This window comes from Neopsephotus bourkii, unplaced genomic scaffold (genome assembly GCF_033783945.1).
Source record: "Neopsephotus bourkii isolate Nb327-2 ecotype Australia unplaced genomic scaffold, CSIRO-AGI_Nbou_v1 NB_333, whole genome shotgun sequence".
Taxonomy (NCBI): Eukaryota; Metazoa; Chordata; class Aves; order Psittaciformes; family Psittacidae; genus Neopsephotus; species Neopsephotus bourkii.
Window position 1 is genome coordinate 1,035,854 of NW_026900839.1, and position 1,128,059 is coordinate 2,163,912.

General features: G+C 45.5%; 28 protein-coding genes and 3 long non-coding RNA genes across 78 annotated transcripts; 18 read left to right on the plus strand and 13 right to left on the minus strand.

Annotated features, from left to right (window-relative positions):
- Positions 1-547: 547 nt before the first annotated feature.
- On the plus strand, positions 548-23,486 carry SLC25A33 (solute carrier family 25 member 33). Of its 3 annotated transcripts, XR_009724655.1 has the most exons (8): positions 5,070-5,141; positions 13,842-14,021; positions 17,946-18,023; positions 19,337-19,437; positions 20,525-20,591; positions 21,899-22,182; positions 22,835-23,188; positions 23,379-23,486. XR_009724655.1 is itself a non-coding variant. In XM_061347890.1 (7 exons), the coding sequence occupies exons 1-7, from the start codon at positions 647-649 to the stop codon at positions 23,035-23,037; spliced, it is 933 nt and encodes a 310-aa protein (XP_061203874.1). In that variant the 5' UTR covers positions 548-646; the 3' UTR covers positions 23,038-23,281. The 3 variants fall into 3 exon arrangements, 2 of the variants coding, with proteins under 2 accessions (XP_061203874.1, XP_061203873.1); XM_061347890.1 differs by lacking the exons at positions 5,070-5,141; positions 23,379-23,486 and adding an exon at positions 548-666 and having other exon boundaries at positions 22,835-23,281; XM_061347889.1 differs by lacking the exon at positions 23,379-23,486 and having other exon boundaries at positions 5,066-5,141; positions 22,835-23,281.
- A 4,507-nt stretch (positions 23,487-27,993) lies between these two features.
- TMEM201 (transmembrane protein 201) lies at positions 27,994-56,815 on the plus strand. The gene is made up of 11 exons (XM_061347892.1): positions 27,994-28,216; positions 34,008-34,128; positions 34,731-34,925; positions 36,734-36,910; positions 37,311-37,702; positions 38,124-38,327; positions 48,538-48,755; positions 50,198-50,269; positions 51,260-51,550; positions 52,036-52,167; positions 52,611-56,815. The coding sequence occupies exons 1-11, from the start codon at positions 28,113-28,115 to the stop codon at positions 52,706-52,708; spliced, it is 2,004 nt and encodes a 667-aa protein (XP_061203876.1). The 5' UTR covers positions 27,994-28,112; the 3' UTR covers positions 52,709-56,815.
- A 10,297-nt stretch (positions 56,816-67,112) lies between these two features.
- On the plus strand, positions 67,113-107,199 carry PIK3CD (phosphatidylinositol-4,5-bisphosphate 3-kinase catalytic subunit delta). 4 transcript variants are annotated; one of them, XM_061347910.1, is made up of 24 exons: positions 67,113-67,349; positions 89,442-89,515; positions 89,856-90,019; positions 91,079-91,307; positions 91,786-92,015; positions 93,286-93,465; positions 94,107-94,256; positions 94,565-94,654; positions 95,317-95,538; positions 98,113-98,209; positions 98,592-98,722; positions 99,496-99,558; positions 99,774-99,941; positions 100,655-100,776; positions 100,927-101,070; positions 101,651-101,750; positions 102,306-102,484; positions 102,679-102,788; positions 103,381-103,459; positions 103,701-103,868; positions 104,621-104,744; positions 106,016-106,161; positions 106,393-106,525; positions 107,061-107,199. In XM_061347910.1, exons 3-24 carry the CDS (start codon positions 89,879-89,881, stop codon positions 107,196-107,198), a joined length of 3,144 nt encoding a protein of 1,047 aa, XP_061203894.1. In that variant the 5' UTR covers positions 67,113-67,349; positions 89,442-89,515; positions 89,856-89,878; the 3' UTR covers position 107,199. The 4 variants fall into 4 exon arrangements, with proteins under 4 accessions (XP_061203894.1, XP_061203893.1, XP_061203895.1 ...); XM_061347909.1 differs by lacking the exon at positions 67,113-67,349 and adding an exon at positions 82,339-82,454; XM_061347911.1 differs by lacking the exon at positions 67,113-67,349 and adding an exon at positions 82,339-82,454 and having other exon boundaries at positions 99,496-99,529; positions 99,748-99,941.
- A 5,762-nt stretch (positions 107,200-112,961) lies between these two features.
- CLSTN1 (calsyntenin 1) lies at positions 112,962-149,036 on the minus strand. Of its 4 annotated transcripts, XM_061347930.1 has the most exons (19): positions 148,706-149,035; positions 140,947-141,069; positions 134,214-134,243; positions 132,607-132,802; positions 130,236-130,444; positions 129,131-129,280; positions 128,848-129,033; positions 127,373-127,621; positions 125,575-125,696; positions 123,735-123,897; positions 121,560-121,610; positions 119,677-119,834; positions 118,869-119,017; positions 118,146-118,372; positions 117,556-117,726; positions 116,855-117,000; positions 115,268-115,403; positions 114,436-114,620; positions 112,962-113,788 (listed from the first exon to the last, which is right to left on the minus strand). In XM_061347930.1, exons 1-19 carry the CDS (start codon positions 148,806-148,808, stop codon positions 113,594-113,596), a joined length of 2,949 nt encoding a protein of 982 aa, XP_061203914.1. In that variant the 5' UTR covers positions 148,809-149,035; the 3' UTR covers positions 112,962-113,593. The 4 variants fall into 4 exon arrangements, with proteins under 4 accessions (XP_061203914.1, XP_061203917.1, XP_061203916.1 ...); XM_061347933.1 differs by lacking the exon at positions 121,560-121,610 and having other exon boundaries at positions 148,706-149,036; XM_061347932.1 differs by lacking the exon at positions 134,214-134,243 and having other exon boundaries at positions 148,706-149,034.
- Positions 149,037-166,729: 17,693 nt separating this feature from the next.
- Positions 166,730-199,259, minus strand: CTNNBIP1 (catenin beta interacting protein 1). 2 transcript variants are annotated; one of them, XM_061347935.1, is made up of 5 exons: positions 199,101-199,259; positions 182,864-182,949; positions 179,988-180,109; positions 179,405-179,495; positions 166,730-168,356 (listed from the first exon to the last, which is right to left on the minus strand). In XM_061347935.1, exons 3-5 carry the CDS (start codon positions 180,081-180,083, stop codon positions 168,298-168,300), a joined length of 246 nt encoding a protein of 81 aa, XP_061203919.1. In that variant the 5' UTR covers positions 180,084-180,109; positions 182,864-182,949; positions 199,101-199,259; the 3' UTR covers positions 166,730-168,297. The 2 variants fall into 2 exon arrangements, with proteins under 2 accessions (XP_061203919.1, XP_061203920.1); XM_061347936.1 differs by lacking the exon at positions 199,101-199,259 and adding an exon at positions 193,418-193,568.
- Positions 199,260-204,097: 4,838 nt separating this feature from the next.
- LZIC (leucine zipper and CTNNBIP1 domain containing) lies at positions 204,098-227,888 on the minus strand. 3 transcript variants are annotated; one of them, XM_061347940.1, is made up of 8 exons: positions 227,841-227,888; positions 217,907-218,005; positions 212,861-213,004; positions 211,791-211,926; positions 210,661-210,759; positions 210,276-210,371; positions 208,460-208,541; positions 204,098-207,308 (listed from the first exon to the last, which is right to left on the minus strand). In XM_061347940.1, the coding sequence occupies exons 3-8, from the start codon at positions 212,959-212,961 to the stop codon at positions 207,250-207,252; spliced, it is 573 nt and encodes a 190-aa protein (XP_061203924.1). In that variant the 5' UTR covers positions 212,962-213,004; positions 217,907-218,005; positions 227,841-227,888; the 3' UTR covers positions 204,098-207,249. The 3 variants fall into 3 exon arrangements, with proteins under 3 accessions (XP_061203924.1, XP_061203923.1, XP_061203925.1); XM_061347939.1 differs by lacking the exons at positions 217,907-218,005; positions 227,841-227,888 and adding an exon at positions 213,736-213,881; XM_061347941.1 differs by lacking the exons at positions 217,907-218,005; positions 227,841-227,888 and adding an exon at positions 213,736-213,878 and having other exon boundaries at positions 212,861-212,964.
- Positions 213,866-221,336, plus strand: NMNAT1 (nicotinamide nucleotide adenylyltransferase 1). Of its 2 annotated transcripts, none has more exons than XM_061347937.1 (5): positions 213,866-213,971; positions 216,689-216,863; positions 217,253-217,436; positions 218,102-218,247; positions 218,655-221,336. In XM_061347937.1, exons 2-5 carry the CDS (start codon positions 216,746-216,748, stop codon positions 219,053-219,055), a joined length of 849 nt encoding a protein of 282 aa, XP_061203921.1. In that variant the 5' UTR covers positions 213,866-213,971; positions 216,689-216,745; the 3' UTR covers positions 219,056-221,336. The 2 variants fall into 2 exon arrangements, with proteins under 2 accessions (XP_061203921.1, XP_061203922.1); XM_061347938.1 differs by lacking the exon at positions 213,866-213,971 and adding an exon at positions 214,024-214,131.
- RBP7 (retinol binding protein 7) lies at positions 223,913-227,533 on the plus strand. The gene is made up of 4 exons (XM_061347876.1): positions 223,913-224,057; positions 226,426-226,604; positions 226,874-226,975; positions 227,292-227,533. The coding sequence occupies exons 1-4, from the start codon at positions 223,985-223,987 to the stop codon at positions 227,340-227,342; spliced, it is 405 nt and encodes a 134-aa protein (XP_061203860.1). The 5' UTR covers positions 223,913-223,984; the 3' UTR covers positions 227,343-227,533.
- A 2,447-nt stretch (positions 227,889-230,335) lies between the features above and the next one.
- Positions 230,336-268,974, plus strand: UBE4B (ubiquitination factor E4B). 5 transcript variants are annotated; one of them, XM_061347944.1, is made up of 29 exons: positions 230,336-230,526; positions 236,049-236,235; positions 240,927-241,062; positions 241,604-241,691; positions 243,453-243,597; positions 244,287-244,515; positions 244,978-245,388; positions 246,259-246,372; positions 249,193-249,334; positions 249,838-249,938; positions 251,110-251,224; positions 252,729-252,812; positions 254,294-254,350; positions 254,710-254,826; positions 254,933-255,031; positions 255,479-255,592; positions 256,498-256,696; positions 256,916-257,054; positions 259,180-259,279; positions 259,983-260,110; positions 260,484-260,582; positions 260,849-261,084; positions 261,780-261,906; positions 262,175-262,319; positions 263,352-263,486; positions 263,829-264,020; positions 266,223-266,397; positions 266,915-267,061; positions 267,849-268,974. In XM_061347944.1, the coding sequence occupies exons 1-29, from the start codon at positions 230,503-230,505 to the stop codon at positions 267,908-267,910; spliced, it is 4,047 nt and encodes a 1,348-aa protein (XP_061203928.1). In that variant the 5' UTR covers positions 230,336-230,502; the 3' UTR covers positions 267,911-268,974. The 5 variants fall into 5 exon arrangements, with proteins under 5 accessions (XP_061203928.1, XP_061203930.1, XP_061203931.1 ...); XM_061347946.1 differs by lacking the exon at positions 246,259-246,372; XM_061347947.1 differs by lacking the exons at positions 244,978-245,388; positions 246,259-246,372.
- Positions 268,975-270,234: 1,260 nt separating this feature from the next.
- LOC133209345 (uncharacterized) lies at positions 270,235-272,882 on the minus strand. The gene is made up of 3 exons (XR_009724659.1): positions 272,688-272,882; positions 272,169-272,402; positions 270,235-270,363 (listed from the first exon to the last, which is right to left on the minus strand). It is a non-coding gene; the product is annotated as an uncharacterized LOC133209345 (long non-coding RNA).
- Positions 272,883-273,717: 835 nt separating this feature from the next.
- On the plus strand, positions 273,718-367,146 carry KIF1B (kinesin family member 1B). Of its 10 annotated transcripts, none has more exons than XM_061347959.1 (49): positions 273,720-274,049; positions 279,258-279,444; positions 295,713-295,789; positions 298,032-298,211; positions 300,176-300,241; positions 301,985-302,163; positions 302,929-303,040; positions 304,018-304,095; positions 304,334-304,399; positions 305,125-305,142; positions 306,412-306,487; positions 306,762-306,840; positions 307,386-307,528; positions 308,673-308,714; positions 311,056-311,267; positions 312,636-312,715; positions 313,264-313,339; positions 316,115-316,194; positions 317,574-317,680; positions 318,142-318,225; positions 319,774-319,954; positions 320,359-320,431; positions 332,592-332,685; positions 333,461-333,609; positions 334,215-334,393; positions 335,395-335,532; positions 336,301-336,549; positions 341,624-341,742; positions 343,492-343,577; positions 343,712-343,841; positions 344,197-344,356; positions 344,908-344,998; positions 345,492-345,610; positions 346,529-346,584; positions 349,197-349,305; positions 349,894-349,960; positions 351,144-351,228; positions 351,483-351,588; positions 355,497-355,611; positions 356,191-356,324; positions 356,833-356,894; positions 357,591-357,736; positions 358,083-358,322; positions 358,679-358,750; positions 359,338-359,459; positions 360,193-360,342; positions 360,816-361,008; positions 361,613-361,731; positions 362,483-367,146. In XM_061347959.1, the coding sequence occupies exons 2-49, from the start codon at positions 279,339-279,341 to the stop codon at positions 362,523-362,525; spliced, it is 5,448 nt and encodes a 1,815-aa protein (XP_061203943.1). In that variant the 5' UTR covers positions 273,720-274,049; positions 279,258-279,338; the 3' UTR covers positions 362,526-367,146. The 10 variants fall into 10 exon arrangements, with proteins under 10 accessions (XP_061203953.1, XP_061203943.1, XP_061203946.1 ...); XM_061347962.1 differs by having other exon boundaries at positions 311,134-311,267; XM_061347961.1 differs by lacking the exon at positions 308,673-308,714.
- A 1,570-nt stretch (positions 367,147-368,716) lies between these two features.
- On the plus strand, positions 368,717-379,812 carry PGD (phosphogluconate dehydrogenase). Its single transcript, XM_061347970.1, has 13 exons — positions 368,717-368,779; positions 369,500-369,575; positions 369,975-370,154; positions 370,282-370,347; positions 371,454-371,572; positions 372,771-372,840; positions 373,172-373,306; positions 373,453-373,642; positions 376,188-376,318; positions 376,810-376,943; positions 377,290-377,389; positions 378,862-378,984; positions 379,510-379,812. The coding sequence occupies exons 1-13, from the start codon at positions 368,772-368,774 to the stop codon at positions 379,627-379,629; spliced, it is 1,452 nt and encodes a 483-aa protein (XP_061203954.1). The 5' UTR covers positions 368,717-368,771; the 3' UTR covers positions 379,630-379,812.
- An 886-nt stretch (positions 379,813-380,698) lies between these two features.
- CENPS (centromere protein S) lies at positions 380,699-384,238 on the plus strand. The gene is made up of 5 exons (XM_061347972.1): positions 380,699-380,819; positions 381,360-381,483; positions 381,839-381,872; positions 382,493-382,559; positions 383,640-384,238. The coding sequence occupies exons 1-5, from the start codon at positions 380,709-380,711 to the stop codon at positions 383,793-383,795; spliced, it is 492 nt and encodes a 163-aa protein (XP_061203956.1). The 5' UTR covers positions 380,699-380,708; the 3' UTR covers positions 383,796-384,238.
- Positions 384,239-385,161: 923 nt separating this feature from the next.
- DFFA (DNA fragmentation factor subunit alpha) lies at positions 385,162-389,065 on the minus strand. Its single transcript, XM_061347971.1, has 6 exons — positions 388,936-389,065; positions 388,339-388,500; positions 388,093-388,223; positions 387,332-387,521; positions 386,817-386,971; positions 385,162-386,104 (listed from the first exon to the last, which is right to left on the minus strand). The coding sequence occupies exons 1-6, from the start codon at positions 389,030-389,032 to the stop codon at positions 385,901-385,903; spliced, it is 939 nt and encodes a 312-aa protein (XP_061203955.1). The 5' UTR covers positions 389,033-389,065; the 3' UTR covers positions 385,162-385,900.
- A 424-nt stretch (positions 389,066-389,489) lies between these two features.
- PEX14 (peroxisomal biogenesis factor 14) lies at positions 389,490-465,924 on the plus strand. Of its 2 annotated transcripts, XM_061347948.1 has the most exons (9): positions 389,490-389,631; positions 396,524-396,571; positions 426,081-426,165; positions 448,976-449,098; positions 455,904-455,989; positions 458,202-458,304; positions 459,556-459,653; positions 461,846-461,937; positions 464,136-465,924. In XM_061347948.1, exons 1-9 carry the CDS (start codon positions 389,596-389,598, stop codon positions 464,599-464,601), a joined length of 1,137 nt encoding a protein of 378 aa, XP_061203932.1. In that variant the 5' UTR covers positions 389,490-389,595; the 3' UTR covers positions 464,602-465,924. The 2 variants fall into 2 exon arrangements, with proteins under 2 accessions (XP_061203932.1, XP_061203933.1); XM_061347949.1 differs by lacking the exons at positions 389,490-389,631; positions 396,524-396,571 and adding an exon at positions 425,821-425,968.
- A 1,440-nt stretch (positions 465,925-467,364) lies between these two features.
- LOC133209347 (uncharacterized) lies at positions 467,365-471,794 on the plus strand. Its single transcript, XR_009724660.1, has 3 exons — positions 467,365-467,727; positions 469,336-469,483; positions 470,682-471,794. It is a non-coding gene; the product is annotated as an uncharacterized LOC133209347 (long non-coding RNA).
- An 8,079-nt stretch (positions 471,795-479,873) lies between these two features.
- Positions 479,874-760,153, minus strand: CASZ1 (castor zinc finger 1). Of its 8 annotated transcripts, XM_061347954.1 has the most exons (23): positions 759,863-760,153; positions 734,862-734,942; positions 642,167-642,310; positions 583,587-583,672; positions 545,599-545,758; positions 527,371-527,931; positions 519,178-520,018; positions 516,356-516,424; positions 511,355-511,445; positions 509,145-509,309; positions 506,448-506,620; positions 504,821-505,686; positions 502,802-502,943; positions 501,615-501,678; positions 498,881-499,041; positions 495,410-495,532; positions 494,217-494,552; positions 492,341-492,539; positions 491,656-491,827; positions 488,688-488,836; positions 487,252-487,486; positions 485,692-485,985; positions 479,874-482,370 (listed from the first exon to the last, which is right to left on the minus strand). In XM_061347954.1, the coding sequence occupies exons 5-23, from the start codon at positions 545,615-545,617 to the stop codon at positions 481,121-481,123; spliced, it is 5,910 nt and encodes a 1,969-aa protein (XP_061203938.1). In that variant the 5' UTR covers positions 545,618-545,758; positions 583,587-583,672; positions 642,167-642,310; positions 734,862-734,942; positions 759,863-760,153; the 3' UTR covers positions 479,874-481,120. The 8 variants fall into 8 exon arrangements, with proteins under 8 accessions (XP_061203938.1, XP_061203936.1, XP_061203935.1 ...); XM_061347952.1 differs by lacking the exons at positions 734,862-734,942; positions 759,863-760,153 and adding an exon at positions 676,585-676,768 and having other exon boundaries at positions 583,613-583,672; XM_061347951.1 differs by lacking the exons at positions 734,862-734,942; positions 759,863-760,153 and adding an exon at positions 676,585-676,768.
- Positions 760,154-773,542: 13,389 nt separating this feature from the next.
- Positions 773,543-779,054, plus strand: TARDBP (TAR DNA binding protein). Of its 2 annotated transcripts, none has more exons than XM_061347974.1 (6): positions 773,543-773,630; positions 774,034-774,286; positions 774,755-774,918; positions 775,816-775,956; positions 776,588-776,758; positions 777,136-779,054. In XM_061347974.1, the coding sequence occupies exons 2-6, from the start codon at positions 774,049-774,051 to the stop codon at positions 777,664-777,666; spliced, it is 1,245 nt and encodes a 414-aa protein (XP_061203958.1). In that variant the 5' UTR covers positions 773,543-773,630; positions 774,034-774,048; the 3' UTR covers positions 777,667-779,054. The 2 variants fall into 2 exon arrangements, with proteins under 2 accessions (XP_061203958.1, XP_061203959.1); XM_061347975.1 differs by lacking the exon at positions 773,543-773,630 and adding an exon at positions 773,817-773,927.
- A 3,003-nt stretch (positions 779,055-782,057) lies between these two features.
- Positions 782,058-792,445, minus strand: MASP2 (MBL associated serine protease 2). Of its 4 annotated transcripts, none has more exons than XM_061347978.1 (5): positions 792,351-792,445; positions 791,839-792,058; positions 790,671-790,848; positions 790,311-790,442; positions 782,058-782,742 (listed from the first exon to the last, which is right to left on the minus strand). In XM_061347978.1, exons 1-5 carry the CDS (start codon positions 792,356-792,358, stop codon positions 782,621-782,623), a joined length of 660 nt encoding a protein of 219 aa, XP_061203962.1. In that variant the 5' UTR covers positions 792,359-792,445; the 3' UTR covers positions 782,058-782,620. The 4 variants fall into 4 exon arrangements, with proteins under 4 accessions (XP_061203962.1, XP_061203963.1, XP_061203961.1 ...); XM_061347977.1 differs by lacking the exon at positions 782,058-782,742 and adding an exon at positions 782,750-783,952; XM_061347980.1 differs by lacking the exon at positions 782,058-782,742 and adding an exon at positions 788,627-788,836.
- A 16,469-nt stretch (positions 792,446-808,914) lies between these two features.
- Positions 808,915-820,658, minus strand: CORT (cortistatin). Of its 6 annotated transcripts, none has more exons than XM_061347985.1 (4): positions 820,522-820,645; positions 813,592-813,739; positions 812,288-812,408; positions 808,915-809,259 (listed from the first exon to the last, which is right to left on the minus strand). In XM_061347985.1, the coding sequence occupies exons 3-4, from the start codon at positions 812,387-812,389 to the stop codon at positions 809,041-809,043; spliced, it is 321 nt and encodes a 106-aa protein (XP_061203969.1). In that variant the 5' UTR covers positions 812,390-812,408; positions 813,592-813,739; positions 820,522-820,645; the 3' UTR covers positions 808,915-809,040. The 6 variants fall into 6 exon arrangements, with proteins under 6 accessions (XP_061203969.1, XP_061203966.1, XP_061203965.1 ...); XM_061347982.1 differs by lacking the exon at positions 820,522-820,645 and adding an exon at positions 815,790-816,539 and having other exon boundaries at positions 812,288-812,383; positions 813,592-813,735; XM_061347981.1 differs by lacking the exon at positions 820,522-820,645 and adding an exon at positions 815,790-816,526 and having other exon boundaries at positions 812,288-812,413; positions 813,592-813,735.
- Positions 819,621-825,976, minus strand: SRM (spermidine synthase). Its single transcript, XM_061347976.1, has 8 exons — positions 825,716-825,976; positions 825,433-825,553; positions 825,032-825,124; positions 823,729-823,882; positions 822,840-822,923; positions 822,370-822,515; positions 821,330-821,452; positions 819,621-820,778 (listed from the first exon to the last, which is right to left on the minus strand). The coding sequence occupies exons 1-8, from the start codon at positions 825,889-825,891 to the stop codon at positions 820,761-820,763; spliced, it is 915 nt and encodes a 304-aa protein (XP_061203960.1). The 5' UTR covers positions 825,892-825,976; the 3' UTR covers positions 819,621-820,760.
- A 2,222-nt stretch (positions 825,977-828,198) lies between these two features.
- EXOSC10 (exosome component 10) lies at positions 828,199-842,737 on the minus strand. The gene is made up of 25 exons (XM_061347991.1): positions 842,540-842,737; positions 841,727-841,863; positions 841,160-841,283; positions 840,493-840,597; positions 840,007-840,172; positions 839,162-839,273; positions 838,808-838,883; positions 838,573-838,683; positions 838,141-838,284; positions 837,618-837,808; positions 836,756-836,912; positions 835,955-836,103; positions 835,642-835,692; positions 834,877-834,988; positions 834,196-834,237; positions 833,590-833,668; positions 833,313-833,416; positions 832,914-833,006; positions 832,259-832,333; positions 831,711-831,798; positions 831,407-831,480; positions 830,707-830,881; positions 830,180-830,241; positions 828,935-829,008; positions 828,199-828,370 (listed from the first exon to the last, which is right to left on the minus strand). Exons 1-25 carry the CDS (start codon positions 842,720-842,722, stop codon positions 828,340-828,342), a joined length of 2,715 nt encoding a protein of 904 aa, XP_061203975.1. The 5' UTR covers positions 842,723-842,737; the 3' UTR covers positions 828,199-828,339.
- Positions 842,738-843,423: 686 nt separating this feature from the next.
- Positions 843,424-907,438, minus strand: MTOR (mechanistic target of rapamycin kinase). Of its 3 annotated transcripts, XM_061347988.1 has the most exons (59): positions 907,310-907,438; positions 905,992-906,154; positions 905,505-905,613; positions 903,998-904,230; positions 903,438-903,638; positions 902,578-902,712; positions 901,859-902,134; positions 901,424-901,532; positions 900,418-900,604; positions 900,098-900,226; positions 899,067-899,311; positions 898,680-898,895; positions 897,860-898,065; positions 897,218-897,340; positions 896,778-896,867; positions 896,596-896,688; positions 895,945-896,079; positions 895,484-895,613; positions 895,034-895,284; positions 894,129-894,170; positions 893,016-893,102; positions 892,301-892,468; positions 891,958-892,070; positions 891,403-891,565; positions 891,059-891,151; positions 890,215-890,361; positions 889,264-889,406; positions 888,877-889,039; positions 888,591-888,736; positions 872,982-873,057; positions 870,925-871,064; positions 868,488-868,588; positions 867,533-867,648; positions 866,111-866,188; positions 865,745-865,852; positions 863,564-863,689; positions 862,798-862,929; positions 859,147-859,262; positions 857,751-857,868; positions 856,789-856,995; positions 856,098-856,198; positions 855,746-855,842; positions 855,186-855,284; positions 854,746-854,868; positions 853,973-854,155; positions 853,164-853,298; positions 852,693-852,867; positions 852,339-852,474; positions 851,510-851,657; positions 850,516-850,638; positions 849,962-850,044; positions 848,398-848,470; positions 847,809-847,883; positions 847,170-847,305; positions 846,721-846,786; positions 845,961-846,041; positions 845,593-845,673; positions 844,896-845,001; positions 843,424-844,410 (listed from the first exon to the last, which is right to left on the minus strand). In XM_061347988.1, exons 2-59 carry the CDS (start codon positions 906,109-906,111, stop codon positions 844,395-844,397), a joined length of 7,608 nt encoding a protein of 2,535 aa, XP_061203972.1. In that variant the 5' UTR covers positions 906,112-906,154; positions 907,310-907,438; the 3' UTR covers positions 843,424-844,394. The 3 variants fall into 3 exon arrangements, with proteins under 3 accessions (XP_061203972.1, XP_061203973.1, XP_061203974.1); XM_061347989.1 differs by lacking the exon at positions 894,129-894,170; XM_061347990.1 differs by lacking the exons at positions 843,424-844,410; positions 844,896-845,001; positions 845,593-845,673; ... (3 more) ...; positions 847,809-847,883; positions 848,398-848,470 and adding an exon at positions 848,477-848,716.
- On the plus strand, positions 878,842-887,780 carry ANGPTL7 (angiopoietin like 7). Of its 2 annotated transcripts, none has more exons than XM_061347992.1 (5): positions 878,842-882,029; positions 883,649-883,752; positions 884,091-884,285; positions 885,144-885,342; positions 886,326-887,780. In XM_061347992.1, the coding sequence occupies exons 1-5, from the start codon at positions 881,651-881,653 to the stop codon at positions 886,493-886,495; spliced, it is 1,047 nt and encodes a 348-aa protein (XP_061203976.1). In that variant the 5' UTR covers positions 878,842-881,650; the 3' UTR covers positions 886,496-887,780. The 2 variants fall into 2 exon arrangements, with proteins under 2 accessions (XP_061203976.1, XP_061203977.1); XM_061347993.1 differs by having other exon boundaries at positions 878,843-882,029; positions 883,652-883,752.
- A 612-nt stretch (positions 907,439-908,050) lies between the features above and the next one.
- UBIAD1 (UbiA prenyltransferase domain containing 1) lies at positions 908,051-913,559 on the plus strand. Its single transcript, XM_061347998.1, has 2 exons — positions 908,051-908,650; positions 909,518-913,559. Exons 1-2 carry the CDS (start codon positions 908,128-908,130, stop codon positions 910,003-910,005), a joined length of 1,011 nt encoding a protein of 336 aa, XP_061203982.1. The 5' UTR covers positions 908,051-908,127; the 3' UTR covers positions 910,006-913,559.
- Positions 913,560-998,563: 85,004 nt separating this feature from the next.
- On the plus strand, positions 998,564-1,041,545 carry DISP3 (dispatched RND transporter family member 3). Of its 3 annotated transcripts, XM_061347995.1 has the most exons (22): positions 998,564-998,758; positions 1,000,953-1,001,046; positions 1,023,924-1,024,860; positions 1,026,079-1,026,298; positions 1,027,683-1,027,819; positions 1,028,235-1,028,369; positions 1,028,576-1,028,736; positions 1,029,100-1,029,239; positions 1,029,998-1,030,143; positions 1,031,598-1,031,759; positions 1,032,150-1,032,311; positions 1,032,712-1,032,834; positions 1,033,448-1,033,584; positions 1,034,256-1,034,437; positions 1,034,861-1,034,991; positions 1,035,101-1,035,276; positions 1,036,269-1,036,395; positions 1,037,545-1,037,690; positions 1,038,013-1,038,172; positions 1,038,557-1,038,670; positions 1,039,628-1,039,794; positions 1,040,035-1,041,545. In XM_061347995.1, the coding sequence occupies exons 2-22, from the start codon at positions 1,001,044-1,001,046 to the stop codon at positions 1,040,395-1,040,397; spliced, it is 4,029 nt and encodes a 1,342-aa protein (XP_061203979.1). In that variant the 5' UTR covers positions 998,564-998,758; positions 1,000,953-1,001,043; the 3' UTR covers positions 1,040,398-1,041,545. The 3 variants fall into 3 exon arrangements, with proteins under 3 accessions (XP_061203979.1, XP_061203978.1, XP_061203981.1); XM_061347994.1 differs by lacking the exon at positions 998,564-998,758 and having other exon boundaries at positions 1,000,240-1,001,046; XM_061347997.1 differs by lacking the exons at positions 998,564-998,758; positions 1,000,953-1,001,046 and adding an exon at positions 1,005,587-1,005,820.
- Positions 1,041,546-1,047,445: 5,900 nt separating this feature from the next.
- LOC133209366 (uncharacterized) lies at positions 1,047,446-1,100,370 on the plus strand. Its single transcript, XR_009724661.1, has 3 exons — positions 1,047,446-1,047,589; positions 1,050,547-1,050,677; positions 1,100,258-1,100,370. It is a non-coding gene; the product is annotated as an uncharacterized LOC133209366 (long non-coding RNA).
- LOC133209363 (F-box only protein 2-like) lies at positions 1,095,776-1,101,863 on the minus strand. Its single transcript, XM_061347999.1, has 6 exons — positions 1,101,827-1,101,863; positions 1,100,212-1,100,487; positions 1,098,812-1,098,938; positions 1,098,619-1,098,714; positions 1,098,162-1,098,297; positions 1,095,776-1,097,289 (listed from the first exon to the last, which is right to left on the minus strand). The coding sequence occupies exons 2-6, from the start codon at positions 1,100,459-1,100,461 to the stop codon at positions 1,097,155-1,097,157; spliced, it is 744 nt and encodes a 247-aa protein (XP_061203983.1). The 5' UTR covers positions 1,100,462-1,100,487; positions 1,101,827-1,101,863; the 3' UTR covers positions 1,095,776-1,097,154.
- Positions 1,101,864-1,102,115: 252 nt separating this feature from the next.
- LOC133209365 (F-box only protein 6-like) lies at positions 1,102,116-1,106,398 on the plus strand. Its single transcript, XM_061348001.1, has 5 exons — positions 1,102,116-1,102,399; positions 1,103,005-1,103,131; positions 1,103,342-1,103,437; positions 1,103,760-1,103,895; positions 1,104,544-1,106,398. Exons 1-5 carry the CDS (start codon positions 1,102,141-1,102,143, stop codon positions 1,104,688-1,104,690), a joined length of 765 nt encoding a protein of 254 aa, XP_061203985.1. The 5' UTR covers positions 1,102,116-1,102,140; the 3' UTR covers positions 1,104,691-1,106,398.
- MAD2L2 (mitotic arrest deficient 2 like 2) lies at positions 1,105,906-1,113,028 on the minus strand. Its single transcript, XM_061348000.1, has 9 exons — positions 1,112,948-1,113,028; positions 1,111,157-1,111,208; positions 1,110,859-1,110,977; positions 1,110,216-1,110,287; positions 1,109,190-1,109,290; positions 1,108,980-1,109,074; positions 1,108,794-1,108,867; positions 1,106,677-1,106,769; positions 1,105,906-1,106,396 (listed from the first exon to the last, which is right to left on the minus strand). The coding sequence occupies exons 1-9, from the start codon at positions 1,112,996-1,112,998 to the stop codon at positions 1,106,355-1,106,357; spliced, it is 699 nt and encodes a 232-aa protein (XP_061203984.1). The 5' UTR covers positions 1,112,999-1,113,028; the 3' UTR covers positions 1,105,906-1,106,354.
- Positions 1,113,029-1,113,401: 373 nt separating this feature from the next.
- On the plus strand, positions 1,113,402-1,125,293 carry DRAXIN (dorsal inhibitory axon guidance protein). The gene is made up of 7 exons (XM_061348002.1): positions 1,113,402-1,113,646; positions 1,118,894-1,119,372; positions 1,120,725-1,120,912; positions 1,121,429-1,121,540; positions 1,121,882-1,121,971; positions 1,122,215-1,122,304; positions 1,124,318-1,125,293. The coding sequence occupies exons 2-7, from the start codon at positions 1,118,916-1,118,918 to the stop codon at positions 1,124,428-1,124,430; spliced, it is 1,050 nt and encodes a 349-aa protein (XP_061203986.1). The 5' UTR covers positions 1,113,402-1,113,646; positions 1,118,894-1,118,915; the 3' UTR covers positions 1,124,431-1,125,293.
- The last annotated feature ends 2,766 nt before the right edge of the window (positions 1,125,294-1,128,059 follow it).

Sequence of the window (1,128,059 nt, forward strand, 5' to 3'; positions counted from 1 at the left end):
AATGAGGGGTAGAGGCAAGCATAGCTGCAAGTAGCCTTTAGCGTAGAAGACAGATGACCACCGCAGGCTAAGTAACAGTGTACAAATTCAGCTTCTGCATTGCTCCAGTAAACGCATACAAACCAGTGTTTGTACTGATGGGCCAGAGGACGCTGTATACATTCTGCTCCAGGAGTAAGTTTCTAGCCAATGCATAAATGTCTGGAGCCAGCAGTCTGTTGCTGTTCTGTTGCCCCAGGCAAACAGGCCTGTCATGCAGCTTGGAGCACATTCAGGCTGCTCTGTCAAGACACCCAACTGGAAACACCTATAACGGACTCCTTAGTGAGCTTGGCAAGAAAGATTAGAGTCTTTCACTGCTTCCACACTGCTGCTGGCCATGGTAAATAAGGGAAAAGGTAATTCTCCCCGCGATAATTGATCTCCTAGCAAAAAATAGAAAGCCATATCCTGCTGATCACCTAGCAAAGGCCGTGTCAACCTCAGATTTCGTGATGGAAAAGCACTTTTGTCACCTTAATGTATGTAATTATTTCAGAATGGGGGCCTGATAGAGAAAACCCATCACCTCCCTTTGCTCCCAGGGGTATTTCCACCAGAGGGCACTGCGGACAGACCTTCACGTTCAGAGCTGCCCCTAGTATAGATGAGCTTTCAGCTGAAAAGGTAGTTTTAATCAAAATCGTGGTTCCAACCGATATGGTTTTATGGTATGGCAGAGTCCCCCCCTTTAATTAGTATTCTTTAGAGGCAGTGCTGACCATAAATTGCCTATAGCTACTTTACTGACATTGTATAAACTCTCAATAGCTTGCAACTTGTTCCTGAACATTCTTAGTGGGGATAAATTGGGATATGTGGTCTTATACCCTACAACAAGTAAACTAAACAGCAGTGTTCATAGTTAGACTTGGTATTTCCCTAAAGAACCTACATGAGCTGCTACAATGTACTGAATTTAACTGAAAACTATGAACATTTAAATTGCTCTGCTGGGCTGTAGGTGTCAGTTCTGTCAGTTCTGCTGCCTGCAGCAAGACATCCCCTAAGTTGCTTGCACATAAATGATGAGAGCTCAAATACCAAACTTCAGTGGTTTCTACATGTCTGTTTGGCAGTACCAAGAGCATAATGTGAGTGAAGATGCTTCTGTAAGAGCTTAGTATTTGAAGAAGTCACCAGAAGCCTGGTAAATGTCATATGGGGTGGACAGGGAGCTGCAGAGCTGCAGTCTGCCCTTATGGCTATTTTCTATTGCTGCACGTCCTTGCTTTTGTGAGGGGCCACTGCATGCAGAGTGCACACTAGGCCAAAGATCCAAACAGTATGAAGTTTGCTGACCTTCATCTGTCCTGCCTGCACACAGCCCACATGGAAACAGAGAAAGCAGAAATCACACCCTACAGCTTCAGCACTGAAAGCTGTAACACGACCTCCCACCTACACACATAACCCTGCCAGGCCAGGCAGTGAACCGGCTCCAAATAGCCTCGTTTAAAAACAACAGCTCTGAACACATCCTTCCCGGGTCTCCTCTCACAGGCAGTGCTGCTTCCATCCCTTGTGCAGAGGCTTTTCTAGGAAGCCGTTTGATGAGTGGCTGCCTGGAGCCTACGCCTCCCGCACACCCCGCTCTGGCTGAGGGCCTGGCTCTTCCCTCCAGCCTGGCAGCAGCTCTTGTTCCTCACAGCAAAGCCCACTGCAGTGACCAACTGGTAGCTGCAGGAGATCCTTCAGTGTGCACAGCATAAGGAGAGCAAAGCAGACTGGAGCGACCACCGGAGAGGTTGCATTCAAATGGACTTTTAGGTATGAAATCGAGGAGCGACAGCGATGATGGTGGCACCGTTGCAAAGCTGACTGTGTGCTGAACATTCCCAGCACCAACTTTCCCTCCTGGCTCTTCGGCTGTGGGAGCAGAGGCCAGACGTTCGTGCTTTATTCACTATGCTGCTGGGCAGCAAAGGAATGGCAACAGGATGAAACAAACCAAGGAAAAGGACACCCATCCCATGTGCCCATTCTGAAGGACTTTATATGCTCCAGTTAAAGGTTTTCCCTCCTCTTTTGTGCCGAGAAGGCACAGCCTTTTCTCTCCTCATTCACCCTTGCCATAGCAACTTCCCATCCTTTTTCATACAGCTTGCACAACTCTGGCCTGTCAGGATCAGCTTCCCTCATGTCTTTGTGCCCTAAACCAGCTGACCAGTATCTTTCCTGATTAAACATCTCATCTTCTTTCTTGCCCTCCCATGTCACAGTCACCCCATTCGCTGCTGGCGAGGAAGGCCAATTTTATCCTCCTTCCCTCTGCCTCCTGCTTGAAGCAGATCTTCAGTCACTCAGGTCAAGCTTCTTGTTTCCACACTGTAAAGGACAGCTGGGCACCTCCCCAGGTAACACAAACCCATCTGATCAAGGAAATGTTTTCCTTAGTTTGCTGGTGGGCTAGAAATAGCCTACTCCTGCTGCATCTCATCTTGGGTTTGTGCACGTTGTTGCCCTGTGAGAGGCTGCTTTGCCTCTGTGGAACTGGGAGCATAAAGACTGAGCCTTGAAACTGGGTCTGATGTAAGGGCAGCTTTTCTTTGGACACATGGGAAAACACATGGCTAAGCCCCATTGAACTATGTGTGTGTATGTGACAGGGCTATGTGTGTGGATACAGAAGGCTTGTAGTCCTGTTGGTGTGCATTTGTAGTTTAGGTACGTGTGTAAATGAGAATCTTTGGCCCAGCTTTCACTGTGTATATATTTGTATTAATGTGAATCCTTACAGATTTGCAGTGTGCCACTACTGTGTTTAGCTGAAGCCTTGGTAAAGGGGTCTCTAAAGCCAGTTTGGTTGTGCTGATGTTATCAGGTGATGTAGATGTGTTTTTCTCAATGTTTATACCTACCTGGAAGTTTTTATCATTGTGGTATGATGGGTATGTTTTTGGCTGGTGAGAGGCACTATAAACAAGGTGGGCCTCCAAAGATCACATGGTGGTGGAATCAGTACCTTGAGCAAACAAAAGAGATATGTTAATAGAGTCATCTACATTCTGACAGCTCTTCAATGGTACCAGCTCTTCTCTGAGTCACCTCCTCTCCAGATTGTTTTATTCTTAGATTCATTTGCATGACCTGATGGGATTACACTTTAAAGCAAACTCTTCCTTTATCTCACCACTTGACACTTCCAGCATCCTTGATGTATTTACAATGAGCAAATACATGTTGCTGCCTGGATCTCTGCTACATATTCTGATATCATTAAAAAGAGTAACTTTATAGAATCTCGATGACAGTGTGGTGTCCCCAACATCCCAGGATGTGTGGGGACCAGGTAGTCAGAACTATAACTTTGCCTCAGATCCTATTTGCAACAACGCTGATTTCCTTTGTTTCAGCTACCTCTGTAGATAAGGGATCCTGTCACCCTTGTCCATTAGACTGATTCTGCTTCAGTCACCACACATGATCACTTAGGGGCAACAGTTCTTTATAGCACCATCACCTCAGAAAGAAACAGGAAGGTCTAGAAGGCCTGTGCTTTGAGACTGAGGACCCAAGGACAGGCACATCCAAACAGCATGACCGTAGTGTAGACCCAGGTATGGCTTCATCCCTTGGGTTTTACCTTCAAGCCATTTGTTCCTCTGAGTAGGCTGAAGTCTAAATGCTGGAAATGTGCACAATCAGTTTTCAAACTCCAGCACCTGGCAACATTAGGATAGGGAAGTTTGGTTTGTGCCATAAGGCAGGAGTAAAGTTCATGTGTGGCTGTGAATTGAAGCTAGGAGGCTGTTTGTTCAAGCATGTTGTCAAGGACAATAGAAAACATGGAAAATATGCAGACCTAGAGTCATCTCATAGATTTTAATGTTTTCCTCAGGACTCTAACTGTCACGTTGAAAGGCTGACATCTGTAAATGTCCTGCCTGTGCAATTAACCCACAGCATGTAAACTGATGGCATCTGTCCTATAGGTGAGTGTAAATCACTGCACCAGGTTGAACATCTTCCACTGACTTTAGGGGAGTGTAAGTTTTAAAAGCCTCATGTCATGTGTCCCTCCAGTTCAAACGCTTCCATGGGTCACTGTTGAGCATCTCTGAGATCACTTACTCAACAGTGCAGATGTCTGAGCTTTCCCCCAGGGCATGCAAAGGATTCTGAATATGTAAACAGCACTTCTGGTATTTTTTCTGTTGGATTAGTCAAATAACTGAGATATTTCCTCTGTGCTTAGTATTACTGTAAAAACAGAAGAGCCATCTGCATAAACAAGAGCTTGACATTTTTGGAATCCCTGGGGAGTAGGGAAGGAGAAGGACCATTTCCATACTGCTCGCTGGATGTCCAATGTCCATGGCTACAACACAGCATGGTTTCCAGATGTTTCTCTGTCCCCAGGTCATTGGCCTATTTGGCACATCTATGCTCTTCATGCAGGGCTTAGTTTAAATCATCTGCCTAACCCATCCACCCTTGCCACGTAGGAATCAAGAACGTATTGTGAAAGGACGTCTTATCCGCAGTGAGATGTTGCTGCCACAGCAGATGGGATTTACAGTGATGGAGCCGTGTCCCACACCACAACTTAAGCTTTCCCTGTGCCAGTTTACATCCATCCCTGAGTGCAGGTGTACACCTGAGACCATGGGCCCAAAGCAAAGAGGGGAGATTGAGAAGCTGTGGCTGCCCCATCCTTGGCAGTGCTCAAGGCCATGTTGGATGGGGCTTGGAGCAACCTGCTCTCGTGGAGTACCAGTCTGCTGGGTATTCACAACGCCATCTTGCCTCTCACCGCCGGACCCGAGGGGCTGAACCGGCAGCTCCCCAGCCCCAGCGGGACCCTTACCGGGACCCTTACCGGTCCCCCTGCATACCTAGCTCCTGCACCCCACCCGCTCGCCGCCCGGCTCCGCTGTGGCACAGCGCCGGTAGGGGCGTGGCCGCCGCGGTGACGTCAGGCGCAGGCGGTTGACGCATCACGTGCGCGCCGAGGCCCGGCCTCCGTGTGCAGCTGCCGCCGGGGGAGCCGGAGCCTGAGCCGGCAGCATCAGCAGCAGCAGCGGCGGCAGCAGTATCAGCAGCAGTATCATGGCGGGCACCCAGCAGGAGAACACGCTGCTGCACCTCTTCGCCGGGGGGTGAGTGAGCCCGCCGCGGCGGAGGGACGGGCCAGACCGGGCGCGGGGTCCCGTCCGCCGGGGGAGGCCCCACGGAGAGGGACGCGGTGTCCCCGCCGGCGTGCCCGGCCGCTGCCTGTGCTGAGGGGCGGCCGGGCGGTGGAGGGGCCTGCGGCGCGGCCCCAGTCCTGTCACCTCCCGGCCCCGCGGCCCAAGGGCCGGTAGCAGGGAAACTGCTCGGCTGTGGTGGCCGAGCGCAGCCCGCCCTTCTTCGCTGGCCCCCTCAGGAGCCTGTGCGCTCTCAGAACACCTCAGGAAGCGCCGGGCTTTCTCCCTGTGCCCGTGCAGAGGAGCCGGGCAAGTGGTGCTCTTCCATAATTAGCAAATACATCCTTAGCAAGCCAGGCAGGAAGGGCAAGGAAAGATCATGGTGCGACTTGAGGTCATCGCTGGGCAGTCGCTCGGGCTGCTCTGACATTTATATATAATTACAAAATCTTACAGAGCTACCCAGCTCTGTTCAATGAAACACTTTTAAGTCCAGATCCTGAAATAAGCAGGAGCTGAGGGTTGTCATTCAAAAAGCATTGTCCAGACAGAAGACTTTGTGTTTTGATATCTTGATCTTGCAAAGGAACGTACTTGTGCAACACTTCAATAAGTGCTGTGTAGGTGATAGTTAACAGTGGAGGCGCTGGATAGTGGGGGCTGTGTAACTGCCTGATCCATGTAATTAGATTGAAAGGCAAGTGCTCCAAAAAGGGAAAAGGAGTAGGGGGATAAGAGAGTTCAAGAAGGTCCTGGTACTGCAGAGCAGGTGACCTGGCCAGGCCACTTCTCATAAGTGCTTGCAAGGCCTTGTAAACTTCTTATTTTTGTTGTGTTAAAAGCTTAAGCCACCCCATCCACCCCAACCCACAAACCACCAAGCAGAACGCCTTTGGAATTAACTTGTTAGGGTAAATTTAATAGTAATCCAGTAATACCGTTTTAAGATGTAAATTAGCTATTTAAAAATCACCGTTATGCAGATAGGAAGTGCTGGTTTTGATGTTTGCACTTCTGTCATCAGAAATCTTATTTTAATACTTTATTAATGGCTTAAACTATCTTGTAGAGTATCTTGGAGTGCTTGTCAGCTGAGAAGAGTTAGGAAGCCAACATGAAATCTGTTGTTAGTTTCAATCTGTTTAATAGTAGACTGTAGTTTCCTGTTGTTAAACAGGAGACTTCAGTCTCCTCTGACATGTCGCTGGAGCCATAGGTTCATTTAATATAATATTAAACCCAGCAGAGACACTGCTCTTCTTCTGCTGATTTACGTAGACGTTAAATCCTCTCTTCCCCCTTGCCTCGCCCACTTGTATTGGCACAGTACCTGGAGCCTGGGACAGAAATCGGGCTTGAACATACGCGTGCAACTTGTTTGGATAGCAACAATATTTATCCAGAGCTCTGGGTGTCCTCACATAGCTCATCAGACTATAAATAAATAGGAATTTGAAACTCATCAGTATTTTAATCTAGCACTGAGTGATCAGCATCTTCCTTACTCATTTAATGTATCCTCCACGTTCTCTAAGGATCCCAGTAAACATTTTCTGCCGCAGGCCCAGGAAGCCACTGGTTCTGATCTGGCTTTGAGGGGGCATGGAGGGAAAGAATGGAACATCAGCAGGGAATATACCCCTGGTCGCTCTGGTATGATAAGATTGTTCTGTTTCTAAAGCAGCAATGGAAATACAGCACAGAAGGATGGCCTTTTAAGGTATATGGGCCTTTAAAGGTTCGTTGCTGGACCCAATTCTTGTTCTGCATATCTTGTTATTTAAAGGCACACAGAAAAGTGGTCAGTCATTTATCTTACTGTGGTGTTACAGAAAGGAAAATGAGACAGCAAATTCTGTCTTCATGCACCGGCTGATGTTTAAGTGTTTGGTCCACCATACCCCAACCCACGCAAGCATCCAAACAGTTGATTTCAGAGCAGTTCCCTGTTCAAGACCATCAACTTCCATATCCTGTGTGGCACATTTCTACTAATGCCACTCTCTCTGCTTTTCAAGTGAGAAATGCACATGTCTTGGGGCTTGCTGGATGGGACAAGAAATTGAACATGATTTTTGAGCTGTTACCAAGATATTAAAGACATTTCTGTACAAGTAAGAAATGTAGGGGATAGGTGATGTGTTTGGAGGGATGCTGGACCAGCCAGCTGATAGGTAAGCTGGAAACCCAGGCTGTAATAGATGTGAAGCTTAGTGCCATGTCTGCCGTATTAACTTCTGTTTTGAGTAGCAGCAGTGATAAAGGATGTCTGCTCAATAAAATCTGATTAAAGGAGCTCAGCTGTGATAATATTTTGCCACTTAGCTCATCAAAGGGATACTGGAAAGAATTGTTAGTGTGTTAGTGCTTGGGTAATAGTCTCTGTGGAGGTCCTTTCACAGTCCTTCAAATACCTTTACACTTTATTTCAGAGAGGTCTTCCATAATAACTGGGTTGTGTTGTGACTTCAAGCTGTTTGCAGAACCAGGGCCTTGAATAAAATTACCCTTCCAGCAGAAGAAAGTGTTGGAAGGTCAGAATACTTTCTAAGTTGTGGAAGATGTTAATCTTTGTTGAATTGTAAAGCAAGAGCAACTCATTCACTCGAAAGAATTTTGATAGAGACATTATTGGGGTAGCTTCCTGCGAAGGCGAGGATGAGGTGCAGTGTCAGCTTAAGAAGATCTAATACAGTCTGTGCACAAGAAAAGCAGCCCCAGATAATGAGAATAGAAGTGTTTACTGCGTCAGATGCCAGGAGTGATGAAATGCACTGGAATACTCAGAAGTGTTCTCCACTTGTTGAAAGAGATGGCTTCTATTAGCTGATTATAGGCAGGCAGACTCATTGGCTTCCTTTTGTTTCTCAGTTCCTTTTAAGGCTTACAATAGGGACAGCAAACTAAAGGGGCTTGGCATTTTGGTGGGAACATGACTCTGAGGGCAGGGAAGATTTCAGAAGGAACAGAACCATCCATGCCTAAGTTGCACAACAGATGTGAGCATGTTTACACATCTGTGTTCCTGCTTCCCTGCTGAAGTCAGTGCAGTTGTTGCTTATTTTTGTTTGGGAAAAACTTTGGACTAGGCTGCAGCAGAGGTTACGCAGTGTTCTCTTCCCAGGTGGAGTAATAGTGATTACTACAGGGATTTCCTAAGAACCTGTATTTAGAGGCTGCAGTGCCCTTCATAGAACTGGCAAAGAGCAGAAACTAGGAACAAACTTTATCTTCATTTCATATAGATATAGTGTGGTAATAGCAGTTTGAACCAAATTGGGGGGCTGTTTGAATAAAATCATGTCTGTGACTTTTTCTGTCTTGATATTGAGGCCTAAGACCGTAATTCCCTTGCTCCTATGGCTCTGAAAAGCAACTTTAGATACCAAACCTTCCTTGAGCCACCTGCAAAAGAGTTGGAAGCATACTTTAGGAAGATTGGTGACATCAGGCTGCTTTGCACTGAGGTGACATCCATACCCATCTCCATGGGCACAGGTTGTCTCAGTTGCATTGGGAAGTGTTTGATGCACTGGGTTGCTGAGAGCCTTGTTTAAAATGTTGAATTTGACCTGAGTGTCTAGTACAGGTCACAGAACCAATGCAGTTATTCACTGAATTAGTAACCAAATGAGTTGTGGGGAGGAGGACTGGAACACTGCTCCCACGCATGTTAATTGTTAAGCGATGTGCTAATGCAGATAAGTCTTTTGGGAAATGATGTTTCTGTTCGTAAACTGTAGGGAAGCAGTCTTCACCTGAAGTATGTGTCTGCTCTACTGTGTGTGCTCCAGGACAGCTAAAGGGGATGATGAGATCGACTGTTTCTGGCCCTCTGCCTAGTTTAGGTTTTTGGGTGCAGAAGGTAATTCACCAGCAGCGTACCAGCTCAAGGAACACAATAGGTGCCTACAGGAGCATCTGTACCTGGTGATAACATTATTAGCTGGAAACTTACTGAATGCTTAACAACTCAAAATTAAGGCATGAGGAACAGTCTCTATTGGTTTAGTACTTAGTTTCCTTATGGCATCTGAGTATGCAGCAGCTTGTTTTGTTCCCAGTCTTGACAATGCAGTAATGAAATATCAAAGCTAGAATCTGCTTTGCTCTTTGTCATGCTGGAGCGTGTGGCATGTTTTAGAACAACAGAATGAAATTCCTATTGCAAATACAGTCTGGTTTAAAACTTGTCACACTTGCTGTGAATATACTGCTCACTTTGGGATTTGCTTATCTGCCTTCATGGGCATGACTCTATGTCAGCAACCAGAAAAGCAAATAATGCTCTGCACTGTTAGCGCCGTGGGTTGAGCTGTATCCCTGGCTGTGCCACTGCGTTCATTCAGTGGGACAATCTTGGAGGTGTGTCTGGGGAGCTCTACAGGCTTCTGAATCTATCAGAGGAGTCCAGTCTGTAGTGCCAGATGATTTCCCAAGGTGTATTTTCACATTTAAAGCAGTATGTGGTGCCATCCATGAAGAGTGAATTAACACATACTTCCCAGTGTGGTTCTTAAAGCGGCTCATTAAACACAGTTGTCAGACTGTTTGCGCTAATGCTTCTCTTCCAGTGTTTCACTTGAATCCTGTCAAAAATTCACTGTTGAATGTTGAGTGTAGTTGCTTCCTTTGGGAAGAAAGAGGCAATTTCAGATGCTCACACAGTCAAATGTGCTAGGCTAAGTCATGGCTGCTCTCACCAAGCAGCTCATCACTGTTGCTTATGGCCTTGGTAAGGTCAGTGGTGCTCTACTGAAAGATCTGGTTTTGTTGCTCTGCAGAACTTCCTTTTACATTCAGCAGTCTATTGTTACTTGAAGGATATCACAGGTGACGAAATCCAGGACAGATGAAGTCATTAAGAATCTTAATTAAGATTCTTGCCATCTATATTAATTGTGCTAATGGGTGCTGAGAGTTTGTTTCAAATGCCAGTCATTGGTATATTGGGGTAGACTTTGTCAAGATAGAAAGCTGGCAGCAAGAGGAAAATGGGAATTGGATTCTGACATTTGCATCCTTGTCATGTCTTTGAAAGTGTTTCTTTTTATGGAAGTAAATATTTTTCCTGCAGCTGTTAAATTACAGTATGTTGTGTATCTCCATAGACACAAAATATATTTCATTAGTTTCAGACCTGGAGTTTCCTTAGTTCCTTTGGACACCACAAAGCAGAGAAGTGTATTTTCCTGCTTTGGTGGTACATGCCTGGCCCATCATGTAATTAGAGGGGGCATTCAAAGCTGGAAGTACAAATACTGTGTTTCTGGCATTAAGTGACAGGCCAAAGCAGATGAATTGTTGGGGGTCTTACATTGAAGAGATCTTTGTATCTACAATGCGGAGCATAGCTGGGAACCTCTTGTGCCCTATTTGCCTTAGTGTTTTGTTTCTAGGGAGGCTTCCGTCCTTTGACTAAGGATGGATTTAGACATCGTTTGGGGTTTTTGCAAGAGGATAATGCAGTGAACACTGCTTAAACAGTTCTGGAACTGGAGTTCTGTACTGATGCATTAGAAAAACCCAACAGACTCAAAGCATTTATGAAGGTTTGGAGGTTTTGCCTTTGCTGCAGCATAAGATTTTCCCAAGTCACATTTATCTGCTGCATATCCATGGCCTGAACCTTTCAGGGTTCACAGCTGTTTATGTAGCTGAGGAAAGATGCTTGTTTCTCCTTGTTTCCCAGAGGTAGGTATCTGGAACACCCTACAAAGTGTTTCTTTTATGCACAGTGTGTTACTTTTCATCCATCTTTACAGGGAATAGATCAACACCAGGGTATGATGCATAGAATTCCCATCTGGAGGAAGATCAGCTCATCTGAAAAAACTGCCCAGTACATCAAAGTCCTTACTTGAACTATCTGCTGCATGTTTGTATTTGGGACATAATGTATGCACCCTGCTGACATTCTGCCTATTGCTCTGTTAGAGAGTGCTTTGTTATGAAATGTCACACTGACAACATAAACTCTGAGTTGTCAAAACTCGTGATGCAGATATTAACTCGTGTTGAACAGCAGAGGATTGCATATGCCTCACCAGAAGTACTTAAATAGTAAAGGCTGCATAAATGAACAGGATTATCAGACTAAAAGGATGAAAGGGAAGGAGTGGGCTAGAGAGGCAAGAAGAAACAGCAGATGGAGTTTTAGTGTCCTGAATGTATGAATTGTTCCTGTGAAAGTACTGTTTCAGTGTTCATAAATGTGAAATAAATAAGGGCTGAAGACAGTACACAGTAGTGGAGCATTGGCAGAGAAATGTACTGGGAATGCAGACAATCAAATTGTTTTCATGGAGTTGCCACAGACTTACAATTTCTGTTGAGTATGCTGATTTGTCAGGGGTTAATTGTACAGACTTGTGTCTCTATTGGATATACATAGCAAGAAGTGTGGTAGTGGGATCTGCAAGGGGGCTCCTCAAAACTCTCCCTGCCCTGAGCTGTGGGAACAGGAGAGGTTTTGCTGGAGAATCCATTCCTGACCTGTCTCTTTTCCCCCGAGATCTAATTTTGGAGAAATGGGAGCAACATGAGATGCATCTGACAAAACAAAGAAGGAGAAACTGAAGCGATGTCCTCCTGAGTAGTATTGACACAGTAGAAGGCTGGTGTCCAAGCCCCCGTTTGGTACACAAAATAATCAGAGTTCTGTACAAACTAATCAGAGGCATGGTAAGGTCTCTGTGAACACTGTCATTTTTGAGCCAAATGACACAACTTCAGCTGCTGTGTACCTAGTTCCATGAACAGTGATTTAATTCAGTGGTCATATATAAGTGTTTTAAAAGGGATGAAGACAAAGCTCTTTCTTATGGTTGGATGTATAGATGGTCCTTAGTTTAGGCTTTTTCCCCTTTCAGCTGGGAAGAGGAATAAGCAAAAGCTTAGAGGAGAAACTCATTGCAGCATGCTGTTAAATCATATCGCTGGTCTCATGAAAACTGTTTCTTCTGTTGCATGTGTTTGCATCAGAAAAACATGGTGTTTGGGATCATGTCCTTGGACAGACTCTTGTAGAACATGAAAACCATAGTGAGGAGGTTGTATTCCCTAACCATGTGGCCTGGGTGTCCTTTTGAACCTTACAAAGGACCTCAGTGTTTGTGGTTGTACAGCCAGGGTGGGCAGGCTTCAGGGGTTTGGCAATGAATGGTTACTGTCTGATGTAAGACAGACTGTTTCAACAAGCAAAATAAGCTGTACCAGATAGGTATCCACAGCCTGGATTTTTCTGCTATTCTTTTAATTGTCCTTTTCCTTGTGGTTAAAAAAAGATCCTGCTAGTAAAATAGTTCATGTATATATGGGGCTTTAAAACATGCATTAGTACCTTTATTAATAGCCTTATATGGATCTCTGTTCCCAAATTAGTGCATGCAAGCTTCTCCTGACTCTAGCAAGCAATGCTGCTTTTTTTATGTGCAAGACTAATGATAGGATTTTGCTTTTAATTAAATCTCCTTTTCATGGAAAACTACTTATATTACAATTTCACACTCATATTTCAAGTGAGTTCAGTTGTTGGCTCATGGTGGTTTAGAAGGAAAATTGCAAACACAGGTTTTTAAAGGAATTACATGCTTTGATACCTGTGCAAGCAAAGAAACTATTTCCTATTCAATGGGTTCAGTTGTAGTAGCTGAAATCTTCAGTTAAGTCTTCCTAAAGCCCAAGCTGTTTTATTAATAATGTTTAGAATTGTACCTTTTAGACAGCCTTAGCATCCTGTTTAATTGTGAAGTTGGACAGAAGGGACAGTCAGCAGAGAGGAACAGCAGCAGAATGAGGAATACTTTGACCAGTCACTTTCCAGATCACTGATGAAAATGACAATTAGGACTCATGCACCTTCTATTCTTGGTCCAGTGTGCTTTTTGTGATGCTTAGTCAGATGATGAACTGATATATTAAGATGAATGCATGCTGATTGTAGACTCATTTATTTCTCATATCATTTTTTATATGTATGAGTACGTATAATATTTCTGTTATCAGACTATAGGAATTCTGTTCTTTAGTAGTCTTTCTGTCCTGTGATTCTGTTTTACCACCATCCTTGCAGCTTCCTTCCCTCACCACCCCAAAAAAGTTAATGTCCATTGTTTTTCAGAGGGCTTAGCTTAGTGTAGTTACAATATTTCTCTAGGCAGCTGTTTAAATCATAAGCACTGAAATGGGGAAGAGTTGTGTTGCTGTGTTTTCAGTCTATAGTGTCCTAATCCCCAGTGGCTTGTTCTCATCTGCCAGCTTCCTGCTTCCCATAAAAAAGAGTCCATTTAAGGGCAGGTCTGTTTTAGGACAACTTGTGAAACATGGATGCCTCTGAAGTTTTTACAGGTAGAATTCCAAGACCTGGCAGAACATGCAACCAGCAGATGGTCAGGCGAGAATCCTTTGTTAGCATCATCTGGGTATCCTCTTTGTGTTTACCAGCCTCATCACTGCACATGATCATTGTACCAGTTTCTCAACCTTCTCTTACCTCCCTCAGGGCTTGGGAACAGTCACCTTTGCCTACTGCCCTGCTTCCTAATAATTAATCCACAATGCAGAGCAACAGGAGACAAATCTTCAGGTTTTATTTGTACTCCATGCTGTGTTTTGACACATCTGTGCTGCTGTTTTCCTGACTTTGTCTTCTGTTTAAATTGTGTTTTCCAGATGCGGAGGAACAGTTGGTGCTATCTTTACCTGTCCCTTAGAGGTAATAAAGACTCGGCTCCAATCTTCAAAGCTAGCTTTCCGGGCTGTTTACTACCCACAAGTCCAGCTGGGGACCATCAGTGGTGAAGGAATGGTCAGGCCAACATCAGTATCACCTGGGCTCTTTAGTGTTCTCAAGTGAGTACCGCTCCTCCTCTCATTCAATGCTGCTTGACACCGGTGAGCTGAGTTCCAATTCCGCTATGCAACACTGAATGTAAATTTTGCTCCAGACTTGCACTGGAAGGATTTATGTCAGTTGGATTTCTGCCTTCAGCAGTAGAAAGATGAATTACTCTTATAAAAACACATACATAGTCAGGGCTCCTGAGTGTTCCTTTGAACTTCCACAGAAATTTGCTTCCACCACTTCGAAACTTTCCAAAATAAATCGATTTGAATAAGTGCTTGGAGGGATTTGGTTTTAAGTTGTCTGCTCACATTGAGGCTTTTTGGCAGGTAGGAGTTTGTAAGGATCAATACACAGGACATGCTGGGAACTCTTGATAAGCTCTTGCTTGAGGGAACTATCACAGAAAATACTCTGGAGGAAAGAGTTTTCTCTTTTTCAACACTGGGAAGTGTTGTCTTTGTCTCATATTGGGAATAATCATGTTTGCACTCTCCTTTGAGCACTGGAACATGTAGTCCTTACTAGCTAGGGCCAGTTCTTCACAAATGGTTGAAGGCCTGAATAAGCCATATATGCTGTGTTTTCTTTTTCCTGGAGTCACTCCCAATTTGCTTTAAGTAGGTAGTAGAGATACTTGTGCTTTTGCTGCCCATGCTGTTTACCTGTTTGATGGAGGAAAGCTTTAATGCCTGTCTTGAAGTGTTCTCTCCTTGAAGCATCATATAAAAGCTGTATCCTTCACCAGCATTGTACCAGGTTTTTGATTCTCTGCACGTAGTGATGCATGTCAGCCCCTGATCTCTCTCTGCATCTGGCCCTGCTTTGAGCGTGAGTCTGAATCAGATGACCTCCAGAATTCGGTGTTCCCATACGTTTTGAGTTACGCTTGTCTGCACTCTGATGTGGATGATCTGTAACTGAAATTTATGGGAGTAGTGGAAGGACACTGCAAAAGCAGTCTCACTGAGATAGAATGGCTAATGGGGTCTTGGAAGCTTGGGTCGTTTCCTCTGCAATAGCTGCCTTATTGAGCTCTCCTCTGCTATTAGATATTGTCTTTACCAATTATTATGTGTCAGGCCTTTCTCACCTGTATTACATATGATCTCTGTTAAAAGCCTTCTGTGTGGTTCAGACTGCAGCAGTTGATGCTCCAGCTGTTCCCTTTTCAGATGTGCATTCATAAAGAAGAGGAAATGAGCAATCTTCTAGCTTAAAACTGCTGAAGAGTTTTACCAGCAGCTCTGAAGTCCACATCTCCAGTGCTGCATTTCATATCAAAGCACCATGAACTCACTTTTCAGGTCTCATGCAAATGGACTGAGGTGATTTGAATCACTGGGCACCCCAGGGTGATGCTGAGAGGTCCTGTTTAGATCAGGTAGCTGAAATGGCAAGGAAAATAATGACTAGCAGAGCAAGCTGAATGGTTTTACGTAAGGCCAGCAGCTTGGCAGGCTGCCTGGGGAGAAGCTGCACAGTTATATAACAGCAGAGTGCTAATTCACATTCTCTGCAGAACTATCTGGCTAGAGTCATTCAGGGACTTGAGTTTCTATATTGTAAATAGTGCTGCTTTCCCCTGCCAAACATTGCTTTGTCTTTTCAGAGGTGAGTCTAGAACAATTCGTGACTGAAAATAGTGCCAGTTGCCTTTGATTTTTCATCTCCTTTCCCTTGCTATTATTTCACCTTGCAGCATTGGACTGTAGGCAGCTGTAACTAAAAGAAGTGAAAACTTCAAGGCACAGAGCTCTTAATTCATCCCCTGAGCCCATCTTTTTCTGGGGTTGTCTTTTTTTCTTCAAGGGAGAGAGGAAATGGTGTAAAATTGGAGCAGCCTTTTAATATCGTTATTCATAAGCTCATTAAATTTGATTACTATGATCTTGACTTCATTTAACTTCAGGAATTACTCAGCTGTCTGTACCACCAAGTTTTCCACCTGCTTAATTCAGAGGATTAAGAAGTGAGAACAAAATAGTGATGCTTTCATTCCCTTGCATCTGTGAAGAACAGATAATGCTATTGATCATGATCTTTCTACTAAAATATAAATGTATGAAGAAAAAAAGACATTAGATCCCTTGCTTTTACTTTTCTATCCCTTTCTTCATCCTGGGTATGCATGCATTGCCAAACTGGATATGACTTGGTCCTTCTGGTTTGGAAAATGATGTGGCCAAAAGAAGCAGCAATTAGAGCCCTACATATAAAATTGCTCTGTAAGAGTTAAAGGTGTTGAGTATGAAAGCCCCTTATCTGCTGTAAATAGCAAGTAAGTAGGTACTCAGGAGGGCAGGTTAAGCCTGCTGCTGAGCAGAAAGCACTCCACAAGGACACGCTGTTTTTGTCTAATCCATTTAAGATTCTGATGAGTTACCCCAGCTGGAATCTGCAGTCGTGACTGTTAAGTGACAAAGAACAAGTAGTTGGTGGATCTGTCTCCGTGGAGACACTGAGCCCTGAAGTTTACACAGCAAGTTCAACTCTGCTGCAGAAAAAGGGTTGCAGAGGCTCCTGTGTCATCATCTGCCTTATGAGCTTGGTGCTGGAATCTCATGGGGAATGTTCTCAACAGTGCTAATGATCTAGAAAGTTCCAGCAGGTGTATGTGAACTTCCCCTGGAGCCTGGTGTTACCTGATTTCCTTGCATGGGTTTCATATGGTGAGTTCAGCTAAAAGAGGTGCTGTCTAGCTGATTGTACACTGAAATCCCAGTGACTGTTGGACTGTGCTTGGCTTTCACTGGTTAATACTTAGCTGTTGACCAGAGTTGAGCTGTTGCTTTAGTCCTTGTAAATATGCCTGCTGATAGTAGTACAAGGAATTGGTAAGATAATGCTTTTTTAATGAGGCACTCCAGCAAGGTGTTGTAGAGAACTTGGCAGCTGCTGGGGAAGCTGTCCAGTCAGTTTATCTTCTTCACAGAAGTCCTAGTCCAGTGTGCCTTCTAAGATGCGAGGGGATGTGGGTGGAAATGGCTTTTGCAGAGCTGCAGGAAAGCATCATTTGATCACGATCTTGCTTTAGACCTGAGCATGAGGATGCTGGAGAGGGACTCTTCGTCAGGGACTGTAGTGATAGGACAAGGGGTGATGGGTTCAAACTAAAACAGAGGAGGTTCAGGTTAGATACAAGGAAGAAGTTCTTTCCTGTGAGGGTGGTGAGGCACTGGAATGGGTTGCCCAGAGAAGTGGTAAATGGCAGTGTTCAAGGCCAGGTTGGGCAGAGCCTTGGGGAACATGGTCTAGGGTGAGGCGTCCCTGTCCCCATGGCAGGGGGTTGAACTGGATGATCTTAAGGCTCTTTGCAAACCATTCTATGATTCTGTGAGGTCCATTCCTGGCAGTGATGGACAGCAGTACCTCTGTACCTGGAGTTTACTTTGGAAAGGTGATGTAAACTCTTTTGAATGCCCTCAAAACTAGATACCCTGAGCTACCAGGGGAATCACAGCTTGTAGTAGGGCTGCCACATTCAACTTTCACTCTGGGATAAAGACTCATCACTAGGTAATTGTGAAGGGGGAAAAAGCTTTATCTTTGTGTGTCTTTACAAAGGAAGCAAACTGTTGAATTGCTCAGATACAGAGAATGGTGAAAATATCCCTTGTTCATCAGTCAACTCTTACTGGGTTCTCCATGAAACTAATACAATTCCTGACAGCTTCTGAAGAAAGGAAATTGTAACCTGGTGCCATATGACAACCTATGGCCTTTAATGATGAAGTTTTATGGTACAGTGTCTTTTATTCAGCAGTGTATAATTGTGCTGATTTTCAAGCATATTATATAGCTTACAAGCTAATAGCTTCACAATTAATACTCATTGCTTATGTACAGTTCTTTTGACTGTCTGAACAGAACAAGAAGTATAATTTTTAACCCAAATACTTTTGTTTTTTTCTGTTTGTTTTTATTTTAAGGTCAATTCTGGAAAAAGAAGGACCAAGGTCACTCTTCCGAGGGCTGGGTCCAAACTTGGTTGGGGTTGCACCATCAAGGTAAATAGTTAAACTGTTGCTAAAAGCCACCTTTAAGATACCAACCCAAATGTTGCTGTGCATTTCAGAATACAAGGTCATGAAGTTATCCCATCTGTAAACTGAAATTTGTGCCTCTATCTGTGCACTGTGCTACCAAAAACTATACATCTGCTTTACAGTTGTATAACACTGAAAGGTGCAGATTGAACAAGGCACTTGAATTCCTAGTCAAGTGCAAGAGCCACATATGATACACATGAGAAAAGAGGAAGCAGAGCAGAAAAATCTGTAGGATTAATATTTGCATTTTTCTAATGTGATCTGCTACTTCTGTGCAAATACATAAAGGAGTTGCCAAACACTGAGCAGGAGCTGGATGCCAGGGGAGAAGAGGTATCCGTCTGGTCCTGGACTGCCTAAATTGATTCTTCTCAGATCAAAAACTGAAGCTGATGGGGAAAGATTTGCGTTGTCCACTTCTTGGCAGGGTGAAGATCTTTGTGCCTAGCAAATGTTAGAACTGGTTAGCAGTCAGGGAATTGGCAGCTCTTTTCTGCTTGAGGTTGAACCAGTTAAAAAGGAACTTGAAGAGTGGTGTACTCCCTGTTTGGCCTTCTGCCTAGTAGGTAGGATGTTTGCCCTCGGAAGTGGGAATCCTGTTTCTGCACAGGGATCTGAAATCAGGTCTGCCTACTTTAAGCAGCTCATGCTGTTGTTTGTGTTCCTTCATATTCTGCCATAAGATTGGAATAAGGTGCTTTATGGAAATTCTCAAACTGGAGTCATCATTATCTACCTTTTCCTAGCAGTTCAGGGAGGTGTGATCTGAACACACTTGGTTCAGACAGCTTCTTACTCATATAAACTGCTGCATTTCAGCTGAGCTCCCTCTGTTCCTCAGCGTTATGGAGGGATTTGAGAGGTCTAAAACTTTTTCAGTCCAGGGTTGTGTTTAAAACACAAAGTGCTGCTACCACAGTGCTGCACAGATTTATGGAAAACATAGGCTCCAGGTGGGAAAGGAACATTCCCAAGTTCACAGTGTGTTTAATGCTAGAGCTGCTGTAGGGCAGACCCATCTCACAGTTGGTGTGAAAGTAAAATATTGCTACCCTATGGGTGTCAAGTCAGGTGGTGGCACTGTAGTGTAAGGGGAAAAAAAAACCAAACCAACAACAGCCCTGAGTCCTTGTAGGAACAGGTCATGTGGAGTTCTCTCTGGAGAGAAAACCTTGTGTTGTGGGGGGAAGACTAGTAATGTGTCTGCTTGGACATTGTGTGCATTACATGCCTTCTCTCTTTTATTTGTTTCTTTTTCTTCTTTCCCACAGAGCTGTCTATTTTGCATGCTACTCCAAAGCTAAAGAACAATTTAATGGCATTTTTGTGCCCAACAGCAACGTTGTGCACATCTGTTCTGCAGGTTCTGCAGGTATGTATTTGCAATCCCTCTTCATATGGTCTGCAGCAATACCCCGGTGTCCGGGAGGGGCAATATCTGCATGGCCTCCGAAATGCACCTTAATTCTTTAAAGTATTGCAAGCTGTTGTTGCTACAAGACTTCTTACATCCCTCTCAATAGTCAGGAAAAAGATAGAATGAAGTATAAGGTGAGGGGTGAACTTTGAGTCTGTCTGTACAGGGCCTAGGCTAACACACCAGGCTTGGCTTTCAGCTCTGCATAGTTGTGGTATATGGATGAGTACAGAGGTCACTATGTGGTGCATTCTGAACATGTACACTTAGTGTGAGGTTGTATATGCCAGAAAACAGGAGTTTACTGGCTCCTGACTTACTTTGCCTACAGAAGAACTATTTTCCTGTTCAACACTTTGAAGTATTTCTAGATGGTTATTCACTAACTTGGCACGATCTGTTTTCCAGCTGTGATGCTGTGGTACTGTGCCTGGATATAAGACAGATATAGTAGACACCAGCAAACTTTGATGCTGCTTTAGCCATATTGTTTTAGGACATTGTATTTTTTCCTACCAGGATGGGAAAACAGTTTGTTCCTATTGGAAAAATACTGCTAGTTCAAGGGTCAGTCACCCAAGTGACCATTAAAAACAATCTTTCCCAGTTCATTAGGATTGGGTTCTCTTAATGAGGTGGCTCAATGGCACCATCTAGAGCCATGGGGAAAACAAAATGCTAATACATGCTTGTGTTCCCCACAGGTTTCCTTTTATCTGTCATTCTAAAACCCAGTCAGTAAGTAAAGGATCATGTCTGCAGCAGTCTTTAGAGCATGAAGTACATACTAAAGTAGGAGCAAAAAGGAAGGATCCTTTGAGAAATTCCAAGGGTATTAGTCATTGCCTCCTGAAGTTTAACATGAGATGGTTCTTTGGCAAGGGAGAGGTTGTAAGCTACTTAGCTGCATCTCTTTTGAAACATCTAGATAGAGCTGGTAACTAGAACTGTCACACTACACAGTGTGTAAAGCTCATGTTTGCCATGGCAGTACACTGGCCTGGATTTAACTGTACTTCTGGTGTTCTTGTCTCTTTTTCAGCCTTTATCACAAATTCCCTCATGAATCCTATATGGATGGTGAAAACCAGAATGCAACTTGAAAGGAAGTAAGTAACTGATGGAGGGAGATTGGATACTACTGAGTGCCTAAGGGAGCCTCTGGAAAACTGAACTTTCATGGTTTTATTTGTGGCTCTTTGATAGATCTTGCCTGGTGGTTTCCCTGACTTGCAGTTCTACCTTTCAAGCCACCATGCTTCTGCCTATTGAAACTAAAGGTTAAGGTTGTGTGTGTCCTACTTCAGATTGATGCACTGTTACTATTGAGAAGGCTGTGGAAGTTGCCTTGAGTGCTGAGTTAGGTTCAGTTTCTGATTTCACTGTAAATATTAAGTAAAGCTGGGCACAACATTATTTTTTCTCTCAGATTCCTGCTTACAGTCTTCTGTGCTTCAGGGGTTGATGTTAAGGATAAGTATATCAAGGGTTGAAATGTTTTGATACAGCAATAAGAGGCTATGGAAAGGTCAGGAGAGCTCACGTGGGAGGCTGAGTGTGAGGTTGCAGGCTGTCCCATTTGGCAACCTCAGTTGTACTGATCCTAGATCACACAGGCTGTGTGTTACTGCAGCAACCTGAGGTTCCTGGTACATGACTGTAAACAGAAAGGTGATGTTTTTAAACTGTAATGAAGCCACTTAAGTTACATAAAACATTCTAGAGACAGTAAGAACTTGCTGCAGTGATTTACTGTTCTTCCTTCAGCACTGCACTGCCGTTAAGAGTACCTGCTGGGGATAGAGGGGATTTGACAGTAATCTTTTAGCTGAGTGATTCACAGTCACTGGTGGATATTGAAGCAATGAGGGACTCTGCCAATACCGTGACTGCTTAGAATGGAAGTTCCTGCAAGGACAAGCCTAGGTCAAATGAGAAGGATCCTTTAAGGCACCACAACTTACAAACAATTTATAAGACTTAATTCCAGAACTTCACAGGGTGGCACCTCTTAAGGGGTGCTGCCTCTAAAAGTAAAGGATCATTTCTCATGTAGGAGGCCTCTGTAGCTTGGCCTGCTGAAGGTGGCTTTAAATGGAAGTCTCCATTTAACACAAAGCAGCGTGTCTTCAGTGCTTACTGTCTAAAAACATTGGTGTGAAGTGTGACAAACTCGATAGAACTCAGCTGAAAGAATTATTACATGTACTGGTGAATAAGCAGAGCCAAATGTGCACTGTCAACATGATAGTCAATAAGCTGCTCTGTGCAGCTTTCCTAGAAGATTTTTGGAGTCAAACTTAGTAGAGAAGCATTTCTGTAGTTATAAAATGTATTAAAAGCTATGGGCTTTTTAACTCTAACATTAATTCTTTTCCTGGGCTCATTATATGCTTTGTTCTGTTTTGTTTTTTAGAGTCAGGGGTTCCAAACCAATGAATGCTTTGCAGTGTGCTAGATATGTTTACCAGACAGAAGGTGTCCGCGGCTTTTATAGGGGCCTGACTGCTTCCTATGCTGGGATTTCCGAGACCATTATCTGCTTTGCTATTTATGAAAGTTTAAAAAAGCACTTAAAGGAAGTGCAACTGCCCCCTTCTCCTCCTAACGGGACCGAAAGGAACTCAACCAACTTCTTTGGACTGATGTTTGCTGCTGCTGTTTCCAAGGGCTGTGCTTCTTGTATTGCTTATCCACATGGTATGTTAACTTTTCCATTTATGAATCCAGTAGAGCAGCTGTTGCCTGTAATCCAAGACAAATGATGGGGCTTAGGGCTGTAAAATCCTTAGTCGTTTGAATGGCCAAATGCATGTTACAGTGGCATGTGCGTATACATTGGCATGTTCAGCACTGGGCCCACCATTAGGTGGTGATTGGGAATTCCTGTTTTAAAAGCAACACCAAAAAATGCCAAAAAGAAACCAAATGCCTGATGCTTCTGTTCTAACTCGTAGCAGTACTCATCTAGCTGAGTACTCAGCCTCTGCGATTCTGTGATCAAGTGGTGAGAAACACTTGTGGGCTGAGCAGTGCTATTCGTTTTGGATGGATGTGAATGTAATCATGGTTACATAGAGCAATATTGATGATGTGTCTCAGTGAAGCATTTAGTTTAGTAGTAGCTTGAATGAGCAAATAATCTGTTTACTCCACATGAAAGAGAGCCCATCCTTAACTTTGCTTCTTCCAAATGTGTACAGGATTCCATGGCTGAAAGTACTGGCAGGCAATTGGTACAGGGAGGTTTTCATGTCCCTGGGTTTTGCATGTGCTCTCATGGTGATGGGATGTTTCTCAGTGGGAAGGTTGAAGTCTTGTTAACTTGGGGCTCTGTTTTACTTCCCTGCAGAGGTCATACGGACACGGCTGCGAGAAGAAGGCACTAAGTACAAGACCTTCATTCAGACAGCACGCCTGGTAGCACGTGAAGAAGGCTATTCTGCCTTCTACAGAGGACTCTTTGCCCAGCTCATCCGGCAGATACCAAACACAGCCATTGTGTTGTCCACCTATGAGTTAATTGTGTATCTGTTAGAAGACCATGCAAAGTAGCAGAGCCAAGACTCCCGTTACAGACTGTAGACCAATTTCTTCATTGAACAAATAGTCCTTTAAGAGACTGGTGCACGTGGCAGTGCTGGTGGAAGAACAAGTCTGTGACCACCTGCTGGATACTTCCTTTTGGATTCATGCTTTCTGAAAGGTCTTGAGTCATTAATGTTAACAGTTAATTATAACTTTTTTTAACTTAATGATAGTTAAACTGTTACTAAATTAAATTACTCTATTTAATTTATGTTTGTCCTTTTCCTTAAGCACAGCCATATGTGGTCAAGGAATGTACCTCATCAAGTGATCTCGGACTGATGTTCATTAAAACTGTATTAAAACAGGAGAAGAACTGGTTTGGAAATGTGCAACTCTGTTGTCTTCCCACTGGAGTCATGTCAGTTCAGCACTGTAATAGCCTAATGCCCAGACAAGTTTGAGAGTCCTTCTGGGATATTCAAGGTGCATCATTTGTTGCTGTGTGAGCATCCTGGAGTGTTCAAGCAGGACATTCATAGTATGTTTATCTGCTTTGAGAGTAGGAGATATGCACACCAGAATGTCTTAGGTAATTAGCAATATTAGCAATACTGCTGGAATATGACTGTGGGAGGCTTCTAGCAAAAAACAATTACAGTGCTGTGTGCACCACTGCATTTGGGATACATGCTTATGGTAGTGTGTGGGAATAGATCTGTCATGACTTGGCTTGCAGACCTTGCTTTTGTGTAAGGACAGTCCGTGGCTGTGGCCTGGCTGCCCTGCCCTGTGGAAGGCAAATCCATGGGATTCAGTAACTTGGTTGTGTATCCTAACCTCAGCTATGGGGCTTTTTGGGTGACATTTTCCTTTTATTTAAATACTAGGGCTGTGGAGATTGGAAGAGAGGATAAGATAGGTCCCAAATACTCTAGATTATAAATGCAGTTCTGGATTCTGCTTTACAATATGATAAATATGTCCCTCTTGATCTGATGTCTTTATAGAGCAGTGCTTCTGATGGGCACGAGATGCTGTGTTATCTCATGGCAAGTCACTGGAGTTAACACCAAAAAAATCCACATTTAAACAGATTCTTTATGTCATTACTTGATTTACTTACTGAAGGAAATAAGGATTTGCCAGCTTAGTGCATCTTGTTGACAGTTCTCATATTTCATATAGATATCTGCCTTCCCCTTCAAAGACACCATATCCAAGGGGTATTCTTCAACAGTAGTCATGGTGCAGTCCTAACTATCAGTTATAAATCAAATATAGGACAAGGGGTAATGGGTTAAAACTTCAACAGGGAAGTTTATATTGGATATAAGGAGGAAATTCTTTCCTGTTAGGGTGGTGAGGCACTGGAATGGGTTGCCCAGGGAGGCTGTGAATGCTCCATCCCTGGCAGTGTTCAAGACCAGGTTGGACGAGGCCTTGGGTGATATGGTTTAGTGTGAGGTGTCCCTGCCCATGGCAGGGGGGTTGGAACTTGGTGATCTTAAGGTCCCTTCCAGCCCTAACTATTCTGTGATTCTATGAAATACCCTGCATAGTCATTTCATAAATATTGGAGTATGCTTTTAACTTCAGTACTCTCTTTACCACTCATATTGCAGCAGTACCTTGTGATTAAAGTATATGAATAACTACTGCAAGTGCAGGACAAACTGTCTGAGAACTCAGATGCAGATTTGTGTTTTGCTTTGACCATACTATGCTCCCCTGTTCATTACTGTCATTTGCTTTGGCAGCTGAGACAAACACTGCAGCTTCAGCCTTCCCTCCTGTTCAACTGAACAATGAGCTTCTCATGATCTGAGCAGGTGTTGAGTTCTTGAGCATAAACCAGAGTTTACAGACATCTTTGACTTCAAGGACCACATCCAGCAGACTTTGGACTTGGAAGGATCATGCAACCCAATAAGAAACAGCCTGGTAGTGAGTCCTTTATAAGATCAAGTTTTCAGGCTAGTATTTTGTTGCAGGGATATAATGGGTTCCGTAATTGGATTCAAACCCTCACGACTGTTCTGTTTCGGACCTAGCTGATGACTGGTACTTGAGGTCACATTTGACATCAGTGTGCTGGAAGAGCATAGAGCAAACAGCGTACAATGCCTGTATACCTCATTATGAGGCAAAACTGCAAAAATAACTGATTTCTATTATGTCTTACTGAAAAGAATGTATCACATTACCCCTAAGCTAAAATAGGAAGCAGTTGAGTAACTAAAAACTGGCATGGCTTTATTTCTGGCGACGGTGAGCAGCAAAAGCTGTATCTTTGGAGGAGGCAAAACTGTCCTACAGAGCTGCTTCTATTTTTGAGAACTGGGGCACTTGTGTTGCTACTTTGAAACATTTTCTGAGATTTGCTTTCTTAAATTAGCATTCCTCTGTAGTTAGGGTGCAGGAGCTCACTCCTAAAATCTCAGTCAAATGTGTAGGCTGCTGATCTCTTTTGAGAATGAGGGGAGGGAACGCAAACCGTTTTGGGGAGTTTGGGACTTGGGAAGAGAGGAATCAAAAGAGAAAGTGAACAAATTTCTGTTCTGCTTCAATGTGATGGCATATCAGGAATTCTGCTGGGTTTTTTGTTTTCTTCTTTGAGCTTTGCTACCAGCCCTGACAGAATTAGTCTTAATTTGACTGAAGGTTAATAAGCTCTATTGGGAGCTAATAGAATTTCTGAATGAGTATAATTGAATCCTTGTTCCTTCCTTCCTCTGAGATGTTTTAAGAGCTCACTAACCCTTGCTTCCTTAACTCCATCAAGAGTTAACATTTTTAGGTGATGCTCTGTGAGCAAGCCCATTGATGTCACTGAGCATGGAATTAAGCCTATTACCAGAGGGAAGAATTTGAAGTGTTTTTTTTTCCAAAGGGATAGCTGGATTTAAAAATAACCAACCTTTCTCTGGTCGTGAAAGAAAAACCAAAACCTTTTTCCCCTGTTCATTCCACTCCAACTCCTGCAGCAAGCCAGTTTCATGGAAGGTAGGTAACCATTTGTTACGGGTTAGCATTTCCTGGGCTGTTTCTCTCCAGATTTAGGGTTCATTACTAGACCCTTTGTAGCTTCATTATCAGTAAAGTTATGAAACTATGGTTGTTTCTGAAGTGACCACAAAGTTTCTACTATCAGGACTGAGTCTATTCGCATTCATAAATTCACAGTTAAATTGAAATTACCAACACACTGTTGCTGCAATAGTATGAGCTACTCATGTTGGTTAGTTTAGCTTTGGAAACTAAATTTCATGGGCATTTAAAAGATGGCTCAGGTCTATCTTGTCACTACAAGATTTACTGCCTCCCTTTAGGTACCCACCGTTCCCTTGAATTCCCTCAACATTATTCACATTTACTGATGGTTGTCATACACACTTGCATTGTGATTGTACCCCTCACCATGATTTATAGCTGTTCTGCTCAAGTTCCTCATTAGCTCCTTTAAGGAGGAAACTTCTAGTAAACAATGCATCTGTGGATAGACTGATACTACAGATAGGAAGGAGGGACTGCAGGAAAAACGGACAAGCTCACAAGTGTAGCAGGTCTCAGAGGACTTGCAGAAGGGCCTGATGTGCTAAATGAGTTGTTCTTCCTCCTTTCCCTATCTTTTGGTCTCATAAAACAATCCCTAAATAATCAAATAATGGAAGAGAGATGGAAAAAATCCACTTGCGTTTATCAAGAGGAAATTGTCACTGTTATTACACAGAATTCGTTTCCATGGTTAAATCTGTTGAGAGAGAAATGGAACTGTTAAGACCCCAACTACAGTTAAGCTTAGATGTACAGCTCACTTTCAGTACAAGTATTTATCCATGATCAGCTTTTCCATTTGTGGCTTTTTAAAAACATGATGATGGCACAACTCGGTTCTCCTGAATTTTAACCAGTTGTGGCTATTATGCTGAGAAACTTTGTTTTAACCAGGAAAAGAGCTGTGCAATTGGAGTCAGGGTCAGTCATGTATTTTGGAGAGGTTTTACATTTTACCTTCCCAGGGCACAACTGTCAAACCATCAACTGCCTCCAGTTCTGCAGAACCAGCAAATCCCACCCCTGCGTGCTGAGAGGGGCAGAGCATGCATGGGTGTTCCTTTGCTTTCTAGAGACCAGATCTGAACTGACTTGGGACCTACTCCCCACAGAGACCTGAGGGCTTCCTGCGGAGCTGTGCTTATCTAGAGGGGGCCAGTGCAGAGCTGCAGGCTCCAGCTTCTGGCTCACAGGTAACAACCTGCCCACAGAGCGCTGTGCTTCACTTCCAGCTCCTCTTGCCATACTGTCCCCTGGCTAATGGGAGCTGTTATTGCAGTGATTGACTGGGTAACTTGATCAGAGACTACACAAGGGAGCTCTGAAATCAGTGGGGAGGGTACAGCGGTGTAACTGGAGGGATTGGCCATTCTCCCCAAGCAGCTCCTGGCAGAGCATCTCTTCTCTTGGAACTGCCTCTTCTTCCTCTGCCCGTTCTGTTTCCACAATTCTCTGCCCAGCTATCCTTTGTCCTCAGCAATCAGAATCATAAAGTGATGGTGTGGTTACATATAAGTTAGATTTAATTGCCTTGCAGCAGACTCCGTTGTTTCTGGTTTCATTTGTGCAAATCCCCTCGGTGCAGCTGTGGGTTTAACCCCCTTTCCCCAGGCTTAGGCCTGTGCCAGCGCCACTCCGGCCGCTGCAGCCGCCCCTGGCCTGGGTTCCTGGCTCCATCCCCGGCAGGGCCGGCACCCGGAGGCGCTGGAGCCGCTTCGGTCACGCATCACGTCTAAATATAGCAGCACGCAAGGAGCGCGGCGCGGGGCCAGGCACGCCGGGGCTCCCCCCCCGGAACGGCTCCGGGCCCGCCGGCCGCCCCCGCGGCCACGATCTCGGCCTTTGCGGCGCTGACTCACGGCGCCGCCGCACGACTCCGTCCTTTCACGCCGCGGCCCCTCCCGCCCCTCGCCGTGACTCACGGCGCCCGCCTCCGCCGCGGCGGACCGGAGGGGCGGAGCGGGCCGGACTCGGCGCGTACAAAGCGGCGCCGCCGCCGTCGAGGTCACAGCGGTGGCCCGCGTGTGTGTGCGGGGGGGAGCGGCATGGAGGGAGCCGGGGCGCTGCTGGCCCGAGGCCCCGCCACCGGGCTGGGCGTCACCGTGTGCGCCGCCGCCGCCGGGCTGCTGCTGTACCGCATGGCGCGGAGGTAGGGCCGCCAAGGGCGGGAGGCGGGCGGTGGCCGGGCGGATGCGGGCCGCGCCGGCGGGGAGGCTCCAAGCGGGGCTGGCGGGGCCGGCTCGGGTTTGCCCCTGTGCCTGTGCGCGGGGCTGTTCGGGGAGGGACCCTCTCGAATCGGCCGCGGCAACAAAAACGTGTATGGGAACGGCTGGGCGCGTTTTAACGTGTCCCCTTGGGATGGCTGCGTGCCTTTGTGTGCCGGAGCGGCGCACCGAGGGTTTGTCGTCCCCCCGGCGGGACTCGGAGCGTTTCCCCTCGCCATCCGCGGTGTGCGGGGTTTGCCTCTGGTTTTCCGGCGTGTTGGAGGCAGGAAAGCAGAGCGCTTTGGTGCTTGCGGTGGTTGGTGTGGAGGTGAAAGCGTGAGTGCGGTGGGGACGGTGGGAGAGGGCCATGGAGATGACAGTTACTGCAGTTCAGCGGCAAAACTTGGGAGGATGGTAGAGCCAGAGATGACAGGAGTCAGAGTTATCACAGACCAGAAGCCTTGGGCTATTTCTTAGTTGCACGGCAAGTTTCTGACCTTAGAACAAATTTAAACAGACCAATTGAGAATCAGGTTTGAGAAGCATTAGGAGAGGAGTCAGCATGCAGATTTCATTAAAGGAGTAAAGCTTAATTTGAACGGCTTTAATCCAGCATAGCTTGAAAGGTGTGTAGGAATATATGGAATCGGAGGCACTACAGCCTTTATAACAACAGACCTGAGCAATCTGTTCATTTCATGAGTGTTTCTGTAGAAGAAAAAGGCAGTCCCAAGGGCTCACTGCGTTAAGGTTCACTTCAGGTTTACACACTGAGGTAGAGGCGTGTTTCTACATCCACAATAAAATACTTGAGGTTTGCTGTAAAGCATTCGCTGTTCGTGTAAGCATCTAAATGCTCAGTGCTGCATTAGCCTATCTTGGCATTTCTATGGCATATTTAGGGCAGCTAGGAAATACTGGTGGCCTAAAGCAATCCTCAGTGAAGCAGGCAGTGTTTCTTTGACCCAGATGAGGCTAAGATGCCTTTTGAGGGAAGAGATTGGATTTGTTTTGCTTAGGTTCATCAAGGTCTCTGGAATGGAAAGCATTTCTTCCCAAGTCCTTGAAGGCTGCCAGGGAGCTGCAAATGTTTTCAGGAGATGACCTTGATAATTCTTTGGGGCAGCATATTTGTGTTTCTCAATGTTCTGATATTACCTGATTCCTTACTTGGCCTCACTTAAATGAACCTTCCATCTGCCCCATTTTCTGCATGAGTGCACTTACAGATCTAGCAAAGATGCCTTTGCACCCCCTGGAGAAGGGGGAACAAAATATATCAGAGCAGCCTAGAGAGAGGTGGTTCTGGGATAGCTGTCAATGTGTGGAGTTACACTTCAGTAACTGCCTGCACCTAACTGTGCTTTTGTATCCGGGAAATCAAGATTTGATGTCCAGGTGCACACAGGAACTCTTTAAGCCTCGTGAGTTTGGACCAGATAGGAAAATTGATGTGTTTTGTGATCTGTCTTCAAGATCACAGCTTGATTACTTGTTATCTATAGTTGGAAGTCCCGTTGCTGAGTCCAGACTAGCAGCTGTAGCCACGTTTCCTTCATCTTTTGTGCCCCTCCTGATTTTTAGCTACTGACCTGTCAGAACCAGTATACAGTAACCCAAGAGCATCTCATTCTTAGGGTTCTTTGGGTCAGTGATGGCAAAAGATGCTCCTACAAGTCAAGATAACTCGCACTAAGGCCAGTAGGAGCTGTTTGTTTAGTTGAGAGCCTCTCAGGGATGCAGAGATAGCAAAAAGAGGCACCTTTCTGGAGGATCCTGTCTTGATGGACTGTATTCTTCAGATACTAAAAGATGCTAAAGCTGCAGTTACATGAAGACAGTTTTTGGGAGAGACAGCACAGGAGGTGTTTATGACTGTGGGTCTGTGTCCCTGCCTCAGCCCACTGGGCACCTTTTTCCCTGTTAGAAGACACAAAGTCTGGTTCTTGGGCTGCATTGTAACCTGTTAAATACTTGCTAGGAATCTGGTTCTGTGGTTCAATCTTCAGCCCTGTCCGCAACTGCTAGTTCTGAGCTAATGCATCTCTCATACCCTTTGCCTGCTGCTATCTGGACAGCTGTGATGTGTTTCTCCTGTTGGAAAATGGGGTTTAGCATCAGGGCTTTGCTGGCAAACCCCTTTATTGGCAGGTGATGGATATGGGCACAACCTGGAATTACAGCAGCTCAGGGAGCTGCCACCCAGGAGCTTCCCTGTGTATGAGCTTCTTAACTCAGCCATGCTGACAGTACTGTGCCACGGGCTGGGTCTATACCTTGGTTATGTGAAACTGCCATCAGGTGATGTTCTGATCAAAACTGATCTCTGCAAAAGAGCTTATTTTCCTAGTGTGTGTGTGGGGTTTATTCAGATTTGCTGGCATAGCTGTTTGTATAATTGCTTTTAATGCAGTTGTGTGTTGCTTTAGATGCTTTTCATGGAGAATTGTTTTTTCTTTTAATCCTTGGCAGAGGATGAGGGTAACCCAGTGAAGAGCTGCACATCCACTTGAGAATATGGAAACCCAAACATCTTAATCTGATGATTTAGAAAATCAGAATGAGGGGGGGGAATAGATGTAAATAAAACTATTTAGCAATCCAGATTAATAATAATAATTAATAATAGACTTGCATTTACCAGGGAGAGTGTTGTTCTGGCAATCCATTAGAAATGTGGACTTAAGCATGACCCTAAAGGCATGTGTAAGTGGCAGTAGTGGAGAGTGTTGGGAGCTGTAATATAAGAAGGAACTTGTCTTCCTTCCAAGAGAGGCACAGACTAGTTGCTAACCAGTGTTTGTCAATGGCTATACCTGCAGTCTGATTTTTGTTACCAAACTAAAGGAGTCTGATAGTCTCTCACAAAGGAGTGTTTTATATCGGACATTTAAGTATTGATCTCGTAACTGAATTCACTCCAGGTATTCCCCTCCAGTGTTGTCTTGAGCAAAGATCTACCTGCAAAACAGTGTTCCCAAACCTGGGAATGTTTTCTCACTCCTTTGGGTGTGCAGGCCACATCCTGAGCTAGTGCAGCAAGTCAGCTCTGAGTGGAATCTTTCTACATGGGAATTCAATCACTTCCTGTTGCTCAGGTTTTGTTTTGAGGGGTGCTTCTTTGCCCAGTAAAGCTGGTTCAGGTTTATACAGTGTTAAGAGTCTAAACTCCTTTGGGATGATTTGCCTGGTGGTGTGCAGGGGTAAATGCTTAGTTTTGCATTGTCTATCTGACATCAGCAGCAGCGTGTGCTCTAACTTACCATGTTCAACCGCTGCCCAAATTCCGTCAAGGTATATACAGTTCCATAGTCATTAAATCTGTGTTTGAGAGTCTTTCCAACTTGGTTTTTGTTTTTAGAGTCATGCCCAGTTACTGTAAAATTAGCACCCTACCTACATATTCTTGCCTGAAATGACCTTTGTTGGTTCTTTCCCATCTTGATGCACACAACAGGTTGGGAACTTCTGATTTTTTTGCACCTATTTCTGTGGCAACGGATTATAAGTTCACAAAAGGAAAGGCTTATTGCTTTTTATCCTAAATAATCCAGGACTTAGAAGTTTCTTTTGTATACATTGTGAGAATGAAGGGCTGCTGTTTAACCCTCGGTAGCACTTCAGCAGCAGCAAGAGAGAAATGGAATCCTCTTTGGAAAAGATGGAAAGGTCTCAAGTATACCAAGGATTTGGTCTCTGATATTAGCAAGTTCTCAGACAGTGTCTGAGAGTGACATTGCTTTATAGCATGCATGCTTTGCTATGTTCTTTGGTGTGTGCTTTCCTCTTCTGTGTTACCCTTGAAAGTAGTGCTTCTGCGTACTTTACATGGAAGTCAGAGGTCCCAGGTAGGGAGTGAAGTGGTGTCAGTCTTATTTCCATGGGTGCCAGAGGGTGGTGTCACATGAAGGTGACACCTTCAAGGACCTGTGCAATAACCTAGACCGGAGGATGGAGTTTAGGTTGTGTTTGCTATCACAGTCTATGCTCACAGTGCAGTAGGGTTTGTATTTTGGTGGTCAACATACTGAAACCTGTGTTTTCATAGCTTTTACACTTATGATAGTGAGATAAAACCAGTACCAACAGGAATTGTAGGTGTCCATGTTTCATATGGCTGTGGACAGGAGTAGCTCCTGGATAACTTGGACTAGCAGCCTTGATTTGTCTGCTTTAAACTTCCTCTTCTTTTGGCTGTTAGCTTCAGTACTGGTATTTTTAACTCGGATCACTTACTGGTTTGAGCCCTCTTGGCAATGAAGAAAGTTGAGCAGTGAATATTCATTTTAAGAGGGGATGTGGGTGTGTGCATCTATTTTGAGATGAAAATCTGTCACCCTCGTAGCTCCAGCCATTTTCTCTCAGCATCTGGCAGGGAATCCACTCTGCACTCTGGCTTCTTAGGCTTCAGTTCAAGCTTATCCTCATCGCTAATACTGAAACAGGAGGCATAAGCATCACCTGAGGGTTTGGTGGTTTATGAACCAGGTTTCAAGACGTGGTCTATGGAAATGGGAGTGGGGTTGTAGGCATCCAGCTACAGAGGTGGTGGCTGAGAGAGAAGCTAGCTTAACGTAAGCAGAGACCCACGTGCCCATTTAGTTGCAGGGTGCAGGCAGCATCTCTGCAGCATTGAGATGTTTCTCTGGAGAATAGTGTAGCAGCAGAGCACATTTCCTAGAGCAGGAAGCACTTTGGCTACCATGACTTGCTTTCCAGGCCCTCAGTGAGCCTGCTCTTTGCTTTTCCTGCCACTTCAGAAGCTTGGTGGAGTTAGGCAGCAAAGGGTGGTAGCAGCTGGGTCCATCTGTCTGCATAGCTGCCATAGCAAATCCCTGCCTGGGCTTTGCCTGAGCAGCTGCCCTCCCTTGGAGTTGTGGTTGGGTTTGTTCTGATAAACCCAGACAACTGGGCTGTGTTGCCTTAACCTGCCAGGAAGCTTCCTTTTGGATGTTGCACTGAGTTTCAAGACAATTCAGACCTTCTTTAGCAGGTGAGCTCAAGGGTCAGGCCACTGAAGTTCTGTGCTCAAACATCTGTTGCAATGGGGCCAAGTCACAGCTGGTTCTCTTGTGACTGTTATTTTAACAGGATTCTTTTCAAAAACAAGGGGCTTACTTATGGATCCAGGTCATTAGATTTTCATTTCTTCCAGTGCATAAAAACTGGGTTAGATGTGTTCATTACTCAATTCCTTGTATATCTAAAGAGCTGAAGAAACGGCTATTTACAGTGCCTGAACCTTAAGATAATTTGGCATCCTTATTTCTAACAGGCAGGATGGATAGAACTGTAACCATGAGCCCATTTCCTAGGTTTCTGCATCATACACAGTTCTTGTGCATCCCAACTTCCACTTCCCAGAATCCTGTGTATTAAGCAGCACCTCTACTGCGCCCTTTATGTATATGAACAGTGCTGGTTATGGAGAGGACTTGCACCCCCAAATATGCCTCTGGAAAACAGTGAAGTGGATTATTCACAAGGTTGTTATTAAAGGTCTGGCATGTCCATGGTGCTGGCACAGAGATGAGCATCAGGCAGAACTGATTTCTACTTTCACAGTCCATCTTTTCATTGCTAAGTGACTGCTCTGAGTCATAGCATCAAACATGCTGAATGGGAAGATTGATTGTTATTCCAGGCTCTCTTGCATTTCCCTGTTTGAAAGCCATCACTTTCCCTTACATCAGCTGAAACCAGTGTTCATGCCTGACATGTTTCCTTTCCTAACAGGAAGAAGCCCACACACGTGACAGTGAACTGCTGGTTCTGCAATCAGGACACGGTAGTGCCATATGGGAATCGCAACTGCTGGGATTGCCCCAACTGTGAACAGTACAACGGGTTCCAAGAGGTATGGGGACAAATTGATTGATGGGTGGCTAGGAAGGTGTGTGCCCTGTAGAATGGGCCTTGCAGGGAAAACCCTGCTCCTCATTGAAGGTGATCCAGGCCCAATACAGGTGAATATCCAGGGTTTTGACGGTGGTAGATCTGTGCAGAGCATTTGTGAACTGATCACTTGATAAAATTTACAAAGAATCTTCTGTATTGGGATGTGCTGGTGTAGAATGAGAAAGACAAATTCTTCTCTCTTGCTTCGAAGGGCAAAAAGTGCCTTAAGAATTTTTCTTTTAAAGCCTGGAACAATTATTCCCTGGGTTTGCAGTTAGAACAGCTGAATTCCTGTATTTAGGGTATTAAATAACAAAGCTGGTCTTAAGCCAAAATCCACCCCCACCAGCTGCTTGCAATAAGTGTACAGAACACTGGAGGAGGGAGAAGATTTGAAGCATTTTGTCTATTTAACTTCTTTTGTTACAGAGGTGAATGCATGGAGCATAAAGCTCCTGACAGAGCTTAAGCATTCTTGTTATCAACCAGAGGATACCGAGCTTTGATTTTGTGATCTCATATTTGCTTTCCCTCCTGCCTCCCCCTTTGTTTTTTTGCCAGAATGGAGACTACAACAAGCCCATCCCTGCTCAGTACATGGAACACCTTAACCATGTTGTGTCGGGTGCTATGACTTTCTGTGATCCTACCAAGCCACAGCAGTGGGTGAGCAGCCAAATTCTGCTTTGCAAGAAATGCAACAACCATCAAACCACAAAGATCAAACAACTGGCTTCATTCTCACCAAGGGAAGAGGTAAGTGTTCCTTAGAGGCTGGTGGCACAGGAGAACGTTTGTCCAAGGCATTCCAATGCATTTATCTGCTGTTCCTGCTCTGTTTAGTTCCATGCTGCAGCCTAGTAAGCAGGAGAGATAGGAATTTCTCAGTGTGCTGTGGAATGATGCTCTGGGCGTCTTCAGAAGCACTATGTGGCACTCCAGTGCAGAGAAGGTTACTGACTGGTGTTGCAGTCTAATCCTGCTCTAAAGCCAGAATGTAATGACCTGTTCTAGATAGACGGTGGAAGTTGAAGCTTGAGCCCAAAACTAAACCCTCACATTGCTGAGATCAGCTTACACCTCCAGTACTTAACCTAGCTGAGCTTGCAGGATCTGGGAGGCACAACAGCCTGCTAATCACTTTGAAGCCTTAGTAGATTGAGTAGATTTTTCCTGAGGCCTTGGCTGTGCTGCTCTGCTTTTACTAGTGGGGTGAGAGAGGAATCCTGTGGAGCCACATCGTGTCCCTGGTTAGGCATGTGTGCCTAGGAGGGCAAAGGGATTTCACAGTTACACAGCAGGATTTCCTGCTGAGCAACTTCTTGGCCTTCCCACTACTTAATATGTGTGGAGGATACTGGGGTTTCTCCTTCACAGTTTCATGCCTCCCAGGGTTTCATGCGCTGAATTCAATGCTGCAGTCCTTCACTTTCAACTATGGTAAAGCCTTGGGGTTATAAGCCTGTGCAATAGTGGGATACATTCATCCTCTGGCTTGCCTAATCCAGTCTGCTTTGTGTAATTGGAATGAGTTTAATCAGCATGACTCAGGGAACAGATTCAAATTTGATCATGCCTAATGAGAACACCATTGGCTGGTTGCCTTTTCTCAGCTTTATCTCTAGTCCCTGTCCCTTGCCAGACCTATTCACTTGCTCAGGTAACGCCAGCCGTTGGCCCTTTTTCAGTCATTCAGTGAGCTGCAGTGTCTGTGCCAGCTCAGAAACAGGACTGTGCTGTCCAACGTGGTTAGAGAGGTTTGTCGGTGACAGCAGTGGCCCCTCAGCGTTGCTGGCCTGTCCAATAAGGGGTAAATCTGCTGCTACTGGTCTCACCCATGTGATTCCTGCTCGGTTCCAGCAGATGGAGCCTGTGAAGCTGCTGCAGCAAGTCCAAAGGCCGCTTGCGATGCATCTTTATACTTCCCTCTCCCAAAGAAGCTGCATGCTTTCAGCTGTATGCTTTTGGTACAAGGGTCTTGAGAGAGGCTGGGGTGGAGATGGAAAAGTCTTACAAGCATCTGTGATAAAGAGATGTGTCCATTATAGTGACACTGAAAAATGTACCTTTGACCCAACTCACTGTTTTTACAAGTGCTGTTAATGATTTATGCAGCTCATATCACCAAGGCCTTCAGACAGTGACAGCCTTTGAGCCTGGGGCTGAGATTTGGAAGGAGGTTGTTCTTTTCTCCAGCACAGTGCTGTAAAGGGGCAACACATCTTTTGTATCCCCTCATTTGAGGAGGAGAAGAGCGATGCTAGTATTTGCTCTCACCTTCTGTATTGAGTTCATGAGGTCTTAATACCAGGCCACAGAAATTCAGCATCCTGAAACTGGATCAGAGCAGACTTCTCCAAGGGCTGTTTTCTGTTCTGGGACGTGGAGCTGTATGCAGAGTTGGTTTTATGCTGGCTTGCATCTTGGTCACTGTTCAGGACTGGTTTCAAGTGGCTGTTCCTCTGGAACTGGAAACTGGAAGCATTCCTTGCTCTCATGCCAGTAGCAAGTGGTCAAGGGACCTGCAGTTCTCACCTACTTTTCCTCTCCTGTTCTCTCACCAGAACAAATATGATGAGGAGATTGAGGTGTACAAGCACCACCTGGAGCAGACCTACAAGCTGTGCCGGCCGTGCCAGGCTGCTGTGGAGTATTACATCAAACATCAGAACCGGCAGCTCCGGGCACTGCTGCTCAGCCACCACTTCAAACGCCGTGAGACAGACAAGACCTATAGTCAGGTACGTATACGTATGGGAGAGATGAAGGAATTTAGGGGGGTAGTGAAGAGAACTGGAAGGAAAATAGTGGAACAGGCAGAAAAGGGGAAGTAGGAAAGCCAATTTATGAGTACAGTGCAGGAAACTATAGATTACAAGACAAGTAAGAACAATGGGAAGTGAATTATGACCACCTCCTTCCCTCGCTGCCCTGCCTGAGCTTGGCCTCTGCTCATAGCTCTGTTGTTCCTCTTTGCTAGTCTGCAACATACCTTGGTGGTGTCAGTACAGAGACTTAAAAAGACTTGAGCAAAACTGTCCGGTAAACGCTATAGTCTGGAAGTGTTTCATAAAGCACCATTTCAGACCCTTACTAGAGTTCATTCAGCTTCTGATGAGCTGTTTCTCCCTTTCTTTGCAGAATGTATGTTCATCCACCTCTTCTGCTTCCATAACCACACCAGCTCAGGTGATACTTCTGCGGTTCTTGGCCTTCCTCAGCTGTGCATTCCTGGTTCTGATGGCCTTGTATGGGTCAGGCAACCCCTTCTCACCCAGCACAGCAATCCCTGCTCCTGCCTCCTCTGGTCCCGCATCCACTCCAAACAGGACTGGCACAAGCTCACATGCAGACTTGGAAAATGACACTTCCATGGCGGTGGTCCGCTGGCGGGAGCTGCTCCGGCTGCTCCCAGAGCAGATGGTGGAGAACCTGAGTGCAGCATGGGCTTACGGGAAGAACCACCAGGTTGCAGTCGCTGTCCTTGGGCTCTTCACCTGCCTGCTGGCCATGTTCTTAGCTGGGCGGATCAGGTGCGTGGACTCTTCTCTGCTGGTTCACTTAAAGAACAACTGCATTATGTTGGAGGTCTTGTCTTGACCCAGTGAGCCAGGGGGTGAACATTGCCAGAATGGCACACGTAGTACTGGGTGGCACCGTTCTCCTTGTTATTCTTTGGGTTGCTGGATGGCAACAGCAGAGCTTGTTTTGGATCTGTGCCTTGGTTTGTTCAATTTAATCTTGAATTACCATGAATGAAAAACTCCCAGTGCAGCTCTAAACTGGTAGAAAATGGAGCTGACCTTTCAGGTGGCAAAACCATAGTAAGAGATCCTACACAACCTCCTCAATCTGGGTACCCTCCCCACCTTTTCCCCATCTTCCCTTCTTCAGCCCCAAGGGATTCATTGGTGTTTAAACTCTTACCTTGTGTCTTGTTTTTTGGCATTGCAGGCTCCGGAGAATTGATGCGTTTGCTTCAGTCTTGTGGTTCGTAGTGATGAGTCTGCATTTAGCTGAGAGATACCTGAAGACAGAAACACCCAGCTGGCTGGACACAGCCAAATTTGGCACCACATCCTTGTGCTGCTTGGTGGGCTTCACTGCAGCAGTGGCCACGCGGAAGTCAACGGGCCATCGGAGATACCGGCCCCGAAGGTCAGAGCCAGAGCAGTGACGCTGGGGGAAGGAGGAAAAAAGCCTTGTGAACTCTTTGCGACTGGTGCTTCTCTCTCCTCTTTTGATTTCCCCTTCCTCTGTTTCTTCTTTTTGCTGTTGTTTTTTTTTACTTAGATAAGCAGTGAAGATCTTTTCTTCCTTTTTAGATATGATTTTGTTTCCCATCCTTGCTTCCCACTGTGCTGGCTGCTTGGAGCACTTCCGCTGCTGGTGCTAGCCATGGAAGCTACTCCTGCTGCCTCCATTCTCCCTTCTTCCTGAATCCTGCGTCAGCAGCACAAATATCCAACTTCCCCAAAGCCAATTCTTCCAGCAGCTGCTTCACAAACTGCTCCATAAATGCAGCCTCCTTCCCATTCTGCTCCTCCAGCCAAAGAGATTCTGGCTTCTCCTCTCCTTCTGGTTCTTCTCACTGCCTGTCCATCCTTAGCCAGTCACAGAGGAATCCTCTGCCTTGATCCACCATGGGGCCCAGGCCACCTTCAGCTTTCTAATGGTGCTGGTCATTTTAATATTGAACTGATGGGAACTTGCCTCTGGATTCCAAGTCCTCGTAACGTGTGCTGTAGTAACACTGCATGGTGTGCAGGCATGCGAGGGGGGCGGTCCATAACCTGGTGGTTCTTGCCTTCTACTGTGTAGCATCACTTAACTGCATGCTTTCTCTCTGCCATTCTCCTGTGACTCCTGTTTTAAGTGGAGAGGCATCCTTAAGTGCTTTTAACTGAAACTTCAATGACTTATGTGAAAGGATGCTTTAAAAGGTTCTGTAGCTCAGGGTGTCTTGATTCAATATCTGAGAGTGTTCAGGTGGTTTAGGCTAAAATTTCAAATCAATGGCTGTTGATTTGCATTTCAAATTCAGTGGCTGTTGCTCTCACTGCTGGTTTTCTTTGGGATTTTAACCCACCCCCTGAGGAGCATCTGTGTAAAAGCACAACGGGATAAAAATGAGAATGTTCCTCCACTCCTGTAGCCTTAGAAGGAGATGAAATATGGGACTGACAACCTCATAGTATGTGGTCAGCTTTCATTGTACATCACTGTTGCGTAGTTGAGAACACAGATTAGGAGGATGTGCTATATAGGAAGGGGTGGGAGCCTCTGCTACAGGGCTACATGGCAATAGAGATGGAGTTTTCTTGTTACTTGGAGGGGTTCTTATTTGAAGACTGGCATTGGTGCTAATGCTGCTGAACAAAGGGGTCTGGAGATCGGGACTTGGAGTTGAGTGCGTGCTCCACTGAAAGCTGGGATGAGTGGTTGTTACCGTGTGGGGAGGAAGGAGCTTTCAGCTGCTTGGGTGTTTGTAGGATTAACTCGTTGGAGCCTCTTAGGTTAAGCAGTCTGATTACTCTGCAGTGGTTTTTGCAAGGCACTCCATGAGTTTCTCATGCAGGTTTAGGTCTTTCAAGAGGAAACAGCATTGTTACAGGAGATGTGCTATTTTCTGGTCAGAACAGCACAAGTGGAACTTGCCACGCTAACAGTCTGACAGAAGTACATTGGGTGGCTTGATTTTCCTATGTATAAACTCTAAAGTAGGAATTCTCACTCAGAAAAAGCATCTCCTTCTGAACAGTTCAGACACTACTGGGTGCTGCAGATGCTGGTAAAATTCCAGAACCTTTTTTAAAGGAAACGAAAGAGATTTTACAGCTCTTCATTGTTCATGTTCTTCAAACCGGTATCATTGTGAAAGCAGAAAGGTAGCACTGCCCCAAAGCTCTATAGAGACTCATTAACACTCAGCCAAGTTGAGGGTGTCATGGAAGGTTCAGCTCCCAGGTGAGGGTCCATGTGCCTCTAACTTAACATGGGAAGGGGGCACACAATCCTCCTTCCCACCTGTGCTGTCCTTTGGAACTTGTTCCAGTGCCTTCAGACAACTGCAATACCCACCTCCAAGCAAAGAGAACACCTTTCTCCATTCTGGTGCTTGTCAATGGTGCTGCTCTGTGCGTTGTTTACTTACTTATCCACAACAGGAACCCAGCATCTGCAAAGTCTGGTTCCACTCCTCTGTGTTCCCATCATGTATCAATCCTGACCCAAAAGGTTTGTCTTCAGCTCACAGTCACACATTGTTTCTTGTTCCAGTCTTAGACTTCCAAAATGCTAAATTAGAACCATTATGTCCCATTTTCCACTAGGACACTTGAATTTAGAGAAGTGCTTCAAAGTAAATACTGTTAAGAAGCCATATGACTTTACTAAAACAGGAAAAAAAAGCCAGCAGAAGCGTGCAGGGTCCTCAGTGCCAGGTTAGACCTTCACAGTCACTCTGGTGCCTCTTTCCTGCACCCCATTAGGAGACTTAATAGGAAGCAGTCCTTAAAAATCCAGTCTTTTTTCTATACCTGTTAGCCTGTTGGAGCAGGGAGCAATGTTAAGACAGCAGTAAGCTGGGGAACAGACAGGAAGACACATGCTATTTTGTGTATGGATGAGCCATCCCTGTCTACTCAGCTTTCCTTTCAGCACAGTGATGGCTCTGATGTTTTCACCCCGGAGAACTACCAGCAGCCCTTCCAACACCATTGTTCTGTAGCCCAATTAGTGGACAAAGCCACCTAATGTAGCGGGCAGTGGAACCAAATCCAGTGCCAGTTCTGCTGCTCTCTAAACAAGCTGCACAGAAGACCCAGGAAACCTTGCCCATTAAGTGAAATAAGACATCTAGTCTTTTTTCCCCTCCCTCTTTCTCCCTTCTTCCTGCTTCAGTGCTTTCAAGTTGTCGCCATAAACATAGGAAAAGACTGATGTTTCTATTTAGCTGGGATTGTCTTGTGCATTGCAGGCTGAACTGGAAGTTCCTGCTAACTTCTAGCACATGAACATACCTGGTATGGCAGAGGTGAGCAGTCCCTCTTGCTGCTGTCAGGTATGTCCAAGTGATGGAAGGACTCATGTTTAGAAGGATATATTGAGACTGCTAGAGGGAGGAGAGGGATGAGCAGCAGACAAACTATTATGATGTGTGGATGGTCATGGTAATGTCATGCCTGATTTTTCACGGCAATATCCTCTTTTTAAGGAGAATAAAATGAATCTGTCCAAATTTTCTCGCCCAGTAGCAAAGGAAACTCTCTTCCTCTAAAGATGCTCATCAGGCTCTGTGCATGTTTTGCTTTCAGAAGCTGAAAGTCAAGGCTTTCAGTATTAAGTTTCACTTTATCCTGTTTCATGTGGCCTCCTGTCTCTTCTGAGCAGCTATTTTCCTCCCTTCTTTTTAGCAGCACGTTTTGGGGTTTTTTCCTTTCCATTTAAACCTGCCTCATGTTTGAGCTCTCTGGGGTCTGGCGCCTTTTACCCTGTTGTGCTGTTAAGTGCTACCTTGTTTTCCTGTGCCTCATCTCTTCTCTTGTTTTCCTGTGCAGTACTGGGATGGGGAGGATGGACACTAGGCAGCAGGAACAGGCAGGTGATAGAACTGTGGGATTTACACTGTGAAACCTGACTAATATTGTTAAGAAAAGGTTTAGCTCTGTTTACACAGCAAGTGCAGATCTGTGTCCCCTTTAAAATCTTTTCCTCTGGGAGATCTGTTACTTGTGGCATGCAAGCAAGAAATGCATTTGTCTTCAAACAAAAGTCTTTGTGCAGATTAATACAAATGATGTATTTTTACAAGTTAACCTAATTTTATATGTCAGAACATCAGAAAAGGACCTTGTTTCATGGCCAACGTGTACAACTGATGCCCTGGTCTCTGTGGTGCTTTGTCCACAACTTTTGGACTCATAATTGGAAAGACTGCTAACAAAATAACAAAGCACATTGAAATGTGGTTCAATTCTAATGCCAAAGAAGCTTTTGTCTTTGCTCAGGTGTCACCTTATTTTCCCACTTCTTGGTGCCTCGTGTCTGTGCTGCTGCTTCTGAAAGCAACTAAAAACCTCAGAGCTGCAAAAGCAAACTTGCAGTGATTGTATTTGTGGTCTTTTAGAGACTCTGATGCTGACAGTCTCCTCTCTTTCTGCTGTTCTCACATGCTTTGTCTCGCATGCTCTTGCTGATGGAAGAGAATGATTGATCTTTGGTAAGAAAAAAGGAGTAGAAGGGCGTTTTCTTTCTATAACCTGCTAGCATTCCATCTGTACCCATTGCATCTCCTTAGACAGTTAGGCCTGAAGGTCAGTTACAAGTTGGCAGCATTGCACTGTTAACTGTTTCTGGAGGAAAAAAGGTTAAAGCACCCTCGAATCACAGAAGGGTTTGGGTTGAAAGGAACCTTAAAGATCACCCAAGTCCACCCCCCTGCCACAAGCTGTTCCTGCAGTACACTATTTCAATGCCAGATAGACTGTTCTAAACCCTATGCCAGTCTGTAGGGTCTGTATGGAAGGTGCTCTACTAACTGCATTTTTTACTTGAGGTTCAGGTAGCAAATAACTCCGTGGTGAGCTCTGTCACCTAACCCTGCCTGGTTGCTTCCCCCAGTGAGTTCAGCAGAAGAAAATGTATGCTTCCAGCTCAGGTATTTTGGTGCCAGTTCAGCACCTGAGCACAGTGCTCCCAGCCTCCTGCAGCTGAGGTGCTATTTTGTATGACACGAGTACACATTTCCTGCTGCTGAGGGGGTAGTAGCTAAAAAGAGCTTGTAACTTTCTAACATGGCTGATACAAAACTCATGAGGAACCGATATGCTGTGAGCTCAGTGCTTTGAGCTTCTTGTTTTCACTTCGATGGACTCCTCTTTCAGGCCATAAAGGAATGTATAACCTTTGGTCACCAGATACAGCTTTGTTGCCTGAGGATTCTCCCATCCATGCAGGCCAGAACATGCAAACATCTTAACACGAGTAGAGGTTTTTAGCCCAAAAGCCTCTAATTTCAGGTGCTACTTTTTCACACTGGCCACATGCTGTGTGTCTGGAGCAGAGGATGGTACTGCAGAATGGAGCTGAGGTGGGGAGGGTTTGTGTGTCACTAGATCAGGTGTGCTCCAGCCCAGAGTGGCTGTGGCTCATCTGCCAACTCAGAAGCATCTTGTGCCCTGCCCAACAGAGCTGGATATATAAAAGGGCCGATGGGAGTTCATTAAGTGCCTTTCCCTGGACATGGTTTTTGACAACACTGTGTGGCTCTGCTTCAGTGGGGCTGTTGCAGCTGCAGCTTGGGACAGCAGTGCCTGTACGTCTGCCAGGCTGGTGCTTCTGTCCTTTGAGTGCCACCAGTGAGTGTGGCAGTGAACAGGACACTTGGGCTGCACTCTTCAGTTTCTGAGCAGCTCTGCAGACTACAGGGGGGTTGAGGGAGAACCCAGAGCAACCAAGCGAGCATCTCTGCTGCTGCTGCTTCTGGTCTTCCTGAAGCCCTCACTGACGTCACTGCATGCAAACTGACGCCTTTGTGGCCCTTTATGACTCTAAATGCTCTATATTTATATCCCAGTCTTTCCTTTGTATTAACTCCTCCTTGCCTGCATCTGTGCTTTGCATGCCCTGGTGAGCTGAGCTTGGGTGTGTCAAAAGCTGAGGGCAAGATGGGACTATAAAACTGGTGTAGTGGTGTTTTATTTTGCCTTTATGACTTATTTTTCCAGTACGCTGAGATGATGTGAAGCTAATAATCATGCTTAGATACTATAGAAAGTATGTATTCATGTATTGTGGATAAATTATTTATACTCTTATGAAAATTAATATAATTAATAGCTACATGATTGCTCGAGATTGACTCCACTCCTGAAAGCAGGGAGCTGTGGTATTTGGCTTTGCTTTGGTTTTTAAAGAGATGCTTTTGAACTTATGTGCTGTCACATATAACCTACTGGTTCATTCCTGGTGTGTTGTCACCTGCAAGTACCTTGGGGCCTCTGAACCATAGCAGATGCTCTCATATGAAAGGGGCAGTACTCAGTCCTGAAGTCATCCCCTGTAAAGCCTCATTTGGGACCAAAGCTATCCAGTGCCCAGGCAGGGAAGAGATCCTCTGAACGCTTTTGTCATGCCAGCAAGTCTGGAGTGTTGTAGACATGGGATGTGCATACACACAGACACCCCCCTCTATCTTTGTGCCACCAGCTAGGAGCAAAGGCAAAACTGATGACAAACATCTGTGTCTACTCTAGGAGTTATTAGTGCAGGACCTGGCATCTGGAGCATTTTCATCTCTAATTCACCCCTCCTTTTGCATCCAAAGCTGGACAGTGTGTAGGAGAAAAGAACTCTTAGTCTTGGCAGCTAAAGTTTATAGCTAAGTCACCTTAATGTGTCTGAGACCTGTGCCCCTTTTTTAGCATGATCCTTCCCTCTCCCTGTTTTTTATTCACTATATTGCTCTTCACCCCTGGTTATGTCAGCATATGGAGGCACAGCTTATGGCCCTGACAGATGTGATGCAGCACACCAGACAAGTGACTGCAGGTCAGCTCGCACAAATGTGCTTATCTCTGCTAGCACTAGGTGAGCTGCTTCCGCAGGCAGGGCAGCAGCACCCATGCTGCTTGGAGAAAGTGGTGCAGTCATACATGGGTAACTCATAGCTAAATTATGATGGGACCTTAAGTCCAGAGCAAATATTATAGCCCATGACTGACCCATAGCTCCCTAGCTGCCTGCAGGCAGATGAACCTGAGCACATACAGCACATACAGCAAGCTGCCTGGCTGTGACTGTCTTACCTTCTTACTTCATGTGCTGAATTATCCCATAGTAGGAGTGGGTCCAGCTACAGCCCTGTAGTCTGACCTGAACCGTGCTCTCCCATGTCTGTATCCCAGGGGTAATGCAGCATCTCTCATTACAATGTGAATTCAAAAGGCTCTCCCATGTCTCTATCCCATAGATGATGCAGCATCTCTGGTTAAAATGTGAATTCAGAAGGCACACACGTGTGGTGGTGTCTGTGGATAAGAGGGAGGTATTGGGACAAGAGGAGGGGAGGCTCTGCTGGGAGGAGGCTTTTCTTCAGGACAGTGTACGGTCCCAATACCATGTAATACTCTTCTTTAACCTTCTATTTATTTTTGAAGTATCTGTGTAGCAGAGTTGTGCCCAACTGTAGTAACGCTGTGACCATTGTAACCTCTGACTGAGATACCCCAGTTTTGATGTTCACAATACCAACTTCTGAAATAAACGGCTTCCGGGCCCTATTTCCACAAACTGTGACTCCAGAGCCTTTTTTTTTTTTACCCCTTCCTTTTTTTGTGACTTTTCCCCCCTCTTGTTACCAGACCCATTATTATCATCACGTGCACAAACGGCTTGGAGCAAGGCAGTAGTGTGAGAGCAAAGACACAGCTGCACTGCTCCATTCCAGCGTGATGTGGCTGCGTCCTGCTTTATGGTCCTCTTCATCCCTTCACCTTTTTCATCTGCTTCTCAAAGAAGTTTTGGTTGAGCTCATCATTCTTGGGCATGAAGTGCATTCCCATGGGAGCACCCTGCTTCTTAGCAGCATCTGCCCCTCTTGACATGACAGTGGTGGACACTAAAGTACACAGGACTTTCCACATGGTGCAGGAATTTACTCTGTTCAGAGCAGATTCTCTGGTCAGCACTCAGTCCCTAAGTCATGAATATGTTATGCTTAAAACTCTTCAGCTGTTCTTTGCTAACCAGAAATAGGCCTTTTCTGGATGGCGCCATCAGCTGCCCAGAGGATCTGGCTGCATTTGTGAAGTGGGGCTGGTGAGCAGCAGAGCCCATGGAACTCTGATCCTAAAAAGTTAAAATCCCAGGAAGAAGATAGTGGTTATGAGTGATAAATGACTGTAATATCTTCCAGCCCAGTCAGTGAAAAACTGTCAATGAGCCAGAGAAGGTATTTTCCACTGCAGCAAGGAGCTGTCTGAGGTTTGTCCTTTAGCCCAAAGACACAAAGAATGCAAAGATAGGAAAAAAGAGCTGTGCCGTCCCCAGGCCGTGCTCTGCTTTGCCCTTTGCAGACATGCCCCAGTGAGTGGTAGGTATCACTCTTTCTGATACCATGCACATCATAGTCCTGAGCTGCACTTCCCATTTCCTTTCCCCTTCATTTCCTCTTACAAAGCTGAGATGCACATGTACCTCTGCTGTTTACATCTGTATGTGTGGTGGGGCAAATGTGTCTATGTCTGTGCACTAAAGACCTCTGCACGTTTGCGAAGCATGACACCCTTCCCATGGAACCTGAAGAGGTTGGGCAGTTTCTGCTGCAAGACTGAGGAGTTCCTTGCTGCTGTTAAAGGCATGTCCTGCTTGCAAGCACCAGGAAGCTGGTTGGCTCAGATGTTGCTCAGCCTGATTAAGCTGGTCGGGATTGTTGATGTCTGCCTCGTACTAGCAGATAAGTAGTTCCATAAGATACTTGAAACGTAATCTTAACTCTAGACTGCTGCTTCTGGACGTGCTAGCACTGCATAATCTTGCTGCATCACCTCTTTAATCTCCCAGAGAGAATGGCATATGCATAAATCACCTCACAGCTCAAGGTTGAGATATATGTATTCCTTCACACTCTCCTTTACTGCTGGCTTTCCTCTGACAGAAGAGAAGCCACGTTACTGCTCTCATCTGTCTCTGTTTTCATCAAGTGAGATTAACCCTCCAAATGCTTCAGCTTGATTGTATGCTGCAAAGCCCGATCTATTGTAAATTATATATGCTTCATACTTGGTTAGTACTTCATCATGACTTATTTGACAAGTGTATGACCTATTTCTAACTAAACAAAAGCTTACAGGAGATCCCTGGGAGATCTTGTTCATATTCTAGACTTTCCTTCCTGTACTTTGTTAAACTGTGCAAAAAATACAAAATTCCTATATTTTCAGCCTTCTTTGAATGCTCATTTTGATGGTATATGGACACAAGTGAGACTGCAAAGCTGACCCCTCAGTTCTGATGCAATACAGTCAGCTAAGCCTTACGTACAGACTAAGATCAGTACATGATTACAAGGTGGAATGTAAAGAAGGTAAAAATAGGAGTGTTTGACAGATTGTTTAGCTTAGGTTGATCTTTAAATCTTAAACCATTGCAAAAGTCGTTGAGGAAATGGGGTATCAGACACCAATTGCATGGTTTATTTACATATAGTAACTGAATGTGAAATACTGTGAGGACTTTCAAATACAAAGTCCTTTCACTCAGTGGAACAGAAACCAATTTGTCTCTGTAGCACTTCAAAATCAAGCTCGCTGGTAGAGACACCCTGAGTACATTCTGTCCTCTCAGGTCGTGTGTTCTCAAGTAGGATGTGCTGTTCTACAGCTCCAGTCTGGCACTTGGAAAGAGCCCATTGAAAACAACTCACAGACCTAGAAATACAATGGCCATTACTATTGCCAATTGACATTTTCTCCAGTTATTGTAATAGAGATTGGTTTTTACTCACTAAAAGGAAGACAATTCCTCTATTATATGCTACAGGAGCACAGTTCCCTGTGAATGGCTGTGCTAGTACATACTTGGGGCTAATTATGATATGAGAAAGGAAAATGTAATGCTTTAAGTATCAATTTAGGGTTGGAAAACCCACGTTTGTGTCTGTCTTCTAGCATAGGAGTTTTATGTGACTCTCAACAAGTCACTTAGCTTCCTTTTGCTTCTCTTTCCTATCTAAAATGAGGGCAGTGAGTCTTCATTACCTCAGGAAGTATAATAAAAGCAAATGTATTGAAGAGGCTTGAATGTTAGTTTTAAAACAGAGCTCTTGTGTCTACAGCTTTATCTAGGTACACATAAACATACTTTTCTCTAGACTGGCATCAGAGGTAAGATGTCAGTTCTGGTTTCTAAAGACAAAAAGGCTTGTAGATAGCCACTTGCTTCCCAGTCATGACATTTCTAAGCATGTTGTTTGCATGTGCACACAACAAAAGGTGTACTCCATCATTAGTCCTGTGTGTATCTGGACTTTGTAAAGCATTCTGGTGGGCTCTGGGTAATTTCCTCATGCAGGGAGAGAACCAAGGTCCTATGTCTGTTTGCACCTGAGTTCTTAAACTCTTCCACCATTTTTCACACCCTCTCTTGTGGGGCAGGCTGGTGCACAGTGACTTCAGTAAGGTTGAGCAGTTCTTCCTTCCCTGGCTTCAGAAGTGTAGGAACATTCCCATAAACTCCTGAGCATTCTGCATCTTGCACTCCTGCACTGAAAAATGAGTCCAAACCTGATAATGCAAGAAGTACAACTGAGAGAGGGGTTACTGGAAGGTTCTCATTGCTAAACGTCTGTCATACGTGTCATTTGCAGGTACCTTTCTGGGGATTCCATTACTCTCTTCCCCAGCGGCACTGGGACTGGCTTCACTTCCCCTGCTACATCTCTCTTTGTCCCAACGCCACCCAGTATTCTCCAGCTGACAAACCAGCAGCTCTTCAGGTCCCCACGCAGATCTTCTCCTTCCTCTCTTCCTGGTCGTCTCAACAGGGCACTCTCACTGGGTACCATCCCCTCCCTGGCCAGAGCAGGTAAGTGTGTGCCTAATGGTGCAACACTGCAGAAGGAAGCAGGCTGGGAGGTATCCATATAGAATCATAGAATAGTTTGGGTTGGAAAGGACCTACAAAGGTCTAGTCCAAGCTCTCTGCAATGAGCAGGGACATCATGTTAAAACCCTGTTTAGGGATTGCTGCTCCGGTGGCACAGAGCACTGGTAATCTGGGTTTTGGCATTAAGATACTATGCAGCCTACTCTTGCCACCCTGGTGAAACAGTCTCAGAGAGCGTTTGCCTGTTGTGTGCTTACTGAAACCCAGAGGCTTCTGCAGGCATTTGTGGTGGTACAGCACCAGCTACAGTGTGTGGGAAAGAGACAGAAGGAGCAGTTAGAAGTGAGAATGGAAAAGAGCAGTGTTAGGAGGTGACTGGGAGCATGAGGGTAACTGATCTGGCAAGAGTGGTTTCTCCTCCCTTAGATGCTTTGTGTAGCTTGCTGAAGGAAGCAGAGCTAAAGGCAGGCTCTTCATAAAGTCTGTATTTTACATGCATTAGCACAACTATTGAAACTGCTGTAGAGACCCCATTTCCTCCTGTTTGTAAGGGCTCTGTGTGATCTAGGAATGATTTCTAGGCCTAAGGAAAGACTCAGTATCTCAGTAAGCCCTCAGTTTTGCTGTGTTAAAACTAACAGACGGAAAACAGCATTCAAGTGCTAAGCTTTCCTGTGTCTCTAACTGATGCATGGAATCAGACTCTGTAGCTCAAGGAGAGTTATAAAGCAGGTAACTGATTGGCTCCTGCTGCTGGCAGTTTTGCCAGCTCCTCTAAAAGAGCAAGAGAAAGACGAGCCAGGCAGCCCAGCAGCTTTGGGCACAGCCTGCACCCTCCTAGTTCCCAAACTGGCATAGGAAGGGCAGGTGTGAATGCACCAGATGGCTGGGATCCCTCCTGCCTGTAGAGCCACGCTTGTGAGGTCTGTGCCTGCTTTTGCTCACTGCAAAGCCAGACAGACTGGAGAGAGCTGCTGGGGCTGAGTGTCAAAGGATACAACCATATCTTCACCTTCTTCCTTCCCAAGCAGAGGCACCCCAGCTGTGATACAGTCACAGGGTAGATAATGTGAACTTAATGTGGTATTCAGGAGTCATCTAGCAGCTTTGCTAGGAGCAGGTGAAGAAGCACCTTTGGAAGGTGCTCCATCCTTCTGTTGCTGCTTTCACAGCAACTAAATGGTGTGTATATTTGTCATCTACTCCTGTGCAACATTAGGTAAATTATTATAAGCCAGTTCTGTGGCAGCTGGGAAAAGTGGATTATCCTGGTGCTGGCATGTAGCTTACCCAGGAAAACAGGGATGTTTTTCCTGCCTGCATTTACCTCCCCTTCTGAGACAGATGACAAGCTGGTGCAGTTACATTGAGGGGGGGAGGCTGAGCCAGCTGGGTTCAAACTGTTTCATTTTGCACTTTAGATTCTGGCTACTTGTTCAGTGGAAGTCGCCCAGCCTCACAGTCATCTCAGTCCAAGGAATCTCCTACATCAGGTAATGCACGAGGCCTTCCAGAGCAACTCTGCAGGATTTGTAGGGAGTGGGTTGAAACACATGATCCAAGTTTAATTCTTTCCTCCCTGCTCACATCCCAGTGCAAATGTCAGGTTTGCTGTTAGAAGTGCTGCAGGGGGGGTTCCAGCTAAGAGTGGGATTGCATTGAAATAAGGTGCTGGATGTGTTGGAAGTCCTGGGAGAGCTCACACTGAACCCAGTGAGACAAAGCCAGGATCCCTTCCCTGCTCTACAGCTGAGTTGAGACTGCTTTGGCAGGAGACTAAACTGTTCCCAGGGCAGCTCTTCTGTTGCACTTTCCCAGCCAGAGGAGCTGCTGCCCTGTCTGCTCTGCCCTTTTGCTCCCGTGTCCTCCAGTGACCTGTCTGTTGCCCTCTTGACCCCAGGTGGATCCTTTGGCTGTTTGTGCTGCCTAAGCATTTGCTGCTGGAAATACAGGCACAGCCTGAGCTAATGCAAACCTTCTCACATCCTGATGCTCTTTCCTAACAGCCTTTAAAGGACATGCCAGAACAGTTCATTTACCTGCAAAACAGGCTCTACTGAGCGGACACAACTGAGCAGAGAGAAAGCTCACTCAGGTCCTGGTAAACCCTTCTCTAGTCTAAGTCATTCTTGAGTTACCAAAGTGCATGTGGAATTTCTCCATGTTTTGCTATGTGGGAATTCAAATGAGTAAAGAATCTTAGTGCAAGATATGTTGGACATTTGCAACTCCCATTCCCTTTTCTTATGGAATCATAGAATCCCAGGCTGGTTTGGGTTGGAAGGGACCTTAAAGCTCATCCAGTTCCAACCCCCTGCCACGGGCAGGGACACCTTCCACTAGAGCAGCTTGCTCCAAGCCCCATCCAACGTGCTTTGAACACTGTGAGGGATGGGGCATCTTGTAGAATTGTTAAAAGAAACAGTGCCTGTTGTGTGGCATTATCATCTCATCATTTTCTCTTCGTGCTGTTTCTATTCCAGACCACTTCTCCTTGCTGTCAAGCAGCTGTGCTCCCTCCCGCATCCCTTCCCCAGCACCATCAGTGGCTGGCTCTGTGACCTCCAGCTCGGGTTCCCTGCGGTACCGCCGGCCGCTCATCAGCCCTGCCCGCCTCAACCTGAAAGGCCAGAAGCTGCTGCTCTTCCCATCTCAGAATGATGCTCAGCTCACTCCATCTAGCTCAGAGGAGCACACCCACTCAGACAGCAACATCTTTGCCACCGAGCTGGCCTCCTTCCCAAAGAGGAACCTCAGCGAGCAGGGGATTCATGGTATGCTGGCAGCTTCCTGCTGTCTCGGAAACGCATTTGTAGGAAGGAGCTGGCTTCCAAGCAGAGCCACACATCATCTAGGTGACACAATAGGTGGGAAACCTTCAGGAAAAACCTAGATGGTGATGACTGCTGGGCTACCAAAGCTCCCTTAAGAATCCACTGGCCTGGAGAGCCTCAGATGTCCTTTTCTCACTTAGTGGTGCCCCAGGGGTACTACTGCCACTGTTTTCACCCTTGTTTGGATAACTCCTTTAACCATAGGTGTGGTGATACTGATATGGACAGTGTATGAGACAAGCATGCAGGCAGCTTCTGCTGCACAGCAGTGAAATTAGCCTTTTGCTTCCAGCCCCTGTCCTCAGTCCTTTCATGACTCTTACCAGGCAGCCATTCATTACTCATGTTCTAGCTTTATCCTGGTAACTTCTGCTTTTCTTGGTTTCTGATAGTGCCTTGTGAATTTCCACCTTTTTTCCTTGCAGATGTGAGATCTGCTATGGAAGGAGGGAGCATTTGCAGTGATAATTCCATCAAAAAGGAGGATCGTTCATCACACTCATCTACCTGTGTGGTTGACACAACAACCAAAGGAGAAGATTTGTCAGGCTGGAGAGGTAGGTGCAAGTCACTTGAGTGCTTCATATACATGTGAGCATTTCGGGGGGGGGTAACTGAGGTATTTCCTATGCTGCAGTAGTGATCTGATCTTCAGATCAAATAAACAAGTAGCAAAATGGATCTTCTGACTGCTATTCTATGGCCTTAATAAGGCTATTCCTGCTCCTTGGACTGTCTGAAGAATACTGGCAGAGGACTGAACTGAGACAGGAGAGGGGTGGGGATGTGGGTGTTGAGAAGAGCAACAAGATGAAAATGGAACCAAAGAGAGCAGTGGAATCTGTCCTGACAGAAGAGTTTCAGCAATTTCTGTTTATGGTGAAAATGCTGGGCAAAGAGAGAAAAAGAGCACAAGCAATGTTTGCTGTTATTTGTCTCATCAAGTCTTTAATAACTCTTTCTACTATTCCTTTTCTTTGTGTTGTCCTCTTCTACTAAGGTCATTTTGGTAACTCTGCTCTCCGAGGCCTGCTAGCCCTGAGTCTGACTCTCAATGCTATCTTCACATCAGCCTATGTCTACCGGAGCCTGCGTTGATTTGTGCCAACACTCCCCTTCTTTCTGGTTCCACCTGCTTCGGAGGAGACAAGAAGGATTCAACCATGGCTTCACGTCTAATAGCCATGCCACTGGTGCATGCTGGTTTTTAGTGAACTACTGTCTACTCACTTCTCATGACAAGGAACCCAGTTGCTGCTGCCATCACTTCCAGGTAGAACATAGCCCAGGATTGTCCCTGGAAGTGGCAGGATGCCCAGAGAGCTCCAGTTCAAAGTGAGAGGCCTGTCAAATGGCCCTTGTGCTTTCTGTCAAAGGAACTGACCTGAGAGACAAGCCTGAACATGTGTAAGCTGTGTTTATAGGAACCTATCCCCAGCTCTTCTTTCTGACACACGAACCTCATGCTGATGGTGCTGGTAAAATGAGGAGAACTGGAACAAAGGACCTGGAGAAGAGGGGTTGCTTAGTAGCTGGTGCTGGGCTTTGGCTACTGTAGCAGCATTCCCAGCTTCTTTGCCCAATGATTCCTCTTCTCTCTTCCCCTTGGCACTCTCCTCTAAATTATCAGTGAATTTTCTTTAGTTGCCTTAAGCTTGCCTAAGCCCATGGGTGACCTTGGCTGCTGTGGCATATTCTAGCTTCTTCTCTGTTCATGTGCTTCCAGCTGGGCTGTGCCCTGAGGCCACTTTCACCAGTTGCCATTCTGGTCGTGCTGGTTCTCACAAACTGCGCATCCCTCCAGCCAGCACCCTCGCTGCAGGAGTGCACAAAACCCCAGGCAGGCATCCGTTTGTGATTTGCATTAGGAGGAGGAAGCCCGTGCTTTGCTTTACCCAGGAGGCATTAATTCTGTTACAGTGAATTCTGTAGTGAGGAAGGATCCCTCTGTGATTTGCACCATGGTCAGAGGGCTTCAGCTCACAGCTCTGCTGGTGCTTTCACTGGAGCAGCTTGTTCTTGCTGTACACCGCACAAATCTATTCTATCAGAAGGTACATGAGGAGCTGTCTGATTGTGGACATTTATCCATAAACCTTCAGTCTGATACTGGGATTTGCTAAGTAACCATTGAAGATATTTCTTACTTAGTTCAATGCCAAGGTGCTCTCAGCTGGGAATGCCAAACCTGCTCCTGGACAATCCAGCCTTCTGGATAGATTCTTCTTTCCTAACCCGAAGGAAGTGGCCCTAGATTTCAAAAGCAGTTTGTCATCTGGGCACTTCTGCTTTTGGGTGAGACTTCAGCATTGCTTAGGATTCAGGGGCCATTTAAAGTATAGTGCTGAGTACTCATAATCATATAGTGCATCTTAGGAACAAAGAAGGTGTTGGTGTTTTGATGCTTAAATCCCAAGTGCAGAGAGCAGATCCACCAATGTGTCAAGGACATGTGGTGAAGAGAGAAAGCCAACTGCCATTAGCTGTGTGTTTCCTGAAGCAGGGCTGACTCTATTAAGATAGGGTTTTATTGTCCTTTCCTTTGGGCTCCTTTACCTCAAACTCCTGTTTCCTCTCCCTCACTGTTCTGTTTTTGCATCTTGAATTACAGTGTTACAGTGTCTTTTCCTCCCTTTCAGTACTGCTGCTGTTCTCTCTATTGTACTCTTGCATGTGCACAGAAGCAAAGTGTATCTGCTGGTAATTCTCTGTTCTGAATTCACACCTCAGAGTGATGATCACCCTTTCTTTCACTTCATTGTTTCTCTTGCATGTTTTGAGTTCCTAACACAGTACATCACGGGAGTGATAGCCAGACTCTGCTCAGCACGCTGTTTGACACATTAAATGGGGCTTTACTGCTGGTAAGTCAAGCACTGACAAATCTCCCTGTCTCTTCCATTTCTTCCTGCTATCTTTTAGCAGCCACTTCCAGGTGCTGCTCCCCATCCTCCCTAGTGAGGCCTGCTGATCTCCTGCTCTGCATCTTACAGGCAGAGGACAGACCTCTGCCCACTCGTGCTGATCTGAGACACTGTGGAGGTGTCACTTCTGACCCTGCACCTTTTTCTTGGCCTCTTTAGAGTGTTGGTAAAGGGCCACGCAGCCACCACCTCCTGTACAAAGGCCTAGATCCAGGATAGAGACCTGCAGCAGAAAGATGTGCTGCAGGTTGATGATGAGTTCTTTTGTAACCTGCATGAATTGTTGTAGCTAAACTGGACCCATAACCTTGCAGTTTAGAGATTTTTGTCCCCTTTATAGACTTCTGCGGGCTCACTTGAGCATGTGTATAGGCAAGATGCTAGCAACCAACTTAAAAGCTTCTATTTAGACTTCTGCTGTTTGAGTTCCATGATGCCCCGGTGCAGTGTGCAACATCCCATTCATGGATCCTTGTCCTGACTTCCAGCATACCAGGGGCCTCCTATGCAGAGACAAGCCTGCTGTGGGTTTGCTTGTCTTTATTACACCAACGGAAGTGCACTGTGACTTCATGTATGCAAACTTTCCACCTCCACCTCCCAGTCTGCGCTGAGCCTCACCATCGCACTCGCCTGGAGTCCACATTGGTCTCTGTCTCTACTGGATTGCAATACAAATGTTCTCCTCCTTTCCAGCAACCAAGGAGCTGCAGCCTCACAACACACCTCTTCTTGCTTGTATTCCAGAACTGGAACACTTTAACCTGTCACTGCACTTCTGGACCTGCTCGCTGAAACTGTTCTCGGAAGGGTGACTTTGTCCAAAGCAATATAAGGACTTTGGATTTTATTGCTGAAGAGGGAAGACAACCAACTATATTTCATTCTGGTGCTAGAACACTCTCCAGTGGTGCTTTCACGGTTGTGAAGCCTTTGCTTGAGCAGCACACACGAATACATGTGTGTATGTGTGTGTGTGTGTGTGTGTGTGCACGTGTGCATGCATGTGTATGGAAACACTTGGAGGGTTTCATCGTTTCAGAAGATCTGAGCCCATGTTTGTCTTACATTGTTGGCCTTAATCTAGCTCTTAGATACTGTGTCTATCTTGCTGCTGTTTTCTATGTGAAGCTGGTTTGGAGGGAACTGAAGTTTATGTGGCCCCCCTGTAAACGTCTGTGCCTGATGATGCTGATCTTCAGACAGGATTGGGCAGGGGTGAGATTTTATTTTTCTAATGTCTTTCCTACTGTAAAAACTGCTGGAGTGTATGGAATGGAAAAGATCCTGACAAAACGGTCTGATAGATCTGAGCATTACTTAATAGCAACAGTTAATGATTGTGTGGGATATAAATATGCTCCATTTCCAGACCTTTTCCATTACCTACCTCCCTTAAAAACATCCAGGTACTTTGCTTATGAACTTGTTGGGCACGTTCTGAGACCTTGCAGAGACTGTTGATGGTTTTGCTCTTTGGAATAGGAAGAATTTGGATTCTAGAGTCTGGTTCCAGTGCCGCAATGGGAGCAGTTTGGCAGATGCAACAAACACAATGCACACATCCCTTTGATGGGACAGAGAGGACTGGCAGAACAAGTTGCTGATTTCTGAAGGTTATCATATGTTTTTACATTAATTTTTAACATGCCATTGGTCACTGTGGCAATGTGGAAATCCCTCATTGCTGGCATATGTAGGCCAGATTCACTGGCTTTTCGGCTGTGAGTTGGCCTGTGAATGTTTTATTCCCACCCCCTCTTCTTGGGTGCTGGAAACACCTGTAAAACACTGCTGAACTTGACTGGGTTCCTTAAACAGGGCAGCTGGAATGAAGGGCTTGCGTTGCCTGTGGATGCTGCTAGATTTTTTTCTTCCAAGCACCATTCCTGGAAATAACCATGGTCTTAACCTCTCTCACAGACACTTGTTAGAACATTAGAAAGGGACAGTTTGGCCAATCCTACTTTTCTTTAATAGGCTTTGATTCCAGAAATTGCCATCACTGTGACCTGTGGTGGGACAAAGGGACAGAGTACTTGGGGATGGATTGGGGAGCTAGAGAGGGTGAGGAGGTCAACTCTGAGTCCTAAACCTGATTTCCTGTGAAAGACAAACTGTGTGTCAATGTGTGTCTGCTTGTGTGGGGAGCTCTGACACTGTACAGTTTAGTTCAATGCGCTCCAGGGGGGGCGGAACTGTTCCTCGGAGGTTTTTAGTTGATGCTTTGTGTTCAAAGAGGAATATTTTTCTTTAGAAAATAAAACCAGATGAGTTTTCACCTCGGTGTGATTCTGTTTCTGGGGAGCTGAATTTTTGGGGGGGGGGGAAGTGAGACATGATTTGTGCTTGTGTGTGTGTGTCTGGTCCAATTGACTTTGATCTCTTCACTCTTCTAAACCTGGCACAGACTAAGAGAAAGCACAAAGCTTGGTGAGCTTTGAAGGAGCTCATGACCGTGATTCAGAGATGGAAGGGGAAGTACATGGTTATGCTTTGAGAGCTTTCCATCAATGAAAAGGGAAATCAGCTACTGCCATTAACTGATGTTCTGAACTTCAGACTGTAGGATTTGTGCTCATTTGGCACTTCAGGGATATTTTTCCTCTGGGAAATGGAAAGTCTTTCCAAGATTTTGCTTTTATGTTGTTTTATGGTCTCTAATTTATGGTTTTATTTTGTAATGTAAATTAAGATGGGTGGCATAAGCTTTTAGACACGGGCTTCAAAGGCTGTTTGCCTCCATTTCTGCTTTTATGACTTATGCTTTACTTTGTTAGAATGTGCTGCTAGTTTGTTTTAGAACCTGGCAGTGTGTTCAGTCTTCTTAAATACCTGGAGAAGTTCTGTGTATTGCTGTGCAGGAGGGGATACACTTCACTCCTCCTTTCTCCCCCTGGTCCTTTAGTGCTAGAGACCAGTTTGGGCCTGGATCTGCTTTTATTTTCAACACTGGTGTTGTATGTAATTCCTTTCCCAGAAACCCAAACGGTGGTCATACAGGTGAGTCTTCCTGTGCTCCAGCAAAGAGCTTCCTTCTGCTGTAACAACCAGTAGGGATGTTTCATTCTTAATCATTTAATTGTTTCCATCTAGAGTGGAAGTTGTCTATCCAAAGTATTTTGATTTAAACCAGGAGACCTGGCAGCGTTGTTTGACCCTGAGCTACTGTTGGTAGCTTTGGTAATCTGAGAACAGCAGCCTGATAGTCACGGATGGTCTTCTGTACAGCCTTTGGAAAAGAGGAGCTGATTCCTTCCAGCCTAGTGAGTCACTTCTTTTCATTAAGGGTTGCTGGTGGGGTTTGGTTTTGATGAATTCATTAAGGGTGATCAAAGAAACACTTTTCCAAGGAGGACCTGTGTTTTAATGACGTTACTGGCATCATCCCACTAACAGTTCTTTCCACAAGGATGTATTTTGAACTATTTTGGGACAGTTTGGGATAGTCTTTTGAACTATCTGGGGACAAGTTTTTTCTTCTGTGAGTTCACGTATGTCTTGCCACGAGTGTCTTTACCAGGGGTATTTACTGACCTGTTAACTATACTGGTATAGGCACAAGGTGTGTAATGACAGGACAAGGGGGAATGAATGGCTTTAAACTGACAGAGGAAAGGTTGAGATCAGGAAGAAGCCACAGAGAAGCTGTGGCTGCCCCATCCCTGGCAGTGCTCAAGGCCAGGTTGGACACAGGGGCTTGGAGCAAGCTGCTCCAGTGGAAGGGGTCCCTGCCCGTGGCAGTGGGTTGGAAGTGGATGAGCTTTAAGGTTCCTTCAACCCAAACCTGTCTGGGATTCTGCGATTCTATTTGGGGAATAGCAGTGCTCTGCTCCCCACCTCCACCTTCCCTTCGGTACCTGCTGGGATGCAGCGCGGTGCCCATGGGGCAGGAGCATCCCGTGTAGGTCTCAGCAGAGCTCCTCACCCCACGGGAAGGGTAGGCAGCCATCCCCTCGGCCGGGTTTCTTGCAGGTGCAGCCCCAGCAGCGCGGGGATGCCCTCTCCCTGCCCCAGGAGCGGGCGGGGCCGGTGTCTGTGTGTCCCCCCCCCTCCTCCTGCGCCGCCCGTGTCCCGCTCCTCGGTGTTTGGGTTTGCGGAGCCGAAGCGACGGCGTGACCCGCCCGCGACCCCGAGCGGGCCGGGGGGTGGCGGGTGGCGGAGGGTTTATTGGGGCAGCGGCGGGGCCGGGGAGCACCGGGGCGCACCGACCATGGGGGAAGCGGAGCGCAGGGGGGCGGCCGGCCAGGACTTAGGGGAGATCCCGCAGAAGCCGCCGTACACGTACGTGGCGCTGATCACCATGGCCATCCGTGCCAGCCCCGAGCAGCGCCTGCCCCTCAGCGGCATCTACGCCTACATCGCTGGGCGCTTCCCCTACTACCGCTGCTGCCCCAAGGGCTGGAAGAACAGCGTCCGGCACAACCTCAGCCTCCACCCCTGCTTCCGCCGCCTGCCCCGCTGCCCCGGCCCCAACGGCCCCGGCCGCGGCGGTTACTGGGCGCTGGACCCGGCCTTCCAGGACATGTTCCCGGAGGGTGACTACCGCCGCCGCCGCCGCCACCGCCACCTGCAGCCGAGCCCCCCGCTCCCCTCTCTGCCTCCGCCGCCGCCGCCGCCCGCTCCCGCTGCCCCGTCCTGGCCGGTGCTGCCGCCGCTCCCCGCCTGCCCGCACCGTCCCTGCGCGTCGCTGGCGCTGCCCCGCGGCTGCCGCTGCCCGGAGCCGTCCGCCTGGAGCCCGCCCGGCTTCCCGGGGCTGCCCGCTTGGGCCATGCCCGACCTCGCGGAGCCGCAGTGCGGGGTCAGCAGCGAGCGGGGCGCGAAGCCGCACAGCGCCTTCAAGTGAGGACCGACACCCCCCCCCCCGCCCCGGCAGAGCTGGAGCCCGCATCGCGGCTCTGGCTGAGCCCTGAAACCTCTCCGCTGCTGGAAATGCACGAAGAAGATTGTCCTGGGAAGCCCCGGCTGCAGTGACTGAGCTGTGCCCCCTTGTTTCACCCCTCTGTGCTCTGGGGAGCGTGAATGGCGCTCTGTCAGGTTGGACTTGGGGGGTGTATTATGACTGTGTCGTTTGAGCTTTGAGGCGAGCCCGAAAGGCAGCTGCAGAACTTGGGCAGGATGCTTCAGCAGCGTCTTGGCTGTTCTCGAACCTGAAGTACCTGAAGGGTCCTGCAAATGCTCAGCCTCAAACGGGTCGTGCAGGGGAGTTATCTTTTCAAGTGCCCTTAAACTCATTTTGGGGCTTTTCTTTAAAGGGTTATGAAACAACAATCTGTGGATTTCTTGCTTAGGGGGGGACACGGGACAAACAACACCAAACCCCAAACATCGTTGGAGTAATACTGGGAATCTTGTGGGTTTGTGTTTGAAGTGAATCTGTCGGGGATTTTTCATGCAGTATTTTGTATTGTTGGTTGTTGTATACGTTTACATATGTATTCATTGTTAACCTGTTTCTTATAAACGATGTTATAATTACTATGTAAAGGTTTTTCCCCCTTCTGATTTCAGAGGGAGTAGTTTCTATGATTTTTCCTCAAGGGTTCAGAGGCAGAATAGTTTTCTAACAAGAACCATGTTCTGAGTTTGAGAGAAGAGTCCAAATACTGTTATGGGAAGAGCAGCACTTGCCCTGTGTTCTGTTTTATGACTTGTTTATTAAATAGAACTCCCTAAGAGCTGTGGCTTCAGAAAGTATGCAAACCATTTTGATGCTTTCTTGATCATTCCTGACAGAAAGCGTGTCTTAAAGCCACTTTTCCAGTTGTTATTTTATACTCACAAAGTGGTTCTGAATGTCATCTTTGAGCTCTAGTGATATGATGTAAATAATGCTGGAAATGCTGTTAGATTTAGCTGGGACAACAACTTTATGGTGGGATGCCAATGTATTAAAGATCCTGTGGTTTTATGGTTTTTCAGGTTGCTTTTTGTTCTCTTTTTGTGTCATTTTTGCTGTAGCTCCTGATAATCTTGAACACCAAACCACTTACTATGCTTTGAAAAGCTCCCTTTGGACTCTGGTTGTCAAATCAGTTCAGTCACCACAATGGAACATTAGCCCATAAAGAACTGTTGCATTTTGTAGTTGGTGGTGAGCGTGTAATAAATTCTTCCCCGGTTTTTGTTACAAATAAAACATTTCTGTTGTGTTTTGGCACAGTTTTTAAGTCCATGCTGCAGTTTAGAGTGTGGATGAATAGCACATGTGTGAAACTGCAGCTGCTGGATCTGGGGTATTAGGTTTGATCTCTGCACTCCCATTAATTCCACTGTGTGCAGAATTGGGGAAATAGGAATTGTTTGGGAAGGTCTTTCTGTGTGCTGCCCAGGTTGTTTCACCAGCTGAGCACCGAGTGCAGGTTATTGAGTGTGATGATGTTTCAGCTGGTGTCTGTAAAACAGGCCTTGCTCTTTGGAGCTTGGAAGAGCAGTAACTGTTTTCTTCTAAAGGACTCCTGTTTTAATCTAAAACAATAGGAAGATCAAATCAGTTTCTTGGATAACTGCTGTGGTTCAAACAGAACTGCCTACAGGACATGGCATGGCTGGTGTTAGTACAAACAGACCCAGATTTTCTCCTTGTGATGTTTCTTTATCCTACTCCATTGTAGGTGATGTGTGAAGAGTAGGGACCTCCACAGTCACACATGCACTCATTGTGCATTAACTGATTGTGTGCCCAGTTGTTAAATGATGTTTTGCACATGCATAAACTGACTTTGCCCTCATGCATGAACCAGTTGTGTGGTTGTGCGTGAGCTTTTAGCTCATGTTGGGCTCAGTATGCCCTCAGGTATAAGGTAATGGTGCCATCCTGCTTTCAGTGTGGTGTAGTTGGTCTTAGATGGACTTGGACCCTGACCTTCTGCTCTATTGTGTAGATACCATGTGAAGGGGGAAAGTGTCTGCTTTTTGCATGTGTGTGCACTTTCATACATGGATCTCTAGAGCTAAAAGTAGAAAGAAACCAAGTCTTGGGGGAGACTTGCTCAGGGTTTCCTCGATGGCTCCATCACATCCCATTCCTATTCCCCAGGTCCAACACATGGGTTTTCCTCAGAACCCTGTGGTGGGCCATGGCCCTGGGGGCAAATCAGTCTTGACTCAGGGAACTTTAACTCATAGCCAGTAACTGCAACTTGTGCTTGCTGATTTACGTACCGGGGAAAGAAGCCCACAAAGACTTAGGGAGATGCCTTTCCTCCCTAAGCTCAGTTTAAACTGAACCCTTATGCTTCTTCCTAGTCCCAATTTCCCTTGTTGCTAAGAGGTGTGCTCAACCCATCCCAATTCCTTTGAGGAAGGAACAAGAGGTGCAGGAGGCTGGTTACATGCATAGGGATTTCTGGGTGCTTCTTACTGGGTTGAAGCCCTGTTGGCCTGCAGGTGCCTGGCTCCCCTTCATTGTGCTAATTGTGCCCTCCTGTGGAAATGCAGCTCCAGCTGCAAAGCGAGACCCAAGAGGGAGGTTTTTTGGTTGGTTTTATGTTGAAAACCATCTCCTGGAGGGGGGCAGCAGCTCCAGGGAGGAGCTGCCAATAGCTCCTAAGGGGCCGGTGATGGTTTCTCGCCGGTTACCACCGGGTGCGGCGCCCTCCCCTCAGCACCGCACGCAGCTGCAGCCGCTCTGCGCTGATGGGCCCAGAACCTTCTCTGAGGCGCTGTGGTGCGGCTGAGGGCAGAGCGCTGGGTATGGGCGCTGCTGGCGCTGCGAGATGCGGCCCTTGGTGTGGAAAACGGGCCTCAAACAGGGATTGCTTTTGGAACAAAGCCGTCTGCGACCCCCGGAGGTGCCTGGCAGGAGATGGCTGAGGTAAGGGGTGGCGGATTTTACCTCATAATGGCTGATGGTACGGCCTCAAGCCGCGTTGTGTGAGGGGCGCTCCTGCGTTGCCCCTTGTGGGTGTTCTCTTGTGTGCACCCACACCAAATGCATGGGTAAAGCTACTTTTATGCGAATTTAAGTGAAGATTGCTCCTGTCCCTGTTGTTATCCCTGAAATTAAGGCGTTATGAGTGTATGAAGTGAATGCTGTAGGCTGAAGGAAGAGGCCCAGGGGAGGCTGTGCCTCATGAGGTGCTCGCAGTGTTGGCTTTGGGGGTGTAGAGGGAGGAAGGTGTTACTGGTTTCTCCTTGGTGTACACTGTGGTGGCCTCGGGCCTGGGCTGGGACCCAGCTGAGACAGGACAAAATAGGGTTGATATTTATTTGTATTTACAGCTGTTTAAAACAACTCAGCAAGGCCTCTGCTGTATGCATTGTCCAGCTCATGTAATGCTGCATGGAGCCAGAAACAGGCCTGGTGTACTTAAGAGTGGACCTTGCCGTTGGGGTTTTGTGGCTTTGTTTGGGTTGTTCTGTCCTGGTTTAACTCTCAGATGACTCTGGTGTCCAAGGCACTGCTCACAAGATGAGCACTTTTGCTCCATCTGGTCCAAGGCTTTCAAAGCTAACAGTTTGGGTCGTGGGCACATGATTTTTGGATCTAAAAGTGTTTCAGTTTGGGCTTTTACAGCTGCACTTGAGTTTGGGGCAGCTGATGTGTTATTAATCCCCTGGTTTTGCTGCTTTAGTAGCTGGAAGTGTTCTGTATGTCTGAAGTCCTTCAAAGACTGGCTTAGCCTCCATCGCTGTGTGAGCAAATAAATGGTCTTCCCCATTAAATCTGGCTTTTCAAGGGTTGGGGGAAGGAGGTGTTCTCGGTGTTTAATCTGTTTGGTTTGGGTTTTTTTTTTAATGCTTCAATATTGCCTGAAGCCATTATAGTGTTTTATTATTATGGTTGTATTTAGCTATAACTGCAGGTTACCAGCAGGCCTCTGTGTACCAATCTTCGCACCTACAGCATTCATGCAGTGGCATTTCCATCCCAAGCAATGTTTACTGCTTAGAAAAGGAGATTGTGGTCTAAACCTTTGCTTTATTCAACAACTGCACTACCGACTCTAGGGATTGCGTTTCGAGCTTTATGTAATTGCAAATACATGGTGTGAGCTCTGTTTATGTGTCAGGTTGCTGAAGAATGGGATGGGGATGGGGTGAAATCCTGAAGAACAGTACTGTGTATTAGAAGCTGGAATTCCAAGTCCTAACATTAATTTGCTTTCCTGAGCTTTGAGCACCACTTCTTGTTGAAAAGAGATTTCTTGGGATTAAGCAGCAAGCAGTGAGATAGCCTTAATCTGAAGGGATAGCAGCAGTGCTAAAGAAAAGGCTGTCCCAATCCAGTGCCTGGTGTGTGTTTACCCAAGTAGCAGGGAAATGTATATGTGGCTGCTTATACATACAAGCTGCTCCTGCAGCTGCACAGAGAAACAAATGGAGTCAATTAAACTATCCCTTTCATAAGGGTAAAGCTACTCTGGTGGTAGAGTAGCTGTGCTGTAGGATAAGGGATAATGCAGGCAGAACTAAGTAGTGTGATAGTGCCTTTGTGCAATGGATAGCAAGCTCTGTGTGGTGCATGAGATGGTGAATGTCTTGTAGGCAGTTGAGACTGTGAAACAATGCAGTATTTATGGCAAAGCATAAGGAAGGAGGCTCAAGTTTCCTGTTAAATCCTGTCTTAAGAGGAACATTGTGAATAAATGGGCCCAGGAGTTCTGTGCATCAAAAAATACTAATAATGTTAAATTACATGAGGTAACTATAGATGCAGGAGTTTTATGTTGGTTCAGCTCTTGATTTTTGTTCATCTCTTAAATGTACAGGTGCATCAAGCTTTTGAGGACACGTGAAAGAGTCAAGAGCTTTGTGTTCTGTCCTGTGGGTTCATGTGTCATGTTAGCAGCCTATTGAAATTGGTATGAGGGATTTATTTGCCAGCACTTTTTTGGTTCCACAGCTTTTCCCTTTGTGGTTGCCACTAGATGGTGTGTTTGTACCAGCGTACCAGCGGTAGGGACCGTTATTAACGAGGCTGAAATGGATCTCGAGCGAAAGACCTTGGCATCTTCATCTCCTGGGGAAAATGAAACAATAAATACGTGTTAGAGCAATGTCAAAGGGGAATTCTAAAGTTCTGGAAATGGAGATCATAGATTCACAGAGTGTTTTGTGTTGGAAAGGGCCTGAAAGCTCCTCCAGCTCCAACCCCTGCCACGGGCAGTGACACCTTCCACTGGAGCAGCTTGCTCCAAGCGCCTGCATCCAACCTGGCCTTGAACACTGCCAGGGATGGGGCAGCCACAGCTTCTCTGGGCACCCTGTGCCAGCGCCTCAGCACTGGGAGTTGGGAATATGAGTTCAATTGCCTTTTCACCTACTGTGATTTCTCCTGCGTGCCCCTTCCCAGCATCATGCTGGGCTTGGTTAATTCTTCTTAAGGTGATGGGGACCTATAGGCAGGTCCAGTCAAATACAGCTGGAATATACTGTAGTCTTTGTAAGAATAGTAAGAGGATGCACATGGCTGAATGGTTGGATTATCTGTGAAGTGATTGGATTGCAAGACCACGTTGTAAGGGGTCTTGTTCTTCTTCGTATGCTCCTTATTGCAACTGCTTTGTCCTTTTCCTGAGCAGGTTTGGATAATGAACCATAGTGTCAATAACAGTTAATATCTCTGGCATGGGTATCTTGATGTGAATGCAACAGAAGTTAATCATCTCTTCTAGCTGTCTGCCTTTTCCAGAGGGTCTTACAATTGTCTCTTCCAAAGAATGATTCAGAGCATTTAGATAAAGGTCCTGCTCTGAATCACTGCTTGTAGGAGCACTTATCTTCATCAGATGTTTAAAAAGACAAAACAAATAACCTAAAAGCCTGGGAAGCCTCACTGGCCAGCTCTGCCAACCAAGGGAGGTGCTGGGAATCCCCCTCGGTCTCATCCATGCACCCTCACACATGTCCCCTGCTCCCCATCTTCTGTGGCTGGGATAGAAAACTGCAGTGTTGGCTCCATTTAAACCAGGGGGATCGCTCATGGTTTGTGTGGCTTTTTTAGCAGCTCAGAAGCACCGGGACTTCTCCTGTGTTTTGCATCCCTCTCACAGCAGAGGGGTTTACTGTAAGCCTCTTTCTCTTGGGTTTGTGACTGCATTCGGAAAACTTGACCTCTGCTTATTTTTCTTCAAGTTATAGCCCTAGGTCAACATTCTTATAGGTTTTATAAATAAACCTCAGTGCAGCATATCCCTCTGCAAGCAGCACAGAGGCTTTGAAAATGCCTAAGAAAATACTGCATTCCCCTTTCCCACCAGTAGATATCAGACTGTTTAATTCTTTTCCGTTGTTGCCTCACATCTGTCTTCACTCCTTCCCCCTTTGGTTTTAGCGAGTAAAATAATGGGTTTATGTGTTGTTAACAGCCAAAAAGGCCAGTTTGCATGTCCATGGTGTGGAGTTAGATGTAAAGGACTTTTGGCAAAATCCAAGCTAAGAATGGTGTAGGGAGATGGCTTGTAATTGATCCTGAGCTGTTACAATGGGATGTGCTAGGTCATTTTGCTGCTTCATGTAGTGAAGAGTTACCCACTATGGCTCAGGTTATGCATGCTTATCCCACCTGCATTCACTTTAAACCTTGAGTACTGGTCTCCAGAAGCACTAACCAGGCTGTGTTTTGTGTTTAGCTTTTCCCCTTGTTTTCAGCATCACCAGGATTCCTGTGACATTGCCTCTTTTCCTTTTGTTTTATCCAGTTACTTGGTTCACATAAACACGGATGTGACTACCTGCAGGTACAAAGTTGGAATTACTTTATATGAGATGGAACCCAGGGTCCTTTCTTGTTTGTCAGTGGTTTGCTGGGACTTTCTGTCCCCTGCTAGTGTTTTTGCCCATAACTGTTGTTTCCTTATCTCCAGCCTTTTAATGTCTCAGCCTAATGTAGAAGACTGCAAAGATAAGGGTGAGAGCAATGAAGACTCCTGCAAAATAGAAACCTTTCTGTCAGAAGTTGCCAACAGACTATGAATTGGGAGAGCTGTGAATGCTGAGAGCTGTAGGCAAGCTCTTCAATAGAGACTCAGAATCCTTATTCTTTAACCAGGTTATATATGGGTGTAAAAATGATGCTAAGAGCTGTTTTGATGCAGGAGGTCACAGACGAAGCTCGAACAGTTTGTAGAATGGTCCTCAGTAGGTATTTGAAGCTACAAATCTGAACTCGAAGTGGTGGCTAACGGTGGTGGAAAGGCCAGCAATGGGTTAGTAACTTGGGAGAAGGGGAGGCAAGGAGCAGTCCCAGTTCTCAGAGAGGAGCAAGACTCTAAGAGGGAAATGTATGGGAAATGATGCTTCAGGCATTGTCTGGAGGGAGGTAAGGAACAGGTCCTATTACCCCAGATGTGCACTGCACCCTTTCCAGTGTGTTTTCCCCTCCCTGATGTCCCTTAGTTGTCATTGTATTGGAAGGCAGATGCTGGCTCCAGTCGGTTTGACATCTTTGTGAGCGTGGCAGGGAGGCGGCAGACCCCACACATATCTGGAACGGGCCCTTTCCCACTGCGTGGTCCCCATCAGCACAGCATCCTAAAGCAGAGATGGCAATAATGGGAGCTCTTCACGCTCAGTCCTGCCTTTTCCACCCCACACAAGCAGGCAGCGTGTGCTAGGACTTGTGCTGGTAGCAGAGTATAGCAGGCACTCCAGGAACCGCTAATACCTGTGCGTTCAGTCTGGCCCTCGTAACATCAACCGCACTCCCACCTCTTCCCCCTCCGCCTCCAAGACCAGCGGAGTCGAGCGAGATGCATTTCCCTTCATGCTGCTGGGTTTCCCCTCCCTCGGTGGCTCTCTGGCCATGCAGCTCCGTAAGCAGTTTCCCATCAGAGCACTCAGAGCGTTTCTCACCGAGGAGGTGGCCTGTGGTAAGGGGGTGGGAAGGGATGAGGGCGTGGGGTGCGTGCTGGGGGAGCTGCTGGTGCTGCAGCAGCTCCGTGCCTCAGTCTGTATTCTCTCTCTTCTCTGCATGGCTTCCTGTTTTTTCACACCGCTGCTCTTTGAAACAGCAAGCTGCAAGCAGCAAGGAGGGTAGTGGGCTGGAAGAAGCCTCTGCCATCACTTGCTACGGGTCCGGGTGCAGGCTCTGGGGAAGATGCTTGTCTATTCCTGCCTTGTGATCCTGTCTTTGTGTACTACAGAAGTGGCTCTGAGGAGGCGGTGCTGTGGTGTGCGTGTGCTCCTTGCTGCAGGATTGCAGCAGGGCTGTCCTTCAGTTTTCCTATTTGGCAGTTGTCTCCCCAGCTGCTCTTGAATGCGCACAAGAGTTTCTCCTATACTTAGACAATCTTGTGATAGTCAGATGTAGTCAGTGCCAGGATGATGCTGAAGGATGAAGCACCAGTGCTGACTGCTGCAGAAGGCTGAACTGCTCAGGGATGTGATTCCCAAACTCTCAGCCAAGAGCTAACAGCTTGCGAAGAACTGAGGAATCTTGAGATGCGATTTCTGTTTTTTAGGTGCCTGACGGCAGTCATAGAAAACAAAGAAACTGCATTAGGAACTCTGTTGTCAGTGGAAGTCCTGTATTTTCTGCTGGTTTTCTCCTCTCTGTTTTGAGAGGGGGAAATGGTCTGTTTGCTCATCAGTAAAAGGCAAAATGTGAAGAAAGTGATGTCTGGGATATCACTGGGATGAGGAAACTGCACCATGAGGTGTCGGCTTGAGTCAAACCTGTTAGCAGAGCCCTCTCCTGAGCAGGACTTGTTAATGCTGCTGTTTGAAGACATTTTTCCAGTCTCCCACAGACTTACCATGAGTGAGTGTATGCAGGTTAAATCTGTAACTCACCTTTGGTAGATCAATAACTTGCAGGGTTGAGGAAGCTGTTCTGCCATATAGGATCAGTATCGTGTTCGCTTTAGCATCTGATCTGTGTTCTTGTTCAACAACATGTGCTTTAGACAGAGGCAGAAGCTCTGTGCTCCAGTCAGCACGACTGCTGCAGAATGGAAGATGATTTTTAATCAGAAATCACTCTTACTGCCTTCTCTGCCAGTAAGATACATTCTCTCAAAGCAAATATTTGAGGAATGGAGCTGGATGAATGCAGATAACTGTGGTTCAAGGCACGAGACAAATGGGTGTTTCAGAGATGCTGTTTTTATTGGTGACATCAGAGCCTTGGTTTGCTGAATAACTTCAAAAGCTGCTCCTCTGGATAACAGTTGCAGGGTCCAGAGGAAGGTAAATAGAGGATTAGGTTGCAATGTCTTGTTCTGGCAATGGTCCCTCTCCGCAGGAGGCGGATGGGCAGCCAACTGAGCACAGCTGCTCCTGGAGCTCCTTCTTGCCAGACAGTGCTGTAGGAAGGAGATGAAAAATGGGAAAGATTGCATCAATTATTAAGCCTTGTAAAAATAATTAGCAAGACAACAGCAGGCAAATGGGCAGGGAGGAGAAGAAAAACAGCTGTCAAAGCGTGGAGGGATAGGGCTTCAGTAGAGACAGGAAAGGAAGAGGAATTGGGTAAAGCACCCCTTTATTCAGTGGCTGGGGAGAGATATGAAAAATTAATGTATGAGCTTTGCACATGCACATTAGGGCAAGGAGGGAGGGGACATCTCCTCACTGAAGTTGCCCAGTCTTGGCTTCCACCAAAGGCTCCTATAGTTTAAATGCCATTTTTGTGGCTTTTCCACAGATGTTCCCAGTGGTACCAGGTATGCCCAGTGGTACAAGGAGAGGCAAGAACAGCCTGTGCAAATGTTTATGGAGAAGGATTGCCTGGGTTTTTTTTTTCCAGGATATGAATTGGTACCAGGGCTGTAAAGGAACTGGCTGGAATGCTGCTCAGTCCAAGTTCCCAAAAGGCAGGAACAGGCTTCCATTAGGATTCAGTTTTCTCCTTCATTTTACAGTTCCCATCCAGAGCCACCAGCAAGCACATGAATGATTTTTGCACTGTAATGCTGTGGTCTCTGATCTGTGGGCAGAGCTGTCTGCTGCCATACAAGGATGTAGTGAATAAGATTGAATGGTGAGGCTCTGCTGCGTGCCCAGTTTCACAGTGATGCCTGTTCCTGTCTTCTGGATTAATTCCTAGGGTCATTATTCTCCTGGATTTGTTTCCCATGACAAGTCTGCAGGCACCTCTGTCTAGGATATAGTAGATGCTCTCTCCTTGCTTTAGGCAGCCAGCTGAAAAGGGGAGGAAAGCACTGCAGGGAGGAGCCCCTCACAGCCAGATGACTTCTGAGCACTTGCAAGCTGTAGAACTGCTGATGTGCTCCTTTCCTTCAGGGAGAGTCAGATACTCATGTGTAGTAGAGGGTGATTCAGTCACCCATGATAAGATCTAACAGATCAGAACTGAAGTAAATAAACAAGTATCATCATAAGCCTCTAATGGGTGTCTTTACTAGAGCCCAGTTGCCTCTGTGTAGTGGAAAGTTTCAGGGAAACTTTGGGGGAATTTGCACACATGCAATCAGGGCTGCTGACTCCTCATTCAGAGCAAAGGAAAACATGGTTTTCGGCATCACTTATTGCTGCCTCTTTTTATGGCCTCTTCCTCTGTTTTTCATAGCATACGAGCAGCAGTGTGACTGGTTTCAATTTTCTGCCACAAGCCTGATCCCGAGGGAGTAAGTGGGGAGTACCACTGGGCAATTCACACTTGGTGTCTTCTCCTGGTGCTGCCAGCATGGAGGAAGACGATTTCCCCTGGACCCAGATGGTGGGAGCACTGTTCACTGGGCTCGTTTAGTCCAGGACATGCCAGCTTGTAGCTACAAGGTCTCCGAAGTACAGCCAAGTAGCAGGCACAACCATCTGGCCATGAGGTGGGAACACTGGTCATAAGAAGGTGATACAAAATTAATCAAGGTTTGATTGTGCTGTGGCTGGTCATTTGCTATGTGAAGTGCCTGGAGGGGATGACTTTGTTCTGTGGCCTATCCCCAGTGCCAGGTGAACTGTTATCACCAAACATGCTGGGGGTCCTTATCAGAGATAAAGTTTCAGTAGAGATAGCAGCCATATGGGCCAGGAGGTCCTCATTTTGGGAACGAGATCAGATGTATGTACTTGTGCATCTCCCTTGGCAAAATACCTTTCAAATCTTAGTGGACTCTTGCTGGTGCAATGAAGAAAGATGAGGTGTGGGTTCTAAGGGATTGGTTGGTTTGGGTTTTTATCATTTGTTAATGAGGGAGCAACTCCAGTCCTCAAGCTTGCTGTGTGGGTCTTTATGTGGCCACAGGGGAAAGACTCTGGTGTTGCAGGAAGCAGTTGGTAACCTCCCTTCCCCTGCTGCTGCATCTGACCTCCCGACACAGGGAATGCGCAAGCAGGGTTCAAGAGAGTAAGCAGCAGCAATCAATAAAGCATTGAAGGAAGAGAAGAATGGTAAATAAATAATGTGCATGGAGGAATAGTCAGGGCATGACCTGCTAGCACTGAATGGCCTGTAAGTGGGTGCTGTGGCTGGGGTTGTAATGGCATGACATTAAAAGCCCATATGGCATCATCAGGAGCTCTGTGTTGTGAGAGGGCATTCGTCTGGTTCCAGCGTGTGCGTTAGTAAAAGAGACCAGTGTGACAGGCTGGGAAATGGCACAGAAAGAGAAATGCTTCTGTTAAAGAAGTCTGAGGAAGAAGGATATATTTTTAGTGCTAAAGGGCTTGTGAATTGCTTTTGCCACTGAAGGAATCACACATGCAGTAGATAGGTATGTTTTTGCTGGGGGCTTTTGGGATGGGGAGGAAACGTCTTTAGAGGCCCCTTTTCTTCAGAGAGTTGAGTGAGCATCTCTGTTCCCCAGAGGGTCCCAAAGGTGCCTGACACGAGCAGGTGAGTGGTGTGTGGTGGCTACTGAAGCAGGCAGGAAACGCTGCCATTAGGTGCTCACTGGGGTGAACCTTGTTGGGCACCTCGCTAGTGAGCCACGCATCTAGCAAGCAGATAACCACAACAGAGGCACTGTCAGTCCTGTTGTGCTTTTGCTCCCCGTTTCTCCAGCCTGCACAGCTCAGAACAGTTTCTGATGCAGTTTGCAGTTGTGTGAGCCATGTGCATCTGCACCCCAGTGACAGTGCTGGGATTGCCCAGCTGCAGAGCAGAACCCTGTCCGTGCTACAGACAGCTCTGTGCTGTAAGCTATTTGGACAGTGTTGAAGTCAGTGCTTCGCAGCAAAACATCTACCACAAGGCTTGGCATCTCTGAGCTCTCAGCAAAGCAAGCAATGGTTCCTGCTGCTCTCTGTCATGGGAGAGCTGCTCTTTGGCTCTTGGTTTGAAATGGGGTGGTAAAGAGAGACTCTTCGCTGACACTAATGGAATACCTCCCTTTTCTGGTCCCTTGTTTCTTGTTGCTAATTCTTTCAAACCTTCTCTTTCTAGAAGCAAGGGGTTTATGGTCAGGTCATTGGGAACAAGCTACATGCCCTCATGTGGTGCTTTAGCAAATGGCTGTATTCAGTTTACGTTTTCAAGTGGTTTCTGTGTTTCTTGGTATCTCCAATGGGAACTCCAGATCATTTTGTTCTCTTAACTTGTGCAAAGCAGCATGGCTTGGCAACGTGCTTTGGCAATATTACTGTACATCACAGCACATCCAGTGAAGCTGGTGCTTATGGAAGGAGGCGGCACAGATTTCACTCAGTTTTTCCATTACATTTCCAAGCCTAATTCTGAAAGCATCACCTTGCCAAAGTTGTGCGTGAGCTCTGTGGCACAATCAGTCTCCTTTTGACAGCAGTGTGTGCTTGGTTTCTTCCTGTAGGCATCCAGGAATCGTGCTTCTTGCTGCCTGGGAGCACTGCTAACTCTGTGCCTGTTACTGTCCTCTCTTCACCCCTGTCCTTTTATCCAGGGGACTTTGCTCCGTGTCTTTCTGCCCATGGCCTTTAGAAGACCAGGTTGAAAATCTGGCTCCTGACTGTAGCTAATTTAGATCAGTCACTCAAAACACTAAACAGAAAGTGGGTAGGAGGAAGGAAATGAGTGGTTGAGTTTTTTCCTGTTGCAGGTAGCATGGAGATAAAATAGGAAATTCAATGCAAAGTTGTTATCTTGCTGAGCCCCCAGCAGCACCACAGGCAGCAGGCAACTTAGGGTCGCTTTTGATGGTTTATTCCTGTTAGTGTCAGGTTAAGGCTGGACTTAAGGCCTTCGTGATGGTGCAGAACAGGCCTATAGCATTTAGAAAAGGGGCGCCAGGCAGTCTGGGGAAGAGTGACATGTTTCTTGTGTAGAAGAGTTAGGGGTGTGAGTTGCTGTGTGCTTTTCGTTAATACAGAAGCTGGCTATTGAGGACCAAGTGGAAATAAAGTTGCATCAAATTCGGGCTGAAATCCTCACAGTTCTCCATCTGAGTGACTGAGCAGTTGTACATGCAGAGGTGTGTAATTCGTGTCCTATGCGTGTAATTCATGTCTTATCGCTCTCCTTCTGTTAAAATGGAAAAATCACTTAGGTGAAGCCTCATTACTCAGGGCTGTAAAATGTACAAATGTGAAGATAGAGTGCAGACTCTTCTGGTAAGCAACTGAGAGTCTGCATGTGGAAACTGCTGTCATTTGATTTAATAATTGAATTGATATTCGGTGGTGTTTACCAGTGTGGACAGTTTTATCTGTGCAGCAGCAGGTGACTTGTTTCAGTGCTAGACTCAGGTAAACCACCAGTTATATGAGTGGAATCCCTTTTCCCGCCTTAATTTTCAAGCAGTCAAGTGTTTTCCTTGAAATAAGCCTGGAAAATGAGCAGAGTGGTCTTCCTGGAAATTTGAAGGAAAAAAGATGTTTCGTTTTTCCATGGGTGTAGAGGGAAAGTGAGTTACCAGGAATGCTGTGCTTTGGCTTGGAAAGGCAGCCACTGGGATGAGGACCTGGATCTGCTCAGCAAAAAGTGGCATGTCCTGTATGTGCAGACTCCAGGCTGCAAACCATAATGACATCCAACCTGTGCAGAAGTCAAGCAGCAAACTCTGCAACTACGGATAAAGATTCCAGATAACCCAAAAGGACATGGTACAAGATACACACATGGGAGTGAGCTGGGGTTTCTGTCAATAGCTCGCTATTATAATATCATATTAATATCTTTATATGTATGTATATTATATATATAATGTATATATAGCCATATAATATCTTCAGTGTGCCTTCTGTGTGTCTTGCTTTGCTGTTTTGCATGTAGTTCACCTCTTACTTTGTATGTGCATGCAAGGTGTCGTGTGTGCTCATAGGCAGCACCTCTCCACTGTGTGTGACAGTGTCAGGCTGATGGCTGGCTACCATAGAAGTGTCCCATTCACCCAAGTAAGAGAGTGGATGTGGAGGGTGATGCCACTGCTAAGCATCCTGATAGGAAGAAGGTTTATTCCTAGGGGTGTGTCCACACTCAGCTGGGCTTGCAGAGCTCCTGTGGTTTGCTGGAGATGTCCATTCCTGCCCTTGTAAAACCTATCAGGCTACTGGACCCCAGCCTGGCACTGAGCAGCTCTTCCCAACCAAACCATGTGCTAGGGGACTTATCCCAAGGAAATTGTTCCTCACGCTGTAATTTATTGCCAGTATCCACTGTGGGATGGTTTTGGGCTGGTGGAGAACTTTCCTGAAGGCTCTTCCCCACCAGAGTCCCCTGTATCTCTGAGTTTAGGTGACTGACTGTAAAGACTTTGCTAGTTTGTGGTACTCTGGTTTTCCCCTTTTTGATAGCAGAAAAAACAGCAGTGAAGACAGGGAGGCACAAAACTCTTCTCTGAAGTGACCCAATACTAAACATTACTGTTCCACTGCCCTGAAAGGGAATCAAAGGCAGTGAGTGTAGCATGGAAAGGGCCAGGGAGAGACCTGCAAGACTCCTTTGAGGCAGACAGTGTAACTGCTTAAGTGCATCCTGCTGATGTAAGGGGAGACCTGACCTTGCTCGAATCCTGGCTGGTGCCACATTTGAAATGATGATACTGCAATAATAAACAGTGAAGCCTTTTGTTTTATTTTGCGAGGCACACTCGCCCTTGCAGCATGTCATGTAAGTACTTAGAAGAGTTCATACTTGTCTGGTACAGTTTCCCAGTCCTAGTTCTGTTTAGGCTGGCTGGACTGTTTGCTTCTGTGAAATACATCTTGCTCTTCTTTGTGAGAACTTTCCAAGGCTTAATGAAAACAAACATTATCTATTTCTGGCCCCAAATTTGAGGACAAAAACTTTGCACTTTGCTGCTACCAAAAAGAGTTTGTTTTTCCTTCAGCGCTGTTCCCAGGGTAGAAGCTGTAGCTTTACCTCCCGCTATGTAAATGAATCTTCATTGCTCTGCCTCAGGTGGAAATTCCCCTGGTCACAGATGGAAATTTTACTCTGCTAACAGTAAACCCAATCATTTTCTTTTCAGCCCAAAGCCCTCTCTCATTTGAGTACAAAAGAAACAAACTCTTCACATTCCTTTTCTCCTTGTTGTCACTGATGACTCATGCCATGGCCTTTGCTGCTTATTTCTGACTCTTAAGTGATTTTTCAGGTGGCTGCTAAAAAATTCTTCAGACATTTGTCACTGGCATCTGCCTCATTTTGTAACGTGACACAATCTGGGGGTCTTTATGTGTATTTGTTTGGGTTCTGAATGTTGTTTAGATTGGAATATCCACTTTAAACATCAAACACAGCAAAACAAACAAAACCCACCCAAATATAACAAACCCATGAGGCTGTGCTAAATACTTAGTGGAGGAAGGCACCTGCATCTGGCTGTGTATTCAGGGTGCAGACAGCCACCCATACTGCAGTTGGTGATATCAGGGCTTACTGGAAACGGTCAATAGGGACCCCCAAAATTCCCAACTTGGATGCAGGGCTTTGTTTTACTGCTCTGACTTTGAGCTCTGGGGTTATATTTCTTGGGAGCCCAGCACTCATGAACTTGAGCAGTGCTTCTCGGTGTGGGAGAACTGGTGCTGCTCTTCTTCTGGTAGCAAAGGATCCAGAATCCCCTAATAGTAATTTCAAGATGAAACAGGGTGTTTTGGTTGAGCAGGCAGTTACAGCTCATAATGGGAGTCTGTGGGTTTATAGATCGCTCAGTTTCTGCAGAAAGGACTCCCAAGAAATGGTTTTGTGACACAACAGAGGAAAGTTGTTTGTCCCTCCTGAAGGAGCAATAGGAAAGGGATGCAGCTTCTGTCCATTTGTGTTTGACATTCTTTGGGTTTGTATCCAAAACCTATCTTCAACAGAAGTGAGGTTCTGAGAGGCGTTCCTTGTGTGTGTGGACAAATGCTGTAAGTGTGCAATTATGTTTTGGAGTGATAAGTCAATGATATTATGTGTTGAGACATGGATGCTTTGAACCCTTGTAGCACCAACAAAGGCACAAAGAGCAGAGCTTCAAAGAATGCCCTGTAGAACACAGAAAAGCAGGTGAAACAGCTTGCTAAAAGCTGTGGCATCAGTGCCAGTATGAGCAGTTTAGCATGAGTACCATACTCCAGGTCCTGTCCTTGAAAGCATCTGGTTTTCAAAGCAGGATGTGTAATTTTGGTGGGGATTTTTATTAGTGTTGGTTTGGTTTTGTGTGGTTTTCCCCAAACCATTTTATCTTGCATTTTTGCAGTCAGTAACTCGAACTGTATCCCTGATATAGCTGTGGGCTCACGTATCTCACAGAACTGGGTCAGTAGCATCTCCTCCTATCAAGCATTTGACTCTGTTCTCTGGGATGTTGTGCTGCTTGCAACACCAACAAGTAAGAGAACTTGCTTTTTCCTTAACACCATATTTTGGCACAGGCAGAGGTTGTAACATTGAAATTCTGATGGAGAAACAGCCAAAGAGGTATCAAGTGAAGGCTCCTTGTTCATTTTGATAACCTCCAAAAGAGAACTGCCTCCAGGGATTTTTCTCCTTCAGAAATCCTTGATCCTGCTGATCAAGACAGGAATCTGAGCTGCTTGCTTCAGCTAACTCAGGTCAGCTCTTGCTGCTTGTTTTTCCTCTGCAAACACTGATGGGGAAGTCATAGATGAATTCTTTGTTCTCAAGTCCGCAATAGTCTTCCTTCAAATGTGTACTCGCACAAATAAACAGGTATTTTTGTCTGGGCAAGGACACCAAATGATGCCATTCTGGCCTTCAGCAAGAGAGCAGAGTATCTTTGTCATCGTTTTTCCTTCTGTCATTCAGGGTGCCCAGGCTTGAAACTATTTTAGAAGCTCTTTGAACAAACAGGCTGCTCAGGTCCTTGAATCCCACCTGAATCATCAGGTAATGAATAATTCACCATCACCTCCTATACAGTTCATGGGGTTTCACCTGGGAGTCTTTTGTTTGAATGCGTGTCCGTCAAAGAAAGAGAAAACATGCTGGGGCTTTGTCATGGTTTTCTTCTCTGGACTCTCTCTTGTGGCAGTGTCACCAAGCAAACTGTGGCCTTGTTCTTGACAGAAAAACCATTATGTTCTCAGCACCGAGCATTCAGCTGTCCCCAAGTCCAAGCTATGGAATTACTGCTGCATTTTTCTTTGGAGAAAGATCCTTCTCCTGGGAAGGTTGCTTGAGGATAGGTGAAAACAGGAGAAAACCAGCATCTGTTTCAGAGTTGATGACAGATGTGTGCTTCAGGATGTGACAAGTTAGCAGTGCATGGAGATGGGATTCCCTTCCTCAACCCTGGCAGGAGCCAGCATTACCATAGGAACTGTGGGATCAACTTCCTTGCAGCTCTTCCCTGTATGGTCATGGTCCATTATATCTTTACATTTCCACCGGACATGGGTCCCACTGCACTTGATGGCCTTTTCTCAGTCACCTCTCAAACTGCTCGAGTTTTTCTGAACCTAATTGCTTTTTTAAGTCCCTATTTCCTCCACTTCTTTCTCCTTCTCCTCACTAAATGTTTAGATGTTCAACAAGTAAATTCATATTATCCTAATAAAACAAATCCTTTAACAAAGACACCAGAGGTTTAACCTGATTTTTCCATTATTCCCCCATTCAACTTTTGCCCAATTAATCTGAACAAACAGGCTGCTTGGATCCTTGAATCCCACCCCCTAATAATTCTCCATCACCTGTACAGCTCATACACTATGTAAGTCTGGCTAGTTGAGAAGTTTATGTGTTCTCTAACATCCTACCACACTGTTGACATAGTGTGAATAATCGTATGGGGCTTGACATTAAAATTGGAAGTCATATCTGAATTTCCCCAGGAAAATTTAGCAGGTTTTGGATATGCAGCTGGTTTAGGTTAATCAATACTTTCCTTAGAGCACTAGCACTGATTTTTCAAAGAGACGAAGCTCTTCCCCTCATCTTTTATGTTGTGTCCTATTTGAATAAACATCTATAAAATAGAGCAGTATTCACCTGTTTGTGACGTTCATTATAATTGATAAGGCTGTGGTAGCTCTGCCTATTTGAAGATGGAGAATTAGAAAGTTCAAAATAGGAAAATGAACGTGGGCAACAGTTGGAGGCTGTAAGGTGCAGTTAAAATACTTCATACAGTTTATCCTGATACCCTAACTTCCCTTCAGTGTGCACACTTGCTTTGCAAGAGAGCTTGGGTTCCCCAAGTGTGTGTATATATGTGTGTGTGTGTGTGTTTAAAGCAACCCCAACTGAGAATGAAAAGCCTGTAGCAGTGCAGCATTATGCTGTAGCATAAAGACTCTTTGTGTAAGATGCAAAAAGAAACCGTGATCTTCAAATCTTGAAGCAGTGTTTGGTTTGGCCACAGGCATTTCTCAGCAAGGGATGTATCCTGTGGCTGTGCTTGCATGGGTGAGCTCTGCTGCTCACCTCTGGTAGCTAGCACAGATCAGTGTTGTACACTCCGTGCAGCTATTTCAGAGCTTGTTGCCAAAAAAACCCTCTTTTGACTTTAAAATAAGAGCAAGTTACCAGCTGTAACTGCATAGCTGAAGCAGAAACATGGTTTCCCACCTGTTGGGGACTGTTAACCACATGGAGCAAATAGTTTCAGCTCTCCTAAAACTGCTTTGGCTTCCTGTTTGTTTTGTGGTGCAATTCAATGTGGTGAGTTTGGGGTTTTGTTTGTTTGTTTACCCCATACCCCTGTAAGTGCAGGGTAAGTGAGGCTGCTTCTAGCTTTGTCTGTAGAAGTGATGGATACAGCTTTGTAAGCGTTGCTATGTACTAAGGTTGCCAACATCTTTGTGGCTTAGGACGCAGAGGTCCTGAGGTATGGTGGTTTGCTCTCCAGGTGCTCCACTGGCAGTTGAAAACGTTCTTGCTGGGCAGTCCTGTAAATACCAAGGCACTGTGGTTACACTTGCTTGTTGTCATCCTCGTCTTTCTCCCCTTGCTCCTTTCTCCTCCAAAAGCTGGCCAGATGTCTCATCTAGGCTGTGAACGTTAGCTGCATTTCTCATGCAGCAAACTGGTGTAGAGAAGGGCTTTGGAAGGGAGATGGTTAGGAGCTGCACTGCCAGTGTTTCTAGCCATGCCTACTGTGTATACGGATGCTGAGGTGGTGAGCTGATGTACCAGAATGGTGTACCTGGAGCAGTGAAGAGAGGAAACAACCTGAAAAAAAGAGGTGAGGATAAATGCCAAGGGGTGGGTTATGAAAGACTCATAATTCAGAAAAAGGGCTTAAAAGTGGCTTTTGTTGAAGAAAAGGGGTGTAAAAAGAAAGTTTTATGTGAGTACTCATTGTAACTGGGTGCAGCCATAAGATGGGAAGAAAATGGCACTTTAGATTTGGCTTTAAGAAATATATAATGGACAGCAGCCCTTAGCCCTAGCCAAGCCCTGCAGGGTATGTATTCCCATCCCTAGGGATGTCTCCCTCTTTCCCGAGAGCTCTGGGCACTCCTTATCCTGCAAAGACTTGTACCCTGAGCAGGGAGTTGTGTAATGCAGAATGTTTGAAAACTCAGCCTCCCTTTCCTCCTGTCCATTTGTCTTTGTGCTCTCTGCAGCTTTATGTTAACCCTGGGCAGTTCCCAGCGCAGTAATACGCTACGCAGGGTTGTAATGCAGTCTGAGAGAACATCTCTTCTTGCTTTCAAATGCATTCATTTAACCATGGTAAATGCTTTTTAAATGAAAGGCAGTCTGTGTTACCCAGCAGCTATGTCCATATCTGTTTTAGGTACTCAGTTGTCTTTGCCTGGTGCTTACTTGGAGTCAAGCTGTAGTTTTTGCACTTTGCCTTATCTTTTGTTATTGGAGGGCTCTGAACTGGGGACAGAGCTGCCATGTCCCTGTGGCAGAGATTAGAGGCAGTCCCTATTGCCCATCAGTTATGCAGAAAGTGGCCATTCTTTGTCCTTTGCACTGTCCTAATAACCGAGTTCTGTGTAAAACTCAGATCATGGTGCAGCAGTTGGGAGCGCTAGGCTGGACTCTGCATCATTTGCCAAGCAGGACAAGCCTCATTGCTGGCTCAGCAGGAACATGGAATTGCATTTCTGGCAAATTCACTGGGATAAGTGACATGGAGCCCATGCCCACAGCGTGGCAGGAGAACTCAAGAGCTGAGAATGCAAAACTGACCTGACAGAGTGTTATGAACTACTGTGAGTAAATTTATACCTGATTGGCATGGTGCGGTGATGGTCTCTTTGAACTGGCATGCCCAGCCCAGTATTGGATGCACTTGGAAAAACACCACATCATGCCACTGGCTGCCTTAGCAGTGTTTTCTTCAAATGCATTGGCACTGTTTTATTGTCAGTAAGAGAGGAAAAACAATTGACTGAGCTCTCCTTCTGTTCCTCCTGGAGATCTCGAATCTTTAACCTAGCAGGTAGCAACTATTTTTCTGACTTATAGTTCCTTTTCCCCTTCCTTATGGTTTCTGCTGTCCAGCTTCTCACAGGCCGGGTGGGCAAATGTCCTGTCAGGGTTCGGTACAGCCCTGTATGTGGAACGTGGAAATGAATAGAAAAGCTGTTAAAAAGGAGAAAAAAACCTAGCAGAACAGAAACCAGAATTCCTGTAAACAGTCTGTTTAAAAATATCATCAGCACATGTCAGGGCTGATGATTTAAAATAGACAGTTTGAGCTTTAAAAGGTCACGTTAAGAAATGATAGTAGAATCAAATGGAGTTGAAGAATGAATGTTTCAGTAGTCACACTTTGTACTGAAGGCAAGATGTCTGTGTTGCCAAGTAGTAATGTTCAAGGATGTAAAAGTGAGTCAGATTGCAGGAATAATGAGCTTTTATTTGGATTATAACATGGGAAAAAATGGAGTTTATACCTTAATCACTTGCCTTCAGCAGGAGAAACTTTAGGGAAAATGATAATTTGGGGGGGGCAGGGGGGGCAATGTGCTAACATTAACTGTGTCCTGTACCAAGGTCGGTTGTTTCCATGTGCAGGAGTGAAATACTTAAAAGCACAAACCCAGGTTCACAGTTTCTAATTATTTGAGACCCAAAGTACAGCGGGCACTTCTCAAGTGCAAGAGGAGATGTGTGAAAAGAGAGATCTTTTCAAGTGAGCTTTCAGATGCTCTTTGGGTACCTAATTGCTGCTGAAAATTTAATGAGACAGAGGAGAGGCTGTCTTTGAACCCTGGAAACGTTTCTTATCCCCATCTGCTGCTGCTTTGGGGAATCGCCACTGATTGCCCGTGACGAGTCAGAGGGATGCTCTGTGCAGAAGGGTGACACACTGAGAAGTGGCCGACCCTTGGGGCACTGGTGGGGTGGACCCCTCTGCCATGTGTTGGTGCCTGGGTGCTGGGTTTGGGGGTTCCCTACAGCCAAGGAGCCTGTACATCAGGTTGGAGGAGAAAAAAATGAGGTTCAACTGTCTGTGTCTCCTGTGTATGCCAGCAGATGAAGCTGTGCTGGGTTCCTCTCTGCTGTGGTGCTAGTGAGAACACCAGGAGTGTTACAACCTAGTGCTACCCTGCTTCTACCTTGGGCCCTGTGGGCACCTCACCTGCCTTGGAGGTGTTTCTCCTTGTCCCCCAGATCACTTGACTCTCCTTGACTTGGGATCTTCCCTGTCAGAGAATGGTTTGGAAAGAAGGGACTTTAAAGCTTACCCATTTCCAACCCCCTGCCACGGGCAGGGACCCCTTCCACTGGAGCAGCTTGCTCCAAGCCCCTGTGTCCAACCTGGCCTTAGACACTGCCAGGGATGGGGCAGCCACAGCTTCTCTGGGCACCCTGTGCCAGCGCCTCAGCACCCTCACAGGGAAGAGCTTCTGCCTAAGAGCTCAGCTCAGTCTCCCCTCGGGCAGTCTAAAGAGGGTATTTATTGCACAAAACTTCCCAGATGAATTAAAAACAAATTGCGTGGTCGAGGTTGTCAAAGGAGCCCTTTCCAGGGAAGGAGTGAATCCTAAACCGTTTTAAATCCCCTGTGTGTTTAGGTTTATACATATGTATGTATTTAGGGCCTGCCTTCAACACGGTGTCCTATAGCTAGACCTGCAACTGTGGTAATAATGGAACTGTTGTCTGGTGCTGCCGGCAGAGTGTCCGTGATACAGCCACAATGTCAGCTGCACCAGGATGGTGGCAGCTTTGGCCATTTTCTGTGCTTGACTGCCAGGCAAATTCTGCTGGGGCTGTTGCATTGCTCTGGGCTGCTTAAACCAGTGCTGCACAGGTTGCCGGTGTGCAGCGCATAGCTGGAGTGACCTGTGTGCGACAATGACAGAGGGTCACTGCTGTGCAGTGCTGCAGTGCTGGAGCACGGTGCCACGTCCCTGCTGCAGGGTTACTGTATGGTTATTGGGGCCCGGGACAGAACGACCGGTGCGGGGCCAGCAGTGCGTGGCGCACAGCCGGTGCGGGGTCAGTGGTTCGCGGTCGGTGCAGGGGCTCCATGTGTGCAGTGCGGGGCTGATGCGGGCTCAGCGGTGCGCGGCGCGGGGTACCCGGTGCGCGGGAACCGGCGGGGCGGGCGCGCTCGCCGGGTGGCGGGGGGGGCGGTGCGCGCTCCCGCGGCCCATTGCAGACGGTGCCGGGGCGGTGCCGCCCGCACCAGCGGCAGCGGGGCCGGGCCGGAGCGGGGGAGACGCCGCGAGCGAGCAGGGAGGTGAGCGCCGGGCAGGGGCCGGGGGGGGAGCCCTCAGCCGTGGGGAGGAAGAGGAGGAGGAGCAGGGCCCGGCAGGAGCGGCCGCCGGTCCCCACGCCGGGCCGGGGCACATCGCACCCCATTGCCGCAGCCCCGGGAGCCGCTGCCCGGCACCGGCCGGGTCCCCGCGGCTGGCGCGGTTCGCGCTGTGCTCCCCGTCTCGCCGCTACGTGTGTGTCTGTGCTGTTTGCGGCGGCGAACCGCGGTGAGTGCCCCGGCTCCTTTAACAAACTGCGTGCCGCGGGAGGAGCAGCGCTGCTGTGGGAGTGCGGCGCGTTTGGAGACTCGGGGGGAGGTTTTAGCTGCTTTGGGGTCAGTCCTTGAAGCCGTGTCCGTCCCTCCTCCCCCCCCCCCCGCAGGAACAGATGCTTGCAGCAGCGCTCCTCTCCGTTTCCAAGGTGGGTGGATGGCGTTGGTTTGTCTGGGTTTGGCCAGGAATTGGATGGTGACCACTTGTGTCACCCTGCTGACTGACCCCATGGGCTGCTGGGGGGGGTCTTGTCCTGATTGGGCTTCCTGCCTGGTCTTTACCTGAAGGGTTTGGCACTTGTCAGTGCAATGAGGAGTCACCCAGGGGTTTGGCTTGCCTGGCCACATCTGGCCATCATCGTACCTGCTGTGACATTGCAGTTGTGCTGCCTGGGTCGGTCGCGAACGGAGGTGTGTGTATCTGCTGTGGGATAGGTTTGGATTGTCTGTTTTGGCAGGGCCTGAGGAAGACTTAAGAGCTCTCCAAAGAGAGTCTCTAAGTGTGGTGTGTTGTACATGCTTGAGGTGGAAACCTGAAGTGAAGTTGAATGTAGCAGTGGAAGGTCGTTAGAAACAGTTTATCTTCTGTTTTCATCAGCAAGAGGCACTTGGGTTTCTGGTCTTGTCCACGCATGAGAGCAGTTGAAGGAGACAAATTTCAGTGACCTCTTCAGCTAGAAGCTTTCATTTATCACAACTTCCTCCAACTCCCAGCCCCTGCCTGTCTTAGCAGTAACAGCACAAGTGCAGAGATCCCAAGTCACCTTGCCAGAACTGAAGACTTGCAGCATCCTTTGTGAAATATACTTGTGCATATGAGAAAACAGAACTGCGGTTGTTGTTTGAAGTCGTGCATCCAACAGTTGTCAGTGTTAGCAATGGAACCTTGCAAGTTGTCAGTTACAAGCTCTTGCTTTAACCACTAAGTATGCTGTTTTCCACTAGGTGCTTCCTCAGCCAACACTGAAAGCAGTTGATTGACTGGTAAACTCGCCTAAAAGCCTGCCTGAGTTTCCACCAAGCAAGGCTCTTTAGGCCTCCCTCCCATCAGATGCTTTTCTTACTCCCTGAGGTTCCTCTGCCCTTCTTTAGTGATACTGTTGTGCTTCCAGAATGAGGTATGGCTTTGCGTTTCCATTTCTCTTGAGCTGCTTTTGCCTGAGCTCTTCTTTCCCTCTCTCTGGCTATTACTTGTGGTTCCTGCTGAGCTTGGATGATGTTGTATCGTTCTGATGCTCTTTCTCTAGTCGCTCTGGAGCCAGGAGCCCCACAGCCTGGTTTTATCACAACGTGTACGTTCTGCTTTCCTATCTCTTCCCTTGCTGACAACCCCTTTCATCATCAGCCCTGCACACAAACAAGGTTAGCTCCAGTTCAGATTACATTAGAGTACTTCTGCTTCCCATTACTTTTCTCTGTGAGCCTGTTTTGTGGGGTCTGCATGTGTAAGGCAGGCATTGAGCAGCATAAATGCTCAAAGTAAAGGAACCTTTATTTCATAAAGGGAAAAGCAAAAGCCAAGGGATTCTTTGGATTCAGTGGCTGTTCAAAGCCTGATCTTTGTAGTCTCCATATAGCTAGAGCGATTCCTTAGGAGGTGAAAAATCCATGGTTCCTCACTGACATCTTGATGCAGGGAAGATGCTCATTTTGGTGTGTGAATACTGGTTTGTATCAGCCCCTCTGGTAGGGCAGAGGATGCTCTGTAGTGTAGTGCTTTAGAGGCCTGCAGTTGGCTGTGTTTTCATCCCTCACCCAGTTATCCTGGGCACATTCCATTGTATGTCTACTTCAGTCTAATGGTTTGTATAAGCAAAGTAGGGAATAAAGGTGACTAATGGAGGGCTTAGAAATCTCTACTAAAAGGTCTTATCAAAGTAATGTAACTCTGTCTATTATGTAGAGTTGGATAAACATCAAACTACTGTGACTGAATGAACCAGTGCGGCAGGATATGAGAGATCAACATACAGAATAGAAGCTGTTAATATGCAAAAACCTTTATTTGATTGTTGTATTTGGTAGAAGTCTTATTATGCTAAACCAAGCAAAGGAGATTAGAGTATTCTAAACTAGGGCTTGAGGAAATGAAGCCTCAAGATACAAGCTATAGAATCATAGAATAGTTAGGGTTGGAAAGGACCTTAAGATAATCCAGTTCCACCCCCCCTGCCATGGGCAGGGACACCTCACACTAAACCATGGCACCCAACATACTGATTTTGGGGGTTGTTCAGTACTTGAATGCTTCTCCACACCTTTTCAAGAGGTCTTACTCTTTTCCTACCAACCCTTATGCTTGTCGTGTATGCATTGAAGGAGGAACCAGAGACAATCAGAGCTCTGCTGCAACTCGGCCTATGCTGAAGGTGCAGCACTGTCACAGGAGCTGGGCGAGAGCAGTGATGGCCCAGCAGCACAGTTGAGACACTGGTCTGTATTTTACAGAAGGCTTTCCAGCCTGTTCTTGGAAGTCAGTTTTACAGCCTGTGAGTGCTCCAATGCCCTAGCATACAGTGGACCTCTTTTGTGCCATGAGCAAGTTTAAAACCCTTTTAGAACACTCATTGAGATAGGACTGCACCTACAAAAGCTGAGGGTTGATCTAGATCTAAATGTGTACCAGCTGTGTGCTTCAGACAGGTCAGGCACGTGTACAGCAGAATTCCTGTGGTCTCCTCCCCCGGCTAAGTTGATGCCTGGAATGAGGGTGACTTCCTGCTGTCTCCCACACAGCACACATCACCTGTGAGCTCCCTGCCCCTCGTTTCTTACCAGCTTGAAAGGTGTTTTGTACTCCTGGGTTTAGTAATTGTGTAATGTGCTTGTGAGTGTTGGAGCTTCCGTGTGTGCCTGATGCTGCAGCCTCACAGAGGTTTGCGGAGCGCTGCTCCGTGTGTGATCGTGCTACCTTGCTGCTTAGCTCTGTCCTTATTCCCCTCAAGAAGCTGCGTGTTGTAAACACCAGAGCTGCGGTTGATAACTCTGTAAGGGGAGAATGGTGTTAGTGTGGTTTATGTCAGCTGCTGGCTTGATAAATACTGACTGGGTAATTTCAAACGTGTCTCTTACACTCTGCATAAATTTGCCTTTCTGCGCAATTATTTATTCCTCAGGGTGTGTGAACTCAAAGCATATGGTACATCCTATTACTGGTGGTGTGCCTGTATTTGTTATATGGCATCCAGGAACAGTTTACGTGCTCTCCTGGCAGGCTGGTGCAGGGACTAGTCCCATGTGTATATCAACTCTGCCTTGGCTATCTCTTCCCTTTACTAAAGATGCTCATTTAATAACTTCACACTAATTAATGCCAGGGGAAACCTTAGGGAGAACAAAGCAGTCTGTAACTTTCCTGCAGAATAACGTATAGAGGCAAAGGAGGGAGAGGAAGTTGAGGATTTGCCTTCATCTGAAAGCTGGAATTTTGCCTCATGGTCATTTTCTTCCACCTCTTTTGCTGCCCTGCGATGAACAGGTCTGAGCATTGTAAGATGGGTTCATTGTCCATACAGCTCTCAGTAAGGAAGTGATTAGTACCAATGGACTCATCTTTCCTGATGGTCCCTCTAGGATATGACTCCATATCCCAGAATAACTGAGGGAACAGTCACCCACTACCAGGAGGTTCTGCTCCTGTAGCAGAGGCAGGGTCAGTGTGGAATGGGTCCATGTGTATTTTTTTCCTAGCTCCCTGAAAAAGTGTGTAGTACACAGATTTTTATGTTCCCCTTACAAAAACATCCCACAGAACAGAAATACAGGTGGAAAGGAGAATACACTTGGATTCTCTGGGTATTGTGGGGAGCAGCTTTGTGTTTGGACCCATGGAAATCTGTTGTTGGGTGCGTGCTTTCTGCTTTGGGACCTGCGTGATGTGACAGCATGATTTCTCTTCCTTGTGTGCTCAGAGAAGTCCAAAGCAGCACTGTGCTCTGCAGTTGGAGAGCTGGTTTGTCTGCAAGCTGAAAGCAGCAGCTGTAGTGGCCCCACACAGACCTCAGTCACAGCCCATCCTGTGCATCAGCCAGTCCGCATGCTGCTTGTCCTGCTGCTGGGCGCTCCCACTGGGTTGGGGCTGGTCACTCCTAACATTTTCTTAGCAGGATCTGAGGTTCCCATCATGTGTGCTTGCTGCTTATGGGAACAGAGCTTTCATTACTGCCTCCCTCTGGGATGGGAAGAGTGGTTCTCTCTTTAGGGCAGCTGGGGCCCTGCCTATCCAGAGGGACAGAGGAAACTGCGTCTTGTGTTCAAGTGCTCAGCTACACCAGCAGCACTGTCCACAAGACACTGCCCCTGCAACTCCTGCCTGGTAATTCCCTTTCCTGGAGTCAGCACGATCGCATGGCGTGTAGCCAGCCTTTACAGCACATGATCTTGAGTGTCCTGCCCGAGCAAGTACATACCACGGGGCAGTTTTGGGGTCAGGCTTGTATACAAGCAGACCCAGAGGAAAACTGCTGCATGAGATGAACAAGAAGCTATTTGAGGCCCTGTGGTTTCCTCAAATGTGCTGGTCATACCTCCAGTTTAGGGCTAAGTGAAGTTCACAACATACTTGGCCTTCACAAGGGCCAGGTCTTTAGCTTGGCTGTACTCATTGTTATGACTTGGGCCACCCAGTCTTGAGGTCCATCTCTCTTGGATGGAGTGTATGTATGTGCTGTAGAGCAAGAGCTTTGTGTGTTCTTGTTGTTTGTTCTGATGCTCAGCCCCTTCTACACTGCCTGGCATCCTTGGAATTGGAACTCAGCAGTATTCCTGCCTTGCACTGGGAGTGAGTAGCTGAGGCTTGTGGAGGAGGAAGAAATATTATAGGAAGTCATGGGGGGGGGGGATGTGGAAGTATTCCAGCAAGAATACTTTGTAGTATATTGCAGTAGGATGAGTGAGGGGTGTCTTGTAGAGAATGGGTGGCCTGGTGTTGATAAGCAGGGGCCTTTGATAGCATGTGTACCTGCTTGAGGCTGGCTCTGTGGGTTTGCATCCCACTGAAACCAAAGCTGCTGTCTCTCCCTTGCTTTGAGAGATCTGCAGGTTGTGCAGTAAACGGATTTCTGTTAATTCGGGGTTGATTAACTTGAACCTCAGGGTGACAGCCCTACAGGTGCCTACCACAGTCTGGGACTTTCAGTATTAAGCGATCTACTCACCAGGATGAAAGGCTGAGAGGATGCTGGGGCCTTTAAAAATTGGCAGCATCCTGAATTTAGTAATGGGAAGGGGGAAAGCGTGGTAACCAAAGCATCAGAGACCATGCAAGTCCAGAGTTGTCCTTCCTGTGGCATATTCCCTCCAGGTTCTGTTGGAAAAATCCCTCAAGAGGTAATCAGTGAGTCTGGAAAAACACGGTATTGAACAACCTGACCATGACATTGTAGTGCTAATAGCTTAGATAGGCACTTTATATCTGGTGGGGTGTGACACCAGGTAGAAGAGCTCAGCAGAAGGAAGCAGTTCAGTCACTGTTATGTGTCCATCTCTGCTGCTTTTATGCCATTGGGTAAGGCTGAGGGAGCAGATCTCTAAAAACTTGCTGGGTTTGTTATTGAGCAGAAGCAGCTTGTTTTGCTTTATTCAAACTTGTAAACCCTGCCTCCTCCCCTTTTTACTTCCCTCCTTCTTAAGGCACATGGGTGGTTTTGTGGTCCCTGTATCCGGTCTCTGTGTGATACAGCATGTGCGCTGAGGAAGCGGGACAGATAAAACACAGCTCAGAGTTCTGGGAATCCTCACCTCAGTGCTGATGGGGAAGTGCTGCACTCCCAGGCACTAGCAGATAAGATGCTGGGCTTCTTGTCGTACTGAGGCATAGGGGCTGGCTCACGAGGGGCTGCCAGCAGGGCTTCATGATTTGGGAGACCCAAACCTTCAGCAGCATCTTGCTTTATTGCTGCCTAAGTTTGTACACGGGCAGCTGCAAAGCCATGTTTTGAATTGTGAATGGGCAAATTCGGTCCTGCTTTCACGGGGTGAGGAGCAGTGACACGGAACTGCTTGGGGCACATGCAGGGCTGCATTTAGACCCAGCAGAGTCAGGCTGGCAGGAGGCTGAAGCCTTGCTTTCCACAGCAGCTATCACCAGGGCTCTGTAAGCACCCTCCAGGCTGTTTCTGTACTGACCTGGGGAAAAGCTGGTAAGTGAGAGGGAATTTGGGTGAGCTGGCTCCTCTGCTGGCATGGTTGAAGGGAATTAGTTACAGCATTTACCTGTCTCTTGCTAGGGGCTAATGCTAACAGTTCCAAGCTCTTCCTGCGTATGGGGACACCACACTCTGCTGCTTGTTATCAGTTAGAGGAGTTTTATACAGCTGTAGTGGGCAGATGGGTAAAGCATGAGGGTTTCTCTGACTGTGGTGCTACATGTCTTTAAACAAGCAAATATACAGTGGGTTTTTGTTCAATACCTTTTGTTTTAGCTGTGCACGTATGCAATTATCCTGTCTTTGAAACCAAGTCTATACCTAATAGCATTCAGGTTCTTTTTCTCTTCTTTGAGTTCTTTGGTTGCACTAAGATTAAATTGTAGAGCCCTGCCAAGGAAAGGGTGCAAATGGAATTAACAAACCTATTTTGACTGCCTCAGCCTCACGTATTTTTGCTGTACTTGTAGAGGGGGGACGTGCAGTGGAATATTATTTGTGTGTATAAAAACGCACCCTCAGAACCAGCAACATCTCTTTCTCCCTCTTGCAGACTGGAACTGAGCTCTGGAAAAACAAAGTGGAGCTTGGAGCATGTGGCCTGAGGACTGCCCTACCAAGCGAGGGGTAGGGACTTACTGTTTGTGTTGGCTGCTGGGTTGTAGATGAGCTTACTGGGACAAGTGCCTTTGTTCTCAGCTGAAAATACTTTTTTAATTTCTCTGTCAGATGCAGGTGTTAATCCCAGTCTAGAAAGGGTTGCACTGGGGCAGAAGGGAATGCTATAGCAAGAACACCTCTGTAGCTTAAAGGCACTGAACTGGAAGGTTGACTGAAGGTGCATGTTTTCCTGAACTGAACTTTCCTTTCTTTGGGTTCTTTTGCACATTAACTTTCGACAGAGCCCAGCACAGATCTGAGGAGTTATCATGTCAACAGCTACAGACCTTGTTCCCTTTTCTTGCAGGTGGTAGCTAAGAAGTGAGCAGGATGCCCCCGGGCATTTACTGCCCTATGGAATTCTGGTCCAAGGGGGAGAACCAAAACATCCAGGTGGACTTTCTGCTGCCCACAGGCATATATTTAAACCTCTCTGTGTCCTGCAATGCCAGCTTGGGCACCATCAAGCAGGTAACAGCCTTGTTTCACAGTCTTATCTGCAGTAGTCTCCAGATAGTCAAATACAGATGCTGGACTGACTCAAAGTGTTCAGGATGCTAGCTCACAGAAAATGAATACTGAAAATTGGGAATGGGAATCATAGGGAGGATTTTACTTAGTGTTTCTTTGAGGAATAAAAAGCTGTAGTGAAAGCATGTGTAAATGAAATGTAGCTGCTTCCTTGTTTCCATGGGCTGTGTTAGGGGAGAGTGAAGGAAAACAGTGGGAAAGGTTTTGTCTGCAGCAGCAGGCTGGCCTGGATGAGTCACAGATCACAAGGGACGGAAGCACAGTGCCAGATTATTCCAGGTTTTCTTGTGCTGCAGTTTTCAGGTAAAAAAAAAAACAACCTAAAACCAGCCTAAAAGCCTAAAACCCCATAACTGGAGCTGACTGGTTCCAGCTGTTAAGTTACTGGTCTGTGTTACACATCCAGAATAGGCACTGGGCCAGAACAGAGGCCGTCTACTCTGGAGTTCTGTCTCCTATAGCAGGCATTTAGGGTGAGAGTGAAGAAATGGAGTGTGTGGTGTGGAAGTGCCATCCCCTAGGAGTGAAGGATGAAGGGTTCTTGGGTCTTGTCATAGATTTCATGTTACTGGGGGCAAATTAGTTAACTGAGTTTTGCTTCCAGTGGGAGCAGTACCTCTGGTTCACAAGGCCAGCAGTCAGCCAGTACTTACAGTGAGATATTCAGGTGGGGGATACTGAAATACTGGGGTTGAAGGATTTACTTTGCCTGAAACGAATGGCAAGCATCGAAAGAAGTCAGTTAAAGGCACTTGCAAATAAATCTACCCAGCACTTCAGCATGAGTTGAAGCCACCAGACTTGGCTGAAAAGCAGCTACAGGAATGCTGTGGCAAAGTTTGGCTGTGCATTGCCTTCACCAAATGGTGTATCTCGAGGGAATGAGGTTGTGGGACGATCAGAATCATTGAGGTTGGAAAAGACCCTTAGGATGAGGAGGAGGATGGTGATGTTATGGCAGTGCAGCAGTAGTTTCACCCTGCTGTTGCTCTGGCCCAGGTGGTGTGGAAGCATGCTCAGTATGAGCCGCTGTACCATATGCTCAGTGATCCTGAGGCCTATGTCTTCACGTGCATCAACCAGACAGCAGAGCAGCAGGAGCTGGAGGATGAGCAGCGGCGGCTTTGTGACATCCAACCCTTCCTGCCGGTGCTGCGGCTCGTGGCTCGGGAAGGAGACAGAGTCAAGAAGGTTATTAACTCCCAGATCAGCCTGCTCATTGGGAAAGGTCAGTTCCCCATCACCAGGAGTGTGGCGGGGGTGTTGGAACACGGTTCTGTCCCAGACACCCTTGCTACATGTGGAATACTGATGGAGAATAGTGTGTGCGTGCTGACCCAAGAAGGGTGGCAGAGCCCTGGCACAGGCTGCCCAGGGAGGTTGTAGTCTTCCTCTCTGGAGACATCCCAAACCCACCCAGACACGTTCCTGTGTAACCTGCTCTGGGTGGCCCTGCCTTGGCAGGGGGTTGGCCTGGATGGTCTCCAGAGGTCCCTTCCAACAGTAGTGATCCTGTGATGTGTCCTGCTGGCAGAGGGCTATAGCAGTTGGGTACGTTTGTGCATAGTAAATAAGCAATTGCTCATAGCTTGGCTGACTTCTTTTGGCCAAACTTTGAGCACGTGCTCAGGAAGACTCTGTCACAGACACTTGATCACCATTGGGTGCAGGTGCTTATTTTGCCTTTCTCTCTACTCTCCACGTAGGTTTGCATGAGTTTGACTCGGTGCAGGATCCAGAGGTGAATGATTTCCGTGCCAAAATGTGCCAGTTCTGCGAGGAGAGAGCAGCGAAGCGGCAGCAGCTCAGCTGGGCAGCTTGGATGGAGTACAACTTCCCCTTGCAGCTGGAGCCCATGGCCAAAGGCCCTGGCACTGGCCCTCTCCATATCCCCACCAAGAACATTTTTGTCAATGTCAAGTTCCAGTCTGGAGGGGTAAAGCACGGTCTTTTCTATGACCATGTTTAACTGGTTTGTGCCTTCCTTTTGGGCATTTGGAGGCAGAATAATGCGTGCATGGACATTGCTTCCATGTGGTCAGCGTTCATCTTCATTCTCCTGTGGAGATGGTTGGGAGGGAGACTCTTGAGCCTACAGCCAAGGGAGCTGTTCCCCTTCACTGGGTGTACTGGTGAGCTGGTAGCTGAGGTTGCTGCATGTGCATGTGGTGGAAAGTCTTTAGGGTAGGAAGGGAGCATAGAACCCCATAGATGCCTTTGCTTTTGAACCCGAGAGTCTGCTCAGCTCATAGAATCATAGAATAGTTAGGGTTGGAAAGGACCTTAAGATCATCAAGTTCCAACCCCCTGCCATGGGCAAGGACACCTCACACTAAACCATATCACCCAAGGCCTCGTCCAACCTGGCCTTGAACACTGCCAGGGATGGAGCATTCACAACCTCCCTGGGCAACCCATTCCAGTGCCTCACCACCCTAACAGGAAAGAATTTCCTCCTTATATCCAATCTAAACTTCCCCTGTTTAAATTTTAACCCATTACCCCTTGTCCTATCACTACAGTCCCTAATGAAGAGTCCCTCCCCAGCATCCCTGTAGGCCCCCTTCAGATACTGGAAAGCTGCTCTGAGGTCTCCATGCAGCCTTCTCTTCTCCAGGCGGAACAGTCCCAACTTTCTCAGCCTATCTTCATATGGGAGGTGCTCCAGTCCCCTGATCATTCTCGTGGCCCTCCTCTGGACTTGTTCCAACAGTTCTGTGTCATGATCAGCATATGCTGCTTGCAGGCATCAGTCCCTGTTCTTGCCTGCTACCCTTGGGTTAGTGTTGTTCCTGCATGTTGTGCCTGGGTGTTAAGCAGGAGTCACCCCCATGGGAGAAGGGCTTTCCAGAGCAGTGTGTTTGAGCATGGTGACCTCAGCCACCCTCTGCCTTTGCTGGTGGAATGGCAGTGGGATGATTTGTAACGACTGGCAACCACATGAACTGGTGATGCTGCTTAAACTGGACTTGAAGCTCCTGATTTCCAGTCTTGTGGTTGCGCTGCTCACAGATGCTCCTCCCCAGTTAGACAAATATCCCTACTCATTTGCTGATTGTGTGTGGGTAATTCTGCCTTCCTATCCTTCTCTTTATTGTCAGTACCAGGAATGTTGTTATCTAGCTGCTGAGCTACTGCTGCTCCTTGAGCTGGTTTCAGCCCTTTGCTGGTGTTTGACAGTGTATGCTGTGCTGTTGGTATTGCAGGAGAGCTTCACTTTCCAGATCTCCCCAAATGAGTTCCCCATCACATTAATGAGCTATGCTATCAAGAAGCAGGCCACTGTCTTCCGCCATGAGACAGTGGAGAAGCCAGAGGACTACACCCTGCAGGTGAATGGGAAATGTGAATACCTCTATGGGAACTACCCCCTGTACCAGTTCCAGGTGAGCCTCGTGTCTTGCTTTGTTAATGAGTCTGTTCCTGTTGCTGGGAGGGTGGATTGAGACCTGGTATCCCCCAACCCAAGGAGACAGTGCTGTTTACAGGAATGCAGCACAACAATGGCAGGACTTGGATGCTATTTAAGGCAAGGGGTACTTCTAACAGCCTAGCAGACCCTTGTGCTTTCGGGGGCTAATGATCTAATCCTGTCCCTGGGTACCAAGTGCTGTGTAAATGCATTTATAGGCTGTGGTTCTAGAAATGTCTGTTTGCTTGCTTGGTGAGCTGGGGTTCTCTTTCTGAAAGCTGGGCAAGTAATGCTATATCCTGTGTTCCCCTGGCAAGGCAAACTGCTGTTGGGAGTGCTGAATCCTCCTCAGTGTTTTCCCTTAATGCAGCCATTTGAGTCAGTTGATGAAATGCCAGCTATAAAAGGCACTTCATATTCTCAGTTCTGGCAACATGAGTCCAGTGAGTTGCAGGTTTATGAAGCCAAGAGGAGATAAATTAAAACTGATTTTTGGTTATTGCTGTGTCCTTTCCGTACTCCTTCCACCTGCTTTGTGCTCCAGCCAGTTCTGATTTGCTGCCTGCTTTTGCCTGGCTCCGTTTCATCCCTGCTGACTCTGTCCTCTCTTTGCAGTACATTCGCAGCTGCCTGCACCGAGGCCTGACGCCCCATCTGACCATGGTACACTCCTCCACTATCATTGCCATGAGAGATGAGCAAACCAACTGTATCACCAGCCCCCCCAAGACTGCTGCCAAGCCCCCCCCGCTCCCCAAGAAGAAGGTAAAAGGGGGCATCCTCAACTCATCCCCTGATGGAGATGCTGATCTTGTGTGGGAACAGCAGCTGGTTCTCCCTGCCCTCCTCTGGACAGGTTCCTAACTAGGGTCTAAGAGCCAGGGATTCCCAATCACCCTTCCACCTCCCTCCACAGCTTCCCTGAGTGTCATAGACCCCATGCTGCCCACCTGCAATGCAGTGCTCTTTTCTGTTGGAGCAAAGAGCATGTGATGGGAGATGAGGTCTGGTGCTGGCTTGAGAACACTTTATTGTACTAAATCCTGACTGGGGGAACCTTTTTCTCTTCCCAGCCGAACTATGGTTCTCTGTGGTCCTTGGAGCAGTCATTCTACATCCAGCTGGTGCAAGGCAGCAAAGTCAATGCAGATGAGGGGATGAAGGTAGGTACCCGCTCACCTTGGAGTTTTGTTTTTTTTGCCCTGGCTTTCCCAGCTGCATCCCTTGTTTGTGTGGTGAGGAAAGCAGGGGCCCACAGCTTGGTTTCACGTGATCCTCCCTTATGCTTCATTCAGCCTTTGGGCAGTTTCTAAACCGCAGCACAACAGGAAGGGGAAGGGAAGCTGCGAGCCAGCAGCCCAGCAGTGCATTCTTAGGAACACTCCCCTGCCAAAAGGGGAGTAGCAAACAGGGCTGCTGCTCTGTGGGAGCGTTGGTTGACAGTGGCATGGAGGGGCAGGGAGGTCTGCAAAAAGCAGGGGAGGGGAAGTTCAGCTCCGAGAGAATGATGGGAGAGGTTCTCATAGGGGACGTTAAGGTGGAAGGCATGAGGCAGTAAAGTGCTGGGATTTGCAGGATGTCTGCCATGAGGGGGAAGCAGGTGAATGAGAAGGGGAAGGGAATGGCTGCCCATAGGGAAAGGAAGGAAACAGGGCAAGAATATCTGACATGTGCAGGGCAAGGCTTTGTAAAGAAACAGGCAATCAAATAGTCATTTCTTCTGCCCGGTGCCCCATCGTTTTGCAGCTCTTCTAATCGTGTGTATTCAGCAAACAAGTCAAGTCCCTGTGTATTCATGGTGTTCTCATCTTTCTCCTTCCCTCAGCTGGTAGTGCAAGCAGGGCTCTTTCATGGCAATGAGATGCTGTGCAAGACGGTGTCAAGCTCTGAAGTGAACGTGTGCTCAGAGCCCGTGTGGCAGCAGAGGCTGGATTTTGACATCAACATCTGTGACCTTCCCCGCATGGCTCGGCTCTGCTTTGCCCTGTACGCTGTCATTGAGAAGGCAAAGAAGGCACGTTCCACCAAGAAGAAGTCCAAGAAAGCTGTAAGTAAAAGCCAGCATGGGGCTGAGCCAGGTTTGCCAGTGCTGGAGGGCACCATTCTGAACCAGATGCCTTCTGCTTTCAGAATAAGACTTCATTAATAAAAGGCCTTATGCAGTGATTGCCAATAACTTCTTCAACAAGAACAGGAAACTGAGGAGTGGCTGCTTGTAGGAAGGGTTGTTTAAATGTAGTTTCTTGTCCAGAAAGACCATTAAGAAACATACCCAGCATCTGAATGCACATAAAGAGGAATCATTTGTGTTAGTGTCTCTGTTGCTGTTCCGCAACTTCCTTGTTTTGTAGTTAGTTTAAACCATCTTCTGTGTTGCATCTTCTTTCTAGTAAGGTCTTTCATCCATCCACATCCACGTTCCCCGTGGAGTAAGTTAGCCGTTAAGAAAGGGGAAGAAAATGAGGAATGTAGAAAGTGGTTACAGCGCAGCTTTTAGGAGAGGTAGAATGAAAGTGCATCTAACCTTGAATTTTCAAAGTTACAGCAGCAAGATGCTGCAAACTGAGGCCAGAAAGTGTTAAATCACTTTGGAAGCTCTTGTTTTGAGCTTCTGAATCAGAGATGTAGTGATATTTCTCACTTTCCTCGTCTCTCTTCCAAAACTTGTAGTTCATTAATAATTCAGTAACGAAAAGTAGATCTAAGCGTAGCCTGTAACTGAATCACTGGTTTCCCAGTGTTAAGCATGATGCCTTGAAGAGTTTTCTCCAAGAGCAATAAATCCATTTGTTCCTTTAAAATTCTTGGTTTTGCAGCCACAAAACCACTGTTTCCATGCTTTAAAGAGGGGGTTAGTCATGCCATCCTTACTAGAGTGCAGAGAAATGAGGCACTGACAAATGCAAACACAGCTTTTCAGTCTCAGTTCTGCTAGCTGAAGGGTTCACTGAGCTTTGTTGTGCTCACATCAATAGGGTTCTCAGGGTTACAGTGCATTAATGTCTGGGGAGCAACAGGCAACCCACGAGTCCTGCTTGTGTGAACCGATTGCTGGGTTGGAGACTTCAGACTGGGAAACATTCTGAGGCCAGCACCAGGATCAACCCTTTTACTGTTGTTTTCTCCCTTCAGAATAGCAGAGCCCCAGCTCCTGCTGGCGGCTTTTGTTGAACAGAATATGTGATTCATCCAGAGCCTGCGTTTCTGTGGTCACACTGGAACCATTTCCAGGTTTGAAGCAGTCAGAAGGAAATCTTGCTGTTCTGATTGACAAAACACAGCCGGCCTGGTTAGCTGGGTTGTGATGAGGGTTTGCTCACGTGGGTTCTGGTACTGGGGAAAGATGGATGAAATCTAGTGAGCTCTTCATATAAAATCACAGTATTTGCTGTGATTTTTGCACATGGGCAGCTGCAGCAATGGGTGAGGTGCCAGATCCCATTTGAAATGGTTGGTGAGAGGAGGTTGCAGCCAGAGCACACCCTGATTCTTGTGTTTGATGAATAATCTCTTTGCTTGCTTTGCTTACAGAACCCAGGGTTTGTTACATGCATGTTGTTTGTGTGTGTGTGGAGCAGATAGGTGGGACTAAATCATTTACTACCACAACAGCCCCACTTGCAGGCTGACTGGGATGAGTCAGAGGGTTAATGTCACCCAGAGGGTTGGCTCAGTGTTTCTGTAAGTCATGCAGGAGATATTTCTGTCCTTACAGTGCTGAATCGTTGCTTTGCTGGACTTTATCCACCAGAAATCTTGCCTTGTGTTTTGGCAGGCTCTGTGCTGTGGTTTGATGTCACTTGCTCTGTGAGAAAAGGTTATTGCTGGTGGTGTTTTGTTTGGCTTTTCCCTATGATCTAGAGGCTGATATGTCAAATGGGATTTCACTATCGCATCAACTCAGAGGCTTGTGAGAGGCTGCTGGGCAGGGATTAATTCTGTTGCATTAGAGGGGAACGCTGACTTTGCTACCTCCACCAAGTTCTTTGGTGAACCTTTGGGGCAAGCACGATGTGGAATGTCTCTGGAACAAAAGGATGTGTCACTGGGGTTCCCTTCAAATATTCCCCTCTTTGGGGGTGCCTCTTGCTACAGTTTTGCCTCACAAACTCTTTGCAAGCCAGTTTCTGCGCTCAGGTCTGCTTAAGCCTTGGTGTTTTCTGAGCAGCTGAGTGAATTGCTGGTGTTGTTGAAACTTCCATGAAGTAAACCCTTATATGAAGTAAACTGTTCCATTTGGGGAGCCTGGCTGCAGGAAACCTTAGGTCATTTGTGGAACAGATCTGTCTGCCCTGATGGCAGGGAGACAGGCTCTTCTCAGCCATGTCCTGGTCACTTGCTGGAGTCTTTGGGTTGTATAGATGGTGTTTATTACTGTACAAAGTAGCCAAGGCTGTTCTTCCCATTATCAGATGTATCTGGTGTTCCTTGCCTAGTTTTCTGAAGTCATGCGAACACTCTGTTCCCTGCTTCAAAATTAAGGTTGTTCTCCCTTCAAACTGTGAAATATATGAAGTATATGCCATAGCTCCTTCAAATATCATGGAGCGTAGAGCTGCAAGGCTTTACAGGCAACTTAGATACTCTTCAGCTACACAAATGAGCTTTCTTTGCTCTGCAGGACTGCCCTATCGCCTGGGTGAATGTCATGCTCTTTGACTATAAGGACCAGCTGAAAACAGGAGAGTGCTGCTTGCACATGTGGTCCTCTTTTCCAGGTATGTCAAGCAATATAGCTACTGTTGGTTTATGTCTTTAGCCTCCGTCACAAGATCAGGAGATGCCCTCTATCCTGTATTGCTGTCCAGCTGTAGGAGGCCCCATAACAGTTTGCACTAGCAGACCCAGTACAATTGCTGCTCTATATTGTGATGACATCTAGAGCCCTGCCAACTTGAAGGCCTTGTTTGCTTGGTATTGCATGTATAAGAGGTTGCTCCTGTCCTAAAGATGTCACGTACACTTCACTTGTGAGAGGTCAAGTGAGCTGCTCAGGGCCAGGCAATGCCCATAACAGAGTTGGGAACAGTCTGTGCTCTACTTTCTGCACCAGAGCTTCAGAAGATTTGGGTTCATGTGCTTGTGCACTTTGCTTTCCAGATGAGAAAGGGGAACTTCTGAACCCCATGGGCACGGTACAGTGCAACCCCAACACGGAAAGTGCAGCAGCCTTGGTCATCTGCTTCCCCAGCGTTGCATCACATCCTGTGTATTACCCATCGTTTGAGCAGGTAAGGGACATGTTTTTTTGGGAGGCACAGAAATTCACCAGCTTTGCTGTGAATTCCTCATCATAGCTGAGCCTTTCTTCAAAAAATGCCCTTAACTGAGCTGCCTTTACACTGCAGACAGCACTAGGCTCTGCAGGAAGGAAAGGAATAAAGGGGAAACGAGTGAAAGTAGAGAGCTCCCTCCCTTTCAGCACAGGGTGACAACATGCTGTGTGGCTATGGGGATTTTCCATCTGTCACTGCCACTGGCTGGACACTTAAAGTGGAAGAAGAAATTTGCTTGGTACAAGAAAGGAAGGAGATTTGCTGTGCCAAGGACATAGATGCTCCCCTGTGATGCATGTTCTGGCTCAGATGCTTTAATAGATTGTGCCCATGTGCAGGGTGGCTTTGGCTGTGCTGGCTGCTTGGCAAACACATGCCTGTTCTAGGAATGTGGAACAACTCCTGTTAGCTGGGAGCTCAGTGACCCAGAGCCCCTGTGCACAAACCATGCATATGTGTGTGCAGGTCCCTGTCCCCTTTGGGAAAAGGACTCATCCTTTCCTCCTCGTTACTACCAGGGAAGGGGGTCTATGGGCAGCTAGGTTACACATCAGAGCAGAGGGGTCCTGCTGAGCACATCACCTGCACTTGGGCTCTGAGGTGCAATTCCCTTCTCCAGAGGTGGCAAGTGGCCGATCTCTAATACACCATAAATGCTTGAAGTGATGGTGAGCTAAAAGTACAGAGGAAATGAGGAGCCTTTCTCAGACTCTTTGTTTGTGTCCCAGCTGCTGGAGTTGGGGAGGAATGGAGAGCAACCCCGTGGTGCTGCAGCAGAAGATCCTGAGGAGGTGAGTCTTCTGGCATCAGTTTTTCAGCCATGTGCAGGTTATGTGCAAGTATGGTTTCACAGATCAAGTTATACATTTCCACCTTAACCCCAACCAGGGCTTTTTTTCACCAAACTGGGTCATGCCCCAGCTCTATAGGGGTCTCTAGGCTGATCAAGTCCTATGGGTTGAGGCTGAGCCCCATGTAAGCTCTTTCCTATGATTCTCATGAACAGAAACTGCAACTGAAGGAGATCCTGGAGCGAAGGAGCCACACTGAACTATATGAGCATGAGAAAGACCTGGTGTGGAAGATGAGGTACGATATCCGCGACCAGTACCCCCAAGCTTTGGCAAAGCTGCTCATCATCACCAAATGGAACAAGCATGAGGATGTTGCCCAGGTGAAGATGCTGGGGTTGGCAGCCTTTTTGGTCCATCTTTCAGTGTCTGCATTGCTCTGTTGTGTTTGGGAGGCCACCTTAGCAGGGGATGTTTTGCAGTGCCCTGTGCGGGTAGGTTTGGCATCACTGAGGATGAGGAAGAAGAACGTTTTCTCAACCACTGTGAGTGTATGCTGAGTGGTACCCAGCTGAGTTGAGGGTTGGCTCTGCACCATCCCCTCTAGAAACTGGAAGCGAGAAAAGATCTGCTTAATTCAGAGCAGAAATAGGGTCTGGATGAGACATTCTTAACTGATAGTGAGAGAGCAGCACTGAGAGCCCAGGGGGGTCTGTGAATCTCTTCCACCAAGAGCATCAGACATCAGCTGGGGATGGTGTCTGTGCTGCTCATCCCTCCTTGCTTTCACAGGGCCTTCTAAAGATCCCTTTCTAGTCTACATTATTATGCTGCAGAAAAGTGCTTTTTCCCAAAGAGCTTATATTCCACCAACTGCTACAGCAAATGTAACCCTGCTGTGGACTTTGATGGCTCTTCCTGCCAGCCTTGCTAGGAAGTTTGGAGGGTTTTGACCTGGTGTCTGCAAACTTGCTCCGAGGCATCTATAAATAGTGACCTCCCCTGCAGAGGTGCTGCTCTTCCAGCAGTAGAATCTTAGATGTCTGTCTATTACCTTAAAAACTTTGTTCCTTTTGTGCTGTTATTCCCCTTGCAGATGATATCCCTGCTTCAGACCTGGCCAGAGCTGCCTGTCTTGAATGCCTTGGAGCTGCTGGATTTCAGCTTTCCTGACCGTTATGTTGGCTCCTTTGCTGTCAACTCATTAAAGAAGCTGACGTAAGCGTTATCCACAAGGGATATGCAGAGCCCTTTCTATTTCTGTGCAGGGCTGCAGAGGGGGACTGTGAACAAGGCTGACAGCCTTGTCTTTACAGTTCTTGCAAGTACACGTGTTGATAAGGTTCTCTTTTTCCTTTCTCTCCCCAGAGATCACGATGTGTTCCAATACCTGCTACAGCTTGTCCAGGTGCTCAAGTATGAATCCTACCTAGACTGTGAATTAACCAAGTTCCTGCTGGACAGGGCGTTATCCAACCGCAAGATTGGCCACTTCCTCTTCTGGCATCTGAGGTAAAGGCTTTTCCTCAGGGATCAAGTGAAACCAGCATTTACTGGTTTGCTTATGGCTCTGGGAAGGGGGACAGCAAGCAGGGCTGGATATATAGATGAAAACATATGTATTTAAAGGCTGTTGGCTGTCCTTTAGCTATTGTCTTTCACCAGAGCATTGATGGGAGCTCCTTGCTGTCATTACCAAAATATATATGTATATATGTGTGTGTATATGTATTTGTGTATATATATATATATACACACAGGTATGTGCATACAGGTGCCTGTGTGTTGAAATTTACTGTGGCCATCTGTGGCCACCTGCCAGTTCTGAGCCATATGCTCCAAACTGTCCTTGAGTAATGCTCTCAAAGGAGGGGTTAGCAATGTAGTCATCCAGAATGATGTCTCATCACTTCAAGCAATGGTTTTTCTACTGGGGTGGGTTCGTTATTTTCTCTCCCCAGTACACAGAATCTAAACAGCAGCTAACGCTCTGCACCCTTCTCTCCCCCTGCTCTTTGTGCTGGCATGAATGGAAGAATTAGTCACTCACTGCAGTGAGTCAGAATTGCTCTACTCTCCTTTCTTTCTCTAGGTCAGAAATGCATGTTCCTGCAGTTGCCTTGAGGTTTGGCCTCATCCTGGAAGCATACTGCAGAGGCAGCACCCACCACATGAAAATCCTGATGAAACAGGTAAAAACTTGCTTTTAGCCATGAGGCTGACTTCCCTTTTCCAATTTAATGGTATCAGCAGTACAAAAAAATCCTTATAACTGCTGTATTGGGTTTGCCATATCCTGTTAAGAGCGTGGTGCTCCCCATCACATGTGACTTTACTCAGCTTCTGTCTGCATGTGTCCCAAACTACACTATGTGTCTAAAATGGTTTGAAATGGCACTTTTGCATAACCAGAACTACCCAAAAGCACTGAAGGGCAGGGACTCATCCTCCCTTTTCTAGCCAGTGCTAGTCCTTTGGTGCTTGATAACGTCCATTTTCCCTGGTGCAGTCATTGCCTTGCAATGCATTTATGCCCAGCAGAGTATTAATCAATGCATTATTGATTATGGACTATCGAGCAGATACTACTAAATCTGTTTTGTTGCAATGTGTGAAATTGCCCCAAGTTGAAGAGGAGGCAAGCGATAGACCCAAGGCTTGTATTTCACAGTAGACTTTAATAGTTTTTAAGCTTTCTCCAGGAATTTGCTCTTTGTTACCCCTGTTCCTTCCCTCCCCTGTTTCAGGGAGAAGCCCTCAACAAGATGAAAGCTCTGAATGACTTTGTTAAAGCGAGTTCTCTGAAGGCCACCAAGCCTCAAACCAAGGAGATGATGCACGTGTGCATGAAGCAGGAAACTTACCTTGAAGCACTTTCCCACCTCCAGTCCCCCCTGAACCCCAACATTATCCTCGCTGAAGTTTGGTAAGGAAGTTACTGCATCTCTCCATTTGTGCTGCAGGCTTTGTTCAGCACCAGGGCTGGGCTTCTTGTCCCCCAAGGTCCCCTTTTCTCATGGAAGGCCCCAGTCTGTGAGCATTTGTTGTTGCATTTGCAGCTTAGATGGCTGCTTGTTTAATAGATGGCGGCTCCAGTGGTGATGTTTCTGTTTGCTCTAGTGTGGATCAGTGCACCTTTATGGACTCCAAAATGAAGCCTTTATGGATTGTGTTTAATAATGAAGAGACAGGTGGAGGTGGAGTGGGAATTATTTTCAAAAATGGAGATGGTGAGTCTGTGTTCCAGATAGTCCCAAGTATTTACTGGGGTGAGTGGGCCTCGCTATGGACCATTACGGTGTTGTGCAAATGAGGACCATGGACGTGGCTGAATGTTGACAGTGAGCTGGAGAGATAAAAACTCATTTGCTGCCCTTCTCTTTAAGATTTTAGCCCAGCAGTACCTGGATACCTTTGCACAGTAAAAGGAAACCTGATGCAGGATGTGAAAGAGCTGCTGCATTGCAAGCTGTGTAGGGCTGGAGTATCTGCTGCTCACTGTTGTGTCCAGACAGACGTTTTCTAAAGTGGTACACTGACTATGGGGAGAGCTTTGGCAAAGTGAAGTAGTGTTTACGTGCATTAGTAGAATTATGTCTGAGTTAAGGCGTCTAGAGTGGTGCCTTTATGCTATTACTGCTGTAGTAGACATTGCTGGCTGCTGCTGTTCTTTCATAGCCAGACCTAGCAAGTGGCAAACGCAGCAAAGACCCATCCAGCAGCCTGCTTCAGGGGCAGAACAAGTGCCACTTTTAAGAGCATTAAGAGGAGGGGATAACAGGAGGTGCTCATGACCCTTTTATCCCTTGTAATGCTGCACAGATCTTCGACAGGACATGCTGACTCTGCAGATGATCCAGTTGATGGACATCCTGTGGAAGCAGGAGGGCCTGGATCTGAGGTGAGTGATGTGCACACAGTTGTCCTATTGCAGTGATATAGCATATGTGGTAAGGCCATTTGGTCTACAAACTCTTTTTGTCCCTAATGAGTCTGTTTAGCATTCTGGGAGTAGCTAGTCAGGTTTTGGGTGAGGGGCAGAGATGTAGGGTAGGTATGGCAGACAAGGGAAAGTTTATACAGGACAACACAACCCCATTGTGGGCAAGATTTCAGTGGAGGGGTTTCTTTCATCTCTGCAGGATGACCCCTTATGGCTGCCTCTCCACAGGAGACAAGACTGGGCTCATAGAAGTAGTCATGCAGTCAGACACCATCGCCAACATCCAGCTGAACAAGAGCAATATGGTGGCCACAGCAGCCTTCAACAAGGATGCACTGCTGAACTGGCTGAAATCCAAGAACCCGGGGTAGGTGGGCTTACCTTGCACTGCTTCCTTCCAGCTTGAGACACTTCCTGCTTTGCTCACTTTTCTCTTTCAGTTATGCTTATTTCCAAGCTGCCCTACACTATCCAGCTGCTGCACTGCCTGGCACATCAGAAGGCATCATGTACAAGCAGATATGGAAGCAATTGGGTTACTGTTTGCAAGCTTTTTTGGTCTTTGATAGCTTAAGGTACTGTCTAGAGACTGATTCAAATCCAAATGCTGATCATGGCATTGGTCCTGTGACCTTATCCAGAAATAGTCAATGTGGTGGGAGCTGGAAAAGGGGCAGAAGGAGTAATGCCAAAACTGGGAGGTGAAAAAAGCAAGCAGCACAAGAGCGGTGTAGGTTGGGGGTTTACTGGAGACAGACGTAGGCAGTAGCAGTACCTCAGTGCTATTCCCAGGTAACAAGGCACCAACAGGAATCATACTGGTAGCCCACTTTGTCTTTTGGATCTGTAGAGATCTAGAAATGAGTTAACTGAGTTGAAACAAAACCGTTTTCTGTTGAGGATTTGGATACAATCTTATCTGGACCCCTCCAATTAGACACCACTACTGAAGCTTTTGTAAAGCAGGGGTGGGAGTTCTGCCTCTGGAGAGCCCTATGGAAATTCAAACATGATTCCTGTTGCAGGTTTGCATGGGGGAAGCTGTAAAAACAGCGTTCCCAGGGGTGAAGCACTGGGGCTCAAAGTACAATTCCTATTCAGCCTTTCTGTCCTCTTTAGAGATGCACTGGAACAAGCCATAGAGGAGTTCACTCTGTCCTGCGCTGGGTACTGCGTGGCAACGTACGTGCTGGGTATCGGTGATCGGCACAGTGACAACATCATGATCCGGGAAACGGGACAGGTATGGGGGCTGGGGGCTGCTGTGGAAGTACTGGAAGAGGGGCAGGGATGCTGCTTAGCAATAGGATTGCACTGGGATCTATCTGTCCATTACTAAGGGAATACCTCACCTTCCAGCAGAGAGGCAGACTGGACAAATGTTCTCAGTAGAGGGTAAATACAGCTTTATAGTTTGGATTGCAGTTCTGTAAGCACTGCTGCCATCAGCTGCTGCTGTTAACACTCACCCTGAAACTACATAGAGACCTGTGTGCAGATGCAGGCTCAAGCACTGCACTTTCCAATCTGAAGACTTACTTGGCTTCAGCTGAGTCACAAATTGCTTGTAGCTGCTAGGTAAGATCCTCAGTTACTTACCTGAGCTGATATAGTTGTAGTCTTCCTCCTAGGAAAATACTACTTTGTTTTTTAAATGACTGCAAGTGCTCAGCATGGTTTCAATTTCACACTGACACCTGCACTGATCCCTTCTCTGTTCCACAAGAAGAGCCACCAGTTTTGATCTTCTTGTAGTTTGGAAGACAAAGGGCAAAACCAGGAAAAATAAAACGAAAATGCCTTTATTAAAAGGACATGTACTAAGCTGCATCACTGATAGTTTGGTAAAGGGGAATGTCTAAGCCATCTTTCTTGCTTAACTGGGAATTACACAAAGCCTAAAGGACTGCCTCCTCTCTCCATTCAAACATGCTTGGCAGGGCAGTTACAGACTCACTTATTATCCACTTGGGGGAGCTGATGCCCTACAGTGCTCAGCTTTGGGTTTTGTTACCTGGAGCTTGCAGTTGCTCCCCAAAATTGCCTTAATGTGCAGCGTTCTGCAGTGGATCCTCCTTCCCATCACTGCACTGGTGCTGCAATGGCTTCACTGTGCTTGGTATTTACAGGATGAAAACAGGGGAAGAAGCCTTATGTGAGCAAGTGCTATTTTGTAGTAAGTTCTTTTCCAACATGCTGTGCTGCTCGTCTAAGTTCTTTTGCTTCTACTCGTGCCACACTAAGGCTTTAGAAAACCCAGACATCGCTTCAGATATACCGAAGTATTGAAGAAATGAGGCTTTTCTGTCCTATCCAACATCTAATTACACTAGCAAACAGCTTGGCAAGTAAATACTGCATCTTTTCCCAAAGGAGTGCCATGGGGGAGGTCATTTTTCTGCCTCCCCAAATCCCATGGTATCTTTTGAATAGAGTAACTGTGAAGAGATTTCAACACTGATCATCTAAACCAGATGCTATTCTGAAAACAGTTCTTTTCTTCCTTACTTACAGCTGTTCCACATTGATTTTGGTCACTTTTTGGGGAACTTCAAGACTAAATTTGGTATTAACAGAGAACGAGTTCCTTTCATCTTAACCTACGACTTTGTGCATGTCATCCAGCAAGGCAAAACTAACAACAATGAGAAGTTTGAGAGGTAAGTGGTAGCAGTTAAACTTTAGCTTTTAAAGCCCTTCCACCTGTTCTGTGTACCCCATAGCTGTCTGTACACATGGAAGGACATAAATTATTTACCCATTAGAGAGGGTGGAAGAGCTTGGCAGCCATCCGTGCAGACAGCAAGGTTCATACTAACACACAGTATTGCTTTATGAAATGGGAGAGCTTGCAGTGTTCACCCCTGTCCCTCACCTTCCTTTCTGAACAGGTTCAGGGGTTATTGTGAAAAAGCCTACATGATCCTGAGGCGCCACGGGCTTCTCTTCCTGCACTTGTTTGCACTGATGAAAGCTGCTGGCCTGCCAGAACTCAGCTGCTCTAAAGACATTCAGTATCTAAAGGTAAGAGAAGCAGAGCCCCAGTACAGTTAAAACTGAATACCTGATGCTGTAGCTCAGTGAGGAGCTCAGTGTGAAAGGACATACTCTGAGAAGCAAATGAGCTGCAGAAATGGTGAGCAGACATCCACCATCCCTGTGCAGCACATCAGAAATGCCAGATACCGGCGCTGAGGATGTAACCTCAGATCTCACAGCACAAAGGCAGCGGGTACCTTGTAGAACCAGCTTGAAGGGAAGGGGGCAGAGCTCTCTGGTTGGTTGTGTAGCCTTTTCTGTTCCTAGCTTGCCTCTTAAAATGATAACATCCTAGCTCTGGCCAGCTGAGACAGGAGCTCTGTACAATGTGCTAAGTGTGGGATGCATGTATTTATTTACCATGTTACTACAGTAACTATTAAAAACAATTAACAGCTACTCATTTCCTACACAGCGCTCCTTTCAATGGAGTAATGTCTTAGTGAGTAAGCATTTTAGTAGTTAACTGTTCAGCTGCACTTCCAGTGAGGCCACACTGATTTGTGCCTCTTCCCTTCAGGATTCCCTAGCTCTTGGGAAAACAGACGAGGAGGCACTGAAGCACTTCAGACTAAAGTTTAATGAAGCCCTACGGGAGAGCTGGAAAACCAAAGTGAACTGGCTGGCACACAACGTGTCCAAAAACAACAGACAGTAGAGCAGCATGCTCCAAGAGAATGTAATCCTGCACTGAGGCCAGCAACTGCAGGCAGGTTTCTTAAGGACTGATGGATGTTGAAGATCCTGGACCTGCGCTCCCCAACATCAGCCATTGCTGCATGACTGAAAACGTGTTGGACTTTCACCAGCCACATCATCGTGTCTGCTGTAGGTCTTTGGGGAGAAGGGAGAAACGTGAGGCAATAAAATCACTGCATACAGTGAAAGGTAGGTAGAGGTACTGTACACTTCAGAACTCATTAAGCTTCAAATACATCTTCTAATGGAAGAGTTCAGGCATTGTAACATCCTTCCACCCTGTTAATGTGTATATTTGTTTCCTAAGAAAATTAGCTGAACACTGAGAATCTATTATCCCTGTAGCTCTTATACTATAGCCCCTCTTTTCAGAGGCATTAACTTTCAGTGTACCCCAAGGTAGGTCAGCTTAAATCATCCCTGCTGCTGACTGGGAGCAGTTGATTTATTCTGCATTGTGACAGCGTAAAAATGTCCATGTTGTTGTATTACCTTCTCTCTGCTACAGAGGCCAAAGTGTCCTGAAACTGAACTGGAACTCACCTATTGCTGTCAAAAAGCTGATGCCACCAGCACAGGCTTGTGCTGGCCAAGGGGTTAGGTATTTTTGTTTGCTTTCCTATGTTGAGCCTCAGTTCCAGGGTTTCTGCACTGATTCTGGTTAAGATTGAATTATCAACTTGGAATGTAGTATTGGTTGCCGCATGTACCTCCTGTTGGGGTACACTAGAGCTAGTTGGCCATCTGGTTTCCCAGTAATACAGGCATGCAGGCACCGGCCTACACCTCTAGGATCCCTGGGATATAATACTGTCATTCCAGTGTCAGCTGGGCCAGATGCTACCACTCTCTTCCCCAGTTACTTGGCCAGGCTGCCCTCCTGTGTCAGGACAGAGGGTGCCAGATGAGTGGGTTTAACACTGAACACTTACATGAAGTTCCATCGCAACAAATGTTCTCATCTTCTTACAAATGTATTCCCTATTCCTTCCACACTCTTCCTCCTCTCAACCACAGCTCACAACTCCTTTTATTAGACTGGCTCTGGGTTCATCCAGAGAGCATCCTGTGCTGGTATCTGAATCAGGACAGGCCATCTACCCCAGCCTCCTCCTGTTCCCACCACTGCCTCTGTCTCCCTCCCAAGCAGAGTCTGTCCCATCTCCCAACAAGGTGCTGTAACCAATCGTGTGTTTCTACTCATGTGTCATGTTTGTCTCCAGCTACTGTCCTCACCTGAGCAGTTCTGAGCGCTGGTGTTAAGCAGGGACAGATGAAAGGAGCCACTGCTGCCTCACACAGGTACAGCGAGGGGCATCAAGCAGGCTGCAGCCTACAGGTCATGCTGGAAGACAGGTGGAGTAGCTGGTTAGTACCTGCTTCCTTCTGCAGCACCTGGGGGGGTCCTTCCTTCCCTCTCCCAACTTCCCCAACATCAGGTCGAATGGAGGTGCTTGTTCCTCTCTTTTAAGGAATAGTCTCATTTTCAGGGAAAGCTGAAGCCTCTGTTTTATTTATACTCCCTTAACCAGGCTGAGCAATTTCCTTTTACTCACACAACTGTTTAACTCTTATACAGGGTAAAAAGCCACCAGGCACTTCAGAGCCCGTTTCTCAAGTGCCAAGAGGTGCATGTACTGTCTAATGATGGACTGACTACTCCCTCCTGTAAATCTAGCTTCATGTCTGGCTTAGAAGTCCCATAATACCAGCAAGTTTAGGACAGAGACTGACCAGGTCTGTTCCCTGCTCCGGATGAAATCTGATTTGATGGTGTTTCTGCATCCAGCACACAGCTGTAACTCGTTCCTGACTTTCAGCTCTTTATAATACTTCAAATTAGGTACCCCTGTACTGTAAAAGACAAGGTCAGGTACCTGAGCTGTGCAGCTGATGAAGAGCAAGTGAACACTGCCTTAAAGTAACTTCTATCTTAAGTAGAAACAAACAGTAGTAATGCTAGATTTGGTCAGTGAATGGAATATGAAACACCTTTAACAAACCCTTCCCTCATTACCTTTACATACAGGTACCAGCAGATTCCCACAGTGCTATTTAAATCCTGATTTCAATTGCTTACAGTTTCTTTCCATAGCAAACTAATGTTTTCCTACACCTTTCGAATGATGCCATTTGTCGCAGGGACGTGGCCAGGACATTTCAACACCCACAGTATGTACCCTGCCAAGTGATCCAAGTTACTTACAGCCACATTCTGTAACAGTTCTTAGCATACTGTTTAACAGTGCTGAGGTATGGCTGCAGTAAGTAATGGGGTTTGCTGCACTTGTGTTTCAGACCCCACTTTGTCAGCTAGAACTGAGGTAGCTTCACATCTCCTGTGACTACGCATTTAAGCTTAACACTAGGGAAACAGCGGTGGGTAAATGTGTACCAACTGTCTGGCAGGAAACACAGCATTTACTTAAAGTACTAGTATGAAACTGAACTGGCAACACATTATGAGAGGAAACCATCAGATCTACTGTTTGTTTGTAGCTGTTTGCTAGCATCATCTTCTTTCCCTGTGCCAGGTTATACAGGCCCAGAGGGTGCTGTAAATTGAATTAGGAGGAGGAAGATGCTTCTATCTCTTAGACAATCCATTACCAAGTGCAGAAGTTTCCATCCATCCAACAGAGTCTGGTGCTGTTGTGCACACTGGGCTTTTTAAAAGCCAGATTTGTGGAGACCCAAACTTAATGGAATAGATAGAACATTACAATTTGCCACAACTATGGAATAAAGGAAGGGGTGTGGGATCCTCCTGAAATACTAGAGAATGGAAAAAGGAAAAAACGAGCCCACCACTCAGGTCCTGCCAGGAGTTTTGATATTAGAAAATACTGCAGTGGTTAGAGCTCTTGCCATGCTGAGCAGGGACAGAACAGCACAGCACCTGCCTGAATCACCCCTGCCCCAGCAGGGAGGTGACCTCCTCCTCCTGTCCCTCCCCTGGGGGGGTGTGCCCAGCCTCTCTGCTTGCAGACTTCTGTCACCACACAGCTTTGCTCCATCTTGGACAATACGTAAGTAAGTGTTGCCATTTCCTTCCTTACTAACCTGATTTACAGAGCAAGTAGCATGCACCAGTACCAGGCTGCCTGCAAGCTGGGATGCACTGAAACCATAACCACCTTACCCGTGGTTGGTAGATGCTTGTGGGAGGGAAGAAACAATTGTGTAAATGTGGCAACCTAAGGGAATTGCTCTTACAAATGAGTACAAGGCTCGTGCCTGTGGCAGCGCAGCAAGACAGACCCAGCCAGCAGGCTCCTTGGTTATCCTTGGTACAGCTGCTGTTTTGGTCCTGTTTCCAGCCACCTCAGGCCCTTACATAGTTCTACAGCGGTACAAAGCAGCAGTGGCTCTTGGCATCTGTCCTTCCAGTTTAGAAGTGCAATAAACCAAGGTTCTAGCAGTGTAAATGGCAAAACCTGAGCAATTCCAAAGGTGTTTCTCAATCCAGCACAGTTTTACAGAGGGTACTCAGTCTAGAAACGGACCTACCTGCAAGAAGTGAACACACGGTGAGGTGTCAGGAGGCCCTTCCTCATCCACCACTGGAGCAGCTCCTGCCCGATGCACTGATGGCTACGCCGGGTCAGCAGAGAGCCTCTGACTCCAAAGGTACAAAGCAGCAGCTCCCCTGATAGTTGAATTGTACTGAGGATTAAAAACTTCAATCACTTTCCAAACTATGACATTTCACTATAAATAAGTAGCTTCTGGTTTTATAAACCTGCTCCCAAGGACCCCCTTTCCAGTTCTATTTATTTAGAGATGGTTCCGTGTTATTTTTGTTAACTCTGTACGAACTGATTGTGCTCATTCTGTTGCCTTTGACAAAAAGAAGTATTTTTTTAAGCCAACCTGTGGTTCTGTCGAAGAGAAAGTTTACACGTTCAGCCTTCAGTTGCTTTAGGTACATGTTTTGTAAGTCAAGAAATAAAAGAGATGATTGATAAATTGTACACACGTGGCCAAAGTCTTTCTATGCTTAAGAGCTCAACACGAAACTCTTCTACTGCCACGAGGGAACCAAATTACCACACGCTTGATGTGACTTGATGCAACATTATACCATTCAATGAGAAATAAATGCAAACAACCATTAGAACCAGAAATTTATTGTAGCTTATAGACTTTCCAAACTGACCTGTTACCAATATACACATCTGAAAAGTTATACCCACAGTGGCTACAAACTGCATCAGGACGTTTACAACCTTTCAGCATTACCATTAAGTCATGATCAGTTTTGGTCTAAAATACAGCAGCTACAGCAACAGTATATGGAAGGATAAGTCTTCTACACATTAACACAGGACAACTGTCAGACATAAGTTAAAAGGTTCCCAGGTTACTTCAAACTAGCAGTTATTTACCACGGAAGGAGTCAAAACCATTTCCCCATTTTAGAAATCTAAAATTTTACATTAAAAAATAACCAAACAAAACAAAACCAACCCCCAACCCCAGTAAGCTCCTGGTGTGGGTTCATCCTCCCTGCTTCCAGGTCCACCTACTATCGCAAAAGGCACTCCGCAGTCAAGCGTTACCCCAGCTAAAACCCGCCGGTAGATCCCGTCTGCTCTGAACATCCAAACTATGGATCTGGATCCATCATTATGACCCTCTGTACCCCACCCCTTGGCTTCTTGTTGCTCCTCCAGCACAATGAACGGCCCTGCCTGGCCTGCTGAGACACACAGGGGCTGTGCACCACGGACAAAGGCAGACTACAGACAAGAGCAAGAACTGGAATGTTGCTTACCGTGCTGAGGAGCGAGTGGAGTCCTAGTCCCCTGTCACAAGCAAAACAAGTTACTCTTTTTAATCCACCTCCAAACGTAAAACTCAAATAAGCAGGTATTTGTTATTCAAGGCTCTGCGTAAGACCTAATAAAGTTAAAGAAACAAGCCCTGCCTTGCAAAAACCACCAGCACTCTCCACCACGGGGCCACAACCTCCTTTTCGTACCTTTCAGCTATTTAGAAAAGTCCTTTGCAATTCCAAGTTGGAACTTTTGATCGGAAACAACCAAAATCACCCGCACTTGGAATAATATTAACATGATTCCCAAGGTTTTTGGGTGGATAATTTATGCTATAGTTTTTCACCAGCAGGAAAACACAATTACTAAGTGTAAACAAAGGCTTAACACACCGACAGTCCCAGTTACTGTACAAGGGGCTACAGGGAATGAGCAGGAGTGTGTTTGATCAACTGGTATCAGCTATGCCCCAAAGCAGGCAGCTGAGCAGACACAGCCATGGTGCACAGGTCTCACACTTCCCACCTTCAGGTACCAACATACCCACAACTGAACAACTAACCTCCCTGCCCACAGTACAAGCAGACCATCTCAGTACTGCAGGCAGCATCCTGTATCCACAGCAACCACACACTGCTTTGCCTCCATCCAAGTAGTGTTTTTACCCCAATAACTTAAACACCCTCGTGCCAAGAGTTAACTGGAGAAGAAAGAAAAGAAAAACCAAAGTGTATTGCACAGGGCAGCTGAAGCCTTTACAGTTCCTCACCAGCTTCTGTTCCCTCTGCTAAAATAAAGGAGGTTAAAGAAAAGGAAAGAAAAACTAAAGACCAGAGCGGGGCATGAGCGAACATGGCAGTCAAGGCCAATGACACTGTGTTACTGAAACATCTACACTAGATCACGGTGCCCGTGCTCCTGCTGCAGTAGAACAAGACTTGTAATATTTCATGCTGCATGATTGCTTTACTTGAGCATGTTTGAAACCCCAAATCCCTGTTTTCACTACCACAAATGACATAATTACATAATTCCAAGATATTTACAAAATATTAAAAAGTCTGTTAATCTTCTACATATTATCCTCATTCTGCCACTTTACACATGCACTAATTTGGGGGAAAGAAAACAAATGAAGAGGCTGAACGGAGCAGCTTTACCCTTTGTCGACAAGCAATCTTTGCATCTTTTAGAAAGAGAAAATAAGGAAACAAAGCCAAGTTCGTTTCACTGAGCAAAAAAAACAGTTCAGAAATTCATGTGCAATGGCTACAGACCTGTCGAGTCAGCCAGCTGAGATGACATGAAGAGAAAAGTGCAAGGTGGTTCCTCACATAGCGGTAAAACAAATCCAGTCACTGAGGCATGGCTGAAGGAGGAGAGGGGCTAACTACAGCTCTAGGAACAGCATCAGGAACTAGCTGACAGAACACAAACACGGGGATGTGTGGGGCTCGAATCTACTGGCCAGAATGAATTTTGTTTTGTTTAAACACCATGAATCCTTGGTAACAATGGAGTGTGTTACAGTGGAGTCTTCTAGAGCAGAAACATAAAGACAAAGGGACAGCTAGAATCAGTAACTGAGGGTAGAGTCATCCCATTCCAGCTGTTGCTGTCTATTAACATTCTGTTGGTCCTCCTCCTGCTCTCCCTCTTCCTCCTCGCTGCTTTCAGACTCTGCACTAGTGATGTCATCTTCTTCTCCATCTTCACTTTCTTCTTCCTCTTCCTCCTCCTCCTCTTCACTGCTGTGTTGATCCTCATAAGTCTGTTAAGACAGAAATTACTGTTGATTTAATGGCTAAAATTCTTTCCATTCTTCTGAACTCAGGCACAAGGCCCCATATTGAGAAAGAGCTGCTACAGCTTCATTACTGGGTTTAGAGTTCAGCAGCAATTAGAGACAATCAGGAAAGAAAAAGGAAGGAGAGCTCTCTAAAAGAGCTTTGTAACACTGCTACCAACCCTGCCACACTGAGCAAACTAATTCTGAAGTGCAAGCCAGTTGTTCCAATGCTAATGGAAAAGATCTTCCAGTAGGGTCACACACAGAGCAGAGGCTGCACATCTTGTTCCTCATTTCCTAAATTCAGATACCAACCACAGGAGAAACAAACATCATGTACACGGATGTTTCAACAGTAAAGCCTTGCGGCTGAAGAAAAGCAGAGTGTGGTTAATGCAGCACAATGAACACCAGAGTTGGACACCGGCCTGTAAACCCAATTAGGCATCATGAAGCTGTAACCCCTGCAAGATCCCAAACACTGCTCCTGGCATTTGTCACTTCATTAAAAACTCACAGTTCATGTCTCTACTCTGGGTTCAGCACTTGGTTTCACTCCACTGTGTCCATCACACCCAATACAGCTGCAAAAGAGCATTTTCTGTTAGGTGCTGAGGCACCAGCGTTACCTCCATGGGGTTCACAGTGATGGTCAAAGCAGAGTCATCCCAGTCCATCTCGTTTTCCTTCCCAGTGTCCTGGTCACGCATCGTTCTCTGATGTGCAGCTCGGATTCGGAACACTCCCAGAATAATCATGAAAACCAGGAAGCTGACACACACCACAATCACAACAGTGGCTGTGCTTGGAACGACTGCAACAAGAAAATAAAAGGAGTTTCTTAGCTGATGCTCATAAGTAACTCTTACACAATGCCAGTAACTAGTCCTCTGCTCCTGCAAGAGGGAAATGGCATTATACAAACAGATGTAGCTGCACAGAGGCAGTTTGGCTGAGGCCTCTTAAAAAGGCAGCTGGAGCCTTGAGAACTAAAACCTAGTTCCTTAAGTATAATTACATCAATCTGAAGGGCTGACAACACATGGAAAGCAGATGCTACCACACACACACAGACTCCTCTCTAAAATGCCTGGTTTTCTTCCTCTCATATCCCATACCCACGCCAAATTAACATAATTAAGCCAGAAAGGACAGATACCATCAAGGGAATAGCACTGCATGTCTTTGCTCATGCTATCCAGAACAAATACTGCCACAGGTCTCAGAGTGCCCTCCAGATTGGTACACCTCCCATCTGCCAAGGAAGGAACTGTATTTCATAGACCTCTACTAATCCCCTCCCTACCTGGACAACAGCAGAACAGGACTGAGTAGCTGGCTTAGATTATTAGTGCAGCACAGTGGTTTAAACTCTGGGTACACCTCTCTGCAGGCAGAAGCCTTGGTACCGTTTTAACACCAGAAAACTACAGCTGAACTGCAGAGACTGAGCCTTCTTACCTGAAAATGGGTGAGGATTAGCCAAGTTGTGACCAGAGAGATCAACAAACGTGTGGTGCACCGGATGCACGAACTGCGGCTGTGCGGCTATGTGATTGGCGTGCTCAACCGGGTTAGCGGTGTGGATGACGTTCACCTAGGAACAGAAAGAAAACACTAAGCTCCAGAAATGAAACAGTTCACTTCTGAAGAGAGAAAGAAAGAATATACAGAATATAATACACAGAATATAAATAAATATTTATTTCCCAGAGCAGGCATCCAATTCTCCTTCAGCACAACAACGGCTTGTCTCAGGGGACAACCATCCCTAGCAGTAGCTCCTCATGTTACAATTCCTTGTCACAAACCCCTCCAGTTTCACAGCTCTCCAATCTGTTTTGTGTACAGACACCAGTACTTCAGCATAAAACAGATAAAGCCATTTTATAATCAAATTTGATAGCCAGCCATTTTAATCCTGAACTAAGAGCATCTAGAAGGATCTGTAACACATCGATTACATTTTCTTCACTCCCATCTTATTTGCTGTGTATCTTTCACTAACAGCAAAGAAAATACCCTTACTATGGTCAAAGGGTTAAGAAGAATAAAACCATTCTTTCCAGTTTAACCCACACTGGCTTTTAGGAACAACTGCAAGCTCATCATATGCACCACACATTTCACATTTCCTTTCCAAACAAGCAGAGCTAAATATACCCTCCTGCAGTGGAACACTGTGACACCGGGTACCTGAGCAGCTGCACAACAGGAAGAGAGCACATTTACTACGGGACAAGGAAAGCATTTGCAGCTCAACAGTTTGCTAAGATCCCAACTTCAGCTCGCAGAATTTCCTCAGGAAACAAACCCACGTTCCTTAACACAAGGATTTCCATTCTGCAGCTCAGGAGGCTCCCCAGCCCACCACAATCACCCAACTAGCTGTAAATACTATTAACTTCACTGCCAGCCCTTTGGTCAGCCTTAAGGTGTAGAAATTCAAGCTCATAGCTGAAAGATGCAGAGATCTGTGACAGTTCTGCTCCATATAAGTGACCTTACATTCCAGCACCTGAAATTTTGGTGCCCTTTATGTTATCTTCTGCTGGACTTCCATATATTTGATATAAGCATATTAAGTAACAATTAGCCTGTACTTTACTGCAGAGGAAATGTAATGTTAGCCTGTGTCCTTACATAAACCCTTATTATCAGTAATTTAAGCACCCCACAGGCTAAACAGTGAAGGGCGTAGTAATTCCATATCCCAGCAGTTACACATTAAGGCCATGCAAGTCTCTGATAGCACCACTCTTTGTTTGCTAGTTCTTTGCTGAATTATTGCCCTGTGTTTCCTTTTCACACTTCCATTAGCCATACCAGCCAAACCCCTGTTTAGGCAGCCTTATTTAAAGCTGAAATGCAGGATTAAGAACGTGGTTATATTTAAGATGCAGCCTGAAATGCAATCACTGGTTAATATTTATTTACAGGGCAAAAATCCAAGTCAATAAATGATCAGTTATCCATCAGTTGAGGCAACAACTTCCCTTTTGGCCATCCACACTCTACAACTTCTCAGTGATCACTTAGTTCACATACCTCCACTTTAAACTCGTTGCTGACATAGCGCCCATTAAGCTCAGAACACACTAACTTGAACTTTCTGTCAAAGAGGGAAGCAGTGTGCCAGTTTCTGTAGTGTATCAAGTGCAAAACTTCTTCATAACTGGCCATAGTATCAACCCCTGGGGAGAGAGATGGACAAGTACAACAGTTACTTTGCAAAAGACTAGCACAACATCATATACTCCACAAATATTACTCCCTTTCTTTAAGTAAGTTTTCTTGGCTGACATGTATGTTAGCTCCACTGGAATTCTATGGATTGATTCTGGGATAAAATCCTAGACCTACTTAGACTTTGAAGGGATTTTGGAAGCCTTTCTTTTGAGTACATCAGCATATTCTGAATATAAAATAGAAAGGAATAATGCATGCTCCTCAGCACTGGATTATTTGTGCAAGGAAAAAAGCATTTTCTGGGGCCAAATGCACTTCATTTCTACAGTCCAGAGATAACCTGCAATTTGGGACATGAGAGAAGAACAGAAAGGAGGGTCTAGAATTATGTATTTTCTAGAATCTAGCTTTCCACAAAATAGTTAGAACACATCTGAGCTTGAAACTGGTCAAACCAAAGTATTTTGAGTAAGGTGTTATAAATCACCTCTAGCACATCGTTCCCATTATCACTGTCTTCAGACCCTTCCTAGAAACAGACCAGAAGCAGGAACCCCTACCTGTGATTATCATGCCCAGGTTGGAACTACTCATCTCGATGCCCTTCTGCTGTAATCGTGTCATATCAATCTCCAGGCTTTCCTGTTCCTGATTCAGCTCCTCTCCTAGCACTGTCACCTCACACGTATCCAGGTTATGCATGATCTCTTCAGATACCAACGACTCTTGGACTGAAAAGCAGAGAAAGACAGAGGTAAGAGAAACAAAGGTGAAGTAGAGAAGAGCCCAGGGGCTATCAAAACTCAATCCTCCTTCCAGAACAAACATTAAGATCTGGGCCTCAAGTTAGGGGAGCACATATACATTAAATAATGATTAAAAAAATTATACCAAAGATATATATATACATATACAAATATAGGATATTTACATGAAGATAATGGCCTGGGCTTACTACTATTTCCAGGAAGACTTCTGTCAGCCCAGAGCAGAGCATCTAAACCTTCTCACAAGAGACCTACAGCTTCTTTTCCCCTACTAGGCTGTATTAAAAGAGAAACCCATGCCTCCTTGCAAGATGAAGATCCCTCAACATGATCACTGAATGGGGTGAGAGTAGGCAACAGTCCTAAGCAGAAAAGGATGTTACCTGTAGGATCTTCATCTCCATCTCCCTCTGGCTCCACCTCCCGTGTAATGGTGCTTATGATGCGAAGCTCAGGGAAGAGGGCAACACCCTCGGAACTCTCAAACTCTGAAGCAGAGCGGGCAAAATGGTTGATGCCACTAAGGCTGATTTTCGGTTCCTCTGGTTGCAAGACCATTACATACCCCTCCACAGGAGGAATGGAGACACAGGCATCTTCATTGAAACATCTATGAGACAGAGGAGCAGTTTTGCACAGTTAAGGAGGCTATTTCAAAGGGAGGCACAATTATGCAGAGTAATTGCTTTATGAATTTTTGAAGAGCTCTGTCTCAGACCCAAGAGTCTGAGAGAAATTCATCAACTGTGTTGGAAAGCAGGAGTTCCCCACCAAGGGAGCAATCTTTCAATTACCTTTTACTTACAGTTAACATTTGGCCCATTTTCTAATGCTGTGACTAACAGCCATAGATAATACCTTTAATGAAGACTCTGATACTGGAGACATACAGCACAGCATTGCTTAAGCTCCTCCTTATCTTACACACTCCTTATTACATTCTCAGGGAGAAAACAAGGGTGCTGGTGCAGAAAACATTTGTTGTATCCAAATGTGTGATAGTTACACACAAGACTCCCTCATGTATCTCAACTGATATACATCCCCATCGTTCAGGCTGCAGTTATCACTGTACGGTGACACGTTATTTCAGCAGCAGGACATACTTGACAACACTGGTGATTTTCAGCCTCCGAATCCCAGGTGTTGGGAACTGGCGGGAATTCAGATAGGAAATGTGCTGCATGGCCTTGTCAACTCTGTCAATGTCATCCCCTTCCACAGTCAGCGTTGACTGACTTGGGTTCATGTGGATCTGAAATAACAGAGAAAGAACCTAAGAGAATGCCCCAACAGTAACAGGATCTAACAATTAAGAGTGGAAGTTCAGCACTGCTTAGCCTGGCAAACACAAGGATAATTACACCTATATTCAAAGCAGTAAGGCCATTACTTACTGGCTCTGCAGTACAGTTTAACCTCTCTATTCACTTCCTTATTTCAGTGGAATATATTTAGTGCTTCATTCTTTAATATCTAGACACTTAGCAGAGTTCTGACATGGAGATTATAGTAATAGTGATATGAAGAGAGACAGCTAATATAAAGGAGAAATTCAGCTCTGTTCACACATCCTTGCTACCAAAAAAGGCATGCAAGGTAAGTCTCATTCTAAGCTGCTTGTTAAGAATATCTTTTGTTAGTCAAACTGGTATAGCTGCTGAAACAGAGAGGCTTACAAATACGGATTTTCTCTTCAAGACTTGAAGAGAACACACTAACTTCCATCCTTAAACTCCACTAAGCCCATGTCTACGCAAGAAAGATTTCCTAGTTTTCATGTGATTTTACTGCAGAATGTCACAATGGATTAGCTTGTTTTAGTTGGGACACCCCTACCAGCTCTGCCAGCAAAACTTGTAACTGTTATCAGCAAAGCAACACACACTCTCCTTTATTCACATGCAATTTTACCTTCACGCCTTTGCCAACACCATCAGCCATCTGCAAATCCAGTCCCTCCTTGCACGTGTACAGGCAATCTATCACCTTCTTGTTCTCCAGTTTACCAGAACGGATCATCAAACCTGCCAGGTTGCCTCGGAAAAACTGAGCCATGCGGAGTTCACCACCTTCATAGAGGGAGGAAGGAAAAACCCTTACATGGTTTGATTCTTTCAGCTCCTTTTGCAATACAACGAAAATGCCTTCTGGGACCACAGAAGCATTATACACATGCAGGTTAGTTTTTATCCATACTGGGTGTTAACCTTGTGATTATGTTCAAGCATAAAGAAAGAATTCAACAGTTCCCCATGCATATGGCCTTCAAAACACGTGGGGCCATCTCGAACTGTGAAACTCAGGCTTAGTATTTCTGTAACAAACGCTTCAAACGACATCGCCCATACAGCGAGGTGGTGTTCTTCAGAAAGGACAGACAACCAATGAGATGAACCATGAAACCTGGATCTTCATGTTCAGGTAATGCTGCCTGATAGTTGCTTCTCTACAAGAAGGGCAATGCCCATCGGGATAAAAAAGAAGAGCATCCTTCCTCTAGATGTTATCTACATCTAAACTGGCCAACACAGACTCTCTTTAGACTCGAAGGATAGAAATACACTTCACAAAGTGATTCTGCTCATTCTCAAAAAGGTGTCTAAGAGTTAACTGCTCCCCAAAAAAGATGCCACCTTCTCTCCATGGACTAAAGCAAGCAGTTTAAGCTCAGGTAACTCATTTTTAGATAGTTAAGTCTAAATGAACCACAACCCAATAAGCTCCTCACTGCTTAGATTTCTTGAAGATGAGATCCAGATGGCCACTGAGTCCATCCTGCTAAACAACAGGGGCCACAGACCACCACCCAGCAACTGGATTTCAAGGTCATCACTTGCTAAGCTACCAGAGATTTAGAAAGATGTCTGAGCTCCTTTTAAGATTCTAAGTGATAGAAGATCCCTGCCATAACTCGATACAATTTTCAGTAGCGAACTGTGCTGTGACAAATGATGTATTTTCCAGTTTAGATTTACAGAGCTCCAGCTTCTGTTGCCTCCTTGCCAAATTATAATGTGATGCACAGCTAGAAACCTATTCTCAACTACATCTGGACCATTCAACTTCACAGAACAAGTAGGATTTCAAATACACTTTGAGAAACACACACTAATTTTAAATGCCTCAAGTCAAGGCACAAAATCCACTGAACTATCAGTAAAACTTTCTAAGAAAATACAGTTCTGCAGCCAACCTGAAACACCTGGGAGCCAAAGCTTTGATGCCCATTCACTGTCATTAGAACTTTATATCAATTTCTTATCATTTGATTCTAGGTCTCTGAGTTACATATGAGCAATCTAATCTACATATGAAATTGGTCTTGCTTTGAGTGGGGAGCAGTTACCTGACTTCCACAGGTTTTTCCCAACCTACTGAATAATTCTATGATCACACATACCTACATGTATCTGTATCTATACAGGATGAGGTGCAGATATGTTTTAACAGAACTGCCTGAAAGACATTATAGCTGCTATTTTACATCAACGACTTATTTTTACACCACTTCACTGCAGTCACAATGGTTGCAGAATTGTACATGGATGTTCCATTTGGGTGCAACCAAAAAAAACAACCAAAACCACCAAAAGAATAAAAAGAAAGCAAAAAAAAATATAAATCAGCTGATGAAGCTCTGGAAATAGAAGCATGATGAAGAAACAAGCCTAGGAGAGGATTATGTGAAGGTCAATGGCCCAAATGCAATGCCTGCATTTCATGCTGTGTGCGAGATGAAGCGAATGTCTTGGCTTAAAAATGAAACAAAACAGTAGGGAAAAAACTCCAGCAACCTGCAGAGGTCTCAGGCACAGTTTCATTGTCATTTTCATTTCCTGTATATTCTGTAGAAAAGCAAGACAAAGAACAGGACAACAGGGAAAAGGCCAAGTAGTTACAATTCGGCAAACTCTCTTATCACAGAAATACAAAGCAGTACTTCCCCCCCCAAAGCCTGCTCATACTTGACCCAGCTTCTCAAGGATTACAAGTTGTTTGCAACATGAATAGCTGCAACGCAGGGAAGAAGCATTACTATGTCATTATAAGAACATAACATTCATGACAAGACAACCTGAAGAGCCCCATACACAAGCTGCAGGAAAAGCAGTCCCATTGGGGAACACCTTACCCACAGATACCCGATCTCACACAAGCCCCTATTAATGATGAGATAGAGGCCAATCAACTGGCTCAATTGATTTTCTTCTCTCCCAACTACTAAAGGGGAACATAAGGTGAAATCCAGCCTGTATCAGCAAATCACCACAAGGCATTAAACGCTGATCAAAACCAGCCATCACCAACAGAGAATTTTTATCATAATAATAGTATTATCATTATTAAGCAGTCAATTTGTCAGATGAAAGCGTCTCAGGGGAGAAACACTGGAAGTGGAAAACAGCATTTAATCTTTTAACAGAAATGTCAAAAGAACTTTTTCAAAAGCATAAAATCTCTCTCTCCTTAGAGGTGAGCTGTGTTTGTAACTTAGAGCAGCCTGAGTTATTTTCAGATCTTGGTAAGACAAAGAGGATGGCCTTAAGCAGTAACTTCACTCCTCTGGCATTCTTTTTCCCACCCCTTTGTGTTCTAATCCCCTAAAAATCATGTTTTTAGTGGAATTTTTAAAAGATAGCACCTCAAGTTCTTGTATTCCAGAATTTTAATGCTCCTACTTCAGTATGCTGTCACTAAAGAGAAAATTCATGTCAGAAGAAATTAAAGAACCATATAATTGTGCCAACATGAAAGCACAGGGTTTAAAGTAAATGTATATGCTTTTGTTAGGATGCAGAACATATACGGAAGCCATTACATGATCCACACACTCAGCTGGAACAGAGGTTCCAAGCTCCAGTTTCTTGAAAACCAGCCACTATAGCTTCCCTTTGAGTTAGAAGAGAGAGTTGGAAAGTCACAAGTAGAATGAGATGAATGATGGGGAAAATAACTGACTCAGAGGAAGGGACAACAGAATGAGTTTAGCACCGAGATACCATTAATACTGAAAGATAGTGAACTTGTCACAAAACAGTAGATTTGACAGAGAGGTTATTTTGGTAATTCAACCTTCATTCACTCTTGAAAGGCTTAAAACTCTTAAAAGAGAAAACATACATTATAATACCAAAGACTTAATTAGGTTATATCTCAAAGCTTTCCATTTCTCATTAGTTTACAAGCTACTTCTACACATTACTGCAGACTGCAACTACAGCCTATATTCTGAACTACAGTAAATCATGAATGATTTAACACTGCTTTATCTCTGACCAAAAAGATCAGCTTTATACCGGCTAGGGTGTAATTTAATCAGTAAGCAAACATTTCAGTTCAGGACTGTGACACAAGACCTTTGTCACAAAGATCTCTGATAATCAGCATCCAAGTTCAGATGCATTCTCCTCCTTTTTCTCAAGCTTGGAAGAGTAGGTTTCACAAGGATCAGGGCACATGAACTGGTATCCGACAGTTTGTAGAATATTGTGTTTTAAGCTATAGTGTGCATACAATAAAGCAGATGCTTTCTACGTTTGTTTTTATAAGCAGAAATGGCAAAATATCACTGTGCTGCTCAGCTGAATTGTCTGCAGGTCCTGCCTCCATTTACGAGAACACTTTCTACCGCATGCTTTTCAACCTACTTGAAATCAAGTGTTCTGCTTAGTAACCTGAAGTATTATGATGTACTTTTAAAACTGTTATTAAAAATAAGCCATCTTTACTCCCATGGTTACCATAAAAATCACTTTGATGGGATGTGCTTGGTGAATAGCTTCTTATTTCACATGCACCTGTGGCCAACGAGCGAGAACACGCTCATGGAAAAAATAACTAACAGAGGAAATATATCACAATAACTAGTCAGAAAAATAATCTGCAAAAGACAAAACAAGTACTCCCAGGCTGACCACAAAGACTGCGTTTCTAAAAAGCTAAAAGTATTAGCAGTTGTGAATAGTTACCTTGCCAACACGCTCCAACGACTAGCTGCGTCTCTATCTTTGAGGGATGAAGTGGGTAATCCTCAGTCACTGGGAAAGGATCATAGGAAACCCCGTCCACATAGAGAGTTACCACTGGGAATTCCACACTGACAACATAATGATGCCACTCCTTGTCACACACCTGAGTGAAGACAATTTTAAACATTCTACTTTAATTTTGGTTTCTAATCACACTTGATTAACTGATCTGATACTCATTGTGCACATGCACCAATGACCTCTGAGCCTGTCTCACACACATGGCATACATCTGACAAGCAAACCAGATGTTAGGTGTCTATAAATTGTTTCTTTTCTTCTATTGCCAATGTTGGAAGCTGTGTGCAGTTCTGTTCCTTTAATAACAGCATATTTCCATGTAAAAATATGTATCTACATGCAAGAACCTTCTGAAATAGTTATAATACAACTTCACTAGATAAAGGATCTGTGTTGGCTATGAGGGAGTGTTTATAGAGAAAAATGTGATTATTTTGAATAGAAAAAAAGCCTTCCATAATAGAATTACAGTGAGAGCTGATTAGTTTTGGAAAGCAACAATCTTCCCATAAGGGCATATATGGGCATTTTACCATTGAAACAGTAAACATTGTCCTGCACAGAAAATAGAAAAGCCTTAAATATGTTAGAAAGTAACCCATCACTTAGGTAACTTGCAAAACTGACCTGTAACAGTAACCTACAGCAATCACAAGAGCCTTTATCAATTTATAGATATACAGTGTTATTTATCACTGGGATCCAGAGAGTTAGAAAAGCACACAGTTCCTTCTATTTCACTCTTCACGATCATAATGAATTCATAGAACTAAGTTCTGCAGCATTTAACAGGACAAAAGTGAAGATTAATTAATAAACCCTTCATACTCACATCTAAAATGATTAAATATATATATGACTGAAAGAATACAAACAGACAATCTCTTTCTCAACAGGAAGCAGAAAGTACCTGCATCCCTCAGAGGCCTATTAATTCTTTGTGGGGTAAAACCTGATTAAGAAGCCTGATTTGTAGCTACTGCTCACAATGTGTAAAGAGTCACAAGTTTTATTTCAGTGTGTAAAAGGATTAAGAAGGTAAGTTATTCTGTTATCCTATTTTAATGCTATAAACTGGACTACTTCCTGCTTTCTCATGCACACTACCTTATAGCATATTTAGTGAAGATAACTGCCATCACAGCTAAGAGACTATTTTCACATGTAAACCCACATTTCCCTGCCTTTCAAGACAATGACTTGTACTTTGATTTGTGAGTTTCACTGGGTTTAGTACAACCACTACAGTAGCATTTTATGTTCAAGATGAAAAGGTGAAACTGAATCTCTGACACCTGATCACCAATAAAATAAGTATTGTAGTGTCCTATAAAATATGACATCAGGAGTCTGGAGCTGCTAAAAGCACTTATTAATTATTATACTATCAGGTAGTTTGGTCTCCAATGGCTTTCACTACATTCTAACATCACAGAATCATAGAATAGTTAGGGTTGAAAAGGACCTCAAGATCATCAAGTTCCAAACCCCCTGCCACGGGCAGGGACACCTCACACTAAACCGTGTCACTCAAGGCCTCGTCCAACCTGGCCTTGAACACTGCCAGGGATGGAGCATTCACAGTCTCCCTGGGCAACCCATTCCAGTGCCTCACCACCCTAACAGGAAAGAATTTCCTCCTTATATCCAATCTGAACTTCCCCTGTTTAAGTTTTAACCCATTACCCCTTGTCCTATCACTGCAGTCCCTAATGAAGAGTCCCTCCCCAGCATCCCTATAGGCCCCCTTCAAACTTACTTGGTTGAGTTTCCAGTGAAACTCAGCAGGTTTGTATGTTTTTTCCTCCGAAGGATCTTGGCGGAAGAGGAAAACAAGTCGGCAGTTGTGCACGTAGAGCGTGTAATGGTGCCGGTTCATATCTGCATGAGGGGTTCAATTAAGCATTATTATTTTCTGTAAAGTTTAAGGACTCCACAAAATTCACCTGTTCTGCAATTTCATACATAAATTCCCAAGTAGCTGATAGGAAGAAACAAATGTAGAAGTAAATCAGACATGTTAAAAGGAACACAAAACATCTGTAATGGTAGTTAGGGTGAGCACCTTTAAAGAACCTATGAGTAATCCACTGTACAACAGACATGTCACAGATGAGCCTGTGAGCAGGAGAAAAAGAGGAACAGCTCTGTTTGCAAACAGAAGAGCTTTTTTGTTACAAGTGAGTAGCTTCTATCACATCTAGTTACTGTTTAGAAACATGTACACCATGGCAAGTAGACATGCTTTCCTAAGAGGAAACTATGTAGTTGTGGCTGTGAAGGATTGATCATTTTAAATAAACACAAAGGTGAAATGCTAGAGAAAGAGGTAAGAAAAAGGAAAAGAAACATTTTAGCTACACCATCCATTCCACGGCATGGAGGAGTCAAGCAAGGAGGGAATGAAAAAACCCACCAAAATCATGTCAATCTTTCAGACTGACCACATTAAATCTGACTGTGCTGTTCAGTGCAATTTAGTCAAAACTGCCTCCCTGTAGCAAACCTAGTTCCAGTCTTTCAATGTGGCATCATATACCATTGAAACAAAGGCAAGTATCTGTACTACCAGAAACTACCTGTTACCAAAATTATACAGTAAGGTCAAACCAAGGAATAGGAAAGGAAAACTTGTTTTGGAGGTCTGCTTCCATGTACTTTGAAACAGGAAAAGCTGTATTTACATTTGCCTTTTTTCTCCAGTTCATTCACTTCCATGAATTCAAAAAGTGTGGATTTTGGCTAATAAGCATAGGCGAATGCAGGGAGAAGAGGAGACTATCTGTACCTAGTTCTGCATGACAGTCACTTTTCTCCTGTTCAAAGAAATGCTTTTAGGATATTACAAATACTGTTAAATCTTTCTTATTTTCAAATAAAATTTAAAATCTATTCAATGTAGTTTCCTTTGAAAAACACAGCAGCATTTTAAATGAAATATCTTTCTAACACACTGAACAAATCCACTGCTCCAGCTTTTTTAATTCACTGCTTGGCTTTTTTAAGCCAAGAATTCTTTTACCCCCATTAGCCAGCAATTAGGGAAACAGGGTTATCAGATTTGCTTCTTACTAACAGCATCTCTAAAATAATTGTGTCTGCAGCATTCACAGAGACTGAGATTATGCACAGGGTGAAAAATTTCATCCCTGGACAGAGAGAAATTATCACCTCTTAGAAAAAAAGATACAGCAACAAATGCTGTCACTAAACCTGAAATATGTATTTAAATGATTTTAGGCAGTATCAAGAAAAAGGCTATTTTTGGAGATGCAAATCAAGACTGCACTGCAAGGATAAGTCATCTACCACAGCAAAGAAATGTATGATGTAAACTGAAATAGAACTAGAAAAACAAGCCTGCCTAATCTGAAGCTAGACAATCTCAGGCCATGACTCTAGGTAAGCACAAGAAAAAGTGACTTTCACAATCCATTTCACTTACAAGAAAAATCTAACCTAGAGAAAAATCCTAAGGATCTCACAGATGCTATCACAGCATATAAATCCAAGCAAACCCAACAGCGAGATCATTTACAGTTGAAGTATTGACAAACCTGTCTTGTCTGAATTGCACAGAATTGTTTCTTTCTCTTTGGTTCCAGGCCCATGCCTCATCCATACTGAAATCATGAAGGGCTCTTTTAGATTGACTGTGACAACACCATCTGGGATCTTCACAGCTTGTGTGCCATTGAATTCAAAGACTTGGTCACTGTCATGACCATTATCTGTAGGAAGTCCTATTGTCCAGTTAGCAGCACTACTCGGAGGTGGAAGTAGCTCAGCTGTGCCAGAAGCAGCACCTACAATAAAAACACTCAAATGAAAAAAAGGTAGAAACTAAAGTAGCCACTGCTGGTTTCAAACCAAACTGGTTTGCTGAGCACTAACTGTTCAGCACCATCAGGATCATGCACTACCACCACCCATCAGGCAATTCTCCCTTTAAATAACGTGGCATTAATAAGAAACATGTAATAATCACAATGACTTCTATAAATTTAACTTCTGGGTAGACATCTCATTAGAATTGTTTTGCTTACTATCTCTGCAGCTGTAGAGCCTTGTTTGGACTCTCTCACAAGAACCACTACATGAATACCACTTGTCCCTCAGGCCCATGCACATGCTGCCTTTCTCTTAACGGTGCACCAGTTGTAAGACTAATAACCATCCAGTTGAAGAAGGCTGCATAAGCATCCCATCCCAGATCACTGTCCAAGAATATCACAGGCAGGAGCAATGATACCCAGCAGGTACTCAGACTGCTGGTTTTTCAAGCCTAAATCATTAATGTCCCAGTGACATCATTAGGGAATAGCCTGGGTCTCTAAGGTTACATCATATTCATACTTTCAACTAACTTCAACTGAATTTGAAGACACAGATCATTAATGCTAATTCATCTTATCTCAATTCTTCCATGTTGGCTACAAAGGATTCATGAACTTTTCACAGGATCTTTAACTGCAGCGTATGTGGATACCAAGGTGTCCTTAATTCCCAGGAGAAGCACAGTACGGATGTAACTGATGCAAGTAACCTCTTCTTTCCAAAGCACACTTTCCTGGTTTTCCATCTGCTTTTTCACCATGTCTTTCTTAACTGCATCCTTCACATCCATCATTGTCCCTGCCCAGGCCAGGTGGGCTGGAACTAAATCATCTTTAAGGTCCCTTCTGACTCAAACCCTTGTAAGATTCCATCATCATGACCCAGGAAAAACAGAGAGGTTTTAATGGCTAAACCCTTCCTTGTAAATAAAATTATTTCAGCTCTTGGAACATGAATCTCAAGTGAGGGAAATTATTAGTCTATATAAACCAGCGGAGAGGCAGAAGAAATTGATTCTTTACTGCATTTGAGAATTACTTTGTCACCTCCAGCCAATTTCATGCTTTTCACTGCATGCTAGAAAACTACATGCCAATGAAGACCATATCTACTTAACTGATTTGTGGTCAAACAGAATAGTCAAAGAAAAACTACTAAGACAGAGGTGACTTGATCTGAACAAAAGCATTCTTACCACAAAGTCTGTGAATGGATTTCTCAGAATAGGTGTCTCTGTCACAGCCTTTACCAATATGGTTAGTTTCTAGCTCCACCGTTGCTTGAATTGAGGTTACTGGCTCATCACATGTCTCCAAATGCATACCAGGGAAGAGAGCTAATGCACCAGTACCAGGCTCGTATTCTATTCTTTTGCTCCAGCCTGCGTATTTATACAAAGAACAATATTAACAGTCTCTCATGTTTAACTGAATGTACCAGCAAATGCTAAAAGCAGACAGGGAGAAGATGAAACTAACCTTGCCAGCCAGGCTTGCATGTAGGCTTAATGCTAATTTTAACCAACACATCCTCAGCAGCTCTCTTCTTCCCACAGTCATATGCTGTTACTGTCAGTTTATACTGATGTTCTTTACCATAGTTTAACTTTTCTGTGTTTTTTATATAACCTGATACAAGAAAAAAAAGAGCAATAATCAAGACATCAATTTCTATTCATTTCTCAAGGTCACTGCAACATTAAATATACCCAGATACCACCTCTGTACTTCATACAGGTCCCAAGACTTTAAGACACAACTGGAGTGAATTAGCCCTTCACTATTTGACTTTTCAATGCCTGAGATCAGGTGCAGATCCTTAAAAATTACATAAATCCAGAGATGAGCACAGATACACAGAACAGCAGGCAGATACTTATCAGACTCTTAATAGCGTATTACCCAAAATGAAACTGTTCAGAGGTGGTAACTGATACATAAATTACCAATCTGCACACCCATGACAATTACCCATCGGCAATTCCCCAAAATTATCCATTGGATTCCTGAAAAACTCAAACTAAAGCCCACTAAAAACTGGTTTGCTGTGATTAATCAGCTTGCTTGAACACCTAGAAGTAGTTCTATAGATCTTGAAGGGTCCACAGATCACCAGTGGAAAGGAACAACCTAAGCAAATCACTGCACTTCAAAACCAGTAACCATGACACTGTAATCTCCAGAGCCACATCAGGAGCATCTCAAATGAGACAAGCACACACATGGAATCCCGTTTTTAAAAGCTATACTAAAATGGAATAAAAAACTATAGGGCTGGGGGAAAAAAAAGCCTATCAGGAGCTGGTTTGAAACATAATACAGCTACCTCTATTTTGAAAAGCACTTTACAAGAAACAACAAACATGCAACACACCATCTGCTCCTGACAGCAGCACATGGTGTTGGCACTGAAAGACATCTTATTTCTCATTATCAAACTGCTGAAGTGAACACCTCCATTTAACTATGTTGTAGGAAAGGGTTACACCAGGGCTGCTGTAGTTTTAAGCTGAACTGTCTGAAGTCCTGTTCTTAGGGTGGCAACTATTAGTAATTTCCACTCCGTTTCACATGATTTTCTTACCATCTTTGTCAATAGCAAAAGGTACATCTGGAGTTACAATTTCGTAAGTGCAAATCTGGCTGAACTGGGGTGAGCAGTCTGCATCCACTGCTTCCACTTTGAGGATGTTGTCATACCTCTTCCCTTCAATAACTGTTGCCTTGTATGACTTCTCTTTGAACACAGGGGCGTACTCATTAACATCGTTCACCTGAATATGTACTGTGGCTCTGGAAATAAAACACAAAGGTCAGTTGCTACATATCATAAACTCCTATTCATGCAAGGAAGGACAGAACTTTACAATCTTCACAAGCTCCCTCTTGTACAGATGAAGCTATCCCTTCAGAATTCCAGTTCGGAGAACCAACTGACCAGTGACTAATAAAACTACCAGTCTCAACCACTTAACTAGGAAAGCAGCGGATGTTTTCCTGGTGTGTTGCTATAGAATTCAGTGTAGTTCCAGGTTATTGCTTACTACTGTTTATTTGCAAATAAAATCCAAATCTTTGTATTGCAACCATTAAATTGTCACTGTCTTACAGAAATACAACAAACCACAGCTGTGACAAAACAGGCTCTTACTTCTGTTAAAACACTACAATCTTTCTAGTTCTTTCCTGCTGTCAGAGTACTTGATATAAACACCCAGTTCTCATTTCATGTGAACAAGAATGGCAGTTAAGACTGGTCTTAGACTCAGAGCTCAGTCAAGTGCATTTAATTAGCTTGCTTTGGCTAATGAAGTACTGAGCTGGCTAAGTCAGTGAAAACTGGCTTACTTCTTGGAGGTAGGAATGAAATTTAAATGGAAGAATCACGTAAGTGAAAGAAACACTTTAACACATCATATAGCCAAGCCAGATTATCCTAAACAGCTTGAATTACATCATTTCACACTTGTCATTGATTGCTGGTATATATAGAACATGAAAATAATGCAGTTTCTGCCAATGTGCAAGAAGAAAAGGTGAATGATGGAATGTAAACTAATACAGAATTTAATCACTACAGCCCTTCCATTAAAGTAAAAGTCTTTAAGGTTTTATTTTATCCTATGTGCTCAATAAATGTCACCAAAAAAAAAACAGCCTTCTGTACAAAACAGCTTTAAGCTCCTGACTTTAAAAGCTAAATTCAAGCTAAACTTTCAAGGCCAGGCTGGACAGGGCTTGGAACTGGACGAGCTTTAAGGTCCCTTCCAACTGAAACCAGTCCGTGATCCTATGAACCCTAAGATGCTTAAAAGCCACAAAAAACCCCACACAGACAGCACTGGACAAGGGAAATTTCCACAGTGGTTTGTAGGTGCAGGTCTCAGAAACCCAGCATTCCTGCTGTGGGTAAAGAAGAGTTGCAGAGCATGCTGCCAGATCTGCACTGCTTCATTACGCAGCCATGAATTTGGATAACCATCTCAACCAGCACAGGCAGAAAAATACAGGTTAAGTTCTACAGTGCAGAGAAGGAACTGTACGCTATCAAACTGAAGAATACAATTCCAGCCAACCCAACAAAACATGTAATGCCTTATTTCTCCTTGACATCTTTCTTCAAAAGTCAAATTGAATATCACATGGTTTTCTGTAATTCTTAAGGAGATAACTTTCTGCTATTTGAAGCATACAGCTATAGAGTAACAAGGTCATATTTGTCACCAAGATGACTGCTGCTGTCTATTCCTCATCTTATTTATGCCCTTCTTTTCTTCACACAGATGGTAATCTTCCACATGCTCTACAGATGTTTACACCAGGGTGTTAAAACTGTTACTGTCAAGTGGATTTTCTAAAGAGCATTTTATACTGTGGTTTTTTCTTTAGATAAAGAGTAGCTGAAGATTGCTTTGTTCTCATTCTTTAATCTAGGCAGAGATGAAATGTATGCTATTGATCCAGCTTTTTTCAGCAAGGCTGTCTGGAAACGACAGCAACATGTTTTCATTTCCATTTTGGTTAAGTTTAATATAGATTGACCTCTCAAACCAGTTTGTTTTAGAAACTCAATACTGGAACAATAAATGACTTGGAATCCCATGCAAACTCTTTATATCAACTCTAGATGGATTTTAACTATATCATCAGTTTTCTTGCTTCTATCCCCACACTACTTTCTAATGCAAATTCAGACACATCAAAGGATAAAGCAGTTATCAGGAGCCAAATGAGCTTTATGCTCCAACCCTAACCATTCTGTATGATCATTGAGAACACAGCTAAAGAGGTGTCAAAACAGCTCATGTTCATTTTGCTGCTATTTGTATTACCCTTAAAGCCCTCAGTAGTAACACTTGGTTTACATTTACTCTAAATACACAGACCATAAATCACCATGAGCAGGAGACCTCTTGAAACCAAACTTCCCCTCAGCCTACCACAGATTTACTTACTTGTGGGATTTCTTTGCATTTGCTCCATCTGGTCCCTTGCCACAGTCATAGGCCTGTATGGTGAATGTGTAGTCCTTCTGTAGCTCACAGTCAAGCTTTTCTTTAGAGCGTATTATTCCCTCCCCAGTGGATTTATCCACTACCACTGCTTCAAAGGGAACATTTTGCCCATGAATTTTAAATCCACAAATCTCACCTACAGATTCAAAGTAAGAGAGGTTAGAACTGGTTAAAACTATTACACTTTCATTTTGTTTCTTAAATAAATGACCAAATATTTTGCAGCCAAGGGTTTGTGAGGGTCTGTGGACAAAGCAAGAGCACTGTGCTTTAAAATGGGTGATATTTGGGAACTTTAGTAAAAAGAAGCATACGTCTGCCTTCCAAGCAACTGGTTTACTTTGCATCCATTCATGCAGGAATACAAAAGAGAAAAAGAGAAATGTAGACAGGCATTTCACAGGAGTACTTGATATAGCTCTAGGGTAAGAGATCTTATGAGAGCATACAGCCAAGGCCACTGGTAATACCTTCTATGCCAAGCTACTGGGAATAGCTGGGCAGCTTGTTCATTTTGACCAGAGCAAAAGGTTAAAATGCACAGTTACAAGTCAAGGGATGAAAAAGCTTCAAGTACAGGTTCAGCACCATAATTACAGAAATTCTGTCAACAGATCAAGGAACAAAGTCTTCCTGTGCAATGTACCTGGCTAAAATTAGGGAATCAAAATAAACTACTGAATGAGAAAGGTAGAAATACCAACTTCTCAGGCATCCATTTCAACAGCTATCTACTAACACACACAAAATCTGTTAGTCAAGGAAGCTCTCACATGGAATGATTTAGTAGGCTTTCCCTTCTATTCAGACTCTTCATCTTAACAAACTTGCAAGAGAAGTGCTTAATACATCATTTTAAACCATATCTAAACCTAATACGACACTACAAAACCTCTTGCTGGCACCACTAGGTCCATCTGTCAGCCCATTATGGGGAGTGAGCTTAGCACACCTAGCTGTGCTGACAAAAGGCACTCAACAAACATTTTGATCACCTATACTTTGTTTTCACCTGTGTAACTTCTGTCTTGAAGGTGATCTTCTTGCACCAACATATAACACTATTTTGCTATTCTAGTTGCAGTGGTATCTCAGTACCAAGGATACAAACATGGCCAGAGGTATTCAATAAAACGTATTTGATTCCATATTTTAAGCTACTGAAGTACCCTGCAGGGAAGGTGTTCCAATGCTTCAGCAGTTATATATTACTTTCCAAAGCATATGAAAAAAGCTGTCCCAAAGAAGTAAGCTATCAGTGGAAATATCAGAAAACACTAATTTGCCCCAAAACAACTTCTTCAGTGTCCATATAGTGCTCAATAATCCCAAGTGGTTCAAATGGATGTCTGATTTACAGATATTTCTAACCAAGGGTTTGGTTACATACAGATTTTATCAATATATTTGAAAATAGAAAAAAACTGGGAGAATAAATGGGACAAAAGAGCATGACAGGATCTTCTGTTTAAGTGCTGATTCCCCATTTCATAACCAAAGTTAGTAGGTTAATGTTCATAAAAGGCATAGAAAGAACCCTTCATCACCTTCTTTGGTGACTGTCACCTCAAAACTCTCTAAAGGGAGAAAAGATAAACCCAAGTCAGTCACAGGAAAAGTTGAAAGGGAGCAAATAAGGAAAAGGCAAAGATGCACACATTACACAGAAAAGCTTTGGAAAAATTGTCCTTTCAAATTCCAGTGGAGATTTGCTGTAACTGTTACAATTTTAGAGTTTTAGTTTTGTTAAACAAGAGTCAATGTTTTAACTCCAGGTTGCCATTTATACAATTTTGAAGGATTTAAGTTTATCAAAAGGCTTTTTTTCTTTTTCCCTTTGTTTTAAATACCAACTGCTAAAGATATTTTCAAAATTCCATGTTGATGAAGAACTAGAAAGCAGAATTTATCAGAATGCATTATACTATTCTATGTAAAGACGACACATTAAATAACTTAAACAAGCTTTTATCTGTTATACTGAAACCACCACGTTTCTACAAATAAAACCTTCATATCCCCCTTTTGAGCTCCAGGAAAAATACTAATAAATTAAGTAGTCATGAGATTTTTGTGTTTCCACATACATTTTTAGCAGTTTAGGTTGTGTAATACTTCACGTTTGTCAAATGTAAATTCTACACGAAACTTGACAGTATTGACATAATTCATGATTTAAAAATACACACTAAATTGTCAGCCTGCTCAACGTAAAAGCTGTAATGTAAGAAATGGGGAGTTAGAGGAGGAAGCTATATATTTTCCTAGCAGCATGTCACTTTTCCAGGTTAAACAAGCAAACCAAGCTTCTATCGTTTTATTCTACTGCTGAAATAGTGTAATGCTGGACAGAAGAGATTTAGGTACTCAAATATATTCAACTATCAGTGCTGAGGATGCCCCAAAGTAGTCTGCTTTGCCCTTCCAGCCATTCCAGGAAAGTACAGCCTTGCAGTGTCCTGGATCTTCCACACTTATGAGGAGATCTCAGATATAACTGAGTTTTACAACAGTATTAGATGACTGACAGGCACCTGGAATGGTTTCACAGATTTAATGAAGAGTTATCCCTATTCTTCACTCCCCTGGAAATCATAATTTGTTAAACCCTCAAACTACCACCTTTTATGTATCACTCAGCATATCAAATATCATCATCATCATCTTTGACCTGAATTCCAGTACAGCAGAGCAGACCTGTACCCTTAAAATCTCTTCTCCCACATCTCCTGGTAATTCCTTCACCTTTCAACTTGCAGTAACACAGTTAATTCAAGTCTCCATTCTAGAGCGGCCTTAGGAAAGAGACGAGGCACTACAGTTACAGAGAAGCATTTTTCTTAGAAAGGCAAATTTACAGCTTAAAAGTGAAGCAGAAATATAATTAAGGCAAGTTACCTTACAATGTATGATGGCCTTCATTTTAAAAGGAGCCAGATTCTAAATAGCTCTCAGAAGGTTCTCCCTGAAACTCCCTTCAGGTAATCCTTAGATTTAAATCAACCCTTGATTTTAATGCACTCCTGTGGCACCCACATAATTTATTTCAGTCTATTCTTAGCCAGGATATAAATATAATCCCAGATTTTAATGTATTTTGGCAATAGGCTCACCCAAGTAAGTTTTACACTGTTTAAATTCACAGCTGACACCACTGATTAGCCAGAAGTGACATTCCAACTGCAGGCTTTTAAATACTGCGTATCTCTTGACTCCTCTACACCCACCTCCCTGCTCCCTTCCAGTAACTCTGGGAGTCAAACACTGTGTGTGAACATGAAGATTACAAGAAGAAAAATAATGTAAGGGAACATTGAAGCAGAAAGCCTGATAATGGGGGGAAGAGGGAGAAGTAGATGAATGCAGCAATTACCTATTTGAAGAAGGGAAGGCTGTTAAAAACTGGTCAGTTCTTTTATCACCTGAAGTGACCTTTAACTCTGGCATCAACCCCAATGTGGCTGCTAGGAAGTTCAGGTATTACAGTTTTGGCTTCTAAGCATAAGACATAAAGAAGCTCTCTGGTAAGGATCTGTCTCCAGATGCTTTATAAGGGGTAAAGCTTTGGCTTGCCCTGTACTGTATAGCTCAGCTCCTGCCAGATGTTTCTCAGAATAATAACTCACCCAACACAATCATATTTTCTACTTCATACACAAGCAAGATTAACAAAAAGCCCTTTTACGACTACACTGACAAGGTTCTTGTGACTGGAAAAGTTAGCATGCATGAAAACTTTGGTGTTACTTATAAGTGCTCTAAATAAGCAAATGCAGAGCTCCCAACCTAACAGGCTTTTTGAGCTCCCTTCTTCAAAGTGTTTCTGCAATGAAAAGAAGCAAAAAGGAGTAATTCTCTGAAGTACAAAATATTTCCAGAATTAAAGCTCCCTTCCTTTCTCAAAAATACATTATAGACTGTTAGAGAGCTCCTGCAAGACAAAGATGACAATCTACAGACTAATATTCCCATACATGGGTATTCATTTTCATCTCACTTATGAAATGCATATTTTGATATAGGACAGGTAAGGCTCTTCTGTGACTACAGAATTCTTGGCAGTGAACTTTTACTGCCATTAAGTAAGCTTAGTCCCATACCATGCTCCCTAAGGTTTCACGCTATGCCGTATGTGCTTAATGCTTTTCCTCATTTCATTCTGAACTTGAGATATATTACTGAAATAAATTTTTACCTGTCCTGATCTTAGAGCAGAATAATGATCAATCTATAAATTATTTTATGCTTGATATACTGGGAACCGTTCAGCTGAATATACTGTGACTAGGAGAGCACTTCACAGTGCTTCACTCAGTTGTAACTGCAGTTGAAAAACACATTTCATTTTATAGGTAACACAGGTTTGTGGAACTTATATTAGCCAGAAAGCATACAGTAGTCCTCTGTCCTAAAGATATTTGGCATTTCTTCTTTCTAGTGTAGCACAGTCAAATGACAGTGAAGATCTGGTAGAATTTTAAGGTTTTAATCACTTTTTCTGCTTTATCTCTCTCTGTACTGTTACAATATAACGATGTAAAATCCTGAATTGTATTATAAAGAAGGTACATAAGGTATTAAACTGGACATACAGTGTTTGACTAGATACTCTTTAAACTCTGGAGTCAGCTACATCACTGCATCTCCACACCACAGAAGGAGAGGAAGGGTGTTCTGCCAGCCCTAACCAAGCAGCAGTCTGCATGAGGGTCATGGAAAGCCTTCAGGAAAGTCCTCCTATTCCAGTATGTGTAGAACATCTCCTAAAAAACTGTTTTTCTTAGTATCATACAAAGCTGTTAAAAAGCAAAGCAATTTCAAATCTCACATTTAGTGGTAACTCCATTTCAGTCCGTGTACCACGAGAGCTACAAAACAAAATGCCACTTCATGCATGCCTTCAATTTGGTGCAAAAATGGCTGAAATACTATTGCAACAAATTTCCTCTGAGGTTTGCCAACCAGCTATGCACCTGAATCCCTCGCTGGATGGGATGAGATCAAAACCTGTATCTGTCTGATGACACAGTCTCATTCATCCTCTCTACATTTCATTTCTTCATAGCCACCACCCAGCTGAGCGCTGCATTACACAGGGGCTGACTGCAGACAGGACATCAGCACAGTCCCTGCCCTGGGCAAACAGGGGCTGGTGGTATAGCAGAGACACAGCATCAGTGCTTGCCCCCTACACATGTGAACCCCACATGCTTCTGGGTGGATTTTGGGGGTTCATTTTAAAGAATGAATAGAGATTCTGCAAGATCACTTGCAAAGCTCTATGCATATTCATGCCGTAAGTCAAAAAATTCCTAACCCCCACAAAAATACTTCTTGCATCCCAGATTCGTAAGGGGAAAATAAAGTATTGTGGCTGAGAAGTGGTTTTCACTAGGGGTGAGCTGGGGGAACAGGGATTCAAACCCTATTACAGGCACATCAAACCAACAGGGAAGCATTTCAAACACCTTGCTAGCGAGACCCTGTGTTATGCTCTTGTAACATTCTTTCATGTGAAGGCATCCAGAATGCAATACAAATTCAGTTCCTTTTTGCACATTAAAGGGGAAATCCATACTGAGAGCTTCAGACATCAAATCGATTTTAGGTATGAACTACTCTAACATACAATACGAAATGTAGCTGTCCTTTACGTTTTCAGCAAAACCATTTAGGATCAAATTCCAACATGACTCAATTTGTAATGTAGAAAAGGTTCACTGAGGAATGAGAATGGTCACTGTCTTCTCAAGCGGATCTGTAATGCTGATGGTACAAAAGACTGACTCCATAGGCTCTCTACACGTTGGGCAGTATGGTGAGGCATCCTGCCATGACTATATTCAAACTCCATTTTCAGAAGTGTCATTCCACATTTAAACCCATCTATATTAGCCTAGAAATGTCCTTATAACCCTACTTATTTTTGTATGCCTGAATTTTAGGATCCTACCCACAGCACAGTGAGCAAAGCAATAAAATACTACTTTTGCTTGCCCCACAGTTCATCTACTACAAAGCATTTAAATGGCCTAGTTTCAGGATGTTTCAACATCTCAAAACTGAAATAAAGCAAAAAGCTCTATTTAAAGTATCTGAAATATCCAGACAGCTCAGAAGCTTCACAGCTCAGCTGGGGGGTACAGTTAATTAAATACCAACCTTTTGAAGCCTGAATAAATTTGATTTGTAAGTAGGAATATACCAGTTAGGGCTGAAACAGCCACTTAATCTCCAAACTGCTTTGTTTTGCTGTGAAAACATGTCACTGATCTAATGGGCTTCTCACACTTCCACACCCACATAGATGCTGCTGGACAAGGACAATGCTGTTCTCCGCTCCAGGCCATGACTACAGCACCACCAGCCAGAACTGATAACGCTGATTCAACACATCTCCCACATCTGGTCTCCTTAAAGACAGATTCAAGTATTGTTCCATTTAACGGGAGACAAACACTTTTATAGTTTCCCACAGCACAGTCATTCAAAATTGATGCAATTCAAATCCAACAGTCATATCGAGAAAACTTCTTCACAAAGTTACAGTTCTGGATTTATAATTTCCCTATTTTAAAGCTGTTGTTCTGTTGCTGCCTAAGAATTGTTACTTTTTGAAAGCCAAGCCACATAATCTTTATACAAACGTTTAACAAAAACAACTTCCAGTTGGTAAAAGTGTTCATTTTTATGTTCATCATTAAATATGTGTCCCTCATTAAATAAAGCAGGTTTGTATAATTTACATCAACACAATGGAAAAGCATCTCTCATTTGAAGGGGTGTTTTGATATTGGATTTTCCTCTGCAAATCTGATAGTATATTTGGGGATAGTCTGCCAGTACTTCCTCAAAGCTTCACAATATCCAGCACTCAATAAGCCTTTGCTATCCACCAAGAGGTATAAAACTGCCATTTTCAAAATCTGATCCATGCTGCCAAACTCCCAGCGCCTACATTTAAATCACTTGGGAACTGTAAGTGATGATTCACATTCCCCTAATCTCCAAGACGCGACTCAACCTTCTTAGACCTCTTTTTACAAACACATTTCCCAGCACAAGCTTCTTCATTTTGAGACTTCTCATTTCCTAGAGAGCAGTTTTATTTCTAGTTAGGATTACTTAACCTCTGCTATGTGTACCCAACACCTGAGAAAGTCTGATTTTCAGAGCTTTACCATTAGCTTTCTGAATTTATAAAGCAGCCTTGGAGATAATTACAGACTCAAAACTGTTACTTTAAGTACCACTTTAACAACTTGTGACTGAGCTGCCATAATACTGTAGCACACCATGCAGTCAGGATGCTGAACATGTTAAATGGCTGTTCACTCAATCATCCTCTTGTTCTATCACTTCCTCCTTGAAGCCAGGCTAAGCAATGTTCCCCAAAACAGCTGCTGTCACATCCTCTAAGTATTTTACTGGGATTCTTAACTCTAAAACTCTACTTAACCAACTAAGTTTCTGCAAGTATCTAACCTAAGCTTGTGTTGTTCAGTACCACCAACACCTGCAGATGACCAATGGTATTTAGAGTTTTCTAATACTTTGTCAAACCAAAAGAGTGTCTTCCATAAGACTGCATTTTTAATACAGTTTACAGAAGACAAAACTACTGCATAAGTCTGTAAGAAAACTCTCATTTGTCAGTCATATGTTGAAACAGAACAATCACCCTACATTTTGCAAATCTCTCATTTATCATTCTCTATATTCGTTGCTAGAGGAGAAAAAAAACCCTTTTCTTCAGTAGAAGAAAATGTCCCACATGCATAAATACTCCAAACTGCTAAGCCAACTGACCACAGAAATGCAACCTTAATTCTGTTCATTATTGTCTTCAATCTGTTAAGACACAAATCAAAACCACTAAGAAAAGCAAAAACTCTCTTCAGAATGGTAAGAAAAGAATTATTTCAGAACTCCTAGACTGAATGCTGTGAAATGTGGAATCCAGGCGATGGAGGAAAAGACGCTAATGCAAAAAAAAACCCTGAAAACCAATGTAACTCCCCCAAAAGCAGAACTCACACAAGCACATGACATTGAAAGAAACACGGAATACCTGCAATATAGAATGCTCTCTGGTTTGGACATTTAGCTACAGGTATAAATATGAAACAAAACTCTGGTCCATGCACAAACATCCCCTAGGGTTTAAAAGCTTGGAAGCATTATGCTGCTGTTAGGGAAAACACAGTAAGTAACACACAGCATTTGTCCTCAAGAAAGCATTTCCAGTTCTTAGGAAAGAAATGCAGATGAATTCTTTACCTGCAAAACGCAGAGGTGCATCTTTGTCCAGGGCTATCAAAGGGGGGTCCAGGAGCACTGTGTTGTCATTTTCTGTAACTATACCATGATAGGTTGTTTCAATCCATGGCTTATGCTTGTTAACTGAAAGGAAAACAAAGTCAAAACGTTTGAAACTGAAAACTTTAGAAAATGTTTTATAATACTGATTTCAGTATTTTCCTCTTTCATTTTTCTAAATCTGAATTTGCGTTTTACTAAATTAAAACCTTTGAGACAAAATCCTGGCCACATATATTCAGAAGAGTTCAGTGTCCCTGCAGGCTTCCCAAAAGTAACTCAGAGAATCTAAATTAGTCTCTTAACTATGCTGGGATTTAAGATGTCCCTGAAATACAACTCAAAAACCTTCTAACAGTGATGGGGAGTCACTGCCATCAGTGCCAAGTGTGACACCAGGAAAACCTATACTCAGCACCAGATGAAAAATGACTGGCCAACATGAAACACAAGGACTTGTTTACTGCTCTCCAACAAGGAAAACCTGGGATGCAGCTGGTGGGCTGTTCTTCAGGGAGTTAAACTAAATGGTGACAAAATGACACTTAAGCAAATGATTAAAAATGACAGAACTCTCACAGGAAACCATAATACTCTCCCAATACGCTTTCATCTGCAATCTTTTACTTGTTACTAGCAACAAACTGCTAGACAGGATATAATATCTTCATACATAATAATGCAGCAAGAGAGAACTCACAACAAACTATTTTAATGCAAATAGTGCTTAATTACCACCGTGTGGTTTTACTCAGTATGGCAACACTATCTTTACTGCCTCAATTGCCTCACATGGGCATGCTTTCAATATTCAGCATACCAAACAGCCAGCTCAATGTCAACCACACGGTTCTGTTTACCCAGAGAAGTACACTGCTGCAGCACCCTCCAAGGAACGTGGTGTTTTAAAAGGAACTCTGCCATGCTCAGAGGCTCTAACGCATCATCGTTCCTTTCTTGGAAGGAAGGCACCGATAACAACATCAAACAGCTCAGACCCCCTTCATTCATTCATCTTCTTTGCAAGGACCTAGTATAAAATCCTAAAAAAGATCTCTGCCAAACCCCTCTCCATCTCCATTCTAATGCTTCTCAATGCAGATGACAAATTAATTGGTTTTAAGCACTGAGAAACCTTCTCCTGATTTAGCAACCCACAGTAAATCCCACTACTGAAGGGTAAGGAAGTACTATAAAAGCTTGAAGCACTGCAACCACATATGAACAGAATTATGAGTATGTTAAGCATCTGCAGAGTCTAGTGAACCTTCAAACAACAGGCTCAGTTAAAAGCAAAGTCATGTCCTTTTATTGTGCTGCAGACAATAAAATCATAAAGCTTAAACCCCTTTGTGTTTAGGAAGGCTAAAACATCACCAGATTTTAAAACATAAAGCTTAAATCCCTCAGTGTTTATGAAGGCTAACCATCACCGGATTTGAGAACACCAAACTTACTGCTGAATATCCAGGAAAAGCCCGTTATCCATATTAGTGATCTCCTGACTCCAGCGTAACTACACACTGTAAGAAATTCTCCAGCTAGCATTTGAAATATGAGGCACAACTTATGAGTGATACACTACCACTGCCCCTGAACCAACCATGAAATTGAACCAAGTATTATTCTGATCTTGGTTGGCTTAAATATTGCTAAATGTTGGATTGAAAACCATCCTTTCCCATTTTCTACCTTTCTAATTGTCACAAAACTCCTAAAATCTAGAGGAAGTTGTTCAAATAAACTGTTAATTTCAAACCAAAAGTCCACCCATTCCAAGCTTGACACTAACAAAGTCCCTGAGCTGTTAATCTCTTGCCATTTAACTGGGATAAACTACACTGGTTTCCTTGAAACACGATATTCACACTATTTGTAAGCGCCTCAACTGGAATCTGTTGTAAATCCCAACTAGCATTTAATCTAGTCAAGTGGGGGAAGCTACCCTGGCACAACACAGCAAGCTGACTTCTACTTAGCTTTTAGTGGCCAAAAAATACTTTAAAGCCAGCTGAGCATCCCTCTTTTTCCAAGTTGCCCACTGAATTGTAACAGCTCATGCTAGCGCCTTTACTGCTGCCAAGCAATGGCTGAACACATCTGCAAGGTGAGCACGAGCCACCTAAGCAGGGTTATCTAAAGATAACTGCTGCTAAACTACATAGGAGGAAAGGAAACTGGTACCTGACGTGATGTATGCCTTGAACACAGCTTTTTAAAGTACTCTAGGTAAATCCGTTCAGTTTCCCATGAATGAACAGACCAGCTTTTACTAACAATGACTGGAACTGCAGAAAAAGGAAAGCACCTCAAAGAAAGGATGCTTCACCAAAAGTAATGCAGAATACACATCAGATCAACCAGCAGCAACTTTCCCTTGCTGCTTAAAACAATTAATGAAAGTAAACTAATATATAGGCAGAGCAGGGGGGGTTAGGGCTAGTATGGAAATGTTAATCAAAAGCTATGATCTTCAAACAAATCAGAATTAATCCTGTTCTATTATTTGAATGTGAACATATTAAAGTTAAATGTACTTATCAGAGTCCTTTCCAAGGACTTCCTTTATCTTCTTACAAGTGGTCAGAACACTAATTTGACTTAAATGGGATCTGGCACCTACATAAGTGAAGATTTAGACACACCTCAACCAGAAAGGGCTGTAATGGAATATACTTTTTCTTCTGGGTATCTACTTTAATGTACAGCATTGTTTAGCCCATGCTACCTTTAGAAACAGATGAAGATGATGTAACAAGTGCTAGAGTTTGAAAGCTAGGTGTTCAACCCAGTGACAATTAAGACACTCATTTGTAAAATCCACCTTTGAGACTTCATGAAAAACCCAGAGATTGCATACCAAGAATTATATTCTCTGTCAATTCAAATGAACTGCACTCAATAAACTAAGCAGAATCATTCTCTACTCCTGTCCTGAAGGTCTGACAATAATTGATCGCTGTACATCCTTTTAATTGTGTTTCTCTTGATGTAAAAGAGGCAAGTATGCCTTTCAGAGACAATAAAAACTCTCAAGTATGTCTTACCCTGACAATTCATAGTTTAGTTTTGTTCTGATGAAATTCCATGCAATATCATTAAAGCAACAAGTTTGAGTAGTACAGAACCACAGAAAAATATAGCTCAGCCAAGGAGTAAAGATCTACACAATAAAATAATGCCTCCTCCACCCTGAAAGTAAAGTTTAATAACAAAGGGTGTAGCACAGCCTGATTATAATGTGTGTTCTGCTCCTGCCCTAAGCTCAGCCAACCTGCAATGCAGAGCTGTTCCTCTTGTGAGAAAAAGGTGAGGATTAATTTTGCATATAAACAACTTGAACTATCTCAGTGGTTCTGAAAAGATCTATTGTATTTGTTCATTAAATGGGGTCTTCTCATACCTCAAATTTTACCAAAAAACATTGTTTTACAACCAGGTACAAACCATGGGCTAAAACTGCACACAAGTTTTGCTCAAATGCAGAGTTTCTTGATAGCATGGCACTTTTCTCTGGTATGGGTTTCCAAGACAAACTAATTCCCATTACTGGGACATGAAAGCTGTAGGCAGTAATAGATTATACAGAGATGAATCTGCACAAGGAAAGGGATTATTAGGTAAGGGCAGGGGCAGCCACAACATTAACCTCTACGGTTCCTAGCTGAAGGAAAATCAGGTAGTTGAAATTCACCCCACAATTTCAGATCTCTATCTTGGATTCTTTGACACATGAGATTCTTTTACCTTGCGGGAGCACAAGGTAATGCTTATAAATTGTCGGTTTCAGCCAGCACAGTTAACAGTAATTCTCCATCCACCATATTCAAGCTAACGGCTGTAGAAATATAACGCGTTTTATTAAATTATAGTTTGCCTAAGGAACAATCTCTGGTTTATCACCACTTACAGAGAGTTTCTTGTTGTACACTGAACCAGTGGCCTAAATCTGAATTTATTTCTACAAAGATACATGGAAGTTTTGCCATGAGCTTGAAACTAAGCTACATGCAAACCACGCACAAACTAGTCACAGCTTTTAGCATCCACAGCTGCAGCAGAAGAAACGCTCAGAGCACCAAAGATCACAGACAGAGGACCTACTGACCAAATTTCTACTGGGCTAAAAGCCTGGCAGGGAAAACAGCAAACCAGAAATATTCCAGCACAGAACAGCCTAAACAGGATTAGGGCATCAAAGCCCTACTTTTTTTAAGTGAAATTTAACATGTTTTAAGCTAAAGCAGAACACTGAAATAGAAAACTATGAGCATTTAATAAATTCTCTTTTAAATGTGGCTAATTCTAGTGCAAGAATGGAAATCACTTTCTAACTGCTCTCATATTTATAAACTTCACTCCTTGAAAGGGAATCTTATTTATGAATACAGCAACCATCATCTCAGTCTAGCTGGCACTCCTGGCTCTATTTGTTGATCCCATTTAAAAACAAGGAAACCAACTGGGAGCTGCAGCAGCAACTTGCTTTCAGCCCGAATACAAAGCAAGTGAGATGAGACCTAACACTATAAACAAAAGACAGACAGACAGTTCTTCAAAGGTGCTCAGGTTTCTAATAATCCTTTCTAAAGGCTCCTAAGGAGGTTTAGTCCCTGTTGAAGCCACCATGAGTCAATCAGTATGAATCGAATGAATTAGAGGGCAAAATAAGATTTTAGACCAAGGTTTCTGACTTCCTGAATGCTCCTATGTTGTGAGGTATCACTATGCCCCTTAATATCACAAAATCTGAGAGACATTCTCTGAATGCAGCTACAGACAATGAGATATGGCTCAGGAAAATGGTAAAGCGCTTTTGTTCAGAGAACATCAATGACTACACAAGCTTTTTCTCCTCTGAAGAACAGTTTCATAGACACAAAGCTATCAGATACATAGATTTTCACAGCAGAAAATGCTGCTTTACCCAAATTCTAATTTAATCTGTTTGAGATAAGGTCCTGTGGCTTGGTCTGGGTTTAACTCCAAGCCATGAGAAATGGAAATCCATGAGCCCAGCTTCTGTCCTGCTCCTAAAAAACCCCAATCATCGCCTTTGCAATTTGGTGATTCCAAACATGCAGAAACGTTATCTATCTACAAGTCTAGAAATGTTGCTGTTGATACATTTCCCTGATAACTTGGCACAGGCAGCTCAACCTGCAGTCTGATAACATGGGAGAAGTCAACTGGCACAAGAGTATTCCAAACACACAAAGTAAACCATGCTTGCCCTCCATTTCCTCAGCACTGTATTATTTTATATAATATGTACAGGAAAAGAGATTAAAATAGTTTCCCTAAACAGATGGCTGTATATTATGCTTTTGCATGCATTATGCATCATAGAAAGGTCTAGCACTGGTTAATTCTGTCTTTTCTCAGTGTTCTCTTGCTTTTATAAATCCTTAGAGGGAAAAAACCCACCAGAAATAGCCAAATTGTCTTTCAGATAGTCTTAAATTGCCTTGCCTCTAGAAAGGAGATAGAAACTAACCACCAGCCCCATATAATGAAGGTTGTTCCTGTGTCAAAGAAACATCTGCAGTAAGACCGTGGTAGTGACAAAGTGGTTTGTGGTTTAGATTTAAAACATTCATAGCACCAGATAACTTCCTGAAATAATCACAGATCAGCAAAGCTTCATCAAGGTAGCATTATTTTGATCAATACCCTTCCCTAAATGACCATAGTTTGGAAGGGACTCAAGGCAACAGAGGTATATCCCTCTACCTGGTCAGTAAGCCCAGAAGCAGCAGCCATTAACTGCACTGTCTTCTCGTCAGAAAAGTCATTCCATTCCGATTCCCCATTCAGCTCTGTCGATAAACATCCAATTGCTTCACTCTGACAAGCACTATGTGAATGCACCACTAGCTACAGCTTTTCTACTGCAACGTTAGTCCAGCAAGCTTTGCAATATTGAGGTCAACTTGACCAATCACACGATAAATCCAGTGAAATTGAGATTTGTACATCAGCTGAACAAGAATTCACCTCTTTAGAACCTGAACCCAACCAGCTCGAAAGTCACAGGTGAAAAATATCTCAGGTGAACTTGAAAGGAAAACGGCGCTGAAAACACAGCCCAAACCTGGAAGTTTACCACAAATGCCTCCAAACAATTGTTTCTCCTAACAACAGGGAAATGAGTTACCTGAGCAGCTTTCCAGGTGCTCTCCAGAGCTTACTTGTTAAATGCATCCTCATGTAACACTATTTACAGGCCTCCCTGCAGTAGCCAAAAAGCCTCCAGGACTAATGCACATACTGAGCCAAAGCAGATATCAAACAGTAATGTGTGATTAAGTTTAACAGCTCAGGACCTGCAGTCCAACAGCTCTGTAGATGAGACGAAGACGAGCAGAGCCTTCCACAAACTGCACAAGAGCTGTCAGAGCTGCCTAAATTTGCCATTTATTTCCAAGCACATGTTAGCTACTTTGAAAACAGGTTTTAGTCTTAGTTCTATGCATGACTTAGAATGATAGAAAAGCCACCTGGCTGTATTAGTGGGTTGAGCATTAAATGTCATGGTTCCAGGAACGCTAGTGAATAGGTTGAACTTAAAGAGATCTCCCACAGGTAAATCATAGCCGCTATCTAAACAGCTGGCTGCTGACTTACAGCAGCAGCTTCTTGGTCCTATGTAGGGAAACTGCAGCAAGATGTGCCCTTAATGACTTGTTTCTGTTCAAGAACATCCCTCCAATATATCTGCAAGGCATTTTGCAGCCACGCTTCTGATCTATGTTCAAATTAAACACACGATCTCAAATCCCATCGTATGATCAAGTAAATCTTGCAGAAACGGCCCTCTCAATTCGAGAGGTAACCTTCAGGTAAGGAAACGTTTGCAAGCCTCTCATGGAAATCTGCTCAGGAGGAGACCTGCAATGCGTATACTTTTACTCCACAAGATCAATCAATAGCCACCAGGCCAACGTTTAGAACCGCCGTACCGCTCCATGCTCCGCAAACCTCCCTCCTCTCGCTCACCACCGCCGGGTGCTCTCCACCTCAGCCCCAAGGCTCGGCTCCCCACGGGCTCCCCGAGGGGGTTTTATTCCCCCTTCCCACCCCGCCGGCCACCGCGGCTCTCCCCCAGGCAAGCCCAAGCCCGTCACGGCTCTGCCGTGGCGCCTTTCCAAGCGCTGCCGCTCGATTGCAGCGCCCGGGCCGCTCCGCACCGGGCAGCAGCGGCTCCCGGGGGCCTTCGCCAGCGGAACCCCCCCTCAACAAGTGCGGACCCCGCCTGAGGGAGCCGTTATGTAACAGGCGGGCGGGCGGCCGGCACCCAGCGCCGCCGCGCATCCCCCCGCAGCCGGGCCGGGCCCCGCGGCCGAGGCCTGACCTTCGCGGTCGGAAGGGGCTCGGGGGACGCAGGTGAGCACCCCCCCCATCCCACCTGCCCTCCCCTTGGTGCCGCAGGTGCAACAGCCGCGGGCCCCCAGCGAGCCCCGGGGAGGGGCGGCCAGCGCCCTCCTTCCCGACCGCACCGCCGCGATGTCCTCTCCGCGCTCCCCCCCAACCTCAAAGGGCGAACTGAGCCAAGGGCACCGGCCCCCCGCCCGGCGGGTCCGCCGGCGGCACAGCCCCACAGGGCGCCCGGGGAGCGGTAGGCGCAAGCCGATGATGGTGAGCTCGACCTGCCACCCCCCCCCACTCCCCCCTGCCGGTGCCGAGCATCCTCCCACACCCGCGCCCCGGCTCTGTTTACCTCGAGCGGCCGCCGCTCCTCCGCAGAGCAGCGCGGCGAGCAGCAGGCAGGCGGCGGGGGCCGGCAGCAGCGAACGCGGCATGCCCGGGCGGCGCGGCGGCATGGCAGCGCGGAGCGGTGCAGGGCAGCGCGCACCCCCGGCTGCCGGGGCGGCTGTGGCGCCCCCGCTGGTCCGCGCTCCGCTCTGCGCCGGGCGGAGGGCACGGCTCGGCCCCGAAGAGGAGGAGGAGGAAGAGGAGGGAGGAGAAGCGCTGCCCCGCTCCGCTCACCGGTCCTCCCCTCCCTCCCCCGCCAGCGGCACCTAAAATGGCGGCGGCGAGCGCGGCCGGTCCCCCCGCGCCCGTTCCCAGGCGGGGGAGGGAGCGAACCAACGAGCGCGGGGGATGCGGGAGAGCCCATGTACGCGGCGGGGAGGGACGGGGGAGAGCGCCGCCTGCTGGCGGTCGGGGCCCGGCCCCGCAGCCTGCGGCTCCGGCCCGCGGTTTTGGGGTGGTTTGATGGGTTTCTGGGTTTATTTGCAGCAGCTGAACCTCCCGCGGCAGCTGCGGGCACTTGGGAATCAGGGCTGAGGTGCTGCCCGCTGGAACCGGACCCAGCTGGTTAATGAAAGGTTGATTGAACCCCCAACGATGCAGAAAGTTCAGGTCTCAGACCTATTTCAGTGCTTTCACCTCAGCATTCACAGATCTCTTCGGCAAAAAGCTGTTTTTTAACCCAATCCAATACTGATGCCAAGTCCACCATAGTGGGATGCACAGCCCCAGGTCATCTGCTGCGCTCTGACCCCCTCCAGGACAGGTCAAACCACCAACACCTGCCCACAGCACGCAATGAAACACATCAATGCTTTCTTGCAGTGTTTTCAAAGCTCTAAAATGGTAATGCTGTGCAGGTGTGTCTGCTTCAAAGATGCACACACCTTTAAGCACCTTCATGGCTCTCCCAGCTGGTGCTTGTAGACCCAAAGGGTTTCTTTGCAGCATGAGCACCAAGGAAAGTCCTGGGATGCAGCATTAAGCCTGCCCAAAAGAAGGAATAGCAATACTCACAGTTCAAGCAAATACTCTGCCGAGTGAGAAACCTTTATTAGTGCAGTTTTACTGACTTTTATCAAGGCAAAAGTCTATTAGTTCTGCTTGGAAAAATCTCACAAGTCCTACCTAAATCAATAAGTTTCATATGAATAATTAAGTTGCACAGAACCTATCCTATAACAAAAACTTAACTTGCTCTTTGGTCAAAAACTTCCAGTAGAAAATGCTTCGATAGAAGATGATCAGAGTTTTGACAACTAAAATGCAACCAACTTGTTTTATAATTAGATATGACTACTCATGCTTGGTACCTATTAGCCATTCCCCTCCCACAGGGAAATAAAAATAAAGTCCAGAATGTTCAAGATCCCAGAGCTGTGTTATTTCTTTATTTTAAAACACTATGCAATTTAAATGCCAAGATGGATCTGTTCTGGGAAAGCCTCCTCCTCCCTCCTGCCCAAGGCAAGCCCAATGTGTTACCTGACTTTGCAAGCTCGCTACCTGTTTGCCCCTACCCAAGGCAAGAAACCAGTCTATTCACAGCCCTCGACGAGGCACTGAGGTCTCAGTTGGCAGAAACTGGTCTATGGCATTTGGATATTCAAAGGCAAGCTGTTCTGCCCACCCATCCTCAAGCCCAACCAGCTTTACTTGCTGTTTCTTAAGCACATTTGTTAATATGAGTGTGTGCAAAGCAAAAAAGAAAAGGATTTTGAAGAGAACCAATGCGATGAACAACACCACAGCTGTTTTCCTGTGCTGTGGATAACCTTAACCAAGTTACTCCACATTTACTCCTCTGACTGTGCTGTAGGCCACCTCTATCAAAAGCTAAGACGTATTTCTTTTTTTAAACAAAGCCTCAGTCTAAACCCCCTTGATTTTTCAGGCGGTCTAACATATGCTGGATGGCAGATCATGTCAGAAGAAGCCTGTAGCCCATCTGTTGCCAGCTAGCTGAGTCTTTACATTCTGCCAACTTAGCTTCAGCTGACAGTATGCTACATTAGGTATTTTTCTTTTGTATGGAGAGTAGTAGGGCTGTCCAGCTCAGTATGACTCTCAAACTAATTTAGTACATGAGTAAGAACCAGCCCGTTAATAAGGATTTGCAAGGCAATATATTATTCGTTGAAAGAAGATTGCCCATTGATGAATACATGATGCAATACAAATTTATTTGCCCAAATACTGGATTTTGATTAGGAATATAACTATGCACAGATCTTGAATGTAATATAAAGTATCTGAAGAGGGCTTGTAAGTCAGTGGCCAGCTCACATGCAAATATATTCATATGTACTCTAAAACACTATCTGCAAAATAAATTATTACCTTTAAACTGAAGAATAATCTGGGTTCATGAAGTGTTGCTGAAAAGACAGTTTAAAGAGCAAAATCTGCTCTGCAGTCCACTTGGGCTGTGTCGTGCATTGCAGCAGGGGAAAGCACGCTACCATCGACTCATTAAGAAGGGGTCTTCAGTGATACCATTGCGACTCCTTTAAATGATTCTGAATCTGCAAAATTAGGAAGGAGAGACATTTTTAAATGAAGAAATGTTATGTCCAGGTAAACCTTATTTATTGCACAACCACACTACCAGCTCAGATGAACTAATCAGCTGAATCAGTCATGATGAAACCGAGAAACTTCCAAGGAAGGAAAAAGCACCGATTGCATTTCACTCTCTAAGCAAAACTCCTCCGACTCAGTTGTGACTAAGGCACTGATTCAGTAAAGCCAAGAATTAGCCTGTATTTTAAGATCAGTTGGATGATTTTGTTTAGTTAGATGACTAAGTGGTTTGCAGGGGCAGTTTCATAGTTGAGGATACAGATATTATGGGTACTCCACCTGTGGTGGAGATACCAAAATGCAATTCTGATCCATAGCAGACTGATGCTCCATTGGCATTTACTCTAAAAGTACGGCAAATACAACACCCTCTCGAATACCTTTTGTTTCACAAAGCTAAATCTAATTTAAACAGCCCAGTGTGAGACCTGCTATGCACCAGTGCTGTTTGCTGTTAAACAATAGCTATCTTGTTTGCCAAAGGTAACTGTATTTCACAGGTTGACAGAGATACTCGCTTTATATGAAATGCCACATGCCATTATTGCAGAGAAACTGAGAGAACCAACTTCAGCACCTTCATTTTTCCCACTTATCTCCCTCCTACTCTTTGACCTGCTTCTCGAGCACAAAAAAAATCCCAACAAATAAAAAACCCACCATTGATTTGTATTTTATTGGTAAGCAACAAAACTGGAACAAATGGCTCCTGGCAGAACATGTTTTCCGTTACAGCTGAAAACCTATTGGACTGATGTCCTTGAAATGCACAGTGTGACTAATGCCCAGCTTGCAAGGACCCAGGAGAACACATTTATTGCACTTGTCAGAATGGAGCTGAGCAGCCAGAAATACAAAGATAAGGTGATAGGTAAAAATGAATGCCTTTGCTTGCTACTTAAAGGAAGCCAGTGCATGCCATAAATAAAGAGAGAAGCGAGATGTGCTCAGTTCAGTCACAGCAGATCTGGACCTGATCGTTACAGCTCAGGATCATAAGAGATTCTGGATATATGTGGAATATGCACCGGTCCTTCTAGATGTTAGATTTTGGCCCTTGTTCAAAAGGGGAAGCATGGAGAAAGGGTCTAGAACTCAGTCTAGAATTAGGTTGAGAAAATGGCCCAGTCTTTAAATAAAGAGGCTAGAACTGGTTGTGGGCTTATTTTCATCTCAGTACAATAAATGGCTGCATACTAGTTTGTTCCCAGATTATGACTGCTTTTAATGGGAAGATAGAACTCAGAACCTAGCTTTATCTCCTCCACTGAGCATTTGGTTTATCACAGCTGCCCTGAAACCACTTCTGAAAGGAAACCAATTGCCATAGAGACTATGTAGTAATCAAGCTCATGAGAGAGCTGCATGCACAGCCAAGCAAAATATTAGATGAAGGCAACAACAGACCAGTTTCTGAGGAGGTGTATTACAGCCCCACTCCAGCTCCTCCCCTTCTCACTCGAAAAAGCAATAGGAGAATCCCCAAGTATCTGGGGAATTTGAACTGGAGTATTTTTTGCTTGTGATATGGCTTTATCTGTCTAAGCCAAGCAGGAAGAATGAACAATAATGACACTAAGAAGTAGATCATTCAAGGTGAAGATAAAAAGTTAATCCTGCACAATGAGGTCTATGAAACCACAGAGTACTCTTGTAAGGCAACAGGCAGAATTGGCATCTTTTGGGTCACTCAAAAGGAAACTCCACAACAAAAGGCTACGGCAATGTGAGAGTTTGAAGAGAAAACATACATAGATGACCTGTTACATCTTTTCTAGCCTTGCTGTCCTTAATATACACAGTTGCAATCCTTTGAATGCAAAGAGGCATAAAATTCATGTGGTTTTAGATTCAGTGGATGAAGATCTTTGTTTTTAATGCTTTGGAACCTGACTGCATATATTAAGAGGAGAAGGAATTAGAGGCCTGATTTTCCCCACACTTGAAAATTTCCAGAGCTGCTTTGATCATGTGTGAGAATTGATTTAGGGGATGCAAATGAAGGCCTTGGCAATCTGAAGAAGAAAATCTTCTCCCTTGACATTTCTGAGTGTTCAGAGAATTCTGAACAAGCTATTGAAGTACGGGTTCATTGGAGAGACAATAAGAAATGAGAAATAAGCAAAGTAGTGCATAAAAACAACTAGGTATCTCACAAGAAAACTAGCAGCATTAGCAATCTACTTTGTTTAATCCCGTTTCCCCCCTTTTTAGACTTACCTTCTATTGCAAAATACGCATCTAGAAACAGGAAAGCAACGAAGGGAAGATGCAAGGTTTGCCTTACAAAGAGCCTGAATATTCTGCAGCATCATTATAATATTTTACAACTCATTAGCACCTTCCATCCGAGGATCTCCAAGAATGTCACAAGCTTTAATGAATGCACTCTCATAATAGTTCTGTAAAGGAGATAGGCAGGTGTCTCGGTATTGTGATGACAGGTACACGACAATTGAATAAGACAGAATTTCTAGGCTTTTCATTTGCATATTTAGGAAAGCAGGGCACAAAAGGTTGGGAAAATCAAGTACTGCAATACCTTGAAATACCTTGAATTAAAAAATACTGTAATGCTTTGAAATGCCATCAAGAGACGGGCTTTCAATTGCTTAGTAACAAGTAATACTTGACTTAAGGACCTCAGTAAAAGTTAGGCTTTATTAATGCAAGTGTTTGTATCTAATACCACAATGGCTATTTTAAAATGTGTTTTATAAATAGAAGTGGAGTCTGAAAGAACCTGGAACTGTTCCTTAAAAAATTATTTCCTTATTTGAAGGGAGTACTGAGGTCTCCTTGAAACCACTGAGCCTCTGAAAAGCATTTAATACATTACTTGGAAAGCATGGTAAGAGACCACTAAAGACAAAGAGTGGGAGAGTACAGAAAGTGAAACAGCATCAGGTGTTCTCCTCTAAGCTCAATAAAATGAGAATTGCAGTCAGGTGCTCTGGGTGGGCCTTTGTACAATGTGTGTCCACAAAAACTAAACCCAAGACCTCCAGTGGTTCTACCTTGTTTCTTCATGTTTTGTACTTACTTATTCTCAAAAGCCAGCATAGTGGGCCATGGCCACACATTAAGAATTGCTTTAAGTCCCTAATTAATATAGAAAACTGAACTAGTGATTTATGCCGGGGATGAGAAAGGGGGGGAAAAAGGAAGGTGAAGAATTATGGATTATTCTTTCCACTTCTGTCACAGATGTTTCTTTGGGTCAGTGACTAGCCCCTACCCTACCTATTTCCCTATCCAACAACATAAGACCATAACATACCATGTATAAAAGAACGGATAAACCAACCCAAATATCCAGTGAACATCTGGTCATACAATGAAGTTTTCCTCTTCTCTCTGCCTGCCTTCCTGCAAGGGAGAAGACAAGAATCACATGCATGAGTATTCCCCTCCCTAAGAGCCATATGGGAATGTAAAGGCATTCTCTGAATTCATTACCCTGCCCCACAATATGATTCCCTCTTTGTATGGGCAAGAAAATGGATGTTAATTTATTCCTTATTGCTAATTTGAAAAGGAGCACACACACAACAGTTCCATTGCAGACTTCTACCAAGGGTGTAGTTTAAGTCCAATTATGTGCTATTAGTACATTTGCTCTTTGTTCCTGTGGCATATTAATTACATGTCTGGTATTCTGGTAATTAACACAATTATAGTCTTTATTTTCCCCTTTCGTTAGACAAATTCTTACATTTTATTCAGATAAGTCATTTTCCGTAGGTAAAAGGAGCCAAATTTTTACATATTAATAAAACCAAGCAATGGGGCTTTAAGTAAGCTTCGACAGAGAAATTCCAGCAGTGTTCTTCAGCAATAAAAAAGCAGATGCTCTCCTGTTGGACTGCAGTGTATCTCAGAGACTTCCAACAGGAAACCAAATTACAAGGCTCCAGTTGTGTATCCAGCATTACAATCACTGGCTGCAGCAGCAGGGCCATAAGGACTATACTAGTACTGCTGCACACAGCTCTTCCAGCAATGTCATTGCTGCTGTTCAGAGGCTCACTGTTAACAAGATCTTTCCTCTCCCGCTGACATCTGTGAAACTCAGTGGCATTGAACCCAAATAAGTTACAAAGGGTCAAGCAAGATGGTTTGCAATTGCACAGATCATCCTCAAACGAACAATTGCCAGTATTCAGTAGCAAGACAGAACAAAACAAGTACAGTAAGGTGGATGGATCTGACTAAATTAAGCAGGTATCGATGTACTCCACAATACAGTTTTGAATGGTTGACTAGTAGATTAAAATTACCTAAGGGCTCTCTGAAGACTGGGTTTTTCTTACATCATTATTATTTCCCATACAGTCCAAAAACCACAACAACCCCCAAAACTGATCCTGGAGCCCAATTGTACTGTCCCTATTCAGAGAGCCCAGAGCTCTTGTCCTAAGTATTTGCAAAGGTAAGATGTTGAGTCAGGACAAGGCTGCTGTATTCTCTTCCTCACGACACAACTGACATTCTACCCACAGACAAGCCCCTTAATCTCTCTATGCCTCATTTATCCTCTCAATTAAATGCAACTTGCCTGTTCCACAAGGATGTAGTAAGATTTCATTAACTGTTTCTAAAGTACTTTAAGATCCTGGGATGAAAGCCTCTATAGAAACGCAGAGTATTAGTTTCAATTAAAAGGCAGCGTTTATAAATTCCCTGTTATTAAATGATCATCTGTATCATAAACGGGCAGGCCCAAATTTCCAAACAAATCTTACGAAGCAGTCTAATACTATTTGAAATCCACTATGCAGTAAGAAATATTCAGAACCAAGAGTATTATGCAAGAGCACAAACACATTATCATGATCCCTATTTGACTTCCAGTTAATATCCTGTTTAGTCTGGATTTTCTAGAGAACTCATTTTAAGTGAAGATTGTAAACTCTTCACACTGCAGCCTAGAATAAAGCTTGTGTTGAACTTCTTTGGCATTTATGGCCTCATTATTAAACTGTATTAAAAACATTATAAAGATGCAGCAAAGCTGCTTTTGTCTTTCCTGCCTTTTTTTTCCTGGAAGTGTGCAACACTTGTCAGAGCAATCACCCATCTGCATGGAATGTTTAGCCTTCAGACTTGTGCTAGAGTACCTTTAGAACCTATGTAGGATATGAAGACCTCTGAACAGTGGAATGCCAGAAAAGCAGATAACTCAATATCTGATTCTTTCTTCAGTACTACTCCGTTCAGTACTTGTAACCAGTCTAGGAAGCTTAAGTTACACCACTATGCTGCCATATTCACATGAGAGAAGACTTGCATCTCCTCTTTTCCTTTGAGTGCTGTTAGCAGACCAAATCTAATCATGCCTAAGTCAGGCAGACACAACACCACTACAGGAGACAACCAGTTAAAACTCATTCTACTGATATTCTCATGAAGGACACTGGAAGAAAGGTCAGCACAGAAAATACATTATGAAAGACACTGAAGAGAAGCCTGTTTGGGTTAATTGTAGGCTGTTCATAGGTTAATGAAATAGCAGTATCCTGAAGCAACTGAGAGACTCGGAACCAAATGGCTCGAAAGACAGAGGATCTGCACTCATTTTCTTCACCCACGTTCCCCAATACACTCTAGACCTCAGCCTTTTTAAAACAAGGCATTTTTAAACATTTTCTCTCTCTTTTAATAACAGCCTTAAATAAAGGTCACTATGTTCATTAACTGTCTATACAGAAAGCTTTTAGAGTAAAGGCTCTTTATTGCCCATGCAATTCTATTAACCAGATTGACACTACGATCCTGCTGTGCAATGCATGCCATGCAGTAGGCCTGTAAAGAGCATCACGTTCTGTCTCTCTGAGGTTGGCTTGCTGAGTCAGAGTTCCAGGCAGAGGGACTGATATAAAGGCATAAGAATCTAGGTTCAAATTCCCAACCCACTGGAAACAGCTCTGAATTCTTTCTTGTTTATCCTTCTCTAATGTACAACTATGAGACTACTGAAGTGTTGTGGTTTAACCCCAGTTAATCCATAGGTTGCTCGGCTTGTATATGCTTTAACTACTGAAGTCCTTTTGGTTGTGATTAGACTCTAAAAACAACTTCTTTCCCATAATTGTGCAGTGTGCTCAATGGATGCTCAGTGAGAGTGAACAATAGGTGCCAATGCTGCAGCCAGAGCCCATGGAACAAGTCTCCCTGTCTGCACAGCCTGTTAAATTAGTTGGTATCAGTGAATTGATTTCCAGGATCTGGACCACGGATTATAAGTTTCTCTTATCTCCTTGGATCTGGAGGGTATAATTTGAATTTTCATCATGCAATATTAGATTTCATATCATTACATCCAAGTGCCTCCTACTCCTGAGAAAGCACTGAGCTGCTTGGTGCTGTAAGTGGGCCCAACTGTGCAGTCTCTGAAGCTAATGTGAACACTACTATTTATACGTGGAAAAATGGGATCAATTTTACTAAGCTGTTCCTCCGAGACAGAGTTCTAGATGCCTTATTTTCCATCACATAGGGGTTTTAAAGACAACAAAAATAAGCTAAAAATCCATGCCCTTGTTTGTCTTGAAATTGACTTCAAGCAAACTGCTGTTCTTCCTCTACGTGTAGTATTTGACATGCACTCCACTCCTGGCCTGCTCAAATTCATCACATCTGGCAGCAGTCTGCAGCTTTGCTAGACATTTCCCACATATCTTCAAAGCCTTTCCCATGTTGGTATGTCAAAAGCTTCACAAACCTCTGCAATGCACCGTCAATATCTTCACTGTCTGCTGAAGAGAATGATGAAGTTCCTGTGCATCAGTCACAGAAAGGGTCTGAGACTAAATTTTGAGTCCTGGTTTCTGAGGCCATGTTGTAGCTACAGAAACCATGTGTAGTGCTTTAAAAAGCCCTTTTCAAAACTGCGTGGGTCCAGGAGGAAACCTCCCTTTTACATTTCAGTTGTGGTTTTTGGGTTGGTTGGTTTGGTTTATCCTTTCTCTAGAATTTCAGTGCTCCTAAGCTTCTTCCCAGCATTGCCTTGGCTATTGAAGTTAGTCTCACCAGACAAGAGTGCAGTGAAAGCCTTTGTCATTTCAAGTATTTATTCCTATTGTGAGAGACAGTGCTTGTGACCCTCCCTTGCGGCAAGCCCCTGCCCTCCTGCCCTTCACTCTAACTGCAGATTTGCTAATCACGTTTTGACCACCCACCCATCTCATCACTGCAAGCCACAGAGCCGGCCCTATTTCCAGTGAAGAGCAGCACGACACACAAATAGGACGCTTGTGTTCTCCTCCGTATGGAAGGGATCAGAGGATTAAGAGGAACAGTCAGCCCTGATTAATGCTGCTGAGCAAGAGCTCCTTGCCAACAGCAGGGGCCGGTTGCCTCCCCGTGGGGAGCTCCAAGGCAGACAGTCTCCCTACAAGGACAAGTCTGTCTTGTGTTTTTAAAGCTAGATGACGCTTTCCATTGCTACTCTGCAATAGAAAGGAGGTTAAATGCTGAGAGCAGGCTGTCCTGGGGTGGGATGGTTGTGTTAAAGAAGTGGAATGCTGTTCTGGGGACAAGCTGAAGATAAACAGAGGTTTGTTTCTGTCACTGACTCAGCCACTGACCTGCCACCAGTAGGGAAACAGCAGAATCCTATTCAGAGGCTTTTGTACAGGCTGAATAGGTGCTATTATGAACACAGAAACCTTAAAAGGGAGCCAGCAAAGAGCTGTATTGTCTTAAAGCAGGACACAAATATACACTCAGAGCTCAGGCTCACATACTCAGCAGAGCCAACCTCACCGCAGTTTGTACTGAGCACAAAGGATGTTCCCCTCACGCCCAACCAACCCAATATATGTAAGTGAATCTGAGTGATTTAGAATAATTTCCCCATCCCAAAACATACTTCTTTAATGTATTTATTAGATTGTTAACTCAAACTTTTCCTCTACTTGGTGAGGGAAGATAAAACTTTTCTTTTTCTAGAGGTTATGTGCCCACTTCTTCCATGGGATCAACTTCTGTTGGATCCAACATGATCTCAAGGACCATCCCAGCACCTCGACATTCAGCAGCCTTGAATTTCCACCCCACCTGTACCTTTTAACATCTCAGCTTTTCCCTTGTTTATAATGAACTTCTGATGTAAGACTTATCATTCCTCCTTCTGGTCTATCCACTATTCTGTGTCAAAAGTGGACCAGTTGAATAAGTGGAAGGACAGAGTGTCTTCTGCAAAGGAAGCAGAGGGGGGGCTTTAAATCCCATGGTGTGTTAAATGACTTAAGCACAGTGCTTGCACTGCATTCTAACAGCACCCATTTCTCCATGTTTACTGCTGCTTCAACGACACATTGCCCACTGAGTGTAAGTAAAAAGATTATGAGATGAGACAGGCATATCATCCTGTCTGAAGCCCAGCTTACACTGGCAGCTTCGTGCAGCATGAGGAAGAGCCTGTGGGAATGCTGCTGTCTGTGTAATGTTACATTAAAATACAGCCCGTGACAGGTCAAGTATTTATTCACCTGATCTAAAAATGAGTCCAAGGGCCCAGTTTTCACCAAGGTGAATAGGAGGTATATGCTGACAGCTAAAATTCCAGAGGATCTGCAGTGACTGAGTCCTCCTCAAACTAAGCAAGATGCACAGGAGCCAGACTTGCTGCCACAGAGTAAACAGGATAAATGGAACAACATGACACCTTCTCCATTTGTTAAAGCCATGATTTATGTACAAGATTATTATATGCCATTCTACAGTCCTAACCCTAGCCCCTGAAGTAACAGCACAGATTAGTGGTTTTTGACCATTTTCTGAAGTAATGTCACTGGTAACCACTGTGACATCTCAGACAGAGAAGATATTTGATCAGTGAAGGGGAAAAAACCCCTAAGTATGTGTAGAATAGCTATTTTCTTCAGTGAAAGGCATACAAAGCCACACATCATATGCTAGATATGCACTAAAGAGTTTGGCATTAGAACGCCTTTATACCCTTTTCCCTCAAGCATCTTGGCTCCCTTTGCTGCCCGGCTCTCATTCTGCCTGACAGCTCCTTAATCACAGTATCTCTGTCAAATGCATAAAATATTATTTAACCTGCAGCACAGAGGAAAATGCATTTATAACCTACTAGGTTTTCCCCTTTAATTTTTGTCTTTCTGCCCTTACTGCTCCCCCTCTCTTTTTAGCAGCCCTAAGCAAGAATGGTGCTAAAAACCTTCATGAAGATTTATTCAGGTCCAGACAGGAATCAACTCTGCTCACTCTGTCAAGACAGGAGACTGAAGAGAGAACACACATGGCCTCTTCTTTCTACCGAGGTGGCAGAACACACTATCCATCAGGCCACAACAGCAGTTACAGAACTAATGTAATTGTGGCTGAAGCTCAACCAGTATAAGGCGGTACCCAGTCCTGCAGACTGAACATTGCTGATGATCCCTAAGTCATATCTCATAGCACTTGTGTTTCAGAGGTATTTTTGTGGCTTTTGTGGCAATCTGACACAGTTCCTTCTGAATGAGCTGAATTCAAAGTGGTGACTTTAAGCTACTGCCAGGTCTAGGATCTTGCTATGTTGAAAACCTAATTCTCTGTGATCCATCTCACATGGTGCTTTTCCTGACAAATTCTCCATTTAAACCTCTAAGGACAGAAGGAAGGATGTTCCCTGTAGGATAGGAGCTGTGGATCTTTGCACACATAGCACTGGTACCATGCTGGTCAACTGTTTACCAGAGCAGGTTCCTATCTAAGCTCTGCTGGTTTTGATGTCTGCAAAACCCTTAGAAACCTGTTCTTGTTTGTTACTGGTATGTAGTTAACCTAAGCACTTCTCAGCTACCAGAGTCCTGCCTTCTTTTGACAACGGCACTGAAAGTGAAAAGACTGCATCCAATTCCCTGCTCCAATCCTCTGACATTCAGACCTTGCTACATTTAGAGAAGAGGAAAAAAAAATCAAGTCAAAATGATCATGTAGCTAACACTTCAATCCAAACATCCCATTTAGTTTCAGAAGACTGTGACCTGAAGGTCAAGGTCAGACTAAAACAAAAGGCTCTACTGAACGCCTGTATGGTATGAGCAGCTAAGCATGCTACAGAGCCAGCGTGCAGCACAGCTCCTTTTAGAGGGAGGCTCTGAAGTCTGGTGCTGCTGGCGAGGCAAGTCAAAAGCTTAAGATTCTGTCTAGTTTAATTATCATCTTCCTCCAGGCTCAAAGCAGCTTATGAGAATACAACAGTGAGGCAGAATCTGCCTCTTCTGCTTCCACCTACAGGAATTCATCCCTTCCTGACCTGCCCCTATCTTCCTCCTCACACACACCCCAGAGATTCAGCAGCATCTATCCATTAAAAAAATTAAACAACACAATAGAGTACAGACTATGCTGTGGACTATTTGTACTTGCACAAGAGAAGTCCATGCCTAGCTGTGAGCAGTGTCAGGCACACACCTGAGGCATTAACTGCAGACATCGATCAGGCAACACATAGTTAATGTCTGTCTGCTCCTGGCACTTGAAGTACATGACAAAAGACTGAAGGAAAATACTTGGCTACCACTGTCCATTCCAATCACATTTAATGCAATTTACACTGTGCCCTCTGGTTAGGAGGTTACAAGTAAAGCTGAAAAAGGATTACAGTTCATTCTCAGCAGCAACATGGGCTTCTACATCATTCCATGATCAAGTAACCTTATGCATTCTTCTACTTCATGGGACAAATGTATGTTCGTAATAAGTAAGATCCAAAGCTGCTCTCTTCCTGAAGCAGCATCCTTCCTCTGAAATGATGGAAACTTTCCATTCCTTCACACAGTTAAGAACCATCAGTAACAAAGTAGGGAGACCATCACCATCTTACCCCACACTATAATGACAGCAATAAGTTCCAGTGCCATCCTTCCTTGCTCCTGTTGGCAAACTGGACATGATAAAGCTGTTCCAGTTCCAGCCCCGAGCTGCTCTGCAGCTCTGAACCACAATTATGTATTTAGCTTCTCTAAGGAACAGATAAAGGGGCAGAGGAAAAAAGCAACTTGTGCAGTTTAAAACAAAACCCATGGATAGCACAGCTAGAGAGCAAGGTTTTAGAGCTACATTCTTGTTCTGGTGTATTTCTAAATCAAGCCTTGATGTAAACTTACATTATCCATGTTCATGTCACAAAATTTCCCCCATTTGGGGAAAGATATTTTTAGAACAATCACCCTTGTTTCTTCCATTAATTGGAACTCTGCATGCATCAGGAGAGCACTGAGTTATGCCAAATCCAAGAGCTGTAAAATTACTTTCACCCCACTGCAAAATGGGAATGTGTTTTATGTGACAACATGTGGGTTACAGCGTCAGCAGCAAACCCTGCATGCTTGCATAACTTCATTATGATTCCTGTCTTCCAATTTGAAATTAGCTATACAAAAGTGGTGTAGAGTGCAAGTAAAATGAGGGAATTAACTCTTTGCTTGGGGCTACAACCCACAGTTAAGCCAAGAACACTACTGAATACCTATTCGGACATAAATCTAGCTAAATGGATCCCTAAATATTGTCAGAGACCTTAGAATTCAGCTCAACCAACTTAAAAGTGATAAGGTTACCTTAAGTAAAAAATGAGTTATTAGCCAGCTGTATTACAGTGGGTAAAAGGCCTTTTACTTTGGGGGGGTCCAAAGAGCTCATGTGTAGCCATGACAAGCACAACACAGGGAGAAAGCTTTTTGCCATGCATTGAGTTTCATGTCTCCAGCTGCCCCTCTCACAGGTACAGACAGGATCACATTCTGACCCTGTAGGGATTGCTGAATTGAAACTGCATCAGAAAAGAGCAGCAATAATCATCTCAGTTGAAAACTAAAGAAAACTACAGATGCCTCAGTCCACACCTGGGTTGGAGTTAGTACTGCGATCATTAAATAAAGACTGAAAGTCTTATTTTCTGGGTTTTACAGGCCTCTGGTCACACACAGATCAGCATTCAGTAGCAAGGAGTGTTAACCTGGAACACACCAAGACAGCAAAAAGCTCTGTGCACATAACTACTTCATGCTGATACACGAGGCAGCTTGTAAGCGGGCCAGGTTATAAAGCTTCAAATAATTTCTTTTTCCCCTCTTTTCCAGAATAAACAATCCCCCAAATTGAAGTGCTTCAGGCTACAGAGGAAACTAGCCAGGTTGTTGATAACAAACTGCAGGAATTCTGCTTAGGGCAAACCAGCTGCAGAGAAAATGAAAGCAGAGGTAGGTGATTTCTGTTCTTTGTATGGGAACCTACTACAGCCTGAAAGGGAATGGATCCAAGCTCCTCTCTTACCTTGTAATAACAGTAACAATACTCCCTGTTATACAGCATTTCTAGATTTGTCAAACTGTGAAAAATATCAGCAACAAGGAGGTTTAAGGGAAGCTGTAGTGCAAAGGGTCTGTATAGACCTGATGTTATTTGCACAGCAGGTCTAAGGCAGATCTGGAAGCACCACAGTAATCCAGTGACCTATTTACTGCAGCTGAACCCAGGACAAAGTCACAGATATAAAACCTGCAGGATGCACTACAGCAAGCTGATCATGGTAAAATCTGACACATTTTAACACCTTCAAAAGTTGTATTTGTGCAAGACCATTCATTCTGCCTAAGCTTACTGAAATAACTCATCCGGGCCCAACTGACAGGATTCTTAATGCTGCTCTTTGGCTGAAGGTGAAATAAAACAAATGGAAACATTCCACTTAAAAGAAATTAAACAATCAATTGTATTTCCCATTGATGCTGTGAACAAGGAAGGATCTGCCCTGCATACAACACATGCCTCTGGCTGCAGCACTGAGTAACCAAGAGGTCCAGTTTCATTCCAGTGTTGAACAGGTCGATGCTGAGGCTAGATGTATACAAGATTACTGTCAGGCGAGCTAAAAGCTGACTGTGCCTAGCAAATATCCCACCAGGCAGCAACACTTCAGTGCTCCTGTTACACCTAAACCAACTACTCTGCAGCTTTAACAAAGCTTCTTAAAAGCTCTTTATTAACAATTAAGCTTTGGAACACTCTGATACTGATGAGTAACAGTGGGGAAGAGATGCTTACTCACTATGGGCTCTTTCTTTTGTTGAGACTAAATACAACTGAAGATTTCTCAAACCTCCAGAAATTGTTCTTACTGCACTGCTGGTTTCTGCTGGTTCCTGTGCCCTGCAGCCTTTTTTGCTGTCAGCTCTGCCACAGTCCTTTAGGAGGCAAGAGACCAAAAAGAAAGCTGAAGGACTGATCTTTAAGTAATCCCAAATCATACATTCCCCTCATTGCCCAGGCATTCAGTATGTCTTTCATTAAATCATTTCTATCAGACATTAAATAGATTCAAACCTTTCAACTTTTGGCCTTTTTTCCCCTCTTGCTTTATAAACCACTGATAACTTCAGACTTCTTGTAACAGATTCTCAATAGCTATAGAAATTTATACTGTATATGACCCTGAAGTCTTATTTAGGATGATCTCTTCTATACGTGACAGGGTCTTTGAATTTCATCAGCCATTTAATCTTTAGCCTTCACCAGAACTATTTAGGCTGCTGGTGAAATGGAAATACAGACCTTATGGAACTGAAACAAATTTAATGGTAAAGCATTATAAATTTCCACACAGGTCACTGAGCAGTCAAGAAGAGAGAACTTACAGTAACTACTTACCTTAGATAGGAATAGGAACAAAAACCAGAAGAGTCAATTTTATTTTATTAGTGGTCCAGCTTCTTTAAGGCAACAGCTCCTTCCAAAGTGTCCGTCTGTAACTCCAGGGTTTATTTTAGAACCTGGGAGAATCAATCTAAAGACCTATGTGAATGGTGGAGTCTCTTTTCATTTACCACAGGCGATGCGCAGACACCATGACTCACCAATAACTACAGCAATTGCTACTCATCCTGAGAGAGATGAGAGGAGTATTTGACTCAGCTCTAAATCTTCTCCTCAAGCGCTGGCAAACACTGTGTGTTAGATGATAAGCTTGGGGAGAGAAGTACAAGAGCCCATTTTGAGCATCTAAAGGAACATGACTCCCCAAAAGACCACCTATAGGATGTGTGCTGTTTTTGGAAGACACATCCAAAGCTTTTACACATCCTTAATGAATGCCTTAAGCACTATTTGGTTGGTAGTTGAACTACATAGCCTTTTCTATTTACAAATGTATTTCAGTTTTAATATATCTATACTCACCTCTGACCTTTAAAACACTGGATTTCTTATTCTTCTTAGCCATGGTTTGCTTGAAAAGGCAAAAGCACAAAGGTAAAGCTAGAGAAATTTCTATGTACAGTAAACAAGGCCACCATTGCTGATGGACTCTGTGCAGGTTTCTCTACCTCCCAGCTAATTCAGGCTCCACATTGGTCAGAGGGGTTTAGTTTTCATACCAAGAAGATAAATCCTTAGCAATATAATTCAAGGGGAATATTGGAAATCCTGTTTCCCACTGCTTCCTCCCTGATTTATATATGGATTCTTTATTATAAATCTTCCAGCCCTGGTTTCAAGTTAAGAAACCACCAGCGAGGAGGGGAGAGCACACAGATAACGACACAAGCACAGGTATTATTCTCAAAAGACGATTTCTCCTCCAGCTTCTGAATCTCATATACAACACCCTTTCTCAATATATGGTTCTCAACATGCTACTCAAAACTCCACGTCCAGAGTCTCCATCGAAGTCTTCCACACAGGTGAAACAAGTATTTTCCATCTGACAGCTTAACAGTGTAATAAATCAATAAGAAACAAGAGTAGCTATTAAAAACTGTATTATTCCCCCCCCAAGTTACATTTTTTATTGAAAAGATTAAACCACATAAACACTTCACTTTTCTCCTTGAAAAGATTTAACAGCTCAGAAATGCCATAGATAACACATGGAGGATGCATGTCAGCTTGACAACAACAGGCCACCACAATCCAGCCCCTATATTCCAGCCAGCAGCCAGAAAAACACATATCCCCCTAAATTAACCCTTTAAGGGCTGCCCCCCTTTGCACCAGAGTTAGAATTAAAGTGTCTTTTAGGCAACCAGGTCAAAATGTAAAGAAACTTTTGGACTCATTCCTGGTTTAATGAAGAAATTTCTTATCTGGCCCCAACAAACAGGGGTAAAAGATTGATTTTCACACTGAATAAAGCTGCAACTGAATCACAAGGATCTTTTCCATAAACAATGCACAGTTGTTCTCATTGCACATTTGCTCAAGATCACTTCCCTCCTTGTGCTCACGAGTCCATTCTTCCTTCTGCATATACTCCGTGGTTTCTCTTAAGTTTTCTCCCCATTTTGAGACCATAACAGCATCATGTTGTTACTTCTTCCCATGAAAACAGCCATATTGTCACAGTCAAGATTCCGCAAGTGTCACTTCCAATAATTAACAACCATACAAAAGCAACCAGGAACCAGGAGTTCTGCTTTAATAGGTTTTGAAACAAGTCAGTGCAACCCACAGGAACATACAGAAGTGTTGTAAAAATGACCTGCACATAGGAGAGCAAATGAAGTGCTAGGCTTCAGGCAGCAGTGCTAGAGATTTCATGTGCGGTTCCTGAACAGTCAGTGCACTTTGGGAATTTCACTGCAGGGTGTTCAGTTTGTAGATGTGCATGTGTGTGTGTGTTTTAAGGCCCTGCAACTACCAGGAGAGTAAACCTGAGAGTGTCACTTGTACACTCACTATTGGGCAGCTTAATGCAGCGCGCTACTGCCTCCTGGAACAGTGCCTAAAGAGAATGGTATTACCTTAGGATCCAGATGATTTCTACACCACTGAACAGTTGCAAGGAGCCAAACCAATACAGTTTTTCAAGTGACTAAAAACTTAAGTTTATTAAAGCCCAGTGCAAGCTGGATTTAAGTTAATGACCATTAATTTTACTTTATGTGAGAGCTACTCTCGTGCAGCAGTTAAAGGGTTAAAGTGGAACCATATGTAGGATTTTTAAACAGGTTCACATATTCTCTATACAAATTTGGCAAATTCATGTCACAGCCATAGATCTCATTCTTGCAATTCCTGCAAAATATCTACAGCTCCTCTGTCAGAAGCAAAGAGAGAAGCCACCTGAAGCCAGGAGTTCACGGCACAGCCCACACAGCAGCACAGAATGGCTGGTGATCTCCATGTTCCAGCTTCAACAGGTAGACTTATTGAACTAAACGCGCTTTCGACACATGCTCCCAAAAGAGCTTGAGGCCACAGAGCAGACGAGTATGGAAAAACTGATTGCATCGGAAACACTGCAGCCAACAGGAAATCAAACCATGATTTCAAAGCCCATCAAAGTAAAAACAAAACAAACCCCCAAAAGCAAGCATTTATATGTGTGTAGATGTAATAAATATTGCAAAGCACATTTGTCTTCTTTCCCCCCGAGTCAGTAAGTATAAAGAAATAACCAATGCACCAAAACATCAGCTTTCTGCAATGAAAATGTTGAAGTCAGCGAAATACCTGCAAGCCAACTGAAGAGAAAACATTTGCATTGTCAACCAACCACAAGTTGCTTCCAGTTCTATGCAGCCAAATCAAACCCTCTTCAAATTCACAAGTTTGACCTAAATAAGCACCACAGCATGAAAAGCTTCTTTAGAAGTAGGATGTCAAGAGACTTCCTTTAAAATGTAAAGTAAAACATGAGATAAAAGGTTTTCATTGGTCAAGTTTGAAAAACCATCTTCCTTTAGGTAACCACAGCCTGTCCCTTTGAGCCAATCAAAAATACACCTTTAGGTTTGTCCTTAATTAACACAGCCCGGCTGAATAGCAGAAACTTATAGGAATAGATGGCTGTGAGATGCATTCTGAGGGCTGGGCAAAGGGAAACAGAATTACAAAGGAGAAGGAATACCAAGGAACAATTAGGGTGGGCAAAGGAACTTATTAATGCTCAGCCATCCTCCTCTATCTTCAGGAATCTCACTGTCCTCTCCAGTTCTGTGTTGTTCAGGTATCCTGCGGTTACTGTCTTCTGTCTTCTGTCTCTGATCTGGAAAATGCCATCACAACATCCTCAGCACCTGTAGTAATAACGGATACAGGAAAACATGTGCCATAATTACTTCCTTTAAAGAACAGTGGAAAGATGCAGTACCCAAACTGTCATTCTATACATCCATAACAAAAATAAGACAGGAGAAAGAGAACAGAAAGAAGAGAAAGTTGTGTTTTCTTGTTTTTCTGGGACTGGAATTTGAAGTGGTCTAAACATTTCAACAGCAGATTCAAAACGCCCCTCTGCAAGGCTAAAGAAATCAGTTTCTTTGTAAAGACAACCAAGAATTCCTTGCTGTCACATATTTCTAAGAAGCAAGTCTTGAAAACCCCCAAACAAACATGGGATTGTCACCACAGGCATGCAGAGATAATTATTTTCTGCCCCTGTAGGCTCTGGCACAGCCTTGGAGACTGAGCCTCCCTGAAGCATGAGGAAATCCACCATTCAATAAAACTTGTACTGCCCTATGCATCACAATGCCCTTTTAAAGTGGTATTTAGATATTCTTTATGTCTCTATATCTTGATATTCATTACTCTCTGATTTTAAGAACAAAAATTTAATAGGCCAACTGACAGGTTTTTGATTCCTCTCCCCCCAACACCCTTTATAAACCGACATGTCTCGAACACGTTCCATTCTCTAATGAAGTGCAGCATCTTCTTTCAGACTGAAGGCTTCCATTTGCCCATGGAACAGATAAAGCTTTGGTAAGTAATGCTGTTATCCCTAGCCTGAAGAATGTCTTTTCCAGAAGAATTCAGTGTGTGGACTCTCTCAGTTATTGGATTTCTTTTTCCAACTGAGGCTCTCAACTGTGTGTAATTACCATCAAAACTTATATACCTGAAGCACAGAGAGATGCTCATTACACCTCTATAACCTTCTCCAAACTTGTGTTGTCTTTTGAGTGGGCATTTTATAGTACAAAGATCTGAGTGGCTTGAGATATGTGTGTGATAAAGGCTTCTAAAGAGAACTCTGTGCTAAGCACTCATCCTTCAGAGATATCTTGAGATCTTCATTAAAAAAACCCACTCTCTGCACCTCCTAACTACAGAGCGTGGCATAACAAGAACAACAAGAGAAATGTCTTCAGGACAATATGGAAATAAGTACCATACACTAGTGTCAAAGCGATTGATAGCTCCAGTCTAGCCAAGAGCTGGAAAACAACCCTGAAGGGCCGAGGGCAGTAATCTTTATTTCTTGTAAAAATGTTATCCCCTAGAAAGTCAGATGAAAGTAAATGCCTTCTTTCATCTGCACATCCTCCAACAGCATTTATCTGTCTGATTGGAAAATATGATGAATCCTCCAGTCACTGGCTATATAATGCCTAAAAATCATCTCCTCCATTCAAATGCTGGTGTTTAAGTGCAAAAGATGACTCACAATGAACATTTTGACCTTCATTCATGATTTCGGTCTGCCTGGGATCATTTTGCTTAACAAGCTTTGCTTCAAAGCTTCTATTAAAGGATTAGACAACAAAGTTGGAAATGCCAAAAGCAACACTGACTGCCTGTCCCATGCAGGTAACTGATCAGCTTTATAGGATTCTCCTCCTGGGGTTTAGAAAGTTCAAATTCAACTTGGATGGAGCATCAGAATGTTAAAAATTCTCCATCTTGCACTTGGAGCATATCAAGAAGACTGCAGCTTTGTGCCCCAAGCAACTTCTGCTTATGCACCTGCATACAAAAAGAGGGCTGATAAAAATGCCTCATCTGTTCTCATTATATGAATTCCATTTCTCAGTTATCTAATTTGCTCTTTGCAATACAGAAGGGAAAGCGGCCAAAAAATGGGGGAGAAGGTTGTAAATTCCCCTTACTAATACTCTGAAAAGTATTAAATCAGTCTATATCAATGCTTATGAAATGCAGCTTCATTTCTTTTTATACACTGCATAGTTTATTTGTTAGATACGCTCAAAGGACGAAACATTAAGGACCAAGCAGTAGTTTGTTTTTCATATGCAGGACCCTGTCTTCTAGAACTACATCAGAACCAGCTCTGATGCACCCCCTCCTGCCAACACTCAGAAGCCCTGCAGTCATCTCCCTTTTCATCTCTTCCACAAGCTGTTTCTTCCCTGATCAAAACAGAAATGATATATAGCACCAGGATCCAGCTCTGAATTAACAAGTTGCCGTGCTGATTTTTTTGTTTTTAAATGCATAAGAATTACGAGTCTCTATAAAAAGGATTTGATTTGCAAGGATTCTGTGCTAAAAAGAGGAGGGAGAAATGACACTTGGAAGCGTTAAAGCAAGTGCACATATAGCACAACCTATGTCACCGTGTTTTACATGCATCCCCCTTTAAAGAGAGGAGGCTTTGCTATGCAATTCCAGCTGGAGTAGCCTGGCAACCACAAAATCACAGATGACGTCGCATTAGCACAAGGGATGAGCTGGATTACTTAACAGATGTTGACTGTTTTCCAGGGATCTCCCCCTTCTCCAGGCTAAACACAAAACATTTCTTACAAGCACCCTTACAAGCTTCACATCGAAAAGGAAATTTCATTCCAGATCATCATGCAAACACACGTCAGTGTTTCTGCCTCCTGTACTCAGCACCCAGGCACTTAAAACACAGGATGAGCAGAAATAGCTTTGGGCACAAAGGATGGTGGGAATTCTGCAGTTCGTTTTGGCTTTCACAATCACAGCAGCTATCGCCACAGAGCAGGTTCATACTCAGACGGCTCCTGTTCTAATTTATAGGCCCACCTGGCACTGCTTCAATACCAGTGTCACTGTCAGTATGAACTGATAACTTGCTATTTGCCTGGACTTGGAATAGGAAAAGGGGAGGGAGAACAAGAAATAAATACAGCTTGTCGATATGACCAGAAAACAGAAAAAGCCAGCTTAAAACAGTGTTTCATCTGGAGGAAAAAGCAAGAGTACAATAAAGAATACAGTGTAAATGTGTGGAAAATGCTTGAATACACATAGCATTACTGAAATATTATTATGTTCATCCTAAAGGAAGAAGCAGAACAGCAGATGAAGAATGTGTCTAGAATTCTGTTAAGGACATGTAGTGACAGGACAAAGGGAATGGCTTTAAGCTGAAAGAGGTGTTAGATATAGCGAAGAAGCTCTTCCCTGTGAGGGTGCTGAGGCGCTGGCACAGGGTGCCCAGAGAAGCTGTGGCTGCCCCATCCCTGGCAGTGCTCAAAGCCAGGTTGGACACAGGGGCTTGGAGCAAGCTGCTCCAGTGGAAGGGGTCCCTGACCATGGCAGGGGTTGGAGCTGGATGAGCTTTAAGGTCCCTTCCAACACAAACCATTCTAGGATTTTATGATTCAGGTTTCAGCCCTTCACAGCCAAAGCTAACTGCACAGTCAGTGTGCAGTAACCTTGTTTTACCACCAGTGTAATGACAATATACTACAGTTTTAAAGTTACCTGAATACATAAACAAATCGTGTATTGCCAACCCTAACTATATACGATTCTATTTTTTTTTAATCTTATAACAAAAAGCATGCTCCCTCTCTGATGTTCTTTAGCTCTTTATAATACATAATTTCCCATATGGTACTTTTTAATTAAGATGGACAATCAGTGCAAGAACCAAGATGGGTAAACAACTGCTTAAGACGATGAATTGTGTTTGAAAGGATAGTAATCATTGGGCTGAAAAGGAGATTACAACTGTGCTTGCTCAACAGTTGGCCTTTGCACCAATTTTACTTAATACTTTTATAAATGATACTGGAAATGTAATCATACTTATGAAATGTGACGGCAATGCAAAGTTAGAAAGTTCTGCCAAAACACCAGGGAGCAGCAAAACAATGAACAGGAATGAACAGGAGAGCAGTGGAGAGCAAAGGTGCCAAAAGGCCTCTAGTTTTTCCTTTTAGAAATGAAAGAAGGAGATAAATATTGGAAGTGATACGTTTCTATGTCTCAAGGCAGAGTTTTAAACAAGATTAGCAAAGGATACACTTTATACATAGTTCTGAACAGGTTTATTTCCTGCTCCCCCAGTTCCTTTTGCTATTTGGTAGAACCACTGATGTTTTCACTTGAAGGAATTACATGCAACCCAGCATTTGCAAAAGCCTCAGGCAATTGCCTTTAAAAAGACAATTTGATCTATCAGAGATAATAATACATTCCAGGTAGACAAGTGGGTGGGTAACCTGAAGGCACAACACCCAACAGAACAACATCTTGCAGTATCAAGCCTGTGCTGATTTCTTTCACTCCCACATTAAAGATCCAATTTTATCCTTAGTGAAGTGATACCTTATTACAAAGTGGAGTCATCCTTTGTCCAAACAACAGCAGCCACATTGAAAGCTCTTGCTGGCTATCAAATCTGGTGCTAGCACAAACAAGACCTTCTACTTGACATCAAAACCAATGGTTCCAAGACAGTATCAGCCCAATCACTTTCAAAACACGCATCATGTGGGTACTGCACCTCCTGGTGCTTGTGTTCACTAACATAAGAGACAGTTCATTATTCAGCACTTCTCCGTTCTTCATGAGCATCATGGCTCTTGATTGGGATATAACAGCCTATTGTATTTCCCAAATCCAGAACCAGTTTGCTCAGGGAACTTGCAAAAAGGGAAGACACCTTCACGTCTGTTAATCTGAGCAGTTAGTTATAACAACCTCTTGAAGAGCAGGAAGTCCCACCAGTTTTAGCTGAGCATGTCAATGATCTCAATGGAAAACTCCTCTGCTGAACTGGGGTAAAGGTACAAACACAGTAGGCAAATGAAAGAGATACACTCATCAGTGCTCTCAACCTTCCAGAAGCCACTTACGGAGCATGATTATTTCTGATGATGTCCTAATAAAGAAGGCTAATACTCACTCAGAAAAAGGTTATTCAGATCCACATTTCTCAGCACAAAAGCAGGTTTTGTTCAGGTCCAGTCCTACAACCCAAACTATCCAGAGCTAAATGAAGCCAATCTAACAAGTCTGCTCCTTAAGCAATTCTACAGCTGCCTATGCTCCTGTCCAAACACAAACACTTCCAGAGAATAGCACAGAGGTTTTTATGTGGTCAAAGGAAAACAGTACTAGTGAACAGAGCTTCTGCTATAGTCCCACTTGGCTCCTCCAGCGGATGTTTTCTTTCTAATCATGTAAAAATAAAACTACAAAAAGCAGAGCACAGGGTGTAAAGTTAATCTGCACGTTGCCAAAAGCCAGCAACTGAGACAATGGGATGGTGAACCAAGTTTACTTTTAGCACATCCTTCACTGAGCTTTGCACTTCCAGTAATTAATGTATAGAACAATGAAAAAGGCATGCTTACACCTCACCTTCATTCTATACATACAAGTTCTCTCTCCAAAGGTGTCCCTTTTCTGGGCATGCACTGCAGCACTGATACAGAGACTTAAATATACCTAACAAAATAGTCCCCAACACCTTTCCTGAGCAAAGCCTTAATTGCCACCGACTTTCAGACATGCAAATATGTCTTCCACTTCTTCTGCTTTACACTTTACCACCCTCATCCTTCCTAGAAATACACAGGAATTAACTGGTAGGCCCATGGTCTATCTTAAAAAGCAATAGTGACAGTCTTACCCTGTTAACTTCTGAAACTATTCTGCTGCAATTGTGTTCTAGTGGCAATTGTTTGGATTGCTGCATGTAGTAGCTCTTCTACAGCACTTCCACTTCAGCCTTAGCAAGCCAAGATGATCTGAAGGTCAAATGACTTTACAGCACAGCAGTACAGACTGTAGGCAGCCACTGAGCTCACTACATGCAACTGCTCATCAGTTCACCTGAGGATCAGAGAATTTCACCTACATGACTGAAGCTAATGCTTTCCACAGCAAGTACTCAGCTACAGTGACATCAAGCCAGGAGGGTACAAGCTGGATTAAAACCACACTACCTTAGCACAAAGGAAGATGTTGACACATACAACAGATGGTATTTGCAAGTGCTCTTTGAATGATGAATACATACACCTGATTTGTTTGTAGTTACCTGCAGAATTAAACCCAAAATGCCTTTCTAGATCAGAAGGTTAAGCTTGTCATGAATGTCAGAAGGCTGCCTCAAGACCTTTGCTTACACACACTTCATCAATCACCTCCCAGCAACTACCTTCTAAACATTAACTTTTCTTTGCAGTTCCCAGTGTCAGCATCCTAGTCTGGCATTCTAAAAATACAACATACCCTGCTCAGGGGAGGAGAACATTAAAACAAGCACTGTGCTCAACGGAACAAAACCACACTGAGAAGAGCTCCATTTCTCCACCACTATCTGATATTTCATAAGTGTGATCCCTTCCTAACTCCACGAGCAGTCCGGGCTCATTTTTAACACCCTACCACCCAGAGAATGTGTCTAACCCAGCCAAGGCATGTGTCTGCATCGCAGCTTTGCCCTCCCCAAGAGACCAGCTTGCTTCAAGAACCAGCACGACACCCCTGTTGCTATAGGAACAACAGAGCAGTAATCACCAAGGTCTTAGTATAATTCACATATCATCCTTACTAGCTGCACAGCTTCCATTTGCAGATTTGCCAGAGCAGCGACTTCAGAAAGCCAAGTGCTAGCCTACCATTTAAAATGTAAGTAACTGGGACACAGGAAACAGGGTTTTTTATGCAGGAGATGCTTCAGTGTATATAACTTCCTGAGAGGCATTTTGCTTGTCTTAAAAATAAGCGAGAAAGCCTTAATTCCATCCTTTCAAGCTCAAGAAACCTAATGAGCCCGAGCTGTGTTAGGGCTTGCTGCAATGCAGGGCGCACAAGTAGTATGTTGATATCTCAAAACAGCTCATGATTACATCCACTCACCAGCATTATACACTGGTTGAACAGAGATGCCTTTGGGTTCTTCAGCTATTCTTGGAGCCACAAAAACAAAGCAACAAGCAACCCACAGATGTTAGCTAAAAAGCTCCTTGAGTAAACAAAAATGCCCTGTATTTTGCACTTTCATCTAGGCGTTACCAACATTACAGCAATGATGGAAACAGAAAATGGATATAAAAAATGTGAGCATGACATTAAGGTTTATTCTCTTAATACTAAATGTATGTATTAAATCCTTCAGCTTAGAGGTTTATAACTGTTACTCATGCTTTCCTGAGATACTGAAATCTCAGCCCCTTTGCTGGCAGCCCACCTTTCAATGGATAAGTAAGTATTCTTAATGCACCAGATAAGCCTCATAACTGTCATGGATGCTTCTGCTGAGGAAGAGAACTGGTAACAGATCAAAGTGTTAACAAAACCAGCTAAAATATCAAACTAAAAACAGAATTCAGATGTTGGACCTATCTGAACATTCCTTGCTCTTCCCATCTTGGCTCTTTTACAGATCTGTTGCTCTAATATATGCTGTACCTTATGAATGTTAAGACTTTAGAACACATACTAGAAAGATCTGCACTGATTTCAATTTGATATTTGCTACAGCACATTAGAGAGCCCTGGACACGTCATTACTACATGATTTATACAGATACTCAGTAATGCAATCACAGTAAGTTTGAGTTTCCTTGTACAATGTAGACACTTCAAAGGTGAAGGTGTTCCAAACGTATGTTTCAAATGTAAAAGGACATCTATCAACAATCCCAAAAACCTAGGGACTTTGTATGGCTGAACTGTTGAATTCCCTTTGAAAACAAGACGGGAAATAAGAAGATAAAGAGCTGAAATTTCTCCTTTTACTGTAATGATATGCATAAACTAAAGGGGAGTCTTGGACTTTAGGCTTGCTTGAAAATTACAGAGCTATTCCAACATACTTCTTGCTCACAGTGAACTTCTGTTGCTGAACCCTAAGCCAGTAAGTGGATTATCAGGGAGAAACTTTAAATGTCAGAGGTACTGTTATGAATATTGGCTCACTGAAGGTTTATGGCACAAGCACTTGAATTCAGCAGGGACAAGTGTAAACTTCTTTCTTCAATGCACTGTCACAAGGCTGCACATATTATCTTGGACACATAGGTTGCAGTGACTCCCTGTGGTCAAACAGACTCAAAAAGGAAGCTGACAGATCTTTATGAGAAGCTCTAGGAGGGAGCACCATACAGTGCTAAACCCTGCAGTCCTACCTCAGGTCAGTACTACGAGGCCACCAGCCAGCTCTTCTAAGGCAGTATTTTATGGATGCACAACAAAACAGAAGCATAACAATGGTAATAGAGGCTGCGATCCCTAGAAAATTCTAGGCCATCCATTCTCTATATTTCTTTCAAAATATAACAGAAAAAGAAACAAAATGACCTTTCTGTAAGTCTGGAGCCAGACTACAGCATTTTTAAGTGACTCACAAAAACCTGCAGGTCTCTAACAAAGCTTTTGGAGTGCTGAGGCCAAGAATGTCATTCCCTTTTTTGGAATGAAATGGGGGTATGAAATCAGCTTTCTGTCTTCTGCATGCCTGCTGGTGGAAAATGACTCTAAAGATAGGTCTGGGACAAGCTGGGCTGAAAACAATCCGTCCTACTACTGCAAGAAAAGTTTGTGAAATCCACTAACGTACTACCAGCTTTTTGTAAGTTACCCCTTAAATAACGCACCTTTTGGTTGCTGTGCAAGGCAAGTTCCATAAAGGGGAATTAAAGAAAATCCTCCAGAGGAGATGAAATGACAACAACATAAAAGCAGGGAAGAAAATTCCTTTAAGCAATCTTGAAGGACACAGAACATTTAAGTACTTTAGTGTGTGGACTTGGGATGGGTTTTTCAGCGCAAGATAATGCCATCTAGTGGCAATGAATCCCTCTTTAGATGGAAAACTTGACACCTGTCCAGTCTGTATTCTCTACTCCCAATACTTTCCTGATCCGACCCTACGGGAAGGTACAGACAGCAGTGACCACTGCTGCATGAGCCACCACACCTGAGAGCAGAATTATCATATCTGACTGTTAGGAAGCAGAAGAGATTTCTAAGGAAATCAAAGTCCTGAGCAATAAATTATAGTTGCTTACATCTATACAGCACACAAAGCCTCACCTTTCTCCAAAAGCTACCTGGGTGGGTTTCCTGATTTCCATTTGTTCTGCATGCTATTCATGTCTTCACAGGGAGAAATGGCGTATCTGAATATGAAAAGAACCAACATCCTTTCCCTTGTCTCTAAATAGTTATCTATTGTCTTTTTTTGGTCTTTATTCCCCTACCAAGAAAAACCTTAATGGTCAGACCAGCAGATGAAGGTAGATTGTGGAGTCAAACCCAGGCCATACAGCAGTGTCAGATCAGATCACAGCAGGCATCGGCAGTGAGGAGGACTTCACCGCCCTGGGACACACGTTTAAGAATCTTCAAGGAGTTTAAGAAAACAACAACAGACAAATCAGCATCTCTTTAAACATGGGACAAAGACAACTTTCTGAACAATATATAAGCCCTTACATTTCCTGTATTGCATGGTTAGTGAGTGTACAAGCAGACCAAGTAACTGCTGGCCTCCCTTTTGATTACATTTTTAAGTTATGTCAAAATTCATTTTTTTGACTCTCCAAAGCCCTCGGCAAAGTGGGAAAATCTAATTTTACAGATAATAAAAGCAGACAGTTTAGACAAGAAAGATCAAGCTGTGCAGGAGCACAGCTGTGCACAGCACATGGGTCCCCTGGCTGGACTTCTGCTTTTATTATCTCTTCTTTGCCAAAGTGCAGGTAATTCAGTGTGCACTTTCATTGTGAGAAATGGAACTATGTTAGGGACAACGCTAAAAATGCCAACTGCAAGTCAGTCAGTCTGTCTTCACTGAACATGTCTACATGAGAAACAGGCAAATCTTCACTTTAGCCTGGCAGGAAAGTATAAGAATTCTGAGCCAAAATATACAAGTATCTCTATCTCCATCAATCCCCCAGCTATGTGAGGAATGAACACAGGCTTAAAGCTGAAAAGCAAGTTTGTGCAAGTTGTGTTTCTAATGGGGTTTTTTAATGTCTTAGATGTATATTAAATTTCTGCTCAACTCAGTTCTTTCTGGCATGCAAGTCTTACAATTTCCCTTGAATTCTACATAATGTATGTGATCTGGCACAAGGCCTGTGAAGGGGAGAAAAAGAATTCAGATAGAAATGTTCAGGTTCAGAAGAGACGAGTGGATTCGGAGCAGCATCACACAATTGTTTACCAAGACCTCTGCAAAGAATTCACAAAAGCAGCATGTATTTCAGCCTCCTAATGAGCATCTAAACAAACCAAAGCAGATTTGTAAACTTATGTCTACTATCCCTGTCCTGGAATGAATTACCTTGTGCAAACTGAAGAAATGCAAAAGGAAACAAATTCCTCCTACGGCTAAACTTTCCCTCTTTCTCTGCTGAAACAATAACACTGCACTTTACATTCATGGAAATGTGAAGAACAAAAGATGCTGTCAGATGATTCCATTTTCTTTTGTGAGAAGAGTGTTATCAAGCAACTACAGTCATAAGTACTAAATCATCACATGCATAAAACTGCTTTTGCACCTTAGAAATCTGTATCTACTTTACATTTTGTTTTCTTCTAGAACTCCCAGTTTGAAGCCTACAAAGAACATGTTTGCCACCTCCAGTCTTGTTTCTAAGCACAGATGTCCAGTTTAAGAATAAAACATGAAATTTAGATGAAAGTCATCTTATGCAAAGGGATCCACACTGAATACAGCAAGATGCATGCAGAACTAGAGGACCTATGTATACCTGAATTTAACTTCACCTATAGCAAAAAGTCAACCAGGTTAAACATTATTTCTACTTAATGAATTACATAGAGTAGGAAGCTATATACATGCATTGAGCTCATGGGACTTTGGCCATCAATGTTAGGAGTTATCATGGAGAATAAGATGTTTAACAATGCTCTTCATCCCAATGAAATCTTAGGTATAGCAAAGAGTGATTTTACCTGTTGAACAGTACACCGTAGTTCTCTTCCAAAGATTATAGCAGGCAATACTCCAGATCACAGGATGGGTTTAAGTATGTGGCATATCATTGCAGAAATACAGGAACCTCAATTTGGTATTTTCTGAGACTGTTCTCACAGATTAAGTAAACACAAGGCAAACAAATCCAGTACTCACCCTGATCAATTGAGTGTTGAGGAAGCTGGCTAAGTTGGCTATTCACTACACCCGCATATGTGCGCAAGAACTCCTCTTCACTAGCAGTGAGCTGGAAAGGTACAGAGAGTCAGTCAGCGAAAAGGAAAATGAAGAAAGACTGAAGATACCTCCCACTTCCCAACAAGAAATGTCAGAATTGCCTCTATTCTATTCTTCAACAGTTTAACCAACTGCTATTTGTGCAAGCTATATCATCAGCAAGGACACAGCAGCAAAGTGGTACATTATGCGTTCATGAAGAGATTCACAGTTGCCTTACAACAGTTGCTTTATTTTGCTGGTGTTCCGATAATGAAAAGCTCTGCTATATATAGAGAAATGAATGGAAGCTCGGATTTAGTTTATGGCATCACAAGCCTCATGGTATTTAAGCAAACCGAAACTGTGTTTAACTGCAGATAATGGTTAAATCAATGATGGCTTAAACAATTCAACGATAAAACCAGACCATCACCTGCTCTTTTCAGTAAGCACTATGGAAGTTACTACAAAACTGTCTGGAAAGCTACAAAATCTGAATGGCTATGAAGGTGCATCTTACATTTGATCCCATCTTCCTCAGCATGAGTAGGACTCGCACTTTCTGCTGAATATACATCTCCTCCGGACTCTTTCCGGGGACGCCCTCACGGTTCATTCCCCTCCTGCCAGCTCCTGGATTTCCTGAAGGGAGAAGATCAGAAAAGGACAAACTACAGTAGGTAACGGGGCATAACAGGAATAAGAGGCAAAGCTTAACTGCCAAAGTGCCCATTTTTCACCACTGGGCAGAGCACTTAATAGCCTGGAGAATTAAGGAATCACATGCTTCATCAGAGGAACCCTTAAAAATGTTAACAGCTAAATTGGGCCTTACATATGGAACTCAAAGAAGCCGATGTTCGCATCCCTACGAGCTCACTGTCTGTTGTTACACCTACTCTGTGCAAGTAGAAGAAGATAATTCTAACAACTACATGAAAGAAGCACCCTGAGAGGAGCCTGTGGTTTTGGGTTTTTCCCATAAATAAGCACAACCAGCATGAGAACAGGATGGCTGAATGCCCAGATATCAAGACTGCAACAGCTAAATAAATGCTGATAGAATCAAATAAGTCTTTCTCCTCTTTTTTTCTTTTTATATCACATAAAAAAGGTCACTGCACTTTTGTAGAAGTTGCTAAAATGGATTAAGTGGTTTTGGAGAGAAAGAAGAGCTGAGAGGAGCAGGGACGGAGTACTTTATCATCCTTCTTGTATCACTGAAAAGATGAAGTTTTGGTTTTCATTTTAATAGAAAGTAATTACATTATGACATAAACAGACTATGCTATCTAAATTCTATAGCACAGAATACGATTACACTCTGCTGTCTGAGCATCTGGTTAATTATTTAAGTTCTACAATAAGGTGTTTACCAAGGCAAAATAAAAAAGTTCAGGCATTCTCTTCAGCTACTATGGAAAACCAGTATGGAACATGTTCATTTAAGTTAAAAACAGTAAAAAACCTAGCTTCAAATTCAGAAAATAATGGTGCTTCAAATGATCCATTAGTACAGCAGTGTAACAAACTGAATTCACCTCTTAGAAGTAATGTGTGTTGGCAGAAATGCAACCCTGCTGAGGAATCTGCTGATGGAGGTATAAGCCAGCCACCCTTCCACCATGCACAGCTCAGAGAAGTGGCTCCAGAAAAGGTCTCCTATTAGTTTTCATTCACAGACCTGCTCCTATATTAAGCTATAAATCTGCTTTCCTGAACCTCAGTAAGGTAAATAAGGAATACACTACATGAGGCATGCTTAGTGAAGACTATCACAGTAGGCTCAAACACACTCATGTTACCCATGTAATATTTTCCTGTAGTCATTAACAACCTCTCCCCTCACTTTATTTTCATTATTACTTTTAAAGGAAAGTCATATGGGTGTGGAAACAGTTTAAAATTACACATAGGCCCTCCTGAGTGAGTCACAAGTAATGCAAACTTCAGTAGCAGCTGCTGGGATAGGCTTTGCCACCCACATTACTTAGCATGAAGATAACAGAAGCAAGAAGTGGAGAAAGATGTATCACCAGTCCTCCTCAAGTAAGTTTCCAGTGGGAAGATCTGAATTATGCTGATTTGCTACAGATGGCTCTGCTTGGAAACTTGCAGCCTGTAAATGTGCAAGGTGGTCATATTATTTTTGCTACGATCAGCAAACTGCTTTCTGAAGGGGGAATAAAACGATCCCATATTTTTGTGCAGTGTCAACTCAAATAAGTGGACTGGATTATGTTACTAAGCATATACTCCACAGTGCAATTTACTGAGTGCTATTGACAAGTGATGTTAATAGTAAGAACAAAATAAGACAGCAAGCAAGAGATTAAAGTTACGTGCATCCGGTGAGTGAAAAAGCAATAAATGTCTATCAAGATTCCAAGTTAAGTCTGAAAGGTCTGACAGGTTCTTAATATTATACTTTTTCCCTTAATTTAATTTCTCTATATAGTGCCTTGAAGAGGGTAAGTGCTGCACTAGTAGCCAAAGAAACCAGTTTAGACAAGAAAAAGCACAACAGCAAAAACCATGAAATTTGATAATTCACCTATTATTCAAAAATGGAACAAATTATACGGGCTATCTATCAATAGGTGGCACCAAACACAAGCACCAAGAAAATGCCATGGCTACCCCATGCCAGCATTCGTACACAGCTATTACAAGAGATTTGTAGTTTATACATGCCATTATTCATTGTTTCCCATCAGAATAGTCTTCCTGTTTATTAATCCTATTAATAATCCCATCTAGCCTGGTTCTTCTAAAGCAGCTGAGATGGATTTATCATTATTTAACAGGAAGGCTAAAAATACTAAAGCCTGCCCATTCAGCAAATGCTTCACAAAGTGAGTAAGCAACTAACTTTGGAGGGGAAAAAGTCTTCAATACAGCTCAAGAGCTATCAAAATATATGTGTAAAGAGGTTAATTTAGGATTACAGAGCAACAGCACTTCGCTCTTCATTCACTTCACAATTATTCTGGCCAACAGCCTCAGCTACCACAGCTTTCCCTACTTGGTGACATTAAAGTAGAAAGACAAAATTCTTAAGACAGTACAGAGACCCCAGCATGAAAAGCTTCAATGTATCTCTGCTCCTTTTACATAAAACCTGGTTTAGGATGATACCGCCACCCATCACTAACTTTCCAAGGCTACCCTATGCCCAGGAGACAGCACAGTCCCCCTTGACAAATGAAGGACTGAGAAATCTTATCAAAGAACTTATCGATTTTGCCTTCTCAAGACAGCAACATGTATACACTATATATGATGAAATGTGAATTAAGCAGTATTTCCCTAACCCTACAATTCTTACTGGCACATAGATGAATCATTCTTCCCCCACCCCCAACCAATAAACTGTCCATTTCCCTACTGACATACCTGCTTCTAAAAACCACAGCAGATCAGATAAGCCCCGTGTTCAGTCCTGATTAATGATCCCAGCTGGAAGAAACGAGGAAACTGCCCTGTGAAAACAAATGAGCAAAGCGTTACAGAAACACACAAAGCTGCAACCCAGAAAGACCCTTCTTCATTCAATCCGCTTTGATTCACAGTCTCCTTTAGAGCAGGGTCTAGCCACAATTCATTACACTGGAGGCTTGTCTGGACTTTGCAGACCCTTTTTACTTTTAAAGAATAAGTTTTTTAGAGGTTAAGTCATTCTTCATCTGCAAGATTTACACCCTGACCATACCAATGACATCCCCAATCGCTTGAGAACTGAATGCAGTCAAGCTTTGCATTCTTTACAAAGCTTTCAGCATAAAACCCCACTCCCTGGAAAAAGGAGTAAATGTTGTGACATGTAATGTCTTCTAGTACAAAATAATTCAAAAGATAGGCGCAGCTCACCAAAGATTTGAGGCAAACGAGGCAGAAATGTAAAGCATGCTGAGTTTGACCAAAATTGCTGGTTTCAACTATGCGTATGTTATCTGAAGACAGCAATTACCAAGCCTGGCACTTGAAAGCTGGGTTGGAAAACCCTTTGTGCCGAATCTTTCAGACCAATCTCACTGTTCAGTCCCCAATAGCTAAAAGGTATAGACTTCATCTGGTTTAGACTCATTTCAGAACATACTTCACAACTGACACTGGGTATCAGGGCAAGGTAAGAATTCCTAACTCTTCCTATTCATCACATGAGCCTCTAAGACAAGCAGCCCCATCTCACAAATGAAGTAACAGTTCCAACCCTCTGGAATGTGCAATGAAATACCAAGTGCCTGCTACTTAGGACAGCATCACAGCTAGAACCATATCATTAATAGTCTAAGTTGCTGTACTTAATTGTTTCTGATTAGGGAATATATATATATAGACACATACACCTGCATCATTTGTTAATGAAGTCCAGCTGAAATTTACTAAACATCCTCTCGACTGGGTCAACAAGAGACGGTAGATACAGACTAACACAATTTCTTTCATGGCTGTTTATCGCCCTATGCAGATGTCATTACTAGCAGGGAAACAAGACAGGAGTAGCTGGAGCTACTCAGCTGTTCTGTACATAGGTTCATCAGAGAAATGCTGAATCCAAAATACCCGCTGGCTTCACCCATAGGCACTCTACAGTGTCTCTTACTAACAAGTGCTGGAAGCAGCTGAGCTTTATCAGTGGCTTAAAGGCATCATTTCACCTCTCCAGGGGGGAAAAACCTGCCTACTCTGGAAGGAATTATTTAAGCCCTACCCCACTAATTGGTTCCCACTGTTCTTGCCCTCTAAACATGCAATGTAGACCCAAGAAAAATCATCTACAGCACTGACATCAGGACCATTTGCAGTAACTAATTGCTGTTCTCATTTCTATGGACTTCAAAGACACCAACCACCACCACCACTGTACAAATACCACACAACTGCATGAACTCCTTCCTAACAAAAAGGACCAGGGCATGGGAAGTATCCACTTCTGAGATGCATTTCTGTCCTACTGACAGTTAAAAGTCCCCATGCATACCCCAAATTGCAAATAGAAGCAATCTATGCAGTTATTATATTTAACACCAAATACAAAGGAAAACGGGAAGATCAAATGTTTTCCTAACACTGCGAATTCAGAGGGATCCAGCTGAGAACTGAACCAGCCACCACAAGCCATTTTCCAGCCAGAAGGCTTCTACCAGGGACAATTCCACTCCCAAGCAAAGCCTAGTCCCTCTACAAGGCAGCAGCAGCACTCAGAACACTCTTTGTCCCACCCATGTGGTTGCCTCCAGCTCAGCCCTCCTCACCACTGCTACAGCAAATCCATGGGTAGAACATCAAGCTTGCACACCAGCGCTTCTCTGCTTAACCATAGGGCACATCCTCTGAGTAACAAGTGCCTCTGCTGCTAAAAGCTTCAAAAAATGACTGGAGTAAATACATAAATAATCAGGTTTCATTACTTTTTCGTAAAAGTAGAAGAGCAAAATCAGAGCTGGTGGCCAGGCCAAAGCCACACAAAGGTTCTCCTACCAACTTGAACCTAAACAGGTTCACACTTCCCACATTTTCAACTACACATCGACATTTCCACATTCATCTCTAACAAATCCCAAGAAATAATATCTAAAAATATTTTGCAACTGTCTATTTTGGGGTGGGAGGGAAGAGGTGCAAAATATGAGAAACAGTTCAGCAAGACAGCTGAGGAGCAGCTAAATCACAACTAGCACAAGTTCTGCTCGGTCTTAGACTTAGACTGCTCAGTCACAGGCAGTTCTGTGGCTGCCCCATCCCTGGCAGTGCTCAAGGCCAGGTTGGACACAGGGGCTTGGAGCAAGCTGCTCTAGTGGAAGGGGTCCCTATCCGTGGCAGGGGCTGGAACTGGATGAGCTTTAAGGCCCCTTCCAACACAAGAATCCAAATAGACCCATGACACAATGATCCATCCTTAAAGCATTTTCCAGGTCAGATAATTGCTTGCTTCACTTGCAATCACCAGCTCTGAATTCTGCTCCTTTCCTCACCTATATCCAGATTCTATTTCGGCAAGGTCAGAATGCTGTTTATCTTATGTTCAGATCCAGTTCTTGTCTCAGTCTCAACCATTGGTGACTGCTTTGGTTAGTCTATAAACACTGCAGGGCTCAGGTCACTTCAGTTATCACTTCATCCTCACACAAGCCTCACCACACATCCTCACCACACCAACCAGCACTTCCACCATGGAAAGCAACATTCAGATTTCCCCCTGGTCATGAGGTCCTGTCACAGCTTAACTCATACCATGTGCTCGCACGAGGAGGGTAAAAAATAACTAGAGACTTTTCAACCTAAGTGCCACTAAAATACAACAACATAAAAACTTTTCTCAAACTTACAATCAAAACTCTTCTCGTCCCAATGGGCTTGAATTCCCAGCCAGGATTTAAATTAGTCTAAGCACAAAGCCTGCAGTTTCAAATCCATCCTTAACCTTCTTTCCTAAGTAATTCTACTTCATTATAAGGGTTCATATTTAGGTCAGACATTGCTACAAAGATTATATTTTAACATACAGAAAAACTTAAAGCAGTGAAGTAATATTAGCGAGGTCAGAGATGTCCACATTTGAGATGGAAAAAGGTCAAAGCCTTAACTTTAGGATCTATCACTTAAGAGATCAAGCTGCTTCCCCAAACATGGCTCAGTTAATTGAAAGCTAAAATGTAAGGCACACAAATTGAAAAGAAACATTTAAACTGAAGGACAGTAGACTTAGTTTGGATATAAAGCAGAAACTCTTCCCTGTGAGGGTGCTGAGGCGCTGGCACAGGGTGCCCAGAGAAGCTGTGGCTGCCCCATCCCTGGCAGTGCTCAAGGCCAGGTTGGACACAGGGGCTTGGAGCAAGCTGCTCCAGTGGAAGGGGTCCCTGCCCGTGGCAGGGGCTGGAACTGGGTGAGCTTTAAGGTCCCTTCCAACAGAAACCAGGCTGGGATTCGGTGATATGTTTTTAAAGTGTAACTGAATTACAACAGCATAAGGAAACTGAACCAGCATCAGGATGCAACACGCCAAGTGCAGGATGCTGCAGTTGATGTCAGCTGATGAGCAAAGATAAAAACAAATTCTGCACATCCCACATACATCACAAACAAACTTTTACCAACAGCACTAATGAACCCAGTGTTTCTAGTTAAAACACAGTTAATTAATGCACCTGTTCTTGCCAGGTGTATTATATTGCATACGAGAAAAAACATTCCCTGAAAGGGAACATTTCAACTTGTATTTTTCAGCACAAAACACCACACAGGGAGACAGAAAACCAAGAACCACCATGTACTGGACTGAAGGGATCCCTACAGCTTTAACAGACCTAACTGGAAAGCTGTTCATCCAGAAGAACAAGTAGCCAAAGCCACTCAAAAGCCCAGTTACACGTTCACTAAGCATAGAAATACCTGAGTCTCAGTTGAATTTCTGGTAATCATCACCAGCACTAAAGGAAGAGATGCCAAAGGCTGATGAAACCATACAGAATACCCTGTTCTCTCAGGTCTGGAACTGGTCTCTCCAGGTAAGGATAAGGCAGATGTGCAAAGCCAACAGGAAAGTTAGGGCTGCCAACACCTTATCTATTTGGTAGCTCAGCATGGTTCTACTCTGCAATGCCATTATTCAACTCCTTTCTCATGAAAAAGCCTATTCTGTGCATCTCAAAAGCTGTGCTTTTTGACTGAAATGATCACGTTCTTCACTAAACTGTATTAAGAGACTAAATCCTGCAAGCTTGTCCTGCTGCATCCCACACGCTGCAAATGGACATAACTGGGTCACCTAATTTTCCCTGTTTGGCAGGAATAAGAAATTAAATTTAGTTCTCATTAATTTTTAATATGATTCACAAGACAGAATTATAAATGAGGAAGATCTATGTATTACAGCCGAAACAGCCAGCCCAGCCTTACCAAAGCAGTAAATTTGAGTTTAAAAACATTCCCTCCCTTTCCCAAGCAGTAAACTTGGGAAGCTGGTCAGTAAACAAATGGGAAAGCTGTCCTGTCCTACAGCACTTGGTGCCCCTGCGGCTGCAGAAGGGCTGGTGAGGATCACAGGAATGCCTTCTGCTTTGCAAGGCCCAACATGTGGACTGGGCAGAGCCAAGCATGCCTCACATTCCCATCCCCATCCCTGTTTGTCTGCTTACCAACCCATCTCCTTAGCTGCAGAAAGAGTATGTGAAATCCTGTCCTCTTGGAACAGAAAATGGAAGTACCACCTTCATGCAAAACACTGCAGACTGAAATTACTTTCTAGCAAGGTTTTAAGTTATTTTGGTTCCAAAACCACATCAACACTGACAAACCAAAGTAGAACGGGATGAAGTATTTTTACCTTTTCCACTAGCATTAAGAGATGCTTCCCTACCTCTCCATACTGTTCTGGTCCTGAAAATTTCATCATGAAAATTCAATATAATCCTTCCTAAAAACCAATCTAAAAGACCATACCATCTTTCTCTTCAATTATTGACCCTGGATACAACAGTATGTAATGAAAAAATACTGCTTTGGCAGTCATCTCCCCTCCCCTTTGTTTTCCTGATTCAATTTAGAACATTGGCTAATGTGTTTTGACATTAAAGAAAACCCAGACAGGATAAATCTCTGCTCAGACTCAGTTTACCTCATCTGTTTCACACGCAGATGGAAACAACTCCTAAGGAAACTCAAGTTCACCAGCAAGAACTCTTCTGACTGAATGCTTTCAGCAGAGGAGGCTTACAACACACCACAACTGAAATGACAGATTTGTAACTATGTATTTACTTCACTTCCACCTATACTTTTATGAATTCAAAACCTGGAAGAGCTCCTCTGCTGGACAATGCCACAGATGGGTTCATTATAAGGAGCTTCTAAATTACTCTGACTCCCCCGCATCATCCCTTTAAAACAAAGCAACAAAACCCTCAAAACCCAACAAAACCCACAAAAATGCCACATCCCAGGAGAAGAAGAAGAAAAGACACATTAAAAAATAGTATGTTTGTGCATTTTGCATAAGGGAAACTACTTAAGCATCCCACTGAATGTTAAAGACATGCTTATTTAATGCAATGAGAGAACAACACAAGCTTTTCTTCCTTCAGATTACATACTCCCAACACTCTGTATCAGTGAAATTCCTAACACCCCCATTTTACTGGTATGGGGAAAAAAACAAAGGGAAGCTGAGGAATTCACACAGTGTAAATTAAGGGGGGAAGGAGTAAGATGTCAGTAAATGTAATATTTTACATATTCAATCTTAATAATTTGGGGTACTTCGGGCAGCCATCTGGCAAGCTCTTTAAAATCTAAGTCACAGCTGACTACCACTTTAATATCTTGTATCATTTCCAGTTATAGCCAAAAGAAATCCAACAGGAGTTAGTCCAGCTTCCTTTTTTTTTCCCCTTTAATCTGCCTAGTTCTATATGAGGCAGCTAAAAACCTCAATTAATGGGATAGGATTATAAAAGCTCAGATAAGGAGTTATGGTGAATAAAACCAATCGCTGCAGGTTTCCTTTGCACTACACAAATGGAGTTAACAGCCAGCATGAAAACGTCCCTTTGACTCTATGATATCATTATTCAAGGTTAAGCTATTAGCCTCCACAGTTACATTATTGAGTACTTCAGTGGTTAAAGCACGGTCATACTGGGAAGCTTGTAAGTGCAAGGGGATGCTGCACCTTTAAGCCTTGTTAATTTTCAAATGATACTACAGAGAACAGCCAGAGCCCTCAAAACCTTCCAGGCTGGAGCCTGAATCCTGAAGGCAGGAACCAGAGCCTGCAAAATCCTGCTGCAAAGTTTCCTCTAATTCAGTCTGACTCATGACCTCCAGTCACAGGCAGCTGGAGACTGGATTAATTCCCATCTCCAGAGAGATATGACAATGAAGAATTCTTCACAGCTACCCATTTATAGGTGAAGAGTAAGAGCCGAACTATTAAACCACTGATTTTTTCCTTTGTTTCCATATTCAGTGCTGCCTTTCAGCTGACTTGAGAATGTGAACCTCAGGGTGGGATTTTGGTGCATTTACAGCAGGAATTCCAGTGATAGGTTCACATCTCTTACATGTTAGATTTAGATTGTTAACAAAAGGAGTACAGTCCTTCCTCTTGAGGAGGGTCAGGAAACAGCCCCAAACTTGCCACTTAGACATAAAAATCTATAAAAACAAACAAAGGGTGTTTTTTTTCCAGTGCTGGATCACCTTTCAGAGCTTCAAAGAGGCCTTAAAAAGCAGTAATGAAGTGCATTAAAAAAAGATTCCCAATATATTAAAACAGTTCTTAAGCTACCTGTAAAAAAAAACCACCCAAATCCTACCATTATAATCACAATTTTTATGCCTTCTGACCTTCAGGCACACACAAACCAGTTTTGTTTGGGGTTTGGTTTTTTTTGCTGTACCACAGCAGCAGCCTCTCAAAGGAAAGACATCTACCACATCTCAGAGTTAAAAGAGGCAGCAAAGGTTTTCAGGTAGTTCATGTCAGTCAGCTTGAAGGCGCTGAAATTAGATGTAGCAACAGCTATAAAACCTTAAAAAAAGACTTTCATTTCACAAAAGGTACTCACACTTCAAAGCTGAATTTGTCAGAAAACCTTCAAACAGTGACAACAATGAACTACAGCAGTTTATACACAAATTCTATCCCAGTCAAAGAAACGATTCTAGAAGAGACTACAACAGAATAATGTTACTTTACTCAAGATGGTCCTCAGGAGCTGGACTGATGAGTGCTGCTCTCGTCCCGGTCACCAGGATCTTTCAAGGAAGCTCATGCACCTCTTTCCCTATTTATAATAAAGCCACAAATCTAACCAGGAAAGCAGGCACTAATGATAGATAGCCAATGGTTTTAATACCAGGTAACCCACATGAAAGAATTACAGCTGTAAAATGAGGTGTTACGCATCCCTCAGCAAAACAGAAGTGTACGGCAATGCTTTCTGTGATATTCTATAAATATCTTTTCAGAAGCAAACATAAACTTGAGGTGCTTTTACTTGTTCTTCAGAAATGAGCTCTATTTTCATAGTTTGATTTGAACTTGAAGAGTAAACCAGTGAAAAAATGGAGCAACAGTAAGGGTTATTTTATCACCAGCTTACAAGAATCAAAGCCTTTTCAATATACCTATCCCATTTTATATGGTATGTTACACGCATTGTACAAACATGTACCTATATAACACCTCCACCTATGTAGTATCATATTTTTGGACTATTAATTATTGACATCAATGACAGAGCCTCCTGCAGCACGTCTGTTCTATGATCATTTCAGAAACTGAAGCAAGGCCAATGCACAAACATGCAAGAGGAAGATCGAGACCATTAATTGTGGTCACTTCGTCTTCTTGTGATGTCAATCAGCTTTATGATCATGTTTTTTCAAAGAAGCTCTGCAAGAAGTGGTAACGCTGGGCCATAATCCCCTGAAGATTTACAGATTATCAGCATTAACAGGGTTTTACTGGAGATTGCCATTTATATTACAGAAACCGAACTCAACAGGCTAAAAAACAACTTAACACATTGGACATAAACACCCTACACTCATGAAGCATCAACACTGATAAAAATTAGCTGACTGTAGAAGCAAGAAATTGGCTCAGTCTTCATAATGAACCTAAAATAAGCCTACCATGCCCACACAACAGAGTACAAGGTCAAAACTGATGAAAGTACGTGGATATGCCCAAGGTGCAGGATGTTTTTTCTGCTGCCTTCAGTAATTCTCAAGCAGCTTGAAATGGAACAGAAAGATGCATGGACAAGCAGAAACCCAGAATTACCAGCAGCAGTAATGGAGAAGCACATCAACGTTTGGTATGTTTCCAACTAAATAGTTTCATTAATACTATTAATGAAATAGTATTTCATCTGTATTCAGGATTTTGAAATTAACCCGTTTTGATATTAAACTACATCTATAGTGCAAAATCTGATGTTTCAATCAACTTTAACAGGGCAAGAGACACTATTAACCTATCATAAACCATTACAGAACAGAAAATCCAAAATCCAAACAGGCAGAATTCCAGTAAGTATCTGCAAGTTGTTAAGACAACAATAACATTCAATTTAAACTCAAAAGCAAGCAGCAAAAGCCTCCAAAAGCCCAGCAGCTCCATACTTGGGGCCTGTGATCTAGTGACCAACTTCTCAGCAGCTCAAGCACACTGCATTGTTCCATTTATCCAGAGGTGGCAGAGCAATGCCTACCAAAAGGACTTCTTTCCACTATGCCACTCACTGGAGCACCATCACATATACCTTTACAAAGCTCTCCTTGGTACTCATCAGCACGGTATCTTTCTACAGATGCCTGACATATTAGACACAGCTTTCAATTTAAAACGTGATCTACGCTGCCCTGTAATTTATCCTGACATCTGAACATCATTAATGTCAGATTACATGCATTTTACACTGGAAATGCCTACAGATCTTTTATACTTGAGAGATTATGGCTAGCTAAGGGTTTTTAAGCAATTAAAACGTGAGCTGTTATTAGGCTGGTGACTACTTAGCATTTTAATGTTTTGCAATACTGTATCAAAGTAGAGTGTTAGGACCAGAGACTCTTAGATTAATAGTTCTTGACTACCAAAATTGCCCAACCACTGGACAACAACATGAAATATTGTTCTGGCCTATACATCAATAAAATTTGCAGTACATGTGATACATACATCCCTTGTGACACCTACTTATCTTGCCTCTTTAGGCAAACAGTAATAAGAATTCTCCTGGGCTAGTTTGCCCAAGGATGCTCTGCATAAGCAAGAACGCAGAGAAGTGGGTTTGGGTTTGAATCAATGTATGGTTTAGTTTTCAAACCATTTGAAGAGGTATTTTATTAACAGCTCTTGCTGAAAGTTGAACTAAGAATTACTGGCTATTTGTCTAATATATTCCTTGATCATCTTTTCTGCACTAACCACAACTCAAACCCTTCTGATTTGTCAGCATCACTAATACTACAGAGGCAAGAGGCCCCTGCTCCTAGGACCTTCTCCTACTATCCAAGTAGTATCCAAGGCTACTACTCCTTGGGAACTTTCCTCAACAGCACTTCACAAACTGGTCCTAAATAGCTGTTTTAATCACATGTGCAAAACGATGCCAGCTCCTCTCTTCAATGAAGGACTTATTAAAACCAAAAAGCACAAGAAGTGTTGGTACTTTTTTTAGGTCATCAGCCAAGATCATGCTGCAAAGATATCTGATGGGGACAGGAGGAAGGAAAAAGAAATCCTTGTCAGTTTTAAGAGAAGACCTTTAATGTTCACAAGTTTAAAACAAATTCCTAATTACACGCCAGTTTTACCACAGATATTTTGATTTACCAGAGATTTTTTTTGTTAAAGTGGGATTACAGGGAAGGAAATCTTGCCTTCAAGAGGCTTCCTATTTCTCAGGAAAAGGGATGCAATTTCCTTCCTCCCTAACCACAATTCGGAATGTTACCTTAATTATATTAGCCTTGAACTGTGACATAAACCTGTACGAGGTCATTAGTTTGACAGCAGAAATCTCCCCTTAGCACTATTGTACAAACACATACACATGGCCCAGAGGGCAAGAAACTACCTAAGACAGGGAATTTTTAGGGGTTATATCAAGTCCCAGTCAGTGCTGGGACTCATTCATCTCAGAGTATGCTGAAAACTGGAAGAATCACAGGCAAGACTGTGATTCAGCACACACACGTTAAAGGCAACCAAGCTGAGCTGCATGGAAAACCATGTGGAATTGTGTGGCAAGTTTGATTTATTCAGAGATCAACACTAATGAAGTTAAATACTTAAAACTGATTGTTTCAAGACCTCCTATATACACAAAATTGGATGCATTTACAGGAAAAATGGCAATTACTCCCCTAAGAATGGGAGCATCATGCAGATGAAACAATATGTATTTTGATTAAATAAAGCCCAATATATACCAATAACAACAAGGGGTGTTAAGCCCAGAGACCATCAACAACGCTCAGCACAAGGCTGATCCATCCACAAGTTAGAACTACTGCAGGAGTCCAGACCACTTCAGAAAGTTTCCATGAGCAGGACTGCATGCAATCACCACCAACTGAAGGCAGAATGGAAAGAGAATTACTGGGGCTGCAGACAGATTTCTGCACTTCCCAAACCATGAGTACATTTACAGTACAACTTTATTGTATTTCGTTTCTCAACAAAACAGATTTTATAGTAGTTAGGTCACAAAGTGCAGCTACCAGGAAAAGAACAATGAAATGGGCATACTAAAAACAAGGTGCCAAAACTGTATTTCCCCTCCATGCCTAAGTACACATACAGAAAGTTATTTTATGTTTAAAACAGTTTGTAAGAGGTAGAGAACTATGACTCATGACAGCAAAACCTTAAGAAACCCATTGCAACCAGTTTTATGTCATAGTGAAAGGTTTATTTTGCAGAGTTCCCTGAAGCTGCTGACCAAATTTTCAGTGATAGAAGTTCTGTTTAAAAATCCTGATGTTTCTGACCTTTGAAGTTTGGCAACCTTTCACAAATCCCACGTAAACCAATGAGTATTATTTGGCATCTACAGACATTCCTGAAAAAGGCAACTAAGCAGATCTGAATGCTCCTATTTTTCTCCATTTGGCTTCAACTCTTAAGGCTACCTATATTTTAAGTGTGCTATGGCTGATCATTTTTGCATAAACATTCAGTTAACTGTGTTTACCTTGAAGTCTGATATTGCCTCCCCTAACCAACCAAGGAAGCTGTCAGTTTTCCATATAAAATCCAGCATACTCAAACTTAGGAAACTGTTAAAATTACATTAGTTTGGCGACAGGCACCAAAGATCACCACAATTACACGAACCCCTTCCATCAGTAGATTACCTTCAACTCTTTCAGTATTTCTGCTGCTTATTTACAGAAACTCTGCTGCCAAAATGTAGGTCACACTTCCTTTAAGGCAACACGGTTTAATACATACGTACTTATTTAAAGCTCAATGAAATTAATTAAAAGCTCCTCACTGACTTCAATGCGTATTGAATCAGGACCTGGATGAGTTCAGAGGCAAACCAATTACACTTTAATTAAACATCTTCACATTCTTGTGAAGCAGTCAACTAATTTTATAGAAGGATAAACTGAGTCAGAAAGTTTCACAGCTTGGTCATGATCATAAACAGAGTTCTCTAGTGGAAGGTGTCCATGCCTGTGACAGGGGTCTGGAGCTAGATGATCTTTAAGGTGCCTTCCAAGCCAAGCCATTCCATGATTCTACGACTGATTACATAAGTTGCTTCTGTGTTTGTTATCTACCTTTGTAATATAGAGAAAATAGACTTTCTGAAATTCTTGGTCTGCATATTGCAGCAAATAAAATCAGAGCATCCCGAGACAAACGCAATGGCTGTACCAATCTATGGGCTCCCCAGTCAGCAGCTGATTTGAGCCAGTCACAGGAATTCCAATAATGCAAAGAGTTTAAATGTTTAGGGTTTTCTTCATGGCAGTTTATGTCCGGATGAGATTTTTATGCTGGAGAGGGACAGGGGAGTGGGTGTGGGGGTTTGTTTGCTTTTAAAATAGCATTAATAACTACGATATATCTATCTTCTTCTATTTTTTAAATAGGCTTGGCAGATTTGATATTCTATAAAACCTTGAAAACACAGATTAATACCCAAGAAGTCTGATTACACTTCCTAAATTCAGACTGACATTTAAACCATCCATGAGCACTAGCACATTCTGTCACAGCACCAGTAGGCAGCAGAAACAAGCAATTACCTTTCCTCTTCTTTTTCCCTTACATAATGCTTTCCCAACACCAAGTCTGAAAATAAACACTAGAGTCAGAAGTGTTCTCCTTATTCAATTACCAGCTAACGTTTTTGGCTTGTTTTGCTGATCTTTGGTTTCTTCTCACCTATTAACACTCCGCCGTGTTGCCCATTCTGGTCTATCTGCTCTCCTATGCCAACTGAAGTTCATGGACAGGCCATGGCTCTTTAAAGGGAAAAAGAACTGTAAGTCTCATCCATTCTCACAGATGTAACAGCAGCAGCAACTAAATTAAATGAAGTTTGGTTGTACAAAGTTTTTAGTAATTTAAAACCTATTTATATATCATTTCAGTCACATACTCAGAAGGATGTGGAGTAGGTGACAAAATGTTTTCATTGCAAAACCTGACTTTTTGGTGTAAATCAGCATCAAAACATAAACATCTTCTGGGACTATTCACATACTTGTTGGCATGCTATAGCTTTAGTGGTATTGAATTCGTAGATATTATACTGGTGGTTCATTAATAGATACTATACTACATCATACTGGTGGGATACTCTATAAGTACCACGCTGGTAGTTTAAATGAAGAGTATGATTGCCCATCTTTACCATCGTGGCTATTAACATGCTTGGAAACATAACAGAAAAAGTAATTTACTCTCACTTTCTGGAAATGGGATTATAACCACCTTCTAGAACACCAACATTTGGTGTATTCATTAGGATTACAACTTTTCCAATTAAAACCCATAACATCAGGTTCAAACCCTTCTACACTGTGTACCCAGTGCTTTTGCAGCTGCATTTCAGCAAGAAATCCTACCCGATGACAGCCTGCAATAAAAAGAAATGTAGTTTTGCATCTGCAAGTATAGAAATATTTCTGAATATAGCAAATCCTTCTTCTCTAGGAAAAGCTCTACTGGAAGTTTCTCCAAGCATATTCTGCAACAGCCTCCAAAAGCCTCTCTGCATGCACAGCACTTGGACATATTATTGATGCTTAGAACTAGGTCAGATCCTCAGGAAGGATGCTTTGTAGTCAACAAACTTATAAATTGAGTACTTACTAAAAATCATAAATGTTTATGTTAGTTACAGACAACAAACATTCTGGAGAAGAAAAAACTCATATTAAACTACTAAAAATAGATCCACTTCACACAAGTTGTTTCCTAGGCAGAGCATCAACTTTTAACATCAGATTCACTGTACCAGCCACATTCAGATGTGTAATAAAGCTTTAATTTGCCCATATGCAATTGCAGGATGCTTTTAGCAATAGATGTCTATCACAGTCAATGCCTGCAATTACAAAACCTAGGTTTTGTTCCAGCTCATTTCTGGTTCTACTCAAAAAATGACACAAATTGTTTTGGAACCTCTCTCTCCTCTTGCAAAGTAAACTGCTCTAAAACCCTAGATGGGGAAGGAGGAAAAAGGCAGAGGATGGACAGGAGTAGAAACATTAGAGCATGTATCAATAGGACAAGGGGGAATGGCTTTAACCTGCCAGAGGGGAGACTGAGCTGAGCTCTTAGGCAGAAGCTCTTCCCTGTGAGGGTGCTGAGGCACTGGAACAGGGTGCCAAGAGAAGCTGTGGCTGCCCCATCCCTGGCAGTGTTCAAGGCCAGGTTGGACACAGGGGCTTGGAGCAAGCTGCACTAGTGGAAAGGGTCCCTGCCCATGGCAAGGGGTTGGAATCGGATGAGTTTTAATGGTCCCTTCCAACCAAAACCATTCAATGATTTATAAAACTGATACAACTATAGATTCCCCATAAAACTGGAATTCAGAACATGGTTTCTGCACAGTCCTAATACTCACCATTACTATGTTGTATCGTCTGGTGAAATGTATGAGTATCAACCAATTCCTATTATGACAACAGGCAGAAGCTTCAATTCTTACTGTGAGCAAATCTTCTTTCCCCACAGTCCTACACCTCTTGTGCAGCACATGGAGCTTCTGTACTCAACTGCAACCAGGCATTCAGGCAAAGGACAACCAGGGTCCCTCCAGCACCTATTTATTACAATGACTTATCAGGCTATGGGAAGATTTTCCTGGTGAAGATTTCAGTATCTTCCCACTTGGATATCAAAGAGTCCTGCACTTTTTTATGTCCTCTATAACCTGTCGTAACTATGGTCACAATGCTTAAAACAAACTAAGAGAACAACTGCTGCTTTGAAGCGATTTTGGGCGAGCTGTAAAACTTCAGCCAACCAATTCTCAGTTAACTTGCTCAAAACAGCCTTCGCTCTTGCATTCATTCAATCCCATGTGCTTCCTTGCAGACTTACACTGTTCTGATGCATGCATCAACTAAGAGCAAGCAAACCCATTTAACAATCAACACTTGTAGAACATGCTGAAGCAACGGGGTTATTTCTACCAAGATGCCAGAAGCACAGTAAGATGACGCTTATTCAGCTAATGGCAGAGGAGCAACTCCAGTGTACCTGAAGTACACCTGCCACCATCTGCCAGCCGAATCTGTCAAGGGAAACAACAGCTTTTGGACTGATAAGAAAATAGGCTTGCATTTAAAAATAGTGATGTACTGCTTTCTGTATGCCCCCCCACCTTGAATACCTGCAGGTACGAAATGAATCCCCTGAAGTACATCATCCAGCCTCACTTTTCACTGTTTAGGTAGCATTTCTCCTTCAGCAAGCTATTTCAGACCATACATCAGCTCCAAAAATACTGGGGGCAAAAGACATTGACAGCTTGCAAGATCAGCAGCCAACCAAAACTATTCATAAAATCTTAACTTTGTAAATGTATTTAAATATTATGGTCTTAAAATACTCCATGGACATGCTTACCACCATGCTGTAGCCAACTCAGATCAGAAAACCCAACAAGCATACCTATCTTGCCTCCAATGCCTGTTGCTTTTAGAGTCTGGTGGTTTTTTCTAAACCACCACATCTGCAGAATGTCTTGCTCTCGTCTCGCAGAGCATCAAAGCAGATTTTGTTCAATGTGCCAAGATGAAGAACAGTCAAATAAAAGATGATATACACCAGAGCAAAGCATTCTCTTCTTGAGGAGAAGGCAAATTCAAGTCTGAAAGTCAAAAGTACCCTGATAAATTACATCTGGATGTTAAGCAGGAACTAGGATCATCTCTGGTCTACTTCTGGAGTACCAATGTATTCTATTTGGAAAATGATGCTGTTCCTCTCTCCTGTATCTTTTCGAGAGAAACCTAACTATAGTGTGCCAACAAATGCTGTCCCTCTTTACACTAAACCATGGAGCCCTGCTTCAGAGGCTCTAGAAGCACAGCTTTTAGCCAAGGTGGGGATTACCCCCAGTGAAGCCCTCTGCTCAATACCGGCCGAGATGCATTTCTCGCACGCAGCACCACACACTTTCCGTACCACAACCCAGTGCTGCCCTGAGCCGGGGCGTCCCGATATTGTGTTTTATTGCCTGCGGACGTGACACCTGCCCTCCCGACGGCTCCAGCGCACCTTAAGCAGCTTTAACGTGGGGATGACTTCACCTGCCACAAAAATGCAGCCATTGCTGGGGTGGGACACGGCTGCCGTGGAGCAGGGTGCCACATGACGTAAGAGATGATGCCAGAAAATTAACCAGACACCTCCTGTACCTGTGCTGCGAGGTCACGGCCTGCCAGCGACCACGGCCGACGGGCCCCGGGGAGGTCAGGGGCCGCGGCCCCGACCCGTACAGCGGAGGGGCCTCGAGAGCCGGCCCCGGCGGGGCGGCAGAGGACAGGCGGGGAGGCCCGGGGCCGGCGGAGCGGCGCCCCGGCCAGGGCGAGCGCCTTTGTTCCCGGCTGGGTGCCGCGCACAAAGGGCAGCCGCACTCACCTGCGTGCGGGGCCGGGGCCGGCCCCGGCGGTCCTGCGGCACGGGCGGCGGCAGCAGCCGGGCGCTCTGAACGCGGGCGGGCGAGCGAGCGGAGCGGAGCGGCCGCCTCCTCCGTCGTGACTCACCGCGGCGGCCCGAGGCGGGACGGAGGGCGGGCGGGCGGAGGGAGGGAAGGAGGTGCCTGGGCGGCTCCAGGGGAGGGATCCGCCGCGTCCCGGCGCCCAGGGCAGCGGCAGCACCACAGGCACCACCCGCCGCCGGCCGGGAGGAAGGGGCGGGGCGGTGGCTCCCGGGGAGGCGGTAACTCAGCGCCAAGGGGCGGGGCCAGGCGGGGAAGGGGCGGGGCCTGCACGCAGTCCTTAGACGCCGAGGGGCCGGGCGTGCCGAGCCCAGGCGAGAGCCCGGTGCCATCCAGGGTGCTGGCGGGGGGCACGCAGCCCCGTTCCGGTGCTAGCCATGCGCTTACCTGAAGAACCATCCCTTGGATCGGGCTCTGAGTGACGCTCACGCTCCCCCTCCAGCCGTCCTGGTCCACGGGCAAGGCCAGGGAGTGCAACCGCTCCTGTAGTGCCGTGTGTGATAAATCACAGCATCGTTAACAGGGTTACACCTCCACTTTGCAATGATAATATGCTAAGAAAGTTAAAGAGACTGCGAAATCCAGTGCATCTTAACTCAGACTAAGTCAGCAAACACTGAAAATACCATCTTGTGAGGACCCCCAACTAGGTTGAGTGTCCATCTGGGCATTCAAGCACGCTAATCCTTCCCCTAGGTAGCCTGAAGCAGAGTAAAGTTAGAGCAAACATAGAGAGGAATTAAGAAAATGAAGCCAGCAAAGGTCCATCACCCCCTGCTCCATCACTTACCTGCATTTTGGTTTCCCAACTAGGCTTAACAGTTAACAGTGCTCAGTAACAGTGCATTGGTGGGTGAGCAAGGCAGGTATAAAATTCCTGAAGATAAAAACGCTTTGTGTACTGTTATTTAGTAAAATGCATCTGTTTTCCACTCAGTATTTAACTTAATTGCATAAAACAAGTCACAGTAATGCAGTAGGTGGCACTTCCTTTAACAGCTTGCTGCTTAATGACATCAAAGCTGTGTGCCACTGAAATCCACACCCCACTGCCAGCTAATGAGGGTCTTAACATGAAAGCCTCTGCAAAGAGCAAACCCAAGCTGCCAACAGGAACAGGAATGGTGCAAATGTGCTGGGATCCGAGATCACTAGCACATACCCACAGCACAGCAGGCAGTAATGATTATTAATTATTTAAGAAAAGAACATCAGAGCACAAGCAGAAGCTGAAAAAAAATATGCAGAAGTGTTGCTCTGGGATCCTCCAGTTGGATTACTGTTAATTAGCACAGTACATGAGTCTGAGGGAAAGATCTAAAAGCATCTTATGCTAGTAGGAACATATAATTAAGCCAGCATTCGCATCTTTGCAATAGTATGAGTTTTCTTACTGATAACATCATGGGCAAAACTCCATTTTATGACTAAATACTGTCTAGTTCTTCTGCTCTCATTTAGCTGTCTGCACAGCAGTGTGATGCAATCTTACACAGCATCAATTTAACATCCTGCATTTATTTAGAAAGGGGTTTAGCAGAGAGAGATATTAAAAGCTTCCTTTCTCAAAACACTGAGTCTAAATCAACTTCTGCCTCAGCATAGTCTGGTACATGAAGTTTACCAAGATGTTTAGCCATCAATCAAGATAACATCTGGCCGTTACAGCAGTCACTTGTACCATTGTAAGACGTGATGGATGTGCAAGAGACCTCATAATTCCTAGTTCCACAACTGATCTAGAATATTGTTTGTGCCTCATGGGATGCACAGACCTTCACAAAATAAACAGAAGATACAAGTGCACTGCACTTGATCAAATCTACTCTCTTACTAATACACTACTTGCCTCAACCACAAAATGGGAAGAATACAGCTTATCAGCCGGGGAATGTTAGCAAGCATAATTCTCTAAAGGTTTAGTCTTTCTAAGGTTTTTACAAATATTGCATAAAGATTGGGTATTATTTTACACAAGTTTACCAGATTAAATGGATTTTTCTTTTCAATCTTCTGTTTATTGAGGCTGCTGGCTGTTCTAGTAAGCCAAAACTTCCAAAACCTCCTCTGAAATCACTGCTTCACTTACAAAAGTTCTCTCAACTCACTTGTCCTTCTCTGATCCCCAATTCTTTACCAGCTCTGAAATTCATGTAGGATTCCTCCACAGTACAGCTGCTTCCATTCTCCAAGTCCCTCTCTATATTTGTTGGCATCTCTCTCTCATTAAGGGCCTCCAGCCACATCTGCAGGCAGAGGCTCTGCTTTCATTATCCATCTGATTTAACTGCTCTCAATGAAAACTCTTTCCCTGGAAGATGCGTTTGGTACCCAATGAGGGAAGTGGTTCTAGTTTGGAATCTTTTATGTTTCAGACTTAGCCTGACAATTCCAATCTATCAAAATGACGCTTTTATGCCAAAACAGCACAGCGTTGCCTGAAAATTAAATTCAGTTCAACCAACAGACTCTTTGCATACTTGGCACTACAATAAATGATGGAGGGTTAAGAGAGCCAGCTGAAATTTCCATGACTGTTGGTGAGCACAACTTGCACAGATTACAAAGCATAGTAGAACAGTAAAGCTGCCTTAGTTATGATATTTAGTGTTTCTACAGACTGTGCAGTGAGGAGGTATGCAGAGATATTTTAGAGGGACGGACAAAAAAGCTCTTTAGTGTAAAAAAAAAGGCTATGACAATCTCTTTTTTGTTAATCCAAGCTTAGTTATGCAGTAACAAACCTTCTGAGCTGCAGATTTTATTCAAAACCAGAAGTGCTCCTAGATTAAATTTGGTATTAATGAAGTTGCAAAGCACAAGCTTTTACAACAGCATTACAGAACTTCATTTCAATCTCCACCTTACAGGGATATTAACTGGACAATCAAAAGAAAAGCTATTTACCCAGACATTAGCACTTCTGTCCACAGGATCTGCAGGTGGTTCTGTCTGATGGTTTCCAGTACATCTGCGATTATTACTGACCCAGTTTTGGAGGTATGTTGAGACATGATCCTAAACATTATCAAGCAGGACACTATTCTGATAGCAAGACAAAAAGAGATGTCCAGGATTAGAGCTTGTTTTAAAAATAAATGTGCCATTAAGTATATAATTATTAGCACATTACTGTGTTAAATTACAGCAGTTATTTCAGTGCATGATACCGCAATGCCTTAACATTATGTCTGTATTTCCTCTTTAAAGACCTTATTTTAGAGACAAGTTATGCTGAAACGTTCTTATTTATCCTGTCAGATAGTGTCAGATACTTTAGGTCCCCTTTTCAGATGCTGTGAACATCAGGGCATCATCCACTTGACTGAGATAGGAAGGTCAGATGCTTAAGAGTTATGGGAGAGAAATCTTGGGCAACATAAACTCCAGCAACTCTCCCCACTCCCTCACAGGCACAAAACCCCATTGAAGTTAAAATCCCTACAACCTCACAGCAAGACAAGGTGTCAAATTTTCCATGACTCCTAAAGAAAAATTCCACTATGAGCACTTCTGTTCCTCTCTCTTGGGTAGCTAAGCTAAGACACAATTGAAATAAGAGTCTGTTTCCCTAATAGAAAAGACTTCTCCAGAACCCAGCAATAATTTAAAAATGATGGAAGTTGTGAAACTAAAAGATGCCTGCAGGCTGGCTTTGCTTTCTTTACAATGCAAAAAACTCTATTTGTCCTTATATAGGAAGTGAATGGCCCTACTGGAAACAAAACCAAATGGTTCTATTTTAATTTGCTTACCATTTCAGCCACTAATGATACAGCCTTAAATGCCTGGTCAGCAGGGAATCATTAGTAGAGACTTCTGTATCAAAATGAACTTGATTTTAACAGGCAGGGTAACATGATGAACTAAGGGATCTCTTAAGATATCTTGTATTTTTCCTTTAAGACAGAGATAACTTGCTACTTTCCATTCAAGATCAAAGCAGGGAAATAATACAAGGAGACAAAGACAGAAGAAGAGAGACAGAGCATCTGAAGCTTCAATTTTCTCTCTAACACATTTTCTTTTAGATCAGTACAATCATTGGATTCACCCTATAGAGAAGGAAGATTAAAAAAAGGAAGCTTATATATGGCAGAGAAGAACGCTGGGCAACTTTGCTGACATGTTTAAAGCTACTGTACTTTACAGTTCTTATTTCAGAAGTAAAATGATAAACAAAAAACAAGGCACTTTTAATCTTCAAAGCAATGCATGATCAATAACAACTTCATAGCACTCGATAGTCAAGTATCGTAATCTCTATTTTACTCCAGGAGAGAAAGATGTGTAGGGAAGTGATCTGCCTGGGTCTAAGTGGGGATGGAACTCAAACATCACAAGCTTTTACGTTAAATGACAAAATCATGCTTTCGTTAAGGAATTATTCTTTTGTTACCAGTTTTTATTTGAAGAAATCATTATTATAGTAAAGGAATTAAGGAATTATTCTTTTGTTACCAGTTTTTATTTGAAGAAATCATTATTATAGTAAAGGAATTATGGACCTTTTTTCCCCAGCCCCTCCAGAAGCACTGGAGATCCTAGTGGAGGTAAATCCCAGGATTATTTGGCTAATATTTAGCACAGCACACCAGTTATTTACAATGCTTCTGATATTAATCTAACCACTTCGAGTGAGTTACTGAAGTAACTATTTGCTAAGGTCAGCACATGAATAGCTTCATATTGGCAACAACTTCCTTGTTAAATTACCTTCACAGTCAGGGCATTGTGCAGGACACATCCAGGCTCTGGGCTGGAGCTTTCTGACCCTTCACAACTTTTGAGAAGGGAAGTCTGGCCTGCCATACTGAATCTTGAAATAGTACTGGTCATTGATCTCAATCTCATCTCTGTCCATCTAAATCACAAGAGATCTTTTAAAGAACAGAAGGAGCACAACGTTACAAAGATATTCAGTCAAAGATGTATTTAATAGGAATTTTACAACCGCCTGCAGTACAGAAAATGCAAAAATCCTGAAATATTAGCAAATCAATAAAAAGAGTTTCTCCTGGAAATGTACGCCTCTCAGACTACAAGGGAAAAGATTTCCATATCATTGTACTGTAAACTTACTGTGATCTGTGGGAGAGATTCTGATGATCTGAGAGATTTCATTTACATACTAATGCCACAAGCAAGCTGGGGGGTGTGGGGAGAGAAGAGTTACTTAGCACCAGTAATGAGCAGAAAGGAAAAGAAGGCAGCTACAGTCCCCAGGGACTGTTTTGTTTTCAGTAATTTTAGACTGTCTAATAATGCCTTTTAATAAGCTGCTCTCAGCTATAAAGCTGCAATCAGCCCTTGTCAAAGAACATAATGCTGCCCCAGACAGCAAAACAGTTTTGATATAATGGACAAAGGACCCCATTTAAATAAAAGCTTCTTAAAAAAGAAATGAGGAAAAAGTTCCATCAGTGTTCAGACAAATTATGTTGTCTATACTGTGTATCCTTTCATTTCTAACACACTAGATTTCAAGATCTTTATTAAAGCGAAATGCATTCTAAACCCCGCATTTTCTAGTTCACTCCAGTCCTAGTTTATAAGTAGACCAACTTGCTTATTTACTGGGTGTTTATGCCCCATAGTGCAATCTAAGTTATGACTGATCCTGTTAATTTTCTGGTTTTAGTCTATGCTACTCACTTAGTCTCTAAGTGACTCCTGTATGACACAGATTAACACTGCAATAATCTATCCACATTTAAGACTATTTCCACTTAATTTGAAGCAGTTCTCACTGAAGCTCAAGTCTAGCTGTAAGAGTTAAATATATATATATGATAGGTGAAACATGGATGTTCTACCCCATTAAACACAGGATTCCTCAAAACAGTGGGTCACCTTCACTGCTGACAAATGCAAATCCAACTCCAGCATTGCCAAGAGCCGTGCCACCATAAACTGGAACTGAATCTACCCAAACTTTGGGTTTAGAAGTCAGTTTATAAACCATTACTAATTAAAAAATAATTCAGTATCATCCATTTAGTACACGTATTTCTTATCATTCAAAGCACTAACAAGATGGGAAGAAGATCACTTTTTTCCTCTAGGAATTCTGATCTTTACAGTATTATCACCATCCTTTTCTTTCCAGGAACAGACTTACTGTGATGGCAGCTAGCACATTTTACAGCTCAGTTCAGAAATGCCTAAGATTTAAGACACATTGCCAGTAAAATACCCAAAATACCCCAAAATCACTCAAACCAGCACAAAATCTGTTTGCCCTGAAGATACACCATTCACCTTAGTGATATAGGTAGAGATCTCTTTAAACTCTTTTCAGCGTCAGTTTTACATGTTGAAGAATCAGCACAAATCACTGTGGCATTTGGTTATTGCACTTTGTGCTTATTTAAGGAAAAATAAATTTACCATTTAGAAAGAACAAATTAAGCAGCAAAATGGCAGCTTTTTCATCTCAACACATTTCTGCTCCACCTTATGGGAAGGGGAACTGGCTGTACCTGTGCCTGGCAAGTCCCATTTTCTCTGAGGGGTGCCAGATAACAATAGCACATCAACACAAGCACAGCCAAATCTCCTTTTGCCAATGACATTTCATAATGTTCCCTCCACTTGTGAAGCTCTCCAGAGAAAGGAAGTGCAAACATCCAGCCCAAAGGACCCAAAACTGTCTAGTGTTTGAATTCCTTTTGCACAGAAATAGAGGAAAATTGCTTTTATTTGCATGAAGTTACTTTTGCATTTTCCCCCCATTTATTTACAGCTAAAAGCTGTGTACTTTACCTAGTGGTAAGTAAGGGTAATAGGTATGAAATGCAATTAAGCCATCTTCTTTCTTTTCTTTTGGTTGCCAGGATCATCAGATCAGTGCCTGAATATATACCAAGGGAGATCTGAAATGCATGTTTCTCAAGCTGATAATCCCAATGAAATAAAACCTCAAACCAAATGCTAAGTACTAAATTAAAGTGTGAAGCAAACAGTACTTCAAGAAAAAGATTCCCAACATCGATTCACAAAACATAGTTTAGCAGGAAGTTAAACCACACATTTAGAGTGCCAGGTAGCTTCTCCACACTCAAGAGTTAAAGATTCAACAAGAGTAGATTGAAAATCCTCCTACATATTGAGACTTAGGATTCTAATTGCTCTGTGGAGGCACATTCCCCTCTCCAGAGCACTGCCCCCTGATAAACACACTGAGCAAACTTGTACCAATCACATAATGAGAGTCCCCCCCATCACCTTTTAATCTTGTTTCTATTGCAAGCTATTTCATGCTATCTCAAAAATACTGGGAAATAACAGTAGCATGTAGTTCTCCACCCGGAGCTGAAGTAAGAGGTCATAGAAAAGGCTTCTCATTGCCATTTCCAAGCAATTCCCTGTCATTTCAATACACAAGGTTAAATTACTCCAGAAGACTCCCTACAGGGCTCCCATTGTGTGTCAGTCAAGGCTAGGACACAATGGAGCTCATTCATGTGCACAGCAAACAAGCAGCTCAGGGCTCACCATCAGCATACAGTCTCATTTTGGTTCTTCTGCAAACAGTTTGTAGAAAGATGGCATTTCAAATAAACTATGTCAATTTTTCCAAGCTTCAATGCATTCCCAGTACGAACTACTTAGTAGTGAGTCTGGGCAAAAATTAAGACAGTTTGAGAGCAATGTGAAGAATCACCCCAAAAACCACTTACTCATTAGGACTGCTCCTGAAAAACATCTGCTTGCTACAACCACATGCAAAAAAGATTATGTTTTAATAGTTAGAGAAATACACATTCAGAGAAGGTCACAAGAGCTGATTCTTCCCAAAGACAGTCATACCATGCTTTTGTTTCCGGAGTACCACTAAGTGTTCAGCCTCAGAACTTGTACAAGTATGGGGTACAGACACCAGAGTTCCAAAGTGCACTTAAGGCTGTTTACTTCATATCTTCTAGTTAAGAACCCAAGAGGAGGTTTAGGGTCTGGGGTTTTGTTTTGCTTTTCTTTTCAACATGTTAGAAATAGAAAAACCAAATGCAATATGACAGAAGTCCAATGCTGATGATAACTGGAGAGACACAAGCCTCACGCACCTCTTCATTGTTTCGCCTTTTCTACTTCAAAACTTGCTAGAGCAAAGACTTTGTCTCCTGATCCTATGAAAGGGGGAAAAACATTTTCAGTAGTATTAGTTGAAATTGTATATAAGGAAATTCACGATTTCTATTAAGCAAAATATGCGAGATCAAAAGAAATCAAACCTGTATTTTGAAAAGCAGAACACCTGAACTAATTTAAAATAGAGAGAGACATGGTGGCTTGACAGGCCTAAAACCAGACACATTAAATTAATGGTTAACTGGGATGGAGTTAACCATCAGTGGGGCTGATAACCCCACTGATGCTTTGGCTACTGCTGAGCAGTGCTGGCACAGCACTAAGGCAGTCTCACCCCCAAAAGCCAATAGGCTGGGGATGGCAAAGAGAATAAATCTTTTGATTTTCCTTTGCTTCTGTGCACAGTCTTTGCTTTTCTTCACTATCCTGCATTTACATTAACCCATAAGGTTTTATTCCTGGTTTCTCCCCGTCCTGCTGAAAAGGGGGAATCAGAATGCAGCTTGGTGAACAGCCAAGGTGAGCCCACCACACAGAGCGCTTCTAACAAAGCACCCTTTTGAACAAAAGGGTTCTCACCTTGCTTTAGGCTGTCAGGAAGAGAAGTACTTAAAGGTAGGTCACAAAGACAGTGATTTTGTACCCTGACCTAGTGTGGCACTTTCCTGTCATTCATCATTCTTTCATCACTGTTCTAACTGCAATGCTAGAATGAATTGTGCTTACTTAGTGCATATAACAACTGAATTTTCAGTCTCGTCAGTATGATTAGAGTTATGACAATCATGGCAAGAGGAGTAAAACTCTATTCTGAAAATGTGCCTGTAATTCTAGTCATCTTGCTGATTTCTCTTCATCAAGCAAAGGAAAATGCTTTCCTGAAGTCATTAAGGCAACAAAGATCTGTGTAAGAGAGCATCTCTGCTCGAGACAGACCATTCACGCCTTCAGCATTACAGGCAGCACCTAGCATTTTATGGACATTTGGCACTGGATTTATTTGCTGCATTACCTTTTCTGCAGGGATAGTGTATCAGAGTTTCATAGTTAATAAAACAAAAATGGACATCAAAATTTATTGGCATGATCTTCTGTTCATGTTTTCTCTTTCATTGGGGAATCACAGGTATTGCTATTAATCAGTGTTTGATGAGGCAAAGAAATGGGAGCTGTGGGAATAAAAACTTACCAAGGTCAGTGGAGACTTTCTCAAACTGGCTCAGGGCTGCACCAGCATTTGCTGACAAGAATGTCTCGTCATCTGGAGTGAGCTAAATCAAAAAAGGCCACAGCTGTGAACTTGGTACCTTAACTGTGCATATTCCCACCGCTGCAAATCCCACCATCTACATGATTCATATACATGAACTACCACAGGTTAGAGCAATTGTCAGTTGGCAGGTTTTTAAATGACAGTGTTATCAAACATATTAAAAGCCAAAGTAAAAAATATAAACTACTTCCCCTACCACTGAACGTCTTCTCTATGGTGCCTGTCAGCACAGGAAGGAGAGCATATGCAACACCAGACACACCTCTACATGCTCCACTGTTTCGAGATGATCTCCAGTAATAATTTTTGGTTAAAAGTTTTGTTAAAACTCTGCCCCAAAACTACCCAAAGGATGTCAATTACTTTTGTGTCATGTGGTCAATACAGGAATGAGCTAAGATCTAAGCTCACTTCATACCATGTACTGAGGAAAGCCAAACTGCAGCCACCACCAGCTTTGACCGTGTTAAGAGTCCATGACCTAGAAATGGTTCTCTTCCTTTCAAGTGACATTTGCACATGCATATTTTGCTTTTATGTATGTGCTCAATGCCTCGTGACAAGATGCCCATAAAATATTTACAGTAATGAAGTAGTAACCTACATTTGGCAGGTTCAGATATTCTAAGTTAAATGAAGGAGTTTTAAGTAGTGTCAGAGATATATCCTTATTCAAGCAAAGGACAAGTGTGTCAACCTGTTCACAAGCGTATGTATGTCAGTTTGTTTAGGAAAAATATAGAAATCAGGTACAGGCATTCAGAACGATGTTGGAATGAAGAGAAAAGCACCAGCTCCCTGCCTCTGCTGGGCTTTGAAAGCAAGCTTCAAACTACTTAACATTTTCCAGGCTTGTGCAGACAAACATGTCACATTTACCATCATTTGTCACATACAAACAGATATGGAACCCCTATCCTAGCAAGTCCTCTGTGAAGTAGGTTACTGATAGTTTCAAAAGATACAGAGGTTGTGTCAAAGCATGGTGAAGTGGCTTATCTGAAGCAATCCAAGAAACCCATACCAAGAGGATTAGGTATCTTCACACATTCAGTTCACAATCTTAACTAGCCTTTTAACCTATTTGCTAGTATCACCTACTTGGAATACAGCTCCTTTACATACTGCACTTGATCTTTTCCATTACATTCCCTCATTTCCTACAAAAGTTTTAAGTACGGACATGTACAGCAACCTGTTTTCCTCACATACCAGCAACAAAACCAAGTAACAACTCTTCCCCCCTCTAGTGGTAACAACCAGGGATTGTTCTGCCACCGAGGTACTCATTGGGGAAGCAGTCAGTTCATCACTCACCTTTCCAATTTATTTACCTTACACCAACGCAAAATTAAGCTCAATGTATGTCAAAAGTCTCATATAGTGCCTGCCAGGTGGATAGGTGGCAGTTAGTCAGTAAAACACTTGTTTTGTCTTTTATGAATACCATCAACATGTACCAGCTTCCATGTGGTTCACTCATATGACCCACCAAAGAAAGCATTTTTAAGTACAAACAGCCTTATATAAATGTACAGTACTCTGTGATACCTGTTCAGCAGTGAGTGCTTCAGAAAGCCTAGCATTAAAATGGAAGATTTATATACCACAGAAACTGCATTTTTTCATTTGCTCATGAACAGAACTCATGATTTCTTATTTTAATGATTTCAAATTCCTCTTCAACATATATCTAGACATCTCTATTCACCTAACTCTACCACAAGCTTACCTTCTCACCAAGCTTTCTGAGAGCAGTCAGGATTTCCACTTTCTGCTGTGTGTACAGGTCTCGTCCCAACTTTCCAACCATTAAATCCCTGTCCATCTGTATACCAGGGCAAGGAAATAAGTCAAATTACATGAGCATCCCCCTGTTCCACTCAAGGCAACAGCATGAGAAATGCACCAGCCTGTAAGGTCATCAGTATGCATGGTACCCACATTGTTGTCCCTGTTACCTCAATAAATATTTAAAACTGAATACATTCTGAAAGAGAAGCTCTCTTCTGATGCTGTGACCAAGTTTTCTAACACACTTGGTGCTCTTCATGCAATCAGTATATATTTAAATCAGTTAGTCTAGCTCAAAGAAACAGTAAAGCAGAAACATTCACCTCTGCCAACCTTGTCCTCAATTGCCTTGGTTGCTTCTTTGCAAACATTCTAATTACTTCTGGAGTTTTAAATGCTTGGCTGATGGCTGCCTGTATAGCCTGCAAGGGAAAGAGCAAGACTGATCAGTACTAATAAGTCACAAGCTACAGTTGCATGATGATGACAGGAAAGCATCATTAGTATCCTCTGCAACATTCAACACAGAGAGTTCTTCTTTTTCATAATCATGGAAATGAGATGAAAAATAAATATGTGACCTTTATGCAGGGCTTGAAAAATGCACTAATTAGTGCAACTATACTGAGAAGGAGCTGTGAAACTTTTCATTACAGACCAGGTTCTAATTTCTAATCATTTCAAACATCTTCCTGATATTAGCACATCATAAGAGGATGTGCTACGCTATCTTTAGCAGTTTTAATGCTCACACTGATGATTACAGCTCTTCTAAGGGTAAGCAGAATGTAAATGATGAGGCAAATCTCCCACTGTGACTCAAAACCCTCTGCAGAGAGTTATGTTTGGACAAATCATGATCTCTCTGGAAACAAAACCCTAAAACACAGGGCTCAGAAGGAACAAATAGTGTTCTAATTAAACATTCCAAAGGAGAGAAAATAGATCAAAAGTTTGGAAAGTCACATAAAAGAAAATCAATTCACTGAAAAAAAAATTAAAGTCACAGAGTCACTCCTACAGCCTTTACATTTGGACTGGTGCAGATCTGAAACAAATCAGCAGTAAAAGCACAGGTAATGCTGTCTCTATGCTTTCTAACAAGCAGGCATGAACTTTGTTTCTCATGATGTAATTTGTCCTGGGTTGTCCCTCACACCTTTAATATTAATTTGTACTATTTTATGTTATTTTCTAATATTAAGGGTTGGATATATTTAGTTCCTGCCATTTCACATTTTTTTCTATAGTGTTATGGTTATAATTCTACATTTTTTTCTTTTTAAAATGAAGAGACCTTTCAAAGTTTTAATATGTACACATATATTAAATAACAAAAACATTAGATACCTAGATCTAATTCTCACATGTGCCTCTCTAGTAATTATAATGAACTTGCATCTATATTGTGTTTCACTGAGTCCAGGCAGAAGATGGAAGACATCATCCTTACCAGTTGCATCCCACTGAGCTCATCCACCAAAGTCATATCTCCAGACATAATCTTCTTCAGGGAGTCATTGATCTCACTCAGCTGTTCCAAAGTTTCTTTTTTGGTCTCTTCATACTCATCTGCATCCAGCTCCTCTCTAAAGAGGATCCAACAAGGCACATTTATTCATAGGATTAAACCCGAGATGTAACGTGGAGAAAAGGACAGCAGGGAATACCATGGAGCTTGCTTCCTCAGACAACAATGAAAACATTTACATCACTTCAGATCATCCTGCTCCAGCCCTCTTAGGTATTATTTAGCTAATGCATATGTAGTTTTCTTGGTTGTCCACCACCTCCCAGCCACCCATGCACATGTATTGTTTGCATGAAGTCATTGAGAACTACAAGATGCTCAACGCTTGGTGCAGTATTTAAAAGGGTTTTTTGGATCTCAACAAAAATACGCAGTGAGTCTGTCTTGCTCAAAGCTATAGTGAATGCACCTCCTCAACCCAAGCCCATCAAGTTATTCAGGAATAAGAGATCCTTCTGTCTAAACCTTGCCCAAAAGAACGGCACTACCAACCCTTAGCAGTTATAATTATCATGGAAAAAACAGGTACTGCTTGGACACAAATCACATGAAAATGTTAGACCAAAAAACCCACACAAACCCAGATTGGAGCACCCATAATTATAAGATTAAAAAAAAAATAAAAAAGACACAAGAGCTATTTATTAACTGCTATTAAAAAAGCCCATATGAAAACTAAATTCTGTGAACACCTATTATAAGTTAAAACGTCACACTGAATCCCAATGAAAACAGTAACGAGCATTTCCGCCCGCACTTCCCTCAAGAAGATGTTAAACAGAATAATCTTAGTAATAAAAAAGGGGCTTTAAATTTATTTTTACTACCCAACACAAACATTTTTAAATGTTTACCTCATTTTAAAAATATAAAGCCACAGCAAAACAGAAAATAAAATAAAACCCCACAAGTTTTGAAAGGTACCAATTTCTGCTGCCAACCACATAAAGAGAAATATTACCACGTAAGAGGAAAGAATCTGGTTTTCTTACCTACATTCCTCCAGATCTTGAAGCTGCTGCATTAACCTATCCAACTGCTCTTCCAAGTTCTGTTTGAGCTTACTCGTCTCTGTTGCTCCTCTTGAAGCCATCTTCTGTTTTCAGGTGAAAATTCCAAGCTGTTACATGACACTCCTAGGAGAAAGAACATTCTATTGTTGTGTACCAACAACTCAAACCTTATTTTGATGGAATGTCTAATCAATACACTTAGAAGATTCTTGCAGTGGAAATACAAGGGTGTTAGGCTGGGTCTACGGGTCTGTTATCTCAGTAGTAAGAGTCAAATAACCACAGTGCATAAAACCAAACCTGTTTCAAACCAAGCATCACTTACTGAAATGCAGAGGCCCCACTCTATGAACAACAGATTTTACTGTTCAGCAGCCCCTTGGGAAACTGTTTAAGAGACAACAACCCAGATGCAGGTGTCTGAAAAGGGCAAACACCTTTGAATCACAGGCTGTGGAAAAATGGAGCGCTCTAGATAAGATCTATGTTTCTATGTTTCTTTGGGTATCAAACAGGAGCAGTCCCCACGGGACACCTGTCGTGGTCCTTGGTCCAGCGAGTTCTGAGGGTCTCCACCAAGGCCAGCGGCGCCTCTAGCCACACAAGAGGGGAGCGGACAGGGCTGGGGGTGTAGGACCGAGAAGCAGGAATAGACGCGCTACCCGATCCCTGCCCGCCTACCCTCAAGGCCACGCTCCCGCCCGGCTCTTCCTCTTTCGCGCCTGGCAGTCGCGGGGACGAGTCCGCGCCGGACTCGCTCCTGCGGTCAGAGCCACGGGCCCAGGAAGGAGGCCGCCACCGGCCACGTCGAAGCCACAGAACCCCTAACCACCCCCGGGCCCACCGCGCCTCACCTGGGGCAGGCCGCGGCAGGCGGGACCGACAGCACGGGCTCAACGCAAACCCCGGCGGAGCGGGCCGCGTCTGACAAGCGCCGCTTCCGGAGCGGCGGGGCCAATCGGAACGCGCCGCCGTCGCACTCGAGCCAATCGGAACGCGCCTCTGTCGCACTCGAGCCAATCGGAGCGCGCCGCTACCGCACCGCCCGGTGCGGCCCCTCTCCGCGGAGCTGCCGGCGCGGCCGCGGGCGGTAAGCGGGGACAGCGGGGACGGCGGCGGGGTCGGGGCAGTACCGCGTGTAAGCCGCTGGCGGCGCGGAGCTGTGGGGAGGAGGTTACCGGAACGGACGGAAAGCGGGAGTGGTTGGCGTGGAGAGCTTCCAGCAGCAGCCTGCGTGCTGCTAAGTCAACGTGCTTAAATTCTACAGCCATATAAGCATGTTAAATAACGATTTACCTCCGAAATATCAAGGAGATTGTCCAAAGCAGGCTTATAATTGGCTGCTTATCCTCAAAAGCCAGCAGGCTGGGGTTCTGAACTATCCCCAAACCTACTGCTGGATGGTTTACTTGGATGGGTTTTAGGGCAAATAGTTGTCCAGCCTAGCTAAGCACCAGTAGGACTGCAAGTGGTACACAGATAAGCATGATGAGATAGTATATAAGCACATATGTAAAGGTGCATCACAGGGCACCTCGTTTTTCCTTCTGAAGAAGGGAAAATGACCCGGGATGCCCCACATGCATGGACAATCAGCAAAGACCACTTTCATTTAGTATGTGGCATAAGATAAGACTGTTCTCAGCTGTGGCACTAAATGCCTATACAGATCTCTGTATAGCAGAAACTGGACTGCTAGTTTGAATCTTGTAGTCAAACTGATAATTAGATTTGTGTCAGGCAGTGCCAAATTACACTTAATTCATCAAAACTACTCGTGTTACTATACAATAAGAAGAGTCATAGCTTCAGGCAGTGGCTGGGACTCAGTCACCACTGGAACGTTGTCCTTTTCTCCCAGGGAATGTGCAAATTGCATAGCTTTTCCCCAAAAGTTAGAGCTACATGAAGGTTATTCCGCAGAAAGCAGATCGCAGCTCTGATGGAGCTGTATTGGTTATGAGGATGATACTGTGAAACAAGTGCTGAACAGAGGAGGTCACTGTGAATGGGGAGACTGGAGGCTGTGGGCAAGCTACTAACTCATACTCTTCTATGTAGATACGAAGCTCTACGAGGTGAGTTCATGATACGATAATTGCCTGTTTCTGAAGAATCTGTAGCAGCATCAAAACGGACACCTGGCTGATGCCAGAAAAGGCACTACCGATTTCCAGCTTAAATTTTCTACTCTTTTTGCCCTTACTTTTTTAAGGAAAAAAACCAACCCTCTTCAGATTTGCAGCATGAGTGACTTTCTTTAGAAAGTGGGGCTTTAGACAAAGCAAGGCTAACTCCTTTCCCTGTCTGTTCCCATAGTAACACTCCTAGCCCATGCCCCACGAAGGCTGCACTCCAAGGAACGCCAACACTTCAAATTCCAAACTACTCTGCAGTAATAAAGAATATTTCTAAAGTCTGTAAAACTTGAAAGCCCAGAAAAGTACTAACACCTGCAAAACATGAAGCCTTGAACGACTCTTTCATGCAAGGGCTGTTTGATGTTGGTTCATAGTAGCTGGTACAAGGTTAGCTGTGATGATATCTTAGCGGTGTGGTGGCTGTGAACATCACTCAGTCTCTTTGTAAAGGATACAGAATGTGAGGGTGACCTTGTGGGATTTTTCCAGGCTGTGGTGTTGCTTTAGAAACAACAGGAGACTATTCCTGCACAACACAGACGTCTTGGACATCTCACAGACACAGCAGGAGGATGGCCTGTAATATATTCCAGTTTTCATTTGTTCAGGGCCAAGCTAAGGGAAGCTCTCTGGACAAGCCAGAATATACTCATGAAAGAACACCGAGAAGCAAAAATCCATGTTGTGTGAGGAGAAATGGAAAAGTAGTGAAATTTTCTTATTTTCACCAATTCTTAAGCAGCTTTTTGAAGGCAAAGTTCAAAATTGGATCAGTGCTGTTGTAGTTAAAAAACAGGAAAGAAAAGTTGGTATTTAACTGCAGCTTTTACTAAACTTCTTAAAATTCAGTGGTTTTTATCATCTGTTCCACTGGTACACCTGCCACTTACTTCCTGGAACACAAAGTAGATTGGATGTTTCCATGTTTAGGCCAGAGCACTCTCTCCCTACATACCATGAACATGTAATATCTAAATGAATCCCAAATGAAGACATGCTAACCCTCCTCTCCTCTGCAATTTAATGTTACATTTACAGATTTTGCTGGAAAGACTCACTGCAGTTTAGAATAGAAGCCCTGGGAACTGTGACAGGTTGTTCTTCCCCCTCCTCTTCCCCCTAAGCACTAGAAGTAATGAAGTTGATTGGCATTGGCATCGTAAATAACCAGCAAAGTTCTAATCAAGTTTGGCCTGCAATCAGGACAAATTATTTCTACTCATGAAGGTTTTGTGCATGAGCTGCTCTTCTGCTGTCCTCTCTTTAGGCAAGCAGCCTGTTTTCAGTAATTTCAGTTTTAAGATGTTTCCTTTTGCATATAGGAGGGAATTGCAGCTACAAGTACACACGTCTTCTTCCTAGCACACTCACTTTCCTCTACATTCTTGATTTCTAAAGTCCCGCAGAAGAATTATCCTCCTTTCAGCAACACAGTGCCACTGTTATCTCAGCTCCTTGCTTTGTAGCTCTATCCTGGGATAACCAGAGAGAACTAGAAGCCATGGTTTTAGTCTCAAAAACTGGATCATGCAGTATCACACAAACAATCACAGGCCAAATGTTGATGGAAGGAAAAGACAGTGTTCAATCTGATCTTGAACTCTTATGCTTATTGGCAGCACAAATAAGTACAAATAACTTTTTAAAATCCCATCTCTTCTCGTAGCGGCTGGAAACTAGCACTAGCATTCCCCACTTGACTCTGCAGCTGTGAGAAATAGCTATGGGAGACCCAGAGAAGAAGTCTGAAGTAGTACTGCTGGCCTGCGGGTCCTTCAACCCCATTACCAACATGCACCTACGGCTATTTGAGCTGGCTAAAGACTACTTCCATGAAACAGGTAGGATGGTAATTTAGCATTCAGAACAGCTGTAGTAACTATTTTTGGAAACAATTAGATATTGAAGCTAGTATGTGTGTATGTATCATACAAAATCATGTAGGCCAAATACATGAGACAGCCTTATAGATCTGTTGCTTATTAATTTAATGAATTTTATAGTTTTTTCTTTATTAAAATATATCCTTCTAATATATTTTACTATATATTTAATTGTGCTGCCTTGAACACTGGCAGAAGTGTATTGTACTTTTCCACTGGACTAACTCTCAGAGCTGGCCCTGGTGTTTTTTAGAGGTTGCAGGGAGTAATAGTTTACATACAATACAGTGGAAGTAACATCTGCTCAACCACTTTTCATGTTCTAATGTTATGTGTTTTTTCCACAGGAAAATACAAAGTCATCAAAGGAATAATCTCACCAGTCGGTGATGCGTATAAGAAGAAAGGTCTGATCAGTGCAGATCACCGAGTAGCTATGGCAAAACTAGCTACAAAAAACTCGGATTGGGTGGAAGTTGATGATTGGGAAAGCAGCCAGAGTGAGTGGCTGGAAACACTAAAAGTTTTAAGGTATTCTTCAGCCAAACCCTAAAAAGTCTCAAGAACCTATAGAAGGAAAAGCAATGGTGTTAGCTTTAAGTTAGAATAATAGCAGGCTAAGCCCAAATCATATGAATAGACTCAGGAAATTCAGAAGTACTATTTATATGACCATTGTAAATGAAAGATTACACCATTAGCCCTAAACATACAGAAAATGAACCTGTCATAGTATTTTAAGATACATTGTTTCTTCGGCTTAAATCAGTTTTTCTGCTGAAAAGGTATTCACAAGGAAGGATAAAAGACTAGAATGGGGTAGACACATGCTATGCAAGCTTCCCTCGTTTGATTCTGATTGTGCTCTGCTGCCCATTTCTGTATTTCAGGGCTGGCATGAGAACTGAAGGAATATCTTTTTTGAGTTGGAAGTTTTTTACTCTTTCAGTCACTGAGGTTTTTTTGAAAATGAACTGTTATTAAAAAAGGAAATAACCAACCTTGCAGTTGTTGCTTTGAAATCTTTCCACTTTGACCATCTTATGATCCAGTTCTCACAAGTCCCTGTTTCAGTAGATAGGTTCTTGGATGTGAAAGTTCTGCAGGAGGAAGCAGTGATAGATCATTGAGTAGATCATACTCTTGCCTTTATTCTCCTGCATCTTTAAAATACCTAAAATACATCTGTTTTGCAGGTACCATCAACAGAAGCTTTTATCTCCTGATCCCACAAATAGCCTGCAGAATGCTATACCTGTAACAAAGGCAGGACGGAAGAGGAAGCAAGAACCAAATAGGCATGAGCCCATTAAAAAGAAAAATCAGAGTCCAGATATAAAAAGTTAAGTCTGTTTGGAAATTAAATGCTTAACAATACTTGCTATTTCAAGGGAGTTGTGCTGATGAGTAGCTTTTTTTAATGCTAGTTGTTGGTTCTGATTTCTCTTTGATCCTACAACATAAAGCAGGAAGCTTTGTAAGAAGACAACTTTAACAGTAAAATGTATAGCACTTTCAGAGGCTATTTTCCAGTCCTTTTGGATGAAGGGACTCCCATAACTTTTTTTCCCCTAGAAAAATCCTGTATTAAGGCTACTCGTTATATACTCAGGAGTCTTTTTATTTCATTCCATTCTCTCATATTAACCAAAGATTAAAGGTAGCCTAGAAATTAAATGTCCCCATCATGTTAGCTAAAATCTGGTGGCCTAAACAAAGCCCCATTTCTCACTTATTTTTCTCTTTAAGGTGCCCCACAGCTTAAACTGCTTTGTGGAAGTGACATGCTGGAGTCTTTCGGGATCCCCAATCTGTGGAAGTTGGAGGACATCACTGAAATTGTGGAAAATCATGGCCTGGTATGCATCAGTAGAGCTGGAAGCAATGTTCAGAAGTTCATCTACGAGTCTGATATTTTGTGGAGACATAAGAATAACATTCATCTTGTAGAAGAATGGATCACAAATGACATTTCCTCCACCAAGATTAGGAGAGCACTGCGGAGGGGCCAGAGCATTCGTTACCTAGTGCCTGATGCAGTTCAAGCATACATAGAAAAGCATAACCTGTATAGTCCAGAAAGTGAAGACAAGAATGCTGGGGTTGTCTTGGCTCCCTTACAGAAGAATACAAGGGTTTCCAAGAACTAACAACTAATAGGCACTATACAACTTTCTGCTGTGAAAAAAAAGCTACAGTTTGGTACAGGAAAGTATGTCTTTTAAGGGTTAGGTTTTTTGGTTGTTTTTTTAAAAGTAAAGAGCAGGCTAATTCTGTGGCTTTAGTATATATGTAGTTGCTGTTGAGGTTTGGTGCACTCAATAATTGGACCTACGCAATCTTTTTTAAATCCAGTCAGATTTTCACATATAACATGTCACAGTGCAGTGAACTAAATACAAGAATTCACAATTACAGATTAACAAACAAACCAAAGGAGAATGTTTTGATTGGTTTTAACTCAGACCACTCTGAGTCTAATTCTTAACAACTTCCCCTGTCTTAACAGACAAAGCCGTTTTTATTTCAAAATGTACTACTTACTGTCAGGAAATCTGTTTAATTTTTTAAGACATTGCCAACATGTACACCTCAAAGAAACTATTCAGCTCAATGCTGGAAGGAGAAAAGTTACTCCTGGCTGAAGTGGTGCTAGATATACTATGCTTTGAGCTGCCTGCCTTTCAGATACACAGCCTGTTTGTCTGCTGTTGTGCAATTTGCTCCCAGAAATGCCTTGTGCTTTACTTCATTCATGTTTCCAAAGCTGTACTTTAAGCTCAGCAATGTTCTCATGGATGGACAGACCTACTTGAGAAATTGGTTTGTGGCCATTGATTTAATGGCTAGAAATTAGCAATAGTGTCATTGCACTGATTCTCAGACATTCTCCATTTATTTCAAGTAATAAATGAGCTTTCACTTTTGAGCCAAATGTATATAGCCAGAATTTCTGTAACTGGAGTTGAAAAGAAATGGTAGAATATTAAGACTGTGAATAAATGAAATGGTTTTTTATTGCTGGAAATCTGGTTTTGAATCTATTGGTATATTGTCTGTATTATGTGAATATAAACTAGAGAAGCACTGTGAATGTCATGGTCATAGAATTCTAACTCCCTTTATTTGCTGTCATCCCTTTTGTGTTTTGATTATGTGTCTTATAAAAGGTTTCCAAGATGCTTCCTAATGGGTCAACAGCTTTTTCATACAATCTCTACAAGATGACTGTTCACATTTTTCAGATCACCAAATCCAATAGAATGGGAGATTCTTGGGGCAGGAAACCTAGAACCAGGGACATGTTCTACGAACATAACTGTGACAACCTGTAGTCCTCTTCCCCTGGGCAGAGGATCCTCAAAGAACTGAGGGAGCAGTCTAGGCATCTCTAGGAGCTTAGTGGGAATGTGGAAGCCAGAAGCAAAACACAGAACATCACAGGCAGTCCTGGGTCCTGTGAGGCTCTCATAAAACCCAGAAGGGGAGCCAAGACACTATTGGGAAAACCTGTAACCCCTAGTGAAGCTAGCAGTGGGCACGCAGACCTGGAGCCCCACATGAAATTCTGCACAATTACCATACACTAGAACATATGTGTTCTAGCTCTGGCCTGTAGAGATGGCTATCTACAGAGAATTAGCAGGGAGACTGGTGTAAGCTCACAACTTAGAAGTGCACCTGTAACAGCACTGTGACAGAAAATACCATCAAGGATTATTTTGTTTTGTTTTTCTTGATGATTCCTGCATTAAATGTGCTCAGTCTGCCATTTGTCCCCTAGAGTTGAGGCAAGCTTGCACTGTCCTTTGATAATGAGGCTGGGTTTGTTTATCATCAATAGTAATAAAGGTACTGAAAGGTAAATTATGCCCCCTGCAGCACCTTAGCAATCAAACTGCCATAATTGAAGATAACTACATTATTGATGGTGTGCAGGAAAGCATGAGATCCACTTTTCTCTCTTGCTTGCTGTCTGTCTTTATGACTGACAAGAATAGAGGGCAAGAAAGATTTATTTTCAGCACTCAAGTCAACCAGTGTGCTTCTGAATAACTTCAGAGCACATCTTTCTAATAAGAAAGCACCCTATTGATGTGGTCACTTTTCAGAGTAAAACTGCACTTTAAGTCTAGGTTTATTCTCCTAAATAATGATGTTGTTGTGTGTTGGTGCACTTTGTGTAATTCTAGAGAAACTGCAAATTTAGTAGGATGCTTTATAAAGCTTGGGTCTTCAAGCAATTACATTTCACTGGGTTTTAATGTAGTTACGTGTGATGGGTCTTAAAATAAATTGCATGTAACATGCTAATTTTAGTCATGCTGTTATTAACCAAATCTGATGTCTGATGACTACGTGATTTTTAAGTAGGTAGAATGGTGTCAGTGGACTTTTGTATATACAAAATAGAACATTGTTCAAAAATTACACTGACTGCTGAATATTGAGCTTTTATTTTACTCGTGGGATCCAGAAACCTGCCTGTTAACTACTAGAAGTAACCTCACACTGTGTTCAGTTATTAAAATCAGCATCACAGTGATCTGGCATATCTGAAAATGTTAGCTATGACTTTAAAGAGTGGACTAGATCTATAAGAGAATCTATATACTTGAAAACGTCAAGTTTGTGAACAGTCCACTGAACTTCCTTATAAAAGAGTTATAATGCAAAGTATATTATAAATACTGCAATAGTATTTATAAATACTTCATCTACTTCTGAAATAAGGGCACAACCGTAATGGACTGCGTTAGATGCTCAATGCTGCACAGCAATAAAGGTGGAAAAAAATACTTTCCACAAACTGAGAACTGGGGACTTTAATGGAGAAAGAAATGAACCATCCTGTGACACAACCAGAGCATGTGTCAGTTCTTATGAAACATTCCATAGGCAATTCGCTGGCTGAGCCTTGAAATAGTAACCCTGGTAGCCTTTGTAAGTCTTAGTTTGAGATTAAGTACTGATCCCCAGAAAGAAGCACCATATGCCAGACAATCTGCATCATTTTAACTTTCAATTAAAATGTTACACCCAGGCTTTTACACAGGCTTCATTCAAGGACTGACTTCTCTTTACTTGGAAGAGTCATTACAACAGTGCTTTACTACCATGCTACTATTACACGTAGCATTTGTAATAACAAATTATGGGTGAAATGTTACTATTTGAGTCCAGGAAAACAGTAATTTTCATTTTTCTGCACTATTCCTAGCTTAGTATAGGATAGAGAACAATGTCCATCTGCAAACAGGAAACAAGCGTTGACGTCCTAATTTCCTACTAGCGTGATCTGTGAGTCATATAGGTCAAACTGTCAGCCCCAAAAATGTAGCTAAAGTTCAGGGAAATGTAATTTTCTCTGTAAAATGTTACCTTTTTATTCAGCCTAACATGAATCAGTAAACATATAAATGTTGTAGCTATAGGTGAGTTTCTTCATTCAAGATTCAGAATAGGAAATTCCCTTTTACTATGGTAGCAATACAGTTATGCTTTCCCTTGCCCGTCAATTTTGGAGTTTTATTTTAATGTAGCCTTCACTGTGGTGCTCATTGTTGTTCCATGTGACCACTTAAAACATGGGATTAAGCCAACGCTCAGAGCATACGTATGACTTGAGGAATTATTCTTTTCTCCATCTTACCAATGAGGAAACTGAGCTATGAAGTCATCTACCCGTTCTGTACTTGGTAAGTTTGGAGTGCCTACTTGTTCAGCATTATGAAATTCATGTCTCTCGGTAGGTTGTAACAATAAGGCATATGGCTTGCAAAATAACTACAGATTATTTGCAGAAGGAACTGCAAGAGATTGGAAAATCATGTATCTTCTCAAGGAGAAAAAAATCTCCCCTCCAAATTTCTTATATATCCTTTCTGTTTGAAGTCAAGCATTCTTTATTCACTTTTCCAAACACTTTGCTGGGTCATCACTTAGGAGATTTCTTTCACTTCTTTGCTGAAGATAGAAGTCCAACAACGAAGCTTACCTGCTGCATCCTGTGCTCTACTCTCTGTATGTGATATAGGATCTAATAATGCACCAGTGGGAATAACTTCTGTATCATCTTTCCTTTACTGTGTGTTTCAAGAATAAAAAGCAAAGGGGGGAGGTACATTTTCGATATACACGAGAGTAACTTTTGAATTTGCTATTGTTATTGGTTATTTTTAGGAATAGAAAGTGGATTGCATGAAGAAGTATCTGTCCTCTTTCCCATCTAGGAAAACATAAATACAAAGCTGCAGAACTGGAAACAGGTCAGGCCTCTGGATCTGCTCTCTCATGCTTAACTGTTACACGAACTTTCTGCCTGGTAAAGCATCTCAGAAAATAAAGAATTTTTAATGTATACATTCAACTAGCATATAGCCAACAGCATTAAAGAAATCAGAACACAAATAAGTAAACCGTGGCATAGCAGAGTGGTGTTGAGAGTCACATCAGAGAATAACATACACAAACAGGATTTGTCTGTCACTTTTCTGTTATAACCACTAAATAGTGATGCTGCCTACTATTCACCCCAGACATAAACCAACAAGATAAAATGCTTGTCTCCATTACTCTGTCAGAGGTACTTTAAAATTTGCTGAGGCAATACCACTCAGAGCTAAACAGTCAATTTCTGTCTGTTCAAATACAAAATACAGCATGTATTTCTGTGGCTAGATGACCTTTTCAACATGTATGCATATATCAGATCATAAAGCCTAATATACATACAGGGACTTTTAGTAATGGCAAAATCTGGCCATGTTTCCCTTTACAGTATGAAAGAGGGACCAGTTCTCAAACCAGTTCTTGGTTTGTACTGCAACTCTTGGGCTATTAACATTTGCTCCACAGAAGGATTTCAGTAACTGTGAACTTTTCCCTCCAACGCAGCTACAGTTGATGTACACCCTCTTGCCTATTGGCTCAGCAAAAGACCCTTCCCCTCCATCAGTAAGGCTCCAGGATGTAATCCCACCCACAGTGTTCCCTATATAAGGCCTGGTTGGAAAACTATTTCTTCATTTTTGATTTTTGGCCAGAGGTTGACTGCATCTTCCTTCCACAGTCTGGCAATGCCTGTGGATTTCAATGGGACCTGGAACCTTGTCAGCAATGACAACTTTGAAGGTTATATGGTGGCCTTAGGTAGGTGCAAATACCTGATTCTATTCTTCCTGTAAGGGTCCTCTTGAATTTTAGCAGTCTGAATTCTTCTAAAACCTAGATATTGCTGAAGCTTTTTTCTCTGATAACCAATGGAAGGAACATGATATGGAATGATAAAGAGACAGCATTAACTATACTTTATAACCTGCCACGCAAGTGTCAGGGATTTCTCAGCCTAATACTTGTTAAAAGTAGAATGTTTTCATAGGTTTCATCAGAGACAGGGAAGAGCTTGCCCTATCCACTCACCTTCTCTTGCCTTGAAGCACAAACTTACAGAACCTATGTCTAGGGTTAATTGTTAAGTAACAAAAAAAAAGTTCTTGGGTATTTGCCACTTCCAGGCAGTTGTTTAGTTTAGTATCATTTAAACAGCTTACAAAATCCTCATCTCATTACTGTGACTTGTTGATGAGTCTAACTGTCCCTTTTCTGAAGTGCTTGAAGCTAACCTCTCAGCTTGCTCAGATCTCTTACAGAGATTAACAGCACTTTAACAGGGAACTAAAGTTGTTGGTACTTTATTAACTTTCTTGTACAAAGCGTATTACAGACAGTGACAGCAGGGAACCTTGAGTGCTGCCTTCCCTTTTCCCGGCCTCTCCCACCCCTTTCTGCCTTTTTGACTTGTGTAAACTGATGACCAGCAGTGTTCCTTGTTGGTTACTGTATACACAACTAGAATGAAATCTATTCTGTGGCTGTATCTATGCTGGGTGACATACTTAAGCAGGCTAGTTTGTATCTTTAACATGGTGAAAGAACTATTCTCTGATTCTAATCCTTCTAATCAACAAGAAAGGTTGCTCTTACAATGAGAATTTATTCCTCAGTTTGAACACTAAGTAATATACTCCTAATGCTTTAATGTCTTCAAATGGAATAGGGATTGTCTGTTCCTTGATAATAAGCATTGTGGAGGTAAGTAAAGGGCTTCTTAAAATTAAATGTAACTAGCAATCTTGTGAAAAGTGCAATTTGTTTTCAGGATGTAATTGAAGAAACTTACTTAAAAGTAAAGGCAAAGAATCCTGTTGATGATTTACAACCTATCTTTAATTACTCCTGCTTGGCTGCCAGTATACTGAATAAAACAAAGGCTGAAACCAGTATTGTAGAGCTTGAATGAAAAGCTTTTCTGAAAGGGTAAGTAAGAGTCAAGAGGCTAATATCAAATCAGCTGAGAAACTAGAAAGTCAAGCCTAGCCCTACCTTCAATTTAATACCTACCTCTAACATTTGTTAGAGGTAAGAGTAGATTTGTAAGCAGTTTGTACAGACACATTCTTACACCAATGTTAAGGCTTCCTGAGTGTGGCTGTTGCCAATACTGAATTCAAACCCCTCTATGCTAAAAATAAACTGGTAACCATGTGAAAATATGACTGACAGATTCTGGCACTTCTATAATGCATACAGCAATCAAGCCCCACTCAAACACAGACTGCATAAGGAGCCATGTGGCTCAACACATGGTAGCTGAACCCACCCTGTCAAGATCACAACCCCATCCTGCATAAAGTAAGAAACTTCTAATGGTCCTATAAAACAAAAGTTTTAATCTAGGTGATGAAAACAACTAAATTAATATACATTTTACCATCCCCTTCCTGAGAACCTGACTTGGAGCATGCTATTCGCATGCAATGTAATGCAGCTGCCTGACAACTAGATGGCTGTTTCTCTAAAGAAATAAACATTCACTGGAGAAACAGAAAGAAGTTCAGAAGCACTGCTTTAAACTCAGTATTACCAAGGACATCAGGACCATTACAGATAACTAGGAAATCTTTTGACAAATGTGATGTTTTCCAGTTGCACTTAAAAAGGGTTAGTAGCAAATAGCATGTTCTGAAAACAAGCCTGAGTAATTAATTTTAGGACGGTCCTTCATTTTACCCTATTTAAGGTACAGGGTGAGAAGATGTCTTGTTAATTTACTTAATGCCTTTCCTGTCTCAAAGAATGGGAGTAGGAATTAACTACTCCCTTAATCTAAGCAGCTGGTAAGCATGACACCAAGTTTAGGGTGACTGTGTGGGAAACTAACTCACCCCAACTCCTAAAAGGCCTCCTTGAAGTCCTAGAAATCTTGCATAGGAATTGCGCAACAACCAAGTAAACTGGTTTCCAAAGAGCAAAATGTACAAGAACATGACTTGAACTGTGTTAAGGCACAGTTTAAAACCATAAAACCTCAAACAAGAACAATCAAACCACAAAACCTTGCATAGCAGTAAGGTAAAACTATCTAAGAAATGCTTCTAGTAGTAATAAAGCCATTTTGAGTGGCTGTCAAAATGGCTGCTGATAAATACAGCTCTGACCTTTTTGCCTCCTGCCTAAGGTATCGACTTTGCAACACGCAAGATAGCAAAAATGCTGAAGCCTCAGAAAGTTATCAAACAAGAGGGTGATTCGTTTTATATCCATACCACTAGCACATTCAGAGATTATGTGCTTCAGTTCAAAGTTGGAGAAGAGTTTGAAGAAGACAATAAAGGCCTGGATAATAGAAAATGCAAGGTAAGACTGAATATATAAAATCAAGAGGCCATCACAAAATTAAGATGACATGATCAATCCAGCTATTTGAGCGGAAATTGTTTCAAGAATACTAATTGTAATGCAGTACAGAGATGGGAGCCCAAGTTACAGGCACAGAGTTTCACTGTCCATTAGGAGTCATATTTAGGTCCCCTTTTATCCAGGGAAAAAAAGGACATTGTCTGCGAGTATATTGCAGAAGTGAGACAAAGTAGTACAGAAACACTTTTTTGTTTCCTCTTCCACAGACCCTAGTTACCTGGGAAAATGACAAACTTGTCTGTGTCCAGACTGGTGAGAAGAAGAATAGGGGCTGGACTCACTGGCTTGAAGGAGATGACCTCCACCTGGTATTTACTTCATATTTCTACCTATTCTGTCTCTATATGACAAAAATAAGATCTATAATGTGGCAGGGTGTGCAGAAGTCTACTTCTAACTCTGCAGTATTTGTAATGTATGGTGCATAGAAAATACATTCTGCTTCGATTTTAGTTTAGGTGGAACAACATTGTTTCAGTGTAAAGTGAATTCAGAATGTTAATCATAACTTATTAGCATGGCAGCAGAGTGGTGGTCAGTAGTCATGGCAAAGGTTTTATAGTCACTTTTAGAATAAGTTCCTTTGATTACTATGTACATCTATAATTTGGGCTTTGTTTGTAGGAGCTTCGTTGTGAGAATCAAGTATGTAGACAGGTCTTCAAGAGAGCCTGAACACATATACTTGCTCCTATGTGGAGAGACAGCTACGTACAGGAGACTGCATTCTTGTGTCCAGCAGTGGTTTTATGGAGAAGAACTGATTCCTTGTACCTGTTAAATAAATGTTGTGATGTCTCTGGCTCAGGAAGTAAGTCAGTAAGTTGCCAGTGTCTGATTTTTGCTAATAAATGTCTAAAACCAAACCAATCTTCACTACCTGACTTCTGAACATGTTTTCGGAGGAAAAACCAAAACCAATCCAAAATGTATGTGATATGGCTTGAGTCTCTAGTTAATTCAAAGTGTAAATCAAAACAAGAAAACCTGTCTATTCTAAAGGTGTGTGCCAATATCAAACAAAACAGGGATGATACAGATTTATTATTCAAAATGTTTATCTTCAAGATTCATTGTAGTTAACTCCACTTGTTTGTATCTTAAAAGTGTAATGTAAGGTCCTGTATTGTTCTCTAGCTGCTTTGTTCTCAAAAACAATTAAGTTCAGCTTACCAGAGGAAACCAGCCTGTGATGAGATCTCAGAACAATGAAGATAGGTCTGAGTAATCCACACAGATTCCAGCCTGCAAAATAATTGAACTCTATAAGCACGTACATGGCGTGAAAACAATGCTGCTTTAGTCAAGATTTATCTGCATACATCTGTTCAATTAGGTTAAATGGTTTTCTTTTTGACCTTGTGTAATGCTGCATAGAGAAGTAGGCTTTCTTCGCCTCATGTAAACACATGTAAGCGATCAGATCAAAGTTACATGTGAAATGAGTTGCTGCATATTGTTCCTAACACTAACACTGCAGGGATTTTATCTCTAATCAGGAGAGTTTGATTAAATCTAGCTTAATCTTAGCTTAATTACTTTCTATTACAAAAACCTCTGAAGTAATTCCTGACATTTAAAAATATAAGTAGTACCACCTTTCTGATAATCCTTGTCATTCCAAATTCTTAAAGCTACCACCAGAGGCAGATGACAACGTCTGATGAAGCATGCAGGCCTTTTGGTTAGACTGACAAACACCCCCCCCGATTATTAGAGCCCTATGTAAATGTAATCTAGCTTCCAAAACACGGAGAAAAGAGCTAATACTCTTTATACAGTTAGGGAAATTTGGGGAACCAGGCATAAAACGCCTGGTGTTTATTCTATAGGTCCTAACAGTGCTTTCCTTCTGAAACTGAGGAGTTTTCATTTATCTGAAAATGAAACTGCTGTTCCCATGCTATTCTAATATAGATAAGAAATTCATGCAGCAGACCTACTGTGTCACACTATCAACGATACACGGCACCAGTAACGCACACTTGGCTACCCCACTAGATGGCACCTCTGGAACGTATCGAGTCCTTATTTAAGTTGTAGAGGTTCCTAACAGCAGTATTTTAAGCGTTAAATATTGCAAATCCCCTCAAACCCCACAGCTTTTAAGACACGCATGAAAAGCAATACAGGAAGGCAACGATGACCTTAGGAACTCAGTACAAAGAGAGACTCCAAGTAAACATCAGAAAAATGAAGCCTTAGAAACCTGTGTGACTGGAAGTGCAATAATTCATTAGTAAGGCTGCTATTAGGAACTCTTTACAGTTAGAAATCCAGAAAAGTTATTATTAGCAGTGATACTACTTTCCTTCCTGCATTAAACTGATTTGAAAGCAGGCAATGCTATGCAGAGCTTGCTTGAGGATGCTTTGGGGATCTTGAGGATGAGAGAAGGTCCTACAGCTACAAAACTGCTTACCCTGATTTCATTTCTATGCAAACGAATTCACATGCGTTCACCAAATACAAATTAAACACGTTCAAATGCCAGGTAAAACAAGTAAGGGAGCAATCACATGCTCTAGACATGGGGGGAAAGAAAAGACGTTAAGTTAGCCTTTGCCAAGGTACGCACTTCAGCTATAGAACTGAAGGACAAGAACAAACCTCCCCAGAGGAGCACTTGAAGGGCTCTCCTCGCTCCAATTATCTTACAATATTGCTTTGATGGGGAATCTTTTCCGTCACCACTGCTGACCATGGATATTCTGATTTTAAGGTATGCCAGCTGCATGTTTAAGTACTTTATAGAGGTGAACAGAAACGCTGCTTTCTAGATTCTACAATCAAAAGAGATAATGGAAAACCAAAAGCAGTCGACACATATTATAATGGATCAGACAAGCAGAACTGGAAGCAAGTATCCAATTAAAGCCAACGCAGACCTCATTTTATTCTCTAGAGCAGTTTCATTTCAAAGGAGAGAGAAAAGAGAAGGAAAAATTAATATATCTCACAAAAACGTAACTCTGTGGTATAATGAAAGAACCAGGCGCAGAAAAGCTTGTGTTTTTACAGAAGACAAGACAGAAAATACCTCAGGTTCAGACTACACTTGGCCGAGGCCCACTGGAAGCTTGAGTGCACATTACACGGATTGTAGTAATTCGACAAAAAAAAACTACTATCCCAATCGCTCCTCACCCAGGCGCGTTCCAACGCCTTAAAGCAGCGGAGAACGTACCGACCCGTTAAGAAGGGCCGACCGCAACCCCAAACCCCACCTCAGCTCCCACCGCCCCTCCCTGCGGCCTCCTTCCCGCCCTTTTTCCCCCCTCAGCACCGCCCTCGCGCCCGTTGCCATGGTGCCATCAGGCCACGCCCCCCGCCCCCTCAACGAACGAGCAGCTGGCGCCCGGCCCCTCCCTCCCTCCCGCGCGCCGCCTCCCCGCGCTGCCATTGGCTGGGCACCTAGCGCGGGGATCCGGCATGCCCGGCTCCCTCCGCGGCGCCGCGCAGTCTCACGTGATCCCGCCCCAAGATGGCCGTCGCTGCCCTCTTGTTTTGATGAATAATCCCCGCGCGGGGCAGGGGCCGCGGTGCGGGCGGGGGCTGAGGCTGAGCCCGGGGGGTGCGGACTGGCGGGGGCAGCGGGGCTGCGGCTCCCCTGAGGCCGCGGCGGCAGCAGCCGAGGCGCGGAGGGCAGGCGGGGAGCGGGCCGGGGGCGGCGGTGGGGTCGGAGCCGGCTGTTGGTGGGTGAGGCGCGGCACGGCTGCCCCGGAGATGCCCTTGTGAGGCTACCCGGAGGTGCAGAGGCGACAGGAGAGCGCTTCCTCGGAGCGGCGGGGCAGAGGAAAGCGCCCTCCCTCCGTTCACCATTAAGAGGAAGGCGATGGAGGAGCTGAGTGCGGATGAGGTGAGTCTGAGGGGCCCGGGGCCTCAGGGGGCGGCCGGGCCCTGGGGATGAGGGCGGTGGGCTGTTCCTGGGCCCTTTTCCTGGCCCCAGGTTTAAATCTGTGTGAAGGAAGGGGTGTTACTGGGGTGTCTGCCATCGCCCGCTGTCTGTGCTCCGTATTTCCCGTGTCCACCCTTTCTCTGCGCTCCCTGACCTGCGACCCCCGGCTGGTCGATGGGGTTGTATTGCTTCTCCCCTTGTTAATTGTTCCCTTCGCCCATCAGCTATACCTGGCTTTTGTCTGGAGGATGTCTCCTTTCTGTGGCCAACACTCAGCGTTTTATGTGTTCTTTGTGTGCGACTTAAAAAAAATCCCTACTTTTTAATACTGGATAACTTAAAATCTTGCTTCCTCTGAGTCCTTGCTGAGAAGCAAGTGGATGTGTGTGTGGTCTTATATTTAATATCATTTCTTCTTGAAGATGTTGTTTGAAACAAGCTGGCCAGTTTTCTGATGCTTCTTTTGGTTCTATGTGTTCTATTGTAATGGACAAGGAATTCTGCTGTGGAATGATGTGAACTGTTCCTTGTTTCTTCTTTTTCAAGGGTGGTGTTTTCCTATTTAAATGTAGACTAATGTAGACTAAGGTCTTATGTTTTGCTCATGTATTGGAGGACTCTCAAATGAATTCTCTTATGGTACTGATAAGGATATAGGGAGTTTCCCACTCTCCCAATGTAATGCCCAAATCATGTACAATTTGAAAATTTATCTCTTTAAAGTCATATTTTCATGTTAAAGTGTATTGTATACATATAAGATGTATTATGCTGGACCATCTGCAACACAGGCTCATTGTACTTAGACTCAATGAGGATCCAAAGATCTGATTTTTGTCCTATATTGTATCTTATGGTGGGATTATAGGGCAAGGTTGCAGCTATTGTCACTCAGATTTGTATCCTTAAAAGTTAGGATGGGTTTGATTACATTGTGTATGACAATTTAGCAGTCCTATTACACTGCAGCAGAAATTAGGGTGAAATATTTCATGTTATTTAGTTGATGAAGGTCCTCATGCTCCGTGGAAGCGTTCAGGAGTATAATTCCCATTGAGGAGAGTGGAACAGGATGCTGCTGTTGTAACTCCTCCTGTGAAAAGGGATCTCTAATTTTGCAGGTGTATTTCATGAACGCTTTGTTGACATGCAGTTCTGGTTGTTAACCTGCATCTGATTGTGAGGTGTTTTATGATTAATTTCAGAATCATTTAACCTATGTAAGCTGGGTTGTGTCACTGCTTCAGTGAATTACTGACATCATCCAAAACACTGCATCATGGATCTGAGGCTGCAGAAAATGTGTTCCCCAGTAGGGACCTCATCTACCTTTTCTGGCAAAAGATCTTAAGTTCCTTTCCAGTGCTAACCATTCTGTGATTGTATGACTCAAGTTCTTCCTGGTATAGTTTAGCTAGGACCAAAGCTGAGCAAGTCTTTTAAGTGACTGCTAGAGACAAACTTCATCTTGCATCATTTAAAGAGAGTCGTGCTGTCACCTTTTATTGTTAATGGACCCATCACTGAAAAGTCAGAGCCAAATCTATTTTAATATTCCTCCACATCTCCACTTCACTGTTGGTACAATGGGTGCTGGATCAGAGCTGGACTCTATGGAAAAAATAGCCTTCTAAAGCATGTGATTTCTACCCGATTTAAACTGCCAGTCTCGCAGTACCCAAAGGTGACAAGTCACTCATATTGGAAAACAGTGACAAGCCTCTTTTAGTTTATATTATCTTCTTATATGCAGTATAATTAAGTATAACATTAACAGATGTAACTTAAAAAGAAGAGAGACATACAATCAATAATGGCTTTGGGATTATAGGATGTATTTTACCTTCAATTTTCACAGTATTTACTGTGTTAAAGCACTGGAAGGTGGCATTCACTACAGAGCACACTAAAATCCTTAGGAGGGGAGAAAATTCCTGTTTAGTGTGTGAATTTGAGCATGAGTGGTAGCTCAAGATGAGAAGAGGGACTGCATAGAAAAAGGCAGAATCAAGCCAAATGTGGCATAAAGTTCCAAATAATGAAGTAAATGTGCGATCTTCTAACGCTTACATGATTTTTCGTAGTGTTTCTGAGTATAGGGAGTGACCAGTGTCACCAGAAAATGAAGCATTTCTTAAACCAATTTAACATGCTCTAATGAATACAAGAAAAATAAGCCTCTCCATTCAAATTACCCTTTATTGTATAGATTTGGAACTCTTCAATGATTATGGTAGGATAAAAAATGTCCTTAGTTTCACTAAATAGTTGCCAGTAAAGCAGATGAGCACACATGAGCCTGAGGGATCAGTCTTCCTGGTTGCGCCATTATTGGTCTGATGCAAAATTAAGTTATCAGTTAACTGTCTTTAATAGGGTGTTGTTTTTACACTGCTTGTTGTAGTGTGTCCAGTAACAGCTTTGAAGAAGTCCAGTAAGATCAAAAACATAGATCTGAAAACTACTATGCAAAGACATAGGCCAGATGTGTCCAGCAATAGTTGTACTAAACAAAACCTCTTCCATTGAACCAGTTTTTTTAATGCATCTTTTAAGCTCTATATTATGGAGTTGTGCTGTGTAGGGAAGATGGGCATTGTTCTGTAGCCTATGTAATAATTAGTAGGAAATCACTTGTTGCTGTTGGGTAATAAACAATACATAAAAGCTTTGTCATGTCACCACTGCAGGTACTTATTGCTGAAATCAGGGGTTAGGTATTATTGAGGTATCCTAACCTTTCCTAAGAAAATATTTCAAACCCCCCAGTTATGTGTTTCTTCATGGTCATTTGGAGAGTCAGTTTGAAATGAGGACAGGTTGCTTCCAACTCATATTATTCGTGTTATGTGAAGGCAACAGTCTGGGGCCTCATTTGTGCCTAGTATTGTGCAAACAAGCTACATGGTCTGAGTCCCCTTTCAGTGCTGTTTAAATCTGAAGGCATGAGGGGGTTACCTGGATAGAATGTGTCTGCCAGTTTTATAGTGTATTCCCAAACTTTTCTTTCATCTCGCACCTTTGTCTTTTAAGCATAATATCTTTGTTTCTCCCTTTTTCCTTCTCTTACTTAGAACTTTCTAATCTTGAGATCAAATTCCAGATTTCTATGACAATTTTATGTAAACCTAGAAGAATATGATATCTCGGGGTATCCAAGAATCAAATCTGGTCTTTTAGCAATTGCTAAATGTACCCTCTGTTGTGAAAGCTGTCTCTTTCAGTGGAAAAAGGATTCAGAGTTTATTTATATTTTAAGGTTAATTTGTTCAGCAGTAAGGAAGACAAGTATAATTTGCCTATCATCCTTAAAGGGGCAGGGAAAAACCCTGTGTTAGTTTTAATCGTAATGTCTTACCTAAAGGCAGCTGTGTGCAGATTTCTTTGTTCCGTGCCCTTTCCAGAAATTTCAGGGCAGGTTTCACTCTAGGGACTGGTCCCTAAGAAAGATGGGTGCTTGGGGGATTAAGTGACAAGCAAAAGCAGAAAGTTTATCTTGGTGCCCTCCCATTTGAACAGTGGTAGTTTTGGTGTAATTGGAGATTGATCTTGCCTAGCACTGTAGGTGGAACGCTGAGTGGCACAAGGAGCCTCCATTATCTACTTGAAACTGGGAGATGATGAAGAGAGGTTTTGTGCAAGTCATACCTTCTGAGGGACATGACCTTGTTTGAGTAAGCGATGTTTGACTGTATTTGATAAATATATTGATTATCTATGCATTTTTCCTCTCACGATATCAGATTTGGAGCTAGCTAACAAGAATGAATATGAACAGACGTGGAAAAGTTTCACATTACCTTTATTTTCCTTGCCTTTTACATAATTAATCTGCATCTTTGTCCCTCAGACACTGCTGCATATACGGGCTGTTTGTATGTGTGTTTGTATTTTTTATCCTCTGTTCCTCCCTGCATTCCTTTATCTGAAAAACATGGTCACAGAGCAGTTGAATGGTAAGGAAACAGCTTCTGAAACTTCCATTCAATCCCCCTAATTCAAATGTACATTTTAACTGGATGGTTTTATTGATAATAATTTTGGTACAGCTTGGTAAGCTAGGAACACTTCATTTGGGTTCACCAGTAGGGAAAGCGGATATGGGAACGTGTAGCTGCCACGGCGTTCTCGGGTATGCCTCTGAGGGGTGAGGTGGTTCTGTCATGTTTTCAGATAAACAACTGAAAACATAAGACGTGAGATACAAGTGGAGAAAAATGAAAGTATTCAAAAAGCATCTTAGAGCCCCTAATATGTAAATACAACTTCTGCTTACAGTAAAGCTGAACTATTTATCTATGCAATGAGTGCCCCTATTTTGCTTGACAAGGAGGAGTGATTAAGCCATTCTATTCTTTTTATCTTAAGAACACACACACACACAAGAAGAATTTGTTTTCTTCCTGTGGTGACGCCTGTCATGGAGGGAGATGTGGTTCCAGACAGCGTTTTCCCCGCTGTTCTTGAAGTCTCATTTCATTTGGTCTGGTCTTCTTCCTGTTGGAGTAGGTTTCACCGGCCATTGAATGACTGCAGCGCAGTAGTGCAGACGTTGACTTGACACAAGTCTTTTGTTCGCTCTTTCCCTTGCTTGGCAGTTCTTTAGGATTATGAGCAGCAATGGAAACTGATGCATTGCAAACGATGCTTGAGTATCTTAATACAAAGAGGGAATTACATGGATTGCTTATTTTTGCAGGGAGTGGACACCCTCAAGCATGCTACTTGTATTTTGTGCTGGGCCTATTTTGAGCTGAAGATGTAAGCTTTAGGAACAGATCTTCTCAGGCAGCCTGATGATAAATGATTTCTGTTTTTCATTTGTGCTTCCAGTTTCAACTGAAGAACTTAAAATGATGAGTTTATAAGTTTTCTTTAGTGTATTTCTCATGTATGATATTAGTGTTATGCAGTCAAAGGCAGATGCTTCGCTGTCTTACCAGTAATATAAAAACCCTGTTGTTTCAAATTGTGTGCTGAAATGTCTCTAGATGATGAAAGGATGTTGTTTACTGTCTGTCTTCTCAAGATGCCTCTGTCCAGCAGATGACTAGCACGGGTGACTAGTATCATGTGGTGTGAAATTAAGGCAAAGGTCACGTTCAGATCGTCCCTTTTATCGAATTAATGCCAAAATAAATGGGGAGGAGTGTTACAGGGTTGGAAGTTGCTGAGCAGTAAATATTACACTTGTCTTACACAACCCTTCGAGGGACAAACACAGTGTTCTCCAGTGCACGTGGTTTTCCAAGGCAGCAAACACATACTTAAAACCTAAACATGAAGGGTGTTGTAGTATTGTCACACAGAGAAACAGCAGTCTGAGTCACCTGAGTTCAGCAGGTTATCAAGGAAAGCTTCTATAGTTGCAGCTTCACAGGAGTAAATTCCCCACCATGTAGAAGGGCCAAAGGGCAACCTTGGGGTGCATGTGCATACGTACAATCAAACTTACTTGTTGTCATTTCACTTGCCTTGTGCAGATCCGTCGGCGGCGCCTGGCTCGGCTGGCCGGGGGACCATCTTCCCAACCTACTACACCACTTACATCACCGCAGAGAGAGACCCCGCCTGGAGCTCCTGTAGTAGCACCAGGCCCAGGACCATCCCATAGCCTAGGCCTGAATGTCCATAGCATGACCCCAGCTACCTCTCCAATTGGGGCATCAGGTAGGGTGGCGTGTTGGTGACAATTATTACTGTTGTCTGTCTAATGAAAGTTGTTAGGCATCTCCTGATGTGTAGAACACAAGCACTACTGTTTATGTTGTTTCTGCTTTGCTAAAAATAATGTTCAGAAAGAAACATTCCAAAATGGTGAATGAAGGTACTTCGGGTTTCATTTTCCAACTAATAAATGCTTAGATACAATTGTTTGCCAGGTATAAGTAAACTGATGGCATTTAATATATGGGTTACAAAAGTAGATTGTAATACAGTTTAATATTATGGATTATCACAGAAGAGAAAACCAAACTGTCAAGGAGACAGGGGAAAAACCCTTCTCAGTCTTGCAACACAGTTTTTATTGATCGGTTTCTATGTATGCTTTAGCAATCAGTCCCAAGTTCATTTTTGATCTTTAATTACTAATGTTCGGCACAGTTAAAAATAGTAGGCACTGACTGTGCATTGTCAGTGTAAGAATAAAGGTATTTGCTTTCTCCTTTGTATTGCTTTGCCAATTCCACTCTTTACTGGATCGAACACAAGTAGGATATTTACAGGGGGTATTTATTTCAGAAGATAATACCTGATCTGTTAAAATCAGGCAAAGGCAGAAAGCAGAAGGTTGCACTTTAGCGAGGTAAAGACGATATTCTTGCACATAATACTACTTTTGACCTAAAAAACACCAAAAATACTCCCTGAATTTTGATTTCAAAATTTGTCTTGGAAATCAAACCAAATTGACATTATTTCCAGTATTGTGATCTTTATCTGGAAGCTTACACTGTTTTGCATGTTATGTTACTATGTGAAGAGGTTCACAAAACCATCTCTAAACAAGTGTCATAATTGTTTTGAACAGGTTTTCAATGGCATTTCCAGTAATTTGATAGAAATGGTATTTTTCCTAATGGTCCTTGATAAACATGCAGAATTCTTCATCTATTTACCTGTTTCCTTTCTGAAAATGTGGGTTTCTTTCCTTTGACAAGTACAGTAATGTAGAAGCCTAAATCCTGTAATTTAATTACAGCGCTGTTCTGAAATGCCTAGAAATGACTCCTTCCTGCTGATTTTGTTGACTTGTATCCAAAGCAGGAGAGAGAAAAGCTATCAAAAGCATTTCCTGAGAGAAGCTCATTGCAGGTGGAATTCAACACTGCGTATTGTCCCCATGATTATAGACAGCAACCCAGAAGCAAAGGTGACTTTTTAAGAGCAGTGCAGAGTTCACTTACTGTGTTCACTCAGCCTCATGACTATTTTAATCCACTTTAGGTCTGACTGTTGCCAAAAGGAGTGCTTCTCACTCTCTCCCTCTGCTGTCCATAGCAGCTCTGTGGTGAGGTGGATCATGGGCTTAATCCAGGTGAAAACTAACCCAAGGGAAATAAATAGTTTTCAACTACATGAGGTCGTGATCCATCTTCCTGCACAACTCTATGACTGCTAATGCCAACAGAGCAGGAGGTGTGGAAACATCTACCTGAAGGTACAAATGTGTGTGCATTTGCAGACAGGTTTATCATGGTTTGAAGTGGTCAAATAGCCAAGACCTCAGAGACTTCTGGTTTAAGAATACATGTTTCTGCACTGTACTATACAGACCAGATTGTTAGACAAGAGACAGAAGTTACCTAGTCAGGGTAGTGTTTGCTTCCTACAGTGCTGTTCATTGCAGCAACTGGATAATGCATGTCTCTGACACCAGGGTAAGAGATATGGTTAAATTGTGGAATAGACCAGGAAAATAAGAGTTCATAACTCATCATCTGCTGTACTTGTTTAGCATAAATGAAGACTCAGCCAATGCTGTGTGGTTTGCAGGAGTTCCTTTGAGCAGTAGACTAAAGTGATTGCAGAGGGTTTTAATTCATTTGGGCATACAGAGAGCAGCCACAGCAGAATAGTGTCCTTGTAAGCATCTATTTTTGTAAGAAGCTGCATGTCATGGTGGGATCCCACTTCCACATCGATTTCATGGAAAATATGATCATTATTTTGTATGCATCTGGAAAATACTTTGGAGAGCCTAAAACCAGTGTAGCAAGGACAGCCACACATAGAGGGCATGTGGTCTTCATAAGTTTTGCACGTCTCTGGTGTTGTCTTTATTTAAGGAAAATGGAACTGTATTGTATAGCTGAGCCAGTGAAGTAAATGTGGTGAAAAGGTGGTAGGTAGAACAGTTTGTTTCAAGAAGCCTGTTGGTGAGTGCTGCAGTATGACTGTTGAAGTACGTTTTCCTGGCAAGGGGAGTAAAATGTAGAGCAGTGCAGTTCTTCACCCTTGTAAGCCCTATTTGCTCTGATCTCTTTATCCACTCCAATTGGTAGCTTTTCCTTTGGGAAGACTGAGGAAAGAGGGAGGCCTCAAGGTAGACCATCCCTTTCCAACTGATGTACTGAAGGAAGACAAGGCTGTAACTGGCATATCTGAAATCAGCAGCATGCTGGAATGCCCTTCTGAAGTTAGCCTTCCCTTGCCATGGACAGCATATATCTGCTGGGTGTTATCTTTAGCTGTATCATTGAAGTTCTGCTTTGGAAAGGTTCTCCTATTCAACCTGACTGAGCAGCTTTGTTCAGTTCAGACACCATACTTGATATTTATATCCTTTTGTTTTGTGGGGAAACTGTCCTTGGCTTTGGGCTTGTGTCTCGTGCATGCACTGTCAGTGTCAAAGCTGTAATAGGTATCACAAAAGTTCCAGGACTGGAGGAAATAGCTATTTAGAACTGAAATAAGAGTTTTTCTTGATATTTTCCTCATTCATGGGTGAAATCTTATGCAGACATTTAATACTGGCAGATAGGTGTTGAAGTGAAATCTAACTTCTTGGAGGATCTTGGTTCCTATCTCTGTTCTTCTTCTCATACTGAAAACCTAATGGGCTCAGGAATGTTGTCTGAATGTTGTTAATGAATAACAACCAGCTACAGCCCTGAAGGTACTGACCAAAGCACAGAAGCTTTGAACAAAACTGAGTAAAGCTTAGGTTTAGCAAGTACTTTGTGAAATGTGCAACTTGCATATGCATTCTGTGTTGTCCTGTTATACATTAGAGTGCTTTTATATGTCTTTAGTTATAAATATAACTATATATATTTCTATATATATAAGTTGGACAATCTGCTTGGTAAATTACTTTCTGGATACCAATGCAAATTAATTTTACTTCACACATCTTTTCCACTTCTGATTTGAAGATCTGAGCGTTTTCTGAGTCCTGACTGATTTCCAGCCTAATTTACGGCGTTAAATTGTTCTATACCCAGGGAAGTAAAACAGGAGCTGGAAAGCAGTAGAATGAAGCAACTTTTCCTACCTCCCATGCTGAACATCTAGCTGTTCTTCAACAAGCTGTCTTCTAAATGGGATCTTTCTGCTTTCTTCAGTTTTGTTCCTGTAAAACGAATTGTCTCAAAACCATGAGAAGCTTTGGGAAGGGTGTTTGAAAACAAACAGCTTGTGTCAAAGAGCACAGTCGTGACTTGCGCTGGTTTGCTACCCCCACTGTACCTCAGAATGTGTTGCTGCTGTAAATGTGAGCGAAGCTTGCACGTTTCAGTAGTAACACTACTGGAGTTTAAAAATAGGTTGTCAAGCTGGTTTTGCACTGCTCACCTGAAACCTAATACTGTTTGGGGAATGTCTTGTAAGCTGCAGGTGAAAGAACCCAAAGGAGTGAGAGGCACTGCTGCTTTCTCTTTAAACAGACAGATGAATAGTACCTTTTCTTCTCCTCCTTCAAGGAGTTTGCTTACTAACATGCAAATACCTGCTATTGATAATGTACAGTTGCAGCTTGCAGTTAATGCTACTTTACTATAAATCATGACTTCCAACAGTGTCACTAGGCACAGTTTTTAGGAATGGACTACACTTAATAGCCCTGTCATTTAGATGTTTGTAGAAGTCATTCAGTTTGTGTTGTTATTGAAGGAAAGGCTTTTTCTGCCTTATTTGAAATTATGGATGTAACTTTCCTCCTACCGTGCTAGTATCTAACACTTCCCTGAAGAAGTCTTAATTGTAAAGTGAATCCTATTCATACCCTGATGTTCATCAGCCTTGTACCAAGCCATCATATTGCTCCCAGTTTGCTGGTGTTCCACCACTGGAATGTTAAGACCTCTTGGATGCCTATTAGGATGTTGTTAGGACCTCTTGGATGCCTATTTCCTTCTTGTGGAGAAGAAAAGGTACCAATAATTTCCTAGGTTTTGTGGGAAGGCTATCAGAACTCAGATTAGTTATGTCCTGTCTCCTGACCCAAGTTAAGTCCATTGTAGTGACCCAGAGTGAAGTCCTGTTCTGATAGGACAGACTTTAGGTGGGCTTTCACAAGATTTTAAGGTAGTATACAGAGCAATCTGGCAAGCAATCGGATTGCTGGTGCTTGTATTTTGTATGGGAGTGAATCTCTGAGCACTTAATAGATGCAAATTTAGTTTTCCTCTCTGTGTTGTAATGCAGATAAGCATATGTATATTGCTGCAGCAAGTGGAGGTAGAAAATGTGGTTATCTGTAGTCAAATGTGAATATTATTAACATTTAATTCCTAATGCATTACTAAATGCTTAAGAGCTGGATGGAGAAACAGTATTTCCTCTCCTGTTCCATCCAGATAACTGTGTAGTACCTTCTCTTCTCCCTAGTAGTAATCTTGGTGGTGCCTTTTCTCTAGGAGTAGCCCACCGAAGCCAGAGCAGCGAAGGAGTGAGTTCCCTCAGCAGTTCTCCATCTAACAGCCTTGAAACACAATCTCAGTCTCTCTCTCGGTCTCAGAGCATGGATATTGATAGTGTCTCCTGTGAGAAAAGGTAAAAAATGCAGCTTGTCTAAGCCAGAAAATAACTATGCAATGCTCATCATCAACACCACTTACACAGGAAAATGTTCTGCCATTTCTCACTTCCAGCTGTGTTAATGCTATAGAGTTTAATGCTTAAAAATGACACGCTGTTTAGACCACTGTAATGCTTTCTCTAGTCTGATTTTAATGGGAATTCCTGACCTAAAGTGGTGAAAGTCAAAGCATTATCTTAAACAGTGAGTGATGAGCATGTCTGATGGGGATAATTCAGCTATTCCATGTAAAAAAGAAAAGGTTATGGGATTTCATAGCTGTGTAGTTTGTATTGCCAGCTTTAGAAATGTGCTTCTTGAGCTCAAAATAAATGTAATATGAGAAGCATTTATCAGCTAGTGATTTTAATTGCTACTAGTGCGTATGGATGTTCCTGTTGCATGGGTTTTTCTTTGGCACTTCTACTTAAGGTGACACTCCTTCAGTCAGCATCTTACAGAGGACTGTCTGTGGCTTTCTGTGAGTTAATGGGCTTCTCTTATTTCCACTTACAGTATGTCCCAGGTAGATGTGGATTCAGGAATTGAAAACATGGAGGTGGATGAGAATGATCGCAGAGAGAAAAGGAGCCTGACGGATAAGGTTAGTCTGGTTTATGTTGGTTGGATGGAGATGTGATGCAGAGTTTTGGCTTGCAGGGAGTTCACTTACCTCTATATATTGAATATGTGCTTTCGAGAGGATGGAACTAGCCCTCCGATGTCATCTGTGAAGAATTTCTTCATTAAAATTTGTGGGAAGGAAGAAAAAGTCAAAACTTTCTATATCAAAGCTTCATTTTTGTCTCAAACTGGTTTATGAATGATAGTTGAAAACTCTGAGGAAAATGTATTTGTTATATATCCTACAACAAAATGACCTGTTAAGGTTTAGACAAGTGGTAGGCCCCCTCAAAGTAGAAAAAGAAAGCAAGTACAAAACTCAAGTTCACTAAAATTGTCCTCGCTGTCATTTGATTTTAAGGTCCATATGAAATGAAGCCATAAATAAATGGGACATCACTGTAGTGGAGAGAAGTTTCTACAACAGTTCTTGCAGTGCTCATTAGATGTCTGTCTTTATTCCTGCACTGTCAGTAATAAGGTCAGTTGGTGAAAGCCTGGCTTAAAGCCATGTAGCAATAACGCTGCTGCAGAATCCTTTCCAGTCAATTCCTAGCTGCAAATTGGGCAGTTGGAGAGCTTGCCTTGTGCTACTGTGAAATAAATAGCTGGAAATCAAGGGCAGTCTTGAAGCAGGGGGAGCAGTGGAAAATAAAATAGAGCTTTACAAACTTAATGCAATTCCTCTTACTCATTTGGAGATACCAGAAAGTTAAGCGGATAGGAGATGGCGTAGTCCTTATTTATGAGCAGAAAACCTTGTCTGGTTATCAGCATTGGAAATGATGTCAATAATCAAGTCTTCTTTGCAGAAACAGGCAGGAGAAGTACTTGAAACCAGTAAAATACCAATGGAACAATTAAGCCAATAAAAATGAATTAATGTGCCACAATTTATGGTGTATTAAGTAGTTTGAGGGAAAGCTTTTGAAAAGGGTCCAGTGCTGGTAGTAACTGGAAATCTCAGATAAATCAAGGCTTACCTGGTGACCATTACAAAGTCTCAGATTGAAAGGGGAAAAAGGGAGTTTCTGAGTGGCAACCTTGTTTTTTTCAGTCTGCATTTTGCTCTTCCTCAGGGACTTGTTTGTTTCTAGAAGAAAAGAATACTGCTGTCTCCGGTATGATACACAACAGTACAACGTGTGCATCTTTTACTCAAAGATCATCAGTTTTGTGTTGGGCTAGTAAATATCTACAACTCCTGCAGAAAAATGGCCTCCAAACTAAAACTTTTCAGTCTTTAAATCCTGTGTAGCTGAATTGCTTTGTGTGTTATGTTGCTTTTACAGTGTTGGTAGAAGAGTGGAGGGAGGGCACATGTTGCTGGTTTGTTATGTATGCTTTGGACATGTTTTAAGTGCTACCCCTCATGACATTGCAGGGATAATGCCTTGAGGTTTATTTCTTTGTATTCCACCATTTTTTCAGCTGCCTTAGGATTGCAGGAGCACTCCAATTGAAGCTCTGCTGGCCACTAGATAGTACCATTCTCTTTAGAGAAACTAGTTTTTCATTCTGAGCACGATTTACATGACCTTCCTTTTCTTGGAAGAAAGGGGAAGGAGGCAAACTCTTGAGTCTCCTGTCCTGACTTCATTCAAGTGGAAGATGTCTTTATCTGGGCAAAGATTTGAAAGCGGGGAAGGACTTGGAGAAGCTTATTCCTTCCTGTGCTGCCTGTGACTTGATTAATGCAATTACAAACAAACCGATGTCTTTTTTTACTCTCCCAACCAAGGAACCTCTCTCTGGGTCTGAAGTGTCTGAGGAACAAGCTTTACAGCTGGTCTGTAAGATCTTCAGAGTCTCTTGGAAGGACCGAGACAGAGATGTTATCTTCCTCAATTCCCTCTCTGCCCAGTTTAAGCAGAACCCGAAGGAAGGTGGGTATCTGAACCGCTCTCATTGTTAGGGTTGTTTCAGTTGAGTGCTGTGTTCTCTGTTCTTTATTCTGAGCTTTTTCTCCCTTGGCTTCAACGCCAAAGCCACCTCCTTGTGGTCTTTGCTTGATTTAGCAGCAGATGTAGCAGGAAATGGATTCCCTCCCCATAAAAGGAACATGGGACCAATTGGACATAGCTCCTGTGTTAGTCCGTTGCTATGCTCTCGTTGGTTAGGTTTTCTCTTGTTAAACTGGTGTCCTGATGTTGCAGTGTTGCTGGATTCATTTTTTCCCCCAGAAACCTTTTAGTGAATGAATGGCTTGTCCTGCATTGTAATTAACTTTTAGCAGTTAATTTGCTAAGCTAAGTATTCCTGACTGTTTTCTATATCAAATTGTATTTTTTTTCTATCAGCACTAAGGTGACCAAATTCCAAATTGTTATTTTATGTGTGAGCATATGGGGGGTGTGCGTGTGTTTTTCTTTATGACATAACTTTCCCAATTCAACAGCAGGGTGGGGAAGTCTGAGAGGGACAGACAAGCCAACTTTAATAATCAACAGTAACAGCATCAGGTCATCTGTGATCTGTTGTGCTTTCCATAAGAGTTATGTTTTTGTGGAGCTGTAATTCCAGAACCTAGTTAATATAAAGTAGTGGTTGATGCCAACTCTCTTATTCTCAACAGTGTTTTCAGACTTTAAGGACTTGATCGGGCAGATTCTGATGGAAGTGCTGATGATGTCCACACAGTCGAGGGATGAAAACCCATTTGCCAGCCTGACAGCTACTTCCCAACCCATCGCTGCAGCTGCCCGCTCTCCTGACAGAAGCCTGATTCTAAACATGGGTTCTAACCCAGGAAGCAGCCCCATGTTCTGTAATGTGGGCTCCTTTGGTTCCAGTTCATTGTCCAGGTGACTTCTGATTATAACTGAATACAGATTTCACTTGAATATTGATTGTTAGACTGGAAGAAAGAGAGGGGCATAGAAGTGTCCTGAGAACAGTAAATAGAACAGATTTTTAAAGTTCATCACACTTTTCATGTCAATGTCCCAGCACTTCACTGTTTTTGATTACGTTGCCATGGCTAGAAGCGTATTTGATAGGTTAGAGCCATGTAGCTGGTTCCTTCTGAGGAGTATCCCTGACCTGTATCAGTGGAGGCTGTGACTTTTAACTTAAAAATGTGTAGATTGTGGCTTAGTTTTCACCATTAACAAAAAGGAATAATGTGTGTCAGCTGCAGAATTACAGCTGAAGAGTCATCACAAGGGCAAGGGTTTCTCTTGCTCATTTTATCTTTTTCACCCTTTTTCTGCATATCCTAAATCATTGCTTTTTGTTTTTTTCTTCTTCCCTTGTAACTGGTTTAGTCTCTATGGGACTAGTCCAGCTCCTACTACCAATTTCACAAGCTATGTACCAATGACTGGTTCATCTCTTACCCCACCAGCCAGTTCAGTTGCCACTACATCTGTGCCTTCCATTACTGTCAGCTCTCACCTCACAGCAACAAGCCCTTCTTGGATGCAGCCTTCTTCTCCGAGGTACCGGCCCTACACTGTTACCCATCCTGGTGGCTTTTCAGCTTCTTCCATCCCACGTTCCTCGAGTATTTCCATCCCATCTAGCTCACCAGGTCCTCCAGCCATGGCTGCTAGCCCTCCAGCCATGCCAGTCACCCCATCCAGACAGAGACCCACAACAATGGGTCCACCTTTGTTTACTGCTTCACCCAGTACCTTGCGCAGGCGTTCTTCTTTACTGAACAGGATTCCTTCTAGGTATTTCACAAGCACAAAAGAGTGTGTTTAATGTGTGCTGTGCAGGGTGTGTCATAATCATGCAGTTTGGAAGAACTTAATGTTTGTGCTGAGCTCACCCTACTTATCCCGAGTTGATTTCAGTGCTTTGGATTGTGCTAATACATTGACTTGCTAACAAGCCATCTTTGCCAGTGTGTTAAACCTGCTTCTTTGAGTGTTTGAGGTGTAATGTAATTGCTTTAAAGGTACCAATATTGTTTTAGTTTCCTACTTTTCTTGCATCCATTCCAGTTAAACTCCCGGCTTTCTGTTCAGTTGCTCCTGCTGGATGGTAAACCAAAGAGACCTCCTGATTTGAAATCAGTTTTCTCAGTAGGGCTTTAGTTAATTTGTTGAAAGCTGTTACTTGCTGGAATGTGTTGGATTTGATTCCCTGGTGCATAGATTTAAATTACAGATTAGCCTATTTCAGTATGTCAGGCCAAGTACTCCTGCATTTTCTCTGTTGCCTGGCCCTGGAATCCCCAGTCCCTGCAGGAGGGAGAGATGAGCACGCAAGGATTTGAGACCACTGCTGTAAAGATCAGTAGCTTGGAACTGTAATACTGTGTGTTTGGTTGTGTCTAAACATTCCCACTTAAGAGCTAATTTTTATCAGGTCCCAAAAACTCTGCTGAAGTTTTTGGTTTGTGATCGTGTGATGGTTTGATATGTGGATAACTTGTAGTAGTGCAATAGAGCATGTTAGTGTAGTCTTGGTTTTACTAACAGGAAGTTATCCAGTGTTTGCATGTTTAGAGAAGATTATTTTTGGCAGACTTATGAAGAGCTGCCATTTACTTCTGGCTTAAAAAAATCTGATGGCCTTTTCCATTTCTGTCATGGTAGTATATACGACAACCCTTTCTCCCTCCTCCTTCTTGCCGTTTCTGATGTGTCTGAGGACAGTAGTGATGAAGAAAATGAAGATGATGATTTTTCTTGTATCCAGTTTGGGTCCAGGTATTGGAGAAAGAGAATGTAACCTGCATGTTTGGTTGGTTAGGAACTAACAAGCCCGCATAGGGTCAAGTGGTCTTTAAAGTTACCTGGGAAATGACTAAAGCCAAGGATGTGACTTGGATGGGTTTTTAGGATGGTGTATAAACATGTATAATGAGTGCTAGTGAGTCAGCTCTTTTTGAAGAGATGACTAAGATGACGGCAATGTTACTCATACTGCCTTTTAGGTTTAATGAGCATAGTTTCTGAAATGATGCTTGAGTGGAACTCCTCATTGACTGTATGAGTAGAAGGAATATTATTCACCCATGGTTGTAATTTTAAAACCAGTGGTACATCATGCATATGTTTTCCTATGAAAAACTGGAAAATGAGGACAAAGGTACACATGTAGGAAAAGACACAGTGGCAAACAGCCAGCTGATGCAAATGGTGGGATTTCATTGAGGCCTCATTGCTGCTTGACAGCTGAGGGTCACTCCTCTGGCCTGTAAAGAAAATACACCTGAAAGTTTAAATGGATGCTTTGACATAGGAGTAGAAGCTGATACAGTTGGAACAACCCAAGAACGGAGCAGCAAGAGTGGTATATGTCACTGTTGAACAGACTTACATAGCAAAGCCCTTTAATTTGTGTGGCATGACAATATACACAACCAAAATGAGAAATGATATTAGTGAGTTCTGTTTTGAATAGCCAGATAGCTGTACAAAAACCTGCAGAATGCTGGGTATGCCAAGAAATAAAACAGCTTTTGGAAATGTAAATGCAGAGTAGGAGCTTCTCTTGTCTTACATTGTATTGCAGAGTAATGCTGCAGTGTCTTGGCTGATACAGAAGTAAAATGCCCCATTCTTTTGTATCAGCACAAGTTGGAGAAAGGAATAAAGCTCACTACTGCTCAGGTCAGGCTGTTAACTAGAAGACTTCCCAACAGCATCTCCTTTTTTCCAGTCTAATTTCAAGACAGTGGACTCGATAACACAGGTTATCAAGTTACCAAGTTAGGGGGTTTTGCAATTGTGGAATATAGGATAATTCTTCCCCACTGTTTTATCCTGTTGGCAATTTAATCCAAATGTTGGATTGAGTTGTAAAGCCTTTGGGAAGGATTCCTGATGCTTCTGGAGTCTTAGTTTGCATATTATATCCTGGCATCCTGCAGACAGCAGTAAAATGTTAGTTAAATTACAAACACAGTGACTGTACAATTATGCAACAACTTGTATTCTGGAAATACCAAGGCATTCAATATGTGTACAAAGGATGCGTGAGCTTTGCATTAGAATAATTTCAGTTACTGCTGCAGTGAAATCATTAACAGAATGAATAACTATAGAAGTAGTAGGGGTTTTAAACAGAATCTGTGTTCTTAAAAGGGTCATTTTTAACCTGAATGTAAGAAGTGAAGAGGTTTAAATGGGAGGCTACAGCAAAGAAATGACTTTGTGGTTACTGAGTACTATTTTAACAGAGCATGGTTTACATGGATTAGGTTTAATTGAATAACTGAAAACAAATTCTCTCTCTGCAAAAAGAGATGGCTGCTATTAGAAGGTCTGTTCCTTAACATGCTGAGCTACCAGCTGCTTAGCAGCAATAACCTTTCCCTGATTTACTGGTTGGACTCTAAATCTTGCACAATAGTTTTGTACAGCTTGATTATTAGAATGCAATGATTTTACAGTTTAAAGGAAATTCCAGGTCCGGCAGTTTGTAGCTTTAAATGTGCTTTTACAAAAGCTGCATTAAAGGAAACAAATACTCTAATTCTCCAGTTTGAGATCTGGGGCTTATAAATCAGCTCTTCATTTCCACCCACCCTGCCTGTATACAGCCAGTTCTTTGAGGAATAGCCATAGAGCATGCACATAATTGCTTTTTTTCTTAATTCCATTTACATAAGTGGATATATCTTGTCTTAATTCCCTTCTGTAAGATGAGGCTTTTGGTTTTAATTAGCTTTGCCAAGCTGTTCTGTAGAGCAGAATTCTGTTGAGATAACAAGTCTGAGATGGAGAGTCACAGGGTGTGTTCTCACTCTTGTATTTGATTTCTCTCTGGGCTCAAGCATGGTTTTGGGGTATAGTTTTTGTGTTTACAGTATCAGTGTTTTCTTTCCCCTATACCTAAGGCCGTGCTATTTAAAGAAATGGTATCTTTTACTGTGAGGGAATTGAACTGAGTTGAAATCAAATGATCTTTAACGTAGGAGTTCTAAAAGGAACAGTTGCTTTGATGTATCTCCTCCTGCTTTGTTTGTTCTCCTTCCTTAGAATATAAAAAGTGATTGTAGCCCTATCTGTTGTCTAAGGTCTCTTGTCTGCAGTGGGAGGATCTTGCCTTCCATGAGTTGCTGGTGTTGACAGAGCTTGTGAGGTCTCTGTCTCCCATTTTGAATGCTATACACAGACATGATGCAAAGGTTGCATCATGGCATGGAAGTGTTGTGATGTCCTGAGCCTCCCAACAGTTTTGACGTTGGGTACAAATTAAAGGCTGTTCATTATTGGTGTTGCCACGTGAGAATAAGATTTATGGATTCCCATCATGCACCTTATTGCTGTCTCTCAGATACATAATCATTTACTAGATAATTGATTCTTCAGTCACGTTACAGTAGAGCTGAACTTCCAGAGTTGGACAAGCTGTTCAATGGAGAGCTCCTTATAGATCACAGATATTATCTTAATTATTGAGCTGTGTGTGATAGGATGGAATCCGCAGAAAGTTGACAGAGCAAGGCAAGAGCTTATGAATTACTTGATTGTGCACAAGTGTACCTAACACTTTGTTTCTTCTTTTTGTGTGTTTTGAAGCATTGGAGGCTCTGGCAGCTCAAGTGTTTCCGATTCCTGCAGTGACCACTTCACCATTGAAAATTGTAAGGAGACAGAGATGCTGAACTACCTCATTGAGTGTTTTGACAGAGTTGGAATAGAGGAGAGAAAAGCACCAAAGGTATATTTCAGATGAGTGAAGTTATATCAGTGCTGTCACAGACACTCCTCTTACTCCACTTTACTGGGAAAATTGGTAGTTCTTTTTTGATGATTTTATTATAGGAATAGATTGACAGAATTTATAAGGTCCCTTTTGACTCTTATTAATTCATCATATTTGAATTACGTGTATGTTTTCCACCTCTAAAATAAGCACTGGGTTAGAAACTGTTCTTCCCCTTTTCATCTGCTGCACTTTATCTGGGTTTATTCCATGTAAAACATACTTTTGCAAGGCCAGCTCCCTGTCAGTGTTCTATATTCTGCTTTAAGCTCTTGCTTCTTGGGGAAAAAAAACCCACACTTTATATATAGAATCTGAAAGGCTTTTAGCTGGAGTAGCACTACTCTTAGTTTCCCTATTACATTCATATTGCATGAATAAAGAAATATATCATATTTCCTGTCTGCTGTGTCTCTGAATAAGTCTAGTTTGTATTAAAATAACTTTATTTTTATCAGATGTGTAGCCAGCCAACAGTTAGCCAGTTACTGAGCAACATCCGATCCCAGTGCATTTCACATGCTGCTTTGGTGCTGCAGGGATCCTTGACACAACCAAGGTAAATAGAGCTGAGGTTAATCGTGCAAATGGACTGTTGTGGGACGTCTTGTTTTCTTCTGAGGATTAGATAAGAAAACTGAGATCAGTTGTTGGAGTAGGATGCATTTATGTGCCAGAGGAGTAGTTTATTGCTTTACCATTCTAGACTATGTTGTTCCCACTAATACGTTGGAGGAGAGCAGCTCAAGTGTTTTCTAACTGTGTTTGGGTAAAATCACTTTTGATTTGAACAGTTTAAATGGGGGATCTGAGTTAACCAAGGTGGTTTTTTGCCTTACCTCATGCAAGACCTATTTTACCTGCAGATTATAGGGGCACTAATCATGTGAAAGTCACTAACCATTTGAGCTACACCTGAGCAACAGTCTTATCAAAATGTATAGCAAAAACTATGTGCCATAGCGCTTGTTCACTTCAGAATGCTTCCCAGAACAGATTTGGTAGTGGAAACCTGTGTGTAGGCATTCTGCACTAGATCCCAACTCTGAGGTTTCAAGGGCAGTCTCTTTAGCTGGAACAGTGAAAAGGGTTTTAAGATAGGATATGTGATTTTGACTAAAATCTGCATAATTCTGTGTTTGTATTTCCAGACAATACTGATATAATCTTTAAAGGTGCACCAGTTATCCACTGTGCTTTGAGGTTAGTTTTGTCTCTATGTGCACCAGTGTTGACATTAGAATGAGTTTTATATATGTAATGAGGAAAAAAACCTCACTTTGTTAATAATTGCTAGGGAGCAGTTTAGTGACTGTATTAATTCAGAACAGAGTAATGTTGCACTCATTTCTCAATCTGGAAAAGCAAACGTCAAGAACTGTTGTTGCTTCACTGGTTTAACTTAACAAAGGGGGGGGTTTCATTATAGAAAAGGTGTTTTTTCATTAAAGAGGAGTAGAAGGGAGACCCAGTTACCACACAGGAGCTGTTGTTTGCATCCAGCCCCCTTAAATTCAAGAGTAATGTTGGCAGCAGCATCTGGTTCAGAATACCCTTCCCACAAGTAACTTGAAAAGACAAGGTTAGTTTTGAAAGGAGTAGGTGTGTCTCCATGTTGATAATCTGCTCTCTGGCACATCCGTAGAGGTGATTACTCTGAATTGCTGCAAATACTACTGCAAATAATCAGTAGTTCTGGCTTCATTTCTTTTTCTTTTATACAAATCAAGGTCATTGCAGCAGCAGTCTTTGCTGGTCCCATATATGCTGTGTAGGAATCTCCCATTTGGCTTCATCCAAGAATTGGTAAGAACAACTTACCAGGATGAAGAGGTGTTCAAACAGGTAAGGCCATAGGTAAAAACCAAATAATTATATGATTCTAGTATTTGCAGTATACAAGAGAGTGCATTTCCAAAGGTTTATTCCACATCTCACATTACTTCAGGGGCTGGTGACCTGTTAAGCACTTGGAGTTTGGTTTTGTTCATTTTTAACTCAATTAGCATTTTGTGAATAAGACTGACTTTCATTATTTACTGGCTCTAATTGTATTTGTTAATAAGCACTGGAGGGCCTACTAATTAAGATACAAACCTAACAAACTTCTAGCCCATATAATGTTAAAGTAGATCAGTAAGGTTGTAGTTGTGTCTGCTTAGTGCCCCTTTAGTATTATGTGACTTAGCTGTAAAGGGGCCTTCAGAATGGCATTTGAGCCTTCCTATCTTGAAGAAGAGGTTACAATAGCCAATTTTTATGTGTTGTGCAAGTACCTTTTAATAACATCTCTTTCTGGACACCTTTAGTAGAGGTTCGTGCAGTTGAAAGTACATTTAAACACCATCTGCCCTGGAGAAGAGAACCATTCCTCCAGCTGAAGGAGACAATAACCTCTTTAAAGTAATTTTCTGTAATACAATTGAATACTGATTTTTGTGTCTTCATAGGAAGAGCACAATATACTTAGATTTAAAATCCAGTGGGACCTCTTGTAATTGTTGCAAATCAAGAGTGTATTTTATGAGGGTATAGATGTCAGAGCTGTGTGATTGGGACTTACTAATGGGGTATAATTACTTTTGATTCATGAGTTCCTGTCAGGTCACTTCCTCTTTCATAACAATCCTTGTCTGCTGCTCATTATCTTTTACCACAGCTAAAACTTACCAGCACAAAACCAACTTGCAACGTTAAAAGCTATATTGACATGCAAATTTAAAGCTATATTATTACCCCAAGTGTAATAGGCAAATACATTATTACACATTTGGGCAATCAGATTGTTGGAGACCTCTAAAGACCTTGTGCTCTTGCTTGTGTGTATAATGTACATGCTTGCACACATGCATATGGTATCTGCAGTAATCCTGTATGAAATGTATGTAGGCTTCCCCATGCAGAGAACTTTGATGGAACACCTGATTTTGGCAGTGTGCTGGTATGACTGTCAGCTTCAGCTCCTATCTGTTAGCTTTGGGTCCATATCTAGATGTACATGATGCTGTTTGATTTTGTTTGCAAAGTAAATGTTTGGAAACAAGTTAGAACATGATCAGGAATAATACATACAAGTGCTGGGAAAGTAGTTCTTATGGATAAGTTGTTATGCCCAGGCATTAAGTCGATACCTCATTTGCACTATATGAAGCAAATTGGTTTTTAGCTTTGAATCATCTCTTAAGTGTTCAGGCTTAACTGCTGCACATTTAGAGAAGAGATCTTAATTTTCCTTTTGTGTAACTTGCAGTACTGGAGGAATGAGCAGGCATTTCATGCTGTGTGCTGCAGTAGTGTCATCTGATTGCTTCCTGTTCTTGAATGAAGTAATCTGCTTCTGCTTTTACAGATCTTTATTCCCATCCTACAAGGCCTGGCTGTAGCTTCCAAAGAGTGCTCCCTTGATAGTGACAATTTCAAATACCCCCTTATGGTAAGGACTGTGCATTTCTAGAAGCACTTTCTTTATGGTTATTGATAACTTCTGCAGATTCTATACAACATAATATACTTCAGTATTTTGGGCTAGTGGATTACTGTTAAACTCTGTTGGAAACTGAATGTTGTAGGAGATGTCTTCAAGACCATTAAAATCTAGTAGAGTCTGAGGCCAATAGTAAGCTTAATGTACAGCATTTGCATAGTGGGTTATTCAAATGCTTATATGTATTGCTTAATGTAGGATTAATCACATGCATGGATTTCATCACAGATACTAGTTATAATACTGCAAGTCTGGGAAACAAGGCCTGATATCCATACCAGTGTGTGTGTTTGGACTCACTTTTCTTTGTGGGAAACTCAAATCTATTGTATTAAACCCAAAGTTATTGAAATTGGTGACTGTTTAATGTCAGAAAAGGTCATAATAGTCCCTGGCTGAAAAGTTGGGAGGTTTATTTTTAGGTTTCTCTAAGTGCATACTTTAGTCCTAGGTCTGCCTCCCTCTTACTGCTTTTATTGACAAAGCAGAAAGGTCTTTTGCAAAGCATGCTTGGCCACAAAGGAGCAAGAGGAATTCTTGGCTAAGCTGAGCTTTGTCAGCAACACCTTCAGTTTTTAGGATCTTCAATCTATGATACAAAAAGGGCTGTTAGATCTCAGATTTCACTTGTGCTTCAGGGCATTAGCTGGTCTGGGGTGCTGCAAAACAAATCCACTAAACAGCTCTAGGACTTTTGCTGTTTCTTTGTTATTCCTCCCAATTTAAATTGCAAACTGTGGCAAATCTGGCTGTTAGCTACAAGAAAGGGCTGCTTGAAAGTGATATTCCATTTTGATCATACCTAGCTGGGACGTGCAGCAAAAGGATGGAATAGTAGTTACTAAGTGTAGTACAGTTGAAGAATGAGAACATGTAATAGAGGAGAAGCGGGACATGTGGAAGCCTTCAGTATGTGTTTTCAGGATCATCTGTTATACTTGCTTTCTTTTTTCTGTGCTGCAGTTGAAAGTGAGTTAGAGATCTTGGCTAGGATTCTTTGTTTCTGGCTTCTGTGTTCATCGGACATTTTTCCACTCTGATTCCAAAGACAAAGCCCTTGGTGTATGTATAGAACAACTGCTCTATTAATTACTGTTACCAACTCTTCCGTGGCAGTTCAGGAGTCCAGCAGAGGCATTGTTGTGTCCTGGGCAAACAAACGAGTTGCACAGCTAATTTTTGCAATAAGTGCAATCCTTTATTATCCTGTGAGACATGTTTAGCTTTTTTGGGACAACTTGGAACAGATGTAAAAGCTAAAATGGGAGCAGGGTGCGCTCTAGCTCTTTTTTATATGTCTTCAGCATCGTAGAAGGTGAAAGTTTTCCACTGATTGAGGTTTGGCTCTTTACCATGTTAAGCTTGTTGCTTTCAGACAGGTTGCTTAGGAATTACATATGAATGGAATTTTTCTTGGCATTTCCTTATAGGCACTATGTGAACTTTGTGAAATCAAGTTTGGGAAAACACACCCTATGTGCAGTCTGGTAAGCGTGTTACCTCTGGGGTTTTTCAAGTTAAAGGAACCATGTAAATCGTGTTGGTTTTGGTGTTGTACAATCCACATTGGTAGTGTTCTCCTGAACTCTAAACAGGGGCTGCATGCTGGATAGTAGTTTAAACTGGTAAAGGGAATCCTTTTCCCAAAGGATTTAGAAAAACTAGGACGACAAAAGACCTGCTTTGATTGCTGAAATCCTGAGGAGATGTTTCCATTTAGCTGTTGGCATGACTGAATGTTAAAGCATCGAGGGCATGTGGCAAACACTGAAAGGTGACAGCACAGATAAAGCAGTGTGGCTGACGTGGCACCTTTGATTAACTTGCTGGTTCTCCTGTTTTCTAGGTTGTCTCTTTGCCCTTGTGGTTGCCTAAATCTTTAAGCACGGGTGCAGGAAGAGAGCTGCAGAGACTTTCCTATCTCGGAGCCTTCTTCAGTCTCTCTGTCTTTGCTGAAGATGATGTAAGTGTTAGAGAAGGATGTTGATAGTTGCATGGTGGAGCTGCTTTGTTTGCTTCCCCTTACCCATTATGTTTGATACATTTGCCAATCTTCATTTTGTTTTCAGAACAAAGTAGTTGAAAAGTACTTCTCAGGGCCTGCCATTACTCTTGAAAACACCCGGGTTGTTAGCCAGTCTTTGCAGCATTACCTGGAATTAGCAAGGGTAAGTCATCTCATGTTTAAAGAATAGGCTAAATATTGTGGGGTTTTGGTCTTGACATAGATGAAGAATATAATATTAGAACAATAACTTGTTAAACTACAAGTTTTTGTTGACTGGAGGGAATTAGGGTTAAAAATCAGTGCTACAAATACTTCTCCAAGGTTGTAAGCCAATTCAGAAGATAGCAGAACAGTTAGTCATGGGTTGTAGTTCCCATTAAAGGATGAGTAAAAACATACAGACTGGATTAGTAGGGTGTGTGTTGTACTAGTCTGTACAGAAATCTTTTCTGCAGCTAATGTCATAACTAATACATGCAGATAAAATTGACAGGAAGACCATAACAGAAGTTGTAGTTAGTTTTGTGGCATCTGTAGAATGTAGGAAGCAGGAATGCGATGGTGAGAAGTATGTGCAACCTGACAGAATGTTTACTTGACATTGCAGCAAGAGCTGTTCAAGATTCTACACAGTATTTTGCTGAATGGGGAAACTCGAGAAGCAGCTCTCAATTACATGGCAGCTGTTGTCAATGCCAACATGAAAAAGGCACAAATGCAGGTAAATAAAGGGGAACACTTCATGTGGTTTGTAGATGCAGTTAATGCACAAATAGCAGTTGCTGGCTCATGCACCGATGGCACTTGAATGGAGGACAAAAGAGTTTTGAGGCAAGAAGCTCTCTCCTCAGTCTTTTCTCTCTTTTAATACATTTCAGTTTCTGAAATGATTCTGTTTTACCCGTTTGAGCAGCTTATTTCCTCTCTTAGGACTGACATACAACTTCATTAACAGAGTTTCTATACGTTTAAACCTTTGAATTCCCCCAGCCACATGTATGGGGGCTTCCTTCCAATTGGCTGTGTTTAAAAACCTTGTTTCCTAGATAGGAAATTGCTCAGCTTGTATGGTTCCTGTAAAAGGAGTAATGCAGATAGGAACTGGTGGTGAAACAACAAGCAGGGATGTTGTTTTGCCATTGTTGAATTAATGCATTGCACACATTTCCTGTGATAAATCCTCAGCAACTGAAGTTTGCATTAGTGATGTCTTCAAGTCCCCATTTCAAAAGCAAACATTTGGAACCCTTACTAGGGAAATTTCAGTGAAAAAGTAATAAAAAATTCAGACTTAAATAAAACTTATGAAACTCAGCAACTATCTGAAACTCTGTATCTGTAGCAAACCATTCGTGAAAGAGGCCCTTTTAATTTCTTAGGTCATCTTCTATTACTTTTTATATGTTTCATGTTCTTGAGAATGACTACTTGAGCCATAAAGTTAGTATGTTGGTTAGTAAGTGACCTTCCCATGGTCACAAAGGTCTCCTTACAGATCCACGTTCTTCACCATTTCTCCCTTTTCTTGAACATGCATAATTAATTTATATCAAATACTGTTAAAGCAGCAGAAAACACCCTCATGCCTCTAAGCTTGTCTTCATCTATTCACTTTCTTACCCACAGACAGATGATCGTTTGGTATCTACAGATGGCTTTATGCTCAACTTCCTATGGGTACTACAGCAACTAAGTACAAAGATCAAGCTGGAAACGGTTGATCCCATGTACATATTCCATCCCAGGTGTCGTATTGACCTCCCAACAGATGAGACCAGAGTGAAAGCAACAATGGAGGATGTTGCAGCCTGGATCACTGAACTTTGTGAGTACTCTGACTGAGACACATTAAACACTTACCTACCTATATATAACTTACTTGCCTTCTGGTTTTGATACTGCAAATAACTGCCCAGTTTGTAAGTGCTTTTTCTTGATGCTGTCAGCTCTCATTTGCCTTAAAAGGCAAGTGGAGTTCAAGGTCTTGCTTCTAGACAATTTTATTTTTCAGTTTATTCACCTATACACTCGGTTTGTTTTCCAGACAGGGATCCGTCTCCATTTTCTGAGCCGAAATTCCCAACAGAATGTTTCTTCCTAACCCTGCATGCCCATCATCTCTCAATCCTGCCAAGCTGCCGCCGGTACATACGCAGGCTGCGGGCCATCCGGGAGCTCAACAGGTTAGAACATGCTAATGCTGGAGTCCCAGCAGCATCTTCTTGCTGTGACAGCAAGTCCTGTAAACTAAATGAAATCAGAACGACAGTTTGGGTAGAACTGTGGCTGAGATCATCTTAGCTATTTGTTGATCTGCTGCTCATGGAGTTTTTGCTCACCTTGAGGGGCTGTGGCTTGAAATGGGAATTCAGGTAATAGTAGGATGGGAGATACTGGTTGCACAAGGCAGCTCTAATTGGTGAGAAGACCATTCTATTTAAAAGATAATTCAATTCTCTTCAGAGCATTTTACTTAACGCTGTTTATCATAACTTAGTCTATGGTGTGGTTGCTAATGTGTGGACATAGTGCCTCGGGCTCAGCACAGTGTAGGAGTGCATTTAGTTACCTGTCTGATCATCAAATCATTGTAGATGACTTGTGCTTTCAGAAGCAAGAACTTGTTAGTTATTCCTGAGCTGTTTTGTATGTCCCAGAAGATAATTCCTTGGCTTCTTTAAGTGGGGTAATGTGTCGTACTCTCAGGGCAGAGGGAGGGAGGGAACCCTTCAAGAATAAACTCTTGATGTTGTCGATGTACAGGTACTTCAGCATGTGGCTTACCATTTTAAAGTGAAGTTGTTGACAAGAAGGTCCTGCTGGTTTCTGTTTCTCTTGGCATAAATTCAAATAGACTTTTATAGTTGCTAAACCTCGAAGAAAACTCGGTTAAAATTAGAGCACATTTTTGATCACCACTATTTTCCATTGTTTATAAATGCACTCACTGCATTTTGGTAAATGTCCCTTGGCACTAATACCATGAGTTCATTACAGGAGTTTTGGACTGCACTTGTTATGATTTCATTTTTAGCTTTTAAAGCACAAGCAGGGCAAAAACTGGGGAAGCTGCAGGGACCAGAGCAGGAAAAGTCAGTATATTCTAAAGAAAACAGGATTTTCATATAAACAGCCTGTGGATTACTTGTAAATAAGCCATACATTTGGTTTGAGAAAGGAATTGCTGCTTTGTCCTTATTTAGAATTGCTGCAAAGGAGTTGCTTATGCAGCAGTCTCCATCTGATGGGGTGGGGTGAAGAGCTCTTGGCTTTTACTGACATCAGTAGGAGCTCAGTGTTCAGTGTTTTCCATGAATTGCAGCGCTGGGCAAGGTAATTAGATGTTAGTAATAAAGAAATGACACTGGATGTTTTTCTGCTCTAGGCAGAGATTGATGTGGAAAAGAATCTGTGTTTAGAGGAGGAATGAAAAAGGATCATTTTCATATGGTTCAGTATAATGAGTTTTGTTCTAATCAGCTGCCCTTTCTAAAAAGATTAAGATACAGGAATACATTGAGTTTTTTTTAATGTAAATGGTGTGTGTAAATATGCATTTAAGTTCCCTTATGTGGGGCAGAGTGGGAAGATGGAAAAAGGAGGAAAGGTGATACCAGCCACCTTGATTTACTGGTCCTGATGCTGCCAGGGAGACTACAGACTGCTCATGTATTGTACTGCTCTGCAGACCTGAATGTTGTGGGGAGTGGAGCATGACAAGGGTAGAACAAACCTGCAAAATAGCATTTACAACAGTGAGAAGATAACATAGGGTGCAGACTTGGACCTTTGGGAAGGGGAAGGTGTTCCTAACAAGTCCTGTTGTCAGCCACCTTTTTCTTCCTTGGCTGATTTTGTTTTCCTTTTTTCTTTTCTGATACTAGAAAATAAATGAGACCTCTATAAATAGCTCATTGGGTTTGGGTTAATTTTACACAGTACCTTTTTTGTGTTAGGGTTAATTTTAATGACTTCCTTTAGCGTGACTGTAGACTCCAATGGGGATAAAATAAGGTTTTCAGGCAGGATAAATAGATCCCTTCTGTGCTTCATCCCTTTTTTATCTTTTTGTACTGCTCTGCTTTGTCTGACAGGGGTGTATGTTGGACCTAGTGCATGCAGTGCCTTCAGATGCACTGTGCAGATGTTCAGTCTGCATTTACTAAAGCAGTGTATTTTTCTTGCTATGATGGTAGCTGATTTCTCTGTATTTCCTCGATATTTAGCAGATAAGTAGGTTAAATGCCTTGTAGATGGCACTACATATCCTCTCTGTCAGGATAACCAATTGCTGCATGTGGTTTTCAGGACTGTTGAAGATTTGAAGAACAATGAAAGTCAATGGAAGGATTCTCCTCTGGCTACCAGGCATCGAGAAATGCTGAAACGTTGCAAGACACAGCTTAAGGTTTGTAAGTGATTCAGTTCTCAGCTAAATGCCTTTGTCAGCCTGTCTGTCTGGTGGGTCCTGGTGTTTAAATGCATCTTGAAATGATGGTTTTGAATCTATGAACCCTGTGAGTACTGCACCAGATGGTGGCTGTGATACAATATCATTAATGGGGAATTTAAAATTCAGAGTAACAAAAGAGAGAAGAAGATACCGTTTTTATTGGAGAGAGAACAAGCAAAGGGATTGTGGTTTGTTCAGGGGTAGTTGTGTGTGCACAATGCATGCCTGAGATGGGGATGGAACTCTCGAGCGCCTTACTTCCTGTAGGATTCTTGCAAAGACTGAGGATGCTGGAGTCCTCTTTTGAAGTTCTGACCTGCTTAAATCTTTCTGGTATAAACTGATGTAAGTTTTCTGAGCTGTATCATCAGAATGACTTTTAACTGCACATTTTCCCACTTTGATACCGCTCTTACTTCTTTCATTGTTCTCATAAAGCTTGTAAAAGGCTCCTCTGTCCCTGCAACTCTGAATTATGAGTGTGGTTTCGATATGTTGGCACTTAATATGCCTTGTTTTCTTCAAGTGAGAGCATACTTTACGAAGAGACTGTTGTATAGTTGTCAGAACTCACAGATACATTGATTAGCTTGGATAGGCTTGACCTCCCTTTTACGTTGTCTTACCCTGTCTTAGCTTCTGTATGTGTGTTCTGCAGAAACTGGTGAGGTGCAAGGCTTGTGCAGATGCTGGTTTGCTGGATGAAAACTTCCTCAGGAGATGTCTGAATTTCTATGGCATGGTGATTCAGCTGATGCTTCGCATTCTTGACCCTGCCTATCCCAAGTGAGTGTCGGGATTATCTCTGTAAGTTGTATCCAAGAGACTTCAGATTGTGTTAGATCCTTTACATTCTAAAATGTTACTACTTGGTTTTGCAGTGTCTGCATTCATACGTGACTGTTACTTTATTCATGTCAGTGATACACATTCTTGCATGGGATATATGCCTTATTTATAGTTCAGGGTTCGGCTGGAGGGCATGGGGAGCAACCCTTGGGTATGTTTAGTACCCTTGAAGTACTGACATGGAGTTGTAAAAGTTAATATCAGAACTCTTGTCAAGTGTTCCCATAGGAGAATTCCATAGAGATCTCATGACACTTTTGACTTAACCCTGCAGTTTTATGTCTTGTTTGTTGTCTCTCTTATTCCACAGCATAAAACTGCCTTTAACTCCTGAAGTTCCGAAGGTATTTGCAGCATTGCCAGAGTTTTACGTGGAAGATGTTGCTGAGTTTTTATTTTTTATTGTACAGTAAGTAAAGTTCTATCTAAAGGGACTTTGTACCCCCAGCTACCCCTGACACAGGTGGTGTGCACAGAAGTTTAGGGTTTCAAAGTAGTTTTCTAGCTATTTTGTGGTTAATATTCTGGTTTTTAACAACAGCTGTAAGATTATGCCATTAGCTTTGCTGAGGTGAGCTCAGCATCCCCACTCTCAAGAGTAATCTGAACTTGATAACTATAGACAATACAGTGTTGGGGCTTTCCACTTTGTTTTCCTTATCTTCCTCTTTTCAGATATGCTCCTCAGGTGCTTTATGAGCCCTGTACTCAGGACGTAGTGATGTTCCTTGTAGTGATGCTCTGCAACCAGAACTACATCCGAAATCCTTATTTAGTAGCCAAGCTGGTGGAAGTGATGTTCATGACAAATCCAGCTGTTCAGCCCCGGACCCAAAAGTTCTTTGAAATGATTGAGAATCATCCTCTCTCCACCAAATTGTTAGTCCCCTCCTTGATGAAGTTTTACACAGGTAAGTCTATAGTTGACCCAGTGTACTGTAAGCAAGGGAGTGTTACAAGGCAAAAGGCTATGTTAGTAGTAACCCTTAAAGCCACAACACAAAACCAAAAGCCAGGTAGATCTTAAGTCTTGTAAAGATGAGGCTTTGTTGCTCAGGAATTGGGGGAAATAGCATTGGGTGGAACCTCGAGAATTCTAGTCCTACAGTCTGCACGTGCACTGACAGCTAGCGCTGTAGATGGATGTCACAGTTGGTTTTGGGGTGTTTAGGTGGGAAACTGGAAGCTTTTTGTTTGCTTTATAAAGGAGGATTGGGATTTTAAAATCTGTGACTGTCATTTTGCTACTCATGCTTTAGAGAAGGGTTTTGCACCTGTAGAAATAGCTGGTTTTGCAGTGTTCCCAGTTTTATTAGGGAAATTTTAGACTGAGGTAAATAGCAGAGAGGAGTTGAATAGAACAGAAGTTCTGGTTTCTGAGGGTTTTTCTTAAGAAACAGGTTGGTTCTGGATTAGAAAACAGGCAGTGCTGCTGCTTTTAGTGGGGATTAAGATGGAGAACTTCTTGAATGTGAATTCAATTTCATTTATTAAAGCTTGGTGCTTTAAGCTCATTGGAGGCAGCAGGGGAGAGAGGTAGCATGTTGTAGGTGAATCCTGGGAGGAAAGTGTTGATTTCAGTTCTGGGCTCTGCTTTCTTGCTCAGATGTTGAACATACTGGAGCCACGAGCGAGTTCTATGACAAGTTTACAATCCGCTACCACATCAGTACCATTTTCAAGAGCCTCTGGCAGAATATAGCCCACCATGGTACCTTTATGGAAGAGTTCAAGTAAGACATGTCTAATACTGTTTACTGTCATGCAAGATACTCAGGCAATGACCTGAGGAGATCCTTACCATTGGGAATGGGTGATGTTGTGTTCCATTGTGTTTTAAATGGTAACCCCTTCCAGTGGAACTGGAGTGTTTCTAAACTGAGCTCTGGACACCACAATCAACTTAGCTTGGGGAATGGGATCATTGTTTGAAATCAGGGGTTGCAGGCTGGCTGCACACCCATCTACTCTGCTGTGATAACCCTGTTTCAATGCTTGCAGCTCTGGGAAGCAGTTTGTTCGCTACATCAACATGCTGATAAATGACACAACTTTCTTGCTGGATGAGAGTCTGGAGTCCCTAAAACGTATCCATGAAGTGCAAGAGGAGATGAAGAATAAAGAACAATGGGACCTGCTGCCCAGGGTGAGCAGAGATGTGTTTCCAAGTGCTCTTTACTTATAATTTTTTAGTGTAAGACCATTAAAAAACCCTTTTTAATAAGGGGCAGCACCAAAGGTCTGCTCGTGGGAAGCAGCTCTCAATGATTTTTCTTGCTGCCACTATTGCTGTGGTCACTCTGGATGGCTTTCTGTGAAAACCCCTCATGCTACGTAGTTAGGTTGTGGGTGGCAAAGAGTGTGGTGTGAAGTAGAGATAATGTGAAGTTTTAAGTTACTCTACACTTAATTCTAAGTGGAGAAACTGAGACTTTAACCTTCTTGAAGGAACTTTTGGAAGATGCTCGCCAGTGGAATTGGCTTCAAGGAATAGAAGCTTTTATTTTGTTAATGCATTGATCTGGGGTAGGTTTGATGCAGACCATTAGAGCCCTTTACCTCTGATCAAACAATAATTGTGTGTTGATCCACCAATGCCAGGCATTTCTATTTTAAGGTTATTGATTTTAAAAAAGAATTTCAAAAGAAAAAGCTATCCAGATCTTGTTTGTTAAAGTGATTCTGGTATGCTCTTCTTGTTTATGCCTCCTAGCAAGGTAAAGCCATTACTTTAGTGACAAAATCCACTGCTTCATACCTACAGATTGTCCCAGTGTGGAGGGTTTATTACTTATGGTGGGGCATAAATTAGAGAGAACCTCACCTGACTCTCAGGTCCCAAGTTGATCTTGAGGCTTTTGGATGGAAAGGATGCATAACACAGGTCTGCAACTGTGAGGAGCAGTTACAGGATGTGAACAGGCTCAGTGACCCCTGGGTCTTGTGATACCATGCACACTGATGTTATAGTGCTGCAGGAATCTGGAAGATTGGTACAGGCTTTAGCAGCGCGTAGTAGAAGTGAGCTGTACCTTAAACTAACCCATGTATCACAGCTGTATTTGAACTGCCATCTGCTCGTCTGTCTGTCTGGACCATGTTAGCACTATGACTTTTTTGAGGGCTGATGATGTAGGGAATTCCATGGGCTTGTAACCACTGAAGGTTTCTTTTCTAGGAGCAGCAGCAGGCTCGGCAGTCCCAGCTGGCTCAGGATGAGCGTGTATCTCGTTCCTATCTTGCCCTGGCAACGGAAACTGTGGATATGTTCCACATCCTTACCAAGCAGGTTCAGAAGCCTTTTCTCAGACCTGTAAGTCCTGTTCAGACTTATCTTGGTTTTTGGCTTCTGTAACATCCCTGCTGTTGGATAATAACCTGGAAATGTTTGGTAGCCCTTTGTCTCCATTTTCCTCCCTTTCTCCAACTCATTGAAATCTAATTGCTGTTGAAGTTATTTGATGTTGAATCAGTGAGATGATGTGATCCTTCTAGACAGAAGTTGTTTGCATTCATTTTTTTAAGTGGAAATTATGCATAAAGATACTTCCTCCAGTCTACAAAAGGATGATTTTATTAGTTAATAATTCCTGATCTTGCTGTATGCAGATCCAGTGATGATAATCTTTATTGCTCTTTTACTTTGGCCTTGTAGGAACTCGGACCACGACTGGCTGCTATGTTGAACTTTAACTTGCAGCAGCTGTGTGGGCCTAAGTGCCGTGACCTGAAAGTTGAAAACCCTGAGAAATACGGGTTTGAACCAAAGAAGCTGTTGGACCAACTGACTGACATTTACCTGCAGCTTGACTGTGCTCGCTTCGCTAAAGCAATTGCTGATGATCAGGTGAGCTCCAGAGACATGAGCGGGGAGGACAAAAGCAAAAAGCACTGTAGAGGAAGAGGACTTTGCAGAATCCTCTAGAAGAGTTTCATCTTCCTGCCACCCAGTTCCATCATACGTGCTTGCAGTTTGTTTTCTTTCAGCACATCAGCCCTGTCCGTATTCTGTCTGCTCTTTGTGGATGGGTAGCGTTTTGCAAACCTACAGATGCACATAAACATCTGTAGCACTTCACACGTGTAGGGAATTTCCTGAGCATTAGTCACTTATGAGCTACACACACCCTTGGTGTAAAGTACCAGAAGTACTTGGTTCTAATTTTTCCAAGTGGGAAAACAGAACCACACAAAGAGTTTTAACTCCTTTCCTGCTTCCTCATCAAGAACACATGAAACGGAGCTGAGACTAAGAGCCTCATTTAGCAATCCAAAGTTCTTTCTCTAGACTAACAGTTTCCAAATTGTATTCCCTTTTCTATCACTTCATTAAATGGCTCTGCAATAAACTGACAAAGCACAGTGGATGTGAGACAGTTAAAGGCGTCCTTGAACTCCTCATGGGAGTCTTCAGAGCAGACCATTAGTTCTGATGATAGATGAGCTGTCCCTCACTTCTGTAAACCTATCAGACAACGGACTTGCATCTCTCCACACCTGTGTCTTATAATACAAACTTCTCAAGATCTAGGGGGAAAAATTCTAGTGGCAGCTGTTTCACAGCACATGAAGCTGTATTTGCATGCTGAGCGGATCAGAGGTGTTGGAGTAACTTATGATCCCTTTTCTGTAATTAGTGAAGTCCTGATAATTGCAGATAACATCAGTAACACTTGTGAAACAGACCTTGTGTGTTTGCATGTGTATAATGAGCACCCAGGGAGTGTTTTGTGCTGTTCAGTACACGTGAAAGTGAGAATTTTACCCATCATTCATTCATCTATGCCACAGCAAAATGCACATGACAGAGGGATTAAAGAGAAAGCAGCTTGCTGGTGTGGGAACTGGAATAAAGCTTAATTAACAAAGTGGCCCTTCATTAAAAAAAAAGGGGTGGGCTGACCAGTATCTTAGAAACTGTCAATGACAGGAAAGAAACACCGAGGAAATGCCCAGTAATGGCTGCTGGTATTAGGAGAGGAAAAACAAAACAAAACAAAAAGTTGCTTGATCATGGCAGGGTTTCTTTAAAGCATTTTGATACACTTCCCATTTGCAAATCCTAGCACGATCAGAAGGGATCTGAAAACACTTCTAAAACCCTGGGCGTGTTGCCATAGCTCTGTTCATGGGCTAGAAAGGAGTTTGGGTGGGCACTGCATGGCCCAAGTAGTGAATGGTATTTTTTGATGCGATGCAGTGTCGATGAAAGGAGGAAGGCTGTGCTGAACATTTTAAAACCCCCAAGGAAAACAGAAATCTGTGAGGCTTAGTGTGGTTTTGTTTTGTCATTTAATTCAACCTTGCATGGCACTGTAAATAACAATTTTATTAAAAGGCTTATATCAAAACATGGCATTGTGAACTGAGAAGAAAATGGTGTCTTTAGAACATAAGCAGCTTTCAAAAGCCCTTGCCTAACTTTCTGTTTTTACATGAGAGCAATGCTCACCCCAGTAGAAACTATAGGATATGCAGTTGGTCCCTTTGAATGTTGTACTGTGCAGCTGTACAGCTCTGATTGCACCACCTGGCAAGTTCCCAACCAGCATTAGCTCCCTCTTAGTTGTTTTACTATTTCTGTAACATCATGGGGTGGGGTTTTTGTTTGGATTAGGAGAAACAATCACTTCTTTCCCATTGCTGCCTTGCACACTATCAGAGAAGTTAAAGAATCAAAACCACTTCTCTTCTTATGCAGTGTTTTCAGCCAAGACTTGTGAGAATGAGAATACAGACAGGAGTGGCAGGATGGGTGTGTTGTCAGAGGGACAGTGCCAATAATTATAGTCTCTCTGAATGTCTTGGTCGTTTTGATTAGGTGATGTTGCCTTTTTTGTTGGTCTGAACAGTTCTGTAACAGTGAAGACCAGTCAAAAAAAGCCCAAGTCCACCCCAAAGATAAACTGGGTGAAATGTTTTCTACCTGATGTGATGCTGAGATTTCATTGATTTCTCTTTCTTAACCTTAAAAGAATGCATTAAAATCTTTATGGCATATTAGGATGATACTGCTCATCAAAGAGGTCTTTTTATGCTTTGCTTGTAGAGGTCCTACAGTAAAGAGCTCTTTGAGGAGGTGATCTCCAAGATGAGGAAGGCTGGAATCAAGTCAACCATAGCAATAGAGAAATTCAAACTTCTGGCAGAGAAAGTGGAGGAGATTGTTGCCAAGAATGCCCGTGCAGAAATTGATTACAGCGATGCTCCGGATGAATTCAGAGGCAAGTTGGGATTCTTAAATACTGGCTTGTTAGGAGAACAGGGATTTGGTTTGTTACTTTGATGTATCTTAATAGAAACTTAGTTTTGTTTAAGAAGCCTTGCATCCTGCTCTGTTTCAATTTAATAAGTAAATAGAGAGAGCTAAGAGTGTCTTTTTGCTTTCCCTGGGATTGGACTAGATGATCTTTTGAGGTCCCTTCCAATCTCTAACATACTGTGATACTGTGACTGTCCAATTCTATCCATGTTTTGCTTACATGTACTTTAGCACAGTTAAAATAATAATTTGAAAATCGAGTTAAAATAGCTAATGCTTTGCCCCAGATCAGGAAGGGAAAATAATATGGAATAAAGAGAATAAAGGCTCAAATCCACTGCTTGTACTAACCCTTTTCTGTATCTCCAGCAACGCACTTGACTGGGGACCCTGAATAATCAGTTCTGCACTGTGGTTTTGTGTGCAGATAAAATTTGTAGCTATTGTCTCCAATTTAATGAGATCCTTTGTGCCCCCAGATCCACTTATGGACACCCTGATGACTGATCCTGTGAGGCTGCCCTCTGGCACTATTATGGACAGGTCAATCATCCTGAGGCATCTGCTGAACTCTTCCACTGACCCTTTCAATCGTCAGACACTGACAGAAAATATGCTGGAACCAGGTATCAGTTTAACATTCACCAGTGGAACTGCTATAGACTGGGGGAAGCAATTTCCATGCAGTGTGTTCTCGTAGAATCATCGAATAATGGTTTGGGTTTGAAGGGGCCTTAAAGTTCCAACCCCTTGCCATGGGCAGGGACACCTTCTACTAGAGCAGGTCGCTCCAAGCTCCATCAACCTGACCTTGAATACTGCATGGGGCAGCCACAGCTTCTCTGGATAACCTGTGCCAGCACCTCAGCACCCTCACAGGGAAGAACTTCCTAAGATCGCATCCCAGTCTCTTCTCTTTCAGTTTAAATCCATTCCCCTTTGTCCTGTCCCTACATGCTTTTGTAAAAGGTCCCTCTCCAGACTTCTTGGAAGCCTCCTTTAGGTACTGGAAGACTGTTACAAGGTCTCCCCTGAGCCTTCTCAAGGCCTGTCATCACAGGAGAGGTGCTCTAGCCCTGTTCTGTATACTGTCAGAAGACAGCATTGAAACCTCAGTGGAGGTAATGGTTCCTTCACCTCAATGCGCACAGAAAGGTTAGTTCCTTCTGCTTTTCCTTTTTCTGGGAAAGAAATCCCATGTCCTTGACTTCATAACTACCAGGCCAAAGGATATTATTGTGGTAGGGAAATGAGTCATTTACTCAAAGCTGTGCAGAAAATACATTGATAGAGAAGACATTCCTGATTAGGTTTCTGGAAAAGAAATCAGTCATGAGGAGCTTCCTTACAGTAGAATACATATAATTTAACTGCAGATTAATAATTCTTCTTTTTTCTCCTTTACATTACTAGTGCCAGAACTTAAAGAGCAAATCCAAGCCTGGATGAGAGACAAGCAGAACGCTGACCATTAAGAATTCCCTTGCAGTGCACGCCGACACCAGTGGGAAGAGCAGGGCGTGGGCTGTTCGGGTGGTAGTGGAGCAGATACCCTTTGCAAGCTGTTGATGGGATTAGCACACCCACTGGCACTGGCTTCCAGTGGTGACCAGAAGCATGTGGACAAGGAGGAAAGCAGCTTAATTCTTGTACATATATTTAAGTGATAAGGATGGTCAATAACATGGAGGACAAGCTAGGAAGTTGCTTATGTTACAAAACTGTCCTTCAGTATGTCACGTTTTGGAGTTTTTACAGCTGAATTATTTTAGCAGAGATGAATGGATCAGGGCAGCATCCCTTCAACCTTATTTTTTACAGCCAGATATCCGTTAATTTGATTGTGGTTAGAACCTTGGACATTTTGCTGCTAAAGTAACTTTTTCCTCTTTCCCTCCTTTTTTTTTTTCCTCTTCCGTCAAACCTGCACTGCTGTCCTATTTTTCTTTTTGTAATGCAAAAACAAAAATCCCTGTGAAAATCAAAATCATTCCCCTGCCCTCAAAAGAACATATTCCATGGGATAACTGTGCCTGCAACAAAGTGTTAATCTTGGGATCGTATTTTTCTATTATGCATATTTGCATTTCTGGTTTTTAATTGGTGTTAGACACAAGGATAACTTCAAAAAAGGAACGATTTCACACATGGATTTTCATTTCCGTTCTTTGAACTGTCCCTTCTCTTTCTGTTGATGTAGATGCTCTGGTATTTTTGAAAAGCCTTGAGATAGAAACATGTTGAAACAGCTGCTGTGGATGCGATGCTCGGGAATACCAGGATTTCAGTGACTTTTAAAGAAACAAACTCCATTCTTTCAATGCTGCAGATCTGATATATGCTAAATGACAGTTCTGAGCCATTAGAGCTTGTCTGCAGAGAGCAGATCCTTTTAGTCTCGGAGGTTGCAGTTTGGGGCAGGGGGTCATTTTTTATGTTGCGTACCAATTTATATCCATGGCTTGGCCTTACCAAAGCAGAAAGGGTGCAGGAAATGTAGACTTACATTTTTAAATAAAAAAATAATAAAAAAAAAAAGGATTCACAGACATTTTTGTATTTACTGCCCCCTGCATCTGATACTTGAATTTCCTTTTTAAAAAGGATTTGAAACCACGGTGTTTTAAAATTAAGTCTGAAAAAAAAAAAAAGGTTGTTTTTCTTCTGGTTTTTTTTTTTTTTCGCTGTGTCTTCTGTTAATTCCTGACTCTCTTGAACTACAATAAATGATACACACTCACACAAAGGGGTGCCTTTGCCTTTTCTTTAAGTGTGCCAGTGAAAGAGTAACACTAATGATTGGGTTAGTTTGCTCAGGTTTGCTGATGGGGATTTAGGATCTGGAGAGAACTTAAGTGAATTATGTGGGACATTTCTGTGCACACAGATATCAGTAGTACTTCAAACTAATGAATGTTCCCAAGTGGGTGACTCTTATACCTATTCATAGCTACATGACAGTTGGTGACAGGCTCCAGGGGGAGTTTTGGTCAGGTTATATATAATCCAGTGCTGACCTTTAAGATGTGCAAGTGATTCTGAATTAAAACATGTAGTGGGGTTTGGATTTGTTTTTCTGGTGCGGGGTTTCTTCTGTTCTTTCCCCATAGTGTGTGTGTGGTTAGTTTTCCCCAGGGGTGGGAGGAGGACTCCAAAGTTGGTGTCTGCATGGACTGCTGGAACAGAGAAGCTTGTGGACTGGTTTTATAGTTCTGTAAAACTGCTTTCTTCCACAAATCCAAATTCCTCCCCTCTTCAAAAGTCACACAACAAAGTCTGCTATGCTTTTATGTGCAAGCTCTCGTTCAGCATCCAAATCCATCCTGGTTTCTGAATGTCTTGTAAGGGTGTGCAGTGAGCGATGAATTTCATAGAATAGTTGGGGTTGAAAAGGACCTTATGTTGTCTCATTCCAACCCCCTGCCATGGACAGGGACAAAATGAGTTTTCTTTTTCAGTAAAGATGTAATTATTTTTTTACATTACAGAAGCCCTTTTAAATGTTCCACTGTCACCTCATCATTAAGGATTATAGCATGAAATCTCTAGAAACAGCCCAAAGTTTATATATTATTTGATGGAGGACAACTCAACAATACAAATTTGCTTTTACTGGAGTATGCTTCACATCATGACTTTTTTTTGTAAGTTAATAGCTTTTATCGACAGCTTTCCAGTATACTGCAAAGGTGGAAGAAAGATGTTCTTCTCATTTTCTTCAGCTATAATAACCCAGACACACCACCACCTTTTGTGAATAAGGAATAGGTTATGCATTTAAATACTTTACCAAAAAAAATCAGTATGCAATTAGCTGTTTTTAATGCAAGTATAAAATGAGAATCCTGTATTTTTTGTATTCATTTATTCCATTGTACCACCTGAAAGGCTTCTTTGAACAAATTCAGGGCGTTTCTCTTAACCTTGCCTCACAGGAGGAAATAGAAATATTTACATTTGGTATGAGATGTATTAAGACAATGGTTTTCAGAATCTGTATTTATTCTTCCATCATATCTGACTTTAACCTGAGGCATATAAATAGCAACATGCATTACTGAACTATTTTGTCTAATTATGGCATACATTTATCAGTTGAAAGTGTATCAATGCAGAGATTACAGAAGACAGGAAGGCTAACATGAAGTGGCTAAAACAATTTTATCTGGAGAACTAGTATCAGGTATTTCAAACATGTGAATTGAGACAAACACTCCCCCAAATTCAGCATTCTTAGACAGAATAATGAAATGTATTTTTAATACAAGCAACCAGAACTACCACTAGGTTGCTGGCTTCTGGGCACGAAAGTGACTCAAAGGCCTGTCCTTTAGTGGGAAGTGGGCACCTGAGTGAAGTCAGCAGTAGATTAAATTTCCCACAAATGTGTGGAAGTGTGTGACAGTTCTCAGTTTAACTCATTTACTACTACCTGCAGGTTTCTGTGATTTCCCTCCCCCTACTGACACATCACTGACCTTTTTCAATCTGACTGTAATCTTATTACAATACAGAGACTTTATATTAGAGATCACAGAAACTACCAGTTGATCAAATTACCTCTGATGTTTACATGTATCTGATAGCTGTGTGCTGGGAACGGCTCATCCCAGGAATGGCGAACTTGCATCACTGTTGCAAAGGTGCTTCTCTCGGACAACCAGAGGTTACAAGATTGTATTGCTGGTCTCTACTTGCCCTAGAGCAATTCCTAAGGCAAGGAATTTTGCAACTAGAGAAATTCCTGGGGCAGGCTCTGCAGTACAACTCAGTCCAATCGATTCTATTATACCACAATTTACGCCTATGCAATAGCACAATTTACAACAGTCGGCTGTTCACTGCTGGCAGCAAGGACAGCTTAACGCTGGTATAGAGCAGGATGACCACTGCTTCAGACAGCAACAGACTGGCTCCCAACAATTCCCAGAGCTTGGCACTACACTGTAGCTGTCTTCATTACCACTCAGCTAGGAGCTTAAATCTTCCCTTTTTTCCTGCATTTAGAGAGGCTTCCTAATTTTTGGGAGCATATCTTAGTGATTTGAGAAAGGAGCTGTATTTGCTTTTACTAATAAGCACAAATTCTTCACAGTACTGTTGCTCTTACTTCTCTGGTATAATACTGCTCAAGAACATGTTTCTTGAGCTGGGGACATTCATTATGTGAATGTTTTCTTGGAAAGGAATGTCTAAATTCTGGCTATAAACATGCACATGTTTACAGGGACTTGGATCTACTTCTGGTGGTTTGCAGAGAATGTGGTATTGGTCAGAAACATAAAAGGAGTAAAAATGATCCCTTTCCTATAAGGGAATGGACACTTTTTAAAGCAGGATTCACAGGTAAAACCCTGCAGTAGGATTACATTTACAATAAGTTAATTCTAAGTTACCCAAGGAGACCTTACTTTCAAAATCAATACTGAGGTGGCTGGTTTAATTAAGATAAAATACCCAAATTCTGTAACTAAAAAGGCATCACAAACTGCTAGATGAGGATTGCCTTAATCCTTGACCACCTTTCGCCTCCATACTTGCGTGTTTAAAGAGTTTTCTTCTTGTTGCCCTTTGCAGTGGGTGACCTCCCAGATGCTACATGTGCCATTTGCCTTTCACCCTCTTTCTCAACCAGTTACTAGACTTTCTCTGACCGTTTCCAGCAGATTTTTCAGCACTCTGTAAGCAACCAACTGACTTAACGTACTGGAACTGTTCTACGCGAGTACTCACCAAACTTAGGCATAAGGCAGTGATGCAGAAACTACTGTTCCTAGGAGACACTACACAAACTTTGCTGAAGTAACATTAATCATGTTGTCTCTTACCACGGAGGACCACAGCACACACCCAGTATTCTGAAGGGTTCAGAGGGATTTGAAACAGGTTTTGGTGGTTTGTTTTTCTGATGTGTGGTGGTGGTTTCTTTCCCCAGAGAAATCAGAGCTGACCTAATTCTGCAGAGCCCTAGATAGCAGGTAGCACAGTTACATCACATTGAAAACACTCAATCATATGTCCTGGCAATAGGAAGTCTTCCAAAGTTCAAATAATGGTATTTCCTTAGCGTATGAAAGCCACCTACTATTTGCTTTGCTGGTTCTGTGGCAGTGTTTGCCTACAACCCGCTGCACAGCCCTGTGTTGTTAAGCTGCTGTGTTCATAGGCGTAGCTGCAGCTGATACCCACACCCAGTGAGACTGGGAAGAGGGAAAAGGCATTTTTCACCAAACAAAGTAACAAGTAAGTTACCTGAGCCTCACGGGCAACACGAGACACAGCCAAGATCCAATGTCCTTAACAGCCAGGCCTGTGAATTAAAACAAACCCTGTCCTGAAACTAGAAATCTCAGGTCCCAAAGGTTCTTACCAGCTTAAATCCAGTTCATGTATGACGGTGTGCATGTGGTAAATATGTAATTCAGGTATTTAATATAGTATTACTTTCTTAAACACAAGCCTCTTGATTAGAATTCTAATTGAAAGGAGGAACTTTACAGTTGAAGTTATTGCCACAAAAATAAGTTTTTATTGTTTCTATTGTTTACTAAGTTGAATTATTTAAAGTATAGGAGTTAACACAGCACGACTGACTAGAACAATCACAGAAAACTGTGCGATCTACGACAATAACTCAGGCTGCTCCAAAAAAACATTTTAAAGGCGGGGGAAAGGAAAATTAATCCCTTGTCTCTGAACTACCACCAAATTAGACCCAAATTCCTACCGGATCTCTCTGAACCCGGCTGGGAGTTCTCCAATTCCCTATTTCAACCACTATTTGTGGGCAGGCAGGCGCTGCCCCCAGCCAACCGCACACATTTGGAAGGCTCATTTTAGCGCCCAGTTTCTGCTCACATCTCTGGTAACGACCCCGGCCGGCCGCGCAGCTGGGCTCACCACAGCCTGAGGGGGCGCGAACGCACACACCGCGGCTGGGCGGTGATACGGCCGGAGGGCGCTCTCGCCGCTCGCTATAGGTTAACAGAGAGAAAACGCGGCTTCCATCCCGAGTTCTGATTGGCTGGGGATGGAGACGAGACGATTCCCCGTGTCCGCGAGGCTCGGCGGAGGGATTGACTCAAAGGAAGGACTGGGGATGGTCATTGCGGGAGGTCATTCCAGAACTGTGATTGGTTCAGAGCTGTGTCAGCCTGTGATTGGCACTGCGGGAGGCGGGAATACGCGGATTCTTCGCCTGACGATTGGTGGGCTGGAGGGAGGAGGGAGAGACGGCGCGCTGCTATTGGCGGAGCTGACATTCCGCCCCTTGCGGAGGCGGGCCCGGAGCCCCGTGAGCCTGTCAGTGTGGGAGCGGCGCTGAGGGGAGCTCGTCGGTGCGGTCGTTCCTCCCGGCGCGGCCTTTCTCTTTTGTCCCTCCCCCTTTCTCCCCTTCTCCTTCCCTCCCTCGCCCTTCCCGCTTCCTTCCTGGCGGCGGGAGGGGGGTCTCCCAGCCTCGGTGGAGGCAGCGAAGCGTGATGGAGAGGTCCGGCCTCTTCGCTCTCCTCCGCCCCGAGCTGCGCTGTTTCACCGGCTCCGCCGCCCTCCTCAGCTGCTGACAACGCCGGCGGCCCCCACTGCCCGCGTCCTGCGGACACCCCCGCCTGTCCCCAGGTGAGGCGCTGAGAGAGCTCGGCCCGCAGGGAAACGGCTTGGTGCCGGGGAGGGGGATGGATGCTGTAATGCGGTGGGGGAGGCGGGTTTAGGCAGTTGTTCGATGAGGGGAATAGGGGGACCGACCCGCCATGGGTGGGATGGGGCCTGAGAGGTGGAGGGGCGGGATGGGGTGTACTGGCAGGACAGGCTGCCCCGGAGCTGTCAGGGCAGCGGCACAAGGGCGTGGGGCCTCACTCGGCCTTTCTTCCCCTACGTTTGAGTGATGCGTGTATTTGTCCCCTGGGATGCTGCCTTCCCCTTTCCCCCAGGCGCCCCAAGCCATGGCGGTCCGACCGCTTCGCGTCCTTTTCCTTGTGTGATTCCCGTCCGCTGTGTGGGTCGCGAATACCGCCGCGTTTCGTCGTCCTTTTTTCTCCTTTGTAGCTCGGATGTGGTGGCGGCGATGATTGCTGGTTCGGGAGGGAGGCGTAGTCCCTCAGCCAGCTGAACGATGCCAGAATGTAAAAGGATTGTGGTTTTCAGGGTGTGTTTTGTGGACCTGTAGGTAGTGGATCTGTCCCTGGATTCCGAACAGCACAATTCCTGAGGCAGCCATATTGGGATGATGATCTGACAATCCTCTGTGAGCCAAGTCAGGAGGCAGGCGTCAGGAGACGGGCTGACAGGCCTGCTACTTTTGGGGTCATTGGCAGAATATGGGTATGAAATGGAGGTTGGAGAACTAGAATTCACCAGAAGAGGACAGTGAATTTGTATCTGTCCTTTGAAACGTAGACTATGATCATAGCGAATTTTAAAGTATATTTCTCTTCACTTCCAGCTCCTTTTTAGCTCAGTTCTTTTTGCTATTGCACAATCCAGTACATTGGTGTGTTGATAAATAGCTATATGTTGATACGAGTGGATTTTCAGTGCGGTGCCAAGTTCTGCACCACTGTTTTATCTGGCATCTTCCCTCAGTACAAAGATAGCAATCCGCAGTGTATGAGTTCAGCTGATATATCACACTGTCATCACTACCTGATCCTTAGTGGAGGCCCTAAAATAGGATTCACTCCGGACCTCTTGTTCATAAACCACTGCTGCTCTGAACAGCTGTTTTGCTAACTTTCCATATGCTCATCTCTTTCCTAGTTAATTTTCTTTCTTTAGAGCTCTTGTACTGATTAAGTTACAAGCAATTTTTTTGTCTAAAAGTGAGCACATTCCCTGGCACACATACCTGTGCTAATATCCACAATGGCTGGCTGCGTTAAATAAAAGTGGTGTTTCTTCATTTGTGGTGTCTGGTGGGATTTGATTGGTTTTTTATTTGAATGTAGAGATGCAGATTCTGAATTTTTTTTTTTTTGTAACCACTTTGAACTTGTTGCAAACTTCTCTGAGTATAGAAATAATAATTTGACTAAATCCCTATCCTTCTTACAACTTTGTTTCAAAAATTATGTCCTGTATTTTGACACTGGATAAAAACTGGTTTGTCAGAACTTGCAAATACATCCAAGGGTCCATGTCTTAATGAACAGCTTGCGTCTTTAAACATCTGTGGAAGTCCAGATCTAGTTACAAGTGCTTTGAGACCATGAACAGTGGTTGACCAACGTCATTGGGTTTGTCAGCTTGAATGACAGAAAGCAAACAAGTTATTTGGGTGATTTGTTTAATGACACACTTTAATATTAAAACCTCACTGTCTGACTTACAGGGTGGATAGTGGGTATCTTTTAATAATAGTTAAATATAAGTGTAAAATTAATATGTAGGGTTTGCTTTGTGCTGATAGAGCTCACTAAACAACTCATGTTATCTACCACCTGTTCTAGAACCAGTGGTAAATCATGTCAAAGACACAAGCATGTAGTTCTTTTTTTACTTGGTTCCTGATTGAATTCGTGTAGACTGAACATTTAAAGATGCACAGCTAGTAGACTTTCAAAGACATTAGGAGAATCCTCCATTTGAGCATGGGAAAGCCCTCCTACGAATATTATTCTTCTAAATCTGTACCACAGGCTGCATTGCATATCTTGTTTTACTCCGTTGTAAGTTTCTTATTACCACTCTGTATATGGTGTTTTGTAGTAATAAGTGATATTACTGGAAAATGTGAACCCTGAAAAAACAGTTCCAATTTATTATCCATAGTGCCATGCAACTTGGTCTCATTTTGTCTTATTTTACCATTCAGTATGATGAGGTCAATACTTTTTTTATAAAATGTTAAAACCAGGTAAAATCGCTGGTAAGTGGAAAAAACCCCACAAAACTCCAACAACTTAAATATATAGGAAGCTTGGAAACCTGTACCAGTTTTGGTTAATTTTATTAATAAAAATTAAATCTTGTGTAGTGAGATGTGCACTTACAAGTAGACATTTTGCTTATTCAGCTATGAAAAATAGCAGAGTTGAGAATGAATAAGTTATAAAATGACGCCACATTTAACTTTCTACGAGCACAAAAGTTAGGGTTGGGGAAAGTTGGTAATTGCAGAAGTCTAGCAGTTAAACTTATGCTGTTGTAGGTGATTTTGTGACCTGTTCTGTAAGAATTTCTTCACAGCTGTGCTTCAAGCAAGGCTGTCATTTAGCTAGTGCATATGAAGTCTCTTTTGGTGGGCTTTTCATGCTTTCTTCTTGTGAATATGGTGTCTTGAGGTACTCAATGATTTTTTTTTTTAAACAGAAGATTCTTTCACTCCGTCTTCTGTTTGCTGGTTTCCTGCATATACTGGTTATCTGAGAAATTAATGTCATATCCTGAGAACTATTTCTATGAAGACATCAGAAAAAATACCTTTGCATGTGGAACTCTTCATTAAGAAGGCAAAATAAGTTCCCTGTGTTTCCTAAAGAACAACATGAGAACATATTGGTTGTATTTTTGTTTTCTTGGGGAAGAAAGATCCCCTTCATCAACGGCCTTCTCTTTATTCATTGGTCCTTGTGGGAAGTTGACCCAATTATGGTTTCACATTAATATGGGTAGATGGGAAAGAGAAAGATGAGAACCACTAAGCCACTGTCAGGTGGAGTTTCTGTCATGTGCTACACCCTATGAAAATTCCACCTACTCGTAGTCTTGCACAATCTGACAAAGTAAACAGTGTCACTATGAACTTGATAATAACAGAGTTTGCACTTGATAGATTTCTTAAGTTGTATTTCAGAAGCAGAAAGCTTAGTGGCCCTGTACAGTAACATTCCTGTTTTCTTGCAGCAGCGTTCAGGGTCAGTTGAATAATACTGCTGGGATGTATCAGGATTAGTCTTGTCGCTTAGCTTTCAAGTGAGGGCAGAGGTACTTATGCAAGGGTTGCATTAAGAAGGGAGAGCAGGAATTCCATGCAGTAGATACTCGGGAACAAGGCTTAGAATGAAGCTATATGTACGATACACTTTGGTATGCAAAAAAGTAGGCATCTCCAAGCAAGAGTGAGTAAAGCAGCCCACGAACAGCCCAGAATCTGTTAAGCTTTGAACATCATGTGCATTCATTCCCATTACTTCTTTGCTCTATTCCATGTTTAAGTTTTTAGTGAAACTGCGTAAAATTCTGTACTTGCCTAAAGCTGATTTTGTGGCTGTCTCATGAATCATTATTCTACCACTTTGCAGTACCACAGACATTGAAATTCAGTTGGCTTGTTCCTAAAGACATTCCTATTCTAGTCTGGTGAGATACCTCAGGTACCTGCTAAAATAAGGAACACATTAAATTACTTCTCCTTGGTGGAGTAATTTAATTTCTGCCTTCACCATGTGATGACATTAATGAAGTAATGCAGTTTTATGAAAAACTTTGTGTTCTGTGTGAAGATGTGTCATAACTTGAGTTAAGCATGTATAAATATTTTTACCAGCTGTAGAACTAACTTTACAGCTGAAATGCTTCTGCTTTACATCTGCTAGTAGGATTTGTGCTTTTGTGGCACTGTGATTATAACCCCAAAATGAGCATTTCCTTGAATATGTGGTGTGTAGATAACCAGAAAATTAGATGTCAATGTTTGGGGGCCATGCAGGGTGACTTGTGCAGGGCAGAGTTCTGCCCATTTTGACTCAGATTCAAGAGAGAAATGACTGTGAGTCAGAGCACAGATTCACCTGGCCCCAAGTCCTGTCTTCAATCAGTGGCCACAGCAGGTATTTAGAATATAAGAATAAATCAACAATGTAATCATGTTTTCTCAGTAAAGTCTTCAAGATTCTGAGAATCTGTGCCATGGAGGAGTTCCTAGGCAAAGGTGGTAGTGTTTTGCTAGACCTTGATGGCTTTTTCTTTGAATCTCACTGCTTTTTGAGTCTGCTTAACTTCAGTGCCAACAGTATCAGATGGCAATAAGTTAAACTTACTTAACTTAATTGTAGACTGACTAAAAAACTTCCTTCTAAGGGAACAGGTTGGTTGAGGACAATACAATTGAACCAATCTTTATTAACTCCGCATTCCAATACTCAGACATGCCCTGAAGTTTGTGTTGTGTGTATTGGGGGTAGTTTCCTGCCAACTAAAGCATCATTTGGATGAAGAAGGATTTGAATAAGTATGTTGATAATGAAGATGAATTTACTGGTGCACATTTGCTGAAGATGAATAGTAACATTTACCCTCAAGGCAATAATTTTTGATTCCTCTTCTTCCTTAGAGAGTAGCATGCCCTTTAATCAGTAGATATGCAAGTAGTTGATGAGTTTGACTTCCTTTGAGAAGAGGACTTTCCCAGGACTGCAAAAGGTTCTTCAAGGTTGTTGGGTATACCTTTTTCTCTGGAATGCTTTGTATTGAAAGGTAGTGGGGTATGGCCCATCATACTTTTGTTTAAATATTGTTGCTAATGCATTGTAGCAGCAAGGGTTGACCCTAGAACAGAGGTCTGTACTATATGGTAGCTAGCTCATGCTGAAATCTAAGTAGCTGTATCTTTGCTGCTAAAATTATCTGTGTTAGGTTAAGCCTAACACATGTTGCAACCAGATCTTCGTTTTGGTATTGGCATCCCTGCTTTCTGGGAAGAAAATCAAGTAATGAAAACAAATATGTTTGTACACTTCAAAAGGACTGCTTCGTGTGACAGAGACTTTTGGCCAGGGAGACATTGTACAGGTCCTGTACACTGCAGAGCAGAAATTGCAGTTATCAAACAACTTCGAACCTCCCTGGTTTTGTCAACATCAAATAACTAAATTCTGTTTTTCCTTTTAGAAAACACCACCAAGAAGGATAACTTGAAAAACTCCTGACACTTTTGCTTTTGATTTCTTGACTGCACTACAAGCAACCAGAATGTCGGGGGCTTCAGTGAAGGTGGCTGTTCGGGTCCGGCCCTTCAATTCCCGAGAAACCAGCAAAGAGTCCAAATGTATCATCCAGATGCAAGGCAATTCAACCAGTAAGTTTCTTTCAATCTCATAAAGGAGTCTTTCTCTTCTATCCCTTCCTGTGTAATCCTCTTTTTGTCAGACTACACCAAGTGCCATTTACATTATATCATATGGAATTACTCTTTTGTGGTATCTTTTCTTCCAAGGCTGTCATTACAAACTAAATTGTCTCTAAATTTGACTGGAAAGTCTAAATCATGAGTGTCTAATTTTGATGCCGTAGTTTAAGGTGTTAGCTTGTGGTGAGTTGAGAATTCTACAGAAAGATTAGAATACCCAAGTGAAAACCTTGTTAACTTCCATGTGTGGAATATCACATGGACTATCAGCTAGAGGGATACATTGCAGGCCCCCACATGATAATCACTGAAGCATAACTTCTCCTTGGGGCTTGGTGTTTATTTGGTGTGCTTATTCTGCAGTTGGTGCCTTTGTTTAGGAGCATGATTTGAGGGAGAAAGCCGAGGGGAGAAAGGATGTGAAGTTTTATGCTTTCTGGATTAGATCTCTAAACGAAATAACAAACTACATAAAATCATGAGGAATAGCCAGGCTTCTTGAATAATTATTGTGGGTCTAACTTGGAGGAGAAGACTCTTCTGTAGGAAACTGAATATGGCGCACCATTTATCGATTGGTTTAATTAACTTGCTATATGTGCTTCTTAAGGTTAAGGCAGCATTGATACCATTTGCCTCAGTGTTGGTGGTGATATGTAGCCTGATAGCTGTACTTATAAGCTGCTCTTCTTATGGTAGTTTTACATTATTAGGTAATCAAGTAGAGTCATCTTGTCTGTAGCTGTAGGAAGTAACACTCCAAGAGCACTGAGGTACTTTGCTGTCTGAGTACTTGAGCATTTACTCATGCTTGTTAGTACAAAGGAGGTTTCATACAGGCTCCTCCCTTTTTTTTTGGCTGATATTGCCCTTCAGTCTGCTGCTGCAGACTGGAATTTAAGTCCTGGTTGTGCTAGCTTAAATTATATACAATGTTTATGGTTTCATTGGGAGAGAGGCATTGTACAGAAGAGAGTGCGTTACCTTTTTGCCTTCAGACCTTATATGGAACATTACCCAAGCAAACTTTTTTTCTTTCCCATTGGATTTCAAAATTTCCATTTAAAATGGGGGGCAAGGGGGAACAGGGAATGTTTCAAAGTCATCTTGTGTAGAAACAGGTGCTCGCATCCGAACATTGCCTGCCAATTTCCAGACCAAACCAGTGTAGAATGGAAGAGCTGCGGACTCCAGTAGATGGTATTTGTTATGGAAATGCCATCAAGCTCTGAACTACAGCAGCACTGCTGGGTGCCACTGTAATAGGTTTTCTTGCTGCTGTCATGACATGACAGCAATCATTTTGGACACTAAGAACACTTTGAACTCCAGGAGCCTGTGGAAAAAAGCCTGTTTGTGGTATAACGACAGGGGTGACCAGTGAATCTCTGACAGTTTGTCCAAGTTGAAATGTGGTGTAGACAAAAGGCACTGGTTCTGTTTCTGAATGCTAGAGCTGTGCTACAAAGACACGTTTTCAAGAAACTGCATCAGCTTTCAGAAGGAGAAAAATGCTTCCTGATGTATCTAGTTGGAAATTTCTTTATGGCTTTAGCTGTATTTTGTGCTCTGGAAGTGTTCTAATCGGTAGTCTTCTATTTGATTCCTGTGGCTCTGATACAAGATGGGTGATATGACAGATGGTGAGGTTTAAGTCGTCAGGGGCCATTACAGACTGTGGGAAAGGAATCATTGGTTGAATTAGTTTTATGTTCTTAAAATCTGTGGGCTATTTCCCCCTGTATTTCGCTCTCAGAAGAGACATGCAGAAGAAAGCAATAGACAGAGGAGTAATTTTATTAATGGAACAGAAGAGGATCATATAATGAAAGCTATGAATCAGGCATTGTTTTGTGGGGGAAAAAGCCTGAGCAGAAGTCTTTTCTCCAAAGAATTTTCCTAAAGGTGTCTTGACGCATACAACTTTGAGCTGAAATTCTTTTAGGCTACATACTAGATTTGGGGGCATAAGTACTGTTGCTATTTCTGCCTAGGATTCTTCCTTTTTCATGATCCCTCAGTCTTTGCAGCTTCACAGTTACGCTATTGAACTCATTATTCAGATCTGAACTTACTGGCTAAAAGCTGGCTACAGAAAGTGACATTAATGTATTTGACTTTTGTATTTGATGTAGCAATTTAAAAATAAAGGGAATTCAGTAGTAATTTTAGGCTGTGGAATTCCCGCTTCATAACTCCAAATGTGCTCGTGAACTGACCAAGGCTTAGGTGTCTTGCCTCTGAGAAGGTTATTTTTGCATTAGTGCACTAATCAAGTTGACAGGAGGCAAATCTGAGAGGCTGGTGATATTGTTGGGTAGTGACTATTTTAAGCCTCCGAGGCAGTTAAAAGTTCCCTTGTCGTGGAATTAAAGCCTAGTGGAGTATCGTGGTGATCAGGATTGATGAAACAGTGTGAAGTCTGATAACTAAGAAGGGATTTTGATTGTTAACTTAAATTTTAATCCTTTATGTGTTGATTGGCCAAGCTGGTCTGTAAATCCTTTGTGGGTTCTGAGTGTAAACTTTGTACAGGTTTGTAAATGTATTGGCTGATGAAGCAGAGACTACATTACAGTGAAACTGGGGCAGAGTGCTTAGGATTATTTTAAGGACAGTTATAATAAAGTGTATCACAGTGTATTTTCAGTGATTGTATGAGAAAAGGAGTGTTTTTGACATGCATAATGAAGTTATATTTTTGAAGTCTGATGCCACCAGGGTTGTTGCCTAACACACTGCTTTTGTTTGTTAGGTTTGGTGTGCATTTGGCTGTTTACAGTGTTTGAGATTGCCTATCGTTCATGGTGGGCTTTCCAGCAAAACAAAACCTCCTCCTGATGTTAAAAAGCTTATTCTCAGTTTTGTTACATGGTTTAACTTTGCCTTAGAAGCGAAACTAATGTAATTCTGTTGTGGGCTGAGGTCTACAGAATTAGATTGTCATCCTATCTGGCTTTTATGTCTTTTCCTTGTGAAGATCAAGGCCTTTAATCAAGATCCATAGTAGATCTCCGTCTTGATGGTTTCTCAGTGTTCAAAAATCAGAAGGTAACTGAATACAGTTCTATATATGTCTTAAGATCAGAAAAAGAGCTTTTACCCAGGTCTCTAACCCACAATGTTAAAAGCACTCAGAGTGTGCAACTGGGACTTCTATTTTTCTGTTGGAAGGATGCAAAGCGTGGGAATTCTGAAATTGGTAGTGGAAACATTGTCTTCCCCCCCCGTCTTCTATACTAAGATGACAAGATTATTTCCCCCTCTCCCTTTGTGGCTGCAGAGGTACTGATCTGCAGTAGTACAGTATCTTGCACTTAAAGAATTGTCAGGCTTTGTTTTTGAAGTATGTGTTTGAAATCCGGAATTCTGCAGTCCAGCTGAAGTCACATGTGCTGACTGCATTGAGGGGCTGGTATTTTGGCAGAAGGCCTGTGCTGCTCAGCTCGTATCTAATTGCAGATGGTATCCATTTGAAGGATACTGCCAAAAGTTCTGCAGTGGAAGGGGAGAAGTGGGGGAGGAGAATAGAAGGTAATAGAGGAATTCTTAAAGACAGAAGTTGGAAGCTGCAAAATCCTACTACTTAAGTTAATTTGGGAATGCAAAGCTATTTCCAAAGAAGGCGTAGTGTCACTATCAAATTACTAATTAAAAACCCTACGAAACCAGCAACTGAGTGTGATTAATTCAAGAAAAGACCATTGCTTTTATTATTATCACTTAGATGGATTTGTTTGCAAAAGCACCTGCTGTGGAAGTGGATTCAGTTGACCAGAATGCTTTGTTTTCCCTTGGAGCTGTGTTCTGAAGAGCAGAACTATGTTGTCTTTTATTAGAGGTCACCAGCAGACATGGACATGCATCTCTAAGCCCCATGTACTTAGTACTCGATGCTAGGTACAGTGTAGCTGTGTTGTAGCATTGCCTTAGTGCAGTCAAGCCATGTTGAGAGCATGAGAGGTGAAGTTGGTGGGCTCTGAGGACTTTTCGTATTGATAATGAATTACCTAGGGTGATCCTCTGTTAGCAGTCCTTACTGTCAGCAAGCTTGACACTGCAATATATATATATTATATTTATATAATATAGACTATTTTCTAGTGAAACTTGGCATCATTGTGCTTTTAAGTTGCTCTTTGTGGTGGTGGTTTATTGATAAAATCCCACCTAATATTAAAACAGCCTGCAGCATCTGAAATAATACTGTTTTCTTTTCCTCTGAGATAACTTTGTTTGGTTTTGTCAGTCTTTAAATGTATCAACTTTAATATACTGGAAAGGTGGTTTATTGTCCTCTAAGTCAAACTCACAAGCAGCTTTTTGAAATGAATAATTCAAGAGTGGATCAAGGTTGACAGCATATCTTGACTGAATATATTTTGTCTCTTAACACTAATGCATCTTACCCCCAGTGTATTAATTTCTTATTGCCTGGTCACTTCATTCATTACTGTTTTTCTGCTGAGGGTGAAAAACATTCTGCCACATAATACACAGGCTGAAAGGTGAGCTACAGATATAGGAGTATTTTGTGTGTCAGTAGCTTGCATCCTTATTCTTGTATCAGGTTTTGAAATGTAACAGAAATAAACAACATTGGAAGCTGCTGCCTTGGATTATTGAGATGAAAAGCTAAGCCTGAGGGTTTCCCTCAGGTTGTGATTTTTTTCCATATGGGATTTTTTTGTGGGTGTGTTTTGTCTTTTTTGGTGTGGAAATGATTTGATAATCCTCTCTGCAGCTACACAATGCCCAACTAAACACAAATCAAACTGAAGCAGAGGCTCAAGCTAGTAGCTACAAGGCAGCATTTAGGTATTCATCACCAGCAAGGAGTCCAGCTAGCTCGTTCTTTTAAAAAGCTGCATAAGTGTGTAGAAAACTAAATTAACGAAGCAGGGAACTAAGGAAGTCTCCAACTTGGAATAAGTCCTCTGCAATTGATATTACAGTAATTGTACAATAGGTGAAAGAAAATAGGTGAATGAAAATGGGTGCAAGTGACAGAGTAAAACAAAGTTCTCAAACTGTAGTTCACCTGAGATTGCATATTCTGGTTTGCCATAAACCGTATCAATGGAGAAATGTGCCTGCACAGTCCAGGTTATCTTAAAAGATGCAAGTGCAACTGGATCCTCAGGTTAGGTCTGAAAATCACCGGTTTGGATTGAATTCAGTCTCTGTCTCAGTGATGTTGGAAGGTTCTTTTGTGGACTGCTTATGGTATATTGGATGTTTAATGAAAATAGGCACAGTGGAGCAGTCCCATCTGCCAGGAACAATAGTCCCAGCTGTTGTTGTAGACATACGGCAGTTGAGTTCCCAAGCAGACATCCTTGGCATCAGAAAATCTCCGTAAGGCATTCTGGAGTTGATCTGTAGAGGCTGAGGAAAAAATACTTCTGTTCTAATGGTTGTGTGGATTTTTTCCTCTCTAATGTTTATGAACCTCTGGTCTTAATCCAAATATTTTAATAATAACTAAAAACAATGGAGGAACATCTCATTTGAGTTCCTTTTCTGTCTGGGTTTTTACTTTATTTCTTTGAAGATGTGTCCTACTCGATACAGTTGTTCTGAAACAAAATAAAAACAGGTGGAAGAGCAGGACTTAACTTGAAAAAGGCCTTTGATTTATGGTGTCTTTGTCTACATGAGTGATGGTTGAAATATAATACTAAAATCATGTTTGAAAAAGAATACATTTTTCCAAGTCAAAACTATTGAAAGCTTCACACACCAAGGTAACCTTGTCAGTAATTCAGCCAGTACTTTATTGTTGTACAGTGTCAGAGGATATTGCTATATTTTGCCTCTTTCATTGTGAAGTAGCTCTAAAAAGTAGTAACCTTTTTTGAAGAAGCTTAATCCTAAGATGAGGGGAAGTGTGGTTTGTTGATCTTTTTCTTTCTGATCTAATTTTTAACTGTTTTCTTCATTAAAAGACACATTGAATGGAAAAAAAACCCTATTGTGTACGTATGCCTTCACAAGAATAACTGTGGGGTTTATTTCTGCAGTAGTATTCTCTAAGTATAGTTTGGATAATTTAACAAAGGAACTTGTATCGTGGAAGTAATCTTTGGTCTAAATTACTGTTGAGAAAAGTCTCTATAAGAAATTGACTTTTATTTAGACTACCACTGAGTACATGTAGATAGTAAAGTAATGGGAATTTATGGAGCATATGCTAGGCAAGTAAAAGAGTTCATTGTAGCTGTCTTCCCTAATTACTTTTTCTCCTCTTGATGAGACATTTTCAATGAAAAGATAGAACAGGTGGGAGGATTCATTTTTGTAGATAGAATTCAGTCTTTCAGTCTGTCTTTTTAGATTTTAGGTTTCTCAAAAAACATAAGCATACCCCATTTCTGATGACTGGTGCCTGCCAAAAAGCATTGGTTCTTAAAGCATGTTTTGTGTAATGATTTTTCTGTGTAAAGCTTGTTTTTCTTCTCCCCCTTTTTTAAGTTTCTAGTCTTTTATGCTTGTATCTTGCATAATGAGGTTGTCTTAGGAAAATAAAAAGCAGTGGAGGAAAGTCACTTAACCCTTACCCTGAGTTTCTGATCTGTAAATCCTCATTATTGTGATTAAAATGAAATGAATGCTTGTCCAGTGTTAATACTAGATTGCATTCATGGTAGATGTGTTATCAATAAGTGCTATTTAATAGGAAGATAAATCGTTGTCTCTTGGAAGATGCATGAATTGTATTGCAGTTGGGGTTGAATTGGGAAGTGGTTTCAAAGGCAAGTCAAAGAAGTCACAGTGTTACCTAAGTTGATCTAATGATGGTCTTGTTTCCAATTACTGCAGTTGTCGCAAGTCCTGTAACAGGCAAGAAAAGGCTTGAATCCAAGTTTGTCTCAAAGAGAAAATGGAAGCAATTGCTATTCTCTTTAAATAGTTGCTCCAAGGAGTGGAGTTTGATGGGGAGTGGTTCTTGCTTCTTTATTCTGTGGTTCTAATAGCGTAGCAGACAACAAGCAAAGACTCTGCATATGAGCATTAGAGCTCTCTTGTCTTTTGCAGGGTTAGAGATTTCTGTTGCTTGTCTAGAAGGGGGTCTTAATCATTGCCTCTGAATGCCCATCAATGTTAACAGCTCAGTTGTGTTTTTACAAGTTCTGAATATTTTTGGTTTTGCAGAAGAAATAAAGTGGAATTTTTTTAGGTGCTTGGTTTTCCTTCTAAAGCCTTTCTCGTGATGGTGCAAAAATAACTCAAGAAGTGTTAATTCTGCAACACTGTTGAAAAAGAGAAAAATATTTTGGAAGATGATTTTGGTGAGGTGGGAGAAGATGAACATTTAATGATTTTTAAATGTTAGAGGTACAACTAATGGATCTGGAGCAAGACCGTGGAATGGCTAGGATATTCCAGCTAATGTTAAATGCAGTTGGACTACAGTTAAATAACTGTTATGGAGTAAAGAGAGAAAATATTACTAACGAACCCAGAAAAGCTTTCTGTCATTGGTGAGTAAGCCATGTGAAATGAAATGAAACCTCTAGAATTAATGCCCACTGACACCGAACGAGGGCTTAGAGATGATTCTTTTTACCAAATGTTTAAATAATGAGCTACCTTTCAGCGTTCAAGTAGAAGGAAACATAAATTGCCAATGGGAATTACTTTAAGAATAGGGTATTTTTTTCACTACATGAATCCTTTAAGATACTGAGGCTGGCACAGCTGACTCCCCAGGATTCCAGTGCTACATGATGTAGTACTTAATGTAGTGCCGGCATGTGTCTGAAGGTTAAAACGGCCTTTGGAGGGGGCCATTGGCTATTGGACATGTAGTTAAGTGGAAGCAGGGGGTGAATGTTTTATCTGGCTTGAAGCAGAAAACATAGGAGGGAATTATTCAGCTCAGCTCCCAGTGCTAAGCCAGCTACATATATAGACCTGATATGCATCTTCTGGAGTAGGATGTTTTCAGGTTATCAGTTGACAATGGAAGTTTGGGAATGGTTTTGGTTCAGCTTTTCAAATAGGTAGAACAGTATGGTTCGGCTCGCTCCTGCTTGGTGCAAAGCCTGCTGGCATGCAGTTCTCCAAGAACACCAGCTGTAGAGCTGGTATTTATAGCACTTGGATCTGCAAGAGCAGCTGAGGATGAGAGCAGCTTTCTAGCAGCTTCTGTGAGCAAGTTATTTGCCGTGCACTGGTGCTATTGAGCCGAACTCCCTCCCCCATCCAACCTTTCTCCCAGTCCAGGGTTGAAATTCCACGGTGGGGAGAGAATCCGGTTGAATTCCAAATGAGCTGTTCTTAGCTTCTACTTGGTTTCCTTCCCTTTTAATGATTTGAAAAATGCAAACAATGCTTTGAAAAGCAGGCACTGCTTTACAAGCTGGAAATGTCCATTTCCCTTCATTTATCTCTTATAATAACAACCCTGAAAGTCTCCTGTAAAAACAGTATAGCCATATATCTCATGGCAACCTGTGCCTAGGAAAGAAGCCTGTATTAAATGTGTCTTTGGGGTGTTATTCACGTTCCAGCAAATAAAGAATGCCTGCTCCACCCTGCTCTCGGTAACGAACATGTTCTCATTGTTGTCATTCCAGTCTACACATGGTGCAGATATGTTTTCCAGACCTGTGCTTTTTAAGAGGCTGTCTATTTAGTGTTGATTTGGTCCTTTGGAGTTCATTCTGAAAGCCCCACATCTTTTATGTTGGTTAAATTGATTATTCAGACATTGTAAAATGAAGCTATTGCTTATATTGATTCAAATAGAGTTTGAAGAAGGTACAGAAGTGAATGATTTGATATTTATTTTCCCTAATGTTACCCCTTCCAGAGTTCTGTGTAGACTAGCATGGGCTTGGAAATTTTCTGCCTATTTATTTACCAGTAAGAACAAAAGCAAGGACAGGACAGGGCCTTTTTTGCTAGCTGTTCTCTTCATATCTGGTAGAAATGTGGGCTCTGTGTAGATTATTGCTGCCATTAGGAGAATTACTGAGGCTGGTGTGAAGCGTCTTCCGTGTGATGAAACCTAATGTTATTTCATTTAGAAATTAAAGAGGCTTTGTGCCTTGGGCACTGACAGATGTGGTAGCGAGGTGGAAATGGAAAACGTGAATGACAGAAAGAAGGCTGATAGTACAAATGCTGGAAGTTCAGTTTCTCCAGTTGCGTACCTGACTTTTGCCATTGTTATTTGGTGTTTATCTGATTAGCAATTGATATGTTTTTTGTTTGGTTGGGTTTTTTTGTGTGTTTGTTCTTTTAATACTAATCTATTAGTCTGCCTTTCCCTCCCCGCTCCAGCACAGGCTGTATATCAGCTAATCCCAGGATTTAGCACAAGTTAATTCTGTCTGCTGGTGTTTATCTGAAGGGCAAACTGCAGTTAGCCAGTTCTTCACTGGAGCACCCTACAGTGACTAATGTGTGGCATGTCTGATGGCAGAATGCCCTGTAACATGACTCTGACTGCTAACAGAGGTGGAGCTGTTGAATCTAGTGACGTGATTTTAAATGCAATGAGGGATAAGAGAATCATTTCAATTCTTGCCCCTTGTGTGCTTTGTGCTCTGTCTCTATTCCAAGAGCTTGTATCCCCAGATAGTGAACTGCAGGTAACTTCTGACCGGCACAACTAGTGACATTCTGAGGAGCAGTGCTGACTGGGATGAAACCAGATTAGGCTCGGTCTGCAAATTCAGTGTCATAATCTGTCAGGAGATTGAAGTGGTTAAGAAGTAGTCTTGGTCATTCTTTGTGCCTGCAAAAATATTTATGCGGCTGAGTAGATGGGAATGGAATGAGGGGGCTGATCTTGGCTACATTTGCTTGCATTTTCCTTCTGTGTAGGTTTCCCACTGTTTGTTTACTTGGTTAGTTTTAATGGAGAATGGAAATATAAGGCTTGAAGTGGGAATGTGTTGTGTATGTGTTCAGGAAGGGGTGAGAAGACAGAGGATGCTGTTTCAAGTATCCTAGAAGACTATAAATTTGCATCAGTTGTGCTCCATACTCTGGTTGTAATTGTAAAATGAAATGCATATGAAATGTGTGCTTTTTGAATTCCAGCTTCAACTAATCAAGATTGGATTGTAAAAAAGTTAGATGTCCCAAATGCCAATAGGAGTGCAAAATGATACATACTACAAAATAAATGGTTCCTGTTTCATTAGGGAAGCGGTCTTTCAAAGTTTGCTAACAGTTTGTGCTAAGATTAAAGACTAGCAATGAATTTGATGTCATCGACTGGAAAAGTTGAAAGTGTATGTTATTTCTGTGCTAGCTGATAAAGCAGATGGTGGATGCTATGAAAAATGTTAATTAAGGAACAAGTAGGACGGACTGTGGAAGTACCTTATGCCAGGAAATGAAGTTGCCTGTTTAAGGGCATGTTAAAATCCAAAGGTTTTGCGGAGTTCGGTTTGTTACTGTTGATACAGCACATCTAAAATTAGAACCCCTTCATTGATTGTGCTCCTGCTTTCCCCTTATCTTTTATTAGGCTGTACTGCTCCTACTGTATACTTCTATACAAGGGCAAATTACTTGAAGTATGTGAGTCTTATGTAATGATACAAAATTAGATTATTTGGTGTTAAGAAATTTGTTTTAAAACACTTGGTTTCCTTACCAAGTTATACATAAACCTCACCTGTTTGTGGTTACAGGTATCAACCCCCCTACTGAACTTACACAGCTAAGAGGCTAAAAAGAATAAATGATTTGAGCTTCAGAGAGTACATGGATTACTCCTGCTTAGAGGTACCTCAGGTGGTGTGAAGCAGCTCTGTGTGGCTTACTGTGTAACTGCAAGGAGAAATAAGCTTTTAAGATGCAAGCTGTGTCTCTAGGTTGGGTTGGCACTGGGTATTAAGCTGCTTCAAATGAAATGGTAACACTGCATAGCTGTTCACGCAGTTGCTTTTATTTGAATTTTATATCAATTTATGATATGTAATTACTTCTGCTTGGTCTGTTTGCCAAAGTAGAAAACTGATACAAGTGTTATGTCTTAAGGTGAAGCATATTCAAAATTTCTGGAAATCCATAAATCTAGAAAAGGAATAACATGGGCATTTATCCCCTTGACCAGATCAGTAATTGTATATTTAAAAACCATGGATATTCCCATGCTTTTTTCTCAGCCTTCCATTCCAGAGGTAGATGATGGACACTACTCCAAACTCTGTTTGCTGCCTTAGATCCCAGAGGAGTTTTAGAAGCTATAGTAGGAAAACAGTATCTTCAACTTGTTTCATCTTTTCCACGCTAGAGTTAGTGTGTAACCTTTTTCAGTATGGCAGTGATGTGGGAGACACCGATCTTGTAAAATACCCCTTCCAGTTCCTGTTTGATGCAGAAAACTGAACTTGTCGGAAGCTGAAGGATTCCACATGACCTAAGAAGTTGGCTCTTGGTGAAGCAAGGGGCCTGAAAAAGGGATTGAGTTCATTGGAAACTGGCTGCTGAGGCTAACTCCAACATTCATAGTTGCTACGGTGCCATGTTGATGGTAACTAATTATAGCTGGGGCACAAGGCTTTAGTGTCAGTTTGCAAACAGAAGAGTTAATTGCCACATTGGACCTTTGAAATAGCAGATAAACAAATTTATTCCGTAAGATAAAAAGGCCATTAATGTGTTCCTGCTGTGATTGGCTGCCTTATTGCCTTTCTCATTTCCTCAGGCTCTGTAATTAAACCATTAGCTTTGGTACCATGCAGGGAGTCTGTGTGGTGAGAGGAGATAGATGATGACCTAGTTCATGATTCACTAATGTTGGCCTTGCATGGCTTAAAAACCAAACAAGAATAACTGAAAAGCTTTTTGCATTCTTGTGCATTTTGGAGACTTTGGAAACAGTCCTAAGATTCTGTTTGTTTCCTTGTTCAGCTGAAAGCACAGCTTGATGAATAATTTGGTACATAGAATCAGAGTTGCCCACTCAGTCTGATTTCTGTACCATCATTCCTTTTTTCTTTTTCCAGTATATCATATGAGCTTTTAGGATAAAGCTTACCTGTGCTGTAAGAAGTCTTTTAGTTTCTTCAGAAATATCCCTTAGTTTCCTTCCTTTAAACATAGCTAGATTTCATGGATCCCTTGTCCCTCCAAAGAAGATGCTTGGTGCAGTGCACACCTTCAAGTTAGGTCCATTACTTCAGCTTGAATTCCTGGTTTCTCAGCTGCCTCACCATCTTCTTTCAGGTGTCTTATCTCACATTATTGTATACCTGCCCAATTGGTTCAAACGCAGACTGCATCAGACATGACTGATGCTAGTGCATCCTCATTTGGTGCTCGGTGTTCCAAACGAAGAGGGTTTCAGGCTGGTTGGAATCCACTGAGGTCATAATCTTACATCTTCTCATTCAGTCAACTCTGTTGGGTTCATTTGTAGACAGACTGAGAATTCTGTTACACCAGTGATTCTGAAAATGGAGGATGTAGGTTCTGTAAGAGACAGGAATGGGGATAAACAGACTTCAGGCTTGGAGTAGCAGCTGAGTGAAAAGGCTGTGGCTGGATCATAGTAGTGAGGGGCAGCATGCAGAGTTCCTGGAAGCCAGGAGGTTTTCTCTGACCCACTCCTGCTGCAGTGGAAGGTTTTGGCTGGGCAGCTGCATTCCCAACCTCTGACAGAGCTGCCTTCTTGCATGTTAAACTCCCTTTCCTGATATGATTCTCTAGATAGGCTTTGCAAAATATGCATCCTAGAAAGTAGTTTTCAAACCAGTGAGCTGGACATGGAGTTCAGCGTGGAGGAGAAAATAATAATAAATGGTATAAAAAGAAAATGGGGCAGAGTGGATTCCATAAATCACAGGGCCTGACCTTCACCCTTCACAAATGTGCTGGATCAAATTTAACCTTGAAGCAAGCAGGATGAAGCTTTAACAGGAAGCTTGTAGTGCCTTGCCAGGCACTAAGCCTGTTGCATAGTTAGAGATCTGACTTTCATGGGTGGTCAGTGTGCCTTTATTCACAGCGAGCTGAGTGGAAAAGCTTTCTATTCTTCTGATGAAACATTTGGCTTCTTTGCTTTCCCTTCTTGGTTTTGACTAACACTGAAATTTGTGCTGCTTGTTGTGTTTCTGACACAGTAGAATCTTAGAAGGCAGTTTAACTCTTGTTTCCTTGGAGAGACCAAGTGAAGCTTTGCCTTGGCCAAGAGAAATGTCCTTTTTGCTTATAAACAACAATACAAAAGTGGAAAGCAAACCCCTGATGAATATTTGCTGTTTCACTGTTGCTTCTAAGAGGAGACGAATCAATTGTGCCATGAGGTAAATAAGTGAGGTCAAAGCTCTCTTTTGTGATTGCATTTGCATCTTAAAGTAAAACTGCACTGATGTGATGTTTGGGGGTAACCAGTGCGTGTTTTCAGATTGTAGTTAAACTGTGTTTCTTGGTCAGCAAAGTTGGAACTAGGCTTCTGGTTGTCTTGATTGCCTTCACAGTTTGCCAGGCTGTGAGTTTGTCGTTTCCAGAGCAGTATTACAAATGCAGTGTGCTGATACAGGTAGCAATGTACCAATGCAGGTAGTTGTTCCTCTCTTTCCCTAGCCATGACTTGCCTCCCAAGATGCATAAAGAGTTCAAGTTAAAATCTTCTGTAGTTGAGAATAAGCCACAGAATGTATATTGTCAGGAGAGGTGCTGGCACTACACTTCTGTTAATCTGCTTGGGATTGTGTAATATAGTACCTCAGAATAGGTTCTAGTACAGAGGAATGGGTTTATTTGTTGCTGCTTTTGATGGTTAGACTACTTTCCCTTGAACTTACAGCCAGAAACAATTGAAGAAAGTAATGTTTACCCCCAGAGGTTGTTACGTTGAACTAATGCAGGCATTGGGTTTTATTTGTGCTGCTTTTTTGGGGAGGAACTTCCAGTAACAAGGCGTTATTTCTTCCTTCCCTTTCAGAGCTGTGATGTTAAGTAATGGAGAAGTTGTTGAATTGTAGCAGTCTGGAATACATTGGAAGGAGGGAACTGAATTAAATTTGGGGCAGGGCAGTTGTCTTTTTGGGTTATTAGTTCACTTTAACTTCAGAACAGGTTTAATAGTGCGTGCTGCAGGTGTGCTTTGATCAAAACTACTAGTGGGAACCTAAAGCCATACATGATTGCTTAGGTTGCCAGTTTGTTATGTGTTGATGCCCATGTTGCTAGACAAACCAACAAGCATTTTTGCCATTTGATACTGTACTAGTGCAAGGTGTACTATTCATTGGCTTTACATGTCTGTCAGCTTTCATATGGCAAGAATGTCAGCACAAGGTGCATCCAAGTGAAATGGAGTTACTCACAAGAAATAGAGTAGCAACTGTTGCTATTTGCAATCCGGTGATCTTTCCTCTACACTGTAATCTTGGACAACAGCCCTGTTCAGGGACACAGCATCTGGTAGAGGAGTGATTTAATTTAATCTGTAATCGCATTTTCAGAGATTTTGGTGAAACATAATGTTAAATTCACGGTTGAAATGATAAGAGATGTGGGTGTTGTATTATTGGTACTTGTCACAGGAGGAGAGGGAGGAGCCCCAGTCTCCCAAAGCATAGCTGAACTGGCATGAGTATGAGAGAAATAAGCTTCCTTTGTTTAGGATGACTGGTATCACGATGTAAATCAACCCAAGGAAGACTGTCACTACATTTGTATAGCTTCTTTCTTTGTAGTTTTTTTGTTTGCACATATCATATCACCCCCAAAGTCAGACTGCTGCTTCAGATGCAGAAGGGTATGTGTAAATCTATGGTGGGTCATCTAATTTTGGTACCCTCAGGTGTATGTCTTTTTACAGTCCGTCCTTACAAAGATGGTGTTGAAAACAACTGCTGGAAATAATAGACTTAAGTATTTCCAGCACTGTAAGACTGAAAAGAAGAAAGGAGTAGAAATTCACTCCTGCAGCAAGAGCTGTGCTTATAAATTACCCTCCTTGAAATACAGAAACTACAGAGATTGTGCATGCCCTTTAAAATGACAGCTGAATCCATTGCGTATTACCCCCCTTTCCCAGCAAAGGTATAGGAAACTGCTTTGTTGCTGGGAAAGAAGTAAACCCAAAGCAACAACCTAAAAGGTATCTGGAAGAGCTGTCATTAATTGTGGGAAATGCACATGTAGGGGTCATATATTGAAGAAATAGGAGGATCTGAGAAAAGGAAGAGAGTATAAAATTTACAGATGTGCTGGTATGAAGAGAAAACGGGTTTTTGCAAAGCATTTTCATTCTGGTATTTGCAAAGTGTTTATTGAGTTCACTCAGCTGAAGATTCTTAGTTTCTTATGTACAAATTCCTTGGAAAGAAAATGAAGTTAAGGATTGCAAGAGCTGAAAAAGGCCCTTGGAGGTCAGCTTTCTGAATGGGACTTGCAAAAGCTATAACACAGGAACTATACACAAATGTTTTCATTCTGGCTTTGTTTTGCGTGTCTGAATTTCATAGGGCCATCATATATATTATATGAAGTACAAAGAGAAAATGTACACAAATTGGTATGAGTCTTTGTGGGATTAAGTGGCTATATACAGCAAGAACATTTATGAGTAATACAGTTGGTTCAATTAATATCAGTCCTGTTAACAATCAGCCTGTAGGCTTTGTACATATAAAAGAACATTGAAGTAAACTATGCACATAATCCCTGAAATGTCTGTAGATGCAACTTTTTCATGTCTTCTTCCACGCCCTGAAAATACTGAGCTTCTTCAAGAAAACAATTCTGCAGTGAGCTCGTGTACTGTTTAACATGTATTTCATCATAGACTTGAGTTGTGCTGCTGTGAATGCTTGTGGAATGGTTTGGGTTAGAAGGGACCTTAAAGCTCATCGAGTTCCAACCGCTTCCACGGGAAGGGACACCTTCCACTAGAGCAGGTTGCTGCAAGCCCTGTCCAGCCTGGCCTTGAACACTGCCAGGGATGGGGTAGCCACAGCTTCTCTGGGTACCCTCACAGGGAATAATTTCTTCTTAATACCTAATCTAAATCTCCCCTTTGTCAGTTTAGAACTATTTTTGCTTGTCCTATCCCTACAGGCCCATGTAAAAAGTCAGCACCATTCCTTCTAGGATTTTATTTTTCCCCCTTGACTTATTTTAAATGTGGCAATTCTGTGAATACTTCAGATCTGCAGATCAAGTTAAGGCTCAGCAGGCTCATTAATCATGATCCTAAATGTCAGCTTAGCTAAAAGCTTGCGTTTTGTTTTGTGTAGGTATTATAAATCCAAAGAATCCTAAGGAAGCACCAAAGTCCTTCAGCTTTGACTACTCTTATTGGTCCCACACATCGGTAAGTTCTTTGACAAGAAAACATGGGGGGGTGTTGTTCTGTTTTTGGGGGTCGGGTGGGGTGTGGGTTGTTGACTGCCTTGATATAACTGTATTTTCCCCTGATCATGCTATCCCTGTCAGATGTTTCTGCATTGTCTCATCCTCATTCAGGTTAAAAGCTTGTTGTTGTATGTGAGCTTGTCCTGTTTGGGGGAGAGCAGAAAGCTGCACTCCTGAAGTTCCACAAGTTGTAAATATTGGAAAGGTTACTGCAGGTATTCCCCAAGAATGTTCTGTTCTTGAAGGATGTGTGTGAACCAGTCAGTTCAGTTTTGCCCTTAGACAAGTGAAAGTTGCTTGAGTTGTTACAGCTCAAGGTGAGATGTGGTCTGGATTCCTTTGACATGTCTGGAAAAGGCAAGAGTAGTGATCCGTGTTTTGATAGCTGCAAAAGCAATGAACCCTCATCCAGCTCCTCTGCCCCACCCTCTTGTGAATTGGTGCTGAGGTCTCGCTGACTTCCAGCAATTGTTCTACAGCAGAACTGTGTTGTTCTGCCATCTACCCCTCCCCTGCCTTATTTTCTCAAAAGATATAGAAAAGAAGGGATAATTAATTTCTCTAATTTTAGTAACATGGGTGCTGCAAATAAGACTTAATATTTCTAAGCAGATCAGTGGCCAACAAGATTGTTTTCATGATGAAAAACTTGGATTTGTGCAGTTCTTCTGCTGAATCTTCCAGAGCAGCCATGCAAGTAGATTACAGGATCAGTTAGAACATCATAAACTTAATTCCTGAAAATTAGCATATAAGCAGCATCAAAGAAAAGTGGTCTGATAAAATCTTTATCCCAGCATTAGAATGTTGGCACAGCTAAATTTGTCCTGATTTCAGGAAAAGTAGTAGTAAAACCCAGCATTTCAGGAAGAGAGCGAATGCTGGATTAAGAACAATGTAGTCACAATATAGTGACATAGTCCTACAAAATCAAGTTTCAGTATTATGTTATCTCTCTTCTGGTTCATGCAGCATAAAACATCTGTGTAGATAATCATTAGTATGGTAATTTTTTTCACGTATATTTATCAAGGGCTTTCCTAAATCATCAAGACATGAGAAAAATGGGCATAGACATTGAATGCAGCTTTCTGTCAGTGTTTTGTGTCTGGAACCATGCCTGGAGCTGCACATTGGGTTTCCTCTAGTGACTGGATATTGGTGTCTGATCAATACCGTGCCTGAAACACACTACTTAAAAAATAGAGAATTCATTTTTATCATTCATGAAGCTTTGCTTTAACCAGTTCTGTATTTGCCTTAAGATCTGGCAAGTGTGTTCTTATTGACATCTTTAACTTGTGATTTCTTTTCATTGCCTCTTTTCAAAACATAACAAACTTTTCAGTCGAGTGTTTGAATGTGATAACTTGCTTTGTCCTGATACAGATTTCTCTCACTGAATGCATCTGCAGTAGAGATTTCATTTATCACTGGGCTAAGTTGCTTTAAAATAGATTCTTTTTAATGCTATGTTTCAGTTTTATTGTTGAGTTTAGCCACAAAAGAGTGTTCTAATGCGTTGGCCTTCTCTGGTTCACCTACTTGCTAATGTGAAATAATGTGTTTGACATACTTAAGGATTCTGTAGACACCAGTGAGGTTGTAAATAGAAAAGTGCCTTGGATTAGACGGTGGGATCAGGCAGCTGCAAGAAAACCTTAGTCATTTTAATGGTTTCTTTACACTCAATCTGAAAAAGCCCAACAACCAAACAAACCCAAGCAACTTTCTTCTCTTTTCCTTCTGCTACCCTTCAGAGCCCTTGTCAGGACCAGCCGCTGTGGGTTTTTTCTGTAGCTCCCAGTCCTTTATTCATGTGTATTGACTCTCTGAACTCTACTTTTGGTTTTCTCCCTCTGACTCCCTCCTCCCAGGCACCCTGAATCTCATTTGTCAGTGATCTTGCTCGAAACTTTTCCAATAGTGTCAACAATGCTCACAAAACAAGAGGTTGGTTTCTTTGTGCAGATTGTTTCCTCAGCATTGATGGAGTGCTCCTGCATTGTCGGCCTTCTCCAGCTGGTACTGCCTTGGGAAAAAGCTGTGTGCAGAAATGTGCACATTTGTGTACATTTGCTTCTTCCTAAGGGATTGACCCACAAAGGAAAAAAAGTAGGAAACAAAACCCAGTTGCTTTTTGAAGTGTTACTTGAATGATAGGATAAGACTGTGTTTATGCTGATTTCATGTCTTTCCAGCCCGAAGATCCCTGCTTTGCATCTCAGAGCCGTGTATACAATGATATTGGGAAGGAGATGTTGCTGCATGCCTTCGAGGGCTACAATGTATGCATTTTTGCCTATGGACAGACTGGAGCTGGGAAATCTTACACAATGATGGGCAAGCAGGAGGAGAGCCAAGCAGGCATAATCCCCCAGGTAAAACAGAACCCAGAAAGGAGATTTGGCTTTATAGTGTGTTCAGGCACATGCTTGCTGGTGCACCGTTCTTATATTGCAATAACAGTTAACAGAGAACAACAGCTTAATTCTGAAGTGAAAGAGATCTACTTGGGAAAAAGCATTATAAGTCATTTTCCTCTCTGTTACTTTATAAACTTGTACTATACACTCTGTATATTTTATATCCATCCAATTTCTCCACTTTGCCAGCAAACTAGCAAATCAAGATGTCTGGTTCACTGGGTTTCTTCTCTGACTTCAGCTGGGACAGCACTTAATGCTTTGTATGCAGCAGGAATTCAAAAGGTAGCATTACTGATCATCATGCCAGGAACATTTTGTAGAAATGAGCTTTCCAAAGCTAAAAACTGAGTAATGCATCTTGGTAAGAAAAATGTATGAAAACGTTTTGAGATCCCCCACAAGAAATACTTTATAATATAGTATCCTATAACTGTTGGTTGTGTGGCACTTGTTCAGGCCTTCCTCAGCGTATAGGTGCTGACAGTGAAGCAGGTTCATTGGAAGATAGTGTTTTCCTCCATTCCCAAAATAGAAACCTGAGGGTGTGTTTCAGTTTTGATAAACAAACATGCCGAACAGCTTGAGTCCTCATTCTGCTGCAGGTTTGCAGGAGACATTGGCCCCACGCCACAGGTGTGAAATAGAGGACACAGAGCGTTGTTCTCTGTTAATAGCATGAGCATACGTTGTGAAATAGGTTGCAAGTGTTCTGATTATTAGCTTAAAATAACATTGGAAGAGGTAATGTGGTGAAGGACGGAATTCTTGCATCTAACCATTTTGATTTTATTAAGCAGTGTCTTTATGTACAGCGTAACAGGTGAAATGAGCTGAAAATCTGTGACAGCAGCTTCATGCTAAAATGTTTTGTTGTAATCTTGGTATTCCTATTTGTTTTTATAAAACTTCAAATAGATACAAACTAAATATTGTCCTAAAAATCCCCTAACTTAATAATGCCTCCTGTGGATTGAATAATGCTCCTGTTATCTACTATAGTTTTAAACCAAAATAGTTTTCCTCCAACTTCACTGGGAAGCTCTCCCATAAAGGTACAAAATGAACTGCCTGTTGAGGGAGACCTTATTGAATCTATTCTCACATACACAGAAGGTACAGCACAGTCACGGTGGAAGTAATATAGGTTGTTGACATTAAATTCTTAGGTGTTGACAAAAATTCCCTGTCTGCCAGTCCCTAGTGTGGAGCTTCGATACTTCAGCCATGTGTTGACTGAATACTTCAGAGTCTGTACTTTCCAAATTGCCTGTATTCTTCATAATCTATTTTTCATACATTGGCTTGTAGATATGTGTTCCAGAAACCTCTTTCTACTCCTACTCCTCTTTGTACCCATGCTTTACAATCTACAAATGGATATCCGTGGCTTGCCCACTGTTCGTCTTTTCTTCCTTTACCACAATTTTAGGTGTTTCATTTCAGTTACTTGTAGACAAGTAGTCTTGAAGCACTAGACTGCTTATAGTTAAAGCATCCTTCATATGAAGATAATGTTGACAAATTTTGAAGTAATTTCTGCCTGTTGATTTAAGTCTGAATCCTGGAACCTCAGCACACTGAATAAACAGACCTGTTTTTATGAGACTAGGAGTGGATTAAGGATTTCAATAATTCCTTTCTAAAATTAGTGCTTCCCATTTCAGTTGTTACAGGCTTTTTCTGTTTTATAGTACAGAATAGCAGCGTTGGTTAAACCTAAAACAGTTGTTGAGCTACTGTATAAAATAAGGTTGAATGATAGTGATGTAGACTTGGGAAGCTGTACGTGGTTGCTGTAACAAGTTTTTTCTCTTCCTCTGCCTTCAATCTAAAGCCAATTTAATGACATGTCATAGTAGTTACTTGTTACCATTCAGGTGTGACTAATTTCTGACTCAGGTTTAATCTCTTTCCAGCTGTGTGAAGAACTGTTTGAGAAAATCAATGACAACAGCAATGAGGAAATGTCATATTCTGTAGAGGTGAGTATGGTGAGGGATCAGAGAGTATCTGTCTGCTGGACATCAAGCTGAGCATGGGTGCTGCATTACTGATGTTGGATTAAGATGCTGTGGGTTTTTTAATTTCATCTTATTTTAAGCTTTGTGTCTTTTCTGTTTCATGTTTGAGGCAAATGTAGTTAAAACCTGTCTGGGACTATTTATTTCCTTGCCAATGGTTACAGTCATAATTTATACCCTGTTTCCCTACAGGACTTGTCTGCATAGCTCAGTCTTACCTGCCATCTGTTAGTAGGGTTGGTTTACAGAGAAAAATTGTTTAAGCTGTGCATAGATAAGAAGTTTGTCAGTACTTAATTTTTCTTAATAATTATCCTTACTTGGATTGGGTTGTATTTAGAAAGCGGTTTTGTCTCCTTGCACCACTTGAAGACAAAAATAAAAGCGCCACTTCATAGAAAGACTATTTCCTGACTTTTACTGGGTTCCCTCCCCCCCCCAATCAGTGTTAATGGCTTGACATGCAAATATGTTGCAGGCTATGAAGAAAGGAAGAACAAAAAGCTGGTAGAATTCAAATGTGATTATTATTAAGAAATGTGAACGCCAATCACTGCTGCTCCTAAATTACAGAACTGGAAAATTACTAGTTCTGTGGCCCTGAATCTGTCCATTTTAACACTTTGTTTAATTGTATTTTATTAATATTTGATGACTTAATGCTTGAATACCATAGGAGTATCATGCTTAGGATTTGTGTATGAGAATTCCCACATTTTCCTGATGTTTTTTCTGTTTCGTACTTATTTCTTGTTCTGATTATGTCTCTAAGAATAGGTTTGTGTATGTGAGAGAGAGAAATAGTCTCTTATAATGGAAATCCAAAAGAACAAACATCTGACAAATAAGCAGAAAAGGGAGTCAGGAATAGTGGTGGAAATGTATAAATAGTGTGTTTTGATCTGTGTTGGGTATAGAATTCATTTATCCGCACTTATACAGAACGAGTTCTTCAATCTCTAAATCCCTAAATTTAGAGATTGAGTTTGCATCTGTAATCTTTCTACAGAAGGAAAGTAAATAACTTCCTGTCTCTTTCAGTATTTAATATCTTCACTGCTGCAGCTACCAAGTACCTGTTGAACTGGGATAAGCCTATTGCCATGAGAAAAATAGAAATTAAAGAATTGAGGAAGCTTTATAATTTATTTCAAAGGGTGCAGATTCCAGATTACCATAGTTTGAATGATTATACTGATGACTCAAGAATACAGCAGGACATGGGGATAGCTTAGAGTCAAAAGTTGCTTCTGCATATAGAGAAATTAGTTCTTTTTCCCTTCTTAAATTTGCTTTGGAGGCTCATAAGAGAGATTCCTTGTAAGCAGATTCCTCCTACCATCTGTCTTGTTTGCCTCTTTACAAAGACAGTTTTGCTGCTGTGTCATATTAAAGCTGTTAAGATGATTGTGAACTCAAGTGTATAATTTTTAATTAAACACCAGTGCTTTTTGAAATGGTTGAGGGATCTGTACATGAATGTGAGTCCTGCAGCTTGTGCTGGAGATCTGAGGCATGAGACTAGTGGCTCTTCTTCCCTTCTGCCATTGTCTCAATCTGTTAAATGAACTGAGACACTCACCTACAGCATTCCTGTAATGGACTGGGGGAGTTTCTACCAGTGGCGCTCCGAAGTGCTGCAGGGCTGCTTGCAGAAGAAGCCTTAGGAAACACTAAATTGTCCATGCAAATTCCTGTTTTCAGGTGAGTTACATGGAGATTTACTGTGAGAGAGTCAGAGACTTGTTGAACCCGAAGAACAAAGGCAATTTGCGGGTGCGAGAACATCCTCTGCTTGGACCATATGTGGAAGATCTGTCCAAGTTAGCAGTCACGTCTTACACAGACATTGCTGACCTCATGGATGCTGGGAACAAAGCCAGGTTAGTGATGATAGCACACTGTATATTTTTATCTCTGTTGTGGGGATATATGGCATATAGCAGCAAATCTAAAATATATTCTGTGATGCATTGACACTTCTGGAAGAAACTCAGGAAGACTGTTATACTCCTCAAGCTGAGGAGTACTGCTGGAATGTGCACTGATCAATGCTGTTAAAAGGCTGAAATTGATTTGTGTGGGGAAACAGCACTGCATATCACTGTATAGATATTTAAAGCTTGTAATGGGTTGAGATGAGGTATGTAGATAATTATACTGGCTTTTAGTTCTGCCTTTGTTGTGTACTCTATCACTATATTGGTATAAATACACATGTGAAAGCAGTCTCCTCTTTCATTCGGTCAAGTGGCCAGGGCTTAAGTTGCCATTTTAGCTTTCAGTTCTGGTTCATTAGTAGTTGTTTTCATGACAGCTGTAGGCTCCATTTAACAGTGTGTGGGAAAGATTGATGTAATGCTGCTTGTGTTTTCTTGGGTGCTTGAGTGTAAAGTAGATTACTGAGTACACAGATTGAGGAAGCTCTCTTTAAGCTGTGATGAAGAAGGGAGTAATTCAGGAATGAAAAATCACAGGGTTTGTTAGTAACATTTGAGGTGGCTTTGTCTTGGTTACCAGGGCAGAACATAAACTATACAGCCTCTTGGTCTCATTCCTCCCCAGCTGCTTTCAGCCCTGCAGATAGTTGTACTTAGGTCACAGAGGCTACAGTTTCCTAAACATGTCTATATCTGTTCATATTTTAGGACTGTGGCAGCTACCAACATGAATGAAACCAGCAGCCGCTCTCACGCTGTGTTCACAATTGTCTTTACTCAGAAGAAACATGACACAGAAACTAATCTTTCCACAGAGAAGGTATGTTACAAATAAGTGGCTTTCTGATTGTTTTTCAGAAATCTTCCTTGCAGTGACTTATTGGCAGTATGATGATAAAATGAGAATTAGTTGGGTATTCTGGCGTTCTGTTTAAGGCTGTGTGTCTTGACAGGGTCTTTTTATTTCTTATGGCGTTTTTGTTTGAATGTTAATTCTAAAAACATATAAATGGAGAATATGTGCAGGATGAGAGATGTAGGGAAATATGGCCTTAAGGACTAGATTCTATGGGGAGGGATATAGGAAATAAAGGAAGTTAATATTTTCCAGTCTTCTTCTAAAAACTTTCTGTGGTTTTGCTTCTCAGTGCAATCTTTGCCTCCTTAGTTCTTTTCTGTGGGCACAGGAATTGGAATGAGTGAGACTTAGGCACTTATTGGAATTTGCATGTTAAAAGGAGGCGCGCCGTTTAGCATGGGATAGTTTTTTCTGCTTTCTGTTACTGTGAAATAGAAGCTGCATGCTGAAGTAGCTGTAATACAGGTAATGTTCATGTTTCTCAACTGACTATTGTGGACAGATCTGAAAAAAATGATGTATTGAAGATACCATGTCCTGTAAAACTATCATTAACTGACATGCGGTCAGTTTAGATAGGCCAGTGCATTGTTGTTGATGTCTTTAGGGTCAGGATGAAACATGAAGTTTCTCCTCTTACGAGATTCTTGTGCTGTCACCAGTAATTTTGGCTTCTGTTCTACTCTGTTCATGCAAGACTTCATTCTCTCTTTATAGGTAGAGGAGTATACTGATACGTAAACTAGAATATAATCCCAGACACCATAAGATAACAGCATCAAGCCAATAGCTTGTGAAAACTTTGACTGTAGTTTTAAGTACACTGCAGTGGTTTCTTTAGACAATAGAGTTATTCTCATGCTATAGAATTCTTTGAAGTTTTGTTCTTTAGCTCACCAAGAGCTAATTCTCATCATTGATGTGCTTTCTCTCCTCAGGTCAGCAAGATCAGCCTTGTGGATCTAGCTGGGAGTGAGCGAGCTGATTCAACTGGTGCCAAAGGAACCCGATTAAAGGTATTGGACCATCAGTGTTGGGGGGAAGAAAGGGAAGTGGCTGCACAAGCTTCATGTGGGCTCTTCACTTGACAAATAATGAAGAAACAATTGCTATTATAAGTATGGAAATAATTGTTGCAAAACTGAAGGTTTTTTCTCCTCTCTGATCCTGGGTTTGATTTGGCTTGTTTAGTCTACAGAGGTTCATGGCTGAACAATTCTAATTACTATATAATACTGGATTTTCTTTCCCCAGGAAGGAGCAAATATAAACAAGTCTCTCACAACTCTGGGCAAAGTTATTTCAGCACTGGCTGAAGTGGTAAGTACAGCATTTAGTGACCTGCAACAACCTATTCAAACCTTGTAAAACTGAGACAGTAAAAACTGTGCGCAGCAGAATCATTCATGTTCTTGGCTTAGCATTCTGAGCCAAATTAGCTGTGTGTATTTTGGTAGATGAATAGTGTTGGTAGTATTCTGTGAATGTCATGCAGGCTGGTAGGAACTTTGTTGATAGGTTGAAGCATTGGTTTATTTAGCTGTGAGGAAGCCTTGCAAAAGAAGCTATTGTTTACGTAGAAGACATGTTCAAGTAACAAGCTTTTAGTTCTGTAGAGCAGTTTATTTGAAAGAATAAGTTTAGAAAACTAACTGCAGGTTTGTTATTAAACATTTTAGCAATACAGTTGATTATCACTGGCTTTTTTTCAATGGCAAGACTTAATAATGTGTTGAGTTGAGTGAGCATATGTTGAACACACTGTTGCACGTTCAGAAGACTACTTTATCTTTTTTTATAGTCAACTGCTATTTAAAAAGCCTAAACTGCTGTTTCTTTTCAAAGTGAGTTCTCAACAGCTTGAGCAGGTTGAGTGTACTTAAGTGCTTTTTAGATTTGTCTTTTTGTTATGAAAACTCTTCTCATTCATTGGGCTTCTCAAGAAAAGCAAACACTATCCAAGCTAACATGGCAATTCTGTATAAACCTCTGTTAAGAAGCTCATCTTGTATTTTTTTCCTCTTTCTTTAATGCTTTCAACTTAGGATAACTGCACCAGCAAGGTATGATGGTCTGAGTAGTAGTGGATATTGTCTTGTTTTGCCTGAGTGTAAGATTTTATTCTCTTCAGTTTAGGAATCAAAAAGCAGGGATCTTTTATGTCAGATCCTTGAGAAATTCCTGTGACGCTAAATTACAATCATAAAGCCTGAGAATTATCAGTAGTATAATTTAAAAATGTTCTAAGGTTGGGGATAAAGTAATGAAAAGTGCACATTTAAGTATGTATTTAGGAATATTCTTTTATTGTGTTCCTGCTCCTGATTTGGTGATTTACCGTGGGAATATTTATTTCTCATATGGGTAACTTCATCTTTGCTTTCATAATTCTTCTCTCCATGCTTTTTTCTTCACCCCATATGATGGATTGTAGGCGACGAGTCAGTTCTAGTTTTCAGCTTTAGCATCTGCTGCTTAAGAGCCCTTTGTAATTTTACTCATCCATTGTAAGGTTACTCACCTTTGGTAAGGGACAGTAGAACTATTGTAAGACTAACACATTTTAAGCACCTCTTGAGCGTTAAGAGGAGTTTCACACAAATGATAATCAGGCCTTTTATTGCAAAGCCATACCCTGTGTTGAATGTTGGGTAGAATTAAACTTGTTGCATCTCTTAAAGCAAGACGCTTGGCTGTTAACTATTTGTGTAACTAAACAAATGACCCAAGCCTCACATTCTGTTATAGAGCTTTTGGAGTTACTCATTGTTTCATTTAGATCGAATAGAGAAGCTGGGGAAGTCTGCCAAAAGTGCTGAGAAAGCGCTCTTCTCTTGTGTGGAAGTTCTAATCTGCCACTAGTGATTTTGGGATCAAGTACTGGGGTATCTAAGTAGATACGCTTAGGTCATATGCCTTGTGCACCTGTATCTCTGTAACTGTGCAGTCTCCTGTAACAGACTTTTGACTGCTCTTGGAAGCTGTAACTTTTCTAGCAAAGGACAAATGAACAATTTACTGACAAATTTGTCTTGAAATGGTGTTAAAACACACAACTTAAATGTCAGGAAGATATCCTTCATGCACAGACAAACCTTCTGAGGGTAGTGCGTCAAGGGAATTCTCTGGACTGCTATCATCATGTTAGATGTCTGAATATGTTGCATGTTGTCTCATAATCACTTGTACAACTGAGGATGGGCCATCCCTCTGTTTAGATAGCTTATGTGGATGCTGTCACTTTTCTTTTAATATCTGCTCTATGATTTTTTTGTGTCTTTAATTTTCCTTTTGATGTCTGTTTTTTCAGTAATGTGTTCTGTTCTTTGTAGAGTAAAAAAAAGAAGAAGACAGACTTTATACCGTACAGGGATTCTGTGCTAACATGGCTTCTTCGAGAAAATCTAGGTATGGCTGATTTCTTGTGCCAGTAGGGAAAAAAATTCTCATTCCATGTTCTGACTGCTTTTAACTCATTTATATTTGTATCAAGTATGAAGTTAAATAATTTGCCTATTCAAATCTCAGTCGTATAGTTCTACCTTTGGTTAAAGTTACAGCTCTTTGCTATGATTTTTGATATGTTCCTTAGAATGTAGAATGTAGTTGGATTCTATAATTTATTGAAAATACTGTTGATGAATACTGTAGTTTCACCTGAGATCTTACCTGTTTGTTGTAGGTGGTAACTCCAGAACTGCAATGGTTGCTGCTTTGAGTCCAGCAGACATAAACTATGATGAAACTTTGAGCACTTTAAGGTACTTTCTTTTTACCTGAGATGGATACAAGTAGCTGTTAGCTCTAATAGCCACATTCTATCCTCAGACTTTTGGGTTATTATGCTTCAAGAACATCTATCTGTAGGGAAGATGACTCAATACAAAAACTCAATTACTCTGAAAGAGGAAAACTGATCTATTTGATGTGAACAGGGAGCCTAGGCATTTATTGCCTATCCTTAACTTGAAAAATCAAACTCATCTTCTTGTGTTTGTGTGTTCTTTTCCAGTGTGGTCCCTAAAATTAAGCACACTGGTCAAGCTGCGGATTCAAAGCACTGAGTAAAGACAGAGAGAAAGAAGATTGTATTGTCTGTTGTACATACTGTTAATCTGTTTTGAGTAGGACTTTTGGAGCAATACCCTGTATTAAATATGAATTCAAATGCATGGCTTAATATAACCCAGGATTCTTTTCTGACATACAGCTGCAGCTAAATATCTTCTCTATTGCTGCATACCTGCATTGCATATAAGCGCTTACATTCTCATTGTAAGGTTTCACTGGTTTGGTCTGGTTGCAGATACGCAGATCGTGCAAAACAGATTAAATGCAATGCTGTTATCAATGAAGATCCCAATGCCAAGCTGGTGCGTGAGCTGAAGGAGGAGGTGACAAGGCTTAAGGATCTCCTGCGTGCCCAAGGGCTGGGAGATATTATTGACAGTAAGTGGATTAAACAGACCCTACCATCTTGAGGTCAGTCTGTCTTACAGAGGAGGGAGGGCTCGGCCTGTGAGACAAAGAGGTTTAAAACAAGGGAGTTAAATGTAGGTGCTGATATTAAATTTGAACAGGGTTTTAGGAATAGTAGCATATTCTGTCTTTAAACAGTCAACCCTAGGATTGTCTGTAGAGAGGCCACCTTCAAACTCTCAAGGAAAAACATGGAAATTGAATTTCCTGTTACTGTGGAACTGATTTTGTGTAACAGGACTTACACATTCAGGAGTTGCCCTGATGTGTTATGGAGGGCTTTTTGTCTGGCTGCCAATAAAAGGAGGATAGAAGCTTAGTTTCATACTGAGAAAGGAAGCATCTTCCTCCTTAAAGGGTTAAGGTTATTAGTTGATACCTGGCTTCAATGCCCTCCTTGCTCAGAAAAGAAAACGATGACTAATTCCTGTTAGACAATGTCCTGAGTGACAAACCATTTGTCATCTCAAAATAACCAGCTATGAAACAGCTGCTTGTGAATAAATAATGAATTCTTTTGGGGCGAGATTTTGAGTTAGGTTGGCAGAGCAGTATTGTACTGGTTTGCTTTGCCAGCAATCTCTTAAAGCACCAGAACACATTTGTGTGCCTGAATTCTTTCCTTGTCCTCATTCCAAACAAAGCAAATAAACCAAAATTTAGGCTGTTATGTTCTTCTCTATTATGAACAATGGCTTAATTCCTAGGGAAGGAAGTGCCCATAAAAGCACAGAATGTTTTCCAGTGGATTAGAAGATTCTTTGACTTAAAAAAATGGGAATGTTGCACTAGATTCTGATTTGTCAGAGCTTATTTGCCTGTGAAGCAGAAGTCCCAGCTGAGTCACAGATGGCTTAAAGATGTGTAACATGTATTTACCTTTCTGTTTGCTTGTTTTCAAGAGAATGGGGCCAGAAGACAATGCAGTGCAGGTGGTTATGTGATTGGTACAATCTGTGTTTTTTGGTTCTAAATCAAAACTGGAAAAATACCTGTGTTATTGAAAATTGTATTTTGTTTCTTTAAATATCAAGTAGTATTTTCTTCCCTTCCTGTGTCCTAGTGAACCTTCAATTTTGATCCTTCTTGTGTTTTCCCTCCTGCTTCCTTTCAGTTGATCCAATGGGAGATGAATACTCTGGAAGTGGAGGCAAATGTGTGTATTGTGTGGTTCTCTTTTTAACCTGCTTTCTCTGGATCAGCTTTTAACTGAGCTTTGCATGCCAGCATTTCTCACAGGGAAATCCCAGACAGAACACTCACTGTGGAATGCAGTGCCGGTTCATGGAAACTAGCTTAACCAGCACTCTTAGATTGAGTCGACAGTCAAACAGAAGTGCAGTGTTTCAAATACAACATATGTTCATTGCTTTCTTTCTGGCAGGATATAGAAAGGAGAGTACTAGTTCTTTAGTTTGTTTTCAGGACAGCCAGCAGTTTAGATTGGAACTGGAAAATCATTTTCTGAACTCTCTCTGAAGTTAGTTGAAAAGGCTTCCGCACACTTAGCTTCTCGCCTTTCAGCATCTCTTTCCCACATAGAAGGGTTTGTTTGAAATACATCTATTGATATATAAATATATCTGTTTCAAGAGGAGATGTTATCAGTTCCTCCTGGAGATGGAGATTTGTTTATTTATATGGTCTCTTTAAAAACGTGAACACCTTATGAAAGTCACTTATTTGAGCTCAAATACTTGGTTGCAGATGATTAACTGAATAGGGTTAAAAAAGTCAGCAAATAGCATTTAATTTGTATTCCACTGTTTGCTTCTGGAAAAGGGAAATATACCTATTCCATTGCAGGAGAAGTGTATGGAAATTAGGGGTTGGTGGGCTTTTTAAACTCTTTCAGTCAGTTTTCTTCACCCTCACTCAGATAGTATAAACTGGAAGAGATCTGTCTGAAATTTCCTAGAGTTAAAGCTACTGGTGGTGTAAAGACTCATCTTGGCCTTGTCTTACATTCTGATGCTGCTTCCAGCGTGTGCATATGTCATCCGTGTGAAAGCTGCAGCCTCCAGGAGGAGCGTGCATGATGTTGAGGGTTTTTGGTTCCCTATGGTCACAGCAACTGAAAGCTTTTGCAAGTGCCACTTCCTTTATCTTCAGGGGTGCATGTGTCTGTTGGCCTCTTGAGACTTAATCCTCCCTGCTCTGTCATGCCTGCTTTCCTCATCCCGATGGCATTCCCTCTCCTTAACCTGCTTTTCTTCTGGTAAACTCCCACCCCTGCTTCCTGTATTTGCAGATGGTGGTTTTCAAACTGACTTGATGCAGTCATGTTTTATGAGTCTGAAACAGCAGGTTGAATGTGGAGTGAACTAGGGCATAAGGCTGACAATAGCAGAATTGTTCAGGGGAAGAGTAGAGGAGATGTAGGAGGACATGGAAATCTATGCAATGTCTGGGCAAGCATCTCATTTTTGTAAGTGTGAAGCCCTTGTTTATAACTTGAAAGGTCTGATTTGAGCTGTTTCTTTCCTAAGTGTACTTATTTTAAAGGATTTTTAATAGCATTTCAAACTATCAGAATTGTTAAAACTGGGCTGTTTAGTTGTCTGGTATTTCCAAGTTAGAAGGTGGTTTTGGAGGTGTATGTGGTTATTCTGAGGATATGGTTTACAGGCATAGCTGAGAAACCAAGTTTGATTAAAATAAGTTGCCTTTGGATACTTGTTAAATCAGTCATTCACCTTTTCCTTGTTTTCAGTCTTTCAAGGAGGCATCTTTCAGACCTCCAGGTTTTCAAGCTACAAAAGCTGCCTTACTAAGTTGTGAGGATTTTTAAGGCCTTTCTCATATCAACTAAGACCAAAAAGCTTTAAAGCACCTTCTGAAGTACGAGAACCTTATCAGATATTTCACTGATCAGGTGTCTTAGCTTTCCATTTCTCAGATAAGGAGAGTTAAGAAGTAACATCATGATGCTGTTATGGACTTGTGTTCTGTTCTCCCCATCATGGACTGAAGGTGATTTACATGCTCCTCTGTGAGAACTTAAGGAGGGGTAGCTCTTTGTGGTCTGGGTGGTTCAGCAGCAGAACCACTCCTGTGACAAACATTTACTTAGTCATGACTTTAGATTAAAGGAGTCCAGAAGTGAATGTTTTGCTGAGTTGAGACTATCCCTGAATCTGCTCCTGGTCTGAGCTCTGTGGTGCTCAGTTTAGTGTTTAGTTGGGAATAGGATGGATTCTTTATTGACGAGTGTGTAAATTACTTTTTTTCAAGCTTTTTTTGATCAAAATGGTTTATGATGAAGTCCTTACTGGTAGTCCTCAGGGTCTGAACTGAGTTACCCATGTATTATGGATACTAATATTAAAAGATTTGTTTCAGAACTGCCATCTAAAAATTGCAAAACTTGTTGCTGCTTAAATGCTTTCCTCTTACACTGGTGTTTCCTTCCTTTCCTTTTTCCTCTTCCTTCCTTCTTCCGATTTTCCTGTTCCCCACCTTCCTGCCTTCCCTCTGTCTGTGTGTCTTTCTCCCAGATTTGAAAGATTTTCAGAACAATAAACATAGATACTTGCTAGCCTCCGAGAATCAACGTCCTGGCAATTTTTCCACAGCCTCCATGGGGTCTCTCACTGCATCTCCATCCTCCTGCTCTCTCAGTAGTCAGGTGGGCATAACATCTGTGTCCAGTATACAGGAAAGAATCATGTCGACACCTGGAGGAGAAGAGGCAATTGAACGTTTGAAGGTAGGTATTGCTGTAGATCATAGAATCATACAACAGTTAGGGTTGGAAAGGACCTTAAGATCATCCAGTTCCAACCCCCCTGCCATGGGCAGGGACACCTCACACTAAACCATATCACCCAAGGCACTGTCCAACCTGGCCTTGAGCACCACCAGGGATGGAGCATTCACAACCTCCCTGGGCAACCCATTCCAGTGCCTCACAACCCTCACAGGAAAGAACTTCTTCCTTTTATCCAATCTAAACTTCCCTTGTTTAAGTTTTAACCTGTTACCCGTTGTCCAAGGCTAAATAGCAGTGAACCTGGGGAGCTTTCCTTCATAAATCAATCGAGTATGCTACTGTTCCTGTAGGAAGCTGTCTGAAACCCACTTGCACCTTTAAAAGGGCACTTAACTGTGGTGGGCTAGAAGCTGCGTTCATGCACAGCCTTTCTTGTTAGAATTACTTAAGTTTAATTGTAGTCTGGAACTACAAGTAAATTATAAATGAAAATCTTGATTTGTGTTTACAAGTCCTCTGATGCTGTGGTAATTATGGGAAATGTGATCATAAGTATAGGCTTCAGGAGGCCTGGTCAGCACTAGTGTGGACAAAGTCTGCCTAGCAAATGCACTCAGCTTTCAGAAAACCAAATTACCCCCAGGTTGAAAGGAACAAGGAAGAATAATCCTGCCACTGTTGTGTTCACCCAGCCCCCACAGATTAAAATGTGAAGCACACAGAATAGCATGCTGTACCCAGACAATAGCGGCCTTGTCCCAGTTCTGCATAGAATTGAACCGCATCAAAAGTGCCTTACAGTGAAGTATTTCTTGATTTTTATGAAAGCTCCCCCCCAGTCTCCATGGGTGGATGAGTGGGGAGAGCTGGCCGTGTTGAATCTCTGCTTCACTCTCATGTTTTGTCCATGAAACGCTGCCACAGGGATTGGAATGGGCAGGGATACACACTGCATATCCCTTTCTGATTGGAAAGCTGCTGTTGCCATGGAAATAGCAGTGTTGTCTCTGCAGTGCTTTGGCATCCAGTAACTGAATGATGTCTGTAAATCAGATTTAAATTAAAAAGGGGGGGGGGGGGGAGAGAGAATATAAAAAAAAGGTGGGGGAAAGGGAAAAAAATGAGGTAGTTGAAATCAAAATCTGGCTGTGGTTAGGTAGGACGTTGTAATTTCATCTCTGCTTGCTTTGAAATCTGTTTGCCCTTTTAAAAACGAGACAATTTAGGGTTTTGAAGTACTGAGAGTAACCTTGATATCCGGAATAAATCTGAGGTCTAGAACTGAGCACAAACTTCAGCTGCTTTGTGCACTCTGGAAGGAACTTTGAGAGGAATTGTAACGAGCCTTCTGGGATTTTCACACAGGAATCTGAGAAGATCATTGCAGAGCTGAATGAAACATGGGAAGAGAAGCTGAGGAAAACTGAGGCCATTAGGATGGAAAGGTCAGGCATCGGAAGTGCTGTAGATGTGGATGGTCCCTAGAAGGCAGAGAAGTGTGGAAAATGGAGGATGTTATTCTGTTCAAAAACAGTGGAACAGCAGAACTGAGCTTAGTGATAATTCTGCTGACAGTAGGGGCAATGTTGAGAGCCATATATTTTTCCTACGTTCCCTAAAGTGTGTTTACTGATGTAAATCAGGTAACATTGGCTACTGGTACATTGGCTTCTGCTGTGAAGCAGCATGGAATCTGGGTTTCTTCCATCTCCCTCTCAACATCCTCTTGCATTCCAAAAATTGTAGTTATCTTGTTGTGTATTATTGCACTAAAATGCTATTAAACCTCCAACATTTTTGCTGTTGTCATTCTGCAGATCTATAAATTCTAGGGCTAAAGTTTAGAAACTTGCCCTATTGTGTTATGAGGTGGTGACAGTTCTTGCTGTGTGGTCACTGGATAGGCTGGTTGAAGGTCTAATGTGGCTTTCATTAGCACTTATGTTGTCTAAGAAGCCTAAAATATGGTAAATATCTTTCTTTTCTTTCTCAGGGAGGCATTGTTGGCAGAAATGGGAGTTGCCATTCGGGAAGATGGAGGAACACTGGGAGTCTTTTCACCTAAAAAGGTAGAGAAAATTGATAACTATTGCACCATGTCCCTGAAAGGCTGAACAATGTGGAAGGGGGGGGTGATGAGGGATTACCACTCACACAAGGATGTGTATTCATGTAAGATACAGAAGCACGTAAGTGAGGTTTGGACCCTTAGGAGCAAGTTCATTTTAAAATACCTTTGTGGAAATAGCTCTAGTGTTAGAATCTCTCAAAACACTCTATATCTAAGGATTATTTTATCCATAATAATGAATTTGGACACTTCCTGAGGCAAGTGATGCAACACAGTACTTAATGCTTTTAGGGAGCTGCAGAAAGAATTGCCTGTGGTAGCTTTCATTAGTCATTAAAGTAGGGAAGCATGTGCTAGTCGAAGACATTGATGGAATAGGAGCAGCATGAAAAGTTCATGGGATTTGGATATCATGCTGATATCAAAAATGGTTGAACTTTTTGTACCTTCCATTAGAAAATCTGTGCTTTGGTAGCAAATCAGAACGCTGCCTATTGCGTTGTTGTTGCCATTTTCTGCCGTATCTTTGACTTTCAGGTACTCAATCTATTCTTCTCTGAGATATCCAGAGAACTCTGAAGTCTTGTCTAGGTGCTCTTCCTTGAATTTGTTTGTTAATCCTTCTGTAGCCTGAAACTTGCATGTGCAAGCGTGTAACAAGCTTGATCTAAGGTTAAACAGGGACCTACCTAGAGGTACTGCACAGAAATACAGGACAGCAGAGTTGGTTAAAACACTTAATCCTTTACTTGAAGTAGTGTTAGACTGTCATGTCTGGAGTAGGTTATGTCTGAATTCCTTTTGGTGTCTACTCCAGAACCGCCTAAGGTTTGTAAAGACACTAATTCATTGAGGGCTCTTTACATTTCTTTCTCTCATGTTCTGGATCCTCATCTCCTTTTAGATTTTCCCTCAGAGGCCCTCATCTCTTTTTGATGACTCTTTTGGTGCATTTTCAGCTGATCAGGTTTGTGTATAAATGCCGTCTGGGTTAAGTAGCTGCTTTGGTGATAGATAGATAGTATTTAGCCATTAGGAGAAGTAAAACTCCCAACCTAGTCCTCTCTGCTGCTGTTCCTTGCTATCCTTGCCCTTCAGTTTCATTAGTTCTCCTTTTAGTAACTGTGGCTGCTATTGTGAAAACTTAGGAGATGTAGATAGCAATTTTGAAGGGTTCTGTGTAAAGACTTGCACTTCTGAGGTACTGTTATCTATCTAACCATATGCTGCTAGGACAGCACTGTTTTTACCAGCCAAGCTGTAAATTGAACTCCTTAAGGTAAATTTTGCCCACATCACGAATGAAAAGGTATCACATTGTGCAGTCATTGCTGTATCTACCAGATTTGCTGTTGATGGCAGGAAACTTCTTGAAATGAATTGTGGAAACGTAATTGCTTGTGCTGTACTCAGAGATGGGAGCAGGGAAGGCTCAGCTCATGCTTGAAGAATGCTGTACCGAAGACATAACTGTCTGTGGATGAATACTAGATCTCAGAATGAATGAATAGCCAGTTTTGCTGGTATCATTTTTCAAGTTGTTGAGCTTAATTTCTTACAGAGCTCTCTGTTGCTGTAAAAGACCCATTCAGACTTTGATTTAATGAAGTAAATGAACTCAGATGCTAAAACATGTATGTATAGGGTACAGCATTACTTTCAAAGTGTCCTAATGGTACATCTCCAAAGTGGTGTTACAGCAGTTGACTATGTCTGGGATTTCATTTCTCTCCAGTTTTCTCTTGATTTAAGGGCTTTATACATCTCCAGATGTTGATTTGAATGCAGTGAATATTGATGATGGCATGGGACATCTTCAGCTGTGGTTTAGGTGGCCCCTGTATTTTTAGGGGTGAAAAAGTTGTCTTGTTTTTTCCCTGTTTGTCTTTATAGTCAATTCTTCCACTGGGCAATTGGCAGACTTCATTCATAGCCAAATTTAATTGTGAGCATCCAGTAATTTTGGAACTGCTGTAAACTGAGTGCTGTTAACATCTCAAGCAAACAGTTTGCAACTAGGATAAGATGATGGAAGCAATGTTCCTAGGGATTCTTGGCCAAATTTATTTCCTTTTCCTCAATTTATTCTATTTGAGGGTAACAAAAACCAAGTGGATTCTTAACAGTTTTATCTCTTACCATCTTTATTTGATTCTGTTTAACCATTTTTTGCCTTTTGTTTTGTGCTTGTGCTTACTGCCATCTCACTGGCTAGATTTTCACACCAAGGCCTTGTGATTTGTTTGCTGATTCCAATGGGGTTTTTTCTCCAAAGAAGGTTGGTTTAGTAACTGTAGCAGATTTAAATGTAGAAGAACTTTAGATGCAGAGCTTCTTAGCTGTTTGTATCTGAGAACGTTGGTAGTTTTAGATTTTCTTTTGATGTTAACAGACTTTTCCAAATGAGCACGTGACGTGTATTGCCCAAGAAAAGCCAGAGCTGATTCCACATCAAAGTTTTACTGAAACAGCCTTTTCTGCTCTTTGGTTTCCACTGCCAAAGTTTACAGAGACTTTGCAAGAAATCTTGTTTTACAGCTGATGCCTTTATTCTTTCTATAGATATATATTTCAGATAAGTAAGCAATCTGAGCTGTATTTCTGCTGATGCTTTGTGATGCTCTTTAGTACTACAGGAGGTTATGTTTGAAAAAATGCACTGTGGAATAACCTCACTATTCCTAGCAAAAGTGCTGGATATTCCACAGCTGTGGGAATAAACCCTAAAGTAGGTCCTTAGTTCTTAATTAACTTTTTCTTTTTGTTCTTTCAGACTCCTCATCTTGTAAACCTTAACGAAGATCCCCTCATGTCTGAATGTCTGCTTTACTACATCAAAGATGGCATTACTAGGTGAGGATTGGTGCTAATACACTCTGAACTCTGCTTCTTTGCTTGCTTAAATCCCCATGCCGAAGACACCATGAGTTTAAATGATAATTGTACCTTGAGCTATTCAACTTGCAGGTACAAATAAAGCATGAGATTGCTGTAGGTAGAAAAAGTACAGAAATGCTCTTTACAACTTTACTTTTAAAGCACAAACTCAACTTGAAAGTAATGTGTGCAGTCACTTTATGAGGAGTTCAGTACTACACCTGGGCAGTGAAAGAAAGCTTGGTATCCCTTCTAAGATTTAGGAAACCAAAAGTAATAAAACTTACTGAAAATGCCTTTGAGATTTTGATGGATGGAGGATTAAAAACTGTAATACTTGCTAAAGGCAATCGCGATATGGATGAGTGTTCACTTTGTTATTGAAATAAACTTACCCGTGTCTCTGCACAAGTAATGTATTCTGCATTCACATGTGTGAGATTAAATTTAATTGCCAGACTTGGAATTTAAAACAGATTTTATTCCAAAACTTCTTGTCGAGACATCTGGAAGAAGAGGAGGTGATTTTTGTTATCTTTGGAGCACTAAGCCATGTTTGATTGCATAGTTTGTGTATTCCTGGGGACCAAATGGAGAAGAATGCACAAACAGGTGCTGTTGTGTGGTACTACTTAATATGCACGGGATCTACTGAAAAGAACATCAGACTCACAGAGAATTCAGCACAGAATGGTGAATAGAATATCTTAAGGCTTAAGAAACCATTTTAAGTTTTGGGCCTAGCTAGCTCACATTAGAAATACAGACGTAGTAAGTAGAGCAAGTTGTTCATAAACTTTAAGATATAGAATTCATTTGTCCATATCTAGAATTGCTCAGATATTTGAGCAGTGGACATAAATCTTTGTACTCCAGGGATACAGCAAACATCTTGCTTCCTGGAAACTGCTTGTGGCATCAGATTATTTAGCAAATGTCTCCTGAGCCACTCTTGCTCCTTTGTTAAAGTGCAGATGGTGATGATTGGAAGGTGTGATCACTGTGTGCCAGCTGAAACCCACCACTTCTTTTTCCCCTTCACATTTCATTGCTAAAGGGAGAAGGGGGTGCACAAAAGGGAAGGAAACACATTAAATACAGAGGTGTTTAACATTTCAATTACCTTTATTAATTACATCTTTTAAGATAAAAGAAACTTACCTTTTGTCAACCTGTTATCCTCCAGTTCATGGTAAATCTGGTAGGTTCTCTGCAATGCAGAGTCAAGTGTTTGTTCAAACCTATAAACTTGAAGGATAGTGATAATAGTTTAGATGTTTTTCCTGGATATTTCTGGGCTGCATTGTCCTACAGAATTGTAGAAAGTGCCTGATTTGCTCTTCTGTGTTACCCAGGGTTGGCCAAGCTGATGCTGAGCGAAGGCAAGACATTGTATTGAGTGGGGCTCATATCAAAGAAGAGCACTGTGTCTTCCGAAGTGAGAGGAACAACAATGGTGAAGGTAAAATACTACTTCTCCTAGCAAAATATTGCTGAATCTTTCACTCCTCACTTGATAGCTGGCCAGGGAATACTGACACCTGAAAGTTTCTCTTATTTGAAGTAAACAGTTTTAAGTCACTGTTTTCTTAGGGGAAGAAGATTAAGTTATGATAGCTTGAAGTTGCAGGCTTCAGTCAATGTAAGAGTTAACTTCTGATCTTGGTTAACTATAATCATGGAAATTCAAACAGAAAAAGATAATTTCCAACTGCAATATGTGGAGATGTCAGTAATACTGATTTTTCTCATGGGGCTTTATTTCATTTTTAGCCAGCATGGCATTAAGAAGTGGTTCACCTGTATCTTGCCTTGATATTAGCAGGAAGATGGGCAGGAAAGGATAGGCCTCTAGGGTTCACACACTTTGTTTCTATACAGTGTTCTCCAAAGTCTCATTTGTCAATGTTCTTTCCTCCATAGTTATTGTTACTTTGGAGCCTTGTGAACGATCAGAAACCTATGTTAATGGCAAGAGGGTTGTGCAACCTGTGCAGTTGCGCTCAGGTAAGAAATGTTAGAATGGCTTCTTTTGTAGACTGTTCATCTTAGAGTTGTGCATACATGACTTTTACATCATATATAGGGAATGCTGGGTGTTAAAGGACAGCAGTGTTGCCTTTTTGGATTGTAGCTTTTAAACAAAAGTTGGTACCATTCTTTTCTTGGCACACAGTTAATTTTCTTTCCTTCTTTGCTGCACTCTAGCTGTAAGTGTATTTAAATATTCACTGCCATGCAGCATCCTCCTTATCCTTCTGCTTACCCTGATATTATTCAAATACATTCTTGCCCGAGCCTATTGCCCTTGGCAGTCTCAATGAGACAGAGCAGACAGACTGCCAGTTGCTGATGGAAAATTCCCAGTTTCCTGGCAAAGCTCAGATATGACCCTCTGCAGTACAACAGCTTCTCTTTGCTCTCATTAGATTTCCCACTCAGTCTCCTACATTCCTTTAGAAATACATGTGGGGGAGGAATTGCAGAGGAGGGATTTCCTTATATTATGGATTTTAACTTGTCTCTTTCAAGCTATGATGCTTTCTATGTCCCTCTCCCATTTTATTACTGTAAAAAAAACAGAAAACAAACAAAAAGCCCACCTCTGGGTTATTTGCACCAAGTTATAAGTGAGTATTTTTATGGAGCTGAGTGTACTGACTGCAGCACAAGTCTGCACAATTGAAGGAAGAACAGTTTTTGCTGTTCTGTGCTTGCATATGGCTCATATTGAATACCATGAGTTTATCATTTAGTGTAATTACTTTCTCTTCAAAGAAAGCATGTATATGTAATTGAGTTACTAGAATATAGACATGGTCTCTGACATCTTTAAGAGCCTGTATGTTAGTAATACATTAATAAGGGCAATTTTGGTTGCTTTGGAGGTCTATTTACTAGGATGCCTTTTTTAAATTAGCTACATTAATATGTTCTCTGGAGGAGTAGAGACATTCTGCTGGCTTTAATCACACACGTCTTAGGCTTTGTGCACATGTGGTATCTCTAGGATTTCACTGAAAGACTTAATATTAGATTTCTTCAGCTCTTTTGACATCAGCATAAAAGCTATAAAATCCTTCCATAAATCCCGCTGATTAGGATACGTTAATCACATCTTAAAGAAAAGCAGGCACCGTGCCTTCTAGTGTTTGAAGTTTGGCTTTTCCAAGCTGAAAATTCTGCTGAAGTGGCTTTTGTCCATGTTTTGGCTCTGTCACTGGAGGAGGGAGATGGAATTTCGCGATATGGTTTATTTATTGCAACTGTTGGTCAGTCTCCAAGTTTGTCCCTTAATTTTTTATGAACTGTGCTGGGATATTAGCTCAGACCCATGAGGGTGGTGATCTTTCTGAGCACTGCTTATCAGCAGTGGCTTCGTCTGTACAAACCAGGCATTCTGGTTTTTTTCTTGTCATCTACTTGAGTGTACACAGAAATCCTTATAGGGCAATGCAGCCATTCCAGAGGATAAATGGGATGAATATTCAGTAATATTTTTCAATAGTTTTGGAATCCTTACCTGAAAGAGTCAATTTCTGTTCCTATGTTTAGGCAATCGTATCATCATGGGTAAAAATCACGTCTTCAGATTCAACCATCCAGAGCAAGCACGAGCAGAAAGAGAGAAAACACCATCAGCTGAGACTCCCTCTGAGCCAGTTGACTGGACATTTGCTCAGAGGGAGCTTCTGGAGAAGCAGGGCATTGACATGAAGCAGGAGATGGAGAAAAGGTAACAAATAACTCAAAGTTCTACCTGAAACAAGGAGGCAGATGTAGGTTATTTGGGTGGTGTCTCTGCAGAACCTAAAGCTAGGTTCTGCTACATAGCATCTCTGCTCCCTGTTGTGAAAGTTCAGAAAGCTTCCCTGTTTTAGTTCAGTGTTTCAGTGCTGTAGCTCCTTTAAAAACCACAGGTAAGCACTTGCTACTAACCCTATAGACCTTTTGGTGAAGGGCTGACCTGCAATTATAGGAAGTTTCACTTCTATAATGCTGTAATAGACAAGTGACATTTCATTTTAAGTGGAGTGACTTTTACTCTTGTAACTGTAATTGGGTGGGTTGTGCATATAGAGCACACTAGCATGAAGATAATGACCTCTTGACTACTTCTATTCTTTTGTTCATCTCCAGATTACAAGAAATGGAGATATTGTATAAGAAAGAGAAGGAGGAAGCTGATCTCTTGCTGGAGCAGCAAAGGCTGGTATGTGTCCTTACTTCAGATTACCTATACCTTTGGCAAACAGTAATTCCTGTCCTTGCTTAGCTGAAAGTTTAGGAAACCTGCTTGGGTTGTCTGCACAATGCAGTTCTCTCTTTGCTTTCAAATACTTTGTGCCTACAGTGAATTATTATCAGTGTGAATGAGCTCCTTTATGTTAATTCAGAGATTGTAACTGACCATGAAGAGTCTCTTGTTGAGACAGGTTGGATTTCTTGCAACTTAACCTGAAAGAAGGGCATTTCTATGCTCTTGCGTTTTTTGAAGTACCTTTACAGTAGTCTAAACAGCTACTTCTTGGGATGTTTGCCTTTATTTTTGTCTTGGATCACCAGAACACACTAATTTCGTGCTATCAAAGAGATTCCTAGAACATGGATACACTAGGTTTATTTTTTTGAATGATGTCTGAAAATGTTGCTGCATTGTGCATGTTTTAACCCTTCTCCCTCCCCTGCATGGAGTTCCTTTTAAGGGTCTTAATGGTACACATGCTGACTCTGGGGTTATGACTAAGGAGCTAAGGGAATGTTAACTCACTCAGAACAATGAAATTCCACCATTCCACCTATTTCTTCAATAGGAAGTCTGATAAATTCAGTCTGACATAGGAAGACTTCAGTCTTCTCACAAGTGTCTTCTGAAGTGCATTGCAAGTAGAAATTCATTCAGTCCTCAAGCACCCTGTGAATTTTAAAACTAAGCCCAGGAATGTAACCTAGATATCCTTAAGAACTCTGACTCTCCTGATTCTGCTTTAACTGCATTGGGTTGTCTTTTAGCCAGAATGCAAATGTAGTTGTGCCTGAATTCTCATAAAAATCTCAAAATCGGGATTCATTTGCTTGTAGGATTAGTCTGAGACCACTGAAAACTGGGGGTTTTAAGATGTAAAGCTCTTCCCCTTCTTCCCAAAACAGAATGGAGTAAGGTACTGTGGCTTCCACAGGCAGAAGCTACATAAATTCTGATTTTAAAGCTTATATTATACACTTAAAGACTTCTGCTTCTCCAATTACGTCATTGCAAGGGGCTAATTTCTTGGATGGAGAGGAGAGGTGGCAGAGTTTGAACCGAAGCAACGCTTAGTTCCAAAAGGCAGTCAAGATGTGACTAATGTAACATTTCATCTCTGCGTTTTTATAGTTAAAATTGGCATAGCTGAAAGTAGTAAGGCAAAAATCAGTTCAGTGTGTAAAGGAGATGCAAGTAATGGAATTCCCTCCCTTAAATTTTAGCTGACAGGCATAAGCTAAGCTATTGTGTGAATTAAAGATGTGAGAATTGGCTGTCTGGGGACCAACTGCAAATAAGGCTGCGTTTATGAAAGTGTGAAGGGAATTTGTTTCCCCATATGCATAAGATTAAGGGGAAGTTCTTTAGACAGTGAGTTGTTTAATACTGTAATAAAGTTGCTGATTTCTTTAAGCTGATTTTGTTCTGGCTGATTTCAATTAGTGGACAAAGGTGGAAGACTATCCTACATGCATTATCCGTGTAGTTCCTGAAGGACACCATACCTAGTTGTAAGGGCTCATATTAAATGAGATCGTTGGTCTGTTAAGCAGTATGCTGCTTATCACAGGGCTTAAGAATATTTCAGATGACAGCACAACTTCTTGACACATCTCGTCATTTCTGTGTCACCATATGCAGAGTCTGGAATGGACAGGATTAGTGCCTTCATGCAGCAGTCATTGAATAATGATTGGGAAATCTGGGAATGCATTTCAGCTTGTGTACCTTAGAAGTATTTACATGGCTATGATATCCAGCTGCAATATCAGGTTCTTTAACTTACAGCTATGTAAGACTGATATTGAAATAGAGATATTTTTCTTGGACTATAATCTTGGATATAAGAAGCTGGCTAGTCCTGTTTACCAGATTGTTTTGGGTTTGTGCTGAGATTCCAACCAGTTTTCCAAGCAGTATTACTAGGGAATAGAAATAATCATTCTCCATTTTACAAATGGAATGTGGCAATGTGTTTAGTAGTGCTGAAATTCTCTTCCTGGTTTTCTTGGTCATAATGCCTGTGACCGCTTGATATTAGAATGTGGGTATATACCAGTATTGGTCTTCTTAACCTCTGAGTGCACATAGGGCAATGACCACAGAGTGTCTCTTAATCAGCTTTTTATACACAAGGCATGCTTTACCCATAAGTAGTAATATGGTATTTTTGTAACCTATAAGAATAATCCTGTGGAACTTGTGACTTAATGTTTAGTAGTTCATGTTTTGCCTTTCTGGATGTAACCATCAACGTGCACATTGTACACGTATCTTCCTCCAGGGCATCTTTTGTTTCAACTACAATATGCAGTATGTTAACAGCTGCTGTTTCCTTAGGCCACAAATTCTGTCAGCTGTAAACTCACAAAGAGTTTATGTTCTGTTTCTAAATCAGAGTTTTGTTTCTATTTTGACCTAAACTAGAAGTTGATACTCTAATGCTATTCTGAAATATTAAAAATACATTAAGTCACAAGAGGCTCAAATAATGTGAATCTTAGGCTGTGGAGCTTGTTACCCATAGAACAGAGCAGTATTTCTTCTATTCTCTTTCATCGTTCCCAAAACAAATTATATTGTATTCCCCATTCTTCGTGGTCTTTTAAGTTTAGGAACCTGTGGTTCTGAGTCAGTGACCTGGGTTTCCTTTGGTTTTAGAGTAACTGGCTGTTACTATTCCTGATCTCTTATGTTTTATTACTATGTGAAAAAATAGGGATGTTAGATAGAGGTTTATTAAAGACCAAATGCTGTGTTTTATTGAATATGTTTGGATCACAATAATATGTAGGACTTCTTGTTTATTAAAGAGATGTCTTAATAATCCTTTAAAGAAAAGTAGGCTGATTTTAATTCCTGGTTGCAGTAAGCAATAATGGATATCCTTAACTTCTGGTGGCAGTAAACTTGAACAAGCATTCCTAGCATATGGAAACCTGAAGCACTGCTCATTAAAAATCATTTAGCAAAAGGTGGAAAACTTGTAATGAAGAAGCAAAACACGTATAATTCGTAGCAAGTGTGTGGAAGCTCCAGGCTCTAGGGTTTGAGAAGAGGACAAATCAAGGATATCAAATAGAGAATTTGTATTAAAACAACATATAAAACCAATAAGTCATTACTGCTTCATTCTTCTGAAACATTCCTCGGAGAGACAAGACTGTTAATGTTGGCTTTGCTTTAAACTAAGCAACAAGGTGACAAAAGGGGGAAAAAAACAACCCCAGAAAGCAAACCACAACCCACCTCTGAAACTGATTCTGGATATCCTTTTAGCTTGTAGCAAGTCTTGGAGTATGAGCCGCTGTCTTCACCTGTCATAGTGGCACTTACAGTCCTTTTAACATTGAACCTTTCGGCTGCTTCTGTTTCATTTTTTCTTATCGTCTAACACTTCTCTGGCTGCTATTGTAGTGAAGTGGATTCTAAACTTGAGCATCCCTGCAACCACGTGCAACGTTACTAACCAGTGTTAACCCGACTTACTCTGGCTGCTCATGACATCTTCTATGATGGCTGTTGTGTTCACCTACCTGGGGAGGATTTGCTGAAAGAAGCAACAGCAGGCACCAAGGCAAATGTGTGTGGCGGGGACTTGCATGTCTTTATAGCATGTGTGAAGTGCAGTTTACACTTGGTTTTCAATAGGAACTTGGTTTTAGTTGATTTATTTAAAGATTTTTTTTGGAAGGGATTGGGAGGGAAGAGTTCAGATTATCTGGTATTTTGAGATGATGAGACTTTAAAATATAATGTTAATTTAGTGAAGAGCTCCAATTTTGACAGTCCATGACTCTTGAAGATACATTTTAATGTCCTAACACTCAGTCTTCAGGGAGTTCCTTATCACTTGTTCTATTTTGATTTTTGATTTAGTTTTCTTTGCCTGCTACTTCTTGTTTAGCTTTTCCATTTTCTTACAATTTTAATTTTGGTTATTTTGGGGCCACTTCTTGATTTTTGTTTTTCCAAAGGATGCAGACTCTGATAGTGGGGATGATTCGGACAAGAGATCGTGTGAGGAGAGTTGGAGACTGATCACTTCCCTGAGAGAGAAGCTGCCCCCCAGCAAGCTCCAAACCATTGTAAAAAAGTGTGGCCTCCCCAGCAGTGGGAAGAAACGAGAGCCTATTAAAATGTACCAGATACCCCAGCGTCGACGCCTTAGCAAAGACTCCAAATGGGTTACCATCTCAGACTTAAAGATTCAGGCTGTGAAAGAGATTTGCTATGAGGTAGCGCTCAATGACTTCAGGCACACTAGGCAGGAGATTGAGGCTCTGGCCATTGTTAAAATGAAAGAGCTCTGTGCCATGTATGGGAAAAAAGATCCAAATGAGCGTGAATCGTGGCGGGCTGTTGCTCGTGATGTCTGGGACACAGTAGGAGTTGGAGATGAGAAGATTGAAGACATAATGGCCAATGGTAAAGGCATAACTGATGTGGATGACCTTAAGGTGCATATAGACAAATTGGAAGATATTTTGCAAGAAGTGAAGAAGCAAAACAACATGAAGGATGAAGAGATAAAAGTCCTTAGAAATAAGATGCTAAAAATGGAGAAGGTTCTACCTCTGATAGGGTCTCCAGAGAAAGCTCAGTCAACCATAGCTAATGCTAAGTCTTCGAACTCTGGCAGTGTGGTGGATGTGGATAAGAAGCCCACAGATGACTTAAAAAGAAGTGAGAATGATGAGCTTGCCAAAGAGGAGCGTGTTTCCCAGTTAATGGCAGGTGATCCAGCTTTCAGACGTGGACGATTACGTTGGATGAGGCAAGAACAGATCCGCTTTAAAAACCTGCAGCAGCAGGAAATAGCGAAACAGCTCCGTCGACAAAACATGCCTCACCGATTTATCCCGCCCGAAAATCGCAAGCCCCGGTTTCCTTTCAAAAGCAATCCCAAACATAGGAACTCATGGAGTCCAGGCACCCATATCATTATCACAGAGGATGAAGTTATTGAGGTTCGAATCCCAAAAGAAGATGATAAGAGCAAAGAGGAGAACAAAGAGAAGGAAAGCAAAGCTGCTCCTAAAGACCCGCAGCAGCTGTGGAATCTTTATGGCCCCCAGAGGAACCAAGATAACATCCAAATTAACAGGCAGCAGTTAAACACTCAGCCACAGCCTAGCAGCCAGCAGCAGCCATCGCCTCAGTTGCGCTGGAGAAGCAATTCTCTCAATAATGGCTCTCAGAAAGGCTTGCGGCGCCAGAGCTCGGGCTCCTCGGAATCCCTGCACTCGTACAGCGGGCAGCAGAACCCAGACCTGCAGACTTTCCAGCAGAAACGGCACATCCACCAGCACCGCCAGCCTTATTGCAACCACAGCAATGGAGGTGGGGCGGAAGGCAGCACAGCCAACTCCCACCCAAAACAGACTGACCGGCCTAACCACTATAACCAGTTTGTGACGCCCCCACGGATGAGGCGCCAGTTCTCAGCACCCAACCTCAAAGCGGGCAGAGAAACCACAGTATGATTAGTTGGCCGAGAGTAGGCTGGGGGAGGAGGGAAGCAGGGGCCGTTCTGGGTCATCATCACGAAACAGCCAGGATTGGCTTTGCTTATGTCTTGCTTTGGGTTTTGTTTGGCCAGGTAGAACTTGACACGCAAACACAAGGTACCGGCCCTTCAGCCCGTTCAGTTTGCATGTGACTTGTTGAGGTTAAAACAACACTGATTGGAAGAACATCCTGAAAAATTAAAACCCTTTTTGCTTAGACTAGAAGACTTGGAGGGGAGGGATGTGGAGGGGAGAACTTCCCTGCTAGCTCATTTACCAGGGTTTTGTGTGTGTGTCTTGGAGTATTTTTCTAATGCTGAAAATATTGTCTGGATCTTACAAAGTGCTGCCTTCCTCCTGTGTTTTATGTAGACAATCAAATGAGGAATTTAGTTTATAGCACTGAATGTTCCTTGTGACCTTTTTCTTAGCAATACGGAAACTGACCATCTGGTTTTAAATTGATCTTGGCTCTTCAGAACAGGATTTTCCACTCTTAACTCCAATTCTTAATGGTAATAATAACCTATAAACCAAAAGTTGTCGGCTGACAAGATACGTGGCTTTGTTTTATAGAGAAGTTAAGAAGAGCTGTTGGGTCACGACAGTCCTACTCCTTGAGTAGATGTCCTTTTTTTTTCCTTCTGCTTAAGTTCATGATTATTGCTATTAAATTGCTGTGACAGTTAAACCTGCCTGAATGGAATTTTATGTCAGAATATATATATATTGCCGAAGCAATACTTTGGAAATAAGCTTTTTCTAATTCCCTTTGTATCTCTAAATATCATAGTTTTTAATTATTATACAGAGATTGCGGATAGAAATGATTTTACAACACTCTGATGCAGGAAGAAGCCTCAGAATGCTGATTCTTTCTGGTTTATGTTTTCAGCTTTCTAAGGCATAAGCCTGGGGATGCTCTTGAAATAGTTATGAAGATTTATAGATCACTACTTTTGAATTGGCTGAATTCTCCTCAAAGATAGGAGAATTGAACTGCTTCACCTTAATGTGATACCTCATGTTAGTGCCTCTGGTCTTGGATGAACCCCCTGGTTCAAGACCTGTTTTATAAAGGAGAAGGTGACTTTGAAGAGAAAATAGGATTCATTTTCCTTTTCCCTACACTCAAAATGCAAGTTAAAATGTTTAATATCTATTTTGATCTGAAGAGGGTCTGTACTTGCAGGTGATTTCCCATAAAACAAATGCTTGCAATCCCTACTTCAGATTGTTTCAAATGAATTAGAGGAAAACTGTTGATTAAGGAATAGGCTTTATGAGCTTGGACTTTTATCTCCATTGGAGAGTCCCAATTTTAACTACACACTTTATTCTTTCTGAGTTTAAGTGCAAGACAGAATTGTGCTTACTTCTGAAATCTGTGGACTTAAGTATAAGCCCATCTAAAGCTTTGAGGACTTGTTTTGGTTTGAAATTTGACTTGAATATGTTTTTAAAACCAAAACTGGCTACTATCCTAGATCTGGTAAGGTAGGTCCACTTTGCAGTCTATTTGTGCTGGTTTGCACAAATACTCTTTAATTTACTTGAGGTTGCTTATTTTATTGATAAAATATAAGCCCTACTGCTTACTGTTAGTTCTGTGTGTTTCAGTATAGCTGTAGATGAGTAGGAAGTGCCTTGAGCTTACTTTCCATCTTGTTTTTGTTTCCTCTCCTCCTTTTTTTTGCCCCCTCCTCACCTGTGCACGCTGTAGGTGCTGGTTGCCACACATTACATAGCAGCCACTCACCATGTATGTATCTATTAATCAAGTGTCAACTCTTAAGTCTCTGCACATGTGTTACTGATAGGATACTTGGCCCTCTGAGGTGGGAGATACAAAGTCAGTCCTCTAACTGTCCTAAAAGAACATCACTTGGGAATCACTTTATGGCAGGTTTAACTTTGTGTCCAAATCCGGCTTTGTAACTTGCATTTGTCTCATGCTGTGGCCTACTTGAACAAAGGAAATAAAGCATCATATCCGAAAATGTCTTGATTCTTAAAGAAGCCTCATAGGTGAGCAATACTTTCTATGAGCTGGAGTCAGAATTGCAAAGTGAGTTTTGGGCTTCAAGTACTATTTTGCTGTTGCCTTTATTTTAGAATCTAGTTTTAGTAGTACATTGCACTTTGGTTTTGTGCATGTCAAGAGTAACGAGTTCTTTCATATCCTCAAAAAGGCTTGGACTCTCTTAATGTGTGCTGGGGAAAATCCTCCCAATTCTGTAGGAATATGTGAGCCAAACGGAGTAAGTCTGCATGGGGTAGGTCCTGAGAGAAGATGAAACCGATTTTATCATGTCCCATTTTTGCTGAGGATTGTGGCTGCCTATGTGAAATCACCATGTGATTGAGCATAGAGTTAACTTTGAAGTCCATGCAACTATGTGTACTGACATGAGATTAAAAACTCCTGCTGCTTGATATTTTAATGCTAGACACTAAAAAGATTTTGCCAACTTCAGCTCAGAACTCTGAGAAGAAATGCCTAGGTAGTGGTGGCGATGATGATGAGCCATAGGTTGCATAGGTCTTGCCCCACTGCTTTAATGCAGCACTAGAACAACCCTGCTTATTCTGATGTTTTATGATTTGACAGAAAAGGATAGTCAATGTCAAAACGGGGTCCAGTCTGCTCAGAGGAAGCAGCTTTTTTGCCTGGCTTTTAGGAGGATATTACAGAAATGAAACTTGAAAAACAAAAGAATGGCCTATAAAAATAATAGCCTGCTCTAAGAATGGAATGTTAATTACAGTGTAGTGCCTTATCTGATAGGAGAAGCAATACAACTTGTGCATCTCTTGCACTGTTCAGAAACACATACACCTCTCACTCCAAACTCTGTATTAATGAAGCTAATGAACAGTAATACACCTTCTTCATAGAAGACAGTGTGGAAGGGCTTTCAGATTAATGCAGATGTGGTATCCATGATGGGAGTGCTGGTTTAGTAAGCTTCATTGCCATTGCTAAATGCTGATGTGCTGTGTGCTTTGACAGCTGGCTCATATCCACCTGTGCCTTAGTGACGATTGCTGAAATATCCTTTAGGACTCCCTAGGGACACGTGGATTTGGGGCTGGGGGAAGTACGTGTCACTGACTCTCCTCTGATTGACTACAACCTTTCTCAAGCAATCTAAATGTAGGGATCTGTCAAATTAGAGGATGCTATTTTTATCAGTACATTAAGCATAGTTTCTATATCTCCCTCACTGTTTGTCCTTTATCCTTTATATGTTGAAATTTGTTCTTTATCCTTTATATGTTGAAATCTGACTTGGATACTTCCCATTGAACCACTTCAGGAGCTGCCACATGAGAAATCTATGCTGTGTACCTATTTGTACTATAAAGAAAGCAGTGAGCTGCCTTTGAATTAAATGGGATTTTCAGATCTGTCCATTGTTTAAGAAAAAACAAGTTGTGGATTGTCTTTAAGAGCAAGCATCTGCCTTGTGAAAAGCAGAACTGGTTTGTATTGTAACAAGTGCTCTTTCAATAAACTATGAAATACTCTTGTAAGTGTCAGACTTGTCTCAGTGAAATGGAAATGAAATTTGATTTCAGGCTTCTAATTTTATTTCCTGTCTTGGGGTTGGTGTTGTTCTGGAGGAGTTAAAGAGGTTTCTCTTAATTGTTCCTCAATCTGACTCTTATAAGTCCGTCCACCCCGATTTTTCTGCTGCTGTATGTGAAAAGCAGCCTACGCAGGTTTGTGTCCACTGTCACAAAACTCATTTAAGTTAAAATTCTAAGTTCTGGCAGAGAATACAGGGCTGACTGCTCTCTGTCTGCTGAAGACAAAAGAAACAGACTTTTATACATACCTCAAATGCAGGAGGGAACCACACACACTGCAGTACCATTGTGGACATCACATAGATCCAAAGAATCAAAGCTGTTCTGGCACAGTGTTCTGCTTCAGAAGCTGGTCCAGTCTGGTCTTAAAAATCTTGGCCCTAGTCTGAGTGTCTGTTGTTTTTTTTTTCTCTTTTCATAAAAATCTGATTGTTGTGGCTTTAGATATTTCTGTGCCCATGGGCAAAATAAACTTTGCCTTCCCTTTGTCCACACTCATGGAGCTAATGATTTCAGTCTGAAGCTGTGCAACAATTGAGTTCGAATCGAGGGAGTCGAGGGCAGCTTCTAGATGTATTTTTTCCTTTCCTAGCAGTTGAGGCACCTTTACATAGTACATACATGGTACATAGGGAATACACACTAAGTTATGTGTGTATTATTGCTATTTAGATCTGGAAATGTTTACTTGGAGAGCTGCCCGTCTCACAGTAGAGCAAACCAACCCCTGTTGGTGCAGTCAGTGCACCTTCTGTGTGAGCCAACCTGAAGTTCATTCTTCATCTGTTACTCAACACCAGTTACTTGTAAATACTGCCATAGTTTCAAGTGCCAGGAGGCAGCCCTGGGTTGCTGTTTAGGGAAATGGTACCTGTTTTTTGTTTTTTCATTATGGGGAAAAAAAGTACTTCAATTCTTAGTTTTAAAAGTAATTTTTGTTAGTGTGAAGTCATTAAAAAGCGGCTGCTTCTATTAGGCTTTTATCTAGGTATTAAAATGTACAGAAGATGCACTTCCATGGCTCACAGATCTGAAAACAGAGAAGACAAGAAGCAGGTCTTTGAATTTGATGTGCCTGGGTTTTTCATGCTGGAAGTAGAATTTTCACAGTGGGATGCTCCAGATTTTTGACCATTCCCTCTGCAGCTCTTCAGTTTCTCCAAAAGAATCTGATCAAAGATTGTATTTATACACTACTGAAGAGCTTTTTGTTTTATCATTTCTATAATCTAGCAGCTCAAAATGGCATCCTCAGATTATCCGCTTCACACTACAGGAAAACAAAGTATTTTGCCCTTCCTTGCAAGTAAGAGAAGCTTGTTTCTGTCACTTCACATCTGCCCTGTTTTAACCTGGTTTCAAATGTAACATTATCTACAAGGACTGGGGAAGAGAAGACCAGAGAGCATGCCTTTATGTGAATGCGTTTGTAAGAGGAGCACTCTGGGTATTTCAGAACTGTGTATAAGTCTGAAACTCCTCATCAGGTCTGGAACAGGGGTTGGTTCTGTTAGTCATTAAGAGTTTCAGAAAGAATATCAAAAGAAGGATGTATGGTTGTTTTTATTGTAGTTCTTTTGCTGCTGGGCTAAGGTTTCCCTATACTGTAAGTATGTAGCCACTTTGGAGTGAATGGAACAAACACAGAGGCAGAAGGAGCAAATGAACTTTCCAGAGGAAATAAGAAAATTACAATGCAGCCCTCCTACAAAGGCCATATATCTTTAATAGTTGAGTTTTCTCTCCCTAAAGGTCATGGGTGTTAAACTCATGGTATTGAAAATACTTTTGAAGAGCACATTTACCATTTTTTAATGCTAACTCCAGGGTAGTGTCTATTGAAACTACAGGAACACACTTCAAGTTTATCTCATTTCCAGATACTAAAGGTCTTTCTGACTGAACTTAGGTTAAATTTGATGCAATCACATTATGGCAGTGTTAAGTACTGTATAGAACCAAGGGAGCTGTTTAGGTAGGCTTAAACAAGATGGAAGGAAAATGTAAAGCTTTCCTTCTATTAGCTGTTAGACTTAGGAATTCATTACTGCAAACAGTGCATTGGAGAGGAATTTTAGGAATTGGATCCGTGGAAAAGAGAAGGCTGGAGCATAAGATGAGTGGCTTCAAGAATTCTCCTTAGTAAGTTGTAACTCTTGTGTAAAAATCTTGAGAAGCCAGTTTAATTGATGTAATAAATGCCAAAGGATCATCTCCAAACAATAAAATACAGCACTGAGGTATGCTCTGAGACCAAGATCTGTTGCAAATATCCTGAATTTGTATTTGTTTGACCACCAAATAATAACAAGGTCATTAGGTCTTAGTAGCATTTATTTCAAGGCAGAATTGAACGAGAAGAAAACGCTCTTAACACCAGAAGGTATTGTTGAAGTGCTCCTTGTGGGGAAACCTCTGCACAGACTGCTCTGCCTACTTGCCAGGGTGATGGTATTTGTTTTCATCTTCTGGTGTATTAAACACACATGTGAGAATGCTGCTTGCATTCCAAGAGGAAAACCTAATTGAAAACGTCTTCCCCCCAGCTGAAATGACTTTTTTGTATCAAAAGGCAAATCAGTGGTGCTGTTAATCCTCCTGTTTGAGAAAATGAAGGTGAATAATCCTCCCCTTTTACATTTATTTCTGTACTTTTCTCTATTTCTGCCTTTATCCTACCTCCCTGAAAGCAGCAAGCAGGTTCCCCCAAAAAATCCCCTTTTCCTAGTCTTTAGCAAAACATAAATCCTAAACTTTTGCCTCTTACAGATACTATGAGCATGTGTATCTGATGATTTTAAACAGCACGGCTGTGTTAATTGTGTTGGCCTCTGTCTTCTCTCTTTTCAAGGACAGTTTATACTAAAACAATAGGTGTTGGTATGTGATCTCTGAGCTTTAATGGAAATGTCTTCATGTATTTTTCCTCTGTCTCTGTCATTCCATCTGAGGTGTTAGTCTCTCTTAACTGTTCTCCTTGCTTTTGTCTGTCCTCCTACACAGTATCTCCTCTCTCCCCGCAGGACTATGAGAGTAAGCTGCAGGCCCTACAGAAGCAGGTAGAGACGAGATCCTTGGCAGCTGAAACAACAGAGGAGGAGGAAGAGGAGGAAGAAGGTGAGTTTGAAGCTAAAAGTAATTTGGATATAGCCAAGCCTAAAGGAACAGATGCTACAGTATCTTTGCAATAGATAGAAAACTTGCTTTGGAAAGCTGTGAGGAACTTCATAGTTTCTTCATGTGTAATCGTCACAGCATAAAGATGTAAAATACCTATTCATAGAACAAATTCCACATCAGCAGCAGATTTGCATCCCCAAATTCCACAGATTCACAAACGAGGTTAGTTTAACTACAAACTTTGATTTGGTAGTCTTGAATTTGAAGGACTTAATCTCTTCTTGACACTAGCAGAGTTCAGATGTCTTAAACAAAAATAATACTGTTGCCTTTCATTCCTGGTTTTGATGTTGAAGTTTCTTTTTTGCTCTTTGGTAGGAATTCTTGGAATTCATGCTGTGACATGTCTGTATAACTCCATTTCTGACAGTAGTTCGAGTTTATTATTCCCATAATACTTGCTTTCATTCCACTGTTCAAGCATTTGGCTTCAAAAATTGGTAACTAATTGAAAATAATAGGAGTAGAATTTATCTTGTTTTCTCTGTTTCAAATCTCCTTCCTGGATCATTATATCTCCACTGCTGGAGGTGAGGAAGGTTGAGTCCAAGTTTTCCTCACTGAATAATAAAAATGCAGGGTTTTGTTTTCTGTTCTTCCCTTCCAGAAAAGGTGTTGAGAACTTGATGATGGAGTCAGCAGGAGTACTGACTGCTGTAGTGGCTTAGAGAAGTCCCAGTGCTTTATTTCTCTGTTTCTTTGCTCTTCCTAGTGCCCTGGACACGACACGAGTATGAACTTGCACAGTGGGCTTTCAGGAAGTGGAAATCTCACCAGTTTACTTCACTGAGGGACCAACTGTGGGGAAATGCAGTCTATCTGAAAGAAGCCAATGCCATCAGTGTGGAATTAAAGAAAAAGGTAGGGACATGCAGAGTAGCTTCTGAATTTTCTGACTCATCTGTTTTGACTGTATAATCCTGCTTCAAACACTTAGAATTACTTTTAGTCTTTAAAGTTGTATGTCGCCTGCTTATTAGTTTGGGCTTTAAAAGGGTTCAGAAAATCACGAGTCTGTGATTCAGGCTTCTGGCTGACTGAACATCGTCCCATGCAAATCTGGTTGATGTGTTCTCTTTTTCATTTCCCTTGTGCTGTTCCTGTCAATATCACAAACACATGTACATATAGATCTCCCCAGAGCCCTGTCTTTTCCTTTTTGCTGATAACTTCATATGGTCATTCATCTTCCCAAGAGAAGTGGGTGCTGCAGGATGTGCTAAGTTTATAGTTTTTCCAGATGTTTGCTAGGTGGGCCAGTAAAGGCAAGATATTTGTACTAAGCTGAAAAATATGCTTTATGGCATTTTGAGGGGGGAAGAGTGATGTATAAAAGGCCCTGAGTCTGTTCACAGAGATGAAAGTCAGACTGGCTTCATTCGTTGCCTTAGATTAGGTGTCTGTCCCCTTTGTGATGCTGGTATGTGACTTCTCAGAACTAAAGTAATACTACCTTTTCTGTTCAGGTGCAGTTTCAGTTTGTCCTGCTGACAGACACCCTCTACTCACCCCTGCCACCAGAGCTTCTGCCCACTGAGCTGGAGAAGGTCCGGGACAACAGGCCTTTCCCCCGTACAGTGGTAGCTGTAGAAGTCCAGGACCTGAAGAATGGAGCAACACATTACTGGTCCTTAGAAAAACTCAAGTATGTAAATATTACTGCAGAACAGAATTCCTTCTATCCAAGGAGCTTCACTGAAAAATGTCACCCCTTGCTGTTCATTCTGTTGTTTTTTCTCTGTCCTCCCAAATGCCAGCTTTCTAGACAGCGTGGTATGTTTTAAATACCAGCTTCCAAGATTTTTTTTATCAAGTTCTTTTGTTCTCCAGCATCTTACCTTGCTCCCATGTTTGATTTTTGTCACTTAAGGTTAGACTTTATTTCATAAGTCTCATGAGGCTCATCACAGCTCATCTGTGCATAGTGGTTTTCATTCCTTCCACTGCAATCGTTTCCTTGCTGCCTCTCATTATAAAACCTCGTGGTGTAGGGCATAATTTAGAATAAACTTAAATACTGACTTTATTTCTATCAAAGCTACACAGATTCTGACTGTAATCTGAATAATTTTAATCATATATTTACAAATAGGGAAAAGACAAATGTCTTTTCCCCATTCTCAAAATACTGACTGAACAGCTTTTTCTTCCACTAATGACTTCCAGATGAAGGATTTTGCAGTGGGAAACACTTGTTTTCTTCACTAAAGTAAATAAATAAATAAAGTCTGTAATGGAATCCATTCACTTTTGATTTAACATGCCAACATTTCTGGAATGGAATGCAGAAAACTGCCTAAATTACTCAGTAACTTTGATGCAAAAGAAGGCAAAAAAAGCTATGCAGATATTAGATGTTTAAGAAGAATACTCAGAAGTTTGAATGCAATTTGAAATCTACATAAGCTTCTGCAGTGACCTTGCCTTGTGTTTAGTGGTTTTAGGCCACAGAATTGTTCCCAGAATCCCTTACATGTCAGAGAACTAGTATAGTACCAAACTTAGGGGTATCAACTCCTCTGTTCTTTATTCTCTCTTTCCTATGTTTAATTTGGTATAGGTGTAACCAGGCTGCCCCACTTGGAGTTCCCTGCCTTGTTTTATTCACTCTCTATTAATTTTTAACTCCTGCTTTCTTGTACACAGGCAGAGGTTGGACCTGATGCGTGAGATGTATGACAGAGCTGGGGAGATGGCATCTAATACACAGGAGGAGAGTGAAAGCGCAATGACAGGCAGCGACCCCTTCTATGATCGCTTTCATTGGTTCAAGCTTGTTGGGAGGTATGTGACCATGATCTCAACTGCTGGTGCATTGGTGACTCTTGTCAGCTTGGGATGAACTTGGACTTTGGATGTGGTTATAAACTGTGTGGCCACTAGTGTTAATTGTGTCTGGTGTCTTCCTGGGATTTCTGATGGACTTAAAATGTAGTGAAGAGCAGAAAATACTCTTTAGAGTGTTGCCAGTTCTGGTGTAACCTTGTAGAATCTGCTTTGATTGAACCCTTAGTAAGTTACAAGTTTAGTTTACAAAAATACAGCTAGGTAAGTTCTGTCTGAAGTCATTGTGTCAGAGCTGTGAGAATAATGAGCAACACGGGAAACTAAGGGGGAAAGTGGTCCAGGGCCTTACTTTTAGTGTATGTGGTTCGAATAGTTTGGTCAAACCCTATGGCAATACCTAATATCTGATGGGATTCTTTACTATTTCCTGATGTCAGCTGGACCTTTACAGTATTTTCTAGTTACAAAAATGCTATGTGTTGGAAATAAGAATTGTAGCTGTGTTAAATGGGCGTGCTCTCAATAACTGTGTGTTCAGCCATGTATATACTCACTTTTCATTTGCTTTCTGCTCAGTTCAAGGATGCTCTCCCTCCTGACTTTGTTAGCAAGCCCACCCTTTACATTTCATTGCAGTCCAGATGGTTTGAAGCCTTTGCTTGTCGCTCAGGTGGTCTCTGTGCTGCTGGCAGCAGACGGCTGTTAAATGAAGCATTCTTCTTTCCCCTCCCTCTGTTAATTGGTATTCCATTAACTGATATCTAGCTCCCCCATATTCCATGGCTGCGTGAATGAGCGTCTTGCTGATCGCACGCCCTCCCCCACTTTCTCCACGGCTGACTCCGACATCACTGAACTGGCTGATGAACAGCAGGATGAGATGGAGGACTTTGATGATGAGGCCTTTGTGGATGATACTGGCTCCGACGTTGGAACTGAGGAGGGATCAGACCTCTTCAATGATGGGCGCGACCCGTTTTACGACCGATCCCCTTGGTTCATTTTAGTGGGAAGGTTGGTGAGGTTACTGTGAGAATGGCCAAAAGGGACCAGCTCTTGCTGTAGACTGCAGTGGCTTTGCCTTGGGCTGCACAGAGTAGCTGTCAAGCCAGCAAAAATATCTATATACATAAATTGGAATTCCCAGAGAATGAGTATAGTTTAATATTAAGTTCTAATTTCCCATGTCAGAGGCCATGAAGACCTAAATAATGAGAAAATAGTTCTTAGATGCGACAGTGTGAGAAAATCTGTTTCTAGAGAACTGTCACAACATAGAATGAATGTGGTTTTGCTTGTGTACAGTATTTGAGCATTTAGAGAATGATCTATTTAGCCATTGCAAGGTCACTGAGCTAGTACTGTAGCATGTAGTCATCCCATAGAAGAGAATTTCATGGTATGGTGGAAAGTATTCTAAGTCCAATCCAATAAATCCATTTTTTGAAAACTAACCTAGCATCCTCTGTCTGAAGAGAAAAGATGGCATGAGGAGAAAGAAGAATGGTCCTTTCTGGATGAGGAAAAGAGTATTCTTTGAGATGATTTGGCTTCTCAGATGATGTGTGACTCTTGGTATCAAGTATTAACATAGTGAAAGGTCAAGTTGCAATAAAACAAGTGGTACTTTGCATGATTCCTTCACAGATCATCTTGCTCAAACATGTTATTCATGTCAAGAAACATATTATTTAGGGACTTTGTTTCCTTCTCTTCTGCTCCCCCTCTCCCAGTTACACCTTTTCCATCACTCTGTAAGCCAATCTGTGTTAAAACAATAAGGGTTACCACAGGTGTTGTATAAAACAGAGTGCAAGAGCTTGCCTTCATCCTTTTCTGTGATGAAGCAGGGAAGACTCATGGTCAGGAAGGCAGGTTCTTTTTGCAGCTTCCTCAAATGCAGGAAACTTGCTCACATTATTTGTGAAAATGAAGGGCCGAGTTTGTCAGTCTTTTACCAAGCTTTTAGGTCAGTTTAGCTGTATTGTCTAACTTCATTCTTTGTCTGTAGTGGACCTATTTATATGCCGTGCTTAAAAGTTGGAATTTCCTTGATCTAGTCTTTGAAACAAAAATTACAGTTACTAAAGATGCAGGAAATTACATTAATCCTCTTTGATCTCTGTGAATTTGTGCCCTTACATGCAATGTCTAATAATGTGTTTTATAAAACTTAATCCTTTCAGGTTAATCTGATCCACAAGAGTCAGTTTGGGAAAGCCGTCTTAACTGGCTTGGATGTGGTCATCAGCTAGTCACAGCATATGTGTGCTGTCTGCAATGACTGGGACTGCTTTCTGGTACCAGTGCTGGCATCCCAGCACACTCTTCTGTTGTGTGTTCTCTTGGAGTGGGACCTTCAATGCTTGGGAAAAAGTGGAGCTATTCATCTTCATTGCACAGACTCATCAGGAAGCACAACACAAGCTGAGCAAATAGATTGTACAATGGAAACAGTCGTGCTTCCTGGCAGTTACACAACCTGCTTCCCATTTCCATGTATTAAAAAGAGCACTGAGCTCTGTTTCTACAGACAGCCATACGAAGCAGTTAAGCTTGAGCCATGCAATCAGAACCTACTAAAGAACTCAGGCTGTAAATTGCACTGAGGAGTGAAACTTCATTTGTAGTATCTCTGAGCAGAGAGCTGAATGACTTTTCCCAGTTGTTGGTTTCTGTTCTTCTATTCTTGTTTTGTTTTTTTGTGCTGGTTCTGTCGCAGAAAGCAGTTAGGCTGTTTAGCACCACTGAGTAGAAACTATTTTGATTCCCCCAGTGTCTTGCAGCATGAGAATTCTACTTCTGAACAGCGTGACTTATAAATACTAGGGGTATGTCCATCTACGTAGATACTGTCTTGAGCAAAAGGTAGCATTGAATTTATAACAAACCCCGAGTCCCTTAACACTTTAAACTGTGTACTGGTTTGTATGTTGTGGAACGTGTAGGACAGAAATGAAATAGGCTTTAATACTTATTTTGGGGCTATCAGCAGTAATAAGTCCAGGCCATGAAGGAGAGGAGGAGGAGGAATTGATCACGTAGCTATCCAACTCCTTGGGCATCACAGTATTTCCTTTACTCTCTGTGCTGTGACTGTCTTATTTGTACCTATTAAAGAGAAGGAAAACAAAGAGCTGGTCCCTTTAGCCATCTCTTCTGGCATGCTGGGCTATCTTTAAGGCTGATTCTATTTAGTGGTGTGACATAGCAAGCATTTGCTATGTTTTTAAGGGAGGTGGGAAAGGACTACGGGGCATTTTATTTAAATCTCGAATTGATGTGTTTATTTAACGAACATGTCATCCTTCTGAGTTCTGTTGGTTTTGTTTTGACTTTTTCTTTTAAAGAAATTTGTTTGTTAAATTTAAGTTCTAGTTTTGTTGTGAGTATGCCATTTACCTCACCAATCTTTCTGCTAATACAGCTCCCCCTCTTTCAGTCTGCTGGGCTAAGGTGCAGGGCGACACTCGCAGATAGGATGCTGGGGGAGTGAGAGTGCTCCCAGATGTGGGAAGAGGAGGAGGAGAGCCTTAACATTTCATCCACTCCTAACTTGGTACTGTCTTGTGATGAAGCAGATGGAATGGCATGGGAAGGCAGGATTGCTGCATAAACCAGTTCTTTTCTCTGTACAGTAAATGTGCTCTTCTCTCCATTCTACAGAAGAGATCCAGCATTATCAGCAGCAAACAGGAGGCTTAAAACTTTTTGCATGATTTGCTTTTCTTTCTCTAAGTTAAACAGATTCCAGGTGACTGGATGGAGGGAAGTTAAGGAAGATGAGAAGTACTGTATTTTTCATTTGCGATGGTCATTGAACTGAGGTGACAATTGGATCTGCTCACAAAGCTGAATCTTCTGGCTGTCACGTGTTGAACAGCAGCTTTTGAACTTTAGCCATGCAAATAAATACCTGTTTTCATTTTTCATGCAGTTAATGCTTTCCACCAGTTTGGCTTTGAAGTAGGAATACTTCTGTAATGACTGCCTCTTTTAGTTACTGAAGCTGTCACATACATATCAGTGCAAAGCTACGTGGATCCCTTTCTCTTGGGGAAAAATCTCCGTTCTCCCTAGCTTGAAATGTGGTTTGCAAGCTGCGTTGTTTTCCATGGTGAGCACATGACTCCATACCTTCCTGAGCTCCATCCCTGGTCCAGTCCAAGTGAACGATCCCCATCTGTTAGTGTGAGGGACTGTTTTCTATCTGGTGGGATGCTGCTTTCTCAAAGAGCAGCCCCTGCAATTGCAAAGTTAAAAATGGAAATTTTTTTTTTTAGAGGAAAAAAGGAAAATATATTAAACATTCAATTTTGTTACTTGAAATTTAGTCTCTTCTCCTTCCCTTCCCCTGCTTTATCGGTGCTTCCCTCACTTTGGAGCAGACTGAAGAGGAATTAGATCCTAATCATAGTCAAGTGTTATGTTGCAGTTGTTCTTTTGTTGTTGTTGATATATGGTTTTGTTCATTTTTTGTTGTTTTGCTACTTTTAGAGCCTTATTAATCATTCTCTTCTCTATTGCATTTTGTCACCACTTTGGTTTTTAGTAGCATTATTTTTGTCCCTTTAGTTCACAACTGACACCTGTTTGACTACCTTGTCATTTCAAGAGAATTCATTCATTTGGGGAGCGGGCATGTGAAACCAAGGAGAAACACTCACCTTTTCTAGCTCTGGTCCTTAGCTGTGTGTCACAAGGAATTGAGTTTGAATCAGTCTTGCTGTGTTCACAGAACAAATTCCATAGCTGATGTGTCCAGACAGGGGCAGTGAACATCTTTATTTCTCTCCCAGTCCTCTTGTGTCATGCAGGACTTTCCCCTCTGAATATTAAACAGTAACAGTTATAAATCTGAGTAATTAACTATACTTAATAATAAAGACTAATAAAAAGGACTGCAAGAAGGAAACCTTAAACAAATGACTGGTGTTTAGTGTAACTTAATATGCATAAATTCCTTAATTCTTAGTCACTTTAAATGTAATGATTGGTGAAACTCTTGGTTAAACTTCTATGCATGTCAGTACTCTTCTGAACTCTGAAACAGCTCCCTTAAATCAAGCCTTTCATTTGTTCCCCTTGTTGAGAGCCATTCTGTACTTGACTCACTGGGCTTCTCAGCATCTGAAGTTATCACACTGCAGTGTGGTGGTCTAAGAAGTCTTGCAATTCATTGCAGAAGTTAAAGAGCTTCATAACATTAGTCTAACTTTTAATTAAAGATCTGTACAATAAAACTTGTTAACTTATTGTTCCAAACCAGACCCTGCTTGATTATAACTTCAAAGGGTAGTGTTATGGCAGGATTGTCCAGTACTGGGCCTAAATGCTGCTTTTCCTATTGTAAATTGTCATTTCTAAGTTACTGCTTGAGAATTCTGTTGTGTTGCTTGGGGTTTTTTTTTTATAAAAAAGGAAATAAATATAATACTCCTCAGATACTTAGCTATGAAGACCATCAGTCTTCCACTGTCCATACACCCAGTGCATCTTCCAAGAAACCTAAGAGGTGACTCGTGGTTTATTGGAGGTTTTTGATTACTCTCTGTATGGTACACATGAACACAGAGAGACAAAACATTCAGTTAGTCTGTTTTGAATGGTTTTTTTATGTGTTCAGTAAAATATATGAGGCTGTGTGAACACAGTAGATCAATTCCCTTTTAATTTATCACTTCAAACCACTCGTGGGTGGAAAACTCAAACAATTCTTTATAATCAGTAGCTCCTTAGACTTTTGTCATCTTGCTAACAGCTCCATTTACAACTGTGGTGCATCTAAAATTACCTTCTTTAAAGCCATCATCTTCAATTGTGTCCTTCATATGTTCTGTAACTCACTAATATAAGCCCTGTGTCTCCAGTATACTCTGATTTAGAGCATTTTGTGGCTTCACTTAGTTTTGACACTGTTGCAGAGCCCTGTGTGGACCATATGGAGACATGGCCACAATGCAGGTCTAATAGGTGGAGTAAAGTATGCTGAAGATTTGAATGTCCCATTAGCCAACCAAATACTGCAGGCTGGTTTTGCAGATGTTTGCCTAATGCTGTTTGTGTTTTCTTTCCTTCCTATTACCAGAGCATTTGTATACTTGAGCAATCTGCTGTACCCGGTGCCTCTTATACACAGAGTAGCTGTTGTTAGTGAGAAGGGAGAAGTACGAGGATTTCTGCGAGTAGCAGTGCAAGCTATAGCAGGTGAGATTTATGTTGAGCTTTATGTTGCACCTCTCTGGTATGCTATGAATAGCTGCAGCTTCACAAAATGGGCAAACAAATAAAACCTCTCTTTTCTATACTCAAACCTGAATAATTTTAGTGTTGTGAAGAACAATTGTTCTTTATTATGAACTTGCTTTTGATTTTTTTCCATCGGACCAAGCATGAATAAATCTGGAAAGAGATCAGAAGCTTTTAAGATGATGGTGTTGACCTCTGAAGTTTATATCTGGGAATTAATGTAGCACTACTTTTGAAGACAGTGAAAAGGCTGACTACTGTCAGTAAGTCTAAAAGCTAAAAACCGAGTGGAGGTTTTATTTCTGGCCTGCAGTATGAGCATAGTATAAAGAGAAATCAGCAGCAGTTTTCCATTTCATTGCCTCACTAAAATGCGTTGGGACTTAGAAGCTGCTTTAACATACTGTTTAATCACCAAGAATTACCAGCTTTTCAGAAGAGAAGGGTGGATCCATGGGGATGGTAACTGCTTCATCCAGCTTTGAACTGCTGTTGTATGTGTGCCAGAGCTTAACTGTAGTCTACTAGTCAGTGGCTAATAGACTTTTTCAGTATGAGGTGAGCTAGCTGAGTTTTACTGCTGGTAGTTAGCTATGTCGTGTCCATGCTGGTGAGAGCACAGATGCTTCCCCTAATTTGTCCTTTCTAGCAGTGCCTACTGCCAGTATTTCTGTATTCTTTAGGTAGGGTAACCCTGGAAGTTTCGCTCTCCATGGGAACCTGTAATGAAACCTCAGACTCTGAAGAAGTGTACGAATCACTCTGGCAGGGACTAAACCAGCAAGTGAAATAAAATCTATTTAATGGGTACAAAAGTCCCATTTCTAGTTTGGTTTGGTCTCCTTAGCGCTGACCAAATATTTCCAAATAAATATTCTGTTTATCCACCCATATTAATAGATTACACCATGCCTTTTTCAAGGCCAGGTTGGACAAGGCCTTGGGTGATATGGTTTAGAGCGAGGTGTCCCTGCCCATGGCAGGGGGGTTGGAACTTGATGATCTTAAGGTCCTTTCCAACCCTAACTGTTCTATGATTCTAATAGAAATTTAACTGGGGGCATCTTCTGAAAGAAGGCCATGGCATTATTTGGTCTCTAAGCAAAGCTTTGGAATACATTCTGAATCATGGGATTTCTCCTGCAAGCATGTATTTACTGTGGAAAAAATACCTGGTGTTTAAGCAGGCCTTGTTGTTCCTCTCCACAAAGAGGAGGAGGTTAGATGGACAGACTAAACAGAGAGGACCACCATTCAGACTTACAAGCATGCACTGATAACACTTGCTAGTATTACTGCTTAGTTTATGGCTACAGAATTTTAGATGGCAGTTTAAATCAAAGTAAGTATCCACTTTCATGTTGGTCATTGCATTATGGGATGTTAATTTACCTCAGGTATAATAATCAGAAGTAAATAAATAATCAAATTCAGTATAAAGTTGTTTTGCATTTGAAATTCTTTAAAGTTAAGTATATTCATGATGCATCTTCACAGCTTGTCTTGTTTTCCCACACTTGAGTTGATGGTGGACAGATTTCTGCTGTGATTCTTTCCAGCACTTACTCTAATCTGATGTTGCCTGACTGGAACGAGGCCTCTTCTGCTTTATGGACTGGTTTCCATTGTAATCAGAGTTTCTATGTAGATAACCCTGAGGGTTTTTCCCTCTCCTCCCATCATTGTTGTTTCCTTTCTGTTTTTTAGCTGACGAAGAAGCCCCAGATTATGGATCTGGCATTCGACAGTCTGGCACAGCTAAAATCTCATTTGACAATGAGTATTTTGATAAGGTAAGAAGTCTTAAAACTGAGTTAGGTTTCCTTGAGTGCAGTAGTTTGTGCTTCTAAATAAAGAATAAGTATTGTGGGGGAAGAAAGGGATGTCAGAACCAGTCTGTTACATGCCACGTCATTTAATGTTTCAGAGTGATTTTTCTTCAGTTGCAATGACTCGCTCTGGGCTGTCATTGGAAGAATTAAGAATTGTGGAAGGGCAAGGACAGAATTCAGAGGTTACAACTCCTCCAGAGGAGATCAACAGAATGAATGAGCTGGGTAAGCAAGAAATATACAGTAGTTTTGGAGAACTGAAGGTTAATCTGGGACACTTCAGTCAGTGATAGGAAAGGGTTCTGAGTGTCCTTCAAGAATACAATAGATAGGGAGAGATGTAACTGATGGGTTGCATGTGGTACATGCTGAAGTTACTCCACTGAAGAACACTTGAAATGCACAAAAACCGTTCCCAGATGTTTAGATCTTTTGATTATGAGCAAATATTTTGGGCTTAAAGAAAAAAGTGTGACGGGACTAAACTGGTCCTGAAGGAATATTTTAAGAAAAGAAAGGGCAGAGTGGGAGGAGAAGAAGAAAAAAGTGGTTTCATGTGGGATATTTGTGTCTCCCTAAGACTTGAAGTCAGCCACTCTGGATGGGAAGATGACTATGGAAGGATTCACTGAGGAAATTGGTGATCACTTGAAACTGGGCAGTGTGTTTACCTTCCGTGTGACAGTGCTGCAGGCCAGCGGCATCCTTCCTGAATACGCAGATATTTTTTGCCAGTTCAAGTAAGAATTTGTCCTTATTTACACTACCAAGTAACAGTTTGATAGTGCAAATAACAGTGGGCAATGAGGGTCTGATGGAGAGCTTTTTGCATTGCTAGCAGGGTGGTATGGAGGAGAAAAACACCTTGTCAGTTACTTTTCCTGTATGAGCTTTGTGTTAGGATGGTGTTAGGGAATAAGGGTTTGCAGAAGGGAATTGAGTCAGAGTGGACTCTGCAGAGACTAGCTGTAGATATGTTATGTTTTTGCTTTGTAATGGCTTTTAAAGTGGTATTTGTGCACATGCTCAACTGGAATAATAGCTGTAAGGTCCTCGAGTAACTCAGTAGCTCTTAAGTAAGTGTGTTTTGGCTTAGTCCCTAATGAAAGGGGATGAAAATTAGCAGTAATGGACACAAAACAAGCACAGGAATGTGGTCTCAACTGTTTGGAAAGTCCTAGCAGAAAAAATACGTATTTCTTTTCAGTGTAGGGTTCACAGCACAGCAGTCTTCACTAAATGCTTCTGTGGAGGTTTATTGTTGGGTTTTTATTTGTTTGGTTTTTTAAAGCTTTCTACATCGCCACGATGAAGCTTTCTCAACAGAACCCCTCAAAAACAATGGTCGAGGGACTCCCCTTGGGTTTTACCATGTTCAGAATGTAAGTAAAACTTCACGTGAATAATAAGTGGCTGTTTTAACACTGGGACTTGATTGTATTTTGATTATAATCATGAGAGGTGTATGGGAAAAGGGGGAAAGGGGAATATTAAGAACAAACAGCAGGAGGAGTGATCAGGTGGATGATATAATCCCCAGTGGAGAAAGAAGAAAATACAGAATGATTATATGTGGCAGACATAACTCTCCTGTTTCACCTCTACTTCCTGCGTTTGAATTCTGTGTTTGCTTCACAGGATGCTCAATGAAAGCAATTTAGAATTCAGGAAATAAAATCTGTGTGAATAGCAATGCTTATGATCTCAGATGAGCTGAATATATCTATTTTTATGAACTGTGTAATACTTTGGTTATGTGTAGCCTGATATTGAGGCTTTCATTTTCTCCTTTATCAGAGAGTAGAATTAATGCGTAAACCAAAAAGGAATTTCCTCTTTGTATGTCTCATTTTCTTTCCTTACTCTTCCTCCTAGATTGCTGTGGAAGTGACGGAATCATTTGTGGAGTACATCAAAACCAAGCCTATTGTGTTTGAAGTCTTTGGGCATTATCAGCAGCATCCTCTCCATCTGCAGGGACAGGATCTCAACAGGTATTGTTCACTATTCTGGCATAAAGGCTGTTAGTGATCATGCTCAGGTTAGCTTTGCAGTGTGGGCAGTACTCTTCCATACTGCTGAAGTTACATAGGCACACCCTCACAAATAGGATTCCTGAGTGAGGTGGTAAGAGAGCTGGAACCAGCCTATTTACCCAGTGTAGTATGTGTTGTTAGTGATTGATGGAACTGTTCTGCCAGCTCAAACATGAAAAGCTGTTTTGCCAATACAGCTGTATCCACCCTGCACTTTGAGGGTGGAATATTGTACTCAGAACTAGAGTGGTGATCTCAGCGAGTTCTGGTAAACCTTAACAGTGCTCCAAGACACAGTGTACTCTCAGGGCAAGTGGCCCGATGCATAAATGTCAAGTAACAAAAGAGGAGAAACAGACATGATGGAGGGGAAAGGATTCTCAGCCTCTTGACATCCTAGTGTCAAAGTTGCTGAATTTTTGGAATGAGAAAAGGACCCCTAGTGTCTTAAGTCCTCAAAGTTTTAAGAGAAGAGCCTGAGGAAGCAGGTGCTGATTTTAAAAGGAAATGCCAGCTGAGTCTTGTCCTTTCCGTTAAGTTTTTTCGGAGATGTCTGTTACCTGCTTAAATTTTCAGTTCAGAATATGGGTAAAGTGGTTGGAAATTGTAAGTAATTTTGTATTGACAGCTAGGATTAATTAAGTTAGAATAGAAAAAGGACATAAGTCAGTCTGAGTCATGTGCTGGGTCCACTTGTTTTCCTGGCAGGTGATATTTACCTGTCTTTATGGGATGGTGAGGATATTTTGAAAGACAAAAATGGGTGGAAGGGCTGTACTGGGTGTCTGTGTGTACATAGATGCACATGTGTGTATTTGTATATATTGTTTATGTTTAGCTGCCTCTATATGGATAACTCTTTTCATTTCTCTATAGCCCTCCACAGCCTTCCCGAAGATTCTTCCCTCCCCCTATGCCACTCTCAAAGCCAGGTGAGAACAGTTCTCTAACTGTACATCACATGTCTGCTCCTGAAGGTTGTGGTGTATTCCTAAGCTATTCAGGACACCAAGAAACGTAAGGAGTGAACATTGCAAAGGGCACTGGAGCTATCTTTGCTGGGTGTCTTCCCTTTTACGTGTTCTTTTCAAGCTCCTCTTGCAGGAAGTGCTTCTTGGCTCATTAAAGGGTAGAGTTTCATTCCTGAAGAGTTGACCTTCTTCCATGAGATCTGGCTATGGCTCTTTATGTGCTTACTGAGCACTTGACTGAAGATTTGCTTAGTCATTAGCGGCTTCATCTTTCTGCTCACTAACATTCTTGTGTAGTGGGTCAGCCTTATTGAAATGATCCTTGGTTTTCTTTGCTTATCTGTAATACTGCATGCTGAAGTCTTGTGCCTTTAATTTCATTTCACCTTTTAATTTCCTCCTTCTCCAGCTTTCTCTCACCTGCATATTTCTACCATCCTTTTCTTGTGTGTGTTCCATTCCCTTTGCAGACCATGAAAGAAAAATTGAGTTGATTAGGTATCTTATGTCTGGCTATGTAAACGTGCATGTGCTGAACACGCTATCCGAGCATGCCAACGTGCTTGCATCCTCTGCCGTGGCTGCTTTCCAGGATGGAGCTGACCAGCTGCCACCTTTTCTCTTTCTGCCTGTTCCCAGTTGTCAGAGTGAGCGGGCTCCTAAACGAGATGGTTAGTAGCCAAACTTGATCTATGGTAGATGTAGAAGTAGTTCCACAATGTGCTCCAAAATTCCTTCTTCCTTTACTGTATAGTATTCCTGGGACTAGAAACTGCCATGGTTGTAGTCGTAGAAGGATGGTGCTGTGCTTAAGTTCAGGGCTGTTCTAGAGAGAACCTTACAGAGAGTCTATAAACTCCACTGTGCTAGGCTTCACAGATTTTTCTGTGTCGCTGGATCTGTTCCCTGAAACTTCCCGGATCTTTGGGTTTATTTATGTATTCTGTACATAGTTTTGTGATATTGGGATGAGAGATGCTGTATATGAAAAACCAGCTATCTGTAGAGGAAACCTTCTGCTGTGTTCTGTATAGGTTTGCTTTTTGTTTGTCATCTTCTTTTTGCCACTAACAATGCTGTTCCTCACAATAAAAAAACCCAACCAAGCAAGCAAAGAAACCCAACCCACACACTGGTTATTAACTGTGCCAGAGCAAGTCCATGAGAACTTCTAGAACTGGCTTTCATGTTTAATTGTGTCTTGCTCTTGTCTTCCTCCTGTGGTGCTTTCGAGTTTCTCTGCTCAGCAGTAAACTTGAGTGACTTGTGCATTTGATCCTCTTGCTATCAACGGCAGAGTCCAGCTGTAATGAGTTCATGTGCTGTATGATATGATGGGTATAAGAGAGTGACTACCTTGAGTAATGAATGGGATGAGTAAATGGTAATGCTGAAGCTGCTACCTAGCATGATGGAGTTGTGGTACTGTAAATAACTGATTATAGTAAAATCTGTCTCTCTGAGGAAGCTGCTATTTTACCCAGAAAAGAAGCAGAATTCTTTTTTTATTATTATTATTACTTTTTTGAAGGGACTACACATGCACACAGTCAGGGACCTTTTCCTCACTGGGGTCTGTTCTGCCCTTCCAGTGCATGGGAAATTCAGTCATGGTGGAAGCTGAAGGATACATGGAGTTGTGAAGATAGGAGAACCTAAAGAACACTTGAACAGGGAAGAATGAGGCTTGAGGGTCTAGAAGGGAGAATAATTATTTGGCTTAATAAAAGCAATGAGATTAATATATGAAAGGAGGAAAAAATAGAAAATCAATTGCAGTTACAGAAGTACCTGTGACAATGCACAGGAACTAAGCTTTTAGTATGTTCCCATTTATAAGAACAAGTGAACAGATAAGTCATGTAATGATAGCTAAAAGTTGTGGTGTAAGTGTGTGTGAAGGAATATCAGGTTACTTCTAGGTTTTCAGTTGCCCCATTCAGTTTTTTTACCATGGTTTATCCCTATGTTTGCATGAAAGAAATTAGAAAGGATCTGGCAGGAGTAATGGCTAGTACCAAAACATAAGGAGCTCAGAGACATATGCTGGCAGGATTATGGCTCTGGAATAAGTCTTATTCAGCTTTTTTACATACACATTATCTAAACTGGCACAGGAGTCGAGCACTCTGTAACATGTAGAAGAGAGGACTGAAGCTTTAAGTTCCCGATTTTCTTCCTCCCTCTTTCCTTGTGTTTAGAAGGGGAAATGTACTTCATGGGTGAGTACTGTTGCAGATGAGCAGACCTAAGCAATTCTAAATCACCATTAAGCCAAAAAATAGCTGATGCACATTTGGAAACTTGTTTTTCTGGGGATCTAGGAAGACTGCATATTTCTACAAGTTTTTTGGATACACTTTTGATTCATTATTTAACTTTTTTTCTTTATTAACTCAGATTTAGAAACCAACACTTTGATAAATAATGATTGCTGTAAGCAATATTTTTCATGGAAAAAGATGTGGTCTGCACATGTATGTAGGATGTAGGATCACTGAAATGAGCCCTTGGGTAAGCTTCACTTGTTCAGTCGTTGTAAATACATTTTTTCTTTCATTTCTTTCTTTAAGTGCCAGCTACAAAGCTCAATCCTCTGAGCAAACACAGCTTGGGCCAGAGTGTGAGCAAGTACGATCTCCTCGTGTGGTTTGAGATCAGTGAATTGGAGCCAACAGGAGAGTAAGTCCAGTATTCATCTTTCATGCTTCTTAATGAGTGATTGATGGGAGTTTGATCTTTTATCCTTTGTTCCCCTCACACCAGGCTCATGTTTAGCAATTGTTACCAGGCAGTGGCCTGGCTGGTTTCTAGTTACTGGGTGTGAATTCAGCTGGCATTTATTGCCCCCATTGGAAAGGACTGAAGAGGTAGAATGATCTTTCATGATCCTGTCACTTTGAAAAGCCCCATGTGCATCAGCTGAACAGGTGCTGGGGAAACTTACCCTACTTAGGCCATGAGTTCAGATTCTTTGGGTCACTAGAAACTTTATGCTCCATTTTATGTTCACCTCTGCTACAGAGAAGGGTTTTTCCTGACAGGTCCTTAGGGATTATATTGAAAGCAGGTTCCACAGAGTTAGCCAGAAGTAATGGAAATACAGTGTATGATACTTCTGTATTTCACTGATACAGTGGTGCAGTAGAGTCCAGTCTGGGAGTCAGTAGAAACACTCTTGTTTCTTCAGTTATTATATTGAGGATGCAGAGTAAATTTGCTATGCTAAAGCGTATCTTTCCTGCCTGTTGATTTCACTGTCTCACACAGGTATATTCCTGCTATTGTGGACCACACTGGGGGCCTGCCCTGTCAAGGAACATTCCTGCTTCACCAGGTATTCTTGAACGCTGTAGAACAGCAAGTTTCATCTCTGAGGGGGTTTAGAAGGCTAATGACAATTTTGCATCTTTCATGTCTCTTCTGTCCCACACAGCTGTCTAATGATAGCTGTAGGGTCAGTCATCTTTCAATCTGTAGTTAGCATGTTAGCTTTGGGCTATGAGGAGAATATGTTTGGCCCCGTCTGTTGCTTATCGTTCCACTCATGAAAGATTAAAGCCTTTCAGAAAGCAGGAACCTTTAGGACCAGATTTGTGCCCTCAGAGTTCTCCAACATCTCTAGCAAGGCCACAGAAGGATGACATGGACTCAGCTTTCATTGATCCTTTCTCACTGCATGTGGCTATGAGACAGTTCTGCAAAGTGACCAAGTCTCGGTGCATTTTAAATGCCTCTAATAATCCTTAAGAATAAATTGTCTTCAGCTAGATTCTAAAGATAATCCTAGTTAAATATCGTTTATGGGTTTAGGTTAGGGGTTTTCTACTCTCACATTCTCAGGTCCTTTTCATAAAGTTTACCTGTGATTTGCATTTCTTCTCTGTTTTTTAAATGGTAGGAAAAGTTCTTACAGGCTAGAAATAATGGCCATGTTCTAATAATGTCCTTATTAAAATGAATAAAAATATTAGTTCTATATTTACTAGTGTCTTCATTAGTTACTTGCAGTTCCAACCTTCTTCCCAGCTATCACAGAGTTTTATTGTATTTTGGCTTGTAACAGATACAAGTAACAAAGCAGACGAATGTCTGCATGAGTGGTTGCTTTTTTCTAGTAACTTCTTTTGGTTTATACAGTTGTTTTGGTGTATATACTTTAATATAAGTATATAACCACATGTTAATGAAGTATTCAGGCTTTTTAGGTGGTCAATTCTGATACATCCCAGGGACAACACACATCTTCGAGAGAAGAGCAGCAATTTCAGGACTGTTTTAGGTTAAAAAACTCTACCTTTGTGGAATGAGGAGAGAGAAGTGTTATTTCTATTACATATGAGAATATAATGTTCCTCTTCAGTTAATTGTAGGGCTATGAAGTGCATTGGTGCTTGTTCACAGTTACAGGCTAATTTAAATGATCTTACTTGCTTTGTTTTTGTAGTGTAAGTGCTAAATAGATGATGCTTGTGTGTGTGTGAATACTTAACCAGCTTTTTGGTTTTGAACTCTACCAGGGAATCCAGCGCAGAATCACAGTCACCATTATCCATGAGAAGGGCAGTGAGTTGCACTGGAAAGACGTGCGAGAGCTGGTTGTTGGTGAGTCTGTGGTTTTGCATGTTGCTATGGATGGAAGAAAAAGCACTAATGGTAGCTTGTATCAGATTCTGACATCTTTATGACTGTTGGCTGTGAGAGGAGGCTTTTGAAAAGGATCCAGAGGAAAAACTAAGTTTTGCCATTTCCACCCACATTTGCTTGTTAATCACATAGTCTGTAATGATCCTTGAGAAAACAAAGTCTTTCTGTGTTTAAGATTTAGTTTTAATTGATCCCCCTCCTACCTTTTCCAGGGCGTATAAGAAATAAAGCAGAGGTAGATGAAGCTGCTGTGGATGCTATTCTGTCTTTGAATATTATCTCTGCAAAATACCTGAAGTCCTCTCACAGCTCCAATAGGTAAGTGAATAAAGTGAGCACTCTGGCAGGAAACTAAAATTACTTTGACCTCTGATGCATTGTCACGATGTTGGGAAAGCTGGGAATGTTGCTAATTATTTACTGTAGAATTCCCTAGCCACAGGGTCTAGAAATGGAAAATGAATTTTCCCATATACTCTTGGCTAAGACTGAATTCCACTGGTCTGTGTGGAGGGTTTCTAATGCACTTGAATTACTTCCCATGGATAAGCACCATAAAGGGAGGATGGAAAGGAACAGGTTAAGGGAGTCTCAGAATTTAACCCAGAACTTTTAAACTGACACCAAGGTTTGTTGCTCTAATACAGCGTTGAAGTACAGGGGTGATCTTGGAAGTATACTTAGGAACTGTACGTACCTATATTATTCCTGGAGCAAGCATGTGACATTTTAAGCAAGAGCCATGCTTTGTAAATTAAACTTCATAATTTGTGGATTTATACACATGTATCACAAACTGACAACAGCTCTAATAAGGAGGGGGCTCTTTCCATGTATCTAGCCCCTATCCAAGGGGTTTCCTGCTGCTGTCTCATTAGGTTGCGTTGCTGTATAGATCAGTCAGACCCCACATTGTTTTGCTTCAGTGTCTGCAACAAAGGGCAGGGAAGCGGAATGCTGCATTGCCAGCACAGCCTTTCCCTGCTCTGACATCAGCCAAGTCACTTGACCTCTCCTGGCTCTGTTTAGCTGGTGCAAAGCAGGAATATCTCTGAAATTGAACTCTTGAATGAGGGTTTCTGAAGGGGAGGGGGTTGTTTTGGAGCCCATCTCTGCTGCAGCTGCTGAATGCTGCAGGCAGTATCCTTCTAGGCACCAAAATGGCTTCTTCCCTCTCCATTAGAGGCTCGGACTTTGAAATTCCACTGCAATATTAAAGGTGGAATCAGGATGCTGCTCCTACAGCTGAATGCCTTCCTGCCACCTAGTGTCTGTAAACACAGACAGTGACAGGGATTAGCAGCTACTCTTTACCACCCACAAAGAAGTGGGTATTTTATATTCAGTGTGTTTGAATTAATGGGTCAGTATAACTGGAACATTGCTGGTTTCAAGTCTGATTCTCTTGCATCTGCAGTTGGCAAGCCCTGTACTTCTGTTCTCTCACAATTTCAAGGAATTCCTGTGTAGCTCTAGTTTTCTATTAGATAGACCACTTGGGTGAAGGATGAATGTCAGTGAGATGAAGCTGTTGACCACATCTTACCAAAATGCCAAGGTTTATTTGTGGGATGAGTGTATGGCAGGGTGGCAGAGTGGGACTGAAGCCCCAGTAACAGATTGTGTGCATTTTGTGTTTGCTCATTGTCTGCAGACTTGTTTTCTGGTTGGTGTGGGTTTTTTGTTTAATTGGTTTTAAGTCCGCTTACTCTGTTCCTCTCAGCTGTTGCTTTTCTGTTCTGCTTTTGGCTGGACTAACTGAAGCTCTTTTCGTGTTTTCACAGGCTCTTTCTTGATAAGGATATGCCTAGGTATTTTTTGTTTGCTTGCTTTGTACATAAAGCATTCTATTTTCAGGAAGCTTTATGCCCCATTTGTGTTGCTGCCAATTCCCTTTTAGCTTTTACTAATTTCTGTTAGCATCCTCTTAGCTCTTGCAGAAGTAGTATACCTCCTCCTCCTTTGTGTCTGGGGTTTATTCAGGTGCAATTTAGTGAGGCAAACTTTCCTTCACATGGAAGAGACAGCTTCCTTTGAGTCTTTCTGATTCTCAAAATGTGCTGTCAGAATATAGTCCCTATTTGTAGTCCTTGCTATTTTCTTCCTTTGTTCTGTGTAAAAGAACTAAATTTGGATTTCTTTCCTGTCTCTGACTCTTAATTCTTGCTGTGTTTGAAGTACTAAGTCAAGGCCAGAATGATTGGGTTACTTGAAATTCCAGCTCAGAATTGCATGGAACAAAAAGCAGTGGCTGCCATGTGATTGTCATTCAACCTCTGTTCTTAGGTTGGATTTGCATCTGAAATTTAACCATGTGGCTGCTATTTCTTAGTTTACCAGTTGGCAGAGAAGCGAGACATGTAGTAGTAGCCGCTCAGACTGCATCCCTTTTTCACCTTCCAAATTGGGTCAGAGCCAAGCATTCTGGCTGCACAAGCTGGGGCAATTTGCACTCTTTCCATGTTCTGCCTCTTTGAAAAAGAGAAGACTTCATCTTCAGTGCTCTCAATTCACCACGAATGCTAAAAACCACCTAAAAATCAGTTCTAACTATACAGTGGGGCCTTTAACCTGCTTCTCCTGTTTTCCATGCTTTGCTTGTTCTGTGTTACATTTTTCCCCCTGTGCTATTGACTGTGCTAAAAGAAGTTTGCTCACTTCTGTTTGGTGCCTCCCTCTACAACTATTCTAGCAAGTTCTGGTTTGGATAGGCAAGACTGTGTGTTTAACTTTCTGGCTAGACAAAACCCAGTGGAGTGATTGTCTTGACTTCAGTTTGAGCTTTATCCAGAAAGCATCATTTTGCTGAAGAGGGGCATTTAGTTCTGCACTGATGAACTTTTACACCTGTATCCTCTCCTTATGATGGGGAGTCATGTTTGGCAATGGCGCAGAGCTCATTCAGGGGTGAGGTGCACTGACTTTACCATCTGACTAAACCATCAGGTTTTACTGCTGTTGCTTCCAACCATGTAGTAAATCTGGAGCTTGCTAAATGTTTAAAAGATTGCTCTTAGAACTAAGACACAATGGAAGATGAAAACACAGGAACTCAGCACAGGTTTGTAAAGGGCCAGAGGACAACCTGTGGTGTTTGCCTAATCTAACCTAAATAAGGATGATTATATTATAGTGCCTTTAAGGTTACCACTTACTTAGCCTTTAGAATATGCTTCTGTGTAGCATTTTTAATAGAAGCAGGACATGTAGAAGTGGTTTCTGCTTCTAATACAAACTGTATTTAGCAGTATTCTCAAATGATATTACTTGACTGCACAGTTCATGGTGTCTCAATGCAGTGGCTGAGAATTGTGTAATTTGTATCAGGAAAAGGGAATTTTTGGAGGCTCTGAGATCAGAACTCTTTGTTTCTGATACGTCTGCTCTTGTGCTGCTGCTTATTTCTTTGTGATTTGGCTTTTGTTATTTCTTTCTTCCACTGCCTCCCTGCTTTTTGTCATTTGTCTCTTGTTTTGTTTTTGTTGGCCTTGGGCATTAGTAGAAAAGCTCTTCAGAGGTAGAACTTGTTTTAAAGAAATACTATCATAAAGCACTTTCTTGCTTTTAGTATCACATCATTTGGACTTGGAATGGGATGGAAAACAGTGGCAAGGGGATTTGGGAGGGAAATTACATGGAAGTGATGAAGAATTCTTTTTCTGTTACCAGTGTAGAGAAGCAGGCTGTATTCCTGAGTAAGGGTATAGGGCTTCTTTCAAAGGAACCTACATGGAGTCAGTCTCTACCGGCGAGAAAGGAGAAAGCTCATTTCGCATAGCCCCTGTTAGGAGGTGACTGTAGATCTGAAGATTTAGCTTTCCTGTGTATGATGCTTTTACTTGTGACTTGAACAGATGAACTTCCCTGATTGCTGGGGCAGAACTGTGGGAACCTTCAGCTCCTTCCTTTCAACTGCAAAAGTTTGTGTTAGATCTGGAAGTTTTAATTAAATCTAGTAGGGACATAGAAAGAAATCTTTATCTATTGCTCGATTATAGGACTTAACCCTACCTGTCAGTCATTCTGATTTGAGGTAGAGGTAAGTTATCTTGGGAAAGAAAAGGTCTTTGCTTCAATTATTTGTTATCTGAGCCACTGAGAGTCGTCATAGTGGATGATGTCAAAGATGAGATGTTTACACTGATAAGAGGGATGAGATGCTTTGCACTGATCAGAGGGATGCAGAGGAACTCTTGCTATTGAGCTTTTACTGTGTGTTTTTCCAGGACTTTCTATCGGTTTGAAGCAGTTTGGGATAGCTCCTTGCATAACTCCCTTCTCCTCAACCGAGTGACACCATATGGAGAGAAGATATATATGACCCTTTCTGCTTACCTGGAGGTTAGAGATCTGTGCCTTCCTTTCTGCTTGTGACTCAAGTATAACATTGAGACAGCAGGCAGTGTGTACCTGAGATAAATACTGACTGGTCTAAATGATCTTTGAATCCTGAAGCCAGGGAAAGTCTTTATTCATTTTCTGAGAGCAGGGTGGAAAAGTTTATTCACAGTTAAAGTGCTACAGATGTCAAGGTATCACTGCCTCACAACAAATGTGAAATGAATCTGGTGATCTCCTTCTCTTTATGTGCCTCATTTGATGATCTTAAGGTCCTTTCCAACCCTAACTATTCTATGATTCTATGATCACTGAAATCAGCAAACACTGCTATGTAAGTACTACCAGTACTAAAACACTGGCCTAGCTTTTGGCTTTCCATGCAAAACACTGTTGTCTTGTGTAGTACTTCACCCACAAGATGCATCAAGTACTTCTGTTTCATGGGAACACATAAGAAAACCCTTCACCAAAGACCCAAACAAGAACAAATTTCATAAAGCTGTCCCACTGAAAGAGGGAAGCAGTGTAACTTGGCTTAGTTGTCTGCACCCACTCATTCATTGCTGTTCTTTCTCTTAGCTTGACCATTGCATCCAGCCTGCTGTTATAACAAAGGATGTCTGTATGGTGTTTTACTCTCGAGATGCCAAGATCTCCCCACCACGGTCACTGCGCAATCTCTTTGGCAGTGGCTACTCCAAATCTCCAGATTCGTAAGTTCAGTGACCAGTTTTGGTATCCATGTTTTATCTCATTGTACTACGGTTTTTCTCTTAGAGGGCATGGGGAGAATGCAGCTTTGTTTCCTTTATTTCTTCCTTGAAATCCTACCTAGTTCTAGTTCTCCAGTCTGGTTTTGGACATTCATTCTTGAATTTCTTTCAGTGAAACTCTGATGACTTCTTTCTTTACTGACCCCTTTTTCAACCTTTTGACAGAATAGTTGGGAAGAGATCCAATTTTCAAGCTCATACATAGATTATCCTGGTCTGGAATTTACTGCAGTAAAGTGGCTCCTTGCTGAGTTGAATTGGTGGTGGGGAGGAGCATGGGGGATGCCACTTGCAGTCTGTTCTGGCTATTTTATGTCAAGATTAGAATTCAGATGTAGTTCTGACTTACTATACCTGAAGTTCTAATTTGGGGACCACTTAACTAAAGCTAATACACTTTGTACCTGAAATTAATAGTTCTTTTTCCGCTCTGGTTTCTTGTGAATAGCAATCGTGTAACCGGGATCTATGAACTAAGTTTATGCAAAATGGCAGACACAGGAAGTCCAGGTAAGCAGTGACTGGATGTTTGAGTGACAAGTATGAAATACTGCAGAAAATTCCATAGGCAAGATGGAGTAAACACTTCTGCCCTGATGGGAAGCAGTTCCTGTGTTTCACAGGAGCAGTGGAACGTTGCTATTCCGTTAAAAAAGACTCATGCAGGCTTTTATTTTCCACTTGGGTCTGTGTTTTACCATTGGTGAACCAAGGATTCGCTGAGAACTTTACATTTTCTGATATGAGTATATAAGGAAACTGGGCATGTGCCTGAGTCAGACTTAGAGGGCATAGTACATGGCTCATAACTAGCACAGGTGAGACTTTGTATTTGCAGCAGTAGTTTTCTCTTGGTCCTCATAACTGATATCTGATGCAAGCTTGATAACTTGGAAGGAATGTAGTTCATGTAGTATCAATATACTTTTCCTTTAAGACCTAGCAATTGAAGTTCTTTTGTTTACTTAGAGTGACCAGGAGTTTGCATTATATCCTGGTCAATAGAAATTTTATCTGAATGAAGAAAGCTGGAAGAAATCAAAACTCTTTGGAATGTGTGACTGCTGTTAATGGAATCATTGCCGTGTTTATTTCCAGCCCAGCAGCAGAAGTGTTGGTTCTTCACAGATTGCTAACGGGTAGTGTGTGTTAGTGGCATCCCTCAGACTGTTTTTAACATGTCTGATGTTGTTTCTTGCTGCTCAGGAATGCAGAGGAGGAGGAGGAAAGTCCTAGATACATCTGTGGCTTATGTGCGAGGAGAGGAGAACCTGGCGGGTTGGAGGCCCAGGGGTGACAGCCTCATTCTTGAGCATCAGTGGGAACTGGAGAAACTGGAGTTGCTGCATGAGGTGAGTAAAGAGATGGGGAAGGGGAAGAGAAAGCAGAACTGTACCTTTAAATTTGCCTTTGATCTTGTCCTGGGTTTAGCTGGTCTGAGCTGAATGAGTTCCCAGGTGGCAGGTTTGTTCCCAAAGTCAAGACTTAAGTAAATTCTCTAACAGAGAAGGTAGAAAACGTGTGGCTGGCCGCTGAATAGAATCTTCAGCTCAGAATCAAAGTGTATTCAATTTCTAGTGCTATTGTAAACTCTGTACATGCTTACTGGTGTGACTCTTGAAAGAATGCCTAAGAATTCAGTTCCTGTAAAGTAGGCAACATCCTGGAGCAGATGACACTGATTTCTTTTCTTACCAGGTGGAAAAAACCCGACACTTCCTTCTGCTTCGTGAAAAGCTTGGTGACAGCATCCCCAAGTCCCTGAGTGACTCGCTGTCTCCCAGTCTGAGCAGTGGAACCCTCAGTACCTCCACCAGCATTTCCTCACAGATTTCGACTACAACATTTGAGAGTGCTGTGACGCCCAGTGAGAGCAGTGGCTATGACTCAGCAGATATAGAGAGCCTGGTGGATCGGGAGAAAGAGCTGGCCACCAAGGTATAACATGAGAAAAACAGCATGAGTCTAAGTTGGGGTGCTGAAGATGATTAAATGTTAATTATGAGCTTCCCAGCATGGCAAATATCCAGTATTGTGAGAGCTTCATTTTAATGGGAAATAATCTGTTCTCAGCAGCCAGTGCTGATGGCTCAGTTTGTGCTACGGCTGTACCTCATCCCCCTTCATTAGTATTTCTGTAAATGAAACATTCTAATTTATCCTTTTTATCCTGTTTATCCCTTCAAGAGCTGCCAAGTTTGTCTTGGCAAAGGGCCTCTTGTGTTTGAATTTCTCTGAAAACCTAAATGTAAAATCCTTTTCTGTGTGTTGTTTGTTTTCCTTCCCCACTTCAGTGTCTGCAGCTTCTCACTCACACTTTCAATCGGGAATTCAACCAGGTGTACAACAGCATCAGTGATTGTAAGGTAAATGTTTCATGCAATACAATGCATTGTATTTGTAGTACAATAGCAATATGTTTGTAGTTTGTGGAATCTGATTCTGTGAAGAGACAAACCACTTCATAGTAATTTCTTTATTTTCAGTCTGCTGGAAGCATTTAGCTATTCAGCATCAGGAATTGCATTCATGGTGTGAACTTGGGCTATATATATCTTGCAGTTTATTAGCAGGCTGGAAGTGCACTGTATTTCCCTACCTACACTTGTAATGTAAAAGGGTAAATTGGTTTTTAAACTCTGACTATAGGTACAGGGAACTCCAAGTTGCAAACTAGATGGTCTGATATGCTGTTGAGGAAGTCTGGCTGTGAATAGCAAGTAGTTTAGGACATTAATAACAACCTGTGCCTACAGAAGTGCCATTGTGTTTTCACCTGGGATGGGTTTATGATGGTTGTGTGTGGAACTTTGACTAGCAAGTGGGGAAACAGCTGATAGAAATACCTTCTATTATCTGAGCCTCCCACATGCTCAGTGCCATGTTCTAGTCTGGACTGTACCAGCTACCAAAAAATGCCCCTCTAATATGTTGCCTGCGTTTGTCCTTGTAGTTGTCAGATATTTCCCCCATCGGGCGGGACCCCTCTGTGTCGAGTTTCAGCAGTGCCACCCTCACACCTTCATCTACCTGCCCCTCTCTGGTGGATTCAAGATGCAGTTCAATCGACCAGAAGTAAGTATAGGGTATTCATAGAAACATGTTACCTCTCAGTGCTTCACAAACCTCTTTGTTATGCTTTGATTTATTTTAATCCCTCCCTTCCTTTTCCTGCTTTCAGGTATTTCTCTGTACAGCGCCCTTCCTTTATCTTCCCCAGTCACTGCACAATTATTTTTCCCCATTTTGTTCTTTTGAAGTATTTTTTCTTTGTGTGAAAGAACAGTCAGATGTGTGGCATTCCGGTGACCAGTGCAGCGTCAGTGTGCAGAGTCCACAAGTTTTATTCAGAGCTCTGTTAAAAAAGGCCTACGAACAACAACCCTGAATAAACCAGTTTGGCCAAGAATCTATCTTTATGTTTCTCAGCTGTATCTAGAGAAGATGTTTTTCATTAAATTGGGACTAATTACTTAGTGAAAGATGTGATTTGTACCTTCTCAACCTAACATCCCTGAGGGGAGGAGTGCTGATGAAGCAGTACATTTTACATGAAACCATAGTAAACTGGGCAAGAGAAACAAGGGAGAAGTAGTGGGGAAACAACTTACTGGCAGTTAGTTTAAGTTTTGTTCCACAGACTTCAAGGAAGTGCTATCTGATATTGTACAAAAGGACTCCAGTGTCATATAAAACTGGAAGATGAAACTTGTAAGACAGGCGAGGCTGTAGATGCACTTTAAATTCCATTGTCACATTCAGTTGGTTTATTGTGATTTACTTCTCTTTCTCCACTCTTATTTTTAAGAACACCAGAAGCAAATTCTCGTGCCTCCAGTCCCTGCCATGAGGTGGAACAGTTCCAGCTAATTCCTACGGTAGAAACTTCCTATCTTGCCAGAGCTGGAAAGAATGAATTCTTAAACCTTGTTCCTGATATTGAGGAAATCAGACCAGGGTGAGTTTTCTGTTGTGTGACCACGGCTTCCTGAGAGCTGCACAAGGGCTTTCTGAGATTTGTAGGGGTTTATGGCCCATTTGAGGGAGTTAAATTAAACAAGTGATAGCAGGACTGCAGAGTCCTTTATGAGAGAAGCAGGATTGGTGAGGGTCATATTAATATCTCTGCAGCATTCATTCCCTGCATCTACTCAATAAACAGGATTTTCACTGATTTGAATATAATGTCTGCTATCATCAAAACCATGGCTGAAGTTCGCTGAAGTAGAGATCTTTATGGCTCCTTCTTTGTGTCAGACTTTTGCATAGTTATTGAATTAAAAATTCAGTGTGCTATAGAAGAACTTCTTCATAGTACTGTTTGTAGACAAAACATAGTAAGGACCAAGTGCCTTGCACAGTGTTTTGCAGTTTCGTGTCTTATTTAGGGGAAAATGTATTCCTGTTTATCTGTGGGTTTGTTTTTTCCAGCTCTGTGGTCTCAAAGAAGGGATACCTCCACTTCAAAGAGCCACTCTCCAGCTCCTGGGCCAAGCACTTTGTGGTGGTTCGCCGTCCCTATGTTTTCATTTACAACAGTGACAAAGATCCTGTAGAAAGAGGACTCATAAACTTATCCACAGCTCAGGTGGAATACAGTGAGGATCAGCAGGCAATGGTCAAGGTCAGTCTGCAGCTATCATTTATTTACCCATAGAACTGGAATGTTACAGGTAGTAGCGCATCCATACAATCCTGTGTGTCATCTCTGATCCAAGGAAGATACATCTGTGTCTTGGGCAGTGTCTGGAATCTGATGATTCTGGCTACTAAGGCCCAGTTTGTTCAGGGTTTCTTCTGTTTTGGACACAGTTGCACAAGAGACTAAAACAAGCTGCTGTTACACATCATATTTTGCTTTTAGGAACATATGTTGGTACCATCACCCTGTATATTTGGGCTTTGTAGTCTTGTTTCTGTGGTGGTTTGGGGTTGTGTGTTTTGTTTGTGTGTGTAGAAGGAAAACCCCAAAGCAACACACACAAGCATCCTGCAAGAAATCAAATTAACTTTACTGGTCCATCTCAGCTCTTAATGTCCATACTTAAAAGTATAATTTGTAGAAGATGTCCTATCTGATTGACTAATAATATCCTGGAAATGACCAGTGAAAGACCTTAGGTCTTGTGGTGTTCAGGAGTGTGCCACAGCAGACTTTCCCTCAGAGAGGAAGCGTGCATCATGTGCTTGGTAGTCTTCAGTAATTTAAATTGTCTTTAATATTCCAGACACCCAACACATTTGGTGTATGCACAAAGCATCGTGGGGTCCTGCTCCAGGCCATCAATGACAAAGACATGAATGACTGGTTATATGCCTTCAATCCACTTCTTGCTGGCACAATACGGTAAGAGGCAGCTCATGGGCAGACAGTGCTGCAGAGCACAAAGACAGTGAGAGAGTCATAAGCAGGAGGCTGAGAGTTTCCCACAGGATTTAACCTTGCTTGTTCCGAATTTGATGGGTGAACTGAAGGGAGAAGGGGGACAGTAAAGGGAAAATCAAACCAAACAAGCCCTCTACTTCAGAAATGCAGTGGCTGCTGCTTTGCCTTGTGACATTCCTAGCAGATGTATCCAGTTTGAACATGGGTGGTAAGCTTCATGCAGTACTGTGTGTGGAGGCCACATAGTGGTTTCCTTATAGGGCTGTTTTACAGATTCATAAGGCTTCTTACTCCCTCTGTGCAGGCGGATCTGGGCTGAGAGCTAAAGCAGAAATCCTCATTTCCCTCCCTTTTCTTGAACTTCTCTAGAAGCCATTCCTTTAACATGGGTCACAGACATCCCCTGCTTGCTGGAGAGGTCTGACTACACTACAGGAGCTCTTCCTTTTAGTTAAAAATAGCTAAAAACTGAACGATTTTTGTACAGCATCAGATAATTTCTTAACAGTGCAGTCCTTAGAAGATCCTGTCTTCCTTTAAAGGAGCACAACAGAAGAGTGAGAAACCTTTCTCATTATAGCCCTTTATATGTTTTGCTTATGGAATAAACTAGGACTATGTAGGATTTAAGAAAAAGGTGGACAAAGTGGGGAGGGAAGAGCAATAAGCTTCCAGAATTCAACAAATACTTCTTTATTTCTTTCCTGTGCAGGTCAAAACTGGCTCGAAGACGCACGGGCCAGCTGAAGTACTGAGTCCATGTAATGTTCTCATCTGTTTCCCCTAACTCACCTTCCGATAGATGAAGTGTTACCTCGCATTTTCTCTTTGTGATTCTTGACAGTTTCTCTTGTATGTAATCCTGTGGCTTAACATCCCCTCCCCTCCCACCTCCTTCAGCACATTTCCTAGGTATTCTAACTGTACCTTGTTTCTTTTCACTTGTACTGAGGATCGTACCTAGTAGCATGTGGCCAAACTAAAAGAGAAAGAAAAAAAAAAAAGGCAAAAAAAAAAATGAAGTGATTTATGCACGACTCTAAAAAGAAAAAAAATAATATTTATTTTAAATTCTAACAATTGTTTTCCCATTTCCAACTGACCTTTCGGAGTCTGTCCCACTGTCCGTTGTTGTCTGTCTGGACTGCTGCAGGGTTTCATTCAGTTTGTGACTTGGCAGTAGTCATTGGTTCCCTCAGGGCAACGTGCTAATGCCAGGGAAAGAGAAATTCTTCTATGTAGACATTACCCAGGGAGGAACTGCAATAGCTCCTCAGGCTTTCTGGATCCAGCCTCTTATTTAAACTCTGTTGAAAGCTGATATTGGACAAATCTGTCTGGGCAGACTGGATTTTGGACTTGGTGCAGGTTTTAGTTTCCAGGATCCATCGGGTTAGGCATGAGCTGGAAAAGGATAGGGAACAAACCAAGAGGGGCTGGCTAGAATAATCTGCCTTTAGACTCTCGCAGGGTTGCAGGGGAGCAGTGCTTGGCTTTGACTCTTTCCCAGAACACTAACCCTCACTACTCTGCCACTGAACTGAGCTGAGGAGACAGAACTTGTGCTGACACGAGGAAAAATAAAGCACATCGATCAAATATTAGGTAGAATCCCTAAGGTTTTAGATGCTCAGCCTCATATTTGGCAGATGGAGAGTGGTTAAGTGGAAATGAAAGTGTGGTTGTTCCCTAGAGCCCTTTCAGGAGAGCACCGCAGGAGGGCAGTGTCTCCTCTTCTGCTGTTGGTCCTGACTGCAGAGTTCTGGAGCAACAGCAGTAATCAAGTCTCTTGGAAGGGATGTGCGGTTGTCATTGGTATGTTGGGATAGACTGCGGCATCATTCCGCAAGGCCTGCTTCATGCATGTGGCTCTTATCTGCAATACTCTGATGACATCCCATCTGTTCATGGGGAAAGCATCCTCTGTCTACAGAATGCTTTCTAGACCTAGCACTTACAATATTCTCCAGGGAACAGCTGGACACTTTCACTTCCTTTTGGAACAACTGTTGAATGTCTCCTAATTTCCCTGCTACAATTTTAATGAGCTAAACCCCCCTCCTTAGTTTTAACTTCAGAACTGATCCTCCCTGGGGGACAGATCAGGAGGACTCTGGTCCTGGTCAGTGGGTATGATAATAGGCTTCTTGTTGATCAGCTGGGTGGTGTTAGTTCTTGACCTACAGTGTAAGTTCTTCTTGCGGGCAAGGTTTTGGTCCTTGCCCCTGTAAAAGAAGGCAGAATGAGTTTCCTTTCTGAGAAGTGAACTCATCATAGTTAGGTTTTCAGGGAGGTTGGGAGGAGTGGTGGTTTCTTTCACTGTGTTTCAGACTGCTGTGCTATAATTTATTGACTGCCCTGGGCATTGACAGGGCTGGCTGTGATCCTGGGGGATGGACATGGATTTCATCCTGAGGTTCTGACCTCAAAAGGGAGAGGTAAAAGAGTTTTGTTCCACTATTACAGTAGGCACATCTAGGTACACTCCAGCTCAAGAAGGTCATTTGGATTCAGCTTACTCATCACAGGTTAGAAATTCTGTGGCCAAAAGTGGACGTGGGACTGGCATCAGCTGAGCAATTTCTAGCTTTATGGGGTTTTCATTCTCCAGTAAAGTGCAATGCATGAGACCTCCTAACAACATGGTTGGCAAAGGAGCAGGGAAATGGAGTTTGACATTTGCTAGGACATGTCTTTATATATCTTAAGGTAGTACTCAAGCTAAATCATGCTCATGCCATCTCCTGTGGTCCTCAGATTTATTTCAGAACTGGAAGCCAGAGTGAAGGAGCATCCTGGGGACCCAGGAACGTAATAGGGATTTAATTTCCTTTTATCTTCCTTCTGGTTTTGTCTTGTTTAATTGTGTGTGACTTAACACAGTGATGCTGTTCCTTTGTTATGCAATGGACGATAATGCACTTCCAGTGTGTGGATACATCAGATTTGTCAGTGCTGCAGGAGGCCTCCTCAAGCTGGAGCTAAGCCGATCTCAAGAATTAGGTTAATTTTAAGCACTAAAGTTGTTGCTGCCATCACCACTGTGTGTAATGAAGGTGGAACCAGTTTGAGGAGGCAGTGATTTAGGCGGTGGCATTTTGTGACACACTTGAGAGCATTTTAAGTTTTATCTTTTTCTTTTAACTAGAAGAAAACTAGTTCGCTAAGTCTTTGCTTTGGATAAGCCAGAAAATGAACTAAGGAGATAGAGGCATTGCATAGAAACACGATTAAGGGATCTTCCTTTAAAAGCAGGAAGAGATGGAGGCTTTATTTATACAGAGCTGGAAGTGGTACAGCTGTGTTGCATAAATGTTACTCTTCTACCTAAAGACTGCAAGCAGCTTCTGGTGACTTGATGTCCCTGTGGATAACAGATCAGCAGAAGAGAAAAATTCTATTTTTAAGCATCAATATCTCTTAAAGCTGCATGTGACTAAAGATTTTTGTTGTGTGGAGTTCAAACGGGCATTACTGTTTTCAGGTCTGACAAAGGCATACAGTTAGAGTTTCTCACCAATTACTGAAGCCTACGTTGAGACATCAGTTTCCCTGCTTAAAACTGGACTGAAATCAATTCAAGTTTCCTTTAGAAGGATAATGAAGCAAAAGATTTCCATTTACTCTAAAGCTTCTTTAGCCCAACATGTTAGACATTTCTTTCTAGAAGCAGAGCAAGAAGGGGACAACTAAGTCCTAAGCTGCCTTCTCTTGGCATTTAGAAGTGCACTCTTGGTTACCTACTGTGTGTACCTGAAGTCCTGGAGTCAGACAGCTCTTGGGGCTCACCCTCTCCTTGGAGACAAGGCATCATGCCATGGGCCTGCCAACCCACTTGGCATAAACACTGGTAGGTGTTCTTGGAGAGGTTGAGTGCAACACCGTGCTGTGTTTTAGGGTGTTATGTTCCTTGCTGAAAAGAACAACACTGCCCTTTTTTGGCCATTGAAAATCGTGTCATTGATGTTGGGGCTTCCTGGATATTTTAAAGCTAAGCTAAACCTCCTATACTGTTTTTTAGAAATGCACTTTAAGTACCTTTTCAAAGAAGATTCCTGTATTCTGGGATGCAGAAGGGAAGGCAATACTATTTCCAGACCACTAAGAAAGGGGTTTTTTTGGTCAGTGTCCAATAGTCCTTATTACTGATTCACAAGGTATTTCAAAGCAAAGACTTCACTTTTTGCTGCTTGTACCTAATTTACAGGGTTTTAATTTTATGTATTGTATTGTATATTTATACATCTGTAATTAATTGCACATTAGATAACCGGATTAGCTTTGGTATAACACCCATTGGTACTATACAATCAACTAATACAGCCTATGCCTATGCATCTTTCTGGTACTCTTGCACAGTCTTAAGTTTGTGTTAGTTCATACCATGGTGGGTGTTTTTGTTGAAGATGCAGCTGTGAACGTGCTGCTGGAAGGAAGGATACTGCTGCTGCTCTGGATGGTTTGCTGAATGTACTTCAAAATGGGTCTCTTAACGTGTGCGTTGCATCTCTCCATTGTAGTTAACCCCAATATGTGGTCTGAACTATACTGTATGTAGCAGGAATGTATTAATTTTATGCTTCCTTGTTTAAAAACATCAGCTGTTCAAGAACAGGATTGACTTATTTTTTGTTCAGAAGGCCATTTATGCGTTCTAAGCATTTGAAATCAAAACTGGTCCAGCCCGAACCAGATGGTTGTGTCCAATGTCATTTGGAATTGTTTTTATACCAACAGGATCAGCTGTGTATTCGGAAAACTGAGGGTGTGGAGGTCGTAAGTCTTCAATTCTTGATGTTGCCAAGTTATTGGCCTGATCCTGAGCAGCACTGAACTACCTCTTGCCTGCCCTGAAACCAGGGGTTAGAAGCAGAGGGAGTCTTGAATGCCCAGCACTTCCCAGGATCAGGTCTTGATTTTCCACTCTGCTTGTTCATACTTCATGTGCAGTTGGTTAAGGTTCTTGCATTTGGACATCAGCCATGGTGTTGCACTCACATACACACTTTTAATTGCAGTCCTCATTCCCCTGTTTGATCTCTCTGTACACAAGGTATACAAGGGATATGCTGTGTAAGTGGCCTTCTTGAACAAAAAGCTCTTTGCAAACTGATTTCATCCCAGCGAAGGAGTGTATCAGCAACACTGTACATTAATTTCAGGTTTTCATTTTCTTATTTTATTTTGTAAATATATCCGAGATTTGGAGCTTCAGTATACAAAATGTAAATATAGTTCATGTATTTGTACTAATTCTGATCCATTTGCTGTATAGCCTTAGGTGTGCAATGCAGATATCTAACTGTGTATGGTAACCTTGCACCACTGAATTGTTAGTGAACGAGGTGAAACAATAAAGGTACAACCAGTGCATTAGCAGATACAACGTGTGCTCCTTTTATTATGGTTTAATTGCTAATATCTTACATTGCTGAGTTGTTTTCACAACCTGTCCTGAACACGGTTAGGCTTTTATGAAAAGAAAATTGTCTTGGCTGGTGTTGAGAAAGATGAGAGGATTTATTGTTCCTCATCCTTTTCCCTTTGGATTTATTGTTCCTTGTCCTTTTCCCTTTGGATTTATTGTTCTTCATCCTTTTCCCTTTGGATTTATTGTTCCTCTTCCTTTTCCCTTTGTGTTATGCAGAATTTTGGACGCTTTCAAAAGCTTCTTTTGCTTCAAAGATAAGACAGGACTCTCACAGAGCTGCCAATGCTCAACTTGACCATTAAAGATGACAGGAGGATGAAATGAAACCACCAAAATGTAACAGGAGAGTTTAAGGCACCAGCTCTGTGGATAGAGATGTGTCAGGGAATCCTCAGGAATCACCCGTGTCTTGGTCTGCAAGTGGAAAGTTCCTTCACTTTTCCTTCACCGGTCATGGTGAGGAAGCTGTACAGGGCATTCCCAGAGCATTGAAGGGCCCCAAGAAGGGGCCACTGCCTGATGTCAAACACCTCTCATAACTGCAGAACAGCTCCTTGATGGCAGAATGCTGATACCGGGCTGCTGGCTGGATCTGTTCTTTGTCTGAAAAGTTGTCACAAAGCTGCTGGCTTCTTATTTCCTTATTTCTTTCCCAGTTCAGCACGTGAGTAACTGTTAACTTTTCTGGTTGCTCTTCCAATAGCTTGTTGGATACTTCAGGGAAGCCACTGCATGTCCTACTGCATTTGGGTTCATTCTCACCCATAAATGGTGGATTCCCCAGCACTGGATATTTAAGATTCAGTTGGACAGGGTGCTGAGACATCTAGCTTAGGTCACCCTTGCCTGAAAGGTTTGGACCAGGTGATCCTTGAGGTCCCTTCCGACCTGGGATTCTACAATGCTATGATTCACTGTAAGTGCCCCAAAATAAGGTGAACCCAAACCTTTACTGCCAGTCTTTATGTGCAGAATATACCTTTAATAGAAAGTAAAGATACTCAAAAGTGTGGATTTGCCTTGATGGTGCATCTGACTGACCCCAGCAGTGCTCAAGGCCAGGTTGGACGGGGCTTGGAGCACCTGCTCTAGTGGAGGGCGTCCCTGACGGTGCCATGGATTTGGAACCGGATGAGCTTTACATTCCCTTCCAACCCAAACCATGCTATGATTCTTTCTTCCCTCAAACCCAGTTTCAACCTCCCGCCCTGCTGACTGGGGTAGGTTTCTTTCTTGTTGCCCGAATTCCAGGTCACACAAGGCCGGATGGAGAGCTGGGACCACGCTCCGACCGCGGCACCCCGGCAATGGAGCTCTGTGATCCCAGGAGGGCCGGGCACGAGCACGCGGGGCCGCGCTCCGCCCAGCTCCTGCCGTTGCCCCGCCCGCACTCTGCCCCTTTAAGAGGGCGGGGCCACAACCACATCGGCCCATGGTTGGAGGGCGGGGCTCTCCGGAAGAGCCAATGATCGCGCGTCGCTCCAGCCCGCCCCGCCCACGCGGCTGAGGGCCCGCCGGGCTCTGTCCCGCCTCAGGCCGAGCCTTGGGAGCCGCCGCCGTCGCTGCCGCCATGGCCCAGTGAGTGAGGGCGGGGGGGGAGCTGAGGGGCGGCCCTGAGGGGAACTGAGGGGTCCCCGCTGCCCCCCGGGCCGGTTCTGTGTCTCGGAAGGAAGAGGAGGGTGGGCCTGGGGGCGGCCGGCGGCGGGGTGGGCTCTCACCGCTGGAGGTCCTGCGGCGGCTGAGGGGCGATGAGGAGAATGGGCCGGGAGGTTTCCTGAGAGAACCAGGGAGCGATCGGGTGTGAAGCGGTGGCTGCGGGGCAGGAAACTCGGTCCTGACCAGAGGGATAGGAGGGGACGGGTTGGGATTCGTTGCTCCTTGCAAGCTGAATTGGGCAGCCTCTAGCAGGGCATCCTGTTTCCCTCTTTCTTTGCTCCCCCCCCGCCCCGAATCCGAAAGCAAATGTCCGTGGTGTCCTGACACGGTGTTCTAGTGTGCAGTGTGGAGCTGGGTGCAGCAATGACACATTACAGCCGCTCACTTCATTCTGCTGCTGTTTCTCTTAGTGGTTTCTCAGTGTCTCGGTGTTCAGGAAGAGCTCTTGGTGAGCTGAAGCAGGTACATGTTGGTATCTGCTTTGCCTGCTGTGCTGACTGGGAGCCACAAGATCCCTTGCTGTAATAACCTAGAGTCAATTCACAGTGTGTGCTGCAGCCTGACGGTATCTCCTAGTGCTAATGAGACTATATATCACTGCTAATGAGGCTTACCTGGCTCTTTTCTTCTTCCACATTTCAGAGCTGACATTGCTTTGATTGGACTGGCCGTGATGGGTCAAAACCTCATATTGAATATGAACGACCATGGCTTCGTGGTAAGCAGAGGAAACCATTGTTGAGAAAGGCAGACTTGGGATTGGAACTGAGCATTTTGTTCCTTGTGATGGTGTAATGTATGTTGTTTCCTCCTCTTAGCTATGGCCTAGGCTGTCCTTTGTCTTGTTTCCAGAGAAAACAGGCAGTGCAGGCCTGCACTCCACTGGCCACCCGTTGTGTTAGTTATGTATGGGTTTGTCCTGAAGTTTGTTTTGGGCTTGGCCATTACTTATAACTTCCCAAGGTACTGGCAGGCCCGCTGCAGCTGCATCCCTCTGCTCTGTGTCTTTAGGGTAGGTAGAAGTGGGAGAGTACATGATGTTGAACCTTGCTTTTGAAGCATGAGCTAAAGGAACTGCTCTGTTGGCAGTTTTAACTTGTCTTCTTGCTTCCCCCAGGTCTGTGCTTTTAACAGGACGGTTTCCAAAGTGGATGACTTTCTGGCCAATGAAGCCAAAGGTACCAAAGTGATCGGTGCGCACAGCCTGGAAGAGATGGTCTCCAAGCTAAAGAAGCCCCGTCGCATTATCTTGCTGGTGAAGGCTGGAACTGCAGTGGATGACTTCATCAATAAATTGGTGAGGCAGGCATTATTTCTGCCTGTGACTGCTTGCTGTCTTTTGGAGGTGTTTCCTCTGGAAACATCATCATTAAAGAGGGTTTGAAATCGTGGAGAAAAACTAAATGCTGATTTCCTTTTGACAGGTGCCGTTGCTGGAGACTGGAGACATCATAATTGATGGTGGGAATTCTGAGTATAGAGATACCACGGTAAGCGTGCTTTCTGCCTGTAGCAGGTGAATAAAATACACATGATTCTTTCTGCTCTGAGTGTCAGAATAGTCAGTCAATAAGATGTCATCTCCCCTCTGCTCAGGGAAGGCCACACTGAGTTACCTCTGCAAAACTGAGCTATGCAGCTTATTAAGAAGCAGTTATTACAGTAGTTAAGAACTGTTCTATAAGTATACTTTTGTGGAGTTGCCCACATCACCAAGTAATGTTTTTATTGTCATCCTTTAAGGAGTGAAGGCCATTAGAAAATTTCCTCTTACAATGTTAAAGAGTTTTCAGGAAGATTTGAAAAGGGCACTTCTAGGTTTGTTGTTTTATCTCCATCCTACATGACCACGGGACAATTCAGTGAGACAGAACTGCTGGTTTGGCTGCCTTGGTAATGGAAACAGCAGAGTGATTCTCTGTTTTTCATTTAAAAAAACCTAAAACAAAAGCCTGCTTGTGATGAGGCTGTAACTACAGAAGTTATGTTGCATATCTGGGATGCTTACATGAAAGTACTGCATTCAAATCAGTACTTGTGAATTTTAGAAGGGGAGCTGGTATTAGTCTTTCTGCCTTGGCATCCTGCTCTTGCATAAGTGAGCTGGCCAAGCCAGAGTCAAAACCCGGCAGTAAATGAGGATTAACACTCAGGGGGCTTGCAGCTCCTCTTAGGGATCTCAGCCTGTGCTTCTCTCCCACGCAGGGAATTAGTTTCCCTTACAGTTGTCCACGCTTGCACCTTTGCTCTGTAATGAACTCAACAACTCCACCTTGAGCCTAATCTGCCTCCCCCACAGAAGTATTACCTGGCAGTGAATTGTGAGCCCTTTTCAGCCTCAGTACTGCTCCTTTCTGTCTGGTGCTTGTAAGGACTTCTCTTTCTCAGCATGCCTCTTTTGCAAGGATCTGTATCAAAGCAACAGGAAGTTTCCTAATGCTCACTTTGGTGTATGTGCAAGCTTTCTCTGAGGTTATCTTCTAGCACATCCAAAGCAGAACTGAAAACCTGATTTTAGGTCTGAATTAATAACCCTCATTTGTAAGGCTCTGGCACTGAAAGAAATTAAATAATGCTGCTCTGCTCTTTGTTCCAGAGACGTTGTAGGGAGCTACGGGCAAAGGGCATCCTGTTTGTCGGAAGTGGTGTTAGTGGTGGAGAGGAGGGTGCCAGATACGGTCCTTCACTCATGCCAGGAGGAGCCAAAGAAGCCTGGTAAGCATGAGCTGGTATATTCTCTTCAGAATGGCCTGCAACAGTTGTCTTCTATTCACATTGAGAGCTGAGGGAGGGAGGGAGGGAAAAAGGAGGGTGTGGGTGTGGAGAGAACAAGATATGTTGCCATCTCACTTCCTCAAGGCTCAAGATTTCTCAACCTAGCTGGAGTCATGGGGCCCTGCTGAGCTTTCGTGGCAGGCAGAACAAAGGCAGGTTTTTCTCCCAGCAATCCACAGGCAAAAGTAATACCTACATAAATCTGGAGGGAGAAATGTGTGCTTACATTTTAAACAAGTACTATTTCTTGGTTATGATTTTCCTTTTGGTCCCCTATGGACTTAGAAAGCTGTTAACAATGGAACAGGCAGCAGCAAACACCCCTGCAGTCATACACATCAAAGGAGGCTTCAGAACGTGTTCGTACTATTCAATGCTTTATTTTTTAGCAAGTTTCTGCCATGCTGCTGCGCTGTTTTGTACTCATGTGACTGTAAAGGACCGTACATCAGTGTTCATATTAGGGTTTATCCCTGGCTGCCCATTCTCTCTGTAAATGTGGAATGAAAAGGCATGCCCAGGCTTTACCTGAGCTGTAGAATCTATTAAGTCCCTGTCCGTTTACGTTAGCATTTCATACCAGTATCAGCCTGTTCAAATTTGATGGCACAAATCCAGAGACAACATAACAGTGATCTACTGTGTGATCGTCTCTTTGACATGACAGCTCAGTAAAGACAGCTTCTCTTTGCCACCCTTACCTGAATATTGCCCCCCTAACCATTCCCCAGCACCCACAACCCATGTGCCACCCATGCTCCTTTCCAAGTGATCGCTTTAGGTTGCTCCCAGCTTGGCATTCTATTGCTGTCCTGTTGAGTAGGCAGTTTACTACACCTGGGAGCTTGTCCATGCCAAAAGCTCCTAATTCCTGCAGTAATGCAGAGAGGTGTATCCTGACTTACATTCATGGAGTTTCTTCCCTCCTTTCCTCTAGATCACCCTGGATTTTTCTTGTGGCTATAGAACAGAAAGGGGTATCTTTTATTTGATGTTGCTGCGTGGCCAGCACACCCTCACCCCAGGCTGCCTGTCGGCAGGTTACAGAAAGCTGTATCATACCAATGGATTGTTTTACACTTCTTTTGGTGTTTGTGTCCTCTGCCTATCTGCTGAGGCATATTATTTCTCCCCACAGGCCCCACATCAAGACCATATTTCAAAGCATTGCTGCTAAAGTGGGATCTGGGGAGCCTTGTTGTGACTGGGTAAATATTTATTTGATACTGTCCTTAACTTGTGGTTAGATCCATGCTTAGGTTGTTGAAACGTACATGTGCTTGTCCTTAATAAAACCAGAAACATCAGTGGGTTGATTTTCTGGCTGACTGTGTTCAATTCAGATCTACCATCTCTGAGAATTTAGCACATACAATGGAAAGACATGCTGGGGGAGCTAGACGGATTTGTGACTCGGTGTTTCCAGTTAGTTCTGGGTTTCCTTCCTTCCTTTAGGCAGAAGGAAGCCAGGGGCAGGTATGAAATGCTGCACGTGGTGACAGCGCTGTTGCTGATGGCATTTTTGATGTTTCCTGACAGGTTGGAGATGAGGGTGCTGGACACTTTGTGAAGATGGTGCACAATGGGATTGAATACGGAGACATGCAGCTGATCTGTGAGGCCTATCACCTGATGAAAGATGTGCTGGGCATGGAGCATGATGAGATGTCCAAGGTGAGCCGTAGTTTGTAGTGTCTTGCCATCTTGAGCCATGGTGGCTGTCTGCTGTTGAGGGAGGCAGCTGGGCATGGGTAAACCTGCTGTATATACATGAAGTCTGTTTTTCTGACGTGTCTTCTGCACTTTTCCTCTGCTTCCAGGTATTTCAGGAATGGAATAAGACAGAGCTGGACTCTTTCCTGATTGAAATCACAGCCAATATTCTCAAATTCAAAGACAGTGATGGCAAGTACCTCCTCCCAAAGATCAAGGACAGTGCTGGACAAAAAGGGACAGGGAAGTGGACAGCAATTTCTGCCCTGGAGTATGGAGTCCCCGTCACACTCATAGGTAACCAGTTCCTTGATCTGCCCTTGTCTTTCCTACCTGCATGGTATGAACATGATAATAGGTAACCCCAGCCATGAGCTCGTGCTAGGGCTTGGTGCACAGAAGCAGCTCTTCTCCATGTAGCAGCTGCAGTCTCGTTGCCCTTGAGAGCTGTTACTGGCTTTTTTTGCTGGGCTTTTTTACCTTGTTACCCTCAAATGTCAGTGCTCCTGTTACCATGCATTTGTCCATAGTGTCTTCACAGTGCTGACCATGACTTGGTGATGTGTTGTGCTTGAAGTGTTATGGTAGATTGATGGCATTAATCAGTGGGTCCCTCTCAATAATCCTCCACCTTATCTGCTACTCCAAAGCCCATCAGAGCCTTAGAAATGTTAAAAATAAAGAAAAAAGGCAGGACAGCCTCAAAACCCCATTGCTTGGCCACTGCTTAATAAGTACTTAGATGTTTCTTAAAGGCATAAGGATTGTTTCTCAGATATCTACCTAAGTTTTCTGTTTCTATGTTTCAGTATAACTTGCCTAACCCAGCATTAGTGTGACTAAACAGGAACACAAGGGCAGGGCTGCAGTACGGTTTGGAAGCACAGACAAATTATTTGAGGAGAGTGGCAGTTTTTCCACCACAACAGTTGATTGTGGTGTTTCTTTATATGCTTGGAGTGCTGCTGGTTTTTGTTTTGTGGCAAATAAAGCTTTTGATCCAAAGCCAAGCTAATGATGGAAATGTATTTTGTAATGGCTTTGAATTATATCCCTGAAGTGTGAGAACTTACCTGCTCATGCATGTGTCTAACAGTCATGTGAACTAAACTTTATGGCCTCTGAATGGGATTGTGACACAGGAGTAGCAATACATCAGCAACAGAGTGTTGTCTTACCACAGGTCCAATGTAGTCTTTCCTGTTGAGTAAATGAGATGACTTGACAGGTTCTTTGCTCTCTGATTGGCTTTACTTTTCATGCTTTCACTGCCTCTTTTTCCTTTGCCGTAGCTGGTCAAGTCCTTTTGCATTACAAAAACACAAAATACAAATATAGTTGCAGAAAACCTATATTCAGCAGGCTGAGAGAGAGTAACTGCAGTAATAACTATCAGAGAAATGTGGCTGTGTTCCAAGGGCGTATTTTGATAAAACAAGTTTTATAAATGGCTTTACTATTTTACAACAGCTACAGTATTTCAGTTCTAGGCTTGAAACAGTGTTTCTCACCCATGCTGTGAATGTTCTTCCCTTTGGGGTTTTTGTGCAGATTAAGGGTGGAGGAGACACTCCCTCCGCAGTGCTCTGCAGCTCCAGCAGAGCTCTGTTGAGTAACGATGAGTTGATAGGGACGGACGTGCAATAGCCCTTGTGCAAACATGGCTGCTGTTAGGGCAGCTGCTGTCTGGTGTGACTGCACACTCACGACTTGCAGGCTTCTGGTAAAAGCAGAGTCATGCTGCTCCTGCTTTTTCCTGGTTTCCCCTCTCACTTCTCCCCAGCGTAGAAGGAAGTTTATGCAGAAATGGAGAAGAGGCAGGTCTGATTTTCATACAACCTATTTATCCTACTGCAGGGAGCGTCCAGAATCTCGTGGAAACATTATTTGCTTGTCTTTTTATTTGGGATTTTTGTGGGTTCGTTTTTGTTTGGTGGGGTTTGGTTTTCTGTTTATTTTTTGTAATTCTTGACTCACTTAAAGGTGGAAGAAAAGTTCCCTATGAAGACTACAATAACCTTGATTGCTTTCCTTCTGTCAGACGCTGGAAAGGAAATTTCCACACACACCCCCCCACAGCCCCCCATTTAACAATACCATCTTCAATCACAAATAAATACCACTTAAACCAGCATGATTAGGGATTGACTGAGCCAGATCAAGAGACTGGCATTCAGGCTTTCTGTTTAGGAGCTGAAGGTACTGCTTGGCTAGGTCTTTAGCCCTGATAAATGACATTTAGTAACCTACTTAGTGATGTTATAAAACTTTCTTATGGGCTTCTGAATACCAGTGGTGTGGGCCTACCAGATTAGTAAAACTTATTTCCTCTTGTAAGCTAGCCAGCTGACTTATTCTTGGTTTTAATCACTTTTGTGTGCATTTCAAAGCTGATCTAGTTAATGTGAATTGCCATTTATGCAACAGCTTTTTATCTTCAAACAATACAATACTTGGTGAAGTCTTCAGCCTTTCCTGTCCCTAGACTGCAGCATAACTGCCTTTTATAGATAGAGATCTTAAAGTAAAGTCTTAAAATATCAGGAGCTGATGGAGATTCCTGAAGATAAATTTTCATGTGGATAACTTGTGATTTTTGTTCTTTATCATTTGAAAGCTGTATCAGTGAATATGTACCCAGGGATTATGCTGAGTGACAGTCTGGTCCCTCAGACATGCTGTTGAAATAATTCAGTGTGCACCTCTCTTCCCATTTGACTGCTTCACTGTGTATGTGTCTCATCGTTCAGTGGTGCCTCTCACTGTGTGTTTGAGAACTTAGCAAGCTCTCAGACCTTAACAGTGATGCTGAATTTTCTCCCCTTTTCTCCCCTTTCTCAAGGTGAAGCTGTGTTTGCACGGTGCCTGTCGTCCCTCAAGGATGAGAGAGTACAGGCCAGTAAGCTGCTGCATGGGCCTAAAACAAAGCAGTTCAGTGGGAACAAGGAGGCCTTTCTGGAGGACATACGCAAGGTGAGGCATTGTGCTTGCCAGAGTGCTGTATTACAGCTGCATATGAAAGCAGGTTTTGGGGTGCTGTAAGCCCTGGTGAGGAGCTCCTGTGTTTACATTTCATGACAGTTGGTTCCTGCTTTCAGCTGGCCCATCGTGCATGGTCTAGTGATGTCCACAAAGCTTAAAGTGACCGATTCCTTTCCTGTCCAAGAATAGTCCTGAAGGAATTCAAGCCTAAGCCACAGTAGTCTGTGACAACTACCTGTGGTGCAGAGCTTACTTTTTTGCCCCTCAAGACTCATCTTTGTAGTGGGGATGATGGCTTTTGACGTGTCTCTGTTGAGACCAAACTCTCCAACAATTACAAAGGATATTTTGGTTCTCAGCTGGAATGTGGCTGCTGTACTCACTCCTGATGAGATGTGGACTAACAGAACATGCAGGCTGTGAAGTTTCTCGTTCAGCTTTGTGGAACTTCACTTGGAACGTGATTTATTTATGTTTTTTAGGCCCTGTATGCTTCCAAGATTATCTCTTATGCTCAAGGCTTCATGCTGCTGAGACAAGCAGCCAAAGAATTTGGCTGGACACTGAATTATGGTGGCATTGCACTGATGTGGAGAGGAGGCTGCATCATCAGAAGGTAATTGAGACAGTGATGTAGTTGCTGAGGGGAGGAGAGGAGGCAATTTCAGTCTAGCATCTCATAAACTACAAACCTAAAGGTTTTCTGGGAATTCCCATGGAGTTAATCTGTTGGTAAGATACTGAGAGGCTGTGTGTAGATGGCACTGAATGTTACCAGGTAAAGCCAATTTTCTGTTGGCTTTTTCTACTACTACAGATTTTCTTCAGTCTTTGTTTGCATCTTTGCCAGTGTTTAGAATCTGAATCTGGCTGAGTCACATTTTGACCCTGTAGGTTCTAGATTCTGGGCCTTTGTTAGAAGCTGTGAAATTTTATTCCTGGTTTACATGTGTTCTGCCTAGTGTGTTCCTGGGAAAAATCAAAGATGCTTTTGATCGAAACCCTGAGCTCCAGAATTTGCTGTTGGATAATTTCTTTAAGACAGCTGTTGAAAACTGTCAGGTGAGTTCCTACTTCCTCAGCTTCTTTCCCAGGAGTTACCTTCACAAGTATGTTTAGACTGAAAAATGAAAATGTAGAGAACACTGTGGAAACCTATTTATATTGCATCCTTAATCCAAAAGATCTCTAAACAATCCTTAAGCTCTTTGGGACGGTGTGTTTGTATGCACATAACGTATGGGTGTAGGAATTCTTTATGGCTTCAAGGTACCCTTGTTTAGTAGGAATTACCAGTCTTAGAGGATCACGATGGGAAAAATTTGAAGCTGGTTGAAATGGATCAAGGAGGTTATGGTGATGAGGCAGGCTGTAGTGAGATCCAGATGAGAATATGAGCATATATGAGGATTAGTGACCTGTCCTTGAAAAAATGCCTACCAAGGCCTCCTGCCTTGGTTTCTTCAGATAGTTGGAGAATGTTATAAATAAGTGAGAAAAAGAAGAGGAGGGTGCATCACTAAAGTGCTACTTCCTAAATAAGCATCGAGATACACCAGGTAATGAACTGAGACCTTGTATGATGTTCTCAGGTGTATTCATACTGTCAACCTAAAGGTAATCGCCGGGGGGGAAATGAACCCCGAGTCCTTGTTGTGTCATGGTTCTCTTTCATACTAGCCAGGCTACTATAGAGAATCAGTTTCCATTTTACTGTTACAGAAAAGCCTTAGGCAGAAATGTAGCAATTCCAAAGAACCACAGTGAGGAAAAAATGTCTAGCCTGCGTGAACATTCTCATCACTGCCCTGTCTTGGGTGCCTGCCATGTGCTTAGGTGTCAGTTTTGCCAGAGTATAAAGCTCTGTTCTATTACCATTGTTTGCAGTAGCACCAGAATAACAGTGTTCCAGACCCACTGTTCATTAGACCTAGGTCTGTCCAAACAGTGTCCTGATTTGGGTGGAGTCCAAAAGACTCCATCTGAATAACTAAAACCAGATTATCTGCCCAACAAAGAAGTCATATATTATGAGTCATAATTCTTTTAACTAAAACCGAATATTCTGTGCAGGTTGTTAGATCAGATATACAGTTAAATGAGGATTATCCACATGTCTGTTGAAGTATTGTTCTGACATGCCTTTGGGGGGGAAGGCTTTGTGCTCTGCTTGATGAGAGGTTCTGAAAGTGCCTCAGAGTTTGTTCAATGTGTTCCTCACTATGTTCATGTTTTTGGGATGCACTGACCGTATTTATGTGAAACAACAGCATTCATGAGCGAGGCTGTGGTTGGATGGCACATGGAGTGTATGTCTGCACCCTTATTGTCCTCATTGTTAACTCTTTCTTACTTGCCGTTATTTTGGATCAACCTTTTTTTACATAAAATTGGGAATTTCCTCAGACTTGGTCATCAGATTTCATATAATGTGAAACAGCAAATGCTATGGTACTAGAATAGTTCATAGCCTGCACATACCTCTGAGCAAGCAGTGATTAGCTTCTGCCCCCGGCCCTTTTCCTCTCTTCCAGGACTCCTGGCGACGTGTGATCAGTACGGGAGTACAGATTGGGATCCCTATGCCCTGCTTCACCACAGCACTTTCCTTTTATGATGGATACAGGCATGAAATATTACCAGCTAACCTGATTCAGGTAGGTACAGGTCTTCTTTTGGCTGCTGCAATACGATCATGTTGTTACTTAGATACTGGTCTAAAGGCCATGATTGTGATACGTCCTAAGCACTTCATTGTAAAGATAAAGGTATGGATTGCCTAATATAATTCTGCTAAACCTGGAATTCCTGGCAATAAAATACTGTGAGACTGGAGATACTGGTATGACAGTATCCAGCATGTGTTAGTGTTCCATCTTAGAACCAAGAGTAACATATCTTTGCATGAAAATCCTTTATAAAGAACTATCTTTGAACCTTTGGATGTAAGTGCTTGGTTTTTAGATGAAATAGTACACTTGTTTTTCTACAGGACACATAATTACTGGGTATTAGTAACTGTTTCATTGCAGTGATTTTGCTAATAATAAGTTTGAATGCTATAATACAGGAGTCAGATGTTATTTCTAGTATTTCTAGAGTCAAGGATCAGTCGGTACAACTTCTGGTACTCATATGACTGTGATATTCATGTGCCTGTTTTGTGTGTGTTCTTATTCTAGGCTCAGCGTGATTACTTTGGTGCACATACATACGAGTTGTTATCGAAGCCAGGCGTATTTATCCATACTAACTGGACAGGCCATGGAGGAAGTGTGTCCTCCTCTGCCTACAATGTGTAATAGAAATCACTCCTCTTGAAGACAAGATACTGTAGATCTCAGATGTTCCTCCTAGAATATCACTTTTTACTGTACTGTGCTAGAACTTATGTTTAGACACTTTTGTAATGACTTGTGGGTATATTTCATATATATATCTATATATATAACATAAGAAAGCTAAATAAATTAGCTTATAAATGCGTTGAGGCATTGTACTTCCACTGCTGCTGGCCAAAACTGGCTAAAATGTCTTTATGCAGTATTTAATAGCATACACTTTATAACGATAATACTTTTATTGCATTATAGTGCATAAACTCATAGGGATCAAGAAAGATGACTTGTTCCATAGCTGATAAAGTGGAGAGAGGCAGACAGCGCAGTGACACTGCACACGATGCCAGGGAGGTAAAGGCCTGGTTTGGTTGCTTTAAGGATGAATTCCTGGGCACTCACCTGCACACAGTCGTTCACACTGTGAGCTCCGTTTGTTCTGCGGTATGGAGTGGGATGGATCATGGAAACACCTGAATGCAGGTCAGGGTATTCCTGTCACCAAGTCAGTCTCCCTCCCAGCGGTGGTTCCCAGTTTTAAGCTCTGGCATAACCTGTTGCCATAGCTGTTTTTCCTAATCTCCCTGCTGCTTTTCCTCCTCTTCCCATGGGGCGGTTAAAGATACCCTGCAAAACTGCCTGTATTTTATATCCCCTTCCTGCAATGCCGCTCCCATCTTCAGGCAGGAAAATTCACCAGGGTGCCTAATTTCTAAGCTAAATTTACCTTATTTCAGTTAAAAACATCCCCCTGCGCTTTTTATTTTCCCTCATAACCTCTGAAGTGTTAAATTTTGTGCTGTGCACTGATTCTTGTATTTTTTGTTCCATTTATTCCTAAAACACCAACTTACTGCCGGAATACCTCTATAATTAGCTAAAGATTACTTCAAAGCAACTGTTGTGCAGGTTGCATTGTAAGATGTAGGAGCTCTATCGAACCACCGGCAACCCGCCGGTGATACCGGTAACTGCAAGCACACGAACAGCCGCAGAGCGGCTCCCTCAGGGCCGCCCCTTTCCCTCAGCCCGCCCGCCATGACATGGCGGCGGCGCAGCCCCGCCCCGCCGCTCTGGGCGGGAAACGGAGCCGGGCCGCTGAGGGCGGTGCCATGGAGGCGGCGGGCGGTGAGGAGCGGCTCCTGTACACCCAGGTACGGGGGGCTTGGAACTCGGCCCCACAGCTCCGGTCCCGCTCCTGCCGTGCTGGGCTGGCCCCAGCGCCGCCAGGGAAGGGTCCGGTCGGGACAAGATGGAGCCCGGGGAACGGGAGGAGGAGGAGGGTGGTAAGGGAGTGTGGGCCATTGAACGATTAATGTGTTCTGGGGTGCGTTGGGGTCTGCAAATGGTCGCTTATGGTAGACTCCTAGAATGGTTTGGGTTGAAGGGACCTTAAAGCTCCTCCAGCTCCAACCCTGCCACGGGCAGGGACACCTACCACTACAGCAGCTTGCTCCAAGCCCCTGTGTCCAACCTGGCCTTGAACACTGCCAGGGATGGGGCAGCCACAGCTTCTCTGGGCACCCTGTGCCAGCGCCTCAGCACCCTCACAGGGAAGAGCTTCTGCCTAAGAGCTCAGCTCAGCTTCCCCTCTGGCAGTTTCTTTTTGGCGTCCTTTTGATAAGTTTTAGTGATTAACACAGGAGGCAGTGTCTCAGCCTGCAGAGGACTGACCTGTGCTTGCATCCTTTCAGAGACTGAAGGCTGCGGTTCACTACACCGTTGGCTGCCTGTGTCAGGAGGTTGCAGAAGATAAAGACGTGCAATTCAGCAAACAAACCATTGCAGCTATTTCGGAGATCACCTTCAGGCAGTGTGGTACCGCCGTTTGCACATTAGCTATCTGTTTAAGAGCAATTACGGGAGAATAATGCTTTAGAAACATAACGCGCGAGCTCCGCATTGCTGGGGCACTGTTTCTTGCATTGAATCTTTAAAAGTACGAGAAGTGACTGTTTTTCAGACCTGGAAAAAGCATTTAAATGGGTGTGGAAATAGCGTGTGAGCCCCCTGCCCTCTGCAAGAGTGGCGTGTAATAACAAGTTATGGTCACTTCGCATTACTAACTTGGGTAATTTGTCGTTAACGCCTTTGTAACAGCTAGAACCGTGTTATTTATCTCTTCCTGTTCAGGGTTAGCCTTTTAAAATATGTGGTGTCTTTGTTTCTCCAGAGAACTTTGCAAAAGACCTTGAAATGTTTGCAAGGTAGGTACTGGAACACTTGGTTGCTGCAAAGGCTTTGGGTGTTCAGCTCCAATTACTGGATAACCTGTAAAATACAGTTTGGAATTCAAGGTTTAAGGGGGTCTGTTGGCTGATAAGTAGTGGCTGTGAAGTTAGGAAATAGATAGTTACCTTCCAGGTTCTTCCTGACCTTGGAAGTTCATTTATGTGGTACAAGTGACTGTTTAGACTACTGCCTGTATCTAATTGTCAAATGCATTGATACATAGCGGTACTGGATGGTTTGGGAGGGACAGATGCTCACTAGCATGCCTGTGTTTCATCTGGTTTGTCCAGGGAGATAAGGGAATGCTTTAAGGAGTCAACACAGTGATACACAGGCAAGTTAAAAGGGAACGGACCAGTGTTGCTTGAAGCTGTGGTTGCTAATTCCACGGTTTTTACACAGGAAGTGTGGGAATTTAGGTGTGCACATACAAATGTGTAAAACAGGTTTTTGCATGTTAGAGTTGGAAAAGACAGGCATGTTTGGTTTACTGGGGCCCTATCAACCCCTTTAGTTAGTGTTGAATTAGATGCTGTAAGGCCTCTTACAACCACTGTGGGCAAACACATTAAGGGGTGTTTTTAATTTTATGCAGGCATGCAAAGCGAAGCACAATCACTACAGAAGATGTGAAGCTCTTGGCTAGGAGAAGCAGTTGCTTGGTGAGCTTCACTGTATTTTGTCTTGCACTACTCTTAAAACATTGTCTAGTTCCTAAGAGCATTTGAATGAAGGCTGTAGACAATGAAGCAACTGTTGCTTAAGCAATTTCACTGGATAATTGATGATGACAGGCACAGTCCAGTGATTTTTAACTTTTCATCTTATTTTGCTTCATGACACTGTGCCTCACTGTGGGAATATAGGTCTCATAGCAATTCAAGCAGCAATGTTCTGGTTGCAATAGGGCTGCTTAGGTTCCATGTACAGAGTGCAATAGACAGACACACTGCAACATTTTCAGCCTTGGAAGTAATTCACTTGGGTATTTTTCCCTAATGTTGTGTTCCTTTCTTTTTTTAGCCTAAGGTCAGGAATACCTTTAGTATTTAGTAAATACTTTAGGATTTAAACACCTTGAGGTCCCAAGTTTCATAACATCAATACAGGGATGATTCATTTTATTGTATGCTCTTATGTGCTGCTCTGTATGATGTTCTTTGACTTAAAGTCACCGATCTGTTACGACATACCTGTAAGTCTTTCCATGAAGAATATTTCTAATACTAATTTTCAGTTTGTGTGAGAGTTTTTCATTCCACATGTGATTTGGACTATACGACATGAACTTCCCTGAGAAGGGAAAAACTGGAGCTGAATTTTGTGTTCTAAACAACTGTGTGCTCTTTGTGTCAAGTGGGTGCACAGGAATCTCGTAGTGTTTTTGTACTCAGGTTATATCCTAGCAAACTACAACTCTTGAGTAACTGCTGCTGTTGCTCTCTTGGTTCTAGACATGGATGTCTAGAACATGTTATACATTATTATATATACATGTTATACATGGATGTCTAGAAATGTTATACATTTATAAACCCTTGCCAGGGCATTTCAGTATTTGAGGATGTCCAGCTTAGACCGAGGGCTTTGTGTAAGAATTAAACCTAATTGATGTTTGTCAGCTTTTATGGAGTCTGTCTTCTTTGAAGTAAGATTTTGCCCTGCTAGTTTCTCTTAAATATTTGTTTTCTCTGGAATAAATGAACTTCTTAGTAGGTAACTGATTAGTTTACTGTTCACAGCTCAAGTATATCACTGAGAAGAGTGAAGAGCTTGCGTTAAATAACATGGAGCAAAAGGAGAAGAAGAAAAAGAAGTTCAATGCAGTTAAGGAAGGAAGAACCTCTGGGGAACATGAAGCAGCTGTGACTGAAAGTGAAGATTACAACATCGCATGACTTTCCTTTCAAGTAATGTCTCTGGTCATTTTCTCTTACTGTCCTAGAGGGACCACTTAGCCTACTAAAGATTCCTCTTGCAGGTTAGCAATGGTAATGAATGTTTAGGCTATTAGGTGAACACAATTAGCGGGATTTTTTTCTTGTTCCAAAACCAGAAAGTGTCAGAATTCAGTAAAGCTTACAGCCAAAATGCCTTAACTGCTCACAAAAAAGTAAATTACTGTTAAAAAGAAAATCCTTTACAGTTTAAAGCAGAACATTTTCACTGACCAGAATACCTCAGTATGTGCAATGGCCTCCATGCTCCTAATTGGTTTCTCCAGTAATTGTTTGATTTCTTTCTGGTTTCCATTTTTGCTTAATGTATTTTATTTTTCGTTAATTGCCCTATTTCTCATTTGTTGTCTTGACAATTAAAATATGTTTTGTGTCATTTCTCACCTGTGACTGCTGGTGGACTGTGCTTTCAGTAAGTTGCACTACACTTCTAACTTTACTATGGTAACGTGGCTCTGGAGTGGTGGTCATCTCCATTGTCCTCTGCAAGACTGTCAGAGCCATACCAAGTGCTGCTGATGCAAAAGCAGAAAAGCAGCAAATTTCAAGACCTAAGGTGTCAGACACATGCAGCCAAGTGAAATGAGAAGGCTGCTTAAGCTGTTGCATGGGCAGACATTATCAAGCAAATGTATGCTCGCCAAGGATAGTCTAAAATATGCATAAGATATGAAACCCCTCCATTTGTTTTTCCCTTGAGGCTACATTGGAAGGACCACCGCTGCCTTCCTACAGGAATGATCAGCATGGTCTCTGTGACTCCAGCTCAGTGCTTGCCTGGAAATAGGTGAGTTGAATACTCCTAATACACACAGAATTGAAGTAATTATGCTATGTTATTTTAAGTAGACCACAGGTAAAATGCTTCTTTCCTCTTGTATAGCTTAAGGAATAGCATTTCAATTGCCAAGTTGAGCTTGAAAGAAGCAAAAGCATTGCAGCTTTGAGCAAGACTGAAAAACTGGTTCATAATGGAGTGGTGATCACAAGCTGAGACATAAGCTCACAGAAAAAGCTTGCTGACAGCTAGGCTGCTCACTGCGTGCTATTTCAATTGGTGGGCAGTGTAATTAGCTTTCAGTGTGACTGAGCATGCCTCCAAAGTTCTGTTAATGCACAGCCAGCTGAGAGCTCTGGTACAGTGTCACCACTATGAACATGCATTCTATCTAAACACTTTGAACAAGTTAAATACAGAGTACTTCTGTATTTAATTCCTCTTTCTTCTAGCATTAAGGCAATACTGTACTTATCAGCACCTTCTTTAATCATAGCAGCTGGTGGAATATCAAACCTAGTCCAATAGTAAGGTAAAAAGGTTTTAATGGTATTAGAAAGACTTCAACAAATTTTAAAATAAGCCAGTTAATACAAAAGCATCAGGATCCTTACACTAATAATTAGGAGAGTAATACAGGCAGACCAAAACCAAATCTTCTGCCCACAGCCTTACAAAGCGAGTATTTCCACCTTTGCTATGTTTCACAAGTTAGTGGTTACACACGGCACCCAGGAGGCAGGAGCTCCTTACAGAAAAAGCACAGAAGTTAGAAGACTTTGAACTAACTTCAGCTGATGAAATGAGCATGAAAATTCAAGTTCCTCAATCCCAGGCTGGAGCTTAAAGCCAGAGAGCAGCTGGCTAACCCTTCTGCCCTGTTCATTAACTGCCTTGAAGCGTCTTCTCCAGAGGTCTTCCAACCTTTACACTGGAAATGGCAGGAGGACAAAGTAAGCAAACTGCCTGGGGCTTCAAAAGCCAGATCCATCATTATCAGATGGAAGCTGCTGGCTCCCAACCAGGTATTCAAAGCTGAGCCTTTACATGCTGTGTTTAGCAATCCCATTGTTCTAGTTTTCTGCAAAAAGTCAAAATCCCTTTGGTTACACGATTTGAATCATCACGGCAGTTTAAGCCTCAGGACAATGTCCAGATTTGAGTTGTCTGTGACCACAGCATGACCAGCAGACTATGGCTCCCAGGACACATCTTTGCTTGTATTGATTCTAATACAAAAAAAAGACACTGCAAGCAGCACCACAGTCTATTTTTTGCGTTTTGAGCTAACCCAGTCTCCCAGGGGTAGTGTTTTCTTGCCCTTTGATGTGCTCCTTAGGGAATGCAAAGTCTGCACTTGTTGCAGACGCTTGGAGAGCTCCTGGTCACAGGCTCGCTGCAGAGCTTCAGCTTTCTGCTTGTCCCATCTCAGAGCCAAGGCCAGGGCTTGCGTGTCTTCTTTCAAGACCAGCTGTGGCAAGGCAAGATTTCCAACAGTCTTTTCTACTGATGCTCCACCACTACTAACCCCTCAGCCCATGCTCAGAACAGCAGCACAGACACCTGCTTAGTACTGGTAGTTGGTACTGAGGATGTTCTCAGCTTTCATCATCTATCCCATAGGCTAGCAGGTTTTTAATATTCTAGCAACACCCAGAGCCTGAAGCTATAGTCAGATTTACAGAGGAACAGAAGCAATTACTTGGTTTCTACAGCAGGGAAAAGCAAGAGTAGTAAGTTCATAACATTAGAAGGAACACATTGACTAATGACTAAAGTTTACCTAGACTTTCCTTTCCAGGCTCTGGGTTTATTTACATCGTTTTCCAAAATACGGAGGTTTTTATTTTGGTTTGGGATGTATAAAAGATGCATCTGCATACAAAAAAAAAGAACCCCAGCTTGCTGGTAAGACAGCTGAAACACTAGCTGGGTATGATCTGGTAAAGATTAAAACCAGAATTATTTTGTGGCTTTTCAGAGGACTTGGAATAGAATCAGCTGGCCCTTACAGAGACGCTTCAAGCAGGGGGTAGTTACTGAGGAAGAGAGATTAAATCTCACTGCTTTGAGACTGAGATATATTGACATTAAAGCCTCTAGAAGCAAGGACAGCTTGTCCTATTGCCTCTCTTTTCAGAGGGAGAGATTTCCCAGGCTATGGTTATGTCATTCTCACCCACCTCGAGATCTTGACTGTCCAAGCAGAGCTCTGGAGCATGCTTCTCCTTCAGAGCAGTAAGGATCTGGTCACTGAGCACTGTTTTGCCTGAGGTGCTGGTACTGCTGGTACCCGTGTCAACCACATCCATCTCCTTTCTTGGTACAGTCTCAGATTCTGAAAAGTAGCAGAATCATTATAACCCATGACAAACAGAGGACAGCAAGAGTGGCCTGGACTGCTTTAAGATTAATGACATGCATTCTGTCTACCTGTGTCCTCTCACTTAAGGATAGCTATATGACTTAAGCTTTTCTTCCAGTATTCTAGTTTCAGGCACTACGAGGAATGCAACACTGCAGTGAGGGGAGGACTGCTATTTCCCAAGCAGGGAATTCTATATCAGCTATTACCTCAACCACACTAATAGCTACTAAGCAAGTGACTTGATTGTAGGCCTTCACTCTGTCTTGTTCTACTCAACTATTTCAGGCATCTGTGAGAAGCTCCTTCTCTAGCATCCTAATTGCCCCTTACCTGGTACTTTGCTTAAGATACTGTCTTCATTTTTCAAGGCCTTTAGGTAGAGTTCCAGGAGCTGTCTTGACTGGCGTTCTTCTTCTCGTCTGTCCAGCACCTGCTGCAGAGTGTCCTGTAACACTTGGATTTTGGTTTGACTCTGGGCAAGTTCTTCTGCCAGGTCTGAACGTGGTACATCAATAAGCACCTTAGAACAAGGAGAGGGCTCCTGTTACAGGGATTAACTCATTCCATTACACTGATTACAGAACAGACACCAAGCCTCTACCTTCAGGAACCCTGGCATCTTTCAGAAGGTTTCTTATCAAAGCTTCCAGCCTAGTTAGGTTGTAAGAGCACTCCACCAGTTTGTACCAGAAAGCATCAAGGAAAGTGTGGATTTTTAACAGAAATTCTGGCAACTCCTGGCAATCAAAGTACCACTTCTTAGGAGTGCATAGGAATACACAAAGGAAAGCTGGCCTTTGGGAAGCTGGTTTTAACGAAGGAGCGTGCCCCAGTTGCCATTTGGCCAAATCCTGGCTTTTTGAGCTCCCAATGCCAGAATTGGAAAGACATGCTGTGGCAGACAACCAGTGATGGAAAGCATCCTCCTCAGACACTGGTGTGTGTTTCCCCTCAAGGAGAAATTTGACCCTAGCACCACAGCCAGACAACAGCAGCTGAATCCAGCTTGATATCTTGCTGTTTATTCTGTTATCTGCCAGCTACTGAGATAAACAGATAAAAGACAGGAATGAGAGGTTTTCCCACTGTACCTGGAGGTCTTCTTCAGACATTAAGATGATAGTGGACAGATCATCCTTCAGTTGCCTAGCTAGCTGCTTCCACTTCTCTGCGGCACTGTCCACTTCGTCCATAGACTCGGAGAGCCAGGTTGTTCCACTGTCTGACACAAGAGCCATCATCTTCATGGGTCATTCCTGATCCACCTGAGACAGCTTCATTTCACCAGGTGTACTCCAGTCCCCCTCCCCTTCCATGCTCCCTCAGCCACAGAGTACCTGAGCTTATGCTGGACCATTTTTCATTCTTGGCCAGTGCCACAAACTTGGTATCAGGTGGCAAACACAAAAAGTAATCTTCATCATCCACAATGGTGCCATCTTCTGCCAGTACTAAGGTGACGGGCTCCCTCTCCTTGTCAATAGCCAGAATGGCACTAGCTACAAGACAAGAGAAAATCCTTATAGCGAATATTAAATATGAAGCTGTGGCAGTGTTCAAGGCCAGGCTGGATGGGGCTTGGAACCCTGCCCATGGCAGGGGTTGGAACTGGGTGAGCTTTAAGGTCCCTTCCAACCTAAACCACTCTGTGATTCTGTACTTATGATAAATATAAAATTCTGACATATATTCTGATATATATTCTAATATATATATATATATACACTCTGATCTATGTGTTGCTGTCACAGGACACAAGCGGCTCCCGGTAATACAGGACCCGTCTCCATATTGTGCTACACACCAGCGCATACACACGACTTTGCCCTCCATAGACCCATATTCCCGATGCAAACCTCGGCGGCCGCGCTTGCCCCACCTCCCTTCGGCACCGCCACCTCCCACCCGGCTTCCCGGCGGGAGTCCCCGCTCACCCTTGTCGCGCAGCTCCCGCAGGCAGGAGGCGGCCACGCCGTGCTGCTGCCGCCCGTCCCTCCGCAGCACCAGGCACCGCTTCAGCGGCCCCGCCATGACCGCACCCGCAACACCCCGGCCGCGGGGCGCGACGGGACTGGCCGCGGGGAGCGCCGGGAAGTGCGGGGCCCAGCGAGGGGCTGCGGGATGGGCACCGCAGTAGGAAGCGGTGCTTTTCTTGTGGGCTCACCGCGTCTCTACAGAGGCGATGTGGAGGAAAGCTACGGCAAGCCCAGTGTTGGCAGTGGTTTAATTTGGACTTCATAATGTTAAAGGTCTTCTCCAACCTAGTTGAAAAAGGTTGCCCTGCACTGTTGGACCCGTGCTCCCCGTGCTTCTAGCCTCCTGGCAGCCGTGGCATGGTGATGCCATGCGGGAAAAAGCTGGCATTTCTAGGCAGGAACTGTTCCCTGTGAGGCAAGGCCGAAAGCGGCAGCGCACACCGAGCCTCAGAGACCGGTACTCACCGCACGAGTCGTTCTCCGCGGGAGCGCATCCGTGCCTCGGCGTTCGACTCATTGTGCCTTGCAGCTCCAGCCGGTGGCGGGGCGCGGGTGGGGTAAACGGCGGCGAGGGCGTTGCATCGGTTAGTCGGGGATGGATTAGGCTGGCCTGGGAAGATGGCCTCCTCGGAGCAAGCGGAGCAGCCCAGCCAGGTGAGCGGGGCCGGCGTTCGGCCCGCTCGGCTCGGGCAGGGGGCGGCGGGGAACGGACGGAAGGACGGGACGGGGTGGGGCGGGGGCACCGCCACAGCGCCATGGGGGAACGGGTGAGGGGGGGAAGCCTGGCGCGCCTCTGTTCGCACCGCCCCAAGCACCCGCTCCGAGCCTCCCGGTGCCGCCGCCTCCCGCCGCGCCCCGCGGTGTGGGGGGCGCGCGCGGCCTGGGCGCCAACCGCCACCCGCGCACCTGTCGTAACGGTCACTCGTGAGGGGGCGGCTCGCGCCGCCTCAGCCCCGGCGCCATGGGCCCGTCCTCGCCGCAGAGCGCAGCCCCCCGAGGCGCGGGGAAAGCGGTGCCCCGGCCCGGCTCCGCTTTAGCGGGTGTGCGGCTCCCGGCCATGCGGGCACCGGCGGAGCTGCGCGTCTGGCCCGGTCGGTTTTGTGGCTTGGTGTCCCGCCCTGTGCGGCAGCGTGAGGTGATGCGGGGCAGGCTGCGCCGGACAGCGAGGGCGGCTCTGCGGGTAAGAACTGAGCGGGCCAGGCCCCTTTCGGTTTAGGGTCTCTGAAACGCAATAAAGCACTTGAACAGGGAGAAAAAAAAAACACACAAAAAAAGCACATTCGGAGAGAAAAAAAGCGATTGATGTGTCAGCTGTGTTCTGTAGAGTGCCAGTTAGACCAAAACGTTGTCTCTGCCTTAGAACTGTGAGGAAGAAAGAACCTTGAAACCTTGAACCAACAGCATAAAAGGGCAGAGCAGTGATGGATGTAGTACAAGCACTGTCCAAAATTGAATGTGGAGGGTGAAAGAGAAATGTAAGTTTGCTGGGTTGAGTGTGTGCTCAGGAAATGTATTAAAAGCTTAAGATACTTTTTAACTGTCACCTGAAGTGAATGGGGGAGCCACAGGGAAGGAGGGTGCAGCTGTATGCAGTGTAGATTCCCAGTCACCTGCAGTGGCTTGCTCACTGTGAGCGTTACTTGTGTTTCATTGCGAACTCTACCTGCTTCAGAGTTAGTGTCAGCGCTCTCGTTGCAACAGTGTCTCAAACAAACTCTCTGTGTCTGTCATACCAGTGGGGTTTGTAAAACCCTTCAGGGGGCTGCAGAGAGAGGTGAACGGTCTGGCTGCTTCAGCAACAGGGAAGAAAATGGAACAGTCTTCTTTTGTGTCCAGTTGTTCAAATCCAGCTGTATTTGACTAAACCGCTGTGAACCTCTCTTTTGATCCTTTTATTTTGGGCCAAAGAGGCTGAGTTTGTGGAGAACGTGGTTGAACTAAACTGAAATGAATTACATTAAATTTATACCCTAGCCAGCACAAATCTCTTCGTGGCCCAAGTTGGCACACTCATAGCAGGCTTGCCAGGAAGTTTTGTATTGGCTATGTGCTTTCATCGGTCATAGTTTGAGGTCCATTCCATTATAGCCCATTCCTCATGCTTCCAGTGAGTGCTTTCAGCATGGGGAATCCTGAAACAACCCATGACTGATACATAAGCCACTTGAATGGTCTACAAGGCAGCTGCCTAGAGGTTTCTGAGAAGGAAATATAGTTAATGGGCAAATGTGGTTGCCTGGAAAGCATTCAGGTTAGCTTCGGTTGGATATAGCATCTGCCTGTTGTACCCTTCTAAAAAATACATGTGTTTAGTGGGGTTTTTTAATCTCAAAATAAGGCTTGATGTTTGGAAGTGGAAAGTTGTGCTCTTTAATGAGCCTCATGAATGCAGCCAGAGCATTCCCTGGGCTTTGAAAATTAAGAACATAAAGAAAGTCACTCAGTCACTGTCTCCATAGTGAAAAATGGGAATGGTAACTCTTACTGTGTGTAGCAGGGAGAGTTAAGAGGCATTGTCTGTGAAGAACATAGTGAACATAGAACATACTTGTGCTGCTTTACAAATCAGGAAGAGTTTGAGGTAAGGTAGGATACCTGAGTGCAAAGTTAACTTTTCACCTCAGGGACTGTTTTATGAGGGCTGTGATGAGGAGGGAGGTGGTTTGAAGGTTGGTGACAGGGGTCAGTTAACACCTCTCCTGCTGGATTCTGTCACACTACATAAAAGTGCTGGCAAATTAATTTCACTCCTTTTGGTTCCTGTCATGACTTCACTGGTGGCAGTTTGTTTGAAGGACAGCTCTGGTGGTCTGCCTTGCTTCAGGTGTGTGAGGTAATGCTCCAGTTCAGCTAAAGCAAACCACACTAATATTTGCCCCCTCCACATGCCCCAGGAGCAGCCATGCTTGGGTATTACCTTTCCTCCTTCCCCAAGTTGTGTGCAGACAGAGGGAGGTTCTGTCTGTCCAGGGCTGTGGGTGCCTGTGTATGACAGATGCTCGCATCCTCACCACCTAGTATATGTCTTAACACTGGTTGCACATTTCTCATCCAGAACTCTGGTTGGGAAGCTTCAGTGCTCTCCCATTCTCTTGGCTTGGATGGGATTTGAGAGAGTTTTGCAGCTGTGGCCAGAAAGAAAAGATGTCATTGAAGAATGTGTAGCACAGCAGATGAAGTCTTCAGGGGACAATTTTGGCATAAAACCGATGAAAATGTCTTTATTAGTCTAGCAAAATTTAAGTGCCACTCTCATGCAACCATTGTGGTTTTGACACTGTTAGCACTGTGCATAAAAAGTTGTCCCTATGCGCACTAAATATTTAGAGAATTAAAAAATATTTACTTTCTACCACTGAAGATGTTTATTTACTGTCAAGCATTCACCATAAGGCTACGAGTAGTAGCACTGCCTTGCTTAACATGTGTATCTTTGGGTCCTGTCGTGTTTCCTATTACAAATCTAGTTAGTTTAGATGCTAAAAGGGAGTGTCAGATAACTTTTGGCTTATTATCTGTTTTCCTTAGCTTAATTTTCTCATTCTAATGAATTAATATATTGCCTCAAGCAGTGCGGGGAGAGGGGGTGTTGCAGCTCAAATCATTTATGTAGGTAGAATTAGTCAATAAACACTTCTACCAGAGATTTTAAAATACTAATTTTTGTTTGGAAATCATGTTCCTTGGGCCTTTAGAGATGTCTTTACTATAAAATATAACAGAAAGAAAGAACCCATCACTCTGTGCTATCGCTTATAGTAAAAGAAAGGGAAAAGCAAGATAATGGTATAGCCTGTGAAGCAGAATAGCCAATTTTTCATGGGTATCAGTATTTCTTTGATGCTGAATGCTTGGACAGTGTATGTGGCGAGGCTTGGCTCAGCCAGCAGCCCGGTCCTCTGGCATTCCATTCAGCCCTAACAACGACTGTGAGAGAAATTGAAATTCTTTAACATTAGTTGGCAGTGGTGGTGTGGGTTTAGATAAATATGTCTAAATCTTTCCAAGCTGCTCAGTTTGGGACACAAAATGATACCAAATTATCTGTAGTTATGTGGAGAGGTGGAAAATTCCTTAGCCTGGAAGTCAGGATGTAGCTGGTCTTGGAGTCCTAAAAGGCTTGAAATTGTTAAAGTCAATGGCTGAACCGTTGAGTTGGTACCAGACTGGTAGTACAGTCATGGAGGTCAGATAAGCAGAGTGCATTCTGGATGTGGGATTCTTTTGTTTGTTTTATGACACTGGAAGGCTCACTATGCTAAAACCAGATTGCATGGTAATTTAATACAAGAGGCTGAGAAACAAGAGATGACAAAGTGAGCAGAATGCATTGATGTTTCAACATCTGTTACACTTGGTGATGTTCTCTTATGTGGTTTAATAGGGAAGCAAGCAGAGTACTAAAGCCCAAATCTTACTTATTTTCTTTCTAAAGCTTTGTTATTCCCACTTTGTATTGAGTCTACCATGTAGCTGCACTTTTTTCTTCATGTAAGGAAGTAGTTCAAGCAAATTTCAGAGACGTTGAAAGATGCCTGATTTGTTGCTCCGGAGACTGAATTCTTTAGTTGCATTGTTAGTATATAGGTAAATTTTCCTCACCACTTGCTTGTAGCTCTTTACTGTTAAGCCTCTGGATTCTCCGCCTTAAAGGATGGTTTTTATGGTGAAGTTAAATGCTCTCTGGACTGTGATGTCCATTGCTTCATTAAATACAGGACAGTCATTGCGTGGAAAGGATAGAATCCTCCCTGACTTACCTTGGAACTAATGTGTTCTGGGGGGTTACTGTCCCCTACTTTATAAGACTAGTTCCTTTGCTGTTACACTATGCTTTGTACTTGGAAACCTTACTGGAAGAAAAATGCAGATCTCATTTAGAATATTGGTAGCTTTGGACAATGCAGCCAAAGTACCATAAATTACCCGGCTCACTGTCATTGGGTTATGTGCAAGCACATATCAGAATTTCTGAGTATTTGTCTTCAGGATCCAGACTCTTACCTGTCAGTATAACATGTTTCTCACGGTACCCTTGGCTTCATTTGAAACCCTTCTTTGGTCAGTTTCCCAGGTTGACCAGATTTTATGTGGAATGTTTATTGTTAATGTCCATGAGCACTGGTGCAGCTCCTTAGGGCAAAACATACAAGCTCTGGTACTTGAGATGCTCTGGGAATTTTCTGAGGATATGAATGCTGCGGTGGTTTTTCCTTCTTTGTGCCTTTGCGACACTGCTGTTTGCATCACACAGCTGTAGTTTCTCTCTTTTTAAAGTCAGCCTCACTACTTAAAATTCTTTGGATTTTCCTTGAAACATGCTACAGAAGAGTGAAACGTGTATATTTTTAATAAAAACTGCAAATGGCTTGGTGGAACAGTTCTATGAAATAGTAGTTAACAGTTATAGATACTTTATTGAAGTATTCAACAGAATTTATCTGTGCTGCTCTGTCTGCCTCTTCTAAGCAGTTCTGACCCTATGCTAACTGAATTTGATGAATTTGGTGAATCAGACCCTAGCATTTTAGAGTATGAGCTAGGGTGAGATGCCTGTGTTAGTCCTGGGATTTAATAAAATAGATCATATGCACCAAGTAAGTTTATCCACACCCAAACCAGGGTTGGTTAACTTATTAATAAATCATGCAAGCTATATTATTGTGTTGATTCCCATATGTTTTTCATATTTTTTGGAGGAGTGGATGGATCTTGAGACTATTCATTAGTTTTCTTTCATCCAGCTATAAAAGATTGGAAAGCAGAAATACTCTGCATATAAAAATGGGAAGCCAATGACAGGGTAGAAGAGAGAACTGCCCTGATCTTGGCATCACATAGCACTGTTTCCACTGCAGAGAGGGCAGTGTGACTTCCAGGGTGGTGTTAAAGCTGATATTTGCAGTGCTTATGTCAAGTGAATTCTAAGTGACTGAAACTTTTGCAGCTTTATAGTTAGGTAACAAAAATGATGGTGACTGCACATAAGCAGACTAAAGAGCCCAGCTGTGAGATGTGGCTGGGCCCTGGTGATGATGCTTAGGTCTGGAAGCAGCTGAGCTGCACTATATTTGAGTTTCTGGCACCCTCTTGTGGTAAACACCTATTTTAATCTATATTTTTTGAGTGTGTTGTAGATGGGGAATAAAAAGTATTGAGATACTCTGAAGGTGTAGTGTATTAACATAAAAGTGATGAATAAAACTGGAGGACAGGAATTCACTTCAGGACCTTGATACTATCTCATGGGAGTTTTATCTTTCCCTATACTCAATGACAAGAATCTCTTTTCTCTAGCTGAGCCCCAAAACTTGATTCCATTACTAATCAAACTGCAGTTTTTTACCACTGAGGTGACCAGTATGTGTCACCTCTCCTAAGATAAAAAAGCCCGCAGTGAAGGCAGTGTGGTTTAGACCATGTTGACATCAGGTGAATCCCATTTGAAAGCAGGTGGTTGACCAAGCTAAGTTTATTTTATGGTAAAACTGAGGTGTCTCTACCTTGGGAGAGCTGATACACACCACTTACACAAAGAAGATCAAACTGCTTTTTTTTTCTGGCAGTGAAGAAAAGCTCTGGGAGTAATTCTGTAAAACTTGGGACTATGCTAAAGTATTGTGCCTCTTCTTGATGAATACAAACAAAACGGCATGTGAGCCTGAAGAGGGGAAGCTCCTGAATATTAAGCCTAGTCCAGTCTTTGGCTTGCTGACCTGCTTTAATCGCAGTTTCCTTTTCTCCTGTGTACCAGCCTTTCCTAGTGTGCAAGGAAGGGTGTTCAGCATCTGCCCTAAACTGTCTTTTAATTATGTGTGGGAAACAAGGATGGTAGTGGTATTGCTGACATGTCTGAGGTTTAGTTAAATCATAGTAATTTGGAAATCCTTAGAAGAATAGTGCAGAACAGAAAGGGTGCATTACTGGATCATGGAAATGGGAGAAGCTTGGTGTCAAATTAAGTTTAGTTCTTCTAAAGAGGAAAAGTGAGCCATGGAGTCAGAGCGAGATACTTTTGCAACCACCTAAATACTTCAGGCTTCTGCAGCATTTTTTCCCTTTAGTATTGCAGAATTCTTTGTGGATGTCAAGTACCCACCAGGTCCTTTTGAGACAGGCAAATGATTATCCTCACTTCATGTATGATTAAAGTCCTGTGTCTTATACCATGCAGTGTGACAAGTGCTGCAGTAAAGAATTTAGCAGAGGGTTCCCAGTTTGATGCTGTTTGTTCATTGCTCCATGTATTTCAGAGTTTGAGTTAAGGTGAACATATCTGTCATGACCTCTCTCAGCAGCCTCTCTGAGTCTTAACTTCTGGCTCCCTAAAGCAAGTTCTGGCGATTCTGTGAATTCTGTTGTTTTAAATGGGAACTTCTAGAACTGATTTTTTTCTGTGATTCTGACCTTTTTGACTGCAGTAAATCACAGATAGCAGAAACGATTGTGTCTGCCTAAATCCTGCTCCTCGGAAGCAGACTTACAAGTATTTCTGATTGTGTCCATCAGGTGGCAATGTAACCTCACTCTTCTTTTTGCTTTACAGGCTGGCTCCTGCCCCGCAACTGAAAACGCAGCATCTCGGGAGCCGCTGGTAAGTTCTTCGAGAAGCAGCATATATTTTTGCTGATAACGTAGTATAGATGAGTTGTTCTCTTTGCTGTATTATTTTACATCCATTGCTTTGCTCTTGTAAGGAGCTGGTGCTTTGTGAAAAACGTGTAAACTGCCTTATGTTGCCCTGCTGTTGTCCTTTGACCTGTAGCCATAACCCCCTGTCTTTCTGGGGTTAGAAGTGGGTCACCTAGGCCACCGTGTTGTCCTTGAGCATGGACTGCTTGTCCTAAGGGTGTGCAATGTAGTATGCTCTTGATCAGTGCGCTTCTTTAGTAAAGAGTCTGAAGAAAGACCTGTGCAGCATAATTTAAACTGAGATTCTTACTGCTGTTGTCTGATAAAAACCCTCTCTGCAGTTCAGAGACCTCATTCAAGCTGCCCTTATATTCAGATGCACCCAGAGTGAGCTTAGAAGTGTCTGGCAGCTGGCCTTAAATGTGATCCAGTGTTTTCACTCTAGAACCATTTTGGAAAGAGCATGTGTTTTGTGGTTTTTTTTGTGATGATAACTAAAAGAACCCTGTTTTATTTTCTTTTTGATGGTGATGGAGGGGTGGGAAGTGAGCCACTATTCTCTGGAGCTGCAGAATGTATTTATTTCACATATATATATTTATACACACACACACACAGTCTTCTCTTTCTTATTATTTTTTTTTGCTTCCTCTTCAGCCATCTATAACTCAGTCAAAACCTTGCCAAAATGCTTAGCCCATGTTATTGTCCTAAACTTGTAAACCTCTAGTTGAGATTCTTCTCTGGCTTTCATTTGATGATCACAGTGAATACAAGCTGTTTGCAGTGAGAAGAATTAAATACTTTGAATAATGGTGTGGCACTGGCCACATCAAAGTATTTTTACCTTGTAGCTCTTATCTGGAGAACACAGGAGATGATTTTTACAGGAGAGAGATGTGAGTAAAGACTGTGACCTGGAAGGGTCAGTAAAATGCATCTAATGAAGGGGATGTTCGTGAGGTGTGTTAAGCTCTGCAGTGAAAACCTCTTTAGTAACACTATGCCATCTCATAGACATCTGTACATGAGATTAACTAGAGTTATTATTAACACCATGTGCTTTTTGATGGATTTTGTGGTTTGTTTTTTTTGGGGTTTGTTCTCCTCCACTTTAGGAAGGTCATAGCAGGCAGCAGATCATCACACCCTGTAGTGGTCAACAGTTTGTTCTCATTCTCAAGGCAGATTCTAACATTACCTTTGATTTAATTAATTTCTTACTGGATGTGCAACTGAAGAATTGCTCAGAGGAAGCACATAGCAGTTGTGTATCCCTCTTTATATGTGTATATTTCTACCACATAAAAATATTTATACATTTAAAGAACTCCAACATAAACTTTGTTCTCACAGTGGTGAGTCTAGTGTGTGAGCTAATTAAAGCCCTTTGAAAGGTGGAGGTTTTCTCCTTATTTTTTCTTTTCATATATTAAACTCTCACAGTCTTTGTCACGTTTGCTTAGGAATCATTATTACTTCCAGCTGAGTATGTTTAGAAGCCTTATTAAATGAGCAGTTCAGTTCTGTGAGCCAGATGACCTAACTTCCACCACACTACTGTGGCTTCTCTGTAGCCAGGATCATGCATGCTGCCTTCTAATGCATGCAGTAGATGTCAGTCCATGAAGTAGACTTGTGGGCACATGGGACCATGTCATAAAAATGTTTATGGAAACACCAGAACAAACTGTGGCATGAATCCAACAAATGGCTCTGTATGGAGCGACATTTGCTCCAGCTTATCATTGCTGACTTCAGATCTGGTGCAAAGCAGTTGAAGAAGACTTACAGAATCCAGAGGAGGGAGAAAAGATTCTAATGGCCAATTTCTGCTCTGTACCCTTTCACCTTTTTTGTCTTAATTGGTGACTGAAAGTACTCAGTGCTTTGCAAGAGTGAAACCTGCTCAGAACATACAGGTGGTGTTACACACAAGAATAAGAAAGCAGTAGCATTAAACATCTTGTGTCATATCAGCGGATGCCATTACAGATTCATACAGTATTTGTGATTCTAATGGGTACTGTATCCCTCCCAGGTGCTAATACCTTCTGCTCTGTGCTCAGTGGCACCGTCTTCTGTGTCCTTTGTACCCCTACAGTCTGCTGCTTTCAACCAGAATCCAGGAGAAGCGATGATTTCTAGCTGTTTGTAGGAGGACTTCAGTGTTCTACAAGATCATGTAGCAGATGTAGTCTGACACATCATATTGTGTCCTGCATTTTGGGTCTTCAGAGAATACCTTACTAAGGTTTATGGCCTTACTGAGGCCTTCAGAATAAAGCCCTCCAAACTCATGTCACACTCCTAATTGTGTTTTCTTCAACCTACTTCTGATGTTTTGAACTACCAAAAGGGAGATAAGGGACTCAGTGTCCATGCTATTAATCCCTTGAGTTATCCAGTGTCCTTACAGCAAACCATCCTAACTGAAAAACACTCCCTAATAAGAGGTCATTGTGTAACAGCACTGACAGTGGAGAATGAGTTGGAGGGGGATGGGGAAAGCTGTAATTTTTGCAGCCCAGAGCGGACACTCATTTCCCTGGCTGTCGGTCTTGCCCCATTAAAATTTGCCGTGTAGCTCCATAGTGGGAAGTGTAACCTTGTGTTAGCAGAGTGTCAGCATCTCGCTCTGCTGCTGTTTACAGCCACGTTTGTCATCGTCAGCGCGGGATCAGCTTCTCCTTGAGTCCAGCTTATCAATGAACACTGCTGCATCCCTTTCTGCTTGTATGTGCAGCCACCTCTGATAAGCCTCTCAACACTTGTAGAATTGGAATAGGTTTGTCTTTTTGCAGCCACTCAAAGTCCTGGGTTGTGTAAAAGGTGTAACTACAAAGGACAAATCCCCTTTCTGTGAGGTTAAAGCATTAAAAATTCCCCTTTTTTCTTGAATCTTTGTTTCTTCAGTCTAGTTTCTCTCTTTAGTGTAATTATGTCATCTTTTTTACTTCTCTTTTTTGGTTGCTTTGTCTCTCCCTAGCAGCATCTTTTAGCTTTTTAACCATATTGTGCTGCTTTCGAGATGTTATCAAGAGCTTGAATATGTTTGCCATTGGCCTGTGCTTTCTGCCAAATGTGCTGCAGTTCAAATTGCAGCTATGAAGGTTGTACATATGAGAGCTTCTGTGATGAGCCTGGGTTATAGGAAGAACCTAAGGAAGCGAGTTTGTAAGTGAGGCCTTTCCACATGCTGCTTGTTTGTTCTTTGTTTTTTTTCTGTTTTTCTTCCTGCCACAAAACATACTCATTCCCTTGCTGGTGCTTGGTATCTGGAGGATGTACTAGTTGTAAATACAGAAGTACTGGTTATAAATGTAAAACACTCTCTTGGTTTCTCACTAAGTTACGAAATCCCTGGGTCATGGTATAAAGACGAGGGTATTTCTTTTGCAGGATTATTTAAATTTTCTTCTTTTATCTTTAGCATGTGCTGTTTCTTTCTGTTTTTTTGCTGCAGGTGATAGCAGATGATAGCTGGAGCCCTAGTAGCTTTTCCCCACCCTTTGTTAAACTTATCTTCAAAGTTTTATGGGTCATAATAATGACCAGAGTACTTATTACACCCTTTTTGTGCGCGCATCATAGGGTACACAGCACACATTCATTACTGTGTTTAGGGAACATGTCCATGTTATCTCAGTTTGCTAGAAAAGCTAATTTGAGATACAGGTTAACTGCCTGGCCATGTTCATCCAGCAAGTTGGTGCCATAGGTGTAAGACATAGTCTGTTGGCCTGGTAAATGAGGTCATTTCTATTTCAGGGCCTTCATTCTGCCTCTTATTTCTTTGGAAAAGCATCTAGTCTTCCACATGTAATACATACTTTTTAAAGTGATTGTGGTATACTGCTGCTTCCGTAGTTCATCCTTTTCCTGGTTTTGAGTAATTTTCTGGTGATTGAGGGATAATGAAAAAATGGAGAGCAGAAAAGACACTTGACATTTCTATATCCAGTCTGTATCCACAGGCACAAAGTCACATCAGTCAGTATATCTGTGCTGAACACATTCAGTTTTGTACGTATCTTTGCTTTCCTGAACCCTCAGTTGAGATCTCAAATTGAAGCTGTGACTGGGGCTTGGTTCTGGGTATATTTAGTTCCCCTAAGCTTTTTGTCTTCAGTTGCTAAGTTTCCTTGGAAGTAAACCAGTAAGATTTGTGATGTGCTTAATATGGATAAAACTTCTGAAATTGAAACTGGACAGTTAGTTACCCTTTTCTCAGCTGCTTGGATTCAGGTGCTTAGCATTCAGTGACAGACAATAGAATTACTGGATCCTTTCTGTTTCATTGCCTCCTTTTAAACCTTATCTATTCTGTTAAGCTTCCTTGTAAGTAGCCTGTGGTTAAAGAGAATTTCATTTAGGTTTCTAAGAAAGGAGCTTAGCAATTGAGATTTTAAGTTTCACTACTTTTAGCTCTAACTACTGTAATTAGAAGTTGATGGAGCCTAAACAGTATCAACACTGTGGTCTTTAAGCATGTGAACAAACCATGAGTGGGAATGAGGAAAGGTTACAGAACTGTGTTGTCAGATTTGAGAGGGCTTGTTGAGACTAATGTTAGTTAATGTTAGTACTCGAAGTAACTAATGTTACTTAGTTAAGAGTACTCAGAATGTACTTTTTATGAATAAGCCTTTGAGCACATTGAGAATCCATTTCCCTCCACTTCTATGAAGCAGTAAATGCTCTCTCTGTCCTATCAAAACCTACAGAAAACAAGATACATGGGAATTTTTTAAAGATTCTGCTGTGCCTGAAATTGTTTGAAATGAAGACGAGAATGGTGTTTTCACTGAAAAGCTCCTCCTTTTTTTTTCAGGAGCACATTGTTAGGCAAGGGATACCATAGTACCCTTTTGCTTTCTTTTGAAGTTCAAAGGTCCTGCTCTAGATTTGTAGAAAAACGTGACTTTTTTCGGAAGGACTTTTGTTTCCAGAAATGACATGAGGGACTGGAGTCTGCTGGAGGGACACTCCCCATCATGCTTTTGCTTTCCATTTTCCCAGCCTTTATTGTTTAAGACAAGATTTATACCTGTTTACTGTACAAATCTTCTGTCTGCCACACTGGGTTTGTTCCGAGTGGTGGCCTACACTGAATGATTCTCTAAAAGTAAATCCATCCAGAGGGGGTTTCCAGACAGCCAGAGTCAGGAGGCAACTAACTTATAGCCCCCAGTGAAACATCAGTCAGGATAATTTACCACTGTCAGCAGGAGGGAAAGAGAGACTCTCAGTTTTGTGACCTCCCGTGCAGGCAGTAACCCTAGTGGTGTGATAAAGCTGCAGTTGGGCAGGGGAGGCCCTGAATGTGTTGCTGTGGATTCCCAGTGCTGGACAATAATTCCATCAGGCTGTGGAGGGCAATTGCTGTGCAGATTTCGGTTTTATTGGGCCACAAACAGGGAGCCAGAGTTGTGTGACTGCCTTACAGAACATCCTTTGGTTTGCTGTATTCCTTTGTAATTCTATAATTTACTGAAGCAGACCTCTCTTGTATTTGACCTTTTGATAAATTTGAGATTATTTTTTTTTCCTGGTTTTGTCTATTAGTTCTCTGTGTTCATTGACTTCATTTGTTGTTCATGCAAAATGTGCTTGCTTAATCTATCACTCCCTTTACTCTGTTGATTTAGAGAAATATGATGCACAATACAAATTCACTTACTAGTAATTAAAGGAACACTGTCATGTCAAGTTAAATTGCCCATTTGAGGTCAATGAGACAGGGTTTTTTGGGGGGATTCCCTTAAATCCCAGTTTTAAAAGAGGGAGGACTATCATAGTTTGGGATATAAGTTCTGTTGTAGTAATATACGACAATGTATGAAAGCTAAAAGCTTGCAGGAGTTACAGACCAAAGCAGGTTAAGACCCTTTCAGGCTGTGCAAAATGTAATAATGGCTTTGCCTGTTCCTAACAGTTTACAGGTTAAACACCTGGGTGGGGCAGCATAACAACTAGGATTGGTACCATCATTTTCTATTACTAACACTGTGGTGAGTATTTGTGCAGAAGAGAGTTCTGAAAGCAGTCCCTACTTGCTTTTCAGACAAACCAACCTTACAGGTCAGAAGATTTTTAGGATGGTTTTAAAATAGTTCTGATACTCCTAAGTTGTTCTTTACAAAACCTGCAAAGAAATTCAGGTACTAGGAGTCAGGTTAGAGACTTTTTTAATGTTAGGTGTGATTTGACTCCCAGAGATCCCAGATCTCTCACTGAAGGTAAAATGGAAGCTACAGCACTTTGTGACATTGGAAAAAAAAAAAAAAAGCCAAACAAGAACACTGGCACACAGTTGGGAAATACTTAGTTACTTGATATGTCCCCCTTGAGAAAAATGGATTTAACTGTGTTCATATGAAGTTTTGGAGGTCTAAACATGCTACACCTTCAAATTCTTTTACAGATTGTGGCCTGCTTTGCTGTCAGCTGGTTGCTCTGCATGAGTTGGCAGCCCAGCTCTTTGCCTGCTCAGTAAGATTGGGAGCACTTTGCTGTGTGCATCCCAGCACATCCCTTGGAAAGGGTCCTATGAATTTCAAACCAGTGACAGTGGCACAGCAAAGGGATGCCTGCACAGTGTGCATCTTAGTAATGATGGGGTATGGGATCAAGGTGAGAGAATAGTATTTCAGCTACATGTGTGTGGAAAATATGCTATGTGCAGAACAACTTGTAGAGGGCAGCAATTGCCCACAGTTCTTTCTGCTTAAGGAGGGAAGGGACCAGCTTAAGAACTTCACAGAGTCTCTGCCTTTTTAGCTTCTTGAAATAACTTTACGGAGGAGACTTGCTCTTTGGAGTGTCTCTTGACTCCACATTATTAAATTCCTGATCTGGAAAGTGTTTACTAGAGATTCTTAATTCTTCTCCTATCTCTCATACCACTGAGCAGTTGGACTTCTTTGCCAATACCCAGATGATGCCTGTGTCATTGATACTGCAGTCAAAAGAGTCTAATGACAGCTAGTGATTCTTACAAGATTATAACTGCCTGCATGTGATAACTTGAACAAACTTTCCCCAACTTTGATGGGGGCATACATCCTTCAGCACTTTCAGCACCAAGATTTGCCAAACTAGGAACTTGAGAGTTGGTATAATTTCTGGATTTGGAGTTCCTAACCAACTTACTTCAGACTTTCCCTGCTTTTCATGTTTCTTGTATTTCTCTGTCACTTACATTTCAAATCCTTCCAAGCATCTTAATAGTTTGGGGTTGGTTTTGTTTTGGTTTATTTTTTACATAGCTCTTCTCCTTGTACAGCCCATGTCCTTTTCCCAGTTGTGATCCCATAACACACAACTGCTACTTTGACAGTTGCATTTCTGGAAAAGTGGCAATGAAGATAAGCATTTTTTTTTTTTAGTAAACGGATTTTATAGCTGGAGAGAAGCAAGAGAGGGAGCTTCATGTCATCAGCCCCACAATGTGCCCCACTTTTTTACATTATCTGTTTTATCTTTTGGTCAGAGCAGGATCTTCCTCTGCTGTCAACTTCCTGCTTTGTCAAGCATCTGAATGACCTGAATGGTGGTTGGTATTCCTTGGGATACCATTGTACAGCAGAGTACATCTTGCTGCAGTGGAGTTTCCCTGCTATACAGTGAGACTTTCCTGTGTCTTCTTTCCCTCTTGCTTCTCCTGTTTGTTTTGTGTGCCACCCTAAGTGGTTCCTTTCCTCCTTAAGCATCTGCACCCTTCAGATGTTTGCAGACAGTTATCACATAATTTCTGCTTTCCCCCACCCCCATTCTGGTCTCTTAGCCAAGCTCTACATATTTAGCTCATTTAATCTTTCCTCATAAGTCAAGCCCGTAATTGACAGCTCTGACATGAAGAGTCGCATTGGTTACACATGCTGCCAACAGGATATAAATACTTTCTGTGCAGTGATTGAGAATTACAGTCAAGACTGAGACAAGCCCCCCCGACACTGTATTTTTTGACAACCCTTTTCTCAACATTAGGTCGCCACAATCCTGTAAAGATGGATTTAGTTCTCACTCCAGTGGTCAGCTATCAAGCATCCAGTATGCTTCAAAGCAGTGGTATTAGGTCAGTTGGGAAATTGAGTACTAAAGCCCGATGGGATTTCAGTCTCACCCTAAATTCTTACAGAGGTGGTGGTCTCTTCTTTGCTAGGCATACAGGTGCCTTAAGCTGCTGAAGGTCATTCCTTCTGGGAAGGCAAAGCTCAGCTCTGTGCAGCTTAGTGTGTTACCTGAAGTGAATGGGTCTTGCTGTGCACATGTGAAGTGAAAGATGTTGCAAGCAGTGCCCATGCATGTGTGTAAGCACTGCCATCAGGAGGCTCACAGCTCTGGTGCTGGCCTGGATCCATTGTGCAGATACTCTTGGCACTGATGTTCTTCAGTGTCTCTGCCAAGAGGAAGCTGAAGATGCTATTGATCCGATTGGCAGAGCTATGAACAAGTTCAGGGTTCTTGCTTATACATGTAGGACCTGGGGGGGGAGAGACTTTTAGTCTTACCCAGAAAGGAATTACTGCAGTGGTGGAAGAGATAACTCTGTGCTACGTGTCCATGGCTTGCTACATACAGATCCGTTCCCAGCTAAACATATTTGGAGGTAGCTTTAGGTTACTTGTCTCCTCATGTTTGCTGCATTCTCTTGAAGAAAATAGGTGCAGCTAACTAAAGTTGAGGAACTGGTAAATGAATTGTCTAGCCTCTAATGTTGCATTCAGTGAAGCTTCATATGATACAGCTTCCCCAGCGGGGCTAGTTCACAAACATTACATGTATTATTGCAAAGCATGCAACATAAAGAGAACATTTATGAAAGGGAATATCAGAGGAAACATTATAGCAGGGACCTTATAGCCTTTCCATTATTATGGTTTAAATCTTGACATGGTCTTTATTTCCAGTGACACTGGGACCAGTAAAGAAGTGTTTTTTCTCTTCCCCTCCCCTCCCCTTTCTCCCATCTCCCTTTCATTCTTTTCTTCCACATCCTGTTCTGAAGCTGTGGTGCAGAGATACAAATCGTTAAACATGCAAGTAGTCAGAGAGCCAGGTTTCAGTTTGTGTGGAATCAGCCCCTTTTGACTCAGAAGTTGGAAACCAGATGACTCACTGTGATGCATGTTTGTTGTTTTTAATAACTGTCATTTTGCAAAATATGGTCAAAGCTTCAAACCATGACTTGTGGAGTAGGGGTGGTGTGTGTTTATTTTTAATTTGGGAGGCTATAAGCTGGAATGTGTTTGTAGCTGCAGCCTGCCCTTAAAATCAGAGATAAAATAAATTAAAGCATTGACAGTGTGAAAGATTTTCGAGATAATTTTTCCCTCTTACCTGAAAAATACTTTTTTTTTCCTTGATCAATTACTTGAAAAGGCTCCAGGTGCCAAACATCTGGTGGGATTTTAGACCCCTGGTTTATGTTTATGATTTTTAATATATACCCAAAGGGACAGGTTTCTTAAAAAGAAAGCAAGCAGATGTTTTTCATTTGTGGAGTTTTAAAGAATAAATGCCATTCCTGCTTTATCATTCCAATTTCTAACAAAATTGTCATCTATCTCCTTTCTTCTGTAAACAGCTAACAAATGTAGTGTTTGAGTGGGAGAATTCCCTATCAATAAAATCTCCTAGCAGTATGGAAAATATGAAAATTTCTACACGTTTCATTTTCTAGAGATTTATTACTGCTTGTACAACAGTTTGTAAACTGTAAGCTCAGTATTAAGTGCTTTATGAGTTTTTTGTGGTTTACTTTCTAATTTGCCTTAAGAAGCACTGTTTTAATTTGTTGAAGTTCTACTAGTTTGTTTTGCAGGTCAGTTAATTTTCAGGCACTCCATCACAGAGCAGAGCTGTATAAAACCTGTGTATGTGACAACACAATTTCACCCTAGATATAAAACTGTACGAAGTAGCCTTATAGCAGAAGTCATTGTGATCATGGGTTTTCCTCCAGTTCAGTTTTCAGATTTGGATGCTTTGTAACCATTTCTATCATGATTTATATTATGGTCTTTTGCAATTGCTATTGCAAAATGAAGCACTGTTGTATAGTCCAAGGGACTCCTAGCCTACCTCAGCCTGTTGCTTCTTGTTAGAGAGCAAAAAAGTAGCTACTGTTTTGAAACACAGAGTTCAAGTTTGGGTTCTGCTTTTAGATTGATATATAGGGTATCTCTCTAGGGCTAGAAGTCCTAGAAGCAGCATACTGCCTTCAGTCCGAGGAACTATGGATACATGTGCTGGCTCCTCCTGGACAGCTGTAGTTTACCTGTTTTGTTACTCTGATTAGGAAAGAAATAGGTTTTGGTCTTTATTTTTTAAAGTGAACGTATTTGCTTGTGAAAGGTAGTGAAGTGATGGCTTTGGAAGCTGAAATCCTCTTCTCAGAAAACTGGAACTGCAAGGTGTGATAGGAGCATTGCAGGATTCCCCACCGGCATGATATGGAAGGGACCCCCATCGTCCCCCAAGAGATGAGAGGAGAATTTGGTCTCTAGCGCATTCAATACTTGACTTCCCTCTGAAGCTGCCAAGAAGGATGCCAATTTTTCCATTTAGCTGACTATTGTATAGACCTTAAAAGGGAAGGTTTTAATGCAGTTGGCTGCGATATAGACTGTTAAAGGGAAGTTATTTATTTTAACTGGCTGCTGTATGGATTATTACAAGGGCATTCTTTTAGCTGTAGTTGCTATATTGACTAGTGAATGTGCTGGGCTGTATTGCTAGTAGCTGTCATATTGACTGTTAGAGAAAAGATCTGTATTTAAGCCATAACACTGCACTGGGATCTCCCAGGCAGGATATTAATGCTAATTCATCTGCTCACCCCCTGCTGTGAGTGTTATTTGTTTAAATCTGTAGAATCCCACAGCGCATTTATATCCTCGCTAGAGTGAGCTCCGCTCCCTGTAATTATTTAACATTATATGCTGATATAAATTGTAACAGTTAAAGAATGGTAATGAGTAGCAAAAAAACACAAACTTAACCTTAGAAATGGCAGAGTCAGCTCTTAAAACAACAGCCAGCAACTTTCACTGTTCTCTGTCTTTTCCCAAGTCCATATGCACAATATTGTGCATACATTATGTGTGTGCGTGTGTGTTCATGCTCGCACTGGCAACTGTGCCAGGCAAGGCTGTAATTATGCAGAACGTACTGTGAAACTTATGCACACACTCATAATTACATACAGTGCCTACGTACAGCAAGTTTTATCTCTTTGCAGCTCAGCTTCTTGATGAGTTGCTCTGATAGGTGATTTGAGTTGGGGCTACCTTACTGACAGAGGAAATGGAGCCCCTGGATTCTTCTCCCAGGGAGCGCATGTCCGAAGGTTAAGCTGGAAGCCATCGGGTGTCACTGTTGCTCTGTGCAGGCTCAGCTGGCGGTGGATTTGTCTGGCAGTAAAAACTGGACTTTGAAAGTAGTATTTTTGGCTATAAACATCTAAGGCATTTACGCATAATTTATATATAAAGTGCATGTCCATACAACACCACTTAAGGTGTGGGTGGAGTGAGCGGAGGTAGCTCTATTGTGTGTTAGCTGAATTTCTTTGCAGTTTCTGTTGCCTATTATAGCATTCTTGTCCCAAACTGACATGTAAGATGGCCAGCTACTGCAGAATAGCTGTTGCATTCTGCTCTAGAAGTGACTGTAGCTCAACAGTGGAGGTGACCTGATTCCTGTATATAATTTCCCTGTGAACATTAAGGTGTGGGTAAATTTGGGGGTTTATGATGTACTCAACTGTGGTGTAGAATCAACAGGATCATATTCAGTTCAGATTTTTTAAGAGCTTGGGGCTTAAAAGGTACTGTAGAAAAATTTTAACTGTAGTATATTTGTGTCAGAGCTCATAGAAGAAAAAGTTTGCATTAAACCAGTTCATCAATAGTATAAGAAAACTTGCATTTAAAGTATACTTATGCTGACTTAGAATGGACACAACAGAGAAAAGCCATATAAATAGCAAAGAAAATGTATTTTAAAGAGACTTCTTTGTAATCTCTGTCCCCTCTGGTTTCAGGTAGGGAGTGAAAGCTGGCGTAAGAGGATCTGAGCTTGTACTTGATTTGCAGAGTAGCGTGATGGTCGGTTGGGCTGTGTTGGCAGCATGGACCTGTGCCAGACTTCACCACAATTCATACTGTGTCAGTTTAATAAATGCACTACTTAAATTATGAAATTACAAAAGAAAAAAGAGAATGCACTTATTCAGACTCTTAATACATTAAAAATAAGGCATTAAAACACTGCCTTTTTTTTTTTCCCTTCCAGAATCAATAATGAACAGGAAGGGTTGTAGACATTAACAGTCATGGACATTCAAGCTCTTATACATAAATTATCTTAGAAAAATGCACATAAGACTTGAATAATGTAAATACATTAATGCATTTAATAATTTAAACATTAAAGCGCATTCAGGAATTCATGGCAGAAGCTGTTCTGAGATAAGGAACGGTCCTGGAAGTTGTGTGTCCCAAGATCGATGGCTGGTTTCTCCTTGAGAAAACTCTCTGGGGAAGTCAAACAGTACAACTGGAGTGACCGCCTGTCCTACGAAATCCCAGGACATTAGCCAGCTCTTTTGCTTTTAACTTCCCATTCTCTCTCCACCACATGCATGAACACATGCATTCAGAGTATCTCGTGGTCCAGACAAGGCCAGTGTGCATTTTGCCATTTCTTTTTTTTGCATTGTGGTGCAGTTTGTCTAGAAATTAAATGAAGCAGCTTCATAGAAGGAGAGTGTCTTGGCTAAGGGTGAAATACCAATAAACGCTAAAGAAACTGCATGAAAGATGTTCTCAGATACTATGTGGGGTAGGAAGAACTGCTTGGATAATATATGGACTCTGATCCTCTGCTTTTCCTGGGAGACAGAAACATCAGTCTTAAGTATGAAGACTAGAATGGGAATCCTCTTAGAGGGCATTGCATGGACCTGTAATTCAGACTCCATCCTAGGTGTCGGTTGGAGAGAGTGAGGCTTCAGGAAATCGTGCTCTCCAGGAATACTTGGCTCTTTCTTGAGGCCCTGAAAACCACAAGGTTGTCTCTGGTGTAATGACAAGTTAAGGGGTTTTATTCTGTTCTTGTCTCACTGCTCTTTGGATTGAAGCACCTTCAGCACTGTAGCAGCACCTAACTGGCACACCACGGTCCCCCTTGTGAGAGATGTTTTCCTGAGGATCTTGAGCTGCGTAAATTTTGCTGATGCAGACAAGCTTTAAAGGTGCTGTATGGACCCCTCATGCCATTTCTAGAAACCATTTCTTGGTTTCTAGCTTTGCTTTCTTTGGCTCTTCCGCAGGCAGATGTTTTGGAGGTCATTTGCACCCTACAATCCCACTTACAAAGTGGTGTAAGGTATCCTGCTTAGGCCTAGATACTGATGGAACTAATGATGGATCTAATAAAAAAGAGCTTAGTCTGATCCCAAAGGGAGAAGAGTTGGGTTGGTTAATTAAAGGAGCCTGGCACAGGGCACCTAGTAATTATAGGTGCAAGAAGTCTGAATTTGAAGAGGACTGTGCAGCTGGAGAAGGATAGGGAGGCACCCAGAACTCTGCAGGCTGTGGGCAAGAATGCAGCAAAACCAGATCTGGAAATCAGACTCTGGCAGAATTCCTTGGTGAATTCTTATTTATTCCATTTTTTAATGAGGACCTGAATCTCTCCTCCTGCGTTTATGTTTTTGCATGCACATGCGTATGTATAATTCCAGTAACACCCTATGGCTGGGAGGGTGATTTTATTAAAGACCAGAAGATTGAGAGGCAGATGTTTTAAGAGGCACAGGCCTTGCCCTATAGTAGTTTGGAATAATTAATGCTGACTGCTGCATTGGTTGTATTATCGATGCTACTGGGTCTTTATCTCAAGCATCATCTCAACACCCATGAGTCTGTATCACTGTAGGGCAGAGCTTTTGAAGGCAAAGGGGCTGAGGCCACCAGGACCTGCTGGGAAATTGCTCCTGAGCTCCTATGTAGGTGTGGGGTGGGGAACAGTGCTATGTCATCACATTGTCATCACCAGTGCTATGTCTCTTTATAGTTAAGTTCCTTAAAGCAGCATTTCTCAGGCTTAGGTTATAACCCCCAAAGGGGTGCAAAAGGCTTCAAAGGAAGTCACAAAGTAACTAGCCAGTAAACAGCTTTCTACTTGTAATTGCTATTAGGAGTTCTGTTCCTCCTCGTTTGTAGAGTTAGCATTTATTCCAGTAACTCTTATTTTCCTGAAAGAACTTGCTGCCATCTCAGCTGAAGAGTATGAGATGAGCAGTTCCAACAGATGAGTGTAAAAGGGAGTCAAAGCTTGCATGAAGTTTTAGTACATTTTATTTTCCAGGGACAAGCTCTGCAAATGTTGCCTGAAACAAATTTATTAACTTTGCAAGATAAAGAGGTTTTCTTTGTCCCCAGTGCAGTTCTTAGTAGGCCCCATCTGGGGAAGGTGGGACTGTCTGTACAAAAATGTATGGTTTGTTTTAGTGTTCAGGGCTAAATAATGAGATGAGGAAACTGTAGCTCTTATTCTGCCCTTAGAGCTGACATGCTGTACACTGGTAGGTGGCTCACCCTAGAAAATTAAATGCTAGTTTCAAAGGAATCTGGGTCAAATGCCGAAAAGCACCAGTTTCATCAAACTGTGGGAGATGGTCCACAGAAGAAAATTGATGTGAGAATTTGCCTGCATGTATGTATGTGCTCCTTGGCTGCCGTGAGTGTAAAATAAACCAACGTTAACTTGAGACACCTATTTTTTTATGTTGCAGTGGACTAGGGGAACACTCATGGTCATTTTTTCCAGGTCAAGGTGACCCTATAGCTTCTGATCACTTGTGTAAAGCCAGAGCCCTCAGTTTTCCCATCTCAAGCAGGCAGTACCCCTGTGTACATGGAATAAATTTTGAGCCTCCCACACCTGAAAGGGAGAAGCATCGCTGGTGGTAGAACAGGGGTGTGTCTGTTGCATGTGGGAAGCTCCTGCAGGGGATTTTTCATAATCCAGGGCCTGTTGAGGAGAGGACTTGAGTGATGGGATGCTCTGGATGTGGCCTGCAGGGAAAACAGAGGAGTGGGTGGGGATCTCCCTAGGCTCTCATGGCTTAACGGCCACATTTAGCTGTATTTAAGAGGCATAAGCATTTATAGTAAATTCTACTGCTATATCACAGCCTGCTTTCTGCTCTTCTAGCTTTGTCTCCATGGGGGTATTCCATCCTTTATCCCATTTCACAGCCTGAACTTTTCCCCCTATTTAGGGGATTACATGGGGCAGAGATGTAAGGAGAAAGGGAATCTTGCCATTACTCCACCTCTTTATCTCTATAACTCCATGTATATCTATCTGCCTACTCTCACAGGGGCCAAGCTTTCTGCCTTCCAAAACCCTACTCTGAAACTGCTGATTCAAGCAGGTAGGAACTTTAGGGCTCGTTGCGGAATAAATGCCTCCTGCGTGCTCCCCTGACACTGGGATTTCCTCTCTGATTTATCATGCTCAGGTCTGCTAATGTCCCTTGACTAAACTGGCATGGTGCGATGGTGTGAAGGTCATTTTATATGTGCCATATACATTTCTGGAGACATGATGGGAGGGTAGGACATCTGAAACAGCATATCCTGCTGGGAAAAGGAGGAAGAAAAGGATAGTCTGGCTCTTCTTTTCACAGCCTCTTGTGGTGGGATGAAGGTTTTGACAGCCTAATTCAGCATTTAGAGAAAGAACCAAGCAGAAAGATTCCCCCTCACCCACTCCTTGCAGCCCAGCTGTGACAAACTGACAGATAATTAACAAATCAAGACCTCCTATTAGCCTTGTCCCTGATGCATTAAAGCAGCTCTTATGTTGCATGTGTCCTTTAGCAAATGCCTGTGCTTTATGGCTTAGAGTGAGGTGGGTAGATCACTTTCAAAAGGCAGAGGGTTCTCTAGGGTGTCAATGCACAGATATTTCCAGGAATGAGAGAAGTTGTTTCTAAAAGAAAATGGTGGACAGTAGATGGGAGAGCTGTACCACAGCTGGATGGGAGCTACTCTAATGGTACAGTGTGTGTATGTGGTATCTCCTGGGAATACAGGACTGAAACAGATGTATGGAATTATTATAGAGTCCTTGTTTTTACAGAAAATTACACAAGTTGAAGCAGCAACTGATAGGACACGTTTTCTGACTGTCACTAACCAAGCCTGTAAAAATTACATGTCAGGAAATGTGGTTTGTGGTAGAAACAGATCTAATGTTCAGACCTTAATATTACATTGTGGGTAGTGTATTGGTGCCCTTCCTTTCTGTACTCAAGTTGCTGAAACTGCATGGGTAAGCCCAAACAAGCCACCTTCTCGTCACTTTAGCTCGACTCATTTGGAGAAGAATGAGGAAGAGTGTCAATATCCTTCTAGTTCCAGATGTTAAATAGACACAAGCCATTGGTTCAGCTTAACACATGTTAAAGGAGAGAGAGAGATCTAATTGCATCAAAGCCACTCTTAAGTTCATGTATGTGGAGCCCATCAAGCTGAAAGCATCCAGACAGCATCTGCTGTTATCAAATCACTCTTGAGTCGAGCTAATTAAAATAGAGCTTCATTTTTCTGAACCATTGTTTGGCAGGAATTCGAAACAGGTCTAACCCAATTTCTGTGTGTTTATGAGCCTTTATTATATCAAAAGTACTTTTCTGTAAATGTACAGGGCAGTGTTAAATGAATTGATCCGCACTGTATCACTGTAGATGCACTATGGACTTCCTAATGATTTCTCTTCTAGCTTTTTCCAGATATACCCCAGAAAGCTTGCTTTGTCCCTTATCGTGTCATCTTCTTTCTCTGTTTTCCTTTCTATCTCACTCTCAAGAAGTAAATGTCCTTGTATTTCTTTCTTTCATATCCTCCTCCTCCACTCTATTGGGATTTTTGTATTATTAAAACATTTACACATTTGCTGCCACATGCAAATGCAGAATAATAAACCAGGACTCTGTATACTCCAGACAGGAGGAGGAGGTCTCTCACCACTGATTCTTACCCAGTACTCATCCCTGTTGATTACAGGGGACAGAGGTGTTGAATCTGTTTGCTGTAGGAATATTTTTCCCCTTAATTTTTTATTTTCATCAATTTACATTGCGTGTGCAAATTCTAGGTATCACATTCCCCTTTATAATTTGCTACATACCAAGCACAAAAGTTAAAGAGATGTAGAAATTGCTCCCTTAAGACAGGTTGGACTCTTTGGCATCTAAAAGCTAATTCATGAATATTCTCTGCAGCACGCAAATACCATGTATAGGGCCAGTGACTTCAGAACACGAGTGTGAGTAGCAACCCAGTGATACAGTACAGTTGGGAATTAACTATTTTTCTGGTACCCAGTATAATCTGAGGATGATATTCTTAAATCTTAAATTTATTTCTGAATAGTGGATTTAGGTGACCAAAAAAAAAAAAAGGAAGTTAAGGATTAGCATTAGATAAAATTCCTGCCAGTGATCTGTCATGAAATCTTGAAAAGGTAGGAAAGACTTTTGGACTATTAAAAATAGGTGGACAAAATATAAAATAATTCTTGCTTAAATATAAGTAGAAATAGAAATATATACTTTCTGTTCAAGGAAGCTTACTTCTTTTAACTCAGTTAATTCACTTCGGAATGGAATTTAAGTGCATTTTGTTTTCCATATAACACATTCTATTCTGAAGGCATATATTCAACTCCTCTGCATAAAGCTCAAGAGCAGCATGCATAAACTGATACCAGAAGCAATCGCAGCATTTTGCTATAAGCAAACCAATGGGTAAAGTCCTATTAGCTGTTCCTAAACCTATGAATAAGTATTGTCTCTCTTTGGTGGTTTTACAGAGATGAAGCAAAAAGTGGCTCAGAAGTTTGGTCTTATGGTCATTGACAGTGCCTCTCTTCTGATTCCTCTTTTAATAAATTTAAGTGAATTTTATGCTGACAACACGCATTCAAAGGATAGAGCAGGGACATGGTCCTGTGTGCTTTTTCTGTAAGTCTTTTAAGCAGACCTAATCTGAGGGCATCGACGGCTAGGGGCTTGACTAATCTCATCATTTATTCAGTTCCTATCTTCTTTTCTGAGACCATCAAGGTCTAGAGAGGGTACTTGTCTTTCTAGCAACTGTCTCATCAATATGGTCACTTTCCCACCTAAGGGACATGAGGCAATGGCTTTGAGAGAAGAATTTCTGGTAGAGCACAGCAATAGAGGTAAATCGAGGTAATCTTACATGCAGAAGTAATTCAAACAACATTTCTGCTCACATCATGGTGAGTACAGAATGAATGTGTCAGATCTAAGAATATCTTCATAGGCTTCTCAGTGTTTCCTGCATAAGCAATTGTTGCTGTAGTTGCTACTGCAGAAAGAAGTTTGTCATTCTGGCAAGAAGCACTCCTTCTTTTTTTGCTTTACAACAACAACAACAAAGTGAAGCATTTGGTCTAAGGATCCAAAAGCCCAGGAAATGCATCTCTAGGGCTCCTCATCAATTTGGGACCTAATGAAATATAGAAAATACTCAATAAAAGCACCTTTATTACTTTAATGTTTAAATGTGGAGTTTTTAGCCATGAGGTTAATGTTTTTGTATCTTTTTTTGATTTGATTGTGAGCACTTTTCCAGGTATCTCTGCCACTTGAGCACTAATTGGATTTCCACAGATAAACGGTGCTAGCTGCAGCCCTTACATCACTGTGTTTTTACTTCATCATCATTTTATTTGTTTTTACTGTAAAGGTTAATAAATCTTGGTATGTTTAGAGTATGAAACAAGGCAGGCAGGCTAAGAACTACAGCGTGAAAGGGTGAAGTTTTATATGCTGCTTTCTCGAGTCTGAGAGGTGGAAGGAGAAACTGTGCCCTTTGTGGTGGTTCTAATGGGCTGCTGGATATGTTCGCCAAGTAGTGATCCATAATCCTTAAGATAAAAAGCGTTGATCTCTCCACTAGTTCTCAGACAGAGCTGTAAGGCATTTGAATTGGGTTACCATTGATTTAAGGTGGGAAGAAGACTGAGTAGCATGGGTCTGCTTAAAAAGGGATATGTGGGATTTATTTAAGTTTATTTAATTTTTTTAAAGAAAATTGGAAGCCTTTGAGTGCAACTGCACTTGAGTTCCCTCTGGATTCTCAAAGAAGCTAATAAAGAACTTGCCAATATTTTAGGGATGAATTGAATGTCAGATTTTAGTCGAGATTTAGGCTGCAAATAAATTCCAGTAAGAATTTATCAAGGTCCCAAGCATTTGCTGTCTCACCTATTTATTCCAGAAAGCATGTATTTTTTGCCATTCCTGTGGTTTCCTGGGAAGATGAGCTTGACTTCCTACCACACTAGAGATAATCCTTAGTTTCTAGCCACAAGGGCAGTGTGGAAGCCCTTTTGTGGCCTAGCAGGAGTGAAAGTAGTGCATTTCAAATGATTCCCCCAGATTTGGACTTTGTGGCTTGACTGAACAGCCTGTACTTGGGCCAAAGCAGCATTAAAGACTTGAATCTACTTTCTTCTGTTACAAAGATAGAAAAATGCCTTGTAGCTCCTATGGATGAGGTGGAGAGTCTTGAGGAAAGTGCAGAGTAGCAACTCAAGCTTTGCGTTGTGCTGGTTCTCTGTAACGACAGTGGGCACTCTTACACTGGTGTTAAGCCCTTGCTGTGGTATGGACCCAGATTTCGGAGGGGTTGTTAATGCTTTCTGCAGCATTTGTCACGGAAATGGCTGCTTTCCTTTTTTTTTTTTTAGCTAAAGTGAGTAATTGTTTATTAATTTTTCAGCACATAAAGAGCATAATTATAATAATCCCTGACATGTACTGGCTGTGCCAAGGTTTAAGGAAAACACAAACAGGATAAGTGCCACTTTGAAACTTCTCTCATTCTGTAGATCTCTTGGTTTGGACCCAAATTTCTGTGTAGAAACTAGGGAAGAGCACCCTGGTATAATTATCTGTAGAACTAATACTCTTGGACATTTTAACTCAGTTTAGGATGGTGTGCTCTTCTTACTCAAGTGTTCCAAGAGAAAGTTGTTGACCAGTACATGTTATTTTTTGGTACATGCAGTGCTGTATTGGTTGAGCAGCATCCTGAATTTGTCATGACACCTATATGCTTTGTTTCTTTAAGTAGTGAATGTAGCATCCATGAAAAATGCCAAATTGACCCCAGGGGAAAAGGAGGTGGACCCGTTGTTTGCAGAATATTTATGGTATAGACAGCTACAGCAGAAATGTTCGTCATGTTTGCCCTTATATTGTCTCTCACTCCTATTGTAAAGGAAGCATCTGAAGTTGACAGTGGGCTCTGTTGCTTTTGAGGCTGCTCATGCAAATTCCTATATATGAAGGAGAAATTGTGTGATGTGAGCTTCTTTCTGTTGAGAACTGGACAAAGACAAAGGACGCAGCTGCTTTCCAATCTATAAAATTATTCCACTTGCAGTCCCCATAGACCAGGCAGCTCTGTCCAATCACATTTCTTGCCCCTTGCTTAGTTTTTCCCTTAATGGGGCAATTAACAGCAGGAACAAAGTGCATGGTCTGCTCAGGCTTTATTATTGTTTGTGTTGTAATAAATGGGTAGGAGGCCAGTTGCAGACCAGCACCAGGCACTGTATGAATAGAGAGAAAGAGGACGATTCTTGTCCCAGGTAGTTCTAAGTAAAATACTAAATTTACATAAAGGTCTTCTAGTGTTTTAAGTCCTTCTCCTTTCACTATTGCTTCATCAGCTGTGGTTTGCATGATTTATTACACACCTGTCACAGTTTCCAGCTTCTTCAACATTTCTAACGTAAAACCTTTGTTTGTTAGAGTTTGGTGATCCAAGTAGTTTCCTCCAGTATCTCCTTATTCATTCTGTCGTTTAGCTCTTCCTTGTCATAATGCCATCATAGCCCCCTGACTTCACCCCTAATTGTTCAGGGGTTTATTGCTGCAAGGAAAACACTCATTTTCTAATCTACATTTCCTATGGATTAAGAATTCTGTTAAATGGGGTTCTTGAAATAGCAGGTTTGAGGAATAATAGCTTGCTGATTTTTTTTCCTGCCTATTTGAGTCATTTCATTCTAAAACATCTTTATAGCATCTTCCACAGATGGGTTCTACTTTTGATCCTCTTGCACTAAATCTGAGCCATTGTATTACCAGTATTTTCCGGTCCCTTCAACTGTGGAATTAGAAGGATCTAAGTAAATCTAAACAATGATCCTGTTCTGGTGCATCTCTTTCACTGATTTAGCCTTCTGGAGTCTACCATTCAATAGTGCATTTAAATACTCAGGCACAATTGTTAGATGTGACATGGACTTCCTATCCTTACGTCATCTTAAAGCTCCCTTGCATGTGAATGAACCTCCAGCAGTCCTTGTCTACTCTGTGGTTAGAAGAATGAAAATGTAATGAATTACAGCTTCATTGGTTTTTATGTTCTGCACATGTGAAGATAATAGGGTAAAAGAGATTTCTTTCAAAACCTGCTGTATTTGAGCTCTTTAGTAATGGCAATACGGAGAGAGGAGTGAAAAAGGTAAGAGTTGGAGGTGCTGCCATCCACCCCCTGGAAAGCTGTATCATGCATTTTTTTAAGTTGTGAAGCCACAGAATGATCTTAGTTCTGCTGTAGTGAGCATCTTGGACACTGAGTCATTACATTCTTTTGGAGTGATTCAGCTCAACAGCTTGACACTTGCATGAATTTTGCAGCACAGAGCCTCAGTAATTCCTAAGCTTCCTCCTGTAAGAAGAGAGAAGCAAGATGCATAAATTGTCAAGAAAAGTTCTAAAAATCAGATTCCCTTTGATAAGTTTGTACTCTTCCCTTTCTCTCTGGCATCTTTCTTGGGTCCGTTGGACCAGTTTGTTAACCTCACCATGGCACACTAGCTTCACCCACTCTTGGAAGCTACGTACCTTGCCTCCTTGCATGAGATGCTGACCTTCTAGTCCACATATTACCGACAGTGATCCAGTACTTTCAGCACTGAGGTTATTGCTGGTTTCATGTAAACAGAACTTCAAATAATTTGCTGCCAGTTGGATGACGAACATTATCCCCTCTCACCTCACCCCCCCCACCTTGTACGTCTTGCTGCAATACCTTCTTTGGTGGTACTAGTGATTACAGGGAGCTTGCAACTTCAGCTTAGCAGAAATACAAACAGGGGACTTGGAAAGTTTATTTTTCCTCTGAAAATGAGATTAAGTCTTTTCAAGAAAAAGTTAAAATGCTTGAACGCTAGAAAAAAAGGTCATGCTACTCATTGGTTAAAATTTATTGCAGCTGCATTATCAGTTTAATACTTTTAGTTTGCTCTTGTGCTCATATTTGTTATGTTTTCCCAGCATTTATTACTTCCCCATAACATTTTGTATTGTATTAAACCTGATATTATGAAATCGCACTAGGAGGTGTATTTCTTTGTAGAATAAAAAATCCATAGCACATTTTCTCTGTGTATAAACAGTTACCGTACATTTCTTTCAAAGCATGTGTAGAAGTTTCTTGTTCTTTTTTAGCTTTATACATGTAAGTATTACTTGAATATTATTCCTCTTCAAAAGAGAGGAATTTTGTCAAGATGTCCCATCTTTTAAATTGAATCAGAAAAAACTGAAGATGGCAGAGATATTTCACTTTGAAAGGTGACTACTACACAGACGAAGTTGCTACTTTTCATAAGGGCTTTTACTCCATATATCAATGTGTTTTAAGAGAGACTTGGGTCAATAATACCATGCTTTAGAATTCCCTAAATACATATTTACACAATAGGCCTTAAAATATATTAGTCTATCATGTCAGCCCCTGTACACTTCTATCAGGGATGTTTTATGTCCTTAACATATGATACAATAAAACTTTATTTTATATAGCATTTTTCATACAAATTGTATTCTAGAATGCATCGTGGGGTTAAATAAGACTTTCACAAGGTTAAAATTAAAAAAAAAAAAAAGCTGAAGAGCCAGGAAAATTAAGGGCTTTGCATAGGAAATAGGTATTTGACTGAGCAATGGGAATCTGAATGGAGAGGCCACCGAGCCAGGGGAGCCTGTAAGTCTGACTGGAGCTGCTGATCAGGATCCCTGGAAATGGAAGGTTATGTGAGGAAAGACTGGTTCTGTGTGAATAAAGAAGGTGGAAAGGTCAGGGCTGTGTGAACAGCTGGAGGAAGTGTGAAGTGGCTCCTGGAACAAAGAAGTTGAGAACAGGGACTATATGGAGACACTTCTTTGTAGTGAGAATACTGGAAGAAACGAGGGGAAGGTGTGTTGAAGGGAAGGAAAGCATCTGAAAGCAGGCTCTAGCTAAACCCACGGGTGGTGAGATGGATGGAAAGGGATACTGCGCATTGGAGGCTTTTCAGCTCTGCGGTCCTGTTCCTCCCAGCACAAGTGGGGAGTGGCAGGGTCCTGGCTCCGCGGGGGCTGACCCTGGAACCAAGTAGGCACAACAAGCTGACACAAAGACAGCTCGCCTGGGAGTTTTTCTGGCTTTTATCATTTTTTTTTTTTTTGGTCACCCTATTAATGTAAATGAAGTAAGGCTTTTTTGTATGTGATAATTATAGATAAATGTATTTAAAGTAGATCTGGATTTTGTAGTCCTCAGGAAAAAGAGGAAGAGTAATTTTTCCCCCCGTTCCTGTCATGTGTTCATTTTAATGAGCAATTTTAAAAAATTGAAAATAAAAGAGGAAAATGAATAGGTGTTGAACCAGCCTGTGATATGTAAATGCCAACTAGTAATTACCTAAAACCTCAATTTTCTTTCTGTTTCATCTTGCAAAACATTTCATTTCCACTGAGTGAAAACACTTAATTTGGGCTTCGCCGGCTGGTGAGGTCTGCCTCCCCTCAGCTCCCCTCTCCTCCCCTCTTCCTGCTCCCCTCTCCCCTTTTCTTCTCCCCTCTTCTTCTCCCCTCTCCTCTCCCCAGCGCGGCGCCTGCCTCCCTTCTTTCTCCCATCTCCCCTTTCCCCTCTCCTCTCTCCCTTCTCCTCTCCTCCCCTCTGCCCGGTCTCGGCTAGGGGGAGCAGTGGCTCCGCGCTGCCGGGCTGCTGCCGCCCCGCCGGCCCCAGGCGCTTCCCCTCCCGCTGCCCTGGCGCTTCCCTCCGAGTGCTGAGCAGAAATTCACCTGCCCGAGCCCTCAGCCCTGACTCCTGCAGGAGCCCTGTCCGCTCACTGCTAGCGAGGAACCCGCGGACGGAGTTTGGTTCCTTGCGTTTTATCTCATCGCTCTTAACTTCGATGGTTTTGAGTTAGATGTCATTTGCAGAACTCTCGGTTGTCAGAGTTCCTGGGCATCTGGGATTTTTCCTTTTTTCCTTGTATTACCATTGGGTTTTGGGTTTGGTTGTTTTTTTTTTTTTTGTTACTATTCTGTATTCCTTTAGTTCCCAGTTCTTAATCTCAAACATGGTTTGAAGCTTGTTTCTTGCCTTTGTTCTTTTCTCATTCTGACTCCTGTGAATTTTGCTTTAAATTGTATTTTTTTTCCTTTGCTCTGCTTTACATGAGGGCTTTTTTTTTTTATCGTTGTTATTGCATTTTTAAACTTCTGTCAATACAACTTTGAGGTCTGCCAAACTTTGTAGGTTTCCAGGTCCTCCCACAACAGAAATAATTCCTGGGGTTCTGTATGGTTTCATAAAAATGTCAAGGAAATCATAGGAGCTTTAAAGTGCTTCCTCTCGCCTGCCCAACCTGCAGGTAATTTCTTTAGAAATAACAATCAGTTTCTGTGAAATACAAATTTCACAGGAATTCTGGGGCTCGGAACACTGTGTTGGGAAAAGGTTTGTCCTGGGAGGAGTCTTGTGTACATAGTGTCCCAGGATCCCCAATCGGAGAGAGCTCTGCCTGGAATCTCAGGGAATGGTGCCTCTTTAGTGAGATATATAGCTTCATAATTAGCCCCTTGCATTTTTTCCTGAGTGCTAGCATCAGCGTTCTATGATGTGTTTCCCTGATTAACAGCTGCTTTGCAACTATTTCCGTGTGCCACCGATAACCATATTTGTCAAGTCGGTCCTGGCAGAGCACTGATTTCTTACTAAAATGCAGCATTTCTGTTGGAAGGGGGTTTCCTGTTCATTGCAGTGCCAGGCTTTTAAGTCAGCCCTTGTTAAAACGTAAGTTGGCTTTAGCCTGATGCTTGTTAACAGGATTCTGGGTATCTCCTTTAGAGTAGGAGTGCAGAAACCTTTCACAGACAATTTAATCTTCTGAGCCTTGCAAACACACAGCTTTACACTGAGGGGGTGTTGCTGTAGGCTAATGTATTGATCGGTTCCGTTTGCCCTATAGCTGTGGCCTTCTGCTCTGGCTGAAATAGGGTGAGTGTTTGTTGATACGGCCATATTATTATTTTTTAATACACTGGGAAAAAATTAATTCCAACTTCTTTTACATACGTCATGTATATTGCCAGCGTTGATTGCTTCCGCACATGTAATGTAAACTGGCTGTGCATAGTTCATGGCCTGTGCCGCCTCTGCTTAATGAAAAGAAGTGTTGCATTTAAACAGATACAGATCCACTCAGAAAGACAAAATACCGTCCCTTGCAACGTATAATTCAGACCCAACCTTTACATCACAGGTCATCTCAAAGTCTCAGTCTATCAACAAATGCTGTTTAGTAATAACCTACAGAGGGTTCCCAGGATTAGGAAATCTATTAAAGCTCTTATGGGCTGTGCTCCTGGTGGCTTTTAATTCTGTTTTCCACGTGGAACTCTGTTGCCAAATGCTGTGGAACTTTCACTGATGAAGGTGGTATTTTATGTTTTCATTAATTGATGGAGTTTGGGGTTTTTTTCTTCTTGAGATGGTAGAAAGTGGGCATTTGCCAGAGTATTTTAAATGTGATGGTTTATTTTTTTCTAGTGCTAGTAACTGGTAAAGTATCTTAGATTGTTTCATTGGAAACCCTACAGCTTTGAGCATAACAATAAATAAGGCTGGGTTTACCTTCCCCATTAACGCAAAAGGGAGGGAAATTAGGAATGAGGGACCTTGGCTCTAACGTCAAAGCACTGTGTGTTGGCCCAGGATGCTGCCAGCCTGCTGCACTCCCACAACATCTGCAGTAAAGTTCCTGTCTCTCTTTTATATCTTTGACATTGAAGCAGAATATTTGGCCTGAATTTATGTAATTTGGTCAGGCACAAATATTATCGAAGAGAAGGTGCATTCATTTTCTAATTAGAAAATCAAACTGGAGGATGGGACCTCCTGCAGGGTTCCACCCATCACCACCCAGTCGGAAAGGAGGCTTTTGTATCCCTGCAGAAGAGGTGGGATAGTGAGTTTATGGGATTCACTTGCTTTTAAAAGCCAAATCCAGCGTCTTTTATTAGCAGAACTACGTACCTGATCCACTAGATAAAATTAGTTTGCTGGCTAGTGTGTGCTGGCAATCTAAGAATCAGAGGAGTGATACAATGCACATTACTTGTGCAGTGTCCTAATACCACAAAAATTTGGAGAAGTGTTACAAATGATACAGAAATAGTATGGAACAATGTTACCAGCTGAGTCAGAGTGCTATTTGCTGCAGGATTTTTTTGGCTATACACAGGGCTGCATAGTCTTCTCATCATCCTCCTCCTTTTTCTGTTGTTTAAATTACAGACTGCAGTTGCCCTTGTTTGTGCAAAGAAAATGATCCATAGAAGGCAGAGAGGTTCATGTGTATGTTGGTTGAAAATATTGGCATTTTGACATGGCCAAAATTGCTTCATAAGTTGCTCATATACACAAGATGAATTGTAAAAATGAAGAAGTTTCAGCTTAGCCTGTAGGACGAATGTTTAGAGGTAAATGCAAACACAGATATGAGAAACATGGGATTACTGGGAAGAGGGTTACATTTCCAGGATTTTTTTTTTCCTGAAGTTTGTTGTTGCTTGTCATTTTATTTCGGTTTAAGATTAAAAACGTTGCAACCACTGGAGGAAGCGATGCAGGGGCTAGATAAAATACAAGTTTATTTTGGAGTAAAATTTACTACTGAAATGTTTACATTTTTACAAGGCAAAAATAAGTTTTAATAAAGGGTTTGAATCAATAAAACGTGCACGTGGCTGGGACTGAAATAGCACAGTGAAAAGTACTGCTTCTTTCTTACAGGTTTTTAATGCTTAAACCTTGATAATTAGATAGGGGAGCTTGCAGAATTTCAGGGCTGCTGTGCCTGTGTCTCTAGCTCGCTAAATGTGGGAGGGAGTGTTGAGGAGTTTCTGAAGAAACAAACAAGTAATTATTGTTAGAAGGAAAGTGGTTTTGATATGTTCACATCTCTGTTGGTCTGCTCATTTGGGCATCTTTCTTATTCAGCAGATTATCTTAAGGTTATTAGTTTGGGCACTTTGTATTTCTGCATCTGGCGTAGCAATATCAGCACAGTTTAAATCTGTGATTTGCCTGTCACCTGCATTTCAGCTGGAGACAGATCAAGTGCACATAAATGAAGCTGAAGTGTACTTTATGGGGGGTATTTTGGCTGGTGTTTTATGGTCCAGAATTACTGAATGTAAACTTAAGGGGGAAAAAAAAAAAGAAGGAAAACAAGAAAAGGCAAAGAATTAAAAATACCCCATTCATTTTCTCCTCCCAACTTCAAAGTGTGCTGGGACTTTGTCAAATTCCCGTTAAAATAAATATGTCAATTTCATCTCTCTTCCAAATTCATTTATCATGCTTTTTTAAAAGGTGTTTTCTGCTTTACCTGATGTTTAAATTGGATTCGCTCGTTTATGCTGTTCTTTGCTGTATCCCCCATGTTTTTCTTAAATGAATTAGTAATGACAGCGTACTCCATCATACCCTCTCTACAGCCACTTTAAGGGAAGCCTGGTGATCTAAACCTTTTAACCTATTAAAGATGATTTTCCCCAATTGAATCAGACCCACCACAGGTGTAATAACTAATCATTTAAACTACACCTGCTATTATGTATTTTTAAGCCATTATGCATGTTGGATAGATGATAATTCATGTTTATTGCATTGTCCAATGGATCCGTTTTGCCTACACTAGCCTGATTAATGTATTTAAAGAAATAAGAGATGCAATTTAAAAGAAAAAAAACATTGATGGAATGTACTGAGGAGTACATTGAAAGTGCCATTAAACCCATCAGAACTTTGCTCTCTGACCAGAAATGCATATTCGAAGGGTTTGATTCAAACATAAAGTGAAACTTGGTGATTTCAGCAGTACTGGTGGGGTGGTTTTTTTCCCTTCCTTTTCTGCTGTGAAAAGTTTTGAAAACCTTTTTGGAACTGAATTCCAGAAACTCTACAAGACCTACCTGACATAGTTCTACAGTTCACCATTTCAGGAGAAGGTTTACGCCAATGTTTGGGGAGAAATCCTCTTCCATACATATACATGGTGGAGTGATCTCTTCCACTAGTTCACATGGATGTGTCCATCTCCTGAGTGATCTTAACTTCAGGGACATTACTGTCCCAATGCTACAATCAGAACAGATGTTTTTGTATGAAGGTGAAGTGAATCACCAGTGCAGCAACATGTAATAATGTGTGTAATAGTGTAGGAGAGGATGTGAAAAGTTGACTTACCATGTGAAGAAAAAGATCAAACACCTTTTATTGGCACTGAATGGAAATACAGAAAACCAGTGCCATTGTCGTTGATGCCATTGACTATTATACCTTACCCTTTGCTTGAATAAGTGGTACAAGTGCTCTGTCACCTTGAAGGATGTAGAAGTCAGTCTTTAGACAAAAGTAATCTGTGATTTCTGCTGGTGTGGAATGTAAATTCAACTTGTCACCTATCCATTCATGTAATGAAAAGTGACTCTCATGATATTTTTGTAATGTGATCCAAAACATGTGAAGTTGCTTCTTTCCCAGTCATGACAAGCTGAGGTTTATTTATTTATTGCTTTCAGTAAATTTGATGGCAGAAAAGGTCTTAATCTCTTAGAATTTGCAGGGAGCTTTAAATCATAGAAGGGAAGCATTCTTACTAGTTAGCCTACTGTTACCAGTCACATACATTGGCTCCAGGTTGCCCTCAACTGTAGGCACCAACTTAGGTAAAAAGATCACAGTATAAATGTCAGAAACCTCAAAGAATCTTAACAGTTTTTTTTTTGTACAGGATGAGCTATTCAAGAGTAATTCAACAAGAAATCTCTAGGTTAAAATACCATAATGGTGCTGTCTGATTTGAGTTGAGCCACAGCCTGTGATGCTTGTTGGATCATTTCTGAAAGTTGAATCACTGTCAGCTCCAGACTATCTCCATGTGTTGGGTGGGATGCCTTTACTTTGCAGTACAAAATACATAATGTGAAATAGAAGTTTGACCATTCCTAACTTGGATCTTTTCTCTCTTCTGTTTTCCAACCCTCCTGCCCTCATCAGATTGTGACAGCAGTGAAGTTTTTACAGAATCCACGAGTCCGCCAAAGTCCTATTGCATCCAGAAGAGCATTTCTGAAGAAGAAAGGTACGGACTCTTTTGTGGTTTCAGTGGTAATGAGAAAGCTTGAGTTAGTGTAAAACCAAAATGTATTGCTATAGATGTTAAGGACAAAGTACAAAGGAGAAAGTCTGTCTCCAAAAAAGATTTGAAGTTTGTAAGAAATATCAGTCTCTTCTGAACTGACAATATTGGCACCAGATGTGGAATTACAGACTACAGAAGGCACACTGGAAGGTTTTGGGTTAACCGTTATCAGATCTTTTCTGCAATAAGGACGGTTTAGAGTTGTGAACTAGCTGGTCAGTTCTAACCTTAGTGACATTGGCTTTAGAATGACCGGCTTCTAGGCGAAAAGGTCGGATGTTTCTGAAGAGAGGAATGAAGGCCAAAGGACATGGTGAAAGTAAACAAGGTCGGGCTAAGGTCAGGCTTGGGGTCAACCTGACTTTCAGGCTGAAATGGTAAACTAGTGACTGAGTTTAGCCCTTTCCTGTAGCAGGGACAGAACAGATCCTGACACATCCTATATCGTCTGAGACAGATGGAACATACTTCGCCCATTGCCTACTGAGAATTTATTTTACTTTCTGACTCATAACAGAACTATCTTTTGTTCTTGGGTTTGGGGTTTTTTTTCCTTTCTTTCCTTCTAAAGTTTTTAGTCCACAACTTACAGTGCATTTCAGGTGAAGTTCAGTCCATATTATGCTACCCTCGTGGGACCATACTGCTTAGATCCGTACCACAAGATGTAAATAATCTTACCTTGGGGTTAATTACATTCATTATGGAGCATTTTAAGCAGTTGGAGTGGTACTGAAAATACAAACTCCAAACTTCAGAGGGGAGTAACCTACTTATACATTGAAGTCATAAGAACTTCAGGGTACATCAAATTCTATAGCTAAAGATCTTGAGTTTTTAAAAAGTAGAGAAGCCTATGAAATACATATTATTGTGTTTGGGGTTCCAGACTGTTTGTTAAGAGGCCTGATGTCATGAGATAGAGAGTTAAGTTTATGCACCATTTTGCTTCTCTTAAATAATGAAGGGTGTAGAAGGGAATGGCAGTTCAGTGTTTTAGCAGTGATGTCATGACAAGTAGTTCATGGGCACATCTTTTTGCATGTGATCCCCTCACTGCTTGTCCTGATGCCAGTTAGAGAACACTGCAGTTGCGTAGGTACATCGCTTGCCTTACCCTGCCATTACAGTTTGGCATTAAAATTTGGAGCCTGTTGGCCGCTGTGCTCCATGAGTTTTTCCTTGAAATATGTGGACCTATGGGGAGTAATTAATCATAAAAGCTTGGGGATTTCAACTCTATCACCGAAGCAATGAAGCAAGGGAAAGCTGAGCCTAAAAGCTGTGCTGATTACCCGGGGTAACCTGATACAAAATCTATTGTTGCCGAGAGATCCTTAGCCCCAAGTATATCGTGCAATATTATAACTGCCTGATCTTCTTCTGTGCTGACAATGACCAGTTATTCCTCATTTTCTCTCTCAACACAGCTGGGTTAGAATTTCATTTGCAGAAGGTATTTAGAGCAATTTAGAGACAAATGTCTCTGGTGTTTGCTCTGCACTTCCCCACCGCAGGCTTCGCTGAACAGTTTTTAGTATCAGGAGCTCCATCTAATCTGTTTAATTTTAATAAATCCCTGACTGGGAGAAGAGGAAGGGTGGGGAGATGGAGGCACAGAGAAACTGTGGCCCGAATAATACTTCTTATGAATTACTTGGCTAATAATTACTAAAGAGCAGAAATGGTTTGGTAGAGCTGTTTGTTTGTTCCTGTTTGTTAATTAGCCCTCCTTCCCTTTGTGCTAATTGTGTATTTGAAAACAGCAGTAGGAGATAGGAAGGAGCAGGGTCCAGTGGTGCCTGTACCCAGCAGTCACTGGAAATATATCCATGTGGAATCTGACCACTGAGCTTAACTGTGACCTCTGTTCAGTACTTGAGAGCAGGAGGTACATACTGTCATGGTCCCTATGTGCTCTAGCAGATGGAGGCAATTATTCTTGAAACATAGATGTTGTGGCTAATGTAGTCCTGAGTAAAGGGAGCATTACATGGTTTGGTGGGCTGTTCCCCCTGTTCTCTGATATACAGTCATGGTCATCCCAATGATAATATTTATCCCTTACAGATAGTGAGGCTGCCTGGAATAGAAGTCCTCACTGCCAGCCAAAAAAGCATTTTCTGTAAGAGAAACCATTTCAATTACAGGAGTCTCTTTTAAAATTATCTCTGTAGAAAATAATGCAGAGGTACCTGTGTATTTTTTTCACTGTTACTCTGATCTGAGTTTCTTCAAGCAGAAATTGCAGTAGCAGATCTTTTTATGGGCCCCAGAAGAATTTCAGGAGAGGGGAATGTGCATATCTAGGTAGTTGTACACCTTGTATGAACTTGTCTTTTACAGTTACTTTTATGGACCCATACTGGAGAGGTCTGTGACTCCCCACTAAGCCTGGTTAAGAACTCCTGAAGTGGAGTTTCTGTGAATGCAGAAGTAAAAGACCAGGTTCCCTACCCCTGCAGCAGCCTTCCTCTACCCTGGCTACAGGGACAGGACTGAAGCGTTAGCTGTGGGTGAGCTTTCAGGTCCTGCAGTCCTAATTTTGCCTAAGAAATTCCACTTGTGAGACTTGCAGAGATGGTTCTGCTTTGAATTACATTCTTTTTTTTCTTTTTTTTTTTTTATAAGCATCTCCTTCCTAAAAAAGGCCAATCAAATTTAATTTCCTTTTAATATTATTTAATATTTAATGTAGGCACTGGATTTTGTTTAATACATTTCAGTGCAGTGAGAAATGAAAGTTTCTGCAGGCTCATCAGCTGGACTAGGTTTGGCTTCTTGTGCAACAGGGGCAGAGGCTGAAAGTAGCCTTTCCTGGTTACTTGCAGGTTAGGGCTTTGCTGAACTGCTCTCTCCAGAACATGGATGATAGTTGGGAGCATAGTTGATGACAGTTGGGAGAATGAGAGTGTCCTGGGTTTGTAAAAGGTCTTTCAAAAGTTGGATGAGATTTCTCTGTTGTCTTAAGCGCTTTTCAACTCTCAAATAGAGAGGAATTAATGAGAAACATTAAGTTATTAGAATCACTTATAATTTTCTTTGAAGCTTACACTGGCATTTTGTGTAATTTATGACATTTCCTCCTTTTTATCATGAACTTCTTCAGATGAAGGGAAAAAAACAGCTGTTTCCCCTCAGAGTATCTGAAAGAAAAGAAAGGAAAAAAAGATGCTGTTTGTTTTTTGTCCAACTCGCTGATTCTGCTGATGACATGCCACAGAATCAGCGGCGCCTTGGGAGTAATTAGACAGCATGTGGGGTTTAAACCCTTGTGGAAATGTGTCTGTCATCTAACTGTTGTGCCTCAGATGTCCTGTACTGCTCAGTTACCCATCCGGTAACTCATGTGGCTTGTTAATTTTGTCTACTTTGGATCTGTAACTTCTGGCAAGATGGAGAAAGGGGGTGGAAGTGCACTATGCATGTGGAGCTCAGTTTTTCAGGGTGCTGATCCTTTGGGGCAGGGAAGGGAAAAAAACTGCTCAATTTACAGGCTTTCTGTGTGATCTTGGATGAAGAATCTTTTTCTTCTTAGTTGGCTGTTCTCTTTATCTGTAAAATGAGTACAGTAATGCCTTCCCAAAGTGGGATTGTGGGAACAGGCAAAAGCTTATGAACAGCTCAGAAATAATAGTGAGGGGAGAACAGAAGTGCATTAGGGCAAGTAAATGTGTAATTGTTGAGTTACATTGGGAAAACGTCCACCCAGAAGGTTGGACAGTGTTCAAACGATGCGCTGCCTGGACTGGCCTTTTGTATATGTAAGGAATATAATGGGCTGCATACCTCCAAAATGGGCTCCATGCTTCCAAAAGCACTCACAATCTAGCTTGGTGAGATGAGCTGCAAGTTGCTGGAAGTGTTACCCTTTTACATGTTGTATCTCCTCATCTGTTTCATTACTTTGGCTGGTAGGAGGTGAGTTACTACACAAGGGTTTCCTGTGGGTCTTGCACATTTTCTTGCAGTGCACCAGAGTTCCAGAAAATGCTGCCAGTGCCGAGATGTCAGGCTATGGTGATGACTGAAGAGGTGAATAAATGATTCAATTGTACATGCTCCTTACCAACCAGAGCTCAAAGACACTTAATTCCCTCAAAACAAATGCTGTCAGACCCAGAATCTCCATTAGAAAACTGACTTCATTTCTTCTTCTTCATCTACCTTCTTGGAAGTCAAACCACTGTCTTTTCTCCTTTGCTGAAGAAACCCAAGTGGATCGCCTTGAGCACCCAAGAGAAGGGGGCACAACCCAGTTCTGGAGGGTGTTAAAAAAAGCAAATTCTTCAGCAGATTTCAATTTCACCCTCTTTTATTACTTTTTTATAATTTAAGTCCATTTCATGAGGCAGTTTGCATGTCCTTGAATGGAATCTCGTTACCATGAAAGCTTTTTTAGCATTGATTTCATAACAGTCTTAATTTAATAGCGCCGTCATTACTGAGAAGCCCTGAGAGTGAGGCCCTGACTTTCCAGGTCACTGACCTTTTAATTACAAACCTTGTTCTGATGGTCAGGTTATCGACTGGACAGCTCCCAACTCCGGCCCCCAGCACGAAGATGAAAATAACTGCCTTTCCTCCCCCACTACCAGAACAGGGAGGAAAAGAAAAGTAACCTCTTGTGTTTCCAAAATTAATTTTCTCCTTCAGCTTTACTTTGTAATTAATTCTTTAACATGTCTCAGTGAAGCTCGAACAGTTTTTACAAAGCTTTTCCTTGAAAAGATAATACAATGCAAGCCAATAATGTCCAGTGACAACTCATAAAACAAAATATATAGTTAGTAGCCCATGCTGTCAAAATACCTTTTTGGGCCAAACTGCTGTGGCTGCCCAAACCTTATGCTTGTCTAGAAATGAACATGTTTCATACATGAACGTGTATCCCCCCAGGTTTATATGCTGAACATGACATCCTATGGCCTGGAATATCACTGGGGTCAGCTGTCCCAGCTGTGTCCCCTTCTGACCTACTATGCACCACCAGTCCCTCACTGGTGGGGTGGGGTGAGGAGCTCAGCAGTAACCAAAACATCCCTGTTTTATCAACACTGTTTTCAGCACAAATCTGAAACCAGATACTGTGAAGAACTGTCCCAGCCCAGCCCAGTACAACTGTACAACTGGTGGTGTGAGCATGTGTTGGTCCTGTACTTGCAGATGAAGTAACTTGTTCTCTAGCTCTCTAGTAAGTGTTTTGTGCCTGCGCAGACCTCATCACTTGCACTTGCAAAGCCACAAGTAAGATCTGGAATTCAGATACTGATAGCAAAAATTTATTGCAGGAATATACATAATGTGTTAAGCATCTAGAACAAGTCACTCCAACACACAATGAGAGAAGGTTCACTAGTGTGGGTAGAACCAGGCAGGGTGTGCTTTCTGATGATGAAAGAAGTTTGCAACAGGTATTGAAGTAGCACAAAGTAAGTTTAACAGCTTGTATAGACTTACAGAAATGACTGTAGAGGTTAAACAAAAGTCAGTGCCCTCTACATTTTCATGCTAAGATCCTCATTTAAGTGCATTGTACCATTAACCACTGAAACTGAAGCTGTTTGCATGGAGCATGCTTGGTGGTGTGTAGGGTTATCTAGATCTCAATGTGCTTTCTGCTAAAAAGCATCCACCTCTGAGGCAGAGGACAGCAACTGCTTAACATCCCTACATGTTTTTAGGATCTGAAATGAAGAATGCCTTTATCTAAGTGGTCTTGCAGGGGGAGCTTTAGGGATAGAGAATGTGATTACTGAGTAAAAAATTTGCTAAGATTCTTGAAAAGCACTATGGGATATTTAATTACTAAAGATGCTTAGGCCTCTGTTTATGACTTTGCAAGACAGCTAATGTGCCTTATAACATTTTGCTGAGGTTAAAGAAAAATATGTCTTACACCTGTTCATGCAACCAGTTTGTTCTTTAGGTGCTTCCCATCCAAGCTTTGGGTCAGTACTACACAGCATAAGCGGGGAGATCTGTTTACCTCCCAAGGAACTGGTGAGGGATCCAAAGAATGAAGAGTGAGAGAATGAATGCTTTCATTGCTAACAAACTCACAACAGCTCCTGTCTGGATCAGCATTATCAGTAGTCATGTCTGGTTTTGGCACTCTGCTATGTTTGTTCAGTGCTGGTAAGGTTCAATGTGGAAGGAAGATTTCCACTGCTGGAGTCTCAAAATCCAGAAGAATAAATGTGCTCATGATCCAGAAATTAGTTCCACAGTTCTGTATTTTGTGTTACTTGCCCTCTTTTTTTCTTCCTGAAAATGATTGAGAATCTCTATCCATCTGCTGTGAAGATGGCTCCCTATTACGCCAGTCTTCTGTCTGCCTATCTGTCAGTTGCTTTTCAATACCAGCCAGTTTTCATGCTGACTTTATTAAATACTGGAGTCTTTAATATTGTAACTGATAATAAAACAGATTGCTAGAATAATATAGTACATACCATAGAATCATAGAATGGTTTGGGTTGGAAAGGACCTTAAGATCATCTAGTTCCACCCCCCCTGCCATGGGCAGGGACACCTCCCACTAGACCATGTCACCCAAGGCTCTGTCCAGCCTAGCCTTGAACACTGCCAAGGATGGAGCATTTACCACTTCTTTGAGCAACCTGTTCCAGTGCCTCATCACCCTTCACAGTAAAGAACTTCTTTATCTATAATACCATACATACATATATACATCTCAAAAATACCATAATACTGCAGCAAATATATTTGGGAAAATGTTTTTTAATTGTTATGAAATCAAATGCAGATCATTTTGGGTGCTTTTGAAGAAACACTTTCTTTATGATGAAATTGTGTCCTAGGAGTTTGTTAATGAGCTTTACTTGGAACTAAAGAATTCTTTCATAGAAACGCTTGTCACTAGCAGGAAAAGACATCATCGTTGTTACTGGATAGCTCCAGCAAGCTTGTCATCTTGCACTGGTTTGTACGTGCACGTTTGCTTGAATACCCTAGAGACTACTAGCTCTGAGCTCAGTATGTTTTTGAACAGGAGGGAAAAAGTCCTACTTGGGCCTGTGTAAAGGGAGCAGAAACAGAAAGTCATGGAAAACTTAAGGCCTACTAATCTTGACAGTGTGTTGGTTTCAGCAAGATTATTGTAAAGGACTTTGATACAAGATCTGCTATTTAATACTAAAAGCATTAACATCTCAATGACTGTCTTTTTTTTTTTCTGTGTGAGTGTTGAGAAGGTCTATTACAAGAGGTACCCCTTTGGTGTTTAATGGCGTTGGGAAGAAGACATTGAGGAAGTGTCTTTCAAATTTTACATCCTCTAAACGCCTATATGTGTGTTCTGTAGCAGAGGATACAAGTCACATTAGTGGTAATATCCTTCCTCTCTCACTTCAGGCTCAACCTACAGTGATCTTGAACCATTTAGATCTATACTTCGCAGAGCAAAAGAGGTGATTCATTTAGAGTACATTGGGTAAACAGTCTGCTCCATCTCCTGTTTCTGTTGGGCCCCAGAAATGCCACACGATTTCAGTGAAGAGTCCAGAATCACCTTTGCCATGTTTTTGTAGCCTGACAATTATTGATAAATTGGAACAGACTGCTTTGGTGCCCAGGAAGTTATGCATGCTACAAAATACTGGTTGTAAGCTTAATTTTAACAAATAATTGGAATGTCATGGGTTTAATGATGTCTCTCCACTTGGCTATCTGACAATAACTATGTAATGTAAAAGAGCCGTTAAAAATGGCTTTGCAAAATTAACTCCTGTTGCTCACTGAGTGTGTTTTGAGTCATATCTGCCCCTTGTTTACCGTCAAAATAATCTCTCTATTCCTGGTAGCGCTGAAAACACAATATGATTACAGCAGAGGGAGTTGAAGTCTATTCTAGAAACAATGCTAAAATAGGCAGTTATATTCTGAGTCCTAAAATTGTTAGTCTTAGTGATGGGCAAAAAAGACCCAGATCCTAAATCTGACTTGTAAATTTAAAAATCTATTTAATATGTTTTCAAATGAAATTGAATGCAAGGTGCCAAAAGAAATCCTTAGTTCCAGTCTAAGAGCAGGCACTGGATATCTGAGATGTGACTGCTTGCTTGGCTTTGGGCAAGTTCCTTGTTTTCAGCTTGCTCGCCTGTAAAATGGGGTTAATGACTACTTTTGTGTTATTGACTTAGTAAGATTTATGTTAGCTGTGTTTCTAAACTGCTTTGATATGCTTGTTTCAGAGTTGTTGGTGCTGCAGCGTGGGATTTTTGAAGTTGCTTGCTGCAGTAAAAGCCACACTTGTAGAGAGGCTGAGAATTTACTTCCATCAGCTGTGTATGGGAGGGGAGAGCTGCAAACTTTAGAATGTCAGAATGTCAAGGCTCAGGCAGATTGCGTGCAATCCTAATCCAGCCCTGCAGCTTTGACCTTTGAAGCAAGCTTCACCTTGAGACAGTTGAAGAAATCTATGTACGTTTGTATAAAAATATGTTTGTGATAGAAGGAATTTTCTCTTCATGGTCATCCAGCCCAGGGTTTCCCCACAGTCAGAGGAATTCAGTTCCTGACCTGCTCTGTGAATGAACCTGGTATTCTAAGTCTAAAGAGACAGCCTTCTCTCGGGGGGCTAAAACAAGGAGTGTAATTAGGATAATCTGTGTTGCTCTTCTGCTGAAATCCATCTCAGACCTAATGATACTTTCCTGCTAGGAGAGATAAAATAAGTTCTGTATGAGATAATTCTCTAGGTTCTCTTAAACAGAGTAGAAATGTTGTCTAAAACTATGTCTTGGATGCTTGTGAATGTGAAATCCTGCTGTTTGCTTTACTACTGCACACTGTTCCCTCTGAATTTTAATCTGGAGTTCAATCTTTCTTTCCTTAGCTAAAAGGGGAGTTTAGGTTTTGGTTCATTCTTTCTGATGGAACCTAGTCCAGGCGAGACTCTGCTCCCTGAGGAGGAGAGCAGAGAATTCATTCTCAGTGAAATCTGAGGCTCTCTGAAGTAAAAGCTGTTGACTTTGTCATACCGTGCAAATGTGCATTGCTTTTAGCAAGACAATAAAGGGTAAATGGGGTGATCTCTGCTCCTGTGGAGAGGTCGGGTGGTTACATTACACAATCTTCTAGAGCATCTTGCAGCAAATACATGGGTTATATTAAAAGTTGCAATCATATCATTTTTTAAAAGTAAATTGCTGACCTTATGCAGTGGAATCAGCTTTATTGAATTTCGCCAAAAATGCGTTTATAATCCCCTGCCCCTGCATACACATGATATTCATGTCCTTGCTGCCCATGTGGAAATGTCCCTTTTTATGGTGATAAAATTAAATTTGTCTTTGTCTCTGCCTTGCCTCACCTTTTAAGATTCCATCCTTAAAAGACACCAGTGGATAGCTGTACCAGAGGATGAGGATGGGCAATATCCGTGTATGTGGATGGCTGATTGTGAGCCAAGTGCCACAGAACAAATAAATAAGCTTTTCACATTTAGAGGACAAATAAAGCTGAGGATAGGTGTAATATGGGCATTTTTCTAGGAGTGTTGTGGCCTTGCCATAGGTAAGGATTTATTTTTACTTGGAAGTACTAATACTTTGCTTCTGTATTTTTTCCTAGTTGCCAAATGTAAATGTACCAATGTACCAAATGTAAAATCCACAAATAGTTACTGTGCTGCTCGTGTAGTACTGTGGTACATGTCCTCCTTCAACGATAACTAACTGTAAAACCCTTCCTGAAGTCACTCGAGCAAAGGAAAGTTTTGCAGCATGCTTTATAATTTAACAAACATGTATCCCATATTTCTGTGCCACTTTACATATTCAGAGCACTCTACAAATATTAACTAAGCTTGTGCCACCGTTTGTGGAATGGCAAGATTATAAAATTCATTTGGTGTACTTCTTATTACATCTTCTCTTCCTTCTCAGACCTTTACATTCATTCTCCAAACAGCTTGCAAGCACCAGATTAAAGTGGAACACAGAGGAAATGCCATCCCAATTTTTGGTGGGGAAACTGAGTCAGGTATATTCAGGATATTTAGAGCTGAGATAATTCTGACTCCATGTCATATACATATGAATTTAACCACACTGTGCCATACTGCCAGTGTGATGTAGTGATGTTTATAGATGTAAACTTCCTCAAAGCATTTTCATGTTTATCCTTTCCAGGCCCCAGCTGCTTTGGGAGGTGGGAGATGTTAGGCTGGTTTTGTTCAATAAAATCAGCCCAAATGGTCTTAAGTAAATGAAGGGGCAGGTTGGTCTCTTCAATGTTAGCACATATCCCTTCCTACAGCATCTCCCCCAACCTCTCTTCCTTTTTATGCAACATTTAAAAGGGTAGTTGCTCAGAGGCACAGGGAAGAATATCAGAATATCATTCTGCTCCTGCTCTTCAAGGAACCAGGAGAACGCAGCTGTTAAACTCAGAAATATAAAACACATGTTTAAAAGATGACTCTGTACGTATTTAAAAAAGAGAGCGAGAGAGGATTCAAGGGAACCAAAAAATAGCAGGTTCCATTACTGTAATTAAATGGCAGCATTTAACCTATCAGGCCGTTGCGTGGATGTGAGAGACGAGCAGGGAGCTGCATTTGAAATGATCACCGTCTTCCTTGGGGGATAGAGTAGTTAAATAATTTGTTTGTGAGGTGTGAGTTCAGTGTCGGGTAAAGCAAGTGCTTGTGTGTGCCTGTGTATCTTAGAAGCTAGGGATGGCTGTGTGTTTACTGAGAATACCCTGGAGGTTGGTATTTACTAGCACATGCACTGTCAATAATAACACAAGCGGCTCTTGCCCATTTGTTAGGTTATCTGCAGAGTCAGGGCCTCACCTGGTCCCAGTTATTGCATCATAAAAGAGCTTTTTTCACACTGGGCCACCTGAGACAGATGGGAGGAACAGTAAAAGAAAAACAGGGGGAAAGGGGAAAGAAAAGAACCTGAGTTCTTTTTGGCCAGCTTCATCTACTGCAGTGACTGTAAAGGGTAAATTGTTCTATCTGGTCACTGGACTTGGCACTTAGGAGTGTGGGGGCTATGTCATCCCTGGGGAAGTAAAGGCAAAGCTGCTGCTCAGGTCTGCCTTTAAACATCACGTCAGGCCGTTGCTTCCCCTGCAGCAGAGTTCTGGCAGTGCCTTGCTTGATTCCTACACTTCACAACTGTGGAGTATAAAATCACATGGAGAGAGAGGGATCTGCAGAGTGCACCGTTGGCCCTCCATCACTGCCCTGACACTGTGAGGAGCTCTTTGGGCAGCCCTGAAGTTGATCAGCCTTTTGGCACCCTGGAAAAGGAGACACTTTTCTTATGTAGTGCCCAGTAGAGAGCATCTTCCCATTTTTATTTATGAGGTGATTCATTTGTATAGGGGCTATTTCCTAGTCCTGGAACTTCAAGAATTGTCTCATACAGTATGGGTTTATATAGTAGCAAGTTTTTCAGCTGCTTCACCTGCTGATCTGACTTGTGTTATGTTGCAGGAACATGCCCATAAGTGTTTCTTAATCTTCACTCCAGTTTCTATGTGAATTTTGTGTAGCCTGTCCTGTTTTGAGGCTCTAGAAGACAACAGTGTTTAAAAAAATACTTAAATATTTCTATTTTGAACATTCAACCCCAGAGACTGGATTTTGAGGGCAGTACTTAGCTGAAAGGAGACCAGAGAAATGCCACATTATTTCCACACCCAGTCAAAGCAAAGCATGAATTTGAGTCCTGTGTAGTTTGGTGAGAGCTGGAAATGTGGAAGTATTTCCAAAGATGATCTGCAAACACACACACAAAAGGATAAAGTTGTTACATGAATAAACTATTTGTTGGAAATGCCTTATCTAGCTCAAATGCATAGAATATATGTATAGATTCTCAAAACTATCAATCTTTGTAAATGATAATTGTGTCAGTCTCAAATGCTTTACAAAGGATATTGTGGAATATTATTTCTGTTGTACAGCTGTAGAAACTGAGGCAGATGGAGGTTAAATGACCTACACAAGGTCAATAGCAAGGCTGGGAATAGAACACAAATGTGTAGAGGCTTTTTATTATACTAATAAGGAAACTCTGGAGGTGTTTGGCATGGTAATCGGAACCCCAGAGAACTAGAAGCAGTTAGTATGTTCTGTGCATGTCCCGAGGGAGCAATGATGAAACTCCTTCTCTACCTTACCACTCCAGTTCTCCGTGTGTGGTCACCATCGTTTTTCCACCACTTAACCTCGTTATTTTTAGTATTGTTAGCATTAGTTGTCCTTTGGGTGTTTAATCCAGACTCCTTTCATTTTCTCCAGACCTGGGAAGAGCTGTTGAAGGCTCATGGGGAGAAAAAAATAACAACAAACCAACCTCAAGATGAAAACTGATCTTTTGAAACTTCTGTTTTTTTGTTGACTTGTTCCCTGTTGGTTTTGTCTTTGCTTTGCTTTTATCATGAAGGACCCTGCTCGAATGTGTTCATCTGGGTTTCTTAAAAGTTCATTTGCTATTGTTCCTTTCTTCTCCACCCAAGATTAACATCCTGTCTGATGACATAGATGGTTGTTGTCTAAATGGACGCGATGCAACCAACAAAATTGTGAAGGGTGGGTGGAGAAATATTTATACAGTTGTGTTAAAAGCTACAAAGTAGGTTTGCCTTTTAAACAGAAGGTATTTCAACACTGTTATTGGCAGCATCAGCCTTTAATTTTACAGGTGGCTAGCTTTGTAGTAGCATTCAGCAAACAATATTTTAATGGCATGTAAAAAAAATTTCTTTAAAACAAAAGAAAGAAGAATGAGGGTGATTTATAATCTGTAATGAATACTTGCTGACATGTCTTTTTGTAATGGTGTATTCGCGTCTCTGTCCTTCTGGGGGAAGTGCAAACCAGATTTACCTGAAACATTTCTACCATACTAATCAAATACATAGTATTTAGATGTCTTTTTCTTAATTGAGCTTATCTTCTCCGGGCGATGGTACCTGACTCCGAGGTGTCTAACATTGATTCACTTGATAGAAACTGGGTTAGAGGAGCAAAGATGCTCTATAAGCTTGTGAGAAATGTGTCAGAAAAAGAAACCAGACTCCTGTGTTCATGTCTACTCACCCAGTGTTGGTTTCTTTACATTTCCATATAGTTTTCTTTACACACTTCCATGTATTTTTACATTTTCTTAGGAACATTCCATTGCGGCTACTGTTCTCATGCTCCTTATAGCAACTTCCTGACAGCAAGTGCACAGTAGGCGCTGTCATAATGCATATTCAGTGTTCCATTCTGTGTGCTCTTCAAACACTAAAAGTTCATTTAGTATAGACTTTATATGATTTTTCATGCGATAAGTCTGGACTAACAGGTTTGGTTTGTTCCTTTCCAAAGTTTAAAGTTCTGAAAGTAAAAGAGGAAATAAATAACATTGAGGCAAGTTGCTCTTTACAGTTAATCCTTGTCTGCAGAGGCTACTCTGTGACAGGTATTGTCTAATGTAGAAAAAAAATCCAGGTCCTCTTGTTAGTATGTTTGAGGCAGTCAGTAATTCCAGAGTAATAAAAGGAACTGGGAACGGTGCGTCAGGACAGACTGTCATTCTTATGTATAAAACTAAGTCATCCTTCAGATATTCGGACAAATCTGGTTAAAGAATTCCTTATAATGGTTTGAAATTGCTCTTCGTTTACACAATTCCTTTCTTTTGAACACAGAATTGGAAGAGAGTCTGGTTCTAGAATTGCAGCTCAGCCTGGTCCAGTAAGAACAGAGCAGCAGTGAAATCTGCTATTATTGCACATTATGGCCAGTCTGCTAGGTCAGATCTCATACAGACCAGATTGAGGCCCATGCCACCGGAAGGTCTGGTTCTTCTTTGCTGCAGTAACAAAGATGATGTTGGAGTTCCAGATGTCTGGTTCACTGCAGCTCCTTCAGGGCAGCTCCTTCTACTTCAGTGCTGGAATTCTTGTGACATGCTGGTTCAAGTTGTTGGAAGTACAATTTAAAATTGGAGTTCCAAAGGCAGATTAGAATCAAACCTCCTGTATTACCAGGGTTTTACCTTACCCAAATTTCAGACAACCTCTGGCTTTCTCCTTAGAAGCTCCTAAAGATAATATCACAGATCAAAGAGTAGCCAAAGGCCAATCATTTTGTTGCTATTGCTCAACAAGCTGTTTAACAAAATACTTTTCTTTCACACAAAGTAAATTGATCTGAAGAACAAGGATTTTCTGTCACCCCTGCTATTCAAATTTGTCTCAAGTTTTGGTGGTGAAGTTCAGTTTCTAGCTTTCTCAAGTTCTGTGTACCAAGCAGTTCTACTTTTGGAAATGTAGAAGAAATTAATATCCTTTCACCTCTATAGAACTGTTTTGTTGTAGTTCTCAATTTAATAGAAAGAACTTTTCATAGGCTTGCTGTGTACTCTGGGTAAGTTACTTCATTTAGGTGTGTTTTTCTTTCCAACCTGTTTTTTCCCCTTCACGTTGACTGTTGAATGCTTTGGGTGTGCCTGCCTTGTTTCTGCACAGTACCTGGCACAATACCTGCATGGTGAATGCCTTTTGGGGTCTCTAAGGAGTATTATAATACAAGTAATGAAGATGAGGAACCATCACCATAAGACTTGTTTTTCTGCAGAAATAACAAGAAGCATTTGCAGATCCCAGGTTGGGTATGCTTGGAAACATACCCGTTTAGTGTGTCTAATACTTGTTTTCCCTGCATAGTTTTATTTCTAGGGAGGTTGTTAGTTGTGGTAACAAATTACAACAGCACTACGGTTACTAGAGTGGTGTCTCTTCCATCATCTGCATTTTCTGCCCTGTACAGGCTTCTTTTAAACAAATGTCAGAGCCCTGGTTATGTTCTATTCCTGATAAACCACCTTGGAGTTGGCATCCTGGCATAGAGTCATCAAAGCCTTCAAACCCCAAGGTAGATAGTAACTTGAAATCTTTTCACATATAGAAAGGATTTTGTTCTCATGTAGAGTTCTCACATCATGTTGTCGTGGTTTTGGCTGTGTCTCTTCATCACTAGGAGATGCAGTAGACAGATGGACTTATTCTGCCATTCTCCACTCGAAGGAGGGTTTCTATCAAGTATTACCCTCTGCTTGTATGATAATAGAAGGGAAAAGCTGAAGGCAAGTGACCTAAGAATAAAACCCATAGATGATGATAATATATAATTTCCCCCCATTTTTAGAAAGAGAGATTTTTATTTCTGGTACTGAAGGAATTGTTTCTTCTGTCTTTTTTGCTGACTCCACGGCCATATTCTTAGAACGACTCTGTAATAAAGAGGTCTTCAGAAGAAGGTATTCAGGATTGAATTTTCGCTGTGTTTTTTGCATGTTTGTGTAGGAATTCAGCTGGGCTTTGTAATAAAACTTGTGGTTCTGTAGTTCAGGTTACTGAGGACTTCTGGACATGTCTCTTTTGATATAGAGTCATGCTGCTCTCTGCCTTTTTTCTGATTTCAACTTCTTGTGAAGCAAAATTTGTGCCTGTTGAATGATGCTCTCTGCTACCTGAAGATTTGTTGTAGATTAATTCAAAAACAAGGTATGCAAATCCTGTTAGGGCTGGGATAGCACTGCACCTAATAGGACTTACCCATTTCAGAATCCCAAGTGTGAGTCCCATTATCCAACCACTTTGTCTTGCCTGTTCCTCTTACTCTCCTTTCAGTGCTTTGGCCCCTGAAATATATCGCTTAGGGTTGGGAGCTTTCACTTAAGGTATCCCTCCTTTTTTTTTTTCCCTCTGTGGAACAGAGATAACATACTTCATGTAAGCAAAGAGCTTACTTTACATTAGAAGAGGAAGACCTGACCTCTCTTACTACAAGTGAAACTGTATTTTCCCTGCCTTGAAACTACGAGTGAAATACATTTTGCACTGGCTTATAATGCTGTGATTTATGCTGTGATATGCTTTGTGATATTACAATGTCCTTTTGCCTTTGTGTTTGATTTTTTCCCCTCTAATAAATTTTAGTGGGTATGTTGTCAATGAACAGGGGTATTTATCCAAAATGCCCATAGGAGAAAGAGGCATTCTCCCTCCTCTTTGCTGCCTCACAGAAGGAATCCTATACATTTCCCCCCCCCCTTCCCATTAATCTTACTGCAGTTTTTTTTCTGTGTCTTTCCTCCTTGGTTTGAAATAGTATTAACAGGGGAGATATTTTTAAATAGAAAACAACTGGAAGGAAGCGTATTTCTCCCTCTCATGTGCATACGCAAACACGTTGCACACAAACACGAATGAGTGACCAGCAGCAACTTTTTCATTTTCCATTTTGAACTTCTCATATCTAGGAAACTGAAAAGTTGCATTACTTGGTCCTGGTTTTTCCATTCCGAGCCATGCTAAAGCAAGTCATTTGCCCTTTCTTCTTCAGAGTGAAAAGACTTTGATCCAGTTTTTGGAAGACAATACTCATTTCATACGAATATTTAATCAGTAGAAAATAGGGAGGATTTAGTTTGTTTGTTTAGTATTTAACCAAGTGAATAAGGCAGATTAGGGGAAGGGGGGAGACTGGACCCATAAACAAGGTGATATATAATATTTTTTTTCGTTCTCCTTTTAAATAAATACCGATCAGCTTTATGTTCAGAGACAATAGGAGCCGTTGGCTTAAATTTGCAGTTTACTGTATTTATGGCTGTAATATCAAGGTGCTGCCGTCGTAATTTCATGCCCCAATGAGAAGAGCAAGGTCGAAGCAAATGCTTCCATCGGCATCTGCTAACACACTAACTCATAAACAAGGCCCGGCTGGATCAGGTGGCACGGAATAATACAGGCTAATGAAATACAGCACAGCTTTCCATTACTGTTAGTTTTTACAGTGTCGTCATTACGTGTAATTTATGTTTAAAAAATTCAATTTTATACAAGGCTCTGGGAAATAGGGGTCTGCAGGTCACCCGACGACTTTTAACGGCTCTGAGAGTCCTTATTGCACTCTCCTGTTCCAACAAAATGTTAATAATAAATAATAAAAAAAATCCTCTTTTACTTTTTCTCTGCCTTGCATATCTTGCTCTGTCTTTTTAATTACAAGTGGCTAAGGGGAGTTTGGGGCTCTAGATGATGTCAGGAGTTATCCCCTTTCCTGATGCTCCCAGAGGGGGGTGACTGTCTGCTTGCTTTGCTTTTGTCTGTCTATCAATCACCTGGGGTCCTGTAAATGGAGTAAACACAGCTGAGGAGAGGGAGATACTTAACAACCTCTCTCCCAAACCCTCACCCTCTGACATTGCCCTCCTCTACTCCATTACACTTCATTTTATTATAGACTCCAAAAAGCTTGGCCAGGAAGAGAAACTGCTGCCAGGTCTATTTATTTATTTATATCTGTTATGCCAAAATACTTTTTATTTTAACCTTTTCCTTCCTGCTTGGCTTGCAGTAATTCTCCATGTTGTACTGTCAGTCAGGTTTTTCCTTCCTTGTTTTCGTGCTGTGCGATGAGGTTAGAGCAGCTTTATCAGTTATGATTGCTACTTAGTCACCCTGATGGGTTAAAGTATATAATGTTGCTTAAAGATTGCAATTGCATAATTAACAGGCTTGTAGGTGAATAAGGCTGTAAGAATTCAAAGCTCTTTCAGTAACTTTTCAAATGACTTTTACTGCTGTATTTTTCGGCGTGACAGTTGAGACCAGTGAAATTCCCTTTGATGTTAGGGTTCCTTTACACAAAGTTTGAGCTGGAAGTGCAGCAGCAGGATGTTTACATTCAAATACAGTGTCTTAATGTAAATGAAGGGTAAAAAAAAAATCAAAGTGATGTTTCTGAGACCTTGGGGTTTGTTAAAATGTTGGCTAAGGCTCAGCCTCCTGAATGCCCTATGAACCAGGATGTGCGAAAGCAAATGGATCAGGGGATGATGCCTTTTGACCTTTTGGAAATGCATTCAGCTGAGTAGGGAGTGGGATATAGGACAAACATCTGATAGAAGCATCACCCAGCGCTGCATGGAAGTGACTGAACAGGTGGAATCATTAGTCTGGATCACATCCCAGAAGGTTTTTATGATGATTTTTTTTAAATGTGCCCATGTTCTTTCTGAGCAGAGTTGACTCAGTGGCTTCCAGGAACAGGAGTGTGATGTCGTTCCAGGGTGCCTACCAGTAGATCTTCCTTTTAGTCATATGATACCATGCACTAACTTCAAGTAGTCGCAGTTTGTTGTAGCTAAACAAGTTGTCCAGTTCAGTTTTGCTTTCTTCTTAATAGAAAGTGTGTGCGTGGGTGAGGAAAACAACAAGAGATACCACCCTCTGCCCTGCCTCTGTCCCTGCCAAAGGGTAGGTGTGCTCATTGCTCCCGGGTGGTCTGTCAGGGGGGTAATAAAACTGCCTTTGCAAACCCACAAAAGGAACTTAATTGATTCCACCACCTTTCCCTATTCTGGCAGAATTCTCAATTTCTTCCTAACCAGACATTTTCTCCCTAAAACTAATGTTGCCTTCAGGGTGTAAAAATCTTGCATGAATTACTGGATTGAGCAGTGCAAGGAGGAATATAATGAAGAAAAGATATGCTTAGTGGATGGGATGGAAAAAAGGGTTGTCACTGAAATGTCAGAGCCTGTGTCAGGAAAGAAGAAAAACGTTGGTGGCTCCTCTGGTTAAGCTCATGCAAGGGTTTTGCACTGCAGTTATTGCTACTGTGTTTCCTCCAGAAAATAAAGAAGAATGGATTTATGGTAAAACAGTGGATTGGGACTTGCATCTCCCAAGTGTTATTTTCTGACTGTCAGAGGTTCTGACCTCGGAGCACTTCCCATATCTGTATGTCTCACCTCTTCCTCATCTGTAATGATAATAGTACTCCTCTGAGTACTCTACTTCACAGTGGTCATAAGAGGAACAGTATTTTGATGTATGTGAGGTCTTTATCTTAAACAGTAGTAGATATTATAGAAGGGCCTAAATAGAAAGTCAAGCCTTAGAAGTTCTTGGGCAGAGGAGCTTTTTATACAACACCTGAGGTGCCGGCACCAGGAGTTGTCTGTGAAAGACCATTGTATTCTCTGACTTACTCTGATTCTGTGTTTGATCACAGCTTACAGGGGCTGAGCGACCCCTGAAAACTGAGTGGCCCTGGTGACAAACGCAGAAGAGGGTCAGCAAGAACCTTTAAGTGCAAGACAGTCATGGGTGCTGCATTCTTCAGTTCAACACCCTGAAGCCTGAAAAGGAAATTTTAAGGCTCTGTGAAAATTATACCTAATCTTTGTGATGGCTGTGGTGCTGTAGAGGAATGAAATGGGTGGTTGGGGGAAGGGAATAGGTTTGCATTCTGTGGGGCTATGAAGACAGTTTCCTTGCATCCTTCTCCTCAGCTCAGTCCTTGCTCGGTACCCTCTGCAGTTAGATTATTCCTTGCAGATAGCAATCAACTGGAAGGAAGTGTGTGTCTAATTTGCATGAGATTATTTAAAACAAAAAAAAAGGTCTGCATTAGTCAGGGTGATGGTAAACAACGCAAAGAGATGCCTTTTATAATATAGCTGTGGCTCAGCTTTCAAAGCCAAATATAATTCACTTACAATTGGCAGTTTCCTTTATTGTTCCTTTTAACCTTTTGCGTTCTGCATGGTCTTGATCTTGCTGCAACTCCAGAAGAACTGAAAGGTTTGTTTTCCAAAGTGTTGAGAAGGTGGATTTAGACCAGTTTTTCTCTTAAACTGAGACATACCTATTTGAGAATTATATTAGACACAAAGCCCCAGTGTTTGTGGCACTGCTTTTGAATCCAAGAGAATCTTCCTGCTAGATTAGAACAATGAATGGACCATGAACACTTTTTAATATAAAGCAGTAATAGAAGGACTTTGAGATATTGGAACAGATGATACTTTGATCTGGTTTAGAAATTCCCACTTTTCTATGTAATTAATATATCAAGGTTGAATAATTTGGGGCATGGAGAACCCATACTGTGTGCATACACCTGTGTAGGGGGTGAATGTGAAAAAAAGTCGGAAGGAATTTCCAAAGGGAATTTTGATGACTTGTAATTGCCTGAGGACAGTCAGAATGTCTTGTATGTTTTTGTTACTGTGTGTGAGAAATGACAACCATGAAGGCAGGTGTTTCTGAATCCACAGATGACTAGTTGCAGTGCAGACTCACTCCATGTATATGCTTAAGAAATGGGCTCCAGGAGATTATTCCCTTGATGCTTGGAGGCCAAGATGACAGGAACTTAAAAACATCTTGTTTGGATGAATAAAAAGGTTTTCCAAGGTGATGGCAGTCCCAGCCCTCTCCTCTGATAGTTAAGAAGGGATGTAGCTGTGATATTCTTTTGTACCATGAACAAGACCACTTCGTAAGGCAGCAGAATAGTCCAGGGATGTAATAACCAGTTTTAATTTGTGCTACTTTGTACAGGATTCAAATCAGGAATTCAAATGTGAAAGATTTCCCATCATTCTATCATTCCCATCAGGTTTTTCTCCACAGTACAGCAGGGGTTTAATGGAAACAGTGATACTTGAGTGTCCCTAGTTGGCAAGAGCAGAATAATTCTAGAAGTGCATTTAATCTCAAACAGGATGAGAACAGAAGGGGCAAGATGGTTAGGAAACAATAAGCTTTGTTTCCTGCTTTTTGTAGAAAGAGGTAAGGATCCTCCATAACTTCTGTACATTTCTAAGTGTTAAATATTATCAGATTAGCATGGAAGTAGGACAAAATGCCCTATTTTAGTGGGAGCCACATTTGCAGCCGGCAGCTAATGTTGTCTCCATCTTTATGAAATTCCATAGTTGCTAGTGATCTGCAGTGTTGGCATGTGTTTATGCTTTCTCCTACATTGGATAATTAGGAGCTGGTTAAAACAGTTTCTTTCTGATTAGGACTTTTTAGCATGGCTTAGACACCATAAATATTGCTTTTGTGACTAGAACAATGGGCTGAGTTGTGTTCCTGTGCCTTTTATTACTCTCACTGCAAGTCTTGTTCCATACTGTTAAGTTGGGTTTGGTTCCTTACTATTTGAGGCACGCATCAAATACAGTTAAAGGAATTGCAAGACCAGAGATCAAGAGCTTCAGATTTCTGATGCTGTTTCGACACTGACAATATTCTGTTATGTTAGAGAAATCACCTCATTTCTCTGTGCAACAGTATTTGCACTGTAGAGTAGGTAGAATAGTATCTGGCAGGAACTCAGAGTCTCTCGTGTACTCACAGGGACAGGGAAAAGATCTGTTAATAGTTATAAAGCCTTCTGAATACCAAAAGCACTGTGCTAGTGCTTTAGGATATTAAATAAGAGTTCTGAGACAGACTTGTGTATTTATTTCTGGCATTACTGTTTGTGCTACAGATTATTCTGTCTAGACCCCCAGTATGCAGGGAAGTTTTAAGATCATGAAAAAAATCATGAAAAGGGCCTGCCCATTTTCCATATTGTATCTCCCTTATGTTAAAAAGCCAAGCATTTTAAAGGATTGAGGATTTTCATCTACCAGATCTTCATGGATCTCAAGTGGAGGTGATGGAAAGCATTCCCCCATTTTTATCTCACTGCTGTCATATTCATACCATTTTCCTCACTGCCCTCAGTCCCTAGAGCAGCTGTGTGAGAATCAAATGGTCTGTCTCTTCTAAATCCCTTTCCTTAAAATCTATATTCTCACTTCCAGCCTTGCTGAATGTTTCTGCTTACATGCTGCCTCTATAGTAAAAGGTCCTGAATCACTTCATATGTTCCTTGTAGCAGGGACACTGGCTTTCTACCTGCTTCTGTGCAGGAGAATAGCAACAAATAATACACAACTGTCCAGGCCCACATCATGGTTGCCATCTGAGTACTAAATTCTTTTTCTAGAGGATGTTTTCTCTTGTTGGGAAAAAATAATCCAGCTTCTTTACAGATGCCGGTCATCATGGATCCTTTAGCTGCTTTTGTTTTCCCCCTTGTTGGCCAAATCTTTTCCATATGTTGTGGCCAATTACAGATGGTCATCCTGGCATTTCCTGATGGCAGGAGTGACTGCACCAACATGTACCATGTGTGCAGCGTTACTACAGCTCTGTGTGAAATAAAAGCCAGGCTGCCTTAGGGCAATCTAATCACGCAGCCATAGGCTGGGGCAATGCTAACGCTGAAAGTTTAGGCTTGGCCTTGTTTTGATCTGTTTTGTTATAGTTTTATTTCCTCCTTACATTCTGTGTCCCATTCATACTAATCACAGTCAGTCCTGATTTTTTTCCTTTTTATTTCTGCATTTGTCATAAAATAAAGCAAATTATTCCCGTCTTCGGAAACGATGTAGACTAATTAGTCGTCTAACCCAATAATTAGGTTTTTGTTTCCCTGTCTGTTTTCATGCATTATTGTTAGTTTTTTCCCCTCTTTTTTTTTTTTACACCATTACAGATTAAAATGAGCCACATTTGCAGTTGATGGTATCTTTTTTTCGGGGGAAGAATGGAGAATTGCAATAGAAAGCTACTTCAAAAGCAGCAATAAACTCAAGGATAAATTAAGGAAATTGAATGAGCCACATTTGGAAGCAGCGTTGAGGCTAATATTCTGTCGCTTAAGGTTAAATTGCAACAGAGAAAGAGAGAGGGAGACATTCCAGTGAATCCAAAATTGGGGAGGCATTACTGCTCAAGTCAGTGCCAAAATCCTTTGCAGCTTGAAAGGGTTCTGCCTGGCTTGAGAATTTAATTATGCGTGCATCAAGTGGGTAAAGGTGCTAAACTGATTTCATTTCCTCTGCTCCCCCAGGCCTGACAGATGAAGAAATTGACCTGGCTTTCCAGCAGTCGGGCACAAGCACGGATGAGCCACAGTCCCCAGGTCTTTCTACACAAGTGGTGCCAGCTCAGCCCTCTCACCCAGTGGTGTATAGTAAGTAACACTTCAAAAACCATCTGGTTCTGTTGCCTTCTGCAGTGATTTCTCCAGCAAGTTCACAGATTTCTGTGCTAGATCCTAGATTGCAGGTCAAATAATGCCATACTGTTTGTCAGAATTGGATCCCAAATGTTACTTCAAATGCACTTGGTAGTTGTTGATGCCCATGACAAGATCGTATTACCTAAGGAAAAAGAGATACAAATGATCATTGTCTACAAACAAACATAATGCGTACTAGCCTGTGACACCCCTTGACCTGAAGGGGTATAGTCAATACAGATTAGATTCTCACCCACTATGATGCTTGAAAAAAAGCATTTAGTCAGCACAGGACTCAGTCTTCCCTTCTAAAGCTTTCGGTCATGCTTCCCTTCATCAGTAGGGTTTTCTAATATTTAGATCATAAATATGTGATAGAGCTGATAAATTCTTGGATAGAAGGTGCTATAAAAGGGCAACACAATTTCATCTTATTGCAGCAGTGGACTCTGTTCAATAAACTGTTGGACATCAACACAGAGTTTTGTTTTAGCTAGAGGACTTACTATCTTCACTAGTCAGGCAACCAGTTAGTTCATAGAATCATAGAATAGCTCAATTGGAAGGAACCCATAAGAATCATGGAGTCCAGCTCCCTGCTTCTCTCAGAACTAGCTAAAATTAAACCATGTGAGTAAGAGCATCATCCACATGCTCCTTGAATACTGGCTATTAATGCCTTGAACAGTTACTTGAAAGAGGTGTTTTTCCAGCATGAACAGCAAGCTGGGATATAAGGTCTTCAGAACTTAGTCTGTGACTTCCTGTGTGTGAATTTAAGGTCTGGCACAATGGAACCCCAGAGTGAATGAGATTTAATAGTGCTGTGAGGTTGCAAATAATAACAAACAGTTAATATGAATCCCTAATTTTAATAAGCTCTTCCTCTTCAATCTTAAATAATCTGAGGGGTGACAGCAGAAATTCTGTGGACGTGCTTGTATGATTTTGTGTACAAAATACACTCTCAAAGAATTTTTCAAGTCCCAACATAATCTGTGTAGACTCAAAATTTACATATATATTTGCATTTTAAAACAAACCTCGCAAAAAAGTATCTAAGCTCCAAACAATAAAAACCAAAGTACACACCATTAAAAATCCATCAAAAGAAGCTGTTTAGCTCACATGTGTGTCTGGCAGTTTGAAAATCACTTCACCTACCTGCCAAGTATTAAGAATAGGGTTTTGATACTGCTCCTAAACAGCTCTAGGTCAGGTTCTGACTGATGTAACAGTCCATTTAGGGCTGTGTTTATTAGTTTATGGCATAGGTTTCCTATTGCTAGAGACAACACTAAACTTGCTTTCTGAGTTTTTTAATACTCTGGTTTGGCACAGTTTGGGAAGAAAAATATATGTGATGGAGTTAGGCTCAGAACTGGAATATTTCCGACCGTTGTACTGGGTGTGCTGGTGAGCTCAGGACTGAATTCTGCCTCCTGGGCTAATACCTGTCTGCCATAGCTCACAGAAAATGCCAGAAAAGTACAACCTGTTCTCACAATGAAAAACCAGAGCCAGATCCCTCTTACTCGTGGTCCCTAACTCTTACCACAACCCAGTATTGGAAGAGTTAATCTTCCCTTATTTTATAGTGTTCCACTACTAAGGGTAGGGCAGGAAAGAAGTGTACAATTCAAACTGGAAAACACTGTCATCATTGTTAACCCCTGTAGCTTTATCAATGTATGGGATTTTTCCATTTTACTATTTTGGCTTTCTTCAAAGCTCCAGCTCCCAATTTCTACGTACTGGGCAAAAATCTTAACTAATATTTGAACACCAAAATGTTCCCAGTAACAGCCCCAAAGAGGGGTCTGAAGGCATCATTCTGTAATGCTCAGAAACCAAAGGTGAATAGAAATACCACCAAAGTAAAGCTTTTGAAGGAGTTGCAGTTGCAAAGCAGTGCTCCAGCTTTGTGATCTGATCGCTGCTTTTAAAATCATTTGAACCAAAACCTTTTGCCTGTGAGGTAGCCCTTTTTAGCAACCCCCAAAATGGGGGAAGTGGTGACAACAGGTTTCTTAGGTATTGTTCCTCCTTGCTCCAGCCATTCTTTGTAGACCTTCTATTTAACTTCTTCATGGATGTAGAAAAAGAATAAAAAGCTAAGTATATTTATATTTATAAAAATAAATATATGGTATTCATTTGACCATAATACTAGTTTTGATCAAGTGTCATCTGTGTCCTCTTCTAGTCCTTGACTGGTGTATTACTGATGGTGGTAATGATGGATCCATCTTTGTGTCTTCCTGCTACATGCTTTGCATGGTATCAGAACAGCAAAAAGAGTATGTGGATTTCTCTAGAGCTGATGGTTGTGGCTGTGCAGAGGCTCTTTCAAGGTGCCTTGTTTGCTGTAGGTTATTTCATCTGTTGGATGATAATGCTGTAATGAATATTTCTGAATTGGTCCAAATCTGCTCCAGGACAGTTGTTTCTGTGACAATTTGCTAAGTCAATTTATCTTTCACAGATTTGTTAGGGGTTGTCATGTACAGAGAAAGACAGATACTACTTTTTGTCTATCTGTTACACTTACCTTCTTGCAGAGTATTCATGACATTAGTGTTGAAATGCTTCAAGGTTTGAAGTTCAAAAGTATATCTGAATGAGTAATGAGATAGATAGACTGCTGAATCTATAAGTTGACTCGGTGGTGGGAGCAGCTCACACTGGAAAAACTTATACTGAAAAAAGATTATGAGCTATATTTGCCTTCCCCAAAAAAGACATCTGAGTTTCTTGTGAAGCACCATCTGATCTGCTGGAGTTTAGGTCTTGAAGTCTGTGAACCACTCTGTGTTTGATATTTTTGGTTCTTTTTAAGTTGTTTTTTGGGGTTTTTTTTGTGGTTTTTTTTTTTTTTTGGAGTAGTTTTGACACCTCTACAAAAAAATCACAAAACTAGAGAGAAAGTTTTACCCCCCACAGAGCAAAAAGGAGAAAGAGCTGAGGAAGGTACTGTGCTGAAAAGCAGTGGCTAGTGCCTTCAGAAACCCACTTTCTTCTCCATCTCTCCTCCCCACAAGGTGTTGCTGCTTCATGTTTAAAAATTATGTTAAAACTCTGGTTTCCAAGCACAGAAGTTGAGTATGGCTTCAAAACCATCTCAAGAGTTTATTAAGCAGGAATGGAGGAAACAGCTGGGTTGGTGATCTCGGCAGCATTGCCAGTGTAGGATGTCCATTTTTGTGAGTCAGAGCAATAAATCCTGTGCACACCTTTTGATTTTGCTTAATCTCCTGCTGTTGTCAATCCAGTCTCTTCCCATTTTTAAGGTTACAGGAAATAATTAATATCATTTAAATCCTTCCTTTGTACAAATGGAACTGCTCGTGTAGTTATTTCATGTTCTAATGTTTTGTTGGAAATAGCTGTTACCTGCGTAAGTACTTTCTTATTCTTGTAATAAACATGTATATATAAGCCTTCAGTGTAGCATAGTCCCAGTATGCCCAACTGCTCTTAGTTTGCTCTAAGAGAAACACTAATAACTCTGGGGAGGAAGAGACAAGAATTAAGTTTCTAGACACTGTATTTTCACTCAATACCATCTCTACTATTTCCCCTCCTGTTCTGGAGGAGTAATTCCTTCCCTCCAGTTTGTACTTTTGCCAAGAGGTGTCAAAAGTGCTTAAAAAAAAAGCTTAAAAAAAGCTTGAATTTGATTAATATAGAGAAACAAGACTTTGCCTGACTGATAATAAAACTGATAAATGACATTTGAATTACTCGTAGCAGTAATTTATTACATAAAATATCTTTTATTTGACATGCGATTAGTTGCTGGAAGCATCACTCAATCTGACTAGTTTAAACATGCTCTAAAATGAACCCCCAGTAAAAAAACAGGGCTGTCTGCTGTTGGCATTATGAAATACACTAATCCAGCAGTGAGGACAAAAATCTGACTTTAAATATTTAAATGATTAATTGGGTTTATATTTTTTTTACCTTTCTAACCCCTATAATTACAAGCAAACTCAGGGGAGTTTCTAAGCAAGGTGTGCAAAGCTGCCTCATCATCCAGTTCATCACCAGTGTTCTTCCCCGTGGTGTTCACGGTTTCCATTTATGGGGGTTTGTGCAGATTTTACACCTGCTTAAAAATCAGTGACTGCTTTTCTTGCCATTTGGATCTTCTCCCACCCTTGTGTCTTCATTACGTGGGAGGCTGTAGAATACAGGCTGTTTTCTCTTACAATTAAAAATGGTACCTAGAATCCAGACTCTTTTTTTTTCCCCTGATGCTTTTCCATGGCTTCACTGTTTGCTCTTGGAAAACCACCTCTTCCAGCCTTGGTTTCTACAATTTAAATGTGGATACTAGTGATGCTGACCTTACTTGGATGCATGAGGCCTAATGAATTGATGTCAGGAGAGTTAATTCTGAGATGAATGGGGATCTTAAAATCAGTGTTAACTTTGCAAGTGCAATTTCCAGTTGCTTCTGTGAAAATTAAATGTATTTACACAAAACACAGACTTACAGCTGGAGAAAATAACCTGTCTCCTTTCCATTTGCCATTTGAAGGTCTCTTATGTGGAATGGTTTGTTATTTCCGCCATGCCCAAATGGAGAGTAACTGGGCTATTAGTGGTTTTTCTCTTCCTCTGAATTCTGTTCCACTTGTACAAGTAGGAGATTGAGGATATGCGAAGAAGTCAGTGTGAACACTGAGGTTACAGCTGAGAAACTTGTATAACCCTCTCTCCTCCCCACGTTTTAGATTAGAATATTGCAGAGAAAAAGGAAGGTTGAGTGAGGATTTTAGTCAGAGCTGTGACATTCTTCGTAACATTGTAAAGTTGATGTGGTCAATCCAGAGCCTTTACTGTGTCCCTCACTCACTTTTCCTCTCCGCCCGCCCCTCACTTTTTTTTGCCACAAGACAGAATTATTTCACACATCTCTAAAATGAGTAAAATGGCATTTCAGCTTCTTGTCTTTATAGACTCTCTGAACTTTAGGAAAGATCATTCTGGTCCCTTTTCATTAATAATGAAAACCAGGGGGCAATAAAATGTTCTTAGCTCAAGCATTATAGGAATGGAGGGAGAGATGAGTGAGGTGAAAGGGCAAAGCAGACAAGGTCCTACAGGTGTGTCTGCCCTCTACTCAGAGGTCACTGCAGCAGGGAGGTACTTGGGGACAGCCAGTCAAGACTACCACGGACAGGGCACCTTCAGACCCACATACCCTTTACAATAGGCAGTTCAGTCATAGAAGGGGATAACTTCAGTCACAAGTTCAGGACAGAGAACTGGTCAACCAAGAGACTTCAGATCCCGAAGTGGGAGCAGAGTAAGGAGGGGAAAGTGGGATGGATGACTGGGGTGTGCAGCAAGATTAGCCAAAGATCATTTTAAATCCTGACATGTACACAGCCAGTTACTGCAGCTTAGCTGATGTGTGTTAACTCATTAAGTTTAAAAGTTATGATAATTTGATCGTGTGCCTAAGCTCCAAAACTGCAACTGCAGCTACTCAAAATACTTCTGGTGACACTATTCACCTGTTCTCACAGAGCTGCTTTAATTTGTTCAGATTCTAACCAGTGGATGATTTGAGGAGCTATGTCCTGAACTGTTGCAAGATGCTATGAGTTCCAGTGTTTGAGAGCCAGTGCCTGTTTGTAGAGCCTTAAGGCTGGTATTAGGAGTAATTCTTGCAATGAAATGCCTGTAGAACATCTCAGCAACAGAAAGTCTGGCAATAGGTGAGAAAAGCAGAAAGGAGAGAAGCGTCCAGCCAGTTTAGCCTCCCTTTGAAAGCCTAAATTGAAACTTTGTAGAAGAGAATGCATTTCTGAGACACTACATACACATGCAGATTTGGATCTGTCTGTTTGGAGACTGTACACCGGCCTCCACCACATCAGTTCTGCCCACATCCTGCCACTGAACTTTAGGAAAGATCACTTTGCATCCTCTTTATTATTAAAGAAAACCGGGGGCAGTACAAGATTTGTTAAGGGAACTGCGAGGGAGGTGAAAGGATAAAGCTGGTGGAAAACTACAGGTATCTTCTGATTCTGCTTGAAGGAGCAGAGCACACCGGAGCTTTGCTTTGCTCTGTGGAGTCTCTCAGCTTCTGTGCAGAATTGTGTGTTAAATAGCTCAAGCTTTTATCTACTTCTTCACCTCTCTCTGTAGGTATTTAATTTCGTATTTTCTTTCTGCTGTTTGTGTGTGTTTTGGTCTCTATTTGTAATTGAGGCTTGAAAGACATTGGCCCATAATTGCTAACACAGTGTGCATAAACCCATCTACTGCCCTGATAGATTTCTCTCCTTTCTCAAAACTCTGCTTTCCTTTTTTCTGCATCCTTCTGGATCTCTGGCTCTGTCCCCATTTTCAAAGACTATGATAGTGGAGAGCAAAAGGTGTTCAAGTAATGAGTTAACCTTGTCTAGTACTAACACTGCAGATGGGTATCTGGGGGAAGTGCAGGCAAAACCAGCTTGATGGAACTTCTTAAAGTGCTGCTGTGATTTGTCTCTCTTTGACACTTATGTGCAAGGCCAGTGTCAGTGCTAGAGGTCTGGATAGATGTTTCAGTGTCCTAGGCCTGCACACTGTACCTGAGGGACTACCAGCATCCTAGTGCCCCCTGCTCAGTAAATCTATGCCTGCTAAGAAGCACCAGAACTGGCATTATTTATTGCACTCTTCTCTGATAAAATAGGAATGAAAATGTCACCTGCAGTTCTGACCGTGCTTATTTCTTCATTTTGGCCTTTAGGTCCACCTGGCTCCAGATGGCGAGATTATGGGGCTTTGGCTATCATAATGGCAGGAATTGCCTTCGGGTTCCACCAGCTCTACAAGGTAATATCTCCCTCCTTCTGAGAGAAAAATGTTATACTGCTTGTGTCAATATGACCATGTTGGGTTCAAGTTGCTGAAGCATCTCTGTTCTTACTGGCAATGCCATTGGTGTACGTAAGAATTGTAGACACTTAACATGAAAATGCAGTCAAAAAGCAAACAAAAAATAGAAACAAAACTAGATCTTACAGTGGATTTCAAACTGCTAGAAACAAAGTCATTTTCATCATGTATATGTATTTTGGAGTTTTTTAAGTTGGGGAAACTGAGCACAGTTCAGTAAAAGGATTCTTCCAGCACTTGCCAACAGGCATTACTGTCATAGCCCCAGTCTAATGAGTTGTCCACTGGTGATCCTGCACCATGGGTAGGAAGGAATCTTCTTTGACTGATCAGAACACTGGAAAGAAGGTGCTAATTTACAGGTCTGCCATATATCCTGTAGTTCTATTCCACTGTCCTTAGACCAAGGTAGAACAAGCATGTGTCTGCTTATGTATTGTGGAGACAGCAGCTCCTTCTTATTTCTTGTGCAATATTTCTCCAATTGAACATACTCTTTCACTCTGGATTGCTTTCCAGCAGTGTGGTAAGTGACATTAGATAATGCCTTTGGTAAACAATCATATTCTGTGGCTACATAGAAAGACATTAGTGGTTCAAGGCAACATAGCAGAGTGTGAAGAGCTCTGGTCCAGCAGAAGTTGTGTTTTGTTTTTGAAAAAGGGACAGAGATGAAGACTTAACAAGAGGTTGATGGTTTTCATGTTTGTTCTTTAGTTAACAATTACCACCTTGTTTAGTAAAATCTATTTTACAAATAAGAGCGTTGTCCTTCCAGTTAAAAACTTCTTAACCTGTCCTTCCAGTTAAAAACTTCTTAACCTGTCCTTCCAGTTAAAAACTTCTTAACCTGTCCTATCATTGATTTTCTGGGTCTCAGTCTGTGAGATGCCAAATGAAACAGCATGTTCCATCTTCACAAGTAAAGTTACTTGACTTAAGAGAATGGCTTTTTATGGAGATCTGTTGTCCCTATGTTTTTACATTAAAGTAGTGATGCCAGCCTTACTGATCTTTTCATTCTTGCAAAGAATGGTGGATCTGGTAAGTGTCCTGAGACAACAGCTGCTGGGCCTTGCAGACTGGAACATATAGCTGTTACTAAATGACACACAGCTAACACGTTTTTGGCATAATGTCAGTGATGCTGTTCATACATCCTACTGCTGTATTCTTTTTTACAGATCTTGCTCTGCTGTCTATCCAAACCTCTCTAACCTAGCAGAGACTCTTACTCTTTCACAGGAGTAAAACATCTTTGGAAAGAATTGATAGATTCCCTCTGCCCTTATGGGATTTTCAGGGTGTTTGCAAATAGTGATTTTTGTATGAAGGATAGGATGCTGAGATACAACATAGTTGTCTGTGTGTGTTCTATGAAGATTGAGATAGAACTGTTCAGGAAAGTCATCAAAAGCTATTTGCTTTTCAGAATGTCAGAGTGTAAACATGTGCATGTGCTTTGTGAGGGTGGGTAAGAGCTGTGCACATCAATGCTGAAAGCTTACACCAGTGCTAGGAAGTATAAAAGAAGTGTAACACATGCAGCAGTCTGGCTGATCAGGTCTGCCTCAGGAAATATCCTGTATGTTTGCCTGTGCAGTGAGCGTACATGGATCAAAAGTTGGGATGAAGCACCACTGACAGACGCTATCAGGGCTATTTCCACATCCTAGACCATCCTTCTCTGCCATTTTTTTCGCCTGCTGTATTGTGCTTGGATTCCTCTGGCCCTTTCGTGGGCCTTTCTCCTTCCCACTTCTGTATTTCTTGCCCATTGGATGTAGCTCAGATGTTGTGACATATCAGTGTGATCACATTTGAGAGTGTATGATCTGAAATTTTACTCTTGTATGATGGATGTTTCTGTGGGCTTAAAGCTGACTCAGGAAGCCTTAACTGGAGTTAGGAACTGGGTTTTAGCACCCAAAAAATGTATCCACAGAACTCACATCTTCTCTTCTACAACCTCTTTTAACACCTACTGTAGAGGGAATTTCTTTGCTCGGCCAAGTGTGTGGATAAATGATCACTGGCTCTGTGATAAAGACTGAGGTTTGGGTGGTGGCCTTTGAGGATGTTTCAGGTACATTAGAAAAGACTGTTTGCATATCCCTATTTCCTAAGAAACTTTCTGTACTCCATACAGAAATACCTGCTTCCTCTCATCATGGGAGGCAAAGAAGACAGGAAGCAACTTCAGAGGATTGAGTCAAACATCGCTGAGATGAGTGGCAGTGTGACACAGACAGGTAAAGATTAATGACTCCATCAATTCACTCCTCGAAGCCTTCCTCCCTGTAGCCTCCATTCTACCAAGCCCCCCACCCTTTTCTTTCCCTCCATCTCCACTTTCTGTGGTGACTTCATTTATCTGCTCTGAGAATCTGTTCACATTTGCAAATGAAGGCGCCGTCATTTCGGTTTAATTTGAAATTGGTTGTTTACTGTCGGCGCGGCCTCAATTAATTATGTTTTTACGGAAAGGCTCCCAACCTCAGAATATTAATAAGGAGAATAAAATGACAGCCTTTCGCGGGGCTGTAAAGTTCAGGTTTAATTTCTGCTTCTCACATGTTTTCAGGGGCTCTTTTTTTTAAGTCTTTCCCCCCCACCTTCCATCTAAACATCCGAGGAAGGGTCAGGAGAGTCTGTAATTACTGTGCCTCCCTGACCTAAGCCACCTTCTCTGTTATTGACTCTATAGGGTGTCTGTTCATTACGCGATGCCCTAATGATGGTCTGGATTAGCTGTTGCCTGTCACACCAATAGAGGTTTTAATTTTATTTTACCAGCTTGTTTACTGCCTGGAAGCCTTGGATAAAGTAGCAAAATAGTAAAAGTTGGAGTCCAGCAGAAGTCCTCCTGTGCTTGGTGGGCTGTAGGAGGGGAATACAGGGTGTTTTCTTGAAATAAAAGGGGAAAAGTGCGAAAGTATATTCAGTTGGAGGGATGAAAAAAGTAGGATTTTCAGCAGTAGGTTTGTTAAAGATTTTGGGGTTGAAGGAGCTGGTGGGTTGAGAGTGGGAGGATGCTCATTACATCTCTGAGTGGAGGGTGTGAAGAAAAGCGTCCTTCATTTCTCATGATACCCTGAGGTCAGCTCTGAGACCAGCCTCTTCCCAGACTGGAGGTATCCCCAGTGTTTGCCTGTGTGAGGCCCAGGATAGATAAATGATACAAACATTGTATAAGTTCAGGGAGATGTACAAATCATAAACCAATATAATTAGAAGGGAGAGGTTTTGGACGGATATACTGTGGGCTATAGACATCTATACAATGGAAAGATAAACTAGAAATACTGGAGGTTAGATGCAGTGCAGGTAGATTACCCGTAGTGCAGATAAATCATATGGATTAAAGTGAGCAGGCGTGTGTAGATAAATTAAATGTAGTAGGAATAGAGGCATCTTTGTAGCTAGACAGCAGGAAGGGCGTGTGTGAGTGTGTGTATGTGCATGTATCTCAGTTTAACACTCTCCTGCTTTTTCCTTCACAGTGACTCAGTTACAGACAACTTTAGCAGCTGTCCAGGAGCTGCTTATCCAGCAACAACAGAAAATCCAGGAGCTCACTCAAGAACTGGCTGCTTCTAAGGTATCCACTCCCATCTCTTTACTTTTAGAACATCACCACCTGTCTTCTTTGGAACATGCATGGCTTCTTTTGTGGGCACATGGAAAGCATCTTGTTAGGTTTCTAATCCAGCCTTCAGCTCTGTCGTATTTCCAGCCAGTTTCTCTGCACCTGACTTCTCCATAGGCAGTCTGTTTAAAGCACTGGATATTAACTGGGTACTCAATGAAATATATGTAACTCCTGAGAGGGCTTTGCTATTTAGCTTTGGATGCAGCCTTTGCATGCAGCCTATTTAATCTCAAATGCATTGCATTTGAGATTAAATAATTCTGCTGTTAGTCCACTGATCAAAAGAGGCAAAATCCAGTTGTGCAGAGGTTTTATTTGTGTGTAATTTTATGTGTTCATATTTCTCCTGTACCATTATACATTGTCAAAACAATGACTTTATTCTGTTCATCCAAGCACACACTTGAAATACTATATTTAAATCACTTGTTCAGATCCAGGCCAGTCTTACTATTTCGTTTCTTGTTTCAATGAGTTTGGTCATCTCAGTGTAACAGGTAGCCCCATCACAACCACATTAGTGATGCACAGTTGCCCATTCCTCTTGACTCCCAACTTGACCTTGGCAGTAAAACCATCAGCTCTGACTAGTTTGTGTTGTTACATGTGTAACTACAAGTGACCACTTTTAACCAAAATTGATTTTCTTTCGGGTGATGAGAATTAGTGTTTTGCATCTCCAAAGTACTTTGCATCTGTTGGCCTAAGCGTTCTATCAGCCAGTAAATGTTGGTTCCATGTGAGCTGGGGTGGATTTGAACCAGTCACAGAGAGATGGTCACAGACTTGTGATTATTCATCTTGCACTGTTCTCTGTGCAGGCAGAGAGTTTTCTTTTTAATGTGAAACCCCTTAGACAATGTTTACGGTCTTTTACTTATTGCATGAACTGTTGTTTTCTCCCTTTACCTATACTTTAATCTCATACAAACCCTTTGATGGTGTGTAACTGGTGGGCCACAGCTGACTGTGTGGTGTGCACACTGTACAGTAGGAATCCCCCAGTGGCACAGCTGTAAACCCAACCATGAAAGCCAGTTTATAGTCCCAACACTCTACTTCAATTTTCCTTGGGAACTGTGGCCTGTCAATGGCCTGGAGCCAGTCCGGAAATTGGAAAACTGTTTTCAGGTCTTAAGTGTTAAGATTAAGACCACATGTTGAGCTTTAAGAAGGGAAAAGGGCATAAGAGTCTTGGTGGTTTAGAGAGTCTTGAAGAAGTTCTTCCTCCCCCCTCTCTACCCCCTGCACTGAAATGGTAGCACACATTGTTATGATATCTAAACCTCATGCGTACAAAGAAAAACTTGGGCAACCCCACAAACCAAAGAATAAAAGCTGTGTTTTCTCAGCTGTAGTGTAAGTTTTTATATCTGCTTTTCAAACTCCTACTGGCATGCTGTAAAAAATTAAAAAGAGGGACTTTAAGTAATTAAAAAACATACATAAAAATTCAAGGCTTGAATTTTCTACAACTGTTTTTTAAAGAGACTGGCTGAAAAGCCCCAGATGTCAGATTTTATTTCTAAATCCTAGGCATCTGGCACCATATGTGTTTTGGAAATCTGAGTCCTTTGCAGGCCAGTGAGTGGAAATCACTCCCTTGTTAATGTGCTGCTGTAGCTCTCAAGGTCTTGGAAAGCCAGAACAGTGGCTCCTGGATTCTTGCTGTCTGAGGGCTGGGAGTGTGAATCCCAAGGGAACGCATCTGTGTATATCACAGCTACTACAGAGTGAGCCTCTCCCAGCTCACAGGGTTCACAGCCCAGAAGTCAGTGCGAGGAGTGCTGGCTGTGAAGGTGTTCAGGGTTACTCAGCGCTAGCTGAAGTCTGTTTAAAGAATAAGTAGGAACAATCAGTTCTGGCTACATCTAGTAGGAATTGCTGAGGAGGTTTTTTGTGTTATTCCAGTTCCAGCTTCCTTAGTGAGGGGATTTATTAAGAGCATGCCTGGAGTGATGCTCACAAATGGCTTCATTCTGAATTGCTTTTAGTAAAAATTAGTTTGGGAAGTGCTAGACATGAGTATTCTTTGGTCCCATACCCAGCCCATCACTACAGGACTTACTAGGGTGTAGAAAAAGTGACATTTATGTACTATCTCCCAGTTCATATTTTGTCTTTTCTTTTTCATGTTCTAGGCCACAACTTCCACCAACTGGATCCTAGAGTCACAGAATATTAATGAATTGAAATCTGAGATCTACTCATTAAAAGGCCTTCTCCTGAACCGGTACGGATCAAATGTGTGAGCAGATTATTGTGTAGGAAAGGGTTGCTTTCTGGGATCCTATCAGTCGTGGAGAGGAAAAGCTTTTCCAACAGGAACTAGCTCTATATCCTGTTATTGCTATTTTAATTTGTACTCCACTATCACTTTCTATTTGCGGGTCTCAAAATGCTTTTCAAACTTGCCTTAAATCACAGAGCGCTTTGGGCAATTAATAAGGTCTTTCCTTTTTGTTTATGATAAAGGAATTCTCTGCCATTCCCCACAGTCAGGATGCCTCTCACTTGAGGAGTTGACTGCATTTGCACCTGTATTCTCTTACAAAGAGAGTCTCATCTGGATACAGCTTAGCTGGGACCTGTTCATGGTTAGGGCATAACCAGGATGAAAGGAATCGCACTTCAGGAAAAGCCTGGTTCTCTCTAATAGCTAGCTCAGATATAGACATCTTGCAATGTAGATGTCTGAAATGAGGTGATATAAATCCTAGCCTGTGGGAGAGTCATAAGAACAGGGATCATATCTCAATTCTTGAGGAGATTCTTTTTTTCCAAGTACTTGACTTAAGGGTTTATCTAGCTTCCCAGCTACTGAACCATTTACTCTGATATGATTCTCTTGCCTCCTTCTACATGTAACTGTGTCTTCTCAAGTTACCTGTTTACTAAGAGATGGACTCATCTCAGCAGTGGGGCTTTTCAGAAGTCTGAAAAGTGTATTGTCTTTAATGTCCTTTCAAATTCTCACTACACTTCCCATTCCTCCCAAGAGTCACTGGGGAGAGCTTTGGAGGACTGAGGACACATACTAAGTTACTGTCTGTTAATTAGTAACAGTTACTGCCTGTTGATTTGGGTCATACTAGCATCACTGCTGGGGAACAAGCATTACTTAATGATACCTCCTCAGCAATGGGAAAGTTGCAGCTGGGGAATAAATGCTTTTTGGAAAAAAAGAAAACTTCTGGGAGAAGTTGTATTATAACAGAAGAGCAAACGTCTCTGCAGTGACAAGGCAGCAGCAACACCAGAGCCAAGAAAGTCTCCCGATTGAAATTGCTGTTTGCAGTTATGATACTGCTTGAATAATGCAGGCATTAGCTTATTGCACTCACAGGAGATGGAGGTTAGATCACAGAGTTCTTTGATGGCTGCTGGTGGGAGGAGGAAGAGGGAGGTGAGAGCAGCTACTGTTCCTAGTTCAATCTAAGGATATGTAATCTGCTGTGTTTGAATGCTCACTGTAGGAGAGCAGCCAGCTTTCATCTGCTCTGTTCATGGCACGAGCCAGCTCACCTGAGGGACATGAGGACTCCCTACCACACAGCATCCTTTTCAGACCTTGATCTGATCTCTCATACTCCCACTTTTCACATACACAAGCAAGGATGCATGGGGAGTACTGGATCAGACATGCTTTTTTGCTTTGCTTTTCATGATGGATGACTTTCTGAGGACACCAGTGCTTCCCACTGCAATTCCATTTGCCCGTCTGGTACTTGGGTTCTCCTGTTAGGGTTGGGCTTTAGCCTGCCACTGTCAATTCCTTAAAGCCCACCTGGAAATGATTCAAGGACAGAGCAGCCAGCTTTCTCAGCTGGTACAAGCTAATATGACTCCATTCAAGTCAGAGAAGCTGAACCAGTTTGTGGCAGCCAGGACCTGGCCCAAACATGTAAAGTGCATGCTGGGACTAGGAGATAGGCTCTGGATTGCACTGAGCCACAATGCAATAGCTGAGTATCACAGTGGATTTAAGAGCCAGATGGTGAAATTCCTTGGCTCGGGCACAAGGACCTGGTGTGTCTGACTTCTTGCTCCAGTGGGAATTTTCTTTACCAATTAATTAGTGATTGTTTTATAAAGGGACACCCATGTCTTCCCACGGGCAGCATTCCCGAGTGCTAGCTTACTGTGTGACACTGGCCAAACCAGATCATTTTAGTACTTCAGGTTGCCCAGCTGTGATATTTTCTGTGGGTGCAGGCTCAATTACTGGGTGCTTGTAAAGCACTTTGAGATTCTGGCTGAAGAAGTGAAATGGCCTTGGGTTTGTTCATTTATGTCAATGGAGACTTTCAGTCTCAGCCCTGCTTTACATGGTTTCTGCAGCGCAAATGCCATTCTCTTGAATGATAACCCCTCAGTGTTTGTAATAAAAACCCCTTTCTCTCCTTTTCTTCCCCTCTTCCCTCCCCCAAGGAGGCAGTTCCCTCCCTCCCCTTCGGCTCCTAAGATCCCATCATGGCAGATCCCAGTGAAGCCAAGCTCACCCTCCAATCCTGTTGTTGCCAACCATAATAGCAGCAGTGACATCTCCCCTGTCAGCAACGAGTCTACCACCTCATCACCAGTCAAGGAGAACCACAGCCCTGAGGGCTCAAAGGTCAGCTGCCATCTCCTGAGCACAGAGGAGGGCAACAAGGCAGTGATTGACGTCAAGAGCCAAGTGCGGATGGAGGTGCAGGGGGAGGAGGAGAAAAGGGAAACCAAAAGGAATGAAGAGGAGGAAGAGGACGATGAGGATGATGATGTTAGCCATGTGGATGAGGAGGAATGTCTGGGTGTCCAGACTGAGGACCGGCGAGGAGGGGATGGTCAGATTAATGAGCAAGTAGAAAAGCTACGAAGACCTGAGGGGGCCAGCAATGAGAATGAGATTGACTAAGACACCCTGGCTTCTGCTGCTGCTGTACATCTGCCCTAGGCTCCTGCACTGTCCCCGGTGCCTCTCCCATTTTGAGGAGAGAAGTGCCACCATCCTCTCCCATGATCCTTTCATGACTGACCTTGAGCAGGGTCATGACTGCCCAGTGAACAAGGTGGGCCCTGTTTCACCACAGGGCTTTGCAGCATTGCAGTGGCTTCTTCTCCCCTCCCAGACCTTCTGCCCATGAGCTGAGGTCATTGCCTAGGCTGGAAGACCAATCGCCTTACCATGCACCACAGCTAGAGAATCAGTTCTCTTGCAAAAACACCATGTCTCCCAAAGCAGCCAGCCTCTTCGCTGCCTCCTAGCCCTCTCCAGTTTCAGAAACCAGTCTGTCCTGAGCTTTTTGATTTCACCAGCCTTTAATCCCCACAAAAGGCCCAAACCAGTTTTCTGTTTCCCAAAATAACCCTCTGGTTTATTTCTCAAACTACTTGATATTCTGTTGCCAAAAAAAGAACGTTTTAACTCTGAATTCCTCACCAGATCTCAGTCTTGGCTCTCCCAAGCCTTATGTCAAGCCTCAGATTCCTGAAACTACCTAGTATCTAAAAACACTAAATTTTTGTGGGGTCCAAAGAACACTGTTTCCACCCCACATACTTCCCCTCATCAAAGTGGCCTCTTGCTAGAGACCAAGTGCAGGTTTCATGGCCGCAGTAAAATCCACGAGAACAAGTGGCTTTGTTACTGATTGTGCCCCAGTAAAAGAAGGTTTAAAAGAAGCTGACTCCACTCATCCCAGTTATTACCCTTCCTCCTCCAAAGACAAGACGGTCACATCAACTTTTGACTAGTAGCCCTGAATTAATAAAAGGTGATATCAGATGCTGAAACAGTTGATTAATTCTGAATCTTTGCAATGGTTTCTAGCCGGGTTTTCTCCCTCAATGAGGAGAAAACCCATCTTAAATGACCAGTGACAGGCACCTCCTTCAGCAAAGCAGTCTCTACAGAAGAAAGAACAGTTCCAGCTCTGAGGTTAACCACTGGCCCTTCTTGCCCAGTCCAGCCTTTTCTTGCCCCACTGGGGCTTTACACAAATGAAACCAGTGAATTTTGAAACCTCTCATTTGCAGCATTGTGTTCTCAGCTGGTAAAATGGTGGTGTCCAATTATATTACTCACTGCATCAGAGCCTCTTAGCAGAGCAATTCTTGTAACAACTGAGTCTCACTGTCCTCACCAAGCAAGTGTGCTCGTCTGTGTGATCATGTATAGATTTCAAATATAAAATATGATTGTATATAATTGTAATAAATATGAGTTACCACTATTTAACACCAGGCTATTACTGGATTGCTGTGGCTCTTATTTTGGGGTGGTAAAGGGAGGGAAAAGGGACTATCACAGAAATTCAGTCCTTATAAAATGTTTTCTGAAGGATGTTTATGGTTGATTTTCTGACTGTTCCAATACTAGGTTATATCAGCAGGAGGCAGTGTGGAGAACAGTGTAAGTAAGTGCAATATAAGGTACAATATAAAGTGCACCAACAACGCTGTAATGCTGGGCTGCCTCTGGTGTTCCAGAGGACAAGGTGGATGTATCATCTGGTGAGTAACATGCAGCTATTCCAGTGTCTATCCTCCCAGCAGGAGGCTCTGGAGGGTGCAGAATGCAGCATCCCTCTCCTTCCACCCCCAGCAGCAGGAGGTGCTGAAGGGAGTGTGAGATATCCCACAGCCCCTTGGTCTTATCTACCAGCAGGGAATGCTGCGCCGTATCCCATGACTGCTCTAACCCTGCCATGTCAGTGCAGAAGCCATTGAAAGAAATGGCATGCAGCAAGTAACTCGTAGCTACTGCAGTCCCATCTTTGTACAGCATAAGTATTTGGCTCCCTTCTTAAAAATGAGGGATTTACTTGATTCCTGAGTATTTGGGTGTCTGGTACACAGTGACATTTTCCTGCTCAGGGGGAGCGAAAGGGACCTTCATATTACTGTATTTAGACCTGCTGCTGAATGTGATGATTTCTCATGCCTTAAATGGACGAATATCTTCCCCAGGAGTGAGTGAGTGTGTGTGTGTGTGTGTCCCTCTCCCTCTCAGTCTCTCTCTCCGCTGTTTAACGTTCACAAAGAACGTCACGTTTAGCTAAAACAGGGCAAATTTGAAAGTGTTTAAAAGGAAAGGCTTTCCTTAAGAGATGGCACTTTTCATTTCTCCAAGCCAAGAATCCTTGTGAAAAGAAAACATGACTGAACGCAGGGATGTGATGAAAAAGTATTGTCCTGCCTGTGTACATTTTATATACATAGAAGGTTTTGAAAATAGAAAGTGCCTGGACAACAGCAGTTGGTGAAATGTGGAAAATATTTTGCTGAGGTATGTGCCTTGCAGTGACTTACGAGGTTTACAGTACAAGCATCCCTGTGGGTTCAGTTTTCCCCCCTTTTCCTCCATGTTGCCAGTGTTCAATGCATTTACCCTGAGATTTCTGGTGCAGGGTAAAAGGCACTTTTCTTCAGCTGCTCTCTTCCCTCCCTTAGTTGTGCTGCTTACAGCCCTTACCAATTCAACAGGTCATTGTTTTTCCTTCCGACCTGATGAATCCCAGAAAACTCCATCATAGCCATTGTTGCTCAAAAACTCCAACTCTGGGCCTCTGGCTGCTGATGGGATGTTTGTGTACTTTGTTGAAGAGATCCAACCCACCAGCAGAGAATTTGGAACAAGCCAAAGCCTTCTTAGCAGCAGGTATTGTTGTGCATCACGAGTTTTGTTCTTCTGTCTCGTGTTCCTTGTCTCTCCAGCATAGCAACAGTTGTGGGGTGTTTTGGTACTGATGAACCATGTAGCCTCACTGCTAACTTGTAACTAACTTCTCCTTTTTGTTTTTTGCTAGAAAAAAGCCCACTTAGATCAGCTGCCCTGTGAAATGTTTAGCCCATTGGCCGGTAGGCACTGGGAATGGCATCATATTAGCTGAAAGATGACCAGATAGCAAACCTTTTATCTGCAGAACAAGAGAGACAGCAGCAGCAGTCATCCACCATCTGGCTGTATTCAAATACTGTGTTTTACTGTGTAATCAGCCTTTGTTTTGACACAGGAAGAAGAATAACAACACCCTGGTTGGTGAGTTCAGTGGGTTCATAACATGGTTCCTATAGGTCCTTGATACTGTATAAAAAGCAGGTGAAGGGAGCTTCCTCTGAACACTGTTATTTGAGCACATTTCAGTGAAACCCTGTGAGCCTGTGCTCTCCCTCCTAGAGGAAACAATAACAGGCTGGTGCTTTCCAGTAATTTGAGGATATAAAAGCTCCCTTCTCAATAACTGCAAGAGGAATGTGGGGAACTCAGAAAATGTGGCAAAGTGGGAACGGGTTAAGGGAGGTATCTGCTGATCATCTTTGTCCAACCTTCCTCACCCCCAGATGTGACAAATAAGTCCTATGTGCATCTTCACCATCAGAAGCAGGAAGGATTTTTTTATTGCCATTTGTGTGTTGAGGGTGTAACCTAACAGTGTTGGGGATCAGGAGGAGGAGGATGGACTGTAGGACCCCATTTAAACTTGCTGCTTTGCTGCAAAGTATTTTCCTTATAAGAGTGCCTCAGTTTCCACATGTGATAGTAAAAACTGCTGGCTGGTAAATGTAAAGATGTGGCAAAAGCTGCAGGCAAAGCCAACTTTGGGAACCAGGTTTCATGCTCACACAAAAACGCCAACCCCCATTAACTGCTGTGCCCTGGAGCAGGACCCCAGCCCCCATTGCTGGCTGTGCTGTGGAGGAAAGCAGTGCAGGGCTGCAGCACGATGCCCACCTGCAGCCACTGTACCATAATAGCCCTTATTAGGGGGGACAATAGTTCTGGACTGCACAGCTGTGTGAGGCGAGCTGCCCTGCCCTCCTGCAGCAGCCTGCACTGGTCACTTGGCCATCTTGGCCTGGCCTGGCATTTTAGATCTGGCCTTTTCTTCTTGCAACTCAGGTGCTTCTGCCAAGTAAGTGCTTTTTAATAACTATGTTTTCTCTTGACTTTGTCTTCAATAAGGTGGGGGGAACTGGCTGCATTGCCAGTGGCTGCCTCACCCTGATCTGGGGTTTGTTGGAAGGTCTGTCCTGATGTGTACTGCTGTATGTACATGGTATGTGCTGGGATGCTGCCTGGGGCAGGGAGGAAACTATGGAAAAAGTCTGTGTCTGCTCCATGGCTTTCATTTGCAGTGCCTACTGCAGAAATGGAGGCTGCCTTTGCTTTTCCTTTGGTGGGGCAGTGTGATGCTTGGGCAAAACAAAGGCTAGGCAGCAGGTCCCGAGTAGCTTTCTGTTGCAAACCTGTGGTGTTAAAAGTCAAGGTCTCCATGCTTACCTAAACCTTCCACACTCAGCAGGTTGTGGAGTACATAAGTGTTTTTCCCAAGGGCTTTGACAACAGGAAGCTTTGGGAGGTCCCTTCTTTGTGGTGATGGTTTATGTTAAACACAAACCATATGTGGTGGTGACCCTGTGCACCAAAAACTGACATTAAGCTTGAGCTGAGAGTCTTCTGCCTGGACTTGATCCCTCATACCAATGGGTGGTATGCAAGTGCAGAGTAAGAGAGAGACTTGGCCTTCAGGGATTGAAAACATAAATAGAGGGATGCTGGGAGGTGAAACACAAGAAACCATTTACCTGAGGGCACAAGAGAGAACTTCCCCCTTTCCTCATTTTCCCTTGTATCATCTTATCCCAGACTGCTGCTTCCCTCAGGAGTCACTCTCTGTAGGCACCTTTAGAGCTGTGTTCACCTATTATGCTGATGAAGGGCTGTGTTTTACCACTGTGTATCCTCTCAAAAAGTGAAAGAAAGCAATGGAAATGTACCCGAGGTGAATTTTGGGGTATGAAGGAAGAGGGATGATGCAGGGCTGGGCCCAGCTCTTCCACTTGCTGTGCAGTAGGAGCTCTGAACTGCACACTTGTAGATGGAGGGGCTGGCATGGGCTCTCCCAGCTTAGGGAAAAAAACAATCCCATCCACGAAAGGGAGCTAGCACTAACCTAATAAAGGCACCAGCTGGACGGAGGGAAAACCAGCTCTTTGGGAAAAAAAAAAAACAGCTCACAACCTCCTTTCATTAGAAAAATAATATATTTCATCCAAATAAGGTAAAAATATTTGAAATGGGGCAGAAGTGAGCACTAGGCAGCATCTGTCAGGCCCTTTCTGAAAAGGGGAAGATTATTAAACTCAATTACAATTTATTTTTGTAAAGTGTCTTTCAGACTAAAAACCTCCCCAAATGCTTTGCAAGGACTGCTGAGGGGTTCCTTCCAACATGGAGCATCTTGGAAGAACGCTCCTGTTTCCCCACCAAGCCCTTCTTTTCTGCATCTGCTGCAGGATTTAACCCTTCAGGATTTTACTTGTTTAATTCTGTGTTTGCACAAATGATGAGAGATGGTTTGTGGTGCTGGCTCCAAGTACATACCTGAAGGGGGGGGTGGATTTGACGTTGTATTTTCTCCTGGTTTAGGTAAAATACTTGCTTTGCTTTAGGACTGTATGTCCTGAGGGAGAAGGTGATTGGTTGGACAGGCCTGATTCAGAGGACCTAGAAGTACAACTGGCTTATTTGTTGCCTGGTTTTGCTTCCGTGCCTGTCCCATTGCCAGCCTGTTTGTCTGCCTCTCAGGCACTTTGTTTGCCTGGCATGTCTGTTCTGTACAGCATCCCAGTTGTTGGGTTTTGGGTGTTTCATCATGCCTGTCTCCTGATGCCCAGTGCTCTCCTCTTGCTAACACTTCAGAAGCAGACTGCTTCCAACTTTATCCTTGTTTCTGTAAGTTAGTACTGACGTTTTATCTGTGTGGAGCTAGGGTAACATCTCCTTAAAATGAATATCTTTAAGTGATTTTTAATTCAACCCAAGCAAATTCTTGGGTGGACATTTTTCCATCTCTTTGAACAGATTGGCTTTACTTGAGCAGCTTTGACAGATACATGCATTCACAAAAGAATGTGTGTGAAATTGCTGCAGCTTTCCTATGTAGATGACTTACTCTTTGCTTCCTGCCCTCCTACAGTACCCAACAGTAGATTTCATCTCTGCATGCCTGTTGCCTGCTTGCTTCGTATGTTTTGTGTCTGTGCATTGCTGTGCAGTAATATCAATGCTTCCACTGCAGCAGCCAGCAAGTTTTGGGTGTGAGATTTGGGTTCCTTCTTGCTTCACAGTCTCTTCTGTTCCCCAGAAGGAGCTAAGTGCAGCCTGATATTTCAACTGAAACTGGAACATCCCACTATTGCATTTATTTCTTACCTCCTTTATAACCCAACTCTCAAACCCACAGGCAGAGTTTACTAATCTCTGTAAAACAGAGATGTAGTGAATGTCCCGTCTGCAGCTCTGCAGAGGGGATGATGTGTTAGCTGTGGGGAACCATCTCTGTGTGGTGGCTGTTACGGCCTTGGGAGGTGCTGCCTCTGGTTCCCTTCCACCTCATGGGTGCAACAAGCTCCAGCTGAGACATGACTTGTAGGACTGGTGCCTGGCAGCTCAATGAGCAAGCTTGCTTCCCTGCGAGGGCTTTCTGACTTGCTGTGGTTACAGACCAAATGGCTGGTTTTTATCCTCTTCAATGTGTTGGACTGCAGAGCTCTGATGTGTAGGCAGAGCTTGGCTGTGGCCTGGGATCACAGGAGGGTCCTAGGGGCTGCTGGTGACAGCAAGGGCTCGGGGCAGATGTTGGTAGCTGGCTTCCCAGTGAGAGCACAAGGCAGCACCGTGCCCTGTGGGAAGGGGGCAGGGAAGGGCTCGGCTGCCTGTCAGATAAATCTTGGTCTGTTTACTTAAATCCTCAGTGTTTCTTCATTTGTTTGTTTAAGAGTTTCCCTGCCAAAAAAGAGCAGAAGGAAGGAGGGAAGCTGCCTCTGTTGGCCACCCCTCCTCAGCCACCACGGGCCTGGGGCACTTCAAGGGCCAGAGCACCCTGCCTGCCCCAGGCAAGGTGAAGGGATCTGCCTCTGGAGGGGCCATGTGCCTGTCTTTGGAGCAAACACTTGGCCCTTGGAAGGGAAGATGCATGTTAGGGACTCCAGTGAGCCCACTTCTTGCCCCAGAGCTGGCATGAAGAACTTGTTGTCCCTTCTAACACTGCTGTGCCTACAGATGCTGTTTAGTGCCTTTCTCTCCTCTTTGCCCTCCCCCCTTTGGTAGAGACTGTTACCTCCAGGCTTAGCTGCTGTCAGCTTTCAGCTATTGGTGAAGTTTGTTCAAGATAGCAGAGAGAGACCCAAGAAGCAGGGGCTTCCTGCCAGGATGTGGATTTCCACTTAACAGTGGAACAGAGGGACTTAAAAGCATCTTACCTAGCCTTAGCTTTTTATAGATACTCATAGAAAATACCAGGTATAGAGTGCACATCACACATGTAGTTCCCTCCCATGCTCACTGGTGTACTTTCCTTGTCCTCACACAGTGGCCAGGTATTGGGCAAACCTGTGTATTTTGCTGTAGCTATGCATGTGCAGGTCTCGTGTACAGATATATTTATGCATGCTCTCATCCTCCCAAGTTTGGTTGCATTAAACTAAAGTTCTGCCTTGGTTTGTAGAGAAAGGCAGAAATTATTTATTTATTCATGTGTGTGTGCACGTGCATATGTGAAACTCCTGAAGCATTCCCAGCAATCTACATGCCTTTTTTTGCTTGGAAGAGGTACAAGCTGCTCGCTGGCTTTCTGAGAAGTCTTTAAAGTTCATGTTCTCCTTGAAGACGATGTGAGATTTTATTGTCATGTTTGAAAGCTTCAGTCTTCTCTGCAGATTGCATGCAGATTGGCGGGGGGGATATTTGGCTATAGCTCCTCTCCTTCCCTTTCCCCAAGAGCTGCTGCTTTAAAAGGTCTTCAAAAGGGCACCTGCAGGTTTGTGAACGCAATGTTGTGCCCGTGTGCATCAGCCCAGCAGTGCCAATGCAGGACGTGGCTGCGACACCAGTGGTTGATGCAGTCTGTATGCACCTTATTGTTGGTTCAGAGCCTTCCTTCCTGGGACGGGCTTGTGCAGAACGGGGAAGGAAATTTTAGAGGTCAGGTGAAAGTCTCGGGTTGAAACATTTGGTGCACGCTTCTCTGTCGTGGTACTCGTCCTGGCTTTGTGGTGGTGTGCTGGGTGTTCATACACTGCATTATAATGCCCTGTGAAAATGTTTTTCCAGGAAGTCTCGAGGCATTTATTAGCTGTTGGCTGGTAATGGCCAGTGCCCGTCGTAGCCCCCGTAACCTGAGCAGCATGGATAGCACCAAAAGCTGGCTCAGTTAATTTTTTCTCCATTGTGTGAATGTTTTTTTCCCCTTTTGTGTCTGTGTTCTCAGGATTTCTACTTCTGGCCTCTGGTCCTGTTACAGGGAGGGGGAATAACTCTTGCTAGTCTGCTAAGAGATCTAGGAGTCTCCACTGCTGCTACCCCGTCAGAGACATGCCCTGTTTTCTCAGTAGTAGGTATCTCTAAAGCTGCAGCAGCATATGTGTAGCTCCCCTTTCCTGCCCTATAGAATCCCCTGAAGCTGGGCTCCTGTGGACATCTCAGCCACACTCATACCCAGGGACTTGACCATTGCTCTTCTGTTCTGAAATCCTGCTCAGCTCCAGATTTGATCCTCTAATCTAGAGGTATAAAGATGGGCTTATTTAACAGAGCCATTTCCTTAGCAAGTCTCCAGGCCTCGATGTTATTTAGCCTTAGAAAGCCAGTGTTGAGCACTGGTCCTTGTGAGCTGTAAGTTATGCCCAGTACGTGTTGTGTGTCACAAGTGCTGCTTTTCCTCTGTACCAGTAAGCATCAGAACTCTGAATTTCCTTCTGCTTTGGTGTAGGAGGCATTGTGCTGCTGGAGTAAATATCCTTCAGTCAGACATGGCTTTACTGCACTCTGTACTCAGCTGAGCAGGCTGCGAGGAGGATTTGGCTGGGCATGTGCTCCAGCTCTGCACACCTGATGGGGTGGCTGCCCTAGACCAGCTGCTCTGCATGCAGCTCCCTGGGAGGTGGGCTTCACTAAAAGGGAATTAAGGTTGGAGCTGGTAAGAAAGATTCCTGTAAATTAAATGAATGCCTTCCACAGTAGGTCTAGGACATAAGGAGAGGTGTAACTCAAAGTATCATTTTCCTAGTTAGTGCTAAAAATACCCTTGCTAGGCTGTCTGTGAGACGCACTGGGGTGAATAGCCATGATCGTCTTTCCAAGCCACCGTGATGGCTATTACCTTCATGCTCAGCCAACACTGATAATCTGCTGTCTTCATTTCTGTCCTCACTGGCCGTTACAGCTCCGGCAAGGACAGGTCTCCATGTGCTAAGGCTGGCCTAAGCATGTTGGTTAATGACATCTAAAAACCAGGATGCCTGGAAGCAGCAGCAGAACCATCTGGTCTCCCGTTCTGTGTCCTGCAATACCTTGAGCACTGCTTGTGTTTGAGGCGGTTGAACTTTCGCTGCCTCTGTTGGTTTAAAGTCTTGAGTTGCTTGGAGAGGGGAAAGCAGTGCTCCTTGTTCAGGGTTTGTGTCTGGGCTGGTGCCAAGGGGTAGTTCTGCTGTGGTGGTGGGTGCTGCCAGTGTGCTGAAAAGTGGCTATCTGCTCTTACGTACAAGGGGCAGTGTAGTTTTGTGGCTGTGTGTAACTGTAGGGTCCTGCACTCACAAAAGATGCTGTTCCAGGGGTACATTTGGTGTAATTAAAGAATAATACCAGCAGCAATGCCCAGTTTTTGTCCTGATGTTACAAGCAGCAGCCTCGCTGTGTGTCTGCTGCCTTCCATGGCTCACCAGCTGCAGCAGCTGGATGCAGAGCTGCAGATGCAGTGGCGAGCCTTTGATTTGTTCAACTTGCAGCTTCTCCCATGACTTAGTCATTCTTTTATGAAGTGCAGCCAGAGTTCCGCACAGAGCAGGCACGTTCCTGCAAGAGCTTTCCAGCAGCGAGTCGAGTTGTGTTGTTTGGGTCTCCTGTTGTCCCCCCCTGGAAACACAGTCATGTAAATACCCCACGTGCTGTGGGCAGAGCTCCAGTGAGGACAAACCTCTGTGCTCCAAGGTTGGATTAGGAGCATGTTCGGATAATGACATCTGAAAACAGGATGGCTGGGAGCTGCAGCGGAGCAACGAGGGGGCTTTGAAAGAGAGAGGAGTCTAATCCTCTCTGCTAATAAGGAGGCAGCTGCTGCCAATGCATCAGGCTTGGCAAGCGCTGCTCTGCTGCTCCTGGGTGCTCTGATGGTGGCAGGTGCAAAGACACAGCTGCTTTGAGCTAGGAGGGGAAGAGCCACACGGGAGGGGTTGTCTTTGCTTTCTGTGGGTAACACAGGACCTTTGACATTGCTCTTTCCCCATCCCCAACAGCACTTTGGCAGGACAGGCAGCAGAGCCGCGTTCCATGCCAGGAGCACCGCAGAGGCCGTGAACGGGGTTGGATGCAGCCACCAGACACCTGCTGCTGGTGCAGCACCAGTTGCATTTCCATGGCACTCAAGCCCAGCCTTACTCAGAAGGCAGCTGAATGTGTGTGGGTCTGCGGCTGCACATGGGTGTTTGCAGTGTTTGTGCCTCACCAGTGGAAGAACAACTCTGGGCAGGGTGGAGAGCATGGGGGCAACACAGGGCAGCTCTTGTGCAGTTATGTCTTGGTACGTGGACAGGTTTCCACAGAGACCAGCGGGATACGTGCTGGCAATGTCTTCCTCCAAGGGGTGAGTGCTTGGGGACATGCTGGTACCTGGCAGGTACTGTGAATGCAACTGCTTTAGAGCACATGAAGTGCTCCCAGCAGCCCTGAGTCCCCAGACTAATGTGGATCTACTGCGTCGTTCAGAGCAGGGATGCTGGTGATGAAAGACTGCTCTAACCCCACCTCCAGTGTGGAAGTGCCCAGGTCTGGGAAGAGCCTTGGCTGGGATGTTGGGGACCAGCTGCATTGAGCACGCAGTGGTTTTATCTAACCTGTTGTTCCTTTACAGTCAGCATGCACGCTTGCTGGGTCAGTGGTACCAAGCAGTATTGTCCCACTGTGGCTGTCAGGACACCCTCTTGCTGGACAACAGTCATCCCAGATGGCAGTCACTGTATGCAAGTTTCTGCAGCAGGAAAAAGCAATGGAGTGGCCAGGTAAGGAATGCTTTCCTTCAGCTCATTGATATGTGGCATACAGCTTTACACGTTCCTGTTAAGTTCTGTCAAAGCACAGAGCTTCACATTGCATTTTAGTGGAGATTAGTAGATTTATTAGCCCCACCCCTTCTATGCAGACAGGCTGTTTCATTCATGCTCCTCATCTCTCTTTTGTTAGGGCAATACTGAAATTGATTTAGTGGGCTTTGAATGTCACTGTAAGGTTTCGAGTGGGCGGGAACAGCAAGCACAGTTCCACCATGGATCCCCATCACCACCCGGAGTTTGCAGGCCAAGGTAGGAAGGGAAAAGTCAATCTGATTCTAGGTCCCAGTTTAGCACATTGTGGAGAAGCATCAGGTTTATCAAGGGCTGTGGTGAGCGCTTCAATTGAAACTATAGGGCTGCTTAGAAAGCTTGAGGTCAGAGTCTGTAGCAAGACCACTCAGCTCCCATTGCACTTGGCACTAGCGCTAAACCAGGGGCTGTTCTGATGGGTGCAGGGCCCTGACTAGGCTTTAAAAGACCCAAAGTGCTCCAAGACTTGTTAGCTGTTAGACAAATACATCACCTCCTCAATGAAGAAGACAACTTGATCGCTTAAAACGTTGGGTTGTTTTTTTTTCCAGTTTTTATTGAGTGAAAATGTCAAACCTTGCATCAGTCATGCAAAAAAAAATCAAATAAATAAAACACATATATTAAATTTCTAATAGCACTAAATTCAAGTGGAAAAATATTCAGTTCTTAATAACGCAGGTGCTGAAGAGACCAGATTCAAGTAAATCAGAGCACACCATCCTGGTTAGGGTGTTGGGTTTTTTTTTTTCACTTTCTGCATTTTTTTGTCTCAAAACCTATATATATATCTATATATCTATATATATGTATATACATATAGATATATACACACACACATATATATGTGCATACATATTATTTTAATATTTATATATATACACATACATATTTATAAAACATTAAAAAGAGCATTGGTGGTTCAAGCATTTATTTCCCCCCCTCCCCCACGGAAAGAAAAAAAAATAATAAAACAACAACAAAACAAAAACAAAAAAAAAGACCCAAAAAAATTACACATTTAAAATTCAAAATGAGCTAGCAATGGCTTATAGTCCTAGTGTGCAATATGGAGATTACAAAAGGCTAGAATCCTCCCTCTTTGTCTTTTTTTTTTTGTCATTTTTGTTTTTTTAAAGTTATTTTTTTGCTACATTGGAAAACTTTTTTTTATTATTTTTTATTATTTTTTTCTTTTTTTTTTCTTTACAAAATTCCTTCCACACAGACTTGAATCCAGTTGAGTTTGTGGCTAGAATGAACAATCTAGTCAATAGTTTTTGATTTCATGGTTTTGTTTGCTCTTCAGCAGTGAATGGGAGCAGACTCAGGAGGGTCCTTCTCAAGGTTTGCTTTTGGTTGGTTTTTATCTTGGTTCGGACAGAACAGTTCCATTTCCTCCCTCCTCTTCCCCCTCCTCATAGGTTGTTGTCTCGCCCTCTCTTTCCCTGGTCATTCTTTAAGCACAATAGCATTGTATTAACAGTCCTATTGATATGATCACTCGAAGTGCAAACCCACCTCGCTGCAACAGGGATCTTTGTGCTGTTGAGGCCTCTGTTCAGAAAAGCACTTAAGCCTGGGCTTAAACCTGCGCCCTTCAGCCAGCATCTGCTTAAGAGTTTTGCCGAATTACAGCCTTCACATGGCAGAACAAACAGCTGGGTTTAACCTTCTTGACTTGTTGTTGTTGTGAATAGAGACATAGGAAGAGATTTACACAAACAAGACTTGGAGAACGTGGAGTAAGATGTGTTCTGGGGGCATGGCCAACCTGCTGGGGGGCCACTGTCCTGTGAGGGGGCCAGGCCCTGTGCTGGGGTTGCATTTAGCAGTAGCCTGTTGGGAAGGAAATGTCATTCCCTGTGCCGGCTCCTGGAGAAGAGGTGATAAAAGTTGGGGAGAAAGGCTGAGATGTCAAGAAGTAGGATGCCTTGGGGGAGAAAATGGTGTGCATAGATCAACACAGGCCCTTCTGGCACGCTGAGCCACACAGAGGACTTGTGAAACAGGGCCCCGTCAGTGTGGATAATGGTGAGCTGCACCGGGATGATGGAAGGAATGTTCAGTGCCAGCTGGAGCGGGCAGAGCTACTGGTAGCTGTTACCCCTTTTCTCCACACACCTCTGCTCTCTCCCACTGCTGTGCAGTGAGTCAGTGGAGTCTGGTGAGGTACGAAAGGGGAGAGGTAAAACTGCTGTGTCACAGTGCAGGTTCCCAGCTCCTACCAGCCAGGAAGCAGCCTGGCTCTCCTGAAGGGAAACCAGTGGCCCAGGGAGCCCTGAGCCTCGCCACTGAAACCAGCCTCCCCCTCGCCTTCAGCGTGAGCACCTCCCAGGCAGGTTGTGTGCAAACCTGGCAGGATGCTGTCTCCAAGGCAGTCGGCTCGATCCTGCCTTCCACAGAAGTCACTGATACACACGATGACTTCAGTGGTACAGAATAAACACATCTGGTTTGCAAGATGTGGCTTGTGTTACATCCAAGGGATTCCTCCTGGAGCCCATCACCATGCTATCGAAGTACTGACTGTGGGGAAAATGTACAGAACCTGCAGCAAATGCTGTTAAAGTAAAATCGTTTTGCCCCATCCCCTGTAGAAATTCCAGGGCCTCGTCCCCTCACTCTGCCCCAGGAACATGAGCTTCATCCTAGTCAAGAATCAGGTTGTGCTAGAAAACACAGAGCTGAGGGCAGGGGATATACCAAACAAAACAAAACCAAACAAACAAAAAACCCCTATAAAAACAAAAGCCACACAAATAGCTGACAGCGGAAAAGAACTCCAAAAGAATTAAATAAACTACAACCTACCAATACCAATAGTTCATTTGTTTCCATTGGTTTCATCTCTTACAAAATTCAAGTTACAAGTCAGAATCGTGCAGCTCCGCTCAGTGCTGGGAGGGTGAAGTCAGCCTCAACCCATAGCATTGAGGCCCCCCTCCCCTGCCCCCCCTCCAAACAAACACTACATCGAAGGGAAAAACAAAGGAAAAAAGGTAAAAATTAAAAAAAAGAAGAAAAAAAAAAGAGAAAAAATGAATTGCACACAATAAACCGTATCTAAGGGCTGGCCAGAGGGCAGGTGAGCCCCAGCCCCTGGCGTCGGTGGCTTCTCCTTTGTTCTATCTCTAGCAATAACCTTTACAGGAAAAATACTGTACAACTGCTGGTTTTTATCTTTTTTTGCTTTTTGCAACATTCTCTGCACGTTCTGTCCCCACACTGACCCAGCCCAGCTGCTGCCTTCGAGCCAGGCCTGAGCCGCACCACGTCCTTCGGGAAAGAATTAAAGGGAGGAAAAAACCCCAACCTAAACTTCTCGAGGCCTTTATCTGTTCACAGGGGGCGAAACAGGATCCCTTGGAGCTGGGGGGGGGGGCCTGCATGGTGGCAGAAAAAAAGAAGTAGGTATTTTATGCAAAAAAGGGACAAACTTCAGATACCAGGAACCTTCCTAGGCTGGAATACTTACAAACTGGCACTGAAATAACTAGCAGTTAATTCATACAGCTAGTCCTTCTGGAGCCCAGCTGTATGGAGACACAAGCCCTCTCTCAGACTCGAGTCAAACAGCTACTGTCTCACCTGCCAGAGTCCAGGCAGTATCCTGTAGTGTGTGTTCCCAGCCTGGGCTGGGGAAAGAGAGCAGGGAAGAGCTCATCACCAGAGGAAGCCCAAGCCGCTGGATGTGGCAGGTTTCAACACAGTACAGTTGCATTGGCTTATGCAGTGCCCAAGCTATTGGCCCTACTTGTCAGGATTTATCAGCATGGCACCAGAAATACTTTAAGTCTTAGCTGGATTACACCTGCCCTCAGCTTCGGTTCTCGGTGCTGCATGGGTTGCAGCAGCCTCGTGTTTTGCAGCTGCAAAAACCATGATGGGGCCAATAGCTACAGACCAGCAGTGCTCCTCCTCCCACCTAGTCTGAGCAGGACATCCCACAGTGGGGTCCTGAATGTGTGCTGCCTTCTCCTCCCTCTTCAGCAGTGCCTTCACCCTCTCCCAGAGTCAGCAGAACACTGAGGCCATGCAGACAGACGACAGGCTTGCCCATCCATGGTGGAAGGCTGGGGACGAGGGCTTGGGGACCGGGGACATACCTGTCACTGCACAGCTGCTTGGTCAGAGAGCAAGTAGTTTTCAAGGCTGCTTTAACGGCTTAGGATGCTCTTCTGTGAGCAGGGTGCTCCCTGTGCTGCACTGTGGGACAGTGTCAGCTCACAGCCTCCTGAGATGGGGATACTGAAGCACCACAAAAACGCCTCACCCTCAACAGAGAGGAAGCTCCTGGGAGTTGGGATGAGATGGAACTGGATTGAGATTAACCCCAGTCCTCCAGTGTGACAGACCCCTTAACCGCCTGCTGTGCTCTTCCCAAGTTACTTCAGCTAGATTCCCTACAGGCAGAACAGCAGGGATGAGGAGAGGTGTCCTACAGAGAAAGTAAGTGTAGACTGAGAAAAGTTTTACAATATAAATAGCATTCAAAATTATTATCATTAATAGTAAAAAGGATCTGGAAGAACAGAGGAGTGTCCCATTCCCACCCCTGCTCACTCATTAATGCGTCCTCATTTATGTGACAATAAATACCCGCTCCCACCCTTGCTGCCTGATGCCATTCATTTAATGCTGGAGAAAGAAGGGGGGAGGGGTGGAGAGAGAGAGAGAGCAAACACCCCTTACCCCTCCTTCCCACCCGCAAAGCTGAGCTACTTGTCCTTGTGACACCAATTCCTTGCGTGTTATATATGTGTGTGTGTGTGTACGTTATACAGAGAGACACACACACAAATATATAGTTCTAAAATTCATTACCTGTTGTTCCCACCCACCCCCCTCCAAGAAGTGGAGATTATTATTAATATCGTACAACTGAAAACATGGAAAAACAAAACCCGGAAAGAAACATGGGGGGATAGAGCCCCACCCATAACAAAGGGTCCCCAGATGGGCACAGGCCCCACGCACCATGCAGGGAGCAAGGAAAAGCAGCTGGTACCCTCAAGGTTCATGTCCATGTAGAAGGGAGGTTCATGCTGCTTCCTGCCCCCATGTTCTCTGATTGCAGAATGAAGGGATGCAGCACCAGTCCTGCTGCCAGCCTGTCTCTTACGGGGCCTGAGGAGGAGCGTGGGTTTCCTTCCTTCCTCTCTCTCTTGTGTGTGTGGCACGGAGTTTGTTTTCCACTTGCCATCCCAATCTTTGTTCTTGCCTCATATGGGGTCCTCTTAGTAATTCTGTGTAAGAGCAAAACCAAACCACTGCCACCCTTGTCTCTAAGATTAAGGAGAAGCTGCTGGAGCAACAGTAGAGGCTGGGGCAGCAGCTGGAGCTGGAGCAGGAGTTGGAGCTGGAGTAAGGGCTTCCTCGCCCTGTGGCCTGGAAGCATCGCCCTGATCTGTGGAAGAAGCAGCCTCCTCTGGTTCTCCATCTTCTTTAGTGGCCAGGCCCTCAGGGTCAGGCAGCGATTCCTCAGAATCTGTGTTCAGGTCTTCCTCTTCATCATCATCTTCATCATCATCATCATCATCATCCTCTTCATCATCCTCCTCTTCTTCATTCATTTCTTCCTCATCATCCTCTTCATCCTCTTGGGAAGAGTCATCCTCGTCCTCCACATCACCGGAGCCAGATGCCACTGCCCCCCTCTCCTGAGGTGCAGCCCCGGCTCGGCTCGGTGATGGACCTTCAGTGACTTCTGACTGCTTCTTGCTGAGGTCCAGGGAATCATTGAGGCCCACACCAGCTGCGTTCTGCAGGAAGAAGAGGGAGCTGTTGTTGTCAGTGCTGAGGTTGAGGGAGCTGTCCAGGTTGATGGAAGAGTTCTGGATGTCGTACTCAAGAGTGGAGTGGGCAAGGCCCTCGGGGCCAGGAGAGATGGCAGGAAGCTCCCCTCGCTCCTGCTTCTCATGTTTGCGCTTGTGCGAGTCCATCTGTGACATGCCCACCACTGTGTGTTTGCAGCCAGGGTAGGTGCAGTGGAAGTGGGAGCACTTGAGTTTGTACTTGCAGTCAGGCACCTCGCAGTCCACACTGGAGCTGAACTGGCAGAAGCCAGCAGCACTGATGACGTCCTGCTTGCCGTGGTGCTTACGGTGGGCTGTCACCTTAGTGCTGTCAGTGCAGCGGAAGCCACAGCGCAGACAGTGGAAGTGTGTGCTATTGCCAGAGAACTGACAGTCTGGGAAGTTGCAACTCAGTGAAGACTTGAAGCGTTTGAAATCATCCAATACCAGGTTGTCAACACGATCGTGATGCTGGGCGTGCTTGTACATGTGGGTACGGCCACAGAACTTGTAGCCACAATTCTCCCGCGTGCAGTGGTAGTGGGTAACCTTGAGAGAGAATTGGCAGCTGGAGTCCTTGCAGTCCTCGTAGAGGTCATAGCGCCGAAAGCCCTCCAGCATCATCCCTTCGTCCAGCATCTTGCGGGAGGATGCAGTCTTGCGGCGCTTGCCAAATGGGGACATGTCCTCAATGATCCAGAAACGCTTTTTGGCCCCTGAGGCAGTTGGCATAGTGATGGTATTCCCTAGGGAGAAAAAGCAGAGTGGTGTTGCTGACAGCCGGGTCTCCCTTCATGCCCCAACCATCCTGTCAAGGTCTGTGTTGCCAGGGCACAATGCTGCAACTGCTCCCACCCAGCGGCTCAGCCCTCAAAAGCTCTACGGAAGCCTGAGCTCTGGGAATGTGGGCTGGCTGATGCCTGTTGGGACATCGCTTTCTCAATTTCCAGCATATCCCACCTTGTCTCTAACTGGTGCTCCGGTATACCTGACACTGTGCAAATGCTGATGATTGCGTCTCTGTTTTGTTACTCTCTCAGTTTCTTCTGCTGCTTAGTTAATCTCTAGTCCTATTTTCCTAAAGTCAGGCTTTAATACAGAGGAGCTGTCTTGTTCCAGTCCAAGGCCTGAGGTGTGTTAACTGGACTGAAGTGGCAGAAGAGTTTAACATGCTAAAAACTGGTATGTGTATACTATCCCCTATCCAGGCTCTTGTAACACACTGCAATTGCCAAGGACAGGGAGGAAGTGAGGAAGGATCCCATGCGTGATTAAAACTGCAAGGGGGGGAATTTATAGAAATAGGATGGACTTTGGCCAGGAGACTGCAACATCCCTCACTGTAATGAGCCTACATATTACGATGAGTGCACTTAGAAAGACAGATGGACAGATGTTCAATGGGGCTAATTCTCATCATCACTAGCCAGTGGACTCTGAGAGAAAATACCAGTTCTGCAGCTTTCCCTTGGGTCTCAAAAATCACATGATGCCCCTAGTAAATAAAGAGCCCTCATCCATCTTCCACTTTCATTCACAGGGCCAGCATAACTGGCTAGTGCTCACGTCCCCTAGGATCACGCTGACATCAAGGACTCGACCTCATTATATCTATTAACTTTTTTTTCTTCCCTGCTTGCTGTTTCCAGAATCAAACCACAATCTCCAGTATCAACATGCAGCACAGACGAGGTTGGAGGCAAGAATTTCTCACCAGGTGCAGAACTGTGAGTGTAATTGGAAATTATAGCTTGAAACTAAAACATACTTTTTTGTTGTTGTTGTTTTGCCTCTCCTCATGCTGAAACTGCCATCCTCTGAAAAAGAGGCATGATTTGTGACACACAGTGCCTGGGGCCTGAAAACCCAGAGCAGCTTGCATCCTTGTCTAGGCAGCTGAAGAAACACTCATCTCTTTGACTGTTGTAGAACTGTTTTCTTTTCTGGCTGATAAGCAGGTATTAAATGTGATGAATGCTATTTTTGCCACATCTGGCCCTTCCAAAGACAACCCTTCTAGAGAACGGGAGGATATCATTGAAGGAAGCCTCCAGAAGTTAAACTGGGGCTGTACTGAAAGGCAGAAGTCAATGAAATGGTAGCAGCAACCTAATCCCTTTGGTGGCCCTTGGCATGGCTGGGCTATACAGGCTGCAGGGTAAGCAAGGAACAAAAGACTTTTCCACACACATTCACTCTATGGCACTTCTGCTCGGGCTGCAAGTAAAGCCACCAGCTTGGGGCATCCCTGGTGAGACCATCTTAGTGACACGTGGCTGGTGGAATCTGCATGTTAAGGCAAATTTAACCAGCTACCAGTGAAAGAATAACTTCCTGTCACTGTGGATTTTAAATTAGCAAGCTTTAGCTACAGAATCTGTGACCAATTAACTCTGCTCTCCCCAGAAACATCTGGTATTGTAAATCTAGTTCTCTGCTTCCAGGGCACCAGTGTAAGTGCATCCCTGCCTGGACAAACCACTGCTATCCAGATCAACCCCTGCTTTAAAATCAGTTACAGCCAAGTCATCAAGTCTTTTATCCTTGGTATGAATGCTCATCTTGTCTGGCTCCAGACAGCAATATGGGATAAGCCATCTTAGGGAAAAGACTCTGCATGGGAAATAAGTATAATGTAGATTTTACCTGTTCTAAGCTCAATGTGTCGCCCAACTTTTACACCAGTTCAAACAGATGGGCTCAAAACTTAGTGAGACCAATTCTGTTTCCTCAGACAGGCAGTTTCAGCACAAGAGCATGGGAAAGAGCAATGAGAACCTGGTACACCCTCCTGCGTTAGCCACCAGACAGTGTTCAGTCCCTAGCACCCAACTGAAGATTTATAAGCCTCAGCAACTGTAAGCCCAAGCAATTCTCAATGGTAAGTGCATTCCATAAGCTGGTCTTTTCAACTACTAATAATGCAAACATCCACAAAACTATATAAAAATAAAAAGAAACTTAAAAATGTATCATTAGAGGAAAGGACAGCACAAGCCTAAAATGTTTCAAATTCATGCAAATCACTGAAGAAAAAATAAAGCAAAAATACAGTTTCTTGTGAATTTTGTTCACTGGAACACACTCCTCTGGACAGGGCAAAGGATCCTTCTCCTGCCACATCCATGAGTAAAATCCATGACCTTCAAAGCGGAGCTGGCCCTCCAGCCACGCTCCCAACCATTTACCTTGGATTTGCTCATTACTAAAACTGGCAGGAAGAATGACTGGGACATTTGTAGGCTGCCAGAATCCTCTTCAGTGTGAACTTTAAGCACAAATATGCCCTTAATTAACTAGAAAAGAGCTGGGAGTTGGGAAAAGCCAAAACCGAGACACACCCTAAAAACCATTCCCAGCTGGAATGAGAATCCCCAGCCTGAGACATCTCTGATCTTAGTCACACATGGGAAACATGGCAGCTTAAAACTAAAAATCTCGATGGATTTTCTGCAGCTGTTAAGAGCAGATATAAATAACAGGGAGTGTGAGAATCAGCCTGAGCTGTCTGATGATGTCATCACAGTGACACTGTTCTTACTCTGTTACTGGTGCTGGGGAGAGCAGCCCTGAATCTTATGGCTTCATGTAGCGACAGGAAGCAGTGAAGTGTAAAAGATCAATAAAAACAGGGGAACTGGGTACCTGCTATGTGCAGCAGACTATGGTAGTTATGGTGTTGGGTGGCCTGGAAGAGCTAAGCAAGAATCCCATGTCCCATTAATGCTACATGAGCAAAAGTTTCCTTTATGGCCACCCTGCTGTTACCAAGAGGCTGAAGGTGCATGTTAACTCTGCATTTTGTTAGGTTTTCTCCTCATTTGGCACTGGTGGCAGTTTCTCTCAGGTGGATACCTGATGTGTCTCAGTGGTTTGCTGTGGTTTTGGTTACCCTGTGTAGCTCTGGCTACTGTGTCAGCAGACAAAAGGAGAGGTGTGGAAGGGCCATGGATAAAGTTAATTAAGACACAGAGTGATGTATGTTTTGGTGCAGAGAAAACGTGGGCAGGGTGAGTGGGGAAGGAGATGGGCAGAGGACACCAAGAGAGAAAGCAAAGAAGTGTTACCTGCTGCATCCTGAACTAAGGGAACGTCACTTTTTACTGGAGTTGGAGTGGCAATGATGGGCGAAAACCCAGTGGTGCTGGCGGTAGGCATGACAATGCCTCTGCTGGATCCAAGAGTGGCACTGAGCAGAGAGTATGAGAGACAAGATGGAGAGAAGAGATAGGGGAGGGTGGGAAGGGGAGACCTAAGCAGGGCTTGTGAGAAAGATGGAGGCAGAGATGGTGGTTGAGGTTGTGGTGCAGTATGGGTACCATCATCGGCAGCAGCAGTAGCAGTAGAAGGAACCAGGCAGCCTGGAGAATGTGGAGAGAAAAAAAGCAGAAAAAAAGGAGAAAAAAACCCAAACCAAAGCAACAAAAAATAAAACAAAAAAACCCAAACCAAAACAAGAAACAAAAGAACTGAAACAAGAACCCAAGAGCAGAAGCAATATGATGAAAATGGAAAATACATTCACAAATGTATGAAACAGAACTGTAACAGAGAAGAAACAGAAGGTGAGGAACTGACAGCATCAGGAAGAGGAGGGTTGTCTCTGCACAAGGCACGGTGGCTTTAATGGGTGGCACCGGGGGAAGATTCCTTGTTCATGTACATAGTGCCAGCTCATACAACTGACAGCTGCAAGGCTGGTCTTACACTTTGGGTGGGTGGTGTTGCTCCCTGGATAGCAGCTGGGGGCTGTGTCCCAGACAGTTACTGACAGAGTGCCAGGAACCACTGTCCCACCAGGACTTGGGGGGACCTTTAATGCCATGGGACAACCACAGTCGTGACCCAGCAGGGTTCACACATGGTCAGGGATAGGATAACCTTTATCTAACTGGTATGGGAAAGAAAAGCAGGGAAATGTTACAAAACTAAAGCAAGCTCAGTGAGGCAGCCTATGTAGAATCCCCCTTAACCCTGGGAAGGGCAGCTAAGAGATCCCCGGATCACCACTAGATGATAATAGAATTCATAAAAGCTATCTGACTGCTGAGAAGATAACCCCCTAGCAAAGGGCAGTGGGAGATGGCTACACATTAACCTAGCAAAAAGAGGGGATGATGGAGGTCTCTTCTGAGCAGCACTGCACAGAGTGGGAGCAGGGATGCTCAGTGAGCTGCTTTTATGTGTTGCTTTCTGAAGATGTGGTAGTGTTTTTTCCCCTGTGTATACAGTATTTGCTATTGTACAGTCTTTCTGTACCTCAGCTGTATAGGAAAGTGCCTGACTTCAGATGCTGCACAAGGAAATACATAAAGATACCAGGGGAAATGCCAAGTACAGAAAAGGCCCAGAACTATTTTTCTTATCCTCTTATCCAAGACAGAGGATAAAAACCTCTCTTCAGAGGAGAAAAGATACGCTGTTAGTTCATGGATGCTTGAGGTGTGCATTTTGATGGATCTCTTCTCAGAAATGGTGGAGGGAGCCAGGTTAGTATGAGGCACTACTGTGAAGCTGGTACAGGTCATGTTTTAAGACGCAATTGTTCTTTGGCCTCTTCCTGAGTTTATCTGCTGAGAGCAAGCAGGCAACTGAGGATCCATTTCACCCCACCCCTTCTCTCTTACCTGCTGATGTACTTTCGTTGCCCACTGGAGTGCTGGAGCAGCTGCGGTCCATATTGGAAGATTCAGAGGAAATACCCCCAGGGCTGCAGCCAGTGTAATCCATGTACTCATCTGTTTCAGTGTCCATCATGCTTGGGGGTCCCTGAAAGGAAGCTGGGGTTCCTGACGAGGCTGGGCTGGGTGCCATGCTGCCAACCTGGGGGAGATTTTCACTTCTTGGAGTGTGGCCAATAACCTGCAGCAAGAGCACAGGACGGGGACTTTCACACCAAAAGCAAGATGCCAAGACCAAAACCATCTGTCTGCACGTTTATTTCCCTCTGTCACAGTTCAGGAGGGATAGCTGGAACACACCCGTGAGTGGAACCCATGGCACAGTGGCTGGGAGAGTGAATCTTCCTTCCCTGGGACCTCAGAGCATTAAACTTGGCACATGGATCCCGGTATGTGAATTGTGATGTGCTCAGAGGCTGGGAGCGTTAATCTTGGCACCAGCATCCTGGTGTGTGGATTCCAATGCATTCAAAAACAGGAGGTGTTAATCTTGGCATTGCTACCTTACTGTGTAGGTCCTGCTGCATTTAGAGACTGGAAATACGACTGCGGACACGACTCTCCTAGTGCCTGCATGCTGAGACACTGCAACAGGAGGCTGAAACCAGTGATGGAGGTGTGTGCTGTGGTCATGCACAGCTGCTCTGGCCTGGCCTGGCCATCTCTGGTTACCTGGGAGGTAGCCAGCAGCACTGGACAGCCAAACTCACCACTAAGGCATGGGGAAATACGGAGGTAGAACACATGAATGCACAAAGGCAGAGCAGTGATCTGATTAGCTTTGCCACATGCTCTGATATGTGCTTTCATCCCTGTTTTGTTTGCTGGACTGTTCTCAGTTACGTGTTAAGAGAAGATGCAACTGCATCGCTCTGCTGCTTCCTGAGAGAGGACAAGGAGCGCCCTAAACTAACTCCAAATCAATAAGGGAAGAAAAATGTCAAGATTGGTATTTCTCCCATCCTAGGTGGAAGCAGCAAATAATTCTTTATGTGCAACAGGAAATGTTTGCTTTAACCAGCATGTTCAATTCTTCCACATCCTAAGCACTTCATTTTAATAAACCAATTGGTGTATATTGAGAGAGCAGGGAGGGAGGGCAAGTTGTAGTTTTAGTGTTCTCCATTTCTTATCTCCATAATTCACAATGAAAAGCTGTTTACACTAAGTAATGCTTTGATGTCTATGCTTCCTCTTATTGTGCAGTCCAACCAGGTAAAAGTACCTTGGGTGAACTCACGTATCCCTGCTGCATCCCCCAGTGCTATATTTATCTGCATTTGAGAGAGTCTGGGTACAAATGTCTAAGGCAGTTCTGGAGCAAGCAACCAAAGGGACCGATATTACATGCACATCTAGAGCTTAAATAACTAGTGAGTCACCTGAGTAGGAACACGATCAAAGTTCTTCCCCAGCATCCTTCTCATGTGCTTTCTGGCGTGGGATGTCATTTGGTGCTTGAGCAGGAAGGAGAACTGGCAGCCTTCACGAATGCAGTGGAAGTGGCTGTTCACCTGGTTGTATTTGCAACCTACAAACACAAAACCATCATATGTAGTACATGGAAAGTATCAAGAAGGAAAGGGACTGTAGGGAAGATGATCTGGAAACGGGACACGGCTGCTGCTACATGGATTTCTAGTGCAAGACTATCAGTGGTCATGGGTTCTTCAGGAACAGTCTTGAATGAGACAAAACATGGTATTTTGCATGCTGAGCAACTGCAGGAAAGGATTACAGTGCACACAGGTTTAAGAAGTGAGACTGGTCCCATCCTGCTTCATTTTGTTGTAAAGAAAGGAACATTACTATTACGTCTACTAGTGCCTAACACTCTCCAATCTTAGCTAGCACCTTTTCCTTTACAAAGAGAACAGAACCAAGACATTTAACTGTATTGTGGAGGTTACAATCAAAAATACATGCTCAGATTGGAAATGAGAAGTTCTTTTTCTCTTTTTCCCTCTAACTATGCTCTCAGTACAGCAGTCTCATCAGTGCTGGCTCTGGACAGTCTATGCTCTCTGGTCAGATAGAAATGAGCCAGGAAGTGTTTACTGCTACTCCAAATCTGTTGTGTAATAGGGGCAGCTACTCAGCAACAAGCAATTTCTATGGGTTCTGGCATCCAGTATGTGACACGTTTTGTGCCTCGTGGATCGTGCCGTGCATGCCAGGAGTTTGTGTATCTCATTAATGGACAATCCTCAACAGCCACATTCTATAGCTGACAGATAATGGCTTCTTATAGTTAAAACACAGCTCTATCAGGTTCTGTCTGTTCTCCATCATCCCTTGGCCATACCCTTACAGACCTGTACAGACCTACAGACAGGCTCAGTTTTACTCATGGAGCTACACCCATCCCCCTGTACTTACACGTGGGTATTTTTCATTTATCTGTTTCTTCCTCCCCATCCATCCATATGTGTATGATACTTATACATGCACAAACACATGTATTAAAGAAAAATCTATTGTATATGTTTGTTCTGAAACATTCACAGCCCTTAAAGCAAGCCAGTGCTTTCTGTACCTGATGTATATATATACAGATACAGATACAGATATACACACACATAAAAAGCCTATAGATGTACAGAGGAGCAGACATGCATTTACATGTCGATATAGCCATCTAGACCTACACAAACACATCCAGCTACACCACCCCATCGTGCTGCCTGTATCTAAACAGGCAAAGGCTAAAACATATGCTGGCTAAACATGTTTATGGCATGGCAAGCCAACCTATAGGCAGATGTCCACACTGCTGGATGCACGCACCCCATCGCTCCCCAAACTAAACACTGCTGACACATGCACAGCCAAGCAGCTCCTGGATCACCCAGCCCATGTTTAGTGCTTTAGGCACATGCCAAGTTTATGTTTGTTTAGGCACTGCACTCCCCCACAGCACCACCTCATTCGCCCTCCCCATCCCGTTGTGCTGTTCTCTGGGATGGAGAACAAACAGTGCTGGCGGGACTGAAACACTATCAGCAAAGGGCAGGTGAAGGCTCGCCTGTTGCCACGGCACCCGTGTAGGCTGGGTGTCATGTATCATTGTCCTGCTTTGTCTAGCTCTTGCTATCACCTGAAACACCTAAAGTTGAGTAAATACCAGCAACTGCTGAATCTACTGACATGTGCAAATGAGACCTTGGTAAGTACTGGCCGCAGCATGTTGACACTCAGTACCCTGGTTACCACAAACAAGCTGCCATTTGGATATAAATTCTTGATGAAAAGAAAGCTGAAAAGAAAAGTCTGGTTCTGGCTGTTTCCCTGCAGTGGGAGAGAACAGCACCCAGAAGTGTTATTCTGAACCTTGGTTTGTTCCAGCTTCAGTTCCAAGGGGCTGGGTCTGTGATGCTGTTAAGCCAAAACACAAGTTGAAGGGTTAAGTGAACCTTGACAGCTCAGGACAGAGTTCTGCAGGAGCCCTCTTTAGGGATTCCCCCCAGGTTCAGAGCCCTGGCTTCCAGCTCTAGCTACCTCCCTGGTAATGCATTCCACTTTCTGTTGTTGTGTGTTTGACCAGCTTTACACTAGAGGCACTCGGATTTAATAACTACTGCCCTGCTGCTAATAGCGTTGGCAAGTGGGCAAGCCACAGTGTGAGGCTGTGCCACATCTCAGGTGTTTCCTTAGGCCGTGCTGTGGTGGGAGGCTGGTACAAAGACACAGCACTGCATTCCCTGCTGCTCACAACTGGCTGTGGAGAACGGCTTCAGAAGAGTGGTTTATGGAATGCTCTTCTTCATACCTCAGTCTCTGGTTATTTGCCCTTTGTCTTTCAATGTCCTGCCCTGGCAATGTCTAATAAAATAAAGGAAGAAGTTTTCATCTGAAGCTGCCTGGAATTAGGCAAAGCAGCAGCTTCCTTGTTGTAGGAAGACTTTCACACAAGGCACTCATCAGAATAAGCATTTCCCTTATGCCTTTTATTACTGCTAAAAGCACTCTTAAACTCCACCCAAAACAAGTATTAGGCCAAAAAGACTACAAAGTGCACAAAAAAATATCCCCAAACAAACAAAAAGGCCTTGACAGTGATCTATAAAGCAAAAACTAAGGGGAAGCTGTACTTCCAGCCAAATATATATATATATATATAAAATTCTCCATATTATTATTTCTATGCATTTAACTGGGTCTATTTGGGAAAATATGCTTCAGCTCCTGCAGATCAGGAACTGCTTTCTGTTTCATTCGCTCTCTTGTTCAGCACTTTAATGACCAAATACACCTTAAGCATAACTTGCAGGCTCTAACTCGCAGTGTTCTTAGGCGGGACATGGGACAGCCCACACGAGGAAGATGATGGGGGAAGAGAAGACAACTCACCCAGTCTGCCACACTCCTCTCGTTTGGTAAAATACTTGAAGCCATTGGCTGCCCTTCTCTCTGCCTTCTCATGTTTTTTCACATGCCAGGGCAGCTTGGTGGTGATGTTAGTCACGAAGTAGCAGCCAGGACGAAGACAGTGGTAATGCCCTCGCATCCTGAATTCACAGTGCTGGAGAGGAGCAGACAGGTCGTTTTAAGCACATCTAAACCAAATGCACTCCCATCTGCTGCTACTGATGCTGTCCCTCTGAGACATGAGAGGGCCCTGAACTCATACTCTAGATCCCATCCGTGTTATCTTCCACAAGCTGCAATACAGCTGTGCTCCCTGTCATGTACTTTGTATTGCCATTGTGCTTTCTGCATTACATTGTTCTACGCTGAGATACCCCAACCCTAACTTGTGGCTTTCCCTGGTATCCATCATAGACTTTTATTGTATTTCATTTTGTGTCTCAGATCATTCTAGTTACCTTGTCCAGTTCACCCAAGCCAAGGAAACATCCAAACACCTGCAGTATGTTAGAAACCAAATATTTTGCTAGCCCCTTCCATGGTTGTGTAGTTAGAGCAGGAATGAGACACTCCACCTCACTTCCTGTTGAGCAGTCTACTTGCTCTTTCTCATTCTTCTCCCACACACATACTTCAGGGTGGAACATTGCTTTTGAACTGCTCTTACCTGGTTTGGACAGAGACACTGCAGTGAATAGTAAGCAAACTGGTCTCGCACATTCACCAGATTATTGTTGGGGTTGATGTGGTCCAGGCAGTGGGATTCTGCTTTGCCCGAGGTTTTGCACACGTACTTGCAGTTCCCAAAGAGACAGTGGAAGTGGAATTTGTTGGCGTACTTGCAGTCCGTTGCCAGGCAGGGATCACTGGAACACATCCAACACCCCATCGTCACCCTCACTCCTTTCACACATTGTTTTTTTTTGCCAAAATTTAATTCAGGGGGAGCCCAGCTCCAAACATGGCCTACAGATTGCCACAACCACCTTCCTCTTTCCTGAAACTGATGCTGGCAATGCCACTGCAATTCCACCAAATCAGAGCACTTTCCTGATTCAGATTACTGAAATACAGCAGTGCGTGGTGGGTGCTGTAGTCTCTGAGGGCCACACTTGCAACTTAAAACTCTCAAGATCCACACAGATGCTGTTTCTCCCTTTCTGCTTACATTTGCCGCAGTGGATTCAGACAGTTTCTCTCATCTCAGTTTTGCCTAACTGAAATGAAACTCTTGGGCAAGCACGCTGCAAGATGCCAGGGCTTCCCCTGATTAGACACCATCAGCAGTGGCCTATTTAATTAGTTAAATGGTTTTGATACATTACTCCCCCCCCCCATTCCATGGATTTCTGGCTGCACAGAGGTCAGATCAGAGGTAGGTGAGCATTGATCTCTTGGATCCCAAGCACTGTACCAAATGATACCTACTCAGTTATGTGAAACTGAATTAATACACTTCTTTGAAAGCAAATGACTGTCAATACATGACCCTGAGACTGAGACTCCAGCAGCCTGAATCATTAAACAGCAATGCCTAAGCTGAGCCTGGACTCCTGCGTAAACCACAGAACTTCTGTACCTCTTTCTTTCTGTCTATGCAACAGAAATAACACCAACACTGTGAAACTTCTTTCATGTTTGAAAAGAAGCTCAGCAAGGTACATTTCCTCCTGCCAGACACCTCCCCTGTGAATTACTCCGTAAACCAACACTACAAAACCAGAGGCACAGGATTTAAAGAGACTCATTACACTTGTAGAGAAGTTCAGCCAGGACAGCAGAACTTGGAGAGATCTGAAATGAGGGAGAATTGCTCCCTATTCCCTGAGCTGTTGAGAGACCCATTCCTGACAATCACAGTCCAAGCACTTGAGCCCCCTCCACTACCTGACCCCCCCATCTTCTTCACTGAAAAAAATGAATGAAGGTCAATTATACTGAGTTCCAGTTGGCATTCCCAGGAAGAGCTTACTGGATAAACCCGGGAGAAATGCAGCAACCTTCCCTTTCAGCTGTCTGTAAACATCTGCTCTTAGTTCTGGGTACTTTGCTGCAGTAACACCTCACCTTTGCATAACTGAGCTCTCCACTGCCCACTGATTTTTGCTCACCTACAGAAACTCACAGTAAGTCCCTGCAGCAAGATCTGGCATTGGGCTACTCAGGTTTGCATGCTGAAAACTTGAAAGATGTTGTGCTTCCTCTGTGGCCTTCAGTGTCAAAAGTACTGCAAAGACACCTGTATTTCTGTGCACCTCTTCTGAGGTATAAAAAAGGCTTCAGTGATATCTCAGCAAGTGTATTTCTCTAAGCTCCCACCTAAAAGTACTCCCAGATATACTCATCAATCCTGCTTTTTCTCCTAGGAAAACTAAGGCATTTTCTAGACTTTCTGCAAGTAAATTTTCTGTGAGATAAAGCCTAGAAAGACAAGATGTCTCAGTGGGTGAATACAGAGGTAGCACTACAGTTTTGAGGAGTGGTACAGAGGGGACTGCAAGCCTGGAGGGGACATAAGGAGGAAAGCAGCATCAAGAACTTACTTCTCCTGGAACTGGAGAAATCCGGGTTTGACCTGAGGCTTGGCGTTCTCCAGGGAAGTCGTTGCCAAGGGTGAAGTTGCCAGGTTAGGCACTGATGCTGGGATCTGAGGCATCTGGGGTATAGTTGAAGCCAGCTGCTTCCAAGCTAGCAGTGTGGGGGCAGAGGGCACGGTGGTTGGACTTGGAGTGGGCACATCGAGGGCTGGAGCGCTTGCCATGGTGACAGAAGTAGCAGATGGTGATGAAGGGGCCAGTGAAGGCTTATTCTCAGCAGTGGCTGAGAAGGGAGACTCGGAGTTACTTTTCACAGTTCCACCCTCAGTTCGGAAGTGAAAACTGCAAAAAGACAGTAATGGAAATTTACAACAGGGAGAATGTCTAGGATCCTGCCCTTCCTTTGCTAGTTCCCTACTGTAACAGTGGGAAGGTATCTTAAATTCATTCTTCACTCAAGAGACGTCTGGATTTCGCTATCCAGCCTCAGGAACACAGACTGCATCCTCTACCCTACTTGTCTGGCTACCGAGCTCTGGGCTGGCTGCAGCTTTCCAAAACGATGTGAAATGACGAAGGGTTTACAATACAAGAACATGGCAAGGTGAGGAGGAGGGTGCTGTTGGGCTGGACAGTTTGACTGCTTCAGTTCAAGATCCTTATCCACATGCTTTGAACTCTTAAAACCATATAAACTAAGGGCTAGGGAAAACTTGTTAGGAGAGATTTGTCATGACAAGACAACGAACAAATAAAACGCTTTCTACACTGCAGTGATGGGGAGGTGTCTACTCCACAAAAAGTCTATATCCAGTGACAATGACAGGGTTTACAGGCTCCTCCCCCTCCCATATATGTTTTTGGATGGTATATATGTGTGCTGTGAGAAATCTGGGTCTCTTTGAACACACGGTCTGTCAAGTAGGCTATGGAAGAACACAAATGTCCAATTCTCAGCCTTGCCAAAACTTTTTCTCAAGTTGAACACATTTATTGTGAAACAAATCTAAAGAGAACATGGTGTTCTGCACAGCTTTCAGCTGAGCACATTTACACAGGAAGCACATGGATGCCCAAACTGCTGCCCTTAGGACTGCCCACATTCCTGCTCTTGAACAGAGGAGTTACTCAGGAAGTCTCTCTTGTCCTGCAGTGTGTGATGTAGTTTTCCCAAGATTTCCCAAGACTCTGCTACTTACTTGGCGTGTTTGATGGCTCCATCCAGGGTGCTGAAGAGGGCCCCACATTCCTCCACCACGCAATGGAAGTGCACCTTATGGAGGAAGTCGCACTGTGCATCGCAGAAGTCCTTGGTACCAAACCTGCCCAAAGCAGACAAGCATCTTAGGGAAGAGCCCAACAGAGAAGCCATGTTGGAACAGACATATTCTGGTTTTCAGCTCTACCACCACTGTGTTTCTAATGCCAGTTCCTGCGGCACAAACTGCTGGTGTTGTTACTTGGTTAGTGCCTGTTACACAGATCTGAACATGCAGAACAAGCACCTAATTTCTCTCCAACTGGACTTGACCAAGAAACTCCCATTTTAGTGTGAGCACAATACAGAACTATTCTGAAACAAAACCTGAAAACCATTAAGTTCTTGAGCATCCATGACAAAAGCCAAGGCTCTGCAAACGATCACAGGTTAGTAAAGGTAATCCAGGTAAGACAGGTCTTTGTTTTCTTTTCTTTCTCAATTTACTGGGACTAGCAAAAGGGAAGAAACAGGAGAGGCTCAAGGGAATCTAGATCCAGAACCCACTCACCCCCAACATTGAAACAACAGGGTACTACATAGATGGAGAGATGAGGGATCATCCATATAGCAATTCCAGCCTAGGATGCATAAATAATGAAAAGCATAATCCCTGAAGAACATAAGAAACATCCCTGGCAAAGCAAGCACCAGAGCAAAAGCCATCATCTAAGACACCCCTCTCCTTATCATGGAGGAAATGGTCAAGAATGCAAAACCAACTAAGCATGGTTTCACTGCTCATCCACTGCTGAGATGCTCTGGACTTAGTAAGAGTAGCACAAATACATGTGATTTCAGGAAACTCCAGAATCACAGGGAATCAAGGAATCACGTAAAAAACACTGGCAGGAAGGATCTGAAACTTAACAGGGGAATCTTGCATAATTAAGATACAACAAACTACAATTGCTCTGATGAGCAGGAAAGCAAGACACAAACAGCAGCCTGTGTGGTCCCAGGAGGGGCCTCCTACCCGTTTGAGAGTAAAGGAAAAGGAGGAAAACCTCATGCTGGAGAAGGAAGGTCAGTGGATATAGAATACGTGCACTCAGTTGAGGCTTCCAGGGAGAAGATGAAGGTAAGTAAAGGTATGGTAAGAGATAAGAAACCAAGATACTGCAAGGTAAAGGGGTGCTTTTATCAGGGCCAAGAGATACTGCACTTAGTAGGAAGATTCAATGAAAATGGGAGGTCAAAAATGGCTGCTTTATGAAATCTGCTCTGGACAGGAAAACTAAAGACAAAGCAGACTATTAGGGATAAAGTGAAGACCTTCCAGAAGAGCAGATAAAGGGACTGGTCAGAAAGTACAAATACACACAAAGCAGCCAGTCTGGATGACGTGTGTCCTGAAGGGCAATGGAAATTAACTCCCAAACTGATTGCTTTTCTGTTTGCTGGTTTTTAAGCCATAGAGAAGAGGGAGGTATGGGAAATTGAAAATAAAAGAAAGAATAATAGAAAAATCTAGATACTGATTCTTTCAGGGGAAAAAAAGACAAGTGATCTTTGGCAATTATCGTACCTCCAGCCTTAACTTCTCCTTCCAGTAAAGTAATGGAACAAATATTAAGAGGGAGGAGAAAATCATTAAACATCTAGAGGATAAAGGAACCATGAGCAATAAACAGCATCAGGATTATAAAGAATAAATCTTGCCAGACAAATTTAATTGCTTTTTTTGATAGAATTACAAAATTAGTGGATGAAGGGATGCAATATATTTGGATTTTAGTAAAGCATTTTGATACGGTCTTGCATATGCTTAGAATTAATTCAAATTGGCCTGGATGTGAATGCTACCTCATGGATTGCAAACTGGCTGAAGGACCATAAACAAAGGCTAATGACAAACAGCACTGAGCTGGTAGGAGGTATCCCGCGAACACCGCACGGCTGACTTGGGTTAGGTCTGAGCTTATTTAACATCTTCATTAGTAATCTAGGAGAAGGAGTAAACAGCGTGTTAATGAAATTCACAGAAGATACTAAACTGGGAGGAGTTGGCAACACCAGTGCAAGAGGAGAAAAATAACACCGAGAGGCCTCGCAAGACAAGGGAGAAGGTTCAGAATACAAGAGTCCTGTTTGGAAGCACACAGCTAATACATCTGGGGGTGGGGGTGGTTTTATGCATGGGGGACTCAGGAGAGCATTAAAAGCAACCCTGTGTTACAGTGGTTGGTAAACATTATACATATACATTATGCAGTATAGATGCAAACCAGGTAGCACACTTGTGAGCTGCATATATGGGGGCAGAAAGCTTGTTAGGTCTGGTGTGGTGATGCAGGACTGGCAGTCTGGGTCTGCACCCGTTCAGGGCACAGCAAGAATACCAACAGCAATGACATGATCATCACGCTGAAGGGACTAATTTACAAAGTCAGATTAAAGGAAGTAAATAAGCTTGGGTAAATGGGCTGCTAAAAGTCTGATTATCTGAAGGGGGTGAACCCCAGTTGCAGAGGAATTATTTGCTGTGGTTCAAGGGGATAGAACCAGGAGAACTGCAACAAGATTACAAAAAGGGAAATTCAGGCAGCATTCCATGAAAAAGAATCATGACAGTGAGACTTACTATGTGGTAGAATAATGCTCCCAGAGACAAGAAAATAGCCACTGCTTGGCATAATTACAACTAGGCTGGACAAAATGCAAATGGACTGCAGGGAAGGATCTCACAGTGGCCAGGGGCAGACAGACCAGAGAAGTTTCCAGTCTTCTCCATTAAAGTCTGGGATTTACAAAGTGTCCACAGGCATTTGTAGGCAACAATCTGTGTCAGAGCACAAACCCGTATGTGTCTGCCTGGGTGTATCTGTGTATGCTCAAAGCATGTGTCTGTCTGGGCATGTATGTGCATGTGTCTGTGTGTGGGTGAGTTTTGTATCTGTTCCATTTTCCTTTCAAGCCTCCTTGTCTACAACACAACCAGCAGAAACCATCCCAGTTCCCATACTCTTTATAATCCTGATTTTGTTTCAGTGGCCTACTCCTGTGATCAGAGGAAATGCCACAGCAAGCATAAGGCTTCTGTGATCTGTGTGTAGTAACTCAACATGGTCCAACAGCTGCCATGGGTCTCCCGGACTTGAGGGCTGGGGACACAAAGAGGAGCCCAAGAAGCAGCCTAGGCCAACAGTGAAGATCTGTGCTCATAGTTGGTTGTCAAGATCCTTTGTAAAATAACTCTATGTGTACAGGTTATTTCTGACAGGACATTAACACCTACTGCAGCTGGCCAGGACTGAGGACCAAATGGACTCCAGAAGGTGATAAGCGTATCACAGAATTAGGCCTTTAAATCCAAAAGAACTCTGCATTCAAGTGTAAACTAACGAGCCAGACGCTTTGCAAAAGAAGTAATATTCCCTTTTCTCTGTTCCCAGTTCCATGCTTTCCTTACCGGCGCAGGTACATCTTCCATGGCTCGGAGAGCTTCTCCTGGACAAGTGCCTTCACTGCCTTGCCCAAGTACTGTGTTGGCTCTCCAGCCCCAGCCTGGCTGCCATCTCCTTCTGTCTTAATGTTCAGCAGGTTGCCAAGGCTGGCACTGGTCTTGGACATCTGGAACAAGAAGACAGACACTGCATCAAGCCCAGCACGCAGCCGTGGACACTGCCACTCTGGATACCCCCCCGACTGTCCCATGGGAAGCTGTGTCTTCAAAGATTAAGAGAGAAGACAAGAAATCTGTGCAGACTGCTTCAACTGCATCAGCAAAACTTAATAACACATCACTCTTACACATCCTCCACCCAACTATCATGAAGTACTCCAGTGCCCATCTAATATTCATGGCTCTTGTGTGAAGTCATGAAGCATCCTGTCTATTTTATACACGGGTAAACTGAGGTGAAGAGAGACATACCCTGTCTGAGTATGGAAGAGGTGTGCAGGCTTCAACATTAATAGCCCTGTATAGCTCCTACAAAATGCTGGTCTCTTAGCATGGAGCTAGTGACAGAACTACTAAGCTCTTGTTTATTTAGTCAGCTTATCCCAGCCACAAGGATGTCTCCTTCTTTGAAGTGACTATCAGGTGTGGTTGGGGGGGGGGGAATCTCATTCAACTGGGAAAAACTCCTGTCTCCACTTAAGTTCCTGGAAAATTCTTACTAACTTCAATAACAGAATTACAGCTCTTTGTCCTAATGGACATGTCCTCCACAAAGCAGGACTCACAGCCTGCATTGCGTGAAAGGCTTCAAATAGGTTCTACACAGAGCAGGTTTTGAGGTCCAGGTGTATGATGTACAGGATAGAAAAAAGAAGTTATTCAAGAGTGTTTAGAGAAAAACTTTCATTCTGAATAAACGCACGATTTCCCAGACCCTTTCTTGCTTTGTTGTGCTCTCAGTTACCTCCAGGAACAACAGTGAATTTCACAGCATGAATAAAATGCAGGATGGGGCCCAACACTTGCATTATAAACTCCACCCACTTGAGGATCTCAAAGCCCTTTATAAATACCAGTTAATTAAGCCTGACAGCCCCCTAAATAAACAGCAATAGGCTACAGGAACCCTGGCTATTTGAGGCTCTCTTAATGCCCCCTGAAGGTAAAGCCCCTGCTGCTGTGTGGAGACTGCAGCTCTTTATGGCTGGAGTCAGAAATTCAGGTTGTCTGTTTCCATTGAGCTCGTTGGGCATTCAATTTCTGTGAAGGGCTTTTTTTCCCTAGATGAATTGTGAAGGATTCCTCCACAAACAGAAACTGCGTGTAGCAAGAGGAACAAGCAAGTGTGATGTGTTCCTGAGCATGCTGAGCTTGATTCTGCAGTCCTTAGCCCTGGAATAGGCTCCTGGAATTAGTGGGCTCTATTTGCTGGTTTATGTCATTGGTTAATCCCATTCCTTCTTTGAAAAAGGAACAAACCTGAAGGATTCTTGTTTTGTACCTGTGCTACACTTCTTTTGCACAGCATAAAGAATCCTATGCAGGGCTGCACACAAACAAACCCTTATTTCTAAGCATATACTTAAATCTCCTGTCCTCCTGGAGATTTTCAAGTGAAGTAGCTATGGAAAGAGAGCTTTCCCTGAGCTGGGGTCTTCAGAATGACTTGGGACCCCAGACAGCAGATTTACTAGCTGTATTTACTCACTAGAGGAGGAGCTGCGTATTTGGAATCTCTAAAGGGACAATGTGCAGGAATGGGTAAGAAATTAAGATTAAAAGGGAATATCAAAGCCCCAGTATAACAGAGAGCCCCACTGAAACAGCCAGTGGACAAGAATAGTGATGTAAGGATAAATGCAGATATTAAACAACACAGAGAAAAAAGAGTGATCAAATAAGAGAGAAAGGAGGAAGAGACTACTAGGCAAAGTCACTCTGGCCTCTCTTGAGGGTTACATGGCCTTGATACACGTAATGCCCAGAGCCAAGGGGATGGCAATAGCTATGCCTGTAAAACCCATCACACAGTAGAATATTAAAGCATGGCTCAAAGGCTGCCCTCATCTCCACGGCAGTTGTATACAACAGCAAAATTAATCTTGGTACAGTAGAATTTATCATGTGAAAGGGAAATATATATTTGAGATGATGTACAATTTAAAGAAAAAGTAAGGAAAAAGAAACGGTGCATTATCTAAAATAAATATTCCAGAATACGGTGAAGGGGCTCTGTTGGACACCGTTACTCACAATAGAGGGACAGGAATTGATGATTTTGGTTCAAAACTTCTGGTTTTTTTCTTCTTGTTCATAAAAGCAAATGATTGTCCTCCCCCTCCCCCAGTGAAAGAAAATGGTTTTAAGTAAATAAACCAAATGGGGACTATAAAAAGAGAGAGAGAAGTTGCCAGGTTCTGGAAATAAAAATGGGGGGAAAAAATAATTAAAAAACTACTCTTTCAGATCCTCCTCTGTCTTGAAAGGATGAAGGGAAAAAAAAAGGTGTCAGAGGCTGCAATATATTTCTTCAGCCAGTTCATTAAATTAATTCGTAAGCAGTGGCTCTGAAATTATACCCGATGAAAAATGGTCTCAAAATTTAAATGGTACAAACTCATCTTATTAGAGGCAAAACATTAAAAAACAAACGCATCTCCCCCCCCCCACCCTCCCCGCTATCGCGGCTTTAATTTCTCGTGGTGGGGGGAATGAAAGGCGTTTGATGGATGGCTCTTACCTTATTCATAAGCGAGGATAAAAGAGATGAATTTGCCGAGACTGTGTGGCCATTTGATTCATTACTGGAACACACAAACCAACAGGGTTTAGTTAAGATGTGCACAGGGACTGTGAGCACCGAGATTAATCCTCCTCCCTTCAAGCTGCCTCACTCCTCACCTGCTACATCTGGAGGAAGAGAATGATGCCCACCCTCCCTTGGGCTGCCCCGACTCCTTTACTTGTGATAGCCAACATGGAGAGAAAGAGAAGGTCCCAAGTCTGCAGAATTTAGTTCTTCCAGCTACTGAACAGGCCAGACCTCTTCCTCCAGTGTCCACACTTTTACCAGCTGACTCAGAACCCACACCATGTTTTACTCCTTCATCCCATTAGAACTTCCAGAACTAGGCTGCTCGTCAGGGACACAAACCAAGGGAAGGCAACAATCCTTATGGCCACAGCTAAGCATGCTGAAAGACAACCTTGGCATACACCAGCAATACTTGTAGTTTACTGCTACTTGGGTCCCAAATTGAGGCTTGTTTAAATACAGTATGGAAAAGAATGTATACAAAGGTCAAAGTGGAGCAAGCTCAGTTATCCCCAGCCTCAGTTCCTCTCCAGTTTTTCCACACAGGACAATCCCCAAATGCTCCTATTCTCAGCAGGGATGCTGGGGACACACTCTGAGCTAGGTGCATTCACCTTCATGCAAGCGCAAAGATTCATCACCATAACTGGAGATGAGCACATGCCAGACCCAGACCCAAGTCAGTGACACCCAGTAGTTTTGTGTGCCCAATTTCTCTGGCAGGTGCCTCTCTCAGACCTGAATCAAAGCTCCTGCTAGAAGTGTGCTGAAGTATGGCATTGGAGCAGCCTGTGATCAAGTCTTGATGACAACAGCAGGAATATCTACGTGAAGGAAGCTTTGCCAGTGGCTCATTTTTCAGAGGGAAGCACAAGAGGTGAGGCTCTTGTCAAAAAGTCAGGAGGTGTTTGTGAGCCCCAAATGAGAGTCTGGAGAACACACACACTGGAGGGGAGGAAAAAGAATCTCCCTGCCTCCAATGTGGGTGCATCCAATTCAGCACTGTGAAATTGCCTTTCATCAACATTTTGTGTCCCCTCATATTATAGGTATGGAAACTTGTTAGAGCTTGATGCTGGAAGGCACTAAGGATGCCTGCGCACAACCCTCACCCGTGATCCTTGACACTCAGGTCCAAACTGTGCTCCTGCAAAGACTCCTGACTAGTGGCAGACGATGATCCCATGGCCTCCACAGGTTCCTGCTTCACCTGAACTGGATTGAACCGTCCGGGAGCTGCTGGTTGTCCATTCCCTGCTCGAGAAAGACACCAAAATTAAATGCAAAAATTAAATGACAAAGGTAAGTCTAAAATGAGGTTACAACGGCAAATAAAAAAGCTAAATCACTAGCACCAGTGCATAAATGGGAAAAGCAAAGAAAAAGTCGGGGGCGGGGGGGGAGGGAAGTGCTGGGATTGCTGGTCAGCGTTTATTGCCAGGCTGACATGATGGGTTCTGACGTCCACTCCAGCGTGGAAATTCTTCAAGTGATAATTATTGCAAAATTATGTCAAAGTTGTCCAGGCTATGGGCCCTTTAAAGGAGAAGGGCGGAAGGAGCGTGGGGGAGACCTGATTCCCTGCACAAACTGTCATAACTAATTTGCGGGGCTGCCTCTTAAGCGTTTATTAAAGACTCTGTTAATGCTGAGGCAATGTGGCAGCTCTCGACTGCTACTCAAGCCCCCTTTCCCGTCCCCAATCCCAGCGTTGCCGTAGCGACAGCGATGGCCACTGCGCCTGCCCAGCAGGAGCATCTGCCCGTCGGGGCTATCGGAGGTGACAGCCAAAGGGCCTGGCTCAAGCCACCGCCAGCACAGTGTCCTCACAACAAGGGGGGGGATTCTTCTTTTTGGGGAGGAGGTTTAGTGCTGAGCCCATGGGAGAAGAATTCAAATTAAAGGAAGAGAAAGAAAGAGGAAAGGGGGGAGAACAAATTAAAGGGAAAAAAATTAGGAAGAACAGTGAAGAAAAAAGGAGGGAAAAAAAGTTGCTGACAGGAACATGTCTGCAGAGCTTTTTTCCACAATCCCCAAGTGACTAAAATATTAATTTCCCCTCCGGCAGTACAGCTGACGGCGAGCTGCTGCTCAGACAGCAAGTGGCATTTTATTAAAAAATAAAGGAAAATAGTTCCCTCAATGACCTTTCTCTGCTTTAGGAAACCATTTTTCAAATAATAATTTTAAAAGTATGTGAAAGTTCCCCTCCCTCTTTAATCAGATCACTTCGTCCTACTCCCTCGTTTGCTCTCGGGTCGAAGGGGCCATTGTCAGCACTCACATCCCCGTGGGCCAGCAGGGAAGGAGGCTCTGGGGCAGCTCAATGCTGTGAGGTGCTGCCAGGCAGAGCCTCCCCCACACTGCCCACCATGAGCTGTCCATGTTCAGCAGGAGACTGTGGAGGTACCCAGTGCTCTGAGGGAGCCCCACATCCCTGCCGGCATGGCTGGCCACAGGCAAAGGCCTGCCCCAGGTCCAGGTGGCAGCAGGAAGAGCTCTGGGTTGCCCCAGGGGACTTCTCATTCCCATCTTCTATCCCTCTCACAGTGTCAGTGCCTGTTGAGCTCAGGAGAAGCACAGCTTGCAAGAACTGAACAGGAGAAAGCTCCAGTTGGTGGAATGTACCAACACCTTCTCCAAACCCAGAGCTGCAGCACAGAACCAAACCCCAGGTCAGAAATTGGCAATGAACTACAGGATCAACACTACTAGGCCCAGCTAAAACTTGACACAGTCTGCAGAAGAGGGCTGCAGCATTTGGCTCATTCTTAATTTCCATTTTTAATACAGTGCCTCTCCATTTTCAGCCTATAGCAAAGTAGGTAATACACATGGCAACACTCTTCAGATCTGGTAAGAACCTATGCTATTGTGGGCAAAGCTGCATTTCCTGCTTCTCTTCTAGCCACGTGGGTATAGCCAGATTCCACAGGAAACCATGCTAAGACTGCTCTCTTCAAGGGCTAACTGGACATGACCAAAATTCATTCTCACATTTATGTTCCTCCACTACCTCCTCTCCACATCCTGTCCCCCAGACAACACAGTGGCTTCTCATTCACTCTTCTCCAAGTCATCAGGCATTACTCTTTCTCCCACCACTAGCACAGCTGATGAGGGTGACTCACCTGCTTCAAGTGCCACAGAGGGCTTGAGTGCAGCCGCTGCCAGCCTGGCCATCATAGGAGAGATTAATCCCTTGCTAGCAGAGATCCTTTCCATTATAGATGCTGCTGGAGCTGAAGAAGTAGCTGCTGGCTCACCAGATCCTGATATGGCCTGGGATGAGGAATCTGTAGAAGCAGATGATGTTGGATTGGTGCCAGAAGAACCAGCAGTCATCAGATTAGCTGAGCTGGCAGGAAGTGGTGTAGAGACCCGACTGGGGATGATGGGGAAGAAGGATCCAGCTGTTCCAGGAAGTGCTGAGTTGGAGAGTGCCAGGGCCAAGGGTATACTGCTGGGAAGAGCCTGAGAGAGCAGGCCAGAGATCTTGGTGGCTGGTGTCATGCTGTTGGCAGACTTGCTGGCCTGTGAGGAAGCGAGCTCAGCAGCAGAGGAAGGTGCAGCTGGGACTATGAGAGAAACGGAAGACTGTTGACTGGTGGGGGAGGCACTCAGGCTGGAGTTCTTCGAGCTCATAGCGGAGAAGTCAATAAGGTCATCATTACTGGACTCCTCTTGCTCATTATCCTTGGACCCCAGGAGGGAGGTAGGCAGGCCCAGCACTCCTGAGCTCCGGATGTGCCGGCGCTCATGTTTGCGTTTATGGGAGGTCATCTGGCTGGTGGAAGTGAAGGTGAAGCCACAGCCTGCCCTTATGCAGTGGAAGTGGTTGGTAGCCTTGCTGTAGACACAGCCCTCATACTTGCATTCCTCGTATTTGTAGAATTTCTTGAAGCCATCCTTGGCATAGGCATCATCTTTGATGTGGTAGCTCTTGTGCTTCTCAATGTCACACTTGTTCTTGAAGGTGAATGTACACCCAGGTCGCCTGCAAAGGCATTGAGGAGGAGAGGATGGTTGGCTGTGTGGGCTAGGAGCACAATGCTAGGACCACAACTGCTGTCACCTGCCTCCCTCTGGGATAAGGACCGGGATCAGCGTGGGATAATGGCCCTGACAGCAAAAGAGCTGAGGAGCATTACATGGTTTAACCTGTGACACCCAGGCAAGCAAGAATGCTGCCATGTGAGACCTGGGAAGCTCGCTCCACTCTGAGGAGCAGCCACAATACCTTTGAGGTGTAGGTGCCCACCACTAAAAGTTCCAACCAAAACAGCAGCTACAGGGGACTAAGGTACAAATTGTGCTTTCCCACTCTTCCTGCGAATGTGAGGAATCAACAGAAGAGCGTTTGTGTACAGAAGACAGAGTCTGGCCCCGAAAGGGATGAACTGGCTGACTGTTGGCTGGAGAGAACTCTAGCATGGAAGTGCCATTAGCAGTGTATTAATGGTCTACTTCAGTTGAACTCTGCAAAGCACTGTGACAGTTCCCAAATGATTCTGTGATTTTCTAGTGGGTACCCTTTTCCTCAGATTACCTCAGATCACACACCTGCCTTCCAAGTGCTCTGCGACAAGATCCTGGAAATCGCATCTGCCCTGGAACATGAGTTCAAGAGCAGTGCTGAGAAGGTCATGGCAAGGAAAATCAAGTCCCTGTGCCTACTCCTGAATTTATGGCCGGGCAGGAGGTGGCAAACAGACACACAACTCTGAGGCAGGGTTCCTGCCCTTCCTGCTGTCTCACCTGCAGTGAAAGTGAGTGGTTTTCTGCCCGTAGAACTGGCATTCCACAGTGCCGCAGTCCTCTGTGGCACGGAACCGCTGGAACCCGTCGTTGATGAGCTGTGTGTTCTTCTTGTGAAAGTTCTCATGGGTCATCACGTCTGAGGTGCTTGTGTAGACCTTGTTACAACCCACCTACCCCAGGCCAAAACAGGGAGTCATCAGCACAGCTTTGTAACAGCCCATCATTATTACCAGCAATAAACACATGAGCACCACACATACATTTAATAGTTTCATTTGTGCGTTTGTCCAAGGAGTATTAAGTCATCTCTTTAATCCCCAATCTAAAGACTGATAGAGCAGTTGTGAAATAAATAAATGAATAAAACAACTCTCTGGGCATGAAACAGTAAAAGAGGAGGATGCAAAGGGATAAAAGACCAGCTACAGATTATCAAGCCTGCTTAGGGAGGCAGTAAATAGGGCTCCTGCTCTTAAGGAGAAAGGAACACCGACATATGCCATTACTTTTTGTTATCATGGAGCAACATGGAATAAAATAAGGAGTTTCACCTATCTGGGGAATACAAAGTTGACTGGGAATGAGTTATTTACCTCTAGACCTTCTGGGAGGTAAGGCAGGGCACTGCAACATGAGGCAAATCTTTCTGAGCTTGTCATATACAGGTTTCATTCTAGCCAAGCATAAACCCTCTGTTCAGCTGACCTTAGCAAACCAGAGCCTTTTCTCCCCCGTCACTGTTCAACAGTACCACTCCAATAATTTGAAGCTCGTGCAGCAAATGGGAATGGTGTGACAAGGAGGGAATGCTGAAAACCTGCCTTCCTCTGGGCAAAGCGGGCAACTTTGCCATATTGAGTAAAAACACCCTGGAATCTGAAAACGTCCTCAGCCCTGCTGAGGGAGGAATTTTTTTCCCTCTTCTTCTCTAGCACAACGTGTGCCAATGCCTGCACCATCTCAGAAGTGAAGAGAACGAAAACAGCACCTCTTAGTTCAGCCCAGGTTGATTCAAACAGGCAATAACAAACCCCGTGACAAATACCCAGGAAAAGAAAAAAATAACAAGGATCTCCAGCTATTTCCAATATAAAAGAGCCTCTCTCTCTCTGCACTGACACCTTGAAAAAAGACAGACCCTGCATGGCATTAAAAAAAAGAATTAAACAAAAACCTCCTTAGGAATAATTTGCAATGCAGCTCTTGGTGCTAAAGCCTAAAAAAAATGTCAGTTCATATAAACAACTAACTGAATTTTATCCACACCAATTATGGACATAAAGAAAAAAAAAGAAGCCCATGAGATGGATGGCACAAATTCTGCCATTTAAGCAGTATTTTCTTTAATTGGGAGTTTATATTCAGACACCTTTCCTGTAAGACACTGCTTACATGGGCATTATTTTACTGGAAGGCAGTGGGCACAGGATGGAATTAGCCATATATAGTTGTGGAAATGAGGGTCTCTATTTGAACTCAGAATGACTTAAACCTGTGAAACATTCCTTGTACTCTAAAAAATATAATTCAACAAATCCCATCCTGCTCAGTTGAAGGAACTAAACAATCAATAATATGGAAGCACAGCAGAAAATGTCCTCAAAAGAAAGGCACATGAAGTTCCCAATTTATCAAATGTTGTAAGCACATGCTTAAACCAAACCCTATTCAGGACAGTACTTGAGTGCATGCCTAACATTTAAGTATGTGCTTGAGCCCCATTGACTTCAGAAAGCTTACCTGACTTCAAGTTAAACACATGCTGAATTTTATCCCAGCAAACTATTTAAGCATGTGATTAGGGCCTTCTGACTTTAACTGGGGTCTTAAACTGTTGGGATAGGGCAAGAAGCAAGATCTGAGTTTTTCATGACAAAAAGCTTTCACCAAGGGTTGCCTGATTATTGTTTGTAACCACAGTACAGTCTCATGGCAATCATTTAGGCCCCAATTCTAATGAAACAAGTACATATCAAACCACTAATGTAAAGAACAATCAGGGCAAGATCCAAACAATCTGGTGTGTCTGTGTCTAAAAACAGTTAAAGGCATCACAGTTACATTTATGCAGCAACTCCAGCTCTGCTGCTGAAGCCTGACTGGCTCTTGAAACAACGTCCCAGCCTACACCATAGACAAGTACCACTGATGAAGAAGATGGAGAACCAGGGGTGTTAAGTCTAGATATGTGTCATTAAAGTTTAATTACTTTAGAAATTGATTATGGGGGAATTTAACCCAATGTTAAAGGGCAGATGTGTCACAGAAAAGTCTGATTTCAAGGGAGTGACAGATCAGATTTCAGTAGAGACAGCGTGCACTGCAGAGAGGTCCCTGAATCTCAGAGAACAGGACTTGTTTGAACTAGTGAAGTCCAAAACTGTGAGAAAACCTTGAGACCTGTTTTACTTCACTGCATGCACAAGGCTTCTAAAACCAGAGCACCCTCCTGGGCAGAGAAAGTGCAATGAGGATAGGTCACAGACTCTTCAAAGAGATGCCTGATTGAGAAGTGAAGAAGAGAGGCTATGCATGCCACCCTTCACCTCAGGACACCCCCTTGCTGTCTAATACGAGGCATGGGGCTGCCAGAACTCAAGAATCCCTTTCAGTCCAGCCCAAAAAGGACACAGCTCAAACCACGGCTCTTCATTTGCCTCGTGTGCTACCATCTAGTCCCCGCCCAGCAGTTACCTGCATGCAGTGGTAGTGTGTGCTTTTCCCATTCAGGTGGCAGCCATGATAGTACACGCTACAGTCATCCAAGGGGCTGAAGCGCATGAAGCCGTGCTGGAGGGAATTATCTCGTTTCTTGTGCATGTTGTAATGCCGAATCACATCCTGTTTACTAGTGAATCTCTGGAGAGATACAGAGACAGACAGTGAGGCACACGTGATGGCACTGGGTGAGTAATCCCAGGGGCAGAGTGAGTTTTGTCGTTGTTGTTAATAAACTTAACGTATAAGGAGTTTAAAGCTCAGCAGTGATCACCCCAAGAGGGTCAGATTAAAGAGGAATTGTGTGTATGTATCTTCTTGGTAAAGTATATACACGTGAAAAGCTGTAAACATGACATTGGGGTGATGTCCTGAATATGCTCCCTGCAGCTTTAAGACTGCAATTCTTCTAACATAATTTTAGCTGCTACTATCTCAAGAACTGCTATAGTTAGAAAGCAAACCAGTGAACTAAGCAGCCTACAGGAGAGTAATCCAAGCTTCCAAATCACTCACTGTAGTGGTTAGCAAGACACTGGCTGCCACATTCATGTCAGACTAGAAACTGGGAAAACCGCTCTGCTTCTTTTACAGTATCTTCCCACTGTAAGTCTCCTGCCTCCCCTACAAGGTAGGATGGCTTTATTAGGAATACAGGGACATAAAAGTTTCTTCCAGTCAAAGAAAAAGATGGCAGCAGAGATCAGAGTTAAATCCGTATGACCAGAATATCCTTTTCATCCTCTACCTGCTTGAAGTAATGAAGGGGCACCCCACTGCCAGAGCAGGCTAAGTGCCTTTAAAATGAAGCTTTTCATTTCTGTTTCCCACAGACATCAATATTTAACAGTGAAGGTGGGAAAGTAAATCTGGTGTTTTTTTTAAAGAAATCAATATCCATTTATTTTGAGGAGTAATTGAAAAGGCCTGTATTCTAATGTTTAACAACTTTTCTAGTCTCCCTCATAGGAAACAAATGATCATCGCTTCCACTCCTTCCTCCTATAATATCAATCCTGATCAATCTTGTTGGTATTGGCACGGGAATATATGGATATAGATTTCAACAGGAATCCCTTGGAAGCTGGAGGTCTGATTTCCCAGGGCGTACATCCAGGATTGCTATTGCCAATCACCCTTAATTTGTGCCCACTTATTACAGAGCGTTACTTATTCTAAAATATATCTCAGCCATAAAATAATTTGCATTTTAAAAAGCAGCCTAAATCCTTATTCCCTGCGAGACCAGACAGCTCCTTTGCAAGCAGCTTCCAGACTCCTTAGGAAATAATCATGAGGCCAATCATAATAATAGGTTTTTCTGTCTTTCCATCCTTTGTGTTTCTTTCTGGTGCAGAGATATCCATGTCATGGTTGGGACAAACTCATCTCAATTACCAAATGCTGGGCTAGGAGGACTGCTACATGCATCCCAGGGACAAACTTCTCCTTTAATCAATAGAAACCCACAGTCAAGCTCAGCAGTTTCAGATCAACTTCCTATGCTGTGGTCAGACTCATTCCTTTGAGACCCAAAGGTCTCCTGGGATAGGGCTGAAGTTGTGCCTGATGCACAGCAGAGGCAAGCTCTGGGATTCCCACTTAGACACACGCAGCCTGACCACAGAAATGGCAGTGTCAAACTCCCAGACCTGGGAAGAGGGTAAACAAACACAGCACATGATGGGGCTGGCCTGACGTGGCTACGCTGGCAGTTCTCCCAGTCATTACAGCATCCACACACTCCTGCCCCCACACTTTCCCCACAAATCCCAGGCTGCTGCTGGTCTTATTGGGTGTTTTGCTGCAGATACTGCTGCTACAATGTCACTCGGGCAGCAGGAGGGAAAGAGACAGACTTAACAGATCAGCATTCCCTATTTTCAGGAGCAATTTGTAACACAGCAGAATTTCACCGATACAAATCTGGAGTAGTTCCCACTGATTTGAGCTGATCTATATTCTGCTCTTCTTTATAGTGGTTTGAGTTTGGTTAAATGGTGTTAGATTGGGTTAAACGGGAACAAAATAGGGTTCTAGTAAATTCAAAATGTATCTTGCCCTTAAAAAGTGAAGAGGCACATGTGTGTATGAGGGAGAAAAGCACAGGAGGACACGCATCTCTCCCAGACTGCACCCTTTTACATTCAGGTAGCTGAGCTGATAACTTTTTACCATTATTTTACCTGGTAGTTGCACTCAGGGTCAAGGCAGTGGTAATGTTCTCTATACTGGTATGCACAGTGTATGTGTCCACAGTGCTGACTGCCAGAGAACCTGCAAACATGAGAGGAGGACAGAAGAAAAAAGGGAAAGAGAATAAAACAGTGTCCTGCGAGTAGTGCATGTAAACAAGGTACAAATAAATTAAGTCCCATTACTGATTTCATTCCTCATGTTTAAGGCATTAAAACCCATCTCCTTTATCCCCTCCAAGGAGATAGTAACCCTTCAGCCTTCCTCTTCTTAGCTGTCACTATTTAGAGGTGCATCTTGAACAGGATTATTTAAGTCTTGTACTTCCCTAATCTGTCTTTCCCTTTTAAATTCACCTCCATTATCTAAGTTGCTTACCTGGAGCAGAGTAAGAAAGGAAGGTTCCTTGAATTCAGTATCATACAATTCTAAAATTCTCCTGTGTGAGTTTAGATGCCTCCGAAAAGCTCAGGCATTCAATTGTATGAGCTCTGTCTCAAGATTATTTTTTCTTTTTTCTAGTCAGAGCATAGTGTCACACTACAGAGAAGACTGCAAACCAGTGGATTAGATTAAACCATGCAGATAGAAGATGATCATGGCAAGATTGCACAGGAACTTTCAACAAGATGGGCAGATCAACAGAAAGATAGGCGAGATGGATCAACAGGAGCAGAAGGAAGCGTTACAGCCAGAGCATCTCTGCCCTGTGAGTGCATCTTCTCCCATGCACAACAGCCCTGCTAATCTTTATTCTCCATGTGGATACGTAATTGCTCACAACAAAAAATAGTGCAGTGCAAAAACCAGGGCTTTCAGTCTGCCTTTGAGTGCCATTAAAAGTAGGACACAAAAAGCAACAGCCAACAACAGGCACCCAATCCATTTGTGCAGGTCACCACCAAACATTCTACCCAGCAGATTTGGAAACTCCAGACACACAGGGTGGAAAAATCCCCAGAAAGGCAGAAATGCCATTTAATACCTACATACAGACAGCACATAGGATGTAGTGACTGACAGATACACAAGTAACTGGCAAAAGGGGATGATCCAGTAACAGGCTAATCAGTGCAATAAACTCTCTGATGTATATTCAGAGGACCCTGGAAGAACTGAAGAGCTTGAAAGGGAAAAGCAGTGGAGAGAAGCAGACTCAGAGGGGAAACATTCAAAGATAAAGTACCATCTGCTCAAAGGTTCCTCAAAGGTTCCTCCCGTCACTTAGTGCTAAACGCAGCAGGAGTGCGTATGATAAAGGGCATGGGAAAGAAACAAGGAAGGGCAACGGGTAAAAAAGGAAAAAATGAGAGGAGTGAGAATGTCCTGGGGCCATCAAGGAACGGGGCAGGAGCAGGGAATATTACAGATCATCGTAAGGTGAGGTAACGCTAAGCTACAAGACAGAGAAAGTCGGGATGGAAAACAGGACTAAATAAGGTATTTCTGAAGCACAGTAAAGAAGAGGAGGTCAACTGTGGAGACAGCAGGGCCTCTAGGAGATGGAAAGAGGACTTAATTGACAGAAAAGATAGACATTGCTAAAAAATTAAATGACTTCTTTGCCTCAGCATTCACAAAGGGAGACAGGGACAGATGCCAGGAGCAGACATGCCTTTCCCTGGGGAAGGAGAAGAAATACTGCAGGAAATCAGGATCACGTCAGAACAGGTGATTGAGAAACTAGAACAAACCTCAGCAGCAGAGAAGAAACAAACCACAAGGCAAACAGCAAGGCTGGCTGCACAAACAAAGGTGTGGAGCAGAAAGCAGTGGAAGCGATTCCTGCTCAGTGCCTGGGCTGCGGTGAGGTTGGTACAGGACACAGGCAGCAGCCTTAGTCACTGTGCCATTAACCAGGTACATACAGCTCAGTAGCAGATCGAACCAACTGGTCCTGCTGGTCCAGGGCTTTATGTCAGCAGCACCACCAGCAGCCTTAAAGGAAAGAAATTGCTCTGTCGAAAGCTTCCTTGCTATCCCGATGAAGAGAGGGGGAAAGAGAGAGCAAAGGGCTGAGAAGGCCTGGAGAACTGTGGAGCGCACGCCAGGCAAAAAAAAGAGGAAGATAAAGACCTTGCTGACATATAAACACCTCTGAAGCAAAGCAGTCAAAATATCATTGAAAGTGAGGACACAAAATTACCAGGGATGCCAACTGCAGTGCAAGAAGGGCCAGATAATGAAGAAATTCGACAGTATGGGATAAGTTACTTTAAGCATCCTAGCAGGAGTAACTCACAGGCACAGCTTTAAAAGCAAACAACTAAACAAGCACTCCAACACTTCAAACTCTTACCCTCCCTTCCACGTGCCACAGAAAGGTGTGTGTGTGTGTTGTATACAGCACAGGAAGGGAGAGGCAAGTGCACTACCAAACTGTGTGCTTGGGGAAGGAGGGAAGTGGCAAACACAGCACAAAGGGGATATTCTGCTCTTTCAGGCTGTGAGGTTAGGCTCCTAAAGGGTTATATTTATCCTGTGTTTCTTCTGACACTTGAAACAGTTCAAAGCTATTAATTTTTAAAGCACAGCATCTGTTTAGCTTTTTTCCTAACAGGAAAGCTTACACACCACACACTTACTTCCACGCATACACACACGCACATTTACATGCACATACTCAAAGGTACATTAACACCCCTCTTCATTTACACCAACGTACCCACAATTTCCATGCACGCTAACAGACACATACACCTGAAACAAGCTCACAGGCCATTTAATCACACTGCTATGCAAAACCAAACCCCTGAATTGTCCATACAGGCACATAAATTCATTTTCACCAGAACCACCCCCTCCCCCTTTCTTTACTTTAATCAGTTCACTTCTATATATCTATTTATTTAATTTGGGAGGGGGGCAGAAAGAACTCATCTTGATCTGGCAAGAGTTGATAAATAAATAACAATAAAAATAATAAATAAAGCAGTCAGCATGCTTCGAGTGTTTACAGACTCATTACCCTGTAACGATGATGTGAAAGAAGGAAGAAAAAAAAACCCCACCCCAATGACAAGGGGGGAGGAAACCCACACAGAAATAAATATTTAAGCAAGTGCTGCCAGAAGCACCATCTGCTGAGGCACTAATAATAATAATAATAATAATTTTTTCTGTGGTCTCTTTTTTTTTTTTTAATTATAAATATATGGGGGGGGGGGAGCAACCCAACCCAAACTAGCTAAGTAAGAGGTTTTGTTTTGTTGTGCGAGAGAATGGATTATCCCTGGGCAGCTTTTGGCAGTGGCTTTGGCAAACTCATTAAGCTAATTATGCAGTACAGACACAGAGTGTCGTGTCTTTCTCCCCCCCACCCCTTGATTTTAAAGCTTTAAACTGTTTTTAAAATGGTGTGTAAATTGAAGGGAAGTGGCTGTGCTGCCAACAGGCGGCTTGGGGAGCTTTTTAAGCAGGATGTGGTGGCCCTTAGCTATCTCACAAGCCTCCTTCAGTTACCTGCCTGACCCAGGGGAAGGGGCTTGCAGCGTGCTGTGGAAAGTGGATGTGGGTGAAGTGTTTCTGTAGGTCTCTGGTGAAGTTCAGAGGTAAATGTTCCATCCCTGGCAGCATTCAAGGTCAGGCTGGACAGAGCCTTGTGTGACATGGTCTAGGATGAGGCTCCCTGCCCATGGTGGGGGGGTTGGAACTAGATGATCTTAAGGTCCTTTCCAACCCTAACGATTCTATGATTCTCTTGCTTGAGGGTGGAACCTGGCGACAGAAAGGGTGGCATCTCCTCTCTCACTGCAATTCCTCTGCAATTTCAGCAATAATAGGGTGCTGCTCCTTCTGTCCCATGCAAAGACGGGCTTAAACCTTCCTCTGCTCTCCAGGAGATTATCAGTTGCCAAATGCATTAGAGGCACTGCTGCTTGAGTGTGGTGGTGCAACTGTCCTCTCTTCCCATGTGGTCTTTTGTCCCCTCCTCCTACCTCAGGGATTTGGGCAAAAGGGAGGAAAGGAAATCACCTCTCATCCACTCTCCAGCTAGGGAGAGCACTGTTCCCAACCTTTTCCCCTGCCTATGTGCCAAGATCTTCCCTTGCACCTTCCTAGCTGCAGACTGCCTCCCAAAGGCAGATTCTCTGGATCTGGCAAGGTGGGAAAGCACAGTACGTATTTCCCTCCCCTCTTGTTGGTAAGTGCCCACAGTGGGAACAAACCCTTCAGTTTTATCTCTGGAGAGAAGTGTTTGCTTGCTTCCCTGGCTGGTGGCTTTCTGTATATCAGGGACTTCTACAGTAAGCTTTCTCACAATACAGACAGAGGATTCAACAGGCCAGGGGCAAAGGCTGAGAGACCCTTTACACCATGAGTGCAGGAAGGTGTTATGCAATAATCTCCTCTGTCCCTTTGGCTCTCATGATGTTACTCACTGTCTCACCACAACAGCCCTGGGCTCCCTCTCAGCATTGCTCATTCCTGACCTAAGCCTGCCCACACCTGTGATAAGGTGTCCTAGTTTGCACCTTATTCAGTGAGGGTTTCTCATACAGATGAGCTGAAAAGTTTTCTAGGATAAACATCCCACACTCATGCTAAGACCCGCCCAACCCCTGAGTTACTTGTGAATTCCTCCAGCCTAGACTCTCAAAGGTGAGATGTTCTTTGCTTGCCTCTTGCAGGCACCAGGCGTGGTAGGCGGAAAAAAGCTGGAGACAGTGCAGCAATGGACAGAAAGAGCAACAGTCAAGAGACAGCGCTCCCATTTAAATCCTGGGCTTCTGCAGTGAAACATTTTTCCACTATTTGTCACACGATCTAACAGCTCTGGGGAGCTGAGCATGCTCTTGGCATGCTTGTACACCTCTCACAGCTACTGCTCTCCCAAGCAGGAGAACAGAGCAAGTACAGATGCCAGAGGGAAATGGAAGTGCCAATGACTGGTTTAAACACTTGATCCAGATGGACAAGACCTGATCTCTCCCACCACCATTCCACCCTCTTCCAGCCCTCTCCCCAAGAGAGTCAAGAATTTTGCCTACCTGGCAATATACTTCTGGTAAATGTTTACATCTTCGCTGACAGCTGGTTTGTCAGTGGGTAATCCATTCCTAATGAGAAACACACAGAGCAGAGCTGGTTAGCAGGCAGGAACAGGGCACAGCCTAAGCTCCTTGGTTCTCTCACACACCACTGACGCATCTGGAGAGACGGCCCAGGAAAGAGTACCCAGCAAAGCCATCCATACATTTAACCTACTTCCTCCTTGCCCTTCAAATCCTGTACCCTTTTCCTAGGGAACCGTAGCCCACCTACCACCCCTCCTGTATACTCCCTCTTTGTGGACTCAATTCAGTTTGCTGGAGACACTGAGAAGGCCAACCATGAAAATCTGCTTCCACAGAAAAACCCTAAATACCTATAAAGAAACAAGTGATGGCTGCAGGAAAACAAACACCTCCTTAAAGCACCTTGCAACGCTGCCCTTATTTGCATGGAAGGGCCATGAAGAAGAGTCTCTGTGCTTCAGCAATGCTGTGAGCTGCTGCACATTTCCTGTGGCCACCAGGCACCATGTGCTGCTACCTGGTACCAGCAAGCTGACTACAGTACCCGAGATAGGGCTTTAACTACCTCTTTTTTCACAGATACCCCAACTCCAACAGCTGGGCAGCAAAGGTATTTATGAAGAAAAACCCAACCCAACTGCACCCAACTGTCACATAAACCTGGGGTTACTTAACATCATCAGGAAGAAGACAAAAATTACATCCTCAGTGAGTTCAGCAAGAGGAAAAAGAGATACAGGGCCAGACTCCAGCCTACCTAAGAGCAAGTGGCATACCAACACAATCCCAGGCAGACTCTATGTGTCCTTCCTTCTTAGTTTTGCCCACGCCCAGCCTCCACTCCTACCCATGACAGCTCTGTAGCCTCGTTTAAACAAGGACACTTTCACGGAGAGTTCACTTGAAGTAGGTAGATTAGTTCCGGGAAGGTTAAGAGCATTAGATGTCAGAGAAATTAAACCCATGGCTAGGGCATACGTGCATATGCTGAGAGTAAGAGGTAATTCCTCCCAGGTTATTTGGTCCCAGTGGCGACTGTGAATAGAAAGCCAGGTCCCAAATACCACAGTTTACACTTCCTCCACCAGCACAACTAATAGGCTGCTTTCTTTTGTCATGACAGCCTGTATCTAGTAAGCAGCCTGAAGGAGAATGGATCCCCTTCTGTATTCTTGTGTGCGATCAGAACGCTAGGAACTGCCAGGTTGAAGGCCATGGTCACTTCCATTCCTGTTACAGCCCCATCATGATGCCCCAATTGAGGAAGTACTGTGGCTAGAGGAGAGACCACCATAGTGCTGCAAACCCACACCTGCAGGCAGCAGAACATGACCAAGAGAAAGGAAAGAAACCTGAGATCCCAGTGCAACACCAAGGCAGGTAAGAAGAGGCACACAACCACGCAAGCACAGTTCTAGGACAGCCACTGAACTGCAGGCAGCTGAGCATCCTGCACACTCTTCAGCCACAGAGCCCCTGGCCAAGTCACCCATCACAACAAGGCACTGTGCCTACAGGAATATTTACAACACTTATTTTTTAGTAACAGGAGTCTCTGCCTGCCATCTGGAGCACAGAGAGGGCTCATCCTGAGCAGGGGCCAGATGGAAATGTTAATAACCCTCTGCCCTTTCCCATACACCTTAACCATAGGGCTCTCAAATCTGTCTGCAGGCAGCTGGGAAATGACTGTTGCACATGGAAGACAAGTATCATTAACTCTGCCTTCCAGGTGGGGAAACATGGGAAGTGGGGAAAGCAGACCTTCCTGAGATTGCAAAGAACATTCAAGCGAGGATACAGCCCAAGGTCCACATATTAAACATAAAACAGCCTTCCTGATTACCAGAGGACAAAGTAGTAGGACGTGTGTAATGGCATTTGCCACAGAAGTGCAGGACAGAGGTCCTAGACTTACTACAAATGTCCCCATGGGATTCACAGCTCACAACAGTCCCAGGCTCACAGCAAGAAACAAGTAAATCCAAACCATGACAAGAAAGCAGAGAAGTCCCTCACTTCCTCTCCGTTTGCAGCCTCATGTGCAGATGTAGCTTTTCTACAGCTACTACCTCTAGAAGTCACGTTACAAAGTAATCCAATGTTTGGCAAGGCCTTAAGATATCTCCATTCAGACAATGGCATCACTGCAGATTGCCAGCAACATGTGTAGGAGGTTATTAGTGGTAATTGAGCTAATGAGCTTGCCCAGTCTGAGGGGTAATTGAATCACCTCTATTTGTGCAAGGAACAAGTAAATTGAGAAGACACAGGCCTGGCCCCACAGAAGTTGTATGTGCATAACTCCTATGAAAATTGATGGGAATTAGGCACCAAAATGTCTTCTGAGATCTGGGACAAACAAAAAGCCCCATCTTGCTAACAATAAAGTCAGCAGAGTTTTGCCACTGAGTTAAATAGCTGCAAGAATAAGGTTTTAGTACAAACACAGCTGGATGCCTGGGGAACCCAAAGAAGGAGAAAGTAGTTACAACTTTGACCTTAGAGTGCTGACAGCACCATGTTCCTTCACCTTTCATTTTAACATATAAACATAGAGTAGTAGGCTCTAGAGTCATGGCTGTGACTGCTGATGGCAGCCTACATCCTTAGTGCCAATAAAACAGAGATATAAGGTGCAACAGAGGAGCAGACACTCCAACAGAGAGCAAAAAGAAACATCACACATACAATGCAGTATTTATCATCACATGAACTGGAATTGCCCACTGATCCACACACAGACTTCAGCGATGATGCCCCACTAAGACAAAGAAAACTGGAAGGCCACTTACTTTACTGTAGAGACTGTTCCAGTTGTGATGGAGTCTGTCTTGGAGAAGGTTGACTTCAGGTACTCAGGAGTGTTGAATGACAATGAGACGGACTGCTCTGGTCCAGCCACAGGAGTGCTGCTGGGGGTACTGGCGAGGGGAGCAGGAGCCAGGCTGGGTGTTGGAGCTTTTACTGGAGTGAGCTTCTGAATGTTCCTCACATCATACTTGGAAGGCCGGCCTACCTTGCCTGTCTTGAAGGCGATGGCTCCTCCCATATCTGGGCTTCCTTCTCCAGGCTTGAAAAGGTGCAAGTACTTGACGTTTTCTAGGTCATACTTGGAGGCCTTCTTGTAAGTGTTGCCATTTTGTGGCCTGATGCTCTCACCTGTCTTCAGCTTCTGAATGAAGAAGTCATATTTGGAGGCCCGTGACATGAGGCCCTGCATCTGGGAACTGCTGGGAGAGGGCAGCGGCAGGATGGTGGCTTTGGTCTCCGTCAGCATGGAGGCATCTGCACCTGGCACCCGAATGGGCTGTGCCAGCACTGAGGAAGTTTCTTTGCCCAGCTTGGAGCCCAACTCCTCAGATTTGGCCAAGTGCATGGGCCAAGAGAGCTGCTCTCCAGCTTTCAGTTTGCGGATGTACTCCTCATACTTGGAGAAGCGGGCCCGTTTGCTCATGGCATCTTCACCAGGGAGAGAGGCAGCAGTCGCAGGGGCCTCTGAGGTAGCAGCATTCAGCTTGTCAAAGCTGATCTTGCGAGCCAGCTCATCCCTCATGTTCTGGTCATCATAGCCAAACATGCCCAGGAACTCATTCATGGTGGTGGCCGCATAATCTCGCAGCGATGAAGCTTCCCCTGCAGAGAACCAAAGTGAGAGAGTCATACAAGGCGCTGATATTTCTTCTCCTCCCATGCAGCAGCAGTAGCAGGGAGGGGGAGCAAGGGGAGAGGGGAACATGATCTACTGACGTTTGGCTCACTTGTTAGGTTTTACGACTCTTAAATTAATTTGTTTAAAAAAAAAAAAAGTAATTAATACTGGGGTAAAATAAAAAGAGTTCATCAATGCCAGGAAAATCAATTTCCTAAATGTTCTAGCCGATGGCTTTTCAGTACATTAAACAAAGTTTCATAAATGTCTCTGCACTCTTGCCTTGGCCTAATATGAAGAAAAAGTAATTTTACTGGAAGTGAGACCAATGCCAATATGCCAAGCTTTGTACAATTCTGTCCTTGTGTGTGTTTGTATATGGAAGGAGGTGCACAGAAGATAGATGGCAGAACATCTGCATGTGCAAGGGAGAGGGCAGAAACATGTGAGATATGCTGTGTGCTGGTGAACATCAGGGCTCAGGGCAGGCAGGACAGCACAGTGTGAGATGGAGAAGGGAGACAGGACAAGACAGTGTGTAGGGTAGAGCAGGAGAAGGGCAGAACAAAAAAGCACAGAGTAGAGAAGGAGAGCAGGAGAGATGGAGACTAAGGTGGGTGAAGAGCAGCAGAGGCTACAGGCATGAGAAGCTTGGCAAGGAGTGGAGAAGGCAAGACAAAGAGAGATGACAGCTCCCCACTGCTGTTGAAGTCCTTCCCTTCCCTGACAATTTTGTAAGAGTTCTTCCTTCTCAATCCCAACGGCTGGAGAGCTACTGCTCTCCACATAAAAAGGGGACACAGTTCAGTGAAGGCTGTGGTAATCTACAGGAACGTTCCCAAAGCAACCAGGAACAACTTTCAGTAAGGGGAAAGTCCACACAGGTGCAAAATAGGTAGGGAACAGCCTTCTCTCCATCCAGATTTGGACTGAGGACAGAAAGAGATGTTGTCCTGATGTGGACTCCAGAGAGGGGGAGAAAGCCTGTTCTCTGAAGCCTGGGTTGGGAAAGGGCAGGAAGGGGTTAGTCTACCTAAACATGATCACAGGGAGGAAGAATGAGCAAAAGCTGTCCTTCTTTGGGTCTCTCCCTCCCTTCCTCCCTTCCCTACTCCCTCAGGCAGTTTCACAGGCCACCAGGAGGGGAAGAACACACATCTGGAGGTCACCCAGTATCAGTGTAAAGGAGGAAATAAAGATTACTCTGACGTGCCAGCTTGGACTCATTTAGGCTTCAGTCTGACATAGCGCTCCTCCTCCTCTCCCTCTCACTTCTTCCTGCAGCGTAAAGATTTACTGTGTGCAGGAGTCCTTCAAACCTCCCTCGTCATCTTTTCCAATCACTCACTCTAGCTCTCATGGACATGCGCACCCCTTTACAGGGAGCCAACACAAGCACATACACTAGCAGCAGAATGGAGGTCCTGGTCAAACCAAACCAGCACTGCCTTGATACACAGTGGATAAGGAAGGTACCAAGGCATAGCCACAGAATAGGTGAGCAGATGCAAAGCATAGAAATGGTGCCCTTAGGATTTGGAGGACCTGACAGCCAATGATGTCACAGAGGCATGCACATACATGAGAGCATTCCCATACACACAAGACCCAGTCAATGAGCAAAATTCAGCTCCCACAAATCAGTTTCCACAGGACAATACAGAGGAAAAGACTGCCTGTAGTGGGCACTAAAATGGGCAAGACCATAAAGCTCATACTCCCATTTCATGCCTGGTAGAACTATGTTCCGGTGACAGAAGTGCTGCAGTATTAGTTCCTTATGTATATGGCAAGTTAGAAAGGCAATGCAAAGAATATGCCTGAAGCAGGACAAAGACACACTTGCTAAGTGATGGGACCTGGTATAACCCCAGATGACTTTTCAGTTCTGGGCACTTAGGCCCAGCATTCTGGATGGGATTTTGGGATGCCTGACTTCAGAATAAACACCCTCCTAGTTAGAGAATGGGTGACAGTGCCCCTGCGGTGGCTGGCTCAGGTCGTAGCTTTCTGTAGCACAACCTCACAGGTCACTATTAATCTTAAAGGATGTTAAAAGCAGATTCATGCCTCACAGTGTCCAGTAACAAGACTTGTCAGAAGGAAAACACTAGGAAAGGCTGTATTACTCCATCCTCAGAGGTAGGATCATTTCACCTGTGCTTCCCCACTTGACCCTCTCCTGTGGCCCTTCCAACACCTTACCAAAGCCATCAACTTTATCTTTCACACATGGACGTACTAAATAATTTCATCTTACTTTAAAGCAGCTCTCCTTTTACCTCTTTTTCTCTCTACCTCCATTTCAGTGTAACCCTATGGCCCAACAAAGTGATTAAACCCATAAAATCCCTATTGGGTCTAACACTTCCTTGTTTCTGTTAAATCTGCTTTCCCTTGTTCTGCTTTTCCTTTCTTTTTGGACCTGTAAGACAACCCCCTCGCTTCCTTCACAATCTTCTGATCTCCAGGCACTGCACAGAAAAGCTCTAGCTGGCCTGTGCCAAACTGCGATGGCAGGAAAAATACCACAGAGAAGATCTGATAAGAAATTAAACTGTTAAATGTGATTTTTACTAGCTTTAACAGCTGCCCTGAAACCCAGCCAGTGGGTACCTTCTTTGCTACCCATGCGCCTTGACCTCAACTGGTACAAACAATTGAATGCAAAACCTAAGATTAAAGGAAAGGGGGAGTGTTCAGACCTTTTTTTGAGCTTTGCAAAGCCTGAGCTTAAGTTCAGGATTCACTATCCTGGATTTAATCCTCTCACCCCTGCCAAAACACCCTGCATTCTGCTTTTCCTTTGCGCAAATTCGGCTGCAGGTGATCACAATACCCTCGCTGATCAACTGCTGCTCAGCCCTTCCTGATCCACATCCCAGACAGTTCCCACTACTCGCTACCCACCGAGTACACCTTGCTCATCTCAGCACAAGCCCACCAACAAACCTCCTAAAGCCAAGACAACCTTCACTTATTTGTACCTAATCAGAAGCCTAGAGGCTCTTCCAGCAGAGGCACTTTAGGAGAGGGAGCTGTCTCACCACAGAGATGGTATGAAACCCAGTCAACTCATTTCACATATACTTTTCAAACAACAGCAAAGGGGTAATCATTATTACCTAGTTGATAGAAAACCCTCCTCATATCTATGTGCAGACAAAAGTTAAGCAGGACACTGGCTGGGAAACAAACCCCAGTGAGAAGTGCAGCCACGGAGCCACAGGAAGCCTTGTCCCTGAGTTTTCTCTCCCCTCCCTGCACTGCATTTTTCTCTCCTTTGTGATAATAAAAGGGCTCCTCTCCCCTTGCTGCTGCTCTCCATTTGTGGGCATTGCCAAAGAGCACAGATCTGTGTGTCTCAGAGCAGCTATCGTATCACAAAGGATCCGAAGCTAGCAAAAAAGGGTCTAAAAATAGCCTGCAGCAGCACACTATATATGGAAGGAAAAGCAAAACAGCCCAAATGGAGTGCAAGGTCTGGATACTGGGGGATGGGACATCCCAGCCAGAGCTCTGTCCTTTATTCTGCTTGTGAGGGAAAACACGTAGAGTTGGGGACTATAGAAACTGGCAGTCATCATGCATGTTCTCCCAAGCGGAGTCTCCCCAGGAAATTATGAAGAGAAACCCCCACCTTGTCAAAACCAGGGCCAATATTCCCTTTCTAAGACACTTAGCCAACAGGCTAAGAAAAGAAAGCAGCACTTTGACAGCTTGTACAGCGGAAAGCTTCTGGTGACTACTTCAGCCCACTATGTAACAGAGTAAAGAACACGGGACTGTATAGGAAAATCTCCCTGGGTATGTGTGCGTCAGTGAGATGGTGGAAAGGGATCTCTGTCAGAGACTGTACTAGGAAACCTAAATGCTATATATAAATGTGTGTAGAGAAGCATGGGTCAATCAGTGGGCAGGAGAGGGTACATGAATGAATGAAGAAACATATCAGCATGTCCAGATCAGCTTCTGACAACCATCTGCTGACAGACAACAGCTTTGCGACTCCTGAACGTGTTTCATAGCTGTACCAGAGAGGGAGGCGCGTAAGGCAAGGCTGAGCACCGACTCATAGTCCCTTCTTTCCAGAGGGCTCAGAAAAAGGAACACGGATGGCCCTATATGCATGTCCTCCATCTTGTTTCAAAGCAAGAGGATTGAACAGCATAGACCAAGTCTCTGCGAACTCCTATCTCATGCACAATAAGCTTCACTGTCTCACCCTGACAAAGTGGCAGGGGTTTGGCACTGGACTACAGGATATGAACAGTAGCTGAAATCCCATAAAGCAGGCCGTGTGAGTACACACCGGGATTCCAGGAAGCAGGAACCCTTGAGCCCCATATAATCAGGATTGCTTTCCCTATGGACCAAGGAACTGGTTTCCTGTGTGGCTCTTGCTTTTCACCCAAGTTTCCAGCTGATCAAAGAAATATGGGTTCAATTTTAAGTGCTGCTGAGCACTGCCAGCTCTGTATCCTCTATGTCCTCAGAGGGAGCACAGGCATTAAGAACCCTCAAAACCACATTCCTGCAATGACTCCCCTGAAGCCGCACTGACCAGGAGGGAAGAGCTGTATTCCTCTCCTCTGATCTGACTGCCTCCTGCAACCACCCAGTTCCCAGGAAAAAAAACCTCCTTTTTGGTATAGGCAGTTCCAGATCTCACTGGAATAAACTGGTCTGAGAGGACCCAGTGATGAACAGCTTAAAATCCATTTTCTGGAACACTGACAGGAAAAGACAGAAGAGGCAAAGAACTCTGTCCTTTCCACAGCAAGGGATGTTTCAGTTTGTGCTTTCCAGGGAAATGTTGTGAACGACATTTACAACAGGGTTCTTGAAACAGACGCTCAAGACCTGGCAGCACGTCTGTTTGCAAGTCAAATCCCATGGGGCTCTATATGTAAACTGGACGCCGCATGTGCCATTACCTGCCTTAAACATAAATAAGCCTGCAGCCCCCCATGAGCACTTACACATTTTTGCATAGTCCTTTGACAACACAGCCCCACAAAGGCATTTTACCGAGAACCCCTACCCCGGTGCGAACCCTCAGTTCCTTTGATTTCCCCCAGTTTGGTAACATATTTTTTATATTTAAGATTCCCTCCTTTTAGTTTTCGTAGCAAATAAAAGCTGTAAATGGGGTGGGGGGATTAAAACAAACTAAAAACAGAGTCCAGGCACAATCACCTTGTGTCTGGGAACGACAAGGGCTTTCCTATCAAAGGAAACTGAAGGTCACACTTTTCCTCATTGATCTTGCAATGTTTGTTAATTACTCTGTCACTGATGTGGCGAAGGATAATTAAACAGCTCTGTTTATATCTTATATGCATAATTATGTGCGCTGCCACTGAACTCGTGAAGACTAGAGAATGTGCCTCTCCAGAAGGGGAACGGACAGACGGAGATGAGCTTCGGCTGCATTATTAACAGGAGGAGGAAAACATGCGCGCACACAAAAGAGGGAAAGTTTGATGGATTCACAAAGTGCTGAGATCAGGGGAGGGGTGCATGCAGGTGGAGCAGATTAGGGGGAGATCTTTCTATTACAGATTCAACCCAGCTGAGTGACAAATCGGGGAGGGAGCTGCTCTGACTTAATGAGAGAATTCAATTTACCCTAAGCCTTTACTAAGGCTTAGCTTACTCATACACACCCCAAAATCAGTCTGGGGGGAACCTGGGTATCAGAAAGCACGAGAGGAATTCATCTAGGGTTTTTCCCAACATTTCTTGCTGAATTCAGTTTTTGAATCCTAGAATGGTTTGGGCTGAAGGGATCTTAAAGCTCCTCCAGCTCCAACCCCTGCCACGGGCAGGGACACCTTCCACTGGAGCAGCTTGCTCCAAGCCCCTGTGTCCAACCTGGCCTTGAACACTGCCAGGGATGGGGCAGCCACAGCTTCTCTGGGCCCCCTGTGCCAGCGCCTCAACACCCTCACAGGGAATGAACCACAAAAATAAGGTAGAAGCTCTCTGAAAATCAACACACACAGAGCCCGTGGCCAGCACCCTGCGCCCAGGCTGGCACCCCAGACAGAAGCAGGAGGGATATAAAACGTTGGACCCCACAGTTTCATCAGCTCCAGCCCGAGCTGCCTCAGGAAGGAGACACCGCCATGGCGGGCAGCAGCCCCTCAGTGCGGGATGAGGGAACGGCCAGCAGCAAAAACGGATCGTGATGGGTTACGTGCTGGATTGCTCTCTTACAGCTTCCTATTTACACCCAGAAGGGGTCTGGTAGGCAACCAGGATCAGTGACGAATGCAGGCCGTGCCTGAGGGCAGCGAGCTCCGAGCTCCCTTGACACCACAGTGCCCAGAAGCTGAGGGCGGCAGCCGGGGCTCAGCTGGGCCCATACGGGATGTGCTGCTCCCCTGGTCCTGCCGTGGCACTGCGCAGCCTTCCCCCCGGGTCGGGCCCGGTCTGATCCAATCCCATCCCATCCCATCCTACCCATTCCTGAGGGAAAGCCGCCACGCTCCGACCGTCTCCCGCCGCTCCTTCCAGAACCTTGGCCCGCCCGCCCGCTCCCGCCTTCTCAGGTGCGGCCCCGCCCCGCGCCGCAGCGCCCCCTGTCGCCCAGAGACCCCCCCCGCCCGGGCAGCACCACGAGGCCCCCGTTCCCCCCCCTCCCCGCCATGTGCAATGCACGGCCGGGAAAGAGCACGGGCCACAGCGATCTCCATACAAATGGGGGCATATAGGGATGCTGGGGATGGACTCTTCATTAAGGACTGTAGCGATAGGACACGGGGTAATGGGTTAAAACTGAAACAGGGGAAGTTTAGGTTGGATATAAGGAGGAAATTCTTTCCTGTTAGGGTGGTGAGGCACTGGAATGGGTTGCCCAGGGAGGTTGTGAATGCCCCATCCCTGGCAGTGTTCAAGGCCAGGTTGGACAAGGCCTTGGGTTACATGGTTTAGTGTCAGGTTCTCCCTGCCCATGGCAGGGGGGTTGGAACTTGATGACCTTAAGGTCTTTCCAACCCTAACTATTCTATGATTCTATTCTATTCTATGGTGTGAAAGTGTCTACAGGGGCAGATCTACCCTACCAAGGGATGTAGGATCACTTTTCCTTCTCCAGGGAAAGAGTCATCCACCCTCATCAATGCCCCTCTTGGGAAGGGGAGGCTGGAGCAGAGGCAAACTCAGCATGGTCCTGAGAGCAGAATGCCAGGACTCTGCCAGGGGATTGAGGCTTCACCCTCCTCCTTGGCTGCCCGATGCAGACAGCATCTACATTGACACAGCAATGGCTTTGTCTGTCCCACAGATAACACAACCCTGGAACTGCAGGAGAAAGGGACAGAGGACTCACCTGAGGCAGTTCCTCCTCCCAGCTTGGAGCCCGTCTCGCCACTGGAGGACCGGTAGGCATCGTCCTTCAAGGCTGGCCCATCTGAATCCCTGTCATCCAAGAAGTTGCCATCCTGCGAGCTCCTCAGAGCATCCGCCTCATCCCCGTTATCTTCCTCGTCGCTGCAGCCCTTGGGCTGCACCATGTAAACCCCTTCGGGGGGCACCTCCGCGCTCTCCTTACATTCCTTGCCCTCCACTCGCCCCAGCAAGGGCTCCTCGTTGTATTCCCCATTCACCCACTTCTCAATCACCTCCCTCCTTTTGTCCTCCTCGATCTTCTGCACGCGGCTGAGTCCATCTGAGAACTCCGACCCCAGCTCCTTGGTCCCGGGCTGAGGCAGGTCCTTGTTGCTGCTCTCCCGCTGCGGGCCCTTGTCCGCCCGTGCCTCGGCTCCCCCGTGGTCGAAGACGACCTGGCGGCTCAGCTTGGCACAGATGGCATTTAGCTTCAGGCCGCCTTTGCGCTTGGCAGCCATTGTGGGTTTTCCTGAGGCTGCGTCAGTGCATATAGTTCTTTCAGCTGGAAAGAGAGGGGAAGGAAGCAGGGAAGGCCATTAGTGGGATCAGACAACTTGAACCCAAACAGCAAATGGCTGGTCCCAACCCAACAGGGCTTCAGGCATGGCCAGTGTCATCCTCTGAGAGGTGGCACTGCCGTCTGTTTCCTAAGCTCTGAGTAGAAGCCCAGCCAGGAGAGCCTGGTGATGGGCATGTTCTGAACTTTCTACCACTAAAGGATGCCTCAAGCAAGAGGCATGTATTTATGGTGGGACTGAACAGGGCTCAAAAGGCACCAAACGTCTCAGGCAGGTGAACAAGGTAGGGACCAGCCTTTGCTCCTGGATCAGGCAGGGTATGAGCTCTGGTAAAAGCCTGGCTTGCTCTCCCTTCAGACTGCAGCACCACCCGCTTTTAGGTCCCCAGCTCCATCCCAGATGTGCTAGCTGCCAAAACCACACCAGCCACAACTGCACCGAACCACATGCAGCAGGGAAAGCAGCTTCCCAAGCCTAAACCAGGGATGGTGAGGAACTCCCTGAATGGAGTTTGCACATAATCTCAGAGAAGAGAACCAGTATGCACCAGAAAGAACCAGTACTGAGGACATGAGCCCCCCTAAGTCCATGCACTGGAGCACCAGACTGGTGTGCAGTGGTATGGGAGAAAATCGGGTTGGTATGATTTGATCAGGCTCCTTTGCCTGCTCTCACACAGGAAATTCTGCTCTCACACTTCCCAGCACAATCAGCTAATTAGTGTGGGTTTGTTATTTTAATGTAGTTTATTCATATGTGACAGCTAGTAAAGGAGGGGTAAGAGAAAGTGGGGGGAGAAAGGAAGAAGGTAAGGTCTTAACTTCAAGGTCACGCAGAATCTTGAACTAAATGGTTCCTATCAGAGTCACTTGCATAATTACTGTACCAACAATTAGCAAGATTCACTTGCAAATAAAGGCAAAAAACTGATTCTAAAGCAGCTATGTTGTCTCATTCCCCTCTTTATTTATGACACCTCTGATAGAACCCAGACTAAGAAGGGTTAAAGGTCCCAAGGCAAGAAACGTGCACACAGCTGGGCTCTTCCCCAGCACACAGTGTTGCTAGGCTTGCCACTAACACTGCACTGGAGATACTGTTGGGACGTTGCTAGACGTCCCTCCAAAACCCGCTCTTAGACTTCTATGTCGTGCTGACAGAGCGGCCAGAGAGCAAACAGAAACCGTCTGCAGACCTCGAGAGGTGAGAACGGGTTCCTCCACTGCACAGGAGTCCCTCGTGGCAGCTCAGCCTGCACCTCCCTGTCACCAGCACAGAGGTGCTGCTCCAGAGAAGAACAGAGAGATTAATCAGACCCCCTACAATGCATCCAGAAGCCATCATGACAGCCCCTAATCCCATAACATGACAGCCCAATACAAACAGACTGAAACTTTAGACCTGCTGTCCAAGAGCCAGAGAGTGGCTGCTTAGCATAAACTCCTGACAGCTTCAGACACGCTTCCCTGTCAAGGTTTGCAAGGAAAATACCCCCCCCAACAAAGTTATCAGCCCCACACACACAGAGGCAAACCAAACTCCCCTCCTTTCCAAATGCACACCCCCCCGGCACTAACACCTACGTGCAATCATGCTTTCACGCAGGGAAAGCACACGTTGCCCCCGAACACATACCTCCCCACCTAGAGATTAGAGCTGTTCAAGAGCTGTGTGTATGTGCTGGCACGCTCCACAAGTGCAGTCAGACACGTACGGGTTAAGAAGTCCCATCTCCCCCAAAATACATTCCCATACATTTCCCCACGCATTCCCCTTTCACACATTCCCCCCGCACACGCACGCAGTCCTCACGCATACAGATGGGCACCGGCAGACGCCCATCAAGCTGCAAAAGTCTCTGTGTGCTGGCACCTTCCCTTCCCATCACATTCCCACTCTATTTAGGGCAGAAAGTGAAGGCCGATCCTATGTGCAACTGGTACCACAGAGGGAATCTCGGGAGGCTGCTGTGAGCTCCAGCTGGAGCCCAGCCAGGACACCTACAGCTCCCGCCTGTATGCTCGGGCGAAGGGCCAGCGGAGCCTCGGTGGCTGCGGGTGGGTAGGACGGTGCCCAGGGTGTGTGCCCATGGCTGGGGAACGGGGTCAGCACTGAACGGCTCTCAGCGCTGCCTGGTGATTCCCCGTTCCCACCATCCCCAGCCCTGCTGAACGGGTGAGCTCAGCACCGCTCGCAGCTGGAGATAACTGGGAGGCAGACACGCGGCAGCCCAAATCCCCGCTGTCCTCCCCCTTTCTGCAGCGAGGGCAGGTCCCATTATTCTGGTCTGGAGGTGAGCAGCCAAGTGTGTGCACCAGCCGGCAAATGAATATATAAATATTTATTCAAAGGAAGAGAGGAACAGACGTTCCCGAGGCTGCACTTGCCGCGTACGCAGCAACTCCACGGAGCCTGCAACTTGTCTTCCGTCCCTGTTCCTGCCTCCTGCCATCTCACACACCCTGGATTTGCCCCTCTGCCTCCCCAGCTCCTGCCTTTCCCCTCTACATCTTTCCTGTCCCTTCTCCTGGGTTTGGGACTTCTTTTGAGCACCGCAGTTCTGCTCTTTAACACTTCAGGAATCTTTTCCTGAAGTTTAAGTTAAACATGAAGCAAGTTCTGAAAACATACATGTTCCCTGATCTGCAAAACTAACCCCCCAGAGACCTTCCAGAGGTGGGATTTGCTCTGCAGCACCAGGGCTCTCTGGTATCTCCATCCCATCTATGCACATGTGGCTGCGGGAAAGCAGAACTCCCAGCTTCTGCCAACCAACTCTCCACAGCCTGGGCACATCATTTTATCTTTCCATTGCCTTATTTCCTTGTGCGTGGAATAGGAGGGACATTACTTATAACTACTTATATCAACATTCCTGTTGCCCTCCTTTAGCCTATCAATTTCAAAAGCAGAAGGGAAAGAGATGCTTTCACCTTACAAAGGGATGCTAGAGAGGGGACCAGAGCATCTGAGTTTGGTTCACTCGGGCAGCGGGAGAGGAACTGAGCTGCTCAATGAAGGACCCTTGTACCTACCCGAGGTTGGGATTGCTGTACCCCCAAAGCCAGACATAGGCTCCCTCCCCCCGGGCTGAACTCCCCACCCCAAATCACCCTGCGTCTCCATTGCACTGTTTAAAGATTCCAGGCTAAGTAAACATCCCCCTTCATTTTCTTCGTCTAAATAGAACTGTTTTGATTTCGCATCAATCTGAGGAAGCCGTTCATAACCTGAGCCTGTCACACGGGCTTTTCATCTCTGCCCAGGACAAACTCTCCCACATGCTCTATTTACACTGAGTGCTTCCTCTGAAAACAATGCCACCGGGAGTTTACTCCGTTCGCCCCCTCCCCACACCCTGTGAGGGGACACCGGCTCCCTCCGCTCCGCACCCAGCCCCGTGGTGTCTCGAGAGCAAACCTCCCTTTGAAGAACAGCTACAGCTTGTCACAACCAGGCCTGGCAGGGAGCAGGACAAAACCCACCTCACCATTTGGCTGCCCTGTCCCCCTTGAAGTGCTCAAAAGCCCAGCTCTGTCCCCAGTGCCCCTCTTTCCCCTGCACTCCACGTGCTGCAGTGCCCAGTGTGCAGCCCCGGGCTCTCTCCCTCCATGCAGTCCCTGAAGCAGCACCTCCTCTGCCATGAAATCCAAAGTGTGGGGAGCTTCCAAAGTGGGCACGGCTTAGCTCTGCCTTCCCCCAAGGGAGAAGAGGGGCTGAGGGGGGCACAGCATGGGTGGGAATGAAGGGCTTTGCAGCATGGACAGAAATAGGGCATCCTGGGCAAGGGACAAACGCTTATGTGAGGACAAGGTCTGGCTTTGCAGGAAAAGAGAACCAAAGTCTGGCTTTGGCTTTGGGTCAGTGAAGAAACACAGCCTGGTAGAGGTGGGAAAGGGTCCAGGCTGTAAAAGAGGGGCATGTGGGGCCTGGATGAACCAGCCTGCGGAGCTCAGTGGTGTGGGAAGAGCTGGGGGTACAGGCAGGACCCCGATGGATGGGGATGGGGTTGAGGAGGGGCAGAAGAGGAGGGGCAGAAGAGGAGGGAAAGGAGAAGAGGGGCAGGAGGGCCGGTGCTGCAGGGAGAGGGGTGCTGGCTGGGGAGGGCCAGCGCGCTGTCACTTCAGAGGGCCGGGTACGTCGAACAGATGGAGCTTTCATATTCCTATTGAAGAGTTTTAAGCCCAGCTGAGCAGCTCCGTTCAAGAGGGAGGTCCCAGTGCCAGCTTTCCAGGAGCTGCAAGCTCTCATTCGATTAATTATTAACAGTATTATTTGGGGCGGGGAGGGGGAGGAAGCAGGGCTGACATGCTGCACAGTCCTTTTCTCTTTTAACCACTCTGGTGCAAGCTTGACTGGAGAGACTCCAGTCTGCCCGGGAGCCCCAAACAGGGAGGGCAGCACTGCTCGCTGGGTGAGGATGCTCCTAAAGCCTCTCTACACTTGAGCCAAAGGTTTGGAGCTTAGGACAGAGCCAAACCTTCACAGCAGAAGGCGGATGGGGCATTGGGCTTCCCCGGAGCAAGGCCCTGGTTGTGCCCAGCCACACGCCAGGAGGAGGCAGGGAATGCAGCCAAACACTCAGCCCCTTCCAGAAACCACTTCCATTCCAGCACAAAGCCTTGTGCATTATCCAAGGCAGGGTGAGGGCAAAGGCAAAGGCAGCAAGGCCCGGGTATGGCCCACAACGCATGAGAGTGGATTTAGTGTGTGTTTTCCCCTCTTCATTTTATCAATAAAACATTTTATTGCTTTTAGCCCAGGAAATGACCTTGGATTAGCAGATGCCGTCTCTTCTGGCTGACCTTGGGGAGTTCACAAAGGCTCTTTAACAGCCTCCTCTGCCCTGCAAGCATGGATCCCGCCTGTGCACAGACGTCTGCATGAAGCCAGGGAAGCCCTCGGTGCGAGAGCCGGACCCGACAGGCTCCAGCTCAGCAACGGGCAAGGAGGAGAAGGAGAATCAAAGACGTGGGAGGAGAAATGAAGCGAGCAGCCAGGGTGTCCTTACACACTCCCTGCTTTCCCAGAGCCCTCAGGGATCTCCCCACACACCCCATGCATAAACCGTGGAGGAAAAGCCGAGCACTCTGCTCTCGTGCTCATGTCAGTGCAGCCTGCCTGCATTCAGCACTGCTTGACCTTCCCCTGCCTGCCACACTGACACCTCCAGCCACACAAGAGGCCGCTTTGCTCCCTATTTCCTGACCCAAAGGAGCAGAGACCAGTACCAGTTCCCTTCAGCCTGTCCTGCTTCCCTTTGCTCAGCCTCAGCCGCAGAGTTAAGCTGTGATTTGCTGGTGACAGTGAGGGACAGCATGCAGACACTGGGCAGTGAATGACAGAAGATATCCTGAGAGGAGGGGAAGCACCGGGCTGCTGCTGGGGCTTCTCCAGGAGAAGAGCTCATGAACACGGGGAGCCCCCCCTTCCCCTCAACAGAAAATAGCCACATCATCTCTGAATGGTGTGTATTTTCAGCGCACAAGTGTAATTACGGAAGGAGGGAAAGGGACAGGAGAAACCGAGAGGAATTTTCCTCCTCAAGGGAACAGAAACTACAAGCAAAGAGGGCTCTAAGCCAGAGTGAGGTCCCTGCACAGCGCACGGCAAAGCCTGCCAGGGTGCTGCAGCAAACAGCCCATCCTTGCTGCCCTGCCTCGCTAACACAAGCCTCTCCCTGCATCCCCCTGCAGTGTCCACTAGTACAGAGCAGAGGGTCCCCATACCCTCCTGCAGACATCCCCAGCTCTTCTTGTGCCTCACGCAGAGGGAACCCCTCCTGGTGTCACGGCCAGGGTGGCTTTGCCCTCCTCAGAGCGTGCTCCCAGCCCCCAGGTGCCTGTTCCCTCCAGCCGTGTCCTCCTGAAGAGCGAGCCCTAAAGTGTTAACGGCGATTGGTGAAATGGCACAGCAGATTGCTACAATAAATAATTTACTGATATTTATAAATATTCAAATCAGCAGGCTTCAGAAATTGAAAGGGGGGGGCTGAGCTGACGGGGAGGAGGGGTGTTGGGGGGGGGGGGCTGACATTAATTCCCAGGCTCTCCAAATTCATTTGAGAACTGTTTCTCATTTCAAACAAATATTAAATCTTTTGGTGTCAAGCCTCCAAAATAAAATATCAAACAGAAAGTCACTACCCTCCTGGTGGCTGACGCCTTGTCTGCTGTGACACTGGTGCCTGTGGCCCTGTCCCTGCTGGGGGAACAACCACAGCCTGCACTGGCGAGGTGCCTGTGTGAGAGCAGAAGGTCATCCAGCCATACCTGTGACACAGCCCGCTGCACCACCAACCATCATCTGAGACAGGAATTCCCCTTATCACCACCTAGAAGACCTTGCCTTCATCTTCCAGGGGATTCTCTAAATCCCATTAGGAAGAAAGGGCTGAACATCAGAGCAATGAAGGTGGAGCCAAGACTCCTGATCCACCATGGGAACATGGCCTGGCAGTAAACACGAAGCAGGGGGTCAGGGCTCCTGACTTTCACTCTTGCTCTGGAAAGGAATTTGGTTTTCAAGACTGAAGCTGGAGGTTAAAAGCCAGGAGCACTGGCTTCCAGCCTAGTTTCCAGTCGTGATGTAACCACCAGTCTCCCCAGGTTTCCATGCCTTAGTTTCCCCATGCAGAGGAGGAGGAATGAGGACGATTACCCACCCTGTGGGCTGGACATTTACTCAGTGCTTTGAGACCTCCATCAGCACTCTGTCACTATGCTACATACTTACTGAGCCTTTTCCACCTCTGAGCATCCTACTGACCCTTCAGATGTCCAAGGGAGATGATCCTGTGTCCTCCCCTGGACCACCCCATTGGTAACGCCAAGCTCCAGCATGGGATGAATTTCCCTTAGATGAGTAATGGCTTTTCTAATGCACGGGCAGGCTGTCAGCTTCCCTACTCCCAGTGTTTTATGGGTTTAACTGAACGGCTCTGAACTCCCTAGTAAGAAATAAAGTTATCCCTCAGCGTCCCTTCTAAACATTTCACTCAGTGCAAACGGTGTTTAAGAAAAATGAGGACATATTTCTTCTTAAGGATGCAGTATCCCCCTTCAGAGGCCTAATTTATGCCATATATCACTGGCCAGGGAGAGAAAGGCAGCACAGACCTCACACTAGGAGTGAGCTGGCCCTAGCACAGCCTCTCCTGCTGCAATGGTGCAATGGGCTGCAACTCAAAGTCCTCCAGAGTCCGCAGAGTCCCCGCTGGAGAGCAGAGCCCGGCTGCGGGCAGCAGAGCAGGACGGACACCGGCACTGCGCCTCCTCCGCTGCCGCAGCGGCACCTCCTGCCTCAGACACCTCCCTCTGCACCACCCCAGCCTGCATGGCCCCCGTCCTGCTCGCCCTGCCCCACGGCAGCCTCCACGCTGCCTCCTCACCTGCCGCTGACCTGCTCTGCTGCCGCTCCACCAGCTCTTCACAGGCATTTGGCACAGCTGGTGGGGAAAGTGCTTCAACTGCGAGCAAGGACAGCACTAATCCTTCTTCACAGCTCTTTAGTAACGCACGTCTGAACCTTTTCCTGAGCAGATCGCAAAAATGATCCTAAATGTGCTTTGATCTTGTCCACCCCTCCTTACTCTGAGAGCCGCCAAGGCTCTGCTGCTCACCCCCAAGTGCCCAGACAAAGCTCCTTGCCTCTGCCCTTCCCTTGCCCTGCTCTCCACTCACATACCCTGACCCTCCAAAGGACAAGAAATAAGCCCCTCTTTCTGCATAACAGTAAGACAGGGAACTTCCAGAATTAACAAAAGGAGCAGGATGGAAAGAAGAGGGGGAAAATGGGAGTCGGGAACTTTGGTTCTCCTCCCTGCTCTGCTCTGAACCCACTTCTTTTCTTTGGGCAAATATCACCCAGGCTCCCATTTTGCCCTTAACCTGCTGGATCTCAATCAGATGGTCAAAGGTTTCTTGCCTAGCTTAGCAGGCCCAGTATCTTGTTTGCAATTTTAAGTGCTACTGCAATTCAAGTCACAGCAGAGGAGAAGCAGTGATTCAGGACAGTTTGAAGCTCAAAAGCTCCTTGTGTCCCACTGCCAATATTCTAGCTCATCTGTCAGTTATGATGTTCCAACAGCTTCCTCCTCTTGGTCCTGTGAAAACCTGCTCTCAGAGCTTCAGCCTAATGCACTGAGCAGGGTCTCGCTGCTCCTTGGGAGCCTTCTGTTTTCAGTCTTCCCTTTCAGATAACATAAAGCCAAGAGGATTGGCTTCTCTGATCCAGTTTCTCCTCCTTGCCCTATTTATTTATTTATTATTAATTCTTTTAGTCCAGTTAAAAGGTTTACTATCCAGAGGAGCCTAAGTGGCCTCACTCAGCCTAAGTAACTCTATAAATCAAGCAGAACTGCTAACGTCTACATCACAATCCTGCCATCAATCTCCCCACAGGTTGTGAAGAAAACCAAGGGGAAAGGCGCAAAAGGGAGAGTGAAGAGTAATAGCTCATCACCATCGGGTCCCTGCAGGCTGGCTGTGGCCCTTGGAAAACTCCCTATGAAGCCAGACATGTTGTCAGGACAACTAAATGCAAACATAATGCCTAACTTCACCTCCTGTAGACACACATGCACACTGCGGGTGCTGTGCCGGGGTACAGGGTGGACGCAGACAGAGGGAGGGAAGGGGTGGTGGAGAGCAACGAGGGCTGGGAAAGCCTCTGCAGCAGGTTCTGCCATGGCATCCAGCTCCCAAGGAAAGAAGAGGAGGCCAAGCCGTGAGCCTCTCTGAAATGCTGCACAAACCCCTGTGTAAATGCTGAAGGAGATGGGGCAGTGAAACATCAAAGTGGTAAAGAGAGAACCAGACTTAGCTGTAAGCACCGACAGTGGGGAATTAAAAGGGCCTGGGAGAGACAATGTGGTTCTAAAATGACAGTTTCAGAAGGGAATTGCTCAAAGTTTCATCAGTTCCTCTTGGTGACTATCTTTAATGAGAATCCAAACCCACCATGACCCAAGTCAGTAGAGAGGAGCTCCCTGGCTTGAGGCTGGGCTCAGAGTAATCCTTAATCAAGGGCAGGGGTTAAGTGAGCCACCTCCTAAACAAGGGTCCCTGCAAACCCTGGTTGTAGCTGGTAGGTGGTTTAAGAGCAATTTGCAATCCCTTTCAGCACTATTAAGCTCAGACCCAACAAAGAATGCAGACTCCTAATTAATTGCAGTGGGAAGTCAGGAGCTAAAAGGGAGTTGGGAGCCTGAATGCTTGTTGCATCACTCAGAAACACAGGGCCAGGAAAAGTTCATTATTGTGGTCTTTCAAGGTCCTGCAAAGTAAATCAGTGTGTTAGCCCACATGAGGGAAATGAGACCTCAGCAAGAGCTGCATGACAGAGGGCAAACTCGAGCATCTTAGCCTTGCAGCTTGTTTTACATCCTCCCCACAGCCCTCAACCGCTGCCTGAGCTGCATGTGAGCAGGTAAAATGCTCTGGGCTTGGTAAGCAGAAGGGACACTCAGATATTTTAGAGGTTTCTATAAACCCCAGGTGGGGCCGGGAGTCTTTCTGGAACCCAAAGAGCACCCATCACATGTAGCACTGGGAGTTCAGGGGCTCTTTAATCCCTGGAGATGCCTGGCACCTGCAAATACTGTGCAACACGGTTGGGAGGAACACTTGTCCATCCTGTTTGTATGGAAAAGGCTCACAGGCTGGGAGAGGAGAGCTGAGCTCTGGTGTGAAAGCAGTGGGACATCCCTGAGCTTGTCAGCTCAGCAGTCCTGGCAGAGCTGCATGGGAGGGACACTCACCCCTTGCTTCCCAGTGCTCACACCGCACCAGTTCTCTGTCCTGCCTTTTGCTGCTCGCTCTTCTGGTCATTAAGGCTCATGTTCTCACCTCTCCTGTCCTCCTGAGCCCATCCACGAGCTAGCACCAACAGTGAACACACACGTGTACAACTACGAGGCTGTGCAGGAGCACTACCACATGCAGAGGCATACACGACCCAGCACACACACACAGCTGCATGTCTGCACATATGCTCATGGAACAGCCTGCACACAGAACACATGCTAACGCACGTGAACATCCATGTACCTGTGCCTGCACAAGGATCAGACCCGCACACCGTGGTACACACGGGTGCACAGTGGCTGCACCTCCCCAGAGGCGCACACTCGCAGGCATTCAGCTCTGCTCAGCCCCAAATGCACCGAGCACCCACAGCCACACAGCCCACATGCAGACACGCACAGGCAGAGCACCCTGCATGCACTCACACACTCACACACACGCTTTCAGCTCAATTCCGCGTGCCAGGAGCGGTTTATTCTGCAGCTTGGAATGAGGAGACAGTGGGCTCCCAGCCGGACGCTGCAGCCAGGCTCGGCAGCAGGGACAGACACGCTCCCCATCCCACCACAGAGCCCCTCTTTACCCCCAGCCCAGCTGCACCTCACACCTTAAGGCAAAAAGAGCATCGGTGAGTGTCTCATTGGAGCTGGCGTCCCAGCGGAGTGTGTGTGCCGGGCAGGGGATCTCTCCCTCTCCCTCTCTCTTCCACTCGCATCTTTTCATGAACTCTATTTCTCTTTCCTTTCTGAAAACAACTGAGCTGTAAATACTGTTTAACCTTCTTCCCCCGTTCCCCCCTCCCCTCCGCACTATAAAAACACAAATATGCCATAACTCAGCTGGCTCAGCCGCCGCGCCTCCAACATGCCCTGCTCCAGGCCTCTCAGGAAGGTCATAACAAACGACTTTCCGATTCAGTGCTCCTGAAATAATTTTGTGTATTAAAACCTGAATCTGCACTTTCTGGACCGAAAGCCTCTCTTAATTATGGCAAGCGTCCTTGGGATGGACAGTGATCCTTCACCACGGCACCGCTAACCAACCGGAGAGGCTCCGGCTTCCCACCACCTCCTCCTCCTCCCGCTGCCCCCTCCCACCGCCACCCAGCCCACGGCCCCCCCCCTTGCTCCCTCGCCCCCCCGCCTTCCCTTTGCCCAATCTGTTTTCAAAGTGTGTCTGTCCTTTATTAAATTGTTTTCTTTTCCACATTATCAGTTGCCATGGAGACCTCATCTCTCGGATTATTTGAATTTCATTATATCTATTGATTTGGGAGCATTTCATCTTTTTTATTGTTTTTCTGTCAATTTTCAAAACGAATAACCATCTAATTTGCGTCAGTGCTGATTATGTTTGTCCCTCAATAGAGGTCGGCAGCTGCGTCGGGGAAACAAATCAATGGGAAACCATCATAAACCTCCCCAGTACAATCTCCAGGATATGTGGGTGACATTCCACGCCTGCGAGAAACACTCATCATATCCAAACTTCTTTCTTTCTTTCTTTCTTTTTCTTTTTGCTTCTCCCTCTCTTGTTTTTTGCTGTTATTCCCCCCTCGTAGCCGGCTCCGCTGGCCACTGGCGGCTCACAGTTAAAACCCTATTTATTTTACACACATCCATGGACGATTTTGGACACATCGCATTTTCAGACAGGGAGGGGACAAGGGTGAGAAGAGGGAGAAGAAAGAAGGGAAGAAAAGGATGAGGAGGGATAGGAAAAAAAAAAGGAGGAAAAGTGGATCGGGGTTGCAAATTGCTTACTATTTTTTTTTTTTTAATAATTTATGCAATTTAAAGCATTTATGTATAAATTTTTTAATAAGCCACCCTGGAGCAAAATAGCCATTAACATCCCGACGTCCTTCTGTCCAATGGGCTCGTGTGCAGGATCAATTTCCGAGAGTACTTTCCCTTTTTTTTATGACATGATAAAATGCTTTTAAAGCAACTTCCACAAATATGGAAATTTTTTTCCCCTCCTCTCTCTTTTTTTTTTTCCCCCTCTTTTTTTTTATAGCAGCCTCCACTTATTCACAAGGGAGAGCAGGAGTGAGTGTGTGTGTGTGTGTGTGTGCTGGGGAGGGCAGTTGGCAGAAGGATAGACCCAGCCCTAACTGGAACGGACCTGCCTGTCCTTCTAACAAGGGCATAAACTTTCATTAGCGATGCACACAGTCAAAGGCAATTTAGGGAAACGCGCTGTACAGAAAAGGAAAACCTCAGCGGTTTTTATCCAGTGGCTCCTTGGCTCCGTCCAGGGGGCTCTATCCTTGAGCTCAGCTTGTGCTCTCCAACCAAAGTGACCCCACCGGCCACGGAGAGGGGCACAGAGGGGACAGGGGGATGCGGCTCTGGGGTTGGTGGTGCCCCGCAGCTGGTCTAGAGCAGCCAGTCAATATTAATGTCTTGCTGGAACCCACCTACAAGAGGCCCAGAGCTATCAGTTGCTCTGCCCACTGCAGAGCTTCGCCCCACCAACGGGCTGGTCCTCCCCAAAGTCTCTATTTTGGGTTTCTGCACACTGACAAGTAGCCTGCAGTGCCCGATGCCCCTTTGGGGCATTAGTTCCAAGCTGGCTCTGCCCAGACCCGACAGATGTGTCTCTGCTGCTCCTGTTTCCACAGGGTATATAGACTGGTTATTTTTGCAGCTGGGACATGTTCAGCCTCACATAAGAACCTGGAAAATGCCATTCCTAAAGGGACTGGCCCCGTGAGCAGGCGCAGCTCTGTGGAGGAGTGACATGAGCACACACGGCTGGAACGGCCAATACAAGGGGCTTGGTGGGGTCTGGAAGCACAACCACACACTGGAAATACAACTGTTTCTCCGGCCAGCAGTTCCCTTGGCCCTCTGTCTTTGGGGCTTATGCACCCTGAGCCAGACACACATTGTACGTGCCCAAGCGTGGGAAGTCCCCGTGCGTGTTCCTATGATTCGCTCCAACATGAAGCCCTGACGCTGCTTCTTCTCCAAGAGCAGATTTCTTTACCTTTTTGTATGCCACCCTTCCCGAGATAACACAGACCTGTGAATTTAATCCTACTGACAGCAGGCTCTCATGTTACTGGTACCTTACACAGACCCCAGCACGCTCCCAGCCTGCGCAGCCCTGGATGCAGGCTCACCCCATCCACAGCCTGCCCCGTGTGTGATGTCTGTGGGCATCTGAATGGAAGCAGAGGGGAAAATAATATATAGAAAATAAAGAACCAAGGGGCAAGCCAATGCTCAGCTGGAAAAACACAAAGTGCCGAGAACAGCAAACCCAATCAATAACAATCACAACCCAGCAGCGGGCCAGGAAAGCGTGAACCGTTTTGGCCTGCTCCCTGCATGCTCCCCCACTGGGGAAACACAGTCCCTGGGGGTCCATGATTCCATCCCCTCCCACTCCACCCTGTGTTCGCCCTCATAAAAAAGCTTTATAGAATGCAAGTCCCCCAGGCTTGTTTTGGTCAGAAAATCAGCAAAGAGAAGAGAGGATCTCTGGATGGAGGAACAGGATTCCTGGTTGTGAGCTGGCACCCAAGCAAGGCTGTTGATGCTATGAAACACTGCTTCCAGCAAAAGCTCCTTGCACCCCACATCCCTCCAAAGTTCTGTGCTGCCCAGGGGAGTGGCACTGCCTAGGACCAACGTGGGGAAGGGGAAACATGGAACGTGTTGGGGAAAGTGGGAAGATCTCCCATCTCCCAGTCTAGCATCACTTCTCAGGACAGATTTGGGGGATTTCACTGTAGCAGCAGAGAGGTCAGCAGGAGTTGAAGGTTTTCAGATTGTATATATCACTCTATATGGTCTTGTCTATAGCAAGTGCTAAATATAGCTGCACCAAACCTGGAGGTTACTTGATTGCTATGGTGCAGGGACATCCGCCACTGCACAGGCACCCTCCACTACCTCAAAGCAATACAGATGTCAACAGCCACAACCCAAACTCAAGAATGCCCATGAACCCTTCATCCTCCCACTGCCGAAAGTATGAGCCAGGCTCTCCCTCTTCCTTTCCCCCTCTCATAACCAGAATGGTTCCTCCTTTTGAGTGGTGACCAGTCAAAATAAGGAAAATTCTAGCTTTAAGGTCCACTTGTCCATGGGATGTTGGACCCTCTTATCTATGGCACACCAGCAACTGCTTCAGCATAGCTACTTAACAACTTCAGCAGTGGAAGAAGCTCTGAATAGAAGGGGAAAGTCTCTTGTGTGGGTCAGAATAATTAGACTGAGCTCAAATTGGCTTTAGGCATCTGCTGCTGCCTCTGAGCAAAATCAAGCCATGTTGCTTCCATCAGCATCTCTCTGCTGTTAGCCTTACCCTGCAGAACAGAGGGGACCACATACTGCCTGGTGTAGGGCATCTCTGGGAACAAGACTTGCTCCAGCAGAAGCCATAAAGCCTCCTTATCCAGCTCTCATTAAAGCCAAGAGAAAAGAGGCCAGACAGAGAGACTGAGATGAGCCATTTCCCCAACAAACTTGCTTCCCTTTTTCATTCGCTCCGTTCTTTTTTTCCCCCCTTTAACTGTCATTAAAATAACAAGTTTCTGTTACAGTCTAAACATTCCCACATTGTATAAAGGGTTATGTTACACCAGAGTCACTGCCGGGCCCAGTGTTTGCACAGAAACCTCACTGCAGGTCCCCCCTCCTGACGAAGTGACTTATTAAAGTTTAAACAGTAATTAACAGAACAATAAAAATAAAGGGATGTTTGGGGAGTCGTAGTGCACACAGGGTTTTTGGCAGTGCCAGCACTTTTCAGTGCCCTGCGCTGGCAGAAAACACGCCTGCAAAACCAGTGGGAGAGATGGTGTGCTCAAAGGTATGATCCCAGCACCGGGGTGCAGAGAGCAGCAGGCAAGGGTGAGAGGGAAGGGGGGATGCTGATGGGGCACTTGGAATTGGTGCTCACCGTCAGCCCTGCACCTGTGTCTGCGCCACACCGCACTGAGAGCCCCCCTGTTCTCTGATTGTCTGAGATGCACAAGCCCCCAGAATCTGAGTGTGGGGAATTGTGTCTGAAACCAGACCTGGGGTCTGGGGAAGTAGCTCCTTTACTTTATAGAGAGTGGCAGAGAGGAAACAGCAACCACAGAGCAAACCCCTGGGAAAACCCTGCAACAGGGAGAGCTTCTGCAAGAGCACCCAAGCACAGCCCCCTTGCTTGAGAGCTTTAAAACTAGATAGAAGACATCCCATAGGGACTGATCCTGCCCTGGCCCTGTGCTGATGGGGGGAGCTCTGAGCTGCAGATCCAACAGGAATTCTGGAGTCAGTCCCTCCTGAAACGCAGTCAGAACCAGGAGCACAGCATCACACACTAGAACCTATCTTGCTATGCAGGACCACAACCTTATCTCTCCCAATAGAGCAGAACTTCTCCAACCTATGTGAAATTGGTTGTTCAGGGCTTCCTTTATAGGACCATGACTGCTTTTCTTCTGTTCTGTTCCCATCCCAGTCACCTCCCTTGCCCAGGATGAGCTCTAGAGCATGTGGGTAGAGTTTAAGCTTAGGTTGTCAGCCCTCCCTGTTACCCAACATGCAGCAATGCAGAAAGATCTCATTTGAAGATATTTTTGGTGCCTATTGTAACTATTCTCAAATGTTTGCCTCAGTAGCTCCCAGTGCTCGTTGGCTCCAGCCCTGATGTGTGACTCAGTACACACAGCATTGTGCAGCCCCATGTTTGCTAAATCTCTTCCAGTACAACTGCTCAGTTTGCAAATAAGAAGACAGCTCCGTACGGGTGCATCTCCTGTGCAGAGTGAACCTGGAGCGTGCTGCCTTGAGCCCTCTCCCATAAAGCTGTCCCTCAACTCTGGTGCTGGCACACACAGGCTGCGGAGCTGCCCCACTGCTGCAAGGACACATGTGGAGCCCATCCAGCACCAGCTATTCCCAGCCTGCCCACAGCTTCCTCTCCCTCCCCTGCTGGGGTGCAGGAGGAGGGAAATCCTCCCAGATTCCGCTGCTGATGGAGCTTGCAGCAGCTCTATGGAGATGCCCCCAGAAACCCCAGTATCCCACCAGTAGCAGTCGCCTAAATGCCTGCTCACACCTCCAGAAGGCAAACCTGCCAGCTCAGTCCTGCAAATGCATTCTGCAATGAAAACATACTCTAAATACCACAGGGCTGGCTTCGGAGCAGTCCATCAAGTGGATTCCTCCTCTTCAGTTCCCTCAGTAGTAAGGAGAACTCTGCCTTCTGCTTTCTCAATGGAGAACTAACCAGCTTGTTTCTGCAGCTGCTATATTGGCACTGCAGGGCAAAGACACATTTCAAGCTCCTCCAAGTCAACAAGTCTCATTCTTCTTCCAACAGCTCAGCAGCATCCAGCTCAACATTATCACTGACAAATGCCCACCAACAGGAGAACAGACATGAATATTGAGAAGGGATCCTGATTACTCTGTTTCTCCTGCCCTCCCATCACAAACAACACTGATCACCTGCCCAGGCACACTTGCTCACTCCGTAAGACATGGTTTAGTGGTGGACTTGGCAGTGCTGGGTTAATGGCTGGACTTGATGATCTTAAAGGTCTTTTCCAACCCAAACTATTCTAAGCAAAGTGAGCCTGCCCTGGCAGTGACAACCCTGCAAATGAGAGACAGAGCAGAGGGCTGGCACATAGGGTTCAGAATTAATGAAACCAAGACCTTGGCAACCTCAGTGATTTTACTGCATTCTGGTGCAAACTGATCAACTTGCATGGTGCCCCAGAGAGGATGTGAGATGGAAAGAAGGGAACGGAGAGAGGTTGAGTGGGAGACATGCTGACACCCATTCCCCTTAGAGCTGTGTTTTAACTGGGCCCCAGCAGCTCATCTGCAAGTGTGACACTTGCCTCTCCATGCCCCGGTTGTTGCCCTGTACCCCATCCAGCACCCACTTCACTGCTCACGGTGTCTTCACAAAAGCCTGTCCTGAGTCCTCAGGAGGTCCCTGGGTCCCACTGCCAGGGATGTGAATGGGATGCTAGATACATCACCAGATACAGCCTTGTTTGCCCAGCCACACTATGCCCTCACATCCCCAAACCTTCCACTGCCGCATTTTGATTTCTCAGTGGCTTTTCTACCTCCTTAGGAAATGAACAGTAACTGGCTTGTGCAGACTTGCCCAAGAGACAGTTTCTACAGAAGGCCCCTGAATCCATTGCAAGCCAGGCAGAGCAGCCTCTGCCTGATAGCTGAGCCACTGGCTCTGGCTTTTCCTTCCCCTCATTGCCTCAAGCCAGCTGTACGCACAGGAACAGCATCCAGGAACCAGTGCTGAAGCAAGATGCTGTGTGAGAGCCAGCAGCTCTATGGCCTGATCTGCTCCCCAGGAAAGGTGTCCCTATCATGCCTTACTCCTGGAGATCTCTGCACATTCCCAAGGTTTCTTTGCACTGATGTGAGCTGAGCTGCCCAAAGGACTCTCCCGCCCCACAGACTGAGGATCTCCAGCCCTGAGCACAAGCAAGCAAAATCAATACATCAAATACACTCCCAGCCCAGTGCCACAGTTCTCCCTTTCCAGACCCACCCGGCTTGATCCCTCTCGGGCTGCTCTTATGCTCATGTCCCTCTGCTAAGCTCAGAAGAATGATCTCCCCAGCTGACGCCTTTCCACTGCCACTCACATCAACTGGAGAGAAAGCCACACCACCCAGATCTGAACTCTTCATCCCATTTACCCAGCTACAGAGATGTTTTCCAGCTCCTTGCTGTGCTGGAGTCAGGGTCTCTCCAGACTCATTTGAGTGGCAGTGCTTGAGAGGGAAAGTATGTTGAACAGGTAACAAGTAGGTGCAAAGAGAACAAGAGAAGGTGCCCCCAGGTCAGCACTCACGTGCATTTTCCTCGGCCATGTCTGAGGAGCCTGGGAGTCAGCACAGAGCACAGCTTTGCATGGGGGTCTCAAATAGTTTCACAGTGCAGAAAGACTGTCCTGTGCACTTCCTTTTCCAACACGTCGTTCAGGAGGCCTCTACAGCAATGCCAGTAACTGCCTGTAGGGAATGTTATGTTAGAAAATTATCTAATGCACTCTTCATCATCTCGTCTTGCAATCTACAGAAGCAACCATCACAGTACGACCCTTCTTCCAAACACCACTGACTTTATACACTGTGCTCAGTGGTACCTTGGGCCACATCCCAGAATTCAGGCTCTCTTTTGCTTAACAGGCCATGAAATTATTTAGGCTATTCTTGATATTACATTGTTATATTTGTAATTAACACAGAAGGTCACAAGTGCCACAACCTGCAATCCCCCTGTTTTGCTGAATACAGAGGAGACTGAGTGCTTCCAAGGACTTGGTCCTCACCTAACTCTCCTGCTGGGTTTATGGGAAGCCAGCATTCAGAGCAGCCCTATCCCACAAGGAAAGGGTTTGATATTGTCAGAGATGCTAATCTGCATGTATTTGGAATACAATCTGGGAACCAACACTCCAGAATCGGGTCTTACCTCCTTTTTTTGGAAAGGACTTTTTAAACAAAAGGGAAAACCCTGCCAGCACACTGAGCATTGGGTGCTATCTTCAATCAGGGAAGCCTAATTATACCCATTATCCTGATGAGGAAGCACTGGCACAAAGCTAGGCACTCGCATGGCTACAGATACAAAGCGAATCAGTGGCAAAGCGGGAATTAAACACGGGAATCGTAGTGATGAGCTCATCACCCACCTCAGCACAGCCACATGCAGCTGGCCATGGACTAGACCATGTCCTACCGATGTCCAACAGCTTACAGAGCTGCTGAGGCACCCTCCACACACCTCCATCACAGGCTGAAAGCTTCAGGCCAGGGCTGAGATGGCTGGGGGTGCTCTGGGACATGCAGGGGATGGGTCACACAAGCTGGCCCATGAAGACCCAGCTCACTGTATTGGAGACAGACTGGCAGGGCTGCAGAAACCCAACAGCCAGGTCTGAGCCACCAAGGCACCCTACAACCACGCAGACTGTGGCAGGGATGAATCATCTGCTCCTCCTTCTGAAGCAGCTTCATCAGCTTCCCTGGATGTGGATCCTCGCAGCAAAGACCAGCCTGATCTGTCTACGTAATAATGGTCCCCTAGCACGTAAAGCCCAGAGCTTTTCCTTGGCACCAGGGGCCAGCACTTGCCCTACACTCTCCCTGCCAGGTGCTGGGTCTAAGAAAGGCTGCAGAATCCCTTGGGATTGAGAGTCATTACATAAACAATGCAATAGGATCACGGGCTGTAATTGTAAAAGCGCCTGAGGTCTTGGCACTGAAATCTGTCTCAGCAAAGGCCTCTAAATGGAGACCCAAACAAAACAAACAAAAGCCCCAACTCTGTCAGCACCTAATGAACAATAATAAATAATAAATAATAACCCTATGAGCCAACATAGCAGGACAGATGTGAGGCACCAGGGCAGCTCTGAGGGAACGCTGACCCTACAGCAGTAGCCCTCCCTCCTTCCCCAGTCTCTTATCACACTGAGCTCAGGTCCGCAAGTACCTGCAGGGTTAGGTCCAGAGGGGAAACCTGGGTCTCTGTCAGGGGTGTGAATCCCCCAGTAAGATGTATGATAACGTAATTCATATGCCCCTGGATCAGGACCTTCACCTGCTAAGGGAGCACACACATACACCAAGCCATGCCTAGCCCCTACTGCAGCATCTCTCTTCAAGTGCTAAAGGCAAAAAGCAGCAGATGGAGCTGAGCAAGGGAATCCAGGTAGGTGTGAGTCCAAAGCCTCTCCCCAGCATCATTACAGTCTTGACTTGAGTCCCCCACTTGTCCCATGCAAGCGGAACTCCCAGCAGGACATGGGAAGAACTGCCTGGCAGGGACATGGGCAGAAACAAAGGGCCTAATTTAAGTATTTTTATTACTCAGTACTTGTGACAGTGGGTTTAGCAGTTGCCAGCCATCTGGAATAAAGAATTACAGCCACCTCCCCATAATCCTATATTGCCTAAACCCTAAAGCTGGTTATGGTGCAAGGATGAGGCAGCAGCAGGTTGGGAGGAGGCACTGATGGGAGCTGGGGGTGGAGAAAGGACCGCAGGAAAAATCCCAAACTTATTCCTTTTTCCCTGTGAGGCGCTGGGTGGTCCCAGATGTGCCACAAGTATTTTTTGCTGGGAATCAAGAGACGACAGGATGAAGAGAGAGGGGGGGAGAAAGGAGACAAGGAGTCCTCCATGAGCACACAGTCGCATGCACCACACACACACACACACACGCACACAGAGGCTTACTGGTCCGCGCAGGGCTGTCAGGTAAATTAGATCTGAAAGCTGACAATTTCTGACCATATTTCCTTGATTATTTCAAACAAATGCACACCAGCCGCTGTAAGGAGATTAAAGTGACATAAACGTCCCGAGTGGGAGGAGGGAGGGCAGAGAATTCAGGTCACCCCCATCCGTCCCCCATTTGACAGCCGCTATATCGCTATCCAATCCAATAAAAAAATCCCCCCCTTTTGCTTTAATTAATTTTACAGCTAGCTTGCTTAATTACTTTCAATCAAAATCCTCCTGCCATCGCAAAATTAGAGATGGTTGAGCTCCATTAGCCTAAATTCTTCATTTCCATATAGAAAGAGGCTCCCTCGGCAAAGCCAACAGGGCTCCCTCCTATCCAAGCTGCCATCGGACAGATGCCTGTCCCTCTGTCTGTCTCCAGCTCCTTGGGAGAAGGGGGGGAGAAGAAGGATGCAGCCTTGTTCCCACCATCCCATTTCATAAAGCAGCTCCTTGAGAGCCCTGGACCTGGGAGGCCTCTCTGCTCACAGCACACACCATGAGACGTGAGGACAGCTTACCCGCATGGCCTTCTTCCCACCATGCTGGAACCAGCATTTCCATGGCTGCACAAAGAAGCTGGGACAGCACACAGCTCCCTTCTGCTGGGATTCCTGCTGTGGGTGCCAGCGCTGGGGATGGGATGTGGAAAGGATGCATCTCCTGCTTGGGCTGGACCGAGCGCTGCCACTGCCATCCCACACATCCATGCAGGCATCACTAACTCGAGCTGTTCTCTGCTGGACGCATGGAAAGGGCATCGAGGGGACAGAGGGGCAGATCATTTTACATCTGCATGCTCTGGGGTTTGGTACCTTGCTTTGGAGCATCTGGCACCAGCCACTGTCAGAAACACGGCACCATGGACCATGGGGCTGTGACATTCCTGTAGCTCCTGTAGGCACCTCTAGCACCTCTCTCCTGCGAACACAGATCATGAACTGCCCCAATTTGCGCTGATCTGAGAGCAGTCCCAACTGGCCTCACGTTCATGAAACCTTCAGAAGAGCAGGGAGTGGCAGCAATAAAGCCATACGGAGCTGGAAAGGAGACAAGAACTCCAAGCGGGTGGAGAGGATGGGTGCAGGAGGAAACCCTGGAAAGGAGCTGGGCACAGTGGCACAGAGGAGCAGAACCAGCTCCTCTCAAAGTACCACGGGAACTGGAGAGAATTACCCAGACCACTCCAGTGGATCACACTGCAGCACGTTCCCATAATTTCCTATGTTTTCCTCCTTTCCCATCTCCCCACACTACCTGCAGAGCAATGGGATTCTATGTACACTCAGCACTCCATGTAGGTACTGAACCTGGAGCTGCAGGAAGGTCACAGGGGCACCCTGGTCTCTGCACCTTCCCACTCTTCGGAAAGCTCCAGAGGTGCTTATGATAAGCACAAGAAGCCCAAGCACCCCCCCGGTCTCCAGGGAGGACAGGTCAAACCCCTTCCTGCTTCAGAACGAGACAAACACAGACCTATTTTGTTTATAAGCTTAAAACTGAATCCAGTGGCGCATCTACCTGGGGATTTCAGATTAAATGGTTTAAGAAACTCAAATAGGCTTTTTAATCCGGTCAAATAAAAAGAGCCCCAAAGAAGCAAAGAATTCACCCTGCTGAGCCTCAACGCCTGTGAAGACAGCTTCCTTACTCCCTCCAACTCCTCCCCACCCTGGCATGGGACATAATGTGTTTGCCAACATCTGGAAGCTCAGGAAACACCCTGCTCAGGGCTCACGCAGGCTTCGCTTTCCCACGGACGACCCATCTCCATCCTGCTCTGTAACAGTGTCTTCATCCTTTCTGTGTTCCCTTACACTGTTCATCTGGGCCCTTCCCCCTGTACATGGCAGGCCATGAGCATGATGCCAGCCCTGGTTACATCACCAGCACCAGCCAAAAGCAATCCAAGAGAAGGCACCAAACCCCCTAATCCTGGTTCAACACACACATTTAGGGACTGTCTTCCATACAAACTACATCTCTGCATGTTCCACAGAGATGGGTGAGAAGATGAGGGGCTGAGCAGCCGTGTGCTCGTGAGATGCAGACTGGGGACCAGCAGGGTCTGCCCAGGGAAGAGAGCAGCAGCAGGACAACCAGCCAAGGTCTGATGGATGGAGACCAAGCCTGATGGACTTGGGGAGTTTGATGAACTGAACCCTGACAAGGAGCAGGAAGCAAAGGGGCTCTCTGCTCTGCTGCATGACCACTTCTCATAGAATCACAGACTGGTCTGGGTTGGAAGGGCCCTTAAAACTCACCCAACTAGACACCTTCCACTAGACCAGGTTGCTCCAAACCCCATCCAACCTGGCCTTGAACACTTCTCCAGCACTTCCAGCCTTGCACCTTCTCCCAGTATCACATCTCCCCAGCTTCCCAACAGAAACTCCCCTCCTATCCCCCGCGGCTGCTGTTCAGCTCCGGAAGCGCTCCGAACCAGCCTTCCCCTGCACATGCTCTGCAATGAAATTCCCGACTTGTGTCTCGCCTGCTCCAATGCTCAGAGCAGCTGGGACAATAGAACAGAGAGGCCCTAAATCCACCAGACTCACCCTAAATAGCAATGGCCCATAATTTTGCCTGACATTCAGGAGCTTGTTATTCTTTCCCCTCGTCGCCTGGCTGGAGCTGTTCAGACCCATCAGTGTTATTCTATGCATTAAACAGGAAAAAAAACAACTCAACAACAACCCAGAGAGTTTCCAAGCCTGCCCAGTGAGAAGGGGAGAACATCCCTGGCTGTGCTGGTGGAGGGAGAACAGGAGGAACCAATGCTTCAAACCCAGACACTATATGCAAGAGAACACCAAGGAGTGAGAACCCCCATCAGAAACACACCCTTGCCCTTCCTGTGAGTCCATCCTTAGCAAAGTAGCTCCATCTCTCCCAGCTCTTCCTTCCAGGCTCCCATCTGGAGCCCGAGAGTGCTGCTTGCACACTCCTCCCCACCACCCCGCAGTGTGGGGGAGCTTTAACCACAACAGTTTGGGGTTTGGGTTTTTGTTGTTTCTTTTCCAGGCTGCCTCCAGCTGATTAAGGACCTGCAACAGGATGTAGGGATTACAGCAAGCCCTGGCTTCGGATCAGCTGGGGCACAGAGCCAAACGAGAGAGCGAGGATTGCCCCCAGCCTGGCTGCCAAACCGGCACTCGTCCTGCTGGGAGGCTGGAGCCCTGCGCTGGAACAAGGCCCCTGCCCTCGCTGGCTCCGATGGGGAATGGCCTGAAGCCCACACCGACAAACGTGCCCACAAGGAGGGCAGGGGTGTGAGGATGAGGGATCTGTGGCTTACAGGGCTTGCTGGAGAGAGGAAAATCCCTTATGGCCTCGCTCTTTGTGCCGTCACCCCCAGCTAAACAGAGGTCTGCAGGGACAGGCACATCCCCACCTCCTGTCTTGAGCATCCTGAGTTGGAGATGCCCAATCCCTCTGCCAGGGTCAGCACCACGTGGAGCTTCTAGCGCATATCCTGGAATAATACACAGCAAACTATGTGCTGAGTTTTTAATCCAGGAAGAAGTGATCAGAGAAGGCAATAATCTCAGTTGGCACACAGAGCACAGCAGGATCTTGCTTCTGGGGAGGCATCAAGAGCAGAATTAGCTTCAAGGAGACTCTGGAGGTTTTCTTTCCCTCTGTTAACACTGAACCCTGCCTGGACCAGCAGCAGCCCCCAGCATCTTTCTGAAGTGCCCGTCACTGCAATATCCAACTGCTTTGTCCCTTGGGGGACATTCCCCCCACCGTGCTTGGATTTTCCAAGTCCCTCTTGGACAGAAGCAAGAGGGACAGAGGCAGCGAGAGCAGCCTCCTGCTCTGACCTGAAGCTGTGAGCCTCGAGTCCTGTTTTAATCAGGTCTGGCAGAGCTGCTGCCTCATTTCCCAACCTGCCACCTCAGAGGGATAATTTGCCAGCCCTTTCCCAGCGAGCTCTGTGGAAGCACTCTCCAGAGCCTGAGCACGCTTCCCCTTCACGGCCAAATCCTGCAAGCTTCACCCTGGCATGGCTCCCTCTCCTAGTGACCCCCAGGCTCTGTCTGAGTAAAGGAAGTCATGAAGATGCCAGGATTTGGTCTTTTCCAAGTGCTCCCTGGCAAGACCTGGCAGTAAGAGGGGGAAGCTGCTGGGAGCAGCAGGAGGGGGTGGAAATCTGTCTGGCAGCAGCAGCAGCAGCAGCAGCGCAGAGACTCCTTAGTGCTGCCCACCAGACTCATCGTAGCAGAGAAACTCTGGAGTCAGCTCCTGCCGGCCCGGGGCTGTGGGGGGAAGGCAGGAGTTGATATTGCAGGCGGAGGCCACTGGGATACCATTGAAAGCTGCTAAATATGACCAGGTTAGCACTTTAGTCTTTAATGGCAGGTCACCATTAATAAACCCAGGGCCCTAGGGTGCAGTTCAGAGCCTCCTTACAACCCCCCCACCCTCCCCGAAACATTCATTTCATTAACTTCACTGTGCACGGTGCTCGCTCGGCACCTACCAGAGCTTCGGTAGGCTGAAGGTTTGCAGGGGTTAAGGACATCTTACAGGAGCTAACCACTCTCTCCCGAAGTGATGGAGCAGGGAAGCTGCCTGCATAAGTCCCCACTGCTCCCCCCTGCCTCTGGTTCTCTGGTTCATAAACTAGCCCACAGCTTTTGGACCCACACAGATGGGGCACCATGGAAAGCCTTCCGTAGGAAGCAGCACTGTCCTGGGTCCACAGCCAAGGGGCTAAGCGCTGGCAAAGGACAGCCAAAAACACGGTTCCTAACCCCAGCTCTGGCTCTGAATCCCAATCTGGCCTTGAGAAGTCACTTCAAGTCACCGTGCCTTGTCTTCCCCATCTGTGGAAGTATAGCAGCACTGATGGCCACAGCAGGGAGAAGGGCAGGGGGAAGTTACTTGGGATCCAGGCATGGAAGAAGCCTCTGTTAAATGAAAAGACAGTGAACAATAAGGGCCAAATCCTGCTCTTGGGGATGCTGGAATGACCCACGGGATCGCCCCAGTGTACGAAAGGGTGAACTTGGCCACTGGTAACAGCAGAGAGGGGCTTGTGGAGCGAGCACACGGAAGGGGACGCTCAGGCTGTGCAGTGCAGGACACGAAGGACAAAGTGAGAGGAAAAGATGGGGCTTTGCTCCACCTGCTTTCACTGTGATGCTGGCTGGTTCCTGGAGGGATGGTGGGAGGGGAGGAGGCACAAATGATGTCCCAGCTGCCAAAAATCCTGTAGCACGTCTCTATTGATCTGCCCTACTTGGCAACTGAAGCTGCAGCCACCGTCTGTGGTGCCTGATCAATAAGACCTGGGCAGGCAGGGAGGGAGAGGCACTTTTATGGGCAGGCGGGGTCTTGATGGGGAAGTATTTTGATTTTCAGAGCGAATGCAGAGTCAAGGAAGAGCAAATCCTGGGGCTGAAGCTGCGGTTTAGGTTGGACTCATTTCAAATACCTGCTGAGCCCTTTACACTGGGGCCCCAGTGACCTCCTGCACACGGGAGCTGCTCCAGCCTCTGTCCTCACTGCCCACCCATGGGAGCCTCTCGCCTGGCCTGGATGCTCCCAGTACAGATGTGGCCAGCACAGACTGTGTGTGCGTGGTAATTCTCCAGGAGCTCCCTATGGACCCTCCCTAGGGAGCTGGGGAGAGGCAGGGACTCCCGCAGCTGGATGAGAAGGAATCCCAGTACAGCTCAAAGAGCCTCTGGAGATACCTCCAGTCCCCAAGCAATGTTTCATGATGGCTTTTGCAATGTGACTGTCACCAGGGCCAGCCAGATGGGGAGGGTTCAGACCCTGGCGCTGACAGCCAGGCTGATTCAGCAGAGCAGACAGGCTCTGACGGGCCAGCCCACACCACTGCATGCTGCCGGGTGGGAAGCATCACGCACTGCCCCTGGCCTCTCCATGGTTACACACAGTGAGCCAGGCAGGCCATGCACTGGGGAGGAGGTGACTGCCACCAAACCCTTGTGTGTTTCTGTGCCTGGAGACCGCTTTCTTATGTTCAGATCGTGCAGTTGGGCCAGGGCCTGGAGATGAGGTGACCTGTCGATACGGAGGAGAGCTCTGTGTTTGAATGCTCTATGCTGTGTTTGAATGATCTGGTCACCCACCTTGCTAATCTGGTGCCCAAACCCCATCAGAAGATACGAAGGCAAAGGAAAGTTCTTTTCTCAGACAGAAGGCCAACTCCAGCGGCACGAGTGCCCTGTCCCTAAAGCCAAGAGCCAGCAGCAGCCTGTTGGCTCCAATGAGAGCTGGCTGCAAGGGGGCCGGTGCGTTGGTTGTCACCTCCAAATGCCCTTTGGATAGATATGGAGAGAGAGAGAGAGAGGGAATCTGCAGTTGTTCCGACGTTTCTCGCTCAGCAGAACAACTGTTGCAGTCCTTTTGGTACAAACCCAGCAACTGTTCCCAAAAGCACAGCCTCCTCAGCTCCTGGCCTTAAAAAAACCCCAACAGCCCATCTCCAAAACGCCGGCTTCTGAGTCAGGGCAAAAGTGTTATTAACAAAAACATCACTCAGGGGTGGGACACCTGCTCCCTGACAAGCAACTGGCCTGGCTGCCCATGGTTAGGGTATTACATCAGGCCCCAAAAAGAGAAAGGCAAGGGAGGGAGAAGGGGAGAGAGTGGAAAAGAACAGACAAGAGGGAGGATGACAGCAGAAGGGAGTAACAAAGACAAAGAAGAGCAAGAGAAGGGAAGCACAGAAAGAAAAGAGCAAGTGCGAGCGCATGTGAGAGACGGCGCAGGAGAGAGCGGGAGCGTGTGGGGGAGAGCAGGGAAGTGTGCTGGAAGTGGTGGTGTGTGTGCAATAAAGTGTGGGAGTGAGGATGTGTGAGAAAGGCTGCGAGCGTGTGTGCATATGGCAGGGACCGGAGTTAAGAGGAGGAAGAGAAAAAGTAAAGGAAGGGGGGAATGACGCCACGAAACGCTTGGAAAAGTGTAACAAGAAAATAGGGAGGAAGAGAGGAACAAAAGGAAAAGTGAAGGCCATCATACAAATGGGTCTGGTAAAGCAAGAGAGCAAAGATAAGGGCAGGGAGGGAGGGATGGGAAGAGGAGGTGGGGGGCATTTGGGATAAGGCAGGGTGAGGGGCAGGAAGAGAGAGGAGAGGGAAAGGGAGAAAGGGACAGCGGAGGAAAAAGGGAATAAAAGAAATAAACAGGGGGGAGGGAGGGAAAGATGTCTATTAAAAACCTCAGTGCATAACACAAAATGTCAGGGTTTATAGCTTCATTCTTGGCATTGCTGGTACTGAGAACCCCACACAGAAATGTCACTGCTTGTCATGTTTAATCACCTGCTATTTGTTAACACCTTCGCTGCGAGGAGCCTGCCCCTCACCCCTTGCAGGCTTTCCTTTTGGAGAATAAACTGGGAAAACATGCCTCTGCCTCGCTGGTCTCTCTGGACAGCTTCAGCTGAGCCCGGAACCAGGCAGGGCACTCCAGGAAGGGCAGGAACATGGGACACAGCCCCTTGCTTTCCAGACAGGGCTTTCAGCACAGGGGCTGCAGAGCTCCCTAACCAAGCAGGACAGTGACAGGCACCGTTGTCCATCAGAGGATGTGCAGACATGGGAATGGGACAGAGGATGCTCCTGGGAGCGCAGGACAACGCGAGGAGTGGTGGGGAGCAGAGTCTGGGGGCTGAATTACTTCAAGGCAGAGACAGGAGACAGGAGGGAGAGGGGAAGGCTCAGCTCATTGAGCACACACGGGCAAACCAGGGTGCACGGGCAGGGAGAAGCAGGGCACCAGGCCCTTCCTCCTGCTGCTTTACCCCCCTCTGTGCTCCCGTCCCACTCATGTCCTGTGCCCAACACACAGAAATAAAACCCCTGAAATCCATGCAAGTCTGGAATTCTCCAATCTGTCTGCCTGAACAGCAACTGTCACATAAAAGCAAACATCCAAAGCTATTAAATGTACAGTTACAGTTCCTTGCCCTGGCATCTGCACTGGTGACTTTACTCTAGTTCCTCCCAAAGCCTTGGACGCATGGCTTCTACTTATGCTGGTTTTCCCCTGTGTCAGGCACTCGTGCCCCGCTGTCTGCCCTTCCACCCAGCTGCATGCTGGCTGTCTGACATCACGCTGCACTGCTACAGGAATCATTTTGAGGTCATTTCCAAACAAGACTTTTCCCCACTATTTCACGCGCTCCAACGGGAAAGGAAGCAAACCCCGCTCTCCTCCGCACCGCAGGGCTCTCCCATGCGAGCCATGAAACCTAATCCTGCAATTTCCAGGCTTACAGAAAGAACTCATCATCCTCCCCCCCCTCCCAAGGAAGGAAAATGTAAAGATGTGTATGCAAAGATCATTAGTGCAGCTCCTTTGTTTTAAGCAAAGAATGGCAATCAGCTCTGTTTAACCACAAGTGAAGGCTCAGCACAGCCCTTGCCCCACACTCTGAAATGCTTCTGTCAGTGTGCAGCGGGTTTGAAGTGCTGATGCCAGTGAAGCCAGACTTCCCTGTCGGAAATGAAGAGAATCTGGGGAGCTGAAGCAATCACACGGCTGAAAGGGGATCCTAAATGCCTCTGACCCTTTTTCATGCATTCAAACAACAGAAAACCAGCAGAAGCCATCGGCTGCCTGGTGACCAGCGCAAAGGCTTCTGCTCCAGCAGATCTCTGGGTGCCCGGATCCCTCCTGTGACTCATGGATGGGCAGCAGAGAACTGACGGCTTCAGCTGCAGGACCAAGGGGCTCCCAGTGCTGGTGTCATCACAACACTAAGGACCCGCAAGAAGAACATCCCACACAGAAAAAAGCACAGACCTGCAGGAACTCGGTGCTCATCTCCCTCCAATCCCCATGACACCATTTTAACATCCAGTATAGATCACCCAAGACTAGCTGTGGGACTGAAGTAAAAACCTTCAAACACCAACCAACCAGTCTGGGAAACCCAAACTCTTGGACTTCACGTCTTGGTATCTGGCAGCAATGGCAGCATGATCCTACCCACATTTCTCTGTGTGTTTTCCTCAGAACAGTGCTTTCATGGTGTTTTCTGATCGAGATCCTTGCTAGTTTCCAAAAGCAAGTATCTACATCTCATCTCCAACTCACACACCAGAGAGACCCTGTGGGTGCTGGGGAAACCTGCACTGCTGCTCCTCACCACCCCTGCACTGAGGACAGCGCCTTTCACTCCATCCAGCTCCTCTCCCAGACACCCACATCCCCCCCCAAACTCCATGGATCAATCCAGGCCCTGTTTCCACACCAAAGAACAACCTGGCTGCAATGCAGCGACCGCTATCCCCTGCCAGGGGAGTGCAGGCAGAGGCTCAGCCCTCTTGGGGAACAGTGATTTCTGCCCCAAAGGACCAGCACGAGGTGCAGGAGCCACCCCAGGTCCTATTCTGGGAACGGGAACAGTACACAGAACTCTCCCTTGGGCCTTTCGCCAAGGACAGAATTCACCCTTCTGAACACAGGCCAGGATGATCTAAAGTGACTACTGACTTTTGTTGCCCAACTTGAGTCACCTTAAATGGGCCTATTTTTCCAAGTGTCACTGCTCAGCACAGCTGAGAATCGGGCCCCTGTGAGATGTCTAATCCTACACGTCCACGTTCTGTAACAAGAAAGACTATTCCTCTCCTGTGTGACTTCATCCAGCCTGGCCGGGCCTTTTATCTTTTCCTCCTCTCCCCTCCCTCCTCCTTGTTCTTTTCTTTTTCAGCTTTTTATGAATTTCTCTCAGCTTTCCTCCCTCTTCCCCCCCTCAAGGTCATGCGGCTCATTTCCACGTTGAACATTTACTCAGCAAGCCAGGTCCTTTCACAGACGCTGCCACAAATATGCTTTCTGATAGAGTCAGGAGGAGAGAAACTATGAAGGCCAAAACAACGCCAGAAATACATAAAAAGAGCCCCAAAGTGGGGCTGTAACGGGGTAGAATATTGCACAGAGAAAGGTGCAGGTGGAACACTTTTGGATTTAGCTTACTCCATTGCCCTGATTAGGTTCTAGCTCTCTCTTCTTGTTTGTTCTTCTGAATATTGTTGTTCTGCTCTGAGGGCAACCTATGTAAGGGAGACATTTAACCTCGTCTCTTCATCCACAGTGAAACCCATCCTCATTCAAAGCCCAGAACCCTTCCAGCCCCTGGGTATCAGCTCCTTTATGACAGTGACCAGCAGCTCAAACCCACCTGGAGCAGGGAGTTTTCATTTACGCACTTTGCTTGTTTTGCCTAAGCCCATTACTTATAAGCAGCTTGAACAAAGCATCAGGGTTTGTAGCTACCCTGGGTACATACACAGCGTGCCAGAGATCACCCGAAGGAGGTCAAACCCCTCTTCCCATTCCCAGGAATGGATGGGGCCCTTTTATCAGCATGGAGAGAGGCTGGGGTGGGTCCTGGAGAATCGTTTCCACCCTGAATTACCAAGTCAGCTCCCAGACCAGTCCTACAGACCGGCTGGAACAAGGAGCAGCCTCACCAGGTCTGTATTCTCCAGCCCAGGGCAGGTCTCCAGAGAGCTCTTCCTTCCTCACTGCTCAGAGGTGGAGACTTTGATAATCCTCCAACCCCAAAGAAACAGAATCTGGCCAATGCAGTGTGACTCTGAAAATTCAAACCTCAGGCTTGCTGGTGTCCAGGGACTCCTATTTCAATCTCCATTTGACCATCAGAGACAGCTACTGGTCCTCACATGAAAGACAGGTATTAAAAACATCAATTTGCTCCCTAACATCCCTTCCTCTGAGATCCAGTCCCTCCATGGGCACTGGGGAATGAGAAGGAAAAGTAACTCTGCTGGCTTCTGTAGCCAGGTCATGGTTTTATGCCCATGAGTGAACCCAGCCCCGATTTCTCAAGGGAGACAGGCCACGAATTCCTTGCTGACAAAGCCAAGTCTGGGACAACAAGCATATAGTAACAAAGGGCTCTCACCTACCAAGACCCTGAGGAACACTGCCTTGGAGGAAAGTGAGCTGCTCTGAAAGCACCCCTTATCCTGGACGCAGCAGGGCCCTTTGCCTGCTCCTCACTCCAGAGGAGTTCCTACCTTCCTTTCATGAGCTCTCAATGGAAGAAGAGGAATCTGGGGATTTCTCCCTGCCGGAGAGGTAACTCCCAGCTGTGCTGCTCTCCACAGCATTCCCTGCATTTCTAGCTAGGGACATAAGGATCATCCTCCTGGTTGAACAGCTCCCACCTCACAGTCGCCTGCTGGCAGCCCACGGAGCACAGATGCAGCTATCCTGTTTCCATGGAGCCTGACCTTCTCCTGGAGGTTGCAGAAATATGCCCTTCCATAAACAGATACTCCACCTAGGAAAGCTTCAAACCACTGTCATGATGTTCCAGGTTTAGGTAGCTAGCTGTAAATACATTAGCATTTTGAACAGTTAGCACTATAGGAGCTGTGCAGAAGCCCAGCTCTGCAGGGCTGCACTCCTCAGAGTATCAGTACCCAAATCAGAGCAATGTTTGGGTCCACCAGCATTACAGTAATGAAGCAGAAACCCCACAAGTTTTGCTAGAGACTTAGATAAAATACAGTTGGAATAAAATACAGTTGCAAAAATACTCTGATTTCAAGTGCTTTTGGCTACTCTCAACTCTGCACTGACAGCACAGCAATGGGAAATGCACACACTGGCAGCAGTGACCCTGTCCCGAGTGGCAGCACGCTCCGAGGGAGCAGGGTGGGATGCTGTGGGATGCTGTGTGGGCAGTGAGGCCCCTGCAAAGGCTGGGAATTGAACAGGGTGGTCCCACAGTGTGCTCAGGCTCCCTGGCAGGGCCCGTCTCATCTCAGTGAGTGCTGCTGCTCCCTCCCAACGCGCACATGGCTTTAATGTTTTTATTACCTGTTTGACTCGCTGCCTTATTGCTTCTCCTCTTAATGGGGCTGTAACCGTGGAAACGAGGAATAAACGGGCACCAGAAAATGAGATGATTAAACAGGTCACCCTGGCAAAACAAACTCGGTGCTCACACAGCCCAGGCTGTGCATGCAGTGTGTGCCCGGGGAAACACGGGGCCGGGTGGGAGAGGGCTGGGACACGAGCCTGGAAGCAGGGCACCACGGAGAGATGCCTCCTTGGAGAAGAGCGGTGCCTGCCCCAGAGGGATGATGCTGTGTGCCTCCAGGACAGGCACATGGAAAACAGCGAGCTTTGCTCAGGGAAGATGGAAGACAGCGAGGACAGGACACAGCCATGCAACTGGGGAAAAAATAGCAACTATGAGGATTATAAATAGGCTGGACTGAAAACACAAGTCTGAGACAAGTTGGTGTCCTCTGTTGTCCCCGTCTCTGGCATTGCCCACGCGTGCCTCATGGCAGCTCCCAAGGGAATGCACAGACCCTTCTGCCTGTGCTCTCCAGGCCCACAGGACAAAGCTCCAAGGCCCTCCTCATCCTCACTAATGGGCTACCAGCAGGGCAGAGCCAGGACCACAGGTAATGTAGGATGTCATGGAGCACACCCCTGGCTTCCCGAGGTTCAGGAGAAGGGTGTCTGCAGCCGCTGCTCTCACAGCTCCTTCTCCAAAGCCATGTAGCTGGGAGGAAGGAGACAGCAGGAAGGGGACCTGCCTGGCTCAGGGTCTCACCTCCAGCACAGATCCATTCTAGCTTCTTTCTTGGGGTGCTGCAGGATGGCCCTCACCTCGCTGGGAAGAGCCAGACAAATCCCACCCCAGCCTCAGCAGTGAACTACAATCAGCCCCAACAGATCAGTTTGGAACAAGAGCTCAGTTCAGCCTCAGTGCACACATGGGCTTCAGGGTATAACCAGAGCCCTGGGCTGGTGTCCAGGCCTGAGCCAGACACCTCACGATGAGGGGACGGTGTTGGCCCACACCAGCAAGACAAGGAGAAGGTGGGTGCCTGTGCATCTCCATGTGAATACTGGATCCCCCTCACAGTCAAGCTGAGAGGTAATGAGCTTCACACCAAAACGCTGTTGAAAACAAAACTAAAACCTCCAAACAAGCACACCGCAATCAAATAAAACACAATCGCAAACCATCATTCAAAGCAGCGAGGATCCTGCCAGAATCACCATCCTGCCCCAACCTGTTCAAACCCAGACTCCTCGGGTGCTGGCAGCCTGGGAAGAGCAGACTCACTCCACCAAGAGCAACAAATTCAGAAGGAGGAATTGGAATGGCAAAGCTTGGCGAGGTGGAGATGAGAGACAACTGCTTGAAGCACGCAGGCGAGTGGCTGTGCTTGCTTTCAAAAGAACCAGCAGGTGGTTTATGAAAAGGGCCCTATTCTTTAGAGTAATTTGAGCCATATTTCATTGTTTGATGGAAAAATCCTAATATTCATGACCTCCTTTAAGTGGAAGAAGTGCGTTCATCTGAATATCAGCCCACAGACAAATGGGAAAATGAAAAATAAAGAGAGTAAGATAATGGAAGGGAGGTGGAAGGGGGGGAGGAAAGGAAAGGAAAACCGAGGCAGAATCAAAGGCAGAATGGGAAGTCCAGGAGAGTGACAAAGAATGGTGGGTCTGTGGGAATAAGGAAAGGAAGGAGGATATAAAGGAAAGCTATTTAGCAAGGGAAGTTAAATAGTGCAGCATAGAAAAAGGCTGAGAAAAGCAGGAGTGAATGACTGAAAACACAGCGAGAGCCAGCAAGGGAGCTTCCTCGCTAAGTTTCCAAGCGCATGGATCTAACTTTGCAAAACTGTGATTCTTGTCCTACCCAGCTTCTGTTACAAAGACTCATCTGCAATCAAGAGGAAAGAGCAGACCCTCTCTCCCCGGCTTCTGTTCCCTCACCCTCTTCCAATGCGGTCCTCCTCTGCTAACATCTGCTGCCTGCCTTCGGGACATGCAGATGGTAATTACTCCAGCAGCAGCTTCCTCTCCTTCCCCTGCTTGCAGAGGGCCACTTGGAAGAGAGCTTCAAGCCATGGAAAGATACCACACACACACCTCCACCCCACGTGGCTGGCCGGGAGAAGGGGATGTGGGAGCCAGGGCCATGCCCAGGGAACTTGATAGCACAGGGGGTGGAAGGTGGGTGAAGAGATGAAGACATTTGTCTACAAAACACACCAACAAAACAACCCCCTGGCCTGAAGAAGGGAGAAGTTGGCTTGACAAGTGGAACTGCTCGTGCTGCTCCAGATAGGGGAAGGGGTGCTGGAGGAGAGGGGTGCACAGGCAGAGAGGAGGAGGAGCAGGAGGAGGAGGAGGGCTGCTCTGGGCAAGCCGGCTCGGGGAGTGGATTCATCCAGGCAAGGTGCTGGCAAACACCATGCGGAGAGGTGGAGCTGCTTTAATGAGAAGATGCTTCTATGACTCAGGCCTCAAAGGGATTGGGACTTTATTATTTTATTTTTCCATAATAAATTATGCCCTGGGATGCCAGGTCCCGCCGGGTTTTTCTGGAAATACCAGACAAAAGCTGGTGTTGCTACCTGGCTTTTGACAGTTTCCCATGTATGGAAGCTGAAAGTTCCTGCTTCTTCCTCCCAGCCACTCTCAGGAGAGGGGCTCACACCATGGTACCATTACACAAAGCACCCCTTGCCCAGGTCCTGGAGAACCCCCCTCGAGGGTCCACAGCATCCCACCCTGGATATGGAGGGTGCCATGGGTCAGGAGCTCCCGGGAAGTGGGAGCGGGCTGGGCTCTCCCACACCCAGCTCCACACCCCGGCTGGAGGGAGGAGCGCTCCTGCCCGACCCCGCACCCATCATGGACAGCAGCCAGGCCTCATTCCCTTATCTCCATCACTGAAGCGCCCAGCCCTGGCTCTGGGCTGCACAGGGGAGTATGATTATGCCCACTTTATAGATTAGGAGTTATTCATCCCACACCAAATCCTCAGACTCTGCCACGTCTCAAAGACCTGTTCTGGAGCTCTCTTTGTTAGATTTAGGCTGAACTTGGCCCTAGTTCAGCTCAGAAACTCACGTTACAAAAATCCCCTATACAACTGCCTACCTGCCTGTGGACCAACCCTGCCACCCAGGCCATCGTTCCTGGCAGTAGGAACAGCAGGGGACACACTGCAGCAGCAGTGGGTGCACAGGGACACCTAACACAGGGGCATGGACCATACTGATCTTCTCTTGCTGCTAACAAAGATCCACTCATCACCACAGTGATGCAAGCACGCAGAACCCGGGTGCAGGGGAAGGTGATGTCTTGAGAGAGCAGCTTGAAGAACACCAAGTTCAGCCCAACACCAACACAGGGCACGTGAGTGTCCGGGAGGCGGGCGAGTGTCTGGGGCAGATGTGCACGTGCGGGACAGGGCGACGGGGACGTAGGTGTTGGGTGTGGGGAGCACCTCCAGAAACGCTCCGCCGGAGCTCCGTGTTTTTGCTGGTTTCACAAGAGGCTGTGCTAAAATGTCACCTTCTCCAAAGGAAAACATGTGCACGAAGGTGAATCATCACTTCACACCCCAAAACTAGGAATGGGTGGCAAAATTCCCTAGTGAGGCACCCAAATCCTCAGGGGATTGCACTAAAACGCACCCGGTGACTTGAGTCTTCCCATCCTTTTTTCCTTGTATCTCCTCCTCTCCACCCCTCGCTCGCTCTTGCCAACCAACACGGGTTGTTCAGCTTTTATTCTGAGCATGAAACTGCCTTAGGACTGGAAGCTTTAAGCAGTTTCCCAGCCTCCAGAAATTTTCTGGTTGTGTTTCTCCATGGCAAAGCAAACAATTGCTTCGGTACCTGGCCACCACACCTAACTCCCGAACGCCATGAGAACTCGGAATTCTTTGGGAAACTTAAACAAGAACATATTTCACGTGAATGAAGTGCATGGTTTTGGTTCACTGTAACTGTTTGTTCTCGAAAAGGCTTGACAAACTGTTCTGTTTTCTGGAATCATCACATGAAGAAAGATGGGAGGTCTCCTGAGAACGGGGAGAAGACTGATGCCAGGTTAACGCACTGGGAAGGGAAGGTAACAGCTGGACTCAGCCCCATGGATGGGCAACAAGGGGGTCCTCAGGCTGGGGGAGGGAAGAGCATCATCATCCCTCTCCAAAACACACTCTGCTCTGCAGACAAAGCCTGTGCCTATGTGGAATGAAGCCCAGCCCTGTACCCATGGTGGGTATTACTCTGTGTAACCAGCAAGCTCCTGCCAGGGACCAGGAGCCCACCACCAAAGCAAAAGCTGCCCGAAAAAAGAGTGGGATGCCCCAGGGTATGAATCCCAGCGACCAGCCCTGCTCCATGTCCCATCTGTCAGCCCCAAGAGGGTCCCCATCCAGAGCAGCTCAGTGGAACCCCCTCAAAAACCACGTGTGGCCAGAGTTTAGGCTTTGCCCATCCAGGTACTGTTCTGTCCCCCTGCCACATCCACCCTCCTGCAAGACCACCATGACCCCTCCGACAGCTCAGCACTGTGCAGGCTCTACATCCTCACCCAGGCTGCAGACACCCAGCTGGTGCTCCAGCCTGTGGAATCACTGCGCAAGCAGGAATGGGGATAAGGAGCTAGCAAGTTTTCCTTTGCCAGTGGTGTCTGCCTCTGTCTCCCCTGCAAGCCCTGGGAGAGGAACCAGGGAGCAACAAGGTCCTAGTCCAAGGGGCTCTCAATCCTCAAAATGGATTTTACCTGTCTCTGAAAGCTGCCTCCATCACTCACCCCCCGTTGCTTTCTCCCTAGGGAAATCAGTCTAAAAGGGGCTAATGGAACAATGTCCCTCCCGCTCCCCCCTCTCATTTTCTTTCCTTCTTTTTTTTTTTTTTTATTAGCATTTGTGGAATTTATTCCCAAACTCTCCTAATCTTTCGTACACAACCATTTGATTTGCATAACCCAGCCCCCTCTCATAAAAACTGGCTGCTAGTTTAATTAAAAAATGTAAATTTGCTGTCATCTCGGGGCCTGGTGAATTAGGACGACATCGGCATTTTTTATTGCTGAAGACGTCCAAATTGATCCAGTCCGCGTTGAACCGGAGGGGAGGAGACGGGGCCGGGTGGGACTCTTGGCTGCAGGTTCTGCCCCTCCCCTGCTCCCAGCCAAGCCTCCTCTGCCCCCTCTGTGCTCTGCCAAGTGCAGCTGAGGACGTTGGTTCTCCCAAAGCCCAGCGTGGCCCCTGCGCTCTCAGCGCTTCTGGGAGCTGAGCCCTGGGTGGCACCTGAGCTCTCCAACCCCTGCGAGGGAGGGAAGGCAGGAGCGCAGGTGGAGGTGGGAGATGCGGCACCCGCACTGCCTGTCTGCACCTCCCACAGCGCTTTTCCTTACTTTCCAGACACTTTCAACCAACTTTTCAGAGGGAAACCTAAACTGAAGGCTACAGAGCAGCCAGGGGGGGATGATCTGATGTCCAAGTGACCACAAAGGCTCTGGCTGTGAGGGCAGCCAAGAGCTCTGGCAGCATGAGATGTGGGACAGACGAGGCTGTGTAGGAAAAGCCCTTACATAAATTCCAAGCTCAGACAGTCCTTTCTGATAGCAGCAAGGAGGACTCCAGGTGGAAGCATAAATAGTCCAGGAAAACAGAAAGAGAAACAGATGACATGGAAGCTACGTATTAAATACTTGATCCCTTCCAGCTGATGTATCTGTCCTAAACCAGCCTCTACCCCTCTCAGGCACTTGCGTTTCACAGTGGAAGGGTTCAGCACCTGCAGACCCCACTCTTTAGGTGCCAGACCGGGTTTAGAAAGAATAAGAGAAGATGTAGGCAGGAAAACAGAAGTTTCTTATCTCAGGAATCAGTTTTCTGGTCTTTCTTGTGAGTTATCTCTCTACAGTGCCAAAGCAGCAGAAACACTCCTACGGACTTCAACCAGCTTTGAAGCATGCTCTTCAAGCAGTATGTGGGCCCTGCTTAACACCATGATGAGAAGGTTAATCCCTGCCCTGGTAAAACCTTCTCCCAAGGAAGAGTCTTCACTAGGCAGGTTTAAGCACTTGAATGCTTTCCCCCAACAAATATCTCATAGGACTGTTAGAAAGTGACCTGAACACCCAAATGAACCATCTATGAACCTTCTGCAGACCATGAGCTCAGCACAGGAACAGTACCAACCTTGACTGAGTCAATGTCTCTACAAAAAGCTGTACTGTCAGAAGAAAAGAGAGTTGGCACCAGCCCAGAGAAGGTGTTCCTACCCACGGGGTGTTCCAAACAACAACAGTGATTTGATAAAACAGACACCAAATGACCCTATGAGTGGAAAACGAGGCGTTTCTCCACTCCTTGACCATAGGTTTCTTGGTTCCCATTCCAAAAGCAGTTCCTGTAATCTCATACCAAGGATAATTAGGTTGGGGAACAGTTTCCCAAAGGAAGTGACAGGTGCCCAGTCACTCAAGATATTTACAACCAGACTTGCAGAAAGTCACATGTAGGGAACATCTTGCCATGATCCTGTGCGGATGGACTCGGTCCATGAATTCTTTCCAACCCTTTACCACTACAAACAGCTTCTGGCCCTAGAAGGTCCATGCAAGGACTGAGCTGAGAAAGCCCTCGGCAAGAGCAGCCTCAGACCCCACATACCAAGTCCCTCTGGGAAAGAAACCCCTCTGGAGCTGCTGGTGCCAGCTGGCAGCTCGGCGAGCAGCCCTCGGGCACTGCCTCCGGGGAGCCCCAGCCCGAGGGCTTGGAGAGGATTCAAGAGCCAGGGACTGAGGGAGATAAGCTGGCCCAAGGAGATAAGGGTTCGAGGTGGTGATTATGGGGCAGGTCTTTGCCTCGAGATCATGACAAGACGGGTTCACCCACACACAGATCATAATGCTGACTTAAACAGATCTCCCAGATCCTCATTTCCATGGCTTACTGCGGCCCCAGGTTCCCATACAGCAGCACTGAAACATGCAGAAAGCCTGAGCACCCACGACACTTCCAAGAAAGAAGGGAAAGGTGTTGGCTTTGCAGGCCCTTTCTGAGGAGTGTGAAGGGTGGGCAGGGCTCAGGCCAGCAGGGGCAGAGGCAGCTGCCTGCAGATCCCATCGCTGCTACCAGAGATGGAGATCGGGGGTAAATCACTGTTTATTACTCATTAAAGCATTTGCCCTCCTGCAGTTTCACCACATCCTTAACTCCTGGGCTGCCCACGCAGCCTCCCAGCTCCTTGATCCAGAAGGGAGGCAGCCACACACTCATGGCTGGATCCCGAGAGCCACTCGGTTCCTGGGATCAGTGATAGAAATAAATAAATAAAGGGAATGAACGGCAACAAAATGGTCCTCTCAATCACAGCATCAGAGTACATAGTTCAGGCCCAGTCAATCATCAACCAGTTTATTACCATCTTAGTCCTTATTAAAAACACCAACACACACACACACACGTACACATTGGCTCCGGCAGTAATTAGCTGGACCGTGGCAGCTCGCCAGTGCAGGCCTACTGGGCCCATCACTGCCATTGAGGTTTTAAATGGGAGGGAATGGTTCACACCATCTTGGAGGAGCGGGTATGGCTGTATTAGCAGGTACGGGCCCAGAGTGGTGGGAAGGGTCCCAAAGAGAAAGGGAACACGGCCCAAGGGATTCCAACCAAACTCCGAATTCACTCTGTCAAATGTAATCTGGCCAAGGGCTGGAAAACCCACCAGCACATCACACCCCAGCCCGATGGAGCCCTGTCCACCACCACCACCACACCCAGGTTAGCCCAACCCCTTCTCCCCATCCCGATATCCCATTAAAACCCAGCGGATGCACCACAAAAAGCTAGAACCTAAAACACACCCAGCCCCAGAAGTGGGGCCTGTAATCTAAAACCAAAACATTGCCCTAGCCTGGCCGCCGTTCCTCCTCCCTGCGAGATGCGAAGGGGTGAGGGGAGGTCTCCTATACCTCACATGGAAGGACAAAAACAAACCCATCCCAGATATGCCCAGGTTGGAGGGGGAAAAAACACACAATACTCATTAAATGTAATAAGCAGCCTCTTCATCTGACACTGCCTTGTCCCAAATAAATTAAATTCCTTTTCATTTAGCCAGCGCAGGAACCTGACAAGCAACCTTTACCAGAGAGACGCCAGAGCTCGGAAGGGGATAGAAATGAAAGAGAAAACAACCCACACAACTCACAACAAATATAAACGCAGAATCATTTCAAAACCCTCATAAACTTCCCCTCCGCATCCTCTCCCGCCTCGCCCCGGCAGGACGCGGCGGAGCGGAGCCCCCCGCTCACCTCGGCTCCGCGGGGCCGGGGCCGCGGCAGCGGAGCGGAGGAAGCCAACTTCCGTCTAACAAGTGAAAGAAAAGCGAAAGAGGCTGCGGGCCCCGGCAGCACCTGGGGCCGCCCCGCGCCCGCCCGGCCCCGGCCCCGCACCCGCCTCGGCGCCGGGAAAAGTTTCGGTGCGGCAGCGGCGGCGGCGGCTCCGGGCACCGGCTCCCGGTGAAGCTGCCCCGCAGCGCCCGGCCCCGCGGCGCCGCAGGGAACGGACGCGATGGGACGGGAGGCGCGGAGGGGTATGGAGCGCTCCGCTCCGCACCGGGGGCACCGGCACCGAGCGGGGGCTCCGGCGAGCGGAGGGGGTTGCGGGGCAGGAAAAGGACAATTGTGCTGTACTTACCATAGTCGGAGAGACGAAAGCCGAATTCACTTAAATAATCAACTTTCATAATACTTAATTAATACCTAATTGCAGCTGATTGCTCCCGAATAACAAGTTGTTTAAAGCACTGATGTCATTGCCGTGCCGGTCCTCCCCGAGTCACTTTGGCAGCGGGGCCGGGGGCGGGCGCCGGCCGCCGCGGGGGGCGGGCACTGGCGGCGGGACACGCCTCCAGCCGGGGCCGGGGCAGGTGCGGGGCCGGGGCCGGGGTCACCTGCGGCGGGCACGGCCCGGGCGGGGCGGAGACGGAGCGCGGGGAAGCCCCGCACCGGGACCGCGTTGCCCCGCTCCCATCGCCGCGCAACGGGCGGGCGCTGCGGGACACACGAGCCCCGGGAGCGGGCGGGGACGGAGCCAACGCGAGGGTGCGGGGGGGGGTCCGGCAGGACCCGCAGCCCTCGGGCTTAGACAGGGACCGTGCGGGCTGCCCCGGGCACAGCCGTCATACGATGGGGTGCCCATCGCCCCCGGTGTCGGGGCGGCAGCGCTGGGGCCCGGTCCCGGGGTGGCCGGTGGGTGTCACAATGCCGGCGTTAGAGCATCTTGCCCAATGCCCCGCAGGAAGGCGGCCCACGGGAGGGGTGGTTTGGGGTTTGTTGTTTTTTTTTTTTTCTTTTGCATCGAATTTCCTCATTTTTTGTTGCTTTATTTTTCTAAGTAGCAAAGAATGCGAGGGAGGTTCTAAGAGGCGTGTTGGGTAAACACAGATATAAGCCTCTTTCTTTAAAACAAACGAGCAGATTATTTACCTGATTAAATAGGTATTTTGAGCAGGTTGCAGGCTGTTTTTGTGAACACACCACGCTTGGCTCCGTGGGTTTTGGCAGAGCCAGGGCTCCTCACTGGGGAGCAGTCCATGAACTCACCGGCTCTTAAATCCTTTTTATAAGCAGAACTTAATGTGCTTTTCAAAGGAGGCCAGCATCATTACCCCACTGCACGGATGGGGAAACTGAGGCAGTAACAAGGGAAGTGACTCGCCAGAAGTGGCCGAACAGGTTAGTCACAGGGCTGGAAGGAGCCCAGCTCTGTTTGGCTCCACACATCAGGACACGCTGCACCCGGAGAGTGCCCTGAGCCCAGAGACCCCGCACTGCAACTGCAACGCATCACCTCAGCAAGGGTGTAAACACACAGAGGCACCGTAGCAGGCCAGAGAGCAGGGAGAAGGGAGAGGAAAGGGGCTCATTTGGGAAAACCACGCGTATTCTGGCCAAAACCTACACAAAGTCTGGTGACATGGAGCCACATGGGGACCTCTGAGCCTGGAAGCAGGGGGGGGACAGCAGAGTCCCAGCCAAGCCGTGCTCCCCAGCATGGAGCTCACCATCCCACCTGAGCACTAAGCTTTGAGAGATGGACAAAATGTTATCAGCATCGTCCCAACTTCTCCTCCTGGTTTCTAACCACGCAATGGCTCCCACCAGCACTGTCACCCCATCCTGCCCGGCTGCGTTTTGCTTGGTGCCAGCCCAGGGAACGTCACCCACAGTCCTCACCAGCGCCTGCACTGGTCCTTACACCCAGGTCAGATTTTGCATCACTTGCCAGGGAATATCCTCCCCTGGGAGCGATGGGCAGCACCAGCAATGTTTGTGCTGGTTCGTTTCTGCCTTTGCAATGGCTCAGTTGGACCCAACGCTTCCTTCCAGGTGTGAGGCTGCTGACAGCTCCCAACAGCTCACCACACCTCACATCACCCGGATTCCTCCTTTTTCACTTCTATGAACTTAGTATTTAAGCAGTGGGAGTTGTGCTCGCTGTATTCCTGACTCCCTATGAGGAGAACACACACATGGATGTGTCACTGCACATACACAGCCCCTCTGAACATACCTGTTCTTCTACATGCAGGGAGCTGAGCACGTTCACACATCAGTATACAAATGCTCCCCACCCCTCCCATCCCAGCACGCACACGCAACATGCATATGCACCCCAGCAAAGGAAATGATACTGTGTGCTCGCTCGCATTCAAATCCACACATACCCATCCGCCATGACACGCATGAACCCACACACACAACCCAAACACACCCGGAGGATCCCCTCCGCAGACTTCCCACTGTCCCTCCCACTCCTCCCTGCAGGAACGACTTGCCAAGGTGTTTTTTCAGGTGAAGCCCACGCCCTGCAGCTGACGCAAGGGCCAGGCCTGATTTCCTATCTCAGCCATCTCCAGTCACAGGATCGGGTTTTATTTCCCCATACTCCCTCCCTCCTTTGCCTCTTACCCAAGAAAAGTTTGTTCTTTCCTCTCTCGGAGGCTGTGGAGCTTTCTGCTCCTTTGGTACCCTTGTACCCACCGTTAGGGCAGCATCGCCCCTTCTTCCCCATCCCTCCAGGGATCCGCTCTGACCAACCATACCACTGCATCAAGTGTCTCCTGCACCCCTGAGGAACACTGGAGGACAAGCAGCACCCCTCACCCTGCCCCGAACATGTTATGTGCCATGGCAAGAGCCACCCCATCCTTTCCAACCACAGCTGCCCTTCTGTGGCAGGTGAAGAGATCCCTCCTCGTCCCTTCCCACCCTCCCAGGGGCATGAGGAGCTCTCGGTAATTAATGTTTGCCAGGTGCTCAGAGATCCTCAGATGAAAAGTGCAATGGGAGGGGGAAGGATGATTAATTTATTATTATTATTACAGTTTAATGCTTTCCCCGCAGACAGTGTGCCAGGGCTGAGCAGGGGGTGACTCACGCTGATATGTGGGACATCCCCTTTCTGTGTCTCTTCTACCTTTGTTTTTTAGGCTCAGCCCATGTTCTTGGCAGTTGCTCCCTCCTTCCCTGGAGCTGACCCCAGGGGCCTGGGGCCGCGCTCTGGATTCATGTGGGCTCCCAGATTGCAGGTTGGAGATCTGGCAGCGCCGCGCTCCTGCTCCTGCTCCTGCTCCCGCTCCTCCTCCTGCTCCTGCTCCCGCTCCCGCTCCTGCTCGGGGAGTCTATTAGGCAAATGCTCTTGCCCTATTTCTGTAATTTTGTTTGATTTCTGTTTCGTCAAGGGAGGCGCCCGCAGGCCTCGGGGCCTGGGCGGCAGGCGCAGACAATCCCTGCTTTCTTCCCCTTTCCTTCTCTTTCCCTCCTTCCCTCTCCGTTCAGTTTCAATCACATCATTGGCACATGGCACCCAGAAAGCGTTGCCAAAGCACTGTGCCGAGGCTCCATGGGCCGGGTGGGGCTCTGCCAGGATCACTTCTCCCATTTACTACTCCTTGGCCTTACCCAAAGAGTTTGACACCAGCTCCCCACCATGTGGCTGCTGCTTTTCCAGGCACTGAGCTGGAAGCCAAACGCTGCTCATCCCTTGACCACTGCCCAGAGGGAACGGCTGTACCAGGCACGGGCCACATGGCAGTGACTGTACACTGCATGTCCTCGTGTTCCACAGGGGCCCAGAAGACTTAGGGGGAAGGAGTGGCAAGGGTTTGAATGCACTAACAATTAGTTACAATTTACTACAGCGATTAAAAGTGCAGCCTGGGGATTTCAGGGCACAGAGGCAAGGGCATCGTCCTGCCCAGGCACTGCATCCAACGGGGGAAGTGCCTGGCACTGAAGAGCAGGAGCTTTGCTTGCGAAACCATTCGCTGCCACCCTGAGCCAGCCCAGAGCTGCCCCACGGAGCCTCTGGAGCCCCAGTTCGGCACACCAGGCACTGGGATGGCCTCTGGAGGCACCGGGAAACCACTGCCCAAAGGCAGGTCCCAGGCTGGGCAAGACCCATCCCTGAGAACACAGGGCCAGCACCAAACAGAGGTGACTCCTGTCTAGAGGAGCTGCAAGCCACCTTGTGTTCCTGCACAGACACGCTTGGAAGCAAACAAAACCTGAGCACACGCCGTGTGCACACACACACACACGTTCACACCTATGTGTACACACACAGTGTGTGGGGCTGCTGCAGCACACCATGGGATGCTGCCTGGACTGGATTGTCACCAGAGACTGTCCTGCTCTGCACATATGTGGAAGGCCTGATGCTATGGAGATGGCAAGTGGTTCTGGGTAGAGAGGAGCTGCTACCCTACCTACTGCCCAGGGTAATGACTTGCTCTCCCAGCAACCATGTCCTGAACTGGTCTGGGACACCAGCAGATGGGGAAAGGCTTTGAATACGCATCCCAGCAAGCAGCAGACAGGGGATGAGCAGAGACAGGCTGCATTATACAGGAATCTGAGACTGTGGAGTAGGTACGGTCACCATAAATTCACTCTGGATTTGACCTGGCTTGGGCAGGAGCAAGAGGCAGAAAGGAGAGAAGGCACAGGGAGCATGGCACATTATTGCTCTGCTCTACCTGCCCACCACAGGCAGAGGCTGTGTTAGCCATGCTTCCATGAGCTGGGTACAGAGGGATGTTGGGGACTGTCCCTGATGGATCAGGCAGGATGGACGTACATTCATGAGAAGTGACAGCAGGGAAGTGAGATGGCAGCGGGGTTGGAACTTGATGATCTTAAGGTCCTTTCCAACCCTAACTATTCTATGATTCTATGATTCTATGTTGGAGGAGGTAAGAAACGGGCAGCAAGAGCAGAGAGGAGAGACCCTGGACTGCATTTAGTGGGAACCGGTTGTGACCCCCCCTCAGGGATGTTACAGCAGAGCACTAGGAAGGGATGGCAAAGTGTTGCACAGGGACAAGCGCACGCAGAGAGCTGCCCATGATGCAGCACGCGCGGGCTGGCCCTGCCTGTGCACCGAGGCAGCGTGAGCACCGCCGGTGCTGACACAGGGATCTGTGAGCGCGCACGCCAAGCGACACGGCCCGCACCGGCGGGGACACGGGTGCACTGGAGTGGCACAGGGACACCATGGTGAAGAGCCAGCGAAGCTCCCAGAGGAAGGCCTGGCAGCGGGCCGGGGGGGTGCGGGAGCAGCGGCGGGTGGTAAGTGTGAGGCAGACGCAGCGATTGCATTACTGCAGGAGCCCGGGCTGGCAGTGCCGAGCTCTCGTCCCTGTAATCCTGTTAGCCAGCAATCTCCATTCCGAAAGAGCTTCATTTCTTTGTGAATATTTGTAAACTAGATATCTAATGGAAAATTATAGGAAAATTATAGTGAAATTCATGACGAAGAAATCCGATTAGCCCTAATTCAATTATGCCATCTTAGCCCACACAGCACATTTCCCATTTTTTTCCCATAAATACCAATGCCAGGGGTCCGGGTAATCAAATAAAATTGAAAATCATCTTCCCATTAAATTCAATTAGCTGCAATTTCTAAAGCCTATCAGAGATTTTAATTACTAAATTATAAAATTCTCCAATGCTAAATTGAAACTAAAAAAATTGCACATCCTTGTATTTCAGAAGAAAAAAACCTAGCAGAAACCTTGAAAAATACCCTTCTCCTCCCATCAGCACCCACGTGAGCTCGCGTCTGGGCAGGCTTCACCAGAGAAATGATTATGGAGGGACATGAACCAGGCCGAGGGAAGAAGGTGGCTACCTCTGAGGGAAAGAGCTCGGACACCAACTGAGATTAAACCCTCAAATCCAGCTTTAATTCCAACTCACTTGGGTTGAAAGAGGAAAGGGGAGAGGCCAGCAATCTCAGCCGCATCTCTGCTCCCTTCTCCCACCCCAGCTCCTCAGCTCTAGCTGGTTCTCGCACCTCTGCCCGTGATCCAAGCCACCACCACGCTCCTGCAGCCAGTGGAAAAGCCGAGACTCTCGAGGAGCTGAAACGAGTTCTGCCTGCAAATGGGCTCGGTGAGGCAGTCCCTCGAGTCTCCGTGTGCCAAACCCAGGGCAGGAGAGCTGGTGATGCCCAGAGGGAAGCAGGAGGGCAGATGCTAGCTTTGTGCTTCTGATAAAGCTTCTTGAATAATAGCCATGCAAGCCCGGTCCTGACACTGAATTAAGAGAAGCTGGAGCCCTCAGCAAACCGATTTAGCTTGAAGCACTGCTTCAGCGAACACGTGGGATGTTCCAGAGGAGGGGGACGTAATCACCCTTCCCTGATAGCACAGGGAACTCTCCGAGTTCACAGAGGCACCATCCCTAAACTGCTCTTTACACGACAACCAAACCAAGCAGGCAAATGGGGAACCAACAAAGCCTGTGCCTACAGATGCTCTCTTCCAGCCCTGCTTCTCCGGGGACCAACATGGCACAGTGACGTGTGGAGGGGCAATTAACTGTGTGAACAAGCAGTGGGAGGAGAAGTGAGGCTCAGCTCTCCGGTTACAATACCTGACCCTCCACAGGGCAGCGAGTGAGGCTTTTCCGACACCACCTTTATGCCAGAGAGCACTTTTCCCTGGTACCCTCAAGGCTTTATTCATGCGCTAACGCCAACGGAGCCGGTTTCTAACCCATTTCACGGCTCTAACTCCATGCCTGGGCTGCCCCCAACCAGGCCGATACTCGGTTTAATTTACTGGGCGCCCGAAAGTTGCCAGCAGGGAGTTGCCCGCAAACAGAACAACAAAAAAGTTAATGATCTGGGCTTTTTCTTTAATAAATAGGCAAACTGGCTGAGCCGGATTGTTGGCTGGGATTCGTCTCCCCTTTATCACCCTGGAGCTTCTGTGACACATTCTCCAAATCATCAGCATTTTGCAATTTGAGGTCGTTACCAAATACTCTTTTTTTGCCAAGGAAGGGAGAAAAATAAATTAATAATGCAGGAGCCCAAGCGGGGAGAGGCTGTGGATTGGATGGCGCTGCCACCTCTGCCGGGATTGCTCAGGCTCCTGGCGGCTGCCCAGCGCGCACCTCGGTCGCCGGCTCACCCTGGAATGTGGTGCTGGCACCCAAGTGCTGCTTGATTTTACTACGGATTAATCAAAGTCTCTTCTGCGAACGCCTAACGCTAAATCACCCCCGGCTGGGCTTCAAATGCAGTTCCCCTGTTCTGGGGACTCTGCGCAAGGAGATTACCAGCTCCAGGTGAAAAGCTGAAGGGGGTTTCCTCTCTGCGCATCTCCTGGTACCCCAAGGCATCAGCCTCTCCCAGCTGGAAGGAGAATAGATTTCCTGCAACTCTTCTCCTGCTCACAGCAGGTAACCAAACAGACATTCAAGATATGCTGGGATAAATCTGTCTGTGCTGCCTGACTAGAGTGTACTTACACCAGAGAGGAATTTGACTTGACTGCGAGCCGATGCAGACAGAACAGGGCTGTATTTGTGGGGTGTGTGTGCCCGCACCCCTGTGTCTGTAAGGCTGTGGCTGCATCCACACAGATGAGGACATGCAGAGATGTGATTCTGTGCGGGCACGGCTATCTGCATGTCTGCACATGTATGTGCACAGCCACATGGCACTGTGGGGACGTGTGTCCATGGCCAGGGGTACAGACTTCCTCTTGCCAAGTCAGTGTGTGCATCCCTCATCTGTACCTGCAGCACAGAGCACCCTCCTCATCCCAGCCAGCCCGCAGGAGGTGGTGTTCTGTGGATGGCAACAGCATGTCCCTGCATCGCTCCAGACACGAAGCACTGCCCTGAGCCATCAGCCGGCTGAATTCCCCTCTCCACACTCTGCCTGTCTCAGAGCCCTCTCGTATTTTCAGTGCTCACTAGACCGTGAATTCACCTTCATACCAGTTACAGGGTTATTTAGCTTCTCCTGACGCCCATAACCACCAAACTTTCCCTGGCAGCTCAGCTTGCTCCCAGCAGACACACAGCACTCCTGTCCCACCTACCCACCGTGCCTCCGCCCACTGGGAGCACAGGGACAGATCCCCAGGCAGGACACGGTGCCTGGGGACACTGCTCACCCGCCAGTGAGGCTCTTATCCTCACCCACATCTACACTGTGAGAAAGGGCAACAGAGCAGAAGAGTTAAAATATGGATGGAGAGAGTGAAATAGAGGAAGGCAGAGAAGAGGAAAAGGGTGAATAAGCAAAACTGGTACAAACAGAGGAGGAAAATCACACAAGACAACAGAAACAGGAGCAGGGAGGGAGGCAGGAAGAGGGCAGGGACATACTGTGGGGTTTTGCCCCTGCACACCCCATAAAGAACATTCTCCAGTACCTGACACTAACATATTCTACAGCTGTCCCTGAAATCTTAGGGATCAACCAGACAGCCCCTGTGCAGCAGCTGGACCAGGTCTGGGACACTGCCAGGGAGTGATGGGGATGGTCTGCCTGGATGGGAAACACAGGGAACCCCACTGGTGCCCAAAGGCTTTGCAAGTGCAGAAACCCCAAAGGAGAGGGTGGAACCTTCAAGCAGAGCCATGCGCAAGGCAGGTCAGCAGCCTGGCCCTCCCACTGATCCTGTGTCACGAGGAAACCCTCTGCTCTCCTGTGCTGGCCCAGAGCCACCTCTGCCACTCACCCTCCCACTGGCTCTCAGCCATCCCTGCAGACCTGTAAGGCACCTTCCTGCCAGCCTTCCCCTCCACCGCCACAGCACCCATCTCTTGACATCACATCTCTGGCCCAAAGCCTTGCTGCTCACCCCTGGCCACGTGGGCTTGCTCCTTGGTCTCCTGAGCTTTCCCGTTCTGACTGAACATCTCCCAGCTGAAGTGAGTGCTGCAGCCACATTTCACTCTGAAACAAGCCTGTGCTGACAGCAAGCAGTGTCCCCAGGAGCTCCTTCCTTCCTCGCCCCCTGGGTGTGCATGGTCAGATGCAGCACAAGCTTGTGGTGCATCTTCCCATCCTCACCACTTCCCAGGGTCTGTGCCTGCAGCAATCCACCCTGCCCACTGTGGCTGTCCCCATCTCCTGCTCCCTTCAGCCCCTTGGAGCAACCTGGCTGCCTATCCCAGGGGACAAAACCCCTCATTCTTTGGCTCAGGGATTTCATCTCTCTGCTGTAACAGAGGGAAAAGTGGGCACTTTGTTATCTTACCCCAGCTGTGGTCCTGGGATAAAACTTGAACGTGACTCCTCCACTGAATGTGCAAAGATGCATCCCCCAAGTGCAGGGTGTGCACAGGCACAGCTCTGCACACACTGAATGGAATAGCATGGACTTGGGAAGGGAGTTAGGGGGAACAGAGCTGCTCTTGCCCCTGAGGCAGTGTAGCTGTCCTTACCCAACACCAGACTGCGACACAGAAGGAGCTGAAGGAAGCAGGAAGGACTGAAGCAGTATCTCTGGCACAAGCCCATCACAGCCACTTTCCCCTGTCCTCAACCCTCCTTGGGACAGTTCCTACTATGGAGTTCCTGCTGGATTCACACGGCCACCCTGCAAAGGCAGATGTGGAGAAACACAGCAGAGACCTGCCCTTGCCTCACCTGCCCCGGAACCCCCCCCTACCCCCCCCGCCTCCTGCCTTCCCCATATCACCATTAAAAACCAGCTCTGTGCAAACAATAGATCAATGGAGCCCCCGCCTCTTCGGAAGGAAAACAAACACCCGGATCACCGCAAATTAGAGAATGTTTCGCTTCACTTCATCCAAACAGGCTGACAATTTTTTTGGGTTGTTGCCACGGTGACAGAATAACACAGCGTTCAGCCTGTTGCAGAACAATCAATTAAGTTAATGCCTCCGAGTGCCTGTTTACTCTTCCATTTAGGAGGTGCTGCTCTCATCACTCTCTTTCTCTTTTGCTTGTTTCCAACTGCTCATCCTTTGCTTCCTGCTCTTATTTCTCCTCTATTTAACTTAAAATAAAGCCCCTCCCTTCAACTACCTCCTGGCTTGTAAGGAGTCACCCACTTTTCAGTATGATCACCTGGAAGAGTTTTTGCTTCTCTCCATCTCCCATCATTTCTCCTTCTAAAACAACGAGAATGGGGATTTACCTTTACCTCTGACAATGCAGCCTGGTGTGCCCAGGAGCTTCCAAGGTTTCTAAACCTCAGCTCTAAACATCCCCAGGGCAGAGCGGGCCACCTTTGAGAGAGGCAGGAGTAACTCTGCTTTTACCAACATGATGTTACTCTTGAGCTGAACACCTACAGAAACCCTTCCACTATTGCTATTTGTCACACTGTGAGCCACAACCGTACATGAAGACCCATCTTGTGCTAAATGCTGTTATAAAAGGACTTCACAAGGACCTAGGTCTCATCCTATGGTCCATGTTGAATGAAACTTCTAAATACATACTTGAATTACTCTGGCTTAGCAAAACTCAACCTGGTGCTCAAAACATTTTGCTGATCTGAATCCCACACAGGATACTTTAAAGGGGGGCCCATTGCCAGAAGATCATGGCAGATCCATCACTGCAGTCCTTTAAAGGAATGCCAAAGCACCTCTGGGCCCGGCCCTGGGCACCAGCAGGATGCCAGGCCTGTAAGGGACCTGCGTGCTCCCACCACTGACTCTGTGGGTTTATTTCCTGCCCCGCATTCAGTGTGAGCAATGGCACTTGGCTGTGTGGCTTCACTGCCTGTCTGCAGCCACTTTCCCTTCCTTGCCCAGGGAGCAGAGGTAACAGCCCTGGGTCTCCCCATGGCCCTCCTGCAGACTCCAGCATCTTATGGGGTGCTGAAATCACAGCTTTGCCTTCCTTGGGGGGAAATAAGGTACCAGGAATGAAAGGATTTAGCCAAGGCCAAGTTTGAGATATATATATATATATACATATACATATAATTCAGGGCTTCTTTCTCCTGATGTCTCTGCATCCTGCTGCTGTCCTCCTCATGAACACAATATTCCTACGCTTTTATTTTTGAAACCCCAGGAAAAGTGTCCACCTCCCTCACATCCTCTTACACTGAAATGAAAGGCAAAAGCAAAGACAAGCCTGGTCTGAAAACATGTGGGTTCCTGATACTGTCTTCTCATCCTGCCACTAGCAACAAGTGCCTAAATGTAAAGTGTACATTAATTTAGTATTGAGCAGCTGGAACGAAACTGTAGACAGAGCAGGCAGGGAAGAGGGGGGCTCAGACACAGGGAGAAATCACAGGAATTGGGTCAAATATGACATCTCCCCCCCTGCTTACCAAGCTGGATCCCTCTCCCAAGCTAACAGTGGCACCTGCTCACTGGGTGACAGCCGTGCTGGGCAGCCCCCCCCAATGCTCCTGCTCCCCCTCCCCAAGAAGAAGTTGTCAGCAGAACCTGTTGGAGCAGGGGCTCGTTGACTGCTGCCTGTCCATTACAGCCCGGATTATAAGCATATTGCACAGTGCTCTCTGCACGGTGCTGGGGAAATCCAATACGCTGAAAGGTTAATGCAATCAATTAGGGTGACAAGGAAGTGGAGTAAAGCCTTCTGAGTAGATGAAAGGGAGAGAGAGATGGAGACAGAGGAAAGCAAAGAGAAGCAGGGGGGCAAGGAGCAAAGAAAGATGAGTGGGAGGAGGAAGATGGTATATGGAGCTTGTGCTGCAGACTGCAGGGCGCTGGTGTGGCCAAGGGCACTGTTCTGACCAGCATGGACGGGTGGTGGGATCCACAGGGCCATGGATCCCCAAGGCAGCGGGTGGAACAGGAGTTCTCCTTCTTGGCTTCTCCTGTCCTCTCCTGCAGAGTGCAGAGCCCTGCTCAACCCGCAGCACCAGCCTGCTCCCCAGTACTGTTCACTGGGTGAATTGGCTGCCCAGCTTCCAGAAGGGATGGAAGCAACTGCTCGGGTTTAGAGTTGCTGTGCAGGGGATATCATCACACCATAGAAAAGCATAAGGGGAGGAGAAAGAGGGAACAGGAAGGACAGAGATAACCTCCTCTGGCTGTTCATACACTCTGCGCAAGGAGAAAGGCAAGGAGGAAGACGTGGTGTCTGTGTAAACCTCCCACTGCTCATCACCAGCCACTTGCCTGACCCTGTACCTTGGTGCCACAAGGAATTTTGGCCTGGCTGTGTGGGAACTCAGCCCTGCCAGTGTTAGAGGACCTTAACAGAGGAGAAACCTCTTCTCTCTTTCTCTTCCCACCTCCTTCCACAGGGCTGCCCTGTGAGGCCAGAGGACAAACCCCTACCAAACCCCACCTGCGGCAGGTTCACCTCTGCCTGCAGAGGCAGCTTGACGAGGCTGCAGTGACACTCAGCTGCCAGCCCAGCACAGAGATCCCGGTGTCCCAGTGTGCATCCTGCTGCTCCATCCTGCAGGGCACAGGCCTTTCCCAGAGGCATTCAGCTCAGGGAAGAGCCCATCCTTCCCCATGGCTCCCTGACCCCCCAGCAGTGCAGAACTTCATTAACCTGTGCTGACAGGTCAGAGCCAGCACAGCCCCTTCCTACCACAGCTCCTGCTCACACTCAGCCCGGCCTAGGAGAACGTGACACCAGCTCATTAGGACAAATTATTACTCTATAACCCCTGCTGCAATGTCCCTTAATATGCCTATTTAGCAAGAGACAAGTCCTGGTGGGCTCCTCGGCATTAAAACAACCTCACAAATCACCAGAGGCACAAGCACTGTGATCTCTGCTCCTGGGGGCTGAGGAGAAGGCGGCTGTGCCCCGGTTGGGTGCTGGAGGGGCACAGTCCTGTCCTGTTCCGCTCCAAAGGGGTTGCTGGAGGTGTTTTGTGGCTCAGTGTTACTGCAACACACCCAGGTTTCAGTACAATGTCATGTTCCCCAGCTAAAATCCACTGCAAATGTATCCTAGGATGCCCATTCAAACTGCTGGCCGCCTTCACTCTGTCTTACCCCTGCCTAACTCTGCCCTCCAGCACTACCATCAGTGTCATGTTCCATGTGAGGCTTATAAGATTCCTGTTTCCCTGTGATGGATCTGAAGTCAGTGGCTGGCTTCACAGATATCCACAACACTAACCCTACTTACACGTTAACCAGCAAAGCTGGAGAGCAAGTCTGGAAGCTGAGGCTGTTGGCAGGCACCGGGTGCTGCCTCCCCATGTAAGGCTGTGCTACGTTTTGGGGGAGTAAAGCCCAGTGCACATGAAAGCAGTCAGCTTGCACCTTGCAGGGAGAACAGGACTGCAGGCTTCTGGGGCTAATCCAGAGATTACAGAACCTCTGCAGTTTGGGGCACAGTGAATGAGATATCACAGGGGAAGACAGAAACATGGGCAAATGTCAGAGGAAGGCTGCTACTGAACAGGGACAGGGAGCATGAGGAAACCAACCTCCAGCCTGACCTTTAAGAGAGGGTAAAGGGAGAAAGGAACAGTGATTTGTGTAAGAGCGCCAAAGAGGGGAGAAAAGGGGCAGGAGAGAGTTAGGATGAAAAGTAATAGAAGAAAGAGAAGAAAGTGAGGAGTGAGTGATGCTGCGCCCAGAGGCGAGCAGAACACGAGCAAACGGATGGCGAAATGAGGGAGCTGAGAGAAAGAGGGAGGGAAAGGAGGAGAAAAGAGCAAGAATAGCCACGCAGCGAGGAGCACGCGGGCGAGGCAGAGCGCTGTAACCAGGGTTGTGAAGCATGAAAAGGGAAGAATCTGCCTGTTCCTTTCAGCGCTCGGAGCATGGCGCTCGGTGGTGACCTACACTGTGCCCGGCTGTGATCACGTTTTCAGGGCCACTGCCTGCCGATCCCAAACAATGATGGGGAGCCTTTGAAGTCACAGAAAGAAGCCGCAATGGGAACTGGGCACTTTCTCTCTCTTTTTTTTTTACCATTCTCTTTTTTTTTTTCCCTCCCTATTTATTTTACAGGCCGGGGGAAGGAGGAGGAAAAGGAAGGCCTGGAGTGGTGGGGGGAAGGCTGGAGGAGAGGTTGCAAGGACAAAACAGAGAGTTGCTCTCAGCGGGGTGCCCCGAAACGAGAGAGACAAAAAGAAAACAAACAGTTTATGAGTAGGGCACATGCTGCCTGTGTCTGCGTGCCCCGCGCTGCCGGCCCCCCATGCTCCCAGGGAGGCTTCTGTTCCCCAGCAATGATGGATGGACGCGCAGGGCCATTCAGGCCTGCCATGTTCAGCAGTGGTATTTACATAACACTGGCCTTCCACCGGTCACCTCTGACACTGGTTTGGGGCCCCCTCCCACCCCAGCCAGCCCAGGCCCCTCTGGTATCGCTTGGACTCAGCCCATGGGCTCCCCAGCGCTGGGGCTCGGGGTCCCAACTGCTGCAGGGATGCTCTGAGCGCTGACACAGAGCACTGAGTGCTCCTGGCACCTCTGAGGCGATGTCCCACAGGGCAGAGCGCTCCTCAACCTCCTCTCTGCCATGGCCACTCCTGCCCTGGCCTGCTCGGAGCCTTGCATTAGTGCCAGGAGCAATGGGAGAGGCTGGACTTGGTGGTGATGCAGAGGGGACAGTGTGGTACCCATGTGTTCCCAATGTGGAGACACAGGGAAGAGAGTGGAGACTTTTTGGGTGACACACAAGGGAGGCCTGTGCTGCCTCTGTTAGAGACAAGGACAGCAGGAGCTGTCTTGGGTGGCAGGGACTTCTCAGTAACCATCACAGGAGGTGGCATAGGGACTGTGGTACCCAGCACATGGAGACGAGGCTTTTAAGAGAGGCAATCACCTTTCATTTCCCTGGGCTCTTGGACTCTGACTCTTACCAGACAGGCACTAAGTGACTATCCAGCCCTAGGAGACTGCAAAGTTAGCTCAAGAGGGTTTAGGTAAAAGGAAAACCCAGAATACGCAGGATTCTGCTGGAGACAGAGAGCTGCTTCCATCACACCAGCATGGTGCTGCAGTCTGAATAGATAAAAATGTGCCAGAGGAGGAGGAGAGCACACACATCACCATCTTAAATTATGTGAACTGAGCTCAGCAAAACTTCACAGTAGATGGAGACTGCATCCTATTCAGTGAAAGGACCTTATTCATCTCCCCCCAGCCCACATGGACAAAGACAAAGCGGTACCCTCATCACCAAAGCACTTACACACTTATTTATCTGTAAAGATAGAAGCAGTAGAGAAGATACTAAGGAAATCCCGCAGAGACAAAACCAGGTGCCCAAACAACTGGTGTACAATGACAAAGACATGACTAGGACACACATAGGGCATGTCTGCATTAGACCTTCTTCCATTTTCACCTCCCTTTATGACTAACAATGGTCCGGTGCCAGAAGTTCCAGTGCAGACACAGCCACAATAAGCAAGCCATAAAGTGTGCGAGACACGCAGAGGAAAAGAGAACCCAGGAGGGCGTAGTGACATACCCATTGCAGTCTGAAGTCTCTCCTACCTTTCGGAGATTTCAAGGCCTGGTTTCTTGCCTCGTTTTTAGCTCTAAATTCACTTCATCCTGGGGAGGGAAGAGAAAGGACCCAGTTAATGCACAGGACACATGTAACCAAGAGGCAGGGTGCAGACACTCACAAAAGCGGGGTGAGAACCAGCATGGGGCATTCAGACTTTGCACGGGAACAAAGTGCTTCCCTGCTCCTGGCTGCACCATGTGGTGCCATGCACGCCACGAGACACACAGTGCTCCTGCATCTCCCTGGGCATGAGCCTCCTAACAAGGCCTGGGAACATTCTAGCATGGAGTGAGCAGCTATTCCTGGCCTGAATCCTGCTTCCCAGGTATCCGCACCATACTTTGCCCACACACCCAAGGTGCCTTCTGCTCCATGCCAAATCTCTCCCTTTGCAACGTTCCCAGTTCCTCTGCTGACCCCTCTTTCCCAGAGGTTCACCACTGTGCTAAGGCAGAGGCCTCCCTTGCACACCAACAGGGCACAAGATGATGGGGTGAAGGGTTGGGTCCCACTGAACCCCTTTATCCACTCATCTGTGCATCTTCCTTCCTGGAGAATGCAGAGAGTGAGGAGGAAAGCGAAAAGGGACAGGGGAAAACAAGTCACAGCAAAACACATGAAAAGTAAATTGAATTATTTAAAGCCATATGTTCCAAAAATGTGACAGAGCACAAAAGCCGTGCCTGAGATTTCTGCAGGGGGTTATGCTGCACCGACAGGGTGGGATGGGGAGCTCCATGGCCAGCCAGACAGGAACTTCCCTCTCCCAGGGCCGGGAGGTGGCAGGGAGCACACAGTGCCTTCACGCACCATGGCACGGGTGCTTGGCCCACTCCTGCAGCCTCTGTTTTGCAACCGTGCCATCGCAGCCATCGCAACTGCCCGGGATGTGGCAGGGAAACGGAAACCAACCCGAGGCCACACACAGGAGCCCTGTGCCATGCACCAGCTCCCAGCACAGCTCCCTCTGCCCTGCAGGGACCTGCTTCAGCCCCTTGGTGAGCAGAAGGGGCAGGGACTTGGCTCTGGGGCCCCGGTGCTGGGTGCGTGTGGACGCCTCCTCCCATCACTCACACCATCGCTGCGCCAGAGAGAGATGCCTGGCGCTGGCTGGGACCCAGAGCGGGAGGGAGCCGGTGACATATCCCAGATGGACACAGAGCGCAGGGAGCCCCTTGGGTGAGGAAGGTGCATAAGCAGCCGGGTCCTTCCTTCCCCACTCCAATCCTGGTGCTAAGGAGGCTGAGGGCACGGCTGGAGTAACAGCTCCCCCACTCGAGGTCCTTCTCCCACCCTGGCACCCTCTGTCCTTCTGGCTCTCTCATCCCTCTCCCACCTTTTTCTTCCCTTTGTTCTCCCTTTCTTCCTTGCTCTTTCCATCGCTGTCTCTGCCATTCTGTCCTGTTCTTTTCTCCCTCCCTCCCTCCTGTTCTCTCCTCCCTTCCCAGCTCTCTGCTGTAACTCTCTCCGTGTTCCCAGCTCCACTCCCTCGCCCTGTGCACGGTCAGTTCTTAGGTTTGAGTTTTTACTTGTTGTTCTCTTGTTTTTTTTTCACTCCCCTTCTTTCGGCCGCAGCTTATCAATGATGCAAGAGGAATAACGCCAATTTACTTAGAATGTGTAATCCCCAAATCAGATTGGGGGATTGTATGAGGCAATATGACCTTGCATATGTCTCCATTAAAGCCAGCCAGGCCTCCTCTTGTATTCTGTGTTCCCAGTACATATTTAGACAGATAACGCTAATTGTACTTGACATGTCCTCTTAAAGATGGACTCTTCCCTCCCCCAGCTCTGCCTGCTTCCCTGCCTGACAATGCACCAGAGCAGAGCTCGCAGCGTGGCATGGCACAGCATGGCACAGCACAGCGGGGCCGGTGGCTGGGTGGGCATCAGCACAGCCCACCCACCCAGCTCCACTGTGAGCGCAGCCGGTGCTGCATCCTTCCCTGCGGGAAGCAGGCAGAGCCAGCACGGACGGGGCAGGGAGCAGGGGGAGCGCCGCTGGGACATGGTTAATCTGGGATTACAGACTGCTCCTGTGGCAATCATGGACTGGCCAGAAAATGAGCGATGTGTTGCCAAATCTAAAGCTATGGGTGCCACCTCACCCTGCCCCTCGCCCTGCTTACCCCACTGCCGCCCCTGCCCCTCCTGCTCCTCCCCACCTCGTTGCTGCCTCGCTGCTCTCCTCCATGGGGCTTCCCCTTTCACTTCCTCTGTGTCAAGAGACCAGGGCTGGCTCCTTCCAGAGCCAGAGGGAGATGAACCTTCTGGAGACAGACCCCAGCCTCAACACAATGCCCCTCACTGAAAAGTACAAAGCTCCAAAGCATTCAGACGAAGAGAGATGTGCTCATCTTCGAAGCCTCCCTCCTTTCCAAGGGTGGGCTTTCACCTCACACCTCTTGGGTCCCACATCCGGCCATGAAGCTCTTTGGATGTGGCTACCAGCCCGAGGATCCCAGCTCTGGCCTCTGGGGAGCACTATGAAGAAATCATGGAATAGTTTGGGTTGGAAGAGACCTTTAAAGGTCATCCAGTCCAGCCCCCCGTGGACATCTTCCACGAGATGAGGCTGCTCAGAGCCCCGTCCAACCTGACCTTGAACACTTCCAGGGATGGGGCATTTACCACCTCTCTGGGAAACCTGTGCCAGCGCCTCACCACCTGCAGTGTAAAAAATGTCTTCCTCCTATCTCCCCTCGTTGAGTTTCAAACCATCACCCCTTGTCCTATCGCAACGGCCACTGCTAAAGAGTTTGCCCCCATCTTCCTTACAAGCCCCCTTTAGTCACAAAGGCTGCCTCTTCCCTGTGCCTGCTGCTCAGCCCTGCTCTAGAGCAGACAAGCAGGAGGCAGGAGGAGGAGGGAAGCTTATTCCATGGAAACCGATGGATCCAAACTCTTCGCCAAAGTGGACTCGGATTTCTTTTTTATTCCTTCCCCTTGACACAACATCCTAATTCGACTTTTTCAGTATCTTTCCTTCAACAACCTTTTTTCCTTCCTCCCCTTCCTACCCGGCAACTGCGCATTTATTAATTCATGAGGCACTAATTAGTTCTTTGTTTAATTTTGTGTTAAACAGACTGACCGGAATGATAACGACTTGCAGCGTTGCATTACGGTCCCCAACCGCCCCTGTTTTCTGACAACAAGGGAGCGCAGTGAGACTGGCGTGATGAACCCCAATTCCCACTCCAGTTGCACTTCATTAAGTCAAAATGTGACAAGAAGCTTAGAGAGCAACTTTCAGATCGGATCGCACATAACAATTGGGCAGGAAACTTTCCGAGGGGGAAGCGGGAGAGGCGCTGGCAGCGAAGGCTGGCACCGCACACAATTCCCGCTGCGCCTGCCTTAAAGGAGCCGGCTCGGGCTGCCGGCAGAGGCAGGATGAGGGCACGTGCTGGCAGTGAGGGGTGCCAGGGGAGGAAGAGGAGAGGAAGGGCTGCAAGCCAAGCCAAATGCACGGCAGGGCAAGAGGCATCGCTGCCTTTTCGCTCCCCTTGGTTTCATTTGCCATGATGGGTTGTGTTGGCAGCATGTGGGATGTGCAGTTGAAGACCCCAATGGGACAATACCTCAGCGAGTCACTCCAGGAACTCCAAGGGCATCTTTCAGCTCCATGCCTCAGTTTCCCTCCTGTAGCTCTATGGTGAAAGAGCTGGTGACCCTCAGCTGCTATTCAACTGTAAGAACTACACAATCATAGAACAGTTTGGGTTGGAAGGGACCTTCGAAGGGCATCTAGTCCAATCCCCTTCAATGAACATGGACATCTTCAACCAGATCATGTTGCTCAGAACCATATCCCCTGAACTGCAAAGGAGAAGTCAAATATTGACCCCCACATCTCTAAAATGAGACGTGAAGGGTCAGCTTTGACACCAAGGAGAGGAATGGCTTCTCTCACAAGGAAGGAGCTGTGCCTTCCTTTAGCTTTGAGCAGCACCTGAGCTTCCAGTGGCACTACCAGTTTCTGAAACTGTCCTGATCATCAAGTATCAGCAATAAACTTTGTAAGGCACAAAGCAAGTGAGCTGAGCCCTATGGATGGGAACAGAGCCACCGCATCGCTGCCCATCCTCAAGCTCTCTACTGATGCTCCAAGTACCTCTCCAATAGGAACTACTGCACAGGGTTTGGGCACATGGTCACACATCTGGCCTGGCCCAAGCCTCACTGGCACAAAAAGGTCTGAGCATGAGTTATTCCTCAGCACTGGCCAACATGGGACTGAAACAGATGACACAGCCCAGGCTGAGCTGGACCTGTCCCAGTCCTGTTGGCACATGAAGGTGCACAGCGTATGGCCAACTCCTTGAGCCCCTTCTGGCTCACTGAGTGTTGTGAAATGTGAACAGCCTACAAGAAAGGGAAAAGGGTCTTAAATCACCTCCTGAGATGGGGGGTGGGTGTAAAAGGAAAGTAGGACTTCCCAAGTGCACAGAACGTGGAAGTTCAAAATGCATCTTCTGCTATTGCATGGACATCAGCTGTGAGAACAAGGCACGATCACACCAAAGTGGAATGAGCTATGAGGTCTCAATGCCCGTCTAGCAGGTATTTTTCCATACTTCCCCCTCATCTCTCATCCCCAACCTTGCTCTGCAGAGGCCCAAAGCTCAACAAAGACACAAAACATTGGCAAAGCCACAAGAAGGACTCTCTTAAGGGTCACATCAGGCCTGAGGAGCGACACCTGAGCTGTGTGGGTGTGCACAGCATGTCCTGAACAGGGACAGAGGAGCGAGCACTGCAACCTCTGAGCCTTGGGGCTGCTCCACAGCATCAGTCTGTATGTGCGTTACCAGTGTTCTCACCTGGGTGAACTCTAAATGTACGAGTCTTTGGGAATGGGGCCAGGCTGCAGCAAGGTATCACAGCACCGTGTTTGCCAGTGCACTCACAGCTGAACACCACACGGATCTGCTGGCAGACGTCTTTGTGCTGGCTTCCATCTTTCATGAGTCTGGAATGCAGCAGGGACCTCTGTGACTGACAAAAAGGCTGTTTCTCCATGACAGAAATCCCAGGAAGACACCAGATCTCTCTGATTTCAGTTCTACATGTGCTCTGGATCCCATAAAAAGGCATATGTCGATATTAACACTCAGCTGGAGGGTTGGACTGGTGTTCAGAAAGGGCAAAAGCATCCATTAACACTTAAAGCAAGGACAACTGAGAAGGTTCAAGATTGTCTGGGACAAGAAACACCATCTACTATCACCAGCCTGACAAATCTTCCTGGTTTTGCAGAAGGGCTGGAATAGCCTGGTTGCTCTATAGATACAGTGGGGCCTTGTCATCTGCTGAGTAGATGTTTTAGAACAAAAGGCAGACACAAACCGCATCTCTTTGCTCTGTGAGCCCAGCCTGGGCTCTGGACCCATGGACCCTGCCTGGGCACTGATGCCAAGAGGAATGCAGCTCACCCCCTCTCTCAGGAGTGAAGGGATGGGGCAGTGGCACAGAAATGTCCCCAGACTGGCCCAAGCTCGTCCTGAGCAGGGGCAGAAGCTGGTGAGACAAGGAGAGGAACCAACACAACCAACAGGGCAGAGTGAGGGACAGCTGAAGCACATCCCAAGATTCCCAGGACAGAGTCCACACATCACACCCAGCTATCACGTCCTGCTTGATCCCATGGGCAGAAGCAGAGCGAAGCTCCCGTTACCTCCTCTTTCCCCCTTTCTCGGCTGCCATTACAAGGCAATACCAGTAGCACAATCAAAACAACCACATCCACTCACTGTCAGGGCTGCCAGGGCCCTCAGCAAAGTTTTGTGCTGAAAATGAGGGTAAGAAGCATCCCAAATAGGTCATGGTCTGCCCCTTCTTCCCTAAGAAACACGGTCAAATGTCCTAGACTCCATCCCCAATCCTCTTGAACCAGGAAAACTCTCCTGACAGGATTACAGGCCCGCCTCCCCCCTCCTCTTCCCCTCCATCTGGCTGGGAGCAGCCTGGGACCGAGTGCTCTTCCCAGCCCTGGGAGAACCCTGCAGTTTCTCTCTCATAAAAAAGAAAAATGGGAGCTATAAAAGAGGCAAAGAAAAGAAAAGCAAAGCAAAGGGAAATCAGTGCGAAGGAAGAAAAGAGCAAAGCCCCCCTTCCCTTCCCACCCCATCCCCATTACCTGCCTTTTAGCACTGGGTAGAGCTGCCTGCTTATTGCTCCTGAGGACTCCCCCTCGGCACAGCATTCCCCAGGGAAATCCTGCCCTGCCTCTCACCCTTTCCCCCTCTGCTCAAACCTGTTGAGCATAGCCCAGTCCAGCTCAATAAAGGTGATGCAGAAAGGAGGAGGAAAACCAGTGCTGGGCAGTAGAAAGGGGACAGGAGCCACCCTGCAGCTCAGTGCCCATCACAAACCTCCGGAGTGTTGGAGCCTGGCACAGGTCAGAGGGATGGGAGACAGCAGCCCTGCAGATCCCAATCCACTGCTGGTCCTGATGGCATCCAGGAGCAGGAAAGGCCCCATAGCTCACCTCACAGCAGAACCATGGCACTGCCCAGTGCAGCAGGAGAGGTGCCAATGGAGGATCCCAAGGAGTTCACCTCCCAGCCCAACACGGGTAAAGCACAGCAGTCCCCAAACTTGGCATTCAGCAGCCCTGGGCTGGCTCCTGCTAATTTGCTGTCAAGCTGCCTAAGCAAACCAATTAAAACTAATCATTAATTATAAAAAAGAGAGAGAGCAAAAGACCCTGCACAAATGGAGAACTGGAAAGGGCATGGGGAAAAGGAGGACAGGAGGGAGCAGAGCGTAAGAAGAGAGAAAGAAGAAGAGAGAGAAGAAAAGGGCTTTAAACCCCGCAGCACGGAGCCTTGGATGAAGGTTGCAGAAGGGCAAGTGGTCTCCTAGGGCAGGGTGGGGAGAGGCAGAGGTGAGGGGAGCAGGAGGGACCTGAGGGGAAAGCGACAGGGATGGCGAGGCACATGGAGAGACCACATCCTGCTGTGGTAGGAGCCAGCACCATGGACATAGCCATGAGGCCAGCTTCATGTTCCCCTCTACCATAGCCATGAGCTGCAGACCAGGCACTGGCCGAGCTGCAGAGAGGAGGGCAGAGGAGGGTGTAGCAGGAGCAGAGCAAGCGCGGAGGATGCGCACCAGGGATGCGCACCAGGATGCACCCCTCCACATCAGGGCTCCCAGCTCTCCCGGAGCAAATGCCTTGGATGGGGATGAAAAACGGGGCATTTATGCAAAGCTCCTGATTATGCGGGGCCCCGCTGGCTCCCCACGAGCTCCCCACAGAACCCCGGCAGCTGCCAGCGCCTCCCGTTTTGTTCCCCAGCCCCACACGCACGCACACGCTTCCCAACGCCCCTTTTGAAGAGCCCCAGGCCCACGTCGGGGCTGGCGGATGGCGGAGAGGTGGGAGCAGTGCCATGGAAACAGGCCCTTTCCTCGGGAATCATGCTGCTGCCATCCCCCCCCCTTTCCCTCCTCATCCCGGGTGCCCCCTTTGAGGAGCTGTCAGGACCCTGAGTGAGTGTCACACGACCCAAGGACCAGGCGTGACCAAGCCTATTTTCTGCCTCAAATTTGATTGATTAAAAAACTTTTTAGGAAAACCATGTTAAAAGACAAAAAAAAAAAAAAAAAAAAAAAAGGAAAAAGAGAAAGGAAAAGAAAAAAAAAGAAAGGAAAAAAAATTAAACAGAAAGGGACAAGGGGGTGGGGGGAAAGGGAAAAGCCTCTGTGCTGGGTTTCCCTGGCAATAGCACCAGGGGACAAGTGTCAGAGGCAGATAAACAGCATAACCAGGCCAAAAATAAAGGTCAAAGGAAGCATGAAACTTAACACAACAGTGATTAAGATAATGATGAAGCAGGGGACCCCAGAAAAAAACCTGAGTGTGACACACAGAAACTCACATAAATGCTCCAAGCGATGGCTCAAGAGAGCTGGTGTGTGGGAAGAGCTGATGGAGCTTGCAAGGCACTGGGGGTACCTGGACAAGAGTGGAAACGGAGGAGAAACAGAAAGGGAGGATTTGGGGAGAGGGGTTCTCATGAGGGGCTGTAGCAACAGGGCAAGAGGTGGTGGGTTTTAACTGAAACAGGGGAAGTTCACGTCAGATCTATGGAAGCCCTTCCCTGTGAGGGTGCTGAGGCGCTGGCACAGGGGGCCCAGAGAAGCTGTGGCTGCCCCATCCCTGGCAGTGCTCAAGGCCAGGTTGGACACAGGGGCTTGGAGCAAGCTGCTCCAGTGGAAGGGGTCCCTGCCCGTGGCAGGGGTTGGAGCTGGAGGAGCTTTAAGATCCCCTTCAACCCAAACCAGGCAGGGATTCTGATTCCCCACAAGGCTGGTGGCTGGAAGCCCAACACCAGCAAGAACCAAGGGGGTCTGTCCTGCACCACAGATGCTCCATCCCAGCCAAGCAGTGCTCGAATTTGCAACCAAAATCCTCAACAGAGTTTCCCTGATGCCAGGAGCAGAGCCCGATGGGTGTGCATCAGGGAGGCCCTGTGGACACCATGGAGCTGTGCTGCTTTATGTTGGCTCGGGGTCTGGCTCTCTGCAATTTAAGCAGCTGGAATGAAAAGCCTGGGAGAAGCCAAGAGGGAAGGACGCTGGTCAGAGCTCCCTGCCCACCTCCTCCCCTTTGCCAAGGTTAATTCCACAGGGAAAAGCCCGGGAAGGCTGAAGGACTCAGAAAACAAGCCCAAGAATGTCATACCCTTTGGCATTTACCTGCATCTCCAAACCTCAGGGATGAGCTCACATTTTTGGAGCCCAGCTCATGACTTTCAGTTGCCCAGGACTGGCTGTTACTATTGCCAAGAGGCAGCAAAGGAATGGCAAATTGTTCACCAGCTTCCTCCTCTGTGAGTCTGGGACTTTAAAACTTGGGCAATGGAAAGCACACAAACACAAAAGGCTTTCCACCTTTCCACTGGGAATAACTTTAGACCCCTGGGAAGCTTCCCTGCTCTGCCATTCCTGGCACAACAGGGTCCTGATGCAGAGTTGCCTTTATAGGGATCCCAGGGGGACAGGGCAGCCAGGCCTGGACATACTTCACTGTCCCTTGCACTGCGTCTCCAGTGCCTCCACCACCTCCCTCCTTTCCTTATGCTTGCTTCAGATGAACACTGCTCAGAAAAGGATTCTTCTTCCTGCCAAATATCTTGGGGACAGCAATGTTTTAGTTCAAAATGTTCTCCCATGCAGTGTTCAGCATGAGGAAGAGCAAAGAGACCTCACAAAAAGGGTTACAGAAGTGGTCCATAGACGTTACACACAGCCACAGGCACACGCTCTGAAGTTCACTTTGTCAGGAAGCTGGTTTCCATCAAACATGTTTCAATGCAACATTTCAAGCATCATATTCATGGGTCTCCTCCCTCCCCCATCATTTATATTCATGGTCTTTTGTGAAGAATGATTCCATTAAACCACCCCTGTTCCTGGCTAGGAGAGACTCAGCAGCGAGAGGAACTCCCCACAGCTCGAGCTGGGCCAGGCAGGGCTTTGTGTTCATGTCCACCAAAGATGGGCAGGTCAGAGGGGCTGGGACACCACCACCCCACACCTCTGGAAGAACAGCACATCTGGAGCATCAGCGCGAGACCCAGACCCACTGCTCTCATCCCCAGCTTGTGATTTCATCAACATCAGATCAACATCTGATCCCCTGAAAAATGTGATCTGAAAACCAGGCTTTTTTAATTTCATTTTTGAGCCATTACAATGATTTGTTTCTTTCTTCTTCTCTCCTTGGTAATCAGAAGAGTGGGGAACGTGAAAAGAACCCAAACAAACAATGAAAGGTGAGATTCTCATCGGGCATCCTGTGTCCAGAAATATGGATTTTAAGGGAAAACACCAAATGGCCTTAGACACAGGGGCTGGCAATGTTCTGGTTTGGTTGATGCTATTAGGAAACGCACAGGTCTAAGATAGGGAAGATACTTTACGAACCTACTCTTAGGTTTTCCTGCTGTGATAGCCAAGATGTGTCCCTGCTTGGATGCAAGCACTCAGCCCTGGAATGGAATTAGCAAGCTGCTGCTGGGGCCACGTGTGTGAAACGTGCCTTAAAGTTGAAATCCCTTCCATTTGACTTTTTGCAAGGAAAACCCGCCCCATCTCTCCAAGCAGACAGTGGAACCGTGAGGAGCTCTGCAGCGCTGTCAGATTGCTCCTCAGCAATTAGAAGATCACTTCTATCAAAATCTTTTTTGCATTTTCCAATGAAAATGATGCTCTACATTTCTAAAAGCCTTGTGAGGAAAAATCAGTTCCACTCTCTAACACACTTCAACTGATTTCTCTTGTTTAGAATGAAAACCCACCGAAGTCTGGCAACAAAACAGCATGGAAAAAGGAGCGTGCCAGATAGCAAAAAGACACGGAGTAAAGCACAGATCCTCTCCCAGCAGCACATCTCCCCTCACCTCTCCTGCCAGCCTCAGCCTAGCAAAGGAGCAACTTCCTCTGGCAGCACCGTTTGGTCCCCAAAGCCGTGGCAAGCACCGGTCAGGATGGGCACATGCCACGGGCTTCCAGGCTACCAGGGAATGGCTGGGAGGGAACACGTGCTGACACGTGTGTCCCTGTTGCAGCACCAAATAATGGCACACACCTCGCGAACGCGTGCGGAGCACACAAAACTCCCTCGCCATGGCCGAGGAACTGTCAGGAGAACACAAGCAAAAGCTGCTTCTTGACAGCGAGTCATTTATATTTTAGCTTCGTTCCATTATCCTAACGAATCCTTCATCAGCAGATGCAATATTAACAGCAGAAAATCAGCTCATTACATCCGGGGGGATTTCATCAAGTTGACAATCATATATGCAGCTACCCGAGCCTGGAGAGGACAGTGCTCTCGTTATTTAGTTATCTTGGATTCATCTTAGGGGCTTTTTCTTTCTTTCTTTTTGGGGTGGAAGTTGATGGTTAGGGGGGTGCTTCCCAAACAACTGCCAGACCCCAGAGCTATGCTCTCAGCTGGGAAATGCTCTAGCCCATCCACAGTAGGGGCAGCTGTAAAGGGAAAGAAACCCTTCACACATTCTGCAACCTCTGGAGCTCTGAAGGCATTTCCCAGTGGAGTTCAGGCTCCAGGAGGAGGTCTGCACCCATACAGCTCCTGCTTTGTGTCCAGGAACATCTGGAGTGGCTGTGCTGGTTCTCCTGCTCCAGGCAGGGCTCCCCACAGTGCTCTGAAGGGTCTCTCTCTGCAGGGTCCTTATCCAACTGCAGTGTCCCAGAGGGATGAGATACACGTAAAGAGCCTGGGATTTGTGGTGAACTTCCCAAGCAAGTAACAGGAAAGGCAGTCCAAGTGGATTGAAGAGGAACAGAAGGGAGCAATGGTGAGAGTTAAAGGATGAATTCAGAAGATTATGGGGCTCTTTCCTCTCCTACCTTGTCTAGGGAGCATTAAACACTGCAGCTGAGGAAGCCAGAGCACACTGCCAGGACACCTTTAGATGATGCACCAGAACATGGCTGAAATCACCCACAGCTCATCTTGCGCAACACCTAGGTGAAACCCTTGAGTCTTTGTTCTTCCCACTGCATATTCTTGCTTTAAAACTACAGGAACGGGCATGCACTTTTCAGGGTTATTTATATTTTTCACAGCCATTTCAGGGGTTGCAGGCTCAGAGCCCTGCAGCTGAAGGGTTCCCTTCGCTACCCAAGGGTGCAGCCGGATGAGGGCTGACAGGAGCTCCTGGGCACTGCCCCACACACACCCCAAGCAACTTGAGGTATGCTCAGGGCTGCCAAAACACCAGCAACACTGCAAAGCACGTTCCTCAGTGCACAGCTTAGGTCTGGCTAATGCTGCCTGGAAAAGACCTCCCTGCTCTGCCTCCCCTACTAAGGGTCTTCCTCAACAACAGCAGCCAAAGGAGTCCTTGGCATCTTCATTCCCTGCAGCCTCAGGCCTCCTCACTGCCTACAAAGGAGCTTTTCTGCCCACCCTGAGACTCCCTGGAGGAAGAGGGACCTCCTGCTGTGTTCCCACTCGCACATGGTGGGTACCTTTGTCACCACATCAAGCACAGCCTGGTGATTTGAGCATGAGAGCAAGAATCTGCCTTCCAGGACTTCCCCTCCATCAGGGGATGAAGCTGGAGAGACCAGTCTGGAACTGGACATGGAGCACTCATGGCAGATACCTGCTTCTGGACAGGCCTCTCTGCTGCTCAGCCTCAACCGCCCATCATAGCTGAAGGAAGAAGTTGAGCTCCGAGGGGGCTGGGATGGGCATTTTACATTTTCCCAGCAGGGCTGGATTTCTGCACAGCAAGGAATATGTTCCCGGGATGTCAACTCCAATCTCTGCCGCGCTCTGACAGATTTAAGCTCCAGTTTGTCCGACAACATCCCAAAGTGTAAGAAACTGGGGGCAGACTCTCTAATCAGGCTGTAGGACAAAGGCCCGGCCTGACCCTGTCACTTCCACTTACTCTTGCTGCCTGTCTCGCTCCCCCCTGCCCACCCTGGGCTGCCCTCCCTTCCCTAACACAGCTGGGCTAATCCTGCTCCTCCCGCGTCCAGCAAATCCTCCCCAGAGGAAACCAATCCTGGGAATTTTTATTAGATTATCAGCCTGCCAGCTCAGTGCTGGCTGGACTAATCCTAATCAGCACTGATTTCTATTAGCCACTTTCAGGGAGGAGCTATATGCTTGTCCCAGCACCCCAGGCCCACGCTGGGGGAGCCCAAGGCATCTTAGCCCTTTCTATTCACGTTTTCCTTGTAGAAAGGAACAAATTCAGTCCAGGATCCCCAGCTGCAGCACACACAAAGGTTGTGTGTGGGCTGCGTGCACAGAGCACGCAGGAAAACTGCCTCCATCTCATCACTGAGCTGCAAGAGAAGCCAAAGGGGTCCTGGCTCCACAGCCCCTCCGGCTCCAGCTCCCGGCTGGTGTGGCCAGCAAAGACCAGTTAGTGCCACATGGCAAGATGCTTTGTGGCAGGGGACATGAGCCTGCTGGGGAGCAGGCTGAGCTGATGGGCTCATTTCAGACAAGAGGACAAGCAGCCACAGCTTGAGTGACCAGGATGGAGTTGGCGGTGCTGGCTGAGTCAGCAAGGTCTCCATGCCCCATTACCCATGCCCAAAGCAATCTACTCTCACTTCCCTCCCCACTTTACTAAAGCAAACTTCCAGGTATTTCTCTCCTGATCCCACCCCTGGCCCTGGAACTGACCTGTCTGAAAATGTTTTGCTCCTGGACTGAGGCTGGTGAAAGTTCTGCTGTCGACTTCACCAGATTTGAGTCAAGCCACAAGGGCAGCTTGAGCAGGCAGCTCACAAGGAGGGTGCTGAGTGGGCTGTGCTGTGTCCCCTGCCCTGTCCTCTTGTCCCATCCACCCGCTCTGTGCTGAAAGCACAACTATTAACAGCAGTCCCCAGGGGACTCCAACGCACTTCAGATGCGATGCAGCCGCTGTGCTGCCGCAGAGCAGCCACACCAGGAGCACTCGTACCCAAAAATGACCTGGGATCTTTGAAACCTCCCAGAGAAGAGGGGTCACCTAACCTAATTGCTGTTAAGCCTCTTCTAAACTCACTCTCTCATATGCTCAATTACACCATCTTCACACTGCCTTCCAAAGGAGGATGAATCACCTGTAGGACTGAGGGATGCATTTCCCAGGACATGGTTCTCTCTTGGTGTCAAGTGAACAGGCCGTGCTCCCATACAGTAGCTACAATGACAGCAATGCACTAGACAGGGCTTCAAGCAAGCCAAAAGATGCCCCAGGCTGAGACCAAGATTGTGGGTGCTTTACATCCTTAGGAGAAGCTCCAAACTGAAAGCAGAGCCACAGCCCAGCCTAGACTCACTGCAGCCAGCTTTGCGGAGGAGAAGCACTAAACCCCAACAAGGGAAACAGATCTAATGGAGCAGCTCCATGCTGCATCAGGTCAGGACCTTGTTCTGTGCTCAGGGACATTACTGTGTGTATCACGAGTAACTGTCCGGAACGTCAGGCTGTAACTTAGGGCAGCTCAAGTCCTCTTTCTCCTTTTCCGCCAGGCTCACAGCCCCAGTCTTACTCTGGTAGGTGGCAAGGTTTCCTAAGAGAGAGTTAACCAGATCCGGCTGGAATCAGAGGCTGCAGCAGGCTTCCTGATGTCAGGGAGAGAAATGGGGGACTTGGCCCAAACCCTCTAGAAACCACATCAAAAAGAGATGTGGGCGAGAGCCAAGAACAGATGATCCAACTGTGAAAGGGCTTTGTATGTGTGTTTGTGTGTGTGTGCGTGCGTGCAAGCCGAGGAGAGGGGGAAATCAAAAGAAAGAGAGAAAGGAAAGAGGAGGAGCAAGAACGAACAGAAGGATGGAAAGAAAAGGTGTGGAGGCACGAGATCAGGAAGAGACCAGGGCTGTCACAGTGTGTGTGGCCTGCTTGCAGGCACGCGATCAACAACGAAACATGGTACCAATATATAATAGATGCCATGTGTTAATGATAAACATAGATCAGGAGGAATACTGGGTCTGCCTCCTGCTCCTCCTGCCTTGGATCTCAAAGTGCCACAGAAATGTGGGGCCAGACTTGATGCAGTAAGGGAGCACGACTCCTGTGACCTTGGTGGAGCCATGGCAATGTGCATCCTTTGTAACACCTTGCACACTCCTTACAACTACGCACTTCCTACACCTAGTTCTTACCACTACCTGCAAGCAGGATGGAGTGAAGAGGTCTCTTCTCCCAAGTAACAAGTGATAGGACAAGAGGAAACACCCTCAAGCTGTGCCAGAGGAGGTTCAGACTGGATATTTGGAACAATTCCTTCCCCAGAGGGTGTCAGGCACTGGAACAGGCTACCCAGGGCAGTGCTGCAGTCACCGTCCCTGCAAGTGTTCACACACCGTGTAGATGAGGCCCTTAATGACACAGGTTAGTGGTGGCCATGGCAGTGCTGGGGAATGGTTGGATTGGGTAAGCTTAAAGGGCTTTTCCAACCCAGCTGATTCTAGGATTCTTGCCCTTCTGCAAACCTGGGCGCTGCTCTGCTCCTGTGCATGCAGCACTTCACAGGGGCAAGGAGAAGCCAGCAGGTTTCCATGGGGGAGCTGGTGTCAGGAGGCTGGGAGGCTTGATTCCCAGTTCTGTGATTTAACCACCAAGTCAAGGTTCAGTTAAAAGCAGGGCAGCATTACACAGCGTGAGCAGGATGGGGCCGTGCATCCAGCCCTCCTCACTCAGCACCATCTTCCCTAAACCCATCAAGAGTGGACTGAAGGGAGGACTTCTCTGACTCGGTTTTGCCTTCAGTGCAGGGGATCCCCACAACAATCTACATCAGAGCAGCACACTAGCACCTACCCAAGTCTGCTCCTGCTCTGAGGTATGCCCAAGGCATAGGAGTTAGCACTGGCAAGCATCCTCTCACAGCTCATGGGACACCGGGAGAAGAGCAAGATCCAAGGGCGGAAAAGCCCCTTGGATGTCAACCTCTCCTCCCGCAGCTGGATTAGCATCCAGGCTGGGACAGAGACTGGATGTGGGGGTGTCATTCCAGCTGTGAGCTCCTTGCCAGTCCCACTGCAGAAGTCCCCTCCTCACTGTGCCTAATGACTCCACAAGACACTTCTCCTTCCCCACCTTGCTGCTTGTACAATCTGAAAGGCAGACTCCAGATAAAGGAGATGCCACCCAAAGACCAGCCAAACCCAAACCTCTGGTTGAGACCCACAGCCTGAGGGATACAAAGAATTCTAAGACATTTCTTTATATCTGAAAACATGTACCATATGCCAGATGTCATCCAAAAATGCTCGATTACCATGGGCAGAAGTGAAAAGGACGATGAAACACGCAGCAAACTGGGGGGAAGATATGGGAGTATGTGAGAATTACAACTAGGTGAGCAGTGGGGACACCAAAAGACGAAAGGGGATAAACCCACATTACTCCTGTCCTTCAGAAGAGCTCTGGTCTGAGCAAGGACACCAATCCACACGTGGCCTCACCATCCAGAGCGCTGTAGGCGGGCAGGGAATGTGCCCCACTCCACATCCCTGGAAGCTGGTCCATGCCCGAATGCATCCAGGGAAAGTTTAAACTTTCCTCCCCCCAATGCCTTTTCTTTTTCCCCCCTTTTTTTTTTCCCAATTTATCAGCAGATTGTGTGGAGCCGAGTGGCGCTCGCCTCACCCTGCTAAATAAAGCTTTGGTATTTCTGATAAAGCCATCAAATTCCTTATCACGCTGACACAAAGAGCATTTAAAGAGACACACACACTCTCCAGCACCCTCCAGTTCCCAGTCCCAGGCGCCTCAGGGTAACCTCTTGGAGCTAAAATGAAAGGGGGGGGGGGGAGCAAGGGGACGTGGCTCTTTAGAGCCCACATTACGAGGGGATCCAGCCTCTTTAACCTTTAAAGAGGGAGGCTGGGTTCTGTCAGGCTGTCCTGGATACTGGGACAGATTCGATAGCTCTGTGTAAATAATGCAAGCCGAGATGTGGCATCAATAGAAATGCCCTGCAACGAGAAGAATATCGATAGCCGGAAAATCCTATGAGGAGGATGGCTAAGCCAAGTGTCTGTAGGTGCTTTTAAACTAGGAGAAGGGGAGGAGAACCAGAGGTCTTGGGCTGTCATGAAGACACAACTGGGGCTGCCACTGCCCCTCGGATGTGCTCTTCCTCACCTTGAGAGGGTGCAAAGAGACCCGGCAGCCTGGACTTTGGCACTGCCTTTGCCCCCATCCCTGTGCAACGAGACCGCAGCCGCCGGGATCCCCAGCTTCCCTGCCCGCAAACACAGCCCGGAGACATTCCCTCTCCTCTCCTCTCCTCTCCTCCCCGCCACAGCGCAGGCTGTTGTTTAACCTTCAAATTTATTATTTTTAATTATTTTGATTTATAAAAGCGTGCGGCAGTTAAAACCACATTAAATAAACTCAGCGTTACGGCACTTTAACAAACACACATAACTTTGGACTTCTGAGGACTCCATAAAATAATCAGCCTTCCTGGAAGTCGCTCCTCGCCTGCCCTGGCGCGTTCCTGCCTGGCCGGGCTCCCCCACATCCACATGCGCTTCCCACTGCTCCTGCACAGGCCAAATGGGATCCGCTGGCACGGCTCCACCACACACACACAATCCCACCTCATGCCCGGTCTCCTCACCCTTCTCTTCCTCCTCCACAAAGGAGCAGCTCTGCTTTGGCTTTCTGCCCTTCTCCTAAAAGGTGTTTCAGTCTCCAACCTCCCCTTCCCTAAAGGTTTTTGATCCCATCCCACGTGCCACTGAGATTTCAACAGAAGAGCTCAAAATGTTCCGATCCCATAGAAATCAACCAGCACCAGGTCTCCACTGCCTTAACTAGGACTGGCACTCCCCTTCAGATCCAGTTTGGAACACTAGCACCTCTCCTTGCTAAGGAATCAAGCCTGGAGGAGATGAAGAAGAAGAAACAAAGGAAGAAAGGAAGGAGAAAAAGAATGAATAGGACAGGACACCTGTCTGGTAAACTCCACCTGGATCCCATTGGGAAAGGCTGTTTTAGGACCTAATCCAGCTAAATGAGATCTCTGCTTCCACTGCCTGTCACTAAGCCACTGGAACCAGCTGGCGGCTGGGTTCTGCCTCACACCCCCTCTCCCCACCTGCAGATGAATCCTAGGGATGTGGAGAGCACACAGCATCCTCCTCCTTCCCATCCCTTGCTTCCAGGAGCAATGAAACACGCTGATGCTTTTCAATCCCCATCACCTTCTGTTTCTCAGCATGGCAGGGCCATCCCAAGGAACTCAATAGGTGGGCCTGAGACACACACACACATGAAGTTGAGGGAAGAGATTGTCGCACCCCTGCTTCATTGGCATCTGCAGCGAAACATCAGTGATTTACAAAGGAAGTAGATGAAGAGCAATTATAATTGATTTGGAATCATTTCCTGATGGTGTCTGGGTGTGATTGATGGGGCCGGCCGACTGCTGAAGGACAAAATTTGTAGTTCCCGTCCACTGGGCTGAACACACCACAAACCACAGAACCCTCTTGTGCTAGGAACTCCTGCTCAGGAGATGCGGCTCTGCCCAGACCAAGCAGGCCCTCAGAGCTGAGCTCTTCTCTTCTCCCATGTAACCCTTCCCTGAGCCAGCTGCCCCCATGCTCCAGCAGCAAACCTCCCTGACCCTCCTGGTTTTCTTGGTTTGGAAGAAATAACCTATCTGTGACAGTGCTGACGTGTCCTGGTGATAGGAATGGCTCACTCAGAGGGAAGTCGCCCATCCCAAGTGTCAGGTAAGCTGTTAGGGAGGCAGGGACAGGTACCCAGCACGCTGAGCCCCTGCACGTGGCTGTGCCAGCAGCATCTGGAGGTCACCTGCCTGAATGCTGGCCAAGGGCTGATGCTCCTCTCCATCCCAACAGGGTAAGTCAGGACAGAGCTTAGAAGCTCTCTGAAGTTCCCTGCAGTAAAGCAAGAGCGAGGACAGAGTCAGTCCATGCTACACAACAGAACAAAGGGCAGCTCCAGATGAGGGCTGTCCTCTGCTGGAGCAAAGAGGGGGGACTGGGCTCTGCAGCTACCCAAGAGCTGCTGGCACCTTGACCAGCACAGAGGTTACCTCTGGCTATCTCAGCAGAGAGGAGAAAGGGCTGCAGATCAAGTGCATCCTCTATTGCCTATCTACCAAACTATAAGTTTCTACTGAGTCTTTTTGGGGTCTCTGCCTTTTGGTCATTCTTTGGTGAATATAATGTCTTGCAAGGTGCTCCCTTTCCCTTTGCTTGCCCAGCTTCTTTTTCCCTCTAGTAGAGGGGCCCCCAGGCCAAAGGAACCCAACAGCAGCACAAGCAGACCGGGCTGGTAGGAAAGGGGGAATGCTGATAGGATACAAAGTCGCTTGGTGGCCATGGTCTGAGTCTGAACCTTTCCATACTGCACAATCTGCAGTTACCTGCCTCCCATGGGAATTGCAAGGGAACGATTCCCGTGTGCAACACGAGTGCTACCGCACATCCTACACTTTGCTGCTTTTCTCTAGAACCTAATACATATATAGTACAGCGACATTTCAGCTCTACAGCAACGCACGCCTAAGCTCATGCTATCTCACAGGAGACATTCCTGAATGCCTACCCCCCTCCTCGTGAGGAACAAAACCCATACACAAAACCTTTTGTTTCAGAGTCCCAACCAAGTATCCCAAATGCCTGCTTCAAGGAGGATTTTACACTCAACCAGAAGCTCCATGAACCTCTCCAGGAAACTCCCCAGCAGACATGAAAGGCGTTTGGAGGCTGCAGTGATGGTAGAGATTTACAAATGGGGAGACTTAGTCACTGGAGATTAACATGATTGACTGAGATAGCACCGTCCTTGGCAGAGCCGAGGAGGAGCTCGTTCCTGTACATCTCCTGCTCTAAACCACCAAAATCATCCTGCCTTGAGCCGGAGCAATGAGAACAGCAAAGCTCTGCCGCAATCTGAGCTCAGGAAAAGTGTTTTTAGGCTGAAAAGTGTTGGGATTTTGTTGGTTTGGGGTTTTTTCCTCCATTAAGTATTTACATTTGTACTGAGGACTTGCTGAGGGGAGGTGGGAGCACAATGTGCAGACCTCTTTGCTCACAGTTCGTGTTTCATTCCCTTGGGAAGGCTCCTGCGCGCCCTGCAAGTGCTGGGAGCTGAGACGAGGGACCCAGACGTGCTAAATATAAAGGCTGCAGGACTGAAGAGGGTTTGTGGGTTGCTGTTCATGGGGAGGGTGGAGGTAAAGGAGGGGGCTGGGTCACACACTGCCTGCAGTCACAGTGGCCTGTCAATAAATTTTGCATTCACTTTACTTTCCGACAGGGATTCATTCCCTAATATGGGGCTGGCAGCTTTCTGGGTTATTTCGAGTGTGTGTGATAAAGTTCCCTGGATACTGATGGCTTCCTAGGATCAGGATTACTGAAAAAAGACCCAGCAACACGCCTCGATGTGTGGGGTGAAGAGAGGAACCAGGGCTAACTGCAGGCTTCCCTGTGAAACAAAGCTGTGCAGGGCTGTGAAACACAGCCCCTTCATCTAGAACAGAACTGAGAGAGGAACCTTTCTGCTGAAGAGAGTGCCTTGAAGGGTCTATCATATGCCAAAGCCTTTCCTGCTGCGATTCCAAGCAGAGGGAAGGCAAGCTTACACCCTCCATTATGGACATACAACAGCTCTGACCCCTTGTGCACCAGGTGAATGCTGAGGCTGGGACAGCCCCTGGCCCGAGGCGGCTGGGGGCAGACAAAAGGAAATCAAGGCTGAGAGAGCCAATTCCATCTCTTGATGACTTGTTTTAGGTTAGATGGGTCACGGTAGAGCCAAGACAAGCAGCTGTGTCCCCAGACCAGCACTCCCATGCTCTGGGTTGTACCATCTTCCCCACCTCCTGGCAGTCATTTCAGACGCCCAGAGAGACCTGCTCCCTGCGCTCTGATAAGGCACATTATCTTCCATCTATTCCCAGCAGATTTCCTTAAACCTACTCCAGCAGCCCCCACACTGCATTACTGGCTCTGGAGTACTTGTCTAACCAGAGCCTCTGCTTTGCCCTTACTCTCAGCTTCAAGACCCGAGTCGTGTCTGTTGTGTGTGGAAACTCCCTGGAGCAAATGAGGCAGCAGAGAGGTCTGCTCATGCCAGGCTGCCCCACAGTGAGCTCAGTGGGAGTTCTGAACCAAATCCCCTGTTTTCTAAAGCACAGGAATGGGAAATCCTCAAACTGACCCTAGCAGATGTCCTATGGGGTCCTTCTGACTTAGGTTAGCTTTTAGAGGAAGAATCAAGCAAAGCATGCCATGGATGATGTGCCATGACTGCAAACTCATCTGGCTCTCACCACCTTCTCCCTGACGCAACCCCAGGCAGCATTCCTATGGAGAGCAGAAAATCCATGCAGGGTTAAAGCTCTGCCACCCAAGCCACTGCTCACGAGTGGCAGGGAGCCCTCCACAGGCTCCCCTCCAAGCACCCCTGGGGCCAGGGGACACCGCAGTGAGATGAGCTTGGAGGGGGTCTTCGACCACATCACCAGAGCAATACACTCAGGTGATGAAGGCCTCCATGAGAGCAGGTCTGGCTCCTCAAATCACTTGTGGGGCAAGGGCAGCCACTGAGGCTGTGGTGACTCGGAGGAAAACCCAGCCCTCAGACCGTGTTTGCAATAGCACCTTCAAGTTAACACATTCTACCTGGAATCTGCACAGGGCGAGGAGCATGCTCGCGGTCCCACACCACAGAGCGTAACAAGCTGTAACTTGCTCAGCTGCCATAACATGATCATTTACATTCATGGCAATGTACCCTTGGATGCCATTGCAGTGTTAACCTCAGTGTCCTGGCCAAAATCCATCTCAAGCCACTGCATGCTGCCTACAGAAACCCCCCGGTTTCAAAAGCAGAGGGTCAGTTCCTCACATCTTGTGCTGTTGCTGCTGCCAACATGAAGGGAAAACTTACTCAAAGTCTGAAGTAAGGGTGGAAATCAGGAGGTGAAGTGTGAACCCTCCTACCTACCATGTACACCAACACTGATGTGGACTGGGGACACTGGGAAGGGCTTTTCCCTGCCTCAAATCAAGCCTTTGGCTCGCTATACCAGTCACAGACCAGACAGAATAAGCTGGCCCATGGTTTGAACAGATGCCTTACCCCTGGGTAGCTGAATGAAAAGCCACAACTCACATCTTCATCCCCACGTGCCCCACAGGCATTGCCATGGCCTGTCTGGAAAGAGAAGAACTGCCTCTGGAAGAGCAGGGAGAGCTGATGGAGACCCAGGTCACAGCTGTGCCAGCTGACAGGGAGCCAAGAGCCATCCCCAGCCCTCTGGCACCTCACTCACCTGAGCTGGAGCCAAGGGGAGCAGGACCTGAACACCAGGATCTCCTTCCCTGGCCAAACTGCCCAAGCAGCCCCACTGCCCGAGTGGCCAGGGTGTTCCCCCGGGGCACACAGTGGTTCTCTGGTAGCTACTGCTTGCTTCAGGCACTGCGGGCACCCACAGCACGTGGATCCTGCAGCCTTGCCAACCAACAGGTCTGACACTGGAAACGGAGCAGCCAACAGGATGTCATGAAAGACAGATGACAAGGAGAACCCTGTGACAACCCAACTCTGGGGCTGGGCAGAGTTGGCAGGGGAAGACGCTTTGGAAGTGCATTTTGACTACCCACCATCAGCATGGTCCTAAGAACAAAGCTATGGAGAGAATGATACAGTGCTCTGCAAGCTCGGAGCCCCGACAGTTATTTATTTATATCATTGTTTTTCCTTTGGGCACCAGCTAGCTCTGGGCCACAAGGGGTTAAGCACAAAAGCTGCTTTCTCTGCCTTTGCTCTACCTCAATTTCCACTGCTCCCATCACCTTCCTCCCCCACCCCCTGATCTTATGAAAAAAACCCATCAAAATAACTATTTTATGTCTCCAAATATGCAGATCATTTTCTTTAATGAAAGATGCTTGACGTCTCCGATCCAATTAATATGCAAATGCAGGCGAGGATTTATTTGTGACATTCTGTCTGGGTGAGAGAAAACAAAAAAGGCCTGTTAACCAAAACACTAATTGCTGTGACTGATTGTCACATATCATCATTTTCATAGGATCTCCTCCATCCCTGGCTTGCAGGGAGCTGTGAACCAGGACTCGGAGACTAGCAGACACCAAGGAGAAACAGGGCAACCAGCTACCTGCCTGGCACGCTCGGATGAGCCGGGGCCTCCTTCCCGCTGCATGCCAAGCCCCTCCAGCTTGCATCCCTCCCCAGCCCAACCAGTACAGCCACTTGGAAGCAGCTCTTCACAACCCCTCTGTGCTTTCTGGGCAAGATGTTCCATCGTCCCCCACAAGCCTCAGGAGTTGCTAGTGTCAGCCTTATTCTCTTTGCACTATCACAAACTGAGTGCAGAAAGCATCACACTATCTTGCGCCTCCAAGGAGAGGTGCTCACAGAAGTTGCACCTAACTGGGATCTCAGCACCACTGCCCAGCTCAGCGTTTCTGGATGACGTTCTCCACTCCTATAGCTCATCCTAATTCAGCAGTTCAACCAGGAAGTGGTTTTAGTCCAAAGACATTGAACCAAACACCATCAGACTGGGAGAGAGCACACCCCAACTTTCCCATGTGCCCTTAGATACTTAACTGGACAAATTACCCATCCTGGTCCCAGCCATACTCTGCACACACAAAGTGCCACAGCAGGCACCATCTCCTTAACCACCAGAGAACACAAAGACAGCAAGAGGAAGAAGATGGGAAAGGGCACAGCAAGTCAGCAAGGCTATGTCTACACTGTAGCATTAGCAGTTGGCTTGGGTACCACCAGCTTAGCAACCATGGCAGGTCTGTAAGAGCTGCAAAACCTTCCAGAGAAGCTGAATCCAGCCATAGGCAATTAGCCTGTACCAGACTGTTCTGCCCACACATGGCTACCTGGTTTACAGCCATTGTTGGGCACACCCACAAGCTGTGAGGCCTCAGGCTCGGTCACAGCCCTCAGGAGAGGTGGGAGGCCCCCATGCTGGACCACTCACCCAACACTGCACAGGCTGAGCTTCCCCTGTAGACCAAGAGTGCATATTCCTCTCCTCTGCACCATTTGGTGAGCAGAAAACCCAAAGATTACCATGCTTTAGAGTCCAAGATCCATAGGGACAGCAGGGCTGACATATCCCAAAGGCAGCAGGGTTTAAAAGCAGAGGTTCTCAGCTGCTGCGTGTTTATCTTGATACTTGCCCTAGAAAATCACCTGATGGAGAGCTGACTGCTCACACATGGATGATTCCTCCTCCCTTCCCCAGCTCCCTACCTGCTTTCAAAGCAGTTGAGAAGACACGAATTTGCAACACTGCCCAGCACTAGGGTCAATTCTGCTGGCATTGAAGTGGCTAGTCAAACTTCTGGGACTTCAAGGAGATCAGGTTTAGGCAAACACAAAGCACATACAAATCCTACCATGAGTATTTTCCTGCCATTACCTCCCACGTAAGCAATTGCTGAAATTGCCACAGGGAGATTCTGTGATTATGTACAGAAAGGGCATCAATCAGGCCAAGTCTCTATTCAGCTGCCTCCCATCCATTGAAAGGAGTCTGGGAACGTTTGATCTAGAAGGCAGAGCGCAGGATGGAGAGGCGGGTGCTGCAGCACCACTCCCTGCTATGCCAAAGGCTCCTGAACACCTGTAAATTATTCATTTACCTTTTCCTGTGACTTGATTTCCCTTTTGCTTGAAGAGGGCAATAATGCTCCTTCGCCTCGCATCAAGCCTGAACTTCTGCTGATCTTCACAAGAGGATCAAGGGCACCAGACGTGAGCTAAATGGCATCATGAGTGTCAGGATGTGTGCTCATGTTCCACTATCCCACCTTCCACCACAGGATCCTTGAATCTTCTGCAAAACTCCATCAACTCAGCACATCATCCTCTACAAGGCAGGGGGTATCATCATCCTAAACACTTGGGGGCAGGAGGTGGGAGGAAGCTGAAGGGACTGGGGAGTAACAGCAGGACATCACAGCCCCATAGTCCACACTAACTGCTAACTGAGGGTCCTGTGCTGAGGGGAGATGCCCTTGCACCCCGTCCAAGCTCATACCAGAAGAGAAACACAGATTCACACCACCACCCGCAGCTGAGTGAGCAGTGGGCAGAAGTGTTTCATTTAACTTCCAGGGTCTCAGGATAGGTCTGCACCAAGAGAGACATCAAACTGCTGACACCACTAAAACTGAAGTCGAAATCTGGTCACCAGGAGTCCTGCCATCCACTTCAACAGAGATGTTCTTCATGTGTATAAGGCAGGCTGTCTCTTTAGCATGTTTTAGCTTATGAGTGCGAATCTGAGGTGCTCTCTGGGCTTTAGCTTGACCAGCTAATACATATCAGAATTCATTTTTACCTTTTGTACATGAGACTTTTCATAAGGGTTAGCGAACAACCGCTCTACACAAACCCTTCTCTTTCTTCCCTGCAAGGACCCAGGAGATGAACTCTGCTGAGACCAGAAAAACAATTTCTGCTTTAAACCACGCATGCTTTCACATCTGGTTTAAAACCAACCCAGGCCAAAAGGGACTGCAAGTTACTTCTCTGGTGGCTGCCCAGTGGGCTGTATAAAATACAGGAGTCGTACTCTACATCTGTATCCACATCTACCCCCTTAAACAGGTCAGAGCAGCTGCGGAGGGCGTGTGAAGTAATCTCAGAGAAAATACAAATCTGTGATGCTACTGATAAAAACTTCCCAGCCCAGGCAAGAATCCGAGATGGACAGAGCCAGGTATTCAGGCCTGAAGCAGGAAAATCTACAGATGTAGATGAAGCGTAACATGCTTGAAGACTTCCTGCACCTCCAGATTCCTTGCTGGAGCACAACTGGGGACATCGCCCTCAAAAGTGCTTGTATCCCTAAGTGTAATTCAATGACACATTTCCTGATAAAACCAACTTCCAGGGGATCTGGCTCCCAGACAGTCAAGGCAACAGAGTCAGCTCTGGGCTGAGCACCCTTGCAATGCAGGGACGCACCAAAACCAACTAGTCAGCACGCTCACCCTTTCAGCAGGTCTGGATTACTCCCAAATGGGATGTCTGCTGCACCCCGCCACCCAGCTCTGGGATAAGGCAGCACTAAACTGGAAGAGGAAAGGGCCCCTGAAGAGATGCCTGAGGGATTTGGTGGGCTGGGAACCCGGAAACCGTCTGGGATGTGGGTGGAGAGATCAGTGTGAAATAGCAGAGCTGTGACACACACACACTTTCCATTCATCAAACTCCAGGGGCAGAAAAAAGCTCTGATTTTCCCTGCACACATGGGGCAACTGAGGCACTGAGATCACCTGAGATCCTCTCTAGCAGCCACACAAGGCCCAGCCTCACAGTACCGCAGTTTAACACCCATCACATCCATCCCCACAGCTCTCCTCCAAGTGTGGTATCTCAGTGACACAGGAGGGGAACTGAGGCACAAATGGGGTGATTTGCTTTAGATCAACACAAAGCTCGCACAGAAGAGAGCTGAGGCAAATCTCAGATCGCCTGAGCCCCAAGATACTGTCCTAACAGCCTCTGATCATCAGAAAAGACACCCAGTTCTGTGGTTCAACTAAGTTCATTATCCCACCCCAAGAGTTCAAGGAAGATCTCAGTTCTGGGTTTTCTAATCGTTACAATGAATGATTAGACCAGTTCCAGATCAGTTCTGAAAGCTGACGATGATCTGATCCTGCTATGGGCAATGAATATGCTCAGTACACTGGTGAATGCTGGATAAACCCCATGGGGATATCTCCAACCACAGATCTACAACATGGACAGTGTTCCTGTGGTCTTACTGCAGACTGAAGAAGACAAAGGAGTTCATGGCAAGAGGAATATGCCTGAGAGGGACAGAGTCATACAAATGCTCTTGGTCAGTAGATGCAGAAGAGCAACAGGAAAGGCTATGACAACAGTTGTACCCGGGTCCCCTGGTTTAGCTCCTTTGGGTGGACAGCCTCCCTTCCCATGGCATCTGAATGCCTTACAGCTTCAGCACACCCCAGCTCACAAGGCACGAGACTCTTCCCAACACAGAGTGGGGGAAATGAGGCACAGTGAGACAAAATCACTGTCTCCAGAGCCTAAGAAGCATTGGTGCATTTGCCACTTGAGCTAATGGCAGACATGACCACAGACAGTGCAGAAACGGCCAGGCCCAGTGCTTCCCTCTCATGCCATGGGGGCACAAGCTAAGGACCTCACTTACACCCCTCAAGCAAACCCAGGAGGTCCCCAAATCCCGCCTGCAGAGCCCTCCTCACCCCAGCTACCAGCAGAGGTGGCAGGAAGGGCAGCATCGTAGGAGGGGGCAAGAGACACACAGAGGCAGTGACATGGGAGAAGAGACAAGCAAGGGCTGGTAAACAACCCCCTCCCGTCCCCAATACCAGCACTTTGAAGATCCGTGTGTTTTGAATTTAATTTTGATTTTCTCGACTTCAGCAGATTAAAGTTGAAATAACCTACAAATTACTTAATGTGTTGTAAATCTTCTGAAATTAAGGCCTAATGGGTAACACATGTCGGCAGGCAGGAGACGCAGAGGGGAAGCAGGGTTTCTCACCAGCACCAGGAATGCTGTGGGGATGTGAGCCAGAGGAGAGGGGGCTGGGGCAGGGGATGTGGAGGCACAGACCTTCCCCAGCAGCCTTCCAGAGCCCACCTTGCCTTTGGGTTGAGTGAAGAAGCTGCCCCATGGCCAGTGCCATCTCCTGGCAATGGGGATGCTGGCTCGAGAAGCCGCGCTGTGCTCTGAAGGAAGAGGGTGGCAGGATGGTGATGGGCTTGCAAGGAGCCCAGATGCCAAAGAAAGTCCACTTTAACACCTCATTTTCCACTTGCCCTGTCTGCTCAATGTCCCCTTGGAGCCCTGTCCCCAAACAAGATGCCCCCAGCTTATGCCTGCAAGGACTTTGGAAACCTCTACCATATTCCATAGGGGATGCCTTGTCATGGTGGAGGGGATCTCTGTAGCACACAGAGCTCCGTGGCTTCATCAGGGCCTGTCCTGATGGATATGCCCAGGATCCCTGCTTATCCTGCATGGTCCCCTCCACGCACCTGTCTCCCTGGCCCCTATGCCGGACGCCCCGGCTCCTCTCCCACACAAGCTGCCAGCATTCCCGCTGCTCCCGCCGGCATGGGCTCCCCCTCCCTCCCTCATCCCTCCCTCCCTCCTCTCCAGCAGATTTCTCTCAAGTGCGCTGCCATATGGTTCCAGTTAAGCCCCATATTTTTTCTTGTCGATTGAAAAGACACACTTTCCTCTGTGCCAGACAGTTTACAGATTGCTCCGTTGGCTCAATTTCTTATTGGATTTCTCAAAAAAACTGACATTTTAAATTAATTTACAGCCACAACAAAAAGAGTTCAGAATTTTAATGGTGTTGTAAGTAATTTTTAGGTAATCCGCTCCAGATTTTGATATTAACCTTTGAATCGGAGTTCAGGCAGCTACTATGTTACAGCACTTTAGCTGGCTGGGTGTCGGGGGCGGGGGGGGGTAATTCCCTGCATGGCAGCGCATGGGAACACACATGGCACTGAGCGCAGCCCTGGCCTGTGTGCCGCTGACCTGCGAGCGCAGATGTGCGCAGGCATGTGCGCTCCGGGAACGCGCGCCGAGGGCGGCGAACGCGTGCGGGAGCCGATGGAGGAGCGGGATGCGCAGGGGCCGGCCGGAGGCGCGCACCTCGGCACCGGCACCGGCAGCGGCACCGGCAGCGGCAGCGGCACAGGAGGGAGCGCGGGGAGGAAACCTGCGGCTGGGAGCAGGGAGAACAGAAGGGCTCCGTGTGAAGGCAACGGGAGCAGGGCTGGCACCTCGGCACCGGCGCGAGCGGGAGGGCTCCCCGTGCCCATGTGTGTGCATGCGGCCTCATCATGGAATGGTTTGGGTTGAAGGGACCTTAAAGCTCCTCCAGCTCCAACCCCAACACCTTCCACTGGAGCAGCTTGCTCCAAGCCCCTGTGTCCAACCTGGCCTTGAGCACTGCCAGGGATGGGGCAGCCACAGCTTCTCTGGGCACCCTGTGCCAGCAGCAGACAAGCAGCAAGGCCATGAGCCTCTGCTCAGTGCAGGAAGTGAGTGCTGCTCCCTCCTTCCCTTCCCAGTGTCAGCCTCCATCGATCGGGTGTTCCCTCACTGCAGTCACTGTCAAAGTTTAAAGCCAAAGCCCAAAGGTGACAGGAGACTCTGCCGAGCACTGCAGGAAAGGATCAGCTGCCCTAGGAGCTGTGCACGGAAGAGTGAGTGAAGGAAAGCAACACACCTGGGATTAGAAAGAACACAAGGAAAAAGCCACAGATACTGAAAATGCCCAGGGGAGGGGAGAGGGAAGAAGAGAAAAAAGCCAAAGGAATGAGTGAAAGAACAACTAAGATGGAGAGGAATGAAAGAAGGAAATTAAGCGGCAAACAGCAGAAGCAAAAGAAAGAAAAAGCAAATGAGGGAGCAAACGACTGAGAGAACAAATTGAGGAAGAAGGGAAGGAAATTAACAAATAATTAAGAACAAATGAATGAGAGAACTGAGACAGAGTGACGAAGATGCAAAGCAACAAAGTGAAGGAGTCAGCATCATTCCTCCCCTGGCCAGGCCAGCGGTTCCCGTGCATGCAATCCCAGTGCCAGCAAATGGGATTTGCAACACTGGGAGCCTGGCAGCAGCCCTGCCTTCCCGAGAGCCCTCTGCAGAGCCCCACTCCAGCAGCAGCCCGGGGACCCATGGGGCAACACACCCAGCACCTTCCCCTGAGGCCCTGTGGGGCACGTCCATCCCTCTAACCACTGCAGATGTGCCAGGTCAGCAAAACGCCTGGCACGACCCTGGCTTCCTGCCACAGCCCCTCACATCCCATTTCCCTTTCTCATTTGCCTGGAAATCCCTTTCCAGCTGCACATGGGCAGCAAAGCTCCCGTGCCACCCTGAGCTGCCTCACCACCGTGCAATTGCCAAACCAACCGAGACAAAAGGGGAAGGGGGGTCCGGGCACAGAGCCGCAGCCCTCGCCTGCCTTTTCCTTAGCGCTGGCACAGAGCAGACGGTGGCTGGATGTGATGCCAGCTTACTACAAGAGTGGATTTTTAACATTCCTCCCCTCCAGGAGTCAATCGAGGCATTTGAGGGAACCTCAAAGCACAGAGATGTGAAGACAACAATGGCAGCCCGAGGTCTGCTCTGTGCAGAACCCCTGCCACAGGACAGCAGTGACAGCAATGTCTGCTGGAGCACAGGCTATGGTAGATACCTGCCTAGTCCAGCCAAGAGCCCAGCTATGGGCAAGTCACGTATCAGGCTGGTGTCTCACAAGACTCTGGAAGCATTCAGGATGTACAGGAAAAGGCAACAAAGTCATAAAAGTGGAGTCATAAAAGCCCAGCAGCGCTGAGGGGCTCCAAAGAGCAGAGGAGATGACAGGAAAGGACCTGATGGGTCCTGCGGACCCACTGAGGAGGAGGGGAAAGAGCAAGGGTGAGGGATGGGAGAAGGAGAGGAGATGCTGCCTTTGCTCCTAGTGGCAGCTGGACCCCACCATGGTGGAGGAGCCCATCCTGCTCCCTAACCTGGCCCTTGTCCCACGCCACAAAGGGGTGAATTAAAGGCTGTTTGCTAACCAGAGCTGTCGCTTCCTTCGGACAAGAACCAGTGGGATCCATGCACCCTCCTGCAGACTGAGGACCAAGTCATTTCCTGGTCCTACATCCTGCAAGACACACCGGTGGCCGATAGTGCTGATCAAACCTGGCACAGAGCCACACGAAAGGACAATGTGCCACGTTCTGACCCACCGGGCACAGCGCCATGGGCACAGGGACTCAGATGCCCCTCGGCACTGTGCCAGGCATGGGGGGGGATTCAGATGCCCCTTTGGTGCTGTGCCAAATTGGGGGGGGGGGGGTATTGGATGCCCCCTTTGGCAGCATGCCGTGTGCTGAGGGATTCTCCCTGTGGCTCCCTGCCAGGGGGAACGGGGACCCTGCAGGCAGGGTCCAAGCCTGGGGAAGTTCTGGGATCAAGGAGTGGCCTTCTCCCATCCCGTGCCGGCTCTGAGCAGCGAAGGCGCCTGCATGTCCCTACGGGAGGAGGTGAAGAGCATCGGAGCAGGCTGAGTGTGTGTGATGGGAACCCCGGGAGCTGCCTCCTCTGCCCTGCCACTCAGCGCACCCCCGGCAGCCCGCTGCCGGTGATTGACTGGGGAATGTTGCTATGACGACCTCGGGTTGAAAAAAACCCTCAGGAGTTGCCAACTATTTGTGTTGTTGTTTTACAACTGTGGCCAGTGTCACATGAGCGGGAGCCGGCTGGGGGCCTGCGGACACAAAAGCGAATGGCTTTTTAATGGAGTGTCCTGCCAGCGCTTGAAGACTCAATAAAGAGGGGCTGGCGAGACCCCTCCGTGCGGAAGGCCCCGCGCACGGGGCCAGGGCCCCTTTGTAGAGCCGCGGACGGGGTGGGAAAGTTTGGAGGAATCAGAAGTAAAAGCCTCCCCCCCACAGCTGTATCCCTGGGGAGGGGATGGATCCGTCCCCGTTTCAATGGGGCACTTCCCTACGTCTCGGTGCTGCTGAGTGGAGCTGGATGGCAGAGGCTGGGGAAGATGCGGGAGGGGACACAAAGGGTTTTCCCAAGAGCTGGGGCTCATTCCAAGCAGGAGGAGGAACAGCTCAAAGAGCTGGAAGGGTGAAAATGGAGGAGGAGGAAGGGGAGATGCTCACACCTCCCAGGAGCTGTCCCTGCTGACAGCCAGACCCCGACTGGGGCTGTGCTGACACCAGAGACAGAAGAAGCCCCAAAGGAGGAGGTTTGTGCCTGGGGGCAGAGCCCCTCTCAATGGGAAGAGCCCCAGGAGCAGTTCTGGGGTGCAAGCTGGCAGCATGAACAGCAGAAAGCAAAGAGCACTCTGGGGTGCAGAAACTCCCGAACTGAAAAGCAAGGGGAAGAAGAGGGGCCCAGGGATGTGTGTGGGGCTGGAAGAGCAGCCTGCCTCCCCAACCCCACACGATCCTCACTGACTTCTCCCACTCCAGGACCTTTTCTTACAGAAGCTATAATTACATTACAGAGTTCCTGTGTAAGCAACTGAGCTTTATTAATTAATCCTGCTTGGTCTCACCCCAGTCAGGGCTTTGGCCTCGTGCAGAGATGTGGAATTTTCCAGGAAAACTTGAAAACCATCATCAAGGAGCAGAAAATGTTTGCACTCAGCCTTTCGAGTGAAAGGTGATGGGGCTCCTTCCGCTGGTCCAGCTGTGAGGTGGGGAGAGGCAGGGAATGCACAGCGCAGCTCTGGGGTGTCCCTGACTGGAGCTGTCTGGAATCAGCATGGCGTTTTCCCAGAGAAGCCCCTGAACATGGGAAATTTGGCTTGGGGATTCCTAACTGCAGACTTGGATATGGATAAAGAAAGGTTTAAATATACACACAGCTGTAAACTCCACCTGAGCTCTCAGTCAAGCTATTATGGTCCTGTATTCAACCCAAGGAGACAGCAGAAGAGAGGTGAGGGGTACCCCATTAGTGTCTGAATGGCCTAAAACAAGCTTATGCTATGACAGATACTGAACAAGGCAGAAGTCACCAGCAGAGATGATGCAGCTGATACTCAGCCTCTCTGAGCAGGTTTTGCTTAGGGATAGGTATGTGTTTGAATCCCAAACTGAGATGAAACCTGGAGAACTCCATGAATTCTAAAATCTAAACTGTTAGCTCATGTCATGACACGTAACAGGGAACTGTGCCCTCAGACTGAGCCACCTTTCCCAACTTTACCAGGACATCACAGAGAAGAGTGGCTGCAGCCTGTGCACCTCCCTTGCTCCTTTCCCAGGCATCTGCACATGGAGAAAGTAGCTGCCTGCCTGGAAGCTGCTCCTGGAGGACAGGCACAGGCACTCCTCACCCTCCTACAAGCTACAGCTGCAAAACAAGCGGCCAGAACCTTGTTAAAGGGATCACAGAGCAAAGATTGGCTTCAAAAAGCAGTAGTAGTTTCTTCTGTGGTGGCCAGGCCGAATAAAAGGCTCACGTGATGAAAGTACTGTACTTCAGAGCTCAGGGCATCACAATCCTCTACACTGAGCACTCCCTGTGCACCGCAGATCGAGTACCTCAGCACTCTGCTCACTGAAGGGCTCTCAATACCCATGCAATCATGACTGCACCCTTGCAGGAACACCCTCAGAGGTGCACACCTACACTTTTGCACACACAGCACTGTCAGCTGTGTGCACATGGGGGCTCTTTCCTCCCTGCTCCTGACTCCCATCACCCTGCTGATGAAACTCCATCACTTAAGAACCAGCAGCAAGGCAGCAAAACACAACCAAACTCGCCTCAAAGGGAGACGTCCCTCCTTAGCACACTCTACCCACCCACAGGGGCTGGGATCCTGAGCGTGTCTAGCTCTGTCCTGGGTTAATCTCTTGCCTTAAATTAGCTCAACTCACTCCATCCAGGAGCCACTGGCTTCTAGCTTCCACCCCGACACAGTAAAGGTGAGTCAGGGACCAACAAAATAAAGCAAAACAGAGAAAAAGGCACTAATTGGTGAGCACCTGCCTGCAAGGAATGGGAAAAATACCCCCCCTCTAAAAAAAAAAACCCTCTATGAAAACAAAATGCACCAACATCTTTTTATTTTGTTTTTTTTCGGTAATTATACTAAAGATGAAAAACTCATAATAAACATCTCCCAGTCCCCACCTGCTAACAGTAATTATAATAGACTCAACAATAAATGGTAAAGCAGAGCAGTGCTGCATCTCGGGAATTCTCTAGGGTATGTGGATTAGCTCGGAAAGCCTGAATGATTAAAATACACTAATTAAAATTTTGTGTTCCTTGGTAACTCGTCTGCCTGGGCCCCTGGTGTTGGCAAAATGGGAATTAACGTGACAAAAGCAACACAGAGGGTTTTTGTTTTAAATAAAGAAGGGGGGGAGATCTATATAAACAAGTTCTCTCTGCGCACACACACACACACACACAAATTCAGAGGGACACAAACTCTTAGGGAAGAGCTGAGGCGCGGGGCTGGTGTCTAGGATGAAAGCAGCAGGGAAAGCTTCCCCTCCCTGCCTGCTTTCTCCCCAAAGCATCCAGGAGGTAAAGCCTGGGAGAGAGGAAGGGAGAAGACAAGAGAGAGCTGGCTCAAGATGAACAGGGTCATGCGTGACCAGGAGCTGGGCTCTTTTAAAACAATTAGAGAAACAAACACAGCGAGAGGTGGGGATGCTGGCGCAGGGAAACCCCGGCGCAGGACACTCTTCCGCTCCGTCTCCCTCACGCACATTCCTCCGTGGACTCGTCTGCCCCGCTCTTTACCAAAGAAAACAGGACTTTGGGATAACACACCAGAGCTTCTACCCCACTGCAGATACACAAAAGAAATTGAACACTTTTGGGTTGCCCTTAGCAACCTAATTGCATCAGTACATTGCACACAGGAGCCAAAGTAACTGAATTTTGATGAAAAGACGGCGGTAATTTACGGCATCACGAAATTAGTTGTCATAGCGACGGGTTAATTACATCTCAAATTAACAATGCAAGTGTGGTGAAATTAAATATAAATCATATTTTCTGCATAAATTATAGGGGTTGATTAGACCGGGGCTCGGGGAGAGGGAAAGGTTGAGCCGCCATGGGCCTACGCAGCTTTCTGAGCCGACGAGAGAGTCTCCTGGAAACACCGGGAAGAAGACGGAGTAGGGGGGAATGAGAAAAGTGTCAAAGAGAAAACGCTCTGCCTTGCTGCTCATCTTCTGGGGGGGTTCTGGGCCTTTTCCCTTCTCATCTGAACTCCCCCTGCGCTTCCCTTTGTGGCTTTTGGAGGAAGCAGGGAGCGGAGCCAGGCCAATGCGCTGTGAGGAGCCGTGGCTCTCAATCCCACCCCAGCAGCATGGCTCCAAACTGGGCAGCACCTCCCTGCCCTCCTCATGGGATAAAACAAAGGGCCAGCTCACACCAGAACTGCTCGTGATGTTTCTTGTGCCCAGGAAAGTAGCCTGAAGGCCAGCCCAGCTCCCTTGGTGCAGGTCCCCACGTGCCATCTTACACCTCTGGAGGCACACTGAGGCTGCCCGGGTTCTAAGACATCTCTAACCTCTGATTCCTTGCCTGGTTCACAGCAACACCATGAACTGCGGTCTGCCAAACTGAGGAAGTCTATTCTTGGCAGTCTCTGGCTGGAGGAGTGGCACAGAGCCACCTGACAAGGGACAGGGAGAGGAAGGTGATCTGTAACAGGCTCTCACCCACAGTTTCTGTTCAAAGCACACCCGAAAAGCAGGTCAAGCCAAGTGCTGAAATCAGAGGCTGAAGGGAGCAAGAGAAAGCATGTGACACTGTAATAACAGCAGGTTATCAGAGGCGTCAGTGCCCAGCTGCAGTTCAGACACCTCACACAGCACCTTGCCACACACGGGCAGAGCAAAGCCCCTCTCATGTGCAGACACCAGCCCCATGCCCTGCCGGGAGGGGAATCCAGCCCAGGCAGCAGCTCTGCTTTGGGGCAATGGAATGGGCATGGGGAGACGCGGCAGCAAAGCTGGGAGTGGGTCAGCAGCTGCACCACCAAGGAGCTGTGTGGTTGCTCTATTAAACTCTTGGTGACCCTCGGCGAGCACAGAGCATTGCCACTCACAATGGGACACAGCGAACAGCGAACAACAACTACAGACTGGCTAAAAATACCCAGCCCCTGCCTGTGCTGTGCAGCCGCTGGGAGCTGGGTGCTTGAGGAGCTCCGGCCGCTCCTTCTGAGGCCCATCTCCTCTTGGCTTCCCAGGGGCTCACAAGAGACGGTCCCAGCCTGAGCCATTCAGTCCTCTGCGGGGATGTGCAATGATTCTGCAGCCCGGCTGCCAACCAGCCCTGCCCCAAGCAGGGGATGATGCTGGAGATCCAGGCACCGCTCTCCTCTCAGGCCCTGGCTTCTGCTTCCAGGCTGGGTGAGGAGAGGCACCACACAGCCAGTCCCTGCCAGCTGCACCAGGGAGGAGAGGGGATGGGGTAAGTGTTGACCGAGGCATGGGGGCACATACCTGTCAGGAAGGGACGCACAGGAGCCAGACTCTCCAAGCAGAGTCCTCTGCTCCCTGCCTCTCTGAGCATAGTGAGAAAGACCTCAAGAGAAAGTCTGCAAAGGGCACACAGGGCATACCTGCAGCACAGGCAGACAAGGACTAAGGTGGGAAGGAGCTGCCCTCCCAGCTCCATGAGCCAACAAAGCCTCCCACAGTCCCCAGCCCAAAGGGAGATGCCCATGTTTAACTCCTCAGACACCTCCTATCCCTGAAGAAAAAGCACCCAGGAACCTTTCCCACTGTGCCACTCTTGCAGCACTCAGTGACAAACCCCCCAGAGGCTACTCCCAGCCCCAAACCCTACACTGCAGGTTTGTCTTCCCATCCTAGTCCCACTAACCACGCCTGGAACAATCCCCCTGCAGCTACAACCAGAGGAGTGACTGGAGGCATAAGGCTCTTTGGGGACTTCCCTAAACTAACAGTTTCCTGCCACTTTAAAAATGGTTTTTACTTATCAAGTGTCTGCCCAGACTCCTTTACCCTCACACAGGCTGTTCTGCTCTTGGTGAAACTCCGCTTTGTCACCTCCAGATGATGCCCTCTTGGTTACCAGCTACTCCCCTCTGCTCCATGCTCCCTGCCTCTTGCTCACCAGCTCGCAGGCAGCACTCGGGTGAATTACTGAGATCCTCACAAAATCCTGCCACATTTCACCTGAGCCTGGGCTGAGGAATTTCACAAGCGAGGGAATTTGGGGTTTGGCTATTTTTACATTTTAGAGGGGAAGGAGGGAGAACATATGAAAGAAAGGAAGGAAAAAGCCTAAAAGTAAAAAGCCCTCTGGTCCTGGCAGCCGGTGTGATCGATGGGGGTGGATTTGCATGTACATTTCATTAATTTTTCAGCATGCATTTTATTTATCTATGCGCCATACATCTGCTGAAGTTTATATACTTGATAATATATAAATATAGACACACAGCAATCAATACGACATCCGCTTTGCAGAAGCTTCCATTAGCCCCCCATCACAACCCCCCCCCCCCTTCCCTTCCTCATTTCCACAACCTGCTGCCTGGGCACCTTGTGCTCTTCCATCGGTTTCCGATTTTCATTAGCGGTGGAGCGCCGGCTCCCGCGTCCCCTCCCCGCACCCATTCACTCGGTGTGGGCCTGGGAACCGCACCGCGGCCAACGGGCGCCTGCCCCACTGCGGGAGCCTCGCCACTGCCCTCCCCTCTCCGTGTCAATGGGCTTCCCGGGATGCTGGGGCTGCCTGGCATGAGCAAAACCACCTCGGAGCGCGCTCAGCCATCCCCTTCCAATGGCTGAGTGGGATCGTCCTTACCTAAGGGTCCTGAGGAATGGGGATGGGAGCAGTGGTGGGGACAGAGCGGAGCCCACCACGGTCATGGACACTCTCACAATGCCTTCTCCTTCCCTTCCCCAAACACAACCAAGCCAAAGCCAAGGCTTAAGTATCAGCACTGGGCAACAGGACGGACCGAACACCCTCAGTCCTTTGGCTGCTCTGCTTCTTCACCCCAGTTTCACTCCATCATCCCACTCTTCCCTCTCTTGCACATGCTGTGTGTGGGTACATGGGTGGGAGAAAGGGGAGCAAGCCAGGCAGTTCCTGCGGGCTCTTGCTATGGAGCAGAGCTCTGTTTCAGAGCCTCCCTGCCCAACACAGCGCCCTGGTACGCTTCTGCCCAGCAGAATTACCTCCTGTGACATGGCTGAGAATCCTATTAAGTGGGCTTTGTAGCCAGGATCAAACCACAGCTGCTAAGAACAGCTTGGGTCAGTGTAAACTGCAGCCTGAACTACCATTTTTATCTTAGGGGACTGTCTTCTCTCTGCTTTCATTTCTCCTTGATGCTTGAGAATTTGACTGGAGCATCCCATCTGTCCCCACTGTGTCTTTGTCTTGGGAAGAGCATCCCTACACTCAATTTCTGACACGTTACACACCTTGGGCACATCACATCCCACTGAACTCTTCAAGTTCCCCTTTCCATCCCAGATTTCAACTCTCTAGTAAGGAGTATTTCCCCTTATTGATGGATCTATCTTCACTACAGTCTTTAACTCAAATTAGTTGGTCCATCTGTAGGGTAACTGAGACATCTGCAGCCAGAACAAACACTTGGGAACCACTCAGACTACTTTTTCTAAGAGCCAGAGAGCACATCGTGTAAGACAGTAACCGGAGTGTGAAAGTACGGAGCTGAACTGCACCTTGCATCACAGGGAAATACAACTGGGGATGTATTAAAAGAGTAACTGTTCTATTATTATTACAGCTGACGACAAGCAAACCAGTGCAAAGCCTGGGGAAAATCATAAATGCTTTCCTTCCCTCCCCCCCCATTTTAGGATGGTTAAAGAGATCTTTTTGCAGGAGAGAATATATGGGAAGGTACATGAGAGCAGAGCAAAGAATAAATCCCAAGTGACACATTCCCAGGTCTGAATCACAAGTGCAGCCCTTCTGGCTGACTAAGGAGCCACACCACCTCTTTAAAAACCCACTGGGCCTACGTGGCCCAGCCCTGCACTCACCATAATCCCCAACTGGGTGCTCTGCTCTCCTTAAACAGGATGAGACACCAGATGTGGAGATAACAGTGGTGGTTTGGCAACACAGATCTTCAGCTCCTGAGTGCTAGCACTGACCTATTGCTGCCACCACGGGTCCTCCCCACAGCCTGTCCTTGGTGCTTGGAGCTGGCCACAGGAACCCAAACCTGAACTTGTCCACCACGAACCCATCACCTCTGTCCCCTCCAGCCTTCCTTCCCAGCCGCATCCTGCTCTGCACAGCAAACACCATTCAGCCACTGGTCAAGTGGAGGTTTGCAAGGGAGGGAGAGACTGGGAACAAGTAAAAGGGTGCCTGTGCCTTTAAAAGAATTTTCATTTATAGGCTCTTCTCCTCTTCCACCATTTCAGTGATCTATATGCAAATATGCTAATGAATGCAAATTAAGACACCACTTTTAGTCCCAATTTAATAGAAAGCATTAAAATACCTTTTTTTTTTTTCCCTAAAAAACTCCATATGCATGAAGGAAGGGCTTTTTTAAATTTATTTTATTTATTTTTTATTTTTTTTTTAACTTTTTGTTAAAGTCACATCCAGCAGCAAACCCACCAGCAAAGTGCTGGAGCCAAGGAGGGGAAATCTGACTGACATTTCCAGGTGCCAATTACTAAGATCTTGTTCTTCTTCTGGGAGGCCTGTGAATTAATTCCTTCTATTTGTTAAAAGGAGCTATTCAAACTGATGGCACAGTCACCCTCTTCTCACTCCGAGTCTCCCCCACACCTCAAACTGTGTTAACCTGGTGTGGAATGAAGCCTGCCACATCCATAAAGAGCACAGAACCATAGAATCCCAGACTGGTTTGGGTTGGAAAGGTTTTTAAGCTCATCCAGTTCCAACCCCCTGCCATGGGCAGGGGCACCTTCCACTAGAGCAGGTTTCTCCAAACCCTGTCCAACCTGGCCCTGAGCACTGCCAGGGATGGGGCATTCACACTGTTCTGGAGTTTACTACATCTCCACTCTCACTGCCCAGAGCTCACCTTTACAGCCACACAGTTCCTGCCTCTTGGTAAAAAGCTGTTATCAGGGTTAGGTTACACTCACTTTTCTGAGCAACAGATGTGGAAAAGCACCAGGAGCGCTGCACACATCATCCTGACTCTCCAGGAGGGACATATCCTGACTGGGAGCTGTAATTAAACCTGGTGCATGGGGGGGCTGTAATGGTGCTAAACCCCAACACTATTACCATGGGATACCCAGGTCTCCATCCCTGGGAAGTTTCCAATCCTGACATGAGTCTTCCCTCTCTTCTCCAAATACTCTCAGCTTGGTTAAATGAACAAACCCCTCCAAAACCCAACAGATGCATTGCTACATTATGTTAGTGATGCTGTGAAAGTCTACAGGAAAATAAACTCTGACTCATCCTTCTGAAGATATCTTAAACACCAATCTCTGCGCTCAAGCAGAATCGTGGCCTTTACCAAAACTTTTGAGATGAACAACTGAAATGAAGTTAATGGCCAAACTGCTCCCGAATCCAAAGGAATTCTCCAGACAGAAAGAAGCATCAGGTTTTTCCCTGTATTTCCCTTGGCTGGTTTCTAAATGAACAGTTTCTGCCCTTACCACCTTCTCACCTAGAGTCATCATTCCGGTTTGCTTGAAAATCTACAGTTTAGATTCTGAGAAATCTAAACGGTTGCCTCCATTTAACCCAAAGCAACTCGAAATGTATTTATACACCTATTTTAATTGAGAAGCAGGAAATTGCTCCTCACCCAGCCGTACCTGCTGCACGGCCCCTTCCCTCCCCCAGCTCTGCACAACCAGTGCCACAAGGCCTGCTTGGAGAACAAAAGGAGCCAGGCTCCACTCTGCTGACTGGGTTTTAGCTGGGGTAATTTTACCTCCTCCACAAGGCAGTGGGCCAGCAGCAACACTGGTGTACACTGAGATCAAAGCCTTTCCCCCCAGGATAATGGTACTGTTACTCAGGGATGTACACGGCTTGGCCAAGGATGAGAACCTGTCCCCGCATGGAGCAGGAGTCTCTACCCTTCAGCTCCTCACTGAACCGCCCAGCGCACAGCGTTTTCAAGTGAAAACTGTGCTAACAGTGATCAATAGAGAGAACAAACAACTGGCTGCATGACATAGTTCTTCCTGAATGAGAACAGGGAAAATCAACCCAGCTCCATCTCTCGCTGTGCCAGCCAGGCACTACTCTGCTCAATGGGGACCCTGCAGCCAAACAGCATCACCATCCCCTTCTGCTGCTGTGCCAAGGTGGCAGCTCCCTGGCAGCACAAGTAAAACTGATTTCTTTATCTCACCTGAGCAATGACCCAACCAGGGACCCATGGCCCCCAGGAGCTACAGCAAAGCGGAGGACAGTCTGCCTTGCACAAGGCTGGATGCTGTGGCACCAGATGCTCCATGTGCCAGGGGTGCAGCCCATCAGAGCACCTCCAGGTCTCTGCCCACCTTGGGTGTTTGCCTGCGTGTCGTGGAGCCTCTGCAAGGGGCTCATTGATGGAGCCTCCACCCAGCCCATCGGATACACACCCTGCACAAGGGATGCTGCTGCTGTGTCCCAGGGACAGAAACTGATCTGTTTGCTTACAGTTTGCCACGTTTCTCCTCTCCACAAAGCACGCTGTAAGTAACATGAAAGCACAAAGTGGATAAATAGGCTCCTCCGACATGATTGGGCACATCTCTGACTGTTTATGGCAGAGAACAGATATTTAGATATTTAAAGGGAATATGTTTTGTCGGTGCCAAACCCGAGGTTTTGCTGTCAGAAAAAACAAACACAAGCACCGAAACTTGTCTTCAAATGGAAATCTGCACAGAAGAGAGTGATTTCCCCATCAAACCAGTTTTATTAGATATAAATATCTCAGTATTTGTACCGAGTGCTGGGTTACCAAAGATTTTACATGCAACTTTTGTATCAAGTGTGGGAGTATTTATGTATCTACATATATATACAAGAACCTGATTTGAATGCCATCTGAAGTATTTGTGCTTTTTCTCACTTTGCCTGCCTTTGTAAAATACATGTGATTTTGTAACTGCACATTCATGAGAAACACACTCCAAACACCCTCAATATTCACCAAAACCCATCCCTCCGAAGAGCAGAATTAATAGAATTAGTAAGTATCACAAACACTCCATCCAAAACTCATGCGTAACACAGAGTGTGTACCCTAAAACATACACAGAATCCTTCTGACTCAAGCCCAAACTCCTACACCGGCCTCACACAAGGAAAAACATACACACATCTCCGTACAGACACCCTACATAGGCATATGCCCACACAACAAACACCAAGACAGAACAAAACCACACACACACAGCTTGATAAACACACACATCTCACCCATACATACATTACCTACCCAAACCACAAAAAAGAACCTAAATATAAACTCCTCCCCAACAATACACAAACATCCCCCCAAAACACACCACGCACACCGAGCGCCTGCCAAGTGGAATCACAAATACACACAGCAAATACCTCCTTCAAAACACACAACTCATCAGAGGCAGCCTGCTAACTACAGAGAGAAGGAGCTCGGTGTGTGTATTTAAAGGTTCAACACCTTATGTCAGCTTTTCCTTTCTGAACAGGGGGGAAATGACAGACAGACGGACAGAGAGGGGAAGGAGAGCCTGGGCAGGAGGCGAGAGGGAGGAGGAAAATGGAAGTTGCCTTGTGGGGAAGAATATGGATCAGGCTGTCACCTGGAGACCCATCTTCATCCAGAATTAATGCACTAAAGTTCTTTGGGTTTACTCTAAATGGTTTTAAAGAGACAGCGAAAGCTGTGCTCTGGATGCTGGGTGCCCTGGCTGGCTCAGCCACTTGGAAACTGGGAAAGGCAGCAGGTCTGGCATTCATGGGCAAGGCAGGGAGCCCTGGAGAACTGGCACCAAGCTGAACGGAGGGAGGTGTGTTTTTAGACTGTCCTGAAAGGTTTAACCCATAAGCTTGCCCCTAGAGCTCACCCTAGAGCGAACCAAGCACAGCCTGACTCGGCTGTGTTGGCTGTGGGAGAGGGATCAGCACTGGGATCCCTGCTCTGAGCCCCATGAGCAGCTGCAGAAAGCTGTGGGAAGGGCCGGCACAGCAGGTGCCCATCCTGCACAGCACTGCCATGGGGCAGGGGTCAGGCAGGACATCTCCGAGGCACAGGAGAGAGCAGGGAGAGAGGAAGATGCTGTGGGGAGAACCAAACCTGTCACCACTCGCAAGGGACACGTCCTGCAAGAGGCTGGTGGCACCATGGTGTGAACGCTGCGAGTCACTTGGGGAATGGCTCCTGGGGCCAGCCAAGCAGAAGCCCCACATGGACACTGGGAAGAGAAACCTTCCATCCAACCACCTACTGTCCTCAGGACAAAACTCTGACACCCCCCTCCCCATACCTCCTCCCTCAGTGAATCAATACATCCTTACCTCGACTCCCATACCCCGGGGGGATGCTATGGTTGGGGCGGGGGAGGAAGAACTGAGAGCAAACAACAGCAACAGGAACAGAGTTGAGCCATTTCAATTATTCATATGCCAGATGGGTTCTTTTCCTGCCCTTTTTTTTTTTCTTCTGCTACAAAAATAAAGAAGGGGGGAGAGGAGAGCACTGACGTTTGGGGAGCAAAGGGAGGAAAACATATTTTCCCCAAAACAAAGTGCAGAGAAGAGAGGGGAAAGCCCCAGCATACCCATCTCTGTGCGAGGAGACCACAGGGAATGCGAGAGTTCCCACTCACCAAGGAACTCACAAATGACTGCTCTTATTTTACACACACACACAGCAAAAGAGACAGGGAAAGTGCACCAAAAAATGAAGAGAGGGAAAGGAGAAAGAGGGATGGTGACAGAGAAAGGGACATGGAATGAAAGAGAAAGAGACAGCAGAGAGAGGGAGGGGGCAGGCAGAAGAGGGCTTTGACCTTCTGTGAAGGATATAAAAAATCCAGCAGCCTCAGGGGACACCCAACTATCTAGCATATTGCTGTTAAAATGTCTGCAAAATTTAATACACTTGGCATGCCATCTAATCAGTCCTTGGAAACCACGGGTTTTCTCCCTCCTGCACTCCAACTGCCTCAGACCTCCAGCGTTTGGGATAAGGTTGGGTACCTTCTACAGATGACAGCAAGTTTGGTGTATGCACACAGGGGAGGCTGGGGTTTAATTTGTGTTACATTTGCCATTTTTGGAGGGAGCTGGGAAGCAAAGAGCTGTCGTTTTCCCTTTAGAAAAGTTGGTGCATATCCCTGCATGCTGAAGACGTTCAGGGTAAGAGTGCCCCATGCAGAGTGTGCGGGACATGATGGGTGGGCAGATGGACAGTGGATGGACAAGTGGAGAGGGGAATGGATAGATGGGTGGATGGACATGTGGGTGGATGGATGGATGGATGGGCAGGTAGATGGATAGGGAGACGGATGGATGGATTGGATGGATTGGATGGATGGATGGATGGATGGATGGATGGATGGATGGATGGACGGACAGGCGGATGGGTGGATGGATGGATGGGCAGGTGGTCAGATGGATGGATGGATGGAAGAATGGATGGATGGACATGTGGATGGACGGAAGGACAGGTGAATGGATGGATGGATGGATGGATGGATGGATGGATGGATGGATGGATGGATGGGAAGCACAGTGGTACTCACACCCACGACTCAGCAGTGCCAAGGGAGCGAATGCACGGTGCCGGCACACCCTGTGTGTGAGTGCTCGGCGCTGCAGGTGCGCTCCCTGCAAGCCAAAGCGCGCACGCCCCACTGGCATGGGCACCCCACCACAGGCAACACAGCAGGGATGAGGGAGGGTGAAACCAGCCCGGGGACGGGGCGGCTCCTGGGTGCCCACGCTCCTCATTGAAAGGGACAGCTGCCTCCACCACCACAGAGCAGCAAAGGAAACAGCACTCGGGGAAAATAACAACAGAAAGCCCCAACCCTCAGCATAACAAATGCATCCAACACTTGTTACCTCGTGCAAGTGCCTGGCGGGAGCCCAGCAGGGTGCAGGGCTCTGAAACAGCCCAGTGGGAAAGGTTCACCCTTCCTCTCCATGGGGAAGGGGATGGAGGAGCCGGTGCAGCATGATGTGTCAGGTGCTTTCAGCTGTGCCAAGGCAGTCAGCAAAGAGCTGGAGATAGGATCAGGCCCTTCAGCTGGGTGTGCAGGGTTATGACCTTGGTCATCCAAAGAGGAGTCCCTGAGAGGTGAGGGCAAGCACCAGCTCTGAGGGCACAGCACAGGCTCTTGGCTAACAGGCACTGCTGGGCTGGCTGACTCAAGGATGTGGTCACCTAACACCCAGCCTGCGCAGCCTTGGCCCCATGGACCACAAGGGAAGATGGAAGCCCAGGGCTCTCCTAAGGAAAGCAAGAGGAAAGGCTGAGGCACAGGCAAGGAGGGAACTAAGCCCACAAACACCCTGAGACCCTGGAGCAGGACAGGCATGGCTGCTCACAGACAGGCTCGTCCTGCAGCTCAGGTTCTTCCCAGCCCATTGGGACTATGGCATGGGAAAACCGCTGCACAGGGAAGCCTCTGCAGCTTGGAATAAAGAGCTCCTGGCCCACTGAAGAGGGGGCAAAAAGGGTCCTGCTTCCCCCTTTTCTCTGCAGAAGAAGGGGCTTGGTGAGAGTGAAGGTGGAGGAGAGAGCACAAAGGCTTTGGACAGCACTGAGAGGAATTATCAGTGGAGGAAGAGGAAAGAGCATGGATTCCCAGGACTATGGAAGTTGAAGCCAAGCCATGGGCCCCAGATCCTTCCCAGCTCAATCAAAACTTTGTTCAGTAAAAAAGTTAATTGCCGAAGAACCAAATAAAAGAAACCCCACAGGCTGCAAACTGCTCAGAGCCTTTAATTAGCCCCAAAACCAAAGTGGTTACAGGAAAATGAGAGCGTAAGAGGGGATCCCGAGGGAGAACTTGTGCTACTCCCCCTTCTCTCCTTCATCACCAAACAGCCCAGGGTAGGGCCACGGTAGCAGCCTCTTTGATAGCAGACTGGGGAAAAGCAGTTGGGGTTGGTTTCTTTTTACTGTCCAGAGATGCGAGCTCCAGCGAGTGAAACTGGGATTTGAGTCAGGAACCCCAAGGGCTCCAGAGCCTTCCCTTCAACCCCACACCAGATGCCTGCTGGAGACACAGGGAATACCTTCCCTGCTTGCACAGAGACAGCTGGCGCTCCAGCCCCTTTAGGGACAAGGGAAATAAATTCCCCCTAGGGCCTAACCCTCAAAAAGGAAAAGAAGTTGCTGGTTAGAAGCAGCTTGTTCTTTACTGTGCTGAAGGATCATCCAAATACACCCATTCCTGCTAAATACCACCAACAAACACAGCGCTGCTCCTGATCCCCACACAGGCTGTCAAAGAGCACGTTCCTGAGCACCCAGTGACTTTCTCCTACTGCTTTAAGAAGAAACAAAGTGCAGATGAGAGAAATGCTGGAGTGTTTTAGCTCTGCTGCTGCCCCCACGCACAGCTCACACCTTGCCCCTTAATTCCTGCCCAAGGCAACTGGACTGGGTTTGGAGTCTCACCCACACAATTCTCCTCACTCTCCCTTCTGCCAAGGGCTTAAAGTCTCTGGTGCGTGTTGAGTGGAGAGCTGGAAGCTCTCTGTTCTGTACAAACTCACCCCAGGTACATGGGACAAAGGAGAAGGATGGACAAGCTGGAACCACAGAGCAAGAGCCAATGACGCTGGAGGACATGACCATCCCTAGGAGCTGCTTACGGATCCTGCAGTCATCCAAGCTCAGACCCTTCCCAGCAGCACGGTTTCATGTGTGAAAACCAAAAAAAGACCCTCAAGAACACCATAAATGAAAAAATAACACCTTTATGGAGGAAGCATCCAGCCCATCCCGATTTCCAGGCTGATTCCACCCTGCTCCAGCCTACCCCCTCCCCTGGGGCCTATCTAGCTGGGAAATCACAGACAATCAGGGAGGCTGTTCCAGCCAATTTCCTTCAGGGAACCTGCAACTTCCTCCTGGGACTGTCCTCCCACCGCCTTATTACTGCATCAAGCAAGGGCCACAGGCCTGCCCACAACTGGCTCTGTCTTCCCTCTTCCCTCTGCCGCAGCGCTGAGGGTCACAAATCTGACACACCAGCTCTGGACAAAGGCAGTGAAGCGGAGGAGGGCTTGAAGAATGAGGCTGGTAACGGTAGGAAATGTGGGTAAACACAGGCGTTATGCAGAGAGAGAAAGAGGGAGGTTCTCCAGGAGGCTGTAAATTCATATTTCTAATTACTTCCTCATGTTTTTCAGCACTCCTCAGTCAAGTTTGATTAAAATGCCTTCCAAGGGAAGAGGCTCCATGGAGAGAGCTGCAGTGGAACAGGCAGGTCATGGAGTCTGTAAAACTGGTAGGGGTGGGTGCTAAGGGTGAGAGTTTGGGATTTGGGTATGGATCAGCTCCCCTCCACCTGCCCATCCCATGGGAAGCCACCCTTTGGACACAGAATGCCAGGCCATGTCTAGCTGTTCTCATGCTGTCAGGGTATGAAACAGGGCACGGCTCACAGACATCCCTCATCCCTCATCCCCAGAGCTGACGCGAGACAGCTTCCACAATAATCTCCTTCCTCACTGGCAGACAGGGTCCTCCCAGGAGCACGTCAGAACTTCCTATGAACCATATGCCTCAGCAGATGGGGGAAGCTTCTGCTCCCTTCTACTTAAGAGTCTCTTACGCAGAGGCTAGTGTAAAGCAGGACTCTAGACCTTGCCTCCTTGTTTGGTTATTCAAAGGAGAGAACACCCGAGAACTAGCAGGTAACAGTAGTTTACGTGTAACAGATTCCAGAAGTATGGAAAGAAAGCACAGGAATAGAGAGGGACTAAGGGAGAAGGCCACTCCTGTCACCTTCAGCCCTAAGAAGCCTTGGCACAGCCAGTTCTCCTCCTGCCCCTGCTCTGCCAGGCTCCCTGCAGGCAGGGAAGCCCCAGGGTGAGGGCTGGGGACCAGCGAAGGTGCCCAGCACCGGGGGGGTTTGGTTTATCCTCGATGCTGTGGCAAGAGGGAGATGGAAAAGATGCTGCTGGATTTCAGCCTCTGCGTTCTCTACATGGCTCTGGGGAAATCATGATTATCTTGATGCCTGGTTTCTCTCTCTCCTCTCCTCCTCCCCTCCCTGCTCTGAATATCTGAGTGTCTTAATGCTCGTGTAAGGGACAGACCCTGCCACAGACAGCTGGGCCTGAAGCAGGCAGGTTCTGATGAGTTCCCTCTCTTAAATGACTCTGCCAGGACACTATATGCACAGTTCAGCTGACCAGGAGACATGCAGTCCATGATACTGCCCACACTGGCATGCAAACAAATGCTACAACACTCTTCTGGTTAAGCTGCTCTCCATCATGTGCAAGACACGGGTCCAGCTGGCTCTGCAGCCTTCTCGTGCCCCCTTCCCATCCAATCTGTAACAGAAGGACCTAAGGACTAGGAGAGGAGGAGGCAGAAAGTTTCCAGCTGCATCTCAAATCCTAAATTCAGGACCACCACTGTGCTTAGGAACAGGAGGGCAGGAAATTATGCTTCATGGTGCACTGTTTACAAAGGAGACCTGGCATTCAGACATGGTCAGGCTAGGGAAGAGGTCTTGCTCTTTATGTAAACCCTTGCATGATGCAAGCTCAAAGCTGAGCAAACCAATCCACAGCAGGGAGACTACACAGTCATTGTGTTAAACCTGCAATCACTGCAACCTAAGCCAGCAAGGTGCATGCAGCCAGAGCACTACACATGAGCATGACCAACTGGAGAGCTGCCCAGCTTGGGGAGCTGCATGCCTATGCAGGCACCAGGGACCAGGAGCATGCCCAGGACCTGCCACTGCTGCCTCTGGAGATAACACATGTGGGGTGCTGGGGGCAGGCTGCAGTGCTGCTGACCAGACACTGGATGTGGGAGAGCAGGGGGGTCCACACTGGAGTGGAGGAATGTGTCTGGATGTAAAGGAGGCAGCAGCTTGGGCTGCATGGCCCAAATGTGACCAAGCAAGGCAAAGCCCCGCTTTCCTGCTTGGGAAAGTGCAGGAGCTGCGTTTGGAGAGGGGAACCTCTCCTCTGAGAAACCCAGAGGTGGTTTACGGGGAGCCTCTGACTCCAAAGTCATCCAAGTTCTTGAGGTAATTAATTTACTGCTGAAAGAAGGAGCAGGAAGAGCAATAAAAGGGCCTTTGTACTTGGGGTGGGGCAGGAGCATGGGAAGCTCTTTCAGAGAAGGAGTTGGGGGCAAACAAAAACAAAACCCCAAAATAATCAATTGATTGACAAGCTTAGAGAAAAGGCACGTTTTTAACATTCTTAATCCCTAGAACAAACACACAGGGAGGAATGAGGACAGAGAATGTCCTCAGAGATCACTGCGAGACAGCAGGCTTGGTGCAGGCAGGACACACTGTGCTGGTGACTGTTTGGATGGTGCTGCCCAAGCCAGGGAGAGGTGTGCAGGGGAAACAGGGCAGAGGATGGTAAAACCAAAGATAGACACCCATTTGGATCTTAAACCTCTCTGCTTGTCTGTGCTACTGCTGTTTCAACATAATCAATATTACACTAGAAACAGAACCAAATGTGTCCCACCCAGCAGTGGAAATCCAGTGGCACTTGGAGTGATCGACACCTTCTCCCACCCCAAGTCAGCTGCACTAGTAAGAACCAAACTGGATGACACTGGCCCCCCCAATCTCATTCCCATCCTTCCCCAAAGCATCCTTTAAATCCCTCCGGCACAGCAGGAGTTAAAAGGCTGGTTTTAGTGGTAGAGACATGTTTAGGAAGGGATTGAATCTGCGCGTGGTGCAGCCGGTTCCCCGTTTATTAATAAGCTATTTATCATTGGTGTTGCTTTTAATACCATTTTGGCTTCATGTTGTTAATGAAATATAAATACCCGCACTAATGATGTTGGTCAGGAGGCAGCGTGGGCCACGGGCAGCTCTGCAGGAGGGAGGCCAAACCACGGCTGCGACGGCGCGACTGCCAGCCCAGCCTCCGGAACTGCCTTCCCACACGCTGCCACAGCACTGTGTGAGCACAGCGGGGCGAGGAGGGGTGCTATGGGATGGGATGGGATGGGATGGGATGCGATGGCACAGCACTGGCAGAAGGGCAGAGAGAGGTTTCCAGTGGCTCTAGACCACTCTGGCAGCCCAAACCCAAGCTAGAGCCTACCAAAGCTGCATGGAAAGGAAGGTGGCTCAGCATCGCAGTTCAGCTCCATCAAGGCACAGCACTGCTCCCTCCCAGCTCCCTGCCTCCAGAGCTCACAAGAAGCTGTCCCAGCCCAATATGTCTCTGTTGGGGACCCTGCAAGCTGCAAGGTAGCTCTCTAGAGGGACTATATAGAGGTTGGATGAGTTTGGCTTGCTTAATGCAGCTGCCCCACTGGAAGAGCGATCTGCAGGCTCTGCACTCCAGGGCAGCTCCCACATGAGCCCAAGACCCCTTCAGCAAAGAGGCATTCCCCAGCCACAGCCCCAGGTAGGGAAGGCACCACTTTGCCCCAGGCCTGCTGCACGATAGGTGGGGATGGAGAAAAGAAAGGAATCTCCTGCCCTTACAGACATCAATGTCAAGAGCTTGGCCTCTGGCAAGGGTTCAGAGACTTGCTCTGGGTCGGCAGAGAGCTCACACAGGTCCCTCTCCATTAGCTTGTGTCTAGCACCGTCATGGGGCAGGGATTACAAATCTCCCTAAGAAGGCTTTTGGAAATCCCATCTTGCATTACTGTTTGCATTAGAGCAGCCCCTAGAGAGAGCTGAGGCCTGGGCATGCTCTCAGATAGAACCTTGGGCCAGGAGAGGTTTCAAGGCACCAGAAAGGACTCCTATGGAAAAGCAACAGGCAAAACAGCTTTGGGACTGGTCAGTGGAGGAGGAAGGGGAAAACCAATACCCAAGGCCACTACCATAGCCAGCAGGCACAGAGCTCCCGAAATCAGAGGAGAATCTGAAATGCACCTTTACCACCAGGAAGCCCCAGACCTCTGCAAGCATCCACAATGAAACCAAACACTTGCCTCAGCAGCAAACTCCAAACCCCATCACTGCCTGAAGAGACAAATCTGGACAAGAGAATGTATCACACTGTCCTCACACAGCTCTTCTAACTGAGATTTGCCTGGCTCCAAGTTGACCCACTCCACTAATCTCATTCAACAAGTAGGGAACCAAAGATCTCCCCAGAAGGCTGGAAGCTGAACTGGGAGCACTAAGTGCAAAGGATGACCATGCACACCCTTACCCAGGCCAGGGGTACCACAGCCCCTGTCTTCTGGAACCAAGAGGTGGCTTTGTGCCCTCCTTCATCTCACTGCCACAAAAGCCACCCCATCATCTGTTTGTGTGAAGATGCTTCTCCCTTTCCCTCCATGACCATCAACAGCCTTTTCTCTCTTCCTCTCTACCAGCCAGCCAGTACAGAGGAAGCTCCAACTGGGAGCATTCCTGGTACCCCCTGCCTGGGAACACCATCAATTTACACTGCTCCTTTAAGATGTTATCTTTTAATTTGGTGCTCCCCCTTTCCCCTCCTCAACTAACTGATTTATTAGTTTACATCTCATAAATTGTAACCCCTTACCTCCCCCTTCACCTTCCCACATGCCATAAATCCCCTTCAGGCCCTCGACACCCTTCTGCATGTGGTGCAGCCCCCTGCCCCCCAAAGTCACCTCCGAGTCCCCCGGGAGCGCGGGGCTCATTTGCTGGGGGTTTGGTCTGGCTCGTCTCAGCAGCTAATCCCTTGGGTGGCTCCTGTCAGATTATTAATTAGCTAAAGCGGATCGGCCCTGGAACAACATGCGGTTGGACTTCAGATAAAACAGGACGGCAAAGGCTTGGCATGGAGTTGTTTAAAGAGACATTGCCCTTTTCTTCCTCTTGCCTTCTCCTGGCCTTGGGAGGAAGGGGAGGGGGAGGAGATGGGCTACTTCCACATCCTCGCATCCCTGGTGCTTTGCCATCCTGTGCTGCTCAGAGGGCAGTGAGCGCAGGCCCAGAGGTGCAGAGGACAGGAATGACTGGTATCATTTACACCCTCACACATAAAACTTCTCCAGATGCTGGAAAAGCTTTGGGAACCTGTTCAGAGGTTCTGGAGGATCCCACCTCCTCTCTGCTGTCCTAGTTATAGAATCATCGAATAGTTAGGGCTGGAACGGACCTTAAGATCCTTAGTTCCAATCCCTCATTGCACCTTATGGAAAACTTGGTATTTACAACTACCCCAAGAAACGAGACAAAAGCTGTTCCAAGAGTCATCCCCACTAAAGAACAGGTATTTTAAGCCATCCAGCTTGTGTGTGCAGGTTCTAAAGCTCCCTTCCTTATGCAGTGCAGCCTTCCAGGGCAGGATGAAGAATGTCATGGTCACATTACACAGGAAAGCTGGGGAGCAGCTCACCTCCTCGCTCCCTTCCCACTTTGGATTGTTTTGACTCAAACCGATGAAGCTGAAATATCGAGTCACAGCGGCACTAAACTTCATTACAAGCTCTTAACACAGATTACTTAATAAAAACCAGGCTGCTTTAATTGCTTTTCCCCCATTAGCATTTCTGGAGGAGAAAACTCTGATTAATTTGAAGAGGCACATTTCCCCCCACCCCTTGTGCTGGCCTGTGCACCAGCCCTCCTTCCCACACCAGCCTGGTCCACAAGAGCATCCCAGAGAGCAAACAGAGCACCCAAATCCACAGGACTGAAAAACAAAGGGACTGAGGGCCTGCATGAACAGATGGGAGTAATGGAGTGAAGCAAACAAGGGAAAGAAAAATCTCTTCTCCTTTCTGGCGAACCCATAAAAAGTGGCACAGGGGAATGAGCAAGTGGGTAGGAAAGAACAGGATACAGGGATGGTAGCTAACGTGGCAGGGTTCAAAGAGCAAGCCCAGAAGCTGCTAGCTGATTGATGTTCGTGGGGTCCTGGGAAGAACCTGGAATGGTCCCTGCTCCTTGTTCAGGTCCTGCTTGGATAGCCTGTTCCAGGGGAGGGTGGCTGCACTTTCCCCCTTGCTGGTCACCCGCAGGTTAGGAGTGCTGGGAAGTTGGGGAGGAAGGAGGAAGTAACCGTTATGGTCCAGCAGCTCCCTCTGGGCTGGGAAAGACAGGGATACAACAGTCTCATGTGCAAAGGAAGGAGCCTCTGGGGGGGAAAGCCAGAGCCCAACTATCCAGGGAACAAGCAGGGCTGACAGCAGCACTGGGTTCTGCTGCTGCAGTCAAAGATGCCAAGAAGCTCTCCTCACTCCATCCCCAGGACAGATCTCTACCTTTGTCCCTCTCTCAGGGATCAAGGATACCCAGCTACCAGCTCCTCGAAGGCAGGCTGTCAGAGAGCACAGACCCCTCTGCCCCACCTCGTATGTGACCTGGGTAAAAGAAGCCTACTAAAACACCCCTGGCCTTCAGGGCAACTGCCTTCAGCTCCTGTTGTGACTAGCCCTGGCGAGGGAGGATGGCAACCAGGTCCCTGAGTAGGCTGTTCCCTAGGTCAGCACACTTCAGGGACGTGATAATCAAGCAGGAATTGCTCCCATGTGCCAACTCCTGTCAACCTTGCAATGCTTCGTGTTTTTCTTAAAGCCTGAGATCTTGCAGGTTACATCAGAACTCTGTTCGGTACAACGACGTCTGTACAGTGCTATCCCTCCCTTTGCTCCCTCTGCTCTCCCACTCGGAGGGCACAGCAACCTGCAATGTGATCTCTGTGCATCCTAAACACATAGAAAGCTCGCTGTTATTAAGCTTTATAACTGGGGAGAGGAGGGGGGGTAGCTTTTGACTTCTGAAAGGACAAGTCTAGCAATATTGTTTGCTCATTTTACTTTCAAACTCACCTTAGTTTGTCCTCTCCTCTTCTTCTCTTGTATGTTCCATTAATGTACAGCTAAGACAAACTCAGCAAGAATCACAAGAAAGACACTGGGACAGATCATAAACTGCCTTGGCAAAAGAAGAGGTTGAAACACAGCTCTGCTGCTTTACCTCAGCAGATGGCTTACCTGTGGCTCTTAATGGTTAATGTGTAACTGCAGTAATAACACCACAGCAAAAAGCCCCAGCATTAATACATAATTTGTCAGAGGCAATATGCTAAAACAGGCCTTCCATATTCAGCTCAAGTAGTGAGATAAGGCTCACCTCCAGCACTGCCCCATGGGCTGAGCACCAGCTTTGGAATGAGCCCCAGGAGAAGCCATCAGAGAACAGACCACATTCACCTCCCACTATTTGCTCATTTCTCACATTTTTTGGGTTTATCAACAGATTTCTAAGAACCACATTTTGAACATGCATTTCCCCCGAACACTCGGGTGCATACTTCACGCTGATTGCTCCAAGTGCTTTCCAACCGGTTTTCCTTCAGGAACTCCGGCAGGGCAGCGCCAGGGGTGGCTCCCACTGGATAGCTGCCTTATGGACAGACAAACAGCCTCATATACAGTCAGAGCTGAACTGTCCCTACATGTGCAACTGGCAGAGCCCTATTAACCTGTTCCTTTAGCTACCTCCTTCATCAGGGTGCCATGGAATTCCTCCTGCATCCCAGCTGAGAGAACTGCTGCTGAATCTAGTAAGGCTAAGGAAGAAATACTGTCATCTGGCTAAAGAAATCAGGAGATCTGGCTAAAAGAATCAGGAGATCTGGCTTCTCCTCCCAACTCTGCTTCTGAGTCATTATTAGCATAAAATCAGGTTTGTTACATCAGTGAGGCTTGAGTAAATAAACCACGACTCATCACCGTGTTTTATTTTGCAATACCTCAGTGGGCTCCTCTCTACAAATAAACACTATGAATGCTCATTGCATTGCAGATGTATGGGGAAGGAGGGTGAGGAAGGACCCTAAACAGGCCTAAAAGCTTTATGGAGAGCAGTGAAATCCCAGCTTTTTTGAGGACATTGACTTTCACGGGACAGGCGTTTAAAAGAAAGGCAGCCCTTACTTAGGGAGGCTAAGAGACAGGTAAGTCATGCCTGCAGGTCTCACAGACCTGATGGGTAAGAGAGATTGGGAAACATCCCGCTCCTTTTCTGAGGAGCCAGGTCTGAAATCCTGACTCCGCTGAGGTTTATGGCAAATCTCGTGCTTGCTGTAACAGTGCCAGGATTTACCGTCCATAAAGTTCAAGTGTGAAGACAGAGGCGTTAGGAAAGAGCTGGCCACCTCCATCTGCATGGCTCTAGAACACAGAACACCATGAAGTCAGAAGAGTGACTGAAGGTGGCAGGGAAAGCAAGGTCTAAACCCATAAAGGCCTGGTCCTGTTTCCTCCAGTACTGAACCTCCTTCTTCCATCTGTGTTATTGGGCCATGCTGGTCTCCTGTGTGATGCTCACCCAGGCAAATCTCATCCCTCACTTAAGCACTGGGCTTCTTTAGGGCTAAAAGCTGCTGCACACATCCACACACATGAGCTCTGTGCTTGGACATCACTGCCTCACAGGCTCTGCACTCAGACCTCCTTCACCATGAGGGAGGGATCCTGCTAAGCTGCTTCCGCACTGCTAGAAAACCTCTTCAGCTTTTCCACCTCGTCCAACTATTCCCCCTCATGTGGATGCTGCAGTGCAAAATCACTTGCTGCTGGGCACAGCCAGGCTTCACAAAGGGCTTTGGGCTGTGCTGCGCCTACCTTGAGCTTGAGGCTAAATCATTCTGTGTCTCCCAAGTGTTTCCTCCTCAAACTCTACATCAGGGCCCTTCCCTGAACCTCTGAGCCTTTTCAACCTGCCTAGACCCCATTGCTGGACTTGGCCCTCTCTGAGGAGGCTGTAGGAGCATGTGCCGTTGTCCACATGAGCCAGAGGTGCTAAGGACCTTAGTGGATCAGGCTTCAGCCCCATTGCCAGGCCACATATGGGAAGGACGGCTATAAGGCCTGCCAAGCACATGATCATCTTTCCCCTCCTTTGACTTCCCCCATTCAGCTTTCCACAGCCGCCAACCAAACATCTGATCGAAGGCCCGGGGGAGGGAGTCAGAACTGTCCAGTCTGGTTATGAGTGAAGGTCATTGATCTAGTGCAGACCAGGGATGCGGAAAACAGGGGAGGGAGGAAAAACCCTCTGCGAGGGAGAAGAGAGGGAAGAGAGGGAGGGAGAGACAGCGCCAGGGAGCGCAGGGAAGGCAGCGGAAGTGGCTGGAACACAGTTTCACACTCCGAGACCCAAGGGCTGTTGTCAACCCGTCCTTCATGCTCACATCTTGTCACACTAGAGGTCAGGTCTCCCAAGCGTTCCTGGAGAGCTGAGCTAGCCCATATGGCAGGCAATATGTTAACAATATGGATCAGCTGCTCGTCAGGGCCTGAGCAGATGGATGTGACAACCCTGCTCTTATCCCAGCCAGGCTTTTAACATCTTTCCCTGTCCTCAACTCAGCCCTACCGGAAGAGCTGCGCCCCACAACTGTTGCCTCCAGCCTAGGTGGACCGTGGGGCCACAGGTCAGAACAGGCAGCATGGAAATGCCTGCCTTGCTTTATCTGGGTACAAGCAGGCAGGGTAGAGCCCCATTCAGACCAGTGCAGGCAGGAACCGGGCCAAACTTTTATCCAGTGAGAGCGTGCTGTGAATGGAAAGCCCTTGCTATAATCCAGATACGTGCTATTAACTCCCAAGCAGGGTGATACAGTAGATACTGTATTCAGATATATGTATATGGCATGTTACCACCAGATGCCACACGTTACAGTCTAGACTGAGTTTTGTAACTGCCTGGGAAAATTTTCTCTCACAGAACAAGTAATACATAAATAGATGTATATTTTAATGGGCAAGTTAAACTCCTCCTGGCAAAGGCAGGCAAGCTGATTTCATACACAGGCGGGTAAATTTCCACAATGATTTTGCAAGGCTGTTTCATATTCCCCAGCTCAGGATCGGAGCCGTCAGGGCTGGCTGGGCTGGGCCTGCTGCAGCACTGCATGAGGCAGGGTTCCCACCTCGCTCCCATGCGGTGATCCCCAGGATCCCAGCACAAGCAGCACAGTGAGCCCAAGTTAAGCCCTGACTTTAGGTTTACTTTTCAGATTGAAGCAAGGGGAAATGTTTTGTCAACTGAATCACAGACAGAGCAGGTATTTCTAATCATTTTCCCACATTTTTCCCCACAAAAAGGCTCCCCTTCATCAACCAAACAAGAAAACTCCCTCCAACCTTTCCAGCTCTAGGACTAAACAGCCAGCTTGTGCTTATAAACAGTGCAAAAGCAATCACAGCCTAGGGATGGGCTCTGGAGAACGTGCAAACAGCCTCTGTAGCCCAAAGTCAATTGAGCTTGTTTTGAAAGTAGAAGCCATACAACTTGCTCCAGGGCTGAAGACTGGAACACAGGGATTTCTAGTCCAGAGCATGAGCGATAGCAAAGCCACATGCCTGAGAGGCTAAATGCATCTCCTTCACTGAAGTGATGCTTGTACAACTAGGGGCACCTCAGAGAACAGCTGGAGTCAAAGGAAATACTTCCATTGTCTCTAATGAGCTTCTGCCCCTCAGAAAACAGCCCCTGAAGAACACTCAGCTCTGTACAGGCAATGCACCCAGCAGAAGAAGGCAAACATCGAGGACTACTGATCTGCAAGAACCTGGACCTTAAGGTTCATGTCAGCACTTAAGGAATTCCTTATATACCTTGTCTCCTCCTCTTGCCTTCCTGCCTCAAAGGTCTTGCACATCCTAGGCCCATGCCAGATGGACATGAGGGCTTGCAACACCAGGAGCTACTGGAAAAGCTCCCTCTGATGGAAAAATGGACCCAGAACCTCTGCAGCAGCTTCCACAGCAGTTATTCCCCATGGATGTTGGGCCTCTCTGGAGAGGCACATAAGGATGTTTGGTGCAAAATTCACCTGCTGTAGTCAAACTTGAGAATCTGTATCTTATGTGACAAAACCTCAAGGCTCTTCATGTTCCACGACCTTATCCCCTTGGGCAGAGCTCTGATTTGGGAAGCTCTCTTGCCTCTGGGGTTCTGGGAAGACGTGTGCCGCTGCTCTAAAAGGGGACACAGCACCAGAGCAGCTCACTCAGGGATAAAGGCCAGAATTCCCGACATTAACAGCTCAAAACCAAGCTTTCCAAATAAAGCATGCCAGACCCTGGAGGAGTTTCAGCACGAGGAAGGTGTGGGAAGGCACAGTTCACCCATATCCCATCCTGAAGCACACTGTATTTCCTGGCAGGTTTACTGAAAGCACTCAGGTCTGTAGGCTCCGAACACGTGGCAGGCACTAAGCTCTGCAGAGCCTTAGAGGATCATGGCTGTTGCTCTTTAAAGTAGAGCACTGAGAACGAGTAAATTCCCCCCGTGCCACACAGAGCCAGGGATGAAGCCCCAGACCAACATCTCAGCCTTGTGACTTTTCTCCTCTTCCCTCTTGCTAGGCCAATACAGTCCCTTCACCCCAATCCTTCCAGTTCAGGTCTCAGCTGTACCTCTGACCCACAACAGCGTTGGAAACGCTGCTTTGCCCAACTATCATCTGTGGCACAGCAGCAAAAGACAGAGGAACACGGTGATACACGATCCCCACAGGCACTTTGGGTTGCTCATCTTCATTCAGGCATCACCATGACTCACTGGTGCCAACAAAGTATGGAGATACCCCTTGAGAAAACCTCTACCCCCCCCCAAGAGCAGACAGAACATCATACAAAGCCCAGCCACAGCAAGGATCCTCACCCCTTCTAAGTGCAGCAGTATGGCACTGCCACCAGGTACCTCTCAAATCTCCAAAACATTAAGAAGAAATACATTATCCCACTGGTGTTATCCTACAGTGGCTTTCTTCCACCCATGTTGTGCCCTACCTTTTTTTGTGGAGAAGCTGTGATGGGAGCCAAGCAGTGAAGAAAGTAAAATGGCTTTCAGAAACAGAGAGTCCCACCCTCTCACAACCTTTCTGACTTTCCCACCGTGACCACAGACATCCTCAAACTCCTCTTCTTTCGTGAAACAAGTCAATCAGAAACTGTCCCACACAATACTTACCCAGGGGACTCCCATGCAGCCAGTTCTGGCACACTACCTACCTAATTGCTAATACTGCACAGCAGCTCATTAGGAGAAGGCAGCTGAGAGAGGGAGCTGTTCAAACTGGTGCTTTGCTGTGTCAGCTGGGTGCCTGTGTCTGCAGAAATAGGCAGCGATGGCAGGGGTAAACCCAGTCCTACTTGTAAGCCAGCCCAAGACACACCAGCGCCACCCAAGCCAATGACTTTCAGCAGCTCTTCTAAACCTTACAGATTTCCCAGGAGCTGGAATGGAGGCTCTAGAGAGCCAAAATCACTCACTCCAGTCCTACTTCAGAGCAGACAGTTTGATCACAGAACAAGTCAGTACCTTGCATTGAGAAGTCACCGGCTTCAAGGTCCATTCCAGTGTGCAAAGCCAGGAGAGAAGTCAGGCTCTTTGTTTTGCAGGTGGTCTCAGGTGAAAACAGTGTGAATTTGATGGCTTCCCTTCACTTGGTGAAGTCTCTTGGCCCTGAGGAGAGTTTCAAAAGGAAATGAATATTCCTTACTGAGCAGCCCAAGAGCTCAGGTGAATCACGAGCACAGGCAATGACGCCGACCTCAAATGCCACAGCCACCCACAGACCTCTGCCTTGGTCACACACAACAGTCCAGAGAGGCAAGGCACTGCACACCCCACCGAACACACTGCATTCCAGTCTCCTTCTCTGCCATGTGTGGTTCTAGCCATGCAGAAGTCAAGGTACAAACCACCCAGGTGATTATCCAGTGGGCCACACACTCCAACTTTCCCTAGGGAAAACTCCAGGTCAGTCAGCTGCAGGAGCAGCCTGTAGTCCTAAGCCACTTACTGCAAGGAGCTTCCCCATCACCAGCCGAGCACATGTGAGATGATGGGGAAATGGTCCTCTTGTGTTGCCTGACAGAGCTCTAGAGCCAGCCCTGCGCACCCCCACATCAGATGGAATTCTTCAACCCCAAAGACGTTACAGACACAAAGGAAGAATTATTTCCACTTTAGTGAGGCACACAGAAAGTAAGAGACTTGTCAGGGGTCACTTGGCAAAGCTGAGGCAGAATTGGGAGCTAAAACCAAGCCTCCCAAACTTCAGTCTGAGCTGGACAAGCCCCACTTCCCTTCCTGTGCTCCTTAGATGCACACTGCCACCTCTGCAACAGGTTTCACCCTTCTCCCCGCTTTCCCGAGACTGTTAAAGACAATTCCCTTCCATTTCCTGCATGGGAGGAAATGGATAAATTCACACATTAAAAGAACAAGAACTTTTTACCTTACCCACAACATTAAACCAAGTCCTTAGCTCCAACATTTGACAGAGGCTCAGGAGCTTCAGCCCCGTCCCGAGGTGGGATTTGCAGTTTTGGTGGTGGTTTGTTCTTAATTCCCATCAGACAAAAATACAAGAAGCAAAACAAAAGCGGGTTGTTGAGATCAATTTGTGATAGGTGCCGGGCCAAAGAAAATGGAGCCAAAGGAGCCAGAACCCTGCAACCAGCAACCTTTGTGTCAATTTAAGCAAATATTGTGGCGTTTCCATGGCAATCCCTGTTTTGAATATCCACTACACTCACTTTTTAAAGGGCTTTTCCTGTTTGCGTTTCAACTTCAAAACCTGTAAATATTTTCAGCCTTAACACATCCCGACCTCCCCCAGCCTCCCCAATGAGATGCTATCAATGCTCTGCCGTGAAGCCTTCTCCCTGCGCTACCCCAAAGCTGTGAAAACTCACAGCACAAGCAGGTTACAACCCACCAAAGCCAGGGACGGCAGGAGCAGGGCTGGACCTTCGTCCCGCTCTCGGCCTCTTCACAGCAGTGGCTACAGGAGCCTGTTCCTTACTTCTCCAGCACTGATGAGTGAAGCGAGCCCTAGTGAACACACAGCACTGACAGCTCAGGCCCAGCGGGTGCTTTGTGAGCCCCCCTCCATCCCCTCAGCTCAGGCCACCTCTGATCCCCTGCACCAGCCAGGATCTCTGCTTGGAGCCTCCTCCTGTGACCTGCTCCTCTGCTCACCCAGCCCCAGCGCTGCCCCCATCCCTTCCCCTCTAACCTGAACTGAACTGCGGCTGTCAATCACCTTGATGTATGCTGTGCTGTGTCATGAGCAAGTGGGAGCAAAGAAGAGTCAACTCTGTCCTCACGTGCAGCCTGGGCTAGGGTGTAAAGTCTCCAGGCTCCTCAGCAGCCGCTGGCAGGTACCTGCTGTACCGCCCTGTCCCTGCTCCTCCAACACAAAGCCCAAGGGGAAAGTCCTGGTGCAAGGAGCCCTGCTCAGGTGCTGGGATCAGCTCTTGGATCCTGGTGTTAACCCTCACCCTGAAGCTGCCCCTGTACCTAATGCTGCTTTTCTGGGTGCATGGAGGCCCATGAAAACACCTTCAGGGACACGCTGAGGACTTTCATCCCCAAGCCCCCAACTTCTAAAGCTTCGGGCTGTGGTGCCAGAGTGCAACCCCTCCCAGCAGCCATGGGAGTGCACTGGTTAATGCTGAGCTTCCTGGCTGTGATGGATTTGTGCCAGGCCTCAAATGTGAGCTTAGTGTAATTTTTGGGAAGTCAATTTCCTTTGTTGTTCTTTTTTTTCTTCCTTGTTTTTTTTTTTTTTCCTTTTTGTTTAAGCTTTTTTTCCTCTTTTCGTTTTAAATGGAAAAAGTGGGAGCATTTGCATGGGCGTCAGGACAGGGCCATCCATCCACGGGCTGTAGGCTCCCAAGAGCATTTTAAAGGCACCGTGGTACGTGCACACAACCACCATGGAAACAAACACCAAGTGACTTCAAAAGCCGTTATGCCGAGTGCCCACAGAGGCAGCCGCAAGGAGCGGCCCTATCGCACCAACACCGTCACTCCCGGCTCCTGACCACCTCCTCCTGCCATGCCGGCTGCTTCTGATACCACCAGCAGATGATGCACGATACCTGCTGTCCTGGCCCGCTTCCAGCTCAGGTAATTACATCCCACAGGAGTTTCAGCTGGATACTTTACCCCTTCTTCACTTCCGGCCCTGAGCTGCTGCACCAGGAGTTGCTGAAACTCTTGTCCAGATCCACCCCGGATGTGAGTGCATCCCTGCAAGTCCTAAGAGCCTGGTGCTACAGCAAACAACCTCCTCTAGAAACACCGGGTGACATACCTTCTTACATACATCCCATAATACCCCCACCTAAGAATGACCTGGGAAAACAAAATCAGCCTGCCACACCAGGAACCAACAACCTCTCTGGAAGCATGCACTTAATGCTGCCCAATGGAGCGGTCATGTGGGACACGGATGCCGGCTATTCAACTTCCTTGAAGCGCAGGTTCTCCTCCCATCATCTCAGAGGAATTAGAACCTGTGGTGGCAGTGGTGAAAGGCTAAAGCCACAGCCAGGGGCAGCACATGCCACAGGGGATACTGGTGGAATTGAATGTATGGGAAAAGATGGGACAGGAGAAGAGAACAAGCCTGGCTGGGTTTAAACCACGCCAAATCAGAAGGTGAGGGTCCTCATTGTGTCTCCAGACCCTCTCACCATGCTGCCCTAAAAAGCCATGAGCAGAAAACGCTCCCATCAAACCCTGCCAACATGCATTTCAAAGTGCTGGCAAAGATCTGGGTCCCTCATCCTGCCAGGGAAGCTAAGCTTTGGCATTTGCCATAGTCCCAAGAATCCAGATCCCTTCTGAGTTGGCCAAGATGTAAGGAAATGACCCACTCTCCACTGAGGACAGCTCAGGAGTCCCCATGCTTGTAAGTGGGCTCTATCAAATCTGTTTCATGCCCTCTTTGTCTTCTTCTTTCAGAAGACTCCGGACCAGATCCTCACCTGGTGTAAAATCAGTGCAGTTTCAGTGGCTTCAGTGAAGTCATGCCAATTTAAATGAGTGGAGGATCCAGCCCTCCAAGTTACTGGAGTTGCCAGTTCTTCCTTTGGATAATCCCGAGGGTGATTTCACACAAGCAGCAGCACAGGCCCAGCCAGCCTGGCAGGATGAGCTGTGCTCTTACCCCCCATGAGGAGAGTCCCTGCTGTGGGACCCTGCTGCACCACCACTGGGTGGGTCATCACCTGCTGCTTCTAGCCAGTTTCCTTCTCTCTGTTGTTTAATGAGAGATAGATACACCACAGAGTAAACTACTCCAGGATCCATGTTTCCCAATTGGTCTTAGCAGGGAGCGAGCACCCAGGCTCACTGTGTTTCTGGAATGGTGCAGGCACAGGGTCCCTTGTCCACATCACAACCCAACCAGGTTAGGTCTTCCCTTGCTACTGGGAGAACAGCATGTCCCTATGAGCAAACCACATCTGATCTTCCCCTTCCTCCATTCCCACCAGCCTCTACTCCAAGGAAGGTAAAGAGCCCATCAACACCTGGCACGGGAGCAGCCACAAGTCCCTTCCTCGTCCCCAGTTCCACTATCACCCTTCCAACCATTGGCACCATGTCCTGGTGGGAGGGAAGCGGCAGCGCAGGCATGGAGAACGTGGCAAAGCTTCAGCAGGCACCGGGTGTGCAAGAACCTCCTGTGCTCTGCCCTCACAAGTCCTTCGCTATCCCCCCAGAGCAATTTTCTAGGCAACAGCGCGGTTGCATTCCCTTCCCTATCTCCTAATAAATATCATGCTAAGCAAGATGAGTATCTTCTTCCCAGACCAAGCAGCATGACCCACTTTCTGAATCAGGGCAGATGCAATTGGGCCCTGGAGTCCTGGACCCCTCCCAAAGCAGAGAGATTTTGTAACAATTACAGCAAGAAGCAGAAGGAATAGAAAAGTAATAAGTGATCAAAGAGTGCAGTGGTGGAGCTGAAGCTGTGGGGTAATTACTACTCCTTGCCATCCTACGCTCTGGCATTTGCCTAGGACACTGAAGCAAGAGCCGCGTGCACGTTCACACAACATCTCCTCTCCACTGCCCTACATTCCTCAAAAGTAACAGGTCCAATTTCACATCCTGGCTAATGGCTCAGAGGAGACCACTGCTGCCCTCCCTGCACACCCACCCGCATTATTCCCCTTCTCCTTCCCTTTCCCCATAGCAGAGAACACAGGACTCCAGTTCCAGCAGTGCAAACCCACCTTCCATCAGACATATGAACATCTACCCCTGCCCCAGTGGCAGCCTCAAGGCTTCTAACACGGCAGCAGTGTCCTGGCACTCCAGCACTGATGTCTGGCTCCAGTGGCAACTTCCACTTGTCACTGAGCCCCACTTGTACCCAATCCCCTCATGACACAGAGCCTCAAGACCTGCTGCTCACAGTGGGGAGGGTCAAGCTGTGGTCCTTTATAGGTGCAGTAAAACCCTGCAAAAGTCTGGTGCTTTGGGCATGGCTTGCCAGCCACCCAGCAGAGGGAGGAAGTGGCTGGACCCTCACCCCAGCACTGCGACGCTCTGCTTGGAGATGCTCCATTTTCCCAAGGAACAGCTCTGTGCTTTCCCAGCTGTAGCTGGGATCAGACTATGACCCAATGGGCACAGAAAACAATTCCAAGGAGGTGGGGTGAGTGTCAGCAGTGCTTTCACTGCTCGAACCCACAAATAAAACTTCCCTCCCAGAGGACTGTGGCCAAGAAGCACGTAGAAAACCCCACACCATGGACAAAGCGCCATGATGAGCCCAAACTGGCTCCTGCACCGTGCTCTGGGCCCATGAGTGTCTGTGCCCAGCGGGTGCTGGAGCCCCACCAAAGGTCATTCTATCCCTCCCCTAGACACAGCCCACTGCCTGGGAGCCTTAGAGCAGCTCCACGGGAGACGAGCCCCCCGTGCCAGGGATGCTCAGACAGCAGGAGACAGCACTTGCCTCAGAGCAAGTCTGACAGACAAGGAGCTCGGGGCTGGCGCTGGCTTCCAGTCTCAAGACTTCACTGCCTGCCCACTGGAGCAAACCACCACCAGAAACACACACCAAGGGGTGCCCTGACCAGCACTGCCTGACACATGACATGACATGAGGCAAAAGTCACTTGTAAAGGCTTTCCCCATCAATCTTTCTTCCTACTTAAATAAAAGGGTTATGAAATAGAGAAAGCAAACCCTTTCACCCGAACTGCAGAGATAAAAAAAAAGGGGGGGGGGGGGGGGAATCTTCATCTTAATTCAAAATCCTATTTGATGTGTCGCGGCATGAAAATGTTTTTCGCTGCATTTTTTCAGTGTGATCTCATGCGCCCTGCGAACGGGGTACGCCCAAAACACCAGGTATTTTATGGGACACAAACAGAGCGCAAACATACACAAGTGAAAAAACAAAACAAAACAAAAACCTGGGATTGGTAAATATTTAAATGAATCAGAGCTGGCATCTGTGCAGCCTCCCCTCCCAGAGAGAGGGCTGTTTGCAGCTTGGGAAGAAAGAAAAGTGAAGAACATGACCTTTTCCTTCGTGTTTGTTCGCTCGCTGCAGTTTGGTGGGTTGGAGCAGCGCAGGCACCTCCCAAAACCAAGTCCAGCAAGTGCAGCCCGTGCTCGGGGGGCTTGGGGCCGGAGCTGGCCAAGGGAGTTGCTCCAACCTGTTTGCTGCCTCGCTCCATAATACGTGGGGGTTTTTGTTGTGTTTGGTTTTGACTTCTTCTGGGGTTTTTTTTTCTTCTCGGTTTAATTGTTGGAGGAGTTTATGAAGCTGTTTGCCAAAAAACAATGGGCTCCAGGGAGCCAGCTTACACAGAAAGGGTGTGCCGCTCGAGCCAGGCCGTGGAGCCATGGAAACCACCACCTTCTGCATTCACCCAGGTGAAGGCAAAGCTTTGGGGATGGCTTGTGAAATCAGCACAGGTCTGCAAGGAAGTGCAACACGTACATGCGAGCGTGCAGCAAGCACTCAGAATGGTGGCCCCATGCGCCAGCACCTACATCGCCCATAAGCAAGGGTGAACGCTCACACTGGTTCTACCTGGAAGGTTAGACGAACACATCAGTGCATGCACAAGGTGTCTGTGCACCAGAGTGCTTCTCCAGGCTGGCACTGTGGGCAATGACAGCTCTGCCCCTGCAGCACATGCAGGCTGGCCAAACTGCCTGCTGAAGGGTTTCATGACGGAGAAAAGGGGATGTGAGCACTTGTGTGAACAAAAGGCACCAGAAGGGGAGCTGGTGGTGGTGGGCAGGGGATTGGTGAGAGGAGAAGGGGCTGGTGTCTGCGCAGGGCAGTCTGCAGCAGCATCCGGATGGAGGCATTTGAGGGGGGCTGTTGGTCTTTCAAGCTGGCATGTGAAGGCGGGTGGCTGCGGAGGGACCCTGCCTGCATTCTTCTCAATGTTAGCAAAGAAAACAGAGAATTCCTCAGAAGCACTGGCTGCCGGCCTGGCTGACACAAAACAACCCAGCAGCCAAGCGCAGACATGGGATTTCAAAGCCATCCAGCTCCCACATCTGTTTCAGGGCTCTCCTGCTACCACCAGGAAAGGGAAGACTGCTGTGAACTGTGGCTCTTTGAAAGAGGCACCATCCATTATTCCCACTGCCGGCTGCTGAGCGCGTGCTGACGACATTCCAGGTTACAGGATTGCACCCACCCCACTGGAGCAGAGAGAAGTGAGCGGAGGATAAGCCTTACCGGGCCATCTCCTGCACATGAGCACAGAGCTGGCCAGAGCCAGCGAGAAGCCAGGTCTCTCTTCCTCTGGTTTGCCTTCACTCCACCACATTAACAGTGGGATGATTCGATCCTGGCACTTCTCTTACCTGGAGTGAAAGGTCCCCGACCACAAACCACATTGAGAACCAGCTCCTGTGCTCAATGAACCCGAGAGAGAGAACAGACCCCTCAATGCAGGAGAAATGAGGGCACTGATGTTTCTCTTGGTGTGGGGAATGAGGAAACCTTTGAAAGCCCATTACTACCCCTATGATTCACTGTTGGTTTCTATGCATTATACCCAAATTTGTCTCCAAACACACTGACCTGGCCTTTTCCCATTGGAGCACCCCAAGGTAGGTGCCAGACACTCAATCAAGTACTATTCAACTGCAAGGTCCCCAGGGCCATCACCCAGCCAAGGCAGCGCCACGTGGCATTGAGCAGGACGCAGTGACAGCACCCAGGTGCTCCATCCACCACCTCCATGGCTGGGTTGTCCCTAGGGATAGCCCATGGCCACGCAGAGCCTGCTCCTCCCCAGGGGCAGCTGAGAGGGACCAGGGGAGCTCCAAGGGGGACCACAGGAAGGGCCTAGCAGGCCCACAGAGCAGGCAAGTGCCGGTAAGGCTCGGTGCGTCAGCCTTTCTGGCATCGACCTCCCAAACTCATTCAGATATTTCCCTTTTTTTTTTTTAATTTAATGTTCCCTATAATTCATCTGTCCCAAAAGATAATCAATAGAGGCCGTAATGAAAATTTGAGCCATATTTTATGATCCGCTGCAGGAGAAAGGGCCACATCAGCAGGACCAGCCTTGGCTTCCAGCATCATTCTTGTGTGCGCCTGCCTCCTGGCTGGCCAGACCCCCCCCCTCCACACACCCGATGCTGCTGACAGGGGCAGGTCCTCCAGGAGAAGCTCCCGCCCTTCCCTCCCTCTTCCAAGAGAGCTCTTGGAGCTGCAGTTGAAGATGTACGTGGGGGGGAAAGGGGAGTTCCTCCAGAGTGCAAAGGGCCCTGACCCAGCAGCCCTGGGGAGCCTCCTGAGCATCCCTCAACTCCTCAGCTCTGAAACAGCTCCTATGGCCCTCAACCAGGCCCTGCGGGGAATATGCTGATCGTGTTGCAGGATCTGAAGAGTTATTTCTACCCTTCACAGTAATTCCCTAATCCTTGGCACTGCCTCTCCGTCAAGCTGGGCTTCACGTGCGTTTTCTCCCAACCATCACCCAAGGGTGAGGGTGGTCATTTATGGGGAAAAAAGATGGGTTTCCTCCAGGAACTGCCTAAGTCTAGACCCTGCCATGCTTCCCTGCAGCCTTTAGGGCTCCTTCAATTGATGGCAAAGACCAAAGAGGCGCTTTTGGACTCCCATGTTCATAAGCAGCAACAGTTACATAGAAGGGATCACACTGGGCTCAGCACTCTCCATTCCCAAACACTGAACATCAGCAGCCACAGGAGCAAACTCCATTGCTGCACTCCAGCAAAACGCTTGTCTCCTCCCTCCTGTACACCAGGGACTGTGAGCTGGGTCTCAATGAGTCCTACAAGTACATGTGAGCTTCTGAATGGTTGGAAAACAGGAATCTGGAATCCCAGTTTTGTCCAGCACCACTGGAAAAAAGCGGGGGGGGGGGGGGGGGCAGAAGTTCAAGGAGCCTAAAGCACATTCTCACTTCTAGCTTAAATATCTATGTCCAGCCACTAGGACTGAGCTCCTCCTTGTCCACTCCAAGCCTCAGGCAATCCCACCTACCTCTCTTTATACTTTCAGGCACAACTACTCCCCAGTTCATCCATTTTATTACAGTATATATTAATATAGAAGATGTGCTGCCCTTACTTCCCCCAGTGGGCAGTGGCAAGGAGGAGCAAGCACATCTCAGTGCCAGCCTCCACATGCTGCTGGGTGGTTTTCATTCCACGTTATAAATCCCACAGCCCTTTCAAGCACCTTCATCTATCCTCCCAGCACACAGCCAGGGAGGTTTGCTGTCCCCACACATGCACATGGGCTGAAACGAAGGCAAAAGCCTCAGTCCTATTCCCGGAACCCTTCTCCACCTCGGATTCCCAGCAGCGGGTCCCCTGTCCTCCCTCTAAAGGCTGGAGCATATTTCATTGCCTGAAGCTGCCGCGTCCGCAGGGAGCCGGAGGTAACAAAACCGTCTTTGATTTGGCCAAGGGAGGAATATCCGAAGTGAAAGGCCAGAGTGAGGAATTTATAACAGCAGCTAAGGCAGCAAAAATCCAAGCACCTGACCAGAAGCTGCCCTCCTGTTCTGCATGTCATGATATTCAGCCTCTCATGTGTCTCGGAGGGCCAGGATGCTGCAGAGAGCACAGCAGAAACAACCAGTTTTCTACACACAGGAGCGTGCTGACACCCTCCTGAGACCCCTCCTGCACAGCACTGAGCCCTGAGGCACAGCCTGGAAAGCCAAGAAGCCTATGCTCACCCAGAGGTGCAGGTGTGAGCTCATATTATCTCCCTGCTTGAGATTGTTGCCTTTCCAAAACTGATGCAGCAGCACTGTGTGGGTATAGGGGTGATATTCTATCCCCCAAATAGAAAATGCTTTCTATCCTGGACTGGCAGCCTGAATCCTCATTGTCAGCAAGAGCAATAGCCAACTATTTCTGCCTTTTCTTTCTCCTGGAAACTTAGAAATCAACCATCTTTGTTTAAAGAATACAAGACCATATTCAAATTAACTGTTGCTTCCAACAGGTAAATAAGGTGACAATTTGCAAGGTGTGTGAATCCAGAGGATGTGGGCGAGCAGCTTTGTGCTTTAATCTTACACAAGAAAGGGGCCTGACATCCCAAGCAGAAGTGCTTCCGAAGCCCTGTGTCAGCCCCATATCCTCCCTTTTTAATCCAGCTGCCAATGAAGTGGGACTTGTATGGACACAGCCACCTGCCTATGAGAAGCTCAGGAGAAAGCAGGCAGGGTTGTAACAGGGCTGTTTCAGTCACTGCTAACTTGCCCCAGATTTGAACTGGTGACCCTCACTAATATCATCCAGTCCCCTGATATCCTCAGGGAACAATCAGCACGTTTTATTAACCCAGCCAATTTTAGAAGTGCACACGCAGTATTCTGGTTACTTGTTACAATTACCTATTACAGGTCCATTCCATACATATGCTTATGCTGAAGTGATGTGCAGTACTTTGAGCCTGTTATTCCACTGTCGGATCAACTGCACGAAGGGGTTGGAACTGGAGGAGCTTTAACATCGCTTCCAACCCAAACCGTTCCATGATTCTATGATCATGGCTGAACGAGCCCCGGCTCCCTCAGAGCACACTGTATCTACAGACATCACTTGCAGCAGAAATATTGTAACCTAATAGAAAGCCTCCGAGATCCCCACCACCAAATCCGTTTTTCCAAATGACATGTTTCCACCTATTGGTCCCTGGAGTGAACTAATTGCTTTTGCTAGTTTTAAAAGTCAGAGTTATTTCCCTGACAAAAATGAGCAAGCGCATGGGAACGCAGAGACATCCTTGGATTCCTGATGTACAATCACCAAGTATGCAGATGTGTTTGCTGCCCAAACAGAGTTCCAGCTTTCCTGCATGACATGCCACGTGGGAATTCCTCACTTCCCAGTGAAGGTGGAAGAAAGAGGAGTTAAAGCAACCTGACTAAACGCAAACAGCAATTTAGGCAAGAGCTGGAAGGTTTCTGTTTGTGCTCTAACCACTAGGTTATCCCTTTCTTTGCTGAATAAATTTCTCAGTCTAAGGGGAGACTATTTCCACTTGCAGCCTGATGGGTTGGTTTGTGTTTTATTAAATTGCAGTTGGGGTCATCTTGGGTTTAGGTTTGGTTTTTGTTAAAGCTGACACCAGGGAAACTGTTCTCAGCAGGGGATCACTCCAGGACCATGCTTTGGTTCCTATCTGGTTCAGAGAAAGACCCACTAAGGAGATGGCCAGCAAGAACATAAACCTTTTTCTGCACCCTGAAATAGCGAGAGAGTGTGAGCCTACAGCCCTGCAAACATACAGCCACACGTTCACACGTCCTGGGGCCATAACTGCCAGTCCTAGACCTACCTGTGCTGGTGCATGGTGGGATACTCACAGTCCACAACAAACTATTTACAGACAATATAAACGTACAAATTATGTATAGAAACAAGGCCTGAAAAAATCCCAAATAAAACCAAAATCAGAGAGACAGACTTTTCAGGGATGGTACCTAGAGAAAAAAAGGTGTGTGTCTTTCCAGAAACCTGTACTTACCTGCAGCAGGACGCAACCCCCACATCGTGGGTGCTGAAGCACATCCTGGGACATGCTCATCCCATAGTTCTTGTGAACACCACTCCTCACTGTCGAGCAGAAACCCAATGGGAAGCAAGAAATCCCTACGGCATTCTAGGTAAAAGAAGTTCAGGCCCACTGTTTCCTGGGAAAGTTTTAGGTGAGCCTCCCTTTCCCAACTCTGAGGGAATGGCCTTTTACTTTGATGAAGCTCAGCGCTCTTTCAAAGGGACCACGGCTGAAGGTGACCACTGCTCATTTTTTTATCATCATTTTATGAACATGTTAACCTTAATTCACAAATGCTCTACAGAGTGAATTTCCTCCCAGTTCATTTTTCATACTTGATTAACAGTATTTCAGACGTGGCTTTCTTTTAATGTGCGTAAGAAGTTCTGTCATACAAACCTGTACAGGTTTAATGCAGTGATACCTCTCTGATTGATATGAATTCTGAAGAAATCTGTTACTAATTCATTTGAACTGAGCCAAAATAATTGTTTCCATGCAGGCTATCAGTTTAACTACCCCATCTCAAGTTAAACAGGTATAAATGTTTTATACATAAAGGGCTTTAGATTAGAGAATACAAACGCTACCATTTCCCTTTCTTCAGCACTGACGCTCCAGATTTCCTTTGGGAATTGAAGTGTTGCACAGTGGGAAAGAGTCCGTCTTGTGTGTGGACCTGGAGGTCTCTTTGCTGTCATGTTTACAAGGCACGTGAAGTTTGGACAAGGTAATAAGCACTTTCCCCCCCCCCAGTTCATTGTTTAATGGATGTTTTTCCTCTTGTGATTTTTATTTAGAAAGATCCTCTTTTGTTTTCCAAAAGCTAGGCTTTATGGAGGAAACACGCTGACCTCAAACCATCGTCTCCAAGCACAGGAAAGCTGCTTAAGACGTTACCCGTTTATTGCGCACGCATACCTCTACCCGGAGATTCTTAATCTTCACCCACCCAAGATTAAGGCAACACAAATGATGAAATCGATACCGATACAGACAGCAGCATCTATTGCAGTTTCAATGTTTTTGTTGTATTTTCCCCTGAACTATTAAAGCAGGATGATTTTAATGTGATTGTTGTTGTTTCTGCAATACAAATCTTCAGTCGTTTGATGCTGTAAGTACTTATGCAAATGCCTCTTTTCCTTACACAAACCTTTCCTTTGACACCTTATGTGAGTAAAGAAAATATTTGAGTGTTTGCAAGCTAAGGATCCATTTATGTTTAAGGCTCCATTACTGATCAGGAGGCAAAGAGGGTCCTTAAGGTGGATATAAATTATAGTTACACTAATTTTAAGGCCCTTAGTCTCTGTCCTAGCGATGTAGCAGAAGAGCTTTCGAATAAAGGAGATTCTTCTCTCACAGCAGTTTCAGTTCTTTTCTTCCATTAATCAAAACCTACCCCATATATATATATATGTTTTCTCTCCCTATGCATGTCTGAATACCTCTTTGAGGTTTAACACTCCTGCACCTAAGATTCAAACACAACAAATAAAACCCTCCTTTTGCAAGCAACTACAGCAGGCGTTTCCAGAAGTTACATCATGTAACAAGTCATGCAATTAAACTTTAATGAAAAAATAAAAACACCAACACCAAGCAGCCCCTAGTGCTTGCTTTGCCTCTCAACCAATCCATCATCAAAAAAAGCAGGATGTGAAAATGGAAGAAACCTCCAACTAAAGCTGTGCCATAAACAGTTGTTTTCCTAATGAATTCCAACCTCTTTACTCCACTGAATCAGCAGAGCCGGATGGAATTTCTCTCCTCTCTTCCTTCTCTCTGTATAAAAGGATGTACTGCTGATAAAACTAGTAACCCATGAAGATCACTTCCCCGAGGTGAGATGCCTCCTGCCAGCGTTTCTGCTCTCAAGGGGTTAGAGTCTAACACCTTCCTCCTCCTCCTCCTCCCTGAGATGCTGTGCCTCGCTCTCTGGAAACCAGAGGGACTCTGGTATTGTAATGTGAAAGGAATAGCAGAACGTGTCTTACAGCAACCAGAAACGCTCCTGCACGTGCGTATTTCTCTCACTAAAAGCACAGTTCTTCCAAATTTCAGAGCACCTGCAGCTCTGGAAGGCTTCAGCTGCCGTTGTCTTAAACACCTCCCCAAAACGGGTGCCTGAACCTCCACGTTCTGCTCCTCTCTTTCAACCTCGCCCTCTGCTTCTATTTTTCCACACCTGCAAATGATATCCCTTGAAAAATCTAACCTTTTATTTCATGTCTGCTGAGATCGTATCATCTGATGAAAGGTAACAGGGGTTTACACAAGGACAAGAGAACAGACAGGGCTTGTCATCTCCAAAATGCTATTAGGAAAGGCAAGAAGGAAGCAGAAGACGGGTCACAGCTGGACCATGAAAACCATTAAGACCAGGAGACACACACACAGAGGGACACCTGAGCAGCTCCACAGCTCCAGCTCATTCAGTGCTGCACAAACAGGACTCAGCACAGTGAGGGGAGAGAAATTCAGGCTTGTACAAAGACAACTCCAGCCTTCCTGTGCCTCTTATTCCTAAGGTTTGGGGGTTTGCATTTTCTGCAGTGCGTAACAAAACCAAATCTGAAACGAAGATCAATCGTAGAACCTTTGATGTAATTATATGTCACCATTTAGTTTTCCCACTGTAGCTCTTTTCGACAGTGACATAACCAGTTTGTTTAAGGCTTTTAGCCCCTAAACCATTCTATCTGCTCTCCAGATAGTGCAGAGGGAGCATGGAAGGAATTCAAAATTGAAGTCAGCAAAATGCACCAGAAAATGAATAAACTGGGAAAGCGCCTTGGTCATGTTTTGTCCTTAGGAATTTTCTCCCTGTTCGTGGAATAGAAGTTTTGTCTCATCACTAACATTATTCTTTCCCCTAACTGATACAAGGGATTTCAGTTTTTAACTAAGGCTGAGTTTCCTTCATGTATTCAAGTGATTTTCAGTGAAACCTACATTTGGATGTCAGTGGGGTTGGAACTGGATGATCTTGAGGTCCTTTCCAACTCTAACTATTCTATGTCTTTTACAGTTCACTGTATTACAGAATCAAACAGCTGTCTGTAAGACAAGAATATTATCTTACATCTATAAAGCCCCTTTCCTCCCCAAGTGTTTCATGGTACGGGGAGGTCTGTGCCATGGAAATGCAGTCAGGCACCACTGAGCAAGCAGGACAAAATATAGGGGCCTGTCCCATAGGAAAGAAGCACAAGTAACCCTGGATAGGCATTAGAATAAACCAGATTTACTCAAAAAGGCAAATCTTTCCTTCTCAAACGTGTCCCAAGCTGCACAAAAATGACAAGGTAGCTCCAGGTTTTTAAGACAAATGAGAACAACAGCCCAAGTGAGAACCAAATGATAGTCCCCAGAGGATGAGGAATCCCAGCCACATCTCCACCCCATCCCTCAGCACACGACAATGCCAGGCACAAGGCTGAGCATGGCTAAATCATACAGATGCTGGCTTTTAAAATGGGTTTGATTCAGAGGCTGCAACCTGCCAAAGTCTCACACTGTGTGGATTTGCCCTATCCAGAGCATGGAAAGGATACTGCCCTTTTCCTGAGCTGCTTCCCAGGACATGCATGAGCCTCTTGCCTTCCCCACACCACTGAATGTATTAGGGGTTCTCTTCCTTGCACCAGACTGCTTCCTCTAGCTCCAAACAGGTAAAAAAGGAGCAACAAATTTGGTTAGAATGCAGCACTTTGCAGCAAAGCACCAAGCAGTGCTCTTCTGCGGCTTACATTAAGACCTAGCTCTAGCACGCCATCTCACCCAGAGAAGGAGAGATCCCATCAAACAGGAGCTGGGCTGGGCTATGAAATCTGGGATTAGACATCTGGAAAACCATCTGAGAAAGCAGGCTTGGGAAGGCAGTGGGGGATTGAAGAGCTTATTATCCTCCCTGTCTGGTAAACACTTCCAGCCATCTCTGCGCGCTCACTGCGCATCCTCCCCACCTCAGGTGCGCGACAGACGTGTAGAGACACAACCTGCGACGACAGAAGGGAAGGAGACACAAGGAGGGACTGGGAGAGCAGGACAAATGGACTAAGGCAGGCAAAGGCCACGGTGACAGGAACAGCAATGCCAGGCAGCAGGGGTGGCAAATTGGTATCAGTGAGGACCTCAGAGTGCTGCAGGAAGCCACGTTCCACCTGGAACCGCACCTGGGAGCCCCAAACTCTGGGTGCACCAATGGGAAGGACAGCTAGTAGCTGTACCAAGCAAAAGAGTCACTTTGAGAGGCCAAACACAGCCACAGAGCAGCTCTAACTGACTCAAGAAGAGTTTTAAACACTAAGCCTTTGTGAGAAGAGTCTGAAACACTAACCTAGCTCTCCAGGTTAGAAAGCATTTCCTGCTTGGAGTCTGGAGCTTTCCAGTTTCCTTGAGGATGAATGGTGATGAGTCCAAAACAGCAGGCTGATAACGAAACAGAGAAAGAGAGAACGCTCGTGGGCCTGGGGGTTCCCACGACTGCCTTAGCTGAGCAGTTCTGCCTGCCTGGAGCCAGGAAGAGTTGCACAGGGAGATCAAACCTGCCCTGCAAAGTCCCAAATCCAAGTCATGCAAATTCCAGCCTTCCTCCAAGCACTGATACCAACATGGGGACTCTGACTTCATCAGATGGATGAAGGAAATGGAAAAAGGAGGGGGGGCCTTACTGCCTACACATACATGCACACACCCCACCTCAGGCAATAGAGGGGGTGTGAATAATGGAGCAGGTTTGGCAGCCAACAGCATTCAGGGTCGAGTTAGTAATCCTCTTTTTCCATTTCCGTTTGCTATTTGATGTAATTATAGTTTTTGATTGAAATCCACCCGGAGTGTAACCCCTCTGCTTAATGCACTGCTTAAATCCTTGGGTACACAACCACGCTGCTCCCCAGACTCGCCTGGAATAGGAAACCACTTCAATGCCAAAAATAAGTCTTTGCTTTCTTTGGTAACGCCCTCAGTCTTGGCTCAGCCTCTGCTACACCCACCAAAGGAGAAGGACAGGGGGTTTAGGAGGGCTGCTCAATGCCACCCATGGCCCAGTGGCTTTGTGCTTGAAGCTGAACCTGCAAAAGGGTTTTAAAACCTCTGAAGGCTTTCCAGTCCCGAGGAGAGTGGTGAGAACACAGGACCTGGAGCCTGGCCTCCACTTTCCCGGTGGATTTGCTGCTATCCCGACCATAAATAGTAACAACACCTTCGCGTGGGGTAAACAGTGGTTTCTGTCCTGAAAGGCCTCCTGAGGATAAAAGGAATAGATGATATTCATAATCCAAAGGAGAGCTGGGAGAGCTACCTCTGTAGAATCAGATCATCAGAGCTGGTTCTTCCTCTCCAGCTCCCTCTGCACCACTTGGCCAAGAATGCAGGGCAACAGCTAGACCAGAAGGCCAGACACCAAATGAGTGCATGAGCAATTACGTCCCACAGAAGGAGCAGCACTGGGGCTGCAGCAACATCACTAATAGATGTGGACAGAAACTGCCCAGGAACAAGCAATGTCTCAGGTGCCCATGAGTCTGCTGGATATCAGAAGGAAAAGGATTCTCTGAGGACTTCATACCCAGATCAGACACTATAAAAACCTGATGCGGGTTGGGGAGGTATGTAATACGTAGACTTACTCCAAAGGAGCATCCTATGAGGTGGGTTGTTTCTTCAGATCATCTCAGGACAACAAGTGAAGGTACAATTTCCTTCAAGATTCAGGAAAAAAAGTTAATTCTCCTCTACAGGAGATACTCAGCATGGTTCCCTTCGTGCCACTGCTGCTGGAAGACCAAGGTATGTGCAAGTTGAACACAGAATCATAGAATGGTTTGGGTTGGAAAGGACCTAAAGATCATCCAGTTCCAAACCTCTGCCACAAGCAGGAACACCTTCCACTAGAGCAGGTTGCTCAATGCCAGTCCAACCTGGCCTTGAACATGATTAGAGAATAGTAACTCAAAACCTTTCCCAGCAGGGAAATGGCACCTCTGGGATTTGGAAAAAGGGATGTTACAACTCCTGCTGCACACCTCCATTTGCACAAGGAAAATGAAACCCTCAAAGTTTCCCTGTGAGATGTTCAGACCTGTTGCTGGAACCCAGGAAAGCCCAAGGAAGCTGCTAAGCTTTGGATGCTTCTACACCCTGAGACACCTGCCTCCAAGAGGCATGAGGCCAACTCAGCACAGGACCTTTGGAACCAAACACGGCTCTCTGGACCCGATTTCTTTACAGCATCATTTATTTCAAGGCCAAGCAGTGGCAAAACAGTGTGATGGGAACAGCACTGCTATAAACAACTTTACAAAGGTGAAAGGGACCAGATAATCTGCCCATCCCTTTCCATTTCATGCCGAAGAGGAGCCCTGAGTGAAGCAGGAGGTCGCTGAACCAGCCTCTCGGGCTGGAGGCACCTTTGCTGGCAGCAGCACCGTGACTCAGCGGTGAATCAGAGACAGGCCGTGCCTGGCTGCTGCATGGGCCGGGCTATGGCAGGGAGATGAAGACAGCAAAGCAAGAGGGAAGTACAGGGAGCAGGGGGGAAGTGGGGGTCCCCTGGGCCGGAAAGCAAAACCTACCCAAGGCTTCCACACGTCTAGGAACTCCCTGTCATCGACAGCATCTGCTCAGCAGCTCAGCCCAATCACTGGCACCTCCTTCCGCAGCAGGAGCTGCACAGCCAGCACAGGGCACGATGCCCCGTGCCCACTGGCACATCTGCCGCCTTGTTCTGCCCCTTCCTGACGCTCACATCAGCAGAAGCCTGCTCCACAAACAGCTCTCCCCACTCTGCTCCAGCCCTTCCTCTCAGTGGGCCCGGGCAGGCAGTTTTTTTTTCCTCTCTCCTCATCAGATATCTCTGTCTCTCTGAAATATTCAGATGATTTGGTTTTGTTCTCTTCTCCCCCACATCAAATCCTCCCCCTGCTTGTGGAAGCAGTGGATTTCACCCAGGCACAGGAGGCTAATTTACACCCTTCAGGGTTTAAAATAGCAGTGGCGTAAATGAAAAGTCCAATTTCTTCAAATTTGCATTGTAAAACCATCCTTCAACTTCCTTGAAATAAATTTTACTATTTTATTAGTGCAAACAAAATGGTAATAAAACACTAATACAGCGCCTTGTATCCAGGGGAAGAGCTAAAATTAACATAGACCGAGCAGTGTTTGCTATTACATTCAATTACCTTTTTACTTGAGATTTACATTCTCATCCCCTTAATCTCCATAGTGGTGGCTCTGAAATCGTTCCCCACAGTCATTCCTGCATTTGGAATGGACGGCAGGAAAGCGGCTCGCTCGCCACCACTGCTCCTGCCTCCAGCACCCTGGTGCCAGCGCTTCCCAAGTGTCCCCCAACCATCTTCGGAGCCTCAGCAGTGAACACTCACTGTCCTCTGCTAGTCATGCCTTCACGTCTAAACTTCAGGCAAACACACCAGCAGCAAAAACACAGCCCATGTGCTATAGCTGCCTTCCCTCTGGCTCTGGAAACCGTTCCTTAATTCTCAGCCACAAGCCATGTCACAGGCAAGTTTTATTATCTCCGTTGTAAAGGTACAAAAACTAAGGCAAAGACTGAGGACCAAAGTGGCTTTTGTACTTCAACTATTCCAGCTTTCACCTAGGACTCATTGAATTCTGAAGTTATTTAACTGGGATTGTATCCTGCAACCCAGGGATCCTAGACCCACAGACTCAGGAAAAGAACAGCTCCAGGACTGTCTGACGGAACTCAAAGAGAACCTGCACTGAAACGAAAGGATGCCAAGGATAGAAATCCCAGTAAACACAGTACAGGGAAGCCACTTCCCCAGGATCAGGGGCAAAGTTTTATCTGGTAGCATCTCTGGATGCTTTCTTCTAATACAGTGATTCTGGGCATTCTCAGAGCAGCCAGCCTTTGATAAGACACCACAGGAAAGTGCTGCATTGGTCCAGCTCCACACAGTGACTTTATTCTCTGCTCCTCTTTCTTCCCTTTCATGTACTGAACGTTGGGCACCTCCCCTCTCACAAGCCAAGTCAGAACATTTAACCTTCCTTTGGAGAGCGTGGCCAGCACCTGCCTTACAGGTGATGCCCACAACTTTGTTCACTAATTTTCATACAACACTTTGTGATACCCAAATGAGATAACAAAAATTAATTAAGCACTGTGTAATATCTCTCTAACCTGGCCAAGAAACTACTCAACAGCCTTTCATCCCAGCCTGCTCACTCCCCAGCTATTCCAGCATGACAGGACCACTACAACACTGAATTCAGGCAACAGCTAAGGAGAGTAAAGGGCACTTGGGGAAGGTATCAGCCACAATTCTAGGGAAGAGCATCTCCTGAGAGAAACAGATCACTTGAGGGTCTCTCAGCCCATCCCAGCTGTACTGAACATACAACACATGCACCGCATGCAGGTGCCTGACAGAGCCATCACTACTTGTTTGGATGGGAAAACACATCTAACTGCTCTGACCAAGTTCCAGGCAGCCCAGGGGCACTGACCTTACCTAGAGGAAGCACCACTGAACTGGCTGTAACCACTCTGCTGAAACCCAACCCCACCAGAAGGCATTGTGTCCCATGTAGCACATATTCACTCTAACTCCTAGTGCCCCTTGGGCAGCTCTCCCATAACTCCTAATTCTTCTTCTGAAAGAAGAACATTGCAGGCCGTTCAGCAAGAGATTTTGCACCAGTAAGAACCTGCTGGTCAGTGAGCAGAGAGGGAGGTCTATGGGCTAGCACTTGGTGGTATACATCCCTGGGCTAGATCCCTGAGAACTGCCCTCAAGGTTCTCTTTGTTTTCTCATCAACAAACCCCTCTGGTTTCCACATTCTAATCCATGACTTGCATACCTACCCCCCCACACCTGCTTCTCTGAATAGCATGGTCCCTCATCCTTCCCCTCTAGCCATCCTGATCATCATGACCAGAGGGGAAAGATCATGCAAAGCATCAGTTTATAGGATAAATGATAAATGTTCCCCATCCAAATAACAACTGTGTCCCCAGGAAACCTTCCATCTGTCCACCTTCTAGAAGGCAGCACACACAGGCCCTAATGCAAACAGAATTATCACAAGACACCTGAGCAAAACAAAAAAAAGCCCAAACAATAAAGAGTAGGAAGAAGAAACCTGCCCAGGAGCACAGCGCTCAGGTTGGTTTCAGCTGGTCTTCTGCCCCTTTTTGCTGTTCTCTTTCCCCTGCTCCCCTGAACAAAGGAAGTTTGTTGTCAGGCTCAAACATTTCCTGGGCCTTGTCTGAGTTCCACCTTGTTTTCTTTTTCTCCCCACCCTGTACAAATAAAGCAAAACCCAACTGGCACCACCTGTGATGAAAGGACAACTAAATGCACAATTTTTATCTTTTCTTTCTTTTCTCCCTCCTCCTTTTTCCCTTTTTCTTGGCCAGAAGTTTTGGGCAAAGGACAAAAGGTATTGTTGGGTAAGCATAATTCCAGTGGCTGAGTCACGCTAAACACTAAAGGGCTGGCTGCTGCTGGGGTAGGGAAAGCCAAGCTGCTGCTACGCTCGGTGCAATGCGAATGCCAGCAGCACCACTGCGAGCTCTGCCAGCCCCGAAGCACAAGGGGCAATACAGGATTCCCATCACAAGAGAAATAACATAAAATCCTGGTACAAAGATCTTCACCTAAGAAACCTCAGGAGGAAAGACTGTCACACAGGACAGGCTGGACGGGCTCCTCCCTGGAGACTGTAAAGGTTGTGAAGGTCATAGTAAAGACAGTTACAATCCTTACTTATGATGAGGGAAGGCTAAGATGCCTCTTTGGTCCTCCACCCAGGCTACCATTTTGATTTCATGACACAAGTCAAACACAAGAAGCAACCTCCTTCCCCCCCAACCGCAAGCCCTTTGGGAGCTCCCATTGCCCTGAGCACCACCAAACAGGCAGTGGGCTTCCAGGCTCTACAATGATGCAGATAATCACCAACCCACTTCTGGCTGCAAATTAAACGGTGCCCCAAGCGGGCACTTGCTGGGAGCACATTCAAAAGCACACTGCGGCCCCTGCAACTCAATGGTACATTTGGGGGAGCTGGAACATTGGCTGCTTGTTTATTTTATGATGCACTTTGGTCTCTCTCAGTTGCACTGTTATCCTACACCTGCTCACAAGCCTTTCTCCAGGCTGATAACAGAGCATTGTGTGGAGCAGGCGCCTGGCCCGGCTCTTTTTGGTTTTAATGGCATACGTGGATTTGGTTCCAGATTACCAATACTCAATCAGGGAAAAGGCGGAATATTTCCCTAAACAGGCATAAACATGTCAATGATGTGGAGCAAGGTCCTCAAATGGATGTAAGGAGGACAAACATCTTTGTTGATCAACCCTCCCTGGAGCAAATCCTGCTTTCCCAGTGGCACATCTCCTTCTGGAACCCACACTCACACAGGGAGTTACACTGCTCCTAAGTTTCTTTAATGCAGACGTAGGCCTGGCCTCTTTCAACAGTTCTGGCATCTTTTCATGGCAGACCCCATGACACACGGAGGCGGCTGAGAACAAGGAATCATGCTTTTCCAGGAACGGGGAATCCAGATTTTCTGGTTTATAAATTTTCCCATCTGGATTTGTTTTGCTGTTCATAGGGTAGATCACCAGAGATAAGGAGAGAAAAGCACAGAAGTATCAGAGCAGTGGCAGCCCTGACGGGCTCAGATGAGTTTCTTGCATGTCACAATCTCCTGTTTGGGCAGAAATTTGAATGCCTTTTCCAGCAGCAACACAGATAAACTGGCATCTCCCAAGGGGCTGTTTCAGCTCTGCTGCTGCCTAAGGGTTCTCTGACGTAGGGACTGAGGAGCTTGGACATGCCCGCTCGCAAGACTGTCTCCATAAGGCCATGGTAACTACTCTGCCACTTGCATGGCAAAACTTAAGATCAGCTGAGCCTTCTTAGGGTGAAGCCCATTAGAAGAGCCTATAGACAAGCAGGTTATTACTTGAAAGAGCTGCAATGAAAGACTGTTGGGAAAATCCTGCATTAGCTCCCAAATGGCAGAGGAAGGAATGAGGAGGTTGGATCCATGGAATAGAACCAGTTAGCTGCACCTCTCCTCCACAGCACAGGGCCTGTCAGAGCCTGTTCTGTGGGGAAGAATCCCCCGGGATCGCAGCTGGATGATCTCGGAACAGATCTCCCAAGTCCTACCAAGCTGCCCCCTTGTCCTCAGGTAAGACAGGACCTATCAGGGTCACTCTTCCCACTTCTGCAGCCTGGTCTCAAGGCTCTTCCAGTGCCACTGGCTGTCCATGTACAGAAAGGCACCTGCAGACTAGAGCAGAAATGGGCCTGGACCCTGAAGATTCTGGTAGGGAAGAGCAGCAGGAGTGGAACCAAGGGGCCAGGAGCTGCGACGCCGTGTTTGTCCTCCCCTGCCAGCCCTAAGCCAGGCTGCTGAATTTACACAGCAAGGACAGCTTGGTAAAGGCAGAGCGGCGGCTGTCAGCTGGGAGCCTCTGCACGCTAAGCTCCTGGTTAAATGTTTTCATCAAAACCAGAGCGAGAAAGTGCAGAGCAAACACCACCAATTAGAGGCTGGGATGAAGCGTTCCTGCCAGCAGATCTGGTGAGAGGGCCATGAGTCACCTTAACCCTTTGGGAGCCAGAGCCAGCACAACAGGAGGAAGATGGGAGAGGAAACCTCTCGCAAGCCTTACATTTGCATCCACTCATTTTCATTTATCTGTAGGAAGGTGAATTCAGGAGTGAACACTTGCTGTGCTTGGAGCTGTATTATCCCAATAACCTCTGCTCTCACCATTCTCATATCTGGAGGAGACTGAACCAGGCAACCCATCCACCCCAGTGGAGATGGTCACTGGGAGCAGGAGCAGAGGCTGCAAGGTGCACAAGGAGGAGGTCTGGGCCTGCCTATCCCTCAAACCATTTCTACCATTCCAGCAAACAGAAAAGATCACATCAGTTTTGCTGAAGGCTGAGGTGCCAACAGTAGGAACATGGCAATACTCCATGTCTCATTCAAAGAGAAAAGAATCTGTCTTGGACAAAATGCTTCCCCACCAGAACCATGATAAAATGCAGCCAGCAGTATGAGAGCTGGAATTGGGATGCTGGAATCACGATAAGGCAGGAATGCCCCTCTTCCCCTAGACTGTCTTCCTAGCTGCTGTTACTTGTCTAATTTCTGAACATATAAGAGGTGATCGAGATTTAACCGCATTCTTGGGTTGAATTCCCTCCCAATGCCAGTAAAACACTGCTGTCTGAGGCAGGACTTGGTGCAACAGCCAAAAGTTCAGCTTTCTAGGAGCATCAGACATTGCAACGTTGGAAGTGTTCAGAGATCGGTCCCTTCTGCAGCAACAAACCCTCAAGTCAGAGCTGCACTTGTGCTCACCATCACTCAAACACCCAATGACTCCACCTCAGCCCAGCACCGAGCACACACCACTGGAGAGAGACTGTGCATGGACCAGGTCCTGCCCGCCTGCAACACCACCCCACGGAGGTGGCACTGCTGCAATAGGTGGCATTTTGGAAGGCTTCAATAACGGACAGTGCAGAGATCCAGAGGCATTTACCCACAGCAGGGAAGCTAAAAGCTGAGAAGGGATAAATGAAATTACCACAGCAGCTTATACTGGGGAGATCCCTTTCAATTTAGGACCCCAAAGGGCTGTGCGTGGTGCGGGCAGGCTCTGTCCCTCCACAGTTCCATGTGTCCAGAGCTGGGCCCCCCGAAGCTGTGAATTTCCAGCATACCACGACCACTGGAGCAGACGGCTCCAGATCCTGCTGAGCCAGCTTGTGGCTGTATTCAAAATTGAGCAAATTTACAGCTGTAAGCTGGGAGTTTATACAACCCCGTAACGTGTTAGGGATGGCTGACCAAGCCCGAACGATCGCTCCCCAGCCGACAGGAATCACTGGTTAGACCCTGAGCACATGGTGGATTTGAGTATTTTCTTTCCCTTTCTCTATCACATTGGCGGGGGGGTAGAAGAGAAAACATCTATTTTTGGTCCTTTCCTCACCAAAGACAAACTGAAATCAAATCTCAGGTTCAAGCCACCAAGCCCATCAGCTGGAGGCTGTAGCACCCCCAGTGACCATCTCCTAGGACAAGGCTGCCGTATTTTTCTCTCTTGCAAGGTGAACAGCTCCACAGGGCTCGATGCATTATCACCAGACTGAAGTGATCTGAACCTGGATTCACAAACAGCAACACAAGGAGCCTGCCAAGTAACGGGCAGGCAGCAGGCAGCGAGTGGAAAGCAGGACTCCAGGAGCCCTCTGATGGGAACAAAATCAGCATCATTCACTGTGCCTGCAAGTGTGAAAGCTCTGCAGCCCGAGGAAAGCACAGGGCTGCACGTAACAGCCTCGACCTAAAATCCTCTGTTTTTATTACAGCATGGCCCCAGTTCTTCTCTGAAAGGCATTTCCAGCAGGAAACCCAAACAGGATTTAACTGCAAAAAGGCTGGAAGAAGGGCAAGGGGCCTCTCCTGGGACTTACTTTGCTGTGTGCCCACAGACAAGACAAGGACACCACACCAGCCTCAACGACACACACATTCATGAGCATGAGGTGTTCAAGCATGATGAGAGGGAGAGAGACCTGCCTCGGTCATTACACAGTGCAAGCACTCCATTCCCTGCCCTGGGAGGATGCAGTGTTTCTAGGACATTGCTAAGGACCATTAACAGGTCTCCCCTTTCCCCTTCCACTCCATCCTGAATACATAACAGCCCAAAACATCAATACTTTACATGAGTTAAAGAGCCAGCTGAGGCTTTAGGGACTCAGGCAGCATAAAACACTCTTTAGCATCCAGCCCCCATGTAAAAAGATGAAGTAAACTGGGACCCTTTGGTTGAAGTCTTGAAGAGGAGAGTGGAGAAGGGGAGATCTCCTCCCTGGCTGCTGGGTGAGCAGGGATCACACCGCCTGCTGCCGCTCCCACAGGTTAAAATACTTAAGTCCTCCAAGGTGCAGCTTAATTTTCTTTTTTAAAAGAGAAAAGTGTCAGTCTAATTAGATAAATCCTCCAAGCACGTGGCCCGGAGTTCGTCATGGAAATTAACCTCCTTGAAAGATCACAGTGACTGAAATAAGAAACTGTGTGTTTTGGCATAGTGCAGTGAAATGGGAGATGCAGGCTGCATTTCATACACCTTCCCTTTCATAAACCTGCCGCGTTTCATATCTGCCCTGCTGGCCCTTAGCTCGGCACCAAGACTTTATCTCCCCGTGCCTGTTTGCAAATCGCTGCCGAGAGGTTACAATAACCCCTGGGAGAGATTTTGCTGGCTCACCAGTGTGAAAGGACACCGCTCCCCTGGTATAAAGCTGGGCCAGCCTGAGGCACTGGCAGAGGGAGGGGCTGGTCCCCAGCAGCCCTACAGAGAGGATGTTCTGCAGACACAGCCACCATGGGAAGCAGCCAGGCTGGGAGCTGTTTGCCAGCCTCGGAGCTGTTTGCCAGCTTCATCATGCAACATGCAGACAAGTGGGATTGTGTGCAGCTCTCAGTGCCATGGGCACGGGCTGAGTGGGGCAAAGGGACAGACCTCGAATATCTCAGTTTGGATTGTGCCAGCTACGTTCAGGATTTGTTACTTAGAAGGCTCTACCCAGCCACTATGGGAGTCAAACTGCTTAGGAATAAAAAGCCCTGACCCCTTTGCGATCGAAAGCAGGAGCAAAACCAGGAAAGGAAAGATCTGGCTTACAACCAAGAGTCAACTGTCATCTCTACCCTCGAGCCAATGGCAGGACCAGAACCAGATTATTCCATGCTTTCAGGAAACACTGGCCTGTCAACTTTTCTCCCAAGCCACCGGACACACTTGTGCCAGGGCCACACTCCCAACACTTGTTCCACAAGGCCTGCTGCACGCCTCTCCTAGTGACGTTACACGCTGTGTTTCAGTACGTAACTGGAAGAAGAGCCCTTTCACAGTTCCCAATAGTCCTTCCCCATCAAAGGGATATAAGAATTCTCTTTCCAAGCTTTCCATTTCACGCTGCCCTATCAAAGACTGCTATCTAAAACTAAACCCCCCTGAAAAATCTGTAGAGTTCATCTTTCTCCTTCCTTCCCAAGCCTGGTACATGCGATGCTGTGCTCCCTCCCAGCACCAGGACCAGCCGTGCCACTGACATCACCTGCAGAAGGATCAGGACCAGCCTCAGAGACCAACTCTGAGGCGACTTGTATTGTCATTGGAATGACAAGCCCACAATTTGGAAACAACTTATTTTGTTTCAGAACAGCACTGCTAGTGGCAGAACAAATACAAGATACCTCCTAGAGAGAAAACTACCCCAAAATGCCATGGCAGGCAAGGAGCCAAAGGCCCCAAAGAACTGACAGCCATGGACCCCTTTCCTACAGCACTTACTGCAGACAAGGCTCCACAGATGGCTCCGGAGCCTGCTTGGGGATACGGACTCTTGTACCTCCAGGTCCTGTTCTAGAGCAGCTCAATCACGCATGAAAGGTATTAGCTGACACCACACGGAGTGAGTACATCCCACAGTACAAGGGGCTGCTCCTCCTTGCTACAACTCCACAGCCACCTCAGAAACGAGTTCCCAAGGCAAACGATGCACAAACCCTGCACTCGTGTTTGCTGCTGCTCCCTCAGCTCGGGGTTGAGACATGCTGGAAGGGCACTACCAGAGAAACCAGGATGAACTCAGCCCTCATCCAGTCTCTTAGTGGTTCTCTGCCAAGTACAGACAAGCCCCACAGTTCCATTACTAATAACTTAATACCTAATAATATTACCAATGTAACATTTAACCTTGAAGCCAAGCACCTGGACCAAGAAAAATCAGCAATTTAGCAAGATTTCCACCTCGCTGTGTTTGCCTTCTCCTGCCAACTGATCAAACCCCAGCATCCACAGCTCCTTCCCACCTGCTCCGAGGTACTTGGAGTCATTTAAAAATAAAAGGTAAAGCTCCTACTTCAGCCAGAAGTAGATAGAGAGAGAACAGGGACTGCAAGAGGAAAAAAACCCTATTTAAGTCCTGTTCCAACCTCCTCTTTAGGCTTTGGATGCATGAGGCAAACTCCCAGTTAGAGCAGTCTCTTCTGCCTGCAACTGGACTTGAGACAAGAGATGATAAAGAAGGGCCAGCGGGCATCACCGAAGGCTCAGCCCCTTCCATTACACACCAGCACACAGAGAGAAGGGCTCTGCCAACCCTGAAATGTTCGTTTCCAAAAGGAACACGCACACCCTTTAGAATGGGTATGGTGAAATCTGCCTGGAGAGGGAAGGACCCAGCAACGCAGGCAGGTTCCTGACTCCTTGTCATGAGAGCCAGCAGCCCTGCCCCTGAATTCACTTCACCGGTGTCCTCCTGCTTGGTGCTGCACAGGCTCAAATCCCCCAGCTCTGCTGCGAACGCACTGCTGAGAGGTCGAGCGGCATCAGAATCCACGACGGATTCAAAGACATCTCCATGTTTTGCTGTCAGCCTGAAGTTTGAATAAAGGAGCCCACCAGAAAGAGTGAATGAACGTCCCTGGCAGCTGCCTCGCAGAGCCGAGCCTGTGCTTTAAGCCACCTAGTGTCCGAGCCCGGGTGCATCCTGCCCTTCCAGGGAAGCCAGCTGCTTTAGGAAACCCAGGCAAAGAGCAGTTGTGACACCCACCAAAGCCGAAACGAGAGGAGCCAAGAACAGGGTGCACAGGGTGAGAAGCAAGCGAGGGCCCACCCCGAGCTGGGGAAGAAGGCACTGAACTGGAGGCACAGCAAAGCACCCGGCCCAGCACCCACTGGGCACTGCGGGGCCCTCGAGCACAGAGTGAAAAAGGGAGGACAGCACACTTGCTCCTTAAAGCAGCATCCATCCGGCAGAGAACATCACCATTAGAGGCCAACAGTTCAGCCCTGAAGTGGGGCTCACCATTGCTGGGCTGCAAACTTGGAGACAACTTTCCCTGGCACAGGCCTGTGGAACAACACAGAAGCGCCCCAGAGCCACCAGCCCCACTAACCCACGTCTGCTCCCTGAGACATCACTTCCATGCACAGCTCCTCTCCTGCCCCGCAGCAGCCCCCTCCTCCTCGCTCTCTTTCTCTGTGTCCTCGAGACTCCTCTCACCTTGAGGAGTGTTAGGATTACCCAGCATTTACACTCAATGCTCCTCTTTATTCCTTAAGACTTATTAAGAATGATAATGAGCTCCAAAGCAGTGACACGTCTCTCTCTCCCCCTCTGTCGCGCTCTCTCTCTCTCTCTCTACGTGCCTTTTCCGTCAAAGGCACACAGGACAAATCCGACCAAAAAAAAACCCCTGACAATATGGATCAAGGACACACGAGGATTTAGATTCCACAAATCCTGCCTTTTTTGTTGTTGTTTGTATCATTCCCACTCAAATTCCAAACCCCTTTTTCCTCTTCTTACTCATATTCTCCCCCCTCTCCCTTCTCTCTCTCTCTACCCCAACCCTCTCGGACTTTGAATGAGAAGGAAGCAGAAGAGGAGAAGCAAGCTGCTTGCCTGGAAAACCTCGTTAATGTGGAGCTCTTAAACGCTTGATTAATTTTAGCTAAATTTACGATGTGCTCTCGCTTTGCTTTGAAGCTGCAGCCTTCGGTACCAAAAGCAAGTTAACTTTCAGATCCCTCTTGCCAGCCCCACTGCCCCCTAATCCTTGGATGCCCTGCTTGGGTATACACACACATATGTAGGAGAGAAATACCATAGCAGGGCATGGAAGCAGTCGCCGTGCCGGGTGTTCAAAGTGGTTCGATTCAAATGCCTTCAGCACAGCCTAATAATCACAACCTGCAAACTCCCAACTCCCAGCTATTTAACTTCCCAGAGAGATCAGAACACAAAACCACTGGTCAGTCCTTCCACAAGAACAGGAAACAGGGAAACATAAACCCCGATTCCAGGAGAAGTGGCTCCAAGTTGCATCTGCTCACGCCACGGGAACGCCAGGCTCTCGGCTGCATTCGAAACGTCAGGTTCTCCCAAAGCCACCTTTAAACCAGCTCTACGCTTCGCCAGAGGGAAAAACCGAACCTAAGGAGACCTGATCGACAGATTGATACATAGCCTGACCTATACTTCAATATTTCAGTCATCTCCCCAGCACCCTCCTAGCCAGTATTTGCTTTTATTCTTTGTCTCCCTCTGCTAGGCTCTGTTTTTCTGATACAGACATCAGGAGGTTAAGGGCTCAATTATCAAGTCTGTTGAATCCTCAGCTTCACGTTACTTAGGGGGTTCTCTGTTGCTCTTTGGAAACTACGCTGCAAAACCTCCTTCCCTCTCGGCTTTTCTTCCTCCTAACTTGCAATGTCTATTTCCAACACCCCCCCCACACACACATATGAACCCACAAATGTATTTGGGATCAATGGAGAGAAACCGTGAATTGGGTTGGGAGAGAGGAACGTTAATAAAAATAACCCTGAGCGAGCCTTAGCCGGAGCGAACCTGGAGCATTCCCGATCTTGAAACCTAAAGTAACATCCACATGGAATTTACAAAATATGATTCGAGTGGTTCTAATTAGCCCCAGTCTGTGGAAAAATTGGAAGGAAGCGGCTCTTTGATTAATGTTACAAACCAGAAAGGAAACAGATTTTAAAAGTTAAAGTAGCAGCACTGTGGAATACAGAATCATTACCAGCATACATTTCTGATACCTGCTTCAATCAGACGGCTTGGGGTTTTGGTTTTAGGGGTTTCTTTTCCTTTTCACTTGAAAGGGGAAGAAAAAGGAAGACAGGATGCAAGTAAAAGCTTTTGTTTATGGAAGTGTGCGGCGCTTTTATCTCCCAAGGAATTTATATAGCTGGACTGTGTATAAATCCTTCTGAAAATGAAATTAGCAAAACCAAAACAGGGGTGAAGGTGCTGGGGGGGGAGAAAATCACCACCTCAGTAAATCACAGTGGATAACCAGCCCCTGGCTTGGACAGATAGCAAATTCAGCTTTAATAGGGAGAACCAGAGTTGGAAAGGGAAAGGACGAGGTTCATACCTGCAGCAAAGTCCTTGCAAAAATGGGGGGCTATTTTCAAGAAGCTTCTGAAAGTTACTGGGCAAGTTTACTTGGGCTTGAAAAGAAAAAGGAAATCAGGGTGGTTTTTTTTCCAGCTAGCTTGATTGTTTTGGGTGGAGCTCAAGCGTGTGTGTATATATGCTGTATATAAAAATGAATTACTAATTCTTTCCTGGAAACTGTTTGAATTGCAATCTGCAAGATACAAAAACACACCTTTATTTTAACACTGATTTTAATACAGATAGGAGGGGGGGGATAGAGAGGGAAAAGCTCTTCCCCAGTACACAGCAAAACCCTTCAGCAGGAACAACACCCAGAGACCCCCGAGCCACTCGCACACACTTTGCCCAGCTGCACACACCAACTGAACTCCAGCTTGCAGGGGCTTTTCCCTGTACCAAGGCTTCGCTCTGAAACTGCCAGAATGACAATGTCATGTGTGGGGAAAGCTGACACTTGGCGCTTTTAAAAAGAAATGAAGAAAAAATAAGCTGTTGACTTCTTGGTTAAAGTATTTTCTTGTTCTAACTCATGTTCTTATGTCACTAGGCTAAAAAAAAAAAAAGGAGAGGAGGGAGAGGGAGAGAGAGATATGACTTTCCTTGAATGATCTGTTTAACCTAAGCCAGAGGAAAAAAAAAGAAGTCATTAATTACTTATGTGAGCTATTGCTTCTGAAAGACAATAAACCTGCCTGGTCGCCATGGATATGACATATTTGCTCTGAAAACAACACAATAATTAGCAAAGGGGAAAGATACAAGGAGAATATGCAAACTCCTGAGTTTAAAGCCATAGTGTTTCCTTTTCACCCCCCCCCCCATCCTCTTTTTACTTGTCAGAGTCAATTCTGGTTGGCGTTTAGATCAAACAAATAAACTGAATATTTACCAAAAATTAAAATATTTTAAATGTTTCATCTTGCTGTGAATTAAAAAAAAAAAAAAGGTGAAAAAAAGAGAAGAAAAATTAAACAAGGAAAAAAGATAAAGTCCAGTATGGACAGATTATAACCACCAAGGTGTTCCCCATCTACGTGTAGGTGTATATATGGGCATCTATGTGAACTAGAAATGTATTTACACACACACACCCCAACATATATAAGGGTTATGTGCACTATATCCTATAGACATCCTTTTATTGTTAAGCTTAGTACAGCAGCACAGCGAGAGGAAAAACGTCTCTGTTTTAGGGGGTGGCAACATTTTGCAGGTACACTAAGAGAAAGTGCAAGAAGGGAGCTGAACCGTGTTCAACGCGCATCGTGCTGGGAGTATTTTCTTTGCAAACCCTTTAACTTCTCTCCAGAGGATGAGCAAAACCCCACCACTGGTGTGCCCCGAGAGCCAGCCTCCTGCCCACAGCAGCTGAGCTGGAGTTTGCCAGCTTGAAGCATAAACCCCCAATAATAATTCCTTCTCTCCCCTCAATGACTTGTTAGAAAGTGCTATTACCCTGAACCCCATGCAATCGTGCCATGGATAAGTTAAGGAATAATGAAAACTGAGTTGGATGCACGAAGACTTCTTTGAAATCATTTATAAATGTTGCGGGGAAAATGTTTTTTAGATTGCTCTCTCATTAAGATGAGACAAAGACTATTAAAACCTTCTCTAATGCGGTGGCTTTCTGGATTCTGACCTTCCACATTTAGAAGCCAAGTAATAAAAACACCCTAACAAGCACTTTATCTTTAGAGATATTTGACTTTGAACTTATTTTAACATTAAAAAGAACTTGGGAGGTATAAAAATAACAATGGAGTTGCCACAAGTTTCTCTTGTTGTTGTTGTTGTTTTCATTGCTCAAAAAAGAGAAAACCTTTAGAACAAAATAAGCAGATTAAGGAAACATCCCCCTAATTTAACTGCCTCTTTTTCCATTTTTTTTTTAACAATAGTTTTTAGCTGGACTCTTTGATCTTGAAAGGGTTCTGCTATCTTGTGTGATGAGGGGGGAAAAATGATCTGTTTTAAATGATGATGCAAAAAAAAAAAGGATCAAAGCCCTGACTTTCTGTTAGCCATAATAAGCTCTGTCTTGCACAAAGCTTCAACTTCAGGCTTTAATATATAAAATATACAGAAGCCCAATAAAAGCACTGAAAAGGTACAAAGTCTGAAAACAAAAGGGGACGCTGCTCCTTTAAACGTTTTAGTGCATATGGAGTTTGATTTCTGAAAGAGATCAGTTTAACATCTCCATAGAAACCAGCAACAGATTATCATCAACAGAATAAATAACTAGTCTAATAAATTAAACAGGAGGCATAAGATCTGGAAACTTGATTACTGAAGTTCAACAATATTCCCCCATAAACTCTGCCAAAGCACCTTTAGGGCAGCTAACAAGGTGGCAGCGACACACAGATAAAGGGTTGGTGGGAAGCAGGCAGGACTTGTGGAAAGGAGAAGTCCAAAACCTCCGCAAGAAATTATTCCACGCTAAGAGTCAGCAAATCAATAGAGGAAATAAATTCATCAGTGAAGTTTGGGGAGGGACAGCTCCTCTTGCAGGGAGCCGCCGGAGCGGGCAGGAGGGGGCACGCACACCGTGGCCGTGCCGCTCCGGAAAAGTTTCCCCTTCGCAGCCCGAAGGGGCCGGAGCGTTCGGGCCGATCGCTCCAAGCCGCCGCGGTTCGGAGCCGCCTCCAGCCGCGACCCAAACCCCGCAAAGTTTGCCCGAGAAGTTGCCCGGCCGCGGGGCGAGCGGCAGCGCCGGCCCCAACGCCCGCCCGAGCCTCTTTGACAGCTCGCTCGCTCGCTGCCCCGGCCGAGCCCCCGGCAGCGCCCGCTCCGCCGGACCGGCGCTCGTGGTCCGGCCCGGGGCCGCTCCCCGCCGGCCCCCCCGCCGGCCCGGCTGTGAGTGACGGCTCGGACACCTGTTCCCCGTCCCCAGAGCCTCCAACGCGGACAGCGGCTCCCCGGGGAGCCCCGGCCCGCACCCCCCGCCCGCCGCCGCCCCGGCCCAGGGCGGCCGCCCCCCGCCCGCCGCAGCCCCGCCGCGTACGGGGGAAAAGGGGGGAAAAAGGGGGCGAGAAGGGGAAGGAGGCGGAGGGGGGAAACTTCCTGGCTCCGGATGGCAAATCAGCTGCGCATTCTGCAAATGCCACCGGGTAAAAATAACCTGCTGCTTCGCCCGGGGGGCCGGGCACCGGCTGCCCCGAGCCGCGCTCCCAGCCGCAGCGGCCCCTGCCCGCCCCGTCCCTGCCGGGGGGCTGCGGCCGTCCCGCAGCGGGCCAAGCGCTGCCGGCCCCGGCCCGGCCACTTTGCAGAAAGTTCTCCGTCCCGGCTCGCCCCGCCGGCACCCGGCCCTGCCCGCCCGGCGCTCCCACCGCCGCTCGCCCAACTTTGCCGCCGTGTGTGCTCCCCCCTCCCCGCTCCCCTGCCCCGGTGCCTGCGCCCGGCCGGCCGGGACCCGCGGGCAGTGCGGCGCGGCTGCGGTTACCTGCGCCGGGCGCGGAGCGGGAACACGTGTTCCCCCGGCCCCTGCCCGGGCTCCTGCCAAAGTCCTGCAAATTGACGGGCTCCTCCGCGGCCGCGACTCCGCCGCCGAGCGCGCACGGCGCTGCCCCGCCGGCCCCCCGCCGCCACCGCCGCCACCGCGGCAACCCCCCCCTTCCCGGGCCGCCGCCGCCGCCCGCCTCCCGCGGAGCCGGTCCGGGCGCCGCCGGCTCCCGCTTGCCGGCCGGTGCCCCCGGAGGCTGGGCGCTGCCCCCGGGAGCCGGGAGCGGAGCGCGGTGCCCACCTGCCGGGCAGCGCCGCCCGCCCGCGCAGCGCCGCGGTCCCCGGTGCCACCGAGCCGGGGCTGCCGGTGCGGGGCCGGGGCCGGGCGGGAGCGGACGGGCTTACCTGCACTTGGGGCTGCTTTGGGTGACTTTCCAAGTCAAGGGAAATGTGTGTGTGTTTGGGATGCAGGCGGCAGCGCGCATGCGCCATCAAACTTGCCCTGATCCCGGATTTTTCCTCCTCGCGCTCCCCTTTGCTTTGATTATTGAATTTTCCTATTTCTAACAGGAGGGCGGGCCGCGCGCAAAACCCGGCCTGGAGCACGCCGCCGCCTGCCCCGGCCCGCCCGCGGAGGGGAAAGGGGGGAGCGGCGGGGAGGGAGCGGGCACGGAGCGGACTCGGTCTCCAGGCAGGCAGGGCAGGCAGGCAAGGGAGAGGCGACTGCAAAACCCGGACCGGATCGCCCTCCCCTGGCAAGGGGAAAAGGCGAGGAAGTGTCCCCATTTCCCAGCCCCAGCGGGCACTTTCCTGCCTCCTGCCCTGTCCCTGCGCCAGGCGGTGCCTCTGCCCAGCGAGGCACTGGAAGTGTTATAAAATGGTCTATTTTGCAGGCCGGTGACCTCTGCTCACCTCAGCTCCCTGACACCAAACTCCACGGGGATCACGAGTAACCAGGCTGCGAGTGTTTCTTTATTCTCCAGCTGGTTTCCTAGACATAACGTTCAGTTGCTATTGTACCAACTTCTAAACTTTGGTACTTTTACTTATGTTCTTAGTCTGGATTTCACTCCCGTTTAGACTAAGCACTGTCTCGCTGCATCTACAACTGCACTGTTTCTTGGTTTGGCTGCCTGCAGTACTCGCTTTGCTAGTATTTACGCACGGCAGTGACTTTTGCAGGTCTCGATCCTAGAGCAAATGTCAAGGAACAGACACACAAGCTACAGGCAGCCTCATGGACCAGGCTGGTTTGAAGGATGCCTGTGTAGGATCAGCGCTGAGGGTTGCCCTCGATTTCCATGCCCCTCTGCATGCACCTGAATTTCCGGCAGGCAGGCATCACTCTTCTACGTTAAGAAACTTTCCCCAGCTCTAGCTTTCATTGCTCAGCTTTCATCTTCCCGTGACAGTCAGTGGATGTTATAGGTACCTGTGTGCATCCTGTGGTGCTGGTTCTGCAAAACCACCCACAGAGACCCTTTCCCTCATCCCTCGGGGACCGAGAACACTGGGGTCAGAGGTACCAGCCTGCCTGATCCTTGTGTAACTTAATCCTGTGGGACTGGATGCAGGTGAACCCCTGCCTGCATCCCAGGGCTTGCAGGATTTGGGCCCTAGGCCTGAGCTCTGCAAACCTGTAAACTCCTGAATACCTTCAGTGGCTGGGAGCAGGAGCTCTGCGTCAGCACACCCACACAGAACTCCTTGCAGGAATGCCTCGCTCTTCCCTGCGCTTCCCTGTCCGTGTCTGTCTCCACCTGTTGCCTCTTGTCCGATGCTCACACCGTAAGGTCTTTGGGGCAGAAACTAGGGTTTTGCTCTGGATTTGTCAGTGCCTTGCATAATGGAGCCCTGCTCCATGATCACAGCTCCTACGTGCTATTGCCACACACATAAATAATAACAATAATTAATAATAATAGACTAATTCCTCTGATTTCGATGTGACTACTCATGTGAGTAAAAGTGACTCACATACATGAGTGTTTGCAGGACCGCTGCCAGCTCTTGAGCTTTTATTGTGAGTCTTCCAATATTTGGTGTTCTCCTTTGATCCCCAGCTCCTGGAATGACATGTTTGGAGCACTTGGGTTTACACAAGGAAGCTTGGAAATGTGGCCTAGTGCTCCCCAAAGCCTCTCAAGCCAGAGGACAAAGAAGAAACTTCCAAAGAAATGGATTTTTAATCGCTTTGGAGAAAATCCTGCGATTTGGCAGCTTGGGTAAGGGGGGGGGGAGCCTGACTGGTGGATTTTGAGCAGGCAAGTTTAGCAATGTACATCTATTGAGTTAAATATTTAGGTGGCTGTAAAGACCAGGCTTTTCCTAACCAGGCTGAATTTACAGTGGAGAGATGTATTTCTTCAGAAATACTCCGAGTGTTTCAAGTGTCTGTATCTGTAGAATCTGGGCTTTTGTTTATTTGAATATTGCTTGGTATTTGTCATTCTCTAGTTATTTATTTTTACCTGCTCACAGCAAGAAAGCAGGAAAATGGGGGTGAAAATGGGATAATTAAAGTAAATAAGACTGTGTGAGACTGTTATAACAACTGTGGCAAGTATTTATAAATCGCTGAAAATAAAAAGACCAAACTTCTTGCATTTGTATGCTGGAGAGACTGTGCCAGGTTAAAGCCCATGTGTTTCCAAAAGTAAATGTCCCGACTTCTGGTACAAATGTATAAAAGAGCAGGTCCCAAGCTATGAATTCTTGCTTATGAGGCATCCCTGAAGAATGAAGGGTTGGGAGAATAGGGCCCTTTAATTAAATCTGCATCGTTACTTTTAATTGCATTTACTACTTATTATTTTCTCTGGTTCACTTTTTTGCATTTCTCTCATCTGGGGTGCTGAACACAGACTCAATGGTCTTCCTTCTGCTTGGAAGTTGGCTCATTCTGGAGTGCTGTGGAGCTGTCCTAGTTAGGAGGAGAACTTGGGGACAGTCAAGTGGGTTTGAGGCCATGCTGGTCATCACAGTGCTCCCCTGCATGTGGCATGAGGCTCAGACACCCTACAAACTAACAACAGCTTCCAGCCTCCTTCCAAACCACATCTTGCCCAAAAGCTCTCTGTGCCTGTGTTTTAGAGCCCCACTCTGCATGCTTAACGTGGTCTTTTGACTTCATAGTCCCTGCTTTCTGGAGAGTCTTTATGCGAAGCCCCATTCATTCAGCGCACCTGAGGTTTGCCATAGGAGCTCCCAGTCCAGGCCCCAGAGTGCCTGGCTCCCCAGTCAGATACAACATGAGGTAATGATACCTTACACAGCCCGTTCCAGATAGAAAGAAAATAATTTAGCAAATTGCAAATGATGCATACTTAACTATTTATGCAGCATCTTCCTGTCATCAACCCAAAGCAATTTTACTTCCGTGTTGAACCGTGGATGAAAATGTTCTATAGATTTAACCATTGCAGGAGTTCCTTTTAAGTGGTGCAGTAATCTCTCTCCAGCTAATTTAGTGTTGTAATAAGGCACCACCCTCACAAGTCCTTTGTGTTCTTGTGTCAATACTGCCCCCAAACCATAAGTGCTGGCATCTGCATCTGTCATAAAAGTGGGTCTCAAGCACAGAAAGACTGTAAGAGAGGAGCAATATGGCCATTGGTGGAGCAGTCTCAAGAGCCTTTTTCTGGTTATACCCAGTTTCATTCAGATTTCCTCTAAAATACAGGTTCCCTTCTCAACAAACCTATGGCATGTTTTAACACCACTGGAAAATCCAACAATAAACCTTCTCTAACAGAAGCTGAGATGTACCTGGGAGTGGGACACTTCAGTATGGACCCAGTGTTCTTCCCATTAGGGGTTCCTTGCCCACTGCTCAGGATCTGAGCTGAACCAGACCACATCTCTCATTGGGATTAAAGACCTTTTAACCAAAGACCTCTAACCAAAATGTCTCTTGGTTTTGCTCCTTTTTATGTATACAACACAACAGTGGAAAAAAATCCAAAAGGTGCCTTGGACATCACTGTCGTTCCCTTTCCCCCTGTGGTTTTCTTTACCAGCATTTACTAAACCCAGCACTTACTTAAGACCTTACACAGATATGGTTCCCATCTTTGCTATTTCCTGCTTGCCTGAACATTTGACAAACAAACAGTCCAGTTGCACAAGACCATTGGCAGCTCAGATTCCACGTGCTCCTCCACCTCCAAACAGGTTTCATCTATTCCCAGTCTTTTTTCAGCCAGCATAGCATGGAGCTGTACCATTAGCTGCTGCCCTTGGGAAGAGGACATCCTGCTCACTGCAGGCTTACTGCCCATAAGATATTGGTTGTACTGAGCTACATATTTCAAATAAATTTCCATGGACTGAAATTGCAGGACACCCTTCATGCTATTTATCACTCAGCAATTAGCAATAACAACCTCCAAACTCATTCTTAGGTCATCCTCTATGTCTGCTGTCCACAACTCTTGGTTGAATCCACAATCTTCTCTCACTTTGTGAATGGTTCCCCATTTTGCCCAGGGTCTTCTTATTTCCACACCGTGGTGGTGTGGTTGCAGCCTGTGTAGACATGCTGCCATTACCTATGGGGTGCAAGGACACGGAGATGTGTCTGTCACATCCCTTCTGAGCTCTGGACAGTAGTGACATATAAGCATGATGAGGTGGTACAAGTCACACAGAATACAAGCAAACACAATATTTAGACTGATGGCAGTACAGCTGCTGGTACAGCTATGCTTTTGCTGTAGACTAGACATGGATGTGCTTTATATTGCCATTCAGCAGGTACCCCAGAGCACGCTCCATCTGGCTCAAGTGTGCAAGTGCAGCCTGAGAAAACATTATGTACCCTTAAAACATTACTCATGCAAGAAAAATTATGCTAAAACAACACAAGAAGGGCCTGGATTGAAATGACGAAGCAGAGTAATACATGCTGAGGGCTCTGCCTCTGTCCTCAGCTCAACCTGCTGTGACATGGCTAATGCTGGCTGTTAGAGAGGAAGATGAAGAACTGCAAAAGGTGTTCCCTGTTGCTTGAAGGCATGTGGCAATAGAGAATCAGGCCTAGATGTCCTGTTCCCAACCACCAGACCAGATGACACTCTTCACATAGGCCTACATGCCACATTCATTCCTCAAAGAGGCACTTAATCTCTGGTAAGTGAGAAGCAGGCTGAGGTCTAGGCTGACCAGTCTACCAATCTGGGCTGAAAGTCAAGCTATTCCATATGGACTACCCAGTGGCCATCAGGCATCACAAGGAACATTTTCCAAACCAAACCCAGAGCGAGGTGCTATCCAGGACCTCTCATCCTCCTTCACAACTCACTGGAAGAATGAAGAAAGCACTCGGAGATGCACTAGAAAAATCCCATGGATTTACTTAGTTTCGTAATGGAAAATACAAAGTAATTGCAAAGGAGGAGGAGGAGGCATTTTTTCGGTTGCAGGTATAATATTATCTGCTTTCATTTTTTATCACAAGAGTGGCACAAGTAATCACAGAACATCATGTGGTCATTGTTTGTCAAGTGCCATTTTCTCACAGGCAACTCTTTCTTTGCCTGTGCACACTTGAGAAGGAGGAGGTTGACTGGATCCCTGTTGTATCCCAGTTCGAGCATTGCCTCACACTGACAGCAGCGTGGCAAGACTGCTCTGTATTGAAAAGGATCAGGCCCTGTGTTTTGACACTTCAAACTTGTGTTTAGAAATATACATAATGAGTATCAGTGCGTAAGTGTACAATAAAAATATGAAACTGCATGAGGCAAATTATAGGTGTGCAGCCTGATACTGATTTTTGGCTGGTATAAATCATGGAACCATTATAGAATCATAGAATCAAATCATGGGTTGGGGTGAAGGGACCTTAAAGCTCATCCAGTTCCAACCCCCTGCCACGGGGAGGGACCCCTTCCACTCGAGCAGCTTGTTCCAAGCCCCTGTGTCCAACCTGGCCTTGAACACTGCCAGGGATGGGGCAGCCACAGCTTCTCTGGGCACCCTGTGCCAGCGCCTCAGCACCCTCACAGGGAAGAGCTTCTGCCTAATATTTAATGTAAAATAATATAAATGAGGATAGACAAGCATGTGCTCTGCTCAGAGTCTGTCCTTATCTTTTTTTATCTGCCTTAAATCTGGATAAAGCTTCAAGCAAAAGACTTGGCATTTAGCAAGAACTATGTGGCATTTAACCCCAGTTTTGTCCCAGAGTTTCCCAGTGAGTTCACTATTCTTTGTGTCTAGGTACAATACCCACTGCTTTGGGGCTTAGTCCTAAGAGAGGCTACAAAAGGCAGTGAATGAATGCAGAAGAAAACAAAAATAAATAAGCAGGAACAATAACAAACCTGGAATTCAGGTGTGAAGTTGTGAGTTTGTAATTGCCTGCCCCTGTTAGAAAATAATCAACTAAATAGCAATAAATAATAAAAATTTATATTAACAATTCATTTGTGCTGATACAGACCTCCAAGTTAGAGTTCATTATATTAATTTACTAATTAATTAAGCTCTACATCACCTGGCACCTACACAGGCTTTATTACACTTTACAGATGGAAAACTTAAGAGTCTTGCCTAGGGACACAGTGAATCAGTGGCAGAGCCGGACACAGAACTGGAATATCCTCCACAGCTCTAGGTCTGTTTACAGCTTAAAGCTGCCCTGATTTTCTGACTAATTTAGTTCAACAGATGCAATTCTTAGTGTGGAGACTCCAATTTGGGTGCAAGAGGGAGTTATTTTGTTTGAGCTTAAATCAGTTCTTAATTATATCAAGCTAGTTATATAAATGCAGTCTTAAAAATATCCTTGTAGGCATCTACATTTCGGGCCATTGACTTCAAAACATACCTTTAGTTTAAACGCTGCTATTTTCCAGATGGCTCCCAAGTCACAATAGTTCTTCAGGTCCCTCCCATCCTCATTTCACCAGTAAACTTCTTCTACTATGCTGAGATGGGCAATTTTGAGCGTCTTTAACTAAACAGCCCAACCATTGGTGAGTGCCCTGATTTTGGTTAAAGACAGACATACTGCAATTCAGTTTGGTCTTTTAATAAATGGTTTAAACTTCTTCAAAGTCAGGCTTTGTAAGCAAGTTTTCAACTGCTTAAGGAGCTGCTCCTAAGCAGCTGAGCTGCTTGGGTTTAAGTGTGTAAAGCTGAGTTAACTCTGAGATGATAACCCTTCCACGCTCCATCTCTCAGGCACCACAGAGAGCTTTTATCAAGGCACATTTATCTATGGACATTTTGAAGCTTGATCCCTTCCAGTATGTGTTCCTGCCTGACACTTGCTCCCATTTGTCACCCCACACCCTTGTCCTGGGCAAGAGGAGGTCACTTCATTATCTCTGCCTCCATCAGTGTCTTTGTGGTCATACTGGCACTGGGGAACATGGCCTCACTTGGCCTTCTATCTCCTGCAGCATGTGCCAACCTGTTGTATGGCACTGGGGGCTCCATAGGCTGACCAGGGGAGACGGAGGCAAACCAAGGACTGTGTAAGGAATGCACAAGAACTGCACAGGATAATGGGAAACATTATTTATAGCCTGAATGCAGCAACCCTCCCCTTCCTCCCCCCTCGCCAACAGACAAAGCCATGTCCAGTAATGACAAAGTCATTACCTTTTTATTATTTTTCAATAGGGTTCAGATGGAGCATGGCTGTTCCTTACAGACTGTCCTGATGGCTCCAGGCTCCGGTGGCTCTGAGAACACTGAGCTGAACACAGAGAGTGGGTGTGGAGGCACCAGCCCTGCTTTAGGAAATTTGGGCCTTACCCTCCCAGCAGCCTGTTATCTCACTTATTAAGAGAGAATTATAATGTTTCCCTTCCTCCCAAGAGGCATTTGGGACTACAATAAAGGCCTTGTGAGAACTGCTGCAAGATCAAAGCAAGGATCCCATTGGAGAAGTTCAGCATAGTGCTGTTCCTGATAAGATAGGGGTTTGGGGCTCTTAATAGAAACTCTGGGCTTTTCAATATTTCCTCCAGCATGAATGCTATCCTTGAAAAAAAAAGATTTTTCTTCCATGTGGAAATCCTAAAATGAGGTGATGCTCCGATACTGAAAAGGTTGAAATCCTTTTGCATTTGGTGGCTTTTCAATCTTTCCATCCCCATGTCCTATGTCCCATGAGAAGTCCCTATTCTGATTATGTCACCACTGATCAGTCTCCAAAAAGCTTCTTCCTCCTTCACCTGCTGCCCCCCTGTAACTCAAATCCTTTTATATTGCATTCAGTGCCCTAGGTTTTGCCTTTGTCTTTGTCTCCTGCTTTTCACATGTCCTTCCCACACTCTGTATCTCCAACAAGACCCCTGTGTGCGGGTCTGATAACCCACGTAGCACCCCTGTCTCTGGGATTTATTTTGAGATGTGCTGCTTGTTTATTTATTTCCCTCTTAGCACACCCAGGAAGGCCTGTGTGGCAGGAGATGTGAAGGGAGGTGATTATGGGAGACTATTTCCCCTCGCCGCTCATTCATGACAAACAAAGAGCAATGATTGATGATTAAAAATGCATTCTCTGGGCTTGTTTTCTTTTGTTTTACCATTATGGAGATATTATAAATACTGAATACTAATCAATCCAGACCTGGCGGGACCCCACAGACCTTCTGCAATCCCAGGGCTTCGCTCTTCCTTACAACCTCTGCAGCTTTCCTTTCTCTCCTTTGTTTCTGAACTAGAGTCCTCCATCCCAGCCAAATAGCTTTGGATGAATTCTGGCTGGGCTCTCACCTCTCCCAAATCACCATCCATACGTAGGGACAGGCTGTTCGAGCATCCTGGCATTCCCCTGCCCTTTTTTGCCCTACAATGGGGTGAAAACAGAAATCCACTCCTGAGATCAAAAGAAAATTCCTCTTATTTAGGAAACCCAAAGTGCCATGAATTTGCTTTCAAAGTGGGTGCCTTGTGGAGAGAAGGGCTCAGGAAAGCCCCCAAGCCCCCTCTCATTATTGCTGTATTATATGATTCTGAGATTCTATTTCTCCCTAGGCATTTCAGTACAAAAGCCAGAGTGCCACATCTGATTCCGCAACATTACACAATGTCCAGATAAACAGCAAACTCGGTGGTGCTTGCATTCTTTTATCTTTATTCAGTCAAATTAACTGCTTTCTCTTTCCCTTCCTGCACCCCCGCCCTCGCCTCATTCTCCCTCACCCATGTAAAACAGGGACACATTGCACTAGGCACTGCAGAAATTGGTCAAAATCAGCTATCTGAATGCAATGAGAAGATCCTCTTCACTTTGGGTTAAACTACGACTTTTCTCTTGCCTGGGAGACTTCTCTGCTCCCTGCTGGAGTCAACATTAAATCTCCCGCACAGCCGAGCTCTGTGGTTGAGCACAGTTGGGTTGAGGCTGAGCTTTCGCAGCAGTTCCCCCCCAGGGAGCAGACTGGGGTCCCTCTTCTGCTCTTTACTGCACAGTGGCGGGCCAAGCACTGGCCAAGACCCCCAAGCCAGCAGAGAGTAACAGCAGCACAAGGGGGTGCCTGTGTAGCTCACATTACTGACAGTAAACTGCAGTGGGCACTGACATGAGTTTTCCTTAATATGCTTAGAACCAGCTCTGGAATAGCTGAGCTCAGCTGGAGTGTATCAGGAAGGAGAAGGAAGAGAATCCGAGCTGGGCTAGCAAGAAATTTTAGTCTGAAGCATATGGCAAGGAACTGCAGCGTGTTCTTATCTTGAAGCCCGAGGATTTATTTTATGCACAGAATTCCCTGATCATCTTGATGTAGCATCTCTTAGGAGGATGGTGTTACTCTATCTAACCACCACTGCTGGAAGTTGACAATCTCCCCAGCATCTTAACTTGCTGAAGTAATTTTAAATATCTATCTGTGTTTATGAAGTATCAAGGGCCCGATCCCATTGAAGTCTAGGGAAGGAGTCTAATCAGCTTCAGGAGGCGTTTGGATCAAGCCCACAGATGTTCACTACTCTTTTTAAATGTTGTATCTCTGCATCACATCTTTGCATGCTACTCTTCCCTAGCACACACACGATCTTCTTCTCCTTTGAAATCATGAGATTTTATAATGAGACCAACATTTCTCTGTAACCTGTGTTCAAAAATGGAAGCCACTGCTCCCAAGTAACCTGGGAGCCTAAACTGCAGATTCTTAGTCATACAGTTTATCCCCCTGTGTCTCCAAATTTACCTCTTCCCCCCCTTCCCAGAGCAATGGAAACCAACTCATAGTGAACAAAGCTTTACAGCAGTTAATGATAATTAATATACTTCATGTTTCTTAAGTGTGAAAGCAACCTCCAGTTGCAATGCAATTACCACAAGTTCACCATCAAATTCTCTTCTGTAGACTCGTCTCACCAGATTTAGCACACAGTTTGATTCAAGCCATTCTTTGGTGAGCCTCTGCAATGGAATTCTATCTTTACACAGTGGTCTGTTCAAAGGAAATCTTGTTATTGCTATATTTTCAAACATATACACTTTCACCCAAAGATCCTAACTCTGCTGGCAGTTTATTTCAATGATACCACTTAGCATAAGCTTGGCAGAGAGAGAACTGCGTGTGTATGCATGTCTGTATGTATATGTATGCACATGTACTACACCCACACACACAAGTTACTAATCCATTGCCTGATGTATTTATGGCTATTTTGCTTATAAACCACTGCCCTCTAAGGAGCTCAGAGCCTTCTTCTGCAACCATGGGGGAGACCTGCTTGCCTCAACAGTCAAAGTCTGCGCTTCAGAAAGACTCAGTTTGTAACCTGGTTGAGAACAGTGACCTTGGTGCACACAAAGAATCAGTGTCAGTCCAGACCAGACCAGAACTGCCTGTTGGAAACGTCACCTTTAAGTTTTGCTTTCCTTCCTGCCTGGTTATTGCCCTACCCAACCCATTTCTCTGCAGTCACAGTGACCCCCAGAGGCCAGTCCCAAGGAACACGAGGAACCACCCCCTTCCTCTGGTCTCAGGAATGGCCACACACTTCTCCAGAAGGTTCTTCTCATATTCTTAACTCTCATTAAGACCATGTTTACTTTTAAGAAGCATGGTAAAGCCAAAAAGCATCAGTCAGAAGCTACATTAGAGAATGAATCCAGAATGTTTTCTCTGCAAAAATGAACCTAGAACCTAAAAAGGAAGAGATGGGAAAGATGGCCAAATCCCACCTGGATTCATTGCTAAGACCAGGGCAGGACTGCTTTTTGCTACATGCTTTCCAGGCTAAAGAACGTAGGCTGGGGCAATTCTTGAGCCCATGATGTGACAGAGGTCAGCCAGAAAATCACACTGGTTCGAGGAATATATGAATCAGATTACAAGGGATGACGACGCTGCGCAGTACAATGCTGGGTGAAGATACCCAAGCTACTGCTGAGTAAGTACAGCGAGCAGGGGAAAATTATACCAGACAGATCACTGTGCTAATAGAGCTGCACTCTTCTGATATCAAGCTAGCTCAGGTGTCTCTAAAAGGCAGTGCACTGTGCAGGGCACATATACACTTAAATACTGCAACTGGTGCTTCTGCTGTTTCCTCACTGTATCTCAGCATCCTCCTCTGTAAAATGGGGGAAAGATCATGACCACATTGAGAAGGAGCTGTGAGACTTATTTGATGTTTTTAAAGAGCCCTGAAACCTCAGCGAAGGGCAATTTATTGTTCTTATTTTCCTGTGATCACACTATTCCCACAGGGATTGTTTATTTCTCAGCTCTGGGTTTCAATTTATTTATTTCTCATTGTGTTCTGGGTTTCCATACAGAGCAATTTCCACTAGCAAAGACTAAAGGGACCATTTTCCCTTTCCGGCTTCAACTTAACAAACGTACAGACTGATAAATCCTCTTGTGGAAATCCTACAGGGTGAAGCAGGCTACAGATCAAAGGGAAGGAACATTTGTCCTCTAGTAGGATACCAGCACCAGCAGAGCCTCCTCACCTTCAGAAAATGATCCTTCATAAGAGCTCATGTCCTACCCTCCCACACTCAGCTCCCAGACCCAGACTTCTGACTTTGCCACACATTTCTGCCACCCAGCTCTGCCAGCGGAATCCGGTTCTATAGGCATTAACAGGTCCATTTCCTTGTGAAAGTCACGTCTCCCACTAGGAAACAAGCTGGTACAGGGAACAGGCCTGGATGCCAGGCTCTGCTATTTGGAGCTACAGGTCATTGGTGAGCTCAGGTAGAAAACCCAAGTACATAACCAGTCCTAGCTCCACCTGGGAATGCCCTACTGGGAGCAGCCACCTCAGTGCTCTCAGTCTGAGGGTACTTGGATGTGTGCAGACTTCCCTGGGCTCTGCTTTGGTCTGGTTCCAGGTAGCTCTCCTTCCTGTTCCAACAGCAGGAACATGCTGTACCTGAGACACCTATGGAAACACAAAGGTCACTGCACTGCTGCATGTGTTTGCCAGAGCTGTTCGCAGGCAGAAGGGACGCTCAGCACAGCCAGGATCGTGCTTTGGGGTGATCTCCGTGTCATGCATTTAGTCCTGGGAGAAGGTCCTGAGTAACCCCAGCTCTGTCTTGCTCCTTCCACGTGCTGGAGCAGTTATAAACACCTCATGAATGGTCTCAGGCCCAGTCCCAAAGTCCTTGCTCTAATTCATCTATCAGGGAAGGTGCTGAAGTTGAATTTGTACAAAACTTCACCAAAGCAATCAGGATATAGTCCTTGGATGTAAAATGGCTGGGACATTCATACAGCCAAAGTCACACAGGATAGTTAAGGTGGGAAGCATCTGATATCTTTATATTTCACTTGACTCTAATGCACATGGCAGCCACAGGCTATAAGAGTAGCTGAGCACTTGCTTAACCAGAACTACAGGAAAGGTCCCAAGTGGTATCAAAGTGTTTTGAGCAATGACTGAACCAGCTACTTTCAGGGATGTATCTCACTTTCCAAAGCCCTGGATCATGATTCACAAACACAGCTATTCCCTACAGTGGATTTAGGGGAAAACGATGAGTTTTGGGTTTGCTTACCTATATTCTGTTACTAGACTGTTTCTCTCTGGGACCCTTATGGAGTAATCTGAATTCCCACACTTGGTTTACGTACTTGGAAAAGTAGGGTGATGGCATGAAGATTTGTAGGAAAAGTTTAGGAATTGCCTGCATGGTAAAGAAATGTACAAAGTATCTCAAATGGCTGAATGACTACAGCTTACTGTTCCCTTCTCCCCGGTACCTGACCATACTCCTGACCACTTGCAATGGTGAAGTAGAATCTACTTGTCTGAACCAACCTAAATGCCAACAAGGCTCAACCAGGCAAATTTGACTCTGGAACTGAGCTGATAGTTACTGTAGCAACTCCACTGGTAACCTATTAAGCAGAGGTTTAACTTTGGTCATACCCTAACACCAATAAATTTGGCTTGGTGCTATTGGAGACAGTGCTTTTCCATGGACTGAATCAGTTTATCAGTTCAATGGCTTGTAATGATAAACTGGGTTTTATAATGGTGCGTATCAAACTGTGCCAGCAGACTTGCACCCCTTCAGCCAGCCAGGTTTTAAAATCCTCTCTTTAGCTGAAGAGCTCTAGATTTTAAACCTCAGCCTCCCTAAGACTGTGCTATGAATGTGCAAACCAGAACTGGGGTAACTTCCTGCAGGTCAGTGGGAATCTGGTGCAAATAAAGTAGCCTTTGCCTCTTGTTATTAAACTCTGTGGTAATCAACACTTAAGGAGAGCATCTCAGCCCTGACTGTGATTTCAGGGGCTCAGTGGGAATGATGACTGTAAATCCCTGTAGGCACTTTTAGAAACCCACCCCTATGAATGCAGCTAAAATGGAGAAAACAATTCAGGTGAAAAATTAAAAGGAAAACTCTGGAAAGCTCAGGTGAGACGCAGCCGCTAATCAGTCCAAAAGGGTGGGGAAGAAAATTTATTGCTATAAAGTGGACTTATGTTCCCTTACCTGTGAATGTTATCATCTTTGATAAGCCATATGCATGTATATTTTGTATTTCTATGCTAAAAAGCAAAGTACAACCTTATAATAATAATAAAAAGCAGTGACTGTGCGGGGCTGCCATGGAGGCAGGTGTGTGTGTGCGTGGCCATGAATCCCTCCTTCCTCCCTGCCCCAAAGCCTTCAGAGCCTGGTCACGAGCTGCACTTACTGTAAACATGGCCTTCTAAAGGCACCAAAAAAGTTCAGCACCCCTTGCAGGAAGGATCAGTTTACACCATCTAATTTTTCTGTCTGACTAAGACATTAAGTCAGATATCGTTTCCTGCTCACAGGCCGTTTATCCATTCAACCCAGCTTTCCCCCTGCCCGGTTCTGGATTACTTCTTGAACCTTCCTGCCCCTTCTCCATTCCCTGTTTTTCCACTGTGCTCGTTGTTTTTCCCACCAGGCATTTCCCTGGAGCTTTTCCCAAGATGAAGCTGAACACCTCTATGGGTTATCTGCAGCTCCCTCTGGCCCAAACCTGGAGACACCCATTCAGTTCGTATTCCAGAATATTGCTATCATAGCCACTGGCAACACTGAGTTTCCAGCACATCTCTGGATGTGACCAGCAGAAGAAGCTCAGTTATCCCATCTGCAGGGAGGACAGTGAACCAGTGGCCAGACTCCAGAGATGGGGATCACTGTCACACTGAATCTCCACTACAACAGCGAGCAATGGGAGTGGGCATGACTCTGTCCCTGGGCAAAGAAGCACAAAACCCTGTCTCCTGCTACACTCCTGTGCTTACACAGCGCAGAACAATTTCTGGGCATGGAATGGCTGTTGCTGCTACAACAACAAAGACACTCAGGATAAAGGGAAGGCAAAGAAGAATGGGCTCGTTTTAGAAAGCAAAGGTTGCCACTACAGTGAGAGAACATTATCATCCAGTGCCTGCAGCACTGTGCAAGTGCTGGGAAGCAGGGAAGGAGGTTAGCTGTACTGCTCTGGGAAGCAGGGAAAACTCTGCCCACACATCCCTGCTGCCCACAGGGGGCAACAGCACCCGGAATATTTTGAGGATGGGCAAAATTTCATCAACCCCAGCCCCCAACAAGGGGTGGCTCTGATCCAGGCACCTGTGCACGCACCCAGGCTGGATTTGGCTTATTCTCAATGGCCCAACTCAGGAGGCTTACTCCAGGAAATTGCCACTGATTTCAGCGGGATTGTCCAGCCTCCCTGGTGCAGCTAGAGTGGACCGTGGTGGGTGTCTGCTTCTCCCTCACTGTGTCACGGGGCTTGAAGGAGAGGGTGTCCTATCAGCTCATGTGCTGTGAGTCTGCAGCCCCTTGGATGATCCTGCCTGGAATTTCACTAGTCCCAGTAAAGCTCCCTGCAGACAGAAAGGGGAAATAGCTCTGTGCTCTGTTCCCCTCCTGCACCCAAACATGGTATCTGCGTCCAGGGAACAATGACTTAAAAAGGACTTCAAAAACAGGCATTATTTGTCATCTGGAAGAGCTATAAAAAGAAACACTTCTCAAGTAGTGAGTGTGAATACCATTACTTTACAGATTCAAGGGAAAAAAAGCAGATAACCTTGGGGAGAGACCCGACCTTCAAACAGGTTCAAATAACTTTACCATGCTTTCCCTTCCTCTCTCCCACACAAGCACAAAATTACATACATGCACATGTTCCCACACGTAGATACTCCCACAGAAACACAAGTCTGTAGCCATGCATATGCCCTCTCTCACACATACACACACAAAGCCTATGGCACATGTTCTCATGCACAGGCACTTGCCCACATTCACATGCTGCCACACGTTTTCCTCCACATGCAATAGCACTCTCGTGTGCACACACATAAAGCTTAATGGACAAATGCAGTATGGTAACTGCAGAAGAAAGATCAAGTTGGTGTGGGAATTTATTTTGGAAAGGAATTCCAGTGCTCATTCCATACCCAGAGCGTTTGGATCATCAGGATATAATCCTATGAATTTACATAGTTAAAAATCAGACTACCTAAAGAATAAAAGCCCTTAGTTTTGCAGTTTCCTGCCCCTTTAGATCCAGCCTCCTGGGCAGCCTGGATCAGCAACAGATCCTGGTGGTACTTTGAGAGAGGTGCATGGTACATGCCTACCTGTGCAGAGATTCACACCCAGAGCACAACTCTGCAGGATGGAAAAGCTTTGCAATCACACCCCTGATCTGTTCTCTCACGTATTCCATGACTGCCCATCTTTATGCACTTTACTTGTGCTGAGGGTAGAGCACAACTAAAACCCTCCATCAGCTGTGCTGCCCATTGAGCTTGTGATCACATGAAGTACCAAAGTAACCAAGGAAGAGATTCTGAACAACGCAGTTAAGCTCTTAAAGCTGAATATATGGCCACTATGTCCCCTTTTTGCCAGAGACAAACACCCTTCTCGATGATTTTCAGCACCATCTGGATATTCTGCTCAGGTGGGACCTGCTCCAGCCCTTGGCAATGCTAACCACAATGCTAACCACAAAGTTATCTGCTTCTCCACTTTGTCTTGTGTGTGTACCTCCAAGTTCAATGCACATACACAGTGGCCTTACTCTCTGGTGTATTTGGCACCTTGACTAGAGAGGGTGATTTCCACTTGAGGTGCTCAGTAGCCCTGAAGACCAGATCCTGCCAGCTCAGCTCACAGCACAAAGGGAGATGGTGGTAAGTTTCCCACTCCAGCCTCCTGTCTCAAAGTAATGGTGCTGTGTCACACGGATGTGGTGTGTGCTTTGAAAAGAAAATCTTATATAAAGCACAGTATTATTTCCCAGTATATGAACTGAGGAAAGGAATGTGGCAATGTTTTCCCTCAGATCCAGCAGTGGCACAGCAGGGTGAGGAACTCAGAAATCCTGTTTCCTAGATCCTGCTATAATTAGATAATATACAGTAATATACAGATAATATACAGTATCCCTCCTTGCTAGGGGAAGCAGTGATTTCATGCTTTCCATAGAGAGTGAATTTGGTGGAAGGCAGGGCTAGAGCCAGCTTTGCATTTCCTTCTCCTGCAGAACCAGGTATGCTGCTGCCTATCTCAGCTGCGACTCAGCTTCAGTTCAAAAGACTGGATAACACCCATCATGAACTTTTCCTTTCTTGTGGTTTAACTCTGATCTGCATCATCCTCTGGGAAAATGCAATGAAATCAATAGAATGACTCTATACCCATTGCCACGAGGCCCAGCATTAGGTGCTTTGTGAATTTTGGTGGCATTTAGTGAAACTCTCATGGCAGCTAGTAAAAGTGGCCTCATTTGGGCACAAGAAATCTAGGAAAGCAGTTCAGTGTATGGCCACAGTTCCTGGAACTGCAACAAGGAGGAGAAGTGTTAGGGTTGATGTCCTACTAAGATCTTCTCTCATGTAGGAGTTAGCTTAGGGAGTACTGTGCTGACTTATGCCATTGTAAGTGTCTTCTCAAGGTTGGTCTGAAGACTGGTAAAAGGCACTTGGGAGTATGAGAGCTATCTGGCTGCCTTTGATATTTGGAAATTGATATTTGGGAATGATACCATGGCCAAAGCTTCCTTCTCATGCCATTGCAGTGTCTATAGGGGACACAGCAGCATTCCCCCATGGCTCCATGTGAAAAGGAGAAGGTTGCAAGGCAGAGAGAACACAGGGCAGGATGAGGTGCTCAACTGCTTGGTCCTGCTGCAAGAAGAGAGGAAAGGCCTCTGGGGGGTCAGACAGCAACTGCCAAGCCCAGGAGGATAACCCACAGTGCAGTTCCAGGCACTCACACACACCCCAAAACCTCAGCTGCTGGTTCCTGCAGCTGCTCTGGGATCTGAGGAGTCACAGGGGAAGAATCTGCTCCTGGAGCACTCACAGCACAGGGCTGGGACAGCAGCCATGGGGTGACAGCCCTGAGGTGGTCCTGCTCTGTCACACAGGGCTCTGCACAGCCCCAGGGGCTCTAAGGACAGTCACCACACAGTGTTTTTCTCCTGTTCACAACAAACGAGCCATCCAAACCCTGGGATAGACTGTCTCACTCCTGCTTTCTGTGGCAATGGTACCACTGTCCTGACACAACAGACTTACTTACTCTTCAGTGGGTTTGGCAAAGGGGGTGAGCCTACTTTCTGAGGTTTTATTGCCCATGCGAGGAAGGCCGTTAGGAAAATCAGGGGTTTGGAAGGCAAAAGACAGACTGCAGGCCAGTGCATTGGTACTGAGCTCCTGATGGGGGTCTAAAAGTTCTTACCTTACTATAAACTTTAACCAGAGAGAACTGAGCTGCTGTGAAAATGAGAAGCCATTTCAAGTGTCACATGAAATACATCCATGAGATGAACTGCCTGGACTCTGAGAAGCTCTGTGGGTCAGAAAGCAATGCCTGCCCACTGAAAACGTTCCTGCTGGCTCAGACATCAATAGAAATGTCTGTTACTGACTTTGAGAGAGAGCAAGAACACTCCATGGTGTGGAGGGCTGCTGGAAATACTTGTCTTGGTTAATTATTACAAAGGTGTTTTCAACTGGTAAAACAATGGGAAGCTCTCTCTCAGTGGGTCTGGCTGACAGGCAGAGAGCCCCTTTTGGCTGGAGAGTCAGCTGGAAAGGCCCGTGCTCAGCCTCAGAGTATTTCCAGCTTTAGAACAGAAATGATGTTAAGACCTTCACAGTTTGCTCCAGAGGATGTGACAAAAGGTCTCCAGAAACCCTGTGAATGGGCAGTGGTGTCACCAAGCGCTGCCTGCACTCTGCTGCCATCGTGGATGTGATAAAAATCCTGCAGTGGAATGGCACTGAAGCAGAAATGGAGAAAAAAAAAAAAAAGAAACCTCCTCTAGTGCCTGACATTCTTTTTAGGATGCCAATAAAAGATAATGTTACCTGTAAAACGTGCAAGCTGCTGCTAGCACTGTGCCTCCCTCCTCCTGCGCCCTTCCTCTCCCTCTGTGCTACCCCTGCAGTGGACAGAAGCTCACAAGAGTGCCAGGATGCCACAGACGGAGCCTCCAGACTAAACCAGCATTAAAGGAAACAGGCAGAGAGAGAGGTGCTGAGAATCCACCAGCTTTGCTCCCTGCACCTTTTGGTGGGTCCAGGGAAGCTTTTGCACTCTCCAGACTGAGCTTTGGATCAAGCTTTATCTCAGTGGATTTTCTAACCTCCATGTCAAATATGGGGCAGGTATGGGAAAAGATTAGGCTGGGAGAAGGAAAGAGTAGAGCAGATCCACTGTGTCAAATTCAGCTCTCAGAGAGCTCCTGTGGGTTGCGTGTGTCCCAGTGTGAGCTGTTTCAGCTGCCTCACACTCTTCCATGGCGAGAAGTTCAAGGACAAATGCTTTGATTTGGAAAAATCTTCCTGTTTGCCAGAGACAGAAAACTATTGAGTGAGGTGCTCAGAAAGTTTGGCTGCACCTCTTTGAAGTTCAGTTTTCCTGTGCATTTGGGATGCTCCTGCTATTGGGATCTCTGTGTGTAATACAGATTAAAGATGACTTTGTGCTGATGCAGGGAATTTCATCAGAGGATCTCACAGCGCTTGCAAATTAATTAAACTCTCATGGCACCCTACTGCTCCTATCACCATCTTATTTAGATGGCAATGGAGGCACTGAGAAAGAGCTGCCTTATCCTGGACCACCCAGAAAGTCTGCAGGAAAGCTGGAAAAGCTCTGCAGGCCTGATGCTAAGTCCCTTCTTCCACTGACTGGACCAATTCCCTCCCTGCCCATTATCACACAGGCAAAGGGATCTCTGTTGCAGCCTAACATGAAACAGTTCAGCAGAGGAGATTTTTGTGGGAGGATACAGAATGGCTTTTGGGCAGCAAAGTATAATTAGGAGGGGTCCAGGGGGGAAAAGCAGAGGTTTATTCCTTAGCCTGAACTGAATTGTATAGATAATGCCTACAAGACTTTTCTGACTGTGGCAGAGGACACCTTGGACTTGAGCTCTGCTGCTTTCATCTGCCTTGCAGCGCCTCCAGTGAACAGGATTTATCGGAGAGAGGCATTCTCCCTATGGGAAGCTGCTGTGGTGCCTTTAAGATTTGGAGTGATGCCCTCTGAAAGGGAAGCAAGAATATTTCAGAGGGACTCTATCCTTCAGGAAAAAAGCCCAAACTGTGTCTCTCCAAGATGGGGTCAACTCCTCAGCCCTTTATCTGGAAGCACTTACTACACAATTAATGGAAGGAACTCTCATCAAATGAGGGACAAATCATAAAATTAGGGAGATGGAAATTAGGCATGGACAAATGATCCAGGTGCAGGGGAGATTTATGGGGGAGGTTGTATTATAGCTAATGATTTCTGCTAATGATTCTCCAAAGTATAAAGTGGCAGAGAGCCCACTCTCAACGGGACGAGAGAAAATCCTGTGTGTAGAGTGAAGGGCATTCCTCTTGGGAAAGTAGGCCAAACCCACAGCATGGCAGGAGCATCAGACCACTCTCTCCATCTCCTAACATAAAGATGCTGGCTGTGGGACTTGCCAGAACAGTGAGGGCCACTCTGCTGTGATCAGAGTCACCCCAAAAGCAGCACCTTTTCCTGTGCTTCTCCCTCAACAGCTTCCAAGAACATCCTATTCCAGCTCTCCACATGGCCGCCTTTTTCCCAACACAGCACTCAACCAGAGGGAGGTTCTGCTCTCATCACCATCAAACCGAGCTGGAATCTCACTGCTAAATATGTGGAGGGGAGATCTGGTCCTTCCCATTCTCCTCTCCCTTGCAACCCTCCCCATCCCAGTCACATAAACACTGGGAACAAACCAAGGCGGGTCAAGCTAAGCTCTGGTGTTCACCAGAAGGGGTCTGCCTCAAGCACTGAGTCATTTCATTACCTCTTTCATTTTGTGTTTGGGAATCTCCCCTACTGACAGTTATTTCACCTTCCCCCTGCAGAGTAGCAGAGCTCCATCATAACCCTGGCAGCCACTGCTTTGACTCTGGCAGAGATGAGTTGAGCTGCGTGCTCTTCACCAAGGCTTACAGCTGGCACAAGCAGGTCTTTGCTTCCCAGCATTACATCCCTCCTTACTGCATTTCTCATCTGGACAGGGCTGAACCTTAGCCTGCAGCAGCTACAAGCTTTCCACACAACCAGAGCTCCTTGTGGCATCTCTACCAGCGTGGGCTTGCCTAAACCAGCATTCCTCTGCTGCTCCTCGTACCAGCCTTCACTGATGCCCTCTGCTATGTCAGCCTCTAACTCCTGGTTCTCTGGGTCTAGACAGGTTGGGAACACCTTTTGCTATCAGTCATGTTGAGTGGTGAATTCCCAAGAAATGTGGCTCTGGAAAGCTGGACTCTGTGCTTGGCTCTGCCCTTGGGCACATCCCAACTCTTAGCACCTCTGTGAGAATATAATCCTTGTGAAATGAAAGTAATGATCTTGACCTGCTTCACACAACACTTTGAGATCAAGGGATAACAACAATGAGGTGTTCTTACTAGCTAATCCATGTGGAGGGTGTTAGTGGTGGTTTGTAACAGCCAGACTCTCCGCAAGCCGTTCAGCAACTCTTTTCAGCCCAAAAGGCAGCATTATTCCAAAAGCTAAGAACGCTTTTCACAGGAAATGGACATTGTAGGATCTGAGGTTTTGGAAGAAAACATAGGATGGGACATTTGAAGGGGGGTTGTGGCTCCTTTCGTACTGTCAAGGAAAGGGGGAAAAAGGACAACTGAAGCTCCCCTGGGGCCCCATCCTGCCAGCTCCAGTGATCAGTAGTTCATGGCATTGCTTCACTGTTCTTGGAGTAATAAAAATTCCTGGTGAGTTTCTGTTGGAGCCCTGATCACAAATGGCACAGTGATGCACAGAAATATGGGTAGGATGGGGTGCCAAAACACTGCCAACTGAATCTGCTGAGCTGGTGGGTTCACGCACTGTGGGTTGTGTTGTCCCTCTGCTCCCCGAAGGAGCTGGATCTCTCTGCTACAGGGAGGAGATGAAAAACTGAGGGAACAGGGCGACAGTGTGGAGGAGAAAGGAAAAGATTTGAGAGTGTGAAAGTCAGAGGACATGGAGGTAATGGGAGTAGAGAGCTACACTGAACACTGCAGGAGGAAATTGCAATGGCTTAAACGAGTAGGTCAGTAACTATCTGAGTCATTGATGGATGTTAGCAACTGATATTGTGAAGTGATACATGTAGAAAAGACATAAAGGAGATACTCTGGGTCATAAGGCAGATAGCCTGTCCAGTCTCAATGAGCCCCTCCACTAGCACAGGAGATTCCTTGTCAAGGCTTGTTTCTGGCTGTGCCCTAAACTGGACCATACATAACAAGCAGGATCTCCTTCCCTCAGCACTGTCATTAACTGCAGCCAGGGTCCCAGTCTACTCTGTGATTTGGTACAGAGGTTGCTTCAAAAGCCTTTTTGTACCCACAGCCTTTGAAGGAACAGTTTTTATAGAGACCAAAGAGAGCTTCAAGTTTTCCCTGCTCCTGCTGGGAAGAGTTTCGATTAACACTGACTGCAGTCATGAGCCATACACCTCAGAGAAGCATCTCAAAGAGAGGAGGGGACCGCAGGATTAATGAACAAGGAGAGAAGGTGGTTAAAAATGAAGAATGTGGGAAAAAAAATGTTCCCTAACAATATCTTTGTGCCTTGTTTCCTCCCTCCTGTTCATCTTTGCTGTCTCTTTAAGCCTGCTAGGATGAGGAATTTATCTGGGCTTGTTTCTTACAGAAATACATTGAAATTTTCAAAAGAAATACTATAGATATTCTTGTTTCCTGCCTCTTTTTTCCTTTCTCCCTGTTAAGGAGGTGAGGTTGAGCAGCTCTGTAGCTGAGATGACATTCCTCATATTCATGCTCCCAGGTCTGCCCTCACCCAACACAACACAACCCCACAACACATGAAGTTCTCTCTACCTGTTGCAGGGGAAAAAGCCCTTCATGAGACCCCCACATCACAGTTGTGATTACTGAAGATTCCACACTCATGGGCAGCAGTACAAAACAGTTCACATGGACAGACAGACATAGAATGTTTCAAGTAGAGAACCTAATGAACAGACAAAGATGTTGTAAACTTCTCTTGCTTTTATCAGCCTGGCCTGGGTTGGTTTTGTGCTCTGATTGAGTGGAATGAGCTGTACAATCTGACCAAGATTGACTTGACAGGGAAAAGGGTTAGGGTGAAAAGGGTCACCTGAAATCTATACATGAAGCCCTACAGCCTATGGCCATTCTCTCCAATTTCCTGCGTCTCAGAAAGAAAAGAAAAGAAAAAAACCCCAACAAACCCTAAATTTCAGTCATTACTTGATTTTGCTTTAGAATGGAGGATGGACTACATACATACTTCCCTCCCAGGAGGCTTCTCTGTCCATCCCTGTGATTATCATGCTGGAAAGGATCCCTTTAGGTCAAGCTCACAACCACCTTGATTTTCTTTCAGGGAAGAACAGTGTACACATTAGCCCACTCATTATGCATTTTTCCTGCTGCATCTCCATGTTTTATTCCCTCAAGGGTATTGCAAGTTTTGACCACAGGAACCTATTCCTCCAGCCCTTACCCACACCATGAGAGCCTCTGAAGTAAATAGCAGCACAGCCTGAGCCTGCTGGATGCTGAGCCCTCCCATCCATGGGTTACAGGACTGTATATATTGTGCAGTTTGTATGTCCATAGTGGTATTGATCACAGCATTTGTAATGTTTCTGCATAGACAAAGAGCAAACAGATGCTGTCAGTCAGAATAAAATTCATTTCAGATTACATGAACAAAGTAACTATAAGTACCATCTCCACAAGACAGCTCTGTGTGTGAGCATGTATCTCTTTCTCCCTTTTTCCTCTGGCATGCTGCAATGAAATTAACACAAAATAGTCCTTAAGAGCTAACAAAGTGCAAATAATGCTTAGCTCTCATGCAATGCTTTTCATTTGTGAATCTCATGGCAAACTCCATTACCCAGATTGCAGAGGCAGGGCAGCAGGGGCACGAGGCACAAGGTGGAATGGCCGAGGCTGCAGGAGCAGCGAGGGGCAGAGCTGGAAGGAGCCCCCCATGACCCTCCCCTCCCAGGTGAGTGCCACCAGCCATGCAGTGATGCACACAGCAGGCAGAGGAACCTGCAGGTAGGACCAGCTGCTGGAACAGACTAAAGGCCCTTCTCTTTGCAGGCCTGCTCTTTAACTTCTTTGTCCTCTTGTCAGATGTTATTCCTGAGCCCAGATGGACCTGATTATTGTGATTACTCACACATCACTGTAAGGTGAAATATACAGCTTCACCCCACTGACTAAGAAAAATAAATAGGCCTCTCTCCCCAGCACCCACACCCACTCCCACACTTCCCTCCGAACTTGAAATAAAAGCCCTGCAGAAAGATTCCCAATGGCTTTGTGAGGGAAGGGGGGATGGTGAGGATTGGTACAGTATATAACATCTCAGCTCTCCTGGATCAGTCACGCTTCCTAATTCAATAAGGTGAGAAGGAGCATAATTTGATCATATTTGTTTTGCATCACTGCAAAAACAGAAAATGAGGGGCTGCAGAGCCGCACCAATTTACTTCATCCGACCTTGATTAAAAGAAAATTAATTGCCGCATCTCTCAGGATATCTGAGGCAGCAGCCAATGGCTCTCCAGAATGGCACAGAAAAAACAAGGGAAAGCAAGAAAAAAAAGAAGGAAAAAAAAACCCAGGGAGCAAGGCACAGAGAATCTTTGCCCTTTCATCTCGTAGCACAACTGTCTTATTGGAAGCAGGCTGGGGGGAACCCAAGCACACAGGAAATCACAGACTAATTTGGGCTGGAAAGGACCTTAAGATCATTCAGTTCCAACCCCCTGCCATGAGCAGGGACACCTCACACTAAACCATCTCACCCAAGTCTCTGTCCAGCCTGGACTTGAACACTGCCAGGGATGGAGCATTTACCACTTCTCTGGGCAGCCTCTACCAGTGCCTCATCATCCTCACAGTAAAGAACTTCTTCCTTATCTCCAACCTGAGTTTCCCCTGTTTCAGTTTGAACCCATCACCCCTTGTCCTATCAGTACAGTCCCTGATGAAGAGTCCCTCTCCAGCATCCTTGTAGCCCCCTTCAGCTATTGAAAGGCTGCTATAATGGGGAAGTCAACACAAGTTTGCAGGGTTTGCCGCCTGGATTTCCCTTCTGTGTTTGCCACCCCATTCCCAGGTGCTGGGGATGGCCCCGGTTGCACAGGGTCTGACTTGTGAGGCTGCAGGAGCAAAGCTGGGAGGATCTCAAGGCAAGACTTGGCCAAGGGCAGCTGGTAATAGGACACAGAGGCTTTTCTTGCTGTACTTCCCCATTCACTCAGAGCCAGGGCTATGGTAGAAATTATTTATGGTAATGTCAATTAGGGCCATGATTTTTTAACTGTATTTCTGCACTGCAAAAAGCTGTAGTGGAGCTGCAGCGATACAGGAACCAAAGTGCTTTTACCAAGATAGCTGATTTCCCTCAAGAAACTAATTTAAGCCATGCCAAGCCAACAAAAGCACTCTTTGGCTGATCCAGGCTCTGTCTCACTAGTAGGATGTACTGACAGCAATACCAGCCAACATGTTCTAGTGTCAATTAGGAAAGGCAGTAAGATGGTGTAATGAGTCTGTGATAGTCTTAAAGAAAGGAAGGGGAATCCATCTCAAGTATTTTTCCAATACCCTTTTGAGGGGTATTCAGCAGGACCAGCTTTTGCCCAGTGAACTTTAGCCTTAGCTTTTCAAAGCCGGGGATGAAAACAGGCTCTCCCAGAGGGTGAATCAGAGGCTAGGCTGGCTTCTGCTCCCAGCTGCCAGCTGGGCAAGTGTGCCTTCCTTGTTTAGCACAGGGAACAGAGAGGTGAACCTCAATAGGCTGTAGAACAGCCTGAAAAGAGTACCCATAAAGAGGGAAGAACCTTTCCAAGATTCATTTGCACCACAAAGTCAGCGACTGCTTCCCCAAACAGCTCCTACAGCACTTAGACTTTAGAAAGTGAGGTACAAAGGGAAAAGCGTTCAAAACAACATACATATGTCTGTCTTGTTTGGCCCTTTGGCTTCACTGAGCCACTATTTAGCTGGCAATGCTCCATGCTGTTGGTGCTATTGTGTGCTCTTTTGGGCAATTTCAGTAGAGGCCATTGACAAACTAAAGAGTGAGGATTTCTCCTGACCTTGCCTTTACTGACTGGATGCAAAGGGATGAGCCTCAGCAGGTGGTGGCTGTCCCTGCCCTTGCCCATCCTGTCCATGCTGTTGCCCAGGCTCCCCATTCTCTAGCTACCTGGAGGCCTCACCAGCCCTCAGCCATGGGAACTTGGGAAGTCTCCCCAGCACTAAGCTCTCTCTCAAAATTTCTGATGGGAAAAGCAGATGATGACTGTGGCTGATCCAGTGCAATTATCCGATCAGAAGCTGCTGCAATCCCACTCAAATCTGTATTAAAAATTCATTTCAAGTGTTCTGAGGTTTTTTTTCTTTCCCTTCGTTTAGCTGCAAGTGGAAGAATTTACCCAGCTGTTTTATTAGGAAATTAAAGGGCACATTTTTCTAAGCAATGCACTGGAATTTAGATGGACCATAACCATGACCAGTGTTAATGTGAGAAAGGATATATCTGTCCTCAACATCCAACTCTCCATCCCACTGCACACATTGCTGTATTAGCTATAACCCAAGCAATGCTGAATCTCAGACCCTGACTATCATGGGAAGACAGGGTCAGAAGGGAGCTCTAGAGGTCACTCAGTCTGGCCACTTGTATGCAGTAGCTACAGCTACATCATTCTTGTTTGCCTATTCTTAACATCTCCTTCTGATGGGGATTGTACAACCTACCTCGACAATCTATTCCAATGTTTAACTGTCCTTATCGGCAAAAAGTTTTTCCTAATGGCTAACCTAAATCTTTCTTGCTGCAATTTAAGGCCATTATTTTTTGCAATTTAATTCTCGCTTCCTGGGCCTCATCCTTTACACAAGAACATTTCTGCAAAAGTCTCAAAGTTTTCATAGTTTAACGTTTCCAAATTCCATCCTGATAAAGGTCAATCTGTTGCACACAGAGACAGCAGAGATGTCCAGTCCCATCTGAGGTGAAAAGAACACCAAACAGATCATTCCACAGACAGGAAACTTGTCCTACAGAAGATTCCCATGTTAGAAACAAACTGGAATGGTTTAAATTTGTGTTGTTACAAATATATTAAAGGCAAGGTGTTTGTTCTTTCTGTGTTATCCCTATTGGAAAACTGTAGCTTGCTGTACCACGCAATCTGTTGTTCCGGAATGGGTGGTGAATGTGAAAAGGGAAAGAAAGAAAGGCACAAGTATTTGCTAAAGAGTCCTGATGTAAACACTCCGCAGACCTGCCCTGGGCCCTGGAATTAAAGGCAGGATCTCCACTAAGGTGTGATCCACTCACAAAGTAGTCACAGACTTTACCGAGACTCCCAGCTGCAGCATGGAATATGGCTCTTACTTAGGACAGACAGGTACAAAGAGCAGAAGTGACTTTCTGAGTACTCCACAATGCAGAGATAGAAACCTTTGATTCGTGCTGTTACAGACAACAGCAACCACACAGCCCAAAGCCAAGCTAAGGGGCTGTGTGATGCCCAGTTCCACACCAATGCCCCAAGCAGAGCTATGCCAGTGAAAGCCCCAGTGCCCTTCCCAGTTGGAATCCTTCAGCCCCACTTATGTTTCCCAAATTGCAGGAAATTTTTATTTCACTTATGAAATGGTGAGAATCTGCTTGCTCAAATGAAGTGCTCCTTTGGGTGCTTTTTCTGGGCAGTGTTATAGAGAAAAGAACAGTTTTAAGCTCTGATTCTGTACAATTTGAGGTGGCCTTAACTAATCAACAATGCTGCAAATTCATCAAGTCATGTTGAGGCCAAAAAGGCCCTCCTGAACAAGAACCTGAGCCTGTGGGTAAGGATGTGAAGAACTGGAGACCAACAGAGCAGTTTAGGGAAACAAACACACTTTATACATGAAATCAAATCAACACTCTTATGGTCACGCAGACAGTAGAGTCAACCAACCATGAGGGTTACAGTGGAATCAACTTAATTACTGCTTCTGGTTTTAACTGAGCAGTCTATCTCCTCCAGAAACACCCTGTAGACTCTAATGGAAATGGAGTTCCATGGACATTTTCCTAAAGGCCTCTGGGGTCAAATGGAGAATGAGGGCCAATTCGGCTTTTGAACCATTCTACAGCTTGCTATAGCAAAGACAGAAGTCTGTACTGAGTGGACAGTCCATCAGCAGAACACAGCCAGTGCACTAAGTATGTGTAGATACACAGGCAAAGTTTGTAAGCCAAGAGTTTGCAAGCTTCCATAGATCTCAACATGGAACTTGCACAGGACTCTGGCTCAGTGTGTGTAATATGCACAAACGTCTGTGTAAAAAAACTATGTGGTTTTGGTCACAATTTGGGGATGTATATGAAACCTAAGTTTCCTTTAATAAAATCTCTGTGTAACTATAAATGAGCCTGTGTAAGCACGGTGGGAACAGGCTATATTTATCACGTTATTCTATGTGCAACATTTAAGCACACTATTCCAACTATTTGTGTGAGACATACCAGGTCTGAGTGTTTTATTCTGACTGTATGGGGCTCTGTATAGGAAAGATAACAAGCATGTATGTGCATATATGTACTGAGCACATGGAGCAAGAATATTTACAGGCTCTCCTCTGTGTGTATGCATGAATGCACATATGTGCACATAAGCATATGTCTGCAGTGTATGAGATGCAGTGGGGGACCAAATATCATTGCAACCACATGTGCTCTTATACAGAACATGTGTCCCAGAGAAAATCCTCCTGATGTTCTTTTTCTGCTCTCCAAGGTTAACTTAAATAAAACAAAGAAAGCAGTTTCCTGTCTCAATAATTCATGGCTTGCTTTAATAGCCCATTTTAAAAACATACATAATTTCCCCCAATTTTCTGATACACTAATTACCCAGCTCTAAAGCCAGTGGTGTTCTGTATTTGACCTAAGTGATACATTATCTAGAAACCCCTTCTAACCCAGACACAGAACCATTTGCTTTCAGCATCCATCACTTCTGATTTCCTTAGTGTTTGTCACCATCTACAAGTTGAGCTTCCAGGTCCTGATCCTGCTTAGTCTGGAGTCAGCAGTGCAATTCCAGTGGGAGCAGGACTGGAGGAGCACCCAGCTTTCCCTTTCTTCAACTCTTTCTTTGCCGTTTAAAGTAGCTGGTAACAGCACTATATTGCACTGATTCACTCAGGAGTCCCTCAAAGATCTCAAAGCATTCTGACAGAATACCCAGACAAGTATTTGCTAGCTCAGTAAATGTCAAATCACTTTCCAAAAGAAGTTCGTGTTACTAACCTCATTTTACAGATGATGAAAGTGAGGCAACTGGCACAAAATGACCTGACTTCTCCCAATGGGCCAGGAAGATGTGTTATGTCCTAAGCCCTCACCACGGCTCCACCAGCTTGGACACGCTGCCTACCACTGCCCTTTGTGCCATGCAGCTGTCTCCGTGGTGGAGCACAACTGCTGCTGAGCAGCCCACAGAACAGCCAGGCCAGTGCAGCCTGGAATCGGGAATGAAGGAGCTGAAAGTGTACAGGGAAGCTGAAAGAAGCTGAATGCAGCTTCTCACACTGCAATTCGCCCACAACTCCCAAACTATTGTGAAAAGTGCTACTACAAGTTCTTTGTCAAACAGCAGAAGAGTCTTTGGGAGAGAAAATAACATCCCCTCAGCCGTGATCCACATACCAACTGAATGAGCAGCACCGTTTCCATAGCTTACTGTATGGTGTCTACAGGGGAGCTCTTGAAAATGCCCTCACTTGTGAGTGCAAAGTATCTGCAATTCTAGCCTTGTAAGAACAGAAGTTCTATAGGTTCTGGTTAGGGTCTTTGGATGCTTCTTGTACCAGAGCAAAGTGCGTAACAGAGACCATTAACACAGTAAATAAGGCACACGTATGCGAGTAGGTAACACACTCACTTTGGTAACTACAGCAGGGGTACAGCACAGCTCTTTGCATTGCCACCTGAGCTGGGAAGAGGCAGGGACTGAGCACAGCACATTCACCACGAGAAGGGAAAAACACTGTATTTGCTGGGCAGCTGGAGCCAATTCCTATTCTTGTACAGATTGGCCACAAGGAGGGGACACACCAGCCATGTCTGTCTTTCTTGCATTGCTGTAACTGGGTGCGTGGCTCTGGAGGAGGACTATGTGCTACAACTTCAGTGCACACATGTGCCTTCCATGTCCAATGGCTAAAACACACTGCTGGTGCAACGCAGAGTGAATCCTCTACTTCCAAACTGCAATCTGTGTGCAACGTGGATCCAGTGAGTGTGTGGCAGTGTGGTAGGTGTGCCTGTGTGTGCACGAGTATTATATGTGCTTGTGAGTACAGTAGGTGTGGTGTATATGTACAGTACAGCATGTGTTTGGATTCTGGGAGTAGGGGATGTTTAGTAATTAAATCCCTTTTCATCCTTCTGCACCTGTCTCCTTCTGAAAACTGAGAGAACAGACGTCAACCGGGACAAGGGCTGGATTGAATACAGCCAATTCTGAAATATTTATTAGCTTGTGACACCACTCAATGGAGGAGCAGGAATGCTGCCTAATCCGCCCAGCAAGTGCTCGCTTGGTAGAGGGGCATTTCTCTACAGTGCCTCATTATATTTCAACTACTGGCTACTTTGTCAAAAATGGTATCATTTTAATTTGTGCCTATATTTATTTTCAAATGCTTTTGCTGGTAACCAGAGAGTTCAGAGCCCTGGGTTCTGAATCCAGGCTCACCCCCTGAGCACTCACGGCTTGCTGGCCATTATTACAGAGCTGGGTTAGAGCTGGTTTGTGGGTGTATTTTCTTCACGTTGCACTCTTGTAACCGCCATTCACAGCAGTGAGGAGCATGCAAAGTACACTGAACAGGGAAGAGACAGCTTACATTACCTAGGTTTGCATTTACATACCTGTACATCTCTCCGTATGTAACACAATATGAAGCTCCCCACAGCATTACAGACATGGCGTGAACCCAGATGTGAGCAACCCCTCAGTTCTCACTAGTCCTTAGATTTCATACAAATGAAGTTCCCTGCGCTTTCTTCAGGCTCCTGCAGGACAGTGGGCAATGCCTTATGATACAGTAGTCAGCAAATCTGTCTGGATCACTGACTATGAATAGAATTTAGCCTCAGGTATAACTGTGTAAGGGTTAAGTCATGACATGGGGACCCAGAGCGTAAGCTTCCTTTGGGGGTTCTTGCATTTGGACTGTGGTGTTGAGTCACTGTCTGTGCTGGCAAAGGGATATGAGCTTTCAGTAGCTCCTCTGGAAAGGTTCCTTACCCATATAGAGCCATTGCTGGTGGAACCTTGACACACTGTGGGCTGCTTGAAGGGCTGTGATGGACCTCCCTGTGCTATGGGAACTTTATCAGCTTATTAAAGAGCATCTTAATCAGTGAGAGTCCTCCCACCAAGGCATGCATTATGTTTGAAACTGTCTGAACTTCCACAGGCTGAGTTTGTATATATCCATTTACCTCCTTCTACATGCACAGATAATGTTTAGTTATGCATTCCTGCATTTAGATGTGTGTACAGGCAGGCATCCACCTCACAGCCATACCCCTGGATGCAAGCTTGACATTATCTTGGTTTGCTGTCAGTGGCCACACCCTCAGCCCTGAGAAATGATGGTGACTTTTGAAGGTGAAACTACACTGAGGGGTGACAACCAGGCTGATGGTGTCACAGGAAGGGGTCAGACAGAGCCAAGATTACAGCTGGCTCCTATAGCAGCAAATTGAAACGCTAGTTTTCTTTAAATGGGAGCTTATATGACGGTTAGACAGCTTCTCAAAGACGCTAGCACTGATGAGAGTTTGCCCCTGCTCACCATGAGAGATAACCAGGCCAGAGGCTGACTTAAGCTGAAGGGGAAGACTGGACTTGGATTTCTAGTGGAGAGCAAAGTGTGCCCACACCAAAAGCCTCTGTGTGCAGAGATTTCCTCGGAAGGAACTTTCTTTTCACCAAAGCAGATCCCCAGGGAGCTCAGAAGTCACCTTCTCTTTGGGATCTCTTGGGGGTTTGACAATGCCAGCGAGACTTAGATGCTGTGAGGGATGGGGGTTAAAAAGTTTTCTTACCAGCACTGAGCAAAAAAAAGAACACTAAAATGAAGGGCAAGACTGACAACAAATCCCACTGTGTGAGGCTTATTCTGGATGGTTTTGGCATGATGCATCGTTGCAACTGTTGTGTTTGAGCAGTAATTAGACGTGGCCCTGGGGGACTGCAAGTGCATTAGAAGGGACGAGGCTCACCATGAGCCAAATGGCTGCTCTTATAGTTCTCCGCAGGGTACTTAGGATGTTCTTAGAACCAAATCCTTCCATAATGCTGCAGAAAAGGGACTGCAGCAGGAGACCTGCAGCTCCACCACCGATTCCCTACATCTGATAAAACTCCCTTATTTTAGCTCTTGCACATGCTCCACTCACCCACTTCCCAGACCACATGGACAAGTGCAATTCCTCCTGGTGGAGCAGCCTGATGCTGTTTCTACCACAGTAATGTGCTCACACCTTTGCAAACTCTGGGCTATATACGTAATAAATAGTCTTTAAAGCAATTTTCAGTATCAAGGACAGACAGCATGAGGCTTGAAAGCCAGAAGATGTGCTGTCCCATTGATTATATCATTATCATTGCTCCACACCCACTAATAACTTTCAAACCCTTTTCCAACTGATCACACTGGGTCCCTCACATCTGTTGATCCTATTAAACCTCTTGGTTGTGGAATTACTAAGTTTCATAGAATCACAGAAAGATTTGGTTTGGAAGGGACCTTAAAGCTCATCCAGTTCCAACCCCCTGCTATGGGCAGGGACACCTTCCACTAGAGCAGCTTGCTCCAAGCCCCATCCAGCCTGGCTTTGAACACTGCCAGGGATGGGGCATTCACAACTTCCTTGGGCAATAATAGCTTTTCCTTTGTCTTAGGCCTTCGTTTGTCCCACAGTATTCCATCACACAAGCTGCAGAACACTGTAGGTCAGACTGATGTACTAGGAATTCCCTGCCACAGAAACTGCACGGATTCCTTCTACTGCACTGAGCACAGTGGTTCTTTCTGTCCCAGTTGCTACAGTGGTTCCCTCAGCTCTAATAACTGTTTGGGTACTTTCCTGTCTCAATGGTGACAGCCAAACTCTTGCACAATGATACTGAGATCCAGTTATCTGATTAGACTGGAACCAAAGTGCCCCCTATGTACTGTCCCAATGACTTATTTTCACTGCCCATCATAATGCTATTTTATGTAAGAGCCTATACCATGAAACCCACTTAAACACTTCAAGTCATTTGATTTGGTTTCAAACTTACACATGTAATAGGCAAAACCACGCAGTTTCACAGCGACAGAAATACTATTTCCCATAGGTAAATTCCTCTCTTGACCCTATTTCACAACTTCTGCTTAGATTACCTTGCAGCTAAATGGAGGCAACCTGCTAATAGGACCCTCTTACAAAGATGAAAGCCTCATCTTTGTCTCAGTCTCAGCTTTTGAGGTGCTCACCCACAAGAAGAAACAGTAAACTCAGATTTCACCTCCTCCTCTTCAAGACCCTGGTTTCCCTCTAATATTTTGAAGAAAGGGGAAAAGGAGGAACAGGCATCGTTCATCATGCATGCAGTACACCAGAAATTAGGAGAACTATCTCATTTCAAACAAGTCCAGACAAGTATGAGACTGTCCACCTTGCAGCTCACAACAGAACCTGCCTCTTCCTTCTCTGCTCGGTGTTGCCAATGTGCCACCAACACACTGGCAGGAACCCCATGGAAAGTGAGGAGATTCTGGTTGTGCATCTTCTGCTCACGACAAAAGCCTCCCAGCAACCTCGCCTCTCAGCCAGGCAGACACAGCACTCAGAACCTACCAGAATCAATTCCAGGGTCAGTGCGTGGGACAGCCCAGGAATGCCATGCTGATGTAGGTCACGGTGACCACCATTCCACTCTGTGTCTCTCACTCTTGCATAAAGGGCCACCTAAAAGGCACAGAAGTCCCCAGACCATGGCCCCATGATTCCTTCTGGCAGATGGGCCAGGCCTTCTGGTGAGAGGATCAGGGCCTATATACTACTTTCCAGAGTGCTTCCCCTTTAAGACAGGACTGTGCAGTCTTTATTTGCTTGTTGAAACTGTTCAGTTTTAGGACAGGGGGGGAGGTCACACCTGTTGTGGAACTTGATAGAAGGCTTATTTATAAACTTTCAGAGCTTGGGATTCTTGCAGAGCTGAATGCGCTGATGTCCGGAGGGGAAGGTCACCGAAATGCTTGTTTATAAAAGCAGCAGCAACTGGAAAAACCATAAAAGTCTGAAATGATGAAATTAACAAGCTATTTGATCAGGCACATGGGCTGTGTGCTCTGTGGTCAGCCAGAAAAACCTTGCACGTAAGAGCCTACCCTGCTGGCTGCTACCCCGAAATTCTCCTGCAGAGCGGCGAATGCATTGCACCCGAAGAGGGCAAAAAATAAGCAGCTGCTTAATATGGTCTACTTTTGGGTGGCTGGCTGGTCCAGGCTTAATTTGACCTTGCATGGAAAGGGGAAAGCCTACTCTGCACTTGGTATCACAGCTAATCCACTCTTTGGTTTCGCAACTTCAAAGAGCTACACCACTTGTGAACATACAGAGTGTTCTTTTAGCAAGGACTCAGTCACCCCCCCAAAAGTGGGCACTGTTGGGGTGGGGGGGAGAGGTGGCACCTTCTGTCTTCAGAGACACTTCTGCATTTCTGTAAATACGTGCCCTGAAAGATGTGGGATTTCTGGATTGTTTGTTTGTTTGTGTTGCTGTTGGAAAAAAAGCACTTATAATATTACAGTTTGGAGAGAAGGGGAAATAATAACCTTCCCCTGGGGTTTAGCTGGAGTTTCTCTTCTCATTTCACAGTAGCACAAACTCAAAGGAATTTCCTTTTCTCCTCTCTTCTTTCTCTTTTCTCTATCTGTCAGAATCTTGGGTTAAGGAAAGCTTCATTTTCACTTGGTGACTGATGGCTGAACAGGTGGCTTCTGAGTCTGCAAGTGTCAGATGAACAAGCAGTTTAGAAATGGACAATTTGCAGCTCACTTTCTCTTGCTGACGGCCCTTTTTCTGCTGACAGATTCTTGCCTCTACCAGCCAAATCATGCACACAGTATCTGCCCTCCACCCCTGGTAAAAAAAACCTCAGAAGAGAGAAGATGGTCTCTTGGGAGCTCCTAGCCATAAAATGGAAAGAACTTCACAGTTGAAGGCGTTCTTGCCAGCTCAGCCTACTTGGATATAATTTATACGAGGGGCAGGATTTTCTGCTTCATTTTCTTTCCTGGAAAGCTTGTTTGGTTTATGGGATTTTTCTGCAGGATTCTAGATAAAGTGGTGGGATGTCAGAACCAGCACCAGTGACCGTTTGCTGAACAGGAGATTGTTCCAATACTAGAGCCACTGACTCTTCTCCACAGACCTTTCCCTTTGTTACAGCTAGTCAGGATCCTACCCAGAAACACTGCCAACGGGGGGATTCTGGCAGGTGAATCCCTTCTCTCATTAGCAAGGGAGACTTGATGGTTACAACAAACAGGGCTGTATATAACTTTCTGTTGAGGCTCATAGAGAATCACAGAATCCCAGACTGGTCTGGCTTGGAAGGGAGCTTAAAGCTCATCCAGTTCCAACCCCCCTGCCACGGGCAGGGACAACTTGCACTGGAGCAGCTTGCTCCAAGCCCCTGTGTCCAACCTGGCCTTGAACACTGCCAGGGATGGGGCAGCCACAGCTTCTTTGGGTACCCTGTACCAGCACCTCAGCACCCTCATAATAAAGAATTTATTCCTCATATCTAACCTAAATCACACTCCTTCAGTTTAAAATCACAGGCATTCCCTCCCCATCGCACTCCCAATCCCATCACTGAGGGACCCAGTACCCAGACGTTACCCAGCAGAGCTCTCCCCACTGCTCCTGCCTGGCCTGGCCCAGAACCACAGGGAAGGTCCCTGTGAGGGCAAGGGAGAGCCCAGGAAACACTGGCACGACCCACACAGGTCTGCTAGAGCTGTCTGAGCTGGCAAGAGATTCTCATGCTGTATCCATCTAGGATCATGGGGTCACCAAATGCTGTATTTCATTAATTAAAGCAGACACCAGAGTGACCTTTTTTGTAAACTGCATGGTTCAAGCACGGATTTACCTAAGGAAGCAGCCACCCTTCTGATGTTTGGCCATGGGCGAGTAACTTAAGTGCTGGTTTTTAAAGGATCTTAGAGGCTCTGGGTACCAATTTTTCAAGAGGATTTAGATGCCTTTGAAAGCTAAGTGCCCAGAGGGGTCTTAAAATTTTCAAGGCAGGCTACATTAAAATAATTTGGATTTATGTGCCTATCTTAAACAGTTTTGATAATCTACAAGGTGCCTATCTGAATCTTTAGATAAAGCGAGCACTTTGAAAATATGACACTTAGGGACTTGAGGAATTGTGATCTGGAGAACGCATCTCGCTGCCTTTCAGGGGCATTTAAACTCCTAAGCCTTTCTCAGAAATGAAACTTAGGATCCTAAGTCACTTAAGTGCTTAAAAAATGTTGCTCTGTGTGTGTAGGAGCTGGATGAGGACAGATGAGCAGGGAAGGATTAGATGCATGCATCTGTCTTTCCGTGTAGCTCTCATAACACTTGAGTGTCTCTGCATATGGATAAAGGTGGATTGATGAGTGCATGACCATATATGCATGATCATATAATATGGCCGATTGGATGGGACAGGGAGGAACAAAAATTGGGTGGAAGTGACAGGTGATTACATGGATAAATAACATCATCTCGCTGAACATTTATTTAGTGCTTTTCATCCAAAGGTACCCTTAAGTGCTTTACAAACTGTTATGGATATAAGAATGACTCCACCAGCCACAGCAGCTCTTTAAGAGTACACAGCCAAATTATATGATCAAGTTATGACCAGAAATGAAGAGTATCAAGTCCCACTGAAATTACCTAGAATTTCTGGCCATCAGCCATTTAGGATTGAGTCAATACACCCAGGTTAGAGCTCCTACACATGGAAAAAGTGCTATGGGGATCTAACAGTGACAAATGGGAAGGACCTAGTTTTCAGCACCGTTCAAAAAGAAGCACTGCCAACAGCACATGAGCTGGGGAAACTGGTTCAGCATTCATTTTTGCCACCCACTCCATGGGTGGCAAAAGGGAAGATGGGGAGGGAGATGAATAAATGGTTACATGGTATTTTAATGGGGAACAAAGGTACAGGAGCTTGTTTGATATAAACCTTCATAAAGAGGAAAGGAGCAGAATGGTGAATGAATCACATCCAAGGGAGGAAGGGGTAGGTCAGGCCTAAGAGGTTTTCAACACTGTCTGAAGCTCCAAGCCCACGTTCTCACTGCGAGGGGATCCCATCTCTTCCCACATTAGCTAACCTGGGCTGTCTTTCTCCAAGCAGCACATGCACTCTGAAGAAGGCAAGTGGTGCCAGCTGCTCTCTTGCCAAACGGTGGAGTTAAAAGCTGTACAAAGTCATAGACAGTAAACAATGAAACAGAAACGACAACAGTTTCCCCTACAGCCTCCACCTCTGTGCCTCACTGCTTCCCTCTTTCACACTCTTTCTCCTCCTCTATCTGCCAAAAGGATGAAAACATGATTGAATCCATACTCTGTGACACAGCCTGGGGAAAAGCAGCTGCCCGGTATATGTATTTATTTCAGTACAGTAGATGAATCAAGACTACTATTATAATACAACCTAAAAACTGCTAGGCACTGAACAAACAGGGAAAAATGTGTTCATCTTCTCTTCTACTCTCCCAGATCTATTTCTTACATCCACCGCATCAGAGCAGCCAGTAAGTCTGACAAGTTTAATGCTAGTGGTACAGTGTCAGGGATGTATCACTTTTGTATACCTAACCTATACAAAAGTCTTCTCTGACTGTGAGGAGGACTTTTGGAAATGCTGCCATTTCAACATACAGTTTCCTCATCACCTTGAGAAGAAAGTGATCCACTGAACAGAGCATGCAAGGGGGAGCTCTGTCCTGCAGCTGTAATAAAGAATATCCTACTATCAAGGTACGTGAGTGCTGTGTTTTTTTGCTGTAGAGAGACCTGTCCTTGAGTAAGGGCCAGGCTGCACAGCTCACACCACTCTCCTTGACTTGGGGGCATTCATGAGTGACTTACAGAACCAGTCTCCAGTAATGAATGCTGCTCAGTACCAGATGAAATCCACTAAGTGTTCTCTTCCCTTTACCCCTTCTGCAGCAAATACAACTGCATCTCCCTTACTCTGTCATTTCCAAGGTCCTACCCCACAGCTCTCCTCCCTGGCATGCTCTTCCCTTCCCAGTGCCAAGCACCGTCACAGCCTCTGTGCCCTGCACAGCCTCCACCACTGGTGCCTTGCACAGCCACTCTCCCTGAGATCGCTGCCCACACCAAGATGCTGTTACAACCGGGTCTATATTTGGCAGTACTGCCTATATAGCTATGTCTAGTGCTGGGATTATGAATCTTCCCAGTATAACTGTACTGCCAGAGCCCAGGCACATAGGTGGTTATGCTGACAAAATAATACTCCTGGTGGTAGCGTTTATTTCCTTTGAGGAAGTGGTATAAGCTGCAATAGCTAATGTGTTCAGAGGGCAGGCGAGCGAGGTCAGAGCTGAGGGGTTCTCATAGCACAGCTGTACACTGATAGATTCCAATCATCACTTCTAATACACAAGTTTAGTTCAAAACCCATTTATATTTAGTACTGGTTTCACTGGGTCTCATAACTGGATCACACAAACACTAAATGACTAGTAGCCCATGCTAAGGTATATTTAAATCAGGAAAGGAGGATGATCTCATTTCTGAAGCAATGGCCTGTGAATCAGGAGATGCAGCTCCAATTCTGAGCTCTGCCAAGACTTTATGGCTAGCCTGGACAAGTCACTTCCTCAGGGCTTCACTGGTAAATGAGAGATACTCCTGTTTCCTCTCTCTGCTCCTCTAGCTGCAGTGCAAGCTCTTCAGGACAAGGGCTGTTTCTAGCAATGCAATTATATGCTACAAAGCCTGGTGGGCCTCAGAGGTGGTTGAGGCTGTTATATTAAAATATGAATCTTAATTATAGCAGGGAAAACAAACAAAACAACAAAAATGAACTATGCTTACAGTTTTAGTGAGTGCTCAGGTTGCAGTTTTGGAAACCAAAAGAAAATGATTTTTTAAACTAAGACTTTTAACGATACTTGCTTGAGTCAAAAGAAGCTGTATTTGGGAGAAAACTGATTATAAACGTGTTCTGCACCATGAATTTTGCCCACTTACAAGTGCTCCATACTTTCCTGCACGTATTCAGTGACAGAGACTACAAATCCAGAGACTAAACGGAAACCAGGTACACTGGCTATCAACTGCCAGACTACATGGGATATAGCCTTGGAAACAGCTAAGAAGCATCTTTTACCTGCTCACCTCTTTGAGCATTTGCTGTCTGCCTGGACAATACCAAGGTTCTTTTACTGAAGTTCCTCAGGGTGCTGGTGAGCATCCTGTGGTACCCAATGGAGTGCTTGTGCAGTTGGGTTCTGTCTACACAGTCACAGATGTTTCCCCCTGTCCCTGGGATGACTGCATAAAGAGGAGTGGGGCCTCCTGCTCTTTGAATTTGCTTTCAGTTCTCAGTAGATCCTTGCACTGGGCACAAATGGCACCACTGTGTTGGTGTAGGAGTGGTTCTGCTCTAGCCTGGGCTGTTGTGAGTAGACTTCCCTCTCTTTGTGAATAAACAGATCTCCCTGTGCCTTTGAATGCCCGTCAGTAAGTGAAATTGCTTTGCTGCTCTTAGGAGCATTCTGCCCTGAATTTCTAAACAACTGGGCTGACTTAGTGCAGGACTTCCACAACCGTGTTTTACTCATACCCAAGAATATTTCTTTCTCTATTATGCCACTAACTTTGTGTCACGCTTACCAAGAAGGAGGGAGGTCCACAATGCCTAATACAAGAAGTGTCTGCATTTGTGTATGTGTCACGACATGTTTACCACTGTGTATCACTGTGTTTGTCAGCATATATCAGTATCTGCACCTGTTTAACTGTATTTGTGCTTGCTCCTTTTATTTGGCTTTGTATGAGAATCTGTGAACATACTCTTTTCTTTCTCACCACAGAAGTGTGCTTTTATTCCTCGGTAGGTGTGTATAGATGCATATATACAATATCAGTGTCCTTATATTTATTTTGCTCTTTTATGTTCCCTTGCACTTGTGCTGGAGTGTTCATGCAGGCATGTTTCAGTATAGTTGTGCATTGATATTTGTTCCTAGTCGTGTGTCTTTTCCCGTGTGTGTAATCCTCTGGCTCTGGCTCTGTGCTTCCCTGGATTTTCTTCCCGTTTCCCCTGCCTTTGCTGCATGCAGTTACCTGGGTTTGTGCATGTATGTATCTCCCTGGTTTTATTGTCTGAGGGTTGGGGTTTTTGATGAGGTGGGTGCTGGTGAAATTGTTTGTCATTTTGCTTTGTATTTATCTTTCAATGTTTTCCCTATGTTTGCATAAAGTGGATGCAGACTACAATTTGGTGATGAATTCTATGAATACTAATCTTAGGCTACCCTTGACCCTAAGGTCACCTAAAGATCAAAACCAAACCATTTAATATTTTCCTTTTGCAGATCAATAGGAGCATAAATTCACTCTCAATGACAACTATAATTTCAAACAGATCTATAGGAGGCATGCATTTCCAGGATGAGCCGCTCATGCGCCTGTTGGGGAGCACAAGAAAAAGAGTTTTCTCTTGTTGTTGTGGGTTTGGGGGTTTTTTTTACCATTGAATCTCTTTTGCCTTCTTTTTTTTTTATTGCTCTGAAATGCTATTTTCAGCAGCTGCTGTCATATAAATATCTCTTGTTTTTCTTCTCCTCTTTCCCTCCTGGTGAAAAGGGCAGGGGACCTATTGAAAATTCTGCTTTATCTCTTTCAGGAGAGTTCAAGTGCGGGTCGAACAATCGATTCCTCCTCCTTTTCTTTTTTAAGTTTCCTGTCGTTCTTTTGCCCAGATCAGCACTGAAGGAAAATAGGAAGGGCAGGCTGGAGTATGTACATCTCCACAGCCAGAGACAGGCACAGAGAGCACGCCAGCGTGTGTATGTTGAGCATGTATAAAGCTGTTTATTTACCTATACACACACACACACACACACGTGCACACATGTACATATGTGGTTTTTCCTGTGACTCTCTCTATGACACAAAGATGTCCTGACAGTACAACTGTTTCAGAGACAGGGGAAAAAAGCTGGGAAGTGGGAAAAGTTTGGGAGCACTGTTTAGTTCTAAACTGGAATATTAACCCTTCCAAACATTTTCCTCTAGGAATTGCAAAAGCTTTAAGGAAATGCTGTAAGACCCCAGACAGTTCCTACAATTTTCCATGTGGGGGGAAAGGAGCAGTTATTCTGCAAGCAGCAATGTTTCAATAAATAAATGCACTGATCAGCCACCAACCTTTAAAGCTGCATTTAGTGTAAAAAAAGGCACTTTCCCAACATTTTCACCAAGTCAAGGGGGGGGGGGAAGAAGAGAGAAATATAAAAAAGCAAAACAAATGACACCATTAATCTGCCTGGATTTTCCACCTCATAGAACAATCTGTTTAGGAATGACTGAAATAAAGTGGAATGTGGTTTCGATTCCCTCCCCCCCCCCCCCCCCCAATCTCTCTCTGCAAATTCCTTGTTTATGGAGAAACACTGAAAAGAGGAGTTAGCCCCAGCACCCCCTTAGCAAGAAAAGAAATAGAGAAACCTAAAAAGGCACCATAAGCAGAGGGGAAAGGAGGAGGGGGGTTTGCTTTGTGTAGGAAATAAAGACCGTAAAGTGAGGACTTTTATTGCTGGCAATCAGAGTATTGCTGCTGGCAGTGGCTAAAGGTGGAAAGCAAAGATGATTTAATTTATAGAAAGGACAAAGATGTCATGTAGCAGATTTAATCACTGAAAAGAAGGAAAAAAAAAAAAGGCAGAAAAACCCCACCTAACGTCATCATTTACATTTTGGGATAATAAAGAAGAGTGAAAGAAACTGAAAACCCCTGAATGAGTGAGGAAAAAAAAAAATACATAAATGAAGGAAGATAAATAGATTTGCCTGTAAAACTAATAAATTTAAAAACAAAACCAGAAAGCAAAACACAGCCCCTTGAAAGTGCTGGTAAAATGGACCATCGATTTTGGAATTCATCTGCATTTTGTATTTTAATAATGCTTACTCTCTCTCTCTCCCTCTCTCTCTTTTGCAAAATATAAAAGCTGATCTGATAAATATTAATTTGAACCATCATAATGTATTTGAAAATTCCAGCTAAAATGTCACCACATGGAACATTAATGTAATATTTCAAGGCCCTGAGAGCAATACTCATATTGATTGCATTTATTTCACTCTAGGGAGGAGAAATAATTCTTCAATGTGGGACACATCTGGTAGCCAAAGATGCAAAAGGCTGAGGGTAGAAATGCAAAATTATATGGAAAAAACCCCATAACCTAACCCCCCAAAACAAAACAGAAGTGCAAGTGAAGCTGACAAATCCAAGCCATTCCAGCTCGTGTTGCAGTTGCAGCAAGGATTTTCTGTTTGTTTCAGGATGCTTCTCTTGGAAATTTTAGGGGTATTTTTGGGGAAATAAAAAAACTAAAAGAAAAAAAAAATCAGAAAGCAACAAAAATTCCCATAATGTTTTTTATGAATCTTTTGGCAGGAAAACCAACAGTATCATTGCAACGCTAAAGGAAGAATGTAATTGGATTGCTTATTGGAAACACAGAAGCCAGGCTAAGAAGACGGCACAGCACTTAATTGTGCAAAACTTTGACAGAGGCTCCCAAGAAAGATGCTCTTATCTGGGGAGCTTCCTCTGAGGTTGGGGTTTGAACTTTGTAACAGTGGTAACCCAAACGTGGCTGAGATCAGGGCTATTTTCCTGTGATGCTGCAGAAGGAGCACGGAGACGCTGCCTGTCTGGAGTCCCATAAAACAGATCTTTTCCTTGTCATTAAGAATATTGATGTTCATTAGGCCCGGGCGTCAATGAGTCTTTGTGCAAATGAAACGAAATCTGAGTCAAATTGTGACCCTGAATCCAACACATAACCACAGACTGGCTGTGTGTTGGGGGGGCTAGGGACAAGAGGTGCCCCCAGCACCCAAAATTCACCATCCCTACTCTAAGACAAAACAAATCTCTGCAACACACTCAAAAGAGTCAAAGGAAACACACCCCCACTCCTTCCCTCCTCCCCCCCCCCCAGTCACTCTTCATGTAACATGCTTTTTGATAAAGATGGAACAGATCAGGGCTGCTTTAGCAGTCTGTCAAGACAGGATCTCCCCACTGAAGGTAAAGGTTGCTCTCTGCCCCACTCTTAGCAAGCCATTATCACTTTTGCAGGTAACACTCTTCCCTTTCATTCTCCTGGTAGGTTTTTCCTCTCTCTGCTGTGGGTCTGAGGTTGATGTTTCTGCTGTACAAACTCCAGGCTAATAAAGCAAGCTGGAGTCCCGTAATTCACGGCAAGGCGCTTTGACGGAGCACTTTTAGTGTTAACAGTGTGACGGGTGCTTTTCCGAGCTAATGTCTCACTGATATTAACGGCCATGCCCATAGAGCAAAATCTGCAATGTAAAAGCGAGTGGCTTGCTAAATATTTACAGGCTTGCACATCTCGCTGTCCCATTCATTTCCTTGACCTTTCATGAAGGGGGGATGGGGAAGGAGAAGGAGATGCCAGGGAATGGTCCCTTCTGAGGTACAAATGCGCTACAGCCAAATTGGCTCCCCAGGCTCTGATAGCGAGACCTGGAGCTGAGGTCCCACTCCCTCCTCCCCAGCAGCTTATAAAATTAAGTCAGGAAAAGCCATGACAAGCAGTGGACAGGTTGGGCCCGAACTTTCTGAGCAGAGGTGGAGGAATAGCTCCCGAAAAGAGAACAGCCCTGCTGCAAACTGTGTGTAGGTCACAGGCATTTCACTGCAGATCAGCACAGAGGCCAGTCAGATCCCCAAACCCACTTGATTCCAGGCACAGCTGTTCCGGGAGGAAGGCAGCATTCCCGGGGAATTAAAGACAGGAACAAATCAAGGAGACTTCCTCAGTTCTACATCCAGCCCTGCCACTGACCTGCTGCAGGATCTTGGGCAAGCCTTTTCCCACCTCTGCACCTCAGTTTCTCCTGACAGCATTTAAAATAAATAAAGAAAGGGTGTAGCAAACCCTCCCACATGAAGACGAGAGAGGGCATTGTGAGGCTTGTTTAATGCTTAGAAAGCACTTTGAGATCTGCAGATAGAAAGCGTTACACGAGAGCCAAGTATTATAATTAAACTTTATATAACCGGGCTTTGCAGAAACCTCGGGGGCAGGCGCAGCCGCTCCGGTACCTGCAGCACCGGGGGCCGTGGCTGCGGCGGGAGGCGGCGTGCGCCGGGGGAGCCGGCGGCGGCGAAACCTCATCGCTCATGGCGCGGCTGCACCCTCTCCGAGCTCGCTCAAACCGCCACCGTTTGGGAGCTGCCAAAGCCTTGTGCTGGGTGCACCGGCGCTGCCCGGCAGCCTGCGGGCAGCCCGAGCCGAGCCGAGCCGAGCCGAGCCGGCGGCTCCGGCGTGCCCCGGGCGCCCCCTGCTGCCCGCCAGCCGCGGGGTGCCGGCGGCAGAGCCCGGCGCTGCCGGGACGCGGAGCCTCCGGAGCACCCCGGGGCTGGCGGGCACAAGGGGCTCTGCGGAGAGCGGCAGGAGACAGCCAGGGCAGGGGTCGTGTGCGGGTTGGGGTCGGGGCTGGCCCGGCCTTGCTTCCCCTCAGGGCTCCCTGGGAGCTCCCGCCTCGGTCGCTAAGCGGCAGATGGAAGCCGGGCCGTTTTAAAAGAGCAGTTATTAAGAGAGGATTTAATTAAGCCCACCAGCGTCCGAAGTCCTTGTACAGAGGAGAGGGATACTGCAAGATTTCAGTGGAGAGCACCTCAGCCTGGGAAAGTCAGCCCTCTACATGTATGTGAAAGGTACAATGGCCAAAACAGTTTAGTGCAGAATTTACCACCCATTTGAGGACCAAATGCACACGACACAGCTTTTTCTGCAGGTACATCTACAAGCCTAGGGACTCCCCAGCCACACCAGCCCCAGCTTTCCCTTTTCCTCAAAGATGCAGCATCCCCAGACTTGACTTTCATTGCCAGATTCCCAGTTTGGATAGTGGCTGTAACAGGAGAAATTAATTCCCTGCTACTTTGCAAATCCCTATGTTCAGGGCAGGCAACTGCAGAGCTTCCTGCAGGCAGAAAAAGACAGGAATTAACACTTTCCTGCTGTTCTCCATATACCCCAATGCACTGCATAGGACTACTAGGAAATTGCATGGGGACTGCACCCTCCGGAGGACAGAGGTTTTCAGCCCATTATGCCAACAGCCCCCAAAGCTGCATAGCAACAGCAGTGTAAGCACATGGCTTTGGAGGGCTTTTGTGCAGGTAGCTACACCTGAAACCACTCACAGGACAAACTCTGATGTGACCCTTTGAGCACCATCAAGAGTCATGCCCAGGGATGTGAAGATCGTTGCCCCAGTCCTTCAGGCATTGCACGAGGAAGCACCCTCCTCACTGCTTTTCTTCTGCCTGCAATTTCCTCCCTTGTCATTTTCATGGGCATCAGTTCCAAGGACTAGTGCAGGACAGAGCTCCAGCTCATGAACGAGCCCAGACGCTCCTTCAGCCTTCCACTGAGTGTCTTTCACTAGAAGCAGGGGATTAAACAGGATAGTGGTGGAAAGGTTATGATCCTAGTCTTTCCCATGAGAGACCTTGGGTCTGGGTCACAGAGGAAGATGGCTTTGGAATAGCCTATACTCTTCATAAAACCAGCACCCTGTGTGGCAACCTAAGCTAAAGAGAGAGCCAGGACAGGATGAGCAGGTCAGGAAGGAGATGCAGTGGCAGAGCAGCATGTCTGTGGGAGCTCAGATGGTGCATGCCCACTCCTGGGATGCGTCAGCCCCACAGAGAGGGTGATAAGCAGCAATGCCTGGGGCAGCATGCAGGGCCTGGGATTTCTTTCTCAAGGTTCTTTCCAGGTGCAAAAATGGGCTCTGAACACAAAGATCCAATCCAGGTATCTCAAATTTGCTATTGAATGTTTGTAGTGTTTCATAAGCCACAGATGAAAAAGAGGGAAAAAAGGCAAGACCAGCCTCTGCAGATAGAGAACATCTTACAGACCTTGAGTCTCCATAGCTCAAGACCCAAGGGCTATGAACCTGCAGTCTACAAGATAAAAATGGCCTACAGTAACAAAACCCCACTGGCCTGGAAGCTTTTGTGCAGCACCATCCTTCCCCCTGCAGACCATGCAGTTGGCCTCACAGATCCTTAGCACAGTGGCCTTATGGTCCAAAGCCAAAGCCCTTGGAAGGCCCAGGAGGTGTCCACCACCCAGGATGAGCCTGGAGGTGGTTCCCAGCAACTGCCTTCACTTGCTGGAGGCACAGCCCAGAGCCTGTGTGTGCCTCACTGCCATCAAAGGCAGCCCCACCTTGGGGCTAAGCTTCAGAATGCCTCATCGTGGCCCACATCTCCAGATTAATGACTGCCTACACCAGGACTTCTCTATCCCAAGATGATCCCAATGCGTATTTCACATCCACATGCTGCCGAGCTCCATTCCTGCCTACATCTATGAACTTATGCCTTCCTCACCCATCTCTACTCTCTACACCCCACCCAAGCCAACTTTTCTCCTTTTTCTTCTTCTGCTGCACCTACCATATACTTGTCTCTATACCAAGAGTGGCACTGCAAGCCAGAGTCCCCAGTATCTCTGCCATTTCCCAACTGTTTCTGGAACTGCAGCTCTCCCAGGAGACCTGCGTACATGCCATTCCAATACCAAACCTTTCCACAGTTAGTGAAGATGTCAGCCATCAGGAGTGTAACACAAACCACACAGTGGGGATGAGCCAACCCTGGAGAAGGCAGAAAAGCAGCTGAGCCACTGTGGGATCAGGCAAGGTAGTCACATCCCTCTCTTTATCTACCTCTGTTCAATTTTAGGGAGAAACTGGTTGCATCCTGCCTGTCTTCTTTGGAAGGGAGGAGTGACAGTGCAGGGTGATCTATGAACATCCCATGTGTGCTACTATCACTAATACATAGAGGAGAACACCACGACACAGAGATCTGTCCACTAAGCATTAATGTCAGAGCTGAAAAGCACCCTGGGCTCCTAGGACAGGCTCGTGGAACACCAGGCTGCCTGTTTCGAGTCTAGTACTGATCCACAAGAGCTGAGCATGCAAAAAGCATTACTAAACAATCAACATTATGCCAGACAATTCATGTGTTTGCCTTCTCCTCCTCCAACATCACTGCCCTGCTCTGGGGTCCCTCCGAGGTGCTGAGACATCTTGGTGCACACAGGGAGGCCAGCAGGCTGTGGTGTCCCAGTGCTGCACTGCTGAGGCTGCAGCAGAGCAAGGCAGAATGATGCATGGGGACAGTGCTCAGTACATTAATAAATAATCACCTCTCCCATGCTCTGCAGGAGAGCGTGACTTCACGGTGATGTGTGTGAATGTCACACAGACCCCAGGAGAGCTACTGCTTTGACTGCTAGCTTGGTTCCCCAGGGGCCTGCTTCTCCTTTGCTCTCCCTTCTGAGCCAGGCATCAAGGTAAGAGGCTGCACCAGTTGTTGCACACAGACACAGTAATACATCAGCTAAGACACCTCCATGCAGTTGATTCTCTGTCACCATACTGCAAAGGCTTTTCCACACATAACTACAGGTTCCAGAGAGCTGCATTCTCCCCTTCCTGTCCCAGACTCCACGACAGATGAAGTCACTCAAGTCACCTGGAACTGCAGGCTCCTGCTTGACTGGATCCCTGGAGTCCTGATGTCCCAGGCCACCCTGCACTAATGCTGCAGCATAGGAAAGGGCTGTACCACCCTCTTCTGCATTCACTGCCCTGCTGAGTCCAGGAAAGCAAGGAGCTTTCTCCAAGACAAATGAGGCACAGAAATCTCCAGCATATGCTGGAGTGAGCTGCAGACTGGTGGATCAGTGAGTGGCAGAGGACCGGCCCCCACTTTGGATTAGCACCCCAGATTCAAAGCAGTGACAGATGCACATTAAGACTGGGACACCTAGCTGGGACTGACCCCTGTGAACCTCACAGCAATTTATCTCATGCCACGCCAGACCTTTGCTTAATGTGGTCATTCTTCTCAGCTGAGCCCCCACTGACATTTACTGTACTGCTTCTCTGCTGCCCTGAGACATCACCTCCTGCATGGGCCTGCTCTGTATGCCACAGACTGAGGGTCACTCTAAGGCAAAGCCCTCCAAATACCCTTCAGAGACCAAGCTGGATATAGTCATAGCTCAGTGAGAGTCTGAGCTCCATATTCAGCATAGGAGCAGATCAGAAAATGCTCTAAGTCTCCTTTATCACTTTCTATGGATCTCACCAAACATTTCTAAGCATTTGCCCTGCACTGCCCTTTCTGTTACCTTACACCTGCAGGCAACTGCTTCTCCTTCACTCCCCACCACTGACTCATTCAGCTTCTTGGCAGGGGAAAGGGGAAGGTGGGCAGAAAAGCTGTTCCTAATTTCCTGTGTACATATTGTGGCAGGACAGGGAAAGGGCCAGTGTGTGAGCAGCACTGTGAGACAGAAAAACCTTTGCCCCAGTTCACTATTGCCCCTCACCCACTCTTGAAGGGGTATTCAGGGAGTGAGATTTCCCCTGTATCCTCTATGGGCATCACATCCCTGGCTCACCTCATTTACTCAGCTAAAGCATGTTTTATTAATCTGGAGTCTCAACAAGGTTCTTTGCTTCTATTAATTTATTAATATTGCTAATTAAATATCATATTCGCAAATGTAAATTTCCTAATAGTGTCCCTTCCATTTTCAAATTTAAAAAAATAGAAAGAAAGAGCAGCAGCAGCTTCTGTTGTCAATTGAAAGCAATTCAGCCTCATCAGAGGCACGGGGCTGGCTTCTATCTGCAATAGAGGGAGCGCTGCTGGTAGTTTGCTTTTGGGCGAATATCCACCTTCTCTCACAAGTTTTAACAACTGGATTTTAGAGCATGAACAAAATGGGGTGCATGGAGTAAATAGAAGGGGGTGAGAGCAGGGCGATGTAGAGAGTTTGGGGTACATGGGAATAGGTAGCAGGAAAATCCCTTAGAACTGGCACAGCAAGAGTGATGAGGGCAGGGGGCACACACATAGCCAGGCCCCAGGGACAGCACTGGGTGTAAGGGGAGGATTAACTTCACAGGCAAGTCAGGGGTGGGGGGGGATGGTGCTGGTGTAGGAAGGGTGGTGGAAGGAGATGGTCCCTCCAGAGGGTACGGGCCCCCCTGGAGAAACACAATGGATGGGGAGATCCAGCGTCTGAACTGCATTGTGCATGGTCCCCAGCTGACACTTTCATCCATGTATTTAGATACGTATATTTGGGAAGATGTGATAATCTGAGGGTTGGGAGGACTGGGCTGGTGTTGCATTAAGGAAAGTTTTAAAAATACATTATATCATTTTTATTATTAATGGTAATGATAGGGGCCTGCTCATTATCTTGCCTTTTGTTCTGAGCGCTGTAATCTGAGGATGCTGTGGCAATGGGAAAGGGATAATGCAGAGGTACTGCTTGATTTGGTTCTGGTTTAAAATTCCATCCTTCTCGATATTTATGATCAGAACCCAGAAAAATGACATTTTGTTGCCTTTTTCAAAGGGCTTATCAAAAGCAAAGAAACCTTTCTCTTACCTCCATTATGCAAAACAGACTTCAATAAAAAGAACTTTATACTCATTGTATGGATAGAGAAACAGAGGCACAGAAGGCAAAATACAAATCCTAAGATTACTGCTGCGTATTTCTTCAGATCCCAGCCCTTTCCCTGGGTTAAATTCTGAATCATTTGCAGGAAGGCACATACCAGCACACATTATGAGAACTCTGGGTGCAGAACAGGGCCCCCCAGTGTTTTAGCTCTTGTTTTAAATGCTCAAGACCACCCTAGCCCAAAGTATTAAGTCTTTAGAGGGGTACACACTGAAACAAGGGAAAATACAGGTCACTGTCTCTCAGCAGGTATTTTTTTCTTTACACAGGAAACAATTCCCAAATGAAATGCACAGATGGCTACAAGATCCATAAATGATGAATAGTACTGACCAGGGCCTTTCAAACTGAGATTTTATGGTGACAAAGACATATCTACTCAGATTCCATCAGCCATGTACCTCCTGGGATAAGCAGGTCCATGTCCAAACACCTGTACTGAATCCCAGCTTTTCCTGATGTGTTCCATGTCCTTACACAGAGGCTGGTGAAGGATGAATGCCCTGCAGTCCAGTCAGAGGGGACTGTTGGTTTAGGTACGTGTCAGGCAGAAAGGCACAATTAAAGGGACAGAGAAGGAGAAGGGCACAACAAAACCCCTTTTCAGTGTCCCACAGGGACAACAGGGAAAACCCTGGCTGAACTGGAAGGAACTGGTTCTTGTCACCTCACACACACTGGTCTCCAGCTGGTAATGATCTCTGTTGACGTGAACATCATTTCCTCTGTGTCCTGGCGTGTGTAATTGAGTGGCTCTGTGATGGGGAGACAGTGCTGCCAGCTTCCCTGTCAGCAGTTACTGACAGCATCAGCTCAGCTCAAGAAATGATGCCGAGGTATTGGCTTCTGATGCCATGTTATCTCCCCAGTTTGAGAAAGTAGAGAGCTCACCTCCCCGTGCAGATATAATAGGAGAGGACATCACCTTAATTCCACCTCCATTAGACCTCAGAGAGTCGACTGTGACCCCACTGACCTCATCAATATTCAAAAGCTTAACAAAAAAAGGCTATAACTGGGGAAGTCAGAAATAATGTAATGCAGTATTGATTATTTTATGGTACGATTAGGTGTAATTACATCTCTCAAATTTTATTTTAATGTTACTATCTACTACTTTTAGCCTTTTAAAATTATCCAAAACATCTCTGTTTAATGGAACGAACATGCCTTCAATTTAAATGTGAAACACTCTTTTTCTGCTAAAGTGTGACCTCAATATATTTGAAAACATAAATTACTGCTATGTATAAACCATAAAAAATGAATGATGAATTTAATTCTGGTGAAGCGTGAGGGACTGGGAATGCAATGGGGAAATACTGTTTATCCAGAGGAGAGGGGACAGCCCAGGTGGAGAGAAGGAGGCGAGATATGACCTTCTCTAACACTGAATGGGACATGACATGCAAAGGACTTGACTTTGGACATATAGGCTAAGGGCAAAAATCATTTATTCCTTGAATCCAGTCCTCAGCTGGCCTCTATCAGCATAGCTTCACTGCAATCAAAGGAGTGATACATATTTACACCAGCAGAGGTTTTTGTCCACTGTGTTTGCTTGGCATTTGATTCCCTCCAGTTCTGCCAGGTGAGCAAAGATGGATGTTAACAGCCAGAGACCCATAGGGTAGCCTCTTAACTTTTCAATTCATCTTTCAGACCTCTTTGCACTGCCAGACTGGTGTAAAAAGACCTTTGCATAAACAAGAACAGGGCCCTAAGAACCCAACTGAACCCTCTCATCTCTCATTTGACAGTATCACCTCACCCATTATTAGAACTAATTACATTCATTACTGTGGATCTAGGCGCCGCAGTCCTGAACCAGGGCTCCATTACTGAAGAGATGAGGCAGCTGAGTGTCCCTACTCAACCTCTGCTGCAGAGCCTGCTCTAACAGACCAGTGTTTGGGTCTCTGGGTGCTATCACAAGGGGTATACTAATAAATAATGATAGCCCAGAACTGCTTCCTCAGTGACCACAAACAGGGATGATTTTTTCCTCTTGGACCCCTGGTTTAAACATAAACTAAACCTGGACTTCACCAGTGCTATCGAGTCCACAGAGCACCTACTATAGAAGAACAGGTTCAGACTTCATGCTCACAGTGTCCTCGACTTCCATCAACAAATATTTCCTTATTTTACCTCTAAATATGCAAGTAGGGAAGAAAATATGCTCTCACCCGTAAGTGTGTATAATAGTTCAAGTTTATGCTTGAGGAAAGGAGAAGTAGGGTGGCTCATAGGGTCACTGATAATGGTCTTAGAGCTCCTTTGGGCCAGCGTGAGTGACAGACTGTTAAATTAAAGTAATTTTCATATTAGTTCTTTCCCCACCTCCTGCCTCTCACCCACTGAAATCATTTAAGTCTAAGCTTTCTGTATCACTGGGGGGTATAAAGAAGGTGCGTAGGAGGAGAAATGAGAAAGACAGACAATTGAAACGTAACTGCTGGAGAATCTCAGCTTCTGTGCTAATGTATGCCATACACTATTTGCAAATGGAAAAGACTCTACACAGTCAAGGTATCAAATCCCTGGGGAGAGTTATCCTCTACTGTACCTCTCAGCTGTATGTTCTGAAGGAGACTGCACACAGTGCACTGCCCCTGTCCCTGGCAGGGCTGAAGAGAGGGGTGGATGCAGTTAGCAAGCCATCCTGGCTGGGCATTCCCTGATCCCTGAGGTCAGTGAGCAGGGGATCCACATTGCAACTGCACTGTTCAGTAGATCTTGCCTTCCAGGGCTAACTCAGAGTTCTGTAAAACCATACACCACATCAGAATGAGTTCCTTTGGAGGAAAATTAGAAAGGGAACAGGTCTTACTACAGGGTAAAATCCAGCTCCATTCTTTTAACCTGCAAAGATAACTTTAGGCAAAAGCCTGTAAACTACCTCAATTGTTAAGGAAATGTGGCAAACAAGAATTTATTCACCTGGAACAATATCATCTGGAGAAGCTCTGTATGGCTTGATGGTTTATTCAGTAAACTTCAGAGAAAGGCTTTAATAGATCTTAAGTACATTATCCACCTGTGTAAGCGCCTCATATTCTGCTTCATCTTTCTTTGTGTTGCTAAGAAAGCACCAAGCTAGTTCTAGGCTGAGGAGAGCACCAGATTTGCTACAACATCTTACATAGCAGCTCAGCAAGATCTTCTGTTTGAAAAGTGCTCATACACTGCTTTCCCCCAGCCCATACACTGTATTCAGAGCAGCAATTCCTCCATGCTGGAAGCACTGCCCTTCACAGACACTGTTACGGGAGAAATCATCCTGTAATGGGAATACTATCATCCTGCTTACCGATTTTCTCCACAAGTCTTGACAAAGAATCGGAGAAAGAGCTACAATCCCCTCTGCAGACCTGGAAATCCTTTTCAAAGAAAGATACCACTGCTGTTTATACAGCTATGCCTACAGAGTGGTGCCTCCATACTCACAGAATGGCTTTAGCCCTTCTGGATGAACAAAGTGCGCCCATCACCTCGGCAGTCTAGAACATGCCCTGACCCACTTAGCCTATGCTATAGTACTTCACCTCAACAGACCAACTTCAGCAACAGGTATGAAACACTAAGTTCAGCCTCAGGAGCAGTACAACATTAGCTGAAATAGCAAAACCAAAAAATCACTTGGAGGAAAACTCAGAGCAGCCTCAAGTCTTACAGCAGAAAGGTTACACCAGCAGAGATCCATCTGCTAGACTGCTCTGCAGGAGCTGCATTTTTGAACATTAAGCTAAACTGAAAACCACAAACCCTTAGGTAAATTTATTAGGTGGGTTTTCCCTGGCACAGCTGGATCAGCTCCAGTCCAATCATGCAAGTTTACTGAGAAGACAAAAGTGTTAATTTTAATTATGTGAAGCAAAGGAACCATCTAGTCTGGCCAATTTCTGAACTTAAGGCTTTTTTGAAACGTGCGTAACTCATTTCAGCACCAGTCCAAGCTGATAATACAATGGGCTGTGTAAAGTGGTAACTGCAGGATGGCTCCTGATAGCTTTTTAAGGCTGGTCTTTGTTGCAGAACTACTGATATGGACTTACCATGAAGGACCTGCCTGTTTAATCCACAACTTTTCAAACTACCTGCCAGCAGTTCAGTGCATTCAGCAGCCAAACATCCCAGGATGCTCATCAGCTGGACTTGCTGATTTGTTGCTATCCGTTCTTTCAAGTGTTCCCTTATCTGCTTTACATCAACAGCTTGGGTGCCAAGATGCTCATTACTTCCTAATGGTCCATATTCCATTTCTATATTTTTCTTCTTAAAGACCAATTAAAAAAAAAGTTAAGTAGCTCAGCCATTTTAGCCTCACCATTGATTCCAGCTTGCTCCTAATTTATTAATGGGCTTACCTTCTCTCTCGTATTTCTTTCCCCCGATATACTTGGAAGAGCTCTCATTATTTATTGTGGCCCTTTGGGCCAACATTAACTCATTCTGTTTCCTACCTACCCTGAAAGCTGGAAGGGTTTCTCCATTTGCCTGCTGGCTTCTTCCCCATTGCTGGATGAGTTCAGCCATCTAAAGGTTTTCAAATGTGAAAACTGAGGAAGTTCTGTATCATTCCTATTCAAGTCACACCAACTCCAGCAAGCCTCTGAGATTAAAAACTGCATGTTGCAGTATCTCAAGAACACAGAAATGACACAGTATTTCAGGAGCAGAGCAGTTTAGCTAATCCAGATTCTGTTGCCATTACTTGAGAAACAAGTGCTTTGGAGAAAAGCCCAAGAAACCTGACAAAATTGGAATGAAAATAACTTCACTACAGAAAACTCCATCAGCTTCAACCAGAACAAAATACAGGGGTCCAGCATTACAGGGTGTCTCGAGGGAGTCAGGCATGTAACTTCCCTGGTTTTGCTCCGTATGGGAGAATCCCAACCTGTAAGGACAGTTGCATTGGCTGCCAGGATTTAGTGGATTTTCTCTCTTTTCAGATGGGCACATTATTCACAAGACTAAAGCAGGGAAATCCACTCCTTCCTGGCCACAATCAAGTTTCACATCAATTAGGCAAATTGACATGAGGTTTAACATTTTCCCACTTATGTTTCCAGAAGTGCTCTGAAAACAACCCCTCAAATGGATATCCAAGCTAACCTTGCCCTGTAAAGCAACTTCAGGAAAAGCTTTAGAAGGTAAAAGTGTTAACCAGAAAGGCAGAAGTATGATCAGTGGTAGATGAGCCAAACGCAAAATGTCTGTAAGAATAAAAAGGGACGTCTTCAAACAAAATACATCACACAGGCACTGAATGAACTCACAAATCAGCCATAAGATGAGCCATTTACAAGCCTATTCTAGAGAAAAAATAATTCTACAAAGATTTCAGGTGCCTGTATTGTAGAGAACATGGAAAAAAAAGATGCTTATGGAGGTGCAAATAAAAGGTATAGGTGTGCACAAGTGCCTGTATGTACATCCGTGTGCAGCAGAATGTTTCTCCACTGGTGAATGTGCTTACACACACACAGATCTTCTGCTTGCTCATTACTCCTCCTCCACCCCCTGGGTCTGCAGTAGTGACACAGAAAAGGCTCCTAAATACACTTTGCCACTTTACCACGAGTCACTCTCAGCTATACACAGACTCTGCTCTCATCGTGACTCAGATTTAGAGCAAGAAGACTGAAGAATAGTTCACAATTGTGCTTACTCCCAGTTTTATCTATTGTTTTTCAAGTATCATCTGCAGAAGCAGGAGCGGAACCCAGTCAGCAGGAATGTTAATCCCAAGGGAACACCAATCCCTGGGGATAGCTAAGGCCCTGCTTCCTGTTTAATGAACATGCAGTGACTGGTAAGGCAAATTGTGTGTCTGCATTTCCTATGAATATCCCTGACCATCTATTCCCAGCTCTCTTTTCTATTTAAAGTTGGCATGATGGATGCTCAGAGAGATCCTGGATGCTCATCCCTAACAGAGAGTACAAGTATCAATTCTCCTGAGATAATTCAATTTATCCATTATCATCATCCGTAGCAGAGTAGCACCTAGATGCCATATAACGCTGAATGGACACATACTAAGAGGTTGCTCCTATCCAGAAAAAAAAAGTCTGAACAAACAAAAGGGAGGAAGGAAGGAATGAAATCCAAAGCACAGGGATGGAAAGCTTCCCTCTCCTTGCCCAGTCACACCCAGCAAGTCAATGGCAGAGCTACAAAGGCAGGATTTCTGATCCCCACTCCAAATCAACAAGTATAATGTGAACAGCTAAAGGCTTAAGTAGCAGTCTTTGGGTATGCACACTCAAAACTTGTTACCAGAACAGGGCAGATTACCAACTTCCCCTCCCTGATGCTTCTGTTCTTTATTGTATCAGCACTGGATGGCATAGAAGCTCCAAATATAGCAGCTCAAACCTCTTGCCTATTCCCTACTTGCCGGCAAAATGCTTGTTTTGATATTTGCAGGAGTGAATTAATTTGGTATTCCCGATACCATCTCAGACACACCCCAATGACACTTACACCCACAGCCACAGCAGCTGATAACATCATCAGCTGACTTCTCAGCTCAGCAGCAGTCTTTTTTCCCCTGTTTCTAGGATTATGAAATACATATTTTGTGTGGCTGGCTAATGCCAAAGTTACAAAATCCATGTAATTAAGATTAATTTAAGAGCTGGATTGGATCGACATGTGGCATCCACCCAGTAATTAAAAGAAACACTTTGAATTTCAAGCAGCTGCCTTAATATTTCACCCTGTGCTGGCATCATTCACCTCCATTGGCAAAGCAGGATGCCAGTGCCCAGGTGTGAGAGGCTGGGGGCCTTTGGGTAAGGAAGGCTGCTGCATCAGGAGTCAGATGCCCTCTTCTGGAAGGTGTGCACATACTACCCATACTGGACTACTCAATTCAGTGCTGGCATGAATAAATGTATGTATATCCCTGGCTAAATACTCACAAACGAAATCTATGCACATATACACAAACTTACATACATATGACACACATTTCCAATGTCAAACATGCTATACATAGGTGGTTACCTACAATGATGACATTTGACATATTCTATGAATGTTTATGAGTTATTTCTGAAAGTCTGGGCTTTTGACTACACATACATATGTGTATCAGCTCTAGAGAAGAGCATGGATCATCCATATGTGCTAGATTTTATGAGCCACGCACAGACAACACTGAGGTAGGTGTTCAAAGTTGTAAATAAAGTATTCCAACCCAGTGGAAAACACAGTGACCAGCCTTCTGTGCAAGTTCATGTGGATGGCCTTGCATGTTCTCCGAGGGTCCTTCCTGCCCAGCTCATCTCTCCATAAAATCTGATCACTGTTATTAATTATTTGCACTGTCCTAGAACCTTAAGTCTTCATCAGTCTGACATTGTCTTTGTTGTATAAACAAGGAGGGGAATCTACTAACTGCCCTGAAGAGCTTACAGTCTATAGTACAGTGTTTAAACCACACTGTACGCTGAAACGTAAAACTTCAGGTCCCAAGATTACCTTTCATTTGGAACGAGTCCATTTACCCTTTGGGAACAAAATGAGAAATAACACAAGATTTGGAATAACTTAGTTTTTCAATTTGCCTATGTTGATCACCTCATGCATACACGGGAATATGAACAAAGATACGTATATGCACCTTGGGACATACTGATGTGTATGCATATAAGCAGATTAATTCAAAAAGGAAGTGAATTTTGATAAGATGATGTACATGCACATAAAGTGTGTCAAATGTACAAGAATATGCATACATACAAGGAGATTACACATATATGACCATATGAGCATGTCTATGAAGGTCCTTAAGCAAACTTGTCAGAGAGAACACAGACTGTGTATAAACATCTGGAAAGATGCATAAGACCAAATGTTTTTTCACTTCAAAAAAGTTAAGAATCTTTTCCAAATCCAGATTTTCTCTTGGATTCTACAGCTGCTGAGTCTATTTGTTTTATGTATTTTTTATAATCTGAATTGCTCTCATGCAAAGACATCATTTTACTGCATTTAGAACAAAACCTCTCCCTCTTCCCTTTATGACAGGGTCACATCTTTGGAGGAAAAAAGGCCACCCCAGCACAGCACGCTGCTCTCTTCAGCACCTCCTGTTGGGTGCAGTTAGACTGGTCTCTTCAAATACATCCCTCCCATCATTTAACCCATGGCCTGTGGCTGAATCAGAGATCAATAAGTCCCTCATAACAGCTTCTGTTGGATGAGATGTAAACCAGCCCCTGTCTTTCTGCCTTATTCTCTCTGTATCATTCCATCAGCACTCAGTGCTGTCTGAGTACAAAGCTTTGATCAAACCAGTAGTTTTCCTTCCAGACATCATCATGATCCATATCCAGCTATCCTTCACCAGGGCAGGCTCCAACACCCCTTATTAGTGTATTTGCAGAACTGTGGCAAGTACAGGCTGGATAAGAACTTGTATATATTTAATATAATCTAAATAACCGAGCAAGTACTGAATTTAGTTTAGTTTACAGATTGGTTATTCCCAATTCTATTACACATCCTTGTGTAATAGAATTAATAGTGTATTAATAGAAGAGCACGCTTCTGTTTATAGTGTATTAATTACACTATTAATAGAAATATAATAAAATACTACACTTTTTTACTCTCTCCTGACAGAGGTAATCCAGTCACATTTCTGATGCTAAAGCAAGTCACAAATACAAGAATCAGATAGAAAGGCAAGTATAACCTTACCTGTCTGTGAAACACAGCCGTATCTGGAGTGCAGTACAGCAGATGTTCAACAGAGTATGGCACAACTGTGGTCCAGCATGTCTGCAATTTAAAGGAAGAATGTGGTTAACATGTTGTCCTGTACCAACTCTAAATCAGTTAGCAGACTTAAATAAAAATAAGCATATCTGTATTTTGGCAGCTTATGCATAAAAACAGGGTAGGGGCAAAAGGACTTGTCTGAGGTTATCAGCAAGTGATCCAGCAGTAGTTAGAAGTAGAATGTCGAATTAAGGAGCAATGCAGCATTGTCTACTTTTCCAGCACCTCTGCTCAGTTATACTTAGGAGTACCATGAGATCTTTACCACCCAGAGATGACCATAAGGTCACCCAAATGACCCTGCAGAAGCTGCTGTAACTAATAACCACCACAAGTTTCCATGGTGAGGATTAGAAGACAGCCACCTCTTCTGACAGTAGCAGATCTCCTCCCTTCCCATCGACAGGAAGCCTACCTGCACTTGAGGCCAGGGCCCTGCAGCAGGTTTGGAGGTGTCAGTGTACTCTACATGTGTTCTCATTCTTAGGGAAAATGTTCATGATTATTTCATTTTGTGGCAGTAATGGAAAATACATTTTAGTGCTTGTGTTCTGCATTTGCAATTCATGTTCCCATACATGATTACATTAAGTCTGTGTTCTGTCATTTTTGATGAATGTAGCTTGTTTTCTGTAAAAAACAGACTCTGGGATGGAAAGTGACAGAAGTGAAGCTGTAACAAAGGATGATCAATTTTTTATGGCCAGCACCAAATGCAGGGGAAGTCCCTGAATGTCTCTCTGAGGCTGGGGACCCTTCAGTCACAGGCTGAAGTATGACCCGTTCCTGTCACCATACTGCTTCTGGCAGTCACAGGGCAACAGTGGCTAATACTGCTTTCTTCTTTTGCCAAAGTTGATAAACTAGCTTGTCATTAATAGGTCAGTGGCTGAGAGCAATTTGGCTTCTGCAAACAAACGTGCACAGGTAAAAAGCAAGCAGCACAGGGTTGCTTTCACTCACTTATTAGTACAGTAACATCTATGATCCTCAAATACATTGTGCTGAATAACAGAGACCCTGGAGCAGGGACTGTCACCCCCAAAGAAACAGAAGGAGGAGGAAAAAAAGGCATGAGAAAGGGAAGTGATTTACTCAAAGATAACTCCTGGAGGCTCCATTGGAGATTATCAGATAGCTGCACTAAGGTGACAACCCAAAGGACTTACTCAACTTCCCAGTGACATCAGGTTGAAAAACCAGAGGGATGCAGGTCTGGCATTCTCCTGAAGGTTTCAGCTGCTCCTGTTCAGACTGAGGCCCTGAGTAAGAAAAATTAATCCCCTGTATTTGTAGGGGCAAAGCGTTCCGCTCCAAAACCTGGACTGTGTTGGCTTTGTTCAGATACTCATGAGCCAAATCTCGATCTCTGAGACTCATCAGTAACAATCTTGAAGTTGAGGAACTGACAGTAGAGTTTTCCTGCTTCACACAAGCTGAGGATAAGGCCTCTTGACACACACAACTTGAGCAGATTCTGCTGTTCAGAATTTTTACTCAGGCTCCAGTGGAAGAAGTTGAGGGGCTGCTGGATCTGCTTCTGCCCCCCCCTCCCCCGGGACATGTGCTCACCATAAGCAGATGGTTTCAGAGATTAAGTTCTAAGGAGGCATTAGCAGGAATATCTGCACACAGCACCCGGCAGCTGCCTGTGCTCACACCTGTTCTGAGTTTCACAGCTTTCAAAGAATCAGTGTTCAAGGCTTTTTTGCCCTTTCCTTGTTTGGGAAATAGAAGCTTTCCGGGCAAATGGAGAGCTGACTTCTACACACACGCAGGGGTTTCCTCCCCTTTGCAACCAGATTCCCTGGAGCTGCACCTTAGTCCAGATTTTTGGCTCTCATAGGCTCTGAAATAGAATCAAGCTATTTTCCTAATCCAGAAATTACAGTAACAAAGAAGGCTGCATCTTAGGTAGAAGTCAAAAGCCCTGAGTACACTCACAACTGTTCTTTACCTTTAAATACTAAAGAAAATGACTGGATCACAACTAGTAATCCTAGTGCAATCCTACTGACCCATTCACCACACTCAGTGTGTTTCTTTGGCCATGTTTCTCCTGATCATCAAATTTAACTCCAACAGATCAACAAGAAAAGTGGCAGCAGGTAGCACTTGGGGGCTCTAACAGTGCTCTCAGGCTCCTGGGCACGTGGTTAAAGTATCTAACACCAGGTTATGCACTGCTGAAGATGGTGTCTTGTGACATACGGTATCACTGAATGAAGCTGAAGGTGCTGAGCTTGGATCACTTTTTACAGATAACTGGAAAGAGATCTTCCTTCATAAGAGGAATTCAGGCACAGTATAATCTGGCACCTGAAAATGCAGCCAGTTCATGTCAGCAACAACAAAATCATCAGCAAAGCAACCATGCCAGAATTGTGTCCCTGGTTTAGCCATACTCTCCAGGTGTTTGCCATCAAAATCGGGTATTTCACAGCCTACCGCAGGATCCAAGTTGCCACACAACAGACAGTAAAAGTTATGTACATACAATAATGACCATTTGATTCATTCATGTGTACCTGGCTGTGGGAAGCTAGGAGATGAATAGCCATCCTTGAGTATTCCTCATGTATAAATAGAATTCCTAGTGCACATAAGCACTTACCAATGCACCTAGTATTCCTCAGAGCTAGTGTTGATGTGCTTGGGTGCACGTGCTCACTACTATGTCAGTACACACAATTCTCTGTATGGTAGCACTGCACGTGCCATCTCCTGTTCTGGTAACCGAAGCAACAGTCTGGTAACATTCAAAAACCCAACCTGCAGATAGTGGTGAGTCTCCATCACCATGTTTGGAATTAAAGATGTCTATCCAAGGTGATCCATAGCCCTTTCCTCAGGCATAGTGTAACCCCCACCCTCTTCTATAGCAGACAGCAGGAATAGCGTTAGTCTTCACTCCCTCTCCTACCCACATGATCCAGTGAGATATAAACATGAAGGGGATGCTGCTGGTAGCCAAACACATTCTAGGCAAAGGCACAAGGATCAAATAAGAAAAAAAAGGGATAGAAGCACTAAACAGAAATGAAAGAAAAAGGAAGTCGGGCTAGTACAAGAAAGCAGAAAGCAAGCAAAAGGTCGGGGTGGAGGTGGAGAAATTTAGACTTCATAGAGCCAGAAAAAAGTAATGAATGTGGAGAGCACAAAGATGCCTCACTTGCCCATGGCATCGGGCCACTCGCTATCCCCCCGGCCCAGGCACTCCTCACTGCTGTGCCAGCAGCGCTCATTGTTCATTAGCAACGTGCCATCTGCCTGCACCAGGGCCAAAGCATCAACCTCGGCACTCAGTAGGGATCTGCTGGTGGCACCTGTCGGGACACTCCTCGGATACCAGCGGCTTTGCACTGCACACACTTGTGCTCAACACGCTCTGCCCCTCCGCACCCCCCGCAGGGGGCGCCGCGCTCCGGCCCGCAGAGCCAAGGGAACAGCAGGACACGGGCCCGGGCGTTAAACGCACCCCTCATCCGCTGCAGTGGGACAGTGGTGCTGAAGATGGGCCACCACCAAGCTGAGGTGCACATCTCCCAACACTGCCAGGACCCCAGTCCCAAACACTCAGACCCAGGGGCTTCCTAACATTTTCTATGCATTTGAAGAAAGAATCCACAGCAAAACTGGTGAAATGCATGGGATGAACTGCATTGGTCACATACTCACTGCTCCCTTCACAAAAGGTTTTGTTTCTACTCTTTGACACTTTTCAGAAGCTCAGAAAGTCATTTATAGAAAAAAAAAAAACCTCAGAACTCCAGAAGCACCCACATAATTGCCACAAGAGTCTTCCTTTCCCAGAGAACTCTGCTATCCCTTCCTTCTCTCGCTGTTAAATAGCAGACAGACAATATTTGGTATCAGGATTACAAACGCATTTTGCAGACCAACACAAGGGAGCTCTAGAACCCTCAGAGGAGAGGTGAAAGTGGTTCCTGCCCAGCAAGGGAAGGAATGCCTGCCTTCCCCTCCCAGAGGGATGGATGAACAGTCCCTCAAATCCCAATGGCCCAGCACACAGAAAGGCTACATGGCATCTTGGTGAGACTTTTCTACCATTGATCAGTTCTCTTTCATCCACTCACAGGGACTTTACAGCTTTGCCTGTGATCCTGAAGCAGGAGGAGCTGACGCTTTGCCAGATGAATGAGACAAAACCTAGTTCCAATGCAACACAGCAAACCTCTTTAGAAAACAGTTCTAATGAATTTAGATGAAATATAGAATATAAGCAAAACCCCAATCAGATATAATGTGGCCTGAAGAAGCTCCGGATTAGGAATCGTAAAGGTTAGCGGTCCCTGCTTATCTCGGCAAACCTCTACCCACCCTCCACCATCAGGGTGCACACTACTCATCACGCCACACTTCTATCCCTCTTGCCAATTGCAACTCCCAGCCCTGCGTGGCAGTTTATACGGTGTTGTGAGGCACTCTGGGTGTCACTGCCAGCGTCACCGAGTGACACAGCTACGTCCTCTCCATTAGACACCAGAGTGCCACTCCTCATCTATCGACCATTTCCTCCCATCTGATAGCAACGCGTTCAACAGAAGTGGCGAGCCATCACTACCGTACCAGCACCGTCACTACCACAACAATGCCAGCAAGATCCACTAAGGTCAGAAGACGTTAGCGCCATTATTTTAGATTCCAATGCTAGATCCTTTTTATCTCCCTCTCCGTCACAGCCTGTGAGGATGCTGGTGGGAGAGAGAAAATGGCCATATAGCTTGGGCAGAGGCTGTAGCATTAGAAACCCAAGGACCAGCTCCCAGCTCTGCCACTGGGGCTCTGCCATAATCATTTCACCCACCAGTGCCTCAGTTTCCCCATGTGTAAAATGAGGAGAATGATAATGACCTACCTCGGAGGGTGAGGTTTGCAGATGGGTTAGCGACCAGCACTACAGAAACACCCCCTACCAACAAACACCCCAGCATGGCACTGGAGCAACCGAGGGCACCGCATCCTCCCCTCACTGATCCTGCTTAGGGAGAAAACTGCTTGGCAGAGCTCTCCTGCCTGCGACTGCGCACATGTCCAGCCAGCTCCATCCTCATCGAACCACCCTGCGTCTATTTGATAAAGACGAATATTGCTTTTTAAATAAATATAAAAACTCCGCTTCCTCCTTGGCGAGTTCATTTTGAGTCATTTTATCTCTTTCCTCCCCCTAGATTTTTCCCCAAATAATGTGATTAAGTGAGTCAGCGTTCTGCTTTCCCTGACAGCCTCTGGATTTAATTCAGTTTGAGGACTGTGACCTTTGACTCCTTTTTACTATACTAACCCAGCTAAGAGAACACTTAGTGATTTCTCCGCTTCCTACTGGGAGAGTATCTGGTGGGGGGCGAGGAGGGGGAGCAGAGGTGGAGGGGGGGAGGAAGAGAAACAAACTTTCACATAAAATTATGGTATATGGATAATTGAGAAGTTTAAAAACATGAATCTAATTGTGCTGTCCCTTGAGAAGCAGATATTGAGCCATCCTATAAAAGGCTTGGAGTATCCCAATGGTGATTTATTGCTAAATCCTAGTATTTTTCAATACATTATAGTTTTTAAATTGTGTTTAAATTGAGTGTAGAAGAGCAGAGGCCATTAGGAGATGCAGAAATGATGATTATATTTAAATATTCATGCACGCAGTACCTTATTATTGAATCTGAACACTAACAAAATCAATATTAAGTGCGGTTTGACATGAATTTATTTATGAATTTCGACTTTCTAAGTACTGTATTTTTTCACTCAAAAATTGTGAGTATAATGTAGTAATGATATCAAAACAGAGTGTCAGAGAGCATTAGCTGAGGAGGTTATAAACCTCCGTATTACAGGGCCCCATAACGCCCTCAAAAGTGCTTAGTGCACAAAACCAAAATGTTTTGGGTTGTTGGTTTTTTTGAAACACGTAAATACACACACACACACTCCCTCAGAAATAGGAAGGAAATTCTCTGTCGGAAATTGCACTGCAGTGGCTTTGATTGCTCTCCCAGCCCCCTTCAGGGATGAAGCAAACTGGGATTTGAAGACCAACAAAGCTGAATGGAGTGCTCTGGGCATGCGGTTTGTGGGGGCACCTCAGTGCTCTGAGGGGAAGCTGGCAAAAAGAAAACAGGCCACAAGTGCAGGGTGTAGCCAGGGTCCCAGCCAGAAAGGAACCAAGAAGCCACAACTGCTGTCCTACTCAGCAGTGCTGGGTCAGTCACATTGGGACCCCAGAAGGCAACACCAGTCAGAAGCATTCTCACTGGAAGAGTCTGGTGCTAAGTTGCACTCAGACTGGCTGGTAAGTCTGGTAGAAAAGGAAAACCCCAAAACATAATGCAAAGGGAATGGGAAGAGATTGGGGGTCTCTATTCGCAAGCTATGTGCAGTATGGCAGGTACCTCAAGCAGTTTTCACTCAAAATGGTGCAAAGATAGAGAAAGTGGTTAGAAATCCCCATGGCAGGGGGGTGGACTAGATGATCTTAAGGTCCTTTCCAACCCAAACCATTCTGTGATTCTAAATCAACCCCTTTGTCCCCTCAAGAAAATGCTTCCTTTATTTTGCATTCTTCCCCTTCAAGGTGTTAGTATCTCAAGCAGGACACTCAGTAATCATATTGGAACTTCCCCACGAAAGAGAAAGACAGCTGTTGAAAGCTTGGCACCTAGTGCCACTCATTTACCCATGATCAGTTAATGGTGGCGCTGCAGCAATCCCCCTGCTTCACTGACTCCTTGTCCTTTCAATTCAGTCATAGCTGCTCTGTTACCACTGACACCTGTGGAGACCTGGTAGGTTCTTGATGGAGCTGTCACCCCCTCGTGCTTCAATGATCAGAGATTTCTGGTAATGGGGAGGGCAAGAGGAATAATTCAGAATAAAGCCTTGACATAAGGGGACACAGAGGAGGGGGGTGTGCAGATCTAACTACAGATAAGTGATGTATATTAAAAGCTACTGCCCTTCCTCCCCCACCAATTAATTTCAAATGTGAGAAGAGTTTTGAAGATTTATTTGCTATTGACAGGAATCTGGAAAGAGCCTTCCACAAGCTGTACTCTGCATCCTCCTTTGAGTCCAGCCTTGGTTCAAAATACTATGCAGCCCGCAGGAGGAGACACTCACCCCACTTCCCTTCTTTAGCATAGATCACTCCTATCCTGGCATTGCTCCCAATGGAAAGGGCTACCCTTTCTGCTTGGGACCCATATACCTACAAGAGTCACACCACTTAAGCCAAACCAATTTTGGTAGCTCTCATTCAGGCCATCATCAGAAGCCCAGAAGGGGCAGCAATAGATACCATGGCCAGCAGATTGCTCCTAGCCTTTGCTCTCTGCAGAGATGGAAACAAAAAGAAAACATAGTCTGATCATCATTCATTTTCATCTTTGATTTCACCATGAACAGGAACCAACACTTACTGAATTCAGTGCAAAGTCATACTGCCTTCAGTGAAACCAAGGGCCAGATATTCAAAGGGTTGGTACCTAGGAGGGCTCAAGCATTTAATTCCAAGCAGACTGTTGAAGAGCACAGCCCAACATAGTCATAGTTTTCTCAGGTCTCTAAAATACTAAGTGTTGGCAAGCAAGAGCCAGGGATGCCAAGCAAACTGTACAGGAATGGTGCTGCAGTCCTAAGGGAAATCTATTCTGCTAGGAAGTCTTCTTTCAGCAAGGGAAACAAAATTCTGCAAAGTGCAGGCTGAAGACAATACATCCCTGGAAGTCCTTTTTGGATACAGAATTTCTGCTAAGATTAATCTTTCCTTCCTCCTTACTCTCAGGCTTGCCTCTCTCTTCTCTGCTCATGCTAGCATTTCCCAGTACAGCCTGCCAGGCTCTTAATAGATTGGCAACGTTCTTCAGGGACTGGAATTGACACAGAAACACATCCCCTCTTGGAAGGGGTTTGATCACAGAGCACTGACATGATGGCAGATCACACTGCCTACACAAGAGGCCACACACAACAGGGCAAGCAGCAGCAAAAACATCACTCATTAAAATTAATTCCTTTCTCATTTTCATCTTAAAAGGGATGCTCAGATTTAGTGGTCTCAGCTGAGTCTCTGATGGAGAGAGGTCTGCATTAACAAAGCCTAGCACACCCAGTTTGACTAGGTTTATGCTCTGCAAAATGGATTCATTTGGTGACTTTTCCAGGAGTAAGAACTAGTGGAAGAGCCCAAGACTAGGGGACAGTATTGGAAAAGACTTTGTGGGTCATTCTGATGTCCCTATTATCACATATACCCACAGTGTATCATCTCTTTGTTAAACCCGAAGTGAAGGATGCCAGGGACTATGGAGCCCCAAGGAAAGCTTAGCAGCTGAATGGTCTGAGACCTCTAATTTCTACAAGGAATCCAAACAGCAATAGCAGTTGTGTGACAGACACTGAAGCCTTGCTCAAAATCAGGGAATCACAGTGCTGAAAACAGTAAAAATGTATGAGTAAGACCTCTCCCTTTCTATTGAGCTTGCAACCCTGCAGAACCAAGGGGTACTACCAGAGAAAAGGGGAAACAAAATGCATTTTGTTAAGTGTAATGCACAGAATGTGATGTGCCCTAGATAAAGCTTGCAACAGAGTGTGGAATCAAGACTGGACAGCATGTGCACCAGCATACTGCCTTCACCACAAGATCTTGGTTCTGACCTCAGAATACATCCTTGGTAAAAGATGCAGTATAAAGGGCACTCAGGAACACTCAGCAGCCAACCTCCCTCTAAGCTTTTGGTTTAAAATAGTTCTTAACCACACTATGGCTTCCATCAGTGCCACCTTCTGTGGTTAAGGACAGGACAGTTTAGATGCCTTGGGAGAGGACACTGAAGTGTCACCGGTCTGACCCAGGTCCAGCATTTCCACATTTCTCGTGAGATCTCTTTCCCAGAAATGCTGAACACCATCTTGGAAACCCTGCACACAAGAGATGTCTAATGCTGGCATTATTTCTAACACTAACAACTCGTTAAATTTTTCCACTCTGCATCTGTATCAATATTTTAACACAACTGTTACAAGGAAAATTGCTTTTTTTTGTGTGTGTCTGTATCTCTTCCCTCCCCTCCTCTCTCATTAAATCAGCATGACAGATTTTAGCCTATTCCATAACTAAGTGAATATCTCGGAAATTTAAAATCCCCAAAGCACAGCAACGGCTTCTGAAAGCTTTCCAGTGGTGCAGAGTATGAACAAACTCCATGGACTTAGATCATTCCCTCTCCTTATTGTACCTCTATGGAGGCTCCTGTGAAAGATTTAAATAAACCAAAACATTGGATCTACCCAAATCTCAAGAGGGGATAAAGAACCCAATAAACAACTTACACTGATGTTGATAATCCTATTGAGAAATTAGTCCTGTTGTGGTCATAGTGCTGAATCTCACGCTTTTAACACCACCACCAAGTTAGATCTGGCTCAACTTCACTTAAGAGGCAACAGAAGGAGAGGGGCAAGAGGGGATCCATTACACTAAAATGGAAGTCAGACATTAGGATATAGATTGTACGATCTATAGATAGAAAAGGAGTAAAAAGGTCCCATCCAGATCAGTTCACAATATGTGCAGACCAGCCACTTACTGGTATTTGGAGATAAGACTAAAATGCATTAATGAAAGATAATTACCTCAAAGATCAGCATAGACAAAATGGTCTGTAGAGGGGGAAACAAGCAGAGTATTCTCAGAGCCAAGGGGAAAAAAAGGGGGAGAAATAAAATCACTGGGGAATGATAAGAGAACCCCAAGAAGAAATTGGGAGGTCTTTAACATGGAATATTCGCCAGCATTTTTAAGGAGGGGTGGTGAAGAAAGTGCTATCACCAAGGAAAAAAAAACAAACCCTCTTTTCCAGTAAATCGATGTATTTTGCTCTAATTTTATTAGGAATATAAAAGGAGCCTTTAGAAAAGTGCTTAGAGAGCAGAAAGAAAAAAAGAAGAGATAGGGAAGGCTAGCAGTGGAAACATTAGTCTGTCTGTATTAGGAATCCCATACTCACATTTTATTGTTACTGTCAGGATGCAAAAGGCAGCGCTTAAAACAAAATAATACATAATGTATTACAGGGGCATAAACATCAGCAGTCATTTTTATTTTAAAAAGAAAATGCAAAAAAAATGGAGATAGCTTGCAAGTGAGGGATCCAAGGCACAGCATTTATATCTGTGTCCACTGAGATAATCAAAAAGGTATTAGAGCAGCTGATGGAACAAGGTACCACAATGGACTCCTCAGCAGTTTACCACTGCTCTCATTACAAGGTGCCTGTGGAAGGCTGTTCAAAGAAATCACGGGGGTCAGTTTTTAGGCTGGGTGGGATTTTACTCCAGCTTTAAAGATGAGAGGGTATTTAGGGAAATGAACTCCATACTTTTGAATGACTAGTAAAGAAAATGGGTTTTGTACATTTGTGCATGTTTTAGAAGGAGTGGAAGGGTAGGGAGAGAGAGAAAATGCAGAAATAGGAGTCACTTGTTTCCCAGACAGCCCTTTTCAGCCATTAGCTTCTGTTGTACTTGCCTTATCTATGCTGACTTCTGCTTTTTTAGAGTGAACTTAGTTTCTGCCAGCACACCCAAACCTCAGAGTCTAAATCCAGCACCTTTTGTCATTACCATAAGTAAATAAGCTTCATAGTAACTGCCTGGCACAGAAGCAAGAAATGCATGTGCCATGTCTTGTTTGATGGGTCTACTAGGGAAAACTAGGGGTTCTGTTGCAGCAAGGACCCTCTCTTCCATAGACTCCACTGGTCAAACAAATACTGGGTGTTTGACTAGGCTGTACTGTTTCCTTCAGGTATCCGTCTACACACAAGGCTTGTATCTTAGAGTCAGCTTCCAGCAGACTTTGGTCCCATATTTAATGGAATGCTCTCCTACCTCCTGTTAGCTACACTCTGTTGCTGCCTGGCTTATCCCCACAGCATCATGGGCAGGGCTCTGTCCTGCCACTGCCTGGTCTTCCACACCCTGCAAACTGCACAGCTGGCTCCACCTGCCTTCTTCAGCTTCCTGATTCCAACATTATCCATTCACCAGAAAAAGAGGAATCCTTTTCTCTTAGGAAGTTTCTAGAGTCACACCTGCATCTGAGAGCAGCCACTGAAGTCAGGAATGCAAAGAACACCATGTGATTAACAGTGGAAAGTGCAGGTGAGATGCAATGAAGCAGCACTGCAAGGGGAATGGGGGCATTTTATATACATAAAATATCCCCTTTAAATATTTCAGCTGACAGCTGGATCTAACACTCCCCAGAACAGCTGGATCCTCCTCTGTAAGAAACAAACAAAAGCCACCAAATAACCCACAAAATAACTTTTCCTTCTCATTCCATGTGGTTCTCTGAAGGCCTCAGGGAGTACTGGATCCTTTTGTTTTCCTATCTGGTTGTATTGCTTTTGTCACAACATATGGACACTACCAGGGCACAGCCACAGTTTGCTGATGGGATGATGTCAAGAAGATGGTGCTGCTGGTGGCCTGCAAGGGTAGTCATCTGGAGGACTAGGAAAGAGGACAGGGGAGGCAGATTGGCCAGAGGGCTGGGAGGAGGTGGGTGAGAAAAGGGAGAGGCAGAAATGTGTAAGAGACAAGCAAGTTCAGCAATGGCATAAGATTGGGTAAAATTGGAAGTAGAAATGCTATGAGCTGGCTTTTTAACTGCCTGTCACAGTAAACCACTATGTAGACATCTCATCTCATTTACTCTGCAGAAGTGAGTGAGGCAAATCATACCTACCACAGAGCAGAACCAGATCACTTCAAATGATCTAGAAGACACGGGTCAGAAGCTCACTCCAGGAGCCAGGGACAACCAAAGTTTAGAAGTCCCTTATTGAGGTGATATGCAGAGATGGATGAATTAAGGAGTTCCACAGTTCTGGAGAACTTGCTCTTGAAAACTGGAGAGGAGTTAAGAGCTAAAGCTGAGTTTCATCCCCAACTATGTTACTTGCTTCCCTTTTCAGCACCTGAGATCAGCTACAATGCTTCATGGCTTCACCAAAAGAATTAAGAATCTCTCTCTTACAGTGAGGACTCTGGAGAGCATCAGCAGTGTGTTTATCTTTGTATAAGCACAGGTATATGGAATTTGCTGATCTCAGGTAGTGTTTGAGCACACTAGCTCCTAAAATGAAAATAACTGCACACATGTTAGAATGCTCTGCTTGGGAGAGAACTGTGAGTGGTAAATCAGAGCAAAGATGGAACTAACTACTTGCTGGATGGAACTGCTTTATGAGAATCTGCTTCAGGCCTTAAAGGGCACAGAGAGCTATTCAGAGAGGAGCAAATCGAGCACATGTTTGGACAGTCCTTGCCGTCTCCTTCCTCTCAGGAAAAATCACATATTGTGACAATCCTGCCCCCTCCCCACAATAACCTTCCCCTCTCTCCTCTCATGCCAGCTCGTCCCTGGGACATCTTTCCACTTCATAAATCTTTTCCTTGATTGAAAGGCAAACCTGGGAAACAGCCCCTGGGGGAAGCAGTTCCTGAAAAGCCTGCATCCCAAGCTAGAGGCATCTTCTCATTGAGGTACAAAGCAAATAAAGGCCTCACATTCATTGCAACTGCACGAGAGTTCTTGGCACCATCTAGTGCCAAGAAAAGAGACTACGAAAATCATGCTGGAGAGGTGCTTGGAGAAAGCTTGGACAGTATACTTGGGTAGCAGTCAGCTCTGCTAGCACAGGGAGGCCAAAGTGAACACTTGCCATCTCCTCATGCTCCTTGTACAGTGGATTCTTTCTTGTACCAACTAACCTAGAGGAGATGCTACATTATAAAAGGAAGGCATTATGGAATCTACCTGGAAGGCATTACCTGCTGCTCTTAAGCAGCTTTTCTACTACAGGAGAGGCCATACATGCCAAAGGTGCATACCCTCCCTACTGCCCTGCACACAGCAATGGTATGGCCAGGGATGGCTTCCAGAGCATATGCCAAACTCTGCAACCCTCCAAGGAAACATGAAACCCTGAGCTGCAAATGAAGTTGCATTAAAGGAATATGGATGACAACAGAAAGTAATATCAAGGCCACAGACTGTATGAAAATGGGTCTGACAGAGGGTGTAGCTATCACTTTATGAGCAAAGTAAGGGAAAGGCATTCATCAGGGTGCATTACTCATCCACTTCCCTCCTCTCCTGTAAGGCAAGAATAGTAAACAGTTGCCCAAGTTACACAAAACAATCAGCATTTAAAACAAAACAATACTTCTCGTTTTTCAAGTCTTCCTGGAGCCACCTCCCTTCCTGTCCAGGCACATCATCCTTCATCATTCCTGAACACAGCCAGGCACATGGAACTGCAATGACACTGAGCCCTAGCACTGAACCCCCAAGTAAGTTCCCACCTGGAAAAAGGCTTGTGAAGTTGACACACTGGAGCCTGTGTGCTTTGGAAGACTACAAGCATTGCTCCTGCCTGCAGTCTTCAGAAAGCAAGTGAAGGAATCAATGAACTATCCAGGAGTAATGTTCTCAAATCAACTCAGCTCTTCATCTTTTTAAGGGAAGCAAGCCAAGGACCATGCTGAAACCTTAACCACAGAGCCCAGCCACTCTGTGGACACGAAGGATGCCAGGGCAGTTTCCCAAAAAGCAGGTGTTAGCTTTGGCATCCTTGGCCAATATTTACATTCCTCCTTGCTCTTACAAAGCAGCCTTTCCATGCAGTTAAGAGCCCAGATCCCCAAGGGAATGGAGGCACCTAATTCCAACTTCACTGGGAATAAGATGTCTCTATCTCTGAACCTGGCCTACAGTGCTTCAGGGTGTGGGAGAGTTTAAAGCCCTTTCTACCCTGTCCTGAAATTCATGTTATTGTTCATTCCTTATGAAGCAGTCTTGAAAAGCTCCCAAGCCAAAACTTCCTGTTTGCACAACAGGGTAATGATTTACATTCACTTTGCAAGGGTGCAAATGAGACCTTGTGGTGCAAGGAAGCAACAGCGACCCAGACCCTGTGACAGTCAAATGGGAAATCACTGCCATGGTAGTGGATCAGACAAGGTGGGTACAATCCTGTTCCCTGCAAGGCTCCACACTGGAAACATGCAGCACAGTGCAACACCATCCATTCTGCAGTCCTGTCTCCTTTAAAGACACGGACACATGCAGTTTTAAAGTGCTTTAAGCAGCTAATTAGGGTGTCTTCCCCTCCTTTATCCCACAAGATGATAATTGCATTATAAAAATGAATATGTAACTGAGCAGAAACCACAGGAACGGTGATGGCAGAAAAGGAGATGGAACCAGCAGCAGCCTCACTCCGCAGTCACAGGTGGAAGCCCTCACATTAGAGAGACTAGTGCTCCAGTGCGGTTTCTGTAGCTGTGGGGAGGAAAACCTCGAAAAAGCCCCACATCATTTAGAGTCACAAGAGTCAGCGAATGGTTTAGTGCTTAAACAATCGATGTCAGGAAGAGAGAAGATCCGTGAGAGCGTGTCCGCCTCTTGCTCTCCCTGCATACATCTCCCCAGAATGTCTACAGGCATCAGGGTAATTTAGAGAGGGGAAAAAGAGAGACAGACTTGGCTTGGCCTAACTGGGGCTATCACTGTAATTGTGGAAGGAAGTGAGAACATACCAGCAGGGCCCCAGGGAGTAAAGAGCAAAGTGAGGGGAACCGAGACTGTATTTGTGGGACCCTGTGAAGCTGAAGAAGTGCGAGAGAGCAGCACAGTGATGCCTGAGGGTGGAGCACAGCTGAGGCAGTTAGATCCTCCTGAAACAGCAAAGGATGCAAGTTTGGAGCACAGCCTCACAGCTAACACACCCTTAGGTTCCCCCAGTAGCTACCACTATGGATGACCAGGGAACCAAGCACATTCTCTATACGTCTAAAAATCGAGGCATCACTATAAACAGCTGCAGGGATGATAAATATCTTTATGCCTTCAGAGAGGAAAGGGGAACTCTTCCTACCACCAGTTCGTCGCTGCCCCCTGCGGTGCACAGGCAGCCTCTGTTCTGCCAGTCCATTCTTCCCCACGCAGTGCATTATTATGAGCCCTCCAGCACACACAGCTAATTAGGGAAAATATCCTTTCTAGCAATTTAAATGATTTTGGCATTTTCAGGAGGGCACATGTAATATTCAAATTACTTCCACTCTGCGGTGCCTTGTCTTGCCTGGCTCATCTTCCCAGGTGAATTTGTAGTCTCTGAAATGCTCTAATTTCCCACACAAGCCATGTCAAATATAATTTTGGTGCAAAGTTGGTAATTATACGTAACATCAGTCTGATGTTAAAAACACTGAAAAATTTAGCAAGAAGAGACGAATGGAGAGACACAAGTCTGAGACCAGCGAAGGAAAAGCGTGCGGCCCCCTTAGTATTTGCGCTCGTTAATTAATAATAGCATGTTTTCAGGAACTGAAAGGATGTGTTTCCCGAACTGACTGGAATTCACTTATGTCCCAATTACATTGTCTCAGTGAAGAACTTCGGTCAGGTCTCGCTGAAGAGCCACAGCTAAACCAAAAGCCAAATCCAGGCGCCCCACTGAAGTCCGTCACAGTTGCAAGGGTACGTAAAGGAGGAGAAATCTCCCCCTTGGGCTCAGCCCCAAGGATCAGACTGTCTCCTCCTCCACCGCACTCTGCTGCAAACCCCTCGTGGAAGCAGTCAAACAGATTTGCATCAGTGAGTCACCAAGGGTATGGATATGTATTAGAATAAGTGTAATTATAACTGCTGGCCCCAAAGTATTGGGCAAACATTTTAACAGACTTGTTCCTTGGCTCCAAAGAGAAGAATTAACACAAAGAGTGAATTATCTGACCCCATCATCAAGTCTTCCCCAAGGATTCCTGGTCTGCCTATTTCAAGGGGCATCCCAACTGAGCTTGGGTTTTGACACTATTATCACAGCAGAGTGGCTGCCTGTCAAAACCAGTTGAGAATCCCTGAGTTAACCCATTCCACTCTAAAATCCGTGCCTGCAATAACTGCTGGGAACCACAGAGCCATTTGCTCTGAAGCTGTTGCTCTTAGTAATCTATTTGTGATGTTAATACATTCTGGAAGGGGGAAACCCAGGTATCTCATCATCACTATTTGAACAGCAGTTTCTGGCTCAGGTGAGAACTTGGATCACAGCTGGTAAAGAAGGCTTGCCTCATTTCGATCCCAAAGGCTCTATGCCAATAGTCAAGAACGACCACGTAAGTAAATCCGGTACACCCAAGTAAGGGTTTGACCCCAAAGAGTGAAATGAGAGCCACTGAATAAAAGATGTTATTTCAGAGGAATGAGGGGTTTAAGAACAGATGAAGCTTAAAATAAACTTGAAGCTCCTTGACATAGGCAAACCCTGCTTTTACCATATACTAGCCATGTGTGCTTGTCTAGAGGCATCCAAGAGCTAGTCCTGAATTTCAGTCTTAGTGTTTAGCATGTCACACCCCTCTCTGTCTTCCATCTCATATTAGAGAAGAGACCCCCTGTTTCACAGAATGAACACTCCCTGGCGTTGTAGCTCACTCCGTCTACTCCCTTAAAACCAGCTCCAACTTCACATATTCTTTCACTCTCTTGAGTTTGTGCTGCTCACTTAACAGTGGCTAGCTGTGCATAAAAAGAAAATCCATCATGCTCAGAACACATGAGCCAGAGCAACTCAGAAACTTTCACCACAGCTTCATGTGAAGAGATTAAAAAAAGGATCTGGCATCTCCAAGGAAACAAGGAACAGGATAGGATTACGGATCCAGAAAGCATGACCCACAGTCCTTTACGGGTACTGCATGTGGGTACCTGTTGTAGGAAGAGGGGAAAAGAAAGAAAGCGAAAAGTTGGAAGGGGTCTACAGAAGATGAAGATACATATCCTGAACAAATACACACTGATACTAACTAGCCAAGGATATGTTACTCCTTAGGTAAAGTACCAACATTGCTATTGAAGTTTGCTGCATTTATAGATGTGACAGCAAAACAAGACAACACAGACTTTGAAGGGGAAGTTTTCCTTTTTGCCAGACTTGCCAGGATTTCATCTCAAAGTTGTCAGACCATACGCACTGACCCTTTACTAAACATTCATATTTTGTTTTCTACTAAATGCACAGCTTACAACTGACAAAAAGAGGACTTGAATTTTCAATGAAAACTCATAGGAAGCATCTATCTAGCCTCTAAGAACAGCAGGAACCCACTACATGTGTCATGAGATAATTATTTCATAATCAACCAACCCATTGCAATACAACACTAGACACAAACTCTAACCCTTACCCGCTGGGTGAACACATCAAGAACACATTTATACACTAAGTAGATAATCATGCACGTAAATACAACTGATATGCAGGATACATTAAATTACTTGCCTGTTCTTGAAAATCTGGTCTTGGCCATTTGGATTCTTTTACAGGATTCCCACCTCACTGGCCACTAGCTCATTCTGCTCACTGACTTACTTGAAGTTACCACAGGCTACCTCAGATACATGCACTGTCTACAGCTTGCCTGGTATCAAGAATGCAGTTCGACTGAATATACTGTGGCCATGACTATGTTCACATAGCTCATCAAATGCCTTCTAATGCCATCTCAATTTTGCCAAAACACTTCTTACAAGAGCACACAGTAAACTGCATCAATAGACTCATCAGAAATAACCTTTTTGCCCAAAATGGGTTTATTTTAGTTTAGATAACCAAAGTGGCCTAGTGAATAGTCCTGCAAATGCTCTTAGGTCACAGTGAAGAGGGTGAAATGGGGGCACAAAAAAGCAGTGCTTACTGAAGCTTCCTTTACTGCTATGAAAGAGACGGAGAACTTCGGGAAAGCTGCTAGGAACATCCCAAAACCAGGCTGAGCATGGAGAGTCCAATTAAGCATTTCCGTGATCCTTGTCCAAACAGGCACTTTAGACTTCTATGCCAATTCAGTAAGAAATCCATGCTTTAGCCATGGACTTTTAATGTAACTGTGACGACAGGCATCTCATATTAATAGATCCTAAAATTTGGGGGTTTAGACTGTAAATTCTTCACAGGAAGTCCATGACTTTACACTTTTGCACACTATCTATGGATAAACAATGGTGTGAGGTTGTGTTTTATGAAGCCCTAAAGACTCTCGGATAAAAGCAGCTTTCTAAATGTAGAGCGGTTCTGCACAGCTTTTTCTCCTCAGTCTGAAATGATAATGTGCAAGAAGCAGAAGAATAGGATGATACTTGACCTCCAATTTCCTGAGTGCTAACTAGCTTTCCTTGCCATTTTGAATCAGGTCTGGCTTTGTCTCCAGTGGAAGGCCCTGCAGGATGTGGCGAGGTAGGTGGACGAATAAATAGCTCCTTTACTGCCATGGCAATGGTGCAAACAGACCCGAGCACATGCCAAAGGAAGTTGTCATAAATTACAAGTTGGTCGATTCTGTTTAGTTTCCAAGCAAGAATTATACACACTGGTTGAAAAGTGCCTCACTGAGGAGCCAATTTTCATTTTCTTCAGGAAAGCAAAATGCTTTCTCTCTCTTTAACACACTGCTTTGCACATCATCTAGTCTTCTCTCAACTTCGGACTCTGTTCCTCATCAGGCCTCCAAGACACTAATTTCAGAAATATCCCCTATTTCCAGGGTAGCTCAAACTCTGCAAGGGTATTAGGAGCATAAAGGGTAAGACCACATCCCAGTGTTCAGACTTTTTTAAGCTGTATTTTCTGTGGAAAATAGGAATTTCTCCGACTTTTATGCCTATAAGCCCATTCCTTTGGGACTGAGACGACAAACTGGGGACTTTCTGCCCTTCACACTGGAGAATGAAACTTCTGTGTTGAATACCACGCAGACACCACCAGCAGGAAAATGAAATCCAGCTTGTTCTCTGACAGCTATTTTGGTTTTGTGGGCTACGATCATTGAAGTGTCTGGGAAAGGAGGAGGAGGTTCTATTCTATCATTCAAGAATCCTCACCCTCAGCCTGCTTTATAAGGTACCCACTTGGCAGCTCTCCCACCCATGGCTCTGTTACCGCTTGGGGTGGCCAGCTAGAAAAACTCCACTGCAAACCTTGCTGAGTCCTGTCAACACTGCATCTCATCTGGGCTAATTTAAACCAGAAACTCACCCTTCATCCCCAGGAGGGGTCAGATATAGTTGTAAAGCATGCGAGTGCTGACAGGGTCTCTAGCAACATGCTCTTGTATCATTAGGTCCATATTCACTGCACCTCAAACTCCCCCTGGATGATGCCTAGGTTCATTCTGATACCAGAGACATTCTACAGGCAGACACAGGCTTCTTTCCAGTTCAGCCAATTCCAGTCTGCCCAATTCCTCCCCCTAAACTTCATATTTACAGCCATGCTGAGAGTGCAAAGCTCCACCCAGTCAAAACAATAGAGCCTTAGTCCTTCAGATGCCTGATGTTTAGATGGCACAAAGAAAGACAGGTTTTGACTTCTTCCTGTTCTTACTGATAAGCCCTTCTTGACTTGCCAGCTTGTGGGGCAGACAGGACAGATTTTTTTTCATAGGCTAGGCAGAAACCTCCTGTCCCAAAGTCTACAGAAGTCTCTGGAAAAGAAGCAATGGATTCCAGCAGATACCAACTTGTTGCTGGCTCCCTAAGAACAGAACATGAGAAACGGCCTCATCCACAGAAATATTCATAATTAACAGATAAAATCTGACAATATTTGCATACAGATAGGCAGTCCCCTAAAGAGCAACAGCCTATGCTGGCACTGGACCAAGAGAAGGCCTCCATGACTTAGTGGTTCCTTGTGAAACACACCAATTTCCTGTAGGGTCTTCCTCACCCGTGGTAATTCACCAGCTAAGTGTTCCATCTAAGGCAGCGGCAAGGAAACAAAGAGCTGGAAAAGGGATTTTTTGCCTTTTTGTTACAAATGTCCTGTGGCCTGGCACAAAATACAGGACACACTGATCACTGTCTTCAAGGGCTCGGAAAGAATTTAATGCTAACTGAAGTTAATTCTGGACTCCTTGTTTAGACAGAGAGGATGAAGGAAGAGACAGAGTGAGAGCGCCAGGGGAGAAACTGATTTCCCGTCATTTCATTTCATTATTACCAGAATCAAATAAGCAAAAAACTCACGCATCAGGCTTTTATAATCATGAGGTCTGAAAATGAATGAATACATTGGATTACTTTGTACTGACCTGGCTTCAGAGCCTTTATGGTGATAGAATTGCAGACTTCTTTTGGAGACTATTGATGTCAGAACTTGCCTTTGACTCATGCAAGCAAGAAAAAAAAATCTCCCCTAACCATAAGATTCCACAGCTGGGTCTTTAAACAAAATGTCTACTCAGTACAATTCTACTCTCATCATTGTCTCATGAGGTTTGAAAATGAGTTCCCATTAAGCAGGGGGTCAGAATTAGACACAGGAGAGTTAAACTAAAATCCAGCCACACAGAGTGATGTTTTTGGTGTTGGTACTCAAAATAGACTTCACAGCACATGTCACCATAGTTCTGTGTTTAATTTTCTCCTGTTAACTATCTAGACTCAAATTATTTTATGAAGTAGACTGAATGGAAATAGAGGGTACCTTTGGTCAGCTGTGATTGATCACAAGACAGGCTGTAACCTACGGACATAGGTTACTCAAGCAGTATGGCTATGAAGGTCCCAGATCAAAGTCCTGATGTTGAAGCAGGTGATGAGCCACCTAAAATTTGGGATATGTTAATGGTTTTGACTATGTAACAGTAGAATGGCCTTCTATATTTTTTTATGCTGAAACCCAGCCAGCCTGTTACCAGCATGATATAATCCAGCAGCATCTAATCGACTGCTGCCACCCTCTGCCTTCCCCCACCCTCAACACTGGCGGATATGTCAAAGTAAAAACATCTCTGCATTTCTGATCTCCCTGGGGTCACATCTGGTTTGAGTAAGGCTTCTCATTTGGTTCCAATCCACCGATTTCCTGCTACTGTCCATGAAAAAGAGAGTGCGACTCTGTGGCTTCCCCTGGGTGTAATGGTCTAATCTGTACCTTGTTGTGCACTGTAGAGGGGAGGGGGAACCACTGCTACTTGGGACCAGATCCCTCTTCCCGTATGATTGCATCCTGTTCTTATGCAAAGCACCTTTATTCTTGCTAGCAGTGGCAGCCCCAGATGTCCTGGTGCCCTCCTTGTATCATCCATATTCCTCCGGCCTCCTAATTGAATCCTTCCCTGGCTGGAACAGGCTTTCCTCATTACAACGAGCTGGATCCAATTCTTCTCCTTCCCCTCTGTCTCCCAGCTTTTCCTTGCGAACACAGGGCAGCCCCAACAGAGCTTCTGTGGGTGGATGACCGCACCAGTGAACTGTTCTTACTGCTACTGTAATGTTCTCATGAGGTTAACAGAGCAGGAAAGCTCTAGACAGGTGCAAGGTGGTAAAGGCATCTACTCTGCCAAGATTCTGGCAATATCAAGATTCAGGTTAGCTCCAATAAATAATACCTAGTTCTTTTAATCTAGGGCTTTCAGAACTATTTATCTAAAACATCATGGGTTTGCAGCTGGTGAAGTAGCCTAAAAGTTTTCACAAGAACAGTGACAGAGCCCAAGAGTTGAATGGCTCTTTTACATTCTCATCCAACAGAATGCCCTCAGTAGGAGGTCAGTATCTGTGGGCAATATTTTGCTCATGCACTGAACAAGGCATAAAACAGAATACATGATCTTTTTCCACTCATCTAGTCAAACATCCGAGTATTGGGGAAAATTGTTCAGTTCCCTTACTTTATTTATCCTCTTATTCCAAGATGGATTACCTTATGTTGCACCACACAGCACACATACAAATACCCAAGGTTTCTATGAACGCTCTCATAAAATGGTTTGGGTTGGAAGCGACCCTAAGATCATTCAGTTCCAACCCCCTTGTCATGGACAGGGACACCTCATACTAAACCATGTCACCCAAGGCTCTGTCCAACCTGGCCTTGAACACTGCCAGGGATGGAGCATTTACCACTTGTTTTACATTCTGGAAGCAGGAGCAACACAGCAGTATTACCACACTTAAAATGATTTTGCCATAATTAAGTTGTGTTAGCACAGGCAGAGCACCATACTCTGTGTTCTCACTTTAACTGGCTTGTTTGGAGCTAGTTAGGTTCTTATTGCATGGACTGCACCAGGGCATGCAGGAAGAGCCAAGCTTACATCAAGGCAAGTAAGCTCAGGTAAACTGAGGCACAAATAGATTAGCTGTACTGACATCAAGGCAAGTTCAAGAGCATTTGGAGAAGACCTACTGCTGCAGATTTCCCAGTGCCACCACTAATCCACACTTCTGCTGCATCTCATACACCTGGATTTCATCAGAGCCTGGGTATTATTAAACAAAAAAAAACCAAAAAAAAACAAAACAAAAACCAAATCTTTGGAAAACAAGATCCCCCAAACCTACCAGAACAAAACCTCCAATCCAGAAGGCTTTTCAGCATCTTGGGGAGTGAGAGATGCTATTACCATTGCTAGAAAGGCTCTAAAGGCAACAGCACAAGGAATGATCTGTAGGGTGCAAGTATGCTTGTTATGAAATAATTTGGATCCACAGAGGAATTCCATATGTGGCTTCCCCTCTGGTGAGTAGAGGTTCCCACCTTGGCAGTGATCCTGGAGTCCCATGCCTACAGGCTCAGCAGCATTGAAGGGGAGTGTGGACGCTGGAGGAGTAATGGGATCATCAGCCGCTGAGGCTGCTGCTTGGCACGCCAACAATGTTTGTTTGCACCTCTTTGAAGATGAGAGATGAAAGTGGCGCCCACATGGGCTGCCTTTGATTAGCTTCTTATTTTTAACATTGCAGCTGCGATTATTTTTCTTTTTCTTGAAGCATTTCTTCGCCAGCACCAGAAACTGAGGTTCCCTTCTCTAGGGAGGTTCAACTTCAAGGAAACATAACAAAGAGAAGTGTGAACGTAAAGGAGACTGGACAACTCGGGGCCAGTGGGGAATTATGTCATTTTATTTTTAATTTTACTTCCATTTTTTTCCCCAATCCCCCATCCTCAGTGGGTCTCCGAAAGAAAATACTTGTTTACTTCTTTTTTAATAGGGAAAATAAATGAGTCCTGGGATTGTACAGAGCTGTCATGAAGAGGAAAATGTCTAATGGTTCAATTCCCAGCTCTGTCACTGAACCACTCTGGGACTTGGGGAGAAGTCAGTTCGCCCATCTGTAAAATGGGATTTATAATGCGTTGCTTCTCAGGGGGACTGAAGGAGTATGAGTAGCATTGATGGAATGCTCCGTGCACCTTGGATAGAAGGGGCAATAGCCCTGTGAAGTGCTGTCCTTAATAGATACTTAGAGGAGTTTCCTTCACTGTGGTACTTATCTGACCACAGCAGCCAAGTGCCTCACAGCTACTGATGGATATTTTTTTCCTATTACCTCTCTGCATCATAGGCATGTTGCACAGGAAAGCAAGGCAAATGGCAAACTGAATGAAATGGACCCAGTTACATAGAGAATATGTAGTAAAGTCAGGATTAATCCTTTATTGCCTAAATTTCTGCCACATCCATTAGACTTTGCTCTTAGCCCTGTGGATTTTGTGATCTGAAAGCATGAGGGAAAGCTACCTTCCCTTCTTCCTACACTGGTCAGTCACACTCTGGCTGTCTTCCTGCTGCATAAGGAGCAAATGGTCTGAAAAGGGAGTCAATGCTTATTATGCAATAGGCTATTTACTATCATAACATTTGTGTTTCTTTCACCTGCCAAGAGTCACTTTCAGCCAGGCATTTGGTGAGATGTTAATCCAGTTCTCCACAGTGAATGTTCTAGCTTTAGCAGGATGATGTCCAGAAAAAGTTTAGCCTGCTCCTTCTTTTCAGGACAAAGGTGGTAGAAGACCTACAGATACAAGTGACACCAGCTCAGGTTTAACTTTGGTCAGAGGGCATTAGGAAACACTAAGGCAGAACACGATAGCTGCAATGCCAACTAACAAAATGGAAAAAGTTGGAGTGGGGATAAGAGTAACAGCCACAGATAAATAGCAGTCAGGTTCCTGATACTCACACACTTCAAAAGAGACAACTACATGTTTATTTGTTATCTACCAAGATATTTACCAGCTAAAGAGAAATGGAGGCACATGGCCTGGGTTAAGAAAACAAAATGCAGCATGTGTACAGAAATCCAACCAACTCTGAGAGCAAAACCTGTCTCCACCAAAGTACCTGCTAAACCCTCTAACAAACACTTGAGGCACTTGGCAGGGCCAGTCCAAAGAGCTTATACTAATCTAGTCAAAGCATGGAATTTACCCAGATCTCTTTGTCTTTATGGCATTTCACCTGCTCCCAGGAAGAGTCGGTCACTTGTTCCAGCCCAGGGCACCATCCAGCTAATCCCAATGCCCAAGCACCATCCTGCTCAACCCAGCTCCTCAGGAAGGCTTAAGCCAGTCCTATAGGCTCTTCTCAAGCATATTATAAAGAGATATACTGTACAGGATAGCTTATAACATACATTTACTTCAGATTCACTCAGAGAAACAACATACTCCAGCCCAACTCCATCCAGTCACACAGACTCCAGGACATTAAATTAACTCCCTGCCAAATTTACTGCAAGCCATCTGACCATACCATTTAGCCACAGTAAAGACAAAATCTATATGTAGCTACAGTCAGGAAAGCAGGCAACTCTGTTGAAAACCTATTTATATCACTCAAGAGGATCAATGGAGAGCCCAGGCCTGGAGGCCACTGACCTTGGATTGACACAAAACTTAAAGGGAAAAATTAATGGTGTCAACTCAAGAGACCACAGCTCTTATTTCAGAGGATTCTGCAGCCAGCCCTGCGGCTCGCTGATCACAGAAAGGTGCTTAAGGAGGGATCCATTTTTAGGACACAGAGCAAATACTCACCCATTGCTGGTGCAGGAGCTGCTTCCCCAGACACCCCGATGGTTGCCAGCAGCACACAGCAGGTCCTTGGCAGCAGCTGAACCTCCCCAGGTCCGTGCCAGACGCCACCAGATGATGGAGGACACAAGCAGTGGGGCTTCTGGAAGAAGTTTCTCCTCAGGATGTCCTGAAATGAGGCTGTGGCCAGTCTTCCATGGGCTGTCTCCACAAGATCCTCGCTCAGGGGCTTTCTGCCCAAGGAAAGGTGAAGACAGCACGAGGGGAAGGCAGGACACTTGTCCAAGGAATCTTCAGGCCGAGGGTTTCTCAGTTCTGCCTCAGCTCCTCCTCAGCTACAGCAGCCCAAGGCAGCAACAACCCCTGAGGACCCACGCAGGCCTCTGACAGCCACAAAATGGCTGCTGGTGGGGGAGAGGCTGCCCCCTCCCCGCCTTACTGAGGTACCAGCACTTCACTGTGGAGGTAACAAGGCCAGCGCCTGCTGCACGGACAACGAGGCAAGGCTTCCATAACAGAACACCAACCCTCGTGTTGTGCCACCAGCTCCTGCTGCTCCGGCAAAAATTGGGGAGGAACGGTGACTGCTGCAGCCCACCAACAGGCACCTCAGCCTCACACAGACCCTGAGGAGACACCGACCCACCAGACACAACACTGGCTGCTGAATAAACCCCTCCATGGTGTAAACCCCAGCCATGCTGAGGTAAAACTCCCAGGAAGGGATTTTAAAGGGGGAAGAAAAGCCCCCACCCTGCCCCAGCTGGTGCTGGTTTAGAGACATCATCTGAAATGGGATTTGCCTCACCTGGGATGGCTGTGAGGTAAGCCCTGGAGAAAAGGAACACGTTTATTCATGTATTTTGCTGTTTATTCTTCAATTAAAAAAGACAAACATAAAGTCCTGGAAAGAACAGTTCCAGGCAGGGTGATGTTCAGTGGATGTTAGAGACAGGTTTTAGGTTTGGAGCAGCCACTGGCTGCTGTGCAGTGCTGGACATGGTAGGGTGCCTCTGCTGCCATTAACACCTCTCACTTAGAATCATAGAATAGTTAGGGTTGGAAAGGACCTTAAGATCATCTAGTTCCAACCCTCCTGCCATGGGGGTTCATGTTAATACAACCAGCTTTAGCCTAGACCTTATTTTCGGCTAGACAGGGCTGGCACACCAGGGCTGTGCTCTCTAACACAGCCATGCAGGCCCACTGAGGTGCAAGTGACAGCAGCACGGCCATGCTCAGAGCTTTCATTTGCTATGAGACTTTTCTTTTTCATTATTATTCTGATTTTCATCACTTTATTTTTGCCCTGGGAGAGCCAGGAGGCTGCTCCCCCAGCCCAGGACCAGTAGCTCCCAGTCAATGTCCAACCCCAACGTGTGCAGCTCTTTCAGCAGAGCTGGCTGCCACATTGTGGCCCGCTCCCCCGAACGCCCCATCTGGCTGATGTAAAACACACATGTTTTGACTGAAGCTTTTTCTTTAAAATGCCAACATTAAAGGAAGGTTTGCTTTGTAAAACTGAAACTGTAAAACTCTTCTGAAACCCAATCTGGGGGATTAAAAGAACCACATGAAAAGGGATAAATATGACCTGGACATTTACTTCCTGTGCAGAAGTTCGCTCAACATGTGCCTCCCAGCCTGTCAGTGCAAAACAAGACCTTCTGCTCGAATCTGCAGAAGGGGAGGAAAAGAAAGGAGAAGAAAAGAGGAAGACAGGAAATTTTGTCAACTGACAACTCTTTTCTATCCCATGGCTCATGGCAGAGGCATTGGTTTCTTTACAGGGGCATCTCGAGCACTTTAAGATACATAAAGCATCTTAACCAGATGCTTTCTGGTTAAGAAACTTAACCAGTATCTGACCAGAAAGATATACAACTAGTAATAAGAAGTCTAGCATTCATAGGTAAGCTCTTCTTAATCATACTGCATGGTGTAAAATTGGGCTTGATCCATCTTTAACTGGGAGTCAGTGGCAGAACTCCTTTGGATTTCAGTGGGAATAAGATCAGACCTAAAGATATGATGGACCGAGTCCAAGGATTCTCTGATGATGTGCAGAAGAAACACATGGATAGATAAACAGATCTTCAGTTAGTCAGAAAATGGCTCACTTTCAAACAAACTGATGCAAGATGTTTATATCACTATTGCCCATTTCAACTATTAAAGCTGGGTTCCAAAAAAAACCAAGTTTACTTAAATATTATGAGACTTGAATGAAAAAGGTTACAGATTCTCTGTATTTGCTTCCTGAATGTTGCATCTTTAAGAAGATGGAGCATCTCTTCTGGTTTTCTTTACAAATAGTGAACTGCTGGAAGCTTGATCTTTTTTAACCGAAGCTGACGTTGTGATTTATTATAGTATGATTTCAGAAGATCAGACTTAGGGGAAAAAAAACCCAACATAGAAGAGCAGGCAATAGATTAAAGTCACAAGTGTTCTCAAAATAGCTTTGTGATCTAAGGTGCCAATATATGAACTGCAGAGGATAAAATGCAATATAATGTAAAATCTGGCATTGCCATTCTGTGTTGGGGAAAAAAAAACCTTTTTCCCAGTCAAGTTCTTTAGAAGCCAGTTACTAATTTAGCATTTCATCTTCCCTTTGCCCCCCCATGCTGTGAAATTACACTGATAGTGGCTTTAGTTGCCCAACAGTCATAATTTGGAGAAACACAACTGAAATACATAGGGAGCACAGACACACTTCCAACAGCAAACACTGGAACTCCACACCTGCGATGTTGTGGGGCACCTTCTTGCACCACTGGCTTGTAACTGCTGCAGTAGCTGACCCTGTGGTCACATGCAGGATGCAGCTTGAATCTGAGTTTGACATTCCCTGTAGCTTGGGGTGGATCAGGAGTTTGCTCAGTCCCACTATTGTTTGAGTGTTTTGGTGGTTTGGTTGGTTGTTACGTCTCGATTGCAATTGGTATTCTTGGCTAATGCTCCCTGTCCCCTGTGTGAGATGCAGAAACCCAATAATCCCACACCATAGCACATCTCTTTCCAAATATCCTCTCATCTTAACTGGGTTTCATCTTTGAGATGGGAAGTTCATCTCTTCTGCTTGCAGCCTGGGTTGTCTAATTCCTATTGAAGCCTTTCATAACCTCTGCTATTGCATAAAGCTGGTAAAATAAAACACCTTCTGCTGGTCAAATTTAAACAAACACTTTTATAGTTTCAAGCCAGAATCAAGCAACAGAAAGGTGCATTTCAAAGTCATTGTTCAATGGAGAAAGACCCATTCCCAAGTTCTTCCCAAATCCAAAGTGGACAGTTCCTCAGTGATTTCCAAGCCGGAAAGAGGCCATTTTATGAGCCAGAAAGCATCCATTTTCTGCGTCAGTCCTGAGCCAGAGAGGGTAGTGTCTGAGTCAGTTCCAGGGGGGAAACGTCTGGCACTTCTCCAAGCTTGGGAGTGTTGCTATCACAGCAATTGTTTGGTGATGCCATCCCAATAAAGCTTCATTATGGCGTTCCTCTTTCCATAAACTTCAGTGCCCTCCAGTGTCCCCAGCAATCACTTATCTAATATTAGGATATTAAAAAATATGGAAAGATTTTAAAGAGACTTATTAAAATGCAATTAGCGGCGCATACGACTTAAGCAGTGAGATTACTTAAAAAAACAAGTTGATTGTGTGGAATGCCACGCACCTTACCCAGATAATAAAGCTGTCAGTCAAGCCCAGCTTCAAATGAGGAAATTTTCATTCCCTTTTTACAGCCCCCTAAGTGAAGATTAAAACTGATTATTAACCTCGGAGTGTAGCAGCGGCCCCTAAGCCTGCAAGCTCGGAAAGGAAGGTTTCATAACTGTTGGTAGCCTGGGCTTCATTCCCCATTTGGCCTGAGAGCTCTGTGCTTATTTAAAGGGACAGTGCTGAGCCCTTGAATCAAGATATCTGAAAAGCGTGGATGGGTCCTCGAAAGGGGCTAAGCTCCAGATCTTGACATTGCAACTTGGGAGGCCTGTAATGACCCTGCCTCGATAGGACAGAGCCGTTCTGCCATCAATAAACTGCAGGTAAGGCTGCCCCCTCATGTCCGATCTGGGAATCTCAGCAAGTCCTTAAACTCCAGCACATAACCTTCGTTTTGTCCAAGTGAGAACGTGTGGATTAAAGGAGTGTTTATATGGGAACAGGTACCTTTGTCATACTCATGCTGCTGAGCATAGATTCTCAGTGTACGTTATTATTCTCAGTTTCTGTTATGACTTCCCTTGCTAAATGTAGAACCATGGCATTTACCTTGCTGCCTTTTCATTTATTGTTTGTCCTGCTGAGACAACCAAGTGTGACACTTCCTGCTGTTTGATTTCCTGGCATTTTTATTTCATTTATAAAACGGATCTTTCCCTGAGAAATTAAGTCACATTTCCCTGACAGGTTACTCCTTTTGCAGCTCTTTACTCTGCTGTCAAAGTGGATTTATTGATGCTTCCTGGATTTCTCCCCTCAAGCTCGCAAACTGGAAATGATGAATTCTCTGGAAGGCAGCAAGCTAATTCTTGACTTGAATGCTTTATTTGGGGATAAATGCAATGATTCAAAGGGAGTTGCTTAAGAGAGGGTAGTCACTGATTCTGATTCCAAAGCTATTTTAGCATGTATTTAAGTATGTGCTTAGTTTACATTTGCTGATCTCTTTGGGACCACGCACAGGCCTTAAGGTATGTAGTTGGGCACTTTAGCATACTGGTGCCAGGCTGCTCTGCAGGAATGAGAGTCCAGACACTATCTAAACAGGGAGAATGTCACTGAGTTTTGAAGCATCTAGGATAGAAGTTATTTTACCAGCACATGCATCTCATGACTGTAGCTCCCTCTGGAATCTAGCTATGGCACCTGGACCTATTTAGGATTCGCATGGAAGCTATCCACACATTTTTTCAAAGTAAATAATCTGCCTGGCTAGGATGATGGGGGTTAGGAGGATGACAAATGGGGTTTACAAAATGTCAGCAAGAGCCAGGCTTTAAGTCTGGAATGAGTCACAAAGTGAAACAAGTTTAGTGACCAGGGTTCACCCTTGATCTTGAATTGGTATTTGTCTACATCACTGAATAACCACAAGTGATCCAGTATAATTTAGCATAACTGACAGTCCAGCGTCAGCAATATTATTGAGGTGGAGGAAGGGAAAAGATGTTGCTGCCTCTTTAGTCATGCCACAGTTAATGAGAAGTGCTGAAGCAACAGAGGCCACAGAGGTGGCATTAAGTTCCCCAGGTCTCTGGGCTGGAAAGCAGCGTCTCCAGCACACAGAATGTCTTGTGCTGCTCCTGAAGCTGGCAACATGCCTCTCTTCTCTCCCAGACTGGAGAAGTGTTTTCATGGCTCACCCTTTAAGCTGGTCTGGGTGGTGAATGCATGGAGTAGCTCTGTATGTTCATCAGGATGAACTGAATATGTGGTATTTTAGGAGCATGAAGGTTAGAAAGGAAAGACAGGCAGTATTGAGGTACCAGTGAAGACATGCGGAGACTCAGGGAGCTGTTCTGCAGCTCGATGGGTAGAATTCCATTTAAGAGTTCTGAAAGTAAGTGTTGGCAGTTGAGTTCTTCGTCGGTTTTGTTCTGTTGTTTGGGGTATTTTTCCACAACCAACCATTCACTGCTAAGCGAAGTTTATGATTGGAAGCACACTGGCAATGACAAAGAGAATTAAGGAGATGTAATGGACACATAATCTTTGGGTTCATGAGACACAAAGTGTACGGTAATGCCAGCACAGTAAATAACTTAGTTATTAGCATACTCTAAAATTAGATTGAGCAGAAACAGCATTCACAGATACTGAGACAACTCCTGGCAGAGGAGAGAGATTACTGAAAAGGTTTGACTAAGTGCTGTGAATGGGTGATTGCCAGGCTGGAAAGCAAACTCCCAAAAGCATGAAGACTTTGTCCCAGAAGCTGCCTTGCATTCCGTGATTAGGATCAGCTTCAAGAAAAGCCTCACCATGGCTGCCGGCAGACCCAGACATGAAAAGAACAAGCTCTACCCACTGCCAAATCTTCCAGCTGCAGCTTTGACAGCAGGAATTGCCCTGCAAGTCTGTGCTCCAGAAACTCCCAGCACAGTTTCCCAAATGGCAAAGCAGCAGGAAGTCTCTCATGCAGCAGTTCAAACACATCAGCCTAACCAGCTGAAAAAACAACCTTGCATTATTTGCAGCAGCCTATTGAGCAAGACAAGTTTTGATCCAAATAGTCTTGAATATGGAAGAGGAGGACAACCAGCCGACACAGAGGTTGCTTCTACGTTCTCCGCTCCTAAAAACAGACATGGAAAATCTGAAATATGAATCTGTATTTTTATTTATTGCTGGAAAAGGGGAGAGGGAAGACTATCTAAAGCACCCCCGCACTAGAAAAAAGCACTTCCCAAACCTGGGATGTTGCCACCCACTCTGAGCTTTCCCAACCCAAGCTGGGTGCTGCAGAATCCCTGTCCAGCTGCATCTCAGCAGTCCCCTCCAGGTGTCAGCCTTGCACTTCACATGAGATTCCCTTCCCTCAGCCACATCTGGAGTGAAGTGCTGTGGGTTCAGTGGAGAATCCTGACAAGAAAGCATCAGAGATCTTAAAATATCCAATGCATCCCCTAATTTCATTTCAGTATCGTTATGGAATAGCACAGCACCACCAGACCCCCCTCAAAACTGTAAACCCGATGCCATTGTGTAAGGGAGGGGATCTAAATGGGCTTTCTACAGCATCTGCCAAGAGAACTGTGAACACTTGCCAGCCCAGAAACAGTTCAGGAGCCAGGACTCTCACTTAAGTTTTCCTTTTTTAGGATGTAATTGACGTGACTGTCCTTTCCTTGGCCTTAATTCCTAACTGCTTCCCAAGATACTAAAAGCTTCTGCTCCCCTCTGCACTGGTGCACATAAATCAGAATTACATGGAGATTTTTTCTCACTTGGGTCTTCTCATGGTACAGCCACACTGGAAGCCAGAATAAAGGCAAGTACATGCAGGTCCGGCACATCATCTGACCCTGCTCTGATTGCAGGCTCAAGATTATTGGCACTGCTACGGGAAAGACAACAAACAGCAGTGGGCATTGTCAGGCACACCCGTAGCTATGGGACAGGACAGATAGCCTGGATGTCAGAAGCCGAATTCCCCTTAGGATGCTGCTATAGTTTAGGATATTATCCAGAATTGCTACAGATCTTTAGGCAGGTCAAAGCTAAATGCAATGATGTGTGAAATCATGAAACCAGTGAAATGCTTTGACAACAGGAAGGGAGCTTTGTCAAGACTAAAGAGATAGGTTTGAGATATAGTTTGATATATTGCTTGAGTTGTGTGATGTGGATGGAGAAGTCTGCAAGAATGCACTGTTTGCTTCAGACTTAACTGTCTCAATGTCATGAGTAGGAATCAGTCTCACAGCCTGTTTGGAGATGACAAAACTGGGCTGAGTTCAGGTGTTTCATTCTTGTCCTGTAGGCCACCAAAGAGCTATTGGGCAGCAACAACTTTCAGTAACTACTGAGCTGGGAAGGCTTCAAATACAGGCTATGGGTGGCTCAGAAGATCTATATGCCATTAATTGTCACAAGACAAGCAGCAAACATGATAATGGATGCAGTTTTCCACAAGGGCTTTCAAAAAGTTTGAGTGCTTCAGGATTTTAATAGCTGGTATGAGAGAGTCTGTCATACAAGCCCAGTTCTGGGTGTCAGGGTTCACCAGTTTTGCACTATGGACTTTCAGAACGACCTTGGGGAACCTGTCTTACCCCAGTACCTCAGTTCTCCAAACGGTTGCCTACAACATTAACTGGCCACAGTTGGATTCATTGCATTATAAATGGAAGGGCACTAAAAAGACATGGAAGAATTCAGAAAGAGAAAGATAGACTTCTATCACCTCTGGCAGTTTCAACTGCACAAAAAGTCCATTTGGTCACATCTGGTTGATCGGTAGCTCTCACCACTCTCATCAAGAGCCACTTGCAGTTCTACGAGCATTAGTTCTCCCCTTTCCTCCGCCGTCAACTATTCCTCATGTAAAGGTCTTGCTCTCCTTTCAAAATTACCTGTATTAAGGCAAATTATGTGTTCTCTCCCTTTCCTTGTTGAAAGTCATTTACATGAAGAATCACAGAACTGAGGTTATAGATACTGGGGGAGGGAATGCTGAAATATAGCTAAGGCTGGAAATTTGGGTGGGCCTGGATTTATGGTGGACAGGCAAAGAACAAAGGTCTGATGTCAGAGTAAATCATTTCTATTGCAAATGATTTAAAATAATGAAAACCCATATGCATTAAATTTTGCCCTGTACATCCATTTGACATATTTTAAGTAGACAAAAGATAGATTTTACATAAATCTTCAGTAAATGTACTTCGAAAAAATATCACCAGGCAGTAAAACCTAAACCACTTTAAAACCAGCCTTTGTCTTATACTTGAGCTCCTGCTTCAGGGTGCACAGTTTAAAACCAGCAAGAACTACCCCACACTGCCCATTCCTTGAAAGAAAAGGACAAAACAAAGATGGAAAATGGGACAAAGCAGCTTTGAACAGATCCTGCCAACCTTGTCCTTCACTCTATTCCAGGTCTTACAGCTGCTGCATCTTACCCAAGCTACCTGTGGCTTTGCCTTTGAAGGAGCCTATTTCCAGCCTCCTGTGTAAATAGTGGGGTTTGTGTTCAACAGTTGGGATCTGTCACACACCACACCTGCAACTGTACAGACTCAAAGCTAGCTCTCTAGCACAGTTCCCAGTGTGGGGATTTTGTCCTTTGGTTTATGACCATCTGTGCTGATGGAAGTTCTTGCTCTTCTGTGCTGGGAGTTACTACATGATCTAGGGAGAAAAGCCTCTGAACCACAGCTCCAATACGCTGTAAGAGGCAACAGATTCCTTTGGAAGATGCCTGGCACATCTTCACCAGGAACTCAGCGCTGGGAACTGACTAGATACCTCTGAGAATCCCAGGCACCAACTCTTCCCAGGCTCTGCTGTGGATGGTCCAGAAAGGCAAGGGAGGCGACTTGCAGATGGTTTGATGTGACTCTGCCAAACAAAACAGAATAAAGTGAATTTTGCATTCTCTGTGTACGAGATGCAAACATCTGACAGTTCCCACAGGTACCAATCAAACAAGAGCGTGGAGATGTCAGATAGGACCCACTGTTGTGCTTTGAACCCTGGTTCACAGCTCAGAAGCCAAAGCCCCAATTGCCAGCAGCAGCTACAGAGCTCAGAGGGGCCCTTTATCACCAGTGTGGGGGTTTCAATTACACTCAATACGTCTCCAGTGGTAAAACAAGTAGCACCAGCGACTCTTTGCAGTGTGTCAGTTAAGGAAACATGGCCAAGGGTTCTGTTCTAAACTGCTACTAGGGCTGAAAGGCCCCACACTGATGGGCATTGAGTCCTTCTGGGCTCTTGCAAGAGCCAAGCACGTAAAAACTCTGACTCTGTGTGTGCTGAGATTAAAGAACACATCCCCCTTCCTGATCAGGTTTGGAAGTTATTAAGGACATGAACCAAAAGGAAGGTGGAAACTCTGCCCCTTTAAGAAACAGGACTAAACTATCTAAGGTGGATTAAAAATGAGGTAATTGAAATCATGACTTTATAGGATCATGGGAAAATTGCCTGCAATGTTTCAGGCACTATAATGAAGTCTTAGATGCTGTTTCAGTTAAGGGGATTAGCAGGAGTGTCACTGTGAGAACCATGGACTAAGTGATCTCTCCAGGTACTTTACATGGGTGGATGCTGCTTCTTTGCTTTAAGGAAAGCTTTTCTCTAGCTGTTGTTTCTAGGCTGCTGGGCAGTAGTAAATGTTTATGTTGATAACTCACTTGTGTATGGAAAGCTCTACCTGTAGTAGGTGTTCTAGGGGAGGGAAGAAGTGTCTATTGCAAATGCCCTTGTGGTTGTGGTGAAAGCTCCTTCAAAGAATGGGGGAAATGGGAGTATTGTGAAACACTACTTTTACTGTGTGAGAATGGCTTTTCAATTGGAGCTAGGAAGAAGAAGCCCCACTGATCTTGCTCCTTCAAGGGAACGCTGCCTCCTTCCCTATGATACGGTATCTGTTTAATTACAGACTCACATGGCTTTGAATTACAAAGAGAAACAAATGCACTGAAAGGTGCCCTGCTCCTTCAGGCAACTGTGTTCAAGGGGGGCTTTATTTGGTCTATGTGATAAAGAAGATTGTGCTTGGGTATGAAAGAGTAAGGTAATGCTGATGGAGAGGATGCAGGCTACTCAAGGGTATAGTCCTAGGGATACAGTGATAATGTGCTGCTTCTCTGCCCCTGCTAAATGTACTTAGAATGAGAACCAACACAGGAATCTGATGTTTCTATTTGCTCAGACTTCTGCAGAGAACACTTGTTTCATGTCCAGAGAGGGGAAACTGTGCTCATCCTCCTTAACACGCAGAATGAAGCAGAAGCAGCTTGATGTTAGAAACAAAAAGACTTCCCTTTAGTAAGGGTGAGAGGTATTTATTAACTGACTGCCAAATCAGGCCAATTTCTGGGGATTCTCATACACTGACATGCCATCACTCATTAAATCCTGCTTTTCACTACTCTGTGATTAGATACAGGCCCAAGCACTCCATGTTTTCCAGGACCCACACTTGTGTGGTAGTTTTGTTATCATGAGGTTATATTTAGAGCCCCATTGATGTTGTTTTTCATCCCGAGTGCTGTTGGGAGAGTGAACAGCTGATCATTACACTGAGTTTGCTTGTACCCATGAGCACACTTAACCTAGAGCAGCAAATAGTTATTGTACTGCGTTTTGTTTTGTGCCTGTGGGCACACTTAAGTCAATATATGTGATGGCTAGTACCAGGGTACTGCATCTGTCTACACCCATGGGCACCCTGAATTGCCAGTGTGAGGGAACTGGTGAATTAACTAGCCGTATGCACACTGGTGTAGTTACTTCAAGAGCAATGCCACTGTTAATTGCTTAACTTAAACCTAATCATAATGGTAAATAACAGAAGGAAAGTGCTGCAAGAATCCAGGTTCTTACAGAAAACAGGAACATTTGTTTAGTTCCAAGCCAAAACTGAGGACCAAGATTTTGGGGCAGAAATCTCTGTTGTGAATAATTACCCTTCTCTCCCTGTCTGTTTTACAGGCAGCAAGCTGCATCAAGCTCACTGCTCTCTCTCCAAGCTTTTCCCTGCATGAAATCTAGCTCAGGGTTGCTGCTTACTCTGCTCATTAGTGAAATTACCAGCAGATGCTTTGTTAGATAGAGGTCACTCTGGCTGAATGCCACCACAACCTCTTCAAATAGCGTGATTGCCAAAGTATAGCTTAGACTCGGAACGGTGCAGGAGGTAATGTTGACACGCTGCAATTACTGCTCAGTCCTCCCAGCGTGTTCAAACAACGCTGCCTACCTCAGTGCTGACTTGGCAACCTCAGAACTGGATTTGGGATGTGGCTCGTGGATGGCTAGAAAATGAAGGAATTTCAGGAGGCCGCCTACGTGGAGCATTAGCTTATCTCGAGAGCCTGTGTCTAGTCAGGTCTTCTCAGAACTCTGCTGAAGAATGGTAATTAAACGATAAGGCTGAGTCTAAAGCTACATGGGCACAGATGGGCTTGGTTTCAGTGGGGCTGGCAGCCAGTTCTTGCAACTGAAGAAACCTGAAGTGGGAGTCTTAAGTACTCAGCAGAAGACAGTACTGCAAGGGGCTGGATTAGCCTTTCCCAGCACTAGGGCTGCCTTCCCTTACTAGTAAAACAACTTTTTTTACCACTTTTTAGGACAATGGCGCAAGGAAGGCCAAGCACTGGGAAAATGACCCACACATGGACTGGATGAGTGTCACAAAGGATCAGATGAGGAGAAAGGAGAGAGAAGGTGGTAGAAGAATCACTGTCCTTATTACAATGTAGTGCAGTGTGTTGGTTAAGTTAGGGCTGAGCTGGCTAGAGAATCTCTGCAGTGCACTCTTCTCTCTGCTGATGGCAGGCAGGACTTTACAGCTCTGCTGATGACAACCCTGTGTGGCTTCCTGCTCATATGCATCTTGTAATGAAAACCGATTGTGTTGCAGATGTCTCTGGTGTGACAACTGATGTGACCGTGACTGATGGCCCAGATAAGCTTACTTGTGAAGGATCAGGCTAAAATAACTTGGAGATGTGGAACGGCAGTTATCCAGCTACAAAATGATTGATTAAAACCGTGCAACACTTACTCATTTCTAGCTTTCTGGTATTATCACTGCAAAGTAAAGCAAGCTGGAGTGGTTACCAGCTGAAAGCAGATGATTAACGACATAAAAGGAACCAGACCAGGTGGAAAATGCCATGTTTCTGCCACCATTGCTTTTTTCCTCCTCTGTGTGGTTCTTTTGAGCACAGATCTGTGCAAGCTGGGCACGGCCGCAGCCCTTCCTGTGCTGCACCTCAGGAAAGTGGATGAGGATGGGCTCTTCTGCAGAGCACGAGTGTCCCTCAGCAATAATGGCTTAGGAGTCTGAGAGTTTCTAATACTGTATGAGACATACGCAGCAAGGCTTTCCCTTAAGTAAGCGGAGACTGGGTCTAGAAAGGATTAAGCCATGTTACAGCAAACACTTGGTATCAAAGGGCAGGGCTGGCTTTAACTTCCTAGTTAAACTACAAAGTTGTCTCATAGCAGGGCAGTGATGGGGGGGACACAACAGCCCTCGAATATCCGGAGGGATGAGTGAAGGTACCAGTTGAGTGAACCAGCTGTTGAGGAAGGGGGGGGGGGGGTGTCAGCCTAGGACCCTAAATACGATACAGAGGGCTGAGCGGCTATGAGGCCGCTTGCATCAGTCAGGCTGGTTAATCTACCTCTTCCCAAGATCCCCAGGGAATGCCTACAGAAGACCTGCAGATGGAGGCGTGTGGGATGAACCCTTGCTACCAAGCACAGAGGGATGCAAGTCAGGCGGTGACGTGCCCCGGCTCGTTCATGTCTGCGGGCAAGAGGCTCTGCCTCCTGCGCTGGCACGGATAACCCTGAACGTGGGCACTTCCAGGCCGGCGCTCACACACCGCCGCTGCCGTTACCTGCAGCCCTACCCTTACCTTGCTCCGGGAAGGCGCAAGAGGAGGGACGCCCTCTGCCAAGGCAGGTCCCCGTTACAGAGCGCCCTGGACGGGCCGGGGACCGCCGGTGCGGCTCCTTGTGAGCTACCGGGAACGCGGCTCCTTTCAGCGCCCGCGGGCCTGGGCTCTGCCGGTCCCGCCGCCACTGACCGGGAGCAGCCGCGGGGCGCTGCTGGGGGTCCGAACCCGTTCCCCCCATCCCCATATCCCGTGTTTGTGCAGGGAACCCCGCTCCGCCCCGCCTGTAGCACCGGAGCCGCCACTCCCGCCCCTTCTCTTCCCGGCAGCCCCCGCGCAGGCGCGGGCAGGGCCGCACCATGAGTGCCAGCGCTGGGGGGGGAGCAAGGCAGGGAGCGGTTCCTTATCCGGCTGCAGCTGCCCCCGCCCCGGGGATGCAGCCCGCGGCTCGGGCCGGCCGCAGCAGAGCTGTCTCCGGACAGGGGCGGGCGCCAGCGGCGCTCCCCGCGGCCGGGCGCGCTCCGCTGCCGCCCCTCCCCGCCGCTCGCAGTGGTTCGCCCCGCAGCCCAGCCCGGCCTCTGAGGGGGGTGGTGGCGGCCATTTTGTGCGGCGGCAGCGCAGGGCAGCGAGTGGAGCGCGGCGGAGGTGGCGAGGGTCTCCCGGACACGCGGCTCCCTTCCCTGGCCGGTGAGCGGGGCGCGACGGGCGCGCCTGGGGCTCTCGGAGCGGGGCACCGGCGGTGCTGGGTGCGGGCGGCCAGGCCGGGCCCGGCGGTCGCAGGTTTGGGCGGGCCCTGTCAGGCCGAGGGTCGCTGTTCGCCTCAGCCCGTTACCGGTCGTGGCCCCGCTGGAACGCTCCTCTGTGCCCCGCGGAGCTGCTGCTGTCGGTTCCTCCGCAGGCTCCAGGACAGGCCGGGGAGCTGGTCCGTGTGCGTGTCGGTCCGGCAGGGCCTGAGGCTGTAACGTCAATGAACAGCGCGTTTCGGTGTGCCCCGTCGTGTAATACAGATTCAGGCTACAATGAAACCCCAGTGAAGGGGCACGGGGTGATCGCTTAACGCCGCTTTCCCCCCCTCTCTCCTGTGCTTCAGTAACGTCCAGCCACGATGTCGGAGTATATCCGGGTGACGGAGGACGAGAACGATGAGCCCATCGAGATCCCCTCGGAGGATGACGGCACCGTGCTGCTGTCCACAGTGACCGCCCAGTTCCCCGGCGCCTGCGGGCTGCGCTACAGGAACCCGGTGTCGCAGTGCATGAGGGGGGTCCGGCTGGTGGAGGGCATCCTGCACGCACCCGAGGCCGGCTGGGGGAACCTGGTCTATGTTGTGAATTACCCCAAAGGTTTGTCCTTGGCCCTTCGGCCTTTTTTGCGCTCTTTGAAAGCCCAGAGGCCTGTGCAGTCACTGCCAGCTGGACGGGGCAGCGGGGTTGCACTGAGCACGCTGCCTTAGGGAAGGGAAGTTAGCCATTTTGTTCATGTGTTTGCCTGGCAAAGGAGGTTTGCCCCCACTGAGCTTTCAGTAAGAGTTTCAGGTCTCTCCCCATACAAGCACTTTAATGACAGCCTTGTGTTATCCTTGGGAGCGTCACAGCCTAATACAGACCTTCAGAGGCTGTGGAGTAATCGGATGTCTGTGTACTCAACACATGATTCTGGAGCCATGGTTTAGCTAGAGGTACCACTTTAAAATGCTCAAGAAGAGAGGCTGGCACGTGGCTTTCTAGTCTCTGATTTCATGCTGTATGGTTGATAATCAGAAGCCGTTTCCTGAGCTGAGGGTGATGTCTGATGTACTTCTCTGTGTTCAGATAATAAAAGAAAAATGGATGAAACAGATGCATCATCAGCCGTGAAAGTGAAACGAGCGGTGCAGAAGACTTCGGATTTAATAGTGTTGGGGCTTCCCTGGAAAACCACTGAGCAAGACCTAAAGGAATATTTCAGTACCTTTGGAGAAGTGCTGATGGTGCAGGTAATACCCCTCTGCAGCTCGTGTAAGGAGGGACAGTGGTGGAAGTCGCTCCTCTGACAGAGCCAGTAGAAAGCGTCAGAGCCGTGTAAACTCAGAGAAGACCTGAAGCTGAGTCTCTTCCGAGGTTACGTTTTGTTCCATGAGCTTTCCAGCTGCAGGCTTGTGTAGGTACAGATGGCCAGGAATATTTGGGAGTGGTAATTCACACAGCTCAGCCGAATGGGTACAGTGTTTGAAGAGCTTTTTAATGTCTATTACTGTTGTAGCTGAACACGAGTCTGTTTATACATGTGTGCTTATGTGCGTGCTGAGGAATTGGAGTTGTCGTGATGGGGGTGTTCACAAGCCTGATAAACTCTCAAACAGGACGGTATTAAATCCACTCAGTAACAGCACACTTCATACCAGTGGTTCTCCTGGCTCGTCGCTGCCTGCCAGCCGTTAACCTGCAGCACACATGGCCCATGGCAGCTCTGCACGTGTGGTACCACAGGCCTGGTGCTGCCCAGCACCTTGATGGCCGCAGCTGCTGAGGCTTGAGGGCTCTTTGACAGCAGGAGTTGGAAGACAAACCTGCGTGATGGAGTTCTCACCTACCTGATACACTCGCCTTGTTCTTTATCTCTCATGACTTGCACACCGTACCTGTAGTTACCCACTCCATGCATCTGCCCCTGTGGGGTTGCTCTGCTCATACAGCTGGTCTGGCTGTGCCATCACAAGAGTACAGATTACTCCCATCCCATTTTCGGTTGTGCATGGGCTCAAGGCAAGCTCATGACTTTAATTTCTAGGTGTCTCAGGCCCCTCTTTGCCTGTGTAACATTACAGTAACTTTTGTAAGAAAAGGTAGGCATGTACAGTGAGAGCAACTAAAAGTCTGCTTTTTTCCCTTAGGTTAAGAAGGACCTTAAAACTGGCCACTCGAAAGGGTTTGGGTTTGTTCGCTTCACGGATTATGAAACCCAGGTGAAAGTCATGTCTCAGCGGCACATGATAGATGGGAGATGGTGTGACTGTAAACTTCCCAATTCCAAGGTACCTTGGCTTTTATTGTTGGATGTATTTTCACCAGGCACTTGAAGGGCACTTCTCTGGCAGCTGTGCTGGGTGAGCAGGTGAACAGATCAATGGACGTGGCTTTTCAGTCTGTGAATGGACCGGACAGTAGGGAGCAAGGAGGGGAAATGGGGAGGGATGGAGGAGCAGGAAGTGAAAAGAGGCAGTAGTTAGGTGGGGGAATGGAGTACAGATGGAAATCTGAAGATAAGGTGGGTCAGTGTCCAGCGGTACCTGCTTAACATGTTGCTGCGTGAGTAAATGGAGAGTAAAGCAGATGGAATAACTAACCTAGGGGAGAGCAGAACAAATCTGAATTCAGAACTGAACCTGAAGCTTCTCTTTATTTCCTGTGTGAATACATGCAGTTATTACCCACAAAAGCAGCCCTCTGCCAGTGGCCTCATCACTGTCCTGGTGGATTGCTCCCATCTTCATTCTCTTGTCACTTTTCACTTGCGCCACGGTGGAGGTGTACACTGAACAGAACTGTTTCTTACAGTCATCTGCAGTCCTCAGAGCAGGCTAGTTAAGGAGGGGCCTTCATCTGAGCATCACTCCCTTCCCAGGGGCAGTTGTGATCTTTCCCCCCTTCTTCACTTCTCTCCAGCAAAGTCCTGACGAACCTTTGCGCAGCAGGAAAGTGTTTGTTGGGCGCTGCACTGAGGACATGACAGCAGATGAGCTCCGCCAGTTCTTTGCCCAGTATGGAGAAGTGGTAGATGTCTTCATTCCTAAACCCTTCCGAGCTTTTGCTTTTGTTACATTTGCAGATGATCAGGTATGGCTTAAAACATTTTAACTTCATAGACAGCCTACGTGTCAGTAGCTTGATAAAGAGTTAGTTCTGGAATTACACATGGAACGTTTACTTGTCCACTGTCTTGACAATTCCAGTGGTATTAGCTCAGTTTGATTTATTGAATTGTCTGAGGTTACACTCTTCACATGCTGTTGTACAGATGGGGTTTTATACTGCAAGTTAGAGTAGCAGTGAATGTGAAGATAAAGCACTTCAAGCTGGATTAAGTATATGCATATGCTTCCTTTGCAGGTTAAAAACCTGCTCAGAGCATATGGGCTTTTTGTGTCTTGTACTACTGACGTTTAAAAAAGAGAAGTCTAACATACATTTAATCAATCCCTTATTTCTTATAGGTTGCCCAATCTCTTTGTGGAGAGGACTTGATCATTAAAGGAATCAGCGTACATATATCCAATGCTGAACCTAAGCACAATAGCAATAGACAGTTAGAGAGAGGTGGAAGATTTGGTGGTAATCCGGGGGGCTTTGGGAATCAAGGGGGGTTTGGCAACAGCAGAGGAGGTGGAGGAGGGCTGGGTAACAACCAGGGCAATAACATGGGTGGGGGCATGAACTTCGGAGCCTTTAGCATCAACCCTGCCATGATGGCAGCAGCGCAGGCAGCCCTGCAGAGCAGCTGGGGCATGATGGGCATGCTGGCTAGTCAGCAGAACCAGTCGGGGCCCTCGGGGAACAACCAGCCTCAGGGCAACATGCAGCGGGAGCAGAACCAGGGCTTCAGTTCAGGAAACAACTCGTATGGGGGCGCCAACTCGGGGGCTGCCATAGGCTGGGGGTCGGCCTCCAACACGGGCACCAGCAATGGGTTCAACGGAGGCTTTGGTTCAAGCATGGATTCCAAGTCGTCAGGCTGGGGGATGTAGACGCAGTGGGCTCCGAGACTGACTCTATGGTGGGAAATCAAATTTTTCTAACTCCTGGTAAGTATACTGTAAATTCCCTATCTACAGAGTTTTCAGCTCCGGTTGCTCAGTGTGCAGGATATGCAGCAGTATTTTTGACATTTTTCTTTTTTAAAAAAAAGAATTAAAGGAAAAAAAAAAAAGAAAGGTAAAAGGAATTTTATAAGTTTTGTTACCTATCTTGTTGGAATACTGAATGTTTGGAAGTGGACGGCTCTTTGCCCGCTGGGTGAACTAACACTACAACCGATAGGACAGGCTTCTCCTGTAATACTTTATTATCCCTTGTTTCCTGGCTAGCTGAATTCTTTGCATGTCCAAAATGGAAACCATTGGTCAGAAACAGCATCCTCTCCCCCTCTTGTTTTTAATTTGATCCCACCATAAGACTCTCCAGGCGCCCCAGCTGGAGAACACAGTGTCGTTTTTGTGTTGTGTTTCTTTTTAACGCTGTCTCCCCTCCATACTAAAGTACGATATGAAGGCTTCATTTAATCTCCGCAGTTCATCTCATTTCAAATGTGTATGGAAGAAGCACTTCATTGAAAGCAGTGCTGTAAATATTCTGCCTTAGGAATACTTCTGTCTACATGCTTTCTCATCCAAGAATACTTCATCACACTGCACATGCTGCGTCTTAGACGGTGGGTGTTCCATTTTTATCCGCTACTCTTTATTTCATGGAGTCGTATCAACGCTGTGAACGCAAGGCTGTGAGATGGAACCAGAAGGCTGTCTGAACTTTTGAAACCTTGTGTGGGATTGGTGGTGGTGCCGAGGCATGAGAGGGCTGGTATGTGCGAGGTACAGGAGAGAGCGCATGCAGAGACCTGATGGTGCATTGGAGGGTTTTATTTTCCTTGCGAGATGTCTCTCCATCCTGTGGCTTTGGTGAGAGTGTGCGGAGAGCAATGATAGCAAATAAAGTACGAGTGTTTCTTGCATTCAAAGGACATCCACATGTGGAAGACTCTTAAGTGGGTTCTATACCTAGTTAATCAACTAGTTGAATGTGTTCTGTGAAATGAATATCTGTATTTTTTTTCCCTTATGTCAACTGCTGTGAATGCTGTATGGTGTGTGGTTTTTTTTTCTGTTAATGATCTGTAAGTGTGGTAACGTGACTTGAAGACGATGGGGTTTGTGCTGAGAACATTGAGCTTGTGGTGTGCTTTTGCAGTAGCTCTTGGAGCAGAGATCACTGGTGAGCTCAGTGTGCCTCTGCAGGGTGGTAGTCCCACTGTCTGTAAGATACCCATAAGAATGCCGTTTGCTGCAGTTTTGTGTTTGGATGCTTTTTACAAGATTTGTCACTGTAGGAAATTCTTAAATAAAACTGGTTTAAGTAATATGTGTCTTTGTTTTGCAGCCCTGAATGCAAAGAATTCATAGCAGTTAATTAATTTTACCCTTTTGCGATGAAGTGCTGTAAAGCTTTGGTGCAGTTATGCAGTTTGTTTCAGATAAGCATGCTCTAAAAGCTGCCAAGGCAAACGGAGCCACCGCTCATCACCTATCGGTACCCGACACCCACCTTTAATCCACTGCATTTTTGCACTGGTCAGTGATACCTATAGATCTAAAACCCAGTTCCCCCACGTTTGGGTGCCCGCACGTAGAATGGTAAGCAGTTCCCTCCACATTGCATCTGTACCAAGGGACGTTACTTGTTCTTTAGGAGCTGAGTTCCTCAGCAGCAGTGGGTTGGGGGAAACAAACACTGTGAAACTGTTTCTTCTGGCCACAGCATCTCCTTGGGGGATGCACATTTTTAACTTAACTTGTTCTCAGACCAGTTGTCCACTCGGGGGTCCTGCAGCACTTCCAGCCCAGAGGACAGCTGTACATTCATCTTTAAGTCTAGTCAGGAAAAGCCTTTCCAGCCAGAGAATGCGTTAGTAAATGTGCACAGACTTTTACAGAAGTCTTAACCTGAAAAGCTAAGTTTATTGCAGGCATAGAAGCATCAAGAGGCAGCTTCTTAACAAAGAGGAGGATGTTTGAACAGTAACTGGTGGAAGATGATTTCCACTAAGAGTTTGAGGCATTGTTTAATCTACTCGTGCTTGAAACCCATGGGAGCTCAATCCGTAGCGTTTCTACATCAAACTACTGTGCTGTAGCTGTAAACATCCTGAATATGGATATACACAGCTGTAAAGTAGGACTTTTCAAGTTTACCCTCATTACTGCATGTGAATGGAAGAACATCTAAATAGTGAACAACCTGCACTTAGTGGTAGTTTCCTACTTGCAGTATTGAACAATGAGCTGGGTCTCTGTGGCCATCCCTGGGGTTAAAGAGGGGTTCTGAGCACTCAGGCTGAGCAGTTAATCCCACACTTCTGTTGTTCAGATCCCACTGCAAAGAGTGTCTTAGTTATTTTTTTGCCTGCACCTAAGCCAGAATAATCTGCAAACTGTGTCCCATCTGTGAATTTTGCATTTTAGCACTTGCACTATTACCAGCTACTTCTGCTGAGTAACACTTAAAAATGGTATTCTTGGACCTCCAAAGCCTAAGTGTGACCCCCTGCAAGGAACCTCCTGGTAAGTTGTAAGCAGCATGGCTTTCATTTTGTTTCCATTGTCCAGGGGTAGGATTTGTCAGGCTGCTGGGCAGCACTGAGTAGTCTTTGGTGATAATTTTAGCATTTTGCACCCTCAGCCAAAATCCCTGACAATTTTGGAATCATTTTCAAGTTCTAGTGATGTTTTCCACTTGCTTTGCATCCGCTGTGGTGTTTATAAGTGAGTAAATAAACTACTGTTGAAAATGTAACAAAGTGTTTGGAGTCTTGTTTGGTGTTTGACGTTACTTCATCTTCAGCTATATTATTTTAGGAAGAGGAAAGAGGAAGTTGATGCACATGGGAAGGGGATATACAGCATAGTCACAACAGGGTTTTACAGCCTTAGTTCAGAGAATCTGTTGCCAGTGAGCGTGTACACAGGAAACCAGCACATACAACCAATACAAGATCGGTTGTGCCAGTGCTCTCACAGGACAGGAACTATGTTCTTCTCCTGTGATGCTGCTTTTGCTAGTTCCATAAAGCTGTTGAGGGATCAAACACTATTTCCAATGACACTACTACACTTCCTCTAAGATTTGTTAATAACCATCGGTGCTTTTAGAATGGCAGAAACTGCAGCATCCCCCACCTTACAAATATGAAAAGCACTTAGACAAGATCTGGAATAGTCACAAATAAATACACTTATCATTTAGAATTCACAGACAGCACTGACTTACTGCTGCACTCTGCCATGGGTTGTTGAGCAGGCTGCCTTTGACACTCTGTTACTGAAGGCTTCACGACGTTTAATTCTCCACGAAGCGCAGCTAGGAACAGAAGATCAAATTAATTCCACATTAAAGGGAACAGAAAACCACCATCAGTTACAAATTGATTTGCTCATTCATAAAGGGAAAACAAAAACTAGGGTTTTATTGACTTAAACATTAAACATAAAATAACATTTAAATGCACTGCTTTCAGGATGAGAAAAGGTAAATCATTCCGATACCATAATCACATGGATCTGAATGTTGCTGGCTGAGAACACGAGGGGCAGTGACCCTCTCTGGAACATGGAGGCTAAAGTTGCAGTTGTGGGCACCAGTTCCACCACTTACACCCGCCTTGTCACCAGCAAAGCCAGCATCCAGTGCTGGTCAGTGTGTTCCAAGGACAGGGGGGAATACAGCCTTTCCATGTGCACCCAGCTTCCTGCTGCTTGTGCTGAACACCAACCTCCACATCAGTCTTCCTGGGTTTCTACACACCATAGAATCCCAGCCTGGTTTGTGTTGAAGGGGCCTTAAAGCTCTTCCAGCTTCAACCCCTGCCACGGGCAGGGATACCTTCCATAGAGCATCTTGCTCCAAGCCCCTGTGTCCAACCTGGCCTTGAGCACTGCCAGGGATGGGGCAGCCACAGCTTCTCTGGGCACCCTGTGCCAGCGCCTCAGCACCCTCACAGGGAAGAGCTTCTGCCTAAGAGCTCAGCTCAGTCTCCCCTCGGGCAGGTTCAAGCCATTCCCCTTGGCCTGTCCCTACAGGCCCTTGTCGCACCTCTACTCCTTTCCTGCAGCCCCTTTAGGCACTGGAGCTGCTCTGAGGTCTCCCCTTCAGGAGCCTTCTCTTCTCCAGGCTGCCCCAGCCCAGCTCTCTCAGCCTGGCTCCAGAGCAGAGCTGCTCCAACCCTTGGAGCCTCTTCTGGACTCGCTCCAACAGCTCCAAGTCCCTCTTGCGTTGTTGCCCCAGAGCTGGGCCCAGGGCAGCCGGGGTGCGTGTGTGTGTGTGTGTGTGTGTGTGTGTGTGTGTGTGTGTGTGTGTGTGTGTCACAGTGAATGTGTGCAACTACCAAATCAGACTGGGTATAAAATAATCACTGAGAAAAGCCTGTGCCTTCTTAAAACACAATCCCCAAACTGTGATCCTCAGAGTATGCCATAAGCATACATGGAGTGGAGTATCTTCCAAAACTGCCTGCTGGGAAGCAGGATATTGCTAAGAAACAAGCCTAAACTGCAGCATTCCATCCGAGCGACCGAGTATTCCAGTGTTAACTTCCCCGGAGAGATGCAGTAACAAATGAAAGAACATTAAAATTTCTCACTACACTGATCTTGTGAAATCTTTTGTAAAATCATTCCTTTCTTCCGAGATAATTACAAGCAAATCTCTAAGCAGCAGTGCTCAAAGAGCATCAGTAGGGGCTGACACACACACGGGCACACACAGGAACGGGATTCTCCAAAGGAAGGATTACTGTGAGCAAATGCAGTGTTCTGAACACACCTCATAATTACAGTACGTGAACAACACAAACTGCTAATGAGAAAAGGCACTTACGTGTTGAATCCCTGAGGAATTCGGTTCCATAGGGCTGGCAGCTCCATGGGTCGCCTACTTCAAGCAGCACATATCCGATGCCACAGGAGAGAGCCGAGCTGTCACCCAGAAGGTACCGCACTGCACTGGTGCGGTGTGACCATGGGGTGGTGCTTCAGGACTGGGACACGGCAAACCTGCAAGGATCAGAAAACACAATATTCCCCTTAGGAGCTAATTGGTGCCTTACTGCTAAAGGCTCCTGAGGGAGAACCCACCCTTTCTTTGCGCTTTCCCTATGCCACCTCACTTGCATGGATACAGATCGACATTCACCGAGGGTGAAAGGAAGACTGTGACTGCCTGACTGGGATGCTCTCGCATGGAAGGTGAGCAGTGACCTGCACGGGGCCAGGCTCTCTGGTGCCTCAACACATACCTTGTCACTCTTGCCACACTGGGAAAACTGTTCCTTAAAGTAAAATCATGTCTGGACCTGAGCTCAACTGCAGGATCAGCTGGAGTTCTGGATTACCTTAAAACTTCCCTTCAGAATCGAGCTACCCAGTAGCTACATTGTTTAACAGGAACAATGCTGAAAACTAAGTACAAAACCACCTTTTTCAAGCACCACTATCTGATGGCTATTCTGACCTTTCCAGAATGAAGTTCTGGGAATAGACTGGGCTTCAGAACTAAGCACAGTCTCCCTCCCACCTGCTGCCTGTACTTCAGTTTCCATGCAGTGTGTGCTCCTGAGATTACCAGTCAGAAAGGCCCTTGCAGAGTTCAAAAGCCCAGGCAGGTGGTTAGAGATCCTCACTAGGGTCACTCCCAGCAGGGCTTTTCTCCAAGCATCCTAACTGCTATGGAATTCCTGGGAAGCAGCCACTGGGTCCATGTTACAGACAAGGAAACTGAATGCAAAATGACTCCCCTGGCATCACTGATCCACGCTACAGGCACAAGCTGTGATGAAATTACCAAGTCATCACACCCATGTGTGCCTGGGTTCGGTTGTGGTGAATTTCCCAGAAGTGGAAAGTGTTGAAAGAAATGGAAAAAACCCAACAAAACTGAAGGGAGGAGGAGAAATAATGAATGAGGAGAGAGAGAGGGAGATGAGGCTGTAAATTAACGTGGTGAAACCCAGGCTGAAGAAGATGCAGTGAAAGAACTGGGCCTGTCTCACAGAAGCTGTGATGCAATGCAATAAACCTCACCTTACCTTAAGGACATCACAGGAGCACAACAGTCCTGGGTGTGTCTCCATGAATCCCAGTGTGATCAGGAAGCCATCTTCCACCTGGGCACTGTAGCTGCAGGAGCCGAGCAGGGATAAGGTGTTGGATAGTTGGGAATGGTGATTTTCCAATTGTGTCAGTAAAAACTGACTCTGGCAGTGGGCTGGGAGAGGAAAAAAACCCAAAGCAACAGAAAATGGTGATCAGAACAATGAACTCAGCTCAACTGCACTGGGTAAAGGTAGGGGTTCTTTTTCTACACTAGTCTACCCTTTCAAGAAGCTTCCAGAGCTATGTATCTACCTACCTACGGAATGAAGCTCCTCTCACACATTTCACCAGGGCACGTTTGTTACTGTTGAGAAAACTGCCTTCTCTGTGTCTCCCTGTGTGGTGGCAGGAGCAGGGCAGCAGCGTTATCCAGCACTCCTGCCTCACGAGTGCTGCAGAGAAAGACACCGGGGAAGCACCACTTAGCACAGACCCAGGGCTGGAGGTCAGAAGGAAGCGCGATAGCTGGAAGCTCATCAGGAACACTCCGAGGTGTTCCATTTGCAGCCTGTCTGCTGTATCAGAGTGCAGAGTGGTGGGACAGCTATCAGCTCCTCAATTCCAGGAGCCTCTGAATGCAGCTCTTTCTTTTCAATGCCTTTGTTGCCAGACATTTAGACTGTAATTGTATTCTCTGAGCAAAACCAGCTGTGCCTCTTGCCAACACAATTGGAGCCGCAAATGCTCCCTGCTGAAGAGAAGCAAAAGGAACAGCCACAAGTGCCCCGAGGATCTCTGCTTGTTGACAGCATCTGATCACTGTGAAGTGGTGCTTTGATCAGCTGGGAACAAAGGCTTTATGATGTGCTGCAAAAGCTGTAGGAGCAATCCTTTAACTGATGAGGAATGCTGCACTGGCTGATAACACCCTTGTAGTTTTGTACCTCTCTAACACTGACTGAATTGTAAGAGGGAAATCGTTTGACTTTGAATTGTAGCCTCAAACACACCATTACAAACAAAAATGCCATTATCCAGTCATTAATTATAGATTATCACCTAAACCAGACCATACACTCTCAGGTTGCCATTTCAGTGGGAAAGGACCAAGTTGTGAATGAGACATTCACATTACTGCCCCTTAACTGACCATGGATTTCATTAGCCAAGACTTTTACTCCAGAGAATGGAACCTGCTTCTACCCTATACCTATGCAACAGCCCTGCTTCCTGCTACAGGCAGTATTTGGATACAAGCATGTACTTGGAAAGGAAAGCAGGATAGGGAGGAAAGGGTGAAAAGATAATCTTTGTGTTTCAGGTTTGCATGGCACAACACCAGTACCACAACACAACAGTGATGCTCTGTGATACCAAAGGTTTCTTTCAGTGCAGGCTGCAATTTCAGAGCCATCTTTCTGTCCATCCTCACAGAAAGTTATGAGCAGCTGCTCTTATTGACACAAACCCACCCATCACCACAGTGACTGAGCACCTCCGTGTGTTCCACTCTGAATGCATTCTCTGAGGCTTTTACACACAGCTGACAAACACACAGGGTAAAAGTGATACTAAAAACACCTAGAAATGCCTATGCTGTTAAAACCCAGCACTCTCCTCATTTTTAAACCCTGTTTGAAATGCCTCTCTTGGTCCAAAGAAGCTTGACCAATTCACTTGGAGCTTCTGGCTGCCTCTGACTACCCTAACAGCATCACCCTGCACCAGCAGAAATCAGCTGAGCTACAATGGGAAGCAAATCTCCTTCCATGCTATACTTGTACAGCATTATCAGCAAGTGGATTCTTTCCATAACTCTTATTACCTCATTCTCCCCAGCTACACGCACGTTTCTGTAATTCCACTGATTGTGCCCCAAACTATAGCAGCAGTTGATGGCTGTATTAAGAAGGAAGCATGTTCTCCAGCACACTCTCCTGAGCTGCTGCAGGTGCTGATTTAAACCCTCCCAGTGACACAGACCTCACTGCCTCTCCCCAGGCCAAGGTCCCACTACACTGCTTCCGTCCATCCGCTAAGGAACACCCCAAACCCATAAAGATGTGCAGCTTTAGCAGTGCCATGGAAGTGCAAAATAGCTCCCTCACTTAAAAGCTGAAATTTCCTCATGCTGCTAATATCTGTCCCAGCTCCACAGCCCCTACAGGAGCAGTCTGGAGGCAATTATAGGAAGAGATAGGAAAGAAACCCTGAAATCCTTGGGTGTGAAAAAAAGGCTCAGTGGGAAGCCTTACCCTAAGCATACAAGCCATGATATAATGAGTACTCTCTTTACACCCCTAACTCCCTGCTGAAATCATTAGGAAGTCAGAATTTCACATCTTCTGCTAGTTCCGCATCAGAATCCTCTCCCACTACCCACAAAACCATTTTTTCCTGGGCATGGGAAGGAAGGAACACTCAGAGAGATTAAATTCTCTCTTACAAGAACCTCATAGTTAGAAGGCAGTGACACCGTGGCTTCTATTTACTATGATGATATTTTTTTCCTTAAAGCATGTTTAAAGGACTGGTTTTAGACTAAATCTCAGCATAAAAACATGAGAGAAATACTGGAGAAAAGACCTCTGTGTGCTAACACACACATACATGCACACACACATATGTATGCATGCAGAGACAGAAGAACACTGCATATAACCAATCACTGTGGTTTCTGAAGGCTGTTTGCTTTCTCTGGTAACAAAAGGGCAAAGGGGCACATGATGAAATTAAAGGCTGAAACCTACAAATCGGATACAAAACCAGGATTAAGGAATAGCACGTAACTGATCTGTGCAATGTGCTATCACACAGAATTTAAGGCAAACTTTTATACCCCAGTGCGATAAATTCAGCTTAAGCTAAGCAGCACAGACAGCAGAGTCACTACTACACAGAACTATGCTGCTGTCTGGCTATACTTTTAAAATCACTTACTGAACTGTATCATCCATTGAAGCATAAGATGCTGGCCAGCATCAAAGACAGGAGATTGGACTTGAGAGATCCTTAGCCCAGATCCATTCTGACAATGCATACTCCAGAACTGCACAGAGCTGGGATCCCCACAGGCTGCTATTCATATATGAACAGTGCCCCATTACTACCCCCCTCATTCAGAAAACTGCCCTTCATATTGTTTTGAAGGACTAAAGGAGATAGAGCCCAACAGTTCCTCATTACATGTTCATTCCTGATTTTGAGGTGAGGTTTTCATAACGCAGTTTGAAAGATGTGAGTCATCCCCAATAAACTCTCCTGACTTGTGCTCACACGAGTAGCCAAAACTGGCTGACCCAACAGAAGGCACCCTGCTAGTCCAAGGGAATTTGCAGCATCAGGATGAAAAGCTTAGACTGGATCTTACTTTTCTCCCAGTAACCTGGATGTGGCCACTGGGAGTTCCCTTTGTCAGGGCAGTATTTCTTCCCATAAGCCTGCAAGTAAGAAAGTCATGAACCAGCCAGCACAAAAAGGATCAAATGGGGTTTTAACATCTGCCAGCAGAGATGCTGTCCCTTGACTGCTCAGTCCAAGCTTTAGAGCTGCCCAGAGAGTGCTCAATTATGCTCAGGTCATATTTTTATTAAAATCTCAGTGAGCTGTTTGCCAGAGGCTTGAAGTCTGAAAAACGACCCCCTCCAACCCTGCAAGCCCATTGCCAGTGCCTCAGGTCTCCAGTGCAAGGTGGGTCATAAACTGTACCACCCAGCCATGACAAGATTTCAAGCTGCTTTGATCACAATTCACTGTGACCATGAAGAAGCTGCTGAACAAGATTAAAACCAGCACAAGTAAGCCCTGGTAACTGCCTACATGGCCATGCTACCCCAGACCAGTTCTCTACAACCATCACTGAGCACCTTCCCAGTAAGCCAAGGCAGTGATGTTACCTTTCATGTTGCTAATGTGTGTTCAAAGCAGGTATCAAGTGACTTGCTCAGGGTAACAATGTAAGTCTGCAAATGCAGTGACCTGCAATGTGTCAGGTGTCTCATCGAAAAGACTCCATCCCCTTCCATGTTCCCCTGGAAAAGGGCTCCTACCACCTTTAGGACTAAAGAGGAGATGGGGTTGGGGAAACTGAGCCTCATGAGCTATCATTCAAAGCAACACCTCCTGAACTGCGGAAGTGAGGAAATGCTGCTGGGCTGATGCACCTTCATCCCTGAAGCTTTTTAAACAAAGCATTGGTTTATCTTCAGCAGTTCACCTGCATTACTCCAACATGTTTAAGAAGACAGTCCCTGTCCAAAAAGAGTACAGTCTAAAAGGACAACAAATGGTATTAATGTGACAAAGTGAGAGGCACTGTGAGGGACTGAGACGTATCAATGAATGCTACAAATGTGCTGAAGAACATACCTTGTGTTGCACCTACTGTGTGAAGGGCACTGCTGCCTTGAATGAAGGCAAGACACCCAAGCTCTGGTGACATTCATATTACTTTACCGAATGCCTGAAGTCCGAGGCTTTGCTCACCAGAACACATTTCAGGTTCCCAATAGGAGATACAGTCAGAGTCACAATATTTGGATCAAAACAAACCACAAATTCAAACCTCTCCAGAGAATGAATGGGCTCTGAATAGAAATAGTTTCAATTTTCAAGTCTGGATGCACACAACAGCAAATCTAAAAGGAACACGTGTGTAGTTCTGGTCTTGTTACAGAAGGTCAAGCAACAAGAGCTGGATGAGAAATTCAAGAGTTTTCAGGTAGCTGTGATGCTCCAGAGACTTTCACAATGGCTTCTCTCTTATCAGTTTCTGCCTTATCTACATTTGTTTTTTCCCTAGTGACACACGGGAAATGCAAGAAAATGAATGTCCCAGAGGCTGCCATCAGCTTTCAACAAGGAACAGCCTCTTTATTGTCTGCAGGAGGCAGGTCTGAAAGGCAAGGAACCAAGATATACAAGTCACCAAGCAAGAGAAGCCTGCAGCCCTTGGGCAGACTGCAACAGGTGGGTCAGGAAGGAGGGCAAACCAGCTCTTCCCAGCACATCTGTCTCCATCTCTGCCTAAGCGAGGAGAAGCTTTAATTATCTCATGCTGGAAAATAAAGGAGAAAGAAAGAGCCTGTCAATATCAGCCTGCTCAGACAGGAGCCCAGCAATCAAAGGGACAGCGTCTGCCCTCATGAAAGCGATCCACAGAGACCTTTGCTTTGCAGCCCAGCTCAGTGGCTTGTACCTAAAGACCTCTGCAGTGTGAACAGGTTCTGGCACATCAGCTGCACCACAGTAATTCCCAGTGTGTACATCTCCACCCATCAGGATACTGCTGCTAAGCTCCCTCTGCTAGCGTGCAAGGATGGTGCCTAAGTGTGCACACATGAATGGGCAACACAGAGCTCCAGCCTGCTAGTTCACAGCTCTTCATTTTGCACCTTCACATTAAGACCAGGCACATGCTTTACAGTGGAAGTAAATCCATACACTTGTGCTAAAAGCTATCACTTTAGGAAGGGGAAGTTGAATGAATAGGGATGTTCCAATACACTGGAGATATGAGGAGTCTGAATTCTGAATCAGACCCAGGCAACCGTGTCTGAAACAAGGTTGTAATAGTTGGGAAGGTAAATGCCCAGGCAGCCTTAAGCACTGGAAATTAGATCTCATTCTGGATTTCAGCACTGGGGAGCTCAAAGAAAGTATCTTCCCATCTATGCCAATATTTAGTGACCAGTATGTGTGCTGGTTCTTTCCAGCCAGGATTCAGCTCCAGGTGGGCAAAGCCACACACACAAAGGATGAATCTGACACCATGTGTAGGCCCCATTTCACAGCAAAGTGAATCCCGAGGTGCTGATCACTGCATTGCTCCAGGCATCACTTCAGTGCCTGACCACACACGTGCTTTCCCTGCCTGTGGCCTGAGCAGCAGAGCCAGGCAAGAGTCAGCCAGGCAAACCGCACACTGTGTACCCTTCTGAACAAGAGATCTATGCCTGGCCTTCCCTCCCATTTAACGAGTGGATCACTGGTGTCAGTGATCTGTGGACTGTGCTGCTTCTTGGCCTGTGTCCTTCTAGGGACAATAAGGAAACTACTTCTCCATTAGACTTCACAACTTGATTGTTAGTTTTTCCAACACACCCACTAACCCAGGTCCAGAATACTCAGTATCTCAGTACTCAGGGAGCAAGATACACTCAGTTTTGCAAAGCTGGCAGGCACAGAGACTGGAAGTGGTGAGAAGCGTAGGACAAGTTTCTTGCTTCTGCATTTAATCTGTCTAAAGCTGAACACAGGTGGATGCTGCCTATGAAGCAACCAAAACCAACTGCCAGGCGACACATTACTGCTGCCCCTAACAGCAGCAATCAGCCCGCAGGCACTCTGCAAACCAGGGCCTCTGCTCACAGCCCTGACTAACCCCCCCTGCACCAGGTGCATACGGAATACCAAAACCAACAACAAAACCCCACAGCTTTCATCTCAATGCATCAGTGGGTCTGAGTCAGGACTGGATGTAAGTGGATGGTGTAGACAGGGAAGCACCTCCTGATGTAGGAAGAGCTCACCTGTGCACGTCCTCTTGTTTTCATGCAGTGTGTAGCCAATCCGACAGCTGCAATAGTAGCCCCCCACGTAGTTGTGACAGTGATGATTGCAGAGGGGTTCACCATCAAACACTCTTTGGCACTCATCGATATCTAATGGGTGAAGCACACAATTAGGCAAACAGCACCCTTCAACCACACTGTCTTGCTCTGAGCCACTGTTCTGTGAAGTTAGCTTGTCTGCCTTTGGTTGCTGTGCCCTTTTGCATCTGCTGCCTTCTCCCACCTCACACCCGCAGCCACATTCTGTGAGAACCCAGGGAAGCACTAACCCCACCATACCCATGTCTCTTGCACCTGCATTAGGGGCTGGTCTCTTACCTTCAGCAGCATAAAAGGCCTCAAAGCCTGTGAATGGTTTCTCATTGGAGTAATCAGACCGAAACACTACCATGAGGTTGTTGTCAATGGAGTTGTAGGTCTTGTTGCCCGGAGCCTCCTCAGTGTCTGTGCTATCCTTTCCACACAGCGTGGCCAAGGTCCTCCCACCAGAGCTCAGCTGCAAAATGGGTAGACAAATCTACCAGATGAGCACAGAGCTTTGCTCTTCCCAACCTGCTGCCATGGCTTGGAAATTGTGTGAGGAAGGAGGCCTGGATGATCTCTAAAGGTGCTTCTAGCAGTGGGTCCAGATCCAGGGACAGTTAAGAGAAGATTTCCCCTAGGATTTAAGCCTGTAATTTTGTCTCCCTTTTCCCTTTCAGAGGCCCACATAAACCTGTGATGCAGCCTGGGCTATCAGCACCATGCTTTGTTTATAACGCTGGTGTTGATTTGGCACTCTGAGGGACAATCAGATCCTGGTTTTGCATACTCCTGTGCAACATCTCCCTCTGTAACATGTTATCATGCCCATGCAAATACCAGAAGAAGGAGAGAGGTAGCATGGCCTTAAGTCAGCACCAGGGCTGCCTGGACTAGAGCACATGCCAGCAGATGGAGTACAAACCTTTCAGGGATACCACTGATCTCTCAACCACTTCCCAAAGGAAGTATCTTTGCTTCTTTTCCTGGGGTTGTTTCTCACATTAGCTAGCAAACACACCACAGCAAGTGTGGCAAGTGCGCATTTAGGCAAGCTGACAGTATCTTGTTTAGACTATCACTTCCACTTTTACAGTCTCCCATTATCCTCTGTGTAAAGCACTACTTGTTAATTTAAAACACACACTGTAACTTCAGCAAAATGAAGCTCAAATGTTGTTTTGGGCAAGATTTCAAGTCTTTTGCTTCATGAGAAGGGAACATCAGAATTCTCTGAGCACAAACTACTCAAGTTTCAGACATTTCAACATGACAACCAGTTCTACTTCCTAGTCCCATGGGCCTCAATAAACACATCATTTATACATCAGCTGAACCTAAACTTTACTAGCTGTCTAGAATCAAGTGCTTACATCAGTTATGTTGGTCCTGCATGTGCCCCAAATCACATATACAGAGTTTTTAACAACTTGGCTTGCTACACATCACCCTGCCCTATGCATACCTTCACATAATCGTATTCACACAGGTAGGACAGCTCCAGATTGAAATGGGTGAAGTAAATGCGGACAGAATATCCCTTGGGAACAGTAATATTCCAGATTCTCTCCTTGTGATTTGGGTAGACATTTGGGAAGTTGGGAGATGTGATCCTCCCATACATCTTCTGCAGCACAATGCTGCTGCTTACTCCACTGTAAAGCACAGCTAGCAAGACAACCAACCTGTGTCAAAGGAACAGAGATGAACAGAGAAAGAGTGAGCATCAACTCACGTCATACACCAAAAGCCACACATCCAAGCTGCCAGTCTCAATACCGATCAGGTATCTTGGTGCTAACCGAAATCTTCATGTTGAACACCCTTCTAATTTAATAAGAGAAGAAATCAGGAGGTATCAGTGAAGTGATACTATAGGAGCTGCTAAACAAGAGGAGAATCACACTCGTGCCTCCCAAGGCTTGCACAGAGCCAAGTGGCTGGAGGAGCTGGGGAGGTCCCTGTGACTACACTCACCTCATCATGCTGCTCTCCTGCCTGAGCCTGCTCTGAGCCCCAGGGAAGGAATCTCTCTTGATGTATTTGCATTTGGGGGCGGATGTATTTATTGTGTGAGCTCTGCTGTGTTTGTCTGGATGTTGAACTCTGATGTTTATCTCCCACCCCCTTCAGCCTGCTGAGTTCTGGGAACAGCAATCACTAAAAACCAGGCTTGTGCTCAGCGCATGAGGCCTCAGTCAGTGACAGGGAGAGGCAGACAGAGATGGAGGGGATGGATTAGGAATGCTGCAGGCTCTTGGACCGAGCCATAGTATGGAAGGTCTGAGGGAAAGCAGGGAGTGGGAGGAGGTAGAGAGTGGCTCCAGTGTCTTTATGGGGGAGTGAGGAGAGCTGGGCAATGCTCTTTCCCTCTAACTAACTGATCTGCAATTACTGTTAATGCAAACAGTATGCTGCTGGAAGTAGTTTCTTCCCTTGTCAGAGCAGGAAAGTGTTGCAAACAAAATAATGGTGCACATGACAGGATTTCAGAATAGTGAGAGTATGCTCAGATGGGCCTGGGTAACGGGACACTCAAGTGACACAACACTACAGTGCACATGGGCACCAGTTTAAGAGATGCCAAAGTCTTCCCATCCTCGACTGCACATTTTACTCCAGTACAAGCTTGGCCCTGCTCCGTGCCTTGTTTATAGGTAGGGTTTGCTTTTTATCTCACCCATCCTGAAACACCATGAATCCCTATTACTGGGGATTCTCTTATGAAAAGGTAAAAAAAAAGGAAAAATGAACTCTGATTTCTTTTAAACATTTGCAGATCCACACAGGTATTTCACACCACTACAAGACCCCAGAGAATTCAACCTGGAGAGCCAATGCTATAGGACATAAAGCTTTATTAATTCAACTCCTTGCAGATGGCTTCTTTCCAAAACAGCATTTAGGTTTCCCACAAAAACCCTATTCCAGCACATACAGACATAGGTCTAAACTTATTTATAGAGGGTGAAAAGCCAGATATGTTAATGCCAACACTAGGTCCCACTTATTCCCTGAGAAAAATGGACAGAGAGCAGGAAAACTGATTTGCAGCAGGGAACAGACGATTGAACTGGACAGGGACTGGCAGGAAATTTATACTGAGATACTCTGTAATTAAATGGACACCTTCTGATACTCAAGTTTGAACAGCCAAAAACCATTACCTCAGGCAATGAAGTTGGTGCTGGCAGGAAAGCAGGAGTTATTACATCAACAAAACTAAAGCCAACAAACCATTTAGCAGACTGCAAACAGAAAACACTATTTAATAAAAGTGAAGGAGAAACTAGTAGCAGCAATAACTAACTGCATTGCAAGCACGGTTAACAGACAAGAACCCAGAGGGGACTTAGCTCTTCCCATGGCCCACCAGCTGCTAAAATGATCCTATCAACACGTGCAAGATGTGGACTTTATACTGGCCGGAAATAAGGGAAGAAAAAGAGTATTCTGCAAATAATCTGTGCCTCACTGAGCTGGTGCCTGATTCCCACAGACATAAACACTTCCAGAAGCATTCCACAGGAGGCTTCCCGCTCTGCTCAGTAGCAGAAGCATGGAGAGTCAATTCTGCTCCTAGGGCTGCAAAGTTGCTCACAACCCCAGCATGTGATGAGGCCCCTGAGGCTGACGGTTGCTGCCCAGCACTGAAATAAGAAAGCTGGCTTAATAAATTGTAATCCTGAGAGGCTGAACGTTGGGTGAACACACTGACTTTCCACTGGCACGGTCTGTGGACAGACCAGACTGCTGTGATTTTAGTCCTCTGCACCTGATGTGAACAACACCAAAAATGGTGTCCCTGTTTCACTGCCCACAAACCTCCTGCCTCCAAAAGGCTGCTGGGCATCAGCTAGCCAGGTGCAGCAGTATCTTGAGCATATGGTGACAGCCAACCTCAGGCCCTACAGATGCTCCTTTTGCCCAGAATTTCCCTTTTGATCCACAGGACTAAGCCAGCCTGAAAGTTGAGTGGACTTCATCCATGTCACTGCAGTTCCCAGTGCTCTGTAACTTGTCGAGTTATTGATCTACTTTAGGAAGCTTGGGTGGCATCTGGAATGGCAGATGCCTCTTGAGAAGTCTGCCCTGCTGTCTTCTTCTCTGTCTGCTCCCATGCTTGAGGGCTGAGCTAGCACAAAGGCAAGCCATCATTTTCAAGAGAAACACCAGCATATGTGAAAGCCAAGGTTCAGAGAAAGGACTTCCCCTTGGAAGAAAGAAAATTTCAATGGGATGAAGGAATATGGAATGACAGAGAGATACTGGAGAGAACTCATATGAGACCATACTCTCCCTCAGACCCCACACAGTCCCTCAAAACATACTTTTACTACTCAACACTGATGTCTGTCAAGGAACCATTTGAAATCCCTCCTGTGCAACAGCAAGTACAGAGAGCTAAGCCAAGCTCAGCAAGAGCAGAGCTGTTCAGCCAACATAGCTCCTCAGGCTGGTACCACTGAGAGCCAGAGACATGATCTCCACTTTCCCTGCAAAACCAGCAGCAGCAACCAACTGATAAGATGAGAATGCTGGAAACCAGCTGCGCAGTGAAAGCCTCCATGTGTGAGAACCAGGCTAAGTCCTGGGGCAGCTCTACAGCTCACATTTCCCTCAGATCCCAAGTTTTGAAACTGCAAAAATGTTACCTGAGGTAAATCCTGCTAAAGCTCTGTTCCAACAGAAAGAGTTTCAGCTGTGACAAACTCTGAGATCCTGTAAAAATGATGTCAATACAGCCCCACATCCACTTCATCACAAAAGTCCCAGACAGCTCTATTCTCAAATGGACCATGCAAAACCACACACTGCCTCAGAAAATCACCTCGTGCCAGGGGAGAAAACCAGCTCTGGGCCTTTGAAAAGCAGCTCCTGTGTTCTGACAGCAATTCCATGAAAAGCACTGCAATGCTTTTCAATCAGGACCAGATGTTGCAGGTGTAATAAACAGGACAGTGAGCATCTGAACGTGCCTCCAGATCCAAAACACAGGTACATTGCCAAAGCAAGAGGCTAGTTAATGAGCGGGGGAGAAGCACGCATAGGTCTTCCTGGCTTCCAAGATGAGACAGTGCAGTCATGTAAGACAGCAGTGGCTAACCCTGCGTCACAAACCAGGAGAGCAAATAAGCGTTAATAGCTGCTTGCTGTGATCCCTGAAGACACTGCTCCCCATTGCCCCTTATTTCTCAAATGCCAGCTGCCTCTGCAGAGCCCTAAGAGATTGCTCGGATGCTTGCTGTTCCGTGGCTAAATCCAATCCTCCTGCATTGAGGGGTTCAGAGGACTGGGGAGGGGGGGAAGCAAATGCAGCAGAGGAAGACTTCTGTTTCCTCATTACAAATCAAACAGCATGACTGACATTGAAAGACAAGCACACAGACGGAGCAAGCAGAGCATGGAGTGGAGCAGGGAAGAGCTTGGCTGCTGTGAAACAGGGAAAAAAATCATCTTGCCAGGGGGGAAATAGCAGGGAGAGAAAGCTCATGCAATGGGGCAAAATGCTTCCTTCAGTGAGGGCATGCTTTACTCCTTCCCATGGTGTCTACTGCTACTTCATTGTTTTATATTCTTCATACTGTTTTGCTCCTCTGGCATGAAGAGACCTCTCAAAAACAAGGTTAACCATCACCTGCTTGGGTCTGGTCTCAGGCTGGGAAACATGAACTCTCCAGGAGAGCCACAAAGCTTTGAGTTCAAAGCATGTCTCTGAATACGTGTGCTTGTGCACATGTGTATGTTAGAAACCGTGCACACACAGTTTGCATCCTATGTAAGAATACACACTCAAAATGCTGATGTTTAAGTTCCTGTGTAACTTCTGTTCAACTACACAGCTGCAGAACCTAACAGTACATCATTTTCACGTATGCCAGCCCATTCCAATCACAGCATGGATGCACACGTATGTGTATGCACATGATGACACAAATTCCAGGACAAACCCCTGCACTGTACACACTCACCCCCTTGGGAATAGAATATGACAGCACACAAGATGCTGGTCATGTTACTCTGCCTTCTCCTGGAAAAATTCCCACTCTGCCATGGGAGGACAGCATAAGGATTGTGTAGGTCAGAATCTCTTTCCCCTTTGCCTGTCTCCCCAGTGCCATTAGCCTAGCTCTGAAAAATGGAACTAGCTCACACAGCTACCGTCTCACTCCCACCCACATCCTTGGTAGCTGCAGCATGTCTGCTGGGCTGGCTCCAAGCCTGTGACTTCACTGGAGCAGCTGTTTGTGCTGGGAAGAGAATTTTGTTACAACTGAGATGCAGCTAGAGCCAAAGCTGTGAAATACAGCGCTGTCTTCTCTCCAAGCAAAGATGCTGTGCACGTTACAGGCACAGCCAACACACTTTCCTTGGGTAGGCCTGCCTCCAAACAGCTAAGAGGAACAAAGGGGGTGGGTGAGTAACACACATCTAACATACCTCTTGTCCATCATGAAGTCTTAAAGCAGGGAAAGCAGACTGGGGGTGACAACAGAGGAAAGCAAGAAAATACAATAAACCTCTGTATTAGAGGACACAAAGAGCAACCAAGGACTGATCTTGAAACTCCCTACTGTGAATAGAGTGAAGCTGACCAAAGCCTCTCCTGACCACCACAGCCTCATCCAGCAAGCAGCTTGGCCCTGTGAAGTAATCATGAAACTTTTCAGTTCCCAGAACAGCACCCAGGAACGACAGACTCATTTAGAGAGAGTAGTTTGGGGTTACACACCTGCCACAATGACTGGAAGGCCTGGAAAGTCACTTGCCAGCTTAGAGAAGGCTATTGGCATGTGCCATTCCCTCCAGCACAGAGTCTCCAATGAGAGGATCCACTCGAGCAGTAACCTCTCTCCAAAATCATTCTTTGCCAAGAGAGAACCGAAAAGCAAGCTTGGCAGGAGTACCATATCCACCATATATATCTCCTGCTAGTTCCCATATAGCCCTCCACTGTTACATCCTTTCTTACACAAAGCTTAAACCATCTCCTATCTGCAGACAGTGACCATCACTAAGTTTGGGATGAAGCCCTGTTTTGCAAAGAAGGGGAATCCAGGCTTTTATCTTCCACACCAAAACAACATCAGAAAAGATGCTGTCAGCTGAGTGCACAAGGTCTGCCTTTGGAAGTCAGAGCCTGGCTGCTTCCCTCTATTTCAATCTGCCTTCTTTCTTACTCTTTTATGACTGCTCTTCCTCTCTCTACATGCAGTCATTAACTCTGCGAAGAATTATTCAACTCCCAAATGTATAACTTGCTGAGACTGGAGAAGACAATAAATTCCTGAGCTTGTTCTCCCTCAGGAAGGGGGAGAAGCCGAGAAACATGCTGAAGAATAGGTTTCAACAGCATTAGGATTGGCAAATTCATTAAAGCCACTTGCAACAGGCTCTTTGTCCATATATATATATCCAAATGCATTTTCTTCTCACCCTGTTCAACTCAAAACATTTTTCACCATTTCTCTTCCTCTGCAGTTGTCCATAACCTCATTTTTCTCTAACAAAGAGGCTATTACCCCCACTAATCTGGCACAATAAAGCCAGCCCAAAGCACTCTAAAGCAAGAGCTACTGCTCAGGCATTAAAGAGTTAGTATGATACATTGAAATGGACAAATCTTCCCTCTGGCTAAATCCCTCATTGAATACACACGACTTCATTCCTGCCTTGGAGAAAACAGATTGAAGGCCATGTCAGAGCCAACATTCGCATCAATCAGAACCATCTATTAAAATGCCCACAGCACTCCAGGAAATAAAACAAACCTACAAGCAACCAGCTGTGCTAACCAGTGGAATAACATGCCTTTCCCAACTATTTCAAATCAATACCCCTTCAAAGAAGTCTGGGATCCTTGAGTATTCTCTCTTTAGAGAAGAAACTAGGGATACCTTCTAGATACTAGGTACCTTCTAGACACACTGCCTCTTACAAAGGCTGGCCTTATCTATCTCATTTTTAAAGTAGGAATGTCAAATGTGTTTCTGCCCAAAAGAACTGGAAGTATTCAGCCTGAACAGTGTCTTTCAGTCTAGGTCTAAGCTCATTTTTGCCAGAATTCCACTCTGAAGCTGTTGTTTCTTGCCCTAGGGAAAACAAACAAGATAGCAAAACCTAAACAAGCTCATGAAAATGCAGGGCAAGAGTTTTGTGCTGCACAGGCATTGTACTCCTCAGCCTCTTTGCTTGTTTTTGCTACTCTCACATAAATCTACACAAAGGAACAACCAGCAAAACATTCTTTGATCTGTGTGCTTTTGTTTTGGGCAATATCAAACACTTGGATTTGAGGTGAGATTGCTGTTGTTTCATAGGGAAATTTAACTTCGTCTTTTAAATGAGTGGGACACTTACCTGGGCCTCCCTCTCCTAGCTTTTCATCACAGTGAAATCCACACACTGAAGTTTCTGTGGGAGTCATGACTAAATCCTGAACAATAGAGGGAATCTGCAAAAACAAAGTAACAGCTTTTAAACACAGTTTTCAACAAAACACAATTAAACAGAAGCATTACAAAGGAGCTCATGCCAACACAGCACTTGGATTCTGTCTCAGAAATACCTGCACTTCAGAGCTAGGCACAGCTGTAACCTGGCTGTACAAACACAAGTGTTCAGGTGTTGGTACTCAAGTACTCCTAGATTAAGAGGTTACCTGGCTGCTGAGCACAAATGATCACATATGTGACTTCTTCACAGCTGCAGGACACATTGCCATTTGGTTTTACCTTCTAACAGCAGGCCAGCCACTTGTTGAATTTCAAAGATGCATGGAGGAAAAGCCCATTAGAAACTTGATGTACCCTGGGAGCACTGGGCCTGCTGGCAAGTGAAGGAAGGCTATAGCCCTCTAATTTAAAATCAGGCACAGAGTCAATAAAATAGCCTCAGCCCTAATACCTGCTAGTGACTTCCACTTGCAACCAAACAGTTGCAAGAGCTTACTTTGCTCCAGCAATGCACTGGAAAGGCAAGCAAGATAATTTGGCTATATGCAGAGTTAAGTTGGTACAAGGGTATTGGACCTAAGCTGGATTCCAACCTGAATGCCAAGGCACTCACAGCACACAGTACTTAGAATCATAGAATCACAGAATGGTTTGGGTTGGAAAGAACCTTAAGATCATCCAGTTCCAACCCCCTGCCATGGGCAGGGACACTTCACACTAGACCATGTCACCCAAGGCTCTGTCCAACCTGGCCTTGGACACTGCCAGGGATGGGGCATTTACCACTTCTTTGGGCAACCTGTAATGGTTTGAGCCAAGCTCTGTGCCTCCTTGGCTAACAATGAAAACTAAAAGACAATATTCTGTCAGGTCAAAATGAAAGTATTTCAGGTACTCCTCTGTGGGGCAGGCAAAAGGGAAACTGTCTTGTTAGAGCATGTGTTTATCTGAAGAGGCAAGAGAAACACAGAGCCACCAAGCAGCCAGCAAATTAAAAGCTTATTGAATGCAATTTAAATGTTTGGCTGGGATCCCCTGAGGCTGGGTAGGAAGAATCTCTGAGGAAAGGAAGATATTTGGTTTGATGCATGTTAGCAAAGAGGAAGCTGAGCCAGAGCGCTGGCATGGCTGGAGGAATTCTTCTTGCTGAAGTCAGATGAGTCCAAGTTGTCTGTTAGCCTCTGCTTAGCAGCACTGTAATGACCCAAAATTGCAGCTGACAGATTGGTGCTGAGAGTTTGTCTCACTGAGGCTACCACATGTGGATGGGCCATTATTCTTTCAATTTTGCTCTCTGATGCCTGTTAATATACATTAGGCTTTTCCATATGGTGCTTTTTAGCCGGGTGTCCAGGGCAGCTGCCTGGGCCTCTGTCCACACCCACATGCTCAGGCCCTGCCTAATGAAAATAGATGAGAGCCCCAGCTTAGTAATGGGACACAGATGGACCAAAATGTTTTTTTGCTTTGAACCATATTTGCCTTTAAGAAAGTCTTCAAAGACTGTTAGGTTTTTATTTCTGTATCACTGTAATATTCCCCCCCAGTACAGTCTTCAGACAGGTGAGGAGCTCAAAAGTTGAAAACTTTCAGTTTAACTGGATCTGGAAGTCTACAGACTGATATCCTATCTGCTGACAGCCTTGACAGTCACCTGCATGTTCTCTCACTTTCCTCCTCTCCTGTGTCACCATTCCTCCTCATACTGAAAGCCATTCAGCATGAGAAGCAGCATTTTGGGGGGCAGAGCTGTTAAAGACAGACCTGTCAGGCTGTTGAATCAGCCCCAGTGAGGGACTGCACTGCCTCCTGCAATACAGGAAGCAATGATAAATTAAACAAGTGTTTTAGTAGTGCAAAAGCCTGTAAGACACAGCAAGAAGAGCCTCCACAGCCACACACTGAGGGGACTGTGCAATGGGCATGGCAATCAAGGGTTATTTCGCAGCAGGACTCCCCATTCTTCAAGTTATTCTTGTTAATAACATTTGTGTTCCAAGAACAGGCACAAGCAGAGTGCAAATGCCAGAGAAGAGTCAAACACTTCCATGTAATTTGTGGGAAAACAAAGCTCATCTTTTAGATGATACCAGTATAATATATCCACCAACAAACATAGAATCATAGAATAGTTAGGGTTGGAAAGGACCTTAAGTTCATCTAGTTCCATGCAGAGCAAAGGCATGCAGTAGGCAAACATCTACTGCAAGATGGGAGCCATCTGCATCTTGGGCCAAGTGTCCTATGCCAGAAGTTGTCACTGCAAGTTCATAGCCCAGAAGTGCTTTGCAAAAGGCATTTCACACACCTCTTATGCTAACTTGCTTCTGGTGGTCAGCCTGGAGCATCTCACACTCAATTCCACATAGACCAGACAGGACTCACTTGCAGCCTCCACTGCCAGCAGTGATCTGGGAGCCACACAGAACAAACTGCCCTGGGCTGATTGCTTTCATGACCCACTTGTTCTGCAGTGCACTCCCTAGGAGATGGAGTTCCCTTGCTGGGTACTCTGCACTGGGAAGCTCCCACGGGCTCCTGAGGCTGCCTCCAACTATCCAAAGTGCTCCATATTATTTATGGTTTCTGTGCTTGTGCCAAGTCATTTCAGATAATTGGGACATAATCCCCTTACTGCTCGGGCAGTGTCTGCCTGTGACATCTCATTTACCAGGCAGTCTGTCTTCCCAGAGAGGTGAAGCCTGGTTAAATGTTTCTGAGGGACAGGGCATGGGTCTGTACGTGCACGTGTGAAAATGGGATGGGACTCAGGAAAAGAATTCTCCTTGAATCTCTCAGCTTTCATTACAATTCTTCTTTTAAGTGCCAGCTCTGATTTATGGCCTGCCATTCAGGGCTGTGAAGGCCTGCAGCCAGAGCTGACCAGCTGTCACAACAGGGCTCACAGAAACAGGAAACCTATTAACCTGTCTCTCTGCCTGCCTAGATCCTGCAATTGATACAGGAGCTGACAAAGATGGGCTGTCCTTGGTGCGTTATTGCCACCAAGAGCATTGCCTGGGGCTGTGACTGTTCAAAGACACCCAAAACTACATGAAGATTCTCCAGGTGCAGCAATTTGGACTAACTGTATCTTGTGCCCCAAGTGAGACTTCCTGGATTGCTGTGCTCACCCTCCTGCTTGCTTCCTACATTGACTGGTACTTTGGTTCGCCTGTTAAATAGGAATGATTCACGTTTGATGCACAAGAATGTTGGCAAAGGTGGATCATCTCGCAAAGACTCCTTCATGAAAACCACTAGTTAAATAAAAATAGAAGAATGTGCAAACACAGAGTTACACAGCCACTTTCTCCCTGCAGTGGTAACACTCAGTAATTTCATATTCTATACCAAGGCACAGTAATACAGTAAGAAGATTGACACAATGCAAGCCTACTTGTGACTACATGGTTAAAGGGAGGGAGAACAGCCCCTTACCTCACCCTACTGGGTTTATGTCCCCTCTCGCACAGCTTCTGACTCACACACGGTTTAAACAGCTTTGCAACATGGAGACATTCTGGCATGAAGCAAAAGGCCACCAGTGGCATTTCTTCTGTTATTCTGCTTCTAGCCCACTCTGTCCCATGGCATGACAAGCTGCCTTGCAGCACTGAGCAAGGCTCAGCTCTCCCTTTCGGAAGAGCAATCATAAGGCACTTTCCAGCCCTCTGGCTCCCAGCAGTGGGTAAATTCATCAGTTCACAGATGAAGATGAGCATTGTTTGCAAGCCAATATTTTAGAGCACAAAGACTGCTGTTTGCTCCCCATGGTTCTGGGCTCCTAAAGTGTAAATCCGTGGCTTTTTAGGCAGCTGCAGCTCCCTGTGTGTACACCTGCACCTAAGCTTCTGGCACAGCACCTCTCACCATGGGACTGATTTACCTCTGACTAGCAAAGCAGCACAAGGCCAAGGACAGAGGCAGAGCTCTAGGAGTAAACCAGGCTTCTGTGGAGACAATGTCCTAACCTCTGGGTTTCACTGTGAACAGGAGACTCCCTGCACTGAGCCTTGTCCCAGCTGGAAGAGTTAAAAGCTCTGTATAAAACATTATCTCTTTTTCTATTAATAAAGCTGCTGCCGGTGCTGGGTTCACTAACTAATGCACACCAATACAGCCAGTGCTATCTAGCAATCTGCTCTTCAAATACATGAATAAAGTCACAGTGAAATCAAACAGATTTGAAGACTCTTCCTTCTGTGCAAGTGATCCATGTGTCTAGAATGATGGACATCATCTAAGCAATGAAAACTCTCCCAGGCAATTTCTGGAATGTACAATCCAGGAATGGGCAGCTTTCCTGGCCGTAAATCCTTGGCTTCTTCCTCTGTCAAGAAGAGCATAAATACACCAGCCAAGCACATCCCTGTGAAATTGAAGACGTTTTTAACAGCAGACTTCTCTAACCAGCAAACAATCTTCCAACAGGAAGTAGGCCTGACCTCCAGCCAAACTCACCAAGGTCCCAGCTGTAAAGACTGCTTATAATGATTTTTTTTAACACTAAACATTAATTGGTTTAAAACAAGAATTCTCCAGGTCCCCAAGGTACTGCTAGGACTGAAATTCCTCATGCACAGCTGAATGCCCCGAGCCCAGGGAAACAGCATGCTCTCTCCTCTGGCACAGCTACTTATTCCCCTGTGTGCTGTGGTCCTGCTAGACAACAACCCCTCTCGAGCCCAGCTTACCTCTTCAGACTAAGGCAGTCTCTGGGGAGGTGGGAAACATGGATTTGAATTGTTCAGATTTCTTTCACCTCCCAGATGTTTCTTCTGAGACCTTCTAGGAGCCCTATATAATTTTAACAAGTGGGAAGCAGACATGCTGGCAGGTTTGAGTTTAGATTCAAACAGCTCTCTCCAGAGTTCCTATCTTAATGGACTGAAAATGCTGGCTTTTTTTCATCTGGTACCTCCTTCCCAAGGCAGCAAAATGAGAGGCAAATCTGAGAGTGAGAGCTCAGTCAGCTCCAAAGGCGCTGGAGTAGGCAAAGAGAAACACAGATCAGACATGCCTGTTGCAAGAAGGCTCCCAGGCTCAGCAGAGGTAGTTAAACTCATCTCCCTTTGCATGGGGTACAGCTGCTCCTCAGTAGCTTCTGGAGTCTCTGCTTGTATTCCCAGGTTCTGCACAGAGCTCATTCACCCCAGCTGATGAACAGCAATGTGCTGCTCTCTGGTACCTCCTGTCTCACACGGCACAGGTCCTTTGTCTCCTAAATATTTCATGCTTTAAAGGCTCAGGGATTTTATGACATGAAAAGCAACTTGAGGCACAAAAGATATTCTGCAGTAAGGCTCGGTCTGAATCTTCATTCTGGAAGTTCCCCCTATGCTGAGAAGTCCCAGTTTGCTGTGTCTCTAATAACTGATTTTTGCCTACCTACACTTCACTGTCTGCTGCCTTAGCAGTAACTCTGACTGTAACTGCTTATGAATCTCTGAAGAAAAGCTGCATCTCATAAATCCTTGTTGAAACAGTAGAGAGCACCTTCTAACTTCCCATCTCAGACATTTACAGCATAGACCTTCATACTACAGTCTCACCAAACCCCACAACACACTAACACTGCCTGTCCTTCTGACCTGGTTTGCAAACCTCCAGTGCTCTCGAAACCCCTTCTTGCTGCCTGGCAGCCTCCTCTCAAAGCCCTGCAAGTCCTATCAGGGTTCAGTAAAAGACAGAAAAATCCCTCTGTGTAAGACATCCTCCCAATTCCCCAAGCCTCAGGATTTCCTGTGTTGCACATATCTTATAGGAAGCTACTGCATGTTCTGAATGGTCAAGGTAACAGCTTCTTTCACTAAGCAGTCTTCATCAACTATAAAATGTATTTACAACCTGCTGGTTCTGAGGGTTCTGTGAATACTGGAGCTCAGAGAAGCAACTGAAGTTACATATTCAAAGCCCACTTCACAAGAGAGGCTTTAGGAGCTTAGAGAACAAGGGCACATAAACTATTTACAGCAAATAACAGGCAGAAGGTGAACAAATGTCTTATTTGACCTGTGTTATTCTTCCACTCAAAAAAACCTATTGTGGCAGGAAAGACAGCAGAGCTACAGAGAGAGGTACATGTGGCACCATGGCTAGAAGAACACACACACGAATGTCTCTTGGATCAGGATCTCCCACCACCAAGCACAAAGCATAAGGCAAATCTGTGACCCCATATTGCCAAGAAAGACAAATAAAAGCAGCACTTTAATTCATGGAATCATAGAATGGTTTGGGTTTGAAAGGAGCTTAAGATCATCCAGTTCCAATCCCCTGCCATGGGCAAGGACACCTCACCCTAGACCATGTCACCCAAGGCTCTGTCCAACCTGACCTTGAACACTGCCTGTGTCACAGGGATGTTGTCAATTTTGTTGCTGTCTAAACCACACGGATGTAGCAGATGAAGGTCATCAAAAACAAGCAGCCCTTCAGAACGCATTCTGAGAGCCACTGCGTCGATCTATGACCAAGAGCAACAGCAGAATTCGCTTAACTCAGTGAAAATTGCCCTTTAGTGCAAACCCAGTTACTCTTTTCCCATTTTGTACCTGACTGCTCACATCCCATCAACCTCAAAAAAGTCTTTTTTTAATTAAAGGAACTTACTGCTTTTCAGACACATGTTCAGTGTTTCTGAGCAGAGCCAAATGCGGTAAAAACATAAGACAAAAGACACTGTGCAAACTTATGCTTCGTTCTCCCTGCAATACAGATCTAACCTTATTTTTCTGTAACTGTAATCAACACTAAAGGAGCCTCACAGGTCATGCATTGCTTGAGAATGACAGAAGAGCACCAGACTGGGCAACACTGTTGTGTTTCCACTACATTTAAGTCCATTTGACAGCTACCTGCAGCCAGACAGTATCTTTGTGAAGTCCAGCCAGACTGCAACTCTCTCCATTGTCTGTGGCTGAAAATACACACAGAGAAGTATTGATTCCCTCCTCACTTACCTGCCAGCACATATTAAAATGAGATCTTCACTGCTAAAAGCACGTACAAACAAGTTACCATGGAGGGTACTACATTGCAAACGAACACCTCTCTACCTCCTCTGTCCTATCTGTCCGTATATGCACATGCTTTGATCTCAGAGTAAATGAGATTTATTCTGTTTTCATTGAAGAATCAGTTACCTTGGACTACTTCATGTTTATCATGGGATAGGATGTGCACACATGGAGTTACCCCTGGGTACTGCACACGCTGTAGCTTCACAGCTGAGCTTGTCCCCATGATAATTCCCTCCCTTGCCTGCAGCTGGATGTGTATGCTGCATAATAGATAAACACAGTGAATGCCACTGGACTGTGCATTGGATTAGGTGAGGTCAGCACTGTGTGTGCAGCTGACTTTAGAAGTGCTCCTCCTGGCATCTTCTTTTACTTTCTAATGTGTCTTTTTCACTTTTCCTAAAACCTGGAGACAGCTCATAGGTATTATCCACTTGCTCACACACAATCACTCTGAGCTATGGCAAGATTTTAAAATGCATTGACTATTGCATCTAAAGAAGGAGTAACATTCTTGCTTCCTTCCATTTGCCATACACCATTAGAAGAGTTACAATTCTCTTGTGAAAATGTAAACAGAAAATGCCCATATAGAACATATTTCTAACCCTTCATTTAGCCTCTCCCACTAACTCTGATTTATCATGTTACACTCCCCAACATTAAACACCGTCATTAGGCAGGATCTGACAGCCCTTCAGCCTCAGCACATTGACTTAGTAAGGAAACTGCAAAATTAAATCCAGCTCAAACACTGATTTCAGCGCTGATGAAAGAAGCTGCCTTGACTGCGTTGGCCCCTATCCACAGCACGTGCACTGGCGGTGCAGACTTCCCGCTTGGTGCTCAGCCAGTGTGCCTCAGCCTACATTAGCAGGAACCATCTGCAGGGATGAAAGGAGAGTTCCACTTCCAAATTTACAAGGAGAGTAGCTGCGCTGCTCTCTGCTCCAGGAGCCACTTAACACAGCATACAGGGTTTGCCGAACAGGCAGTTCTCTGTTAGGGGCAATCCCTGTGTCCATGTGCTGTGGAGTTTCTCATTTTCACTACACATTGTCATGAACATTATCATCATAGGCAAGATTTAATGGTGGATAAGAAGGCAACTCTTATGAGAACGCTTCTAAAGTGCTAGCATCTTGGTTGGTCTCATAGTGCTACACAGGTCTTACTAACAGTAATGGCTATTATTAGCTCTTATACAGCACTTGTCACCCACATACCTTAAGAAAAATTACAAGAGACAAGAGCTATCACCCCATTTGAGAGGCAGGGAAACTGAGGTATTGAAAGGGAGCTAATGATACAACGCAAATGCCAGGTCTCCTGCGACTGAGGCGGGTGCTGCAGGCAACGCAGTTGGAAAGCTCCATATCCCATTACCCATATATGAGTCGTTGAGCTCCCCCAGCAAGGATCTTATTTTTCATTATAGAGTGCAAAATAAACCAAGCCACAGGGCTCTAACTCCTCCTGCAAGCCAGAGACACGCAGCCGGAGATCTCGACGCCAAACGACACGGTGCAAATGGAGTCTGACACAGAGCAAAGCGGCAGCGGCACGCCAGCCCGACTAGGTGCCAGAGCTGCTGTATCACTCATTATGCAGGGAGAGCGAGGGAGGTGGAAGCGTTGCTTCAACTGCAAGAAAACAGCCTGGCTGCTGATTAACCCAAAGTGCTGCTCTTGAGAGGAGCGACCTCATGGGCACCGTCCTCCAAACCCATGTAAAGGTTCAAAAGCAAGCCATGATAAATAACTGCCAGCTACTTCTCACCAGTGGCCAGCCCTTGGAGACATGATGCCACACAGGTCTTACTAATAATAATGCCTATTATCAGCTCTTATACAGCACTTGTCACCCACATACAGCTTGGTGACAAACACAGCTGAAATCTGCTATCTAGTGAGGTCATTCCTAGCAATGTAGCTCCAAAACTCACCTTGTTAATACTAAGAATTAAAGCAAATAGAGCAACTGGATTTCATACCTCCTGCCAGCACGCGGGACCAAGGCCTCAGCAGTCTCCTTTAGTGCTGAATTCAGACACCTTTCATACCCCTACACTACCCGTCAGTTTTAAGAATAAGGTTCAAAATACTCCTCAGCAAGTTAAAAGAAGGAAACCAGCTACACCTCTCCAGACCCTTTCCCCAGAGAGCAAATGGCACCCAAGAAGGGAAAGAAATCAGGTGTTCTGGTTTTTATTTGGTTGGGGAGGTAAATAAATCAGGTGTTATGGCTTTGATTTCTTAAGCAGGAGAACGAAACACCAAGAACCCAGGAGAGAACCAGAGCAGTCGGAGCCTGGCACCACGGCCAGTTCATTTCAATTCACTTCAGATGCCAGGCTGGACAGGGCTTGGGCAACCTGGTCCAGTGGGAGGCATCCCTGCCCACGGCAAGGGGTTGGAACTGGATCGTCTCGAGGCCCTTTCCAACCCAAACCAGTCTGTGTTTCTATAATTCTATGCATATGGAGCCCCAGAGCACTTGGAACTGCTCCGGAGATACCTCCTGGCAGCTGAAAGACCAGGGCCAAGGCTCTGGGCACATCTTCCCTTCCCACAGCTGCAGATGATACCTGTGCCCCCCACCTGCGGAGCACCCCTGGGTGCTTCACGCAGCCATCCCCAGGTCAAAGCCAGTGAGGAATGGAGCACTGGGGATGCTTTCCCACACTCCCAAACCATCCTCTCCCAACAATGACATGGCAGAGTACCCATGGGGGCTTGCACCCCTCAGGACACAACCCCTGCGCCTCACCTTCCCACCCCATGGCAGGGATGCAAACACGCACCTGGTCCTTCAGAGGTTGAGCTGCAGCACCTTTAACGATGACTGTGCCCCTGCTCCCACTGAGGGGCTCCTGGTGGGGCAAGAGCCTTCATCCTCACCACAGCCCCACCGCACACCCCTCGCCACTGTGAAGCCCCTCCAAAATGGCCGCCGCCCACCAACGCCCCGCACAAGATGGCGCCCTCCACCATGGGCAGCCACAAGATGGCCGCCACCTCCAGCGGGTCCCCACAGCCCCACAGAGAGGCAGAGACGAGCCCCCGAGGCGCCATGCTTTATTCTGAGGGGTGAAGAAGAAAAGGAAGGGAGCCGGGGGGCCGGGGCAGCCGAGGGGAGGGGAGGGTGTTGGTGGGCAGTGAGCCGGTGGGGCCGGGCTGGGCGGCACTAGCAGGAGGTGAAGGTTTTCCAGAAGAAGTTCTTGCAGGGAGCTTTGCGGTCCCTCGGCGATAGCTGCGCCAGGCGCCCCAGCACTGCCCTCTCCTCCTCCACCTTGCCCTCCTCCTCATCCACGGCTGGGGAGGCCACCTCGCGCCCCATGTCCACGCCGTCCAGCAGGCCCGCCAGCATCTTCAGGATGGCGTCTTTCCGCACTGTGCTCTGTTCCTGCAGGCAGAGGGCGGGGAGAAGTGATGGATGGAGGCCCTGGCCCCCATAGCCCTCAAGGATGGGGATGTAGCAGCGTGCACGCATCCACCATGGGGTCCCTTCTTGCTTCCCTGCTTCCTGACCTTGGAGATAATGCTTCTCCCATCAGCAAAGCAGTGCTGGAGCTGAGGGATCAGTGGCTGCCGGGGTCAATCCTCCCCTCTCCCAGCTGGAAGGGGACAGGCACACGTGTGGGTTCTAACTGGAAAAGGGCCGCTACCAAATAGGCAGGAATTGGCTGCATAATCCCTCGCTGCCTTCACTAATCGGATCCCTGCCTCCTCTCCTGGTAAAGCCATGCTCCCGTCACTGCTCCGACGGCTCAGCATCCTCTGCGGGATCACTGGGAAAGAGGCACCAAGTCCTCAGGAATATTAAGTGCAACCCCATGTAAAGTGCTGAGAATGAAACGTAACAAAGGGAAAGGCTGGGTTGGTATAAATACCTTTAGTATTTAGAGCAAACTATTCCAGCAGTGGGGACAGGCAGCTTGTGTTTCAAGACCAAGAACCCATATTCCAATAGCCTGGCCTTAGGGAAGGCAGGATGAAGTTCGGGATTGCTGAGCTCCATCCCTTTCCCACAGCAGAATGGTTTGGGCTTGAGGGATTTCTGTCAGTAACAAGCTGTGAGTTATCTTGTTTCTCTGCACTTTACATCCATCAGACCTAAGGAGTTGCCTCTTGCCTGAGCATCTCAGGTCTCCGAGACTCACTAGCAGAGGCATGGTGCTGGACAAGCTGGGATAGATGGTTTGATAGGAACAGATCCTGTTTCCCAATGAGTATGGGAATCTTGGAAGTACATTGCCATGCCACTCCTCACAACTGCCATGTTTACTGCTGGGACGGCTGCGTTTATCCACTGACTCTCTTAAGGACCACTTGGTGAGTGACTCAAAAGATGGACAGATCCAGACAGCAGCAATTACTGTATGCTCCAGGATGTTCATGGATCATTTCTAACCACTTTCTTAGCTCTAGTAACCCACCCGGCTCCCCCCCAAGAGAAACTGAGCCATAGAAAAATAACACTCTATGTTTGTGGCAGAAGAAAGAAGCCAGTTTATGCCTGCCCTGATTCCTGCTCCTGTGCTGCAAGTACATAAAGGACTCGAGCCTTTAGGGGATGGACTGGGGAACCCAGCTAAAGATGCCTCTTGGGTCACGTTATCTTGGAAGCTTCCTTCCTAGCTGTGAGCCCTATGTCTTGAACTAACCTGCTGCAAGCAGAGCCAGCAGCTTCAGGCTCAGGGCTGAGGAAGGCAGAAAGCCTGCTCTTAAGGGGTATTCCTTACGCATGATCAGCCGTGGCTGTTAGTGAAACTAGGCAGCTCTTCCTCTGCAGCAATCCATTCCTAACATCCCCGCTCTTCCTGAGCTGCAAGAGATCAGGGCTCTTTGGCAGCAGCTAGAGACCTTAGCACAGGTTACAGCACACCTTGGGGTAGCTGCTCGACTCCCTGTACTACATCCAAGAGTGCATCTCAATGCACAGAGCTTTGTTCCCCATTGCTATGCATTTTATGGTTGTTTATATGTAAAATCCAAATAGTTTTCATACTTGAACCATTTGTCTGAGTTACGGCAGTGGTGCCTGTGGGGACTGGTTCATTAGTATCTAACAGAATTAGTATTAGCAGAATGCTCTGAAGAGAATCATTGTATCTGTTATATCATTTTGTAAGCAACAGCGTGTAGAAGAGTCATTACACTTGAATTAATTCTTACCAAAGCCTTATTTACCCATTTATTCCCTACAGCTTGGTTTTATTTTCCCCAGCACCTAGGATTTGTACAGAGTTTACTTTGTACGTACTGGATTGTCATTGCAGGAATGTACAGCTGGAAGGTCACAGTTATCCCCACAAGGGTTAACCCCAGCCAGCTGCAGCAGCCCTGATCTCTAGCACAACGCTAGCCCTAGCACCTCACACACTGTACTCTTCTCTCTTGCAGCCAGTTTTGTTGTTAATGGGATGTAAGCCCACTCCTGAAGCACTGAGACACTGATGGATGAGCTGCAGCCAACGCTGAGGCAGAAAAAACAATGTGGATACGCACAAAGGAGAAATTACTGCCTTTGAAACCAGTACTGGGATCCTTCACTTCCCTGGGTAGCTCCTTTGCGGGGATGAAGCAACAGCAGCCTTATGGATACAGCTATGGACTGCACTGGCAGAGTGTGGGGTGGCTGACGACAGCTCCGAGGAGCAGCAGGGATGGCAAGGAACATGCAGGTGAGAAAACTGCGGGGCGAGGGCAAGCAGAAGGCAGCTTGTGATTGTTACGCTCTTGCTTCCTACCCCTTCGGCCTCTTAGGGAAATAGTGCAAACAAAGTTATTATAGTGCTGTAGCCATGATAATATTAGGGTTTTGCCAGTTGGTAGGATAATTATATTGCTCTAATAAGTTCTGCCACTGCATCGAGCTGTGCTGGTTCAGAGTGTAATTATTCTAGCAGAACTATGTCAGTATAACTCCCCTTGTGAATACTACTCTGGAAAAAGCAATTTTATTCTGATATAATTACTTCATTTATTATTCCTCTGTTACGTTCCTACTGAACCCATCTTTTAAACATTTGTCCTTCCCATGAGTCCTATTTAAAATATCATCTCCCTTGATCATTTTACCAATTACATATCTTTTCTCTCCCTCCCTAGCACTGTTTCATTCTCTCATGCTGTACTCTTTAAGCAATACTATTTTCTCTGCTCTGTCATCCTTGCCAGTTTTTTCTGAGCTCAGACTTCACTTTTGCATCTGTCATCTGCCCTGGTACCTTTCCTAAGTCAATTGGCTACTAAGTTGTACTAATAGCCAGTGCTTTGCAGTGCAGGAAGCTTTAGTGCCTTGGAATATAGAGGTGGAAGAGTTTGCATCAGGTGAAGCCTAATTGCCCTTATTAGCCCTCCCCTGGCTCCAGCCTGCTCCTGCATGCTCCCACCTCACCCAGCTCCTGCCCAGGGTGCATTATACTCACCCTGGTGCTCTGTATTGCGAGTCTCTCGTCTCCAGGCAGTGCCGTGGCTCTCACGCTCCACACCAGCAGCAGAACGGACACCAGGCTGGCCACCAGCTGCATGATGCACAGGCTGTGACTACTGTGCTGAATGAGGAAGACTGGGAGAGGGAGCTGTTCCTGGGCTCTCTTCTGCCTCAGACAATGGCTGCAGCCCCTTTTATAGCCCTCCCCCAGCCCAGTGGGTGACGCAAACAATTAAGTCTATATCAAAGGCAAATTAGACTTTGGAGAGGTTGTTAACACTTGGCTGCTTGAGTGGGATACTTCAGTGCCTCTGGGCTTTCCATGTGCCAGACCTGCAGAGGCTGAGGAAGCAAAGGACTGGGACTCTCCAGTAACATGCTGGTTCTCCACTCGGAGAAATTGTAGGCACTACCTGTGCCTCTCCTACTTAAAACTGAGCTCTCTTTGGGAACAGAATGTTGGATACAATAGGCCACCAGCTTGCACAAACCTCTAACACTCCTGGCCACCAGTATTCAGATAATGGCTTGGACCCTGAGTTCCAGGCTCCAGGGGATTTGGATCTGGATCTCTGCATCCATTGATGCATCTCATTGGGGAATGCCAACATACTTGGCTTTCCTTGTACATGATCACAGGCTGCAGCTATGTAGTAACATAATCTGTCTTGCAACCCTACATAAGACTACCTGGAAGCCAGATGGAAGTTACTGGCTTTTGCTCCTAGTGTTGTTTCAGTATGACTTGAACCTATCCTGGAAGCACAGATCAACATGGTGAACCCTGACTTTGGAGATGTTGGGCTTAAATGCATTAAAGGTAAAACAGGGAAAGACTGGTCAGAGCTGGAGCTGCTTTGCTCTGTGAGGCTTCAGAAAAAGGCTCAGGGTGTGCTGGTACTGACTGCAGGCTGCTTGACGTAAGTTCCTGCCATTTCTGATCTCTGGTTTACAGTTAAGGCTTCTCCCTTTGCCCAAAAGGCCATCCCGTCAGTGGGATTGGTCTGTAGGCCAGCAGAAGGTGCTATTAAACACTTCTATCTGCTTTGCGTTATCCCCTTCACTTGGGGATGGCATCACTGCCTGTGATCCCATCTCACCACTGGCCCCTTCTCCGGATGCACTGCCTCAGGGCAAGTCCTCTTCTGACCCTAACAACAAACAGCAGTCAAAAGGTAAATTGTGATCCTAATTTAGCACATGTAAAAACCCCACAGGGAGGCGATTTGGCCAAAGGGATGCTGTGGCAGAACACAGAACAGAAGGCAGAAAAACCTGTTCCCCACTTCTACCGCTTACCAGCATTACAGTTCCTGGAAACAGCAGGATGAAGCTTTCCCTGCAAACAATGCAGCTCCTAACGCCAGTGAGACCACCCCGGGTGCTCCTGAGGGAAAAGATGCCATCACTTCCATGCACATTTGAAAAGAAACACTGGATTCCCTCACTGAAAGATACAAAGAAGAAAACCTTTTCAGGGTCCCACAGCCCTGTGGGGAAGGTGACAAGCTAGCCATTTCTGGAAACCAACCTTCCTCAAAATACTGTGTAACCTCCTTGTTTCTCACCCCCTTGTGAAGAGCTGCCCTCCACTTCAGGTGAAACATGAGCTGCTTCCTTCCCAACTGATCTCGGCAGCTGATGAGGATTGCTGTGTTAGCCCTTAGAATGGGTTCTGTCAAACACTTCCCATCCAGTCTGGGGCTATGAGACAGAGTGGTGGAGTCCCAGGCTCCAGCAAGCAGGAAAACCACAGGCACTTGCCCAATGACCCACAGCCTATCTGCTCCAGGAGAGGTGCAAGTGGGAGGATAGCTAATGGAGAAAGCACACTTGGTTGCTCAAGAGGAACACAGGGCAGGTACCTGTGTGTGAGATGTGACAGGCAGGCAGGAGTCAACCCCATCCTGGTGGTGATGAGGCAGGACTAAACCTCATGAGTCTACTAGCCCAAAAGCTAGACAGACAGCACCAGCAGCTCAGCCAGGTCTTCATGCTGGGGGCCATCTGCTCTAACCAAACTGCTTGTTCCAATAAACACGGGTTTGCAGCTCTGCCTTCTGAATGGGCTGTTTTCTACAACGCCTCATTGAGCGAATGGGGTCACAAGTATGACAGTGCTCTGCCACTAAAACAAGGGATGAGGTGCTGAGTCAGAGATCAGCTCCTGGGGAGACCCACAGGGATGTAAACAGTGACCAGGCTGCAGTCACTCTGTTCTGGGATTAAAATCATTGTTACCTCTTTGGGGGGGGGTGGCTTTGGAGAGTTTCTGCCCACGTATGTCAGCACCAGACCTGTGGCCCTGCTGATGAGCATAGCACAGCCAAAACCTGTACTTGTAGCCTGGGCAAAGCTGGGGGTCCCTTCCCAGCTGGGAGGGATGGGAATAGGAACACATCAAAGCACTTACATTCCACTGCCCACCCCAGGACCAGATCTCTAAATCCAATCAAGTTCCCTCCAGGCTCTGCTACAGCATCCTTCAATATTAGATGCCTCTTTTCCACATTCCCCTATCTTCTCTTGTGCCCTCCTTCACATTCCCTCTGCTGCTTCCCCTACATTAGTCTGTCCTTAAGCTCTGCCCCTCCATCCTCTTTGCAGAGACCCTGCTGGTTCTGCTACCACCACTGCTGATCATCTCTTCCTCCAGAGGAAGTAAAACAACTCTGTGGTGATAAAACTGCTCCTTTTAGTAACTGGGAAGAGTTCAGCATCTAGCACCAGGATTGTTCTTCATTCCTGCTGTTCCCTGCTCCCTGTTGCATTGGCTGACCTTTAAGAAGGGCCCCAGTTATTGGTTTTGCCAACACTTAAACACTTATCAGTCTGTACAGGAAAAGTTGAAGGTCTTCCTTGGAGGAATAAACATTTCTGACAATTCTTTCCTTGATTTCCTCTTACCACTTCATCTCCCTGTTTTCTGACTCACCCTTTAGAAGTCTCTCTCCTGTCCAGAGCTGCACATGGTCTGAGTGGGTTTCTATCACTTTACAGTGAGGGCAGATCTATCTGAAATCAGCATGCCCATGAGCACACCCATGGGAGCCTGGTAAGGGTGGGGATGCTCCAGAAGGAAGTTCAGTGCACAGTAACTGGAAAAGGCCTGGCTATCCAAGGACTTTGTCCTCCAGTTAGCGTGGCTTCAGCAGAGGTGCAGAGTGGGTTCAGAAGTACAGCAGAACATGCTTCCACAATCACATAAAACAACCTCCATCTTTTCTGTAAGTAAAGGTGCACAAGCATCATGCACTGGGAGAGGTCTTAATCTATCAAGAAAGAGGTCCCAATCTGTCAGGAGAGAGGTCCCTGACCATTCCTCAGTGCATCTGTACAGCAGCAAAGACTGGGATACAAAGGCTAAGACTATGTCTGGCACCAAATGCCACATTAAGGAATGAGGTAACTTCTCAACTGCTTTCCTCTATGTCCTGGTTATTCGCTGTCTTTCGCCCATTTGTTGCCTGCTTTGGGTTCAGATCGCCATAAAGCACGTAGCAGAATTGCATCAGGCTTCCAGAACAAAGTCTGGTTCCCACAGGTGAGGCACTCAGCTGCAGCTGAAGGAAGGGTTCAAATGCTCCTACTTTCCTGTCACTGGAACCCTTTCTCTTTGCCCTCAAGAGTCCCTAGTTGCAAAGGCCAATGCAATAAATACAGCAATAGTCAGTTGTGAGCCTTCCTGGAAGGGGAAACCAATTTGTTCATGGGCCTGAAATCACAGCCCATTTATGAGGCCAGGCTTGCAGCATTCCCTCGCACCACGCTCCCCGGGGGCCTCCGAGGAGCATGCAGGTGGCTGCTCCAGCCACGGCTTCGCATCGGCTCTCATCTGACAGCCCCGAGGAAGAGGCAGCGCGAGCGTGGGATGCTGCTCATCTCTGCTGAGAGCTGCAGAGCAGGTGCGGGGAGGAGGAGGAGGAGGGGAGTACCGCAGGGATGCTGCTGCCAGAGCACGCACGACTACGAGCCTGCTACAGCTCCCTGGGGACGTGGAGCTGGGGGAGCTGCGCTGCCTTCTCTGCCTGTGGAGCCCTGGAGGATGAAGGGAGGGTGAGCGTAACGCTTCAGTGCTGTGCTCAAAACCTGCTGCCATTGCAGAATGCAAAGTTAAACATTTCAGTTTTGGCACCAAAAGTCTCCTTCAAAAGCTACTACTTGCTGTGAAACACTTCTATTGCAAAAACAACTGTTTTCCATGGAAAACGTTATGCCTGGCTCCACACAGGAGCATTGCAGGCTGTAAAGCAGGGGTCAGGACACCTGGGGTTACTGCCTACTGACCTGTTACGCCAGACTCATCCTGTTGGTGCTAAGATTGGCTGGACAAGACTTAGATAGAAATGGTTCTTTACCATTTGGATTTCCTGAGGGATTGCATACGCACTGTGCCTTGGAAGTCAGTCAGCAAGAGCTCACCAGGGACATTAAGATGTGGGATCGCTCAGCTGGGAGAGCTTTAAACAGGAATTCATGCCCTTCAGACAGCATGGGGTTCTGGTTACTCCTCATTACAGCTGAAGGGGGATGAAACACATGCAGGATCACCACATACATCATCTTGCCCCTCACCCCAGCACATAGCATCAGCTTCCCCAGAGATGTCGGCCCCGCACTGCTGCTGCAGCCGTTCAGTACCAAGGAGAGGGCAGCTCCCTCCTGCGGGGCCCTCAGCCCTCACCACCAGCACTGCAAACCCCCTCAGCCACAGGCCTGCAGCTGGGATCCCACCATCTGTAACAACCCCCTCCTCCTTCAGCTGCTTCACAGATCACTGTGCTGGGATTGAGATTCCCTCACTCCAATTCCCCACCTTTTGTGTATTTAGAAAGCACTTAACTCCATCCTATGAAGAAAGAGCATCACCTAAACTTCTCAGTGCTTAACTTGGTGAGAAGATACTTAACCATTTCCTCTGACACTCTTGCCAGACCTGAGCTGCTGTTTCACACTTGTCCACACTTTTACCTCTTCTTCCCCCACCATGTCAAAGGAACTTTTCTCTCCCTGAACCTGGTGCCACTTGTTACTGATTTTTTGGCTGTTTGCTTCCTGAGGCTGTTCCCCTATGAAGGATGAATTGTCATTCTTATTTCAGCAGTCTCTTGCTCCAGCCCCAGCCAAGCTTCATCAATAATTCAACCAAGCCTCAATAACATTAGCTCTGGATGAATACGACACTCAGGCCAATTAACTGCCTGAAAGGGCTCAAGAGATACAGGCAAGAGATTTCTCTTCATTTTTTCAAGCTCCTTTCTGAACTTCTAAAAATTGAGTTAGTTCAATGAGCAAAGCCCAGAGCAGAGTCTGACAGAGCTCAAAAGGCGCCAAGAGGCTTAGGCAATAGATGTGCTAAAGCCCATCAGGCTCTGTTCCCTCACTTGTCTCCACCTGCTCTGACTGGTATGACATTAAACGTTACTTGGGACACAGCCTATCCCTGCTCATATGCTCCTAGCTTAATAAGATGCTGGAACATGACTGCAGCATGTCTAGACAAACAACACTGTTGTGGATCTTTGCTTATGAACAGTGCTGCTTGACTAGCCTTGTGCAAAAGCCAGCTAAAACTCACAGTCTTTTAGTTGTCCACTTGGAGACACTGCAGAGTTTGCTTTTGAATGTTCAGTGCTCAGGTCTACATGAGGCCACATTAGTTCTCTCGTTGGGCATCACCCAAATTGCCAGTCAGTCTCTTTTCAGTGCCCAGCATCCTTGGCTGCAGCATCCTCCAATGTAACAGCCCTGATGTATGTTTGTGGGAGGGATCATCATCTGTGGACACCATTGCCTGACAGATGACTGACACACCAAAATCCATTCTTAACAGCATGTAGACCTTAAGTCATCCCTGTGCTGTGAGCTGCTCAGATGGAACTACCTATAGATGGACAAACTCTTGCTCCCTCCTCCTGCTGCACTGTTACGAGTGCTTGATTCTGGCACTGATGTCTGTCTTCACCTATTGCAAGACACTGATGTCTTTGAAAGTGCCTGTGAAGAACAGCAATTTGGAATGGCTTTGGAACTACACACAGGACCCTGTGGACAGAGGTTGTGTGACCTGGATGACAAACAGCCTTTCTTCCTGCTCTCATCACCGGCCATTGGCTGAACTTAGAAAGCTGGAGACAGCTCAGTGAAAGAGGGAGTAATTAGCTGTGTGGAGATTCGTAACAGGTTTGAGGAAGCTCTTTCCCTCCTGGGCATTGTTGTACTCACCAAGAGCGGGTGGAAGGCTTGAACTTGTTACTAGTTGGCAGCTGCTCTAAGGCCTTCCTGGACTAACAGTCCTGGTCTTAATTCCCATTCCAGGAGAGAAAGTGCCAAAGGTAGTTTTCTATCAAGGATGAAGGACTGAATGGGTTTCAGGTCCCCCAGCAATTTAATCAGGAGTGGCTAGAACCAGCCTCTGCTCTTTATAATGAAGAGACAAGAGCTGAGCAATGAAAATGCCTCGATAGCCCTAACTAATCAGTAGCTGTGGGAGAAAGGAGACAGTTACCCAGAGCATTGAGAGACCAAACATGAATCTCAACAGAAAGGAGACCCAGACTCAGCTTTACAGCTTACCAATGCTCTGCAAACCCCTGTGACCACGAAGAAGCTGTACTGATGCCTGTACTAGAAGGGAGCTTTGGAAAAGAAGTGTCAAATGTCCTCAGAAAGGGGAGAAAGCAGCAGGGTTGGTACTGACACCACAGAGGTCCCTTGCTGTAGGCACACGGTGGCTGCACCACGCATGCTGTTTGCATGGCCACAAATACGGTAAAGCTCAACCCCAACCTCTGCAAAAGCCTGCTCCTTCTGTGCCTTTCTCCTACCAAGTGAAAAAGCCTCTCCCAGAAGGAACTTTCTTGTCTTCTCCTGATGCCACCTAGCGACTGTCCCTAGCCTGTTCAGCTTGAGCTCACCCTTGGAGCCACCACACTTCTGCAGAGGAAAGGATGATGCAGCTGAGTGGGGCCAGTGACAGATAGGGATTATGTGATGCTATCAGGGAGATGGCCAGCTAGAAAACGGCTCAGAAAGCTGTTATACCAGAAGCAGCATTCGGGCTGGAGAACAGCGTGGACAGAAGGTACTGACTTCTGCAGCACGGAGGGTGACAGAACCTGGAGCTATTATGCAGTCAGGTTACAATATAAAACATGCAACAGGATCACTCTTCAGAGCTTATTTTGTTTGTAACTCGCCATCCCTAGAGCCAAAGGAGAGAGGAAGTCAGAACAACTCCAGAGCGCCCCTGACAAGCACAACAGACTCTCAGGACCTCTGCTTCCACCCCACACTTCCCCAAAGAAGCACAGTGGCCAACACTGATGTCACCTTAACCAGAGCCGAGTGTTTAATTGAGTGCAAGGGAGTGAGCACCGCAGTGCTTGTGCTGGGGAGATACCCACTGCACAGCGGTGGTATGGAGTCTTAAAAGCAGAAGTAAAGAAGTGGAGGCAGATCCATCTCACGATAGAGTACAACGAGAAACAACTTGTGCATCTGGGGATTCTGGAGGCAGCATTAGAAATAATGAGGCCTCCTAAGGACTAGCAAATACCCAGGCTTGAGGCATCCCAGCATGATCGAGATGAGAGATTTGTCAGCACAACTGACTCCCCAGCATCAGTACTTAACAGCAGGCAATGGATCTAAGGTTTGGTTTTCATATAGATATATTTATATTTATATATATAAAGCGCCTATCACCATATTGATAAACATTCTTTGGAACCACTCGGAGGCAGAGTAAGAACAGGAGTCAGCCTGCTCCTCCCTCAGCACTTCTGTTTCCAAAAAAGAAGCCACAAGACTTTGCTGCCAGCCTGCCTGGCTGGTGTTTAATACTGCTACTCCATCAGGGTTGGAGGGAGACCTATTGTGAATGGCAACAGTTTGCACTGTGACTTCTCCAACTGTGCTGCAGAACAGTGCAGGTGTCGCAGAAGGGCAGTGGGACATGAAGGCTCAGACCCGTTACCAGTCAAAACGTCTCAGCAGCAGGGAGCTCCTATCAGGAGAGAGCAACAACTCTGGGCACAGAGCTCTTGCTCTCTGTGCTTAAGGCTGAGGCAGTGACCCTTCTGCACTCCTCCCAGGTTTCAGAAGATCACCAGACAGAAATAAGTGTCAGTTATAAATACATCATGTCAGTTGCAGGGGGTGGAGGTGGGATGGGGGCCACAGGGAGGGGAGAATTTAGAACGGAGAGAAAGGAAAAAGACATCTTACGTTTCCAGCACTGGAAAGAACAGTTTTGACCTCACGCATTAAGTCAGCGGACCTGTTCAATAGTCTTATCTGGCTTATGCACCATCATCTTTAACACATCATCAAAGGGAGTGTTGGCTGGCAAAGGGTTAAACAATCCCACACAGTGGAGAGCAAATCTGCAGTCTGCTGGGAAGGTCCCAACCACGTCACCGATGATCTCAGGGTCCAACTTGAAGGAAGGAAGCAGCTTCTCAGTCTCACACGTCGCTCAGGGCCTGCAGACAGCCAAAGACAATAAAGCATCAGGATGGACCCACTGCAGCTCTCCTGGTCCTTAACAGACAGATGGCTCTGAAACACAGCATTTGCCTTCATCCCTCTAAGGAGGTTTTTTTTTCTGGACCCTGCAGTTGCAAACCAGTTAGATGATGGAATGACTGTCCTACAGGGCAGCAGGCTGAACTACACTACAGCATCCTTTCCCTACCCTCTGGTTTGTGCCAGAAACCACAACCACATTTTATTTGCCTTTTAGAGCTTTCCAATGGGAACCAGTTGTTCTGCTTAGATTTGATAGGTGAAGTAGGAGGAATCTGCCATCAAAGCATGGGACATGAACCCAAAGAACAGTTCTAAACTGAACTCCAGTCTTCCCAGACTGACTCATACTCAACTACGTCATACAAAATGCTAAATGCTGCCCTGCTCTGACTTGCCCACTGAAGCCTTTAGGGCTGCAGGAAGTCCTCAGTCCTGTGTGCTCCTACTCCTGCTGAAGAGAAGTTGTACCTCATCCTTGAGGGAGGAACAGCACAGCCTTGCTTACCTTCCGTGCAAACTCCGGCAGAATGAAAGCTGCCCGATGGATGTCAGAGTTGTAGTATTTGAGACTCCTCTCCTCTACTTGTTGCTGTGAGAGCTGCTGCACAGGCTCCCGGAAATTCGTGTTCTGCAGAAGAGAAGTCAGGCAGCTCTGGAGTGTTTGGGCAGCAAGCAAAAGGCTGTGTGTGTGACAGGCACCGGATTCATGGCAGAGAACCAAGAGGATGTGCAGCAGAACAGATGACTTTCTCTTCTAGTCTGAGGTCAAAGGTTCTGCACAGCTCCAGTCCCCAGGGCTGGGTTTACAGTCTTGTACCCTTTGTGACTAGCCCTTATTCACAGATGTCAACACATGAGGTCAGACTGCATGTGCCAGATGAAGCCGTCAGATTGTGCCTCAGCATCTAAGCAGCAAGGCTTTTGCTCTGAAGAGCAAAATCCATGTCTGTGTTAAGTCAGGCACAGTGCATACTGCCAGTGCCCCTGATAAATCACACACACTGATGTAGGGAGCCAGCAGCACTGCTCCTGTGACAGTCACATTAGAGACTTGCTGTAATGCAGCAGACTGGGAAGAGAGCAGACCTCAGTGGTGTGACAGAGCTACCACCCCACATCCTAACAACGACTCACTCGGACCTCTGCATGAGATTACCAGTTGCAAGTCAATCCTTATCAAGCAGGTGCTGCTTTATAACAGCCAGCATCAATAAGCCACATCCTTAACAGGCTCTGGAAACTGGCAATGGCTTCCTCCCTTCCAAGTTTGTTGTACCAGAGAGAAAATAATGTCCTTTTCTAAGGCAACCAGTTACAGTACTGGTAAGCAAGTACTGGTCAGTTCTGAGCTTCATTCAGCACTGAGCAAGCTGCACTGCAGCTCTGGGGCCCTGGGCTGGCAGAACCAGGACCCAGCATGACTCTAGAGGCCTCAGCTGGGAGAGCTCAGAGCTGCAGCTCAAGCTCTGCGAGGGACAGCCTGAGGCAGGCTCTGTGTGTGCTTTCAGGGAGTGGAAAAGGGCACTTGAGGTGCCTGGAACTCACCGGGTTTTTGCTGCAGAGCATGAAGCCAATCTGCCCGCTGGGATACGTGGGGATGGTGCAATAGGCGTATTCCACCACTGGGAACAGAGACTTGCAGAACTGACGCATCTCCTTAATGAGATCCAGGTGCAGCCACTGGCACTCACCTACAGGGAGAAGGGAAGATGGGATGTGAGGTGAGAGCTGCCCCTCTTCTCTGCACAGGTCTGGGCCAGGTTAGCAGCGGTCCCAAGTCCAAACCTGCTCTACTGTGCACAGCTCATGTGGTTTCAAAGCAAGATAACACCCTTACATCAGATTTACTAAGTGTAGTCCAGCAGTTAATGAGCTGATGCATCCAGATCAAAACTCTCCTGTACCTGGGAGCTAAAATGGACCTCAGTGCCTATGTAATGTCTCCCCAAGAAGAGAGTCCCCTTTGTGTCTCCATGCAGTGATCTGGCATCAGCCTCTGCCAGAGACATCCTCACCTTGGCAGCAAAGAATCCCATCTTCTCGCAGGGCTGTCTTCATCAGCTGGTAGTAGGATTCTTTGAATAAGCTTTCTGCAGGACCTGGGAGACAAGTGAGTGAAGAGGTATGCTGAGAGAGACACTAACCCAGTGGGCTTCTGAGAGTTTGCTCAGTGCCTACAGGGACTGCACTGGAAAAGGGGGATTTCAAATGGCTTTTCTGTGATCACAAGCATTGGAGATAATCTGGAAGCAGAGTTTTGCCCTGGTGAACCCCAGCCTGCACCTAGCATGGCAAATCCATCAGCATTTTAGCTTTGCTCAACAGCAAGCCCAGAACCTTTATCAAAGAGTCCTATCTCCTGCCTCTTGCTTCAGTGAGCTCTTTCTAAACTGAGCTCCTGCTCCAAACAGCCTTTTACAGATGCCTCTTCCTGTGTTGACTATGGCAACAGTAAAGGCAACTCGGGCTCTCATTGTCAGGCCCCTAAAATGAGGTGCTGTAACTACACTTGATCCTTCTCTACTTTAGTTTCCCCCCTTCAGAAATATAGCCATCTCACTGCAGCCATCTTTAGGTTAGGTACGGATACCGACAGCACACAAGCTACTGCTTCACTAGCGGGCACATGTGCAAAGCTGTCCCCCTCCATGGGATTCCTGGATTAACTCTTTGGCAGAAGCAATAGCTGCTGGAGTTAAATTCTGAGGAGAGAAACGGGACAACCTTGCTAAGACAGTTTTCTGGTGTTCACCCTTCCCTTTCTCTATCAAAAGAGCTGACCCAGTGAGAATCTTTTCACTCAAAAGGAGCCTGGGCAGGCTGGCATTGCTTCCAAGAGGTAGGCAGAGGAGAAAAGGAGGAGGAGTGTGGAAAGCAGTGCCCTTTTTTGGCCAGAATTCTTACCCATGGGGTCAGATGAGTCCGTGATAATCACATCAAAGGCTTCTTGATTTTGTTTCATGAACTCAAAACCGTCTCCCACGTGCAAGGTCAGCTTTGCGCTGGAATACCCCACTGCCATCCCTGGGAGGTACTTCTTGGATACCTGGATCACATCCTGCAATACAGTGAGCACAAGGGGGTCAGCAGGGGGTACAAGGAGCTACTTCTCAGGCTACTGTGCAGCTGCAAGAGCAGCACAATGAGTCATTTCCTTCTATGCCTTCAGCACAAACCCAACTCACTAGCGAGATCCTCAAGAGCTGTCAGCATCTTCAGCCAACAAGCTGCGCTCAGCCCTTTCCTATGGCCTCAGGGTTCAGTGACACTCTTAGTCTGTCCTTGCCAAACTCAACAAGAAGAACTTGGAGCTTCAAAAGCTCCCTGAGGAACTGCGAGAATACGATTACAGATCTGACATTACAGCTCCTTTTCCCTGCAGACATCACTTGCAGAGGTGATCTCAGCTCCAGACTTCTCTTTTATTCTTCCTAAATTAAACCATTCCAGCAGGTTTCTAGATGCAAGGTGAGAGTTATCCCCACCTCTGCACTATGGTCACTGCATCACCCTCCTGCATCACAGCCACTGCCCGAGGCCCAGCGATTGCACTGAACATGACCAGCTTCTCGCAGCTGGCAAAGACATAAAGATATGCTGGTGTCAGGCAGTGCTGGTTCAAACCCAGACACATATGCCTATTAGCATGGCAGACAGAGTGCACAGTCTCATAGAGCAGCGCTTCCCATTCTTAATACAGCCCTGCTTTGAGAAAAGAGCAAAACTTTCTTAAAGCATCAAAACAAGCTGACCTAGAGGGGGATGAGCCCATCTATTACAGAAACAAGTCGTCCCCCCCCTTCTTTCCTGCTTTCAGTCACAGGAGACTGCTTAGCAAAGCAACCATCCTCTTCTGGCAGGAGCAGTGCTCTCCTCTGCAATGGCACAGAGGGAAAAGCAGCAGCTTCACAGAGCCAGAGCTCTCCGTCTCCAGATCTCATGCCTGGCCCACGCTGGCCTGGAAAGCCCTTGTGTGTGAAAGAAGTCCCATGCAAGAGGCAGCCAGCTGCCACGTAGATGACTCGTGAGGCAAAGAGGTGGCGCTGTCAGTGTCACGCCAGCAGCACAGGCAGCAAACGCACGCTGCTGACAAGGGGCAGCAGGTGAAGCAGCAGCTCCGGGGATGCTGTGAAGCAGGGATGCTTCCTGCTGGGCAGCCCACCCGTCCCAGCGAAGCCCCCGGGCACCTCCTCGCAGCCCAACGCACCTCATCGATCTCGCACTGCACCACGGACTCCACGGTCGGGTGTTTCACCACCTCTCGCAGCACTCCCCCGTCGCCGCCACCGATGATCAGCACCTGGGAGAGAAGAGGGCAGAGAACCGGCCATCAGCGGGGTGGGCTCACGGGGAAACTTCCACAGCGTGGCCTAAAAAGCACGGCCTAAACCCAGCAGCCCTGTGGGCTCGTCCCGCCCCGGCGCTCGGAGATGGATGTGCTGCGGAGCCCACGCGGGCTGCCTGCAGCGTGGGAGCGCCAGAAGCCACGGCCCCAGCCAGCCTCCGGCCACAGCAGCCCTGAAAGGGCCGGTCCGGAGGACGGGAGCCGCTCTGCGGGTCGGGCCCCGGCCGGGGGAGAGCCCGCGGAGAGGGCCGGGGACGACTCACCTTGCGGGGGTCGGGGTGGCTGCAGAGGGGCAGGTTGGCGATCATTTCCTGGTAGGAGAACTCGTCCCGCTCCGTGCACTGGATCACCCCGTCCAGGACCAGGACGTTGCCGTAGGTGGTGCTGGGCAGAGCGGGGAAGCAGCGTTGGAGCCGGCCCGCGGGCCGCGCTCCCCCGCCCCCTCCCAACGCCGCCAAGGCCCCACCGCATGGCGCTGAGCGCCGCGCTCCCACCGCTCCCCGCACACCACCGCCAGCCCGGGCCGCGCTCCCGGCCGCACCGCACCTGCGGAAGACGAGGATCTCCTGGTAGCGGGAGCGCTGGTGGTGCAGGAGCTCCTCCACCTGCAGCGACATGGCCTGCCCCGGCCACAGCCGGCACGTCTCACGGAACCAGCCCTCGCGGATCAGCGCCGCCGCGCCGAGCTCCGTCATCCCGCACCGCCCGCCGCGCTCCGTCATTCCCGCACCGGCCACCTGCGCGTCCCCGCCGCCACCCGCCTGACCCGGCCGGCGCGGGAGCCGAGCGCGGGGGCCCACGCGCCGCCCCGCCACGCCCCGCCCCGCAGCGCGCGCGCCGGCGCGCCACTATTGGCTCAAGCCGGCGGTGACGCGCCGGCGCGCCCGGGGACACGTGGGGCGGTGCGGCCGGAACGGAGCCGCCTCCGCTCCGGCGGTGAAAGGGCGCGTCCGGTCCCCCCCCCCTACACCCGCAACCGGCACCTGGAGGCAGGGCCCGGGCGAGAGGAGAAGGCGCTGCCCCACCAGGGGAACCGAGTGACTCCCGTCAATAAAGAGTCCGCTTCGGCCGTTTCGAGCGCCGATGTTGTACAAGCGGGTTCCTGCCCAGCGCTTGGAAGCGTTACAAAACGTGGTGCGTGCTGCAACGGGCAGGTACACCGAGGTTACACCACGAGTGGTTCTTTTACCAGGTCACAGAAGGATCGCCCTCAGCAACTGCAGCACAGTTCTAGAATGGGGGGTTCTAACGCTACAACTTCATCACCTTCATAGATGTAACCAGGTGAATAAAGCATCTGGTTTACTGGTCACCTCCATTAAAGGTGGCCACAAACCTACAGCTGTAAACCACGTAACAGAAACTAGCAGAAGACTACAAGGAAGATCACCCTTGAAGCGTCACCTTGCATGGAATTTTAAGTAGGCGACTTAGAGAAACTACAGAATTCTTAATCTCTCTGCAGATAATGGGCCAATTTGGTAAGGCTTAAATTGTTCAAGTTACAGAGCTATGGTAAGTGCTAAAGCTGACAAGAAAGAGAACTGGCAGCCCCTGCGAACATATTTACACACAATTGCTATTTAACTGCCTCTTTTCAAAACCATTCTCCAACACTCAGCCAGGCAAGCAGATTTTATGGGCAGAAAGAGACTCTGTTCTACCATTACAGCATGGCTCAATCATCTTTGTTCACACTAAGACACCCTCCTCTGTTCCTTCTGCTCCCTGCTCCACAGACATATGGGAAAAGACTGAAAACAAACAAAATCCCAAACCTCCTCCCAGGCTTTGTTAAATAAAGCCCGCGGGTTAGGAACAGAGAAGAAAGATTTTATCTCTACCCAACAGTCAGAGAAGTAAATTCTATCATTGCCAAAACGGGAGTGTGAAACAGAAAATCCTCAGAAAAGGAAATCTGAGTAAAGACAGACCCTTTGGGAAAGGGAGCAATGTCTGTTGGTCAATGCCATGACCACCAACTCCCCACGAGCAGCTCTGCCACTGATTTCATGTGGCTTCAAACAAAGTCACATCAGCCCCTACCCTTCTACTCCCGCCTGTTAAACTCTAATGTTGCTTACCTCTTGCACAGCAGCACTACCAGCCTTCAGCTGTCAGCATTTACATTAAGCTCTGTCATCCATCCATCCATCCCATTGTGGGCTGATATGCTTTCTACAAAGTCTTCAGGATAACTCACTGCAGGTATTAAAACTTCAAAGTGTTAGCAGAATCACAGAATCAAGTAGGTTGGAAAAGCCCTTTAAGCTCATCCAGTCCAACCATTCCCCAGCACTGCCAAGGCCACCACTAACCCATGGCACTGGGGGCCTCATCTACATGTGTTTTCAAACACTTCCAGGGACGGTGATTCCACCACTGCCCTGAGTAACCTGTTTCAATGCCTGACCACCCTTTGGGGAAGGAATTGTTCCCAATAGCCAGTACAGTACAGGTTGTGCTCAGCTGCAGCACAGAACCTCACTGGCTTTCCTCAAACCAGTGTTTCTGCCTTCTACCTAACGCTTTCACCCTGCAACTCAGTGGTGAAACCACTGGTCTCTGATCCCTAACTATTTTTCTCCTTAAAATAAACCCTTTGCTTAAACTAAGACACAAACACTGCCAGGTAAACACACTCATGTTTCATATTACCTTGTCTTGTAAGAGATGAGCTGTGCAGTCCAATTTGTAAGCCAAGTCTAACATAAGACACTGGCCTCATTTCCTCCTCCAGGCTGGTGGAGTTCGAGTCATATCTACTGAATCTCTCTACTACTTTTGTGCTGGCTTTAGAGATGCCAAGAGGTTCCTCTCATACTCCACAGACATGTTGGGTTTAGATTTGAAGCAACTCCAAGAAGTGACAGGTTTAGCCAAACTGTATTTGACGACACAGGGTAAACTTTCAAAATTACAAACAAAGCAACACTGACTATAATTACACAAAACCCCACAGGAATACAATAAAAATTACATCAGCTAAGATGTTTCTCCTTATTTTCTTTTTTTTTTTTTGGGGGGGGGGAGGGGAAATGGGGATTTAATGGGTTTAAAACGTTTCTGTACAAAAACTGCACAATGACTGGTGTTTGCTTCTTGTGACAACACTGGTGAATATTGTTCTGTTGAGCAGCAGCTCCCAGAGGTCCTGCATCAGGGACTATCTATCTCTTCGGCCAGTGGTGTCTGGAACCCCTGCAAAAGACAATTGCAGAAAGACTTTTACCTCTTGCTCTAAACGCACTCGAGACTGAAAAGCTGTGACAGGCTACAATGATTCTATTGAAGGGGTCATGATGCAGGCACAACCTTTCTCCCTCCAATGGTGCTCTTCAGTGACTAAATAAAACACAAGGATCAAGCCTTGTAAGCTACACATTGAGTATCTATTCAGAACAAGAATGTTGCTATCTGGCAGAGCTGTTTTTTGTCTCCCTCCCTAGCTATCCAGATGTTCTCCCCACCTTTACTTGTATTTGTGGCCAAAGAAAGCAACTCCCACATCTATTAACACAAACTTTAACCTCAGCATTTCAAACCTTCCACCAGGAGTTGTTGTTTGATTGCATTAATCCTGACAAAGCTATTTTTCCCCCTCCCTTTAAACTGACGTCAAGCTGTGATGCAACCTCTTCCCATTAAACATGTGCCTAAGCTCCCACAGCAATAGAGGACAATAGCTCTGCTTTGCCCATAGCTCCAGGGCACAGGCATGAAAACACTCCAGCACTGATGAGAGCAGAGCAGGCTGACACACACCTATCAGCTTTCCCAGCCAGGTAGGACATGCTTCGGTTTCCAGAATGTGGATGTTTGCTAGCTCCAGCAAATCTCTGCATAGAAAACAAACAGAAAACACCAGCACCACAGTGAGTTACCTGCCAAATACAGGACATTCCATGAGATTCATGTGCTATCAGGTCCCTTTAAGTTCACACTGTGAGCTTTATGCTTTAGGACTTCTTTTTATGTGCATGTACTAAAAGCATCTGAGCAAGTGCTGTTCTACTGGTCTAACTCACCTTGACATGCAAAGCTCATCACCCCACTGATGACAAATCTTACCCATCTAGTCAGAAAGATCTGTACAGGTTGTCCCAAATTCACCAGATGGTTGTTTTCCCCCCACCCCCAGAAACAAGTTTCAACTGACACAGCAAAGGGATTGCACAGGAAACTGCTTTTTACAGTATCAGGCATAAACTTGTTTAGCTTCTGAAATGGGGTTTTTATTGAATATCTAAGATGCCCCCTGGTACCATTTGCCCTCCAGTTAAATACACAGGAAAGAGGCTGAAATGCATGAAAGTGAGCGTCAGAACTTTAACACTTGAGCACCCAATGAGTTCATGCACAAGCACCCTACTACTTCACACCTGAGTGCCCACTGATGTCAGGCCATGAGCACTACACAGAGGATATGTGGGAGGTTTTATGTAACCCAGCTCTGCAGGGGAGACCCGGGGTGGGGTGAGAGGGTGATGATAAAGCAACCGTTCTGTGCTGATCACAAGTTTCCCTACCTGTGTGTTTGACTGGTCAGGTTTTCCTTCTTCTCTTCAATCTCTCCATCTCAATTAGCAATAAATTAAGTAAAAATTCTCTGAGCTGAGACTGTTTTCTTAATGACAGTACCCAGTGGAGAACATGGGCAAAACACAGAGCTGGCATGGCCTGGAATAACTGGTCTGACTTTTCTTGAGAGTGCCTTGAATTTGCTACTGGGGATTTGTGGTCCAAGTGTCAGGCCTGTGATGTATGGAGGTGTAGGTGTGAATATATGAAGAGATGGGAAACAAGAAAAGAGTCTGAAGGGCCCCAAGAAAGCTCTTCCTGGATGGAAAGAGGCTATAATACAAAGTATGAGCCTCTGCCTGGAAGCCACATCTCACTACTAAGTGCTGTTAGGGAACATCCTGCAGATTCAGAAAGTGATCTGCCTTCCCTCACTGGGTACAAGCTATCACCACCATTTCTGTTCCTTCTTTCATGACATGCCCCTACCTTGCCCACGTAAGTTTGCTTGGCAGGATCAAATTGTGGCGACTGCTTCGACTTGCTGCTTCCTAAGGGAGAGAGAAGAGGAGCTGTCACTAAAGTGTTCCATAAAGAACAGTACATTCCACGGTGTTCCTCTAATGATAAGGAGGTTTCATTGCAGTCTCCCACATCCTAAAAGCCAGAACAGTCTCTCAGAGGCAGGAAATGCTTTTGCAAGGATACTTGTTACATAGGAGTCACACCTTTGCCTCCTAGCTCCTGAGGTCCAATTAAACACAGAAAAGAAGCAAAATCTGAATCCATAATCCCCATGGCCAATGGTTTCAGGATTTTGTTTCTAAATTGGAAAAAAAAATGCTAAACTCTACATTCCTCAAGTTAATTTCAGTATTTCCCCACTGTAAGGTAAGTGCATTACATCAGTTTGCACTGCCTTGGCACCTACATCCACACACACAGAGCCTTCTCAGGGCTCAGCTGGCAACATTTCCCACAGCCTGCAGCACACAAGCAAGAGATCTAGATCTTACCCGCAAACACTTTGAAGTTGGACTTGCTGTAATCAAAGGGGGTAAACTGCTTGGGTGCTTCCAGCTCCTCTGGTTGCTGGGAGGCTTTTGGCCGTTTCCTCTCCTGTTTTGGCAACTCTGCTCCCGTTTCACCTGCAACTGTCTCTCTCTCCCTCTTCTTACTAGCTTGTTCCTCCTGTGAAAGCAACCCATGGAACAGAAAGAAGGAGAAGTTAGGAGAACAGAATGAGACATATCTCTGTAGGCATGAACACCAGCATGCAGATAACTGCCCAATGGACCTAGTCCCTGTGGCAATAATGGTGCAACTAGACAGCGCTGTGTTCTTCCTTGGGCTTAAACTGCCTTGTTTTCTTTCCCCTCACAGGAGGGGCTTTTCAGGTGAAAAGCCAAGTTGTCATTTCACAGGATACTGACAGGATGAAATCTGCTATGGGTCCATAGGCAGATCTGGGGGAAGCCAGGCAAGTGAGAAGCAGAGGTGCAGCAGTGGAATACAACAGATATGGAAGGATGTGAAGATTTGCCCAGCACAGTTGCCAGGGGCCTGCTGCTACACACACAGCAGAGCCACAGCAAGCCCACTATCAGAAGACTGCCATTCAGTGTTTCAGAGTTTTAGGGCTCAGGGCTGCATTCTGAACTATGCAATAAAGGTCAAGAGGGGCAAAGGCTGGAAGTAGGGAATTCAATGACATACCATAGCTTGCTGACGAACAGATGTGATGGTTTCTGCTTCCTCTTTATATGCCTTCTGTGCCTGCTCACGAGCAGCTGTGGAAACAAACAAGCATTACTGTAAAAAGCAGGAGTAAGTTTGCTAGGAGCTCAGAAAAAGCAAACCAGCTTGTAGCAAATCTCAAACTAAACAGAGTACAATCTCTGTCAAATAATCTCATCCATCAGGCAATCCATCATCTAAGGTTTTCTTGTCACTGGAAAACAACCTATGTGCACTGGGAAAAGCACAGCCAACACACTGAGGAAGGGAAGAATGGGCGCACCTGACTGCTGGGCTGCTTTCTTTTTTGCTTCATCCTTGGACTCCTTCTGTACCCGTGACTGAGTCATCAGCTTCCATTGATTGCTGATCTGCAATGAAAAAACATTACCTGGGATCACTCTCTTTGAAGTTCTATGGCAAAAGGGAGTTTATGAACTAGCTACCACATGCTGGTCTTCATTTAATACAAAAGATCAAATTGGACTGAAAAGAGATTAAGATCTGCTGCACCAGGTAAAGAAAACCCATGTGCTTTAAAAGTTCTGAGCTACAAACAAGCCATAAGAATAAAGGTAGATACAGTAGTAGTTTGTAGCTTTGACAGACAGCGAATATACAGTGGGATGTCCCCAGTCCCTGGTTCTTCAAAGGATGTGAATGCTACAGAAAGAATGAACTACAGATACAGAAACACATCAAGTTTCTTAAATCTTCTTCTGGGGAGAATTAAAGGAGAAAAATCTCTATGGCTGAGGTTCCCAGAGGAAAATCATCTACTTATTTCCTTCTTTTGTACTACTTGGCAGGAAATTTTAGCACAAGTCTTACTTCATAAATCTTTGATGACGGGTCAAACTTTGCAGACTGTGACACATGGACATTATTCTCTTCTGGAGGTAGGAACTGTAGGGAGGGAAAACCATTTGGCTTTAAACACAGCACATAGCACTCAGCTCATCTCTAAAATGCTACTTAAAATGATCCAAATCAGAAAGCTGCTATTTAAGAAGCACTGTACAGCTAGAACAGAATGTGGAAAAAGAAGGGTTAGCACAGCTATGGCCAAGTGAAACGTTCAAGTAAAAACAAACACAAAAACCCCAAACCCAAACCACATACCCAAAGAAGTTGTTTTGATATTATTTCCTAGTCATTTGCTACTCCAAATCTGTAACAAAGTATTCTATTGTTCTGCTGATTCACTACAAGAGTAACAGCTCACTACCTCTAGCTAAAAAGGAGAGATCAAAATGGGATGCAAATTAAAAAACCCTCAAACTTGTTTAAAAAACCCCAGTGGAAGGCCTGTTTACTATGTAGAAAGACATATATCTAAGAGGCATTCCAGTGTGTTTTGAAAACAAGTCCACACGTGTCAACTTTGCAAGAAGGACAATCTCTTGTTTCCAGCAAGAGCAGCAGCTGATGCTGTATGCAGCTCTTTCAGATGCGCCTGGAACAAATATGTGCTGGGAGCTTTTACCATTCTAAATGGGTTTTCAAAGGACTCCATTATACGCTGAGCTTTCTGCTGTGCAGTGGTTAAAGTCTTGTTTCCTTCATGTTTATCACATTCCTAAAAAAAGAAAAGGAAAGAAATATTACTGTTTTGTTGGTTTTGCTACTGCTGATTCATGCATGGCATCTCTCCCTCTGTTTGAAGCTCCACTGATGGCAATGACCCTTCAAGACAGATGTAATTACCTTGCTGGCCTCCTAACCTAGTTGTCTTCATTATACCATATGCTTGACAGGAAGCCAGTATCATTTCCATGTGTGTCCCACCTTAGTATTTCTTGCCATGCTTTCTTTCAACACAGTTTTATCAGATTATTATGTTTTCTACTACTTAAAACCTGACACTATCAAGCATGCTGCTTACACTGAATATGCTGAGAGTGGCAGTAGCAAAAAGACACGTTGACTGATCTGTTGTGTTCTCGTCGTCTGGAAAGAGGCAACTACGTTCCAAAACTGGTGCAGGCTCTACAGGACAAGGAGACAAAAACTTTATTAGATATATTATACATATATATGTATTTTACTGCTCTTTTGTGTAATGAGATTTCACTGCAAGTTTCATCAGGACTGCTTATTTCCCCGTGCCAAAGCCACATCATGTCATTATGGGCACAGTTTTCAGGTTAAGTCCAAATTACCCAAGGTAGAGATGTTCCGAAGATCATTCACAGGATTCCGGGACCTGTCATGTGGTCCAAAGAAGGGATTCTCCGGCTTCTGCAGATTCAAATCACAGACACCATTAATACATTACTCTATAAATCTGTGAATGTTTCCACATATTGCAGATACTTTAATGAAAATTCAACTAAAGGGATGAAATTAAGACATTGAATATTCTTAATATAGCAGAGCACACTGCATCTGGCATCAAAAGGCTATCTGTGCAAACACACACTGAGAGATGCTTTACTTCATACACAAAAAGACAGTAAATGAGTCAGCCTTAGAAACTCATCTCTTCTTACAGATCAGTCAATATAGACTAACACACATGAAACTGCCCAGCAGCCGCAGGGTTTGCTGATGAAGCCTTAAGTGCTGCTGTTATGGTGGTTTGTAAAATACCAATTTACAGCTGGTAATGTTACAGGCGTAGCACAGAGAAGTAACAATAACCTAAAGTGGTGAGACATGTAAAATGGATGAGGATAAACCACTTACTAGAAGCTAGAATTCTGCTGCATTTGTCTCTGAGTTTAAGGCTTTAAGACATTAGATAACATGTATTATGGAAACAGTACCTCAGGGACGGGTGGAGGTGCTCTCCTCTTGGTCACCTCCGACTAGAATGGGAAAGAAAGATAAAGATGCTTAAATGTACCTATTTCTTCTGGATATCTTATCAGCACTTTCAACACATTCATTACAAGCTAGCAGGTTAATAAAATGACATTTTCTTCTTCTCCTGCAGGGTTTGCACGTGGATACATTTAAACACCTCCCACAGAAAGGGCACATACATGCTCACAAATAGTTTTGTTCCACTGAAGGAGGAAGACTGTATTAATATCAACATGCTGATGCTGTACTTTAACTAATGAGCCTCTCACACCTAGGGGTTTTGTTTTTGCTTCACCATAGCTGTAAAAGATTTATGAATCCATTTACATGATCAACAAATTCCACAAGGTCCACTTCTTCCTCGCGCAGGCGAACACTGTGTGCAATATAACTGCACTGTGTTCAAGTAGTGTCTGTTCTCTTTTACTGCTCCAATTCTCCAGGAAACTATGCCCTGTGTAAGCCAGTACACAGCAACAAGAGACGGGCAAGAAGTTGCAATATATCTTTCTGCTGTACTATTCACAGTGTTCAAAAAGCGAACTTCAGCATACATAACATCACAGGTCACCATTTAGCTCCATTCCCTGGCTTAGGGAAGGCAAGAAATGAGTCTCTTGTGTGATACAAGCTACTCCTACCTTGAGAAGAGGCATCTCCCGGGCCTGCTGAATGAGGAGATGCAATTCATTAATCTGCTGGCGAACTAGTGGTGGGACTGGATTACAGCAAGCAATGATGCCCTGGGGTTCTCTAAAGAGATGAGGAAAGTTCAGTGTGCTGTATTTATGGCCAATATGCTAGGCATTTGTATTCAAAGGACATGCAACCAGATATAACCATGGTCCTGACTGGGACAGAGTAACACCAGTCAGATTAATCTGTCAGGGTTTATTCTCCATGATAAAAAAGATCTTTTGTACCAGATTTGTGATGATAAGGAGAAATCACGAATTCATGCTTTTTTATTATCCACAAGTATGGATGTTAGATGGTGAATGGCAAATGCTTGAGGACAATGTATAAATTGGGTGTTTTAAGGGATCTGTCCCTTGCACTCCCCCCAGTCCAATTAGGAACTGAAAAAGACCCAAATACATGTTACAGGGGAACTCATCCTTCTCTTGCTCTGTAATACTGTAGGAACCTCAGAGGGAACATGTGACAAAGGAATGTGTTTTATTAGTGGGATAAAATCAAAAAGAGAGATGTATCCCAGAAGAAGCCCGTATGCTCCTAAGGATAAGTATTGCTATTTATTTCTCTCCCAAACTGAACAACTATAGAGAAAGCAGTACTGACAGCTGGAAGGAAGGGATCAACTGCAGAAGTAATCACACACCAGGAAAATGATTTGTTGGACATTAAAAATCAAATGAGACTCCTCAAGGATGAACAAAACTTACTTGGGCAGCTCCTCTGCTATCTTCGATAGCATGTGATTAGGTAGCACATATCTACAACACAAAGAGGCGGTGTGAATGGAACAGAATGTTAAAAACTCATAAAAATACCTTCAAAGTGCACAAGTCTGCCCCAATTGCAAGGTCTGAAAAGATGGAATCACTTAAAAAGAAATTAACTGATCTAGATACTGCTAACATAATAGGATTTGTGTGTAAAAAGCAGCCTCAGGTAGTACACCCATTTCTACAGGTAACAAAGTAGTTCCACCTTAGGCACAAGTATTAAGCCAGTGACTAAGAAAAGCCTTCCTACCCTGTACTCTCATCCTCTTGACGTGCTGTCTTGTCTCTCCATGCAAACAGCAACCTAAATGCTGATAGCTGCTGTGTGTTGAGATGTTTTTTCTGCCTCCTGTAGAGCTCAAGGTAGGATTCATCTGTAAAGAGCGGCTTGATGTATTTCTAGATAGGAAAAAAAAAAAGGAACACTCATGATCAGAATCAGATTTGTGCTTTCTAGTTTGCATTGCTTCACTGGGACAGATAGAATCTCATATGGACATATGGGGACTGAATCAACTCAGGTACAGTGTGTCTTGAACCTTTTGCCCTAAGCTTTGGTGGGAGCCCATCCCTGAAAAACATACATCTCATCCACTTTTACAGGAAAACCACCCTCACAAACTCCAGGAGCAGCTTTAGACATACAGTACCTTCAAGCTTTACTGTATTAGACAAGGCCTGCTTTCATAGACAGTATTTTCCACAGGTACAATGTAATTATCTCCTAGTGTAACTCCAGCTAGGCTTTGAACTTCTAGGAACACCCAGCAGAACTGGAAATGTAACATCTCTTTTTGGAAAGGCACACCTGAAAGCATGAGGGGGCCAAGGAGTGCTAGCATTCAAAAACCAGCAAGAAGGCAGCTGAATCCAAGGATTTTAACTAGTGAAACAGGTGCACACAACAGAGCTAGAGTTTATACAGCTGTTTTCAGACACGCAAAGAGGAAAAAAACCCCTATGTCTATGCAACAGATGTAGAACAGGCAAAGGACTTTGTCCTACTAAGCCCATACTCTGACCCAAGCAATCCAACCAGGAGAAGCTTTACCTTCAGGCAGATGTCTTTGCTGCGCTGCCACACAATCTCCAGCTGAGTGGGCAGCTCGTTCCCTTTCTCCCACAGTGCCTCCCTCACTTTATCATAGATGTAGAGCAAGTAGTGAGTGTCATCACGGGCATACTGCAACATCTCTTCTGGCAAAGGGCTAGAAAAAGAGCCAAAATTACACTAATACATTGTGACTGCCCAACCAAGCTGTCACTTCCTCTTACTAAGCATATTAGGGCAAACTGCACATAAAACACACCAAGAACTAATACAGAAATTCTTCTGTTTCCTTACTGAAGGATTTGTTGGGCAACAGCAGTTAACAAGCTGTGTACTTCCCAATCCAGATGGCTTCACAGGCCAGACAGCAAGACTGTCATGCGGCTGAGATGGCAGAACTGTTTGCTATGGTATTTGTCTAACTCTTCTCCCTCTGCAGAGCCTACATAAAGCAGACCTGGGACCTCTGCGGTGTGCAGGGTCCATGTGTGTAGCCAAGTTCGTTGCTCCAACAGCATAATGTAAGGGTGACTGAATATTTTAGTAGGGGCTCTAGAGGAGCAAATACTGACTTTCTCTACAATGCTGCAGTGGTTAGTGCTGTTCCTAAGAATCCAGGAGCTTTGGATTACTTAATCTTCCTTTATTTTCCCAAGAGAACCCATTTTCTAAAGCAACATGGGAAAATGTTAACACTCATAAAAGGACTTATAGCACAGCCAGCTAAATGCTGTGCTCGTTCATTTTGAGACAAACCTACAACTATGGGGCTTGCAACTAGAAACATGCTCCTGCTATAACAGTACAAAAAAGGATAAGTGCTACCTTGCAGCTCCAGCCCATTTAAGGGGTCAGTTTTTACCGTATCCTCCAGTCAGCCAGCTGGTACTGCTTGTCAGCATCTACATTGCAATACACCTTTAGCAAGTGGTCCAAAGAATTCTTGCCAAGATTGAGGAGCCGAGCAGCTTGGTGAGTATCAAACACGTTCACCAAGTACAGACCAAAGTCTTTTTGCAGCCATTCCACATCTGAATCAGCACCATGAAGGACCTTGAAAGGCAAACCAAGTTGAGAATGATATGAAGAACATTTGTGCTCTGGGCTGGCTGTGCTGTGGTTTCATAGCGATGCGTCTAGGACCAGATTTCTCTTCCCTCTGTCCTTCACTGTTAAGTGTAAAGCTGCTAAATAAGTGCACTTGGCAAGTAACTCCCACTTACATCAAGGAAACAGGCACATAAACAAACAAAATGAAAGCAGAGCCAAGTGACCATGACAGAGCACAAAGTGTGCTTTTAACGATAGTAAAACTTAAACTAAGGGAAAGAACACCAAACAAAAAGAAGAATTCTGGTGGTACATTGGTGGATTTGGCAGCTGACCTTCACAATGGCAGGGTCTGTAAAGGTCTCGTTGAGAATGTACATGTCGCTGCGCAATTCCAGTACGTCAATAATGAAGTCCTCTGTTCGGGTGGAAATCTGCATCAGACATGTCAGGCCCAGGAAGCTCCTGTAGGAATGGTGCTGAAAACATGGGAGAAAGATGTGTGCTAAGACCAGTTACAGAAGTAATACCATCAAATTCAGTATGAAGTGTGCAGCCAGTACAGCCGTTGGAAAACACATAATATTGACATGGTTTAATTCTACCTTACAGATAATATCTGACAGGTCATGAACTGTCTTTTGATGTCAGGAAGTATAAAAAGCAGAAGAAAGAGAAGCCTACAAACCAGACCAGAAGAATATAATGGTCTCCTAGGTACTAACAGTACACTTGTAACTTTTAAACAGAAAAGGCTGTTTGATTACCTCCAAATCCAGGGCAAACTCTTTACAGTTCGTCAGCTTTTCATTCAGTTCTACCAGTTCATCCAGTGTGGTGATAAAATGACAGGGTGTTTCCTTGATGGGCCTGTACATCTGGCAGAGCAAATTATTAGGCACAGTGTGTCCTCTGTCAATTCCCACCCCTGACCCCCACCCTCAATTCTGTGTTTCATCAAGTATGGTGACTACATCTGCTTAAATTAACATGGGCACCAACCTGGGGTTCTGGTTTCTGAAGAACTCCATCTGGTGGAGAAAACTGCTCCAGTTCATATTGGTAAGGGTGAGCAAACCTGTGGAAATTAGGAAAACAGATTAAACTTCAGTCATCTCAGAACACAGACACTCTGAGAGCTATGGCAGTTTCCCTACTGAGCAGAAATTGTGTCTCTGATTAAGCACAGGTTTAAAGTAACTGCAGATGTCTAAAACAAATCACACACAATGCAGTGTGAGGACACAAAACACATGCAGAGCTGCCACACATGAAGAGCATTGGCACAATGGGACCATACAAATGCATGTATACCAGTGGTACTCCAAGCACCTTGCTCTCAGTTTAATGTCTTACATGTCTTGCTCAGTTTGCTGGGTCCTCTGCTGGTGTATGAAGTCTGCCAAAGCAGGTGGCACATCCAAGTCCTCAGGGCGCTCCTTTCGTTCCCGTCCACTTTTTGTGAGGGCTGAACAACCAATATGGAACAACTGGACTGGATCCCACACATAACAAGCTCCCAGCCTACTACTCTTTCCCCTCCACCCACCACAAGATCCTATTAAAATCCTAAAGTATCAAAATTGTTAACAGTTTAGACCTGCAGCTTTTGCTCTCAGTAAGATTTCTGTCTGCACCTCTAATGACAACTCAGTTACTAGGTTTTACCAGGCTGTTGTCAAGGAAGACACAAGGTGGTTCTGCTCAAGAGCTTGGAAGGAGATAGAAAAATCTTTCAATCATTCCCAGTTTCTAAAAGTGTAACTGCATCAGTGCAGACAAAGGATGATTCACCAGCAGCAGAACAACGTGCTGGTGGCTTTGATAAAGCACCCAAAGCAAAGGTAGGTCTAACCACAGATCTGATGCTCCTAACTTATTAGGAATAAGTACCTGTTGAGCCAAGCAGACTAGTTAAGACCACTTCTAGTGCCTCAGTGACTTTCATCATGTACCAATGGTGGTAAAGAGAACTCACTGCTTGGAACAGATTATTTACTGTGAGCCAACATGAAGATGCTGTAAGCTAAGCTATCCTTACATTATATGTATGTGAACAATAGAGTCACGGAGCTTACTACACCTAAATGGTCAGTATCTCCTGCTGTTACCTGTTGTCAATGCTTTCTCCTTTAGACTGTGAGGGCCGATTTGTGTCAAATACTCTCAGTAAGTGACCCAACAAAAAATAACCCCCTTACCTTCAGGCAAAGGTTTCAAAGCGTTTGGCTTGACAAAAAGTTTAGGGACAAAAGGAGTGTTGGAATTATCAATCTTTTCCCGAAATTTAAGCTGCGGTCGAGAGATATTCTTGGCATGAAGCAGTCGGAAAGTTTCAGTTTGATTTCTCTTGTGGGATTCTCCTGCCTGTTTAAGAGAAGGTAACCACAGGTAAAACTCACACGATATAACAGACACTCAGAGTTTCTTCTACTTAGCCTAACCCAATATTCAGAGGAATAAAGTTATATCCCAAACTCAAAACTGAGTCACCCAACTGAAATGGCAATTGAAAGCACACAGAATCCAGAATCAAGTTTGAATAAATAGGAAAAGTAAAAAAGAGAATGTTAGGATGTGTAAGAAACTGTGACAAAACATTTAATTCCACTCAATTAAAAAACCAATAGTGCCAATGCTGGCAAAAAGGCTATGGTAACACATGACATGGAATGCAGAAGCCTCACCTTGCGGTTCCAGCTGGAAACAATTGTCTGTGGGGGCTGCAACCCAGCAGGGAGGACTGGCTGCTGGTTTCTGTTCACTCCTGATGCTTCATCCAGTAAAATACTCTAAATTCCAGGAAAGCAAGGTGAAAACCAAACCCCTGTTAAATTACCATGCTTGGCCACTCCACTGAGACTGAATAAAGTCACACAGATAGGTATTTCCACAGCCATTTCCCCTGAATTCTGTGCAACATGAGGCAGACAAATGTGGGAGGAATATGCTGAACATCAGGGGCAGTAAAACTTTCCTCAGAGAAACAGCAGTATGAAATTACAGACCTGTTCTCAGGTTGTGGGGTTTTATGCCAGGCTGTATTAATTTCCTAACAAGTCACACAGAATCACGGACTCATATAATCACTTAGGCTGGAAAAGACCTTTAAGATCATATCCAGCCACTGATCTATTCTCAATGAAACATCATTTTGTTCCTTTTGGGCCATAACCAATCTGCCTCAGCTGCTGTGACCACTGACCTAGCCCATGGATTAAAAAGAAACCCACCAGATTGAGGAAACACGAAACATAACTGTGAATGCTCTACCACTGACATTCTTGCAAGGAACAAAGAACTTGGGGTAACTGAGCAGTCTGTAACAGCAACAAGCAGAAATAATTTGCTTACCACTCTTTCCAGAATGGCATCGTTGGCATCCACCAAAATGTCAAATTTATCTTCCATGTCTGTCACTTTGCTGCCATCTTTTATGTGGCTCCTGCAGCCATAGTACTGCATCACCCTGGTCATGCTTGCAAGAGAACAGCACAGCTATCAGCAGTTTGAGAGCAGGCAGGCACATTGAACACTAAACCATCCAATTCCCTTCAACTTTGCAAATATGTAAGGTGTGAAAATAAACCAAATGCAGTATCTATAGTAACACTGCATGAGCAGTGAAGACACTCCTGTACAGCATTAAGTGTTAGAATTCATTTCTTAGGAACCATGTGACTTTTCAGATAACCTCATGTGTTTTATACCTGCCTCTGCTCCCTGCACAGCTCCTTATTAAAATCATTACAAAAGGCCTTCTTTAAACTTGTTTCTTAAACTATCAAGCACTAGAAAAGTGTGTGCACAATAAGCCATCCTTCCATCTACAGCAAGTCTGGAGTCTCTAAAGAAGGGCGCTACCTTCTCTTTTGGTTTGGAAGCTATTAGCAACGGCCCGGAGCACAGAAGCATCCTTACCAGTCGAGGAGACGGTCGCTCTGCATTTCACAGTATGCCCGGAAGCCAGAGAAGCATCGGTAGAAGTCGTACTCATCGCCAGGCTGAGGAAGCCCGTTAGATGCCTTTGTTGACTCTACCATTGTGCCAAGAGCATACTGTCCAAGAACAATATGTTATTAGCATCTTTTAGGTGCTTTGCTTCTGCCTTTACCCAGGATACTATTTGGTGGACATAACTGTGCAGATATCACGGGGCTTTTCAATGGGATTAAGTGTATAGTAACTGAGTTCACATTGTCTATTTAGGAGCCTATAAAATGATGAAAATCTAATAACAAAACTTAAAACTCAGTCTAGAAAGCAGGGACACAGAAAATTACTTTATTAACACAAAAAACCTCCCAACCAAACAAAATCAACACGCTTCCTGCTTGGCAACGGCTTGGTGCTCCCTCCCTCGGAAGCAGCAGCGTTAAACACAAGGTAGCTGATGCCGAGATCTGTTATCCAAGGGGCAAAGTCCATGACCCAGGAACGGCCCTGACTCCTCTGCATCTCATGGAGGCAGCAAACCCCGAGCCGGGGCACTCACAAAGCCGGACCCAGCGCAAGAGGCCCGAGCTCGGGGCAGGAACAGCCCAAGGTACCCTAGGCCCTGTCCGCACCTACCCTGCCACGCATCTCTTCAGGGCTGCCACCTCCTCAACCGCGGGTCTACCGGCAGCCCCCTGAGGAGAGAACCACAGCTCCCGGCATGTCCCGGGCCGCGCACGGCTCGCCGGGAACGGTAGTGCACAGCACCCGCCCCGCTGCCTCCCCTGGGCCACGTACCTTAACGAAGGGTTCTGTGTTGCCGATATCAAGCGGCACAGCTGCTGCTGGCTCCGGAGCGCTGCTCTTCTCCGTGGCCGCGGTCCGCTCCATGGCTCGCTCCGACAGGCTGCTGCGCCCGTCCCACCACGACGGGCCCGCTTCCGCATCGCTGCTGCAGCCCTCGCCGCTGGCCGTCGCCATGTTGCTCCCGCAGCCAAGTGACGCTCACGAGCTCTCGCGAGAAAGAGGACGCTGAGGGGCGGGGCCGGGAGCGGAAACGTAACCGCGGGGAGGCGGTGGCAAGGGGAGCCGGGGCTGCCCTCTGGCGCCCCCAGGCGGCGCAGAGGAACAGCCCCCTGGGTGGGAAGAAAGGGGGGTCCCCTAGGGACACCCCTCAGGCTTACCAAACGAGAGACCCCCGGCTCTGTTTCCCCACAAGTACGCACAGGGCAGTCACCACAACAGCCACAATGTGCCTGGGAAGGGGCTGAGGATGTTACCACCTCCCCCTGTCCCCTTTTTGGGGTATAGCACCAGCACGAGTGGCTGGTGAAGCCCAAAGAACCCCAGCCAGGGCAGTGACACAGCCCACGCTACCCCTCGAGACCAAGAAGCTGATGTTCTTACCGGACAGATGACATCACATCTGCTGGAAACTAAAATGTAAGGGATCTATGGTCAAGTTTCTCTTACACAAGCGACAGACATCATTCAGTCTTGGGAGTTTTGCCTCCAGCTGCTAGCAGAAGGGAAACATAGCCAGTCACCTGAACTGATGCAGAAAAACACAAGTCATACCCATGGCAACAGGAAACCTTATAAAAAAAAAAAATTGACCTTAGTCTGCTTCCCTGTCTCTTCCTAAAAAGTACTTGGGAATAAACAAGAACACAATCAAAACATTTACATTTTGGTGCAATTTATTGGCACAAAAATATTCCAATACAACATGGCATCTAAACATGGCTACTCTGTTGTATTTTGTGCATTGTTTTTAATACGTTTAATTCATAAATCGTAACTCTATCCTCACCCTCATGTTTAATAAGCATTATTTTCTGTTTCAAGTTATGACCAGCTCTCCCCACACCCACCTCATATGGCAAGTACTGACTTTCCCTAGCTATTTCCCAGTACTGCTTTTTAACCCAGACACTGCGGGAAGCTCCCAAGTGGTATTTCATTTGTACCCTGCATCCAGTTTGCCATGGATCAACCCGCAGAGGCACCTACCTCTGCTCAGCTCAAGGGCTTCAACTCTTGGATGTGCTCTGATACCCTGATCTAGTCTGTACCACAACTCCTGCACTAGTTTCATGACTGGATATACAGTTCCCAATCTGGGGGAAGAACCGAGTTTGAAAACAAGGTAACAGGATGAAACAATGGTAAAACTCTGCTTTGCTTCTCTTTCCAGTTATCCAGCTCACCCCCAAACCTAAAAGAAACCTCCTGCACAAGTGCATTGAGCTCACTGCAGCCACACCAACAGGACTGACCAGGGCAACAATTAATCTGCAAATGACTTCGTTACATTGCAAAGTAAGTCAAAACCCGTATATAGTTATTTTCAATGGATCACCAGTTCCCCAAAGACCAAGTGGAACAATAGACATCTGTGTTACAATCAGTCTTCGCTGTCCTGGAAACCCAAATCAAGTGTTGTGTTTCAGACAGCTTTGTGTTTTTCCAACAGCAGCTATACATTGGCTTAAACCAACTTTTAATATACAATAACTCTTTTCATTTACATTTCAAAATATTTGACAAAGGCTGTATTTCAGTCCAACGTTCAGTTTGTGTTTGTAGAAGAGCAAATTTGGAGTGCAAAAGCCTCCAGAATAAAAGGCTGTGGACACTTTGGAATCTTCTGTTACCAGAAAGGACACCTAAAGAAAAGAAAGGTATTGTAGTAATGCTGACTTGCATAGTTTCACAAAGGCAACACTGAGAAGGAGTGAGATTCCATACTAACCAGGCACCATTTTAGTACAGGAAAAGCTGACAAGTGATCTCCATGCTTCTTTCCAGGTAACTAATGTTTAAAAATGCTATAAAGATCTATTTCCTTAAGCATAAGCTAAAGTTAGCTAACTCTCAGAATGACATCTTTACTTCAGAACATGTAGTTCTGCACCATACCTGAAGAGACCACCACATGCCTTATGTAAAACACTTAAAACACTGCGGCTGATGGCAGTATTAAATGTTCTAAAATCCCTGTGGCTACTGATAACAACAACTTCCTTAGAGGATTGTCCATGGCATCACTGTCATGGGTCTGCAAAATTTGCTAGAGCAGATGGAACATGTTGTAAGGCTCCTATGTATAACTACACAAGTGACATTTTCCTTAGCTGAATGACAAACTCACCATCCAATGTAGCACTGGCACAGATTCTCATGGGATGTAGCTTGCTTAATGAGCAATTCTACTTGTGTGGGTACGTCAAGAGTTTCATCGTGAGAGAAGTCTCGACCTTGGAAATTAAAGGATGGGAAAAAGCCATGAATGGAAGTCACAAACCCTGTAACATAACTTGCTTCTGTCTGGCAAGTTCAGGTCTGATAGGACTTTTAACTATCCTTCTTTTACAGTGTATTAAATGCTCTAAGGCATGCAAAGCCCAGAACTCTGTTTTCCCTATTAAGTTTCTTCCTTTTATCTTCTCCAAATGATGGATAAACCAACCATAGATAACTTTCCAGTATCCAGGATTCTCATCCTAAACCCCTTCAAGTACATTATTTGGCAGGTGGGGGTAGTTTCTTATAAACTTCAAGACCATACCATTCCAAAACTAAATGCTGCAAACTATAAAGCCAGGACAGTAGAAATTCAACTTCCATTAACAAGCTCAGACATGCAAAATATGAAATCTGTACAGGCTCTTTTGTCTCTAATCCAGCAGCAGTACTTAGATGTTAGACAAAACCAGGAAAATGGCCTCATCCACTTAATCAAAATATGCTAAATTGAAGGATTAACACAAAATACAAACACTCAAAGTAGTGCTGATCCGTCTCATCACATTTTGTGTTTATCCTATATAAAGATAAAACATGCTCACCAGTGAGCTTATCTCGAACCCTGTTGATAATCTGAATTGCCTTCTTATTTAGAGCTTCTGGTTTCACTAGACCATCTCCTACTAAAAGACAGAAGTAGGAAAGGGAATTAGTACTTCATCCAAACAATAAAAGCATTTGTACTGCTGTTGTATCTTCCCATCCCAATTACCACAAATACCATTTCGAGAGCAAACAAACTCAGATACCAGTACATTTTGACACTGAGAGCACAGATAATTACATTCCTCATTTATGCTGACAAGGAATTGTATTTGTCCCATCTTATGTAATTGTACCTGGATCATGATGAAATTTTCTGATCTAAGAACAATTCCTGCATCAGCATAGAAACACCAATCAAACTTACTGAAGGAATGGATGGATTCAGGCACTGTGGTCCCAGTTTTCTTATGGGCTGTTTCACCCAATTCCACACTGTCCAACATTTCTATTGAAAAAAAACCCCATTAAAATATTGAAGCATAAATGTGAGGCTGAAAAGCAAATAAAAGAATGTTCTTCTGGAAACATTAAGAAAACTTAATCAGCTAGTTTGAAAAGCGTATTTGACTGTCATCAAGTGTGCCACACATCCCTAATGGAAGCATACCACAGGAACACACATTATGTTTCCCCTGCTAACATACTAAAATGCCTGATCCACCTTCTAGAAACATTTTGTATGAAAGTGTAAGTGAAACATACATTGAAACGACATACAATTAAGCTAAAATTACAATCAAATAAGTATGCTTATTTGTAGAGCTCCTCATATGAACACTGTCCCTATCCTGCAGTCCAATAGGAAACAACTGCTAAGATTCAACACAAAGGTCTCAACATTCAGTCAGATAATTACTTGCCAGGTTTTCACACTAATATTTGGTAGCTGAGTAAATAACTAATCACATATCAATTACAGCTTGGAGTACATCACTTCATAGGTGCTTGCTCCAGAAGGGTGTTACTTTAACTGTAAAGGAGCATCTGCTTTTTGAGCCACAGTACTGAACTCACCACTTCCCACCCTACAGCTAATGACAGTAAGCTGTTTGTCTGTCCACTTTTGTGCACTGCTAAAGTAACTGTTCCAAACATTCATGACACACACCATCTTTTCTACTCACCTACGGACTGACTGGCTGAGTAGGAGTCTGTTCTTGTTCGGGAGCGCTTATTACCCTTTGTATTTGCTGCAAGAAAATAAGGAGCTGAAAAGTATGAACTGGAGTTTCAGTGTTTCATAGCAAGTTTGTCCACAAACAATACAGATTTGACTGCCTGTCTCCAGATACAGATTTTATGTCACCTTAAAAAAGCTTTCAATCTCCCCATGACTACCAACCCAAAAAATTTTGCTTGTAGGCTTAGTTCTGTACCTGTGTTTAAGGTTTTAACCTCAGTGGTAATTTCACATTACAATCCTAAAACTGTGCGCCTACAGAAACAGCACATGCAAACCAATCATTTCATCAGCTTGTCTTCAAACAGACACTGGATTTCAGGCTTCTGGATTTCTTGTATGAAACCAGGCTGATTACTCTCTTGCTGTCACTGCTTTATCAGAATCACTTACTGTCCATCAGCCTCCAGTTCAATAATGGATCATACACAAAGGCTTCAAGCACAGCCATGACACTGTCCTTATGTTCACGCAGGACTTCCATCACTGTGTGACAAGTGATCCTGTAATTGCCATCGAGGCCTGTCACCTTCAGAAGAGAAAGAAGTGAATCAACCATGCTGCTTCATTCACTATGCAACTCTAACCCTTAAATTCAGGGAGCAGGAAGTGGCTTGTGCTTTGAACTGGAATTCACTGCACTCTGTTCATTAAGACAACAAGTTTATAATGTTCATTACGAACCAAGCAGCTCTCCTCAGCATTAACACAGTCTTTGTGAAGTACTATGTCATTGGCTTTGTCTGCTTGAGGCAAACAGCTACTGAAATGAGGAAACTAAGGAAGGCCTAAGAAATTGGAGGAATTTCAGGGTTTTTTTTTGCATCAATTAAAAAGTTGCTTTCCACTGTAATACACTCTAAAGATCACAGGAGATATTTTAACTTACAGAAAAGGCAGCTGAAATATTAACACCTCTGGTTCCTAAAGAGTGGAGAGATTTTACCACCACATAAAATACAGGAAAAACTGAGAAATTGGTGTCTTTTTCCATAGGAACAATCCCCATTATATTAAAGAGGGGATGCTTACCTCCATAGCATTTGTCAGCATCCTTGTTAACCTAAACGGAATCTTCTCAGGGAACTTTTCTCTTGTCATTGCAACCTAAACACATGATGATGGAGAATCAGTAGATTAACAGCTAGCTTATTATTTATGAAGCTAATAAGTATTGTGGGGGGGTTTGCTACAATCTCAAAGGTTGTATTGCAAATATGAAATGAAGCCCCAGCTTTAAGTTCCTCAGTTCTCACAGATTTTGGGGAGAAGTTCCCCTTAGTAACAGGGAAAACCCAAATGTGTGCCCAGCTGCGAGTGTCCAGTAACACAGGCTATCTGCAGCTTACACTGCTTCCAGAAACAAGTGGTGTTAGCACCTCTTTGCTTGTTCCAGTGGTCAGCTAATCCCTAAGACACGATGTGGGGACATTTCACAACACATGCCTCTGAGGTAAAGTGTCTATTATTTTCACCTTGCCTATAGGTAAGGTGAAGCCCAGAAGAGAGCCAAAGAGATCACACTCCAAAGTCAGTTTATCCTGGCTTATAGATTCATTTCTGTTCCACCAGAAAATGTGAATCACTACAGAAACCTTAATGTCCAAATACAAAGATTTACCTCAAAACAGTCCCCGAAGTCGATATGCAGGATCTTCCCACTCAGTCTATCTAACATCAGATTGGAGGGGTGCCTTTGATTAAGGAGTAGGAGAAAAAACAGGGTGACAGACCGTTATAAAAACCCACAGTAAATCACAGCAGCTCCAGTCTGAAATGATGTTTATCTTCATGAACAAGAACAGCCAGTGACAGCTTGCTTGGCTGAGATCTTCAATCTCAGGATGAACAGAATAGCTTCCTGACAGTGCATCTATCACACTATTTCTGTAATTACCTCTCAGGAGTTAGAGATCTTCTCACCTTGGAAGATAAACAACCTATTGGACCAGAAGCATCAGTTCATTTCCTGGATATGAACATTTATTTTTCAGTCAGGATACATTTTTCTACTTGTTTGATGTTTTTTCATTTTCTCAGGATAGAAAAATATAATGGGTTATGCTACAGCTGAAGTAATGCAAATTGGATTACCACCACAAGAGAAAAATCAATCCAGAACAGGAAAACCAGAGTGCTGCTTTTCATGCTGACTTGTTTCATATTTGTTTTAATTCAATTTTCAAAGGTTTATAATTTCATTATGAAGACCTTCAAGATCAGGAATAAAAGCTTTATGTTATGAAAACATTTGAGGATTTAGCTGCTTTTGCATTACAGATCTTAAACCTAAAACACTGTCTTCAAAAGTATTTTGGAAGTGATGACGTCCCCTTTTGACAGTAAACCCTATACTAAATCAAAGATCCATTCATTTTACCTTGTTTATTATTATTTACCCAATCCATTTGGATTGTACATACTTCCCTCTGCCACATGTCTGCAGTGCAGATCAGAAAAAGCACCATGTTAAGTAATAAACCAACATTAACTTTCATTTGTTTTAAGACCAGAGCAATCTTTAGTGAGTATTAGCAGGGACTTCATGTGTGTCTCTGACAACACACATAGCACTAAAGGCTCCTGCCTTACAGAATAAGTACCCACAAGCAAAAAAGAATGCAAAATAAGTAGTGGTACTGAACCCATTTGGAGGGAGACTCAGAAGACCTATGCCACTAAATACTTTCTGGATTTCCTTTTGCTGCCTCAGGGAACAAAAAGTGATGCTTGGTCATGGTGTTTCTTTCCACCACAAGAAGCTAGGTGTAGAGTACTGTCCTAACAGACCTGGCAAAACAATCACTATCTCATATGCATGAAGCACACAGAAGCACACAGACTGGTGGCAAAAGTCAACGTTTCTGTTTTATAGAATGGACGAAGAAAGATTCCCCATTCTGGGAGTGAAAGGAAAGGGCCAAATTAGAACCTGTGGTCCTTGATGTAATCCTGTGTGTATTCCTCTCAAAATGGAAGAAACTCTTATTTGTACTCAGGATACATCTCCTGCCTGCAGTGCTGAAAACAATGGCAGCACAATTAGGTCCTGAAAGATGGTATCATTACAACACAGCAATAACCACAATGAAAGATGTTATCATAAGAACAGATCCAAGGAATGAATTGATAGGCCTTCACAGTCTGTGCTTTTATTTAAAAGAAACCTTCAGAGCTTCACTTACCTGTCCCCAAGGCCCAGAATGTACCCAACCATTGACATCACAGCTAGTGAACGAGTGTAGTTTGTTCTTCTGTCAAACCACACCTACAAGTGGAGATAAAACAGAAAAGCCAGGCAAGCATGTCTCATGTTTCAGCTTATATTTTGATTTCTACATTAACTACCTGCTTTATGCACAAAGGGAAACTGTGATATGCTTAGATTCAATACACTCTATAAGCATAAGGGGGTTTCAAACATCCTCTGACCTTGAATTAGACATTTAAGCCATTAAGAGAATATATTCTAAGGCTCCTGCTTTTCTCTCTCCATGCACAGCATGTGGAGCTTCAGCTTTCAGTCTTGTACTTAGAACAGCACTCTGGCAGAACCATTGTGCTCTGAGCCTTGTAAGAAGGCCCCTTGTGAAGGGATACACATTCGAAGATACATGTTCTGCAGTGATTCATCTGGAGTTTATGATGAATAAACACCACCTCTCATCTATTCTGCAGAGAAGGTAATCCCACATTATGCTGATTGACAAACACAAGCCATTACATGTGCTGAACTCACCTCTGAGCTTGGACTTTTCAACCACAGCAGTTTGGCAAGGTCATCACCAGCTGTGTTATTGACAGCATGTTCAAATACTTCTACTTTCTGCATCAGAGTCAGGTGGTCATAATCTGGAGCCATCTACAATTGAAAAGTGACACTCAGCAACTTAAAAGCCCCACCTTCAGTAATCCCTGGCTGTACTATGAGAAACACAGTAATCACAAATCACTTCATATCAAGTTTATATTGAAGTTATTTGGAGACTGACCAGTATGTTCCCAAACACAGTGAGATCACAGAATCATAGAATGGTCTGGGTTGGAAAGGACCTTAAGATTATCCAGTTCCAACCCCACAGATAAAGGCCTCACCACTAGACCATGTTGCCCAAGGCTCTCTCCAACCTGGTCTTGAACACTGCCAGGGATGGAGCATTTATCACTTCTTTGGGCAACCTATGCCAGTGAAATGACCACCCAACAGTGAAGACTTAAATAGGAAAACAAATGATTTAGCATCCACCAAGTCACCCACAGCCATATTTAATTGGTAAGAGTTTTTCAAAACCCATAATCCAAATAAGTCTTCTGGGTTGGTGCGTGCTTTCCTGTTTGGCTGGCAATTCCAACTTTTCTAGTAATGTTCAGTGTCTCCAGTCTGTCTAATTTTGGCCCTGTTGCTTAGACACAATGTTTGTAAATGCCAGCAGCATGGCATCTTGTATAAGGCACATTACAGTCCCACATAATTCCAAACACATTTTAGTCACCAGATGGTACCAACTTGTGGTCACTGCTAAAACAGGAAAGGAGAAACAAATAAAAGCATGGCCAATTTTACCTCTTGGTAGCATTGTGTAACTCTTATCTGATATTTTTGCATCTATTGCAGGTACCAATAACAATCAGAGAGCAGGCAAACGAAGAACAAGCTGTGCACCATTATTCTTCATTAAGACACTGGGGTCCTAAAAGAATGTACCAAGAACTCTGCCAGCTTTGGCCTTTACCCTGAGCATGATGCGATGTTCAATGTTGAGCAGGATCTTCTTCTTCTCTCTGTAGTCTCGTATAAGAGCGTGCAGTGTGTCACAGTGGGGGACCCAACCAATCAAGCCTGAATTTGTAGACAGTGGAATAACAGCATATCTCTGAATGCTACAGGAAAAAAAAAGGGAGAATCAGAGATCAAATTGTTGTTTATTGTGAATTGGTACATTTCAAGATGCTTAAAACAACTGCTACTAAATCTGATTCTGATCTAAATTGTCTCTTCAGTGGCTGCTCTGCTCTTCTTTTCAAACAGGCCTGAAACATCCACTTAGATAGACTGCTGCCAGACAGGCTGCAGACATTCTCAAAGCTTACGTGGTTTCCACTGAAAGACTGCTTTCAGAATGTGCATGTTGCATCACCCACAGTGATCTACTATTTGCACATGACATTTGATATGTTCATGCTTGACAGAGACTCTACGGAACTGCAGTGAGGGACTCTTGACCAAGCTATTTGGTGACTATAATGGAAAACCCCTTGCCAAACCCCCCTGTTCTCGGGCTCTTGAGGCAGCGCTCTCACTGCCATGAAATACAGGTCGCCTCAAAGACTATAACTATTTACAGGCTGGGATTTCAATTTAACAAAACAAACAATCCTCTCAGAACACAATTCCTCCTATTCTGAATTCTAGGACTGTTTTGGTCTTTCTTTTTTAATTAACTTTGTTCCAAGATTTTCCATTTCCTCACAAACCAGCTGGTTGTGCCAAGGGTCACTTGGACACTGCACCTACATAGGGTGTCACTGTACACAAGCACACTGATGACCCACAGCACACACCTGAGATTCTTACGAAGAGATGTGGGGTCATTTGCTAACAGAGTGTTGACCAACCCAAAAAGCTGCATCACTCTTTCATCTTGGCGAAGGTCTTCATGACCCTTCAGAAGGAAGACAAACTCATGCCCATTGCTTCCTGCAAAGGAGTTAATACACAGAAGTTCATTCTTGCTGAACAAACAGACAGGAGTAAACACATGTGCACCCAAGAACTGGAAAATGTGGCAGTCAGGCTGACCAGACCACTAAGAAACGTCTTATCTGAAAGGAAATGTAGAGGATGTTTTACCTGGTAAACATGAAGTTTGACTGTTTACATACTAAAAGAACTAAGAGAAAACTGCTCTCTCTTACCCATTAATGTTAACTTCCTGGGCCGCTGCTTGGAGGTGATGACCTGCAGTGAGGGTGCAATGGACTGAATGCGTATGATGGGCTGGTTGGGATCATACGTTCCTGGCACTGCCAGTTCCAGGTCCCGGCACATTAAGAGTTTTGGTGACACGTACTGTAGTTCCAAAGAAGTGAGCTACAAAACCCAGAAGAGATACAACCACAAGAATTTCAGTTAAATAACTGATGAGATTCATTCCTCTCAGTGAAGAGTTCATGTTGTTGAGGGACCTAGAACAGTTCAGGCAACTGTCAATACTAAAGATGCTTGCAGGAAGTGCTGCAGAAGCAGCAAACTTGCAGCACATCATATGGAGATATTTCCAGAATACCAAGTTTGAATGTTTTTAATAACCAAAAAACATGCATCAAGGATTGGTATTGACAACTTGCACTGTAAGGTCCACAACAGAACTGTATGTCTCCCCATACCTGTGGTAGCTGCTTTGAGATCCGCCGGAACACATGGTAATAGAGATCCCAAGCCTGAGTTAGGTCTTTGACATTTCCTGATTTCATGTACTTCCTGCACCACTCCTGAGCTTCCATCAGGTCTCTGCCATAGGCCTAGGGAGGAAGTGAAAACAACAGAGGAAAAACATTTCTACAGACTATAGTGGAACAGTTAGAGGTCTCTTAACTGACAAAGAGCATCACAGCCTATTTTCAAACTGCATTACAAATACTTGATCTCACATTTTTACAGCCTATCAGAATTAAAGATCCAGAAATTCCTGAATCAAGACATTCACTGAGTTTATCAGACAATGTTGTTCACAAATAGATTTCATGTAGGAGGCAACAGAAGAAATGGAATCACCCTTTAACAGTAGACTCAGAAACTCAATCCCTTTTGCTAACTTGAGAGAGGTCATCTCTACTATCTGTGCTAGTGGTTGATGAAGTGAAGCAGACTGGAGTTAAAAGAACTAACTGCAGAACAGCTGTATGTTTTCTACACCCTATCAGACATCCAGCTGATATAAGACTCCAGGGCAATCTGTACTACTGCAGCCCCTGTAGCACTGTAGTCCCTCAAAGCGATACAGATCTGAAGACAAATGTCAGTAATGAAGTCTAGATGTGATGTAATGAGTCCCAAGAGATTTACTCTTTGTGTTAAGATTGCAAAGGTCCTTTGTAAGGTAAGGTAAGGTAAGGTAAGGTAAGACATCTGGGGCAGGCAGTGGTCCTGCCTAGTTTTGAGGGCATGCAGAAGGTAGTTGGCCATTTGGTGATACCTGATTGAAGGATGTCTCTTTTAAAGTCTGAGGCCCACGCTCCATCATTGCATGAAGTGGTTCCAGCACCTCAAACATTCCCTTCACATTCCTTTCGCCAAAGTACAGACGAGATGCTTCTTCCAACCCTTCATGCCACATCTCATGCCAAAGGATGGCTACGCGGATTAGCTCTTCACTCACCTGTTTTAGGACAGGAAAAGTGATTCAATGCCTAAGAAAAACACTATGACTCTATATCGACTTACAAACACAAAGCCACTTTCTTCTTATGACTATATTTGTTGCTGGCAGCTAGAGGGAGCACAAGACCTCCTACAATGCTGTTACACTTGTTTTTCTGCATGGAGCTGAAGAGGCTTTTCTCACCTTATTTAATGCATTTGACATTCACTTGTGTAGTTTGACCTGAAAGTATTACTTTTCATTTATTCATCAAAAAAATTCATAGCACATGAATTAAATTACTCTTTCCATGCTATGCTCTGTGAGTTTTGTTTTCACTTTTCATTATCTCTTCACTGAACAATGATTCTTCATTTATTTCTCCTCGAAATTTATTCATAAGGAGACACAAGAACTCAGTGTTAGAACATTATGGTTCTTTTTAAAGCATTCTGTTCAAATTATACTAATACTGTAACTTCTACCGATTGCAAAACCACTCCAAATTAATTGCACTAGAACAAAACAATGAGTCATTTTGTGTTGTTATACCTGTGGAACACCCATTCCTGAAACACAATACACTTTACGGTACACTAAGTACTCACCATCATTGCCTGCTGCACCAGAGTGTTACTGTGCTCACACATGTTTTTCAAGATCTTATTTGCAGCATTGTGGCGAGCAGTGGTTGTAGATTTAGAGGCCACAGTCAAGGGATAGATCAAAGCCTACAAGGGACATCAACCAATAATAGTTTAGAACCATGCCAAAGAGCTACATGAGTTGAAAGATTAGCAAAGCATTAATAAATAACAGCTTTAAGGCTAGACAAGAGAAAGCAAGCTTGCTTCTGGAAAGAGGTGATAGGAATTTGCTATTAAAAGTCTTCCAATCTGAAAAGCTGACAAGACTTTAATTCACCGAACAGCAGAATGACTTTGAGAGCATGCATCAAATTGGAAGAACAAAACGTGGTGTTAACAGGTTTTATTTAGCCTTACTGGCTATCAGTCCTTGGAAATTCCTCCTCTAATGCAAAGCTTACCTGAGGATGGTACCGTCCAATGTCTGTGAGGAGCTGATGAATGAGACGTCCTACTAATGGTCGAGGGGTGTCAATTCTTGCGATGAGCTGAGGGATAACCTAGTAGTAAGGACAAGTAAAATAAACACCCTTGAAATGTGTTTGGGTCACCATTTGTTCTGCCATCAATTAGAGACCTCACAGTCCCTGAAGCAGATGCTCCTCTTTGAAATGGTCAGAGGATAACACAAAGTTCCAGTGTCAGAAACACAGAACAGCTCAGTAAGATCACAAGTGTTCTGTGCAAAACTTCATGACCCTGGTATGGAAAGAGTAAGATGTGTCTTGAAGTGTAATGATCAGGTAAGAAATAAAGCTTTTCTCATTTATTTACAAAAGCCATTCCATAAGGCAATAATCTGTTAAAGATGCTTGTTAAATCAGTTACAAATTGTACTGCACACTGCTCTCATCACTCGCCTACAGAGGACTGTTTAGCAAAGCTTCATCATGGATATCATGCGACAAACCCCAAAGCTCCCTCAGAACTGAGATTTATCTTAGTCCGTTGTGTTCCTTACCTGCAGCCAAGTGTCTATTTGGATTGCCTTGACTCCTTCTACCAAAGCCTCATTCACATCAGGCCAATGGCCATAGTCAAACCACAGAGTAAGGACTCTGAAAAAGAAATACGTTAGTTAGGAATGAAGCAAGAAATCCCACTCAGTAAAATACTTTTAGACCCATTTACAAGTGATGCTTCTTCTCAGAACCTACTGATAGCAGTATAAAGGCCAACCCACCTAACAGGTTAGCTTAGACTGAAGCATTCTCTTAGTTTAACATAACACCAAGAAGCAGAAACAGCATCTACCTGATGTTAAACCATGTGCCCTTATCAGGTGGATTTCATTTACTATGTGCTTTATGTACCTTAGAGTGTCTTGTAGATTGTTTCCTCGAGACAGAGATATGGAACGGAAGAAACCCTGGACAGCAGGGACTGTGTACATCAAGAGGGTCTTGGATAAATCCTTTTGGAATGAAAAATACTGCATTAGTTGTACACAAGCACATTGTTCCACATGAATCCTCAACAGAGCAAGGGTAAAGAGGAAGAAATATGTGGACACATAGGCCTAATACACAGTATAGCTGACTTCTGCTCATATTCTTCAAAGGAAATGTTGCTTCTGGAATTTATGTTTTGCTTGACTATACATAGGTCTTTCAGCCTGGGAGGGAACATACTGTGAAGTGTTATATACTTCAGTCTGTTGGCAAAACTATGGACAGCAAAGCAGCCTAAAAACTACAAACCTACTATAACTATTCCTCAGTCTTTCATGAAAGTCTTAAGCAGCAGAACTGTTTATACACATCATCACCTTTAACAGCCATCCATGCCTTTGCTATAGTTCACAGTTAACTTACGATCATTTGCATTAGTTTAATCGTTTTAAACCCTTAAGACTGAGTTAACCTGAACCTCCTCACTTTCACTGTAAATTATGAGTACACACACACACAAGCCAGGTATGCATGGCAGCTTGTTCCCCACTGTAACATTTTACTTCTAAGCAGTAAATACCAATCTCTCAACATAAAGAGGGAAGAAGCGCACCTCAGTGACTTTTTTCTGCACTGGAGATGGGATGGGACTGTTCTCTGTGCTCTCGGCATCACTCTCACTATTGCTGCCCTCAGTGTTAGCACTGGTGATGCTGGCTCCACTGGCATGACGCAGCTTCTTCTTCTCATCTCTGGCCTGGTTTTGATGTTTGTAGTGAAGCACTGCTTCAAAGTTCATCACTGCCCAGGCATGCCAGGCCTGCCAACAAGAGAGAACAAAAGTCAGAAGGAAGATGAATCCTTCCTGCAACCTGTACTTTCTCATTATTAGAGATAATCATCTAACCTTTCTGAGTTCACAGACAACAATAGTAAGTAACACCCTGCAGACAACCCAATGCTTTGCTTTCTCTAATTGCTTGTAGTTTTAACTGTCTTATTATCTTAAATAACATCAAGTGAGTTGTTGGCCAGGAGCTTTATAGAAACAATTACATCACATGCTATTCACATACAACTTAATTTTTCAAAGCTCAAAATGAAGATTAATATATTAGGACTAGGGGAGGTGTAATGGGAAGGAATGCAGGATACGGCTGCCTCAGAGAAGAGCTGGCACCAAATATTAATTGAAACTTCACAACCCTGAAATCAAAGGCTCTTTGGAGAGTTAGCAACAAGGCTACTTTCTAGTTCAGCTATACAGAGTGAGAATAAGTTCATTTTTTTCCATTCAGATTATCCTTTCTCCTTCACTGTTAATTGACAGGAGAGAGACTCCCAAAAGCAAGAATAGAAAATGAATTGTGGCCTAGTTCTATGAGCCAGATAAAATTCTAAACAGGAATCTCACTGCTGCCTTGGGCTGCTTTCTCTGTTGTTTCAATTGTACTCGCAGTAACAAGGCAGATAGCTACAGGAGATCTTCCTATGAACACCTTCCTTTGCTGTAGTATGGGATGTGATCAAATTTACTCATCTCTGCAATGGTACTGGAGGCTTTTCCTTACTGACCTTGTACCAGTTGCGATCATGCTCTGTTGCAGCACTGTAGTATTGCAAGACTTTGGGGATGGTACTCTCATTGATGCCTTGCAGGTTCAGCTGCCACTCCCCCAGCTTCAGGAAACACCTGGTTAAGCAAAGGGATTATTGACTCAAAACCTAGAACTGAAATGAAGGCAGACTTCTTTATCTAAAACCTGAAAGATATTTCACACGGTAAACCCACTCTCCTGCAGACTGGGAGCACATGTGTTAACATGAAAGGTTCAAAACACCTACATCTTACTTCTAAGTGTGGAACTAACCAGTAAGTGGTTTAATTTTCAGGGCGAAAGGGGCCAAACTTTCCTCCTCACATCAGTTATAAAATAAGAAGTAGCTAACAAGAGCATCAGAAGACTTCATTGCTATTGATAAAACGCACACAGCATTAGTGCTGGCTAGCCATACTTATCACCATATGAAGCAGCCTTCTGGAGAGAACACTGTGACAGACCAACAGTGGAAACAGAGCAACTGCTCTTCCCCCAAGCCAGAACCCCATTCAGTCATCCCCTCCCAGAGAAAAGGGACAACAACATATTTTTACTGCAGCAGGGTGGGGCTGTGAAGGTTTGTGCAAAGCTTAATACTTTATTCCCTCAGCAGGCTTTAAATATCACAGTTACACAGCTGCCCTTTCTATATTTTGAGTTTTCCAGAAAGCATTGTGCAAGAAAAATAGTGTGTGCAGCTCATTACTCACATCTTCTGTGATGGTCACTCTGAAAATAAACTAGATGACAGTGTTATCAAATTCCCATTCTCATAAAATCAAATTAAGTGCATACCTCCTTAAAAAAAAAAGCCAACCTTCAGTTGCAAGCCCTGGGTAATTGCTTCTTTAAATTGGGAACAACGGATCTGGCACCTCCAGATGCATAGAGGAAATGAAGATTGTAAAATGTGGTTTTAATGCAAAAATATTTTAAGAGACCATCACATGCTGGGCACCTCTTGCCCAAAGCACTGCTGTTTTATTAAGGGCACACGCTGCCAAGCACAGAAGTGCCAGGCATGTGGGAAGTGTTTCTTTCCTACTGACTGGATGTCCTGAAAACCAAATAGCCATGCTGAGAGTTCTGCCTTCTGCCAGCGAGCCACGGTGCTGGAAAAATCCAACCAGCTGCCAGAGACAAAGACAAGCTTGTTTACACTGATGTGGCACAGTAACATTCACTGAGAATTATCTAATAGGTAAGAATGTAATACCAAAGGGGTCTCTACCAGAGAAATGAGAAGCAATCCTTTTAATCAAAGCATGGGTCTCATCTAAATGTGCCATCTGCATGGACCCTGCAATCTCATCAGGAAAGACATCAGTTTCACTAAACAGCTAAAGGGGATCCAAGCACCAGATGCTGACCGTGCCATGAGCTTGTGGAGTTCCTGCTTGTGCTGCTGGTCCTCGGTTGCAATAGCGTGTTGTGCCTGCTGCTGCATTGTCTGCACAAAGTGCTGCATGTGCTGGAACGCATCAATCTGCAATGGGATGATGGTTGCAATAAGGACCACAGGGGTTAAATACAACTTCATAGGACAGGAAAACAATGTGGAAATCAACTTTCATTGAAAGCAAAAAAATACATTTTGTTTCCTTTCAAAGCTCTTTAGCCATTTATACCCTTCTAAAACCAGTTTATGCTCTATGTATGTAGCACCGAGTAAATGAAGAGCTTAATGATTCTTGACGGCTCAGAAATCTGGCCACTGAATTGCTACACTGATGAGCAAAGAACTACTTCATTCCAATGCTAGGCTCACGTTCATGTCATACACACAGTCAAAAGCAAACCCGACCGTAAGGTAAGCCACCATTAAACGCTGATGTGCAAGAACTTAACTCTGGCGAAGTGACAATGTCACCTGTACAGGAAGCAGCAGGGAATGTCCTGTTACTGCCCATGCAGAGTGAGGTTCTAGTATGATATAGAGACATCTCATTTGCAATTGAGCAGGGACATTGAAAACAGTCCAGCAATTCCAATAATCAGATGTTCATAGCTTACAACCTGTATCTGACCAGGTCACTATAATAACAGACAGGATCACAATCCAGAGAAGCCTCCCTATAATGTGCTATGGCCTGAAACAGAATAAATGATTTGAGAAAATAATGCCTGAAGGAAAACTTGCAGCTTCCTGATCTTCCCTCCTAACCCCTCAGCTTTGGCAAGGCTTCCAGTACATACCATGGGATGTAAACTTTGAGTTGCTTCAATAAATTAAAGCCTTCAAAACTGTTTAAGAAATACAAATGTACATTGCTCCTTCACCAGCAGATTACATAAGGCAGTAGTGGTAAAGAAACTTTCACTACCAAATTTTGAGGGAATTCGTGTTTTGAAATTCCTTGGAAAGAATTATGGGGTAAGAAACCCCCAAATTAAAGATTTAATGAAAATACAGTATGCATGCTTCACTGGGAACAATTAAAGTAAAGCTCTTTCAATGTGCAAGATCATTTTAGTGTGAGGTGTCCCTGCCCATGGCAGGGGGGGTTGCAACTGGATGACCTTAAGGTCCTTTCCAACCCTAACTATTCTATGATTCTATGATTTCAGGTCAGAAACTGTATACTATGCTTTCAAGCCTCAAATTTACTTCTGTTCCATCTACAGGAATAAGCTACCTTAGAATGAGGCAGGAATAACCTGAGCTGAAATGCCTCATCTATCCTGATCAAACGTCAGCCTGCACAAGTCAATTGTCAGGAAAAGGGGTATTAACCCAGGGTGCAATAAAAGAAAGTAAAGAAAAGAAAGTATCACACATTAACAGGGGCCATGCCACAGCCTGTAACTTAGATACTTGGTGAGAAGGGGGCAGGGGGGAAATATCAATCTTATGAATAATTTTGCTGTTATTTCTTAAGAACAGACAAAAGGATACTGCCAAACAGTTACTTTCCCCTCTCATATCTGCACACACCCAGCAATCCATTCTTTAGTTTCTATTAATACTGAAAACTGATCACCATAAACCAACAGGCAGAGCATTTAAGGCTGAGACAACAACTGAATTGCTCAGTCTGTATGCAGCCTTGTCCTGGTATATGTCTGCAGAATGCAGCTGCTGGCAAAGGTCCTTGTTAGAAGAAATACAATAGGCTTTACTTATCCATCTTTTTATATGTGTAAGAAAAGATTCTTGTGCAGCTCTGCAAGTGCTATGAGGCTGGTTCCCATCTAGATGCCAGATCCAGCAGGAAGAAAACTGGCAAGAAAAGGCTTTAGGTCAACCAGCCTACCTTGAACTCCTCTGCTAGAGAAAATGGTCATTTCCTATCATAGCAACCTACTTCAGCAGCTTATTACTTAGGATACCAAATCAAGTGAACACACAGAGCTATATGAACTCTGGTCTACATTCCCCACTGGGTACAACAATGTATTATGACACTCAACAAGGACATCAGGATACACCCAACCATATAATGCTTCTGGTACCAGAATTCTCTAAACACTTTCAAGACCAAACACTTTCAGACCAAACACTAAGAGTCACTCCAGACTGCAGACTTCATTGTACCCTAATATAGCTGCTTCTGTCTCACAGCAGCACCTTTAACCATGCATTTTAAGTATCTAATTTCCAAGTGCCTCAAAGGACTGAACCATTGACTCAGTCCTTCCTGCAGAAGAGCGCTCAGAGAAAGGGCCGAGCCTCACATGCAGGTCTAGGATTAGTGCTAGTTTGGGTAAAGTATTCCTCCCTCAGCACTGTAAACACCACCCAGTTTTAATGTGTTAGAAGGAAAAAACCCAAACCCTTAGACACAGAGCTTATGTACTGTATTTAAATAGGAAATCATTCAGTGAGCAAGAGGAGGCGATTCTAACCACATCTGTTCCTCCTTCCCATCTTTGCTGCTTTTCTGATCTTTTATTTTCTCCTGTCTTCATGGGCTCCACATATTCTTGCATCAGTTTAGTTTAGATACATTCTCTTTTCCACCCCCTTTATCTTTATGCCTTCTTTCATTCTGCTTTCTACAACTGGCATCAGTTTCCTGTATCTTGTCCATTTCTTTATCAGAGGCTAAACACAAAGAAGTCCATTTTCACTTGAAGACACAGGCAGAGAAGACCCATATGCTTGTTGGGTCATTTACTGAAGCAAGTGAGAGACCACTGCATGATTTTACAAAGCCAATAGAACAGGGCCTCATCAGCAGCTCCTTCTGGTTTTTACATTCAAATGAGAATAGTTAGGTCATGCAATGTTCCCATAGCAATGGCTCTGCTCCAGTGCTGGCAATCCCAAAGACAGGAAAAATAAAAAAGATGGGCAGAATATGAGGATAAATGGAGGCTTTAATGTATATTAAAAAAAAATAGATACGTTATCCAGTCTGGAGCTTATTGGATTTGATTATGTAAATTCTCCCTGTGTTGCAATGTCAAAAACATTCACCCCAGGCTCTTTGGAGCCAAATTGCTCCCATGACAAAACCCTATGTACTTTTCAGCTGTCTTTCAGTTAGAAATTTTCAATACTGTCCTTAATAGAAGTCAGTTCTGCTCAGCAACTAAGTACAAACTGTTCAGGATACTTGTCTATAAGACTGGTAATAAAACCCCCCTATTTCCCTCTTTCAACATGTAACCCTGGCCATAGGTACAGTGTGGAAACCTGGCAATCAGAACAGTGGATGAAAAGTCAAGTACAAGCCCATAGAGTAAAACCCTAGTGAGGGCAGAAGAGCTGCTACTATAGACCATTAATCTTGGCTGCATCCCTTGGGTACCTGATACTGGTTTAGTAAAAATAATCTTTCCACGTAGGAAATAAAATTAGGGCCAGGCCTTCCCTGTCACTACAGTGTTGTAAAGGAAGATTTTGAAAGCTTATCTTCTGAATAACAATAAGGAAAGGGATTCATTATGCTTTTCTAGGTGAGCAAAAATAAAACCTTCAGCCTTGACGTTGTTCAGGGGATTATGAAAAGCTCATGTGTGTGCCACAGCATAAAACTGGAGCAATGAAACATAAAGAGTACGATGCTCTTCAGTACCTTGCGGGCGCTCTTCCACATGTGCTTCATGTATGCATAAGTCACTTGGGGATGAACTGTTGGCAGTGGGTGATCCAGTTGTCGAGATGGATCTACCCCCAGGAGCAGGACAAGAGTCTTATGGGCCAAAGCCTGGAGAAAGTTGGAAAGAGAAAAAGCAGGTTAAAACAAGCTCACTTGTACCTCCATTTCATATTGATCACAGACTTGCCTGCCACTAAAAATATACCTCCAACCCTCCAGATAAAACAAACAGCAGCTTTTTTACTGCTCCCTGGACTCATAAGAATATCACATAATAAACCATACATCTTCACTGAGATCAGAGCATTAGATTCCCATTTCAGAAGCCAGTAGAGAGTGTGAAATCTCTGTTGCAAGTAGTTTTGGTAATAAATCTTGTGGTGAATGTTGAAATAGGATTTTAATGCTCAACAATAACAACAGTGCTAAAGCACTCTGTCAAATTTACAGTGTAGAGAGCACTATTATAACTACCAATGCTGCATGAGAACTTTCATGTAGAGCATCCAATAAAAATTGGGCTCCAAGGCTCCCAGGTCCCACAAACACAACCTTGGCTACAAGGATGAACTCTACACCGGTTACAGTTTTAGCATTTAAATAACTGACCAGTCTCTCCCTCAGAGGAGAGCTCATCCCATGTGGACAATTAAAGTGTTTGGGAATGCTCAAGGTTGAAGCAGCACAACAAAGCCAACTGTTTAAAAAGGTGCTCTAGAGGGTAGAGCCTGATCATGCTCACCAGTCTCCCACTCTTGCCACACAAGCTGGCATACTTGAGCCAAGTTCTCATGTCCTCGTGGGGATTTACAACAAGAGATCGGACCATTAGTATTCTCTGCCAGTCTTCCACGATTCGTTGACAGCCCTGAGAGAAAAAAGAAGAGAGAATTTGTTGGTGTTTCATCTCCAGTCTACTCCACAGAGCCTTAATTCAGAATCCAAAGAGACTTTTCCCAAGGTGGGGGACTTCAGCACCCATAATTCACAGCAGGCCAACATTACAAACTAAGCGGCTATTTCTTTAACACTAATGTGCAGAGGTTAAGTCCTTGACTCTTGTTCTCTACAGCCAGCTCAGTGTTTGAAGTCTAACAATATCTTCTAATGGAAAAAGGAGAAAAGCTTCTGAAGCAGAAATGCATCCAAAAATCAGAAAAGCTGTTTGTGCAATTCCAAAACAAGTAGAGAGTTTTATAACCTTTTTCAACCTAGTTTTAATGCCTATTTTTGTTTAAACAGTGACAAATCTCAAGATGGTACAAAACCAAACTGTTGCAAAGATATTTTTGTTATCACCCTTTTTCTTCTCCTTGCATGTGTTGCTCTTAGAAGCTGGCATGACTGAACTGCTAACTCTGCCAGAAACTGCAGTTACAACTGCTATGCTGCTTGTGCAAGCACTGTCTGGTTCTTGTCTGTCTGAAGGGAGAAGCACAACAACATTGTCAGAGCAGGACGAGTCTGTATTTCAGATGTTCAAGGATGCTGTAAGAGAAGTAGAACTGTGGAAGGGACAGTAACGACCAAATACATGGTACTTGCTGTAATGGCCAAGTGCTTCATGGCAAGTAACAGTGATGCTCTGAAGTTCATATCAACCCAGAGACCACTAAGACTTAGTTTTGGGGTAAACAAAAGAATTTCCAATGGCATCAAGCACTTTGGCATCAAAACAGCTATTTCTTTCCCTTTTCCCCCCATATTGAGGGCTGGGAAGCTAGGCGACGCTTGTTCCTTAACACCCAGTTAAACCTAGTCCAATAGGCATTTTCAGATTATTAAAAAGCAGCTATAAAATGTCCAAGAACTGTATGTACTGCTTTTAGGACTATAAACAGCTGTAGTCAGACATTACACTTCCTGTCACTCTCAATTTCAGGAATGGTCCTGAGCTTTCCAGACAGGAATGCAGATGGGAGACTAAAAGCTTTGTCACAGTTTCCTAAACAGCCACATAATAGGCAGCAGTAACAGCCTTCCATAAGGAGGCAGATAAAGAAATCAAGAGTGAGGAACTCTGCACAGGGAGGAACTCTTCCTCGAGGCAGCATATCAGAAGTTGGTGTAATGAAAGCATTTTGCCCTAATTATGCCGTTTTTCATCCTTCCCTTGCAGGAATCCCCTCTTTAAACAGTATTCCTGTAGGAACAACTTCAGCTGCTGACGTTCACTTTCACTGTAGGGATGCCTCTTGTAAGAAAATAGTCTCCAAATATTTGGCTGATTTAAATCTTCAGAGGTGCTTTGGATTTTTGCTGTTTAGAGTAAGAAAGGCACAGTCTTCTGTTTAAATACACGAAAGGCAGCATTGCTACAGGTCTTTTAGGAGGACAAGGCTAATCACAGATCAGACTCACTTAGGTTGGAAAAGACCTTTAAGTTCACCAAGTCCAACCATAAACGTAACACTGCCAAGTCTACTGCTAAGTCAAGTCCCTGAGTGCCACCAGTCAATTGGAAATGTCCTTGTAAGAGGACAAAACAAGAGGAACTGGACAATCTTTTACAAACACAAATTCTCTGTCCAGTTTTCCAGCACTGTGAGAGAATGTGCTTCTTCAAATGCAGCCAGCCAGGTAAAAAATTCAAACTAGCCTTATCCAAACCAGTATTACTGGGTGGGATCCAACACTGAGATAAACAGCATCTGAGATAAACCATCACATCTATTTCAAGACTTCAATCACCTTACTAAATGTCACATCAGTAGACACCTCAGGAGCATTAACCAAAACCAAAAACCACCAGGACAAATGCAAAGGAGAAAGCACGTAGCCCTGTAAGCATATATGCTATTAGGAGAAAAAGAGAAACGGAGAGACTTGCTGAGCCATCATGCTGATTCGAAAGGAAGCTGTTCACATCAGCACATCACACAGCACATCAGCATCTCCATCCTTGATCTTTACATAGATGTACCTGCAGTCTTTCCCACCAGATCTGGCGAATGATTTCACGGCGCTCTGGTACAAGTTTATACTGGATAACCTCTTCCAGCTCTGACAGCATCTGGCAGGATACCATAGCCTGAAGGAAACAATCACATTCCATTCCAATCACTACAAAGCACATCTATAATTAAGGAACAGTATTTTGGCATCAAAATCTTAAGTACATATGCTGCCCAACAGGTAAAGAATCCACTGCTATATACCAGTATTTAGACAATCATAGAGTCACAGAGTGGAAAGGACCTTAAATGCAAGCACTACTCAGGAGTTTTATGCAACTTCTGGAAGCACTCTGAAGCAGCAATGAGGAGAATGAAGGCTGAGACACACTTACCCCATAAGCTCGACTGTAGCTCTCTCCTGCCATGGCAGTCAGCTCAGCATCTAGCAGATCTCTGGCTTTGTCAATGCACTGAAATAGAACAACGTATTGGTGCAAATGTGGTATGTTTTGTCTAGAGACAACTGATGGAACTGCTATTCATCTGTTCCACCTCATGGCTTTGTTCCCATTCTTCAACAAGAACCATGAAAGGATGCTACCAATAGAAGGATTTGGCAGGAAAACAGGGGTTTGGTATAGGAGAAGTCAATGGGGTTTCATTAATAACCTGCACAGTTTGAAATTTGGACTAAAAAATACTAAACTGCAGTATTTCTAATCCTACTGCCATGTAGGGATCATCATTAGTAACATTTATAGAGGGAAAGAGAAGTTCACATTTTAGTGCAGGAGAGTCATTTACAAAAAACCCTCAAGACACATCATTTGATAATACGCAGGGATAGAAAATAGCTTTCTCTTTTATGTAACCCAACAGGTTTTCATGAATTTTACAGGACAGCAAATTCCATTCTTCCTCCTCCAAGATACGCTCTTCAAGCATGAAATAAACCCAGCTCTGGTTCCAGCCATTATATAATCTCTCATCTATAGTCTTTCCTGTTCAAAATGTTAAAGGTTAATCACAAACCCTACACCTCTGAATGCCTGGCCAATTTTACTGGGCACATCACCCAAAAATCCACGTATGGGTTTTGACAGAGCAGATTGAATTGCTCCTTTATCTAAGCTGGCAAGCCAGCACATAACAATTCTGAGAAATGCTACTTGAGCTTCTCTGGAAAGTAAATAACAAGCTCCACGTTTACAGAGGGGAAAAAGTCACTCTGCAAAACTCCCCTATGAGAAAACATGCCAATATGGATGTGTTTAACAGATCATACCTTGATTTCTCCTATCAATCTAGGATTTGTAATTGTTACCAGAAAAATTGAAGGAAAAATCCTGGTACATGATGGATACGAACAATTCACTGAAAAAGCTGCAACAGACAGAAGTGCACAGAACATCTATGAAGAATCTTATGTGCGTCTTAAGGCATGAATGCCTTTTACCAAGTTTTACCTCTGCTGAAATAATCCTTCCTCTAGAAAACAGACATAGAAGTGAAGAAGCCTAAGAATGAGTGCAACATTCTTACGCTCTACAGCACTGAACCACTACTATCTGTACATGTATTCAGTCCTGTGTTTATACATATATTTATGTGGTTTACATATATTCAGTGCTGCTTCAGTGCTGGAAATACAGGATAAGCTCATTCAGTAAGGTCTAATACATCAACAGAATAAAAAGGTTTTGAGCAATTCATAGGTTAAGACAGACTGTTTAAAGCCATTGTCTTTCCATGCAGCAGTATAGCCTACTTCAACTTAGGCTAGGTTTTGGGAGGCCAACAAAGAAGACAATTACCTGCTGAGCCAGTGAGAAGAGGTCCTGATGAAGAGCCAATACGGCCCTGTAGAAAGCACCATCATGGGTGTCCCTTGGGATCATGCAGGTATATTCTTCCATGCTATCCCACTGACCTGCAGAGACAGATATCCTTAGTTATACAACAGCTTTCTCTGCAACAGGACTACGCTACAGTGCACTTAGGTATCAGCAACTAGGCCTGAATGCTGTGTGGACTTCTACATTTAAGTCAGGTCTCCAGAAGCTTGTCTTTGGCAGGGACAGTCTGTGTTATATACAGAAACTGTATATATACATACACATAAACCATATATATACATAGACAATGTTATAGACAAGCAAAACCACTGGCATTTTTCTTTTAGGCAAATGGTTAACCTCACAGAAAAGGTTCTTGCACTCTTTGTAATGAAGAAGTTGAAATGCTGACATTTCCAGAACACTGGAGTGAATTAGTGTCCAGAAAGAAGAGATGACATTTTCTCACACAGGCTGGCAGGCAGCAAGTGATTTAGAAGCTCCTCCAATAAACTGCTGGCTATCAACATAACAGATAGTTGGACCATTTATAGATTTATTCCACTGAAGATTGTCTACTCAGCAGACACAACTTACCCCAACAGATTGTTCTAGTTTGTAAATAAGAGTCTGACACAAATCTGAGAAATTCTATTAATGTCATTCCACAACTGAGCAATGTTCAATGTAAGACCAAGTAAAAGGGACCAGTTAAGCAACTGATCATCTGCTCAGACCAGTAAGATGGTCTCTTTGTTACCTGAGACCATGCTGGGAGACCTTATGTAAACGTAGTGTTGAATGATGCTTCATTGCCCAATGTAAATAATTCTGTTCTTTGATTTTGTTGTTTCTTACGTTTTGGAGTTCTGCAGTTAAAACTAGCTGTGCTCCCACATTGTGAGCTGTCATATCCCACCACAGGATACATTACCTAGACCCCAGGCAGCAGCAGCAGCCATCCTAGCCATCTTAGCTTGAGTTTCATCGTTGACCTGTGTCCACTTTTCACAGCACTGTTGGTGGAGCTGCCCCCTAAGAAGAATCCACAATTTTGGATCAGCAAAAAGCCTCTTCTAAGAGCTTCACCTTGTTAAACCACCGCTTTCCACAGATAAGATAACCACCAGCCCCATCATTCTTTATAGAGGCGAACAAGATTCTTCTCCTTTGGCCAGCTCAGACATGCTAGGCTGATGACAAATCCTATCATCAGAGAGGAATTTCAAGGCATGCTATGCTTTGAACACAAAACTCCAGACAAAGGTTTGCATTTGTTCCTCAGCAGTTAGCGAAGACTACAAACTGACCTGTCAGCTCCAATCTACAAATACACAAAACAACCCAAACCATTCCCAAGAAGAAACCAAACCACACCAAACAAGGAACACTTACATTTTTTGCAAGTGTCAGTACCAGAAACACATGATGTGAATAGCTTGTGCATGGCTCCTGCTATCAATCACTTTGGATAAACACATTGTCAACTATGAAGACAGAGACTAGAGAATCAGTGCTGCTGTAACCTTGTAGGAAGACTCATCACAGCAAGATCTCAGTGGGGAACTGAATCTTTCGTCTCCAGTGGAAAGGAAGCATCAGGATTTTCTATATTATTACTTTGAAATCAACTGGGAATGCTCCATTAATCAAACTAATTTCTGGGGGTGTTGCAGTTCCTGAATTTCTCAGGCTGGATACTCTGTAGCAACTGTGTGGGAGGCCACCTTGCCATCTCCACTGTCGTCTTCTCCCCTCCTCAGAAGGAAGATGAGGTAGTTAAACAGAACCAATGAGTTGCCACAGGCAAGACAGTCATTCTGACAGATTAATGGCCCAGGAGGGGAAAAAACCCAAACCCCAAACCCCAAACCCACAAAAGAAATGAGAAAACAAGCCAAACCTAGCAACAGCAGTAAATCAGGACCTCATGGATGCTAATACAGTAGTATGGCTCTTGCAGATGTAACTGCATCAGGAGACAAATGGCTGGGAATATTTTGGCTGTCCTTCCAAAACATCACTGCACAGAACAGTGAAATAACGATGCTGCATAGTGTCAGTTCTGGATTAACTGTCATACTCTGCAAGCAGACTCCAGCAGCACAAAGAGTTGAATTGAACACTATGGAAGAATACCAGCAGGCAAACCACAGAACCCTCAGCCTCAGGATGATGTCTCTACAGACAGCTAGTTGCAAGGCAGCACTTTGCAAAGGCACCTCCGAATTGTAGGACAATTGTAGGCCAATTGTAACACAAGAGCAAGTAGACAGTTCTTTCTGAGGTTTGACTGCTCTTATCACTACAGATGCATGTTATCTAGCTCCAACAGAAGAAAAGCATCCTCTTGTAGTATATTTGTCACTGATATATGAAGAAGCAAGAGGTTCAGAGGACGCTTTCCACAAATATATGTCCTGCAGGAGGGAGAAATTCCATAAATCCCTGGTGGGAACTGCCTATTCCTAGAAAAGAAGACTGAGTGAGAGTAAGAAAAGATGACTGTGCTCTGTAAGAGGATCTATTTTTCCTGCTGAAAAAGCTACACCCAATCTGCCTCACCCTTGTTGAGAAACAAAAAGTGCAGAAAACGCTGTCAGAATTTGGTTTCTCAAACAGCTCTGTTTCTCTAACAGTAAAATGACTTTAGTGGAGAAGAATCTCCTCACTGTGTGCCACCCCATGGGTTCACGTCAGGACCCATCAGGAGAGAGCTCATGACATGAAAATTTCAGTAGGAAGGCGGAACCTGGACCAAAACACATATGCCCCTGGGTAGAACTGCACGCTACAGTGCACAGGATGCCTTCTCCTATTATCTTCTTGGACTTGAACAGGGAGGAAAACAGTGAACTAGCAAGCACTAAGTCACTACCAGTTCACTCTCTCACAAATACCAACTCTAACCAGTTACATGTTGACAGCACACATTTAACATAAGGCTTGAAGTACCAAACATCCACAAAGACAATGCTTAATGAATGCTAAAATAGAGTAATAATGAACAACTCGACCAGCTATAAGATGGGCAAAAGGGTTTTAAAGTGGGAATAATTCATCTGGCATAATATTACACTTAGTTACAGACAATTTCACTAACAGTTGTCAAAAGATCATGCATTCTGGATAGGCACAGGTCTGCCCACAAATACAGAAACCTCTCATGTTTTAATCAGAGTTTAAAAAGAAGGGCCACAACAAGCTCCTTTTATGATTGCTTTTGACAAACGGCTGCCCAGTTAACTTTTCCTGAGAGGTTTCCTCTATTTACAGTTTCTTTCTCTGTTACAAATGGGGTTGATCTGATCATAAGATTGAAGATTATTTCAGAAAGACCTTAACTTATCAGATGGGCATTCCCCTCTTACCATTCACCAAGAGCTTCCAAGCAGCGCATACGTCCCAGCATCAGCTCAGGATCATCTTTGTTTGTGTCCATCTTCTTGTCATAGGCCACCAGAGCATCTTCCCACTCATGAAGCTTTTCATACCAGGTAGCTTGAATTTCCTAAGGGGGAAAATAACCCAAAAAATATTCCAAATAAATAGTGGGATTAATAGTGATGAGTCTGTATTAACTACTGCAGCTTTTCCTGAAAAATTCTGTGTCTGTGGTTGACACTTGAGCCTTGTTTTCATTCTAAATATCCTCATGGACTTCTGTGATGCAGAGAAAAGCCTTGAGCTAGAGCAAAACCAGGAATCCTGAGTATTTCTCAACCTGCAGAGAGATGAATTCAGGTTTACCAGAGGGATCAATCCAACATCATCCCTTATTCAGTGCCAGTGAAATACTAGCTCAGTAGCTGGTGCTTTTCTTTTTGGAGAGGGAGAGTGAGTGGTGTAGGAAAAAGGATAAATGTATAAAATATTCCACTTCCTGTTGTTGCATGTTTGCATTTACACAAGAACAACAGCCCTATGTTCAGGAATGGGTTGGAAAACAACCCAAACCCAAAAAGCACACTGTGTGTTTGGGTAGTGCTACAGAGCTTAATACAAGAGGTAGTATGATGCTGGGGTCTAATCACAGCCCTCACAAGGAAAGGCTGTGGTTGGTACCAAAGACTGTAAAAGAAAGCCAAGCAATGATTATTATCAGCTGCACAAGCTTCTCTTCAGTCTTTGTTTCTAGATTGTTTCTAATTTTCAAGAAATAAAATGCCTTAATACATTTTCCATATTTATCCCTGCCAATGTGTTTCTCTCCTCAGTCCTTGGCTGCTCATGTCTTGACACAGGCTGCAGAATAGATTCTTTCCCCAGGTCTGCAGGCAGGGTAAGTATAAACCATGCTCTGCATGCCAGGTCTTCCACTTAGGACATTTATATACCAGCCTTTATCTTCTCAGCTCACTCATAGTATATTAAGCAAGCTCCTGAAAGCAGAGCTCACAGCTCCTCTTAATGTCTTTTCACTGCCTCTTCTGGCAAACTCTGTGTTTTGATCGACGTTCCTGCTAAAGAGTGAGGTCAGAATTAGGTAACAGAGAGCTTTGCTCAATCCACCCAAGGAATCATAAAGCTTCAAAGATGTTCTGAAGTCTGTATTTCTCCCAGAAAGGAATTCTTTTCCAGCCTAGGTCAAAACCACACTATAATGCTACACCAGAGGATTTTACCATTTCATGCTACGTGTTCCCACTTTCTAGTGGCTCCTAATGAAAGAGGCTCATTTACTGTGCTTGCAGGGCTGCCTTCCTCTTCCCAATCACCCTAAGGCACTGCAAGAATTATTACTGCAACATCATCTTTTTAACAAAGTAGACGTGGCAGGAGAGCACAGATGCTTTAGTCCCTGAGCACAACTTAAATGCTTACAAAAAAGAAACAAGAAAGGGAAAAGGGTAAGTCGTGCAGAGAAGGGCACAGAACACACACAGGATGGGGTGATTTTATTTCTCTGAACAGTCAAAGCTGTAAGGGACTGGGTAATCTACTATTCTACATAATATCTGTGAACTCTCTGACAGGTTCATGTGCCTCCTGGATGAGAGGCCAGAGGGACAACTTCCACTAAATCCTTATCTGGAATGTGTTGATGCAGTTTCTCAAAAGCCCTCAAGCATTTAACACATAGAACAGGAATTTGCTCCTTCCCTTCCCAGCTTCTCTAAATAAAAATACTTATTTTCTCAAGTTGCTAGCTGCCCACAGCTGCATTTAGTGTCAACAAGAGCTGCTAAATTCTCCTCTAAATGAGGTTATTGCAGCCTTCCCCAGCTATCTTACCCATATGCTGTGTTTGTTAAGTATACAGCATACACCTCCAGGGCCAGCAAGGCACCTTCAGTATGAAAGATGCACTATTATAAGCAAGAATGTGATGGATTGACAAAACCACACCACCACACACACACACAAAACCCCCACCTACAAACCTCATGAAGGCATAAGACATGGAGAGTTATCCAGCAGGACTCACCAGCTCCCCAAAGTGCTTCATGGCATATTCCAGTACCCCAGCAGCTGCTTCTGGCTGTTGCAGTTTATTGTTAATGCTGAAAAGGCAGAAAGACAGACCATTCCACAGAGTTGGCAATTATTAGGGGTTGGTAGGAGCTTCTGCTTGATAATCCCAAGCTCCATCATTTAGAAACACCAATGGAAAACCCTTCTTTTTGTTTAAAACTTCCAAGTGAATGATATTTGCAAAACAATAGGTGCACCCATATTCTCTGCACATATTCTCAAGCTTGTTACACAAAACAGTGATTGCATATGATTATCAATTCTAAACAGCAACATGCATAGGGGGAAGAATAGTTGCCAATAGTCTGAAAGGCATAATTTCTCAAACTGCACTTATTAAGAACTCTACAGCACTAATTTTTCCCCTCCTTTCTGTTAAACAGAATACTAACTCCTTTAAACATCAGAGTAGAGGTTTGTATGATCCAGAAAACAATGTAAATCATTAGAACAGTTGACAAATGTCACCAGGAACACACACAAAAAGACTTTCAGTTTCATATAATGCCTCTGCACTGGTGCTCCTCTTTTGCTGGTTTTCAAGAACATATCATTAACTCCCACCATCATAACCAGTCCCCAGGTCTGCACCAGTAAGGCACCTTGTCTTTGCAAGGTGAATTTGTTTAAGTACAAGCAGACAGGCTACTCACAAACCTGGCTCTCCAGTTCAGCACCACGATATACAGCTATTCTCTTAAATCACTTCTATTTCACACTGGGTTTCTGATCTTCCTACCAGAAATGGCTCTGTCTGCACACAGGTGCTTGCTAAATCCCAATCTAATGAGGAAATTAACTTTTTATGAAGCTTCTGCTATTTTATAAAGCTTATTTACAGACACACTCTTTTTCATTGCTCTCCTCTTTCCCTAGAGGTACTGGAGAACAAGAAGCACAAGTCATTGAAAGCCATGTCAATGAGACTGAGCATGCTACAACACCCCCTTACAGTCCAGTTTAATGCTAGTTAACATTTGGAGTGGAAACAGCATAACCTAAGAAACAAAACGTGAACTGAAACCAACACAAAGAGACTTTCAAAGGCCTTTGAATATGCTCCTGTAGATACAGGCAGCTTTCAGAAATGCCCCTTCTTGCCTGCTATCATCACAATGGCATATTCCCCCTCAACATAAGAGGCCTGTTGATCACTGAGCCAAGGAAATCTATAGTAATAAAAAGATTACTCTGAACAGACAAAACAGGGGAAGTTTTCAAAGGAGTGCTATATCTCTTCTGTCTGTGGAGGTTTCCTCTCCTGACAACCAAGGAACCAAGCTCCTGAACACACTCTGGATATCTGGGAAGGTCAAGCAAAATGCTTTTGGGAACAGGACCTCAGAATGGTTGAGCTCCATCAGATTGAGTCAGGCTATGAATGCACCATAGTCACAGTTCAAGATAGGCACCCAGAAATGGGAAGCACTTGAAATACAGCCATGCCTTTCTTTAGCAAGACGGGCAAAGAATGTACTACCTCCATGCTTCCCAAGGGAAAGCTAGGCAGCAGTGCCTCGTAAAAGTGATAAATGGCTGTCACATTTCATACCCTGATGATTTAAAGAGTCATTGGCAGACACATCACTTCCAGCATGTCAGCCAGTTCATTACTACAAAGTTATCTTTCTTGTCAACACTTCCTGACAAAATTGGCCATTATCTTTTATTCTTCAGCAATTAGCAATGCTCTTCTGCTGATGCTCCCTGCTGCACTCCATTACTCTTTTTTTGTTTCTTACATTCTTGGCTGTCCAAAGTAGAATTAAATGTTTCAAATCCATCTACATTTAGATTTAATCAAAGGGAGGGGAAAGAAGGGAAGGGAAAGGAGAAAGACTTTGATTTAAAAGAACACACAGCAGTAGATACAATACTAGGTTTCATTATTAATAATAAATCAAACTTTTAACAAAACATCTCGCCCACACAGTGAGTAAAGATAGGTAATTTTGTGGACTAGGAGAAGCCACTGACTGGGAAATCTCCTATCAGTTAGTTCACATTTTGATGTACCACATTAAAATATACACAAAATGGGGACATTCACTGCTTTAACAGGAATGGACCTAACCAGAGCAGCACAACTGCCAAGAAGAGAACAACAATGCCTCCAAAGCAAGACTCACACATCAAAGTGGGTTTTATTAATCTGGCTGAACATTCACTGACTGACTTCTCCACAATCATAAAACCTGGATAATCACAGCACCGTTTTGCTGTTCGGTTTTACAGGCTAAAGGAAACACAGTTGTGTGTGGATTAAGTTCTGATCTTGTGGGACCTCTGACTGCTTTTTCTAATCTGCTAGATTCAGTGTGCTCTGATTGTTGAGAGGATATTGACAACTCTGATACCATCACTGCCACCACAGCTGACTGGAATGTGTTTCCAACAGACTCACAACTCTCAGCACACAAGTTCTCTCTGAGAGCGGGCTTGCAGATTGTACTGCTCTTGGAAAAGCGTTTCCACGTAGAGTTCTGTTGACACATTCAGAATGCACGTTTAGAAATCACGGAATTCTGTGCTTCCCTACCATTTCACCTTCTCACCATTAAGGCATTGCCCCTCTCCCTGCAGATCTGACCAGGTCTGTGCTCAGCCAGAACCATCTTCAGTTTTGTAACACTCAAAGCTCTACAGAACTGTTTCCTACTTATCATGCTGGAGACTGGGCAGAATGAAACACAATACAGAGAAGCATCCCAGCCCATAGAAGAGGACCCAAAGGACTAATGTTCCAGCCAGGTAAAGTTGCTGGGGGGGGTTTAGGCAGTGCTGCTGCTTGCAATCAGGGCAGTTTACCAGATTAGAACCAGAGGGATAGATTTCTCCCTCTATCTGGATAGAAGATAACTGGAAAATCTTTCTGAATAAAAGGCTGAGGTGAGAAAACATCTCTCAAGATAGAAACAACACTGCTGGCTAACTCAGCAGACAGTAACTTAAGCCTCTGTTTATCAGGAGATTTCCTTGCAGTCATTCCTAATTCAGGGTAATATAAAGTTTAACGCTCCATCCCTGGCAGTGCTCAAGGCCAGGCTGGACAGACTCTTGGGTGACACGGTCTAGTGAAAGGTGTCCCTGTCCATGGCAGAGGGGTTAGAACTGGATGGTCCTGTCCAAACCAAACCATGCTATGATTAAGGGTGAAAATCAATTATTCTCCCTATCCACTGAGGGTAGAACATACTCCTTTGTTCGTTTTTGTTTAGAAGACAGAAAAAAGCCACCACTACCACTTACTTTACTTGAAGGCTCAGCAGCAGGCCATAGAAGATGACTACTGTATCTCCTCTTTCTTGGAAGTCTAGCTATAGGTTTGGTAGGTCATAGGTTACACATGTCATCTACCAGGAAAAGGCCAAAGTATCCTGCTATGCTGGTATGGACTGGCAGAGCCTTCCAGCATTAATGCTCAAGTGAAGTATTTCAAGATCATTTTAAATGCCACATTCTATGTACCTGCATAAACTCTCCTGAAACTATGTCAAGACAGAGCTTTCCTCAGGCCAGCACCATTCCATACTATTAGAACGGGAGTCCATAGAAACAACAAAACTGCCTAAGTCCTTTCCAACCCTATTCTATGATTCTATATCAAAAAGATTTTTATATACTTTGAACTAATGCACTAAATTCACTCTTTAATACCCACCAGTTGATTTCATATCTTATGCAATAACCAAAGTGAGGAGAAGATACAGTAAAAGAAGACTAGATCCTTATACTTCCCTTCAAAATCAGGATTAATCAGTTGCAAAACTGACTTTTATCTATCAAGTGTTGCAGGAGTTTGTCCCACCTAGAATCAATACATTATTGCATATCTGAGCACAGCAGAATTAAAACTGACATCAATCACAATAATGAAAGCATTACATCTTTCAACAGAGCATTTTCAGGAAGTCCCAAGCCTATCTGTGAGGGAACATACACATTTCCTATTGCCAGAAAGCATCTCAAAACATGGGAGAGAAGCCCTTATTTTGCAATAAAGCAGCTTGTGTGCAGTCTAGAGAAGCAGCCAAACTCTTCTTTATGTTAGACTCCCCAAGTTCAACCAGCTCCTCTCTGTGACAGATTGTACCAACCTAAGCCAAGCCTGCTTTTCCTTCTGAAGCAACACTGAGAGCTTGATTCCAGGATTAGAAGTGGATGCCCTGCTACTTTGTGGATACTTTGGGGAACAGATAATCCTCTGGCAAAAGGAACTGGCTTTGTTGGCCAGTTTCCTCAGCTCTACAGCTTGTGTTCAGGCATCCCTGAGTCCCTGATTAAACAAACCTCAGGAAACAACCAAGTGCCCCCAAACAACTCTAAACCCCAATAAAATTCCATCACACCACTGAGAATTATTCCTATGCTGGCAACAAACATGTTTGAGAAACTAATACCAGCAAAGAGCTGTTTTTGATACAGCTGTGATGATGGATTGCTTTACAGGCCAGACCAGCAGCCCTTCATCTTTCAGCAAGGGTGCACTGCACTGTTCACAGGCACTAAAATTGGCCAAATTCCCAATCTTGATGGAAATGCTTGTAAACTAAATAAAACCATTCCTGAGCTTTGAAAGGAGAATAGGAGAATTTTATTACTGTCACAAGGAAACTCACAGCCAGCCTTGCTGCTCAGCCTGCAAAGGGTGCTGTATCACCTAGTCTTTATTAACCAGATTCAGTGCAGGGAGAGAAGAAAAACAACTGGCAAGGAAGATATTTAGCAGACAAAGGTGAAACACAAAGCCAAAGTCTTCACGTAGTGCTCATGCAAAGAACAGATATATTAAGTAAAGAAGATACCACGAATGATTGCAGGAAGTATCAGTGGTTTGCTTCTCATCAGGCCCTCTCACTTGTACCACCAGTTCCTACACAACCTCACAGATTTACAACCATTACTTGCAGTAGGCAACAATTGTATTTGACTGTACTAAGGACTTAGTTATTATTACAAAGCTATTGCAGAGTGAGTGTTGGCACATTCACAAGCAGCTCCAAAACCAGAGGTGAACAGTTTCCCACCTCCTGGGATGGGAAAGCTGTGCTTCACAGAGCCTTGATATAGTGTGGACTCTGAGTGCTGATGAGAGACTTTGCCACCTCAGCAAGCACCAGGAATGCCTCATTTGAAGCATTTGCCGGATGCATATTAAGGGTTTGCAATGACTGGCTACCAAATAAATAGCCACAGGGCACTGAGCTCTTCTTGTCTCAGATTCACATACACCTGCCAGAACAGCTTCCCAGAGAAAGCAGTTATTTAAACCCACCTGACTTAATCCAGCCCTCCAGGGATAAGAGATACCTGGTTCTAATCAAGTAATACTAATATACCTGCATTTGGTAACATCAACCAACATTATAAGCATAGGGTATATACAAACTGCAACCATGTATAGACTCTATTCTCCCAGTCATGTCGAACCTACATAGTTAACAAAGTCAAAAAGGATCTGCTTCATGTTCTTGACTTTAGGGTCTCATCTTTTAAGCTACCATGTAGCAGAACGTTTCCACATGCAAAATATAACAGAAGAAAACTAGGGCGATAGACTTCAGACTAAATGACACCGGATTTCTCTAAAAGCACTGGGGGAAAGGAGAAAAACAGGACTAGGACCTACTTGGTGATCATGGAACTAGTTTATCCCTTTCTATGCCCAAAATGATGCCTCTTTACAAAATGTAATAGGATCCTGAATTCAAGTTGTTAAGTGCAGCAGTACCTGACAGTGGAACAGTTTCCTATAGACTGTCAACTCCTATAGTGGATCTGATGTGGCAATGACCAACATCAGCAGCTATTGCTGCCTAAGTGACTACCTTCAGTTCTCCATGCAGCAGAGAAAGATTCATCTTTCAGATACTCATAAAGCAGTCAAATTCCATTAAGGCGAAGGTCTCTGCCAAGAGAGATGTCTGCCCAAATCCCTCTTAATGCTTCCTCAAAAGTAATGACAGATGGGAAGGCTTGTGCTCTTTTCCATTCCTGCACAGTATGCCTGTTTTCACCCCCTTACACGGAACAAGGAAGCATTATCTCTGTTCTAAACAGGTGAATCAAAATATGCAAGTCCCTGGCTGCCTCATTTCCAATTAAATACCCCAGTTTAGATAGGGGATTTGGAGGCCTTTCTGCACTGCTTCCTAACATCTGTGTGCAAATTTGGCTAAACCTTGGATCCTTCCAAAACATGTACAAGGAAGGAATGCATGGACCTACCAGTGGCTCCCCTCTTCCACATCTGCCCCTCGTGATGTAAGCACGAGTGAAATTCAGACTGTGTATGACACAAGAGTTATGGTGAATGAGAGCAGCAGAACAGATCTTGTTAACACGATGTGGGTGTTAGCAGGGTGGCTTTTTGGGGTGGAGAAGCCAGAGTCTGGCCTGCCCTATTCTTTGTTCCAACTTTGACAAAAAACATGTTTCTCATCACAGGAAGCCTGAGAAGAATTTGCCCCCGGGAATGACAGAAGCTTCAGCTGGAAGAGGGCTCAGACAGGATTAGAGGCAGAACAAAAAGGTCAGGCTTTCATCTGTGTGCAGTGGCACTTTCTGGTCTGAAGTATAAAAAGCAATTTTGCTATGGAAGGTTTCTGGAATGTCCACGACAAAAACATGACTGAAGCCTAAGGTCTGCTGTGGAGGTATCCTCAGCACTTGAATCAAGTTGTACTTGCATACCTCAGGTCCAGTACCACACTGCAGCCTCACCAGTTGACATTACAGTGGTTTCCATCTGAAGTGCAGCACGCAGACATTCAGCTACAATGAAACTCAAGGCACTCATGCTGCCTGCTCAGGCATCTCTTATTCTGACCTCCTCCAAAAGATCTGCTCTTCTTCCTCTAAGAAAATTCAGGTTTATGAAACGTCTGTGTTCATATTCCACCCCTTCAGTGCTTTGCTGCTCTCATCTTCCTAAACCTCTGTACCCTGTGGGGTTTCTCATTACTGTTCTGCAGAAAAACTATTAGCCAGCTGTGGCACAAATCAGAGGCAGAAACAAAGCATCTAGCAGTAAGTGCAGCAAAGCTAAGGAGGAAGAGAAATAGCACCATCAAGAAACTGTGCTTCCTGCTTCTCTAAAATGCATGTCAGATCACCAGGCCTTTTCCAATCAAGCAGAAATCCTGCAGCCACTTTGGATCAACAAGAGAAGTCTAGCTGGGATAGCACATCTCAGCTGGGTTTCTTCTCTTTTTCTTTACAAACGGAACAAAGAAAGGAGCTTTCTTTTGTTCTCTTAGACACCAAGAAGCTTTCATGGCATTTGCCCCAGGAGCAGATACATGAACCATTTATTTCTTCATTTTGCATCTTACCTCTGCCACTTGTCACAATCAGAGAGGAAGATGCAAGAACTCACACTTTGGGCAATGCCAGAGCAGCTGGCTTGTGGAGAAACAACTTATCCATAAGGATCTAGAGCAAAACCTGCAGACCTTTTGTAAAAAGCTGCACCACTGCTGGAACAGCTTCACTCTGGGATCAGTTACAATCAACTTTGGAACTGCTGAAGGATATAAAACAGGAGACTGGAAGTTGCTATCTCAGCCAACTGATACTTCACCTATACTCTAAGTGTCTAAAGATTTAAGCTTTGCTCTTAAATCTACACTTATGTAACCGTGGACATTTTAATTACCCACAGATTTTCCCCTCTAAATCCTGTTAACAAACTGGCCTCCCTAATACTGGAGTTAGATCACATTGCCTGTAAAGAAACCCACCTCTTGTCAGTTGTAAATAAATTGTCTTTCAGCATTAATTAATGTCCTTTTGCTTGTCCACTATGAGTAAACACAGGCATGAGTTTTGACTTAGATGTTTTGCAGACTTCTTTCCACCCCACCCTCACATATCCCATCTCTAAGAATAGCAGCACTGAATGCTACAAAATAGTGCAGAGACACCAGTGTCCAGAGGGAGGAGGACCAGATGTTAAACAGATGAATTTGCCACAGTATTATGTAAATTAAGAAGGACTGCAAGCATAGAGTTACCCCCTCAGCTTCTGGTATTAGGAGGACTTGTTGCAGCTGGGGCTACCTGCTAGGGAGTTACATTCCCTGAACTTTCATAAACTCATCCTGTTGGGAAAGACTTTCCACATTCTGGACCTCTAGTGCTCCTCTAATGTTACTGAAGTGCCAGAACAAGTCACCAAGAGGGCTTCAATCCAGCAGGCAATAATTGCTGGAAACTCTCTGCATTTCCTAGCCCTCCACCACACCCCTTCAACACAGAACTGAGTGAAGACTCTCCTGCTCTCCCCAACCTTTTTTTGGATGAATGCTGTTCTAGTTTCACCCTGTAAACACCTGATAGGAACAGATGATCTGGGAGGGGCCAGAAAGTGCTTCATAGCTCCAGGGGGGTGGAGGTAAACACCAAATTGCATAAAAGATGCTTTGAGACAGACTTCCAAAGTGCATAGGCTCTGAAAGGACGGGTCTGAAAAAAGGCTGCTTCTTCAGGCTCCACCTTCAGAGACTCCTTTCATTGGAAGAAAGCTAGGTCCTGTAGCACTTGCAACCAACTTCATACCTACCCCAGCTGCATTCAGACTACCCACAGCCAGCTGGAAGTTTTCTGTTGCTGTAAGCAAAAATGCCAGCAAGATCCAGTGCTCAGCTGGCCTGGCTCTGCATTGTCACTGTGTCTGTGGCAATCTACCCAGCGCTGCTGCAGAAGCCTCCTAAAAGGAGGACGCTCAATGGGAATGCACAGTCCAAGTTGACAGGCTGCTGTGATGAGATTAAAGAGCTCAAGCTGCAAGTAGCCAACCTGAGCAGAATGCTGCAGGAGCTCAGCAAGAAGCAGGAAGGCGACTGGGTGAACGTGGTCATGCAAGTGATGGAGCTGGAAGGGAGCACCAAGCAGATGGAGTCCCGCCTCATTGATGCTGAGAGCAAATACTCCGAAATGAACAACCAGATAGATATCATGCAGCTCCAGGCAGCTCAGACGGTCACGCAAACTTCAGCTGGTAAGGAGGGAGCCACCAAGCTCCCAGATACACCTCTTGATGCTCAGAATGAACTTGTGACTAGTCCTTAATGCTAGCATGTCCCATTAACACGATTAGCAAGTGTGCATTCTGAATGCTTCTGCTTAAAGTACTTCTGTAGGCAGGTGATACTGAGAAAACCATTTGGATTCATCTGTCAGAAGTGCAAAGATCCAGCTGTGGTTTAATATCTGTATGTTTGTTACTAAGGAATGGGAAAACTGAGCAGGGACTGTATCTGTACAGCGAGGAACTCAGTCTAACAGTTCATTTTCTAAGCACTACAGTACCGATCCAAAAAGGAAGGGATCTGGCAGCAATATCCTCTGCGTTCACAGTGCTGACAGGGACTAGAGATTGGTGAAACCACTAGAAATGCTGTCCAAGCCTTACTGAGGCTTGTAACTGTATCTTTATGACTATCTTGAAACCAGAGTAAAAGAGTTATCTGTTATTTGAATGATAATTCTCAAACATTCAAGGCTGCAGATGATGCAAGATGCAAACTGTGATATAAGCCTAGCCAGAGCACTTAAATTGTTCCAAATCCTTTCTTCCCCGAGGCAAAATTTCACTGCACAGAGTGATTGCACAGGCCTGTCCCAAGCATGGAATGCAGGTGCATTTTGTAGGTCAGCTATCTGCAAAACCGCTTCTAGAAGAAAGCGTCTTTTTAGATGACTTTTCTCCTCAAATTAAATCTGCTGCAATGTTTAAAGCTTCCTTTAAAATCCACTCCTGTTTTCTGGGAGAACTGGGTTTGCCAAAGGATTTCACTTAGATTTTTTTTATGTTTTTTATTTTTTTTAAATGCAAAGGAAAAACTTTTAAATCTATTTACTAAAATCTTCTTCCCTAAAGTTCCACTTGGCTAGTTTTGACACACCACTGTTTACTGGAGGTCTTTACTATTATACCATAACGAGTCTCTTTGGAGCTGTGCAAAGGTATTTAAACCAGGTAAGAGACACCTAGTCTGTACTGAACTGAAAGCTGTCAGAATGGATAAAGCCTTGCTTCAGCTGGTTTATCTTCCTCAGAAGAATAGCTGTGCTTTTCCCTATTATCAAGGCAGCTCCTGCAGAGGGAGGAAAGTAGGCTGGCAGAGACTGACACAGACTGCAGCTAAAAGCCACCAGCTCTGTCATAGGCTCTGGTGCAAAAAGTGCTAGCAAATAGGTTTCATCTGCAAACCTGGCTAACCTGCTTGAGCATCAGGGTGAGTTTCATCAATCCAGAGCAGCCCTTGCCATTCTACTAGATAACCCTTTATTGTTTGGGAGGGGGACAGCAAATAAATCTTTATACCTTCCAGCAAGTGGTAGCAATGGGAAGAGAAACTGGAGATTGCTCTTTGGTTAGGAGAGGCGAAAACCAAACCCAAAAACCCCATCAAAGTCCCAGTGCTACTACCTCTTTTTCCAATGCATGTATTGATTAAAACTAAACCATTTCAGGAAAACATGAGACTTGTGGAAGTTTTCTTCACTTAGTTACTCCTTGTATTACAAATTAAGCTTCCAAGAAATCACCCTTGTGGTTTCCTGTTGGAAGCTGTTGTTGCTGTTCACATTCTTACTTCCTGCTTCCTATTCAAGTAGATGCTGTCTATGACTGCTCTTCACTCTACCAGAGGAACTACCGGATCTCTGGGGTTTACAAGCTACCTCCTGATGAATTTCTGGGGAGTCCAGAGCTGGAGGTAAGGATGCCAAGTGCACAATGTATATTGCATGTCTTTTCACATACAATCAAGAAATACTTACTGCAGAGATGAAAAGAGTACGTACTGAGTTATGATACCTTACACTCTGACTCAGTATCTTTAGGCAAACTTAAAGAAAGTAAAGAATGTACATTTAAGAGGGAAAGGAGAAAAGGGGTTCATTTAACATCTTTTTTTTTTCCCCATGAATTAAAGAAAGAAAAGAGGAATTTCTTCAAGTTGTGTAATCTGGAACAATGTCTTGTTTTGTGTTAACAGAACTGAACCTTCCTAAATCTACTGACAAGTAAACACTGCATTTTTTCCTCCTGTAGGTGTTCTGCGACATGGAGACAGATGGAGGTGGCTGGACTATCATCCAGAGACGGAAAGTTGGTTTGACATCTTTCAATAGGGACTGGAAACAGTACAAGGAAGGATTTGGCAATATTCGGGGGGATTTTTGGCTGGGAAATGAGAATATCTACAGACTTTCCAGGCGCCCCACTGTTCTGCGAGTAGAGCTGGAGGTAATCAATAAGCATTTAATTTCACCAGAAAAAAAAAAAGCTTTGAATACAAAGGGATTTCCCAGCAGCACATACCATCTCCTGTCTCTATAGGAGGCCCAAAGAATTTGCATGCTTTAACTGCAGGAGAAGGAAGTAGGATAGGCCTAGTGATACACTCAAGAACAAGACAGAATTACGTTCTCTACCCCAAAGTCAGTAGGACAACCTTCCATCTGCATACAGATTGTGTCTTAGGGAACTTGTGGGGCTCTAGAGAACCCTGGGAAACCCACTGCAGAGATCAAACTGCTGACCACCTCAGATGTAAAGATTCACAAAGATGCTCCAGAAAGTTTTAAAGACTGAATCTTTTCCTTTTGAAGAACTTTTTTCCAGCCTATATACAAGAGTTTGCACTGTATTACTCCAAAACAATGTCTACAGTCTATGACAGGCTTGGGTTTGACTTAAACTAGGTTTATAGCTCATATAATAGTTTTGAGGGATGGGATATTTATAATGGAAAAAGTGATCCAAAAGGCTTTATATCTAAAAGTGAGTGTTTCAGAGAGGAAAACAAAGTGACTTGAGGCAGCACACTATGAGATGAGGACTTTGAATGCAAGAGTGGCACACCAGGTTTCCACGTATGTTGTTTAATACCAGTGTAGGCAAGACTTGGAAATATAATGCTTTGCTCTGGAAAGTTTCTTTGCCTTAGAAGGGAAGTTTCTGCAGCCTGAGACAGAAAAAATACCCATGAAAAACCCAGGACTGAGAAAATATACGTAACATGCACTGCATGTAGCAATAAACAGTGGGGTTTTTCATAACTAATCTAATAGGACCTATTTCTTCTTCACTGTTCTGTGGCAGGACTGGGAAGGCAACACACGCTATGCACAATATAAGCAGTTCACCCTGAGCAACGAAATCAACAGCTATCGCCTTTTTGTGGGGAACTACACAGGCAACACAGGGCGGGATTCCCTCAGGTACCACAACAACACAGCCTTCAGCACGAAAGACAAGGACAATGACAAGTGTGTGGATGACTGCGCCCAGTTCCGTAAAGGTAAAACATGAACAAACATCTTCCTGTCCCAAGAGAGCTCTTGGGTAATTCATAGAGAGCCCAAGATTCCCTCATTGCAAGTAACTAGTAAGGAGCATCTGGCTGGCAAATGGAGAGGTGATCAACTCTGGAATACCCACTTGGCAGTTATGTGGGCAATCTGGCACTTAAAGCTGATTTACACAAAGCCAGACTGTATGTTATAGACTTCAGTGCTCTTCAAATGATTGAATGCATGTTTTCACCTACTGTTACCCAGCCCATTATGCCTATATCGGATGTTGATGCAATTCAGCGATGCAGGGATTTATTACTGTATAAGATCTTTTTGTTTTCTTTTGTAAGGTTTCAAGTTAGTATCAGGAACTTGTAATTACTCTCCTATATTATTATCCTACTTGCACTTCAAGGTTTCACCTGCATTCCAATCTTTATTTATACCTTAAAGAGCCTCTAATGAGGTTACTCTCTTTGTTCAATTTATTATCTTTATAGGAGGTCTGTCACACAGATAATTGCCTTCACTGCATCTTGCCCTTTATTTTTAATTTCCCCATTATGCCCACACATGATATGCAAATAAAATTGTTGGTATCAGCCTCAACAAAATAGTGCATCTTACTCGCAGTGTGCAGAGACCTCTTAAATGCTTTAAGATGCCCAAGCTATGATCCCAAACTAATTTCCTAAGCTAACTCTCACAGAGACAGAAATATGTCAAGGAAATACTAGAAGAGATATGTGCAACTAAACAAAAACCCACTGGATTAATCTGACTATGGAACTGTAAAGCCTTTATGTATATGGTATCCATGTTAAATTTTGAGTTTACCTGCAATCCCAGCTATAAAGGCTCCAGGGATTAAATGCTCCATTCTGGTCACTCTCCTCTGGGAAGAGCAGTAATTCTTATGATGAATACAAAACATACCTGTTTTAAGTAAATGACTCACCAGGAATCTATTCATTTGGCTTTTTAAAAGGTGGATATTGGTACAACTGCTGCACAGACTCCAATCTGAATGGGGTTTACTACCGGAAAGGAGAACACACCAAGAACATGGATGGGATCACCTGGTACGGATGGCACGGATCAACCTATTCCCTGAAGAGAGTTGAGATGAAGATCCGGCCAGAGGATTTCAAACCATAGAGAGAACCAGTATTTGTTTGTACAGTTTCCTTATGCTACTGCACAGAAGGTGGGCAATGAACTGCTCAAAATCAGCCAAATAATAGTTCATTTCATCTAATATGTGCAACAGCTACATACTGGCTATGTGCACACACAAACACTAAGGCACATTAAGCACAAGTCACTGCCATTTGTGTTACCAGGCTCAGTCTTATTTCCTCCTCTTCAGACTCTTTCCAAAGGGAAAATAATGTTGTGTTAGAATAGGTTATAACTGAATGCACTTCCAGCACCTTCAAAAAAACCTACTGGTGTGTTTTCACTAGCACTGTGGCTAGTGGGTTGCCTTAGTGTTAACCAGCCAGGCAGGGACTGAATAAAGAAAGCCTCCTTGTTGCCACTTCTTCAGTGTGTAGAGTAAGCATTCCTAACTCCCTCCAGAAGAGACTCAAATCACAACAACAACATATTCATTTCAAGGCAGATGCACCTTTCTTTAGAGTATAATATGTGGTTTACATTCCCCCAGAGGAAAAAATGAAGCTCAAAGACTTTGGGTTAGTTAGTATTGCCCAGGTTCTCTCCTTAAGTTTTACTGCATTCTCCTGCTGCTGCAACAAGTAAGTCCCCACAGCAGGCTGCAGCCAGCAGATAGTAAATCTGGAGAAAGGATTTGTCCCATATACTCTGTGGTATTTATTCCTATTCACAGATGACCTAAAAGCTGATAAACCAGAAAGCAACTTTCAGGGCTGCCACGAAATTATGCTCAGGTTAGAGCATAAGTGTGCTGTATGTCACTAAGACTAAGACAGAAAAACACATTAGCAAAAGAAGTCCAGACCTGGCCATCCAGCTGAAAACCTCAACTCCAACACTTAAAACCACTGTATCCATAAGCAAAACACTAGTACACACCAGAGAATCCAGGAACGATGTTATGCAACACACACAGAATGTTTCTCCTTTACATAACACAGTGTTAAAAATAACAGGTAAAAAAAGAAAGAGACCAATCCTGTCACCATACTGTTATTTGAATATGTTGGAAAAGATAGTTATCATTAATATATCTATTTTTATTCACCTTAAAGAAAGTTTCAATCTAATTTAAACTGTTCAGTGTTGTGTGAAATGGGAGTTACTGATGTCTTGGGAATTGCCTTACATATGTTTGACTATTCACACTGGAAACTTCAACTGTGTGGAACTAGAGTTGAATTACTTTAACTGTGGACTATAAAATGGATTTTGAAAGGTTTCAAAGCTTTCCCAACTCTAATAAATTGCCTTTCATTTTTAATTGTTTTACTTTGAGTCTGCTCCTTAACTTGCTTTTTGATACACACAGAAAGAGCTGCACCTGACGCCAGGAAAGGGAACACAATTCATTCTGTACTTATCTCAGGAGAAAAAGAAAAAAGAGAGGACAAAGGATGAAAGAATAAAAGAGGGGAAAACACCCCAGGAAAGCACAACTCCCAGGAAGTGGGAGGGCTGAAAAACTTCACAAAGCTAAATTTTTGCTCAACCAAAATCAATTTGGCCATTTCAAATGGTAGAGTTAGCATTTCTGCGAGATGAAACTGAGATTCATGTTTTAAACCATGTCGTCCAGTACCAAATCCTGTGCAGGTATTTCAGGCTAACATACTTCTTGTGGACAAAACTCAGGAAACAATACATTCTTCTTATAACACCTGCTACTTGATACATGGAGAGTGAGACCTATCTAAGCTGGATGAGCAGAACTTGATGCGAAGTTTTATTTAAGAACTTCAGCTTTTCTGGCTTATTTATATATAGGTGTAGAAATCTGTCTCATTTAACTTACAGCCACCCCACGAGATCCCATATTGAACTTGAAGGGCAAAAAGTAGGAATTGGAAGACCCCACTTCTTCCTGCACAACTTCCCACAGCTTCTATCATGATTTTAACCAAACAGAAGGGCAGAACTCAGAAGCTAGGAGTGTACATCTACAAGTTAGTTAGTAAGCCTACAACATCCTGTGGCAGAGTGTGGAACCCTAAGAACTGTCTAGATTCATCCCAAAGGTATCCTAACTTGGGTACTGATGCAAGAGCAGAAGTCTCATCAGTTGTGGTCCTACCTGATAAGAGATTCTAGGATGGCTGGGGTGGGACCCTTCTGAAATTCCAGCTCCTTGTAGTGAAGTGCCTTGGCATATGCTCGACATTTTGCAGCTCTTTCCCCCAGGAGGACAATGCCATTATCATCTCTCAGAGGCAGTGGACCCTGGGTAGAAGCACACACATCAAAAGCATGATGAATATAAAAAAGCAGAAAGTATGCATGAACTCTTCAACACCCTTTCCATAGCCTAGACATCAGCCAGCTAGCCAGCATTAGAGAAGAGCTGCCAACAGCATCTCTACCTTGTCACTGTGTTCCATGAATTCTGCCAAATTCAGCAGTGTCTGAGTGACTTCTGCAATGTCCTGAGAAGTCAAGGCCAATTCAATGCTTCGGATCAGCTCATCCTGCTGGTCTTCATTCAGTTCAGACCAGCATGAAACAAAAGCAGCATTGAAGAGATCTCTGAGGAGGAAAGCAAAAGAGTGAGAGGTGAGCAGATCCTCAAAACCACTTCACACTCTGCTGTTTTTCCACCTTCACTTGAATGTGCCTTATATTATTCCTAGACTAACATGCAGGAACTTTATTTATGGAACCCAAGAGCTTTCCAGCTTTCTCTTTCCTTACAACATCTGGCTTGCACTGCAATTTCAAGTGATCTGAAAAACAAAATAGAATTACTCTACCGAGCCATGGGGTTATAAGCCTGAGCCAGGGCCCAGCATGAGCGCAAGGATGGTGAGGAGGAATCCTTCAGCAGCTCCAAACTCAGTCTTCTTAACCATTCCAACCAGTCATCTTTGGAAACTCTTCTTGCTGCTCCCCAGGCCTGCAGAACAAAGCAAGATGGTGCAATTACCAAATGAAGCACTATCCAAAAGCAGAAGAAATCCATCAGCAGGCAGCATTGCTTCTTTACAGCTCCAAATCACATCGCAGAGATGCCCTTCTCCATGCCCTGAAATCCATTACCTTTGTCAGATAATTTGCAGTACTTCAGTCTCAATTCTAAGAAATCTTCATTAAATATATCCCTGTCATGACATGCCAAGTATTTAACATGAATAAATCTTTTCCTACAAAAATACATCAAGAGCTGAAGCCATTGTTGAAACATCAGCTTAAAAATACTTAATGCATTTAGCATTAAATTTTTAAGCCCATCATTTTCAAATCAATCCATCCCACTACTGAACCAAGTGCTATGTGCATTTACTGTTCAAAGTAGCCAGTGCTTAGCTATTAAATTCTATATTGGCTTCAAGAGAATATAGTACTAAGATATAAGTGTCTGATGAAAAAAGGCAGAAGCTCTGACACAGATGCCTCTAGAAGCTACAGATGATTCCTTGTGATCTAGGAAGTCTTGTTCATACTTAACATAACAAGGAAGTGTCAAGATTACTTCATGGCTATTAACAGTCTGGTAATTCAGCTGCTCCTATCTTTCAAGTTGCTTAGGAGCTGCTTCTTTTAAAGAGTCTAAGACACCACTTTGAGCTCAGTTTTGTACAGAACTGGCAACAGAAAAGAGATGTAAATAAATGCAGATCAGACGCACCGGACAAGCTCCTTAGATATGACATGAGCTCCTCCCTTTAGTAGCAAACTCACACTGTGCAATTCTCTGGTCTTACCTTCTGCAGGTTGATGGTGCTAACATGCAATTTCTTCATGGGTCCTGTTTCCACAGGACCACTAGCCAAAGTTTCTCCCTGGTTGCTTCTCAGCATTCGGTGTTGATAAATCAGGGGATCCTCTTCTTCATCAGCAAGAGTATAGCCCTACAATAAATAGCTTACAATGAAGATCACACCCACATACACAAAAGCAATTTCCTACAAGCCAAATGGATGACAAAGAGCACTATCCAACCTCACAGTGAAATTTGTGAAGCAACCACCCGTGTTTCATTACAGTAATTACACCTTATAAACCAGGCAACTCTAATAATATTTCTTTTCTATTCAATTTAACTGTTAGGAAATGTTAGCTCCTAGCATTAAAAGCCAGAATAACACACCTTAAAACAAGCACTCCTTCCTATTTGACTCGCTAGGAAGTCGAGAACAGCAGTGTGCTGCTTGTTCTACCTTAATCAAGTCTCAAACCAGCTACTGAGATTTTGAAATATGGGGCAGCCTATGGAAAATACTGAGATAACAAGGTCTGCTTAAGTCCTGAAACTGTGCAAAACCTCGAGTAAATCCATATTTAAGAACTGAGAAAAAAGTAATAACAATGGCTACAATTTAAAGGTTTTACCTAGTACTTGCAATGATTTTTCTATTAGAATTAATAGCAGTAATAATTTTCCCAATGCAATCTCAGTCTCCTTTAAAAGCTGTACTTCACACACAAATAGAGCAACAACCATTCTTCATTTTCTAACTCAAAGTGAAGTTTCCAGCTACATCTCTCTCATCACAAAAACAACCCCAAAGCACCCTTATGCAAACAACTACATACTCATTAACTGACCTTTACAATTCTGCAGATAAGAACATCATAGCGTTGATGGTTAATTCGGTGTCGCACCAGAACTTTGTTCACCATTGGGATAAAAATCTGGTACTGTACAGGGGAATGCACCAAAAGCTGGTTACTCAGTGACACCAAGTGCAGTAATATTTCACCTTTGTTTCATTTATCTTATTAAACGAGCAATTCTGAAAGCTTGGTTTCAGTAACTCTTGATTCCAGAAACAAAGAGAAGAAAAATCTGTTTCCTTTAAAATCCAGAATGAGTGCATTACAAATTTAAAACCTTCATCTTTGTGACAGTCTCTCCTCTTATGAGCTTTCAAGTCTAAGAAGAGTATTACCTTCTTTCCCAGCTGGAACACCAGAGAGGAAAGTGTGTCCATTGCAGTTGTTCGTAGCTCAGGGCTCTGATCTAGTGTTCGCACAATGGGATGAATAATCCGTGAGGCATAGTCAGTGAAATCCAGGGACTCTGTCAAGCGGTCCACTGTTTCTAGAGCAGCTCTGAAGTCAGAGCAAAAAGAAGATAGGACTTATGTCTTGTGGCATAAAGCAGGAGAAATGAGATGTAAAAACACGTAAGTGATTCATTCTCTGTCTTCCTAAGCATCAATAGTAGTAGGAAAAACAGGTCACAGGAACTCTGATAATGCAGCTAGTACTTGCAGAATAGCTTGCAACTTGCAGTGACTAAACTGCTGACAGGTAAGAACCAGAAATTATTAGTTTATACCCAAGAAAAGTTGCTAACAATGCTGTGACATTCAACCATAATCATTTAACACAGAGAAAACACAGGGAAGGAACTAAGTGGCATTTCATTCTACATGTGGCTAGAGCAGCCACTGGAGAATCACAAGGGAAAGAAAAGAGACTGCAAAGTGACCAACACTTACTTGCGAGCCACCACTGGAACATCTGGGGCATCAAATAGCTTTACAATAGGAGGTAGTAACAAATGAAGGTAGTCATCCAGGTTAGCTCCAAAGAGCTGGATCGCATTCAATAGCTGGAGGGAAAACGATCCAATGTGACTCAAAGCCATGAAGAGATGCATCTTGAACAAGTCAGTATCTGGTGAAAAGTTGCTACAACCCTGCACTTGAAACAAGGTGCTGTCTGCATCATATCACACCACACCACTGCTGAACTGCACCTCTCCCTTTGGTTGCAGCACACAAGCAAGAAGCCCTGCTGGGGCATGGCACATTGGGCATGCTCTTGCAGACTGCCACTCACCTTGACAGAGACAATGCGACTCTGACTGTTGTCGTGCATGAAGACCCGTAACATGTGAGGAATGAGCTGAGGCAGATAAAGTTTGAATTCACCTCCTAGAGCCACCACAATCTGCTCAATGAGTAGGATAATTGTGCTCTGGATGGAATTGTTCATGACCCAGAAGTCCTGCAGAATCAAAAAATTAAACAGTTCTGCAAGTGAGCTGTACCAATTACAAGAAAAGCAAACTGCAAGAGACAGTCTCTAGATGAATTCAAGAGACTCCACTACAAGGACTTACAGAGCAATGTAAATCGGCAGTTTTGGTCTGTTTCTAAAACACTTTCTGTCTTCAGCATATTTATAGCTGTTAAAAACCCCTAGGCAACCAACGTTTCCTAATCCTTCTGTTTGCAAACAGTAAGTGAAAATGAAGTGAAATGCCACCTATTTATGAACTCCCAACACATCTTGCTAACACTGTGTTTCTGAAAGAATTAAGTGCACAAAATCCAAGCACTCAAGAGACCTCAGGCACTAGCAGAACCTAGGAGCTGCTCTTATATGTAATGATGTATAGTATTGCCACAAACACATCTTATTTCAAAAGGCAATTATTCCTTTGAGTACATGGAATTCTGCACTTCTAAGAGTTTATGAAGTGATTGATATATTTGATAACAGAAACACTATCCACCTTTTCTGGGAGTAACTGACTAAAGACTATACTCACTCTCATCAGGGTGACAATTTCATCCATATAGGGGCGAATATGACTTCTCACAAAGGACACCAACATCCCTAGCTGCTGGAACAGGAACTGGAAGGAAGAAATATGTAGTGATTAACGCACCTTATTCAAATATCAAAGCAACTCTGGGTAAACAGCATTTCACAGGCCAAGTGCAAGCTCATTTACCAAACAAATAGCATGCATAGCTCCTACATGCTCAAAATTCGGGGCTAAATTCTTGGCAGCTTCATCTCACTGGTTTGGGTTTCTGGGGTGAGTGGTTTTGGGGTTTTTAGTTGGGTTCTGCACCCACCCCCCTTGCAACACAAATTCTGTGAGCTCAAAGCTTTAGACAGTCAAGCATATAAATAGGGGTTATAATATGTCAGCAAATTTACAGTGTCAGAACAGACTTGCAAGCACAAACCCCTCAGCTACAGAGCTTTGTAAATTAGATTTGAAGGATGCTTCCAAAAATTTAGCCCCTCATCTCTTCCCCCTGCCTGTAAAGCAAACTAACATACATTTAAGATACTCTTTCTGTACTCTTTCCCATCCCCACCAAGATATACTGGTGAAAAGTTACTGGGGAAGAGAGTTAGGTCCTTGCCAGAAGTATCACACTTCTGAAAGATGGCTGACTGTACCATAGAAGGATTTTGACTGAGACAATTTTATTTGGATTTACTATCAGTTTTGCAATTTCTTTTACCCCAATACAATCTTATGCACTCACTCAAGACAATGAATTTACTTTTGAGATTGTCTGAGGGTTAAATGACTCTGTCCACAAGGTAAGTGTATACGGTCTTTTTTCCTCTAGGCAAATAGGAACATGTAAGTTATCATACATTAAATTTCAGTTCTTCATGCAGTATTTGAAGACTATAGTGACAGAATACAAAGCAGAGCTCAGAAAAAAGAGATAACAGGATTTTGTGAAAACTAAGTCAGAAACACCATCAGCTTCTTTAGTGAGAGCAGCACATCTTCATTTACCAGAAATGAACCCTGAGCTCCTGTACTGCCCCTTTCGTTTTGGTGGAGTGAGAGGATGCTTACATATAGGACAAGGACCTGCCTCCTTTAGGCTTTAGTGTCACGTGTACCCACCTCTGCTCTTCTCCCCAGTACACTTTCACCATCTTCTTTTACCTGAAAATTTTTAAACAGAGTGTGCACAACTGCATAGCTTTCAAGCAAGTTAGATCAGTCAGGTCTAGGAGCTCGGCCAACCCAGGCGTGTGAGATGCTTTCCTTCCAATCTGAGTAGTAGTTCAGTCTGGGAGAAAACAGCGGTTCTATAGCAGGGTTGGGATTCTGCTATGGGAGCACCCATCCCACCTATAAAACACGATACCAGTAACCAGTACAAACTGTCCTTCCCACCCGAGATTTCAGCTGCCTGAGGAAAAGGTTTGGCAAACAGCAGCCATCTCTGGTCAGGCGAATCTTAAGCCCATTATTATCTTCACACAATTCTCGTTTCCTTCTAAAACTGTAACTGAAGTGGGAAGGAAGAGAAAGCACTGCTGTGGCATCACCACCCACACTGTTCTGAATGTTAGCAGACTGCAGCAAATTGAATTTGCCTGCTCACAGATGAGCCAAAGTACGTGGCTGCATCAGAAATTTAAAGAATGCAACCCAATTATTTAAGAATACTGTTTGCAACAGTACGTTAATGCAGAGATCACTGAAAGCTCTGCAAGCTGCACAGGCTGTTTTCCTGAACAAAACCAGCTCGATCAAGGACCAAAGCAGAATCAAATATTGGCTTTCTTAGGATTATGCTCAGAAGCAGCTGTTTCAATAAGAAGCAAAAAAATATTTCCATTGAATATTCTACCAAATGCTCACAGGAAAAAAAGCAAAGCTGAACCTCACTTCTGCAGCATGTTTGGCAGCAACACATAGCACAGCAATGCCCAAAGCCAGTCGCATTCTCTTAAAACATGGATTCTTAATTTAGGGCAGTGGAACAGGAAGGAAGAAGGAGTGGTCCCTAGTACACTCACCTCTCTGATGGCACCATCACAAACCCGTATTACGTTAAGGAACGTTGGCATGACCTGGGGCAGGAACTGCACACACTTCAGCCCAAGAGACTTGAAAATAAAGGTGATGGCCTGAACTACCATGGTGTGGTGTTGGGACAAGGATTGGTCTCGGAAAATTCTCATCAGTGCCACCATAGAGACAGCTGGATAGAATTCATCCAGAGGGAGGTTTCCCATGTTCACCAACATCTCACTGGTACTGTAGTCCGCTAGGAGAAAGAAGCAAGTGTCACAAACTGCATATTAAATGGTCTTGAGTACCACTTCAGTAGCATCTGAGTATTAGGTGGAAATATGTACTCTAATAATTTAAGAGGAGGAGACAAACTGGCAACAACAACAACAAAATAACCAAGATTTGTTTGTAGATCATCAAGCTATACACTTGAAAGGAATTCAGATGCTTACAAGAATCCTGGCTGGATTTGGACTCTGAGAGGCTGACAGCTGAAGCATCTCGTGACTGATCAATCATGCCAATGTTCACTTTGTGTTTGTAAGGGTCCAAAGCACCCAGCAACCCTAATACACGAATAGCCTGATAAGACAGAAACAAAAGGAAATCCATCAGAATTTCATCACCAAACCAAAAGACAACACATGAACCCACATGTCTGGAAAGGTCCTGAGGACTGAAGAGAGAGGATCTGGAACTAAAGTGACTGCCTGGAAAAAACATCAATGCTCTCCATTCAGCTGCTGGAGGCCATTTCACTGACTCAACACTTTCACACTGTTAATTTTGCTTATTGTACATCTATCAGCCACAATTATCCCCCCCTATCCAAATCCATGCAGATGCATTTATTTGACAGCTTTCTCCACCAAAAACTTCTAGAAATGGTTGTGCAATAGCTTCATGTTCATACCTCTCGACGGGTGCCCTGGTTCTGCTCAGTCTTCAGGAAGTTCAGAAGCACCTCCAGCAATGTTGGGTACTTTCTGTATGGTTCCACCACATAGCCAGTGCTGGCCACAAGCTGTCCCAGTGTCCAAAGAGCCACCTGGGAAGATCAAGCCCAGAGAAGATTAGTTTTGACCAGGGTATCTATTAATTCAACTGCTGTAGTTTCCTTGACCATTTCAGGATCTGCAAATGAGCATTTTAGGACACTGCAAACCATAGGCCATGGTTTGAAACTGTCCATAAAGAGCATTTTTTAACAGGTAATAGTAAAGAAAGTGATAAACAATTTGTCTGACAGCCACAATTGCCCTCACTCAGAGATACTATTTGAGCAGGCATTCAACTCAGTGAGTCAACCTTCCACCAAAACCTGATTCCTTTTATGTTTTTATTCTTCTTCTTTTCCATATAACAAGTCTGTACTACGTCACAATTGCAGTCCTGTGTGCCTGTGTAACCTGTGTGGCACGAGCATGACCATACACTCCACTAGAGACTGGAGTGATTTAAAGGTTCATTTTAGCAGCTACTTTGGGACACATGGATATTCCATCAGAGCTTTGGTCACAGCTTGCCACAGATGGCAAGTTCAGTGCATTTGTCAAACACTTACTTGTCTTTTAGCCAGCAGGGAGGAATCCTGTAGCATGTCCATAATTATAATGAAGAGCTCATCCACCCACTTCCTCATCTCCAGCCCACTGACCTAATGAAAGATAAAATCAAAGTCCTCCTTCTAGCATTGCCAAAAGCTTAACAACAGGCAACCATGGCAAAGACCTGCTGCATCCCTACCTGTGCAAGCTCCCCTATGGTCGCTAGGACGTTGTTAATCACTCCTGGATTTGGATCCGGATCAGGATCTTTCAGTTTCACAATCAGTGCCTGGCAGGTGACAGAAAAACAAGTGAGAATGTGTTTAGAAGACTCTTTGCTGTACATACAATACTCAAAACTATCTTTCCTTTTGTTTATGCCTGCAACTGATTCCCCAGGGCCTCAACTTGTACCTGGGGAGCATTTCAACAGTAAATGAAACTGTTTTCACAAACTTAGGCAAACCAGAATCAAGTTAGGCTACACTGGCATATACATGCATTCTTGTGGTAACATCTGCATCAATCCAATTTTTTCCTGCTATGATGAAGCAAAAGAACTCCATCTCCTCAGGGTGATGTATCCACTTGCTGTATCATCTCACTCCAAAACCTCTAGGAAATGTAAAGAGACTCTACCTTAAGGATAGGTTCCATATAGGGACGAATGAGGCGTGGAGCATTAGAAACCAGGTGACCCAACATCCTAGCACTTTGCTCTTTAATCCTGCCAACACCACTGTGTTCCAGCTCTGTTAGAATCTGCAGGAAAGACAACGGAAGCATGAAAACAGGGAAAACCAGAGGTAGGCAAAAATTCTTTGGATTTTCTCCTCTCCTGTCCAGTGACAACATAAGGAAAAAAATTCCTTAACACTCGTAAAGGGTGTTCTACATTTACACCCCATCCAGTCATTTACATCTAAATGAAGCTAAAATTAGCATAAAGCTGAATAGATGGCTCCAAAACCATCTATGTTTATGAAGTGGTGCCATCCATTCACCTAAAAGCAGCACAGAATGTCCTTCCTCAATACAGATAGAAAGCACTCCAGCATGATGAATGTGGGGTGGAGTAATGACTGCTATCCTTTCCTTTCCAGTACATCCTTAGAACTTCAGTCCAAACATCTACCACTAAAAAGACTTGCTGAAGCCTACTGAGGAGATATTCCCCCACTCTCCCACACATTCACTACAGTTAGACAGCCCAGCTCTTTAGCACCACCTTGGTGTCAATACTAACTACCCTATTTTCACTGCAGGCACCCCCTTCATTACCTGGATTAACATCTTGCGCAGGAAAGGCATGACAAAAGCAGGGTTCATGCTGCTCAGGCGACCCACAGTACAGATGGCCAGCTCTCGGATTTCAAACACTTGATCATTCAGGGCCACAAAAAGAGCTTGCAAATTCTCTGCCTGGGCAAGGTGAGCATCAAAGCGCTCATCCAGAGAAGCCAACACACAGAAACGTATATCAGGGTCTGCAAGAACACATTTGTTTCTCTTTAAATGCAGGAAGCTCCTGTTCTCATTGCTCTTAACCACAGGCTGGCCTCAGAAACTCTTCACAACCTCAGGGAAATGCCGAGAGCTTCCCCATCATGAGATACTACCCCCAGCATTTCACACAGGAGAAAGAAGGTAGGTCAGCCTAGAAAATTCAGTGCTGCTCAGCACTGCCCTGATAATCAGATTAGTACAATGCCAACCTCTTCTACCTACAAGTGGTACATTTCGAGCAGCACGCAGAAAAAGTTGCAGGGCCCCACTTAGTTCAAAGGATTACCAAGGGCACAGCTGGAGCATTTTGCACTAATGTTTTATTAATACTTCAAAAACCAAGATCTGGTAAGATAAATTAGAATCATAGAATAGTTCGGGTTGGAAAGGACCTTAAGTTCATCTAGTTCCAACCCCCCTGCCATGGGCAGGAACACCTTCCAAAATTGGGAGAACTTTTTAATTTATGAAGAGAAACAGCTTAAGTTAGTGGCAAATATGTTCAAATTTAACCACAACCTTGATATGTCACCTGCTCACATGCTAAAATTAACTTGTGGTAAAAAGAACCCTTTTCTCTGAACCCCGTACTAACCTGGGTCAGTTATTCCAACCACAAGCAGTTTGCTGAGAACATCAGCCACAACCTGCACTGCTGTCTGGCTGACCACATGGGCATGACCACTGATCAAGTGGATGGAAGGTGTGAGCAAACGAGAGCAAGTGCGGGCTGCTTCCATCCGGATCTCCTTGTGTTCGCTGTTCAGAAAGTGGTCTGCACAGTGCCGGACAAACTGAGTCAGAGAGTGGCCTGGAAAGAAGAAGATGGGGATTTTAACACAGGTTTACACCTCAATTACTGGTCTTACCACGGAACAGATGTTTAAACAAAGTGCTCTGAGTCTTCTGGCTACCTGTATTCCAATGCACTAGTGTTTATATCCCATACCCCTTGACACCCTGCTTCTTTATTTCATCTTACCTTCGAACTCAAAGCTACCCAGTGTACGAAGGGCAAGGGTGATGCTACCCACATCACTGGCCTCTGGGATGTTGGTGAGGCTAGGGGAGGCAAGCTGGTGGGCCAGGCCCTTTGGCATGCCTGGATGTCGCAGAGGCTTGTGCATCAGAACAAGGGAGAGCATTTTCAACAGCCCATCCTGGATATCCTTCTTTAGCTGAGGGATCTGACGGCTCAAGTCATACAGCACAGCTGTTAGAGCAGGGCTGAAGGTAAAAAGCAGGCAGACAGTTATTGGAACAGAAATCATGAGGTTCATATTTCACCTTTCTGCCCATCAGAAGATGGCTGTGGGCATTCACAGATCACAGCAACACCTGACAGCAGAGCACAGATGTCCTTGTGTGAACCTGGGCACATGAGATGACCTTCTTGTATGAACTTGGTGAGCAAATTGCCCGTATTACAGCTACGTTAGGCAGTACTGCTAGAGTAATTACAAATCTAAGGGATTCCTTATACTTAGATGCAAAAGCAACTAAATTCATTTCCAGATGGCAATACTAATCTAATCTAAAAAGCTCTGTGCTACCTCGATACGTCCTCCATACCCTCACATACTAATAGCATCATGAGGTAGAAAATTTCCTGGGAGGAACTGTCAGTGCCAAGGATGAAAGAAGCTAAAAGCAAATATTCAGTGCTTCAATTCTCCTTCCCTGCCAACTGGATGGAGAAGAAATGTGCTGGCCTTTAGAAGCTTTCTACATTTTTGCAGGCTGTTGCTAACTGTGTTTGAGTAGTGGAAAGCAGAGAAGATTGCTTTTGAATTCATTAGTTCTACAAAAATATTCCTTCACACAGAGACCAATGCTCGTAAGTAACTCAACAGACACATGAACACTTAAAACATTATTCTTCTGAAAGTCACACTGACCTTCTGAAAGATCATTTAAAACAATAATCTTCCCTCTCAATCTGAAGACTTGTAAGGTCTCATTCTGTATGGTCAACAATGCCATCCAGTGGCTAACAAACACATGCTTCCCTACCTCAGGCCCACAGCCAGCATAGGCTCCAAAAGCTCTTTGATGTCCTGCTGGATACTGGGTCCCATGGCTCGTGCCAGCATACTAATGCATGTGAAGACTGTGGCATCAACCTGTACAGACTTCTGCCTCCTGGAAAGGGACCACATATAAGTTAAATGAAGAAGAGCTGCTATTTTTCAAATACCTTTCCTCTCCCCCCATGTGTGTTATCAGTCATACAGGAACACCTTTGATTTTAATAGCATAATTTGATCCCACATCACAAAAATTATACAAAGAACAAGCGTTTCAGTTCTTTCCTCTAACCTTCACATACTTACTTGTGAGCAAAATCCTTTGGTGGAAGAGCTGCTTTTATGATTTCAAGGACTTTTGGCAGGTAAGCTTGAAACTCAGACCTGACAGCCACAGAAAGCAAACCCAAGGCCTGGAAGGCTGCGGTTCGTTCCTTCTCCTTCTTCACACAGCTGAGAACATGATTCATGGTGTCTGGAAGATACTGATCAGCTGCCACAAAAGAGAATGATACAGACATTGCAACTTGTTCAGGCTTAGACAGTTGCACCACATTTGCAACTAAACCTTTACAATTATCAAACTAGGAACAGACACAGCCATATAAAATCTGCTGCCACAAGCAGCTGCAAACACATGCCACCATATAATAAAGTTTTCAAAGCCCAGAAGGTTTGAAAAAATTAAATAACCAAAATAAAAGAGCTATGAGGGGAAAAAAATACCACTGCAACAGGTTTTACACACAAAACTAATCTTGTTTTCAGAGTGAGTGACTGGAAACTTGGAGTAACCCAAAGTTTGCTCCAACCCGCTTAGAGCAACTTGGTGAATTGCTTCTAACTCTGATACTCTCCTAAGCTTGCTTGAGAAATCTACTGAACTGGCAGGTATTTGTCATTTTTACTTGATATTTCCTGGCACATGCACTAGAGAAAAAGGAAGACAACTCTGCAGATAATATTTAGGATACAATGAGGTGGAAGCAAAACAGCAAAGTTCAACCCTAAGCCTGGCATACTGAGAAAAAACAAACAGGAGGTTCCATCTCTTATTTTATCATAGAATTCAGACAATAGTTTTCAATCCCATTTTTTTTTTAATCAGAGCAACATTTTGGCATCATATATCCAGTCACACTTATTCAGAAAAAAAAAAGACTGTCCTCCCACAGAGGAATGTGCTCATCTTACAAGCACCACATTTGTACTGCTGCATTGCCTGCGCAAGCTCATCTGGACCAAAGAGAGCTGGATAACTTCCAGCCCAATTTCAGCAGCATTTCTTACATCCAACCATCTGTCTTGTCACCTGTGAATGCTGAAGGACGGAAAGCCGCCAACCGTGGTAGCAGATTGAGAACAGTCATCTGGATCAAGGAATTTTTGCTGTTTCTGCACTTGAGAACCCACTGGCACACCTGAAAGGAGATACATTTGGGCTTTGAAGGATAGCCATTGGCAGTAGCTCACAATTATTTACTACCTGGGTGCTTTAAGGCATTCTATTGACATTTGGCTTCAGAGTCCATCAGAAAGATGGGTAATTATGACAGCTTCCAAAAAAGTAAATCACTTGCTGCTGGAGAGACAGTGACAAAGCCAGGATACATATAATTAATGTGTTTTCACACCTCAAATTCAAGACTAGGCAGTATTGCCTGCTAAGTAAGGACATGGAGGACAATCACTCTGCAATAACCAGTGTTGTGAATGTTGGTAAACAAGTGGAAGAATGCATACTTACTTGATCAAACTTCTCTTCCATTAGATCCCTGCAGCATCGACTTTCTACCAATGTAGACTTTGCTGGGACAGGTGAGGTTGCAAAACCCATGATTCCTTGGTGAGCACTGTACCCCAGAAGACCAGCCAAAGCATTTGACTGAGAGGGCTGAACAGACTGGAAGCTAGTGAAGGGAGTGATGTGACGAGGTTTGGTACTGAAGCCCATCAGGTCTTTGCAGTACTTGTCATGCACAAGCTGCTGCTGAGTAATCTCTTCCATCTCCTCTCTAAGGCGCTGGATAAAGTAGAAAAGCATATTTTACAATAAGACCCCCAAAACATAGCTGAATAAGAGATTCCCAACACTGTGCTACCCAAATCTTTTGAGCAGCATCCTGTATAATTGATATCCATATGGCAGTACAGCTTCAACTACGCAAAATCCAGCAAAAATATTTGGGTATCTAACACACAAGAGCCCTCATTCCATATAAAATTCTTTTCCATTCTAATTAATCCATTTGATAGCACTTTCCATCAGAGTTTAATACCTACTCAGCCCAAACCAGTCACTGCTATTTCTCTGACACACTTCAATTTGTAATGCTCCAGCTCCTTATTCAGATGACTTTTTAGCCCTACAACCCCATTTCGAACACAATGGAGTATTTCCACAGATTGCTGAGTTGCTATACACTGTCAATCAAGTCGTAGTCCCCATCTTGTTCATCTGCTCACCTCTCCCTCCATACTGCTGATTCTCACTAGCTCATTGAGGATCAGTAAGGCACCATGGATTCGGTCATCACGGTTCATTCCTTTCTCTTTGGCCAAAGTCTCATCAAAGCCCTTCTCAGCCTCTTCATATGTGTGCTTGGGGGAAAGAAAAAATCTCAGTGATCATGCGGAAACAAAGCCTGTGGAAATAAAGTAGTACTGCCTGTCAAGAGTTACTGATGGCCTATAATTTTCCAAGAGTAGCCATAAGCCTCAACTGAATAATAACAGAGTACAACACAACAAATTCAGACTCACGTAGAAGCTGTGGACTCTCTGCAAAGCATTTTCAACAGCACTAATAAAAATAGTCAGTGAACCATGCCATGGTATAAACTTCATCAATATCTGGATCACATATTTAACTATGAGCAATGAATAAAGTTCACAACATTTTGACTGCACTGTGGAAACCTTATTTGATATTATGAAGCTTGAATTCATGTCACAATGGCAGCAAAGCCATCTTTAACTTTTCCACTCATGTTTTATCTACACTAATAACACCATCTGATGACAATAGATAGATGATTGCATGGCTGTAAAACTAGGTCAGGCCCAACAGCTGAAAATGTGTTGCAGATAGAGCAATGGATTCTTGATGGAGTTAAGTCTCTCAATTATTTTTACAGTGGGCTAAAGGAACTACTCATTTTGTAAGCCATTATAGTTTCAATCCTTTCAAGGGAAGACAGTTTTCTACTGACAGACCTACAGACAAAAGTGACACAGGTCCTTAGCTTAAACAGTTTTTCTAAGAACTCACTTAGTGAATGCACTGCATTATGAGGAGCTGCTTCAAAACAAAGTTATTTTCTTACTCTGTACCACTGGGGCTTCTGCATCTCTTTTGGCTCCCGTTGAGTGGTGAGGATAAGGCAGGCTCTTAAGGCAGAAACAGCTCCCTCTCGGATGGCCTGTTTGGGATCCCACACAGCCACAAATATATTGTCAAAGAATGGCTGCACTTGTTGGAAGAAGAAGGTAGGCACGCTGATCGCCAGCTCACGCAGGACAAGAACCTGGAGGTGGGGAGACAAACAGGAACAATCTGTGAGGATGAGCATGCATAAACAAACCTGGTAACTTCTAGAATGTAGTATCATTTATTTAAACTATCAATGTCTGTGAGACTGAGGTGTTTCCAGCTCTGTACTTCGACAGCTCCTAGCAAAGTAGTGTCTTGATCTTCTTTAATCACTGGGCTAATGTAAAAGCAATGAAGCAAATGCTGTATCTGCCATGAGAGCATCAGAGATTCTCAGACATAGACTGGCAGCCATTTAGATCCTAACAAGAGCTTTTCTTCAGCACATCTCCTACTACTATTAACTAATCCTCCCTATTCCAAGACAGGTGAAGGCAAAAAGAGATTACTCACAGCTGCATGTCTTCGACCTTCATTCCTGTCAGCTCCCAGCCATTCCAGAGCTCGTTTCACCTCAAACTCCACATACTCAGCTGTGAAGGTGTCTCCAGCCATTGCAAGCCGCCCAATGGCCTTGGAGGCCATCTCCATTACAACAGGGTCATTGGATGGCAAGAGGTTCCTCAGGTAGTTGGCAAACCTGCCGATACGGGTGGCATTACCTCCTTCAACACCAATAAGGCTTGCTGTAGGGAAAGGGAGCAATGCTGTAGGTTATTCCTAAGGGTCAGTGAGGCAGACAGTAGGTAATCCCTGGAGGACAGTTAGTATTCCCTATTCGTTCCTTAAAGACTCCCATTAACTCCTCCTAAACTGCAAATCCACAGGAAAAAAAATATAAAATCAAATAATCAAGGAAAGGGCCAACATTCTTGAGACTAAACTTGTAAAGTGGGCAGGAATATGCATCCAGTAGCTTTTTCAGTTTAAATGAGAAAACAAAATAAAGATTCATGGCATCACAGACCCATTCCCAATAGAAAGGCATCCACCCCCACACAACTATTACAGCTGATCCACCACAGGACAGAAGTCAAAGGCTGAATGGACCAAGGAAACTTTTCTCCCCCTCAGCCCTGATGGTAGTCTCTCCTGGCCAGAGGAAGGCACACTGGCAGGTGTCAGCACAGGCAGCAGCTTTCACTGCTGGTGCCTGACTTGTACCTGCTCTGTAGAGAAAGAGGCCATCAGTTTCCAGGGCTGGCACCTTTCAACAGCACTAAATTCACAGAAACAATTTTAAAGTGATACTGTCAGCTTAAAATCAGATGTTGCCAACAAAGATTTCTCTAGCTATGGGTCTTCCATTGTCTTCAGACATGTTGAGACTGGATGATTACGTCTGTGAGCCTAAACAGTAAGCACCCCCTATTTAGTTAATAAAGTAATTGCTACGAAAGAGGCTACTCACTTGGAAGGCAAAGTATTTCTGCAGGCTGATTTCCTTAAGAGTCAAGATACAGGCAGCTAAACCATGTCACAGCAAAAGTACAACCAGAGCAGCTGATCAGAATCAAAGCAGAAGCTATGTGAGCCCCTCCCAGGATAGAAGCTGCTGTTACTGAGTCAGGTAAATTTAAATACCAAGAATCAATCACAGATGAAGGAGAGTTGAGAAAGTCAGCCTACCCTGATACATGTAGATGGACAGCACAAACTGTTCTCAGCTAAGCTTGAGAACAGAAATTTCATGTCCTCAGCACTCACATTTGATGCTGGACACCCAGAAGAACTCAGGGCTCAGTAAGCACTGGGTTTTCAGCCACTCTCAGGGCTCAGCAGCTCCCATACTGGTGGTTACAGACTGATCTTCAGAGCCCAGCAACTAGCACACACCCAGTATATTGAGCAGTCAGACATAACATCCCAATCATAAAAGCTCATTCCTTTTGAAACTCTGTTCCTAAAGACAGATGCATGAAGAGAAAACTCACCAGAGTCATTAAGCACTTTCACTCACCTATAGCCAGAATGCCACCCTTCCTTTCATTTGCATCAGAGCTAGAGACCAGTTCAAATATATGATGGTTCAGCTGATCATAAAACCTGGTAGATTCTTCCTGACTCATCTGTAAAAGCAAAATGTTCAAAACGGCTTTTGGCATTCTTTCCCTCCTTCCTATCTCAAAACCTCCATAAAGACAATGCTTCTTAAGTCGCTTAAAAAGAAGTGAAAGCAACCATACACTGCAAACACAAAACAACATCTCTTTTTTGTGCCCTAGACGTGTTAAGTTATTTATTCTGGTGCTCAACCATCCATCTGTGTCACCACCTCACTCACCTCTCCTACATGCTGAGGCAAAGGCAAGCTCCGTGCTACGCCCCACCTCCTCTTCCATATTCCAGCTTCCATATTCCAAAAATCTCCATCCCAAAAGTACCCAGCCCACATCCTACACTCCTATGATAAAACAAGGATAAATTCTCTCATTTGCAGCACTCACTTCACGGAGCTCCATGGTGACATAATGCTGCAAGTCCTTGGCAGCTTTCGCCCTCGTCTCTTCACTGCGACTCTTCAAGCCATTGGCAAATTGTTGGAGGATGGACACAGTGCCCGACATGATGGTGCTGGCTTGGGGCTCAGGGCATCAAATCCTGTAAGTGCTTCAGAAAAACACTCCTTTCAGCTACTGAAATATCTCAGCTTCTTTCTTAATGCTGCCTGTTTCCAAAACATGGGTCCTATTGCGTGCAAGGATGCTGTGCCACTAAAGCATAAGATTACAAGTAACGACTGTATTCCTCAGGCCTTACAATGCTGGGGTAAAACAGAATACCTTGACCCCAAGCCTACTTGCTCCCTAGTTCCTCATATACCAAAATATGCTCCAGGTGCCCAAACCCATGGTGATCCAATTCTAAACAAGGTAAAAAACAGCAGGATGAGAACAGGGTTTACAACTGCACTCTCACAAATAACACAATCATTCCCATGATTATAGTTATCATAACTGATTCCTCCTTGAAAACTTTCAACCAAGTTTCTCCACAGAAATGAGAGCATTATGCCAGCACTCAGGGCCTGGCAAGTGTTACATTCTCAGCAGATATTTAGAGAGAGGAAGTCTACTTATAGCAACACTAATCATTGCAGCAGGATGTTTACTATCGCACCACGTAACCCAACTTTATCGTGAGCCTTTCAGTGGAAAATACGTTGGAGGCCAGACACCCCCCCCCCATTTCCAGATTACATAAACCCAAACCCCGCACTTGACAGAAAGGGCCCACAGCGACGCACAGCACCGCAACTTCAACTCCTTCCCTAAATATCCCCGCGCGGTGACACAGATCCCCCAGCATGAAACCGTGAGGTGGCTCCAGGGCTGCCCCGCGGCTGGGAGCCAGCAGGAGCTCCCTCAAGCTAACAGCGGCCCGAGGCTGCGGCCCTACCGCCGCCGGCCGGGATGTCCCTGCGCGGGGCTCCCTCACAGCCGCACTGGCGGAAGGACGCGACAGCCAGCGGGCGAGGGCCGGCAGGCCTGAGCCCGCGGGGGATCTCGCCGCCGCCGTCACCGCTCCACAGGCCGGGGCTGAGGGAAGAGTGAGGTGAGGGCGGGCGGGCGCGGGGCCTCAGGCAGGCGGCTCCGGGCGGGGACCGCGGCACGGGGCCGTGCGCCCGCGGGAGCGCCGGTGCCGCTGACAGCGCGCAATGTGGCAGCGCGGCTGCCACTGAGGCGGGAACGCGCGGGGGGAGGCCATGACGGGAGGAAGGGAGGAGACGACGCTGCCGAGGGGAGGCTCCGGAGCCGCACTCACCGCCTCAGCCCCGACCGCCGCCGGCTGCCCCGCTCTGGGCCCCGCGCCCTGCCCTCCACCCGCGCCTGCCGGGCCGGCGAGCCGCTGCTGTCCAATAGGGTCCCAGAACGGCTTTGATAGACACCGCCTCTGAGCAGTAGAAAAACAGCTATGGGGAAGGAGCGCTCGCAGCTCCGCCCCTTCTCCCAATGAACCGCAAGGTGAGACTGTCCAATCATCGAGCTAGCCGGGAATGAGTGGCAGTACAACTGACCAATAAGAAGGCTGAGCGTGCTTGATTGGTGAGAAGTCCGCTATAGATCCGGCGGCTGGCTTCCGCCCTCTCTTAATTACTGCGAGCTGTGTGCGCATGCGTAGAGGCAGCTTGGTGTCGCGCTCCGTGTGCGCCGCTGAAATGTGTCCGGCTGCCTACATCAGGATCCAGGGCGGGCTCGGCGGCGCCGCTGCTCGGCGGTAGGCCCTTCGGTACCCTGAAGACGCGTTTAGCAGTGCTGATGTGTGCTTCAGAGTGACACTCGCCCCTCGCAGCTGTGGTGGTGGGGCGGAACGTTCAATGCTCATTCTGGGTGTGGCTCTGGTACGCTATCCTCCGCGGAACCTCCTGTGCGTGGCCGTGGGGGCGCGGGGGCGCTGAGGTGAGGGGGGTGGGAAGGGTCTTTAGACGCAGGCGGGAAAGGGCGGTGCGCGTCGTTGCCTCAGGTGTGGCCATGGCGGCAGTAGGGGAAGCAGGGCTGGCTTCTCTCCGCTGGGCCGCACGGCCACCGGGTTAACGCGCGGCCCTTCTTCTTCCAGGTGTTGCTGCTGAGAGAGGGGAGAGCATGGGGCCGGCAGACCTGGCGCAGAAGATCAGTGTTAGCGCTGAGAGCCCCCGCGGCAGCGAGAGGAACGACTCCGGCTCTGCGCTGGCTGGCGCTGAGAGAGCACTCCCCGGCAGCTGGAGACAGAAGTGTGCGGCCTATGTGCTAGCCCTCAGACCGTGGAGCTTTAGTGCTTCCCTCACCCCTGTGGCTCTCGGCAGCGCTCTGGCGTACCGGGCTGAGGGAGCGCTAGACCCTGGGCTGTTGGTGGGCAGCGCAGTGACTGTCTTGGCTGTGCACGGAGCCGGCAACCTGGTGAATACCTACTACGACTTCTCCAAAGGTATCGATCATAAGAAGAGTGATGACAGGACTTTGGTGGACCAGATTTTGGAGCCTCAGGACGTAGTCTGGTTTGGAGTGTTCCTTTATACTGTGGGCTGTATCTGTGCTGCTGGGCTGTATGCTGTCTCAACACTTAAACTGGAGCACCTGGCCCTGGTTTACTTCGGGGGACTTTCCAGCTCCTTCCTTTACACTGGAGGTAAGCACTGTATCCTGTTTGCTTAAATGTGACAGAATCAGTTGATTTCTCAAGTGGCTTCTGGAAGACACAAGTGATGTATTTAGTTAACTGCCCCGGAAATATTTGGTGGTGTTTCCTGGAGCCCTTGTACATGAACTTCTTTGCTATTGATTGCTGTGGGAAGATGCAAGTTCTTCAATTGGAAAGTGAGGTTGGGATGTTGTTATTTACATACGTGACTCTAGATGCTCCTCAGAACCACTGCTGTAACTTGTCATGGTGTGTATTCTTCTCCCTCAGCAGTACAGCTCACTGCACGTTTTCCATTGGTGGAATCTGTTACTTTGTTTTGGACGGTTTTATTCTCTAGATGGAGCCTCATTGTGAATGTCAAGCAATCTGTGTTTGTTTGCAGTAAGAGAAGGATGTTTTTAGTGACTTACTCTGCTGGGTCGGAAAAGGAAATCTTGGTTTCAAGCTGAGTCAAACTTTCAAACAGTTATGTTAGTTTCGTTGAAAGAATCTGCTTGCATTTTGTTCTGAGCATTTTGTACATTTATTCAGGGTCAGGGTGTAGCATGGGCACATTAAAGAGTACCTTATTTCTACAGTTTTCTGCAGAAATAGGTAGTTCTAGGTGCAAAGATGGGTGCTAGAGTCTGGCTCTTATTTTATGTTACATTATTTGAATGGAGAAATTGAGAAGCTGTGTTTCCTTGATTATCTTTGGAAAAAAGAGGTAACGTACTTCTTAGATGTAGCTACATGTGTGTTGGTTGTTTTACAATACTTCTGTGGAAAGGGTTGATCTGTTGTTTTGTCCATTCTCTTCTGTCATTTCGGTTGTTTGATGATGCTTCATTTTATTCTTGTGTCTTGCCACAGGAATTGGATTTAAATATGTTGCACTTGGAGACGTGGTGATCCTGATCACCTTTGGGCCCTTGGCTGTCATGTTTGCCCATGCTGTGCAAGTTGGTTATCTGTCTGTCTCACCACTGCTCTACGCTATCCCACTAGCGCTCAGTACTGAGGCCATCCTGCACAGCAACAACACACGGGACATGGAGTCTGACCAGCAGGCGGGTATTGTCACCCTGGCTATCCTCATCGGTCCTGCCTTCTCCTATGTTCTCTACACCGTGCTGCTCTTCTTGCCCTACCTGATTTTCTGTGTGCTGGCCACACGCTATACCATCAGCATGGCACTGCCACTCCTTACCATCCCGATGGCGTTTTCACTGGAAAGGCAGTTTCGGAGTCAGAACTTCAACAAAATCCCTCAGCGGACAGCCAAACTCAATCTTCTCCTGGGGCTTTTCTATGTTTTTGGTATTACATTAGCACCAGCTGGTGCTCTGCCCAAACTGTAATGGGAGCTGCAGTCAGGCCTCACAATTCAGTGTTAATGCTCATTAGTGGTGGTTAATATGGGTAGATGACCTGTTATGGACAGTGGGAAGAACGGAAAGACTTTCTTGAGCTGTTGAGTCTGTGAATTCTATAATTGCTGGTCTCGGATAGCTTGTACAACAGACTTTAAAAGGGGGGGGCTTATCAGCTCTTCAGGAGTGAACTGTGCAGCTTTCAGGGGAGCAAAGTGATGTGAAGACAAGGAAACTTTTAAAGAACTTCATCCTTCTGCCACTGAGTTCTTTTACTGTTAACTCAATGAAAGTAAGATTGAGCCTCCAATGTAAGCTCTGTTCCCTTCACAAGCACAGTGATTGCTTATATGACTCCTTTTCTTACCAAGGTCAAGGAGTCCAGTGGCTCCTGTGTGGTAAACAGAAAACACTGCCAAATGCTTAGCATCACAACAATGTAGGTGCTATTACTTCACTCCCTTCTAAGCATAGTTTATCTTCATCTGTTGTATAGTTTAATTTTTGTTGTTTTCTTACTTTTTTTTCCTCCTAGCTGAATTTGGAGCTTTTGCTTCCAAGCCCCTGAAATTTAATAGACACTGATTCATTAACTCTTGCTTCTGCTTGGTCCTCACAGTCTAGACATTTCAAAGTTGCGTATCTCTGTGGGATGTTGGTGCGAAAATGGAGCACAGATAGCCCACTGCACATACTTCAAGCCAAACCCAGTAAATTTATATTCTGCTACAAAAGCTGAAGCTGTAACTGTAAATCAGGCACCTGAAAAGCCTCCAATGCATAGAAAAACAAGTGGTTTCCATTTTTGCACTTGCTTAGAATTTACTCTCTGAAATGACAGTCTTGGAGTGAAGGGGGAGTTGACAGAGTAGTAGATTTCTCTGGATATGGGTTAATGTATAGAGGAAGAACAAATTCTTAGTTTCAACAAAATAATAATTTTTTTCAGTTGTCATTCCCTGTTTAGAGGCCTGGTGAAATAATCTTGCTGTAAGAAGCCCCTTTGAGCAAAGGAGAAAGATGCAAGGTTAGAAAAAAGAAATCGGGATTGTTGCATTGGTTCTGCCTAAAAATTGGGACTGGAAACAGGAAGAAGGGATTTTTGTTAACAAGATTTTTCCTGATAGCGTCCAGAGTTTGTGTGACTGAAACACATTTCCATGTTAAGCTAGCTCTGAAGTGAAGTTCCCCACCTCTATTTCCCCCCCCCCCCCCAGTACACCTTATGGTGGTGTTTTGTTTTCTCCTGTAGATCTTGCCACTTGATGTTCATGTGGCTGTTCAGAGAACTGATTGTTTCAGCAATTATGTAGCAGTGTGAAAAACATGCCAAATGCACTGGGAAAGAAGTGTGACTTGCAGTGCAAAGGTGAATTAGATCTATGCCACATTGCTCAGTGTCAACTGAATTCCCTGCTGTGTTGAAGAAAAAGTATTTATTTGTGCAGGGTTTTGGTGAAAAGGTTGTTTGCAGGAGTTGTGGAAAGCTTTAGAGGAATTGGGTGTTGAACTAAAGCTGCTGGTGCCTGGATTACAGACTTCCTTTTGAACCAAGTGGGAGGATACTAACCTGTATCTGAAGGACATTTAAACATGGGCAGTAAGCTAGCATAGGGTTATCCTGCGTCTGACATGTTACTCCCTTGTGTTCATCTGAGTGTTGTATTGGTGGGTTGTTCTGACAGTAGTACAGCTGAGTTGATGGTACAAGGTTACATGGTGCAGCTATTGGAGTGACTGTTCTCATGGCTTTGTATTCTCCAGTGTCACCCAGCTGTTGGTTTATTGCTTTACAGCTGTGCTGTGATCAAGGGGAAAGATTCTGTCCAGGTGTATTTTGAACCACAGTTTCACCTTTTATTAAAATTGGGCAAATGATCTCTCTGGTCTGGCTGGAGAATCTGACTTCAGCAACTGTGTGCTGCTTTCTACAGCAAAATACTTTATAGAGAAGTTCAGCACAGCTGGATGGAGAAGATCTAACCAGGTGGTTTTGGAAACTTGTCAGATCAGATATACACAACACAGTATCTGCTGTTACTTCTTTGTGAGCCTATGGAGTAAAGAAGAGCCTGGCTCTGAGACCCACTTCATTTTAAAGCAAAAGCTTTTCTAGGGGCATGGACTGGGCTGGTGGTTCTGTTAACCTTGCAATTGCAGATATGTGGATGCATTAGGTTAATCCCAGCATGGCTTTGTTGCTAGCCTTTGTAGCAGCTGTGTGTTTTATTTCATGATAATTTTGGTTTGTATAGCTGAAAGACTCAATACTTTTTTTTTTTCTACTCCTTTTACATAAACTAGAGTACTCAAGCTAAATCCCTTAAAGGAGGTAATATTTGGCTCATATCTTTGATAACAGTAATTGTAACAGTGGAAAGATCTAGGGTATAATTTTGGTGGAGTAATGTATTAACTTTAGTTGTATCCAGGCTACCCTTTACCAGCAGGGAGTAGCCCACTGCCTAGGATGTCTGCTTACTGCTGGAGAGGACCAGTGCTTTTTTTTAGAGATGAAGGAAGAGCTCACTAGTACCTGTATGTGTTTGTGGAACACTTGTCAAGGTGGGGATTCAAAGCAGTTTAATAGTAAGAACAAGGTGAAAATTTAGTAATTCCTTACTTTCAGATGCTGGTTGTTTCCAGTTCCCTGTCTGTGAAAAACAGTATCATTCCAGGTTCTTAAGGATATTAATAGCACATTCTTCACCATGGCTTTGAAGAAGTCATTTAACTTCTCCGTCTCAGAAAACAGCTAATTTTTGCCTACCTCACAGGGATGCTGAGCTGACATCATAGAGAGCTTTGAAAGTATGAAGTGCTTTATCTCTGTGTGTGCTTTTCAAAAAGCATGTTTAGTACTAGAAAACCTGTTAAGTGTGAACTAACCTAACAGATGACTTAACCAGTGTAAGTACACCAAAATAATCTCCTTACAGACATCGAGTGGCAAGAGAGGTTCCTTTATAGGTTTGTTTTGTGATGAGGAGGCTGCGTCTCTTTCTCTGCCCCTCTTCTCCCTGTTCCATGCTAGTTTCCCCTCACTATAAACTTCCCAAACTTCCTTCAGGTCTCTCTTGATGAGCTGTATTGCATTGATGAGTCGACACTGGTAGATGAACAGATCTGTAGCCTGTCTGTTTAATGCATCCTAAAGCACCTCCTGGCCTTTCTTCAATAAAGTCTCTGAATGTTATTCTGTTAATTATGCTGTGTTAATTATTTTATATCACTCCATCTGTATTTTTGCACATATATTAAAGCATCTTCCTGGAAGGAGGAGGGTCTTTGTGTGCTGTGTGTTTAAGTGCGTGGAAGATCATACTCTTCTTGTGTTAAGTCCTGGTTTGAATTGCACAGTCCTGTCTTCCCATTGGGTAAAATGTTCAGTAGCAGTGATCATCTCATACTAATGAGATGCAGAGTGGCTGCAATGTTTTCATGAATGAGGAGAATTCTGAGAACAGAAATGGTGTTCAGCATTTGTGAGGAGGTTTCAGCTAAACTTTAAATCTTTTTTAATAAAGATGGACTTTCTTCCTCACCTATGTGCTCTGCTGTTCTTCCAGTGCCGTGATCTCTGCTCCTGATTGGCCATGACCTCTTCTCCTGATTTGCAATGGTCTTATTGCACAGGACTGTGACAGTGTAATGCCTTCCCATGTGTGTCATAAATTAGCCTAAAGCATGTTTTGAAATTTTCCTCTCTTGGTTACTGGTGGTGTTTACTACACAAATGCATGTACAGTTAGCTTCAGGAGACTAAAGGAAACTTACATGCTTTGTCTCATGTTGTTTTTCATATGTGGTTAAAGTGGTTTGAACAGTCTAGAGAGACATCTTGGCTGTGCCACCTCTATTGTCTGTGTTGCACACAGCTGAAAACAGATACAAAGGTAATTTGATGAGTATGATTTCAGGTTTTGCTTCTAGTTTATCATCCGAGTAGGAGAGAATGAAAGAAGCTCCTGCAGTAAAGTTTAGTGATTGTATACCATTGTGGAGCTAATGTTTTCACTTGCAATGCTGTCTTGCTGTCATTTTCTGCTTTGAAGTGATTTTCCTATTTGGGTTTGCAGACTTTCTGTGGTTAGACAGTTAGGCCTGGGAAGTATTTGTCTGCCTTTCTGAGATGCAGAACAGGTCCTGAGGCCATAGCATTTGGATATAATTTTAGAGGGTAAAATAGACAATACTGTGGCATCTAGGTACACATGGGTTGTGCTTGAGGATCCTCCCAAAGAAACTGCAGAAACCAGCCTGCCAAGTAACCTTTTTAGCAAGACAGTGTGTTGGGTGTTTTGTTATGACTGTAGTTGTTCTGCACTTGCTCTTAAAACACATTCTAATGCTTTGTCCTGTTACAGGCAGAGTCTGTTAGTAGTCAGCTTAAACTCATTTTAAAGAACCTGTACCTCTAATAGGAAATGTGTAGAGATTTGCAATTCATGCACCATTGACCACCTTTATGTGCAGTGCCTGCGTAGGTGGAGGCTGTAATTCTGGTTGTCTGCAGATGGCAGCATAGCTCTTCACCGCTGCTGCAGCACCCGCTGGTACCTACCTGTGCCCTAGGCTGGGACATCATTTGCCAGGCAGACCAGGGCCACTGCAGAGCTCCAGAGCTGCCCACAGGCTAAAAAAATCTGATTCACCATGAGAGGTGGACCAGATCCTGGTCTTGCTGTTCCTCCGCTGTTCTATGAGGCTGATCCACAATCCTTTTGCTTTTTGAATGGCAGAACACTTTTATGTAGCAGACTGTTGTTATTGGAGGAGGAAGAACGTGTGTCTCTTCTTGCACTATGGTTTTAGCGGGTGCCCAGGCTCAGATCACTGCATTGTTCAGCACATCTGTCTTATATGGGAGGATGTTTTTTTACAGCCATGATGGCTATGAATTTTTGGGGGTATTTTTCCCTCTACAGCCATTGGGTCAAAAATTTTCAGGGTAATGGAGAAGGAGACTTTCCAAATGTGTACTTAAAACTGCCTCATTTTTTTGTCTTTGTAGGAATTCGTGTTAGCTGTATTTGCAAGATTTTTTTAGTGCCTGTCTGGTTGTACCTTATTTGTTCTCTGGTGTAAGGAAACTTGGAAGGTAAATGGCTGCAGATGAATTTCTAATGCGTAGATTATATCTGGACAGATGCTTCTGACCCAGACAGGTAATGGCAGGAGTAGGCATTTGAAGAAAGCCAGCTGGCTGTATCTTACATTTTTAAAGCCTTTGCTGATGGCTTAGTAGGCTTATTCTGGTCAGATGCTGAGGGCTGAGCTTTCAAAAGAGTGTGGACAAGTTGTGCATAATGGGTAATACACTCATGTGGGGAAAAAAAAATGCAGTGTCTGCACACTCTGAGATGTACTTCTGTTCAGTCAATTGCTTTTAATACATCTTGAATCACTGGTGGAAAATCTTAATACTTTTATAGTGGTTTTAGGAGCTTGGACTACATCCTTCCCATTTCTTGGGTGAGTAGATCGAGTCACTGGTGCTTAATCAACAAAGAGTACATAAGAGTTCTCCTTTCCAGTCTGGTACCTTAATAACTAGGCTTTTCCCTTCACATACCTGTTTGTCTTTTAGGTCAATGGTAGGTATTATTTAAATCACCTTTGATTGCTTTAGACCTTTATACTGGAGTTTTGTGCCTGCTCAATTATGTATTTAAGAAATGAAATGCTGCTCTGGCTTTTTAAAGCAATTTTTCAGTTGAAGGTGGAGCTAAATATCTAACAAAGATCTAAAATCTATAGCTCCCAGAGCTGCTAGAAATTCTTAAGCTTCAATAAAACCCAGCACAGCAGCTTACTGCAGCTGTATGTCTAAAGGAAACAGGCCCAGCACTTGACAGAGTAATGCCTATGCTTTACTGCCTAAAATAAGGTTTTTTCTCTTCTGTGTAACTCAGAGTAAGATCCAAAATGAATGTGTTTGTTAGGTTTTCTTTTACACCTTTTGATGTTAATCCTTAGTGCTTATTCTTTCTGTACAGTTGCCTTTCTATATAGCTAGATTACAGGAAAGCCCTTGCTCTAACCCAGATGTTTCAGTGGCCACATGGGTTTGTCTGAATAAGAAGTACTTGAAGGACATAGTTCAGCATTCCTGTGAGGTCAGTTTGTTTCAACATCCAACTCTCACTGATGTGCAGGCACAGTGGGTTGCTGACCGAGTTTATCTATTCCCTTGGAACGAAACCTATGTTTGGGCCATCTGTCCCAGAATTTGTGCTTGTACTGTCTTGAGAGAGAAGTTCACACACTGGAGTTCACAACCTCTGCACATAAAGACCCAAATAGTTCTTAAAACGAGAACAAACTCAAACAGAAATAACCCTGCCTGTCCTCTGCTGACTTCTCATCAGGCTGCCAAGGACAGAGTGCCTTGAAGAATTAAAACCCAATGGCACCATTGTATCACTTTCTCATGAAAACAAGGAAGAGAATCTAGTCATTAATCAGATGGGTCTGTCAATAATGGATCAAGATGAACATGCTGGGTGACAGATGTGTCACATTGTTAGGGAGCAAGAAAAGCAGTGAGAACCTTGTTAAAACACAGGATCTGGCACACTGCTCCATGAGCTTGAAAGTGAGGAGAGCTTAGCAACAGAAGAGTTTGGGATCTGTCTCCTATATTTGGCACATTTCAGCTTTCAAATGTCTTGTCCTAGGCTAGACAGTACTGGGCAGCTCTGCTGCTCTGGCAGTGGGTTTAGGTGTTCGTTGTGGTGGGAGATCCCAGCATCTGCTCTTTGGTTTATGTTAGATTAGTGCCCAGTTTAACTGTGAAATGCTGAATAGCCCAGCAATTTTAATAAAGGCAATTTTAATAGGCTCTTCTTTCCTCTTCCTCTTCTAGGGCAGAATGGAAAGTTTTTGTAGGCAGTGGTTTGAGTTGTGTGGGAAACAGTGCCTTATCACTGATTTAGCACAAGTATAAAGATGATGCATGTTTTTAGTGTCCCATTAAGCAAAAAACAATCCTGCTCCATGAATCAGCTGCCTTACTAGTGGTAAGTAATAAACTGCCTGTTGCATATAAGGGACAAATTCAGGCAATTTTCATCTCATGCAATGTTTGCAAATAAGGCTGTGAAATATCACACTGTGGGAAATAGGCAGTTTCTCAGACTTTGACCCACTGGAAAGAGGGTCCGATAAACCATCTTCTCAGTCTTGTTAGCCATTGTCCCAAGGGTTGATGAAATGACTTCAGATAGATTATAAATTACTGTTATGTAGCATAATGCCACAGTTGAGTCATATTTTAACCTGTGGGGGATAGGTCTGCTGCTGTGGAAACCTTAGCTCGGGTCAACATAAATAAAGGAAAGGCTGGGAATAACATGTTTGAGATTCATGTGCTTTTACTGTTGTGTGTTTCTAGAGCTACCTAAAGCCTTAAAAGAATACTTGGTTCTGTGCCATACCATTTTTCATCTGGTCTTTCTTCTTTCTTAGATTAGTTCTTAAGTAGAAGTTAGTTAACCACTCAGGAACACAAAGCTTCCTCCCCAGTGATGTGCTGCAGGCTTTCTATGAAGTTCCTTTCTGCATGAATCCCCTGCACCACCCCTGTTTCCAGAAAAAGGTGGAACAGTTGCACATGATGGGGAGAGCAGGATTAAAGGGAAAGATCAAGAGGGAGTTGGAAAGGACAGTTATATATTAATGAACTTCAGAAGATGAAATCCTGTCTGTGCCAGAATGTTTTTCTTCCTCCCCTATCCCTCCGTCCACTGGCATACAGGGCAGGAATTGCATGCTGCTCTGTGAGCAATGGTGGGACAGCATAGCATGCAGAGCTTCCTTACCTCTGTCCTCCTTTCAGCAGTGATAGCCTGATTTCTAAAATCCATATCCCAAATTACTTAGTTTTCAAGGATTTTAATTTGTTCAGATACAAGAGAGGATAAACTGGGAAAGCTGAACCAAAACTGCTCCAGTTTTGTAGCGGTTCTGTCAGGATCCCTGCGTAAGATGTGGATACACTGAAATTCAGGTGTTCTAGAGGGGAAAAAAAATAATAAATCTGTTATGTATGGAATTTTAACATTTTTCTGTAGTGCTGCTTCATCCAGAGATACTCACCATTTTCAGTTATGACTGAAGAGCAAGTATGCATTTGTTTACTAGCCTGCTCCTTGTCTTCTGCAGAACTGTGTCCTGGGAAACCATAAAGTAGGAAATTGGTCTGTACCCAGTGTATGTGTGTGTAGAAGAGTACCCAGTTCATGGCCTGAAACAGCCAAGTCCTAAATGACTCTGATGAGTAGGTAACACATGGATACATTGACAGAAGAGTATTGGGCTGACGGCAGCAGCACCAACATGTTACTGCTTTCTGTGAGTCAGGAAGGGCTGATTGCATGTACACAAATGAAGGTGATGCACGTTCCCATTGAGAATTAACTCATCTCCAGATGGTGAAAAAATGCATCTAAGTAATTTAGGAGCCCTGAATGTCTCCTGAGGATTCAGATATAAAAAGAATAATATCAATCTCTCTAGCAAGCTAAGCCACAGGAGAAAAAAAATGTTGTTTTCAAAGGATCTGTATGCTTCTGCTGTGTGGGAGTGAATGTGTTGCATTCCAACTTGTGTAAAAAGCATCTTATGAAGGAGAAGTTGAAGGGAAGAAATGTTTTCAGCATTTACTTAGCAAGGCTTTGTACTATTCTAGGGAAAACTGAATTTGATGTAGATTTTCTTACACTGAAAACCTGTCCATCCTACTTGTCACTCTCCTGCTAACAGTTTTGGGAGGGAAATGGAAATTCTGTGAGGCCCTGCCTGTGTGTGCGGAAGGGACAGGGAATAGTTTGAGTTCCAGTGAGAGAGTGCAGTAGAAATGTCTGTTCTGCAATGGGAATGCTGGAAATAGGTTATTCAGTTTTCATCTGCCAAATAAGAGCTTTAATAGTAAAATTGACCCAAATAGTCAGGCTTTGGTGGTCCACATAGAAGTGTTGCATTTGGAACTTGTGCAGCTTTGAACAGTTTGGCTGAAATAGCAGCACAGAGCACCTTGGAGATGGGGCTGCCCTTAATAGAAAGGGCATCAAATGGTGCCAATCCAGGTGTGAATGTCAGAAACTGGCTCACTTGACAGGAGGACTGTTCACAATACTAACACAGGCATTTGTGAAATGTCATGGTCAAACATACCCTGTGCTCCAGTTTTTGTCCTTGATGTGAAACAAGTGGCCAAGAAAAGTCTACGGTGTTCCAAGAGGCACTGCTTCCCCTATTCTGGCATGACAGTCCACTTGAAAAGGAAAGGACATTTAACTGCTGAGAGCTTTGAGCACTCCATGTGATACCTGTCTGTAAAAGATGCAGATGAATGTATTATTCTGTGTCCTTATGGCAATAAATCAGTGTGGGGTCCCTGAACTGATCAGGGATCAGCTAGAGGAGCAGCTGTTCACAATAACAAAGCTGATGCAGGTGGGCATGAAACTAAAGGCATGAAGATGAAGGCAGGGCCTGGTGCATGTCTGATGGTTTTTGTAAGACATTTCCAGAGTCCATTCCTGGCTGCAGTTTTGCAGGTGGCAGCTGAATCAGATGGAAATGGAATAGTTTCATTATCAAGTTCTTACACTTCAATTTGTTATAAATTGTTCCGAATGTCACTGCCAAGTGAGCGACAGTAAAGACAGTCCCCTGGCTTGCTGCCTAGCCTATGAATTTAATTTCAGTCAGTGCTCACTGTTCACATCGTGGATGGACAGAATAGCAGGGATACGTGGTTGCAAGGCAGGACTAAAGTGAGCTGGAGGAGCTGTGTATGGGGAACCAAGACTAAAAATAGAATAGGGCTGAGAGGATCTGGCAGAGCTGTCTAGCACATGCTGGGATGTGTCAGGGATGACACAGGGAGCTGGCTAGCAGCAATCCACTGTGCCCTGTGGGTCACCTAATGTTAGTGCCTGTGCTTTGTCCCTGAGCGGGGTTCTGTGTCTGATGCTGCAGCTTATTTTCTTGCCTCACCAGTGGGGATCTTGTGCTCGCTAGAGTTCAAGGTTGGGCTATAAAAATCTGTTCCAGTCTGAAATCTGCCATAAAACTAGTTACACATAAATGTATTTAGCAGGCTGCAGGGGGAAATGAGCTCACCCATTGATAAAGGAGAAAGTCTTGGTTTCTGACAGACATTTCTGTTTTTTATTTTCAGTATAACCTTAAAAGGTGTCCATATTTCTCTCATGCAGGCTGTTAGCACACTTACTGAGAATGATTTCCAATCTGTTCTGCCAAACCACTTTAGGTACCTCGATGGTAACGTTTTGTCTGACTGTTTGTGATCTTTATTCTTCCTTTGGCATCAGTCTTTGTTTAGTGTCTCATTCAGAAATGAGCAATTCCTTGAGGATGCTTTCTTTTCCAGAGATGTATTCTTTCTCCTTATTCATTGGTGAAGTCCTTGCATGGAATGTTCAGTGGTGGTTGATAGCAGTAATACTACCAGGAAGACACTGGATATAATCTGGTCTATGAACTACATGAGTTTCTGTGAAGTGATCCTTACACACCTTTGCCAATTTTGGCTCTTAATCTAATTTAGGACTAGATTTAACCCCACCAATGTTGAGCTCCTGATGAGATGGGGATAGCGTGGTTGACTTGCTCTCAGTGTTTTGTTCCACATTAGAAGATGTTTTACAAGAGCTAGCTTGATTTCGCTGTATTTGCAAGCTCCTCTGTGTTACAGCCAAACACTTCACAGTCCTTGAGAGATTATTTGATGATTTAATATGGGTTCTCTATAAAGAATAAAACACTCTCCCATCCCCCATGATATTACCTTTCAGTGCCATAACCTTGAAGAAAGCTTGACAGCATAGCAGCAATACTACCTAGACAGCTTATCTTCTGAGCACTTCATGGTAGGCTGCCAGATCTGGGCTGGAGAGGTATTTATCCAGCTCTGTTTAGACAGGAGCAGACTCTTGCATACAGAGACACCAGCATCCCTTAGAGAATGCACTTCTTCATCCTTTTGTTTGAGGATGTTGAGAGCTGTTGTTCTGCAGCAGCTGGGAGAAAGGCATATCCCATTCTCTGTTCCAGTGAGAAACAAAAGATAAGCTGATCTATCAAGAGCCTGATTTACCTCTGTCTGCAACAGCTTTATTTTTCCCTGCTGTGATGATTTGCAAATTGTTACCCATCTCTTGCAGGCAATGCCAAAGCCTGCACTGGATCATGTGCTGAAAAACTAATTGGACACCTTCTGTCCCAGCAGAGTAAACTGGGATCACAACCTTTCAGGGATTAGGAATCCAATTACCTGAGAAGCAGCCACCAGATTGAATTATCCCTTCTAACCTCTTATTGCTTAGTATTCTAAACCTGTGCCATCTCTCTGCACTGGAAATTTCATAAGTCACCTAATAAAAAAATATTAGAATTATCCTTAAATAGCTTCCATAAGGATTATTATTATCTAGTGATAATTCCATCTCTGAGCCTGTCTTGAGTACTCGGGATCCAGATGAGCCAAGGAGAGCTGATGCCTTTAAAAGACTACACTCAGTCACAAGCCCTCCAGGGTGAAGTAGAGAGCTTGAGGTACTAACTTTGCACTTCACATGCCAAGGAGGAGACGTTCTTCTTTCCTTCCCACTATTTCATGTTTCATTTATGGAACTCACCAGTGCTTGACAGGACTGAGAACTATCTACAAGAACAAAACTGCAGATGGTGTTGCAGATACAGATAAAAGGCAGCTGCTTCCTTGTACTGGTATTTGCGAAGATGTGACTAAACACTTGCAAAGTTTAAATTATTGTTGCATCAAGAAGTTTGCCTCCACAGTTTAGCATAACAAAGGCATTCATCACTCATAACCAGCCTTTAATATCCAGAGTGAACGCTTCTTTGTGCAGTGGATGAGAGTTGATTTTGGTCTGTGAATCTCCTTCTGACAGCGTATGCCAGAACAGAGGCCCTCAGTAAGGGGATTCAGAAGTATTTATTGTCTACAGCATTCTACTTGTTTCTCTTTACAAAAAGTGTGTGACTCTCTGGGTTTCCTGTTTCTTGGGTAACCCACAGCTAGATGGATGGGTAAATTTGCACAGTATGTAATCCAGTGGAGCAGTATGATATGGAGCAAGCAAAGGTATACTTGGAGACCGAGGATACAGGTATGGGAACAAGAGTATAAGACGTGATCCAAAAGAGCCTCTGTTCTATGCAGAGGCTCCATGAGGATTGTGTGCACTGAAGGCATACCTGTTTCACAGCAGAGGGCTTGCATTTGCCAGGCTGCTATTTAAGTATCTACCTTACCTGTAGATTTCTGCAGAAAAGTCTGTATGAGCCAGACTTCCACTCCTGCTCCAAGAGATGGTGATGAAAGTGATCAGGAAAGCCAAAGAGTGCAAAATTCCATGAGAATGCTTCCTTCTGCCTGTTTGTTCTGACAGCAGGACAGGCTTGGTAGGAACCACAGAACAGAACCGAGACTGAGATTATTCCCTTCAGCACTACTGCTTGTGATTCCTCTTCATTTTGGCCTTACACATTTGTTCCCACTTTCTTCTCTTAACCTGTCAAGTCAGATAATGAGTGTCTTTCCCCTTACTGAGGGACTGCAGCACTCCCACTGCAGTCAGTGCAGACAAGTGGTAAAATCAGAAGCATTTCAGGGTGGTAATGGAGAGAATTTGGGTTTGGTTGTGGAGGTCCCTTGTGAACACTGTGCAGCTTCCATTTATTTCAAATGCAACTCCTATGAATTGCTTGTTCCTTAACCTGCCCACTGCTTGTTTTCTGTAGGATAGTGGGAGGTTTCCCACCAAAGGAGTTAAGAACGTCCTTCGTTTGCTCTTATCTGGGTCTTGAGCACAGAGGTTATTGTGGCCATTGTTTTTTATTAGTTTAATATATGTTGAAGTCTACAAATAAATGCTGGGACCCAGGTGGAATAGGTGAGATGGGACTAAGTTCTAGGATGATTGATAATGAGCAGGGACTGGAAAATCAATTGTGTTAATTCCTGGCTTGTCAGTGGGACAGAGAATTAATGAGAAAATCCGTCTGACTTAATGCTATTTACACATTATACAGACTGTGATAAAACTGTCTGCAGGTGCTGCTTGGCATCACAATTATAGGATTATTGTAGATCCAGATAGGAACAGAAATCCACAAGAACAAAAACTCCCTTCACAAACAGAAAACAAGTGATGACGCAGACCAACAAGGAAGGCTGAAGAGAAAAGAGGCAGGCATAGTTTCTCCCTTGTACTGCATGCTTAAGAGCTTAGTGTAGGGGCTTAGACATTGGTGTGTGATGATTCGTATTGTGTGTGGTGCTGTGCTTCTGATAAACACTATGTCCTGTTGGAATCCTTCCCTCCAGGGGTCTGAAAGCACTCTGTAGATAGCAGGGAGGCTGCTCATTTCACAGTACAGTGCGTCCTAGGTAGGAGTTTAAAATGCTGGAAAGACTTGGGCCCCCATCTCCTTCTGATGTAGGGAGTAGTTTGCAGTTACGCTTACTGAGCATGGAGAGTTTGTGCCAGACCAGCAGCAGTATTATATGAAGGTGAAGCAGTGGTGTTAGTTTACCTACACTGACCTGCCAAAAAAGTCAGGTAGAACAGCAGGAGATGGCCACCGAGCTGCAGATGTTTGTGAAGCTGTCAGTAACTCCTCTGCAGAACCAAGTGTATGTGTATCTGCTTGAGGAGTGGGGAACACTTACACTGCACTTGATCATAACTGCCCAGAGAAGTGGTAAATGCTCCATCCCTGGCAGTTTTCAGGGCTGGGTTAGACAGAGCCTTGGGCTACATGGTCTAGGTTGAGGTGTCCCTGCCCGTCGCAGGGGGTTGGACCTGAATGATCTTACGGTTCTTTCCAATCCAAGCCATTCTATGTTTCTATGACAGAAAATCAAATCCATCTCCCCAACTGCCTCCTGTTCACCATGAGTTAATCCAGCTGAGACAGCATCAGTATAAGTGATGGTGTATTACTGCATAAGTCATCCATACACCCTGTGTACTCAGAACACCTGCATCCCTCTTGCTTGTCAATCTCCCTCTCCTTCTATTACACTTCATATGCCCTCCCATTCTCCAATCTACCGTATGCTGAGTGCTTAAAATCCCAGTAGCTTCCAGGGCCTGTTGAATGGGGAATAAAAGGAGATAATGGCATACAGAGTGGCACTAAGTTTGTTTCATGTTTTCTCTCTGGACATATAGTACAGGTTCTTTTCTTTCCATCTGAAGGTATCAAGGTTTTAGTTGTGTTGGAAGGCTTTGGAAGGGAATGATTGAAAGTTCCCCTTTCTGACAGACAACTACAGGGATGGGATCCCCAGCGCTGATCTCTGCTGGTTCTAGAGCTGCCTAGATAGCCTCTACATAGCAGCCTCTATATAGCTGTCCCTATAGCATAGAGATCCCAATTTGCAAATCCAAATATTTTTAGGAGCATTCCTACAGGGCAAATCCTGGTTAACTCCTCTAGGCTGTGTTACTCTCAGGGTATGACTGGGTTATATCTGGCAGGAGATGTCCAATTCAGTTCTTTCAGCTCTTAAAACATCCAGAAGAATCTTAAATTCCAGCATAAATGTGCATCTGTAATACATGGGTTGGCTGGTTCTGATCCTCTCCAGTAGAGGCTAACAGGTTGCCTGCAGCCACTCAGCTTTGCTGCACATCTCCATCTGCCGCTGGGGAAACTTAGGGGCAGTGCTGGAGTATGCTGTGTCGGTTGTGTGGCAGATATAAGAGCCAGGAAGTGAACCTATTTTCTGGTCTCTTATGGTTTTTGTTCCCTGTTCATTTCCTGAAGGAGGAAGATGGGCTTAGATGTAAGGCAAGAAATAAAGGATCTTTCTTTGCCAAAAGGCAAGAAACCTCTAAGCCCCTAAAGGTTTGCTATTACATTGTTCCTATTACTTGGAACTCCTCACAAAGGAAGCAGCTCTCCAGAGATACTTTGGACATGTGTCCAAGGTGATTTGGACTTAAGGAAGATGTGTTGTTTCCCCTTTTGAATGTAGTTGAATTCAACCCTGACAAAGCTAAATGAGGCGGTCACTGTGACTGCCAGCTGTAATTAAGAACAGAATGCTCTCTGGGTAAAAAGGAGGTGAAATCTCAAGTGCTCTTAATGCTTATGATCTCTGACAAATATGGGAAAGCTCCTTAATCCCTGGGGTGTGTTCTGGTTGGAGTTCTCCTGCTATGCCTGTGTCACACAAACATCAGACAGGATGATCAGTGAGTATGCTGTATCTGTGTACTCTGACATACAGGTGTGCTGTCTCACAGTGCATAAATACATGTTTGGGTGGCCCCAAACTTGGCTGTGGAGAAGACAGGAATTATGAGGCTGTGGGGTCAATCAGTAATGATGTATTGTCTGCTTGGTTGATGCTCTGAATGTTGTTATCACCAGTAAAAGCTACACTGGGTACATTATGGGAGGGGATTCTCAGCACTGAGAGCTTTAAGCAGTGCAACTCAGTTCAGGTCTATGCTCACTGCAGTGATCTGGTCTGGGGAGAGGGTCAAAGTGTTACTGAGGGAGAAAAGGCTTGCTTCAAACTGTGTTTTGTGTTTAGGAAGTAAATTATCGAAGCAGCAAGTGGTTCAGTCATTACTCTGCAGCTTGCAGGCTTATGTTCAATTCTTTGCTCAATGGGTAGTGGATCAGCTGCTTCCCTTTCTTCTTCTCAGTTCCTCATCTTAAAACAGGGATAATCATTCTCATCTTGCCAGAGCATTGTCATGACATATGTGTTAAGACTCTGAGATACACAGATACTGTTGAGATGAAAGCTTCATCAGTAACTGAAATGGAAGTTTAGATGTTTTTGTAGGTGATCTCCCCAGGCCTGGGTCTGGAGAAGGGCTTATTGACAAGGAGCTGAATCAGGACTTGCTTCCTTTTTTCTCCTGTTGTCTACAAGAGAATTTTACCTCCTTCTGTTGGGGGTTTAACCACTGGAAACTCTGCAGTGCGTGAGAAGACTGTGAAGAAGAAGAAAAAAAAAAGATTAAAAAGCAAAAGGATTAAAATCTAAAGGGCTTATCCACTATGTGCTCTGGAGAATCTGCTCAAACTGAAGCCTCTTAAAGAAGCTGTGTGTATCTCTATATTAGTTTTGACAAGGAGAATGTCTCTGTGTCTCTATTAAGGCAGAGCAGTGTGTTCCTGTGCCTTGGTATCATCAAACACTTCGGCATCTGTTTCTTCAGACCATAGCTTGGAAGGGACCTTAAAGACAGGCAGAGTTGGAAGCTTAAACTGGAACATCTAGGCCTTGGGTAATACAGTATGTGATGGGATTAACGTTGTTTTCTTTCCCAAGGAAACCACAATAAGAGTTTCTCTGATTTGCAGTTTGGTTTCTTTTGAAAACCTCTTCAACACTGTGGACTGCTCATGAGCATGTCCTGTGGCTGAACGCAGGCAGGTACAGGCTTCTCATGCCAGCTAACCTTTGAGGAGTGAGTGGGACTTAGACCAAACACTACATCTGAGCTCTGAGATCTGCAGAAGAGGGAAACCTGTGGTCTGCCAAATACAGAGTTGGTGGCTTATCCACAGTCATTGAGAGATCTCCTTGAAATTAATGGTAGGAATTGCTTGGGAATTGAGCAGGACTGGTGGCAGGGGAAAAGGAGGCAATGGAGGACAGATCTGGCAAGATAACTGTTGGGTAATAGTTAAAATAAAAATCTCAGCATCTTTTTTGCTGCACAAGATTTATACTTGCATGGGTCCTCAAAGGTGTTGGAAATGTTTCATGTGGCAGACCTGAATGCTGGCAGTGTATCAAGACATCCTTTGCAGCAGTAAGAGGCTTGAGTTTACTTTCAGGCAAAGCTACCTTTGCTTAATTATTTAAGGGCTGGAGCACTTGTACAGATTCATTGTCTGGTTTCAGAGGTTCCTCGCATCAAACTCCACTCCTGTCTTAACAAGGGATTAAAGTGTCATCTCTGTGGCTTCTAAGTTATGATGGGAGAGTGGAGAATGATGGATTTGATGGAGTAGCAAAACTTGATGTTCATCTTAGGGAAGGTGATATTAAAATACTTCAACAAAAAGAAGAATCTCTGTATGCTTCAAAAGCCTGAAATGGCTGAGGGGCTGATGAGATGTAACAATGGGAATAAGGAGAAGGCTTATTAACAATATCCCAGGAACTCATGAGTGGAATAACTCATAAATCTTTCATGAATTTTACAAAAATGAGGGATGAAATCCTAAACACTGTAGATAGAGTGAGACATAGATCTATTGTTTGAAATAATTCTCTTTTGAAATTAAGGAACTATCTGATTTGGGTTTCTATTATTTTTCTTCCTATTCTATTTCTTAGTAGAGGGAATGGGGAGGGAGAATATTTAAAATATTAAACAACAGATTCAGCGGTGAAATTGTGACTCCATAGCAGGAATGGGACAGAGCTGGTAAAGGAGGTTGCAGCCCAGTTGATTGTGGAACCTCTGCAATTCCAGTTTGCAGTAAATAATCTGATTTGCACCCCTTATTGCCTGCTGATGGCCTAGGAAAATGTCTCCAGAAAACCAAACGTGCCAGTCTTCCAAACAGGGAGAGACTTGGGGAGAGCAGCTGGAGGATGCATAATGTGTGTGCATTTCTCTTCATATCTGCAACTTACATTACAATTGTCATTGTAAAGGGGTCAGAGGCAGAGATCACTGAAATCTGTGTCAGGACTGAGTCCTGATGGACTGGAACCTGGCCAGCAGCCTTAGGCAGCCACACCATGCCCAGGAAAGCTGGGACGTGGCATGGCTTATTTCACGCTGCATGCCTTCTGCTCTGTGGTGCTAACAAGGGATTAGGCAGGAGATACAACCCATTTTTCCCTCCAGAAGGTTCAGAAAGAGAGGAGTGGCGACCAAGCAATACAGGATTACTCAATGGAAACTGTGGGCTGAGGGTTTAGTAGAGAAGGGCCATGGAGGAAAGAAGGCAATTTGGGGATTCGCAGGCTTACAGGAAAGTTCTGTCTTGTTCCAAGTAGCTGTATTCATCTCTTGCTGGGAATCTAACCCTTCTTGACCTACAGAGCTTTGCCTGGGATTCCAAAAGTGTGTCAGGCTCATTGCCAGCTTGTTAGTAGTGAGAGGGGGGGAATGACACAAAAGGTCAAAAGTCAGTGACATGATGATATGGCAGCAAGTGGGTTTGCAGCAGGCATTGAGAGGGAATAAATAAAGGCTTCCTTGGCCTTTTGTGCAGAGATGCTGTGCCTAGAACTGGAAAGATCTGAGGATCCATATAAAGGATCCTCATTCCCTTCCCTAGTCTTCATGCTATTTCTGTGTCTGCTTCCTCCATAAATAGTACCCCAAGACCCATCCATCTTCACTGTCTCTGAACTACAGTGAAGTTTAGTTGTTGGTGTGGGTATTTGAAAGTCCACATAGTAAGAGCTTGTGTCCATTTCTTCTGTAGGCAATGTTTTTCTCTCTGCTTGGAGCCTCAGGTTCTTCATTTGCTCTACAGAGTGCTATGAGATTGCACTGTAAGAGCTCTGGAGGCCAAGAAAGCACTCAGCATCCTTCTACTGTGAAACAGTACATTGGTTAGTATGGCTACATTGCACTATACTTGATAGAACTCTCAGCTGAGCAAACTTATCTTTAAGTGAGAAACTTACCTTTGAGTGACTTTCTCTGCTGCTGTGAGGGCATGCAGCTAGATGCTGCATTGACCCTGCAAAGAGATGGAGTGGCACCCAGAACAGTTCGAGGGTTTCCACCAAATCCTAGGTCTCTCTGGAAGTGTCCTCTTATCCATGATGCTGTGCTTTGCACATCAGTGTTACACTCTGTTATGAAGATAGCCAGATATGCAGGGGGAAAACCGCTTTATTCTTCCTGGACATCTTTTTATTTGCCTCTGCTCAATTTTAACAAGTGGTGCTGGGAGGTTTTGTGCTGGCAGCATTGGAATCATCAAATCAAGCCCAAATGCTCTGGAGCTACAGAGGGTGGTTAGAAGTAACGCTTGTTTTCCTCAGGCTGTGCAATCAGTGTGGTTCGACCAAATCTGCAAGCACCATTCAGGAACACCAGGAGTCCAGCTCATTGAGCTGACTGCTGAAAAAGCACTGCTCAGAATGGATTAGCAACTGATGGCTGTAGTAGAAACCTGGGGTGGGAGATGTATCTTATTGCAGAGAACTGCCAGGACCTGTCTGTGATGGATATAAAGGCAATCAGCCCTCTTTGAAGCTGCTTTTGGCTGTTTCATCCCGTTTTCTTCTAGCTTTCTACTAGCTCCCCGGCTGACTGCACTGTGTATGCTGCATAACAGCATTTAGATGTTGATATGCTGTGGTTACAGATGTCTTCAGATAAATTCCACCAAGCAGAAAGGCTTTTGTTCCAGTTCTGTTCAGTCCCTGGGCCCTTTGTGTCCAACACAAATACCTTGCATGCAGTGTGGAATTAAGGCTTTGGTTACATCACTAGATGGAGCTCACAACGTAAGAAATGACTTGGAGGAGCTAAATGCTGTTACTGACTAAGCAGGCTATTTCAGAAGAAACTGCTGTGGGAGGGGTGGCAAACTAACGTGGGGGAAAGATGTAATATGAAGAGAACGGAGTGGAGCATGTGTTAGAAGAAGGGGGATACTAGGGAATTGGGGGTGAGGAATCATGCAGTTGAGAGCTGGTGCTTTGGGATGAAGATTTAAATTGTCATTCAGCATTGTTCTTTGAGGATCTGCTGTATCCCATAGTTATGTATAGTTTGGACACCTGTCTTAAGAGCATATTGCAGAAATATGATTGTGAAGGACAATTACTACAGGATGATGGCCTCTTACCAAGCCATGTATATGTGGGCACATTGTCTCTACAGACAGATGCACAGCACAGATAAAAGCACAAATAGTCATCTGTTGCATCCGTTCATTTCAGCCTTTCTCACATCCCAGGCAAGTTGACATTACTGTGAGGAACATACTTTCTGTAAAGGGAGCTGGGCACGTTGGTTCCTTTGTGCTCAATTTATAACAATCATAGCATCCAATCATACAAGGCAGGAGAGAAGGAAATCTTGAATTCCATTTCTGTCATCATCAGAATCAATCAAGAAACTCATCGTTTGTTGAGTCATGGAGCAAAAATAATTCCAAATGACAATTGTAGCTAAGCAACCCAGCCTTGAGTAGTGAGCAATAGAGAAAATGAGATTAGGGAAACATTTTGGTAACTGATTTCAAGTGACAAATCTGTTAGGTGAAAGCAACTTCCCTCTTTCCAGAGACATTTTGCAAAAGAAGGAAGAAAACCATGTTGTGTTTTACTTGGTAAGTTCTTTGGGCAGGGATCATCAGGGGTCTTTTTTATTGCGGTTATATTGCACCTAGCACATGGGTTACCTGCCACTTGTGGCCTATGCATATAACTAAATTCAAACAAGTAGAAGTGGACTACAACTAGATGACAGTACTTCGTAAATAGGTTGTAAAGGCTCTAGTTGTGTCTAGTGTCTGTCTGTTACATGTTAGGTGTTAGTATAAGGCACTTGCATCATGATATTTATCGAAATCTGCTAGTCATTTATTAATGGTTGTCTTTAATGTTTAGTAACCACATTATTAATGCAGTTGTGATACACATGGTGATGACAAAGCAATACCAGGGCAACTGTGGCAAAGCTCAACATCCTGATGGACTCTGCATGCAAGCCAGTACATCCCTGGGGATACATGCTTGGGCTTGTCTTCACACTTTAGTGTTACTGATTTTCTACATATAAATCAAGAGGGAAACCTCAAGGGCCAAAGTGATTTCTGCCATGCTTGAACTGGCTCAATCAGAATCACACTGAGGATGGATTTGTTCTCTTCTGCGATCTCTCAGCATCCCTGGGGCTTTAGAGCCAGCATGGGAAAGATGGTATCTCTTGCTGCCTCCTATCTCTTGGAAGCTGGAGTCCTTCTTAAGCCTTGGGCATTAAAATACTCCTCTGCAGCCAGCCAGTGACAGCAGCAGCATGTAGTGACTGTAGTATAGTTCTGTAGTTTCTTAACAGCACAAAACAGTGAGTAGCTCTGTTACCATATCACTGACACAGACTCTTACTAATTATGATGATTAATGGGTTTAATTTACTTAGAAATGATAGTGTGGATTAATTCCATTGTCAAAGCTGAATATCTGGAGTTCCAGCTTCAGATCCTGTCAGCACTGTTGTTACAAACCCTTTTGTGCTGGAGAAAAGTCACTGAGAGATGTTATTTCCCACATGGTTTAGAATACAACTACCTTGGGAATTCTCCTATCCACTGATGAAGCTGCTTTGCCATAGAAAAATGTTATTAGAAGGAATTCTGCCTTTAAATCATTACTTTCCCATGCTTATGATTTCCTTTAATGTTGCTTTTATAAACAATAAGAAATATTTGTTACCTGTTGTGTGGAGCTAAAGGAGTCTCAGACTTTCTGTAGATGAGAGATAGCTCTTGGTGGTAAAGAATAGGGACAGTATTATTTCACTTGAGGCTGCTGGCTGGAGAGGCCCTGTGGTGCTGTTTTCTAGCTCCCAGGCTACTGCCTGTTGCAGGGCTGTCTGTCTCCTAAGCGTGAAGGAGCAGAATTGGAAGGTATTTGCTTACATCAGGGTAGTTTGATGCTTTCTGTCCATGTGCACTCTGAAAAACTCACTGCAATTTTATGTAATGTCCAAGCCTCCCAAGATGATGGGGCCCAGCTGAGCTGATTCAAAGCTGGCACAGTTCCTGCACACCCCATGTTTCTCCAGGACAGCCTGGCTGCTGCCTTCATTTCTTCCCACTCCCCAGGTTTGGCTGGCTATGACTTCCATCACCAGTTAAGTTTCTCAGATCCGCAAGATCACCTCTGTGCTCTGTGAGGTCAGATACAAGACACCATTGTCTGTGCTTTGGGGAGCTCTGTGGCTAAATCAACAATTTAACAATTTAATCAACAAATCTAAATCAACAATTAAGTTGATTTAATCATCCCTTCCTGTGAGCAAGAAACGTTCTCCAGAGGTAGAATAACTTAAATCCATATTTCCTCTCCCAGCTGTCATCCAGAGATCCAGCAAATCTGTGCTCATAGCAGCTATAAATTGTGCTTCAGCCTTAGTGATCACTATGGATTCTAGTGAGTCACCCAACTGACACAGCTTTAGTATCTCTGCCTCTTCCCACTACTTATCCAGTCTCACATTCTGTTGTGATCTCTGCTCATGTCAGAACTTTGCATCAGGGTCTGTGTCTGGCAGAGGAATAGCTCACACGCCCATAGCACTGTCTGCTAAGCCTTAATGCTGCATGAGCATTAACAAATTAATTGCTCTGTGATTGAAGGGGAACTGAGGCAGATAAAGGTCGCCCGAGGCCTCCCAACTTATTTCGACGGGTGGAAATAGCAAGATGTAGCTATACCCCTTTAGTCATTGAATGCTGCTTTCTAACTTTAATCTTGTCTGATCTGTGCTGTACATGGCATAGGTGTGCAACCTTTCATCTCAAATCTCCTCTTAAGCTGCTGGCCAGAGTAGTTGCCCTTTCATATTGATGCACGTGAAGGTCACAGTTGCTTGCTCGTGATCCTTGATAGAAAGATGGTATTTTTCAGGTACACAGGAGGAACAAAATCTGAGTTATTTACAATATTTAGCAATGAGTTGTCAGAAGTCTGTGGTATTTTCATCCAAACCCAAGCCTTGCTGAAGCCTGTATTTAGATTCCCATCCAGAGGGACCTTGACAGGCTTGAGAGGTGGGCCTGTGTGAACCTCATGAAGTTCAACGAGGCCAAGTGCGATGTCCTGCACATGGGTCAGGGCAGTCCCAAGCACAAACACAGCCTGGGTGGAGAGCGTTTTGAGAGCTGCATTAAAATCTGTCTCCCCTCAAATGAAGCAGAATTTTCAGTCTCCATTCCCTCTTGCTCCACTGAAACAGTTAACAGATAACATTCTTGTTTGTAGTCCTGCCAGGAGTGGTTTAATCACTTGTATGGTTTTATTACATGATGGCAATGTTTGCTCCATTAGGCTATTGGCATCTGCAAAGGCAGCAAACAAACCTACTGGCATCCATCAGGGTGAGTAATTACAGAAAGTTTGGTTACTTCATTCCAGTTTTCCTGATCAATAGTGGCACTCTGCAGCCTGGGCCCTGAGCCTGCATGCTCCTGCAGCCAATGCTTGTTCTGCTGCCTTAGTGATCAGCCAGCTGGGACATGATGAGGGCTCAATAGTCCTTAAAGAACAGGAGAGGGACAGACAATGCTAAAGTATCATCCACAAAAAGCCTAGGCACAGCGACCAGATTGTGCTGTGAGCTCTTCCTGTAGTATTTTACAACTAGTGGAATCTGTTGATTGCGTGGCCTGACCCTCATCAAAGAGAATGAGTTAGGCACTGGGGGAGAGTGCAGTGTCAGCACTATCAGAGCAGTGAGATGTGGTATAGCCTCGTGCAATGATTTGCTGATGAGAAAGGAAGGTGAGATCTGGGGGAGACTGAGCAAGGATGGCAGAAGAGCAAGGTAATTCATATCAATGGCAGTACTTTCCTCTCCAAGGCATGATGGACTCGAATGCCCTGATCCAGGGACATGTCCGTGGAGGTAACTATGAATGGGGCAGGCAAAGGAGAATAGAGGAAAAGCCACATATTCCCCTACTCAGAGCCTGTGGAAGTGGAGCAGGGCCTTGTGTGCTGACATGCTGTTGATCTGAAAGCTGCTGTGTCTTGGAAGGTCAGAGCAAAGGTTCATAATTGAATCCAGCAGGTGCAGGAACCCAGCTTTGGGCTGATTGGTATTCAGGCGTGGTGCCAAGTGCTTAAGAAAAAACTTATTAATTTCCCTTTCCACAAAGAGCAGGAGAGCGACAGGAATCACAGGATCAGGTAATAATAATAATAATAAAACCCCTCGGTTGAAAATAACTGTTAAGATTCTGGAGGGTTCAGCAGGGGAAGATTGTATTAAGATAAAGTAGATTATAACTTGGTGTTATAATCTACTTTAGGTTGTCATTGTATGGTAAATCACATCAGGAAGTCACAAAAGCTGCTCTTTACACAGTCAGGGATAGAAAACTCTGATATAGCACCTGATTTATTCTCTGCCCCCGTTATGCTATCCCTGGCAAACGTGTAGGTAGAAATAGGAGAAGAGGGGGAGACTTGCCAGCGAGGCTGGATCTCTGAGCTGTGATTTTGGGGAAGAGGGGTGGGAGCGTGCTGGGGCGAGACACATTTCATCCCTTCCCCTTCTGTGGAGGGCTGGGGCTCTGCTTGCTCACTGCCATGCAGGGGCACGGATTGCAGCTCTCCCCCAGACTCATCTCTCCTGTGGAGTAGCAGCAGTGATCTGAGTGGAATACACACATCATGGTTCTAGTGCTGTTATGTCCCACAGGGAGCATCCTGTGCTCCTCTTGATGATGGAGGCTGCCAGCTGGGCTCCCCCACTATTCACAGTGTCTCATTGCCACCACAGAGGCAGCAGCCCATCAGCAGTTCCCAGTCCTCAGTATGTGTATATCCAGCTTGAAACATACCCCCAGCCCAATCCCTAGCATCCCAGAAGTGTCCCAAGCATGCCTACCTACATTTCCACTGTCCAAACCCATTTGAAATCTGCCCTCTTCCTTCTCTGCCCAAACTTAAATTGCCAAAATCTCTTTAATCCTTGCTTAACAGTTACAGGAGCAATGCAAGAACCCATTTAAACCTGCCAGACATTTCCTGATGGGATATTATACTTGCAGCTTGAGCAAAGCCCTTTCACTGCTGATAAGTGGGCAAGACAAGGGCTACCAGCTCCCTCCTCCCTGGCCAGTGCTATGTGTTACCTTCCCAGGAGTCTGACCCAATTCTGGCTCAGATATGGATTAAACTAATCCCTGAAATCACCCCTCTTCCCAATTTGCAGTTGAGTGCTTTCAGACTCCTGCTTTTCATAGTTCTGTGTCCTCGGCAGAGCTGCAGTTGAAAGTCACTGTAATCTGCCCCAGATCTAAAGGTAATGTTTCACCAGGTAGCCTACCAGCAGGAGGTGTGAAAAAGCCTACATGGACAGAGCTCTGCAGAGATCCCATGATCATAGAATCACAGAATGGTTTGGGTTGGAAAGGACCTTAAAATCATCAAGTTCCAACCCCCTGCCATGGGTAGGGACACCTCACACTAAACCATCTCACCCAAGGCTTTGTCCAGCCTGGCCTTGAACACTGCCAGGGATGAGCATTCACAACCTCCCTTCGCAACCCATTCCAGTGCCTCACCACCCTAACAGGAAAGTATTTCCTCCTTATATCCAATCTAAACTTCCCCTGTTTAAGTTTTAACCCATTACCCCTTGTCCTATCACTACAGTCCCTAATGAAGAGTCCCTCCCCAGCATCCCTATAGGCCCCCTTAAATGATCTTCCAGTGCAGGCTGAGCTGCTTTTGCAGGTGGCTCAACTGTAGCAGCACTGAGTCCTTTCCAATGGTCAGAGCAAACATTGTACTCTCCAAGCACCTTGGTAAAGGTTGGAGTGCTGTCACCATCAGAAGTGGCCTGCAGAGCCTGACTGACAGCAAGGTCTGTTTGAGTCTTCAGACTGGTCCTCAGGTGAGGCCCAGCTTGACAGATTTGACTGGTTTTGGCTGCATTTATCCTCAAAACTTACCCCCAAACACAGTTTTTTTTCCCCAGTTTGCTTTTTCAGATCAAGCAAATACTGTTTCTACAGTCCTCCCTCCAAGCACTGGTTGGTGTGGAAAGGGGTATGGAAGCAGTCTCTATCTCCCTTTCCCTTGGGAAATGTCATAGTGCTGTTTGAACTGTTGAGAACAGCATGGACATAGAGGTCTGGCTAAACTTGAACTAATGTGCTTCTGCAGTTAAATAATAAAGGTGTGCTTTATTCCTGTCTTTGGCATCCTGGTCTCCCTAGTTCCAGGTAGTCAGTGAGCTGGTTTCATTAGTGCTTCTGAGTTTTATGATCCTGAGGAGTGAAGGCATATTAAGTGTAATAGGCTTTGCTGAGATGAATGTTAGCTTAGGTAGATTAACCAAGTTGTTTCACCACCTAATATGCACATTTAGGAACAGTTTTCAAGTGCAGAAACATTTAAAAGGAATGCTAATTTCAAGCTGAGGGAAGTGTGTCTGTGGAGAGAATAAGAAAGCCAAGGCCAAGCAAGAGCCAAACTGAGTTAATTCTGATTCTTCTTTCATCGTCATGTTTGTTAATGTATTTCAGCTCTTTTCCCAGTCATGCTGTTTTATGAGCTCTCATGAGGTGGAGGGAGAAGAGAAAAAAGTCACCACATTCCTCAAGGATGTCAAGGGGGGAAATAAGAATAATAAAACAAAAGCTATGGCACCAGCTGAAGAGCTGGAATGAGACTGGAATAGCGGGCTGCACTATGATTAAACTGCATGATTTCAGCTAACTTGCTAAGGCAGTGCTTTTCCAAAGAGCTGCCTTGACTAACCTGGGTGCTGAGCTCTGCTGAGAACACGAAGCCTGTTGTGGGCACTGATTCTGTTTGTGTGTGCTGCCAAAATCATGGTGCACCTCCTGTCAAAAAGGGGAAACCTGGCTTTTAGCTTGCCCTCCATACTTCCTTTCCCAAGTATTTGAGCAGGTGCATTTTGCTGGTTTAGAGGATTTTGAAGTTAATTTGAAGCTCCACAGGCACTCGAAGGGGCCAACACGAACATTTACACACTTCTGTGCTCTTCAATTGAAACTGTTCTATCTGACTTCCCCAGCCACCAGCAACGGAAGAGCTGCTCAAGCCAGTGGATTTTTGACAGGATTTTATGTCCAGTGCAGATAAAGTGAGTGAAGAGCTCTGAATAATGACTGCACCTCTGGAAATCCTGTTTTCCATCATGGTAAAATCACAGCTTGTGTACATTTATCCTCATACAACTCTGAAATGTGACAGTGCCAAGAAGTTACATGTAGTTTATACAAAGGAAGCTAAAGAGGTGACTTGATCACAGTCTTCAAGTACAAGGAGAAGATTTCTGATAATAGAAGGCTCATTAATCTAGCAGACAGTTCCCACAGTGTGATCCAGTGACTGGAAGCTGAATAGCTGGAAGTGTGTCTTGTATGACTCAGGCTGTAAATCAAACTTAAACAGTACAATGATCAGGAATTGGAACAGCTTGGTTAGGGTGGATGTTTTGTTAGTAGATGGCTTTGAATCAGGCTGGGGATCTTTCCAAGAGGTATGTATCTTAGGTGGCTTGTTGCAGAAATGAAGTGGTCTGTTTCTAGCCTGTACTAGGTAAGAGTCTGTGTTAGGCAGGTTAATGATCAAAATGTTCCCTTTCTTCTAGAACTAGCTTACTTCTGCTTCCCCATCACATCTACCTTCTTGGAGCATTATAAAGGGTGTATAGAGAGGCTGTGGATAAAGTCCCACAGCTCATTAAAATCAGTGGTGGCTTGGTCACCAGCTTCAAAGGGATCAGGGTTTTACTCCTCATTGCTTTGGTTCCTCCAGCCTTTGTTCACAGCATGATGGTCCCGCCAGGATTGCTGTGCCTTGTAGGTCCTGAAGCTTCTTGTTCCCTTCTGCTGACTGGTACAGGGACTGGTCATCCTCTGTGTGAAAACTGCTTCTAAGCTTAGACTCTTGCAATGGTACCAGAGTGTCCCTAACCATGCTTTGGCTCTCTTTATCCTTGCATGTTAGCATTTGAAGCAACAGGGAAACCAAGGGTCAAGATCCTGGGGCAGGAAGACAAGTTGTAATCTAGTCTGGAGCAGCCAGAAAGGGTTATGCTGGAATTTTGCTGACAAAACTGGGATCTGTCTGCTTTCCTGACACTGGGAAGCCAAAGAAATAGTCTCCTCTAGGTCACCTTTACCTGATTCATGTAAACTATTTTCCAGGCACTTTTCTGAGCATTCCATCTTGCTCCCTCAGGGGGATTCCTACATGATTTTCCTAGGGAATTTCCCTCTAGCTCTTATGTCAGGCACTCATTCCTCAAGTGCTGGGAAGTATAGCATACCCAGCCCGAAACTGCACAAATAGCCTCATGAAGCTGCATGTTTGAGGCTTTATTTCCATCATCTCCTGTTGTCAGCAACCTAATGAGCTGTGTTATTAAATGGCTCTACATTGTTACCTTGTGCTGGTGATGAACGTGGCCAGTGGGCAAAGAGGAGCTCAGCTTCCCGGTTGTATTGATCTCTCCCGTGCTGACAAACTCTGGCTTGCACTGCTGACAGAGGGAGTAGGTTTAGCACTTTAGTGAGTGCCAGGAGCCTCATCCCACCTAGGGAAGGCAGATGTGACCCACAGATGTTACTACAAATTAGGCAAAGAAGGGAGCTCAGTACAATGTGTCTCAGGAGAGAATGTACCTTGTATATCATGAATCCAGCATAAGGACTCCCTAAGCTGGGGAGTTTCTCTGAAGATGTTTCCTTGGCTCTTGTTTTGCCAGGATGATACTGAATAATTGTATTATTTCTACTGTGACACTACTTGGAATCCCAAAGGACAGGTTCCTGCTCTATTAAATATTCATAGAATCATAGAATAGTTAGAGTTGGAAAGGACCTTAAGATCATCTGGTTCCAACTCCTAACTATTGAGAAACATTGCGACTTCCCCAGAGAGATTGCAAGTGCAGAAACAGAGGCATACTCTGACTTGCTTGTCCATTTAATCTCCCCTTAGTTGGCTGGAAGTGGTTATTCCAGCTCAGTTGTTGCACATCATATTGCTAAGCCCCAGTTCATTAATTGCTCATGAGTCTGAATGTCAGGGCTTGCTGTGATGGAGTGACGGGAAATCTGAGGCTGGTGATGTGGATATAGTAACACTCAAGCATGTACCTGTTTATTGAGTGAGCATGCTTCACATGCTGAGAAATAACCAGCATCCCGTGAAAGGAGCACGTCAGATCCTGGTCAGAGGACAGAAGGTAGGAGCTTGGACACAGAAAAACAAATCTAAGAGTTTGCCTCATTACTGAGTAGCAAGTTGTTAACTCCTATCCCTGTTGGCCCAGAGGGAAGGAGGTAGAGTCCAAACATTTCTCTCTCCTAACGGCAGTTTTATTTAGGAGAAAGGAACAGGAAATAAAGTGGTATGAGGCACACAGAATGCGATTATGAGGATATAAAACTAACAACAGGAACATCCTGAGTGACAGAATGAGGCTGAACTGTGTCTGGAGTCTGGCAAAGTGGTGCCCAACTTCCCATCTGCCTCCCTTGCCTCATAGTGAGGTGTGCTGTAGGGAGCTGGAGCACCAGCAAGGGAGTGACAGGGCTGTGAAGGAAATAAATGTACCTGTACAGAGTGCTGCCCCCGGGAATGGCTTTGCTATTAATAACAGTAATAACATATGCCAGGATGTGGAAGAAGCATCTTTTGGAAAATGCTGATCACTGCCACTATCTGGTATGGAAACAAATTGAAAGCATCAGTTTCATTATTTTATAATGCACAGTAATGCCACTTTTGTATTTTTTTTTATTTCTTTGTGTTTAAATATTGCCTGGAGGAGAGCTGTTTGGTTTAGGAGGCCATGCTGCAGACTGGCAGGTAAATCGGGGTGCTGCATGAGGGAGAGGGCTCAGCAGCCATAGATGGCAGTAACTACAGGAGCCAGAACAGAGAGGTCCCAGTAGCTGGTTGCTCTGGAGTCCTATCCACTGGGACATGTCCCGGTCAGCTTGTCCTCCCTCTGCCCCAGATCCGCTGCAAATGGAACAATTTGGAATGCAGCCCAAATCCCACTGGAGCAGTTGGGATGCAGATGGCGTGGAAAGCTGAAGGTGATTTCTTCCCCCCTTCTGCCTTACTAAATAGAGAAAGCTCAAAGAGGAAAATCCTTTCCTATACAAAGGAGAAAGGGGAAGAGAGGTTCACAGGACTCAGTTATTGGGCCAAACGTTTGTGCTGTAAGTGAGCTTGCCTGCAGGATCAAGGGATGTCCATTCATGGGATTGAAGCACGTGTGGATGCAATGCGGCACTTGGGCAGTGAGAAAGAGATCACCCTGAGATCAGAGGTTGTTCTGAAGGAGTTAACCTGGGCAGTATCTAAGTACTGTAGCATCAACAGCTTTCCTTTTAGTAAGGAAAACATTTCTGTTGTTCTCATAATCTGTACTCAGCAAAGCCTCCTTGTACTGAATCACTTAATTTTCCATAGGGAAAGCTGGCTGTGCGTGCAGGCTTATTATGGAGAAAGTTGCAATGTGCTTGTTTGCACTGACTCAATGAGAGCGTTTCTTGCTGTTTCCTGATGCAGTGAGTCGCTCTAAAGGCGGGTAATCTCCAGTCCCTGGGGCTGCTCCCTTCAGTCACACAGTGCAGGATTCAGGCTGGCTGCCAGGGCCCTAGCTCCAATGCACACTGGGCCAGAACTGTGGGACATTGGTGAGAGCTGCAAGGATGCTCCTGTGACTGACTGCTAGTCCCATAGCTCACCAGAAATGGCAATGCCTGGGTTTAGAGAGGTCACAGAGCAATGGGCTTCAATGTCAATGCCATTTGTACTCAAGTTTCTGTGAATGGAGGGCTTCTGATCAGCCTGGGTACATAAAACAGCCTCCAGACAGGCAGGGAGAGCAGCTGCCACAGCAGCACAGCCAATGAGTGGCTTAATAATCCTAAGGATCTTGTAGAGTCCTTTACCACTTGTGAACAGGGCCCCTGAAAGCATCTTATGTGTATGAGATGTCAAAGTAAATGCCTCTCAATTTCTTCAGGTTTCAGCTCTCTGCTCTTCTCCCAGGCTCTGCTTTTTCCTGCTGTGCTGGGCACTCAGGCAGAACTGAAAGGGCCCCTTACCTCTGTCATCCATGTGGTCATATGGAGTAGCAGCAAGAGCCAAACAGGAGGAAGTTTTTCCTTTTTCCTGGGGCTTTGTGTGTGCTTTTCTCTCTTCTTTTTTCCCCCACTCTTTTGATTTTAAATGAGATGCACAATGAAAGGAGGAGAAGCGAATTTAATTATGAAGCCGTGTCTTCCTCCCCTCTGTGTCTTTCCGGGCTGGGAAGTGCAGTCATCTCCCCTTTGATGCAAGAATGGATTCAGTAGCACTCATTGTGAAATTATTATTTATTTCAAGTGAAAGGAAATGATTTTCGGTTCAGTGCCAGTTTCTACCTCAGAGAACAGCAACGGGAGAAAATAATGCAGCAGCACTTTAGGAGGCAACACCACGTACATGTGCAGGTGTATATGCATAGCTGGTAAAGGAGCTGGGGCACCTGCATGCTTCCCTGAATGTGTATTCCCTCTTGCTAGCACACAGATGTTAAACAGCAGAGCAAGCAGTGTCTTGTTCAACTCTCTAGAGCCCCTTTATATGCTGACTTGTACATTATGACACTTAGACCTTTGAAATTAATACACTACACTGAATTGTAAGACTCCAATTTGCTGATGAGGTAAGAGAAGCAAAAATAAGTGAAGATCAGTGAAAGAGCCAAGAGAATTCAGTAGCCACAGCCCAGCATTGCAATAGATGTTTCACATCTTTAAAGCTGAGAACATTGGATGTGTTCTCTGGGACAGGGACAATCTTCCTGGTGTATCTGCACCTTGTGTAGCATGGAGGAGTCCTGGTTCACTGGTTAAGGTTCCTGTTGCTCCCACAGTGTGAATAGCAGCATTTCACCAAACCAGAGCCATTGTTGTCTGTCAGAACACATTTCAGAGCCAGAATGGTCTGAGCAAAGGGTAAATGTCAGTGCTGCATCTTTCCTGACCCATCAGTTTTCTGGTTATGAGCCAGACATCCCCTTGTCTCTGCAGTGTGCTGGTAAGAAGGAGGACAAGGTCATTCAGGCTTCAGTGCCTCTGTCTCACTGTGTTTCTCTGAGCTGTGAGCAGGCTGGGACTTTGTGTAAGGCCTTAATGCAGCCCAAGCAAAGGTTGACTTAAAAAATAAAAGATTCCTTTATGATGTGTGCTGCAGAGCAACAAATGGATAATAAAAGGGCTGGAGACTGGAGGCAAATCCTCCCTTTAGGTTAAGGGAAATTAAGTCCTTTGGGGGATGTGTAATGTATGAGGCTTCATTATTCTTCTCGGGACAAGCAATGTATGATCGCTTGGTCAGAGAGATGAAAGGATCATAAACTCAAATGGCTCCACATAGTCCATGTGACTCAGACAGCACCAGAGAATCTGCTGGAGGTAACTATATAGAGCTCAGCCTGCCTTGTGCTGTAAAAGCTGTTCCCATGACGCTGGGAATCATATTGTCCTGATGCTTTCATGTCCTCTCAGGGCAGATCTGCATGGATGGTTAGCTGGGAGAGGGTCTTCTGGAGGCAAGCAAAAGGCCACAGAAGAGACATGTATCAGGAATAAACCCAGGCCAAGAAGCCTCTAACCCCTCCTGCAGTCCCAGATACCGGCTTTTCTCCTGTGCAGTCTTTCTGGCTGCCCCAGCTCAAGCCCACCTCTGCTTTCCTCCCTGACCTCCACCCCCATCTTGCTTGCACATACCAAATCTTATCCATGTTATGATGCCCTAATACATTTGTTGTCCCTGCTCCCAGCTTCTGAATCCCTTTGCTATAATCAGTGTGAGTCAGAACAACATCCCTGGAGGAAAAAGAAATAATGTGCCTTGTTCTGCTGCTCCCTATTCGAAGGTAAATTGATTTTCTTCCCTCCAAGAGCAGATGCTCACGTCTTTTTCGTTGCCTCTCTCCCTGGTGTCTACCAGATTTAGGAGAAATCACATTCTGGGGTTTTTTTATGGAGTTTGGGGATGGAGAGAAGTTGTTATGGGGAACTTGCCTTATTTCTTATTATTGAGTTGTAGAGCAAAGACAATGTATGGTCCTGTACTTGTGCAACTGCACAGGGGAGTGTATCTGTGCATCTTCTGAGTTTACCCTCTGTATTTCTGCCATAGTTGTAGGTTCCAGACACTTGTATCTCTGCGTGTGCCCCTTTGTGTGTGCTGTGCTGTTGTACATGTATTTATCTGGACTCAGGTGTATATATGGGCCTTGTGTAAGGATCTTGTGTGTTCCTGTGACTTGCTACATACCTAAGTCCTTGTTGGTCCCTGGTATGTGTGCCTATACCTCACTGTTAGGAGGAGCAGGTTGGCTCCTGCTGAGGAGTCAACACTAGGTTTGAGTACAAACTCTAGTGCCATACAGTGAAATGCTGCAGCTTGCTTTAGATTTAAGTACAGGGCATCACTTTTCTCCTCTGTAGTGGAGCTGGGATTGATTCCTTGTGCCAGTGGCATCTCCCTAGCAATAAAATGTCCTTGCCACCCAAGCCATCCAGTCCTCATACTTGGAAGTGATTGACACCTACCACAAAGCTCTACAGTTAGGAAATGGGAAAGCAATTTCTGCTGGCTGACACCAGAAAGCCCTGCTCAGCTGTGGGAGATACTCTAATTTGTGGCTTTAAAGCAGGACCAACTGATATTTTTCATACCTGTCATCTTGTTTTACATCCGTGACTCCGCAGTTCTGGGGAATCCTGGTGGATTTTCCACTCTTGTCTTACTCTGTCTCCATCTTTTCCCTTTTTCTGCTCTTTCTGCCTCTGCAAAGATGTCACCGTGATGAAGCTCCTGATGGATCCCTGGGTGACTCGCACCCAGTGGTGATGGATTGCTGCTCTCTGTGCTGCACGCTCCAGCTGTCTGCAGTTCAGCTGCTGGATTGACAGGGCCCATGAATCACTTTTGGAAGGCAAAGTGCTCTGAGAGCTCTGGCCCCATTTGTGGTGTGCTGATGTGACACAGCCTTACAGAAACCATTTACACGTGGCCTGGGGTGGATGTGGATCTCGGAGCCAACTGCCAGGCTCTCGTGTGCCCCTCTTTGGGTTTGAGGAGGCTGGGTTAGGAGGGCTGAGAACATACTGCTTCTCTTCCTGCTGTTTTCCTCTGTGCATGCAGTGCTTCACAGAACTGAAAAAGGACGGAGCTGTGATCTGAAGAAATTGTAGAGGAGAACTGGGCCAGTGGATGATACGGAGGCCAGAATAATGCACCATGCAGGCAGCTACAGAGCCTCCTCACAGATGTGCATAGAAATAGAGGAAAGGAAGAGCTTGGATAGTGCTGCTATCTTTTGATTATTCCCCCCTTTGCTTTGTTTTCATGTGGAATAGTATGAGCTGAAAGGCACAGAGAAGAAGGAGCCCTGGAAGAACAAAAGGGGAATTCCAGCAAGGCAAGCAGGTGAAGCTGCTCATTCCACTATCCCAGGATCCAAGACACTTGCTCAGTGTATATGTGTCCAGGAATTTGCCAGAGTTGTCCTTGGAAGGATCTGCAGCAGTGGTGCTTCATCTTCCTGATGCATGTGCCCCCTGTGCACCTTGGGTCTAGCAGACACCATCAGTCATTCCTGAAAAGCATCCCAACATCCTCCTTACAAATCTTGCAGTTACTCCATGGAAATTCCCTGTTCTTTACCCCTGCTCTCATCAGGGTAATGGCAGCCTCACAAATCTCTCTAACCACCACCACAAGCTCTAGCAGCTTTGTGAACCTCCAGTGGACCCCATCAATTGGGGGCCCCCATTTTCCACAGGGTGGCAGCAACGTGCTTCCATTGTCCATGCCGAGTGCTCCCGCTTGGTGCTTCTCTAAGGTTCTGGCTGGGATTAAGCCTGAAAAGAGGAATGTTTCTAGGAGGGAGAGAGGGAATCTGCCTGTACAGCATACATCCCCAGATGAAGCATCCTGACAACGTTAAGAAACAGAAGGCAAAGCTGTGTGCAGGACATTGTTGCTTCCTTCCAATGCAGCATAAACCTGCCTTCCAGATTTACCCTCTTGTTTTATTCCCCCCCCCTCCTCAGGATGGGAGAGGTTGAACCTGTGAAGTGGCAGATGAAATCTTTCTTCTGATGATCTTTATTTTTGTGGCTGGCTTTGAAACGATGGTGAAAATTCTCCACAAGAATGCCTCATGAATATTCAATTGCAGCGCCAGCAACACTTTGCAGTCATGGATTATTTATATATGAAATAACCAAAGCTTCATAAATAATAAAATAGCAGCAATCTCCGCTGTGTTTTATGCTCCCCATAGCCAGCACGGGCGCAGGGAGGATGTGTCTTTGTGGCATATTTAGATGCTGTATCAGCCCCTTGCAGGCTGGGAGCAATGGGAGGACAGAGGTAGCAGAGCAGCGTGCAGGTGAAGGCACTGGAGGTGTAGATATGCACAGTTCAGTATGTGCACAAGGCAATGTTTCATCTGCTCCAGTGGTTTGGGTGATTCTGGCAGCAGAGGACTTCTGTGAGCATGAGGGTATATGTGTTGGTGAGGCAGCGGTAGGAGTCCATGCAGAGGGACTGCCCTAAGGGAAGAAATCTTTCAGGCAGGATGTGTTGCTTGTGGGCAAAGAAGATGCAGCACTTGGCTCTTTTTGGTTTGGTAACTTGACAGCAGCTGCCTCTATGCCCAGAAACATATCGGGTATCCCCATAATGGATTTCAGTAATAGCAGGGCATCAAGTTGTTAAAGCAAATGAAGCCCTCACTTCTTAGAATTGGCTCTAATAGATCCGTTAGAGGTGGTTTGAGATCATCCAAAAAGCTGCATGTTGGCAGAACTAATGATCTCCTCTCGGGAAGGCTCAGGTTTGCCTAAGTGGCATAGATGAAGGAGAGGACAATGAGCTTTCCCTCTAGCCAGAGCAGCACCCACTTGCAGTTTCCTCTCCTTGAAGTAAATCTGTGCTTTAATCCCCAGGACAAATCTCTCTCCGATTTCCCAGCCGAACAAGTGCATGTGCTATGCAGCTTGTTATATGAGTAAGCGGCATGATTGTAGGGAATGTCTAACAGAGTTCCTCTCCTCCAGCCTGTTCAGTCAGTAGTAAAGCAGGATAAGAATTAATAGCTGCTTTTCCTATCACCAGACAGCAGTTTGAGCACCTGATTTTTGCAGACTCCACTGCTTTCAGAAGAGTTCTTCTGCCCAGATGCCTTTGCTGGGTACTCAGCAATGAGTAATCCTTTGGGGATGAATAGAGAGTACCGAGCCCTCCATTGCCCATGGTCTTCCTTCCCTCCCTGAAGGCTAATGCTGATGTCCCTCTCCCTTTCACTCCCACTGGGAAGCACTAAATGCCAACTCAGTACAAGTGCTTGTTGCTGTGAAGGATGATTCATCACTCGAGTTTGGTGGCAGCATATTTATCCCCCCACCTGCCCACCTGGGAAGAGAAGAGACAAATTGCTGTCATCCCTTTTTATGGAACAGATAACCAGGTGGTAACGAGAGTCACCTTGGCTCAAAGTCATTCAGGATGAGTTATTCATACAATGTCTCCCAGTTACAGCATCTCCTCCTGGCATTGCTGCAGTTGTGCATTGCTTGAAGTTGCAATTGTTCTGATGCACAGCATGAAGTATGCACAGTTCCCCACCAGGGTCCCAGGACCTTCTGCAGCTTTCCATGGTTGACACAGCACTTCTGTTCCCAGGGAAGAAGATGAATCTCTGCTTAAGGTTTGGGAACAGGCTCAAGAAAAAAGAAGTCCATTTGCTTTCTCACTGCTGTGACTTCAGGTCAGCTTGGGCTCTTGACTTCACTAACTGCTTTAAAACTACCTCTCATTTCTCATCTCTTTTATCCTATGGGATTTTTCTTTCTCTGCCTTTATTCTCTGACCCTTCATAAATCCTTCCTGACCCTCCCCTCCCTGCAGCCACATCACCTCAGGCCGTTGTCAGTTCTTGCATGCTAAGCAAAATCGGGCTGGATGACAGATGCTGAAAGAAACCTGAATTTTCTAGGAGACAACGTTGGAAACCTGTTGGCTTTGTCTGCACATTGTGACACCGATTGTTTCGGTGCTCATGTTGCCATGAGGTATGGGGAATCACTTGAGGAACCAGGGGTTTTAGAATCATAGAATAGTTAGGGTTGGAAAGGACCTTAAGATCATCAAGTTCCAACCCCCCTGCCATGGGCAGGGACACCTCGCTCTAAACCATATTACCCAAGGCCTTGTCCAACCTGGCCTTGAACACTGAACATTTTGCTCAAATGTTGTTCATTTCCATAGTATTTACTATGAACTTAGCACTATTTTATCTCTTGGTTTTCAACCCTGGAGATCCTAGAGGAACAAGATGCCACAAGGTAGTTTGTTGTGTTCAGAAGCCCATTCCAGTCTTTCACAGTAGCAGTGAAAAGAACATTTGACCCAGGTGTGACCTAAAGAGTCAGAAACCAGAAAGCACATGAGAGCACTTCTTTATAAGGCAATCTAATGAGTTATAAAGTTCTGATGTAGATCTGGATTCATAGAATGGGTTGGGTTGGAAAGGACCTTAAGATTTTATTTAGTTCCAACCCCCTGCCATGGGCAGGGATGCCTCACGCTAGACCATGTCACCCAAAGCTCTGTCCAGCCTGGCCTTGAACACTGCCAGGGATGGAGCATTCACAACCTCCCTGGGCACCCTGTGCCAGCGCCTCAGCACCCTCACAGTAAAGAGATATCTTCCTTGTATCCAACCTGAACTTCCCCTGTTTCAGTTTGATCCCATCACCCCTTGTCCTATCGGTACAGTCCCTGATGAAGAGTCCCTCTCCTGCATCCTTGTAGGCCCCTTTCAGACACTGGAAGCTGCTCTGAGGTCTCCACACAGCTTCTCTTTTCCAGACTGAACAGCCCCAATGTTCTCAGCCTGTCGTCATATGGGAGGCACTCCATTAAAGGGTCTTCAGTAAGTTCTAAACAATGCTGGCTGCTGGCAGCCCTCTTGCCCATATGTATTTAGTGATCTTGGGTGCCCAGACACTGATACCATAAAGATGAAGGGAGACTTGAGGAATTTCTAGAAATGAATCTCCTGAAGGTGTTTGTCAGTAGATCTTGAATTGTTAGTCATGTTTGGAAAATGAACATTGTGGGATTTTGGAGGATGCTGTGTGGGCAAATACAAACTGAGCTGGAAAATGTGACATTATCCTTCCTTTGTGCTTAGCCAGAAGCATTGCCCGAACAGGCTCTTGGAGGCAGCTTAGTGCATCTGGAGGATGCTCTTAGCAGGGCTGTGCAACTGCATTCTTGAGCTAGAAGACCAGAGATCTCACTTTCAGGGCACTGTTTCTATTTTCTTATGTTGTGACCATGATTCAATATGGTACAACGTTACTAGCAGCCCATCTGAAGTCTTCCCCTTTTAGCCACATATGTGGGTGTTTTACTTTTTTCCCTGATCTTCTGTACCAAGAGCCTTTGTGCTGTTTGCTGCTGAAGAGATGGTTGCATTTTATTTACGTGGGCAAGAAGAGACTTTGTAATATAAAAAGCTGAACATAACTATATATTGCAAAGAGATATTACTGAGCATGCAAGAAAAAGGCAGTCTTATTCTGGGGATTTCACTTGTTAGATTGCAGTAAAAGCTCATTCATTTGATAGTGTATATATAAATGCTATCTTTCCAGTTAAAATTGTGACAAATTCACCCCCAGGCATTTCACAGTTACCGCTCAGCCTCGCGTCTTTGCATCTTGAACAGTCATTGTGACAAAAGCACTTGAACTCAGAGCTGCCTGGTCCAAAATCCATCACTCCTTATACGTGAGCTAAAGGAATTTGCTGAGGTCCTTTACGAGCCAGACACAGGTACAGTCTGTGACATGGGTTAGCATCTCCCTGTCTGCCCATCAGAGGGCAATATAATGGTCGTGTGGACCATTGCAGGTGACTTACCATTTCATTTGCCCAGGGTGCCACATTAAAATAGTAATGCCTGTAACAGGTCATGGAATTACAGGCATGAGCCATATTCCTTTGACCTCCTCCAGATTCTGCTTGGATTCCCTCCTCCTTAGTTTAGCCAGGCAGCCAGAAAGTAAATAGATGCTCCCACCTGCAGGCACAGAAAGGTGAGATTTGCATAGTGGCCAGTGCAGATTTCTCCTGTTTGTTGCCACCTCTTCTCTCCAACTGGGAATTCTAAGGTAGAGATAAGCTGGAAATAGCACTTCAGCATCAGCAGTTCTCTCTTCCTTCTGTTTCCCTGTAGCCACTTTGGGCTGCTCTTTACCATATGGATCAGCCCATCACCTCTTGTGTGAGCCTCATTACTGGGATTTTTCTGTTATTGCTTTGCCTACAGCCTTGACTTTCCTTTTATGTTTTCTGTTTGTAATTAAATTCTTCTCAACTGGTAAGTCACTGTACTGAAATGACTGTGTGAAACAGCCTGCTACCAGTTTCATTCCCCACATGGTTGAGTGTGTCTCTACCCTCTCTGTTTGTGATAAAGAGCAGAGGGTAGATAAAGAATCATATAGAATCATATAGCTTTTCCTTTTTGTGTTCAGCACATAACAAGCAGATCAGATGAGGCACTGTAAGTCCCCAGGCTGAGAATTCAGTTCTGCAAAGCTTTAAGCTGTTCCTGAGGTTACTGGCTGCTGCTTGCTTGCTGGTGTTACTGCAAGTCCAAAAGAGTCAATCCTGCATCTCGTGCACTGGTATCTCAGCAGTGCTCCTCTGTAAGTGCTTGTCTCTTGCTCAGGAGCTCATTGCTAATGGGGATGCCACTGCTGAAAAGGAGAATGAGAGCCTCAGGAGTGGGTCCAGTTTCTCATGTCTTTGATTTGGACAGTCATTCAGGAGCCTGCTGCCGGGGCACCCTGTTACATGTTATGCTATAATGGTTGAAAAGACTTCACCTAATGAGAGCAGGGACTCCCCACATCTGCTTTCCCACCTGGTCTGCTTTTAACTCACTCTGGCTATTAGTGCCACTCAGGAAGCAGAGGACTGTAATCACCCTCTTCTCCAGTACCATCTCCCTCTGATATTTTCAGGTTTCCCTTTGCTTATTCTGGCTGTTCTTGGTGATCTGCTCCAGGTCTGATTAGTTTTCCTTCTTCTCCTTTCTCTTTTTCTTCCTCACACACACAAATGCACCTTCAACCATTAGTCTACAGTAAAGCTCATAGCTCAACTCAGTTCAACCCTTGGCCTGTTTTGAACAGCTTCAGTGTGTAGCAGGGACATGGAAATGTTCTTTGATTTAGCCTGGATCGCGGACAGCTGCTCTTCTCACCAGTTCCAAGGAGATTTAACCCAGCCCATAACGAGGGGGCCCATATTGCCATCTCCCTTCTGCTTTGCCCATGTGCCAAAGCAATCCTGTCTTCCAAGCAGCCACCTGCCCCTTGTTTTTCCCTGCTGCCTCCGTCTGTTCTCAGTACAGCCCCCAGTTCCTTAAGAGCTATTTCCTGGCTGGTCTAAACCACGCTCATCCATACCCTTGGAATAAACTGTACCCTTGTTTTGGCATTTCTCCAGGAACAGTTTGCCCCCTTCATGTTGGATTGTGGTTCCAAATGCGCTGCCTGAGACGGCCTCTCCAGTGCTGCTATTGCTGCCTTCAGTAACAGGGAGGAGGTTGAAAAAATAGATCAGGAATTTGATTCTAAATCACTTCCCCAACAAAGCCAGTGCTGAAGGTCACTTGTAATGAAGCTTTCAGATGGGCACAGCCTCACAATCAGAGAGGAAAAGAGGAAGAGGAAAATGAGGCTGGAGATGAGTTCAGGTTAATCTTGAAGCAATTCCATGCTTGGTTTGGAGTCCAGAATGTTAACAGGAAGGTGAGGAGAGACAAACTGCTTTTGAGGAGTTTCTCTGTTGTGCTAGGAAAGGCTGCATAGTCCTTTAGTGGTGCTTAGCCCTAACTGAATGAAAACCTGTGAGCAAAGCCCCATGCTCCAAGCTCTTTAGGGGAGGGAACTGCGATGAAAGCATTGTGATGGTGCCTGCATGCCTACGAAGTGACTTGGAATCGATTGCTCTTGCATGGAAGTTGGAAGCCCTTTAGAGACCCCCAATGCCTTCCCATAGCAGAGTGGTAGCATGGAGAGACGAAGCCCTGACTTGCAGGAAAAGGAGCAAATAGGGCTTAATAATAAAAAGTAGAAATTCTTGAAAATCCTTTTTTTTTTTTTGACATTTAAAATTAATGTTTTCAAACAAGAAATGAATTTACCAGAAGAAGTAAATATGTCTTTTAAAAGATTGACATGAAATGAGTTGGTTTCAAATTATTGCCAAGAAGCCTATTGATTTTCTCCGTCAGGGGGTTAGATTTCTGTGGCATTTGATTTTCCATCTGTTGTCAGGATGGGAATTACTGTTTTCCAAGATTGATGTTTCCTGGCTTCCATCTCAGCCTAGCTCTGTGTCTGGGCATGGGCTGCCTGGGGCTTTGCTGTCCTGTATGAATCCTCTCCTCCTGCTGCAGTTCAGCTCAGACGAAAAGGCTTTGTTGGCACAGCAAACTGTACCTGGGTAGCCAAAGCTTTGGGAGCTCCTTCCACCCACCCAACAGCAGGCCCAGGACATGGAAAATGCACAGGGCAAAGACCTGCATGTGGATCCTGGACACTCACCTTAGTGCCGCTTGTCCCCCAGCTCACTGCTTCCATCCTTGTCTGCCCAAGTCTCATCCTGGCACCCAGTAAAACAAATTGTTCATTGATGCAGCTTTGGATTACATTTCTTGTCTCTTTTCCAGAGTTATTTCCTCTGGGATCTCCCAGCAAAGCACTTCAGCAGAGAGGAGTGGGAGTGAGGAACGGAAGAACCAGCAAGGTTCCAGTATACAGCCTTGAGAGCTAGAGAGACGTTCAAGAGACTTGAGTGGGATGATCTGTCTTTATGATGACCCCGTAGGGTGCATCAAAATAACTGTTCATTGAAATCCATGGGAAGAGGTGTGAAGTTTAGTGTGGAAATACTTCCTGTTGGTCTCTGTGGATCTAACTCCCTCCCTCCTTCTCACCCACCATCACAGACTTGTGTGATCTTTGGAGAGCCCACATCCCTAGCCCAAAGAGAGCATTATTTTTTACTTGGCACTTAGCCCCCAGGGCTTGGTGTTATTTATACTCACAATGGTGGGAAGAGGGAAAGAAATAGGGCACTTGCTGAGTTTTACAGTGCCTGTGATGTTTATCATCTTTGAAGTTCACTGGAAAAAGACTTCAGGAAACACAAGCAGGAAGTAAATCTCTTTCTTCTCTAGGGAGGCTGTTTGGATTGTGAGAGATTCCATGGCTACATTCAGAAGGAACTTTTTTACTGCTAAGCAGGGGAATTTTATAGCATAAGCATGGATTTCAGGGGTATCATCAGCAAATAGTGGTGTATCTCTTGGGTGCAGTGCCCTTTAGGGAAAGCTTTGGGCTACTGATAATGAAAAAGCATCAGTCATCCTTTATAGCAGTGTTTGAAGTGTGAGAAACTGCATGAGAAACCAGGCATGTTGAACTCGACTTGTGTCTTTCAGGGCTTGTGGAATGAAGCCTAAAATGAAAAGTTTTGAGGGTGTTTTGTCATAAACTTCTGTTGGGAGAGGACATCACAAGGACACATCTCCATCCTTGCAGAGCTTATATCCCAGCTTCGTGAGCAACTGGCAGCTCCCAAAGGGCTGTCTTCTGTCTTAGGCTACATCCCAGCCCTTGCCTCTTTGTACAGCTCTGGATGTGTGGCCTTTGCTTGGCTAATGAAGCTGTTTGGAGCTTTGAAAGCCCAAGCATGCTCCTAGTGCTCATAAAATACCTGTTATTCCATAAGAACCAAAAAGTACAATGCAATTGGGAAAGTAAGCTTGGAAATGCAAAGCAATGCCATGGGGAAAATGTCTCGGTAATTAGACTTGACATTTTGGTGAGTGACTACACCTTTGAAGGGAACATAATCCCTTTTCATGAGCATCATGTCTATACCCTGGTGAGTACCACATATGCATGTGTAGACACAGGGGCAGGCATACATGTAAGTTTAAGCACATGGCCATTCTATGCACTATACACAGCTGATAGGCAGCACCATGAGCTTGTGCATGTAAAGAAATATTCTTGGTTATAATACAGCACATGCACGCCTATGTTTATAAGTGATGATGTACACACATGACACAAGCTTGGGGATTATAGAGAAATAGGTAATAGCTCCCATGCTCTGCTTCCATTTTCTGCAGTTACAAAATATGCTGTAGCTAAAAATGCTGGTTTGTTTGCTGGAATTTTCCATCAGCACTCCTCTATCCCAGGGCTTGGGGTTTATTTTACTTAGGTTTTGTGTGTCACACCTATGACAATGCCTTTATCAACATCTAAAAGAAGTCTATCAATGTAATGGACAAATAAATAAGCCTCTAAGGTCTAACTTATGCGCATGCAGATAAGCACATCTCTCAAAGGCATGCTTTTGAGAGGTGTCAGCTGGAGTTGCCCTGTGGCCCAGCAGTGAAAATGGATCTCTTCCAGTAATGTTCCTGCAGAGTTTTTGTACGGGAAAATCACATCTTTGGTTGCAGGCTCATCTGTTAGACACAATGCACCTTGACGTCATGCCTCCCAAGCCAAGCTGTGGCCCATCCTTTCCTGCTAGAACACATAATTGGGCTGGGGAGCAAAGAGCAATTGTGGGATACAAAACCAACTCTCCATGGGACTCTCTACAACGATTTTCCACAGTGGGAGCTGGCCACGTTCCCCTGAGCTGCACAGATGCTTGAGAAGGAGGCTGGAATTTCCATGGCAACAGGCTGCATTCTGTTGACTCCAGTGGTCTGTCACTCTCTGGGTATGTCTGTCACCCCGGTGCTCTGAGTTTCAAGGCCAACAATGTGTGATGGACACAGATTGAAGTGGGGTTGTGCTGGGGTCAGACATCCTGGTCAAGGGGATGTACTGCACATGCAGCTTGGGTAGAGGCACTGTGAAGTGACGATGATACAGGCACATCCTCTGGTTTGGTTCAGTCATCAGCTACACCAAGTTTAGCTGTTGTTGAGCTACTAGGAAGCTCAAAGGCATCATGTCAGAATACAGTTGTGTCCTTGTCTAGTTCCCCTCAGCCAAAGAGCTCTGTTTGTTAGATATGTCAGTGTCTCAGTGAGGCAGTCACAGTGGGGAAACTGAGGCAGCCCTGGAAGTGGCTAGGTATACAGAAAATCCCAGTCCAAGAGCTAGGAGCAGGATCAAGAAGTTCTTACTTACTGTTCCCCCACTATCCCACAGGAACCATCACCTTTCATGGAACTTGCAGAGTAGGAGGATATTCCTGGTTATTTCTTGAATCACTTAGAAGAAAAGGCATTTAATATGCCCATACTCAAAATAGCAGGTAAAAATGTTATAGTGGAATAGAGGAGAGTGGCTATGGACAGCTCTGAGGAAAGGGAATTGTGTGCTAAGAGATAAGGGTTGAGTGGGTTGAGGAGTTTTCTGTTTCTAGGTGGGATCGAAGCAGAGGAGGAGGGCAAGGTGCATTAATGGTGAAGTGAGGCTGAGTCCATCCTCAGGGATAGGAGAGGCTTTATCTGTCTTGAGTTTATCATGGGTTCAGTGCAGGCTCAAGGCCTGGCACAAGTTTTGTTTCCCATGACCCATGTATTTCCCATGAGCTGCAGGGAAAACATGGGCTACAGATTACAAGAGAGTGCTCGCTGGGAGGGCTGTGCATTACTGGGGCCAGAACATTGGACCTGGAGGAGAGGGCAGAGATCTCTCAGGTCTTTGCCAAGCTGCCTGGAAATGTCTTTAGACATGTATATAAGGAGCCTGGTTTTCTGTTGCCTCTTGAAGCCACCCCAGCACAGAGGCACTACCTGTGGCAAGCTGGGCTGAGAGGGGGACCTGAGGGAGATGGATGATGTGGTGTCCTATATTCCATCATGTGGGCATATTGGTATGGCTGTGCTGCAAAACGGTGGGCTGGCAGGCAGAGAACTAGTCTCACTAGCTACACTAAGGGGAAAAACATACCTTGGTCTCCTCAGGACACCACTCATGCTGTGAAAGAGATATCCAATGAAGGCACCACTTCTGCGTGCCAGTGGGAGAGGAGTGGGATGGAGAGAGCTGCATCCTCTTTGGGAATTGGGTTATCCTTAGGGAAGTGGCATGCAGGGGAGGCTGAGCATGTGTAAGCTGGCAGGCAGCGTTTGCCTCCACTGAGCAAGTGTGTTTCTCTCTAGAGCTCTCGGCAGTGTTTATGGCTAAGCAAAGGAGTAAATCTCATTGGATTCAAGCCCTTGGTGGATAATTATTCCCTCCTTCTCCCACCCCCACTCCCCATGCCCTCTCTGTCAGATATGAGACAGTGTTCACAGACTATAAATGGATGCAGTGCTATGCTTAATGTGGAGAGACACCTTCTAATCAGGTGAAACAGAGTGGGAGGTGAGGCACAGGGTGGGAGGCAACTTGCCAGTTCCTGCTCCTTCTCACATGCAGTCGGTCCCTGAGCCTCCCATCACGCTCAGCTCTGGGAAGCTCATTTCTTCTATTTCCCCTTTAAAATGCCTTAAAATGGAGCAGGGCAGCTGCGTGCTCAGAATCCTCAAGGTGTTTTTCCCCACCAGGAGAAGGTGGCAGGGTGCAGGGAGGGAGCCCTGTGACTCTAATTCCACGAGGCCTCTGATTTGGCTCTTGCAGCTTATGAGGCTATCAAAGCCTCTCATTTAATTACAGCCACAGCAATCAATCTCTCTTCCTGTTCATTATGCTTCCAGCCAGAGTTAGGATTTTTATTCCTGAGGCCCCAGGAGAATTTTCAGCTTAAAAGGAATCAGAGCCACCATAGTGACTGGTAGGGGTTGTGTCTGTAGGATGGCATTCCTGCCCCATGGAGAAGGGAGGTGCAGCAGGAAGGCTTGGGGCATCTGGCACTGTTGAGATTTGCTTCTGCTTTGCCTGATGGAGGTCCATTGAATGGGCCCTGTGCCTAGAGAGGCATTCAGGGCTTTGCATTACCTGGGCACGACCAGCTGAGCTGCTGGAGCCCCTGCACAGTGGCAGTGAGTTGTTCCAAGGCATTATGACTGGGCTGAGTAGAAGGCATCAAGACATTATGGCATTACCTCTTCATTACACACAAAGTGCTGCTGGAGCTCAGGGAGGAGCACAGGGACAAAGATGGAGAGGAGGGAAGCTGCTCATTAGCTGCTCAGAGGAATTGGCTGAACATCTCTTTCTCAGGCAGAGGCTCTGCAAAGGACAGGTCTATTAGAAATTAGGGCTTGGTTTGAGGACAGCTCTGTGTATCAGGATGTACGTGTGCTAATACACGAGTAGAGCACATCACCTCTGTACACCCCTACCCTGGATCGACTAACACACATGCAATGCACAGCTTGGATACTCCCATAATACAAGAACAAGCATCTTCAGTTCCATCACTGGCCACTTAAATTTAGAAATACATGAATCAAAACATGCTCTTGCATCTACAGGCATGTTCATCTGCGTTATAATGACTGCTTACACCATGTCCAACACAGTTACATCGAACAGGCTCACACGTGCTTACCCTCCCACCAGAGAGCATGCACAGTAACTGCATCAAGCCTGCTCATTCTGGACAGAGAATTGTCTCCCTGTATTCATTCCTCTGTGCTCACACTGTGCACTCCAGTGCATCCTGTCCCTTCAGCTGTGAAATCTACTCCTACGCAGATGCAGTCACCAGCACAAATATTTTCTTGCTTTTCCCTTCCTTCCAGTTTTATTTTATCCTGGTTTCCATGAATTTTACTGGTGTGCACTGGGGCTTCCACATGTTTCCCCACAACCATACCCTGTCAGAGGTGGCTGGAGCTCTTGCAGCAAACACGAGGATGAGCAGAGTGAGCAGGCACCATGGCTAGGTGAGCTTCCTGGTGTCCGGCTCCCTTCCCTGGGGCACGAAGCGTTGCAACCTGCATGTTACTCTGGATGAAGCATAGAAACCAAACTCCTTGGGGGTCTCTTAGCTCAGCCACCAGCTGCTGGACTGTGTCTGCAGTGGCTTTGCAGCACTCCTTATCCCAGCTGCTCTCCCTCTTCGGACATGGCTCGGGGGGCCATTAACTTGTTTACTCCACACTAAGCCACAGCCTCTCAGACTTCTTGTTGGACAGTAGATCAACAGAAAGCATTTGGAAAGATTTATGGAGCTGTTGCTGCCAACTGTGGGCTGTGGAAAGTAAAAAATGTCCTTTCGGAGGTAATAAAACATAAAATGGGACCCAATTTCTCTCCTGGGTAGGAATCATTCTGTTTGACAATGCTGTAAAACACACGGTGCTACAGCACGGGAGTGAGAGCCGGCGTAAACACTGCCCGTGGAAACCTCATTCACTGCAAAACTGGGATGTGAGGTTCACTGGGAAAAAGACAGGAAAGGGCTTGGGTGGAGACAGTTTCCTTTCAGCCTTTCTTTTCCCTGAAAGAGCCAGAAATCCCTGTACGAGTGTGGCACAAATTCTCTGAAACTGGTTTCAAATTCATTCAGGTAAATGGGAGCGAGTACTGTGGGTATGTACAGCAGAACAGGTTTGCTCCTGTATGAAATCAGTTCAATTGGCTCACAGAATGACTACACTGATAGAGTTACATGAAGGAGCTTTCAACGGTTAAACTGTACCCATTAGGCATCAGGCCACGTAGACCTGAATCCTTCTCTTTGTGCCAGAGACTCTGGGCTTTGTACAAAGACTTTGTTCAAAGACTTTTTACAGGGGAGAAAATAAGTAACAGCTCTCAGCTGATTAATTCCACTTCTGTATCTGCCTGTTTATCCTTCCTTCTTTCTATACCTTTTATTGTGCCGGTATGTATATAAAGTGTGTCTCTGGCATTGTTACTGCAGTGAAATGCTAGCTTTAACATCGTGATTTAAGATACGCTGTGCTGGGGAAGATCTATATTTCTATAATCTATCTGAGGCTTGGGAAAGAGGAGGTGTTATGCTGGGCAAGAATAGAAAATGAAGGAGAGATGAGAGAGATGTAGCTGTAGGGCTCAGCTGTTCCCCTGGGTGCGGAGGGGAAAGAGATGTTCACGCCAGAAATATAGCACAAACTGCATTGTCTCATCCCCTCTGCACTGTGCTCTGAGGAGCATGTGTGCTCAGCACCATTGTGTCAGCCTGGTGGGAGATGCATCTTGGCTGGGTCTTTTAACTTCATGTCAACATTTCCAATTCTTAATAAAATCAGATTGCCTCAGGACTGCAGACTCTTGATGTTCAGTTCTAGGAGGGCAATAATGAAAAGAGAGTCCTCTGAGAGGAAGGAAAAGTACACTGGGCAAGTCTGAGATGCCTGTCCTTTCCTTTAGGCTGACTTCGCCTGGAAATACACTCTGTTCTTGCTTTGTGAGCACTAACCCCTAGCTCCGCAGTAGTATGGTGTCCCAACAGTCTTGTGTTTGACTGAGCTTGATGCTGGATGACCTGTGGTAGACAGGCAATTATGTTATAAAAGGGGCTCTAGAAAACATGAGGTGGACCTGTCCTTCATTCTGGGTATCTCAGGAAATTCAGGGTAAATGCAAAAGGCAGAGAGATCCCCTTAAACCAAGAGATCAGGTGGTTTGGGCTTAGCAAGAGCATACAGGCAGAAGACAGAGCCCTCCCAGAGGTGGTTACTTTGACTGCATTTGTAGATGTGGATGTATATCTGAGTTGGGGCACTGTAACCACTGACAGCTGCCAATAGCACAGGAGTAAAATCTGACCAAATGCTATTTAGGATTAATAACCTTTGGCCATCTAATTGTGGTAACCAGATTCTGCTGATCCTCAGCAGTACCTGCTAAAGCCTCTCCTGCCTTCCAGAATGTGAGGTGGGCTTTGCCAGAGGGCCTTGGCTGGCTCTAGCAAAGCCCACCAATGCTTACTGGGCACTCTGGAAGGCAGCAAGAGCTCCCTGGCAGAGCCTGATGCAACAGGACCTGTCCCCACTGGCTCTAAAACACTACAACTGTTCCACACAGCAGCTGTTACAGAAGAGGTAAGTTTAATATGTAAGGCACTTTTAATGTCAGACAAAGGCAGTGGTGTTGTTATGATGTGTGAAAGACAAAGCACAGAGCTCTTAAAAACAAAGGAAAAGGATGTGAACACATTGGGGGCAGCAGTGTCTTGTTTAGACAACAAGTTCTTCTAATAAAGAAGCTCTCTTTTATTTCCCTTGGTTTTCCTTATCATCTCCTGACATTGTATCTTCCTCTTCTATCAGGAACCTGCTCTGGGGTTTATTCTTTACTATGCAAGCTTGTCATGTCTGTGTTTAATGAAGTTTAATTATCTTCTGAAATTCAATGAATAATTATAAATCTCTTCAACATGCAATCACAAGCACTTCATGCTTCATTAACAGTGGAAAATCAATTGTAATTCACGTAATCCCTCTCTTCTGACCAGCCATATGCTTGTCTCCCCTGTGCACCCTGTTGTTCCTCCCCCACTTCAACACTGGGGAATACATTAATCTATTTCTCCTATGCAATAAGTTAGAGTTCAGGGTAGGGGCAAAGAAGTGGAGAATGCAGGAAGTGGGAAATGGGAGCCTAGACAGAGAGGCTGCAAGTGAACTCTGTCTCATGTTCTTTGGGGTGTCATGGTCTCTGGATTGCCAGTTTCCTCAGTTTGGAGACACCTCTAAGAGTGCAGTGGCCTCCCTTTGGGAATGGCCGTTGTCTGTACACATCTTGTCTTCTTCTTGAGCTGGTCTTCAGTTTGAACTCATAGAATCACAGAGTGGTTTGAGTTGGAAGGGACCTTACAGCTCCTCCAGCTCCAACCCCTGCCATGGGCAGGGACCCCTTCCACTGGAGCAGCTTGCTCCAAGCCCCTGTGTCCATCCTGGCCTTGAGCACTGCCAGGGATGGGGCAGCCACAGCTTCTCTGGGCACCCTGTGCCAGCGCCTCAGCACCCTCACAGGGAAGAGCTTCTGCCTAAGAGCTCAGCTCAGTCTCCCCTCGGGCAGGTTCAAGCCATTCCCCTTGGCCTGTCCCTACAGGCCCTTGTCCCAAGCCCCTCTCCAGCTTTCCTGCAGCCCCTTTAGGCACTGGAGCTGCTCTCAGGTCTCCCCTTCAGGAGCCTTCTCTTCTCTAGGCTGCCCCAGCCCAGCTCTCTCAGCCTGGCTCCAGAGCAGAGCTGCTCCAGCCCTCGCAGCATCTCCATGGCCTCCTCTGGCCTCGCTCCTGCAGCTCCAGGTCCCTCTTGTGCTGCTGCCCCAGAGCTGGAGCAGGGCTGCAGGGGGGGTCCCCCAGAGCGCAGCAGAGGGGGAGAATCCCCTCCTTTACCTGCTGCTCCCATGCTGGGGATGCAGCCCAGCACACAACTGGTTTCAGGGCTGGCAGCATAACTGTAACTTCAGTTACAATTTTCCCCGTTGAAATTCTCCTGGGATCAGTGAGCCTTTGCACTGTTTGACAAGTAAGGACTGAGAGGGTTTCTTTGTTGGGACTTAAAAAGCTGGAGGTGTCAGCCCTGGCCCAGGAAGCTATTCAGCGCTATCTTTAACTTTCTAAATGGCAGGAAGCCTGTGAATCCAGCTGCACAATGATCCTGGAGTGACCTTTCTAATTGAAACTTTTTAACCTTTCTGCACATTTATAGCTACAATTTTGTTCTGAATGCAGAGAAGAAGGTTGTTTTTTAATTTTCTTATAAAGGTTAAAAGATTGAAAAATAAAAGAGAAAGTGAGACAGAGAAAGAAGGATGGAAATTAATGCAGTTGAGTTGCAGTTTCCAGCAGCCTCAGGAGAGCTCTGCAATGAAGATGACATTTCCATACAATTGACATTTCCCAGCTGGAGCAATCCTCTGATTTGCAGCTGCTTTTGTGTGAAGACCATCATGAAGAGGATCATTTAGTTCCTCATATTCATCAAATGGGATTTAATTTCCCCCTATCCCCACATACCACACATCTCCTTCCCAGAACTGGCACAAACTGCACAGTCTGCCCTTCCTTCACCTTTGGTAGGGGTGATCTTTGACAGAGTCTTGCAGAAGTGAGAACTTGCTTTTTACTGGAAATAGGGATGGGATGGGAACAATGGTTCTCATGATTTCAGCTGCCAGTTTTGGAAGTGAATTTCTATGTATTTTTCCATGTAGTTGTGTGTTTGCATGTTTGTGTGTGCATACCTGCTTGGCAAAAGTTGCTGTAGGGCACTACATACTTACACAAAGCAAAGCTTTGTGGCTTTCAGGGTCTTCAGGCCCATACATAGGCTTCCAGGACCTTACACATTAGCCCTTGATGGGTGATATGAGCTCAGGTTGCTGTAAAACAGAGCAGCTTTTCTTTCAGATTTTAGCTTTTCCAGAGTATATCTATCAAACTGGAGATGTATGTTCCATGACGCTCCATCACTTTGAATCTGCTTAATTCAATTTGGATGAGTAGGATACGCATCTTCAGTTGAATTATTCCTCTTCAATAAATATGTTGCTGCAGTAATCAATTGGCACATAATTAACAAACAATAACTATCTTATTAAATCTAAATGCCATGCAAATGCAATTCAGATTCATTTAGATCCCCTGTGATGAGTTCCTTTGCTTCCCCTTCAGCCATTGCTGCTTATGAACAAGAGCTGCTGTCAGATGCAGTAATTGGCACATTGCCTTCTAGGCCAGTGTTGAACCAATGTTTCATGCATGCCTTGTGCTTGCATGGCAAGTGACTATGGGCAAAGTCGGATCAATTCACTCAGCAGCTGTAGGCCACAAGGCAAAGTGCTTGTATTAACCCTCTAATCTTGATTCTTGCCTATAGGGACACTTCAGACAGCAGAGATCAAGGTCAGCCCTTTCTTTCACTCCTTGCCACCAGTGCTGCAGCTTCTGTCTTTGCCCCAAACCGTGGCTGTTCTCTCAGACCCTCTGATCAGCACTTTGCTACCCCTCCAAGCTGGTGCACAGCGAAAGCACTTCCCTAGGCTGAAGCCACAGCTGTGTCTGTGTGCTGAGCCCTTGCCCTGTCGGTCCACTGTCCCTTATCACAGCTGCTCCCTTTCTGCCTCTCCAAACTGGGCTCTCTGAACACTGCTGGTTACTGAGCATAAGGGGGGATTAATGCAGTTCTGGCTGGGAGCTGTTGTGTTGCTGGGAGCCCTGATGGATGGATGAGAGTCAACTAGAAACCCCAGCAACTTGGTGGAACAGGCTTTGCTGGCAATCAGATGTTGTCCTGATCAAATCTGAATTCAGGGGTGTACCAGCTGTGCACCGTGGGATAGGATTTTGAATTGGATGACACAGATTAGAGGCAATATCTAAGTCACAGTTATCCTAAATTGCCGTGTAACATCGGTATGCAGTGCTCGTAACCCACAGTTTCAGCTGAGGAATGGTTGTGTTCAGTGGTAAATGAGCTGATCTTTACCTGGTGTCATCCAGGGCATTGGAGCAACACTCGAGGCACTGGAATTTCTTTCTGCCTTGGCCAGTAATCTGCCTTAATACCTTAAGTAAGTAATTTAATCTCTCTGTGCTTTCATTTTCCTGTTTATAAAATGGCTATAATGATGCATACTTCCTGCATATGAAAAAGCTTCCCTATCTTTTGCTAAAAAGAGCTGTGCCAGACTAGATATTTGCTTTAATATCCTCTAGTTTGATGTTTCACTAAAAGAAAAGACCCTGCAGATGAGATGATTAGATACAAGTTTGATAAGTGTTGACAGATTGTTACTAGCAAGAGAGCCACTGGAAAGGTTCCCTTGCAGATTTAGACCATCATGGACAAGTTATTTCCTATAAATGTACTCCCCCAAATCCTCCTTGCCCACAGGTTACCTTCTGACCCTGCTTACACCGAGGGAATTGATGACTGACAAAGAGCTTAATTATTTAGGAGAGAAGCTGCAGATAGGAACGGTGTGCTGGTAGATAATGTGCTTCAGTTACACAGAGCAACAGAAAGATTTGATGAGTGGTAATCCTGTTGTCTTAAACATGTCTGCAAAAGAAAGCTACTACTGTAAAACTCAATTGCTGATGAACTTCCTTCAGAGCAAAGATCGACATTCAGAGAATGGCAGAAACACTTTAGCATCTTTTAGAGAAGTGCCAAGCAAAATGGAAACTTCTCCCTTTTATTTCCAGCCTAGGATCTCCAGGCCATATTCACACAGCTTTTAACTAATTGATTCAGCTCCTGGCATCTTGCAGGTGCAGGGGAAGGCAGCCCAAGAGCACATCTCAGGTATGTCTCAATTCCTCATGCTGATTTAGGCCTGAGCTCAACCCTGAGGGGCTGAATAGGAGTTTAGCACTGGCTTCAGCAGGGGCAAGCCCTTTACATAAGGTTGTGATTACCATGCAGTGGTGGAAAGGGTCACTTACAGGGCCAGAATGTTGCAGTGGCGATGTCTCAGAAATAAGTCTGTGTACACTTAGTTGCAGAATAGAGAGAACTCAGCATTCAGGATCCACCAGATCCATTGTGTGTAGCCTATGATGAATATAAACTGGCAATGGGCCGTTAATGTGCAGACTTACAGCTGTTGAGGATCTGGTCTTGGGTGATAAACTAGAAAAATATATACATTTGTCCTTTCTGAGATGCTCTGTATTTGTAGAAAACCTATCAACTGCCCAGATTGAACTGTGGCTGTTGGAAGGGTCTCTGTGAAACTGAGGGACTGATTTCATACCCTGTCGTAGTGATCCAGGCTCACTACTGAGCAGTGTGATGTCTACTGCATGCCAAGAATCCGTTTACCTTTCTTTTAGCAGTTTTAATCTCAACACTTTAATACGTTTGCAAGTTGGATGGGAGATAGAACTAGGAGGAAGCCACAGGGGACTGATGGGAAAAGAGCTGGCTTATGCATTTACAAAATAATCCTATTGTCAATGTAAAATGCAAGGGACCAAATGCAGGGTCTGCCCAAAAGCATTAGAACAGGCTGCAGAAAGGTTATAAACCAGTGGTTTGTTTTGCCCAGTCCTGCAGTTATCTGCCATGCTGCTGAGGGGAAAACTGCTGAGGACTTGTGTAATGCTGGTTGCCATATAAAGGTCTATGTCCTTACTTCTGATCATACCAGGAGTGGGTGTATTTTTCTATGTATGTGAGTAAAAAGAGAGAGGAAGGGATCACCTTCCTTCCCTGTAGCCCTGGACCCATTTCTTTATTCCTTTTAACCGGCTTTCACCATTTTTAGAGATAGGTGCAACACAGTCTCACTTCCAAGTGGTGACAGTTCACAACTGCTTTGGACTGATATAAACTGGGATACGACAACAAGGTGAAGAACAAAGGCCAGTACCAGGTAGGAGTTAGTCCTACACGCTGGAAGCTCCCTGCACTGCAGGCTCTTGCCCTGCTCTTTTACAAGGAGAGGGATGACTTGTGTTAAGGGAGGGAGCTGCTGTTTAGGAATCATCTCTATTACAGAGCCATTAGATAGATGTTCCTGAAATAGTAGCAGATCAATTGATTCATAAGTAATTAATGCATTCCCCTACCCTTGGGCAACACAGAATCTATAGCTCAGGAATTAGATACACAGCTCTGTTCAGCTGTGAAAACATTGGCACTTGTGTTCCTCATGGATGGCCCTGTGCATACTACTGTTCTTCTACTGCAGAGACCTTCTTCTCGTGTTGGGAGCCCTGGCAATTATCTCCTGGGTGAAACGGAGCATCTCTTTCTGTAATTGCTGGAGAATTCTGGTTTAGCTGTTTAAGTGAATGAAATCACCTGCATGGCCCCCAAAATACTGCAGCACATTTGTCTGGTAATGTCACTCTTAGTATTGTTGCCTGCAGCAGTGTGCAAAGAGAAAGAGGTGCTTCTCATCAACCCCAGCATCACTGAGATCAGAGTCAGATCCCTTTACAGTGCTTTGTTAAAGGAACAAAATCTGGTGCATCCATCTATGGAGACTCTGGTGCACAGTATCACAGATGAGCTTGAGTTCTCCTTAGGTTTCTGTATCTCTTTTAGTGGAGCACCAGGACTCTGCAGCTCTGTACCCAGGAGCAACTTCTCCTGGGCTCCATCACTTCTGGCATCAGAGTAAGAAAAACTAAGGCTTGCTTTCATTCCTGATCATAGCCAGCCTGTTAAGTGGTCCTTGTATAGGAGTTGACAAGCAGCAAAACCCAACAAACCTGCAGTGTGGCCAGCTGGGTAGTGGGGCTCTTGGGAATTCCAGTGGTGTTCGCCCTGCTGTCAGGGACAGTTGATTAAATAGAAACAAAGACCTTCAAAAACTTAGGCTGAGTAACTACAGCTTTCTGATCTTCTAACATCCTGCAGATGCTCTGATGCAGCCTATCTGGGTGTGCAGTAGGGGCTGAGCATTGGACAGAAAGGAACTGAGCTCCTCATATTTCTAAGGCTTAAAGGAATATCATTATTTGTATGTGTATTATTTGCAGCCATTACAAGCCCTCATTAGCAGCCTCCCAGGGGAACCTGCTGGCTGTGCATCCTGCTGGGATTGAAAGCTACTGCCTTCATTCTGTGTGTAAGTTGATGGTTTAATTAAACTGGCCCCTAATTATCTTAACTAGCTTTTAAATAATAACTTCCCACTGAACCATTCACATCAGCTTCTAATGGCTTCCCCTCTGCTTACATAGATCTGGCTGGTGCAGGCAAATGTGGCAATGGAATGGCAGGTAGGTTTGGGAAGGGGCTACACCCCCTTTCACACACTGGGCTTCTGCTGTGTTTGTCTTCACGATGATGAATTCAGTTCCAGGCTGGAATGGAGATGGCTGTGCTGGCAAGTGCTTCACCATTTGTTCATGTGCTGTGTGAGGAGGGTATTATATGCTCATGTTTCTACAAGTTACTCCATCTTCAGGAAGTCTGATCACTGGCCCAATGGCAAATGATTCTGTTCATTTGTTCACCCAGTTTGGGCGAATTCTCGGTGCATAATTAATGGAGCTTGACCTTGGCTCGAGCAGGGGCAGTTCTTGGCAAAGACACTGGCATTAATAATGTATACAGTGGCTGCTGTAAATTGTAGAGGTCACCATGCAAACTCAATAGTTCATGGGCTTGCTGTGGACTGAAAGAAAGAGCAGCATGTCGAGAATTCCAGGCATCACTCAGCATGCTGATGTTCTGCCTTCCATGGGGCAGTATTTGTTGTGCTGGGAGAAGGCTAGTGCTGCCTGACTCTCTCCCATTGCTGCCTTTCCCCTACAATGAGCAGCAACCTTTTGAGTGGAGCTCTGTGGTGCTGGTCATGCTCCTCCACACCACTGATTGATGCTGGATTGAGAAGTGGACATGGCATCCGGTGCAGTGTTACACCAAGGATGCCTTCAGTTGATAGTGCATGTTGGGGTTTGGGGGTTTCTGTGTGTTACTGGATTACTGCTTGCAGGACTAGGTGTGTATGTGGGGTTCACACACGAGTGTGTGCCTGTATGTGCACTGCAGGCTATTCCTGTGTGACTTCTGCAGAGTGTGGACATGAAGCCATACTGGTGAGTATGCACACTGTTAGCACATGGGGATCAGATGTGATCCAGTGCTCTGTAGTCGTGTGCTATTTAAATGTTCTCTGCTGGACTGCATTCCCAAGGCTCTGATCTATGTATTATATCTCATGCAGTTTGCAAGTTTTTATTTTCTTATTAAAAAACTCTACCACAAATCCAACAAAATATGGCATGAATAAAATGTCATATAAAATAAAATATCCCAGAGGTAGCAGGTGAATGTATGTAATCAATCCTTCATTCCTTGTGTCACCACTGCAAAACCATCCTACGTGCCGTCAGCTCCCATTTGGAGATGTGTGCTTTTATTACAATGTATATTTGAAAACAGTTAGAATTATGGTGCCAGCATGTGGCTAATTCAGCTTCATGATGTGGATTCTATTAAGTCATCAACTGGCGACCTGCTTTGGCTGCCAGACTGCATGTGTATGTGAATAGCCTGTGATAGGTGCCACTGCAGCCACCTGCAGAGATGGACACATACTCTTCAATCCTCCTTAGCATCATACAAGTTCCTGTCTAGGTTTTGGGGGGTATAAATCTCCTAGGGCCCTTGAACATTTATGTTGGGCCAGGAGAAGAAAGTATGCATGGTGGGTGGCAGGCCAGAAGTGGGTGGCCTGGATACAGTCTGTCCTTTAATTTACCATGAATCAATGTTTTCTTCTGAGAACAGTGGAGCTGCTACATTGGTATTTCCACCCATGTGCTCCCCATGTGGGTGCTGTAACATAGGGATCATTGAGCTAGGGATGGAGCAGCGCAGATCTCTGTCATGTTTGAGTCAAAACTCCAAAGTGCTTTTAGAAGGGACAGCCCTGCAGTGCCTCATGGTTCTTGTTTCTGTGGCTTTCTGTAGCTGTGCAGGATGAGAGAGGACCAAGAACACCAATGTCCCTGACCTGAGACTGTCAGCAAACCTCGGGCAGCGATCACTGCTGGCCAACTATTGCCTGAAGGAGAAAGGCTTTTCCTTCATTGCTATTCATTCCCCTGATTCCTCTGGCATTGCTCCAAAGATCTGTTGCCAGAGGATGCTAAAGGGAGCGGATTCTTGGTGATAAGTGATTCTTCCCCCTTGAGGAATTTGCGTTCAGCAATCCTCATCTACTCTTATTAATTTCCATGTCGCAAGGCAAAATAAAGGCCTTCATCTTCTGCACTGCCGAACAGCAGAATTTTGCCTGCCTGGTAGAAGAAGCCTTCTTTTGCCATCATCACCATCTGTTTTCAAATAGGCTGTCAGGAAATCAGGTTTGATTTGAGTTTAACAGAGAAGACTTGCTGTTTGTCTGTAAATCCTTTTGTCTTTGTAAAAGCAGTACTGTTGTCACATCAGAATTGTGACAGGTTTAACCTCTGCAGATGTACTTCACGCTTTACATCTTTTACATGGCTTTTTGAACTTGTGGCTGTTAAATCCAAAGCTCTGGAAAGGGAAAACAGGAAGAAAAAGGCCACGTGTTTTGCAAGGAATGGCTAGTATGGATATGCATGGTCTCCCCAGCCTCCTCCTTCAAATGCACTGACAGGGGCCTCCTTTGGTGCTGGCCTTTGCCTAGCTTCCAGTCTCCTCCTGCATGGATGCAGTGGTAATTGCAGGTTTTAAGCACCTTGCATGCACATCAATAGCTGTAATTGTCAGTTAACATTTGCTACTGGAATAAAATAAAGGCATAAAAAACTGTAGCTGGAGATAAGGAGCTGTTTGATACTGACTTTTATTCCAGAGGTTGGAAGAAGAACGTAATTTTATTGTCATTTGAGCAAAGCCTTTAATGCACCAAAAGGGACAAAAAAGCAGAGAGAGATATAGAGATTGGTGGGTGAACAAGAGGAGATTGTGGAGAATGCATAGAAATAGAGTGGTGAAAGGGTTGGTTTCCTGTGATTTCAGTTCTGTATTAACAGACATGAAGTTGCTCCTCCTAAGGGCACCTTCACAGTTCCAGAGCAGTGCAGCACTATGGCCCTTCAGCATTTTGCTGGCACCTAAGCAGAGCTTGTGGGGCTTGTTTAACAGCACACACACAGATGTCTGGTGAGGGAACTATCAAGTTTTGCATGCGGGCAAGAAAAGGAACGGGATGAGATTTGCTTCCCCTCTGTGCATCTTCAACAGAGCACACAGTTCTTTAACAGGGTCTTTTTGTGTAGGATATGAGGAAACCTGAAGCTTTCATCTCTCCAGTGCTCACCCTGGTGAGCTCTCCTTACTGATCTCAATAAGCAAAATACAGCCCAGAGTTGGCAGAGTTGAGAACTGGGGTAAATTCTTTTACTTTGAGTCAGAAAAGCAAGTCTCAAGCAGAAGTTTTCTGCTGAAATTCCTGAACATTTTGGCTCTGGATTCAATAGAATCAGGGTTTCACTGTGGCAGTCTCTCTGAAAGGCAACCTTTAAGTGATCCAGAGGCTCTTGGGCTCTGTGCAGCAATGCTTGGCTGAAATGCTACACACTGACCTACCCAGACTAGGTTACTGCAGGACTTTAAGAGGTAATAGCATCTCAGATGCTACCCGGATGACCGTCCCTTCTTCCTTTGTATCAAAATGCAACCTTATTAGTTTCAAGTATTTGTGCCAGTGGATTTGAAAGTGCAATGTGAGTTACACTGCACCATCAGCTGGGCCCCTTCACTGTACCTGCCTATTTTAACTCTTGCTGTGGCTGGAAGCCACAATATGCCAAGAACTTCATTCTTCTTGACCAGATCCTCACACTTGCCTTCCTTTTTCAGGGAGGCCAAGAGAACTGCATTATATCGTTCAACTTCTTTACTTCTGTTCACCTTTGTGAATGCCCCATTCCTGGCAGTGTTCAAGGCCAGGTTGGACAGGGCTTGGAGCAACCTGCTCTAATGGAAAGTGTCCCTGCCCATGGCAGGGGGCTGGAACTGAATGAGCTTTTAGGTCCTTTCCAACCCAAACCAGTCTGGGATTCTGTGATTTAAGAGAAGCTGTGCTCATTTTCTGTGTTAATCAGTTTGAGCTATTAACACCACAATACAGAAACAGTGGGACTTGGTGCCTGGACAGGAGTCAGATTAATGAGTTCACTGGAGCTATAACACAAATGAACTTTGCTGTGAGCACAAATCTTCTGAGAGCTCATATAAATGCTGGGTGTTATCTAGTGCTCTGCTATCCTGTAAGGATGGAGGTACAGGAGCCTTGCTGCACTTTGCTGTAATGGAGATGTGGGTGTTTGGGGATAGTTTGATCCCTTTACAGCTTTAATGTTAGAAGAACTTATTCATTTTGGCCCGCTACGCTCATTGTAAGCTTCATTGTTAAAAACTTGTAACTGGGAAAAAAAAACCTGGAGAAAGGGAAAGATGGATTTTCTCAGTTACATAATTTTCTTTGAAAACAAACAAACCATTTTCCAGCTGACAGCATTTATGTGGGCACTTAATCTGGAACCAGTCATAATCTCTCAACATGCAGAGTCCTAGTAGCTGGCTTGCCGCGATACCTACAGTTTATAGGATCGGTGCAGCCAACCTGGGACCCCCAGAGGATCACATCCCCCCAGTTCCTCCTGCTGAGAGAAGCAGCTTGCTGTGTTTTATGATGTTTTCCCACCCTTTCATCTTCCCTTGATTACTGTTTTCTTGAAATTAGCTCCTTAAAATTCTCCTAGCCCATCTCCTCGCCCTCCCTGCTGACACATCCATCTTACCCATCTTCACACACAGCACGGGAAGAGCTTCACATTTTGTTTGCTAATAAAGACCGTGGAGGGATGTTAAATGAACAGAAACCACCTTACAAGAGGAGGGGTTGAAAAACATTATACAGCTGCATCTTTTTTTGATTCCTAGCCCTAACTCGCAGCCTGCAAATGCTTGAAAGCTTCCTAAGAAAAGGAAAGAAACACAGTCCTAAGAAAAATAAGAAATAGAGGTGGAAATAGTGGAAAAATAGTGGAAATAGTGGAAAAATAAGAAATAGAGGTGGAAAACCACTGTGGTTTAATGGTGAATGCACCACCTGCCCACACTGCCACCAGCTCAGCGCTGCAGCCTCAAACCACGCAATGTCTTCATGTGGTTTTATTATCCTTTGCATGACAAAACAATGTCATATTGCCTTTTCCTTCCCTCTCTTGTGGTAATCCCCCCTCCAAGGTATTTCTGGTATTTATTCAGTGCATTTAGTACATCTGTAGCATACAGCCCTGCCTGAAAACCTGAGCTACTCTGGAGACGATCAAGTAATGGCTTGCAGTTTGTTTAGCTTTTATTTAGGACTCCAGGGTGGAACATCTGGAAGCTGTTCCCTCTGCCGTGCTCTTGTCTCTTCATTCAGTTCATTTATTAAACATTTCTTTCTTTACTTCATTGTTTCAGATTTTTACTTCCCTCTCGCAGTCAGAGGCACCGAGAGAAAGGTTTAATTCATTGGCTCCTGCATATACTGTTTCTTGGGGAATTCCTCCTGGAAGTGCTGGGCTGCTTTGGTGCTTCGTTGAGTCCTGTTTCTGAGTTTCATATTTACTCCATTAGCTAAAGGTGATCATTTACCCACCCAGCAGAACAACCCCAAGCAGCTGCAAAGCTTTGGTTGTATTTTGCTTCTCAAATCTGCAGTTTGCTCAAACCCACTGTCTGAGTATTTAAGAATCATTTCTTCCTCTCATGCATGCCTATTTATGAGAGGGAAAATAGACACTGATTGCATGCTGTAGCTGATGAGTTAAACAAATGCTCTGCAAGCCTCAGCCATCCTGGAGCTTTCTGTATTGACCCCATATACTATTTCTCTGCACATACTAACTGCCAGGGTGGTCTGTATTCACACTTGGCATAAACTGCCATAGCAAGCGATGCTGATTTACACCACCTAAAATGTGTTTACCCTGCTAGTAATGATGGATTTAACCAACACTCCTGATGCCACTAGCAGAGCAGATTGTAACGAGAGCAGGATGGGCTGGGATCAATAGCATTTTGATTTCCTTAGGCCTGCAGTCCTGTAGGAAGCACAGTTTTCCATTGTTATTCTCTCCGGACCGTGGCTGGCAGCCAGAGTAGTTCCATGCACAGCACTAAGCTCTTGGAGGCATTAAGTTGTGTCTCTTGGTTACTGACAGTGGCATGTGAGTCTCTGCTGGGACTGTCTAAATTCACTGCAGGCCTGAAAAATAGAGAAATGATTCCCCAAATACATTTTCCTAATCCAGAGTTAAAAAAAGAAAACAGATTCTGCCTTGTTCTAACAAAGTTTTACCTTCCCCTACCTCTGGGGAATCTGGCATTCTCATTATCAGTAAAGTGATGGTAGCAGTCACAGCCACAAAGGGACTGAATGCATAGGGCACACTCATATATTCTTACAGCTGAGACAAATACAGAGAGAGCAGGCAGGGGGGAGTTGGCAGGGAAGATGCAACACTGCCATTCCCAACTGCTGCATGTTGAACGCTCATCTTTAGAAGATGTTCCCTAGGCACAACTGGGGAGGTGATTGGATAACCCTGTGAAAAACAGCCTGGTAGCCAAATGTATTGTAGGCAAGCGGTTGAAGAAGTAGTGTACTTCTGTCCATGGCAAGGGATAGGCATGAAAACTTGCTGTTCTCCTTTCTAGCACTGCAACCACTTGAAGTCTAGTCTCCTCTTCCATAAAAGTCCAAACAGAAGCAAGTTGATGAAGTGCTGTTCATCCAAAGGACTTTGGACAGGGTAAAGGATTTGTCTAATCTGAAAACAGGCAGGATGCAAGGGCATCGCATTCACAGGAAGATGCAGTGGGATGTTGTAAGCAGGGGTGGGCTGCACACAGCCAGGGCGCATGGAAAGCATGTGCAGCCATACTGCAGTTTATGCTTCTCTTGCTCCTATGTGCTTGTTTAAAGCTGGCTCTTCACACTGCAGCCAGGCTCCAGCTGCATGGAAGGGAAGGCAACAGGATAAATCAGTTGCTAATACTTTTACATGATAATGGAAAGTGGAATTCCACAACTATCACATCCAATTGGAATAATGTCACAGCATAGTCAGGACTGTTTACATTTTTGGGGTTGCTTTTTCATCAGGGGACCTGAACACTCTGAATTGTGTAGCAATTATGGATGTAATAACTTGACAATGTTAAACATCGTTAATGACTGATCTAAAGGAACTTGCAGATGATCATGTAGTAGTTACACAGTGTTTGCAGCATAAATACCAATTAACGTTGTAGCTGTAGTGCTTGTACTTAGGAGATTATATCAGGGAGTCCCACAGAGTGGGAAGGAGTCTCAAATGATGGAACACAGGAGAAAAGGGTGATAACATGAAGCTGATAATGAACAAAATCTTGGTCTTCCTTATAATACATCTGCTAAAGCAATAGGGATGCTTAGGAGTCATGCAGAACCTGAACAGCAGTATGTATGTGTCTATATCTATGTCCATCCATCTGCCCCAACCAAATTAGGCAAGGTAAAGGAATTAGTATGGCATTAAGCTCAAGGAATTTTGCTTTAGCTTAAGCTGCAGCAGCTCTATTTTTGGAGTAAAAGGCTTGGGACTCTGGATTTTGCTCTCAGTGATTTATACAGTAATTGTCTGCACCATGCAGCACATACATTTATTTCAGCAGGAAGCTGGAACATGCTCCAGTGCAAAGATAGTTTTGGACTCCCTCCAGAGCCCACATTGAATCCAGTGAGTGTCTGTCACAGTGACTGTGACAAGCCGCAGTGCTCTGGGAGCACCAAAATGGTACACCAAGAGTTTCTATCTCTGTCTGATGCCCTAATCATCCACTAGATGTTTGTCACTCCCATGAAAAGGGGAGGAAGCAGCCAGTTAGCCAGGGTTTGCTTCACAAGGAAGCTGGGGAAGAAGAGTTTGTATTTCATTGTAGACAGAAATTGCTGATGCTTTCTTTCCCCTTCCCTCAGCTGTAAATGAGACCTGGAGAGAGGGACAGAGAGGACAAGGAAAAAGAACTGATAAAATGCTGTACTGATCTTTGAAACCTATTTCTACTTAGGAACTTCAGCAGCAGCAGCAGGGCACAGGGTATGTTCTGCTGCAGGGTGCTCAGCCTGACAGTAAGAAACCAAGTATTAATAATATTTACATCAGCATGAATGGGAAGTAATCCCAGTAAAATCATGGTGTTTATCCTGGATTTGTACCAGTATCAAAGAAAGCAAAATCTGTCTGATTCAAGTCAAGGGCTTTCTTTACTGTAATGACTAAACCAGCCCTGCATTGCAGCTTCCCTTCCTGCAGGCTTAGGGATGCCCTGCTTTTCTTTAATACAGTTTGAGATCTCACTTCTTGGCCCAGTGGTAAACACTCTGTTCTTCCCTTCAGGGACTCTGGCCTCTTTCCTGATTGGAATTCTTGATTTTATGTTCAGTCCTACTATATGTAATAATAACTCCATCACAAGTGTTGGAGGAAACATCTTTTATGGTGGGCCTGGTATCCCCATTTCCTGCTGGGGCCAGTAATAACCAGGCATTTGTGTTTGAAATAAAGAAGTTGTAAAAGGAATAAACATGGAAGTGTGGAGAGAGGGTTGCAACGTGTGTGGAAGAGGCAGGAAGAAGAGAGGAGAGATGCAGTGGAAAACTGAAGTGACAGGGTTGGGGCATTAGATGATGCATCTGGACTTCTTCCATATCACACCAGAAGAGGCCCTGCCCCAGAACTCCCAGCTCAACGACTCTTGCATTAAAAATCTGCCTAGGGAATCCATCTCAGGAGAATACTGCCAGGCAAAGACATGTTGTAGGGTGAAATCAAAAGACCTAGATGGGTATCTATGAATATCAAATGCACATAAGAGCTGGGGAAGGCTTTAAATGTGGTGACTAGGACATGAGCATGGAAGAGCCATACAAGGGAGAGCAGCTCAGGAAACACTCTATTCTCTGATGTGTCAGGCTCTAGAGGTGACAGCTGTCAAGGCAGATGACAGCCTGATGGATTGTCACCTGCACTGACAGACAAATGAGTTCTAATTATTATGGAAGATTTTGGTTTAATGATGTGCTGCTTTTCCCCCCCTTTTCCAGAATCAGAGAGAGTTGTCTGGATTCTGATCTCTGTTAGATGCTGCTAGTGGTTGCCACTGAAACTAAAAAGCCTTCAGAAGATGATTTGGCTCTTGCCCCATTGCTCTCACTGGAGTTGGTCTTCTCTGAGTAAGTCAGGAGGATTCTGTAGGTATAAATGCATGCAAGGCCAGGGGATGCTCACATTACCTGGGGATGGCACTCTTGTGTGGCCTCAACTCAGTGTAACCTCACAGCTTGGAGTTTTCTCCTTACTCCTCTGTGGACTTGAGGAGAGGTTGAACTGCAATGCTAACCACTAATTCAGGAGGCATTATCTACACTTCTGCTTTAGTAAACCATTCAGTTCTGCACAAGGATTAAAAAAGCCTCTCCGCCAAAGCACTGCTGTTCCACTCAGTGTGCTGGCTGACAGGCAGGGGCAAGCAGCCTTGGAAATGCACTGTTCATCATCAGACAGGCCAGGAGTGAGACACTTCCTATCCCCAGCAAATTCTGGAGCAGATTATCAGGACATCAGTGTTTTAGTTCTGTCACAGCTAGGAAGGGAGCAGGGCCATTCTCCATTCTTGTTTTACTATTATAAGGTCACTCAGTTTGTTCTTCCTGTGTGTTTCTTTGGTTTGTGTATGAATTCAGCCAACATTGCTGCACACCTCTAGAGTCACTGCACCATGGGCAGCTCCTTGATTAGGTCTGGGCTTTCTCCTGGAAGGATGTTCTATAGCAAGAAGGTTTGAAGGTTTATCCCTGGCCTGCCATTCCATGTTCAGCCCCTGCCTTCTCTGCAGGCATTTCCAGATGCCACCTGCAGCTGTGATTCCAGTTACTATACAAGATCAATACAATCCTGGTTCTTCTGGCAGGACAAATATGATTTTTGCACTCTGTTACACATGGCTGCGTTCCTGTTGGATAAGCCCCATGCTCGCAGCTCAAGCTTTAAGCCAGTTTACACTTTTATGTCAGATCACACACTGCCTGTGGGATGACAAGCAATACCTGATCCAACATCAAGTTAGATCAAGGCAGGCAGATAATGTATATGTTGTTTGGCAAGTGATGCTTTGTCCTCCCAGCTGGGGAAAATACAGAACAGAAAGGATGAAGATACCTGGAAAGGGAGAGGGAAAGAACTAGAGACAGAAGAGCAAACAGGACCTAATACTGTATTGTGCTGAGTTCCCTTTAAGAAGCATATACAGACCTCAGCTCCCGGTGACTGCGGCAAAGGTGGCTTTTACTGAGTATTTATATCACATTTTATTGCTCTCACTTCACAGTTACAGCCAGGATTAGGATGGAGGCAGGAAATGTTTGGACCTTGCTGGATCTGACCCACGGTGAAAGAGAACAATAAGGGCACAGTTCAGGCATTGTATAAGAGCAGGGGACTGGGGGCAGGCAGGAAATCTACTGTTACCATTTATCATCCCTGCTCCATAGCCCCTTCCCAAGCATCAGCAAAGATTCCTTGCCCTTTCCCAAAAGCAGGAAGCCATTTTGCTGGAGGGGAAACAGAGGCAGGGAGAGAGGAAGCCTCTGTTTTCCAGACTGGTTTGGATGACTGTTTCCTGCTAAAACATACACCAGGTTTGTCTGTGATCCTGCGTGTTGCCAGCAGGGAGCCAGCAACAGAACCCAGGAGGTGCAGCATCACCTCCCAAAGCAGCTGAAGGTACAAAGGAAGGGAGGAAACGGCAGCTATGGTGCCAGCTGAAACAGTTAATGGAAGGAAACACTCACCTAACCCTTAATTATTTAGAACCAGAGTTAATTTTGCAGCTCCTCTGGCAGGTTTTGCTGGTCATTAGGGCGCTGGCAATGAGTCTTTCCCAGCAATCCAGCTATCGATCAGTCTCTCTGAAGGGCCAATGTGTCACTGAGAGCTTGGAGATAGCTGGGTCTCAGGGCAGCTGCTGAGCAAGGCAGAATTTACCCATGCTTTTAAACTTTACTTTTCCTTCTTTCCTCCTTCTCTCAGAGACATGATAAAGACACATGAACCCAAAAAGAATGGTGGCTTCATCCTACCGAGGGGCTGTATTTGGAGGTTTTGGCTGGTTTCATCTGACTTGAAGAAATTCTTTTGATCATCTAAACCTTAGCTGGAATAAATTGCCAAATCCCAGTAGATTCCTTGGGATTTACAACAGATGTTGAATGAAGGATTTGTCTGTGGCCCACCAGACCTGCATGGCCATTCAGAGCTCTGCTGTCCCCAGAGGCATAGGGCAGCATTGGAAGAATCATCTTTAACCCCTCATCTATTGTGCAAAGGTCTGAGAAGGTGCAGGGATCACCTGATCCTACCCAGGACACAAGGGTCATTTCTGATGGAAGGAGGTCCTGAATAGGGACACTCCAGCTTTCCTCAGAGAGGAAAGATCCCTGGAGGGACAGGCTAGCAGTGTGTAGGAAAAGGGAATTAATTCTGGGCAACACTCTGCAGTGTTTGTTTGCATTAGCTCTCTACTTTCTTGCTTCCCCCTCCTGTCCACACTTTTAACATCACACAGAGGTTTGGGAGTAGTGGGAATAGCTTGTAACTAGCGGCTGGGCTAACCGAGCTATTACAAAGTCAGCTCCATTTCATGCCCTCTTTCCACTTTCTCTGCCTTCACTTTTCTGCTCTATTTGTCTGAAGCGAACAGAGATGAAGTGAAATGACTTGAAGCCTCTCCTTTTTCATGCTCAAGACCTAGCAGAAGAGTAGAATGTTACTGTGTCGGGCTCACAGTTTGTGGCTCTACTGCAAGCCGTTCCCTAGCAAGAACTGGCAGGCACAGAATCCTTCCCTCCCATTCCAACCCTAATTTGCATGCACCACCCACCTCCTTTCTGTTCCTACTATCCCTATGCTCTGTATACTTCCACAGGTTGAAATCTGGCAGATGTTAAATGTTCCCTGAGAATTCCAGCAGTGCACAAGACTACACAGGGAGTCCAGATGTGATAAGTGAACTAACACCTATGTGCTTTCTCATTCAGACCCAAAGGGATCTTGGGAACACAGCAGGATCCGTGCCCAGGCTCCAAGGAACAAGTGAAGAGGCTCTAAGGAGAAAGGGGCAGTGGCATTCAATTTAATGAGGCTTTTTCCTCTGGGACCTAGGAATTGTAAGGTAGACACACAACATCCACAACCCACCCTGCAATGAGATGTTATAGCACTGCTGCTGTTGAGGCTTCTGCCTTGCCACGCTGTGTAAAGAAGTTGGGAGCTCTGCCTGGAGTCAGCCAGCTGTGGGAAGCCACCACACGCTGGGGCTGCATGGAGAGCACCCATCAGTTATGTCTCCTTGTGCTCTTTACTGGGTGAGAAATTGTTCTGGCTCTAAGTTTTAATCCTTTCCATACAGAAGCTTCCAACTGGTACAGCTTAGTCTTCCTGCTTAGCTAAATGTGTTTTCGAACACCAGCCTGAAACTTAGTGGATGGTAATTACACTTTAACATTAATATTTAAACCACAAACACAGTTAGCACTCTAATACCATCCCCAAAGGCTACTGCTTATTTAAGTCTCATCCTTATGAGACTTAATTATTGTCAGGGATGAATCCTAAAAGGCAGGAAATATTACAGCTTGAAGACTAAGCATTCCCTTGGTTATTAGAGCTACAGGATTTGGGCACAGAGTGTGGAAAGGACCTTGGCTATGGCGGTACCACACTGCTACTAAAAATCTAGTGAGTTTTTCAATCCTAAAGCCTGATTTTAAGTGCTGAGATTTCTTTGCACTTACACTTCTACAGAGATTGCAGCATTCAGTCAGTTTAGCCAGAGAATAAGTTTGCAAAACTTAGATGTCATTATCTGTTATACAGATGGAGAAACAGCAGTGTTTCAAGGGCCTGACCGAAGGCACCGCCAGGACTCTGTAGTCTTAGCCTTTCCCTCTCTGGAATTCATAGCTGAGGTGGTGAGAGCAGCAAGTGCCCGATGTTTCGAGCCTGCCACTTAACTATTCTTCAAGCTATTTCTCCAATGTAACCTCTTTCAAGACCTTTTATAAGAAAGAACCCTGGGATCACACATTTTCAAACCAATTTGTGCAGCTGCAGTTAAGTTCCCAGGATACGAGGTGCTAGCTGACCATTTCAGATGCTCTTTGGTATTCTGAAACACTTTATTGTTTGCAATACAATAGGGCAATCTGTTACAGCAACACCAGTAAAAAAAGTTACTCCAGAAGCATAAAGAGACTGGGCTGTGAAGGGAGTTTGGCTAAACAGCACCAACTTGATCCTCAGTCAGAACCAAGCCTGGGTGTCTCATGTCTCTGAGATAGCAGCTCCACACTGGGTGAGAGAAGAACAGTGAGCTGGAGCAGGGAGGAAGAATTCCTATGTGTCCTTACATTGACAGGCATCCCTGATGGATACCACCCAGCAGTAGGATGCCAACTGTTGTTGAGGAGACAAGCCATTGATAAAAGCTCATGCTCCCAGGGTCATCACAGGGGATATATATGAACTCAACCAAGTTCTGCGCTGAAAACCAGATAATGTCAGAGGGTTTTCTCAATCAACAGTCAAGATTTGTTGTCTTTAGCAGCCTCCAGATCAAAGGTTGAACCAGAGCCAAATTAGATGAGGCTAGAGACTGTTTCCTGTTGTGCTGCATTAAAGGAGTCAGTGTGGTTAGACTAGCCCATAGCTGAAGTGCATCAGGATCAGGGCATGTGTATAGAGGTGACTCTCCTTCAATTCTCCAGCTGCATTTCAGTGAGGATCTCCTGATTTTTGGTTTGAGTGCAAACAGATCATTAGCTGAAATTGCTAATTCCACCTGGCTTAGCACCAGCACTTCTAAACTGGCTTATTTCCAGGTTCAGAAGGGAAATCATGCATTTTCAGAGGTCTGATCACAACTGAAGCCAGGTTTAAATTTGCCACCTTCTGTCAGGAATTGGGTCTTTGATGATGTTGCACTGGACTCAAGCTTACTCCAAAATCTTACACGTCTTGGCAAGCCTCTGGCTCAACCTGGGATCAGTTTCAGACCTGAGACTGTACCCTAAAGTATGTGAACTTTCCTATTTTGAGGTGTCATTAATTTCATTTTGCAATTAAAATCACAGCCAGGATGCTGAATTTTGGTTTTCCTCCTGCCTCCCTTAGTCTTTCTCTCAGCTTCTATTCTGTGCTGGCTCCTTGGTAGTGATACTGGATGTGGTGGAATCTTTTGTCATGTATATTTAGATTAATTCCTAGTTTATTTAACAGTCTCAAAGCCTGTAATGAAAGGTGGTGCAGACTCTACCATGTGTGTCCAAGGGAAGTTTGCTGCCATCTGCTCTCTCAGCCTAAAACTAAGGAGTGCATGCACTTGCAGAGGGAGATTCATAACCTTCCACTGCCTGCGGATGCTATGAGCTGTTGATGTTTAAAGAGTAACCTCCAAAGATTGCTTATCCAACTGTGCTGTTCTATTTAGATAAACCCATCATAAGGCTCCCATTAGTCCCAAAAAGGTGTTTCTGGGCTGTGATAGCTGTGTGATAGTAGATTAAACCCATCATTTATGTTGATCAGGAAGCAGGGTTTGTAAGCTCACTCCTACCACATTGGCAGATGATTTAAAAATAACCAATACAGGTACATTGAATGTGAAGTCTATGTCCCCTGCACACACGTGATGTGTGTAGGATGCTGGAGCACCAGAGTAGCTATTAGTATGTTGGTGTAAATGGTGACCCAAGGAGCAGTGAAACCAGGAGGATGTAAAGGACTTATACAAAGAGCAGGGCCATAAGTCACAGGTCCTATTCTGCTTCCACTTTAAACAGTGTGAAAAGCTTTTTTGCATACTGCCACAGCTCTGCATTTATTTTCTCCATATCCTTCTAGTCAAATTAGATTTGTCCTCCCTTTGAGTGTGTCTAATTGCTCTCTATTTAACATGCAAGTGCAATGTTTTAAATGAGAAGCCTTGATTTGTGAGAAGAGGCATTGACGTTCAATCTATATTTGAATTTATGGGCGAACAGCCTGTGGACTGAGATACAAGCTGACAGAGTCACTGAAGTCCCCATGGAGGCTGATGCTGAGAGCCTGAATCACTGGTGTTCTTACCCTGATAAATGGATGTTATAAATACAGATTAACACAGGGGTGACTTTTGACTTCAACACATCTTGTTTGGCTGGCCTAGAGGTGGGGTGCACACTAATGGGCCTTCTTTGAATGTCCCAGCTTGGTTTGCCTTGGATCTCAGTTGGATGCTGACCTGAACCATTTCATGTACATCTTTCTCATTTTTAAACATCAAACCTCATGATTTTCAAAGCATCTCTTTGGGGCTTTAGCCAAGTGATTCCCATTAAAGACAACAGCAGTCACATAGTACATTCTCATGTGCAATTTATCCCAAAGCATCCTGGGATGCAGCTATCAGCAATCCTTCTGCTTTTTGGCAGTTGCCAATCAGGAAGGGGGCATGCATTTCCCTGCTGTGTTGTCTAGTGAAATACTATGCTCTGTGAAGTTGTTGAGCACCTGCTTCTTCACAAAGAGAGAAGGCTAAAACTGCTCCCTCATGTCCTTTAGATGCTGCTAAAAAGATAAGGAGGGAGTTGGAGTCAGATGGGTAATTGCTAAAATGAGCAATGTGCTAAGTGCTCCCAATTTTTGGCAATGGAGCTCTGTGCACAGTGAGTTTAATGGAATAAAAACATGAGGGAAAACAAGGTTTTGCTGTTGATGTTGTTGGAGCTGACATTCTCCTTGAGGGTGTGATGTCAAGCGCTAATGCAAAGGACTGTGCAGCAAAGCCCATTTGCTCTACACAATCTTTATTATGTGTAATACACAACTTCCAGAGCATGGTCTCCTGGCCCTTTATTCGTTAAGCTGTGGGTACCAGATGTCTGGGTAGCGCTTTGGTAGCGTTTGATATGTTACTGACCCAACAGTGCCTGATGCAGGAGCGTGGATGATGACACAGCCTATAAAAGTGAAAATGATACAGCGCAGTTTTAAATCTCATTTTGTAAGAGACATTTCTGAGGTGCAGAGGTTAGTTTTGTCCCTTGGATGAATGCACCTAGTGCTTTAAGGAATAGTTTGAGCATTTTCCAAGACCCACTTCTTCTCTGCTTCTTCTATAGGTGTTAGAGGTGCCCTGGGAATACTGCTGATCAGGCCAACGCAATGAAGGGCTCAATTCTGTCATAGCACCTGACTCTATTCAAGCAATTGGACATAAAATCTTATTGATGACTATGAGAGAGACTTGCCAAGAGATAATAAAGAATAAAAGTGGAGGAGTGTTCGTCTGCAATTACCTTAGCTGCTTTCAGTAACAAAAGAATGAATGATTTTGCATGCAAGTGAAGCTACACAGGGATTCATTTGGCTTACAGCTTTCTTTTCTTGTGAGTTCTCTGTACATTTGTCTTTTCAAAGTCTGTTTTTCTGCAAAGGGAGATTGACCATGACATAGAATGAGCACATGGTAATTTTAGGAGTAGCCTGACATGGCTTGTTCATCCTTTGATTTCGAAAGCACACCAGATCGAGCTATCTATCTAGTCCTTCTGCTGTAATTCTCTCCTTTTCTTGCCTTTTTCCCTCTTCTTGAAAATTACAATAGTAAAATTGCACAGGAGCTGAGATCTTCTTGGCTAAATTGTAGCACAGGAGTAAGCTTTCTGTGCCAAGACCTGAAAAAACATCCTCAAAGGATACAGGGAGTTAAGATGGAAATGCTGATACGACCTTAACTCTAGTGTCATCCACGGCAATGCTTTAATTTATCCAATCAATTTCAGGGCCCTTAGGCTGGGAAAGGATAATGCTAGGGATATTAAATCTGTCCCTCTCTCCAATCTGTCACTGGTGTGTCAGAACACATTGATTCTTCTAGTCCTGTTTTTATTAACTGTCTCCTCAGTGTGGCTTCTCAGTCTATCACACACTAACCTGCAATTGCTTGCTGAGTGCAAGACCCCTGCAAAACCTCAGGATTCTCTGCTGACCCCATTCAGCACTGTCAGTGCAGATGTGATGATCTGCTATTACCGTGTCATTCATTCCCGTGTTCCTGGGAATTGCCAGGGAAGGTTAGACTGGAAGTCTGTTTTGTCTTTACTCTCTCATGGAGTAGTGATACATGCATCAAAAAAAGTTGTATTGTGCCCAACAGTAAATGTAAATCCCATGGCATGAGGAGGGGATGATGATGATGTGTCCTGCAGGGTTGGAGCTCATCACCCTTGTATTTTGTCTGCAGCTTAGGTTAGTTACACATGCCATTCCTGCAGATGGCATTTCTAGCTTGCACTCTCTTGGGCCCTGGGGCAATTGCCTGGAGCAGTAATAGGTTTAATAGCTGCTTATGTGCATACAGCTCAGAGTTGAAGGGCAGGCACTTCCCAGTTTAACGTGAGTGTAAAAGCACCTAAGGCTTATAAAAAGGGCTGAACACATCCATCCTGTAGCTTGCTTAGTATGGCTTCAAGTCCTTTTTAAAGGCTAAGTCTACTTGTAAGCATCCTATGGATTAGTTTTTGAATGTAGTCACTAGATCTTAGATGTCCACCTTTATGGCCAAACCTGGCACACCTTTATGCCTCTGCATAATCATAGAATCATAGAATAGCTAGGGTTGGAAAGGACCTTAAGATCATCAAGTTCCAACCCCCCTGCCATGGGCAGGGACACCTCACACTAAACCATAGCACCCAATGAAGCACATAGTCATGACCATTAAAGCTGGAAGCCACATTCTGATCACCAGCTCTGTCCTTCTGCCTACCACAAGCTAAAGGCTCCAACCAGGCTGCCTGTCTCTGCAGTTTGAGCTGACTCTTGTTCATTTTGGTTTTAGAAACTGCCAGAGCTGGAAAATCCACAAAGCATCTTTCATACAAGTTGAAATGAATCAGATTAATGAAAGAAGTAAACTGCCCAGGGAGCTCAGCAGAGTCCACATCCAGCACACCCCACGTCACATCATGAGTCCTACCTGACTGTCATTGCCACCATGGATTCATCTAGTCCTGTTACTCCTGTTTCAGGTTCCCATGATCACGTTTACAGCTGCAGCATCCAAACCCACCTGCAGCTTTGAGAATGTCACCTTCTTGCTACCTCCTGCTTACATTATCCACAGCCCCAGAGTGCTTTCAAGATGGCCCCAGTGTTCTAAACAGTGCAAAGCCGGGTACTGGCAGTGGGCTGCTTTGGAAAGCTATGGATTTTTACCAGTATTGAAAACCCTCTGTTGTAAAAAGAGGTATTTTTTCCCCTTGGTAGTCTGAGGAACTGAAGCCTCTCTCTCTTGATTTATTTGCCCATAAAATTACAGGTGGTTTTGGCACCGCTTCTTTCCCTGTAGCTTGAGCAAATATTTAGCAGCAAATCCTCACCTTAATTTCATTAGTTATCTGCTAGGGCTGGAAGCCTCTGCAATAATGGCTGATTTTAACAGCAAAATAAGTTCCCAGTGCCTTCTCTTCTTTCAAAGGTCTTTTTCTCCTTTTACTTTGAGTCTGGTTTCAATTCCCTCTCCTTCACCGTCCAAGGACTTTCAGGTTTCCTTATTCTCATCTGAGATGGAGAAGCATAGGGAATTGTGTTTCATTACCATGCAATACAGTCTCATCTGGGGTAAGTTTCTCAGCCCACAAATAAACAGTGAAATGAGGTCCCTAATTCATCCAAATGATTTGTCTTTTTAGTGCCAGCATGCATAGTTATCACTGTGAAGATCAGATTGGGAAGAAAGAAGCCATCTTGCTTCACTGTACACATCCTAGCATGCATAATACACCAAGTGAGGACGGGAAGTGGAGAAGAAACAGCTGACTAAAGTCTTTCTGAAATGATCCTATTCAAGATGCAGACTCTTATTAACTGAAGCTCTTCCAGGGACCCCAAAGCAGCTGAGAAATCAAGATAGTTTTTCTGCTAGAGAAGTCCCTGCTGCCTGGGATTCTTATGAATCTCACTTTGATAATATCTGTGATAGTTCTGCTGCCCCTTTTCTTCCCTCCTGCTGCTGCAGCAGCGCTGGGGCTGAGAGGAAATCAGCAAACGAAAAAGACTCCCAATTGTTTCATTAAAAATGAAATATTCATGGTTATGGAGGATGATGCTGAGTGTCCAGATCCCCACTGGCTTACTGATAGCAACACCTGTGCAATCACTGCGAAAGCAGAGCTGCCTGCGAAAAAGAACTGAACAGCCAAATAGGTGAAGGCCAACTCAGGGCAGTCTCCACTGGCTGATGGTGCCTTGAGGGAGACCACTGCAGGTCATGGGTTTCTCTCATTACTCCGTAGTTGAGAGGGGAGAACTCAAGGTGACTGAAAAAGCCATTTCCCTTCTGATGGAATTTGACCATCGCCTTCCCCTTCTTCTTAGCCCACCACTCTGCAATCATTCAGCCACTGCTTACAATGATGGGCACTGGGAATAGTCTTGGTCTCTGATAGCAGTCATGTCCATGTCTGGGTCTGTCCAGGCCTAAAGTTGGCCAACTCTCTTTTCAAGTACTGTACTCTGTGGACTCAAAAGATCTCCACATTCCTTACAGAGTAAAAAGGGCACTGTCTGATCCACAGTTTTACATTGGCATCACTACCTCTTAATTTAGAGTTTGCATTGTCTGGGTATGCTGTTTGCAGCCTCTTGCAGCCAAGAAGCAAGACTTTAGTCTGATCATCCTTCTGGTTGCAGGAAGGAATATCCTGAACAGTGATCCCAGCAGCCTCAAACAGCTGAGCAGGGTAAGGTGTCAGATGGAAGCTCTCCATGACACCTCGGAGAAATAATGTATTTATTTTAATAGATCAAAGGCTGAGCCATAGCTCCAGGCATGGAGGTGACTCAGTAGCACTCCTCCATCCAAATGAGAGCACAGCATGACATTCGGTCGTGGAGAAGGCACATGTGTAGCACAGCTCCCCCCTTCTATCCTGGCCAGCTGTTGAGAAGTTGTGGTGTGGTTTTTCATCAGTGGCAGAGATGTGTCCTGCTGCAGTGGATGGGCTTGCATCCTGTCTGGGAGTGTGTGTGCATTCCCATTGCATTCATGGCTCTTACCATGGCACAGCTCCTCTATTCTCAGTGGCAAGACCTCGTCCTGCTTCAGAGGAGCAGGAACAGGCTCACACAGAGCAAGAAGAAGCTCACACAGAGCAGATATCCTTGTGTGTCACATCACTGCATGGTTTTGGTGGCAGTTGTGTCCCTCCCCAGCCATGACTGCACGGCAGGGAGCAGAGCAGCTCTCTCAGCACACACAGAGCAAGTCAGGGGAACCTCCAGTCTCCAGTGATGCCTTTCAGCATCACTGACAACCCCTGCGTGGATCCATCACTCTGGGCAGATTCAACACTTGTAGCAGCTTAAAGCAGCAAAACTGTTCATTTTCCAAACTTGACTTGCAGGTTTTCTTCTGTTTCTGCCCCTGCTTGTCCATAGCATCACAGAATGGTTTGGGTTGGAAAGGACCTTAAGATCATCCAGTTCCAGCCCCCCTGCCATGGGCAGGGGCACCTCACACTAGGCCATGTCACCCAAGGCTCTGTCCAGCCTGGCCTTGAATTCCTTGTGCCTTTCAAGGAATTCAGCCCCTCAGCCTTTAGCCCAGAGGAAAAACCCTGTCCTGCTGTACCCAACTAACAGGCTCAGAGGTGAGCTGGGTTTCCTTCTGGCTTATTTTCTGTATTTACAGGCATCTTTTAGGTAGCAACAGGAGGCTCTTCAGGGCACTGCTGGCTTTCCAGATAGACAAATTTGTAGCTATCATAGCAAATCAATCTCTTGCACATAGAATATCACTGCAAACAGGGAACACACTCCTTATCTAGACCCTCTTCAGGGACAAACAGGCAGATCAGAAGTTCCAGGAAAATGAAATACATCTTGCTGAGGCTGGATCAATGTGCTGCTTTATGGGGAAGAGCGGAGTGCAGGCTGTGTTGCAGGGGTGAAGGGGTGACAGCTGCTATCAAATCCTATCCAAATCCTGTTAAAAATGATGTGCTGAAGAGTTTGTGGGGAAGGCTCTGTGAGAAGAGGGATGAGGGAGGCAGAGAAAGGGATGAAGGTAGGTTTCAATGAGCAGGTTGTCTCGTTATCGCTCCTGAGAGCAGCGTGTGATCTGGATGGAGATGTGGTAGATTGCTGCGTTAGTGAATTTTAAGTGGGAAAAATCACTTTTGTAGGAAAAGCTTGAAGATGGGATTTCAATCACTGTGAGCACAGAGAGCACAGGCATTTGCAGAGTGCTGGTAACTAAATACCCAGAGGGAGGAAAGTTGATCAGTCAGGACGGTAATCCCAAAGGTGGGAGAACTCGCTTCAAGAGTGCCATGGGAAAATCACTTAGAAGATCCCCCACAATAATGAGGTGCTGTCTCTCATCTTCACTCCTAAAGGTATTTGTTGGTTTGTCTCCTTTTTAATAGGAATCTCATCTTCCCATACATGTAAGAGGGAATATCTGCAGAGAGCCTTTGGAGGCTAAATATATTATCCATTACGCATCCTGGTATGAAGAACTGACAGCACTGGGTGGACAAATCCATAAGCAGGTAGCGGTAGGCAGACAGGTAGATAGATAGAGACAAGCAGACAGGCAAACAAATCCTTATGTGCTGTATGCTTTACTTCTGCAGCTTGTATCAGCTTATTGACTCACTGTCACGAGTCAGTATCTGAATTTCTGCTCTCATCAGGAAATGAGTATGTGGTTTGGGGCCCAGTTGTCAGCACACTGACATTTAAAGGCTTGAGTGAAACCAGCTATTTGCCTGTCTGTGCTTGGTTGGAAATTCCTCCCAAACTTGGTGACTCTCAGCAAGTTAAACAGAGAATTACAGCAACTCTTGCAATCAACTGATGGAAATACAGATTTCTGAAGAAATACATTGCATGGGGGAATAGCACATCTCAGGTGGAAAAATAAGGGCTAAAATACGTTGCATGGGGAAATAGCATACCTCAGGTAGAAAAATAAGGGCTAACATCTATTTCTAGGCCTTGAAGATCAAAGTGGATGGGATGGAAGAGAAAGGTCTAGTTCCTGTAAGTAACTTTGCAGGCATATCCACAGTCTAGAACATGTTCCTAACTTTGCCTCATCTGACCAGCTGCAGCTCCAAGCTGAATTGCCTGGTTAGGTCATCTCTGCATCTCCTAATCATGTGTGGCATTAAACACTTACTCAATGAAACGCTTTTCTCCAGTACCAGTTATTAAGCATGAAAAGTTGATATTGAGCGAGGCCACTGAGCCAAGACAATTCAATAACTAGCAGGGAGCAGAGATTATTTCCATAGAAGAAGTTTGCTTGAGCCAGATGGAGCTCCCAGGCTGCACTGGGACAATATGACACATGAAGTTGGCCTCTGGCTTGTGTTGACAACTCTAACTGTGCTATCAAAAAGCCATCAATGAACTGGAGTGAGGAGTTGCAAGAAAGGACATGATAAGGGGGGAACTGGGGGCATTTTAGACAAAATGTAGGGAAGTGGTGGCTATAAAATGCAGCAAGGCATGGATGGGAGACTCTAAATGCCTCTGTGATCCTCAGTGCCAGAGATGGAAGAAAACTGCTCTATTTCTCCATGGTTAAGAGAAATAACCTGCCCTGCAGTGTGGGACAGGCTGGTCCACCCATTATTTTCTAGTTAAAAGACCTCTGCATCCCTCCCTTCAGTTTCAGAAGGAAATGCTTGGTGTTTGTGCTGGCGAAGATCTCCAAGTTAACCAGCCCTCCCCTTAGATGTGGAGGCTGTTCCCCAAAGCCGCAGCTGGAACACCAGAGCCTATGTCTGCCATGTGAGGCCTGCACACCAGTCCTGCCAGCTCTGTAGAGAGACACGCAGGATGTTTGTGCACTCAAAGACATGTTCATAAAACCAGAAAGCACATTTTGAAGGCAAGCTCCTTCTGCTACCTTCTCCTCCTCCTTTCCCCTCCTCTTTCAGAGTTGCTCCCTTCCCTTTCATTTCTTCATCTCCTTCTTGTTCCATATCCCATGCCTTTTCCTGCTTTTCACTCCCTCCATTACTAACCTGACCCTGAGAGTCCAGTTTGTAACCAGGACTGCTCAGAACCAGCCCCTCTGTGCCCTTACTTTTTATTCCATACTTCATGGGACCTGTGCCTTGTTCTGTGTCCTGGGATGCTGCTAACAGCCTCTTTAGGGAAGGAATTGCCATCCTGTAACAAGCCGGGTGGTATATGACATCCAATTATCCAAACAGAATATAATGTAATTTCACCCATGGGCAGCGCTGAAAGGAATGAATTTCCTCTGAGTGTGATGTATGAAGCATCCTCTGCTATCTCTGTTTGCTGAGCTTCTTGCTTTATTCCTACCTCCCCAGCAAATCTCTAAAGCTCAGAAGACGCTGGAGCACAGCACATTTCACAGCTGAGGAACCAAGATAAACCAGAGACATTGCAGCTTGTTGTTTAAATCCCAGAGCAAACAGAGGCAAATTAATGGGTCTTTCTATATCCCTCCCTTTCACTCTTCTGTTTGTCTTTCCTTTCTTGTTTTCTCTCCTCTTTCCCTTTTCCTTTGTTCTCTTCCTTCTTTGTTTCTTGTTCCGATAAACATGATTCATGCCACAGCGTCATTCAGCCTTGGAGGCTTTGCTTTGCAGCAGGGGAATGGCTAGGACAAGACAGGACAATTCAGGGATTTAGCAACTTGTATTTAGCCTGCTTTTCCCAGGGATGAGGTGCTGGTCAAGAAGAATGGAGCTGCACAGTGATGGGTTAGTTAAATCCTGAAGGGAAGGGCCAGCAAAGGAGCTGGGCTTTTTCCAATCTTACATCTCATAGGTTTTTGATAATAGTTTTAAATAACTTAATTCCTTCACTCCAGTGAAGAAGTCTGAAGCATTCCGGACTGACTCTGCTTTGGGACAACAGTTCAAAGGTATGGAGGCATCTATGGAAAGAGAGACACAGTTAACAAAATGTTCAAAGCACCTAAAGCAGTTCAGGTGTCTGACTGTGAACAGGACAGGGTCACAGCTCTTTGGATGCTTATTGGGATCTTGCTGCATGAGTCTTACTGGGGGATGCTTATTGGGGTCTGCATCATTGAGTGCCAACAGCCCACAGTAACTCTGGCCTTGTGTTTTAGCTCTGGCCCGTGGATGCAGCAGCCTGTTGTGCTGCCTCTGTGCACCAAGTGTGTGCCTGCACTAAACAACACATTGCTGCTCCTGAGTTAGAAACACTGAGCAAACCATACTCCTGAATGTGCAGGGCCTCAGGCACTTTGGGGAGGGGTAAACAGAGATCTGGGTCCTATTAACATGCTACCCTGAGCACTAAAACTTGCCTTTTAGCAGAGAGTTGTCCAGATATGAGCAGCAGGTTATGCCATGATTGATGAATCTCAGGTGTGAGGTAAGAGGAGGAGGAAAGGAGAGAGGAGTTGCTAAATAAATCCCTGGACCCAGCTCTGCTCTGGACCAGAGCACCAGGGGCTGCTGTGCGATTCCTCAGGCCAGAACTGGGCCCAGCTATGACACAGCTTCTGTGTTTCCCAGTGAAATGCCTTGTTGCAGAATGGAATTAAGGGGACTAAGGGTTGATTTTGTGTCTTTTTGATGCCCTAGGATAAGCTTTAGGACTTCTTTGTGGGCTTAAACAGCAAGGAGAAAGGCAGAGGAGGGAAGAAGAGAAAACAAGAAAGCAAAAGACAAACAGAAGTGTGAAAGGGAGGGATATAGATAGACCCATTAATTTTCAGCTCACTCCTTCTGTGAGCTGGAGGTGGTGTCATTCATACCACTGCAAAGTTAGAGCCACTCAGCACCAAGCTTCGAATGTGTCCTAGTCTAGCTGAGACCAGCTGTGGGATCACCACCATGTAACAGTGATGGCTTGTCTAATGAGGACCGTGCTGCTGGAAAAGGGACAACAATACATACTTCAGAGGGAAACATAAAGCATGTACACTGCCCAGCACTCATCACATAAAGGCATGCAAGTGGAACGCTGAGGACTCTTTGCAGGGCACGCTCAGTGTGAAATTGCTTTGGCCAGCGCATCATGCCTGTGTCTCCTCTCAGGCATTGCCTTGATTGGCATTGGCTCTGTGCATGGCACTGATAAAGAAGCCAAGATACCTCTCTGCCCTGCAGCAGGTTATTGGCACATCCTCCCCCTTCTGAAGGTTTAGAAGGGGGTGAGAGGAGAGTCTCCCCTTTGCAGCACTGGTGGGAGACTCAGGAAAGGCTGTGCAGGAGTGAAAGGAGCCCCCAGCACTGCCCTGCACTGGCAGGAAACATGAAAGCAAAAGCTGTGTTAATCCTTCTGGGCCGGGCTGTGATCGCAGCCTTTAATTGTAGGATCACATACAGCCTCCTGCATCATGCACCACATCAAACAGCATGCTCTGCAAACTCCAGCTGTATCCTCCAAAGCTGCTGCCTTCATGTTTATTTAAAAGAGCTGTGAAGCTTGGTTAAAAGTACATCCAATGGAAAATGACAGCAAACAGTGCTGAGAGCAACTGTGTGGATCCCAAAGGCCTGAATACAAGGGAAAACCCCTTTCCTATGGGAAAAGCACAGGGAATACTCAGGAGAGGCAGTCCTGCCAGCCCTTTTTATGTTTCTGTCTTCCTACCCTCCTCTGCCTTTCTCCTTGCTGTTTAAAGTAAATACCAACCGGGTGCTTGAGGCATCTTCGGCCCTCTGAAGTGGTGGTGCCTATTTGATCTGCCATTTGAAAGGACGTTGGCATGTGCTGTGTCTTTCCTGCTTCCTTGCTGCATCTTTGTCAGGGGTATAATTCAGGACTAATTAGCTCTCAGTGCTCAGGCCTCACACAGGAGCATCAGCACCTGGTGGACTCTATTTGCTAAAGCCTTTCTGAGGCAGGAACACGCCACTCTTTCATCTTATTGTACAAATAATCAGAATAACTCAGCCAAAGCCCCCTGGGATGCAGTTCATGCTTGAAACACTTCCTTCAGTGACTGGCAGCCAGAGTGCAGAAGGGACTGAGACCTCCTGCCTATAGATGCTGCCAGCCTTTCATCTGAATCCCCATGGGCTCCAACCCTTCCTAAGAAGCTCTGTTTCAGAACTGTGCCTCTCCTAGAAAGCAGCTGAAATAAAGATTGACATATAGGCTTGGGAGAGGTGGGATGGATGACAGATTGCCTATGTAAATGCAGTAGATTCTCTTCTAACTTTGTAGTTCTGGTACATGGTACATGCCCCGCTCTGGACTACATGAGGACCTGTTGCCTTTCTGTCAGGCCCTTCAACTCTACATGGTCTGGGTCACCCCATCAGCTCTGTACATAGAGAACCATGTATGCTCAGTGGCACTACCTTTGGCTCTGGAGTGCTTTTGCACCTCTGAGAGCAGTGGAGCTCAACAGTAAAGGTAACACCACCTCAGTCAAGCGGTTCTATGTGTTGCAAGGTTGGATCGTGTTTATGTCCATAAAGACTGAGATCTCTGAGATGTTTTTGGTGTGACATCTTGTCTCAGGCAGACCTGATTTCAACCTCTCTCAGTCCTTCCACTGTCAGTAACAAAATCCCCTCACACAAACTCAACTGCTGCCTTGGGTGATAATTTTCCTGCTTCTAATGTATGTGCACATTGAGGTTGAGTTACAGTTGCTGTGGGAACCATAACTTTGAGTTTTATGATTCAAAAAGAAGAAGAAGAGTATATTTATATGCTTTATTTTGCTTGTGAATTGACATGTTAATATTGATGCAACGGAAGAAGAAAGAGAAACAAACTTCTAAACAAAAAGGGTAACAGCAAGTACTGATCTGTTTATTTTCGCTTCTGCAAAGTTCCCCTCACAAGCAGAATCCTCAGAATAAAAAGGGGGAAATTATGAACTGTAAAGCAGACAAAGGGGAAGAAAGCAAGCAGCAGATAGCTGAGAGGTTAAATTATGTGGTTGCATTTGCCAGCCATAGACAGCAACATGCTGGGAACCTTTGTCTAAAACCAGCAATAACTTGATGAACTGAGATGGGCAGAGCCCAGAGCTTATTGTGGGCAAATGGAATCATGCTGCTGTTGCTGCTCAGGGAATTATGCAGGGAAACAAAACAGGCACTGAAAAGCACATGGGGGAGACATGAATCCGTTTATGGTGTCCCCCCACCGCCCTGGGGATGCTCACAGGCTTGTGGATTTAAAGCAGAAAGGTTTGTTCCTCACAGGCTCGGAGGAACTGCAGAGTGTTTGCAGCAGGCTCGAGTAGAAGACTGCATTACACTCTGTCTTCCCATTCCTCAGAAAGAGAAATCTGCTTTTGGTCTTGTACTGGTGTTAAGTGAGAAGGAACTTTCTTCAAGTTAATGGTGTTAGATGGGATAAATCAGAAGTAACAGGGGAGAACCAGGCTGTGCAGTGTACTACACCCGTGTCTCGCTGCCCAGCAGCAGCCAGTAATGTGTCCTAGTCACAAGTTAATATGATGTAGGATGCTAAAGCACGTTCTGTGTACACCAGAACCTTTCCCACATGGCTACTTCTGCTGAAGCCACAAAGTTATCTCTTCATTCAATTCTCTCGGATTTGAAAACACCCCCTCCTTTCCCTCCGCAGCCCACAGCCACTCTGCACTGGCCACACTGCCCACTGGGATCTAGGTTGTTAGAGCTGGTGTCCCTGAGCTGATGTCCCTAACTGATGTGAAAGCACAAGTCACTTCAAAAGCATGGCAAGCCTCTCACCAGCCTGGGAAGAAGATGATTAAAAAGGACCGGAAAGGCAAAATCAATCTGGCCCCTTCTGAAAGTTGTTTGGGTGCACAAAACCAAAAGCAAACATTAGCAAGCTTCAGCTGGGCTTAATATGTGACAGAAGTAGCTTTGTTTCTTAAACACAGAGCAGGGATTTGTTTCCACGGCAGACAGTGATGGCTGAGGAGGAATCGCTCCAGTGTGTCAGATAAATAACATGTGTTTCTAACATTATTTTTCACTCCAAAGCTCAAAGAAGTCATAATGGCCTTCAGGACAATCAATCTGGAGAGCAAGTTATGGATTTAACATGTTAGCCCCTGGACAGCTGCTGGGAGAGAGATATTAAATGGCCATTCTAGTGGATTAATGGCTTCCCAAGACGCACATGTCCCTGCTTGGCTAGGCTCTGACCCCGCTGTGGGGAAGGCACTCAGAAGACTCCTGTGGAGCTCACTTGCAGCCCCATGCACACATTCTAGGAGCAGCTCCAAATCTTGTTGTTTCAGTGTATTCACAGGATCGCTGTTTTCCTGGGAGCACAGTATGTGGACATTTACAGATGTAACCTCAGAGAAACCTCGGGAAGCAGTGAAGCATTGGAATACCCATGGGAATCAGACACATGCAGGCAATATGTGAGTTACCTGGTGCAGCGCAGTGTCTCACTCAGCACTTACTGTCAAGGTCCTCAGTGGATATATACTAGTCCAAATCCATCAGATTCACTGGCATTACACTGACCACACTGACCTACACCATGAGAGCCAGTAACTGTGGTCTCAGATGGAGTTAAAGTAGTTGCTGACTATGAGAAATCTCTCATCAAGCTCAGCTGGATGTTGATAGAGCAGGTGACTGCAAGGAGAGAAGTCCAGCAAGATCTCTGCATCTCCTCCTGTAAGGCATGAGCAAGGTTTGGCCAGGCTATTTCTGTTCTTGCCTGTCAAATGTGCTAATTCTCATTTCCTTTGCATCAATAATGGCCACAGCAAATATTTGATTTCAGTGAAATGTGAAAGGAAAGGAAACTGCTTCCCCTTCCTGGCTCAGGGTGAGCTGGATGCGAGTTGGATCCGAGGAGATGGGGAGACAGCTGGGGAAGCAGCTCTCACAGTTTGTGGATGAAGTGGCATGAATATGTACAAGACTGTAATTGGCTCCCACACGTAACCAAGGTGCCTGAAGGCCCAGGTGTCCTGGCTAATTGTTGTAGACAATTAATAACTTCGATTCTATTAATTCCATATCGTGCTGTGCCACTCGTTAGAAGAGCAGAGGGAGATTCTCTGTAAACACTGCTTGGAGATAGGGAGCGTTTGGGGATCCAGGCTCAGGAGGTCGCATCTGGGCTGGCACCATTCTTGGCTCTAACAGCAACAAAGAGTCATCATAAATCACAGCAACAGCAGGAGACAGCGGCACTCTGTCCATCAGCCTCTGGACGTGTTCTGGGGTCACAGTGAGGGAGAGCTCTCACCCTCTTGCTCCTCTCTGGAAACAGGAGCTGGATAATGAGTTTGTGTGTTTAGTAAAGCATAGAGTAGATCAAACCACATCCTTGTCCTGTGACCCTGCTTTCGCATGGACCTTTCTTGTGATGATCAGAATCCCAGAAGTCAGAAACATAATCAGACAGCATCATGTCCCACCTGCAGGCATCTCCTGCAAGCTGGATGCTTAGTGGTGCTGTGTGACTTCCTGAAGCACACTTGAGGCCTTCATGGTAACCTGCCACTAAAATCGAATCTTCTTGAGAGGAAACACCAGTTAACTGTAAGAAGGGGATGTGGTAGCTACCCAATTTGGTCTCTGATGCAGGGCCTAGAGTAGATGCAGTGTATGTGGGAGGACTCACACAGGCATAAGCAATGCCCCCCTGCATGCCCTGGGGAAAGCTGGTATCACTCTGGAGCCAGACTGTTTTAGAAGTAACCTGAGCAGTGATGGACCCGGGTTGTCAGAGTGTAATAAAGCTCACTTTATTGGGTTTAATGCACTTCTCACAGCAGCATTCATCAAAAGCAAACAGCACCTGAGAGAGTGCAGCTCCCCTGGTGCTTGAGCACCCAGGAAATGGATGGTGCTCCAAGCTGAGCTTTTGCAGGCAGCATGGAGCACATTACATCTGGAAGCAGCCGGCTTTTTATGGTGTACCATCAAGCTCCTCCACAAGCTACCTCTATCTTCTCCTTCCTCCAGCATTCATGTTCTTGGGCTTGCTGGGGTTTTGACTGCACCACTTCAGTGACTTTCTGTCTCCTGTTTTAAGTTTCACCTTTTCCATTCATTTCTTTCCTGGAGTTTCATGCCAGACAGAAGAAAGTTCCTCCTCTGCAATTTTTCTATCCGCCTTGCACAAACCTTATAGCAACGATTATAGGTACCAGCCCTACGCCATTGTTTTCCTCTTCTTTTGTACCGTTTTTAACCCCTTCACCTGCCTCCTTTACTCGTTTTTATCTATTCTCCTTCCCATTCCACATGTTCCCCTGCTTGTTCACTGTCCTTTCTGCTCTTTTTGACAGCAGAAGAGGTTCTGCAAGACCATGGTCCTATCTCTGAGGGCTGAATGGGGCTCAAGTGTCCCCCAGAGTGATGCCTCAGCTTGGATTACAAGGGGCATGCCGGGTGCCCTGGTTTGTGAGCTACATTGGATGGTTACAGAGATCCAAATAACTGCAATTCTAAAATATAACTGCAGGGAAAAATGGGAAATAATTATAAATGACTGAATGTAACAGACTGCTGATGGGCACTGGTGGAACTTTAATCTCTGGGCCTTATTAAAGTAAACACATCATTGCCACCCACCAGCTCTGGCCATTCTCACTGCTTTGCCATCTGCTGCAGGACGGCTGGATGGAAGCAATTGCCATAATTTGCAGAATGGCCTCATGCAAAGCACAGTAGGAAGGCTGCTGATAGTTTCTGGTCTTCTGGCTCTGAGGATACAAAGCTGGGCTTTCACTATAGGCAGAGGATCCAGACTACTTCATTCTGTCTCTTTTGAGTTTCAGAACTTGCAGAAGTTTTCCAGGCTTTGATGAAACTCTCTTCATTGTTCCCCAGGGACAAGGAATTTCCAAAGCATCCCATGGATTGCAGCTTCAGCCAAACAGCAGCACCGGAGGCAGTCTGGGAAGCAAAATAAACAAGTTAACACCTAAGCCATACACACTGTTCGAGCTTAATGCAAATAAATCACACAGGTATTAAGTTCAGCTCTAAATCCCTCTCTCCATCTTCCTGTCTTTTATGTGGTCTGTTTCTTACCTATTTTACCAGTCTGCCAGTCTGGGTTTATGTACAGTTTAGCTTGCTCCTATGGTTGTGTCTTGTCTGCCTGCTTCCCTGGTTAAGCTTCTCACTTTATCCTAATAACACTGTGTTGGTAAACAGGGGCATGCCACCAGAAGCAGCTGCAAAAGGTACTTCATCAGCCCCGTCTCCCAAGGGATATTCTGCATTCCTAGAGAGCAGGGGCTCTTTTGCAGGGATGGTTCTAGTTCTCAGCTAAACTGAGGTCATCACTTCCACCCCGGAGCCAGCACAGCTGGATCTGTCCCCACACGGCCATGGCTGCAGTTCGCAGCCTTCCATATGGACACAAACCCACTGACAGTGGTATGTATGGTGTATATATGGTGAATGATGTGGAACCACCCCAACAGAGCAGAGTTGGGGCAGAGCCTGTCAGAGCCTGAAGCCATCCTCTTTGGCAAAAGGCAATGCACATCTGCCTGCCTGCACTGCAGTGCTCGGACACACACAGCGTCCCCTTTCCTTGCTCTCAGAAAGAACCAGACCAGCCATTAGCTGCCTCACCCACAGGATAGAACAGCCTTTCTCCACATCAGTAGTTCAAGCAGGCTGCTGTTTGGGTGGAAACATCTGCACAAAGCAAAATACAAAGCTTCACTGAGAATAGGTGGAGGATTTCAACTGCACTCCGATTGCTTGGGGTATGAAAACAGCACAAGCTCCTATTCTGTTTCATCATCTAAGGCAGGATGCTTTTCTTGGCTAGGTGGAAAGACCCAGAGATGAAAGGCACACTTAGATGCTTAGCTTCCCAAAATATAGCTGTTGCTGAGATAACTGTGTGCTATTTAGAGGGGGGACAAAAGATTTATTTGCCAAGTGGATACCATATAGACCTCTCTGCTATTGCATGTTTGAATAGACAGGTAATGAGTCATATGCTCCATTGCTAGGAACTGGCCAAGCTTTTGAGATCAGAATAGAACAGGACTGATTTATGGCAGCTATGAATTTGGTCCCTGTTTCCTTCCCACAGTTAATTTTTTCCACACAGTGGTAACATTAACAGGAAAAATACCTGATATAAATGTGGGGAATTTGAATGACAACTTTTCTCCCATTAATCATCAGGCTGGAATGTGCCCTGCATTTGTTACGTGCCCACTGGAACATTTCCCACATATTGTTCTCAGTGATTTACATCAGGAGAGGGAGGTTTGGTTTGGAGAAATCCTTTTGCTTGCCAGGAATTTCTGACCTAGAACCTTCCTAGGAATTTTCTGGTTTTCAGGATTTTTTTGCATTCTGGTGATTTTCCAACCATAATTTCTCCAAATCCTCCTGGTTCTCCAGCAGCTGAAGATTCCTGGTGTTTCTGAAGGGGTAGTGGCTATGCACATTTGTTTCAGTGTGTGAATGGGTTAGTTTGATAGTTGCCCAAAGAAGCTGTAAATGCTCCATCCCTAGCAGTGTTCAAGGCCAGGCTTGGGCACCATGGTCTAGTGTTGAAGTATCCCTGCCTGTGGCAGGGGGTTGGAACTGGATGATCCTAAGGCCCTTTCCAACCCAAACCATTCTGTGATTCTATGATTTCTTGTCCTCCTTTTTCCCTGATTCTTATTATGTCCTGGTTTCCTGGAGCAGGCATTTCTCCCACTTGATTCCTTTTTACTGCCAACACCAATAGGCAAAACCTTCTGAATGTCCCCACTGATGGGGAAGGAGTAAGAAAGGTTGCTTTGCTTAAGAGTATTTTATTTTTATTGCTCCAAAAAGAGCTATCTGCAACCCCAAATATTTCAGCTTAAACTAATATATATTGGTTCCAGACAGTGCCTCTTACAGATTTGTGCTTCCAGTGAAGAGCTGACATTCTGCTGGTACAGTAGAGCATTTTTTGACATCTTTATTCCCATTTATGTACTTAAAAACAAATGGCCAGGTCTGAAAAGCTTTGAGCACTCACAAATTCTGTTACACACAGTGGGAGCTTCGGGTCTGATGCTTTGAGTTGCCCAGAGAAGCTGTGGCTGCCCCATCCCTGGTAGTGCTCAAGGCCAGGTTGGACACAGGGGCTTGGAGCAAGCTGCTCCAGTGGAAGGGGTCCCTGCCTGTGGCAGGGGGCTGGAACTGGGTGAGCTTTAAGGTCCCTTCAACCCAAACCAGCCTGGGATTCTGTAACTCTATGAAACACAGACTTGAAAACTGGCCTTCTGGCATGAGGGTTTGAACATCTTGGCTTTTCATTATTGGAATGCCCTGACTTTTCCCCACTGCGACTGCTTCTCCTTGTGGTGTATTCCTCCTTTGGGATCTTGCCTTCATCAGAAAGATGATTTCTGAAATGCATCAGGACACAGAAGGCTCTGGATGATTGCTGTCTGTGACACACAAGAGGACTGGAGACTTCTGCTACATGAAGGTCAGGCAGCTGCTGGGGCATTTCTGTCAGGGAAAATGGAGTTGAAGAGCTCAGTTAACAGCTCTCTCTGTGGTGTTGGGGTGGCTCAGGGGACCGGTAATGGAATATAGCACTTTTTGCCTCTGCTTTAACAGTTAATATCCTCTCTGATGAGTAATAAGTGAAGGCTGGTGCCAGCTGACTGTGATTTTTGGCCTCTTCGATGTGACCTTGTGGAGTGAACTTAGCCTCTAAATGCCAGATTCAGCAGCCTTCCTTCAGTGGGAGGAAGCATTGCAGGCGAGCTGGGAGGAGGTATGTGCAGGCTGCGGGTGGCAGAGCACAGCACTGAAGAGCCAAGTTCAGAAATCACCAGTTTAACCTTCCAGGTTCACTAACACTGGGCTCAGAGTGTGGTGGAGGCAGCTGGTAAGAAGAGGCAATAGTGGACAAATATATGGCACCCTAAAGCCCTCCCAGCACCAGGCTGCACAGAAGGGAGCAGAAGGCTAGAGGAAAGCCAAGGTAGAGATAACTGGAGTGACCTATTCGAGATCTCAGAGTGGATCCTGGAGAGCCAGGAACAGAGGGGTCCTCTGGGCTGTGATGTGCCTCAGACCATCCCCCTCTTTATAGACTGTTATTGTGTTTATACCTTTAATAATGTGAAGAAAATCTATCTACAGCAAAAGTTCACTTATTATGTCCCCCCTGCCATGTTCAACTGCTACTATCATCTGTGTGGTAGAGTCCATTCAGGGACAGCTCTTCAACTAGAGGGCAGGTAAAATGGTATGAGATGCTCTGCAGGTGGATGTGAAAGAGTTGAATTTCAGAGGGGTTTCTGCAGATTCTGGGGCTCAAGGAGGGGTCCAGCTCTATAGAAAAATTCAAGGGAGACATAAAGCCATAGATGAACTAGGGAACAGGAATAGGAATAGGGAGTAAGAAGGAATAGGAATAGGAATAGGAATAGGAATAGGAATAGGAATAGGAATAGGAATAGGAATAGGAATAGGAAAGGTTGAGCAGGCTTTGCCAGAGGAATGACCATTAAGAACAGAGCAGCACTATCCCAGCTCATTGGTCCCTGCAGGGACACAGTGGGCACATTCCTTCTGCTGACCTTCACTTCAGAGTGGCCCATGATGTGAAAGAGTTGAATTTCAGAGGGATTTCTGCAGATTCTGGGGCTCAAGGAGGGGTCCAGCTCTATAGAAAAATGCAAGGGAGACATAAAGCCATAGATGAACTAGGGAACAGGAATAGGAATAGGGAGTAGGAATAGGAATAGGAATAGGAAAGGTTGAGCAGGCTTTGCCAGAGGATGACCATTAAGAACAGAGCAGCACTATCCCAGCTCATTGGTCCCTGCAAGGACACAGCGGGCACATTTCTTCTGCTGACCTTCACTTCAGAGTGGCCCATAATGTATAACCCCACCAGGAGGCACAGAATAGCCTCATCTCTGTCCCCTCCACTGAGTGTCCTGTGATGAGAGCTCTGAAACAGAGGAAAGGATGTCTTGTGCAAAGTCACATAGCAAGGCAGAGCTAGCTGCGGACAAGCCTCAGGGCTTCTCGAGTCCCTGGCCTGCATCCACTGTGCATTCAGTGGCACAAAGCAGCTCTGCAAATCCCACATTCATTACAATACAATAAAGCTTTGCTGCATGGGTCTGTCTGGGTTTTTTTCCACAATGTCTCTCAAACCCAAGAGTGATTTGCATTTTAAAACCACCCGTTACAGCACAGGAAAATGCTGTTCAGTAGTTCCCAGAGCTCAGGAGTGAAGATTCTCTCTCAGCTCTCTCCCAGTTCTTTTGCCTAAGATATATTTTTGTCCACATTGCACATGACTTATTGCTAATGTTTATGTCATGAATATTCATGATATCCTTGGGCTTCAAGCCTCCCGTGGAAAGGCAATCACAGGAGGCAATGGCAGCCCTAAAACTCCTACACTCCATACATACAGCATGGAGACGTCAGGGTGAGGAGGCTTGTTTGGTTAGGATGTGAGCTGTGGGATACTAATGCAGTCTGAAAGCCTTTGGGGAATGCTGGTGAAGCTGTTAAACAGTGCAGCAAAGGCCTTTTGAACAAACAACTTCCACAGAACCATAAGCTTCACTTAATTGCAAGGAGAAGGACCCCCACACAGCAGGGGTTTAGAATATGCTCTGTCTCTCTTCACATCTGTTTCTTTTTCTCAGGCAGTCTGCACATGGGTCTCCCTTTACCAGAGAGCTTCCAGACTGGGGAAACTTCCTCCTCCTCAGAAGTGTAAGACCTTACCTGTCAGCAATGGTGAGTTGGGTTTCCACCTGCAAATTTACACTGCTGCTTGCATCCAAAACAGCTTCCCCCTCCCATGCTGCCCTGTGCCCACTGCATGGGACTGAGGATGCATCCCGAGCCTGAGCCAGAGCTGCTCTGCAGGGTAGGGTCATGCTTCCCTTTCGCTGGTGTGGCTGAAGGCTCCCAGGCTCTCTGCTGTTCAGATGGTGCCATCTGGCTCTCGTGAAATAGATGAGCAATGTTATCTGATAAAAGAGGGGCTGGCTGCTGCACACCTTCACCTCTGTGCTCTTTGGGGAAGTGAGTGTTTATGGGTCTGGGAAATGTTTAACGGTTAAGTTTTGAGTACTGGTGTTGCCTGAGGAAGAAACAATAGGCTGGCAGCTTGAATTCAGGTCTGAGTCGGTGGGAACTAGAAGCTATTCCACTTGATCAGGTCAGGGCTGAGGTTTATAAATACAAAGCATATAGGAATAGCTGGTGATGTGGTTTTGTTAGTTTTGTGGGCAGAGAGGAAATATCCCTTTCCTTGATGTTCCATCAAGGAGGATGTTTGGATTAGGAAAAAATGAAGAGAAAGGGTATGAGTTCTCTGACAGGAAGACAGTAGGAAACAAAGAGCACAACTTCAAAAAGGCTGACGGAAGTTTCTAAACAGAGCATTTTCTCCCCACTCCCATTTTTTTTCCCTCTGAAAATATGCTTTATCTGCAGCTCAGCATCCTTTAGGGATTGTCCCATGGAGCTGAGGGGTGCTGGATGTACCAGATTCCCCTGGGACACTCAGGTGACATTGGATGACACAGAACCTCACTGGCTTTGGGGGCTTTTCCCTTTCTCCCTGTGTTTCTCCATTATTTTCTCTCCACTTTATTAAGCTCACTGGTGTATTCAAACAGCCTTGCTTTGAGCCCTGGTTAACAGCAAGCACTTGGAGAAAGCTGCTCAAATAGGAAAGCTGTGAACTTGGGCCAGATTTTGCGCTCAGCTGTGTCACCATAAACCCCATTAACTCCTAAGCACCTACTCTGTAGTGACATCTGTGTCACTAAGATCAGTCCCACTCTTTATTCATGCACCCACAACCTTGCACTCACTCATGCACAGTTTCATCCTTCAATCCAGACGCTTTTCTCCAGCAGCCAAGCACACACAGAGAATCAGAGAATCAGAGAATGGTTTGGGTTGGAAAGGACCTTAAGATTTAGTTCCAACCCCCTGCCATGGACAGGGACACTTCACACTAGACCAGTCATTTACACTACCAGTGGCAGCCTCGTATGCACTCCAAGGACACAGTGGCAGGCTCTGCATGCACTCATGTGCATTTCACCTTCCCCAGCCTGTCTCCCAAGCCAGCAGTGGTGTTTAATAGAAGTCCAGTGCTCAGTTGTTACCCAGCCCTCGCTGCTGTGTGGCTGGTACAAACGTGAAAGCCTTTCAGGCAATCAGGCAGTAATAGACCTTGTGGAAGCTGAAAGTCCCCCAGATCAAATTTACAAGGCCTAAGAGAACCTGCCTGGCATTATTTAATGCTTTAGTAATGAGCACCTGAACAGGAAAGATTGCTTGGGTAGTTTTATTCTGCATAGATAAGCAGTCAGAATTTCAAAGAGGGACCATAAATATAAGCAAGGGGAATGGCCGCTGGTGCCTGATTTTGGTGCTGAAGGCAGTCATGCTGAGGCTGTGAGGTTAGAGAGCATGAATAAAGGGGAAGATGTTTTCCTACAGCTTCCCAACTCCAAAAGGCATCATTTAGCCAGGAATGGCTCTCGGTGCAGTAGCAATCCTTTTCCTGCTTGTGACTGGGAGCCTGTACGCATGTGGCCAGGCATCTGCAAACAAGCTGCTTGCTAACGAAGACTGCAGTACAGTGCTAATGGCTCTTGGTGTCACACATGTGTTTGTGTACCTGCATGGTTAACAAGGACAACAGCAGCGTGCAGCACCTCTGTCTGTGTGCTGTTTGTGCACGTGTGGGGTTAATAACAGCCACAGATAATGCTGATGCTTTGTGGGCACATTTGCATTGCTGGTAGAGTCTGCAATATAGCACTGAAACCTGTGTGTATGGATAGATGCAAGTAACATGGGTACAGTTTGATACAGTTTGTATTTATGTGCATGATAGTGCTTCTTATGTGTGCAGTTGTGACCTGTGTCTGAGGAAAACATGTTCAGTGTTGCTGATCAAAACTAGTCATGAACTATTTATTCATTTTGGCAACACATCCTGCTTTGTTGAACACTTCTGTGAAGCCCGAGGGAGGGGAATGATGGCAGGCAGAGGCTCATGCTCTCTGAACACAGAGGGCCATGGAAGGAAATGTTAAGCCAGGTATGAAGATTTCCACTGTGCATCATCCCCAAATTACTTGAAATCTTTTATTTCTTTCTAATGCAGAACAAAAAGAGACTGAAATCACAGAAATATCCATAGAGCAGGACTGTCAACCCTCCCATCCAGGTGAGCTATTCTATTACAGGGCTTTCTGAGCACTGTACAGACCCCTGTATGTTCATGGAGTGACATTTAGCAGGTGAATGTGGCAGAGTGTCTCTGTATTGACAGGAAAAGGTGTATTTTTACTGTATATGCTTTAGGTGCAACACAGCAGAGAAACTTCTAGTGCGATTAAGGGCTAGTATAGCTCCGAGGTGTGTGTATGATGAAGGAAGGTGTTGTGTGTGTTTACGCTGTCAGAAAACCATGTACAAGTCTTAGAAGCTACAGCTGTCAAGCTGATGTACTTGTGCCTGTGGAGAGGAGATGGACACGGCTGGTGCGTGTGTCAGCATCACTTTGTGTCTGCCTGGCCGGGTGAGCACCGCAGGGCTTGGAGCACAGTGTGCTTGTGTGAAGAGGGGAGCAAGGGGGTCGAGGGGGGCTCACCCAGGCCTGTCTGTGCCCGGAGGGCTATCGGGAACGCTGCCGAGGAGAATCCTGTTATGTGTGAGTGCTCATTGCAGTGCTGAAGGGGAACTCCCCGGAGGTTGCTGGCCTCTGCTCTGTGATGGATTGAGCGCTGCTGCTCCTCACATCAGCGTGGGCTCTGCTCGCACCACCGGCCAAGTTGGGAAAAGCCATTTTGCTGTTTACTGAACACTTGCAGCTTTCAACCAAATTGTTTCCCCCTTCACCACCACCGTCCCTGCGGAAACCTCCCTCACTGGCACAAACACACACAGCAATTTTACTTCGGGAGCCTCATTAAATTTGCATTCCTTAGAGCCCCACAAGGAAGATGATGGTCTGGCTTTGTCTGCCTGGCTTCCTGTGCACTTTGGGTGATGCATTAGAAAGGGCATGATGCCTCTGACACCGCTGCCTGCCTGCCCAGACTGAGGTGATGGGCTGGGTTTACTGCACTGCTCTCTATTTCTTGCTGACTGGCCAAATCTATCCAAAACAGGGGGTGAGGGGTATTCTTCCTAGACACCATCGACACTCATAAGTGAGAATACTGCACAAAACACGCTCAGGTCACCTCTGTAATGTGGCCTGAATAAAAGTCCTTCCCATCAGGTAGCTCTGCAATTTACTGACATAAACCTGCGCTTACAGGAGTCCCCATTGTCGTAACAAGTCACGCCAGTAAATAGGCAAAGGAGGGGTGGGGGGGATGTTGTTCTCTTCCTGCCTCCTAAACCGGAGTGAGTCACAGATGAGCACACAGTAAATAAATGCAAGACTGCTGTATGCAGCATAGTCATTAGAGACCTTCTGCTAACACAAAGCCCCTGTACTCTGGGATGTCTTTATCATAAATAGGACTCCTTAGGCTCCTGAAAGCCAACGCAAGATCGTTAGATACCTGGCTGCATAACGGACCAGCATGAATGTACAGATGTTTTCTCTGCCACCCTAGTAAATAAGCCTTTGCCACCTCCCATTTAATGACTCGGCTTAATCCAGAGCTTGCTGCCGCACACCTCTGCCGCTGCATGCATGGAGCTGTGTCTCCCATATGGAGCGTTAATCTAGCGGTGAGAGCACCAGCAAGGAAACCAGATGAGTCCTTCCAGAGCCCCGGCTCCTGGCACGGGGTGCACGCAGCTGCTGCAAAACTTTCTGGCAGTTTCTGTTCCGAGATCCGCCCGGTTCCGGAGGGGAGGGTGAGTGATGGTGCTGCCAACCCTGGCAGGGCCGGATTCCCGCAGCCCCTACTCCGGGGCTTCTTATACCGGGAACTGCCTCCCCCTGTGAGCCAAAGGCTCCCTGAAGGCGGGCAGGGCAATCCCGGCTGCACCCGCAGCTCCTGCCCGCTCCCATAAGGAGCAGCACAGTGAGAGCACGCACCGGGCATTGTCCCCCCCACACCCCCGGTCCCAGCCGCCCTTCCGCTGGGGGCCGGGCCCGGCGCTGCCGTACCGAAGCCGTTCCCCAGCGCCGGCGCGGGCGGGGGCCGCGCACGGGGCAGGGTTTATAGCGCGGCCGCAGCGCCGCCCGCAGCCCGCCGGGGCGGCAGCGGCACCGGGACCGGGCAGCGGCCGGAGCTCGGCACCGCTCCGAGGCACAGCGGCGGGGGTTACCGGTCAGCCCTCCCCTCCTTTCCTTCCCCGGGGGCCGGCGGGCCGGGCTTGCGGTCGGCAGCGGCGGAGCGGCGTTAAAAGGCGGTGGCAGAGGAGGAAGAGGAGGCGGCTCACGGCGGTGGAGCCGGGTGAAGACTGCGGGGACCGGGACCAGTGCGCGGCGCTGCTGGGCGGGCATCGGCATCGCGGACCCGGCCCGGCCCTGCCCTGCCCCGGCATCGCGGCGAGCCCGCGGCTGCGGACGGAGGTGAGTGATGCGCTGCGCTGCCCGCGGTATGGGGTGCGGAGGGGCCCGTGGGGCTCCGGGTCCCGCTGCTGGAGGCGGTGGTTGGAGGAGATCCCAGGTTGCGATCGCTCCTTTCACCCCGCTCCAGTGGGTACTTCTTTTGTTAAGCCCTCTGCTTACCCCCCCCGCCTTGTTTTTCGATGCTGCGGGTACAACAGCTCGGTCCCTCCGCTCTGTGTTCAGCCAACTCTCCCTGGAAGCTCTGGGAGTTCATGAATATGCACGGAGGAGAGAGCGTTTCCCGGGAGGCTGCCTCTATAATAAGCTGATGGAGCTGTGCCTGCAGCGGGGCTCTTCTGGGGGAAAGTTGGGTCCCCAGCCTCCCGGGGCTTGTCCTGCCGCCCTGGGGAGCTGAAGAGCCAGAAGAAGTCTCATTGCTCCGGGATGTTAGTAGTCCAGTCAGGCAGGATCCTCATCTCTGGTGTCAGATCTTTGTCTGGAGGGTATAAAGAGAATCATGTACCTTGCACATGTGAGGTAACCTTCCTGTGTCATGCTGGCTGGGGTGGAAATGAACTTTTTCTGCCTAAAAACCCGGGTCACTTAGTAAGGGCACTCCATTGCTTAGCAACAGTCTGGACTTCAGCCCAGTCCTGGGCCCTTGCTATTCCAGGTGGTCTCCAAAGACATACCAGCAAAACAGCCTGTGTCCTGGAGAAAAGGGATTCTTTCATGTGCTTTGCTGTTTGATGAGCACTGGTTCCACTGCGCCAGTGTTTGAAAGCACTTGAGAAGGGTGGGAGCTGAGTAGAACTGAAACCTTTTGGGGCAGATGGAGTGGGATGACAGTGGCAGGTCCCTCATAGGTGTGTGTAGCACCTTGCTGCTGCCTCCTGTGACACTTTGCTCCTCTGTGTTGCACCTGGGTGCAGCAGTGTGCTGCTTAGCAGCCTTGGCTTATGTGATTATTAGGAGAGTGCTTTGACAGATGTGCTGAGGCTATTGGGTTTAGTGTAATACACAAGTGAATGAGTCCCTTTAAAACAAGGCTGATGCATGCCCTCTTTGTGGCTGCAAGACGCAAGTAAAGTGGGGTGAGGGCTTGTGTATTGGAAAAGAAGTACTTGTGCAGTTCAAACGACAGAATAAACACAGAAGCCACATGCTGGTGCATGTAAAATCTGTTACCCTAAAAAAGCTCAGGTTTTTAAAACCTGTTTGCCCATGAAAATCTGAAATGAGCTTTCTATCCTCACCTGTAAAACTTTGCTGGGGAACAATGTTTTTCCTTCTTGTGGAGTGTTGATAAAGGTATTATCCACAGCATCGCCTTCCTTTGATTGCTCTTTTAGGCTGTGTGTCTAGATGGAAACCTAGCAACACAATAACTGTATTGAAGGGAGATGTTTCAATAGCTACACTTCTTTTATCACACTGGATGCATCTTCAGAGGTTAGGCTCATCAAGCTGAGCTCTTTACCTCTTTGGAGCCTTATAGTTTGATTCCGTAAACCTGGAATAAGGCAGGCCTGAGCTAGTGGAGGGAAAACCAACAAAGATTGAATGGAAATGCTTCATAGGATAAATAATCCATTCCTCCTTTCTTCCTGCTGCCCCTGCAAATACCTGCCGTATTCCCATGGGGAAAGCACTACAGAATGCTTGTCTAATAGAAAAATGGATTGAAGGGGAAACCAGCCCTCAGCATTTTCACCAGGACACAGGGAAAAGCTAAAGGGCAAATGGCCCTGAGCAATGTGTAAGTGTATAATAGGTGAGAGCCGAACTGGTGTTTGGGAAGTAGATCAGCATCATTCCAGTCACCCACTGTGGTGAAGGCCGTGATTCAGTTTCTGCAACAGACAGAGCCAAATTCATCCTCAGGCATGGAAACAAACCCATCACCTGAAGTCACTCTGTGCAGTTTTACCTCCTGGCTGTATTCTGGTGTTCTGAGCTATGTTGGCAGATACCCTGGTTGTGCATGCTGCCTCTTCACAACAGTGGAGTAGGGTACTTATAGGCAGTCCATGTGACAGTATCCAAGTGGCTCTGTGTAATCTGGGGGCACAGAACTGATGGATTCCACACTGGTGAAGTCTCTGCTAATTTTCAGGTGTTTGGGGAGGATGCAGTTTCGGGGTGCTCAAACATCTCCCAAGCCCTGCTACTTGAATCTTGTGCTTGAAAAATGAATTAAACATCACCAATGCCTTTGCCAGGCCAAGAGGGAAAAGTGGTGAAATTACAGGAGCTCTTTCACCACTTCTGTGTTGTTTCAGAACTGCTAATGAGACGTGTTTGTAACAAGCTGTATTGTGCAGGGGGTTAGCTGGTTAGTGTGTGTCTATGTGTATGTAACTGTGTGTCACAAGCGTGATGGGATGCGTGTATTTTAGTGTGGCACTCGGGGAGGGTATGCATACAGTGTTAACGTTTTGCACCCAGAAATCCACAGCACGTATGAAATCCTCTTGTGATGCCAGTGCTCTGGCACAAGTGCTGCTTATACAAAGACTTGCCTGTTGGGTACAAGTGCTTAGTAAGGAAGCTTGACTGAAATGGGGAGGGACAGGAGTTCGTACCCTGCTGGTGTATGGGAAATCTGGATATGTTGTGACTTCTACTTCTGAAGTTTGAGCAGGTCCTGCTGTGGGTCCCAGGGTCTCGGGGTGATGCTGCCGTGGTCTGTGTGTGCCAACAGGCAGTAAACCCTGACAAGACTCTTTTCAGTATGAAGCGTTTATCATAGAGTTGATTTAATCCTGTAATCTTACCAAGCACTGACAGAAGTGAGAACTGAACAGATTAATTCGTTCTCAAGCCTCAAACCCCATTATATTTCTCAGTATAGTGCACAAGATTTCACCTTTCACTTACCTCATTGGCTTGGGGGGGGGGGGGTTTATTCACTCTGTTTAAAAGCAACCACCTATAGATTGGGCTCAGTGGTGAAAGGTGCTCTGTGATCAGCTCTCCTGTGGTGTGAGTTGCTCTGCTGTTGAAGCAGCCTCAGGGGGTTTCAGGTAAGAGCCAATAATGTGGTCTGTGGGTTGGGTAACTGGGAGTTGCAAGGATGGCAGAGGAAGGAGTTACCAGTGTGGATACTGGTTACCTCCTTGGTGACAAGCAATCCCATTTACTTCCTGTTCTTTTGTGGCAGGCAGGAGGAGCAGAACATGTCCTTTGCCTTCCTCCTGTCCACACGCCTCCCTGTTTGTATACAGAGAGATAAAGCAGTGCTCACAAGGTGTGTGTGCAAGCTGCCATTGGGCTCTGTGAATGCGTGGCCAGGGGCAGGGGACTGTGTTTCCAGACCTTGTGATGGAGTTGAACAATGAAATATTAGTTTCTAGCACTCCCTTATGTCTCCCCTGTGATAGCACGGAACAGCCTATCTCTTTAAATGATTGATTTCACCCAGATTTACTGGAGTTCATTCATCTCGGTGCAGTTTTACAAGGGTGAGTTTTCCTGAGGTCTTCCCTTACCGATGTCTTTCCTAAGGGCTGGATCCTGCCTCCTTGCCTCTGGCACAGGAGCACCTGATTTCATGAATAGCTCTGCTGCATTCAGTGAGACTGGTTAAAGAGTAAGGTGCTGTGGTGCCTGTGATTCAGACTAATGCAAATCAGTTTAAAGGACAGATTAAGCGCAGTGTGAGTATGGATTGCAGTGTCTGGTCCTTAATGAATAATTCAGGAACATGGAGAAGCCAACATAAGAGTGAAGTGCTTAATCCAGATCTGAGGTCAGCAGAACACTTTCCATTGACCCCAGTCCAGAATATGCTTCAGCACGGGTTTAACTGGGAGGTTGTAAATTGTCCCATTGATGGCAATGTGCTTCAGGCTTGGGTGACAACAGCTGTTAACTAGCACCCAGTAGGTTGTTATTTACAACCCGCTTGCCTGTCACACTGCAGCAGCAGCAGCTCTTGTTTGATGCTGTGGGTCTGCAGTAACTGTGGGAGCCCTGTTCTTCCACAGGGGTTTGCCTTCCCATAAAGGTAGAGCTCAGTGCTAGTCATGAGCAGTGCTGAGGTTTTGATGAGAGCAGCACCATTGCCTTGGAGGGGCAGAGCATCTCCTTTCCTGTTGTAACTCTGGAACTATAAAACCTTCAGTGAAACCTATGCCCTTGCTGTCACCCTGTGGATCCTGGCAGCGCAGTGGCAGACAGGTAGGTCCATTGCAGAGCACCCCACACATAAGCTGTCTCCTGCCCTGGAATAAGAGCTTTGAAGATACTTGGTCCTTTTTCTCTCTGTTGAGTTATCTTTGCTTGCTGAGAGAAGAGGTTTGGGGAACAAGGCTGGGATACTTTCCCTGCCATCTGCCTTAAGGCAGCAGGCTTGAAAGTTGGCACAGTTAATTCCTGATCTTTGCCAAGCTCTGTTAATAGGGAACAGCTCCTCCTGAATAGAAGACAGTTCATGTTACATAAATAGTGGAGCAGGGGGAGAAGCCAATGTGTTTGCAGGGGGTGAGAGACATACTGGCAGTTGTCTGGTTCTTAAACTGCTGCTGCTGCTTTGTGGGGGAGGATCATTCTGCTCCCTGGACTTCATGGTGTGGGTGCTATCGCTCCTGGGGCCGATGCCACAGCTGGGATCTCGCTGTGTAAATGCAGTCACATCAGTGAAGTCACTTCGGATTCATTCCTGGGAATGTGAGCCCAGGATCCACCTGCTAAGGTGACTCATGAGCAAGCTTGTATGGACTTCAGGGCATCCTGTCTGACGCTGCCACAGATTTTCTTCCCATCTTTTTGCATAGCAGAGATGCCTTTGACTTGAACACAGAGCAAGGTTCTGGGAGATCTCGTTTTACTCTGAGCTCACTTGGCTGGCTGATGTTGGGCCAGCAAGTCACAGAGTGTTTCTTCCTCTCTATGTGGTGATTTCTATCTAACAAATAATAACAATGCCCTACATTAAATTGGCCTTTTCATTCCCAGGATTATTTGGCTCAACACATTCTTTCACAGCCTGTTTACAAAAACATATTGTAGGGTCCATGTTTCCTCCTGCCTTCCTGTGTTCTTAAAGGATCTGTGTTTGCAAACCAATAGCAGAGAAGGAAATTCACGGGTTAGCATCGCAGGCCTCTGCTGGGTATTCAGTTCTTTACACTTCCTAACACTGAGCACGGGGCATCTGGTAACCAAAGCAGAGGGTTGGGAAGAGTTGGGTCCTGTTGTTGCTCTGACTGTGAGCAGGTCTGGAAGGTTGCTGTAGCAAAGGTGACTCGGGGGTTTGGATGCCTCAGTTTCTGGACACCCAGTTTGTGCCACTGCACTAACTGGAGTTGTGGGTACCACTGCTGCTCCCCACAGGGCAGCTAACCCACGTTAGTTGTAACTTGCGTTGTCTGTATTTAGCTTCTGTCAAAATCAGCAAAAGTAATGGCTGAATTCCAGCAGAGCTGGAGTTAGAATGTGGAGCTTGCTTAATTCATTTGTAAACTTGCATGTAATCCGACCTATTTCCCTAGAGGAAGAAGGGAATTGGATCTGATACGTGTTTGCAAAGGGTTTATGCAGTCTCTGATAGGAGCTGATATGAGGCACAAATGCAAAGTGCTTTTTACTCCTAGGGGGATGTGCTGCTATATGTTGGCTTGTTTCTTGGCTCTGTTTTACACCCAGGAGCAGAGAATGAATTGCTTTTGAGTGCTGTATTAAGGTCTGCAGAGACAATTTGATAAAAAACCAACCCAAAACAAGACCTAATCCTTTCTACTGCTTAGGGTACAGCAGAGCACGCAGCACACTTGATGCCATGAATGGAATCGTTTGTCTTTTTGTTCTTCCTTTTAAGAAGGAAAATGAATTCCTGAAGAAGATGGGGCTGCAAGCTGATTCGGAGAAAACTCCAGGAACAAACTTGCCAACAAAGTTTTCAAGCTGACAAGCAGGTATTCTTTATTGCGGCGCCGGGAGACACGGGGGATAAATCCTCCTAACGTGTGTCCCCCTACTGCTATACAAGCCACCCTTATATAGTCACTGGACATACATACATATTCATGAGGCTACGTATGGATTACATCATTTTCCAGAGAGTTCCCCGCATGCGTACAGAATTGTGGTGGTGGTCTCTGAGGGTCGGTTACTTCTTCCAACAATCTTCATCACTTCTGGCAGCCTTTGAAGCACGCGCAGTAGATGCTCATACCAGTTTAATTGGTTCGTTAGCACCAGAGACATAATAATCCTCCTATCCTCCTACTTATCAGTTAGTTTAACTGTAGCCCATCCTGGACACCTGCCATTCCCAGATACTCCTTATCCCTGTGTCCTGTTCTTCTAGACTGTTTTTCTTAAAACTAGGCCAACTATAACGATTTATCTTGTGAGAATTCTTAGTATGTTCTCTAGTTGTACTCTGTTTTTTTTTCTCTATGTATCCTGCACCTCAGTAATTTTCCAGTGCTACTGTTACAAAGCCATCAAACTTAACATTACGTAAAACTTCTTATAAAAGTTTCTATATCCCATTTTGTGATTTTGTGCCCCTTTGTCTCAAAGCTCAGGTTTGAACTGGAGCCCAATGGGGCTTTTCAGACGTGTCTGAGAAGCCCAAAGCAGTCCTGGCTCCTGCTTGCGAATCAAACCTGGCCAGAGCCTCTCTCTTCATATTTCCTCTGCCACCTCTCCCCTCGCACACCCTCCCACTTGCTCTCCAGCTAACGACTCATGCGCCAAGTCTAATCTCCAAGCCAATTTTTATGGCTGAGTTGAGATGGGAAGGTGGACAGGCCCACAAGAGCATGAAAGTGACTCAATAAAACACTGGGCTTCATTTAAACCAAGGGCTGTAAGTCTCTACAAGATAGACAAACAGCTTGTTTTGAAAGCTAAATCTGTCTCGCTGGAAAGCTTGGGCTGGTTCTTGAACCATGCAGAAAGCTGCTCCTTCTGGTGCTTCCTGCCAGCAGGTCCAAACTCCATGCACTGCAAGCTGTGGTTCTTCAGGACCCATTCAGCGCTTGTCAGTGCCTTGGAGTCACCTGAGTGTCAAATCTATGGCTATGCTTTTAAACAGAATGTCTTGGAATCTGATGTATACCCTTTGAGCCATCTTGTTTTCCGCATCCAAACTGAATTTTGCTTCCAAGGCCACCCCTTCTCTTTCTCCCTATCCTAATCCTTCCATCTCGGCTCTGTCACTTGACATGGGGCTATTTGAAACAGGCAGTAAATGGACAAGTGACCCTTGGCATTCTCTGGTCCACTTTGCTTTTGTCACTGATGTCGATATTCTTGTGCACAGAGCATGGTAGAAATGCTGCAGCATCGTAGGGAGCTGTAAAGCACCAGCCTGTAACAACTGAAAACAAGATATATCAGCAGGTAAATGTTTCATCCCCTGTGGCACTGCTTAAACTGAAGGAAAGAACCTTCATTCCTGTAAATCTGCTACATGGAACCAATTCCTTGGTGAAAGTCACTGCAGAGTTCATAGTGGTGTAGTAAAGGGTTTGACCTTATTTAGATGCCAGTAACAAAGACCTATGCTGTAAGTAGCAGGGACAGATTAAGTTAAGACTGTGGTGACATTTCCTTTCCAGACCTCTTGGTGTTTCTTGTATTTCTGATGTGTTGTGGGGGAGATCACTCCTCCTGGATCCAGATCTTGGCACATACGCAGCTAAATTCATTCCTGCATGTACAGCACCTGCCTACATTCCCATCTCTTTGGTTCTCTTGCGGATCATGGTACTGTTTGCACTGCCAGTCATTTGGGAAGTGCCTGCAGTGGGTTTGCTCCCTTACTCAGCCAGCTGGCCCAGACCCAGTTCCACTTCAGCATGGGGCAGTGGAGGGAGTCCCTTTGAAAACCAGTTTAAGGATGTCTCTGCAAAACCAGCCTGTGTTTCTTGTGGAGGGGGGCCTGTGGGACAAAGCTTGTTGTGAAAGGATGGAAGGTGGGGTCTCAGACTCCAGAATATGAGAGCAATTCAGAAGCAGCTGGTGTCATTTGCCCCAGGAAAGCTAGAAAAACTAATAGCAGCACAACAAATGCTTCCTTTGGGTTTGTGTTTTAAGTGCAGGACTCAGTCCTACAGTTAGCACAAGCAGAATCCCAGCCTGTGACTGCCTGGCTGGAAGTGTGGGATTTGGTAAGGAACTGGGAACAGTTGCATGGAATGCTTTGACTCTGTGCCAAATGGCAGTCCCTTAGCATCCTTTGGGTTGGATGATTGCCGTTCAGGAGCTGGGGAGCTCCTGCAGCTTGCATGGCTTTGGTGGTAGAAGGCGAATAGGAACAAGGGTGGTGCCTGCCCCTTCCTGAAGTGCTCTTGTGCTAGGCTTACATCATGCTTCTCCCAGTCTGTACTGGGAGGGAAGAGAGGGGGAGACCGCTGCTGTTTCAGCTCAGTCATGATGGCCTAAAGCTGTATCCTACAGACATGGTTTCACTGGCAGCTTCTGGCTGCCACCAGCACCATTTCCTTCCCTTGCACAGGGACGAACAGGAACCAGCTCTTCGTGTCTTGTCTGTACTAGGAAGCATCCTGGGCTCTCCCTGAGATTAATGTGTCGTTAAAGCCTGTTTGCTTATTCTGAGCCTCTGCCCCCTCCTCTGCTACTGGTCTGCAGGACTGTGCTCATCGAGCTGTGGGAACATTTAATGTGAGTTTCTGCATGGCTGGTGCAGCTGGCAGTAAGCTTTTGAGTCCTTGTTCTGGCAGGGGATCTGCTGATGTGCTGCTCAGGCACTGAGGCATCTCGTCTCCACATCTTCCTCTTCCCATCAGGAGGCTTTCCTTCTGTCGTGGAAACCCTTGTGTGCAGCCAGGTCCTGCACTGGGGCACTGGAGGCTCTCTATCCTCTGGGTTTTACACCTCCGCTTCCAGGTTCCTCGCTGATCCTGGGAAGAGGAAAAAGCAGTGCTAATGAATGTAATTCCAGAAGCTCCAGGTTTTCATGGGAGAGCAGCTAGCTGCATCTGTTTTGGAGAGAGAAGTGTGGGAGGTAAGGAAGATAAACCTGCTGAGATCCCGTTTTATAGGCTGTTGAGAGCCAGCTACCTACAGGCTGCTGCATGAGTCCCTCCTCATCCAGCAGTGAGTTTTCTGTGGGTGACAATAGAGCATGGATAGCTGCAGTCATTCCCACTGTAGTGGCTGTAGTGACTGTCAGGATGAATTCAACTCAGAATTCAGCCCCTCACATTCTCAGAAGTAAGAGGCCATGTTATACCACAGCTCAGTGCATGGATGACCTTGGGTTTTGTCTTCTGCTCCCTCATGTAGGGGACTTTAGCATCACCCATTCCTCTTTCCTGCTGGCATGTGGGAAGCCCCACTGGAGAAGTGAGCATGCCTGTAAGTGCTGTGAGAGCTGTGTCCCTACCACAGATAGCAGTCCTTGCAGCCTTCCTGTTGTGAATCTGGCTTTTCCTGAGGTCAGTTACAGCAGCAAAAAGGCAGGAGCTTTCGATCCATCAGGTGGATGCTTGGTAGCACCTGGAGCCAGACACTGACACCCGTGCAGGTGGGACTTCCTACCTGTACCTCTTTCTCCTGGAAGGCCAGAGAATCGTGACCAGAGCTGGCCAAACAGACACTTCAGGTGAAGGGGAGCACTTGGCAATGCTTTCTTTTAATCTTAATGCTCTTTATGCTGGACTGGCAAGAAGTGGAGATGAAAGAGCTGTTTGTGCTGTGGTTGGTAAAAGAAGGACTGGCACCATAGCTTTGACATCCCTGCATTACCTTTCATGTTGCTGCCCAAACGACCACAACCAGCAATGTCCCTTAGCACATAACTGCTGCTGAGGCTGCTGGCAAGAAAGCAGCTCCCATGCATGGCGAGGAAGAGGTTGCTCTCCTCCTTCTCAGTAATGACCTGGCAGCTTATGGGGAGGCTCTGGAGAGGGGCCTTGGGGAGAGGGTGTTTTGACCAGTCCCAGCAGCACAGTGCACACAGGCAGGCTATTGCTGGGGAGCTGCAGATGGAGGAGGGTGCACAGCCAGCCCTTGTTTTCACACTTCCTCCTGCTGCCAGGAGCAGATGTGGGGAGCAGGGCCAGAGCTGGGAGCATGCGGCTGAGCACAGAGTGGTACCAGTGCCCACGGTGACAAAAACTGGGGGGCCTGAGCGTGGGGTGCAATAATGAGTGATTGACAGTGGGACTTGGTTTTCTTCTCAGGCTGACAGTGATGTGGGAAGCTGGAGCTCATCTATAAAAGAGCAGCACACAAGCCTTGGGGATGGCAGTTTATTCCAAGGGCTTGGGAATTGGAGAATCCTCTCTGTGGTCTGAGATTCCTTCCTGGAGCGAGTGATGCTTCTTGGGATAACCCAAGTCCCTGGTTTGTGTCAGTCATCAGTATTTAATGTTCTGGGAAGGCTTTGTTGTGAGCACAGCGTTCTGAGCAGACACTGAAGTGTGGAAATCACCACACTTGTAAGAAGCCTCTTATCTTGGGCTGCTGGTGGCACGCAGGGTGCTTTCGAAACCCTATCAAGGCACCCAAGGGCACACAGCCGATGCAGAAGCCAGCCCTTTGCTTGGAAACAGCAAGTGGCTGAGGCTCAGACAAAGTCCGAGTCATTTCTGTAGTGCTTAGGTAAGTCATTTGTGAAGCAAATCAGAGGCTCAGCGTGCAGAAACCTGTGCATGCCACAGCCCTGAGTGACAGCGGGGCCCTATCATCAGCATAAGCAAGTAGCTCAAGTGGTAAACGTGGCCCAAGGCTGCAAGGCACGTTTTGTGAGATTGTAACCCAGAAGCTGTTTTCTGACACCTACAATCACTCATTACAATAACCAGAAGCAAATTATTTTATCTGGAAATGAACTTTCCTTGGCAATGATGTGCACGTTAGTGAGGTTCTTGCATAGGTTTAGCTCTGCAGCAGTCCTGGGGAGGCAGGGCACCAAACGTGCATGGTTTGATGGCAGCAAATCCCAGTGACCTTTCTCTTTGAAAAGTGCCAGTTTCAGTACTCTGAAGCAAATAGTTTGGGGCAATTCCTTGTGAGCTTTGGGGTTGGATTTTTAAATCTATTGGGATACAGGTTCTCTTGGAGTTACTCAGGAAGTAGCATCCTAGGTGAGACCTCACAGCTGGTACCTGCTGGAGCCGTGGTGGGGCTGCCTCAGTGTCCCATAGTGCCATATGAAGATCTCCCCCTAATCCAAGGCTGCGGGATCACTGGTTTTTCCTAGTTAAGGAACCATTCAGGAAAGCTGTGGTGTTAAAATAGGAAACTTGGATGGCTGAGCTAGTTCTTATCTGCAGGCAGCTTACTCCTGGCAAAGCGCAGTAAAGATGCTTTTGCTCTACTCTTTGCTTTTGCTGCACATCCTTGTGTGTATCACAGCTGTGTGGTTATCTCATTCTTCTGTCCACTTTCTTCTTGATCTGCTCTGTGTGCAGGTAGTGGCTTCTCACGTAGCAAAGCAACACCTCCTAAACCAGTCTCTCCCTTTTCCCTCTATACTGGTCTTGCAGGCCCTTTCTCCAGCCTGTTCCTTGTCCACAACACCGGCTTAGAGGTAAAGAGAGACCTGGGAGTCTGATGGTCCTTGGTGTCCCAGGTACTGGCATGCATGTCACTGGTTAACATCAATTGATGTTGGCTCTCACTGCAGATGTCCCTTACCAGCACAGAGGTTATGTTGCTGTTACACCTCAGGTCATGGTGGCAGAACAAAGTGGAATTTGCAGTTTGTTCCGCACAGCCCCACCTGTGCCATTCTGTGAGAAATGGGGCATCTTGTGTGTCAAACCGGGCACCCAAAATAAGTGTCTGTTTTTCTTCCCCCTTCTGAGCTGCTGCATCTGTCAGATGCAGACTACACCACCCCCTCCTTCTCCTCGAGATGCCAGGAGAGGATTCAGTTCCGTCCTGTTTGCTCAGCCCTCAGACTCCGTCCTGACAGGCAGTGTTGGGAATGAATAATTCTGCCTCTGAGCCAGAGCACGAGCAGCGTGCAGGAAATGAGCCATGAGACCACACACTGAACACTGAGGAGATAGCAAGGTGGCAAACAGCTCCTGGGTTCAGGGAGCATCAGCCCTGGCAGAGGCCACAGTCCTAGCCTTGGGACACCGGGCTTGGAAGCCAAACTGCTGCAAAGCATTTGCAGAAGGGGGGCAAACTGAGGGTGCTGTGTCAGCATCCATCCGTCCTGGACTGGGCATTTCCTGACTGGTGAGTGCTTGACTTTGCAGCTAATCTTTCCACACTGGTTTTGACATGCAATTATGAGTAGATCTAATCAGTGCTTGTCAGACACCTGGAGTGGCAGGCAGGAGATCCTTGATGTAGGCTGAGGGAGCTCCATTTGCCCGTTCTGAAAGCAGGTCGATCGATCATAAAATCATTTAGGTTGGGAAAGGCCTTTAAGATCCTAGAGTCTGACTGACTCCTTCATTTCCAGCTGCTCTTATCCTAGCCAGGGTGTAAAAATGCCTGTAAGGGGAAAGAAGAGTGGGACAGACAGCAGAGAAAGAGGCTGCCTCAGCTAGGAGTGAGTGTGCAAGCATGTACTTAACTTCATAAAGCTTGGGAGATCTGGCAATCCTCCACCCTGTATACAGCCCTACCTATTGTCTTGCCTCCTGTGAGCAGACAATAGAGCTTTAAATATACTGTTTTAAAATCATTCTGTTGAACTTCTCCTGCAGCAAACACACATTTACATCATTGTGCTTCAATTCCAACAGCATTGTGCTGCTGGAGCAGTTTGATGACATTCTGATCTGCAAAGTGCCTGGGGTCTGGCAGTGTTTGTGTGTGTCTTTCCAAAGGATTTAAAGCGAGTGGGAAGGGAAATGCAAAGGGTCCAGAAAGAGAATAGATTAAAGCTTTTTTTTCCCTGCATTGTGCTGTGCAGCTGGAAAAGTACCTGCTTGATTAACAATGCTGGAGCCAACCCAGCCAGCAGTTTAACCCAGTGCCTTCAAGCAGCATGTGTCTCTCTGGGCTCGTACCCCAGTGAAGCAGGTTCAGGGCTGTATCCTCATGCACAGGATCTGGTCAATGGCTGGATCAAGCCAGTGCTTCAGGAGATGCAGGGTCAGGTGGCTGGTGTGAGGTGTCCTGGGTCTGCTTTGCTGTTCTGGAAGTGCAGCACCTCTGCAAGCCAGAACTCCCAATTAGGGGCCCTGAGATTGTATCTGGTTCCTCCTTACTGGTTTGTTTTCCCGTTCATGAAAGCAAAAGGCAACACACAGCTTATTCCATGCACCAGGATACAGCTGTGTTGATAAAGGCAGAACAGGGACCTCAGAGATCCCTTTCTGGCTGTGTTTTAAAATGTTACTTGTGGACAAGTCTCAGTGATTCAAGTGCAGAGCAGATCTCTGGTCCCGAGTCTCAGTGTCACTGTGGAGCCCTGCTTTAGAGGGGGTGTACGTTAATGATGCCCTGCAGTTGTTTTACACAGTGTTTTCCAGCATAACAGGGCCTGGGAGGTGCTGTGTCCATCCCTGCCATCAACCCTGCATCGTTAGAGAGGCAGCTTTTAGCAGGAGCTGGATGAGTCTGCAAGCACAAAGGCCATTTCTCTCCCTTTCAGAGGAACTTTATATAGCTAACAAAGGGCCATAAAGCTGCCTTTGGTAGAACCTCCAAGAGTTTTCAGGCATACAAATAGGCCCACAAAACTGCTAGCTGTGCTCTGAAAGCTTTGCCCCTGGGAGAAAGGAATGTGAAGTTTAATTATTTGGTCGATAGGAATCTCCCATATTACAGAAATTGTCTTTCCCTCCCCTTCCAGTCTTGTGCTTGCTTTCCTTTTTTCTTCCTCGCTTGCTGATGCACAAGGCTTCCCTTTTCCTATCAGAAGGAACAACTGAGTAATTGAAATGGAACACTAGTGAGGGGATTTTAATCTGGAATTCAGCATTAATTAGCCAGGTCGGCTGTAATTAGCTTCTTTGTCTGTCACTGCCTCTCCCCAACTTGTCAGCGGCTTCCTTCTATCCTGATCTCACTGCAAAGGAGCTCATATGGGAGCTACAATGGGGTTTGTCCTGGTCGGGGTGCAAGTGAGTGATAATCCCTGCGGGGCTGTTGTGGTTTGAGCTGGATTCCACTACTGCAGTCAAGGGCAAAACGCTTCCTGACCCGAAGGTCCCCCAGCTTTGGCTTTGTCCCTTCTTTTCTGCTGTGTGTCAGGCTCACAGGAGTTGTAACTGTTCCTACCCTGTGCTCCACAGCCCTGCAGTGCTTTAAATGCCTAATTCATTACTCTGATCAGACTGGGAAGCTACAGCAAGATGTGGAGGATGCCCAGGTTAAATTGCTGAATGGGGGTGCTCATAACAAGAGGCTTAGAGGCCCATTCTGGTTCATCTGTGACAGTCATCCATGGAGGAAAGGGGTGAGCATCTTCCACTGGGCTCTGGTAGCATTCATGGCCATGGTGCTGAGGTCAGCTGCAGGTTGGTGGCTCACATCTGATGTGAGATGGCCTCTGGACAGAAGTACCCATTGGAAGTGGAAAAAGAAAGAGTCCTTCCTTGTTTTCCTCTTGGTTGTGTTTCCACGCTGCTGTTGTGGCTGTGAAGAGGAAAACCATATCCAGCTGGATCCTGGCTTTATTCGTACCTCCCATAAAGCTGTGACTTTGTACCAATGCAGCGTTGGAAGATGTGAGTCTCTTCATAGCCCCTTGACTCTTTGCTGTGATGGAGCTTTTGAACTCACTCCTTCAGGAGGGAAGGATCTTCACCCTGGGAGGATGCTGGAACTGCCCAGCAGTCTGAGGGCTGAATGCTAAAGGAGGAGGTGCTTTATGCTCTGAATCCCTTTCCTACCTTCCCTTTCCAGCTCGGTGTTTTACAAGCTCCCTCCAAGCTCAGCTGTGCTGCTGACTCAGCAGCTCACTTGCCTTTCCCCATCTCCAAGTGGTTCTTGGCTGGCTGAATGAGCGTGAACATGTGCCAGCACCAGGCTAGGAGGTGGGTGAGCTGAGCACGAGCTGTGCAGGCTCAGCTTTGGTGGAGGTTTTCACTTAAAGTATCTATATACCAACTGCCTTGCCTGGACTTATTTCCCATTCTCAGACTTAATGGAAGCTGTGCCTGTAGCAGCACCCTAAATGTGAGCCAGGAACCTTCACAGGAGGTTCTGCCACCCTACAGGGTCCTGACTGGTGTGAACCAGGAGGAAGCCTGCTGGGTTTGGAAGGGGCAGAGGGAAGCCCAAGAAATCCAAATGCTCACCCAAAGTGGATGAATCAGTGCCTCTTCTCTGAAGAAATGGAGCCAGGGCTCCTAGGAGGGCTCTTGTGCTCTGCTCCTTCCAACCTGGAGCAAGCTAAGCTTGCACAGAAGGGAAGCAGAGCTCTGAGGGCTGCAGGATTAGGTCCACTGTGCATATCCTGGAATGGAAAACATAGCTGGGCCATGCTTCAGTGCCTGGAGTCCCTGGGCAGTGGTGGAGGGAACACAGGTAGAAATATAAGCAGAAATATAAGTAGAATATAAGCAGAAAAAGTGCATTCCACTCCCTTTCTGGCTGCTTTGAGGGTTTCTCTCCCCACCAGTTCAGTTTGCTGTGGTTTGGGTTGGATAAGCTTTCATCCTGACCCAGGCAGGATCTGACGGAGATGGTAAAGCCAGTTGAGTCCCAGGGGCAGTGCTGAGTGAGCTGTGTCTGGCTTTGTAGCTGAATCATGTGGTAAACTCTCTTTTGAAGAGGGTTGAGAGCTGTGGTGGAAGTAGGGCAGGATGCACGCAGGTGCTGACTGCATGCAGAGGGAGGCTGGCACCATCAGGGACAGCACTTACCCTGCCCTTGCCATTCTGCCTGCACCAGATCTTGGTCCTTCCCTGACTGTTCTCATGTGAGTGCATGTGATCTTGTGGCTTTTGCAGCATTTGCTGTGCTGGCATTTACACCAGCATCAGGACTTGTACCAGTCTTTAGCTAGAAGGTAGCATGCATTGGCCTTCACACATCATAGGTGCCCATAAGGTGGGCTTTGCAGTCACTATGAGATGAGAGTGGAGGGAAGAGCCGCAGGGAGGTGCCTGAGGTCTGATCCCTTCCTTGATTTGAGGATTTAGCTCTTGGTTAACAAAGAACATGGTATGATCCCTTTTTCTGCTGGCTTATTACTATCTCGGTCCCTTGTTTCCCTTTCTTGTCACGTGCAGGCTCTTCTGTTTCAGGATTAGAATCTTTTCCCCTCCTTCTCCTCTGTAGCTCAATAAATGGGAAATTATTATGGCTCTTTACCTCTTTCTAAAGAGAGAATACATATGCTTGATCAGGTCTTGCAGTGACTCCATTCTGTTGAAAGAGAGCCCGTGGCAATGGGAGAGGAGGCAGCTGGATGGAATGGAGGGAACTGCATGTACACACCAACTTGTCCAGATGGGATGAGAATCCTGAATATTAAAGGAATCTTAATGAAGCCTAAAATGAGCTAGATTTCTCCTAACCTTTCCAGAGACTTGAAAATAGCACCACCACCACCCCCTCGCCCTCGGCTCTCTTCTTGCTGTCTAACAGCCCTACATGCAAAGGGGGAAAAAACGCAGCAGGGTCTTGTGAGCCACCCTCTCCTCCCCATATTGGCCTCCTGAGGGCTGGAGGTCTGGCAGAAGAGGGGCTGTGGCCCTCTGCCATCAGTGGTACCCATTGGGGTTTTGCACAGTGAGGTTACAGAGCAGGAGGTGGATCCAGCCCAGGCTTCCATGTGCCCTCCTGCACAGCTCTGCAGCATGGCTGAGGAGGGTGAGCTGCTGCGTGAACCCGACCATGGCAAGGGATTAGGAGAGTCCTTGCCCTCACACTCACAGGAGGGATGGGCTGGTTTGAGACAATACAAGTTGCAGATTAAAGCCGTGGATTGACATTTGTGCTTGCCTTGCTGCGAGCAGAAGGCTGGAGCTCAGAGGTTCCTGTTCCCATCTCCAGGCTACAGGCTCTGCAGTGCTGGGACTGCTCTGCCCAGCCTGCCAGCAGAGATGCTGCTCAGACTGGAACGGATCCTATGGGAGCTGCTCCCTGTGAGCAAAGCCACAGGCATCACCCAGGCTGATCAGAGCCAAGGAGATTGCTGTGACCCTTGTTCCTTTGCACATCCCTCTGCTGCCCAGGAGCGTTTCTGCCTCATTGCTTTTGCTCTTGGTCCACGATCAGGCAGCTCTCAGGTCTTCTGAGGACCTGGAATTAAGGGGTGCTGGCAATTCATCTTCTGCTGATGCAAGTCCTGCTAAAATAGAAACACTGGTTAGGAACAATGCTGGTAAATTGCTTCTGGCCTGTGTGTAAATTGGTTGCAGCTATCAGGGTCAAGTAACAAACTGAATCTGCTCATTCATCTGTGAATGGGGGCTGCTGGCTTTGCTTCCCTGCAGAGGAGAGGACCTCCTGGGGGGGTCTCTCTTGCTTTCCTCCCAGCTGTGAGTTTTCCCCCTGCTCATTCCACGGCTGCAGGAGCAGCTTTTGCTTCTGGCTTCTTCCGTAGCAACTTGGAAAACCCATTCCATAACCAATATCCAACAGGGGTGGAAGGGAAGCAGGGTTGTTCAGCCCTTTCCCGTCCCACACGGTCAGGGAGGATAGCCCTTGAGGGACCAGAGCAGGGTCACAGCGAGTTCTCTGTGGAGGCTGGTACGTGTGAGTGCATGCACTCGTGTGTGTCTGCATGTGCTGCTGTGTGTGCATACGTGTGCCTTTGTGGGAAGGATGAACACAGCTGTAAGTAGCTATTGTCAGTTTTAAAGTGAGGAAGATGGGGTCCATTGTGTTGTTTATCTGGTAGCATGGATTGTTCCTGGGCATGAGAACCAGGTTAGCTAACTGAACGTTCCTGCTGCAGTGTGAGCAGCACACTGAATCGCCTGCTGACTCTAGCCTGGTGTTCCTGGAACCATGCAGAGCCCTCCTCTGCCACAGCACTGAGCTCTGGGGCTGTGGTTTGAGCTCCTCTCCCCGGTTCCTCTGCCAGGCAGGGTGCGGGATACCCGGATTCTGTTCCTTCAGTGGCTGAGGTTTAAAAGGAGTCTTGCTTTGCTGAGAGCTGGAGCCTGCTTCCTTCCTGGCTCTGCTCCTGAGACCCTTTGGCAACTGCTATGGGCTCACGGCTGTGCCTGGGGACACCCATTGCTGGGCCTTGCTGACTGCTCTGCTCTTTGTGCAGGCACTGGACATGGACACAGAGGATGACCCCTTGTTACAGGATGCCTGGCTAGAGGAGGAAGATGAAGAGGTAGCCTTCAGCTCACGGAAGAGGCGTGAGGGTGCGCTGTTGTGTGGCAGAAGCCCCTGCAGAGTCAGGCCCCTGCGTGTCACTCTGCCTGTGTCTGGCTTCTGGAATATTGTTGGATGGGTATTTACGAACCCCTACTGTGCTGGCTTCATCCTTTTCCTGGGCTGTGCCATCCCTGCTGTGCTTGCTGTTGTCATGTTCCTCCACTACCCAGCCCTGGATATTGACATCTCCTACAATGCTTTTGAGATCCGCAACCACGAATCCTCGCAGCGCTTCGATGCCCTCGCCTTGGCCCTCAAGTCCCAGTTTGGGTCGTGGGGCAGGAACCGCCGGGACCTGGCTGACTTCACCTCTGAAACCCTGCAGAGGCTCATCTTTGAGCAGCTCCAGCAGCTTCACCTCAACGCTTCCCACCTCGGGGTGAGCGCACGGGTCAAGCGCAGCACCCCACAGGGCAGGACGAGCTCCCCCAAGCCCCATGGCCACCTCAACCCAGGAAACAGGACTTCCCGGACTGCGAGGGGTGCCCCGCGCTGGGACTACTCCAGCACTTACATCAGTGCCAACACACAGACTCATGCCCACTGGCGCATTGAGCTCATCTTTCTGGCCAGGGGGGACTCTGAAAACAACATCTTCACCACTGAGCGCCTGGTCACCATCCATGAGGTCGAGCGTAAGATCATGGATCACCCTCGCTTCCGGGAGTTCTGCTGGAAACCCCATGAGGTCTTGAAGGACCTGCCCCTGGGCTCCTACTCCTACTGCTCCCCTCCCAGCTCCCTCATGACCTACTTCTTCCCCACTGAGAGAGGAGGGAAGATTTACTACGATGGCATGGGACAAGACCTTGCTGACATACAAGGTGAGCTGAGGGCTGCCATGTTTAAGGCATGTATCTCCAGCTAAGACAGGTGACTGCCTTGTGCAGAGAGGAAGATGCTGCTGCACTGTGCCTTGAGGAATCATCTTTGCTGTGCTAGGGCCCCTCTTCAGCCCTTTCAGCAAAGTCCCTGCAGTTCCCAGTCATGGGTCACACAGGCCCCAATAGGCAAGGGAGGGGGACAAATGAGGGGGAAGTGCTGCATTGTAGAGATGACTTCTGCTGACTCTTGTCCCCTGTACATGACTGTGGTTAACCAGAGGCATGTCAGGCTTTGGACAGACAATAGGGATGAACTTCCCTGCACCGCAGAGCAGATGAAAGAGGTCTGTGGGCTGCTCTGGAGCTTGAATGGCAGCTTGTGAGTCACCAGCTGGAAAGGTTCCTATAAGAAGAGGAGGAGGAAGGTCCTGCCTCCTCCCAGCTCCATACCTTGTTCTGTCTCCCTCTAGTAGAGCAGAGGCTCTGGATGGTGAAAAAGAGGTGAATCATGAGGAGTCTGTGGGTGTGATGTGGCTGTAGGATGAAGCCTCCATCTGTCTCCCAAGCACAGGCTGCAGATGACAGCTATCCAGGAGCCACATAGGGAGCAGGCAAGGAATTAACTCCATCTGCTTCAGTGTGAGTAACAGTTCTGCTACCAAAACAGGAAAGAGCATAGTTTCTGGGCCTTTCCGGTGTGAACTGAAGAGAGCTTGGATTTTAGGGGCAGACAGGCAGTGTCTCTTGCTCAGAACTGAGTGCCTTCATCTCTGCATCCCTCACACCATCAGATGGCAGAGGTACCAGGTCAGAGCAGAGCCAGGACTCCTCATCTTCCATGGGTAGTATTTAGTTCTTGTGCTTCCCAAGAAGCACATTGCTTGATGGAGCAAATATCATGCCAGTGTACAAGAACTAAGTGCATCCAGTGATGGGAGTATCAATGGGGATGTGTGCATCGCTGCTTGGGGGGAGTTGTGGTTCAGATCGGAGTCAGGTGGAAGATGTGTCCTTGATGGGAAACTGCATGTAGGCAGCACAGTGGGATGTGAGCCTTTGCAATAGAGCTTTCCCCAGCCCTTCTTGCTCTGTGCAAGGCAGCAGCAGTCAACATCATGCTGAAAGACAGGGTCACTCCCAGTTTGTCACGCTAGGCCCTGTGCCTTGCCAAGTGAACTAAGCAGGACCTAACCAAAGCGGTGCTGCTTTCTGCTGCAGGATCCCTGGAGCTGGCCATGACGCACCCTGAATTCTACTGGTACGTGGATGAGGGCTTGTCTGCAGAGAACATGAAGAGCTCGCTGCTGCGGAGCGAAATCCTCTTTGGGGCTCCCCTGCCCAACTACTACTCGGTGGAGGACCGCTGGGAGGAGCAGCGCCGCAAGTTCCAGAGCTTTGTCATCACCTACGTGGCCATGCTGGCCAAGCAGTCCACGAGGTGAGGCTGGGTGCATGCAGGGCAGGTCGTGCTGGAAGGGGTGAGAATAGGGCAAGGCAGAGGTTGGAGAGGATGGGGCTTTTCTGCAATAGGGGGCTTTGCATCCTTCAGGGTGTAAAAGCTCCGTCTGGAGGTTCACGTGGCTGTGCTCTGCTCTGTAGCTGTGCAGCATCCAGCCTCAGCTGGAAGGCTGTAGGCACAGGAGGCTTGGCATGCCAGCTCAGGCTGCTGGTCAGGCTCATGCAGTGGCCATGGCATAATGCTGCAGATGAAGGAGAAAAAGCATCTCCTTGAAGTCAGGGTCAGGTACAGTGGTGTGAGTGAGGGTGTGGAGCATATGGCAGAAAACCACTCATCTGCTTCACTTTCATGCCACTTCCTACTGCAGCAGCATGCCAGAAACATTAATAGAGACAGTGAAAGGGAGCCAAAGACTGGATCCAGTGCCTGCCTTTCCACTCAGCCCCTGTCTAGCATCGGATCTGTTTGCTTCCATCTCACCAGTCCAGTTCACTGGCTCTAACAGAGCTGCTTCTTTGCCTTCCTGGTCTGAATTTGGCCTCGGCTGGTCTGATGCAGGAGGTAAAATGGTCCTTAGTCAAGGCATCAACCTGTGGATTCAAAGCTGCTTTTGCTCATGTCAGTGTAATTCCTTCCAGAAGTGTTTGCTGTTTGTACAGAGATGGGGAGGGCTGGTTCAGGGCAGGAGAAGTTTCGGGAAATACAGGGATTTTTCACCTGTATGACTCTGAAGAGAGCTTTGCTCAGTGCTTGCGAGAGGGAGATGGTAAAATAGAGCTAAAAGGGATAAACAAGCAGCCCAGTATCCAGACAGCTGAGGGAAGGCAGTGAGTCCCAGTGTCAGTGCACCTTCTCCAGCTCCCTGCTGCTCTGAATCTCAATAGCTCCTCAAACGAAGGGATATGGATCTTCAAAAGCAGAGTGAAATGCAGCCAGCCACAGAGTGTTCTCAGCAACGGGCTGGCAGAGTGGGCTGCAGTTATGGGAAGCCAGAAGGGAATTGGGGCCAAGGCTCAGTTCTGAAGCTGGGATTCCGGATAGCTTCCTATGGTGCAGCATTATTGTACTCCTGGTGAAATTATCTTGGATGACTTCCGCTCAGTGCCTGCTTCCAGAAGCAGAAGCTGGTAAATCACATGCTTTCTGACAAGCTCTCACTCTGCCTGCATCCGCTGGTTATTACCTATGTGCTTAATATAATGAGCAGCAATCAAGATTCCAGATGGAATTGGCTTTGGAGGCTTCGGGAGCTGTCTGTTAGTGCCAAATACGCACCATACACTGGAAGCATGCTTCAAATGCCTCGACTCTGCTCCCTGTACACTCAGCTCTTCCTATTCCTCTTCTTATCTTCCCATCCTAGCAAAGTCCAGGTGCTCTATGGAGGAACGGACTTGTTTGACTATGAAGTGAGGAGGACTTTCAACAATGACATGTTGCTGGCCTTCATCAGCAGTAGCTGCATAGCTGTCCTGGTCTACATCCTCACCTCCTGCTCAGGTAGGCTCTAGCCACAGCTGCCCTGTGCTCACACAGATCCAGATGGGCTCTGACTCCCTGTGTCTGTGCAAGCCTCAGGCTCTGGTGCCTCCCACCAGCCTGGCTTTGTGGCCCAGAAGCATGCAGAAGGACGTGCAGGTCTGATTCTCCAGAGCAGGGCTTAGTGGGCAGGGTGGGAGGAAGGCTCGCAGGAGTAAGATGCAGATTTCCATCTTGCTAACAATGCTGGTGTAAAGCTGATGTAATTTCATGGATGGGCCTCATAGGAAGAGATGCTCTTGCAGCCCTGATCTATTCTCTGTCACCAGCGCACTCTTAGGAAGCAAGTATCCCAACGGGGCAGGTGAGAGGTGTCTGTTCTCCCAGGGGGTGGCCTGTCGTGCTATATTTTTCCCATGTTCCTTTTCTCCTGTAGTGTTCCTGTCGTTCTTTGGCATTGCCAGTATTGGGCTAAGCTGCCTGGTGGCTCTGTTCCTGTACCACGTCGTGTTTGGGATCCAGTACCTGGGCATACTCAATGGTGTGGCTGCCTTTGTCATTGTGGGGATTGGTAAGCACGTCCTTACTCAAAACCTCCCTGTGCTGCCTCGCCATAACTCCTGCCTGCAGGTGATGGTGGCAAATGCAGACTGAATTTTCAAGCCCTTTCTCTCCATCACCTGCAAGTGAGATATTTGCAGGTCAGATGTTGAGGGGATCTTTAGGTTGTGTCCCTGCTGGGAGCAGAGCATCACCATCTTCCCCCTCTTCTCCCAGGGGTTGATGATGTCTTTGTTTTCATCAACACCTACCGCCAAGCCACCCACCTCAAGGACCTGCGGCTGCGCATGATCCACACCATCCAGACAGCAGGGAAGGCCACCTTCTTCACATCCCTGACCACGGCTGCAGCGTATGCTGCCAACATCTTCTCTCAGGTACACTGCAGCTTTGCATGTGCAGCCTTGTGTTTCTGCCAGAGGATCTAATAGAGAGGGAAGCTGCCACCACCATCTTTCTGCCCTTTGCTCCAACACAGGGCTTACTTGCCCTAGAGGGCTGTCCTTTACCTGCTCTAAGGCAGTGGACACTCTCCCTGTATCAGTATCAAAGGGAATACTTCCTGTGCCACTGATCTAACAGGATCTAGTGGCTGTCAGGCTCCAGCTCAGCTCTTTACCTCAGCTAACTACCATGGCTGAGATCTGTACGTGCTATTCTCATCCTCTAGATACCTCTTTCTAGCCTGGTGGTTCTCCAGGTGTCCTGCCCCAGTTAATCCATGTTCTCTCATCCTGTAGATCCCAGCCGTGCATGACTTTGGACTCTTCATGTCACTGATTGTGTCCTGCTGCTGGGTAGCTGTGCTCTTCACCATGCCAGCTGCTCTTGGAATATGGACCCTTTATGTGTGCCCATTAGAGAGCTCCTGCCAAACCAGGTGAGCTCTGGAGCCTCCTTGTGTAGGTGAGATGCTGTTGTGGAACTCATGGCCAAGGCTGTGCAAATCTTGCCCCATCTTCTAAGTTATCCTCACCCCCACAGGCAGCTTGGTTTTACCATTCCCTGTTAGTCCCTTAGAGAAGAGAAATGTAACTTCTACCACTCCAGAATGGACCAAAATGGAAGGGCCAGGCCCCAGTCTCTTTCCCCCAGTGCACACACATGTGCCTCCAAGGATCCAGACTCTGCACTGCCAGTCATACCTCTTCATTGCATCTGTGGAGTATTAGAGCCATTTGTGTTCTTAGAGCACTTATTGCACAGCTACATCCTCAAGCTGTGGAGACACAAGCCCTGCAAGGCAGAGAGATCAGCATTGCTCCTGACTGAGCACAGGCAGGGCATGCAGATTTGTTCTTGGAAGTCAGCACATTTCCCCTTCCCCTGCTCCTTACCACTGCAGATGACCTGGCCTGATTTAATGCATTAGCAAGGAGATGAACTGCTGAAACTGCCATCACTCAGCATCCAGTGTTGGTGCCTCAGCCCTGCTCTGTGGATCCAACCCAGCCTGCTACTGCTTTGCCATAGCAGCTCAGCCCCTGACCTTTCAACAGTTAGCAATGGAAATGGCTTGTGGCAGTGCCTGTTGTTTTCCCCAAATAATTAGAGCAGGCTGCTGCTCCTCTCCTTGTCACTGGTAACTCTGCAGGATGTGTGGCTTGAAACTCATGCCTTTGTCTCCTTCCAATCCAGCTGTAATCAGAAGTGCACCAAGAAGAGTGCCTTGCACCTGGCTGAAGATCTCTTCATTGCTTCAGAGGCCACCTCCAGAGCAGGCAGAGAGACACTTCCCTATCTTGATGATGACATCCCACTGCTCAGTGTGGAGGAGGAGCCTGGTATGTGCCTGCTGTGTAGAACCTTCCTGGGGACCACACTGCCCCGTTCATCCTGCAGTTTTTCAGGTCCATGCTTCAGTTTCCCTACTTTTAAGCTGGAGATTGTGCTGTCACAGGAGGCGGAGAGGTCTGCGCTTGCTAATGGTTGTAAACTGCTTTGAGATCTTCAGTGGGTGTTGATATGTACTTTGCTCATCCTCTTGGGTCTGATGTGGCTTGTACTTCCCAGCTGAAAGCACTGATTGTGACATGGATACAGCCATGAAATATCTAATCTGTAGTACCAGGACAGCTCACCTTTGAGCAGGGTTTTTCTCTCTTCCCTGTATGTATGTATGTAGTGCCATTCAGAGCACTACATTTGGGAAGCAGGAGAGAGAACACTTTGTTCTCCTGCATCACCTCCTCACGGCATCTCCTCAGTCACAGCAAGTAGGCAGAAGTTACTTGCCAGGGACTACATAAGTAATCTAGAAGAGCCTAGAAATTCCCTGTGTGTTGTTAGCAGGAGATAATCCTTCCAGCCCTGATCAAAGCTAAGGGTGCTTACAAGGCCATGCTCTTGTACTTGGCTTTTAAAACTTGCTGGGATCTCTTCCTTTTAAAACACCCAACAGAAGAGGTCTGGGCAGTGAGTAGCTTTCAGGCCTAGCAGCAACCTGGAACTGGAAGCAAATGGATCCACAGCTGAGAGCGCATCAATCGCACAGCAATGTGTGGAGCCTCTCCCTGCAGAGCAGCCCCTGAGCTGCCTTTGGAAGGCAGACAGCTAAGCTTTGCTGCAAGAGCTGCCTCCTTAGTATGCCAGAGCCATGTGCAATGGTAATGTATGGAAATAACCCCTTCCCATCCCTTGAGCAGAGCCAACAGCAGGATGCTTTTCTCCAGGGACCCTTGGGCATTGGGTAACTTGTGCAGTAGCAAAGCAGCTTGTTCCAGTTGGTGACCAAGCATGGTTTGTAGGTCAGCTATGCAACACACCAGGCACACGGACCCTGCTACAACTAAGTGCCCACTTCTCACCTGCAGAGGACAGTTCCCTGAGCATCCCTGAGCTAAAGACATCAGATAGTGGCCAAGCTGCTGTCAGGAAGGGTGTAATTAGCTGTGAGACATGCTTCATGGCACAGGGACAAACTTTGCTTGGCCCAAGAAACATGCAGTGTCTCTGTGACCTTATGGACAATTCCAGTGGGATCTGGCAGAGGAAGAACAGCCTGAAGCATAGGCTTTGGACTGAGCTATGGATTTAGAAGTGTAGCTGTCGCATGCAGTGACTCAACAGGGATGTTTCTTGTGGCAGTCACTGCCTCTGCCTGGGTCTTACTCCACGTCTTTAGCTTGAGTGAGTTGTACAGCACCTTGCAAAAGATGCTGTAAAGGAGAGCAGAAAGCTATGAGAGACACTCATGACACTGAGCACTGAGATACCTTTGATTTCTCTCTCTTTCTAGTTTCCCTGGAAATGGGGGATGTCCCCTTAGTATCTGTGATGCCAGAAAATCTGCAGCTGCCTGCAGAGAAGGGCAACCGGGGCCACTTGATAACTCGCCTGCAGGAGCTGCTGGAACAGTGGGTGCTGTGGTCTGCAGTGAAGAGGAGATGGGTGATTGTGGGTAAGGAAGGAGTGGGGTATTCCATCTGCATGGATTCTAGAGGATTTAACAGCATCTTAATCAGTCTCTAAGCCTTGAATATTAATGTCAAGAGACTGTGAAAAGGGACACAGTACTTGGCTTCTGGCTCAGTGGGAAAGTATCCCAGGAACAGTCAGTCCCTAAGGGAACTGTGTGAGGAACTCTGATGCTTTCCAACCCTCTCTTTTCAGGCAGATCTGACATGGCAAGCCCTGATGGGGTTTTCCAGGCATGGCAGGCCAGCTGCCAGTGTGCTTGAGGAGCTGTTCCTCCAAAATACCCTCTTTCTGCCAGAACCCTGTTGTCTGAGTATGGCCGAGGAGCAAAATGCACATAGGGTCCCACACACTTATGGTCTTCTCCTTGCAGGGCTCTTTCTCCTGGTTTTGCTGCTGTCCATATTCTTTGCTAGCCGCCTCCATCCAGCTAGCCGTGCTCCGGTCTTGTTCCGACCAGACACTAACATCCAGGTGCTGCTAGACCTCAAATACAACCTCAGTGCTGAAGGCATCTCCTGCATTACCTGCTCAGGTGAGAGTGCTGGAGCCCAGACCGTGGTGGGTGCAGCCTGGCCTAAGCCCTGGGCTGAAGGAGCTGAAATGTGAGCTAGAGGCTGACGTTCCAATATCCCATTGCACATGGGGAGAGGGATGCTCGGGTGGCCTGTAGGAGTGGAGTGTTTTGAAACTTGTTTCCTGCTTTAGTCAGGAGCTGCCTGAGTGTTTCTGCTGCAGCAGTTCCTTTACAATCAATGAAAACTGCCTGTTTGTATATGCTGGTGACACACCAGTGAGCAGCTGAGGGGCTGCGCCTCTGTTCCCTGCTAAGGGTTTGGTGTTCGATAGCACAGTTCAATAGCAGTGTGTGCAGAGCTGGTAGCTCTCTTGTCAGGCCAGTCACTCTTTCCTTCCTGACTAACCTTGTGGGACAGGTTTGTTTCAGGAAAAGCCCCACAGTTTGCAGAACAACATCCGAACCTCCTTGGAAAAGAAGAAGAGGGGCTCAGGGTCACCCTGGGGAAGCAAAGGGAGCATAAGTGATACAGGGCAGCAAGGTAAGTGGGCATGGTAACTCTGACCACGTTTGGATCCAGGGCCCAGGGATCCACTCAGGTGAAAAACTGAAGTACAGGGTGTCTGAAGAGCTGATGGGGAATAGATCTCTTCAGCCCCTGTCCTGCTGAGCCCTAGTGCTGGATGCAAGGGGCATGTTGCAGTTCCCATTCCCCTGAATGCCTGCTGCTCTCTAGGTCATGGTCCTATAACCCTGATGGCAGTATAGTGACAAATCCCTCTGGTCTGCATACAGAACCAGAAGCTCAGAGCTTTTGCATCCCTGTCCTGTGTCAAAACCTTGTTGACAGGCCATGAGGAGCACAAATTCAGCCTGCTTTGCAGGGGATTTTGAGGATAAAAGAGTTGTTGGGCCAGGTCCCAAGCTGACATGAATCAGTTAAGCCATCAGGAATTACTGCAGCTTAGGATATACTTGTGAAAACCTGTGAAAGCTGTGCTGTGCTGCTGGAAGGCAGAGCCTGTGCCTGCTGCCCCACAGGAGATGGCACATCAGAACAGACCAGAAGAGCCTTCTGCTTTGGTGCTGTCTGTGTCTGTAGGACTCAGGGATTGAGAAGTACCGCTCGCCCTCATACCCTCTGTCTTCTTCAGATCTCCAGGGCACTGTGTACATCTCCAAGTCCAGAAGCAAGGGAAGGCCGGCTGTCTACAGATTCTCACTCAATGCCAGTGTCCCTGCCCCCTGGCAGATGGTGTCACCGGGAGACGGGGAGGTGCCTTCATTCCAGGTGAGTCACTCCAGGGGTATTGGACCCCTCTATCAGGTGTGCAGCACTCAGCAGGTGAGCCCAAGAGCCTCCTCCTGTCTCTCCATGGGGTTGTAGGTAGCTCAGGGTGAAGTTTCATGGGCTCATAGGGCATTGCAGCAAGGTGCTGACACAGAGATCATTGTGCCCTGCATGGGTAAAGATGACACCTTGTAGTGCACTTACTGCACTAACCTGCTGTTAGTGTGATGTGCCTGTTAGCAACAGGAGCAGAAGCGTGGGTGTCTGTGGAGATCAGATGAGGCCTGGCATCATCAGCTGAGCTATTCTAGTAGGAACTGGTATTGGGACAGCTCACGGCCTCCTGTCCATCCACAGACACAGGCAAGCAGCCAACACTGCTTGTGCACAGGCCATGTTGGTCACACACCCCCAGGAGGACTCGCTTTCAGATGTTCCTCACCCTGGGCAAAGCAGCCACCATTCAGCCTAGGCCAGAGAATGGGGGTGGTGAGGGGCCCCATCACACACTGGGGATGAGGCAGGCTGGGGGCTGGCTGGGTTTGTGCCTGCAGTGCTCATTCTGTGTGGCTGTGTCAGTGCTCAGGGAGGAGGGGAGTGTGTGATGCTGATGTGCAACAGGCTGCAACCCTGTGGAGTTAAGTGTCTGTTTTCATTAATCCATTGCTTAGGTGTATAGAGTGCCTTTCGGTAACTTCACCAGGAAGCTGACAGCTTGTGTGTCCACAGTAGGGCTGCTTAAGCAGACGAGCCCGAGGAAGTGGATGATGACCACCTTGTCCTGTGACACCAAGAGAGGCTGGAAGTTCGACTTCAGTTTCTACGTGGCCGCCAAGGAGCAGCAGCGAACACGGTAACCTTCCAAAACCCACCCGGGGGCAGGCAGCAAAACCGGCACAGCTGAGTGGCTGAGATGGTTTGCCTAATGTCCTGTGCCAGTCCTGCCCTTTGTTGGTGCTTTGCTATATATGTACCCCATCTTTACAAAGTTACTTTGCAAGCCTGTAATATCATTAAAGTGCTAAAGGCCTGACAGGGGCAGGACTGTGACTGGGGGCTTCTTTGGGTGTCAGAAAGACACTGCCCATCTTGATCATGCCCTTACCCACCTGAACTCTTGGACTCAATAGGCAGCACAGAATATGCAATGATTAGAGATCCAGGCCTCAGATTGCTCACCTTTCCTTTCCTTGTCACTGAGCACTGTTTCCATGTAATGCTTTGGACATGTCTTTACTGCCTCTGGTCCCCATAACAAACTTTCTTTGCTGCACAGGAAGCTGTATTTCGCCCAGTCGCACAAGCCCCCTTACCATGGCCGAGTGTGTGCAGCACCTCCTGGGTGTCTTCTCAGCTCTAGCCCAGATGGACCCACCAAAGGCATCCTTTATGTTCCCAGTGAGAAAGGTAAGCAGATGAGGACCTCTTCAGCCATACCTGGCTGTCAGGTCCACAAAGCCAGACCTGGTTTTTTGCTGCCTTCTGATGTAACCAACCTTTCTTCTGTATTTGCCAGCAGCATCCAAAGCAAAGCTGTCAGCCACCTCTGGGTTTAATCCCTGCATGAACACAGGCTGCGGGAAGCCGGCGGTGCGGCCGCTGGTGGACACAGGAGCCATGGTGTTCGTGGTGTTTGGTATCAGAGGTGTTAATCGCACGAGGCGCCTGGACAACCACGTCATTGGAGACATGGTACACACATTCTGCATGCTGAGGGCTGATGAGTGAAGGGTGGCCTCTCTGGATGGTGTTTACTTAATCCCCACAGCATAGGCAGCATGGTCTGGTGGTCTAGACAGATGGAATAGCAGACATGGTCACACTGTGAGGGGTCAAGAGTACACTGCTATCTTTAGCAAATTCACAAGTAATGGAAATCAGGAAGCCCTTGCTGAAATCACTTCAGACTTTCCAGAAAATCCCTTTCTGAGTGCAGTATCTAACCTTCTAGTTGTGAGCCTCAGTTTGGCTTTCCTGAGCAGTTTAGAAGCAAACCCATCTTGAGCTCAGTATGAAATTCTCCCTGCAAATTGAAGATCCAGGGAGCTGATGTTTTCTATAATTGCTTATCTTGTTTTGAGGCATTAACATGAGAAAATACAAATCAGTTACTCAGAGGAAAGGTTACTAAATGTGACTCTTGAAGGAACAGCTCATCTCCCAGAGCTGATACCCTGACACATTCACTGCTTTTCCCCAGAGAACTCATGCTTCACTCTGGTCTCTTGGCAGATGCACTTCAGCTTTCTGCTCTTCCTACCTTCTTATGTGGGGGCACTGCTGCAGGATCAGCCTCTGCTTGTTTCCTCTGAAGGGGGCACTGTGAAATGCAGGCAGTGGAGTGGGCACAAAGCTGGAGCACTGACAGGCATTCAGAGCTGCTCCTTAGGCAGACCCTAATGGTTTGGGGCACGGTGCCTGTTCATTTATCAGTGCTTCTGTCACACTGCCTGACTTTTGGGGGGACACATGTAGTTTCTTCCTGTGTTATCACATGTACTTTCTTCCCGTGTTATCCAGTAAGGCAAAGATGTCTGGTGGGCTTTGCCACCATACAGACTGGTCTGTGCAAGCTAGTCCCAGGCTGTGTAGCCAGGAGAGGTTTCAGCTTCTGCCTTCTTGTGCCAGTTGCTGTGTATCTGCCTCACATGTGGTTCTCTTGTCGTTGTGTCTCCTTGTGAAAGGGCAGCGTTATCTACGATGACAGCTTTGACCTCTTCAAAGAGATTGGCAACCTGTGCCGCCTCTGCAAAGCCATCGCCAGCAACACGGAGCTGGTGAAGCCAGGAGGGGCTCAGTGCCTGCCCTCGGGTAGGTAGGACCAACACCAGCACAGAGTCTTTAGGGAGATCCTGGGTCCCTGGGTGGAGACTGGTTCTTGCCCTCCAGTCTGAGGAGTGTGGCTGCTGAGGGCTTTTAAACATTCAGATCTGGCTTGATAAAGCATGGAAAGGAAAGGGGAGGTGCCAGTCAGTAGTGGATACAGGCAGTGTAAGGAGGAAAGGCATTTCTTGGCAGTCAGCTCTCCTCACCTGGCTGCAGCACAGCTCTACCTGTTTCCACCTGGCTTAAGTCACAGCTCCCGTCTCCATGAGCCGTTCACCTCATGCTTCCATGTGTTGTGCCAACTGTTTTGGGGTTGAGAAAGACAGAGCAAGTGGGACAGGAATATCAGCTCTGCTTGCAGCAGTGTTTGTTTGGGCTGGGGTCCTCAACAGCAAACCAGAAAGGGTGACTGATTCTTGCTGCCTCCTTTTCTTCCATGGCAATTTTACCCGTCTAGAACAGGCCCCTCATCATGCTTTCTAGGACAGAAGAGAAATGGTCTCTTAAACTCCAAAGACACTGAGCATATTCTTCAGGATTTAATCCAGTGTAAAGAAGAACAGAATTGCATCTGTTCTTTCCAGTCTTAGGTATTGCTTGTGATACAATCTTTTGGACAAGTAAATGTCTCCTCAATAGCTCCTGAATAACCATCAGATAACTCCTGATCTCATTGGGATGAGGCTATTCACTGCCCCTGTGGCTTCTAACCAGTGACTGTCTCTTCCAGCTTCAGAGGTCACAAGGCTGTGGAGATGAGTCTAGGGAGTGTACACTGGCTTCAGCCAAAGCCAGTCTTATGCCTGGAGAAGACCCCTGCCAGGCCAGGCAGACAGCTCCTCAGTGCTTGCTGTTTGTACTGGTTCCTGACAGCTGGGGACAAACAGCAGTGGTGGTGTCCTGTCCAGTGCTGATGGCACAGAGTGCCTTTTCAAGCTAGCAGCAGCTGAGCACTCTGGTGCTGAGACCTCAAGGGCTTTGGCAAGGGGAAGCAGCCACTGGCAAATGGGGCCTGTTTCTCTTGTGTGCGTGTTTGGTTTTGATTTTGGGCTGGTTTTGTGGGTCAGGTTCTCCCCCTGCTCTAGTGTGCTTCCTTTCCCTGTCCTCCATCCCTTGCTTTTTCTTTCTTTCCAGGTTACAGCATCTCCTCCTTTCTGCAGATGTTGCACCCTGAGTGCAAGAACATCCCTGAGCCAAACCTGCTGCCTGGACAGCTCTCTCATGGGGCAGTGGGGGTGAAGGATGGGAAGGTGCAGTGGATCTCCATGGCATTTGAATCGGTGAGCACATGGCATCATCATCTGTCCTGAGCAGTTACTTCGTTGTTGTTTCTGGGGGTTTAGCTCTGCTCCTTCTACTCTGGCTACTCATTTGCAGCCATAATGTAGTGTTTGTGCCTTGTTGCAGACAAATGTCTGCACTCACAAGGTGGTAGAAGTGGCTACTTATGCCACAGCTTGCTCTTATCATGGGAGTGCAGGCAAAGAGCTCATGGCAGATTAGCCACTGCAACTCCAGCTGGTTTGTTCTACCTCTTCCCTTACAACGCATACACTGCCCAAAAGAGCAGGACACGAGAATAACATGTTCATCTTGTTACAGACAACCTACAAAGGGAAATCTTCCTTCCAGACGTATGCTGACTACCTGAAATGGGAGACGTTCCTACAGCAGCAGCTCCAGCTCTTCCCAGAGGGCTCTGCTCTCCGGCACGGTTTCCAGACCTGTGAGCACTGGAAGCAGATCTTCATGGAGATCATAGGCAAGTGACTGCCATGGTTCAGTCCCTGAGGAGCCCATGCTCTCTGATACATCCTCACTGCACACTCCATCCCATCTGATGGGCACATGTTGTATCTTCAGTCCCTTACCATTGCTGTGCAAACTCGTACAGCCTGTTTCTGCTCCAAGCAGAGTACACTGTCAAAATCCTAGGCAGAGCCTAGGGAAATAGAGGAGGGAAGGCGCTCTACCCTGCTGATGTGAGAGACAAAAAGTTGATCACCAGCTTTCCACTTTAATCCTCCCCTTCCTGTGTTCCCCAGGGTGAGTCCCTGCCTGACTTGTTGCTAGCAAGGGACATGGTGCCTTTCTCATCCCAACTGTCACCTTCCAGGAGTCAAACTAGGTGGCTCTTCTCTTGCAGGAGTGCAGAGTGCCCTGTACGGTCTCGTCCTCTCCCTGGTTATCTGTGTGGCTGCAGTAGCGGTGTTCACCACTCACATCCTCCTGCTGCTGCCAGTGCTGCTCAGTATCCTAGGTAAAATCACAGCTCCAATGTATTAAGCTTTCCCTTTGCCTGACGTTGGTGGGTTGTGGCACTGCTGAGTCTCTGCTGATTTTAACTGCATTGCTCTTACTCTGAGTAAACCTTTTTGGCTTTCCAGGAGCTAGTCCTGGAAGCACCCAGGTGAATGGGAGAAACTCCACAAACGCACACTGGGAAAGATTCAATTCCCAGTGTGCTTTATCTACACAATCCCTCCTGTTTGTTTAAGTAAGGGGTTTAGCAACACAAACGCCATCCCTGCCTGTTATGTATAATAATGTGATTAAGTCCCACATGCTCTGAATCACAATTGCACTACTTCCTAAGGATCTGCACCACGGCTGCTGTTTCCAAGCAGTGGGAGATTTGAAAAGCTGAATATTTTAATGGGTTTGTTAGTATTTGAAGCAAATGTGTAAATAGTTCCCTCTCCCTGGCTGGTGATTTGACGAGATTGTGGTTTAAGTGTGTTGCTAAACTTTGCAGTTGAAAAATCAAATCTGTCATTTTGAAACCACTTTAGGCTCCCACACATGGCTCACAAACGTCACTCTTGCCTTTAAGAAAGCCTGTGTGTGAGCACAGCCTGTGTGTAACTGTAGCAAGCAAAACTAAGGGCCCTCTTTCCTGCAATGCACATGTGCACACATGCACGTTTGCCTGGGCTTGGATTCATAACCCTTAGTCTAGATTAGCATCAGTTTTGCCAAAGCAGCCCCTTTTCTTGTCCCATATCAGTATCCCCAGCAGGTCCCTTACTGAATGGCCCCTGTGGCAATAGAAGGCAAGGAAGTGTTTGCAGGGAGCGTATAAAGGATTTGGACAGGCTGGAGTGCAGAACTGCAGGGGTAGGATCCCAAACACCTCAGTGACTGACTTGTATCAACAGGGCTTGGCCAGCAGTCCCAGACTCCTTTAAGTGTGCCTAACACGATGTTTTTCACACAGGGGTGGTCTGCTTGGTGGTGACCATCATGTACTGGTCTGGCTGGGAAATGGGTGCTGTGGAAGCCATCTCCCTCTCCATCCTTGTTGGTTCCTCTGTAGATTACTGCGTGCACTTGGTGGAGGGCTACCTGCTGGCAGGGGAAAACCTGCCACTGCACCAAGCAGAGGTGAGCTCTTTCCTTCCTATAGCCTTTTATCCATTCCCCTTATGCCCTGTGACGCAGGACCTCAAGCCCAATGGGCAAGAGGGGATGTGCCTTGCCACCCTCACAGCATGCCCGGAATGCTTGCTGCTTGTCCAGCTGCCTGGTCAGAGACCGATGTGCACCTGCGTGCAGTGAACCCCACTGAGGGGGCAGCCCCATGTGCTTGTCCCCACTGCCCCTAACACCGCTGTCCCTCGGCAGGACCCCAGAGCGTGCCGCCAGTGGAGGACGGTTGAAGCCGTGCGTCACGTGGGGGTGGCCATCGTCTCGAGCGCCGTCACCACCGTGATTGCCACCGTCCCGCTCTTCTTCTGCATCATCGCCCCTTTCGCCAAGTTTGGGAAGATCGTGGCCCTCAACACGGGAGTCTCCATCCTGTACACGTTAACTGTGAGCACAGCCCTGCTCAGCATCATGGGGCCCGGCACCTTCACCCGCAGCAGGACTTCCTGCCTCAAGGCTGTGGTGGGGGTGCTGCTTGCTGGCCTCCTGGGTCTATGCATCTGCCTCGTCCTGCTGAAGAGTGGATTTAAGATCCCTCTCCCCAATGGGACAGCCCTGTAGACCCTATGCCAAGAGCCATGTGCTCTGTCCTCTTGCTCCCTTTCTTTTTTCTTTCTCTTTTTTTTTAAAGGATATTTTTTGTAAGAAAAAGAGGAAAAAAGCCCTAAAAAAAAAAAAACCCGAACCAACACCCCTTTTCCAGAAGTCTTTCAACTCCAGATGCACTTTATTTTCTAATGGGTTTTGCTCTAAACTTGTATTTATTTTGGGTAGTGATGGATGATGGACAGTGAGGGCTGTCCAGCAGATGCCTCAGCCTGTGAGGAGGAGGGGAAGAGGTCTCCTCTCAGTTTTCTTTCTGCTTTGCTTTTCTTCCCTTTTCCTTTTTGTCTCTCTTTTTTTAATGAAGAGTTTTCTGGAACGGCAAAGCGAAAAGGGGAGAAGTTGGGAAGGCCATCTGCTCCCTCTCTAAACCCTTCCCTCTGTCTCTCCCCTTGGTCAGCACTGCAACAGTGACTCTTGAGGTGATGTCCTACCCCCATACCAAGCCTGTGCCTCATTACCCAAGCCTTGGGAAACAGCAGTGAGCTGCTGGATGGGCCTGGGAAATAGGTTGTCTGGACCCCTTTGCTGTGCCCTGTGCCCAAGCTAAACCAGCATTGAACTTGCTGCAGAGGAGCTCTTGTCATGGGATTGTCACTGTGGGATCTGAAGTAGAGATGCTGGGTGGCACCGCCTGCTGTCCTCGTCTGTGGAGGGTGTTAGGAGGCACGGCTTTCCCTTTCTTTCTGAAGGGTCAGTGCACCTTTCTCTGGAATCTCTTGGGTCTGTGAAGAGCCAACAGGAAAGCAGTCAGTGCCCTCAGAAGCCTGCCCTCGTCTCCTTCATCTTGGTGTTCTTTAGGGTAGAGAGAAAGCAGACAGCCTTGAGGCCCCTGCAGAGCCTTTTGGTCTTAACCTGAGGATAGCATCACAGAATGGTTTGGGTTGGAAAGGACCTTCAGATCACCCAGTTCCAACCCCCGAATGAGCTTTAGGATGTCCCTCCATTATGGAGACCGGAGGGCAGCAGAGCTTCAGCCTGCAGCTGCTGCCTGCTCGGAGCAGATGGTTTATATTACAGTAAAATGAAGTCACAAACTGCTGCCATTAACAAGTACATTTTAAGCATCACTGATTCTATCATATTTTTAAAATTGAAATAGCTAAGTGTGTGTATTGATATGCAGCACATCTGGCCCTTGGCAGAAGAGGAGGGGTTGGGCCCACTTGGAGATGCATTAAACATTATTTACAGGGATGCCAATAGAGGGGGGTGGAGATAAAGCAGCGTGACTTCATTTGTTTGCAGATATTATGTCCTTGGTGGCTTTGTATTCTCTGTCTGGATTGACCCCCCCTTTTAAGATGAGAATTCCAGGAAGCCCATCCCCATTGTCAGCCAAGTTCTGAGGACTGTGCTGCTGAGAAAGACCAGCAGCTGCTTCTGCTTGGCTCAATGCATCCCAGCTCTGATCCCTGCCTCAATGCATCCCTGCTCTGATCCCTGCCAGTCTTATACCTTCACATCATGTCATTCCTGGGAGACTGGATTAAATGCTTGTCCTTAAAGGAGGTTCCCCAAGGTGTCAGCTGGAGAAGAGTGCCAGGACAGGACTCTTGTTGATGCTAGGGGCAATCCAGAGCAATCCTGCTGCAGGCAGTGAGGGTGGTGAGAGCACAAGCAGAACAAACCTGGTTTCTTCTTCACCACTCCATGGTGCAGGCGAGTTACCCTTTCCTGCAAAGTGTGAAATGTTCCTTGGCACTGACCCCTCATCTGCACCAGCTCCTTCATAATAAACCCCATGGCCGTGAATAAAGGGCTCTGGAAAGGGTTTTTGACTACCTTTAAGCTGTGCTGCTGTGCACGGTTCAGCCCCAGCACTGATCTGTAAGCCAGGCTTTCACCTGGCCTCCAAATTGAACTGCTGGTGATGTCCTCAGTGAGTGGCAGTGACCGTAGAGAGCAGTGTGCTGATGAGACCCATGTGGCTGTGTGGGTGCTGCAGGGGTGAGAAAGGTGGCCCTAGTGCTGCTGCTAAGGGTGCTCTGGCTGGTGGCTTGACCTGAATTTAGCTGATGCTTCCAATTCCTTGGGGTGATTAAATCTGATGGATATTTCCAGGTCACCAGACAAGAGAATAAGGTGCTGACTGCACCCTTAGAGGCAGTTCCTTCTTCTGAGGGCATGAAGAAACCTTGAAAGGCCTTTAAGACAAGGCATAGATGTGCATTGAATCCTGCAAAGTTTAAAGCTCATTTAAGCCCCTGGTGTTCTATGTTATAAAAAGGCTCTGTAAACCCCCCTGCCCCCAGAGTGATCCTGAACACACCATGCTGGGACCATGCATTGAGCCACTCTTGGAAGGCAAAGATTAATTTCAAAGTCACAGGAAACCTTTTAAGTCTCTTGGGTCTGATCTGGCAGGGTCTGATCCACAGACAAAAATAGCAGAGTTCTTGGCACCTGACAGGATCTGTCCTGTTTTCCAGAGCAGGCAGGAGAAAAGGACCCAAGTTATCATATTCCCTCCTCCTCTCTGCCCAGCCCAGGCTCACTCAGTGCAGAAGGGCTTGCTGGGATTAGCCATCAAGGCATCACCTTGCCCTTGTTTGTGGTACTGGGAGAGCCACGGCTGGAGCAATTCAGAAGGGAAAGTGTCAAACAGAGGTAAGTGTAGAGCTGTAGCAGATTCTTCACAAAAGCATAGTGAAGAGATCATGCCCCTCCAGCAAGGAAACTGAGGTAAAGAGAGGAGGAGGAACTTACACCAGACTGCAGCAGAATGGTGGAAGAGCCAGGAGATGATCCTGGCTGATTCTTCTCACTGCCAAGACTCAAAATGTGATTGAATATAGTCATACACTTATCTTAAGATCTAGCTAGCCATTTGTCCCATCACTATTTCACTCTGCACAGCTCTGTGGTCAGGGTAGCTGGTGCTTTCTCCATCTACCATGGAGTGAAAGAGGCTTAAAGGTGGGGTCCAGCCTTCTTCAAGCATCTGTGGAGACAATAAATCAGCAGGTGTGTACATCCATCTCCATGTAAGCAGCATCCTCCTTGGGACTAGAAAACTGTCATAAAATTATAGAGGTAAGAAAATGGATGGGTTTATCTGAGCAAATGTGAAGGTGGGGCTGACAGCCCTGCTGGGAATTGGTGCCCCGAGGCAGATGCTTGTAGCAATAAAACACAAGGCCTCACCTGTCTGGCACTGTTCTGGGAGCAGATGCTTGCCCTAAATTAATTCATCCCCTATCTGCCTCTGTTCTTTCTGTGATGACTGCTCTGTTTCCCAGACCATCTCTTGGGTCCTGTTTTGCTTAGCAAGAATTAGCCCTCTCTGTGGTAGATTCTCGTGCCTAACGTGCTCACAGAGTCTGGGCTGAAGTGGCTGAAGATTGTCTCAGGGAGGATTTCTCAGGCAGAGGCAGGTTGGGAGTTAAAATGCTCCATATGAAGCTGTCAGTTTTGATGGATTTAAACAATAGAGCACAGCAGACCAGCCTTACTTGAAAGAGAATGCTCTGATTTTCCATTTCAAAACAATCTTGCTGCAATTAAAAAGAGAGGTACCAGAGTTCTCAATTATAGCACACTGCAAGGGAATATTTCTGTTAACTGCCCACTCCTTTATTTCTATTAAATCCTGTTTTGAGGGTTGCATTCTGAGAAGTTGCTGGTAGTGTTTCAGGATGGGAGTCATCCTGGAGCTCTGCAGTCTCCTAGAAAACAGAGCAGGTCCTTTCCTGACCAGCAGCTCTCGCCCTGACAGCCCTGCCATTCCCAGAAGAACACTGGTGCCCAGTGCTGAAGCACTGCGATACATGCACAGAGCTGGTGTTGCTGCTCTTTTGTCTTCGGTGGAGCTGCTGACTGCATTGAAGGCTCCCCATGGCTGTGGACACTCAAGGGGAGAGTCTCTGCTCACAGGAGCCATGTCAAAATCAGGTGGCAGTGTTCAAGGCTGGGCTGGACAGGGCTTGGAGCAGCCTGCTCTAGTGGAAGGTGGCCCTGCCCATGAAAGGGGGCTGGAACTGGGTGATCTTAATGTCCTTTCCAACCCAAACCATGCCATGATTTCATGACTTGAAAAATCAGTGTCAGGAAAAGGAATAGACCCTGGTCTCCTCACTCTGTTTCTTTATGCTGTGGGGCCTCCTGAGGTGCTGGATTCAGGAGGGGGTCTGTAAGGCAACTGGGGCATCAAGTTTGGCCACTGACCTCAGCAATGCCAAAGCTGCAGATCCCAAAAGAGGCTCAGTGGCTGAACTGGGCTGTGTTTCTCAGTCCCTGCTGGATCTGAAACTATGCCAGAGCAAAGGCAGCCTGGTCTCCCCAAGGAGAAGGATGTGTGGCATGCTTACAGTTACCATACCACTGATAGAGCAGTCTGGATGCAGTGGTCTCCAGAGGGTCCTGGCTTTGTCTCTGCTGGAGCAAACTGGGATATTGCTCTATTGCATCTAATTCTTTTAGCTTGTCCTGCACTGACTTTTCTTACCAGAGCAGCCTGCCCTTCTAGAAGATGATAAAAGGGATTTTATTTAACCCTGTGGCACGTATCAATCCTCCCACACTCTCTCCCAAGGAAGCTGTGCTGAGTGATCTGCAGGACAAGTTCAGCTTCTTTGTTAGTTCCAGAATCACCCCTCACCCCAAACAGCACACAAGCCATGGGTCACAGGCTTTTCAGAGGCTGCTGCTAACCAGTACTCAGGGTCCTGGAGCTAAAAGGCTTTCAAGGCCTGTCTCCATCTTGAGGATGCTGTTGTTTGGCTTTCCTCTCCTTCAGGGATGGAGGCAGTGGCCAGGACCAGAGCATCTGCAGCAAGGTTTGCAGGGGGAAGCAGAAGAAAACAAATGGGAGGGAGGATGGTCCAAAAGCCAAGGGGAGGAGAGGTGTGAGCACTGCAGGGACAGAGGGAGGGCACTGCTGTTTCACCACGTTGTGTGCAGACCTTAGAGTGTCAGTTCTCAGAGTGACGTAGCACAATTCCCAATGTACATGTGTTACTTTTGTAAGTCGTCTCCTTGCCCTCACTATTTTCAGTGTTTCTTGATTTTTGGAGACTGTTGTAAATAAAAGATTTTGACATTCGCACGTTTGGGTCCCTCGCTCATCACCACGATACGGCTGCAATGTAAACCTAGTGCTGGCCAGAGCAACACTGACACATTGTGTAATGCAGTGGGGATGAGGCCACGTGCACAAGATTGTCTGCTCCAGCTGCTGAGATCAGGCTCCTTGAAGCCAATTTACCACATCCACAAAAGCTGATAGTCTGGAAAAGCCAGCTCAGGATTCCACACAGAGCTGCAAGAGGAGGTTTAGCCAAGTCACAGAGAGGCCTTTTACTCCTCCATTCCATACCGTGCTTCTTCCTGTACATGAAGACTGCACTCCTGCAATGACTCCACGTGAAGGGGATTCATCTGCCTGCTCCTTGGTCAAGGTTTTGCCTCTCTATCTTTGGCTGGCAGCATCCAAGTGCTCCACTGCCCATCCCAGGGCCATGCTGAATGGATGCACGCCGAGGCCAGCAGCAGGACAGGAGGAGGGTGAGGCATTCACCCCTCTGCAGCCATGCTGAGCGAGGTTTGCTCCCCATACCTCTCATTTGGGTGTGCTCATCGCTCCTGGGCTACGCTGCTGCTGGGATGGGGACCACCGAGCGCACATCACAGCAACAGCTTCCCGTGTTGTCACTTCTATGGATGAGGGCAAAACTACTGGTGACATCCCCATTGTAGTGAACACCAGGAATGCCAGGGTCATATTCTGATGAGTAAGAAAACACTGCAGTATGTACAGAAAGGAGGAATGCATGCCCTTTAACGAGAAGCTGGGCATTGCAGGTTGGGGGGGTTGGGTTATGCTCAAGCCTGCTGATAGGAGATTGATGGGCAAGGCTGGGGTTGGCTTCCAATTCATTCCTCTTCCCCAAGGACTGGCACTATGGGCTCTGTGGACCACAGGGGCAGCAAGTGTTTCCTTCTGCAGGACTGAGGCACCTGTGGGCAGTGGTGAGTGAGAGCCCAGGGCTGCCAGAGGTGGGGATCGGGGTGCCCTGGGGCACAGCAGCGATGGGCAGTGATTCCATAGCGCTTCCTTCATTGAAGGCTGCTGGGCTGAGGAAGGGTTTGGGACAGGGGAAGGGACTCTGAGGATGGATTACATGGGGCAAGAGCTGCTCACCATTCATTTCAAGCTGGCAGAGACTGAGGGGATTGCGTTTCCACCTGTGGGAACCTGTCCATGCAGGGCTGCTGGCCTGTGCTAATATGGATGGTCCACACCAGGCTCAGCACAGCCCCATCGCTTCCTCCAGGTGAGTGAGCCCGGTGTGCCGCCTTCATCACACACAGCTGTGGCACGGTGAGGCCTCCATCGCCTCCCCATTGCCCCACCAGCACAGGGCCTTCTCCCATGGGCTCCTTCCCGCCCAAAACCAACGCCCAGCTCCAATTCTGTGCTTGTGAAGGGGAACAATCACCCCCGAAGAACCCCGTGTGGCAGCCAGCCTGCCCTCCCTACCGACAGCACCCATCCCTGTGCCTCTGTCCCTGCCTGTCCAGACTCCAGGGGAGCCGGAGGGCTGGGGCTCATCCGTGCCCCTTGTTCTGTGGGGGAAGACGCTAACACGGCTGAACCCCATGAGGGGAAGGGGGCGCCTCAGGAGCCCAGGTGCTGCCGTTAACTCCTGAGGGCGCCGCTAAGGCGAGCCCTGAGGGGAGCCGCGACGGGACGGTGTCTGCAGCGGCTCGGGTGAGTGTTTCCCCGTCTGGGGTCTGTCCTCTCCACCGTGCCGAGCTGAGGAGCGGCCTCAGCCCTCGGTGCCGCTTCACGAGGGGGGATCTGGCTCGCCCCGTCTCAGAGTACCGCTGGACCCGCTCCATCCGCGGTCCCTCCTCCCCTGTGCTGCAGGCGATAACAGGGAGCTCTGAGACGTGCGCTTGTCTGGCTCAGCTGCGCCGGAGGCAGACCGAGTCCTCTGGGCTTTGTTTGTTGGTTGGGTTTCACGCCCCGGTGGTTTTATCCCCCCCGCTGGCTCTCGCCTTCCCTCTCGGAGCACCGTAATGGTGCCCATGGGGCACTGCCCGGTGTCGAGCAGGTCTGGGGCTCGCTTCTGTGCGGCCCCGCAGCTCGTTATCCATTGCCGAGCAGCTCAGGAGCAGCCTTCTCCCTCTGATGATTGACACAAAGGTCAGTGAGAGAGGATGATTCACTCCCTGCCCTTCCCTGGTCATTTGTCACCCGGCAGATGACACATCTCCGTGGCTCCTCAAGCAGTGAGCAGGGCCTGTGGGGAGCTGTGCCCCTGGCATCCTCTGTTCTCCTCCTCATGGCTGTTTATTCACATAGCCAATGCTCCCCAAGGCCTGAGGATGAGGAGCAAAAGCCTTTAGAAGCTCAGTGCCAGGCTTTTCCTTGCTGTCAGCTGGCACAGGAGCTGAAGTGAACCCAAACCAGGGATAACTGGGTAGGTTTGTGGGTTGTGCTTCTCTGAGTGTTGGCCCATGGTGCCTGTTTCTTCTTCTTGTTCTTTTCAGCTCTCAGGTTAGAGCAAGGTGATTGCCCAGGAGCTCGGTATCAAAATGTATTTCAGACTGCTGGATGCAACAAGCACTAGGAAGGGCTTGGTAATGCCTTGCTGGGTGTTTTGGTAGGGGGAAAAGCAGTGAAGACAAATACAGCCTGAAGTGCACTGGGCTGGGGTGAGAAAGGAGAGCAAAGACTGGGTTTCAAACCCAGATGTGAAGCAGAGGAGCTGTGCAAGGGGAGGGCTGGGTTAATCTGCCAGTGAAGCGCAGCCACGGCTGGGCTGGAAGGCAGCAGCTCACAACCAGTGCTGCAAGCATGGCCTGTGATGGGAGGCGGAGGAGGTTGGGTTGGTTACGGGTGACTTGTGGTTTAGGCAGGCACTAGAAATGTCCTGCATCTTCTGCTTGTGGAAAAGGAGGTTGTGAGGCAACAGTAAGGACCTGCTAAGGGAGGAGGTATGGGTGACGTAGTGTATGGGCTAGCCAAGACAGAGTATGTCTGAGGGAAAGGGTTGCAATGCTGCTTTGAGTATCTGATCTCATGGCAGGGAGGCTGGGTCATGTCTTCTTCCAGTGGAGGATGCGGCTGTCTCAGAGCCCTTAGAATGAAGGGCTGAAGTGTGGCACTGAGAGCAAGCACTGTGGCTCGACTGCTATATTTTCACGGTCTCATGGTCTGTGCTAGGATCATGTCAGGTACAGGTGTAGGCGCTGATACCTCATTCCACATCACCAAAGAGCTCTCCAGCCTTGCAGAGCACTACAGGTGTTGGGTGATTAAGAAATTGCCACATGAAATAACGTGATCTGAGATTATTTTCTTAACCAAACTGAACCCAGAGAGTGCAGATGCGGAAGGGATGGGATCCTTTCCAGCCTGGGGCAGGGCAGACTCATGGTGAGCTTTAAAAACAGCTCTGTGGACATGCTTTTCTGTTTTCTTAAATGTTAATGGGCTTCTCAGTTGAATCTCTTGGTGGTCAGTGAAAAGCACAAGGAGGGCTTTGAGTGCAGCAAAGGGGGGCTGCACATCTGCACTAGGGCTGTTAATCCTCTTTAGTTGGTGGCCTCTGGCCCAATGAGCTCAGGGCTGTGTTGTGCTGAACAGAGGCATATGGAGGGGCAGCAGGGACTTGAACCCATTCCCAAACCCATCAGCTCGCTTGTGCAGGCTCCTGGGAGCCTTTCCCAAGGTGTGAGGGCCTGGGCTTCCCCTCAGCTTTGTGCAGGCTAACAAAGGAGCTGGGGTAACAAGCAGGAGAATTGATCAAGCAGCCAGTGCATGAGCTACTTGCCCACAAATGGCTGGCTGAGTCTGGACTGAAGTTTGCTGTCAGCATTGAGCACTGCCTGCCGGAACTGCTCCATGCTATGGGGAGTGGTAAGAGCCATGAGCTGGCCCTTGGTGGCATTCAGGAGCAGGATGAGTTTGCTGCTGACTGCCACAGCTGCTTTGCTCTGCTTCAAGGCGTTGGTGTTTGATAGACGACATAGTTTTGTCACCCAGGAGGGAGCAGTGGCAGTATATCTCCTTGAGCATCACCTGGGTTTGTGGTTGTTTCCTGAATGATATGCAGCCCAAGAGCAATGAAGGATATGTTGCCTGTGGGATTTTCTTTCCAGCTCTTTGCTTGGAGAGGGGGAAGTTTCTGGCAAGAGAAACTCCTCCTTAAGCTGCAAGGGTGCTCAAGGGAAGGTACTGGTGAGGTACAGCTTTGGTCATGTTTGCTGCCTTTCCCTGTTCTCTTTAGACTCATTCTGTGCCCTCTGGCACGGTGATACAGCTGAAACGGTCTGAGGTGCTGATGGAGTTCTGTGAAACCTCTACCAGCTTCTTATTTTTCCTGCAGGTGCTATTCATTGAGCTAGGTCTGGGTGGTGCACAGTGTTCCACTGGCTGCTCTTTGGGGCAGACTGCTCCTGCTGGCCGTTTCTCTGCCTGGCTGCAGAGGATGGGTGGTTGATCATTAATGCTTCAGCCTTCCTGAAGGTTGTGGTTCCTCAGAGACATAGGTGTGAATGAACAGCTGACCTGTCCCCTGCCCCTGGAATTCATGTACCGCTCAAAGGAGCTGCTGTAAGGAAGCCAAAGGGAAAACCCAGCCTGGAATGACAGGTGATGATAAATCATGAAATCTTGCCAGTGCTCTCTCTGTATGTCTAAGCTTGATATTTCCCAACGTAAAAATGGAACTGACATCTGCATCTAATGTGTGAGGCTGTGACCTCAGTGAAGTGCACTGATGGATGCTGCCAGAAACCCTCATACATCATCTAAGGCTGCTCTGTAGAGGCTCTGCCCTTGCTGAGCCAGCTGTTCCCCTAGCTGGGACTACAGAAAGGCTGCTGTTTCCTTGGGGCCTGGCTTACGCTGCAGGAGAGAAAGCATGCTCTGAACTGCCCCAGTGTGTGTTTAGGTATCTGGTGTGGTGACAGATCATCTCTGACCCAGCAGTATGCAGTTCTGATCTGGCTGCTGACAGAGGCTCAGTTTTGCTGGGCTTTTGCTGCTTTGGAGCATTAAGGCTCCTGAGATAAGAGCATGCCTCTAATCCTGGGAAGCACAGAAGACACCAGGTCAGAGAACACCCACCTAAGCATTAACTTTGTCCTCCACAGGTTGTCATCGTGTGCTACCAGAGAAGACCACCAGTGCTCTCCAGAAAGCTTTCTCTCTGCTGTCTGACCTGCTGAGGCCATTTCTGACAACAGAAAAGCAGATTCAGCTTCCCCCTGACTCACGGAGACAAGTAAGTTTTTCCTCCAGTGTAGCTACTCTGTCTCTACTCCTGCCTTGCCCCGCTGGCTCTGACAAACCCATTGCTGGCTGTCTTCTGGGGGTACTCTGTGATTGTAACTGTGCTGTGGAACTCCAAGCAGGGTTAATGGGGTTCAGGGATGTGTGGGACAGAGCTGGGATGACTCAGCAGGCATAGCCATGTGCTCTGCTGTGTTTGGAGGATGTTGGTAGCGCTGGACCAGAAGAAGCTCAAGGAGCCTGGCTGGGGAAGGCTGGTGATGACCTGCCTCTAACCTTGCATGTGCTCAGCAGCCTGCAATCCCTCCTGTTTATTAGCACTTAACATTTACTGTCTGTGCTCCAAATGGAGTGTTCACAGCATTGATGTGGACAGGTTTCCCAGTCAGCCAGACCTTAACAAATGGGAGCTCTGGCTGGAGTGTTACTTTGCTGCAAGGGGGCAATACATCTTATTACTAAACAATGAAGCTCGTGATAGATGGTGATGAGTCTTTTTGCTGTCTTGGTTGATGATCACATTGAAAAATAAACATAAAACTGAAGATGCTCCCAGGGAATCAAGGCAGGGCTTTGCATTGTTCTTGGGAAGAGACAGCCTTTAGGTTCTCTGGTGCCTTAACTGCAAGAGCCTTTTCATCAGGCTGTTATGTTGCCTTGTCTCCAGGAGAGATGTGGTAGTTGGGAAGGAAAAATCAGGGACAGAGCTAGAAGGTGCTTGTCAAAAACCTGGCATGTAACAAGAGCTGAACGCAACTGGTTTCTTTGCGAGCACTGCACAGCTCTTGTCCTTGGTACTGCTGTCTGTCATCTGATTATAAGGCAGTACAGGTCAATGTTGTTTTGATCCAGCCTGAAACAGGGTTATTGGAAGAGCTTATGGCTCAAAGGGAAAGGAGTGTGGGGACAAGGTCCACCAGAAGGCCATGGAGGAAAATGACGGTTATTGTAGGGACGAGGCCCTCCTGAGGGCCAGGCGTGTCATCCTGCTGCTTCAAGTGACTTGACTGTAAGCCATGGCTTCTGAGCAGAGAGCCAGAACAGATGATGTGCTTGTTTAATGCCAGCACAGAATTGGAGTAATCATATTCAGCGGAAGGGAGGGGAGGTACCAGCCTCCTCTGCTTTGGTACAGCTGCAGCAGCCCAGCTCAGCCCTGTGTGGGTATGTTGCCTATGACTCAGGTGCTGCAGGTAACGATGGGTTCCTGGCCCAAGCTGTGCAGGAGTTGCAGAGGAGTGCTGGCTGGGTAGAGATGGTGTGTGATTGTACATCTTGTCTTGTACACGTACCTTCCCCTCGTGCTGTTCCGAAGAGCAGGCTGCTGGATTTTATTGGGTCTCCCCCACCTTAGGAGTGTTTTCTTTGAAACTGGAACTGTGAAATGATCAGAACAGGTGTTGCTGTGATTTCACAGCAGAATAAATGTATTCCCAGCGTAAGTGGGGCAAGCAGAGCGGCCCCTTGGGAATCAGCATCTCCTCTGTTTGGGCTGTAGGGGTGGCAGTGCAGGGTGCCGATGCAGCACATCGGGGCTGACAGCAATGAGGACTGGCACAGGGTGTGTGTGTGACACAAGTAGTGTTGGGAAATTAATTAAAGCTCATTTAAGGTATTAGCATATCAGCAGGCAGGAATTCTTCCAAGTGGATTGGTTTCACTAGGGGATCGGGGAATAGGGCCAGCATTCATCTGGCAGCATTTCTTTCAGCACACTTACATTCATCACCTGGCCTGTGGGGCACTACTGGGATCTGCTGGAGGGGCTTGTTTTGTTCCCAGGGAAGGGTATTCCCAACACTGCACTTGTGCAGCAGGAGCTGTGGCAATGAATGGTAGTGGAGGGACAAGCTCTCAGCTGGGAGCCATGAAAGCAAACAACAAAGCAGCTCTGTTTTGGTGTGTGTGTTTGTGGAGTAGATGAAGGAAGGGGAAGCTTTTAAAAATCCCAGTTGTCTTTTCCCTATGAGTTCTCCTTGGTATATATTTATATTTAGTATCTATTTAGCAGAGAAAAGGCTGTCTGGGAAGGGGGTTTGCTGAGAGGGGGTGGGTTTGTAATCCAGACAGATTCAAGAACAGACTTAAATAGAGCATTAATGGAAGAGGGAAGCTTTGAGATTGCAGCTTTCTATTTTGGCATTAAAAAAAAAGAGCTTTTTGTGCATACAGGCCTCTCTTCAGGCACAGGGGTGGCTGGTCTCTGCCTAAAGAGCTCTTTCATTTATCTCATAAGCACTTCTGAGAGTCTTCGTGCTGGCTGGGGGGGGGTTTGGATAAGGTCCGGAAGAGAAAAGAGGGAGTGGAGCTGGCTTGCCTCGTGTGTGCACCATGTGGGACAAGCAGTATTACTGCCAGCTTTAGAGCTCGCTGGCCTCTCTCCAGACCTAGCTGAGAGTGGCCTCGTCTGGTGATCTGCAAGTTGCTGCTGGGCACTTGGTGTGGGACAGATCCTGTGGCTTTGCTTTTCTTCCTAGGTGGAAGTTTGGGCTTTGAAGCATTGCTGAGCAGTGCCTCTCCCTGCTGCCTGATGGTATCCCAAGCTCCCATTACCTTACTCTTGTGCTGTCTTTTCCCTTCAAATTCTACTGAAATTGGAGAATCAGTGCTGAAAGTTCTGCTGGACATCGGGTTGTAGCTGAAATCATTGTGTTCCCATTTTCATCCCTGTCAGAGTCCTGCTGCACTGTAAAGCTGTGCTGGGCGCTGCTGCAACGTCCTCGGGTGCATTCACTCTTTGGGTCAGTCCAGCCTGATTTCTTTACACTTCTATTTTTGTTGTAGATACCAAATTTAGTCATGTTGCCTAGTTACCACGGGGGAGAGAAACTGCATGGACTTGATTTCTGTGGGTGACACTGAGGAGGGGTGTGCAAGTGATGCCCGAGCGGCTGCCTGGGGTAGGAGGGAAATTCACACCTGGAGTATTGCATGAGAGACCAAGGATACAGATCCAGCTGGAGAGACTGAAATAGGAGTTAGTTGACTAGATACTTACCTTCTGTGGACCTGAGGAGAAGAAAATAATCTGAAGAAGGTCTCTGCAGCCCTGCACTAGAAGTAGATAGGACAAGTTAGTGTCTAATACTTCTGTATCAGCAAAGAAATCACAGCCTGGTCTCTGGACACAGATTTTGTCAATCATTTCCTGCTTTGGCCAATGAGTCTGTCGCTCAAATATTTGCTGAGAGCTGAGGTTCTTAACTCAGCGTGTGTGTGGCTGAGCCCTTGCCAAGGAGGCACAGGGATGCTGGGAGAGGTGACCTGGGCTGGCGTTGGCTTCTGCACTCACAGGAATTTTGCCTGTGAAAAATGCAAATGTGGTTGGAACCAATTTTGTTCAAGAAAGTGAACAGAGACTCCAAGGACCTTTACTCGCTTTCCCCATGACTCCTCCTTCTCTAATTGCTAGGATGAATGCATAAACCCTTATACTGGAGAGTTCACAAGAGCAGGTTTACTCATTTTACTCTCTTTCTTGGCATAAAAGGTGTCTTATTAAGTGGGTTTCAATGTTTGCTCACCAAGAGACATAGATTATAAAGCTTTAGCAATAGCTTGCATCTGGAAAAGCCAATTAATAAAACAAAACTTGTGATGTCATTTTCTCCTAAATTAACAATTTATAGATAATTTACTGCATGTCTGTCATTAGGCAAATGGACTTTAAATTGATTTCAGATTAGTGGGTTAATGATTTCCCACAGGTATCATTTCAATGGGCAGCATATGCATAGGGGTTTTTCAATGCAGGGGTAGGTGTGCAGGAGCAAACTCCTGCCTCTGTAATTGAGGCAGTAATTGGAGTGGTGATCACATTCAAGTGCAGTATTGATCTGCAAAGAATGTGCTGACTGTCTCCATCACTGTGGCCAAGAGGGAGGAGGAAAGGACTCTGGGCAAGAATGCAGTCTTTGCATATTTCTTGTATAATAACTTTCTTTTGGTACATGCTAACTCGGGGTGGTGCATTAAAGTAGCCGGTTGGTTTGGTCTTGTTAAACAACCATGCATAGCCCTAGAGAACATATTCAGCTGAGTTCTAAGGGAATGATATGTCCCCAAATTGATTAAAAGTGGGGCGATGACTGTGTGGAGTCTGAGACCAACCTGAGAGGGGAGGTGAAGTCCTCTCATTGCTGCTGCAATGAGCAGGATGTGTGCTGCAAGCCTGGCCTGGGCGCCAGTCTCCATCCTTGCCACTGCTCTGGTGTCAGCTTCCATCTCTCTGTGACTTTTTCCCCTCCATTTTCTTTCTGTCCTGCCTGCAAAGGTTGTGAATGCTTTAGGGGACAGGCTGACTGGTTTGTATATATTAGCACAGGGAGCTAAGGTTGGAGCCCTGAGGTACCAGCAGAAAGTCAGGAGCTGACCTCTCAGCTTGGTGAACTCTTAAATGCCAGGAGCTCCACACTGGTGTCATGTTGGAGCAAATCTGAAGCATCTCCACTGGCTTGGTTAGCATTTCTGTAGCGTTTCTCGGTTAGCATTTCTGTAGGCTTGTGCTGGTGTTAATAAATTGATGATCTGGGCTTTTGTGTCTCATCACCCTAATCCATGAGGCATAAGAAATGCTAATGAATTCCTCCTCTGGGAGATGAGGAGCTGTCATACCTACCTGATGCCTAAGTAACGGGGGTGGGAGAGATGCCCATCACAGGTCATGGTAGGAGAGAGGAGACTTCCCTCCCATTGGCTTAGTGCAGCTTTGAGCAAGCCCCATTCAGGCTATTGAGGCAGGACAGTGCTGCTCCCCTGGGCTCTGTTGCTTGGTGCCATGGGTGGGGAGGCTGAGTGCTGTGGAGGGTTACATTTGGAGCATGACAGACAGTAGTAACTCATGAATTAGATGGCCGTGGCAGTGTTCTGTGTTGGCAGCGTGTGTTTGTGGAGCGCAGCCTCCCTGTGGCTGGCTGTTTACACAAACTCCATTGCTTCCAAGCTTTGTATTGCAAAACTATATTCCTCCTGCGTTAAAAATTTATGTTGGATGAAAAGATTGGGATATTGCAGCTTGGTGAGAATACCCCTTCCATTGCACATACACACCTCATTTAGACCTACCTTTCCCATGAATGCCAGCCGATGATCCGGATCATGTGAGATAAGGTTTATAATTACCTCCTATCAGTGCTCTTTAGGAAGTGGAAAGGTGCCCTTAAATAGAGAGTGATCGCTATAATGATGAAATTTATACCAACTGAAAAGTTGTTATAGCATCCCTGCGCTTCCAGAGGTGCTGAAAAGAACGTACAGAGATAGATTTATAGGGAAGCATCTTTTCACAATGTGTTGGTTTGGATTCAAGGACACTGAAATTCTGTCATTTATTGCACAGAGCTACTTGTGTCAGTACACAATGCCTCTCATAATTGTAGCCTTTCATCTTTGTAGCATATGTAAGAGTTTATATAAGTTTTATCCAAACATTTTTTAATTCATTAGGTGTTCTCCTTATATCTGCTGTGCCCTGAGGGTAAGAAACACTCTGTACATGTTTTTATGTAAATTAGACTTTAAAGATGCACATAAATCTGTAGACATGCTTCTGCCATTTAAAAATGATGCCTGAAGATGTGTACAATGGAGGGAGGAAGGATTTAAAGCCTCATCTTGGTAGATTATGCTTTATTTTGTATCTGTTTTGCAGGAAAGCAGATACAGCAGCACATCTTCAGAGGAGTTTGGGGAGAGAATGAGGGGTGGAAATGAAAGCAGGCTGGTGATCATAGTGGGAGGTGAGCAGCACCTCGAGGAAGAGACCCAAAACAGGCAGGGATGTGAGGGGGGCAAGAGAAGGCTGGAAGGACTTCAGGGAGAGGTCTTTGGCATAAGAGTAAATGTGATCTTCCTGATATAGCCACCCCAAGTGCTGTGCGTCTTCTGTGTGGCAGGAGAGATGCTTAGAGCCCTCTCTAAGTGCAGACCTAGCGCTGCTACTCTTAAAATGTGTTGTAAGCAAAGAGCAATGATGGTGCCACCCTCACTGTGTGGAGGGGCCTCAACTCTCCTTGCAGAAAGGCACATTGGTGCTGGCTGGCTGTAGTGATGCTCCGTGACTCGGCCAGATGGGGCTTCTGTATGAAATCTTCGGTGTGAAATCCTTTTTTCCCATTAAATCATACACTATTTCTGCCTTCTTGGCTTTGGCTGCATTCTATCAGTCTGGAGGAGCCATGACCTGAAGCGACCATCTGTTTCTGTGGGTACAGCCTGCTGGCAGGCAGGAGGGGTGGCGGGGGCTATGGAGGAGGGCTTCAGATGCCATATGCCATTCCCCATGTCTCCTTGCTGCCCTGGTACTTTGAAGGAGGCAAATAATGAATAAAATCCAATCCAACAACAAAAAAAAAACCCTTTTTGTTCCCCTGGGCACTGTAGTAGAGTCAGACTCATTGCTTCTTCCTGCAGATGGAAGCTGGGAAGAGTGACTTGATTCTTCCTTGCATTGGAAACTCTCCCTTGGTCACAGGAGCGACCTGGAGCCCTTTTGCTGGTGCAGCAGACCATGCTTGTGGGGACTTGGGGGATGGACCTGGGAGCATCTGCTTTCAGAAAGGCTTTGATAACAGACCTCTGATTTCTGTTGGTCTCAGCCTCAGTCATTGTCTTCATAGATTCCTGGAAAGGCTTTGAGGTTCCTAAAGGCACTGAGGCTCCCAGTGTAGGAACCTGCATGGAAGTTTGATGGGTGTGCTGCTGACAGCCTGTGAATGAAAGCCCCTGCCCCATGGTGCTGTCTGTATCTGTCACTCCCCACATTTAGTGAGAGTAGGAGACACAACCTCTGATTAATGCCTCAAGGAAGCCCCTGCAATATTGTTTTGCAAGCAGTTGTCATTTAACATTAAGGTAAATACCTTGCAGCTATGGACTAGAAAGCCTTTCTTCCCTTCCTGTTAGAAACAGCCTCTTGGCTTCACAAGCTCTCTGACTAACATTAAAACTGCCTCTTTCATCTGCCAGCACTGCAGCCAGCCTGCTGGTAGCCCAGAGCTGGCCCCAAGCAGCATGTAGTCACCTGCACTGCTCAGGTCCTGGGCAGAGTGGGTTGGTGTTGTGATAGATGGAGACCTGGTGGGGAGAGGAAGAAACACAAAAGGAACTCAGTGCTTCTGCCCTTTTTACCTCTTGCAGGAGAAGCCTGCTGGTTAGTTGGCACAGACCAGTGCTGAGTGGTTGTATATGTAAATGAGTTCACTTTCATTAGGGATCTTGGCTCTATGAAAACACCATTAATTCTATCAAGGCACATCTCTTTCAATACCTGTGTTTCCCTGGAGAAGTTTTCCCTATAAGTTTCTAAGCTAATAATTTCTTACTAGACGGGTGACTTTTACTTAAAAGTAGCTCAGTAGGGGAGAGCTAAAACCCTACTTGTGTTTTTCCTTCATTTCTAAATGATGTGAAGTCTTTTAATTACTATTGCTTCTCTGAGATGTTTTGCTTCCACCTTTGCTTGGTCCTTATTGCCTCATCTGCTTCTTGCTGGTGCAACTAAACCCAAGCTGACTAACATGGTAGTCAAATCACACAACAAAGCCCTTCTTACCATTCCCTATTTTAGAAACCAGATGGTTCTGGGGAGGTCGCTGCATCGTTGCAGGTGATAATGGTACCAGTGTGTGCCCTCTGCGGGTGGTGGAAGCTTTCTCCTTTGAAGGACACCCCCCAGAAAGCAGCAGTGTGCCTTGTTCTGGCTCCTTCAGAGCAAAGCAAACATTCACGGTTGTGTGAAAGCCGCGGCTGCCCATGCTTTGACATTGTAAATTACACTCATAAATTCAGAGTGCAGCTAATTGTTGGTTTATGGAGGAGATGTTCTTTAGGAAAAAACAAAAGAACCCTAATCTGTGAACGCTCTGCTGCCCTGCTGAGCAGAGGGCTCTTTATCCTGGGTGAGGACCAGGCTTCCAGCGCTGCGTTAGTGCAAGGTGGATAAAAAGCTTTTCAAGGGCACTTGTGTTCCCCTGGTGTGGTTCTGGGCAAGTGGGATCTGCAAGAAGGTTTTTAATGTGGGGTTTGCCTGCTGCTAGAGCAATATGCCTTGTGATTACAGTGTTATTACTTGTTCTGGAAGCCTGGCTGAGATCAGGGCTCCCCTGTGCTGTCCGCTGTCCTTGTGAAGGGGAAGGATGCAGTTGGTTTGAAGGATTATACTCAAAGTGGATGCGACTGGCAGGGAACAGAGGTGTGCACCTCATTGTGCAGGGGAAGCGGGATGCTGGGCAGACTCTGTTCATTTGCCAAGATACTGTTGCGTGGTGTTTGTCACTATAAGGAGGTGCCATGAGAATGCTTCTGCCCTTCGTCTGTCTTGAGCCTGTCCTAAGGATTGATGGGAGAGCCAGGAATGAGGTGCTCTGAAGTCTGTGCCCAGGGCCCTGACCTGGAGTGGCCTCATCCTGCCCCCAGGGAAATGAGTCGTGAAGCAACCCCCCTGCTTGCTTTGGAGGTGTCCAGGCTTCCACCACTGGAATGACACTCGCTAGGCTTAAGCTCCCCTCCTTCAGACCCTTCACCACTTACACAGGTCAGCCAAAACCTACCACTTCTCACCTTCAGAGAGACTGCTTCCCTGTCCTGCTGCTACTGTGCTCTGCCTGCAAATACAGCCCTTGAAAAGGCCACTTTGCTTCCCTGAGTGCTATCATTCTTCTGAGCCTTTCTCTCTTTGCTCCTAATTGGATCCTCTGTACTCAATTGTCTTAATCTGTGGCAATGTTATGAGGTGAGGTTTCAGCACTTTTCCTCCTATGATAATTTATTGTGTTTTAATTCTGGTTCCAGTGTGCAGTGACTTGGCAGGAGGTGTGATGGGAGGCAGGGAGTGGGAGGCCTCATAAATAAAAACCCTGGGTCTGTTCCATCTCCCTTCACGACCAGGGGCTGATCTTCATCACGCCAGGGCAAACCTGGGAAGCTTGCCACTGAAACTTAGGGTGGCACCAGCACGGTGCTGGTGTAGCAGAGGTGAGAACCTGACCGCAGACAAACTGTCAAGGCTGTAGCTTTCAGGGCTCTAAACAGACAGTGTGTGTATGTATTTTAATAACTGTAACCTTCACAAGCAAGTGCAGTTTGTGCTGAATTGTGCAGGATGCAAACCTGCATTATATTACCTTGGAAAGGTTGGTTGTGCCTATCTTGATATGCTGTTTGGATGGGGCTTTGCTTTGGTCTGGAAGGCTCCAGTGAAGCTTTGGAAGGGAATGAATGATATGCTAAGTGAGAATTGAGCAAATAAAAGGTGCTTGTTTAGTAAGATAAGAGACTCCTCAAAAAACACTTTCACTGGTTAGAAGCATATAATAGTGTCCTTATGGGCTGAACAGAACACCTTAATTAGAGGTAATAACAATGCTTCGGGCTTTGCAATGCTCTGTGTAATCAAAATGGTTTTGACCCTCCCTTATGGTGCTGAGGTGGAGCAGGTAAGGACAGGGAAGTTTGTTCTGTTGGTTTCCCCTTCAGTGCATGGAGAGGGCTAGTGAGAGCTCTGCTGAAAGCACTGTCTCTTGCCCAAATCCAGCCCCTGAGAAGGACTTGGGTGCTGTGAGGAGCTTTGGTGTAAATGTCAAGGTTGGCATATGTCTATTGGTGGACAGTCAGTCTGAGATCTAATACCGTGCCGAGTGGGACCTGTAATCAGACCCTTAAGCACATCACCTTCTTTACTGGGCTCTGTGTCAGCTGGGGTGACTCTTCCTGAAGTGCCCCTCTGCTAAAGGAGAGAAACTCTGTCGCCTGTTGAAAGTGAGCAAAAGCATTTGGAATGTAAGGTAGAGCCAGGCTTCCATGTAAGCAGTGTGCCTTGTCCCTGCAGGGGTGTCAGGGCTAGCGATTGGAGAAGAATCTTCATCCCCTCCAACTCCAGATAGCGTTTAAAGGAGTCAGGTTTTGTTCCTGGTCTGAACACAAGCTTACTCTTTATGTTGTGTTCCTGTGAGTATGCTCAGCTCTGTGTATGGTCCCTTTGCTGCTGGCATTGCTGTACCTCTGGAGCTGAAGTGGTTCTAATGTATTAAGCTTCCATAGCAAAAGTTTTCAAGTAGAGCACAAGGCATTTTAGGCAGTATGTGGGTGAATGTGAGCCAGCAAGGTGTTCAAATTCAAGCAGGTCAAAAGGGGGAAAGAGAATTTCACAGGAAACAGACACATGTATTTTAAGTGATTTGGCTCCAAATGATCATTTATATTTTTTTGGAACTTAGGTTTTCTGGAATTGAACCTAAAAAATAAATCCCTTCCACCGTGAAAATAATCACTTTAATCAAAACACTTCTCTTCAGTGGGTGGGGTGGGAGCTGATCCAAACTGGTGTAATTTAAGCTCATTCCTAAATTGAACAAACGTGATCATTCAGCAGTGTTTGAAGTTACTCACTTGTCATTTGCATCTCAGTCCTGCTGCCCTCAACCAGCATGAATGTGAGTTAGTTAGCTCAAAAACAAATGCAGTGCTGTGCCCTTGGTAATCACAGGGGAATCCAGTGGCCTTCATCTCCATGCCATGTTGCTTTCAAACACAAGGCTCTAGCACATGGTTCAGGAGCTTTCTGAGCTGGATCCCAGTGTTCAGACCCTTAAGGAAGTTTTTGTTGGAGTGTTACAGTGGTGCAGGGGGAGGAAGTGTGGTTCTGAGTGATCGTGAAATTGAATTTGTTCTGTGTATTAACGTAGCAAGTGTCATTCTCTTTACACAAAAGAGGAAGTAAAGAAATAAGAGGTTTAACTTTAGTCATCAATACAAAAGAAATACGCCTCTGGTTGTAGCACTGTAAACAAATTAAGCTGGATATCTGTCTCAACACCAGCAGCTTGCAGGCAAGTGAATAAAAACCACTCGGGATGCAACATTTCTTCAAGGGGACATAACGTTTTGATTTACCCTCAGTAGGGAGCAGAACCTGGTTATGTTAGTGGAGGTGCCCCAGCCCTGAACTCTGCTGGCTCCAGCCTGCTCATGTGAGAGCACAGGGCCCTGGGGAAAGGGATTTGGCTGGCAGTGGCTGGGCTCTGCCGCTGCCCAGCTTCCTTCATGTGTATGCATCCTTCCTAGGGTGTCTCGGGGTGTTGCAGGGGGTTGAGTAGTTCCTGTGGATGTGGTGGCACTGCATGCAGGTTGAAGTGCATGGCTTGGCCTCTATTGAGTCTGCAAAGAAGAGGATCTGTGCGTGAAGCTGTGCACTAGAGCAAAGGTGTGATGTGTGCAGTGGTGTGATGGAGTCGGGTGTATTAGGTGTGGGAGTTGGAGTGGTGCAAACCATGCGCTGGAAGCCCCCAGCCTGGTTTCATCTCTGGTCACCCTGTGGAACAAGCTTTTGGCTGAGCATCCAGGAATGCAGATGTGAGCAGGATTGTCCACTCCACGGAGCAGGGATCAGCAAGTGCAGGGAGCTGGAACACCAGGTGCCTCCTTGACATTTCTTTGTCATCCCTCCTTAGCCACTGAAACTGGTGCTTTGTGGTTGTGAACCAGCAGAAAACACAGGCATGATTTCTCCTTTGACATTTAAATTGCAGGAAACACTTCCAATTAAATTTGCCTTTTTTTTTCTTAGATGTTGGTTCAGACATATCAACCTCTTTATTTCATCAGGGTTATTATCTGCTGTTGAGGCTGGTAGTGATGCAGAATTTGCTGACATTTTGGCAGAAAGGCTTTTGAAAGCATTGCCTGCTCTTAACCTTTGGGAACGTGTGGTACTCTGCTGGGCATTTGCCAAGGCCATGGCTGCCTTAAAAGCTCTGTGTCTCTGCTGGGATGTGCAACACCAGCAAATCCAGCACATGCTGGAAGTCCTAAGGCATCTTTAACTACTTACCCCTTGACTGTGGCTTGTCGGCTGTCTGCCCAGGTAGAAGATGGTGGGGCTGCTGGGAAGGATTCATAGGGAAACCCCAGACTCACCCCTGGAATTGCCTCTCAGAAAGGTATAGCTCTGAGTCCAAATGTTTCCTAATGGCTTTGCTTTTCATCAGCGTCATTTTGCTGGCTGGATAAAGGTTTTCTCTTTTTTCATCTTGATGAGAGATGGTCTTTGTCAGGCCTCTTAATCTCTGAGGCTGTGCAGATAAACCTACAGACCTGGAGAGAGAGGAGAGGATACAGCTAGTCATGCAGAGAGAACGAGGCTGAAGAAAGAGCAGCAGGAGGGAAGTGGAGGGAGGGAGAGGGAGGTTGGGAGAAGGTGAGTTATGGCCCATTGTTCACCTGTCTTACTTGTCCTGTTCTCCCAAGCAGCTGGGAATTAGGACAAACTGGGTCAGCAGAAACTTGCCTCTCTCCCAGCAGACACATCAGATGATGTATAGGGATTTAGCCATACGATTTTCTTACTGTGTTTTATTTTCCAGTGCACTGTGGCTGAGGGGTTTAGCTTGCAATAGCTTTACTGGGAGACCTGCAAGGCAATGCTTGTAGCATTACCCAGAGCAGGAGATTGGTGAGGATCAGCTGCGTGGCTATTCCAGGCTTTACAACAAGTATATTGCAGGGATTTTGCCTTATAGAGAGCTGTGTAGTTAAATCCTTTTCAGCTTCTTTATGACTGGTGCTGCTCTTGTGAGTTACTTTCTCTTCTGCTAGCGATAGCTTTGGTTCTAGTGTGACAGGAGAGGAATGCCTTCTGTTTTGCAGGGCAGGGTATTGAGGGCTAATGAAGCTGCCTTTGGTTATTCTGAAGGCATTGTGGTTGCAGGAGGAAGTGGGTTTGCAGCTGCTTACCCCACACCAGTGGCAGTGGTCTGAATGTGAACTGGAAGTGCTGATCTCTGGTTCCAGGCAGTTCAGGGGCTGTGAGTGAGGTGGGTACACGAGGGGATGCCTTTTCGTGCTCCCCGAGAGGCTGCCTGGGGCAGAGCTGGGCTGTGACCCTGTGGGACAAGATGGATTTGCCTCGATGTAAAAGCTGGAAACATCCTGAGCTCCATCAGCCTCACAAGTGCTTCCTGCCTGGTGTGCATCTAAGGGTCTGGATGTCACATTGTTAAAAGCACCAGCCATGCACCACAAGGCCCAGTTTCCTCTTACACATGCACGCAAACTCCATCTAAATGGTAGTTATCCAGGGCTGGATCAGCCCCCTGCTGGGGTTTAGGGCAAATAGAGCATCCGTGCCCCAGGACTGATGGTTTCTCTAGTCAAACTTAGTATTTCTCATGACAGTCCTTGGCCTCTCCGCAAAGCATCTTCCATGTTGAAGTCCCAGTACTTTTACAAGCCATAATTACCTGTCTTTAATCACATCCCTGTGAAGTAATACAGTTCCCCAGTTTATAGGTAGGAGCTTTACAATGTGAAGAGGCTACAGTCAAGAGGAAAGCTGCATGGAGAGCAGTAATACAGGCCAGCAGAGTGTTGTGACTGATTCTGAAGGAGAACCAGAAATGCTGAGTTATCTGTGCCTTGACAAACTCCTATAGCTGCACATGTGCAGCTTGCTACTTACTGATACAAGGTGAAGAGTAATTGAGAGGAACGCTGCTCCCAGGTGGCTCGCTTAGCAGAGCATGGGGCTGTTTGCCCCTTGGCAAGAGGCACCTGGGGCTTGAGACGTGGAGCAGGAATGGAAAGCAATTTATGAAGGCACAGATTGAAATGAATGGGTTCATTTATAAAACCAACTTCTCCAGGCTACTTAGCTTTTTGATGTCTCACCAATATTTAATTGTCTTAACTTGCTCTTAATAGAATTATTAGGTTTTATATCTCTGCAGATCTTGATTTATTTCCCAGCTCTCAATCTATTGGCCTGTGGCAACACTTCTACTTAGCTTTGATTTGCAGGAGGGGAAAAAAAGTTATTAGACCAACAAGTTTGCTCTGCATTAGCAAAGGGAGCAGTTCTTAACCATATCATCTATGTTTTGTGCTGCATATTTCAAGTGAAACATTGCTGTGGCAATACTTAACGCTCTGGATGCTGTCTTGCTGAGTTAATTGTTCTCTTTTCCCCATTTTGGAATGGCTTCTGTGTCCCACAACAAAAGGGGCTCTGGGTTTGGGGTTCCCTGCTGCCTTTGGTGTCTTCACCTTTCTGGTGGTGTGAACAGTAGGGGGTTTGTGCAGGAAGAGGAAGGTAGATTTGCTGTGCTAAGCACTGCTTAACTGTCCTTACATAGGACATAGCTCCTCCCTGCTACTAAGCCTGAGGAGGTAGGAGAAAACCCTCTTTTGAGTCGAGGCTGGTGACTGGGGGTGAAGTGAGGCAGGAAGAGGAATGTTTTGAGTGGCTGTGTTTGTGTTTTTCTGAAATGGGTAAGTACGTTTTGAAACGAAGGCTTTGGGTTTGTTGTGTTTGGTACCAGCCAGGGGGTTATGGACTTGAGCCCAGGTGGAATTTCACTTTTCACATCTTCCTTGGTCAATTACTCTGCTAAAGCAAACAAAGAAATGAACTCCCTGAATGAACTGCTTCCCCAGGCTGCCAAAGGGGGGACTGACCCCATAGCCTCAGGGATCCCGCTTTTTAGAGAAGAGCCTGGCCAGCACTACATTGGGGAAGGCATCCAGGGACACCTGTGGATTGAGCTCATAGTAACAGCAAGGGTTAGTGCCAGCTCTGTCTGTGGCTGATAAGTGAAAGAACAAGCTCAGAACTGTGGGTCAAGAAACAGCAGCTGTCATTAGGCTAGAAGCCCTGATAACATAATCCTTTAATAACACCAACATAATACCAGCAGGGAAGGGAGGGGAACACTAGAAAACCAGGCCCTGCGTTGATGTGCCTTGATATGGGAGAGGGGGACATGTGAGCACAAAACAGGTCAAGGTGGGTGTCTGAGCACAGGAGGTGGTTTCACTAGGAAGGATGCTCTGCTGCATGCCCCAGTTACTTCTTTTCATTGTGTTTCACTTCTTTTTCCCCAGCCCAAAGGGAGCAGTAGGACCTGTGCTTGCTCCTGCTTGGGCCCTAACTGATGCTGCAGCTGCCTGCTCTTAGGAGTCCCCTTTGGTCACCCCTTGGCTACTCTGTGCCTGGGTCAAAGGTACCAGCTCTTGCTTGAAGACCTTGCCTAAGGCACTTAGGAGCACCAGGGCTTTGGTTAGCCCTTGCAGAGGGGGTCCATGTCCTCAGGGCTGTGCAGCTCTTCACAAGTGGGGAGTTTGTGCCAAGTGTACCTTGCCTCTTACTGGCCATTTTATCCCTTTGCCCCTCACTTAAGAAAATACTGCCCTCCAAATTCAATCCTGTAGCCCATTATTCATGAGGTCATTACTGTTTAATTTAATTGCTAAATGTCGGCTGAATGCCATTTATTCTCCCAGCTCACTAGAGATTTACCTATTTATTTTACATTTCAAATGAATTGCTCATTATTCTGTCACTCTGGGACTTTATTCTGTAATTTATTTGGTGCTCCCTGACAAGTTGAAAATGAGCCCGAGTTCTCTCCTCTCTCTTGCATGTTAATCATCAGGCCCATGGTTCAACTGTTTGCTTGCAGGACCGAGGGACCTGACCCAGTATTCGGGGTGGGAAGGGCACCAGGCTGTGTAATCCCACAGCTGCTGTTGCTGATTCAACTGTGACAAGAAGTAAATACTTCTCTCACTCCCCCGCTTCCTTCGGTCAATGTCAAAGGACAAATTACCCTGTGCCACTTGCTACCAAAATACATCATGGCAGTTCTGAGGTGCGTAACATCCCTTATGGTGTGGGGGGAATGAGTGTGGGTGTGTGGTTGGAGTCCTCAGAGCAAATGCTGTAAAACAGAAATGTTGGAAAGAATACGCTGTGTTGGGGTATAAATCAGCCTTCTGCTTTAATGAGGTCAGGATGAAATGTCCTCGCTGGGAGACTGTCCTTCCATTGCCTGTTTCTAACTCCTCTTTGTTCTGCTGTTTTCTGTCCCCTGTTGGTGCTGGAGAAGACAGCCCAGTGGTCTGCTCCACTGGGAAGGTCCCAGCCCCCTGTGGACCCCCTTTGCCTGGATTGGGTTTTGCTCTCTGCTGTTAGTCCAAGGGGCTGAGCTCACACACCAGCGCTTGTGCTGTTCTGTGTGCCTGGCTACCAGAATCACCGTGTGTGATCTCAGCCCTATCCAGCCTCTTTCCTTTTGCAGAGCGCACAGTATTATGGAAAAGCAATTTTCTGTTCAGATTAGTTCTTTATCTGCCAATTGAGTGCTCTGTGCCTTTCCTCAGCTGCCCTGCGAGCTGCTGGGACCCATGGGCCCTACAATTTGCCCCTTTATTATCCAGTTGAAGAGCAGCTCTTCTGGGCTGAAGAGAAGACTTGTTAAGGAAATTCACAAAAGGCCAAAGACAGTGGCAGGTCCTAGAAAGAGCAAGAGAAGGAATTTGGAGGATACAAAAGGGGATTTCAATCTCCAGGCTTGTTGGAGGAATATAAACTGAGCATGCTCTCAGCTTGATTAGAGCAAACAGCAAAAGAATCCCCTGGGTTTGGCTTTGCTTTTCCCTGACCCTGACCCAAATCCAGAGCACCTCATTGATTTGTCTGCTTTGCCCAGCCTGAGATCAGCAGAATGAGACTGCTCCTGTTCGCTGGGCTGAGTTATTGCCTGCTGCTTCCAGTGAGCTTCCCTGGCAGGTGTCAGTGTTGGAAGGGGTAGACCTGTTTGGTGTTTCTTCTTGAGATGCTGTTCCTGGACACAGTATTTCCTCACTGTTCTCAGCCCATGTGATCAAGGGCATGTTTTGGAAGTCACTGTTTTATAGGGCTGGAAAAACCTTGCTTAGATGTTCCTCACCATCTCGGTGAATTAAGCTTGATCTGGCCAGGCCATACTCATATTGCCCAGCTTAAATCCTAGATGCTCTCAGGGTGACCCTCATCAAACTATGCTCCCTTGCCTGCATGTCTGCACTGCTCAGGCTGTCTCATCTGATGTCCTGGTACCCAGGCAGTGGCTAATAGATGCTATGGGGTGAGGTGGCTCTGCAAGCCTGTGGTTCAGCTTGCGGGTCTCTGTGGTCTTACCTCCCTTGTGCAGATCAGCAAGGCCCTGTCTGTGCCGGCTGAGGCTGTAGGATGGGTGAGCTGTCTGAACAAGCTCTCTGCCTCCTGATGTCAGCTCACCCTGTGAGCTGCTTGAAGCAAGGAGCACCTTTCATCCTGCCTTGCACAGCACTTTGTGCTGGACATGGGTTGGAATAGGGAGCAATAGCACCTAAACCAGGAATGACTTGCTCTGGTGCTGTTCCCTGGGACTACCCCCTTGTCCTGGGGTCTGGGTTGAGCTTCTGTGCCCTCACTGAGGAGACAGCCTCCTGTGCTGATGGGAAGGGATTTGCCTTGTTGCTCAGTGCAGGGAGGAGCAAGGTGGCCAAGTGCTCAGTACTTGTGACCAGTGTTTCCGAAAGCATCATTTTCCAGCTGCATGTCAGGCATGTTTGTTTCTGGATGCTGAAGTCCTCCTGACTTGGCCCTAGCTGAATTTATGTCCTAGCATTTTTCTTAATTATGCTCTCTAATTCCTCTATGTAGTATTTAATTGGAGATTAATTGGGAGACACAGTGGTATGCATCCTGCTGGAGGAAATGGCTCATCTGCATGTCTCCTGCAGGCTCTAGGGAGGAGGCCCATTAAACGTTGGCCTTGTCCTCCCCTGCCAAGGTTCATTTCCCCTCTGCTCTCCTCTCTGCTGCCCTGCTGATGCCAGAGAGTATTGCTGAGTCTCTGGGTCAGCGTTTGTCCAGGGGCAGAGTGGCTGTGCTGAGGAGCATGATGGGCTGTGCATGCCCACCCTGGTGCAGTGGGGAGGGGTGTTAGACCATCAGTAGGTATTAGGTGGAGGAATTAAGTCCTGCGTGGTTAGATCCTGCCAAAGGAAAGTCTCTAGAGCCCTGCTGAGCACTCCTGGCTCTGCCTTCAGCTGAGCATCAAATGACGAATAGAGGTTATTCCTGCAAATGCTCCTTCCCCCCATTAACAAGCAGTTAATGGTACAGAGATCCAATAACAATCCCTCAGGCTGGCTCAGGAGGTTATATGGCTGTGTCCCTGCCAAGCAGCATCTCTTGCATCTTCCTGTGACTGGGAAAGCAGGGAAGGGCATGAGGGGACATTACCAGGTGAGCTGGATAAACTGAGATGCTTAAGCCCCTTACTCTGACCCCATAAGGAGAGTTGTAAGGAGGTGAGTTGTAACCATGCCTGACACAGATGCAGCAGTGGGTGTCCCCGACAGCGCTGCAGATGCACACTTGCTTCAGGCTCATTTTCCCCAAGACTCTGTTCCCAGAGAGGTTGGGAAAGCAAGGAGTAGCCTTGGCTGCGTTCAGCAGGCTCTGTGCTGATTGGGGTGGCTGTTTGATGTTCCAAAGCTCCTTGTACCTTTTAACTGTAAAAACTCTTGCTCCTTTGAAGCTGCATAAGCAGTCGTATTACTGAGAGCACGAAGTTGAAAATAGAGCTCCTCAACATCTTCCCTGCTGGTAACTCATTGTGAAAAGCTTCCCTGCCTTTTAAAAGGAGCAAAGAGCTTTGCTTTGCTGCCAATAAAAGATACATTGCTTTGGCAATCGCCGTAAAATAAATCTGTTTAAATAGAGGTAATTTGGTGCAAATGAATTGATTTTGCTATCACAGTATGGTGGATAGCACTAGTTTGTTTTTTATTAGGAAAGACCCAAACCAGGTGGGGCCAGGGCTACAGCTGGGCACTTTGCACAGCTGAATAGCTGTTAGCCTCATGCTTTTGCAGTCTGCAACTGAGGGATGTTGCTGGTTTGGGGGGGGGGGGTTGGTTTTGTTTTTGTTCTTTTTTGTCCCCTGTAGGATTCACTTTGCTGTCCTGTTTAGTGTGAGAAATGCCTGCCTGGTCAGTTCAGCCCCACACTCCAAAATAGAATCACTGACTGGTTTGGGTTGGAAGGGACCTTAAAGCTCATCTGGTTCCAACCCCCTGCCATGGGCAGGGATGCCTTCCAGTAGACCAGGATGCTCCAAGCCCCTGTGTCCAACCTGGCCTTGAGCACTGCCAGGGATGGGGCAGCCACAGCTTCTCTGGGCACCCTGTGCCAGCGCCTCAGCACCCTCACAGGGAAGAACTTGTGCCATAGATCTAACCTTGAACTTCCCTGTTTCACTTTGAACCCATCACCCCTTATCCTATGACTACAGTCCCTGATGAAGAGTCCCTCTCCAGCACCCTTGCAGGCCCCCTTCAGATACTTGAAGCTGCTCTGAGGTCTCCATGCAGCCTTCTCACTTCAATTAGGATGATCCCACTTGTCGAGATGGGTGTTAGTATAGAGATGGCTTTGGATACTCATGAGCTCTGACAGAAGATGCAGATGCTTAGAGCATCCAGTCATTGCACCTGCAGCTAGACACTAAACAAATGAGGTGTCTAAGAAAACTGGCTAGTTGGTCAGCTTAGGCTGTTGAGTTGTAGAGCTTGTTTTGTCTTGCTTCTTTCTCTCTTTAGCAGCAGAATGCTTCCCAGTGCTGCCAAATCACCCTAGGGCCAAGTAAGCCTTTTCCATGGTGCCACTGTGGCTTTCTCCCGTCCCAGCCCCTTCTTCAAGCTGAGCTCTGACCCTGCCAATGGAGGCTGCAAGCTCCCCTGGGTGCTGTTGCTTGGGAAGAGACTTTGTCTCTTTTGCCCAAGGGCACTGCCTAGAGTGAGGATGTGGAGAGCAGAGCCCTGGCAGGCACTGAGCAACATGATGGGAATGAAGCTGACCCAAATGTGTTTCCTCAGTGCCTGTTAGCGTCAATAGCACCCATCAGACCGCTGAGGGTGAGAGTGAGGTGTGAAGGGGAGGGTTGAATTATGGCTGGAAACATGTGAGATTTCTTGGATTTTTTTTATTAGGGAACCCTTAAAATTTATCTCTGAGGCCTGGCTAGCCTAATAATGAATTGATTTCTCTGTGCCTTGGCACATTTTACAGAAGTCCTGTCAATATAAAGCACTTGATTTAGTCGATGAGAAATGGGCTAGGGACTTCAGACTGGGATTTAATCACTGCAACATCACTGGTGACATTTCAAGCAACAGATTCCCCATTAACCTGGGGAACCCTGTTTGGCTTGTTCCTGCAGTGCCCTCTCATCAGATGATGTCTTGGGGGGAAAGCCCTACACAACACTGGTGTTTGTGGCTGCAGGCCCAGGGAGCTGAACAGTGTTGGGGAAGGGAAGAGTGAGACTCCAGCTCGAGATGGTGCTGCTGGCTCTGTACTCACATGCCCCTGTCACGCTGGGAGCTTAATGATGTTTGGCAGCAAGTAATGAACACAGCAACCACAGCGTCCTGCCAGGGAGCTGTGCAGACCCTGCACATCAGGATACCCTGCACATCAGGATGCTCTGCACTTCAGAAGCACAGCCACACTGCTTGTCTCATCTACTAGTTGGTACGTTTTTAGTGTGCTCACTCCATGCAGCCAGTGTCCTGTCTGGTGGTTCTGACCCATCCAAATGAATCTTGGTGCTGGTGAAAATGCCATTCAGGCATGTGAGGCTTTGCACTTGGATGGGGAATGCAGTTCTGCGTTCTGGTTAGGGTTAGTAGCTGTACTGCTGCAGTGGTGGCCCCCCTGCCAAGCCACTGAAGTCCATGGAAATCTGAGACTTCAGCAGGCTGTGGAGGACAGGAATGTCCAGGAAACTGTGCTTCTTCATCCAGGAAACTGTGCTTCTTCATCCAGGAAACTGTGCTTCTTCATCCAGGAAACTGTGCTTCTTCATCCAGGAAACTGTGCTTGTTCAGGAAACTCTGCTTCTTCATCTCCCACCCGAGCTCAGTGGACACGAGCCATTGGAGCTTCTCCCTCCCTGCAAAGACATGTGCTGTCCTTATGTCATCCAGGTAGTGAGATGTCGCTTGTCTCCATCAGTGGCATTTTCCCAGCCTTGGGGCTGCCTGTGTGAGGCTCTGTTGAGCATCCACTCTCCAGCCCACCTCTCTGCACCTTCTCTTGGCTGCTGTGGGATCAGGGGTCTCTTCCTCTCTCCAATGGGGCTGAGATGCTGCCAGCTCCTCCTGAGCCTGGAGCAGCAGTTGCTGACTGTGGGTTGCTGCCAGCTTTCTGCCTTTCACTTAGAGCCCTTTCTTCTCAGCAGGGCAAATAGAAAACCCATGACCCCCTCTGCTGGCAGTCATCTCCAAATGAAATATTATTGCAAGGCGATATAAAATTCATTCACAACCTCATCAGTGTGAAATGAGGAGGCAAGGGTTTTCCTTGCTTTTCCCATTAGGAATAAATCTGCCCTCTGAGACAGCCTGTTTCTATGCTATAATGAGCCTCTGCTGTCTGAAGCAGGATCCCTGCCTGCACTCGCAGGATGAGCCACGCTTGCTGAGCACCCTTTTGTCTTCCTCTTCCAGGGAGTGGGAAATACTCCTGAGCTGCCTGTGCAGGGCTGCTGGGGACTCCCTCCCCTGGGACTGGATGTGTTTCAGCTCTGCTGCTCACACTGGAGTTCCAGCCAGGTGATGCTGGGACACAAGGTAAAGACTAGCTGAGACTTCAGACAGATTTATGTGTTCTCTGGTGCTGCTCAGTGAAGGAGGTATTTCTGCTAATTCAGGGCTCTTGAGGCTGCGGTTGGACTAACTTATGCTGAGGGGAAGGTAGCAGTGACATGAGGTCTGACCTGGCAGCACTTGCAAGGACAGGCTGAGGATGGTACAGACACATCCTGTCCTCTTCTGCACTGTGAGGAGCTGGGTTTGGGGTTTAGGGGGGTTTAAAGATAAACTTTTGAATCTCAGAGTTGATTTAAGTTACCTCATTCCTTCAGGTTATTTTTAGCTTGCTGTAGCAGTGAGATGAAAGCATCTTCCAAGCCTCTCTAAGTGAAAAGCTGCTCGCTTTTTTTCACTGGATCTGTTTTATACAATCAGCTATGTTGGAAAACCCCGAGTTCAACCCTTACCTCAGGGCTGCCAAGACCACCTCTAAACCATGTCACCATAGGTGAAGGAAGAAAGTAATAGATTCAGAAACAGAATTCTATCTCTTACAGTGTGGGGCTGTTGAAGGGCAAGACCTTTACACTGTGTCTAGTGGTGAGGAGCAGTGTGAGCTGCAGGATTTCCACAAAAGATAGGATGCAGTTGTTGGCTCCAACAGGAGGCCAGGACCAAAGTGAGGGTGATGCTATGGAGCCCTCCTCAAGTCAAGGCTCATTGAGGTGTGACTTGGTTTGAACTGGCAAAGGCAGCTCTTTCATTTTGGCTGTTCAGTCTTGCACCATCAAATACAGATTCCACTTGGGCTGACAGTGATGAGCTCTTGTGTACAGGCAGAGCAAGCTGAGAATGGAGACAACCAGAGGTGATGTTTAGCTTGTTTTTCCCCTGCCTCACTGCAACCAGACCTGCAGTCTGTACCTGACAAGGCATAGCCTGAGAGAGCTATAGCCCAGGCTTTCTGGTGGCTTTGCATGGCCACCACGTACAAGCCACTCCATGGTTATGTTCATGTTAGTGTTGAAGGAAACCACTCTTCTTGCAGGGGTCATCTTCCAAGCGTACTTTGTGGTCAGTGGGGTTGGCCAGTCCTTCTCCCCTCCTATTAGCTGTGCAATGAAGTCCCTGGGTTTGAAAACAGTGTTTCTGATCTGTTCATGCTCTTTAGCACTGACAGGATTGCAAAGAATTTGTGGTTAACCGATTTAGCTCACAAAAGCTGTCTGATCTAGAGCTACAGTCTGCCTTTAAACCTGTTCCCTGGGCTTGGGAATTGACTGCTCACTGGTTATATAGGCTATACAGGCTTTTCCTTCTTTGCTAGCACCTAAAATGTGCTGTTTGTCACAGCCATGCCCAGCTAGAGGCGAGGTGGAGCTGGAAGATATGGGGGTCTGGGCAGGTAACTAGTATGGGATGAGGTGATGGTTACCCTTGTCCTCTGCTCACAGCTGGAGGGGACAGAGCCCTGGCTGTGTGAAGGAGCAAGGGGCTCTGTGCTCACTCACCCGTCTGTCAGAGCAGTGTACACTTTGCTGTCTATGGAAACTGGATAACATCCTGAGCTGGCACCTCTTGAATGCAGACTCTCCTCTCTCACTTGGCCTGGATTATGAAGGAGGGTGATGCCTGTTTACACCACGTGTAAACTGACCCAGTGACTTTATGTTAAAGGATGGCCTGGGTCCAGTTTGGTCTGTACAAAGCAGGTTTTTAAAGCTGGTCCTGCTGTGTGAGTTGAGAAACAGCATTGAAAGGAAAAAAAAACTGCTCCATAAAGAAGAGATCTTGAAGACTTTATCCTAATTGTATGAATGCTTTCTGCATTAAAGCATTACTGTAACAAGAACGCATCAAAAGCATTGCTGGAAAAGCCATTAAACCAGAAGAAAGCATCTATCTCCACCATAAAAAGGTCCTTTTAGTAGAACTGCCCATAATTCCAGCTGCCACAGAACAAGAGGCTCCTGGAATGCCCTGTGAACAGCTATTAAAACTGGGGAAGTCTCAGCCACATGGTTTTGCTTTGCTTATTTTTAATGCAGCAAGCACTTTGACCCTGGGGCTGACATTGCTTAGGGAACCTCTGCCTAGAGGTTCATTAAGATAATAGTCTCCTCAATTCCCATCCACCGAGGGGAGGAGGATGAAGGCAGTGCTGGTCCCCAGACCTGTCCCCATCTCCTGAATACAAGTGTGAGCTGGTGGGAGCCAGGGCCTGAGAGGGGCAGGTCTTAGGGAAGCTGGAGAAAAGGAGTTTGCAGAGATCAAGGTGTTGGCAGAGACACTAGACTAAGGTGGGACAAGGAACTGTGGTTTCTTTGGAGCTCTAACAGTCAGAATGTGTTTTTACCTGGAGCAACGTTGTTTTTTCTCCACATCCCCTCCTTCCTCCAGCAAATGTATAGGGTTTTAGTTAAAAATAAAACCTTCTCTCAACTCCAGGACTTTAGCTTAGTCAAAATTATGTTTTCACTTGAGGAAAAATGATGGAGGAGAAGTATCTGCCCACCTCAGTCATGGTTCCTTCCCCCGTCTGCAGTGTAGTGGAGATAGGGCAGACGAACTGGGCTGAAGCATCTGAGAGAGGCAGGATGAGATCAACATCACTGCTTTTGAGTTTCTGCCCTAGTAACAACCCAGACACCCATCTCCAGATCCTTGTTTTGATCCTTTTGAGCTGGGAACATAAAAGGAGTGCTCCTCCATATTCAATATATGCATCTGAAGAAGGTACAAAGGGGAGAGAAAGTGGCAGATCCTTTAACTTCTTTGAAGAACCGAGCATATGAGAGAATGTTTTTGTATTTTAAAAGGGAAGGAGGGAATAAGCAGGGTTTGAAAACTAAAGAAAGGAAAGGGGGGAATGGGAGTGAAACATAGCTTGAACCTGTAATTGTCCTCTCTGCATTCATTTTACTGCTCCAGAAGCCATTCCCTGTGCTGTGACTCTAGGTTTTCTTGCTGTTGTCCCTACTCATGTTGGGCATGTTGCTGCTTTGTCTCCTCCCTTCCCTGTTTCAGTCCCTGGGAGGAGACCTGGCCTTGCCATTACACTCATAATGTATGATTCATGCCAGCACAAAACTGTAGGTACCTCTGTGGGTTTGGGCTTGTTCTTTTTTCCCCCCACTTCTCCTCTGTTCATGAGTCTTCAGCCACTTTTTGAGGCTGCAATGGTTCTGCTGCAGCCTGGAGTGAGCACACATGGTGTGCGGTGGTTGGTGTCCCGTCTGGTCCCTCAACAGAGCTTGTTTAGACAAAGACCTTGGCACATGCAGATGGGTTCTCTGCTGGCTTCACTTGTGGTGTTTTACCTTGAGCATCATGCTTTTAGTGCATCCCCCTTTGGGAATAACTTGCAGTCTTGCAGTCTCCACCTTGTGCTCTGCTCCTTTGCTGATAGCCCCAGGTTGTGTGTCAGATGTATGCATTTGGGATGGCATCCGTCTCTCCATCCTTTAAGAGGTGCTTATGAACAACATGCATTGTATTACTGAGCAAATAGGCTTTCAATGGGTGAAGAGGACTGACTGTGTTTAGGTTTAGGGACACCTGAACACCTCCACTTGTGCTAATAGCTGCTGGTTTAGCAGTGAGACTGCATTTGTTTTCCAGTGCTTTGGTTGTATATATAAATTATTTTATACTCCAGTTTCCCCCATTGAGCTCTGTTGAGGAGTTCTACTTCCGTTTATGAGTTCATTTGATGACTGTGTAGGAGGGTGAAGAGCTTTTTAGGGTGAGCACAGCTATGAAAGTGGTCACTTGACAGCAGCAGCATGGTTTGCAAGGGGTCACATTGCTTTAACACACACGCAAGTTCCTGTTGTTCTTGTATTGAATCCCAAAGCAGGTGAAATCCTTCCTGAAGAGGAAAATACCAGGAGCAGCCAGGTGAGAGCTTTGCTATACTGCAGAGAACTGAGCAGTGAGCTTGGTAAAGTGCTGTTGCATTTTATTTGCTTCCATTTACAGTCAATTGGCTGACCTGCATTCTGCATACAGCCATCAGATTTGAGCTTAATGAGTCAATGACGTGTGGGGCAGAGACTGGTGGCTCCTCTTAAGCACGGGTGAAAGGCCCATTTATGTGTCTTATGACTATGTTAAAATTGATGGGAGTAGATTGTATCCAAAGTACACAGGCATTTAAATGCTCTGCTGTGCTCCTGTGGCTGTTAATGCTCACCCATGCGAGCACCTAGTAACTGCAGGGCTCTGACTGGAGCTGGTGTGGATGGAAGATGCAGCAGTGGCTGTGTCCCCTGGGGCTCCCTCCTTCATGTCCTGGGATGGGAGGCAACCACTTTGTTTTGTCCTGTTTCAGTACAGACACAGCTTGCACATCTGCAGTGTTGTGTGCAGTGATTCCATCAGCAGAGGCAGATGACACTGTCATAGGCATACCCAGTGTGGTTTTATGTGCATGCCAGCTTCAGCTGTGAAGTGGGGAACTGCGGGTTTCTTCCAGGCTGTCTCATTTTGGGAAGAGATAGTAGGATCCAGCCATTCAGAGGCAGTTCACTGGCACAGGGTGCCCTGCTTAGGCACAGTGCTAGGCTCAGGGTTCAGAGCATCCCCCATCTGGTTGTTGCTATGACCAGAGCTGAGATTGGTGAGCGATCCCCTTGCTATTACTGTTTTGTAACATGAAAATAAAGCATTTTCTATATATGCAAGTCTGCAAGGTAATTAATATCCTGGCCATTAAATTCCATTGCAGTATCCCAGTGTTAATAAGCAAGCTAAGAGCTCCGCTTGAAATTAATAAGTTGCAAATGACCCAAGGGCCTCCGCTCTGTGCTTGCTTTTCTCCCCATTTACCCACCCTAAATTACAGAATTTAAATAGAAAGACAATTTTCATTTATGAGCTGGTGTCATTATTCACAACTGGAGAGTTGTGAGGAACTAAAAAGCCTTTTCCGGTTAATTAGAAACTGCAGCATCTCCGGGAAATTTGGAAGGGAAGAAAATCTGGGTTTGACTGAGATGCACAAATAGAAAGCACAAACCAAGAGGAAGGGGAATGTAATTCCTACAGGAATCTGAAACTGGTTGATCCTCCTGGTCCAGCTCTCCTGTGCAAGCCGAGGGTCTCACTGCAGGGAGCATGGAGCATGCTAGGAGGCAGAGCTGCTGCATATCCTGGGTGTTGCTTCCCCACCTCCTGGAGGAGTGGAAGATAGATGGATGTGGAGCTGGTGGAGGGAGTCCAGAGGAGGCCATGAGGATGAGGAGGGGCTGGAGCACCTCCCATATGGAGCTAGGCTGAGAACACTGGGGCTGTTCAGCCTGGAGAAGAGAAGCTGCGTGGAGACCTCAGAGCAGCTTCCAGTGTCTGAAGGGGGCTGCAAGGATGCTGGAGAGGGACTCTTCATCAGGGACTGTAGCAGTGGGACAAGGGGTGATGGGTTCAGACTGAAACAGGGGAAGTTCAGGTTAGATCTATGGAAGCTGTTCCCTGTGAGGGTGCTGAGGCGCTGGCACAGGGTGCCCAGAGAAGCTGTGGCTGCCCCAGCCCTGGCAGTGCTCAAAGCCAGGTTGGACACAGGGGCTTGGAGCAAGCTGCTCCAGTGGAAGGAGTCCCTGCCCAGGGCTGTTCAGGGGAGGTGTTCACTGACCATGCTGTTCCAGGGCTGGAACCGAATGGTCTTAAGATCCTTTCCAGTGCAAACCAGTCTGATTCTGTGATAGGTGGATGTGCCCCAAGAAGGAAAAAGGGGAGAGGAATGGCCTAAGCAATTTCTGTTCTGAAAGAGTAAGTCCCTTTTGATCATGTCGTGCAACTCTGGAGCTTTCCCCTGGCACTGACCTGCTTGCTCTGCCTTGAGTTGAGCTGCTTGTGAAATATGGGAGAGGTGCTTGGAAGGAAGCAGGAGCAGAACTGGAAAACTGCCCTTGGAGTCACAGAGCTGAGACTATTGGGCCAGAATCCCCTTTGAAAGGGAGAAGAGAATGGATGGGGAATGCTTTGTGTGTAACTCTGGCTCCTTTCCCATGCTCTCGGCTGTCAGTATGCTATCCCTTGCCAGCAGCAGCATCTCTGATTACAACAAATGAGGAAGAGAAGGCCTGCAAGTATGGCAATGCTCTCATTGTGTGACTTGCTTAGGAGAGCTGGGCTGTGCTTTTGTTAGTGTCTTTGCTAAGAAAAGGTGGCGTTGCTCAGAGATGCTGGGGGAAGAGAGGGAGAGAGGAAACAGTCTCACAAATGGGTTTTCGTGTCCATTGTGTGCATGCGAACCTTCCTACTGGGTTCAGAAGCATCTGTAATGCTGTGTATAATCCCCCTGTAGCCCCAGATGCTCAAATCTTCTTCCATCCCTTAGGGATAAATTGGGAAGAACTTGTAAGTTCATAATTAGGTACCTTTTCAAACGTACATTAGCTCTTCCAGTCGATCAGGTGAATACATATTTATAAGTGTTCTTAAAATGTGCCATCCTTCACTCAATGAGGTGTAATGAATCCATCATGTAAATACCTGCTCAGGTGCAGAATGGAAAATCACTGAAGCTATCCTAAAACATACTCTAAGGATTTTTTCCATTCTGCACCTGGGCAGGTATTTAGCTTAGCTTCTCTCAAAAGTGATAATAAAAGAGATAGAACCATATACAGTGCACAGGAGTAAGTTAAAATAACTTAAGGAGTAATGCACCTTTGCTGCTGAGATCAGCACATATTCCAACTCTGAAATAAAACCCCTTCAGTAACATACAAGAAATGGTGCTGGAGATACTTGAACCTGCCATTTCTTGCTGTCTAGTCTCTGCTCTTGTAAGACTTAACCAGTTATACATTTCTGGTTTTGCTCTGGACCATGGAGTAAAGACTTTCTGAAGATGCTGAGCTGGTTGAAGTTGTCCCCATGCTGTGATTCAGGGACAGGACTTCCTGAAGCTAAGCTGCTCAATGCGCTGTAATTGAAGTAAGGTGCTGACTGCAGAGGTGATGTGGTGTGGCAGGGATGTCCCTGTGTGTGTTGGCAGTTGTAGCCTGGTGGGCTGAAGGAGGAGCTGTGAAGCCAGAGGCCTCTTTAATAATCCAAGCTCTGCACATCATAGAATCACATAATGGTTTGGGTTGGAAAGGACCTCAAGATCATTCAGTTCCAACCCCCTGCCATGGGCAGAGACACCTCACACTAAACCATGGCACCCAAGGCTCTGTCCATCCTGGCCTTAAACACTGCCAGGGATGAAGTGCTCACCACTTCTTTGGGCATTCACGTACTAAATGTCGGGGGGGGGACTGCCACTATTGTGTGCCTTGGTTTCCCTGATAGAAATCCAGGTCCATGAGCTACATGGGGAATACTGGCTGTGGAATTACTGAGTCACACTGGGATCTAAGTGTGCTGTTATGGGCACTGTAGTGCCCCAGTGCCTGTGCCTGCTGTGTGCCACTGGCCCAGTGGTTCTGCAGTGTTTCTGTATTTGGGGCAGCTGGTACTTGAGAGGGCTTTGATTCTGGACCTTTCTTTCTTCCTCCATGTGAGCAGTTCTGAGGTCTGCCATGAGAGAGGATGACAATGAAACCCATGAACCCTAATTCTGCCCTCTCCTAGGGGAGGCATTGGGGCTGGTAGGCTGTCAGGAGGCTGAGTTGTGTGCCTGTTGTTGGCTCTGGTGCTGAGTCTGGGTAGCCTTGAACAACCAGCTCTGGTTTCCTTCCTTGTACTGCCATTTCAGACTGCAGAACCTATCATTTAGTACTGGTTTGAGTGTTTAATTTAGCATTCTTCTACTCACAAATGGTAGTAGTAAATCGCTAAATAACACTGGGGCATCTCCCTGGGACTTATCTGTGATTACAGTTCATCAGGGCTACAAGTGCTTCATTGGGCTGAAGCCAGAGCACTCAGTTACACTCCAAATCAAACTTGTCTCTGAAATCCTCCTCTTACAGCAGAAGAATTCACTTCCTTCAAGTCAATGGGTGCCAGGGGAGGGCAATGCTCAGTGTTACAGCTGGAAGTGAGCCTTTGTCATCCTTAAGCCAAGTCAGGTCAACTTGCAGACTCCTATGCTGACCTTAAGTAATAGAATCTATTCTGCTTCATTCAGTGCCACTACTTAACTCCTTAGAAAGGAGGAGACAATTACTCCAGAGTATTAGCAACTATCCTGATTTAATGTTGCATGGAATAGCTGATGCAGAAAGAAATCTGGGATTTTATGGTTCTCCGGAGTCTGCCTACCCAAAAAGAAAGGACTTTTTCACCCAGAACAAAGGGAGTATATTTTGTAGAGCAACAAGTCAAGAAATGCATAGGAAAGGGGTGAAAAATCCCATTTGTCTTCCATGCCCATTTCCCCTTAGATTCATTAGTTGCTGTGTGCCACAGGAGATGCAGTTGCTCCTTGGCAAACTAGCAAGAGGAAAGCTGTGTGTCCTCAGCCAAGTATTTGCAAGTGAATCCTGTGGATGTGGTAGCCTTTGTGATGGTGGGATACCTCTGCCTTGATGTGATTTACTACACACCTAGAGATACCAGAGCTGGGAAGTTGTGTGTATCTTTGCATGCTTCTGGTCCAGCCTGGCCTTGTGTGAGCGCTACTCATTAAATCTGTGAGATCTAACATGTACCATGTGTCACCTACCACAGTCCCCAGGCTTAAAATGTATAGCATGGGACTGCTGCTGGGCAGATGGAGATCAACATGCTGGGGAGATGCCTCCCTTCTTTCTAACAGCCCTTTTCCTCCCCAACAACATACCTGTCTGTAAGTGCCGTGTTTCAAGCCAGCTTGATGGTGCTATAGTTCTCTCACAGGGCTCTCAAACTCCCCCTCTGAGCTGTGATACAGGGAAATTGCTTTTTCTTTACTTTCTAACCCCTGATTACCGAAAGCACTTGTGGGGACTGTGTGTTTGGGATGCTGAAGCTGGGGTTCTGCCAGCATGGAGGCATTTGGGCTGTTCTTATGTTCAAACTGTGCCTGTTTTGGGGACTATGCTGTGCCAAGCTGCTGGGAGGATCCTGCCCCTGCCCACCTCATGCTCCCTGAACACTGCTGAGGGGTTGGAGTGTTGCTGGTGACTGACAGGTTGATAGCTGAGATCTGCTCCTGGCACTGCCTGCCAACAGACCCTTCCCCAGTGATGCCTTTCTCCATTTATAGTGTCCTGTTAAGTTTGCCTTTAGAAATTACCATTTCTGATCCTACAGCCTGAGGATGCAGTTGAAAGGTTTCATTAATTGTTATAGCTTATTATGGTTTTAATTACTGCTTTTTTTAATGTGGCTTTCTGTAACAGGAATCTGTTTGCACTCACTGTTTTCTTTACATAAAGCAGAGTGCTTTACCATCTAATTACAGCGGCCTTAGAAGTGCTGAGGGGCAGTACTCATTAGTCTTTGTCCCAGCTTATCTCTTGATGCATTTTCTAATTTCTCAGTTATTTCCTTTTATGTTCTTTGTGTTGTGAAGCTGAGGAATCAAATGAAAACCAAGCAGGAGGGTCAAGGCTGGGGGGAGTTGTGTGCAAAACCCCATCAACTGCTGCTCTGCAGTGCTGGTCTGTGCTGCCGCAGCTGGATGTAACAGTTATCAGGGAATCGGCTCTTGGCACTGGTTTCGCTGCTCCTTCTTCTCTAATACCAGGAGCAGAAGGAGGAGTGATGGATTTCATCCACCCACCACCACCCCAGACTAAACCTAAGGGTAAAATAGCAGGTGGGGAGCTGGAAACAAGCAGCTGGCAATAGTGCTGTGGCCAGGTACTCATTAAAATCTCCAACTCTCACCATGACCATTAATGACTCATTAGTTGTGCTCCCAGTGCCCCACTGCAGTACTGGTTAGTTTAACAAGCCCCTTCACACAGTACCTGTACAGAAAAGGGGGGTCTACATCGTGTGTGGATGTGCTGGTGACACTGGGGTACCCCCAGCCTGACCAGTGGCCTGTTGTCCCCAGGGTTGGTGATGGGTTTGAGTGTGAAGCCAGCTCTGCTGCTACAAGTCCTCTCCCTGGCAGTGAGCACTGGGGGTACTGGCTGCTCTCCTGCCCCACGAGAGGGGAGCAGGCAGGAGATAACCTGCACCATGTGCTCATGGTGACCTCCATGCTCCTCTGGCTCCTGCTCTAATTTACTGAGGCCCTGTGGTTTATTAACTGTAGTCTTGGAATGATGGATGATGCTTATTTAATGCAAACCTGCCTCTGGTGCTGCTACTTCAGCAGCTGCTGATTTGTTTTCTATCCTCCTCTACATCAGAGCTGGTAGTAACCTAGCTGGGAGCAGGGTAAGACACTCTTTTCTCTGACCTTGATACAGGCATAAGCTTGTCCCTTTTCCTTCTGCTCCACCTCTCCTCCTTGCCTTGGTAAGAGCTGGCTGCAAGGCAGAGAGCACTGTATACAGAAGCAAGGAAGCCATGGGTGGATGACAACAGGGCAGTACCCTATGGGTGCCAGTGGGTTTGTTGATGTCAGGAGAGGGAAGCAGGCAGCAAGTAACAGATGGAGCCAGAGCAGGGACACAGAGGGTTGCTGCTCCAGGGTGCAGCCAGACCTCTGGAGAGCACCCTGCTCTACCGAGTGATCAGAGGGCTTCCTGCTTTCTGGACCTGGAGACATGAATGCATCCATCCTTGGGCACTGGCAGTGTTCAAGGCCAGGCTGGATAGAGCCTTTGGTCTAGTGTGAGGTGTCCTTGCCCATGGCAGGGGGTTGAAACTGGATTATATTAAGGTCCTTTTCAACCCAAACCATTCCGTGATTCTGTGATCCCCTCTGCAACCTCCAAGAGGGGAGGCAGGTTTGGCAGTGGGCAGACAAGGGCCAGCCTTGGTAGGGATGAGAAGGAGCAATGGCTGTGGGGCAGGACTGAGGCAGCCTGGCCCCCGCTGCTGGGTGCTGGGGGGGGGGGTGTTATTAATTGCTTGGTTCTGCTGTTACATGGCCCATTTGCAGCTTTTTCGTGTCTGTTTTGAAACTGTGAAATGAGGCGCAGTAATCAAGGAGGATTTTAATAACCATCCCAGCTCTGACATTTAAATTACAGATGGCATTTTCAATTAAACAAGCGCTCTCAGCAGGTTTAATTTAGCTATCAGTTCTGCTTTGTTCTTTAACTGCTTTCTTCAAAACAGTGATGAATTCAAAACTTGCTCCAAAGGGAGAAGGAGCTGAGGAGGGAATGGAGGTGGCAGGAGAAGGGGAAGCCCCTTCAAGGGATGCTGAGTGTGCAGAGGGAAGCCAGGGACTGAGGATGTGAGACTGAACTCCCCCAGCACAGATTTGTGCATAGGATGCCCAACATGCTGCTCCTATGCAGTGCCATTTTGTGTGCCTACGTATGTGCATGCACAGACACAACACTGTGCTTCCAAAGGCAACAACACCTGGACTTGAGCACCCCATCTGTTCTATGGCTGATCAGGTGTCTGTGTACAAGCCTGCCTGCTTTCACTCCTCTGCTCCATCCCAACTTTCTGATGGCAAACCCTTATGCATAAGCCTAGGAAACAGGCCTGGCTGACATAACTGGTCACATACATCTTGGTGTATACAGCGTGGTGTTGCCAGAACGGGCCTGGTTGTACTCCAGCTCCCGAGTGGATAGCTGTGCCTGTGCACTGACTGCACTGCGCCTCTGTTCTCCCTATGTGAACCTGTGCTGCACTCCTGCAGTGTTACTCCACCTGTATTCCATTGCTGTCCTGCTTCTGGACCATGCATGATGTGTTTTCCCATAGTATGACAGCCTGTGGACTTACTCATGCACTGCTGCATTCACCTGCAGGCCCACAGCCCTCCTTCCTATCCTTTTACTGATGCATGCTCCCATCTTGCAAGAGCATCCCAAATCCCCTTGGAACACGAGTTCTTCCAAGCAAGGCTGAGGCTGTTTCCAACTCGGCTTAAACCTGAACCTAGCAAAAGAGGACCCTAAAGAGCATGGTGGGAATTACTGGTTTGGCTCAAACCTATCTCTCTCCTGAATGGCTCTGCCTTGACTTTCTCCTCTCTTACTGGCTGTGCTGGTTGCTGACACACTGAGCATGGTTTGCAAGCCCCTATGGGTCCTGGGAGCTGCTGTTGCTTGGGGCTGCTTGTGCTGACAAGTGCTCCAGGTCAATCCCCAGGAGAGCAGCAGAGGCAGGGAAGCAGTGCGCTAGTTGTGTCATACAGGGACTTCAGTGCAAAGCCTCTGTTGCGTGTCACTCTGCATCTGTGTCATGCAGGCACAATGAAACACAGGTGGAGTTCGCTCTATAACTGAGGCAGGGGTGAAGCTGAGGCAAGCCTAAACACTGTGTGCCTGGGGCCAGCCTGCTGCCTTGCCTGTGGGGTGGACATGGGTGCTCTTCTCTCAGTGCAGATAATGCCTGGTAAGTGCTGACTGTTCTCCCTCAGTGTCCTCTGTGTGCAGGTCCCTGTGGCCCTGCATGTTCAGCTCCTGCTTTCCTCGTCTCTCTGTGTGGCAGCCATGGCAAACAGCACAATCACAGATCAAGGATCAGTTGTGATACTCAGGAATGAAACTCCTCATTTCAAGCAGTGTAACTTGGGAAAGCCCTGCTTGGGCCAGAGCTTAAAGAAGGGATGGGATTGGGAATCGTGCTGTCCATAGCCAGGTCTGCGTACCTACAAAGACGTGGAAGTCGCAGCTCGCATGAGTGTAGTGCTTCTGGTCCTCAGGTGGTGACTTCTGTGACAGAGGTGCATGGCATAAACTGAGGTCACTGTCCTGCCTTTGGGGTGGCTGCTGTGGCACTTGGAGATACAAACCCTTCTCCTTCCCAGCTGTCAGAGGAGCCTCCTGCATTTCTCGGCAGCGTAAACCAGGGCTGGATAATTTCATCACCGCTAATAACATTCCTAGTGAAGCAAGCTACAATAATGATAAGGGTAATTGAATCTCATGCTTCAGGGATAAGCTGAGCTCAGAGGGGGATCAGGCAGGAATTCATTTCCCACTTCCCCGTGGAAGCTGCTTTGCACAGGCGATCATTTGTGTTGGAAGGCTGATGCTTTCCCTGGCGCAGGGGATGGGCTGAGCCTGGCACCTGGGCTCCAGGACATCCCAGTTGCCTGCTGCCTGTCCCGGCTCTCAGCGCTGCGATCTATGGCAAAGGGTGAGCTGGATTTGCCTTCAGTCATTGCTGGAGAAAGTGGAGAGCAGAGATAAGGGGAGGGGGAGCTGTCAGTCCCAGCCTGCTGGGGTGTGCAAAGTGTGCTGAGAGGCACTGAGCGTGGACCAGAGTGCCAGGAGGGACAGAAACAAACTCTAAAGTTAGCTGCTGTGTGTTATGTTCCTGTGCTACTCGCTTGGTGTAGCAAAAGCATGTGAATGACTTTGACAGTGGTATGTTTTTCCATGTCCAGAACACTGCTTGGATTTTTAACTTGAGGTAACACTCAGAGACATGCAACCAAGTGAAGAATATGAAGCCAGGCTGTCCCAAGAGTTGCCAGCAGACAATACCGGCTCTGTTGTCAGTTAACATGTATTGGCTTTGGCACATCCAATCCCCAGGAGCTGGGAAGTCTCTTCTTGCCTGTCATCAGAATAGCAAGGAGGTCTAATTCCTGCGATTGCAGTGCAAGTTGTTCATCGTATTTATGGTGGAAACTTAATATCAAGTAGTATAGTTTGAGAACATCCTGACCGGGTTGAAAACTTACAGTGGGCAACACATATCTGTGTAACTGGTTTGTGTTACCCTCCCAGCTGCTGGTACCATCTAGAGGTGCATGCCTTTCAGTGGTGTCTTTTGGGATCTCTTAACACTCTTACCTCAAAGGATCATCAGCCTTTAATTACCTCAGTTATGTTTGTTAGGAAGGTTAAAGCATTCCAAGGTGTGGGAATGGAAGGGGCTAAAGAGGATGATGTGTTGTTGTTTAAGAATAAACCACTGTGATGCAGCTCAACTAAATGGAGCTTTCAGACCTATCTGTCAGAGTGGGAGCTCTCACCAAAAAGACCTGGCTCACTGAGCTGGAGAGAGGAGATGCCTGGCACACAGTGGAGAAAGAAGTCAGAAGCCAGCCATCTGCTCTCTGCTCCATAACCAATCCCTCTGGATGGAGTTATTTCCCCCTTGGAAATGCTTGGCCTGCATAGGGTCAGACAGTAGGGTTGTCTCAAGGTCTGTAAGTGGACAGCCAAGACCTTGAAAAGGAGGTGACATGTTCAAGAGCCATGCAGGGAGCAACATGTTGAATCCCGCAGCGCAGAGATGTTCCTCTGTTCAGGAGTACTCTGGAGCCTTAGTTCACTTCTTGGCTAGCAGCCTCCGTGCTCAGCTGTGTTAGTCCTGGAGGGAGGGCCCCAGGAGGCAGGGGAGCATTTCTATTCCTTTTTTCACCTTAGTAGCTGTGAATTATTCATGGCACTCCACTGGCAGGGCTGGGGAGAGGCTTTCCTCTTCATTAGTTACTGATCTCTCCAGAAGCATTACACTCTCTTCTTTTTCCCTTTTTTTTTCTCCCTGGGATCTCTTTAGGAGCAGAAGTTGATCCCTTTGGACTTTCAAGGAGTCCTTTGCCATGTGCCTTTTGTTATTTATTCTTTATAATGAAGCTGCTTGAATTAATTCCTAAGAAAGACAGTGTAAAGAAACATCCCTGTTATTAAACAGTCTTCAGAGCTGTGATTAAAAGATTTCCAGGTGGCAAATGAATGCTCAGTGGACTCTTGTGTCAATTGACTCATGGTGTGATTGACGGTGTCTAGTCTTACATTGGAGCTGTCCTTGATGTCCCTCACCAGGTTCCTTCCCTGACTGTGAGCATGGGATGCAGTGGGATACACAACAGCCCTGGTGACCAGCAGCTTGGCCTGGGAGTAGGTCTCTCTCGAGGTGACCAATACTCAAAGAACCAAGAATACTGGGGTAATACCCCTGGATTTCTTCTGATCAAGGCTGTGGTAGGTGGGATCCAGGCCCTCTTCCTCCTTATTCATCAGCCAAACCATGGGTCACATTCCTGCTGCTTCTGCATCATGATGTTTGTCTGTTCTGGTTTGGGTGCATGAATGAGACAGTGACATGTCTCCTACCTCCAGTCTGGCACGTGGCAGCATCCACATGCAGCAGGCACACTGAATGTTTCTCACTGGAGCTTTACTTCTTTCTCCAGCCCAGGTGCTTTGCCCAAACACAGGCGTTACAGCTCTGCTTGTTTTTAGTTATAGGTCACTCGCTGTTCTCTAAAGGTGTTGTTCATCCTTATCTAGTGACTTGCAGGTACACACAGGATAATTTCTCTGGGTCTGTTTCCAGGTGGGACTGGGATAGTGTCAAGTAGTTGACTGCACTCTGTGGTCTCTTCAGGCTCCTGATGACCTGTGTGGGTGAGGCAGGGAACCGCTGCTGTGCATACTGATGGAGACCAGCTTTGTGGGAGCCTGCCAGGCCAGGAGGGGTGATGAGCAGAGGTGAAGATGGGAAGTGATGGCTGGTGTCGGGGGAAGAATGGATCAGAGGGTGTGAGTTGCACAGCAGGCATCAGTGCTGGTGTGGTTGTGAAACAGACCCTGTGTAGCATCACTCCTGCAAGCAGGGCTGTGGGTTGGAGCAAAGCCCTCTCTCTAGGGCACTATGGACAGGGAGCAGATGCTGTAGCTCTTCATCTGGGTCTCTATGGCATGCTCCAACTGTTATGTGTTACATGCCCTGCAGTGTGCTCTGTCTGCTTTTGTCTGTGCTTGCTGTGCAAGCTCTGCCTGCCTCTTTGTAAGGTGCACAGCTCAACAGGACTCCAGTTCCCAACAAAACCTCCCAAAGACTTTTAAAAGACCAGAGGAGCAAAGGAGGCATGAAACTTAGTCACAGTCCAAAGGAAGGTTGTGGTTCATCTGGACAGGAATTGCTCCCAGCTTGGCTGTTCTCCTCTCCTTCTATCCGAGCTGATTAGCCTTATGAAGGAGCCAATGTGATGGAAGAGTTTAAAAGCAGCCTGGAAAAGCTTGGCTGGGGTTTCTGGGTCGCAGTACACAAGTCATTAGGAAAAGAGCAGCACCTCTCAGCTCTAATGCTCTCTGGAGATGCAGGTTGCTGTCTAGCCAGGCTGTGGTGTGGGGACACAGGGAACTGGCCACGACTCAATTATTCAGGCAGTTCAAAGGCCTCTGCAAGGCAGCTGTGTGTAGGGTAAGGTTGTGGCATTGCTGATGAGTGTAACCCACAAGGGAGAAGACCCAGAGTGTGTTGCTGCAGCCTGGCAACACTGGTTGGCACTGACATCCCGGGGCAGGACAGGCCGCCAGTATCTTGCAGGACAGATGTCACTACCCAGCACTGACATGCTGACAAAAGGCACCATGGTCCCATGTTTTGCTGCTGGTAGATACACCACTGGGTGTCTGGGAAGTGTCTTTCCTGGTTGTTTTTCTCCCTGCTGAGCATAACACCTCTTTCAGCTCCTTCCTGCCACACAGGTGAGCAGCACTGATGTGCTCAGGGAGGAAGACCCTGTGTGGATCCCCATCTGACACCAAGTGGGTGGTGCTCCTGAAGAAGACAGCCCTTGACACTGGAGCTTGGAAATGAGATGAAATGACATTCATTTTGCATGCAGGCAAAAAGCACAGTAAATGAAAGGATTAGATGGAATATGTGTGAAGGGAAAGCTCTTGTCCTGATCAATAATTTAAAACTTCCCAGGCAAGTGAGAGTTAGGGCTGTACATACATAGCAGTTACTCAGGGCTTGAAGAAAAGAAAAAGGCAGGAGCAAAACCTGAGCCTTCCAAGCAGCTATTAGAAACCCCAGTTTGTTCAGATGTACTGGCTGTGCTTGAGCTGAAGGTTGCAGTTAAACGTAACTGGAACAAATGCCTGTTCGGGAATTCACAGTTCCTTCTGTTCACATTGCCTTCAACTTTGTCCACATCATGGTAACAGAAAGGGGAATAAAACCCTAAGCCAGCCCTGTCCCCTGAGAGGAATGGCTTTCTCTTCCTGAAACCATAACGATTGAGATGCTTTTTCATGTTGTGTGCTGCTTGGTTTGGAGCTTGTGTTCCACACGGCCGTGTGCGGGGCTGGAGGCTGCTTGAGGCAGGGAGTGAGGCTTGGCCAGGCAGGCAGCATGGCTCAGAACACAGAGCTGCAGGCTTGGAACCCTTGGCTCTGTTTGCAGGCTTCCTGTGTGGCTCCTCGCTAAGGCAGCCGATGTCATAGAATCACAGAATAGTTAGGGTTGGAAAGGACCTTAAGATCATCAAGTTCCAACCCCCCTGCCATGGGCAGGGATGCCTCGCTCTAACCCATCTCACCCAAGGCCTTGTCCAACCTGACCTTGAACACTGCCAGGGATGGAACATTCACAACTTCCCTGGATAACCTATTCCAGTGCCTCACCACCCTAACAGGAAAGAATTTCCTCCTTATATCCAATCTAAACTTCCCCTGTTTAAGTTGTAACCCATTACTCCTTGTCCTATCACTACAGTCCCTAATGAAGAGTCCCTCCCAGCATCCCTATAGGGCCTTTTCAGATACTGGAAGGCTGCCTTCTCTTCTCCAGGCTGTCCCTGTCATCCCTGTGCTGAAATAGGGATAATGGCTCATTGAAGGTAATAAAACCTGCTGATGGTTCAGAAGCACATAGGAATATTGTGGCCCTCATTCCTGGAGCAAGCACTGTCTACGTACAGATCAGAAATTAATGCATCCCATACTTATTTAAGGATGAGCTTGCTTTTTAGGCTCACCTGCCTGTATCAAAGCCACCTCTTTTCCATCCATACTGAATCCCAAACTCTCTGCTAGGAACAGGAGCACTGAGCTTCATAACTGTCTTGACCAGCATCTCCTTTTCCGTGAGGAGTGTGTCAAACCATAAGTTAGAGCAGCTGAAACACCCAATGGCAACTAATGAGTGTAATTTCCTTTGTTCTGTCTGCTTTTCTTCAGAACCACTGCTACAATAGAATTCCTAGGGAAGACGGAAGTCCTCTGCTTCCTCAGATGTACAGTGATGCATGGGTTGCCTGTGCTGTGAGAACCAGTGGCATGGTTGCACCAGCAAGTATCAGTGTTCCTTGTTCACTGATTTGAGGGGTCTCAGCTTGGATATTCCAGCAGGCAGCCCCCAGGGGTGTCACTAGGAGCTGGTGTTGCCTCGGGGGATCCCCAGAGCCAGGTCATTATTCCAGTTAATCACCCAAAGCAAGGTGTCAGAGCTGTGCAAGCAGGAGAGGAAGGTCAGCTCCTGTGGTGGTCCAGACCCCTCCCAGCACGGTGGCATCCTGTGCCTGGCATAACTGAGGGGTTGCCCCATGCCTGGGTTGGAGAAGGAGTGTTTTCATGTCTGTCTCCATGATGTGGGATGGGTGTGAGTTATCCCCCTGCCTCTTTTACACCCAATGCTGTGTTTCTTGGCTTTGCTTACCAACAAGAGCTGCCTTGTGCAGGTTGTTCTGCATGACTTGATGATCTTAAAGGCCTTTTCCAACCTAGCTGGGAGCAATTGAACCTGACACAGTGCCCAAGGGCACAATGGGAAGCTGTGGCCTCTGCTCTCCCAAGCCCTGGTTACCAGTGGTGGTGGATGACTGAGTCTTTACTGTGCAGGATGGGGATGTGAGCATCCAAAAAGGGTGACTGAGGCTACTGCCTGATTGTTTTTCTTTAATGTTGCTTAGAAACCAAACCCAATATTGCTGAAATCCACCAGCTCTGCAGTGCAGAACTCATTGCACAAGGGGAAAAGAGGATTTTTATTATTATTTTCTAGTTTGGGTGTTTTTTTCCCCTTTTACAAGAAATAACTCACTTTTCCGCTGTTGGAGGGGGTAGTAATTGATGTAGAGCTTTGCAGCCTGCCTTCCGGAATGCTTTTATTTTGAATGTAGGAATAAAATTCTGTTAGGTCAAACACACAGCAATAAATACAAGAAGCACATTAGTTTTAATATATTGGATTATTCCACTTGGTGGTGACGGGGGAAAAAAACTCCAAGATTTAATTCCCCTGGCAATGCAGGCAAAGAAAATCGCTTTCCCTGCCCATTTTTTCCCTGTTAAGTAATTTTTGTCTGTCAGTGCCAGTGCTGCAGGCTTTGACAGGCTTTAATTTTACTTTTTTTTAACCTGGTATGAAAGAAAGAAGTGTTTTCTCCAAGTAAATTGTCTGCAAATGCACTCAGTGCCTTTTATTTGTAGCTGCTACAGATCCCTGCCCTGATGGGCTGTGTGGAGCTGGTGCTGTCAGGAAGGTGGGACTGGCACAAGCTGCCAGAGCAGGATCCCTTTCAGCTTCCCTCTGCTGTTGGAGTAGGTCAGTGAGTTCCAATAGCTGTTGCTCTTGTTCCAGCCATGCTGGTGTTGGCTCCTGTTCCCACCCTGGAGCTTCCCAGCTAGAACTAGGATTTGCTTCTCCATGCCAACTGTTTGTGTGATGTACCACCACCCATCAGCATCACAGCATCTGTTCTGCTGCATCTTTCCTTGTGTCCCACAGGCTAGTGGTGGCTTAGGGCTCCCATATGGTGGTGAATGTACGCAGCAGTGCATGAATTTCCCCCCAAGTGATGTGCCTTGCAGTGCTGAACTCTTTCATCAAACCATTAGTTCTGTGCCAAGCCTTCCCTCATTTTCCTGTGAGAGCAATGGCATTGGGTCCTTTTCCTACAAGAGATGGGAATGATCTTGCTTGTTGTCATGACAGGTAGGTAGAAGGTGGCTCTGCTGTGGACCAGGCAAGCAGCAGAGGCTGCAGCAGAGGTTTAGCTTGGATAACAGGGGGGAAGCATCTCGGTGTGGGGAAGGACTGAAAGAAAGGTTTTGAGGGGGGTAAAGCCTTCACAGACAGAAAGCTTTGGGAAAAGGCTGGATGAATTGGTGTCAGGAGTGATGTACAGATGGGAAGGGGTCTGCCAGAGACAGGAGAAGGAGACTTGGAGTAGACAAGCCTGGGGCTGTTTTGGTTTTAAAGCATCTCTTTCCTGTATAAAGATTAGCAAGAGAGACTGGTGCAAAAGCAAGGTAGGAGTCTCCATGTGGTTAGCTGAGCCTCTGCACTGTATTTGTATGTCCAGGCAGAGTTATTGCTCCAATAAGCAGGGCTCCTCCACCAGCACCTCAGCTCCATCTGATAGCAGTTCTCTAAGCAAGAAAGACTTCAGGATAATCCTGCTGGCAATTAATTGCCTTTTGTTCAGCATGTGTGAACAAGATCTCATCTTAATCCAGTTCATTATTTCTCCTTGTATGGCACAGCCAACATGAAATTAGGTTTCATTTACAAATGCTGAGTCATCCCTCTCATCTGGATCGGGATTTTATCTGCTTCGTTTTGCAGTGCTTCACACGTCAATATTAACAAGAGGAGCTGCATGGTGTGAGGTGGAAATGGCCCTGCTTGGCTTCAGGACCTTTTGGAAGGACTGCAGGTAGCAGAGCTCTGATATCATCCTCCCTCTGCCCCCGTCTCATGGCCTTGCTCAGAGGAGCTTTGTGCTCAGGGAAACTCGCCTCTTCCTTCAGTGTCTGAGGACATGCTGGCAGTGCAGGAAGGCCAGAGGGGTGGTTTCTGAATGCTCTGTGGCTGTGGACATGTGCACATGTCTGGGGGTTTAGTACCCCTGTGCTTTTCAATGCACTTACCTGCGAGTGCCCATACAACCCATCCTACTAGCCAGGCTCTCCTTCTACCCTGTCCCCACCAGGCAGCTGCCTCTCCTTCTTTCTCCTGGTTCTTCTGACCATCTACACCATGCTCAGTGGGAGGCATCTTGCTGCCAAAGCTTGCTCCCCTCCCTGGTTAGCCCCCTGCTCCTGTTCCTGCTTCAGTCAGATGTGTTTCCCCACCATCCATCAGTCCAGCCAGCACTCTTACGACTTCATTGTGGCCTCTCTGCCTTTCTGGGTGCACTGATTGTGCTGTGCTTAATGGGTCTGCACAGATAACAGCTCCACATGAGATGCTCTAAGTGCCTACAAGGGAGGTTAGCCAAGGGCATGTGTAATATAGCTTGGACTCTGTCTTGTTGGGGAGGGCTGCTCAACTTGGCATGCAAGGGAGGTAGCTGAAGTGGCAGCAAGTGCCTGGCAGTGTAGATGGGGATGCAGACAGCCCTGCTGCTCTGACCGTGATTCTTCTGGTGCTTGTGGGCTGGATTAAGGTAAGAAGATATTCTGCAAGGAAAGGAATGTTACTGATTTGAGTGATAATATTAAATCAGTGCCCTAGGATAGCGAGCATTGCGTGAGTTGTGCTGTTTCCAATTGAGTTTGAAAGGCAGGCGTTGATCTGTGTTCAAGAAAGCTTCCACTGCTCTGATTTGTGCAGTGACAGTTTACAAGCCTGCCTGCATCCAAGACAAGTGTGCTGTGAGTGCCTGTTGGCCAAGTACTTCCAAAACTACACAGGGTGTCCCAGATGGCAGGGAAAACCATTATGTATGTATAGCAGAAGTGGGGTAAGCATTGGGGTCTGCCTAGCAAAGCTGCTCTGCAGACCATAGCAGCAGGAATGTAAAGAGGAGAAGAGAAAACACGAAGCTGAGCCTAAGCTGCAGCCACAAGAAGCGAGGTGCAGCAGTGAGGAACAGGCCCACAAGTGCAGCGCTTGCAGCGGTACAGGGCAGCAGCGCCGCGGGTCCCTGGGCACGGGCCGGTGCCTGTAGCCCGAGTGCCCTCTGCTGACACCAGCGCTCGGCAGCGGCTGCGGAGAGCGGCGGGGCCGGGGGTAAGCGGAGGTTTTGGCATCCCCAGTGCGTGGTGTTGGAACGGGGCGGCCTTTGGAGCACCCTACCAGAGCCTGGAGCTGCTGGGAAGGTGAAGGCGGTTGGGAACCTCCACTGCGGTCGTGGCATGAGACAAACCCTTCCTCAATACACGAGGGAGGCTGATGCTGAGCCCAGAAGCGTGCTCGTGTGCTTGCTTGGCTGTGTCTGGCCATTCTGTTCCTGCAGCATCTCTTCTTCACACACCAGTCGTGACCATGGCTGCCAGGTTCTGGTTTGTCTGGGTACCTCTGTTTTACACACAGGCGGCTGTGTAAGGAGCTCAGCTCTCTTGTGTACCTGTCTTGGTAAGTATGCTCTAGTTATGCTCTCAGTAGTTGTGCTTCTTCTAAAGCTTTCCAGCTTCCTTGAGACTTCCCAGTTGAGCTCACTATAGCTGTTCTCTAGTGCCTCCCCAGTAGGAAAGCATCTTTAGGCCCTGCTCTCCCTAATACGTGAGGAGGCTGAGAAGGACAGGGCAGTCATTGCCCCAAGGATGTCAGGAGGAGCTAGCTGGAGGGAAGGAGATGCAGGAATTGTCTTAGCTCAGTGCCACTGCTGCTCACCCATGGACTTTATTTTCCCCTGAGATACCTGTATAGTATGGGACAGCACTGAAGGAGGGGTGGGAATGGCTGTGTCTGAACTGCAAAGGGAGGTGTATGCCCAGGGGATGTTTCTGCACTAGCCCAGTGTTCTCCACTTCTTTGGAGGTTTACCACTCCTGGCATGCCTGTGGACCCAAATGCAAGGGTAGTTCACTGGCTTTCCAACCTGTTCGTGACCATGTTCATCTGAGCTGTAGCTTTAGGCTAATGCCCCACTGTCCTGGCTTTCAGGATGTGGTGTTCCCAGCCCCTACAAGCTGTTTGATGTAGGGGAAATCAGTCTCCTAAACTGTCCTCCCTTTTACAGCTGGCTGGAACAGCTGTGCTGCAAGCAACAGGGAATTGTTAGATTTTGTTCTCTTTTCTCCCCTATTCCTTCCATTCCCACTCTTGAATGCCTGATGGGGGAGGAAATTTCTCCATCTGTCCACAACCCCCCCCCAGATGGGTAAGAATAGATGCATCACACAGAAAAAATCAGTTAGACTTGACAAGAGATGTATGCTAGTGCTTCCTTGCCAGGGCCCCAGCTTGCTCTGGTCTGTTCCCCTGCAAGAGACTGCCTGTAAAAGCTGCTATGGAAAACAAACCCCAACCACCCCTTTTAAGTATAATGGCATTTGTAGCCAGGACTAGCTGTGATGGGCTTCATTGAGAAGAAAATCACAATGGGATCTTGTACAACTGCAGCCACCAGGATGCATTTGGCACCCAGGACATGAGATGCCAGCTGCTGAGAGCAGAAGGAGCTGTGTGGAGTGATGTGTGTAGGGCTTCTCTTCGTGGCACTCAGTACTAAAGCAGGCAGGGTAAGGGGTGTGTTCATGCTGGTGTCTTGGCCAGGAGTGAGGAGATCACACCTTAAACTCTCCCTCTAGCTCTCATCATGCAGCTGTTTTGGAGGACATTTCTAGTCTTTGGTGTAGCTCACTACGAAGCAGTGTCTGCAGCAGAGGTGGCTGTGATGCACTTTGGTTTGATGTGCAGAGGATTTAAGAGCAGGGGTGATGGAGGGGAAAGGCTTCAATTCTGAACGGGTTCTGGATTCCCCTGGGTCAGAACAAGGTTGAGCTCACAGCGGAGCTGCAGTTAGAGATGACCTGGAGGCCATTTGTCAGGGCTGGGCTGTGTAGGCTCCTCTGTGCCTTGCATGAATTCCCCCTGTGTTTGAAGTGCCCCTTTGCCTGCTGCTGCTCTGCCCATCAAGTGCTTCTGACAGATTGAGGCTGCTGGGTCAGGGAACAGAGCATGTACCTCTTTCACAGAGACTCGTGGTATTATCCAAGATACAATGACTCCTGGTTGTTGACAACAGCCCACCTAAATGAACAGAAGACACATACTGAAGCCCAGGACACAAACAGCCAGCACACAAGGGAAGATCCACACACAGTTGTGTCACTTTATTGTGTTTGCCTGGCCTTTGGCTTGGTGTGGCTGTGGTTTGGAGGCATCCCAGTGCAGAAAGCCTGGGGAAGCAGAGCATGCAGTGACCAGCTCACAGGCTCTCTGCTTTGGCTACAGTTAATAATAGTTACACTGCGCTTGTAATGGTGCACTGTGATGCAAAGTGGCATTCAAGTGTGTATGTGCTGGCAGGCCAGAAATGGAAGACAGATGGATGGATGGATGCAAAAATGGAAGCGCCTTTCTCTCCAGGCAACACCAGCTCTATTAAGGGGATGCTCTTCTGAGAGGACTCACCAGCAGGAACAGGCTTGGTTCAGGGAAGCTTTAGGTGTCTGCTCAGGATGGTGGCTCACAGCCTTCAGTGGTATCAAGAGGCACTAGTGGGAGTATGGATGAAGTGCTGTCTTGTCAGTGAGCATATGGAGTGGAGGCAGACATGTACTTTTTGCAGACACTGCTAGCAGGCAGAAAGAACAGGGATTCAGTGGGGCTAACAACAGCTCTGTGTGAACAGCAGTGCCTGCCTGCCAGGGGATGACCAGGGTGCTTGTTGCATGAAGCATGCAGAGGCCAGGAAGGGGTAGATGAGTTTGAGTTTGTCCCTGGACCCCCTCCCCAGTTTGATTCTAACCCATTTCCCTAAGGCCTTGGCATCTCTCCCCCAGTAATTACTGTTGCTTGCTCTGTCTGAGGGAGCTAAACAAAGCAGCAGGGTTGGACACCGGAGAGATTTCAGTTCCCAACACTTGATAAATGGATGCTGGGAACAGTAGAAAAGGATCCAGTCCCAACTGCTTTGCATTTTCACTAAAAATTAAACTAACAGCACTTGGCAGCCAAGCTGGAGCTCCTCTGTGGCCAGCAATGACATCTATGGTTTATAAATGGGAGAAGCTAAGGTTCTCATGAAGCAGTTGGTGATGCTTCAGATGTGACAAGGCTCTGGCATGTTCTCACACACAAGGACTATGCTTTTCTTTCTTCCCTTTTTTCTACTCTGCCTTCTAAAAAATACACCCAAAGTGCCCCTTAAAGTTAAGGGATGCCCAGGTCTGGGAAGCAGGCAGGGCGCTAGTGCCTTAAAAGCAGGATCTGCAGGACCTTTGGGGATCTCATAGCTGACAGAACATCCGTGCAAGCAGCGAGGCTGTCTCTCCCGTTCACAACCCCATTCCCATTCTTTGCACAGTCCCCTTGATGGTGGCCCCTGGCATCTCACACATGTTAATGCGCAGAAAGGCTGTGTGCTCTACAGCCTGGAAGCAGCACCATGCAGAAACCATCCAGAGGCCATAGGATGCCCTGAGGGAAGTCAGCTCCAGCATGCAGGCCCCAGTTCTGCATGGCTATGGCTCCACTGTCACGCTGCTGTTGGTCACACGTACGCCGTACCACCCCTTCCAGAACAGCGTGTCCTGGCCACCGTGTTCAAAGCGGACAAAGCGGACCCCAGGCCCGTAGTTGGAAAAGGTGTGGGAGATCTTTGGGATGAGACACAAAATGGTTATTGTATAAAAGTAATACAGAGTTTTTACTATGCACTTTCTCATGACGTATATCAAATTTATTTTCATACGTGTTTTTATATAATTACTTAATGAAAGTTTGAACTTTTATCGCTATTATTATAAATATTTCTTTTTAAATTGGGTGTGTTGCAAAAATTTGTAAAGACTGATTATTTATTTTTCAGGAGAATGTTATGATACAGATTTAAAAGGGAGATGTCCTCCTTCGGTTTTACTGCAATGTATGGTGGTATAAATTCTCCCAGTTCAGCACAGAAGGCCACTGGTGAGGCACTGGAATGGGTTGCCCAAGGAGGTTGTGAATGCTTCATCCCTGGCAGTGTTCAAAGCCAGGTTGGACGAGGCCTTGGGTGCTATGGTTTAGTGTGAGGTGTCCCTGCCCATGGCAGGGGGTTGGAACTGGATGATCTTGAGGTCCTTTCCAACCCGAACTATTCTATGATTCTATTGGTGACTGCCAAACCACCATGACCCTACCCTTTAGTGCACAGAGCCTTCACCCCACCTGCCTGGGTCACACCTACCAGGCTGGGTAGCAGTGAGGACATTTACAGTGGGAGTTACTAGAAGGAGCTTTGATCCCATTGTTTTCAGAGGCCATTGAACCTCTTCCAGTTTCAGGCATCTCCTTCATCTCACACCTGCAGTGGTGGCTCAGCAAGCTCCCAAGTTTTATGTAAGGTACCCTCCCAGTATGATCCCTGTATTCAAACACAGGGCCGTGGCTCCGCAGAACACAACAGATGCCCTTTCCTCTAGAACTCTCCTGCTTCTCTCTGCTTGCAAACATTCCCAGTTCCTGCTGAGCCCAGAATGTAACTCACCTCAGTCCAGTTGGCGTCGTTGTCCTGTGGGATGGCAATGGTCTCACTTTTGTACTCAGCCAGAACATCCTCGTTCTCTGACAGCAGCTTCACACAGAGCTCATAGAGGCACCCAGCATCACTGCGCCCTGCATACCTGTAAAGGAGACCTGCACTGCAAAAGGGCCAGGGCATGCAACCACATCTTGCTGAATGCAGGCTCCATCTCCTCAAGGTACTGGAGCCTTGGTTTGAGGTGGGAATCTGCAATGGTTCCTACCCCACCCTACCACCTCCCCTCATTCACAACAAGAACCTGGTCTTTAGAGGCCACACACACCAATTCGAATCTTGTGGTGCTGTAAGCTAAGACCCAGCCCTGTCCCACATCCAGGGGATCCTGGGAGCTGAGGTGTTAAGGTCCAGGGCAAGTATATGCCCTTCCCTGTCTGACTTATGAGGCATCCTTGCTACTTACCAGTCTCTTACCACAATTTTAGGCTGGGTTGTGTCCATCAGCTCTTCCCAGTAGCCCTCAGCCCTCAGGTCAATGACCTGAGCCTTTCGGCACCACCTGAAACACAGGATGTTAATGGGTATCACAGTCTCTCCTGGGACTGGGACAACCAAAAATGTCCCCTTCCCTGAATAAGAGAAGAAAGCAGCCTTACTCATAAGATGTAACAAAGTACTTATGGACTTCTTCACTAGGGAATTCTTTTCCAAAGTCTCCAGGAAGCTCTTCAGTTTTCCAGCCATCACCTCCATTCTCTACCTCTCCCCAGTGCTGCAAGTCTTCTGCGAATGGCAGAAAAGAGACTTGGATGAGTCTTAGTTTCTGGGATGGGGGAACCTGACCACCTCTCCTGGGACCTTCTTCTGGCTTGTGAAAGGAATGCTGTGGAACAGGTTACCCAGAGAAGCTGTGGCTGCCCCATCCCTGGCAGTGCTCAAGGCCAGGTTGGACACAGGGGCTTGGAGCAAGCTGCTCCAGTGGAAGGATGAGCTTTAAGGTCCTTTCCAACCCAAAGCAGTCTATGATTATATCAGTTTGTATGTAGACTAGAGAGATGTTTGTCAAGTAGGGGTCAGGCAAATACCTTTAGTGTGGCTGAACTGAATATTAACAGACTTTAACATTCCCCACCAAAATGGCCATGCACAATGGCTATGTGGGTATATTTAAGTACTTCAACTCCAGGGAGATTATTTAGGTGTTCTGAACTGTATTTCAGTACTTCCAGTCTTATAACACAAGCACAGCCTGGGGAGGGATGCTGAGTGCTGGATTTATCAGCTTTCTAAATTGCTAAGTGGTATTTCTAGAAGCAGGATTAAGCACTGGACTCCTCTGGTCTCAGCCAGAGGGACCCTGGGTGTTGGAAAAGCTTCCAGAAAGCTAATCTGTAAACAGACTGGAGCAGCTGTGTTGATATTGCTTTGGTCTGTGATGTGTGAAATGTGTTTATTGCTGCTTTTGTTGAGGCCTGGTTACTGCTGCCTATTGCTGAGCATCATGTAGATCTGGCAAGCAAAGGTCATAGATTATCATCATAATGGCAACCACGGGGTGTGCACAGCTCTGACAGGCTGTGGGAAGGAGAATACAGACAAGAGCTGCTTCAAGGAAGGAAGCCCAAAGTGCCTGGTGAGCTATGAGTAGACCAGCTCCTGAGCAGGGAAGGGCTTCCTCTTTTCTGTCCTGGTGTAGCAAGAAGCAATCTAGAAATGCAGATGTCCCTCTCAGTACTGCACTGGGCAGGGGCTCTGTCCCCTCCAGGTACTGGACTTAGACAGGGGCTCTGTCTCCCAGTGGACAGGGACCGCAAAGGACATTTCTGTATGATTTGGATCCCTGCAAGGGCTTACGTAAAGTTGATGTCAAGTAGAGCCCTTTGCCAAGGCTGATTATCAAGGGTCTTCATGCCCATTAAATGACTTGGCTCTTGGGCAAGAAGAAAATGCTACAACCTGGTAGCAACTAAGGTCTTTTTTCCACAGACTGGAGATGCCCAGTTCCAGTGACTGGTCACCTCTATGAAATCCTGGGGCTTGTTATGCCGTCTCTCACCTTCACCACATGGGTTCTTGATGAGATTCTTCCTTTTCTTACTCAGGAAATAGAAGTTTTGCCAGTTCTCTGCATTCTCCTGTGCCTCTGCTCCAGTGAGGCCTTCCTGCTGACACTTCAGGATCCAAAGGGCAGCTCCATCAACCAGGTTCTTCCACTGGCAGCAGACCAGGCGGCAGGCCAGCACCAGATCCACCGCAGGTATGGAAGCCAGGATCCTGATCAGGACTGCTTCAGGGAGGGACTCCATCCTTGGGCCGGGCTGGATGAATCCTTCTGAGAAAGAAGGGGGAAAGGAGCAGTGACACAGCCTTCAGACAGGAGGTCCCCCACACACAGTGATGCCAAATGCTGATGCGGTAGGAAAAAAGGGACAAATCAGCAAGTTATGTGAAAGCATGATTTTGGGTTATAGATTGCTTCCAAACCTTAAGGCCTCCTGACTCCTATTAAGTTAATGCCCTGAAGCACATGAGTAGGTTAACGTTTTCTAAGTGAAAGCCATTGGTTAAATCCATCCACAAAATGCAAGTAGCTGACAGCTGCAGTTTGGACTGGTCCCAGACTGGAATCTGTCCTTCCAGAAGTCTCTGCTGCTGCAAAACCCAGCTTTAGCAATGACTTCCTCTGCAGAGGGAGGCATCTGGGTGGGTTTTCTGCCTTTAAGAATATCACCAGTGGTGAAAGCTGCAGAGCAGCACCTGAATATCAGTGGTGAGCATCCTGCCATCCCCATTTGCAATGGTTCATTCTATATCTGAAAGGCTTTTTTCCCCTCAAGGGGCTGGCACTTAATCTTCTTTGTCATGAGCCTGTATAAAGCATGGATCAGAGCACAACAGAAGATTATTCAGTTGATATTCTCTAATATTCATTTTTTCTATGGCCTTATAACCTTGAGCAGTTCAGTCACAAGTGTGTGCTTTAACTGGATGCAGTGATTCTGCACTCTGACTCCCAGCCACTCTCTGCTGCCCTGAGCTCCTGAGCTGGGTGCTGCAGGAGTAAGGACCCATGAGTGTGCAGGTTGAGAGCCTGTGTCATTCAGTGCCCTGTGACACTGCTTGTAGCTCAGCTGAGCCCTGATGCTGGGAAGCTGCCCACACTGCAGCAAACTGCACAGATGCAGCCAAACTCCTTACTAAGCCTAGGAGAGCACTAGGGACAAAGCAGGTGAAGTATCCTCACATGATATGTGATGAAAGAGTGCCAGCTCAGGCCAGGAAGGGGAGAAATAGGAGTCACCACTATAACAGCATCCTAACTCTAGGTGCTCTGGATGCCAGGCTGTCATGTGTCCTCTATCTGCACTGCAGACAGCAGGAGGAAACTGTCATTTAATATCCTCTGGCTCTTACGGGGATTTCCCATTTCCCTTCCCCTTTCCAACCCTCAACCACAGTCCTGAAGACTATGATTTGTCAAACAGAGAGGGACTGCGCTGCTTTCATTGCACAGGCCTGGTGCTGGAGCACGGCTGGAAGCGAGGATCCCCAGCGCTCCGGGAACGGGGGGCAGTCCCTTTCCCACCCCCATTCACGTGCTCTTAACCCCAGGCCGCCCTCATCCCCTGCTCTGGTTCCTCTCTCCCCGCACCGGCACCGAGCTCCCTTACCTGCAGCGCTGCTCAGCGGCGGGCTCGGCTCGGCTCGGGGCCGGGCCCCGCTCCCTTGATAAAGAGCCGCGGCCCCGCGGGCACCGCCTCCTTCCCGGCCGCCCGCCCCGCGCTCCGCCCCTGCGGAAGGGCCGCGGCCGCCGCACATCCACGTCCGGGGGCGCAGGTAGGGCCGGGGCCGGGTTGGAGGGGTACGGGCGGTGCTGGGGCGATGCCCCGCGGCACGGCAGCGTTCCGAGCGGGGGCCGTGCCGCTCGGTGGCAAACACTGTGTGTGCTTCTGTCCGCAGACAGGCCCTGCGCTGTCGGTGTGCGATGACAACCATCTGCGACCTGCCCGAGGACGTCCTGGTGGAGCTGCTGTCGCTGCTGCCCGCCCGGGAGCTGGTGCGCACCTGCAGGGTGGTGTGCGCCCAGTGGCGGTACGTGGTGGATCTGACCACCCTGTGGAAGCGCAAGTGCCAGCGTGAGGGGTGCTACCGGCAGGACTTGGATGGGAGCGTCTCGGACTGGAAGGTCTTCTACATGCTGTGCCAGCTGAAGAGAAACTTAATCAAAAACCCCTGCGCTGAAGGTTTGTTTCATTATTTATAGGCCAGAGGACTCGGAGTTTCCTAATGGTCAGAATGAGTCAGTGTCCTGCATCACTCAAGCGCTGCTGGTGGTGTGGGGCTGTCCGGCTACTGATAGATCTCTGCTGGGGCAGATCTGCAGTGAAACTACTGTGGGGAGATAAACTCTCAGTAAATCCCTGTCTTTGGTTGCCAGCAGGAAAACCTCCATCTCTGGAGTCACCAAGGCCCCAGTGCTGCAGGCTGGCTGTTAATTTGCACAGCTAGCACAACACGGCAGTGAAACCATCAGGTGTCAGGATTAAACATCCAGCAGCTGGGGAGTTTCTGTTGTCAAAGACTTGACTAACGTAACTGCTGTAATTCTGCTTTATTGCTGTGTTTCTGATGTGGTCAGGAAGTTGCTCCCTGTTGGCCTGGCTGCTGACAGCCACATTGAAAGTGATGGCAACATAAAGACAGGAGTCGCTTTCAGCTGTAGGAATAATAGAGTGTATCTGAAAAGTCATCAAAGTAGGCTCCTGGTATTCTTCTGTAGCTGATTCTTTATCAAAAGCTGGAAATAGCACCAAGGCCTAACACTCATCTTTGATATTGATGTTTTTAGAGAAATTTCAGCACTGGAAACTTGATAATAACGAGGGAGATAAATGGAAGATTGAGAATATGCCTGGCCCTCATGGAAGAGAAATCGCAGACCCCAAAGTACAGAAATACTTCGTCACTTCATATGGGTAAGAACTGGATTCCAGTAATCTGGGGTTGGAGACCTGGTTCCTCCCATCTGTCTGCAAAGGCACTACAGTTGGAAGGCTTGAGGCAGGTCACTGAACAGAAGGGTCTGGGGTGGGCCTTTGGGGAGAGGAAAGCTGTCAGGGGAAGGGCAGATGTTGAGAGGGAAGAGATGTGTTTTGTGACACTGAATGCTTTTGTTGCTGTTGCAGGCCGTGCTTCAAGTCTCAACTCATCACCCTGCAGAAAGAAGGCTACTGGAACCAGCTGATGGATGAGAAACGGCCTGAAATAGTAGTCAAGGACTGGTAAGCGTATGCACTGAAAACTGGCATCGGCCTAGAGACAAGCCAGGTCTCTGGAGCTTCCCATGCTATAAAATTAGCTCTTTATCCTTTGGGAGTTGTAGCTTGAGTAAAACAGAAGCTAAATCCTAAGTTTATTCAGTAAGCTGTAAGGAGGGGGCAATCCTGTGGGGAGCAGGATAGGTGGAAGTATTGGAACTTCTTCATAGCTACAGGGGTGACATTCCTTTTCCTCTGTAGGTGCAGATCCCCTTTGGAAACTGTTCCTGACCACTGAAGGAAACTGAACACTGTGTATTCAGTTGATTTCTCCCTGCCTCTCTAGGTATGCTGCCAGATTTGACTGTGGGTGTCGCTATGAGCTTACAGTGAGGCTGCTTTCTGAAGACTACATTGTCCTTGCGGAGTTCCGCCCCGAGCCGGTGGTTATAGAGCAGTGGAATGATGCCACATGGAGAGAGGTGAGCACAGCTCAGTGGCTTCCCCCAGTATTGTGACACTTGAATCTTGAAGCCTGATTTAGCCAGAAGTCCCATGTGGGGCTTCCTCTGTTCAGTGCAAAAGGTGAGCTGTTGCTGTTACCAATGCTGAAGCAGCAGCAGTACTATGGAAGAGCTTGGGTTGGTTTGTAGGTACCCAGGGTTTCCTAAAGAGTAACCCTGGGCTCCTCTGTCGTTTTAGCTCAGTCTCTTTAATCGTTTCTGGTTTTCCATTTAAGTGCTTTGTCTAAGTTACAAGAGCATGGCTCTTGTTTCTATTAGATCACAAAGCTTTGTTTTAAAACTACTACACGGATGCCATTTGAAGTATTGCCCATGCTCCTTTCCTTGAACTGCTAAACATGTTCAACTGGTTTGTTTGGCTCTAGATGCCCCATTAAGTTCTTACATAGCAATCTAAGACTCAAGCTTCATGTTATGACTTACGGTAGAGGCTGAATAAGAGGCTTTTTTTCCTGTCCCTCAAAAAAGGGGATGATGCTCTTTCAATGGGAGATAACCTTAGAATGAGCTTTTTCTGAGACCAAGACTCACTGTGGTGGTCCAAGCTTCTCGGTCAATGTTGGCTTATTTAGACAAATTAAGAAGGATTTTCCTCTTTCTCTCCAGATTTCTCACACCTTCAAGAATTACCCACCTGGAGTTCGTTACATCTGGTTCCAGCATGGAGGCCAAGACACCCAGTTCTGGGCAGGGTGGTATGGGATCCGAGTGACTAACTCCAGCATCACCATTGGGCCCCTCACAATGTTATGAAGGCACAATATGTGTTTGCTTTTACCTCAGGACTGTAACCAGGTGGTCTCAGGTGCACTTACTTGTCTGTACTCTCTGGGTGAGTGTCCTGGCTTTGTCTTGCACAGCTGATCTCAAACCCAGGCAGCGAGTTCTCCCTGCAGCAGAACTTGTGCAGGCCTGGCCCTCTCCAAGGACTTCTGTCCTCATCTTCCTCCTCCTGCACTGTGGATGGTACTGCAATTACCAGTACCCTTCCAAAGGAGGAAGACCAGGACAATGAAATGACATCTGTTTGTCTAGTTAATACGTCCTTGTGCTGCAGCCAAACCCTAAGTCTTAAACAGAAACCCTTTCTTGTTTGTTTATGGAACTTATGAAAGAGAAGGCTAAACTGTTTCATGCAGGTTATCAATGCTGTCCTCAAGGGCTCTGCTACAGGGATAGTTGGTTTTGTATGTTATTTTCCTGTTTTAGTTTTATTATGTATAAAAAACATGTCTTTCACATCAGACCTTTCACAGCATAAGGAAATCGTCAACCCTTTTTCATAAATGCTGTGGCACTGGTACTTAATTTCCTTACTGTTTCTTTAAGTGTAGAAGATCAGAATGGAACGTGCCTTCCAAGCCCCAAACCAGCCCACTGTTGTTTGAACAAACCACTGAGAAAGAGGAGATAAGAAATCTCCTAAGGTGGCTCCCTTACAACAGAAGTGCCTTTTGATTGTGCTCCATCCTCCCTTTATACTACCAAAGCACTTGGTTTGTACTGAACAGTCTGACCCTATATAAAGTGTTAAAGCAGCACAATGCTCTAGAGTACTCTTGCAGTTTGTACTTGGAGGGAGCAGGGAGGCTCTGTACTGGCTGTGTTATCAAATTGTCTCACCAGCAAGCTCAGCTCAAATACGATGAACCAAGTCTTCTACCCCTGTATGCACAGAGCTAAGGCCTTCTTCCCTCTCCTTTCACAGGTGTGTATGATTAACAGGGCTCCCCTTGTCCTCTGTTTAGGATCCCTGGCAGGTGTCCTTGCTGGACAGACACATTCCACCTTGCTAATGCCACTTGTGGCTGAAAGCTTTCCCATAGAAAGGGGAAAGACCAAGGCTGTATAACCCCTGCATAGGAACTGACAGATCCGCACAGAAAAGATACGGGAAAGCTCCACATAAAATACAAAGCTCCATACACAAAAATACTTGCTCACAGGGGGAGCTGGTTTGGACAGAAGTCAGGTAAAACCCAGTATTTATTGAAGATGACTTGGGGCAGTCACAGTGGACAGACACTACATAAGGCCTCACTCACCCTTGACATGAGTCCGTTGCTGTAGTGGATCGCTGTATATCGCTATCGATGTGCAATGGAGATGATGCCCTATTGAGGTGAGAACTGGAGCTGTACAAAGCACTGACTGCACACTGCAGTCACCTATGTCCTGCCCCCAGGGAGTCACTGGAACAAAACCTATACTCACACATGAGTGTACATGGGAACAGGCTCTGGCTCCACATTCCAAGTCAGTTCTATATACAGTGGTAAGAGCACTTGAAATAGAGAGGCAGCAGCTGCTCTACATTCACCCAGAAGGCCAGCTGAAGAGACAGTTAGCAAGGTATGGTTTGTGAGATATCTTCATCCACTGGAAGATCAGATGAGGCTTGAAGGCAAGACTGGAAATCAAGTGCCTTTGTGGGCTCGCTCTTCTACATAGAGCTGCATCTGGAGGACAGAAACAAGCACCAGGTCATTTGATATGCAGGTAGGTGAATGGGGGAAAAGCCACAGGTTAAATAAGTTTGTTCCTTTCCCCGTAACAAGGTTTATTTTATCATGAGGAGTCCTGCCCTGTTTTATTACTGGCAGAGGCATCTACCAGACTGAACTGCTCAGCACTGTTCAAACTTACTCTTTAGAAAGCTGCAGAGCTGATATCAGAGTAGATAAAGCTTGGACCCACACTGGGTTACAGCCACCTCCTGGGCCAGAACACTCTGCTCACCTTTAGTATGTCAGATGTCATGGTTTTCAGGGGAATAAGCCGGGGGTCATGCATGTGCACATCCTGTTCATCAGCCAGGATCCAGGGGAAATCCTAGGGGCAGGAACACAAAGTGCTTTATTTGCAGGGGCTGGATGGAGCTCAGGTGGGGGCTCTTTCTCAGCACTAGATCAGCATTGAGTGAATGAGAGATCTGGTGGCTGAGCAAAGAAACAGGTAACTCAAACCTTTCAAATCAGCAAAACTTAACACCTGCACACTTGGCCCTGAGACTGCAGTGCTGCATCTCCCCATGTCCTCTGGGATCCTCCACAACCTCAGGAATTCCCATCAGGCCTTGGCCTTTGTGTACTGAGTTGAGTGGTGAAGAGTCCCTTGCCCATACTAAGAACTCCTGCATGGTGAAGGAGGGAATTAAGAGCAGGGGTAATCAGTCATCCCCTGATGCCCAGGTGGCACAGGACCGTTGTTACTGGAGTTCTGAACCATTTCTATACTGAGTCAGGTTGTGGCTGGAATGGGAATTACTGATGACTACAGCCCAGCATCTGGTGACCCCCTAAACAGTGGTGCCAAGTGAGGCTCTTTGAGCTCTCCTGGACTGCAGGGGGCTGTGACCAGCATCTCCTTCTGAGTGGGACACCCCCAGAGCTCACAATCTCTCAGGTGTGTGGTAACTGGAGGACCATCACTGAAGCTGATGACAGGACCTGGCTGAAATCCCTCTGCTCCTTGAGGCTCAACCCTCCAAGACATTTGGTGTGAACATTCCACTGAACTCGATGGGAATTTTTAACAGGTACCTTTGGATGTCTTTGTGTGTGTGTCTGTGTGTATGCACTACCGTGCAGTGTATTACAATGTGCAGTACATTCTGCTGACTCACCTTAAACCTGCAGAGTGCTGGCAGGTAAAAGCCTGTAAAAATCACACCTATGGTGAACTGAGAACACTTCGGACACCCTTTACATCTCAACTGCTGACCAGGTCTGAGACTAAGACTAGACCTATCTGCACCTAGGCTCCAGCAGTTCAGGAAGCAATGGGGGTCAGTTCTGAACCTCTGCTCAATGGGAGAGCTCCCCTCACCCTTTGTGCCTTCAGTCCCTGCATCAATCATTCTTTAGCTTTATTTTTACCTCTATTTTCCTTTGTATGCTCCATCCATGCAGTGAGCAATGGAGTCAATGTTGCCACTGAATTCTGTTAAGTTGCACGTTCATAAATTCATATTAAAACTACTCTTGCTACCTCTGGTCATCCTTTAAGCGACCCTAAAACATTCGTTTTGTGCCAAACTCAGTGTTACTCTCTTCAGTTACAGATCAAACTCTAATGTTAACTTACTCTAAAGGTGATCTCTTGCTTCTGTAAAAGACAGACACACTCTTAGCTGCCCTGAGCCAGCATGTTCTAGTCACTGCACCAGCATTTCACTGCAACTCTGCAATGCTCAGGGCACGGATTTCTACCCTGCCTTGCAAGTTTAAAGGCTGGACTACTATATTACCAGTTTCTGTTACCGAGCAGTGCAGAGCACACTTCCATTTTGAAGCCACTTCTTTAGCTTTATTTATTGTGCCTTCAGACACCCAAAATAACTGGGCTTGAGAAAAGTGTTTCCCTGTACCTAAGCAAGGCTTCTTAAATAGATAGATAGATAGATATTTGCTTTAAAAAGTGAAGTGCACGCACTTTGCTGCGAGATAAAATGTATTTGTGCACCCAAACCCCATTAGTTACTTGAATCTTTAGTGTTTCTTGCTGTTTGTAAAGCACCAGCCATCCACACACGGTGGATGTGGGATGAGAGCTTGCTTTGTTGTTTGATTAAACATACAGTAGGTCAGTACTTGTAAGTGACTGAGCAGGCATTATGCAGGAAGCATTGTTCTGATCTAATCCAGGCACTGAAGCAGCGATTGTCTGTGCTGGTGGCTGCTGAATGTGCTCAGCCTTGTAAACCATTTTGACTCATTCAAAGCCAAGTGGTGGAGAGCATCACGTGAAGCTAACGTACGTGTTCAGAACAGCCTTAACCTCCGAGATGCCAACACTCATTCCCAGTCTTGGCTCTGCAGCCTGCTCACGGTCAAGCAGCTGAAGGTATCGCTCACCTTTATCACCTGGATCTTTTCCATGTTCCGGGTGGCGGCCTCCCGCGTGTGAACCAGAACTGTGAAGGTGCAACCTGCAAGAGACAGGTGAAGATCCCAGTCAGGGGACAACCAACAGAGGATCGGACACCACCGCATGCCCCCAGCCAGGCAAGGCCCTGCTGTGAGGCTGTGGGGAATGCTTACCTGGGGGATTGTTGTCAAGCACAGCATCGCACACGCTGATCTTCAGGATGAAGGCACGCAGTAACTGCTCCACATGGGAGAGCAGGGACTCTGAACTGGTGAGGAGAGAGCAGCTGTTATGGGCATGCAGCAAAGTGCGGGGGCTGCCTCCAGCCCACCCCTGCAGAGGCTGGTGTGGATGCCCCGGGCAAGCAGCAAGGGGAGCTTTACCTAATGGAAAGAAGAGGTGGCTGCGTGATCTCAAAGACGAATCTCTCCACAGGGTGGTGCTCTTTATCCAGGATTACAACTACCACTTTCTCCACGTCGTTCTGCAGGAACAAAGATAGAAAAACCTCTTCAAACCGAGCTGTCTTCTGCCCCCGCGGTGCTTCACATGCTTCTGACAAAGTGGGAGTACGCTTATTTGTTGTGGCTCACAGCACTGGCAGTTATCAGAGCTTCAGCACTGCCAGACTGTTCTTACTGATGAGACAAAAGGCTTTTTCAAAGGCATTACTTGCTAGATGTTAGACTGATTGACAGCTTATCATTAAGGTCTAGAGATAGGGTGGACTTGGCAGTTCTAGGGTAAAGGTTGGACTTAAAGATCTTTTCCAACCTACTTGATTCTGTGATGCTATGAGATGCACCAAACAGTACTTTTCTCTAAGTACTGTTTTGGAACAAAGGATAGAGCCATCTCATTGCATCCCTCAGGAATGGACAAGGATGAGGAAGCTCAGATACACTTAGATTGTTGGCCAAATACAGCAGCTTTGTACTGTTTCCATTCTCTAGCTGTGTCTGTAGAGAACAAAGAACACAGGATCTGCCAGCATCCTACATCCTGAAATGTTTTGTATGGTCACACCTCTCTCCTACAAAGCCTAGAGTTCAAACTACCTTTGCTTGCTGGCTTACAGCAGAGCATTCAAATTATCCTGCCGTGCTTAAACTTCAATGTATTCATAAACAGCACATTAACACACAGAATGATGCAACTGGAAACACAGAGATGTGTATCCTCATGTGCAGGTATCGGACACAACAAAACGCCAATGAGCAGCAGCAAGGCAGGGCCTTAACTGCAAGAGAATGTGACGGATGTTTTTGTTGGCTGTAGCTTTATCACCTACTATATTGGATATGGTAAACTTGTAAATGAATTTTGCAGTGGAAATGCCATTTGTGGTCTCTTACTTCCTATCAAGACCCCAGGCAGTACTTTTGCCCAGGTCCCTAATATGATCTCACCTTCTCGAGCAGGGGCTTTACACAGTGCAGGGTGTCCTGGATGTACTGGTTCAGCTCCGGGTGGCAGGACATCTGCAGCAAACACAGGGAATAGTCAGAGCTGGGCTCCGATGTGAACCAGGACAATGCTAAAGGAGAAGGTTTAAGCAGAAGCACCAACCAGTGTGTTACAAAGCACCTGAGTCCCAAGTCAGGCTTCAAATAGCTTTCTTCACCTCTAAGTTACCAATTCCAACCAGTAATTCAAACCATCACCTTCTTTCATGGAAGGTTAGTTAGCTGAGGCAGATCACTGTACCCACATGGCTGTAGCACAGTGGGAATATATACCCCCAGTAGCATGTTGGGAATAGCATATCCCAACCATCACCACTTCCTAGGAAGCATGCTGCCGTGTTGCCTTACTGCACATAGCCAGGAAGCCTTTCACTACTGCTGCTGCCCATGATGTGCTTGTTTCGCAAGTACTGCTCTATCCTCAGCTGTTCTCCCTTTTGACAGGAACCGAGTTCTCTTCAAACACGAGTTTGCACATGAAAACAAGCTCTGGGAGTGATGTATTCTGTTCTGGTGAGTGCTGCCCGATACTCGCTATTTGGCTTGTTCATCCACGTGGCTGCCAGCTTCCAGGAAACACTCCTACCTGGACAGGTACGTTGTATTTTTTCCTCTTCTGAAAGATCCCAATAGGATAAACCTCTCTGACGTACAAGATAAGGTGAACAGCCACTTCCAGGAACTCTGACAGCACGTCTGCAACAACTGCAAGACAAAAAATGCTGGTGTAGGGAGGGGGGAAACATGCACAGCAATACCATAGACTCATGGGGATATACTCAGGGGAAGTAGCTATACTTTCCCTGTACTAATTTCACCTGTTTCCCCTGAGCTGCAGGAAGAGCAGCCTTGCAAACGCACCAGATGGCAGCTTAGCACATTACCTTGCCCAAAGTTAAGGTCCTGCCGTGTGAGAGTGGTCATCCTGCCCAGAACCTGGAAGTAACCACAAAAACAACATTTATCCTCTGGCTCCTGTGTTATTAACAGCGTCAGCTCCTGGAGCCATCCCCTGCCCTGGTGCTGCTGAGCTCAGCCAACACACTCAAGAATACAATCTGCCAGCTCCCAGGTCTTTGCTGTCTCCCTTTTTGATGCCTTTGGCCAGGATTGGACAATCCATGATTCCTAAGACACAAAGTTTAAGCGATCACTTTGTTCTTCTAAAGCCACACAAGTATTCTCATACCAGAACACACCCTCTGCTAACCCCTCTATCCTATCCCAGTTCCACATTGTTCCTATGGGGTTATGCTAACACCAGCACCACAGAGCACTGCTTGTTCAGCTTGGATCTGCACCCTCATTGACCTGACACAACACGGGTACTCCTGTGCTGTCCACTACCAACAGCGTCCGTGTCTCTCACTCTCTGGTCCCAAGGAAACCAAACCCCACCCAGCTCCATGATTCAGTTAACATGGAATCTGGCACACAGAATCATGGAATATCTCAAATAGGTGAGGACCCACAGAGATCATGAACTTCACCTCCCTGTTCCTCACAGGAGTACCTGAAACGACACCCTATGACTAAGAGATGCCCAGACATCCCTTGACCCCTGCCCTGGGGAGCCTGACATTTGTGACAACTATAAAGGGACATTACTGTGCCAACAATCAAAGAGATGCTGGGGTTCACTTCCCAACAGCTCTCCCTATGCACCGAGGTCTGCACCTTACACATTTTAAGCTGCTCATAAATTCCTATTTATTTTTCTATTACTTTAATGATTTCTATTACTTTTCCCATCCAAGCTCTAACCGCAGCACCAGTGCTCCTGAACCGTGCTCCAGCAGCAGCAGCACAGGTGCCTCTCACAGCCCCCCGATAAGGCACAGCCATTGCAACCAGATGTTGAGCCACTGATTTTCAAGTTGTTTCAGCTACAACAACCCCTGTTTTGCAGACCCACAATTACTTTAACCTTCACACCACAGGCTGCTGCTCTCCTCTGGTTTAAATCACAATGTGACCATTATGTACAGGGAATCTTGGTGATCTGCTACAATAAATAGAACTAAAGATACTTGAGCATCTCTCTTAGCACCTCAGCCACAGCGACTCTCAGCTGTGTACAACTGATCTGTATCAGAATAGCACAAAGAATCTGTGCTTTCAGAGGTTTAGGTTTGTTCTTCATCTTAACATCACCCTTTCTTAAACAGATCCCAGATTCCCAAGATCCCCCCTTCAGTCACAAGGGTCACCCATTCCATACTCCCTCAGTTCAAGGACTCGCAGTGACAGCTCGGATCAACGCTGCAGGTACCAGCTTCCATCCAGCCATTCGAATTCACTGCCCTCAACGTACGAGGCCAGGGAAACACGTCCCACCTTAACGGTGGAAGCAGGAAGGAGGCATCAGGACAAAGCCTGCCCTTCTCGTGGTGCTTTCGGAAGGCAGCGATCCCTTACAGAGAAAGGGAAAGGGAAGCAAAGCAGGCGGGGGCACCACGCAGTGCGTAACCCACCGCCTTCCTACCCGTGTGTGCCGCACGGACCGGCTGCACAGGCCTCTCCCGGTGCCCCGCACAGCGCCCGCCCCAACGGCCAGGCGGGAGGGAGTCAGGTGAGGACGCACCGGGGCCGCGCTACCGGCGTCAGCGCCGCTCCCCTCCCGAACGGGCCCCGCAGCCTCCGCCCCGACCCCCGGCGCTGCCGCTGTCCCTCACCGCCGGTCGCTCCCTCACGGCGGCGCTCAGCGCGGGCGGCGGCGCGCCCATGTGACGTCAGGACGGCGTGCGGCCCAGCGCCCCCTGGCGGCGGGAGGACCGGCAGCGGTGGGTCGGGTGCTGAGGCTCCTCCAGCGCCCCCAAGCGGTTCCCGGCCGCTTCCCCCCCTCTCCCGGCACCGCAGCTCCCTCCGCTGCAGCGGGACCCGGTGCGGGGAGCGGGGGACTCCGGTCCCACAGCCCCGTTTCCCACCCCGCTATCGTGACACGGGGCAGCCCCTGCGGGCAGCTGGGACCCTGCCCCGCCCCGCGCAGGTGAGCGGGAACCTGCCCCCGGGGCCGCCCCGCCTTTGTCTCCTTCCTTTGTCCGCCCCGGTCCCTGCCTCCAGCCCCGCCGGAGCATCCCGCACCGGGCACCCCGCATCACCCGCCCCTTGCGTCCCCCCGCGCCCCTCCCAGCCCCACCTCCCCCGCACCATGCACCCCAATCCCTCGGGATTCCCGGCGGCCCCGGCTCCTCTCCACATTCCCCCACTGCCTTCCCCCTGTCTCCTCCTCCTCTTCTTCCACCTCCTCCTCCTCCTCCTGCATTCGGGTTTGAGCACCCGCTGCCCCCCGCCAGAGCTGCCTCCCCTCGCACCGCCGCTGTCCTGCCCCGCCTGCCCGCAGGGCTCAGCCCGCACCGAGGAGCCGCGCACAGGTAGGCAGCGCTGCCCGCTCCGCGCTCACCCCGCGCCCAGCCCCGGGGGTGACTCCCTCGGTCTGAGCTCCCTTTGCTCCCGCACGGACCGCGGGGAGCGGGGGGCACTTTCCCACTTTCCGTGCGCCCCGGCGGAGACAAAGGCTGGGGGGTAACGGGAACCCCCAGCGCGGTGCCCCTGGTCGCGGAGCCGAGTCCCGAGCTCGGACAGCGCCGGTGCCCGGTTCCTTCAGCCAGCCCTGTCCATTGTCACCCGTGCCGGGAGCCGGCTCCGGGCACTCCCGGTCCCGATGAGCAGCGCCGCGCACCTTGCAGGGAGGGGTGTGCGGGGCAGGAGTCCCAGCGCCCCAGGTCCCTGCTACTCCAGGGGCTTCTGCGAGCTCCCCCCAGCCCCGAGATGGGTCCCCCCTTCCCCGGCAGCGGCAGCGCAGGGGTACGGCCCGGCTCTGAAAGTAGCTGAGGGCTGAAGGGAGCTTTTCCCACCCAGTCATTGTGTTTGCCCGTGCACCGAGCCCCTGAGTACCCCGCGGGTTGTTCTCTGCTGGTAAAAGTGAGAGCTCGTCTCTGAATTCAATCAATCTGGCATCAGTTAAAGGCTTATTACAGCTGGTAATTCATCTTGTGGGATTTAAGTGACGTTTATCCAGTTCACACCTGAAGTCTTCCCGTCAGCCAAAGGGGTTTGTATCCCCAGCTCCTCTCCCTTGCAGAAGGAGGCATTAATCCCACACCTTTTGATTCAAAGGGAGAATGACACGCAAGGAAAAAGGGGCAAAGCACAGCCTGGCTGTTGTGCCAGACGGGACACATCCACTTCTCCCAGCAGTGAGGATGAGGCTCAGTGTGCCCCTGTTCTCCCTGTCACACCGGTGGGTGCTTTCCAGCCGGGTGAGCAACGACCTCTGCTATTGATTGTGTCTCATTTGTCACTAGGCATTGTGCATTAAACTGGAGAGTCCTCTCTGCTGTGCTGACAGCAAGTGACTATATCTTGGATGCTAATCTCAGCCTCATTGCTATTTTAATCTCATTATTGGGCAGCGTAGACTCTGTTTGATAGCAGGACGCCTATGATGGCTGTGTCAGCCACTTCTGGAAGTCCCAGAGGGAAGCAGAGCAGAGGGTACTGCATATTCATTCATGTGCCCCTCTTCCCCTCCAATACAGTGTGACTTGCTGAGCTGCTCTGTCCTTCTCGCACCAAACACAGTCACAGGGGACAAGGAATCTGTGGAGTCAGATAAATATGAATGGCGAGGTAGGGAGGAAAGGTGATGATGGATACAGGAAACCTAAGAAAGGGCAGCTCCAAAGAGGGACCCAAAAGAACTGGAGATCGGTGAGCAGGGGACTCAGAAATGTTGGAGAGAAGAAAAGTGTTGTTACTTTTGCCCTGGGCAGGGAAAGAAAAGGGTGCATATAAGATTACCTGTGTGCTTTTGGGGGTGGTAGGAAGCTGGGAGAGTGTCCTTTGAAATGGGAAGGTCTCTTGGCAGATTGTTTATGAAGCTTCCCAGCATTTGCCTTCAGAAACAGAAAAACAGATGGAAAGAGACCCAGCAGGGAAGTGAAATCTCATTTATCTGCACAATGCCATCCTCCTGGCTCCAGCCAGCTCTCTGCATGTCAGCTACCAGAGCCTACCCCGTTCGTTCTGCTCCAGGCCTTCCCAAGCCCATCCATCACCCTGTGGCTTCTTATTTACAGGGAGCCTGGCACACAAAGCTGGGTTTATTGTCTAGCATCCCTGCCACACATGCACATACATACAGCACCCATGTAGATGCACATGTACTGTGTCTCTTGCTGCAGCTTGGGCTGGTCTGGAGTCCAGGAAATCTGCCAACGTCTGAGCTTATCAGAGCCAAAGAGAAATCTGTCCCAGCGTACGTGCTTGGGTTTAGCTTGGTTCAGCCCTTGAGCATTCAAACTGCACCATTTGTGGTCTAGGGTGACAAAGGGTCTTGATATTCTTTATTTCTCAGTTCAAGAGTTTTGTGCCTCTTGGCTGTGACATGAAGAGCATGAAAAGTTAAAGCTAGGACTGTCGGGTATCATGGTTTAAGGGAGATACGTGAATGAACGTAGCTGAGCTGATGCTCCTGCTTTGTCAAACGAGAAACAATTACAGCAGGGGCAGTTTCAGAGCCTATTTCCAATTTCAAGTGACATACTGTATTTATACAGGGAATAAATGCCTGAGTTTTTGTGCTTTACAAGCAGAGAGCAGAGTAATAGCAATTGTACAGGAGAGTCCAGAGAAAGACTCCCCACAGGGAAAATGACCCAAGATGCAAAAACCGCCCCTAATTTCCCTTACAGGATTGTGGCCATCCAGTACTAACCCAAAATGGATCGAAATAATGGCTGAGAGACAGCACTGCAACTCACTCATCAGCCCTGAGCCTGCACCCTGGGTAGCTCTAAGGCCTTATCTTTGCTTTACACATTTTCTCCTTAGTAGTAGCAGCTTTGCTACCTCGGGAGGCAGGTGGATGTAATCCTGAGTTTGTGAAAGGAAGTGCAAGGCATTGGGTGGAGTAAGAAGGATGTAGGTCTGGTGTTGTGAAGAGTTATAAGGGCAGTTTAAGTTGGTAAAGTACTTCCCCTATATCCTTTATTAATATATGAACCCTAAGAAGAGGATGATTTCTGCACTTGTAATGTGTGTATTTGGTTTAGAGCAATTTAAGAAAGGCATATTTCAGACCTCTTTCTGCCTGGCATATGTCTCAGGGCAGAATTTATCCTTTAAGAAGAGGTGCATCAGCAGTGTGAGAACACCCCTAACACCCACATCAGCAAGTCTCAGGCTAGCACTGTCTTTTGTGGACTGTGGTCCTCAAAGAGTTGAAGGTGGAGTTTACTTTGTTGCTCAGACACTGAGGGACCTGAGCACTGAGAAGAGCTAGGGATGCTGCTGTGTTATCGAGCTGCCTTTTGAAAGGGTGAATTTTACTGCTTCTGTAGGGTAAGGAAAATGAAGGAGGTCAGAAGAGGTTGCTAAAGTTAAGGACTTTCCAGAGCATGGAAACAAGTGGTTAAGAGCAGGCTGTGTCCCTAGCACAGCACTGTTGCAGTAACCTAAGGTACCAAAAAACTCTTCCACACACTGTTTTGGTTTGGCAGGCAGCTCAGCTCTCCCTGACCACAGTGCAGCAGAGGTGTTTATCTGCATTATTAATGTGTGATTCCCAGAGACACCATAGCAGTGTGTTACCCTGCCCTCTCAGCCAGCGCTGACATGAGGCAACCCTGTGCTGGAGCTCCACTTTCATCCTGTGTCATGCCAACAAAACAGCTGGGCAGCTTAAATAAATACCCCCTGCACTTTGAAGCAGACCTTCTGTTTAACTGCCCTGAAGCATTTAGCTGCTTTCTGGCTCCTGCTGAAAGGCAGAATCTGCAGCTAATGTGCCTGCCAGGTTCACCATCAAAGGGACCACATCTGTGTGAGGGAGATAGGAGACGCTCACCTTGTATTCTCTTTGCACTTGCACTCAGCATTTTGCCTACAGATGAAAAGGTAAGATGCTGTTTCTAGATCTTTGAGTTGCTCTGAGTGATGCCTTGATCCAGTTGGTTTCCTCTGGTTCTCAAAGAGAAAATCCTAGGAAAAAACAAAGACTGTGCATGCAGAGCTTGGGTTTTGCTGGGTTGCTATTTGTCCCATTGGTTTTGAAGTAGGACTGCGAGTGCTTTGTTATAGATTTAGCTGTCAGTCTGGTTTTCCTTTGTCCCAAGTAGCTGCCAATAAAATACTATTCATAGTATTCAGTCAAGAGGATGAAGGAATCTCCCTCTAAGATCCCCAGGTGCTCTAGGAGGCTGGGGCTACTCTGATGGCAGAGGTTTCATTGACTCAAAACCCTCCACATCTCTCAGGTTGAAAGAAAAGAGGAAAGGAAGAGCCAAGTGTTATTCTTAGGGTGCCTCCTGCCAGCTCCACAAAAACACACTGAGATTGGCCTCAAAGAATGTTACCTGCTGTCCTTCACAGATAACAATTGCTGGTCAAGCTGCAGGGAAACACAAGCCATTGTAACTGTGGAGCAAAGTGGTGAACAGGCAAGTGGAAATCCAGTGCAACTGGATGCTGGGGTGCAGGAAAGATGGGGAGGAGGTTGAGTGAAGAGCTGTGGCTGTAACTGTGATAGGCTTTCTCAAATGTAAGCATAGCTTTGGTTTTCTGACCGTAACAGGAAACTGGCTTTAAGATGCCCAGATTGGGAGGGACAATCTGAGAAAGCTGCTGCAAAGTGAAAGGCTGCACTGGAAATGCTGAAAATGCTTTTCCCCTTTTTGTGGGAAAGGATGGTGGAGAATAACTGAATGAGAGAAATCTAATCTGCAATGTCCCAAAGCCACGTTTGATGGCATAAACACAGGGATGAAGGAAGATCCTCACAAACATTCCAGTGGAGCAGAATGAATGAGAACAGTCTGCAGCCACTGTGCTGAGGGACTTGGCCTCAGTGTTCCTTGGGTTTACATTACCCTCCCAGTGACAGGCTCACCTTGGTGGGGTGAGGTGAAGTGACCAATGCAGGGTCAAGGAGGGAAAGTGGAACAAGCTCAGTCTGCCTCCCTGCCCCTTGATCTTTAGGCCAGCAGCTCCTGCTCTGCTGACAGCAGATTTGTTTCTCTATGAGGCATCAGCACAAAATCTCCAGTGTTTTTAACTCCCTTTGACCAGCTTCAGCCACCCTGAAGCAGTACGTGTGTTCATGTACATGTGTCTCTATCTTGAGCTGCTCAGGGCTGTTGCTGGTCCTTCGAGGCTGCCATCTGCTTACAGTTCTGTTCATCTTGACGTCTTCATTGCAAGGACACCAGCAGTGAGGAGGGGCCAGTGCCAGCCAAGCCTGGGATGCCAGCCTGGCAGGAACAGCCCTGGCCCGGGCAGCTGGTGCTATGCTGGAGCTGTGGTCCACAAGAGCCAGTCCCAGCCCCTCATATGGTGGGCTGTGAATGGGAGGGTAGGGGGGCTGCTGAGGAATCAAAGGGAAGTGTCCTGCTGATTGATGGCCCTCATTTGCACATGAAACTGGGACCCTTCAGGGCTGCAGGCCCTGCACGTGTGTCTCAGCTGCTGTAACCAAGGCTGGGAGAGGAGGTAACCAAGGAGGGAAGAACTCACTTCTAGCTTTGAACACCATAACTGTTTTCATCCAAGTGTCTTAGGTCTGAATCTTGCTTGCCTTTACAGTGCCTAGAGGTTGCTTACTTTATTGGTTTTAATTGCAGGAGAGGCAGAGCTCCCAGGATTATGGCAATTTCTCCCACCTTCTCTCCTTTCCTTTTCCTGTGCATGCTGGTTCTTTCTGACATCAGCCTTGCAGTCTCCGTGGACCCTGGCACAAAGCTCAAAAATGTCCCAGAGAACAACAACCACCTTCAAAACCAGGACATGTGGCTGCAGCAGCCCAGAAGCGGCCACCACCACAAGCATGGCTTGGCCAAGAAGGAGAGGGTCCACGCCATGCCTTCTAAAGGGCAGGCAGATGGGGAAGAGGCCCTCAGAATGGGTAGTGGAGCTCCAGCTGTGGAAGAGCTGGCAGCAGAGGGACAGCCGGCAGGCCTGAAACAGAACAAGGATGTGTTCCTGGGGTTCGAGCTCCCCTACCCTGAGAGGGAGAACCAGTCCCCTGGGTCTGAGAGAGGAAAGAAGCAGAACCGAGAACATCGGCGCCACAGCCGCAGGGACAGGCTGAAACACCACCGAGGTATTTGAGTTCCAGGGCTGTTGGGTCACTGTGTGAGGGCAAGAAGATGCAGCTGTGGTTGAGCCACATGGGTGTGTGGAGGGTGTGGGGTGAGTGCCTGCTCTGGGAAGAAATCTGCCAAACAAAAGAGGCACAAGAAAAAAGAGGAGCTCCAGAACCAGAGGTTTTTACTGCTGCCCTCAATGTTGTGGAAATGACCTGGTTTGCCTTAAAGGGGAGCTCTGAACGTTCCAAGGACTTGAGGGGTTGTTTTGGGGTGGCCTGCTTTGGTTTGTTAGCAAATGGTTCAATTTATGAACAAACATGTCCAAGCCATGCTCAACCACTGTCTTGGAAGCATGACGAGAACTAGAAATAATACAAACCACTACTCTGCTTGAAGACCAATTTCTTCTCATCAGAGCTTGTATTCTGCTATATTTATATTGAACTACAAAAAATACTAATTTTGCAGAGCTGAAATTGCCCTAATTGCTTCAAAATGTTGCTGTGTTTGACTGGGACTGGTTTCCTTTCCAGGTCCAGTTGTGGGTGTGTGGCTCTGTGGCATGGTGTGGTACATCTTTAGTTCTATTAAAGCAGGAGATTTGTGTCAATCTACTCTCTGTTGAGCTGGGTGTTAGTATTGCTGAGTTCCAGCTATCACTCCTCCCTGCAACAGTAAGAAGAGCTCTGTTGTTTTCTCAGGGGACTGACTAAACAACTCATGTTAAGCAATATAGAAGAGCATGCAACAAAGCTGGTTTAAAACACCATTTGCAGACTACGAAACAGGCCTTGTTTCTTTGGTTTAATTTAAGGGCTATATTTAAAGTAATACTTTGTAAAAGTAGGGGTTAGGCTGTGAAAATATTCTTGTTTCAAGTTAGGTAGGTCCTCACTTGAGCTAACCCACTACTAAAATCAAATAAGAATGTGTTCACATGCATTTGCAGCAGCTTAATCCGTTGGTTTTAAAATGGTTAATCAGGTACCTTTTGCATTCTTGAGATCAGAAGAAGAAATTCCTTGCTTCTTGAGCATGAGATAGATGTATCTTCATGAAGGTACAATTATAGAATGGTTTGGATTGGGAAGGGCCTGAAGATTATCTAGTTCCAACCCCCATACCCTAGGCAGGGACACCTCTCAGTAGACCATTATATACGACTTAAGAGTGTAAAAATCAGGATGCATATATTCTGGACCTGATCTAATAGCACATGAGACTGTTTGTTTTACACTGTCCTGAACAGGAGCTCAGGGTGGTGGAAAACTGATGATGAAATCTGAATTCTTTGACTAGAATCTATGGCACTCAGAGAGAAAAGGGATGAGAAAGTTAATGCTACTATACCTATTGCCTTCTGCAGGGAAGACTCCTGATGCTGGGCCAAGCGCCCTGTACAAGAAACCTGAAAGCTTCGAGGAACAGTTTCAACACCTGCAGGCAGAGGAAGCTACAAGTCTGACTCCCACCATGCTTCTCATCACTGCACTGGAACTAGCTGTTTCCACAGAAGAGCCTCCTGTTCTTCCAGCCACATCACCACGGTCACAGGTAAAGAGCCAGCACTGTACCTCTGATGCAGACATGTATCTCCTGCAGATAAGATCCAGTTTCCTTTTTGTTTCCAGTTAGAGGTCAGTGCTTGCTTGACACCAAAGCCCTGGCTCAAAAGCAGCTTTCTGTCTTGGAGACACCAAAACACCTCTTCTTCACAAACATTTCTTTTAATTGCTTCTCTTCCTTGCCCTACTTCTCCCTTATCTTTCAGTTTTAAGTACCAGAGAAGCAGTAGGAGCACTCTGCTGGAGAGGCATCATGTTCTAATGCTCCTTGCTTGCCTTTTGTCCTCACATAGCAGAAACTTCCTTCTTGGCTTCAGCTGCAACATGGGAAAGCTCTTCCCTTTTGAAAATAAGATGACAAGAATTCCTAATGGACAAGATAAGGATGGAACAGGGGGAATTGTAAAGTCTTTTTAATGCCTAAAGCATCAGGGCAATTTGCAGAGACTTCAGGGTCACTACACAAGTGTAATCTGTTGTCTGTTTGGTTTCTTGTGGTTTGCAGGCCCGCCTCAGGCAAGATGGGGATGTGATGCCCACCCTAGATATGACACTCTTTGACTGGACAGATTATGAGGATCTCAAACCAGAAATGTGGCCATCTGCTAAAAAGAAAGGTGCTAAACCTCCCTGTCTTCTTCCCTAAGGTCCTTCTGTAAGGCTCATCCCTTATTAGTATTCACAGCTGTGATGAAGGATGTGAGATCATAGTGGTGGGGAAAGAGAAAAAGCATAATGCTGATTGTTTTGTACTGAGTTTCAGCATGTTTCTCATTTTGGATGCATAGTTTGAGGGCAGAGGAAGAATGATAGATGGAGGGTTGAGAAATAGGGAGGAGATGAAGGTTTAGAGTTCAAACTCTGCAAGTTTGAGGCTGTTTTCCCCTGGAACAATATAGTCTCCAAAATGAAAACATTAGCATGACATTTTCTGTTGGGATCTGCTTGTTTTCCACAGAAAAACGCCGCAGTAAGAGCCCCAGCAGTGGAAATGAAACGGTGATGGCTGAAGGAGAGCCCTGTGACCATCACCTTGACTGCTTCCCAGGTCAGAATCAGCTTTATGGAGTCATTCCTCCTAACACAAGGTTGTCTGAAACCTAGCCCAGGTTCTAATACAACATCCTGATTTCTAATACTGGTAGGAAGCAGTATGCAAAGGGAAGAGCAGAGGCTCTCTAGGTGTGTTGAGACAGATAATGCCTATACCATTGAGCTGTCATGGGGGTCAATAGCCCTACAAGGGAAGGAGGATAAATGAGCTGTGCTAAGCCTTGTTCCTGTGTTGCAGGCTCTTGCTGTGACTTGCGTGAGCACCTCTGTAAACCACACAATAGAGGCCTTAACAACAAGTGTTATGATGACTGTATGTGCACTGAAGGTAAGCTCAGCTCTTTGCTCTCCCCCTTCCAGCTGGCTTCATAGTTGGCTGTGGTGACTCAGAATAGTGAGTTGCACATGAAAATAGAAGCCAAGCTCTGCTGCTTTTAGCCTTTCCCTGCCACTGATTAACAATGTGACCATTGAGACATCTTGTTTTCCCTCTTGTGAACAAAAATCCCAATATTTATAACCCTATCAGAAGAAGCCACAATATATTAACACTTCAGTGATGCTTTCAATTATCACAGGTTATAAAAACAGCCTACTATCCTTGTTTTGCATTACCTTATGCCTCATCTTCCCTGAGTTAATTTCAACTGAACTTGTAGCAATTTAGTAGGTGTGTACAGGACACAGACTTTTGTTTCTTAAACCTATTTCTGAAGGATCCACAGCCCTTTATAGACAGTTGCATTATGAAGATGTTGAAAGGCACTCTACTAGTCTGAACGTGTTCAGGATCAGGTCGAGGCTAGAACAAAACTCTGGTTACCAAGCTTTGTGACCTGTGTTAGGTGCTTAGTGACTCTGACCAGGTCAGTCATCTACTTTTTACCCAGGTAAGCAGACTGCTTTCCTGGAGTTGCTATGTTAAATGACAGTCTTCACCTTGAGTGTGTGATGTAACACTTGAAGGTCCTCATCAGAGATGATGTTCTGATAGATTAGCATAGAAAAGTGTTTCTGCAAGCCTAATGAGGGCTGCCCCTGGCCCTGCTTTATACTTAAGCTAGTTATAAGTTGATGCCAAATGTGCATCCTCTGTAGCATTAAAAAGATCCCCGGAGATATAATGTCCACATAAGACAGACAAGATTCTTAAGATAAGAGCAGAGCTCTGATCTTGTGTGCTCTCCTTTTGGGAGGCCTGACTGCCCTGGGGGGATTGGTAATGAAGGGCAGGAACCCAACTTTAAAGTAGTGGGTCACAGAGTAGCCCAGGGACATGAACTCCAAAAGGCTGCTCAGTGACCTGTGACATTGGCTGGGTCTCCTGTGTACAAGTACTCAAGGACAGTTTATGGGCTGTCTCATTATAAAAGCTATAAATCCTCAGTCTTCCCCACTCTGGGGGTGCTGGCACTGTTGCTGCTGCTGCTGCCTGCTCTGGAAAGAGAAAGAGCTACAGTTTCTAGGATGACCAAATCACCTCCTGCCAATCCCAATGACCAAACTGAAAATCTATTGAAAATCTGTTGAATTGCATTTCATAAGAATTATTGACACAAAGCCTGCACCCTGTCTGGCCCGAGTAGCTACTCATTCTGGTGTAGCAAAGTCAGGCAATAGACACCAAAAGATAAATCAGTCAGTGCAAGAAATTGATGAATTACCCCGAGCAGAGGCTCCTGTTGCCTTCCCACTCTCCACGGGAGAATAACTACTCATGTTTCTTACAACTAATATGCTTTTTTTGCCACCTTAGTGTTCATCAATGCTATATTAGATAGCTTCCATCAGAGCCTGCACTTCAAGCATCCAAAACAGAAACTGAAGGAGAGTGAGCTTTGGATCAGACCTCCCAGTAATAATGCTTCTAAGTCTCTTCCTTCCTCTCCAGAAGCTTCAGGGAAATAAATAGCAAGGGGAGCTGCCTTGCCATTGCTGCTGCACATTAAGTCTATAGTAATTTCCCAGTGGAGAGCTCACTTAGACAGTAATGGGAAGTAATAGGGGGAAACCAAGCAGGACTTCCATAAAATCACTGGAAACAATCAGGATAATTCATTGGCATTTCAAGAAGGCAGTGAAAGCTTCTGCCTGAGCCAGTGAATCCCAAACCAGAGCAGTGAGCCAAGCAGAATAGCAGGGCCCAGAAAGCAATATGCCCTGTCCATATGAGGCATTTCTCTGCCATCTCATTTGACACAGCCCAGGCATCCCAGCCTTGGGATTGTCCCCACTTGCAGCAGGCTCTGTCATGAACTGAGAGCCAAGAGCTAACTGTGTGATGTTACTGCTGTAGTGAGCCCTGGTCCCTCCTGCTCACTTACACGTGTCTTTTCCATAGGGCTACGCTGTTATGCCAAATTCCACCGGAACCGAAGAGTGACCCGGAGGAAAGGGCGCTGCGTGGAGCCCGAGTCAGCCAACGGAGAGCAGGGATCATTCATTAATGTTTAGGAGGGTGGGATTCCTGCCTGGATGGTCAGGAGCTGGGGTCAAGCTGTTTATACCTAGCAATGGGAATTAGAGGAGAAAAGTCAAGCAAATGACTGAAGCTGCAGGCTTGGAACATGCCACGTTCCAACTAGACTGAAGCTAGTGTTCATTGTAAATTGAGTGGCCTCAGGCTTTTCTGTACCAGGACTGCATTCCACCTCCTTTCCCTCAGCACATTCCTGCCATTGAGCTGGGTCTCCTTCTCCTGGTTAGTAAGAGGTGATGATGACTACCATTCTATTAATGGTAGTAAGCTCCTCCTCTCAACAGAGGCAAGACATGACCCATCCTTCAGGTTAAATGGGATACAAGCTTAAACTTTACCCCTTAACTATTACTTGAGAAGAAAGGTAGAGCCTCCTTCAGGATCAGAGGTTCCTGAGGATAGGAAGCTTGTAGCATCCAGGTGGAATCAAAGGTAGGAAACAGGTCATCAGAAAGGTGAGAGGGGCCCCTCTGACAGCTCATGCTCTCTCCCTTGTTCACTGCCACAGACAGGTATTCCCTAGCTGTTACACACTACCTGTTTTCTTTGGGACCATCCAGTCCTTCTCCTTTCCTAGCTTCCAGAGAACCACCTGGTTTCTGCAAGGATGTGGCAGCACATCCCAGCCTGCAGCTCTCACTCATTTGATTACCCTGCCAAGTCTGTTATTTTTAAGAATTATTTTTAGGAGCTTTCTAGGGAAGTGATAGTTTTCCTAGTGAGCCAGAAATAAAGGCTTTTGGTAACAGGAGATAGGGACAGGCTGTTCCATTGTAGTAAATCCTGTGATATGTTGCATGTGTGTTCCCATGATATGTAAATAAAGATATGATAGATATCTTTTGTGCAACTCTTCTGCTTCTTTGACTGCACCTAAGGATGGGGCAGGAGTCAGAAAGGCCTAGGAGGGAGCTGGCCAGAAGGTAACAGTGATGACTTCAGCTCATAGAGACCCACTTGGTAGAAGTATTTCTCCACCCAAATTGGGGATCCAATCTTCTCTGTATTCTCACTCAAACTGCAGCCAACAGTCTTTTTCTACCTGGTGTAGCCATCCAGACATTTAGAACTCTTTATATTACTGCTTAATTATTGATTTCGGTGATATATTGAAGCAGCACAGGCTACCTGTGTTAAACAGGAGTAGTGTTAGTCAGTAAAGATGTTCTTTCCTACTGCTAATACCCTGGGAGCCTGGTTTCTGGTAAAAGACAGTTCTGAAGCCTTTTATATTCATGAATCTGGAGATGTACAGCACTTTTTGTAGGAATAGAAATATTAATCCTGGTGCTGTGGTCAGAATTATGAGGTTTCCCTGAACCGCCCTGTGTTCCCTTTAGGTAGGCAAATCTCCATTTTGCACTCCTGTTTCTGTTGTAGTGTCACTCCACATTGTGTACTCACTCAAACACTGCTTAGCATAATAGTTTATGCCTCTAACATGATGAGTGCCCAGTCTGACTACAGAGCTATGCTATGAATACAGTATTAGTTCTGACCCACATACACCTGCAGTGCTAGAAGGTACACTACAGGAGGAATTTGTAAAGGAGTGTTAAGGTAAAACCTACCACTGGGTTGGATGTAGCTATTTAGATTTCTGCTTACAGTTTTAGCCCAAAAGGCAGGAATAAAGGAAGGTAGTTTGGCTCCAGCTCTGTGCCACCATACAATTTGTTAACCCAGAGAGAGAAAAGCAGCCCCTCCCTCAGCTCAAATGCAGAATAGTGGGTGGTGCTGCCAGTGCTATTGTCAGTGGAAGCATAAAGGGAAAAAGGCTTTAATTGATCACAGTCAATTGCAGAGCTCTTAGTGGTGTGTGTGACACTGATGGGAACCACATGCACAGCATTATCAAAGCCAGGTTCTGATACCACACTGTTTTCCATACAGCAGCGAGATCTGGTTGGAACAGTGCAATTGAAAGAAAGCAGGAAATTTTGCAGGGGCCTTTATCCTTGATGATGCAGGTATTCATTGCCCTGCATACAAAATCTGTGTAGGATCCTAGGCAGTGTTTTGGGCAAGCCTGTGTTGCAAATGATGTGAAATAGAAGCAGGCTTAAACAGTAAATATAAATTTTAAGCCAGAGCTTTTAGACTCCAAAAGGAGACTTGCTTCTTCAGCTCTTCCTGTTTCACCTTTTATTCTGAATACAAAGAACATGTTCTTCTTAATTGGTGGGATTAGTTCAATGTGTATGGTCAGTGAAAATTGAGTTGTTCTTATAAATGAAGTCACACCATCACTGAATTGGTTGTTCGCATAGGAGCTGCAAAAAGAGAACCCAGGACCAAGACTCATTCTTTCTGAACGGAGCTGTGGTGTTGCAGAGGTGAAGCAGAAAGGGTGAGCAGTGGCACAGGCACAGCAGTGTGAATAGAATCAGCAACCTGATTTATATACCAGCAGATCAACTGCTGACTGCAATTGCAGTGCAATGGAAAGCTGGTTGAGTAAATAACATGCCAAGGTGTGGAATGAAAGACCAGCCTGTGATATGAAACCCCACTGCAACGTTTGTCCACGTCCAACCCGCTTCTGAGTGTAGCAAAGCTTTTTAGTGTCTCTCTGTGCTGTCTCAAGGCACCCTCAGAGTGTCAGGATCACTAGATTACATTTCACTTTCCCCTTCCTTCCCAGTATCTCCCAGTTACGGTGTAGTCAGTGACAGTTCTGCCTTTGTGGGCACAAGGTATGAACAAGAGAGAGGGACATGAACGTCAAGCAAGTCTTGAGTTACATGTTCTTCCCAACTGATTGTTTGAGAAATTCAAATTAAGAATTCACACAAGCTCATCTTCTCGACTGGCACCAGAGAGCTTAACCCAGAGCTCTCTCAAGAGTTTCCATTGTTCTGAGAGGACTTTGGACCAGGCCCAAACCACCCAGAGCAGGCCTCTGTGGAATAATTTTTCAAGTTAATTGCAGGGCATGCATGCAAGAAAGGTGAGTGACAGAGTCCCACCCAAACTCCTGCTCCACAGCTCCTGCTGTTAGCAGCCTCACAATGAGTCCAAGGGGTATGCATCATTTTAAAACAGTTCTCCAAGGGTGAGAATCATTAGACATGGAAAAGAGAGGACAGCGTGCTGATTTGACATAATCATCTCAGCAGCTGCCTGCTCTGCAAATGCAGTTGAATCTTGGGGATGTTGCTGGCAGTTGCCAAAATGATGACTGCAAGAGAGACAAGGAATGGAAGCACAAATTAAAACACTTGGGAATCATTCTGGCTCAGGTCTGTAATAGTCTGCATTCATTTTAGCTTGGGGGTGTTTTATTGAAACACTCTCTCCTCCCCCCTACCCTCCTGTAATTACCCAGTTGTCAATCCACAGTGTGTGAAAGCGCTTCAATTTCAAACCCAGGCTATACCAAATTGCTCAAGTCCATGCCAGTCACTCTCTGCTACAGAAAGCCTGGGAAAAGCATTGCTCTCACATTTTTTTAATCAGAAAATACGAGATGCTGTTTTCTTGGGACGTTCTGAGAAACCCATCTCTGGTGTGTCAATTCATTTTCTAGAGTCCCTGTGAATCTTGTAGTCCTGCAACTATGCCTCAAAGCTCTAAAGAGAGAAGAACAGAGAAGCAACTCTTC

Coding starts and splice junctions, on each gene's coding strand:
- SLC25A33 (XM_061347889.1), top strand. CDS start 5,092: ATGGCGGGCACCCAGCAGGAGAACACGCTGCTGCACCTCTTCGCCGGG. Junction 14,022..17,945: donor GGGCTCTTTAGTGTTCTCAA/GTGAGTACCGCT, acceptor TTTTATTTTAAG/GTCAATTCTGGAAAAAGAAG. Junction 20,592..21,898: donor AGAATGCAACTTGAAAGGAA/GTAAGTAACTGA, acceptor TTTGTTTTTTAG/AGTCAGGGGTTCCAAACCAA.
- TMEM201 (XM_061347892.1), top strand. CDS start 28,113: ATGGAGGGAGCCGGGGCGCTGCTGGCCCGAGGCCCCGCCACCGGGCTG. Junction 34,926..36,733: donor CATTCTCACCAAGGGAAGAG/GTAAGTGTTCCT, acceptor TTCTCTCACCAG/AACAAATATGATGAGGAGAT. Junction 52,168..52,610: donor AGATTTGTCAGGCTGGAGAG/GTAGGTGCAAGT, acceptor TCTTCTACTAAG/GTCATTTTGGTAACTCTGCT.
- PIK3CD (XM_061347910.1), top strand. CDS start 89,879: ATGCCCCCGGGCATTTACTGCCCTATGGAATTCTGGTCCAAGGGGGAG. Junction 94,257..94,564: donor CCCCGCTCCCCAAGAAGAAG/GTAAAAGGGGGC, acceptor TTCTCTTCCCAG/CCGAACTATGGTTCTCTGTG. Junction 106,162..106,392: donor AACAATGAGAAGTTTGAGAG/GTAAGTGGTAGC, acceptor CTTTCTGAACAG/GTTCAGGGGTTATTGTGAAA.
- CLSTN1 (XM_061347930.1), bottom strand. CDS start 148,808: ATGCCGCCGCGCCGCCCGGGCATGCCGCGTTCGCTGCTGCCGGCCCCC. Junction 141,070..148,705: donor AGGAGCGGCGGCCGCTCGAG/GTAAACAGAGCC, acceptor TTTTCCTTTCAG/TTAACAAGCATAAGCCATGG. Junction 117,001..117,555: donor CCTGGGCATGATAATCACAG/GTAGGGGTTCCT, acceptor CTCTCTCCCCAG/GGGTTGATACTATGGCCAGT.
- CTNNBIP1 (XM_061347935.1), bottom strand. CDS start 180,083: ATGAACCGTGAGGGCGTCCCCGGAAAGAGTCCGGAGGAGATGTATATT. Junction 179,496..179,987: donor TGAGGAAGATGGGATCAAAT/GTAAGATGCACC, acceptor GTACCTTTCCAG/CTCACTGCTAGTGAAGAGGA. Junction 168,357..179,404: donor TCAACACTCAATTGATCAGG/GTGAGTACTGGA, acceptor TTATTACTACAG/GTGCTGAGGATGTTGTGATG.
- LZIC (XM_061347940.1), bottom strand. CDS start 212,961: ATGGCTTCAAGAGGAGCAACAGAGACGAGTAAGCTCAAACAGAACTTG. Junction 211,927..212,860: donor CAAGATCTGGAGGAATGTAG/GTAAGAAAACCA, acceptor GATCCTCTTTAG/AGAGGAGCTGGATGCAGATG. Junction 210,760..211,790: donor AGCTCAGTGGGATGCAACTG/GTAAGGATGATG, acceptor TTTCCCTTGCAG/GCTATACAGGCAGCCATCAG.
- NMNAT1 (XM_061347937.1), top strand. CDS start 216,746: ATGGGAGACCCAGAGAAGAAGTCTGAAGTAGTACTGCTGGCCTGCGGG. Junction 217,437..218,101: donor GAAACACTAAAAGTTTTAAG/GTATTCTTCAGC, acceptor TCTGTTTTGCAG/GTACCATCAACAGAAGCTTT. Junction 218,248..218,654: donor TCAGAGTCCAGATATAAAAA/GTTAAGTCTGTT, acceptor TTTCTCTTTAAG/GTGCCCCACAGCTTAAACTG.
- RBP7 (XM_061347876.1), top strand. CDS start 223,985: ATGCCTGTGGATTTCAATGGGACCTGGAACCTTGTCAGCAATGACAAC. Junction 226,605..226,873: donor TGGATAATAGAAAATGCAAG/GTAAGACTGAAT, acceptor CCTCTTCCACAG/ACCCTAGTTACCTGGGAAAA. Junction 226,976..227,291: donor AAGGAGATGACCTCCACCTG/GTATTTACTTCA, acceptor CTTTGTTTGTAG/GAGCTTCGTTGTGAGAATCA.
- UBE4B (XM_061347944.1), top strand. CDS start 230,503: ATGGAGGAGCTGAGTGCGGATGAG. Junction 230,527..236,048: donor AGGAGCTGAGTGCGGATGAG/GTGAGTCTGAGG, acceptor TGCCTTGTGCAG/ATCCGTCGGCGGCGCCTGGC. Junction 257,055..259,179: donor GCCATCCGGGAGCTCAACAG/GTTAGAACATGC, acceptor TGTGGTTTTCAG/GACTGTTGAAGATTTGAAGA.
- KIF1B (XM_061347959.1), top strand. CDS start 279,339: ATGTCGGGGGCTTCAGTGAAGGTGGCTGTTCGGGTCCGGCCCTTCAAT. Junction 343,842..344,196: donor CAACAGAATGAATGAGCTGG/GTAAGCAAGAAA, acceptor TGTCTCCCTAAG/ACTTGAAGTCAGCCACTCTG. Junction 344,357..344,907: donor GATATTTTTTGCCAGTTCAA/GTAAGAATTTGT, acceptor GGTTTTTTAAAG/CTTTCTACATCGCCACGATG.
- PGD (XM_061347970.1), top strand. Junction 370,155..370,281: donor ATGACTTCATCAATAAATTG/GTGAGGCAGGCA, acceptor TCCTTTTGACAG/GTGCCGTTGCTGGAGACTGG. Junction 371,573..372,770: donor GGAGGAGCCAAAGAAGCCTG/GTAAGCATGAGC, acceptor TTCTCCCCACAG/GCCCCACATCAAGACCATAT.
- CENPS (XM_061347972.1), top strand. CDS start 380,709: ATGGCGGCGGCGCAGCCCCGCCCCGCCGCTCTGGGCGGGAAACGGAGC. Junction 380,820..381,359: donor AGCGGCTCCTGTACACCCAG/GTACGGGGGGCT, acceptor GCATCCTTTCAG/AGACTGAAGGCTGCGGTTCA. Junction 381,873..382,492: donor GACCTTGAAATGTTTGCAAG/GTAGGTACTGGA, acceptor AATTTTATGCAG/GCATGCAAAGCGAAGCACAA.
- DFFA (XM_061347971.1), bottom strand. CDS start 389,032: ATGGCGGGGCCGCTGAAGCGGTGCCTGGTGCTGCGGAGGGACGGGCGG. Junction 388,224..388,338: donor ATGGTCCAGCATAAGCTCAG/GTACTCTGTGGC, acceptor CTCTTGTGTCAG/ACAGTGGAACAACCTGGCTC. Junction 386,105..386,816: donor TGGACAGTCAAGATCTCGAG/GTGGGTGAGAAT, acceptor GCCTTGCCACAG/CTGGTCTTGAAAGAAGACAC.
- PEX14 (XM_061347948.1), top strand. CDS start 389,596: ATGGCCTCCTCGGAGCAAGCGGAGCAGCCCAGCCAG. Junction 455,990..458,201: donor GGTTCCACCAGCTCTACAAG/GTAATATCTCCC, acceptor TACTCCATACAG/AAATACCTGCTTCCTCTCAT. Junction 458,305..459,555: donor TGGCAGTGTGACACAGACAG/GTAAAGATTAAT, acceptor TTTCCTTCACAG/TGACTCAGTTACAGACAACT.
- CASZ1 (XM_061347950.1), bottom strand. CDS start 568,605: ATGAAAGTTGATTATTTAAGTGAATTCGGCTTTCGTCTCTCCGACTAT. Junction 520,019..527,370: donor GGGAGGAGGAACTGCCTCAG/GTGAGTCCTCTG, acceptor GGTTCTCTGCAG/GGGAAGCTTCATCGCTGCGA. Junction 495,533..498,880: donor TGGAAGATGTACCTGCGCCG/GTAAGGAAAGCA, acceptor TGCTTTGGGCAG/GTTTGGTACCAAGGACTTCT.
- TARDBP (XM_061347974.1), top strand. CDS start 774,049: ATGTCGGAGTATATCCGGGTGACGGAGGACGAGAACGATGAGCCCATC. Junction 774,287..774,754: donor TGTTGTGAATTACCCCAAAG/GTTTGTCCTTGG, acceptor CTCTGTGTTCAG/ATAATAAAAGAAAAATGGAT. Junction 774,919..775,815: donor GAGAAGTGCTGATGGTGCAG/GTAATACCCCTC, acceptor TTTTTCCCTTAG/GTTAAGAAGGACCTTAAAAC.
- MASP2 (XM_061347977.1), bottom strand. Junction 790,849..791,838: donor GTGAATACGATTATGTGAAG/GTATGCATAGGG, acceptor CCCATTTTGCAG/CTGAGCTCTGGTGGGAGGAC. Junction 790,443..790,670: donor GGCCTTTTATGCTGCTGAAG/GTAAGAGACCAG, acceptor TTCACCCATTAG/ATATCGATGAGTGCCAAAGA.
- CORT (XM_061347981.1), bottom strand. Junction 812,414..813,591: donor TTCCAGGAACTGTAATGCTG/GTAAGCGGTAGA, acceptor TTCCTCATTCAG/CACAGTAGTCACAGCCTGTG. Junction 809,260..812,287: donor TCGCAATACAGAGCACCAGG/GTGAGTATAATG, acceptor CTCTGCCTGCAG/GAACAGAGCACAGTGCGGAA.
- SRM (XM_061347976.1), bottom strand. CDS start 825,891: ATGACGGAGCGCGGCGGGCGGTGCGGGATGACGGAGCTCGGCGCGGCG. Junction 825,125..825,432: donor GCCACCCCGACCCCCGCAAG/GTGAGTCGTCCC, acceptor CTTCTCTCCCAG/GTGCTGATCATCGGTGGCGG. Junction 821,453..822,369: donor TGCTCTGCAGCAAAAACCCG/GTGAGTTCCAGG, acceptor TCTCTTCTGCAG/AACACGAATTTCCGGGAGCC.
- EXOSC10 (XM_061347991.1), bottom strand. CDS start 842,722: ATGGCGACGGCCAGCGGCGAGGGCTGCAGCAGCGATGCGGAAGCGGGC. Junction 840,598..841,159: donor ATGCCATTCTGGAAAGAGTG/GTAAGCAAATTA, acceptor CCTGGAATTTAG/AGTATTTTACTGGATGAAGC. Junction 840,173..840,492: donor TTTCCAGCTGGAACCGCAAG/GTGAGGCTTCTG, acceptor TCTCTTAAACAG/GCAGGAGAATCCCACAAGAG.
- ANGPTL7 (XM_061347992.1), top strand. CDS start 881,651: ATGCCAGCAAGATCCAGTGCTCAGCTGGCCTGGCTCTGCATTGTCACT. Junction 883,753..884,090: donor TGGGGAGTCCAGAGCTGGAG/GTAAGGATGCCA, acceptor TTCCTCCTGTAG/GTGTTCTGCGACATGGAGAC. Junction 885,343..886,325: donor CTGCGCCCAGTTCCGTAAAG/GTAAAACATGAA, acceptor GCTTTTTAAAAG/GTGGATATTGGTACAACTGC.
- MTOR (XM_061347988.1), bottom strand. CDS start 906,111: ATGTCGGGCACTGTGTCCATCCTCCAACAATTTGCCAATGGCTTGAAG. Junction 895,285..895,483: donor CAAATCCAGCCAGGATTCTT/GTAAGCATCTGA, acceptor TCTTTCTCCTAG/CGGACTACAGTACCAGTGAG. Junction 846,042..846,720: donor CTCAGCCAGTCAGTCCGTAG/GTGAGTAGAAAA, acceptor TTTTTTCAATAG/AAATGTTGGACAGTGTGGAA.
- UBIAD1 (XM_061347998.1), top strand. CDS start 908,128: ATGGGGCCGGCAGACCTGGCGCAGAAGATCAGTGTTAGCGCTGAGAGC. Junction 908,651..909,517: donor CTCCTTCCTTTACACTGGAG/GTAAGCACTGTA, acceptor GTCTTGCCACAG/GAATTGGATTTAAATATGTT.
- DISP3 (XM_061347994.1), top strand. CDS start 1,000,915: ATGCTCTGTCTCTCTTCACATCTGTTTCTTTTTCTCAGGCAGTCTGCA. Junction 1,034,438..1,034,860: donor AAGGAGCAGCAGCGAACACG/GTAACCTTCCAA, acceptor TTTGCTGCACAG/GAAGCTGTATTTCGCCCAGT. Junction 1,038,173..1,038,556: donor GATCTTCATGGAGATCATAG/GCAAGTGACTGC, acceptor CTTCTCTTGCAG/GAGTGCAGAGTGCCCTGTAC.
- LOC133209363 (XM_061347999.1), bottom strand. CDS start 1,100,461: ATGGAGTCCCTCCCTGAAGCAGTCCTGATCAGGATCCTGGCTTCCATA. Junction 1,098,939..1,100,211: donor CAAGAACCCATGTGGTGAAG/GTGAGAGACGGC, acceptor TGCCATTCGCAG/AAGACTTGCAGCACTGGGGA. Junction 1,097,290..1,098,161: donor ACGACGCCAACTGGACTGAG/GTGAGTTACATT, acceptor CTCATCCCAAAG/ATCTCCCACACCTTTTCCAA.
- LOC133209365 (XM_061348001.1), top strand. CDS start 1,102,141: ATGACAACCATCTGCGACCTGCCCGAGGACGTCCTGGTGGAGCTGCTG. Junction 1,102,400..1,103,004: donor CAAAAACCCCTGCGCTGAAG/GTTTGTTTCATT, acceptor TGATGTTTTTAG/AGAAATTTCAGCACTGGAAA. Junction 1,103,132..1,103,341: donor TACTTCGTCACTTCATATGG/GTAAGAACTGGA, acceptor TTGCTGTTGCAG/GCCGTGCTTCAAGTCTCAAC.
- MAD2L2 (XM_061348000.1), bottom strand. CDS start 1,112,998: ATGGGCGCGCCGCCGCCCGCGCTGAGCGCCGCCGTGAGGGAGCGACCG. Junction 1,111,209..1,112,947: donor CCGTGAGGGAGCGACCGGCG/GTGAGGGACAGC, acceptor GGTTACTTCCAG/GTTCTGGGCAGGATGACCAC. Junction 1,106,397..1,106,676: donor TGACATCTGACATACTAAAG/GTGAGCAGAGTG, acceptor TCTGTCCTCCAG/ATGCAGCTCTATGTAGAAGA.
- DRAXIN (XM_061348002.1), top strand. CDS start 1,118,916: ATGGCAATTTCTCCCACCTTCTCTCCTTTCCTTTTCCTGTGCATGCTG. Junction 1,121,972..1,122,214: donor TCACCTTGACTGCTTCCCAG/GTCAGAATCAGC, acceptor CCTGTGTTGCAG/GCTCTTGCTGTGACTTGCGT. Junction 1,122,305..1,124,317: donor TGACTGTATGTGCACTGAAG/GTAAGCTCAGCT, acceptor TCTTTTCCATAG/GGCTACGCTGTTATGCCAAA.